Below are 1153433 nucleotides of genomic sequence, written 5' to 3' on the forward strand. Positions count from 1 at the left end.
GTAAAATTAGTCCATTTTGTATGAAGTCATGTTTGGAAGCTGAGAGTATTTGCAATTTAAAAAAATGAAACAAATCCAGTATCCAAGAGTAAAGAATAGGGTATTTGTTGAATAAGGTATATCCTTAAGATAAAACACCTGCTAAAATTGTTTTTTATTGAGATATAAATGAATATTATATTACCTTCAGGTGTACAACATAATGATTCAATGTATGTATGTATTGTGAAGTGATCACCATAATAAGTCTAGAGAACATCCATCATCACACACAGTTACAATTCTTTTTCCTTGTGATGAGAATTTTTGCTACTCTCTTAGAACTTTCCAATACACCATACAGTCTTATTAACTAGGGTCCCCATGCGGTACATTCCATCCCCAGGACTTAGTTATTTTATAGCTGGAAGTTGTAACTTTTGACCACCTTCACCCATTTTGCCCACCCCCTAAAATTATCAAGTTTATCAAAATTGATTGATAAAAACTTTTTTCATTGAAACTTGGGGAAGTTATGGTCAAGAATATTGTTTCCTTTCACGAGGGTTAGTTCACATCCCTGGAGTGTAAACTCAGTTGTTTGGAGCTTCTCTTTTACCTTCAATGATTATCAAGAGTAAAAGCTATAGAAATTTAGAAAACTGTGACCAAAAAAAAAAAAATGAGTCAGAATCCCATTGTCCTAGCATGACCACTTTGATGTACTTGCTTTATCCTATTTTTTTTATGGTCATGCTGCACACATACTGTTGTTTACATCTTTTTTTCCCTGCTTAATACAGTATGAAAAGCATTTTGCATTTAGCTCATTTTTTATAATGAAACTGTTTAGTAACTGCATTATATGCCATTAAGTGAATATGCTGCTGAAAATCTAATGATCATTTCTTCATATTTTAAACATTTACCTTGTTTCTAGTTATTCACTTTTAATAACAACATTTTTAAATTGATTTTATTCCTTACTCATTTTTTAAAATAAATTTTTTGCTTGGAAATAATTTTAGATTTACAGAAAACTTGCGAGGCTGGCCCAGTGGTGTAGTGATTAAGCTCGCATGCTCAGCTTTGGCGGCCCAGGGTTCACTGGCTCGGATCCCGGGCATGGACCTACACATCACTTGTCAAGCCATGCTGTGGCAGGTGTCTCAGATATAAAGTAGAGGAAGATGGGCAGGCACAGATGTTAGCTCAGGGCCAATCTCCCTCAGCAAAAAGAGGAAGATTGATGGCAGATGTTAGCTCAGGACTAATCTTCCTCAAAAAAAAGTTGCAAAGATAGTACAGAGAGCTCCCTATGCTCTTCATCACAGCCTTCAGTTCCTCCTAATGTTGCCATATTACCTGGTCATGGTTCATTCATCAAAACTAAGAAACCAATTTTAGGACATTATTATTAACTAAACTCCAGACCTTATTAGGATTTCACCAGTTTCTCCAAGCATTTAATGATACTACACACCGATATGTAAGAAAAAAACAAGTCTGTGTTTATATAAGGCTACCAGAAGGCCAAAAAGTTGCCTATCAGGTTAGTGTGTTAGTTTTTATGTTAACATGAAACCAGTTATTACCATTAATTTTTAAGGCCAGCAATTTCTGCTGTAAAATCTAACAATAGTTAGTAAAAAGAAATAGATAGTAGTAATTAAACTTTAGAAGTAGAGATATATTGAGCCAGCCCTGATGGTCTAGTGGTTAAATTTCACACTGTCTGTTCCGGCAGCCTGGGTTAGCATCCCGGTCATGGAACCACACCACTTGTCTGTCAGTCGCCATGCTGTGGCAGCAGCTCACATGGAACTAGAGGGACTAACAACTAGGATCAGAATCATGCTTGGAGCTTTGGGGAGAAGGGAAAAAAAAGAGGAAAGATTGGCAACAGATGTTAGCTCCGGGCAAATCCTTCCCTGTAAAAAAGAAAAAGTAGAGATAGATTCCTATTCAAATTAGAATATCTAAAATGTTACTAGGGAAAATATACTTTAGCCACGTGCATGTACATTTTGGTGTATGTTTGTGCAGATAGTCAATCTTTATTGAACTCCAGTTACATGCTCAACACTCCCAAGTGCTACAAAAGGAAAATAAAAAATACCTAACTCCCTTCAGAAGCTCAAAAATCCAAAAGTCAAGAAAATAATACTAAATTCATAAAGTGGATATATAAGCATTGTGGCAATGGAGAGTACAGAAGTTTTCCTGACACATAATCCTAAGAGATACTGAAAAGAAACAATATAAACTAACAAAGATGTAGGTAAAGTGTCTTGCAGAAAAAATATTTTTACCAGAATTTCTGGCACTCTCTCTGGAGTTATGACAACAGTTACTGAGGATTGCCAGTGCTGTTGAGAGCTCACTACGTGCCAAGAACTGCTGGGCACGTCAGTCATTCTCCAAGCAAGAGGAAGTATATCACACTACCAAAGCAGCTAATTCAGATTCCCCCATTCAGTAAATTGTAGGTCTCAACATAAACCTCTAGATCAGAATGAAAACAATATTTTTAGTGGGCTTCATAAAGATGTGTTTGACAAAAAAAGAAAAATGATAATAACTAACATTTATTGAGCTCTCAGCTCTGCCCTAGGCACATTTTTATACACTGTCCGTGAATTTACTCATATAATTCTCACAACAACTCCATGAAGCAAGATCTACTATTAGCACCATTTAAAGTTGAAGAAACCAAGTCACAGAAAATCACCTAACATGTCCAAGGTTATTAAAGTAGGAGGTAGAAGAGTCTGTATTCAAACCCAGGCCGTCCAATACTGAAGCCCGACTCATGACTGCCCTCTGCCTACTGGTGAGGAGAAACTGGGAGGTAGGGGTTCCTACTGGGGGCAAGCGATAGAGAAGAGGAAAATTAAGAAGTTAGTTGGTGGAAATGAAGTACTAGATGTCTTAGTAGTAGGCTTACCGGTAAGTAGAAAAGTTTAGGTTTGAGAGACAATAGTATACCAATTTATATCTCATTTTCACAATCATCTCATAACCAATAGAAAAGCAGAATGCTACACTGGTAACACATGGCATTAGGTTTAAAGCTACGTGGACTCTCCTGTTGCATATAAATCTTCTGTTCATGTAGCCTGTTTTTATTAACAAACAAAAGAGATCCAATATTTTCACTTGTGCTCACACAGTGTAACAGCAATGGCAGGCATTCATATAGCTAACTCTACATCTTCAAGTTTTAACTGTTATGGAAATCTTTCCTTTTGTTTTTTTGTGTGTCTTCTAGGCCATTTTGAAAATGCTCAAGATATCTATGTTTCAAACCCTGTCCATTTGGTCCTAAATCTAATTAGGCATTCTCCCCTCTAATTTGGGGCATATTTCACCATTCAATCTTTCAGTGCCTAATACAGTGCTAGACACTGATGTGGATCCACAAGCAGGTAGTTAAAAGCATGGTCTTATCACTCGCCCAGGATTAGCATAACCCTCTCCCTCCCAGAACAATTTGCAGGTTGACAATATTTTCTCATGACCTAAAAACAAGAGAACTTTAATACAAGCCTCTATTATCAAGACCCTCTGCTCCTCTTCCTCCTCCTCCCCAACTCCTTCCGTTTGCCCTCATTATTGTGCAAATTCCATATGATTTTAAATCATGTTTAATGTATTTCCTACTACGTATAATTAAGAAGTTGAATACAAGATATTTTTATAATATTTAATGGTCAAATTTGGCCCAATTTTTATTCTCTTGGCTCCACACTGTTGTTCAGAAAAGTAGAACACATCATTCTTCATGCTTTATAGTCATCATCATTATTAAAGTTCATATTTATTGAGCAAGGAAATATGTTTCACAGGGACTAACATAATCCTCACTACTCCCTTTTAGGTAACTACTATTATTATCCCATTCTACAGATTGGCCCATAAACTGAGGCACTGAGATAAAGTAAATTGCCCAAGATTAAACATCTACCACCTTGTGGTGCCAGGATTCATCAGAGATGTTTTGACTCCAGAACTCATGTAAACATATCATTACCATTTTACTCAATGTGTAATATAATGAAGTTCCTTGACTGAGATACTGATCATTGACGTAGTTTCCAAAATATACAAACAGAAAACGTTATGCACACATTCAGAGAGAGTGAGAGAGAAGAAAAATTTTAAAAATTAACAAGGATGTTGAAACTAGTTTTCATTTAGAGCCAATGTTATACTTTCCCAATTACCCAACTGTTTGTGCTAATCTAGCATCCCTGGAAAGCAACCACCATAGGTACCACTGGGAAAGATGTTATCCAATGCTTCAATGGGTACGTAATGTTCTCAGTATTTACCTAAGTATTTGATTCCAGAATTACAATCTGTCCTGTTAATATTTTACCTTTAGTGTTCTTTGTAGGGGCACTTTTATTGCTTGAGTACTTCTCAAGCTAGTTAGAAACAAAATATATTGCATGTAACTCAAAGTGGCTTCCAATGTGCATATTGCTTCAGAAGCATCAAATGCCATATATGCTGATGTGAAACAAAGCACACCTGGGATTTATTGACAGTTCATTCTGTTCAGTCCTACATGTGGCCTTTTTTGTTGGTAGATACTCTAAGGCTAAAATAAAATAAGATCTGTTGACTATTTACAACATCGTTAAATGAATGAAAAATATGATCTGTTTTATTTTCTAATAGAATCAACCAAATAATTACAAATAAAAGAGCCAAGACAATAATTATTCCTAATGTTTGTAATCAGATGATAAAATAACCCACTATTATCGAAATAAAGTACAAAGAAAAATATATTTTTATCTTCAATATTTGTGTTGGCTAATCAATGACCAAACTAAAATTTCTGAATAGTTTAGGTCTACATAAGAGGTGTTTGCTCTTGGCTTTTACTTTTGTTTTGTTTTGTTCTGTTTTGTTTCTAAATGTCCTAGCAATCTAGACACAGGCAACAGGGAATGGTAAAAGATTTAATGGTCAAAGACAATTCTCAGAGTTGAACTAACTAGAACACAGGAGTTGGGTTGATTCCCATACCAGCTCTCTGGAGTCAGGGCTTCCACAGAATAGATTATCTAAAATAAAAGTCTTTAGAGCATTCTTTACTAATGATAACATAAGGACAGGGATCTGATAAACTTTGGAAATCATATTTTTGGCTTTGAAAATGCACAGTTGTAACAAATTGGGCAATTTACCTAGTTTGTTAAATCCTCATTTTTTTCATTTCAGTTTTCTCAGCTATGCAATGGTAATAAAATTGAAGAGTATGTATAAGGATTAAATGACATTATACATGTTAAACACCTAGCACATATCTTGGAAATTAGGGGGTAGGGTATTATAGTGAAGACCTTCTGCCTCAGCTTCCAATGTTTGAGCCCCAATTCTTGCTCCATTCTTCACTAGCTGTGTGACCTGAGGACTACATAGCACTTAGAAGAGTGCTCAGTGAGACTGACACTCAGCAACATCACGACTTCTCCACATTCTACTCATTATTAACAATTCTATTCCACTTCTACTATTCTCTTTTGCCTTCCCTCTCCCCAACTCTTCCCTTCCTCCCCCTTTCCAGGACAGTAACCAAAATATGCAGGCTAATACATGGGGCATTGACTTACTCCCCCTGAAACAGTCCAACTCTGGCAGTTGTGCCTCATCAACAGAAGTTGTGCAATTTTAATCTTTTCCAATTAGTTCTCCTCAAAATAGCCAGATGTTTTATTTGGCGTCACCACTGGACAGATCAACTGAAAACAATAAATGCAATTCAAACTCATGGCCTAAGGAACATCATATGACTTTCAATTAGCAAGGTTAACCACTGGAAACTAATGCTAACATATTAAGAAAAGGATAACTACTGAATACTGCTTGACAATCCATTTTTTAAAACAAATCTTTCCAAATCTATCCACTTTAGCTTCAGATTTTTCATTGTCAGAGACAATATTCTTACAGATAGCCTTGAAAAACAAAAACCGAGCTACAGTATCTATTTACTCAGAGAAGTTAAATGGTGCATGTAACATCTCTGTTACACAATACACAACAGTCACTGACGTTAGCCCTTAAATTACATTTGTCATTCACTTTGACTGCAAAGTGACCTACACTTATTTATGTTGGTTTTCAACAGATAATGCCCTTCAGTTTTCAACGAACACCAAAAAATAAACATAGTCTGGTTAAACAAGGATAATCCAAATTTTCTAAATTAGCCAAACACCAAGCAAGAGTTAGTCCACAAATGTCCATCATTACATATGTTGGCAGAGAAAAAGGCACCAAATGGTGGCTTCTAGATTTTTCCATTATTTGCCCTCCTTCTCTCATACTTAGTGGAAAAAGTATAAGCTTTTGATTCAGTTTGTATAAGCACAAATCTCAGCTCCATTTTTTAGTAATTTCTTAGTCTTTGGCAAAATAGTAAATCTCTCTGTACCTCAGCATCTTCATCTATAAAGTGGAAATGGCAATTACAGTAACCTCCTGAGAGACTTGAGACGGTTAAATGAGACAATACACATAATGCTCTTCAAACAATGATTGGGATACAGTAAGTGCTCAATATGTGTTAGTTACCAATATCCTCCGTAACACTACTTTAAAAACTTCATGCACTTTACTCACCACCGAGACATCCCTAGCCTTTAAGGGTAAGAGAAGAGTAATTTATTAAATCACCAGTGTATGTCAACAACTTGAACATTAGTATCACCTTAACCAAGAATCAGATTTTATGTCTGTATGCTAAAGTTGCAACGAGAGTCAGGAATCAAACATGTGACTCAGAAAGATCCCTCTGCCAGTGTTTGATCAACAAACTGAAATAAGTCTAGATATGAGATTATGGCAATAATCAAAAGGAAAGATGTTGAGGATCTAAATACAGGCAGGTGCAGCTATTAGGTAAAGAATAATAGAGACACGAAATATATGAAAGAGACGAAAACTATACAAGTATATCACTGATGTAATAAGGCACATCAAATAAATCTAATAAATATAGTACCAAATAAATCAAACTATATCAAATTATTTTTTAAAACTTTATAGATCAGGGGCCCATCTTACTTTTCTCTAGTATATACCCCATGCAACAATTATTATTAACCCCCAACTTTTCTCAACTCTTATTTTTTAAATAATTATAATATCTCTCATTGCAGAAGATAGAAAGAATGCTTACAGCTGGTAAAATATGATTAGCTTCATTAGTACATGAGGCTAAACTATCCATATGTTAATCAATATATTTATGTTAATTGCTAATTTTCATGTCTCGCACAAAGGTGCAAATTGTGGCATCATCTGACCTTCAAGGCACACATGATATCAGCGATGTTTTTTTTTCTTACTAAGTTGTGCAACTGCTAAAATTAATTGCACCCCAGGGCTATTATATTATGCATGAATTGTCACCCAAATGAATGACAATGTTTGAGAGGAGCAAAAGAATAGGGATTTAGATATGTTCTCAGGGAACGCTGCCAGCTACATGACAACTGACATGATACCCAATTAAAAGATCACTAATGAAGGCTATCAAACAAGCCCGTGCATTTTTGCCCATCATTAGGATTTTTGACCTCGGCTTTTGAATTTTCTTTCAGTAAATGGGGAAAGAAGCTTTTCAGAATAGTTTTTTCTGGCTTTCTGACACTAGGATTTATCATTTGAATAAGTCATAAAATATGGTAATTTTGCTGTGCCCAATTCTAACATGTAACAAAATAGCAACAATATACTTTGATTTTATTTTTCCTATCTCAGAACTCCAAAAGAGCTAAGAAAGTCAGATATGTGGTTCTCCTTTTAAGACTGAAACAATAACAGTGAAATTCCAAAAGTTTGATTTCATGGGGAACACAAGATGTGTCATGGAGAAAAATATACTCTTCATTGTTATCTTTATCTGAATGAAATTTAGCTAGTTAAAAGTGTAGCTTACATAGCTACTTCGTTCAGAAATAAGATGAAGATGATGGTGTTAGTTTCTCCATATACAAAGTGGAGCCAACTTTTATTCCACAAGATAATCAATGAATATCTTAATCCTTTCCATGAAATTCTTAGAAGTGTAAATGTAGACACATATAGTATGACGTAAATACATATGTATTCATTTTATTATGTATGATTTAATACATATACTAAAATATATACAGATATACACATATTATTTAGTATATATTTAGTGCATGCATGTGTATGTGTTTGTCTGTCTGTCTAAGGTTTCACCAAAGGGACCTAGAATCTGTTTAATATTACCTTGTAGAAGAAAAGTTAGCACCACTTATGCCTAATACACACAGGCTCACACACACACACACAGAGGATCTGTTTAATATTTTTAGGGAGTGACGTCAGCATCATGGTGGCATAAGATGTCCCTCCTTTTTGTCCCCATTTTTTAACAACTAATTTGGTATCCATCCATGAACAGTGCCTCTGTGGGAGTTGTGGGATCCAGTGTCATATGCCAAGGGAATCAGGAGGAGTCTCGTCCACCTGGGCGTGGAGGAATAGGCACACAGACCTCAGTATGGGCTGTGGAAGCAGCCAGAGCTTATGAACTGGTCACAGCCTCTCTGAGCCTCAGTCAGGGAAAACCAGGAGGGTGATGTCTTGGATAGACACCCATGGATGGAAGAGACTATGTACAAGTCTAGCCATCCCAAAGGGAGACTCCAGAACTCCGTTCAAGACCCTCCCCCAGAAAAGTACAAGTTTGGATGCATTGGAGAGGGTAAGAAGAACTTTGCCACCACCACCCCTCCCCCAAGGCAGCACAACATGAAGCCAGCCAACTGAACAACACAGGGGACCATTTCCGCAGGGAAAGAGAGAGTGCCTGGCTACCCAAGCTGTGCAGGAAGCTGCTGAAGAAACCCATTTCTAAGTGCAGCACCCCGAGATTTGAGGCAGGACCTCCATGACTGGGGAGAGGAAGGAGATCAGGAAGGAGGCAGATAAGAACATCAAAGGGCATTAAAAGGACATGGTTCCTGCTGACTGCTTGCAGAACCCCAGCAGGAATCTCACCTATAAGCCACTGGGAGAACCTCACTCAAGGATCCCCCTACCCTCCCTGCAGGCACCCCAACAGCCCAAGTGCTAAACTCATACCTCCCCCCACTCAGAGGCCAGCTCCTTGTGTGGAATCATAAGTGCAGCTGTGAGAGAAAGCTCCAGAAAACAGGGAGTCCCCTCAAAAAATAGGCTGGGGACTGTGGGCAAGGGAGAAACTACAGCCTTTAGCTGTAGTATCACCTTCTGGAAAACAAAAGAGGTTTTCAATAGCCAGACTGGTGAGTTGTAAGAACCAGAAAAGACATACAGTAGTCCCCCCTTTATCTGTGGGGTATACATTCCAAGACCCCCAGTGGATGCCTGACACCCTGATTAGTACTGAAACCTATACATACCATGTTTTCCCTATACACACATACCTATGATAAAGTTTCATTTATAAAGTAGGCATGGTAAGAGGTTAACAAGAATAACTAATAATAAAGTTGGCTCTGGGTCCATTATTAGGTAAATTAAGGGTTACTTGAAGAAAGTCACCACAATATCATGATAGTCAATTTGATAACTGAGATGGCTACCAAGTGACTAATAGCCAGGTAGTGTAGACAGCATGAATACACTGAACAAAGGCATGATTCATGTCCCAGGTGGGACAGAGTGAGACAATATGAGATGACACCACTTAGAATGCCACGGAATTTAAAACTTATGAATTATTATTTCTGAAATTTTCCATTTAACGTTTTTGGACCACGGTTGAAAGAAGATAACTGAAACTGTGGAAAGCAAAACAGTGGATAAGGGGTGAATATTATAAAAGCTTAAGAATCTGGACATAAGCAAGAAGTGTGGAAAGAGTGTATTTGTATAGGGTTGGAGAAAGTACCCGAGACAAGCAGGACAAGGAGTATGTCCTACCAGAAAACAAGAAGTAAAGACTTAAAGAGGTGTCTGCTGCTTCCTATGTGAAGACAGCAATGCAAAGCTCCAAGGAGCATGAAGAATCACGGAAACAAGTCATCACCAAAAGATAACAATAATACTCCAGTAACCAAATTCAAAAGAATGCAATTTTGTGATTTAGCTGATAAAGAATTCAAAATAGCTGCTTTGAGGAAACAAGGAGCTACAAGAAAACACAGAAAGACAATTTAATGAAATCATAAAAATATCTTTCTTTTGAACAAAATGAGAAATTATGAAAGATAGAAATCATAAAAAGTACTAACAGAAATTCTAGATCTGAAGAATTCAATAAACAAATGAAAAAGGAAATGCAATAGAGTGCATCTAGAGCAGACGAGATCAAACAGAAGATAGAATCAATGATCAGAGGATAGGAACTTTGAAATAACCCAGTCAGAGGAGAAAAAAGGAAAAAGAACAAATAGGAGCGAAGACAACCAACATGATCTATGGGACACCATCACATGTACAAATATTACATAAATTGGGATTCCAGAAGGAGAATAGGGGGAAAAAGGGGCTGAAAGTTTATTTAAAGAAATAATAGCTCAGAACATTCCAAACTTGGGGAGAGAAATGGACATCCAAGTTCACAAAGCTAATAGATCACTCTAGTATCTCAATTCAAAAATATCTCCAAGACACATGATAATGAAACCATCAAAAATCAGAGACAAAGAGAGAATCCTAAAAGTAGCAAGAGAAAAAGATATTCTGAGCTACAAAAGAACCCTGGTTAGTTTATGAGTGGATTCTCAGGAGAAACCCTACAGGCCAGGAAAGAGTAGAATGACATATTCAAAGTGTTGAAAGAAAAAAATTGCCAGCCAAGAATACTTTATTTGGTAAAGTTATCCTTCAGATATGAAGGAGAAATAAAGACTTTCCTAGACAAACAGAAGTGGAGCAAGTTCATCACCACTAGTTTGAAGGCAAGCTCATCAAATCTGCTTTGCAAGAAAAACTGAAAGGAGTTCTTCAAGCAGAAATGGAAAGATTCTAATTAGTAACAATGAAAACATATGAAAATATACAACAAACCGATAAAAGTAAATACACAGTCAAATTTAGAAAACTCTAATCCTGTAATAAGAGGACGAATTAACCATTTAACTATAGTAGAAACATTGGTGGAAAACAATATTGAAAATAACAATACCCATTATAATTTGTTAATGAATGCCCAATACAAAACGAGGTAAATTGTGACAACAAATACATTAAAGGGGGGAAGTAAAAGGTTAGAGCTTTTGTACACAATTGAAGTTAACTGGCTCTCAGCTTAAAATGGACTGTTTTATCCATAAGATGTTTTATGTAAGCTTTATGGTAACGACAAAGCAAAAACCTATAGTTGATTCACAAAAGACAAAACAGGAATATTAGAGCATATTACCATGGAAAATCACTAATTTACAAACCTAGAAGAAAGAGGAAAAAGGGAACAAGGGGAATACAAAACAGCCAGAAAGCAATTGTAAGATGGTATTGGTAAGTCCTTATATATTAATAATTACTTTAAATGTAAATGGATGAATTCACCAACCAAAAGGTACAGAGTGTCTGGATGGATAAAAAAACCAATATCCAACTATATGCTGCCTACAGGAGACTCATTTCAGCTATAAGGACACACACAGACTCAGACAGAGGGGTTGGAAAAAGATATTCCATGCAAGTGGAAACCAAAAGAAACTGAGGGTAGCTATACTAATACCACACAAAATAGACTTTAACCCAAAGACAATAATGAGAAATAAAGAAGGTCAATATACAATGATAAAGGAGTCAATTCATCAAGAAGACATAACATCATAAATATATACAGACCAACATCGGAGTACTTAAATATATTATGCAAATACTAACAGATCTGAGGGGAGAAATAGACACCAATACAATAATAAAGGAGGACTTCAATATTTCCCCTTTCAGCAATGGATAGATCATCAAGACAGAAAATCAACAAAGAAACATTGGGTTTGTACAATACATTAGACTAAATGGACCTAAAAGATATTTATAGAACATTCCATCCAACAGAAGAACGAACATTCCTTCTGAATTGCACTCAGAACATTCTCCAGGATAAACCATATGATAGGACAAAAAAAAGGTCTTAGCAAATTTAAGAACACTGAAATCATTCCAAGGATCTTTTCCAACCACAATGGTATGAAACTAGATACAAACAACAAGAGGAATGCTGGAAAATCTACAAATATGTGGAAATTAAACAACATACTCCTGAACGACCAATGGGTCAAAGAAGAAATCAAAAGAGAAATAAAAAAACTCAAAGCAAATAAAAATGGAGACAAACACACAAAAACTTATGGGATGCTGCAAAAGCAGTTCTGAGAGAGAAGTTTATAGTGATAAATAACTACATTAAGAAACAAGAAAGATATCAAATAAACAACCTAACTTTACATCTCAAAAACTAGAAAAAGAAGAACAAACTAGGCCCAAAGTGAGAAGGAAGGAAATAACAAATATTAGAACAGAAATAAATGAAATAGAGACCAGATGGACAATAGAAAAGATCAATGAAATTAAGAGCTGGTTTTTTGAAAAGATAAACAAATTGACAAACCTTTAGCTAGACTAAAAGAAAAGAGAGAGAAAGAACATTCAAATAAACAAAATCAGAAATGAAAGAGAGACATTATAACAGAAATACAAGGGATGACAAGAGACGACTATGAATAATTATATGCCAACAGATTGGACAAGCTTGAAGAAAGGGATAAATGCCTAGAAATATACAAATTATCACGAAGAAACAGACGATCTGAACAAACCAATGAGTAAGAAGATTGAATCAGTAATAAAAACCTACCAAGACAGAGAAGCCTAGGACCAGGAGGGCTTTTCACTGCTGAACTCTACCAAACTTTTAAAGAAGAATTAATGCCAATCTTTCTCAAACTCTTCCAAAAAACTGAAGAGGAGAGAACACTCCCAAACTCATTTTACAAGGCTAGTATCACCCTAATACCAAAACAAGACAATGACACTGCAAGAAAAGAACAGAACAGACCAATTCATCCCTGATGAATACGGATACAAAAATGCTCAAGAAAATACTAGCAAACCAAAATCAACAGCACATTAAAAAGATCCTACGCCATGATCAAGTGAGATTTATCCCTAGGATGCAAGGGTGGTTCAACATATGCAAACCAATAAATGTGATACACCACATTAACAGAGTAAAGATAAAAAATCACATGATTCTCTCAATAAATGCAGAAGTATTTGACAAAATACAACATCCTTTCCTTATAAAAATCCTTTAAATTGAATATAAAAGGAACATACCTCAACATAAAAAGCATATACAACAAACCCACAGCTAACATCACACTCAGTGGTAAAATGTTAAAATCTTTTCCTCTAAGATCAGGAACAAGACAAGAGTGCCCAGTCTCACCATTCTTATTCGACATAATACTGGAAGTCCTAGCTAGAGCAATTAGGCAAGCAAAAGAAATAAAAGGAATCCAAATTGTAAAAGAAGTAAAATTATTATTTGCAGATGATAGAGAAAACCCTATAGACTCAACAAATAAACTGTTGAAACTAATTAATGAATTCAGTCAAATTTGCGGGATATAAATTCAACATAGAAAAATCAGTTGCATTTCAATAAACTAACAATGAAATATCTGAAAAAGAAAACTACCCAATTCACCATAGCATAAAAGTCAATAAGATACCTAGGAATAAATTTGACCAAGGAAGTGAGACATCTATACAATGCAAACTATAACTCTTTGATGAAAGAAATTTAAGAAAATACAAATGGAAAGATGTCTCATGTTCATGGTTTAGAAGAATATCATTGAAATGTCCATACTACCCAAAGTAATCTATAGATTCAGTGCAATCCCTATCAAGATTTTAATGGCATTATTCACAGAAATAGAAAAAACAATCCTAAAATTTGTATGGAACCACAAAAGACCCTAAAGAATCAAAACAATCCTGACAAAGAACAAAGCCAGAGGCATCACACTTTCTGATTTCAAACTATACTTCAAAGCTATAGTAATTAAAGCAGTATAGTATTAGCACAAAAACAGACACATAGACCAATGGAACAGAATAGAAAGCCCAGAAATAAACGCCAGCATATACGGTCAACTAATATTTGATAAGACAGCCAAGAATATACCCCAGGGAAAGGAGAGTGTCTTCAATAAATGGTGCTGAGAAAATTGTATAACTACATACAGAAAAATGAAATTGGACCCTTATCTTATACCACTCACAAAAATTAACCTGAAATGGATGAAAGACTTAAATATGAGACCTGATACCATAAAACTCCTAGAAGAAAATATAGAGAAAAATCTTCTAGATATAGGTCTTGGCACTGATATTTTAGATATGACACCACAAGCACGAGCAACAAAAGCAAAATCAAGCAGGACCGCATCAAAATAAAAAGCTTTTGAACAGCAAAAGAAACAAGCAAAAATTGCAAAGGCAACCTATGAAATGGAAGAAAATATTTACAGACCATGTATCAGACAAGCGGTTAATATCCAAAATACAGAAGAGAACTCAAAATATAGAAAGAACTCTTACAACTCAATAACAAAATCAATTTAAAAATGGGCAAAGGATCTGTATTGACATTTTTCCAAAGAAGACACACAAATGGCCAACAGGTACAAGAAAAGGTGCTCAACATCACTAATCATCACTGAAATGCAAATCAAAACCACAATGAGATATCACCTTACACCTGTTAGAATGGCTATCATCAAGAAGACAAGAGATAACAAGGGTTCGTAAGGGTGCAGAAAAAAGAGAACACTTGAGCAGTCTTGGTGGGAATATAAATTCATACAGTCACTATAGAAAACTCTATGGAAGTTCCTCAAGAAATTAAAAATAGAAGAGCTGGCCCCGTGGCTGAGTGGTTAAGTTCACGCACTCCGCTGCAGGTGGCCCAGTGTTTCGTTGGTTCGAATCCTGGGCGTGGACATGGCACTGCTCATCAAACCACACTGAGGCAGCGTCCCACATGCCACAACTAGAAGGACTCACAACGAAGAATATGCAACTATGTACCAGGGGGCTTTGGGGAGAAAAAGGAAAAAAATAAAAAAAAAAAATCTTAAAAAAAAAAAATAGAACTACCATACCATCCAGCAATCCCACTTCTGGATCTATATCCAAAGGAAGTAAAACAGGATATTGAAAAGATATTTGCACGCCCCTGTTTATTGCAGCGTTGTTCACCATAGCCAAGATACAGAAATAACCTAAGTGTCCATCGATGGATGAATGAATAAAGAAGATGTGTGTGTGAATATTACTATATATATAAATATTATTATATATATGAATAATTATTCAGCCATGAGAAAGGACATCCTGACATTTGCAACAACAGGGATGGACCTTGAAGGCATCATGCTAAGTGAGATAAGTTAGACAGAGAAAGACAAACAGTATAATGCTATTACTTAGATACGGAATCCAAAAATATCCAACCCCTAGAAACAGTAGAACGGTGGTTGCCAGAGGCTGGGAGATGGGGGAATTGAGGAGATGTTTAAGGTTAGAAACTTGTAACAAGTAGATAGATAAATTCTGGAGATCTAATGCACAGCATAGTGATGATAGTCAACAATACTGTGTTATAAACTCCAAAGTTGCTAAGAGATTAGATCTTAGTTATTCTCACCACAAAAAAGAAATGATAATTATATGATGTGATAGAGGTGTTAGCCAATGCTACAGTGGTAATCATATTGCAATAGACAAATGTACCAAATAAACTCATTGTACACCTTAAACTTACATGCAATGTTATATGTCAATTATATCTTAAAAATAATCATAGTTATATATAATATTTTTTCTGTATTTATGGAAAATTATAACCATATCCACCTCCAGGTTAGGTCCCACGGTCAGGGAAATCAAATCTGATTGGTGATTTGTTTCTCTTATTTAAAAATTGTTTCAATTTTTCTTGAATTAATTCCATACCTCTTAAAATAGAGCCCAATGTTTATTCTTAAGAATGCAATTAATATCTTCTTAGTAGAGTGCTAGGTCATTTCGCTGGCCAAGCTCCTTAAAATATGATGAAAGGAGGAGGCAAAGGGGTATGGAGAAGAGGAGAAGTTGAAAAAGTTATGGAAAGGAGATGGACCACTCAAGAAGCCCTGAACACCTACATTAGAATGGCGGAGTTGTTGGTAGCTGTCTACCAACGACTTGGAAGCAATACCGCTGTTAATGGTTGGACTCTAACCTTGTCCTCCTTACAGATGACTCTGTTTTTGATCTTGGCACCCAGCTCACCACAAAAATCATCCATGTTGCTCCAGACCAGACTATCTAGCTGACCCAAAGAATCATGAGAAATAGCAAATGTCTATTGGAAACCCCTAAGTTTTGGGGTGGCTGAATAAGCAGCAGGTGAGAACTAACACATTGCAGTAATCCACTGAGATTATGTATTTGATTCAACAGCTAGGTTTTCTTTTGCTGACAAATACAACCAATAACACAACTGACACAGCAGAGTATCACAATCCCATGGTTGAGAACTACTGGCCTGGGTAACAGGCGATCAAATTCTATAACTGAAAGTGCTGTTAGTAGATTTTCATTTCAGCGGTTTAAAAGCTGTTTTGTGGGTGCACTGGTTTTCAGGAAAAGCTTCAAAGGCTGTTTTGAAAGAAAGGCCAACATTTTGTTCTGCTTCTAGTGGACAATATATGTTAAATATAGGGCTTTCATTTCAAGAAAGTTTTCATTTCATAAAAAAGGGTCACTTGAAAATAATTTTTTATAAAAATGTGAAATCACTAATTTTGCCCAACTGCACTAGAATTATTAAGCTAAGACCCAGAGAAGCCAGGTGGTTTGTTCAAGTTCATGTGAGTGGGGGTGACAGAGAAGGAATCCAAACTCCTTTTTCTATCCACCTGACTCGGGGTTTTGCCTCCTACAACACCCTGAGACTTTTAATTTGCAGGATGAAGATGCCTCTGCAACTCCAAAGGGCTAGCACCCTATAGGCCAAGAAGTGTAAAATCTTAGCATCTATGCTTTGGGTTTTTTTTTTTATTCAATCAACAAATATTTACTAAACAACAGTCACTGTCACCTACGTGTAGGTCCCACCTTTCTCATGTTTCCCTTGGAAGGAGGAGGCCAACCTAAAATTACAAAATATCAGGACTGAGACAGCAGTTTTACAAAGCTCGAAGTCTCATTAGCCACTGTGTTTAGTAAGATAAGCGAAACTCTATTCCCACTCCCCCGTTTTTTTTTTTAAAGAAAAATCAGTCCTTTAGTCTTATATTGTATCTACATAGCTTTTAATATTCAGTGTTGTTTTTATGTAATTCATTAGAAAGTATAGGAACTTTAGCCCCCAAATAAGCCATCATTATACTGGATTGCCAACACACCAAAGTACAGTTTGAGCGTTGTAAATGAGCTCCATTCATTTTGCAAACTAAGAACAAGTCAATAGTGTTTGTTTACCAGGTCAGGACTAATGAGGGCACTGTATTTTTCTCTTTCTTCTACTCTGCAGTTAGTGAACTCACAGATGGTATATGTTCAGGGAAATATCTGTTTAGCATGGAGTAAAATCATAGGTATAAATGAAAACCTGTTATTCTTGGATAAGAACATAGGTGTCTCATAGTAAATTCCACATCTGGTTTACCCAGGGTTCAGCTTTATCAAGCAGTCTTTCTTAAGAGTTACCATGCCCACTTCTCTGTGCAGGGTAAATGGATATGCATATGAATAACAACAGCTTACAAAGAAAATATCACATTTTCCAACCCATAAAAACTGTAACGAAAAGTTTGCCAGAAACCATCACAGACAGAGCTGGAGCAAACCTTTAAAAGTCATACATTTAAGCCCCTTGGTTACATCAGAATTGTTAATAGAGGCCTTGCTAAATTTTAGATACGTTTTGGATAGGATGCTTCTCCTGGTGCCAAGGAGAAATTCACACATTTTAGACTTAATGAAATTGATGCAAAATTAAGGAAGTTTATCTCACAAATAATAATCACCACATTCCTACCTTGGAAGAAGGAGTTGTAGAAAGAGGGTGTTATCCCCTAGATCAGCTTCGGCTACCATTTTGGAGACCATGTGCCGTACACTTTTGCTCCATTTGGTCATTTAATCGTCTGTGTAATCTGACAAGGCAAACATTATTATCATCTCTTTTCTACAGGTAAGGAAACTGAAAGACAAAAATACATCAGAAAAATAGTAACTTTGTAGTAGAGAAATCTTGCAGGTACTACCTGTGGTTGGCAGACTAATGTATCCCCCCCTAAAAAAACCCACATTCTAATCATTCGAACATGTGAATACATTATCTTACACAGCAAAAAGGGAATTAAGGTTGTAGACAGAATTAAGGTTGCTAATCAACTGACCTTAAAATAGGTAGATCATCCTGGATTAACCGGGTAGGTCGTGTATAATCACAAGGGTTGGTAAAAGAGGAAGGGGGAAACAGAAGAAGATATTAGTCAAAGGGACATTTGGTGACGCTGGCTTTGAAGATAGAGGAAGACAAGCCAAGGAGGGTAGCAGCCTCGAGAAAGTAGAAAAGGCAAGGAAGCAGATTCTCCTTCAGAGCCTGCAGAAAGGAACACAGCCCTGCTGATACCTTGATTTTAGCCCACAGATAACTCTGTTGTACTTCTAACCTAGAAAACTATTGGAAAATGTTTGTGTTGTTTTAAGACACTAAGTTTGTGCCAGTTTTTTACAGCAGAAATAGGAAATACACTCCTGTAGCCAAGTGACAAGCTTCACATCACTGTTGATATCATGTGCCCCTAATACAATGTGATGAAGAGGGCACTCCGTCACCGTGATATTCTTCCCCAAAACTCATCACCCCAGTCTACTCATGAAAACACATCAGATAAACCCAAATGGAGGGGCAGTCTAGAAAAGACTTAAAGAGTCCTTTTCCAAAGTTTCAAGGTCATGAAAACAAGGAGAGATTGAGAAGCTGCCATAGACCTTCCTTGCTATATACCAAAGACACACGCCTGACTAGAACCCATGTCTTCTAGTTCTAAACTCTATTTCCTCTTTTTCCCCCCAGTGTACTGTTCTGTCCTCGGTCTCATCATCCACTCAGACTGAACTTGTCTGACCTATCCATACCATTAATTCAATTAAAGTCACAATTACCTGGAAAAAAAGAACAAGGTTAAATTATTTGCTTAAAATTACCAAGTGAATGGTTAAAAGAAAAAAGAAAGAAAAATCTTAGAAGTTTGTAGATTAAGGATTTTTTTTGGCTCATTTAACAGCAATTGAATGAATTAAACTTTTTTCCCCCAAAATTAGAGAACTTGTCTTATAATGCCTTTGAAAGGCTCTAATTTCCAATATATCAAAGAGTGAATCTTATTCTTCTCATTCTATGTTTAACAAATGTGAGTTAGTTGAGAAGATTGAGGAGAGGTAAGTCCAAACAGGTTTACACGGGAGTGTGATGAGAAGAATTAGAAGGAGCAGAAGAGGCAGGAAGGGCGGGGTGGAGAAAGAGGAGGCAGAGACAGAGGACTTTGTCTAAAGTTTAACTGTAGAAATAGTACAAAACCGTAAGGTCATTAGAAAAGGAAAAGATTTTCGAAACTTAGTATTCCAACGCCCTTTCTGATTCACATATCTCTGCAAAACTGCTAACAAGCCCCACTCTTCCCATAATCCTACTTCCATCTTGTCTTAAACATAAATATGAGAAACTGTCAAATAGCTTGCCTTTCCAAAATCAAGCTATAATATGTCTATAGCAAAGCATTCCCCAGATTTTCTAGTCCAATAAACATTGCCTAAAAAGGAAATGACTCTGGTCTGGCATTAGTCCCCCAAAAATTTATTCTATGATCACTGCATTCTTTTCTAAGTATTCACAAAGTAACTGTTTATTAACCCAGTTTGAGAACTTAACCAGGGGGTGATGTTATGCTCACGCATCAATTCTATAGTTCAGCATTATCCTACTCTTTGACATTTTCAAGATTTCAGTCTTTGACACTAGGTTGTCAATGGTTTCCCAGTGGTAAACAATCCTAATGGTAAATAATCAAAAACTATTTTTTGCATGAACTTTTCACTGTATGGTAACATGAAAATTATTCTCCTTAGTGGAAAAAGACATTTTAAAATAACAGAACTTCCATCCACAGAAGTGTTCAAGCAAATTCCATCCGTGGAGTCATGGATGATTCCATGTCATAGAGTTAAGTGCTGCTGCTTTCTTTCTGCCACCTGTTGATTTTAGTCGTTCCAGTGTAGTGGTACATCCACCACAGAAATGTAATGTATTTGTTCATTCAACAAATAGTTACTGGAAAAAAATTTTTATTTGATTACTATGTACTAAATACTGAGCTGAACACTGAGGGGACAAAGAAAAATAAGGCAAAATCTGAGCCTATAGAGTTTCTCCTCTTATCATTACCACAACTCATTTTAATTAATTGGAAGACTTATTAAATAAAAGTGTTTTCTAAAAACTTTTAAATTAAATCAATAGGTTAGATCCAAAGTATGGTGCTCAGTATCGACATTAACACCAAGGATTAACTATTCTACTACAGGACTTCTCAGAGCCTTAAATATGCTAATATGCATTGTAAATCTGTAGGAGCAGAAGAGAACATAGTCCACCCTCTGGATCCACAGGTTCCACATCCATGGATTCAACCAACTGCAATAGAAAGGCCTAGATGGTTGCACCTGTGCTGAACATGTATAGGCTTTTTTTCTGGTCATTATTCCTTAGACAATATAACAACTATTTACATAGAACTACATTATATTAGGTATTATAAGTAATCTAGAGATGATTTAAAATATACGGGCAGTTGTATGCAAATACTACACCATTTTATACAAGGAACTTGAGCATCCTGCCGGTCCTGGAACCAATCCCCTGCAGACACCAAGGGATGACTGTTTATGTATAGTGTTTGCCAAACTTATATGGCCAGGGATCCGTTTCTCCCCTTGAGACCTCTTAAGGGAGTAGAGTTTGGCAAAAAGAAATCAGTTTCCAATCAGGGTGGGAAATAGATCTGAGAAGTGTGTCTTTAGCACTGCACTATCTCCCATTCTCTCATCTTCACAGAGCAATTCAAGGGCAATTCTGAAGTAACCAAAGAATAAGTGGATGAGTGAACAATGCAGACCATATGCATGAGGGAATCAACATTATATAACAACCTTATAGGAGAACATAAATCTACTTTTAATACGAACCTGAGGAGCTTCAGAATCAATTCTGTACCTATGTATATTGATTCCTAAATTCAAGAGTGCCTATATACAAACTGAATGGAGAATTTTTGCATCTGCATGACCTAATTTTTGCACCACTCAGATGTTCATTTTTCTTCTAGGAAATCCTTTTGAACTCTTCAAATAAAGCTCAATTCTACCCCCTAAAACAGTGATTCTCACACCTGAGTCTACAGAACTCCTACATCAAAACTTTTGGGATGTTCATTAAAAATTGTAAATTTCATAACCTTACAAAAAATCTGAATCTCTGGCAGCGATACCCACAAATCTGCATATTTTAAAGAATTCTTCTAGCGATTCTTACACACAACTGAACGGGAGAAGCACCAAACTAGAGTCCACTCTTTCCTACTCTTGTTCCCTAATTTTAAGAAATGTCTCTTTATAGTACATCATTTGGAATTTCCACGGAAATGGGATAAAATGTCACTATAGGAAGCAGGAATCCACAGGTGAATCAGAAGCACTATTATATCAAGTGTAGCAACCTTATTAAAATTCAAACCTTTTAATGGGGAAAAAAATAAGAAAAAACAAAGATGGCTAGTTTGGGATTAATTTCCAACTCATTATTGCAAATTGGAAAAGCTAAGAAGTCAGAGGAAGGCAGATAACAAGCTTGAAGATAATGAGACAATATATTTCTAAGCATCTTTAATACATATTTATTTCTTAAGATGTAGGAAATAAGTATCTGGAATGAAAAAAGATTCTGCGAAAACGGCTGTCTGAGCTCACATTCTTGGCCCCCTTGTCTTCCCATCAGCTCCTGGTTAAGGAGATTTAACAAATAAATTAACCTTGATGGTGAAAACTCCAGGGAAAAGCACAGTGAGACATTTCACTGTCGGGAAGGCCTGGGAGAGAATCAAGGGACCAACAGATCTTAGACTGAAGGCTACCGAGAGGTTTGCTGGGAGACCCTGGGAGACTGTTTCTAGGGGAAAGGAAGGCGCTTTCTAGTCTTTGCTTTCTTCTGTGGGTGGCCTGTTTATCTATTAAAAAATCTAGAAGAAAGTATACTCATAAACTGAATCATTTGTGGTCCATTGGTCAACAGGAGCCATTTCTCTTCTACTTCGTCCAAAAGTGGCCTAAACTGAGAGGACCTTCTCCCTATTTCCCAGTAGAATACTCACAGTTTTTCCTGCCTGACTCACCTGCAGAAGGTTCTCCAGGATTGCCACAGACTGAGAGGTCACATAATCTGTCTGTGTACTGAGGCTACCTATACCTATGGGTAGGCAAAGACAATTACAAACCATCAGTGTAGACGCCATACAGACATTGACTGGGAGAAAATATTTACATTCCATGTAAATGACAAAGGTCTAGTATCCAAAATATATAATGAATATCTACAAATCAATAAGAAATGGTTAAATTACCTGATAGAAAACAGGGTCAAATAATATGCAAAAGCAACACAGAAACACTCACCAAGGAAAAACCCTTGCACATGTATGGAAGGAGACATGCACAGAAATATGCAATTCAGAATTATAAAAAAAAAAAAACGGGAACAACCCATTTTTAAAATTATTGTTTAGTCATGTAGTTGAATATTGAATTTAAAAGAATTAAGTAGAAACATATGAATCAATATGGATAAATTTCAAAAACCTAATATTATATGAGAAAAAGCAAGTACATAAATTATAAATACACTATGATACTATGTACATAAATTTTATAAACCATAAAATACTATATTTATGCTTACATAGAGAGAAAGGCATTTTAACATCTACAAAGGAATAACAACTTAAGAATTATGATTACCTCTGAAAAAGGAGAGAAGAAAATATGACCAGAAAGCTTAGTGAATTAAGAGATTCACTACTGAATCTGTGTTTTATTTGTAAAACAAATCAAAAAAAGAAAAGAAAGCCAAATTATGATTTTAGTAATGTGTTCACAGATGTATATTATACTAATTTCTTCTATTTTTCTATATGCATAAAATACATTATTTAACACAAGGAGGATATAAAAGACTTCAGCTTAGCTGAGTAACAACTCAAGTTTTCAATTTGTAAGAAAATCACCAAATCGCAGTTACAGTAAATAAAAAAGACACATCTAGATACGAATGATGAAGTAACTGAACTCTTTAAGGATATAGATCCAACTTTACAAGCTTTCAGATAGAATAGATGAAAACAAAGAAAGGAGAGTTAGACTAGAAACAACAAAATACATACATTTATAATTTGTTGTAAGGAAAGAACTGTGATTTCAAATCCTACTCTCAGCAAGGACATAATTCTTATATGAAAGCAAAAGGACTTCCAGTTTCCTGTTCCACATATAAAGAGCTTGGAAGACACCACTCAACCCTGACAAGTAAAAAGCTGAACACACTAAAAAGTCAAAAGTCCTTCTTGGATCCCTAAAAGAGGGGAAGTCACAGGGCAAACTGTTTCCCCCAGATCAAAGAGACAAACAGGCAAATACAGGGAGTCCAGGCTCACGGAGTCAGACTGGAGTGGAAACCGCTCAGAAAACAAGTGTCGGGGAAGGAAAACCTGAAGTGTATTTGATGAATTGCTAGAGGCTCAGTGTGGACAAGGCTGACAGTTAAAAACTCCAGGGGGACCCAGTCACCGGGGAGGGGACCGCGACATTGTGAGATTTACCTCCAGGAACTCGACCACGTTCCTGTAGTAAACGGCGTGAAAATTCACTTTGCCCTGGCAGGGGGAGGGGGAAAGGAACCACTTTTAAATAGGCCAGAATGCGCTGTTCCACTTAACAAGGCCTGCACCCAGGGGAAGCTAGTTAACCAGAGCCTAACCTGCCGGAGTGCTATCAGGGCCTAACTGACCTGGGAGAAGGGAATATTAAACAGAAGCCCCCGTTAGCCTTCCAGGTGCTAGAAGGGAAATACCCAACTCCAGCCCACTTTACCATCCTGTGCTAGCTAAGGAGAGAGAAAAAAACTGAGCAGCGCTGGTGAAATTCACAGCTGACTGGCACAGGCTCGCTAAGAGTGAGACCTCATCACAGGACTAGAAAAAACTCCCCCGCCCCGCACCCCCCTCACCACAACGTTACTAAAAGCCTATTCATAGCAGCTCCTTTGGCCCGGGACATCATGTGCAGCCATCATGAAAGCAAAAGAAAGACAATTTCCCACATGCAGGGAAGACCGTATATACCTTCCATAATCACCTGCATACCCTTTGAGAAAAATACTAGACATGCTTCTACCAAATGACAATTTAGTGAGAACACAATTAACAAAATAAGGGAAAACAAAATTTAATAAGAATGGCAAACAATGATTTTTAATACATCTGTATGTATATAAATACTTGAACTTATGTGACTAGGAATTATAATAAAAGTATTCTTTTGAATATTTTTTGAATACATAAAAATGATTCTCAAAACATAGACATTACTACAGTTCTTAAATAAAAATTCCAAACTGCTTAAGCCCAGGAGTTGGGGAAGTAAATACATTCCCAACATCTTCCTCAATAGAGATTTTGGGAAATCGGTCATGTGAAATGTTCTGTGCAGGTTTAGTAAGTATTTAACATTGCTCTGATGGTAGATATGTATTTACATAGATGGTTACGATGGGAATGTGAGCAGTAATAGAATGAGAAATACAACAGTATTTCCAATTTAAAGCAGGGAGCAAAAGAGGAACAGAAAGAAACTTAATCGAGTCAGCCTAGGAAAAACAAGTTGGAAATGGGTCAAAAGGAAACAAAATGTACTCTATAATTAACATAAAATATGATGAAAATATTTGAAAATATCATTAATCACAATAAATATGAAGGATTGAATTTATTTATTCAAAGGCAAATACTATCTGATTGAATAAAATAAGGAACTCCAGCAAGATGCAATTTACAAGTGATACATGTAAAACAAAATATCAAAGACAAGTTGAAAACAAAGGAATGAGGAAATCATAGAGTTACAAACAAAAAGAAAGTAAAATGGCTACATTAATGTCAGATAGAGGGCAATTCAAGGTCAAAGGCAGGAAAAGTTACCAATCACTTCGAAGGGTTACTGCACACTTGCTATCTAGATTAAACCACATAAAACTGTCATTTTGGGGTCAATATTAGTCAAATATTGGCAATTTCAAAAGTGTCAACATATAACTATTCAAAGTCTTTAAAAGTAAATCAAACCATGACTGCATTATAATTCCAGTAAGGCAAAGATTATTCAACATTGGGAAATGTTTAACATTGTTAGAAAAAAGAAAAGAAGAAAACGTATGATTATATTAATAAATACTGGAACACATTTGCTGAAATTCATCAATGATTTCTAACAAACTTTTAAGGAAAACAGGACTAGGGAAAAAACACTGAGATATAAAAGAATACTTATAAAAATCAATACATTTATTTATTAAAATATGAAATGAGAAAATCCAAAGAAAATCAGAAAGACATGAAGACGACCATTATCATCATATTTATTCAACTTGCTTTTAATAAAATAAAGGGAGAACAGATTTTTTTAAGTAGCATAAGTACATGAAATTGAGAGGAATCAATATTTTTATTTTGTTCTTATGTGATTGGTTTTGGAAAAGAAAATCTAAAAGGTTTTTCTGAAAAATTTTATACTTAATAAGAGAGATTTGCACTGTAGCTGAATGAATTTGCAAAACTCAATTTTTTTTAATATAATTTCATTGAGCAGTTAGAAATAGGGAGGAAAATCACAACAATAACTGCTGACTGCTAACACACTGAAGGGAGCATCAAATAACCTGTTTATCAAGCAAAGCCAAACTAGTTCTTCCGCGTTAAGGGAGGACACCACCTCCACGGACTCTTAGTAGAATCTTGGCAGGAGAAGTCAAAGGAGGGATATTTGTAAAGCTTGGGGGACTTGATTTAAGGCAGATCCTCCCAGACAGGACGGAGATCCTGATTGAGATGGAACAAAGTTCATGATAAAATAGTTTAGGATTGATGGACATAGCCAAAGGAAGATTTTGAAGGAAATCTTAAAGAGTAAAGCTCAAATGAACAAACTAATTTTGTAGAGAAGGGAGCTTTTTATCCTAATGACAGTGAGTTGAGTAGTCTTTGTTTTGAATAAATGAAATTTCTGAAAATTCCTGAAACAAACAATGCAATTATGTCCAATGTTATTATCCTGGACAAAAATTTCCTGGAATAATAATGTTCTGTCAAGGCAGATAATCAAATAGTAAAGTCATCTTGACATAGAGTCTTATTCCTAGTCGTATTAGTCTGTGACTATTAATGGTTTTGTATTTCATAACTAAAATTGTAAAATCCTTAAGACTAAATTTAATAAGATAGGCACAATACATATAGAAACATAAATATGATAGAAAAGAGACTTGGATGGGAACACAAAGTAATTAAAATGTGTTCCGTTCTAATTGTAGTCGTGTACCACGCAATGACATTTCTGTCAACGATGGACTGTATATGGAACAGTCATCCCGTAAGATTAGTACCACACTGCCTAGGTGTGTAGCACATCTAGGTTTGTGTAAGTACACTCTGTGATGTTCACACAATGATGAAATCACCTAATGATGCGCTTCTGAGAGCGTACGCCCATCTTTAAGTGATGTGTGACTGTATTACATAAATTTAACACACTTTCCAACAAAACTCTTAGAGAATTTGGTCAGGAAGGAGGATTCTAAAAATTGATTTTAAGTTTCTTACAAACAAGTATATTTGTGAAAGCTGCTTTAAAAGTTTCAAAAAAAATTCACGAGGGGTTATTATCTCTACAATATGGTGAAGTTTATTATAACTCTTTATTCGAAGCTGCATGAAATTGACCCAAGAATAAATAGCTAAATTACTAAACAAATAAGAGAGTCTAGCAAGAGATTTAAGTGTGTTTGGGAGGTAATATATTATAAATGTGGCATTTTTAATGAGAAAAGCACCTTTAATTTGCTATACAGTTCTTGCACAGTTGCCATCCACCCCAAAATAAACCGTATAGATTACTTCCTCACTATATACACAAACACCGTCTAGATGAAATAAAGTTCTAAGTGCTCAAGACAAAAAGTGAATTTAAAGGTAAGGAAAATTTTGGAAAATGTTCTATAAACTTTAGATGATGGTAAACTTTTACCAGGCCAAAACCTCAAACCAAAAGAGAAAAAGATATATATATATTTGACTACTTTTTAAAAAGTTATATTAAGACAATTATTAAAGTCAAAAGACAAAAGAGAGATTGGAAAAAACTCTTCTGCATATGAAAATTAAAAAAATTAATATTCATAATAAGATGAGAAAAAAGACAAATCACCCAACAGAAAAATAAACACAGGATGTGAACAGGCATTTCACAAAAGAGGAATGGCAAATGGCCAATAAACATGAGAGGATGCTTATTGTAGATAGTCGTCAGGGAAATGCAGTGAGACCTCATTTTACACACATCAAATTTGCAGATACAGAAAGGAAACACTCAATGGGCTACGTGTGGAAATAGGCACTCATATTCTGTATGTAAGATTATAAATTTCCACAGCTTTTTGAAAGTCTGCTCAGTTAAAAAGACACACACATGAACAAGCAAATATCCTTTTGAGAATTTATCACACAGATATAAATGTACTAGTTTGTAAGTGATTTTTAGTTGTATTTCTAGTAATATTATATTTTTACAGTGTATTCCTATTTATTCCATTTCCCTTACCATTTTAAAATAACAGAGACACAAACAGGACAGCTATGAGACAATGAGCAGTTGCCCACATTCTGGTACATAAATTCTATAGAATATCAGAAAGTATTGTAGGGAAGAAAGAGTTTCCTCTACCTTCTTTGGGTCTCTGGCTGAGCCTAAGAACTAAACTGATACAAGACAGATTAACAGGAGAAAAGCGTATAAATTTTATTATATTTTTACATGTACGTGAGAGCCTTCAAAAGGCAATGAAGACCCAAAAAAATGACCAAAACAGGAAGATTTTATGCTTTTTAGACCAAATTTGTGAAGAATTTATAAGAAACGAGATTTGGTCTAGGGGTAGCAAATGGTGAAAAAAGTAGGAAGATAAGAGTAAGTTTAACAAGGCTTGTTTGTACAGATTTCTCGGCTGCACATTCGCTAGCTCTGGTGACAGGAGTGCTCTTCCTTCCAGGAGGATCAAGGAAGGTACCTTTCCCAGGAGAGTTTTATCTTCTGCTTTCAGGAAAACAAAGGATGGTCAGAGTGTCCTTCTTGTACCTGCTGTTTCAATGCCTTTAATTCAAAATTGATTAATATGCCAAATTGGCTTATTTTGGGGTGACACATTTTGTTTCCTTTCCTATTTAAAAGAATTACCTAGATTTATATGTATTGATAAATAAATATATTTGGGTTTGATTAAGTAAAAAAAAAAAAGTTGCGGTATAATTTTTACCAAGAGATTGCGTTAAAAATAAGGGGAGGCAACAAATATATTTGAATAATTTTTGTGAAAGTTCATATAAGCTTCAACCAAAATGTGGAAAGACTAACTCACGCAACCATATCATTAGTTTCTTGGGTGTGGCAGGGGGTGGCAAGGGGAGTTTCTTCTAGTGCATCCTTTGTTTGCGTACGAGAAGAAAAAAGCTCTCCTTAACCCTCATGGGTTCCCTTGCTGGGTCTGAAAATTAAACTGACTAAGACATTTAACAGGAGAAAGTATACAAATTTATTTAATATTTTATATAGGTTTTATATAACATGGGAACCTTCACAAGGAAATGAGAACCAAAAGAAACGGTTAGACCTGAGTGTAATTATGCTAGGTTTGATGACACGTGGACAGATGTGTTAAAATAGAAGAGGACGAGGAGTATGAGGGAAGTGTAGTAAAGTGGGAGAAAGAATCAGGCCTTTTTTTAGGACTCTTCTCGGCATCCCTTTATCTTTGGAGCTAATGATGCTCTTTTCCTCTGGGTGTAGGGAGGGTGCCTCTCCCAGGAGAGTGTTATGAGCTATTTCAGGAGGGAAGGTCAGATCAACCTTCCTGCTTCTGCATTTTTTTTTTTTTAAGGAAGATAAGCCCTGAGCTAACATCTGCTGCCAATCCTCCTCTTTTTGCTGAGGAAGACTGGCCCTGAGCTAACACCCGTGCCCATCTGCCAATACTTTATATGTGAGATGCCTACCACAGCGTGGCTTCCCAAGCGGTGCCATGCCCACACCTGGGATCCAAACAGGTGAACCCCAGGCTGCCGAATCAGAAGGTGCACACTTAACCGCTGTGCCACCAGACCGGCCCCCTGCTTCTGCCTTTTTCTCAAGCTCCTCCAACTTAAAATACTCAATATGCCCAGGTGCCAGATTTTGGGGTAGTGTATCCTCGACCCCATCATTTGACTAATGGCAAAGAGCAGATAATGCTTCTATGATTGGAAAGAAAGACTTAAAAATACAATATAAAAAATGGACCAAATAACCCCAAATAGTTTTTAAAGTTTTGTAGTTTTTATTTTTTATGGTGATTCATTGACAAATGAATTTACTACAAATATTATGCTTTCTCTCCCTACTAAATACTAAAAGACCTATTCTTCATTGTAGATTAAAATTGTACAAAGTGGTTGTTTTCTCTAAAATGATCCCCTGCTGTGACTTTTGCTATAACTTAAGAGAAAAGTTAGACAAATCTAGCTACTTTTCTGAAACAGAACCATGTTAACTCTTACTCATGTCACAAGTATATCATCCAAGAGAATGTGGGCCCTGAAGCCCCCCCCGCCGCTGAAGGAAAGTCTCCATGAACGGGGAAATCATTTGCCAGAAATGTGATAGAATAGTGATTAATAAAATGTCAATACATACGATGATTTTAACTCTTTCTGTAATAATGTAAAGTTTATAAGTTTTCATCAAGATAGAAATTAAAAATAATATATGTACAAAGCTATTACTTCATATTCAATTTATCTGGGAATTATCTACAACCATTTTTTCACCTTGTCAAATGTCATTCTTTCCTTCAATAATTTCTAAACTATGGAAGTATTACAACAAATTAGCCAACATTAGACAAAAAATAGCTCATGGATATCCCTTTTTCAATCTTAATTCCATATATTCAAAGTCTAACATTATCTTCTCACCAAAGGTCTCTTTCCAGCCATTCTATTTCTGTCAGTCTTCTTGACCAAAAATTTCAAAAATCATCCTTGATTTTTTACTCTGTTTATATACTAGCTAACTCTAAACCCAATTACTTTTTCATTTAAAAAATTTCTTGGGGGGCCGGCCTGGTGGCACAGTGGTTAAGTTCGCGTGCTCCACTTCTATGGCCCAGGGTTCGCCGGTTCGGATCCCGGTGTGGGCCCAAGCAGTGCTTGGCAAGCCATGCTGTGGCAGGTGACCCACATATAAAGTAGAGGAAGGTGGGCATGGTTCTTAGCTCAGGGCCAGTGTTCATCAGCAAAAAGAGGAGGATTGGCAGATTGGCAGTGGATGTTAGCTTAGGGTGAATCTTCCTCAAAAAAAAAAAAAAAACTCTTGCATTTATCTCTTTCATTTCATTCTGATAGTCATTATTGTTATGAAAGTATCACCTTGCACCTAAATTTCTTACATAGTTTATACCCAGTCTCTTGATAGCTGTTCTCTCTCTTAGCACTCCCTCTTCCCAAGTTCTTTTTCAAACTACTGCTGTACGGTCCTTCTCAAGTGCCTACCATCATCACTTAACACAACACATCCCAACAACTCATTCTGCCTGGCTTTTAGGTTCTTCTGTGGTACGCACTCATTCTCCCTTACTAGGCTTGGTCTTTGCCAATAGCACCCTTCCACTTGCATCCAGAATAGCATTAAGAGCAAAACATGGGCAGGGACATTGCGGTTGCCCCAATCATGCCACCAATTTAGTAATCTTTTAAAATAATAGATTTGACTTTCATTTAGAGAAAAAACTGAGTGAAGTTTTGAGAGAAGGTAGAAAAAAGACTATTGTCCCAGAGCCAGCCCTGGTGGTCTACTGGTTAAGACTCAGAGCTCTCACCTCCGTGGCCTGGGTCCCCATCTGGTCGGGGAACCACACTAGCCATCTCTCAATCGGCATACTGTGTGGGCTGCATATTGCTGTGATGCTGAAAACTATTCCACCAGTATTTTAAATACCACCAGGGTCACCTGGTGGACAGGTTTTTTCAGTGCAGCTTCCAGACTAAGACAGACTAGGAAGAAGGACCTGGCCACTCACTTCCCAATGCCCCAAAAAGATCGGGCAGGTTTCAGGCCTGCTGTACACAGGGCTTCTGGGAGTTGGAATTGACTCCACAGCACTACCAACTATTGTGCCAAGCAACTTAGCTCTCTCTCAAACTTGCGATACCATCCCCCACAAATAAGTCTTGATGCTTACCTAATCCATCCTCCATATCTTCCACAGAACTAAATTTAATGATCATCCACATTGTCTCCAGTTTTATCAAAGTATTCTTCCGAGAACATAGAGTATTCATTCTCTCTGATAGAAATTCTAGAAAACATCATTTTCTCCAACATGTTATATTTCAACGATGTTTCTCCCCTTCAGTGTTGTTTCAGCTCTACTTATACGTAGGTATCAGAGTGACTACCTGTTTGTCCTACTGTTTAATCTGCCTTGATGTACAATTCTCTTTGATTCCATACTCCTGCTGTCTCCCATATGGAAGGCTTCCCTCTTTCCAGTCCACCTGTGGAAATGCAATTTACTCACAAGGCCAGATTCAGATTTCACTCTTGCTTAAAGCCTTTTCTGATTAAATCAGAATATATTTTTCGGGGCCGGCCCGTGGCCGAGTGGTTAAGTTCGCGCATTCCACTGCAGGTGGCCCCGTGTTTCATCAGTTCAAATGCTGGGCGCGGACATGGCACTGCTCATTGGGCCATGCTGAGGCAGTGTCCCACATGTCCCAACTAGAAGGACCCACAACTAAGAATATACAACTATGTACCGGGGAGCTTTGGGGAGAAAAAGGAAAAAATAAAATCTTTAAAAAAAAAGGAATATATTTTTCTCCCCTTTTGTAATTGTTCTGTTCCTGTCTCATCTATGCTAGTTTTGTCTCCCGGTGAAGACTGCAAGTTATCAGTGATAAGGCACCCTATGTTTTCTTTCTCTCTTTTGTGTCTCTCTAATCACATGACACATGCACAGTGATCTTTACCTGTTGATCGACTGAAAACTATAAGCCACAACAGTTTTTGACAGATCAATGTAAAAGCAAGTTTATAAGCAAGAGTAAACTTAATTACTAAATGATCATTTTTCATTTTCAATAATCTAGTGCAATGTCACACCAAAAAAGCCCTGAGCAATCAATGTATAAATCTGTTCATTATTTACCCAATATACTTGACAGTATCACAGTAAAGTGGAATATTATATGTTAGAATCATATTTTCTGCCCCAGATATATTAATTCAAACTGCCTAAAATCAAAGTTCTTCCAAGATGCCAACTCTTCCTTTGTACCTGAAGATACCTAACAACCAGTCATTGTGTTTCAGTTGTAATAAAACGGCACTCCATGGGGAAATGCAGGAGTCTGAAAATGCCCGGGAAGAGAGAAAACAAAGGAAAGTTTCTATTAAGAAATTCTACGGTAAGTGTTTTTTATATTTTAGATATTCCCAGGAGTGCTAGAAGAGCGGAATTAGTGATGTTCCATGAACACGATGACCTGGGGAATTCATATCAGAGCACATTGACATGCATGTTATATAACAGCTCTGAAAATTCTTCCAGATGTATTCATATATTTGAGAACAGATGTTTCCTCTTCATGATTTTCTTTTCTTTTCAGCATTAAAAAAGTGACTTTAAAATTTGGCATCAGTTTATAGTTTTCCCATAATGTTAATTCACTCTCTATAATAATCTATTTGAAGTAAAAGTAATCCCTATTTTTTATGGCAAAGGAAAATTCCTTTTGGAATATAAAATGGGATAGTCCATATGTCAAGGAAAATATTTAAGTAATACATTTTGTTTAGGGACAATCTGTTTTGTTTTGAATTCATAGAGAAAAAGAAGAGTCATTTAGCAAAAATTACTTGTAGAAACAGTGCTAATTTAGAATTAATTCTGGTTCTTATTGAAAAAATTGTTTTTGATTTTTCCATCACTTTCCTTCAACTCTTCTAATTTAGCTATGGTTGAGTTGTTTTTAGAATCACAATTCATGAGTGTACCTCAAAACCTCAGGTTTAATGATTCAAAATTGTGGATGTTACATCTACTAATTTATAAAAATAATAAACTCAAAATCTATAACAGACACTAATACCAAAAAATAGGAAATGAACGTAGAAAAGCAGTGCAAATGAAATTTTACCACAAAATAGAAAAAAAAAATCCACATTTCATTACAAAACATGGATAGGAAACATTCATAGTTTATTGGCCTCTAGTGAAGAGTTTTGATACTTATCAACACAAGTCAGCATTTTATTAAAGCAAGGATTTTCCTAATAAAGTGTTAGATGTAACGATGCAAGCAGCATGATCTGTATTAAACAAATTTTGTTTCTTAGCTACCAAAGAACTCTTCCTTCCTTCCCTAGAATTGTATTAATCAAAACTTAAGTTGGAGGGGCTGGCCCAGTGGCACAGCAGTTAAGAGCACACGTTCTGCTTTGGTGGCCTGGGGTTCACCAGTTCGGATCCCAGGTGTGGATATGGCACCACTTAGCAAGCTATGCTGTGGTAGGCGTCCCACATATAAAACAGAGGAAGATGGGCATGGTTGTTAGCTCAGGGCCAGTCTTCCTCAGCAAAAAGAAGAGTGGCAGCAGATGTTAGCTCAGGGCTAATTTTCCTCAAAAAAAAACTTAAGTTTGAAACTTTTTGTGGCTCATTTTTAGATGTAAAACGTTATGACTATATATTTACTATATTTTCCTCTCAATAACTGAAATCAGTTTTGTAGATTATTCCTCATTTTGCATGAGACAAATACCCGTTATAGCCATCAACCACTTACTGAGGATATTTTTAAAATTTTGTTTACTCAATGACCATTCAATGACCTTTCAGTTAAGAATTGTTCAAAGGTGGAGCTGAATCGAATGGAGCTTTTAGATATGTTTTTATAATAAATATCATTAATTCTCATTAATACCTCTATTTTACTTACTTTTGCCTTTTAACAATAAATATTTAATATTGCAAAAGCAGTTCCAAATGATACCAGGAAGGTGGAAACCTATGCCAGTCCTAGCCACCTTTTAACAATTAAAATCCAGGAATTCATGGGACCTTTTTTTCTGAAATTAAGCACCAGCTTCCACCTTTGGCTGCTAATTGATGGCAACATGAGCAACGGCAGAGTAGAGAGCAATTATCACACAGTGGTAGCCATAACATAAGGACATCTGCAATTAGGAGCCTCTAAAAAGCAAACTCAGTCAGATTTTGTTTCTCCTCTCTTTTCAATGACCGAAGAGGAAATCTTCCCTCCCAAACCATGTATAATTAGCCATAAAAGGTGGCTTAAGGGGCTGGCCTTGGCATAGTGGTTAAGTCCACTCAGCTTCAGCAGCCTGGGGTTCGCAGGTTTGGATCCCTGGCAAAGACCTACATTAGGGCTCATCAACCATGCTGTGGCAGCATCCCACCTGATGAGCCGTTTGTAGGTCCACACCCAGGATCCGAACCGGTGAACCCTGGGCCGCCAAAGCAGAGCATGCCAACCTAACCACTATACCACCAAGCTGACCCCCAGATATGCATTTTTAAAAGATATTGGAGCAGAAGAGTCAGAGATGGTTAGGAGTAGACCTTGGAGTATCAGTCAGGTAATAATTATGGGAAATAATAGTGGTTTGAACTAGAATAGTGACAGTTCACATGAATAAATGTAAATGGGTTCAAGAGATAATGACCATATTAAACTGACAGGACATGTCGATAGACAGATGCCATGAAGTGTATAATGAGCTATAACAATATTATACCAGTTGGCTATCTTATATTATTTTCTTTAACTATGCTGTTCTACTCAGGTACTGGCACAGATAAAGAAGTCAGTTAAGCCTAACCAGAGGTGGTGATTTGGCTGGATGTAAGGAAAAGGCAAAGGTGTAGGAAAGTTTAGGTCATTGGTGAGAGAGTTATTTCAATAACATATTTCAATATGGACCAGACTGGACTAAGAGGTAATGAAGAAAGGATGAGATTACGAGTGTGGAAAGAGAGAGGCATCTGGAGCTACGGACTGAGTAGCATAGAGATTTGTCCTACCAACTATGTAGAGTTAGGCCAGTTGTTCTAATTGTGAAATTATCCAAATTAAATAAAGTTAATAGCAATGAGTAGCTGGAAGAATACATCAAGTAAATTAAAGGTAATTTTACACAAGAAAAAAAATTTTAGTTATCCCCTATCAGTGTAAAGATGTGACTTCACAATGTAGTGGTACTCAAAGCAAATTCATCAACAAGATGGACTATGAAACAGTGGGTACTAGTTAGGTACTAGTTAGGCAGTATGCTCATCATGATACTTATTGGGACTGCATAATGAGCTATTCATTGCAACAATAAAATGGATTAGAAGAAATTTGGAAAACCAGTAGAGACATACAAGAAGGAAAGTAAAAATAACCTCGGGATGTGCCAGGGAATGAATTCTGAGGTTCTGGTGATCTTACCGTTTGATCTGCTTGGATAATTGCTTCAATTCTTCATTTTTAAATGTATACACACAAGCTTTGTGAGTTTTGTGTACATTTTGGAGTCCTTGAAATCCACTACTGTCAAGTAAATGGAAACAGGAGTGAAATCAGGAAGAGAAATCTGCAGTGTGTTCTCTGGAATGGTTTGGAACTGTCTGACAGACTGCCCCAACTGGCAGTGTGGATCTTGGATCCGTGAGAAACGCAGCTGTGTAGACCAGGATATAGATCAAAGGTTAGAATGCCTATTTTTATTTTAATGTTGTGAAAAATTCCCTGGTCCAAGAACCACATAGATTTTGACATAAAGGCCGCATAGAGAGAAGTCAAAGGCCTTCAGTTCAGATCCTTGGAAGGATCACATATTAGCGAATAGGTGGAAATGAAAGTGCTCAGATTTAAAAAAAAAAAATCACATAAAATTGCAACATGAATTTTGGAAGTCTAAAAATACTTTAATGCAAGCAGAGCAGATTTTAAAAGGGTCTACACTAAACTTTTACTTCTGAAAATAAATAGCATGCTGTTTATAGCAACAGTGAGTTGTTGTTCTATGTTTCTTAGAGGTGATTATAAACGTGTCAAGTTACATCTGGGGTTCCAGAAGCAGAGCTGATCTCATTATCAGAATTTTTTTTTTTTGCTGGGCTGGGACTGCCTCTGCATTAATTCTAGTTATGAACAGATCAAGTAGAAAAATATGGTAAGGCTCTGATCTGTGCTACTCAAGAAATTTTTTTTTTAAGGTAACAGTGCTGCATTAACTGCTCCATGCCCCTTTTCTCTAATATGACATCACATCTTCTCTCGCTGCCTCAAACAGTCCAATTTTTGCCTCAAAATGTCTCTTCTTGAAGCCAAGAAAATCTACAAAACTGTTTCTGATGACCAGATGCCTATTTATCTACAGCCAAAGCAGGTTCCACCCTATCAAAATTGTAGTCTCCTGCAGTTGGAAAACCATTATTGCCCAATCCCCTTTCCAATAGGATCCAACACTGTTGAGTTTTGTGTTAAACTATGACACCAGATGTGCCAGAGTCAATACTGAAAGGAAGAACCGCCAGCAAATGAATGTTACAGAACTTTCTGCTCTAGAGTGCTTTCCTGAGATTTTGAGGGAGATGGCCAGCGGCTTGTAGAATTAACTTGAGTAGCTTTCTGTATCATTTATTTTTATAGGTTCCTCACTTTTACCAGGATTTTTTGTTGTTGTTGGCAGTGTTTTCAATTCCTAGTGAATGCCAATTCTTAAAAATACCTGGTAGAAACTTTAAAAGTACAGTAAGATCAATGAACTTTTAAAATTAGCTTCTAAAAATGTCCTGGATTTTTTTCCACCTTCTGTAATCTATGTGATATTTAGGGAAGTCATAGCATTTGGAGGTCATCTGTGACTTTAACGGGGGCGCACCTTTAATGCATTACAGACATAGGTCTTAGTATATACTGAGCCTTTAAATTGATGGGTGTATCATAAAAGCAATTTGCTTTTAATTTGAATACATTACTACCAGAGCAATGTATAGTTAAAAGAGTTTTATCTATAGTTAATTATTTAGCTCAGGGATTTAAAACTGTGGTAAATGGGTTTCTCATTTTCTTAACAGAAGGTTAGATCAGGCATTTAAATGCTATCACAAGTTGGCAGCCAGGAGATCTCTGGTTGGCCTCTGTTCTTTCAATTTGTTATACGCTACCTGCTATCAGCGTCAATATCCAGGTTCGCCAGCTGGTCTAGCGTATTCTGTGTAGCATCATGCCATGCAGCTATTATGTACGATTACACGACCCTTCTCAACCACTTTAATCTAACATGGCCCCAGAACAACACAGGCAAATAGGTTCAAACCGATCCCATTCCACGAGCGTACTAATGTGTCAAATGATTTTAACAAAGGTTTTATATCAAATTTATGAGGTGATTGTGAGAAAAATAAAACTTTCCTCTGTCTAAAATCAGAATTGCCTGCCTCTCTCTCCTCGTGTGAATATGAATATTCTGCTGAAAACTAGGGTAGCTGTTGCTTTCTGTTGCTCTCTGTCTCTCCTGTTTTCCGGGCCTGGGAACAGATGGTACACCACCTGACTCAGAATAGTCTAATGTAAGATTCATTGTGCTTCACAGGAAACCAAAGACCAAGCGACATTACAGAAGGTGGCGCAGCACCTCAGCAACCAGTGGCCCAGTATGACACAGGCAAGGAGTGGAGGGAGTGGGGAGGAGAGCAAGAAATGAAAAGGAAAAAAACGAAAAGACCAAGCGAAAGACAGAAAAATAAGGCAATCTGCTTGAAAAATAAAACCTTTAGTACTTGAAGGCTGGTTTTTGAAAATACTATCAACCTCCATCCCAAACCTTTAGCCCAAGACAGTAATAACTTTCCCTCCAAGGGACTTTAGTTATCTGATTGTTGTCAACACTGAAAGATTGTTCTGATGAACTTCAAGAAACATCTTAAATTCAAATCATTTTTAAGGCACAGTAGTGGAGAATGATAGTGGCGAGTGTGTTAAATTTGTAACTTTACTAAAGCTATGCAGAAGGGTCCTAGGACAGAATATCTTGGATTACATTGGCAAAGACATCCTCACTGAGATTTAAAAAGAAAAACAAGTGCAGCGGTGCACGCATCTGCAAATCTGCAAAGCCCTCCTCCTCTTAACCTAGAAAAGGAGTTGGCCCACTTTGGCCTGTGAACTAAATTTGTCCAACTGCCTGTTTTTTTTAAATAAAGTTTTATTGGAACACAGCCATGCTCATTCATTTGTTCATTGTCTATAGCTGCTTTTGCATGATGCTAGCAGAGATGAGTAGTTACTACAAAGAATGTATAGCCCACAAAGCCTGCAATGTTTACCATCGGACCCTGTACAGAGATAGTTTGCTGAGCCCTAGTTTAGAACATATTTCCCTCTTACAATCTACATATGACATGAACCTCCCCCCGAGCTATGAAGTCCATGAAAACTCCTGGAATAAGAGTATCCTACACATTTGAGTCACTTTCTTTGTCTTTTAGAAAGCAACAAGTTCCCGTGAGTATAAATGCCCCGTCCCTTGGAGGGGATATTGTTTCTCCCGCTCTTCCTGCGTCCTTCCCCACCCCCAACACAGCACCACCACCAGAGGTTCAAATCAGCATTAGCAGAAAAGATGTTCAAACGGCCTCTTCATGCTCTAATGTCAGCTTCTGACTCCCTTATAAAAAGAACTAACGTATATAATGCCTTTGGGCAACTATATGCTAATTTGTGGCCTCCCTACCCTTATGCTGCTAAATCTTGTTGAATCATTTGTTCCCGTCAGGCTGTCACAACAAAAAAAAGTTTCAGGCCCTAGACAAATACCACGTAAGGATGTATTCCTAACCTCGTTATCTCTGTAACTGGTTGTAACACAGACTCACCCCCAGAGACAGAGTGGCATTAAAGTGCAGTCAAGACATTTACAAATAAATTACTGCCTGAAAAAATCATAATAAGTGAAACAGCATTTCATCCACAAAGAGCACACTTGAAAATCCGTTATCAAAGTCAATTTGCTATTTCCACTCTGCATTAGCCTAATACAATGCACACGAGGCACAGTCGGTGGTGTTCCAGCACAGGCTCTCTGAAAAATAAGCCTTTAAGGATTTCAAAATATCTGAGAAACTGCATTACTGGTCAAGATAATGGCATTTTTGTAACAAATGAAAAATAGCAGCCGAAATGCATAAGGGCATGAGATTGGGCACGAACAATCCGGTTCCAATACAATCCCACCATCTGCCATGTCGTGCATCATTCTCAAGCATGTCAGTGCTGCACCTATTTCATATTTTAAATCAGTAGCAGCTACAGGGACAACCATGAGACACAAGGACACCTCTTCTCATCATTCTTCTCCAGTATTGCATTGATAATGAGACTGCCGCCTAGCGTACCAACAACCAATCTTTCCCTCGAAACCTAAAGACACTTTTCTCCCAGAGAACAAGATGGTGATAGACAGATGCTGACTAGTTGGAAATATTGAGGACAATTTCTTCCTAAAGAAAAACTTTTATACAGTAGGACAAAGAAAAAGTTAAAAAAAATTAATTGAATCATTTTTAGTATATATATATATTTCCCTCTGCCAGTTCAGCATTCACTCATGCTAGGTAACAAAAACATCAAAGATCATTGAAGAAATGGTGAACCTCCCTGTTTCTCCTTTTCAGCCTTCTCAGCAGGCTCAATAAAAATCTAAGTGGCTCCCTGTACTGCCTCTGTGGAGTTAGAGCTGGTACTAAGGGAGTTTTGTTGTCAATGAGAATCACCCTGCCATGGACATGTGCAGCTTTAATAATATGCTCCATGACTTACATACATACTTTACATGTATTCTTCTGTGTATCAAATATTTCATTATAAAAACAGGGAAAAGGCAAAATTTTAAAAATCCATTTCAAAAGGCAATGATTTGACAATTTTAACTCACTGACTTAATTGAAATGGCAGGAACAAATCTGAGAGCATTTCTTCAGCATCCTTGCTGAAGTGGGCATAGTATATATAAAGATCTTTGCTTTTCTTCTTAAAAGAATCATAGTCCATAAATTTTTCAGTCTATGAGACCGAAGACCTTCAAAGGTATAATCCAAAGAGCAAACTTTTTCTTTTAAATAATGAAATGTAAGCATTTTTCTTTTTCCTTTGCTCCCCAAAGCCCCAGAACGTAGTTGTATATCCTAGTTGTAAGTCATTCTAGTTCTTATATGTGGGGTGCCACCACAGCTTGGCTTGATGAGCAGTGTGAAGGTCTGCGCCCAGGATCCGAAGGGGCAAGCTCCAGGCCACTGGAGCAGAATGCATGAACTTAACCACTCAGCCACGGGGCCACCCCTGAAACTTCTAAATAGGGTAAATCATAACTCAAATGGCACATCAATATTGTCTTAGTAAGAAAATGAACTGCTGAACCTATCAATGTAATTGAGGATAAATAAAAACAGTTACTGGTGTCTCCGTGACTTTATATCACCATCTCAATGACATAATATGGTTTCATCTCAAGACTGAACCTACTAAAAAGGCTATTAACTTGCCTAACAAAACAAAAGAACAATTTAGATTACAGCTTTTAGCAAGAATTTAATCTTTGATTTTCCAAATTTAAACAAATGCATATATTTAATTTGTACTTTTTATAGGAATTCTATATAAATATTTTCTATTTACTCAAATAATAGCACATGAAGCTAACTTCTGATGATATAATTAGGGACTAATTATACAAAGGTTGGGAAAACAATTATTCCAACAGGAGAAAAGACCTCAGTCTCACTTTCAGAGCTCCATATGGAATAAATCAATATAGGAATACTAATTTTACATTGACCTAGAAATGAGTATTAGTGGTTCTAATATTATGTAGATATGTTTTCAGATTGTTCACCACTTAGATCAACAAAACGAAGTGGAGTAATTCATTCAACAAACATTTACTGAATACTTGCTATACCCTGTGGGGAACAGGAGATAGTTTGCAATGAAAGGCTTCTGGAAGAAAGTAACACCTGAGTGAATTCTTAGGAATTAGCTAGGTCAAGGGTGGAAAAGGAGACAGACTTCTCAATACTGAGAGCAAAGACACAGAGCAGAGGAACTAAATGGTGTCTGAGAAAAATGCAAGCAGTTTGGCGTTGCTGAAGCAAGAAGTACAAGACAGTAGGTAGCTAGAGGTGTGACTGGAGACGTAGGGAAGGACCAGATGATAGAGCTTTTGCACCGAATTAAGGGGCTTGGGATGTATCTTCTAAATTATAAGAGGAAATTGAAGGGCTTTAAGCAGTATTATATGTTTAAATCTGCATTTCTGAAGGATCTTTCTAGCTGGATGAAAGATAGATTTATTGGTATAAGAATGGGGAAAGGAAACCAATTAAGAAAGTAATAAAGAGAAAGTAGCCAGATGAAAGATAATGGGAACATGAACCAAGGTGAGACCATAGGGATGGATTAGAAAAATGGATTGGGACTTAAAAATCAGCAGGATTCTATAATTAATTATATATGATTGGTGGGTAAAGGGGAGGAGTAAATTACTTACAAATTTCTATCCAAGTTTCCTGGCTATGATTCCATCAAGGAAGCTAGAAAATGCAGGGTGAGGAGAGAAGGTTGGTAGGGGAAGACAAACTCACTTGGTTTTTTTTTTTTTCCTGAGGAAGCTTCACCCTGAGCTAACATCTGTTGCCAATCTTCCTCTTTTTTGGTTTGAGGAAGATTAGCCCTGAGCTAACATCTGTGCCAATCTTCCTCTATTTTGTATATGGGTCACCACCATAGAATGGCTGACAAGTGGCATAGATCCCCACCTGGGATTCAAATCTGCGAACTTGGGTCACCAAAGCCAAACTTGCCAAACTTAACCACTATGCCATGAGGCCAGCCCCCAAATTTGCTTTTTGACATATTATAGGTAAGTTTCCTATAGGACAATCATTCAGTGGTACCCAATAGGCTGTGGGTCATATAAATCTAGGGAGAGGTTTGAACCATATATCTAAGTTTGAAAGATAAAACTATGTGAGTAGACGGGATATGCCAATGAGTATGAGAAACCGATGTGGAAGAGATGAATAAGAAGGCAAAAAAGAAGCAGTTAGAAAGATAGTAGACCCAGGAGAATGCCTGATCACAAAAGCCAAGAGAATGGGCAATAGAAAGATCAACAATGGCAAATACAACAGGTAGGGCCACAAAATAAACAGTAGGAAAGGCCTCAGTTAGCAATGAGGAACAATTGGAAGCCATATTACAGTGAATCAAGAACTAAAAAGGAGGTGAATGTGGAGTACTATGATCAGGCAAAATGACTGGGCAGATTTTCAAATATCAGTAAAATGAAAACAAAACCCAGCATTACTTTTAGTTATTTTGTCAGAGACCAGGTACTATGTCATAATTTTTCCAAACTTCGGACTCTGTGCTCAATGCACGTTTGGTTATAAGAAGATGAATTTTGAAAGCCAAAGAGATACTAACATTAGGAAGCAGATGACATCGCTACTTAATAGAAATGGCAACTAAGAATAATGAGAGTGAAAAGGAAAAATAAACAAGGTAGAATTGGGGCTTGAAGAGTAGTTAACATCCACATTATAATTCTTGAATCCTCTGAAAGCACTTCTTCATGAGGACATTCTCACAGAGTCGATTTCTGTCCATCCCTCACTTGTGGAGGAAGTCTTTCATGTTTACATACAAGAGGAAAGACTGCACAGTGCTTGCTTTGGGCACATGTAACATTCTGAATGAGAAGGGCAATAGTTATCAAGCCACATTATATTCTGAGCAAATGTGTCTTCTAAAATGTGACCATAGATTATGAGTCACCATATTTTCTCCCCATTTCTATTTTTTATTAAAGAGTAATAGGAGACAATAATAGTTTAAAATCTGATTCATAAGCAAAAACTACTTCCTTAGAAGAGTCAATTTCACAAAGCCACTGATGAAGTTCAGATGATTGAATCACCAACCTCAACTTTTAAGCGAAACTCTTATTTTTCCCCTCACTTTGACCAGAATATATTACTGCTGCAAAGCAATTTGCACTTTGCAACTTTAAAGAGAGCAGAAAGGACTAGACTTGCCAGAGGCACTTGGGCAATTGTCACAGCAGATTGTTTATTCCACCTAGAGGTTTATTATTATTTTCATAGCATTCTGCACAGATCAAGCAAAAGTGTTAACAGGCTTTGGTGAGGGATTTTTAAGGTGGAGTTTAAAATATTACAAAGCAATAACCCATCAAGTTGCTTGACAGGTTATCCACGTAGCTTGTTCATATAACTATATTAGCAGGGAATACACTTTATTTTCATTAATTTCAGAACTGCATAGCCCAGCCAAAAAGACAATCTGAAGAGATTTTGTTAAATTTTCAGCAGGGCTCTGCAGGTGATTCAGTGCTGGACTGGAAGTAAACCAATAGCATCTGAAACAGGAATCAGCATTAGCACCAGAAATCATGATTCTGTCCTTTTTCAAGTTCAAATACAATTGATAAGAATAGTAGAAGTTCGCTAATGAAAGCAACAGCCTCAGAACTTCTGAGAGAGGCAAGAAAGGCAGGAATTTTCTTGGTAATGATACATAATGGGAAGAAATCAAGTTCATATCATGTTTCTTGCTATGAAATAAAATTGCTCAAGCTGGGAACCTGAGAAGCATCTGTATTAGTTTCCCAGACCTGCTGTAACAAAGTTCCACAACCTGGGTTGTTTAAGCCGCCCAGAAATGGTATCTCTCACAGTTCTGGAGGCTAGAAGTCCAAGATTAAAGGGTTGGCAGGATTGGCTCCTACTGAGGGGTGTGGGGGAGAATCTGTTCCATGCCTCTCTGCTGGTTTCAGGTCGTTTACTGCCAATCTTTGGTGTCCCTTGGCTTGTAGACACATCACCTCCATCTCTGCCTTCATGTTCACATGGCATTCTTCTTGTGTACATGAGTCTAAACTTCTCCTTCTTATAAGAACACCAATCATATTAAATTAGACGCCCACCCTACACCAGTAGGACCTCATTCTAACTAATTACATCCAAGGACTCTATTTCCAAATGAGATCACATTCTGAAGTACTGTGGGTTAGGATTTCAACATATTAATTTGCGGGGTGCGGGGCTGCACAATTCAACTCATGACAACATCCTAGATATCTCTATCTCTCCACGTAGTATTATCGCAAAGTCAGTTTCATCCTCCTTCAATCCTCTCTCATGTTTACCCCTTCCTCCCCAGCTCTGCTATTGCCCTTGCAGTATCATATTCATCATCACTGAACTGTGATTCCACAAAGGCAGGGCCCATGACCACTTTTTTCCTTTACGTATGCCCAGTGACTAGTCTTGTGCTGGCTTGCTCTCAAAATAATATGTTTAATTAATTTCAGGTGAAAGATTCCTCATTGATTATTAAAATTAAGTTCTAATTAGATTTCCTGTTTTTAAATCTGATCTCCACTTCGAACCACTCCCTTCACTTCTATCAGAAAGATCTTTGAAATATTTTTTACCATGCTCAAAAATTTTCAGTGGCTTCTCATGACTTACAAGATAAAAATCTAAACTCCTTAGTTGACACAAAGGTACTTCATCTTTGCTTCAGCTTACCCCTTCAGTCTCATCTTTTCAACTTCCTCTCCTATTTCTTATCCAATAAGAGCAATAATAGTAGCTCCCGGAAAACCTCATGGTCCCCCATCCTCCTTGTGTTTGTAAATTTTCTCTTTGCTTAGAATATATTCCTCAGTCCATTGGCTCAAACACAACCTCCTGTGTGAAGACTTTATCAACCCCTCTAGTACACTTTTAAGTATACCTGTATTAGAACAGCTCGTATGTTGTCTATTTAAACGCTTGTTTTTCTGTCTCACTTTCCACAAGACTCTGAACTCCCTTTGCTTCTTGAGGACCAGATACAAGGCAATTTTTCATCTTTGTATTCTCAACACATAATATAGGGCAAGGGGAGACACTAAACAAACATTTACAGAATAAACAAACATATGGAGGAAAACTATATGGTCCAGTGTTCATTTACAGAGCTGACTTGGGACACTTTTGTTGGAAATAGAACCCGAAGGTGATTGTAGCTGTTCTAAATCAGGATCAGAGTCAACAGCACACATACTTCAATAATGACCTCCATGTCAACATTCCACCTGTCAAATCCAGGCAAGCCGGTGAAGACAGAGCAACTTAGAGGCTCCCTTTGTTCCTAATGCTTTACCAATATTTCCTGAGACTGAAGCAAGAAAGAAAGCTCAATATACTTTGACTTATAATCTAGTGATGCCTAGAAAAGTCCATGATTCTAACAAATCAGACAGAGATGTGGGGCAATATTTGCCCTTTCTTTCTTAAGCCATGTTAATTGAGTAGGCAGTTACTGACTTTTGGCTCAGGTAATAAAATCAAACCAAACCACTAAAATTAGCAATAGAGGGAAAAGTTTTTATGTGTCTGTGTGTGTGTGTATGTGTGAAGAAGTAGCTATGCTATGTAGCCTAATCGTGGCCCATAGAGATTTTTCTGTTTAGTGCCAATCTTCAGATGGAGAGGTTTGAGTTTATTAAAGAATACATGGACTTCTTACATATGAAGACAGCAGTGACTTTAGCAAAAACTCTCTAAGAATATGGATAATCTGAAGGTATGTAGCTATGAGGCACAGGCATTGCTACCATGGACATTTACTCTATTTCAACTTTTGTCATTCAGGCATCTTTAAATTATGGGAGCTGACAGATTAATTTTCTATACCTCTCTGTGTACATGGTGCAAGGTATACACAAGATGATATTGCAGGCATTGGAAATGAAAAGATACCTTCTCTCCTCAAGGAGATCACAACCTATTGAGGGAGACACATCTTCAAGTAATTATGACAAAATGTCTGTCAAAAAGTTTTGCAGAAAGTATACTACAATCTCAGAACAAGAAGTAACTAACAGTGTCTCCATTGTCCATAAAAGAAAGTAAATCAGAGTTTAGGAACCTTCCTCATTTCTGCGCTGTATCACTAGCAACATTTCTCCATGTGGAAGCCGGGGGAACAAGCAGAGGAATCCCGTGGTCCTTCTGTCTGAGCTGCTTCAGGGTTAAGTTCTAGTGGGAGATTGCAGGGAAGAAGGAAGATGGAAGCCAAGTTATCTGTCCTTCTCTCACTGCCTTGGATAATGTCTTCAGTAGTGGCTGTCTCCTCCATAGCTCCACGCTGGCCAAGCAGTCCTGCCCTATTTCCCAGATTCCACATCCCCTGACCCTCCATACCAGAGGTGGCCTTAGCCTCCTCCTGGTACTAATCTCTGGGTTCCCTTCCCATCCTCTTTATAGCTCTCACATCCACCGTGTAACCCTTTCTGCGTATTTCATAGCCTCTATTTTAAATATCTTGTGGTTTCTGCTTTCCCATTGGACTTTGACTGACGTACATAATATTAATACAAAGCAAATTAAGAATGGAAAAGGTGACCTTCTCTCTCCAAATCTGAGATCTTCTATGTGCAAAGAATTGAATAGTTGGAAAGGTTACTAATAATTATCTCGTTTCTTATTTCACTCTTTTATACTTTAAGATCAGCTTTTGAGTCCAAATTAGCAATATATTTTTTGAAAAAATCAAGGCCAGAAATTCTGGGATTTTTAAAAAATATGTGATGGCAAAAGTTAGGATTCAAGGGCCATGTACAAAACCTAGCACAGTAACAGAGTAGAAAATAAACGATATTTTAATCTTTTTTAAATAAAAATGCTAGTAATTTCCCTTTTAATTTCAAAATCTGCTATAACTTTGATACTAATAATAATAATCTAATATAATTCTAAGGAGAGGAACTGAATTTTCTTTATTGTCCCAATTTAATAAGAATAATAGAGATAATATGAAACAAAAATTTAGTAATAATGTCAATAATATTTAAAAACTACTAATGCCAATAATAGTGATGACATGAAACAAATATCTATAGTTGTTTTTGTGCTAAACATCCAACTACCTTTAAATGTTTGGCAAAAGCATCAGCTCTTTGGGCCTCAGTTTCCTCATGGGGAAATTGAAGAGTTTGGATAAGAACAGTTTTTCTCAACCATTGGCTCACAAGTCTAACAGTTTCTATAATTAAAGATAATATTGGTCTCTATTGTAATTTCTATTACTTGGATCAAAAGTAAAATACTTACTTAAGAAATGTTTTCTTTAAAAAAGAACAGTTTGAGAGGCCTTCATGTGTCCTCAAGTGAGCACACTCGGTGCTTAGAAGAGGTCAGATGGGCTGGCTTATGACTTAGCCACTTCATTTCTGACTCAGTTGATAATTCTAGCTAGTACATTAGTTCTAAACAGCACATTGCTTTTTTAAATTCTCAGTCAAATGTTGTTTAATTTATATCCATAATTGACCATTCGTTAAAGGCAGGAAGCACACGGAACACTGATGTTGAAATGCAATAAGGAAACTAGGAGCATAATGATATAATTCTGCAAATTTTGTTCAATTTTCCCTTCATCAGATCAAAATTCTTGTGTATGTTTGGTACTTCAAAAATCAATTTGAAAAGCATAAACTAATGTAATGATTATTTAATATGGCTTTGAATTATGGAAAATAAAAAAAAATTACACTGCATACAATATGGTATTTGCAGACTTTTCAAATAACAACTTGAACATCCTCTCTTTATCTATCCAGTTTGGAAATAACTGTAAAAACTATAAAAATAAATCAGTTAATTTGCTTTTAAAGTAAAGGTCAAGAATTCTGCATATCTGGTCATGATGGTACTTTTTTCTCATATTATAACATACGTTTGAAAAATGTATATTTTGATAGACGTTTATTCACAAAATCAAATATGATGCACTATTAGATTGTTAAATTTATTTTTCAACAAATTATAAGCTTTAAAATAAAATTAAATGAAAACCTTTTAATGGAAGAGGTTGAAATTTTTATTTTTATGTAGTATTTCTCAAGAGTCCGTGAAAGTATTTTATACATTTGGTTAACATGTTAATCCAAAGCTATGTATATATTATAATATGTTACTATAGGCCACTCAAAAATTATTTTAAAAATTAAAACCCTGCAGACTATGTGAAATTCTACATTCCATAGAAAAGTTTTTTCAAGTCAAAAGAGTTTGGAAAATCCTTACTGTGGCTAAAGTCTGAGATCTTTCTATTTAAGATTTCATGAATCCAGTGTCTTTGATGAGTCAAAGTGGACTATTTTCAAGGGAATTCTAATATCATTATTTGGGTCCTTAAATGCCAAACTCAAAGATAAAACTAAAAGGAAAGAAGAGAAATATCTGTAAAAGAGTCATCCGTTAAAAATCTCTGTCTTCCACTTTCCTCCCCATCTCCTCTCACCGTGCCCTCTTTCTGGGCTTTGTGATCCAGTTTTACACAGCCTGACACAAAATCAGGCCTTATGAAAACAATCACGTCTCCCAAAGTTTTTTTATAGAAACCTACTTTTTGCACATTTGGAAGATAAAAAGTTTTTCTTGGAGGATCTGGTACGGGTATTTAGGATGTCCATTTGCTCTTTCCTGCTTTCATTTCTAACTTTGCAAAACTCAGACACCAAAGGAAACAGTCTTTAATCTTAGTCATAATGGGACAGAACTAGATAGAGTATAAATAAATAGATGTAAAATGGTCTTGATTTGAATGTTTATATGGAATTCATGGGATGCAGGAAAGAAGAAAGAGGAGCCAGTTCTCCTTAGGAGCTTGTTTGCCCTTTGGATTCCAGTCGTATGTAAATTGCAGAAAAAATATCAATGAACATATACTTGACAAAATTTCTTTCTAACATCATTCACTTATTCTTCCTAGAAAAATCTCAAATAAAAATATCTAATATTATGCTTCTAGTGCTAAGCCCTTGTACCTTGAGTTTAAATCATGACTCTCATGTAAAATTGTCACTCTTGAAGCTGAGTGGTGAGCTGCTCTCTTGCCTTCTTGGAGAATGATGAAGAAAAGAAGCTATGGATCAGAAGTATTGTCTATGTAGTTGAGACAGTAGTTGGTTTAACAGCAGGTGTTGTAGCATTTGATAATTATTGCCAGCGTCTAATCTGCTGCCTATCTTTTTTAGTGAATGGAAATTATGATAATTATGCTTTAAGAGACTGCTGGGAATAGAGTTAAGGTAGTGTTATGGACTGAATGTTTGTGTACCCCCCAAGTTTATATGTTAAAGCCCTAATCTCAGTGTGATAGTATTTGGAGATGGATAAATTCCTAGAAACATACATACTACCAACACTGAGTTGTGAATAAATAGAAAATCTGAACAGACCAATTACCAGTAAGGAGATTGAATCGGTAATCAAAAACTTCCCAACAAAGAAAATCCTAGGATCAGATGGCTTCACTGTGAATTCCACCAAACTTTTAAAGAAGAATTAATTCCGGTTCTTCTCAAACCCTTCCAAAAGTTTTAAGGGAAGGGAACACTCCCAAACTTATCTTATAAGGCCAGAATTCCCCCAATACCAAAGCCAGATAAGGATACTACAAAGAAAGAAAATTATAGGCTAATATCCCTGATGAATACAGACAAAAATTCTTAACAAAATATGAGCAAACCAAATTCAATAGCACATTAAAAGAATCATACACCATGATCAAACGGGATTTATCCCTGGGATGCAAGGATGCTTCAAAGTATGCAAATCAATCAATGTGATACATGGCATTAATAGAATAAAAGACAAAAATCTTATCATCTCAAAAGATGCAGAAAAATCATTTGACAAAGTCAACACCATTTTATGATTTAATAAAAAACCTCAATATATTGGAAGTAGAAGGTATATGACAAACCCATAGCTAATATCATACTCAGTGGTGAAATGTTGAAAGCTTCTCCTCTAAGCTCAGGAACAAGACAAGTGTTCCCACTCTCACCATTCTTATTCAACATGGTATTGGAAGTTCTAGACAGAGCAATCAGGCAAGAAAAAAAAAATGGTATCCAAATGGGAAAGGAAGAAGTAAAATTCTCTCTGTTTGCTGGTGACTTGATCTTGTTTATAGAAAATCCCAAAGATTCCACCAAAAACCTGTTAGAATTAATAAACACACTCAGTAAAATTACAGGGTACAAAATCAACACACAAAATTCAGTTTCTATACATTAACAGTGAACTATCTGAAAAAGAAATTTTTTAAAAAATTCCATTTACAATAGCACCAAATAAATAAAATAGCAATAAATATAACCAAGGAAGTGAAAGATCTATACACCAAAAATTATAAGACTTTGATGAAAGAAATTGAAGAAGATATAAATAAATGGAAAGATATCTTGTGTTCATTGTTCAGAAGAGTTAATATTGTTAAAATGTTCATACTACCCAAAACCACATATAGATTCAATGCAATCCCTATTAAAATTTCAATGACATTTTTCACAGAAATAGAAAAACCAAAACTAAAATTTGAATGGAAGCACAAAAAACTCCTAATAGCCAAAGCAATCTTGAGAAAGAACAAAACTAGAGTTATCACACTTCCTGATTTCAAACTGTATTACAAAGCTATAGTAATCAAAACAATATGGTAATAGTATAAAAACAGACACATAGACCAACAGAACAGAACTGAGAGCCCAGAAATAAACCCATGTATACACAGTCAACTAATGTTTGATGAGGGAGCCAAGAATACTCAATGGGGAACAGATGCTCCTTCAATAAATCACGCTGGGGAAAACTGGATATTACCATCAAAGGATGAAATTGGACCCCTATCTTACACCTCCCACAGAAATTAACTCAAAAAGGATTAAGGATTTAAATGTAAGACCTGAAACCATAAAACTCCTAGAAGAAAATATGGAGAAAAATCTCCTTAACATCAGTCTTGCCAATGATTTTTTGTATATTACACCAAAAGCACAAGCAACAAAATGAAAAAATAAACAAGTGGCACTATATCAATCTAAAAAGCTTCTAAACAGCAAAAGAAACAATTAACAAAATGAAAAGGCAACTTACAATTAGGAAAGATATTTGCAAACCATACGTCTGATAAAGGATTAATATTCAAAATATATAAGGAATGCATACAATTCAATAGCGAAACAAATGAATGCTCCAATTAAAAAATGGGCAAAGGGTCTAAACAGACATTTTTCTAAAGAAGACATACAAATAGCCAAAAAGTACATTAAAAGCTGCTCAAAATTACTAATCATCAGGGAAATGCGAATCAAAACCACAATGAGATATCACCTTACATCCGTTAGAACGGCTATTATCAAAAAGACAAGAGACGACAAATGCTGGTAGAGGATGTGGGTAAACCCCGTGCACTTTTGGTGGGAATATAAATTGGTGCAGCCTCTATGGAAAACAGTATGGAGATTGCTCAAGAAATTAATAATAGAATTACCATATGATCTTGCAATCCTCCTTCTGGGTATATATCCAAAGGAAATGAAAGCACTACCTCAAAGAGACATCTGCATCCCCATGTTCATTGCAGCATTATTTACAATAGTCAAATCATGGAAACAAGTTAAGTGCCCTCTGACATATGAATGGATAAAGAAGATGTGGTGTATGTATACAATGGAATATTATTCAGCCATAAAAAGGAAAGAATTCCTGCCTTTTACCACAACATGGATGGACGTTGAGCACATTATGCTAAATGAAATGTCAGACAGAGAAACACAAATACTGCACGGTTTCACTTACATGTGGAATCTAAAAAAGTTGCGCTCATAGAAACAGAGTGGATTGACAGTTATCAGGAGCTGGGGGGCAGGAAGTGAATATGGAGATATTGGTCAAAGTGCACAAATTTTCAGTTATAAAATGAATAAGTTCCACAGATCTAATGTACAGCATGTTGACTACAGTTAAAAATACTTTATTGTAGGGGCTGGCCCCGTGGCCGAGTGGTTGGGTTCGCGTGCTCCGCTGCAGGCGGCCCAGTGTTTCGTTGGTTCGAATCCTGGGCGCGGACATGGCACTGCTCATCAAGCCATGCTGAGGCGGCGTCCCACATGCCACAACTGGAAGGACCCACAGCGAAGAATATACAACTACGTACTGGGGGGCTTTGGGGAGAAAAAGGAAAAAAAAATAAAATATAAAAAAAAATACTTTATCGTATACTTGGAAGTTGCTATGAGAGAAGATCTCAAATGTTCTCACTATAACGAGAACAAAAAAAAAGGAAATTATGTGTGGTGAAGATGTTAACTAACCTTATTGTGGTGAACATTTCATAATATATACATGTATCAAATCATTACATTGTATGTATTAAACTTACAGGATGTTATATGTCAATTATACATCAATATACCTGGTGGGATAAAAAAAAGCCAGTGGACAATTCTCTCTGTCATCTGTCCCTGTTTTGGTGATGGTCAAAGCTCCTTTGAAGTTCCTCCATTAGTATGGGTCCCTGAATAGGTGCAAAGCGTCCCCACTGGCCCATGTTGGATATACAGTGCAAACAAGAAATATTTTCAACTCAACAACAGCAAAATAACAACCTAATCAAAGAAAGGGGAGAGGATATGAACAGACATTTTTCCAAAGAAGATATATAGACGGCCAACAGGCACATGAAAAGATGTTCAACATCATTAATTATTAGGGAAATGGAAATCAAAACTAGAATGAGATATCACCTTACACCTGTCAGAATGTCTATAATTAACAAAACAAAAAATAACAAATGTTAGAGAGGATGTGGAGAAAAAGGAGCTCTCATACACTGCTGGTGGGAATGCAAACTGGTGCAGCCACTAAGGAAAACATTTTTTTCTCAAAAAATTAAAAATAGAAATACCATACAATCCAGCTATCCTACTACTGGGTATTTATCCAAAGAATATGAAATCAACAATACAGAGAGATTTATGCACCCCTATGTTCATTGCAGCGTTATTCACAATAGCCAAGACGTGGAAGCAACCCAAGTGCCCAACAACTGATGAATGGATAAAGAAACAGTGGTATATATACACAGTGGAATATCAGTCAGCCATAAAAACAGACAAAATTGTCTCAACAACATGGCTTGAGCGTGTGGGTATTATGTTAAGCAAAATAAGCCAGACAGAGAAAGACAAATCCCATATGATTTCACCCATATGCAGAAGATAAACACATGGACAAAGAGAACAGATTAATGGTTACTCTTACCAGAGGGGAAGGGATTAGGGGGTGGGCAAAAGGGGTAAAGGGGCACATATATATGGCGATGGATAAAAACTTGACTATTGGTGGTGAGCATGATGCAGTCTATGCAGAAACTGACAGATAACAATGTACACCTGAAATTACACAATGTTATAAACCAATATGACCTCAATAAAATAATTTTTTTAAAAAAGAAACATCTTCTGTTGGATGAAGCCACTGTGTCTCAGAATCACACAACATGTTAATTTTGCATAGAGCATAACACATAACAGGAGAACATAAATATGTGTTTCCTTTATTCTGGCCACAAATATTTAATCTTGTTCAAATTCTATCTCAGTTTTCCCATCTGTAAAGTTGAAATAATAATATCTGTATTATCTAATTCAAAGGTAGACCATAAAGCTCAATTCAAGATCTAAATGTTATTTTTTTAAATATAAAATCTATGAAATGGAAAGTATTGCTTTTCCTGACCACTACCTTTTACCATCAGCTGATTACTTCCATATATTCAGCAGTTTTTATTTTTATATTTATTCCTCTCTAGTCTAGCTCTTTCAAGGCCAGACATTGTCACTGATAAAACAGTCTTTTCAGCATGTTTTAGAAAAAATGTCCTTTCTGAGTTATTAAAAATTACTGATTATTTTTAAAGAAATAAATCATCAAATTTGAATCGGCATCTTCTCAGAAACTGGAAGGTAGCTCCAAGGTTCCTGAAAAATGGTATTCGTCATCAAAATCAACTTCTAGAATGAGCCTGTTGAAAACAACGGTGAGAAAAGGATAAAAAATTTCTAAGAACAAGAATTCATCCGGGAAGAATAGGTTTTTTTAAATAAGAATGAAAAGAGTTAAAAGTGTAATATACAGAGAAGTCTGACCCTTAGAAGGATAATTTACACGTCTTTTCTATTTAAAGGTAGGCTGCGCTCCTGAGGTGATCAGCTTGTCCGTCTACACCCTATTACTTCTTTTACTGGCCTTTGTTTTTCCTCATAGTTTCAGAATATATCCTGGACTTGTAAACACTCTTCAATAAGCTTTTAAAACTCCATTTTTGACATATAAATACAGAGTTCTCTTCTATACCTGAAACTGGTATAGAACTGTTGCCATTGTGATAGCGCAATGAGGGCGAGCTCAGCTTAGAAAAAGAGAACAATCACCTCACAAGCTGGCCAGAGACCATGGTTCTCAAAGAACCACTATAGTGTATAATCAGATAGGAGACACTGCTGTGGTTATCCCAAAAGCAAAATGCTATTTGTAGTATGTTTTCAAGTTAGTCTGTTTATCCCATATAAGGTTTTTCACATATTAGTCTATGAAACGTCAGCTGTATGATCATATTGCCTCTCTTCAGCTTCTATTCCACTCGAGTTGCTCTGGCTTTTCTCAGTGAAATTCTCTGTTTACAGGGACACAAAGGGCTGTTTCAAATAGGAAGCCAACATTTGGGTGCCAGACAGCACGCTGGTGCCACATAGCATTCATTCCGTAGTGAAACTGCAAACCAAGACCTTTCTGCACTCAATGGCACCGTATCTCCCATCCTACTTCATTAGAGTAGATTTCCTTCATGATGCCAGCTGCTTTTCTGGCACCAGACATGAAGACTCAGTCTAAATTATCCCCACTAAAACCACTGCTGGTGTCATTGTGCCAGACGCCCCACTCTGACCTCTCTTCCACCAGACTAAGTTGGAAGGCACATCTCCTGCAGGCCTGTTTTAGATTTTTTCTAGTTTTCCCTGGATTTTGTACTTTCGCCTCATTCTTGCGGGAGCTGTGTTAGATAAACGAGTTGATTGCTGTTACTCATGAATGAATTTCACAGCTCTTCATGCAGCGGCTTGCTGCCTTTTCTCCATGACATTCTCCATAATGAGAATGATATAGCTCAAAGAATCACAAAGAAATGGAAATTAATAGTTTCTATTCAAGGTGAGACAAAAGTCATTGTGTTGTAGGGAATCTGTGCCTTTACAAAAGCGTAGCTCTGTGAATGATTTCCAACCCGTCCTCAGTGTAAATTACAGGTATACTGAGGTCACTTGTATTGTTTTCAGTCTATTTTATAACTCTTTCCCTACAAATGGAAGTATTTTCATAATGTTCTCTTCATTTTTTAATTTCCGCTTTGGTGTCTGTAATTGACAAATAATAATAATGTTCATTTCTTCATCCAGTTTAAAAACATAATCCCCTTCTCTGCTCTATATTGTTAAGATAATGGCAGGGAGCAAGGATTACCATCCTTTGCCAAAGCTGAACCACTGGAAAGGGTATTTGGGTACAGGTTCAATGACTGCAAAACAATCTGTGTTCATCTGAGTCTAAAAAAGACCACGCTATGTCTGGAGACAAGGCCTCACCTAAGAACTCTATATTTTAAGAAACAGAAAATCAAAATCAAACTGACTTAAGCAGAAAGAGAATCTATTGGTTTTTATATGTGGATGATGCAGTGGTAGAGTGGGCTTCAGATTTTGGTTTGACTCAGCAGCTCAAGGATATCGTAAAGACACTTCCTTTCCCCTTTTCCACATTGACTTCCTCAGTGTCAGCTCCATTCTAAGACTATCTAAATCACTGCCACAGTTCCAAGATCCATATCCACATACACGCCACAGAGAAAGATAGAAATTGCAGGCTGCAGCCAGCTCTCTTAGAAGGTGAGGAACTCTCTTTCCCCATTCACTCATCAACCTTCACCCACGTTTCTTTGGCCCCAATTGCCCATACCTAAACAAAGTGAATTGACACAGGAATATTGTGGGCAGCTGGACTCAAGGCTGAGCTCTCGGAAGCAATCCTTGTGGCAGGAGGGAGGAGATTTTCACAACGGGGTCAATCAGGGCACACTTGTAGGTGGGATGGCATCAGGGTGCCTTCCACCCTCCCCCAACTCTTTGCTCCTATACAAGGAGGAATGATGGAAGGGAAATATGAGACAATCACAGGATCCATCCTCATAGCAATTACTCAAAGCATGTCTTGCTCCTGATAAGCTTTGCTCAGGGCTGCTTTCAGGGAATTCGCTTCACCTGAAGACTATGCAAACCACACCTTTATCAATGAGCTGTCTCAGAACTGAGGAAGCGAAGCTTCTGTCCCACATTAAAGGTACTTTTGAAATGGAATAATAAATTATCCTGAAACATTTTATTGCCTTTGATGTACAATATCTCCTGAACAAATTGACAAGCACAAAATTCCCTGTTTGAGGAACTATCTTGAGCAACTGATTCGATGAAAATTCAGACATAAAATAAATTATAGAATCATCTCTAGGATTAAAGAGTAAACTATGATCCTGGGGGCTTTTTTTATTCTTCATTTTTTGTTTTTGGTGAGGAAGATTGGCCCTGAGCTAACATCTGTGCCAATCTTCCTCCTACTTTATGTGGGATGTTGCCACAACGTGACCTGACAAGCAGTGCTAGGTCCGCACCTGGCATCTGAACCTGTGAACCCCAGGCCACTGAAGTGGACCACACAAACTTAATCACTAAGTCACTGGGCCGGCCCATGATCCTGTTTTTTTTTTTTAAGTTGTTATCCAAGGAATGTATAATGATAAACATATATACACACACGTATATATGCACTAACACACGCATATATACATATATATATACTCATATCCATATATATATGCATGTACATATAGATATATGTAGGTATGAGTATATGTATGTATATATATGTATGCGTTAGTGCATATATATGTGTGTGTATCAATAGGTAGATAGATATACATACATATACACTTTAGTATACATGCTGCCAAAGCAAGTACAATACATACACACTTTAATCATCAAATAAATTTTGTCTTCATTTATAAAGAAACAGCAGGGAAATCTTAAAGTCTTCTTTAACTGCTATGACTCTCAATAACTTCTTGTTTCCGTATAAGAATACCCATCAGAGATTACACTGAAAGCGGCCCTCAGATATTTCCTGTCTGATGTCTATCTGGACATGTTGTCCTCTTTCCAGTTTGAACAAAGGCCACAACACCCCCATCTTACATCAGCCCCAATTCACAATTTACTGTTAATCCAGCCTCCAAAGATATTAGAGTACATCTATTAGAGTTGTGATCAAGATGTGGTCACAGCCTGTCTTAACATAGTTTTTTATAAAAATTCATTAATAATGAGGCAACCCTTGGTAAGCAGGAAAAATAAAAGAGGACAGTGTGTTAAGGCCAAAAGAGGACATTGAAAACCCCCAGAGATTTTGCTGTCACTCCGTTTTTTTAAGTTCTCTTATAATAACATACTTTGTGTTTTTTTTACAGATAAGGTCAAACGAAATTGAGTATGTGATAGCTTTGGCCTTGCTAAAGCAGTCACCCAATACCCTAGTCATGGAACTTTGTTGTTAGGTGTTTCTAGACTCTTCAGTCACCGATTATTACTTTAGTTCACTTATTTCTATAGCTGACTGATCTCGGTTGTTTCATGATTGTGTCTAATTTCATTCTCAGAGGGAAACCTTAATTCCAAAAGCCCGGTTTACCTGGCTCTTACCTCCTAGGTACTAACTACAATGTTCACTATGGGTGTTAAAGTCAAGATGTAAAAATACTGGTTCAGGATCACAACGTGATATTAAATTGATATCGAATTCCTTTTGCTCTTTTAAACATATTCTTAGTTTTCTCTCTCTGTAGGGTTACATTTTCTCTTTAGATGAAGTATGATAACGCACTTTTAAAGCAAAGAATTTCCATACATCATACTCTGTCTGATAATCTTGGCATTAAAACAATCAGTGCTGGGTACATGCAGCATTTGTGTGTGGCAGGTGGTGCCTCACTTGCTGTGATGCTACGTAAAGCGGTTTGAGAAATTGCAAAAACCTACACACCTTTACAAGTTAAGTGATGGTATGAAAGTTTTGTGGACAAAAAGCACTGAGCTACGTTTCTTCAGGACATTGTCTTGTTCATCACTTAATTCCCAGCACCTAAAACAATGCCTGGCACATATAGAGGGCTTGAAACATATTTCTGAATGAATGAATTAACCACAAAAGTTGGAAAACAAGCTCAGACAAAACATATTCTCCTTCTAAGTAGCTTAGAATGAAGAGAGATTTCTTGCAGAGAATCTTACCCAAGGTGAAAATATAAATACCAGCAAAACAATGAAGTAATAACTGATTTCCCCATTTAAAGAGCTATTACTTCCAAATTACTATTCAATGACCAACACTGCTTTTCAAAATTCATGAGTAGAAACACTTGTTTTCTATGATTTGTTGTAAAAGAAAGTTAGATATTTTTGTTTAAGGGGCCTACATTGTTAGGAAAAGTTGTTTGTGAACTTAACCAGTAAAACAATATTTGACTTCTTAAGAGAAGAGAGATCAGCAATGAAAGTAAACCGTATTTCTGCAAGTAGAGATGGACGTTGAAGTCTAACAAGAGTTATTGAGCAGTTAACTTCTTTTGATTTATTTAGCTGTGGCGTATACCCCAGGAAAGTACGCTTTACTTTACATGTTTTGAGTATACTCAAATAAATGGAGAAAATTAAAATCAAAGTTAACATCGTTAGCTGTTACATGTTGAGATTATTTAGAAGTTTGGACCATAGACATGTTCCAATTCAAAGTGATTATTAAAATGCAGCAAATCCTTTTCAGGGTGGTGGAAGTTAGTTGAACAATAATCAGACTAGAACAACATGGGAAAATAGATGACAGGCCATCACCAATACCACCTGTAACTTTCCTTGGTCTAAGCCATACAAAATACCATTTTGTTTTACTTATGATTCCAGCTTGAATCAAAGCATCTACTACCCCAAGCATCAATGCTCTTCAATATCCAATTTCACAGTTTTCTTAACACGTATCTCATGTTATTTATTATAGTCAGAGGCATCCCAACACCTTTGTCTATCCTTGCTACCTTTTAAATGGTTTATCTGGCAAACCATCAATCACAAATCATGAAACATATTTTTACTCAGTTAAGAAAGAAAACAAGGCTTGTGCAGCCTAATTGGAAACATTACTCACATCGATAAGTGATAAATGCTTGTTCTGGGAAAGAATATTTTCGCTCAGATCTGTCTGTAATGTATAATATGGACAAGATTAAAATCTCTAATCACCTTCTCACTTGAGGCCATAAAGATATTGATGAAAACAACCCCAAGTTTTGTGAAGATAAAAGTTTCAAAAACCCAATTTCCAGTTCAGAAGATTACTTGTATTACTAAACAAGTGAAAATATATATTTTATTTATGACTTGTTCTCTGGCTAAAACCAGTCATCATGAAAAAAATGCCCAATCAACATAAGCAAACGTTTTGGTGTGTTACGAAAGTCTTGATAAATTGGTTTACTTCGCTTTGTGAAGAATGACAGGTGCTAGAAGTTTCCAATAACCTCTTATTTGATCTTTAAACTATTCAAATAACTTTATTAATGATGTTATAAAATATATAATTCAGAATTTATTGATATTATATATATTATTTTTATGTCTTATGGAGGATGCATTAAATATATCCAAGTAAACATATTCTCGAAATGGGAAAAGACATAATGTTTCTTTCATAAAATTTTAATTTAAAGAACATAGATGTGCTCACTTATTCCATGAGGTCAATTGCACTACCACAAGCACATTAACTTGGTGATGTTCATTTCACTTTACAGGTAATTTATTATAACGGCAGCACTGTCACTGGGATGGTTCACACAAATAATTTAACTTAGGTAAACACCATTTCCCAGTAATGATGGGACAAAACAAACTTTAGGAACATTTATGAACAGTAACATCTCTTTCTCAGTACACATTTGCCAACCTATCTCTGTTGTTTGCAAATGAATTAACGATGGCTTGAAAAATCATGAGAGCCATCTGCTTTGACTGTAAGGAAGAACAGTTGTGATCATTTTATTATAGGAGCAGAGACTAGGTACTATTTTAGCATATTTTTAGCATCATTACCCTAAATTTCACATGCTATCTAAAAAAGTACCAATATCATCCATTCTCATTGAGTCTCCTTGGAAATCCATTTACTGAGAAACCACTTTGCACAGGTTACTGAACAGTTTCTTAGAGATGTTGAACATGGGAAATCTCTTTTTTTTCCTGCATTAAAATCAATCGTTATGCTTGATTTTCGAGTATGTTTTAATCCCTCAAGTAAGAACCGATGAAAGAAATTAAAATCAGCTTAACAAATTAGTCCCTTCGGTTGTTTTGAGTCAGTGGATTCAAAATTCCCTTTTGTTCAATATGTTTTCTTGTTTAAACAATTTATATGAATGCAATTTTCAATGCAACCAATATTTGAATGGCATTTTTTTTAATTGCTTGAAAAGTATCTATCTTTACTTTTCTGTGGATACTTGAATCAGGTACATGTTTGTAATGTGACTTTTAGTATTTGTTTGTATTTGGCACGTCTGAAAACAGAAGGGGAAATCACGTGTATTTACATACACGTGCACAGGCACAAATTAAACCTGTTATTGTATGTCTATTTCTCATCGATGTATGTATTTTTCAAAAGAAAAGAAGGAAAAAAGAAAGGATGAAGGGAAGGGCTGGGAGAAGGGAGAGAAGAAAGGAGAGGGGAAGAGAGTAAGTTCGTAATGTTTTATCTCTGATGGAAGTTTTCCGGTAATCACAGAGTTTAAATAATATTTGATACATAATGTTAAGATACATGCTTTACTATGCAAAATCTCTTTTTCCTTCTCTTAGCACAATGGTGGTAGACAGATGAGTGTAAAAAAGGACCTGTCCGTTTTTAAATGCACTTGAATTCAGTCGACATTCAATAACTACATATGTTGAACAAATGGATGGATAGATAGAAAGATACGTTAAACTTTATTCTATCTAAAGCTCAGTTACAAGCTAGAGGGAAAAAAATCTGCTTATGTACTAAAAAGCAGTCCTCTTCAAACATAGAAAAGCATCTTTTATTATCTGGGTTTACAGTGAAGAAGAGGACAAATATATAGTTTTAATCCATTGGATTAGCTGATTCAAAACTGAATCTGGGAGCTGGCCCAGTGGTGTAGCAGTTAGGTTCTTGTGCTCCACTTCAGTGGATCCCAGGCGCAGACCTATGCACTGCTCATCAAGTCATGCTGTGGAGGCGTCCCACTTACAAAATAGAGGATGATGGGCATGGATGTTAGCTCAGGGCCAATCTACCTCAGCAAAAAGAGGAGGATTTCGGGGCTGGCCCCATGGCCGAGTGGTTAAGTTCGCGCGCTCCGCTGCAGGCGGCCCAGTGTTTCGTCGGTTCGAATCCTGGGCGCGGACATGGCACTGCTCGTCAGACCACGCTGAGGCAGCGTCCCACATGCCACAACTAGAGGAACCCACAATGAAGAATACACAACTATGTACCGGGGGGCTTTGGGGAGAAAAAGGAAAAAATAAAATCTTTAAAAAAAAAAAAAAAAGAGGAGGATTTGCAGCAGATGTTAGCTCAGGGCTAATCTTCCTAAAAAACAGTACCAAAAAAAAACTCAATCTGTGGGGTGAGAAATATGCTAAATCCATCTTCACTACAACTGCATTCAGAATTGTCTTTGTCAATAGGATATAGAAAAGAGTAAGCAGGGGGCTGGCTCAATGGCTGAGTGGTTAAATTCACGCACTCTGCTTCATTGGCCCAGGGTTTGCCAGTTCAGATCCTGGGCACAGACCTACACACAGCTCATCAAGCCATGCTGTGGCAGCATCCCACATAAAGGAACTAAAAGGACTTGCAACTAGGATATACAACTATGTACTGGGAATTTGGGGAGAAAAAGAAAAAGGGGTAAGTAGGTCGATTTCACAAAAGTTTCTCATAATTCTAAATGTAAATAGCAAAATAGCAGATATACTTGCTTACTAGAGTGAATATAAAAGCATATATCCTTTAAAGCTTAGGTTTGTGTATTCAAAATGGAATTTCACAATCTGGTAACTAACTTTTTTTAACGTTATTGAGAAAACCAGCATTACATTCTAGTGGAGGTTTAAGTCAGTAAAGCCAAGGGCTGGCCACAGCTTGGTAGTAAATGCCTGGCCTCTTCCTCTGGTTGGGCAAGCAGTCTGAAAGAGAGCAAGAGAGAGGGCCCAAGACGGAAGCCACTGTCTTTTTACTACCTAATCTTGGAAGTAACACCCATCACTTCTATAATATTCTGTGATAGAAGCAAGTAATTATGTCCTGCCCACGCTCAAATGAAGGGAATTACACAAGAGAGTAAATACCAGGAGGTAGAGATCACTTGGAGCCATCTTAGAGGCTGCCTACTATAGCTCCTTAAACCATAGTCAGCCCCTTCTCTATTGGTTCATTCCAAGGTATCACTCTTCTCTGAATTTCAACTATTTATTTCAAATTCAAACCTGATAGCAATTAACTTATCTATAGATAAACCATTTTTTTCCTCCTTCCTATAGCTCTTAGAAAAATATCTCTTCTCCTACCTACCTATAGGGTTATTGAAAATATTAACTATGATAATGAACATCTAACATCTGCTAGAGCACCTACGATATATAGCAGCCCTTGCTGGGCCATCTTTATTGAGCAACCAACATTGCTGCTCAATGCTAATTCCTAAACCTCTACTCTGGATCCCATTTCTACAAGTTCTTACATCATCAACCACTCTTCTGCCTACTTTAACACCAGTTACAGAGGATTTCAAGTCGCTACCATTTTATTTTTTTATTTATTTTAATTTCAAATTTTCCTTCCTTTGTCCTTCATCTTTAGCAGAAACTGCCCTATCTTCAAAGCCAAGTCTCTTAAAGAAAAATGGTAACTACAAGATCCACTTTCTGACCTCATTGCCCTCTAGTCTCCCATCCTTACCATGCCTCTCTGACAATGATTGACAGGGATCTCCTAACTGCCTAAACCAATGATTCTCAAAATGTGCTACCTGTATCAACAGCATCAGTACCACCTGGGAACTTGTTGGAAGTGCACGTTTTGGGGCCTTTCCATAGACCTACTAAAAATCTGGGGCTGAGACCCACTAATCTTTGTTTTAACAAGCCCATTAGGTCGTTCTGATGCCTGCTAAAGTTTGAGAACCATTGGCTTAGGCTATCATAAAAAGAACACTGGCCTAAACTAATGGACTTGTTTCAGTTTTTATCTAACTTTGTTTCTGCAGCATTTAAAACAGACTCCTTAAAAGTGTCTTCTCACAACCTCCAAAACATTCTCTTCTGTTTCTGCCTCTCTGATAATTCATTCTTAGTGGGGTTTTTTTACATTAGTCTTGCCTCACCTGCTTAAGAATGATGGACTGGTTCTCAGTATTCTTCTTTTATCTTCATGTATGTTTTCCCTAGTTAATCTTGCCCATCTTATTAATTTATAGATGGAGCTGGTAACAACTACCAAATTCATATCTCTTGCCCAGTCAATGTCCATAGGTAAAGATTCATATTTCCGACATCCAAATCAAGGTCACTAAATATGTGTCCCTTGTAAGTTCCAAATCAAGATGTCCAAAACCAAAATCATCATTTCCCTTTCCGCAGCTCCCAAATCTGTTGCTCCTATCTTCTTTATCATAAAACACAACATAATTTTTAGAGTCATCACATCCAGAAGCTTGGCATTCACCCCGCAGTCCACCCTCTTCCCGTACTTTCCTGTGGTCAGTCAGGACTTCCTCTAGATTTCATCTCCTCTTTTATCAAAACACCTCTCTGGATATATATTGCTATTCCTGGAACTATAGGTTTTCTTATTTTATTCTTTAAAAAGTTTTCATTCTTTTATACATAACTAACATACTTTTATGAAATATAACTATGTTTTCCAAAAGAAAAATAAAAACTTAGTGAAAACTGTGCTATTGTTTTAAATGCTTGTGAATCTCTTTCATGTCTGGCTTAATAAAAGACAACTGGATTCTCATATCTTCTCCTGCATTCAGTCTGATATAATACGTTGTATTGATTGAAGTAAATGAAGAAAACCCTGCTTCAACTACTAAGTGATTGAAAAATGGAGGAATGTTTTAATAACTTTTGCATATATCTGTGAATATTCTTCATTGATATCACAGAAAAATTCAACAAGTCGTAGTTTCTTTAAAATTAGCTACAATGTGGTATCTGAAATTATATCAATAAATTTTCTATAATTTGTTACATTAAAATCCATTGGTTTATCATGCATTTTGGATGTATCTGTTATCACATAACACCATGCATTGGCCATTTGGAAAGTAATAATTTATTGAATTGTCCAGATCATCGAAATAATTACCCGGTTTATGATATAATATTTTAAAAATCACATGCATCAATACCACCACTAATCTCATCAAAAACGTCTTGGAAAGTGATGGATACAAGTTTTCCAAAATTCTAGTTATCTCTTGAGCACTTCAGTTTTATCACTGATAACAAACACTGTAGTTGTTTTCCTTGAAGTGATAAGCTCACTTTCTTCATTTTCAAGAAAATTTGGCTACTACCCAAGTCTGAATGGCTATAGTTTTTGTCCATCTGCCATTCTTTCAAGTAAAAGCATTGCCCAAAAAGATGGCTAGTTCAACTTGCACCTGAAACAATCACACAAGTGCTTTTGAAATAACTATCGTATCTTGAAACTTAACAGATGTTCTTTATGAGTACTTCTCATTTCTTCATGCAGAATATTAAATAGACATGAGCTCAAAGATTGAGTACTGTAAATGAATAGTGGTAAAAAATGCACTGACTGCCAGTACTGTTTGGTGTCAAAGCCTTTAACTGTGCCAAGACACCAGGAATTTTATCCACCATTGCTTTTGTACCATGAATGCAGTTGTCAACACAGTGCAAATAAGCAAGTAACATTCTGCTAGTATTATTAAAAGATTTTTGACTTTGAAAACTCCCTGAAAGAATCTTAGGGACCAGCCCCATCACCCTAAGGACTCCATAGACAACGCTTTGAGAATAGCTAATCTAAGCATTCTGCCTCCAGAGCTCAGGCCCCTAATTTAGACTCACTATCCTCCCCTATTTGGAGAAAGATTATGGTGGAGCTGCCAGGTAGATGGTCTCGGAGATTAGAATGCTGAGAATTGAATCTGACTGTGCCCATCTATTAGCTGTGTAACTCTAGGTAGTAAATGTTACCTGTAGTTATTATAATAATGTTACCTGTAATTATTATTCCAGGTAAAGGAACTATAGCTGAGTAAATTGATATACTAGGATTTAAATTCAGATTTGTCTGCTGGTGTCCACGTTTAAAATCTTACATCCTTTACCTGGCATTCAGGACTCCCCGTAATTAGGTTCTTGTCTCTAGACTCTCTCTCTGCCTTGCTCTGGTCTGCTCTCACATTGGCACACCCTAGGAGCTCCAGTGCTAAACTGCTTGTAGCTTGACATTCACAAACATATCAGAAGATGTATTTCACGTCTATTCTCTTGGTGGTCTCTCCATCTCCAACACTAATCTCGGTACTGGGGCCCTGCATACTTTCATAAGAGCATTAGTGCATTTTACTCCATTTAAATGTTTACATAACTGATTTCTCTTTCTTGTGGGCAGCCATCTTTGCACAGTGGAATGGGTGAAATAATGATTGTTTTTATAACCTTCAAAGACGTCAAGACACAATGTAGGTTTAATTTAGAAGATATAAATGAAAGGGATTTATTGCAAAGCACTCTCGTAAATATGTTGGCCTTCAAAGGAATTATGAGAAGTTTTCTTGCAAAAAGCTGGAAATTTTCTCTTATCTAGAAATCAGTAAGTAGTCTTAAATGAAATCTGGCTTTCTTACCATATCTAAAGCTGGCAAACAGTAAACTAAATTACCATGTATGAAGAAAAAAAGGTGCTGATGTAGAAGGGGTGGGGTGGTGGAGGGAGGCCTTAGTTGAAGGACTAAGCCTGTCTAGCACCCATGATGGACATCCTGGAACTGGGAAGGGATGTAGACCAAAATGCTAATAGCGTTTTTGTCGGTTGGTGGAATATGCATGCATGATTTCTCATCATATTTTTCTTTTTCTAAAATTTTCTACATTGGAAATGTCCAAGTTGATAATTTGAAAAAAATATTATTTTGAAAAATACCTGAGGAAGACAACACAACATTGTCCAATCAGAGTAGATAAAGGTGATGTTTAGTAAAAAGAAAATAAAGATCCAAAAAGCTTACTGGTTTAATCACAGGACGGCAAACAAAAACTATTTTGGGGAAAAACAAAGGCAGGAAGGAACATTCGATGGCTCTTGCGAATCGTAAATACACACACATGCACACAGACACACATTTTCAAGCACCTCTAATATTCTTCAGGATACTCGACCAAGGCTCTGTGTGTCACAATCACACCTGGTCTCTGTTTACTGCAGAGAGTTCCTGTAGACAAGATGATCTGTGAAGTGTAGAATGAAAAAGTTAAACCAATATTTACACATTAATAACGAGAAATGGTCAGCATAGCACATATTGTATAGGGTTGCTGCAAAGGATATATAAGTTAATTCACAAAAAGCGCTTCAAATAGTTAGGAAGAAGCTTCCTTGATCAATAAATGGTAGTACTTATTGTTATAACTATTATTGTTGTTGTTATTGATTTCTTAAATTAGACATAAATTAAGCTTTAACTATAGTTACAGAATGGGACAGCAGTGATAAGCACAGAAATATACATATCGTGGATGTTCATATTAAAAAAAGTTTCCTGATGGATTTCACAACCAAACTTTTGGAGTTGATGTACAAAAAAAGAGCAAACTAAATCTCACCTCAGCCTAAATTGTGCCTAAATTCAGCCAAAGTGACACGCTCTTTCCATATCTTTGTAAAAGGAATTTCTCTTGCCTGGAATTCTTTCCACCTCTTCTTATCAGCTTAATAAATTCTTCAATCCTCAACTTAACCATCTGTGAACCTTTCCATTCCACTTCTCCCTTTCTTTCCACTTCTCTCTTCTCACTGCAATTTTTATATACATATATATATCTGTTTTATAGCACCTATCTTGCATTGTAGTTGATTATGAATTGGCTTTTCCTACTTGACTATAAACTCCTTGAGGATAGAAACTGTCTTAGTTAACCTCATCTCTCCAGCGACTAACACAAAGATGGCAGTCAACAACTATTTGTGGAATGAATATTAAATCATCTCTCTTCTTCTTTTTTTGAGGAAGATTAGCCGTGAGCTAACATCTGCTGCCAATCCTCCTCTTTTTTGCTGAGGAAGACTGGCCCTGAGCTAACATCCATGCCCCTCTTCCTCTACTTTATATGTGGGATACCTGCCACAGCATGACTTGCCAAGTGGTACATAGGTCCGCACCTGGGATCTGAACCAGCGAACCCCAGGCGGCCAAAGCGGAACATGCGAACTTAACCGCTGAGCCACTGGGCCAGCCCCACCATCTCTCTCTCTCAATGTAGGAATGGATCAATTTTTTTCCTTCTAGAGTGGTATAGGACAAACAAAATACACCAAAAAAAATCTAAAAAGAGTAAATATATACTATATTCAATGTGTTTATATTATATTTAGTATATATTTATATATGTATATTACGTATATTTATTTACTTTATTTTTTTTATATTTTGTTTTGTGATTAATATATATCTTCCTCAACTTACAATAGGGTTACGTCCCAATAAACCCATCATAACTTGAAAATATCATAAATCAAAAACACACTTAATACACAACTTACCAAACATCATAGCCTCGCCTAGTCTACCTTAAACGTACTCAGAACACTTACATTAGCCTACAGTTGGACAAAATCATCAAGCGCAAAGCTTATTTTGTAATATTGTGTTGAATATCTCATGTAATTTATTGACTACTGTACTGAAAGTAAAACACAGAATGGCTGTAGGGGTACAGAATGGTTGTAAGTATATCGGTCGTTTACCCTCATGATCGCATGGCTGACTGGGAGCTGCTGCAGCTCCCTGCCACTGCCCAGCATCCCCAGAGAGCATCATACCACATATCACTAGCCTGGGAAAATATCAAAATTCAAAATTTGAAGAATTTTGTCTTAGATTAAAAATCTGGTCGGAGATTTATCCTACAATGTACATCTTTCCGGAGATGAAGACCTTAGTTTTCCTTCACTTCTATCTGACTTTGATGTTTAACTAAGCTGCTCAAACTGCTAACCTGGCAAAAGTTCCTAGGAAGGCCACATGATGTGGGGGAAAGGATATACTTTAGAGTCATAAAAAACCTCAGTTTGTATGTTGGTTCTGCCACTTGGGAAGAGGATAACTTTGAGCAAGATATGTAAACCTTTCTGCTCTTCCATTGTTTTATTAGTAAATGAATTATAAAGTTTAACTCACAGCTTGCATTTTTTTTTTAAGAATGTAAAATCCCAGACCCACTAACTGGCATAGATTTGTTTCCTTATACGTGGTAGATATCACTACTGACGTCCATGAAACACAATCACTCTCTCCTTCTAAAATGGGCCTTGTGTTTTTTAACTATTTTTCAATGTTAGATGATTAACTCTTTTCTTCACTGTAGTAAGCTCCTTGATGATAGGCTCAATCTCTTCCTCCTCTTTATTATCACTTCAGTGCTAAGCCTGGGAGAGCGTGCTTGCTGAATCAATATTTGTTCCTTGTATTGAATTGAACTGGGTTGTAAGATTTCCCTCCAGTTTTGATTTTCAATGTGTGCTAATATAAGTTAGAGTCTGGATGACCTGCTCCCTCAAATACACAGTACATGTGCCCTTGCAGCTTGCCAGGCTGTGATCACCAGCCAATTTTCAGCTGCAAGCCCACATTTTTTTATTCTGGGAAGTTATAAAAATAACAATTCTGCCATCACTTTCTAATTCGCAAAGTGACTTTAGTCTCTTCCTTTCTAATTCCTTTCATTTCTCCTTTAAAGGCCTGCCAAAAGCCTTGCCCTTTGCTGGCCTTACATATTTAATCAGAGTAACCAATGCTGATGATTTTTACGGGGAATTAAGTTTGATTTGTTTTGAAACATTTATTTATTCCATATGGCATTTAAAGTGACTGAATTATTTTTGCGGGTTGGAATGAGGTTGCATGAACTAGATTCGAATTTTCTAAAATAACAAAAACACAAACCAAAAGCCCAGGAGTAGTTTTGTAGGAAACATCCTCTGTAAAAGGAATTAACATACAACTGAGGGATCAGATGAGGAGATCTGGTGAAGTCACGAAGATAATTTGGCTAAAGCCACATGTCCAACATAAATCTCCTCAATTTCAGGTCAAGACTTGGTTCCATATCATGGTGGACGCTGTGGCTTTCTTCCCTGTGAGCACCATGTCAAGATCACGCTGTAGTCCTCCAGGTTGGCTGACATTGGCAGTGACATCTCCCTTAGCTCCAGGGGATGAGCAGAGATGGCTCAAGGACCTAGCCCAGTCAGTGAAGTGCCTTCCCTCTTGCACAGGTTCCAGATGGTCAGGAGTCCAGGCTTAAGGCCCAACAGCATGCACAGTGACTGGTGATTGGGTCAGAGGGAGGGATGTGACCTCGTTTTATCCAATCAGTAAAGCCCAGTACTTTTATTCAATAGTTGAGCAAAAATGAAATCTATTATTCCAAATCCTATGGTTAGATAAATGCCTCCCAACACTGTTATAGCCATTTCCCTACTGTAACTAAACAAACAAACAAAACCAAACTGAGAAAATTCAAGAAATACAGAGTCCAAGCCTGATCATCAAACATTGCTTAAATCCCATTAACCTGGATGTGAACCAAAATATTGCCTTTATTGTTTAAGCCAAGTTTTCCTTTTTTTGGAATTTCAACAACAAAAAAAATTTCTGATACATAAGCAAAGACGCTGAAAAGTAAATGTGTAATTGGTAAATCTTTGCACTGAGGTTCTTCTGCTGGGGCCAGTAGAACACGCCATGTATTATTTCACACATTCCCTTATTGAATGCTCTTAACATGCTCAAGGGGAAATATAGTGTTGGGAAGACCACTGTTTCTAACGTATGTTACAAAGTTGATACTAGCAAGCATTTTCAAACAGTTAAGTGCATCACTGCTGTTTCTCCTCTCTGGTGGTTAGAGTTGTGAGTCATGCTTCCTGTTAAGCCCAGAGACAGTGCCTCTGTTTGAGGTTTTATTATTTGGTAACAAAATGGAAAGCACACTGGTGCTGTGTCAGTGAGCTGGAAGCAATCAACATTTACTAGGCTTACACACATGAGAAATGCAAATACCTTTCATTTGCAGGGATATGGGTTGGTGGCTTGACTCAAAGAGTTCATACCCCCAGGAAAAAGGAAGTTAAACCACAGCCTTAATCCTTGACTAAATCTTGAGGCATTTAGAACCACAAAATAGAAAATTAAAACCAAAATGTGTGTTGCCATTCCCAAACCAAAAAGCTAAGCTCTTACATTAGAGGCTGGTAAACCCCACCACCTTGGACCATTTCACTCGATTCTTGCTGCTAGTTTCCTTTTATGCTGGCTCACTGCCAGCCTCTCTAAGGCAGAGCAATGGAACCATGACTCTCAGCCATGGAACCACAGACTGGATTGAAATTAGGCTTGAGAGGGCACTAGAAGCTTCCAGTGGTATTTAATTGCTGAATTTCTGGGGATAACCACAAGAGGTCTTTGGGCAGTCTGGAAAAAACTATTAACATGAAAACTCACAACCTTCACAGCTCGTGTAAGAAGCAGTAATTATAAATTTAAAGATAGTCATACTCCAAAAGAGAAGATAATGAAGAATAGGGTAGAGAGGAAGTGCTATCCATATCACTCAAGATACAAGGTTCTCAGCAAGTAGTAGTCGATAGCAATGATACATTTACTTTAAGAAGTCAAAAAAATAACAAGTTCTTGAATTCGTCTTAGAAATGCCTAATTTGATTCCACACAGATTTTACCAGGACAGTCAGGAAGTTTTAATAAACTGCAACAATTTTTGAGCATTGTTAAGTTGAAAGTCTTAATATGAATAATCCAGAGAACAGATTCATTTAAAAAATGTTTATGATTCATTTAAAAAATGAATGATTTGTGAGAACCCAGAAATAAACCCATGCATATATGGTCAACTAATATTCGACAAGTGAGCCAAAAGGTCAATAGACAAAAGACAGTATCTTCAATAAGTGGTGCTGGGAAAACCGGATATTCATTTGTAAAAATATGAAACCAGACCCCTATCTTACACCCCTCACAAAAACTAACTTGAAATAGATTAAAGACTTAAACATAAGAACAGAAGCCATAAAACCAGAAAAAAATATAGGGGAAAAGCTCCTTGAGCTCAGTCTTGGCAATGATTTTTTTTTTTTTGATATGACACCTAATGCACAAGCAATAAAATAAAAAGTAAACAAATGGGACTCCATCAAACTAAAAAGGTTCTGCACAGCAAAGGAACCATCAACAAGATGAAAAGGCAACCTACACATTAGGAGAAAATATTTGCAAACCATCTGATAAGGGGTTAATACTCAAAACATATAAAGAACTTAATAGTAAAAATACAAACAATCCAACTGAAAAATGGGCAAAGAACCTGAATAGACATTTTACCAAAGAAGATAGATGAATGGCCAAAGGTACATGGAAAGGTGCTCGATCTCAATAATCACTGGGAAAAGCAAATGAAAAGCACAATGGGAGATCACCTCATGCCTTTTGGAGACAAAGATAACAAATGCTGGAGAGGACGTGGAGAAAGGGGAACCCTGGTCCACTTTTGGTGGGATTGTAAACTGGTACAGCAAATATGGAAAATAGTATGGAGCTTCCTCAAAAACTTAAAATAGAACTACCATACAATCTAGCAATTTTATTTATGGGCATATATCCGAAGGAAACAAAAACACTATGTCAAAGAGATATATGCACCCCTATGTTCATAGCAGCATTGTCTCCAATAGCCAAGATATGGAAACAACCTAAGTGCTCATCAACATATGAGTGGATAAAGAAGTTGTGGGATATATACATATACATACATATATATATGAATATTATTCAGGCATACAAAAAGAAAATCCTGTTATTTGCTACAACACGGAGGGAACTTGAAGACATTATGCTAAATGAAATGTCAGACATAGAAAGGCAAATACTATAAGATTTCACTTATATGAGGAATCTTAAAAAAAAATACCTAAGATATATGGATACAGGGTAGGGAGGGGAAATTGAATGAAGGTGGGCAAAAGGTACAAACTTCCAGATATAGGAAAAAGAAGTACTAGAGATGTAATATACAACATGAACTATAGTTAACACTGCTGTGTGGTATATTTGAAAGTTGTTAAGAGAATGAACTCTAAAGAGTTCTCATCACAAGGAAAAGAACACTTTTTTTCTTTTGTTTGTATCTATATGAGATGATAGATGTTAAGTAAACTTGTTGTGGTAATCATTTTACAGTATATAAGTCAAATCATTATGCTGTACATCTTTAACTTACACAGTGCTGCATGTCACTTATATCTCAATGAAACCGAAAAAAATGAATTGTTTGGAAATAATGGGGTAGAAACTAGGTAACTAATTATGAGAACTTACAAACTATAAATCACAAACTCTGGTTCATTTAATCCTCACAATTAAAAAAAAACAATCAAAATCCCTAATCTCAGAATTTTAGAGATGAACTTGTTGATCTGTGTTTCTATGAAGGTCCTGAGGTATTCTAATGAATGTTTGGAAGAGGTGAAAGAAATATATATTCATAACTTTCATAAATTAATTCAGTTACTATTTAATGAGGCCTAATATAGTTACAAAATAAATAGAGCTATGGGGCTACAAAAGTAAATGAAATAAAATAGAAATTTCTGTCTTCAAGAAGCTCATCACACAGCATGGAAGAAAGACATGGAAATGTGTGCCTCTCTTTAGTATTTGGGATGCAAATTGTGTGCCCCAGTTGTCAGGTCTGGAATTTGATTTTATTCTACTTGAAACTAGAAAGTTAGCCTGTTTCTGCTTCATGGATGCTGGCAGAAGGAGACGTCTGGTTTAGAGACAAAGGACTTTATTAATCATGCATGCCACAGCAAGCAGCATGGGCACCAACATGCTGGTGTCAATTCCAATTGCCCCCCACCCAAGTCCAACGGGGTGATGCCGAGGGTCCAGATAGCTGTCTGCACACTCAGTAGATTGTGTTATAGCAGAGGAAGACTGAGTTTAGGGAATCTATCACTTTCAGAGTAAGCAGTAATCAAGCCCGCTACTTGTCATGGAGGGAGACATTGCCTAACTTCCTAAAGCTGCTCTCTGAGAAATAGCTCCAAGAAGGAGCAGTCAGGGCCTTGTGTTCTTGATATACCTGCAAGACATGCAGGAGTGCACATCATCCGTGAAGGACTCTCTCACAACATCAAGCAGGAGCCAGGGTGCAACGCTGGAAATGCCACGTGTTGATTGAAGCAGGAAGTCCAATCTCTCTGCTTTCAATGTTACAGCTCTCTCACTTTAATATATCCGGGGATCCCCATGTTCTTACAGTTTTCTGAGGCAAGGGAAGAATCCAATCTGTCATTGACATATCTCAGGGTACTGGTTGTGAAATGTGGTGCTGACTGTAGGGTATAAAAAATGCAAGGCACAGTATAGCCATAGCCTAAAGCACAGGAGCTGTCTCATGTCTGCGCTCCCAAAGCTACGCGCATTAACCACCATGTTGTGAGATCCCAGCTGAAGTGTCAAACGTTTTCAGGGTTACATTTGTTTTGATTGTCTTGCCCAGCAGCAAATATAGATAACAACCTGCTTAGTCAGTGAGAGGAGGTGTAAAGAGAGGGGTGGGTTGATTAGAATCTGGGATAGAACAAGCTGTAGAGTCATCAGAACTAGTTACTCCCGTGGAGCTTCCTAATTCTAAGTTATTGAAGGTTAGCGTATCCACCAGAGTTCAGTTCATAAAAACAAAAGCTATTTTCTGCACTCTAAATGTGAAGGGTTTCAACACAGGGAATTAGAGGCTCATAAAATCACTGGGAGAGCTGGACAGCTAAAGTCATGGAAATTGCTATCCTCAATCTCAACCTAAAGCACCAAAGTGGACGGTTTCAAAACTTCCGCAAGAAGGTGATGCAATCTCAAGAATCTCTGTAAGGCTTCCATCTAATATTTCAACTGCTATGGACTGAATTGTGTCCCCCTAAAATTCTTATGCTGAAGCCTTAACCTCCAAAGTGATGACATTTGGAGGTGGGGCCATTGGAAGATAATTAGTTTTAGATGAGATCAAGAGGTGGGGCTCTCATGATGGGATTAGTGCCCCTATAAGAAGAGGAAGAAAGACCAGTGCTCACTCACTCGCTTGCCTGCTCCCTCTACCCTACCCCAAGCATGTGAAGACACAGCAAGAAGGCTGCTGTCTGCAAGGCAGGAAGAGATCTCTCCCGGGAACCCAACCATGATGGCACTCTGATCTTGGACTTGCCAGTCCCTAGAACTGTGAGAAATAAATTTCTATTGTGTAAGCCACCCAGTCTTTTGTTCTGGCAGTCCAAGCAGACTAAGACATCCACCTAGAGCTCCAAGGCAAATTGTGCCTGTCCATAGGTCTGGCTGCTTCTGCCCAAGAAGAATAACACATACTTCTGTTTACATCCCAAATCTCACACAAGGGTTTCATGTCAAGAAACCTAGGGCCATGCAATAAAGGCAGTTCTGGGAAAATTAGTTCCAGCCTCTTCTCTGTGATAATGGGAGTGGTTGTGATGCTGAGTTTACAACAGATAATCCAACCAAATTGGATTATTAAACTAACAAGCAGATTATATAAGTGTCACATGGATTTTATGAACTAAATGATATGAGATTGGTAGTGATATAGGAGATATGTGTACTTCCGATCCACCCAAGATCGGGGTCAGCTGTAACCTCCTGGAGCAATGTACACAGTTCAAACTATGACTGACACCACTCGCTAGGCCCTTTTCACCACATCGACAGCTTCTTGGGCAAAACTAGAAGACTTCACTGGAACTACAAAGATGGGAGAATCTTCCAGAGGACTCCCAGAAATATCAAGAATAAGAGAGAGGATGGAAATGTAAATTGCAGGAGGCTTGAGTCCTTCATTGGCAGGTGGTGGAAAGCATCATTAAGATATTCATTCAAAACTAAAACAATGTTATACTTAAGGATACATCTACTGAATTAAATTCATTCCAAAGAATAAAATAAAATGGAATAAGGATTTTCCTGGGTAAGATAGGAAATGATGTTGGAACAATGGTTTGGACAAATTTAGAGAGGCCATGGAAGGCTAGCTTAAGGAAGATCAACTTCAATCTGTAGACATGTAGGGAACAACTTAAGATTTCTGAACAGATGAATGGCATGAATAAGCCAGTGTGCAAAATGGATTGAAGAGGGAGCACACTTGAGGCAGGAAAGGAGTTAAAAAATTAGGCTCTTGAATTATTTAAACAGCATGATAATCAATGTCTGGCTACAGTGATAGCAATAAAAGGGGCTAAAATGGATTCTTGGTTGATATTGTGAAGAAAGAATCAGAGCAACTTAGTGACTTGGAATGATTGTTTTTAAAAACCTTAAAATGTCCTTCATCTACTCGTAGAGCCTTGTACTCACTGAAAGCAGGCTACTGCCTTTCATAGCCACCTCGCTCATCTTCGATTTTAAATCCTCTTGACTGTGATCTTGGCTTTGTCTTGAAGAGGCTTTTTCTTTAAACACGTGATGGGAGTAGACAGTGAACATGTCTGCCTTCTCACTGATGTGATCTCAGCCTAAGTCCTGAGCCTATCCTCCATCATCTCTAGATCTGAATAGGACTGGGAAATCCTTTTGTGTTTTCACTAATATGCTCTCTCAAATTACATTTGTCCGTTCATTCATTATTTAGAGAGTGGCTACTATATGCCAGACACTGTACTAGATGTTAGGTATATAAATATTGATAAAACGTGGCCCTGCCCTCAAGGGGCTCACATTCTATAGGTAAGCACACAAATATGCCAGATAATGTAATAAATAATATTTTAAAAGTGTACTGTTAGCACAAAGGAGAAATTAGCAACATGGGCTAAGGGCTAGGCAGTTTGGGAAGGCTTGACAGAGGAAGTGATTCTAAAACGGTACCTTAAAGGAAGAGCACGATTGGTCAGGTAGATAAGGTTGCAGGAAGGGAGATCCAAGCAGCTACAAGGCAAAGGGAAAAAAAGGACCATGGTTTTGGAGGTAAAGCATTTTCATACCTGATATTTCACACACTTCTTGCACACACAGCTCTATTTTCCATAGGTAAATTGACCATTTTCAGATTAACTAGGGTAAAAAAAAAAACCTGCATATTTTTGAGTGGATTAACATTTTTATGAATCATTGAAAGCATCTACATATTAGAATGTGTCTATTATTTGGAACAACATGGAAGCCGCCAGTAATTGGTTTGAGTCTATTGCAGAGCAGGGCCACCCTAACGCTGTATTCCAATATTGGAAAAAGAGTTCTGCTGATGAGACAGGCAACAGTAAGAGACTATTTCAATACAGAGCAATTGTAGCTATTTTTCATCAGGCAATTTATAGGTATAGATGTAAACTATTGCTCTAGTTTTATTTTCTTCTTTGGATGCCATTTCTAGATGCCACATTTGGATGTCATTTTAACTTTGAGAAGTTTACATTAAATCCAATCTGCATTTATCCAGTTTTGGTCTTTAGTTATATGTAACTACCTCCTCCCAGGTCACCACCACAGAGTCACCAAATGTTAACCTTGCTAATAATGGGTTCTCTCTGTTTATTTACTTTGGTTTTTACATCCCTGCTTTCATTCTTTGTGAATGTCCTATTAAAATCAGATGTCATCAGAGAGCTCACTTTGCAACCATATTGCTTTTTTTTTTTTTTAGTTTCCTCCTTCTCTCTTCTTCCTACTTAGAAAGTTGGTTTATTTTGGAGTCTCTTGTCCCTCTTGGGCTATATTACGTTTTTAGAGTCTCCATTCATGGGATAATAACATCTTTTTCGTTAGAGTTTCTCCATCTGTGTTACTGTATCAGTTTCCTAGCACTGCCATAGCAAAGTACCACAAACTGGGAGGCTTAAGACAACAGAAATTTATTGTCTCACAATTACAAAGGCTAGAAGTCCAAAGTCAAGGTGTTGGGCAGGACCATGTTTCCTCTGAAAACTGTAGGGGAATCCTTCCTTGGTTTATTCTAGCTTCTAGTGGTTTGCTGGCAATCTTTGGTTTTCCTTGACTTGCAGCTACATAAATCTGATCTCTGCCGTCTTTGTCACATAGCGTTCTCCCTGTGTGCCTCTCTCTTCCCATGGCCATCTTCTTATAAAAACATTAGGCATATTAATTTAGGGACCCACCCCTACTCCAGGATGACCTCATCTTCTCTTAAACAAATTACATCTGCAATTACCCTAAATCCAAATAAAGTCACATTCTGTGGTTAGGACTTCAACATATCTTTTTTTGGAAGACACAATTCAAACCCATAACAATCAGTGATATTAAGAAATAATACAGGGTGACACTCAAAAGCATGAGCTTTGGAGTGAAAAAGCTCTGATTTCAAGGCCTTGTTCTACCACCAACTGTGACCACAGTCAATTTACTTAATCTTCCTAATAAGACTTAGTTTTTTCATGTATAAAGTAGGAATAATGACAATACCTTGGAAGTTTTTGAGGATTGAATAAAATAATGCGTTAAGGTGATTAGCTCAATACCTGGCATATAGCAAATGCATACAGTAAATGGTATGTAGTAAATATTAGCGATTGATAGTATCTTAAAGTATACCAACTATTTCTAAATATACTCAGGAAACCCTATTTTGAATACTATAAAGGTTAAAATATTAAGGAGGGGGCAAAGGAGTCACCAACTTTAGACTAAGCTGTGTCATCTCTTAGAGTTCAGATATTCTGGTAAAGTCTGTAAAAATGATGAAGAGGAACCGGGAAGACTATTTGCATGAAGAACTGAGAAGCGTGCAGGCTGAGAACTCATCCCAAGGGTAGAGAGAGCTATCAATGACCAACTGGATTCCATACTACATGTTTATTTTCAGAAGGGAAAAGTGATTCTGAGTATAGTTTCAGGTCATACTGTCACTGGCCCAACTCCAAGGATTTCTATCTGGGTCCTAATGGAGAGAGAGGACTCTGAGTTAAAATCAAAAGGATAATTTCACTGAAAACTTTAAAACTTTGGAGCACAACTGGTATTATTTTGGTTTGCCTCTAACAAATTTTAAAACAAAATGGTGGTATAAGGCATTCTATTCTAAACTGCTACAAACATCTGTGAAGCTTTGGAACTTTGAGGACTGCTGTCATGCCTGGTGGTCACAAATGTTTCTAGTAAAGTGTCAGTGTGGGTGGAAGAAACTGCAATCGTCCCAGGAAGACACCAACAGGGAAGAAATATGTTACCCCAGATAGATGTGAAAAGTAGGAACAGTGGTGCCTCTAGAGCTTAACATATTTAATTGATCCCAGCAACAACCCTGGTGGAGTGATAGCAAAGGGTTACTATTACGCCCATTTTATTCATGAGGAAAACTGAAGGCTGAACAATGGCAATGATTAGTCCAAGACCACAGAGTTAGTAGATAGAAGAAAAAGTATTTTAACACAAGCAACCGGGTTTCTGGAGCTTAGAATTTTCTAAAATGCATGTTAAAAACCCTCTAGTGCAGAGGTCAGGAATCTTTTCCTGTAAAAGGCCAGAGAGCAAATATTTTCAGCTTGGGGGGCTTTAGGGTCTCTGTGACAACTACTTAACTTTGCCGTTGTAATGCAAAAGCAGCCATAGACTATACGTATACACATGGGCATGGAATGTGTTCCAATAAAGCTTATTTCCCAAAACAGGAGTTGGCCGGACTTGGCCCAAAGGCCAGAGTTGGCCAACTCCCTCCCTCTTTTAACTGCTGTGGGAAATGATTTGCTCAGTCATAAAAACATGGCATAAAAAAACAGCATTTGTTAAAAAAAAACACAAAAAACCCAACATTTAGTCCACCTCACCTCTTTCTCTTCCTTCCTTCTTAACACCTATAAAACTGCTAGATGGTGGTGATGAGCACTGCTCTGTTTCACGTAGTGAGCCTAGTGCCCTCTGGGAACAGAGCTAGAAACAGACCTGGGATGTGAATTTTCCATAATAAATCGTTGATTTTTGCACCTCTTCTCCTGCACCTGTTCATCACCTGCCTGCTGCTTGCTGACATTTACCCTCCCCTTTTCCTACTCCTGTACCAGCCCATCTCCTTGCTCCCTTTTACTTCTAAGTTACCTCTACTTATGTTTCTGAAATTTCACTTGGTTTCTGAACTAATTTTTTCTTTAAATCCGTGAACTTTTTTTCACTTGCTGTCCTTATTTCCCTTATACAGCTGTGATTGCAACACATTTATTTACACTTGTAGCATCTGTGTCTCTGTGGACACCACCTAAAATCTACATGCACTTGAAACGATAAGAAGATTAGCACTGGGGGGTAAACTTAAGAGTTCAATGTATTCAAAAGTTTGAGTGCATTAATATAGCATAAAACCACGGAGAAAGAGATGCCAAGCGAAGCAAAAACATCTAAAGTGAAAGTAAACTCACCACATTCCTTAAAGAGAGTGTTAGAGCTGAAAGGAACATAAGTACCAACACATCCACCACTTTCTCTCAAAAAAACCCTGAAATCGAGAAATTTGGAGAAATTTACTGAACTGGTTATATAGTTCCTTGCAGAGCTGACTCTTAAATCTAAGTCAGTTAATTCAACATGTAGGGCTCTTTCTAGTCACGTAAGACCTGATCAGGGGAAAGAGAAAGAGCATTTATAAAATGTTTTTCTTTCTATTGATCTAACGTGTTGCATCATTATTTCTGGTTCTAATCCCTCAGGCAAAATAGCTGAAGCTTCTTTCCTCATCTACAAATGTAAGGGTCGGAGTTGGTTACATCTTTAAAGAAAGTTCAATTTTAAATAATCTTCTCACATCAAGCATCCTTCTCTTCTTTCTTGCTGACTTTCACCTGCAAAAAAGTTTCAGGGCAGCTAAATCTGTTCTTTGTTAGTCTTCCTACCCGTGACGTGAGAGAAATTTCCCTAAACGACGATTCTGAAAACAGCACTCTGCTGCTCACTCAAAAAGCATTCAGAGGCTCCTCACACTACAAATATTTCCTAATCTTCAAATTTTACTTTTCTTTTCCTTCACCTGCAACCAAAACAAACAAACAAAAAATCTCTTCATCTCTCTTTACCATTATTCTTGTCAAAACCCTTTTATGAGTTCGCCAGGGCTGCCAGAACAAAGTGCCACGGTCTGGGTGGCTCAACCAACTTAAAGTATTATCCCACAGTTTTGGAGGCTAAAGTCTGAAATCAAGGTATTAAATTTCCAGAGGTCTATTTGAAAGGGTTGATTCCTTCTGAGGGCTGTGAGGGAGAGTCTGTTCGAGCCTCTTTCTTAGCTCCTGGTGGTTTGCTGGCAAGCTTTGACATTCCTTGGCTGTGGCAGCAAAAATGCAACCTTCCCATGTTTTTTTCCCTGTGTCTCTGTGTCCAGATCCTCCCTTTTTATAAGGACACCAATCATATTAGATTAGGGCCCACCATAATGAGCTCATCTTAACTAGCCTACATCTGCAAATACCCTGTTTCTAAACAAGGTCACGTTGACAGGTACTGGGGGTTAGGACGTCAACATATGAATTTGAGGAGAGGGTACTATTAAACTTGTAAATATCCCATTTATGTTTCCAGGCCTTATACAAAAGCAGTGGCTTCCGTTAAACATTTCCCTACCTCCAGGCTGAGGGACTGTTTTCCGCTGCTGAGCCCCTTGGTGACAATTCCTTCTCCCTACTTTAGGGTAGATTTCTTAATATCAATGATTGTGTTGTTTTCAATTTGCTGCTTTATCCCCAAAGTCCTTCATGCTGTTTGACATGTAGTAGACTCCCAAAAAACATTTGCTGAGTTAAAGTGAAGGTTTCTACCCCCTAAGGGTGACATGGTTGGGATCCAGACAACCTGTCTGTGTCTTCTAGTACACATTTATAATGTGGTGCTGAGAGACAGCATAATATTGTGGTTAAGAGGACAGACTAGGTTCAAATACTGAATTTGTCACTTATGAATGTATGCTGCCTGATGATATTACTTAATCTTTCACAAACTTCTCTCAAATTTCCTCATTTATAAAGCATAACCTGTAACCCACACCTTGAAGGATTTGACTGAAAGTTGCTTAATACGTGCAACCTCCTAAACAACGGAAGCTAACAATACGTCATGTAGGACAGCTACGAGCGTAAAGTACTGACACAATTTTTAAACACTTCATGAAGTTTTTAAAGAATTTAGCACAACCATAGACCACAGAGAGGCCTCCATAAACACATAGAAAAACTTTTTGAGCCAGAGTCATGAAGAGGAAAAAAAATAAGGGACACTTTGTGTGACATTAAGGAAACAGTGGTCACTGCTGGTCCAGGAGAACAGATAGCAATTGTCCCGAATTAAGCTGCAGATCCTCCCTTTGGCTTTGTAGTCACGTCACACAATTAGCCAGAAGAGCTGTTTTCAAATATCAAGGGCAATACAAATAGAGTTATTATTATCGCTCACTCTTCAAAGCAGTGACCTTTACTTTGGGCTTGTTTCTTTGGCAAGAAAGTTTGGCATGAAGCTACTAAAGTAACATTAAACAGCAAAAATCTGTTCTTGTAACTACGCTTTCTTAATGGCAATTTAACAAAATACCTAACTTCAGGCCCGGAGGTAAAAATGCTTGAGATAACCCACCTGAGACGCCCAGGCAGCATATTTATCAAAACAAGTTAAAGTCACCTTCTGAGTAATTGCTGCGGAGGTATAGTGGCACAGCAGACAGGCACATTTTCTGTGGGTTGAGCGATTGATCACTAAGTTCTAGTAACAGGTGCATCTTGCTTCTGAGGCCCTGAAACATGACAGCCTCAAGAAAGACTATTAAAATTGCTTTGCTAACAAAGAAAAATCAATTGTTCTCCACAAGGAGGTGCCCTCCGGCACAATCGATATACAATAGTACAATGCTGGCCTGTAAAGCCTGTGAGCAGATTTAAGCTTTGATTAGGCAAAAGGTATAACAGGTAGCTGTTTTTCATCTCTCCGATGCACTGAGAGATAAAGATGTATTTTGCTGCAAGTTGCACTTGGTTTTCCTTCAGTAGATCAGCTTGTTAAAAGGACAGTTTTTTCTTTTGAGTGTCATCCATTACAAAGTATCATTTTTACCTGTTTTCAGTTCAAAGCACGTGGGAGAGTGTCAGAGTTGGTCAGAGACATACTTTTGAGTCTAGTTCAAGAATCAAAATGGAGAGACACATAGGAGCAGTGACACTATCAATTCCATTGTTAAGAGCTCTAGTTGAAAAGTACATAATATTTGTGATTATTCTGCTAAATGTAAGACACATATGAGTCAAGATGTCAGTAAGGTCGTGGTACTTTTTGTGCATTTTTCTACCAAGAAATCAATAATCATATGTCATTTGCAGACATATATTTCAAGAGTAGAAAAATGACATTTTCGTGGCATTTACAGCCTCCATGTATTTTCATAAAGCTTTACCTCTTTGCCAACAATCTTTGAAGCAGGTACAAAACTCAAAATAAAACTCAATACAGGCTGTTCAGATGGAGAAAAAGCACACTCTCAGTTACAAAGAACTTTTTGCTGAGAACATGAAGTACTTTTTTACTCAAAAGAATGTCATAGTTGAATAGTGCAGACAAAACCCATTGAACAATTGTCAGTAACTTTTCATACTTAGCTAGAATGTGTATACATTAACAGATTTGAAATTGAATGTCAAAAAATGTTAAATGGTCTTTTTTTTTTTGAGGAAGATTAGCCCTGAGCTAACTGCTGCCATTCCTCCTCTTTTTGCTGACAAAGACTGGCCCTGAGCTAACATCCCTGCCCATCTTCTTCTACTTTCTATGAGGGACGCGTACCACAGCATGGCTTGCCAAGGAGTGCCATGTCCGCACCCAGGATCCTAACCAACGAACCCCGGCCTATGGAAGCGGAACATGCTCATTTAAACACTGTGCTACCTGGCCAGCCTGAAAAATGGTCTTGATTTGATAAAATCAGCAACATAATTCAGTATTTTCATGGAAAATTAATTATACGCATTGATTGAGCATGAAACAGAAATAAAGATATTTTATAATTTACTTGGTATTAGGAAGTACACATTTTTTAAGGGGTAATTTTTGTTCAACATAGATCAGCTAATAAGTATGACTTAGTAAAACTTCTAACCTCATGAATGTGAGTTTAACCAGATTAATCTCTAGTTAATCTTGTCCCTGTGAAGCTGTTTTGGCCATAAAGAAGTCAGTAGATTGCCAGACAGAAAGCAATGTGGTTCTCAGTGCATGCATCCAAAATAAAGATCTGGAAGTTTGACAGATAGTGTTAGGAACTGAGGCCAGAATTCAAAGACAGAGGAGTGCTATAGAGTCAAAAACCAGGAGAGGTCTATGAGAGTGTTTGCGCTAACAGTAGCCTGCCAACTTTTCAACTGGAACGAATTAGACAAAGCTATAAATTATCCCTGATCTGCCTTTCCACAAGAAGGCTGTATTCATCTCTGATCAGATGCCCTCATTGTCCATAGGTTTTACTAAATAAATTCTAAAGGGAGTTCTTCAGGAAGAAGAAGTTGAAACAAGAGGCAACATAGAGATGAAGGAAAAATATTTGGAAGAGAATATATTTGGAATGCTACAGGCAAACCTAAACGGATATGACAGTATGAAAGAAATATAATGTTTTATGTTTAAAAAATACATATAGTGTTTTAATGTCATTGTATTGTCTGGAAAATGGTAAAAAGTATTCATTTTATTTGACTTTAATCAGTCAGAGAGAGTGTTGTAATCTCTGGGGTAGATGTTAATATGTCAAGGAATGTTGTAATAGTAAAAATAGTATAAGAATGTGTAACTAATGTGTAACAGCTAATGGGTGTACAATTTAATAATTAAACACAAACAAAAGAAGACTAAGAAGAAGAAAACAAAGTACATAGAACAGAAATAGAAAACAAATTGCAAAACAGTAGATTTAAATACCCATATATAAATACATTAAATGTAAATGAACTAAAATTACAGTTAAAAGATTGATATTAAAAAACTTTAAAGGAACTAAACTCAAATAAATGCTGCCTATTAGAGATATACATTCAATATTAAAACTCAGAAAAGTTAAAGATAAAAGAATTGTTGAGCAACACTAAAAGAAAGCTTTTGAAACTTCACTAATTAGACAAGCAGACTCTAAGGCAAGACGCAGTATTAAAGATTAAAGAGACATTTCACAATGATAAAAGGGTAAAACCACTAGGAAAACAGAATAACTCTAAATTTGTACACACCTAATAACATATCCTCGAAATAAATAATGAAAAATTTCACTGAACTACCAGGAGACGTAGTTTCACAATTATATTGAAAGACTTAAAACAACTCTCTAAGGAACCTGTAGGACATCAGATAAATCAGTAAGGATGGAAGTGAGTTGAACGACATAATTCACCAACTTGACAGAATTTACAAATATAGACTATCCAACCCAATAACTACAGAATATAAACTAATTTAAGCTAAAAGTAAAGGGAATTTATTGGTTTGTTATAGTTTATCATAACAGGGAAGTCTGTCGGATCTTCAGTTTTCAGACATCATTGGACCCAGGCAGTTAAAAATATCTTATGGATGTTTTGCATTTTTCTCCTAGCACAGTTCCGCTTAATGTCACGTGTTTGATCTCATTATCTCCTGCTGCAAAGAAGCCGTCTTTTTGAGACCTTGGAATGTGGATACAGGCAATTCCAAATTTATATTATTCTAGCATTGAAATTCGAAAGGCAAGAAACAGTCAGCCATAGTAGCACGTACTAAAAAGATTTGGAGAGTGGAGTGGTCTGATTGACCTGGCTTTCATCCCACATTAATCCCTGAGTTAAACATTGAGGACAAGGAGATGGGTCAATTACCTAATCCTGTAGCAGCCCCATTAAAATCCCACTAAGCAGGAGAGGAGTTTGCCAAATAAAGCTGTTTCATATGACTGAATAAGAAGTTTTAAACTTCCATCTTCTAGTACTGTCATCCCAAAGACAGTCTTTGACACTGGATCATAACAGAAAACTTACAAGAAGGGTTACGATTGGTCCATTTTGGGTCACAAATTCATCCTGAAATAACTTTAGCCAAGGGAATAGAGGATTCTTACTTTTTCCTATTTTAACTTTTCATTTGGAAATAATTTCAAATTTTTATAAAAAGCTTACAATAACATTATAAAGCACTTCCTTATTTCCTTCACCCAAATTCACTAACTGTTAACATTTGGTCATATTTTCTGACTTATTACAGTGTGTGTGTGTGTGTGTGTGTGTGTGAGTGCGTGCGCGTGTGCGCACGTGTGCTTATGTTTCTAAACCATCTCAAAGAATGTTGCAAACATCATGACCTTTGCCCTCCTCTGCATTCATTTCCTAAGTACAAGGACATTCTTTGATATATTATCGCACAATTATCAAAATCAGGAAATTTAGCACCAACACAATACTGTTATATAATGTACAGTCTATATTCGGATTTCATCAGTTGTCTCAAAGTATTTAACCAGTTTTCCAATGTTGGATATTTAGGTTCCTCTTTCCCTTCCATACTCATTTTGATCCTATACTTTCTGTACCTCTGTGTACCTTGGTAGACAAGCTACCTTCTTTGTCTCTTTTGTCTCATTGCCCTCTGGTATTTCCTTCTCTCATTCCTTCTCTGTGTTGCTTCCACAAGATCCAAACATACAGTTGGTGTCCCCTCCTTTCTCCTGCCATATACAGCTACACTGGTGTGTTTATCCCCTTCTAATGCTGAAAGCTAAGCCTAGGTCTGCATCTACTTTGGGATTCTATGATTCTATGGGCATGAGATATTATTCATTCTAAGGAAAAATAATTTTTTTTCAGAAGTAGAAAGGAGACAATGTTTCCAGGCCTTCACCAATGTTGCTCCTAAGCCCAGAGTAGATTTACAACTCCCTGTAGCTAGAAATGTCAATTACTCTAATATTCAATAAACCACCCTGAACTTCAGCCACTTACCTTAACTGAAAAAATGTCATTGATTTGTTTTTGCATGGTTACCTTTTATTCAGGAATATGGCTGTGCTATTTTCTCTAAAAAGACCTTGACATCATTTTCCTGCTGGTTGATTAAACTTCAGCAAAAGTTACAATAATGGCACAACAGCTTATTCTGTGACCCAGCACTTTCACTCCTAGGAATTTAACCAAAAAAGCAAACAAAACTACCAGATAGAAATACAAAGATGAATCTATCTGAAATTTATAATACCAAAAAAAAAAAAAAACCACTCAGAAGCAACTAAATGTCCAAATTGGAAAACTGGTTAAATAAACTGTAGAACATCTATACACTTAAGGATGACATAACTTTTAAAAATCACACTGTACAAGAGTACTTAGGAACACAGAAAGTTGTCCTGGTCAATAAATCAGGTTATTAATCTTTATTCTAGAATTACTCCCAGATTAGGTAGTAAAAATTGGGATTATATAGATTTCCTGCTCTGAAAACAAAAGGAAAACAGAACCTAAAGCAAAAACTAGAAATGTTCTTGAAGGAAACTACAGACAAAATACATGAAATCCAGAAGACTTTTCTGTTTTCTGGGCCAGAATCTGTCTTGATACATAGTCTTCTATATTAATACCCTTCAATAACACTATACATTTATAACAATAGGTCCCTCATGACCACTTGGCTGTCAGATTCAGAGCTTCCCCATATTCGGCCCCTGTACCTTTCACACCAAGGATTCAACCCAGGACCTTACAAAGCTCAGTGGGAAGGCCAGACTCTCTCAAAAATGTATACAGTTTATATTCTTCTTCTCTAACCTATCACTGTTGGTCAACTCTCTTAAGCACTCTTGTTATCCAGCCTAAGTAGAATGGTGAAACAAAGAACGTAACACAACTCTTCCATTCCCTTCCTCCAGCCCATAGGCAAAGTTGGGATATATCTTATGCCAGATGCAAAATGACTGAAGTCTCCTGAAGCAGAAAGCAGTGAATATATTGTGGGCTCTGCAGCTGGTTATCCTGGGCAAGGTAAAGAAGAGCAATGCAGTCCAGGATGATGTTGCACATGATCTTTATGGATTTTAACTTCTATATCTAGATGAAAGAGACAGGAGATAGTAACAGACTGGTTGATGCCTTACGTGGGCCACCTGCAGAAGTAAAGATTAGCTCTTGACTGCCCAGATCATTTATATCCCTGATCCTCTTCATGTCTCTACACTTAAGATGTCTGGAATTCCTTTGCTTCATTGTCCTCTTGCTGGGTTTACCAAACTAGCAATAGAACATAGTCATTCAATGTTTGTTTAATATTTTATTAAAATACATCTTGCAGATGGTCAAATTTAAACGACATTATTTCAATTAGTTATGAGACATTAATACAGAATATGGATGGAATAAGCAGAGAGATATAGTTGGAAGGCAAGTTTTAGAAGATTTTCTGGGGTAAACGTTTGAAGGGTGAGGTGAAGGACCAGCACGGGGGAAGAAGGGGTGTGTTAGAGGATAATCGTTGAGTTCTGTTTGAGACACATTAAACTTGAGAGACTTCGGAAATATCCAGCTTGAGATGTCCAGCAGTAAGTTTGAAATTAAGATTTGGAGCTGGGCTTAAGATTTAGATTTTTAGAATATGGTCGTGTGCCGCTTAAGGGGGGATATGTTCTGAGAAATGCGTCCCTAGGTGATTTCATCATTGTGCGAACATCATAGAGTGCTACTTACACAAACCCAGAGGGTATAGCCTACTATACACCTAGGCTATATGATACTAATATTATAGGACCACCATCATATATGTGGTCTGTTGTTGACTGAAACATCTTTACACAGTGCATAACTGTTCATCAGAATAAGTGGTGGTTGGAACTATAGGCTTCGAAGATATAATCCAGGGACAATATATAAAGGGAAACTAAATAAAGGCCAAGGATGGCCATCAGAGCAAGAAGAACTCACACAGGGGACTGACAGGAATGATCAAAAAGGCAATACCTGGAAGCGTGTTAGAGAAAGGAGCCAAGCTTTACAAAAAAAGTTTTACTTGTCTCTAGGTCCCACACAAGTCATCCTAGAACTCAGATTTCTGTAAATACTAGAAGTATTTTCATTGTAACAGAGGAGAATTTGTCCCTTCTATTCTGAAGAATCTGGTGCATGACAAAAAGGTTCCTTCCAGTTTTCCTTGGTATAGCCTACCGTGTGTGTTGCTTCTAGCTGTACTCAAACTCTAGGTCCTGTTGTGATCCTTCCTGTTCCACTGGCTCCTGCTCACCTTGATGATGGGCTTTGGCTGGCTACGCCCTTTGCTTGTCTATTCCTTTTCCAGCCCCCATCCACTCCTGTTCAGGCTGCAATGCCACCAGACCAGAGTCTACCACTTATCTAGTTTCTATTGGCACCAAAAGTTTTCAGATATCCTCTGTTTCTCAATGCTAGTTATTCCAGTAGGCCTGAAGTGATGGAGGCCTGAGCTATTATAGAGCTATTTTTGCTCTCTTAACTTTCCGTTTTCAATCGTCTGTTCTTTATGATCTATAACTGGGGAGAGGGGCATTGATAATAGAAGCCAGGTTGATTCACTAGCCTAAATATATATATATATATATATATATAATATAATCTTCAAATATATTCAAAGACACTCTACTCAATAATGTGTAAAGGGCCATCTTCTCCAAGCTGGAAGCCCCAAAACCTCAACTCTGGAATTTCCTATTAGAGCGATGTGATAGATCTCGATGGGTAAAGAGTTAAGACACACCTCTAATCCGCAATCTTCAAGCCCATGCAGTATTCTACAATGAATTTGCAACACTGAATAACTGTTTAAATAGACTCGTCCATCTAGTCTCCTCTGTCATTTATAAATGAGCCAGGATGCCACTATTGAGCCTATCTTTGGAGCAGAATTTAAAAGACCCTCTAGTTACCTTGTTGCAGATCTGAGCGTACTGACCTCCCCAGCACCAATGGCAATGTATTTAAAAGCAGTCTCTCCACACCAGGGTACCACTGTTCTTATTCCAGACCACGCCTGCACTCAGAACCTTCCCACACACTTTTTCTTTCTTGGTTTATTTCTTTTTGTCACTTGGAAACGTCAGGTTTTTCAGATCCTTGAGAACAGATGTGAAGACAATAACTTTGTATTCACCGTGGTCAATTTCCCTGTGCTTTTAACATAGAAAGCAGACAGTAATATTGGTGGGGGACAGGAACGGGCATAAACCCAGGCCCTTTCTCTTGGGCTCTTCCCAGAGGAACACACAGTTCCTAGAAAATGAGGCTCCTTGGTCTAACTACGTTCCTCATCCATCTCTTGCCTCAACTAATTGCATCCTAATTGATCAGCTTGTCTCCACTCTTCATAGCCCCCAATCTATCCTACACACATCTACAAAAGAACATTTTTAAAACAAAAATATTATCTTCACACTTCTGCTTAATACTCTTTGATGACTCACCTTAGCCAAAAGCTGAGTTTCTAAAACTTGCTTTATATTGAGAATCACTTAAGTCCTTTTTATTTTATTTCATGAATTAAATTAACATATGGTAAAAATTGACCTTTTTTTCTTTTGGTTTAAAGTTCTATGAATTTTAATTATTTATTTATTTTTATTTTTTTTTTGAGGAGGATCAGCCCTGAGCTAACATCTGCTGCCAATCCTCCCCTTTTTGCTGAGGAAGCCTGGCCCTGAGCTAACATCCGTGCCCATCTTCCTCTGTTTTCTATATGTGGGACGATTACCACAGCATGGCTTGCCAAGCGGCGCCATGTCCGCATTTGGGATCCGAACCGGAGAACCCTGGGCTGCAGAAGCGGAATGTGCGCACTTAACCGCTGCGCCACTGGGCCGGCCCCTACAGTTCTATGAATTCTAACACATTTTATGGTAAACAGAATAGTGGTCCCCCAAATTTACAGGACCCCTTATCTTGCCATGGAAGAATTTCAAACTCTAGTTTCAGGTTCTCTCAATAACCTCAATCCTAGGCATACTTCCTCAAATCTTCCATCCCTCGTAAGCGACATCAGTGGATCACTTGTAGCAGAATCATATAGAATTAGGATTCCTGGACTCTATCCCAGGCCTACTGAATCTGAAACTCAGAAATCTTTGTTTTAAAACAGAACCCCAGTTGAATCTACCACTAAAGAACCCAGCTCTAGTAGATCAAACGTGGCGTAGTAGCGATGGTCATCCAGGTTGAGGGGGCATTAGAAACATCTTGGAAGCTTTATCAGAATGAGCATGCCTCCAGCTTTTTTCTGTCATGTCACTGGGAGCTGGGAGATTGGGGTGCATAGCTTAAGAAAACTTCCCAGAAGATTCTGACAATCCTAGGTTTTCTCTCTTTGTCTCTCTCTTCCTCTCACCTGCCAGTCCCTATTATCTACCTGAAATTGTCTACCAAATTTATATGCTTGGGTCATCTATCATTTCACCTATAAAGATGTCTCCATATCCACATTCAGGCAAGATTAACTGCTCTCATAACTGTACTCAAATACTTATTAGATATTTATAATACAAAATTTCATATCTTGAATTATAGTCAGTGATCTCTGTGTCTTTCTTGCCTGCTAGACTGTGACTTCTTCAAGAGAAGGGGCTGTCTTCTTTATTTTTGTCATCTCCAGAGCTTGTTCAATAAATATATGTGGAAGTAACTAACAATTACATGTTTTATAAACAAAACAAAACAAGTACCTCAGTAACAGTAAGAGAGAAGTAAGTGAGTCAAGTTCTAGTGTTGCAATTTTGATCCTCTTTGTCTACAGAAAACTCTGTATGGCCAGTTGCAAAGCAGTTCTGTTCCATGTTTCCCTAAATTTATTACTATGAACATCAGTGTAGTGACTGTTACCTCCTTTAATGGTGTCATTTCCACTATAGGAAACTTTACAATGAATTCTACTATAACTTTCCTTGAAATTCAAAAAGAATATTAAGAGCCAAAGGCAGTTTGTTTACTCATATTAAATGTCTCCGCCTGTGGAAAGGTTAAACATCCCCACCTTCTGGAACTCAAGGATGGCCAAGTGGCATTCTTTGGCCAATGACTATGAACGGAAGTGCTAGTGTAACTTGGAGCAGAACCTCCAAGAGTGAGCAGATGGTTACCATGTTCTTTTTCCCTATGCGGTAACAACCGGCAATGTTCTGGCTTGAGACTGCACCATCAGAAGGAAGCCTGAAACAGGACTGCAGCTGACCCATGGTGGAAATGTAGAGGGAGAAAGAAACTTTGTTTTGTAAGCCACTTAGCACAATCTGGTATATCTTGACTGATACAAGGCTCTTGTGACATTGGATCTTGAACAACCATAAGCATCTTAGAACTCCCCAAGCAGATATGACAACAAATCTGAATATGGAAACGTTAACTAATGGGCTCACTTTAGTGAATGTGTTTAAATTTTTGTGAGCTTTTCTGGGGTGGGGGTGACCTTAGGGGCACTTAGAAATGTGTGTGTGTGTGTATGTGTTTATGGGTTTGGCTGTTATAGCCAGTGGAGGACCCACTGGCATGTGGAGCCTCTGGGCTGCAGATGCTGTATACATCCTACAATGCACGAGAGAGTCTCGCTCAAGAATTGTCTGGCCCAAATGCCTGATCTGGTGGAGAGATACTGGACCACACAAACTACTTAAAAACATACTAAAAACATGCATCTTAATTTTTTCTCAAGAAAAAAAGAAAGAGGAGAGAGAGAGAGAAACATGCAAATTCAATAGTTACGTTTATAATGGATATATGAAAAATGTGTATTGGGATTTGAATTTTTATTCAAATAGATTATTGACTCTATCATTTTGTCAAGAATGTTCTAATGGACTTGGCAAAGCCTTATTCAGAAAGCCGTTGTATTTCTAACTTAATGGCATATTCTTGAGTCAATTCTTCAGTCAAGGGTGAAATTTGAAGAAACTTTCTCAGACATCCAGTATCTCCCCTTCCTCAGATTTTAATTTTTACTAACGTGGGTATAAACTTATTCATTCTCAGTTTTCCAGTTGAGTGTTTTTCCTGCCCTTAAGAAAGTATTGATTCTCTTTTGCTACTTACCTTAACAGATGTACACCTGCAGACTAGCTTTATAGTTCCTTTCCCTTTAACAATACAATATATATTTTGATTTTTCATCATGAGACGATCCTGCCTCTTCATAATCATTCTTTGTTGCAATGCTCTGATTTTGCTCTGCACCTTTTTGTTATTCCAGAAAAGGATGTTTCCATAGGGAATAAATGCAGTCTTCCAGAAGGGACCTTAGCATTATATTCAGAAACTGATGGATCTTTTTCAACCTCATCTGATAGATCAAACATCCTGTTACATCTCTTGGGTGATACCTGACGTAAACGCAGGCAAGTTGCTGTTTCCTGTCTCCTCCTTGCATCCTCTAGCATCACTGCTGAATGTGTTTCTCCTTTCCAGGTGACTTTTGTGCTTTGCATTTGATGTACATATGTCTCAGTTGTGCCAGGACATCGCTGTAATTTTACTGGCTTTGCTGCTTTTAGCAGCACCTCCTAATTTAGTATCAACTGTGAATTTCAATAGAATGCTTCTACTCCTTCCTATTTATTTAATTGGGTACCATATTTAATTTGCACCTTGAGGGCAGTGTCTAACATGAAGTTCACACACCATGGTGAAATTCAAGTCTCCTGAACACTAAAAATTCAAGTAACCAAGAGAGGTTTTTCTATCTTATAAAGCAAGGTAGATTGGATGACTTGAGAATTGGCTTGTCCTGAGACACAGAAAAAGATCAAATAGCCTCATGACAGAATCTTAGAGCATTAAGTGAAGTAAATGATCCAGTGATATAAGAAACTATTTTCAAAAATATCAAAATGTCTGAGGCCAAAAATATTTTCTCCTTCCCCTAAATCAGGATTGATTGTACATACTGTCTGAAATCACAGGGTGCATTCTGAATTCTTCATTCCATTTCTTTTTATCAAACCTGAAAAGGCTGTGTGAATGTTAATAGGTACTGAATAAATCCTGTGATCACTATAGCACCTTATTATGGTGTGTTCCCAAGCTGCTATTCCACGGTTGATTATTCCTTCTTTTTCTTTGCAGTCCTTCATTTAATTTCCATTCCTTACCCCGGTGTTAATATTCTTGACTATTTGAATTCATTTTAGAGTTCATGAGATGCTGTATCAAATGTTTTGCTAAAATCCCAATGTATTACATCTCCTACATTGCATTCATCCAGTAATCTTGTAATTCAATAAAAAAAGCAATCAGATTTGTTTGGCATGATTTGTTCTGTGTAAACCCATGCTGCTTATTGCTCAATGGTGCTTAAATGATAAGTAGTGCTCAACGCAGATTTCCTCATCTAACTTCTCACTGCAGCTCAGAAAAGTCTATAGTGTTTTTTTTCATAGATTTTTCTCCTGGCACATGGCTAGCTCCTAGGTTCTAAAAACTAGAGAGTAGGAATGACATACTACTTTTATTATGGCATCGTTTTTCTTTTTTTTTTTGCTTTTATATTACTTGTTTTTCTCATTCATTATCCCTACATTTTCTTATTATATTTTCATTAAATTTATTATGTGAGTAATCACTTTATTCCTATTTTCCTATAGCATAGTTTTAGGAAAAGTGTTAGTTAGTGCAGGGACAAGAAGACTATGAGAATAACATCTCCATTGAGAATAAAGGGCAATGCCTTGGTTGTATTTGTGCAACTATCCGTAATATTAACTATCATGTAATAAAAGAAAGGTATAGTTGTAATTTATCTCTTAAGCCTGAATCTCATGTGTAATGGATGATAATCATTTCATTTTAATAGATTCTTTCACTTTCACTTGACCATAAGTTAAGTACCTGTTATGAGCTGAGTTGTGTTCTCCCCCAAAAAGATATGTGGAGTCCTAACTGCAGCATCTCAGAATGTGACCTTCTTTGGAGATAGGATCTTTACAAAGGTCAGTTAAAATCAGGTCATTAGGGTGAGCCCCAGTCCGATATGAGTGGTACCCTTTTGAAAAGGAGAAATTGGACACAGAGACAGGTGCAGAAGGAAGATAATGTAAAGAGACGCGGGGAAAAGAAGACCAGCTACAAGCCAGGGAAAGAGGCCTGGAACACATCCAGCCCTCAGAAGATACCAACCCTGCCAACACCTTGATTTTGGACTTGTCTCATCTCGTAATCATCTCTATTGCCCTTTTGGAGTATCAGTGGTAGGTTGGGGGTGGGGGACCACTTGTTAGGAAGTGTACCAAGGATAGCTACAGCTATAGCTATTTTTAGCTAAAATGGGGCCTCTTGGCACTGAAAACCTCCTCATCAGTTGGTTATTGTTTCTTGGAACCGTCAAATACTAATACAATGATCCCTTCATAGCGCAGTGAGGAATCCCAGTATGTACAGCAAGTGGGCATTTGATAAATGCTTTTAATCAAGACGCTCAGGATCAAGGCAATCCAGAATTTGAGTCAGCAGTCTGTTCTGCCTTGATTTTTAGTTAAATTTTCAACATCCTCCTGCAGTATGGGCCACATAGACTTACACTTAGCGATTAATGAAAGGCTTCATTTTACAGTTACAGGCATGATTGAACTAAAACACTTATTCTATTTCAATAAAAGTATCCCTGCTTCCCACTGTCACAAGCATTCTTAAGGCCACTTATTTACCATACTTCTGTTGTATAGTCTGTGCACAAATGACAGATTTCAGCCAAACTGATATGCCACTTCCTGTAGCTCTCGAAGTGGCGTTAGATTCACGTCGTATAGTCTTATTTAGTTTGAGGGCAGGGATCATTTTTTATAAATCTATTGTGTCTTCCATAGAGTCTGCCTGTAGGGTGGAGCACTTAATTTGGACACAGAAAATACTCAATTAACTGATTTTATAGCAGTGTTTAATAACAATTTGTAGAAGATTCATATTTGGGGATTTTGAGGGATGAAATCAATGAATTTCCCGACATAGAACAAATTGAAATGAATAATCCAAAGTCTGTTTTAATATGAGTAAATTAATATTCACTCAATGAATAAATCAGTGTGCAATATATTTTTCCTTTGGGATCTAAATTATCCAAATATTTATTTTCATATTTCTTCTTGTTTTTATTTTAGAAACACTGCCTCAGGGTGTCTACATAATCATAAATTTTTGTGAAAATAAGTAAACAGTAAATTTTGAGGAAGCAGTGGTTTCTCAGTTGATTCTATTTCATAATTTTCTTGATTCCAAATTTCAGAGGTAAGCATGTGAAATAATTAGAATGGCCATTTTATGGGTTATTTGTAACATTTACGATATACACCTGCAAAACAAGCTCTTCATGAAACAAACAAGTAAAAGTCAACAATTTGGAATGTGCCACATTTGGGTGTGGTATCATATATCTGAGAAAAAAGTAAATATAAGAATAAAATCTTATCTCTTCAGATGCTGTCTTTTCAATAATAAACCAAAAGTTTACTCCATAAGTGAATGATTCTAAACAAAGCAGCTTAATCTATATGTGATTAAATACCATATTTTAAGAAACAGATTTCGAAAGAAATCTATGAGATTTGGAAGTCAGAGAAAAATATTCAATTTGTTTTAATTTAGGAAGTTCTTAGTGTTTAGACTTAAAATATGGTGTGGGGGGGGGTCGTGGAGAGATGCCCAATGTATGTTGATAACCTAATTTCACATTAAGTAAACACTTATTAAACCCACCATATTACAGTTTAGGAATTTTTCCCTAAAAAAAGTTATCTGAAATTATCAGTCTTAAAGAGTTTATGCATAACTTCAGTACATTTCTGTCTTCATGATATGTTAGTCAAATCTGTCAATTCAAACTAAAGAAACAGATCAGTTCACTGTTTGGTGTGACTTGTTTCAAGGGGCTGTCCTTATTTGTTGACATATATGTAAATAATTGAGTTATTTTCAAAACATCCAGTAAGCTGATTATCTAAATGACCTTTTTTCCCTGCAACAATCATTGAGGCTTTGTGGAAATAGCATTTATACACAAGGTTCATTTTTTTCTTTAATAAAGCTATTAAATTGCAGTATAAAATCAAGCAAACTCATTAATAGAGAAACTACAAGTAATGTGAATTATCAGAAAGCAAAAAGTTGCATTTTTTACATTTCTAATTCTAATATATAACAAAATATCTCCTATAGTATTTTTAATAATAGTTTTAAGGATAAAAGAATCTAAATGTTTTGGAAATAGCAGTGGTGCTTGCACAACATTGTGAATGTAATTAATGCCACTGAATTGTACACTTAAAATTGGTTAAAATGGCAAGTTTTGTTATGTGTTTTTTTCTACTTTTTTGAAAAAATAGGGAAGGATTAGATAATTTAGTATTTAAGAATATCATTCAGCATAAAGCAAAATATTTCTGTAGTACTAAAAGCAGGATAGCATTTTGCAGTTTAAAAAGTAATGCCATTTGCATTATCTTTTTTTTCTTCTCACTTTTTTCCCATCACATCTTTGTTCTGTCAATTAAATTCACAATAAACTTTTTAAAGGACAAATAGTTTTACTGGCTATTCAGAAAATTAAAACATGTCTAACACATCATAGTCCCCTTTGCAACAATATGACATTTTTTAAAAATTAAAATTTCTTTATAAAATAGTTTCTGTGCTTTCAGTTCTATTTTCTACTTTAAAAGTCCACTTTTTGCTTCTTTTGAACCCCGTGACTTCAAATCTACTATGTTTTAAAAGTTTTCTGGGAAACCTGTTAGTTTCAGAAGTCATGTCCAATAGCGTGAATCACAGGGGCAGCGTTTACAACTTTCTGAAGAGTTTAATCAGTACGTGTGTCTCTTTTGGAATCTCTTTCCCTTCTCCAATGGGAAAAGACAAAGTGGTACTTAATCATTTTGATTTCTAGATGCTTAAAGACTCAAAACAAAAATCATGGTTTGATGTTGCTGTTGTTTAACTAGTACTTGATTTTTCAGATTTTTCTGTAAAGACTATTCAAAAATGGTTAAAGAAATGTTTTAAATAAGACTGTGTTTCAGCAAAATGTGATTCATTGCTACATACATCTTAAGTCACTAGAAATTTAAATCAAGAAAATAGCAAGGGCCAGGTTACATAGAAAAGTAGGGTTTATGAATCTGCGTGTGATCACACAACAGCTTGACACAATGACATTTTGGTTTTGCCATTAGCTTCAGCTTCTCTTCAAAGCCAATGATGGAGGCAGTAACATTTGTCATGCATGCACGCTGGCTGGCTGACACATGGGAGTCAGTGAAATAATGTAGATAGTTCCTTTCCCAAATCTTTTCCTGATATAGTTGCTGAAGGGATTATGTGAAATAAGGTAAATAATTTAATTTAAAGAGATTAGAACATGGAACTAGAAAAAGATTTATCAGGTGTCCTGGGACCCAAGTTACCAGAAAGAGAATACTTGGGAAGTGACAGGAGTGCAAAGACATTGCTCAGTGCCTTGGTCACAAATTAAATGATTAAAATGATTCAGATGATTAGAAGCAAGTGAAAAATTTAGACATCTGTCAGTTTTAGATGTGCCACCTTCCAGAGTGATCACAACAGTCCAATATCTTCAGTTTCTGGGCTTTTATTTTTAGATTTAAATTTTGTGCATATTTAGTTTGCTATAGTCACATAAATTTCATAGCATGTTTTCTCATACCATAAGTATAATTTTAATACATCCAAGTGAATTAAAAATTTCTTCCCTGTAGAAACATAATTTTAGAATGGAAGTAAATAAGAATATTGAAGTCTATATGCAAAAAACTCCCACATACCCTTCCTTACATATGAGTCCATAAACTATAGCTATTCTATCTATGCTTTTAACTGAATATTCTAAAATCATCAATATTTCTATAAAGGCATCTACTACTGTAATCAAATTCTCTTCTTAAATTATATTTTTCCATAAACTGCTTTTTGAATAAATAAATCCTTCTAAACGAGTCTCACCTTAAAAAAAAAGTGAAGCCCTAAAAGTACTAGTTGAGTTCTGAGTAAATTGGGCCAAGTTCTTCAGTATCATGTGCAACACTGATACCTTATGGAAACTTGGCTTTTATGCAGTTCTTATCACAATTACTCAATATGTCCATTTGCCTTCTTTAATTTCTACTATTTTTTTACCCAAATTGTATGTTTTATTTTTTAACAACTCTATTTTTCCCCTTCCTCATGTCAAGCTACAACTGGAAAATAGCTTACTCATTTCTTATTTTTAAATTTTAGTTTTTCTCTTTTAAGATACCAAGTAAGAAACATTTAAATGGCCTTCTCCTTTGTAATGTTTTGTCATTATAAGCTCTGAAAATGCTGCCTGATAGACAAAGAGGCTCATTTTAGAAACTCCTATGATGTGAGCAAATGCTCTAACATTGGGTAATAGATTTATTTCCTTGTCATATAACGATAAGCTGATTCATATATTAGAATTGTTTTTTTGAGTAACAGACATATTTTATCTATTATTCTTACCTAATAAAATCACTTGCAGATGTTAAAGATCTCATAGTAGCAACTCGTACTAGCACCAAAAGAAATTTATTTAAAAAAATATAATCTGGCTCAAAGAGAATTCACTGTGCTACTACTCTGTAATTATCACACTTTATTTTTTTCTTGTTACATAAAGTTTACACGAGGGGGAATCAAATAATCTCAAAGCTTAATGTGATTACCAAATGCTTTAGTGGAATAGATAAACTTTAATATAGAATGCTTTCAGTACCATTTATGCAGTCAAGTGAGACTGAATCAATGGTGAACAAAACTATTCTTCAGTAATTTCTAATCCTAGCTCCATCAATAGAACTTTTTTGGCCACAGGTAAGTCAGTCAGTATTTTCACTACATGGTATCTTCATCTGGATGATAGGCTGAATAACACCTCCCTCCCAAACCCAACCCTATATCCATGTCTTGATCCCAGGAACCTGTGAATGATACCTTATCTGGCAAAAGGGATTTCAAGGATATGATTAAGTTAAAGATCTTGAGATCGGGAGAATCCTGGGTTATCTGGGTGGACCCTAAATGTAATCAGAGGTGTCCTTATAAAAGGTAGGCACAGGGAGATTTGACTACAGTAGAGGAGAAAAGGATGTGACCAGAGAAGCAGAGATTGGAGTGATGAAGCCAGGAGTCAGAAGCCAAGAATGTCAGCAGCCTCTAAAAGTAGAAGCAGCTAGTATGTGATTCTCCCTTGCAACCTCCAGAAGGAACAAGCCTGACAGACACGTTGCTTTTAGCCCCTTTAAACTCATTTTAGACTTCAGATATCCAGAACTATGAGAGGATAAATTTCTGCTGCTTTAAGATATTAAATTTGTGGTAATTTGTTACAGCATCTATAGGAAAGTAATACAATCTATAAAGAAGTTCGATCAAATGATCGCCAAGATCCTTCCATGATTTGAGAAAACTGCTCTGCACTGTCAGCTTTGTGGATTTTTATCTCAAGCATTTTTTTAATAAGCATAACTTAAGAAAAATCATTTTTCATTAGTTATTTGGAATGTAACATTCTTTGTTGTAATTAGTCTGTTGGATATTAGCATGTCATCATCAAGAGGCAGCAAACAATAGGGAAGATATTTCTTTTAGTTTCTTTTACCAAGTTGAAGGAAAATGTTATTAATTGATTTCTATGTTTGAGTAGCCAATTCAATTAGAAATTCAAAACACAAGAATCTTGCAGAAATCAGCTGCCAGATTTATTAATCTATCTGAAAACAAAAACACAACCAAACAAAAGTATAATAAAAACAGAACTTTGAAAAAAAAAAACCAGATACATTTCCCAAAAGAGTTTATAAAGCGATGTTTTGAACCCTTCTATATTGGAAATATCTTTAATGTTGGCCAATTACTTACTTACTTCAGTGAGTCACTACCTTAAACAGCAAAATACATGGTTTGTCCTTAAATATATATAATTAACACCAGCTCTTCCTCTGATCCATTATGATAACTCACAGCCCAATTCTTCCTCACTGGTTCTGGCAAACTAGAACTAGGATTTTAAAAAGCAAAAAGAAAAAGGAGAAAAATAAAAACAGAAGTAAAAAAAAGGAAAAAATCCTTAATACAATTTTCATTTAGATCATATTTTCAAGACCCACTTTCAATTTCTCCAAATATGTCAATTCTCTTCCCAATAAAACTTTAGCTGAATATTTTAAAATCTGTTTTTACTCTAAGTGCTGTAAACGGCCTCATGAGCATAGTGGGGAAAAAAAAGTTCGGACTTTTAAGGCATATAGCCCATAATGGGCCTAATGATATATAATGCGTATGTAGAACAATCATTGCAATCACAGGTTACACACATATGTTGAAGTTAGAATCCTTTTTTTGTAGGATTAAATGTGAATAGTATCGATTATGGTATGTGGGTTTCCCAATAACTGTTCAATTTAGCAACATGAACTGTGATCGGTGTTGTGTTGGAAAATGGGTTGCCAGAAAATCATTTTTCAACAATCTTTCCTGTGCTTGTCATGAAACGCCTTCATAGGTTGATTTTGGCTTTGTGTTTAGGATTTTTTTTACCAATTTTCTATACACTCCTAAATAATCGTTGTTCCTCTGGGATATTGATGGACTGAACAAAATTCGTATTTCTTGTTTGAATCGTTTAGCAAGCTATTCAGAGTTACTGCAACACCATTTACTTATGGTCTTTTCAAGGTGAATGGAACAACACAGCTTGCTTCCAATATTTTCTCCAAATGCAAAACAAAAACAAACAAAAACCTTTGAAACTTTAAATCTTTAAGTTTTCTTTCAAACAATCCAATCACATTTACACGAGTGTCCAAAACAACGTGATAGATAATATCAGTGCCAGCACTATGTCATACAGCAACTTCCTCATATTCTTTGACAGTTTGTAAATAATTTTCCATTTCACCAAAAGTTACAAAAGTTTCCACAGTTTCCCTTAGCAAGCTGAAGCTTACTCTTCATTTGTCAAATGTGCATAAAAGCTGCTTATAGCATAGCATGGCGTAAGCTATTTTTTAAGCAATAAATGGTTCGAGTCATCTATTTTGTCCTGAAATGCTATCTGTAGTTAACTGCATTGCTTATAAATGGTCATAGTAAATTCAGCATGAAAGAGAGTATTACAGAAAAGACAGCAGCAGAAGCATTAGCATTATCTAATATTTATATATGTTATCAACATAACACAGCAGTAAAAGGTTTAAATGCATATCAATGGGTACCATGTCTAAAAATTACTATAGTACCTATTTAGTGTATTGGATATTTTTCTTAAGGAGTGCTTGCTGCATCTAGGACAGCATAATATGTGATTTAGTACAGTTAATTCTTATTGATTAAATAATGTTTTTGTGTACTGAAGGAAGTAAAAGGAGACAGATATTTTTTGCTTCATTGTGATCCCAGATTTAACATTTAAATGAAGATCTCAAAGAACCATGACATATCATTATTTAAAAACTGAAATGGGCTTCAAAATATTTAAATGACAGTATGATTTGTATCTAAACAGCAAGGTGGCACCAGATACATGTAACGCTACTGGCCTGTGACTCAGTTTGGAGCCAGAGTCCAAAATTGTGCCCCTCATTTACAGTCATGGTGATTATTCAACTTCAGAGAGAATTACCCATTTTATGGTCATCCTCTGTGAGTCATATATAAAGCAAAACAAAACAAGAAACAGCAAATGCAATCTCTAAATACCTTTTTACAAGAGGTGCAAAAACAGTCATTTCTAACAATTAAACTGCCATTTACAGTAGATTTTTTTTGTACACCTTGCAGAGACTCAGAAATGATAGGGGAAAATGCCCAAGGCAATAGTCTCCAAGTGGATATTTACACAATGTGAATTAACTGTACCGTAGATACCCAGAGAAAAGAAACATTTTCTTATGTTGTTATGAAATCAAATCAACATGATATAGCTTCATCATAATTAAAACCTGTAGGACCCCATCCCAAGCCTAAGTAAAAAGTAATCCCCGACTCCCCCCACCCATTCACCCATTATCTTCCTGTTACACAGAATAGATGTTTAGATTACTCCCACCCACCCTCAAATAAAGTGCACAGTCCATGGCAGACCATAGAATAATGCAACAGGAAAAGCCCCCTTTTGCGTATTATTATTTAAAAATAAAATACAAACAACAAAAATCAAACAAAGATTGAAGAGAATTCAGAGATTCTCTGCATCTTGCAAAAAGAGGAAAAGCGCGAGGAGGCCCTGCTTGACTGTCACTTGCGTTAATACACATAGCCTTCATTGTAGGGGTGGGGGTTGCAGCAGCCCCCTTCTGGCATGTAGGCCATGCTCTCGTCAAAGTGAGACAGAGGCACCGTGTCCTCTTCGTTGATGTGACGCTCCATGTCTGTCTTCAGCAGTGGACGCTGATTATCTGGAAAGGCCATGGAGAAGAGTGCTTCTGGATCGCACACAAATTTGTAGACATATCTCTCTCCAGCCACCTGATGAAAACATGGAAGAGAAAAACTCATCCTTATGTATAGCTCTGGATGTTAACCAGACATATTGTGGTGATCACTTTGCAATATAGACAAATATCAAATCATTATGTTGTACACTTGAAACTAACATAATGCTATACGTCAATTATTCCTCAATTGAAAAAAAATCATCTTCACCATCCCCAGGGAAAAGAAAGAACAAAACCATGGTTTAATACACCAGAAAGGATGGATAACAGAAAAAAAAATAACCGAGTAGTAGCAGGTATACATAAAAGAAAAGAAAAAGTCCTTTGTGAAATAAACTATGGCTAATCGAGGGAAATGCAAAATGTTGACCTTGAATAATAATTACATTTATTCCAGATATAGTTAAAAAGCTTAGCAGCTTGCTTGCTTTAATATGCATATTATTTGGAGGAAAATAGCAATGATTTCATTAGGCATCTCACACTCAAATTTTTTCCCTCTGTTTTATGAGGTAATACTCACAAAATAAACTGGACCTTTACTTTTCTGAAACTGTAGAAAAACGAAACTTCCAAACCTTAAAAGGAAAATGCGTCGTGTTCCTAATAAGGCTACACTAGTGATTGACTGATTCACAGGGTGAACTTATTCTTTTTTTTTCTTTTGCAGTGTGTATTCTCATGTAAAAAAAAAATAAGACGCATAGCCTTATTTAAATGAAGGATGGATCAAGAGGACAGGATTATCCTGGGTACATCACTTTAAAAAATGAAGGCAAGATGCATTAGACAGAAGTTAAGGATGTGTGTAAAGTGTCAAATGGAAGTAGAGGTGTAAAAAAGTGAAAGGAATTTAAAATACACAATGCATAGGGAGGAAATGAGAAAATGAAATGTGACAGCTGCCTGAAATAAACGAGAAGTAGCATAATTTATAGGGAATGACATGTCCCCAAACTTAAATTTTGAAGACTAATGCTTCTCTAGGAAATTATAAACAACTGAAGGAAACAAATATATGTGCCCCCCCACCACCACTAACAGACGATGCTGAGGTTCTCAAAACCCCCAAGGCAGGGGGGTGTGGGGGCAGACAATTCTTTGTGTTAACTTTGATAGTAACTCCGTGTGTATCTAGAGCTTAGAAATTTCAAAAAGGTGAAATTACTCAACACCTCTAGGTTCCTGTGTATCAAAAGGGCACAGCTAGTGGCTTTGTGATGTGGGGAGACAGTGAGTTCACAGTTTATAAACTATCTGTGTTATGTTTGGGAGAAAAGGAGCAAGCACCAAAGAATATTGCTGTTCTGGACTCAGAGAATTTAGAACATTTTTTGCCCTAGATTTTTACCCTGTAAGAGGAACCAATTTAGAGACTCCATATAATCGGAAAATTTTTAAGTTTGAAAACAGTCAAAATACTTAGTGTTTGTGAACTTGGACATGTTTCTTAAACGGCCCTTAGTTCCCCTTCTTTGTGAAATAGAGACAGAAACAGCTCCTTCGAAGCCTGTGGTAGATTCAGATGGAAGTCTCTAGTACGATGCATAGCAAACAGAAGAGCCTGGCATAAATTATTCATTTTAGTTCTTTACGAAAAGGAAATTAAGTTCATAAAGGCGAAATGGCGAAATTACCGTAAAAATAAAAATAAGCAATATCAGAAACATACCTGAGATACTAAATCCCAGTTTTTCTTTGTTCAAAGCATTTTGAGACAAAAATAAAATAAATGACCTGCATACCTCAGAGCTTTTAATAACCTGCCTTGTTTTGTTTGGGGCTGCAGAGAAAGTATTTGCTTTAGGCTATTGGACCTTTGTTGTCCAACCTATTGCTATTGGTTATAATTCGAAGTGATTTGATAAATCATTGTGAGGAATTAAACTGTATAATATGCAATCAAGATGATGAAATCTCTTAAGGACTCTGCTTTGACTTGCTGCTTCCCTCTATTTTTCTTCTGAATAAACATTTTTAGGGCTACTACTATATTTATAGAGCTATGTTAAATGCAACAGAGTTTAGAACAAGGGCTGATAACCAACCAAGGGAAAAGTGTCTTCCATTCTCAGTAACACAATTACAATACGGAAAATGCTGTGCATTAAGTATACCCAAACTGCAATGCTGAGATAGGTAAAATATGAATTTTGCAAGAGAGATGAATCAGAATTAAACAAGGCGGTATCTTTTGAACTATGCTTTGCAAGACTAGATATTTAAATTATGTGTTAACTTTTAAAATTTCAAAAGTAATACAGAAATACTGGAGGAAAGCTAAAAATTACAGATTAGGCCAAAAGAAATGAGCTATCATCATATCCTCCAGAAATAACCACTGTTAAAATATTGGTATCTATTTTCTAGGCATTTCTAAACTTTAAAGTAGAAGTATACACATGTACTGGCTATGAGGTATAATAAACATTACTCCATCATTTCTTACTTCTTTCACAAATCCTGAAATAATCAGGTGTCTTTCACATGTTTAGATCCAGTTGATTATTTTTATTTTATTTTCTAATCTTTCCATTTAATTTTCTTTTACATATACCATGTATACACATAGTTTTAAGTTTATGAACAAGTGTGGTCATATAAACATTTTTCCCCTACATGTTGAAATATATTAATTCTAAATCATAGTTTTTAAAGAAAGGACTGCATAATTTTCTTCTGAATGACTATACTAGAATTTACTTAAACATTAGAATGATATCTATGTTAAAATGTAATGATGAGAAGAGAAGATATTTTAGAAAGAGAGAACAATATGAGTGAAGAAATCAGAGAGTCACAGGTATGTCAGAGTAGCAGGTCGAATTGCTCAACACGTGTGAGGAAGAAGAGCAAACATGCAAGGCTGTAAAAAGGCCTTGATTGTTGTGCTAGTTACAAGTAGATTTCAACTTTCACATGTTTCACCATTAAATGACCTGCCCTTTCTTACATTACACAGCAGCACCCCAAAAGGTCTGTCACATACAACATTTTGCTGTCCTGTAGAAGCTGATAAATAAATAGTTACAAATAGTTTCCTTTGGCAATTACAGCCTAATAGGGGAAAATGTAAGGAGTAATGACATTTTTATCTGTATTTAAACATCCATGCCATTATTTGATTATTTGATAGCATCTTGCCTTACTGATTTATTAAAATAAGAGGTAAACAAACAGAATATGTAATAATTGGATAAATAAAGAAGAACACGGAAGTGGTGATAATAGTAATAAGAAGCTTAAGTTTGAACACCTTTGCAAATATTTAAGACCAGGCCTGACATATTGCAGATGTCCTATCAAACATTGTGCCTAGAAACTGAGGTGTGATTGGAGATCCTATAATACTTTCTGGCAGTCTGTTAATGCTCCTTTTAACAAGGGACTTAATGGTCAAGACACATAAGCCAAATATGCCTTGGCTTACACTGGCTTCGGGATATGAGATGCATTTGTTGAAGATTTTTATTGTGCCAGGTACAATGCGTGTCTCAAGCACATTATTTTATTTAATAGCCCCAACAACTTTAGGAGGTAAGAATACCACCATTTAGTAGGAGAAGAATCTGTTCGAAAAGGTGACCCAATGAGAAGCCAGCATGCAAACCTAAATCATGACTGCATTTTCTTTGACTGCTGTGCAATGCTGCCTCGGGGGACAGCTGAGCACCTGCTATGCCAGCCCACTGGATGTGCCGGAATTAGGCAGATGGTGAGGAAAATGAAAAGAACGGCATGTATTTGAAAGGATTTGGCTGCAAATGGGAGTAGTAGATGAGAAAAAGGGAGGAATTACAAATGACTCCAGGGTTGAGATAGAGAAGGCAGGAGGAGCAGGTAATAAACCATTATACATTTTGAAGATGAGATTCAGGGAAATAGGAAGCAATTGAGAATCTAATTCAGCCTGTCTTTTAAAGATCTTGGTGGTTCTAACTTCTGAGATGGCAAACTCCAGAGCGTTGATTCCCTTGGTCTGGGAAACTCATGGATGCTGTTCCCCTCTGTTCTAGTAACTTTCATGTAGCAACTGGTAGCTTTTTCTTGGCCTAACCATAGTGACATAAAAATGTGCAGCAATCTGCAATATATAACTATGCTCAAGTCCCCCTAAATGCACAAAGGGTGCATAATAAAACCATAATGTTCACAAAGGATAAATCGTAAACTTAGTTCACAGTCAAGACAATTGGATTGAAGACACATGCAGGGCTGAGGATGTAATAATAACAAACATACAAATGTTTTGTCTTTATTCATTTATTCATTACCTTCTTCAAAATTTTTACATTTTCTGCTAAATGTAATTCATTTGTTTTAACTAACTCTTTTTTTTAAAAAGCTACTTTCAAATATTAAGGGAAGCTCATTTGAAATAAAATATATTTACCTTCATTCTACCAACAAAATAAAATCAAATACTTATTTTTAATAAATTGTTTAGGATGTTAAGCTGTCAGGCAACGAAATCAGGCAAGGAAAAAAATGTTTCTCAGAATAAAAAAAAGAAATGTTCTGAATGTTTCAAGAATCAGAATCTATAAGCAAAAGTATTTTGAAATCATATAATTGTGGAGAATGTAGGAGAATATCAATGACTTCTGGAGATATACACATGCAATATTAGTACTGAAACAACATTTTTTACCAAACACAGCAAAGTGGGGACTTCCAGAAAGTCCACTTCTTTGTATATGGTAGTATTACACATTTGTCTATAATACCCATGAATTTATAAACAGAAAGGCATGTAATACTAAAACCAAGAGCTAAGCATATGTTAAAGTGAGTGAAAACCTTGCTTCAGCAATGCAATGATATGTGGCTTTTAAAGTGTGACATGCAGATTAATGTGCAATATTTCAATGAATTTTAATGCTGTATTAGCTGCTCACCTTTTGCATGATTCCTTTCTCATAATAATAGCGGAGTGAACGGCTAAGTTTATCATAGTTCATAGCTGGCCTGTTTTTCTGAATGCCCCAACGCCGGGCCACCTGCCACCAAAACAGAATTCCATAGTAGTAAGTATTAACTTATCAACATATTTCCTAAAAATTAGTTAATTAATTAATTACTTCCAAACCCTCCAAAACACATCCAAATCAAAGACGTAAGTAAAAAGAGGCAAAAGGTATCATGATCTGAATTTCCTCCATCCTGGTTTGCTTTTTAAACCAGGCATGCAGTGATCATTCTGAAACATCACAATAGAACTCTTTGTCACTATTGTTTTGGATACAAAATTAAATGGAAATAAGGGAATGTATTTACAATGGGAATGAACAGGCTGCAATTCACCAACATGAGGCAAGCTTCCCATTCTGAGATATGTTGGCAATTTTTCCTTCGTAGTTTTTCAGATAAAAACTATAGAGCAAGAGCAGTTTAGTGATCTCTTTGTAAAGGTATTTTTTGAGGTTATGCTAAACCAAAGAAAGATATTTTCCTTGATACTAAATAAAAGAGTGAAGAAGTGGTATAGTGTGCGTAGCAGAGGAAACAGTGTACAAATTAATAATCTGAACTGCAAATAATTTTTATTGCCTGAAGCAGCATCAGAATAAAATTGTAGCCAATACTAAAGTGGGGAATTAAACATTCATTTAGAGAACAGTAATTGGATGCTAAAAATAAGAAGGAAGTGGAAAAGGTCACCGTGTACATGAGACCACATTCAAAAATCTGTAAAGCAGAATGTCCACTTTGTTGTTTAGTGAAAAATCTCAGAGCTTTTTGTAATGTGGTTGGAGGAGCAATTTATCTGGCAAAGAGAGAGTTCTTCAAGAGCTTTAAGAAACCTTCTTCCTCAATATATGTGTCTGCCCCACCTCACCAGCAAGCTGAGCTAGCTGAAGCATTATACAGAATAGTGTCAGCTGCTTTTGTTACCCAGCTAAAGTCACGTTCTCATTAATTTCCACTTTTTATTAGTCTGAGCAGAAACTGCAGCTCGCATGCATACCTAGCCAACCCCAAGAGAGTATTATCTAATAGGGTTAGTGTTTTCCTTCGTGTCCATGAAATTCCACATTTTTACTATGTCACATGCACTAAAATAGAATGCTTTTCAGAGAGATCATTCTCTCTCCTCTTTATTAGCAATAATTTTTCTCCAGGGTTTGTTTTTTTCTTTTAAAAATACTGATCCTTGCTATTTTCTCTCTCGCTAATTTGTATTCCCTGAATGAAGATACAACATAATTTAGTCACATGCATCAGTATACTTTTTTAAGAGCAGAGAGATGTGACAAAACGGGGACATGACTATACATTCAAGCAGACAGTCACACTGACAGGTACATCTTAATTTTCCAAAGATAAACTTCATTTTAACGTAAATGTTTTGAGCAACAGTGAAATGGGAAGGTGGCAATAAGAAAGGAAAGTAATACCCTTCTAAATAAAACATCTTTTAAAAACCTAACAAGGGCTATCAGTCAATCTTTAATAGACACGATAACTGAGAAGCATGCAAACCTGGTGGGGCCGTGAAATAAATTATTAATATCTCTTTAAATGAAACAACAATTTCTGAATACTTTTTCATTTACAAATGAAATTGTTTTCTAGAAATTCACCAGGATGAACTTAGAAAGTAAAATATGTGCAACAAACTTTAAGACAACACAGTGGAAGACTTTGGGGAGAGAAAGATGATTTTTTTAATACTCTAAGCAGAGTTTGACTTTTATGATGCTAGTTAGTTCTCAGCATTCTGGTCTTAGCAGACATTTTGAAACAGTAAAATTTATTCTTCGAGCTGTCTCAATGTTACATTCATCACAAAGCTGAGGGAAATGGGACATACTAATACGCCTGTGAAACGCAGACAAGTCATGCAAGATGAATAAGTTCTAGCAATCTGCTGTATAACACTATGCCTGTAGTTAACAACACTGTCTTTACACTTAAAAATTTGATAGGAAGGTAGATCCCATGTTAAATGTTCTTACCACAACAACAACAAAAAGACTGACGCAAAATGAACAGATAACATAAATAATTTCCACCCACCAACTAAGAGAGTCCATTCAGCCCTCACATATCACCCACCAATCACCACCACATTCAGCACCACTAAAAGCCAATGCATCACTCTCAACACGGAGTGGCTGCAAGGTTGGAGATACTTTCAGTGACTTCCTTCTAACACTCCTTCAGATGAAAACTTCGGCTGTTAGGGAGGAGAGTGAGAAGATGATGGCACTACAGCATTCACCCACACTGTCAAATGAATGGAACAGGAAAATGTAATAGTTGAAGTATTGTTCACTTTATTTTTAAAAAAAATCATGCTTGAATATGCAAGAGTAAACCTGGAAACCACAATCAGGGCCTGGCTCTCAGACTTCTTGGCAACTCTTCCAGCTCAACAAGTTTGAATACCATCAGAAGACTTCACTCTGAGTCCTATAGACGCTTTACTGTGCTAATAATTGTTTCCTGGAGCAATTCCCTAGGATCTAAGATTAATCTAACAATAACATCTCGTTATCTCAAATATCTTAAAAGAGAGATGTTAAATATTATGTGCTTGCTAAAGTTATCCAAACACACTGAACAGATAATCAGCATGAGTGAAGTCTCACTCAATATTATTCTAAACTGCAAGATGAAATATAAAGAAATGGAATGCAGGAATAATTCCAACAAGGATGGCTTCGGAGCCACCTTTCACGAGCTGTGCTGACACAGATCCCCAGTCCCCAAAGAGCTCAGTGTAGTAGAAAGAAGAGGCTGAGGGTGGGCCACAAGGCTAAAGAAATTTCACAAACATTTTCCAAAGAAGAAACTTAAACATAAACAGCACAGTCATTGCCTGATGGAAGCAATTGCAACAGTCAGCAATGCAGCAATCAGAAATGAGACGTTTCATTTCAAGCAAAGGCCTTAGGAGACATTTAGTGCTTACTGCACAATTGCCATTGAGTTAGTTACTCTTTAGAAATGGTCTACTGATTCTGAATTACCCAGCCCTTTTTTCCTTTATGTGTCTGCTACAGAAAAGGTGTTTAAATGTTGGTTTGTTGTATGGAACAGATGTAATCATATTTCTTCTCTGCATTTAAAAAATCAAAGAAATTCAGAATCTGATAGAACTTAATGGTCATCTGGTCAAGTCTCCTATTCTACTTATTCAAACGTGATCATCAAAGTCAATAGTTGCTAGATAAGGAACTTAATCATTTGCGTAAGAATTTTTACTCTTCTGAATGGATCAATAATTACTAACATAATTCAGTAATTTCCCCTATCTTAACAAATGTATGACAAAAATAAAAAATTCTGTTTCTGCTTATTTTAATCACAGGTGGCAGGAGATAACTGTTTGATATAAATTCTTGTTGAATGTACTCAGTTCTCGCATGAACCAACTCTTGCAGCGATTATTAACATCTTTCATGAGGTGAAGAGCACACATACCCAACATGTTAAAGGGCTTTCAAATTACTTTACATTACGTGTTTCTAGTCTCAATTTGTTAGTACTTCACATTTTTGCGGTTCTCTCACTTACATCATTTAAGTATATCTACATAAACATTTCCTGTGACAGGCAAATTAAGTTTTAGACACACTACAAAACTCAAACACCCAAGCATTCAGTCCACACTAGATAATGGATACTTTCAAATTCTGACACTGAGCCCTCTGTGTGTGTGTGTTTGGTGTGGGGCAAAAGAGATGCAAAGCTAACCCTCCAGTACAACCAGCGTATTGATACAACCTGGAGTGGATTTAACTGTGCTAACCAGCTCCTCTTATTTTGTACTTCTTTTTTTTTTTTTAAGATTGGCCCTGAGCTAACAACTGTTGCCAAGCTCTTTTCTTCTTCTTCTCCCCAAAGTCCCCCGGTACATAGTTGTACATTCCAGTTGTAGGTCCTTCTAGTCCTGCTATGTGGGATGCCACCTCAGCATGGCTTGATGAGGGGTGCCATGTCCATGCCCAGGATCCTAACCAGTGAAGCCTGGGCCACTGAAGCAGAGCATGTGATCTTAATCACTCTGCCAGAGGGCTGGCCCCTTGTACTTCTTTTAACACATATTTGAATCAGATAATCTCTTAAATCTTCATCAGTAATGTGCCCTTATCTTCTGGATATCAGATTAGGGCATGTTATCCGATTATGATTGAAAACATGGTTTCATAGGGCAGAAAATTTAAGATGTATAGCCCCATCAGCTTAGGTTGTAAATGTCCATCTATACCAAATAATCACTTGAGTTTAAAAATAGCTGGATATCTTACTCAATTTTTTTACCTTCCTGAGGTGTTTAGATCCTACAGCCAATATGATCGGTCACAGGCATTTTAGCTAAAAATCTTCCATTGCTTTCTTGGCTGATATAAACTAAAGTCAATTTTAATAGAAGCAGAGAAAGCATCGTTAATAACACACAAACATTTCATATGAAAATCACCTTTCTATAGAGGTCCAAAATACTATTCATGGGTTATGCTGTAATAGTAACAGCAGCATTAAGCCTAAAGCTGGTCCTGGGAAGAATAAAATTTAACTGAGAAGTTCTTCAGGAAATACTCCTTTTGTATGTGTATGAAGGCCAGGGGGCACCGAGATAGTTGAAGGTAGCTGAAAGTGTGTTCCATTTATCCATATTATCTTTATCCAGGGTACTCTCATTGTGCTAATTTCTTAGCAACATTTTAAACTTTATCCCTACCTTCCAAGGGAGTGTACACAGCCCAGCTGACTTGAAACAGATGTCACCAACAATCAAAGGGAAACAACATTCCTACCAGGCCCTTGTCTCCTAAGAAATACTTAAGGAGTGAGAATTTTCCACTGTGGCCCTTGCATCCTTTTATCCCCCACAGCTGTTTCTCCCCCATTCCCTGTTGCACATGACTTTAGTCTCTAAATGTTCCTCTCCAACCCCCTTGACAAAATCAAGATTGTCCAAATAATAGCTGTTAATTCTCAAGAACAATTCCTCCATACCCAAAACTAGTTGAACTTTGGCAGACATCTCTCCTCTCTCCCTCAAAGACCACAAAACATCCTGCCCTCCTGCTCCAACGTAGATGCTCTTTTAGAGAGTTCCCAAGTCCCGCATTCTTGAATAACGATGCTCTGGTTGATTTCCTTCAACATCAATTCTGTAGGATAGCATTCAACAAGCATGCAACACGTTCATTTTTATTTTAAATGAACACATGCCTTTTTGCCATCCTCCTTCTAATTCAGAAGTTTTCCCTAAAGTTTTAGAATTAAAGAAATACATTTTGGCATGTTACTCAAATATACGTTTCTTTATATTATATCTGATTTTCTTAACGAAAATCTACTAAACCCACCTCTTCAGGCTCAATCAGTTTAAACTCCATGCCTCGCCCAGTCCAGGCAATGAAATGAGAATTGGAAGGGTCGTCCAGAAGAGCTACCAAAAACTGCCAGAGCTGCAATGATCCTCGCCGCTGGTATGTGGGGCCTTCCCGATACATTCCTGGCTCTTGTTTGATGTCCCCTAAATTAAAAATTTTTTAAGTTTCTATTATTAGCAATATTATGACATTTACATAAAATTGACATTAAACCAATCACGAAAATGGTTAAACCACAACTACTTTATGGGTTTCTGTGAACTGTAATGTTACCATTAAATAGGGATTTAAATCAGTTACAGAGTTGAATGTAAACTAGGAATCAGGACAAACTTGCAGACAACTATATATAATATATAAAGGTCAAAATAAATGCACACAGGTGCAGAATAAACCCACAGATGTCATTTACTTATAAAACTTTTGTAATAACTATCTTTTTTTCCCATTCATTTCTTTAACAACCATAGCATCTAATCACATTTCTTTGCTTTTATTGTTAATGTCATTACTCACTGTTCTAAGCAACACTGAAGAGGGAGTAATCAATTTTAAGCTCTGGGCATTTTATTTGTACAAATTAAATTCAGTAAATTACAATCATTAACTTGATTGACCTGTAAATACTTCATTGACCTCTACATGACAAACTATTGTAAATTTTAATGCAAACATTTCAACACAAATTTAATAGCATCTTAAACTCTGAGTTAAGTAATCTTCACTTTATATAAATTAGGAAAATCTCTTGGGTAATTTAGGGCATACCAGATTACCATCATACCATTCTCCCTCCACACCTTCATACTGGCACTACCACATTCTCAACTGGAAGCAAATGAAAATTCTCTCATTTTTCTTTATCTTCTGTTTGCATTTCACTCACTTGAATTCAGTTTGCTATTCTTTTTCTAAAAGTCAAATTTAAAAATGTATATATCAGAGCTTTCTAAAAATCCATATTTTTAGGCAAGAAAAGTTTCTGTTACATTTATTTGTTATTCATATATAGTGTAAACATCTATTGAGTAGATGACAGCAAAGAACGTGTTAGTTTTGCAAGGCTTCTAGTATAAATCTGGTCAGATATCTTGGTTTTACCAAAAAAGAAAAACACCTCAGTTTCATGTCTACTGATAATGTACTTCAGTCTCCAGCCAACTGTCTCAAAAATATGCGGAATTGGTCACATTGGGGATTGAATGTCTAGGGCCCTGCAAGCATATCATTGTTAATGCATGAATTTCTCTTCTCCGCTAAAGAAACAATTCGGCCAGAATATATTCAAGCTGATCTATTCACACTAAGTTTAAATTATAAAACAGACGAAATCACAAGCTTTTTAAAACTTTCCTTTAGTCTGTAGACAGAAACATACCTTTTAAAATAATTACAGAAAGAACAACACTTTAAAAACCTACAACAAAATAAAACTACTCAGTCAATAGCTACTAAAAATTATGATGTTTTGGTCTAAGCAAGATATTTAGAAGTGTCGCTTCATATTGATTTTAATGACAGTTTTATTTCTCTCAGTTTTTCCTTCTGAGATTTACAAATTTTTTTCATGGGGGTAACTGAGCAATTGTGCAGAGAGAGTGAAACACTGTCAAATTTTATAATCTCTAGATTGCTTCTGCCTATAAATGTAACTGATCATACTGGCCTTATACAATGAAAAGATAACCCTTGGTCTCTTTCTTCTTGTTCTCTATTCCTTGTAAAATGCAAGACTAATACTATCTTCCAAAAAACGTTTTCTTAGTATAAAATTGAGGAATACTTAAAAGTCAAAAGGAACAAATAACGAAGACAGTTAGCTTCGGTAAACACCGGTGTGACTTTGGCTTGTTAGATTATATCATAATCCTGTCTATCCTTTTGAGCAATTTTTCTTCCCTCAATGCCCATACTGATTATCAAGATTTACTAAAATATTAAGCTCACTAAGAATGACAGAAACTAATGAAGGTCATTCCAGGAAGTAAAGGCTTCATGCCTTGTCTCAAGAGAAAAGGCTGTATTTTAAGAATCATGATGCTCTGCTAACGGTGCTAAATAACACAGATCACACCTCTGAAACTCAAAGCTTAAAACAAACATCTATTGTAGAATAAGGCCAAAAAAGTGATCCTTATTGGAGCTTAATCCTGCGACCTTGAATGAATTTATCAATTTAAAGGAAGGCTAAAGAAGCAGATCTTCCCAAGATTTATCATCCCTTCTGGGAAGTATAAGAGAAGCAAAACCCTCTGGAACAGAGTACGTAGTGTTCAAGCAAGTAATTAGAGATTGAGAAGCAATCTGAGCATGCACTTTGCTGTTTAAATAAGGACAATTAAAAACTTCTGAGAGCTACCAAGTCATTACAACCACGATCCCCAAAGTTTGTGCAATCAGCTAATCAGAGGCCCCTGCTCGCTTCCTGTTAAACAATCAAAGCAGGAACTAGGGAGACCACTCTGAAGAACCAAGACATCAGTGAACTGTTCACTTTTTACCCAAGCTTCCTTATAGATGGTGACTTCGGGCACCGTTGTCAAGAAAAGAAGACTCTATCTAACGTGACACCCTTTTCTAACATCTGGGACCTTTTCACTGCAGCAGCAAGTGATATTAAAAAGGTAATGCTCTCCTAACTCCATTTGAAGCAATTACAAAGTAATGCCACATTAGTAATGAACATCTTCCAGAAAAAAAAAACAAAAAAGGACAAACAATCACTAACTAAATGGGCAGCTATGCTGTTCCTGTATTCCATAATGCATCTTTTCATGAACAATAAAGGGAAAGAGTCTGCATTAGTCATCTGTGCATCCACAGTAGCATGCTTTCTGTTCTGCTTTGTTAATTATGGGATCAGCTTTCAATAAATCTCGAACAAGCTGCATGTGCTCAGCAGGGCAATGGACAGGCCCCTCTCACTCTACACAAAGCTCCTCAAGAACGATACTCTGGCTGTTATCTCTAAAAATGGGGTCTCTCATAGGGGGAAAGAAAAAAGCTTCCGGATGGAGGAAGGAAAGAGAGAATTTATAAGAGGCAAAGTTTAGCGAGAGTTGAGTGCATCATAAATGATGTGCATAGAAATCTTTAAGTAGGGATGTTGACTGTTTTCAGCAAAGGCGAGGGTGATCTCTCCACTCCCTCTTATAAAAATCAAACCTTGATGTACAATCAAAAACCTACCATCGAATTTCTCTGGGACAACACAGGTGTCATCATAAAACTGCCTGGGGCCCTTTTCAAACATACAGCCTGTGGGGGAAAATAGGATACATTTACTCATGACAGAAATGAAGCTCACAAACAATTTAAAATATAACCATTAACACAAAAATTGGGGTGGAAAAGGACTGTCACTTTGTAGCTCTGTGACCTTGGACACATCCGTTTAACCTCTGTGCCTCAGCTTCCTCATCTATAAAATGGGAACGATGATAAACCATCTACCTTATAGGGTTGTTCTGAGGATAAAATGATTCAATATATGCAAGTTGAGAATAGTGCCCAACACACAGTGATATCTGAGAGTTAGCTATTTCTATTATAACTAATCCAAGCATAGAACTCACGTAAACACTGGCAACCTAGGAGTTATAACATTATTATCTCCTTTTCCATTTTCTTCCAAGTTTCATTATTCAATGAGACAAGAGAGAAATCAAAGTGAATTACTGATATTTATCTTGCATTATTACCCTGATGAACTAAAACACATTTGGTTTACCCCCTTGCTTCACTGGAGATATATTCAGCTAGGCTAACCTTCTCATATTTTCATCTTCAATAGCCAATGTAGTTGAAAAAAATTTTCTTTTTGAACTTTCCTTTTTACGGTAACATAACTAAGCTCACAGAAAAAAATGCAAAATAAACTGACAGCTCTTCACAATTGTTTTCTCCCCCAAATATCCTTGATTGCGGACCTTCAGTTAATAGTTGTTATCTTTAATTACCAGGAAGAAATTTCATCTAGGCTAGTCACAGTTTTATTTCTCAAATGTATTGGTCTCTATGGTGGGTACATAACATTAACAACAGCAGCAACGATAATTACATTGCATTTGCGTGAAATTTTTGGTCTCAAATATTTTGGATTTACCAGCTCATTATATTATCCTTTGGGATACTACTTCTATTTTTGCTTCTATTTACTTCTGTTATTGTCATTTAAACAAAACAACCAATATTAGATCTAACCTAGAAAGATATATCTAATTCATTTTACTGAGGACGCATAGCATACTTACACCAAGAACTATGCACATACTTCCCAAAATACTTTAATGGGGATTATATCCAGATAAAACCATTTTTATTCATTACTTTGCATGTTTCAAAGTCTATTAGATCAAAGCTTTCTGATCATGGTTACCATAAACACATCCACAATAAAAACTCCTTCTCTAGCCCTCTTTTGCGAAATTCCATTCTTAACAATAACTTGTCCAAAAATGTAAAATCCAGGATATTTAAAGGCAAATATATTTAAATCTACCATGTTTATTTCAAAACAATGACTTAGGTCTGTAAAGCAAAACTAAAAATTCCTCGAAGATACTTTTCAGTAGAGAGCAGTAAGGTGGGATAATCTATAAAGCACATGTCCTATTTCAAACGGATGTGGTTGTTGGCAAAAAAGAATACAGAAATACACTTTTCTGCTGTTTATATGCATATGAATCATGTTAACAACCACCTACAAGATAGCATGATCTGAAAATCTTCCTTTTACTTTAACAAAATAAAGTTTTAAAATAATGGTTTAGGAAACATAAGTGATTTTTCCCAGAAAATATAATGATTAAGTGACTGCAACCTTGGGATGTCTGATTATGCTGAAAGGTATTCACAAGGAATTTTAATAATGGAAAACTTAACTTCTGTTCTGCTGGGATGAGCCAGGAAGCCTTCTTGTCTCATATAAATGGAGTGGCAGCTAGGCACTTCTGAAAGAAGAAACAACATTGGTCAAAGAAAAGTCTGGAGCTGAAAATGTGCTGTTTATCAATGGACAGAGTGAAGATAGGAAAGTAACAGAAACTGACAGGAGTCTCCACAAGGGGAACCTATCAACACATAGTTAACATTTCAGGTAGGGCCCACACAAGAAATGGAAGAAAGAGAAGCACATCATGGTGAACACTGATACTCTTGAACAGGCATGTGCATTCAAAGTTTTACCCATATCAACCTTACTAAAGGCTGGCTCTACCTGCAACCCCATAGAAACGTGACAGTGTCCTTGAAACAGTGTCATGAGTTAAAATATGTTTTAGGACATTTATGGAATAAATTTGTATATCCCACGGTATTCAAAGCAAAGATCAACAGAAGATTCATTCTGAGTTTACTTCATGAAACCTGGATAGCAATTACTATGAAAAGACAAAATTGCTACATCTCTTAAAATTAGTTCAGCCTTTTAAGGTGACTGCTATTTTTTCCCCCAGATAAAAGCATAGCTGGCTTTTCATTTTGTTAAGCACACAGGTCATATTCAAAACCAGAGGCTATAAAACAGAAATCCAACAATTTTATAGCAAACATGGTTATTACCCTAAGAGTGAGGCCTTGCCTATGTGGCCAAGTTAACTCATCACTGAAAAAATAAATTTGGTTAATGGTTAAACTTGAGTTATAGTGATGGCTGTGTATTTAATATGTTTAGTAGCTTAGATATGGGGAAAAGGAAAGAAATATGGATTAAGAGACAAAAGATTAAAATTCAAGTCCTGAATTTACTCCTAATAAAGCTGCATGACTTTAGCTAAGCCATCATGTGTCTAAGTTTATATAAAATAAAGGGTTGGGTCAGATGTTATCGAAAATCCATTATGGTCCCAAGTTCTTTGATTCTGAATATAGAAGTTTACTCACGTAACCAGAGGTCAATTCATGGGGAAGCCAATGAAGTTTCAAGCTGAGGACCTTCACTTGCAAGAGTCCCTTCTGAGCCTCTGTACCTAACTTTGTACACGCTATTTAATTTTCTTTCTCTTTCAGAAGGTTCCCCAAATTTTATAAGTTTTAGATGCCATAAACCTGGGCCTAACCTTGCATATAACATATATCGGTTCTACAGGAATGTATAAATATATGTGATTAAGTTAACTCTATCTTCTGTATGCGTTATTAAAGCTTTTTAAACAACACATACGAAAATAAATTTATAAAATATATATTACGTGTGCTCTTTAATATAAGAATATGCCCTCCTTTTCACCACTTTTAGTAACCACGACTTCTGAACAAGTAATAAAGAACATTTAAATGAACTGGAATTTAAAAACCCTTATCTCTTCTTAACTATCTGTCTATAGACTTTTGTGCTATGAGAGATAATTACCACTATTTACTTGGCCCAGATGTCATTCTTTCTTATCTGGAATGTTCCATTTTTAAAGTCTATCTGATTTTTTAAAAACGTGACTGGTAATGAATGTCAATCAAAATATGAGACACTTTTTCACAGAAGAAAGTTTCTCTCATGTGGTTTTAGTTAAAAATCTTAATGGCAATCCATAAGAGCAATAACATTTAAAAGTATGTAGGAATCAATAGCTTACAAGTTGAAAACAGTGTAAAACTCATTATCAGATGTTTTACTATATCACGCCTTGTTATATAAAGTATTATGTAGCACGCAATTCTGACCTTACAACAGGCAGAGTTAACCTTGTTTCCTGATATCAGCACTTATGACAGGGTTGCAGTGTCGTTGATCTGCTAGGTTACCAAATAACAAGCAATCCATTTTATCCTAACTTTTTAACCAATGGTACTTTAAATTAATTTTTAATGTTATTTTGATTTATTGCCATGCATAAGGTCCCTCAAAGCAGCTGGGGCTGGAAGGAACAGTGTTAATGACTCTGCCATCAGCTCAGCAGCTGCTTAGAGGCGAGCATTTTGTTGTACCAATGTTGACACCCTGCCACAAAATACTTTTACTGACTGCTGCCCAGCTGGAGTGTGGCTGTAAAAACAGCTGGCTGGCTCTGGAGGCAGCTAGATGAAAACATATAGGCAAAACTCTATTATATATAAGTGTGACTAAATGCAGTCTTTCCTCCCCAGGGTGGGGAGAAAGAGAGGAAGAGAGGAAATGCAAGCAATTCTGAGAAACCCACTATTCAAAGTTGAAGGAACATCTGATAAAAGTACTCTAACATAATACAAAATAAGCATAATCCTGGAAAACTAGACATTTGACATCAAAGACAGGCTTTGATGGATAATTTCACTAATACTCATGTATCTATTGAACTGGCTGATTTGTTGTTTCCTGTTCTACTTACTCTGGAATATTTTTCACAAATTCTATTTACTAACCTGTGATAGTTAAAGTATACTGATTTAAAATTCATAATAAATTAATGACTTATAATTAGGCTAAAAACCAAAACCCCTACTACATTTCCAAAGGCCCAACTTGTGATCTAAAAAAAAGCACTGAACAGCAATTTAGAAAAAAAATACATATATGAGAATATAATTGTGTTTTCGCCAGCTCTGAATACTATTTATTCCACCCCAGAGTAAATAAAATTAACATCTAGCTCTTGAAATTGAGACACTTGGCTAGCATTGTTTAAATCCAGTCTATCTTTAAAATCGGTGTCCTTTACACAGTCCAGAGAAGCCTGAAAAATTATGGCTAAGAGGAGTTTATTCCCCTAAAGTAACTAAAGTCATGTTATCCTAAAGTGATATCAGTTAATTTATGACTATCAGAGTGGGTCAGACTCTAATCAAATTGTAGAAACATTTCCAAAGTGATTATTCAATCAAATGACTAACATGGTTAATTAGGAGCCATAAACATTGCTCTGAAGTTCATCAAAGTAATGACTTGCCCAGAAAAATTACTGCTAATTAAATTGCCTGCTGCTTTCATTTCTACCTTATCTAATAAAAAATCCAACCAATGAAGTTTGGCATTACATTGTAACTTTTGCTAAATGCTCAAGTGAGATCCAAACTAGCTAAGCGGTGACTTCAAAGGCAAAGGTTTTGTGGCAGGGAATGGAGGGACTGCATATGTATTCACTTAGGTTTTTTCATGGAATGAAACTTGCAAAATTCAGCAACAATGATAAGATGTAATTGAACCTATGCACAAATGTTAAAATGACAGCATATTTGCACTGTCCTCTTACACGTCCACAGATTATAATCTTAGGATCATTCATACAGCATGGTGATTACAAACATGCACCATGTCATCTAATTGACCTGGTTTGCATCTCATTTCTGATATTTTGTGGGAGTATGGTATTTTGTTAGTTATTTAACATCCCTAACTCTCAATCTGCCCATGTGTAAAATGGGAATAATAATGGTGATATCCTTCAGAGGACAGTTGGGAGGACCATACGGGGTAAGATATAGGCAACATTTTGCCCAGTATCCACAAACAGTGAGGATTCAATATATGGTGCTTATTATTAATAACAATTCATTTTTAAGTGAACCTCACAAGTATTTAAACTGAGTGAACCCCAGTACTTAAAACTAGAAATAATTATGTATTGAAATTATTTTTGTATCTTAATTTGCTATTCTTAAATCATGTATCTATTAAGATGGTTGATTTGTTGCTTATTAATGTAATTATTTAGTAATATTCTTCACAAATTTATCTATTAACCTATGATATTTAAAATATATTGACTTATAATTCATTATAACTTTATGACAAGTTTTAAGTGAGAATCTCCGATACATTTTCAAAACATTTGGAGGTACCTCTTTCGAGCTTCTTTTTATTGTATTAATTATTAGCCCCTGATATTTGGTGCTAAGTGACTTTGGTTTAAAAAGTTTTACCTTTAATCTGTAAATTGAATTACGTAAATTTAATTTAGGACAAAGGATTTTTTACTATTTTGAAACATGGACCAAAGAGCCCTACAACATGACATTAGTACTGGGTCAGATCAGCTCGCAGAAACTAGACTGCCTATAATTTGTCACAGATGGGTCCACGGTGATGAAAGCTGATCTAATATGCTGCAAAAATTCAAAGCAGCAAAGCACAGTTGTCATTTTAATGCACTGGTCAATGTAGGGGGAGTTAACAGTAAACTACAACCCAAACTACCCGATTTGATTAGTCTTTACCTTTAGTAACACTGGTAAAATTCCCTTTAAATTATGATACACAGGTATGAACATAAACTTGGCTTCTCTGCCTCTTGACTTGCATTTTAAAGCTGTACTAGGAAACAGAATATAGATTTGGGAAGCCTTACCAAAGGTGGGACCACACAGTGCGGTTTTGAATTTGCACATAGAACACTGCTAGGCACTGCCCTGATTTGCATATTTGCTGCCCAGCAGTACAGAATGAAGGTTTCCCTTCAGGGCATGGTTTGCCTAAAGTTTCAGAAGCTACATCAGGACCAATCAGAAAATATTTGCCACAACTGTCTGAGACATCCTTATAATTTGTTGAAATTGTTATCAAATAGTGTGCAAACCTGCAAACACTTCAGATTGTGAACTCTGAATACAGAAGAAAAAAACACCTCTCTTTAATTTGATGCTTCTGGTTAAATTCTTATAGCAATAATCAACGTAACTTAATTAAGCATTCAAGTCTCTGAGAGTAAATGAGAAATCCCAGTAAAACAAGTTTAAGTTCAATAATGTATTTTAATGTGATTTTGCCTTCATATGAGTATGCAATGTGAATATGGATTGAATACACACTTGACTAACTTCTGGAGGAGGTGCTGTGACAAAATCAAGTCCACCTAAATTTGTGTATTGTATATTGATAATGGTGGAAAACTCAGCACATTAAACGTCCAGAGCCAAAATCTGTGTGTGGACATACATCCAAAATTATCAGATACTTGGTGAAAAATGCATGTGTGTATATGTAAATCAATGTATACATAAGAGTTTAAGCAAGTGTTTCAAAAGCAGGTATCTGTTATCTAAAGAAAAACTGAGCTATATCAAGAACTAATGACATCAAACTCATTCAAGAAAGATGAGCATTATGACTGATTTTGCCCAAGTTTTATCCGTCTTAAGCTTCATGCTTGACTGTTTTGTTTGTTTCTTTTCATTTCCTGGCAAATTTGCAGCTTAATGCTTAAAATCCAAAGGTTTTCTAGAATGCATAAATAATATGAGCTTTATGAAGATGTATTTAAATACAAATGCATTCACACACATCCTAGTGTAGCATCCTCTGACTCTGCATTTCCACTTGCCACATGAATAGATTTTGTGTAGCTAATGGAGAAAACTATATTTTATAAAGTTTTCTGAAAAGGATGCTAATGGAAGAAAATGTTTTTATACCCATATGACCTATTATAGAACAAACCTAAAAGTATTAACCCTAAAATAAGGCCCAGTATTAGTATGTCTGAATTCACCTGAGAAAGAAAGCAAGCGTGATGGCAAAAAAGTCATTTTAGGAGACCTATTTGTTGTCAGTCACAAAAGCTCTACGTGAATTTAACATCTTGGTGACTGAACCTCATGTGAAGAAGGCAGAAAAGTTAGACTTGGCTGAAACTTAAGAAGAGCGTGATGAATTTAGTATTACCTCATTCACACTCAGACGAGATCTTTCTGATTCGCATTTTTAGAAAACTGTGAATATAAATAACGTAAAATCTGCAGAGATATCTCTTCCATCACAGCTCAGATGTACTGAATCTACTGTGGATAGACTTTGAGGACAGAGAGAGAACCATGTTAGTGTTTATATGCCTAGCATAGTGTTTGCAAAATCCTAAAAAAGAAAAAAAGTAATGCAGTTATCTGCATTCAGATGCTTTTAAAACTTACAGGTTACAGAAGGTGAGAAAAACAGGACCGAATTTTACCTACAATACCACAAACTTCTCTTGTAAGCACTGGGTTTTTGGGGAACAGTAGCCTACACAAATAATGACCAGATTCAAACAGGATTAGCTTATATGATCTAGTTGGCTCACAAGTTTACAAGTTTTACAAGCCTGTGAAGGTTTTATTAAGTTAGAGTTCAAAATAAAGTTGAAGTGATGGGAGATATAAGCACAACTGTAACTTTGACTATTGATTAGATATTATTGTACTCTGACAATTAACAGAAGTTTAAAAGAAAATATGAGAAAAGATGTCTTTTGCTGCCAAAACAGGCCACAAAAAAATTCTGAAAAGGTGGAAGATTTAAGGTTGAACTTCAACCCTCAATTGTTCCCCTTCTGGAACCTACATGATTTGAAACAAATACATCACAGATTGCTTTGTCCTCTCACTTTCATCTCTCCTTGGATCCCCACAATATTCAGATGATTTATCTTGCTTGCTGTGAACATGAATAATACCAGTAAGAATTTCAGTACTTTTGTGTTTCACAGTCAGAAAACAGTGTGACAGGGTAGTATCCTGTTGGCCTTGCACAATACAATTGTATTAACATAAGAACTTCTCCCTTCTTTATCTTATCCTCTAGCTCCAAAAAATGTATTTGTAAATATAAGAAACAATTACGGCATCTTATTCAAGGACTAGTGATCTTTGAGGAAATCTCCAGAAGTAAGATAAAATCCTTTATTACTGCCTGGACCCCTAATACTGTTTTGATAACTTTACAAACGTAATCATATTTAATCCCTACAAAAATACAAATGGATGGGAATTATTTGTCCCTTTTTATAAATGAGGAAACTGAGGACAAAAGAGATAACAAATCATGCTCAATATGACATAGATAGTAAACAGATTTCAGGCCTAGGATTCAGTATAATATTTCCAGTGTCATACAAAGTGGGTGGTTTTCTTTCTTAATGCTAAGGATAACAAAAACATGTGGATGAAGCAGTGAACTGTGGGGGCCCACACACTGAAAGAAGGGTCACCAGAATGGAGAGTTCAAAGAGGCTTTTCTAAACTGAAGAGAATAGTAAATAAATCACAATGACACATGCTTGTCATTCGTTTGGATGTGTTTTGTTTTTCACATGTATTTTTGAATATCTATCCTTGTAAAGTTTTCCAGACTGTATTGGAAACAATTAACTGGAAATTCACACACAGACATAGGCTAAAAACAATCATCATCTACTTAATCTGACAAAAATTCCTTGAAAAGATTTCAGTTGTTATTCATATGTTAGGTAAAAATATGTTATGAAATAAAAAGTCTCTCTTTTTCTCTAAACTATTAGTTAACTCACTTAAGTATAGAAATCCTTCAAGTGCAAAAAAATTCCATAACAATCTTCTAAACCTAAAAACACATACTCAATTATATATATATACGCATATATATCTTTTTAAAAGTAAATAATATTTATCTTTCCTTTCTTCTTCACATTCATGAAACACACACACACACAGGGAATGACCAAAATATGCCTGCTTAAACTGTCTCATTTAATTTCAAATGTCAGTTGCGCATGTAAAAACAGTTGTATGTTCATTTCATCCACTCCCAATGAGTAGTTCTCAGCCCAAGCATCCTGGTTGTCTTCCTTAAAAAGAAACTAAGAATCCCACATTATAACAAGACGCTCCCCTCCCCCTTCTAATTCTCTTTTTTCATGCTAGTACAACTCACAAGCAGCTTATCCCTCCCCTCCCCCTTTCCTGCCTGTAAAATCCAAGTTAGACAAACACTGTGTGGCTAAAATGACATATTTGAATGGAATTCAGACCCACCAGTTCCTGTTTATGTTTCTGATTTGAGAATGTTGTCTTCTCATTCACTATACATTAGGAACACTGCAAGGCCATAAATAGTGTCGGGTTACATGCAGGCAGGACCAATGAGCATTAATCATTACTTCCAGTCAACTGGCAAAAGCAGCAGCTGATGGAACACTACACCCTTCAGCTCTGTATAAATGGACATTCCAGAGAGTAAGAGTGTGTATGTGTGTGTGTGTGTGTGTGTGTTTCCTTTCAGTCTCCATTTTATGAATGAAACTCCAGGCTCTATAGAGTCCATTCATGGAAGAGAAATGCTTACAGGGCTCTGCCCCTAGGGATCAATCAGTCATGGGCAAAACTGATATGATTGGTTTAAGACAGCCTTCAGCCTTCCATTACTGACTTAAAATGCAGTCCCTGTCCATTTGACCTGTGTTAATGCATAAAGAGTAAATCCAGATCGTGGTCTCAATTCTCAAATCAAATCACTAGCCAATGCCACTTACTGTAACTGTAGATTTAGAGCATATTTAAGTATTTCTTAGAAAAACTGATATAGTGGTCCAGAGTACTGTTTTGGGAGATTTGCTATTTTAGCTCAGAAACGAATGAGGAAAACTCATATGAGATATGCTAGCGATAAGAAGCAAAGTCAAATTGTGAGGCCAATCCATGACCTCTGTTATAATGACAAAATCAATTAGGAAGACATCACTGTCACTTTTTCAATTGAAGGACCTAAAAATCAGAGATTAAGTGATCTACTAGTCCACAAATCACTGGCTGAGTAAAAGAAAATTATCTTTGGACGTTAGAGAAACAGATAAGATGTTAACATTTTCTGAAGGATCAATAGCTCATTCCCTTAAATTCCCAAGCGATCCTCCAGTTGAATTTCTTGAAGCAATGGTTTAAAAGTTGAGAGGGAAAAAATGAACTGCCATGTTTCAGGAGAAAATGTGGCCACAAGAAAATGATGCTTAGTAATGGAACAGGGCCAAGGCTGGGCCTTTGGGAGTGTTAAATATCAGGTACAAAAAGCCAAAGTTCATGGGACCATAATCATCACTGCACTGGAAATTACTAAAGATGGTAATAGTGAAAAATATCTAGAGATTTTAGGAGGAGAGAAAAAAACTATGTATGAGCAATAATGGGAATGATTTGTGAAGAGTCAGTCCCATACTGAACACTATTAAACATATAATAGGTTTTATCAGCCATCTGTAACTTGCTCCTTGACTCCAGAGGGAAGAAAACACTTCTCTCTTCCAATGACTTGAAGCCAGAGGGGAAAATAGTTGCAGTCAACAATCCCTGTATACATCTCTAAAAGACTGCTCAGGGGATCTTTACCATGTCTGTAGAAGAAGGAAAGAGGAGAAATGCGAAAAAGTGCCTGGTCTTTGGTTTTAAACTTGTAAAGGATTGTTTACTATGGCATTATGACAATTTAACATTTATCTTCCAATGTCTAATATCTGGTAAAGAAAATGGTAGAGAATAAAGTTCTGAGTTAAAAATAAAAAAACACCATATTTTGGAGTTCAAAGTTGAATACTTGACACAGCCATGTGGGGAGATGATAAGGATTCCTATAATCTTCCATCCAGAGAAAACATGGACCAGAGCAAGACCACTGGAGTGAACACGCATGAAATTATTAATTTCAAATAACATTTTTTCAAGGCTTTAAAAAAATTCAGTATTCTTTTAGGAAATGCTTTTTAAGGTGGTCCACAGATACATAAATAAAAATGAGGAGATGAACCTGAACATTTTCTAACGTAATACTTCATATTTTTAAAAAATATGATTTTTGATCATGGAGACTTCCTTTTTGGAAATGATGACTCTTGCTAGTTTATGGCCAGAACTGGATATTCGAAGTAAATATCAGTAGTCTTGTCTTCTACTCTCTCTGTTCTAGACAATTTTAATTAGCATTTTTCAACAGTTTATTTTTGTAATCACTGAATTCCTTGTGTTTCTTGAACAATATTTTTGGTTGTTTACCTATGTGTAACTCAATTGTTCAGAAAGGATGTAAGGAAATTTAGTAGAAAATATGTATTTCTCTGAAATAGATATCTTCTAAGTAAATAGTAAGAAATCATTTTAAAAAATAATATACTCTGATGATAGCATTTCTAAGACATTATTATAGTCATAATAGTAACAATCATATAGTAATAGTTTAGAGATGGACTACTAAGTAATTTTCTCCTTCTGAATTTGGTTGTTTTTTTTTAATTTTGTGCAAGTTGTGTCAGTTGATTGAGGCCCTATCAAATCATCTCCAAACACATAAAGCGCTATTTATGTTTCTGTGTGGCTGCAGAAAATATTGTTCTTCTTGCTCTGCTGTCCACTGATTTCATCTTATAACTTTTACTTTACAGCCATATTATATGCTCTGTAAGGGGAATCCCAATCAGTGCTTACTAGAAGCAGCACCGGGAATTACTTCACTACTTACCCTAATATATGATTAAGACGAGGACCCACCAACACAGCAAAACACACAACAACACTCACAACATAAAAATCTTCCTGTCTTACCACTTCAGAAACCCAAGAGTAGCTAACTTTCTTGATTAAAGTGCCTGGGCTTCTGTGAGTACCAGATATATTTGTCAGCTCTGACGGAGGAAAGTTCAACATATTCCTAGTTTTAACATATTCAACATGAGGTAAATATTTTTTCAGTACCTATTTCATTTCTCTGCCTGCATATAATTTTTCCACATCCTAAGGACAGATAGCACTTTCTAAATTTAAAGATTTGTCTATCCGCCTTCTTCAAAGTCCCAAGGTGATGAAGAAGTATATGAGGAATGCGGGAGAGATTTCTCAGAGGAGAATGGATGGATTTAAAAATGGAGGGCTCTTATTCTCCCAAAGGGAAACTTTCCTTACATTACATATTGCAGTCCCTCATAAGCTTTCTGGGAAAAATCAGATTTGGCTGACAAAGGGCTGTTCTAGTTAAATTTTAACCTATCGAGCTATCAAGAGTTTTAACAAAGAAAGAGTGAAGTCCAATAAGAAGGCTCAGACAAACTGAAAGTTCATATACTCAAAGAATTTTAGAGCTGCTTGGGCCATTAATTTGCTTCTTTTCCTGCTAATTATTATTCAGTTTTTTCCAGAGGAACTCTTAGGAAAAGTCTCTTCCTTGACAATCTCAACTCTTGGCAATGTTTATGGTATATATAATTTTAAAGGAAACAGGATGCATTTTAATCCTAAATATCACGTGAAGTCCTATATTTTCCTATCGCACAACAGCGAGCATCTAACAATTAGAATAAAACTGGCGGACCACTTAGTGTGAAATGTACACCCCCAAATTAGGATGACCACACTTTAGGTATTAGAGTAGATGCTGTCATTGTCCTAGATTGTGCAGAGCTTTTAAAAACCATAGAAACATACTTAGTCCAAACATTAGAGAAAAGGATCAATATTATATGTAAAAAACTGTGCATTAAAGTACTTATTTTGGACAATTGATTAGAAAGACAGACTGTAAACTATGCTGTAAACTAAGAATAAGAAAACCTTGGTTCTAGTTTTGGCTGTTTTACAAAATATCTAACTGATGGTAAGTGAACTTAGATAAGGCTTAGACACATTTTTATCTGTACAACTGAGGGGTAGAGAAGGAATGTGAACCAGGTGATCCAGAAGAGCTTTCACGAGTTTTACGATACATAGTTCTACGAAACAACTATTTGTACCAACTTCCCAATTTAAAATAGTGCTAACATTTGCCACCACATAAATGTTACGCGCCTCCAAGTTGAAACAAGGCCTCATCAGTACTAGCAGGAAGGGCCCCAGAAAATACAATTCAAAAATACAACAACATTTTCTTCAGGACACACGTGATGTCAGCTTTCTCCTCTACCCTCTACTTTTACTGCTTCCTCTTCTGAAGCTCAAGGTATGCACTTTCCCCCATTTTCTCAGTTCAGCAACCTTCATCACGTCCCTGAAAGTTCTCCTTTCCCACTCATTATTTCCAGCTCTTAGATTAAACTTCACCACATGGCTGGGAGGCAACTTTGAAACTCATTAGAGTAATAGAAGGGGCCTCCAAGACTAAAAACACCTCATTAACGTGTTGTCCTTCCAATCAACTCCTAGGTTAAGATTTTAATGCACTCCAACTTGAAAGGAGCACAGCACCAACAGTGGGTGGGACTATAAGCACTGTGCAGGGAGGAACCTGAAACCCACAAGGAGCACATTAATTCTCCTCCCACCTCTAAGGCAGCCCTGGACGCAAACTAACGCAAAGTCAGGTAGGTTTGCAACGAATGAGAATCTAATGTCATCCTTTATTTAGCATTCTTTTCACTTATAGGACTGCTGTGATTAATTTGGACACTTTTCTTCTTAAACTCTAAATGGGTTATTTTAAAACGCACTTATTCTGTCTGATCAGGAAAGTAGTGTGTAAGCATTGTTAAAATACAAGGCACTTTATAGACAAAATAGAAATTGCCTATAATATCACCACCCACAGATAGCCACGGCATTTCTGTACTGGGTCTTATTTTGAATCACTTATGCTTTACATATATATATATTCAATAGTCTCATTTCATTAAACATTTTTTAAAAATCTGACTTCTAATGGCTGTAATAATATTTCTGTTATAGATAGCCATACCTATTTTACCATTCAATTACTATATATTTGTAACATTTCTCTTTCTCAAACATTCATTGTGTCTTTCATTCCTTAAGATAATTTCCTGAGTGTGAAATTACCTGATCAAAGCGTATGAACGTTGCATGCTAGTATTTTCTTGAGTCAAACTTTAGTTTCATGGGCCTACCTCCTCCTAAAAATACTACCCTAAGCTATCAAAAATAAATTAAAAATGAAACAAAACACCAACCAATCAAAGAACACATACAACTCTAATAAAATATGCTGTTGTGAATATCTAAAATATTTGCCTTATTGGGCATTCTGAGCCTGGAAAACCCCATATGCAAGCATGAAAACGACAAAATAACCATGATTCTATGAAAAGGGGGCAGTGCATAAGGCACTCCAAATGAAGCACTCAATCCTTTTTATATAGTCACTTCGCCATAGGGGCAAGAAAGAGAAAATCGTGTTGGATTCAGGAAAAACCAACCAACCAACAAAAAACATACAAACTGCTTTGTGCAGCACTATTAGGCTAGAGAAGAAAAGGAAAACAACAATAATCAATGTAATTGGACTGTTTAGAATTTAATATCATAATATAATCACTATCACACTGTACTGGTTCACCAAATTAGCCCTAAATGTCATTTTTTTATCACTTTGGTGTCTTCTGATTCAAGTTTTTTTCTCTTCTCCTGAATAAAAATTTCTACTCTACTAACATACTATTTTGCATTTTTTTAGCTTAAATACCCAGCAGTTGAAATTGCATTCCTGTAATTATAATTACAACTAATAGACCTTCCATTTCCCATGTCATAATTAACGTCAGGCTTTATTAGAGCATAATCATGCTGCCTTTTCACTTACAAAGCTTCTTTTATTTTCACAACATTTACGTTATATTGAATTAAGCAATAAAAAGTTCTAGAGGCCTTCTGAAAGGACAACCTTTGGATCATAGATGCTAAGAAAACTGACTATGACCCTTTTTGCACATTGTTTTTAAATTACATAAAATATTTTCTAGTGTGTTATTGTTCAATATCAACAAGTGAACCAAGAAATCAATGATTCAGTGATAAGTACATTAGATTTCCTAAAAAGGTTATTTAATGTGCTCTCAGCAAGGATGAAAGAACTAACGACAACAAAACAAAACACCTGGAGATCAGACTTGTTGACTGCAGTGTATGACATATACAGACATGTCAACTTAATTGCAGCAATTTGGTGGCCAGTAAAATACATTTTGATATGCACAGATTAATTTTTCATAGGCCCTGGTTACACTGTTGCTTCAGTTCTTTTAGACCACATTCAGAAGACACAACTTTACCATTTATTCAAGCAAAACAGAACTGAATCCTATTGGCAATACTGAAACTGGAATTCAAAGGTATCATACCACTTCGGCCATTTGATATAATTTAGAAGGGAGAAAGTAACATAAATTAATAGCTTCTCAAATATTAAACAAGTGTTCCACAAATCATTTGCAAGGTATATGGTACACTTATAAAAGAGATGCCCTACATACCTTTAAAATATACTGGACTGTAATGGACTGAATGATTGTGCCCCCAAAATTCATTTTTGAAGCCCTAATGACCAATGTGGTATTTGGAGATGAGCCCTTTGAGAGGTAATTAGGATTAGATTAGGTCATAAGGGTGGGGCCCCCATGGTGGGATTCCTCCTTTCCTCTCTTTCTTTCTACCGCGTGAGGACATTGACAAAGTGGCCATCTGCAAGCCAGGAAGAGGGCCCCCACCAGAAAGTGAATCTGCTGCCACCTTGATCTCGAACTTCCCAGCCTTCGGAATGGTGAGAAATAAATGTCTGTGGTTTAAGCTTCCTAGCCAATGGTATTTTATTATAGCAGCCTGAGCTAAGACATGAGCTATGCTTTTTAGGTTATAAGTGACTGAATCTGTGCTTTTGAGGGTTGGACAGTAACTGACTCTGAAGTTTATATTCTGTATGGCTCACAAATAATGCAATTAAATTACAGCACCAGCTCCTATTTTTTGCCCTCATTGGATTATTTAAATCTCCTTCTTATTTGGTTCACATCTTCTCAAGAAGAGTTACATATCCTCAACACTATGTCGCATATAATTTTATACATAATATAAATATGAGGAGAAAATATGTATGTATGTGCATATGTATTTGTGTATATACCAAAGAATCAAGAAAATGGTTTCAATGTTAATCTTACTGGGATTATACATATAAAAACATTTCTAGAACACACAAAGGAACTTTAAATGCTATGCTCTACAATCCGGTTGAACCAATTATTTGGGCTATTTTATATGACTTCCATGTGAAGTTTCTTGAAATCATGGTGAATTAGAAAAACATCAATTTAAATTGATGCATCAAATTAAAATGTGGTTTAGAGAATAAGGATAACATCAGTTAGCAGGATTTGAAATTTACAGAGAAAAATGAATCTGGTTTATAATAAAGTCTATTGTATTGCAAGATTCTTAATTATTGATGTAAATTATGGGCAAACATAAAAGGTTCTAAACTGAAACCACTATGGCACATTTCAAAATAGTCTCCAAACTACAGGGCCTGGGGCAATCATCCAAATAAAGGCCTTCACCTCATATGTTTAAATTATTAAAATTAAAACCCAGTCAAACAAACTGATAAATAAATATATTCTCTCCTCCCAATCTTTGAATATATACCATCATAGCAACCTGGAATGTCAGATCAAATCTAGAATTTGGGGAAATCTCTAAGATTTGCACTGGAATAGGATAGCAGGGAGCCAGTTTCCAGTCTTCAGACCCCAGCCCACCCCACTTCCTGCCTCTCTTCCTATCCCTTGACCCCACATTGTGCCACACCATGGGCACCTCACACACAGGCATATGGGTGCATCCAAGCTCCATCCTCATCCTCCCACAAACAGCTGTCCCTTGGCCACCTCCTAGGACCTAGGGGCATCCACAGGAGCAGTGTGCTCCGCCTTCAGAAAACTGCACTTGGGATAAACATGCTCAGGTTCTGGAAGTGGACTCAGGGCCAACTGAGCAGGGAATTCATGGGTCCTGGGTAGCTGGTACTCTTTCTAGAAGTGGAGGCGTGGCCTCTGAGTGGGCAATTCCTCTCAGTCCTCTAACCTTGCCAAACGAGGAAAGGAGGCCAGAGGGAGACTCTCTGCAGTAGGGCTCCCTCTCAGTGAGCTTTAAGGGCAGTTCATATCAAAGCAGGTAATTTTATGCAAGTTGAAAATTCAAGACCTAGAGACAATTTTCTTTCTTCAAGTAGAACTGATAGAAAAACTCAGCAGAGTTATTTCAAGAGCAGCAATGGTTCCTTCATAAAGAACATCCATAACTTTGCATCCCAAAAGGAAATTACATTGTTTTCAAATACTTCCAAGTCCACAACAATCTACTGACCAATTACAATAATAATATTAATATTTCGCAAGTACACAATGCCCTTCTTATAAGCATTAGCTTTTATTTCATACGTTTTTCAAAATTCCTGAGATGTTTGAAAAGCAGATGTCCTGATTTTGATATTATAATAGGAGAAACTGGGCACAGATGAGTTAAAGTAATTCTTCTAAGGTCTCAAGGTCAAATGCTGGCAAAGTTGGTGGTAACATTTGCGATAGATTTAAGCGCTCCTTACTTTCAGGAAACCTCTCTTCTCCGTCTTGATATACTACTTTGTGGGGCCTTTCTGACTCAGTGAGACTAAAGTTAATCTCTATGAATAAACCGTAAATCTTTATTTTTGCTATTCCTCTCCTAATATGTAAGAATCCATATTTTTGGACAATTGAAATCTTGCCACCAATGAAAGAAAAAACAAACAGTTCCAAGCAATGTGACCTAGTACAGAAAAATATTGCTTTCTGTAAAATTGTTATTAAATTATTAAATAGCGCTGCTGTAGCAAAATGGAAAGAAAGCTCAGAATCAAGAAAAGAATGACAATGTTACTCTCTGAGGCTGAGAGTGTGCTTAATCTTACAAATTGCACTTTTTTGGACTGGTTTCATTTATAGACACTATTTCAACTATCAGCTCATGCCAAAATGGTTTGATACTCCAACCCTCCATAGACAGGGGAAAAATTCAAAGAAGGGATAAAATCGGAAAGATTCCACAAAAAATGGTCAGGAGCCACCCAGTCTGGCACCAACACTAATCAAAGTGTCAAGCAAGTAAAAAGATGTCTTGATTGTAACATAAAGCATGGGCCTACCTGAATCATATGCAAAATCTCTGGGTTCCTGTTTAATCATCAGAGGAGGGGGGAAGCTTTGGCTGGCTGCACCACCAACCATGGTGTTGTGTTCATACACTGGGTCGTGGTACTCCTGCTTAAAGCCTTGAGGTGGGAAGGGGATGTTTGGCTCAGACATCTGCCGTTGGTACATAGGACGTCCTTCCCTTGGCATTGTCGGCAAAGGAGGAAAGGAATTACAGGGTTCAGAAAGCTGGCGGCGAAATCTAGGAAATAAGAGAGCATGTTTCAAATAAAATGGTAACAAGGAATACTCTTTAAAATACTGGCATGATTTTTAACTACTTAGGTAATGAACATGATACTAACCGACCTGAAGCGTGAATCTTTACCAAAAACCAAATTTCTCCTTCCTGGGTAAGTAGCACTGTGCTTTTTAATCATAATTTGACTTGTGTTCCCTCACTAGTCTCTTGCAGCACCATTTCAGCACATTGCAATAAGTTAAAGATGTGCTTCGAGTAGTGATAGGAGAGCAGTGCACTATTTTGAGAAAATATGTATCCTGACAGTTAAAATGCCCAATTCTAAATCAGTTGGATCGTTTTCCATATTTCTATATTAAGAGGGTCTCAAATAATCATATACAAGAAAAAAACAGGAAAAACAGAAAGAATCTAATCTTAAACGACATCCCCTTTTATTCTGTTACCAAACTAATCAACAAACAAACAAATCAACCAAATAAAAGGGAAGGTTTTCCTTCCCTTACCAGCAGTTACTGAGGAAGCAAGAGAGAAACGACTCTCTTCTCAAATGGGGAGGATTCAAATCTTCAACAGTGTCCTAAATCACATGGTATTCTAGTGAGAAATGAAACTGGGAAACATTACAGAGACTGAAATCCAAGCTGGCTTTTAAAAGATCACCTTTTTTTTTTTTTTTTTACAGATTTTATTTTTCCTTTTTCTCCCCAAAGCTCCCCAGTACATAGTTGTATATTCTTCGTTGTGGGTCCTTCTAGTTGTGGCATGTGGGACGCTGCCCCAGCGTGGCCCGATGAGCAGTGCCATGTCCGCGCCCAGGATTCGAACCAACGAAACACTGGGCCGCCTGCAGCGGAGCACGCGAACCCAACCACTCGGCCACGGGGCCAGCCCCTTAAAAGACCACCATTTTACTGTCAAATAGCAACACAGAACAGATTGGCTTCCAATAACTCCAAACAAAATATCAGGATGATAAAAACAAGCATATAATACGCAGCAGGCCTGCAAAGATGAAAATAATGTGTATGTGTTGCATTGATTTGGGACAAGGCACGCTGTAGGTAATGAGGAAGTTCTGAGGCCTTGGCAGAAGGCTGAGAGTGAGTCTCTGTGTTCCTTCCTTCTTGGTTATACTGTGTAATGATTGGCTACTCACATAATCGTTTGGTTCTGTGTTTCTCATCCATAATATCATTGACCCACCACAAAGATGTAGATTAATTAAAGATTTAAAAGTGGTCTAAAAATGCCCCAAGAGTGCTTCAAAATAACCTATCCAACATTTCTATGAGCAAATATAAGCCTGTTAACTCCCCCCACCAACACTAAAAGCATTCCTGAGACTTTAATTTGGAAAGTTAACATTTAATTTTGGTAATGTTAAATAAAAATAAGGTAAAAGGTAAAGAAAGGCAAAGCAATTGCTTAAGCATTTCTAAGAACACTCCATACTGTGATTTAACTCTAGCCTCACCAGCTACCATGGAAAGCACTGAAATTTCACCTACACCTGTAGAAAACAAACTTAGAAACTCAGATATCGCAAAACAGTTAGGCTGACTGGCACTGCATTCATTTCCCTTCTCTTGCTTATTTCATTAGCCAAAAAAAGAAACAGAAATTATCATTAAGAACTGTCAAGGAGTGAATCAGAAAATTGTAACTTGAAGTTATAATAAGAAACCAGCTCACTTGTGAAGCCTTAAAAGGAAGTTAATAATACTTGTACTAAAAGCTTCGTAAGGAAGCGAGCCATTTGTTTTTACGAGTTGACCTGATTCTACTCAGTACTTGCTGAGGACCACGTATATATCAAACACACATGCTTCATAGGAGCCTACAAGTGTTTGGTGCCAATCTTTTCAGCCACTGACCAACCGTAAAAAGAAAGTGACTCAAGAAGCTTCTGGAAGCGGGTTAATGGGTAAGGAGAGCATGCTGATGAACTCTTGGATAAAGAAAAACAGTATACACAAGTGGCAGGAAACATTGAGAAAAAGAGACAGGGCTCCTGAACAGTGGGTTCAGGAAACCGTGCCAAAGGGCTGGCCCGAGGAGCAGAATGAGCCTCAGGAGAGGAAGCAGGGTGCAGCCCAGTTGGCCATAAAGCATTCCCAGAGTGAGGTGGGGTGCCAGGGCTGGAGGGGGCTATTTGAGGAAAGGATCTGTTCCCAGAGCAAATTTGCCATTTATAACTGAGGGACTGTCAGTTGTTGGCTAGAGCCCTCCAAGAAATCCTCCTCAGAAACATACGGCTTCAGAGATTTTCCTGGGATTGGCCAGCTGGTACTATCCTCACAACTCAGTGGGGGGCAGTGGGAAAAGACCCCGAGCTTCCCTCTTATGGTTCCGGGCCGGCTGTTCTCAGTCTCCAATGTTTGACTTCAAGTAGAGAAACTAAAATGGATTTGGCTAAAGCATTTCAAGTTAGGTCACCTCAGAACAGGCATACTGCTTGATCAGCAGTCACCTTCCATAGCTGTTTTGCACGAACGGCATACTAGGCAATCTAGAATTCTGGCACTCAATTCAAGGGTGAGAGATTCAGGTATCAAGAAATCTGGGAAGTCACAGAAGTGGACAAAATAAAACTTGCTTTCTTGTTTGTACTCTTTTTCCCTTTTAGTCCTGCACAATGTGCATCTGTTGAATGGCCCACCCTGCAATAAGATTTCTTTCATCTGTATTTACAAAACTGTTTACACAGATGCGCATACCATCACCCTCTGACAAGGTTTCAAGTCTGTGGGGTGAGGAGGGAAAGATAATAGGAAACATTTCATAACTAAAGTACAAGAGGACTTGATGGAAACAAAGGTAGAAAAGATATGATTTAGTTTTACATCGGAAAGAATGACGTCTTCATCTTATCCCTTCATACCGAAAGAGAGTTACTGAAAGTGAGGTTGAGTCCCATTAAATAAACTATAAAAAGCAGATCTGAGTATTCCCTTATTTTCAGAAAGTTGCTAGTAGCACATCTTCTGGTTTCCTCTGCTGATCTAGAGGATTCCTTTGGTTGAGTTATTTTTATAATGGTGTGTCAGAGCCAGTTTGTACTGGCTTATTGTTAAATTTTCAGGAATTTTGTGAGCTAAGTGTTAAACACATCCATTATTAACAATTGGATTATGTAAATTAATAATTTTTTAAAAATTATATTAAAAACAAAGGCAATAAATACTCGAAACTCATCGCTTCCTAATTATTTTACTACATTTTACTCTAACTATGCTCTTGAGGTTATGTCTATTTCTGTATCGGTATGGCAGAAACACTAAATAATGGTGCACTACTGCACATCTCTTTCCAACTCTACATTCAGGGTTGTCACCTTGACAGCCTGGAGTGGGCCATGGGGGGGATATTTACATCACAGACTCATCAAATGCTACAGATGAAGTCTTTTGGTTTTTCTCCCACAGAACCTGTTGTTCCACATTTACAGACTTTATATAAGTACAAGGTAGAAGGGGAGGGAAGGATGCTGCAGACAATCAACGTGTGTTTTAAGTTGTATCATTAAGAACTCTAAGTCTTCCAATGTTTTATTTAAATATGAATTTATTCATCTCTAGGAGTCAAGAATTACCCACTACAGCATTCTCCCCAGCTCCGCACTCTGGTTCTTACCTTGTGTCTTTCTAAGGAACACTAATTCAGTCTCTAACTCTTTAACTTTATATTCTCAGTATCCAGGGTCATGCATCTGCTGACATTAAATATTCATCACTTGGAAAGCATGGAAAATAGTTTTAATCAAATAAGTTCTACGCTGCAAAACTATGTACAGCTAAACCATTCAATCTAAGGTAAAGAAGCTAATTCCATAAGCCACCTACTAAAATTAGTCTCCTAACTTTATAGAACAAGTACACACATATGCTCATAAAAATGGGATGATCTGATTTAAAGTTTAAGTGAAGCAATTTAATTCAAGCAAAGCGAAAGGGAAATGTTCAAATGTCAGTATATAGATTAATTTTCCATTTTAGCAACCAATTTAAATGTTTATAACAGAAATGTTTATAAATGACCTTCTCCACAAATTATTTATAACTAAAGATAGAGCAAGCTCTTCCCAAAAATACTTTACATAGATGTGCAAAATTAATATGCTCACTTTAAATCTACCACAGGTCTTAGGAACTGGTGATAGGAATTTCTTTCAAGATTGCTAAGAACAGTTTTAAAACAACCAGTATTTGCAGTTTACCTGTGGTCCATGGGGTAGCTGCTGTCTTGTATGGACTGCGATGGAGGGAGGTGAGCTGGGAAGGCGCGGTCAGGTTTCGGAGTGTGAGTTGAGTTTGGAGATGCATGATGTAGTGGGGACACTGGAGTGCTGGATGGTGTCGGGGGGTTGGAGGGCCTCATTCCCACTTGTGGTTTCTGATCATAGGCACTACCCAAGGAACAAAAGAAAAGAAAATATTTGTTTCTTTGGAGCAATTAAAAAAACATTTTTTGGGCCACCCGGGTGGCGCAGCAGTTGAGTTTGCACATTCTGCTTCGGTGGCCCGGAATTTGCCAGTTCAGATCCCAGGTGCCACATGGCACTGCTTGGCACGCCATGCTGTGGTAGGCATCCCACATGTAAAGTAGAGGAAGATGGGCATGGATGTTAGCTCAGGGCCAGTCTTCCTCAGCAAAAAGAGGAGGCTTGGCAGCAGATGTTAGCTCAGGGCTGATCTTCCTCAAAAAAGAAAAAAATCAAAAAAACATTTTTTTTTCCAACCCAAAAGGGAAGAAAAAATATTTTAGGCTTAAGTCATAAGTCAGTCAGAATTTTATGTTTTTTGGTTTTTGTAATTCTAGAATATGTAATCTTCAAAATCACCATAACCTTAAACAAAAAATAGGATAATTAATATATCATTTGGAAATGGCATAAATATAAAATATATTTTTTTACTACATATACAAATAACTTAGTATAAGGAAAATCACCGTCTATGAGAGCAGTGGCATTATTTCCATCTATTCTTGAGATGTCTCCTTGAGCAAGTTTGATCGATTTTTTTCTAAATTATTAAATATTCCTGACATTATAATTCTTCCATATTGCATAATATTTTAGAGCAAGAACTAACATCATTTTAATAAGATGGAGACCATATCTGGCATGCCTTTATTTGTGGTAGAATTTTTTAAGGCAATGCTTCTGCCTTATTTTCATTTCTTTGTATAAAATAAATGATGCTTGACATTAACTTCCGCACATGGGGTAATAAAGATTAATGAGACAAATTTAATGTCTCATATATTTAAACTTTCTTGGTACAAAAATAGGTACAAAATAGTGTTAAGAATAACATCCTAGGGGCCAGCCCGGTGGTGTAGTACTCAAGTTCTCATGCTTTGTTTCAGTGGCCTGGGGTTCACAAGTTCAGATCCTGGGCACAGACCTACGCATCACTTATCAAGTCATGATGTGGCAGGCGTCCCACATATAAAATAGAGAAGGTGAGCATAGATGTTAGCTCAGGGCTAATCTTCCTCAAAAAAATAAATAAATAAAAGTAACATCCTATTGTCCTTGTCTAGTTTCTAAACATAAATTACAAAAGAATAAAATGCGTAAGCTTATTTTTATATACTTTATGAATTTAAGTTGCTTTCTTTTGTGTAGCTCTTAGGAATACGATTTAACTAATTTTTGTAATTTAAAAAAATATTTTATTGAAACTAATTTTACTTAAATTTCTAAATACAAAAGGTATTTCTAGGTTAAAATACTATAGTTTTTTAAAATAAAAAGCATTCATCAATACATATTTTTTCTTTAAAACCAAAATGGTTTTTTTGATTGACTTAAGCAATAATTTAGTCTGTCACTCCATCTATACAATAGCATTACATCCAAGTGCAAAAACACTCCACAGAAGTGAAGGCATGCATGAGGCATCTGTCTATTCTTATGCAATAGTATTCATATTATGTTTGGTTCTACCTATTTCCATTACCAGTATTTCTGAACGAGACCCACTTCTTTTACAAAATGGTTCACTTGTCTCATTCCCATGTAACAAGAAAAAATGGTATACCTTCTGTCCTAGGATATTACTTTTCTCCTCCTATGAAATGCTGTATTGAATTATATTGTTTGTATAGAAATAGAAGTACCAGAATTTAATCCATATATTAATGTGGGAATTATTGGTCCCCAAGAAGAACCTCAAAATATTTAGCCAATTCTTGTACTATTAATTTATGAATGTCAGATACGTTATATAAAACAATAGTTAATTCATAGTCACACTTCTGATCAATGCTGAAATGAAACAATTCTATATCTATTTGGTTCACTAATCAAAAATTCTTCGATACGTTAAATAATTATTTTGTGAATATGCAGTACTCTTAAGGAGAAAATGCAAAACTTAAAAACACTGTAAAATAAGACTCAATTTGATCAGTATTGCTTTATCTGAACTCAGTATGTTTCAATAGTTAACTTCTGCAAGATATATTTTTTATAAAAGCTTTGTAGTTTCAATTGAAGTGGCTCATAATTTCAGGCTCTGGTGACCTCCTCAAGAAGCAGATATAAAAGACAAGTTTGCAAGAACGAATAGTGATAGACTATCCAAGCATTGGTCAGATGCTATGAGACTGCATAAATCTAAGTTTCTTGAATCTTATATCCCCTTGGATACCAAGAGTGCATAGAGTAAACAAACAAGGAAATAGAAGACGCCTTTGGATCATAATATATTGTAAACTCAAAATGCAACTTATAAAACTGCAAATATTTGTAATCATTTTTTAAGTGTTCAAACTAACTTTTAAGAACTAAGTTTCTACAATAATTGAGAGTAATAATATTCAATATACAAAAATCAACTTTTTCCTTATGCAATTATGCAATTTACTGAGAAGGATTTTTAATGAACATATATGTTATCAAATTTTCTAACAAATGAACAATGTACTTTTACTGCTCCACCCTTTATTATGATCAGAAAGAGCAACCAGCTTTTTAATAGATAATAGCCTCTGCTAAGCTTTATAAAATTCTAACTTTATTGCAGTTGTCCATGAACACATCTTATAGATCATTTGCGAAGACTGTCAGATGACTAATGTACTGCTTAGACCTGCCAAATGTTTCATTTTTTTCGACAAACTCTATCTAAAGTGCATAATGCATTCATTCTAATGAGAACTTTCAATAGCTGTTCATGCCAAGTAAGACCCTCTTTTCAAACTCAGGATGCATCACTACAGCAGAAAAGCAACTAACAATTTGGATGAAAATTATTGCTTTAAAATGATTCTAAAAGTGTGTGATCAGATGGTAAACGGTTCTTCAGAGTTCTGCTAAGCGCATTGCCTAATTAGCTTGTTGTATGCTGAAGACGTAACTCTTATAAAATATGACTTGAGATCTTATATTATTCTGGACTCTTTGCTTCAGTAAGAACGACTATGCTCTATATATACACCTGATTGCTTTACCTGACATTGTACAGGCACTTTTCTCCATAGCTGAATTTAAAGGGCTGTTCTTGACTGCAGGCAGAGCCAAGCTCTGAACACGGACTGTGGGGTTCTTTCTTGATTTTCAGTGGTAGGCCATGAAAAGCCACTAGAAAACAAAATAAAAATACCCACACAAATGAAATGCAATTAGGAATTAAGTATGTTAATCTGTTCTACTTCATTTGGTTAAAATGTCACTAACATTTCATGTTAACTGACATATATAAGAAAAACCAAATTTGATGAATTTCATGGAAGAAAAGATTCTGGAGAATTTCCGTATACTCCTTTTCTGCTTTTATTGTATGACAAAATGCATGCTTGAACTCTCTCTCATTACTTGAAGTGAATTGCTTGTAATTTGCTTAGCTGATATTAACAACATCAGAAACTCAGTTTTCAGAAAGTAAGTTTTGAAAACATTTCAGAAAGATTTCCAATGACTAAAGCAGAAAAAATACAGCTGATTATCTAAGAATTAACTGAAGACTGGAACACAATTTTAAGCATTATTGAAAGAAAAATATCTCAAATCAATCAATAGTAATGGTTTAATGGAAAGACAACTGGACTATGAGAAAGAAAATTCAGGTCCAGGTCCAGGTCCAGTGGTAACTGATGATACTTTGGGCAAAAAACTCAACATTTCTGAGGCCAATGCTCATCTACAAAATAGAGATAAAAGTATGAGCCTAACCACTTAACAGGATTTTGAAGATGAACTGTGAGAACTATGTCAGTTCTTTCTCACATGTAATCCACCATAAAACATAAAATTATTCTATCTTAAATGATTTCTCCTTTTTCATATGACTTAATGTATGGTTATGCTTATATTCATTAATGCTTAATATAATACAAAGATCATATCATAAAATACTAAGAAATATGTATATTTGAGGGGAAATCATCTTTAAAAACCAATAAATAAATAACTATATATTTTATTCTTCTATATGAAACTGGAAAACTACATATTAGAGATCCTATCAGAATAATTGAAGTTATGGTGTAAGTGGAAATTTAGTAAAAAGATATGAGAAAAACAGACTGAGAATGGATATTATTTTCATGTAAAATATGCACAAGTATGACTAATAAAGGGAGAAACACAAGGACACATGTTCTGGAGATTTGTCTTAACTCCTACAAAAACTAGAATTAAAAAACAAAATGTTACGTCTGTATTCTATAAAGGAAGATACAAAAAGAAATTTTGTGGTTTATGATGCCATTCGATCTTGATCCTAACATTACAGCATTATAAACTTTTACTAAGCTTGAATATCATATATAATTTTAATATAAGAATTTGATATCAAGAACTATAAAGCTTCAGGAAAATAAATGCTATTTGTTTATGTCTGGACACGATTTTGACAGAAATGTTCAATGGTACTTAAGAGCCATCTGAAACATCATAGAAAAATTTACCAAAGAAATAAACAAATTTTACCTAAATTAGTTATCTAACAAAAACTTAGTAAATAATAATAATGTTATTTCACTGAGTAGTTTATTTCAAAGTATGTTTTTAGTGTAATGTGTATTTAATATACCTGTTCAAAGTAGAGAGGACAAGAATAGAGACAAAGGAGAAATTACATAGATCTTCATATGCCAGAGATGCATGTGCACGTGCTCATTACCTCTACCAAGTCAGAAAGTTATGATTAATTAACCGTCAGATAGAAGAGGTTTGAGAACCTCAAGAATCAATTATGAGGACTTGCTTGGTTTCTGTTTTGAACAAACTAACTATAAAAAAACTGTGATAAATAAGACATATTGAATATGGACTAAGTATCAGATATTTAAGAAATTATGGTTAATTTTGTTGAACGTGATAACGAAATGGCAGTTGTACAAAAAAAAGGTTTAAAGTTAGAGATTCACAAAGTATTTACAGATAAAAAAATATGTCTGGGATTTTCTTTAAAATACTCTAGAAAAAAATGATGGATGGGAGATGAATCAAATTAGAAGAATGTTGATAAATGTTAAAAGCTGATTGATAGGTAGTTGGGAGTTCATTATAGTACTCTCTTTACTTTTTTCTGAGTCCTAAATTCACATAATGAAATGTTTTTAAAACGTAGAAAACACCACAAAGATTTAAAATAGTACTCTATAAGAAAATTCTCTCCTTTTGAGGGGCTGGCCCAGTGGCACTGTGATTAATTTTGGGCACTGCTTCAGCGGCCTGGGGTTTACAGGTTCAGATTCCAGGTACAGACCCATACTCTGCTTATCACCATACTGTGGTGCCATTCCACATATAAAATAGAGGAACATTGCCACAGATGTTAGCTCAGGGACAGTCTTCCTTGCCAAAAAAAAAAAAAAATTCTCTCCCTGTGTGTATGTGCGTGTGCTACTTCTTAGAATGACAAATACTATACGGTACAACCTTTATAATACATTAACTATACATTTGTTGCCTGTCTTTTTTTTTCACTTGAGTAAGAATTGCCCTGAGCCAACATCTGTGCCAATCTTCCTCTATTTTGTATGTGGGTCACCACCACAACATGCCTGCTGATGAGTGGTGCAGGTCTTTGCCCAGGAACTGAACTCGGGCTGCCAAAATGCAGTGCTCCAAACTTAACCATTAGGCCTTGGGGCCAACACCCTGTTACCTTCTTAACAAATAGTTTTCAACTATTTATTACTTCTTTGAACATATATAGGAAAATGTATACTCAAGTTCAGCACTTTCGATTAAGTAGTAGGTTTTACATTTTCTTAAGAAAAAGCAGTAGCGACATACAAGGAACTCAGTTTGTCATTAAAAGAAATAAGCAATCATTATACCTGAGAGATCAGATCTAATTTATATGAATAAAAATTGATAAGACTTCAAAAGCTAATAAATGTGCAGTATGATGCAAAGTTTATCATATTTATCAAAATATCAGGCATATCAGAGACTACTATATTTGATATTACTATATTTTAAAAGTCTTTGGGACCATGAGGTAGGAAAAGATTTGTGAACAGGACACAAAAGCGTAAAAAAAAATAATCTGTACACAAATTAGGCCGCATTGAAATTAAGAACTTCTCTTCATCAAGACACTATTAAAAGAGTGCAAAGTAAGATACAGCAAGAAGATGTTTGCAATAGGAAAGATGTGACAAAGAACTCGTATTCAACATAATAAGAACTGCTACAAATTAATAAGACAAAACAAATGACCCAATAAAAATGGGCAAAAAGACTTAGGCAGTTCATAAGAGAAGACATTCATATCACAAAACAAATGAAAAACAAAAAAAGCATATATGAAAAGGTATTCAACATCATTACTCATCAGGAAATTGCAAAGAAAACCACATAAGACTATCATCATAGACCTACAAGAATGGTGAAACTGCAAAAGATTGGCATTGCCAACATTCGAAGAAGACCCAGAGTAACAGAAACTTTTAGATATGCTGCTGAGAGTATAAATTCATAAAAACACTTTGGAAAACTTTTTGGCAGTATCGACTAATTAGACTCTTAGGTACATATCCAAGAGAAAGGACTGAATATGTTCACCAAGACTCATATAAGAATATTTGTAGCAGCTTTATTCATAATAGCAAAAAATGGAAAAATTCAAATGTTCATTAGCAGGAAAATGGATAAAAAAATTGTGGCATATTCACACAATAGAATACTATACCAGAACAACAAGGGACAAATTACTGATACATGCAGAAACATACGTGGTCTCAAAGACGTGAAGTTGAGTAAAAGAAGCCAAGCACAAAAAATTGTAGTATATGAATTTTAAGAATAGACCAAACCAATTGATAGTGAAAGAATCACCTTCTATTGGTGGAAAGGAGGGCTAATGACTGAGAACGGGCCCTAGTAACCTTCTACTATGCTGGAAATACTTTATATCTTGCTGTGGGGGGGTGGTTGTACAACTACATACATGTGTAAAATTCATCAAGCTGTACATTTAAGATTTTTGCATTATAATGAATGCATATCTCAATAAAAAGATTAAAAAAATATGCGGGGCATCAAGCAATGCTATACAAATTAGATATTTTAACATGTCTGGCCTCCCGTTCCAAGAGAGACATCTGAGAATATGCTTCAACTTCATAAGATAAATAATTCCAGATGGGTCAGGGAGGAATGACAAGTCTGTGGCACCATCAGGAATGGCTGTTAGCATGACAGACAATAGCCTCCTATCAAAATGTCCACTAGTATCAACCTAGAAGCAAAAGGCATGGTCCATACTAGTGGCTACACTGTCTGGAGCTCAAGTGCTTTCAGATTGGCCCCATGAGCTTCCTGAAGTGACTTTAGAAAAAAGGATTTATGGGGGCTGGCCCCGTGGCCGAGTGGTTAAGTTCGCGCGCTCTGCTGCAGGCGGCCCAGTGTTTCGTTGGTTCGAATCCTGGGCGGCGCGGACATGGCACTGCTCATCAGACCACGCTGAGGCAGCGTCCCACATGCCACAACTAGAGGGACCCACAACGAAGAGTATACAACTGTGTACCGGGGGGCTTTGGGGAGAAAAAGGACAAAAAAATAAAATAAAATCTTTAAAAAAAAAAAAAGAAAAAAGGATTTATGGATTCCCAAAGTGTTATCAGAGGCAAGTTGATCCCTAAATGCAGAATCTCCAAATCAAGCCAATCGTCAGATTACTCAGAGAACTTTTGAACAAACAGGGATTCCCAGAGCCCATATGTTATAGGTTGAATTGTGCCCCCCCATCTCAAATTCGTATGTTGAAGTCCTAACCCCAGTACCTCAGTATGTGACCTTATTTGGAAGATTAGTTAAGATGAGGTCATTAAGGTGGGATCTAATCCAATATGCCAGGTGTCCTTGTACAAAAGAGGACACAGAGACACTCACACAGAGAGAACGCCATGTGAAGATGAAGGCAGAGAACAGAGTGATGCTCTACAAGCCAAGGACTGCCAAAGATTGCCAGCAAACCCCCAGAAGCTAGCGGAGAAGCCTAGACTAGATTCTTTCTCACAGCCCTCAGAACCCTGCAGACACCTCCATCTCAGCCTAGCCTCCAGAACTGTGACACAATACATTTCTGTTTTCTAGGCCACTCAGTTTGTGGTACTTTGTGATGGCAGCTCTAGCAAACTAACACACCACTCCCAGCAACTCTGATGTACTAAGGCTGAAATATAGATCAGCATTCTGTGTCTTATAAAATTTACTACATGCTTCTCATAACTGGCCAAATTTCAAATCCACTGTAACGCTTGGCAACACCTGAATCCAGTGTGTGCTGCATTGAAATAGGTCCAGTACTTGAAAAGACTTAAAAAGATCTAACAGTGTCTTCCTTTTCATTAGATGCCGACGCTCAAGGATGCTCACAGTTTCTCCAACTCGAAAAGTTGAGGGCTCCTCTACCCTCTCCATAACACATTCAACCTGTGTGGGCCTCTTAATCATTGTGGGCCCTTGGAATTGTGATTTTTTTTTCTAATCATAAGCCAAATAAATAATCCAATAAATCTGAGCTGGCTAGGATTTTTTTTTTTTTACTCGCTGTGTGTGAGGAAAAAAGAAGCCAACCTGAAGATCAACACTTTGCACAAGAACCACACGCTACTTTATCTTCCTCATTGTCACTTTCCTACTTCCTGGAGATTCTATGTCACAAAAATGACTTCTCTTATTTATTCTTAAATAAGGGCAGCACTGAGACTCCCACCAGAGAGGGCTGAGCTGAGACAGAGTTGAGTATTTCATCACAGGGCTCAAAGTCTGAGCGTCTGCTAACAGGCAGTTTTCCAGCTCACTGGCACAGGCACAAGGAAAGCAGCGCATTCATTTTGTGCAATTTGCTTTACCTTCCCACATGGAGTTGGTGCATGTAAAAGGCTGTTAAGTACTAAATTATTCCTTATCAAATCACCATCATCTGGAGTCATGATCAACACTAATTAAATTACTTTCGCTGAACACGGCTCCAGCCTGCTGCCGAGGCTGCTAGGTACATTTCATTTCGCTTACTCTGCTGTCCTTGCTGGGTCTGGAACAGAGAGCTACAGGCATCTGCATTGTTTGTAGTTTTAATTAAAGTGAATCTTTCCTTCTTCAAGTGCATCAAATCAAGTGAGTTAACTCCTTCATTTCATTTACAAAGAAGTGATGGTTCAAAATGATATTATATCTTTATCCTTGACTTCAGACAGTTCAGATAATTTATCTATGAAATCTGCAGGCTTCCTCAGGCATTCCTAAAACACGTTTCCCTGCAAACTCTTATGACCCCCAACTCCTCCAGACAATCAGATCTTGAGGAGGAGAAGGAAAGAATGTTCAAGAGATGCATCTTGCATTTTTTCTTTGACGGAAGCCTGACCTTTAAAACCACATCTTAAGGCTGACTAATGACTGAGTTCTAATGGTTAAATTTAAGAGCTCCAAAATACCAGGACTTTAAAAAAATGCACTTTCAAAATAAACTTAACCACTTCTTAATTCAAAAGTTTACTTGGGGTTATGCTATTTGCCATAAAGTATTGGGTAAATTAGTAATTGCTTTCATTTTAGAACTATGAATTATGAGGCAGCATCTTGCCTCCATTTTTTCCCCGCCTACATTTTAGAACAGAGGCAGAATCTTGTTGTCATTCTTCTGGAGCACAGAAATGCCCTTGGCTTTCCATGTGCAACACTGCTGGTATACAACATCTTTGGTTGAGGGCTGACATATAATAAATCACATTTGAACACCTAAAATATAGATGGAGATAATAAACAAAAATTTGCTCATAGGAGAATAATTTCCCAAACAATCATAACATTGGAACATTTTTTAGTACCATAAATGGAAAACAGACCATGTTTGTTATAACTGACTGGTTCACGTTAGCCCAGAGAATAAACAATGAAATCTATGAATTGAGTTTCTATTTATGTTTCTGTAATGAAGATGATGATGTCTTGTAAATTAATGAAGGAGAATACGTTTAACTGTAGGTGTGGACTTATCAAACTGTGGTTGAATTTGGAATCTTGATAAAAACACTAGCTATGATGCTTTAAAAAAAAAAACCTTCAAATTTACATATTAGTATAGAGTTTTCAAAAATCTTCACCTACTCTGATTCTCATATAATGCAATCTATTTTGAATAAACAGTTTTATGATTTCTCTCATGCATGAGCACCACCATAACATTGTATCATGTTTCTTTGCCCATTTGTTCCTCCATTAATTCATTCGTCTACCATGGCCCATACCATGCCAGGTGCTGGGAGGGAGAGGGGATATATGGAACTAGAGGATGAAGATGAACAGTGAGACTCAGTCCTTATCATCAAGAGCTCATACAAAACTGATTAGAGCTTTATTTAGGTTTTTTTAAAAAAAGTTTTCTCTAATAAAGATATTAGCCAGTATTCTTAAGTTTGATTAATTTATGTGTATGCAATGCATATTTCTGTATACATGACCTTAATAATATATTCTTAGCACTGGTATGTAAATGAAAACACTTCTCCAAGGATTCATGCTTGTGTTTAGGCAATCTGCCTTCTTTCAATTTATTACTGTGACCAAACGCATTTAAAAATTCACACCACTCAAACTCCACTGAAAGAAAAATGTTGCTGTCCAGCCTTTAAAGCTGCCCCTGGACTCTGATAACCAAAATGTCACAAGTGACGGGTCCCCTTCCACATGTGGACAGTGAATGTAAATACAGTGATGAGTTGTCTTGGCTCTGACCTTTCACTCTCCTTTCCTCCCAATTCTTATCACACGAGTGAAATAGAGGAGCAATTTCTATGTGTACAAAACAATTACCCTGGGAAGAAAAACACATTTTTCATTACTTCTTCTCTAAACACAACCATGTCTTTGAAGCAAATCTATAATGTTTGAAGCAAAACTAGGTAGGAATACAGTGCCTTGATGAAGTCTCCTGGTTTTCGTGTTGAGATTTCTGGTCTGCTCAAAAATCGTTTTAGAATAGCCTACTATAGACATTCTAGCATAGAGGTTGGCAAATTATAGCTTGTTGGCCGAATCCGGCTTCCCACCTATTTTGGTAAATGATGTCTTATTGGAACACAGTTCCACCCGTTCATTTAGGTATAGTCTAGGGCTACTTTGAGCTACAATGGAGGAGTTGTGACAGAAACCCTACGACCCACAAAGCCTGAAATATTTACTATAGACCATTTACAGAAAAAAGTTTGCTGATCCCTGTTCTAGAATATGGTCTACAATGCAAAAGGAGAAAGAAAAAACCAAAGTGGATGGATGGAACACTGACACCTGCTAGTGATGGGGTACAGCTAAATTTGTCAACAAAGGACATTTAATTTTGCTCCATTAACTCTTTGATTACCTTCTCAAAACCAAGTGTGCAGCCTTGTCTAGCCAATTTATGGGGAAATACACAAACAAGATGATGAAAAATGACACAATATTGAGGCTCTAAAACACTACAAATTTATGTGCTTTGAGGAATTTCAAGGCATTTACTTAGACCTCATGGTTGGGTTATACATGGAGAATTTTTTATACTTGTCTACAAAAAATAACTGAGAATATCAAAACAAATCATTCTGTGGACACTAAAGTGCTCGTAAAAAAATTTCACTAGGCTATAGCAGAGAATTAAAAAAATCTGTAAAAGGGGAAAAAAGTAAATGGTCTACATAAATTAGATCATTTAAGACATCAGATAGAAGCATGGCATGAAAAATGCATGCAGCCTTTCATACAAATATATGTAGTTAGGGATTCACTCACTAGACAGAAAAGCATTCACTTTAAGTTAATATCACTTCAATTTCAGGTGATAAATGGATGGCAATGACCTCAATTAGTACTCAGTTAAATTCCAGAAGCAAAGGGAAAGGCCTGTATACAAATAAAGACAACAGTGTCACATGCGCCTTAAATCCATCTTTCAAGACACTCAGAAAAGCAGCAGGCACTTCTGCTGCACCTGAGCCTCTGAAAGATTCTTTTCCAGTACATTTATCTCTCCCAAGCCCTCCCCCCCACCCCGCCCCTGCCCCTGCGTACACATACCACTCACACATACACACACCAACATCCATTACTAAAGGGCCTAATCTCAGCTATCAGCGGAGTGCCTTTATGGGGCCATTAAACCATTTCTCTTGTTTACAGTGCCTGAAGAAAGATGTGAATTATGTCTGTGACAAAACAGGCGATAACATTTCTAAACTGCTATCAAAATGCAAACTGAATCGCATTTAAGGACAGGGACCCTGATTCGAGTTTTCAAGATTTTCCATTATTTGCAGCATCTGGAAATACATTCACCTATAATATTTCCAAGACAGGAATTTAGACTGTAGCACAGCAGGTTGATATTTATTTTTTCTTAAATAATATTCTTTAGGTAGAACAGTTATAAGAAAGATGATGCAATGTTTTTAAAGGAATATCATCAGTTGGGATAGAGATCCCACACCTAGAGTGCCCTTTGCTGTTATTTTGGCAACACATAAGATACTGTTTAGTAACACCTAATCACAAAGGCAAAGGGAGACTCTCACCCCTTGTTATGAATCTCAGAAATTTTGAATTGAAGAAAACATTAGATGTGATCAAGTTTTTAAGGATTAAGCTAGCGTTTGTATACTCAAGAAATTTTTGTACTAAAGAAATCATAAGTGGAAGCCTAACGGGTAAAAAGATTAAATAAACAAAAAAAGGAGCTACTTTTGTTAGAAGAAGGCAAAGGTCATACATCTGCCCCTACCTTGCTCCCAGAAGTAAACACTCAGCACCTGCATTTCCTGGGCAGTTTGGAAACCGGAACTGAGTCTCAGAGAAACCATGCATTTCTCAGAAGAGGATATCAAACTCTTCTTTCTTTGACCTAACTCCTATCAGTAACAGCAACCCCACACTACTGCAGTGATTCCTAAGTGGTCTTGCCAGGGGCGTACCTGAATAAAGGAGGGGGTGCAGTTGGAAAAAGTCCCGGAGGTGATCCTGCACCCCACAGCCCCATCCAGAATCAGATGTCTACAGACTTGGAAACCAGTGCTGAGGACAGAGCCAAAACCAGAAGCCAGGTGTCCTCACAGTCTACAGAGCAAAGTCTTCTGACGATGCTACAGCCTCACAAGATACACTTAATAATTCAACTCTGTCTACTTTGCAGAGTACCATTATGCCATCTTACTCGACGGAATAGGATGGACAACCATTCTGGGTTTGGGCCTGTCTTTCTTCTCTTCAAAAATTAGTAGTGATAGCGAGATACGGCCAACTCTCATTCAGGTGAAGGTCACCTGTCTATCAGTCCTAATGAGCTAACGGAGGTTGCCAGCATTTCCGTCTGGTTCACAGAGTGGTTTCAAATAATCTCAAATAGCGGGGATCATTTAAAAATCAATTCCAAAATCTTCTTCTGGTTTAAAAATCCAAACTTCTGGCTTCTCTAGAAAAAACACAATATCCAGCAGCACTGAGTCCGCTTTCCAGGCTGAAAAGGAGGGCAGCAGTTGGCTGAGCCCACTATCAGCTGCCCTTTTGGCCAAGAGCTCTGTTTTCCTATTTGCCACAGTTCCTAGCAGCCCTACCACTCCACATCCCATCATCTCGTGCACCAGATTTACTTCACTCACTTATATGCTTGGCATACTGGCCTCCTACCCCATATCTAACACATAGCCAAGAAATCATTAGTGACTGTGTTTCCACTTGTGGACATGTGTGTGCACATACACACATACTCTCTCACGCATCACCTCTAATTAGCAAAAATAAATATTGCAGAACTCATATTGCGCTGTGGCTTAGATACTCAAGTACTCATTCTCAGGCAATAAGGTATAGTGGCAAAGCTAGCAGGCACTTACATCTGCCTGGTTTCAAATAGTGCCACTGGCACTTACCAGCTGTAAGACTGGGCAAGCCACTTAACCTCTCTGTGCTTCAGTTTCCTCATCTATAAAATGGGGATGGTGATAGCACCTGCCTCATGGCGTTGCTGATAGGACTAAATGCGACACGATGTGTGAAGTGTGTAGTACGTGCTCAGTGATGTTAGCTTTGGTGCTGTTATTACTCAGACCCAGAATCATTGGGCATGACAGCTGGAAGAGAGCACATAGTTCATCCAGAAATGCAACAGCAGAGTGGTTAAGAGCATGGAGACTGAATCCTGGCTTTGCTACTTACTAGCTAAAGGACTTCGGGTAAACTAGGTAACTGCTGTATGATTCGGTTTCTCCCTATGTAATATGAGGCTTATCATAGACCTTGCTCACAGGGTTAACTACTTTTTCTATTTCACCCTGTTCTCAGTTTCACTTTAGTCAGTCAGCGACAAAATAAGAGCAAAAAATTTACACATGGAGAAGAATCTGTAAAGGAAACTTACCCTGACAGAAAAAAAACAAAAAGCAATTAAGCAACTAGTGTGGACTGGTAGAACGAGTACTGGATTAAAGTCAAGTAATTTGTACCTAGTTCCTACACCACCCTAACTAGCTGATGAGCATGGGAAAACTGTGCAACCCCTCTGGGCTTCTGTTCCTAATCTACGAAATGAAGACATTAGACTCAGTAATCTTTCCTTATAGCTCTAAAATTTAATGCCTGGCTGTAAGTACCCGCTTACTGATGTCAGAGAGAAGAGGAAAATGTAAAGATCTGATACAACAATTCAAAGGGCATACCATTCTGAGGCTACACAGAGCTCTGAGCACTTCAACAATAATAGGGCATTACTGCATTTCTCAAATGGTGGTCGCTGAAATTCAGAATCACGGGCCTTAATCATCACTAAAAAGCAAAATCGACTGTAATCTAGTATATTGAAGAAGGGAGGGGACATTATGCACATTAGAAAGGTGTACATATGGTTACCATTTTAAAACACTTGATGCTTTAAAGTGTTTCACACATCATCTCCTTTCCAGTTGATGTCAGAAACTAATATGCTATTATATTAACAAAACAAAAAGGAGAATCAAAAAACAAAAGCTATATTCCTGATTTTAAAAGCATCACAAGTACCATTAATTGAAAAATAAAGAGACCACGTACAGAATATGTTGATTCTCTCCTCTAAATTTTCAAGCCCAGTCCTGCTATCACAGTACTTTAGCAATAGTGGCACTAAATGATCCTCATCTTCACAGCCTAATTGCCAGGAGAGAGTGCCCTGGGAGTAAAACTGGTTCTTCCATCTGGAAAAGAGTAAGAATAAGGAAAGGAGGCCTAATGTCTGAACAATCCAAATCTAATCAGTTTTGCATTTTGCATTGGCTTCAAATCAGATCTTCCTACCCCTACTGGTCCAGTAGATGGAAAGCAGCACGACACTATTTTTTGGAAACAAATTCTGTACAGTGAGCCCAAACATACAGTACTTCATATCCAACTGGCAGGAACAAAACCTGAACAAGCTGCAGCTATTTGAGAAACAAATCCAATAAATTGAAGGGAAGTTCTGAATCAGGATGCCCACCCAAACCCCCACCTCTCAAAAATTGCTCTACATAATAAATTACCTAACTATGACCCTTATGATAGAAAAACATCTCTTCTGCGGAAATTGTTCCACTTTGCTTTAATATGGCTATTCTTTAAGCCCTAGAAAGTCACGAAAATAAATATTACTTGCCCGCCTAGTAATTCTGTAATTTCTTTCAAATATAATGGACCACACTATTTGGAAAAGACTGGGCAGTACCTATTATTATTCCCAGCCGAGCAGGGGGCTGGAAGATCCCAACACGACCTGGTGTTTCTCAGTCTAGCATGAAGAAGTTCTGAGGAACAGTGTGACAGATGGGCCCTGCAGATACCCAGACACCAAGCGTGCTCTGTCCTCACCACGGTGTGACTACGAAGACAGGGCCTTCCCACAGGAGGAACATGTAAAAGGTGGGCTGCTTCTATCCTGCATCCTCAGTGTCCTCTAGCTCTCCAGAACAAAGCCCAGAGTGCCACCCTCCACAGACCATCTGTATCGATCTCTAACAAACGGTTCAGGAAAAAGGGGTAAATATATTCTTTGAAACCCACTGATACAAAAAAGAAAGCAGGTAATAGAGAAGAATCCATGCAGATGGTAGCATCTAAAGATATTTTACTTAGAAGTGATAAATGATAAATGGGATCTTTAATTTTCCTTTTTTATTAAATCACAAAATAGGAGCTCCCACCTAAAATTTTACATTAATTACTCTACAGACCACAGTAACATAAAAAACAAAATTAAGATACTATTTCATTGCCAAAACAGACTGCCAATTACTAATATGCCTGTCACCACTTTGGAATAATAATTACTAAAAAGATCAGCAGTTTCTAAGATTTGTAAGTTTCCCTCACCAAGAACAAGTAGTCAAATAAATAAGTTTTTATGAAATAAAGTATAAGCATTTTCTCCAGTATCCTTTTAAAAGCAATGAAATAAGTAGTTAGTGATGCAAATATTTGCTTAAATGAATTTATTACTGTGGTCTTCAGAACCACAGCAATATAATTCTAAATTTAGAATTCATCTCACATGCATCAGCATGATCTGGAAAAGTCTTTAAAGAAGCCCACAGGTAAGAGAAGTGGTACCTGGCCTACAGAGTGGATACCACCACCGAGACGACTGAAACTCCAAACCACACACCGTGGTCTCAAGTCTAAGGAAATTCTATTATTGTTCCATTTCTTTAAATGTTTGTGTTTTACTTGTTTTAATACGTACCCCCGAAAAGGAACTTTCAATTTTGATTTAGTGAGCCTGTACTGCTTGAAAAACTCTATTTTCTTTCAAGTTAGTGAATCCTTACTTTTTTTTTTTTAAAGATTTTATTTTTTCCTTTTTCTCCCCAAAGCCCCCCGGTACATAGTTGTGTATTCTTCGTTGTGGGTTCCTCTAGTTGTGGCATGTTGGACGCTGCCTCAGCGTGGTCTGACGAGCAGTGCCATGTCCGCGCCCAGGATTCGAACCGACGAAACACTGGGCCGCCTGCAGCGGAGCGCGCGAACTTAACCACTCGGCCACGGGGCCAGCCCCGTGAATCCTTACTTTTGATTCATAATTTCAACATACTTTTCTTCCAGGCTGTATGTGATAAGAGGCTGTAATTTGCATGGCCTTAAATTGACCACTTTAGTACCAAAATGATACACTGTATAAGCAGGAAGCAACACTCAAATGGCTGAAGTACACCTGCGGCTTTCTGATGTCACTCTCCTGAAGACAGGATTGAGATCAATTCAGACATTATTAGCCACTTGGCTCCTTGTTCAAAAAGACCCCATCGGTAGACAATCAAAGTTTAGAATATGTTCTGAATATCAGAGCTAGGAAAGTTTGCCCAAAAAAAAGAAAGCCAGCTGGCATGGGCCAAAAAAAGTACCTTTCAGTAAAAGCCAATAAAACTTTACAGGCTGCCAAAATAACAAAGATAGAGTAATTACAAAGGAAACTTTGCAATTTTCCTGACAATAAACACCTTCTTAAAAAGAAATTATCTGTCACCTGGCCTCAATTGTTATGGCTGTTAATACTAGCCAGGGTAAATCCTGCAAACGCATTTTATTTAAGCCAACTACTAATTTGGCACAAAATTTTTACAATTTCTTCCCCAAAATAAATTTGGGGATTTTCCTTAAATATACCTTGTAATATTTAATTCAATGTATATTAGAGCAGTTTCCATGAAGAATCTCCACTCTTACAGAAAAGTTTTCACCCAAAGTATTTTTCCCAGCTTGAAAAATGTTCATTTAACTGTATCAGATTAAGAATCCTCCCAAAAGGAAAAGAGAGATGCACGAGATATGAAAGTAAAGACTATGATTTGAGCCACATTTTTAAATGCCTTTATGAGGAAAACAGCCTTATGATGGAAAAAAAAGATCTGTCATTATTTTTTAGAAACATTTATAACCCATGTACTTTATTCTTCATACAGCAGATAACATTGATGTTGGCCAAACTTCCTTATGGAAATCCATGAGACTTTCTCAAAAAGTAAGACTCATAGCAAAGCAGCAGTGTTTCCTTCCTAAACTAAGACAAACCACCATCAGCGCCTCTAGATGCCAATCAAGCCCTTTTGTCATTGCTTAACAATAAATATTACCATAAAAACATCTAGAGCACAAGAGTGATATCAGAATAATGAAGTAGAAAAGGTCTCTACGGACACAAGCCCAGCCCTCACCATAAAACAAGAAGCAAACAGGGCCAGCCTGGTTGCCTAGTGGTTAAGTTCAGTACGCTCTACTTCGGCAGCCCGAGTTCCATTTCCAGGCGAGGACCTATACCACTGGTCAGCCATGCTGTGGGGGTGATCCACATACAAATTAGAGGAAGACTGGTGACAGATATTAGCTCTGGGAAAATCTTCCTCAGCAAAAAAAACCCACAAAAGAAACAACGACAAAAAAACACAAGAAGAAAACAAGCTGCTGAGAAGGAAAACCAGCCAAGAGAGCCTTGAATAGGTTTAACTAAGCATGTGACATAAAGAGTCAAAAGACACCGTGTAAGATATACTATATAAGGAACTGATTTTACTTTGGAGTGTTGTACAAAGCAAATGTAAATGATCAGGATATATACATTCCCATGGCTGAAGGATATAATCTCAAGAAACCATTATTAGAATGAAGAATTTCAGAATTATATTAACATTTTGTAAGTAATTTTTATGATTTCCTAATGTACCCATTTTTTAATAGATTGCTTACTTTGAATATAAGCTTCTTTTTAAGAATGTGTTATACGTTAGATTAAAAATTCTTCTTTTCTGCAGGAACATAGCTCTAATTTTTAATTGGCATGACAGTTGGGAGTTATGAATCACAAATGAACCTAGTCAGATTACAGCATTTCAGAAGGAGTTTAGGAGATTATTCTTGTCCACTTTCATAATCTTTACAACGAGCAGTTCTGAGAAATACTTTAATCATGGATATACAATTGGCTAAATGTGATTTCTATACCCTGCAGCCCAATTTATATGAAGACATTTATATAAACTTACAACTACATTCGACTTAGTTGATATGATCCAGTGATATACAATTGTTAGAATGGCAAGTATTAGACAACTTGTCATTCATTATATACACTTAAAACCTAAGAGGTTTTCTTAATTTTCACCCTATTTACAGTATTCCAGAAAGGCTCCTTAAATGTGTAGAAAATTATTCTTAAATTTTTATTACACTTTATAGAGTTGTTGATGTTACTTCCCAGCTGCTAGTTCAAAGAATGCCTGTTTCTTCTTTTTCTATTCTTAAGAATAGAATATTGCACTATCCCACAAGTGCATGCTTGAGGCTACATTATAGGAGAAAATTCCATATGATAAGATCATTCTTATCCTTCAGGAACCAAGCCCTGTCTCATGGGAACCAAGACATCTCACCAGTTACTAAATTTGCGCCATAGCAATAGTGTCATGGCAATATTCCAATGTATATTTTGTACTTTGACTTGCTAACTGCAAATAAGGGGAAATTAGATTACCACATTAAACATAAAATGTGGAGCATAAGTAGGTAGCAGTGGTGTACAGGTGTTATCAGAAATAGAAAATTGCAGCAGAGGCAATAATATTTGACTATTACAAATCTTTTTACATCTATATTGGGCAGAACATTCCATGGGAACATCAAAATACATATCAAATCATACTAATCCTTGCACAATGCAAGTCTTTAGGTTATTTATAATATACAGATGCACTAACTGGAAAATAAATTCTGCATTTGATTTTACTTTCACATAAATTTCACTTAAATAAGTATTAGAATTACTAATCCTTTTGAGTTTTTTTAAAATTTAAGGTGTAAGGTATATAAATGGATCTCTATTCCTTTTTTTTTTTTTTTTGGTGAGGAAGATTCACCCTGAGCCAACATCTGTGCCAATCTTCCTCTATTTTGTATTGGGATGCCCCCACAGTATGACTGATAAGTGGAGTAGGTCCAGACCCGAGATATGAACCTGCGAACCCAGGCCGCCGAAGTGGAATGCACAGAACTTTAAACACTTGGCCATGGGCCGGCCCCTAGATCTCTATTCTTAAATGAGGTGGTATATCCAAACCCTCAACTTATTCTAATGTTTAACAGCTTTCTTTTAAACTGTCAAAACTATATTTACTGCTATGTTAACCTATTTAAATTTAACCTTTTGAGATTCTTGGGTGTTAACAGCATGCCCATGTGAATGAACAGATATCATAATGCCTGCTATGGATCACAGATTACAGGGACAATCATTTTTCTATAATTTAGTGATCAAAGAGGATGATACACAATGACAACAAACAGCGTTCTTTCAAGTCCCTTAATGGTTTACCAACACAACACATTGTAGGAGACTCGTGTGTAGATGGATTTCTTTTCTATATTTCCTTTTTGATTTACATTCTGAAATATGACCCAATTCTTTAGAACACAGAGCTTGGCCAATGTGTCTGCTGTAACTGCAGGTGTAAGGTGACTCTCCGCTGTGTCAAATACTGTAGTCAGCTGACATATTCAGCAGCCGATATTAGCATGTAAACACACAAAGATTTATACAGCCCTCCTTTGTAATTGATAATTCCAAGAAACTAGAAAACTATGAAGATGAAAGAGTACTCTACTCTCCTTCCATGTGTGCAAATAGAAAAAACAAGCTTTGGAGAAACACAGGGATACCCCCTGCAAAACAACTGTATGATCACAAACACAGTAGGCCTGGTTTGCATTCTCCTTCTGACCCCTTTGAAGTTAATAGAGCTTTGTAAATTGAGGGTGTGCATAAGGATGAAAATTAAGTCAGGTAAAGCCGATTATCCTCTTCCCTTACAATGCATGCATAAATTCTTAGCCAGTGCACATTTCTTTGAATTACTACATTAGATTCCACTGATTCAATTATAAACTTTCTGATATATATGCATTATTTAGTTTGTATTTTTTTTAAACGTGGTTAACCATGGTGTGCATATATGCTAAAACACATTTACAAAAAATATACTATGCCTCTTTGGTTTTTTCTCTTTACTTTCTCTTCCACAACAATGTGGCTTCTAACTTCATGCTTAGAAATTTCCAGGCTGGCTCAGTTGTCCTTAGGATAAACCCCAAATATATCTGGTAGACTTTTGCTCACCCAAAAAATCTGACTGACTTTGACCCATCAAACTTCATGTCCAGCACTACCCAAGGCACACCTCTATCCAAACACTGCTGCTGAGGAACAAAGAATGCGCTTGCCTATTTCAGAGCAATTAATGTCTGGTGGCATCACATCTCATAGGCCCACCCTTCATCACTGGGTATATCATGCAAATCTTGAAGAGCCAATGAGGTGTGGTAATCACAGGTATACTGAAAATTAGGTACCAAGGAGGATTAAGTTCCACTTCTGTCACTAACTACTTGGGCACTAACTACTTGTAACCTTGGGCACACTATTTTGCCCGACCAGCTTAACTCTGGTACACAACTCTATCTGAAACAGTATAGGACGCTGGTTAAAAGTATCAACTCCAGAGTCAAATCTGCAACTTGGTTGCTGTGTTACCAGAAACAACCCACTTAACTACTCTGTGCCTTAGTTTTCTTCCCTGAAAAAAGGAGATAATCGTTCTTACTAAATAAGGTTGTTGTGAAGATTGGATGCATTAAGGTATAAAATGCTAGAAGAGTATCTAGGACACAGTGAGCACTAAGCAAATATTAGCTATTATTATCCATCCAATACAGCAATATTGGCTGGATAATCTCTAGGCTCATTTCCTTTCTAATATTTCTTGAGTCTGGATTTCTAAGTCCATTTCATTTTTTCATTCAGGTCACGTTTCATTTTTTTCATGAAGCCATTCTCAACTATTCCAATCTGTTGATCTCTTACATTAAAACACACACACACACACACAAACTATAGAATTTACTGTCTATAACATTCATTTAATTTGTAGTCATGCAGTATCTTTTATTGTTAATATTAGAATAGAAATGCAGTTTATAATTATGAAAGTCCTGACTCATTTTGTCCTCATTCCATCCTTACTACTGTAAGCCCCCTTGTAAGATAAGGAAATGGAAGTATGGGGAGATTAAGTGACTTACCAAGGTCACACAGCAATAAAGTAGTAAATAGGGACACTGAGTCTAACTAGAAGGACCCTATAACGTGCACTCTTGACTGCTACATTAACTCCTCACTCTACTGTATCTTAACTCTCCCAGAGCGTTTCCCTCTATTCTTCCAAACTCCCCAGGATATTTTTTGAAGTCAGATCATCTGTCTGTTTGTTTGTTTTAACATATTTTCATGTATATGAACTGTATCCCATATAAATAAATACTTAAATATTTGTCTGTCTTTCTCTTGGCATTATAACTATGCAAGTAATTCATACAATTTTAAAATGGAATGACTCTCAAAATCATAGTTGAAAAATGCTTTGGTCTATTGAAGCATCTTTTTTTTCCAATTATGAGTCATGAATATGGGAAGGAAGCACTTAGAGCGCTGTGCATGGACAACCTACCACACACACTAGAGAAACAGCAGGGTCTTCCACAAATTTGTAATGTACACGCTGCCACATCTGTAGTTTTCCTCCTTTTGGATTGGTAATGGAGCATAATGGAAGGGAGGCTGATGTTTACTTTTTAGAGAACAATCTATTCCTTATGGCTATCTAGGGAAGATATACTACCAGCATATGGTAGGTGGCGGGAATGACATCACAAACCAAACTTTTTTACTGCTAGGTCAATCAAATGCATCATTTTGAATTCTTTTTAACTGTATGACTGGCATTACTATTCTGAAACTTTTACTGTAGCTTATGAAACCCTCTGGCCAGTACATATATTAAATAGACATTGATAACGTTTTACTTCTTTAGCACTACTGAGTTATCAAATACTTAGCTGTGTCCCAAAATTTTGACACAGAATATCTCATTTAATCATTACATCAACCCATTTACTTTCCCATTTTACTTATGAGGCTCAAAGAAGTGAAGTAACTAGCCCAAGATGACAAAAATCGTAAATTATGAAACTAAGATTTGAACCTAGACATGTGGGGCTCCAAAGCCGACATGTTAACTTGTGATGTTATAGTTGCTTTAAGATTTTTACTTCACTTCAGAGTCCAATTGTTGAAACGCTTAAATTCTAATTTCTTTCCTTGTGGTTGTTGATTTTCCTTGGAAGCTCAAAATACGAAAATCTGATATCATATATGAATGATTGCACTAATACTTGTGAAATGCTTTGGGTCGAACACATCTGGTCTTGTAGAAGCCCAACCACTGCCTAATAATTGATTCACTGGAGTAGTAGCTATTTTATAAGGATGATCTTAGGTCATTCACAATTTAAGCAGCTAATTTACTTTTAAACGGGCTTCCAGAAGGCCACATCTAAGGTCGAATACCATTTCATCACAAGTAGTGTTACAGCAAGGGTGCCGTGGATTAATTTTTATTATTTAAATAGGAGATGATCATAAAATTAGCACCCTTCTAAAATAGTTCTCATCTTGATTATTGCTATTTAACCAGTGAAATTTTTTCTTCAGGCTGAGTGAACACTATAATTATTATTGCTTTGCATTGTAAAGGTTGCATCTTAATTGAAAAATCAACACTTTTTTCCCTTTCAATGAATACATCAACTTCAAAGTCAACAAAAACATTGAAGATGCAGGCAATTTTGTTAGACACACCAATTAGGCTGTCCTTGATCAACCAGAATTCATAACCCATAATCTTAAACATAAGATGTTAACTGATCCTATACCCGGGCCTGTATTGCAAGAACTGAATGTTTCCAGCTCAAATTTCTTTTTATGAAATCCCTATGGTCAAAGTGACCATAGCTTTGAACCAACAACACCTCTGAGTTTCTTCTGACAATATCATTGTGGATAAGCACCGACCTGCTTCCTGTGATCAACAGGAAAAGGTCAAGTTGTTCTTACAACTATATGACAGTATATGTACATATAGCCTATAAGTTGGTAGGTGTAAGCATAATTTTAAGTATGGCACAAACAAACAAACAAAAACAACACAGAAAGGTAAGTTGATCAAAATAAATGCATTTGTAATATACTATAATATGAAATGTGTATTTTGTATATTTCATGTATATTTGTATATATATAGAACAAAAGCTTATGTGCTTTCTATGTGCCAGACATACATATTACTTACATATTTCATATAAACATATACAATGTCTTGTATATATGTATATATGTATATATGTATATATGTATATATGTATATACTCATTTAATACTCAAGTTACCCTAGGGGAAGGTAACATTATAATCCCTATTTTATGCAGGAGGACACTGAGGCACAATAGTCTTAACTTATTTATACAAGGTCACACAGCTAGTAAAAAGCAGAGATTTGAGCTGAAGCATCTTAGGTCCAACTCCTTCCTCTTATGCAGTACACTGTACTCAGCCTCCTGAATGAATCACATCATGTTTATATTGTATAGCTTTAGTGTCTACAGCATTAATACTACGAAATAGTATGAATGGATACAAAAAAGTAGTATCAGACAAAATGCCAACGGGATCTTCAGTTAATTTCAGCATAATATTAGCAAATGTTTCCGGCCTAATTATACGATGCCGAAAGATAAACAGCATCCCAAACCAAAATTTAAAAAGTCTCTTTTGAGAGCTTCATTATTTTGTTAAGCAAACGTTCAAGATTCCTGAAGCTAGAGGCTTATGTACACATAGGACTTAACCACATTTCTACAATTCAAAGCATAAGGATGAAGATTTTCATAGAGTAAGAGGAAACTTAGAGGGCTGTCTACTCCACCCTTGCTTTCCATATGTGTATTATTTTGTATACTATGTTATAAATTAGAAGAAATCACTATAGAAGAAACATTTCAACGCTTTCCATTGTTCCTTCATTTATTATATTATACACACAAATTTATGTATGTGTACCTGCATGAAACAAAAATACTTAAATGTATTTTATCCACTTGTATAGTCATAGCATTTCAATAAATGAGTGGTTAGCACATTTTGCTGGAACGTGTACAACAGAAAAGGTTACAAGACGAGTCTCGGCTCTGCCACTCACTATCTATGAGACTTTGGGAATTACACTAACCCTGTGTGAGCCTTGTCTGCTCTGCCTACAACCCAGGGCCATTGTGAGAAGCAAATGAGATGTGGGATGTGAAAATGATCTATGAATTCTAAACTGCTAAACAAATGCAAAAGATTAATATTATCGTTAGTAGTTTGTATCTTTTACCCCGTAGCATCTAGTACAATGCCTGGCACTATGAATGTTTGTTGGCTAAATTTACTTTTCATTATGGGAAAAAAAAGCCAAGGTAGGAACTTAACCAGAAGAACAAGCTGCATTTTACCAAAATAAAGATGCCAAATCTTAAGATTCTAAAACTGTTATCCATTTAACTATATAATTAATATGAAAAGAAGACATATTTTTTTTCTCATTTCACAGTCACAGCATTTGTGCCTATTTTACTATGTTTACAATTATTGAAATTTTACATTAGGAGTTTAGGATGCATTTTAATATCAGTCCTAACAAAAAAAGGATTAATATTTAAAGAGAGAGGGAGAAGGAGGTTTGCTGATGATTAGAATTTGACAAAAATTTTAAGACAAGTGAGAAGGCAATATTCTAAATAAAAAACAGATGGAGTCATTTGTATATGTGGGTCTCCTTATGTGTATACCACACACACATCAATTCATATGACTACATCTAAATTTATATAAGAGGATAGGTCTATACATTCCATAAGCACGTTATCAAAACCTTCAGGAATTGCCATTTAAAAGCCACGGGCCTTAATTTCCACTTTGATCAATGGGACAGCTTTATCACAAGATGGGATGACTGAAGTTTATTGATTAGCTGATAACCTCTAATGTACCAGCCTTTAATCTGCTATAAAACAGTGAATGAAAGTCGAGCTTTCAGAAAGGAAAACAGGTTTGATTATCCTAGAAGAACAATATGGAGAGGCTTAGAACGGCAAAAACATCCAGGAAAACAGTGCAATGACATCCAGTTACTTAGCTCTCCCTGTAGACTCAAGACTTGAGACAACTGCGTTACCTGACATTCCAGCCCCAGTGCCAAGGACTAGAGAGTCAAATCAAATCAACATAATAAGGCTGTTGTGTCATGAGGATGGAGAAAAACAACCTCCAACAGCAGTAAAAGTTCACTTCACAGCATGACTGCCATTTCAAAGGGAAAGCTAACACTATTGAAGAGTTTACTTCAATATTATCCATACATCTTGACAGGAACGAGCCATTTTTCACTGAGTTTAGTGGCCTTGAGAGTATCTGACAAGACTTTTGCTGGCAATGCTATGACTGGAAGGAAATCTAAGAGCATCTTAGTGTTTAGGACTAAATGTCCGTGTTGACAAGTTCAGGGGGAAAAGTGGACAAAAGACAGATATATATTTCTTTCTGATCAAAATTTATCCAGAATTTGGGACTGGTTCATAGATCTCGATCATAATTAATATGAAAAACCTAAATAACAGTAAACTAAGAATTATGTATAGATACACTAAAACTGATAAAAGTAGATAAACACAAGCCTGGCATAAAGATGTATCAAATTGAATTTCTTCCTCATCCAACAAGTACGTATTTGTGCTAGTGAAGTAGCAGAGAATAAAGTAGCTTCTTTAACAAGAAAATGATTGAGAAAAATATTTCTCACTCCAGTATTACAAAAAAGGAATTTGATAAAGAAAAGGTTACTGATAAGTATAAGTATGTAGGTCCATATAATACTTATTTCCTATTTTCCCAATACACAGGTAAACGCATATAATCTTCTTTTAAAATCAGAGAGCCCAACAACCATTTTGGATTCAGTTTTTCAGCTTTAAAACAAGAGAGTTGATAGCGTTAATGTACAAGGTCTCTTCAAGCTGCCGTTTTGGGATTTTCATGAATATTTCCTGCTGCTTTGGGAATTCCACCAATACTACTACTATGACTACTAGTATGACTACTACTACTACTACTGCTTCTGCTGCTGCTACTGCTGTCTCAACAGCCCAAGTGGTTCTTCTCCCCAGTGAGGAAAATACGCCATGTCTGAAACGTTTCTGAAGTCAAAAGCTGCACGTAAGCAACATGCAAATACATAGTGTTGTCAGAAATCTCTCTCAAATTCTGGATAAATGAGAAAAATCTTCATGGCAGGAAAATGCAAGAACTGTAGCCTAGGTGAGAATTGGAATAGTTCCCAAATACTAAGAACTTCCATCTTACACTCCCACAGCTATTTGCTCAAATAAGTTCACGGAATATCTTCCTTGGGACAAACCTCTATTAGAAGGTTCTCTTGGTCTCACTCAATCTATCAATATAAGAAGAATTTTTAAACAAGATCAATGTTCTGTATGAAGAAAATTCTTTGTTAGTGATGAAGATTTTCTTTTTTTCTTCAAGAGTAGTAACAGTCTTGAAACCTTTACAAGGGGGCTGAGTACTGGCTCTCAGGGAAGGGAGAAGGTCCCCACAGACTAAAGTAAGTATGAGCTGGGAACCCGAGCTACGTAATTTCAGTCATCACGTGTGTTGGTTATTTGATTATTTTATGCCGTAAGTTTCTCTCTATATAAAATGGGAATAATATCAAGTTATTTCAGAGTATTTGTGCTAAATAGAGATTACTGAGAAATGTATTGTGAGATATGAGTATCAAATGATATTTATTAGAGAGCCCTAATCTGATAATTGACACTTAGCTCTAAAGTTACATAAATGCAAACAGCTTTCCACTATCCCTCAAAGAAAAAAGAAACACAGGAAAATAAAGCAGATATTTGCATTAGATTTCAAACAACTTGAGCCACCTGTCCATGAATATGTTAAAAAAAAAAATATCTTCTAAATACCCAAGAAGCTATTCATTCAATGCAATTCAATATTCACTGAATACCTATAACATGTAAATTACAAAGATAAGTAGGACATGATCCATCCTCTACAAGCCAATTGAAATAGTATTAAAATGGAGATGTATATAAAGCATTTATGGGCACTTAGAAGTCATTAATTCTGAATAAGATAATCAAGGAATAAATAACATCTGAACTGAATCTTAAAAATGAGTATGATCTCAAAAAACAAAGTCAATATTCTGTATATATATTAATTACCATTAAAGTACACAATTTTTATAAAGCTGTAAGATATTCTTCTAAATACCCCATCACAGGAATTTAGGCCTAGGCTACAGAGGTGTGAACACAGACAGTGACAGTCATCCACTGGGAAATTCAGTGGCCACACCTTTGAGCAGAGTGCTTTTTGTGGAAATAAACATAAAATTAAAAAAAAGAAAAACCCTCAGCACATTTCCTTCAGAATGTAATAGATCAGCATCCGAATACACAATGCTTATGCATATCCACTGACCCCTATACAATTTCACATCCCTTAACATGAGATGAAAAAGATTTTATTTATCAATTACATGCACCTAGGAATATAAGTTCCATGAGAACAGGGGTTATTTTTCCTGTTTGTCCACCACTGTATTATCAGTGCCTCCGCAGAGTGATGCACATAATAGGCTCAAAATGTACTTATTGAATGAATAAACTTTAAGAATCTTAAAAACCTACTTAGCATCCCCAATAAAAGCATACAACTGTAGATATATGTATCAATAAATAAGTTAAACTAAAATCTCATAAGTAAAATAAGAATTGTTACATTGTTCACATTTTTTATTCATACTTTAAATCATAAAAATGAAGATAATGTATATGGCTCACATTTGCAAGAATACAAGCATTTCAATTTCGCAAGCAGAACTATGAATAGAAGATTCCCCTACAATAAGACATAAATAAAGGAACAATCACAATTCAAGCCTCTTCTATGGGATCTAAAAAACACTCCTAACAGGACTGTAAAGCCAAAAACTAGGAGTAACCATGAAACAACCTTGAATGGTTTAACAATGTGGCATCTAAAGCAAAATGACCGTCCTTGCTTAAACCTTAGATTTATATAAGATTCAGAGATTGCAGACAAAACCATTACATAAAAGTACTTTTTCTTATCTTAAAGTTTAATCAGACGTTGTATAAACAGGATTTTTAACCTAGCCATTCCTGATATATTGTCAATAGTTGAGTTCTTGAGTTAACATCACCGTCAGCTACTGTCAAATGCAAGTAGTGCTTGTTGGGGTATAATTCATTAGCTTTAAAAAAGCAACCACATCAACCAACCATTTTTATTTAGTGAGACACCGCACAAACTCTCATTAGGAGAAAATTCAATAACAGACAGAAGCAAATATGCACTGTGCATCTTAAGTAGATGTTCAATGTTATAAAAGGGAAAAAAGTGGAGAAAATGATAAAAATAAAAGCCCCCAAAACATTAAACACCTAAGAAATATACTTGTATGGAATAAAAGTTGACACGTACTAGTTTAGCTCAGATTATTTCTTCTTTATAGCTGATTTCATGAAATTTACATGTTCTATGAAATGGTGGCTCCCAAAGTATACCTATTTTCATGACTGCTTTGGCCTTATTTGCAAAGACTAATAAATGTTGTGTTTGCTCTTTTTTATTCATCACTATACAAAAGTGTATATGTATATATTAAAAATACTAGAACAAAGAATATAATATTTGGTTCTATAAATAATTTCCCACCCTCATCCTTTACCTAAATTTTCCAACAAATACAGTTTGGCTCTCAGACTAATAAGTCCACTTGCTGTGTAACAATATACTTATTTTATACTGAGTCAACTTCAACCAAAGATGGCACAGATTACTTTTCTCAAAATAATTTGTTACTAATTATAGGCAGGGTGAGTGGAAAGTATTTGTTGACATACTTCCTTTGAGTATGCCTCTGAAGTCAATTTCTAGGATAATTTGTTACACTAAAGGCAAAATTAAAGAGGATAAATAAAATAGGAAAGAAAAAGCTAAAAACTTGGGTTGAGATATATAATTTTAGTTTTCAGCTTAATGGAAAAACAAACACCAGTTTTGTGGGGTTGGTATTTTTTTTTTTTTGGCTTTTCACTTTAGCATTAAATCTGAACTATCTACCTTAAGAAGAATAAACTGGTAAAACCAAAAGTTTTGAAAAGGATCTACGAGAGCAGATTTTATTAAAACTGATGCAATTTTCTAGCTATAATTACATAGTCATTTATAAAAATTTCTATTTACACATTATTTTCCTATTAATTATGTCTTTTCCTAAAGTCCACTTTTAAATTCAGGCGGGCAGTCACTATATCTTTTCTTCTTTTCCCTGAGTGTGGAAAAAGTGTCGTTGAATTATAATGTGGCCTGGGGCTGAGAAATTACTTATTTCCTTGTCATTTTCCAGATAAGTAAATAAAGGTTAACTGACATGTCCAAGGTGTATGATTTAGATTTTGTTTCTTCTATTGAACTTGATGGATTCCTTTAAGGTTATCTAAAACAAAATTTCTTGCAAGATGTAGCTTTTTCTCCCACTGGATTTCTGTTTTGATTTGAAAAATATACTCCTTGTGAAATAAATAAGCACCAAAATAAAATGTTTGTTTTGCTAAAAAGGTGGCTGCCAGACTCTAAACCATAACAGGCATAGGGCATATATTCACCCACAATGGAAGAGCAGACCACCTGATGACAAGAACCCTTCCTGGATGCACCTGCAACAGGGTGGGCTACCAATGCTTAGTTCTCTCTGATCAACATTAGGAAGATTTAAAATTTACCAGGTATCTTTCTAAACTAGAATTGATTCAAGAATGACAGGGTTCTACAATCAGCAAAGACTTTCTTATCGTAAAAGTAAGAGAAAATAAGTAGAAAATAGTCTTCAGAATTGGAAAATACAAACAGTCAGCCCTCTGCATTCGCAGGTTCAACCAATGGTGTATAGAAAGGCCTACAAAGGTTGCATCTGTACTGAATGTGTACAATTTTTTTCTTGTCATTATTCCTTAAACAATATGAAAACTATTTACATAGAATTTACATTGTATTACATATTATAGGTAATCTAGAGATGATTTAAAGTATATACGAGGGTGTGTATAGGTTATACGCAAATCCTATTCCATTTTATGTAAGAGACATGAGCATCCTCGGATTTTGCCATCTGTGCCAGGGTCCTGGAAACAATCTCCTCATGGATACCAAGGGGATATTCTTGATAAAAATTAAGAAACTATTTTAACAATATAAATTTTATACAGACTTTATTTTTAATTTCCTAGTATATTTAAATAATAAAATGATAATATATTACCTATTTAAAAATTTTCAGAAATTGTATCTATTATATAATGAATTGTATACGTGTATGAATAGCAGAGTCCATCACACAACTTAATTGCAAAAGACTGATCCTGCTGTCTTTGTTCTACAAACAAGCAAATGACAGGTTAGGCAAAAATGTCTAACCTCGTGTTCCATGGAAGACCTGCATCAGAATTATCCACAGCTCATTAGAAATTTGGGGGCCTCACTTCAGATCTAAAAAGTCAAACTCTCACAGGATAGTGAATATGAAGCTGCATTTGAACAAGCTCCCGAAAGGATTCTTCTTCAGACTCAAGTGTGACTCAGACTCCTGGGCTGGAGTGATGTAAAATTACATAGCTGATTACTTTCAGTAAAATAAAACTTATCCAAAACGCTTACCTATCTGCATAGGGCAACAGACAAAATCTAAAACTGATCAATCAAGAATTTGCGGCACAAGCATATTATTTAGCATGTGGGACAACTAAAAAGGAAAAGAAAGATGACTGCTTCCAGAGAATAGGACTGTGTGGAATAGAAAACGATCTTATTTGTGTTTTTTTCCTACTCTATGAATATACTGCTTTGATAAAATATTTAAACGGTGAAAAGGAAAAAAGCAAAAGACAAAAAACAAAGCAACAAACCCAAACAATCCAAACAACAACAACAAAAATACACAAAGTAAACTTAAAGCCTTCAAGAATAGCTATTGCTTAGATCTCAGGCGGACTCTCTCACGTGAGGAAGGCGGGAGACAATTTATCCTTGAAATGGATAGTTTGAATCTGACCACAATCACATGTTGAAATACGCCTCAAAAAAGAATTAAAAGGAAAACAAAACACAGTCACAAACTCACGTTCTCAAATCCCAGAAATGGAATTCCTTTTTGAATATGTGCTCTCCTTCTGGTATAAGCCGTCAGAGAAATGAAAAAACAAGTTCTTCCCGGCCAGTCATATCCAAAAATTTAATCAGGCAAGAAAGCCTTCAAAATTAGTAATAAAACGTAAAGTTTTATAAAGTACTCACTGTAGGTGTAGAAAGAAACAGAATGCAGAAGGTAGCTTAGCAGAAAAGAAGAAAATTAAGAAATGCAAACCATAAGTGGAACTTTCCGATCCAGGGCAAGTACGTTAATATAAAAGAAATTACTCAGTCAAAGTCTGCATAGACCTATCTGACTTCAGTTTTCTAAGAAGCAGATTTGTAACAGTAATCTGTTAAGGGATTTTTCCCCCCACTTCGCTGCACAAAAAAGAAACCCAAAGTGCTATTCTTTTACAGAATGATTCTTAAGAAAACGAAGCATAGCTATGACTTTTATTTACTTGAACAAAGTGTCACCCACATAACAGTAGTTTTAAACAGTAGCGTCCCCCCACACCAGCCTGTCTTGATTATTTTCAGATGGGTCACTAGTATTGTATCACAAATTTCAGTTAAAGTCTAGAAATTTGCAAACTTTTTAAATTTACTTTCATAAATATATCAGAAGAGTCCAGGTTATTATTCTTTTAATGACATCATCCTAATTGTCCTGCATTCCATTGTTCTTTCTGGAGTGTAAGAGAAAGGAGCAGCGTTACAAGGATCTATCCTGCTGGGAATTTTGCATACCCTGACTATCCCCCTGGGAATGTTCTGGGAGATGGTGAAATGTAAATGTGAACATCAGCTATCCTGTGAGTCACCATAGAGGAAACAGTGAAAGGAACTCATGTAACCAAATGAAACAAATTTCTTAGAAAAATCACTTTAACTTTATAGTGAAGAAAATGAGAGGTGGTCGATTTTTTAAAAATAAGTGATATAACTAAATTTAAAGTTTAGGATTTAAGATTATTGAATAAAAATTTAAAACACCTGCTTTACAAAAATTCAGTTTATATACAAATTCAGATCTACTTTGGAAAGATAAGTTTCATCTATGTTCCAAATTCTCTTCAAATTGTCTTTTCTGAAGAGATGTAATTCTACTTCCTCTGGACTGAAGCATATGTATCCTAAAGTAATTCTTTCCTTTTTTTTTTTTTCAGCAAGTATCTTGAGTTCTGAGAAGATTTGTGTCTAAGAAATAAAGAATTTGTTAGAGCCATGTCATTGTTTCTCTTAGCCTTCATTCATTTCCTAGGATGAGTTTGTAGGGAGTTTTCTGTTTATTTGTTTTCATTTGTTGTTAATGCCTTATTCGTGCCTCAAAAGTCAGCATCCGTCAAAAGTTGGCAAGCCACAGTGTAACATCATTAGATTCCAGATCTCCAATTGAAATATTTTGTAAATTAAAAATAAAGAATGCTCAGGAATATTTGTAGAGAGTACCCAAGTGTTACGGTTTAATTTCATTTTTCACAATTTTTGAATGCTTTGTTCACATCTCTTCTATGTATATGTTTACATGTTACAGTCAAACGTATGTTCTGTAATCCAGTGTTGAGCAGAATTTTGCTATTCATTCTCCTAACCTACATTTACAAAAGGGCTAAAGCACTAAAAGCAAAAACAAAAGCATTTTATTTGATTGAAGAATGTAAGGAAATCTGATTATTCACGTCTGAAAAACTAACCCATAGAATTTATAGACGGGCCACACAACGGGGATAGACTTTCTTTCTATTCCTGGTGTAGGATCTCTCTGCCCCACTAGGAATCAAACATTTGTAAAAGGCGTTGAAGAGATAATGTAACTTTCATTTCCAATATACGATAACCTTCTCCATCTAGAAATCCTCCTCAGAATTTAGTCCCTATGCTCTAATTTTATGCTCCCTCTTTTTAAAATCATTTCCCTCTTGTTTCATCCTCAACGAAGACTGAAATTAGCTGGTCACCATTATCTGAACAATAGTCTTTTCTGTCAGTGAAAACGTGAAATAAAGCACACCTTCACTTTCTTTTTATTAGACTATTTCAGAGTTATTTTTACCTTTTTTTATAGATTTCCTTTATAATGAGGTGTTTTATTCACGAGTCCCAGAGCCATATTTGTTAAACTGTAAATATTCACTAACTGAAGTAAAATAAAATTTCAGCATTCTGAAAATGTTTGGTTAAACGTTCATGGTTTCAGCATGTTTTTCCAGAATGAGACTATATATATCACTTTAAGGCATGATCATATGTTTCTACCTTAAGACAGGAATTAGGACTTTGAAAATACTTAGGAGAAAATATGCACTAAGAAGCTGATCATGATTATGACAGTTTTTCTTATTGTGCTTTTACAACATGCAAGGCATACTGAATGTGACATGCTCCTAATCCTCAAGACGTTCACAGTTTTATCGACATGCATCTAAAATATTATAATATAAAACAAGATACAAGATGCTATAGAGTCTAACTCTGCAGGGTAAACATGGCAAAGAAAAGGTCAAGAGAGATTACAATGTGGGGAAGTTTAAGCTGAGTCTGGAGAAGGGGATGCACCAGATTGCAAAGCAAAAGTAAAAAGTTTTAAAGCAAAAGGAGCACACACAAAGGCAAAGAAGCATAAAACAACTTGCTGTTTGGAGAACTGAAAATATTAGAAGGGCTCACTCTCAGAGAGTGGGGAGGAACAGTGTGCTGGGATGGCAAGAGTTAAAACTGAAACAGTAGTGAAGGCCGAGGTATAGAACAATGTTCTACACAGCTAAAGAATTAGGACTTTGTCCTGTAGGAAGTTTAAAGAGAAAATTAACGAGATCAGATGGCTGTGTGTTAATGCCATCGCAGAGAGTGGACTGGAAGGAGAAAAAATAGAAGGCAAGAACACCCATCTAAAGGCTGATTCATAGGTTCAGTCAAGGCAGAACAGGGTGTGAAGTAGGGTAAGCAAAACAGAGATAGAATAGAGGCCATGAAATTAGGCTATTTTTGAAAAGCAGAATCAACAACTTGATAAGCAATTGGAGGTTAATGGTAAAGAACTGGGAGGGATTGAAAATACATCAAAGGTTTTCAGCTTGGATGGTAAGGCCATCAACCTAGAAAGGCAACAGAATTAAAAGAGAGATGTTGGTTAGGAAAAATAATGATTTCAACATTGGCCTTGCTGAGTGTGAATTGTCTGTACAGCATCACATTGAAGATCGTGGTTCCTGTGTACACGGTGTTTTATACCAACACTCAGCTGAGGGCTGAGGGGGTGAATCCAGAGGTGTGGCATTTTTCTAATTCACACAAAGATCCCAGTGGTGGATCAGGTGAAGATGTCCAGTAGACACGGGCAGAGTCGAGACCCAGGCTAGAGATAAAAACGTAGGAGACATAGCTACACAGAACTGTGCTGACCACTACAGTAGCCAATACCCACATGTCTATCAAATTTAAAGCCATGATAATTAAAAATGCATTTCTTTAGTCCCATTAGCCACATTTCAAGTGCTCAATGACCAGCGTGGTTAGTGGCTACAGTATCGAATGGTACAGATATACATTATTTCCATCATCACAGAAAGTTCTATGGGACATGCTGGCATGGTACATGTAAAACCAGAGGAAAGATTTGGGGACAGAAACTCAGAAAAGAGAAGAAAAGGAAGATGAGTGGAGTGAGAAGGAGTAATCAAAGGAGTACAAATAGAAAGGAAAAAATGATACCACTGTGGAGCAAGAGAAGAGAGTTCAAGAAGAAGAAATAGTCAAGAATACAAAAAACTGAAAAGAGGTCAAATAAGAAAAGGAGTAAAAAACTACCTTTAGGTAGTTATTTTACTCAGCATTTGGGATAGTACTGGAATCATTACCAATTTCTTCAGATGTAAAATGATTCAATGAGACTATTCTCCAGGTCAGATGACAGGTTTAGCTTTTAGAAAGAACTCAAATGCTCCACAGGAAGGGAGGTTGGAAATGTGACCATTCTCTTGCCACATTTTAACAAAGAAGCAAAGGCCTTCCTTAGCCAGCATCCTTAGCTATCATCCTTCTAGGAGTTTCTAAGAGTCTCTAAATAAGGTCTATACCATTGCTGAATAAGTTTCTTGAAATATATCTAATAATAATATTCAGACATCAAACAGCACACAAATTTCTCTTTTCAGATCAAAAATCAAACGGAGAGAAGAGCAGTTACCAGCGGCTGGGGCAATGGGAAGTGGGGAGGCATTGTTAGTAAGTGTCAGTATGTGATGATGAGACAGTTCTAGAGATGGATAGTGTTGATGTTTGCACAACAACATAAGTGACACTGAATTGGACACTTAAAAATGGTTAAAAAATTAGGGCTGGCCCGAAAGCATAGTGGTTAAGTTTGTGCGCTCTGCTTCGGCGGCCCAAGGTTCATCTGTTTGGATCCTGGGTGCAGACCTACACACCACTCATCAAGCCATGTTGTGGCCACAGGCCACACAGAAGAACTAGAAGGACTTACAAGTACGTATTGGAGATTTGGGGAGGAAAAAAAGGTTAAAATGGTACATTTTCTGTTGCATATATTTTACCACAATTTAAAAAATTTTTTTAGTGAAGCTAAACAAAAACATGTAACATGGGAGAGAATCTGGAGGAAACTTCTTACAACCCTTGCCACCTGGGAAATTTAAGATACCAAACATAAAACTTAAAAACATTGCTCACAAACATCTGTTACATGAAGTAACATAGGTATTTGTATTAGATTTATGATATTGGGTATGAAAATAGGGGTTTGGTAAGTTGTAAGATATGAAATATCTCTTGTTGCTGTTGATATTGTCTCCTGTGAAAATGTCAATGGTCTGGAAAAATGAAACAAGTTAGAGCTTTCAATGGTGCTAAGAGAACAAAAATGTATTAGGCCAGTTTCACAATCAAGATGGTATTTATACCTTTTTCTTTACTATTCACACCTCAGGTCAATAGATGCAGTTAGCTGGTAGAATGGTAAAGCATAAATATCAGAATAAACCCCGAGGCAACCGTGTTTGTACAGGCAAAATGCTCACTCTGCAATTACAGGAGGGCAAGTAGCCCATGAATCACTCCTCACGCATTCTCTGACAGCAGGCCCTGGAGCAAGGCTCAGGGAAAGAAATACTGAAGGGATTCTAAGAGAAGCCAATGGCTACTTCCATTTGTGTTACTGCAACCAGGAAGCAGAAAACAAGGCTAAGAATTAAATCAAAGCAGGTGAAAGTTCATGAAAGTAAAATAATATAAGCCAATGAATGCTTGGTGCAGAATTTTTGTTACACAATAAATAATCTCCTAGGGATTTTAACTACTAACTGTCTCCCATCAGCACCCAGACTTTTCCTTGTGAACATACTGAAAAACTGGAACAAACACTTGCATGATCATGGATCACACACTGTTTCTTCTCCAAGGAAATTAACCAAATACAGAGAACAAGACTACCTTTTAATCAACTCAGTTTTCCTTAGCTACTATTTAGAGCCCTGCTCAGATCATCAGGGATTCTGCTGATGTCACAACCTGACAAATAAAATCACCTCATGACTGTGAGCTAAAGAGGCACCGACACAATGCAAGAACAGACACTGGAAGTGGAACAAACCAAAGAGAAAGAATGAAAGAAGGAAATCAGAAAGACAAAGGAAAATCAAGTGATGAGTCATACTATACTTACAACTTTCAGCCTGATAGTCTGGCACAAACTGCTCATCATTGTCAGGTACCTGAGCTGAAGAAAAAAAAAATTAAAAAAAAATTAAGAGAGAAACTGCCAAGGCATAAGGAATGTCAAGTAAGATCTTTCAAGTCAGATCTTTTTAGGCTAAGATCAAACCTATTATTATTTGCCAATGAGCTCCTATTTAAAATGGTATTGACAGAGTACTTAGGGGGGAAAACAGAAGCCATCACTGATGTCAACTAGAAAACATATGTCAGAAATATAACGGTGGCAGTTGTAGTCCCTCTGAATTTCACCTGCCAGGTGAAAATAAAAGAGACATGCAAAATAAAAAAAGCTATGGGATTTCTATTAGCTGTAGTGTTACTTTTTGCAAGAATAGACTAAAAGGTATTCCAGTTGACCCACTGCCAATGCTTAAGCAGCCCATTTAAATTGACACAATTCTTTCAAATGATGCAAGCTATCACACACATCCTTCTGCTTTTTAGAAATGTCTGCTTTTGGTATGTTCAGTCTATTACAAATTAGACTACCATAATTAAGAATGTTTGCCCTGCATTTGGCCAAAATATGTGACAAAATTTTTTAAATGAAAGCATTGACATTGATTTTGGTCATTTAATAAAATATTATGTTTCATTGATTATGGTCATGATAAAAATAATAAACGATAAAAATAAACTCCATTTTTTCATGCAAAATATTTTCCTAGTGACTATTCAGCACTAACAAAAAGAATGTCACTATTTCATCAGTCCTAATGTCAGAGGACTTCCCTATTTTTAGTAAAGGAAAAAAATACTGAACAGCCAGGACTTAATGCATTTGGCAGCAATCAAAACACAAGTACACTTTTTCACTTCTAGAATATTTTCATCGTGGTTGATTGAGACATCAAAATAACCTATTTCGAATTGACAGAATATTACGAAAATAAGTTTCTACACGCACACACAAACATGCACTCACACACATACAAACTATATAACATAGAGGTTAGGTTACTTTTAATTTGGTAAAAATACAGTGTATTATCATCCTAATTAACGTTAGCTATGATCTAATTAGCTAGTATTACTTTATTAGTATTATCTAATACTGAAACTTTTTATCTAATCAAGTCATATTAAAACAGATGTCAATTAATTTTTTAAAAAAGAGTCTATTCTGTATGGGAGATGCTTATTAAAATAATCAGTCTCTATTGAAAAAGTGTTGGACTGGTAACTGAATGAGTTAAGAACAATTCTACATAAAAAGAAATTCTATACCAAAAATTCCATGTATAAAAGGAATACAACATATAGAATTAAAGTTTCTTTTAATCGGTTTATTTAACAGTATTTTTAAAAATAGAAATTTTGGGCTGAATAAAGTTAATGTTCTATTATCAACAGCAGAACTAATGATAATCTTGCCTATTACCAAAATATATGCAGTTTGACATTCATTCTAACAACTTTATTCAGTATACCAATACTAAAACTTATTAGAGACAAATTCCATTTTCTGGCACCAAATGAAACCAAAGAAATTAAGAACTTTTTTCCAAATTATAACTGATGTCTATTTGATCAGGCTATACCAGATGAAGAGATTTTTTTTTCCCTCCATAGTCCACTAACATCTGATATTAGCTATCATGGGTAACTAAAGTCATGCAAACTTCAGATCATAGTTCTATGACATAGAAGCTGTGTAAACTGTGTAACATTATTTACACTCTTTGAACTCCATTTACTCATCTGTTTAATGGTGATAATGCAGGCTTTTTGTGAGCATTAAATGAAATAATCTAAACACAATGCCGGATACTCAAGAAATGTTACTTATTTTCTTCTTTCCAAACCTCCACCACCCACCCATTTTTTTTCAATTCACACACAAAAAACTACTTCAATCATTACAAAGTAAGTTTAAAATCTTTACTTTCAATGAATTATATTGGAGACTAATAAAAGTAATAGCTAAAATTTGTACATTAGCATTCTCTTAGCTAAAAACACCTTTTTTGCCATTGCAGTCAGCTTGATTTTTCTCACAGACTCACAAACTATTAAGTGGAGGAGTACCCGTTAAAATAAATCTTCATACCAAAAAAATTACAAAAATGTTTTTAATAAATAACAGCAGGTAGACACTCAAATCCTACACGTTTTTTCCATCATATCCACATGCTTTGGTTTTCCTTCTAAATTAACGGCTAAACAGATATAACTATTGAGATTCAAAATTATCAAGCACAGCAATTACTATGCTTTTAAAAAGCTGGCATTTACAAGAATCTAATAAAAATGTAATACCTCTTTACAGGAACAGTTAAAAATAGCTGGTGAGTAACAAAAATATATTTGTAACTAAATATGCTGGTATGAATGTCCTAAAGATCAGACTTTTTTTTTTCTTACTCTCATAAGACAAAGTTGTAACTCCATGATACGCATCACTCACTGCAGGGAAGGCATAAAAATCACTGATGGATAAGAGGCGTGTGTTGGGCTACGTGTGGAAAAAAGGGCAAAACTTTAGAAGCAGAGGAAACCAGAAGTTATACCTCACAAATATACACAAATTAGCTGCATACTAACAATTTGTAAAAAAGAATAAGGATAAGAATTGCTATTTCTGTTCTAACTCCTTAACATACTGAATAAATACTTCACACTTACGCCTGAACATATTACAGAATTTTAACAAAAAACATATGACTCACATTTTCACAGAAGCTAATCTTAAGAAACTGAATAGACCAAATGAAGCAGCACGCTACTTCAATAGACAAAGGCTTAAGCCTACTTCTCATTTCAAGTTAGAGTAAAAGGAAAGCAGTTAACGAAAAACACAAGTTGGATCTGGGCAAGGAAAATATGACACAGTATTGCCACACTCAGTTCAGAGATTTCCTTTTTTTCCTCAATTCCCGGGAATTCTGTGAAGTAGCAAACTGCAGCTGCCTGCAAATTTGTGGCAAGCCATACCAACTCCAAAGTGGAAAATTAACAATAGAGGCCAACCTAAAAAAAACGCTTTTTTACTGCTGTCTATTATAAACTATGCTTGGAATAATCACCTTTGGGGAATGAAAATGTTTCCCCACACTACGTAATTAAAGAGGAAGGGGAAGGAAGAGTAAGAAAGGAGAAGGAGAGAAAGTATATACCCAAAGACCAATAAAAGGCTTTCAAGAAGATTAAGCATGCGGATTTTATTGGTAATGGCTGGAGGGCCTCTATCAGTTCATTGCACATTAATAGACAAGTTGCCATCAAGTCTCAGGACTTCAGCTTTAAAAGGCCAGCATCTGCACTCTCAGCTATCTGCTTCACCTAGATTATTATCCAAAGTTGTTTTTCTCTCCTCTCTTTCTTTTTACTACATAGCAATCCATATCATGAGAAAGAAACTCATGAAAATACTAATAATGATGTAGACATCACAGAATCACTAACCCTCATTTTCAATTTTAATATACTTTCTTAACTCACATTTCCTGGGAGGTGGGCAATTTTTAAATAGAGTTTGCCTTTATTCTACGCTTCTTTTAAACTTTCAAATAAAATAATAATTATTACTTAAGAAAAGGTGGGTGTTTAAATATTTTCCAAGGTTGGCTGCAGGCAAGTTAAAAGCCCCTTTTTCTTACAAACTAGGCGCCTGTTGAGTTTTCCTTTAAAGCTAGGAAAAAAGTAGAAAAACTACAAATGAAACAAATGTCAAGTATAAAAGGGGTTAATATTTAATTAAAACCAGTTCTATCCACTGTAACAATGACCTGGAGCCAAACAAGGCGGAAGATGTATGAGTCATTCTTTCTGCCCGTGAATGAGACAGCTGATCTCCTCAGCAATTCCTCCAGACAAGCAGGCAGAACTGGAGTTCTGCCTCCATTCACAAAAACACAGTCCAGCATGAGCCATGTGGCCCAACCGCAATCTTTTCATGTCACACCCTTCCAGAGAGCTAAAGCAAGTCAACTTGAACTTACAATATAAACACACCGATTTTATTGCTCTATCTCAAATACAGCTCAGATCCATTAACGTCCACATTTAAATAAATGACAAGTTTACAAAATTAAATCCACATATATTTATATATGTTTAAGCCATCCTGCTTTATAGGAACTTGTTACAGAAACTTGAATGTACAAAACCAAGAAAGGAAGGAAGGAAAAAGGAAAAGGGGAAAGAAACAAGGATAGGAGGATGGAAGAATGGATGGAGGAAGGAAGGAATGAAGGAAGAAAGAGGACAAACCATTAAAGAAAAGCCTTATTTTTCTTGCCTGTTATTCAAATTTTCTTTTTCCTAGGATTATAATAGATTATTGCTGAACTTTGTAGCATTTCACTTTGAATCACAGGGTTAGAAACAAGCTTCTCTGAAGACATTTAAATTTTATTTTAAATAAAAGTAAAACAACAGGAAAATCAACCTTCGCACAGTGGTATTCTGTTTAATCCTGAAACGAAGCTTCAGGCCATGGAACAAAATAATCATGAGGCCACTAAGCCTAGTTTTATACCACATCCGCTTTTAACATTAAAACGATTGTACCAGTGTATAAGCATTAATTAATGCAGAAGTATAAACATATTTAAACATACAAAAAAAAGAGCCTATTTCCTCATGACAGAAACATCTTTAATACTTGATAAAGACATCCTTTCTCTATGCTCTGAAAGAAAGAAAACAGTAAGTTTTAGTCGTCTTTGGTCTCAAATCAGCTTCAATTCCTAACTCTAAACTGATCCATATAGTGACTTGAAAACTTAAGAGTACCTCAGAACTGTTGTTTCTAGCCAAATATTTGCCCCAATGCTACAGAGGTCTGACTTTATTATTAGCGGTATTTTAATTACAAGATTGTACACAGGTCAAAGGGTACATTATGAAAGTCAAGAAATTACACATTTACTACAACTAAGCTAGAAAAGCTCAGCAATATTTCAGTAACATTGATTAGAACCCTCTGGAAAAACTGTATCTAGGCTACATCAAATTCAAATTTTATTTGGAAGAAACTTTTCTATTTTGCAAATAGACCCTAGATGAAAAGGCATTTATATAATTCCAATGAATATTTAAAAATATAATACATTTACTCTACATATCTTTTATTCAAGTCAAAACAAGAAGTCTTTCATATTTTAGAGTATTTCCTGGCACAACAAAAAGAGGGGTGATAGACCTCCCTTCCCTCTTACAAAATGACTCTTGCTCAATTCTAAAACATAGTATGGACTTCTGTAATTTAACGCTTAATTCTCAATTCTTTTTTTATGTAAACCACATAAAATAGCGTAGTTTTTAAAGTCTTTATTCCTTACTGCATCATATGAAAAAGAAAAAAATTTCGGAGCACACATCCAATTCACGTTCCATTTTAAAAAGAAACAGTATAATTTTTGAAAAATAAAAATGAGTGCATTATGCCTATTGTGTATCGTGGATGACATTATGTACAGAGAGCGACAACAGCCTATAGTATTTAAGGAACATCATAATAAATGATTTTTAATATAAATTTAGTGTCAGCCACTGAAGTGAATTGAGGAGATACAATATCTCTACTTTTAAGTCAACCTGACTATTATTTGAAGGTCACAGAAAACAAAAGAAAAAATAGCCTGATCTGCATGAGGTAATAACTTTTGGTGTAGAATGGTTGTTCTTGGAGATAAAACTTTGACTCAAGTGTGGTGGCAGCACGAAACCCTGCTACACCACCACTGAAAAATACTTTACCCCGATGGCAGGGAATCACTGTTGACTTTTTTCCTTAGTATTACTGATGAAAGGGAAACGCAAGAACATCTATACCCACATGCAAAATAAGGTTCGAAAGTTGCTATATATTTACAGTACATACATATGACATTTTTTATTTCTCTTTAAGTTGTGTTGGTAGGTAAGCTTTAATAAGCATCTTTAGAAGAATGCAATCTTTTTTAAACTCAATTTTACATCCTTCTATTTCTGTCCCCCCCACGCTAAAGGGTCCATTTTAACTATGAATTTCTGGGACACCATTCACTAAAGCCCCACTTAAAACAGGTTGTTAAGAACAAGATGTTACCACGATGATGATGGGATTGATATTTGAACTCATTATTTCATGGGATCAAATAATTGAAATGGCCTTTCTGTCAGTAGCAATCTAATTCAAAAGACAAAGAATCAATAAAGAACTGTACATAGTAAAATTACAATATAAAGTAGCTATGGCAAAATTTAAAATAGGCACATTCTCTAATTTTTTTTAACTGCTACTGTGGTCACTGAAAACATTACCTTTTCAATTTTCTTCAGAATGAAAAGTGATTATTTTAAATTGTGGTATATATGTTACAAACTTTTAAATTGCAGTGTTAGTACTCAGAAAGTGATACTAATATAAAGTTCTATTCTTCACAAATATATTTTTGAACCTCGTTTGGAAAGCAATTTTGGGGCAGAACGGCAGTATATTTTTAGAGAGGACTTTAGCAAATTGAAAATACTGGTTCTCACCCCGCCCTCAAATAGTCCTGCCTTACCTATCCCAATTTCTCCATTGACATAAAACACATTTCATAATCCATAATAATTCAGCTATGACTGATCCTTACATTGCACTTTGGGTCTAATCTATAAAAATTCTTACAGGAAAAAAGTAAACATGCTAGGATGTATCATTTTCCAAGTATTTAGGGACTTGGATAATTTTTTAAAAACACGATTTTTACATGACACTTTACAACTACCTTGACTCTCACGTCTAATAAGATTTTTAGATCTGTTTAACTTCCAGTGGGATTCTAACTCATGGGAGAAACTTGGCTAATTGCCAATGATCTTTTTTAAAAGGGTCAAGATGCCTTAAAATTCCATGGTCACTTTCATGGCTACAAAGCGTTATGAAAAGAAATATGTAAATGGTTCGTAGTCTGCCAATTTGGCAGTGTTTTAATTTCTGGATGTCCAGAATGACATAAATGGACAAATCTAGCTACGAATAAACTAGTGTAATTTTGAGATCTCTTCTTAGCTAATATTGTTCAAGATGTGGGATAAGTCAAGTCAAAAGGCTAATGCAAATAATATAATTACATATAATTGCTAAAAATGAAAATAAATGTGCAGTCTATTAACAAATAGTAAAAAACAAAAACTCTTCTCACTGTTAGATTTAAAAAATTGTATTAACTTTTGGTTTATATCATGATAGGATAAATTAATGTAAGTTATTTTGAAAAATGTTTAAATTGTTCCAAATTGCAATCTTATCCATAGTTTGTAAGTAGCAGCCCACCTGCATCTTCAGTAAGACACTCCAAGGACTAATTCCTGAACTTATTTAAGCTTATGAATTCTTTTCTAAGTAAAAGTCCATGTTCCTCCAAATACATCAGTCATTTTCTAGGTTTATTTTATATAAAGTTGAATCTTCAGAACTGATTTACAGGTATGTTAATAATCATGGGTAAGAATATTCAGTGCAGAGTTTTGAAAGATAGACTGGGATAAATTATTCAAATCACTTATCCAAGCGACAAAGGAACAAAACAAGTCAAAAGTAAAAAACTGTGCTGAAACTGATTATAAAATGGTAAGAGTCTGTCACAGATTCCACATTTTAAAATTCCAGGAACAGAGTTGCTATGCACATTCAAAATCTGCCAGCAAGTGCACTGACTTGGAATCAATGAGACTTAAACATCTCAAGAACCAACAAACCTTCCAGAACAATTAAAATAGATATTTTAAGTTATTTTGGAGAAGCGAATAAATTCCCTTAATGTTCTCACAACCTTCAACTTTGCAAAACTAACAGATGAAAGTTAATGCAAGAACCTCTGTGCAAATTTTTCTTGAAAAAGTTATGTTTGAATACATGGCTTATGTTGCAATAATAAGTAATCTATTGCAATAAGTTTCATTTACAGAGACAAGCAAAATGACCTTTAAATGTAAGAAAAACTTTCATTAATACTTACCTTTCATTAACATACAAATACAATCACCCTTTCAAAGAGCTACTAGGAAATCTATTTAACTGAAGATTCATAAAGATTGCAAAAGCTCTTTGGAGAACTAGAATATCACCAAAACAAAGAAACTTATTTTACATGCTAACAGCAACTTGATCAACTGCAAGCAAGACCACCGATAAAATGCAGCAGTCTGCCTCAAAGTAGAACAGCCACACTTGGGTTCCATTTAAAGAGACCCTCTCTCTTCTTTTAAGCATCTTAAAAATCTGTTCCAAAAATTGCATGTTTCCCATACAATATAAAGACAGAAATAACACAGTTATACTTAGTGCTTAAATATCTATAATTTTCTCTTTGTGTTTCCCACAAAACACATCACAGGATAAAATTAATATTTCACATTTATTATGACAAATAGAAAAGAAAAATTTCAAACTACGGACGCGAAGAAAAATCTCTCAACATTAGGCAGTTCTCAAGCTGTATAAAGCTGTACTGAAGCAATATCTCATTGTTCCAAAATAAAGTTTCACACAATAAAAGGTACAATAGATTGCAACACAAAATTTTATCAAATAGTAATCAAAAATCAAAGTAATGCCCTCTAAATGTCTCCTTGCCGTAGTAAATAAATTCTAAAACAAGTGACATAATAGCAAAGATCAATTTTAACAAACATCACATAACAGTAACAAATAAAAAACATTTTTAAAATTCTCAAAGCCCCCAAAGATTTATTTTAAAGCCACAGATTTCCTAAGTATTGGATACACACCTAACGTTCTGTGTTGTGAACAAGGTGGAAAGAAGACACTTGCACTTAAATCTTGAAGCATCCCGTCCTGATGAACCCAGAGAAACTAATTTCTGCCATCAGAAAAGTCCTCCACCAGAACACCAAATAACGATATGCGCTGCTCTAAAGGAAACAGCAAGCCGGGTTCTGGCTCTAGGAGGTCTCTCGAGGTACAATAATATAAACCTGATCAATTGCAATTAAAATCTGAACAGAGGCTTAGAACTTGAAGTCTTGGTGCATTAGTTCTTGCCAAAAGCAGATGTGATTGTGAGCTGGAAGCAATTTCTCCTGGTAATTTGTGATGACACTGGGTAGTGCAGCCCCACATTCCCCAAAGACAAACTCATCAGCGGCTCTAATGTATGCATGACACATGAGGTGGCTCTTTTAGAGCTCAATTAATTGGGCTGAACATTAAGACAGCAAGTTCAGGACTTTTTTTTTTCCCTTCTAGAGTTGCTTTCCCCCTCCTTTTAAAGCAATTTTTTTTTGCCTTACCTTCTGCAAGCCACGTTTCCTGTAATTGACTTAGATCTTGAAAGAGTTCTAAAAAACAAGTCAAAGACATAAACAAAAGATTTGCAAAGCTTTAGGCTTCATTAAATGGAAATGTTTGTCATGAAATTGGTATTAAATATCAATTTAATTTGGGGAGGGAGTCAACATAAAAAGAAAGAGGATTCATAACTTAAATATCTCACTGATCCTGCCCATTTTGATGGCTATTAAGCAACACTTCTTTAAGAAATTCTTTTAGTCGACTAAATAATAGTCATTATCTTTTTTCTCCCCCCTTTTAACAAATACCTTAATAAATAAACTCAAGGACACCAAATACACATACACTAGGATTCACAAAAAGGCTGAGGTGAAGGTGTGTCTTTCCACGGAAATCTTTCTTAAATATATTCAACTCTTGCTAAAATAGTAGTAGGGGAAAAATTTTAAAGACCGGAAAATATTTTATATATATCTTCTGAATCTGATGGAAAAGATGTAACAGGATATGGTGTAATTCTCCAAATACTATATGTTTTCAGGTTCAACGCCTCCAAACTAAAAGGGACAGCTTTTAAATATAAGATTTTAGAGGAAAATTTCTACTATAGGTAGACAAAAGCTTTACAAAGGTCAGAGAGATAATTCCCTGGTACCTGTTTCTTATCAAGTCCAAAACTGTGTGTTTTGTCATAGCGGGGAGGGAGAGGGGTATCCAGTTAAGTATGAAGATTTGAGGAAGTTTCAGAATTCAATATACCTAATCTAAAGGGCAAACTGAGCTTTGATAATTAAATCTAAGTATATTAAGTTTATTGTGAATGTTCCCATATGGCTGGAATAATTTATAATACATTGACCTCCTACCAACAGTTCATAAAAAGAATCTGCAACTTAATTTCCCAAATAGGTATTATAATTACTAATTAGGCCTTAATTATGATTCAGTGAACACTTTAAGGCCTGTAAACAAAACATTATGATCTCACAATGGAGTCATCAAAATCATCCATGAAAATTTTGATAATAGTATATGGTTTTAGTGTCAGGGGGATGGGAAATCAAACAATCACTTATATTGTTTAACTTCTAATAAAGTAGAAAGGAGAAATTAAGCAGTGTACATAGCTGCTTATTTGTTCCACTGTGTTGGATATTTTTAAATTGTTACCTTAGTGTATGCGATTAGTTATATGCCATATGGACATGGGTATTTAAACACAAAAGAATGATTAAAAGAAGGATGTCAACTGTTAAGTTTTTATTTCCTCCTTTCATTAGTTTGTGACAGGGCCATAAAATATCCTCCAATGCAAATCATCACGTTACGTTAAGTGCTCCAAGTAAAAGTCTTACTTAAATGCAGTAATTTGAAAGTTTATCATTTTTAACCTAAGACTGAAGTGCTCCTCTTCTCTATGAGGGTGGAGAGTATAGGTAAAGAGGGGGTATTCAGCCCCAAATCAAACCTCACCTTCTGAATCATGAGCCAGATCTCTGTTAATGAATTTTCTTTTCCTGACATTTGTTGGTTTCTCGTTACAATTTCTCCCACGCTGATTCTACAAAGGGAAAGATAAAATCCTTTAGAAAAATGTAAACCTCAGATGTCACACAAAAAACACATGCACACAGTCTACTGAGCCCTCTCTCTAAATAGAAAAATCAAACTCAAGAGTATAAACGCTAATATTCATTTTCTGCCTTTATTTGACAGTGAAAGCTTATGCTGAGAACTCAACAGCCAGGGAGAGTTGCTTGCCAGTGCCGATCATAACACACTACTATTTATCAGACATATACTCATGGTATCTCAGCATCAAAACAACATTAAGCAATTGCACTTAAAGTCGTTTTTAGGCTGGATCAAAGCTAGTGATCAAATTAAAATACAGTGAATTTTATTCTCTGATAACCCCCCCCAAAAACAAAAGGAGAGTGGTGAAATAAAAAACAGAAGAGAGAAAATGAGAGAAAAAGATAAAGAAACAAAAACAGCCCATGTAAACAAAAAGTGTCAGCATTTGTCTCAACTTCATTCTTTTCAATGTGGCAGACAAACCCAGCCAAAAACTTTGAGTGCAGCAGCTGCTGCTGCCCTCCATCTCCTCTTGCACTCATCTTGGGCACTTTAATCAGAAAAAGGGGTCTTAAAAACAAAACTATGCCTTATCCAAATCACTGAAAGGTAAGCTCATTTTGAAGATTGGGCTTCTAGAAGCAGAGTCGCCCTACAGTGGCAACAAAGCAGATAAAGTATCTGCAATCCCAACCCCCTTGCCCCCCTCCCTTCTCATTCTCTCCCTCCCCTCCACCCCCCCGTCGGAGTCAAGTTTATAAACAGCAACTTTCGAACTGATCACTCACATTGGTGACCATGTAAGGCACTTGCTGGTCATAAAATCCATCCATTCTGCCGCTCTTCGCAAATCCCAGCTCAGTGTTTTATATTTTGAGCATTTAGCTGGAGATTTCCTCGGGATCTGGACTTCTATCAACCTAGAGGGGAACAAGATGGCTTTTAGGCTAAAAAAAAAAAAATTCATGAATGAAGCTCTTGAATTTGCATAGCTAATTACCCTCCGACGGTCCCATTCACAAAAATAACCCTCCCTACACCGCCTCCTTCACCTGGATCCAAAGAGAGCCAAGAGAGTTCACAATTTACATATTTTCGGCAGTAGCAAAAATCCGAACAAGAGGCGATGTATTTATTTACACTCTCGATGTTTCCCTGCGCGGTCGATGTACCCCGGGCAGCTCTGATTCGCAAACGTGTGCAAAACTAGCAATGGCGATCAACGAGACTTGCTTTGCACCTAACGGGACTAAAGAGACGGAGACACCTCTTTCATAAGGATAGTTTTTGCACCCCGCAACCATGCAATTATCTGGAGAGACACAAAAAGTTGTTGGAAAGACCCACCTGAAGGCCACGCTAGGCGAACGGCTGCAAAAAATTCCCTCTAAATTTAATAAAAACATTAATTATTGCCCAGCACTTCCCCCTTGGAAGCCGAAAGCGCCTCTGACAGAGCTCAATTCGGTGGTTTTTCCTCTACTTCTCCTCCAGGGGCCTCCAATCCAAACTGATGGATCGCTGCCTCCCATTGGCTCCGCGTCTCTTTCACAAGATCAGATTTCGGGCTGTCAATCAGGCGGCTTGCTGCCCCTTCTCCTGGATCTTCCGCGCCCCTCTACCCAAAGCGGGTGCTCCGCCGGCTGGCCCAGGGTCCACAGCCTGCAAACGCCACGGAAGAAATCGACTGCCTTCCCAACCCGCTGCTTATTGTTAAGGCGCCCGGGGACTCTGAAGCCATGTGTATCGAGTCGCCAGTTCTCCTTACTGGTGTGTTTGGTCACTACTGGGCTGATTTCCTAAAGCACTTTTGCTCGGCTCAGGTATATACCCTGAAGTGCGATCCACTAAGCCTGTGCCTCCTTACTCCCCCTCCTCCCCTCCCTTAAGATCTGCAGCCCCCCTACTTTTAACCGAAGGGGCACACCTCGCTCTGTTGCCTCGTTCCCAACGACCTTTTGACCCAAGTTCTCTTCTCGTTTTGCAACACCCACCACCACCATTATGGTTTATCAAAAACATTTTTTTTTGACGACCATCCTCAAGTAAAACAAGACCTTATCTTTCATGGGACAGTAAAATAAAAAATCCATGGGGGAAGCACCTGGGAGAAGCAGAGGAATTCCTTGTAAGGAGGGTTTGCGTTGGAAGGGAAAACGGAGGACTACAGAGCGATTTAGGTGAGGAAAAGTAACAAAATCAAATTTGTCTCACATGTACACTGGGACAACGTGCTTCCAGTCCACTGTGGAGGTGGGGAGGAGCAGGGAGAGAATGGAGTGGCTCGGATATCCTAGGGACCCGCAGGCTTCTCGAGCTTTTGTTATGTATACACTGAGGTAGAGGGTGTCTCTTACTGTACTTGACGCTTTCACTTCCTCTCCAGCTTTTAAACAGCCAGAGCCGGAGTTGGGGGCGAGCGGTGACGGGGCTCGGGTTTCAAGGACAATGACCAGGACGTTAAAAAGTGAGGGCTGCAACTCTGAAAGCACTTGCCCTGATCCTCCTATGGGGCTTGCAGCTCTAGTCTTTTAAGAAGACTCGGCTTAACAGGGGATGGGAGGCCTCGGGGATGGGACCAGGGACTCAGTGGTGTTGAAATTGACTGGTGACGACCAATGCTAGAGACCAAAGGACGTTTCCGGCAGCTGTTCCACCCGTTGGGAAACGTGCCGCAGTTCTCGATTTCTGTTTGAAAGTTTCCTTCCTTAAATGGAACGTTATGGAGACGCAGGAGTGTGAACGCACAACACTCAGTTCAGGATCCATGTAAGGAACGAGGAGGGGATGGATCTGTATCAAAAACAATTTTTTTTAATGTATAAAAAAACATGACTGGGGAAACGCTCAATAACTGTGGACAGCAAGGACACACACTGTACATTCCCTGAAACTTGTAAATCAGAGTAGCCGGTGCTAACACGCGCACCTACAAGCATTTTGAGCGGGAACTGCACTTTAACCCTGGCCAGGGAGGGGTTCCGAGTGCAGCCTGGACCTGGCGGCGAGGATTGTGAGGTTTTGGATACTTTCTGAGGGTGCAATCAGGCGGCAACCCAGTAACAAGGGTGTCCCGCCGCACAGCACTCCCTGGATAACCCAGCCCCTGTAATCTGAGCAACAGTTTCCAAAGACCTTCTCTGCAGCCGGAGCCTGACGGGTATCCAGGGTAACCGGGAGGGGGCGGAGCTTCGGGTTAGGCCCCCGCGAGGTTCTCGCCGCAGCCAATAACGAACCGTGTATTCCCAGCCCATTGTTGTTTACTGCTGACCCCGCAGCGCTCCGCTAGGAGATTGGCCGTTTGGGGAAGGGGGCGGAGCCTCTCCCGCCCTGCAGCCACCTTTCGGCTCCATTCACAAAATTCCGGCTTTCTTGATCACGTGGTTGGGGGCGTGGAGGGGCAGGGGAAATGACACAACAAAGGCCCAAGTTTCCCAAACCACAAAACTTTTTTCTGCCTCGCTACCTCCTCTATGTCCCGTCCCTAAACAAATACTAGAAGACGAGGAAAAGGAGCCTTGGGTCTGGGAGCAACAACCAGAGGGAGAGAAAAAAGTTCGAAATGAAAGGAAGGCTCACAGGGGGATAATTGTAGGGTGCACTGCATACGAGAAAAGCTGTGAAAGAGGAAAGGAAGAGAATTCAGGAGAGTGGGAGAAAGCCTTAAGGACAGACTAGTAACTTTTGCTTGCTGTTTTAGGTCACTGATTTTACAAGTGCGAACAGTTCGATTGTAGATGGAGTTCAGTTTTCTCACTTAATACTCTGTAATTTTCATTTCTACTTTGGATTGATCCCAGTTTCTTGTTAACATTTTAAAGCTTCTTTCAGGAATATTGCAGGTTTTCGCTGGCTGACAGTTTTAGTTTCCATTTCCCAAGTCATCACACTTTCACAGGCCCCCAAAAGCACCCCCCTGTCCCCACTAGCGCTGGACTGGCAAACCGAAAGGGCACGCTAAGCCTCCAATTTTACTACGTATTGCGGGGGCTCCATATTTCGGTTTTGGAGTCTTTAAACGAACTCAACTTTTAACTATTTGATCTTAACAGTAATTGAAGATGATGTTATGTGAATAAGCGGACAGTCTTGCTACACCTCAGTTTTGTTGAAACAGCATAAAATTTTGAGATAAATATGTCCCCCTAGCAAGTGAGCTGTTGAACCAGACTCCATTCTCTCTTCTGTCCTTTCTGTGCCGTGAGCCTTCGTGAGACACAAGCTTTTAGTCTGGCTGCTGTTTATCTTCTATGCTTGGCACTGGGAAAAACCAATAGACCTAGTGGCGGGAGACATCGCAGGGCTGAAAATTCGTCTTTCAGAAAATGTTACCCTTGTGGAAAATGTCTACAGAGGCAGCTGATGCATCCCCAGGGAGGAACATCAAAAGTTGCACAAAGTTTCCACTACCTTTGAAAGTGAGTCTTTTAAAAATCAGCTTAGTAAATGCCAGTGCTTCTTGAATGGAAAATTTCATTTTGGCAGGATTTCAGGCACAGAATGGCAGAGCGGAGGCCAAGAGGCTCTGACATTTATTTACTTGTATTTTGAAATCCCATTTGGGTTTTGAAATAAGAGCTCTTGAGAGAAAGCCTCCCTTCCAAAAAAAAAAAAAAAAAAAATCCGTTTCTGAGTTTGGAAAGTTTTTAACTTGCATATAAAGCTATTTAAATGTTTATGGTTCCTTTGCTGTTATTTAATAAAGTAAAATAATACTTATTAGTGGCTTTTCTACAGTTTACTTATTATAACATTCTACTGAAAATGCATGATGTTAAATAAAGCAAATTTCTAAGAGCAGCAAAAAAAGGAAACAAACTAAAAGGATACTGCTGGTTTTAAATGGTGAATATGATTAGAATTAAATAAAATTTGCTCCAACTAGGTTGATTATTAAGTAAAATAGTGACCTTTATCATTTGTTTTTAAAAAATGCTATGTAAAGTAAATTGTGAGTGGCCTAGTTCGCACAGAGCTACATCAAATAGACAAGAAAAAGATGGAGTATTAAATAGGCAAATGGACAAAGGAAATGAGCAGGTGAATACAATTCCAAAGGAAAACTTAGAGACCTTCCAGAACGCTGAAAGATAACCAGTAGTTTTAGGGGGCTCCCTGTGGGAAGAGAAGCAGGGATTGGAGAGGAGGGCGGAGCCTAGGAAGAAGGTCAGGGTATCAAGGAAACTGACACTGTGTGGAAGGTGTTAGCTCCCACTGTCCACCTTGCTTGCCATTGTTTGCTGGGGACTATCTGCAAACTCCAGAAGGAGAAGAAATACAAACATGGGATAAAAATAATTCTTCACTACACTGAAAGTCAGGACATTATAGCTTTAACAAATGAAGAACATTTTTTTTTTTTAAGATTTTATTTTTTTCTTTTTCTCCCCAAAGCCCCCCGGTACATAGTTGTATATTCTTTGTTGTGGGTCCTTCTAGTTGTGGCATGTGGGACGCTGCCTCAGCGTGGTCTGATGAGCAGTGCCATGTCCGCGCCCAGGATTCGAACCGACGAAACCCTGGGCCGCCTGCAGCGGAGCGGGCAAACTTAACCGCTCGGCCACGGGGCCAGCCCCCAAATGAAGAACATTTTTATCCCATCAAGTTGGAAAAACTTTTCTAATATCCAGGAATGTCAGTGTTGGGATAAAGGCACTCACATATATTGTGGCTTAGAATGTGACTTTCTGCAATCTTTTAAGTAAGTTTACATTACCTACTAGACACTAAAATGTACAATCTCTATTAGATATTTATTATTTATTTATATTCATATAAATATATATTTTTATATATTTATTTATATATTAGTTATTTATAGAGGGCAGAATTTAGAAGCAACTTTAATATCCACCAATAGAGGAATTATTTTAACAAAGTATGATAGTTTCACACTTTGGCATTCCATTATGTTATGTAGCTGTTAAAAAGTATGTTAAAAAGTTATGTCCTTGGTTCTCAAACTTTAGATCACGTAAGGAGCTCCTTCTTAAAAACTCCTATTTGTAGGTGGAACCGTAAAGGTCCTGATTCAGTAGGCCTGGGCTGGCACCCAGGAAGCACATCACTTGGAAATGCTGTTGCAGGAGATTTTCTTGTAGTCATTTTCTGACTCTTTCTTGAGAACTGTGCGTTGGACCTCTCCCAGAAGTTCAAAGGGAGGCCTGCAATGTGTCCTACTGTGGACATGTTTTGCTTGACTAGCATAATGTTGACCCTCATGGCAGATTCACTGTTAATATTTAAAATTCAGATTCCCAGTACTGCTTGACAAATTGGAGAATACAGTAACACTGAGCCCAAAGTCCCACATGGCAATCACCAGTTGGAGCTGAATAATTTTACCCCTTGTAAAGGAGCATGGGCTCTCAATTTTGCCATGGTCTACACTCTTCCCCAATCCCTGCTTTTCTTGTTTATGTTAACCACCTGGTGCCTGTAAGCATTTGCATATGTCAACCCTGATTTACATGTGAAATAGCAGGTTAAATAAAAAAAGCAAGACACAGAATATAGTTTCATGTATCCTGTTTTTGTTCAAAAGAATAAACAGTGTACATAAAGATGTGCGTATATACACACATACAGATATATGTATATATACATATGTACCAGTGTTTCTCAACATTTTTTATTATGCCCCCTAAGGAGCCTTTTGGGACATTTTTTTCCTTATTGCCATTCTCCCATCTTTTTCCCTAATTGCCCTCCTCTCATTAAATTTTAAAACCTCAGATATATTACATATCTTTTTATGTCACAAACCATTGTAATACCTAACATCCATCCTTCCAAGAACCAATTTTCAACACTTGGGGGCAATATCACCCCCATGGAGAATATATAACGTACACCTATAATTTTTTCTTTTTATAGATGCTTTACTTACCTATAAATATTGTTTTTTTGTCATCAAAAAGAAGGATACACAGCCATCTTTTATTAGTAGTTACATATCCCTCTAGTAGATCTGATTGTAGTTGTGAATTAAAAGATAATCAAATTTTTATTCTACTACTGGGAATAGTTTGTTCCAAAATGCATGCATCATAGTCATATTTTTTAATCCATTAAAGGAATTAACAAATTAAAGTTAGTCTTGTAAGAACTACAGAAATTTTCATTTATAGGACTGTAATATATCCAGGTAGTCATGGGTCTTAATTTTTGAGAATACATAAAGTTTGGAATAACTAAGAAGCAAGGAACAGAACACAAATCCTTGACCTTCCTTTAGAAAGAGGACCACTTGCCTTTCTCTTAGAATTGCAGATATGGCATTGGGAACTTTAAAATGAACAGTAAAACATCAGCAGAATTCACCAGTCTCTACTCTTATAGCTGTTTTCTGGATCACAGTGAGAGATGCAGGTGTGGTTGCCGTGCTTCCCTCAAATGTAAAAAGCAGGTTAGTAACAAAGGCAAAAAAGGATTCTGAACATCCATTTTAGAAATGGAATTTCGTTCTCCTGGATACAACCTGATTTAGAACGATCTAAATCACTAACAATAAAGTTAACCTTTTATGGGTATTAGACATTGGGAAGAATATTATTTCCAGACTGGCTTCCCAAAGTGCCTCCTCGGAGGTCCTCCTGGAAATAGTTTGTTTTCCCCAGTTTTGAACCCCAAAGTTGCATTAGGAAAAGTCCTTCTTGGGGGCTCTCAAAGTTGGCATTTTTCCATAATTCTAAATTCTGTGTAAATGTTTATTACTGTCCTTCATTCAATAAACTCCTCAGGACCTTGATTATGATTGTGTTCCTAGACACTGGCGCATAGAAGGTGTTTAAGGCTTGTTGTTAGATGAATGAATCAGTGAATGGATAGCATGCTTCAGAATTGCCTTCCTTTTCAAATATAAACACATTTCAAATATTAACCTAAGCAATGTGGGCAATGACTGTTCTGAAAACAAACAAATAAAAAATTACCAGACAATGGAAGAGGGCTGATTACCCAAGTACAAATGGCTTTTAAATAAAAGTTTACTCTTAAAATTATTGTTGAAAAGAAAATTAAAAGCTGCACTGAGCTAAATATATTTCTTTTATGTATATTTCATTTTTTTAGCACAGAAAAACATTCTTTGCGATTTTTAAGGATGTGATACTTATTTGACCAACAGCAAAGTATCTGAAGTATATAATTCAGAATCATAGCTTATAACAATGTGACCTTTCTTTCTCTCTCTTCTTTTAATTTATTAAATGAAAGGGTTGTACTAGATGCCCTTGAGATATCTTATGAAAGAAATTCCCTGATTTTCTTCTTTTTAATCAATTGCTGTGTTGAACTCAGTCATAGAAAAAAAAAAAAGTGTGGTGGAAAGAGGATTTGGCATCAGACAGTCATGGATTTGAATGCTGGCTCCACCACAGGCCAAATTACTTCATCTCTCTGAGTCTCAGTTTCCACATCTGTAGAATGGAGATGAAACTTATTTTCCAAAAGTGCTGTGAGGAAGAAATAAGCTAATGTATTTCAATTGCCTAACAGAGTTGACACTCCACGAAAGTTGCCTTTCTTGTCCATTGAAGCTTTTCTCTAACACAAGACAATAGGTCTCTCCTCTGTGGGTCAGTCCTCCTGGCCTGATGCCATAGATTTATCCCTATGACCTTCTGGATGAGTTTTAGGACTGTCCTTGACACTTGGGAACAGTCAGCCTGACTTCCTGCCCATGTTTAAAACAATTTTTAGCTTCACGTCCATGTAGAGGCCGATTCCTGGTTTCCAATACTTATCCCTCTGGGTAGGGGGATTAACACAGCAGACGCCTCTCCCTGGTCTCTGGTGGTCAGCTGACTTGATGCTGGACAAAACATACCAGTTTTCTTGCAGTTTAGATCTCCTTACTATATTCAAAAAGTGTTGGATAGTAGTTGAAGGAGAAAGAAAATGCTGCTTGATGAGAATGCACAACAGAGGAATTAGTCTGAAGATAATAAAACAGAATAGTGGTCCAAAACAGTAGTTTCTGAACAGGGGCCAAAAAGTCTTCCCTGAGTGAGGGTCACCAATGATACTTAAGTCAGCTTCTTGGTATTTGAAGAACAATGTATCTTTGAACTTTGTAATAGTGATTTCACTTCTTTGTGATCTTCCTGAATTTCCTTTTATATTTAAAGTATTCCTTTTGTCCTGAATTTCTTCTCAAGTTTAAAAATAGCTGTTTGACTACAGGCATTTCATGTGAGCACATCAAAGAAAGCTACAAATCTTCTTTGTATCTGTATGACACACTCTAAATAAAACTCAGGTTTTTATTCTTGATTCACTTTTATATTCTAAATTGAAATTATTCCCTGTTTCTATTGTGTCAAATAATGTCAACATTCATTAGTTTATCAAATATATTTGGGAGCAACATGGTCCACCCAGAAAATAAGTTATTTATGAATGAGAATCTTACCTTCGTGGGAAAGATTTGTATCTGACACTCGACATCATTTGGTTCAATAAAGGAAAGCATTATCAGAAAGGCATTCAGGAAGCAGAACGCCATTGTTTTACGTATGTGTATGGATGAGAGCTGAAAATAATCTTTGCATTTAGACTAAAACAAATGCATCCTTTTCTATACATGCACAAATTCTCACACTCATTCCTTCTGAAATCTACTCAGAATTCTTAAAATAATGTGTTATCAGTAAAAATAGAGGAAAAGGCCATGACATTTATTATAAATAGCTCTTGTTATTTGACTCATTCATGATGTAATGGGAGGTATCAATGCTTGGATCTTGATAATTCAATCTTACGGCAGGAAGAGGCATCAGTGGCTCAACCAGTTTGTCATCAGTGCCGTAACTGCTTTTCTGATTTTCCAGCGTATAGAGCCATCCTTAATAAAAGCTCGTCAACTTTTACTTCAGCCTTCAATATCTGACCACTGATCAAGAACACTCTAGGTCATTGTCTCTCAAACTATCTGCAGTGAAAGACCTGTATTAGTTATCCACCACTGTGTTACCCCCAAATTTCGCAGCTTAAATCAATACACGTTTATTATCTCACAGTTCCTGTGAATCAAGAATCTAGGAGCAAGTTAGTTGAGTGTTTCTGGCTCTGGGTCTTTCTGGAGGGTATAGTCAAGCTGCGGGCTAGAGCGAAAGTCATCTGCAGGGAACTTTGCTTCCAAGCTCACTCATGTGGTGGTTGGCAGTCTCAGTTCCTTATGACTATTGGCATATAGCTCAGTTGTTCACCATATGGGTTTCTCTGTAGGGCTGCTGCTGACATGGCTTCCCAGTGCAAATAACCCAAAACAAAGAGAACTCAAGATGGAGGCCACAGTCTTTCATAACATAATCTTGGGAGTGACAAACCATCAATTCTGCCACATGATACTAGTCACACACACCAATACAACATGAGAGAGAGATGGCACGCAGGTGTGAATACCAGGAGGCTGGGATCATTGGGGACTATCTTAGAGGCTAATTATAAGAACATTTTTCTTTCTTTCTTTTATTTTTGCTGAGGAAGATTCACCCTGAGCTAACATCTGTGGCCAATCTTCCTCTATTTTGTATGTGGATCACCACCACAGCATGGCTGCCAATGAGTGGTGTAGGTCTGTGCCTGGGAACCAAACCCCAGGCCACCCAAGTGGAGCCCACTGAATTTAACCACTAGGCCTTGGGGCCAGCCCCAAGAACAATTTTCTTTTTAAAATGTCCAATACATCACAGATTGAACAGATTTATTTGCCTTTCCAATTAATGCAAAATGGCTTCCACAATTAGACTGAGGCTCCAGGCGAACAGAAACTTTATTCATGGTTGTTTCCTTCATACCCTATTCTTAAAGCTGCTAAAACAAAGTGCTATAGACTGTATGTTTGTGTTCCCCACAAAATTCATATGTTGAAATCTTAACCCCCCAATGTGATGGTACTGGGAGATGAGGCCTTTGGGAGGTAATTAGAGTTAGATTAGGTCATGAGAGTGGGGCCCTCATGATAGGTTTAGTGGTCTTGTAAGAGGAAGACAGAGGGATGTCTTTCTCTCTCTCTTCTCTCCCTTCTCCCTCCCTCGCTTCCTGTCTTCCTCTCCTTCTGTCTCTCCACTTGCCGCCCAGTCCACCGTGTGAGCACACAGTGAAAAGCCAAAGAGAGCTCTCAAGCCAGAAAGAGAGCTCTCACAAGAACATGAGTATGCTGGCACCCTAATCTTGGATTTCCAATCTTCAGAATGATGAAAAAATAAATTTTGATTGTTCAAGCCACCCAGTCTGTTATATTTGGTTATGGCAGCCCAAGCAGACTGAAATGTAACTGTGGGTCCTCTACGACCAGTTCAAACTGACCCCAACTTATCAACAGAGTGATTGAGTTGTTTTTCAGAAGCAGTAAGCAAAAAATTGTGCACGTCCCAAAGCCAGAGCATGTGCAGAGGAGAAAATCTTGACCTGAAATGACACCGGAACCAAACATTCTCCCCCTAGCAGAACCAAAGGACCAGGACATGACCAGAGCTTGAAAGCTGGCCTCTTTGTCAGAAGAGAGGGGTTCCTTGTCCAGGTCGATCCGGTGTTAAAGTCCCTTCCACACCTTACCATAAATGTTTAAACTCCACCAAGCGAAACCCACCCTGCCAGCGTTTCTGCATACCAGCCTGTTCTTCCTGACCTCAACCTCTTAAATTTCGTCCCAAACCCTGAATCAGGGAGAGAGATTTGAGAGCTTTTACCTCTTGTCTCCTCGCAATAGACCTTTTCCTCACAACCTCACAATAGAGCTTTTTCCTTTTCTCAAAAGCTGATGCCCTCATAATTGGTTTTTATGCAAATCAGGCAGAGAACCGCAATTTTGTGCCTTAACAGACACACAAGGAAATCGAGAATTTCAAGTTACAATACCATTTAGGGATTTCACGCTGCAGGATTGGGATATGTTTAGTAATAACTAAACTAAATCCCTTATCCTGAAGTTTAAATTTATTTTCTCAGATTAAATTCTCTATTCAGCATTTACCATCCCAGGGTACCAGGCATTGTGTTAGAGTTGGAACACACAGATAATATAGTCCCCCCACCAAATGAAAACCATAAACTAGAAGTAGAGATATAATAACGGTAAAATACCCCCTTAGAGGGGCCTTTCATGACCCCTCCCCATGTTTCCCCTAACTCTCTCTCTAGCATATTAATCTGTTTTATTTTCATCATAGGATTTAGCTTGTGTAAAATTTTCCTACTGTTTACCCATATGCCCCTGGTTTTTGTTAGTTTCCTGACCCCTCCTTCCACCTTCTTCCCCCAATACAAAATTTAAGCTCCAGGAAAGTAGGGCAGATCCTGGTGGTCTTGTTCATTATTTTATTTACAAGTCTGCCTAGAACTGGACTTGACTCCAACTAGGTAGTCACCAAATACACATTGAATGAATACAGTTTTCTAGAGGTGTGTTCAAGGCAAGATGGAACCTATTACTTTTTTTCTATAAATCTTGTCTCAGACTGTCCGTGACACAAGGCCTTAAATTCTATCTCTTGCATTTAAGCTTTCCCTTAAGGTCTTGGCTTTCAGTGTCTTGATCATTGTTTCGTTCCTCCACTGAGTCCTCTCCTCCCAGCTTCTTGAGTTGTGGAGTCACAACATAAGCACAATATCCTTGCTCTGTTCAGTGATTCTGCTTTTGTCATTTACATTACTGCATTTAGTTTGGAACTAAGTGCTGTCGATGGGAGTTTTGCATGAATAAGGACTGCAAATGAATCTGCTTAAATTAAATGGAAATTAAAGAGACCTTTTCAAGGACATTTGTTCTAAAAATTGATCTACTTTGCCGTTAGTCTCATGTAAAATTATTTTTCAGTAGTCATGGAAATCGCAGGTAGCCCACTAACCCAAGAGGAGTAAAGGAGACCATTTCCTTGGAAGTTATAAAAATTTGTATGGCAAAAGTTTTTTTTTTTGGTTAGAATTTTTTGTTAATTTTTACCTGTTCATTTGTGAAATGTAGGGGGTAAAGGATGGCTTGGAAAAAACATTGAGTTCTGCTCTGTGCTAAGCTGTGTACTGGGCACTTTATATACTGCAAGAATTCTCTCACTGGATCTTTAGATCAATACTGCAACAGTGGTATTAGTGCTCCATTTTACAGTTGAGGAAACTGATACTCAAAAAAAGTGAAAGGATTTCCCCCAAATCATAGAGGCAGCAAGTGGAGGAACAGAGCTGCAAACTTCAGCTCATTTGACTCCCGTGAACCTCAAGACCATGAATGATTGGTTAAGTCTGATTTCAAGCACTTTCTAATGTGTAGTCTGGACAACTATGGCTACACAATAAACAGAATAGACTTTCTCAGTTTGTCTTGAGAGAAGGAGAGAAGAATCTTAGAATACAAATAAACGTCATCTGGAAAAGAAAAAGTTGCTGGGGTAGGTTTGAATGTTTGAGAAATGCTGAGTTGAACACAACTGAATCAATTTAAAATGATAGGATGTACAAACTTCTAATCATAAAATAAATAAGCCATGGGGACGTAATGTACAGCATAGGGAATATAGGCAACAATAGTGTAATAACTTTTGTATGGTAACAGATGGTTACTAGTCTTATCAGGGTGATCATCTCGTAATGTATATCAACGTCAAATCACTATGTTGTACACCTGAAACTAATACAATATTGCACGTGAACTACACTTCAATAAAAAATAAAATCAATTTAAAATGAAACAAAACAAATAACTCTTTGGCACTTATCAGAGCCTTTAGTATGCTAAAGTTCCCTGTGAATTAAATCTCAGTGGAGGTGGTTTAGTGCCTCCTAGAGGTGGGGATCATGGGGGGCAAGGTTGAGACAGAGCAGACTAAACTTTCCAGAAGTATCTGATCATCTAACATTTTGCCCCCAGTAGAGCATCTTGTAGGACTAAAGCTCTGTGGATGAAAGTTTGTGAAATACTTGTGTAAATGATTAGACCAAAATCAAAGCCGGAATATTGAAAGAGTTTACCCCTAGCACTGCTAATTATACTGATTCAATATCACCGTGTGGACATAAAAGATGCTCTTCTTAAGAAAAGGCTATAATAAGAATAGTGGAAAATTGGTATCAATGAATATTGAAGAAATGACACATGGAGGCCCCTCTCTCTGCCTTTTTCCCATCGCCACTTTTGTTTTTTCTTCTGTGGTGCCCTAACTCTAGCAGGCACCTATAGCCTTAACAAGCCCACTCAGGAAAATGGGGAAACTGTTTCTTGCTTAGAATACCAGAGAGTACCCTTTGTAGAGATTTGATGGTTCTTGAGTATCATATCAGGTTGCTCACATTTGGGAATGATAAAATTTCAAAAAACTATTTAAAGGTCAACATAAAGCTACCAGCTCTTTATTTTGCCAGATAAGAACACAAATACAACAAGAAAGGTGGTGGGGGGCAGGGAGGGGTGCAGGGGGCAAATTAGGGGGTAGTAATTTGACTATCAAACTACTTTATGAAAAAAGAATACATTTTAACAAAAAGTTTTAAAACATATAAAGAGCATATACTATATACCTAGAATATGTCCTATAAATCAAGTATTATAACCTCATAACACCTATATGTTATGTATGTACACTTCTGTGTAGATATTTCACTTTTTTTTACACTTGTGTTTTAGTCTGTTCAGGCTGCTATAACAAATGATCACAGACCCAGTAGCTTATAAACAAAAGAAATTTGCTTCTCACAGTTCTGGAGGCTGGAAGTCCGAGATTGTGGTGCCAACGTGGTCACGTTCTGATGAGAGCCCTCTTCCGGATTACAGATCACCTTCTTCTCTCTGGATCCTTAGCCTGAGAGCAGAGACAGGAAACAAGCATTCTTTTGACTTTTATAAGGGCATTAATCCTATTCATGAGAGCTTTACCCTTATGACCTCATCTAATCCTAATTACCTCCCAAAGGCCCTACCTCCTAAAATCATCACATTGGTGTGTAGGGTTTCACTGCATGAATTTGTCTGGTTGCGGGGGAGGCGGCACAAATATTCAGCCCATAACAACTTGTGAATAGGTTTTTCTGTATGAGTACTTGCTTGTGGGCCAGAATTGAGAAACCACTATTCTAACCTGAATCCCCAGACCAAAGTAGGCGCCTACAATCTCTTGTTTGAAGCCCTTGTTATTTTTTGGAGCAGAGAAAGAACTCTACGTCACCTCAGTATACTGCATGTTGCATAATACTCAAAGGGTATGGGACCTGGAATCTAATATAGTGATGTTTCTGTAATAAAGCATGGATATTCACACACAAAAAAATCAAATAAAGGTAGATTATAACAAGGCCTGACATGAGTGCAGATCAGGATGCAACATCTAAACTACCTTTTAGTTTTCAGAGCATTTTCAGATGTATGTCATTCATTCCCCCTCAAAAAAACCCTTGCTCTCCGTTAAATTAATGCAGCCTAGTAAAATAATTAATTTGATTTCAGTTCTATGCTTTGTGAAATTGACCTCAGCTACAATTTATTGTGTCTACAAGAACATTCTCTTATGATTCTGAATATGAGGTTTAGTAGTAATAGGTGAAATTTGCGTGAAAAGGAAGATTTCTATTTCTTAATTCCTTTTGGTGGGGAAGAGATAATGAAAAGCCATTACCCAGGGAATAGGAAAGATGCTAAATAATAGGCAGGTAACTATTGGGATTATTTCCATAACTAAACTTAAGAATGTTTGACTGTGAATTTTATTAATGAGCAGCAGTATAGCACAGCGCTTAAGAATATGGCTGTAGTTTGACTTCTGTGGGCCCTGAATGCATTTGTTTTCATAGGCTCCTTCCTCATTAAAAAATTAATGACAATAAATATATATAATTATATTATTATATTTTGAGACTGTTGGAATAAGGAATCATTATATATTCAATATTATTATAGTCATTGTATTTATTGCATATTCCATATTATATTCATTATGTAATCAATAGTATTATATTCCTTTTTTTGCTTCTGATTTTAAAAGAAATTCAAATTGTAACATTTTTGTGGCCCCCTACAATATGGTGGGCCTTGGCACTGGGTCTGTGTGCCTAATGCAGAAGATAGCCCTGGTTAAGAACACAGATTCTGGAGCCAGACTGCCTTGGTGGAAATTCTAGCTTCTCTACTTGGCCACTGTGTTGACCTTGGGCAGGTTACTTTTCTATGCCTTCTTTGGCTCTTCTGCAAAATAGGGATAATAAAATACTTATATTACAGAAAGCTGGAGGTGTCGCAATCCCTGACTTCAAAATATACTACAAAGCTATAGTTATCCAAACAGCATGGTACTGGCACAAAAAACAGATACACAGAAGAGAACTGAAAGCCCAGAAGTAAAACCACACATCCACGGACACGTGCTCTTCAACAAAGGAGCCAAGAATATACAATGGAGAAAGAAAAATCTCTTCAATAAATGGTGTTGGGAAAACTGGACAGCCCCATGCAAAAGAATGAAAGTAGACCATTATCTTACACCATACAAAAAAATTAACTCAAAATGGATTAAAGACTTGAACGGAAGACCTGAAACCATAAAAGTTCTAGAAGAAAATATAAGCAGTACACTCTTTGACATTGGTCTTAGCAACATCTTTTTGAATACAATTTCTACTCAGGCATGGCAAACACAAGAAAAAATAAACAAATGGGATTACATTGGACTAAAGAGCTTCCACAAGGTAAAAGAAATCATGAATGAAATAAAAAGACAACCCACCAACCGGGAGAAAGTATTTGCAAATCATATATCTGACAAGGGGTTAATTTCCAAAATACATAAAGAACTCATACAACTCAACAACAAACAAACAACCCAATCAAAAAATGGGCAGAGGGTATGAACAGATATTTTTCCAAGGAAGATATATAGATGGCCAATAGGCACATGAAAATATGTTCAACATCATTAATTGTTAGGGAAATGCAAATCAAACTACAATGAGACATCACCTTACACCTATCAGAATGGCTATAATTACCAGGATGAAACAACAAACACTGGAGAGGATGTGGAGAAAAGGGAACCCTCATACACTGCTGGTGGGAATGCAAATTGGTGCAGCCACTATGGAAAACAGAATGGAGATCTCTCAAAAAAGTAAAATAAAAATACCATATGACCCAGCTATCTTGCTACTGGGTGTTTATCCAAAGAACTTGAAATCAAAAATACAGAGACTTATATACCCCTATGTTCATTGCAGCGTTACTCACAACAGCCAAGACGCCGAAAAAAAACCCAAGTGCGCATCAACCGATGAACGCATAAAGAAGATGTGTTCTCTATATGCAGACAATGGAATACTACTCGGTCATAAAAAAAGGCAAAATCATCCCATTTGCAACAACATGGGTGGCCTTGAGTTTATTATGTTAAGTAAAATAAGCCAGAGGAAGACAAAAACCACATGATTTCACTCATATGTGGAAGATAAACACATGGATAAAGAAAATAGATTAGTGGTTACCAGAGTGGAAGGGAGTTGGGGGGTGGGCAAAAGGGATAAAGGGGCACTTAGGTACCGTGACAGATAAAAATTAGACTATTGGTGGTGAGCACGATGCAGTCTATACAGAAACTGATAAATAATAATGTACACCTGAAATAACACATTATAAACCATTATGACCACAATAAAATAATTGAAAAAAACCCTAAAGGAATTAGCTTTTGTCAAGCACTTGCTCAATGCTTGGTACATTCACTTTCTCCCAGATTATATAAACTTATTTTATCCTTTTATATGAATATGTGATAGTGCAGCTGAAGTTTGTCTGAATAGGAACAAGCTTCTCCTTGCCCAAGAAGACAAATAACAATAAAGAAAATATTATTTTCTTTCTTTCTTAGTTGCATTCAGCTGAGAGAAGATGGGAGAGGAGGTAGACACTGAGAAGGACAAATTTCTAGGACTAGGTTGTCTGATTCCAAAACTTGCTTCTGCCATTTAATAGCTATGTGATCTTGGGCAGATTGTTTAATCTCTCTAAACCCCACTTCCACATTTTTTAAATGTAGGTAATAATTATGCCCAGTTTACAAGGTTATTGTTGGTTTAAATGACCATTTACATGATACACTTAATAATCGTGGTTATATAACATGAGCAATTATTTGTGTTTCTTCTTAACTTTCTACGAGCTGTTTCACACTTTAGTTCTCCCTTGTTACTGCCATCTTTTCTCGGAATCCAGAAATGTTGGCTTCACAGTTCCAACTCTATGGAGTGACAGCTGTAGTTGGGGAGACCTCAGTGGTCTCCTCGTCTCCCCTTGATCCAAAGTGTGTAAGGAACTACAAAACATGAACACTAAGGAAATCCTACAATATAAATACACATTTTTCATCATTAAAAAAATTTTTTTCTGCGTTTTCTCACTAATCTCTAGAAACAAAAATACTTTCTTAATCTGCATTATCAATTTAGCCATTACTGAAAAAAAAGGAAAGGGGTAGAGAGAAAAATGGGGATGTGGGAGAGAAATGTGAAGTGTGACTTCCAATTACATTCACTTTATATATAAATCATTGGTTCTAAAGAAGAATCTCCGATACACGGCCATTACCCAGAATGAATGAAATGTCATTTTAATTCAAGCCAATCCTTAATATTTTCAGGACAACATAATATTTTGGACAAAAATACAAATGAATGCCCATAAAATGGTGCAGCCCTGTACAGAGCTAAGCCGCTTCTTGTCTGGGTCTAAGGACAGGAGTGCTTAAATGCTTCATAATCGTCTCTCGTTCCCTTCTATTCTCCCACACTGTTAAGAATGAAAGAGGGTAGGGTGAATATGTACATTTGGTATTCATAATCTCATTCTAATAGTTGGCTTGTGTTCAACAAGAGTCTCTAATTCAATGAAGTGGCATATCTTTAATGGAGGAATAACAAAGAAGGGAAATTTGCATTTCCTGTTTGATAAAGTGAATACAATATATAGAATTTAGGAAGTGACTGTTAATATTGTCAGGAGGTGGTTTATATACTATTACAAAAGATTTGCTTTCCAACTGAAGTCATATAGTCATATATATGGGCATAATTTTGGGGACTAAAGAGGAAAGAGTTAACAATTTTAAATCGGACTAAAAACATGGGTACTTTGGGGTAAGTCTATATGTGTATACATAAATATATAAACATGAATACCTTTTTTAAATATAAGAGGGAGCAAGAGAAAATATTTATGACAGATTCATCTATTCTTATAAGGTTTCCTACAATTTGACTGCCCAGCTTATTTTCTGTGAGTTAAGAAACCTAGAGAGATGATTTCTTTGGTGTTTAAATGTTCAAATGTCAGAGACATGTCATAAGACAGGCTGCAGCCCCCCACAGCATTATTTATTGCATGTTAATTATTTATATTAATGTTTGTTTATGAAGTGGGCAAAAACTTACCTATTGACTAAATATTCTTGTGCTCCAGTAAGTACAAAGTATAGCCAGAAAGTTTTACTGAGAGAATTCATCTATTTGACTTTATCTGTTTTCATTGAGTGAAAGATACATGGCTTAAGATTCTTTATGTTCTAGACTTAACATTGTCTACTCTATAACTTTGTGGAACTCACTTAATAATGTCTCTGCTTCAGTTTTTCTTACTGTAAGATGGAATTACTACCTATCTTTCTGTTTTATTTCCTGCCCTCAAATCCTGTGGACTAATCTGAGTATTCAGAGTTCAAGTGAATGCTTTTGTTTTAGTCTCATTAAAGTATTGTGTACAACTCCCATTGGTAAAGGCTAATGTGCAAAAACTACATACACACATTGTGATTGTACAGTTTTTGAACTGATTTCCATCAAATATTCCAAATCTTTAAATACAAAAGAATGCTGGGACTTTGATATTCTGGGTCTTTGATTAGCAGTGGGCATATGTCTAACAATGCCTCTAGAAAGGGCATTTCTTTAAGAAAGTCATAAATAAGGCAAACACACATTCCTTATATGCAGAGGAATCAAATACAATGTATAGACTAAAGGGTGATGCTTATTTCAAAGACCCTGCCATTGCCTACAACACCTTCAGATCTCATCCTTTGTAGCTGGCATCAATGCTGGGAGCAAATTCCTGTTGAATAATTTTAATACAAGGGAGTCTTTGACTGTGGATTTTCTTTGAAATAACTTAAACCATTTGAAGAGGTATCTTGTGAATAAAATGAGATAGGTAATGTTGCCTTTGTTCAAATATTGGTGTGAGTTTAATGTAGCAGTATTGAGACTCATTTTGTTGTGTCACTCAAATAGACTCTGAAGACAATAAGAAAAGGGAATTCTTAAATGGGTAGCTGATGAGAGAATCATTATGGTGACTCCTTTAACTGGCAATATTAATACATGAAGGGCAGTGAAGACGGCAGTTCTTAGGGTATTTGGCTAAAGCCCAGGGAAAAAAGTATTTGGGAAAATTTTCATTATAATTGAAAACTTCAAGTTGGCTGAAGCCCTGGAATGTCTCATTATAATCTTTTTAATTTATAGGTGATACCACTGAAAACCGGAGAAGTTAAGCAATTTAATCAAGTTCACAGAGTTAAGGTCAGAAATTGGGACTAGAGTGAGGATACTTGACACAGTAGAATGTTTTTCTCACCACTACATCATTATTGGTGACAGGTTCACTGACTGCCTCCTGAAATAACTAAGCTTTATAGAGACAAATCTCTCAAATGTGTAGTGATGTACACAGATAAGTGCTAAAGAATGTTGTATTTTTTAAATTTTAGATTTCATCACTTAGAGCTTTGAATTTTTCTGTGTATTGAAAAATTCTGGAGGAGTTTTACCTACAGTGATTCATTCTAACAAACTATAACACTATTTTCACTCTATTGGAATATATATGTATATTTGATACATATAGTTTGAACTTTACCTTTTGACATTTATAGCAAAGGAAAATAATTCTAATTTAAGTATTTGGATTTCTAGTTTATAGCTCATTTTCAGAAGAATTGTATTGCTCAATACTTGCTACCATTATAATTTTCAGTTCCTGAACTCATGAGCAAGAAATGTCAGATGATCTTTCATGTCGTTAAATTGAATTGAATCTGATCCCAAGCCTCTTCTTGCCAGCTGGTAAGAGATCCTAACTTTAGTCATTTTGGCAACATCCATCTACCTTTCCCTAGGACCACAAGGGAATCCAGGAGTTTTATAGGATGACTGGAAAATGGGGGAGGGCCTCAGTTCTTCAATCAATCGTGACTCTGACAACATGCTCAATATCCAAGCCCACTTCTTTTTGAAGATACGTAGGCCAGTCAAGGAATCTTTAAGTTCTTCAACATTCACCGCCCTGGAAGTCCCATGTACTCAACCAACCTCCCCCAGGTTCTTCCATACTCTTAAGGTTTCATCAAGGACTAAGGCCCAGCAGCGACCCACCTCTTCCTAGATAAGACAATCTTCTATCTCTACTTTGATGGTTCTGCCCCTCTGCATCTTCCCCCATTCCTCTGCCTCTCTCTCCAAACTCCAGCATAGCCTCTCAATATACTGAGGCTTTTGAAAACAAAAGGTGGGAAGGGAGTTTATCTTAAGGTAACAAAAGGAACACAAATTCTGGTTACTTTTTGGAATGAGGAAGGGCATGGAATAGAGATGTCAAAGTAAAAATAGATCTTGTTCTTTCTGATCTGTTCATAGGAGTGAAAATGAAACGTAAATTAATATCTCAATAAACTATGCTGTCAGTTGCTCTACACTTAGGACCATCATGAGTATACTCTGTATTTTGATCATTATGAATATTAGTATATAAAAGTAATGGCTAAGCACAATTCTTTACTATTACAACATCTTATTATCTGAGAGGACCCTGGAGCCGATGCAGTATCAGTTCCTCACCTTATAGCAAATGAAATTAAGAACCAGAATGAGACATCCTCATTCTCACCATCACAGACTTAGGTAAAGTTAGTATTAATTATTTTCTTGGTATTAGAAAACACTTTTCCTTACAAATAGAAATGAATGATTCTAACAAAAGCCAAAGAGACTTTTAAAACACCAACATTGGCAAAATTCACAATAGTTTCAGAGTTATTTACACACCGTCCTTGCCTGATATAGACCTGAATCCTAGTTAAAATCAGTCAATAAAACATTGAGTAATTATATAGAAATAAACAAATTATTTTCATTACAAATTACTTCAAATTGAACATTTTTCCCACCTCTCCACTGCACTATATAAAGACAGTATAAAATCAAAATGTTTAGACAGGAATAAATGAATTTTTTGTGTTTCCTCCTTAATGATGTAATGATAGTTTGGGGGGCTCACTTTCCCGTGGGATCTCCCTTACCTATTCTCTACCCATGGCAACTGGGGACAAGTAACATACCTATGGGTCACTCTCTTCAGAACTCCTGGAACAAAAAGAGAGGACCAGTAATTATTAAAATATATATAGCAAAATACAAACAAAGTCAGAATTGTGAGGTCCATTTTGACATGAAATTTATAACAAAACTGGGCTAAGGATTTTTGATAGCCAATCTACACAGTTATTAAAAAATAACAAAGTTAGAGAGAATTCAGTATTGAGTCTTTAAATACCACAATAATACTACAATAATACCATTTAAGCAACTCTTTATCTTGAATTTTCAGACCCAAGTTCTTAAGTATGACCATTGTACAACAGTTATTAGTTATGTATTAATTTCTGAGAAAAAAAATGAAACAAGCCCTAAATTCTCCTTATTATTTTGAGCTTTCTAAAACTGTTTTATCTTGTATATAAGAGGCTTGAGAGGAATTTAAAGTTTTGACTATCTCAGTATTATTAACAAAATGTTTAGCTAAATACATAGTTATAGATCTTATTAAGTATGATGGCAAAGTAGTAAACTTTTTGAAATAGGATTGCATAATATAGCCTAATAAAGTGTTCTCATATAATATTTTGCTTAGACTTCAGGCAATCACCAGCAATCAATCAGGGAGGCAAAGATTTGATAAATTAATAAATGTTGAAATTTTCTTTAATGATGTCATTTTCACATGGGAGTCAATTTAAATGTATAACATATTCTCCAGTGTATTTATGTAAGCATGCTCCATGAAGTTTCCTTTAAGGAAGGATTTACTGAAACCGATTTTGGGCAACATGCGTCAGTCAACCAGGGTAGATGTTAAAAATTCAGATCTTAGGCAATTTTCTCATGCACTTGATCACTGCAGATTAAAAATTATACTTTTTCATTCTTCTGTTTGGTACAAACGGGAAACAAAATCCAAATCCCTTGATATTTTTAAGCATAGTTTTACTCATTTAAATTGCTAGCATGAATGAAATCATGCTATGTAACTTCTCACACTGTAGAACTATGAATAATAAAGAATAATTAGTAGAGGCCAGTTATATAAACATTTTGTTGAGTACGAAGACAAAATTGAATATATATTTTTTCCAGTTTCATAATGGAGATATAGAAATCAAATTTCTATATTAGTTAATTTTCCCTTATTTTCTTATGAGTTTCACTTGTTCCAAGGAATATCTACAACTGCATCTTTAGAAATGAACTCTTTTGACATATAGTCATATGTCAGATATTAAATATAAATTTAAAAATAATGAAAACTAGTCTTAAAGACATGCGGTAGGCAGATCATTGTTCTCAGTTCTTCACATCTTTCCAATGCATCCACACACTTTGCCATGTGACTTTGGAGTTGCCTCTATTAGAGGCATTTATATTGGACTTGGCCAAATTACTTCCTTTGGCCAACGGAATGTGGGAAAAAATGATAGTGTGACAATGAGTCTCTTTCTTGAGGTCCAGTAACATACTAAGAAAAAGAGCATGCCCTAGATAGTTGCTGCCCCTTTAGCTTAGCCCCAGAGAGAAGACACATGAAGAAAACCTGACCCCAACTGTGAGTCTGCAGCTAAGACTCGCTGAGCTATAACCTAAAACAGAACTTAATGTAATTCAGCTGAAGCACAGTCAACGCTAGTGTGCAGAGCATGAGGATCAATGCTTCTCGCATGCAATGGAAACTTCTCATTGTTTACTATAAAATATTGTTGAAGCAATAGAATAAGCTTACACAATACACATATAAAAGTGAAAAATAAATATACTAATTCATTATGAAATGAATGTACAAATCATTTGGACAGAGAATTAGCCCAACATTCTTCTCAACCCAATGTCCTCCTTAGCAGTATGATGTGGGTAAGTCATGTGGTTCTCAGATTTCTCAGCTGTGTTGATGTGCTGGTGTTGGATGGGATGATTTCTAAGGTCCACAGACATTCAATAAAGCAAGAATGCCTTTGCACGCCAAGAGAAATTAAAAGTGTCAAAATATAACATTTCATAAGTTGAGTGTCTCTAGAAAACCATTATTGCAAGCTACTTGTTACTGTCATTTATTCATTCAGTGGTTACTTTAGAAAACCATCTTGAGTCCAGAATTTATGCCAAGCACCATGAGGGATGAAAAGGGAGAGAAGATGTGTTTTTTGTCTGTAAGAAATAAAAGACCTAATAGGGAACACACTACAAAAAAGAAAAATGTAAGTATTATAAGAGTGTTACTAACTAAGGGCTTTAAGAAGGTAATCTCTTCCAGCTGGAGAGATTAGGAAAAGCTCTTGGGAGGAAGTGGCGTTGAAGCTGGATCTTGGTGGACATGATTTCAACGGGAAGAAATTTAAAGTCATTTGTTGACTGAAGGAAGGGCATTGAAGCAGGGCAGAACTAGTTATTTGAAATGGTGAGTTTTTCTCTTTCAGTGGAGTATACTATGTCAGGGACAGGATGGAGATATGGCCAAGAAGAGAGGTAGGGGCCATATTTTTGAGGATTTTGATTTTTATGTTCAGGAGCTTAGACTGTATCATGCAGAGAATGATTAATGACTAAAAGATTTTGAAAAGAAGAGGATCTAATGAGTACTTTAGAAAGATCCAACTGGTAATATTCGGGGAGAAAAGAGATGAGGAAGGCTCAGGGGAAGTTGGAAGCAATTTTGGATGGGCCTGAGCTAGGGTGGGTGGGACAGGGAGTGGGCATTTTAGATACAAACGCCAGGATGTGCATTTATTTTCTTTTAGGAAGATAGCATATGGATAAGATGGTAGAGTTACTAAAGAGTGACTTTACGGTTAGATGATATGAAAATAATATTTAAAAAAAGGAAACAAGTATTTAAGTAATTTTTAAAACTTTAATGTACATAAGAATAACTTGGGTTTCTTGGCCTTGTAAAGATTTCCGGGCCTCAACCCTGGAGATCTTGAAAGAGTTGGTGCTGAGAGAGACCCAGAACTTGTATTTTAATAAATACCTTAAGTGATAATGATGCAGGTGGTTTGAAATCATTCTTTGACTTTGGTTGGAAAATATAATATAAAAGGAAACATTTATTGCCCACTTCCCATGTGCAGACGCTTGGCTAAATGTGTGCACAGAGGATCTCATTTCACCCTCACTGTAAGCCTAAAACGTAGCTATTAATATTATTCTCCAGCTTACAGAAAGCCAAGAATTAGAGGGTTCCACAGCACTTTGAAAGGCAGAGAGCTAGTAAGTGATGAATTCAGGATATGAATCAAAGACTATCTGACTTCAGAACTCACATTAGAGAAGTTCATGATGTTTGAGACTGTAGTTTTTGTCTTTCTTCTTATACTTTCTCTTTTCAAAACTTTCAACTGATTGGGACCAGTGCCACATATAACAAGATTGTCTGATTAAATTTACTCCAGTAAAAAATTTTATTCCTAAGTAGAGAAAGACCAGCTGGAACATAATCAGTCATCATAGTGGGATGCCCTAGATATGAAGAGGCCCATCCTACCAAGAATAATACATATGCACATAGCAGTAATTCTAAAATAAATATAGAAAATTTCTACAGCATGTGTTATTATAACTATTTAAGCAGAAACACAAGAACTTTAAAGTGGGACATTATCATTGCCTTGTACATTTTTCCCTCACTGTCTTAAAATTGACATCTGAAAATAAATTCATGATCTTGAAGCCTAAGCATTAATTGTCTAAATGAATGGTTCACAATAAAACATACTAAAAGTCTGATTTAACTTTATTCTTTTTAACTTTCTCTTGGCTTAAAGTACTTTTTTTTTCTTCAGACTGAAGGGTTAGTCATTTATCCGCATTTTCTATAATAATGGAAGCAGTAGTAGCTTATGTTGCTTCAAGAAAAAGAAATGAATTAAATATGTTATGGGCCATATTCAAATGCCTGTCAACCCAATACGTATGTTAATTCTCCCCACTTTGAGAAATACACCTAAAGAGGGAACCATTAATAGATTTTTCCTCCTAAAACTTAAGGAAAAATGCACACAAAAAATGTCCCGAGTTGGAGCAGCAATTGATATCTGTCATCATTGTAAGTTTCCAGTTTTAAACCCAATAACTGTTCATTGTTACGTTATTAGTTCTCGAAGATGGTGACTGAGGAAAAGGTGGTGGTAGCACGTGTCACTTTAAGTTGATAATGGAGTTTTTATTTGCTTTTCCTATCAGTGATAATTTTTCCTGTAGCAACATTTCTCCCTTGCTCCTGGAAGTGAAGATGACAGCATTAGAAAGAGTTCCTTTTAATTTCAGACTTAGTAATCAAAGTCAATTTATGAAGATTTCATTATTGTTTTCTAGGCCTTTTAGAGGTGGCTTTTACTTAAAGTTTATAATGATTATGTCCCAGACACAGTGCTAAACTATATGCAGGCACCGCTGGGTACTGATTTCTCTGCTTTTCTTTCTATTTCTATCCAGCTTTGCTGTGTATCTTCTCATGTCCTCAAGGAACTTATTAACTCTTAAAGAAAAGGGGGGAAATAAAAAGCCTATTCAGCACCATGAGTAGAAAGTTTGATATATGATAAAAAATATATATTTGAAAAATACATCAAATGAGAGATGCAGAATTTCTTTAGAAGAATCATTCATGACAGGTGCGGGACATTTGGCCCTGACAGAAGACACAACGAATAACCCTTCAAGGTCCGTTCTACAAAAGTCCTTTGGCCTACACTTCAGTATAAACTTTTTGATTCCTTGATAATGGGGAGACAGCCTGCCAAGGAATGGAAGATCAAGGAGAGGGCGCCAAAATTTTTACTTAGGATATGATAAGTTACTGAGAAGCCAAAGAGAATCAACTGAAACTGTGTAAAACCAACGTATAAACACAAAAAGTGGATACAAAAGAAATACATCTAAATCAATAATATTCTTACAGTGAATCACAAAAATACGTTAGAATGAAAAGACTATCCACACCTAATAAAAACAAAAAAATAAGGTACCCAGTAATAATCCTAAAAAAATGGACAGAACTTATATGAAAAATCTATAGAAAATTAGTATCTCTTTATATAACCAGTTTGCATAGATGAGGAGAGAACAGATGTGAGTACTCAATATTGCAAAGATGTTGATCCATTCCAAGTGAGTCTATAAATTTAGCACAATTCCACTCAATATTCCAATTAGATTTTTCATATAAAAATAAAGAAATAAGAATATATCCAACATTTTTTCTTAAGAAGAGTATTTGAGGTAAAATTTAAAATGTATTTTATATTATTAACTAATATAAGGTGGTAGATCACAAGAATTAATAAGCAGATAATTGGAATGTAAGAGAAAATCTAGAAATACAACTTAACATATATAATAACAGAATATAATGAAGTAGTGCTTGGATTCAGAGGAAATATAATTAAATATTTGGTATTGAGATAATCAGCTAATCATTTAGAAAAACATAGATTAATAGTTCCCAACTCATACTTTACACCAAAATAAATTAAAAACAGATTAAATAAAAATTAAATCAATGCGATACAGTTTTTCTATTAATCAGATTTGACAACTGTTTTTACAGTAATGGCAAATATGAATTGGTTGAAAAATTTGAACAAGGAATTTGGCAACATGTACCAAAAGTTTTCAAACACGCATGGACTAACAATTTATTTTTAAGAATTTATATGAAGAAAAAAAATAGGACAAGTGCGAAAATATTTATGTATAAGAATTTAGTGTATTTTTTAAACTTTCTTTTTTTTACTATTTTTATTTATTTATTTATTTTTTGAGGAAGATTAGCCCTGAGCTAACTGCTGCCAATCCTCCTCTTTTTGCTGAGGAAGACTGGCCCTGAGCTAACATCCGTGCCCATCTTCCTCTACTTTATACTTGGGAAGCCTACCACAGCATGGCTTGCCAAGTGGTGCCATGTCTGCACCCGGGATCCAAACCGGCCAACCTCGGGCCGCTGAAGCGGAATGTGCGAACTTAACTGCTGCACCAGCAGGCTGGCTCCGAATTTCACGTATTTTTTAATAGAGGGAAATTAGAACTGATTAAATGGTCAACAGTCAAGGATTTATTTAACAAATGATGAACGCAGCCGTGCCATGGAATATTATGCAATGATCTAGAATGATGATTGGAGTGTTTATTCAATCCTCTTTATTCAATGTACCATTTTCATGTGTAGGTAAATATAAATTTTAAAATATTTACAAATACACACAGCTTGAAGAAAATACATAGAAAGTTTAATAGTGCTTATGTTTTGGTTGTATAAGAATACTTTTCTTCTTTTTGTCTTCTGCTTCTTTCAATTTTCTTATTTTCAAAAATAAATAGTCTACTTTTAAAGTTAAAAGAGGATAAAAAACATTATTTTTTCTGTCCTGAAAATGAAGCAGATGAAAAATTAAGAAAATAAGTACCCTCTCACACCAGCGAAAATTTCATTATCACTCTTAATGGCCTTGCCACCCGTACTAATCTTGCTGGAATGAATTCCCAAGTATTGGTACCAGGATTCATTCACTGAGTTGTAAAGACCATTCAGTATCTCCGAGTAACACAGAGGAAATGGGGGCCATTTGATCTGAAGGATCTTAAGAAATCTTATTAACTGTATTAAATCCATTTGCCATGGGAGTTGGATAATACCTTTGCACAAGACAAACTTAGAGGAAACGTTCAAAAAGATTTTTAAAACCTCACTCTACAATATCCTCTCCAGTCTCTTCCAAATTTAACTTTCTTTAATCATAACCCACAGAACAAAAGGGCAAATGGAAAGCTCTCTGATGTTTATCACATCACAGGCACCACCCTCTTTTTTTTTTTTTTAAAGATTTTATTTTTTTCTTTTTTCTCCCCAAAGCCTCCCGGTACATGGTTGTATACCCTTCATTGTGGGTCCTTCTAGTTGTGGCATGCGGGCTGCTGCCTCAACGTGGCTTGATGAGCAGTGCAATGTCCGTGCCCAGGATCCGAACCAACGAAACACTGGGCCACCTGCAGCGGAGCGCGAGAACTTAACCACTTGGCCGTGGGGCCAGCTCAGGCACCATCCTCTTTTTGATAGGCCATGGCCAGTCACTCTGACATCCCATGCCAAGCATTTCACATCCTAGATATCTCAATCAAAACGTAGTGACCATGTACAAAATCTCTGCAGCCAGTATATCGGGATTGAGATTCTGGCTTTGCCTCTTGTCTAGTTGTGCAAACAATACCTCATGCATCAGTTTTCTCATTTGCAGACGGACGATCCGGATTCTATATGAATTTTTGTAATTTTTAATGCTAACTCAAGTTTCTTTTGTAAATATCGTGTTGTTCAAACCTAGTGCATATTCATGTGGGTCTGGTCCCTAGGCCTCCACTTTATCAACCTCTTGGGACCTTCAATATAAACTCTAAACTCCTTGGTTTGGCCTAAGAAACCCAGCTTTGATCTGGCCATGTCTTTCCTCATCTACTTCTTCAACTTCCTAGGCTGCTTTCAGTTCTTCATACACAGCACACACCTCAATGCCTGTGCACATTGTATCCTTCTGTATATAATTCCGTCCCAACTCTGCTTCCTTACTCATCAACTCTTCTCAAACAAAACCCAGGACTACCTTACGCAGGAAGCATTTCCAGCCTTTACCTTAGTCTGTCTAGATTCTCTTCCTCTATTTTCCCAGAGCAACATGTGTATGGCTCCATCATATCACCTAGCAAATTATGTAGTAGTTGTAAATATGTCTTTCTACAGTAAACTACAAACTGTCTGAAGACAGCCACTTTGTCTAATATTCCATGTTTCTAGCACAGTTCCTTGCCCACAATACATGTCAGTAAATTTCTTGTCTTTCTGTCCCTTTACATCTAGAAATGATGAAAAAATTCACACTGAAGTAGTAATTTCTCACAAGTCTTAAGTGCTGCTCATTTTCCGGTGTCTGTATTTATTGTGGGTCCCTTACCTTTTATCAATGCAAACATTAATGGCAAAATTCTTGTCACTTTATTACATTATTTCTTCAGGGCCAAGTATTTTATTACCCTGAAGACACACAAAGCATGCAGGATTCTGAATTTCTGATCATGAGCATTTTGTTTGCAGATTTGCCTTCTTCCTCTTTTTGACTCTGGTAGGCTGGCTGAAAATGTGCAGAACCGAAAGTGAAGAGGGTAGAAGAGGAGCCACTTGTAAGGAATATGGGTAATTTATAAACTGGATAAATTGTTCTGAATATTTGAAAATTGCCTACTTAAGACTACTAAATTAAGAGCAAATATTTTAGTGTTATAAACTGCTTTAAGCTTCTATTGGTAAAGACATTGCTCAGTCAATGAGGTAGAAACTTCAAATGAAAACCCATAAACAAGTCTAATTTCGTAAGACTAAACTAATTATTCTTTTTTGATGTTAGCAGAAGATGTGGAATGAATTCAAAGGAACAAATAACTAAACTATAAAATATGCTTATGTTTTAACACAGTAGCAGCCTGAGTCTGGAGAGCATGGAAGCCTTCTTCAGTTTCGCTATAATCCACTCCTTGTCTGGTCCCCAATATTATAGCAAGACTGCCCCAACATCTCATCATAATCTCAAAGGCCTACCTGTAGCGTTTCTCATTATATGGTCCAGACTATCTCATCGAGATCACTTGGATGTGTAAAAATGCAGATTCTTTGATACTATTCTAAATCTACCAAATCATGTTTGGCACATTATGGTTAGAGAATCTTCAGTCTCTCACCAGCATCCCATGTGGTTCGTACTTACAGGAGAGACCAAGAGTGACTGCTAGAGGTGAGAGGAAAAAATGCTGAGCAGTGCCACATAATTGTTGTCAAGATGATGGAAAATAAAAAATAACGTCAGCTGCACAAACCGAATCATAAGTTATAATTTTATTTGTTCCTTGACAGTAAAAAAAAATATTTTATTAACAGGCTTAAAAACACAAAGAGAGAGAGAGTCTTGCAATAAAGACTTTACCGCTTCCTCATCAGATTATGCTCCTGCTTGCAATTTTCTTTACTCAATACTCAGGGTAGAATTTTAAAAATCTGTTCTTTTAGCTTAAAAAATAATTATGACAAACTAGTTTCTTCCTCGAAATTAAGTGCATTCTTTTTTTCATGGAATGACTATTTCCAAGTTTTGCTTCATTTTCTGGCAACTATTTATATTCTTTAAATGAATTATCAGCATACAATACTCCTATTATTTTTTCCCAGTTTAAAAAAAAATCTCTCTCGACCTCACTTATTCCTCAAGTTATGACTTGTTTCTGCTCCTTCTCTTTACAGCAATACTCCATCAAATATTTGTCTATACTTTTTTTTTTTTGAGGAAGATTAGCCCTGAGCTAACTGCTGCCAATCCTCCTCTTTTTTTTTTGCTAAGGAAGACTGGTCCTGAGCTAACAGCCATACCCATCTTCCTCTACTTGATATGTGGGACGCCTACCACAGCATGGCTTGCCAAGCGGTGCCATGTCCGCACCCGGGATCCGAACTGGCGAACCCTGGGCCACCGAAGTGGAATGTGTGCACTTAACTGCTGCGCGACCTGGGTTTTATACTTTTAAAAGCTTCTCTCTGCCTTTTCTTTCTTCAGTTAGCCTTAATTCTCCACCAGAATGCTCTTATCAAGGTCACCAAAGACTTTCATATTGCTAAAACTAGTGGTCCATTCCCAGCTCTTAGTGCATTTGACCTATCAGTGCATTTGACAGATGTATTTAAACACAACGTGTTGAAGCACTTTTTTCTCTTCACTTCCAGGATACCACACTCTCCTGCTCTTCTTATTTCTTTACAATCTTCTTCCTTTCCTTCTATCCTCTTATTGATCTTCTTCAGCTTCCTGATCTCTAAATTTTGGGGCGAATCCCGGGTTTGGTCCTTGGATCTTTTCTCTTTTCTGTTGATATGTCAGCTCTGGATAGTCTTATCCCATCTCAAGCCTTTGCATACTACCTATATGTATTTTGAATATTCCTTAAGTCATATTTGCAATTAGGCCCTTTCCCTTGATCACCTGCCTCATATATTCAATTGATGACTTGAAGCTTCACTTGGCCGTCTGTTGGGCCTATGCAATGAACAGGTCTCAGACTGAGCTCCATATATACATCACCTCCAAACCTACTTCTCTCATAGCTTTTCCCCATCTTTGCAGATGGCAGAGCCATCTTGCCAGATACATTGAAGACATTCTAGCCTTTTTTCCTTCTTTCTCACAACTTACTTCTATTTCATCATAAAATCCTCTTGGCAGATTCTGACCACTTCTTATTGCTTCTACTGCTTCCACCCTCGTTCAGGCCTCCATCTTCTCACCTGAAGTAGAGCAACAGCCTCTTAATGCTTTGCTATGGACTGAATGTTTGTGTCCTCCCGGATTCATATGTTGAAACCTAGTGCTCAATGTATGGTATTAGGAGGTGGGGTCTTTGGGAGGTGCTTGGTCATGCTAGATCATAAGGGTGGAGCCATCACGAGTGGAGCCACAATGAATTAGTGCTCTTATAAAAGAGACCATCAAGAGATCCCTAGTCCCTTCTACGATGTGAAGATACAACTACAAGTCAGTAATTTACAACCTGGAGAGGGCTCTCACCAGAACCTGACCATGCTGGCACCCTGATGTGAGCCTTCCAACCTCCAGAACTGTAATACATTTCTGTAGATAAGCCACCCAGTCTATGATATTTTGTTATAGCAGTCTAATAGGACAAAGACATTCTTCTTCTTGCTTATACGCTTACTCCCAAAAAAACATTCCCAATGCAGCAGCAAGAGTAATCCTTTTAAAATGTAAGTCACCACTCCTCTGTCCCAAACTTTTCGATAGCTTTCCATCTCACCCAGAGAGATGAAAAGTCATTACAGTGGCCAAAAGATCTTAGGTGATATATTTGTCATCCATGCCTGTATAACAACTTATCCCAAATCTTACTGGCTTAACACAACAAACATTTATATATCACAGCTTTTGTAGGTCAGGAATCAGGGGGCAACTTTGTTGGTTCCTCTGGCTCAGGGTCTCTTAGAAAGCTGTAATCGAGGTGTTGGGTGGCACTGTTGTCTCATAGGAAGGATCCATCGTGGAAGATCCACTTCTAGTCTCACTCATGGGATTGTTGGTAGGTTTCAGTTCCTTGCTGACTTTTGGATGGAGGCCTCTTTCAGTTCTTGCCATAGGCCTCTCCTTAGGTCAGTTCACAACATGGCAGCTGGCTTCCATCAGATAGATCAAGCAAGAAAGTAAGAAGAGGCAAGCAAATCTGGAACCAGAGTCTTGTAATCTACTCTTAGAAGTGATAGACTGATTTTTGCTGTATTGTTGTCACTAGAAGCAAGTCACTAGGTCCAGCCCACAGTAAAATGTTGAGTGTCAAACAGGAACATGAATACCAGGAGGTGGGCTACATTGGGAGCCAGCTTAAAAGCTGCCCACCACAGATGAACTGCACCTCTTCCATTACACATCTGACGTTCTGTCCTGTGATTTTCCCCTTGATCATACTGCTTCATTTACATTGGCTCCTTTGCTATTCCATGTGTGAGCTATACCTTCTCAGGCCATTTGGGCTATACATGTGAAGAGACTTTTGAGGTTTTTATTTTAATTTTTCTTTTCTTTTTTTTGTTTTTCATTTATTTGTTTATTTTCGGATGTACATCATAACATATGAGACTTTTGAGTTTTAAAGGTTGCATTCAAGTCCTGAGAAGTTGCCTAGAGCAACAACGATGGTAGTGATCTCATATCAATTTCACAAGAATCCATTGTTGTCCAGAAATGAGTAGCATGTTTGAGTCTTGCTGCTAAGAGTGAGCTATGTAATGTAGCACCATGAATTTATAGCATCGTGTATTGATGGAAAGTATCTGAGGAGTCATATGGAGCTGGCTTTTGTGAACTACAGATTCTTTTGACCAGTTGCAGTTTTATCAGCAGGTAGGAAGTGAATCTCAATGATCCCAGAGCTTGTTCATTAGTTAAGACAAGAAGGTCATGGTGGCAGCAATGCTTAGAATGATCAGAAGAGAAATACTACGTAAAAAGTCAAAGCACAGCTTCAGAGGGAAAACAAAAAACATTAAGAAAAAGAAAAGAAGAAAACACAACTAATATAAAAGTTAACCAGATTGAACTTCACAGGAACTTGAAGCGAAGATTATAGACAACCTGGAAAGTCTATAAATAAAGGGAAAAGTTAGTATGCTAGGATATGGGTAAAATATTCCATTATTACAGAAGCAAGACCAAAGATGTGGACTTAAATTGTGACTGTAAAAAATATCCATCATTCATCTGTTTTGATGGAACAGTGATAGGAAGTGAGAAAGTCTAAAGGACAAAAATATTATAAGAAGAACTCCATTTTGATAAAATATTTGCTTTTGTTCCACCAGATCTTTCATCAGTAACTTCCTATAAAGGTTGGCTGTGTTAGCATACACTCCTTCAGACAAAGATCAGGCTTTGTGGGTTTCCAGTGAACTTTATAGATACTTCATAAATATTAAATAATTAATTTTGACTCAGCAAACAATGACAAGATCTTCAATAACAGCACTACATTTTCCTGACCAGTACATCATCTACAGATAAATGAATTTTTAAAAAAATGACAGAATACTATGTTTAATATTTAGAGTACTCCTTTTTCATTAATTTACTATCTCCCACAAAACATTTATAGCTCATTTAACATGAAGTCATATTTTCTACTTAAATAATAAGATAAAATTTGAGTATTATAATTACTAGCATATCAGAAACTAAGAAAGACAATTGAAAAAGAATCAATTTTACCAGATTATTAAAAGTTCTAAGGCCTCTTAAAATTCTTATTCTATAAAAAGTTTACTATAAGTTAGATTACTAAGGCAAACATTCCCAATTGCTATAGAGTGCATAAATAGTAAGGTTTTTAAAATTATACATTAATAGGAAGGGGTCATGGTTTTGATTAAATGTGTCTAATACTAGCTAATCATATTCAGAGTTCTCTTTACCTAACATTGTTTACCTGACATTTAAAAATTAAATAGGAAGAACAGCATCTAAGTCTACGCTACACATTTGAAATTGATAGTTTATATTTGGTATAAAAGGGATAAAATTTATAGTCCTGAGTGACAATTTTATGTAACAAGGCATGAGAATGTAACATTCCATTCAAATTCCCTTCTTATCACTATTCATGAAAACAGCATTTCTCAGCTGGGAAAGCTAACGGTGATATTACATGGTGACATTATTTCAGAAGAGTCGTCGACGATGCAGAATATCTAACTTTTTCACACATGAGTAAGGACTATGTAAAATTTAGCATTTAATTTGCATTCTATATGCAGTATTTTAAAGGGCAAGGTTAAGTATTTTTTGAAATGTTATAATAACCTAAAATTAATTTAAAAACAAGAGTTTCATATTTATGTATATTTTTCTTCCAAGAATTTCCAAGTAGCTTTTCCAGAAAGAATAGTCTATCTTGATATACTAAAGATACAAACACTATTACTGCTGCTTTAGTAAAAAGGAAACTGGAGCATGGAATTGCATAAATGATTTTTCTAAGGCAACCCAAATAAAGGATAGGAGTAGAGGAATCGTAAGATAGCCACAGCTTCAGTATTCCTCATTTTAGTGCATGATGCTTTTCTTTTAAATATTAAAACCAGTGGAATAGCCTAATAACATCATGTGCAAGGGATGAAGCTGTTAACTGCACTGTTTTCACAAGCTTAAGAAGTCACAGTCCATGCAAGACCACGCAATTTAATCCCCTGTCTTTATGGACAAGGAAATTTAAATCTAGAGGGATTGTGACTTGCCCAAGGCCATAGAGTATGTTAACAGCACAGATAAAGCTCAAACTCAGGTGTCCTTTATTCCCTGAATAGTGCCGTGCCCACCAAGATTAAAGTGAAAGAATTTAATCAGGTTCCCAGATACTTTGATCCTTTGTGTCCTTACATTAATGATATAAACATTTTTGTTATAATAGATTTTGCCCTTACTGTGTTTCTAATATAAGCTGCACATGAGGCATTGTTTTCAGTTGACTTTTATACTTGAGGCAACGTAATTTTAATAAACTTTTTTACTTAATGCAAACATAAAGATAAAATGTTTGCTACTCTTCACGTCTGATTCTCCACTTGTTTATTTTTTAACAAAATAGCCGCTAACTCTTGTGTTCCTGTAGCTTCGCCATCTAAAGCAGGTGTCAGCAAACATTTTCTGTAAAGGGCCAGATAGTAAACGTTTTTGTAATTACTCAATTCTGATGTAACTACCAGTGTTTGTAGCAGCAAAGTAGCTACAGACAATATGGGAGTGAATGGAAGCGGCTGTGTTCCAATGGAATTTTATTTACACAAACAGGCAATTGGCTCATAGGCTATATGGTTTGTCGACGCTGATCTAAAGCATGGTGATTGCAGAAAGCAGGACCAAGATGATGGTATGCTGTGGCATTTCAGTTCGGGAATATTTCAATTCCGTAATGAAATCACCATTAAAGTCTGAGAGGTCTAGCTTCTTGAAGTGGTATCTATAGATTTGCTGAGTTGGCATTCCTTTTTAAAAATAAAACTTATTTTAACCTTGCTTAGATTTCTTTTTTCTTAAGTTATCTTAATGTTATCATTGGCATCTTTTTTCTTTTTAGGAGAGAAAACTGAAGAATTAGACAATATATAGGGTTTAAATACCACTTTATATGCTTTCTTAAATGCAAATATTTCCAAACCTTTGACCCTCACACCCATTTGTCTCATTGCTCATCTATGCCTCTTGAAAACCCCGATGAAATGCCAGTAAAAGAATTTAAAAAGCTGCAAACCCACAAGATTGTAGAGAACTGGAGGAGACAAATTGGTGGGCAGAATTCTAAACATGTGTTTGGAAGATGGGAAGCAAAGCAGGCGTGGGGACTCCCTTGGATTAGCGGGGGAGGCTAAGTGGAAAGTGCCTGTGGAGGAGGGCAGCATGAGAAATGAGCCAATCCTGACCTCCAGTTGCAACCTTTTGGGGAGACTCGGCACTTGAAGGCACCAGTTAGCAAGGAAGGTAAGATGTGAAGCATGGGAGTGAAGATAGGAATATTGGTTTAAAGTTTGTACATAAAATGTGTAGTTGCCTCCTTCCCAAAGCCCAGATCCCCAGCTCTCTCACAGCCCCGCATGCCTTCAACACCTCCATAATTAGTAGGCACTGGAAATTTACTCTGAAGAAACTAAGCCAGAGAAGCTCAGGGCTCAGGGACACCCACTGCAATGGGGAGCTAGCAAGAGAAATGGAACAGAAAGCAAAGAGATCAAGTTACAGTCAGCACAGTGAATTCTAGGTCTTCTAGGCTTCCTTCTTACCTTGCTCCAAGAACACCAGCCATAAAGCCTGAGGAGACTTCTCTTGAGAAACTAATAGTCAGGGAGAAAAAAATAGAAAACAAGAAAATGCTGTATATTGACAGATGAGGATCTCAATTACCAAACTCTGGTACTCAAACTTCTTTTCCCTGTCTTTCCTCTTCAATCTCTCCTCCCACTCCCCACAGCTCCCATTAGCTTTTGAGCATCTTATTATTAGGTGTGATCTGTCACTAAGGATCACCAATTATTGTAAGAAATTTTGTGGCACAAAAGAAAAAGACATCAAATAAAAAATTAAAAACAGAAAAACCCTCAAAACAGGAACCTAGAGGAAACAGATTCAAAACAGGAAATAGGCAGAAACTTACATTTAATATCATCAGAGAGGAGAATATTTATTACATCTCTAAAATGGGAACAGAATGCTATTATAAAGAAACAGTGATAGAATAAACAGAAATCTCTTAAAATTAAAATTATGACAGGGAATATAAATCAACAGTAGGAATATAAAAAGAGAAAAATCTCATAAGTTAGAACAAAGAGACAAGTAAAAAACATAGAAAAAAATAAACTTAGAGGATTGATCCTAAATGACCAACATCCAACAAATAGTCTCCAGAAAGACAAAAGAGAAGGATAAATTATCTAAGAAGCAATAAAAGAAAACTTTTTGAGAAATTATTGATTTTTTAAAAGAAATCCATGAAGTAACTTCAGGACATTTTAAAATTTTCCTAGCCTAGTGTTTTCATACATGAAGAATGATTGTAATAGAGATCAAAAATGTGATACTTAAAATTTAGAGCAGTTTTAAAACCTTGACAATAGAAATGAATTATGCATAATATAGTAGAGGCTAATTTTGATCTATTCTGCTTTAGTCAGATTATAAATAGCAATACCGTCTGCTGTATTGGGTGCCATACTTTCAAAGGGCTGGATCCTCCAAGGGATGGAGTAATGAAATGGGTAGCGGGCAATTTGCTGGATCAGTTATTTATTGCTGGATAACAAACCACACCAAAACTTTGTGGTTTCAAATAAGAAACATCTCATTTGCTCATGATTCTGGAGGTCAGCAGTTTAAGCAGGGCTCAGCTGGGCATTTCTTCTGCTGATCTAATCTGGGGTCATTCATGCAGCTGTCATCATCCGGTGGCTAGACTGGGACTGAATACCTCCTTTATGTGTCTGAAATTGGTGGTGACTGACGGCTGAGCCATTCTCATCCTCAGGGAGACTAGCTCAGGCTTCTTCACATGGATGTCTCAGCTTCCGAAAGTGAGAGTGGAAGTAACAAGGCCTCTTGAGGGTTAGACTCAAACCTCTCATAACATCAGTTCTCCAGTATTCTGTTGGTCAAACCTGGTCACACGAGCAACTCAGATTCAAAGTGGTGGAGAAGCTGTATTCGCCTCTTCTCGTGACAAGCTGCAAAGGCATGTGCATGCAGGGATGGGAAGAATCTGTACCCACTATTTTGCAATCTATTACTTTTACTCGAAACCATGTCACATGAGCAATGGTTGAAAAACTTAGGCATGATCAGCCTGCAGTATAGCACAGCAGCTGTGGTAATTATTTTTGGACATCTGAAGTGTTGTAATGTGGAGGGGATGTTACACTTCCTTTTTATGGACCCTAGGGGTCAAATAAAATACGCATACAGAAGTTTTGGAGCGCCAATTTCTGCCTGTTACTAAGAAGAACTCTTTAAAAATTGTGCAATGTTCTGTCACAGGAAGGCTTCAGGTGTATGTCAAACCACCATTTGTTTAGGATGTGGCAGACGGGATTTGTGTATAGAATGACATGGGCTCCAGGGCTTTGAATGTCTCTTCCAGTGCTGGATCCTCATGAGACTTTCAATTTGTAGGGAGTATAAGAGAGTGCTCAGGACTAGATCATATTTGGGAGAGGCCTGTAAATAAATACTGATGCCTCACCTCAGTAACTTTATAAATAGGGAGAAGAGCAAAAGAGAGGAGAAACAGAAGCACGGGTGATTCTGAAACTCCAGGGGAGACAAAAAAGCAGTGCCAAACAAAGGGCTAGGAAAGGAAAGGAAAAAAAAATCAGAATCACTGATTGAACATAGTATGTCACCTCAGTGTTTATCTCTGCGTGTAAAATTTTGTACCGTATTTGAAATATCCATTTCACCTTTTTCTTCTCTGATACATAAATCTTTTTCATCTGAAATTCCTATTTGCGAAGTTATTACTTGGTTTCCGAGTTATTCAGGCTCAAATACCTCCCTCCCCTCCGAGTTTTCCATCTATAATAGCATCTAACTAGTATATCTTTCCTGGGAGGATAAATTACTACAGCTGTGGGTTTAAAATCTATGGTTACCTTCCAGCCTCCTGCATTTTTAACTGAGTTTATATTCAGACTCCTCAGAGAGAGAAATATGACCAAACAACCAGGAGAAGGCTGCATTACCTAATCCGATAGTACATTAGTGGCAGGATAAAGACAAAAGCTAGGCCCAAGAAGCCAGGTAGACAATTTCCTGGAGACTCTTGTGTCTCCTGCTTCTCTATTTAGCTCTTACCTGGGACTGGCTCAAGTATGATAATGGCGAAAGTTATTGATAGAGAGACATCCACATTTTTATGGATCCCTCCCTACTCATACAATAACAAGACCTTGGTATTATAAATTTAGTAGATGGAAGACCACAGAAAGAATAAAAACAAAACTGTCTGTATTTTTCTTTAAGATATGCTTTTTTTTGGTGAGGGAGATAGGCCCTTAGCTAACATCTGTTGTCAATCTTTCTCTTTATTTTTTTTTCTCCCCAAAGCCCCAGCACATAGTGGTATATCATAGTTGTAGGTCATTTTAGTTCTTCTATGTGGGATGCTGCCACAGCATGGCTTGATGAGCGGTGTGTAGGTCTGCACCCAGGATCCAAACCAGCAAATCCCAGAGGTCTGAAGCAGAGCATGCAAATTTAACCACTCGGCCATGGGGCCAGCCCCAAGAAAGCATTTTCAAATGAAATCATGAAGGCTGCAGGTAAATTAGGTCAATCTAAAAGATATGAATTTAGTATAAGCAGAAAACATTATAGGCAAACAAAGTCTGAATGGGGCTCCTTCCACCATCAGATTTTGGATTGGATATCCTTGATGGGGACCTGTCGCTTTACTAAGGCAAGTTAAGCCAGGAGGAGGGAATTGCTGGAGTTTGGGAAGAATTGTTGGCTTAGTCCATGCATTCCTCCAGCTTTGCTGGAGACTAGACCATGACTAAGCAATGTATGTGAATGCCTGCCAGCCTGGGTTTTCCTACCTGGAAATCCCCTGGCTGGCACAATTGGCACTTATTTCCTTGAGGAATTTCTAGTAAGGCAGATGTATGCCCTACGACACCCATTACTAATATTTTCCTATATTCTCCAAACTGAACAGTCTATCTAAGGAATTCACATTCTTCCTTCCAAATTCTTCTGGATTCTTGTTACGGCAATCTTTTGTGAGGGGTAATCCATGCAGTGTTCTTTTCCCTTAGCTTTCTAAATGAATCTCTAATTTGTAAATTTATGTATTGAAACAAATTTTGTTTATATTTATTTTTATATATAATAGTTTTATTATATATAAGTATATTGCATGTAAATTGACATAGATATATAAATATATACCTGTATATATTTCCAAATACACGTTTATAAATAATTATTTCTAATTTCTTTTCCTATAGCTTAGGAGTTTTTGGAAAAATCAAAATACGTTTCTTAGGATTCTTTAAGTGGAGTTTCCTTCCTGGCTGCTGTTAGTGTTGGCATTTGTCCTCAGTTACCAATAATCAAAGTGCTCAACATTTTATTTATATTCCAAAATAGAAAAAATATTAGGATCAAGTAAGATAACATTTCAATAACTCCAGCCCCGAACGCATGCATCTTTCTCCAACATGTCAGCAGACCATGCTTCAAATACTTATTGCATATTCCTCAGAATCAGCAAGCACATCCCTCATTTGAAAAGTCACTAGTTATCATTTTTCTTGGTCCGTGTTTTTATATATTATTACTGGCGAACAGCTATCAATATTCACAACAAATTTGGGGAAAATAAATCTAAGAAGTGAAAATTCCTCATACTCTTCGTCTAACACCAAGTCTTAAAGACAATCACTGTTAGCCATCTCATGTCTACTAGAATTTCCATCTCCCACCACTCTCTTCTTTTATTCCTCTCATTAATTGGCATCATGCCATATATTTGACTTTTATAACTTTATATATCACTGACATTGTTCCAGATCAACAAAAGGTTCTATCTCATTATTTTTGATAGCTTGCAGAATATCCCTATATTTTATTTAATGATTTCTTTATTGATAGGCATGCAGGATGCTTTTCTTTTTTTTCTTTTCTAGTATAGTCAGTGGTGCAGTGAACATGTATACATACACACAGAGGCACAAACAGATATTATTTTTGCTATGGAGCATAATTCTGTAAGTGGAATTGTTGAGGAATAAGAGAAAAATTTACCTGCCAAAAAAGACTGTCAACTTGTACCCTCACCAACAGTTCTTCACAGTATCATTTCTCTAATAATCCATGTCAAAATATTTTTAAATTTTATAACTCTGATAGACAAAAACATTTTAATCAGTGTTTCTTTCATTTCTAGAAGGAATAACCACTGCTTTATACCCTTGCCCATTTTTGAATTGGGTTGTCTTCTTTTGTATTGATTTTGTATCTACTGTTCTGCCAAATTTTGTATTTATATTTATATTTTTGTCTCAACAGTAGATCTGTTATATTTCTTGCAAATATTTTCTACCTGCCTATTATTTTTCCATGTATTTTTCATATGAAAGAGCTCTGTGTGCTGTTTCCTAATGTTCTCCTTGTACCTGCTCCCATTCCACAGAGATCATCGTCTTCAAGTTTGTTTTTCTCCTTCCTTTTGGTTTTGTGTAAAATACAGTTTTACCACATATGTATGTATTCCTAAGCAATATGGTGCTGAATTTTGCTTATTTTTTCACTCTATAAACATGGAATTACACTGTTTGTACTCTTCTTTGCTTTGCTTTTTTCACTCAATGATACATTTCTAAAATTTAATTCATGTTGATATTTGTAGCTATAGTTTGTTTCTTTTCAGTAATTACTCTTATGTTCAAAAAACTTGCTAAACCCTATTTTTAATTATAATAGACGGTTCCTGTATTTTTTTTAATGTTGGCAATCATAACATTACTAAGTAGTGACTTTTATTTCTTACATCCCAACTGCTATCTCATTTATTTCTTTTACTTCTTTAATTGATCTACTCAATGGTGTTTTGACAAACCAGCTTCCTCCAGCTCAGCCTGCCCCTTATACCACCCCTTCCAACAAAAAAATCCATGACGTGTAGTATTTGCCAATTTTCATAAAGCAAATAATTCTACTATGGACAATTTCAAGATACTGCTACCAGCAGTATCTTGGAGTTGGGAGGTGTGCCTAATGGGCTCTCTTTGAGGCTGTATGAGCAGGCTCCCCCAGGCCAAAGGATTGTAGGCTCTCTAGTCTAGTGCTAACATTTTATCATTGAATCAGATGATTGCTATAAGATTTTTTTTTTTTTTGAGGAAGATTGGCCCTGAGCTAACATCTGTTGCCAATTCTCCTCTTTTTGCTGAGAAAGATTGTCGCAGAGCTAACATCTGTGCCAATCTTCCTCTGTTTTGTCTGTGGGATGCCCCCACAGTGTGGCTTGATGAGCAGTGTATAGATCCGCACCTGGGATCTGAACCCTCCAACCTCTGGCTGCTGAAGCAGAGGGCATGAACTTAATCACCACTGGGCTGGCCCCTGTACTTTTTTTCATAGATACCTTTAATAGGTTAGAGAGTTCTTTTCTGTTTCAAGTGTGCTAAGAGTTCTTATCATGGTTTTTGAATGTTCCAGCAGCTCTTCTGCACCTAGTGAGATGATCTTGTTTTTTTCCCCCTCCCTCCTTTATGTGTTAAATAAAATTTAGAACTTCTCTAGGGCTGATACTCTTTTAATCCTCAGGTAACCCAACTTAGTAATTATCTATTATCTTCTTTTTTTCTTTTTTAAGATTTTATTTTTCCTTTTTCTCCCCAAAGCCCCCTGGTACATAGTTGTGTATTTTTAGTTGTGGGTCCTTCTAGTTTTGGCACGTGGGACGCCACCTCAATGTGGCCTGATGAGCAGTGCCATGTCTGTGCCCAGGATTCGAACCAGCAAAACCCTGGGCCGCCGAAGCACAGCTGGTGAAATTAACCACTCGGCCCCGGGGCAGGCCCCTCTATTATCTTCTTTACACAGTGTTAGATTTCATTCGCTAATATTTTGTGTGGGATATTGCATCTGTATATGAGTGATAGTTTTTTTTCTACAGCAGTGCTTTGGAAATATAATACCCTTCATCTTAACATTATAATTTGAGGAGCTTTTCTTCTTTATCTGAGTCAGTCTGTACACGTTCTCTATTATCTGTTCCAGTAATATTTGGTAAAATTTGCTTAAAAAACTGGTTGAGCCTGGTCTTCTTTGTGAGAAGATTTTAATTAATAACTGTTTTCATTAATAGATATGGGAATATTCTGTCTTTTGTGTGATTTTAAAGTCAATTTCGAAATACTTCTTTTTCTAGGTATTTCCTATTTTGTGTATGTTTTTAATATGAATTAATGAACTATTTCTTTGTGTCAACTATTTTTATCCTTTATCATATCCCTCATTACGTACCTGTTTCCAAGTCTTCTCTTTTTTTTCTTCATCAGTCTTATTGGAAGATTGTACATTTTATCAGTTTTTTCAAAGAACTAACTTTCGCTATTCTTGGGTAAGCATCTATTGTACCTTTGGTTTATTTTATTGAATTCTGCTCATATTTTTATCATTTCTTCTATGTTCTTTAGTTTTTATCTGCTTTTTAATAAATTTATTCATGGTGTATTTTTTCATACAGGTAGTTTAATTTTTATCGTTAAATCTAGCCGTCTTTCCTTTTATGATTTCTGAGTTTTGTGTCATTTGAGCAAGCTATTTCACACACCCAAGGTAACGAAAGTGGTATCATATGTTTTCTTCTAGTATTTTTATCATTTCTTTGTTATTGCTACTTATGTATTAAATCCACTTAGAATTTACTTTTGCTATCATGTGTGTTATTTTTTTCCAAACTGATAGTTCATTGGCCTAACAACGTTTAGCAAATGCTTTCAAAGTTTGACATCCTCTTTTGAAAACCATATATTAAACTCCCACCTCTATCTGGATTTATTTCTGGATCCTTCATCCTATCCTACCTAGCCAGCTTTCTATTTGTCTCGTGGTAACATGCTATTTTAATTACAGTAGCTTTAAAGATTATTTTAACCTTTAATAATACAAGTCCTCCTCCATTATTCTTTTCCTTTTCCTAAAATTTTCTTAGCTATTTTCACACACTTATTTTTCTTAATGAACTTTACTTTTTTTTTTTTTTTAAGATTTGGTTATATGTACATGTATTACAAAATTTACAAAAGGAAATACAGAGAAAAGTAAGTTTCTTTGTACATCTTTCCCCCAGCTCCTCAAACCTCTCACTGGAGAAAACTTCTCTTATCAGAGATATTCTATGCAATAGCAAAACATAAATACACTTTCCTTTTATTCTTATAAAATAATAGCATTTGTGATGTACTTTGCTTTATTTTCACTTACTATCTTGGCCATTTTGTCAACATCAGACATAGGAAACTATGCCTGATGAACTTCAGAAACAGTTTGGCAAATTTTCAACAAAGTGCATATCATTGAAAACTCAAACATATGGTCAAATGCCATTTTTAAATGCTATTTTAAGTAACTTAAATCCGAGGAAGTAATGTTTTGTCATATCATATGAGGTCAACTTTTCAATTCAATCAAATAACAAATTAAGTCAATTTTTGGATAATATTCTTTAAAAGATGAAACATACCAGCTTTCGTGTCATCACATTGTACTAAGCAAACACTAACTTTAAATACATATATATATATATTTTCATAAATTTGTGCAAAGTACTTATTCTCTCTATGCTCCAGTTTCCTCATCTTTAAAGGCAGATTTGAATGAAATAACTGAAATCACTTTCAACTCCAAAAGTCTACTCTTTTATTTTATTCTCAAAGTAATTACTTCTTGTTAGTTCAAACACAGAAGACAATGGATTGGAAGGATAATGTAATACATGTCTTCCTTCCTGAAAGAGGTGAACAATTGATCTTTAAAATGCTTTGTGATCATGGCAGCTTCAGTGGCCTCAGCAGTAGCCAGCTTAGCAAAGTATTACCATTAATATGATTCAACCATCTAAACTCCCCTTTTCCATGTCTCTGAGTTCAAAATTGCACATTTTTAGGATGGAGTGTCTGGATTGGCTCCACTTGAGTCTCTAGCCACCACTGGAACAGGAACCCAAAGGTAGCAAGATGTATAGAATAGCTCTCAATGCTGGAGCATTTCATTGTGAATTGAAGCTTTTCTGAAAAGAAGACACTACTGTCATGACCTTGGCAGCTATATCAAGAGGTGTTTATTCATCTCATATGAAGGGTACTCTGAGTATAATTCTGTATACTAAGCATATTCCAGTTTTTGTATTACATTAGGGGAGAAAGTACCGCACACCATTATTAAGTAAATATTTCAATTTCACAAATGCAATTCAATTGTAAACATTAAATTTGCAGTGTTTTATTTCTATTTAATTCTTGAATTTTCTTTTAAGATTACCTCCTTTTTGTTTTGGTGTGAGAGTACTCCAAATGTAAGTTTTATTCCTTAAAAGATATTGGAGTCTAATAGAAAACAGAATAAGCAGTATTGATTTCACTAAGAAGTCAAAGAATATAATTTCTAAGATAGTGCATTCATGTTTGTTATTGTATAGCTATTTGTTTAATGGACAAGGCAGTCGATTGAAAATGAAGGCATGTTATTTTACTTATCTAGGAATGAGGACTCATAATTTTGACCTATGAAAACAGAGCCTGTGAGAAATAACAAGTGTATTTAGAGGAATTTATGAGTAAAAGTAGCTGACAATATAACACTGTAAAGGTTTATTCAAGGTCTAGCTTTTCCTTAATAGTTTTACCAGATGATTGTTAGGTTGTAAGCTCCCTAAGGACAAGAATCAAACTCTCATTGCTTATTATCCCTAGAAATTGTGGCAAATGATCAATGCCTATGCATTTGATAGAAGGAAAGTTGTCCTGGGCGAAAAGAGAAATGGAATTACAATACAAAATATACTTAAAATGAGACCAATAAAGCCGTAATTGTAAAGGTGAACAGCGTAGAACCTCAATAGGAATGCACACGCAGAGGAAACACTATCAGGGAAAACGGAGTTCATAGCTGGGCTGGGACTGGAAACAGGCACACACAGGAGGGTATGACCAGCCCTCGAACCCTGCTGCCCTAGGCAACTGTCAATCTTCCTTTTGTCCTTGTGCCAGCTTGTCACTCTCCTCTGATTCTTTGAAACCATGTAGATTCTACAATAGTCCAAGAAACATTTCTCTCTTATGGCTTTGAATCTTTAAATCATATTCGGTTGATATTTGACATACTTGTTGACAGCCTAAATGGATTTTGTAATAGTGTAGCTTAGATAAATCTTTCTTCTGTTGTAGGGGAGCCAAAAATGTTTTTACGGCTAACTCTAGCTTAATAAGCAGCCAGAGTTTTTAAAAAATGCAACCATTTAATTTTTAATATGGATTGGTTCCTTTTGGTAATTAAAAACAAACATTTTGTAAAACTGCCAACATATTAATCAAAATAATATAGGGTTATGTACATTAGGCATTTAAATATGTTTTAAACCTTTCTTAGATGGAATCTTCAAATAAAATTAAAACAGATTGAAACAAGGCCCTTTATTGCTTATGCTCTGTGTAGACCAAAGGTCATATATAAAATCCAGCTAGGGCCATATTAAATTTCAGTAGATTCGAAGGTTTACTTGGGTAATATGTATTTAAATGTTTGTGTCACTCAACTAAAATGTGGCACCAGGAAACAAAGGAACTATGTATCACCGTGCTTATGTAGGCCTCAAAGTTTTTGCCACTGGTCAAGTTTGATCAATGATGATCCCGATCTCTTCCATTTTTCCCATTAGTAGCAATGTTAGTAAGCTCCCAGACATAAAGATTATCAAGTATGATCATTTCAAGGCCCTTGAAATGGTTATGCTTCTGTGCAGTTCTATGTAGTTGCTGGCATTTCATTCACTTCTATTATTTCTGTACTGCCAAGGGTATTCCAGGATTCCTTTTGCCATCTTAGCCATTATATTAGTAAAATAGAAATCAAATAGTAGTTATCTTACATTAGTTTGTAATAAAAATCAACTTGTTAAGATTTTAATCTTAATATTAAACATCATGTATCTTACCCTTTTATTAGTATCTTACTAATTTTCCAACATCAAATCCTAACACGTATATGTATATCTCCTATCATGCCATCCTGGCAACTCTTTTAGTTTAATCAGAATCTTACATCATTAAGATATTAAGAATGATTAGATACTGTATGGAACCACCAAAGATCTTGAATAGCCAAAGCAATCTTGAGAAAGAAAAACAAAGCTGGAGATATCACACGTCCTAATTTCAAAGTATAATCAAAGATATAGTAATCAAAACAGGATGGCCTTGTCGTTAAAAATAGACACAAAGATCAATGGAACAGAATAGAGAGCCAAGAAATAAATCCATGCATTTTTGGTCAATTAATTTTCAACAAATGAGCCAAGAATATACAACCGGGAAAGGGTAGTCTCATCAACAAATGGTTTTGGGAAAACTGGAGAGCTACATGCCGAAGAATGAAACTGGACCCCTATCTTGTACCATACACAAAGATTAACTCAAAATGTTTGATTAAAGACTTGAACGTAAGACCTAAAACTGTGTAACTCCTAGAAGAAAACTGTGGTTAAGGCCCTTGACATTGGTCTTGGCAATAATTTTTGGATTTAACACCAAAACCAAATGCAACAAAGAGCAAAAATATGCAAACCACGTATCCAATAAGGGGTTAATATCTAAAATATGCAAGGAATTCATACTACTCAATAGCAAAAAACCAAATGATCCAGTTAAAAAATGGGCAAAAGATCTCAGATATTTATCCAAAGAAGACATACAAATGGCCAACAGATACGTGAAAATGTACTCAACATCACTAATCAACAGGGAAATGCAAATCAAAACCATCTCACACCTTTTAGCATGTCATAAAAAACGATAAGAGATAACAAATGTTGGTGAGGATGTGGAGCAAAGGGAACCCTTGCACACTGTTGGTAGGAATGTAAACAAGTGCAGCCACTGTGGGAAACAGTATGGAAGTTCCTCAAGAAATTAAAAATAGAACTACCATATTATCCAGCTATCCCGCTTCTTGGCATATATATCTGAAAGAAATGAAATCACTATCTTGAAGAGATATCTGTACTCCCATGTTCATTGCAGCACTATTCACATAGTCAAGATATGGAAACAATCCGAGTGTCTGTTGACAAATGAATGGATTAAGAAATTGTGGGGGGGGTGTGTGTGTGTGTATGTATGTATGTACGTCATACACACACACACACATATATATATACAATCGAACATTATTCAACCTCAAAAAAGACGGAGACAGAGAAAAACTATTGTACAGCAATCACTTATATGTGGAATCTAAAAAAAAGAATTCAAACTCACAGAAACAGTGTAGAATGGTGTTTTCCATGGGCTGGGGGAAATAGGGAAAGGCTGGTAAAGGGGTACAGACGTTCAGTTATAAGATGAAGAATATCTGAGTATGTAATGTACAACATGATGACCACAGCTGATAACACAGTGTGGTATAATCAAAATTTTCTAAGAGTAGAATTTAAGGGTTCTCCCAAAGGAAAAAGGAAAGGTAAATAGGTGATGTGATGGGATGTGTTGATCAACTCAGTGGTGGGAATCCTTTCACAATGTATATGTCTATCAAATCATCATGTTGTACATTTTAAATATACAAGAAATTTAATGTCTATCAAATCATCATGTACATTTTAAATATACAAGAAATTTAATGTCAATTATACCTCAATAAAGCTGAAAAAGAAAAGAATGATCAGGCATATTCTGACTATGTCACTTCCATCCTTTCAAAATGTTAAAATGAGAATGTGATACAATTCTTAATTCTGAACTTAATTTTCTTATTAAGTAAAGCTAGGATAATAATATTAAATGATGATTATCCATTAAATGATGAACTCAGTAAAATTAAACAAACTAGATTCAAAAGGACTTTCCCTCTGCTCAAAGACAATGTAGCATCATTCGTTTTTAGGGAACAAACAGGTTCCAAGTGCTAATAGTTTGGCCTACATAACATTTAGAAGCTTTAAGCACTTTGAAATAATATGAAAGCAAACGTGGAGATGGGAGTTTGGACCGACACTTGAACTACCGTGTAGATCTGTCTGCTTCCTCCTGATTGTTCGTTTTCCGTGTATTTTTGCAGTACTTGGGAGGTGAAGTTCACTAGACTTTCATTTTCTTTATGTTGATGGAGCCACTGAAAGCCCCAAACTACCACAAAGTCAGGAAATGCAAAGTGTGGTCACTTTCCACAAGCTATTATGAAATAAAATTGCTTAGTATTCTTGCGTTATATGAGGTTTCAGTTATCGATCTGAAGCATACATCATCAACAAGCAAATAAGTGAATGTGGCCCTCTTTCCCCCCTTTATTCTCTATAAAAAATCAGCCTGATATTATAGCCAGCCGCAAACCTCTCTCTACTCCCAAAAGTTTAGTGGACGTAGGCTACAAAACGCAACAACTACTATGTTTTTTATTACTATATAATATTAATGTGTAGTTTATTTTTGTGATGCGATTCTAAAGTTACTTCTTTTTAAAGGCTCCTGTAGTTCCGTGTTTGGGAAATACAAGTATAAACATTAAGAAATGCTTCAACTTCAATACAAAGTGCGGAATTTTGGCCTTTGGAATATAAGGCCGTTTCTTGGAGGCCACTGAAGTGCAATGGTCTTTAGTTATTCACTGGCTGGAAGGTAAGACCTATGTTTTGTCAATTAATGCAGCTCTCCAAGTACAAATGTGTAGGCTAAGACAAGCTTACATTTAATATACATTTTCCCACAGCATCCACTGAATGTGTTCTTTAAACTTTTGATGTTTTCTTAAGAAATAACTTTATCAATTTTCCCCTGAAATGATCCGTCTCATTTGCAGTTATAAACCAAGATCGTTAAGAGACAATTTGAAAATTCTTAACAGTTTCCCTAAAGCCCCAAAATTCTGTTATGCAAAAGCCTATAGGATTTAAATTTGTTCTTTTTTCAGCATCATTCCTGAACTTTACAAAACATAAATACAAGCCCAAACCCCAAACTAAAACCGCCAAATCCTGTAATTATAATACAGTTGTTGAGCATGTGGAATTTGGAACCAGGTAAACTTGGGTATGAATCTCAGTTTTCCTGTATTACCTTGGACAAAATATTAGCTTTTCTAAGCCTTAATTTCATATGTAAACTTCAGGGCAATGATATAGTTAACCTTGTAAGATTCTCGGAAAGATTCTCTGATACAGTCTGCTCAGCAGAGCACCCGCCACACGGGAGACTGGTTATGAGGCAATTGTTTTTTGGCTTTCGTCAGACTTTCTCTACTGTTATGGGCTGAGTTATGCTCCCCCAAAAGTCATCTATTGAAGTTCTAACCCTCAGTACCTCAGACTGTGACTGTATTTGGAGATAGGGCCTTTGAAGAGGTGATTAAAGGACGGTGAGGTCACAGGGGTGAGCCCTAATCGAATATGACTGATGTCTTTATTAGGAGGAGATTTGCACACACACGAGAGAGTGCACAGAGGAAAGACCGAGAAGGTGGATATCCACAAGCAGAGGAGAGAGGCCTCAGAAGAAACCAGCCCCGATTGGCACCTTGATCTTGGACTTCTCCCTTGCAGATCTATGAGAAAATAAACGTCTCCTGCTTAAGCCTGTGGTATTTTGTTATGGTAGCCTTAGAAAGCCAATATATCTACCCAGGACAAATTTCTCCTCTTGTTTTGGAAACAGATCTCACTGCATTGGACAAAAGGGTTGAGCTTATGAAGCTCATGACTAAGTTAGGTTGTGATCATAGCACCTTATAACATCCATAGTCATTTGTCCAGACTTCAAACCAGGTCACTCAGAGTCCTTCTGTAGCTTTTTCTGCTGAAGGAGGTGGGATGTTTTTCTAATTCTTCACTTAAGATTATGGTTCTAGAGCATCTGGTAACCACACCCGGTGAGGCAAGGATAAGCCAGAGAGGATATAGTGGGTATCCCGAGGGAAGCAGAGGTGAGAGGCAGGGAGGGAGAGTCCTGGAGCTGCCCTTTGATTCAGCAACTCTCTTTCATTTTGTGAGCTTACTCTCAAAAAATGTTCTGTTTATCTTAGGTTGCAGTTACTTTTAGCTAAAAGAATCCTCACTATTCTTTTGATTTTTGTTATAAAATTGACCATGTGATTCCACGAGGGAAAAGAATACTTACATCAACAGAGTTGATTTGTTACAGGTTGAATTGTGTGTTCCCCCCCGAAAAGAGATATGTTGAAGTCCTAACTCCCAGGACCTCAGACTTTCTTTGCAAATAGAGATTTTGCAGATAGAATTAGTTAAGATCAGGTCCTGTTGTAGTAGGCAGGGCCTCTAATCCAACATGACTGGTGTTCTTCATGAAGATATGGAGACCCACAGGGAGAATGCCACGTTAAGATGGAGGCAGAGATTGGAGTGATGCATCAAGAGGTGAAGGAATGCCAAAGAGAGCTGGCAAACTGTCAGAAGCTGGAAGAGCCAAGGAAGAATTCCTTTACATGTTCCAGAGGAAGCATGGTTCCACAATAACTGGATTTCAGACCTCTAGCCCCTAGAACTGAGAGACAATACCTTTCTGTTGTTTCAAGCCACCTAGCTTGTAATAATTTATTACAGAAACCCTAGAAAACTAATATAGCCTATGAAAAAGGGATTAAGATCCATGACGCTCTGAATCTTTCCTTGAGATCCCATATTTTGAGCAATAAGGCCCTCCTCTCATCTCCTCTAGTCCTTATTTGCACTCCTCATTTTTTAATGAATAGTGCAATTTGCATTGCTGTTTTAACATATATCCTGTATCAACAATTAGATGATAACACTTTTGAGGTCAGGGCACATGTATTTCAGCTCTCTGCAGCCAAACACAGTGCATAATTAATCTACATGTTGTCATTGTCATCATCATCATCACCATCATCATCACCAGCAATCGACACCCTTAATACAGCTACCATTTGTTGATCATCTACTACATTGCCAGGAGCTAAGCAAGGAGCATTCCATACATTATCTCATTTAATCTTCACAAGACTTGTGCCAAATAAATTTTAACCCACTTAAGGAAATGAAACTGCTGCTGAAAGAGATGAGTAAATTCCCAAAGTTCCCACAGTTAGTAGGAGAGGGGAATTAAATGCGTTTCTATATGTCCCCATAGTTAGAGCCTTGATGATAATGTACTTGCTTTTTGGAAAGCTTTTCTAATTTTGCAGCTGTTATGCATTCTAGAATCTCATGTATGTTCTGAGTTACCCAAAATGCCCTTATATCTTTTTGTAGGGACTTTGTGATACTATGATATTATTCTAGTAGTTAGATTAGTAATTCTGATCTCTCTCTCTCTCTCAATTTATCTAATCTCCTGGTTCTCATTGTGATTTAAGGTTAGGTGAAATGAAATTATTACTTTTTCAATACCATATAAAATTAAAATTCCAAAAATAAATTTTCTTGAACTGATTTGTATTCTTTAGCTACTTTTATAATTCCCAGGGCAAAATAAGGGCTCCCTTAAAAACCACTGGGGCAACATTGACTTCCCTTCAGTCTCAACTATGAACTCAAGCTGTTCTATCATTGTTTCCTCAGAAAATGCTTCCTTCACTTCCCACTCTAGAGAAATGTCCACATTATATATTATGATAGTACCATGCCCTATTCTTTGTGGGAGTTTATTATTATAAATTTTTAAAAACTTGTTTGTGTGATGTTTTTCTCCTTAGTAACACTGGTGTTCTCCACTATTCTGTAAATTTCATGAGGGCATTACAGCTTCAACTTTTTTATTCACCAGTGTCCCTGGTGACTAGTTCAGTGCCTGGTATATAAGCAGTATTTAAAAAACTGAATGAATGGGTGAATAAACGACACTAAGTGCAATGTCCCTCACTTCTTTCAACTTTCATTCCATTTTGGCTCTGGATGATTTGAGCAGTTGAACAGTCCTTCTTTCTAACAGTATCTTCCCCATGGTTTCCATGACCCAGTAGCTTGGGCTCTTCTCCTATCTGTGTGCCCACATGCTTGATGTCTTTTCTGGATTCCTGTCTTCTTCTCACCTATTAGCGTCGACATTTTTACAGCATATTTCGTCCTTCCACCCCTCAGGTGGGCACCCTCAGGTGACATTCTGACCTTCCTCCTCACTCAATTCTTCCACCAGTGCCCAGCTTGGAGCCTGTGCCTGGTGCATATTCCATCATGGCAGCAAAATACTTCATAGCGTTCACTTGTCTACTGTGTCTGTCTAGCTTGTCAAGCTTCCTTAAATGATGGGAAGGATTTATGTCTTATTTCTTTCACCTCGTATGGTGCCTCACACGTATCTTTATGAAAGAATGATTGAATCGGCTCCCTGCTCTGAAGCCTCTAATTCTGTCCATCATGCTTAGAATAAAGCCCAGTCCTGAGCATAGTCATCAAGTCCTAACCTCATTTCCCATGTTTCTGCTCTCACTCAGCTCAAGCCAAAATGGTCTTCTGGCTGTTTCTTGACACACTAGGCACATTTGCATTTCAGGGCTTTTGACCTGCTGCTCCTTCAGCCCTGAATCTATCTATGGATAGATTTTAAGACATCTGTGAACTTGTCTCTCCCACCGCTCCCTTATATTCCCATGGCTTTTCTTATTCAAGTCTCCACTCAAGAGCCATCCTCTTAGAGGCTTTCACTGAAATTACCTAAATAGCATTTCACTTTACTTTCTACTCTTTATCCTGCTTTACTTATTTTGTTTTTCATAGCACTTAACAATATCTAATATGATATATTTATAGCCAGTTTATTGTTTGTCTCTGTTACTAGAATATAGGCCCTGAAGGGGAAGGGATGTTGTCTATTTTACTCATTGCTGTATTTTCAGCATTAAGAAAAGTTACATAGTAGGTCTGCCACAATTATTGCTGAGTGAATGAATCGATCAATATTCTCAAGCTTTTCAAAGGTGGGTATCATTTCACATCCCTTTTTTATACCACCAATCATCTGACACTCTCTCTTTAATATAATAAGTTTTCAAAAACTACTTGATGAAGCTACTTTCATGAGAGGCTCCCAATTCCGAGCAGTGCATCCTGTTTCAAACCTTGGATCACTAATCTATAGGTATCAGAAGAGAGTCTCTCTCTTAATTGTTGATTCCGAATTTATTCCTTACTCTTTCTGCTAGTACATTATTTTATTTTACTTTTCTATCTTATTTTTCATGCTATGTTTTCAGTTTCAACACGTTGCAATATTAATTGTATGAACTATCCAAACGAATGAGCGCATTTCAGGTCTGTGCTGCAACAGCTTCTCTTATCTGGGACTATTCTAGTCCTGCTAAAAATTACAAACATTTCCATAATTCTTTTAGAAAGAGTTACAGTAGATAAGTTATATATAATTAAGGAACAGAATAGAGTCTCTTCTGGTATCATTTTGGCTAATCATTATAACTTTGTTCTTTGGGGACAAATGGAAATCATGATACACTAGGCTTTTGATACCATATAGATGACAAGTAGTGATCACTTATCAGAGAAGAAAGAAAATACATAATGTCACTGAAATGTTTATAACTTTGGGAAATATTTTAGAAAATCTTTTATGTAATATGAGCGTAAAAGTCCCTAGACTAAATTCTAGCAAATCAAATTGAAGTTTAACTGCATAATAATTGTGATTTAGAACCAAATGACTTAAATTCTTAGCATCTCAGCTTTCTTTCTTATATATAATCTTCAAAGAATTTCATCAAGGTGAATGAAATGGGGAGTCTTGTTTTTCTCTTCTTTTAACAAGGTCTTATTCATACTTGCATGTGAGCATTCAGCCCCTCCTTTAAAAGCAAAAATTTGTGGCACAACTAGTGCGAGGAAGCTGTGGAGCTTCTCAAAAAGAAAAATTAAAAGCAGACAGGAAACTGGCACACAGTAGGGAATCCAAGCTATGGTTTCCTCACCTACATGTTCTGTTCTGGTCATGCTATGTAAATTGAAAACATGAGACATTTTTGCAACTGCCTCTCATTTAGCATTCAGAGACTTTTCCATTTGAGCCAAACACATTACTAGCTAAAGGGATGGGAAGGAAAAGCAAGGAATCAAAGCTGCATCCACAATAAAAGGAATCTGAAAGACAACATGATTTAGCGGAAGATACTCTAAATTGCAACTATTACAAGGAAGACAGGAAGATACTTTTTAATAAAATTCTACGTCAGGGGTTCACAACCTCACATCCACCACCCCGAGGGTCCATAAATAGATTTCAAGGGCTGTATGAACTTCTATGGGGAAAAATTAGATTTTTATTCTCATTAGCCTCCAACTGAAATGTAGCATTTCCTTCAATTATGAATGTAAGCAACAGCAATAGTAGCGTTACTTACAATTTAATCATCAATAGAAATCAGAGATATTTTTAAATCACATTACAGTTGGTGATATCACAAATTTTTGTTTATACTCATCACTGCTTTGATAGTTCTTTTCCATATTGCTAGGTCTTGTTATTTAATATGTTAGTAGAGTCACACAATTTGAAAAAATATTTAAATGACTTCATTTCAATAAATTGGCTTTGTGATCCTTTCTGTTTTGTTTTATGCATGTCAGAACATCATTCTGGGAGCTTAGTCTTTATTTGACTCCCCAAAAGGTCCATGGCACAAAAAAGTTTAAGAATCTCTGATAGGTTGATATTTTGTATTAAATTAGTATAATCTGCTAAGATTTATCTTTTAAATCAGTTTCCAGGGCAAGATAAAAATAAGAATTGGATAAAAAAATTTCCTCAAAAATCACAAAAATGACATAATGAGGTCAAAACAAAAAGGGCGTTATTGAAAACATACCAATTAAACATACAAATTTCTATGTTATAAAACGGTGGGAGGGTAACTATCTTCCACTAAGGTATATAATCCTGCACACTGACCTTGTTCCAAAACGGTCATGACCTCTCACAATGCAATTTCTATAGTATGGATATATGCCAGAGAACAGATAGCAAGACTTTCCACAAACATGACATTGCCTTTGAAGCCACATGTGTGAAAATTCTTTTACGGGTGATTAGATTTTTTGGTATACTTAACAGCAACACCTGTATTATTTGCACATATTTGTTAAGAAATTTTATAGACAATATTGCCCTTGTGATGGAAACATAATAAAAATACGTTTTCCTTTATAAATCTAAAAAAAGCTTTAAATGTAACATTGGATTTGGAGCACTGCAAATACGATTTCTCAGAATCTCTGCTTTTAAAGGCTTCTCTACTTCTAGATAGAGATAACTGGAAAATTGCCATCTTTTTTTTTCATTTCTGAGGATTTTTTTTTTTTTTTTTCAGGAAGATTAGCCCTGAGCTAACATCTGCTGCCAATCCTCCCCTTTTTGCTGAGGAAGATTGGCCCTGAGCTAACATCCATGCCTATCTTTCTCTGTTTTATATGTGGGACGCCTGCCACAGCATGGCTTGATAAGTGGTGTCATGTCCGCTCCTGGGATCTGAACCAGGGAACCCCAAGATGCTCAAGTGGAGCATGTGAATTAACCGTTATGCCACCAGGCCAGCCCTGATTTCTGAGCAACTATTGAGGTACTGTCTTTTCCTTGAGTTTTGCTTTCTTAACTGGAGATGAAATGTATTTTATGTTACCATTGCATTTGAAAATCTCTGTAGTCAGTGAGAAATCACCAGACTGCTTCTGAGGATGAAAGGGAAGCATATTGACAAACAAAAATAAGCCCCAACATCAATAATTAAAAAAATATTGGGCTTAAAAATAGGATAAATAAATATTATTTATTTTAGAAAAATCATACTCTGTTACTAAGTCATTTGCATATCAGTTATGATTTGTACATGAATGTGACTCTAAGGTCCCGGAATTTCTTTCCCTCTACATTTATCTTTCTTGAAATTTCAGGGTGGAGTGAAGGGAACTAGGGGGATGATGATGAGATATTTCAAAAGTTTTCTTTTAATCTTTCTTGAAAAATTTATGGTATAGTGGATACCATCTCTTCTGACCATAATCTACATACAGTAGTGTCCCTCCTTATCTAAAGTTTGGATTTTCATGGTTTCAGTTACCATAGTCCACGATGGCCCAAAAATATTAAATGGAAAATTCCCAAAATAAACAATTCATAAGTTTTAAATTGCACACTGTTCTGAGTAGCATGATGAAATCTCGGGCTGTCCCTCTCCATCCTGCCCGGACATGAATCATCCCTTTGTCCAGTGTATCCATGCTGTATATACTACCCACCCATTAGTCACTTAGTAGAGATCTCAGTTTTCAGATCGACTTTCTAGGTATCACAGTGCTTGTGTTCAAGTAACTCTTACTTTACTGAATATTGCCCGTAAAGCACAAAGTAGTGATGCTGGCAATTTATTACAGTACATAGTTTTAATTGTTCTATTTTATTATTAGTTATTGTTGTTAATCTCTTACTGTCCCTAATTTATAAACCAAACTTTATCATAGATATGTCTGTATAGGGAAAAAACATGGCCTATGTTGGGTTTGGTACTATCTGCGGTTTCAGGCACTGGGGGTCTTGAAATGCATCCCCCATGGATAAGGGTAGACTACTGTCCCAAAATACTATGATGACCTTTAATCTCTACACAGAGATATTTTTACAGATATATTTTATGAGAGGTTAAGCCAGGAATAAATATCCCTTTTTTCAGAAATAGGGTAAATGGGGCACTGCTGTGTGGCATAGTGGTTGGGTTTGGTACACTCCGCTTCAGTGGCCTGGGTTTGCAGGTTTGGATCCTGGGCATGGACCTACATCATTCGTCAGCCAAGCTGTGGTGGTGACCCACATATAAAGTGGAGGAAGGTTGGCATAGAAGTTAGCACAGTGCTAATCTACCTTAAGCAAAAAAGAAAAAAAAGAGCAAGATTGGCAACAGATGTTAGTTCAGGGCTAATCTTGTCAGCAAAAAAACCCACAAAAGGTAGATATATTTAGAAATTATGAATCAAAAGACATATGTATTAAATAACCACCTAATTTATATTTATTTCATTTTGGTAAACTACATATTAACCACAGGCTGACAATAAAATATAGAGAGTTCACCAACATGGGCTTACTGTCTATGCAGACTGAAAAAGATGTCACTTTTTGAAGTGTTAGTAGCTTACTCTTTTCCGTCATATTTCTTATTACCAGATAGAAAGGAGTCTTAATATCAAATCAGACCCAATAATCCAAAAATAATTGACTTATAACTTAAAGGACTCTTTTAGAAGTTTTATAGTTGGTCCTTCTATCTTCAGAGAGAAACATGTTTAAACAGTAAAGTTACAAAACAGAAAGAGATTAAATTGATCAACTTTTTAGACTTTGAGTGAAAAAAAGGTTAAAATCTTCCCCATTTTTATGGTCACAAAGCCAATTCTCTATCATACCTAAGTGGAAATTTACCTTCTTGTTCATTAACTTGTTAATTATTCTTTAGTTGAGTTTACATCATAAATCCCAACACAAATGACAGGAAATGTATCTTTTGCTTTTCTTACTTCCTCTAAAACACCTCAAAATAATAACGATCCTTGACCTGACGTTTGTATAGCTCTTTAATGAATTTAAGCTCTGTCTCATACATTACTTTATTCAGTCCTTGGTAAAACTCAGGAGTAGATATAGTGGTGTGCTGGAGCCAGCCTGTCTCAGCTCCTGAAAGCCGATTGTTAAGTTTTCAGGAATAAGTTCAATAAAATTAAATACTAAATTATATAAACTTATAATTACAAAAATTATATTTGAAACGAAAGTACTAACTATTCAGGACTCATAATTTCCTAATCACTTTACAACAAATTTTATCAATTAGGGCTTTTTTCCTGCCACTAAATAGCTATTATTAGCTTAACTTTACTAAAGAGGAAACTGAGTCTTTAAGAGAGGAGGAAGAAAGAGAAGGAAGAGAAAGAAAGTGACTTACATAACATAGTAGGGACTGGAGGGCGCGCCTCTAACCCATATCTACTTTCTTTCTTTTTTTTTGGTCGAGTGCTTGGTCAACAGATAATGAGTACCTCTACTGGAAAGGCATTATAATAGGAAATTTATAGTGAAAGCCTAATGCCTCCTTCTCCATCCTCACTCTCAGCCAATGACTTTGCTGTCTATTTCACAAAGAAAAGAGAAACTCTCAGGAGAGAATTTCTTTGAGCTTCCTCGACCCCTTTTGATCTTCCTCCTTGCATCAGCACCTCATCCTAGGTGATTTATTAGCATCATTTGATTGCGTGGATTTTTCTTCTTTGAAGCACTTTGTTCTCTGGGATTCCAGGACATCACTGTGGGCTGGGTTTTCTCCTTACCTTTCTGACTGCAACATCTCCTTTGTTTTCCTTTTCATGCCACTGGCCTCGACGTGTTGCATTGTGTATAGGGGATCTTGTCACATCTTATGGCTTTAAAATCTGTCCTTTTGTCTCTCTATTTATCTGCCTTTTTGACTACCTATCAGATTTATTTATCTTTATTCCAGGAAGCTCCCCAGAATTCCAGATCTCTCTTTCTCTCTGGCTTATTTGACATTTTGGCTAAGAAGTCTGCTAAGCATCTCAAATTTAACATGCCTTAGCTCCTGGTAGAACTGCCCTCTACCTAATCCTGTGTCAGCTCCTCCTATAGTCTTCCCATTTGGGGCCACAAATCTTGATTCCTTTCTTCACTTACACTCCACATCCATCTAACAGTGAATTCTTTCAGTGCTATTTCCAAATATATGCATAATTGAATTGCTTCTCAACATCCCATTGCCATCACCCTGGTCTATAGTGACCAGTCAGCTCCTAGCTTGATTATAGCAATAGCCTCTTAACTTATCTTCCTTCCTCTTCCCTCAGGCACACGTAGTCTGTTACTAACAGAGTAACCAGAATGATCTTGGTAAAACTTGTCAGAACACGCCACATCTTGTCTTAGAACCTTCCAGTAGCAACCCATCTCACCTAGAATAAAAGCTAAAATCTGTGCTATGGCTGAAAAGCACATCCTATCTGCACCTCCTCATCTGCCTCACTCTTCGTCTCACCTCTCCCTGCCCCATGGCTCTCTGACCTCATATCCTAATATTCTTCCCCTTGCTTATTCTGCTATTCTTTGAACACCTGCTACTTTCCCAACATTGGGCCTCTGTGTTTGCTTTTCTCTCTGCCTAGAGTTTTCCAAGTGTGCTCATAGTAATGCTTTTCTTTTCTTTTTCTTTTTTGGTGAGGAAGATTTGCCCTGAGCTAATATCCATTGGCAATCTTCCTCTTTTTTTTTGCTTGAGGAAGATTGTTGCTGAGCTAACATCTGTGCCAATATTCTTCTAATTTTTGTATGTGGGATGCCTCCACGGCATGGCTGGTGAGTGGAGTAAGTCCACACCCAGGATCTGAACCCGTGAACCCAGGCCACCGAAGAAGAGTGCACAGAACTTTAACCACTAGCTGTGGGGCTGGCCCAATGTTCTTATTTTCATAAAGTCTTTACTCGAAAGTAACTGTCTCCCTGTGGCTTTCCCCAGCCGCCTCACCTAAAATTCAAGCCTCCTTCCCTTCTTCAGTATTTTATGTCTTTCTTTGTCTTGTCTTTTTCTTCTCAGCATCATCACTATCTTATACAGCATATTTAACTTATGCATCTTCTTTTTGGTATCTCCCTTTCTATAATCTAAGTTTCAAGAGACCAGGATTCATTTTGTCATTTTGTCTTTCAACATGCTATCCTAAAACCTAGAACAGTGCTTGATGCATAGCCATTGCTGAACACGTACAATCATGTGTTGCTTAATGACGGGAATACGTTCGAGGATGGCATCCTCAGGTGATTTCTTCGTTGTACGAACATCCTAGAATGTACTTACACAGACCTATGTCGTACTACACACCTAGGCTATATGGGATAGCCTGTTGCTCCTGGGCTACAAACCTGTACAGAATGTTACTGTACTGTAGGCAATTGTAACACAATGGTAAGCATTTGTGCATCTAAAACATATCTAAACATGGAAAAGGTACAGAAAAAATAAGGTATAAAAGATAAAAAATGGTACACCTGTATAGGGCACTTACCATGAATGGAGCTTGCTGAGTGGAAGTTGCTCTGGGTGAGTCAGCGAGTGAGTGGTGAGTGAATGTGGTGGCCTAGGACATCACTGTACCCTGCTGTAGACTTTATCAACACTGGACACTTAGGCTACACTAAATTTATAAAATTTTTCTTTCTTCAATAACACACTACCCCGTTTACTATAACGTGTTTACTTTATGAACTTTTTAATTTTTAAAAACTTTTTGACTCTTTTGTACTAATGTAGCTTAAAACAAACATGTTGTACAGGTATGCAAAAATATGTTCTTCCTTTACATCCTTATTCTATAAGCTTTTTTCTATTTTAAAATTTTTTTAATTTATTTTTTACTTTTTAAATTTTTTTGTTAAAAGTTAAGACACAAACACACACGTTAGCCTGGTTGTATACAGGGTCATAGCCTGGTTTTATACAGGGTCAGGATCATCAATATCACTGTCTTCCACTTTCATACCTTGTCCCTCTGGAAGGTGTTCAGGGACACTAACACTCATGGAGCTGCCATCTCCTATGATAGCAATGTCTTCTTCGGGAATATGTCCTGAAGGACCTGTCTGAGGCTCTTCCTGAGGAGGGGTCACTCTTTTCAGAAATACATCCATGGTGGTTTGCTTGGTTTATTTCTCTTTTTCATCACAGATTTGCTTGTAAGCAGTTAATGCACCATGAACATTCCTCTTTATTAATGAAAATCTTTTGGTGTTGGGGTCCATGTTTTCAAACTTTTGAAGGAGCTTGTTGAAGCCTGCAAAAGCTTCTGCTAAACCCCTCACTGTAAATTTTCTTAAGGGTTTTTCTTCTTCTACAGTTTCCTTTTCTCTTGCTTGTTCTTCATCTATGTGACATGATAGCTATGACGTCACTAGGCAATAGGAGTTTTTAGGTCTGTTATAATCTTGTGCCCACCATCATACATTTAGTCCATCACTGCAGTGCATGACTATATTTGTTGAATAAAAGATGAAATGACAAGACAAAAATATGGAAATTAGAGCAATGAATCATCTAGTTGGGCTTACATTGGCATAAAGAAGAGAAATTCAGCCAAGTATCTCCATGTTATGAGGAAGTGATTGTGAGTTCATATAACTAGGAAGACAGAAATTTTGAAGTTTACTACAAGGTAATGCCAAGTTGATTCTGGGGACTTGGGGAGAAAGAGTTTGTAGATCCTCAGTCCAGCACTGAACCATTAACTTGGTTCAGCAACTCTGGGCAGGTCTCACTTTTTTCTCTAACCCTGCTAGCCTACTTTCAGACAGTTTACGTTTTCTGTGTTTATTCTCTCATGCCTTTGGCTTGAACGTAGCCCATGTCCACCCCTACCCAAAGCTCTACTTCTGGCTTTGTATATCATGAACTCTCAGTTTCAGTTCCCACTGCTGTTTACTTTTCTCTATCTCTTACATGGAAATCATAAGAGATAGAATCTTCTTTAGCAAATATTTTTACAGTTTAGGTAACTGGCCAGTCAAAGAATTGGCCTCTCTGTTTCAGACACACTGCCATGTTACCATCTGGTACAATGGCACTAAATGTCATATAGTACAAAATGGTTTCCTAAAGACTAACTGTTTTTTTTTAATGTTTAATATATGGAAAATTTTAATTGAAGACAAAATAATGTTCCATTAACTTTCTCAACAAATCTCTACTTCCAGATTAATGGCCATTAGTAGCAATTTCGATTTAACCTTTTCCCACAACATCTTACTTTTAGAAAATAATGACAGAAATACTACTATATTACCTTCTGCACTCCATATAATGATTATGTTTAATTTGTTTACTTGAAAATATTTACCAGTACTTATACAAAGAAATGGAATATACTGAGGAACAAGACAGAGTCCTAAGGACTAACTGTTCAGCAGAGGCTAACAAGGCATGGTTACTTAGAAAGAGTCTTAGGTCAATTATAGCATCAAGACTGACACATTCAGTAAAATGTAGTGAGATGAGAAACATCATAATTATATTAAAAATATCACAATTATCACAATGGATGCTAGAGTGATCATTCAACACATATTTATTGAGCAATTTTTATCTCCACACACTGTTTTAGGCCATGGTGGTGAACAAAATAAGCAAGGTCCTTGTTTGTATGATACTTAATGCTGGAGGATCGGATGGACAATAAACAAGTACAAAAAAAAAGACTATTTCTGATTGCAATAAGCGCTATGTAGAGAATTAAAATAAGTGCCAGGTGCTATTTTAGATTGGGAAAGAAAGTCTCTGAGACAGGTGACAAGCCAAGATGTGAATGACAAAATGGTACCAGCCTTGTGAATACCAGGGGAATAACACTGCAGGTCAGTGTAATAAACTGGATAAATTTGAAGAAATTTAATGATAGTGTGACTGGAGCCTAATGGTTGAGGTGTAGAGACCAGAAATTTTAAAGTGAGGATTTTAGATTATACTCCAGGTGGGATAAGAAACCACAGACTATTGTTAAGGAGAGCAGTAACATGATCTCATTTACATTCTTACCAAAGATCACTTTGGGTGCGTTTATTGTAGGTAGACAAGAGTGGAAGATGGGTCTACAGATTAGTAGAGCGTTGCAATCAGCGAACATCCAGGTGAGAAATGATGGAGGCCTACACAGCCAAGGTGTCTGCGCAGATGGCAAAAAGAGGGAGACTTACACTGGTTTTGGAGATTGAGTTGATAGAAATTGCTGATAGATTAGTTGTGAGTTATATAGGAAAGAAAGAAATTCAATCCTCAACCTTAGAAATTTACCTTGAACAGCTGGATGTATTTTAATATTACTTATCAAATTAGAAAGAGTGGGGAGTAAGACATCTCGTCATATCTAAATATTGTCTCACAACCATCTCTACCCTTTTAAATTGTCCTCTGTTTTGCAATGACTGAACACATGGAATCTATGTTTCTCCAACTCACTTGTCCACAGGTACTGGTTTCACTTTTGCCAGTGAGGGACTCTTGTGTGAGATTTGGAAGGTGAACAAGAAGAAGGCATCATTCTTCCGTGGGAGCTTTAGACAGCTGCGTGGGCGTGGGAGACGGCAGGTATAGGATTTTCCCCAGCGGCTTCCAGATACCCTCCGTGCTGTGGGTAGGTGAGACTAGTAACAGCAGTTTCTGAGTTCCTACATATCCTGATTTTGTCCCTAGTTAGGGCTTCCCCAGACTTGCTAATGGTTTTATAATTCTCTAGTTCCTTGAATTGTCATTTCCTGTATGAAAAGCTTAGAGTGGTTCATAGTTTCCTAAATAGACTCTGACTAATGTAAAGAGAATAATCAGTAGTTCTGCTTTCTGGATTTCAAGAGAGAGAGATCAGAGCTGGAAACATAGATTTTGAAGTCACTGGTGTTTAGATAATAACATGGGACAAAATAAAGTTTCTTTGTATATTAAAAAAATGGGGCAGGAGAGAATCCTGTGGGTTCAAAGCTTTTGAAGTCAAATAAAAGTAAAGCCAGAAAAGGAGACTGAGCAGGAGAGGTCAATGAATTAGAAGGAAATGCAGATGGATATGGCGCTATAAATGCCGAGGGAAGAAAATGTGTCCACAAGGAGGGAGGTCATTGAAGTCCAGAATGATCAGGGAAGGTTTAGATGGAGATGAGGGGTGTAGAAAGGTGAGTATATTTTGGATAACAAAAGAATAAATTTTTAGCTACTTATTGAAGACAGCTAGAAGAGTTTGAGCAGGGGAACAAAAATGCTAATGCATTTAGAGTCTTCATGGGTGAAGTAGGGTGACAAAGAGGGTGTGAAAGAAACATGAGAGTCATAGGTTTTGGAATTGGTGAAAATTACAGGTGGGGCAGGCCATTGAAAAAATAAGGTGAGATAAGCAAAAGTCTTTCCAGTGAAAGGCGTTTAGTAGGTCTTGATGACATTGAATATTGACATTAAACACATCACCTGGGGAGGTTTACGTTGAACTGATTAAGAGGAGGATAAAATTATTGGCAAAAAGAGAAGTTAGGAGAGGGGTGCGATTCTGCCTTTTCTGTAGAAGTGGCATTTTTAACACCGAATGATTGTTGCTCAACAGAATCAAAGAGTTAAAAGTCATTTAATAAAAATTTTATTTGGAAAGAAATTGCTTTTCTCCTTTGCTCTCGGTTTATTATGGAATTCCAAACTTATACCAAAGTAGTGAGAATAATATGATAAATCTTTGTATTTCTAATATCCACTTCAACAATGCTCCACGCAGGCCCAATCTTGCTTCACCATAGTCCCATCTACTTCCCTTTCAACCCCCAGATTATATTGAAACAAATTCTAGTCATTATATCATTTAACCTGTAAATATTTTAGTATGTATCTCCAAAAGAGAACTGTAAAAAAAATCATAACCATAATACCATACCTAAAATATTAACAATAATCCATTAATGTCAGTTAATGTTTAGTCAGAGGTCAAATTTCCCTGATTTTCTCAGAATATTTTTTTGTTGGTTTGTTTGAATTAGTATGCAAATTATGTGAGTGATTCCCTTTTAAAAAACATTATGTAATGTTAATACTCATAAAAGGATATATATATATATAACATATATGAAAGATATAAAGCAAATAATGAAGTAAATACTATGAATCCCAAATCCCAACTCAAGAACTAGAATTTATCAATACTGATAAACCACCTGTTTTCCTCTCCCCTAGTCAAACCCTGTGCCATTGTATCTAAAGTTAGCACTATTCTAGGTTTCATATTTGTCATTCTTTGCTTCTTTTTAAAAAAAATAGTTTTACCACATATGTATGAGTTCTTAAACAATATGTTGTTTAGTTTTAGTTGTTTTTAAACTTTAGAAAAATATCATATACTGTGATTTGCTTTTTTTCACTGAGCATCATGTTTCTAAGTTTCATCCATCTTGTTTTGTGTAGCTGAAGTTAATTCATTTTCACTGCTTTATAATCTTTCACAGCGTGACTATCACTGTTTACTTACCCCTTCATGGACATTTTGTTTCTGCATAGTTTTTTTTTCTATTATGAACAATTTTTAGAAATGATATATCTATTACACATGTACTAAAGTATCTACAATGTGAACCAAGGAATGGAATTGCTAGATCATAGGTTACTGTCATGTTCACCTGTGCAAAATAATACCAAATTGTCTTCTGCAGTGATTATACTAATTAACACTCCCACTGGCAGTTTATTAGAATGCTTACTGTAGCGCATCCTTACCAAAGTAGAATGTCAGACTTAAATTTTGCTCGTGTAGTTCGGAAAAGCAGGGTCAAGTCTTGGTTTTAATACGTATTTTCCTAAGTTCTAGTGAGGTTGAATTATTTACTGTCAAGCTCTTCAGTAAAGAGGTTGATCATCTATTTTTGTCTTTTTTAGGGATTGACTTTTTAAAATTATTAATGTGAAAGTGTTAATCTAGACAGTAATCCTTTACTATTAACGCAATTTGAAATACCCTCTTCTAGGTTGTGGCTTCTATTTTCTCTTTCTTTGTGGCATTCCTTGATGAACAGACATTCTTACTTTAGTGTAATCAAAAGGATCAATCATTTCAGTGTTAGTGATTTTGGAGTCATTAAGAAATCCTTCTTACCTCAAATTCAGAAAAATTATCTTTATTTCCTTCTAAAGATTGTGCAGTTTTATCTTTCACATTTACATTTTTATTTCATCCAACTTTTGTTTGTATTTTCTGTAATAAATGAAAATATTTTTAAATTTAAAGTATGTTATATCAAACTTCTAATAATTGTAAAATGAATGCTGTGGGTTAGACACCCTGGGAGATGGATTTCTGAGATTCTGGGATTTTTGACAAGAGACTAATTTTAGGAACAATACCTGGGAAGGGTGAGAGTAAAAGGGCAAAAGGAGAGGCTGAACTGTGATGAAATTAGAGCAGAGGTCTCAGCTCCTCCAAGAAGGAGCTCTGAAAGCCAGGAGGCCATTCTGAGCAGTCCCAGTTGAAGCAACAGCCTGGCCTTTGCTCTGAGACGTCTTCCAGTCACTAGCGCAGCTGCCACAGGGGCTCCAACTTACAAAAGGCCGACTCCTTAAACTAGAGGCAGTTCCTAGAGAGGGACTGAGGTCTGGACCTTCAGTGGCTCAGGACCCCTGGCCGTTGAGGAAATGGTCACCCAGAAGTGGGATCTGAGCAGCACACAAGACCATAAAAACTATAATGAGCTCAGAAAGTAAGGTTCGAAAATTATGTTCACTGCTGCATCTCCAGTAAGAACACGGGATTAGAAACAGAGTGGGCAGACAATCAATCTTTCGTGGGAAAGTGAATATAACACGAACTGGACACAATGGGAAAATATTTCTATTCCTTTTAAGTTGCTTTAGCTGTGTGTTAAATAACCGAATACAACACATCGAATAGACTTTGCTGAATTCTGTTTTTATCATCTTAATTGGTAGTTGAATTCAGAAGGGCTTGTTGGTTGCACACAATGGGAGTTCAACTTGAACTAACTTAAGCAACAAAAAGGAATTTGTTTTCCTTAAAATAAAAGTCCAGGAGATATTTCAGGTAGAGTTGGTTCTAAGGGCTCAAATGAAGTCAAAATGACGTCAAAATGACTCATATCTGTTGGCTCTTCTTTCTTTTGTATTGGCTTCTTATTTAAGCTCTCCCCATACAGAAAAAAAATAAACCAAAACCATGGCCATCTGCAGCTCACTCTCAGATCCTGCTATGTGGCAACTACATAAAAATTGAGTTCTCCCCCTAACAATCTTAAAAAAGATCTAAGGAAGACTTGAAGTGACTTGGCTCGCATTGCATGCCCAGCTTTTAATCATTCACTGTGACTGGCTCAACAGAATACTCTGATTGACTAGGCCTGCGTCATGTGTCTCTTACGGAGCCCAGAGAGCAGGTGTAGACTTCATTGCAATGACATGGACAGAACAGCACTGTTTCCATCTCACTGCAATCATATGAACTCAACAGTATGATTGAACACCATAGTGTCCACCTCACTCCATCCATATGCACTGAACGGAATTCTTATATCATGAGGGAGGGATGGTTCCATAAAGTGATGGTGCAAAGGTATATATAAATATTTATGTACCTATATTTACTCAGTTTTTAAAAATTTAATTTATTTTGTATTTTACAGGAAACAAATTTTTCTTGCAAAAAAGAATATTATTCCCTTAAGGAGTTTCAAAATTTTTATGTGTGTTGAAAATACCATATTGATTGTTATACCTGGTCCAAATTGAGCATTTAATTTATATACCTGATTCAGAATAACATATTGATTAGTTACATATATATTTTCCAGTGACAGCTTTTCATTTAGTTTGTTATTTCATAATTTAAAATATGACTCAGTTCTTATGTATTTATTTGAATATACTTAAAAACAAGTATCATAAACATGTCTTCAAGTATAAACAAAGGCCCTCTCTGGCAACCAAGAAATCTAGTTGGCAAAGCTTTATCAATATGGAAGGGTTTGAGCCTCTAGACTAGCCTAGAAATAAGGACCTTTGGGCAATAAGTATCCTATTTCCAGTTTCTGAGTAAATTTTTGACAAAGTGCCAAAAGTTTATACAGATGATTGCCTGCCCTCCCCCACTTTCTCACTGTGTTAAACAGCTATAGGATTTAGGTTGGAGACTTTTTCCTTTCCAATGAAATGATGTGATAATGATTAATTATCGTTAAGCTAATTATCATCAAGATAATGATTAATCTTGAAACACGTCAGCTTTGGTAGTTCCATCAGGCCATGAATGTTGGTTTGCTAAAAAGACACCTATGTCAATTAACGTATATGGAACACAGTACTTGTCTAAGATGTTTCTTCTTTTTTATATGTGAAATTGATATCGCTGGGGGAATTTTTGTCATATCATTTTATATTTTTTCATGTAGCAGCCAAGATTATATCACCACACAGTCTATACTGAGAAGTTATAGTGAAGGTTCTTCTATAGTTGCTTTTGAAGTTCTGTTTCAGAATTTGTGACAAGTTGGAGAAATATGGATAGAAATTTATTTTTATTCTGCAAAGGAAAATAAAGGGACTTGCTAAGCAAGAGAACATTGTGCATAAAGGAAAAGACTTAAGAGAACTAGCTGCTTTAACCTCTTGAAAAATTTTCCTGTAATCTGAATTATAACTTTATTAAAAACCATACAATTTTAGTTAGATGGGTACTATTCAGTTTAGTTTGGTGTTTTGCCATACTCGTTTCAAATTATTTTCTACTCACTAGAGCAAAACACCAAAGTTATTTGTTTAAGCTTGTTGTGTGTTAAAAAATGATTAAATCCATCTTTTAAAAACAGGTATTCAGGTTTTGTAGTAGTTCAAATAGGCTTTCTCCAATTAATTTGAATTCACAGAGTATTTTTTCACTACTTAGTTCTTTTGTGTGTGGGAGGAGATGGTAGAAAAGAAGTGATACACTTAGGAGAGTAATTACCAGAGCTTTCTGAGAAGTATTTTTACTCAATACAATAAGGTAGTTTTTTAATCAAGTGATAGCATATGGGGATGAAGAAGCATATGTGTAATTTATATAGACATGTGATTTCCCTCCACATCTGACTATAATAGACTCCATGAAACTGATGTCCAATTCTCCCTTATCTTGAAAATTACCTTCTACCCTCATACCTATGGTTATGGAGGAGCGGCTGAACAGTTTGGGATGATATCTCTCTGGCCCTCTTACAGTTTATCAATCCACCGTGGGCATCTGACCTAAGTCTGGTTATTCAGAATCTTAGCTCAGGACTTTTACATTGGCGCCCAGAATACTAAGTTCGTCTCTTTCTAAGGACAACTGTAAGATGTAAACTGTGAGCTGCTTTTGACTGATCTGAAGTGAAGGCAAAGAATAAAGCTGACATGGAGAGAAAAGCAAAGTTGAGAGGTGCAGAGGATGTCCTGGGGGCACTGCATCCCTGTATCCAGCGGTTCCTCTTACCTAAGCTCATTCCTAGTCTTGAGTTCCATGAGACATAGTGTCTTATACTAATGATCTTTGCTGTCAGTTGTGAGAGATGAAATTGGGTCTATGTCACGTGCAACCAAAAGAGTCCAACCTAATACAATTGCTCTTTTTTTTAACTCTGTTTTCAACCCAATTTAGATCATATGAAGTGTACCTCCAACTTATTGAAAGGTTATACATAATGGATATTGACTTGTAAATTAGCTGCTCTTTCAGTTAAAAAGTTGGTCACCTATCTACATACAACCTGAAAAAATTCACAGAAAAGATGTGAGCAAAAGATTTTTTTACACTTCTGTTGTTTCACATGGGCAACTTGACTTTTGTCCTCTTAGGCTTCTGTTGCTGATTGCCATTATTGTGGGCAGCAACCATTGCCTGTAAACGACTCTGACACTCTGTTAAAAATGATATAAGTCTGGAGTAGTGAAGGCCATCATGTAGAGAGAAACTACAGAGAATGAAGCCATCGCAGAGGAAAGCTGAGATGACAAATGGGTAACACCGTTTGAGTCTGGGAATCTAGCAGTAACTGAAGTCAGTATTTTTCAGATACATAAGGTAATGAATTTCCTTTTCTTATTTAAACTGATTTGAGTTGAACTTCCTTCTGTAATAAACTGTAATGATCTTGAGCAATGCAGAAAGGCATAACAATAAAGAATCAGGACGTAATTCTTCCAGTATAAATTATGTTTCTTAGATCCACTTTGATGTGGGCCTACCAAAAAGAGAATTTATGAAAAAACTGAAGATGATCCAGTGAAAACAGAAACTGTTTTATGTAGTAGAAAAATAAATCTTATAAATAAAGTTTACAACATATCTAGAAGGGATAAAATAGAAAATTGCTTAGATATAGTGGACTGCTTTCTATGAAAAATTTTGCCATATATCTATCTCCTAAACTTAATAGACACATCATCAATCACTGTCTCCCAGTCCGTGATCCCATCCCTTGCAGTGGGGAACTGTCTGTCTATGGCTCCTGCTGAAGCGCCTTTCCTGGGAGCCATGTTTTATACCGTGTGACCGTACCCACAGGTACAGAATGATTAGACTTGGAGTAGTCTCAAGGACAGTTAATCTACACACTTAATGATGTCTGGTGCAAAACAAGGAACATTGCTAAATAGATTCCTTCTTTCAAGAACTTGGGACATTAAGTCCTGATAGAATGCACCTGTTAGTAATGGAAGTTGAAGCTGAAATGTCTCACACAGCGTATAGTTAGACTATTATGGCCATATACAAGTTAAAATGATAAAGAAGGAACCAAAGAATGAGAAGAGAAAGGTAGACTTACTGAAATATAACTTGAGAAAAGAATCACAGTCAGGAGGGAGAAACAAGAGGAGAACTGGTCCCTAAGGCAAGACTAGATTCCTTACGATTTTCTAGTTTCACTTAGAAGTTCATTCCATTCTCATTTGTGCCAGTTGTCACTTTATTGCCTCTTGACTTCAAATTCGCCCTTCAATACCTGCTCTGCAATAATGGATTGGACTTCAAACATTTTTCCATCACAGAGAACACATGTTAAGTTTTGTCAGTAGAGGGCACAAGAGAGACATTGAGGGAAGAAGCCTTCTGATTCTGGGATGTTGTGTTTTGTTTTGTATTTTATTTTTTGTTCCTGCTGTATGTTCTGTCAGTGGTGGGTGTAGAGGGACATCCATTGGCACTCTGTCCCAACTGTGACCCCAAAACACGTAGTCCCTCAGTCACCTGACACCTGCGGTCCACTTGTGATCATTTCGCTTGGCCCTCCCACCTGGAACACCATGCTCCAGGCTCTGTGCACCTGCCCCAGCGTAAGCTGTCTGTGTACCTGGAAGGGCTGTATTCTGGGAGGAGTCCTCTCCAAGTGGACACCACAGGCTCCAATTCTCTGTCAAAAGCCCCACCCCTTTTCCTCTGTATACACCCACTTAGCAACCTTGGCTAGTTGTGACCTTAGTTCCTGCTTGCCCAGCCACGTAAACTAGCAAACTTTCCAGAGGTTTGCATCCACACCTTCTCCAACAAAATCTGAAGCCCACCTTGGAATCCCACCTTCAACCTTGTCCTTCATTGCAAACTTTCCCTCAGCCCTAGGATAACCTGTAGAGTTCTCTTTACATCCTTATAGTTACTCTCCTAACGTAACTTAATAATTCTTTAAAAAAATTTTTTTAATTTCTTATTGCAGTAACATTGGATTATAACATTATATAGCTTTCAGGTGTATATTGTAACATATTTCAAATTCTGTGTAGATTACATCATGTTCACCACCCAAAAAGTAATTATAATCCATCACCACACACGTGCCTGATCACCCCTTTCATCCTCCTTCCTCCCCACTTCCCCTCTGATAACCACCAATCCAATCTCTCTTGCTATGTGTTTGTTTGTTGTTTTTATCTTCTACTTATGCGTGAGATCATATGGTATTTGACCTTCTCCCTCTAACTTATTTCACTTAGCATAATACCCTCAAGGTCCATCCATGTTGTCACAAATGTCCGGATTTCATCATTTTTTATAGCTGAGTAGTATTCCTTGGATATATACCACCTCTTCTTTATACATTCGTCCCTTGATGGGTACCCAGATTGCTTCTAAGTCTTGGCTATTGTGAATGATGCTGCGATGAACATAGGGGTGTATGTATCTTTATGCATTTGTGTTTTCAGGTTCTTTGGATAAATACCCAGTAGTGGGATAGCTGGACCATATGGTAGATCTATTCTTAATTTTCTGAGGAAACTCCATACTGCTTTCCATAGTGGCTGCACCAGTTTGCACTCCCACCAGCAGTGTACAAAGCTTCCCTTCTCTCCATATCCTCTCCAACATTTGTTGTTTCTTGTCTTGTTAATTATAGCCATTCTGACTGGAGTGAGGTGATATCTCATTGTAAGACTTGAATGTAAGGCCTGAAACCGTGGAAATTCTAGAAGAACATAGGCAGTACGCTCTTCGATATTGGTCTTAGAAGCATATTCTCAGGTACCATGTCTGACTGGGCAAGGGAAACAAAAGAAAAAATTAAAAAATGGGACTACATCAAACAAAAAACTTCTGCAAAGCAAAGGAAACCATCAACAAAGTGAAAAGACAAGCTACCTATTGGGAGAAGATATGCAAACCATGTAACAGATAAGGGGTTAATATACAAAATATCCAAAGAACTCATACGTCTCAACAACAAAAAAATCAACAAACCAATTAAAAAATGGGCAAAAGGACTGAACAGAGATTTCTCCAAAGAAGATATATGGGTACCAACAGGGTGCCAACAGGTACCTGAAAAGATGTTCAACATCATTAGCTATCAGGGAAATGCAAATCAAAACTACAATGAGGTATCACCTCTCTCTGGTCAGAATGGCTATAATAATTCTTGATACCAAAACTTTCGTGTTCAAATTGCTGTGATTTTTTCCCCCTATTAGACTCAAATCGCTACATCCCCTTTATAATAAATTTCATTTGTCTTGTACTAACTTGAATAACCTTGTTTCAAGAGCTGGATTCAAATAGCCAGAACACACGAACTGATTTTTCTCTTTGAGATTCAGATGCTTCTACCCTTGTCTTCTGACTTTCACAGAATTTCATGACACTGACCTCAAAGCCTAGATCTGACTGCACACACCAAGGTGCAGAACACTCAGATCACTTTTGATGAACACAAGGTCTGATGTATTTGTCAATAGTACCAGGAATAGTTTTGCATACTATAATATTTAGCAGCCACAGGAGAAGGGCAAACCAATGTAAGTCAGGTTAAGGGTATATGGAATAACTGATTCAGAGAAGCTGAATATGTCCCTATTTCTATTTGAACTCTGTTCATAAATCAATGAGCTAGAGCAAGATATGTAAAAAGAGTAAATACCCAAACAGAATTTGCTTGAGTTTCCCCAGATGGATTGTGAGTCATGCAGGTTAATTTATCCTCCGAGAAAGCATGTAATTTTCTTGATATACCCATATGCTCTGGGGCCACAAGTTAATTCTTTCATTTAAGAAAAAAAAGTCACAAAATATCTTCAGTGCTTATTTAATGATTGACTTCATTAAGATGTGTGCCCAACAAATTTCTGCAAAATTAGATTCATAGATGTTGGCCCACTATTGCAGGAAAACTTTAAAAAATGGAGAGTAGAAATGAAGCTCCTATAACATCTCAGCCCATTCTACATTTAAATGTGCTTAGTCATTAATTACATCACTAACGGGCTACACATTTGCTTTTTTTTTTTCGATTAGCATTGATAGAAAAATATCAAGTAGAATTATGAAAAAACACAATGGATATAATGCAAATGTTTGGGGATTTTTAATATAATAAGTATTTTTAAATGATGTAGTCTATACTAACAACAGAGAATTAAAAGCAGTCTGACAATCAATAACTACATAATCATACTGGAAAGAGCAAAGTACAATGATTTTCAGTATAGCTGACTCTTTAATTACAGATAAAACATCTTATAGAATATGAAAAGATGAAGAGCATTTCTGCTTAGAAAAGCTGATTAAACATTCTAGTGTGCAATCAATATGGTATTTGCAGAACATCAAAAATTAGTACCTAAACATTAACCTCCTCAAAGAAAATTATGGCTAGGTCATGCCACATTAGACAATGACATTGAAAGGAGACGCTAAAAAATGTCTTTCTGAATAATTTACTTTTTTATAGTTGAAAATTATAAGACTGTGTTATAAATAAAAAATTAAATGTAAAGAAAAAGCTTTTAAAATGCTTTAAGATACATTCTTAAAATAGCATTCAACTGAGATCAACACTTCCACTATCTTGAGGTGAAAAGAACAGAAGCATGAGTGTTTTGGGTGAGGAGAAGTGGAGAACCAATTTGAATTTCCACAGAAATGATTTCTCCCGAATTAAGTACATAAGCATTATGTAACTCTGTTCTTTATGAATGTATGGAATAATAAATTTCAAAGGAAAGTATTCTTGTCTAAAGAACATGGTTTTAAGCAGTATTTTGTGGGTGTTTTCCTTAACTTTAACCTATAATTTATAAGTAGAATTATATATTTGGAGTATAAATCAAAGGTCTTCAGAAATTTTAAGAGTTCAACAAAATTGAAATAAGCAGGAAAGATTGTAAGAAAATTCCCCAAAGAGTAAGCGTTACAGATTGTTAGTGAAAATACCTGAAAGCAAAAAGAAAATAATATTTTAGAGGAAAATATTAAATATCTAACTCAGCCTCTAGATAAAAAGGATTTTATGGAAAGAACACAATGAAAATATATACAGAAAAGTGAAGTTCTTATGCCTTGAATTTTATAATTGAATTCCTGGAGAATACAGTTCAAGAGCTAATAGATGACATTTGGGAAGAAGAGCTCAATTATTCCTTAGAGATGCTGAGCCAGAATTGGAAATATTCTGTGTATGAGTCCAAATGTTGTCCATTCCTGTTCTTTTGAAAACTCTAAAACTCTTTTATTTACACAGGACTATGGAATGGTAGCAACAAGTATTGGTTGAGAGCCTAGTTCCACTCAGCTCCACATCTTATTACCTGGGTGAACTGGGACAATTTCTTAGCTCTCTATACGTCAGTTACTACCTGTACAATTGGAAAATAATGTCTATCTCATAAGATTATGTGAACATCACATAAGAACATATAAAGTGCTTAGAATAATGTTTAACTCATAATAACCATTCAAGTAACATTATCAGCGTGCAATGTGGTTTATTTAGTATTCTTTCAGCAGCATTAGTTTCTATACATGCATGACACAGCGACAATTAAAGGTCACAGATATCAATTTAATCAGCCTACTCATTCTTTCCAAAATAGTCTTATTTAAACTCTCTTTCACCATTTTACTTCATTGTTCAAGAACCGATAGCTCTCCCCTACTGCCTAGGTCATCAGAGGTAAGTTTTATCTGGATTCTAAAACTCTCTGTAATGGAAACCAATTTTACTTATTTAAGCACCCACCTTTTTTTCTTTCTGAGGAAGTTTAGCTCTGAGTTAACATCTGCCGCCAATCCTCTTTTTGCTGGGGAAGACTGGCCCTGAGCTAACAACCATGCCCATCTTGCTCTACTTTATATGTGGGACACCTGCCACAGGATGGCTTGACAGGTGGTACACAGGTCCGCACCCGGGATTTGGGCCAGTGAACCCAGGGCCACCGAAATGGAACGTATGAACTTTGCTGCGCCACCCGGCCAGCCCCTAAGCCCCTTTACTTTTTACCCCACATTATTTCCCCTCCGTTTCACTTGAGATTGCCCATTCTTTCCTGCATGTGCCACGTCTTTGTTCGTCTGTCCTAGTGGCCCAAAACAGTTTTTCTCTTTCCCATTCATTCAGAGACAGTTCCAAAGCATTTCATTGAAGAGTCCTTGTACTTGGAACGCCCTTCCCCTTCATTTTTCATTCAGAAATACATTTGAGTATCTAATCTTTGCAGAGCCCTGCCAGGTACAGCAGGGAGTTAACCAGCATTGTCCCTGATCTTGTTGACTTTAGAGATTTGCATAGGAGATAGACAATGAAATATCCAACCAGACCATAATTGGTCTGCCTAGATTGTTCTTCCCCAAGATCTTCACAAGCCTAGCTCCTTCTCATCATTCAGACCTCAGCTCCAATATGGCCTTCTCTAAGATGTCTTTTTTGACCACCCTGTATGAAACAGCACCTCTCCTACCTACAGTCAGTGTCTATCAGATCACCTGTTAAATATTCTTTATAGCATTTACTATTATCTGAAAGTATCTTTTCCACAGGTGGGTTTACTTGTGAAGAGGAGAGTTGCATTGTGTACCCTGCTCCCTCCCCCCACCTCCCCACCCCAATTATCCACTGACAATAGTACTGTGGTTGTTTGGCACAGATAGTCCTTAACTCCGGTGTGGGCCCTGATTGGCACAAATTCATCAGAATCGTTCCTCCACCTTTGCCAAAGTAGGTGATTTAGGAGTCAAATGTTTGTGAGGGGACGGAAAGACCTTGCTTTTGCTCTGGACAGTGTGGTGTACACATATAATGTCTGGAATTGTTGCAGCCATTTTGCTGCAAATAAGACAGTTTTCTTTCTTTCCTTCCAAACTGTATGCCTTCTATTTCTTTTTCTTGTCCTATTGCAGTAAATAAAACTTACAGTAATATTGAATATGACTGATGAAAGTGGATATTCTTACCTTCTTCCTGATTTTAAGAGAAAAGAATCTAGTCTTTTATGATTAAGTAATATGTACTGGTAATGTAATTACTTAATATATACTGGTAATATAATGCTCATTGTTGATTATTTTATAGACGCTCTTTAGCTAACTGAGGTAATTATTCTCTATTCCTAATTTGCTGAAAATCTTTATCCTGAAATGGTATTGGATTTTGTTAAATTCTTCTGGGCTAATTGACATGATCATATGATTTCTTTTTTTAAGCCATTGATATGATGAATTACATTGATTGATATTGGGAGAGGAACAGAATTGGCCACCCCAAAATGTGTCTCTTTGGGTTGACTATTTTTAGGAACAAGAGACTGAAAGAAACTTTGACCTCCCCTCTAACTTCCCAGAAGAATGTAAGATAGAAGGCCTTTCCCCAGGACAGGCCATCAGCATAGATAACTCTGGGTATTGATAGACTGGTAGGGTCCTTGCTAAGCCCATTCTTATCAAAGTTCTGTCTACCAGACATTTGCTTTTCCATTTCCATGTGAATTGCCTTCCTCCTCTTTGAAGTCCCAAATCTCTACCCTCAACATTCTCCTTTGTCTTTAGCCGAAGATGGTATTTAAGGTGGTGGGCTTCCGCCATTCTGGCGAGTTACTCAGCTTTCCTGGGTTTCTCCCACGTATATGTGTTATATAGCTTTGTTTTATTTTGTCTTGTTATTCTGTCTCATGTCAATTTAATTCCTAGACCAGCCAGGAGAACCTAGAGGGTAGAGGAATTGTCTTCCTCCTGTACACTATTTAAATACTTAACTAGATTTTGCATATCTGGAATAAACATCAGTTGGTCATGGTGCATCTTTTCACATGTTGATGGATTGGGTTTATTAACACTATTGTTGAGGATTTTTATGAGTAATTTCTTGAGAGATACTGGTGTAATTTTTTTGCACTGTCTGACTTTGGTATCAGAGGAATTCTGGCATCATAAAATGAGTTGGGAAATGTCCCTTTCTCCTCTATTTCTCAACTAGATAGTGTAAAATTTGTAAAAATTGGTGTTAATTTTTCTTTAAATGTTTGGTACAATTCTCGAGTGAAACCAGCTGGAGCTGAAGATTTCCATTTGGGGAGCTTTTAAAATATGGATTCAATTTCTTTAATAGTTACAAGACTTTTCAGATGATCTATTTTACCTTCTTCAGTTTAGGTAGTTTGCAGTTTTCCAGGAATTGGTCTGTTTCTTCTAAGTTGTAAATTTTATGAGTGTAAAGTCGTTTGTCATAGTTCCTTATTATTTTTTTAATGACTATAGGATCTGTGGTGATATACCCTCTTTCATTCCTAATATTGGTGATTTGTGTCTTTTTGTTTTTATTGATGTCAGTTTTCCCAGAACTTTGTGAATTTTATCGAGTCTTTTGAAGAACTAACTTTTGTTTGATTTTCATTATTGTCCTATTTTTAATTTCATTGATCTCTGCTCTTATTGTTATTATTGCCTTCCTTCCACTTTCTTTGGGTTTATTTTGCTCTTTCTTTTTTCTAGGTACTTCATGTGGAACCTAGATGAATGATTTGAGCTCTTTACTCATTTCTAATGTAAACATTGATTGCTATATAGTTTTTTTCTCACATGGTTGTAGCTGCATCTCACATATTTTGCTATATTAGATTTTTATTTTCATTCAGTTCTATGTATTTTTAAAAAATTTCCTTTGAGTTTTCCTCATACATTCATGTATTTTTTTAGGAGTTTGTTGTTTAATTTCCACATGTTTAGAGATCTTCCTGTTGTTTTTCTGTTGATTTCTAGCTAAACTCCATTAAGTGAGAGAACATACTCTGTATGATTTCAGTTCTTTTAAATTTGTTAAGGTTTGTTTTATGGCCCAGAATATGGCCTGTCTTGATGAATTTTCCATTGGTCTTTGAAAAAAATATGTGTATTATGCTGTTGTTGTGTGATGTGTTCAATATGTGTAAATTTAATCCTCTTCGGATTGTATTGTTCAATTCTTCTGTAGCCTTGCTGATTTTCTGTCTAGTAGTTCTATCAGTTGCTAAGAGGTGATGTTAAAGTCCTCAACTGTAGCAGTGGATTTGCCTGTCTATTTCTCCTTTCAGCTTTGTTAGTTTTTGATTCATGTATTTTGAAATTGTTTGGTGCCTATACCTCAATCTACCAGGAAGACATAGGGTTATATGTCTTTCTAGCAGACTAATTTTGTTTTTATCATTATATCTTACCCTTCTTTGTCTTTAGTAATTTTCTTTGTACTGACCTCTATATTATTGGATATTTATATATCCATTCCTCCTTTTTTATGATAAATGTATGCACTCTGTATCGTCTATGCTTTTAGTTTCAACTTACCTAGGTCATTGAATTTGAAATGAGTTTATTGTTATAAATAACAAATGGGCCCTTTTGTAAAAATCCTTTCTGCCAAACTCTGTCTTTTGATTGACATTTAAGGTAATTATTCACATTTAAGGTAATTATATGTTAGGGTTGTCTACCATTTTATTATTTGTTTTCTGGTTCTCATTCCTTTGTTTTTATTTTTATTCCTTCCTATGCATTATTTGAACATATTTTGGCATTTTACCTTGGTTTATTTATAGTGGGTTTTTTTTGAGTGTTCTCTTTGCATGCTTTCATGGCGGTTGTTCTGGGCATTATAAAATACAGATGTTACTTAGCAGTCTGCTAGTATAAACATTTTACCACTTATAGTGAAGTGTGTAATCTTCATTTCCGTTTAGGTCTCTTTACTTTCCTTACTTTAAATATTACTGTTTAGAGTATCAGATGGTATTACAAGTTGTGTTTCAATAGTAAATTTATAAAATTCATGAAATGTGGACAGTTTATTATATGTACCCGTATTTTCACTCTTTCAATTGTTCTTTCTTCAGTCTTAATGTTTCAAGATTTTCTCTTTTTTCATTTCTGTTTGAAGGACTTTCTTTAGACAATCATTAAGGGTGGGTCTGCTAGTGAAAAATTTCTTTAGTTTTCTTTCATCTGAGAATGTCGTTATTTTTAATTCCTGAAGGATAATTTTGCTGGTTATAGAATTCATAGTTGACAGTTATTTTATCTCAGCACTTGAGAAGAATGTTGTGACACTTACTTCTGGCCTTCATCAGTACAGATAAGAAATCATTTAAATTGATGTTTCCCTGTAGGTAACATGTGCCCTCTCTCTGGTTGTTTTCAGAAGTTAACTATGATGTGCCATACTGCGGATTTCATTGGATTTTTCCTATGTGAGATTCACTTGACTTCTTATATTTGTAGGTTTGTGTCTTTTTCCAAGTTTGGGAGGTTTATTATTTTTTTGAATTTTGAATTTCCTTTTGAATTTCTTTGAATTTGAAGTTTATTATTTCTTTGAATAATAATCTTTCAGTCTCATTCTCTCCTCTCCTTCTGGGACTCTAGTGATATTAATGTTGGATATTTGTTATTGTCTCACAGGTCCCTGAGACTATGTTCATTTTTTTCAGTCTATTTTGTGCCTGTTATTCAGATTTAATATATTCTGTTGATTGTCCTTAAGTTCACTGATTCTATCCTCTGTTGTCTCCAATCTAGTATGGAACCAATCCAGCAAGTTTTTTATTTCTGTCATTGAGTTTTTCAGTTCTACATTTTCCATTTGCTTCCATACATTTTTAAAAATAATTTCTCTCTCCTGTTTTCTATTTTTATTTGTTTCAAGATAATTTATAATTGATGTTGAAGGGTTTTTATGACAACTGTTTTAAAATTGGATGTCCGGTAACTGCAACATCTGATTTATCTCAATGGTGGTATCAGTTGATTGCCTTTTTTTCATTCAAGTCTTTATTTTCCTGGTTCTTACTATGATGGGTGATTTTTTATTGTATCCTGGAATTTTAATCTATTGTGTTAGGAAACTCTGGTTCCAAGTTAAATCTTCTATTTTAGTACTCGATCACTCTGTTTAGCTTTAGCATGTAGGTCTTTGCCTGGTTTTGTGAGCTGTTGTTCCAATGACAGTTTAATTTCGTGGAGTTTTTGAGCTTTTGTGGTTTTATTTTGGTCTGCTTTGTTTATCTTGTGCTACTGGGGCTCTCACTACTTCTTGTTGGTACTTCCTCAGGGGATGAAATGGGTAGGGATTTAACCAGACCTGGCTGCTGAATGGGGGAGGAAAGTCTCAGGACTACAGGTTCTTGCTTGTGACCCTCCACCTCTATAGAAACAAACTCCATAATGGATGCTTGTCCTCCACCCAGCTTATGATTATACTGTAATAAAAAGAGTCCCATTAGCAAGGCACTGTAAGTGATTTTGCTGTCAGAATCTTAGGAGGATGTAAAAGAAGCAGTCACAGAACTTTTATCCCAACTTCCTCATATGAGACTTCGAGATAATAAAAGGGGGTGACTATTCAGGACCTAATTACATGGAAGTCTTAAGATGGCTAATTATAAATGGTATGCAACAGGAGAAAATTGACAGTGTGTTCATCAAAACCTTGGTGAATTTTATAGGAAATTCAGAAACTTACAATTATCTCTCCTCAAACTTTCTAGGATATAAAAACCTTTAGGCAGGTAGGCTCAATTTATCTGAGTTTAGACACCAACTACAAACAAAGAAAAGTTCTGATGAGCCTCCAATATTGGATGCCAGAATGCTCTCTTTTAACATTGTTTGTAATATGAGAAGAAAATTGACATGAGGGTCATGGTCTCTTGACCCAGTCTCCAGGAAGCTACCCCAATATTGGGTGAAATTACTTGGTGGTTGAGCATAAACTCTGTCAGGTTTATTGGATAAAGGAGCACAGCATATACTATTAGATAATATATTATTAGATAGACCTGCTAATAAGCCTCTTTGGGGCAATGGAATTAATTTACGGGGATATGGAGATGCCGCTGTAGTAGGGTAAAAATTAATGTCTGGTAAAATTTTGGAATGTATGATAAAAAATGGTATATCCCAGTGGCATCTACATTACTTGAATGTATAATTAATATGGATATAATATCTGAGTGGAAATTCCTTCTCTTAACTAGGTAAAAATGAAAAGAGATCCACTCTTTGTTAAATGCTAATTAGACAAGCAAAATTGAAGCCTTTAGAGTTACCTAAGCCAACTTGAATAGGAAATTTGAAACAATATCAGATATCTGGAGGACAACAAGAAATTACTGACTTAACTAAGAAAATGTTAAATTCAAGTGTATTAGTGCTCACAAACTCATTGTACAATAACTGGGTCTAATTTATAGGCCAACAGTAAATTATAAGAGACTCAATAAAACAATATTCCCAATGGCATCAGTTTGTGATATGATACACTCTTCAACTGATACAACAAAATATAATGGTGACTGGTATTCTGTAATTAATCTGGTTAATGTGTTTTTCTCAATATCAATTGTAAGGGAGAATTAACAATGATTTTTTTTAACTAAAGTATCATAAGATGATTTAAATTTATGTGAAACTGTTTCCAACACATAATTACTGTATTATCTTAAGGATGTTTGAACTCTCGCTTATATTGTCATAATCTGATAAGATGGGACCTAGATCTAATACTACTGGCAGTATTATAATATACCATATTGATATTCTGAAACTAAGGATCAAGCTTAAAGCAATCTTACTATGGTAATAAATCACATGATAATCAGAGACCGTTGATTAACCCCACAAAAGTCTAGAACCCCACAAAGACTGTGGAGGTTTTGAGAATTATAAGGACAAGAGCAACCTATGACTTATCACAGACCCCTAAAAATAAGTTATTTTTACTTCCTTTTTCTCATTGTGAACAATGCCTATTGGAATTTCTTGACTTGTAGAGAAATCATATCCCTCACTTTAAGATACTGTTGGCTAGAATCCTTACAATTGTTTTCTAAAAGGCCATATTTAATTGGGGGCTTAAGCAAAAACAAATCTTCTTAGAACTACAGAAGGCTATAAACCCAAGCTATTCTTTTATGACAACAAAGTCCTAATGCTGGCAGTAGGAAGTGTTGGCAGCCTATACTCATGCCAACTGGACTCTCTTTCAAAAACCCAACCCTGCTACTATTTAATGGTTACTTCTGGTCTTTTTGACTAGAAATTTATGAGATATGGCTCTCCATCATACTCCTTTAGATAGACAGTTACTGGATTATTATTGGGTAACTATGCAGACAGCCCAAATAAGTAAATGGCTTATGACTATATTAAGTCTTGAAATATCTATGACTGTGGGTGGTACCAGAAAAGCATTCCAACAAAGAAGGCAATGCCCAAAGAAGCTCCTTCATAGGATAGAATAGAAATAGTATATACAAGAACATCCTACCAGGGCGTCTACAAAAAAGAACCATTGTATTCATAACTAAGTAGTCTCTTCCCTCCTATGACCTATTGTAGAGCTTCCAAAGGACTTGCCTACTACTATTGCTGAATGGGAATGCTTTTGATCAAGTGTCTGAGGAGGCCTGGCAATTGGCCTGGTCTACAGAGGGCAGTTCTAGAAGCAAGGGCTATGATTCAGTGTAAAAATCAGCTACCCTGTATCCAGCAAATAGTAAAATCCTTATGGAAGAGCTGAATTACAGGCTCTGTCCCTTGCCATGACAGAAGAACTGGAAACAAATAAAAGTCCCACTATTTAGGTATATTGACTTTTGGGCTTGCAATTTATTCTGTAAAATGGACTGTAAAAAAGATCCTTATATGGGATACTGCTCTTTGAAAATCACTATGGAAATTCTGAGATAAAATCAAAGTAAGGCAGGCTGATGCTGACCAAAAGTGTCCTGTGCCAGAATCCGAACGGGATTGGAATCAAGAAGCTGATCTCTAGTTTGATCTCTTGAAGTGGCACCTTAGGTCCATGACAGGAACAAACAATAAGGGAACTCAAGCCATGCAATGATGTCACAAATGGTGACATATACTGGTGGCCCCCACCAAAGTCAAACGTTTAACAAAACAGAAGAGGGAAAGTCTGCAGTTCACCCTTGCTAGCATGTGGTTGATAAGTAGATTACTTTGGTTTTTTACCTATTCCTGGGGCGGGGGAGGGTTGCTGAAAAGGACATTGACAGAGCTTGATCCATATTCTGGGTTTGGATTCCGATATCCAGTAACTGAAGCCAATGCTTTCAATGCTGTCAAAGTACTGGGACAAACAGGAGTCAATGCTGCTAATACTATTAAAAGACCAGGACAAAAAAAATACTGTACCAATTTGGCCCTCCTAGTTACATTTCATCAAATCAAAGCATTCACTCTCCATCCACCTAGTTTGACTATGAGTGAAGAAACATAGAAACATCACTCTCAATGGACACTTTTTTTTAAAGATTGGTTCCTGCGCTAACAACTATTGCCAATCTCTTTATTTTTCTGCTTTTCTCCCCAAATTCCCCCAGTACATAGTTGTATATTTTAGTTGTGGGTCCTTCTAGTTGTGGGATGTGGGACACCACCTCAGCATGGCCTGACGAGCGGTGCCACGTCCATGCCAAGGATCCGAACCATCAAAACCCTGGGCCACTGAAGCAGAGCACACGGACTTAACAACTTGGCAATGGGGCCAGCCTCTTAATGGACTTTTCGTATTCCTTATCATCCTCAAGGAAGTGAGTTAATAATAATTGACATGGTCAATGTAAAATAACTGTTTAAAGAGATGGAGGGTGACAAGGGATTGAAGGGCTAGTCTCTAAACTTCCAGACTTCTATTTTGCAATTCAATATCAAGAATTCAATATTGTAACAGGTGATAAAACTGACACTGATGCAACTCAACAACAACAAAAATAAGTAATACAATTATAAAATGGGCAATGGACCAGAACAAACACTTCTCCAAAGAAGATATACAAATGGCCATCAAGTATATGGAAAGATGCTCAACATCTCTAACCATTAGAGAAATACAAACAAAACCACAATGAGATATTGCCTTATACCTACTAGGATGACCACTATAAAAAAAATATCAAGTGTTGATGAAGATGAGGAGAAATTAGAACCTTGGTACACTGTTGGTGGGAATGCAAAATGGTGCGGCCACTATGGAAAACAGGAGATTCCTCAAAAAATTAAAAATAGAACTTGACTTCGTGTCATCGGATGATACCACAATTAAAGAAAAGGCGTCTGGAGGTGATACAGATTTAACTGTGGATCCATAGATGTGGCCAGTCAGGAGCTGCTCTTAAACAAGTGGCATCTTACGCAGACCAACAGAGCATTTGAGCAAATTGAGAGCATGTAATCACAAGAAGTTGTCATTGTCAAAAATTTTGATATGTGTTGAAAACAAAATAGACGTCAGGTTGACCATGCGTGTCCTTATAGTGGCATTGCAGTATATACAGATCTGGGATCTTTCTCCTTCCTTTGAATGTGCTATGTTTCTAATCAGTTGGGAAGATTTATTTTGCTAGACAATTTGCTAACACATTACTCACATCTCAAAAAAACTATTTTGGTTTCTTTTGAATGCAGTGTTTAAATTAAAATAGGAAATAATAGGTTTATGACAAGTATATTATATGATGCTACTTAGGAGGATGGCTTTGTTAGTCATAACTCCTTCAGAATTTTTGTTTTCTTTCTGAAGCATTGCCTTGTTTGTGTAGTTAAACATTTGGCGAATATTTTGTTTGAATTTGGAAGTATTCTTATATGACATAAGATTTGAATAAAATTTATCCTTAAAAAAAAAAAAAAAAGCAGGCTTTTCGCTGGTGGCATCAGTCCCAGGCCCTGGGGGTAGAGGGTGGGCAGAATGGGACACAGAACCAGCTGAAGGGGAGGAGTCTTGAAATAGGATGAAAGGTGAAGCGAAGACGATCCCCGCCTGGCCTGCCTCGGTTGAAGCAAGAAGCACTGGGGCCTGAGGAGGCCGCACGCGGGCAAGGGGCCGTTTGTCACTATCACGGGTGCTGTTGTTGTTGTGAGAGCGCCACGGCCCTGCAGGCCCCCAGTCCGGTGTGTGCGGAAAGGGAACCCCCAAGGGAGGCCAAGGCCAGCAGGGATTTCTCAAGCCAGGGGCTCCCCACCACCCGCGGCGGGCAGGAAGGGCGACCCTGCGCAGCCACTTCCGGGTCCTGCGACCTGAGCGGCATTACCACGGAGACGCCCCTCCCGAGGCCTGGCCAGTCGAAAGTTTTGCCGGCTGGGCTCCCGGGGAGGGGCGCGCCAACGGGGCGGGGCCAAGTCGGCAACAGACACGCCCCACTCTGGGCAGCGTGACTTCGGAGGAGCACAGCGAGCGTCATTTCCGCCCTCAGCCTCCGCCCAACGAGGAGGGGGCGGGGCCGGCGGAAGGCGCGCCGCTTGACCGTCACCTCCGGCGAGCCTAGCGGCGACAATGGCAACATGGCCCTAAACGGCGCTGAAGCCAACGATTTCTCCTGGGAGCCTCCGACCGAAGCGGAGACGAAGGTGCTGCAGGCGCGACGGGAGCGGCAGGATCGCATCTCCCGACTCATGGGCGACTACCTGCTGCGTGGTTACCGCATGCTGGGGGAGACGTGCGCGGACTGCGGGACGATCCTCCTCCAAGACAAACAGCAGAAAATCTATTGCGTGGCTTGTCAGGAGCTCGACTCAGACGTGGATAAAGATAATCCGGCTCTGAATGCCCAGGCTGCCCTCTCCCAAGCTCGGGAGCACCAGCTCGCCTCTGCCTCGGAGCTCCCCTTGGGCTCTCGGCCTGCCCCTCAGCCCCCAGTACCCCGGCCCGAGCACTGTGAGGGAGCTGCAGCAGGGCTCAAGGCAGCTCAGGGGCCACCTCCTGCTGCTGTGCCTCCAAATGCAGCTGTCGTGGCCTGCACCCAGGAGGCCCTCCTGCAGAAGCTGACCTGGGCCTCGACGGAGCTGGGCTCTAGCACCTCCCTGGAGACCAGCATCCAGCTGTGCAGCCTTATCCGGGCATGTGCTGAGGCTCTGCACAGCCTGCGGCAGCTGCAACACTAAGAATCCCCTGCTGAGAAAAACCCTCCAGAAAAACAAACAAAAAAAAAAAAAAAAGGGAGATCTCAGAGAGGACTGGGGCTGGAGAGAGTTCCAGAGACCCAGCTTAGTAGCCTAGGGGGAAACCCTACAGGCTCACAGCAGCCTTAGGGAAAGCCTCTGCACAGCACCAGTAGAAGGCACCCAGCCGCCAGCCACAAGGCTGGAAGACCCCAGGGCAAAAGCAGCATAGCTAGGTGTACACAGACTGTAGAAGATGCCAATAGCTCTCCTGCGACCCATAGAGGACAAGTGAGATTTGGTGGGTGCCGACAGCAACGGAGCGACAAATATAAGTGATCCCACCCCTGGCCGTTGGAAAAGCCCATAACACCGTTGCAGACCCCAAGGAGAGAGCACATTTAGGTGGGCTGCAACAGTAGGCACCTGCAGCCTGAAGCCCCCCTGTGACAGCCCCCACGGCAGAGGAGGGAATGCAAAGGGCCACTGTGGCTACGAAGAGGGGCTCAGGCCCAGTTAGCAACTACGGACAGGGTTCCTGGTTGGTGAAATATAAACAGCTGCTCCTCCCACCGCAGCAGCTGAAACAAGTGAAAGGAGCAACTAAACTCTATCTCCATGCGGAGGCACAAATCAACAACATCAAGCAATATGAAAAAATACATTAAATCTCCAGAACAGAAAGAAAGCAACAAATACACAGAAAACAATCCCAAAGAAAATGAGATATATAACCTAAATGACGATGACTTCAAAACAGCCATCATTAAGATTCTCAATGAGTTAAGAGAGAATTCTGACCGACAACTCAACGAGTTCAGGAGCTATGTCACAAAAGAGTTTGATACGATAAAGAAGAACCAAACAGAAATATTGGAAATGAAGAACACAATAGAGGAGATTAAGAAAAATCTAGATGCTCTGAACAGTAGGGCCGATAATATGGAGGAAAGAATTAGCAATTTGGAAGATGGCAATATAGAATTGTTGCAGGCAGAGGAGGAGAGAGAAGCAAGACTTAAAAGAAATGAAGAAACTCTCCGAGAATTATCAGACACAATTAGGAGATGCAACGTAAGGATTATAGGTATACCAGAGGGAGAAGAGAAGGAGAAAGGGGCAGAAAACCTATTCAAAGAAATAATGGCCGAGAACTTCCCAAATCTGGTGAGGGAGATGGATCTTCAGGTGACAGAAGCCAATAGATCTCCAAACTTTATCAATGCAAGAAGACCAACTCCACGGCATATAGTAGTGAAGCTAGCAAAAGTCAACAACAAGGAGAAAACATTAAGGACAGCCAGGCAAAAGAAACTAACCTACAAAGGAACCCCCATCAGGCTATCAGCAGATTTCTCAGCAGAAACTTTACAGGCTAGAAGAGAGTGGAATGATATATTCAAAAATCTGAAGGACAAAAATCTACAGCCGAGAATTCTCTACCCAGTGAAAATATCCTTCAAATACGATGGAGAAATAAAAACTTTCCCAGATAAACAAAAATTAAGGGAGTTCATTGCCACAAAACCTCCTCTTCAGGAAATCCTCAGGAAAACCCTCATTCCTGAAAAATCCAAAAAAGGAAAGGGGCTACAAAACCAAGAGCAGAGGAGATAAGTAGAAGGACAACAACAGAGAGTAGCAGCTCTACATCAGAACAGATTAAACCATGGGACGAGAAACAAAGGAAACTGAAGAAAACCAGAAAACAAGACACAAAATGGGAGTGGTAGGCCCCCACGTCTCAATAATCACTCTAAATGTAAATGGATTGAACTCCCCAATCAAAAGACACAGAGTGGCAGGATGGATCAAAGAACAAGATCCAACAATATGCTGCCTCCAGGAAACACACCTCAGCCCCAAAGACAAACACAGACTCAGAGTGAAGGGATGGAGAACAATACTCCAAGCTAATAATGAACAAAAGAAAGCAGGTGTCGCTATACTAATATCAGACAAGGTAGATTTCAAAGCAAAACAGATAAAGAAAGATAAAGAGGGACAGTATATAATGATAAAAGGGACTCTCCACCAGGAAGACATAACACTTATAAATATATACGCACCCAACACAGGAGCACCAAAATTTGTAAAGCAACTCTTAATAGAACTAAAAGAAGACATCAACAACAATACAATAATAGTAGGGGACCTCAACACACCATTAACACCAATGGACAGAACATCCAGACAGAAAATCAACAAGGAAATAATAGAATTAAATGAAAAATTAGACCAGATGGACTTAATAGATATATATAGAACACTTCATCCAAAAACAGCAGGTTACACATTCTTCTCAAGTGCACATGGAACATTCTCAAGGATTGACCATATTTTGGGAACCAAAGCAAACATCAATAAATACAAGAGAGTTGAAATAATATCAAGCATCTTTTCTGATCATAACGCTATTAAACTAGAAATCAACTACAAGAAAAAAGCAGAGAAAGGTGCAAAAATGTGGAGACTAAACAACACGCTTCCCAACAAACAATGGATCATTGAAGAAATTAAAGAAGAAATCAAATATTATCTGGAGACAAATGAAAATGAGAACACGACATACCAAATCATTTGGGATGCAGCAAAAGCAGTCCTAAGAGGGAAATTCATCGCAATACAGGCTCACCTCACTAAACAAGAAAAAGCTCACGTAAGCAACCTCAAACGACACCTAACGGAACTAGAAAAAGAAGAACAAACAAAGCCCAGAGTCAGTAGAAGGAGGGAAATAATAAAAATAAGAGCAGAAATAAACGATATTGAAACAAAAAAGACAATAGAAAGGATCAATGAAACAAAGAGTTGGTTCTTCGAAAGAATTAACAAAATTGACAAACCCCTAGCCAGACTCACCAAGAAAAGAAGAGAGAAAGCGCAAATTAATAAAATCAGGAATGACAGAGGAGAAATCACAACAGATACCAATGAAATACAAGAGATCATAAGAGAATACTATGAAAAACTATATGCCAACAAATTGAACAACTTGGAAGAAATGGACAAATTCCTAGACTCCTACAATCTCCCCAAACTGAATCAGGAAGAAATGGGGAATCTGAATAGACCAATCACAAGTAAGGAAATAGAAATGGTAATCAAAAACCTCCCCAAAAACAAGAGTCCAGGACCAGACGGCTTCTCTGGAGAATTCTACCAAACATTCAAAGAAGACTTAATACCTATTCTCCTCAAACTGTTCCAGAAAATTGAGAAAGATGGAGAACTCCCTAACACATTCTATGAAGCCAACATCACTCTGATCCCCAAACCTGACAAGGACAACACAAAGAAGGAGAACTACAGGCCGATATCACTGATGAACATAGATGCAAAAATCCTCAACAAAATTTTGGCAAACCGATTACAGCAATACATCAAAAAGATTATACACCATGATCAAGTGGGATTTATACCAGGGACACAGGGACGGTTCAACATCCGCAAGTCAATCAACGTGATACACTACATCAACAAAATGAAAAACAAAAACCACATGATCATCTCAATAGACGCAGAGAAAGCATTCGACAAGATCCAACACCCATTTATGATAAAAACCCTCAGTAAAATGGGTATAGAAGGAAAGTACCTCAACATAATAAAGGCCATATATGATAGACCCACAGCCAACATCATACTCAATGGACAAAAGCTGAAAGCCATCCCTCTGAGGACAGGAACAAGACAAGGGTGCCCACTTTCACCACTCCTATTCAACATAGTACTGGAGGTGCTGGCCAGAGCAATTCGGCAGGAAAAAAAAATAAAAGGAATCCAAATAGGTAACGAAGAAGTAAAACTCGCGTTGTTTGCAGACGACATGATCTTATACATAGAAAACCCCAAAGAATCCACAGAAAAACTATTAGAAATAATCAACAACTACAGCAAAGTAGCAGGGTATAAAATTAACGTGCATAAATCAGTAGCATTTCTATACACCAACAATAAACTAACAGAAAAAGAACTCAAGAACTCTATCCCATTCACAATCGCAACGAAAAGAATAAAATACCTTGGGATAAACTTAACCAAGGAAGTGAAGGATCTATACAATGAAAACTACAAGACTTTCTTGAAAGAAATAGGCGATGACATAAAGAGATGGAAAAACATTCCTTGCACATGGATTGGAAGAATAAACATAGTTAAAATGTCCATACTACCTAAAGCAATATACAGATTCAATGCTATCCCAATCAGAATCCCAAGAACATTCTTCACAGAAATTGAACAAACAATCCTAAAATTCATATGGGGGAACAAAAGACCACGAATTGCTAAAGCAATCTTGAGCAAGAAAAACAAAGCCGGCGGAATCACAATCCCCGATTTCAAAACATACTACAAAGCTACAGTGATCAAAACAGCATGGTACTGGTACAAAAACAGGTCCACAGATCAATGGAACAGAATTGAAAGCCCAGAGATAAAACCACACATCTATGGACAGCTAATCTTCAACAAAGGAGCAGAGGGCCTACAATGGAGAAAAGAAAGTCTCTTCAACAAATGGTGCTGGGAAAACTGGACAGCCACATGCAAAAGATTGAAAATCGACCATTCTTTTTCACCACACACCAAAATAAACTCAAAATGGATCAAAGACCTAAAGATTAGGCCTGAGACAATAAGTCTTTTGGAAGAGAATATAGGCAGTACACTCTTCGACATCAGTTTCAAAAGAATCTTTTCGGACACTGTAACTCCTCAGTTGAGGGAAACAATAGAAAGAATAAACAAATGGGACTTCATCAGACTAAAGAGCTTCTTCAAGGCAAGGGAAAACAGAATTGAAACAAAAAAACAGCTCACTAATTGGGAAAAAATATTTACAAGCCACTTATCCGACAAAGGGTTAATCTCCATAATATACAAAGAACTCACACTGCTTAACAACAAAAAAACAAACAACCCGATCAAAAAATGGGCAGAGGACATGAACAGACATTTCTCAAAAGAAGATATGAATATGGCCAATAGACACATGAAAAGATGTTCATCATCGCTAATCATCAGGGAAATGCAAATCAAAACTACACTAAGATATCACCTTACCCCCGTTAGATTGGCAAAAACATCCAAAACCAAGAACGACAAATGTTGGAGAGGTTGTGGAGAAAGAGGAACCCTCATACACTGTTGGTGGGAATGCAAACTGGTACAGCCACTATGGAAAACAGTATGGAGATTTCTCAAAAAGTTAAAAATAGAAATACCCTATGACCCAGCCATCCCATTACTGGGTATCTATCCTAAGAACCTGATATCAGATATCTCAAGAGTCCGTTGCACCCCTATGTTCATCGCAGCATTATTTACAATAGCCAAGACGTGGAACCAGCCTACATGCCCAGAAACTGATGATTGGATAAAGAAGATGTGGTATATATACACAATGGAATACTACTCAGCCATAAAAAAAGACGAAATTGGCCCATTCACAACAATGTGGATGGACCTCGAGGGCATTATGTTAAGCGAAATAAGTCAGTCAGAGAAAGACGAACTCTATATGACTCCACTCATAGGTGGAAATTAGTATATTGAGAAGGAGATCTGATCGGTGGTTACCAGGGAAAAGGGGGGGTGGGGGGAGGGTATGGAGGGGGAAGTGGTGTACCCACAACATGACTAACAAAAATGTACAACTGAAATTTCACAAGATTGTAATCCATCATAACATTAATAAAAAAAAATAAAGATACAAAAAAAAAAAATTAAAAATAGAACTACCACATGATCCTACAATCCCACTTCTGGGTATATATGTACATCCAAAAGAATTCAAAGCAGGATATTAAAGAGAAATCTGTACACTCACAATCATTGCAGCATTATTCATAATAGCCAAGAGATGGAAGAAGCCCAAATATCCATCCACAGAAGAATGAATAAAGAAAATGTGGTAGATACATACAACAGAATATTATTCAGTCTTCAAAAAGGAGGAAATCCTGTCACATGCTACAGTATTGATGAACCTTGAGGACATTATGCTGAGTGAAATAAGCCACTCACAAAAGGACAAATATTATATGATCTCACTTATACGAGATATCTAGAGTAGTCAAAGTCATGAAAACACACAGTAGTATCATGGTTTCCAAGGACTGGGCTGGGAGGGGGAGATGGGGACCTGTTGTTAATCGTGTAAAGTTTCAGTTTTGTGAGATGAAAAAGTTCTAGAGATCTGTTAAACAACAATTGAATATGGCGAACACCACTGAACTGTATACAAAACTGATTAAGAGGGTGAATTTTATATTATATGTTTATTGCTACAATTGAAATTTTTTAAAAACCTGATATTGATGTCAAATACATTGGTATACTAAATTAAATCCTCCTCAGGTCATTACATCTGTGGAGGAGGATTGGCCTGAAGAAGAATCAGACTCAATTACTGATAGAGTTATTAGATGTACTATAGCTCATAATCACTGAATATATGTATACCATAAAGTACAGATAGCTGAAAATCAGAGATGCAAAAGAATAGCAAAGTTAGCACAAAAATACAAGAAAGTTTGTGCTGATGTTATTGGATGATCAAGTTGTCTGTTTAAATCCATGCTAATCTCGAGGGGCTATTACAAAAGTGCAAAATGTAATCTGTAAAGTATTCTTAGTTGTCTATTTGATTATGCAATAAAACAAGTTATTGGTTAATGACTAATGCAATCACTATCACTCCTGAATCTATTGTTTCACCATAATAAATGCACATTTGAGCCTAAGTTGCATAGTTCGTTTCCTAATACTATTAAGTTTTGTGACATGACATATACACGGGAATAACTGTCATTTGCAGCCCATCTTCCTATACCAAAGAGATTTCTACTTTGTAGTTCTATTCTACCTTTTAAGAACAGTGAATGCTGATACATTTGCTAAAAATATGTTAGATCTTAAGGAATATGGAGGAAGATCCATCCCTTTATCCATATTAAATGATTAAAACTGGCATAATAGTTATTAAAAATTCTCCTACTTCTTTCCATTTATTAAATAATTTTTATGACATCAAAGGTGGAATTATGGTAATCAATTATCATTGCCTGTCCTACAGTTTTACTGAAGGACTTGTCTATTTAGTTACCTAGCCAGTTTTGAGACCCCTATCCCAAGTTCGAATAGCTAGTACCATATTGGATAATGTATACTGACCACAACATATTTAAAAAAATTTTTTTTTGGTGAGATGCTTATTGAACAATTTGGGGATTTTCAAAATAGTTTTGAAGAAAGACTAATTTTTAAGTAAGAAGTGCTGTAAATATTTCTACCAGCTATCCTACCACATAAAATTATCCGGCCAGTTCTAAGGAAAATGCACACACACACTGCCCCTCCTCCCCGAATATCCAGAACTGAAGCTATTCTTTATTAATTTAAATGATGTTATAAATTTGGTGCTTTTCTGTATTTTAGATTTTTGTATACTTTCTCTAGTTCTCTACTTAGTGGATTTGAAAGACTGTAAAACTTGAAGTTAGGAGAAACTGTTCTAATTCTCTCATGAATTAGCTGTGAACTCGCCTTTTGGAAAGACCCATCATCTGTAGGTCTCCATTTTCTTTAATATCTAGAGTGAGGCATTGATAATGTCAACGACTTTAATTTTTTTAAGGTCATAGAAATGTTTATTTAAATCAACTCTTACAAAGAAGGTCAACACGTAAAACAGATGAAAGTCCAGCTTCTCAGATCGTGGTGGGAAGGCGGTCCTTGGGAACACTTCTTACTTGTGTTATCCACATTCCTCGCACCCTTGTTTTCATCAAAGCCTCACCCAAAGGGTCTCTTCAAAGTACCAGGAATCCATTAGCTTAATTTGATAATCTGTGGATTCAACTATTTGCAGTTTCATTTATTAACCTAAAACCCCAAGTACAAAATCTAGCTTCAATTAAATGATTCACCTAAAAATCAGTCTAATATTTTAGCAAATTTCTAATCATTTAAGGAAATTAAATAAAATATAATTTATATTTTGTCTCTGCAAGGTTTCAGGATAAAGTAATTTAAAAATACAGCAATGTGTTTTATATTCTGTACTAAGAAAGTCAGAATTGAGATACAGTAGCCCAGAGCCTCATAAATTAAAGTAGATCCTCTCGTGTGTGACAGCCAAGAGAAAGTAGGAGATTCCTTAATCAGTGTCTTTAATTCAAGTCAAAACAAGACTAAATACATAAAAATGGTGTTGTTTTATTAAAATTCAGAACTCTAGCTCCATCAAAGTATTTAAATTTTAAATACCTGTTAACAGGACACTGATATTCATTTAATGTCAATGACAATTCGGCAATATGGAGTAAAAACAGCACTCAGCCCAAGAAAGGTAAAACAGATGCACAGGTGAAAAGAGATACAGGGATGCTTTGGGCACCCTGTCCTGAGTACTCTGATGCTCAGCTTTCATTTCTCTTTCATTAGACCCAGATGGTACAGTTTCTCCACATACCTAGTGGAAAGGCAAGTACAAGATGTTCACAAACTAACAGACTTCCAGTGATGAAAACGCGACTGTTAATTGCAAAGTTTTATTTCCAGATGTTCAGATAGCTGAGTGCTTTTCAGATGGCACAAAAAGCTTGACAGAATAGCTCCAAGAAAGTAAAATAAGACAAGAAATCAAAAAACTACTGAAATTTGAGAAATATGAAGCCACCATAAAGGAGTGGATATTCGAAAAATCTTGGTGATGGGAACATCTGGAAGATATGTAGAATATGCATTAGGAAGTAGAACAATCAGGTTAGGCTCATTTTATGGAATATAATGCTCATGATAATTTAACTTGAATTGTAAAACACATAATATCCTTTTTTTTCCCCACTAGGCTGTTAGTGGTGAATGTCAAGAATTCAACAAGAAGAAAATTAATTTAATATGTGGGTACTTGTTTAAATAAGTAAAATGAGTCTCAGCAAAAGGAACATGATTATTCATTTTTTTAGTGTTCTTATACTTTATCATTCTTTCAAAAAATTCCTCCAATGCAGAATATTGTTATATCTTTATTTAAGGACAGTTGCAAATTTCTGTGGATATATGTGTCCTATAAAAATCATATTCTACATATGTATAAATATTTCTCCTCAAGTACCATTGAAAAGCTTGATTTCATCTGGAGTAAACTTGTGAACGTGCTAACAAATCAAATATGGGTGGCTTTTGGGCAGTGTAAGAGGATAATTTTCATAAACTGTGATCTCCAGACACTGTTGATCATATACTAATATCTGTGAAACATTTTTAAGTTTATACACCTAGTATACGTGTATTAATATTGGTAATAAAGAATAAACCTGTTCTTCTGTTCTAGCATTTAAACTACATTTTAAAATATATTTAAAATATATTTTAAAAGGATAAGATAGCTCTGTGTTGGATGTAATACATTGTAATAGGCCAATGGTCCTACCACAACTAAAAATTAAAAAAAATAAATAAATAAAACTGTAATTTTGAGAACATCAGAGTACTCTGAATTAGTGAAGACTGAGTGAAATAAAATTCCAGAAGTGAAAGAGCCCTCCTGGGGAGCTCCAGACCTCTAGTTGTTTCTTTCCTGAGAGCATTTATTGAATATGGGTATGAGCTGAGGATAGCTTGGGTTAGGTAGAGGGTCCCTGCTATGGGAAAGGGAAACCAACACAGCTTTAAATTGTGCAGTTCTAAATTACGGATTGATATTTGAGGAATTCCAAATGGATGGCCAGCTTTCACTCTGAGATATTTGCTGAATCTAGGGGGCTATGGGAGGTTGGGAACTCGGTTGGAAACACGTTAAGGGCAGAGTGAAATATTTTGTAACTTTATGGTGCTTAAGAAACAGAGTTCTCCTAGAGGGACTACTTCAAACTCATGGTCATCTCTACCTCAAGATGTAGGTCATATTTTGATGCTCCAAGGCATAGAAGTTTAAAAAGCTAAGCTCAAAAACTAATAATGTAGGAAATTAATCCCCCACAGTGTTTCAGGGCAAAGGAAGCAGAGATCTTCCAGGCTCTCTATCAAAGCCCAGATGAAAGTCTGACTAAAACTCAAGCTCATCCAGACTCAACCTTTTCTTTTCTTTCAACACTTCAAATAATTCACTCCACTCTCTTCTTGCTTGCATGGTTTCTGAAGAGAAGTCTGATGTAATTCTTATCCTGTACCTGTATAAGTAAGCAATATTTTTTCCCTCTGGCTTATATCAGGATTTTCTGTTTGTCTTTGGTTTCTGCAGTTTGACTTGGACATGCCTAGGTGTAGATTTTTGGTATTTATCTCGCTTGAAGTTCTTCAAGCTTCCTGAATCTGTGGTTTGGTGTCTGTAATCAAGTTTAGAAAACTGTCAGCCATTATTACTTCAAATATTTCTTTTGCGTTCTCTCTTTCTTCATCTTCTGATATTCCCATTATGTGTATGTTACACTTTTTGTGACAGTTCCACAGTTCTCCGATCTTCTTTTCTTTCCTTTTTTTCCTTTTTTCTCTTTGCTTTTCAGCTTGGGAAGTTTCTACTAACATATCTTCAAGCTCACTGATTCATTTCTCTGCTGTGTTCAGTCAACCAATCAGGCCATCAAAGGCATTCTTTGTTTCTATTACAATGTTTTTGATTTCTAGCATTCCATTTTGATTCTTCCTTAGTGTTTCTATTTCTCTTCTTACATTACCCATCTGTTCTTGCATTTTGTCCATTTTTTCCCATTAGAGACTTTAGCATATTAATTATGACTGTTCTAAATTTCCAATCTGATGATTCCAAAATCTCTGCCCCATCTGCATCTGGTTCTAATACTTGCTCTGTCTCTCCGGACTGTGTTTTCTCTCACTTTTTAGCATTCCTTGTAATCTTTTTGTTTAAAGCCAGACATGATGTTTCAGGTAATAGGAACTGAGATGTATAGGCTTCTTCTTTGAGCTCTTATGTTTATCTGGCTAGGAATTAGACTGTATTTAATGTTTGTTGTAGGTCTCAAAAGCTTCTTCTAGTGTTCTCATTTTTGTCTTTGGGTTTCCATAGAAATTCCTTCTTAAATAGAGTCTGTGTCTATCACTTGTGTCAGTTATAATCCACTGTTATTTTATCAGGCCCTCTTGGTGTGGTGGTAGGCATTGGGGAGGTGAAGCATTCTATAATGTTTTATTTAAATATCAGTGTTTTTCAGAGGGCCCGAGTTGCTGGATTATGACTTTCAGAAGAGTTTCTTAGCTTCTTTTTTCTCCTGTTATGTGAGGCAGCCAAGCTAATGTGGCCTGGTGTTGTGTAAACGCTCTTCTCCTAGGCAGTATAAGGTTCTGGTAAAGTAGTTTGCCTTGAGGGTAGGCCTTTGATATGGAGACCCGAATTCTCTGAGCATTTCTTAAAATGCTTACTTTTCTCTTGCATGTAGTTCAAAATGGTTACTTCCCTCCTCTCCCCATTTCTGGAGCACGAGGAGACTTTCCTCTAATTTTTACCATGGTGGGGCTCCTGGAGATAAAACTAATGAAAATATGGGCAACGTTTCTAAGATTTTGCCCTTTAAAAATATGTTAAAACTTTTTTTTCATATTTAATGAGGATTATACAGTCAGATTGTTCAGTTTAGAAAAGAAACCCACGTTTGGAATAAAATATAAAAATCCTTTTTTAGTTTCCACCAATTGCCATCTTCTCTTCAGAGGTAACCACTTGTCAGAATCTGATGTCTCTTAGATTTCTAAATAGGCAATCATATATTCTGCAAACAATGTTAGTTTTATGTCTTCCTTTTTAATATTTATATTGCTTGCATTAGACACATCTTACGTGCTACTTTAGATCCTCTCTCTTCTCTCATCTCCAGTCTTGCCTCATGCTCCTCCTGCTCACTCTTGTCTTCCGTGCTTCCTTCTTAATAATAAGGTACAAAATGCTATTGATTCTCAAGCATGTGAAAACAAAAAATTTGGGTGTGTTAACTCCCTATGGGGGACTAGTGGAACTCAGGAGTCATTGGGTAAATCTTTACTCCGTTTGCTTCCCAGACTAGACTTTTTGAAGATAGTTCTGTGAGACAGAGCAACCAGTTGTGCTTAACACCAAGTGGTGGCCACCTCAGTAATCCAACCTTTCATTGATCGTTTTTCTTCTCTGCCTCACTCCTGCTTCCTTATGATTGTACTTCTGAAAAAAAATAGTAGCACAAGAACTTTTGCCTCAACATTTGCTTCTTAGGGATCCTAGGCTAAGAAACCATTTTTTCCTTTTCTTACCTTATTACATTGGCTAGAACCTCCAAAAGAATGTTGAAAAAAGGTGGTGATGATATAGATTACAGATGATATAGATTTCATGTATGTCTGAAAATATCTTTATTTTGCCTATCCATTCAAATAGTAATTTTTATTTATAGACATAAATTTGAAGGTTTTTTACTACAAAATGTGAAGATTTGTTTTTTTCCTTTTCATCTGACTTCCTGGTCATGATGAGAAGTCTGATGTCAATTTTATTTTCCTTTTTTTTTTTTTAAGGGATCATATGCTATTTGTTTTTAAGACAATTTTAGAACTTCCTTCTTATTCTTATGTTTTTTTTAACATGAACCTCAATAGTAGGTATCTATATATAAGTATTTTTTCCATATATATATTCCTATATATACTTTGTCTTTGATATTTTCTTTCTATCTGAAGATTTGAGTCTTTCTTCAGCTTGGGAAAATGTTCTTCAATCTTTCTCCCTTTCTGTCTCCCTTTCTTCGTCCCATCCTCCTTCCCTTCTTTCTTTCCTTCTTTTTAGATTTCTTTCTTTTCATTCTTTCCCTTCTAATCCTTCGAGGATGAGATGCTGATGTTTCTGAAAACATTATGTCTTTCAAATTGTCATAATTTTTTAATATTTTTGTTCTATATTATAGAAATTTCTTTGATTTTACCTTCCATACTACTGACTTGTTCTTCATCTATTTATTCTATGATTTTACTCTAGTAAAGTTTTACTTTGGCAATGATATTTTAACTGTTTCTTTTTTGCATATAGATTCTTTCCTATAATCCCAATTTCTCTTTTTATTTTTATAGTTGCAGTAACTTCTCAAATCACTCTGGAAAAATTATAATTTTTAATTCTCTTTTATTTCTTGTATTATATCCCTTTTCTATGGGCTTAATTGTTCTGTTTATTCATCTTGGTCCTTTTCTTTCCTGCCTTTGATTTTCCATAATGACAGATAAAACTCAATCATCTGCTTATTTTTGCTTAAGCAGTAAAAATATCTTGACTTTCATAAATGGCATGTCTAGGAGTGATCAGGCTTAAACAAGATCTCTCTCTTCCATTTCTAATCTCCATTTTCTTACAGATTTTTAAAAATTTTCAGGCAACAATCTTCTTGCAGAGAGATGGCTATGATTCAAGGTTAATATACCATCTGCAAACCCAAAACATGAGCTTTGCTTCTGAAAACTTCAGCAAATACAACAGAAAATAATCTGCTTAGCCTTACTGAGATTACATACTGTAAGTCCACATTTGAAGAATTACCAAGGAAATACATGTTAATTATAACAGATTTCAATACCAAACATAATATTCTTAAATCAGACATAATATTCTTTTTAAAAATAGACCTCCCACTCTTATTTCAAACTATAAGATAATTTTTTTCAAAGTTTTGGGTTATATGAATTCAATCATTTTTTCCAATGAGTTTTGAAAAGTAAATTCCTTTTTTTCAAATTACTTTCACTCTTTCTCATATAACTAAAGGCTTTAAAATTACGCCTTTTGATTTATTTTAAAATCATAAGGAATTTTTTCATTCTATTAGAATAAATGCCAAGAGATTAGACAGCTGTCTCAGAGAAACACAAATGAAAGGATGAGACTCTGTGAAAATGCAAAATATTGCCGTTTATTTACATCTTCCAAATTTGGGAGTTCATTTCTGAACATATATGTAATATTAGAACAAATATAGAATGTGAATTATAAGCAATTATTTTTTACTATGATGGTTCATAAACTCAAATTTATTACGGGCTTTAGCTTGGGTCTTATAAATTTAAAAAGATTGCATGTAACTTATAACCTCAAGGAAGGGCTATTTTGCCTGATCTAATCCATGTGCTACCAAATCTATAAATTATCCAAAGTTTAAAACACCAATACAGTTATAGATTAAGTTGGATTGACATAGGATAGGAAGACTAGCCTGTTGAAAAGAGGAATATTTTCAGTACAAAGAAATCACTACCAACCAGGGAGAGGCAGAAGAAAGAACCGTGAAGAACAGCATGAACCTGGGACAATTGCATAAGGAACTGAAGAGAAGACCTGTAACCTAGAGATAAAAAAGCCTGTTTCAGAAAAAGATCAAAGCTCTAACAACAGAGGGAAAAACTGCAAAAGGAAAATTGTTGGAGGTGATCATAGAAATAGGCTCTCTCCTATTGGAATGGACTTGCTGAAATTTTGTTACATCATTCAAAACTGCTTTAAATACATCATCGAAGGGTTTCTTCAGAGACTCTATCTAATAGCTAAAAGCTCTGTAGTTGAAAGAGGAAGAAGAAAGGGTTTTGTTATGTAACGTGCTATGTTTGATTTGGAAACCTTTGCAGGTATTGAAATGTCTATTGTGTATACATACAAGCTGACAAAGGTACACAGGAGCACACTGAACATAATCAAACTTCATTCTAATTCAGTTTCCACCTGTGAAATGGGGAAAACAGTGCACTCTCTGAGGTGCACGCCAGAAGATGTCTATAGGGATGTAAAATACTCTTGACATGATAAATTTAATAACCTTCCTTAGGTTATTTTTAAGAGATTCTGTAGATCTATATTGCATAACAATATGTAATTTTGCTAATTATGAGGTGAACGACTCATAGTACAAGACCAGCGTGTAGAAATCAGCTTTAGCTAGTGAGTGAGATGACCACCGAGCACTCTCATTTCATTGTGTTCTCCTCTTACATTTACAGTACATAAAATTCCAGTGAAGTGCTACAAAATTGTCTTTCTTTATGAAAAACGACTCTGGAAAGAAATCCAGCTGCTAGTGGTAGAGATTCATTAAAAGTATTAGTGATTTTTACCCAGAAATTAACACTTTGGATAAATTAAAAATGTATCGTCAAATTATTTGGCAGCTTGGAAATTTGAAGTTGTCAAGCCCAATATAAGTTCTGCGTGAAGACAAGAAAAAGTGATTTGTGAATCTGATTCAGCAAATGTTCTAAATAGTCCAAATTTGTTCTTGTTGTGAAAGATAAAACTTTAGTAAAATCTGAAAAAGCAACTAACTTGTAGTATGAAGCACGTAACATTAGAAGAAAATGTGCTTTTGGAGACATTTTAATAGCTGTATAGGTAAACCATATTCCCATGTTATAGATACATTAAAAGTCTGAAAGTATTGGCATATTTTAGTTATAGTTGATTGCATTTGAAAGGATGAAATATATGCTTAGAGCTGTATTCTTGAATTTGAGAAGGTCTCAGAAAGCACTTTACTAGAATATGAAAGCTCTACTATAATTCACTTAAATTATCAGGAAGAATTCATAATGTAGTAGAAATAAATATGATTGGAATCCAAGAAATCTGAATTCTAGCCTTGATTTTGGTACCAGATAGATGTGTGATTTTGTTCAGGGCATTTGATCTTTCCAGGGTTTGGATCTTTTCTCTTTCGACTGTGGGGGTGTGGAGTGTGGGGGTGGTGAAGGGTGGAGTAGTAAATCCAGGTGAGTCCCTTCTAGCTCTAAGCTGCCATGCTTCCTCTGATGTTCTTTAGCCACGAAAGAAATGTCAACATCCCAAAGTATCTGCAGATGATTATAAGTCGCTCCAGCTGCTCCTCACTTTGTATGTTGGCAGCACTACAACTAAAGAAGCCTTTGTGCCACGAGATGAGTAAGAGATTGGGATCCATCTATGCTGCAAGCAGACTGGCTTTGCTTCTCTCTGCCACACGCCCTCAGAGTGAGTGGGATGTGACTGCCAAGGCAAACATGATGAAACTGTGGATTTGAACATTAGCCTAAAATACAGGAAAAAGTTAAATGCTGTTACAACTGTCTATGGTTCCATCTACCCTTCGACTAAGTATTCATTGAAAGGATTCTGTAATTTAAAAACATTTTAGTACTCAAATATTTCTATAGCTTTCCCCTCTCATCCTTTCATGCTTGAGAATAATGTTTGTGGCATTTTTATCTGTGAAGAAATGTAAGAAGAAGAAACTAATGGGTTTGATCAGACAAATCATTTACGCTCTATGTTTGTCTGTGACGTTAGAATTAAAGAGGAGCAACACACCTAGAGCAGGTGTGAACGCCATGTCTCCACCTAAAATTGCCAGAGAGATGTCAAGATGAAGTCCCATTGTAAATTTAATTTCAAAGGACAGAGATCTTTTTTAAACTTTTTATTGAGATTATGATAGTTTACAACCTTGTGAAATTTCAGTTGTACGTTATTGTTTGTCAGTCGTGTTGTAGGTGCACCAATTCACCCTTTGTGCCCACCCCCCCATCCCCCTTTCCCCTGGTAGCCACTAATCTGTTCTCTTTGTCTACATGTTTAACTTCCACATGTGAGTGGAGTCATACAGAGATTGTCTTTCTCTATGGACAGAGATTTTTATAATTCTCCTCGATAGCTAAGATGTTTAATTGCTGAAATAGGCTGGAGTTTCCAACCAGGCTTCAGAGTTTATTCAGATTTGACCTCCTCTGTGAATGTGCCCTGCCTCTAGTGAGAGCACTCAACTCAACGGCTCTTTGCCCTCTGCTCTCTACTCTGCAGTCCATGTGGCACACACATATGCATCCAGCACGCAGCAATTTTTAATGCAGTCTCTTTGCATTTGCAGATATAACATAGCAGTCCTTGAGGACAGACTTTCTCTTTGCTCTACTTTAGAAACTAGGAACCACCTGGCACATAGTAGGCCTTTAATAAATGCTTATTGAAGAAATGTATGAGTCATGCTTCCCGGATGCTAGTGATATCCTCTGGAATTTTGTTGCCAGAACTTCTTCCACAGACAATGGTAGAACTTTGCCCAGCAAATTCATTGCTGAAATTTAAGAGGATGGAAGGCTGCCTTTTTGAAAATGAGAGAAAAATTTTATTCTAGCTAATATTTATCGTAGCTAATATTAAGATAGAGCTGAATTCGTACCAAGCTCTATCCTAAATTCTTTTGTTTTGCTGGGAAAGATTTGCCCCGAGCTAATATCTGTTGCTAATCTTCCTTGGGTTTTTTTCCCTTCCTAAAGCCCCAGTACACAGTTGTATATCTAGCTGTAAGTCCTTCTAGTTCTTCCATGTGAGCTGCCACCATAGCATGGTAACTGATAAACGAGTGGTGGTGTTCCACGCCCGGGAACCAAACTCAGACTGCTGAAATGGAGCGCCCTGAACTTTAACCGCTAGGCTATCAGTGCTGGCTCCTAAATTCTTTACATATATTAACTAATTTAGTCCTTACTCAACCATATGTGAAAGATGTCATTATAATTCCCACTTTACAGATGAAGAAACTGAGGCACAGAGAGGCTAAGTAAATTCACCAAAGTCATACAGACATTGGCAGAGCCAGGATTCAAAGCCAGGCAGTCTTGTTGCAATGTTCATGCTTTTAACCATTATGCTGTGGTTCCCAGAACTATAGTCCGTTGTCAGTCAAATGGAACTGTATTTTTAGAATTAATAAAGCTGATTTAGTTAATTAGGATTAGAATACATCATTCAGAGGAATCCTTAATCAGCTATACTGGTTAAAAATACTCCCTTTGGTGTTGTTTTAATCATTTAAAAAGAAATAGCTCTATAGGATAAGGGTAAAGGATTTCCCCATTTAGAAAAAGGATTGATTTCACAAAAAATCTTTTGCCATCCCCTTCGGTTTGTAAATCTGAGAAAGCATGTTACTTAGTCCTCCCACATAGCTCCACTGTAGCTAAGTTCATCGAACCAGTGAGGAGACTCAAGGAAGCTTGAGCAATTCTCGCGTGGCAGGCCACTTGGGATTCTTGTTCTTCACATTGCCTCGCTGACCTCTCAATACTCTACTGGCTGCCTGATGATCCTTGTCAAAACAAGAAAACTAATAGCATGATAATGTAGATTTCTGTGGTCCAAAAATTAAAACTAATCTGGACAGTCTAAAAAAGTTGGTGTCTGGGGCTCCCTGTAACCCCCACGAGCAGATTGCTGCATCGCATTTCAGCAGTGGGATAATTATGTCGTGAATCTAAGGCTGCCTTAAGAAAGGGAAGAGAAGAGGGAGAAAAATGGCTAAAAGTAGACACATACTTGGCATCAAGCCCTTTATTGTAAAACAAATTTTGAATTTGCTGGGTCCAGAAGTCATTACAGTACTGAGCAAATAATGAATATGCATTTGCACTGTAATTTTTGTTGGAAAAAAATGTAGTGTTAATAAAGCTGTCAGACTTGAGAGAAGCATTTCCTAAATTGTCAAAGGATTTCCTGTTGCTTCAACTTCAGCTTCGTGTTGGTAAACTCTGACTGTTGTGAACTAGTATCTGAGGGCCTGGCAGGACCAATAGTACTTTTACGTTAAATTCCTTTTAGTGAATGAGTTACATTTTCATTACTCTGAGTGGTACTTTAGCTTTTGAAAAAATACAGTCACTTAAGGTATATTTACTATTTGTATAATGAATTTTTTATTGGGAAATGAAAATTGGTCTTACTAACCCAGAAAGTTTTGTGTTAAATTCCCATAGACACTGTATTTCATATAAAAGCTGTGCTGTATCATGATCATCTGTGATGGATTATTTCACTTTACGAATCGTTTCTCCACCACTGGTGAGTCTTTAGAGTATACTCTAAAAAATTAAATTTGTGCCTGTACTGAAAATGGTATTTGCAGAGGATCATATGTTAGTTTTTAAACTACTATACTTAAATATATTATGTGATAATAGTGTTATTTAAATTACTATATCTGATGCAAGCAATATTTTAAAAAATACATTATATGTAGAGTAGTGAAATTAAGATATATTTGAGTATATTAGAATGATTTTCAGAAAATCTAGTAGGGTCTTATTCCAGAAAATTCTGGGCAACTACAGAAGTAGGAATTATGTGTGTCCCATGACATACAAATCAACTGACACTTTTGATTCTTCTTCCTTATTTACCTGTCAGCATCTTTTCACCCTAAGGATTTCTCTCCCTCTTGTCATATGGCTCTTGTAATATAAGTCCCTGGTGGTTTTTTCTTTATCTCTTTGGCTGCTTCTTCTAAGTCTTTTTTCCCTTTTCCTTCTAGCCAACCTATAAATGATGATGTCCTTCCATATCTACAGCCCAGACCTCTCTCCTGAACTTTTTTGTAGATATTTAAGTCAACATCTCCATCTGCACTTGAATGACTAATTTATTCTTTCCCTCCTTCAAAGACAAAAACAGGCCATGATACCTATGCTCCTCAGGCAATGTTCCCTATATTTGATGATAATACCAATAGCCATTCCATTGCTTAAAATAGGAATGAGGAAGTCATCCTTGCATATTTTTTTTTTGCCTTGTCTCATAATCAATCACCAATAACTGTATACTCTACCCTTCAAACATTCTCACATCTGTCCCATTTAAAAAAATTTCCTCTGTGTTCTCCCTTTATGCGAGGAGCAGTTTCCTTAGAGAAAAGTCCAGAACAATACTAAGTGTTCCTTCCATGCAATCCTATAATTGCATCATACTATCTCTGTTCACCCAGTCATCACCAGATGTTGGAGCTTTCCAGGTTAGACATGATCATTCTAGTTTCATCTCCATACTACTCTTAATATCCACTCTCTGACTTAAGCACCCACACAGACACCTTCTCAAGACCCTCCCACCTAACTACTGGATCACCCACTCTATGATCAGAAAGCTCCCCATATCTTCAAACTCCTCTTAGAATATTCTTCTCTCTTCCTTGCCTTAAGTGAAACCTGGATATCTACTGGAATAACTTCTTCCTCTTCTTCGCTTGAAGTTGTTTCCTTTCTCACTCACTGCAGGGTCTAGGTGTACTACTTAGAATTTCCTGCTTTCCATTGTTACTTACAATCCATACATCAAGTTTTTAAGATTCATTTCTCTGGGTAATTACCTTATCCTTCTCATTCACGCTGTCATCTAACAACCTTTTCTTCACCCAGCTCAATCACTGAGGGCTGGAACTTATAGCTAAATAATTGTCCTCCCACCTCAGGTCATTTTTCCTTATAACTTCCATAGGTACAAATCTTATTCCCTGGTCTCTCACTTCTCTGATGTTCTCTTTCCATTGGCCTTTTTAGCCATTCTATTGCTGCCCTTCCCTCTTATGGTAATATACATAAACCCTGTTATCACCAGAAACTTTTAAAATAGAAATTTAAAGCAATTCACTCTGAGATAAATGACTTCATTTTTATAGCTTTGCTATCAAATATTTCTATGGCTACAAACATCTGACCTCACTAAGATCCCCAGTGTATTAACTCCATCACTTTCTCAACGTCCATCTGCTTCCTAGATTAGCCTTGTTTCTATGGCTCATAAATAACATTTCTCTTTTGCAAATATTCTCAACTGGTTCTTTGACTCTCCCTCTATGTTACTCACCTAGGGAAATAGTAGGTCTGGCTGAGCTCTACCATCTCCCTTTTCTGTATTTAAAGTGAACTGCAGAAAAACTATGGAAGAAATCACCCAATTGAGGCATGGAGTATTTGCCATACATTTTTTAATTAAAACTTCAACATTATTAATTTAAAATTTCTTGATTTGCACTCAATCTGATCCAACAATACTATTATATCTCAAATAGACTGATTTCCCCCACTACCAGAAATTACTTCATACCTTTGTCTTGAGGCAGAAACGGGTGAGCTTCTCTCCAAATCATTTCCTGTTTCTCCCGGACTCACCAGCTGACTATATTTCCAAGCCTCCTTTGCAGTTAGATGTAGTCTAGTTCTGGCCAATGGAATGTAGGCAGAAGTTACATTCATCTCTTTCAGACCTGGCCCATAAAAAATCTACACACAATCCTTCTCTTTGCTGATCTGCTGAGTGACTGGAAAAGCACTTTGAGGACCTAGAAGATGGTGAAGTCACCAGTTGGAAAGAACTTGAGTCGTGAGTGAGTAGGAGGAAGATAACTTGCCTTTCAGGAGCACTCACATTAGATTTTGGACACACGATAAATACACATTTATTGCAATCAGCTGCTGGAAATTTCAGATTTCCTTTGTTACAATAACTAATATTATTTATTTTAACTAATGCAATACCCTTTCCTCCTACTGTATTCTCGAGTAATGACCTTGTGAGCTAATTCATTAAGAAAATTGAAACCACCACAATCAAATCCCTCCATTTCCCATCCCTAAATGAACAATCCGCTTACATTTGCACCCATTTTTTGCTTTTTCTCTTCTGTTACAATGGAATGACTGGCCCTCCTTATTTCCAAGGACAATCAGTCTGCTAGTGCTCTGAAACACACTCTTCTTATTTTATTTTATTTTATTTTTTGTGAGGAAGATTCACCCTAAGCTAACAACCAATGCCAATCCTCCTTTTTTTTTTTTGGTTGAGGAAGATTAGCCCTGAGCTAACATCTGTGCCAGTCTTCCTCTACTTTGTATGTGGGATGCCTCCACAGCACAGCTGGTGAGTGGAGCAGATCTGTACCTGGGAGCTGAACCTGCGAACTGGGCCACCAAAGCGCAGTATTCAGAACTTTAACCACTTGGCCAGGGGCCAGCCCCTGGGATCCACCCTTTATAACCTCTTCAAGGAGCTATGGTCCTTCATTTAGTCATCTCCACTTCACCTGCAGCACCAATTTTCCAGCTACGTAGGATCCTTCACATCAGCATAGAAACAGGCTCTAGGTTCATCTATTTCAATAAAAACCTTGCCTTAATTCCACGTTTCCTTCCAATGACAGCGTTTATTCTGTCTCATTCATAATCAAACCTTTTCAACAGTTCTCTACATCTACTCTCTCTACCACTTCACTTCCATGTATTAGTTTTATAATTTTTGACTGTAGAGTGGGGGTGAGGGAATCAGAACACCGCAGAAAAACACAAAGAAGAAAATAATAATCAGTCACATGTCTACCAGCCTTAATTAATGTTGGTTAATATTACGATTTATTTGCTTTGGAGTTTTATTATTTTTTTTCTTATTTTACTTTTTAAAAATCAATTTATTGTTTCTGCAACAGTGATAAATATGAATTATAAAGTTCAAATTTTGTAGAGAAATTAAAAAATGAAAGTTTTGAAAAAAGTCTCCCAAATACCACTCCCTTGAAATTATTTTCATTTACACAAAGCAAATGCATATATCATTCTGCATTTGTATAACATAGAATGCTTGATAGAAATTTTCTTTTTGAGGAAGATTAGTCTTGAGCTAACATCTGTGCCCATCTTCCTCTATTTTACATGTGGGACACCTGCCACAGCATGCCTTGCCAAGCGGTGCATAGGTTGGCACCTGGGATCCGAACTGGTGAACCCCAGGCCACCAAAGTGGAATGTACAAATTTAACCGCTGTGCCACTGGGCTGGCCCTTGATAGAAATATTTTTCTGCAAATGGAATCATACAGCATATATTATTTTAAATAAAATAAATTTTATTTTATTTAAATTTCACTATTAATACTGTTGCCTGTATACTTGACTGATACTTTGGCTGGATGTAATATTATTGGCTCATACTATTCTAAGAACGTTTTGGAAACTTCATTGTATTCTGGCTTTGAAGGCTGCTGAGAACTTTGATGTGAGCCTGATTTTCCTCTATTGTAGGGAATTTGATTTTTAATTCTAGATGCTCAAAAGGGACTTTTTAAAAAGAATACCCAGGGGCTGACCCAAGTCTAAGTGGTTAAGTTCACACATTCTGATTTGATGGCCTGGGCTTTGCCAGTTTGGATCCTGGGTGCAGACATACACACTGCTCATCAAGCCATGCTGTGGTGGTGTCCCACAAAGAAGAACTAGAATGACCTACAACTAGGATACCCAATCTGCCAATCTTCCTCTTTATTTTTCTCCCTGAAGCCACAGTACATAGTTGTATATCCTAAATATCTGACTTAGAATATAGTTTGGTCTTAAGATTTCATTATCAAACCATCTCAGAATAGGGTTTTCTTTTAGTTAACAGATTTAATTATTTCTTTATTTCAGGGAACTTCTGTTGTGTTACATTTTAAAACAATTTTTTGTTCTATTGTTGGATTTGTACTTCAAGAACAAAAATTATCCTTAGATTGGCTTATCTTGTTCTATCATCCATGTCCAATTGTTTCATTCTATTCCATTCTTTTTTTTAAGGAAGATTAGCCCTGAGCTAACATCTACCACCAATCCTCCTCTTTTTGCTGAGGAAGACTGGCCCTGAGCTAACATCTGTGCCCACCTTCCTCTACTTTTTATATGTGGGATACCTGCCACAGCACGGCTTGACAAGTGATGCGTAGGTCTGCGTCCAGGATCCAAACCAGTGAAACCTGGGCCACCGAAGCTGAACATGCGAACTTAACTGCTATGCCACCAGGCCAACCCCTCATTCTATTTCTTCAGGTTCTTTTTTTAAATCTACAGTGATTATTTAAAACCCTTCCTCTATGCCAGCAATTTTATTTTTAGTTGTGCCATTTTTGTTCTTTGCGTCTTCTAATTAATTTATTCATTCTATTATAATGACTTAATCTTCATTTCCCCTTGCATTTGCAATTATTTTCAAACTGTCTTATCATTTCATCTTGGAGCACTTATATACAGAAATCACATTTCTTAATTGGTTCTACAATGTGAAGCAATCATGAAGAATGTCCTTTTGTTCTTCAAGTTATGACTTCCTACTGGATGAGCTCTTTTTCTGTCTTTTCCATGCTTTCTTTCTTATCTCAAATTGTTTTGCTGTTGTATGTTTGCTTAATTGCCATGCTTGTGGTTTTTTTCTTTCTCATTCCCAGTTGTCCCTGTCTAGATGCTCTGTTTGCTTGGATAATTGTGAGAGTAACTAGGTTATCTTCCTACAGCATCGAGGTCCGCTTTGCTTTATTTTCTCTCTGAGATATGGCGTGAAGGCTGGATAAATTGTCGCTATCCAATTTTTGTGGGATGGGAAACAGCCCTGAGAGTTGAGGTGGTGGTGGTGCTAGTGTTGTTTGCAGCAGAGTCCGCTTTTTCCTTTAACAATTTTTTTCAAAGTTTAGTCTTCCTACTTATAAACGAGTACAGGTAAGTTGAGGTTTAGTGAGTTTATACAAATTTTAGGGTCCTTGTTAAGGAAAAGAATACAAAATTATGAATACGAATTCAGTTTCAGTGCCTCAAAAGGGGCTCATGTAAGTGAGGGAAACCCAAGGCTTAAGCTTTGTTAGCATCCGGTAAATCTGCCCTAAGTAGGTGCATTTTGTACCCATGTGATTCGACATTATTTTTCTTATGTAATATATAGTCCTGATGCCTTCCTTTCTATCGGAGACATCTTGTTTTGTTTCCTCACTTTACAGCACTCTTTTCAGATGATGCCACTTTCTTTGCTTCAGGATCAGAAGAAGAAAAAGAGAATGTACCACCTTTGGTGGTTTCACTCAAGATTTTGTGGTGTTGCTCAGGAGTTTGTGCAAACACAAGCATGTATTAGTCAGGGTTCTCCAGAGAAATAGAACCAATAAGATATCTATTAATATTTATGAGGAGACTTATTGGAATTGGTTCATGTCACTATGGAGGATGAAAACTCCTAAGACCTGCTATCTGTAATCTGGAAGAGGAAAGCCAGTGGTATAATTCAGTCTGATTATAATGGCCTGAGAAGCTGGGGGACTGCTGGTGTAAGTCCTGGAGTCTGAAGGCCCAAGAACCAGGAGCTCCAGTGTCTGAGAGCAGGAGAAGATGGACATCCGAGCTCAAGAAGAGAGAGAGAATTCACCTCCTCCACCTACTTGTTCTATTCTGGCCCTCAATGGATTGGATGATGTTCATCCACCTTGGTGAGGGTGCATCTTCTATACTCAGTCTACTGATTCAAATGCTAATCTCTTCCAGAAACAGCCTTCTAGACACATCCTGAAGCAATGTTTTACCAGCCAACTGGGCATCCCTCAGCCCAGTCAGACAGGTAAAATTAACCATCACAGGAAGGGATAGGAGCAATGTCACGTGCTGTCTTTTTACTCTGGATAGAGTCCAATACCCTGTCATTTTTCCAGCTTACTGATTAAAGTTATTAATGCTTGTTTAGCTAGTATCTGTAAATTTTATCCTGGGTTTTACTATATTTGAGGAGATAGGAGATAGGTTTTGTGAGGAATTTCTCAGGGTAGAATTCTCCATCACTCCCCAATCCTTCCAAACTGTTCCCATCGCTTCTCTGCTCCTGTCCAGGCCCCTCTGGCCTGCTGAGAATGGACAGGGCTGTATGTCATTAGTGAAGGAAATATGCTAACCCCCAAAACCTCTTCCCTTCCTTGGCTCAGGAAACATTAAAAGTGCTGCCTTTCATGTCCACCACCTATGCTCAATAGCATCTGCACACTTCTATGTCCTTCCTCCACACACACACACACACACACACACACAAATTATATGTATTTAAATCCAGATGATGGAAAATTACCATCTCAGAGGTGAAAGTTCTCCTGTCTAGATCCCTGAAACACAAAACTATTGACCCCTAAGGAAAAAGGGTAAAACAAAACAAAACAAAAACACTCTCTTACTGTGGTGCAATCAACATCTTAAGGAAGACCTTCTATGTAAACCCAATTGATAATCTCATCTGAATCTCTCTTGTATTTTGCCCCCCAGTTTTGCACTATTGGCAGACCCACTTCTGTGACTCTCAGTACCACTGTTCCATGACAGTTTATTTCTCCAATTGCTCAAACTTTGTCACCAACATTTCTATGGTTCTAGCTGCTTTGGATGCTATTGGATTAGGTGACTCCAGCTGCTCCTTCACTGTGCACTCTGCTGAAATCCTCTTGTTTTTGCCCTTGGAAAGTCTCAGGTCCTTTCTCTTGGCTTGCCTGTATCTTTATTTTGAATATTTTCTTTGCTTTCTTCTATACTCTTTTCCTTGTAAAAAAAATGTGAGGAATAGTATGGTCTGACCTGTCTTTTAGATGAAAGAAAGAAGCTTTCAGGTTGACTTTGACCCCAAGCTTTCTTTGATACTTCTTGAATTGCAATATCAAAGAGCACCTTCATTCTCCACTCCAGCTGAAATGGCTCAAAACTTGATAGCATAACTGTTCACTGCTCACTTCTCCGTGGGCTACATCGATGGATTCTAGAAACTTACACTCATCAAGGACAGCTTCCATTTTATCAGCTGACTCTATTCTCTTTATGAAAAAAAAAAATGACGGCAATGTCTCTCGTTAGCGATGGACTCATTTCTTACCTAGTCTGACAAAACTCTGTTGTCCTTCTTACATCACCTATTCTTAAGTTTTTCATTCTTCCACATTAGACAAACAGACTGAGGAGAAGAAAAAGCAATGAGATTTAGTTTCTGGGGTTTTAGGATTCATCTAAAACTTTGAAATTTTTGTTTTTGTGTTACAATAATTTTCTGAGTGACTAAATTATCATTTAAATTCAGGTAGTATTTTCTTTCACAGAATTTTGCACTATCTAAAATCTGTCTTCTGGCAAATGCTTAAATTTAAACTCAAGGATACATTCCTATCCGTAGTCTGCTCTAGCCCTCTTCTTGAAGAGGCTCCTATTCTTTCACTTTTTAGAAATATTTAAATGAACCTTTGCAATTTCTCCACGATCTTCTTAAAATTTAGAGTGCTAAAAAGGAGGATGAGCCTAAAAATCAATTAGCAGTTGGTAATTTTCTTTCCATAAGTCACAAAACTGCCTGTTACATTAAACTATGTTAGGCTAGAATGTACTACCCTCTAATACAAAGCATGGCTTTCATGTCACAGGCCATTCCTATTTTTGTAAATTATGTAGAATAAACACTAACAATCATGTTGCTTTTAAGCAATTGGAATTGAAGTTATTTTTCATAAGAAACCACTGAAAAATTCCTCCAATGAAAGTTGGGATGAGAATATGTACTTTATAACTAAACTTTGGGAAAATTACCCAGCTATCTAGGTGTACACCAGACACAGACATTCTTCACTGGGACCTTTCTGTTATTTATTCTTCTATTAGCACTAGTTTTGAAGCACTAGTTTTGAAAGTTCTCTTGATGCCAGTCTTTCATCCATGTGAACTGAAATTCCATGAAAAGTACAGTATAATCTAGCTTCAGAGCAGCAAAGATATTTATAAGTTTGAAAAGTTTTGCTAGTCTTGGCTAAAATTTTAGCTTTCAAAATCTAATTTATTAGAAATTAAATATGGAATATGTTAATAGTATAGATAGTATTCATAAAAGGATGTCTATAATTTATACTTCGTTAGTATAGCTAGGCTATGATATTCCATGAAACTCGGAAGTGATGTTTCTTTGCTTTCTGCTTTATTATATACAGAGAATGACTCTCTCAACTTATCTCTGCCCACTCTATAACTTTACCCGCTTATCTCAAAAAAGACATGATATGACATCATCTCTTTGCATAAGACAACAATGAATCCTTTTGTTGTAGAGAGGTTCAAAAAGTTAGCCACACTAAATATGATTTTGGTTTTTATTATATAACAAAGGCCACAACCTGTATTGACAGCAGAGTCACATCTTTGTAGTGCAGATAGAAAATGAGAGAATTGGAACTTGCTAAACTGCTGAGATCACCATCATGCATTATTAATTAAAATAAATAAGAAATAAAAGAAAAAATGACTTTTACTACTGCTGTTTGAAAGGTCTGTAGTGCATTATCTATTCATCAGTTCAATTTCTTTTACCACATCACGCATCCAGACTTATACTATGTGGGTGACAAAATCCTCTCTATGACCTTGTCACTTTAAGTTTTCATAAATTTCCCCCACCCCAGTATCTGTGTCATGTTCACAAGAAGCTCACTTCACTGAGTCTTATGTTCACAAAGTCTCAAAACACAAGTAAACCTGCTGTCATTGATGGACTATTTCAAAATAACTAAACATGATATGAGTTAATCTGTCACTTGGAAAACTAAAAGTGAGTTCCACATTTTGTTGAGTGACCTTGGAAGAAACATGTAGGCTGTATCTACTAGATTCCAAAACAGACAACTGAGGTGGTCAATTGAGCAAAATAGCAGATTTTAGAAGAAGAAGGAGATGAAAGAGGAACAGGAGAAGAAGGAGGAGAAAGAATGAAAGAAAAAGAAGGAAAGAGAAGAAAGAAAGAGAAGGAAAATTCAATTTACTGAAAAAACCAATTATGCTTTAGTGAATTTACTAGCTAATAGACTAAAATAATCAGTCTTTTAAGGAAAAGATGTGAAAATTTTAATCTCCCATGTAGTCTTTGGTGATTTGAAAACATTTATGCAAATTCAATGACATTCCTTTCTTTAAAAGGAGGAGCCTAATTTCCCTACCCTTGAATGTGGGCTGCACTTGTAACCCATTGTCAAAGAACAGAATGTGGTGAAAAATCAAGGTTTGTCCATAAAAAGAATAGCTTTTGCCAAGGCCCTGCTCTTTTGTATCACTCCTAGGGGAAGCCAAACGCCATAATGTGAAGACACTCAAGCAGTCCTGAGAAAGTCTTATGTGGAGATCTGACACCTCTTAACAATAGCCAGCAACAACTTGTCAGTCATATAAGTGAGCCACCTTAGAATTGGATACTTCTGCCCCAGTCAAGAATTCCAATGACTTCAGGCTTGACCAGCATCTGACTACAACATCATAAGAAATCTCAACCCAGAACTTCCCATCCAAGTTGCTCTTCACTTCATGATCCATATAAACTGTGAGAGATAAAATATGCATATTGCTCTTTTGAGGCATTAAAGTTTGGGGAACCAGACAAGGACAGTACAAGAAAAGAAAACTACTGGCCAATATCCCTGGTGAACACAGATGCAAAAATCCTCAAGACAAGTTATCAAACCAAATTCAACAGTATCTTAAAAGGATCATACACCATGATCAAGTGGGGTTTATTCCAGGGATGCAAGGATGGTTCAACACCTGCAAATCAATCAATGACTTATACCACTTTAACAAAATAAAGGATAAAAAGTAAATGATCTCAATAGCTGCAGAAAACATTTTTGCAAAATTCAACATCCTTTCATGATAAAAACTCTCAACAAACTGGATATAGAGGTGACGTACCTCCAAATAATAAAAGCCATATATAACAAGCCCATAGCTCACATCATAGTCAATGGTGAAAAATTGAAATCTTTTTCTCTAAGATCAAGAACAAGGCAAAGATGCCCACTCTTGCCACATTTATTCAACATCGTAGTGGAAGTTCTAGTAACAGCAATAAATAATTAATACTTAGTCATGATACTAATATTTTCATTCTGTGGCATCTACTGTTTGAGTTAAAAATGGAGATGTGTTATTTTTTATATATTCTACTATAAACTTGGTTCCTCTAATATTTCTCCACTTAAATTACTGAAAAAAAATCTAATGGAAACAAATATAAGTTAATATTAAAGAGGGCTTTTGGATATGATGGAGTAAGAAGTCTCAAGAATAGTTCTTGTTTATGTCATACCTGCCACATTTGGTGGATGGAGGATAAAATCCCATAACCATAATTTTTCCAGAAATGGTTTCAGCTTTTTAAAATTTTATTTAATATTATATAATTTTTTCTCTCATCTATATCATCCATTATTCTTTGTATCATTCCTTTCTAGGGGTTATATTGGTTAAATATTAGGAAATACATTATAATGCTCATTATTAAATATCTTGGGAATGACTGAGGGAGAGAAATATCTAGGAAAATGCTCTTTTTTGCCTGGGATTGGGGAAGAATAAATTTTGTCATTCTTTTTGTTTGGTATAGGCATTTATTTTACTCCATTATTTTATTTGCTTTCTTAAATAAAAACGTTTATTTAATATTACTTATTGAGGGTTCTAATTTTCAACTATAGAAACAAACATAATTTTCAAGTACCTTAAAGTAGAGTCAGTATAAAGGAAAGTTATCACGTAAAAATGATTTCATTATTTACCTTGTCAGTAGGTTAAGATACTAGAATTTTAGAGCCAGAATCTTAGGATTTATCTGGCCTGACTCTCTCAGTTATTATAAAGGAAAAATCAAGTCCCAACAAGGTTGAGAAAATAATCGGGGAAATAACACCAGAATCCACGTCTAGTAGAGCATTCTTTCCATTTTATCATCTTGCTGCTTGTTTTGCATATATTTTTAACAACTTGCCAAATTTACTTTTGACACCAGAGTTATTATCTTATTCTCAATACCTTTACCATTATTATACTTCCCAACTGACTAGGCTAATGGAACACAAGCTTTTCTTTATCATGAAAACATCTGGGAGCTACAGAAGTGCTTCATAAAGCCCAGAGGCTGTTGTGACTGTTAAATCCATTACCTGGGATGCCAGTGAATAGGTCCAAGAGAATCATTAAGAAACTTGAACTGTGCTCTGGTTCATCAGTACCTGCATATGTACAGGTTACTTTTCCTCTACACCAATTTTCTTAGATGTATAATGAAGTTAGTAAAAAATGGAATACAAGAATATTTAATTGATCATTCCACTCACAGTTGGTCATCACCCAAATCACTCACAGTCCTCACTTTCTCTGTTGAAATCTGTCTCTTCCCTGGGGATACTGCTTTCTCTGCAGTCAGTCATCTCGAGGCACAGGTTTGCTTCTTCACACGCTGCATGCTCCTCTCCCAGAGGTGCAATAGCCCTCCTTCTTGCTCCTCATTATGATTTGCAGACAATTCTCACTCCTTACTTTTTAAAAGTATGCAATTCTTACTCCTAGAATTCTGTGTCGTGAGACCATCCTATCCAGTATCTCTCCTCGCTGCAGTTGGTACTTGGCTCTCTTGTCACTTTCTTTTATTCCTTGAGAATTTTCGTTCGGCTCATGGTCACTCCCCACCACTACTCCTGCCATAACGCTAAAGAATTTCAATGTTTACTTAGATGATTCTTTCAATATCTTTGCCTAAAGTTCTTTGACCTCCTTCCCTCCAGTGCCTGTGAGCCCATTCACTCTCAAGGTCACACTCTAGAACCTGTCGTTACTAATAACTGCAGTCCCTCTAAATTTCATTTATAAGCATCGTTTTTTTTCCCCAACAACTATATCCAATCTTTCCACTTCACTTGGTCCAATATCCCAACTGGAACAATCTCTTTAACTCCTGGGGTCTATAATCCATTGACCCCATCACCTTTTATTATCCCTTACCCATCCTCATATTTCTACTTTCCTCATTATCCTGCTTAAATTCCATGTTCAGTCATTATAACCACTCCCCCACTTCTACCTTCAGCTCTCCTGCCTTTCACTCACTTTGCTCTATTTTCTCAGCAAAGCCTGTGTGCATCCTGTTTACCTCCAACTTGCCTGTCTTTCCATTCCTGCCCAGACAGTGCAGCTGAACATGCTGGAGAAAAATACCACATCACTTTAAATATGACCACAAATGTCAAGTGAGCTTTTAACGATTCCTGGAATTCACATTGTATTTGCCCAATCCAGTCTCTCTCTCATTTTCCTTGATGACTATTTCAAATCATCTTCTCTTTCCTCAAATCTCTAACACCTACTCTTTTATGTTAAATCTCAGTCCGTGACCTACCATGCTATTTTTCGGAGAATTTGAAGCAATCAGAAGAGAATTTCAAAAAGCCCTGAAAAATACGTCTACCCACCTATCTGCACTTATGCCTGTAAACTGTCTGTTGTATAAACTATTTCTACCCTGAGTAATGACCAACTCTTCCAGTTGTGTGCCAGTTTCTACTTAATGACTCAAGCACATTGCTTCTGCAAATCTTCCCCCGCTTCCTCATTTCTCTCCTCTCTACTAAGATTTTCTCATAAACATAAAATATTCTGTAGTACCTCCCACATTAACACAATTCTCCTTCGATCTCTCTCCTCTCCTCAGTTATTACATCAGGTCTTTTCCATTACTTTAAAGAAAACCTTCTCAAAACAGTTGTCCTCACTAGCACTCTCTAATTTCTCTTCCGTTATTCTTACTTGAACTCACCACATTCAGGTTTACTTGCTTCCAACTCCAAGGAAACTACTCTTGTCAATGTCACCAATGACCTCCACATTGCTTGCATGCTTGTCCCCATCTACTGACCTATTAACGGCATTGACAGAGTTAGAGAATCTCTAATCCTTAAAAAACTGTCTTCACTTGGCTTCCAGGTTGCCTCACTGTCAGGGTTTTTCTCCTGAGTAAGAAGTTGCTCATTCTCAAGCTTTTTTGCTAATATCTCCTTTACTCACCTATCTCTTAAATCAGAATATTCCAGGCTCAATCTTTGGACCTTTTCTCTTTTTAATCCACATTATTTTTAAAATCATAAAACATCAACTCTAAAGATTATTTAAATCTTGACAAATTCTAAATGAACATCTTGAGCCCAGACCTGGTCCCTGATGTCCCAACCTGAATTACTGCTGACTTGAAATTTTCACCTTGATGCTTAATGGTCTAATGGGCATCTTAAAGTCAACATATTATATAATAGCAGAGAGAGAACTCAAGAATACAATCTCATTTACAATTGCAACAAAAAAGAATAAAATGCCTGGGGATAAACTTAACCAAGAAGGGAAAAGCCCTTTATAGTGAAAACTACAAAACATTGTTGAAAGAAATTGAAGAAGACTCAAACAAATGGAAAGATATTCTGTGCTCATGAATTGGAAGAATTAACATGTTAAAATGTTCATACTCCCTAAAGCAATATACAGATTCAATGAAATCCCTATCAAAGTCCCCATGACATCTTTCGTGGAAATAGAATAAAGAATTCTAAAATTTATATGGAACAACAAAAGACACCAAATAGCCAAAGCCATCTAAGATAACAGAACAAAGCTGGAAGTATCACACTCCCTGATTTCAAAGTGTACTATAAAGCTGTAGGAATCAAAACAGCATGGTGCTGGCAGAAAAACAGACACACAGGTCAATGGAACAGAATTGAGAACTCAGAAATAAACTCATTCATCTATGGACAGCTAATTTTTGACATGCGAGCCAAAAACACAATAGAGAAAGGAAAGTCTCTTTAATAAATGGTGTTGGGAAAACTGGACAGCTGCATGCAAAAGAGTGAAAGTAGACCACTATCTTATGCCACACACAAAAATTAACTTAAAATGGATTAAAGATTTGAATGTAAGACCTGAAACCATAAAACTCCTAGAAGAAAACCCAGGAAGAACACTCTGACATTGGTCTTAGCAGCATCTTTTTGAATATGTCTCATCAGGCAGGGGAAACAAAGAAAAAATTAACAAATGGTACTACATCAAACTGAAAACCTTCTGCATAGCAAAAGAAACCATCAACAAAACAGAAAGACCACCTAACAATTAGAAGAAGATATTTGCAAATCATATATCCAATAATGGTCTAATATCTAAAATATATAAAGAACTCATACAACTCAACTACAACAACAAAAACAAATAGAGGGCAGATTAAAAAAATGGACAGAGGATCTGAACAGACATTCTTCCAAAGAAGATATACAGATGGCCAACAGGCACGTGAAAAGATGTTGAACATCACTAATTCTTAGGCAAATACAAGTCAAAACCACAAAGGAAATGCAAATCAAAATCACCTCACACCCACCAGAATGGCTACAATTAATAAGACAAGAAATAACAAGTGTTGGAGAGGATGGGGAGAAAAGGGAACCCTCATACACTGCTGGTGGGAATGTAAACTGGTGCAGCCACTATGGAAAACACTATAGAGATTCCTTAAAAAAATTAAAAATAGAACTACCATATGATCCAACTATGCCACTTCTGAATATTTACCCAAAGAACGGGAAAACACTACTTCAAAGTATATATGTGCCCCTATGTTTATTACAGCATTATTCACAATAGCCAAGATTTAGAAACAACCTAAGTGCCCATCAACAGATGAACGGATAAAGAAGATGTGGTGTATATATATATATATATATATATGTATACACATATAATGCAATACTACTTAGCTGTAAAAAAGATGAAATCTTGCCATTTGTGACAACATGGGTGGACCTTGAGGGTATTATGCTAAGTGAAATAAGTCAGATGGAGAAAGCCAAATATCGTATGATTTCAGTCGTATGAGGAAGATAAAACAACGACAACAAACAGACACATAGATACGAACAATAGATTGGTGGTCACAAGAGAGGAGTTGGGGAGAATGAAAGGGGTAAAGGGTACAGCTGAATGGTGATAGATGGCAATTAGACTTTTGGTGGTGAACACAGTTTAGTCTATACAGAAGTTGAAATATAATGATATACACCTGAAATTTATAAAAAAGTTATAAACCAATGTTACCTCAAAATACAAAAAAAGTCGTTATAAAAAAAATCTTAACCAATTTTAAAAAATTAACATATTACAAAATGAACTCTTTATGCTTTGCCTTCCAAAAGCTGATTTCCCTACAGTCTTTCTTATCTGCTAAATGCAATCCCATCCTTCCAGTTGCTCATGCCAAAAATCTTTGAATCATCCTCTTTCTCTAATACCCTAATTCAACCTATCAGTAAATTCTTTTGGCTCTACTTTCAAAATAAATCAGAACCTGACCATTTCTCACCACCTTTTTTTATCACTCTGGTCCAAGCCTCCATCATTATTCACTTGAATTAATGCTCAAGCCTCCTCACCAATCACCCAGCATCTGCCCCTTCACTGTGTTCTTATTCTAACAGAGTGCTTCTTATAAAACACAAATTAGATCAGATCAACCCTCTGCTCATGATTCCTCAATGGTTTCCCATCTCATTCATGTACAAGCCAAGTTATTGGAAAGATCTAGATTCCTGTTCAAACCTCCGCCCTCATCTGTTATGATCCCCCCTTTCTCACTTTGTTGCAGACACATTGACCTCCTTTACCTTCCCTAAACAAATCAGACATGCTCCCACAGGCTGACTGTTTCTTCTGATGGCAATGCTCTTCCTTTGGAGACCCACGTGTCACTCTTTAGCTCCATGATCTTTGTTCAAATGTCACCTTCTCTATGAAGACTTTTGGCAACTCTATTTAAAAGTGCACTTTCCATATATTCCCTATAATCCCTCTCTTCTTTGTTTTTCTCAATAGCGCCATCTAATACATTGTGTATTTTATACAGTTTATTTACGATCTGTACTCACTCACTAAGAAACTAAAAACCCTGTGAAAGTAGGGGTTTTGCTTTGTTCACAGCTGTATTCTCAGTACATAGAACAGAGCCTGAGGCAGAGTAGAAATAATGGTGGTATTTGTATTATTAATTATACTATACAAAGTAATAAATGAGTTGAATTAATGTTTCAAAGTGTTGTATTTCTTTTACATTCATGAGGATATGAGAAATATAAACTAAAAAATGTGTCTTTTTTTTGTTTAGGGATGTTTAACGTTGAGTGGTTCATAGCACAGAGCACAGAGATGAATAAGAGTGGGAGATACAGGATCCTCTCAGACTGGATAGATTTGGCTAGCATGAAAATGGTTAGGAGGAGAAACATGAGGACAATTAATACAGGGAAGGAAGGTATGCCCTTTCTGTGGCTTCAGAGTGAAAGCTGAGATTGAATAAATTCAGGCACTCACATAGTGGGAAGCATCAAGGTATGGAAGATAATTTCATGAGCTACACATATGCCCAATAACTCAGACCACGAAAAATGGACAGAATCTTATTGATATTTACAAATAAATAAGCAAGAACTTTCACCTTTCAGACTAGTGCCAAGGACTAGCTATCACCAATGTGGGCATAGCCCTTCGCTATTTTAAAAATTTTGACACATATTCCCTTATTTAATCTCATAACACTTGGGAAAAGGCAAAGACTCATTTCAATTTTATAGAAATGATGTTTAGAAGTTATGTGCCATGGCCGATATCTCAAGGCTTCAAATAGTAGAGCTAGTATCTTTGCTAGACTCTCAGTTCAAAATATCTCCCTTTGCATCATTTCAGGAATTAATCTGGGTGCCCCAGGCTGAATCTACCCAGAGAGCGGGTCTTTATCCATGTTGCATGACATTACTGTAAGGCGTTTGGGACTGGACTTTCTGTTCCAAGGTGCCAAGGCCTGATCAACGTGGACAGATCCTTTCAGTGAGGCAGGGCTCCACAACCATTCAAGATGGAGTATTGTTGCTGTATTAGTCGTCTACTGTGCATAACAGTTTATCCCCAAACTTAGTGGCTTAAAATAATAATAAGCATTTATCTTTTAGTTTCTGCTTTTCATCGATTTCCGAACTATGTAATTGGGTGGTTCTGGCTTGGGGCTTCTCATGAGGTTACAGTTAAGATACTTGCAATCAGTTGAAGGCTTGATTGGCACTGGAGGATCTCCTTCTGAGGTTGCTGTCCCATGTAGCTGGCAAATTTTGCTGGCTTTTGGCAAGATCCTTGCCACATTACTTCTCCATAGAGCTGCTTGAGTGTCCTGTAAGAACAGCTGACTTCTCCCTGAGTGAGTGGTCCAAGAGAGCAAGGTGGAAGTCTTATTGCCTAGCCTTAGACAGCACATTCCATCATTCTGCAGTATCCTGTTGATGACACAAGTCAGCCCTTTACTCAATGTGGAGGGCATGACATCAGGGTGTGAATATCAGGAGACTCATCAGGGCCATTTGGGAGGCTGGCTACTGCAGCTGCCCACAAGAGATCAAGGGCTCACATTTCCAACAAGAGCATTATACTTTTGATAGGATTGGTATGACTGTTGAGGCCTGGGTAAATGAACTTTTCTAATGTTATAAAAATAGTTATTTACCTCAGCTTCTTATGTTAAAAAAAGTTTCCAATTCATACTTCCCTCTCTGCGTTCAAAATACAACTCAGCATTCAATTCTTTAGGAAGCTTGGCCAGACCAATCAGTGTACGAGCAAAATAGTGATAAGATGAAATCTCTTTACTCACATCATAATAAAATATCTATTCCTGGTACTCCAAGAATAGTGATGGTTGCATAATTCTCATTAATTTAACTTTAATAAAGATGCAGCAAGAATTACCTCATCAAATAGGTTCTATTGCTATAGCACTGTCTGTTCAACTGTTTCCTGATCAATTTAAATGTATTTTTGTGTGGAAATAGTGGTGAAAGTCAAATAATCTGTAGATTTGCAATGTAACATTTTGGTTGGAGGAAAATCATATATGATCCAATTGAATTGAATTGATTACACTGAGAGTTTCATCCCTCTCAGGGAGTTATTTGTGAACAGAACATAATTATACACATTAGTAAAGCAGTTGCTCAAGATCAAACAATACACATATGCAATAATCATAATTTTGAAGTATCAGATAAAGTTCAAAATAATCGAGTCCAACACATAACCCAATAATCCCCCCTTGGACGTGAGCGACAGGTGGCCATCGAGACCTTCACTCGGCAAAGCTTCCCTGTAAAGAGACTAATAGTAAATACTTTAGATCTGTGGGTCAGAGGGTCTCCTGCAGCCACTCAAATTTACTCTTGCAACGTGAAAGCAGCCATACACAGTATGTAAATTAACAAGCATGGCTGTTTATTTATACTCCTTTATTTACAAAAACAGGCAGCTAGCTGGACTTGACCCATGGGTCATAGTTTTCCACTCCCTGATTTAGATTATGGGTCATTTACTGGCAAACCAGACCTAATATAAACAAGATAGTTTTCTTTGATTACTATTGCGTCCACGTTTTTTTAGAATGAAATGTGTTAAGCAAACATGTTCTTGGAAATGCAACCATTTTTGACTCTGTTGTTTCAAACTCAGTCAGTGTTTAAACAATTGTGTTTATTGTACACATCCAAATGCATTTGAGTCCAACTCACATTTGGTTTAAATGTCTTCTGTGTTTGAGATATCAACACCTCTCAAGGTAATTCATTAGATGATTGACTGTATTTAAATGAATTAATCACTACATCCTCTGTACTCCCTTAGTATATTATATTACTTTATCACATTAATTTTAATTTTGTGACTATTGGCCTCCTCTACTTGATTGAAGACTCTTTGAGAACTAAAATTTTATCTCATGTACTTTTGTACCCCAACATCTAGAGCAGTGTGCAGCATATAATACATGCTTAAGAAATGTATGTTGTTGCTGTTGTTGAATTAAATCGGAAAGTTCCTTATCTTCCCCCTTTTAACTTCCTTGCATGGCCTCTCCTGCCTTTGGAAAACTAATTCTAACATCAATTCCATATCAACGTCATGTAGTCACGGCATATTATTATGCCACCATATTCATCTTTTCTCTCACGCTTAATAAATTCACTTCTTTCAATGATTATCACCTTGCCCAGCCTGTGGATTCTTCATTACCTTCATTATACGTCACTGGATGTGCTCCCAGTTGTTGGGATCCCTCTTAAGGTGCAATGCCCACAGTAGCACTATATTGTTCAGTAAATCTTTATTTAGTACATACTGTATGCCATTGCACTGGGGAGGACACTAGTAAACTCTGTGCTTAATCATTTATTTTTTCTGGTGAGAACATTTAAGATTTACTCTCAGCAGCTTTCAAGTTTATAATACAGTGTTGTTAACTATAGTCACCATTCTGTACATTAGATCCTCAGAACTTAATCATCTTATAACCGGATGATTATACCCTTTGACCAACAAAAGATAAAACTTCTTGACAGTCATTGCCGTCTTGTAGGGTCCTTATCTATTTTGATTTAAGTTCAGCCTGGCAAAGGAAGAGCTTGTCAGATGCTACTGGGACTCTCTTGGAATACTAACGAAGCAAGACTCCTTCATCTGTAGCACATGTAACTGACAGATTACTTTTCAGAATATGAAAAAATAATGTCTACAGATTCATAGAAAAGAACTAACCATCAGATAGATGATAAGACTATAAAAATCACAGAAGAGGAAATCTGCATGGCCAATAAACCTCCTTAGTGATCAAGGAAGCCCTGTAATATCTATGTGGACAAACATAGTAACTTACAGTAATGTTTCATGCTTATCTTATTTCTCATTCCCTGGGTATTAATGTATAAGAATAAAAATCTGATCCTAAAATTTGTCTTCCTGACACTCTTTTCAGTTTTCTCTACTGGTTAGTCTATTTTCTGTTTTCTCTTTTTTGTGTATATTTCGTTTTCTATGAATTTTTACTCCAGACATCAAATTTTATTTAAATGTTTTCTCTAACCCTATATATATATACATATATATAGAGAGAGAGAGAGAGGAAGAGAATTTGTCACTTCTAAATGCTTTAATTCCCTTTCAAACCAAACCCCTAACCAAAAGTTTGAAAGCTTTAGCAGTGCCCATGTGACCTCCAATTTCTTATCACTAAAAGACATAACATGCGTTTTATTCCTCTTCTAGAAACATCCCAACCTTCAGCGTTGTGGAACTTCAATAAATATTTGTTGAATTGAGTTGAAATGCATGATGTACATTGTGTCTTCACATGGAGTCATAAAGGAGGTGGCAGTGAGTAGGGTTGATATATACCACCGGGACAGAGACCATTTTCCTATTAGGTGTGTTACACTCGGCCTCTTGGGCACCCTTCATCAATGGCTATTTAACAAGCTTCTCTAACTGATATGAGAATTCTTCACCTCTACCATCACCTAGGAGTCATTCTTTTCACTTGGATTCTCCTATTTCCAAATGCCTAGATCCCTGTTTTGCCAACTAATATTAACGATTCATGAAATCAATTCATCATCAGTATTTTTTTTAATGATGTGATATCTTAGCCTGGGTCCCTCTCCCCAAAAAGTAGAAGCTGAGACTAGGATATATATATAAGTGATTTATTTGGAGTTTGAGCCCAAGAAATAGTAGTCAGGAACTCAGAGTAGTGAAACAGGGAAGAAGAAAAAACAACCCAGAGGAACGTTATTTTGGTCATTATTATGGGCATCAGGGCTAGATCCCACTGGCATGGCTCTGAAAAGTCAGGAGTCATGTACCTCAGAAGGGGAACAGAAGAGAGGAGTATTTTTCCACTGTCTCCCGTCCCCTAATAGTCAAAGATTACTCCAAAAATGTGTTAGTTTTCTCATGCTTCTCCGAATGGTTGATGGCGTTCTTGTCTAGTCCCAAGCAGAGGTGATTGAGAGGCCCCAGGGCAGGAAGCAAGAAATACCTAATGCAGCTGAGGCAAATACTAACATCTGGATGCACAGCAAAGACTACAGCTAATATTTGGGGCACAAAAGTTGCCCCAACACAAGGGAAACAGAATAGAATCGGATGAGATGAGATGACATGGAATAGGATAGCTTAGAAAACACCAGAATGTGTTGCATATAATAATGGCAAGTGTTTTTCATGAAAATTATATTTCAGTTCTTTCCCTTCATGTATGTGTGTGTATATGTGACCGTGTACATTATGTGCATGTGTGTTACTGAATGATGCAGTAAAATATATTTCTTGGCTTTGGTCTGTGGTCAAAAGTTGGACAGCCACTTTTGCCAAGCTTTTACATGCACATCTTGCTCTACTTTGATTTTCCATCTAGAACCCAGATTAATCTTTTTTTCTCACCTCCTCTGTGATCATTTTATATTGAACCATGAGAATATCTAATAAACAGAACCATACAGAGCAGTTCTTCAACACTGTTCATCTTTCTCCCGTCATTTATAACTGAGTGTTTATAGTTTGAATATCTCAAATCAGGTACAAATGGCATTTAGACTGGAGTGTGGTTTACCAGGAAGTTAGGCAGAAGCTACATATTGTACTTTGTGGATAGCTGAGGAATGATGGCTGCACCTTGGAATACACTACGAGAAAAATCAGTCAAATAAAACGTGGGCAATGCATTGAGTTAAAAAAGAATTAAACTTTGGGAATCTGCAACTTACTTCTGTAAAATGAATCCATTTTATGCACTTGCTTGATGTCACGGAGAAAACCAAATAAAATAATGTCAAAAGGCCTACATATGAGGTACAGTCTTTTAAAAATAAAATTTCTGAGTTTTGACTATTACACGATCTTCTCGAATTTACTTCTTCATGCAAGAGTTTTTGGCTGCTGTTGGGATATTTTCCAGAGGTAAAGTGTTTGAACCTGAAAGAAAGGCAATGAGTTGGCTTTTTCACCTATTATGGCATTCATGTTGAAAGTGTACATTAGGGCATGTGTTGACAGCTTTGAATAAATTATTCAAAACCCCCTCCATTTTTTGGTAGATCAGGAGCAAAGTCTTTTTTCAGCAAGGTGTTCTTCATGGCCTTCTTCAGAGAAATGTTATAGAGGTTAGCAAAGTATGTAGCGCAGCATGGAAGTTTCTATTTCATGCTTAACATATATGATCCTATTGGGAATGCAGCCACTGTCAAGGGGGCTAAGAAAAGGTCATTTGTGATTTAAAAGTTTTCAATCTTATAAAATAAAGATAAATATATGTATATTTCAAATATCACCTAATCTTTGTTTGGTTTAGAGCATTTGCTTTGCTTTGAAAATCTTATATTAGTGATAGCTAGATATATAAATAGTTAAACCGTAATTTCAAGTGCTAGAAATCAAATGTTAAATTGATTGAATTTTCTGCTTTGAGTTTCAACATTCATGTGTCATCAGTGTGACATTTTCTTACTTAATACTTGGACATCACTAGCTTTTAAATGAAATTATACTTTCTCACTTTCCATTTTCTATTAACTTTAACAGCTTGAATGCTATTAAAGAGTAGCAGCCACTTCTCTGAAAGGTGTGGTCTGTTCTTAAATAATTCGCTCAGAGACAGCTGACCAGTAACACTCTAGTTTTGCATGTGTGGCTTCTTTACTGGGCCTGTTATTAAGTCAACTCAGAGAAAAGGGCCAGAAGAAGTTTTGGTAATGATATAATTCTCTCTGTTGGGAAAAAAAAATAAGCATTTGAATATGGATAGGAAGATACACAGACTGATACATGATAGTTGAAGAAAGAGAGAAAGAGAGGAAGAGGGAGAGAGAGAGAAAGAGAATGGGAATTGAAGTGTTGTGTCTAAGTTAATAATAAGAATCCCAAACCTCCAATTTTCAGTGGCTTCCTGGTATTGCTGCAGACCTATAGGAAAAGTGTATCACAGAGAATAGTACAAAGAGCTCCAAATCCCTATTTGGTCTTTCATCTTAGTGAAATAGTCAGATCTTGCGTGAGCCAAGAAAATTCCTTTTGCTTTTTTAACTTGAGGCTCAGACTAAGTCAAGCCAAACAGTTTACCTCGTTCTTTTTCCTAATCATAGATCGGGCAGCTTACTATCCCGATAGGTTGAGAAAGCATGGAAGATTTAGCTCATAGAAAAAGGATACCTATCTCCTTCAAAAACTAGTATGCAGAGCCTGCCACCTCACCCATTTTGTGGCTCCAAACCCCACCTGGTCCTGTTACGTCTTTTCAAAGACAGAGAAGCAGGTCTATGCTTATCTTACTACAACCTCCATTTGGGAGAGAACGTAGAGAAGAGAAGACAGGAAATGCTGTGCAAATTCACAAAATTAATATAATAACCAACAGTTTTTGGATCTTACTATGTGCCAGGTACTGTCCTAGGCTATTTATATTTGATATCTTATTTTATTCCTTACAATGTAAGAACTATTAGGATCCTCATTTTATAGATAAAAAACCACGGGCACTAAGAGTTTACTAGAAGTCCGACGTCAAACAGTTAGTGACTGGAGGAACTGGGGTTCAAAAGGGAAGCGTAAGGAGGTACCAAGAGAGCGAAAGGCTTTCTGCACCTCACTCTTCTCACCTAAAGCTTTGCCCGCTAGCCTTGTCTCCCATCACGCAGACTATAAAGTCTTCCTCCTTAGGACATGGTAGGGACAGTGAGAGAATTTGGCCCACAGAGGGCAAGTTTTTAAATGTCATCATTTATTTTTAACTTTTCGCTTCTATTATTATATTGTTTTCAATGACAGAGTCTCTTGAGGTTTCCAAGGAGAGAATCATAGGTTTCTTGAGAATCGAATCTGTCACATTATATGTGTTTACTGAGGTGGTTCCACAAACATTTAGCTTCTGTTTGATACCAGTGTCAAAACATCCATGTGTGCTTCCAGAATCACGCACAGCTAATCATCTAAAATATCTATGTGGCGCCTGTGCCATTGCGAGTTTGCGTCCTCTGGGATTGCCTTACTTAGGATGCGATTTGAAGGGGAGAGATATTTTTACCAACTTTGTTTTTACATTTAATTCACTCTCCTGATGAACTTGCTGTTCCAATATTCTCTAAGGACAGGAGAAATTAATAGTAATGAGCTCATTTGGAAAGAAATGGGCTCGTGATGATTTTGGCTTTGTTCACGCAGCAGTAATGGCCCCTGCTCATTTTATTTTAAGGAATTTTGCTTAGGCAAGATGCTGAGTGCAGCAAGGTGGTTTTCACTAAAAGAAACGTATTGAATTTTGGTGAGCCTCGGGGACAAAAAAGGAAAGACAATTGCCTATAAAACGTGGAATTGTTATCTTTTGGCGAAGAAGAACAGTAGGTGTATGCAGCTTCTAAGTGATAAACATGTACGTTTCTAACTTCATCTGTACACCTGCCAAATCCCCCCGGCAGCTGTCTTCATTACAGCCATCTGAGCACTAAGAGAACAAGTCCAAAATTTCCCAAACATCACGCATCATAGCTAAACTTTAAAAAGGTTTTTATATCATCAGTTGGAAAGTTTCCGACAGTATGTATAGTAAATTTGAGAGTGTAGAGTTTGTGGAGATTTTTATTTCTTTTGTTTTACATAAACACTATGGTTTCAAAAGACAGCATATTTCATAAATGAGAATGAAAATGGTAACAGGGTTTCTTCGAGGAAACACTGTATCTGTTACTGCTTAGAGAGATGTTAGAGAATAAGACTGTTGAGTAAGATTTTAAGGAAATGATCACGTCCTATCACAGATTCCTATTTTCAATGTACATAGTTTTGAGTACCTGATTCCCTGTTTTCTTGCCAGGAAAGCTTGGAGAACATGGAAGGGAGAAAATACTCCCTGTGTTTCTTGGGGAGATTCTTTCTAGAGGGCGATCCTGGGCTCCTGTCTGACCAGCTCAGGAGTTTGCTTATCCCATGTAAGCACTGTAAGGTAGAATGGGGAAGCATCCTCACTAGTTGCAGTTGTGATCCTGGATCCTCTCCTACTGACTCTGGTGCTGTACCTCTCTGAGTTTACTCATTTGAAATGTAAGGACTAGGAATCACATCCATTGCATAGTTATTTTAACTGTAAGGTAATATAATGCGTGCAAAGTGCTTAGCATATTACCTGGCACATATAGCCAAAGGGAGGCAATTAATCATCTCACTCAGGTGAAACCTAAAGAAATTTCTTCATGAATTGATTTTCATGTTTGGAAATTAAGACTTATTTGAGCAGGGCTTGTGAACGTCCTGAGCAAATGTCCTGAAGAGTGGAATGCATTCTGTGGTCAGCCTTAAAAGAGGCTGTGTGGAGGCCAGGCCACACTGCATAGAGGGGCATGATTCTTATCATAGAAAGAAAGCTCTAGTCTCTCAAAAAGGGAATGAGGCAGATGGCTCCGTGTGTGTGTGTGTGTGTGTGTGTGTGTGTGTGTATGCGTGTGTGTGTGTAGCATTTGCATTTGGCATCTGACTGGGGAAGAGGGAACACAAAAGCAAGCGAAGTTATAGCAGAAAAACTCCTATGTCCTAAGTCCTACTTCATAATTGATAGCCCAGTAGAGTTGGGAATAACATTTAGAAATTGATTCTCAGTCTGTTCATTGATTTCCGATGACACATAGGGATGGAATTGTATGTGATTTAAACAAAATTTGTTTTTCTACCAGAAGAGCAAGTAAAATAGTTTTTTTTAGTTTTATTTTTAAAGCTGTATGACCCTTTGGATTTTGAGATAGCTTGATAGACTAGAAAATTGGTGGACTTCAAAAGCAGGCACTGCTGATTGAATTCAGCTTCCCTTGTATTGCTCTGGAGTTTTCGTCAAGTCCATCTCTTTGAACTGAGTGTCCATGCTTAGACAATGGGGGGTCTTAATACCTACCTTACAGGATTCTTGAGAGGATCAAAGTGAATAATAGATGAAACACCTACGGTAGCGCTAGGCTTATTGCAGGCATTTGAGAGATATTATGTTAGTCTCTTTCCATTTAGGAGTGGAATTATTATTGTTAACTAGCGAGGTGTGGTAGCTAAAAAGTTTATGCAAGTGAACAAGGAGAAGACGTTCATGTAAAAGTCAGTGCTTCAGATAATATTAGAAGATGATTCAGCAAAGCCAATCACTTATTAACACTAATGAAAAACCAGTTTAGTGAACTCTTGTGATGTGTCGGGTACTGTGTTAACTTCTTATATGCATTGTCACAGCCGGTCCTCACAGAAGCCCTGTAACGTTAGTAATTACCCACAGTTTAGAAATGAGCAAAGAAACAGAGAGATTTAGTAGCGGTGCTAAGTATTTCCCTCGTTAGGTATAGAGGATAAAGAAAAAGCAGATATCATTTCATGTATATGAATAAGTGAACGAGTTCTAGCTCATTTTTTAAAACTTTTGGTTGTTTCATAACCTAGACAAAGACAGAAGAGAAATGTAAGAATTTTCCATCTTTTGGTTTCAAGTAAGTAAGATATTTACATTACTCACGGGAAGTTAGATACTTTTTTAAAGTCCTATTTTTAATAATAACACCTTACCAATGATATCTTAAAATTGTCTGTGGTATGTACTTTTGAAAGAGTTTTTGAATTTCACAAACCTTCTCTCATAAGAGGCAGCAAAGAAGAGTGGCCCAAATGTGCCACCGGAACCCTGAGGTTTTAACTCCCCACCCGCTGCGATCTACCTTTGTAAACTTGGGAAAGTGAAAACTTTTTGAACCTCTCTTTTGTCAGTCATTAAAATGAGCGTATGGGGGCTGGCCCCATGGCCGAGTGGTTAAATCGCGTGCTCCACTTCAGCAGCCTGGGGTTCGCTGGTTTGGATCCTGGACGTGGACCTACACACTGCTCATCAAGCCATGCTGTGGAGGCATCCCACGTAGAAGAACTAGAATGACTTACAACTAGGATATACAATTACATACTGGGGCTTTGGGGAGAAAAAAAAGGAGAAAGATTGGCAACAGATGCTTGTTCAGGGCCAATCTTCCTCAAAAAACAAAAAAACTGAGTATGGTCTAGATCCTCTCTTAGATCTCTTCATTTGAAAAGTCTTCAAGATCACACAAGTAAAACTAAGAAAAAAACATTTGAAATGGCTGCTTTTTGGCATAAGGGAATCACTAGTATGAAGCAACAAAATGTTTCCCGTTACTGTGAAGAATATGCCGTGTCATTTTCATAATGTTCGGAAGTGAATATTTAAAATTATTCACAAGACATTGTTATAAGAAATATTCAATGAAAAGTCTAATTTTATTCTTTCAAGGATTGCAAGTTGATTATGTATAGGTTGATTCAAAATACCTGTCATTTAAATTCTCTTACATTTTAGATGCCACTGTTGAATAACAGGTATCAATAAAATCCTTTCCAAATCAATCCATATTGAGTTTTCATATTATTCTTTGTTTCGGTCATGTCAAACATACATTTTTCTATATGAATTGCATTTAGTAAGAAAATTATATTGTTACCAGTAATAATACCTATAAACAGTGTTGTATAATCAATTCATATTGGATATTTAATTTATTCCTCTTCCTCTTGCCAGAAGAAAGCTTATAGTAGCATTTTAAGAGGATTTGTTTATTAGAGGGCAAGGGGAATGGTTTCAGATTTGGGTCATATGAGGGAAACATTAACAAATGAAATAAATGTGATTTGGAGCTTTCTAGCACTTAGTGGCATAGTTCACTTTGAACTCTAAATTATTTATGGCACAGAAAGAGACACTTGGTAAACAGCAGGAAGCGCATAGAAAGCAAATACAAATTGCGGTATTTGCTAACTTTAACACTTGAATTACCAAAACCCAAGCCTGGCGATAGTTTATTTACTCTGCATTACTTCCCAAAGAATAGTTATATTTCTCAGGGAAAAAATAAATCAGCAAATGACTAAAAAAACTTTACAAGGAAAGTGAAAATAATCCTTCTGATTTGATGTTAAAGTAAATTGTACAAAGCTGCCAGGAAATTGAAAATGCCTTTTTCTTTTAGAACTGACAAATTCTTGATAGCCTATCTTATTCCAGTACAAATTAACGATAATGTGTCTATGAAATGCAATATATCTCCACCACGGCAATAAATAAGCAAATAAACAAATAAACAAATTCCTTTCACAGGAAAGTTGGAAATCTAGGTGTGTGTATAAATTCTTACATATATGTAAATAAATAAATATATATCTGTGTGTATGTATGTGTGTGCATGCATGTGTGTATATGCATGTGTATATATCAAAAATTTGAGAAAGCTACTCTTTAAAAAAAGAAAAAAACAATGAAAACCAAACACCATTTGTGTAAATTACCATGAATTAGAGTCTACCTATTCTAAACCAAATTAGAGTTACAGAAAAATTGAAATCTTAAATTATCTCTTTCATTTAACATATTTCAATCTCCTCTACAATATGCAAATAATTATCCTTACTTTTTAAGAATTTTCTTTTAGTACTTCTTAAGAGTTTCTCTTCTTTATATAAACTTGTTTCTACTTGTGGATTTCACTTCAGACACCATGGGTTGAATCCCAAGGATCTGGTAGGCCTCCTTTTTCACGGAAGAAAATGATCACAGATGATGCTTCTTCTCTTGAATTCAGTAGTGAAGCCTTTCATTGTCATCTACTCCTGATGACATCTGGTTTATTTGTCATGTAACAGACAGATTTACTTTTTAAAAAGATTGAAGTTGTGATACTTTTTTCCTGGTATTTCCTTAAAGTTTCACTATGGATACCTTTCTAAAAATTCAGTATTCATTATTTATACTGCTCAAGTTCATGGCATACTTCCTTTAAATATAAATACCGCATCACTCATTTCAGTTTCCAAGTGCTAGAGTCCAAATACAGTAACAACTAAGAGCCCGAGTGCAGGTTTTACTTCTTTTCTCATTCATCATTGCACATTTATTCTGTTGCTTCTTTTCCTTCTCTTGTTGTTTTCTTTTTCTCAGGATTTTGGAACTGGGCCAGGTTGACTGTAAACCCTGTGAGATTTCCACTACTGATGACTGTTTCTCAAAGGAAGCACTTTGCAAAAACTAAACCCCTAAATGTAAAAGATCTGGTTATAAATATTCCCTATGATTATAGATTGTATTATCAGTTTTTTGATCCCTGAGACAAACAGATCTGTCTCAGTGGGAAACATTTAGCATTTTTGGTAGAACACATCCATTTATAGAAAGGATTGGTAATGGGACCCTGAAAGAAGATGAAAAACATTAAGGGAAGGTAAGCGTTGCTGAATTCGCAATTTTGACCAAGGCCAGACCAGGGTATGCACACTGATATAAAAGGTGCTCAATTAGGCAGGATGTATGCATGTCCGTAATCTCCAGGACAGGCTGCAGGCAAGCAGACACATAAATTATGGGATGTGAAGGGGAATAGCTGAGGAGGGCAGGAAACCTGCAAAAGGGTAAGATAGAACCTCTCGTGACTTCATCATGACTGATTTCCTGAGATTCTTGCTCTTCCTCACTGATCACAGGAAACAAGAAAGAAGCAAACTGCATAATTGTGGGAGATTAGAGAGAAATCTTAACCTCTTGCTCCCTAGATTTAAAGGTAAAGAGACCAGAGTAGAACAGGATGTTTTCGGAAAGGTCTACTGGCAGGGAAAGGAAAATTGACCCCTAAAATAAAATATCTGTGAGGAAAGGTAGAGTCTAAGCTGTTTGGGCTTAAGTTCTAAGAGTCTAAGAGTTCAGGCTTAAGACAAAGGTCGAAGCAATAATGAAGGAGAATTGATGTGAGCACAACTTTGCCTGAAGGAGGAAACCCATCTCAACAGAGCAAACACAGCATGGTGCTATATTTTGGGGAAAAATGGCCAAACATCATGAGTAAAGGAAGAGAAATGTAACTTTAGGACCTATGCTTGGGGTGTAGTCAGTCCTATAGGCGCAACCACCAGGAGTTTGTTGACAACCTTCAATGGTGTCATCTAGTGGCTATGACAAAACAATAGCACAAGTGTATGTGTCAAGACTCATCTTGGCCTCTGTCTGAGCCATGCCCCCCACTCCTTCTCCTTATACCACAGGGTCTTGGTGATTCCTATAAGAAAAGGAGATAGGAACTGGTTTCTAGGGTAACAGGAAATGTAAAAAACATGAGCAATCAAGAGTAAAAATAAATATGTAACTGTATTTAAATCCTGAGTTTATCGAGAAGGTCAAAGATGAAACCCATACCCATTTTCTTCTCTGTCTGCCAGAATAGGACTCTGTTAATCCACTGAAAGCACACTAGCAAGTGGTCCAGACACCATCAGCAGAAGAGGAGTAGAGCTGGGAATGACCATGCAAACACAGGCAATAATGTAACAGAGAAGAATCACTACTCTATCACTTCCATGCAAAACTGAAGGTGGAAGACACGCCTTGTGGATGACTTTTGATCTCAATTTAAAATCCATATTGCATTGGTATAGAAAAGCTAAAAGGCAGTAAGTATATTACTATATATAGTAATATACTGAGTGAGTATATATATATAAGGTATTTACTCTTTTAAGTGTTGAACTAAGGAATTCTATTTTACTGGTAAAAGTTGCTTCAAATCAGTTTTTAAATAAACAAATTTGTTTTTTTATTAAAATAAAGGAAGAAAGGAGTGCTCTTCTCTATCTAAAATCAAACGGTGCTACAACTTTGGTCTTACTTTTTCAGACCACTGTGGATACATAACATTATACTTGGCCACAGAGTTTCTTAACCAAAGTTTCTAAACCAAAAAAATTTGAAGGAATCTGGGAGCCTAAACTTTTAAAATAACAAATAATATCTTAATAATTAATATAGGTACGCGCATTATTAGGTTGTCTTATCATTATTATTTTTAGTTATTTCAATTATAACTTCCAATTACCTTCATGATTTGGGGTTTTGCATTTTATCCAAAACATATTAAAAAATCTAAAAAAACTTGCCAACTCCTGTCAACCCCATTCCTCAATTATCCCTACATCCTCAGGCATTGTTCATTCAGGAGAAGTAAAATTTTAATATTTGCCTAATAAAACATAATTATGCAAATTGCCCTAAAATTAAACAATGTTCTCTAAAATCTAATATTTTGGAAATAACTATTCTATCATACACATACTTTTATTTTATTGGGTAATTCAGATTTGACTATAATTCTTTTATTTTGAAAGTCTCACAGTGTTTTTTTTTGCCAATTTGAGCTATTTATGGAGATAGGAATAGTTCTGGAGTATGTGGGTGTTGTATTCCTAGTTAACTGTGAGAATGTGGCCAAAGAACTCTAACTATGCAGGCATAATTTAAAAAAAAATAGTGAGGCGTTCCTACAGCTCTAAACACTTTTTGATTCTAAAATATACAAAGTAATGTTGGGACTAATTTAGAGAACTTAAAAATATGATAGAAAATAAATAATATTTTTGTCCAGATAAATGTACCAGAGAATGAGGATCATATTCAGATATTTGAAATATACATCCCCAAGATGCAGAAAAGGAATGCATAATTTAAATATCAAAATGAGATATTAAAATCTTTTTTCAAATTTGAAAAAGTCAAATTCCAAAATAGCTCTAAAATGAAATGGAAATTCAAATAATTTAAAAATAGATACAAAATCAGAGGCTATCATGCTTTTCAAAAAATACGTGGTCTAGAAACCAATGAAAGACTGAGTTCTAGGGAAGATCATTGACTTGATGCTTTCTATTTCTGAAAGCCTATTTTCCCTTCTCTAAAGTTGACAATTGTTTTCAGTTAAGGAGCACTTGTAAACTAGGAGAACTAAAATGAACATAAGATCAAAGACGTAAGAGCTTATTCTTGAATTTACAAGTTTCACTGTTCTTAAATGTTAAATATTATGTGTTGGGCAGCAAATATAAGAGTTATTTGAAACCAAAGGGTCATTTTAGAAATCTTAAATTATGCAATTATTAAGTAACAAAACATTTTTACCTATGGATCATCCCTGATAGTTCAGCTGCATGAACAAAAGGGAACCTCAATGTGCCGACGTGTTTCCTTACATAAAAATAAGAAAGGGGCCAGCCACGTGGTCTAGTAGTTAAGTTTGGTGTGCTCTGCTTTGGCATCCTGGGTTCAGTTCCCGGGCACAGACCTACACTACCGGTCAGCTGCCATGCTATGGCAGTGACCCACATACAAAATAGAGGAAGATTGGCAGCAGATGTTAGCTCAGGGTGAATCTTCCTCAGCAAAAAAATAAATAAATAAAACAATTAAATAAAAAAGAGATATAAAGTACCAATTGAATGAGCATTTTTCAATATTTTAAATTCCTTTCCATGATATAACTTTCAATGCCTTGAAATTAATATAGACTATATGTGAGTCTTGTATTCTTCAATTAAACTTAGTTGCCAAGGTAGCATGTGTGTGTGTGAATAAGTGAGAGTTAGACAAAACTTGTGTCTTTCCCTTAAAAAAGTCTCTAAAAGGTAGAATCTACATATTGAGAACAAGAAAAAAAACCCATATCATGATATAACAACTTTAAAAGAGATGCCAGATATTTAGAACTACATATGTTAAGGTAATCTAAAATATTACAAGCCAAAACCCAGCTAATTCTTCATAGATGTGAAAATAGAGTTCACAGCATGTAGTACTAGAGAGCATAGAAAAAGTTACAAATATGTATAAACATTTTGAAAATATTGTTTAGCCCATCTGCATCTCTTTAAAGATGCTAAGTGCTTTAAACTCCTATTTTATCCACTATTTCTTGCACAAGTTCCATTATAAGTTACAATTTGTTTAATGACTGGAGGCAGTGAAACAAGCTTTGAACACACCAACACATTCTCTACTAAATAATGAGATATTAAAAGTTATGTATTTAGGATGCAAGGATGCAAGGATGTTAGAGGGTAAATCAAATCTGAGGGCAGAGGCCTTGGAACTCCTTGGAGACCTCTGAGTTGTGCCGGAAGTCTTCTAGGTCAGCTATTATTCAACAGTGTTTTCTATCTATGTGGTGGTGAAGGCCATCACTATCACACACCTAACTCGACTCTGGACTGTGGTTTTGATAAGATACTGTTGCTGTGTATTTCTATTATTCTTGTCCTTTCCTCCTTCACTCACAATAGCTTATTCTAATGCAATAGAGTAAATACACGTTATCATGTAAGAATTTTGAAGCTCTTTACATTTATATGAAAAGTTAATAATTCACTTCATTCAGGATGTAATCATTTTTCAGTATGTATTAGTAGTATATTAGCAATACATTCATCTTTTAGAAAAATTTCTTTCATCCTGTGGTAGGATCATTGAAAACAGAACAAACTGAAAGCAGGTAGATCAATTAGGTAATTATTGAAAAAGTTCAAATGAGAGACAAAGACCAAAGATTAGACAACAGCAGTGGGGACAGAAGTAGAAGATGAATAAATAGATGTGACATAAACTGAACAGAAAAGCCCGGTTGACTGATTCCATATGAAAGCGTGGATCATGCTTCCATTAAGTGAAAAAGCAAATACAGACAGGAGAGCAGGTTGTCACGTGAGACCGTGGACGAGTCCAGTTTCGGGCACACTGAGTCTTGATGCCTGTGGAACATCCAAGTAGAGTCAGTAGTAGGCAGTTGTTACAGGTCTGCAGCTTAAAAGTGAGATCTGGGCTGTTGACAAAGATTTGAGGATGAGGTAGTGCTTTTCCCAAAACATCTTCCGACATTCTGACTGCATAAACCAGGGAGCTTGGGGGAATATGTTAAGTGACTTATTGCAAACGTGAAGTTTCACTTTAACATTTGTTCCATCTTAAACACGTATATGCATTTGTGTTGGTTTTTGCAGAAACTGTATTTATTTATTTTCTAAATCTTAGGTGAAGGCGAGATCCAAGAAAACACTCACTCTCTGGTGCGGTGTTACCTACCCTACCGTAAGAGGCAGTGAGCAGTGAAAAGTACTTTGTAGAGAGTCAAGCCAATATTCAATTCCTCATTTTTATCTGTGTGACCATGCGGAGATCATCTTCAACTCCAACAATTAAAAATAACAACATCATATAGTGGAAACAAATCATCTACCACATTGACTTTTTATCCCTTTCCTTTCAGGATACAGTAGTAAAAGTCCTGGGTAAAAATAAGAGTCAATGAAACTTGATTAGGAAAACTGAATGGTAGAGAGCAAAGAATGAAAAATATTTCAAACCTAATAATAATATAACAGGAAAGCTATTGCTTCTGCTATCAAAATACTTGCTTATAAACTTCCCAAGTATAGGACAGCCTCATGAAAGTTTTTAATTATAACTTTTAGATCTTACCATTTTAAATGGCATACAACAATGGTTTAATGGTCATAACAGATAGAATCGCATAACCCACATGAGGACAATGGACTGTTTTATTCACAGATGTTTCCTGAGCTCACAGGCGTTCAATAAACACATACAAAATTTGTTAAATGAATCAATAAAAGACACGCAGCATTTTTGTCTCATCAGTGTTTCAGCATATTTAATCTCACTTGAAACAATTCATGTCAACTCTGACCCAGATTCCTAGCTGAGAAATTGAGGATGGTAAGGCAGCAGTAAGTCTTATCATTATCAGGCAAACAGTTCTCCTTCTGACTGCAGAACTGACCTTTTAGAGGAAAAAAGTGCTTAAATGAAAGATGGAGAGAACTGAGAGCTCGTGGACTGAAAAATTTACAAAAGTGTTTTTGCTTGTTAGCCACAGCATTCTAAAATTAAGAGTTCATATAAAAAGCTTATAAAAATCTTCCAATTCTCTTGGAAAATGGAAAAAATGGCAATGCCAGTGTGACTTTCTCATTTGGCAACAATTTGCTTGCCCTGAGTGGCTACAGCCCCTAGAAACCACTCAGAAACTGAGTGTTCAGTTGCAACACAGTTCTCACCATCATCCAATGCCCTCGTGGGCAGTTTACCCAGTGGGCTTCTCTCCTCAGGTTACCCTTGTTAAAAAACAAGACAACAGGCCAAATGGGGTCATTTGTGCTAAGTCCCACGTCGCCAACCTGAGACTTAATTGCAGTTTCAGCTGTCCCAGAAATGGAATCTTAAACCAGTCAATCAGGAATCTCCTAGTTGGTAATCTACCTGATAGACCGCTGCCATCCTCAAAGGAAAGCAACCTTGCAGTAACCAACCTACTTTTCTGCCTTGTATAACTTCCTTGTTTCCTCCCCCTTTTGTTTATAAAAGTCTTTCCTTTTGTGCAGCTCCTTGGAGCTCCTTTCCGTCTGCTAGATTGGATGCTGCTAGATTCTAATCCATTTTTGCTTAAATAAACTCTATATTTTTAATATACATCAGTTTATCTTTTAACGCCCTCTTGGCCTCTTTAGACATTTGATGTGCAATCTTTCCTTTAACCTTTGATACATAGATCTCTAGGAGAACAACAGGCTTAGGTGGGACATTAATACTGTCTTCATTTAGGTTCAAACAAAGCTCCCTCAAAGGCAGAGGCTGAGGCCAGGTCTTGGGTGTTTATTAGGAACATAATGCCAGGAAGCAAGAGTGAGAAACAGGGAAAAGCGAGACAGAGATGCAAGACAAGCCAATAGAGGGTACATTAATGAGTGGGCTACTGCTGTGGGTAACAGGAGTACTGCTGTGGGTAACAGGGTCTACAAAACTGGGTGGACCACATCTATGAACTGTCAGATCTAAAAAAACAAGGAGGCTGGGACATTTGTCAGCGGATGCTCATTCGCAGTTGGTTGATGGTGGGGCTGGGAGATATTACTCTGCTGCACTTCAGCATGGAGCCTCGGAATGTCCCACCAAGCTTGCTTCTTTGCAGGAAAGTGTTCTCAAGCAGAGTAGTGGTCAGTGTGCAGGGAACTTTCCGGAGCTGCAGGTAAACTCAGGCAGGATGTGGGGGATGGGGCCCTTTTACAACTGGCTGTGTTATGCAATTACAAATCATTAATTTTTTAAAACCTTTGCATGGGCAATAATAATTATTTCTATATTCTGATATTTAAAATTTTTTTGTTTTTAATCTACATCAGTTGGAAGTTAGGTGACTAATGCTCTCAAGGGAATGCTATTTTATATGACTGGAATTTTGGAACAGCTTTTTGACTCTGATGATATACTGCCCTAATACCAATTTTCCACTATACCAAAGACTAATGTTAAAGAAAAGTTATTCAATGATAGTTATCAAAGCAACATAAGGAAGACTTTATTTAAGGGGGGACTATTGTGATTGGCGATAGGGACCACTGCAATGGAATTTTGCAGTGGGAGAGAGAGATTGGGCTCGACTTCAAATACAGCATGGCCAAGTGGAAATTGATAGCTAAGGAGCAGGGTGGGGATCAGTGGATGGAGAATGACTAAGAGGAAACATCAGGGGCAAGGGGGCATTCTTGCTGAAGGCATGCCAGGTAATCAGGCATCACCTGGGGGGTGATGGAGGATAAGAAGGCAGATTAGATATGAGGGTGATCAGATATGAAGAATGGGGGATTCCAGCTAAATTGACTTAGTAGGATTCTTGCTAAAATTGGACAATGCAGACATGAACACAGAAGCACAAAAGTTGAAGCCTAACTGAAAGAATTCAGAGGAGGCTGAGTAGAGTTCAGTTAAGGAGAGAATCTTTGTCACTAAACTGTACCAAAAACTCCACGGAATTGATTGATTAATTTCTCCCATGTGTGTGGATGGCAATGAGTCTTTGGTAGCTACATAAAACTCGGTTACAGTAGTGAAGGCTCTGGAATAGGAAAAGGACTCAAGGTAAAGACATGCTAAGTTTTCATCCAGCTGGCAACCTTCTTTCGACTCAGGAAATTCTGATCAATGAAAGACCCCCAGAAAATCTTTTACGCTGTAAAATATTTTCAAGGCACTTTAATTTCCCCTCCAAACACTTGGTAATTTACACATGAACCAGTTTAAATTCATTAGTATTTGCCAAGCACACACCTCTTCAAGAGATTCAAACTGGGATAGCGATCCAAATGCAAAAGGTGGGCTCTGACCCAGCCAGTAGGGGCGGCTTCGTGAGCTGACTGTTCAGCTATTGCTCCAGCTGAAGCAAAACTTGTGAAATGAATCTAGCGGAAAATGTGGGGAGACATAGTATACATAATTTAACTTGAGAGGAGTTCTCTAAACCTCTCATTTACGGTCACCTTTTATTACTTTCTTATTTCTACAGACGAAAGTAGAAAGTGTCTTCATTGTTCCAAGAAGGAGGAAAAAAGCATTATTATATTGCAAACTTCCAAATAACTAAAACCAGGATTAAATATATTACCTGAAGAAGTAAATTATTGAGATCATTGTCTTCAGCCAAATGGGATTCATCACAACCAATGCTTTTACTTTTTCACTTTTTGCTTGTTAGAGAGATAGCAATCAAAAACTAATGATCTAGGAAATAAAATCTCTGTCTCTTTCTTCTCCACCTTCCTCCCCCTCATCAACTTATCTACATAGGGTCCAAGGTGAGACATGTATACTGGATTCTAGCAACCCAGATGCACTTAAGTGAGGATTAAGCAATTCAAATGCATTAAGGATTAAGTGAGAGGACTTTTACTTTAAAAGGCATCAGTGTGTAGACACAGCTCTGAATATGGATATTCTACTTGCCTACCTCCCTGTATTAGTTTTCTATTGCTGCTGTAACAAATTATCACTAACTTAGTGGCTTAAAACAACACAAATTTATCTCACAGTTCCATGGGTTAGAAGTCCCAAATGGGTCTCACTGGGCTCAAGTCAAAGCATTTTCCTTCTAGAGGAAAATCCACTTGCTTACCTTTTGCAGCATCTAGAGGCCCCTGCATTCCTTTGCTTGTGGATTCCCCTCTACCATCTCCAAAGGCAGCAGTGTAGCATCTTCAAATCTCTCTTTGACCCCTTCTTCTGCCTCCCTTTTCCACTCTAAAGGATCCTTGAGATTACATGGGGCCAACCTGGGTAACTCAGCTGATTAGCATCCTTAATTCTACCTGCAACCTTAATTCCTTGTTGCCACACAATGTAACATATTAACAGGTTCCAAAGATAGAGTGTGAGCTTCTTTTGGGGGTTATTTTTCTGCCTACCATCACACCAGCATTCCCTGCAGAATAGAAGACAGCTGACTACTACTCCCAACTCCACCAGGCATGCAGACCCTGCTCTGGCCCGATGATAGCCACTTGTGAGTTAAATCATGCCATATTAGCTACTGAATTGACTGAAAAGTTGGAAATGTTGTACTTTTGCATATGGGAAAGTGACAAGAGGCGAGAAGGACATCAGGTTGAAGTGTAAGTTTATTCAGCTAAAGTTTATAAGGGATAAAATATTTTTTTTTGTGCTACTGACATCAATTTCTTATAATTTACCAAATACAGACTATTTATTTTTCTTTTCTTTTCATATACTTTCTTCTGAAGCAAGTAATACATTTTATAGTAACTCGGGAGTTGTTTTGGTGACTCTTTGTTATTTACTCAATCAAACATTATTGGATTTCTAATATAGGATAACCCCATAGGAATAGTAGTGAATAGAACCCAGGACTGGCTTTCAAATAACTCATCAGTTTAATGAGAGAATCACACAAGTAACCACTTAAAATACAGAGTAAAAGAACTTTATCATAGGTAGCAGAGTCTTAAAGGAGCACTAAAGAGACTCAACTCTCCAAAGAGTCACTCCAGTGCATTCTAGACCAGGGTGGTCCCAGAAATCCTTCCAAATGGAGGTGAACTAATCCTTGAGGAAGGGAATGTGCCAATGAGTATAAAATTTGCTGAAGTGCATAGTCCTGCAAGAACATGGCACGTCTGGTGCGATGCAAGTATAGCAGTGTAGCTGGAGCTAAGTTTGCACACGGGGATAAGAAGGAAGAAGATGTAGGAAAGGTTGACAACGTCCAGCTCATGAAAGCCCTCATTTGCCTGAGGATTTTGGACTCCTATCATACTAAAAATGGTGATCCGATAAGGGCTACCACCTATTTCTAGAAAAATACAGTTGGCAGTGTGGAGGAAGGATTGAAGTGGGGATAAAGAGGATTGTACTGCTGCTACCACTACCACTACTATTATTACATTTCCACCACAGCTAAACAATATGATTTGAATGTTTGCTAAAAGAAAGTAATTTTGAAAATTATTTCTATGTAATCCTCACAACAACCCTGAAACAGGTCCTATATTTATTCCTGTTTTACAGATGAGAAAATTGAAGCTTAGAGAGATTTAAGTAACTTTCCCCTGAAACATATTCTGTAAAATGGGCAGCTGGGAGTAAAGTTTACAACTCTCTTATAGGTTGCAAAGGCAGATTTACCTTGAAGTTCTCAAGCTGAATCTTCCAGTTATCTTACTGGCATGGGCCCATTCCAAAACGTGATGACTATAAGGAGGAAGCAGCAGACATGGCAGAGTCACAGAGTGCTGCCTCACTCTGGAGGCCACCACATCCATGGGACACCAGACAACACTCTGGGTAGCCTAGGTGAGCATCTGCACTAATTTTGACCTCAAGCACAAGGAACCCAAAGAGACGCTGCTCCTCTCCATGCTTTGTGGCCATTTTGACTTTAGCCTCCTGGCCTCCTGGCCCAGTGAGGACCTGAATGAGTTAAACCATGACTAGTGAGCTCAAAGGGCTGGAATTCTCTGAGACACCCCCTAGAAAAAGAACTTTTGAGGAATTACCCTTGGTACTTTACCAACAGGAGTTAGGATGTCAAAATAAATTTCTAAACTATCAATTAAAAAACTTATTCAACCATCTTTAAGAAAACACTGAGTTATTTTTCTATTTGCTTTGTAGAAAAATACTGCAAAACTGTTGTCTGCAAAGAGAGAACCAAAAAAGATGCAGTCAAAAAAATGTAGGAAAACATATGGAAGTGCAACAGGCAATTAATTCTCTTTCTAAAGAAATATTTTGCTTTATAATTTTGTATTCTTTTTCTTAGTAAAATGTCACTAAATTGTATGAGCTTTAGGACTCACAAAACTTGGATCCACCCAACTATAACTGTAATCTAGGTGGGAAATGAGAATTTGAACAAAGACAATAGGGATAATGAGTAGGGAATGGACTTGATAAATATTAAAGTGGTAGAGTGGATGGGACTGATATGAATGGAAATTTAGAAGAAGTAGTGGTTGAGCCTTTTCCTGGGATTCTGACTTGAGAGACCAAATGAGTACTGGTGCAATTTACTGAGCAAGTCCTCCAGGAGGTGGAAGAGGTTGATATTGAGAGGCAAGGTGAGTTTTATTTTGGAGACTTTTATTTTAATATGTCTGTGGGGCATTCAGGTAAAGATGGAGAAATAGTCAGTGGTAATTCATAGGGAGAGTGAAAGTTGGATATACAGGATACCCCTAATTCCGTATACCACAGACAACAAGCTATGGAATGCCTCCCATTATTGCCCACACACCTACTTTTCCATCCTCTCTTCTTCTTTCTCACAGCCAAAGATCCAGGAAGTCCATGGATTCTGCAGTTTCTACCATAGCCCTTGAGAGGGTGACTCTGGGGGAGTGCTGCCTGGCAGGGTGAGGCCTACCCACTCCTCTGCTGGGTCTGTCCAGAGCAAAGAGGGTAGGTCCCCATATATGAGAGCTGTGGAGGTGTAATGGGCTGGTAGATGTTAGCTCTCCTCCCAGTGGTTCTCCTTTAGGGCCTGCCAGGCCTGGGTGGGTGGCATAGTAGGAACAAGGGGAGTCCTTGGAGTCCTGGTGACTGGCTGGCTGGAGGAGGGGGAGGATTGTCAAAAGCAGTGTTATTACATGAGGCTTTTAGGATCTGACAGGCATGAGCACCAATCATCTGTTACAGGTCCTGAGGTTCTCCAAAGAGAGATGGGTTAAAACGAATGCAAGAGGAAAGATGTGCATTCAGCGCAGAGTTTGAGTGTTGACAATGAAATCTGGATACCATCAATTTGTGTTTGAGGTGTGGTGGGTGTGGTGGATGGAGAATCACAGAGAAGAATATAATTAAGAAGTTGTTAATGGAGATTCTAAGAGAGGCATGCCTTTGGACAGTGGCCAAGGATTCTGGTGATGGGTGTCAGGATGACATTATGGTACTTTGACCCTCAAATTGCTATGGAGTTGTCCAACTGCAGGCTTCTCTGCGTGGTCTAATGGTGTTTGATTGGATTTACAGTTTGTAGGAGGTTATTCTTGCACATCTTCAAATGTCCAGATAACTTTGTGGGAGAATTAGGCTAGGAGAGTGTAACATTATCTAAATAACCTGGACATACACTGACAATTTATTTTGAACCTGAAGTTGACAACTGTTTTTCTAGTAGATTTGTCAACCATTTTTGCAGAACAGAATAAGGTCTTCTGTACTATGTATATTCTTGTCCTTTATTAATATGTATGTGCCAGGCACGGTTGAATTCTTTAATGTATTAATTAATTTACTTTTAAAGACATATTCTGATTTTAGAGTTGAGAAAATTGAGGCTCAGTGACCTCGAATAACTTGCATGAGGTCACATAGTGAGTAGGCGGCAGATCCAAGAGTTGTACTCAGATCTGGCCCCAGAGCACGCACACTTAAGCATCTCAATATCCACAGTGGACTGACAAATGCTTGAAGAGTTCATTCATGGACAAAGCCTGGCCAAAATGGCAGTAAGAAATGACACAACTGAGTGGTTAACATTTTTATTTCAAAAAGCAGGATACCGTAATAACACTTTCTGAGAAAATAATTGATACTGAAATTAAATGAATTCCATGTTTTTAAACACAATGAAGATGTATAGAATCCTTCCAATGTGAGTTTATTCAAACTTTATTTAAATAGAATGCAATTTAAATAGGAGATTTAAGGGGTGATTCCTTCTTTTCACAAAATAAAAGCTCTTTTGCAGGTTTTTGTTTATTTATTTATTTAAATTTTACATCCTCAACATATATTACAAGGGCTTAATCTTTTAATATGGAATATAAGTATTATATTTGAATAATTCTTTGAGGGTTATATGTGCCATGAAAAGTACATTTTCTTTTTTATAAACAACAGACTGACACAGAAGGGAATGGAGCCATGTAAGAATTTTGTCTCATTCAAGTAGAACACAGTCTGAGGTTCAAAACAGATTTTTCCTAAAAACTTGCAATTGCTTTCCATCCCCCTGAAAGAGGAAAAAAGAAGAAAATCTGGAAATATATGTGATTCATTGATTCTCATTGGATTTAAATTTCTTCCTGCGGTCAACTACTGTAAACATCTGAGCCTTTTGCTTTATTCTGGCTGTAATCACATAACCGGTTTAAAATGAAAACTGTTTTAACATTTTATTTTATTCACTTTCTACGAGGTATCTCCTTTCTTCCACAATAAATTGACCAGTACTTTTTGCAGCAAATGCACACGGTATGCATATGTCAGTGGAAAAATACATTTATATCCTTTAAAATTTCTGGTTCTTCATAGACACCTCCATTCCTATTAGAAGCATGGATATCCAGGTTTATTCTGGAATCTCTCTCTGTTTATCAACTCAGGGTATGGCAATGTTTAGCAAAGTGCATTTCTCTTTTCCCCTTTTCCTTTGACCCCTGCAAACCCAGTTAATTTTTACATAGGAGCTTCATCCACTTAAAACTTTACACTGCTATGTCTACTATATTTAAAAGAGATTGAGTCAACAACTCAAACACTCACCCACACACGTATAAGAAAAATTTCCATCTTGTAAAGCTAACATTCATTATTCAATATTTTAATATACCATAGAACCTTCAGTTTAGAATTTTCCTTAAAATATATATTCTCCACTTGAAGCTGTCATAAAAGTGAGTAGAATATCTTCTCTGATTTCAAAACCATCAAAGTAGGTTTTTAAAAACTACTTTCCAAACCCCAGGAGTCACGTACTTGACGGGCAAGCACATCAGTATCTTTAGAAACTGAGTTGGGGAAAGTGAAATTTGACTTTTATTTGAACATTTATTATGGTACCAATGAATCGCACTGACTGAAAAATGTAACTAAGATTATCACTAATTATAGTTACACAGCTACATTGAGTAAAGCAGCATCCCACGATTTCAATTATTAAAGCCTTATAGGCAGGTTCTTTGATTTGCCTCATCCCACTGTCTATTCAACAGCTTTCCAGGGCACAGATTGCTAAGAATGATTCACAAACTCTTCCTGCCTTCACGATATACTATAAAAGGTAGCCAAGAAATAATTGTATGTTGTACTGAACATAAAATAATTTGTGGCTTCAGAATATGTTTTTGACACAGAGCCTGTCTGCGCATTGTAGAAAATTTTGTCAATTTATGTGAAAATATTTATTACCTGTAACCATAGACACACAAAATCAATGTGTGTGTTATATAACATTATGTCAGTAATGCATTTGTTAGTGTTTTGAGCTTTCCTTTGGTCTAGATTACTGCTCTGCCAAATAAGTTTTTTTTCTTTTATACTAGGGCAAGTGATTGCTGTGCTGCGTTTGCAATTGTAATGATAATTTTCCTGGGAATGCTAAATTATGTCTTAATTTTATTCAAAAGCTTTTATTTTCAAGGCAATTAAACTTACTGTTGATTGATATTTACCATCCAACTTTCCTGGGACACTAAAAGAATATGCTTTATACATAATCTTCCATTATAGCACATTGCTTGAGAGTAGCTATTTGATATAACAGCATTCAGTTGAGTTTTCAAACCAAAGAACAAAAATTACAGCAATTTCACTTGAAATCCATAAATCCATGCACAGGATTGCGTTCAACAGAATCACTAGATGCTATTTGTTATTCAAAGATGAATGAATCAATAGAAAAAGAGAACTGATAAATCATTAGTACTTTAATGCAGAGTGGAGAGAGAAACTAATAAATCATGCATTTCAAGCACTTGCTTTCCTTATGGCATGTTTGAAAACATAAAACATGCAATGATGAGATGCAGGTCAATAAGAACGAACAATACCAAAACTGCTGGGAGTAGCATTTCATTTTATACCATAGGTTTAATGAAACACTAAGCAAACACTAGTCCATAATTTTTTAAACAATCAGAGAATCCAACCATGCCATGAACACCTTAAACAATGACCCAGGTCATTATTTCCAAATAAACATTTGAAATGTCACAGAGATGGGACTAGAGTTGGGGCGTTGCTAATTGCATGCATGATTTGCTTCAATGAGCTCAATATTATTACAGGTAGCAATTTATACTAGAAAGGAACTGATACAATCATTTACTTTCTCAAGTGTACTTAACTGATCCATTAAAAATTACAGACATCTATACTCATAAACGACAAAAAAAAGCAAGAAATCAGCTATTGAGCTTTAACTGTGTTGTATGGCCTATTGTCTGTGAAAGTGAGAATTTTAATTAGAATTAATGGGTAATTCACTTTTTTCCAGAGTTTTGGTCATCACAAAATTAAACATAAGACTATAAATATTCTCCACAATGTTTAATTAATTGTGCATTAACCCATTTCTCTCAAGCATCTTTTCCTGAATCTTTGGTGGGAAACACAGTTTATTAGGCACATAGTTTAAAACATCAATATTTGGTTACTGGTGTGGTTATGAATTTTCTTGTAGATTCACATGCAGAAAGGCATAAGGCTTGTCATATTACCACACTTGACTGCCAAGTAACATGTTTTCACTTATTTCTGGAATTAAAAACAAACTAAACAAAATCAAAACCACTTTCTATTTTTCAGCACAAGAAAACTTTATACCTGATATTTTAAATTCCACTCAGCAGCATTAAGACGTCAAAGAAAACCTATTTAGGTACAGCAAGGTATCATAGACAACTATTTAATAAAATCTTTCAGTTAAAAGTTTCTCCTGAAGTCATAGGTTAAAGATCATCAATACACTGTTTTATTCTAAAAGGGAAAAGTATAGCAATCTGTGATTATGATCATTGTAGCATTACTGATTACTGCTTATTAATAATTGGAACCACACTGAGAATCATATTTCCCGTGGTACTTCCTTTTTTCTGTTTCACAGGTTTTTCATAGAGGTTAGTAAATGGAAGTTGGGAGAGGAGTGGGTGGGAGACATAAAAATCTATGGGAATGCATGCAACAAAAATATGCAGTATCACTTCATGTAAACTTCTGCTTTCTTCATGCAAAGATGCCCATAAAAACTGAGACAATAAATTTTCTAATAGCTGAATTTTACATTAGCTCAGTAACAAAAACTGTTAAACCAATTCCATGATTTTGCATGAACAGGAGACTTGAAATGGTTCAAAGATTTCCAGCATCAGTGTTCCATGGCCCAATTGTGCTAATTAGACCTCTAAGAATGAAATGATACAGGGTTATTCCTTGCTTCGGTTTCTTGTTCTTTTGACGAGGGAGCAGAACAACCCAGTTTTTGGAGGAGGGCCCATCAGCATTGGGGCTTGGTTCTTGTGTGTAATTTTTATCTACGATAAAAAAAAAGAGAGAGAAAGAGAGTAATCTACAGATATAACACCAAGTTCTGAGAATTTCTGTTAAGGTACTAATATTTCATGAGCTACTGAAACACCCCAAGTGTAAAAGGTAGTTACAGAGTTTCTATGATTTCAAAAATATTTTTTAAAGGAGATAAAGATTTGCATTTAAACCATATTCTAATGCTCAGGGTACTAACAAAAAATAAAAATGAACTGAAATCATATTTTAAATATCATGTTACTTCTAAGCTCACTTGTAACACCCCAAAACTCCTAGTTTAGGCTACATGATTATCTAGTACAATTTATTGACCATTAGCTACATATTATTTACTTAAGGCAGGAAAAGATGCGCCATCATAGGATTCAAGAGTCCCAGTTATAGCCCAATGTGAAGATGTACTTGGTGTCAAGGCAAGCCTTATTTATCTTGCTAATCAGATTGTTTCTCTCTTTCCACACGATCTGCAAGGTTTAATTTCAAAACAATCATTAGGAATGAAAGTCAAAAGTTAACGTGCATAAAAGGTCAGCAATGATGAACTGGCGTTCTAATTTGTTAATTAATTGGTAATAGAATAGAATCAAATATTGAAAAGCCTGGTTAAAACACTTTGAGAGACTGTTCTAAAGCTACTCGTTTTGATTTCTTTGATATAAAACTACGAATCACCTTAAATGAGACAACCTTAAAGTAGATTATGTCTGCAATTTTCTCTAATTCAAGTCTAAATTAGAGAAGACATTTTATGAATATATGCTATGCTCAAAGCTAATTGAAAGCAATTATCAAAGTGGCATTTTGTCTGTGACTTTAAGATACATTGTAGGATAATAAATGATTCTCATTATGTAATAAAAAGGTCACATCTTGCCTTTGGGCTAGTGACGCTAAGAGTTTTTCAAAAGCAATCTGAGACATTTTCTTTGGAGAACTGCGACTAACACAAGAACCATCGCTTATTAAATATCAGTTGTCACCTGCACAGCACTCGCATCAGAGATGAGTATTTCTTTCAAAAAGAAACACCACCTCATTAAAAGCTGCAAGAATATATCTCTTAAAGTGCATACCTGACATTTTCAAGTTAAAATGAATATCCTTCACTTGTCATTCACTAATAGCAATGAAACAAAAAAAAATGTATGTCACGTGGACGGGATCATTAAAATTGGCACTGGGGCTTTTGGGAAATGGAGATTTACTTCACAGTCTAGAAAGACAGAAGCATGTCAAAAATCTGGAAAAATGAACAACTTTATTCAACTCTGTTGGAATCAGGTTATTCTTGGAAGAGTCAGTGTTCTCTTTACTGTAAAAATAAATTGCACCTGTAAAAGGCCACTAGGCTAGACCAGCCCCAACTTGCTAGGTATATGATTTTTATTTTATTTTATTTTTGTTACTTCAAATTGAGGAACTGATAGCCAGTTAAGATGCCAGAGTGCATCTATCTATGTCGACTGAAAAAGATGTCCACCAGATTTTCTCCTTAATTCGGTTTTAGATTACACTGTACCTTATGCCAGTGATCTTTGAGCTCCTCTGAATCCTAGCTTTGTACAGGACCTAACACAACATCATTTATTCATGTCATGAAGTTTATTGAGCCCCTACTATGCTTCAGACACCATACCAGGAACTTTTAATAAATAGATAATGCACAGTCTCCGTCCCCAAGAAATTATAGTCAAGTAGGAAAGAGAAATTTAACAAGTACATTCAACAGTGTTACAGATGCTGAAATAGGAGGCTAAGCAGAAAGGCACCATTTGTTTTAATGCTGAAAGTGAAAAGGAATCTCTTTACACAAAAATTTCACTTTAAAATGAGTACCTGGGGAAGCAGTTATCACATATTACTTGTATGATAACCTTAGATTCAAACAGGACATTAGCAGCTAAAGAAAGAAAGTATACATTTCTGATTCACAGTTGCTGGACCAAATCTGTTAGAGGGTACAATAGTATTACAAAATTTTGCAAAATAAGATCATTATTACAAATTATTGTTGTTAAGACATTGGAAGAAATATATTGTTCTAGACACTTATATAAGGTTACCATCAATTTATGACAAAGCATAACCAAAATACCACAAATTATTGTGTATGAGATTTTGTTTGGTCTTGGCTTTTTTAGGTATTTGAATTTTGTTTGCTCTTGGCTATCTTTACGTTGGCGATCCTTTTTTGAAAGAAATCACGTTATTCCTTCAAAAAAATAGCACAGTGTCTCATTCAGTGCTCTTGACACAATGGGACTCTTAGTCTGTGCTACTGACTAATACAGAATTCTGGTTTTCAATTTCTAAGCAGGATAACGGCCAGTTCTACTTTAAAAATTATCTACAATATCTCTTCTTGGTTGTTTAATTACTCCTATGTTCAGAGTACACAACTCTTTCTTGGATCTAACACTATTTATGTAAAAAATTAAATCTGCATCTTTTTTATCTGTTGTTTATGGAAATGAAAAACAATTGACTGTGTTTTCCTCCGAGGGGAGCTAAGTTGGAGGAAACTAGCATTCAGGAAATGTCTATGACGTATCCTGGCTTTCTGCATACATTATCTCATTGGATAATTACATGACTTTGTATATTTGAGCATAAGCAAAAACTACTCCATTAAGGACGAGAATAATTCCAGTCCAGGTGAATTGTTGGTGTTGTAGTCACACAAAGTCCAGGTGTGGGCTTCAGAAAGTTGTAGAGACTTAAGTGCAACTTCAGATTCAGATTGTGGGAAACCTGGGTAAGGAGCCCTCACTAGACCTGCAATAATGACTCAGATGCCTGTTTTGTATACATTCCATGCTCTTGTATTTTTATTTCTTTGAGAACCTGCTATCGACTAGAAAACCAATGAGTAAGGAGCAGATTTTATCCCTAAAGAATTTAGAATGTATTAAGTTTCAGCAATTTGAAGATATGAACCAAACATTAGGCTCTCTTTGACTGTTTCCATAGTTACTTTTTAGGTGTTCCTCAATACATGAAATATTTATTGAGCACCAGCTATGAGCAAGGCATTTTGCAACTTGATTTTGTTTAGTTTGGAAGAGAATCTGAGATTAGAATTGAGAGAGAATGGTGGGCGATCATAAGCAATGGTGATGGGGCTCCTAGAAGCTGGAATGGCTGCATGAAAGCAGAAAAACCTGCTTAAAAAGCGCAAGATAAATAATGTCAGGAATAGAATGGAGACCTCCTATTTTGATACTCTTCATTTCTATGTATCCCACGCTCCTTTGGAAAGTAACCGTGGCAGAAGACAGGCACTTCTACTGTCCCATAACTCTTTCTACTTCTATCTTTCTATTTCACATTAAGATTGGACACATCTAAAAACATAAATGAGAAAAAACTTGATTTCAGTTTCAGTTTTACAATTATTCAGTATGAAATAAAGATGCACACACAGAAATCAGATCAAGGATTACAAGACACAGTTTTCTTGTTTCTATCGCATTGTCAGAGTTGCATAGTATGATAGCTCCACCTCATAATTGTAATACCAAGAATAACAGGAATTAAAAATAACAAAATTTGGCTTTTACCGTGTGCAGAGCATTATGCTAAGCACTTTATACACGTTATTCAGATGCTACCTGTTTCATCCATCTCTTTGAGTTGCCCTCAACAAAAGTCTACTCTCGTAAAAGCATTTTTTATTGCAGAGTGTAGAATTGCAGTATGATTTCATAAAAGGGATAGAGAGGGGATTTATGTCTTATGGCAGACAGTGAACAGTGTCTATTGCCATTAGACATTTGTCTTCCCTCCAGACTTTCCTTAGCCCTACTAAAATCGAGGGAAGAGAGGAGGCTCTCCCCTGACTGGTTCTCCAGGCAGGTTTGACCCAACTCATTGGTACTTTCTTTCCTAGTTCACTGTTCCTCAGTGTCAAATGTTCCTACCACCCTTTATAATTCGTCCCTGAAGGCCACATTGCCCATCTAAGGGCTTGTCACAATATTCTGATAAGATTAAAACAGAAACGGATCCATTCCCTTCAAGGAGTTCTCATACCTGCTACCAAAAGAATAATTTTTTTCACAATTTTATTATTACATTACCTGGTTTTATCATTCCATCAAGCCTGGGAGGTAGGTGTCAGCATCCTTATTTTATGATATAAGACAAGAACTTAGACAGGTTCCGTAACCGGCATTCCACCACTCAGGCTGGTAAGTGCAAGAGCTAGGTTTGCGAGCTGCCTCTCAGCTCTCCTAAGCACCCCGTGTTAACGCCCACCTCTGCACCTTTGTTCCAGCGATTGCCCTTTAGAACCTTCCCTCCCTTTTCTGCCAATCGCATTTTGATCCTTGTCCTACCCGGCTCAAGTGGCACATTATTGTGAAATGTCAAAGCACACGGATAAAAAGAAGATTCTAAATGTCCACTGAGAGGAAAAACAGGTCACTTACAGAAAAATCAAAATCAGCATGGCATCAGACTTTCTCAAAAACTTTAGTGCTAGAAGACAATGGAGAAACATCTTCAAACCCAAGAGGAAAAGTTAATTTTATCCCAGAATTCTATCATTAGTCAGTGTATTGATTAAATGCAAGGGGAGCAAGAAGACATTTTCAGTCATAAAATGATCTAGAGAATTTACCTTTTATATCCCTTTGAAACATATTTGAGGGTGTTCTTCAGCAAAACAAGTGAGTGGACTAAGAAAGATTCAGGAAACATAGGATCATATTGACAACAGGAGATGCTAGAGAGGATGTGGAACAACGGGGAGTCTCATACATTGTTGGTGTGAATGCAAAAATGGTACAGCCACTTTGGAAGACAGTTTGGTGCTTTTTTAAAAAACTAAACATACTCTTACCATATGATCCAGCAATAATACTCCTTGGTCTTTATCCCAAGGAGTTGAAAATTGATGTCTGCACAAAAACCTGTACACAGGTGTTTATAACAGCTTTATTCATAATTGCCAAAATTTGGAAGCAACCAAGATGTCCTTCAGTACATGAATGGATAAATAAACTATGGTACATCCAGACAATGGAATATTATTCAGTGCTAAAAAGAAATGAGCTTTCAAGCCATGAAAAGACACGGAAGAATCTTAAATGCACATTTTTAAGTGCAGGAAGCCAATTTGGAAAGGCTATGTACTGTATGATGCTAACTATATGACATTCTGGTAAAGGCAAAACTACAGAGACAATAAAAAGATCAGTGGTTGCCAGAAGTTAGAGGGGGTGGGATGAATAGGCAGATCATGGAGAATTTTTAGGGCCGTGAAACTGCTCTCTATGATAGTATAAAGGTGGATGCATGTCATTATACATCTGTCCAAACCTACAGAGTGTACAACACCAAGAGTGATCCCAAACGTAAACTATGGACTTTGGGTGATTATGATGTGTCAACATAGGTTCACTGATTGTATCAAATTACCACTCTGGTGGGGGTGGCGATAATGGGGAGGCAATGCATGTGTAGGGGCAGAGGGTACGTGGGAAATCTCTGTAGCTTCCCCTCAATTTTACTGTGAACTTAAAAGTGCTCTGAAAAATAAAGTCTATGAAAAACAACAACAATGACAACTGAGACCCAGGATAATAGATTTGCAAGAAACCTGGACAGAAACCTGTAGGGAAGGGCTTCTGCCATTCAAAGAAGGGGAGTGGGGATAACAGATAAACTGATGTGTTAGAGCTTTAAAGAAAATGAGAACTATTATAATGATGACTTTGCAAAGAGAAAAAAAAGATTCTAAAAGTATTATAGGAAAGAAAATGTGATTGTGGGTTCTACAGTTGATAAGTCAGTCTCCATGATTGTATATTTTATATTGATTTAAACAAAATTATTATATAATTTTTCAGAAACAGAACAGCATAATGGTTAAAAATCAAAGTGCCTGGGTCCATCACTTCCTGTCTAGGGACTTTGGGAAAGCGACCGTGACTCATTGCCTTCGCCGATATGAAAGAGATTTTAATATAGGATCTGCTTCATTGGGTTCTTGTAAGTACTAAATGAATCAATGCACACAAAATGCTTAGAATGTTACCTGGCACATAAAAATCACTCAGTACGTATTAACTCTCACTGCTAAGTAAGAAATTAAATAGAGTACTAGAAGAGTGTTAAAAATCGCTTTTCTGGAGCATGAAGTCATACCCAAAACTAATAGGTCAAAAACCAGCAGCCAAGTGTATTGTTTACAGATACGGAGTAAATGATCAGAAGACAGCCAAAGAATTCGAAGAGCAGCCCTGGTGACACAGAAGTGATGGCACAGAGGCTGGCTATTTTTCTTGAAAGTCTATACATTCTGGTTTTTTCAATGTGCATATATTATTTTGGAACAAACGTTAAATGATTTCTAAAAAATCCCTCTGCAGGTAATTGTCTTATACTCCAGTGTTTTTTTTAAAGACTGGCACCTGAGCTAACATCTGTTGCCAATCTTTTTTTTTTCTGATTTATCTCCCCAAACCCCCCAGTACATAGTTGTATATCTTAGTTGCATGTCCTTCTAGTTGTGGCATGTGGGACGCCACCTCAGTGTGGCCTGACGAGCAGTGCCATGTCCACGCCCAGGATCCGAACCCTGGGCTGCCGCAGCAGAGTGCGCGAACTTAACCACTTGGCCACGGAGCCGGGCAAAAGTGGTCCACAAACCAGGAGCACAGATATCGTTGTTAGAAAAGTAGACTGCCCTGTCCCACCCCAGACCTTCTGACTCAGATTCTGCTTCGTAACAAGATCTCCAGGTGATTCATATTTACATTTAAATTTGAGAAGCCCTGGTCTCTTTGTCATTTTACTTCTCTTCCTAAGGGGTAAGGCCAATAAGAATCTGTTGACTGACTGACTGACCAGCACCTTCTTATACTCACCCCCAAAACATGTGGCTGAGAACTAATATTAAGGGAACCAAATAACCTATTTCACTCAGCTTTAATTAGCTTTGTTGTTAATCTACTAGGTACCAGCTTACTTCAGTTTAGCGCTAGGCATTCCAAGTTGAAAAGACATTTATTAAACACCATTGAGGTGCTTATAGTTTAATGATGATAACATACGCAGTAGTGGAATGTGATATACAGTGTGCTCCAGTGATATTCTCAGGATACAATGGGAGCACACAACAATGCCATTCAGGTCATGGTGGAAGGGTAGGTCATAATTAAACCCAAGCTTTCGTGTTGGCACAGCAGTTAAGTTCACAGGTTCCACTTCGGCAGCCTGGGGTTCACTGTTTTGGATCCTGGGTGAGGACCTATGCACTGCTAATCAAGCCGTGCTGTGGCAGGTGTCTCACATATAAAGTAGAGGAAGATGGGCACAGATGTTAGCTGAGGGCCAGTCTTCCTCAGCAAAAAGAGGAGGATTGGTGGCAGATGTTAGCTCAGGGCTAATCTTCCACAAAAATGAAAAAGCAACATCACTCTGAAAGCATATCCATGATCCAGGAGCTGGGTGCCATACCAAATGCAGGGAGATCAGATGGGAGCTTAGTGTAATAATCTAGAAAAGATGTTAAAAGGACTTTAGTTCCGGCAGTGGCAGTGGGAATGGAGTAGGAGGCAGAGTTGAGAGATATCGAGGAGGCACAATCTATAGGACACGATAGTTAATTGGATGTGTGGAGTATCGGAAAAGGGAAAGATTCTAGAATGACTTTCAGGCTTTTAGCTTTGTTTGCTATGTGTGTGATGATGCTTTTTATAGAAAGAGATGCATTTTGGGCAGGAGTGGAAACTAGGAAGTTGGCGAACTCAGTGTGGAGTGTGATATTCTGAAGGAAATGTTCAGTGTCATTTGGATATGTAGATTTGGGTGTGATGAGCCTATAATAACATCATCCATTGAGAAGAGATTACGATATTAATATCAGATATTAGAAGCGAATGTCAGGGGCCAGTCCAGTGGTGCAGCAGCTAAGTTCACATGTTCTGCTTCAGCGGCCCAGGGTTTGCTGGTTCACATCTGGCGTGCGGACCTACGCACCACTTGTCAAGCCGTGCTGTGGCAGGCGTCCCACATAAAACAGAGGAAGATAGGCATAGATCTTAGCTCAGGGCCAGTCTCCCTCAGGAAAAAGAGGAGGATTGGCGGCAGATGTTAGCTCAGGGCTAATCTTCCTCAAAAAAGAAAAGAAGCAAATGTCAGATACTAGACTGGGTAACTGAGAAACACCGACATTTAAGGGTGAAGCAAGAGAACGATATCCTATGAAGAAATTTGAGTACACACAGCCAGAGAGGTAGATGAAAAACCGGAAAGAAGGAGCATCGTATAAACATTTCCATTCAAGCCTCAATGTGGCCTATTCCTCTTCTGTTAATGAGGGTGAGACCTTCAAACTGCATGTATCCAGGCTGGGCATGCCTCAATTTGTCACAATGGTATACATATAAGTAATGTAAGCTCCTATATTGTTTATACTAATTCTAAATCTGAAAATCATTATGTTTGAAAGTTACATATTGCAGGATATTTAAGCAGTTTGTCATGGGGTTGGCAAGCATTTTCTGTGAGGGGCTAGATGGTAAATACCCTAGGCTTTCTGGTTTCTGGGGTCTCTGTAACTATTCAACTCTGCTGTTAAAGCACAAAAGTCTCCACAGACTTTATGTAAATAAATGGGTGTGGCTGTGTTCCAGTAAAACATTATGTCTGGAAACTAAAATGTGAATTTCATGTAATTTTAATGCTACAAAATATTAGTTTTCTTTTGCTTTTTTCAACCATTTAAAAATGTAAAAAACCATTCTTAACTCTTCTGCTATGCAAAAACAGGCAGCTGTCCAGATTTGTCCCAAAGGCCATAAATTGCTGACCCCTGATGTAATTACAGTCAAATACTGAAAATAACATCTAGAATTATGAGGCATAAGGTGAAAGAAAGGGATCTTAATTTAAAATTATGATTTAATGGGTCAATAGCTAAAAGATGCATAAAAGTGGAAATAATTTCATATGGCATATCTTTACTATATTGAGTGCCACCGTTCAGAATTTATTCTGTGAAAATTCTGAATTAGAATATACACTAACTTTCCCAATTTTGTTAATGTATCTCCTGATCAAATTTGGCTTAAATGTATAATCTCTTTACTGCTTTGCACCAGGGTAAGCCTAATAATATTGTGGTTCTTAGAAAGTACCTCAGCAGGTAGCATTTTGCTTTTTAAATATTCTCCTGTATCTAGCCAAAATTTTCTTCCCTTGCTTCATCTCTTTAAGAGTTTATTATCACTGGATTTATTCAGCTACTTTAAAAATGAATGGGGTGTTCAGAGCAAAATAAATGCCATAGAATATCTGTGGAGAGAGCTTAATTTAGCAACTATCTGGAAGATTAAAAGTTACCTAGCTTGATTCTGGAATAAGATTGTCTCCTTCCAATAATGGAAACCATTTTGAATTCATGCATATAGCTGAGCCATATGACAGTGGGAATAAAGAGCATGCTAAATTTTTTAGGTCCATAACTGCCAAAAAGCAAAGCAATGAAACATAACAATTTTCAAAATCCCTTTGCCAGCTACTTTATGATTCTAGCCATTATTTTCTGAAATGTTAGTAATTTCCAAGTTTAATGTTAAAGGATTTGATGTAACATTAAATTCAGAGAAATCATTGTGAAGATTTATAATAAAATCTTTAAAAAATGGGTTTAGGAGGTTTACTTGCCGATGAAATTCACAGGAATTTTAAATATGTATGGTAATGAGGAAACAGAAACTTTTCCCTGAAAGTGATGGGCTATTTGGCCACATTATAGGGGAAATATTCACTCCTGGATTTGAAATCTCTTTTAAGATATAAATTTGGTTCTCCCTTCCAAAATATTTTATGGTTGTAAGTTGGTTGCCAGGAAAGGTCAAAGAAATTTTTTAAAATCTTTTTTATAATTTCCATGTCTCTACAGAGAAATTATACCCACAAGTTTAACCCAGTAACTGTTCTTCTTTTCCTGGGGGATCTCCAAAATTTTGTTCAGACGAAAAAAATAAAAACAAAACAATGCAACAAATAATTCCCTCCAGACTACAACCAGAGAATATTCACAATATTCATAACTTGTGATTCTACCTTTCTTAATGAATAATATTTTATATATTCTTTCTTGTGTGGTCTTTTCACATAGCATAGCAGTGAAGATCATGGATTAGAGTCACTAAGCAAGGGTTTGAGTCCCAGTTTGGCCACTGGCCAAAAGACCTCACACTTTTGGGCCTTGGTGTCTATTTATTAAAGGAATAATAATACACTTACTTTATAGGACCATTGCAAGTACCAAGTGAGGCTATGCATATCGTATATGTGCTTAATAAATGTTACCTATTATTTTTAGTGTAATTATGTTTAGTTCAGTGGAAAGCACATTTTGCTAACTCCCTTCCTAGTTGAGAGAAAAAGGTTTTCTGGATTCCTTGGGTGACATTGGGAGATGGGATATTATCGCTATCTGCCTTCTCTCTGAGGAGACCAGAACCACCTGGTAGGATTCCAGTTACATGCCAGACTCCCCCTCTACCCAAAGGAAAGACTAGAAAAAAATCTATGTGGGACATTTACTAACACACAGAAAGTATGGGGTTTTTTTAAACCCAGGGAAACCAACAAACTTATACTATTATATTGTGAGAGGAAACTTCTTTAATGACCCAGTTCCTAGACTCAGGTATACCCTTGGCTATTTGGAACACCATGGCACTGATCTGAAAGACTTTCTCATCAATGTTAAACTATTTCATGCTAATCCAGTAAACATTTTGACATGGTACCCATAAAAAATTGCCAACATGGTATAATGATAATTGACATTCCTGACAAAGTACCTAGAACATTGATTAGGCAGAATAATTTAGTTGAATTAAATTGGAGTAAAGAGGAAGTAACCTGATTATTTTCCAGATTCTCCTATTTCACGGAGTTGTTCCATCATTTATTCAGTTGTTTAAGGTAGAAATCTGGGTCATCCTTGGCACCTTCTCCTTACTGCTCATAACCAATCTATTACTAAGTCTGATCAGTTTTATCCCTCAAACATTTTCTGTATCTCTTGACTTTTTTTTTGTCTTTCTACTATCACCACTCTAAGGCCTGAACAATTGCAGAAGTCTCCTAACTCATTATTGTCCTCCCTTCCAATCCATTCCCTACCCAGAACGATCTTACCACCATGCAAATTTGATCACATCTCTCTTCTGGTTAAACTCTCTTTGGTTCCACATGACTCTTAAACTATAGTTAAAAATCCTTCCTGTGAGCTTCAAGGTCCTGCAGCTCTGATTCCTACTGAATCATCCACCTTACCCCACACCTCTCTTCCTTCTGTTCCACATCTATCACGTCATCTCTCAGATCCCTATACACATGATGCTCCCTCCCACCCGGTGCTGTTCCCTCTGCATAGGACACTCTCCTCTTCCTGTATGCCTAGGTATATGCTCCTCATCCTTTAGTTCTCAGGTCTATTTTGAGTTCCTTTGAAAGTCTTCTTAGATCTCCTCTGACAAGTTCAAATCCCTCTATTATACCCTGTCATAGTACCATAGTAGCACAGTACATAGTATAACAGTTATAGCATCATAAACCTTTCATTCACAGACCTTATATAATTATTGAAATTTTATATTTGTGTGACCCTTTGACTAATGTATACTTCCACTGAGTTCGGAGATCATTTTCTTTCCTGTTTTGCTTTCTCTCCACTATAATACTCTAGGACAAAATGTCAGCATCTTCATAAAGAAGGAATTCAATAAACATTTGGGAAAGGAATGAAGAAATGAATCACTGATGTTCTTGGCTTGGATGAAATAGTTGTATTCTCTTCTTAATTTTTATTTATTGATTTGAAAATCATGTTTAATAATATCTATTTTGTTCACCCCATGGGATTGTCATGTAGATAAAACAATATAATATGCTAAAATTCTTTAAATTTTTTGTCTCCTCAAATGAAACATATGCAACTATGTCCTGAATATTCATATAATATTCAGAACAGGAAATAAAAACAATAAATTATTAAATTCTATTCAATGCATTTTTATTAAGAATTTTTTTAATTTGAGTTTTTATTTGAAATTAGTAACCCATCCTGGGAATATCTCTATGAGACACTGGATCCTGTTTTCTGTTAGTGGACAAGAAGGCTTACTCTGTGAAACCTTTGACAATACAGTTTGTGGCCTTTTGAGGAAAAGCTTAGAATATGTTAGCCACATTTTCTAATTTTAATACATGAAATCAGAGGAAATGAAGAGGTAGATAAGGTATGACCACAAGGCAAATGTGGGAGGAAAGTCAGGCTCCAGCTTTTTGACTTTATAGTTTGTTATCCCCAGCAAAGAGACCTCTAACTGCTCTGGAAGGAAAAGAATCAAATCAAATGGGTAGATAACTAACTACCCATTCTAGAGAAATATATTCAGTTTTGAACCAGGTGTGACTATAAATAAAATAAATATTGGTGCTCTTGAAAACTAACGACAAAATTCTGTTAAGTACATACGATTTTATCACTTTTAGAATGTTTAACAGTCCTGGACCACATCAATATAAACGCATAAGGTATGTTACATACTTGGTATATTTCTCATTTCACTTTTTGCCCTTTCACGTTTTTGGATATTGTGTCAATTTGGGTTAGGAGTTCCTATCAAGAATATGAAGATGAGACACTGTTATCCTTTACCTGAAATGAAATGAACTTTTATAACTTGAAACTAATGACTAGATTATTTCAGGTTTCAAAATAGAGACTAAAGGAGCCATTTAGGTTTATTTCACAGTATTTAAGTAGAATATAGTAAACAGAAGAAGTATACAAAGATAAGTCTAATCATAAACATAGCATGTTTGAGACAACTTTTTAAGTATAATATAGTAAGAAAAAATTCTTTAAAATACTTTTGTGTAAAATGCAATCAAATTTAATCAGTTTGGCATTAATTAAGCTCTAATAATGTACTTCAGTGTGTTTCCTAAGTAGTGTGATCTGTTTCCCCTTCATCCAGGTCGATTTGTGCACATTATGGTATCATCATAATTTTAAAACACACTGAGAAAATGACAGATCTGCAAAATTAAAATAAATGATTAATGGCATTTTTTTTCATGTTTTGCACTAATAGGTATTACTGAGACTTTAAATTAATAGAGCTGTCAAACTCTTGGGTGTTACAGACCCAGCAATGAACCAAAATGGAAATTATATATTCCACAGACACCTAAAGATGACACTTTGGAATATTTTAATTTTTAATTAGTAGGCGCAATTGTTCTGTTCCCCATAACCACTGCAAATTAATTGGGAATTAGTCACAACCAATCCTTTTTTTTAACAATCTGAAATGAAGAGATCGGTGCTTTACACCTTAACATTCTCATTCGGGGGGCAGAAAGCACACATGCAGTAAATTGCATTGTCAATTACAAAAACAACAACTGTTGTGAAATTAGGAAAAATTATGCACAGGTAAACAAAACTAATTAATGCATAAGTAACAGGGGAACACACAAAATAATGCCCAACTAAACACTAATGTGCCAGTCTTTGAAAAAAATAAAAGCTTTAGAAATATAAATTTATGCAAAAGCATTTACCAGTGAAGTCCTAGGTAAAAGGATGCTTTCCGTTTATGTTTTATTTAACTGCTTTTGGAGTCTCACTACCACTATGCCTTAAAAAACACCCACCAGAACAGAAGTCTGCTTATTCTAATACGTGTCAAGATGGCAGAAGATTGTTAATTTTCTACTCCTCGAAATTTCCACATTTAGACTCATTAAATAAGAAACAGTGGTATTTCCTTCTTTAAGACTTATCCTTATTCTGTATTTAAATATTAGGCAAGTGCAATTTCTAGGCACATCAGGAGAATATTCATTATCTACACTTACCTGTTAAGCATTTCCTACCGATAATTTATGGATTACTCTTTTCTTTCATCACTAAAAATACAAATGTTCCCTTGTTGGCTTTTTCCCTCTTCTAAAGTAAGCTATTAGAGCAGCTTAAGATTCCTTAAAAATGGTGCGTCTACAAAATCGGTGTCAAGTTACAATAGCTGTATAACTTTTAATGAGAAAATTATATTCTTATCAAATTTTCAAAACAAGACTAATTTCCAGGAAATCAACCTGGTGCATTAAATATTATTTAATAGTATTTAATCAATTTAAAGCAAGGGCCTTGGGAGTTTCAAGAGTTGGGTAAACTTGCAGATAACTTTCACAGTGCTGTTTTATTCTGGATGAGTTTTAATATAATTTTCTTTTCAGATAATTATTAAAGATGTGTAAATATTGTGGTGAAATGATGTCCTTTACCAAAATGAGTTTATCTGTAAATGATCATGGGAAAACAATAAAAGCCGCGCTACATTTTCTGTAACACTTTGGCCAAAACTCAAAAAGATGTCAATTTTTGTCCCATCATAAAATAAATGAGTTTAAATTTTTTTTCCTGTATGATTCAGGATAACAGGGAAGTTAATCTAAACAATGAAAAAGAAGAAAATTCAGGTTCATTATTAAATGTAACAATAATATACACCATAAAATAACTAAAACTTGCTTAATGTTGCTAAATGTGATATATAGTAATTTTCAACAAACCTTCAATACTCCTTTGTGATTTCTCGGTAGCTGGTTATAGGAATAAAGAAACAGTTTCAAGAAGATTAAGTAATTCTGTGAAGTCCAGAGGTCACTGATACAACAAATATAAGACCTTGGACTCTGGCTTTTAGTCCTTTTTCCCATGAATTTGGATATATGTATTTTGCATAGTAATCCTCCTAAGAGAGTTTTTCCCTCCTTCCTTATGGAAGTTCCATAAAACATTGCCTGCAAGGAGTCAAAAATATTTTTAACCTCAGACTATCTTGAATTTCTGCTAAAGTGCTAGAAAAGTTGATTATTTCAGTTGTAGATGCCAGCTTGCTCAAAGTTAACTTTTAAAATATTAAAACCTAGTGTGGGTTTCAAATAAAAACCTGATATACAGATGTTTTAATAAAATGGTTGAGATTCTATAATAAAAGAGTAGTAAGGTTGTATAATTTCTAATCTGTTTTCAGTTCCAGGTCCGTGATCAGTTAATTTAGGTAGTAGGTACAAGGAGATCCACCTACCATAAAGGCAAGCAAAGTAAAGCTATTTTCCTACTTCTCAAATTCACCCCATCCTCCCCATAAATATTCCCATGTACTGTTTATATTGAGGCTTTAGTAGCTTCTTGTTAGGAAGCAGTTCTATGTACAATTTGCCTTTCAAAATATGCATTGTATTTTTATTAATCAAGAGAGAGATAAGCACATCAGCTCTGGTAAAAAGCAATCCATTTGACACCATTATATTTTCTAATACAATATTATGTGAAATGCTCATTTAAATGGTATCCAAAGTAGAAAGGATTTTCATGGCATTCAATTTTACTCGTAGATTGAAAGGGCCATTAAAACAATTTCTTCTCCAAGCAGCTTATTTTGCTTCTCAGCTGCAAGTGTCCTATGCTAGGTTTACTGTGCTTAGAACGGCTGTGTTGTTAGTGTCATCAAGCTCTGCGGAGCCTGTCCACCACGGGTGACCCTGCTGGTATTTGAAATACCAGTGCACAGCTTTCAGCATTACTGCAGCCACCACCGTATGACAATCTACAGATGGGTGGTGTGGTTCCTAGAACAGGAAACAAATCGGGACAACAACAGTGAGAGCACTGAATCTTAACCACTAGACCACCAGGGCTGGCCTTGAGTTGCAGGGGAAAGTCAAAGTGCCAAGGAGACTCACTGCCTGGCTGCCTGTGTTATACTTGTGCTCCTTTACTCAATGCTATGCATTACTGAAAGCTTCAGAGACATATTTCCTCCTGTCTTGACCTTTTTATCCTTAGGCAAACAAACTTAATGAACTGATGACAGGTTTGGGAGTAGAAAAACAAGTTAGGAACAGTCCCAGTCTTATAACTCTTTGCTTCATGACCTTGGACATTCACTTAACCTCACCTCCACAGTCTAAAAGCCCCTCCCATAACTTGCTCATAATAGTCTTAAACTATGTTTGCCTATAGAAAAGTAATCTAAAACATATATTGCGTGTGGTCATCCACATCTTACTGGCCTAAAGAAATATCTAAAAGTTAACTTTATCCTTATAAATGAGCAGAAAAACTATGCCTTTTTGGTCACTTATTATCACTCAAGCAACTGTCTCTTTTACTTGAACAACTGGTAGATGCTATCTCAACTGCTTAAATGCAGGACACAAGATTGGGGGAAAAAATGAAGTTTTCTCAAAGTGAGTAAGAGTTAAGATTCAAAGTTGAGGGCATTTCTCAGACTTCTTTAGTATTTTTGTAAGAGATATGGAAATGGAGACTATACTGTGAAATCTCCAAGTTGGCAGATAAACACTTTCTGGCTAATAATATGCCAAACTGATGGGGACAATTCAGGCAGATCCCAAAACAGCCATATACAAATGCAATCTAAGGAGAGTGGTGGTGTTTTCTGTTCTAGTCAAGAAAGAGTGAGTACACCTCCCTGAAGACACCTACAAACCCTCACAGAATACACGGGCAGCCAGCGGAGGATGGTGAAAAGCAAATGCTAGCAGGTAGCTTGGGGAAGGAAACCAGAGCCTAAGGTGCTGTTGAACCAGTGAGGTGTTTCTGTTTTTTCTTCCCTCTCATACTTCCTAGCCTGGATCTATATAGGCACCCACAAACTTAGAACTGTACACCAAGCACAGATGGAGAGCTCCAAGAAAAGCCCTGTTTTTCTTATTCAAGGGGTAGGAAAGAAGGGCCCTACAGGTCAGAGAGAGTGGGAGAAATACCTTCTTTCATTCCCCCCCTATCCCTCCCATCACAGTTCCCTGGCTCCATAGCAGTGGCAGGTGCCTACAACTCCAATGAAGGAAAGCCCTGCTTTCTGACCAGCAAAACGATGGTCCCAAAAGTATGGATGGATACCTACTGATTTTTTTCTTTCTCTCTATCTCCTTACCACAGGGCCCTGGAGGCAGACGCTATATCAGGAAGTGCATGGCAGAGCAAGGGAATTAAAGCCTTGGATTTCTAGCCAGAAAAGCAATATGAGAACTCTGGGATTAAAAAAACATCAGTGAGATCCTGGAGAGGAGAGGGGCATAAAAAAGCTATCCCTTAAAGTTGTGTGTGATCTCCTGAGTTTACCCCTGACCATAGATTTGACTTTAAAAAGCACACTGATAACTCGGATAACTGATTTAGGAACTAGACCACCACCCAGGTTCCAGACAGGCCTATGCATCTTATACACTTAGGGTAAATCTGAATAACAATGCAAAGACTTTGAAAATTAAACTGACATTAGAACCACAACTTACAGGAAGCAGATCAGGATTTGTGACCCGAACCCAACTGGGCCAATTACCCGCTAAAATAGCAACAACAACAAATCAACAGTTCCCACATGAATTAAACAATACACAGAGTCTCATAACATGATATTTAAAATGTGCAAAATGCAATCTAGAATTTCGCAACATAGGGTGATCCAGGAAAATCTCAAAAACTTCCAGGGGAAAAGATAGCCAGTGCTGCAAATCCTGAGATGATCCAAGTGTCGGAATTTTCAGACAAGAGTTTTACAGCAGCTACTATAACCATGTTCCAAGAAATAATGGCAGACACTCTTGACATGAAAGGAAGGATGGACACTATCAGCTGAGAAATAGAGGATGTTAAAAAAGGAAACCAATTGGCAATTTTACAACTAAAAAAATACAATGACTGAAATAAGAAATTAACCGGGTGGGCTCAAGAACAGGATGGAGATAAGAGAGGAAAAAGTCAGTAAACTTGAATATAGATGAATAGATATTATCCAAAACAACAATAGAAAGAATAAAGAGGAAAGAAAAAAAAATTAACAGAGACTCAGAGATCTATGAGATAATAAGTAACGTATCTAAAACATGTCATCAGAGTTTCAGAAGGAAAGGAGAAAGAATGTGATGCTTAAATCAATATTTGAAGAAATAATGACTGAAAACGTCCCAATTTGGCAAAAGACATAAACTTACAGATTCGTGAAGCTCAGAGAAACTAAAACAGAATAAGCTCAAAGAAATCCATGCCCAGACTCATCAAAATCAAACTGCTGCAAACTAAAGACAAAGAAAAGAATCTTGAAAGCAGCCTGAGGAAAATGATGCATTACTTACTGCGGAGCAATGATTCAAACGCCTGGGGATTTCTAATCAGAAACCATATTATGTAAAAGACACTATGCAAGGCATGAAGGGAAATTAAAGATGCATCTTAAAATGTTTACAATTAAGTCAAAAGAACCAGACACAAACATGTACAACCAAAACACAAGGCCATGCATCGGGATGGCATTAAGAAGATAGCAACAGAGAGTCACAGGAGTACAAAGGATCAGGCAAATATTTCAGACAGATGGAAAGTTAAAAAGTCTTCATGAGGAAATTGCTGCTAAGCTTGGCATTGAAGAAAGGGATTTTATTTTATATTTAGTATATATGTATTTATATCCCATCAGCTTCCAGAAAGATTTTGAAGTAACTTAGGAAAATATATCTATCCCACCAGGATAGGATAATTAGTTCAGGCAATCTGAGTAAAGGGAAAAAAAATAAGTCTATCAAAACAATAAACCATAGGTAAGATTAGATGCAAGAAATGCAAAGCATGGGTGCTAGAGAATTGCTGGAAGAAACCACAGATTTGCTGGTAGCCTGCTTGGAGGCCAGAAGAATGAGTCTCTTTCTAACCCACAAAATAGAGAATTAGGATTTTAGGTACAAAATTCAGCAGTATGAGTAGTAAGCCTCTGGAACATGGTCTCTATGAAGCATGGCAGGCTGATGGCAGACTTGGGAGAATAATTGAACGCCAAGACAAAGACTCTGAACTTTATTTTGTGTAAAATGAGGAGGGATCGGACTTTGAGACCAAGGCGTAAGATGATCATAGTTGGGTTTTTCAGCTGTAATTCTGGCAGCAATGTGATGGAGAGTTTTGGCAATACTGGGAAGCGCAAAATAATGTATTAAATAAAGAGAAAAAATGTAAATCAGCTGAAGAAGCATTGAATTCTCTTCTAAATGATAGAGTTGTAACTGACACTAACATTAGAGAAACATTAAGGCCCCGAGGAGTGACCGAGTGAGGCATCAAAGTGTCATAATGAAGAGAAAGGCAGTAGAGCCCCCGAGCCTCCCCTACCTCTTACTGTGCGACCTGGGGCAAGTTGCTTGACTTATTCGCTTCACTCTTTTTAATTTATGATATGGGAATTATAATAACTATTGACTTCTTAGGGTTGTTTTGAGGATTAAATAAATAATGAATATGAACATACAGAACAGAAACTGGTACATGGTAGACACTCACTAAATGATAGGCACTGCTACCATGGTTTCCTCCAAACCTCTCCAAGACATCCAAATGTCTTGAAAACTCAATCAGCCTTCGTCTAGATACCACTAAATTTGTGGGACTAGAAAATTTTAAACCTATGAAATTTGTATTTTCTCTTTTAGTGGCCTGAGATCAACCTGTATTCTGGCAAATGATTCAAAATTAAATACCAGTTTGAAATTAGGATTATTTTTAATAATTACAACAACAAATACATAAATAAAAATCTAATAGGCCCCAGAACACTGTTGTTCTTTTTAAAGAGTTTGTGTTTTAAAGTTGTGCTAGATATAGTTTTTTTGTGAAAACAGTGTCAAAATGAAGTTAAACTCCAGTTAACAGTGTCTAGAGCAATGGGAAAAAGATCAGGTCTTCCTAAGATGGGGTGCAAGCAAAGGTTAGGCAAGTAGCCAGGGTCTGAGTCAAGCAGATGCTAGAGCCAGGGAAGAAAAGTGGCATTCAAGTCAAAATATAGCATCTTATAGAATGGTCCACACAGTGGAAGTGGGGCCAGCAGGAGGCAGTTGCTCTTGGGCACTAAACAACCAGGTATCTTCCCCAGGAATACCAGGGATCCAACCTGAGACAGCAAGACTACCAGGCTTGGCAGGCACAGACTGACTACCAGGTCAGCGCTGAGTTGAATGTTAAAGGTATTTAACATTGGAAGCTGATATTGGGCAAAGTGGCTTCAGAGTTATGAGACGTATTATACTAAGGAAAGTATATAAAAATGGCAAAGGGAGACGAAAACACACGTAAATGCTTTCCAGAATTTGCCTTGACTTCGGCTGTCACTTTGATGAGTCTTTGTATTTTACCTGTGGTCATTTCACCATTTAGCTTATGATCTGTTCATGATGTCCTTTCCATTCTCTACCACGTGGAAGAAAGTTTCAGGAATGCTTTCTATCTTAATCAGAGATGAAGCACCTAGAGTGATAATTGCATTACAACCTCTTTGGCATTGCTTTTCATAAAAGTATCACAAGTAATAACTAATACATGGCTATTAATATTTCAAAGTATGAACAGAATGCAGCCTATATAATGTGTAAAATGAATACATAATTGATAATGCAGAGGGAAGTAGCCCAAAGAAGCTTAATTGTATCATACCAGGAAACAGAGCGATTAAATCTTTTAAGGGTGAAAAAGTATTTCTTCTCTGATACATTCAAATTCTTTGCTTTGAGAATGTAATGAATAAAGATAACTCAAAATAACTTTTACATGTATTTATATATGAAAAATATGTGAATGAATTGCTAGCCAACCTACATTATGTTCAGTGAAAAAGATTTAGTAGAAAGCATTTTTTTAAAATTGTTATACTACCCCAAGAAGTATTTAATAAATTCACAAATTCAAAACGCATTTGATATTGGTAGGCTAATGATTTGTGAGGCACAGTGCTATGCTCTGGGGGTACAAAGATGACCAAAATCCTGGTGCCTGACCTCAATAAGCTTATTTCTACCAATGAGCTAGGCAGATAAGCTGATAATTTCAGCGTAACATAGTTACATGCTTAGTGCTTTGATAAGGCTATGAAGCACTCAGGCTAAGCTTTTAGACTAGTTGGGGTCAGGGATGGAGTAGAGAAGTGGAGAGAGGGGCCACGCTCAGGAAAGGACTTATGGAAGAGGAGCAGCACGAAATGAGTCTCAAAAGATGAGCTGTGTTACTCAACTAAAGAAGGAGAAATGCTTATTTGGATAAGAGGGAAGTGCATGAAAAGAGGAAAAAGAAAGAAGAGAAGATATTGATGAAATCGGAAGTCTGATTCAAATAATATTTTATCAGATATAAGGTAATTTAAATGACTTTAAGTAGAAGAGTGTCATGGTGAGATTAGTATTTTATAGTGATCATTCTAGAAAAATAGATTTACATGGAAAAGAAAGAAAATGGAGATGCAGAAAGATTGATGTGATTACTGCCAGGAGGGAGAGAGAAGTGAAATGAGCCAAATCTATGACAGTGGTAGTAGGGATAGAAAGAAAGGAAAAGATTCCAGAAATGTATCATATCAGGAAGTGAGCATGTTAATTGAATTTGAGGGTACGGAGAGAAGTGTGGGATGACTCTCAGATTTCTAGCTTAGGAAACACTGGGTACATAATGGTTTCACTAACTCAGTATGATAAAGGGAAGAGCAGGAGTTTGGGAATGTACGAAGTCAGTATTTGGTGGCGGGAAGGAGAGGGAGGGAGGCAGACGATGAGTCCGTTTTGCTTATTCTGAATTTGAGGCTCCTGGGACTTTGTATAGTCGCTCCTCACTTAACAAATCTTTACTAGGCACCCATCACTTGTAATAAATGGGGGCAGAGGGACTGGATGTGCAAATATAAAATGAAATCTGACCTAGTCTATAACCTCCCATATCTTGCCGTTCTCCTCCCTCTCTTCCTCCCCAAGCTGCCCTTTTTTTCTCCCCATAATAGGAAAATATTGACAATAGAGTCAGTGTGTTCAACACGCTCAGGAGGAAGGACTGGGGAGGAAGAAGATAGAAATGAGAAGACAGGCACTGGAGTCCAGCTTACAGAAAGGCTCTTCTTAAACTATTTCAACATAAGCTTTTCTAGAATTAACTGTCTCTTTAGTTTGATATGCTTGTTAACACAGCTAATAGTTATATGGCTAAAATTCGTTCTTTGTTGACTCTGTGACTATTACAAAACTGTGAACACAGGAGTACTTAACAAATTTCTGTTGACTACTTTCCAGTAAGATAGTTGAAAAGGTCATAAAAATAATTACAAAGTATATATTTAAAGAGTTGCTTTTAAGCTCTTTGGTTTTGGCTTTTCCAGATATTTGAACTCAGGATTGGTGAAATTTGTAAGTAAAGATGACCTTAATTTTTTTCAATTACTTTTTTAATCCTGGTAAAATACATGTAACCTAAAATTTACCATTGTAACTATTTTCTAGTATACACTTCAATGGTGTTAAATGCATACACATTGTTGTGCAACCATCTATCTCCAGAACTATATTACTTTTATTATTTTTTAAAAGTACTAATTGATCTAAGAATCAAGACCCATTTATCACCTGCTTTTCCATTTTATAGATTCCACTTAAACAAAAAAAACAGAACTTCTGCTGTGCTCTAAAATTATATCTAGAGCCATTCCTTCATAAATTGAATATCAACTTATGGATATTTAAATTCAGCAAAGAATTTTAACTTTCTACCAATTCTCATACTCTGTAAGAAAAACATTGTGTTATTCAACTGAAGCAAAGAACACTGTCTAGTTAAACCATACCAATGCTATGAATACTAAATATTCTCTTTAGTTAAAGTGAAATTTAAAGTTCAGAGCTCCATGTTGTTCTAGGAAAAGTAGAGTATGCCAGAATGTGAAATAACAATAATGAGCCGCACTCTAGTACAGTTCGTGGCCCACTGGAGGCTGTGATAAATGTTTTAAATGAATAAGAGAGTTTCCAAGGAAAGAAAATTAAATATAAATTATATAAAATTATTATTAATTTCACAATGGTATAAATCATGATAATTAATAGGTGAAATGTATGTCTTGTTACTAATTTAAAGTTAACAAAAGTATCATTAGAAGGGCTTGTGTGAAATAAGCTAAAATTATTGTAAAACACTAATTAGATTTTAATAGACATAGACTATTGTCTATCAAAGCTGGAGAATGGCAGTAAGTAATTTACCAAAGGTCACACTCTGGAGGGTGGGGTCCCCAGGTTGCCCTGGGCCTTTTCAGGTTGAGACCCACAGTGGGGAGTAGTGATGAAGAGCACAGACGGTGGAGCTGGGCTACCTGGCTTTCAGCTTCTACTCTGCCTCTTATCACCTGTGTGGGATCAGGCAACCTATTTAACCTTTGTCTGCCTCAGTTGCTTCATCCATAAAATGAGGCTAATCATAGGGTTTTGTGAGAATTAAATGTGCCAAAACAGGTCAAGCATCTCAAACTATACGTGGCACAAACTAAAAGCTTAATAATTGTTAGATATTATCATTGCCATTAAGACTTCTTGATTTAAAACATGGTACAGGGACTAAACTCTCCTGCTCCCAAACGAATACAGACTACTCATGGAAGGTGTTTGGTTTCATTGTCTTTCATTCATTGTCTTGCGGGTCAGAGTGGTGAAAAGAGATCTTTCATTAAATACAAGAATACAGCTACCACCACTCCCACCACTATCACCCCCACCGTTGCAACTCACTGCCAGCACCTCCACCAGTTCCACCACCACTGTCATGACCACCATCATCACCATCACCATTATGACCACTATTACTGTCCCCACCATCCTAACCAGCAGCCCCACTCACAACAACACCAACTTTAACATCCATGTGAGTATAAACGTGAATTTGAAAGTGTCTTTTGAAAAGTGAAGAATAATGGACAAAACACAAGTGTATACCTGCTAGTAAAGGGAGGAATAGGAATTTTTTAAAAGATATTTTGAACCAAGTACAGAGAAAGTAGAAGGCATAGAAAGTAACCAGTCTAGAGAGATTTTTAGACAAGTTTGTTTTACATTATTATTACAGAAATAATGGATTTCACAAACTTGGGGTTCAGGTAGCTAAAAGGAACATGCCAAGAACAAACAACAAAAAGTCATACTTCTGTGCTGTACACAAAGACTAAGCCAACAGTTTCAGAATAAAACCGTTGGAAAGGTAAAATGAACACGTCCATCTTACATGTTAAGCTGTGCTGTTTGGAATCCGTACCTAAAGTTGTTTAAACTAGGGGTTAAGAGAACGGGTTTTAATCAGGGAGTCCTGGGTTTGAGTTTCACGTCTGCTACAAACCTGACTTTGAGTAAATTATTTAACCTCCCAAAGGCTCAGTTTTCTCCATCTGCAAAATGGCGATGTCCATTATTGAAAGTTTGTGTGACCATTGGCTAGATACTCACATGTAACGTAAGCACTTAGCACAATGCTTGTGCTAATCTAAGATTAAGACCTTCCCGGTCGCTCCCAGACCAGTCTCCCTCTCAGTCTTCACTATGCAGTAAATGGCACCACCATTCACAGGTAAGAGCTAATTTTTGATTCATCTCTTTACCTCATCTTCCATCCCCAAGAGATCTCATTAGCAAATTCTTTCTGTTTCACCTCCAGAACGTAGCTCAAATTCATCCACTCCCTGCAGCTGTCGTTGGCCAAACCCAGAGTACTCTGATAGACCCTGTCTCCCAGCTACTACTCAGTACAGTCCATTCTTCAGAGAGCAGCCAAGTGAACTTTAAACATGTGACTCAGATGATGTTTAAAGCCTTGCATAGCTTCCTATTGCTGTTAGAAAGAGCTGCTACTCTACCATAATTTTTTCTACCTGATCTGTCCCCTGCCCATCTTTTCTACTTTACCTCTCTATGCTCTCCCCTTAGCTCTAGAAGCTTTGGTCACACCATCCTCCTTCCTGTTTCTTTAACACACTGAGCTTTTGACTCTTCTTTCAAAGAGGCATCCCAGATCCACTTATCTAAAGCAGTAGCCACTACGCTCCAGCTAGTTCCTCTTCATCATTTTGCCTTATTTTTTTCATAACTCTTGTAATCTGAAGTTATATTTATTATATTTCTGTTTGTTTATATTTAGTTAGTTTCCTGTTATCAGAATGTAAGTTCCTTGAAGGATGTTATATTATTGTCCATGTTCTGTTATTGATTATGCTCTATATTACTGATCATGCTTCTCTTCTCAGTGCCAAAAGCAGTGCCTAGAATATTTTTGAAATGTGGTTAAAATATTCACCATACAAATGGAAATGAAAACTTTTTCAGATCTAAATGTCTGACAAATAACATCTCATTATGGAGAAAATAACTATAGAGGGAACTGTCTATAGGAAAGGAGGCCCTCGAATCCCGAAATGGAGGCAAAAAAGCACATGGGTAATAAATTCAGGAAGAGTTATGTTTGAAGGGCCCATAAATAATTTTCTCATAAGGTGTTCTGAAATAAGTACTAGAAAGGTTAAGAGAAACTTTTTCAGTTTTGTTTAGTTCCAGAGTTCATAATTAATCTATGGCATCTACAGGTTAGACTTAGGCTAATACAAACATTCAAAAGCTAAATCATTGCCAAGGACATATACTGCTGAAAACCTGAATGCAATGGGTCTGTCACATAAACGGGACAAAAAAGGTACTTGCTGATAGGCCCAAAGCTTATATATCATGAATAGTTAGTTATAGGGGTATGTGAGTAGTTACTTATAGGTGTATGTGATATCTGGAAAGCAAAAATGAAAGTGACATAGCATTTCAACTACTCCGTACTCACCGTGCATGGGGTCTGCATCCATGGTTCCCCATCAATCTGCATTGGCAGAGACTTGCTAGTCCTGTGGGAAAATATTTCATTTTAAGTATAACACTGACATACTTTATATAACAGACTATATGTAAGGTGTAAGATGATGAGACCAAAGAGGGCAAATACGGTAATAGCTAGGCTCTAAATTTATCTCTTTTGAAAGGGACTTCAACTCTGGACTATTAATAAATATCCTAAAAAGTACCTTGGTCATAGGAATGTTAAAAGCTTCCTCGTAAATGTGATGATATAAACAAAAATTCTAGATGCCAAAAGAAAAATGTAGGGTTTATGTTTAATGACACAATCAGAATTCCTACAGTTAAAAGTGCCTCCTTGTTTTCGTGCAAACCCATGTCGTAAACCTGGAGAAAAAGCGTTTGATGTCTTAGATTTTCCAGTATCAGTACTTTCACATACATCACATCAATTATATCTGTGCTGTAATCCATGGTTTCACCTTAGGGTCCTTTTTATTCTACAAGTAATATTTTGGAAAAAATGTTTCTTGGAAAATTTTAAATTTAATCCACATATAAAACCTTACTTTCTAATAATTATTTATTTAATTTTATAGAAACAATGGTGCACTTTAGTGCATGAAAGAATTTAAGTTAACGATGCTTCAACAGTTTTTTTACTGGGTAATTTGCCCAGTAGAGGCTTCGATGCTTCGGTAAATTAAACTGAATGTGAACCAGATTAGAAAGGATGATATTTCTATGTTAGAATTGTATCTATGGTCTCAACAAGAAAGAATCAAATTTCAATGAACCTGACGAGTATAGCTAACTAAAATTTTGTGAAGTCTGCCAATTTTCATTATTTTGAAATATATCAGCATTCATCATTGATCACAAGAGGCAAAAACAAGGCACATGTCATTATTGGAGGCCTGCATACTTGTAGTTATTTGGTAGTCACACCACGTCACATTCCTTTCTCAATTATAGAGAAAGAACTACCTGATGACCACAGAGGAGCATTGAGCCAGCCGCCGTCCAGCACTTTTCAGTCCTGTGTATATTTGCCCCATCTCCATGGCTCCTTCCAAGCCAACCACCTCCAGTAGCTGATCACTCAAATCTGAAAGAAAAGAGAAGTCTTGTAAGTTACAGTGCATATGCATATGCCCACAATTGAATGCCATTAGATATTACGGAGATGAAAAATAAAGGCTACTTCAAAAAGAAAGCTTCTCTGTCTTGGAGATGGAAGCAAATGAAAAGATGCCCTACTTCTGAAACTTTCAGTTTAAGTAAACCTTGAGGTGCTGTGGAAAAAGATTTTCTGTCAGCTTATTCTAAAACAAAATGGGAAGAATGGATTCTGAGCCAAATAATGCCAAAAAATATACCAGTAGTTTTTAACATCAACAAACTTAATGTAATTCCACATGTATATATGGAACATTTATACATCCCACATCAGACATTTGGCAGCAAATACACATTTCAACACTGCAAATAAAGTATGAAGATGTGCTGTCAAACATGATTTTGTTAAATTACTTGAACAAAAGACCTTAGAGATCATGGACTTTCTCAGTTTAAAGATAAGACGACTCAGTCTCTAAATCATTGAGTGACTTGTCCACAGTCATAGGTAACTTTGTGCAGAATTTCAAGAAAGAACATGAATTTCTTGAGATGTTTTTCTGATGATAAGAACTATGCTACCAAATATTATTTGGGAGTAGACTAGACAATTAGCACAGTGCAATCTTTAGTTTTTTAACAGACGACAGTTGAAAGAGGCTAATAGTATAGATATTGTTTGTTGAGTGTTTACTAGGTGCCTCGCATTGGACTAATCACTTTCTATACATCATCTCATTTGCTCCCCCTCAAAACCAATTTAAGATAAATATGCTGATTCCATTTACAGACAGAGAAGCTGAAAATTAGAGAAATTAACTAATTTATTCATATTCCCTACATAAGAAGTGACAGAGGCAAAATCTGAACCCAACCACTTTGATGCATAACCACTATGCTACGTGTGATAGATCAGCCATACGAGAAAAAGAGACTTTAAAAATTTATAGAAATGCAGGGGGCTGGCCCCGTGGCGGAGTAGTTAAGTTCACACGCTCCACTGCAGGCGGCCCGGTGTTTCGTTGGTTCGAATCCTGGGCGCGGACATGGCACTGCTCATCAAACCACGCTGAGGCAGCGTCCCACATGCCACAACTAGAAGGACCCACAACCAAGAACATACAACTATGTACCCAGGGGCTTTGGGGAGAAAAATGAAAAAATAAAATCTTTAAAAAAAAATTTATAGAAATGCAGGTTATATGTGAATAAATAGTTTAATATTATTTTAGTAGCAGAAAAAGCTGTGGGCTGTGACATAGAGTGGGAGGGCATGATGATGATATAAGATAACCATGCAATAGTTGCTCATCACTGAGGGTAGACTTGAAGAAAAACAGGCAAATGTGTTTTGTATGGACTCCATTTTGTATGGAAAACACTCATTACCCACTGATGAGTCTATCGTAGCACGGCCTTCAGAGATGTAAATGGTACATTCTCAGTGTAGTTCAAGTGTGTGGCAAAAAGCACTTTGAAATCTCAAAGTTTGTTAGGCTCACGATCACTGGCAAATTTAATATAAGCCCTTAAAACAGCAAGTGTGACCAAGCCACAGTAGTTTTTTAAGTGAACTGATTTAAAAAAACTCAGTTTTTAAACTTTAAGCTATAGCTGTAGCTTTGAGATTTCTCTAAGAAACACAACCTTCTAGCTACAAAATCAAATGTTAACAAGTCATAATAACTTAGAGCATTCACCTTGCTGTTCTAAACCCTATTTAGACATATTTCTCATGAAACTTATTCTGTGTTTCTAGTTTAAATTTATGTTGCTAAGAACAGATGGACAAGGAATAGAAACATATTCTTTCAGCTGTAGCCGGCACTAAAATGTGCTTGGCTCTATAGCCTGGGTGTTAATATACGCATTTCTTAGATATATGTCAAGCTGAAAACTACATTGTGGCAAGCACTAAAACCCCAGATGTGTGTCTGGTGATATTTATAAAACAACAACAACAACCACAAGATTGAAGTTCATATTTAGTATTATATATTTCACACTGCCTGATTCGTAAATAGGTGAAATTTTATGCTAATTTTTGTAATGATCTGGTTGATGGTAAGTATTCTACAAGAAATTAGACACTTCCTCACGACAGAGTTAATCTGGGAGCCCTCCCTTTTCCACAAATCACAGGGATTGTCTACACCCACACCATATTGCTACTGTCTACCACCCTCCTTCTGATTTTTTTTCTTTCTTTTAATTTGTCTTTGTTTTTCTCCCTACACAAATGCTTTGACAATCAATTCTGCCATAAATAATCCGTAATGAAGACATTTCTTGTGGATTTGGAAGACGTAGGCTTTCAAACTTTCATGTTCAGCCCAACACAAAGAATTGTACAGAAATTGTGGAATATTTGCTAACTCTGGTAAAGGTAAATAAATATCGTATTCCTTCTAATTAGATACTCAGACAAAATGAAAAGAAACTCCAAATTTGTGCTGCACAAATTTACTCCCCTAATGCTTCTACATTTTTTGATATAGCACAGTTTGCAATGTCTGTATACAACTGGTGCCTCTCACATACTGTCTTTGAGATCAGGGTCCTGATTGATTTCAGGCAAAGATAGTGTTTATCTCTATAATTTTGAATTCTGCTTCCATATGTAGCATCATCTAAAAACATCAAAGACTTCCTCACTTCACATTCCAGCTAAAATTTATTTTAAGTGCAGGTCCCCTTGGGATGTTATAACCAAGCAGATTAACCTACTTAGTTGATTTGCTACTGGTCTATTGATCTCATACTAGGAGTAGCAAGTGAGAGCCCGTGGACCAATCCAGCCCACTGCCTGTTTTTGTATGGCCTGCAAATTCAGCATGATTTTTACATGTTTATAGAGGGGGAAAAGTGTTTAAAAGAATAATATTGTGACATCTGAAGATTATATGGAATTCAAATTTCAGTCAATAAATTAGTTTTTCATGGAACACAGCCACACTCATTCATTTAGGTTTTGTCTAAGTCTGCTTTCACACTACAATGGCAGAGTAGGGTAGTTGTGACAGAGACCATATGGTCCACAAAGCCTAAAATATTTACTGTCTGGACCTTTCGAGAAAAAGTGCCAACCTCTGCTTAAGAGAAACATTAACTCTTTCAGGTCACTGAGGTTTTCACTTTAGTGCTGCCACTATCAATGCTAAAGGGAATCACAGCGGCCCCAAAGACACAAGACCCAAGCACTCATTCCACAGTGTATGTATCTGTGTGTGGAACAGCTGTTCTCAACCACGAGGTCTCATCACATTGGAGTACTGTGAGGATCCTCATAATCAATTTGTTATTAATCATGAAATAGCAAACTTCCCAAATAACTTTATTGCAAAGGAAGAAACTAGAGCAGCTTTATGTCCAATGTTACGCTCAGTCACTGCATCCTGGTTGGCTTGCTTGAGTATGAGAAACAGAAACAGAGTCATAGAGAGGAAGATAGAAATTGCAACCAGACCTAGAGATCCAGGTGAGACTCAGCTTCACCTGTGAGAGTCACCTGCCTGTCATTGAGAAATCATGACATCCTAACATTGGGAAATATGTGTCTATTCTGAGGAAGATATTATTTTTGTTCAATTTAATGTTATGAGATGTATTTTTGAAGGGGAAAAAATAGTACATTTCTGAAAGAGTTAACATGCCTTTCCAAATGGCTCCACGGGAGTAACAGAGGCAAGAGAATCTGCCAAATTTGCTATTTTCATATTTAAAATAGAAAGTCTAGTAGAGGTGCTTCAGAGGGAAGAAACTTAATGAAATAACCAAAATTGGGTTATATTAGAGTGAGATTCTTAAAACAAGGTCAGTGATTCTGAATGGGGAAAATACTTTATTTTTACTAATATGGAATTGAAATTAAGCATTTATTTCAATTACAAATTTAGCCAAGAAATCATAGTTGTAGTAGAAATACCTACGACTTTGTCACTGATACTTATCACAGATCTTTTCATATCACATTATAGTTGTTGCAATATTTCAAAATGCTATTTAAACTAATTATTACCTTGAAATCTTAATAATTATTGACCTCCTGCTCGATTTTAAAGTTAATTTATTAATAAAGAAGCCCTTATGTTACTAAGTCAAAATTTTAACAATATTTCAATATAATTGATTTCCTTTGTTGGCCTACATATTTTATTTTATGAACTTTAAACATTACTCTGAAAAGAGATGGTAGATTTCACGAGACTGGCAAAGCAGACCATAGCACAAAAATGGTTAAGACACCCTATTTTAGAGTTAAATTTGCCTTTGACTTTGCAAATCTTTTCCTGTACATTGTTAGTGCTGCATTATTTTGTCACACAGTTAATCAGATATGAATGCAAAATCTGAAAGTCAGGGGCTCAGTATAGAGCTGAGAACACAGGAGCAGCACAGCTAGTAAGTGGGTAATATTTATTCATAGCTTCGTCTCTTCATTTTTGACAGTTATGCCCTGATAATATGTCTCATTATGTAATTGTTTCAGACTGCCATATGTGAAGGAACAGAAGAGGATGCATTACAAACACAGACCGAATGTGGGTTGTAGCATTTTGGCGTTTCGTAGACTATAGTGTGTACCGAAGGGAGAAGTACAGCCGTGGAGGCAGGGTAGGGCTTTCTCCACAGGCATGGTGTCCGGCGAGACGATGCAACATTGTGGGAGGCCACGTCCTGGGGTACCCTCACTGACTCAGTGGGGACATTTTGTAATCACCATAAATTGCTAATTATATCACTGCCTATTAGGTCCTTATTTGGCCAGGGTGAGAACAGCTAGCTACAGAGTTGCACTTTCTGAGAGTGGCTAGATTGTATATTTGCCTGCCAGTGATGCTTCATTTAGGTAGCAACTATTTGAAACATGGCTGGGGATCCAGAATAAACTTTTAAAAAGCCAAAGAATAGATGAAATTCCTCCACCAATGTGAATGCTTCGAGATTCTTCCTTAACATGTCCATCTATTACCTGTTGATTCTTAATTTAGATGTACTTCTAACAAGCACAAATGGCTGTTTTCCGTGACCTCCATAAATTAGAAAATGCAAATGAGAAAAGGGGATGAGTGGAAAGAAATGGAAGAAAAATTTATTAATATGGATTCTGTGTTTCCCAGTACAAGTATGTAAACATTAAAGCAGACTTTTAGCACCCTAGGGAACACACAATACAATGATATGTCTATCAATGAAAGGGGCAGGGTTAGTATCCACAGTGTGTGCCTACTATGGGCAGGTTCTCTGCTAAGAGATTGACAGGCATTCTCACATTTAAGACTTCCATTTAACACTTCTTTGAGGCTGGTTATTCTCCTCTCTTTCTTGATGAGGAAGGTATGTTACTTGCCCAAGTCTTCACATATAGTTGAAAATCTAGTTTTCCAACTGGGTATGCCTAACTCCAAATTTCATGTTGCCGTACCTACTGACAACACTAAGAATTAACCAATTAAATATTAGCAGTGATGGAAAAGAAAAAAAAATACTGCAAAGAAATATATATAACACCTTAAAATGGTACTGCAAATAATCATACAGCTAAATTGTTTCAGATGCCATCAGCAAATGAAACCACAGTACAAAATTCTCATTCATCATGGCTACTCCAGGTCATGTGTGAATTATATACTGAAGAATCGCTGTAAGAAGGCTAAGAAATGCAAAATACTTTTTGGAAAGATTTCCATCCAAAATCGTTAAAATGTAAAAACTAAAACGATTAGAATCTAGTACATAAATGGATTAACTACAGTTATTTGGAGAATCTAGCAGTGGGAAATATCCCATTCTCTGTTGAAATCTGAAAAATAAGGGGTTAAGATACATATACAGAAATATATATATAGAGAGAGAGAGAGACCGAGAGAGAGAGAGAGAGAGAGAGGGAGGAATCACATGCCTGAGTTTAAAAATGACTTTTAAAGAATGGATTTGATCATCTCTTTTAAAGCCATATGGCTTTTGAAAACAACCAGCCAGCCAGAGCTGACTATAACTTTATGTATTTTCATTCTAAAATTCTGAACTTCCCTAAAACGGATCCAAAAAAAAGCAAAGACCAGAAATCACAGTGTGGCGTATTGTCAACAACTTTCCTGCTGTGACCAAAGTAGTCCAGGGCCTGCAAATCATTTTGCTGTGGTGGACTTGAAAAGTGATCTTCACCTGGGGACACATACCCAAGAAATCATAGGCATTTCATTGACAAGGCCCATGGAGAACCAGCTTAAAGACTTCCCGCAGCAAACCATGGCTGCAACAGGCAATGTGTATTACCAGGAAAAGTAAGTAGAGTTTATGAGCGCAAGCTAGCCGTGAATCTGAGCACCGCCGCTTCTGGGTTCCTGAGTCAGTTTGTTTCGTCCAGCTTTGTGGAGGGACTGAAGGCTGTTGCTTGTTTTCCTTGTGAATAAACTGTTAGTGTGTGTGGGGATGTTTGCACAGCACCAGGCCTCCCCTGCCCTCTTCCACAAACCAAGCTACTTTACGTGTCTCCTCATATTAGTGCCATCACTAAACAAAGCAAGTGCTCATGAATGAAGCCTGATGTCAGCAAATTCTGAACAGCATCTGGAGGGGCATCTGGCACCCTAACACTGATGCCTGCTAAGGGGTGAAGTCACCAGGAGATCACCAACCTCTATTCTCCTAAGACTTAAGCAGTTCCAACAACTGAAAAAACCCCACTCAAATTAAAATCCAATTTATTAGGGGGCAGCATCAATATTATTTTACATACGAATGTGTAGTCTTTACATTCAGTTTCCAGAAGCTCTACGAAGATCAGTTACTTTCTTAAAATATATAATGGCATGTTTCTGCTGTCTCCTTATTTTAGTTTCAATGAAATATGAAAAACAATAAAATTTTAAAAACATGGTAAAGCATTTGAACTCACTTATAAGCAATGCTTAATTAAACTTAAAAAATTAAGGACAAAACATCATGATGAGTAATAGTGATTTACACTAAAACGGTCCCTGTATGACAGAGCTGGTTTTGATATCCGATTATTCCTGGTTACATATAAATATTGTGCTCCTAGCAACAGACTGAGAGCCTCAATTATGTTGGGGTTATTGTGCTTTCTCGGGCTGTTTGCATGAAAGCACTGCTCGTCAGAAGTAAATCTCACTCTCCTGGCAGTTTGTCTTCGGAAAAGAGCTACTTGACTAAATAGAATTAAATCCCAACAACTTTCATCGGGGACTTTTTGATATCGGTAAACTATAGGATTCCATCCTGGAATCTGGTGTCCTTCCAGAGAACTCTCGAAAACCCGCCGAGTTCAAGACTCTGCACAAGAGAGCTGCCACAGCGTCTGTTTAGAACAGGGTGTGTATATAAGGAGTGTTGCTGCTGTGCAGGACTGAAGATCCCACTCTCAGCTGAGAAAAGGACATGAGAACACAACTGAGACAAGGACCACTATTGTCTCAAGCACTAACAACACACTTCATATCATTATTGCCTCACCATTTAAAGATGAGCACGTCTTGACTCATCAATGCCTCTAGGAAAAGATTATTTCAGTGAGAGAAGACTCTGCTTAGTTTGGCTTTTCAATTTTTTAAGCTTGTAATAGATTGTAGGCAGATGGACTAACATATCCAATAGGCTATCTATCAACATGTTAGTAAAGCTTAAAATATACCTGCATTCTTCTATTTTGTATATATTCTCCGTCTTTTTCTTTCTTATGCAGTAAGATAATATTATTTCATGACTTATGGCTACAGAAAAAGAATTATATTACATCTTGGATTACTACATTGAATTAATGTTGACATAAGTGGTTTTATTTGGATGGGATTTTTCAATTAATCTCATTTGTAAATACTTATAAGAAATACAATATCCTTTGTCATGTCAATTATGAAGTTGGTGGAGAAATCCATTCCACACATGAAATCACTCAGAAGAGAGAGCCTGCAGCCTGCTACTGTACCGGAGAGCTTCAGCATCTCTTCGCCTCCTGACGCTTATTAATCATGCACTGACAAGTTCCCACAGAGCTTGAATTAAAAAAAAAATAAAGAATGAGCCCTTGTACATAGACATGTTGAGGGATTCAGATAAGCACAAAAGATCTCTGTGAAAAAGTTTTCCTTTACATTTTAAGAAGCATGTCATGTTATCTTTATAAAAGAACTGCATTGATATTAATCCAGATTTTAGAAAATACAGCAGCCTTCAAGACTAATAGTAACGCGAAAGTAGAAATGGAACATTCAAAGTACTTTCGCCCCTAACAACACTGAGAACAGAAGTTCAAACGCAAACTTTCCGATTTCCAGCACTGGGAAACTAAGGACTTCACCTCCCCTTTCACGGAGTTGCCTTGGGGTGGGGGAAGCCAAAATCTCTTTTATAGAACAAACTTTACTGGTATAACTCATTCTTCTCCTACGTCTTCTTATAGGATATATCCTTTTTAAAAATATTTTAAAGTACCACTGCATTGACACTCTTGGTACAAAGAAAAATTATTCTCTTGAGTTGTATTCTTTTAAAAGTTATTTGTTTAAAAGGGCTTCACTGTATTGGTCTTGTAGCCCTTCCTACAACAGAACAGAAGCAGTTCTATGAAAGAAGTCTAAACTTGGACAAACCGTTAAAAAAAAAGCAAAGTTCCTCTCTGTTTTTATCAAATTTGATTGCTGCAGCTGTTCCCAGTTTCTGTATTTTAAAAATAGCCTTATTCAGTGCCTTGTTGGCTAAAGGCCAGAGTGCCATTAGAACATGCTGTACGGAAAACCTCGATTCAGTTACAGATACAGAAATATATTTAAGATCACTGGGGGTCATCTGCAGCAAACACTTGTAAAGGAAAATAGAATTTTAATGTGTTTGGACTGATCGCCACTTTTACCAGACAGTTTAAAGCTCCTGTGATGAACCTTCCTATTAATATTTTTCTCTTAGTTGGGTAAAAATGCAGAATGAGTATCAATTTCATTGGAAAAATATTATTAGAAAGGTCTGTTTCTCAAATAGCAGTTGTACAGCTGAGATGCACATTTCAAGGAATACCTACTAGTGGATTCTGTTTGACAAGTTCCCAGGTACACATCCCTCCAGTAGAAAGGCGGGTATCATGGAGCAAATGCTACAAAGGGAATCACAGCTTCTCTCTGACGCAGGCCACCTAACTAAGGTCACCAGGTGTGAGATAGAACAATGTACCCAAGGAAAATGAGTCTAGGAACTCATTTTGGACTGATAAATTCATACCTTTGGGCTTAAAGTGTGTGGGGATAGGGTCAAAGAATTGAATTATTCAGTAGAGTCTCAGAGCTGTACACTCCATGTATTCAGTTCTTTCTTTTTTCCACAACAAAGGACTGAAACTAGCATTTGGGACTAAACAGATTCATAAAGGAGTGTTAATTTATGTTGCAAGTAGAAGTATCTGTCCTGTGTGGATCATCAATAAAAAGAAGGAATTTTTAAAGCTGGGGAATGAGAGTAGCAAGAAACAACTGGTGTCTAGGGAGAAGCTAGGTGAGAAGAGCAGCTTTCATCAGGGAAATGGGCATTGTTGTCAAGAAGTGAAGCATCTGCGATTTTACCTTTCTTCAAAGCTAGCATGTCAGCCTTCCACAGTTTTGAAGAGGCTGGCAGAAGACATGAATCTCTGGAGTCAGAGATTCAAGACTTTACTACCCACAGCATTTATGTCAGCCCTCTGACCCCCAGTTTCCATAGGGCAAAGTGAAGAGCATTTCCACCCTGGAGTCAGAGGGGGATAGAGAAAGTAGGTCAGCACTCTGCAGGCCTCTTGGGACAGGATTTGGCTCAGTGTGAACCTAGGGGCAGAAACAAGACTCAAAGTGGTCTTATTTCCACAGAGAATGAGGATGAAGAGATGATACCCAGGTGTTCTAGGTGCAAGGCTAGGAGAACCACAAGTTCAGAGGGATTGAATTGGGAAGCAGAACAAAGCTGCACATAACGGGGTTGGTGGCAGCTGACTGTAATGAATTTCTTTATTAGGCTATTAAATATAAATTATTTTACTGTTATTCTTTATGATTTCTCAAATAAAAGTGGAGGTGATAAAGTATACAATATTTTAGATCTCTAGATTGCAATATTACAAAATAAGACATTTGTTATTTACCATGTGCTTATTATAACCTCAGGAATAATGAAAACAAAAATGTCAAAGCAAAAAAATCAAAGAAAATTATTAAAATCACATATATCAGTTGCTAGCTAGGTGCTGAGTACACAGTGGTGAGCAAGACATAAAGAGAGATTCTTAACACAATCACTGGACAGGAGAAGTTCACATTTCACTGTAGTTCAGAATGAGGAATAAATCTGGAGCTCCTGGAGGCCACTGCATGGGAGGAGCCATTCTGGTTCCTAAATTGTTTGAGCACTTGGATTCAGCCATGTCTGAACCTTGTCATGGGATTTTTCAGTTATATAAGCAAATATATCCACTTTATATCTTTTAAAATCATTTTAAGTTTAAACGTTTAAAATAAAAATAGTCTACTTCTGTTCAGCCAGCTGAATTGAGTTTCTCTCATTTGCAACTGAATGACACCTGAGTGATATGACTTCCGGGTCTTACTACTCCAAGTTTCATCGTCCTCAAGATACTTTGGTGGTGTCATTCTCTCCACTGATGCATTGAACTGATTTGTATTCCTTAAAGATCAAGAACCTTGGCATTCAGCAATCCATAAACTTAACTTCATTTCCAATATTCCTCTATGCAAATTTTTATACCTTGTCCAAACTATTTTCTATTTCCTAAATTGGACCAATTGCCACTGCTCAATAATATGGAAAGCTTTTCCCTCCTCTGCTATTTAAATTCTGCTAGTCTTTTAAGGCTCATTTTAATAACACCCCTTCTGTAATGCTTTCTCTTATGTCACCAACCCACTGGTAAATGTTATAAAAACATACTATCTTCATGACTCTTTTGGCATTCAACCTACACTATGAGGGAGCAATCACAGAATCAAATATTCACCTAGTGTGGCTCCTGGAGTGCAAGATCTAGTAGTTAAAAACAGCACATAGCACTTTTCACTTTGATCATCTCATTGCCTAATGAGCTATATGAGAGTGTCTTACTATTGAGTATGATCATCATCAATGTTTCAGTCCAAAGCTGATTTTCACCCTACACTACTCACCAAAGTAGTACCAATTTTTACATAGCTATTATGAATTTCTGATGATCTCATTTTGTTTCTTCTTGATTAGGGATTTAGGCGAGAGTTTTTATTTTGCTGGCTTACACTTGATCTCTATATTTATTTTGTTATATCATACATATTGTTTCATAATACTACTTAACATTCATTTGTTCATTTATCCATTTATTTCATACAAGATAGTTACATTGAACACCAAATAGTTGCTCAGTCTATCAATATATGCCAGGCAGTGTGGAAGCTGACTGAGATACATGTGAATAAAGTTATCATTCCTAATCTGAAAGAGTTTAGTAGCCTTAAGAGACTTGACATGTAAAAAAAAAGGTACCATAGTATAATCAGTGCTACAATAGCCACATGTGTGAAATATACATTGACGAAAATGGAGAGCATTTAATTCTGTGGATGGTAGTTGGGGGTAGGGAGAGTTGGGATGGGAAGAGTTTAGTGAAAGTCTTTCTGGAGCTGATGATATGGATGGTAAATTTTAGTTTTCTGATATTGGGTTGAATGAAGCTCTTCCAGGATGAGAAAAGTGTATGAAAATACAATGACATATAAGGTCACATGGTATGTTCAGTTAATTATAAACATCTCCGTTTTCTTGGAGTAGAAATAGCAAGGGGAAGAGTTGTGAGAAATGAGGTAATGAGGACTCAGTCATAAAGGGCCTTATAAACCTTGCTTGGAAGCTTGGATTTTCCCTGTAGTTGACTGGGAGCCAGTTAAGATTTCTAAGCTAAGCAGAGAAGTGATTAGATTGCAATTTAAAAAGAACATTGAGGGAGTCGTGTGGAAGATGGATTGTAAGGAAATGAGGTAAGAAGCAGGGCGATCAATTAGAACAGCACTGAAATAATCCTGGTGAGGGATGACAAGGAGTTAAAGTAAGGCAGTGACCATGTGCTGAAAGGGAAAGCTGTTTAGGAGGCAGGACCAACAGTACCAGGAACCGGGAGATGGAGTGTATTAGAAGGCATGATGATGCCCAGGTTCAGGCTTGTGAGGCAAGCTGACGGTAATGCCACCAACCAACGTGGGGAAAGCCCAGGGGAAAGTCAGTGGGGCAGTAGAGAACATAGTGAGTTTGGTTTAGGATATGCTGATATTGTGGCTCTGTGAGACATTCACACTGAGCTCTCTGAAACTCTGCAGAAGACTGCTTGGAGAACATGTATCTGTGGATACGAACACTATTTCTAAATGAACTTAAAATCTTTAAGGGTGAGAATCATATATTGTGTTGCTTTGGAATTCTTCTGTTTTGTTTTTAGATTCCAAAATGTACAACCTGGCACAGAGCAGACAATCAATAAGCATATGTTGAATTAGTAATAATGTACTGTATTAAGTACACTTGAAGCTTTCCTGATAGTCTTCTGGAAGTGTCTCCAAAAGAAAGACAGACTCACCTTAGAATTTGTTTTACAATGAGTACTATCTTGGAAAACAAATGGCTCATGATTTCAGAGAAAATTTCTTTTTTTTGTTTTTTTTTTTTTTTTTTTTGGAGGAAGATTAGCCCTCAGCTAACTACTGCCAGTCCTCCTCTTTTTGCTGAGGAAGCCTGGCTCTGAGCTAACATCCGTGCCCATCTTCCTCTAGTTTATACGTGGGACGCCTACCACAGCATGGCTGCCAAGCAGTGCCATGTCCGCACCCGGGATCCGAACCAGCGAACCCCGGGCCGCCGAGAAGCGGAACGTGCGAACTTAACCGCTGCGCCACCGGGCCGGCCCCTCAGAGAAAATTTCTTGAAGTGACAAATGTATTCCTTTTGATTAAAGGCAAAAATTGATAGATTATCTTTTATGTAGTAGTTATTTCTTATACTTATCTGCTCTGTTTAGTTTCCCACATTTTTTCATGATTTAACATACTCATAGTACTTAAGAACTATGCTTAAGTCATTATTAGATGGGTGTTTTGTTTTTTTTTTTAATTTGCAACCAAAAGGATTCCTTACTGATACAATTTTACAGATGGGGAAAGGAAGTCAGAGAAGACAAATACTTTGCCCACACTTATACAGTAAGTGTCCTGGACTCTTCTCAGGATGTCACAATTCCTCCCCCCATCTCAAGGATACTGATGGAAAGAGTCCTTGGATAATTGTCATTAATTAATAATATCTTATCAAGGTAATTTTCAAAGGTGAAAGCTGTTGTTATCTTGCCATTCTTGTTGTTGGAAACCCTTCTATCGTTACTAATTCTTTTCAGTCCTCAAAATGATTCAAGAATACTGATAACTCCATTAATTTCACTAACAGCTCCAAAGACTGAATTCAATTTGCCACATTCTTTTGATATCTTTTAAATAGCATAAATAAGTTAGGAGTAAGTCTGTAACAATATAATAAAATGTTATATAGCTGTCTCCTAAATGTTTTGTTTTCAAATATTTCCAAAAACAATTACAATTTGATAACATTTTTAAAAGTTAAAAATTCTTTCTTTAAATCAGAAATATCTAGGTACTTATTTGTCATTGTAAGATGCTAATCATATCACATTGTTGGTTGTTAGAAGTATATTATGAATTCTGAATTCCATTAAATGATTGCTTTTTTCCAGATAAGTCACCATGCAAGAGGCATTTACTTATTACACATGTTTTTCAGCATATGTTGCAAGTTTATTTTAATGCTGAAGAGGCACATTATGATCAAAGCAGAATTCTGCCCAATTTAAACTGTTCCAAGCTATTTTCATACATTCACTCATGTAATACTGTAAGATTTACATTAAAATGAATGCTCCTCTACAATTAAGTGATTCAGTCAACATTTAAAAAAAAAGGTGCAAATATGTGCAATGTGAAAAAAAATCCACAGATGTGCGAATAATCTCTGTTTGGGGGCCAGTACCAGAAAGTACAGTAGCCAAAAAAAAAGTTCAAATTTTTGTCCTTTCTATACTCAAGTTTTTCTGTACTCATGTTAAAGGACATACACAAAAACAATCACAGGATTTTCCCTTATGATGCTAATTGGATTAGCCAATAACAAATTGGAGTGAGAAGCAAATAAACTACAAAATCAACAATAGCACTTACAGATGGATATATATTTTGATTTGTCTCATTCTTATATTCATCTATTCTGATAATGAATAAATTCCAAAGGCAGCAATGATTCACCTATGCTCAGAGAAGGTTCTTATGTATAAACCAGAATATTTAGCATTAAAGCATTTAAATAGGAGTTAGCCAGCTAGGATGCAATAACAAAAAGAAAAGCTTCTGATCCTAGAGGTCACTAAACCTCTAGCCTAGTGTATGCAGCTGTCCAGGTTGTATCCTATATAACTCTAGAGTCACCATTCACAGCCTAGGCAAGTGGATGGCGTCTCCTCAAATTTGTACAGAGCACATCCTGTACAATCATAATATCACGAAGCTGTAGGAAATGTGAAGTTTATTCACATGTGACAAATGAGATCAAAGTGCTTCTTAAAGTTTCATTTCTGTTTTCATGAGATATATTGTGGTGGCCATTGGAAGAATGTCCAGTCTTTATCTACTTCAATAGGTGTGGAGCAAAGAAAGACAATGTCAATTGACGATCTGAACTATTTAGACAATCTGAAGCTTCTTGTCAAAGAGCAGCAGTAAATGGTCCTTAATTGTCATCCCTATTCCCTTCTCCCCAAGGAAACTGCAGGATATTTATCCTTCCATCATTTTAACCGAGCTTCCCAGTGCCATCTATTTGAGAAAATATAAAAATGGAAATGGCACTCACAGATGAGCATATTCCTAAAAAGAAGGACAATGAGTTGATGTAATTGTACTTAAAAACATTGTCCATTAATGTTTTTTCAACTAATTAACATTTATAGAAATCATTGATATACATTATATGAAATCACATCCTTTAAAATGAGGACAGTGCTTCTGTTCACAAATTTCAATGTGCTCTGGTATAGTAGATGAAATTTTAACACGTAGAAACTTGTATACTGAGGCCTAATGCATGCCTCCATGTTCAAATCTGATGTGACCCAGACCTTCAACGGTTCTGATTTATTGCAGCTTTTCTACACAGTTCTACAAGTAGCCTTGGTGAACTGAACCTTGTGTCCATATATGTGTCCATCTAGATAAATATGAGCAAGGAAATGATTAACCTGAGGTCTCTTGTTAAGTCACTGACCATACTTCCATTAGTTACATGAGGCCTCCTCTCCACACACAGTTTAAATTGGGAAATATAAAACTGCTGAGAAAATATAGCGTTTATGATTTGGTGAGAAGTTAATATGACCTAAATTGTCTCATAAAAATCTTCATTGGCTCTTTGCCCATGAGAACTAAAAGGTTCAAGTTCTTAGTCAACTGGCTAAAGGGAAGTTCAGAGTATTTTTGGAACAATCTGAAACAGCCAAGACCCCTGTTTTAATAGCAGGGCAGCAATTATTTTGCACACAAAAAAAGGATAATAAAAGCAGGGTCATGGGTATGGGACAGGGACATATACTCAGGTGGATCAATGCAAGGAGAAAAAGAAACGTATTACTATGAACAATGTTTCTGTTCTTTATCTCTGGTAGTTATTTTCATGCAGTTCTTTGAAATTAGGAAATGTGCTTTTATTTGGAAAAGTGTTAAGCATTTGAAGCCTTCAGTGTGTGTGTGTGTGTGTGTGTGTGCGCGTGTGTGTGTATCAGCCCACAACGTTAGGTGTTCAACAAAAATATCATAGTTTTTATTTCCTGTCAATCAACTTAATTCTGCCTCCATGTTCCCATTACTCCATCCTATCAGTAAATTCCATCTCAGATATTTTAAAAACCAATTTCCTCTTTAAAGATTGTAGAATAGCCAGGAAAATTTGAAAATTGGCTCTCATTCTTTCTGTGTCATATTGCCACTGTTATTCCTGGTATATAAGCTTGCGTTCTGATGCCATGTACATGTGGGACTGAGGACGCTTGTTGAGACGCGTGCTGGGGCTGCCTCCTAGCTCTTCCATCTGAGATGGAAGATCCCTCCACAGCTCTTGCATCTGAGGACATCTCACCACCTTCTTAGGATTCTTCCAGGGAACCACTTGTGGTTGTACACTGTTCTTGGGATCCACCACAGTAGTGCTTTCTTCTGCCTGGCCCAGCAGAACCTCTCCTTTCTCTTTCCTTACCCTTAAAATCCTCTCTTTCTTTGGGACATCTCATATCCTCTGTTCAGGGAGCAAAAGTCACAAATTGTTGGCTAGAGGGCTGAATCAAAAGAAGTGTCAAAGAACTGTTTGACTCAGACCATAACATGTTCTCAGTTTTTCAATCCTTGCTAAAACTTGTTTTTAATATATCAAATTTTTCTGTTTTTTTAAACCACTTTATTGAGGTATCATTGACATATAAAAAGCTGTATACATTTAATGTACACAATCTGATGAATTTGGAGAGAAGCATACAGCCATGGAGCCATCACTACAATCTATGCCATAAACATATCCATCAGTGACAAAAGTTTCCTCTCCTCTTTTTATTTTGTGATAAGAACACTTAATGTAAGATCTACTCTCAGCAAATTTTTAAGTATACAATACAGTGTTGTTAACTATAGGCTCTATGCTGTACACTAGATTTCTAGGAGTTATTCTTGTATAACTGAAACTTTGTACCCTTTGACAAACACCGCCCTGTTTTCCCCTCCCCCCAGCCCCTGTAACCACCATTCTACTCTCTGCTTCTATGAGTTTGACTATTTTAGATTTCTCATGTAAGTGGGAGCATGTAGTATTTGTTCTTCTGTGTCTGGCTTATTTCCCTTAGCATAATGTCCTCCAAGTTCATCCATGATGTCACAAATGGCAGGATTGCCTTCTTTTTAAAAGCTTAATAATATTCCATTCTAGGTATATGCCACATTTTTTTAATCCACTCATCCATCAATGAACACTTAGGTTGCTTTTTTTGTCTTGGCTTCTGTGACTAACACTATGGACAAGGGAATATAGATAACTTTTCAAGATTCTGATTTCAATTCCTTGGTAATATACCTAAAAGTGGGATCGATGAATCATATGGTAGTCCTGTTAATTTCCTGAGGAACCGCTGTACTGTTTCCCATAGTGGCTGCACCAATTTACATTCCCACCAACAATATACGAGGGTTCTCTTTTCTCCACATCCTCACCAACACTTCTCTTTTTTATAATAGCCATTCTAACAGGTATGAGGTGATATCTCATCGTGTTTTTGATTTGCATTTCCCTGATGGTTAGTGATGTTTAGCACCTTTTTCATATACCTATAGGTAAATGAATGTATCTCTTCTTTGGAGAACTGTCTATTTTGGTTTGTTTTTGCCAAGGAGTTGTAGGAGTTCCTTCTATATTTTGGATATTTACACTTTACCAGATATATAGTTTTCAAATATTTTGTCCCATTCTGGCTAACATTTTAAAAAATAAGTAGATTCCAAATAAATATGTAATCATGAGATTCTTGAAAGATTGAAGGATCTGGTAAAATTGGGCCAACTTGCCCTCCTTGCAAATTTCCTCCTCTTTAGAGAAGGCATGCCCTTTCCAATTTAACCAAGTCCCTACCCCAAGTGCTTCACTTTTGGCCCCACTGGTCACTTGTGATTTTGTCTTCTGGGCATAGAATACTAACTGCAAAAAGCCCCAGGGCCAGAATGTGGAAGAGCCTCACTGCATCCACAAAACAGGAAATGGCATCATACAGGCAGACAAGCCAAATAACAATACAATACATGCATGAGTCTTATATTAGAGATAGAGATGCAGACAGTAAGAAGGATGTAAGCAAGAAACACTATAGACTTTGAATAAGATCATTTCTTTTCTTTTTCTTCTTTTGAGGAAGATTAGCCCTGAGCTAAGTACTGCCAATCCTCCTCTTTTTACTGAGGAAGACTGGCCCTGAGCTAACATCCACGCCCATCCTCCTATACTTTATACGTGGGATGCCTACCACAGCATGGTGTGCCAAGCAGTGCCATGTCCGGACCCGGGATCTGAACCAGCGAACCCCGGGCCGCTGAGAAGCAGAACCTGCAAACTTAACCACTGTGCCACTGGGCTGGCCCCGAGATCATTTCTGACATATTATGCTAATCAGGTGATAATTAATTTAATAACATATTCAAAAGAAAAAATTCTGTACCAACTACAAGCTGTCAATTCCTGAAAGGGTTGGCATTTCTGAGATAAATTAGAAAGACATGGTAAGTGACTCCATAGAGATTCCAGTCTAATTAAGAGAGAAGGTAGTGTGTGGAATCCACATAGGCAAACATTTCACTAAAAGACCTATTGAGAAAAGTGATAGGGGTTAAGAGAAGGCTAAGTTCAAGGTGCCAGGTTGTTTGTAGGAAGGGAAGTTAACCATCCTGAAAGGCAGATTTCCCAGGGGAAGTCACATGTCAGCAACAACCTGAGACTCAGCCAGGTGAACAGGTAGGCAATGGTGGTTTCAAGCAGAGCAACACTGTGCAAAGGGACAATGAAAGGTGAGATAAATCCTGATACTTAAAATAACCTAGAAATTGTTCAATATAGTTGCAGCATGGAATTTCAGGGGCTATGAGGGAAAAGGCATATTGGGCTCAAAAAGTAAGCAAGTTCATGGGCACATGGTTTTACAAACCATGTCAAACAGTTTTGACTTATGTGAAGGGCTGCTGGCCCCCCCATTGAAGTATTTTATACAATGAGCAACATATGCAGATTGTTGGCATGGAGAAATCACATGACCCTTCCAAAATACAATTTCTTTAATCTACAAAGTGGAAATAACGTCATTCTGCTTGCCTCATCGGATTATTGTAAAAATCAATATATGCTAAAGTTCAGCAAACTCTAAGATACAAGTAAATCCCATATTGGATAAAATTCATTTAACGTTTCAACTATTTTTGTAGGAAGTGAGTGAGCAGGATCTCTGATAGGTTAAATAAATTTTATTACATAAGACAATAGTAGTAAAGTACAATTTACATCAGTTACTAGCAAATATTCAACTAAGAAAAAGACGATGCAGAAAACTTAAGTATTAGGGTAAAAAAAATAAGAGGGAGACTATAGGTATTGAAAATAACTTTTAATTAACCTATTATATTCAACTTATTGGGTGTTGAAGACACCTGTCGTACTTTCTTCCTTCCCCAACTCTTTTTAAGCAACCTCCGTATTCTGGCCAGGATGGCATGGAGACATTCTATTCTCTGAGAGAGTCATGACAGAGGTCCTGGGGTAGCATCCTGTGTCCTGCATCTCTATGGTAGGGTGTTCTACTCCTACACAGAAGCAGTGACACTAATGTTCCCTATGCAAAAGTTAGGCGATGTACTTTATCCGTGGTTCCTGGATATGCGGCTTTTAAGCCTGATTCTCTGTCACTTGGAGAGACTCTGTGGCTACTAATACCATTAAATAAACTCCTTTTTTCTACACAAGCGAGACTCGATTCTGTTGTTTGCAGCTAAGTACATAACTGATACATGTGTCAAAGTAAAACTATAAATTTTATCCTGAGGTGGCAATCTTTCTAGTTCCACTCTTTAATTGTACTTTGGAAGCACGGCATGAAAAAGTGAGGGAACGAAAGAGGAGAAAGAAATGGATCCCAATGCTATATCCTCAAAGAAAAGTAAAATAGATATTTTTAAAGTAGCAACCTCAAAACTTAAATATGTTAGCAACACAATTTCTCATGTGGCCCTTGAGTACTTCTACAGAATTTTGTTTGTAAAGCTCTACTGTGATCTTAGTAAAGTCTTATAGAGATTAATCATGCAAGCTTTATAATGTGAATTCTGGGTCCAGATTCTTGATCCTTAAGTTATTAATTGTGTGACCTTGAAAATATATTTAATCTTTGCAAGCGTCCTTTGTCTGTAAAATGAAACAAAAAATACCTAGTGAGAGAATATATTCATCACACTTAGCACCGTGCTTGGCACAGGACAGGCACTCAATAGTTGCTGTTACCCTCATAAACAATATTAACATTTCCTTGAACTAGAAAAGGATTCTAAGCATGGAAGAGGAATAGTGAGTACTGGTACTCTGGGATCTTGAACTACAGTGGGAGTGCAGTATTAGAAGGCCTTAAAAACTTGAAGAGAACAAAGACTAGTCTAGGATAAAGTATATTCTATTTAATCCTCATGTTTGAAGTAGGAGGCAGCAAGGATTAATGGGGGTTCAAGTTCTACTTCAAAAGGCTCCCGTCCATTTTGCTGGATGCCAGGGACAGCCAGACAGCCCTGATTTCTCCCTCTCCTTCCCTCTTTCTTCTAAGTTATAGATTGATGTTTCTTTGTGCTTGTGTGTACGCGTATGCTAGTATTTTTATATTGAACGAGAGTTCTAAATGAAAATAATTGCATTAACTTTAGAAGAGTTAAGGAACCTGACTTTATTGGTTCTTTCTTCATTTTTCTGCATTCTAATTTTCTGTCTAATTCTGGAATGTAAGAGCACTAGGTAGACTCTTCAGCTAGCTAGATTCTCTAACTACTCACTGAAGCCACTGCTAGTGTCCGTTCAGGACTATCCCAGTGCTCCAAGAGTTGGCAGAAATAAACAAAAGGACATTCACAGCCTCCTGGATAGGGTTAGTTTTTATTTTTTCATTTATCCTTTTTGCTCCTTCCTTTTTCCGTTTGGATCCTCCTCTTCTTTCCATTCTCTCCCTTAACTATCTGGCATCTTGGTAGCCTGCATATTCTAGACAGTGAATTACTAAATTACAGGAGTGATATCGATATCATGGCATACATTGTTTCTCTTCTCTCTCGGGGTGGCATATGTAAGTCTCAAACAGAATACACTAGTGGCTATATGCAGAGTGGGAAATAAACAGGACATGGGTATAAACCTGGGAAACTATTACTACTGATGAAAAAAACCCTTTGAAACACCACTCATCAATTTTTAAAATGTAGCTCATGTTTAAACATTTATTTGCTTCAAATAAATAATGAAAGGCAGTTCTATCTCCCCCCAAACCAAAATTAAGTAGTGTTGAAATTTCTTTTCATAGAGAAATATATTTCTAAATTAGGTATTTGGAAAGAGACAGACACTGCTTGCAACTATAAAAACAAGATCAAAACATTTTGATGCCCTTTCCCCACTTCAGTAGGACAGCAACTACACAAAGCTATTCTCTAGAGTAATGATCTTGCCTCCCTCCAAAGGTTTTTTCATACCATACTCAGGAGGTCATATCCAGTCTTCAGCTGCACAGAGCTCCACTCCTATTAATTTAAAATGGGGGCCTCAGAGATTCACCTACAGGAAAATCTGCTCCTTACGAGGTAGCTCTATCAAAAGCCATTTGAAGAAAAAAAGGAGAATTTAGCTTTGAGAAAGATAACTATTTATATAATCTACCTTCTTCACTAATAAGAAATCAAGAAAAGCTTAAAACAGAAGTTAATAAAATATCTTTGGCTCACACAGAGTTCAGTTTCCTTCATGTTTCAGTAACATCGTTTTGGGGGTTTATTTTTTGCATCTGATATTGTTATTTTTTATCATCATCATCATGCTCATCATTTTGTTAAGCTATCTGGCAGAGAAAAAGGTTATTCACCCTATGGCTGTCTCGTTTTTTAAAAAGTGTCGAGCATTCATTGAAAAAGAATGAAAGAAATCTGGTTGAAGATGCAGGTGCACTAATAAATGGGTGGTCTTTGGATGACAGTATTTATGTGTACTGTGGCAAAGCTGAACAGAAACCTAAATGTTATACATACAAAGTGGTACAACAAGAACATCTGTGTTGGGGGGATTGAACTGGCATGGCTAACACCTCCAGTGCCAGGTGCAAAGGAAATTTCAATACAACTTGAGTAATCTTGACTGCTAGCATCTGCCTGCATCAGATTATCTGCTATGTTCCTAGTCCACCACTATCCATTAGAGTATTTATGTGATACATCTGGTGGTGCAATGGCCAAGCGAGAAGTGGCGATGCCTCCATTACTGGGGGCAAATGCCTGACTCTTTAACTCAACACAAAAGCAAGCGGGAATTCTTTTCAGGCTCAAGGGCAGCCAGCCAATTTTGGGAGACTGATTAGCACATAGCACTAGAGAAAGATGGCTGCTTTGTCCTTTCAGTTTAGTTAGATACATATCCATGTGCACAATCTGGAAAAGGTTAACTCTTCAGTTTAAAATTCTGTCTCTAAATATTATTGCCAGAAAAATAACAGAGTTTTAATGTGTTGTGAGAATCATAACAGAATTTTAATGTGACTTGGCTCCATCCAAAGTCTCAACATACATCTGATTTTCAGACTCCATCAGCGTGGTGGAATGAGGATGGTGGAGATCATCCATCCAGCAGTCTCTACGACCTAAAGCCTCACGTAATCAACAATGTGTTCTACACAAACTTCACGTCCCTCTCTTTAAATCTCCCTTACCCTCAATAAATGACCATGCCACCTACCATAGAGAAACTAGAAGTCAACGATGGGCACTGCTTAAACATGGCACCATCTTAGAGCCTACAAGGACCAGCATTCACCTTTTCCTCTTTGTTCCCTTTTATAACAGGTTTGTTGTTCTTTTTCTTTATAAAGTAAGCCCATTTCTTCCTGCTTTATAGCCTCACCTTTTCTTGATTTTTCATTGATTCTCCCTCTCCATCGGATCCTTGCCATCTGAATTTTAACCCACTCAGGATTCTCTCCTGGAAAGAAAATTTATATAGATGTTCTGTTCCCCTACAATGATCACTTTCACCATAACTCCCCTCTTTCTCAACTAAAAATCTTTACAAGTTTCTTGACTTTGTTCCCCTCCTTCTTACCTCTTAAACCACGCAAATCTGGCTTCTTTCTTTAACATTTCATTAAAATTCATCATATTCATTTCATAAGTCATGTCTCTTCATGGTGCTCAAAGCAAAAGACTTCATCACCCTAATAGATCTTTCGGCAGCGTTTGACATGTCTGATCACTACTGCTTCATGCAGTCTCTTTCCTCAGCCTCTGCTTTGTGACACTCACTCTCATCTTCTGTTTTGTTTTGTTCCCCTGACTTCTCTGGCCGCTTATTCTTAGTCTCCTTTGCCCTCCCCCTTTCTTCTATCCAACAATTAGAGGATGAAATTCTGCAGGGCTTTGTCTTGGGTTCTCTTTTCACTGCGCCCTTTCTTTAGAAATTCTCATTCACCAACACGGCTTCAGATACCACCATTGTGCAGCTGACCTACGCATTCTAATCTCCAGTCTCCCAAATTCAGGCCGTAACATCAAACTGTTCATTCAACCTCTGAATTTGAATGACAAACCCAACACTTCTAAATTGACTCATCATGTCCATCCCCCCCAAATACCCATTCCTTTTCTACACTTCTCAATCCATCCAAATTTTACTACCACTCACCCAACTGATTCAGTCAGATAACTTGTCAGCTTCGATACCTATCTTTCTCTTTTCCCAAATCTATCAATTACCAAGACTTGCCAATTAACTTTTAGAGATTAAACAAGTCACACATGAATATGTCCTTTGTAAAACATGGCAACAATGTCCTTTCATCATCACTCTCAGTTCTTGTCCATCTTTGTCTTTCTCTATCTAGAGATAAAATTACTTATCAATTTGGTGTATATTCATCCAAATCTTTTGTCCATTTTTACATATACTCATAGGTACAAGTTCGAATTCAAATACACGGATTAGTTTGTATGTCAGCTGTTACAAAAAACAAATAGTGACATGCTCTGTAATTTGGTTTATTCAGAGAAAAACATATCCTGGCTAGATATTTTTTAATATATAGATTTGTCTCATTTTAATTAATGCACAAAATATGACGGTATAAATATCCTACTGTTAGACTTTCTTCTATTTAAAATTAGGCTTTCTCCTCTTCTCTATTACAATGCTGCAGTGAGTATCTTTATACCTGGCTCTTTGTACGAGTGTTTCTCAAGGTTGAAGAATATAGTTTTAAAAGATACCGCCAGAGCATACTCCCAAGTAGTGGTGGGACACCCTTCTCCATGGATTTGTCATATTCCTGTGTCTGGCAAGTAAGGCTTTATCTGTCTTTGTATCTTTTCAAGGATGTATAATACAGTGTTGGAAGATAATGTGTCCCCCTCCAGAGCGAAAGGAAGGTATGCGTATGCTACAGTGTAATAATGTTCCCCTTAAGCTCCAAATTCTCCTATAATACAACCCACTGCACCGGCAGATGTTGTCTAGCTCTCTTTGCGTTGTCCTGTGGAAATTAGAGCTGGGGGAACTAGAACAAAAAGCCTGATATCCTGGCTACTGCTACCATTATAAGTAATAAACTATACTTCATCTCTAACCCAAGCTTCTTGTGTCTTCTGCCAGCACCCATGAAACTGTGGCAATGGCCACGTAGGTTATATTCTCACCAGAGATTATGGAAACTATAATCTTCCCCACATTTTATGGCCTTAATTGTTACTATCAATCATAGTAATAAACTTTTCTTTTTTTGTTTCCAATAAAATAGGAGAAAAATGGCCTCTCCTGTTTTAGTGTGCCTTTCCCTGGTTACTAGTATACTGAGGCGGTACATATTTCTTTCTCCCTCTCTCCCCATGTGCACCTTCCCAGGTACTCTTCACACTTTTTCACTTTTGTTCATCTCTGATACCACCACCCTAGTCCAAAGTAACTGTATTTGCTTCCTAACTGATTGCCCACATCTATTCAGCCTCTCTCAAGTGCAGATCATACCAGTTTCCTAATTACATACGCTTAGCCTTTCTAATTATTCTTGGGATAAAAGTCCAAAGTCTTGACCAGGCTTACATGACCACATATTATCTTGTCCCTGCTCACCTTTCTAGCTCTATCTGCTGCCATTCTTGTCTTCATTTATAACAGTAAACATACCTCTTCACTTTGTTGAATATATCATATTCTTTCTTGTTTTGGGGATGTTCATCCATTTTTGAATTAAATTCTGTGTGCTATCTCAAATTGACATTTTCATAGAATTTATTATGATTTTATGTTTTGGAAATAAGAAATTAAAAACATGTATTTTCGTTGTACATTGCAACAGAAATGAAAAAAAAGTATAGGAAGAAAATATTTGGAAATGTCATATGGCAGCTATTTCTGATTAGTGGGGACACGTTTCTCATTTTAGTGATTTTTTACTTTATTTTTTTATTATTTATTTATTTATTTTTTGAGGAAGACCAACCCTGAGCTAACATCCGTGCCCATCCTCTTCCACTCTACACGTGGGACGCCTGCCACAGCACTGCTTGCCAAGCGGTGCCATGTCCGCACCCGGGATCTGAACCAGCGAACCCTGGGACACCTAAGCGGAATGTGGACACTTAACCACTGTGCCACAAGGCCGGCTCCTCCCTTTAGTTATTTTAATTTTCCATATTTTTACCTTTTCTGAAACAAACATATTTTACTTTTTTAGTTAGAAATTTTTTTAAGTTGCTTTCTTGTCTCTGTTCTGCTCTCTTCTATCACATAATTACAACAAAACAAATAGTGAAGTTTCAAAACTTGTGCCTGATTCTACCTGCAAGAAGATAGCAAAATTTTGAAAATACCAAAAGAAGATTATGTGCACGAATTGCTTCTTTGTCCTCACCTAAAGTCACTTTGAATTGGTAAAACCTAAGGAAATACAGCACAGAGTTGAGAGGAAATGCCATTGATGGCTTCATGGGTTTTAGAGCCACACAGTACTGTCTCGACTTCCATTCATGTCTCCCTCTCATTCACTCTCCTTTGCTTCTCTTCCCACTCAACATTTAAAAAGCACTGTTTGTGTGTCAGAATGCTGCTAAGTAAGTTGAAGGTGTGGATGGTGAAACGGAAGAATTAGTTGATCAGGACCTATCCTCGTCACAATGGAAAATGCTAAGACAAAAGCATGAAGACAATGATTATGATCGGAGAGAGCACTTGAGCGGAGTCTTGAGAAAAACGTGAACCTTTGCTTGGTAGCTGAGGGGTGCAGTGAGATTTTTCATAACAAGGAAAAGAAAAAGAACATGGCAAGTTAGGGCAAATATAAATCATCCCTTACAAATATATTTAAATTTATAATATACAAATACAAACAACTTATATAAATACAAACAATCTCATAAATAAGAGATGAACTGGTAGTATAGGTATACATGTGTGACAAGATGGTTCATAACAAACCTGGGATAAAATTAGTTTTTGAGCCCCATTTTTCTCAAGGGTAAAATAGGGATAGTGTATTAAAAGCACCTCACAAAGTGCAGGACCCCATAGTAAGCATAAATATTAGTTATTCTCTTATATGCACATTCCTTTTCTCTCGAATTTCATCAAAGTCTGTGCATGCAGATGAGCCCAGAATAATAAGGATGTCAATAATAATACTATTTTGAACATTTAATAAGTGCAGTTAATCTACAACAGTTTTATATGTTTTATCTCATTTAATCCTCAAGTAGTCCCATAAGGTGAGTACTAGTATCATCTCCATTCTACACGAGGAAACCAAGACACAGAGTTAAATAACTGGCCCAATTAATTAATGGTGGAGCTTAGATTTGCAAACTAACATTCTGATTTTGGATTTGAGCTCTTTCCTAATAAGATGACTAATGTTACTCCTCTGTGCACTGAAATAATATGTATCTGAAAAGAAAAAAAATTTGAAAGAAGTGTTTTATTCAGAAAAGTCAAACATTTTCAAATATATTTGTTTATACTATGCTAATCTTGTCTCCCTTTATATGTGTGCTACCGTCTACATGTGGCCTGGATATTTCTTTTTTGTTTTTTTTTTGTTTGTTTGTTTTGTTTTTGGAGGAAGATTAGCCCTGAGCAAACTACTGCCAGTCCTCCTCTTTTTGCTGAGGAAGCCTGGCTCTGAGCTAACATCCGTGCCCATCTTCCTCTTGTTTATACGTGGGACGCCTACCACAGCATGGCTGCCAAGCAGTGCCATGTCCGCACCCGGGATCCGAACCAGCGAACCCCGGGCCGCCGAGAAGCGGAACGTGCGAACTTAACCGCTGCACCACCGGGCCGGCCCCTGGATATTTCTTTAAGCAGATTGATTTGTAGAGTCACACAAATAGTTACTAAGCTCTTACTATGTCTCAAGCCTGGTGCTATGACTTGAAAGCGAGCAGACAGTATTCTCGCCTTCCTGGCGTTTACTGTGCAACGAGGATACAGGTTTAAAACAAAAACTGGTACATAATTGCAAATTATAATAAATACTATGAAGGAAATGAAAAAATAGGCGATGATGAGAAAGAATAATAAAGGGACATAATTTTGATTTTTTTTTCCTTTTAACTTTTTAACCTGATCAGAAACTAGAGGTAAAGGAATGTGTTTAAGAAAGAAAGAAAATGACTGGTAAATATGGGTGAATATCACTCAAATCTCAGACATGCTCAAGATTTTTTTGGATTTCTCAAAGCCACACTAGTGTATTGTTATGTCATGAGCGATAAACGTGGTTTAAAATATTATCATAAATCAAAATTATAAAATTGAAAAGGTGGTTATGAAAATACATGTAGTAAGTTACCACTTCTGTCAATGAAAATGCCTTGGGGGGGATTAGGAAGGGGGTATATGTTCAGAAAATAAATTGGAGGATTTGTACCAATATGCTGGTCGTGGTTATCTTTGAAAGATGGAATTTTGAATTATTTTCTGTTCTTTTTCAACAATATATACTTTCTATATATCTTAGTTTTTATGTATTACATTTAATAAAAACTACATAAATGTATTGTTGTTAAAAAATTCTTCTGAATCTCTAGTGTATCTTCTTATTTCATCTTGTCCATTGAATGAGAACTTGAATGGACTGAGAAAGTCACTTTTCTCTTTACAGTCCAATGTCTACATCAAATGACAAGAGAAAGGGCTAGAGGGTCTCTAAGGTCCCTTACAGATCCAAAGTGCATTATATTTCTAAAGGATATGCATGAGGATTCTAAAGCACTATTTGAATATTAAATTTTTTAAAGTGAGAATAATGCAAAGTTTTGTTTGTAAATAATATCATCTTTTCCAATAATGATTTTAATAATTATGAACAACTGTCTACTAATTTTCTCCACCTTCAGTTGAATTTAATGCTTAGATTTTTGCTTGCTTCCCTGATACATGGATTTTTTCCTAGATGCCAAATTTCTGAAGCTAGTTGTCCAGCTGCAATCTCTGTAACTTCATTCTTCCCATTTTCATTAACCTTAAAGAAAAACAATCATTGCAAATATTCTTTGGTGTTTATCTGGATCAACAGTCTATAAAGTATTACAAAGATTTTGTGACCATTGTCAGATTCTGAAGAGATTAATCGTACCAGATTTATGTAAAAGTCTGTGATGAATAGTCATATTGCAAATTCCAAAAGACCTATTTAGAATACAAGTGGAAAACAGAATACATCTCAAAACAAGCTACAAGCAAGAGAGATGCAAGTAGGATCCACATAGAGCTCAAGCTACCCATTCCCTTTTCTCCTTATGAAGTCCCACAGGCTTGCTAGGTGGACTGATCCTTGACAGAAAACTATGTTCCTCTCAAGGCAGCTCGCTCTCCATCATTCTGTCTTTTCCCCCACTTTCCTCTTTCCTTTTCCCTCCTTCATCCATTGAGGTCAAGATGGTGACAACTCCATTGCATCTGATCCCATGGTTCTATTCATACCTTTGTAATAGGTCCCAGTGTAAGTTAAACCTCCTCGAATGAATCTAACTTGAGTGTTTAATCTGTTTCCTGTTAGGACCCTTACTAATGAGTAAATGTTAGATTTCATTTGACTTTGAAATAAAGTTTATTTGGTAGTGTAGATTCACATAAACACACAGATACACCCACCAGATAAAGCTTTGTGTTCATAAGACTACAGTCTTCAAAAACATTTGAGCAAAAAGAATTTTCAATATGAAGTATTCTAATATTAATATGTTCAAAATAGAAAGGAGAAAAAGAAACGTATGGTTTATTCAGAGGAAATGGAGAAAGAATTTGAAATCTTTTCCCAGTAGATAATAAATTTCAGCTCTAGGCTAACTTCACCATGACGCTTGAAGTCATATTTACAAGGTCATAGTTTTAATAAGAGTTTTAAATCTTGATCAAGATTACTCTATGTGTCTCAATGCTGAAACCATCTTGCAAAAGCACTCAATGGTTAAATAAAAATACCACTCTAAAAAAAAAGTAGTAAAAACCACAATGATATTTGCTCACGCTCATAGGTGAATTTGTTGGTGGTCTAAGATGTCTGCCAACAAAAGCTCTTTTTGTGCTGTGAATTGACCAAAGGCCAAATGCTAATGGGAATGAAGACGATCTGCCTTGGAAGTGGCTCTTGCCCATAATGAATAAGAGATGGCTTGAAGGAAGATAAGGGGAAGCTGATCATACTTTTGTCCATTTATGGACTTTATAGACTAAAATATTACATTCTATTCTTTGAGGAAGAAAATAAACTATCATTCCTGGGACAGAGACTCTTTTGTACAGCTTTATTGAAATATAGTTCACATACCATACAATTCACCCATTTAAAGTATACTATTCAATGTTTTCTAGTATATTTACTGATATGTGCACCATCACCACAGTAAATTTTAAAACATTTTTTATCCCCTCAAAAAGATACCCCATATCCTTTAGATATTGCCCTCTTATTTCCCAATCTCTGAACCCCGCCAGTCTATCTCCCCAGCAACTACTAATTTACTTTCCATGTCCATAGATATTCTGAATATATCACATAAATGAAATATAATATGTGGTCCTTTGTGACTTGCTTTTTGCACTTACTATAAAACTTTTAAAGGTTCATCTTTGTTGCAGAATGTATCAATACCTCATTCCTTTTTGTAGCTAAATAATATTGAAATGTATGAATAGATTATATTCTACCTGGCTATTATGAATAATGTTGCTATAAACATTAATGTACAAGTCTTTCTGTGGACATATACTTTTATCTTTCTTGGACATTTGCCTAGGAGTAAAATTGCTGAGTCATATGCTGACTCTATGTTTAATTATTTGAGGAATGGCTAGACTGTTTTGCAAAGTGGAAGCGCCGTTTTACAATCCAACCAGCAAGATATAACGGTTATGATTTTTCCACATCCTCATCAACACTTCTTATTATCTGACTTTTTGATTCTAGCTATCCTAGTGGATGTGGAGTGGTAGTGCATTGTGGTCTTCATTTGCATTTCCTTGATGACTAATGATGTCAAGCACTTTTGCATGTGTTTATTGGCCATTTGTTTATCTTCTTCAGAGAAATATCTCTTCAGAACCGTTGCATATTTTTGAATTGTGTTATCTTTTTTCATTGAGTTGTAAGAGTTCTTTATATATTGTACATACAAGTCCCTTAGATATATGATTCACAGTTATTTTCTCTCATCTGTGTGTTGTCTTTTCACTTTTTTGATTGTGTCCTTTGAAGCACAAGTTTTTAATTTTGATGAAGTCCAATTTATATATTTTTTCTTTTGTTGCTCATGCTATTGATGTCATATATAACAATCTATTGCTGAATCAAGGTCATGAAAATTTATCCCTACATTTTTTTCTTAGAATTTTACAGTTTTAGATCTTACATCATGGTCTTTGATTCTTTTTGAGTTAATTTTGGTATGTGGTATGAGGTAAGGGCCTAACTTCATTCTTTGTAAGTGGCTGTTCAGTTGTCCTGGCATTATTTGTTGAAAAGACTATTACTTTCCCACTAAACTGGTCTGATGCCCTTATCAGAATCAGTTGACCACAGACACATGGGTTTACTTCTGGACACTCAATTCTATTCCATTGATCTATATGTCTATCGTTATGCAAGTGCCATGCTGTCTCGATTATTGTTGCTTTGTACGAAGTTTTGAGTTTGGGAAGTGTGAGTATTCCAACATTGTTCACCTTTTTCATGATTGTTTTAGCCATACCGGATCCCTTGCAATCCCGTATAAATTCTAGAATCACCTTGTCGATTCCTACAAAGAAGCCAGCTGGGATTTTGATAATGATTATGTTGAGTCTGCAGATCAATTTGGGGAGTATTAGCATCTTAAAAATTTTAAGTTTTCTAATCTATGAACATTAAATATTTATGTATTTAGATCTTTTTCATTCATTCAACGTTTTGTAGTTTTCAGAGTATGAGTTTTGAATTCTGTTTGTTAAATGTATTCCTAGTATTTTTTTCTTTCCTGATGTTACCATAAATGAAATTGTTTTCTTAAATTTCATTTTTGATTGTTAATTGCAAGTGTGTAGAAATACAACTGACTTTTATATACTGATCTTATATCTAACAAGCATACATGCTGAACTCATAAGTTTTAGTAGATTCTTTAGGATTCCTTGTATACAAGAAGCTATATTATATATATATATATATATATATTTCTTACATTATATGTGAATAGAGATAGTTTTATTTCTTCCTTTCCAATCTGGGTGCCTTTTCTTTATTTTTCTTTCCTAATTGCTCTAGCTGGAACCTCCAGCACAATGTTGAACAGAAGTGATGAGAATGGATATCTTTGTCTTATTTCTCATCTTAGAGGGAAAGCACCCAGTCTTTCACCGTTAAATGTGATATTAGCTGTGGGTTTTTCATAGATGCCCCTTATCAGGTTGAGGATTTTTATCCCAGTTTGCTGAGTGTTTTTATCATGAAAAGAAGTTGGACTTTGTTGAATGTTTTTTTCTGTGTCTCTTGAAAAGTTCCTGTGATTTTTGGTTTTCATTTTGTTGATATCACGTATTATATTAATTTCTTTTCAGATGTTAAATCAACTCACATTCTTGGGATAATAACACCTAGTCATGGTGCATAATTCATTTTGTATGTTGCTGGATTTGGTTTGCTACTATTTTGTTAAGCATTTTTGCATCTATATTCATAAGACACGTTAGTCAGTAGTTTTCTTTTCCTGTTATTGTCTTTGTGTAGTTTTGGTGTCATGGTAATACTGGCCTTATACAATGAACAAGGAAGTCTTCCTTTTTCTTTTATTCTTTGGAAGAGTTTGTAAATAATTGGTATCAGTTCTTCATTAACTGTCGGATAGAATTCACCCATGCTGCTAACTGGGCCTACACTTTTTTTTGTGGGTAGATTTTGATTACTACTTCATTTCTTTACTTATCAATTCAGATTGTCTATTTCCTTATGAGTCAGTTTCAGTACTTTGTGTCTTTATAGGAATTTATCCATTCGATCTCATTACCGTAACTTATTGGCATACAATTTTTCATAGCATGCTGTTATAGTCTTTCTTTTTTTTTTTCTGTAAGATCAGTAGTAATGTTCCCTCTTTGATTTCTGATTCAAGTGATTTGAGTCCTCTCTTTTTCTTGGACAATCTAAATAAAGATTTATTAATTTTGTTGACCTTTTTAAAGAGTCAATTTTTGGTCTCATTGATTTTCTCTATTGTTTGTCTATTCTCTACTTCACTATTGTTTTTCTCATTCTTTTCTTCTTCTATTCTCTATTTCAATAATTTCTGCTCTAATCTCTATTTGTTCCTTTTTTCTTGCTTGCTTTGAGTTTAGTTTGCTCTTCTTTTTTCAGTGTCTTAAGATAGAAGGTTAGGTTATTGATTTGAGATTAGTTTTTAAACCTATACATGCAGCGCTACAAATTCCCCTCTAGGCACAGCAGGCCATAAGTTTGGTAGGTTGTGTCATTTTCATTAATCTCACAGTACTTTCTTATTTCCCCTTTGATTTCTTCTTTGACCAGTTGGTTATTTTGGAGTGTATTATTTAATTCATATATTAGTGAGTTTCCCAAATTTCTTTTGTTATTGACTTCTAATTTTGTTCCATTGTGGTCAGATAACATACTTTGTATTATTTCTACCTTTTACATTTTATTGAAGTTTATTTTATGCTTAGCATGTGGTCTATCCTGGAGAATGTTCCATGATTTCTTGAAAAGAAAGTAAAGGCTACTGTTGTTGTGTGGAGTGTTGTATAGATATTATATAGATGTTTGTTTTACAGGTGTTCCTACAGATGTTATGCAGTGGTTTATAGCATTGTTCAAATTTTCTGTTTCCTTGTTGATCTTCTACCTAGCAGTTCTGTCATTATTAAAAGAGGGATATAGAAATCTCTGACCATTATTGCATTGTCTTTTTCTCCCTTCATTTCTGTCAGTGTTTGCTTCATGCATTTTAATACTCTGCTGTTAGGTGCATAGATGTATAATACTTACATCTTGGTGATAGATTTACCCTTATCATTATAAAATGTTCGTCTTTATTTTTAGCAACATTCTTTTTTTTTTTTTTAAAGATTGGCACCTGAGCTAACATCTGTTGCCAATCTTCTTTTTTTTCTTCTTCTTCTTCTTCCTCCCGAAGCCCCCCAGTACATAGTTGTATATTCTAGTTGTAGGTCCTTCTAGTTGTGGCATGTGGGACGCTGCTTCAGCATGGCTTGACCAGCGGTGTCACATCTGCTTCAGGACTGGAACCAGCGAAACCCCAGGCTGCCTAAGCTGAGCACACGAAATTAACCACTCGGCCACGGGCCAGCCCCACCATTCTTTTTTGTAATTTTCTTTTTATATTACTATAGCCACTCCAACTTTCTTGTGATTGCTGTTTGCATGATATAACTTTTCTCAGTCTTTTATTTTCAATTTATTTCTATCTTTGACTCTGAAGTGTGTCTCCTATAGATATCATCTAGTTGGATTTATTTGTTTCTGTTCTGACAATCTCTGCCTTTTGATTGGGTTGTTTAATGCATTCACATTTACTGCCATTTTTTATATAGTTGAATTTACGTCTGCCATTTTACTTTTTGTTTTCTGTATGTCTTGTATCTTTTTTGTACCTCTTTGCAAGTAGATATTTTCTAACCTAGCATTTTAATACTTTAATGGTTATTACTTTAATGATTTTTTCACTGTATTTTCTTGAACAATGTCAGTGTTTGCTCTAAGGTCTACTACATACATCTTAATTTATCAGAATCAACTTCAGACTTATACTAACTTAATTCCAGGGAGATACTGAAGTGTTGCTCCCATAACTCTATTCTTTTTTCTACCCTTTCGTGATGTTATTTTTATAATTATTACATCTATAAATGTTAAAAACATAACATCATATTTCTAATGGTTAAATTATATAATTTCGTGTTTTTTAAAGAAGCTGAGAGAAGAATGGAGAGCATTTAAGTATTTAGAGCTTTTGCTAATTAATCTTCTAATTTATAATTTCTGTATCTCTTCATTTGTTTCTGTGAATCTAGTTACCATTTGGAATCAATTCCTTAGCTAAAACAGCTTTTATTTCACTCATCTTTTCTGTGCTATTATTGCCAAGTGTATTACATATCTATATGTTATAGGCCTAATAATATATTATATACCTAATGTTTTATACAATAGTTTTTAAACCAGTTAAGAGAAGAAGAGGAAATATGCATTTACACCATCTTTTATAGTTAAATTATTATCATTGCTCTTTGTATTTGCATTTGGATTCAAGTTACTGTCTGGGGTCAATTGCTTTCAGCTTCATAGTTTTCCTTTAGTGTTTCAAGTAAAGTGAGTTTGTTAGCAACAAATTCTCTTGGTTTTTGTTTATCGGGAATATGTTTATTTTGCTTTAATTAATGAAACATGATTTTGATCAATATAGAATTCTTGGTTGATACTTTTTTTTCTTTGAGCACTTTTAATATGTATCCCAATTCCTTCTGACCTCCATGATTTCTCATGGGGAGTCATCTATTAATCTTACTGGAATTCTCTTGTAAATTGCAGTGTGTTTTCTTCTTGCAGTTTTCAAGACTTTCTCCTTGTCTTTTGCTTTCAATATTTTTACTATGATGGATCTGATTGTGGATCTATTTGTCTTTATCCTTTGTGTTTGTTGAGCTTCCTGGATGTGTAGATTAATGTTTTCAATACATTTTTTAGCCGTTACTATTTTTTGAATAGTTTTTCTGCTCCTTTCTCTCCTTTCCTTCTGATACTCCTATTATGCATACGTTGGTGCACTTGATAGTGTCCCATATTTCTCTGAGTTGAATTTTTTTCATTTTTTCTCTTTATTCATCAGATTGCACAATCTTTATCAATCAATCTTCAAGTCGTTAATTCAGATCAAATCTACTGAATTTTTCACTTTGGTTATTGGACTTTTCAACCTCAAGATTCAAATTTGGTTCTTTGAAAATAATTTTTTGTCTGTTTATTGATACTGTATTAATATTGTCTATTTGATGTAATATTGTCATCATACCTTCCTTGACTTCTTTAATCATGGTTCTTTTACTTCTTTTAATATATTTACAATGGTTACTTTGAAGACTTTGTTGAAACCAACATCTGGTTGCAATCATAGGCAGTTTCTATTGGTCACTTTTTTCCCCTTGTGTATGGATTATACTTTTCTGTTTCAGTTCTTGTATTTTTTTTTATTGGAAACTTAACACCTCAGATAATATGTTTTAGCAACTCTAGGTACTTCCCTCCCATCCTTGGGGCTTGTCATTATTTGCTTATTTATCGTTTAGTGATTATTTCAGTGAAGTCTACTCCACCCCCTCCCCCAACCTCTCCCCACCCGGTGCGTGTGAAGCCTCTACTGTTGCTTCTCAGAGAACACAGCTCTGGGTATGCCCACAGTCACCCTTCGATGACAATGATTTTTGCAGGGCTCTCTTTGACTGTCTCTTTTTCTTGTCACACTCAGCTCCACTACTTGCAGGCCTATTGTGCTCTTATTTTCAACAATGCCCTGGGGGACAAATTGCTTGACAGACTGCTCTAATCAAATTTAGGATCATTTAAAGGGATAGTTCCTGAGATCAGAGTTTGAGATTTGTTCTGACCCTGGGAGGGCACTTCCCAGCTGCGTCTATGCCTAGTTCTCTCCAGCTTACAGTTTAGCCTGTATCTCCAATAAATCTACCAATCTCCTCCCAATTGCCTTTCACCATAATCACCAGTGTTTTTGACAGCACCTTTCAGCTTGAACTTCTCCACATTCTATTACAAATAAAGTCAGTTCCGTGGGAAGAGATATGGAGCTATCTATTTTACAGCCTGTTTTTTTTTTTTCCCATTGCAAAATCTTTCAGCCACAGCTCTAGATATGGGAGTGGGGACAATAGCGCACTTGTCTCTGAGTAACACCTCTGCTTTAGGAGCTGGGTGCTCAGTTGATGGAGGAGGGCACAGAGTTTTAGCAGATTTTCTTAAATGTTACTTAATTTATTCATTATATGATCCATGTGTTAAACTTACTTTTAGACAATTTTTACCAGTTTCACTAAGGAGCAGGTCCACAGAGCTCCTTATGCTGTCAGGCTGGAAGTGAAACTTTGACTTTGTTTTTCGTCTGGGAGTAGGGACTAGATTTACCTGATTCAGCTAAATGTACTACTTGAAATGTTTGTCCTCTTTTGTATAGCTTGCATGCAGTCAAGGCCATAGAACCAAATAAGTATTACATATAGATATTAAAAAGAAAATGTCTAATAGAACATTGTGATGAAGCTTTGATCAGGTTAGCTAATAACGTACAGTATCACATGATTTTTTAAAAAGAAGAGATAGTTAGAAATCAAGCAATAATAAAAATGAGTGGCTTAATTAAGAGTACAATTGTTTTCTTTCTTACAACACAAAAGCTTAAATTTATTCTCTAAAGTCAGCCACGTTTATGCTTGTGAAATGTGCTCTTGTTATATAGAGGGAATTTATTTATTTTAGCAGATGAATTCAGGTCATTTAATCTTATAATTATTTCCTCTAAAATAAATTTAAAAAATATTACTTTTCTCCGTACTTAATAGAATTTCTATTCATTTTTCCCTCCCCATGAGTCATTGATTTTTCAGTTTCTAGATTGGGTACTAAGTTTCAGTTTGAAATATCTGAAGGTCAAATTGTTATTTGGTTATAGAGATCCAAGGATTGAGAAAATGTCCAATCACATCATAAATAACCTTTCAGAATCCCCACAAGAATAATAAAAATGAAATAAACATAAATCCACACACACAGACAGAGGCACATCAGAAATTATTGCAAATGGTTGAATTTCAGGAAAAAACTGCTATTACAAATATGTAATCCCTAGTTATTCATTTCCCCCCCAGATTCTTAGATTTAAAGCCAGATTCCTTCATTATTTCTGACCTGATATGAAACACCATCTGGCATGTGCATGTTAAGAGGATTATATGTAAGCAAAATAGATATTTTTTTCTCTTTCTGAATCTAGTACTTTTAAAGGCATGTAGATTATTTAGGTTTGAAATGAGAATTACAACCAAATTGATGAAGAGAAAGGATGAATTTTTGGATCCATTTTTTAATAAAAGCAATTATATATTTAACTATTTTAATTGGAATTCTGATTTCTCTTTTATATTTTAGCCTCATGTCTATTTTCCTCAAAGAAAGATTATAAATCAAGACTCTATAGAGGAAATGATAACGTAAATATTTTTATAAAAATTTTATAATGTGTACATGTCAAAGTGAATCACATAGTTCATCAAATCTATGTTGGCCACATTTTCCAGATAATTAACAAATATTTATCAATATCCAGTTGTTTCACTTATACTAAATGAAATGAATCATAAGTGAAAAATGTTACATGGCATTGGAATCTATGTCTATGATTACTTTTTTAGATGAGGCATTTCTGCTATTTTTAACGTTTACTTAGAAACTTTTAAAGCTGGTAGCTAATAGGTCATGTTATTAAAAATTTTTCGTTTCTTTTTTAAAGATCTTATTCTTTTTCCTTTTTCTCCCCAAAGCCTCCCAGTACAGAGTTGTATATTCTTCGTTGTGGGTCCTTCTAGTTGTGGCATGTGGGACACTGCCTCAGCGTGGCTTGATGAGCAGTGCCATGTCTATGCCCAGGATTTGAACCAACGAAACACTGGGCCACCTACAGCGGAGCGCGCGAACTTAACCACTCGGCCACGGGGTCAGCCCCTAAAAATTTTTCATTTTAAAGATAAACAAGCTGAGGTCTGCGAAGTTTACATAACTTATCTAAGGGCCTACACCTATTTAGTGAGAAGTCCAACTACAGATTGTCAAGTCTTGGTTCATTACACTTTGGACATTACTGTGCTTCTTTTATACCCTAATGAACTTTGGTCCAGAAAATCTCACTTTGGATGATCTGAGAATATATATGGCTACCCCATCTTCATGCACACCACTCTGAAAATTGAAACTAGATTCACGCTTTGGAAAGTTCCATCTTTTTAAATTTTTACTCAAACAATCATAGTGGCTAAGTGTTTGAATTTCAAAACATTTCCCAAATGGGTAAGCTACTAGAGAACTCTATGAACAAATAGCCAAACAAAACTAGGCAATGCAAATAAAAAGAACTGATTATAATAGAAGTAACCGTAAAGGATTTTCTCAGGTCAATTCACCAGGAAATAAGAGTCAACTAAATTTTCATTTAAAATATGGAATAACAAAGGCTTAATGGGTTCTATCTAGATAAAATTACACAAGAAGGAGGGGAGAGAAGGAAGGAGGCAGAAAGGAGAAAGTGAGTCTGTAACCTTATTTATTGGTCTAATCCTTTATACTGGACCATATGACCAAGAAAAATATGCAAATGCTAAAAGCACAGAACAAAGGTATATAATTATATACATCTCACATATACCTATGTAACATTTGTCCATCATTTCATTAAAACAAAACAGCAGAAAAAATAATGAGAAACTTAAAACTTGAAGTTCTGTTAAAGTCTGATCTACTCTCTTTTGCTTCTTTCACACAAGATCACATCTGTCTTCAGAATTCTGGACAACTATGTATGCCACTGGAAAATATGAAACAAAATAGTTTAGCAAAGTACATTTGTTGTTGTTCGGTTGTGTCTGCTAAGAATAGGATCAATTACGATAGCATTTATTAGGCCATTGTCTATGCTGAACTAGCTTCTGCTCAGAACGATTTAACCACTCTTATTCTTTAGGCTCAGAGAACTCAATTTCAGCATCATAGAGAATTTCTGGCTTTGAAGACAAAGGTTATGATGTCATCAGCTTCTGTGGCTGCCTAGTTCCAGTGATGACAGTGTTCTTTGTAATTTAGTTTTATTTTGTTCTACAACTGATGCCTGTTTGCCTTGTAGGCCACAAGACAGAAACAGCTGCAGAGCATGCTATTGATTATTTCCTTAATTTGAAGGAAATACAGATAGAGGCTGACAAGACTGAAGGACAAAGACAAAGTTGTTCCTGGATGTACTCTGGTACACAGGCCACTTCCCATTGCAACATGCTCTAAATTAATGCAGAAAGTGTACTCCTTGTTATTTTAATACTGTAACCTTGTGAAGTGGCCTATCTGTTGTAATTGGGAGTTTCACCTTATTATTGTTTTTATAAAACCAAAGACACTAATTTGGAAAGACACTAATTTTAGTACGAGTAATCTGAGAAAATCTTTAGGGCTATGTTGATAGCGTGCACGCGCGCACGCACACACACTCACACACAGTATAATACTACCCTAGGCCATCATCATGATGATGGCCATCCAGGAAGTGTGACCCACAAAGCAAAATGGCTTTGCCCATAACAGTGGATGTTAGCAAATGTGAAACTGGCAGATGATTTTGCCCTTTGTGGCAATGAGATAAATCACAAGAGAAAAATGAGCAGTAAGGTTTTCAGGGACAAATAAACACTCAACCTTTGCCATTGCATGGCACATACCAAACATTTTTTTTTTTTTTAATATATTTCTTTAGCTTGATTTTTATTTTTTAAGATTTTATTTTATTTTCCTTTTTCTCCCCAAAGCCCCCTGGTACATAGTTGTATATTCTTTATTGTGGGTCCTTCTAGTTGTGGCATGTGGGACGCTGCCTCAGCGTGGTTTGATGAGCAGTGCCATGTCCTCGCCGCCCAGGATTCGAACAAACGAAACACTGGGCCGCCTGCAGCGGGAGCGCGCGAACTTAACCACTCGGCCACGGGGCCAGCCCCCATACCAAACATTTTTTAAAACCTCTCTTCTAACTCAAAACTCATTACTTCTGTCACCAACAAAGAGGATTAAAGTTTAAAACTACTGGAATCAGTTTTTTTCTCTTTTTGTTTGTGTGTGTGTGTGTGTGTTTTAAAATATTTTACTACAAATGGTGACAATGAATTCACAAGAAAAGTATTTAGGATTACTTATGGTAAAGTTGATCATACAAATTTTATTAAGAAAATGATCAGGTGGTACTGAAATAATATATGTTTGTGTGGGTGTATATAATTTGATATATATATAATTTGATTTTATATATACATATATAATTTTTAGTATAACAAAGATTTGAAAGGAACTTTAGAGATCATCTAGTCTGATCTCTACATTTTATAAAGGAGAAAATCAAGGTATATATGTGTAATAATGTAACTTTCCACTGTATATTCCACAAAACAGGTGCAGAACACATTTTATATTACTCAAAATAAATGTAATTATCTTTTATATTAAACCAGCAGATTTGATTATTTATTTAAGATGTTTTCCAATTTTAATTGTTCCACATTATTTTACTAGTTTATAAAATGTTTTCATCATTACTGATAAATAAGGATATATATGGATTAGTATATACACGTTTATGTATATTTCATTCCTTTTGTTCTATGAAATTTACACCAAAAGCAAAACGCAAGAAAATTAAGCCATTCAAGGAGAAGTGCTAATTTCTAGGAAATTTGCTTTATCAGTGACTACAAAATGCATCTACCTTTTGTTCAATGACCGTCATTCATTGCTGAGTGTAAAGTTGTTAAATAATTAAAAAAAAAATTGTAGTAGGATAAATTATGACATAGTCCATCCCAAACCAAGATAACCAAATAATTTTCACCATTAGAAAAAATATATGAATTGAATAATAGAAAAAAGTTTATGTGTAATAAATGATAATTCAAAAGTAGATAAATACAGTTGGCACATAAAATGCAATGCATAAAATCTTATTTTCTTTGCTAAAAAAAAAAACTTCACAATGAGAGATAGCTGGTGGAGGAAGTATGAAAGAGAGTTGGTTCTTGGAAAGTTCATTCTTCCTGAAGCTTTCTTTCAACTATACATTTTTTAAACTCACATGGGCTCATGCTTCTTCTGTATGAAAACTGAACTTAAAAAGTCATAGAGGTTGAAGATTTCTTATTCCATATGTAAGGAGTTTGGAAGTCACCACTCTGTCCTAACAACAAATAAAAGGCTGCACAGGCTGAAAAATCAACAACTCTTCTTGGATTCATAAGAGAGAGGAGGACTCAGGGCAAACTACAGCCTCTAGGATTGAAGAGACAGACAGGCAGATATAGGAGTCCAGGCTTACTGGGCGAGTGACTCAGCCACAAGCAAAACTGCCATGGGAATCAGTACCAGAGTAGGGAACCGTAATTGAAGACTTGCTGGAGGCTCAGCATGGACAGCTCTCACAGTTAAAAACTCCAGGGGTTCCACTCATAGGGGGCCCCTAAGTTATTGTGAGATTTACCTCCAAGAGCTTGACCAGATTCCCACAGTAAATACCGAGAAAAATCCCCTCAGGTTCCCTGTAGGTGGGGGGTAAAAGGAACCATTTTTAAATATACCAGAATATTCTGTTCTTTTTAATAAGGTCTGCCTTTAGAGGAAAATAATTAACCACAGCCTAACCTGCTGCACTATTATCTGAGCCTAACTGACCTGGGGAAGGGAAAGACCAACTCCAGCTCATTCTAGCCATCCTGATCCACATAAGGAGGGATAAAAAAGCTGAGAAATACTTGTGAAGTTCATAGTCCAGAGGCATAGACTCGCTGAAATACCGACACCTAATTATAGGACTCTAGAATACTCCCTTCCCTCCACACCTCGCCACCACATTACTAAAGGCCTCTTTACAGCAATTCCTTTTACTTGGTACACCATGTCTTCTATCAAGAAAAATTTACAAATCATAGAAAAAGGCAAAAACCATAATTTGAAGAGACAGAGTAAGCATCAGAACAAGATATGGCAGGGATGTTGGTATTATCAGACGAGGAATTTAAAACAACCATGATTAATATGTTATCGCTCTAATGTAGACAGTACACAAGAACAGAGAAAGTGAACAGAAAGATGGAAATCCTCATAGAACAAAAAAAGAAATGCCATAGATGAAAAAAAAAAAACTGTAACAGAAATGAAGAATGTCTTTTATGGACTTATTAGTAGACTGGATGTTGTTGAGGAAAGAATCTCTGAACAAAGGCTGAAATACGCAAAACAAAATATCGAAAGACTGTTGGAAAACTACAAAGGGTATAACATATGTGTAATGGGAATATCAGGAGGAGAAGAAAGAGAGGATGAAATAGTTGAAACAATAATTACTGAGAATTTTCCCAAATTAATGTTAGACACCAAACCACAGATCCAAGAAACTCAGAGAACACCAAGCAGGATAAATGACAAAGAAAACTATACCCAGGAATATAATTTTCAAATTATAGAAAATCAAAGACAAAAAAAAAATCCTGAAAGAAGGCAAAGGAAAAAAACACCATAGCTACAGAGGAACAAAGATGAGAATTACATACAACTTTTCTTCAGAAACCACGCTAACAGAAGAGTGAGTGAAATATTCAAAGTACTAGAGAAAAAACCCACCAAGCTAGAATTCTGCATTCTGCAAATTTATCCATCAAAAGTGAAGGAGAAATAAAAACTTTCTTGGACAAAGAAAAATTGAGGGAATTTGTTGTCAGTACTCTACCTTGCAGGAACTGTTAAAAAAAAAAGTTCTTTAGAGAGAAAATAATATATGCTAGAAACTCAGATCTACATAAAGAAAAGGAAGACCATTTAGAAATGAATATGTGAAGGTAAAAGTAAACGTTTAGTTGATCTAACAGATAACAGTTTAATAAAAATAATAATAGCGACAATATATTCAATTATGTATGCTTATGTAAACATCATATATATATATACACATATATATGTGTGTGTATATATATATATAAGAGAAGTGAATGACAGCAATGATACAAGGGATGGGAAGGAATTAGGATTATTTTGTTATTATAAGGTACTCACACTACCCGTGAAATGGTATTGTCTCATTTGAAAATGGACTTTTAGAGACCATTAAAAAAGTAAGAAAAGTATAACCAATATGCTAAAAAGGAGATTTTATGGAATCATATAAAATGGTCAATTAAAAACAGAAAAGGCACTAAAAGAGTGGAAGACAAAAATAGAAACAAAGAACAACAGTAACAAATATAAAACAGTAGTGAATATGCTGGATGTTAATCCAGCGACATCAATAACACTTTAAAGTATCTAAATGCACTAGTTAAAACACAGTGATTGTCAGAATGGATCAAAATCCACAGCCCAACTATATGTTGTCTAGAAGAAACCCACATTAAATGTAAACACATGTATATTAAAAGTAAATGGACAGAGAAAAATATACCATTCTAACACTAATCAAAAGAAATCAACAATAGTTATATTGATATCCGACAGAGCAGACTTCAAAGCAAGGAAAGTTTTCAGAGCTAAAGAAATGCATTACATAATGACAAAGGGATCAGTTCCCCAAGAAGACATAACAATTCTTAATGTGTATGTGCTAGCAATAGAGCACCAAACAACATAAGGCAGAAAGTGATAGAACTGCAAGGAGAAATCCAACTATCACAATTGGAGACTTCAACATCTCTTTCTCAGAAGTGGACAGATCCAGCAGGCAGAAAATCAGTAGAGATACAGTTGAACTCAACAATACTATCAATCAACTGGACATGATTGATGTCTACAGACGACTTCATTGAACAATAGCAGAATGTACATTTTTCTCAAGCTCACATAGAACCTTCACCAAGATAGATCACATTCTGGGCAATTAAACACATCTCAGTAATTAAAAAAAATCTTAATCATACAATGTCTACTTTCATATCACAATGGAATTAAACTAGAAATCCATAACAGGAAGATAATTGGAAAATTCCAAAATACGTGGGGCTTAAACAATGTACTTCCAAATAACATATGAGTCAAAGAAGAACTAAATGAAAATGAAAAGACACTTATAATTTGTGGAATTCAGTGAAAGCAGTGCTTAGAGGGAAATTTATAGCACTGAATGCATATATTATAAAAGAAGAAAGATCTAAAATCAATAATATCAATTTCTACCTTAGGAAACTAGAAAAAGAAGAGCAAATTAAATCCAAAGTAAGCAGAGGAAAAGAAAGAATAAGAATTAGAGCAAAAATCAATACACTTTTAAACAGCAAATTAACAGGGAAAATCAATGAAAACAAAAGCTGGCTCTTGAAAAGATCAATAAATCGATAAGCCACTAGCCAAGCCAAAAAAGAGAGGACACAAATTATTAATATCAGAAAAGGAAAAAGCAGACATCACTACAGATGCCATAGAAATTAAAAAGATAATAATACCATGAACAACTCTGTGCTCACAAATTTGATAACATGGATGAAATGGATCAATTCCTTGAAAGACACACCTGCCAAAACTCACAGAAGAAGAAATAGATGACCTGAAGCGGACTATATCTATTAATATATTAAATCAGCAATAATGACCTCCCAAAACAGAAAGTACTAGGCCCAGATGGGTTCAACAGTGAATTCTTTACCAAACATTTGAGAGAGAAATTATACCAATTCTCTGCAATTTCTTTCAGAGGATAGAAGCAGAAGGACTACTTCTTAACTCATTCTGTGAGACCAGCATTACTCTAATACCAAAACTAGACAAAGACATTACAAGAAAAGAAAACTACAGACCACCATCCCTCATGAACTTAAAAGAAAAAATTCTCAACAAGATATTACCAAATTGAATCCAAAAAAGTACAAAAAGAATTATATACCATGACCAAGTGGGATTTATTCTAGTTATGCAAGACTGGTTTAACATTTGAAAATCAATTAATGTATTTCATTACATCGACAGACAAAAAAAGAAAATCATGTCATCATATCAATAAATGCAGAAAAAGCATTTGACAAAACCAACACCTATTCTTGATAAAAATTCTCAGTAAAGTAGGAATAGAAGGGAATTTTCTCAACTTGATAAAGACTATCTATAAAAAGTCTACAGCTAACATCATACTTAATGGTGAGAAACTTTACACTTTCCCACCAAGACCAGGTACAAGGCAAGGATGTCCCTTCTCACCACTCCCTGTCAACATCATAGGGGAAGTCCTTATCAATGCAATAATGCAGAAAAAGGAAAATAAATGCTACAGATAGGGAAGGAAGACATAAAACTGTTTTTGTTGTCAGATGACATGATCATCTACAGGGAAAATCTGAAAGATTTGGCAAAAAAAACCCCTCCTGGAACTAATAAGCAATTAGAGCAAAGTTCTAACAATGTTAACATACAAAAATCAGTTACTTTCTTTGTACCAACAATGAACAAGTGGAATTTGAAATTAAAAACCCAATACCATTTACATTAGCACCCCAAAAATGAAATACTTAGGAATAAATCTAACACAATATGTACATGATCTCTATGAGGAAAACTACAAAATTCTGATTAACAAAATTAAATAACAACTAAATAAATGGAGAGATATTCCATGTTCATGGATGGGAAGACTCAATATTGTCAAGATGTCAATTCTTCCCAACTTGCTATATAGATTCAATGCAATTGCAACCACAATCCCAACAAGCCATTTTATGGATACCAACAAACTTATTCTAAAGTTAATATGGAGAAGCAAAAGATTCAGAATAGCCAACATAATATTGAAGGAGAAGGACAAAGTAGGAAGACTGATGCTACCCATATTCTGGACTTACTATAAATCTCTGGTGGTCAAGACAGTGTGATATTAGTGAAAGAACAGATAAATAAGTCAGTGGAACAGAATAAAGACCCCCAAAATAGACCCACATAAATATATTGAACTGATCTTTGACAAAGGACTAAAGGCAATACAATGGAGCAAATACAGAGTTTTTAACAAATGGCGCTGGCACAACTGGATATCCACATGTGAAAACCAAATAAATCTAGACAGATACCTTACACGCCTCACAAAAATTATCTCAAAATGGATCACAGACCTAAATTTAACACACAAAACTACAAAAGTCCTAAAAGGTAACATAGGAGAAAACCTAGATGACTTTGGGAATGACGATACCTTTTTAGACAAAACACCAAAGCCATGATCCATGAAAGATAATTGATAAGCTGGACTTCATTAAAATTAAAAACTTTTGCTTAGTAAAAGACAATATCAAGAGAATTAGAAGACAATTGCAGACTGGGAGAAAATAATTGCAAAAGACACATCTGATAAAGGACTGTTATGCAAAATACACAAAGAACTCTTAAAACTCAACAATAAGAAAACAAAAAACATGATTAAAAAACAGACCAGGGGCTGGCCCTGTGGTCTAGTGGTTAAGTTTGGCATGCTCTACTTCAGTGGCCCGAGTTCACAGGTTTGGATCTCAGGTTCAGACCTACACCACTCACAAGCCATACTATGGTGGCGACCCACATATAAAGTGGAGGAAGATTGTCACAGACTTTAGCCCAGGGCTAATCTTCCTCAGGCAAAAAAAAGAAGAAGATTGGCAGCAGACATTAGCTCAGGGCTAATCTTCCTCAGCCAAAAAAAAAAAAGACCAAGATCTTAATAGACACCTTACCAAATAAGATATAAAGATGGCAAATGAGCATATGAAAAGATGCCTTACATCATATGTTATCAGGCAAATGCAAATTAAAACAACAATGACATACCACTACACAACTATTAGAATGGCCAAAATCTGGAACACTGACAACACCACATGCTGATGAGGATAGGGAGAAACAGAAATTCTCATACATTGCTGGTGGGAATGAAAAATGGTACAGCTACTTTGGAAGACAATTTGGAGGTTTCTTACAACACTAAACCTACTCTTACCATATGATCTAACAATCATGCTCCTTAGTATTTATCCAAAGGAGTTGAAAACTTATGTCCACACAAAAACCTGTACACAGATTTTTATAGCAGTTTTATTCCTAATTGCCAACACTTGGAAGCAACTGAGATGTCCTTCAGTAGGTGAATGGATAAATGAGCTTGTACACCCAGACAACGGAATATTATTCAGTGCTAAAAAGAAACGAGCTATCAAGCCACGAAAAGACATGGAGGAACCTTAACCGCATATTTATAAGTGAAAGAACCAATCTGAAAAGGCTACAAATTGTATAATTCCAACTATATGACACTCTGGAAAAGGCAAAACTATGGAAACAGTAAAAAGGTCAGTGATTGCCAAGGGTTAGAGGGGAGGGACAGATAAATAGGTGGAGCACAGAGGATTTTGAGGGCCATGAAATTATTCTGCATGATGCTATAATGGTGGATACATGTACTTGTCCAAACCCATAGAATTCATAACAGCAAGGTAAACTCCAATGTAAATTATGAACTTTGGGTGATTAAGATGTGTCAGCGTAGGTTCATCAGTTGTATCAAACATACCACTTTGCTGGGGGATGTTGACAATGGGAAAGGCTCTGCATGTGTGGGGCACAGGGGGATATGGGAAATCTCGTATCTTCTCAGTTTTCTTGTAAATCTAAAACTGCACTAAAAAAATGTTTAAAAATAAGTAAAGTTATAGGTTATGTGCCAGAAAGCATTATTAGGAGAAAACAAATGCTTAACACAAGTTTGCTTCAAAATAGGAGGAGTAGATTGAAGTAATGTAAAAGATTCCCTCACTTGGCAAATTCACACAGTTCAACTTTATTTCATATGGTTTGTTTTATTAGAAAATGTGACTTCCCATAAGTTAGTGAATGTATTTTTGCCTAAAATATTAACGTCAATATAACACCTCTTATGGTGTAGTCACTCAGTGTATTTTTGAGGAAAAAGTCATTACACTGGGAAAAAAGGAAATCTTGCCTGAAAAATGGTATATATTTTCAAAAGCTGTTATGATGAAAAGTCATTAAGTAAGGAATTATTACATGAGGTAATCTGTAAAGTCAGAAATCCTCTACAAATTAAGAAAAAAGAGTAGAAATTAGTGACATGGAGAGAAGATAGAGCAATAATTAAACTATTTCAAGTGAAAAACTGGTATAACTAGAGAATTATTATAACATTAACAACTTCGCCACATTTTATTCTAACAACACAGATTCAAAAGCATTTTAAAATGTTAACTTAAACTTCAGAACAAACTTTCTAGATCAAAAGATCACCCTCACTAGTTTCAACTCTTTTCAATCTCTTTGAAGTTTACTTTCCTAATTTCAGTTCCTGCAAAGAACCAGCCTCAACTATGCAGGGCAACTCTCACACACGCTCTGTCTGTCTGGAAAATGACCCTCTCCGAATTTCCCACGAAGTCCAAATACCTCAGCGCAATCTTCCTCTTCTATCACGTGAAATATGTCCCTAACATGTAGGTCTATTTTAAATATCTTTACAGCAATTAAATAACGAGTATGTAATGATTTGTATCTTCATTATTATGCTGTAATCCTCCTGGAGAACAAGCGTCGAATCTCAGTTGTTCATTTTTGGTTGACAAATTGGATTAAGCAAGAATCTACTTTTTAATGACATTTCAGGTGATGCTGTATTTTCCGATATTCTATAAAAGAAAACTACTTGGGGCTTGCCGGTGACACGTTTGCACACGTTCTTCTTATGCGGCCTGGGGTTTGCTGGTTTGGATCCTGGGTGCGGACCTATGCACCGCCTGTCAAGCCATGCTGTGGTAGGCGTCCCACATATAAAGTAGAGGAAGATGGGCACAGATGTTAGCTCAGGGCCAGTCTTCCTCAGCAAAAAGAGGAGGATTGGCAGATGTTAGCTCATGGCTAATCTTCCTCAAAAAAAAAAAGAAAACTACTCAATAAAAAAGTAATTTTTTAGCATATTGAAGAACTGACTATCAGAAATTGATAAAAGAACTTCTGCAGAAAAGTAATTGCTTGCCATATTGTAAAATTAAATTTTATGTGTGTACATGTTTGTGCATTCTTATTGTGCCTACATATGTATTTGCACATGTATATGTTTATATGTTTGTGTATATGTGTGTGTGTATATATATACATACATATACATGTATGTTTATATGTACAGTCTCTTGCTATGAGATGGAAGGCAATTTTCTGCTATCCACGAAAAACATTGCTTAAAACTAATTACTGTGTTATATTCCCTGACAATGCCTGAAGGTTCACTATATTGTGATTCTGATTAAAGACAATCATGTTTACTAGTTTTCAAAGTGGAAAAGGAAAAGTCTAGTTGATGTACAATTTTCATATTTCTAAGGAAAAGAGTACATAGTGTTGGAAGTATATTGACAATATTATTCAAATATCCTGAAACTATTAAGTCTGTCTTATAATGTTCAATTTAGCCTAAGCCCCATCCTATGAGTTTGAGAGAGGTTGATGACATTTATTGAGTTTTCCTGTTAATACATCTAAGAATTCCCAGGAATGGTTCACATCACACAAATCTGCTAGGTGCTTATTTCCTGTAGACCACTGCCCTGATTCTTCTGCTGGCCTACTCCAGCTAGCTCAGGGCCATTTCTTCAGATTGCTGTATTCTTTCTGCTTCCTTCTGGCTCTCCTTTAATTCTCCTCCCATATATGATACAGTTAAATAAAGATTTAAGGGAAGGAAATTAGAGGAAGAAAAGTAAAAGGTTCAAGTAGATATTAGATAGTCTCTCTTTTAGAATCCATCAGTCTTGCTTTCCTGAGGACCCCTACCTATTGGCCTTCTTTATCTTTGATCCTTCAATGCTTTGGTGTTTCAGGAGTCATGTGCCTTCAGTAGACAAATGACTGCTCAAAATTCCTTCCCCTCAAAAAATATTTGCAAGTCATACATCCGACAAAGGCTTAATATCCATAATATACAAAGAACTAACACAACTCAACAACAAAAAATCAAACAACCCAATCAAAAAATGGGCAGGAAACATGAACAGACATTTCTCCAAAGAAGATATACGAATGGTCAATAGGCACATGAAAAGATGTTCATCATCGCTAATCATCAGGGAAATGCAAATCAAAACTACACTAAGATATCACCTTACACCCATTAGAATAACAAAAATATCTAAAACTAATAGTAACAAATGTTGGAGAGGTTGTGGAGAAAAAGGAACCCTCATACACTGCTGGTGGGAATGCAAACTGGTGCAGCCACTATGGAAAACAGTATGGAGATTCCTCAAAAAATTAAAAATAGAACTACCATACGACCCAGCTATCCAACTACTGGGTATCTATCCAAAGAGCTTGAAGAAATTCCAAAAGTCCTATGCACCCCAATGTTCATTGCAGCATTATTTACAATAGCCAAGACGTGGAAGCAACCTAAGTGCCCATCAACAGACGAATGGATAAAGAAGATGTGGTATATATATACAATGGAATACTACTCAGCTGTAAAACAGAACAAAATCATTCCATTTGCAACAATATGGATGGACCTTGAGGGATTTATGTTAAGTGAAATAAGCCAGATAGAGAAGGACAATCTCTGTCTGACTCCACTCATATGAGGAATTTAAAAATGTAGACAAAGAGAACAGATTAGTGGCTACCAGGGGAAAGGTGGGGTGGGGGGTGGGCACAAAGGATGAAGGGGTACCCCTACAACACAACTGACAAACAATAATGTACAACTGAAATGTCACAAGATTGTAATCTATCATTAACTCAATAAAAATTAAAAAAAAAAAAAATTCCTTCCCTTCAAAGTCCAGAGCAAGTCTTGGAGAAAAAAAGAGAATTCTTCCCCTCAGGAGTCCAGGGTTGACCAGTTTTTGTGAACTTGGGATGACTGACAGTATGACCACGCATTTGCCTCAGGAGAAAATTCCCATACCACCATGAAGAAGGATCCAGGCCCCAGAGACAAAGTCAAGAGAATCTTTAAGGTAGACCAAATGCTTCTCAGAATCTGTGTGATTCAATCTTACCTTACCCGGCATGTAGCATGCACTAAGACAGGACTAGCTCAAATTCCTAATTTGGAAAGTGAAAAACTAACTTCTTCAGGGGCATGATCCTGCAAAGGTGCACCCAAAATGCATTAAGAAAACACTATTTACTGTAAATTGTCTGATTATTTTACTAGTTCAAGCTTTATCTCAAAGCCATGAAGAGGTACTTGTGAAAAGTGGTCACTGAAGTGGCAGTCCCAGAACAGTGGGTGTGCCCACTTTAAGGATGAATTCCAGGCCCCACCTGATAAGCAAAAATTCTTTAGAAGCCCTAAGATGTCAGTTTCCATGCTCCAACAATTTTAAGATCTAGACTACATCCAGAGCAACAGGAAGAATCTGCTGGCCACTTTAAAATAGCATTTTGTCTTTGGAACACAAAGACAACTCAAGCTTATTATCCATGGTTGATATTTTGCCCTAATGGTTGCAAAAAGGAAGAGTGATTTCTTGAGGTGTCTTGGCTAGAGTTGGAAGACAAAGTGAAACCCATGAAGGGAACTCAAGACAATGCAAGTCTATGTGTACAAAAGGCTTGCCTTAAGCTATGTGCAGGCAAAGAAAGAAGAAAGAAGAAAAGGGACATAGAAAGGAAGTAGTGGGAAACGATTTTTTCAGACATTTCTCCACCCTCGTTTGGTCAGCCAATGACAAGCGGGACTATCTGAAGCAACTCTGACTGAAGAGCAGTGTCAATGTCTCTCTGTCTTTCTTTTTCTTTGTACTTTATATCTTAGCCAAGGGAGGATGTTCATATTTGCTATTTTGTAAAGCAAGAATTCATGCCAGTGCCCTTTCTTCTTTCCCATAAATTGAGTCCCAGAATGTCCTTTTTGATGCCACTTTGAGCCCCAGGTCTCTTTTTCATCACTCTGAGTTGCAAACTTAGTGAGGTAAATGCCCTCACTTGCTCCTTTTGTTTTCTTAGCAAGTGTAAGCAGGTGTGATTGGGGAAAATCCTTTCCCATTGGAAGTCCGTACTGCTCAGTAATAACTTTTCTCTTAGTCGGAGGTACCATGATTGAATCCCTGAGGTGAAGGTAATAAAGTAGGAATGCATTTGATCCACTGAAATGGATATTCTCTGCTCCTATATAAATCGCCTAAAGATGATGATCATCATCTAAGAATACTAAATGCAAGCTATGGGGAGGGGAGAGGGTGGTGGGTAGTCCCAGGGGAAAATTATCTATATAATTAAGAACCAAATGTCAAGAAATAGGAGCCAGAGTACGGGAAGAGTATGTGGGGTGCATCCACAGGTAGATAAAGAGAAGAGTACCTCCCACCCCTCTACCTGCCATGCCCACTGCTACCCCTCGGAAAGGGAAAGAAAGCTGGAAATAAAGGTTTTGTTTGTCACTCCCACATCACAATTACACTCAACTGAGCAAAGGTCTGGCAAGGGCAGTTTTAACTTTGAACCTCAGGGGGAGAAGTGCCCCTAGTTTGGGTTCAACAAAAGAAACCCAAAATGCCTAGACGATATGTTATCTTCACGGCACTCCTTGCCAGGCAAGTAACAGCCCTGTAAGCTACACACCTCTGCCTATGTGTTCATCTGTCTACCTCCGCATGGGATGAAACCGTCCAACGTGGAGAAAAAGTAGGGAACCTTGTGATGGACTTGGAAATTCAACACACTACATAAATAGTAAAGAAGAAAATCCCCTACCTCATCTCAAAAATGCGGTCACATACACACTTGTCATTGCTAATTGACTGGAGAATGAAGAATAAGGTACTAAGTACAGATTTAAAAGGAAAAGAAATTTCATACAGTATTCTCCGAAAGTAAGTGTGGTTTCTGAAATGTACAATACACATATGTATTTTTATGTTTCTGAAACTATTTGGCCCTCTCTTTGCAATATCATCCCAATAAAATATTCCTGTTCTTCTTGAAGACATGAACCACAAAATGCTAAGTGAAATACTTATTACAAATATATTTTTTAAGTGGCTTAAACGCTCCAAATGCCAAGTAAATTACTAGGAATAAAGATAACATTTTTGAAAATGGTTTCATGTGAATGGATTGTTTATGCAAACATAAACTTAATAATCTGAAGCCAAACAATAAAAATCTGTCCAAAGTATCCTCATTATATTATACCTCTCTATCCAGTTTTATCAATACTTATGCCCTTGGAAAGTTACTTCTTGTTGATACTTTTCCATTGGCAGCTGAAAAATCCCAAGGGATTTAGAAAAGGTGATGGAGGGGGTGTATTCCCAATCTTATATCATTGCAGTATTCACTTTAAAGCAATGTAATCCTTTTCTGTTTCTGCCCCAACATTTCATAATTATGTCATTTTACAAGAATCGTGTAATTTACATAACCACCTAAATTGTCATAATTGCTAGAAAGTGCTGAAAAAGCATACGTTAGGCATTTCAGATTCATTTCTGCTCTCTGTTTTAAATTCATTTGAAATGCCTTTTGCATAAAAATTCTTTTGGTCAACAAAAAAGTAACTTGGGTTTGATTTTGAAGGAACCCTCTCTTCTCCCGCCCAAGATGACTTCTCTTCTTCCAGGAAGCCTTTCCCAGATGGATGCTGAGGTTCTGTCTGAGTGCTTGAGGGCCACCAAGATAAACAAGCCCCTCCTCTTGATTTTACAGAAGAGGAAACAGACCCACAAAGGTCAACTGACTTGGTCTGAGTCACACAGGTCATCTCCATAGAGTCAAGAATAGAACTCACTTTTTTTGACTCGTATATTTAATTCATTGTCCCACACTGTTATCCACTGCATTTAGAAAGAGGAAAAAGGAAAGATAAAAGAATGGAATGGTCTCTCCACAGTTTTCTCAGCATGCCATTTCCATTATAATTATCTTAACCATCTGTTTTGCTTGGAACAGGCAAAAGAATTTGATATTAAGAAACTAAACTGTCATTCTGTACAACAGAGAGGAGCTTCAGAAACAGGACCCTATTTCAGGATACAGGAGTGGGTATCAATTTTATCAGAGGTTTCATCGGCACCAGTGAAGTAGAATGCCAATATCTGATCATTACTCTTCGGAAAATTTGTAGCTCATGTAATTTTAAAAATAAAATTTTATAGCTAAAATCATTACAGCATATTGCATGTGATAGTTGCTAAAAGTGTAATCGGGAAACGTGAAGTGAAGCACCATAAAACAGTTAAGCGTATTTGAAAATGCCAAATAATTGTCTTTATCCAACTCTGTTTCAACTTCTCTAAAAAGCTAATCTATCCTGCATTCTTAAAAGACAATGTATCAATGTTTAGCATCCTGAAGCTAACTCTATTATGTGAAGCTATACAATTTTGTGTCAATATAAGTGATATGCATAAATAGCAAACCACATTTCTGGAGTGTTCCCCTTTGCATGTGCACACATATATAGACACACACACTGTACACAACACACACAATTTATGATACTACTAATTCAGACTGAGTTTTAAAATGAAATAAATAAAAAATGAGCTGATTCACTTATTTATTTTTTTGTCAAATGTTACTGCAAAATATGCATTTTAATCCTGATTTAAAAACAGAATTTAAAGAGTGATGTACCTATTTTGCACTTACAGACTTTTCAAATTATAGATATTATTTCAAAGAAAAATAATACTTCATATTCATCATGTAAAATGAATTATAACTGTTAAAACTTAACAGCATCAGAACAAGTAACTATCAACAGAAAAGGCAGCTTATCACTTCCCAAATAAGCAGGGAAGGCAGAGCGATTTTCTTAGGAAAATGAAGGAAGTATTCAATTCAATTAAGGAAGAAAAGAAATAATAAATTAATAATAATAATAATAAATTATTATTTCTGCCAAAAAATTGGGAAAATATTAGTAAAGCTAAGAGGAACCACAGACTCTTTCAATAATAACTTCTTCCAGAACATATAATTTATCATAATGATATTGCATAAGAAAAAAGAAAAAAATGAAACAATATATATTTTGATAAAAGGACAATTTGAGGTTTTCAATAAAAATCAAATGAGAATCAAATTTTATACAGCTGATACACGTAACATAGCCCTGTAATTCTACTCAAATAATTTTAGGAAAGGTAGGAAATCTTCATCTGAAAGAAACAAACTAAAGTTTATAAAATTGTCTAAAAATTAAAGCAGTTAAACTTTTCCCAACTATGAATTATATATGAAAAAGAAGTAATTTAATTTCAAATTTCTCTTTTCTGAGATAGTTACCCAAAAGCCATATCAACCAACAACTCAACACACTTAAGTCAATTCAGTTCTTACACTAGCAATTCTAGTAGCTTGATCAAATCTCAAAAAAATTGAAGTTAAACGGAAAAAATTTTTAGTGAAAATAAGCATGTAGAACGCAAAACATTTTCAGAATTTAATATTAAGCCTTTTATCTTCTCCTGGATACTTTTTGCTTTTCCTTCCTGTCTTTTTTTTCTTTTAAAGATTAGCACCTGAGCTAACATCTGTTGCCAATCTTTTCTTTTTTTTTTTCCCCCTTCTTCTCCCCAAAGCCCCTGAGCACACAGTTGTATATTCTAGTTGTAGGTCCCTCTAGTTCTGCCGTGTGGGACGCCACCTCAGCATGGCTTGTTGAGCCGTGCTAGGTCCACACCCAGGATCTGAACCAGCGAAACCCTGGGCCACTGAAGCAGAGTCCACGAACTTAATCGCTTGGCCACGGGGCCAGTCCCTGTAAGTCTTAATGTAATATTTACCCTCCAGTTTTTGGCAGCATGGTAGAAGACCAATAAATCAGTCTGGCATACTAAACCTAATAATCAGTTTCGAGCATAGAGAAACATCTTGCTGAGATTTTTTACATTTACTTTCTCATAAAAAAGGTTCATTTTTAAAGTGACAGGTAACATTCTGCAGTCCAGCATTACACCTGCCTAATACTTTTCCTCATTCATCACTCATAATAACTTTTTACCCTAATAAAAAAATATATACGCATACTTAAATGCTTAGATACATATAAATATTACTCATTTATAAATATAAAAAATAAAGTAGAAATTGATTCCACTGGAACAAGCAATGTGAATATGAATGGTATGCTCAATTTATTCATGCTTTCCTTCTTCCTTCCTATTATTTTTTATTACTTTTTGGTTTATGTATTGTCTTCTGTGTTTCCCTTCAAGAGGCCAGCTATGAAAGTGTTAATGAATGAGGCATTTATTTTTTCAGGTAGTACATTCAATCCACTAATGTGACTGTGTAGCCCCCAAACTGGCACTAGGGTGAGAAAAAATTGTCTCGAGTAAGTGTGAACAATATATACTTCATTTTTTCTAATATTTTACAATTATTCAAGATAATTTTAATGCCATTTGAATTTTAATTGATATAGGACTCATGCAATTCACCCAAGACATTTTGAGTAAGAAACAGAAACAGGTCTGATAGCAACAAAATCAATTAAATGGAGGAGTCAACAATGCAATTACCTGAGATATGAAACAAGCCATCAAAATACATCATTAATTTGGCAACCAAGATTAGAAATTATCATCATTTTAAGTTCACCTACTTAAGATGACCGAAGAACGTGTTTTTTTTCTTTCATGTATATTTTTCTTGATAATTTTTGCAGTGTTCAGTGAATGTTAATCATTCATTCACTATTAATTTAAACACAAAACAATCAAGAATTCTGTGGTTCCTATTAGAGTGCATATTTTTTTTTTTTTAAGATTTTTTTTTTTTCCTTTTTCTCCCCAAAGCCCCCCGGTACATAGTTGTGTATTCTTCGTTGTGGGTTCTTCTAGTTGTGGCATGTGGGACGCTGCCTCAGCGTGGTCTGATGAGTAGTGCCATGTCCACGCCCAGGATTCGAACTAACGAAACACTGGGCCACCTGCAGCAGAGCGCGCGAAATTAACCACTCGGCCACGGGGCCAGCCCCTAGAGTGCATATTTATTAAAGGCTTTTTTTATTACCATACATGTCACTGGAACCTAACAAAATAATTTTAGTGTTAACACATTTTGAATATATCTATTAAATTGTTGGCATCCTCTCTATCCACAACCATACAATAAATATCTTTCAGAGGTTGGAAAGAAAGAAGTTTCTTTAAATTCATAAACTTCTTTTTATCAGAAATAAGAACTAATGAAAACTGTGTTATTTTTGCCGTGGTTTCCAGGAATCCTAGGGCTAATTTTGGCTCAACTAGAATAACCTTTCTTGGAGTATATTTTTGATTTAATAAGAATGAAACTCAGCAATGCTTAAAGAAAATCATCATTTTCAAAATAGCTCAGGACAAAGGGTTACAATTTTAATCTTCTGTAGGGTGCAGAGAAGTGGAGGTGAAGCTGAACCCAGGCAGGGAAGTTACACATAATACTCTCTAGGTTGGGTGTTTGGGCAGTGGTGGTCCCCCCCAAGCTTCCTAGTCCAACCTCCTTGGATTAGGCTGGCAGGCAGGAGCATTGTTGGCATAGTCCCAGGGAGCCACAAGATCTATGCCATCCCTACTGATATTTAAACCAGATTAGACAATGGTCTCCATGTGCCAAACCCAATAGAGATATAGGAAGATGAAGGTGGTGACCCACACCCGTGGGTCTCCCAGATGGAGAACAGTACAGAAGCACCCAAAGTCACTTAATTAACTTCACAATGATACAATCCTACATCTTATGGAATTGGATTCATGACATTGTGGTGGGAGTTTACAGAATTTTCCCTCCTCAACTCTCTCCCTGTTTGACCTTTCACTTCGATCTCTTTATTCCTACTTGAAAGATTTGCAGTTGTATTGCATCTGTATCTTTTACTGTAAAGCTTGAAATCTTATGGAAATAAGTATAGTCTAAATTCAGGTATGACAAAAACTTTAACAACTCTTGAACTATTATGCTAGTCAAAGAACTTGTAGGAAATGAAAAGGACAAAAATCCATGTGAAGTGCTCATAACAGGCATTCAGTAAACAATAATTGTTATAGCTATTGTTACTCAGACTAAAATTAGAATTATACAGATTTATGAAAAATTAAACATAGAATAGGTGAATTTAGTTAACCAAGGCAGGTAATTCTTAGCAAGAACATACATCAAAGGAGCAGTTGGGTGCCAGTCAAAGAAAATATTAAGTGACATACTGCATATTGTATATATGTATATATGTTAGTTAACTTTCAGACGCCTTTTGAAGTACCATAGGAATACAGCCTATGAAAGTTAGCCTGCTTTGTCTAAGCTCTTAACATTTTTTTATTTCTTTTTTTTTTACCTGTCAAAAGTAGATGGAGTCATATAAAGCAATGATTATACGACAGTGAGCAGGGATTTTGTTTTGTCAGCAATAGAGAATCTTCCAAGGGAGATAGATGAATGCCCACTCCCAACGCCTAACTTTGTAACTGCTTTTGCTGTTTGTTTCCTCTCATTCATTTTGCATCCGTGTTAGGCTTGCATCTGTTTATGTACTTGTCTATTATTCATCTACAGGATAACTGCTCAGCAGTCGTTACTTCCTTTCATATCTTCTCTGCATCTTTTGTTTCCATGGGTTGTTTTGGCAATAAAACCAAGAAAAGGGTACAAAGCTTATAAAAAAGTGCAGTTGGAACATCATGTTTTTATAGCTCTAGGAACAGTATTGCTGATTTCAAAAAGTTTTTAAAAATGTTAAAATGTATTCAGGAAAGTTTAAAGCTCATAGGTATGATAAATTTGAAAATTTGAGAAAATGGAATTTAAGAAGTGTTTTCCAAAACAGCTCATTCTTGTTTGATCTTTACATGGCAGACTGCCTTGTGCAATTTTCTGTAGACTGTACATTTTAATACCAAAATCTCAAGCAATGCAGTCACAGGAATTCCTTACATTTACATAGCACTTCATAATTTTATTATGTGTTTACTCAATCATTACGTCCTCTGATCTTTCTAGGTAGATAATTAGCATCTTCATTTTAAGAATAAAAAAGGAGAATAACTATGTTAAATGATGTGCTGAGGTCAAAAGGTCAATGAATCTCTGAGCCTAGGCTAGAATTGATATTTACCTGATAACCATCTAGCCTAGTGTGGGCCAGAAGAATCCTCACAATATAGAGTTGCCCCAGATTTCCTGTGAGCCTAGGGGGTAAAACATAATTTGGGAATCTTAGATTATATAAGCATAGCTCTCTGTGTAATTTTAAATTATTATTGTGTTCTCGAATCCAATTAAGACTTTATTTGTAATTAAGGTCCATTACACAAGAATAAAAAAATTTGCCTTCAATAACAGAGTCTTCACGGATTCTCTGAAATCCTTCTATTCACCCCAGAATAAAAACTTCAACTATGTATGATTAATTTGGTCTCCTCAAACTATATTATTTCTTGAGCATCTGATTCAACATGTTAGGCTGGACCTAAGGTGTAATTCTTAGGTTACTTCCAGCAAAAAAATTGAAGGTACATAAAACCAATTCAAAGAATCAAAAGAGAAACATCTGTATAAGCCCATGTATCCAGAATATGCTCATATTTGTTTCTTTGTGAAATCTTCACATATGTAGGAGATAATTTGTAGATTATTAGAGATAATTGTTATTTTCCTTGTTCAGACACTTGTTAATTTGTTCAATAAGTCTTCATAATTATGAAAAACATGAAGGACCATTCAAAGGCAACTGCAATGTCATTCCTTCAAATACTAGGCTCTTAAACCATGAAAATAAGAAATTCCCTAAATTTTGATAAGCACAATAAAAGAAACAATGAAAAAGTCCTTGTGTACTATTTAGGTTTGGTTGAGAATGTTGAAAATGACATGGAGAATTGCTTCTGACTATGGCAGTGATTTTTATCTAAATGATGCAAAATATTCCATGGTTTGGGAAGCCTAAAGGACCTCTCAGATTTAACAGCACTAATCCTTTCATTAAATGCCAGAGACTTCCACTGGAGCCTATTGAGATAGGTTATGATTTCCAAAATAATTGGGATTGAATATTTGGGATATTCAATTGGGATAATTGGAATAATGGAATTGGAATCATTGGTGATGAGACCATCCTGAGCTGGCCTGATTATTACGGGATTGGAGTTTAGCTGGTAGAGGGGATTAATATGAGATTGGAGTTTAAAGATAAGTCTATAAAGATGAACATGTATTTTACCACATTACTATTTATAGACCCTATAGGAATGCATCTTAGATCCAAATGTTGACATTTAGACATAATTAAAAGATAATTTGATCTTGTTACTTTACTAGCCACCATATACAAGTTTTGTTGAAAACATTAGTGGAAAGGAAAAAGTGAGAAAGTGGAGAAGATAGCTCAGTAGAGGTCCTATATGTCCTATATCCTCCCTCATCAATTACATATTGCCAATATGTTGCCATTAATCAGAAAACACTTTTCTGCTAAAGAGATTTCATTATTAACTCTCCATGTTAAATTATTTCAACATCCTGTATCTCGCAGTTGTAAAAGAACAACAAAGCAATTCACCAAAGCCTAGTTTCCATTTAAAAGAAATTTTCTTTGGTAACTATATAGTAGTTTTGCAAAATCATAGAATTTCAACAAGCCATTTGTACTGCCTCCAAAATAACCAAGAAGTGTCAATCTTTAAGCCAATTACTTAATTATTTTAAAAGTTATTGTCTTTGTAGTGGTTAAGCAATCATCAGGTGATAAATGGCAAAAAGATTTTATTTTGGTCCACGACATCTAGGATTCTCCTAAGAAACCTACGTTCCTCCTTCTTTATCATTGTCAGACCTATCACTGTGGCATAAGATGACTCATAAAGAAAAGTAGGCTACCTCCCTCTTTCAAACTCCTCAATCAGAAATGTCAGAAAGTGCCCCCTTACCTTTTGTTCCCCCCCCAAAAGAAAGATCCTTGTGAAAGGGCTTAACTTCTGCCCTTTGGGTCTCCTGGTTACTTATAGCAATAAAGAGAGAAAAAGCAAGCAGCCAGAAGAAGCTGTCTCTCTGTTCTAACATTTCGCTCTTCATTGTTGTCTTTCAGTCACTGAGTAATTAACTCTTAATAAGCTAAGTGACATCTTCAGTAAATGATTACAGTTTAGAAGGATTAACAGAAGGTGCTATTAAAAAAAAACCTAAGCCACAGAAGTCTGAAAATTTTTATATGTGCCCTTATCGAATTTGCAGAAACTGTGAGTTAATCATTTCACAAACCTTTTTGGGAGGGTCCCTACATGTCTCCTTCAAGTAACTATGGTCATCAATATGGCCTTAACGTTGATGTGGCTTTTGTCCTCTTTTTTGACTCTCACTCATAAATGCCTGCTAGCGGTTACAAACTCAAGCACCATCAAGAAATTGTCCGGAATTGATTTAATTATGTTCTGACTTGAAGTTAGTCTTTTGGAGCATTAATTAAACGTATGGAGCTTTCTTCTAACCTAGCTTCATGGGCATCCACTTAAAGTAAATGCTCATTATTATTGTTATAAATTATATTATTAATAATTCATATGCATACTGTATACCAGATAGAAGTTCACAATATAAAAACAATCAGTAGCCTGATTTTCACTTAGTAGTTCAAAACATACAATTTCTCCTACCTAAGATTTCTGCCTTAGCATTTTCTTCCATAGTGATCCTACATAAATCCTAATACATTAAAATTAAATATGTGAATGTTATATTCCTAAACCTAATTCATATAGTTTATGAAAAATGACATATAAGCAATACCCTAGAGAGCTTATGCATGTCCTAAAGTTGTCCTTGAGAAATAAGTTGACTTTTAAACAGTTTATACACACTTAACAAGAAAGTGCAAATTAAGTCTTTTAAAAATTTAATTGAATTTGAAAATGTTTTGTTTTAACTGGTTGGCTTTTACCTGAAAGTAGGAAAGCAAAGTAAAATGAATGAGTAAAATTGATTTGCCTGGACCCCAGGGAACTGACAAATATATCATGAAGACATTTATGTAGACATAAGAGCAAAAAGGAGAACGTGAGAAACATAATATGCAAAGTACAAGGGAAAATTTGAAGAACAACAATCAATTTTACAAATATTGTAAAATGACTGCAAATTAATGATCAAATAATAAAGTAGCAAGAAAATTCCCTGCAATAAATTAGTTTTAGAAGCAATGAATATAAAATAACTAACTGGGGTAACAGGACAAATTGTATTAGGTTACTTGACCTGCAAGAATTTATATATTTCAATACTTATATATAAAAAGGCCAATGTGAAAGGAATTGACAATTTTTTGGCCGCCATTTATTAGGCAGATGATGCCGGATGAATGTGGAAACCTAAGCCGATTTCATGTGATGTCGTCAGTCCCTGACCTGCCTGCAGGCTGACATAATTTTCTTTCGCAGAAACCAGTCTCCAGTGGTTACCAGTCTTGATCTTCTCCAGGGTAGGATGAGTTCTCTTTGAATTACGGGAGCAGGGCGTATGCTGCGATGGATAAATCAGCCAAACAGAAAGGCCTGACAGGGCAAAGAAGCAGTAGGGCACCTGTCTTTACATTGTCCGGAAAGTGACCTCGAGAAGTGACTTTCCACGAGGTAAGAGGTAATTCTGTCTCTACTTTGGCTTAGCTGATATCACACACAGTAAAGGTCACAAATTGTGACAGCTTTCTGTGCTCGAGAATCAGATTCCTGTTTGTCTGAGAAGGAGCAGAGAGCCGTGAGGCCAGCTTCTCTGAGGAATCTAGGTCAGGATTCAGCCAGGAATGCCACCCAGGCCCTTCAAAGCAATATCTTACATTGTGGAAATACTTTGAGCAAATCCTAACGGTTGTCCATAAATTATATTACAACCTGAAGGAAGAAAAAGTTATTCTGTCCCTTTTTTGACTCCAGCTTTTCATAAGGTAAGTCATAAAATGTAATTGGTGACCTCAGAGAAAGGTCATAGTTCCTAAATTCAACTATACCCTTCATAACTTTCAACTCAATAATAATAACTGAAGATAATATCAGTGCTTCCAAATTCAATAGAAGTGTCAGCAGCAGTAAATATACAAGAACCACATCCAAATATATGGGAGTTTTTGTTTTAAAAAAAGGTATATGAAGCTTTCTGGGTGTCCCTGAGATACTGAAAATGTTCGGAATTTGGATTTCATGCAAATAGGAAGCATAGGCACATTTCTTAATAGAGGTAACAGTATGAAGATTGGAGATTGGAAGAGAATATGATAGAGGAAGAAAATTACAGTAATAGAATGATCAATTTTTTAAAAAACAGTTTCAGACATTCAATGTAAATATATGAGAAGGTCCATAAGTAAATACGTTAAACTTATTTTTAGATGATTTACCTTTTTGTAGACCAAAAGACAGACAGGAAAAGTAAGAGATTAAATGGAAAAAGAAAGACTTAAAGGGAAATTTGCTTATTGCTCTGCAGTTGTACAAATAAAGTTGCCAAAGCTATGCCCCATGCCTACTAAAGTGCGAGAAACAGATTTGGTGCCTAAGGTGTTGTGCAAATGTGACCCGAGTCTGGACACCTGTCGCTAGCGAGAGTGGAACTGAACTTCTAGTTCCCTCAAGGGCCAGGCAAGTCAAAGAAGGTGAATAAGTGGTGGAAATTGCTGGTGAGAAACAAGCAATCAGAGACTTTTTAAAATTCCTAGAACCAGATGGATGCTAATCTATTAGATTTAATATTAAATAGCTCAATTTCCTGATTGTTATCTTGAAAAGTCAAGGTCAAATGCTAAAAATCACCAAATTTATCCACCCAAGACACTATTTGAAATAGAGAAATCACACTTTTAGACCCTGGTATGGCATTTCAGTTTCCAAAACAAATATATCCAGGAATGTCTTTTGAAGTATTAGTACATCAAAGCACACTGCTTTTCAAATACTTCCTTCAGAGATAAAGCATTCAAGTTGGATGATTTCCTTAGCACACTGCATTTCATAAATAAAAACTTCCCCTCTTAGTATGACCACTATTCTCCTGATAAAGCTGAGACTACAGTCACCTTAGACTGTAGCCTCTTCCTCAAACAAGGCCACAGTATTGTCAGCTCTCCCTTCAAAAGGACCCTCACTTTGTCCTTTCTACTTTCATGGCCATTGCCATAATTTGGAACTGAACTGGGATCCATGATAACTGGTTTCTGTCTCATCTTTGCTATTTGATATTGCTCAAATCCTAACTTTGTTTACTAAATGAAGGTGTAAGACCACTCGATCTAAATTTCTATTATTCATATTTTCCTTCAATATGCATAAAGTACTATGGGAGATTTTGTATGTGTGTGTGTGAGAGAGAAAGAGAGAGAGAGAGGAAGAGGTAGAGAGAAAGAAAGATATTCACTTTCCAGATGCTCACGATCATATAAAGAGAAAAATTTGACTTCTGGGAAAATGAGAAAAACTGGAAAAGGCATAAAGAGGAGACAGAACAAGATGCAGGCCTTGAATAATGAGAAGAATGTTAAAAAGTTAGAGGAGAGGGGAGTAAGAATGAATTTACCCACTACCATTTTTCTTCTTAACAGTTTTCTTAAAATTCATTTTTTTCATAATTTCTTCCAGCCCAACGTCACTTAATACCAGTCACTTTTATTACTCCACAACTCTTATTAATTTTACTTTTTGTATCTCATCTGTGGAGAGGTAGACATGTATGGAGTAATTTTTGAATGGAAGGAGGAATGAGAGTCATGGAGATGTCATAGAGGAGTCTTCCCAAATTTTAAACCAATTTACTCTTCAGATTTATTTATACTAGAGAAACACACACACACCTCCCATGAGAACCTGGGAATAATAAAAATAATTTTTTTAAAAGGGCTATCTGGTACAGTAAATGTCTTACTGAAAGCTTTGTTACAGCCTCAAAGTCTAATTATGATTATTTATGAGTAACATCAGGTAAGGAAGTTAAGAATTTGACTCAAATTGATTAAGCAGAAAGAGAAAACATGACATGTTTAATTACATTATACCCTGTTAGGAAAAAGACTTCACAAACTAAAAGAAGTGAGTTGAGTACCCCAGGTAGGCACAGAAAAAGGGGGATTCTAGAAGCAGGTGGTGGCCAAGAGTTGAGGAGCCTATCAAATGGCCTCCAACATTCAAACCTTGCGGCTTCCATGGCAAGACTAACAGTATAATGGGTAGGAGTGCTCAAGCTATTTGAACTAAGGGACAAGTTACCAACAGAAATTATAACAATTTTACCCTCCATCTAATCTGTCTTCATGAAGGGAATGTGCTGGCTAGATCAAAGTGAAAACAGATTCATTTGACAATTATATCTCATTGTAAATAAGAATTGGCACTCTGGTTATACATTGGTTTTCTATATAGAAAGAAAGACTTCTTCAGGGACACTTCTTAGCTGGTTCATCTGTAGCGTTCATGAAGGCTTCAATCAGCCCAGGGATCTATTTGTAACACTGCTTGAATTTTTTTTTTAATTTCAGCATATTATAAAAAAATTAAATCTAAGTGTAATGCCTAATATTTACTGGGTGTTAATTACTTGCCAGATGATGCTCTAATTGCTTCACATCTAACCTTGACAAAAACTTTATGTTATACATTTACAAATCAACTCCATTTTATAGACGAGGGGACTGAGGCACAGAAATGCTAAGTACCTTGCCCAACGTCACACAGCTGATAAATGGAGGAGCCAGAATTCAGAAGCAGATAACCTAGCTTCTGCAGCCACATTCTTAACCCATGTGCCAAACTGCCTGTCAGATTGTGTTGAAATGCCTACATCCATCTTCTGTGCTAAGAATGGCATATAATTCACTATAAAACTACACAGTAAATTATAATTGTAAAGAATGCATACAGTAGCTTTTGAAATCAAGTTCTACGTTAGTTTTTTCTTTTTCTTTTTGACTAAGGAACTGGGAGTAACGTTAACAAGTGTGGCTGAGAGATCAATCCCCTGAGTTTTGAGTCTGTGCCCTCTGTCTGGCTCCAGGCTATAAGGACTGGATTCTCTAATATTTCCTTGAGGACGCTTATAATCTACTCTTAATAATTGATTATTAACCACTAAAATAGACACAGCTCTCTATTTCTCTATCCTTAATGCTCTTATATCTGAAGTCTCTCTGGCATCCGATTTTTTTCTCCCCTGTGGGACTAGAGTTTTGAATACTGTGATGAGGATGAAATTTTTAAATGCTTTCAGTAAAATCTTTTCCTGTTCGGAGTTGGAAATTTACATGACTATCCTCGTCATTTGTTCTCCTCTCAGAAGCATGCATCTACTCTATGAATGCAATCTGACTCTACCATACTCATGACTCAGCTTCTCTCACTCTCCTTTGTCTGCCCTTCCTCCACCCCGTTCCTCCCTCTCTTTCAAACTCAATAAGAGAAAAGATCCCCTTGAGTCCATTTCGTGGTCTTCTGAAGTGGACACCTCTCTGTTAGGCAATATCCTTGTGTTAGGCTGCTTCCATGGCCCACTGGTCTCACACAGTGTACAGATATGTGCCCCTGGTTTAAGTACTATAGCTTGTCCAGTATCAATTAGGACCAATTTAATAGGATTGCATGAGAAAAACATAATATTTCACGCTCAGAAAACAAAGTGTGACTGCTAAACACAAGGATTATGTGTAAAATATTCTTGAGTTATTTATGGATTATCCACTATAACTATTACACATTTCCCTAAGAACAAGCTGTTTAGACTCAGTAACAAGCGGGTTTTGCTTTTATTTATGTAAACTCATGAAGGAGGAGAATGAGGAGGAGGAGAAGAAGGACAACAGCATTTTATAAACGTAAAATCTGAAATGCAGAGGGAATGAGTGGCTTTTCTGAGCATATGGAACTAACAAAGGGCAGAACCAAGATTTGAATCAAAAGTATGATGCCTACCTTATACCATCATGCTGAATCCTGGAGTAGATTTCACGTTCTTTTTAAGAGGCCTCTCTACACTCTTGTGCTTCTCTATATGTTTCATCAGCTTCTCTCTCTCTTAATCTCTCACACATACACACACACACACACACACACACACAGTACTTTACATATTCCAATCATTATTATTTTAAGCCTCTTCTAGATATTTAAAAACCTCTTCTAAATGTCCAACATTGTGTTTCTTTCACTGTTTCCCTGCTTTTCTTCCAGGGCAAATACAACAGGGTATTATCAAGTTTATGCTAAAAGTAAGATAAGAGATGAAAAATAGAACCCAACTGAGGTTTTCCTCTTTTTCGCCTCATCTCAAACACTTCCTAACACCTCATGAAGCGTTCTTCCTACCTTGGGTATTTAGAAATACTGATGGTTTCCCTGGAATGAACAGTGCTCCTCAGCTTGGAGAAGTGTAAACAGTCGGGCTTTTCTTTTCTACTTGGCAGGGCAGCCAATAGAAGCTGGAGGAAATCTCACATTCAGTTCGTTATATTAAATTAACATGAAAAATTCACAAATCTTTCAGCTAAATAATGAGTTATGGCAGAAAAGAGGGTTACAAAAGAAAAGACAGATGTGAAAGACAGTGTGAAGAAGTCTAAGTGTGGTATCAAACCAATTAAATTAGCCTTCTCTTAAAATGGTTCCCATTGCTTGGCTAAGAATTATTTGCAATCAACAAATTTGAAAAGTCTTACTGAAAGACAGATATAAATGTTGCAATAAAAATGAAAACATTCCCATATTAAGCCTTGAAAAAAATAAAATAATTTAATTAGAGGTGTTTTAATGATTAAAATATTTTAATATTAATCACCCTCCTATTGCTACTACACATAATGCAATCAGCAGAGTCAATACGTGTATACTCTTATGATGATAAAGCCCAAGACACAGAATTCAATTAAAGACATTCACTCTACTTGAAGCATCTCCCTTGGCCCCTAATTAAGTGGGAAGAAAGACAAAAAGTATAAACACTTCTTGAAAAACTTTCAGAGAACTGTGAAACAGGAAGCATATCAAGAGGTTACTTGGAGACCTCTACGCTTTTGCAAAGGTAAGAGTGAAAAACAAGGCTAAAATAATGCCCTTGTCAAAGACTTCCACACACACGCGATATTCCTGTGGGTACCTACTCCTAGCTCCCAAACTTACCTCTCTCTATCAATTCCTTCACCGTAATTTGTGAAAAAGCCCTCCATCTTTATTGTACTGTCCTCCTAGCTTTTTTCTCCTCTTCCCTTCATAGATAAGCTTTTAGTAGTTTGTTGCTCGTTACGTTCTGCACTTCCTCACTGGCCATGCTCTCTTCCATAAACTACATTCAAGCTTTGATCATGTGCTCCTCACCATTGAACCAGTGCCAGCAAAGATCACCAAGGTCTTACCAAGTTCGAGACATAATGCACGTACATTTCAGTCCCTCTTCTCTTGACCTTTCAGAGGATTGTGGAATACTCTATATTCCAGAAATTCTCTTATTTCATCTCTTTAGCACAGCATTCTCTTATTATTCTCCTCATTCCTTATTGATCATTCCTTCTAAATCTTAGTAGAGTTTTGTCTATTTCATTAGACTTTCAAAGAATCAGTTTGTTTTATTTGCTTGTTTATTGAATCTTTGTTTTCTATTAGAAATCAATTTTTTCTCTCAGCTTTTATATTATTTCCCTCTTTCATATTTTTTGCATTTATGCTATTTTCCTAACTTTGAGTTGATGTCTTAGCTCATTAATTTTCAATCTTTCTTCATTCCTAGTACTTATATAATAGCTATATAATTTCCTTCTAAATATCTCTAGCTGCCACTCTTAAAGTTAATCTATAGTATTTTATATTTAATTCAATTCTAGTATTTTCTTAATTTCATTTTGATGTTTTAAGTTTTCAAAATGCATGGATATTTAAAGTGCAACTTCTTGGGGCCGGCCCCATGGCCTAGTGGTTGAGTTCGCGCGCTCTGCTGCAGGCGGCCCAGTGTTTCCTCGGTTCGAATCCTGGGCGCGGACATGGCACTGCTCATCAAACCACGTTGACGCAGCGTCCCACATGCCACAACTAGAAGGACCCACAACGAAGAATATACAACTATGTACCGGGGGATTTGGGGAGAAAAAGGAAAAAAATAAAATCGTAAAAAAATAAATAAATAAATAAAAATAAAGTGCAACTTCTTTATATTTTATAAAAAATATTTTAAGTGGGAGAATGAAATGATCTGCTTTATGTGTTTTAGAAGATTACTCTGGCTTTTGTGGTGCTGGTGGATGGAATATGTCCAAAGTGGGCGCTGGGAGACAAATTGGAGGCTATTGTGGTAGCTTGCTTGAGAGAGAATGATGATCTTATTAGGATATTCATAATAAAGATAAAGAAAGAGTGAATAGCTACAAAACATACATTGAGTGTCCAATGGACAGGTAAGTGATAGCATGAGAAAAACATTAAGAAAAAAGTGAGTGAAGGATGAGCAAGGGCCAGGAGCAATAGATCCTCCCTGATTTCTCTATATGTGTCCCTTCTCTATATGAGTCCCTTCTAATTAAATAATGAGAATAATTCATATTCAGTCTAGGCTTTAAACTACCTGAGCCTTAACTGCACTCATGATTTCCACTATTAAGAAAAACACAGATATAATATGTTTTATTGACTTCGTAAACAGACTTGAATGATGTCAATACAAAATAACACATTCTTTATTTGGAAGAGTGTGTAAACAGGATAACCAAATGAGCCAAAGGACTATGATGAGTAAAAGTTGACATACATAAGAGGAGGAAAACTTTAACTGTAAAAAAGCTTAATATAAATCCTGTTCCAAAAATCACTTTTTCATAAATCAATAGGATTTCGAAAGATGGTTTACTCAATATGTTTGATTGCACTTCATTTTTAATAGGTACCCAGAAAAGGAAGATTTTGTGTGTGTTGATGTAGGAAGAATTGTGCTTGGAGAAGTTACTTTGGATAAGAAGAGGAATACAGATTCCTTCTGTGGCTGCATTAAGATTTCTTTGAACAAATACTCTAAATTAAATAGATTTTGGATTTGTTGCCTAGAGGAATAACTAAAGATACATTTTCAAAGACTATAGATAAAATTTACAGAGAGCTGAAATTAGGGTGAAATGCAACGGGACATTCTCTGCCACTTTGTGCTAAAGCTTTCTTGCATAATCCAAGAACAGTTAATCAGTTCAAATTTGCCTGAATGGAAGAGAACAAAAATTTCTGGAGGGTGAAAGGGATGGGAGGGAACAGCCCAGAGATGGCGATTGCAGCTGTAGCTCTCCAATGGCAACAAGTGTTATGGAAATACCCATAAGCACAATCAAGTCTATGTACAGCAGGAACTTGGTCTTTGGTGCAAAGAGGAACAGACTTTTCACAGTTGATTTAATTTGCCCATGTTACAAAATGGAATAATGACCATATAAGGGAATAAAAAAAGAATTGGTAGCTCTAGAGTAAATGTGTTGCTTCAACTAAGGCCCACTCGTCTAAAAAATGTGATTAGCCCTAGGAAAATCTGCATCTTTTAAATTATTATTGGTAGACGTTTATTTTAAATCTAGAAAATTTTGATTCTTAGAGCCTTCCAGTCCTGCTGTATTTTGTAATGTAGATGTCTCACGTATTTGTCCACAAAATTTGTTCAACAGGTGTGAAGCAGTCATCCTATAGCACAACTTTGTTTTTGAACTCTACACAATTCCCTGTTGAACATGGATTAAAAAATCCCTTGGACATCCATCTCTTTCATTCCTGGAGTAGGGGACAGATTCATTACTGTGCACTGACTGTCTCTATTCTACCTAATTTTTCATAGAAAGACAAAAGCTAAATACAAACTCAAAAGAGGAAAGTGCAACTATGCACGGTAATCTTTGATAGATAAGGGCCATTTTGTATATTTATCAACAAGAATTACTTTTTAAAAATGCAAAACTGGCAATGTAACAGGGTCTGTTAAGTTAACCCCAGTGAGACTTTTTGCATTTGTTCAAAATACAGTAAATGTTCATTTAGTAAAGTGAATATATTTGAAATATTCATTGTCATTGCAGTTGCCTTGTAACTATGGAGCATGTAAGATTGTCAGTAGATAGCTATGGGTTTTTCTTCTTTGGTAGGTAACAGGAATTTCTGATGTTGTCATTGAAACATTAAAATTACAGAAATTTTTAATTGTGTTTCCTCCCATTTCTCTTTTCACCTTTGATCTAAAGTTAAATGGTGTTTCTTAATTTCACAAGCATCTTATTATATAAAATAAACACATTTCAAATTGTTGAGCGCTTTTATCTTCTACGTTTGCAATTATGCATGTCCTGACTTTGAAACTTTATTGCAGATTAAAAACAGATTAAAACACACACACACACACACACACACACAACCTTGAATTTGCTTAGGAAAGAAATCCATCAAAATAAATAATTCATGATGTTGGGATGGACTGAAATCTAGTCTTTTAGGAGGTGCCAACAGATGGTTTACATTTATAGAATGCACACTTGCTGACTTCCAAATAGAAATTAAAATTCATAAAGTATATCATTAGTACTCCTTATAAGCAGCATTATGTTTATGATATGAATTTGGATTTTCCCAGGTGAACAGTTTTCTATCATAATTTTAATAAGAAAAAAAGTAAAACAAATTGCTTTTCAGTTACTATTTTATGTTAGCAAGTTTAAAATTAAACTCTACTTGTGATCATCTAGCAACAAAAGCCAATGGGCTCAGAGCTAGATGAGGCTGTTGTTTTCATCATACTCAAGATTCTATAAGACCTCAGATATTGAAACAATAGGCATTATAACAACTAATAAAATAAGGCAGCCTCTCTAGCTTTCATTTCTTATTACATCACTTAGGTGCGGAACTTTCAACCAATATAATTAAGAGTGAGACTTCAGTTTATTAAAGGTCAGGCAACTGGGCATTTTTAGTTAATTTTAGCAACTCTTTCACCTAAGTGTGGCCACTTAATACCATAGAATTACAGTAACATTTCACTTTTAGTGAACCTTGCTACTAACCAAAATGTTAACATTTAACTCTGGTAAGGCTATGATTAAAACTTGCTTTAAGTCCACAAAAAGAGATGATTTCTTGCTCATTAAGATTCTCTCTATACAGTAGAAAGGGGAATATTGTCACTTACATATTTAATGCAATCAAAAAGTCAAGAAAACCGTTAAAAAAATAACCTGGGATCTTCTTCAGTAAGTGTGGCTAGTGGCTTACTTGGTCAAATTAACTAACAAATAGCAAAGCCTCTTCAGAATGGTTGTATTTACAAATGCAGAACATAAGAAAGTTAACTAAATGAACTGAGAAATTACTAGATGCTCTTAACTATGTTTTAACTGCTTTAAATGATGTGGGCAATTGTTTTCATTCTTTTCTTCAACATGTTGGGTTACCCAACACCAAAATAATTTAGACAAATATTACAATAGCAAAAATCTGTCATTTCAGTGAAAAAAAGAGTCAAATATAAATATTTTGGTATCATAGCAATAAAATAACTAAAGCTTAGGTTGGATTTGTTGCTTTTCAAGTAACAGTTTTAATAATGTGTAAATGGTTCCTTCATATTTTTAGACAGAAATATCTAAGCACATATAATATTCTCCCTTTCTAAATTTTACTATCATATGCCCTTCGGTGAAGGATAAGAGACACAAGTTTTGGACACATCTATTCAAAAATACCTAGAGTTGAGTTGATATTTTTGCCTTCTCAGTGACTGATATGCTCAACTGACAATAAAATTAGACATTAAGGTTAAATGCAATTAATCCATACTCCATTTAATATGTGACGTGGACAAGACCAAATATAAAACAAGATTGAGCAAGATCCTCTTCCTTAAAATGGATATAGCAAAGAAACCAAAACATATTTTATGTAGAATATAATTTTTGATGTTTTAAAAAGAGATTCAATGATCTGGTGGTAATTTTGAATTTTATGTACCGAAATTCAATATTCCTATCTGTCAGTCTGATTCTTTTTCAGCTAGATGTGTAGTATTCCAAAACCTTACATTCTATATATTTCTTTTGAAAAGCAATTGGCATTAACTGTCTTTAAGAACACAAAGCAGAAATAAATTCTTCCACATAAAGCTTTCTAATTAAATAACTTAAGAACAAACTGTGAGGATAAGGTTATACTTAGTGAAGTGTACTTTAAACATGACAGAAGACCTTGAATAAATCCTGGGTTGTGTGGTGAATAATCAATGACACAGATTTATCCTCTCTGGCCTTAGGTTAGGAGAAAGTGTAGTGAGGGCAGAGGGGGCCCTCTGGAGAGTAGGAGCTCCCCAGATGGTAATATAGTAATTGAATTTTCAGCCTAACAAAGGAAACTCAATAATCTAATGGTATTGAGTAGAAAAAGTCTACATTTTTGAACCATCTCTTTTGCCTTGTAGCACGAATGGAATCCAGATGTACTCACTGTCCCCGGAGGAATGGTTTGGAAGACTTCTGGACTCAGAGTCAAGGATCTGCCACGGGGCTATTGCAAAGGACAGTTCAAGCAGATGAAGGTGAAATACCCAGAAAGGGAGTGGATGTGGGATGACACATTCAGAGTTCTGGCCAAACCAGCTCCTACCAGTCAGAGCACATTGTATTGAATCAGACTATAGCTTAGAGCACCAACTGGGCAAACAGCAAGGAATTAGACAAAGGTTATTCCCCTTGGGAACAAAGGGAGCCAGAGAGCATCTTATCCAACAAGTCAAGTTTCCCTTCCTGTCACATCATGAGGTGACTTGGGCCATCCCTCCCATTACATGTCAGGACAACATCTTGGAAAAATTTTGGGGAGGGGGACAGGTGGCTTAGAACTCTGACAGATCACATACTTTATCTTAGAATGACTGAGCATCACACAAAGAGATTCATTAAGTGTCAGAACAAGCACGTTTTAAAATAGAGAGGACTATACTTTGTTTTTCTTTCCTGATACTCAGCAGAGGGTGGTAAATTAGACTCAATTAATTATTGATAAAATAAACTGAATGTTTTCTACATACCTGAGTAAACTGCGAGTGAGTTTGCGACCCTACAAAAGCAGGTGGTATTATGATGATTATTATGTTCTTTATTGTGTGATGACATAGTGCACATCCAGGTGAAGGAGGGAGCCATGGAAAGATCAAATTTTCAGTATTCATGCATTTTATGAGAAATCTCTCTAAAATAGCTGTACCACATGCCCTCAGGTTGGCCTTGTGCTCTACATTATATGAGCCCAAAGACAAATGAAATCACCTGCCTCTGGGGACCTCAGTAGCCTGATTCTGAGACATTTAGGGATGCTCCAGTCACTTTGTTGTCCAGTCAGGGATCCTAAAAAGATCTTCCTAAGTCCTGATCATAATTAAAAATCTCACTCATGGGAGGAGCCCATGGCCTAGGGGTTAAGTTTGGTGCACTCTGCTTCAGTGGCTTGAGGGTGGATCCTGAGCACGAACCTACACCACTGACTGGTGACCATGCTGTGGCAGTGACCCACATACAAAATAGAGGAAGATTGCTACAGATGTTAGCACAGGGTGAATCTTAATCAGAAAAAAAAATCTCACTCAGAGGATAGGCTCAACTCTTGTGGGTGGTAGAGATCATCAATGATCAGGGCCTAAATCTTAAGAAAGCCAAGTAGCTACTGTTTTTGCACTTTTTGGAATTCTGATTCACCATATAAGAAATCTGGCTAATCTTCTGGAGTGACCTTTAGGGAGTTCAAATGGAGAGTGAGAGTCTTTGAGACCACATAGAAAGAGGCCACGCTGTCCAAGTGTCCCGGCATAGGTGCAGTAGAGTGAGGGAGCCATGTTGGACATTTCAGCCCATTTGTGCACCCAGATGATCACAACCCCGGCCAACACCAGTAGGAGCAGAAAATCTGCCAAGCTGAGGCCAGGAATTGCACAGAATCATGAGAAAAACATGGTCATTGTTGTTGTAAACCACTAAAATTTGGGATGGTTTACCATACAGCACTAAGTAACTAAAACCAAAACTTTACCAGAAGTAGGGTGTTACTGTAACATAAACCAAAAATATGTGGCATTGGCTTTGGGATGGAGGCTGGGAAGAATGTGGAAGGACTTTGAGGAGACTGTTACTGAAAGCTGGAAAAGCTTATTTTTTCAGCTTTCTACCCTCCACTTGAATTTATGCAACAGCCTCTTGATCTTCCTGTCTCCAATCCATTTCTTCCAAGTCAGAGATCATTCTAAAACCAAATCTGATCACGGCAGATTTAAAAACTGTCAAAGATACTGCTCTAAGCATTGGATAAAGTTTTTCATTTTCATTCTGGAAGGTTCATGATCTGTTTCATGTTACCTCTCTGGTCCTAATAGTTAGCATACACTTTTTGGCGTTAGGAACGTTTCTCTAAGTTTGGAATGTTTCCCTTCCTCTTACATTCTCTTTTAAAAGATTTTTTGCTCTGTAGTGTCAGTTCAGATGTTACTCATGTTACCACTTAAATTTCCGTACTCCTCTGCTGCCTTCCCCATACTGTGCTAACTCGTACAACTAACACATTTTTTCTAATCTGACATTTTCCAGGCCAAACTAATTCCTAAATGTCCTTTGGGTACTTCCTTTGGAAAATCTCTCCCTGCTTTTCCAGAACTGAGTTAAATTCTCCACCTATGGATCCTATGACATTCCATCCTTGCACCAATAACTGTTTTTCAAACTGTAGTATAACTGCCTGTTGACGTCTATCTTCCCCTTAGATTCTCAGTATATTGAAGGCAAGAGCTATGTCTATTTCTCTCTACCCCCAGGGTTGAGAATAATATCTGGCCAACAGTAGGCTCTTTATAAATATATTCTGAATAATTGGGGCCAGCCCGGTGGGGTAGAAGTTAGGTTTGCATGCTCCACTTTGCTGTCCTGGGGTTCACCAGCCAGGAGCCTGGGCACAGACCTATGCACGGCTTGTCAAGCCATGCTGTGGGAGGCGTCCCACATATAAAGTAGAGGAAGATGGGCACGGATGTTAGCTCAGGGCCAGTCTTCCTCAGCAAAAAGAGGAGGATTTGTGGTGGATATTAGCTCAGGGCTAATCTTCCTCAAAAAACAAAAAAAGAAATATATATTCTGAATAAATGAAGAAATAAAAATGAATAAATGATTGGGCCAAATACTTTTATACTTTTTCCCAAACATTGTTTTCATTCTGGCAAAGTAAACATAGATATAACGTCTCCTACTTTGGGGTGTTATGTGAAATTTAGTTTGCTTCTCACTTTTATTGTGAGGGGATTATACAGTGAGAATGGTGGTAAAATAGGGGAATTTAGGCTGTTGTTGAAGTACCCTCTTGTCCTTGGCCCCGACTTAGTAGGTAAATGCTATTGAGTGCATGTTAGTGCTACATAAAAGGAATCTTTTCTGTGGTGGTCTATTCTCTCTGTGCTCATTCAATTGTTATTTTTACAAGGCAAATAGCTATCAGTGTATAGAGAAGCCATCAAGCTCTTGTAGATGGTTTTAAAATACTGTTTTTAGTTTGTATGCCTTCAAATTGCGCCTAAATAACACAGTTATTTTTGACTGATTGATTCTAAGAATTTTGCTATTACAGCCAAACTATGACATTTTGCGTCATATATTTTTAGCATTTTTAAAGAATGAAATGCTTTTCTATTTTTTTAAATGATTTTTCATTTTGAGTTTCAGCCAAATATTTCAAAAATCCATAGCTCCTAGAACTCAGAGAAAATTAGCAAGGCCAAATAAATATATGCGGCTTGCTGCTGCAGCTGTATACTTTAAAGAAAGCTAATATATCGACTAATTCTTAGAAGAGCATCCATAAATTGCTGTCTTTGAAAAATGTTTGTAGCTATAAAGGCTAGAGATGATGTCATTTTGCTGCTACAGGTAAAGAGGCTTCTGTGTGTTTGACCTTTTAAGTACTTCTATTGAGATTCTAAATACCAAGGTACCAAAATATATCCACTATTATTTATCCAACAAGGCTCAAAATAATATGACAAACATTCCACTGTATCAATTTATAGCCTTATATATTTTTACCTTCGTATTATTTTAATGGTTCGGTTGTGTTTTAATACACAAAAGAATATACCTTGATTTAACTAAATGGACAAAACTGTTCATTTTAATACAGCCTGCAAATTTAAAATGGTCATTGTCTAATCAATTTCCTTGATGTTAATGATCACCACCAGCATTAAAATACATTAATACTTAAGCAAGCTGTTACGCTTCAGTGTAACTGAAGTTTTTTTTGTTTTAATTTCTTTGTCATATGACTATTACTTTCTATTTTAAAGCCAATTTCCTTTGAAATACAGATAATAAACAAGTTAGTTTCCCTCTGGAGATATCTGTGCTATATGAGACATATTTGTGTATGAAATGTGTGTCTTCTAGGGTATGGCAGATGAAAGATGTCGCAAATTCTTTGATGCTTTTCTTATCAAGTCTTAGAAGGCTCTGTGACTGTTTTAACCAAAATGCAATGGCAGAAGTGATACTGTGTCAATTTCCAGTCCAGTCCTTAGGGGAGACTGGAAGCTTCCACCTCCTTTCTCTTGGAACTACATGGAGAGGTAGACGGATCCAGATCAACCTGGCCCTTGAGCCCTCCATGCTAAGATGCCAAGCTGAACACCACCAAGTGATCCTGGTCATGCCGCATGGAGCAGAAGAATTACCCGCCAAATTACTGACCCACAGAACCATGAGTTGTAATAAATGGTTTAAGCCACTAAGTTTTGAGAGGTTTGTTACACAACAGATAACCAGAACACAGGGTAGATGGTGTGATTTGTTGGGCTGACACTCCATTTTGTGATTCACTTTCATCAAACTACTTGAGAACCATTCTACTAACTAGGCTACAATAGGATAAACATCTAAATATGAGAAAACGACTCACTATGGTATATAGAAATACTGCAACTATTAATTCAGCCCTGTCATTCCAGGGCTGAAGAAAAAACAAGTCAGGGCTGCCAACCATGTATTATCCAATTTTTATATTTGTTTTGGAGATAAGCCAGGTCTGTTAGCTTGTGGCCCACTGATCTAACCACTGAGTAGAACTCTCTGATTTTTAGATTTTAAACATCTATCTTAAACATTAAAATAACACACATACATATTCCAAATCCTTCTCTTACATCAGCAGATTATAAAGTGCTTCATAAAGCATCTTATAGCCAGCCTTGATGGTCTAGTGGTTAACATTTGGTGCTGTCACCACCATGGCCCAGGTTTGTTTCCCACTCAGGGAACCACAACACTCATCTGTCAGTTATCATACTGTGGCGGCTGCGTATTGCTGTGATGCTAACAGCTGTGCCACGGTTATTTCAAATACCAGCAGAATCACCCATGGTGGACAGGTTTCAGTGGAGCTTCCAGCCTCAGACAGACTAGGAAGAAGGACCTGGTCGCACACTTCTGAAAAAAGTGGCCATGAAAACCCTATGAATAGCAGTGGAGCATTGTCTGATACAGTGCTGGAAGGTGAGAAGATAGTGCCAAAAGACCAGGCAGGGTACCACCCAGCTGTACACAGGGTCACTAGGAGTCGGAATCGACTCTACAGCACTAACAACAAAAGTCATCTTATAAAGATTCTGTGAGATAAGCAGTGAATTTAACCCACCACCCACAGACAGCTGCTTCTGGGGAGGAATTAATCTACAACAGCAATAAATAAATAAAGAAAACAAAAACGGAATGAAAAACAACATCCACATTTTAGTATTCATGTATATGTATATAAATACACAGAAATGCTTCAAGCATATGCAGGGTTATTGATTTAGAATTCAGTATGAAGAGGCGCCCAAAGAATTCTCAGAATAACAATGAACAACATAAAAGAAATTCTTCTTCCATTTGGTTTCTTTTAAAATTTAAAAATGAAACTAGCGCAATTGAAGAAATGAATAAAAGAAATATGTTAGAGGACGTAGACTCTTTGGGGATTCCTAGCATTACTAATCAGTTTTGGAGAAAGTTAATTTTACTTTTCCTTTAAGAAAAGCAGGTAAATCTTCCGTTGGTTGAACAATGCAACTCATTTAACCCTCCAAAGCACAACACATTTAGAACACACACTGAACGTTTTGAGAATAAGTTATTTTATGGATCACTTCTGATAGGGAAGGGGTGACTGAAAAATAATTTGAATATTAGAACATTAAGTACCTTTCACTCTGATGGTGTCTCTGTAGAATGGAAGGGCAGCATATTAGTAATCTGTTATGGGTAACAAATCACCTTTGAACTTAGCAACTTAAAACAGCAAATACATATTATCTCACAATTTCTGTAGGTGAGGTGTTTGGGAGTAGCTGAACAGAATGACTCCGGCTTAGTGTCTCTCATGAGGTTGAAGCTAAGTTGTCACCAAGCATCCGAGGGTTTACCTGGGGCTGGTCCCCTTGATGGCTCACTCGCATGGCTATTGGCTGATGGCCCCAGTCCCTCACTGACTGATGGCAGAGGACTTAGTTTCTTGCCATGTGGATCTCTCCACAAGGTTACTTGAGTGTCCTCATGACATGGCAGAGTGAAGGGTCAGAGAGAAAGGAGGAAGCTGAGATGCATTTTATGAGCTATTCCCTGCAATCTCACATCACCACTTGCCCTTTATTCTATTCATTAGAAGTGAGCCACTGAGTCTCCCCCACACTCAAGGGGAGGCCGATTAGGCTCCACCTCTTAATGGGAGCAGCATCAAAGAATTTCTGGAATATTTTAAAACCACTGGTAGGTTCAAAGACTCGCTAACAATCAATTGCATTGGTTTGTTTGCTCCTGAATTAGAGGTGACAGCCTAAGCAGCGCATACTTCACAGCTGTGGGCCATCATTAGTGTATATTTCTGAAGACTATATTCTTTCAGGGGCTTCGTCTGAATTCACCATTTCTCTAACCCCACTTCTGAGCCTCACAGAAATCAAATATATCCTCTCAAAATGCAACTTCATATTCTGGCAGCATGGGAGCAAATCAGGTCAAGGTGTTAGCTAGATCAGAGGAAATAGTGGAAGGCTGAAAACAACCAGCACTGAATTGAAGTTCATGGATTTAGAAACTTCCTATTTAGATGCAACCCGTTTGTCTTCTTTATTTATTTGTTAGGAAAATTTTGTTTTCACTCCTGAGAAATATTGTCACATGATTGGAATCCAAAATAAATCTTGGAATCAATTACATATATAAGATTTCATAACACTTCTTTAAATAAGCAGCAAATATTTAATTACCTGTACTAAATATCCTGTAACTCCATAAGTTAGAGAATTAATAGGTGGACATTGTGGAAAGGTAGAAATATGCTGACCTTTCTGAATCAGGGCTCATGGATTCCTATGCCTTTTGCTAAGTTTATTACACGGCTCTTATTGTTGTTGTTACAAGAGAAGGATATTGCTCAACCTACCTCACCAGAAAGGGGTTTCATTTTCAAGAGGCCTGTGGACAGCAGTGAAACAGAAAAGTAAGGCTGTCAACCGAGACGCAGCTCCAGCTTCAGGCGACGCTCCCTGTTTCTCTGTTAGGCCGCACTCCGTTTCTCGTGGCATTTCCACTTTTTACTGCACAAATGCTACAATTTCCTCCTTTCTCTCTCCTAACCAGCTTCCTCTGCTTGCTCACAGTTTCTCCTCTCTCACAACTTTAGCTGGCATTTGGCCTTTGCAGCCTCTCTCCTCCTTTGTATATCATACCTTCCAGCTTCTAAGTCACCCGTTAGCCTATGTTCTGTCCTGTGTAATATGTGTTGGGGCCCTGACCATCCTTTCAGCCAGTCAGCTCTGGCTAGGGCAGACAGGGGAACAGGGGCTGCAAAACCCTGCTCTTCAGGAAGGGCTGTGGCAAATTTGTTCCTCTCAGAGGGGGTTGTTGATAATATAGGCACTCTGAGCCCTTGCCCAAGTAGTACAACGTTAAATAAATAGGTGATTAAATGAACACAATATTTTAGTCCTATCTCTTCTAATAATTTCCAATATGACCTTGAGAAAACGCTTTTATGTGTACATTTTCCTATCTGTCAAAGAGCAATTCATTTGTTTATTTACTAAATAGACATATTAAAGGCCTATTTCTGTGAAGCCATGTGCTAGAATTTGTGGGCCTTGAAAGATGCGTAAGAAGTTCCTTACCTTCAAAACTTTCTAGTGATTAATAGGAGGGATGGAGCCTGTAAACAAATAAGTGAAATTTGAGGTAGAAAGTGATTTTAAAAAAAGACAGTTTAAACGTATAGCTATTGGGGTTCAGATTAGAGCTAGCTAAATCAGAGATAAGAATATCTTCATCCACTATCCTACAGAACAGACAATATGCTAACTGACATAACATGGGTACAAGCTCTGAAGGGAAAAGGTTGTAGGATAAGTTTTGCAAAGAATAGAGTCCTCTAGGAACACAGGCTCTCTTATGAGTAAGCAATAATTTAAGAATTGATGACTGACCAAAAAATTTTTAAAAGCTGCCACAAATTATTCCAAACATTTTCACGAGACTCTCAGACTTTTTTCAAAAAAGTCTGTGGCCAAATTTAAATTCATTTTCTTTAATATTTTAATCGATACCGGAAATTCTAGTCAAAGAGAAATAACATGAGAAAGAGAAGCTGCCGTGGTCCAACCTATGGTACTTGCTGTTTTGATGTTCTTGCGCAAGTCTTTTGCTTTCCAAGACCTCAGTCTTGAAAACATGAGATGACTAGACCAAAGAATTTGAAGGTCCTTGTAGCTCTATAATTCTATTGTGTCTGGTCCGATTAGTCAAACAGTTACCTGTCATTACAGTGGTTGCGGTTATATATTTTAGCACCAAGAGCCGCAAAGCCTCCTATTCTGTTCCATTACTAATTTATCAGGGGCTAAAAGCAACCGAACTGAGGATCCCAGGCAGACAATGGTGCCTTTGAGGGGCAAGGGCAGCATCATTTAAAGGGAAAGCATTACCATTCTAAAATAATGGCAGAGCCCATGGCCTGAGTGCTTTGAAAGAGAGCACTACAAAAAAGGTATTCTCAGCTTAAATGCCCCAACACAAAAGCTTTCAGTTGGGCTTATAAGGGAAAAAGAAAATAGCTCCTCATAAATCCGTTTCACCAGTATCCTTTTGTGTGGGTGCTGGTGCCCAGGGGGTGGGGTAAAGGCAAACTATGATTTTCCAAAACCTAACAATATTGTGTTTCCTATTTAGAACAAAATTCCAACATTTTGCTAATGAGGATAAAGAAAGTAGAAGGCATTCTTGTGCTTTTGCCTATTTTGGTTATTAAAAGATCCTGCGTACAACCATACTTATTCAGTGTATTAGCAATTTAGTTACATATCTTCTGCCCTCTACTCTTCTTGATGCTTTGATCTAAAACAAGTAAATAAGCACACAGTAGTATATGTGCATATGTGATTTAATTCAACTTGATTTGAAGGGCAGCAATGAGACTAAAAACTAAATAATTCTTACTAATTAATAATGTCATTTATATACTATCTCTCATCAACGACATTTGATGATAGCATGTTTATTTGGAGAATTAGATGAATAAATGGTCTGCCAATTTAAAGAAATATAGAAAATATATGTGGAAGTAATTTTTTAGTAGCCCAATCAAGTTGGCAAGGCATTTGTTTACAGATTCTCAGTACTAAAGTCCTTTAATTGTGAAAAATTCTATATAAATGCCAGGCATTATTATGACCATATTTGTTGTTAGTGCTGTCAAGTCGATTCTGACTCCTGGCAACCCTGTGTACAGCAGAATGGAACCCTGCCCAGTCAGCTGCACCATCCTCTCATCTTCCGGTGCTGTATCAGACAATACTCAGCTGCTATTCATGGCCATTTTTTTCAGAATTGGGCGGCCAGGTCCTTGTTAGTCTGTCTTAGTCTGGAAGCTCTGTTAAAACCTGTCCAGCATGGGTGACCCTGCTAGTATTTGAAATACCAGTGGCATAGTTTTCAGCATCTGCAGCCACTACAGTAAACAACCAACAGATGGGTGGTGTGGTTCCCCAACGGGGTAACGAAACTGAACCATGGCAGCGAGAGCGCCAAATCTTAATCATTAGACCACCAGGGCTAGCTATTATTACCATATACAAATATGTAAATATAAAGTGGAAGCAAATTCTCATATGATAAAAAGTGAAAGTGTTTTCTAAATCTGTATAGATAACCATAAACTATGAAAGAACACTTAAAGATTTAGATCAAGGGGCCAGCCCCATGGCCGAGTAGTTAAGTTCATGCCCTCTGCTTCAGTGGCCCAGGGTTTCGCTGGTTCCGATCCTGGGCATGGACATGGCACTGCTCATCAAGCCATGCTGAGGTGGCATCCCACATGCCTCAACTAGAAAGGACCCACAACTAAAATATACAACTATCTACTGGGGAGGATATGGGGAGAAAAGGCAAAAAAAAGAGAGATTGACAAGTTGTTAACTCAGGTGCCAATCTTTAAATTAAAAAAAAAAAGATTTAGATCAGAAAAACATATTTTCCAACCATTTTTCTGTTGAGATTTGTCTTTGAAGAAGCTGTGCACACAATTACTTGACAACTGCGTTATATAATAGTTATCTTCATCTTCCATATCGTTAGAACCTCCTTAACTATATGTCTATTGTCACTCCACTTTTATTGTTTAAACCAGATGTTTTTCACTACTGAAAACATTTTCTCTCTGACCCATTAGTGTCTCCACGTAACAGAATAAATCCCATAAGAAAGAGGAGATGTTCATAGTCCATGCTGTTGATTTTTAATTTAACAATTCTACTTTTCTCGCAGAAATGGCTGTTGTTCCAATTGCAAATCCCTTTCGAATAATCAAAGATTCAAAAGGAAAAGAAGGATATAAAGTTTGTAGTTTGTAGTATTGTGAATAGGGAACCTATTTTGGTGGGTAGATGGGATAGTTGAATAAAAGGATGTTTCTGATAATAGTCAAGCTCTCTGGTATAGAAGAAACAGGAAAAGAAAATAACGTAATCCAGTATGTTTCGTCCCACTATTAGTTCTAAATTCATAAGAAGAATCGCAATTTTCCTCAACAGGACATATGATGTTGTGCTTGGCAATCTCATTTCAGATGTAACAATACAGTAAGGACATGAAACTGATGTGCACGTGTAGTTTATAAATTCAGGTCGATTGCCTTATACTCATAGCCAATATATTTATATTGAGCACTATGGGCTCTCTGGTTTATCATACTGTTGTAATGACAGCAAGGCTGGCATGCTGGGTTTGGGGATGATTTAGGATCTTGCTGTTCTGGTTAGCATAATTTAATGGTGGATCTTCATGTGATATGGTTCAGAGAATTGAATGACAACTCTACATACAAATGCTATGGATACCTCCACTGGCTAAGCTCATTGTTTTGAAAAAGGCACGTTCTAAAACTGTACAAACCACGTCACTCAGTTGTTCTAGTAAGTGGCTCTAACTTAATCTTTTCTTTCTCTTTCTTTCTTTCTTTCTTTGTCATCCATTCATATTGAGGCAAGTGTGTTGTGTGTGTACAAAAAAAGTATCTACATATTAGTGATTTCTCATTGCAGCCATAGATAATCAATATGATAATATCTAGAATTACTTTAAAATTTTACTTTCAGAATGATTTTTCAGAGGGATTTAAGTTATTGGAAACATATTTATATTTCATTGTTATGTGGAAAACTGTCCTAGACGTGAGCAGCTATGTCCCTTTCTGATGACTTTGAGCAATGTACTTTGGAGGGACTTTGGCTAATATGAGAGTATTGTGTCCTGCATGCTCAGTTGCCGGAACAGTCCAGGATTTGAGGTAGAGGGTAGCATTCTTCTTTTGGACATTGGGATTGTGTCCAGGAGGTCCCCTGCAGGTGATAAGCAATGATCACTTCTGTGTTTGGCAATAGCCTCCAAATTTTTTCTTATTTTACCTCTTGACAACAACTAATCCTACCTTCATATATACCTGGTCAGAGTTTTCTTTCTAAAATGAAAGCCTACTCATGTCACTTCCTACAAAAAGTCTTCAATGATTCCTAGTTATCCAAAATTCAAACTTGTCAGCATGACATAAAGCCCCTTTATGAACTGACTCCTCTCTATTGTCTTTATCACTGGATACTTTTGCTCATTAACATCAGACTTACAGTTTCTTCACTCTATACTGTTTCTACCCCCGTATGTGTGTGTGTGTGTGTGTGTGCGTGTGTGTGTGTGTGTGCTACAAATGCAGTTTCTTCTACTTCGAATGGCCTTCGTCATTGGCCTAGATAAATTTCTCTTCATTATTTAAAATTCAGATTCCACATCATCATCTCTGAAGCAAAGTCATTTACAATTTTTATGTTACCATTGATTTGAATACACTTAAATTCTGTATCTGCCTATATTGTACTATAATTTTGCTTTGTTTTGTTCTGTTTTCAAAAGTGTGTTACCTTCTTGAATCCTGAGGCAGGTATCATGTCTCATACATATTTGTAGCCCCAACCTCTACCACAGGTCCTGACATAGGGTTGTCTACTCAATACAAAGACTTGTAAAAACTTGCTGAACTAATATTTAATCATGAGTATTTTTTTTCCCCAGAGATAGAACACAAGGTCCTTGGTTATAGTCCAACGTGAGCCTATTTCTTCAGCTAAACCAGGCTTACACTTAAATCTTTCCACATTTTTTCCCTCTAATTGCTTTTCATCCAGAGAGAGGAAAGCAACATTTAGCAAGCACTTAATTGCAGCGTGTGTAGAATGAGTCAAATGGTGTCCATGTGTGGAAAGTTTAATAGTTTCATTTTACACGAGGTCTCTGCCTGCTGAAACAGCCATGTTTCCTTGGCCTCAGATATTTGACTGAAGACAAGAAATAGCTAAAACAAATAACATCTCTGAAGAAAATCAACTAACAATTTTTAATAGTCCTTAACAAATCCACAATGTCAATGATGTCCTGCTAGTAACAGATTAGAAGAAATCCAGAAATTTGGAAATACATCTCCAAAGCTAGTTCATAACGATGATGAGGCTAAGCAAATCTTAGGACAACGCCAATGGTAAGTAACAAAATAAGGCATCATTTAGTCATGTCTTTTACAGTATGTGAATATTTATCCAATTCTTAATTCATAAACAGTAATTTCTTTGTCCTTTATGAATATAAATGCAAGAAGTCCTCAAATCTCATTCATAATTTTAGTTGCTAGCTTCATATGATGTAGTGCTAGACTTCAGTATACAGAAAATATTTTGTTCTTTTTTTAATAGTCAAAAATTAGATTGTATAAAGATTATACTACTGTGATTTTAATAACTGAAGCTTTATTATTTGTTACCTTAGCACAGTTATATGTAGCCTGCTCCTGCTAAGAACTACGGTGTCACTATTCAGTGACAAAAAATTTTTCCGTCAATACCACACAGCTCCCTATTCCTTATAAGAAAGGCAAGTAAATCTGTTCATCATTCTTGTTGAATTGTAGACCTATGGATTTTCTTCATCCTTTCCAGTCCCCTCAAACATCTTTAAATAGGTAAACACTTCGTGACCTTCTGCTTTTTTTCAAAAAGTGTTTTTTAGTTAATAAAAACATGATAGAATGAGTTGAATCAATTACAGTAGATCTACATGATAGAATTCTATATCTTAAATTCATCATTGAAATTCTATTTCGAAAAATATGTTTATGATATTAGGTAAATACCCAGGGTACATTTTAGGTGAAAATTTTAGTTTTGCAATGTTATATACATAGTACTTTTCCAAATTTGCGTTGTCTGTGTGTGTATATATATATATATATATATACACACACCATATAATATAATAATGCACCATGTAATATAATATATATATAATATATATATATACCATATAATATACATATTGAAAATATTACTGGAAAATACACACTAAGTTATTAGAGGGATCATGCCTAGATAATATTACTATGAATTATTTGTAGTTTTTCTTTGGTGCCTTTCAGTATTACAAAAATAAGAATCATTAACATTTAGAGACTATTATACGCTGGCCACTTTGCTAAGATCTTTCCTATGGATTATGTCAGTTAATAGAATAACCAAATAATGTAAGCACTGTTATAATCTCCGTTTTACAGATGAAGGAACAGAATATTTTCAAGTTTTAAAAACATTTATTATTTTGAAAAAATAAATTGGAAAGTTCTATTCTTAAACATTATTTAGCCATATTTTCTCTCTCTGTACCCATAGAGACCATTATTTCTTCACACTGAATCAAAAATAACTTGACTTAATCCTAGTTTCTAGCATATATATTTTATTGATTTCACCATATGTGCACCCTGCCCTAACCAAGCTCCTCAAATGCAGTGCCATTGCATGGATGCTACAAAGTTGCACAGGCCATGAGACTTACTAGCTTGTCCAAAAACAAGGCACTGATTGATGGCACCGCAATTACTGCTATAATAGAGGGGTTACAAAGTGCTAATGGTAAAGTAGTGGGAGGGGTGTAGAAAGTAAATGTCTCATAGAGAAGATGCCCTTTCTACTGGGTGTTTAAGCTGCTCATCCTATTCAGCTTTCTCGAAGGCATTCCAAGTACAGCAGACTGAATTAGGACAAAGAACTAAAATTAAATATATAATGGTTTAGCAGAGGACAGGGAAATGTTATTTTCAGATGAAAGCCTCCCAGACCGCTTTGCGGATGATGTGTCAGTTGGGCTGGGTTCCCCAATGGTTGTGCCAAACTGTATCTGATCATTCACATTGTATACTAATTGGACACCACTATGTGCCAAAGGACAGATGTTAAATGCTTTTTATTTTTAAAATAAATTATCACACATATTTTGGAAGGTATATTTATGTATGTGGGAAGATGTCTTATAAATAATTTAGAGAAACAAAGAATACATTTATGAGACAAATTCACATTTAGCATGTTTGAGAAATCCTTGACCTTAACAGGCCTAACGGCAGTCAGCATTTCTGAAATAGCTTCAAATACTTAAATATCACACCTTTTTGTGTTTAAAAAAATTAAGAAAGGAGACCTATTTTTGGACCTGCCTTTTCTGTATTACTAGAAATTGTATGCATCAATGGACTAGTATAGGTTTTTGCTGTTGTTGCTTTTTAATTCCCTTTAGAAGGTGGCAGCAATTAGATGCTGGAGACTTTCTTGCCTACTGACCCACAAAGCTTGCAATGTCAGAAATCATTTTTTATAATTAGTGCCAGTGCACAGCCGAGCATTCTCTACAACCACGGTGGGAAGCCCTTTGAAATCTATCTTAGGTAACACACAACACCTGTGAGCCAGCTTTGCCTGGAGCTGTGTGGTATCACTTCCTATCTATCCAAAAAGTGTGCTTCACTGAGCACCGAGGCACAGTACTTTGGAAGGGCAGAGTACAGGGGACCAGGCAAACGTAGAGAACAACTAGCTTCACATGTTAGCATGGCGACAATACGAACTTTGAAAAGTGAAAGGACAATGGGAAAGTATTATTTGAGTGCTAATGTCTTACACTAAAGGATATGAGGGCAACCAAGATTTGGAATTAGATTTTGGTAACTATTGATCTTCAAAAAGGGAGATGATGTCTGAATTGGGAATTGAGTAAATGGTCATATCATGAAAAAGTTTGCTTACAACCGACTTAGTCCCTTATACATTTCACTGCCCTAAATTCACATTTTTGTAGTCCTTTAAGTATGTTTTAAAACACATTTTTTTAAGATCTTTCTCAACAGGAAATGTTCAGAAGTTCACTGCACGTTTAATGTCCGGACAATTTCTGAGATTCCAGGCTGTGTTTCCATAACTGCAGTTATAAATACATAAGTATTTTATAACTTAACATATTTTAGTTATTATTAGAATTATAAGATATGTGCCAAAAACCTAGGACAACATTAGAAAAATGTTTCAATGGACAAAAAGCCACTAATAACAAAATTTTCTTCACCTGCAACCAACATATTAGCCACTTACAGACGTTACTTTTCCTGTTGGACACATCTTTGTATATAAAGTCATGTAAACACATGGACATTTAAAAAATATGTTTGTTTTTGCTGTCGGTGTGGGAAAAAGTAGGACCGTGTGATCTCTACCCTCTCTTTCAGTATCAAAATTCTGTGACTATGATTAAAATATTTTTGTCCATTAGGAAAATAGATTTGTTAACTTCTTGTGGTGGAAAGTGTTACTCAGATCCTACAGACTCTAAAATTCAATTATGGCATAGAATAAAAGTTACATTTTTAGTATGCTCAATACATCTGACAAAATAACAAAGGAAACTATAGGTTTTCAGACTATGTTGGTTCTTCTATCACCTGTCCTTTTAAGATGTTTTAACGGGTTCTTGAGTTCTACATTTCAGTATTTCTCTTCTGTTAAGGTTAAGATTAACTCAACGAAGTGGAGTTTGTGATGTTACTTTTTCTTTTCTTTTTATTTTCCGAGGAAGATTAGCCCTGAGCTAACATCTGCCAATCCTCCTCTTTTTTCTGAGGAAGACTGGCCCTGAGCTAAAATCTGTGCTCATCTTCCTCTACTTTATATGTGGGATGCCTACCACAGCATGGCTTGCCAAGTGGTGCCATGTCCGCACCCGGGATGTGACCTGCGTACCCCAGGCCACTGAAGTGGAACGTGCATACTTAACGGCTGCACCACCTGGCCGGCCCCACTACTTTTTCTTCTGTCCAGAATTTGTAATGAAATTTATAGGAAATTCTAAGTTGTTCTAATGCTTATCACCATGGTTGGCATTCAATAGATGCACAAGGAAGATTTGTAGAATTAATACTCATTCATTTACCTATTATTTTTTTTACCTACCTTTATTGCATGGCTTAAATGACTGATAAGGAAATTGAGTCACTGTAAATACACCATTGGTGTTCATGGTTAATGTGGTATCAGATCTTCAACAGGAATATGTTGACAACTGCTATACTTTACTCAAAGCTTTTAAGTGAAGCGTCTTTTTAAACTAGGAGGTGGAGTAGTGAGAATGGAACAGAGAAAGGTGAGTGTAGAGGTCTTTGAACACAAGGGTCCTGAAATGGGACCTTGGTGTCAAATTGTTGTTTAATATTTCATTAACATGCTTGGGTCAAAGATACCTTAATAATTTAAATTAAATTAAAGTAATTAAATTATAAATAAATTATTAAAATTAATAATTTTAATTTAATAGAAGGGCATCCTGGCCTCACAGAAGCTGCTGTGAAGTATATCTGAAAGGTGACAATTTTAGATGCAATTTTATCCCATGGCATTGCCTCATTTCCACATTGGTCCTATTGGGACACATGAGAACATATAAGGGAAAGGAAATGACACAGGCAGCTGAGGCTATGACACTTCAGGACTAATAGAAGGTTTCTTTACAGGGAGCTTTCTTAAGTTTCTTATGATTCTTATTTTATTAGGATCAGAAATGGAGGAAATGGCCAGTACTATGTTGGAGCCAAGAAGATCATGTTTGCGAGCATATGAGAAATTATACCTTCAACTTTCTGAACTCATTGGGAAGAATTTGAGGGTGCTAGAATTCTTGACATTCTGTAAGATAGACCTATCTCTGAGTTTTCACTGTTATAGCTCTAGACTGCTGTGACCAGGGAGAGAAAGATTATGATTTCTTCATTTCGTAGTTATATTCGTGGCATGCCTATGGTGCATTTCATCCCCTGAGTTCATAGATGTACTGAATTCAAAATCCTAACTTGAAAAGCACTCACTCAGGTATTGATTGCAAGGATATATATTAGTAGTTAGGCCTAATTGATAATTTCTGTCATTTACTTCTGATCGACTATATATTCCCAGGAATAAAGTGCCTCTTGCACATTTAACCATTACCCGCTCCTATTTTCTTCCTTGCAACTTTTCTTCCTGCTTTCCTATGTTTCCCTTTTAGTCATCCACCTTATTCACACCCTTCTTTCTACTCTCTTTAACTTCACCATTTTGTCCTTGTAGTGTAGCCAAAGTCAGCCTTTGGTTGTTAGTCAGACTCCACGGGCAATTCCCTCAATGTTTTCGTTGTTTACATGACAGAATCCAAATGTATATCAAATAGACCAGCTGGAAAGCTCCCCACAGACAGATGCATCCAAACAGGAGGTTCCTTGATGTGTTGCGGTGGGTCAGTCCGGTTCTGCTACCAGAAAGAACAGCCCACACCCATATGCACTGTTGCTCCTGAATGCAAGGTTTGCGATAGCATCCACACCGGCTGGGCTTTAGCCAAAACAGCCCTTAGCACATACAGCGATACAGAAGGATGTGACAACGACAGGGTTTTGGAATACTGTTTGTAGCAGGCTGTCCTTTGGCATAGTTCTTCAGAATCGAAGAACAGATTTCTCCTAATTTTCCCAAGGCACATCGTTTATTACAGAATCATGCTTTTAAAAGTCTATAGATTTGAAGGCAATTGCCTAATTTAATATTAAACTAATTATTCATTGTAAATATTTGGAGATTGTTTTGAAATGTTGCAATAGAGGCTCATGTTTAGGAAAAGACCACCTCATTTTTTAGTATTTTTTCAGAGTGAGGAAAGAAGAAGATTAGTAATTGGATAAATACAATGATCCTTGACTCTAATTCGAGAAATGCAGTGAAGATTTATCAATAAAAGTAAAATGCTTAAAAACTGAAGCAAATATATTAGAGCACATCTCACAAACATCGGCACTTTCTGAACAAAAATAATACATCTAAATAAGTATGCATTTATATTACACACCACAATAAAATCCTGTTTAAAAATTAAACACTTCATGCCATTTATACACTCTACATTGAAGATGATAGATGTGGGCTGGTAACACATTAAATCAGCAAATATTTTTGTTATAAGTGACTTGAAAGAGTAATCGCTTACAAATTTCTAAGTCACAGTAGAAAGAAGGAGAACGCCATTAAGAAATCACTGTCTTGGTTTTAGTTTTAAAAAATACCCTCTCCTTTCTCTATCACTATACTTTAAAAATAGAATAAAGCAAAAATAAATAAGAAAACAGCCAAAAAAATCGGGGCCGGCCCCGATGAAAGTAATTGTATAAGAGTAGTGTGGTTAGAGAAATATATCTCTAGTCTCTCCTAAGCAAATGCCTTGATGAAAGGCAAGTGGGACCTTGCAAATCTGATATGATTATTATCAAGAAAAATACAGTTGCATTTTTCAGTACTTTATGTTTGTTACTCTAGGGTGGTCAAGCTGAACTACAAACTCATTGACTGGCACTCAAGAAATGTGCAAAATCAGATGCTATATCCCAATCCAAAATGTATGTAGCACTTTTATAAATCTGATGTACATCACAACCAACATGGAACCACCAGTATGGAAGGTTTGGAACTACCTCCTTGCTCATGCTCACAGGCACCCTGCAGGAAAGGGAGGCCCTGGTCGGACCCCAAGGCCCAACATGGGCTCCGGGAGAAAAGCTATAAGCCTTGTTTCAAGCAGCCTCAGAGTTTCAATGCATTGCATTCCAAGAAAGAGTTTTGGAAAATAGAAGAGTGGAAATTAGATCTCTTGTCTCTCTTTGTGAAAGACATGAAATTGAATTCCAGAGACTGATTGATTGAAAGTTAATTATTTAGTCTTCTGCAATTTGAACATCTAGGGTAAGGATGACTTCTTAGACTTTACTTTTGGCCTCAGAAAAACCTATTAATTGTGAGAGATGAATGTTATATCAGTCAAGAAAGTCTAGGTTGTACTGTTGCACAAAGAACCCAATGTGTTGGTGGCTTACAACCATCAAGTTTTATTTTTCTTTCATGCTACACGTCCAAGGTGAGTTGCAAGTTGGCTGCATATTTCCTTCAATCTACCCAGAACATTGCTTGTTCTTATGACAGGGGGAAAAAGGGACACACCAACTACACACTGGCTGTTGAAGGTTCTGCCCAGAGGAGACGCTAACTACTTCTGCTCACATGCCATTGGGCAAAGAGAGTCTCATGCCACGCTGGAGGTCAATAGGTTAAATCAACCAGTATAACCCTTTTTTCCTATCTTTGTGAACAATAGTACAGTTTACCACAGATAGCATCAGGCAAACTAATTTCCAGGAGTAAGGTAGAGGAATTGCCTGCTACTGTGGACTACAGTTGGGAATGTTAGATGAATAGGCACTTGGATGGACTGTGACTTCATGCTCAAGCCAAATAACCACAAATAACAGATCCATTGCATCACCCCTAAAATATCATGCTATCTAAAAGTAGACAAATGCTGTTCATTCTTAAGCATAGGGAGATGAAACATTAAGCAATTTCCTAACTTACAAGTTCAAGGAATTTCTCCATCATTGGCCCAAATATAGGAAAGAATTTCATTTATGTCTCAAGTAGGCACGAGCTCAAAGTGAAATGGGTCCTAAAGAGTCCTGTCAAGTTTTGGTCCTTTCCTTGGTAATCCTAAATGTGGATTCAGGAACCTTAAATTGTCCTCAAAATGAATTCTTCAATCAGTCTTATAAGGAATCTGTAGTTTGGGGGACCAGAAGACCTAGACCGAATGGAAGCCTGAAACTCTTACTCTCTGCCGTTTTTGTTCTGCTGAGAAAATTTTTCAGTATAATCACTTTTATGGGACCCAGATAAAGGTCCCAATTTTAAAATATTATTCTCAGAAAACTTTTATAGAGTTTTATATCGTAAATAACAAGAGTATATCCAGGTAAATTGTTCAATGTAAGCAGAAAATTCTGCCATTACCAGTGAAAATCACAAACCCGATAAGTAGGCAACAAAGATCTTGTTGCCTTAAACATTCTACTTCTCTAGCAGCAGACCATAATCGCGTTTTAGACATCAAAGCAAACATTGGCCTAGAGAACCAAGAGCTAATCTCAGGAGTTTGAGATAAAGTAACTTCTGGAAATTGTTAGTAGCACCTACTATTACCTCCTCTTCAATTTCTTCATAAAAGAGGCACAATCGCTGAGGGACAAATGCTCGCTTTTGAAGTTTGAATGTTATGTTTATCAACGTTATGGGAAGCAGTGGAAATTATGACAGTTTATTTGTTCTGTTTGTAAAAAGTGATTTTGATCTAATATTTTTTGTTTTAAAGAAATAATCGTAAATGTCTTTTGGGAAGATATTAATTGCAATGTTCAAATTCCAGGCTCCCTCACTGTGAGGAATTCTCCCATTCACTGCATTTTCATCTACTGTGGCTATGCCATGATTCATTTATGTTGTTTTTTTCTCCCTGCTGCTGGGTCTTCCCTTGCAAAATGGCATTGCCCCGTCAGCACTGACTCAGAATGCGCAATGCAGTGAGGCTGCCCTTCTCACAGGATTTTCAGTGTATTCAAGCTGTGAAAAATGTAGCAGCAATGCTCCCATTCCGTGTCAGCTGAACACTATTTGCTCATATTCATACCTTGGATTGACTACAATTCAAACGTGGTTATTTGTTTTTTTCTATAAATTGTTACAAGATAAAAGGCATATTTCAGCAGCGTTTTGGAACCCCTAAATAGGAAACCAATTTTTAGACAGATCTATACCATTCCTTCTTTGGGAGTATCAATCCCTAAAGCAGCAGGTGAGAGCACATTTTATTAAACGGCTCATTCAGTTCAGATCCTGGGTGGTCTTGCTTATAGATGAATTGTGCTGCCATCCCAAGAAAACCATTTAACCTATTTGCACTTAGAGAGCGCCTCTGTGTACCTGCTATCTGAACTCAAATCATAAAATGGGAGGCTTCTGGTTCTGAAATCAGGTTTCTCAGAGGTGCTGGTTTTAGCAGTGGGTGCTACTTCATTAAAGAAGGGACAGGATAAATACGCAGAGATTTGACCACTACTGGTTCACATTAGACCATCTCTACATGATGTAAAATGCCAGATCAAAAATGAGTCATCCAGTGCTCTGGGCTTTCTGGATGGCCAAATCAGAGACGGAGAAAACTTAAATGATTGGGTGTAAATCAGTCTTATAATGAGACAGAGAAAAAGAAAAAAGAAAGATGATAACTTCAGTAGACGCCTATTGACATGTCCTTTCAGTACATGTTTAAAAAGAATTTTCTTTACATTTAGATTAGAGATATTGCTATTTGCTGAATGAGCACATTATAGTTTAATATATACATTATGCTTAGCAAAACAGCAAATATTGAGTAGTCTGGAAGTAAAGCTTTTTTTAAATAAATTCACTCACATAAAAATAAGAAAACTCCTCAGAAATCACGTCAAGAAAACCAGTTTACCTGAGTGTGCAGGTGCATGATAAATATATCTCAGAGAGCAGCTTCTCTTTGTACTTGCCAAGATGAGGGCAGACAGGTAAAACTGTGAAACTGTCCCATGGTTTCTGCATGTCCTTCCATCTTGGGTCCCCCAATGCATTCTTGTTTCTTCACAGGATAGGAATTAATATGTTATACCTGTGGCTGATTTATTCTCCATATGGTATGCCATTGATTGTTATTTTTTAAAAATTACCAAGTAAAATGTGCTTGATAAAGAAACTTGTAAAACAGAAAGACAAAAAGAAAAAAGAAAACACACAAATCATCTGTCATGTCACCACCCAAAATAGCTACTGGTAACATATGGTTTGGCCTTCCGCTATTTTTTTCTATGTCTATTCTTCATCTCTTCCTGGGCTCCCTTCTCTTTTCTATCTGCATACTTTTTCTAGGTGATATCCTCCAGGCATGCCTATACTCCATCCTCCATGGAGCAGACTGAGTTTGCTTTTTAAAACTCTCCAGTTGAGAACCCTCCATGGCTTCCTACTGCACTTTGAATAAATTTCAATGTCCTTATGCTGTTCTTGCTGAGTCTTTACAGCTTTCCTCTCTGACTCTGCACAGTCCGGCTTTCTTTCTCCCCTTCTCTTTATTAGTTTTCTGTTGCTGAAACTAAATTAGCACAAACAGTGAATTAAAACCACACAATTTTTTTATCTTTCAGTTCTGGAGGGCAAAGGTCCAAAACAGGTCTCATTGAGCTAAAATCAAAGTGTTGGCAGGCTGTCTGCCTTTCTGGAGGCTGGAGGGGCGAATCATTTCCCTTGTCTTTTCCAGTTTCTAGAACCATCTGCATTGCTTGGCTCATGGTCCCCTTCAAAGCCAGTACCATTGGGCCGAGTCTTTCTCAGGCTATTATCTCTCCGGTTTTCCTTCTTCTACCTCCCTCTTCCTGTTATGAAGACTCTTGGGACTACATTGGGCCCACCCAGAAAACACAGGATCATCTCTTTAAAGTCAGTTGATTAGCAAGCTTAATTCCATCTGCAATCTTAATTCTATGTAACAATGTATCCGCAGATTCCGAATATTAGGCTGTGGACATCTTGGGTAGAGGAGGCATTATTCTATTAACCACACTCCCAAGCATTCTTTGAAGAGTGGAAGATAGCTATCCACTACTGCCAACCTCAAGCATGCGGAACCCGTGGTGGCCTACTGATAGCCACTGTGATGTGAGGAGTACCATACTGTGCCTAACGAATAAACTGAAATGTTGGAATATTGCAAATGGAGAAGTGTAAGAATTGAGAAAGACATCGGGATGGAGGGCAAGTTGATTCAGCCAAAGTTTATAAGGGATAATCAATATACTCGTTTCATTGTACTGACATCCGTTTATTGTGATTTACCAGATAAAGGCTGTTTATTTTTCCTTTCTTTTTACATAATTCTCTTGGAAACAGGTAACGCATTTTATTGCGACTTGTGAAGTGTTTTGGTGACTATCTGTAATTCAGTCAGTCAGATTATTGAAAATCTATTATGGGATGGCCCTGGGGACATAGTATTGAACAGGACCAAGGACTGACATTCTAGCGACTCACCAGTTTAATGAGAAATCAGACAGGTGATCACAGAGTAAGAACTTTGGCATAGGTTTCAGAGGATCTTATGGGCGTTCAAAAGAGACTAAACAGTGAGAGCTACCTAACCTGGACCAGGGAGGTTCCAGAAATCTTTCCAAATGGAGATGACCAGCTATCGAGGAAGGACGTTTGTCAATGGGTAACAAATTTCTTTCTTTCTTGTCTTTTTCATCCCAAGAGCTTCAGGAAAGAAAGAATTCTCTTTCTCCTGATCATCACTGTTTCCTCAGCATGTAGACTAGTTCCTGGCCCGTAGTAGGTTCTGTATAAACATCTGATAAATGATTACATGCATATAAAATATACAGTTTTTCTCTATAAAAAAGACGTCATGCAAGAATGAACTATTTGGTAACATGTTCCGCTTTCAGTTAGTAATATGATACCATCACTGTCTGATTCCGTTTTGACTGAAATTCAATCCCAAATAAACGTCTCTTCAACCAGGCCTTTCTATTTTAGGTTTCTTTATTTATAATTACGGAATGAAAGATATTATTTCCTTTTATTTCTTAAAAGAGCTTCAGGGACCAAAAGTGTGTTTGGATTATAATTTTGCAAAGCCTGTAAAACCTGTATTCGTCTAACATGAGTCTGTTGAAAGGGTTCTATGCTCTGGATCTTTATTTATCTCCATTTTCTACCTGAGTCCAAGGCTATAGGGCCGGCACCTTCGCTTATGTTTTTCCTAGATGAGCTTTTCTGGGATAGTTTACTTTTAACACACTCTCTCAAAACTTAGACCCTATTCTAGCTTCCCATTAAATAAGTATTTCTATCTTCAATCCTCCCTCTAGTTTGTTTCAAGAGCTTTATGTTATTTTCTATAATACAGTACTTAATCCTCATAATTCTACATCGTATCTGTCCAACAATAGTGGAGGGGTGGCTGTGGAAGCGGAGTATTGGAGGAAAGGTAGGTAGTGGCAGATAGAAAAAGCAAAGGTACGTTTTTAATAGTTCCAGGCTGGCTACAATATATAGTTTCCCAGGAGAAAAGTGAATGAAAAAATGCACATGTAGGAAACCTTGTATCGCATGTAGAATTACGTTTCCATAACTAGTCATTTCATTGATGTATCACAGTCTTCCAGAATAGTTTTTGATACATTTTAAGGACTCAATATTAAACAAGTGAATGAGTAAATTATAGAATATATTAACAAGAGTTTGGGGGGGAAAAGCTAATTTGGTGCAATACAGAAAGCTAAATAAAATTAATAAAACTACTAAGATGCTTCATTTAGAACAACGACAACTACAATGTGTTACCCACATTTTAGCCTCTTAGTTCTCTCTCTCTACACACACACAATGTATACTCACAGTGATAACATATTATGAATCAAAAATTGAGTCACGTGATTTGACTGAATGGATAGGAAAGCATGTGCGGGGAATGGTTTTCGGAAAGCGGGAAAAGGGGCCACAGCGCATCACCCCACCTGGTGTAAATCACCTTTTACACCTGCCATCTCCCTTACGTTTTGTTACATGTCTCCATGGGGCATACCTTCTGTTCCTCATTCCTGAGAAGTACTATCGAGCTACTGTTAAGAACTTGTGAAGATTATTGAACCAAAACAAAAACAAAGCACTAACAAAAAATCGCTGCATTTAGAACCATAATAACAAAATATTTGAAAACGGCATAGTCCCCTATGCGACAGGACATATGGTCACTATATTCACATACCAACTACTTCCAAAAACATGTAGAAGAAAGCGTAATGAAACTTTTACGATTGCTGAAAGAAATCTACCAAGGATTATAAAATAGCTGTAGTGAATTTCCAAAGTTCACAATATTTTCAAATCCTATGTGGTATAAATATTTCCTAACAAAATTAACTCAACAAATGTTCATTCCTATTTAAGATGTCGCTATTGTTTTAAATGTTGCCATATAATAGCAAACTGCACCTCATTCTTCCTATTTCACTTCTTTCTCTGCTAATCATCATTATGACATTTCTTAAACGGTCAATGATATGATTCGTGGATTGATACATACAACGATACTGTTATAATCGCCCAGTGTATCACTTACTCTTCATTTAATAACCCTGTGCAAAGCTGATCACATTTTTATTAGTAATTAACGATTACAAATCTACTTGATAAAGATAACTACTCTACAAGTCTCTGAATACTTGCAATCAAATCTACAATATTCTCTCTTTTTATAATTGAGGTAATATTGATTTATAATGTCATATAAATTTCAGGTGTACACCATTATATTTCAGTTTCCGTGTAGACTACATCATGTTCACCACTCAAAGACTAATTACCAGAGAATATTACAATATTCTCTTAACTTTATTTCTTTCCTACTTTAGATCCTTCTTTTGTTCTTTTAAGATGCCACTCAATTTTAATCTTAAGCATATTGACTTTCTTAAAGACATCGGGAACAGAGTTTTAACAAATGTAACATGCATAAAGATGTCTCCTCTATGGCTCTACTCTTTTTCAGTTTCCTGGTTTTGAATAGTCTTATTTCTATCATCAACAATGAACTTTAAGGTACCTCATTTCAACTAGAGCAAATGGTTGTTGAATTCAATGACTCACTCAGTACAGAAATTCATTAGACATTGGTTTATCAGTCAAAGATGACATTTATTTTGAGCCAGATGGGTTTTCTTGAGGAAATCCTTTAACGGGATGCAGATTTGATTTGATTTTAGCTTTCTTACACTATTAAGCTTCAGAGTTTCATATGGCACACACAGCCTGCAATATATTTGTATATACTCGACATGATTTTAATAGCGAAGGTTTTAAAAATAAAAGATTGTACTTTTCCTTTAATTTATCTATTTGTGGTATTTGACATTTTATTTGTTTTAACACATGTGTCATCTCATAAATATTCTCCAAAACCTAAAATCTGAGAATATATTTTAAAATCAAATGTTAAACAATAACACCAAAGAGCAAAATTTCATTTGACTAAGATACCTAGCAACGATGGGATAGGAATAGTTGATCCTAGACATAGTTTTCCCTTGGCTATCAGACTCCTCGACTCCTCTATTTTCCATATCCTACTTATCCCAAAAATTGGCAAGTCCTGAGATTTCTACTAAAAGGAAAAAATTCTCTCTTCACAACTATCATACCCAGTCAGACATCTTCATCTATTGTGCAGACAACAGCAGTGTTGATCTAATTTACATCCTGCCTTCAACTCTTACCACTTAAATCCACTCTCCTCAAGGCAGTCAGTAATCTTTTAAAAATATAAATTATGGAGACATCGTAATAAGAACTAGGTAATTTGGGCCAATCCTACAAAAAGAACAACCCATGCTGTTATATACATACACACACATATAGACAAACATATTCATATACCTACACAGACACGGGCACAGATATGTGTGGATGTAAGTGTAGTTGATGTGGATGTATATATACATCTATTTGAAGGTTTAGAAAACTAATAGGAGAGTAAACAAACTGGGCCACCATGCGACTAAGGATGGAGATCCCCAGGGAGGTGGACTGCTTTTGCCCTGCGGACCTTCACTCGTTCCAGGAGGGGTGGCTGACAGAGTGAAGAGTCCTTTTGTCAGACTCATGGTACTGAGTTTGGGGCCAACTAGGTAGGCAGCTTAGGAAACACCCCTTTTCTTGGGTTGGGACCCCAAATTGCAGTACCCTAGCAATAAGAGCCAACTGGAATTGGGCAGATTCTCACAGGAACTGCAATTCTGTTTTGATTCTCTCAGTCTCTGTAATACTACATAGCAACAAATATGAACAAACTAAAGTCAAAGACAACAAAACGAGCAAACTTCACAGAGATAATATTGAGTAAAGGAATGCAGATACAAAAGAATAAATACTGAATGAGTATATTTATCTAAACATGCAAATTAAACTACAATGTTTAGGGAAGCATTCTTAGGTGCTAAAATTAGATGGAGAATCAAGAAAGCACTTATAATCAAAGTCTGGATAATGGTTCCTGCCATGGACAGCAAAGTCTTAGAAAATTGAAGGGAGGACATAAAGGAATTTTCTGGGGTGCTGTCAATATTCTATTTTTGGGTGATGCTTACACAGGCGATCACTTTGTGTTAAATCATTAAGTGTATTTTTGCTTTGACTTTGCGTATATGAGCGCTATATTTTTATTTATCAAATCATGTTGCTCCCTACTGAAAATCTTCCAATAAACTGCCTTTGTCTATCTCCTACTCTCTTCTGGAAAAAGCCTACCTTCCTCCTGCTCATTTCACTCTAGACACGCACAGTTCCTTGCTCTTGCTCAAAAAAGACAAAAAAACTTGCCCACTTCAGTCTTTGCACTTGAACTTCCTTCTCTTCCTGCTATACACTTTTATTGGCTTATCACATAACTGCTTCCTCATTCTTCAGCCTCAAATTAGTTGTAGCTTTCTCCGCGATGCATTCCTTGACCACTCAGTCTAAACTGAAAGCCGCCCACGAATTACTCTATATCACCTTGTTTATTTCCTTCCTATGGGAAATCTCCATAAGATGAAATTGAGTTTGTAAGGTTTTGTATATATCTTTTATCTTTTACTTAATGTAAAATCTTTGCTATAATGTAAAATCTATGAGAGTGGGTACACTTTTGCTCTTATTCTCAGCACTGCATAAATCATTGCCCAAGAAAATTTATTTTCAGAAGGGAATTTGTTCAAACTCTAAAGATTAGTCTCTTATACTATGGATGGTAGGAGAAGCCTAGGGTCTCATTATATGATTTCGTTATCATAGCTATGCTGCCAGGCAATAAGGATATTTATTTACTCCAGCTATCCAGGATTGTCTTAGATAAATTTTCATATGTATCCAGTGCCAATTTTCAAAACGACTTTTTTTTCTGGCACACCTGAGTGAAGTATTTCTTTCAGAGATGTTATGAAATAAGGAAAAGAAATGCCTTACTTTATATAGTAACAACAAAGTTTTTTTTGTTTTTTTGGTTTGTGTGTGTGAGAAAGATTGGCCCTGAGCTAATATCTGTGCCAATCTTCCTCCACTTTGTATGTGGGATGCCACCACAGCATGGGTTGATGAGCAGTATGTAGGTCCACACCCAGGACCTGAACCTGCAAACCCAGGACAGCCAAAGCCAGAGCACGTGACTTTAACCATTGTACCATCTGGCCAGTCTCGACCTTTTTTTAATGACAAAGTTCAATTGTAATGTAATTTAACATAATGACAAACATTACTGTATTTCATTTTTATTTAGGACATTGCATATCTCGTTTAAGAAAATTTGCCTTGGTGCTTTTGACTATTTTTCCCTCCCTGGTTACTTTTTTACTTTATGAAGTATGTTTCACATAACAGCATATTCACCATTCTACAACAATAAATGCGTATTTTGCCTTGAATTGAAAACCCATGTATTTCTTATTGATTATTGGTCCTTTTATACTGTGCCTCTTTCCACTTCATTAAATAAAATAACTTATCTGCCATATTTACCATTTGAACACTGGTTTACGTTCCCACTTAATTTTTTTCTTTGCTGTTTGATATTTCTTTGCCTAGACCAAAACTGGTCTTGATCCAGCTGCACTGTGCTTGTGTTCAAGTTCAAACACATCCTTTGAACCACGGCAGCACTCTCTATTAACTTAGAACCATCAAAGAAAGTCAGCCAGAACAGGGATAGAAATTCCAAAGGTCAACTGCCACTTACACTGGAACACTGGCTCCAGGTAAACACTTAGTCATCTCTTTAGTTATGAAGAGTGAAGTGGCCCAGGAGCCTTCGCAGTGGAGGTGGCCTGGTGCCTGTGGCCAAATTTTCATGCACTTTGATTGCAAAAACTTCTTTTGTCACCAGGAAAGTCACCTGAGAATTGAAAAATCTGTCAAATAGCAGAGGGGGAAAGCTATCATGTACACAGATAACTTAATGTTTAATGAAATCCTAGATGGGAAAATGGGCTTCTTCACTCTTATTTTGTTTTATTTTTTATGTTACCTGTCTGCTAGTCTACACAGTTTCCTCTTATAAAACTAACATCACACACACGCACCCCTCTCCACACACACACCTCAAGCAAAGGAGGTTGCAATAATTTTTTCAAAAATAACAAATCAACCTGCAATTCTGCATGTTAAAGGAAAGGTTTATGTATTTGCTTCAAGTTAAAATGACTACCTTTCATAAGAATTATCTTTTCATTTTCAGTTTTTCTTTTTTTGAGAGCTGCCTAGGCTTTCAGGATTCTACATTTAGCATCATTACATCCAGTTAATGTAAGACAAGTTATTTTTATAGTGTGGTGTTTTATAGATTTTTTTATTGCACCATTAAGAGCATTTTGATTTCTGCAATATTCCCAGATTTTCTTGTCATAATACACAACATTCCACAGTCCCACTTTGTCCTAAGCCTCATAGCATCCACTTACATTTAGTTTTCTGCCTCAGAAGGCCAGGTAATGAGATAAGCTTTGGAAAAAGAATTTGCTGGTTTCGTTTTTTACATTAGAGCCCAAGCAGATCATTTTCTCTTCAATTGCGAGCCAAAGCTCAGGACACAGGTATTTCCCCTGGCAGGTAATCATTGCCAGTTTAGCGTCCAGTAGTGAGCTTACAGTTCATACATGTCATTTTGATTTTTAATTTTAAATTGAAAAGCAAAATGTCTATTTCAATATTCTGTGAATTTTAATGGAAATTCCATGGAATTTTTCATCTTCTCAATAAAACAGAAATTTGTCCATTTAGGGCACGGTGGGCCTATTTTAAGTCTATTGAAAATTACTAAGGGATTTATGTAATTGACACTGATTAGTTGTAGTAATATTACAGAACTATTTCAATGATAGAGATAGCCTCCAGTTTTCAAGTTTACACAATTTATTACTGCATTATCTGTGACTTTTCACTCACTCAAACTACGTGCATATCTCATAAAAATACCATTTGAGATCCTTATCTCATTTCTTTTTTTTTTAGCCTTTATTATTTGTTAACTTAATCTGCTTAAGCTGTATTTTTGCTCTTTTGCTTTTTTCTTACCTCATTTCTGATACTCAATAGAAGTCTAATTTCTGGTAGTTAGTTTTGACGTTGACATGGGGGAGAAAGGTGGTTCTGATTAGAAGGAACTGATTTTAAAGACAGCAAGCTAGGGGCCAGCCCAGTGGCGCAGCAGTTAAGTGCACACATTCCGCTTCGGCGGCCCGGGGTTTGCCGGCCTGGAGCCTGGGTGCAGACATGGCATCACTTGGCAAGCCATGCTGTGGCAGGCGTCCCACATATAAAGTAGAGGAAGATGGGCATGGATGTTAGCTAGGGCCAGTCTTCCTTAGCAAAAAGCAGAGGATTGGCAGTAGATGTTAGCTCAGAGCTAATCTTCCTCAAAAAAAAAAAGACAGCCACCTTTCTCGTTTACATGGATTTATGTTTGTAATTACTGTTCAAAAACTGAAATTCAAAGCTTTCTGAACGTGTTTACCATCAGTATCTATTTATAGGCTTAGAGGTTTGTGATCTATCAGATGTCACAATTGCCACCAGCTTCAGGGACTAGAATGTCTTCCTGGCAGTGGTCCAAGATGTTGCACCGGTATAATTTCAAGGCCCTGATTTGCCAATGATCTCATCCCAGTGTGATCACTACAATCTTTTCAGGTTTCTCATTTTATAAGACAAACACTAGAAAGCAAAATGTTCTAGAGTAATTGCCATAGCTTGATCAGTTCTTAACCGACAAGATCACTAAACTGCCAACGTGTTTGACTTCATTTTTGAAGACGTCTGTATTTAAACTTACCTAAATGATCAATGTCAATTTGCATGAGAATAGCAGACAGCCAAAGCATATGAGCTTTCAAGGGTTAAAAAGAATGGATGACACCCAGTTTAACTCTAGGACTTAATTTTGAAGATTAGATTTATTCATCTAGTTTGACCTGACACCTAAGTGATATTTTTTCTTTCTTTCTCTTTTTTTCCTTAGAGCTGATAGTCCCATGTAGGATTTCAAAATTCATTCTAAAGCAGTTAAAAATTTTGAGGAATGATTTACTTATCTGGAATCATTCAGTTTTATCCTAATTCAGTTTAATCCTAATATTTCTAAATATATATAGATGTACATATGAATTAATACGGTCAGTAAGGCAAGATAAAGAAGTTAAATAGATTGGAATCAACAAAATGTTTTAATAATGCATAAAACTAAAATAAAGTGAGCAAGAAGTAAATAAAATAAAAGGTATTAGGGGAAAAGCAGAAGATTTAGAGGAGGGATTAATGAGTCTACCTCTGATTTCTAAGAAGGAACTGTTAATGTTGCAAGAGTGTGACTGGGGTTTTGAACACGGATTGTTTTTTATTGGCCAATATTAATAGCAGTACAATAGACACTGGTAGGATATTAGCCATTAAATGGTTATTCTATGCTCATTTTGGGGCTTTCATCAAGTGATGTGAGTCTTTTCCCAGAATTTTCGGGATAGTTTGGTAGGGTCGAGAACTGAAGTGAAATGTTCCCTGGATCTTTGGGCTTCATGCTTCAAAACTAAGCCTATGGTTTTCTTTCAAGGGTTATCACGCATATTGGAAACCACGTCGGCTTTGGAGAGAAGAGAGTTCTTACCCTCATTATACTCTATACCCATTCTATGAGTTTGAAACTATTTTAAAAGCTGAGTCAGTTTCTTCAACTGTAAAAGGTTGCTTTTTATGAAGATTAGCATTAATGTATCTCTGCAATGTACACAAATTCTGTCCTCAGCCTCATGTCTTTCCAGTCCTCTCCTATTTTTTTTCACAAGTAATCATTTTGTTCCTACTGCATGCCAGGAACCCAGCCCAATCTTGGGAACACAAGAGGAAACAAAACAGGTATGTTCCCTGCCCTCAGGGTGTCTACAGGTTAGTAGGAGAGAAAGGAACAAAAGTCAAGTAACCAGACCAATAATTAGTTAATTCCACTGTGATTTTATACTGAGATGCCTTTGGCTCTTCAAATGTGTCCTGTGGCCTGAACAGAAACCTAGAACAATGGGACCATTCCTCTCCCTCTTTGCATACCTAATTCATTCTTAATCTTCAAGTCTCAGCTTAATATCAGGCATTTTCTAACCTCCCTAATCTTTTCAACAAAATTTGGTGTTGCTAGTAAGTATTTCTATATCACCAGTACTTCCCTATTGTAGCACTGACCATACTTTATTACAATTCCTGGTTTAAATTTCTTTTCCGTCTTCTTTCTATTTAAATCTGCCACATTGCTTGGCATACAATATTAGTACAATAATGTTAGTGGAAAGTATAGATAAATAATTGAGTGATATGCTTACTTCTATGTTTGGAGGTTAGAAGGAAGCCAACACCTAAAAACTACTATCAGTATCTCAAACTGTACCTCTCTCTAATTTCTAAAACAAGAGAATTTTAATAGTATAAAAATGCTTATAGTCATTTAATATTTTCAGACTTCAATTAAACTCTTTCATAGAAAATGATGTGGTGTTATAAGCTTTCATCCAAGACATTTAATTCTAGTTTTAACATATTTCTAATGTATGACCGGGCATATTAATTGATTAGTCAAATAACAGGAAAGGTCAAAGAGCAGAGGATGTTTAAATGAAAGATGAGCAGTAGGCTGCTATATATGCATATAGGAAAAGAACAGCTGGGACTTTCTTAGGATTAAAGAAATGTGGCCATATGTGTACATATAGAATACAGATCTTTACCAATTACAGTATCGAATCCCAACTTATAAATGAGCTGATCTATGGAGAAAAACTCAACATCAGTATTTAATATGAATAACAGTAATGTTAGCAGATTTAAAGCAAGTAATCTGTCTCATTTATATGTCGCTAACTATATCCATTGTGCTTTTCCCTGAACATTGTATTGCATCATTGACTTGGTTTTTCGTTTTCTTTTAAAATCATAACATCTTACTCAAAATTTTATATAAGGTCTTTAGCTTTGTTCTAAGCCATTTAAATATTCCTATATTGACATCTTTAAATTATATGGAAGTTTCCTTCTCTTCATGTCACATGCATCAATATATTTATCTAATGATCCTAGTGGCTTACAGCTCTGGGAATAATTATCAGTAAGAATTTTTTTAAACAAAAGCTTTTGTAATAACACATCTTCTTGATTTTAAGAGTAATACAAACTAATTTTAGAAAATTTGGGAAAATAAAAATAATGTAAAAAGTGATCTATTATCTCGTTTTTTGAGATAATCCTTTTTATACACCTTACGTACATGTATATTCCAAAATAAAATAATAATAATACTGTTTATGTAGTTTTATATCAGCCTTGCTTCATGTAATTCCACGTCAGAAATATTCTCAATGTTATTAAAATTCTTCAATCATGTTGCAATATATAAATGTATTGAATCAGTACATTGTACACCTTAAACTTACACAATGTTACATGTCAATTATATCTCAATAAATAAACATATATAAATAAAAGCAAAACAAGTAAATGTAAACAAAATAATAGTTCAAACTTTTTTTTTGAGGAACATCAGCCCTGAGCTAACATCTGTGCCCATCTTCCTCTATTTTATATGTGGGAGGCTGCCACAGCATGGCTTGATAAGTGGTGCATAGGTCCATGCGCAGGACCCAAACTGGTGAACCCTGGGCTGCTGAAGCAGAGTGCGAACTCAACCACTATGCCACCGGGATGGCCCCCAACCTGTGATTTTTAATGGCTATGCTGTGATTAATTTTACAGTTTCCCTAAATTTGGACATTAATTTCTCTTTATGCAATCAATATATTTCTATATAAATCATTTCTATACTTATTAACTAAAATAGATTTCTTTAATAATGATTACTAAATTAAAGGACCTAAACTTCTTTCTTATAGAATATTTCTAATATTAACATACTCTATAATGGTATAAAAATATATGTTCAAAAGGATAGCCAAATTACAAATGCAATTTTTCTTTTAATCACAAATATCTATGCCAATACATATAACCACAGAGAAAGTAATAGTGAGGCATAAGTATCTTCTTTAACATGTTGTATGACTGGATGAAGATATGGAATTAGCTACAAGACCACAAACATTAAACAATTGTTAAAAAGCTATCAGGTAAACCTGGTTACAAGTGTGAAACGGCAAGTCTTAAGGTAGATAAAGGGGAAGAGGTATGTGCTACATTAGGGACATGAGAGGGGACCGGGGACTATTAAACCAGGGAAGCTTAAGGGAAGAAAGCCCTTAGAAATGGTGCCAGGGTAGAATGAGGTCCTGTTTCTAGAATAAACTAAAAATGTGGGACACATTTTTCTCAGTTCCACAAGTAGGTCTCTAACAGTCTCTATGCTTTTTGTTCTACTATTTGAAATAAATGGTTTGAGTTTCCTCAGCTTAAAAATTAGAAAAATACTGCTTCCTTTGCAGGATTATCATTAGGATTCAATGAAACAATCTGCTAGAGGCAGAGCACTGTCTCTCTCTTGTTCACCGTGTATCTTCTATCTGCAGGGGCTAGCACATAGTAGGTCTTCAATACAATTTTTTTGGATGGCTCTGTGTGAAAGCAAATGCCACACTGATTAATCAGCAATCCCACGCAAAAGCGAAAATCAGGGGGGCTTCTTTTACAAGACTTAAGGAAGTCTAATCTGCAGCCAGAGAGCAAGGAGAACAAAAGACCAGGTCCGGCGCTTAATCATAACAGCAGAAGACTTCACAGAAGTCTGATTTCCTGCTCCATGATCAGGACCCTGAGAGTTGTGATGGAGATGTACAGATATCGAGATGTCTGCAATTCAGAAGTCAGATCTCCTAGATTCTCTCTGGGCCTATAGAAGTGGCCCAATTCCTCTTTTTACGAGATAGTATCTTCCGCATCCCCACTTGTAGACATTATAGGAACCTGAAAAGATGCAGGTTTCTTATAAATAATCCTTGCCTTCCTTCAGGATTTGCTGCCACCACTCCTCATGACAACCAGACAAATATTAGGGTCAAATATCAGCACAACCAGAACTAGGATGTTATGGGACTGCTAAGAGAGGAGAGGGGCTATTCACTAAAGTTACTGAAGGAGAAAGTTGCAGTTGCTGGGAGAGTATGCACGGCATGGATCCTGAGGGTCCTTGACAACAGGTGACAGAATATACATTTAGATACAGTAATTAATTGATATGGTGGCAGTCTCCTGGGATATAAGATTTAAAACCCTGGCATATACCCTGGGAGATGGTGTTAACAGCTCTAGGATGGTTTTTGGAAACTTAGAAAAATTTATGACCCATGCTAAGTGAGATAGAAATTCCAGAACTGCCATGGAAGATGAAGGAGAAAGAGATCAAAAGACTCAGTATATTGGGCCTGCTTGAGAAAAAAAATATATGTAAGACTAGAAACCCCACCAGCTAACTATAGTCTACAGGATAGCCCATTGGACACTCCATTTACCAAACAATAAGGAAGGAGCTGTGAAGAGGGGCATCTGTATCTTTGAGAAGCTCCATGGTAGTTTTCTTCTGTAGGCAAGGTAGGAAATGACATCACAGAACTGGGATTCCTGAATAAAATGGGAATGATAAAATCTGTAGACACCTACAACTACAACACCTATAACAAGGTGTTGCTTAATTTGTATAATAAAAATAAATCAAGAATGGATGATCAGGAGGCTAAAGGTAGGTTCCTTCCACTCCTCACCCCACCCTGTGCCCCCCAAATCATCATCTCTTGCCCAGTTTCTAGACCTAAGTTGATCCTCAGACTTTTGTTTGAAAACTATTGATTGAAGGATGGGGCAAATCTCCAAGAGGATGGACCTAGCAATACTATGAGAGTGTGAAGTAGTAATTCCAATTTTCCAAAGGGACCTAAGACCATTTACTTAAGTGACTATGCATTAGGTAAAGAGGAATATCCAGAACTTTTGAGGATTGCTGAATTCAGAGTCATCATGGAAACTGATATTCTGAGGCCCAAACTGATCCAACATCTCCCTAATAGAATGAAGGCATATGGGAGCCAGACAATAAATGGAATTTAGGTTTTTTTTGAGGAAGATTAGCCCTGAGCTAGTATCTGCCTCAGTAAAGAGGAAGATTGGCCCTGAGCTAACATCCGTGCTCATCTTCCTCTTTTTTTATATGTGGGATACCTGCCACAGCATGGCTTGATAAGTGGTGCGTAGGTCCTCACCTGGGATCCGAACTGGTGAACCCCAGGCCGCCAAAGCAGAATGTGCAAACTTAACTGCCGCACCACCAGGCTGGCCCCAATAAATGGAATTTTGGCCTGCATCTGGCCCACAGTAGTCCACAGACCCACCAGGTAGTCTTTTCCAAGATCTCCAAAGGTAATATTGGATTGCACATCCTTGGTAACCGGCAGACCTTTCATATTCATTTCTTGTCACGTATATAAGAGCTGTCAATTATTGCCACCCACAAAGATTTAAAGAAGGCAGAGGTGGCAGTCTCTGGTATATCCCCATTTGTTTCACCAGACTAGCATCTATAAATAAAAAGATGGATCATGGCATATGATAATGAATAACTGTAAACTTTACCAAACAGTAACCCCGATTGCATTTGCTTTACCAGATATGGTATTTCTTCTGGAGCAGAGTAACACAGCCTTCGATGTGAGGTATGCAGCCATTGAAATGGAGAATGTATTTATTTCTATCCCTTTCAGAAAGAGGAATCAAAGTCAGTTTAGATCCATGTGGAATAGACAACAGTAAACATACCTAGCCTTAGTTTGGGGCTCTGTTAACTCTCTTGACCTCTGTCATAATGCATTTGGAAGGACCCACCAAGTCATAAGCTCAGAAATCCACTGTAAGAAGGAAGTAGGACACCTAGATCAGACATGAGTAGGGCCAGAAAGCACAAAAAGTTGCATGAAAATGTGGCCCTGATCCCCACCACCGCTGGACCAGCCCCTCTCCCTCAGCTCCTTCCAGCTGAGTGACGTTTTTGACCAGATGTCAGAGAAGGAAAGTCTAAGCACTGTTCATGGATTGTTTGTCTTGTTATGTTAGTCTGCATCAAAAATGGGTTGCTGTTCTACTACAATACTTCTCAGAGGTGGCAGTAAGGGGAAATTCTCCCAATAAGGAGACCTCTGAGAAGCATGACTGGTCATTGTCTATGTGGAAAAACAAGTAGTCCAAGGTGAGAATCTACATGGACTCATGTCTGTTTGGACAAGGAGTTCCAAAGATGCTTCTGTATGGATTTCAAGGAATGGGAACAAATTTTGAAGATCTCTTTATCACAGATTAACACCCACCAGACAACTTATTCCACAATATCACCAGATAGACAGAATGATCCAGCTAATTGACAGAGAAAACTACATAATATTGTCTTGGCCAACCGACACCTCTTTCAGCAAAGGAAGTAGAGCAGAGGGCATATTATCATGGTCTACACTGGTATAGTTACTTTAGCCACCAAGAAAATGCTGAACTCATAGAAAAGTGGAATTTCTTTTTAAAGAAACTCAGCCAAAGCACCAATCAGGAGATGGTACCCCACAAGGGTGAGGTGCCACCCTCTAGACACAGTATATACCCTAAATTAATAACCATTGTATGGTGTTTTGTTCTCAATATGTAGAATGCAGATCCAGAAACCAAAGAAAGGAAGTACAAGTGATCTTATTTACCATCATTTCTATTGACATACATTAGGAATTTGTGCTTCCCATGCCTGAAGCTTTAGGCTCTACAGATCTAGGGGTCCTTATATCCAAGTGGAAAAATGCTTTCACTAGGAGACACAGTAACGGTCCTGTTGAGCTGTAAGCATTGGCTGCTACCCACTCACTTCAATGTCCTTGTGCCAAGAGACCAGAAACTAAGAAGGGATCCATCATGCAGGCAGAGGTCATTGGCACTGATCATCAGGAGGAGGTATGAATGATGCTATGCAATGGGAGCAGAGAACAATATGTCTGATGTTTAGGTGATAGACAGGATTGTATCTTGGTGCTTCTATGACTTGTTTTGATGAAAAATGTACAAATGCAGCAGCCAGGGCCTAGGAAAGATGAGGATATGTGCAAATCCATCAGATAAGCTGCCTAGTTCAGCAGAGGTACTAGCTGAGTGAGGGGGAGCTAAAATGGGTGGTGGTGGAGGAATAGAATAAAGATTATTGAGATCAATTGTTTCAGTGGGTATTTTTGTTAATCTCATTAATACATCTCTAACAAGTTCCCCAGGAACTAAGTCTAACTTGAATCCTGGAGAAGTTGTCCCTAGCAGGGGCAAACTATAAGAAGCAATTGGAATGAATGGTTCAATGGGTAGAAGAGATATTCTATTGCTCCACCCAAATCCACATTTCATGGCCTAAGCATCTAACTCCCAGCTTCTGGGGATATTGGCTGCTGATCACTTCACAGCTGTCCCCTCACTGGGATTTGTCATCTATCCCAGGGAACTGCCTCAACCATATCTACTCCCCTGTTCAGGAGGCACCTATCCAATGATAGGTTGATGAGAATATTCCAAACCCCAACATCTTGACTAAATTCAACACAACGCTAAAAGGCTGTCCCGGGTACTGGAGGATCACTTTGAGGCCTCAGTTGCAATGCATTTGTGGATCTGCTTCTCCATCTTCTGCAACCTGACTTCCTCACTCCTTACAGGTGTTACTCCTGAGGCTCTTCTCCAGTAAACTGTCTGCATGAAACTCTGTCTCAAAGTCGCAGTCAGTTTCAAATGAATCCCATCTAGAACATCAGTACTCCTGGATTAACAGAAATATGTGGATAAATGTACAGGGAGATTGATAATAATAATAATGCTTTATGGGATTGAAAATATATGTATAATTAAAATGTGACAAAAATATCACACAATTGAGATGATGGTAAAAAAAATTAGTATAGTTTAGAATTTTATAAGTCAAATTACAAAAGAATGTATAATTAAGACAAAAGAGGGAAACGGAATAATTAAAAATACTTCCTAATCCAAAGGATGACAAAATAAGAGAGAAAAAGTAACATAAAAGAGATCAGAAAGGGGCTGGCCCCGTGGCCGAGTGGTTAAGTTTGCGTGCTCCACTGCAGGTGGCCCAGTGTTTCGTTGGTTCGAATCCTGGGTGCAGACATGGCACTGCTCATCAAACCACGCTGAGGCAGCGTCCCACATGCCACAACTAGAAGGACCCACAACGAAGAATATACAACTATGTACCAGGGGGCTTTGGGGAGAAAAAGGAAAAAAATAAAATCTTTAAAAAAAAAAAAAGATCAGAAAAATAGAAAACAAATACTAAGATAGTAGATATATTAGTAATTGTATTAAACATGAATGGACTAAATACTAAATAATAGTAAAAAATTGTCAGTCTTATGGCAAAAACAAACTTAACTGTATGCTTCTCATAAGAGACACATCTTTAAATGATATCAAACATTGAGAATAAAGGATATAAAAGAATTTACCATGACAACCAAATAAAGTTGGTCTAGCTATGCTAATAGATACAACCGTCTTAAGGTAAGAAGCATTACTATAAATGAATGATAGAGCATAGTGATAAAAGAAGTAAACCAATGACAACAAAAATTCTAAATATGTATGTCCAAAACATATATGTGCCTAAAATGTAGCATTGATATGAGTAGAATAAAAATTGACGGAACTATAAGGAAAAATATATCAACATAGCATCATAGTGAGAAAATACTTCAATCATAATTAATAGGAGTAATACATAAAAATCAATATGGCTAAAAAAGCTTTTATGAAATATGTGCCAAAAGGGATCATGTGCTGGACTATAAAGCAAGCCTTATCACTTTTGGAAAGACCAAAATCATTCACAGTATATTCCTCACCACAGTAACGTTAAACTAGAAATCAATAACAAACAGCAAAGAATTCTCCAAACTATTGGAAATAAAGCAATGTGGCACTTAGTAATCCATGGTTCAGAGAAAATATCAAATTAGAATTAGATTTCATAATAATAATAATAATAATAAAACAATATATCAAAATCTATAGGATCCCACTAAAGCCATGCTTAGAAGGCAATGCAGAGCCGTCAATGCATATAGTATCTGAAAAGAAGAAAAGCTAAAATCAACAAGCTAGGTATTCGACTCAAGAAGTTAGAAAAAGAAGAACAAATTGAAACCAAAGAAAGTAAAAGGAATAAAAAAATTATAAATATGAGTAATGAGGGGGCTGGCTCCATGGCCGAGTGGTTAACTTTGCGCCTCCACTGCGGCTGCCCAGGGTTCAGATCCTGGGCGCGGACATGGCACCGCTCGTCAGGCCACGTTGAGGCGGTGTCCCACATCCCACAACTAGAAGGACCTGCAACTAGATATACAACTATGTACATGGGGGGGGGTTGGGAGGGGGTGGGGGGGGGACAGTTTGGGAAATAAAGTGGAAAAAAAAAAAGAAAAAAGATTGGCAACAGTTGATAGCCCAGGTGCCAATCCTTTAAAAAAAAAAAGGAAGATTGGCAACAGTTGTTAGTCTAGGTGCCAATCTTTAGAAAAATAAAAAAATAAATAAATATGAGTAATGAAAACTTGCATCATTAAAGACAATATAGATATTAAAAAGAAATAAGAAGATACATGGAACAACTTTATGGCAATAGACTTATAAATGCAGATGGTATGGACAAATTCTCAGGAAAAAAATCTTCCCAAAACTGACACAAGAGGAAATGAGGAAAATTTATGTAGTATTTTTAAGATAATTAAATTTTTAAACCTTCTCATAAGGAAAACTTGGGGTGCAGATGGCTCAGAGAATAATATAGAGAGTAAGATAGAAAACTCCCTAACTTGTATTATGAGGCCAGCACAATATCCTTGGTTAACCTCGCTAACCTAGTTAACTAGGTCAACCTAGGTAACCTTGTTAATTCAACCTACTGATGACATTATAAGAAAATAGTGACAATTCTTATGAACATAGATGCAAAAATTGTAAACCTATTATTAGTAAATTCAATCCAGTATTTTATAAAGAAGATAACACATCATGCCAAGTTAGATTTATTTAAGGAACACATGGTTGCTTTAAAATGTGAAAATTAAGCAAGGTAATTCATCATGTTCACAGAATGAAAAAGAACATTTGCATGATTTTCTCAACAGATACAGAACAAGAATTTGATAAGTTCAGCACTCATTTGTAATAGAAACAGTAAACCTCAAATAAAAGAAAAATCTTTAGTCTAGGGTGTATCTATAAAAGTATACAGAAAACATCAGATAAATGTGAAATATTGAAAACTAACCCCCCACTCTCCAATATTAATGTTCACTATCATTACTTGTATTCAGCATTGTCTTGGAAACCTTAACCAGAGAAATAAGAAAAGGAAAATGAAAAGATGTAAGCGTAGAAAAAGAAGAAATGAAACTGTCATCACTCATATGGGACATGATTACATATATTCAAAATCCAACAGAATCTGTGGATATACTATTAGAACTGATAAGTGGCTTTAGAAAGTTTTTATTTGTATAACAGCAACAGACAATTAGAAAAGATACTATTTAGAACAGCATACCAAAACATCAAATATCTAAGCATAAGACTACTACATTGAAAATTACAAACCATTATTATGAGAAATTAAGAAAAATCTACATCAATGGAAGGATACATCGTGTTCATGAAGTGGAAGACACAGATTGTAAAGATATCAATTTTTCCTAAATTCACCAATGCAATTCCAATCAAAATCCCTGCAGTTTGTTTTTTTTAGATGGGAGGAATTAACAAATTGATTCTAAAATGTGTAAGAAAAATGTAAAGGGTATGTTCTTAAAGAAAACGTTAATTAGGACAGTGTAGTATTGACATAAAGATTGATAAATAGACTGATGGTGTAAAACAGGTGTCAGCAAACTGCAGCCTTGAGCCAAATCTAGCCTGCTGCCTGTTTTTGCAGGTAAAGTTTTATCAGAACACGGCAATGCCTGTTCATTTAGGTATTGTCTCTGAGGGTTTTTGTGCAACTGCGACAGTGTTAGGTAGGTGCAACAGAGAGCATATGACCCACAAAGCTTAAAATATTTACTATCTGACACTAGAGTTTGCCTATTTTTAGTGTGGAATATAAAATTCAGAAATAAGTCATAATACATAAATGGACACGTGAATTAAGATTATTTTACACCAAGTAGTGGGGTAGGAGCCTTTTCAATAAATAGTGCTGTGTAAATTGAATAATGATATAAAAAAATTATTCCTGACCCCAATCTTAAACATGCATTAAAATCAATTTCACCTAAACATTAAAGTTAAACAAAGCTTCTCAAAACAACATAGGAGACATTAAAAAGATTTAAAAAGAAAGCTAACCATAGATAAAAAGCAATAACCAAAAAGGGACAAATTGATTCACTGGACTTCAATAATATTAAGATGTTCTGACTTTCAAAAGACATCATTAACAGAGTAAAGAGGCAAGCCACACAGTGGGAGAATGTATTTACAGCCCATAGAACCAACAAAAAACTCTAGTTCTTTCAAATACAAAGAGATAGATAGAAAGATAGATAGACAGACAGATAGACATATAGATAGATCCAATTAAAAAAAATAGGCAAGAGACTTTGACAGACATTTCACAAAAGAGGATATCCAAATAACCTGGTCACATAAAATGGTGCTCCACATCATTAGTCATCAGTAACATGCATATTTTAAACACAATAGACTAGAATGGCTAAATTAAAAAGACTCATCATGCAAAGTGTTGGTGAGGATACAGAGCAACTGGAAGCCTCGTCTGCTAATTGGAGTGTAAATGGATATGACAACTTTTAGCAGTTTCTACTAAAGCTGAACATACACAGACCCTAAGACCCAGCAATTTTCATTCCTCAGTCTATACCCAGAAGAAATATACACACACATCAAAAGACCTGTACAATAATGTTCATAGCAGTGAAATTTATAACAACTCCACACTGGAAAAAAGCTGTATCCTAATATAATAAATACTGTTGAGAAATGAAAATATGAAATTAAAGAAGCTGGACATGAATGAATGCATGCCATATGATTCTATTTATATAAAATTCAAAACCAGCAAAACTTAGCTATAGCAATGGAAGTCAGCATACTGAGAAGGGCATGTGTCTGGGGGGCTTCTGTGGGTTTGGTAACGTGCTATTTCTTGATCTGGGAGAGTGGTTACATCGATGGATTCACTTTGTCAAAATTCATCAACTGTGCATCTAGGATGTGTTCACTTTTATGTAAAAATGTTATAGTTCATTAAAGTGTTCAGGTTTTTATAAAGGGTAACACATAGTGGGACAGGGAGTAGGGGGTGGGAGGGGATGGCATGATATTTTACATGTGTGGTTAGGGAAGGCCTCTCCCGGAAGAGCATATTTTAATGGTGACCCGAAAGAAACAAGGAAGAAGCCATGTGAAACCATGTGAAGACCTGAAGTAAGAATCTTCCAGGCAGAGGGAATATCAAGGCAAAGGCTCTGAGATGGTATCGTGCTTGGTGTATTTGATGAGCATCACAAAGGGCTTGAGTGGAGTGAGTGAGGAGAGCAGTCATGAAACAGATTGGCTGGAGACATATTAAGCTATTGAATGAATGAGATGTGCATATTGATATTTCTGGTCTTAACATGACTTTTCTTTGTTATTTGTCCATTAAATATATGTATAGCACATTGTAAAGTGGTTTTTAAAACTCTAACTACTAGCCTTCGAAGAAACAGCTTTAAAACTAGAGTAATCAATTTAAGAGCTGAGCCCCCTTTCATTCAATCTTTAAAGTTTTGTCCATCCTACACAATTCCTAATGAAGACAGAAACCATCAGTTAATCAAGAAAATAGGTTGATAAAAAAAGTGTTAATAAAAGCATAACGTGTCCAGCGTTCACTGATCATTCATGGAAAAAGTTATATGCAGATTTTATATACACATATAAATGGTTTATATCGAGATAATGCCAGATTTAAGACATGATGCCAGCAGCAATGGAAATAGAAGAACAGAAAATCATTCTTTAAAGGGAGACATTACTGTTAAAGACATAATCTACCCTAGTGTGGTCCATGAAGAGCAGGCAATGACATCCGAGACAACTGAAACCTTCTCCAATGGCAAAAGAATAGGGACAATGATTATACTTTCTACACTTTATGAGAACCTACACCTCCCACACTCTAACTCTGTGAAATTTTCCCTTTTTAATTTAAATATAGTAGCAACAACATCACCACCACCAAGAAAACAACATATGCAAGAACAATAAAATAAAAATTCAAAGTCTTGATACCATGCGAAGAGCTTCCCTGACAACTGTGAATGACCTGCAATGAGACTGCATCCTTGCTGCCTGGGAAGAGTTGTTCAAAAGCAAGAGGCACTGAACTTTAAACAAAACCACAGAACTTCAACCTGCCCTTTCTGACTAAGTCTATGTTAAAGGACGGTAAATCTTGTTGACAGTTGTTGCCACATCTCTCGACACACAGCGCCAGTTGGAAAAGAGTTTTGCAGCCTAGCTAGGAACCATTACCTGTTCCCTGTCCTCTCTTACAATTGATTTTCACCCCAGCAGGCAGCACCTCACAATGTCATTAATTTGTTAGGTAGCTTGTACTTTCCGGTACAGCCTACTTTAGAAAGGGCTCTTATAAACATCTATGTGAATCACAAGCAATGCATTGTACCATCAAGAGGGAAACACATTTGAGAGCGGCAGGTACAATCTGAATTCGTTGCTGAAGTGGCTTGGCCTGTGCTGCAAAATCAATGGGGTGGTCATGGGCAATTTCCTTATGCGGGTCCCAGGGAATCGGTACTGTGGCCACCACAATCTTCCAATCTTTGTAACACAGTGAGACTTAGAAGGTGCACAAACAAAGGGAGTGCAGAAAGCAAACACTGTATGCCATGATTCACCAAGAGGAAGAACGGAACAAATGAGTAGATGAGATGCCAATAAACTAACCAGCATAGACAAGATATTTCAATCATTCCAACACCTGGAAAGAGTCAACTGTATTTTAACGAACTTTTATTAGTCTATATATTCTACTAGGAATTGCCCCTTTCTTGGGAAGGGATGATAAAAACTTTTAATTCAAAGATGGACCAGAATGCAGTCAGTACTGTGTTCCTCATCAGATCTCATTTAAAGATTTCAAGTCTTGAGAGCTCCACTACTTAATTATAACACAGTTTTTCTGAATAGGAAAATGTTTTCATAATCTGAAATATGAATCCTATTTACTTTTATAGTTCTATGGTGCCAGGATTAATTCTTTAAAGGGCTACTGGTTCCAAAGCTGGGGAACGGCTCCTTAACTTTTGCCTCCTCTCTCACAAATGGCCAAAAGTGGGAAGTGCCTCATATATTCTAGAATGACAGCCTTGTGCATATTCTTAGGTTAATGGAGTAATAATAAAACTATCTTACATTTCTTATTGTTTGAAATGTATTGAGATGTACAAATCACTCTATGAGGCAAAAAAATCAGAAATAATTGTCTTGATTTACATAGGTTGGGAAACAGACTTGGCTGAGTTAATAACTGGTCTGAGGTCAGAGATTTCTTTTTACCACACAACTTACTATGGCCATGCTTTTATAGTCTAGAAAACTAAAATTAAATCCTGTCTGTAAGAAATACACTGGTCTTCAATGTCCTTGTCAAAAGTCTTTCCCTACAGGGGATGTGAACTTGAAAAGAAGGTAGGAGAAAGACAGCCTGGATTGAGATGAGAATTCTGTGTGAGATAAACAATTGTTGTGATATTAATTTGCTTATTTTTTTCTTGCCCATGAAACATAACTTCTTTTTATCAGACACCTCATAGGAAGACATAAAACCAAGAAAGAAAGGTCAATACAGTATAATCAACAATATTGTATCATAAACTTCAAAGTTACTAAGACACTAGATCTTAATTATTTTCACAATTAAGAAATGATAATTATGTGACTTGATAGAGATGTTAGCTAACGCTATGGGGGTAATCATACTGGAATATATAAATGTATCAAATCAACATGTTGCACACCTTAAACTTACACAATGTCATATATCTATTATATCTCAATTAAAAATGCAAAAAAATTAAGCATCTCACACACAAAGTCAATACAGTATCGGAAGAAAATTTTCCTACAGATCTTTAGAAGCTACTGTCTTCTGACCCATGAGTACGTGTAAATGTGTTACAGGAATTAATCAAGAGAGTGAACTCTTCAGTCACTGTGGCAGGATCACTATAGGATGGGCCCTCTCATCTAGAGGAAGGGTGATGAAATCTGAAGAACGCAGTATTCTCAAAGGATTGCATGTAGTGGAAGAAAAGGAAGGAAGACAAAAGAAGGAATTCCCTTCTTCCTTCTACCTATTTTCATCCTCCTTCTCCCTTGGGATAATGAGGTAATGATTTGTATTTTAGAGAACATTTCATTCTCTTACACTCTTCTGCTATTAAAACAAAAATACGCCCCCCCCCCCCCCACTTCCTTCTTCCTAAAGCAATGCTTTAGTTCTTTGGTTTTCTGATTGGGACTTCCAAAATAATTTGTGTTCAAGCAATGTTTTTCTTCTATGCATCATTTTGATATTTGCACGTCCATTAGCCTTTCCCCATAAATGAAGTCTGTTTATATGTACACAGACACAGACACACATATACACACATGCACACAAAATTTATCAAAACACATACATAATCAAGGCACTTGAGTATTCACTAGTAAATATCATGATTTATCAAAGTCTACTAGAGGGTTTAAAATTTTAGATTTTTTAAAGCTTAATTCAACTTTTATGCCTAAACAAATGCATTTATTTCATTTTTGTTTGTCTGCAGTGTTTTGGATAACTGAAACAAGGAAAGTCAAATTTCAATATATACCATAAACAGCACATTCACTCCCTTCTTCAAGAATGAGAACACTTGTTATAGTTCCTTGTTAACTGCTGACTTTTAATGAACATTTGGATGAAAAGTAATGTTTGCAAAAGTAACATACATAAAATATTCAGAAGTCAAACTGCAAAAATGAAAAACAACAGAAAAAGCAAAGGAAGTCTAAACTAGTCTATCTTAAAACAATTAAGATGAAGACCTTATAGAATCATTTTAAAGAAAAGAGTTTTATTAATAAAAAGGACAGAAAATATATTAATGAAGAATTTTAAAACAATGTCTACCTACAAAAATGTGCAAGACCTCAGACTCAACCTCCAACTCGAAACACCACTGTTAATATTTTAGTTACATGCTTTTAAAATGAGACACACAGATTAATTCATTTCCTGTCTCAGAGCTCTTCAAATCCTACACACATTTAGAATTGCTATTTAAATTTGATACAATTACTGTCTTCTAACAATCGAATCGCATCTTTCATGGTTTTATACTGGGTAAAAGATGTATTGGCTCCCTGTCTCCCACTAGGCTCACTAGTTATCTTGTTACTTTAGTCTTAGTGATCTGGCCAGGATGATGTTAGAAAAGGCTACAATATAAGGACTTTTAGGGAAAAGTGCTTATTATAAAGCATAGAAATTTTGGCAAAACGATCAATGATAAATATATTATTTCATTATTGCTCAATTACTTGCCAGAGAGATTTAAGATAAGAGTTAAGGTGTTCACATGCATGTGACCCATGGACAGCTTATTTCACAGCACCAACATGTTCAAATATGAAATGACGAGTCTCAGACCTCTTTTCTATCAGAGTCACATTTTTATGCACATAACTCTCTTTAATTTTGAAAAGACATTTAATCACAAATCCCATGAATCTTTCTTGCACTAAATCTAAGGATAGAATGTTCTTTGATATTGGTTGATCTTCTGTCTCTTACTATTATTCTAACAAGATACTCTGAAAATTTTCATGCCACATACTTAGTAAGAAAATGTGCTTTATATAGTTCTTTAGATGGAGAAGTATATTCTCAACATCAATAGGGAAAAAAGTTAAAAAAGCTAAGGGCTTTAACTATCAGAAGAGGCATGAATTTAAATCATTGTGCATAAAGAGATTGTTAAATACTTTGTTATTCAATACTTTTTGAAAATATTATGTTTGTGCTTCATTCACAGAAATTGAGTTCTACAAATAGCAGCTGATTCTTTCATTACATCAGAACCAAATTACTAATTTCAGTATTAATGGTTAGCTTTGACATGTTTAAAAAGGGTAGAAGGTACTTAATAGACCTGTCTTCAACTCTGAAATGAACAACTGTTCAGGGAAATGAAATTGTTCAAAGATACATTTTCTTTCTGCCAATCTGTGAAATATAATATAATTATTCTCTTTTAATGAATCTCTCAACGAGGAGCAATCTTTCAGAGCTTGAACAGGTAAAATATAATGATAATGGGAGCAGCTTTGTAAATAAAAGGATGAAATGAGATTGTTATTTTGTGCCATATTATGGATAATTAGAATAACAGTGCAGCATTCATCAGGCGTTTGAACTTTCTCAAAAAAGCTCCCTGGGGCTCATTTAAATTAGTCATGTTTATCCATGGAGATTTTTAGTCTTATTTCAAATGACTGTCGCCCTATAACATTCAGGCCTCAATCTTTAGCATGCTCTGATTAATAGCTGTAGTATATAGCAGCCAATAGACACTGCCTAAAACAGACACCAAAAACAATCCTCAGTTTATGAATCTACAGTTTATAAAGGGAGAACAATAGAATTATTTTTATTAAGCCAGGAGAATAATTACACAGTGTGGAGGGAATGGTGACCTATATGAATCAATTTCCACAAAAACAGAGTTGGCTGGATACCATCCAAGAAGCTACCATTTATATGTTAACAAGCTCTATAAAATAAAAGACTATATTCGTGAAAACTAAATTGATGGCAATGGAACTCCAGTGGTTAGTTGCTTTGATTAAGTCAAAGTCAAACAGCTCAAAGGTAACTAAGTAGATGGTGCGATATGACTCTTTCAAGAAACATGTCTTTCTGCTCTCTGTTGGACCCCCTGCACTCTTTGGTAGTTAGATAAACATGTGCGAGAATCAGGTGCTAGTTTGTGGCGGTTCCCCTATATTCATTAAGGTAAAGCGGAAAAAAAATACTTATAAATAAAGAGGGGTAAAATAAAAGTCCAATATCTCTCCTGGTATGACTTGAAATCTCTAAATGAGATGTCATTCCACAAGATGGAGCAATTGAAGTTTTGTTCTCAATAAGGTTATAGTTTTCCTTGGTTATTGTTTTCTATCTTGATGGCAAAGAAAACGTTTTTTATTAACAATAGAAAAAAGAATAGAACCATCACTTACGTTTAACAATTTATGCAGCTGATTTCATATCTTTTTGATAGTTTTTTCATGTTTACTATTTAAAAAAATATTTCCCCTTATTGTCCTATGTTTTGATTATTGGAAAAATTATTTTAAATTCCCTGGATGCATCTATTCCATGAGCCTCAAATCATTACCCACAGATGGAAAGATTACTGTAGGGCTTTATATTTAGGAAGCTTCTATGAATGGCCTCATATTTGGAAACTTTCTGTGATTACTATTTGAAAGCATGCTCTACACGCATTATTTAGTTAGTTGAGGCTTATATAATCAGCCAATATTTATTTAAATGGAAATATGCTTTTCTATTTCCACCAATGCTTAAGTTAAATTTACTTAAACTTATAATAGTACCTTAGCCTGGGTGGATGACGTCATTATTTTCAACAGACTCAGGACTGGGTACACCGTCACAGACACAAGGAAGATGGGTGTTCTATAACTGATATTAGACATCAACATTGTAGAGAAAACGGCCCGTTAAAGCATTTATATTTTCCATCGCTCTCTGAAATTATAATTAAAATCACTAGCTAGAAATGTAGAAGGTTTCCAAACAGCACGAGCATTTTGAAAATAAAGGAGGTAGCCTGCCTCTCCACCAGAGAAGGTAACAGCTGAGCTTTAATTTAGAAACTCAAGTAAACAAATCCCTTTCCTTTTTCCCTTGCATCTATTAAATTGATTTATATAAAATTGATATATTTTTCAAAATGCAACTGCTACTAAAAACTCCTTTTTCTCAAATTTTCCCAGAATCATTAGGTGAAAGCAAGTTGCCCTTGTTCTTCCATTTCTACCCACCTTTTTCAGATTTTCTTCATTTTCCTCATTTCAATTTGTTTTCAAGAATAAATCCTTAATAGCAAGGATCTCATTTATATATATTGAAAACGCCACTTTCCTGTTTGAATAACTACTTATCTGTTATATTATATCCAAAATGATTTTATGGTCTTACCATTTTTACTACAAGAAGTCCTAGAATTACAGCCATGTCAGATTTTGTTTCTAGAATTATACTGCACGTCTGAGTTTGAAAATTTGACTGTTGAACATGGAGAAAAGGGCAATAATAGTAGCCTCAAAAAGGTATTTTATATAACACCAAAAGCTACGTAGAATATTCTAATGATCACCATCTAATGTTTCAGTTGTTCCTAAAATATTAATTTATTCATAGTTATGGTTCCTGCTTTTCAAATTTCTAGGAAGCTAGCAGTTTCTGTCAAGTTTTTATAGTGCCATTACAAATAGAAATTTCATAAATGCTTCTTCATAATTATATCCTTTTATAGTCCAATGATAAGACTATATAGTCTTATATTTTGAAAACACGTTTGAATTTTTACATACAAGGATTACATCTTATAGTCTTTTTTCTTTGACTATTATTTATAAAGCATAAAGCATGCCTTTTATAAAAAAATAGCGAGTCATCACAGTAAGATATCCAGGTATATGATTCAATCTTCAATTGCAAATAGTATTTTGATATTTAGACAGCTTTATTAAGTGCATGCTATTATTTGCATTACCCATTGCTTGAAAATTTCCAAGGAGGAAGTTTAAAAACATACAATTAGGAACTCATTTTGAGACATCTCCTTAAAGGTTACTAGATAGCAAATGTTTGAATCTATCTATTTTCAACCAATGAAATTTTCATGATATCAGTACATAGATATATTTTTTTGACATACAACACCCCAAATGCCATGCTCTTTTCTCAACAATTTTAACATCCAGGTGTAATAATGCAGCATGAAATCCTTTTCTTGTTTCTAAATTTAATTGATTTAATCACTGAATTTAAATGCTTGGAAATTGTTCCGCTTGCTGGTGTTCGAATGCCAAATACATCATCTACAGTTCTAAAATGAATATTGCAGTTATATTTAGACAACTGAAAACACTGCCTTCTAAATTACCCTAAATAACCCATAGAAATGTCTAAAAAAATTGATAATAATGGATGACAAATGTCCATTACTATCAACTTTCAGATAAATATGACTTTTAAAAGGTATAGAAAGTGTTGGAGTCTTACTATTTAAATGCTCTTTGTGCAATTATCCAGGTAATACAATTCACAGCACACACAGATTAATCTTCACTCTTCCAGAATTCACCAACCCCATTTTGAAGACAGAGACATCGGAGCCAATAACCTTATCTATCTTCAGAGGCAAAAGAAATTTAAGTTTTGCCAAGCTTTCATAGACGTCTATTCATTTATTCTTTGATCAATTTGGTTTGTATTGACTTTTTCCTTCCTACTTTCTGAGACCTTAAAAAAAAATAATAAAGTCACTTGCTGTAGAAAGATTCCTTGACAGCCAATCAGATACAAAGTCTTTCCCCTCTGGCTCCTAAGAAAAATAAGAGTTTTAGTCTTCCCTAGTACAGAGCACAGACATAAATAGGCTAGGATGGGGGTATGAGTAGTATAAAGTACATGGAAAAGCTTGTTCTTGGGGAACTGATACATCGTAAACTTTATGCAAGATGTGAAGAATAAAAATAATGTTTAAGTATTCACACTTGGGGCTAAGCAAATGATATGAGGTGGTGGAAGCTGCAATATTAGCCTAGTACAGTTGTCTAAACTATAGTCTTTCTTGTCCTGTCTTCACAATTTTTGCTGTAGCCAGGTACTTCCTTTATTATTATTTAGTTTAGGTTTTTACCCTAGTTTTACTTAAACGGATTTATTTCAAAAGTAAAATTTAGATTACACTTATAAGTTCAAAAAAAAAAAAAACAACCCATCATCTCTTACCATAAAGAAGAATCAACTGTAATAGTAAATACAAACAATTTAACTTTAAAATGTTCATCCGTATTGCTTAAACCATTTTAATTTTCCATCAGTGGAATGCATGTTGCACTTCGGGAAATTCTGCCCAAATAAAAGAATTAGCATTGGTAAATGGGATTGAAATCACTGAAAATTTCATGGATGATATCATACCTCAATTAGTTTTTAAAATAAACTTTTGTATGACGGGTACCTGGCTACGTGTATCCACATGTGGGGTAAGACAGTCACCTAGTTAATGAGGTTTCAAGCAGGAAGTCCAGCTGCTCCCTCTCGTACCTCCCTCAGTTTCTGGCAAACATTTGAAACTGTATGGTTTGAATGTAACCACTTTTGCTCAGTGGTTTTCAAACTTTTTAAAGTAGTCAATCTTTCTCTTTTTTTTCTTGCAAATGAAGCAACATTTTAAAAACTAGTAAATAAAAGAGAAAATTAGAATTTTATTTGCACAAAAATATTTTAAAGGTTCAGATTGCTAACACTTTCAATACAGTCAATCTATGAGAATAATGGAGTTATTTTGATGAAGACAGCTGCAGGGTCATAGACATCCTATTTTTCGTTAATTTTTGCATTTTGTTTTGGTTGTGTGGTATTGAGAATATCCTGATCGAGACAGATATGTAATTGTACATGATATGAACTTTTTACATCTCACTTGGCCATCTTGCACCATCCTGACTCCATTAGAAGAAAGTGGAATAGTTGGACTTGTGTCTTCAAAGCTAAAACCATTAGAATAACTGAAAACTGCCCACATTACTTGAGAGGTCCTCACTGTTTGGTTAAAAAATACTTTCCAAAGGTGTCTTTTTTAATAGTTTTCCAACTTTGTCAACACAAATTTATGATATGATGATAACTTGCTATCTGGTTCAAATGTTCACTTGAAGTTTCAATTAGTCGAATTTATGTTATTCAACATACTTAGCCAAAACTTTGTTTCAATTTCATTGCTGGCTGTTTAGCAGCAGTTGTGAGCATGTTTATATCACAAATCTCTGATAAAAGTGCACTTGATATAGTGCACTATGCTAGTACTAGTAATAACTAGTACAAGCCAGTTATACTCAGGAGTTAGTTAATGCAATTTCTTTTTAAGCAAAAAATTTTCTAAAAAGTGATTTCTATTTTCGTTTAAAATGTTGGCATTGTCACTTTGTTTTCACTTCCATTGATTGTCGTGCACTGTTTATTGCCTATGCCAAACAAAGTTACTTGAGTTTGCAAGCCTTTTAACTGCAGGCAATTCACATGCATCATGGTGGTACTGTACCCATTTGTACAAGTATCCTCATCAAATATTTATTTATTTATATGTGTATATGTATATAAGTATGTGTGTGTGAATATGCATATCTATCTTTCCACACATCTATTGGTATATCCGTCAATTGTCAATTGATCAAGAAGGAAGAAGAGGAAGAGGAGGAGCAGGAGGGAGAGAGGAAGTTGTTTTCATCCAGCAACACAATTTAATGACCTGAGAATTATTAATATGACAAAATGATTGTAGAGAATATACACATTAGTGTGGTTTTTTTCTCTTTTATGTGAGGAAGATTGACCCTGAGCTAACGTCTGTGGCAATCTTTCTCTATTTCATGTGGGACACCGCCATGGTGTGGCTTGATGAATGGTGCTAGGTCCATGCTGGGGATCCAAACCTGCAAACCCTGGGCCACTGAAGCGGAGTGCGCTAACTTAACTACTGTACCACTGGGCCAGCCCCGTTAGTGTGTTTTTACTATAGGTTTTTTTTTAATTGTTCTAATTAACGGCAATAATGCATTTGAACCAGGTTTTTACAGAACCTCTGAAGAATTGCAGCTATAACTCAATGGAACAGAGTTTGAAAAATAATGGTTTAGCTGAAGGCCTTTATTTCTTTTAAAATGCAAATACCTCTACTTTCACCTGCAATTAGTCATTTATACATTAATGTGAATGAATTTATTAGACATCTTCCTGAGGCTTGGATTTAATTCAGAAAGACAGGGAAGTAGAAAGATGAACTCAACAACTATAAGAAATGGGAAAGACTGAATATTAAGGCTCAGAGCACTGAAGACCTACTTTACAGTTTTGCTTGAAGACCATACCGTCTATGCATAATACACTCACTTGTATTTTTCTTGAAAAAGCTTACCAAAAAAAAAAAGACAAACCCAAAAGAAAATATCTACTGAATTAGATGAGTCTGAGTGTGACTGCGTTTCAGAATTGCATCCAACTGTTTTAAAATATTTTGCTGGAACAATAATATAATTAAAAGAAGTACTTATAATTTTGGTCAACTTGAGTTACATCAACCATAAAATTTCTAACTAGTGAATTTAATAATTGAAGATAGTCTAATCTTATTCTGTAAGTGTTCTCAAAGATTGTAAGCAAATTAATTGTGAAGGAGTCCCAGATCACACACAGCATAATATAAATGAGGATTTAATGTCCCCAACCTGATCTTGTACCTTTGGTCTGTGATATATTTTTAAATTAAAAACAACTTGCAAACTTTGTTTTAATTTAAATCTTTCTACTAAATAAAATATTTTGTTACAAGAATCTAGTTATGCATGCTTCCCCCACACTCCCCCTACCACCAAAAGCTTCCTGAAGTTATGAAAACAACATCCATTCCAATATAGTAAAAAGTTAGGTTCAACTTCAGACTTTTTACAAACGCTTATCAGAAAAGTTGTTAGTTAATATTTAAAGAAAGTGCTTCCTGAAAAAGAAGAAAGTTACATTATTAAATTTTTCATTTCTTTATTTATATATTTTCTAAGAGTAAAGATATTAATTTGAATCTGGGTTAAAGAAACATGTTGCCCTAGAATTATATTTCCCATATTTCATTTTAAAGTCAATACTAGTAATCATTTTATGTAAATTTCAAAATATATTTAGATTAAAAATACTGACTGACCCTCACATTTAGTACTACTGTTGTTTTTGTCTCAAGAAATTAAAAACAAAATCAAACATTAGAAATATTTACCATTCAGGAAATGCAGGTATTTTAAGTAGTAAATTTCACTTCTTACTATTAGGTATGACATTTAAGAATTGACAGAATAAATGTGAAATCAAAACTTAGAAGTATTTTGAGGTATTTTTGGCTTTTCTCTTACAAAATACATCAAAATGAAAAAAGTTTTCTTGATAAAATTAATAAAAAGGAAAGTGATGAATACATAATAGTCTATTTTTTTATATTCAGCTATAGATAAAGTCATCTTTAGCAGTGAAATTATACTTATCTTTGACTAAATTTAAACCCAAGCTACAAGCATAGTCAGTTAAGAGAGGGAAGAAAAAATTGAGCTGAATCAGTTATGAACATGTTTCCGCTATTGCTCATACAGCGGCCCTCAAAAACTCTGATTCTTACTGTTTTTCTCCATGTCTGTATTGAAAAAAAATCATATTCCTAAGTCACAAAACCGATAGGTTTCCACTTATTTTCTTTCCCAAGTTTACGGAAACTTGGTCCTAAGAGTTCCACAGTAGAAAACAAGAAGACAGAATGGGAAGAGAGACCCTTTCCTACGGTTATGGGCACTGAGAGTCTGTGACAATACTTCTGGCTGATTTGTCTATGTTTTATTCCAAAGGTGGATTCCTGAAAAAACCATACAAAGAGAGATGCGTGAGGCCAGCAAATGGCATGTCTGCAGTAGCTCCATGAGAGGTGTACAGACACTTGTCCTGGTAGGGCACAGCCATGAGTCTTATAAACTTCAGTAGCTCAGTGGGCAAACATAGTTGGCAGCTGAGCATTGAGAATCAATCTAGATACATATCTGGAATGTCTACATGCAAAGGACATGCCAAGTATTGGTATGTAGTGACCAAACAGAAAAATAAACCTGGAAACTACTATATATATATATATATGTAATGTATGTAAAACTTTTTTTAATTATATAGGCTACATTGCTATGTAATATCTATGTACTCATTGCTTCCCTAGGGAGAGAAGAAGATTTTTAAATTTGATCTTAGTATGGTCTTGGAACTAATTTTAATACCTAGAATTTTTTTATTAATCTTAGAAATCTAGTAATCTTACATTAAACATAAATGTAATATTAATGTCAATAATTCCTGGAAATTAGTAATTATACCTAACTCCTCTCATTTTTAAATTAATATATCACAAATCTACTCCTTTTTTCTATGTATTTCTCCTTCAAAAAACCATTTTCCTCCATGTTTTCAAACAGTTTATTCATTCTGAGCAGAAAGCATTTTAATTTATCTGGGGTCATCTTGCTGGTACTAAATTACGTTACTGTTCAGGAGTTATCTCTTTAGGATTGCCTATATATTTAAGGGGCATCAAAACCTTTTGTCACTGGCAGGTTATCATAAGTACTTCTTTCATGAGGATACCTAACACTTTCTCTATCAATCTTTGTCATCCTCATGGCCACCAAATTCCATATAATACAAGTCACCACATACCACCAAAACATAAAGCTATTTCCCACCACCATCAAGCCTACCACCACCCTCATAATTATTTATTTAAAAATATATTTATTTATTTTTATTAGGCCCATAAGGCTGTAATCTCTTCATATTTTATCTTTGCTACACTGAGCTGAGCCATATGTTTTCTTGGCTCTCTGAATGCCAACAATGGTATTAGGTAGGTTCTGGAACACAAAAGAAATATTATGGATAATATACATAAATTATTGGAACAGGATTAATTTTTAAAATACTACCAATTTGATGGCTTTGTTTATAAAATCTGTCAATAAGAATTAGTGTGGATTATATTATAATGGAGTTGAAAATTCTGATCCATAGCTATTCTATCCTATTTTGTTAGTCCTTTGCCCTCTGTTTTCCAGGTCTCCTACTTGTTGTTATTACATTTCTGGAAAAATAGCTGTAGGTAACCAAAATTTATTGTGGGATATTTAAACATGCTATTATATATGGTACTTAGAACAATAGCTTAGTGTAAGATAGCTTCAATGTCACATCCTGACTGAAGAAAGCCAAGAATAAAGAATCTTGCAATACAACGTTAGAAAAAAACTTAACTAGGCCCTTGTTACAGCAACTCAAACATCCTGAGCAAGACACTCATAGCCCAGAACGTAATGTACAATATATCCTATATTATTAGCCACTAAATACCCACATGTATTTTACTTTCTGTGGGGAAAGTTCTATTCAAAGAAGGGAATAAAGAAGAAAAAAAATTATAAAAAATATAGCCAGTTCATACATGATTTTAGAATTTATTATAATATAACTTAATTGCACATGTATATCTGATAATATGAAAAATACAACTGCATAAATACATAAACTAAAGTGTAATGGAAAACTCTTTCACTTTAATGTAGTTTGAAAGCAGATTACGAAGCAACTTAACAAGTAAGCGTTAGAAAGCTTACCTTGACTTGCAAACTTCAACTCTTTGGCATCTGTGAGTGTGGTCCTTTTGTCAGACCCTTTTTTCTCTATTCGGCGATGGCTTCGCCTTTTCTTAGACTCTCCCCAGAGATTAGATCCTCCATGCATGCTCGGTATATTCAAAATAGCAATTCCTTCCAGAGAGATGTTTATTAAGTCTATCTGCACCCCGTCACACTGATCAGCAAAGAGAAAAGAACAGAAACACTAAGATGTTTCATCTTTCTTTCCTTAATTTCTTTAGCATTCCCTTATCTTTTAATAAGAGCTTTTAAATCCATAATATTGCCATTTCTAAATAAACTTTTCAAGAACACTTAAATGGTTACCCTAAATGTCAATATAAAAGATAAAGCAGCCACTAACACTAACCAGTTACCATTAATAGTCCTTAAAAATGATCAGATTAAATCACTGGTGTGTCTTTGTTTACAGAAAACCTTAGGGAGGGACACTCTTCAGTGTCTGTGTATATAAACAGCTGCAAACTTCCAATGCGTTACAAAGAGGATGATTCTGGGACGTTTGGTCAAATTTCAGGCAGAAATTTTAACGATTGCCTCTATTTAGGACACACTGCAAAGCACTATGGGGGGAAAGTAAAGAAACAATTCATAATTCACAGTCTCACTTTTTTGGGCAGAGAAAGAAATAGTTTAAGACATTTTCAAAAAAACAAAAGTACATAATAGCAACTCAAAGAGATCTGAATTACATTGGAATGACCAAGGATGGTTTCTCCGACTAGGTTAAGTTCCAAGCAGAGTGTCAATGGTAATGAGAAGCACAGTTGTCTAAACGAATCTGGAGGACCACGCAGGTGGAATGAGGGAAATGCCAAGATTGCAGTAAATCACGCAACCTCCAACCCATGTTACATTATAGCTGCTGTAACAATAGATTGAACAACATGAATGATTAGTCAGCCAGATATTTTTGTTTGTCTGGTGACAAAACACACTTTTGATTATGAAAAATATGGAACTTGCTAACAAGCAATGCTGTCCCGTATTCAGAGAGGTCACTTTTTAAGTTTTTGAATTTTCAATTCATTTCCACTGACTGACGTGTGTAGAGTGACAAGGCTATGCTATATTTTTGGAATTATTATTTATTCATTTGCTTTGAGCTTTCTAAAATGGTAGTTATTATAAATCTATCCCAGATATTGTTCTCTCGTTTTCAAATATAAGTCAATATGAGAAGAGATGTGAACCTGTAACACTTTGTTTCACAGAAAGCTTTGTTAGGGATACGCATTTCATAAACTGAAGTACATCTGCACTGGGGTTGCTTTATTTGCTGTGTCTTGTTACAGAAAAAACACAGAGACTATTCGTCATTCTGTCTTTCGCATGGCAATCATGATTTTTGAAACTAAAAGAGATAATGCACCCCCAAAATGATAAAAACAAAAACCAAAGCTCTCTCTTCCCACATTTGCCTCACCATACTGAATCTAAGACTGCATCTTGTTCACTACAATATAAAAACAGTGAAATAAAGCAACTCATCTTGAGCCTACTTGGCAAGGCTAGAAACAAATTCTAGAGAAAGTGCCAAGTTTTCATTCAATTTGTTTCAATGAGGGTGAAACCAAGCTCTGGATGCTGCCTTTTTTTCCCCCTAGAAACAAGTGATTTTTTCCTCCTTTTCACGTATTAAATTAAGATGATTTCTTTTTACTAAAGAATTCTGCTCATGTGTATACTCACTTACTGCCATATATTCTAGATAAACAGATATTAATTTCATAATTAAAAGTAATCTTGTGTAAATACCCTGCAGGCCTCAATGAATCAAACACATACTGTGTGTCAGGCCTCCCACTGTCTTCAAGTGGAATGTACTGGCTGGATAATTAGATAGTACATATTTTTTAACCTTATTTGCATGCATATTATATCTTTTGCACACTGACAAGCAGCAGTAACAACAAAAGTCAGATTACCACAGGGAATTCCCACAAAGAAGTCTTCATTCCTTATAATTTGCAGCCTAAATTAAAATAATTTGATCTTTGACAAGGATGAAATGTCAAGCAGAAGGGGGTCCTCTACAAGCCACGGCCTGTGGCTTCTGAAATCTGCCTAATTTATGTCAGTCACTTCTTAATACATATTTAAGTATTACACGAAAAAGATGATAAATATGCAATCTGACACCTTTGGTATTTCCCTGCTGTTAATTTATAAAGGTCTGGCTTCCCCCAAACTGACTAAAATCATTTAAATAACAGAAGAATTGTGAAATAAGCTGGAGTTGGGGCCCGGCTTCCATTTTCACTCAATATTGAACACAGCGGGTAGTACACTAAGACAATTATTTGACTAGGCCTTAGATCCCCACTGTGACAAGTTACTTTCAGAATTAGTGAAGGAGTATTTCTTTGTTCATCTGCAGAAAAGGAGAGCATGTTGCAAAGAGGCCTTTTTTTTTTAATTGAACTAGGGGAGTTCCACGTGACAACTGAAAAACATCAGTGTATACTATTATTCATGTTTTCACTCTTCGGAGTCTTGTCACGTGTGGTTTTAAGGAAACAGAATAAGTAGCTCTCTGAAAAGTGAAAAAAATCCTCAAGAAATCCCAAAGAAGGACTGACGAAGAACATTGTGGATCCTATGAGAACAGGACAACGTACTTACATAAATTGCTATTTATTAATGAGTTGTTTCCACTAGTTCTTGACCCCAAGCTACCTTCCTCTGTTTGCTTTAACATTATGTTCATTAGTCTGGAAAATTTCAGCGCTGGTTCTGATGGAGCCCAGGGATTGGAGCACACCAGCTGAGTGCATGGAAATAAAAGCTGAGGTGAAGGCTATGAAATAGAAACAAGTTATAATACTGTGTCAGATAATATTTTCATCCGTTTTGAAGATTTATGATTTTTAAAAAGGTAGCTACAGAGGAAAAGAATATAAAAGCTTAAAAGCTAACAGCCTCGGCTAGTCAATAAATCCTGAATATTTTTATTATGTAGAGAAAAGGTCGTTAACATATAGTACTGTGGGAGCTATTTGCGGAGCGCAATGCTCTGATGCTGTTGTCCACCCTTTTCAGTTTTAAAATGGAAGATTTCATTCCAGAGACAAATTTGCCTAAAAGAAAAGAAGGTTTACAATTTTCTGCCAAAGTGTTTTAATTCTAGTTTACAGATAGACCCTGTGCCATATTATACAGAGGTGTTAAAGACAAGCTTTTATATGTGAATCTAGTATTTCAGATTCAGTTAACATGTCATTTGAGAGGAAAATTCAAAACATGAAGAACTTTGGAGAGCTGTACGTGTGGATAATAAATCTAAGTAACAGTTCATGATAAACTGTAAATATTTTTTCCATGCTGAGTCTAATTCTATGCCCAGGGCAGATAAAAATTATTCATAATTTTACTCAATGAAACATAAATACATTGCTTTGCTCATTTTACAAAGTAACGAGGAGTAAATGACTTATCTAAGCCTGCTTTCCGAAGTGTTTCTGCAAATTCATATGTAATGCATGAGACAAAATTATTTATGTTTTTTACAGAAAACTACTGTAGCAAACCTACAAATTAAAATAGACACCTATACATAAATGGCTTAATAATATCTCTTCTGATATTTGAAGGCTGTGGTACTCTACATTTTGCCAGTGATTAAACTCCATGTTTTTGAGAAGCATTGGTAAGTTTTATCTATAAAACACAGTGTGATATAGGTGCTCAGAACATGCCTTTTTGGTGGTTTTAGTATTAGCTGGCAGTCCAGAGAGGGTGATGGAAGTGCTGATTGTGGATAATCACAAGACATCTTTCAGAATGGAATGAAAGACAGCAGGTAAGCGAGAGGAAGACGGGGGCAAACCCAGAAAACAGCGAAATTCGAGACTGGAACCATGGGCCCGCACACGCAGTTGTTGAACACTTTGATAATAACAATAACATTGCTGGTTCAAGATATCAAGCATGAGCCATAAGTATTCACAGAAAACCAGTTTAATTTTACATATTTTTCCTTTCTAGCAGATACAGTGAAAGCTAGAAACTAATCTTGGAATAATAGAATTCTTACCAAATGTTACCTTATTAAAAATAACTTCTGGTAAACTCGAAAGAGAATTTTCACCTTTCAGTCATTCACTCTCCTTTTACCTATCTCATTTCAGCTTCACTCTCCTCACTAAGAAAAATTATGATATATTTTTCCTAATGAAATGATAACGCTATACCTTACGCCCACCACCTTTCTTGTTCTTTCCTGGAATAAAGAGTTATTTTTTGTTTTGGACTTAATGAGTCCACCTTTTGTTTCCTATGATCATCTTTGATGAGGTCCACATTTTTACCACCTCCCTTCATCTTTGCTTCTGGAACTTCATTGCAAACAAACAAATGAAACCACCTGGAAGCTTTAGAAGAGAGAGTAGATCTTTATTTGTTCTTATCTCTCTCTATCTCTCTCTCTCTCTCTCTCTCACACACACACACACACACACACACACAAGGACAGCAGGAAGAAACTTTTGGAGGTGATGGATATGTTAATGGCATTGATTATGGTGATGGTTTCACAGGTATATACTTATCTCCAAACTCATCAAGTAGACACAATAAATATGTACAGTTTTTGGTATGTCAACCGTGTCTCAAGTAAAGTGGTCTAAAAAAACAATCTATTCACAAGTTTCATTTCTCCCATCCTAAAATAGTGTTTTGGTAGGACTAAAACTAGGCTATGGCCCTCTAAAATGCCTGTACAGGGTGATTTTGATACAGGTGGGCACAAGCTAAGCTGGGAAAGTCTGTTCTATTGCCTTTAGGAGCTCTGTGCTTTCCAGGTTACTGGGCAATAGCAGTCTTTTCTGGTCCTGCTAATTTAGTTTGTGTCCTCGACACTCTTCTTGCTGTTTGTTAATTATTGAGATCATTTAGGTTTTATAGAACTACTTAATCAGTAAGACAGCTCTCAGTATTTTGTGATAGAAATTGGTGACCTTGAAACTTACCACTCTTCCCAGTCTCACTGACTAGCAAAAGACTGAAATGCTTTGGAAAATGGGCTATTTTACTCTCACAGACTTTGTCTGGTACCTGGAGCAAAATAAAAATCCGTGAACTTCAATCCCAGATGTTGACCTGAGATTCTTAGGGACATATCTTTGTCCCAAATTTTGCTTGTAATATAGTATACTGTAATTATAAAGCTTTTCATTTTATTTTTTATTACTTTGTCTTTTGTAACAAAGATAATTGAAATTCTTAAAATTAAAAACTTCAACTTTGTTAATCTCTCTTTCTCTTGTCATGTATATGCATATTATATATATGTTATATATAGATAATGGTTTTAGGTATTTTCACCATACGCATCTTTGCCGCAAGTAGTTTTGCCACAAACATTTTCGCTGCACAACTAATTGGTTGTAAAGGCAATTTGGCCATAAAACATAAAATAACTCGTTGATTGACAGTTTGGGTTTCATTATGGCTTCATTTGGTCCCAAGTGGTTTTCATTTGGTTACAAATATGCATCCTTATGTTTGAATGAAACTGATACCTCTCTCTCTCTTTTTTTTTTTGGTTTGTTTTGATAAAGATTAGCCCTGAGCTAACATCTGCTGCCAATCCTCCTCTTTTTGCTGAAGAAGGCTGGCCCTGAGCTAACATTCATGCCCATCTTCCTCTACTTTATAAGTAGGATGCCTATCACAGCATGGCTTGACAAGCAGTGCATTGGTCCACACGCAGGATCCGAACTGGTGAACCCTAGGCCACCAAAGTGGAACCTGCAAACTTACCCACTGTGCCACCGGGCTGGCCCCTTATACCTCTCTTAATGAAGGAAGACATCTTAGCAAAAAAAAAAGAAAAAAGTACAAAGCCAAATAAGGTGATGAATCAACAAGCAAAAAAAAAAAAAAAAGAAAGAAAGAAAGTATAATAATATGAAAGAAAGACTTGGAAGACAAAGTGCTTAGGTAACAATCTACAAAATAAAATCAGTTCTTGACGCAGTATTTATATATATTTTCCAATGATTTGTTTCCTTAGATTCAAACACTTTGGCGGCAGTATAATTTTTGTTTTTCTTAAATTATTAAAAAAAATGCTCATCTGCTCATCTCTGTAGTGGAGAAAGGATAGAATCTCTCGTATTCACAGGATTTTGACAAAGACTTACATCTTGATAATGTATGTACATTGCTCAGCGCCAAGCCCAATGTATAGTTAATAATAGGCAAATCTTAGCTATTATCACTATCGACTATTATCTATGATATTCATATCATTCCAAATATTCATCCTTTTGGGAAAAGCTTCCTATATGAAAGAGAAATGTAAAATAAAGAGTCACACAGCAAATGATTTGTTTTGAAGAAGCTGCAGATAAAACATACATCCATTACTTGAGGTACTCTTGTACTGAAGTGGTTTCATTCTCTGTTATATATTCTCAAACCACATTTGGAATAATTTTAGGCCAAATAGGAAGCAACAGCAAACAGAATCAAATTTCCAAATTGCTGTTTTTGTTATATTTAATTATAAAGTAACCTTGAGGGTGGAAAGGCGCATTCTGCTAATATGATAGACTGGATTCATTAAAAAGTGAGTAGAGAAGCTGATTTTGCATTACCATCCATACACACAAACACATATACACACATACACACCAAGTTTCAAAATTGAGACAGATATGTAAAATTATAGCAATATTTCTAGATATGCAACAATAGAGTACGGACTGCACAGCGCTGGTTCTGATTTATAAATGCTATTGAAGTGGTTTCCTGAATAAGCCAGTAAATGCAGATCTGGGAAGCCAGACTTGGAGGGCATGTAGAAACACAACCCTAAGAAGAATAACTTAGTTCTAGTTGCCCAGATTTCTTGGGGGAACATTCTAACTAGTTTTTCTAGAAGATGTAAAGCTCTGTGAAACAAAATCACTCAAATTTATCATTTATAACTTTCAAATCAATGTTTTACACATTTGCTTTCATTCAAATGTCTTTTGCTATATGATACAACCTTTTCCATGAAGATTTTTTGCTTGTGACACATATTATACTAGAGATTAGTGTGTTTTTTTTTTAATTAAGACTATTTTTTTTAGAGCAGTTTAAGGTTCATGACAAAATTGAGGGGAAAGTACAGAGATTTCTCATTACCCTCTGTCCCCCCACATGCATAGCATCCCCCATTATCAAAATCTCCCCACCAGAGTGGTACATTTGTTACAACAGATGAACCTACATTGACACTTCCTAATCACCCAAAGTCCATAGTTTACGTTAGGGTTCACTCTTGGTGTACATTCTATGAGTTTGACAAATGTATAATAATATTTATCCACCATCATTGTATCATACAGAGTATTTTCACTGCTCTAACAATCTTTTGTGCTTTGCCTACTCATCCCTCCCTCCTCTTACAACCCTGGCAACCACTGATCTTTTACTGTCTCCATAGTTATACCTTTTCCAGAATGTCATGTATCAGCATCGTATGGTATGCAGCCTTTTCCGATTAGCTTCTTTCACTTAGGAAAATGCGCCTCCCTGTCTTTTCATGGCTTGATAGCTCATTTCCTTTTAGCACTGAATAATTACTCCACTGTCTGGATGTACCACAGTGTATTTATCCATTCAGCTATTGGAGGACCTCTTGTTTTCTTCCAAGTTTTGGCAATTATTAATTAAGCTGTTATAAACATTTATGTGCAGGTTTTTGAGTTGACAGAGGTTTTCAAATCTTTTGGGTAAATACCAAGGAGTATGATTGCTGGATCACATGGTAAGAGTATGTTTAGTTTGTAAGAAACCACCAAACTGTCTTCCAAAGCGGCTGTACCGTTCTGCATTCCCGCCAGCAATGAATGAGAGATCCTGTTGCTTCACATGCTCAGCAGCATTTGGTGTTTTCAGTATTCTAACAGATGTGTAGTGGGATCTCATTGTTGTTTAATCTTCATATCCCTGATGACATTGGATATGGAGCATCATTTCATATGCTTATTGCCATCTATAAATCTTTTTGGTGAGTTGTCAAAGTCTTTGGCTCATTTTTCAGTGGGGTTGTTTATTTTCTTATTGTTGAGTTTTAAGAGCTCTTTGTACATTTTCCATAACAGTTCTTCATCAGATGTGTCTTTTGCAGATATTTTCTCTCAGTCTATCTTGTTTCCTCATTCACTTGACATTGTCTTTCACAGAGTAGAAGTTTTTACTTGCAGTAAAGTCCAGCTTATAGATTATTTCTTTCAGGCATTGTGACTTTGGTGTTGTAGCTAAAAAGGCATCACCATATCCAAGGTCATCTACATTTTCTTCTATGTCATCTTCCAGAGTTTTATAGTTTCGTGTTTTTAATTTAAGTCTGTGACCCATTTTGAGTTCACTTTTGTTAAGGGGGAAGGTCTCTGTCTAGATTCGTTTTTTGTTTTTTGTTTTTTGTTTTTTTTTAAAGATTTTATTTTTTTTCCTTTTTCTCCCCAAAGCCCCCCCGGTACATAGTTGTGTATTCTTCATTGTGGGTTCTTCTAGTTGTGGCATGTGGGACGCTGCCTCAGCGTGGTCTGATGAGCAGTGCCATGTCCGCGCCCAGGATTCGAACCAACGAAACACTGGGCCGCCTGCAGCGGAGCGCGCGAACTTAACCACTCGGCCACGGGGCCAGCCCCTAGATTCGTTTTTTTTGTTGGTGGATGTTCACTTGTTCCAATACCATTTGTTAAAAAGATCTTCCTTGCCCCATTGTAATGCCTTTCCCCCTTTGTCAAAGATCAATTGATTCTATTCATGAGGGTCTATTTCTGGGGTCTCTGTTCTGTTCCATGGATTTATTTGTTTATTCTCTCACCAATATCACACTGTTTTGAGTAGTGTAGCTTTATAGTAAGTCTTGAATTCAGTTAGTGTTAGTCTTCCAACTTTGCTCTTCTCCTTAAATATGGTGTTGGCTGTGCTGGGTCTTTTGACTCTACGTATAACTTAAGAATTAGTTTGTTGATATTTACAAGATAATTTGCTGAGATTTTGATTGGGATTGTATTGAATCTATAGATCAAGTTGGGAAAAACTGACGTCTTGACAATATTGAATTTTCCTATTCATGAACATGGAATATCTCTGTTAGATCAATTTTTTTTCACTCTGTGTTCAGTGGTAGGATAAGGTAAGGAGAAGAGCAAGAGGCTTCAGAGTATCCACACTACATTCAACCAGAACTTTTTTTTTTTTGAGGAAGATTAGCCCTGAGCTAACATCTGCTGTCAATCCTCTTCTTTTTTTTTTTTGCTGAGGAAGACTGGCCCTGAGCTAACATCCATACCCATCTTCCTCTCCTTTATATGTGGGACGCCTACCACAGCATGGCTTGCCAAGCGGTGCCATGTCCACACCTGGGATCCAAACTGGCGAACCTTGGGCCACCAAAGCAGAACATGCACACTTAACCACTGCACTTCTGGGCTTGTCCCTGATGTTTCTTTATAAATATATATACACATATATAACTATGTACATATATAACACTATACGCATATACATAAAACATATATGCATATATATTCATAAATAGTAATCACAGAAAGTTCAAGTGGAGCCCAATCCTTCACCTTTGGTGATTATATTCCTTTTCAGGGTTATGATCTGATTCAGCCATGAAGGGCTTTCTTCATTCCATGACCGTCAATTCTACTTCTAATGCTTCAATTTACCCACCAATCATGATGAGAAAAACGTCTGAAAATGTTGCATTCTGAAATAGTACCACTTTTCTGTTGTTATCATTAACAGTAAATTAGAAAGCTTGGATAATGAAGAACCTAGCCAGGCCATCATGATCCTATGTGGTTCACAACTACTTCCGTTTACCAAACTTTTTACTTGAATATATGCCATTAATAATTCAGGTCTCAGTTGATGAGTTATGCATTTATTTTTAAAACGAAAAGTGTTGAAGCCAATATTTCTCAATTTATATCAGCTAGTCATTAGGTGTTCTTGCTTTATAATTCTGTTCTTTTGGTTTGTCTTTACCACTTAATAAAATATAACTCTTCATTTTACTTTAACCCCTAAAACCTCTCAATAAAACCAAGTCATTTTCTATTATAACCCATCTCCGAACTTTTTAGTCCTACAATGTCTATTTTTTTTCTTTTTGGTAGACCTATTTGCTCCAAATCTTTTTAAAGTGTATCTTTTCTTGCTATCTTTGCTCTTTCTTAGCTTTTCCACTTCCTATAAATGTAATGGGGAAATGGCAACCTTGGGAACTGAGAAAAGCTAGTTAATGAATGGGAATGAAATGGAAAAGTATACTTTTTAACCTTTATTCACGAAAGTAAGTACAATTTTAGTGAACTGTGTTTTAAAGGTTATAAGATATTGAGATCTGAAAATAATGGTTTTTTAAATGTATCTTGCAACTTTTTTCTTTCTCTTCAAGTACTTTCTTTTATCTTACATTTTTCTATCCACACTATGCCAGTAAGTTCTCCATTGATTTCTAAAGTTGTGTTCCACCTCTCATTCTTTTATACTACATTAAAACAACTCATACCCAAACTTAACCTTATTCTAGTATTTCAGATAGTGCTAGATTCCTAATAAGTGGGAGAAATGAAATTTTAGAATCATGGTTAAGCTATACGGGTTGCTCAAAGTATAACTCCTTCTATGGGTTACCACAAGCATATTAATAATCAAACTCAAGTCATTTCATAGTATTATAAAAGAGAATTCATTTTTCTTACTTCTATTTCTACAGATTCATGTAGCTTCTTGCAGGTGGCTGAGAAAGTTTCAGATGTGCCAAACTCAAAATACCAAAATTTGTTCTTCATTCTGAAAAAGGAAAGGAAGAAGCAGCTTAGGCAATTATCAATAACAGAAGGGATTTCTTTTTTAATTGGGTAGCTCTCTCTTGTACTATAAGTGATAGGAAAGGTTTGAGGACGTGTACCATCCATTATGTAATAGATGATCGCATAATTTTCAAAGTTTAAATATTGGTGTCAAATTGTGTGATTGCCCCTGTGGGGATTACAGGAAAGTGTTCATCTGACAAATTCAAGTATATTTTTTAACTTTTCTCTGTATTGGTTGCTCAGATTTTAAAATATGATTTTAGTGCTTATAATTCTTAGCTTGTTCTTAGACAACTTGACTTTAGACCAGCCTCTCTGTAATCATAAAGAAAAAAATTAAATCTAGGCTTTTCATGAGAAAAAAGAGACTAAGTTAAATATGCTAAATTTTTCTGGACAGCTATGTATGCAGTAGAAATTGGCATGATTGGATAGTATATTTAAAAAATAATGGTTATCCATAAAGATAAAAAATTTAGAAACTTTGGGATAACCATTAAATTTTTTAAGATATTGTCCTTTTTTAATGAACAATAGTGATAAATTATGATACAACATAGAAGAATTAAAGAAGTGATAATAATATTTTATCAATATGAAAGAACACAAAGAAAATATAGTTTAAAACACCTCAGTATTTAATCTAGAAGTAAGATGTTCAAAATTATTTTCCCCATGACCCAATGACCATATATTTGTTTCTTTGTGCCAGGTAGTTAAATTTATGATCATTTAATGTAATTTTGCAAAGGTTGACTAGATTTTTATATCACCCAGTATTGGATTTACAGCCATTCTCATGAAAAAAATGCAATTTTTAATTATACATATTCTAATAAGGCATCATGCCTTCAATTAGAAGAAAATCCAGGTAAAATAAGATACATTTTCACACAGAAAGGCAAAACAGAAACAAATTTTTGTTATGGTTTTCAAATACATCCCTCAACCAAATTATTCTTTTTGACTTAGAAATATTGATATGCTCTTTTCACATAGAATGTAAAACATTTCAACAATTAAAAACACTTTTGGCAAGGACCTTACTCCTTAACTTGACTCTATTATTAGTTATGGAAAATGACATGAAAACTAATACAGTACTTATTATTATGCTGTGTTGAATAGAGTTTTCTGATATGAAATTACAAGTTACAAAAGTAATCTCATCTATCTAGACATATTCAACAATAATTAGCTTCGTATAAGGCTTTATTTGCTTACAAAATTTTCACTAGCCCTTCTTATATCAATTACCATATTCAGGTAAGTAATATGAAGACTAATATAGGTTTCATAGGATTCTAGCACTATAAATCCTTATTCTTTCTAGAGAATATTTTATTTGGGTTTGGGCCTTATTTCATATATCTGAGTAGATAAAAATAGATGATAGCCAGTTGGAAAAACAGAAGCAAAGTTTAACACCAAGATCTGTGGCCCTGAGCCTACACACAAGTTTATATTAAATTAGTGCAAACACCTACTTTATAGAATAGATGTGCTTTTAAAAATTTACACAATGGCTGAAATTATGTAAAATTAAAAATATTTTCCTATTGTTTCATCATTCTGATGAAAAAAATATCATTCATTAAATTGGGAGGGAACTATTAGTCTGTATGTGGTAGTCTCAAGACAATCTTAGAATAATAATTAGTAGATGTTTTATGACTTGAATTGTCTTTCTACATTCAGTAAATTTTCTAACATTTTTATATTGGCCTTTTATCCAGACTTTCCTGGATTCATTTATTCCTCCATTCATTCATTCAACAAATGTTAGTGAGAACATTCACTTTGATATGCTACTGTGTGAACTTCTAAAGATACAAATATGAACACACTTATCTTTGTCTTCAAGGAGCTAAGGATGTTGTAAGATTATGGGCATATAAAATAGTTAAAAAGTTAATTCTCTAAATGAAATATGAGCAAAGTATTGTCAGAAAACACTTCAATGAATGAACTCCTTTTACCTCAAGGAGTTCAGAAAGCTTTAGAAGAGGTGACATTTTAATAGATAAGTAGAGGAAGACAAACAGGAAGAAGATGAGACAAGTTCCAGGTGTTTTGAAGAGTGCAGTTTACCTTCAGAGAATGCTGACTGCAGGCTGACAAGGGGCTGTTTCAGAACATGTATGCCGCATTAAGGAGTTTGGACTTCATATTATAAATTAAGAGGATGCTGATAGAAGTTGATAGCAGTGAAGTGACATGGCCAGCTTTGTTATATGGGCAAATAAGTCTAGCAGGAATATTGAAACACTGGTATTGTGGACAGAAATATAGCTATTGGAATATTACAAATGAAATGTAACTGAAGGCTTAGACCAAGTGGCAAGGGAAGTGGAAAAGAGAGACTCAATTTATGAGACATAAATGAGGTAGAATCAATAGGAATGGGTGATATTAGATTATACTGACTTTTGCCATACCTAGGTTATCTCTGGAGGCATATGTGGAAATACCAGAGCATTACTATAGCAAAAGAAGGACTGTGGGTTTATATTTTGACAAGTTCTGTAATCTAATGTGTGTTGTATTGCAGTTGGAAAATTAAATAAATATACGAAGCTTCTGATTGCATATAAATGATTACTCTCTATTTTTTCCGTCTGTCTATCAAAGTTCTTCATAGTTTAGTTAAGACGATGAGGAGCCTGTATCTGCTAACCAAGATATACTCACTTTAGCAAACACATCCCAAGAAAGAGAAATTCTGAGAATTTACATTCAGCCTTTATTCACCATATTAGTTAGCATTACTGCTCATGTGCAAAAGCTGCTTTAAATTCTCCATTATTACAACCATTTTATGTTTCACTTAGATAAATATATGGAGGTAATAAAAAGCACATAGAATCAGATTCCACAGGACAAATTAAAAGCTGTTAAATTTTATTTTTTTCAGCCAAACTGGTCTTTAGGTTGTAGAAATGCAAAAAAACACATTTAAGCATGTATGCTATCTATTTTTATGGCTCACATTAGAAAATGATCCAAATAATTCAAACTCAGATTTGTCAGAGAAAACATACAGCTCTGGATTTTAAGAATAAGGTAACTGGACATGTAACCCACTGAGAAATGTTCAGGCCGAAGTCAAATTTATTGGATTCTTAGACAGCTTTTGCGATTGCAGGTATGATGACAAATGTCCTGCCAAAACAAAAAGGTTGTTCCTACTATTATAATTTTAAGTCATTAAAATATTAAACCCCACTTCAATGAATTTAATTGTAAGCTACAGGTTTCAGTTTAATATTTAAAGTGCCTGGCTACCAGATGTTCAGGTCAAATTGAAAACATTAGCTCCCATTTACCAAGGTATTTTGTCCCTAACGGGAACGCTGCTTCTTTTATGTCTCCTCAGAGAAATGTGGCTCAAGCAAAACACCATTTATGTTATTATGAAATTTAGTTCATATTTAGTTCTCCAAGAACTGAACTTTCAAATAGGCAACTTAATTTCTAGCAATACACTTTCCGTGGAATTTTTCTTCCTGGTTTACACGTTTTTTCATTTTGTCTTTGTCCACTACGTAATGTTATGTGGCAAACATAAAATAAAACAAACAAACAGAACATGAATTACTGGTGCATTTCCCAAAAAGCATACTAAAGACCCTAATTAGACACGAAGCTCATTTCTAACAGAGATGCAGCATGAAGAGGGGGTCAAATTGCCTCATTTATCTTGCTGTAGAAAGCTCAGAAGATTAAACACACAGAAAGTTTTTATTCAATGAAATTACTCAAATTAAAGGTCAACTTTTTCTCTCACAGGTGTGTTGCTGTTATTTTATGTATTTAGTGGTGAGATAGGAGATATGGGAAGACGATTTAACATGAATAAAGCTGAAGTCTGCTAACAGACACTAGAATCCCTTTTCAAGCATCTTCAAGTGGTTCCATCTACACTCTATGGATAACATGCTCATCAGATGAGAAAATAAATCTCGTTTGATCTTTGCTTTTCAAATGAAACCAAAACCAAAATGTCCTAAGTAACTTAGTTAAAATAGATTTAAATCTAATATATTTTTTTATTCATTAAAGATGTTTCAAAGATCTCATCCTTTACATTAGCTTTCTTCCACTTTTGCCCTGTTATGAAAGTATTTCAACAGTTATTTCAAATCTGGTTTTAAAATCATTTTCTCATAGAGAACAGTATTTCTAACAATTCAATAACTTTGTTTTAACAAAATAGTCTTACAATTCGATGGGATACCTTAGAAACATAGCAGGAATTTTGTACTTGGCTAACAATGTTGGTGATGAGAGATGTGACCCTGTTGACTTAACAGCAATAGGGTTATTGTTTAAAGTGGTACATTTATGTCATAGAAGCAATTCGGATTTATTGCTTTTGATTGCCGAGAGACATTGCACTAAACATTGGTTATAGTGTTACTCATTTATTCCTAAATGTAGGGAGGTATTGCTTTTAAAAATACACTGCAATTCAAATGGAAGAGCTCCAGTGGGACCAGATTTAACCAGTGGCTGAGCAGCATCTGAAAAGAGCAGCTCAAGGAAGGAGAAGGACTTGACAGAGTAGCTGCCGCAATGTTCGCAGGGCAGCTAGGCTTTGTCAGGCCACGACCATAGCTTAGCATAGGGGGAAAGGTGGGGACACTTGTAGTGTGCATTGCTTGTCACCTCTTGAAGTCTCCTGTAAACTAATGCCTGTAAACGATGCCACCTGTATGGACTACAGTAATGGGCATTTGTTAAAAACTAAGTCAATATCCAACTTGAATGAAGTCAGCAATTTAATTGTTCTCTTTTGATTGGCAACCATAAATTCATCAATAAATGATTAAGAAAAAGGTTCAAAATTTGAAATAAATGGAAATGTTCACTACAATTTATAAAAATCATAGTATCAAACACAAGTATATAGAGTTATATATTCGCTTGTATAAACTTAAAACTACAATTTTATGGTAATTACTATCTACATGACCACACTAGCAGCAGAAGTAACTCTGTGTGCCATTTCATTATATTTTATAAAAAAGACTACATTTTATTTAAACCCTCAAACCTGAGGTTTTTTTAAACAGCAATTTATAGTTCTCTCATAGTAAGACAACATTGAGAATACTATTTCATAAGGAAGAAACACGGCTGTAATGAATACAGTGAGGACATTTGATATTCACACCAAAGAGAGTAAACATTTTTCATGTCTCCAAACAACAGGTAGAGATATAATTTTTTTAAATGACATATAAAAATGCTTGTATCTAATGCTCATTCATAAGATACGCTTGTTAAGTCCCAAGGAGACAACGAAACAGGCTATAGAAACTTCAAACAGAATCATGTAACACTCCATCTTAGTTTGTATAAAAAGATGGATATTCTAAAAGTACAATTTTTAACCTGAATTACTTTAACAAGAGCAAAGAAAGTTTCTTATATGTAAGTGTATGGAAAAGATGCACCCCAAGACCAGACATTTTAGCATATTTTGTTGTTATTTCACAATTCTCTTTTAAAAAGAAATGTGATTATATGAGTGTTTTTGTGTATAAGAACTTTCTATCATAATATTAATCGATTATTTTTTTCCTAAATGATCTTTTTCTCTGCTTTCTATTGCACATTAAAAATAATTCTGAGAGTTAGACTGGATATGTACGTCTGTAGCGATGCTACATTGCAGAGTCCATTCTAAAGTATATACAGATAGTAAGACCCCAAAGAGCAGTGATAAATTAATTATGTGAAATGTATAAACATATAACATATTTAAACAATGTCCAAGCATGTTTGGAACTGAATATCTTTCAATAATAATTGGATATTTACTATTAAAATAAATATCTCATAATTATAAAATTTTCACAATCAAAAACATTTTTCTAAGAAAAATGTTATGAAGATTACGTGAAATTCCTGATAGCAATAATTATTATGACCATTGAGCAGGGCACTGTCACAGGTGAACTCAGTGAGGCGTTGAAGTTACTCTCCTACCATCACATGGGAAGTAACAAAATCTAACTCAAAAAATTCTAGCTTTTTCCCCCCATGCTGTCTCTTACTAAATATAATAATAAATGTAGCATCACCTGAAACTTTTTCTAAGTCATAAGGAAAATGTCATATGTCAGATGGGTCATCATTAGATGACTCCTTTGTTCATCCTTCTGTTTTAAAAATGTTTTTCGTCCCCATCGTAAAATAAGGCAACCAAAGATGACGATGAAAGCTAGAGCTGACTGAGGGAACCTGAGGGCTTCTAGGCAAGATTCCGCACTCTGACAAAGAGACACTTACAAAGCTAAGGCTCTGGCCTTCCTTTCCTGTTTTGCATATTGTCAAGGAAAAATACTATAATTGGATACGGAGCAGCCATTTTGCCACCACGAAGGGAAAGGCCAGGGAAACCCAGAGACGCTGACCCACATCCCTGACAGAAGTGAACTGCCGAAACAGCCAACTCTGAAACAGTCTGTCTCTGGATTTATACTTGTGAAATTTATACATATACTGTTATTTATTTTGTGTATTCTATTACTTGCAGCCAAGAGCACACTGACAACAAAGCTCATTGGAGTTTATAAGAAAATTTTCACTTATATTATTATTAATGAGACCTTGGGAAAATCTAAATTAGGTGATATATTTGGCACATAACACTGTTTTTCTAGATGTGAAATTTGGTGGTAACTGAAATAAAGGAGTTAAGGTGAACAATTTCTATTCAGCATAATTCTCTGTTTATCTTGTGACTAGATATGCAAATACCACTGAATATGCTTTCCTCATCTGACTCACTATCTCCCTGAAATTTCTAGGAATGATTTCCACGTTTATATGTTTGAAATAATCTTGGGGTAAAAAACTCATAAAACATCCCTTTTTGAAGTGTCCTCGATTTCCGTCTGATGACTTTATTATAGTCAATGAAGTCTGTATAGACTAGTAAGCAGCTATGAAGCTCTTACTTTTCATCTTCCCCTATTGTCACTTAGAAATAGAGTCACCTGGTGATATTTGAAATAATAAAATATAACATGATGTCTGAGATTACCTGCAGAAATATTTAAGGTATAGTGTTTCTCACTATTATAGATAGGAACATGTAAAGTCTAGCCAAAATTGATAGTGAAAATGTAATTAAGTTTTGTATGCTTAAATATAAAAGAAAGCTCCAGTTTATTAAAGTGGATTATTGTATTCACAAATAGAAAGTGCCACAGCACAAAAATTATCTTCAGTATGTTTAAAAACAAAAATAGGAGAAGAAAAAACAGGTGAATGGGATCAAAAGAGAAAAAATGTAATAAAAATGAAAATGTAAAAAAAATAGAAATTACAAATTGAATTTAGAATTAGAAAAGTTGAATGAAGCAATATGCAAGGAAAATATTGGCAAGTACGAGAGGCAGTATGCATAACGGTTAAGGATGTGAGATCTAGCACCAACCTCCTGGGTTTGCATCCCGGCTTCACTTGCTGGGCAAATTATTCAACCTCTCCAAACCTCAGTTTCCTTAACTCTAAATTGGTGATGATGACAACATCTCCAAAGTTGTGTTGTACGTGGAGTCAACAAAGTTACAAGCAAACTCTTACCACAGTGCTAACAGAAGGCTTCCCAAAAGACACCATGCCATAATTACCAAGCAGTCTGGGAGTTAATCTCGCTGTCCATGGATTTTGATATCATAAATATGATGTCTTGAATTATAGAATTGTGTGTTCTAATATCTGGAAAGGAATTACCACCATCTCCTCTCTGTTTTACGTGGTATATAAATTTTTTACTTGGTAAACTTGAGCAAGTGAATAAGAGCCTGATCACTTCTGGGTGCCATGACACAATTATGTTTTTGCATTTACCTAAATGAGGATAAGACTGGACTATGATTGCACACTCAAGATATTGTCTGCTGGGGGGCTGCTGGAAGACCAAACAGCCTTCATAGGTAGCGGGGATGACTAGTTGGATAACACAAATTGAATATGTTGAGCTAGATAGTGAAAGAATTGCTTGCTACATCCCCTCTCTACCATTCACCAATTGACTTTCTTGGTTCTTTCTCTCTTCCTTTCTCTGTGTCTCTGTCTCTCTCAGTCTCTCCCTTCTTCTGTCCTGTTTGGTAGCTTTTACTGAATGGATTAAGCCAATCAATTATTTAAGCACCAGGTATAAGAATATAAAGGTTCTTTAGTGTTAATATAGTTCAACAGCTATTTAAGGAGCACCTATTAGCTTCAGGAGAGTTAATTCAATGTAATCGTTTCAGCAGACTTCCAGTAAAGATGGCTTCAGTTTTTTGTCCTGACTCCTGGACAACTCTTTACAACTAGAATATAATTTGACTGGTAAATTTGTACATCTACCAACTATGAGAAGGAGTCATTATTAAACTAAATGACCCTGTTTAATGACATTCGATTTGCATATTAAAATATGAATGGCATCTGAAATCAAAAGATAATGCATTTTCAAAATACAACATAAAGAATTCAACATTCGAAAACAGATAGTACAAATATTTTTAAAAAATACATTTACTTTCATCACTGAAATGCCAATTAATACTTTTCTATTACTATCCTCAGTGACATAGAATAATTTGAAATCAATAATTATGTATCATTAGAAGGTATTGTACCTTTCTACATTTTAATCTGTTTCTCCTAACCAATTTTTGGATGTTATATCTTGCAAAACTTGCAAAAATAGAGAAAAATATTACACCTCTCCAGCTCCTTCACACATTATTTCTCTTACCTATATTCTGTGAAGACTACCACAGCTTTGCAACTTAAAAGAATACTTTTAATAAAACTTGCTTCTACTCTCTGCAAGTTAGTTAACTGTTTTACCTTTTGTCTTTCTTCACACATCAGAAGTCCTTTTCCAATTCTGTAACAAGAAGCACAACTTTGCATTTTGAAAATGTCGTTCACCTTAAAACTTCTCTCACACAAGAACTAAAAAATGGGGAATTCTCCTTTGTCCAATGCTACAGAGGAGTGGTTTTACAAACACATTAATTATCTTGTAAAAAATGATAAGGATAGGAATCAGACTACATGAGTTATATTGAAAATATTGATATTTTTAATCAAATTGAAGAATTATATAGTCTAACACATAAATCATTGAATCCATTATTATTTAGATTGCATTTTTTGTCACTGATTTATATCTTGAGGGACCCAGATGACTCCCTGAAACATCATGATCTGTCTTTGTTTCCAGTCAAGATGCTGTAATTTATATAAAATATTCAGGCTGGCTTGTATATAAACTAATTGACAGATGTAGGCATTATCATTTGGGGATTAATCATTGTGCTGATACATTCAAGTACATGTTGGATACTTCTAAGACAGATGTAGAAGAAACATTTCCCTCTTTCTCTCTCTACTATTATCTATTGTTTTATTTTAAAAATATACCTAGCCCATATGCTATTTTCTCCTGTTTGAAATTATACCCATATAAGCAGATAATAAATGGAGATGAATTCCAGTTGGAAATAGTTTTATAAAATAAAACTATTTTCGACTTGCATTACCCTCCAGATATCAAAAAACCACCATTTTTTGCTATATTAAAATACTTAGAAACGTGTTGCATGGGTTTCCAGAATTTAAATAAAAAGTCATCTATATTTTTCAATTAAGCGAATACAAAGTGATGTCCTTGTCCCCAACGGTAGTACTACAATCTGAACCCAGATACAGTACTGAAACCATCACATGCTAAATACGATTGGATATTTCTAGTCACTCATTTAGGTTAATGATTCATTTAGAGACGTTTCGTATTCTAAACAGATTAGAGAGATTGGAGAGAATATTCCATTGTCATTTTGTGTCTATCACTATGAAAACAAAAATCTCTTGAAGGCTCTTTTTAGTGTGAGGTCAAATATTCACAAAATAACCCTAAAACTATTTGTACTTATATAATATGCTTTAGTGGTACTAAATCTTGTCAGAGGTCACTATTATTTATTCATGGAATCAAATACATGAGCAGAAACTCCATTTCCCGTTTAGCTATTTTCCTAAAAATTTACAACCTAATCATTAGAGACAGATGAAAACAAAAAGCAACTTCCTTAGGAATGTGAATGGGAAGATCAAAGAAAGAAATGTCTATTATTTTTGCTCATTCATTCAACAAATATTTATTGAACACCTCTTATGTGCCAGGCACTCTTCTAGTTACTAAAAATTCATTAGTGATTAAAAAAGACAAAGTTCCACTCTCATATTGCTCATAGCCATTATTTGTCTACATGTGAGATTAAACTGCCTACTATCACTTAGAATTCATGAACCACTTTCCATCTCTTCTCATTCTTAGAACAGAGTGTATACAAAATAACCCTCTCTCCCCAAAAATACAGAAAAACATAAAACATTTAAATCAGCCAATTCATGGACTACTCTTTAAAATTAAATTACAATTGTACCATAATGAACTAAAATATTATTGAATACAATGGTGGATTGTTTAACGGTCACAAATTCTTCCCAATCCTGCATGCATGCCCCTATGCAATGGGACTATGCCACCTCTCCCTTCCGTGGGTAAATCCCTTTCTCCACCCCCTTGAATATGGGCTGGGCTTAATGACTTACTTTGACCAAAAGAATGTAGCAGAAGTGACGTTGTACAAGTTCCAGAGCCTAGGCCTCAAGGGCTTGTAAAGGCTACTTTCCTCCTTTTGGAGCGCTGACCTGAGTCCTCTGCGTTGTGAAGAAGCCCAGAACGGGAAAAGACATGAAGAGGAAGATCCGATAGCCTGGCTGAGCCCGGCCCGAGTTCATCCACCAGCTAGCTTACTGCAGCTGAAGAGCTGCCCAGCCAACCCACAGAAATATGAGAAATAGTAAAGTGACTTTTTTTAAGTCACTAAGTTTTGGTGTGGTATGCGATGTAAGAATGGATAAAAGACACAAACACTTATTATATACTTCACACTGTGCTAAGCACAAATATGCAAAAGTCAGCAAAAGCTTCCATAAGCTCTGTCTATAGTCTCTGACCTACATTATAGTGGGAAAGATAGTAATTCTTTAAATGCTCACACAAATATTGTGAAATTGGTATGGTAATATGTGAAGGAAGCAACAGTAAAAATATTTCATGAGAGGCTGTAATTCCTGGGAGGGATGCACATTTCTGGCACTGCTGACTGTCAACGCAAAGCTCCTGTGGTAGAAAGCAGATACCCAAAGCCAAGTGAAGGAAAGTCAAAGAGTCTGGAATAGAGAGAGTGTTAGTTCATTGTGAGAAAGATTGTGCTGGAGGTTAGGGCCAGATGTTTAGCTGTGTAGCATATTTGTCTTATGATGAACACTGTTAATAGCACCAGTTATATGGAATTTATATTTCTTTGTGTATGTGTATTTTATCTTTTTGATACAATTATTTGCTGCATGAGCATTCAGGAAATGGCAGCAAAATATGTTTCTAAAGGATCAGCAGAGCAGTGCTTGAATTTCATTGTTAAAACTCCTTGTATATCCAAATCCTTAGAGTTGAAACTAAGTAGTCTAAAAAAATTTAATAATGGAAATGAGCTAGAGAGAAAAAAGCTTTTGTAATTGTGGTTGTATTTGTCTTTCAGTTGAACAATTAGACTTTTATATAGAAGAAAAGGAATATGATAGGGCTATTAACTAGTAATAGCCAGGCAAATAAACAAGTTTCTGACGTACAGGTTGACTCTGTACTATGTGGTCATCAATTTTATTAATTAAGTATAATATAAAAAGTATGCAAAATTCTGAAAGGGTGATGAAATTTCTCAAATTCTTTTATTATTCACATAAAAGAAAAGTGTTGAGTGAAAAAGTAACAGTCAATTATTTCCAATCAAATAAAACTAGTGAAATATTGCTGTTGGAAACAAAGTCTTACTTTTCTCTCAGCTCAAAAGCTATGGACATAGCAATTAGCAATCCTGGAGTTCCCATCCTTTGCCTGCCAGACTCACAATAATATGATTGTCCAGAAGTACTGGCAAGTAACAAGGATGAGGTAACATTGGGGGGATTGTTGGTTTAAGCAATAACCCCTTAAAGCAAAGCAAGCCAAGAGCAAAAAGTAAGAAAAGAAAAATTCTGAATTCTTTTTGTTACATTCAATCGTCACAATAGAGTAATTTTCTCTCATCATCCATAAATCTATCATCTTGCTAATACTTCTGTAAAATCATTTCATTGTAGCACATAATATATATTAATAAGCTACTAGACTTTTTCTAATAATCTACTTTCCTTTCCACTTTAGATTTAACAATCATATAATAATCACTGTTCTGCTTGCGAATGAATCATACGCAATAGTAAGGAAATAGCTAAAAGGGAGATGCAGCCCATGAGAGATTTAATCATAGGAAATGGCTGACTTTTTATTTCCAATAACCATCTGCACTCATGGTAAATCAGGTGGTAATGAAGCTCAGGCCCAGACTGCACAGGAGCATAAATCTCAAGAACCAAAAGATGTGGAGCAACAGACTTCAGAAAAACAGAATTTTCTAAAGAAATGCACCAAGATTATCATATAGAAGGTCACCATCTGCAAATGTGTCACAGAAATGAATAGATTCTGTAGTCCTAATACCACTTTATGACACTGGCTGTAAACATCAAATAAGTACCTTTCTTTTGAAACTTATCACTTAAAAATATTATGATCACTTATGGCTTCCTCCCAGACAGTCACCATCTTGAGGGTAGGGGCTTTCTATGCCTGTTTCATTTTAATCTCCTTCATAGTACCTTAGACTTATAAATAGTCAATATTTGGAGAATAAATGATGGGAATAGAGTTATTAATTATGGAATCCTACTTTTAGAGCAGAAAAGTACTGAAGAATTTTCTTTTTCCCAGTGGATGATGAAGCCAAGTCTAAACTGGGTAGAATTTGTGCCAGACATGGGATTAGACTCAAGTCTTCTGAGAATCACTCAGTATGACTATGTCTTCGAAGACTTCTTGTTTCTGTCATCATAATCCTAAACTTCATGCCTCACTCAGTCATCGTTGGGGTGATAGCCACAATAAGAATCAGGACAGAAGCAGAAGGACAAGGGACAGCCCAGAACATACAGTATAATTCAAATTCTGTGTCACAAAAAAAGGATCCAAGTCTGAGGACTTAGCAGAATGACCTTTTTCTATATGCTAGTGTCAAACATGCACCATGTCTATCCCCATGATTATTAATGATTATATTCTTAAACATTTGCAAATAATACAAAGGCAAGAAGCTGGAATCACAGGTAAAGATGAGGTGTGGGATTTCTATTAACACTTGAGTCAACTTGAATTCCCCAGCATCTCCAGTTTAATGTGGCATCATAATTCTCCACTAGTTACCATGTATGCGGATATCCTAGTGAGGTGCTAAAAAGTCTTTTCTCTAACTTTTGTAAACAAAAAATTAGAAAGCACTAAAAAGGATTCTAGATGCTAGAGCCAATTAGTCATTTAACTTCATGAATTACATGAGGTGCATACTTAGAGCAATGGTTCTTAATATTCGGTGGGTCACGGACACTTTGAGAATTTAATGACAGTCATGAACCTTCTTTCCTGAAATATACACATGACACATATGTGAAGGATTACACCATGGGGCTGGTCCAGTGGCATAGTGGTTAAGTTTGCACACTCCCCTTTGGTGGCCTGGGGTTGCAGGTTGGGATCCGGGGCATGGACCTCACACCACTGGTCAAGCCATGCTGTGGCGGCATCCCACATAAAATAGAGGAAGATTGGCAACAGGTGTTAGCTCAGGGCCAATCTTCCTCACACAAAACAAAAAACAAAACCCAAGGATTATGCCTAAAATATCAGGAGTTTTACAGTCTTCTTGAAATCCATTAATAGTGCCCGGAACTATGTAAATCTAGGCTAAAAGTCCTGACCATGGTCATATTTGCAAACTTGAGCATTAACAAAAATCTTAGGTGGTATGCATCATAAATCACAGACTTTGAACATAAATTATTTTTTATTTCCTATTCAAAGTTGTTTGGTACCAGCATTTATCAAGTTAGACTACAGATACAATTTTCAAACTGTGTTTTCATATATCTACATGAAATCCATGTGAAATAAAATGATAATTGTTTTCATTCAGAATTGAGAAGACAGGCACATTTTACCAGTTAAGAGATACTTGAGGACATGGTTTCTAATACTGAGCTGTAGTTATATACTATTTGCTATTCTAACAAGAATTCACAAAATACCGTTGCTTACGTGTAATGAGTGGGTTTTAACTCTCAGTCCATACTCCTGCCTCTGGCAGATTTACATTGCTGTATGCCAAATACATTGGCATTTGACTTATTAGAAACTAATTTGCCGTTAGGGAGAGGAGCATTTGTATTTAGAGCCTGCAATGTATTATTTTCTCTTTCACTCATTTATCTTAATACATGGTAAAGAATTGACTAATCTGTGTTTCATAAAACAAATTCTTATATTTGAAACCAATTCCTAGTCTATTCTCAATTCCACAAATAATATAAACTGAAAAGGGATTTTATAGCACTTAATATTGTAATTAAGTATATTTTTAAAATAATGAATTGTTATTAAAGATAAATGTTAGTAAAAGCTAAATATTAGATTTGAACTTAGGGCCAGACTGGTGGCACAGCGGTTAAGTGCCCAAGTTCTACTTCGGTGGCCCAAGGTTCACTTGGTTTGGATCCTGACTGCGGGCATGGCACTGGTGGGAAGCCATGCTGTGGTAGGTGTCCCACATCTAAAATAGAGGAAGATGGACACGGATGCTAACTCAGGGCCAGTCTTCCTCAGCAAAAAGAGGAGGATTGGCAGCCGATGTTAGCTTAGGGCTAATCTTCCTCACAAAAAAAAATATAGAGATTTGAACTTAAAATTTTCTTCAACAATTTCCTCTAGAAAGGAATATACTTTCATAATTAGATCCTTTATTCTGTTAAAAATAATAGAATTATTTAAAAACAAAATGTGAAAGAACAGAGTGATAAAGCCTGTAATGTAAGTATGTCATAACTGTTGCAACGAGTTCAAAGAACACAGGCCAAAGCACTCTGGTCATAAGTATCTGTATCTTTATGATTTGGCTTCTATTTGTTTTGTGATATTTTATTATTATTATTATTATTATTATTATTATTATTTTGGTGAAGAAGATTGGTCCTCAGCTAACATCTATTGCCAATCTTCCTCTTTTTGCTTGAAAAAGATTGTTGCTGAGCTAACATCTGTGTCAGTCTTCCTCTACTTTGTATATGGGACACTGCCACAGCATGGCTTGATGAGAGGTGTGTAAGGTCCATTCCTGGGATCCAAACCTGTGACCTCTGGGCCTCCAAAGTGGGGCAAACTTAACCACTATGCCACCAGGCTGGCCCCTGTTTTGTGATATCTTTACCATTATGAGAGAAATGTATACTAGGAAGAATTATAGATAATGATTTCCTAGTGCATTTCCTAGAGAAATTATACCTATATAATTCTATCCTATTTAAAATGTTCAATATATTTATTAATATGTATTTATTAATCTATTGCTTTACTTATATTTACATTGTTTTAGGTGCTTATATACTTTCCTAGAAACATATAAGTTGCAAGTATTTTTTGAAAATTACACCTCTAGAATAATTTATTCAAGTTTATTCTTCAAATCTATCCATTTAGTTTTGCCCGTATCTATTTCTACTACTTTAGTCCCAGTCATTATCATCACTTGCCTTGATTATTGCATCAACAAAATTTGACAAATATTTTCACTTTCTCTCTCTTGGGAAGAAGATGGGATTACACTTCCAGGAGCCCTCATGGTGGGATGAGGCCATGTGGCTACTTCTGGCCAATCAGATGTTAATGACCATGATGTGGGTCATTTCAGGACCGGAACACTTAATTGCCAAAGTGAGCTCCTCCACAATTCTCTTCCCTTATTGCACACTGAATGGCAAGGTTCAAGTATGTGGTTGTGCATCCACTTGGATCCTTGATTGAACAGAGTAAACAAAGCTCGCCTGCCTCTGCAAACACCTGGGAATATGATTAGAGAAGAATCTTGTGTGGTTTCCAGTCACTCTTATTTTGGGGTTGTTTGTTACCTCAGCATAACACTTCCTATCATGTTCAAATCATGCTCTAATGTATCTTTTCAAACACTATTGCTCCACTCCCAAACTATTCTCCAAAAAGGAGCCATGTTTTTGCTCATTTATTTCAATTTGTGCAACAGTAACTGTTATATTGAATTAAAATGATTGAAGTGACGTTATCACAAACTAAACAATTTTTGAAATTTGTCTTTAAATTTATTCTATAGAGTTAATTAGTTCTTTGCTCAAAATAAAGTTTCAGTTCATCAATTAAAATGCTAGTTTCATCAAAACCCCTAATCTAATTTAGAGTTGAAATTTCTTCCCTGCCCTAGCTAATGGCTAATGCAAGAAGAATGCTGATAAGGAAAGAGAGGGGAGGGCAAATTCTTCACCCAGTTCTCACCTAGGACTTCTCTTCTTGCTCCATCTTACTCCAGGTTCTCTGACCCTCTCAATTTGGAACACAGGATAGGAAAAGAGGTAGGGTCGTTCTTATTTGATTTGTATCATGGTAGAAAGCTTCCACTAGAACTTTCTAGTTTGGTCGTATTTTTAAAATCCACTCTCTTTTGAGCCCTCGCTTTCATTTTTCAGAGACTCCTCCCTACACTGCCCTCAATGCTTAACCCCCAACACTGGAGCTATTTCAAACACAGTCCCCTGACGTGGTCAAGTGCATTGCCACTCCAGCTGGTCCATTTTGACCTTTTCCACACCCCCTGGACAGCTGCCCCTCTAAATTCCATTTCCTTCTGCTGAGGCCACTTTGTCCTTTCTGAAGGATATAAAACAATCCCAAAGCAGCTCCTGGTCTCCCCTCCCATTTCCCTGGCTCCCGTCCTTGCAGAGTTCACACACCTAGCCCTCATGCTGCATGTTTGGCCCTGGCAAACTCAGCGCCCACAACACTTGCTCAACCTGCAGTGCCCTGCTCTGCTATCAACAGCCACTTCAGTCAGTTTTCTGTCCTTAGCTCGCTCAGATGTGACTCATACCCAATGTCCTACAAAGCAGTGGACACAAATAAAGACCTCCAAGTGAACTTCTTACACCTCCTTTCCCAACTTTGGATTAGAAGGTGTTAGAAAAGACTGACTCCACGAGGAGGGGTGAAGTGGAACTGATAGCAAATCTCCCTCCAGAGAAATCTTCGAAAACCTTCCAATCTCTACCCGTTGGCTCTTTTATACCTTTGGTGTGGCAGAGTGCTTTAGCAGTCTGCAAACTGGTTCTGTATTAGCACCTCTCTTTGGAATGTGCCTCAGCTGAAACTCCCGTTATAATAATATGTTCCAAATACAAATCAAATTTTGCCAACCCCATCTGTCCCCGACGCCCTCACCCTCCCCACACATCCTGCTTATAATCCTCCAGTGATTTTGTTTGAATTCAGGATACAATCTAATTAAGCCTATAAAGTCCTACATGATCTGGATCCTGCCTGTCTTCACAACCCTGTGATAATAAGAGCTAGTCACAGGGGTCTTCTTTTATTCTTATATGAAAGCACTTTCTTGCCTTAGAGCAGCGTTTTTCAACCTCAGCACTGTTGATATTTAAGGGCCAGGTCATTCTTTGTTGTGGGGGATTGTTCAGTTGCATCCCTGGCCTCTACCTACTATATGCCAGTAGCACTTCCCCCTTCTGACAATCAAAAACATCTTCAGACATTGCCAAATGGCCCCTGAGGAGGGGAAAAATTGTCTAAATATTACCTTTGAAACTTCACACGTGATACTCCCTCTGCCTGGAAGTTTCTCTTTCTCATTCATCACATAGTAAATTCTTATTAATCTTTAGCCTTGGATGACCAAAACTAGATAAGTCAGTTCTTCTTGTTGTAAAGGCATCCCACACTTCACTTTTCCTTTGTGACTAGACAGGTTTTATGTAATCTCTCCCTCTTCGCCAAAGAAATACTTTTAGAGTGTTGGTACATGGCACACGCCACAAACCAAGGCCAGAACAACAAAATGAGGCCATTGATAATGCAACTGAAGGTTGACGAAAAGCCAAGACTCTGTTGGGTGAGCCTTGCATACAGGGTAATGGTTTCAATTTTCATTTTTTTGTAATTTAATTAATTAATTAATTAATTTATTTTTGTGAGGATGATTGTCACTGAGCTAACATCTGTGCCAATCTTCCTCTACTTTATATGGGATGCTGCCACAGCATAGCTTGACAAGTGGTGCCAGGTCTGTGCCCAGGATCTAAACCCACGAACCCTGGGCCGCCAAAGCAGAGCTCACGAGCTCAACCACTACGCTGCGGGGCTAGCTCCTTCAATTTTCTTTTGGATATGCAATTTGCTGAATCCAAGCCTTCACTGATAATTCCTTTGAGAGTAGAATAGATGAAACTGAATGAGTAATAAGAACTAACATTTATTGAACATACACCACATGCCTTACTTAAAATGATACATTCAATCCTCCCAATGAACTTGCTACTGGTATTAATTTCATTTTACAGAAGAAAAAACTGAGACACAAAGAGAATAAATTATTAGTTCAAAGTTATGTACTGGTTTCATTGCTGAGCTTTGCTCAGGCCAGGCACAGACTTATCTCCACTCTTTATACTTGCTGTTGCCTCTGCCTGGAATTTTCTTGCTTCAAATAACCGAATGTCTTTCAGGTCTCTATTCAAACGCCACCTTCTCAGAGAGGACTTCTTGCCTGCTCTATTTAAAATTACAACCTCTGCCCCATCCTGGATTCCCTGCCTTCCTTTCTTCTATAGAATTTCCTACTTTCTGAAATACTGATGTTTTATTTGATGATTGTCTGTCTCCCGCAAAAGACTAGAAGTTCCTGGAGGACAATGATTTTGTTTCATGGTTATGTCCTCTGCTCCTATGACATGCCTCACATTTGGTAAGGTCTCCATAAATATTTGTCGAATAAATGAATACATTTCCAGCTTTAATATGTGGGTCTCAGTATTTGAACCAGACCAGACAGCATAGGGACCTGGGTTGAAGTGTTGGCTCAAATTTGTTTCAAGAATGATTTCACTTTAGTTTTCTACAAATAAGGATAGCTGTGCAAATGTTATACAGGTGATCTAGGATGCAAGAGAAGTGCTTTCTCTTGCCTCTCTAGTTTCTGCCCAAATAGCAAGGTCCTGAGACAGAAAACAGGTGGATACCTAGCTTGCACTGGGGGAAGGCTGCCAGCTTAAGACAGGGCTGAGCCGGCACAGAATGTCCAAGACAACTGTGCTGGCATCAGAGGTGGACTACAGGAATTCTTCATGGGGCACCAAAGTCACCTGCTAAGATAATCCACCACAGTAAGCTTTTATATTTCTCAAAACTCTCGTTAATTTCCTAAGTAACCTAATCCATCATGTGATATTATAAATATATTTTTTATTCTTCTTGTCAGAGACTATAAAAACAGATGAATACTCTCATCACAAAAATAACCTTACATCAGATGAAAATTTTACCAGCTCCCCGTCAAAAAGTTAACAAAAGTTAAAGAAAAAATTAACAAAGTTACTAACCATGCAATTTTTCACTTTAAATTAAATCATAGGAATAATTTTCCTCTCTCCCTAAGCCCGTTAAAAGTCCGGTCCTTTATAGCAGAGATGACAGTGAAGGATTCACAAATTAATGAAACCACTGTTACAGTGTTCTAAACTTTAGGGAACGGAATTATAAAAGCCATATAAAATCATGACTGTCCCCGCCTCTGCCGCTTCAGAAGCACATGTTTTGCTTATTTAAATACGAAACCTATGTAAAGCCATTTTATGGACACTTTTGTGCTAAACAATTTCCTAAGGTGATTAAGGAGTACCCAGATATTTCCAGGCAGGCAGTTTGGTGAGAGGCTGATGGAACATTCAAATTGCAATCTTGTCCCTCGAAGCAGAAGTGGGCTTTCCATAAACAGCCGAACTTGGAAGAGAAATTTTGTAGATGGTGTGAGAGGTTGGGGTCCCTTCCTGGCCCCAAAGCCACCGGGAAATTTTCCAGAAGACCCATGGTACAAGGCCACATGAGGCCTCTGTAACTTAGGTCAATATTTAGGAAATGTAAGTACACAATTGTCTCTGCATTTTGCAGGTTCAAGTAATGACGTTACAGCACCCGGGTAATAGGATACCAGATTCTGAACCATGAGAACCCCTAAAATTTGAGACAATTTTGTGTCATGATATTCTGAATTCTGTCTCAACGGATATTATCCTTTGACCTATTAGGCAGAACTATTTCCTGATTAGGCTGTTTCAAAGCTAAAAGGGACAAAAATAGGGCTGAGCAGCCAGCCAGCCAAATGTACCTTTTATAAATCTATCTCTAAACTTGTAGAGAACTCTAACAATGGTTTCATTAATTTAGCAATCACTCAATGTCATATCTATTATAATGTACTAAGCTCTTAAGAGAGAAAGAAAAAAGAAAATTGTTTTATTCCCATGATTTAATTTAAAATGAAAAATGAAAAATTGCATTGATGGTAGTCTTGTTAAACTTTTCTGATTTGCTTGATGATTTAAAGTATGGACTTTCTTTCCTTGAGGGCCATGCTTTTGTCTTTTATTTTAAAACTCCTGAGTGAACGGTCTTATTTTTCTAGGACAGATATGAAAACACTTAAGTGATTTTAATAAAACCTGTTAATATGTACTTAAAACTTAGCAACAAGTGCAGCCCCAAAATATGTGTATTAAAACAGTGTATATCAAAACAATATATCTTGCTGGGTCCCCATGTTATCCTTCGTAACAATGAAGCACCCTGTCCCCCGTCAATAATCGTATCCCTCACACTAGCTGGGACCCTCTCCTGGATCGCTGGGATCTTCCAGGGGTTCCTGCCAAACCCAGTTCTCAGATCCCAGGTGGGTTGTGCTCCCCTTGGCCATGTGCAGAACTGTTCACAGCCATGGCTTGGGATTTTCCCTCTGAAGTGTGGCTGTGGACAGCACAATACTGTTCCTTCCACAGAATGCTCCTTTGACGATGGCCTAAAATTTCTGTCTTTCCAATCCACAAAGGGTTTTCCAAGCAGGGGAATTTCTTGGATCTGCCAGCCTACTAAGTGCCCCCTGATTCTGCAGTGCAGTTGAAGTATCTCAGAGGTCCTCCGTCACACGCTCTTGGGAGAGTTTAGACTTTACCCAGGATAGCACGGCCAAAACTGTGCAAATTGTGTGGCTGCACGGGAAAGTCTTCTACTGAAAGTGGAAAATATATTAAGACAAATGAATTTAATTCTTGCCTCATGAGACCCCTTTTCCTGCCTACTCATTTTGAAGCTGACCTCTTTATGAACACTGATTCTCTCTAGAGATTCAGTCATTTCTAGGAGAAGAGAGATAACATTCTAATCCATTTGTCCGTATAAGCAGAGTCAAAAACATAGCAATGTTCTCTCTTAGTTTTGAATGTTCACTTCCTAGTTTGGCAAATGTATCATGATGATGTAACATGTTGCCTTTAGGAGAAACTGCTTAGAAGGTATATAGAAATTCTCTGTGCCGTTTTTACAAAATTTCTGTAAATTTAAAATTATTCCAAAATAAAAATTTTATTTAAAAAATTTGTGGTATAGGGAATCTCCACTAATTCAAAAAGTCAAATATACCTATGGGAATGATATAATCTCTTTATAAAGGACAAAAAATTACCTAATATCTACCCTGGATACATTGATTATTTTTATCAGAGACAAACACCAATGCCTCAGCCAATGTGTTTTTGTATAAAACACTCACAGACTTAGAGGGATGCATGCAGTAGGATATGTACTGAAAACTAACTCAAAAGGACCAGAAAGACTCCTTATTTTAAATAAACTGTGTACTTGAAAGCATTTACCTACTTATTTTCTTCAGATGTTTTTACTAGGTAATTATGCAAAGAATTAAGAAGAGAGAAAAACAATCTATGTTTTTGCTCTTGTCCATTGCAAATACTTAGTTGTTTTGGTGGAGCGGAAAGTGGTTGTTAGCAAACCTGATTTGGAAGGATAAGAGGAAATTTTGATTAAAAATAATGTAAGGCATAATGAGATTGGGAAAAATGTCATCTGAGGAAAATATTCTTTTATTTTTTTATTTTTTGTGAGGAAGATTGGCTCTGAGCTAACATCTGTTGCCAATCTTCCTCTTTTTGCTTGAGGAAGATTGTCCCCGAGCTAACATCTGTGCCAATCTTCCTCTATTTTTGTATGTGGGATGCTGCCAGTGTGGCTATGTCCAGGATCCAAACCTTTGAACCCCAGGATGCCAAAGGGGAACACGTGAACTTAGCCACTATGCCACCAGGCTGGCAGCTGAGGAAAATATTTTTAATATATATATATATATTTTAGTTTTTACTAATGTTCTTTTTTGAGAGTACTGCAGACAGTTAGGCTACATACACATTTTAAGACTTTTTCCCATTACACTAGATTTCTTCATTTTCTAAATTTGTTATTTGTAAATCGAATTCATTTCTCTGGCTTCATTTTCTTGTCTCATTATGCTGAATTCAACGAATGTTTGTTTTGAAACCCTCTTTAAATAAGAGCTTCCATTTCTTTTCATCATCTGTAAGTTCTTAACCATGTACAAAATCATTTTTGTTGCATCAACTTTCCAGTTCACATACCACTGCTACCAGAAATTCTATGATGAAACCCATCATTAGGTGCCTCAAAGAAAGTATGGAGTTATTATTTCCCCACTTTCTGGTTTTTGCCTATACTTGAGAAATTTGATGATTCAGGGAAAAAGGAAAGACGGTAGGGGCAATCTTGATTGATGTCAAATGTCTGGCTAGTTGATGACCTCAGTTGGCTCTAAGCAATTGCTTTTGATACAATAATTCCTCTTTTAATCTCTGCCCAAATAAAGCCATGCAGTCCGCTTTCCTGATGATAGAACACACTGGTGTGCACCATTAGTCCCAAGAGTTGGCGAAGGGGCCACTATGTGCAGGAGACATGGGCAGACTGGGGTGTCCTGAGAGTGAAAGCGAAACTCTTCACGGTGCATGATGGAGCTGGGGGTGGGAAAAGAAGAGAACAGGCCATTGCTGAGAGCTGGGGCCAGGCGCTCATTCTCTCTGTGCCGTCATTGCCAGGTAGAAACTCCAAAGAGTGTGAACCTGGCCTTCTATGCTGTCGTGCCAAGGTAATCAGATAGAGCTTATTTTATTCAACGTCAATAAGCAAGTTGGTTAAATTGATTTAAAACTTTTAGATATTTAGATATATGATATGTAGACCATCATTTGTACTTTTGCTCCAGATCCTGAAAACCTCAGGTGAGCCCTGAGGATAATTATTCCAGTGACTAAGATTTACTGAGTGGCTTCTCTATGTCAGATACTATGTAAAAAGTTTTCCATGTACTATCTTAGTGAATTCAGATCACAGCTCTTTGAGAGAGGAACAATTCATGTACACATTTTAGAGATGAGAAAATGGAAATTACAGAGTTAAGAAGAGTGATCTTACCAATAGATTTTCCTTTTAAGCAGACAGAGTTTGTGGAATGCTTCTCTCTCTGGCATTCAGGAAGTGGGCATCCTCCCCAGTTTCTTCCTGTTTTTCGCCTTGGTCTAAGCACAAACCTTTTTCTAACTTATATTGGTCTTAGAGGAATGGTGATGATGTTTGCCACAGTTTCAGTTTCCATCTATGCTTAAAAGGGAATAGCACCCACACTTAACAATCTATAGCTTTGGTTATTCATTTGGCAAACTCTTCATAATAATGCAATCTTTTCGTTTTTGTCAGTGTGATTTCTTTTTTGGACCCTGAGTTATGCGTTTCACATGGGTTCAAATTCAACCATCTTTCTTCTCCATCTTATTCTTACAAGACAATTTAGTCTTAGGACTGCAAGTTTTCATCTGAGATTTCACCTTTGATAGGCTGGTAGTAACTGCCTGGATGGTTCTGCTAAGCAGGACCATGAGTCTGCATGTGGATGCAGTAGGAAACAGCGACTTAGAAAAGGAGACTGGGAGTATGTCTTCTATGAATTTCTTATCCACAGTTAATAGAGTTCTTGTGCACAGATACACAAAAGAGAGCATTTTTATCCACCAAAGTGTTATTCAATGAGGCACACGCAACATATAGAACAGAAGATCCCCCTTTATTCACTCATATATACTTTCCTTTTGCATTTCTCAACATCCATTCCCAATAATCTTTTTAGCACTTGCATTTATGTGCACACATGCACTCACACACATGCATTCATGCACACATATGCACACACATCCCAAAGTTTTTGAAACATAAAGTATAGGTGGTCTTATAGAAGGAACAGGCTTGATCCTGGTCACAAAAGTAATTTTTATACATCCTACTGATAGGCATGACAAGTTATGAAAACTTACTCAGGGAGTATGAAAGCCCAGAATAGCAACTCTCAGGAAATCAAGTATTTCAGAGCACCCAATAGATGTCTTTTAAAAGAGTCATGTTTAAAATATAAAGGACCATAAAGCTTATGAGTTTTTATTGCCATGGGCTTTCCCCAGTAGCTATAGATTGAGAAGAAATAATACAAGGTGTCTGAGGGTTAAAATGAAGACTCCGCTGGGACATGGCTGAGTCTTTGAATGGCCATTGGTGGTAACTCTCAGCGAGGCAGACAGTGCAGCAGCAACAGGGCCCAGTGGGCAGTACCAGTGAAACAGAGGGTGAGGAAGAAACAGGAGGGAATCCTTCAGGAAATGGTAAATATGAAGAACATGTTAACAATGTGCTGGCAAGGGAAGAAATTGAATAATCTCATTCCTCTTCTGATGGCTGTTTTGGTAATATTTTTATAGTTTTGAGCAAGAAGAACTTCCTTCTCCCTTTCTTTTGGAGTAGACAGAAGAGAAAGATCTGTGGTAAAAACAAAATTCAACAGGAACTTTTTTTTCAGTAAAAGTCTCTATTTATAATGGCTTATCTCACTCTCAGGGAAGGAAATCTGAGGAGAACACAGGATCCCTACATGCCATTTCATATCTCCTCACCTCTTTCCTTTTGGGACTGATGCCTTTGTAGTTTGTTTGAGGTATACCAGTTCCTGAAGCAATACTTAGGAAGCCAGGGTTTCATACAGTCATCAAGCGAGCGTCCGAATCATTTTTAAACTTATGACTAATTCAATCAATTATCATATTTTCCATTATCTTATAAAAGATAAGGCTTCATTCATTTTTCGTTTAGAAGATGTGGGAGGTATGCAATCCTATGTGTTGGCTTTTCAGTGTCATCAGGGACCCAGATTCCTATCTTTCTGCTCTGACATCCTCAAAGTGTGACTTCTGTGCTCATGGTCTAAAATGGCTTCTGTTGCTCCAGCCCTCATATTGGTGTACCAGTAGAATGAAGAAGCCAAAGAGAGCAAAAGGAAGATCCTTCCTGAACCAACTTTTTTTAGGATTCCTTCCTGATGTCCCACACAACACATTTGCATAGTCTCATAACTTAGTCACACAGGCACGTGAAATTGCAGAAGAGGCTGGGGAGTTTAGTCTTTTGGCTGAGTACATTATTACCCTGAATTAAACTGAGAGCTCTAACCCTAAGGAAGAAGGGGAGCACAGCTATGGAGAGGTGTCATTTAACACAGTCTGTCTATAGAGGACTTGGTAATTGGCATTCATACTGATGTTTTAATAAAGCATGTAGTCTGTTTATAAGAGCCAAGATTGACTATACTTTGGCTGTCTTTGGTCATCATTAATCACAGACTGAGAGGCTTTTAAAGATGAGGTATGCACTGCCTAGCATTTCTGTAACAACCCACTTAGTCATTTCCACCTTAATTTCAGGCACAAGATACCAAAATGTTAACAAATCTGTGAGGAATAGGCCAAGTTGATTCATTAATTTAAGTAAACAAACTTTTCGATAAGAGACAATGCCAACTTTGAAAATTAGTATGGTTTAATGGTTAGTTAAATGTACACCAAATACGTAAAAGAACATTTTCTTAGAAAGTATCTTTCCTTATTCTAGATCTAAAATTAATAAATAGTATTTAAGGCAAGGGTTGGCAAATATAGGTTTCTGGCCAAATTTGGTTTGACAAGTTTTTGTGTAAATAAAGTTTTATTGAAACACAGCCACTCTCAAATGTTTACTTGCAGTCAGTGGCTGCTTTCATCCTATAATGGCGGAATTGAGTAGCTGTATCAGACAGTCTGCCCAACGAAGCCTAAAATATTTACTAGCTGGATTCATACAGAAAAAGTTTTCTGATCCTTGGCATAAGGCATAATAAAATAAAGATAGGACATATTGAATTTCCCTCACATGGAGAAGGTACCACAGAACCCTCTTGAAAAATTGCTTCTATAGCTATAATACTTAATTATATAGCAGATTGAGCAATTTTTACCTTGACTCTGACATATTCTTAGGGAACAGCAAATTCTTTCCTCTTATAAACTAAATATTTATTCCAGTGGATCTCATATGGGGACAATTTTGCTTGCCAGGAGACATTTAGTAGTATTTAGAGACGTTTTCAATTGTCACAGCTGGGACGGAGAGGGGGGTAAGCTGCTGCCACTGGCATGTAGTGGGTAAAGGCCAGGGGTCCTGCTGAGCACCCTACAATGCACAGGGAAGCCTCCCACTGTAAAGAACTATCTGGCCCACAATGTCAATAGTGCTAATGTTGAGAAATCCTGTGTCAGGTGAGAACGCCACAGGACTAAACAGGTGGTTGCCAATAACCGATCACTCTCCTTGAAAGGAAAGCATCTTGTGGTATTCTATCCCTGCAGTCATAGCTTTCCCATATTCCCTCAATGGTTTTTCTCTAAACAACACCACCATGCTTACCTGTACTTCGCAACTCAAAGTTTCCATCAATCACTTAAAATGTACTGACACAATGTTTCAGACATGGATGTCATGCTACATGCTAGCTCCTGAATTCTGTTCTGAAAGAGAAAAGGATTCCATGGCCAAAAGAACCAGAGAAAGGATGCTTATAACATCACCATCTTGGCGGTTCACTGTGTTCAAGGGTGTTAAAGGCTCTGAGAAGTCTGGTGGTGAAGAAACCTGCGAACTTTGGGCATGTTGATGCTGTTGCGACAGCTGGTTATGGACAGAGTTCTAGTGTAAATTCAGGAGTCAGTGAAGCAAAGGTCATGCCTTTTTTCTAATTTTTCTCATCAGTGTTCCTTTAAGGACTCATTCAAACATGGTCATCAGTGGGAAAAATAAAAGGATTACTGGATAAATAAGTTTGGAGCTTACTAGATTAGATAGAGCTTAATGAGTTTATTTACAGCAAGAGTTTTTAACGATTTTTTATGTGACAGATCCTTTTGATAGTCATAGATCCCTTCTCAGAGTAACATTATTAAATACATCAAACAAAATACATAGAGTTTCAAAAGAAATGAATTGTATTGAAGAAAAATTATCAAAATATAAAATAAATTTATGGCATATTAATGCAAGTATTTCTTTAAATGATAAGAGCTAATAGTAAGTCTAATAACTACTATAATTTTGAAATAGTAATGAGCATTAACAATATTTCATGATAGTTTCAACAACTATATTGCGATATGAAAACATTTGCGACTGTTATTGGGGACAAACTCTTAGGTACTGCTAATATTACTAGAGCTTGTTGTCTTCATTCCTATTAAAGGAAATAATATCAGTGAGAGTTTAGTAAAAACAAATATATAAACCATCACAGAGCCTTTCAAATGTTAACTGTGAATTTTCAAGAGTGAAGGTTGTGGGGCTTATTCGAACTTGTTTGAACATGGGAACTATTAATCTATTTCAAAAATACAGTTCCACATGGCATGTGGGAAATTCTGCAACTGAACTAGTGCTTTGGGCCTGGAAGCTTCTAATGTCATGATGCAGTATTGCATTTATAATCATTGTTTTAAGCTAGCGTTTTCAAACCAAGTTCAGCTCCACGATAACAGCTGTTGTTTTCTTTACTGATATATTTCGCTTTCAGAAATGATTTTTTTTTTAATTTCTTTGAGCTTCATATTTGTTCCTAGCAAGTATCTCCATTTAAATTCCCAGATGAAAGGAAAAATGAGTTGTCTAACACCTCTATACTTAGTGAGTCTAAGCTGTTTGTGACCTTTTGCCCTAACACGTGACTCTGTATCAAGTACAATCCTCTCCTAATTAAGCAACCTCATTTATCAAGAAAGATTTATGGTGGTAAGGTATTTTTTGCCATAGGAATCAAGACACAACCATGTGCCAGTTGCTGAAATAGTTGCACAGATTTTAGTGAAAAGCAAGAGATAAGTGAGATAGAAAGTGTAAATTGTCAGCCCATAAATTACTGTTGCCCTCGGTCTACAGTAATTACAGCAAAGCTGGAGCTAGCTGTCCCTCTGGTGAACTCCTGCAAACATGGTCTTTCAAGCTGATCAGCATATACATGTACAGCTCTACTCCCAGGAGACCTGGCCTCTTCTAAATGATCAAGTATTTTGATGGGGTAAATAAAGGACAAAAGAGGGAGGAAAACAAAGATTCTTAACATTAATTAGATTAATTTTTACATTTATTATTATTAAAGGTATATCTAATAGGAGACTTCTATCTATTTTATGGTTTCTCTAAGTGATGCCTGCTATGTTAAAGACATTTAATAAACATGGCAGAAAGCAGGCAGGGAGCTAAATTTTGTACCGTGAAAGCAGAATACACGAGAGACTCACATATCACAGCTTTTGAGCTACAAACTCAAGTGATTGACCATTATTCCTATTACTTTTTTTGGGTATATTTTTGTCCTCTCAAAAGTCTCATGAGGTGGGTGCTCTGCTATTATTCCCATTTTACAGGTTAGTATTGCCTTGAAGAAGGGTCCTTTCCAAGCTCCTACTGCTAGGAAATGGTGGCGCCATGATGTGAGGGAAGATTCTCTTTTGTGGATTATGCAAAATGCTCCTGAAATAATGTCATGTGAACCAACATGCAATTGATTTTTTTTTCAATATTAAGCAACTAGACATATCTACCTAAGCAAAATAGGGAAAAAAGACTGAAAGGAAAAGTACTAGAAAGACAACAGTGCTTACTCTAGGCTAAAAGGATTATGGGTGATCTTTTCAATATTGAAAATTTTATGTACTGTCGAAATTTTCTACAATGTGTAACTATGGTTTTATTGTCAGGAAGAGAAAATGTTATAAAGTAAAGGTGACTGTATATCTTTGAAAATTGTAAGAATAAGTAGATTGATGAATACAAAGGTTCAAAATTGCTTTTAATTGATAATATGATTTTCTAACTACTTGTAGTAAGGTGGAACGAAAAGAACATTGACGACTTTCTCAAAAAGCCCCATTTCAAAAACTGTATAAGATGGTGGATGGGGTGATGGTAACTGAGAGAAGAGCACAGAGATGAAATCAGAAGCTCATTGAACTCCTTCCTCCCTTTCCAGCCAATATGGAATAGATAGTTTTATATAGGATTTCAAGTGCTGTCCTTTACCTCTTTGTTAACTCCTTCTAAATGTGAAGGCCAGCACTCTTGGAAAGATCATTTAAAACATTAACTGCCCTTTCATTATAGCCTCGTCACACCTTGCCAGCTTGAAAAGTAAATCATAAATCATTTTTTGTTATTGTTGAAGCATATCTTTCAATACTGTCGCTGATTTAAGAGTTGATGTCTTTGTAAAAGTCAGACTAACATGGTAGTCTTTGGGATGAGCCCTCTTTTGTGTGCCTGCTTCGTTCCTTTGTTGGAGTTCCACATTTTCTGTGTGTAGGATTGAGGAATCATGGAAAATTGCCACTTGTGTGATAAATTACTATTTTCACCCATCAACCATCGAAAATGCTCCATACGAGCCTTGCACACCATTATGTTGTCCCATCTAGGACCCTTTGAAAGTCAGCAGGGTGCATCTGGCTGAAATTCAGTCAGGCGATTAAATTTATTCAAGCTTGGTGAACTTGAGAGCTTTCGAAAAGAGAGTAACTGAAGGATGAGATGATAGTCCTGACAGGGCTCTGGAAAGGTGTCTGACATCTGACTGCTCATAGTGAGGCATGATACCTGTTCCCATTGATTTGCAACAAAGTCTTTCTCAATAAGTATTTCCACTTAACATTTCCTCTCAGGGAACCTGTGCAGTTGAAGATATTTACGAGTTGCTTTCAGCTTAAAAATAAATCACCTCTAATTCCTCTAAGCGAAATCAATCAAAAACCTGTAAAAAATGGACTGGTTGTTTGGTCGATTCTGGCAGAAAAGTAAACAGCACTTCAGCTTTTCTCTGCCATTAAGGTCTAAATGGCCTAGAAAGTAAATCAATATTTCTAGTCAGCCTTCTGGCTATTGTTTAGCCAGTAGATATGGATTTGCTCTGGCTTACTGCACTCCTTTGGGACGAACCTATAATCCTCTGAGAGGAATAATAAGTTCGTTATCTAGTTCAGCTCTCTGTTGTACATTTAAATGGACCACATCCATCAGCGGCCCTTGTTAAAGTTAAAGGATGAGGGCATTCCATTCAACTGCCTTTATGGTGAAACACTTCCAACATAGTGAGGGGCACAGTATAACCTAAAGTTATACTGGTTGGCAAATGACCTAAAAGCCCGAAGTGGGGTTGCAGGCAGTGATCTGAGCATGAGGAGGCTTGTATCATGGCTGTTTGAAGATAGGAAATACTCCTTACCCATTTCTGAGTAAACTACAATAAATTCATACAGCTATATGCCACAGAATCTTTCATTATGCCTACTAATAATTCTCTAATATTTCTATTTAAATATTGGTGTGATTCCACACAGTAAAAGCTGGTCAGAATTTCCTCCTCTTCTGATGCTGCAAACTAAAATGCCCCCCTGTCTCCATGTCAGCAGCTGACAATCCTCCACTGTCTTATTAATTTCACTTTAATAGTTTGCTATAATAAGTTGGTGATAAAGTTCTTGGGGATTTTGGAAGAAGAGAATCTTGGGGAAAAGATAATTCCTTGAAGGAAAATAATTTTCTCTTGCCTTTTCAACTAGATAAAGTTAAATTCTTCTTTAAGAGCCATCCATATCTCCTGGCTTAATATGAAGAAGTTATACTGAAGGAATAATATATCTTTGAACTATTTTATACGTTTAATTCTTACATCATTTTATTGATTTCTTGATAAGAATCACACAGAAAAAGATGAATTATGATCATTTGAAACTTTCAAATGTAGATATTTAAAATGTGCAAGACATTTCTTCAACAAAACAACAACCATGAAAACAACAAACAGAAGAAATTTGGGGGTATTTTTCATGTATTCAAGAGTCACAGGCATCTTTTATTATATCTTTGTCTACATTTCATTCAGAGAAGTTTTTCACAGTTTTATAAGAAAAATCATCACAACAGAATTTAGAAGGGGAAATATAATTAAGTAAAATATCAAAACAGAATTCAGAAGATGGGATATATATGCAAAATATACTCATTTAGGAAAAAAGTGAATTGATTAACCAATATTGATTGAGAGTGGGTAAAACAACTTGTTCCGTAGAAAGATTTTTGCTGTTTCGTTCTTTAGGGACTCACTTCTTCAATTTTTGGAAAGGTTGTTTCAGCTTCAAATAACATGATCTTGAATTAGAGAAATATTTAAATCTTTGGAAATTTGTTATTGGGAAAAATTACGTTCAATGATAGTCAACATAAAACCAGTATATATACAGTTTGACACATTTATTATCTCTATTTCTATTTAGAGGTATTTTTGTGAGTAAAATAATAAATTTAGTAACAGTATCACATTAATTCACTTTTAAGAATTCAATTCAAATTAAATTTTGTATGGAAATGTACAATTTTCTCTATTTTGGGTTCTGCTGTATTTTGCGGAAGTCTAGGGAGAGAGTCTGAGAGAGTCAGATCTCGGTGCTTGCAAGCTGAGCTAACCTTCCCTCCCCTGACCTTTATATTCTTCATCCTACTTGAGGGGTGAGGTTCTAAGGAGAAAGGAGAAGGCAACTCGAAAGATAATGGAAAGGGGCTATTTGTGTCTTTCAGATATGATATATGGCCACTTGAAATTCATACTTGTATTTCCTTAGTAGTGTACATATGCTAAAGACAAAAGCATTGCAAAATGGTAACTATATTCTCCTTATAACATTGAACTGGAAATATGAAATATTGATAGACTCTACTAATATAAATGAGAATCCGAAAGAAATAATTGAACTTATTTACAAAATTGAGTTGAGTTTCCTCTTTGATTATGCTTGAACATCCCTATTAAAATAAAGTTTCACTTAAATTGTTTGAAAATTTACATAAGAGCAATAATTCCTAGTACATTTTTAATATAAATTCATGTATTTTCCCAAAGAATATGTCATGAATAATCTGACAGGACCAAAGAGTGCCTGACCATTTCTTATTCGTCAAGAACTCGTATCATATACTTTTGATATTGACTGATTTGGAAATTTCAATACATGTAAATTTTCTATTTTTATTTGCTTCATTTTTATACTAATGCTTGAAAAACACTAATTTATACAGAAAATACTGTTATATCAATAGGGTTGAATTTGCCAGTCAAAAACTTTTAAGGTTATAGCCTTTACCTGGGAATTGCCATTAATAGATGACAATCCTAAAAAAAGCTGGCAAGAGTCAGCTTACTTTGTTATCCAGTTAATATTATGATGTAATTATCTAAGAAAAACATTCATAACATATTTCTGTATCTTAATAATTATTAGTGAATGGGACATAGCATGCATTCAACATATGATTGTTGGAAGAATGTATAAATAAATTAATAAGTAACAGATTGTATATAAATATAAATTAATGCTATAATTTTCTTTCTGTGACAGAAGCTTAGATCATTTATCATCAGATCACTCAGGTCTCACCACGGCATCAAGAGGCCTCAGCAGAATGAATTCACCGAATGAAGCAGATTTGGTGCTATTTGCTCTCAGGGAGTGGAAAGTGGTTGAAAAAAATTATTTTGGTCAAATCTTGTTAGAAATTCCAAGTCCTCTTGGCAAAAAGTGGTTCTGAGACACATTTAATGGACTAGAAAACCTTTATTCTATACATCAAGATATTTTTGAGGTAAAAATTTCCCTATTATTCTTCGAAAGTGGAGATAAAATTTCTAGGGCAATAGCTCTACCCTATGTCAAAAGTATTTTAGGTTAAGGATAGGCAAACTATGGTTTGCAGGCCAAAACAGGCCCGTTTTTGTACAGTCTGTATATTTGCAATTGATGTGGTGACAGGGAACACTAACTTTGAATCCCAGTTATGCAAAATGTTATTCCTGCAAAACAGAAATCTAGTCTTCTCACTAGTAAATATGTATTATGAAAAAAGCACTCAATTAATATCATATTTTTAATGTTATCAGTAAAAATATGTGGAAATTTGTTTTCTTTCTTATTACGTAATAATCTACATAATATAATTCATTTTGCATCTTGACCTGCAAAGTCTAAGTATTTACTACTTGGCCTTTACAGAAAAAGTATGCCACCACCCTGTTCCAGAGTGTTGCATTGCTCTCTAAAGATCATAAAATATCTCCATTGCTAATTTGGCCGATACAACATCTTTGGGCCTTTATCTTTTCTCCATCCCCTCACCATTTATTTAACTATCGTATTGGTCTACAGCTGCATATGGAGCAGCCAAGGCCAACGTTTTTATAGTTTCTAATGACTTATTTATTTCTAAACCTGGACAAGAAACTCTGTGTCTACTATTTGGTTTTAGAAAAACTGTAAGCAAACTCTCTGACGTGATTACATGACACAAAGATTGAGCACACCAGCTCAGAGCCACATGACTAAGGACAATAGGAGTCCAATGACACAAGCAAAAAGACAGAGGAGAATCTAGACACAGCTGTATGCTTAGTAAAAGAAAAAAAAAAGTAAGCACTCATAAGTTCAGTTCATTTCTTTTTGTCTTAAATAGCAAAAAATAACCTTTTTTCATTTAATTCATAGTAGTATCTAGAAATCAGTGATAGAAAAGAAGATCAATTAGGTCATTTAGTTCCTTTCCAAGTTTCCAATTTTCTCATTCAGCATAATAACTTTGGCCTGTCCAAGTTTAAGTGACTGAAGAGATGGGTTTGCACAACTTAACTTGGGAGATATTTCTAAATCAAATTCATCTGTACCAAAGCATCATTAAAGACTTTGCTATTAGAATTATACTAAATTGTTCTCTGCTTAATTGCATCTCATTTGTCCTTTTTTCCCCTTAGCGACCCAAAGCAAACTTTTTTCTTTGACTAGGCTTATTTTAGACCAGCTAGTCCACATATATTATTGATAAAGAATATATCATTAATGGTTTCAGTTTATCACTTGTGTTGTTACTTAAATATTCGCGTTCCTTTGGCTCCAACTACAGTAGAAAGGAGACCTTTTGTAATAAAAATTACCACATTTTATAGGAACATTTCTTAGATTCAACAAGGACTGCAGTGGCTTATGTACAACTTTTCTCGCTTTATTTATCAACACATCGAACCGTGAATACCCATATAACTTGCTATAATATGTGCACTTTCTTCCTGCTATCTATTTCCCCATCAATGCTCATATTTTGATTTTCTGAAACCTCAATCACATTAAGCTTTTCTTTTTCTGCAGTAAAGTATGGCTCCCATACCCCTCATTGATTAAGTCTAACTCAAGAAATTCTGAGGATGCTGGGTTCAACAGCATATTGTTCTCTTCTTCCTGCCCAATTGATGGATATCCTGTAACACAATCTTGAATCCAAAAATGAGCTGATTAAAGAAGTATTAAGAAAATCCATATATACGACCAAGTCAATCCATCAGTGTTTTGCTCAGTAGGGTCAACTTTTCTGTATGTAGAAAATACCACTGCCAGGAGATAGCAATGAACTACGACCTCTGAGAGTGTTGCAACAGGAACTAACGACAAGGAAACATTTGCTATTAGAGCAAATAGACTCCTAATCAACATATTATCGATCCTTCATTTTTGTCAAGGTCATTTTGTGCTCTAAAAAATGATCCCACAGTAAGGCTTTAATAGGAAAAGTGGACTAATTTGATTTAAAGAGTAAATGCTATTAATTATGAAAGACAGTCAATAAAAAGCTTGTTCTTCCAAACATAAAGGCAAATCTTCCAGTGCCTTTGATTTATGGTAATGAACACAATGATGAAATATTTTCTCTAGTATCTCTTACTCACTCTCACCCAATTTTTGCTCTTTTTCTTGCTCACACATTAGAAAAATTCTTTTCTTTAAAGAATCTTTGTAATTCAAGGAAAATTTTAGTTCAAGATATTTCTTCATAATTTTATTCCTATGCTTTTTATTTTCAAGAGATTATACAACTTCTTGACATTATTTCTGAAATAAGTTTAAGAAAAAGAAAAAATCCCATTTTATAAAGATCTAGGTACAAATTTTAAAATATCTTATTATAAATTCTTGATATCCAAACTTAGCATATAGTAATGAGATTTAAACAAAAATTTTAGCCTCTGAAATCCAGATAAGTAAAAACACTTTAGAAAACAAACTGCTGTGTCTAAATAATATCTCACCATATGTACAAATATGTACCTTACCATATGTATAAATATGTACAAATACCAAAAATGCAATATTTTATATTCTGGGATCTATTAAAATCCTTTCTATGCTCAATTAATTTATTATTTACATTATTTTACCTGAAAGAAACCAACAAATAAATTATTTAGCTGATTACAAAATAAACTCAGTGAATTTAAGAAAAGTAAAATGCTTGAGCCCCTATGCATAACCTATTGAACCACTGGTTTCTTCAAGAAAAAGGGTAAATATTTTTCCCCTAAAAATGACTTCATTGTAAGCAATGCAAGCTACTCTATATATCACTTTAATAACATACAATTTCTTGGTTATAAAATATGCATTTGAAGAACTGCCTTCAATATAAGTTTTCCCATCATGAGTCATCAATATGTGAATTGAAGTTTGTTCTTCTGGACTGTAATTATGTGGCTGTGTCAATGGAGAATGGTAGAGCAGGTCAATCTTGTGTGTCTATAAGAATGCTATTTTTTTCTTTTTATGAAAGAGCAAGTTTATTGATTAGGAAATAATATATTTTAAATATAATAACTGGATATAAATAAATGCGAAGTTCTAAGTCTAGTTTGCTGGCAAACTGCTACATGAGAAATCTCAATATTATTCTAAAGTTTACCAAAGATTTATTTATTTGAAAAAAACAATTTGTGCCAAGGTGAAAATACAACAGTATATCTTGTAGGAAACAAGAGGCATAGAAGTCTAGCTTTGCATGGTGATTAAATGATCAAAACCTTACATAGAACAAATATTTTAGGCCATTTATTTAAATTATGAAAAGATTATATTTAAAAAAATAACATATGACTTATTACTGGAGTCCTATTAATTATGGATTCATAGGCATTATTAGGTAAACCTTATATGGTGGGGTTTAACGTACAGATGATACTCAAGCTTAACACAAAGCAGGAAGATCCCCAGCTTTATCTGGCTATAGACCAAAAAGCTGTTATGAGCTTTTGTTTGTTGATGGGGCTTCTTCAAATAGCATAACATACAACAACATTGATGACATGTTGATCAAAGCAGATAGCATATTTAAACAGAATCAGTATTATATTTTAAGAAATGCTATAATCACTGCATTTTAAAGTGCTTCCAGTTACATTTCATAGTAGGGTGACCATATGCTTCAATTCGTACCCAGTTCTCCCATAGCCGAAGCTACCACGCTGTGCAAATATCTATCAAATTGGTATGTAATAAGCCTCTAAAGACCAGGGCCAGAATGAAAATGTACAGGTTTTTCACTGAATAAAAGAAGCAGAATATATTGCCTTATTCTTCACATCTGACTGATTCAGAGGAGGGCAAATTCCCAACTCAGAACTGGGTTGAAAAGTTGTCTACTAATTAATTTCCAAGCTTTTATTACAAAAATCATGTTATATGGAAATATTGAAGGGATGAAATGTTCTGGACAAGGAACTTTTCAAGCTTTCTCAGATAGTTTTTTATTTAGTTACACAAACTGGGGCATGGAAATCTCTCGAAGAATTATGTGTCTCTTACACTTGTTACCTAGGTAGACAGGACATGATTTAAAATTTCTTGACAACAGAAGATTACATTATTTGCACTAATATTTGTCATCTACTATATGAAGAGCTGAAGTTACAAATGTTGTTTTTACTGCTGCTGGACTGAATAGGGGAGAGGAGCTGTCAGTGCACTGAGCTGTGGATGTCTGCTGCCCTCAGACTATTTAACTACAGAGGTGGCCTACTTTGAAAACACAGACTATTTAGGGAGGTATAGAAATATGAGTGCATACTTACACCCCTTTCCACTGTCCAGTCATTAGAAATATTCTATGAATGTCTCCTCAGGTTCTATTGTGCTTAGTTAGCTCTCCTTTTCTCCTTTTAAGGTAGCAATGATCACCTCCATTTATGCTTTCCACAAGTTTTGGAGTCCAGAACCACTGTGTCTGTCTACCAACAAAGCTGCTTTTCCTATTTTGCCTCTTAATTAGTGATTTTCTTCAGCATTACAGTCTCATTCACCACTTCTGTCACTACCATTGACTTGCATCATCACCACCATGATCCAGTGGACCCTTCTTTGCTGTGTGTTCTCTCTTTTCATTATGGATTTTCACTTTTGTGGTTATGTTTTGTTTAATGTTACTTCTCCTCTGCTTCTTATCTATCATGTGAAAAAAGTGGCTTGTTCTTGTCAGCTAATCAGAGTATTTGCTGTTTGGCTGCTTTCTTATAGCAAGTGTAATCTTTGGGTCTTACACTTTTTTTAAATAAATTAATTGTTTCTGGGTGCCCCCAAATTAGCTTTTGTGTTCAAGGAATTGTGAGCCTTCTTTTGTGTTTATGTTCTTTCAAGATGAATGGGAGTGCAAGAAGTCTGATTTTAGATAGTCAAAATTTTACTGCAATCTCTGAACACTTAGCATTGATATAAAACATTGGATTCACTTCAAAGAATGCTTTGTACATGGGAGAAAACGTGACACAGGCACCATAAATGCTCACCTACTGCAACTACCTAAATATCTACTTTGATTTCAGCCTCTTTAATGATTTTGATCAATGATAATGACCAGTTGAAAAGATTAAAGATGGAAAAAATGAAGAAATGCCAAGTTTTAGAGTGCCCATTGTGAAACATTATGCTAAACCACATTTACCAACAAATAAATAGTCTCCTATGTTTCCTATGAGCTGAGGCCTTGAAAATGTCCTTGTGAATTCAAAATGACCAATTTGGAAAATAGAAAGATACCTTGTAATGGACACCACTATGATTGGTATATAGCACTAAAGGTATAATTCATTCAAAAGGCTGAGTAAATGACAATCAGTGCTTTCAGAACAATTTCACATTATGATTTTGACAAATTTACACTGTCATTTTGAGAATGAATGGTGAGGCAAACCTACAACTACTTTTATAAAAAAGAAAAACTAACTTGCAGGTATGAAGGCAAAATCTTGGACTCTGTTTTTATTAACATTTGTGTCTTTTAAAATGAGCAAATCATCTGCAGAAGTAAAGAATTTAGTAGTAATTTATCTCTGGTGAGTTAGAATGACGGTGGAGCCAGAAGAGTGGTTAAAAACACAGCATGGGAATGGAATCAGCGTGAGCAGTGGTTGACGTTTACCTAGAGTCATCTATGAAGTAATGTGAGCTCAGATTCTAACTCATGGTCTGTGATTGAAAAAATGCAGAAACAAAAGTGAAGCAAGGTATTGGCCTGCAAAAGCCCATGATTTTGAAAGCCTTTGAGGTTTTCAACTTGGTTGTCAGTGGTGGGCCCAGTCTGATGCTAGGGAAGAAGTTCTAGGCGCTACTTGAGTGCAACTTCAGCAAGTCGTCTTGAGATGAGATATGCCTGCCTGCAAATCCTGTAGATCTGGGAATCCTACTCACATTTACGCCTGGTGAACATGGAGGAAAGGTGTGGTGAATTAGTAAGAAATTTGGAATCAAGAGATATAAGCCTATGATTTGCTGTGTAACTTACTCAACATGCAAATCTGAATTAATCTTTTAACTTCTCTAAGCTTCATTTTCTCACTGGGAAGATGGGGGTACCATTATTATTATCATTACCATTATTATTCCTAAAACAAAAGTGGTCTCAAGCTTTTGGGAATATACTAAGAATATATTTCAAAGCACTTTCCTACATAAAACAATATGAGTATCTATTGTTACAAATAAGAAAGAATAATTACATATCCAAAAGCTTTTTGGATATGGATCCAATTATGGGAAAAAAGCAAATTTGCCATCTCCACCTGAGTGTTCAGTTCTTCAGTTATTAGCTGTAGCTCTATTTAGTGCCATAAACCTAAACTAATTACACAAAAGTATTTAATTTATCTGATATTAGTTAAATTCAGAATAATTATATTTTGCCATCAACATTTAAGATTACTCCTAGTACCTTCAATTCTGAAAAAAGATATTTCTATAATAGAAACAAAGATGAAAATTTAGAACCCATATTGAACCATATCATAACCTTTAACTAATTCTATAGCCAAGCACAAGGGTTTGAGAAAAAAGTGAATCAATTACCATGTGGGGAGATTGTCTTATATATTTACTTCCATAAAAAAGTGACGTTTGATTTTGGCCCGAGAAAAAAGCAAAGTTAGAGTTGATTGTGCTTTAAGTGCGGCAGACTATGGGATGACATCCAAATTATGTGTTTCTAGAATGGCAAAGAAAATCTACTTCAACAGGGTGTTCTTTGAAAAAGCCATTTCTCTTGAAGTTCTCAAAAGGACACAGAACAGGGGACAGACTATTCTGAAGCCTTTGAATCTAATACAATTTTTTTAAACCACCCCCCATAAACAGCCAGATTTTTTCCCTTTGGATAAGAGAGATACATGAAGACATTAACAAAAATTTTAGATTATTAATTAAACCACTATGAATTTTGGCAAGAACAATAGAATTTCTTTTCAAAGTATTTTAAGGGAAGTTCTACAGAAGTACTTAACAAACTATCAAAAACAACAAAAAAAAGCATTTGTACACTGAAGTCTGTATAAAAATAGTTTTCTAAAAATCCATTTTGAAGTACCACATAAATCTCTTCAATTAAATTGTGAGTCTCAAATGAAAACACCCTTTATGGTCTCCCTTAGAGCCAGGACCAAGATTTGACTTCCTTCCGACTCTCAGTGATGCCAAACGTAATGCATATTCAGCAAATAGTCAGAATAGCCCACAAGTTTCTTTGCATTATGTTTAATAATTTGTGACTCCTAGAGAAATTAAGCAGTGATTCCTTAGAGAAATGTCCCAACTAATCCAATCAAAATTCAAGTATTCCAGGGCTCCTTTGCTGTTTCTACACTGGCCAAGTTCAAGCATATACTCTGGCATTTGGACAAACACTGGTGCCTGTAAGAAAGCACCATATTCCCCAGAGATCTGGCAAGTAACAGACTTCATCTTGCCAGTGTAGAAATAGCATTAGAGCAAGACTAATTGCTGGAAAGCCTGTTCAGAAAGATTTGTCATTCAGGATGGTAAAAATAATCCCACTTTTCAGAGTACATTCAAACTTCTTTTTTTTAATTTCCAGTATTTAATAGAGATCAAAACATTTCCATTTCCACAAGTGAATGCATTTTATGTAATACAGCTATTTCCTTTGATTTGAGTTCAAGCAGGGAAGCTACAACGAAAAAAAAATTCTGTCTAGACGTACCATGTTTGTTCCTTGTGTAAGATGAAATTTATTAAGCCTGAAATGTGGCTTAAGGAAGTATTCGTGTGTTCCATAAATATCTTATTGAAAAGTAGGAATGCCAAGAGGGAGCGACTGCTTAGATATACACTTCAAAGTACAGTAGAGTATAGGCAGGTTAGAAGCAATGATGGGTCTAGAGATTTATAGTGAAGAGAGAGTTTCGGGGAACCTGTGTGCCAAGCAATCCTTGACTGCTTCCCAGCTCAGTTCGCTGCCCTGTACTAGATGTGATGTCTTCTTACTCACAAAAATTACCACCAAATATGCCTGCTTACAGCAGTAGCAGCCAGCACCCCTTGTGACCTTAGTACCCTTATTCTGCTGGTGACAATATCTCTAACAAAATCCATTGCCTCTGATTATTTTAACTTCTGGTTCAAGCTTCTACATTTTAAAAGAATGTTCTCTCCAGAGTTACATAATCAAAATGGCTTCCACTGTGCAAGGCCAAATTGCCACAGTCTTATCTAAACAAAGTCCAGATTAAGCCAATTTTTTCACTCTCAACCATTACTGGTAATGGGAACATAATTGTTGGATTTGCAGCATCTAGTTTCCTTATCTACCATCCCATGAGCCCAGGCAAGCATATCTGTGATTTGTAACACAAGAGAGCCAACCTAACCACAGTAAATAAAAGAAAAACATGTTATGATGTTAAGCCATGTGCACTGCTTGGCATTTATTCAGTTCACTGTAGCTGAAAAAATAACTGTGAGGCTCCATATCCCATTAACATAGTGTTAATTATTGTCATTGTCTCATCAGTGGTTTGTTTATGACAGCTCTGGCTGACAGGAATAGTGGGATGTTCTGTCAAGGCCATCACCTGATGAGATTTTTATTGGCAAAAGATCTTTTTTTCCTTTACTCAACTACGTTAGGGGAATCAGTGCTTCATTAACTCCAAACATAATCGCTTGCATTAGGCCAGTTTTTAAATGTTTCAAACAATTGGTGTAATAGTCCCTTTCCAGCATTATAGTTAACCAATTCACTCTCTAAAAATAAGAGAAAGTCTTCAATCTTTCTCAGCTCAAAAGAATTCCACTCAAAGGCAGTGAATGAGAAATACTGCCTCACTGGGAGAGACTTTTTAAACAATAATAAGATTTTCAGTTCCCTTATCTACAACCCCTGTGAATAAGAGTGGTTCCACAGGGGGGAAAATCTATGTCAAGGGAAAAAAAAAATCACAATAATTTGTATACACACGCATACATCTAATCAACTAATATGAATCATTGCACTTTTTCTTTTAGGATGTGAGAAAAAGACTTTTAAATCTCCCTCAGTGGGAGGAGTACTTCAGATTCTGTACCAGGGACTGATAATTATCACTCTTTCTGTAATTCTCTCTCTCTTTCTAGATATAGATACAGATTAAGATTATACGAGAGAAGTAGGTCTATTTCATCTCTTGTATGATTTTAGTGTTCATCATTTTTATTATTTTTTATTTTTTATTTTTTAAAGATCTTATTTTTTTCCTTTTTCTCCCCAAAGCCCCCCCGGTACATAGTTGTATATTCTTCGTTGTGGGTCCTTCTAGTTGTGGCATATGGGACGCTGCCTCAGCGTGGTTTGATGAGCAGTGCCATGTCCGTGCCCAGGATTCGAACCAACGAAACACTGGGCCGCCTGCAGCGGAGTGCGCGAACTTAACCACTCAGCCACGGGGCCAGCCCCCATCATTTTTATTTTTTAAATTTAATTTGATTTAATTATTTTTGAGGAAAATTAGCCCTGAGCTAACATCTGCTGCCAATCCTCCTTTTTTTTTTTTATGCTGAGGAAGAGTGGCTCTGAGCTAACATCCATGCCCACCTTCTTCTGTTTTATATGGGGACGCCTGCCACAGCATGGCTTGACAAGTTGTGTGTAGGTCCACGCCCAGGATCTGAACTGGTGAACCCTGGGCTGCCAAAGAGGAATATGCAAACTTAACCACTATGCCACCAGGCCAGCCCCTAGTGTTCATTTTTCAAAATTAAAAAGAATACAGTATCATTCTTACTATCAAAATTGTCACAGTTTACCTATTTCTATAAGGCAAAATATTTCAAGATAAATTAAAGTTGCTTACAGTTTCAAATTCATAGAACAATGCTAATTTAACGATAAAGATGACAGTCCTACTCACATCAAATGATGCCTAATTTTAATTCCAAGCACATATTTTCTTCCTAACATTTTTTTTCTTATTGATTGTTAATAAAATTCTTTATGACATTGGACGTGGACTTCAATCTACAATTTAAGAATTATATGTTTGTAATGATTCTGCTTCCTCATTTGTGTCGTTAAAGTCAAATTTGCTGCCCTGCTTAACTTGCAATACTGTTGTGACAATATGAAATTTATGACTATGGCAGTGTATAAAAATAGTTATAAAATGTGAGATATTATTATCCGTAGCACAGACGTAGGCCATGAGTCGATACAGTAAACGTGATGGCTAATTTTATGTGTCAACTTGGCTAGTCTATGATGCCCAATTGTTTGGTCAAACATCAATCTACATGCTGCTGTGAAGGCGTTTTTTAGATGTCATTAAATTTAAATCAGTAGACTTTGAATAAAGTAGATAACCCCCCATAATTTGGGTGGGCCTCCTCCAATCACTCGAAGGCCTTAAGAAAAGAGACAGAGATCCCTGTAGAGGAAGGAATTCTGCTCTGCAGATTGCAACACAGAAATTGTGCCTGAGTTTCTAGCCCTTAGATTCATGACTGCAATACCAACTTTAGCCAATATTTCCAGCCCGCCAGCTTGCCCTGTGGATTTCAGATGTGACAGTCCCCACAATCCAATCGCATGAGCCAATTCCTTAAAATAAATTTCTCTCTTTATATATGTAACTGTATGTGTATATTTTAAATGTGTTTTAAATATATATATTTATATGTATTTTAAATACATATATTATATATGTGTACATCCATCTTTTTAGTTCTGTTTCTCTGGAGAACTCTAATACAATAAGTGTTTTGGGGAAGAAATTATATACATTTACATACTCCTCTTGTAAATTGAATTCAGAATCTCTCCCTTAATAACAAAATGTTTGACATTCTGGAGTAAGGTCTCTCATTATGTCATAATTATTTTCTGCTCCTAGAGAGAGTACATTTCTGCCAATAGATATCACCTCCTCCTTCCTCGAGCCTTATGCAAGCATGAAAGTAATTAATTCTCATGCTTACTTGAGTTTGGTTTGGCTTTGGCACAGCATGCTTTCCCTAGCAAACCATAATTGATTCTGAATAATTGATCAGCGACGAACATTCAATTTTCTTTATCTTCTCTTCCTCTCATTCTCCTATGATATATGTTTTCATTGGGGAACCATTTTCCACTTAAAAAAAAAGCCCCAAATGCAAGGACTTTTAGTGATCAATTCAATTTATGCTGCTTTCTGCCAATTCACATCAACTCCAATGTGACTCCTCTTGGAGAACTCTTAGGAAACGCTAATTAGTGTCCAATAGTATCCATTAGTTTTTAATAAGGAAGTAAACTTCTCATGTAAAGACCTTGGAAACTATTTACATATGACTGCTTTGCCATCTATCTAACCAGCACACTGACTTCCTTTTTTCAAATATCCTTCGATAAGGATTGTTACTGAAACCATTAAACCTTACATGAATCACGGAATCTGGCAGGATAAAGACATCTAAAATCAGGACCTGTGATACTCATCTAGGCTTTGTTAATTTGTCTAATGCTTATGTTCTCTACTTTTCTCTTATGTGAATGTAAACCTACCTTATAAGAGCACCCCACTTATTGAATTATTACAATTCCTTAGCCACTAGAAGGAAACCCCCTTCTAAGATAGAAGTGAAAGATTCCTTGAAGAAGATAGTTTTCAGAAAGTCCATACATTTTACACTGTCAGAGAGAAATGGGCAGCTTTTTGGCCAAAGGCATGCTGAGTGTAATATGCAAAACTGATTTAGAAAGGTTGAATATCTACTTTCCCCTTATTGTCAAACACTGATAGTAGATCAAAGGTAAGAGTAGAGTAGGTTAAAAACTGTTGGATGCTGATATAAGATGCATCACATGTACTCTTGGATATCTCCATTTAAACTACTTTTCTTCAGATGCAATGCCCTTCCTTCTTCCTCAAACTTCTGAACCAAGAATGTTACCATTACTTTCTCTTTATGGAATGCCATGCTATGTCACTCACACCTTTCTAATCTGCTGGAACCAAACGTTTAAAAGGGCAAATCCACAAATGGTCGTTTTTTTCATTGTTTATTCTCCCTAAAAGCAAATTAGCATGTACACGCAACTGCTCACTCTGCTATAAATGATTCCTCAGATCAAATGATAATTCAATCCTGGTGTGTGAAATTGACATTTACTGGGTAGTTGCTATGTGCCAGAAACTGAGCCCAGTGAGAGAAATAGAGCTGCAGCTTTATTTCCTAACAAAACTTCCCAATGCAGTGGTCTCTATTCACTTTTTTCATTACCTCATTCCACATTCTCACTCAATCCCATCGCTTCATTCTTCTCCAATACACCAGAAGTGCTCTTTTCTGCTCTGCTCTTATCTCACTCTGCCTTCACCAGAATTTATTGTTCTTGAATCACTCTTTCCTGTCCATGTCTATAAATCTATACTTCCTTGCTTTTCCTTTTACTTTGCTGGCTGCTTTTCCTCAGTCTCCTTTTTTGCTCCCCCTTCTCACTTCAACCATTAAATGCTGGGGTGACCCAAACATCAGTTGAACGCTCTGTGCCCACATTCTCTCCCTGGAGAGTCTGTGAATAATCTGATATAGCTCTGAGTTTGAAAGCCCCACATAGAACTTGATTCTTTCCAGATTGATATCTAAAGTCCCAAATTCCAGCGGGTTACTTGATATCACCATTTAGATCTCATATCTAATGTATCTAAGCCCAAATTCTTGATTTCCACCTTCTAAATCAATTCCAGCCCAGTTTCTTAAAACTGGTGATGATATTCATTACTGCACACTTGGATAGCTACGACATTATATATGCAAGAAAATAAAGGAGAAAAATTCTCTTACAAAGCCTTGTCAGTATCTTTGTTTTAGACGACATTTTTAAAAACAAATTTAGGTGAAGAGCATAAATTAGGGAATCACAAAAATGTGTTTTTACAGATACCACCATTTCTTAGCTTTTTAATAAATTACTTATTCTTACGACTTCTGAAATAACTCATGAGAAGCTACTTAATCTCTATACTTAATCTCAGTGTCCTCACCTGTTAAATTTGGGTAACAATAGTCATTATAGCACTGACTTGTACTAAGAAGTAAACAAGATGGGCTTCCTAAAGTCCATAATCAGATTTTATTCATTCATTTGTTCTTTGACTCATTCAAGAAATACATATTATAAGTCTAATATGTCCCATTCCAGATGTTGAGGATAGAGAGATAATTAAGGCAGACAAGGCTTCAGCCGTCATGGAGCTACAATCTAGTTGGAGAAGAAAGTCAACATGCAAGTAAAGCAATAATCATGTAAGTTGTACAGACTGTGACAGATGGAATGAAAGTACTTGGGATGAGACCTAAAGGAGAAGGAGTTCTCCACTCAAAGAATGAGAAAAAGCCATTCCACATCAGAGGCACTAAAAGAAAACAACAAAGCAACTATGACTGGAGGAGCTTGGTGTCTTTTAGGAAGAGATGCAACTCCAAACTGGGGCTGGTAAGTCAATACAAGATTAGCAAGAGCAGGAAGCCACTGCCACCTCTATAACCTGCAGGGACAAAAAGGGGACATGGTATGACCAGAGCCCAGGGGAACAGTCACCCAGCATAAGATGGACTCCTAGGTGGTCTGGCCAAGGAAAGCTGGAGCAAATGAGGAGATACAGCCACTACTACAGGGGCTGGCCCAGAGAGAGAGAAGGACAGAGTTTTAAAATTCGCTTTCACCCTTTTCTCCATTATCCCATTATCAATGTTCGTCTCCATTATTGATGACTTTCAGTGGCTGAACAAAATCATATACCAGATGACACAACTGCCTAGCAAATGCAGCCTAAGAATTTGGCCCCTTACCTACCAGTAGAAAAAGCAAAGTACAGGGAATTGATCTGAGAGAAAATTAGTTCCAAACTAGCAGAAGCTCCTTCAGGTCATTAAGGGTTATCTCCTTTCATATTTTGGGCAAAGAACTCCACTGTTGAGGAAAAGGGGATGGATTTGTAACTGTTATATTTTTTAGGGATATAAAGAAAAATACTGCCTTGTCCTGACATAAGGAAAAGGGAAATTCAGACAAAAGATTTGGGTCTATGGGTTGGTATACTCTTAGTCAAGATCACACTTACAGGCCCTATCTGGTTGACTTCCAGAAAGATGGCTGTGTACGGGAAACCAGAAAGAAATTTTTATGGGGACAGTATTTCTTTAAAAAAAAAAAAGCTCTTAGGATGACGAGGACTAGCCCACTTTGGGACTGTCTACACCTGGAGATCTTGGAAAAGCACAGAGAGAAACTTCTAGAAGATCCTAAACTTTCTGCTATTAAGCTAAGTGACATTTTGAACAATTAATTTGTCTGATATATGACCATAATTTCACCTGATTTTGTGGAGTTATTCAAATTATATAGTTTTCCAAAGTGCTATTAGTAGTCTGGATGAAGGAGTAAAAAGATAAATTGTGGGCTTGATCTATGTTTGGGGTTTTCAGGGAAGATACAGCCAATGAAAGAGGAACAGATTTGTTGAGGATATAATCAAGGGAATAACTACGGATTCTGTACTGAGCAGAAAATTTAGTTCAAGATGTTGTTGATGGTTACGGGAGAAAATGCAGAGGTCAAGTACATGAGGTCTCTATGATGTCAAAGAACAAGTTAGAAGGAGTGAGAGAGCTAAAAGGATATAAAATATGTCAGAGAGTGAGGCAATGATACATTCTAGTGTATGAATAAGACAGGGAGTGGATGAACAGAATGGAAATGGTAGTTTGTCTAGTTCATGAGTTCCAGAAACTACAATCTTAGGGCAGTAAAAAGTTGCCCAAATTGATTTAGAATTTATCCTGAATTTCTTCATTCAATGTATCAAGTGTTTATAATATCTATTAATCAGTTTTGCTGATTAACAATCTCAAAATCTCACTGGTTTATAATAACAGATATTTTGTCTTATCCCCATGCTTCTTCAGTTTGACCGTATTCACCTGATCCAGGCTGGGTTCACCTGGGCTACTCTGCTCCAAATTGCTGGTGTAGGGGTCTTTGCTCCAGTATTTGGAAAAGAAGCTGCCTGGGCATGCTCTTCTCATTTGGTGACAGGAGCACAAGAGGCACACCTAACCATACAAACAAATTAAAGCCTCAACTCAATTCATGCATGCTAAAATTCCACTGGCCAAAATAAACTGCATGACTCGAATGGAAATTAAGGAGCTGGGGAAAAATACTCCACCTTTTCTAATGCATTGTACTACAAAATCTTATGGCAAAATCTGTGGTTAAAGACAGAGAGTAAAGAATTCAAATGATGATGCAATAAGAATGAAGACAAATGCCATAACTCAGGTAGCTCTATGGTCCTTTGGTACTATCGGGAAACGATTGGGAGGTCAACAGACACCAACAACAAGAGAGAGAGAATAAATAGATCTAGGTATTAAACTTCACAGATTGCCCCTCTCCCCTCCCCAAGAGAAGAGAAGAGTAATAGTCAGGATAGGACAGTAGGGCAGTGTAAGAATAGAAGCTCCCATCCCTTCTGCATGGAGGTGGCGCACAGCTAACTTTGGGTTAACTTTCTTCTTTGTGTTTTCCTCAGCAGTGTATAAAGAGTTTATGATCAATAACATAACTTATTGGAAAGTATGGGTATTGACACGGATAGACGTTAGAGGCAAGAGAATCACCAACTCTAAAATAGTTTTGTATTAAACACAAACTCCAACAACTCTGGAAGACATCACTTTTAAATTCTTGGAGTGCATATTGAGAATTATTAATCATCAGGAGCTAACACTGTGTAACACATACTCTATTTAAGAAGAAAGAACATATTTTAGCAAAGTCACTTGTGAAGAAAAAGATCTGGTGGTTCTTGACAAAGTAAGCACATCCCTCTCCCAGAGTTTGGGGATCAGTTACTCAGTTACAGTTTTGGTCTCTCTGAAGGCATAACAGTTGGAGTAACCACGATTGGGACTTTGTAGAGCTTGACATTAATAACTTCAGGGGCCAGACGCGTCCAGGGACAGGTTAATTATCACGGAAGTACCCAGGGTTTTTATCTTTGGTGGAGTAGGTACAGAAATAAAGAAACTTTTCAAATCAATAAGCAAACAATTACATGTTTATTTACCACTACATGAACAGTATAGGGAATGTAGAAGGCTTATGAGATTCATTTTCACAGAGTAAAACCGACCACTTTACTGAAGTTCCCAGGCTTTGGGGTGAACAGGAACTGTTTGGATAATTTATTCTATTGAGGTGAGGGCTGAATACCTTTAAGAAGTACACTTAATAACCTTCCAAATTCATGGAACAATTGTCGTTTCTCACTTATTTTATAACCCTATTCTTCCAGTTAACTGATTTTTTTAATTTTAAAAAAATTCATATTTTCTTGTTCATTATTGCAGTAGTTATTGGATTTCAAAAAACAAATTGTTGATAGATCAATTCACAAAACTCCTATCCATACTCAAATCTCTTAGATATTCTTCCATTAATTTTTCTTACCTTTTAAACACATCAAGGCTGTTAATACCAATAGTATGTACTCTTTTTTTTTAATAATCTTCTTTCAGCAGTAGCTTTTAACATTTTTTAAAATTTATAATATAGCTGAATATTCTTACAAAATCTGGTTCTGGGTAACTTTCTATTCTGTTTGTTCCAAATTCATCTCATGTGTACGTTCATTCTATTTCCAATACCTCTGCTATTCTTATCTCTAAGACATTTTTATTCAGTAAGACACATCTAAAATAGATTTCATCTATATTCACTTATATAACCAACCAGAATTGTGCTTTATATTTCCAAGCATACTTCTTTCAAGAATTATTTAACCTTTATCCATCATTAAAATGTTTTCAAAAGTCAAATCTCAAATATGGTAAAAGCTTGTGACTTTGAATTATTTGGCTGTACAAAGAGTTTAAGTGACTGCAACGCTAAAAGTACACACAAAATTCACATACATACCCCATAAATAAAATTTAAAAGAAATTGACAAAATAGCAAAATATTTGCAGTATAGATCTTCCTCAATTTGCTATGGGGTTATGTCCCAATAAATCCATTGTAAGTTGAACATATCATAAATTGAAAATGCATTTAATACACCTAACCTACCCAATATCATAGCTTAGATTAGCCCACCTTAACTGTGCTCAGAACACTCACATTAGCTTACAGTTGGGCAAAATCATCTAACATGAAGCCTATTTTATAATAAAGTGTTGAGTGTCTCATGTAATTCATTGAATAATGTATTCTGAAAGAGGAAAACAGAATGGTTGTGTGGGTGCGGAATGGTTGTAAGTGTATCGGTTGTTCACCCTCGTGATCACGTGGCTGACTGCGATCTGCTTCCCTGCATCGTGACAGAATATCATACTGCATAGTGCTAGCCTGGGAAAAGGTCAAAATTCAAAATTCGAAATACAATTTCTCCTGAACGTGTATCACTTTTGCGCCATTGTAAAGTTGAAAAATCGTAACTCGAACCATCATAAGTCAGGGACCATCTGTATTTGAAGTACACAGTTAATGTCCTTAATGCAGAAAGAGCTCTGATGAATCAATTCTATTAAAAAATTATACCAATAAAAATGGTAAAAGATAAGACTAGACAGCTCACAGAAAAATACAAATGTATTGAAGCTTACTTGTATTCAAACATGTAATAATGTATTAAAAACGAATTCCTATATCTTTAAATGGCAAAAATATTTTTCCTTAGTAACAATAATAGTAATAATAAGATGGCATAGATATAGAAGTATAGAGCATAGAATAATATAAAATATCGGAGGGCATTTGACCATAAACATAAAGAAATTTAAAATGACCATCGTCTATTATTAAGTCTTTTTGTAATCAGACAGTCTAGGGCTCAAATTGTTGGTCTGCCACTTGCTTGCTATATAATCTCGGTGACTTACTTTGTGCTGTGAATCTTAGCTTACCTCTCTGTATAACAGGGATCATAACAGCCATCTTACAGGGTGGAAGCAAAATAAACAATATAATATACATGTAGATTTAGTACATTTTCTGGTAAATGATAATTGCTCTTCAGATGAAAACTAGTTGTATCTCATCATTCTCTTTTACCTCCTTATCTTCCTCTGGAACTAATTATAGATATCAACAAAGCTTAATATACAAAGATGTTAACCAAGTTATTGTCTCTAACAGTAAAATAAGAGGGCACTGATTTAACACATCTTGTCACATTTGTACAGTGGAATAATACGTGGCCATTTAAACACTATAATGGAAAAAATAATGGAATTATTTAGTAAAAATAGTCAGCCCATATTGATACAACAAAAAAATCAGATTGTATAAAAATACGTGTTTTATTATCATAATTTGGTTAACATGTGTGTATGGGGGTATGTGAAAAGGCAAGTATTTATGTGTGTAGGTCACATGTGAGCAAATGTGATATGTATGCATGTATAATGGTGTGTATGTATGTGTAAGTATAAAGAAAGACCAGAAGTCTATAAACATTCATTTATTCAAAAACCTGATGAATTTCTGCAATAAAGCAGTTACCATACTAACTTCTGGTGATAAAATTCTCAGAAAAGACAAACACAAACTTGTATAGCAAAGAATATATTAGGGAGACAGATATTATTAGAATAATCTCACAAATCGATTTCAAATTATAACTGGAATAATGCTACAAAGGGAAGATGCATGTAACGGGGCATTGAAGTCTAAAAGGAAGTCAGATTCAAATCAGGCTTCCTACTAAATACACAATTGAACTGAAATCAGAAGGAAAAGCAGGAGACACACAGTAAACATTGGAGGAAAGATAGCTTAGTGAACACAGGTGGACAGGAGCAAAGGAATTGGGGTAGTTTTAATAGGTGAGCATGGTGCCCAGTGAGGCTGGAGAATCAGGTGGGTGAAAGATCCCACAGGGTTTGTAAGGCATTACTAAGGAGATTTAGGGAGTTGGTCATACAGGTGAAGTGATCAGCGATCTGTGCAAAAAATATCACTCTGGCTACACACCGAAGGTGAGCAAAAGTCAGTGAAGAGAACTGTGAAGTTATTTGAGTGATGCAAGTGAGAGATTACAGGAGGCTGCCTTAGGAAAGAGTTGGTAGAAAGGGAATGAAATGATGGATCTAGGCGCTACTAAGGAGGCAAAACTAAAATGATATAGCAATGGATTTGATATGGAGAGTACAATGTGCAGACAATAATAATATCTACTTCATGTGGTTATGAGAATTAAAAAACAGTAAGTCATTTAAGCACTCAGTACAGGTCCAGGAACAGAAAGGAACTGATATTGACTGAGAAGGAGCTGATAAAGGCAGTTTATAGGACCGTGACTTGCATAATGAGATAGAGAGTGTTGGCATGCATGAGATGGGAAATTTTGGAACAGCATCAAGTTTCAAGAAAAAAATCATAAATTCAGTTTTACATGTCTTAACCTTGAATTACCTTCAAAATCTGCAAAAGGAGAAGCCAATGAGATAGTTGGATAAATTAGCCTGGATCAGAGGAGAGCTCTGGATTATATACAAAATTTAGGAGTTGCATATGGGGTCAATAAAGCTAAAGGTAAAAGGGCCTAGTAATGAGTCTTGAGCTATCCCAGTAAAGGAGATTAATCCTGAAGGGGAGATAGCAGGAGTGGCCAGAGATATGGTATCATAGAAACCAAGTGAAAAAAAGTGTTTCAAGAAGTATCCAACTGTGATGAATCCTACAGAGGGTTCATGTAAGATGTAGTTAAGAGAAGTCTCACTGAGGGAAGTGAGAAGGAGGTTATTGGTGTCTACGGCAAGTGATGGATGTGTAGACACGACTGGATCACACCTGAGTACTGAAAATAGAAAACATAGAAAACGTCTTCAGTATTTGGGCTACAAAGAGGAGGGGGAATAAAGGGTCTTAACTAGAAGGGCATGAGCAAGGAAATGAAAGTAGAATTTGTTTTTCAATGGGAGAGATTTGAGCACATTAATAGTAGAGATCTGCTCTTAGAAGTTAAAGACTGAATCTAGATTAAGCCTTTTTTATTCAATATTTTTTTAAAACTCTTTATTTTCAACAATGTTCGTATTGTTTTTAATAGTTTGTACATATTTTAAGTTTATAGGGTTACAATCTCTCACAGGTACTCAAGAAGAAGAAAGAGTAAATAGATCCTAGTAAAAGGTGGAAAGTTTCAATATATAGCAATAAAAGGATGAAGTAGATGAGTTAGAAACTAAAGTATATCCTTTCAAAATGTCTAGAGCTTGGAAAGGGAAAACTTATTGTAAGAACTGGGATGGACCAGGTCAGAGATAGGTGAGTACAAGAAATGTGGAGGGGTTAAGCAAAGTTTACTCTCTGAAAGAGGAATAGAGCATGTTTTGGGAAGATTTAAAGATGTATTTGAATAACTGAAAATAAAAAAGAGATGAAAAGAATCCCATGATATTAAGAAGGCCATTTCAGCATTATGTGACATACAAATTGTTCTGGAGATGGTCTGACTGAAAGAGCCCTTCCCTAGAAGTCAAGGACAAGGGTTTCCTCTAGTCCCCACCAATAATAAAGAAGGGTACCTCGGATAAGTCATTTAATTAATCCAGGCTTTAGTTTTGGAATATGTGTAATTAAAGAATTTCCCTATATTATCTGTAAGTCTCTCACAACACTAAAATTCTTTATTTCTGTTACCAAAAGAAGAGGAAAGATAAGCTGCAAAAAAAACAAACAAACAAAAAAAACATTGATATAACCTTAAGTATCTGTATAGCATGATATTATCAGAACTTTTTATTGTAAATCCCCATGTAAATGCGGATAAAAGCCCCATGCATTCTTTGACTTAATTCTAAATAGGGTGGCAGGGGTGTGAAATGACATTCTCCAGCCTGAGGGATGTGTGAAGTGCACTTAACATTTTCGACAAGCTGAGTCATTTGACATTACTGCCTGTGTCACTTATCCATTACAATCCTATCTCTTGGGCACATAATTTTTAACTACATAAAATTTAAAAACTCTGAATAAGGCAGCTAGTCATTTTGAGGCTTTTTGTTGTGATCTATGTTCACACAAAGAAAAAAAATCTACAATAGAGTATCAGTAGAGGAGAATTTTAAAAGTTAAAACGTATTTCTAGAAATAAACATACTAAAATAAGCATATAAAACAATCAATAGATGACATATTTTATATAAAGTGATTACATGTAAACAGATTTCCTTTTTGTTGTACTTTCTAGTGAATATTAAAATTGGTTTGGCTTTATGCATCAAATCAATGGTTAACTTTGAGTCAAATGATATTCACATATTTTTAAATAGGGTTTTGCTTTGATTTCATTATATTTAAATGGATAAAATTCTATGGTGTTTCTTCTCAGCTGTATTTTATAGAATATGGATAACTTCTGAAATTTTGGAAGATAAGAGGAATCTATTTCGCTTATTAACCTTTGTTTCAACTTCGTAAAATACATACTGTTGTAAAATATATACTGTTTAAAAATATATACTTTTAAAATTTCTTTACATTATGGATCAGGACCAGAATCTTACTCTTGGCCTCACATCCTTTCTTGAAGAGTTTAAAATAGTTCATGACTATAGCTCCAAGTAAATTTACTCAACATTTTCTTTGTCAGGTGACCCACTCAAGACTTTATGAAGTTGCAACCCATGTCACCAATTTTTTTTTACTTTTTTATTTTCAAACTATACATTTATCCTGCTAAGAATGCTAGGAAGTGATTAAAAATAAACTTCAGTAAAGCTATTTTTTCTGGAATTTTGGATGAGTCAGATGGTTTGAATAGCTGAGCCTTCTGGATAATTGAGGGCATGTAATATTCAGCAACAAAGGAGAGAAAGAAAACAAACATTTCTTTTACCAAGTTTGGGATGAGAAGCTTCTTGAATATTTTATGTACTCATTTGGCAATTATAGAAAAATCAGGGTGTTACAAACATAAGTAAACTTGGGCTTGCTTATGCTGGGTCATCATTTGCTTAGGAACAAATGCAGCTTTCTGCAGCACACTGCTGTTTGTAGGACTTGGTAGATCTCTGTTTCTGCTTCAAGTAGCTTCAGATTATAATGCTTCTAGAATTTTCCCTGAAATATATTTAGATTATATGTAGATATACAATTATAAATAACAATCCATAAAGTGTTATATATCTATTTATATACACCTTTCCATTTCTCTCTCTCTCTGTTTTTTTTTTTTTTTTGGTGAAGAAGATTGCCACTGAGCTAACATCTGTGCCAATCTTCCTCTATTTTATGTGGTATGCCGCCACAGTGTGGCTTGACAAGTGGTGCTAGGTCTGTGGCCAGGATCCAAACCTGCAAACCCCGGGCTGCTGAAGAAGAGCATGCAAATTATACCACTACACCACCAGGCTGGCCCCTTATGTACACCTTTTCTCTGTGGCAGGGTGTATAATATCAGTTCCCTCTAATTAAAATAATAAAGCATGCAATGTAAAGTGAAGTAGTGTCTGGCACATAAGAACTACTCTACATGTTAGTTATCATTACTGTTATTAAATAACTTGCAGAAAGCCTGACATTTTATACAAATCCCTTTTTTTTTTAATGCTATCATTCTGCTGTAAAAATAAATAAACAATTTTGAATTATGTTGAAAAATAGATTAGGTCTGGAGTCAAAGACCTGTATTTAATCCTGGATATGTTATGTAATAGCTGTGTTAATTTCATTAGCATTGTTACCCCTCTGAGCTTTTTTGTCTTGATATCAAGTAGAAACAATAATATTTACCTCACAGACTTATGAGCAATAAATCAAAAATCAATGTGATAAAATTATGTGAAGTGGCCTATCACATAGAAGGCATTCAAGACGTTAGTTGAACCTGAAATCAGGAAATAAGATTGCTTCTTGAAATATAAACATTAGTAAACATTCACAATACCCCAGACCATACCTTCTGCATAGCTCATCACAGAGACAGGATCCACTTCCATTAAGAGCCTCATCATCGATGATGATTATTTTAATTGAGAGAGTAGAGATGGGGGAATATTAGAATCTTTAATCTGGGGCAGGAGAATGTCTGTGCTATTTAAAAAGCCTGTTACACAATTATAATAAATTATTTTACTTGAAAAAATAAATTCGTTATATTTAATAAAGTATACACAAAGTAAACATCTGTAAAATTATCTCTCTAAAGGTAAAAGGAAAAGAGAGTGAGAAAGCAGTCTAAGTGAACTCTACAGTTAATATGAAAAATAACGTATTTATTAGTTCAGAACATATAGAAAATGTGAATAAAGTTATATTGTAATCAAACTGTACTAGGAGTACATATGTAAAGACCTTCCAAAATATTTTTTTATCTAATTCTCATCAATTATAAAACTGTTGAAGTTTTGGAGATACAAAATTTGAGTTTTGCACAAGCTTGACTCGTTCTTTTTTGGCTTTTAGTTACAATGAAGGAAATTGTGATTATCTATGTGTTGATACTTGCTATGTGGCTAAAGACAATGTGAAAAAATGTAATTTTTCAGGTCTTGGCAATCATCACTAAATTTGATGTTCTCTTTGAAACTGTGTTGAAATTATTCAAAGTAAAGGAATTTAATTTGCAAAAAATATTGGAGTGGTGCTGATGGTGCTCCAGCGAAGCTGAATGAAACTACAAGCAGGAAAATTGCTCACTAACAATTGAGTTAGATTTAGACACCTAATTAGCTCTAAAAAATGGCCCTTTCCTTATCAAGATATAAAGTATATGTATAAAGTATATAGATTTCAGTTTCAATTCATTTGCCAATATAACTTGTAGAAAATCCCTGCAGAAGATGTGGGTAAACTATTTTTCTGTTTACTATAAATTTAGTGAGCAGATCTTTTGGCTCTCTACCCCATTTACGTCAATATAGCTTTAGGAATCTGTTTTTTTCCTTCTATATTTCTGAACTGAAAAATGAATCAACACAGTAGATTTGAATGTGAAAGTGACTGCACTGTCCTTAATCTTCTACCCCATCCATGATATGAGCGCAGAAGCTTCAGTTCACCTGGAAATCCTTAAAGACATCGACCATTGCATTCAGTTTCATTTACCTTGAACTTGAAATTTAAGTTTCAACTATGTATGGATGAGATGTTGATTTATTTCAATTCAAATATTAGCTAACTAAACCCTTATCTAGCTGATGAGAAAGAAACAAATTGCTCATCCTTTACAGATGTATATGCTCATCTTAATTTTTAAAATAATTTCTTGGAATTCAATGTTTAGTCATTGAAAAGTCCCATAGTATTTTGGAAAAGTTAATGCAAAGGACTGCAATGCTCAAAGGATTTTAAATGGTCCAGCCTTGTAACTGCCATGTACTGGCTGTTTGACCATAAGCAAATGACTTTCATCAATCACTAACCAGATAAATAAATAAATAGTGATAATGATAAAGATAAGACATCTCACAGGATTGTGCTCAGGCTTAAATAAAATAATTTAAAAGTACTTAGTAAACTGTAAATTGTTACATAATACATCAGTTGTTATTACTTATGGTTTTTTCCAGTCAGATGAAGTAGAAAGTTGATAAAATTTATTCTAAAGTAAGTTATTCAAACATCTTGGGTGGGTTGCCTGTAGAATCTTTGAATAAAAAAAGAAAGAAATGTTTTGCCTTTCAACCTTTATCAATGGAAAACATTTCACTCAATCTCAAAATATATTTTCCACAGATATTTTATTGGGTAGAGTACATTTTAAAAGCTCTAAAATAAGAACATGGTGGTAATGGAAAACAATGTTTAGTATCAACATTGAATAGGCACAAAGAGCACTCTTGCAATTAGACATACTTAGACGTGTAGCTGAAGAAAATATACCGCAGGGAGAAACTCTAACTGCTGTTACTATTTTCAAACAAACATGGGACTGAAAAGTACCTATTTCAGTGCTGATATTTAATGTCTCACCATGTTTCCATTTTAAACCCTTCTTTAAGGAGTTTATAACCAGGCCATAAAAATTCACTTCTAGCACTCCTTAGCATCCAAAAAAGCTATTACAGCCTCCTGGGAAAATAATAAGCATATTTATAGAATGTATATATAAAAATATTGATATATTGTGTTTATCTATTTTTAAAAATGCGCTCATGACAACTAATCTCCTTTATCAATTTGCTGAATCATATTACCTTCTTCGGTTCCATTAACCTAAAAGGAAAAATACAATTAAATTCAGTGCCCTTTCAATTGTTTTTAAATATGATTAATCTAGTGTCAACAAAGTATCACTGTACTTCAAAATTTACTAGCTGGCTTCTAAAAAAATCAAGAGAAGGGCCAATCTTTGCAATGGGAATAAACTCGCATTTATTTTTCTGAAGTTTTTTTTTGTGTTGTTATTGTTGAGAATCACTGTTGCAAAATTTGTATGCAACCAAAAACTCTGCTGCTATATTAAAGATATGAAGAGACTTACTAAGAAATATAATGTTGTCTTTGGATGGTTTCTTTAGAATCACGAAGTCCTGAAATCCGTGAACATTTTATTTAGGTAGAAGACCATCGAATTTTTCCACAGTTATTCATATACGGCATCAAGGGAACACAAAGACCTCCTAGGCTTTATTTATTTCAAATATCAAAGGACCTTCTTGAAAAGAAAATGCCTTTGTTGTACCTTCTTGAAAAAAAATGCCTTTGTTGTATTTTATGTGATAATGTATTCTTAAGATTCTATTTCTCTCACAGGATATTTTTAATATTAACTGCCGAAAAGTTCTCCTCATTAAGACATTTTTAGTGCTTAATTCTCTGGTGTTCATACCTGAGTTTGGGTCATTAAAAATGCTGTAGATAGAAGAGATTCTTCAAAATATAATAATATTAATAGTGATGATTAATTAAAAACAATACAAGGAATGGCAAGTACCCTTTATTGAGTTCTTTCTGTACTTCCAGTGTGGTCTTAAGTTCTTTATATGCATTATCTCATTAAATTCCCCAAATAACTCTATGAAGTCAATGAATGTTTTGATTCGACAACTAGGCTCTAAAAACAAAATGACTGATACAATGTTATATAGCTAATCACTGGCAGTGCTGGAACTCAAATTTCATTCTGAAGATAAAGTCTTATGTTAATGATCATGCTCTCCCTTTCTCTCTCTTCTAGAAGAACAGCATTATGATTCAGTAAGTTAAATGCTCTAACAACAAAAACAGTATAGCTGACCCAGGTAATAGATAATTCAATGGCAAGATAGCCAGATGGCTAGATGCTAGATAGGATAATTGAATATCTCTATGCTTTTTGCAAATTCAGAATATATTTTTGTCATCCTAGAAACTAGTCTTTAAACTTACTATATACTTTGGTATTCCAGTTTGAAATGAAAGATTTAAAAAAATGGCCTATCTTTAAAATAACTGTCAAAAAGGATAATTCTATTTACCTTTTGAAATCAGCAATGGAATATTAATTACATGAAATCTAATAAAATTATCTGACATTTAAGAAGTTTTAAATGGCTTCATAACTCTTACGTTTTTAGTCTTTGCCAAATGGGTGCTCAAATATCACCTGGTCCATAATTAGTGTATAAAAGCCAATGAATGTAGTTATGCATAAATTTTTTATTTAACTCTGTAATTGCTCCTTAGTAGTTCCTAAAATTGCTTTGGAAATATTTTGAAAGGCTTAGCAACAGCTTTGCCTCTTTTAAGTCATGATACTGTGATTCCACGAAAAGTTGGACTAAAATTCAGCAAGGAGAATTTCTGAAAACAGTTAACTGAAATCATTGACATTTCACACAATGATGATCACATTAAAACCACTGACATACATTTGACATTTATAACTGTTCCAATCTTTGAATCTGGTACATGGAAATTTATTGAAAATAAAAGTCTTGATCTCCTCATCAATCTGTCTCTCCGATAATATTCTCTGAATAAATGGTACTTCTATTCCTCTAGTTGCTCAGGTCCAAAATTGTTAAGTTTAACATTTATTTTTATTTCACATGCTAAATAAAATCAGTCAGCAAATTCCATGAATATTACCTTCAAAACGGAGCCAGAATCCAGCCACATCTCTTCCCCTTCACTCACCACCATCACCTTAGTCCAGTCAATATCACTCCCTCCCTGGACATGGGCAGTACTCTCCTAACAGGTCTTGCCACTTAAATCCTCGCTCCCATGCAGTTCGTCTTCCATACTGAAATCGGAGTTGCCGCGTAGAACTTGCCAAACCCCACCATTCAGTAAAACCCAATCCTCAACACTGTCTATGAGGCCATATGCGGCCTGGACCTCTGCTCTCCTCTGTCCTCCTTCTCTCAGCCCCTATTTCTCCTTTTGCTCCCTGTGCTCCTATCATATTGCCTCCTCGCCTTGAATACACCAAGCCTGGGTTTGTTCCTGGGCTTTCATGTCAGTTCTCCTCCCTGTTCGAAATACCCTTCCTTCCAGATTTCTGCATGTCACATCCCCTCTCTTTTTCTAAGTCTCTGCTCTAATGTCATTTAGCAAAAAGCCTTTTGTGCTCTCCCTTATATATGAGAGTTATGAGTTCCATCACTCTTTATCTGGAAGCTTTATTATATTGATATTCCAGGCACTCTGCTAAATGAATTACATACGCTATCTTATAACCTTCAAAACAAATCTAAGAGGTAGGTTTTGCTTTTTCTCTTTTATATTGAAGGCTGGAGAACTTAAATAACTACTAAAATTTACACAACACACTACACGTGTGGCTAACATTCAAGCAGGCTCTCCAGATTCTTCAGCCCCTGGTCTTTATCAAATACCTAACCCTTTTATTCTTGAAGACTCTCCCAATTTTACAAACAGGAATGTGAGGATCAAGAGTTTAAGATAATTGTCCAACATCACATAGCAAGTAAATGATAGAAAGAAATTCAAACCTAGGTTGATCAAATCTGGTGATTACTCCCCTGTACCACACTGCCTTCTTAAAGAACGGGTAATGTCACCGTTGTCAATCGACAGCCATAAATAAAGCATTTGTTCACTTGGCATGCATTCTAGACTTTATTTTTGCTCACTTACCCAAGTCTCATGTGAGCAAGTGTTTACTTCAAACCTATGACTTGGCTGGTGTGGAAATATAAGAAAAGCAGACGTAGATGATATAGAACACTACCAATATATACTTCATCCCCAAAATTATTTAGGGTTGAGATTTATGATTCTCAATGATTTTTCCTTCTTTTATTGGCTAATATTCTATCCTCTTAACAACATAACTGTTGAACTTCCCATCTTTCAATGTCCATACTGGATGACTGAATTAAAATCCCTATAAAATAATAACTAGTACTTCACTTAAATATACTTTTAACCATACTATAAAGCATATTCTGTTAGAATCTTTGTAATGTACCATTGCTCTAAGGCCATAATAAAAGTTTCCTTTTATTTTATTGTTTTATATTAGTGAGAGACAAAAATCAATTGCACCAGGGGCTGGCCCCATGGCGTAGTGCTTAAGTTTGACGCACTCCATTTTGCTGGCCCAGTTTAGCAGGTTCAGATCCCAGGTGCAGACCTACACCACTCCTCAGCCATGCTGTGGCAGTGACCCACATACAAAAGTAGAGGAAGATTGGAACAGATGTTAGCTCAGGGTGAATCTTCCTCAACAACTACAAAAAGAATCAATTGCACCATACATTTGCTTTATATCTAAATGTGCCTTTACATATTTAATTGAATTTAATAATTGTCATGGGTGAAAAACGTCATTTACATACTGGAATCAAATATAACGTAACATGAAGGACACAAATTTATAAATTTATGCAAAGATACATTGAGCTACTCCTGGTACATCTACACCCAACACATAGAACCAATCAACTACAAGCAATAATCTGCTAGTATTAGATATAATGTGATTGAAATAGGATTTGGCTACAAGATTAATGTCTCTTGACTTGAGAATAAACATTTCAGTTTTGTCTCAGTATCTATCCAATAGCAGGAGAAAGAAGACAAATTATTTTGTGACAAAATTTTGCAGTATGTCATTGACATTATCTTTAATAAGACTTACATTAAAGATTATTAGAAGTATCTGGTGCCTAATCAGTGTAGTCCCATATCAGCATATACAAAAAGGAATATCTTACATCATTTTAAATCAGTATTAGTAATAATAGTTTTATTCCAGTCACCTCAAACCAAACAGGAATGACAAAACATTTTCATCTAAATATTTTTGCAATAATCTGAAAGGAGATACAAGTATTTAGGATTACTGAGATGCAACTTTTACCTAATTAACCTCAAACTTCTGGTCTGTTTTTTTAAAATCCAGATTTAGGGCACTATTGTAGCCATAGGTATTATTTATATGAATTACCAGAAAAAGAAATATTTGCTTCATGTGTAGTCAAGACAGAGTTTCATGAATTACCTAATTCAAATTCATTGTAGGCACGGGAGAAGGAGGTTCAGTCTACTACTGGCAATATAAGCTCACTGTAATAGAAATTTGCTATTTGTGCATCAAGAGTAAGACTGCATTTAGAAATCTGTAAACAAACTAAACTAAGTGATTTGAAGCCATGCAATCTGCATGTGAGATATATGAAATCAAAACCTGATGCTTTATTGTAATGTAAATGTTGGTGAGGAAGTAACATTCACTTGTGCCTAGCATGCAGCGGGAGATCAATGTTTGTTGAATGAATGCATGAATGGATAGAGTGGCTTCATTGCACAAGAAAGTCATCTATCACAGTAGTTAAGGGGCACAGATGGAAACAACAAGCCTCTGCAAAATAACTGGACTAAAAGATCTTTAACCTTATCCCGCTACCCTGCGTCACATTTAAGTGATTTCTCGATAATGAAATATTCCTGTCATCTCTGCTCAAATTATGAGTAGAGAAAGGACAAACTAGCAAGCAGATTACAGATGCTCATGAAAGCTATCACTGGCCCTTGAATTTAAAGTCTGTTGAATCTAGTATAATTAGTTCCACTAAATCAGTATTAAGCAATATTACTATGGTAACTTTATTTTTACTTACTAAGGATAGTCATATCTCTAAATCCAGTTGTTTCATCACTGATGTGTTGTTTAATAAGTGAAAATTTAACCGACCTTTTCAAAAAAAGTGATTTGAAACAAGTCTTCTACAGGGAAAAATGTAAGGATCCAAAGCCTGAAATAATTAAATATTTCAGACGTCATTAAAAAATATCATTGAAGGGTCTTCTCAGCTTAAGATATTTAAGCCATTTTCTTATTCTCTTTTATTATTTTACTTTATTTAAAACTTTTTCAATATCTTCAAATTTCAATTACCCTACATTTGTTTCTTCTTTAATTCAGTTGTATAATATTTTATTTCTATTTGACTGTTCAGTTTGAACAACTCACATTTCTCCAACGTGAAAATGAAAACCGACCATCATGTTCACATAAATGCTAAAACAATGGTAATATAAAAGGAGGACCACTTTGCTGTTTCTAATGATAAAGTTGTCCTTGTCAATTATCTTATTATGCATATTTATGTAAATCTTAATGTCCTAGATCCAATTCTCCTCAAAGAAAGATTGATTAAATGCAGCTGGATAAGACAGGCTTAGTGCTCTGGTTTCTCAAAAGCATTATTTGCACAACATTCCCAAAGCCTCTGTGTAAAGACTTTTCTGACTTGCTTATGATTTCAACTAAAATGTAAACAACATCAATTAAAATAGTTAAGCTTATACTAAATGTATTTTATATGTTATAATAAATAATAAATGCATTTTATATATTATTAAATACATATTTATAGCTTATTGCTTCATTATTTTAAATGAAATCTGTTAACCTTTCTGTTCCTATGTTTTTATTTATGTTTTCATTTGGTTTTGTAAAAATAATTTACAGAATTTCTTAAGAATTTTTTATTCTCAGCCTACAATTAAATTATTTGTATGCAGGGCAGCTCGGTGGCGCAGCGGTTAAATTTGCACGTTCTGCTTCTTGGTGGCCTGGGGTTGGCCGGTTCAGATCCTGGGTGCAGACATGGCGCCACTTGGCAAAAGCCATGCTGTGGTAGGCATCCCATGTATAAAATAGAGGAAGATGGGCATGGATGTTACCTCAGGGCCAGTCTTCCTCAGCATAAAGAGGAAGATTGGCAGTAGTTAGCTCAGGGCTAATCTTCCTCAAAAAAATAAAATTAAATAAATAAATAAATAAATAAATAAATAATTTGTATGCAACATGCAATTCTTTCATTGTAGCATCCACAGTTTTTTGTATGTTCAGCAATATGTTTACTATTGATATATTTGTGTCCAAATGAAATTTTGACTGGTTATACATTTTTGGGTTCACCCTTTGCACATTTAAGAATTTTTTATTTTATTTTATGGAGGTCATGATAGCTTACAACATTATGAAATTTCAGTTATACACTATTATTCGGCAGTCACCATATAAATGTGCCCCTTTTCTCCTCATGCCCACCTCCTAACTCCCTTCCCCTCTGGTAATCACTAAATTCTTCTCTTTGTCCACGTTAGTTTACTTTCCACATATGAGTGAAATCATATGGTGTTTGTCTTTCTCTGTTTGGTTTATTTCGCTTAACATAACACCCTCAAGGTCTATCCATGTTGTTGCAAATGGGATGATTTTGTCTTTTTTTATGGGTGAGTAGTATTCCATTGTGTATATATATATATATACACACCACATCCTCTTTATCTAATCATCGGGTTGCTTCCACTTCTTGGCTATTGTGATTAATGCTGCAATGAACATAGGGGCACATAAGTCTCTTTGAATTGTTGATTTCAAGTTCTTTGGATAAATACTCAGTAGTGGGATAGCTGGGTTGTACAATATTTCTTTCTTTCTTTTTTTTTTTCTGAGTAATCTCCATACTGTTTTCCATAGTGGCTGCACCAGTTTGTGTTCCCACCAGCAGTGCGTGAGGGTTCCCTTTCCTCCATATCCTCTCCAACATTTGCTATTTTTACTCTTGGTGATTATGACCATTCTAACAGGTGTAAGGCGATATCTGAGTGTAGTTTTGATTTGTATTTCCCTGATGATTAACGATATGTATGATCTTTTTGATGTATTGCTGTATTTGGTTTGCCAATATTTTGTTGAGGATTTTTGCATTTATGTTCATCAGAAATATTGACCTGTAATTTTCCTTCTTTGTGTTGTCCTTAGCTGGCTTTGGGATCAGGGTGATGTTGGCCTTGTAAAATGTGTTAGGATGTGTTCCATCTTCTTCAAATTTTTGCAATAGTTTGAGAAGGATAGGTATTAAATCTTCTTTGACTATTTCATAGAATTCTCCAGAGAAGCCAACTGGTCCCCAGTTTTCATTCTTTGGGAGGTTTTTGATTATTCTTTTAATCTCTTTACTTGTGATTGGTCTTTTCAGATTCTCTGTTTCTTCTGGATTTAGTATTGGGAAGTTATCTGAGTCTAAGAATTTATCCATTTCTTCTAGGTCATCCAATTTGTTGGCATATAGTTTTTCACAGTATTCTCTTATAATCCTTTGTATTTCTGTGGCATCCACTGTAATTTATGCTCTTTCATTTATAATTTTATTTATTTTAGCCCTCTCACTATTTTCTGGGTGAGTCTGGCTAAGGGTTTGTCAATTTTGTTTATCTTCTCAAAGAACCAGCTCTTTGTTTCATTAATCCTTTCTACCGTCTTTTTGGTTTCTATTTTGTTTATTTCTGCTCTAGTTTTATAATTTCCATCCTTCTGCTGACTTTAGGCTTTGTTTGTTCTTCTTTTCTAATCCTGTTAGGTATAATTTACAATTGCTTATTTGAGATTTTTCTTTTTTGTTAAGGTGGGCCTGTATTGCCATGAAAATTTCCCTCTTAGGACCCCTTTTGTTGCACCTCATATGAGTTGGTAGGGTATATTTTCATTTTCATTTGTCTCCAACCATTGTTTTAATCTCTCCTTTAATTTATTCAATGATCCATTGGTTGTTCAAGAGCCTGTTGTTTAGTCTCCACATATTTGTCACTTCCCCAGTTTTTTTCTTGTAGTTGATTGCTAGTTTCATAGCATTATGGTCAGAAAAGATGCTTGATATGATTTCAACCTACTTAAATGTATTGAGGCTTGCCTTGTTTCCCAACCTATGGTCTATCCTTGAGAATGTTCCATGTGCACTTGAGAAGAATGTGTATTCTGCTGTTTTTGGATGGAGTGTTTTATATATATCTATTAGGTCCACCTGGTCTAGTTTTCCATTTAAATCCACTATTTCCTTGTTGACTTTCTGTCCATATGATCTATCTATTGATATAAGTGGGTTGTTAAGGTCCCCTACCATTATTGTGTTTTGTTAATATCACCTTTTAGCTTTGTGAATAGTTGCTTTATGTACTTTGGGGCTCGTGTGTTAGGTGAATATATATTTCTAAGTGTTATGTCTTTTTGGTAGAATGTGCCTTTTATCATTATATACTGCCTCTCTTTGTCTCTCATTGCCTATTTTATCTTGAAGTATACTTTGTCTGATATAAGTATGGCAACACCTTTCTTTTGTTAGCCATTAGCTTGGAGTATCATCTTCTATCCTTCTGCTCTCAGCCTGTGTTTGTCTTTAGAGCTGAGATGTATTTCCTGGAGGCAGCATATTGTTGGGTCTTGTTTTTTAATCCTTCCAGCCACTCTGTGGCTTTTGATTGGAGAATTTAATCCACTAACATTTAGAGTGATTATTGATATATGAGGGCTTAATGTTGCCATTTTATCACACATTTTCCAGTTGTTCTGTATTTCCCTTGTTTCTCACCCCATGTTTTTCAGACTACCAATTCAGTTTGGTAGTTCTCTATGATGGTTTTTCTCAGTTTGCTCTTTATTTATCATTTGTGTCTCTGTTCTGATTATTTGATTAGTGGTTACCATGAGGTTTGTATAAAAAAATCTTGTAGATGAGATAGTCCATTTTCCGATAATTCTCTTATTTCCTTAGACTAAGCTGATTCCATCCCCTTCCTCTTTCCATTCTAGGTTATTGTTGTCACAACTTATTCCATCTTGTGTTGTGAGTTTGTAATTAAAATCATGAGATTATATTTATTTTTGGTGTTTTCCTTCCCTCTATCTTAAATGCTCTAATTCAGCTTTTGCTAACCTATTCTGAGAGAAAGGTGCAATTTTCTGATTTTGTCTGTCTATTTATCTCCTTGCTCAAAGCTTTGTTTCAGGTAGGAGGGCTCCTTCCATTATTTCTTTTAAGGCAGGTTTAGTGGTGATGAACTCCCTCAACTTTTGCTTATCTGGGAAAGTTTGTACTTCTCTATCCTGTCTGAGGGCTGGTTTCACTGGATAGAGTATTCTTGGCTCAAGGTTTTTGTCTTTCAGTATTTTGAATATATCATTCCATTCTCTCCTAGCCTGTCAGGTTTCTGCTGAGAAACCTGCTGAAAACCTGATAGGTGTTCCTTTGTAGGTTCTTTTCTTCTGCCTTGCTGCACTTAATATTTTTTCTTTCTCATTGACTTTTGCTAGTTTTACTATGATATGCCTTGGAGTAGGACTTTTTACATTGATATAATTAGGAGTTCTATTGGCTTCCTTTACATGTAATTCCAGTTCTTTCCTCATGTTTTGGAAGTTCTCAGCTGCTATTTTTTGAAGCAGCTCTCCGCTACTTTCTCCTTCTCTTCTCTCTTTGGAATACCTATACTCCTTAAGTTGCATTTCCTAATAGAGTTGTGTATTTCTCATAGAATTTCTTCATTTCCTTTTAGTCTTAGTTCTCTCTCCTACTCCATCTGAAGCATTTCTATATTTCTGTGCTTCTGACTGCTAATTCTGCCCTCCATAATATCAGCTCTGTTATTCAGGAAGTCCAGATTTTTCTTTATCTTACCTATCATGTTTTTCATCTCCAACATTTCTGATTGGTTTTTATTTACAGTTTCAATCTCTTTTGTGAAGAATTCCCTCTGTTCATTAATTCTGTTTCTGATTTCATTGAACTGTCTGTATGTATTTTCTTATAACTTGTTGAGTTTCTTTATGATAGATGTTTTGAATTCTCTGTCATTTAAATTATAAATTTCTGTGCCTTCAGGATTGATTTCTGGGTGCTTGCCATTTTCCTTCTTGTCTGGAATATTAATATATTTCTTCATACTATTGATGGTGTGGATTTGTGCTTTCTCATAGTGATAGTATCTGGTCACAGCTTCCACTTGCTGCCACTGGGGGCATCAAGAGCTGTGTATTCTGAGATGCTGTGGCACCTTTATCTGTCCTTAGAAACTGTGCTGACAGGGACCATCCACAATTTCTGGCTCGCTTGTTCACAGCTGCTGCATTTCTAATGTATGCTCGGGCGCTCTGGCTGACTGGCTGAGCTGGAGCATGTGGTGGAGTTGGGAGGGAAGGGAGGTTTCTTTTGTGTGCACAATCCCAGGGGCATTCTTGCTCTGTGCTCGCTATATGCTCTCCTGGGGTGCTGGCTTGATGAAGACATCCACACAATAGCTTAGCCACCTCTGTAAGGGGCTTTCCCACAGGCTATAAGGGGACTTGGAGAGCGAATGTGTTCCCCTGGAGAGCCTCCCTTCCCCACTCTTTTCTCAGAGCTCCCATGCACTGGGTCACTGCCATTCAGGAGGGAGAGGAGATCCTCTTATCTCTTTCCACTTCCTTGAGGGTTTCCAGCACCTCCACCTTCAGACATATGCTTGCATGGGTCTCTCAAATGTCTTTAATTTTGTGGGAATGTCCTTTGTTGTTTTATGGATGTCCTTTTCATTGTATCTGAGGGGGGAAAGTCTAAGGGGAAAGCTAACTCTGCCATGATGCTGACATCACGTTCTACATATTCTAGAATTTTGTAGGTAATTTTCCTTATCTTCTAGAATTGAATGCTGCTTGTGAGAAGTCTGAGACCAAACAGAAATGTTTTTCTTTAGAGTCAACTGGAAGTTTTTTGCCCAGATACTCTAGAGATTCTTAATTTTTTCTAAATTTAAAATCCATTTAATGTAATATGACATGTTTTAGTCTTGGTCATTTCATTTTAATCTGTCTTTTAACACATTTGGCCCTATAAAACTATAAATTCAAATCTACATTTATTTCTGGAAAGTTTTCTTGAAGTGTATCCTTGTATATATATATTTCTTTCTATTTGTGCAGTTGTTTTCTTCCAGAACATCAATTTTTTTAGGTGTATGCATTTGTTCAAATGGCAATTGGCAATAATAACACAATTATTTAATACTACTTACTAGGTATTGTTCTAGGCTCTATGTTTTATAACTTTTTCTGCCTTATGTATACTTTGTTTTTCTCTATAATCTTATTCAGTTACACTTTCCTTTCAATTTGTTTTGCTTACGTTATCAGTTCTGTTTTCTGCATCCCTCACTCCTTCTAGCACTGCCTTTCTGAGTTGCTCCCATTTTGACTTTCATTTATGTAATTGTTTTATATTTATCTTCTACATCTTTCTTAATTGGTCTTTTCCAGTTCAGGTTTATCCTTGTCTCATTGTACATTCTGAGGAATTGAATTTTTGCTTTGATCTGTTGCATTGAGGTTTTTTTGAGGGGGAGGGCCTGAGGAAGTGGGTGATTCATGGCAATAAGACAGTTGTGATTACTTTCTTCTCATGGCAATATTTTTCCAGTGAGTTTTGTCAGCCTGCCATTTCTCCCTCTTTCTTTTCCTCCTTTTGTTCCCCTGTATCATTGCATAGCATCTGTACTGGTTCATTTTCTTCATTATCACTCTTAAATGGAGTAAGTACTTCTTTGACCATGGGAATGAGTTGGGAAAGCTAGTGCAGGATAGCAGAAATGTTTTCTGATTTAGAGAAAACTTGTTAGGGCAGAAATAGATGTTTGTGTGAGTGTATGCATGTGTGTGTTACACTGTAAACCTCTGCCTCCTTTAATCTTGACAGTTACTGATTCAGCTTAAGGAAAGATCTAAGAACAAAGGAAATTGAGCTCTGTAGCCAGAACACTTCATAGAATAATCAGTTATCTTGGGAAGAAAAAAATACTATTTTTAGGGAAGAAATAGGAATTTTTGTGTTACTGATAATACAATACTCATTTATGAATGCTTTTGGATGTCTTTAGTCCTTGTAGTCACATGTAAGATATATCTTAAAGAGTCTCATCTCCACTTCACCCTGAATTCTTTCCAGTTTTTGATGGGTTCTAGAGTGCATACAAAAATCTATTTTGGGGAAATTCCTACAAGCCTACTAGTTTTAACACATATCAGTCTACCTTCACTTGGTAAATCATTGTCTTTACTCACTCTTTGCCTTTCTAGAATTTTTACTTTCATTCTTTCATAGAAACTTTGTTAGGTTGAATGAGACTATTGTTAATTAAAGTAGGCCCATTTTGGGCCCTGTCAAGATGAAGGTTGGTTTGCACTTCCACACATTGATGCCACCTCTCTGAGCAAAAGAAAGTAAGACTTGAACCAAGATCTGTGCTTTTATATCCTACTGTAAATTAATATTTTAAAAATATTGTTTCAAATTATAATGCTTTATCTTGAATGGCTAATAACTTTTGCTAAATTCCGTTAATTTTTTGAGATTCATGTGATGTGTATCTATATTTTTGAGTCATTAATATAAATTGCTGCATATTTAGACATAGAATATAAACATTCAAATGATCTTTCTTTTCAACTACATCCTAAAACAAAATTCATGATTGTTTTCCATGTGCTGTGGTTCCATTAATCTTATTGAGAATAAACTATCAGAAGCCACATCCATAGTTTCAAGATCTAAAATTTCACATTTCTGTGACTAATAATTTATAAATCATTCCAAGCCCAGTGTCTAATACATTGAGACAGTAAATATTTGTTAAGTTATGTCAAATGCTACCATAGCACTAGGTTATACTTTAGATGAGTAAAATATAAGTTGATTTATTGGTTGAACATTTGTTGCATAGTTGGGTAAACTGTCTAGGTAACTCTCTTCAAATATCCAAATTTTATATATATAATGCTTCCACATTTCTGAGTGATTTTATTGGCACATTTTTATGCTTCAGGAAAGCTCTTTATAATTTTGATGAAAACATTTATCTAATTTTATTCATACCATGCCATAGCTACATATAAGAATATGCTTTAATTTTCTAACCATAACCCGTTTTAGACAATTCTACATACAGTTTTGTTTTCACTTCTACCTAGAAATATCTACCTAGAATTGCCTGCCTCAGAAAGGAATTTCTTCTAAAGCATCATTTTCTTGTGGCCAATCTCCTGTCCTCCTTGTTCTGATCTATCAGTTGACATGACCTTCCTAGCTGTTGTTTATTTCCTGGATCTCTGATTATCTCACAGTGTGAAAGGTCCCTTCTCCCTTATACTGCTCCCTGGCTTTCTACTTCATTGTCATGTGTCCTCAGACTTCTTTCTTGACTGGTTGACTTATTTCCCTGACCCACCTGAGTTGGTGTCTGCTTTCCCAGCCACTTACCTGGCACTTGACCCTTTATCTGTTTTACCATATCACCTTTATCAACTGTTGGGGTTCATTAAACCACACATATTTATCTACCTCTAGCATGATGTCACTTTAACCTTTAATATTATAGCCTGTAACATTATTTTGAAACACAATTTGAAATTTTCTACTTTTGCAGATGAAAAAGTGGTTAAACAATAGCAATTTAATTGGATCAACCTAATTTAAAGGTCCTGCTGAAAATGTTTGGAAATTCAAATTACTGTACTTCAAAGCTCTGACACCGTTTCATGACCAAAGGAACAATGTGGTAGCTCTTACATATTAAACTTTTAATTATCATCAAATAACATTATGCACCTACTTTCTTCAAGGCAATGCTCTTGGGGCCTCAATCATTAAGTTTTATCTGTAATTAGGTATTAAACAAAAATTTCCTGACAGTATTTTAAATAATTTTGCTCTTAATCTGATCATTAAAGTGATTGTTATATCTATATTACTAAAGAATTAATAAATTCTTGAGAAAAAAGACATACATATTGAATTATATGAGCGTTCTCATAAAAATTATATTAAAGCAAAAAAAAAAAACATATGTAATCACAGGAAAACCACATGAATACATATGTAACTATGGTATAAGAGATCATGTCTTCATTATGATCTTCACTTGCACACATACAATTATTTATAAATGTACATTTTGCAATGTCTTGACATTTGTTAGTGGTGAAAGGCTATGCCAGATATGCTTCAGTGGAAAATGAAAGTGCTTGCCCAAAAATATAAAAATGGTGATGTCTCTTTTCCTAATATTTATATATTTTTATTTCTATTAATAAGAATAGAACTCAATATGCTTTCATCTATACACGTGAAATTCCTCACTTACAAAATCCCTTATAATTATTCGTTTCTCACTGATGAGTATAGAAATTGCTACCATCAACTCAGAAATATTTCCCTTTGTGACTTTCTGTCCTTACTGTTGTCCTATCACCCCTATAAAGTGTTCTCTTGGTCACTTTGACTAAGAACTAATCCAATTTGTAGTATGGAAACTAATGTAAAGCAATAGCTATTACAACTCTTCCTAGAGCCATGCATTCATGTACCACCACCTGCTTCAGGCAAAAAAAATGGGCTGCAAACACCACCACTGTCTGCAGCAGTCTTTTCCCAATTCCTCTGCCATCTACTCCTAAACTGATTCAGCCCCAAACTATTTCCAACCCTTCTGTTTCTTATTCATGATTCTACTTCTACTTACTTAGCTTGGTCTGTGGCTCTTATCTCTCTCAATAGTGACTTTCAATTTGCCTTCATGGCGTTTGGCTCGAATTCTACCCACTAGATTTCCTAGTTCCTGGTTCCCATGTGTGTCTCCACCCTCTCTGCTGAGTTTTGAATTCTTCAGCCTTGTCCCAGTGTTGATTTCCTTTCCTCCATTTCCCTTACTTCCTGTTTCCTCTTTACCCCTCTTCCTTCTTCCTTTTCTTCAAGCTACTCCAGAGCCATTTATTTTCTCAAGTGACATGTTCCAGACATGTCACCTGGGAGGAATAAGAAAATATGAAGCCCAAAAACCAATCCTAGGGAACAAAATCAAGTACAGTGAATAGAAAGAACTCTAACAGGTGCACATGGAAAGGGCATAGATGTAATGAATGTTTTGATGATCTTCCCAGTCTCCCTCCTTGAAGACTAAAACACTTATTCCTCTAGCTGTTGGAAATATTGATGACTCACAACAGCTGGGCAGGGAAGAGCCTCTTTGCCCTAGGTCACAGTTTCTCCCAGGGAGCAGCTCACATCCATTAACTGGTCAATTGAAGATAAAAGACTTGGCTTTCTTTGCCTCAACAATTACTCTCATGGGCCTTCTGGTTCTAGAGCTCCCCATGGGATCAGCTGTGGCCTTTTTCGAGATTTCATTAAAAATCAACTCTTCTCAATCCAATTTCCTTCACTCCCTCACTGGTTTGATACCAATAAACTTCCTGCCTTTAAATCTCCATCTCAGAATCTTTTTTCCAGGGAACTTGACCTGAAACAATATGCTTTGGGAGCCCAGATCTGGGGTTGAATCCAAGCAATTTAACTTGCTATGTGACCTTGGGTTTTTTAGTCTCCTCAGCCTCTGTCAGCAAAAAATAGTAATATGAGGGCAATAGTATTTTATAATATATTTTATGAGAATGAGATCTTTGGAGTTGTGCAACATGATACCCTGAAAAAAAAAGCATTGCTTAAGTGAAAGATTAAATAAGATAATATATTTAAAACATATCATTTTGCAAAGGAGATGCTCAATAAATTTTCTTTATTTTCCTTTACTTTTGGAGAGATTGAGAAAAATGAGAAGATAATCAAGCACAAACAGTTAATAAGAAACATCTAATTACCACTTTTGGAATATAATATAAAACATTCATCTCAGAATCAAAGAGATCTTTGCTTACTTTAATTGGACCAAAAAATTAAAGCTGAACGGGTGAAAAGTTTAATACTGTTGAGTTATCTTTATTTTGACCTGGAAATCTTAAACTCTTTGTGTTAGGCAGAACAATACCTACCTCCCCCAAAGAGGTCTAATCTTTTTTTTGCCTAATCCCCCAGAACCTATAACTATGTTACTCTACATAGTCAAAGGGGCTTTGCAGAAGTGATTACATTTAGGATTTTGAGAGGGGAGATTATCCTGGATATCTGGGAGAGCCCAATGTAATCTCAGGAGTCCTTAAAAGTTGGAGGCAGAACAGAATCAGAGGGAGATGTGACTATGAAAGAGGTGAGAGTGATGCGATGTGAGAAGAGCTCAGCCTGTCACTGCTGGATTTGAAGATGGAGAAAAGAGGCTATGCTAGATAAAGCATGGAAAGGGATTCTCCCCTAGAGCCCACAGGAAGGAATTCAGCCTTCCAATATCTTGTTTTTAACCTACTGTGTCAAATTGCTGACCTACAGATCTGTAAGATAATAAATTTAAAAATTTTTGTATTGTTTTAAACCACTAGGTTTGAGGTAGTTTGTTATAGCCGCAAAAGAAAACTAATACACACTTCATGATTCCTGGGAAGGTTCTTAACAAATATACTGGGTCTAGGTTTGTATGTAGCAACAAAAAAGACTCAAAGAAAGGGACTAACATTGGGAAACCAGTGAGAAGATGACATTAATCACTGGACTAAAATATATTTGATATATATCAGTTGTTGATTGTGTAACATCTATGCCATACTTTGTCCACTTAAGCTTGTTTTGCCAGTTCCATTCTCTTGCCTTTCCAATTCGCCCTCTCTTCTTTACCTCCCTTTAAATTCATACAGATACCAGAAAAGTTAAATTCTTCCAAGTCAATCAAACAATCACATGGAAAACTTTATTTCCCTATTTTTGCATTCTTATTGCTTATCCTTTTTTCCCCTAATATTAACACTCAGTTAATTCAAACTAGCTCTTGATCTAGATTTTTAACTCGTTTCAACCTCTATCTTATGTGACTTTTCTCTTCCCTCTTGACCAGAAATAAACATTGCTCTCACTTTCTTTTTGTTGTTGTTTATTTTATTTGTATCACAAAGAAAAACTATAATCATGACTAACCATCTGTTGATTCATCAAAATAAAATAAAAGAAATCTCTGAGTTTTAGGTGATTTAGACATAAGACAAAGTTTGGGATCAGGAGGCAATATGGAGAGGACTAAATGAAGTCAGACAGACCTGAGTTCAGTTTCTGCTCCCTCATTTGGGCAGTGTCTGAAGCCAAGAAAATTATTTAAATGTCTAAATCACAACTATCTCCTCTGAAAAAAGGGTTCTACTGATGCAACCAGGTGGTTGTGAGTATAGAAAATGCACATAAAGTGCTGTGGCAAGTAAAAAGAAAAATAAACTTTCAGTAAATGTTATTTATTATTTTTATTACAAGAATCAATGGCATTAATTACTAATGCATTGACAAAGCTCCCGACATGATATCAATGTCATATTATCTTCAATGGTGTAGCTGCCCATGACCACACGCTCTTCTAATTTAGTTCTTTCCCTCATACAAGAAAACAGTGAAATCAGTTGCTTTTATGAATTTGAAATTTTAATTCTCTTTGCAAATAATATTCTTTTAATTTTCTATTGTAAATCATGACAGAAAAACAGTTTTATGAGTTTATTTATGAAAGCTATCTCTGGAAACGTGTTCAAAGCTCCCAACAATCATGTATAGTTGTTGGCTTTTGGTACATATTGTATTAATATTTCTTTTCTGGAAATATAGGGCCAATGGGTATTCAGATTATGATTTAGAACAATATCAAAGGAAAGATCAACAGAAGTCATCATTGTTATTCAGGCACAAAATATTTCAAATGGAACTTAATGCCTGATTTTTCCTGCTATATGTCTTAGCATATTAATTTAGAAATTGCAGAATTTAAAAAATTAATTCTCAATACCAATGATTATTTCTTATTCACTTTTACTAGTACTGAATATTTAGGTCTTTGAACACAGAGCGTTATTAAATAAATAGAAGGTAAATATTAAATTCAACAAACTACTACTTATTACAAGAGCTAGATTCATTTACCAACACCCTGGATCTTGCTCCTCCTGTGGGCCATGGCTGAGGACTGAGAATTCTTGCTCCCTCTCTTCCTAAGCATCTCTGACTCTCTGGACAGTTGTCTTGGCATGCTGCCCACTTGGGGACAAGGGGCTATAGCCCAGACCACTCTCTTAGCCTACTGCCCAGAGAGGCCACCCTCCTTCTAAAATGTAGTGTTTTGTTTTTAACCTAAATTCGGTACCTAGATATTTAAATACTATTAGACATTCCTCCGATTTTTCATTTCACTCTTAGTTACTTCCTAGTGATTGATTTTCAACTTGTATACCTGTTTCTATCATAAAATTCATTCAAGATAGTTTAGCCTTAGCTCAAATTCTAGGAGCCTGACCTTTGTTTTAATTAGAGTTTGCAGTATTATATTATTAAAAGTACTGGAACCCAAAAAAGCATTCATCATCCTTGAAAATATTTTAATGAGCCTCAGAGTGAAATTACCCAGGTGAACTATTAAAAACTATATCATTGTTAAAATGCTTTCAGAGTATTTACTAATTAAGACAACTAATTTCACCTTCCTTAATGAACTTAACTCAGTTGGCATTTGGGCTTTTCTTTCTTTTTTGGTTTTCTTTTTGCTTAATTGTGTATTTCTGCAGTAAAGAACTGCAACCTCAGCAAACCATAAATTTTATTTTTTATACACAAAATATTTTTCTGGGAACCAAGACTTAATGATTTATGGAGGTACATTTCATTTTTAAATATATAAATAAAGGAGCTGGAATAATGACAATAACAGCACAAAAAAAGTCTTATGCTAGACCAAGAAAAAGTGATTATAATTAAAAATTAAGCTGGAGTTGATTAATTCAGTAACCAGGTCCATGAGAACAGAGCTTCAATTTTTACATTACTCAATAATGCAGAATTAACATAAAATGATTTTGATAATTTTGAACCTATTCACGCTTTTGCATTTATTTTGAATTTCCTACACATTTACTTATTACTTTATTGGTTCCTGGATTAGAAAAGTAAAATTTTAGTCTAAGTTGAGAGCAATACTGACTCTAAAGAAAGTATGTTCCACTTTTAAAAGTATGCTAAACATACTCCTTAAAGTTTCTCATTAGAAATTATTTACTTACCAAATGTGATTGCACGTGCCAGCTTTATTTAACTGTTTTATTATTTTGATTGCATACCTCCTAAACATGTTTTCAACTAAGATAATTGTGTTAATTTGCATCTTGAAAGGAAACCTTTCAAAATAGAGAGTTGTCTTTAAGATAATCTCTGGAGGATTAAAAAAAAGTATTTTCAATAATTTGTCATGAGATTTTTAAAAGTGAATTCCCCACTTACTCCATAACCCCCAAATTTCCCCTAGAGTTCTCTTTTAAATACTTCTTAGAAAATAACTGCATAAGAGTGTGGCTTAGAGAATTCCAGGGAAAGTATCTTAAAGGCAGAACTAACTGAAAAATAAGTCAAAGAAATAAAAGCCGAGAGCTTAATATTTTCCCCTCAGAACAGGAAAGATGAAATTATAAAAAAAAAATTTTATTGCAAAATTACAAAATGACCAAAACTATTAAGATGTCATAGTACCTAGAAGGAAAAGCCTTATTACCAAGCCTCAAATTTGGAAAGTTTTGAAGTTTTCAAACAAGATTATTTTTTTCTGCAAGTATCTATCTAAATTACATAAAAACTCAGGGATACTAGGACAAATTATTTCAAACTTGACAGATTGCTGATCCAACTTGTCAGTCTAACACTAGAATAGCCAGGATTAAGAAAACGGGGCTTACGCTTTCTGCCTCGTTAGTTGGTTATATGCTGTCACTGCTTCATGTGACATTGGAGGGGGACTTCGTAGAGAAACCATGAAAAACATTTTATTGTTTTTGTACTCATCTTCTAAAAAGAAAAAAACAAGAAAAGAAGTAAACTCAGACTCTCTTATTAAAGGGATATTGTCAAGCTAGACTTTTATTATGTGTTTATTGAGAACAATTTACTGACCAAACCCTCTATATGGTTAATACAATAATTTAGATTAAAAAAGTGCAGTGTATCTGGCTTCCTGGAGTGGCAGAGGTTGGAGCATAGGTGAGATTTCAATGAACTACACTTATGAGTGGCCATGAATTATAGATGACAGCATAGTTAGAAGCATTATTTTATCTCAAATTAGAGCCGACATTGTGAAGCAAGATGTCCCTCTAGCAATCTTAGTAAGTGTTGGCACCAAGAATAGGTTTCAATTCAGCAATATATTCCTTAAAGAAACAGACAATTAGTATCACCTAATTATCTTCTCTATACTTTTGAAAGGTTAACACTTCCACGTTTTAAAATCTAAGTAATAGAAAAAATATATAGTGATGTGAATATACCCTAACCTTTAACAATTTCTAAGATGGTTTTTAACATTTCAAATCCTCTAATAATGGAGAAATTATATAATAATGGGGAAAACATGACTTTTTTTTTCTTTAATCCAGGCTCTTTCCAAGGCAAGTGTCTGTATATCACTGGAAACACAGGCAGATCAGATGTCTCCAACGAGTGTGTTCAAGGAAAATAAACAAACAAACGTGAAAGGGTGTGTGGTTTCCTTAAGAGAGGCTTGTTTTTATCACATGTACTTATATCCAAACGGCCTCTTTACATTTTTTCTTCATTACACTCATTCCTGATAAGCTGATGTATTGTCAATATTACTTATAGTTCAACAGAGAAGAAAACAAGGCTGTTTTATGACATTTGTATATGTTTGTTTAAGCAGAATTTCAATATAAAGACAACAAAATATTTGTATTTGTGTTGAAATATTATTACAAAAAATTTTAGATATATGACAGTGAATAAAAATAACACACAAAAAAGCCGTGTTCTCTTAACACTTTGAGGAAACAAAACGTAACAAATATAAATGAAGCTCCATGCTCCCTTCCTCCCTCCACATAGATAACCTTATTTTTTCAGTTTGGCATTTATCATTTCCATGAATTTATGCTTTCTCTATGTATGGATGAACTTCTAAAACATAAAAAATTTTGCAAGTTTGAAAACTCTATAAAAATGCTATCAGAGAGATGTATTTTTCTGGACTTTGCTCTTCTACAGTCCAACACTTGCACTTGTGAGATATATTCAGGTTGACAGAAGTAACTCGGATTTCTTCATTATCACTGCTGAATGATATTCCACTGTGTGAATTTGCTACCAGAGTTTATTTATTCACCCACTGTTGATGGCACAGTAGGTTGACTCCAATTTATTTTACAAGCCTAAACAATGCAAAGAGTGTTTAACATTCTTAAACAAGTCTCATGGTACACATAGGTGAGTATTTTTCTAGAATACATAGGTAAGAATGAAGTGCTGAGTCTTAGTGTATGCACACCTTTAAATTCATATCTATTGATAAGCTGCTCTTCAAGGTGTTTCTATCAATATATACATCACAGGCAGTGTATAAGATTTGCCTTTGCTCCTCATACATGTCAACACTTGATCTTGTCAGACTTTTACTATTTCTGATAGCTGTAAAAAGGCAGCTTGTATTTTCATTTGCTTTTAACTATTTGAAAGCAGTTGAACAGCTTTTCTTGGGTTTATTAGGCATTCATTTTTCCTCTTTCAGAACTGCTTTTTTCATATCTTTTGCCCAGTTTAACACGAAGTAGCTCTTTCCTCTTTATATCATAGAAGTCCTTTTCATATTCTAAATAATAATCCTTCATCACTTACAGACATTACATTTATCTCCTCCCTGGAGGCAGCTTTTCTTTCATTTTGCTGTTGTTTAATATACAGAAGATTCCAATTTTTATGGTCAATTTTTTTTAAGTTTTAAAAAGTGTTTTAAAGTTTTGTCTATTACATTTATATCTTCAGTGCGGTAAGAATTATTTTTTGAGTGTGTATAGTGTGAAACAGAGATCCAATTTAATTTATTTTCCCAAATGAATAACTAATCTCTCAGTACAATTTGAATAATCTCCTCTTTGATTTGTGATGCTACCTCTGTGCCTGGACATGTTTCTAGGTGCCTGTTTCTAATGGTATTTTTCTGTACCAGCATCAGTACCACCTTCCACATTATTGTGCCTTCATAATAAATACTGGTATTTGGTAAGGTCAACTCTCTGACTTTGTCTCAATTGTTACTAAATATTTGCCTTCCATACACATTTAAGATAAGCTTGTCCAGATTCTTTTTAAAAAAACACTCTTTTAAACCTATGATTGGAGTTAAGAAATTAAGGAGAACTGGTATCTTTATGATATTTAGTCTTCTTACTAATGAATAGGGTTTCGCTCTCCACTTATTTATTTCTACTTTAACGCCTTTCTGTAAATGCACCATTTTTGTCCTTGAAGGTCCTGTGCAACTTTGTTAAATTTATTCCAATGTAATTTGCATTTTCTGACATATTTTTAAACAGGATCTAGCTTCTTTATCTTTCCAATTATATTTTGTAACTACCTTTATATATCAGATGGCTCACCTTATTTCTAATAATCTGAATGTAGGCTATTTAATGCTTTCCATATAATCATGTAAATGATAAATAAGGACAATCTGGTTTCTTGCTTCCTAGTCATTATGAATTTTATTTTATTTTATTTGTCCTAGATTGGCACCTGAGCTAACAACTGTTGCCAATCTTTTTTCTTCTTCTTCTTCTTCTTCTCCCCAAAGCCCTCCAGCACATAGTTGTATATATTCTTGTTGTGAGGGCCTCTGGTTGTGTATTTTATTTCATTTCATTTCATGTTTTTGACTTACTGATCTGGTGATAACTTCCAGTATAATGTTCGACAGAAACAATGATTGTGAGCATCTTTGCATCATTCCTGAATCAAAATGAAATACTTTCAATTTTCACCATCATGTATCAAGCTTGTTAATTTTTTCGTTTTTTTAAATAGCTATTCTTCTTTCATTCTCAGCATAATAACAACTCTAATCAGGAGTGGAGATATAATTTTATTTACTGCCTTTACTTTTTGCTTTTAACGAGACTTTTAGCATTCTATTTGGATATATTTCTTCTATAATAAATATCCTAATTTTGAGCCATTCTTGTATTCTTGGGATAATCCAACTTGGTCATGATAAGTAGATATTTTTAAATCTGTGTGTCTCTGGTTTTGATTTCCTACTATTTGCTTAGAAATTTGCACCTAGGTTAATATTTAAAATTAGATTAATTTCCCTTTCTTATTCCGTCTTGGATTATTATTTTTTTTTTGAAGTTCAAGACTTGTACCTTTTATTTTATTTTATTTTTATTCTTTTCAATTGCAGCACATTGGATTATAACATTCTATAGCTTTTGGGTGTACATTATAATCCAAATTCTGTGTATATTACAACACGTTCACCACCCAAAAACTAATTATAGTCCATCCCCTCACATGTAAGCCTAATCACCCTTTTTGCCCTCCCCCCTCTCCCCCATGGTAACTACCAATCCATTCTTCGTTGCTATGTGTTTGTTTGTCGTTGTTTTTATCTTTTACTTATGAGTGAGATAAGACAATATTTGACTTTCTCGCTTTGACTTATTTCACTCAGCATAATACCCTCAAGGTCCATCCATGTTACAACAAATGACCGGATTTCATCATTTCTTACAGCTGAGTAGTATTCCATTGTGTATAAATACCACATCTTCTTTATCCATTCGTCCCTTGATGGGCACCTAGGTTACTTCCAAGTCTTGGCTATTGTGTATAATGCTGCAATGAACATAGGGGTGCAGGTATCTTTATGTCTTTGCGTTATCAAGTTCTTTGTATAAATACCCAGCAGTGGGATAGCTGGATATATGGTAGGTCTATTCTTAATTTTTTGGGGAAGCTCCATGTGGCTGCATCAGTTTGCACTCCCACCAGCAGTGTACAAGGGGTTCCCCTCCCTCCGCATCCTCTCCAACATTTGTTGTTTCCTGTCTTGTTAATTATGGCCATTCTGACCGGAGTGAGGTGATACCTCATTGTAGTGTTTATTTGCACTTCCCTGATAGCTAATGATGTTGAGCATCTTTTCATATGCCTGTTGGCCATCTGCATACCTTCTTTGGAGAAATCTCTGTTCAGATCTTTTGCTCATTTTTTAATTGGGTTGTTGGTTTTTTTGTTGTTGAGCTGTATGAGACCTTTGTTTATTTTGGATATTAACCCCTTTTCTGATATATGGCTTGTAAATATCTTCTCCCAATTGTTAGGTTGTCTTTTCATTTTGTTGATGGTTTCCTTTGCTGTGCAGAAGCTTTTTAGTTTGATGTAGTCCCATTTGTTCATTTTTTCTTTTGTTTCCCTTACCCGGTCAGATATGGTACTTGAAAATATGCTGCTAAGACCGATGTCAAAGAGTGTACTGCCTATGGTTTTCTTCTAGAATTTTCATGGTTTTGGGTCTTACATCCAAGTCTTTAACCCATTTTGAGTTGATTTTTGTGCATGGTGTAAAGGAATGGTCTACTTTCATTCTTTTGCATGCGGCTGTCCAGGTTTCCCAACACCATTTATTGAAGAGACTCTCCTTTCTCCATCATATGCTCTCGGCTCCCTTGTTGAATATTAGCTGTCCATAAATATGTGGGTTTCTTTCTGGGCTCTCAATTCTGTTGCATTGATCTGTGTGTCTGTTTTTGTGCCAGTACCATGCTGCTTTGGTTACTATGGTTTTGTAGTATATTTTGAAATCAGGGAGTGTGATACCTCCAGCTTTGTTCTTTTTTCTCAGGAATCCTTTGACTATTCGGGGTCTTTTGTTGTTCCATATAAATTTTAGGATTCTTTGTTCTATTTCTGTGAAAACTGTTGTTGGATCTTTGATAGGGATTGCGTTGAATTTGAAGATTGTTTTAGGAAGTATGGACATTTTAACGATGTTAATGCTTCCAATCCAAGAGCATGGAGTATCTTTCCATTTCTTTGTGTCTTCTTCGATTTCTTTCAACAATGTTTTATAGTTTTCGGTGTACTGATGTTTCACCTCTCTGGTTAAGTTTATTCCTAGGTATTTTATTCTTTTTCTTGCAATTGTAAATGGGATTGTATTCTTGATTTCTCTTTCTGCTAGTTTGTTGTTAGTGTATGGAAATGCAACCGATTTTTGCCCGTTGATTTTGTATCCTGTGACTTGACTGTATTCCTTTGTTTCTAAAAGTTTTTTGGTGGATTCTTTAGAGTTTTCTGGATATAAAATCATGTTGTCTGCAAAGAGTGACAGTTTCACCTCTTTTTTTCCAATGTGGATCCCTTTTATTTCTTTTTCTTGCCTGATTGCTCTGGCTAGGACTTCCAATACTGTTAAATAAGAGTGCTGACAGTGGGCATCCTTTTCTGGTTCCTGTTCTTGAAGGGATAGCTTTCAGTTTTTCTCCGTTGAGAATGATATTTGCTGTGGGTTTGTCATATACGGCCTTTATTATGTTGAGGTATTTTCCTTCTATACCCATTTTATTTAGAGTTTTTATCATAAATGGATGCTGTATCTTGTCAAATGCTTTCTCTGTGTCTATTGAGATGATTGTGTGATTTTTATTCTTCATTTTGTTAATGTGGTGTATCATGTTGATAGATTTGCGGATGTTGAAACATCCCTCCATCCCTGTAATGAAACCCACTTGATCATGATGTATGATCTTTTTAATGTATTGTTGTATTCGATTTGCTAGTATTTTGTTGAGGATTTTTGCATCGATGTTCATCAGTGATATTGGCCTGTAATTTTCTTTTTCTGTGTTGTCCTTGTCTGGTTTTGGTATCAGGATAATGTTGGCTTCGTAGAATGAGTTAGGAAGCCTCCCCTCCTCTTCAAGTTTTTGGAAGAGATTGAGAAGGACAGGTATTAAGTCTTCTTTGAATGTTTGGTAGAATTCACCAGGGATGCCATCTGCTCCTGGGCTTTTACTTTTTGGAAGGTTTTTGATTGCTGTTTCGATCTCCTTACTGGGGACCCATCTATTCAAATTTTCTACATCTTCTTGGTCCAGTTTTGGAAGGTTGTATGTTTCTAAGAATTTATCCATTTTTTCCAGATTATCCAATTTGTTGGTGTATAGCTTTTCACAGTATTCTCTTAGTATCTTTTGTATTTCTGAGGTGTCTGTTGTAATCTCTCCTCTTTCATTTCTGATTTTATTTATTTGAGCCCTCTTTTTTTCTTGGTGAGTCTAGATAAGGGTTTGTCAATTTTGTTTATCTTTTCAAAGAACCAGCTCTTGCTTTCATTAATTTTTTCCTTACTCTCTGTTTCATTTATTTCTGCTGTGATTTTTATTATTTCCTTCCTTCTGCTGATTTTGGGATTTGTTTGTTCTTTTTCCAGTACCTTTAGATGTGCTTTTAGATTGTCTATTTGGGATTTTTCTTCTTTGTTGAGGTAGACCTGAATTGCTATGAGCTTCCCTCTTAGAACCGCTTTTGCTGTATCCCGCAGATTTTGGCATGCCGTATTTTCAATTTCATTTATCTCCAGGATCTTTTTGATTTCTCCTTTGATTTCTTCATTGACCCAATCATTGTTCAGTAGCATTTTGTTTAATCTCCACATTTTTGTGGCTTTTCTGATTTTCTTCCTGTAGTTGATTTCTAGTTTCATACCTTTGTGGTCAGAAAAGATGCATGGTATTATTTTGATCATAAATTTATTGAGATTTGTTTTGTGTCCTAATATGTGATCAATCCTGGAGAACGTTCCATGTGCATTTGAAAAGAATGTGTATTCTGTGGTGTTTGGATGGAATGTTCCGTATATATCTACTAAGTCCATGTGGTCTAATGTGTCCTTTAAGGCCGGTGTTTCCTTATTGATCTTCTGTTTGGATGATCTATCCGTTGGTGTAAGAGAAGTGTTAAAGTCCCCTACTATTATTGTGTTACTGTCTATTTCACCTTTAAGTCTGTTAATAATTGCTTTAGATATTTAGGTGCTCCTATGTTGGGTGCACAGATATTTACAAGTGTTATATTTTTTTGTTGGATTATTCCCTTTATTATTATGTAGTGGCCATCTTTGTCTCTTGTTACAGCTTTTGTTTTAAAGTCTATTTTGTCTGATATAAGTATTTCTACCCCCACTTTCTTTTCTTTGCCATTTGCATGGAATATCTTTTTCCATCCTTTCACTTTCACTTTGTGAGTGTCTTTAGGTCTGAAGTGTGTCTCTTGTATGCAGCATATACATGGATCTTGTTTTTTCATCCAATTGGCCACCCTATGGCATTTGATTGGAGCATTTAGTCCATTGATGTTTAAAGTAGCTATTGATAAATATGTATTTATTGCCATTTTGTTACTTTTTTCCTGAGTGTTTTAGTAGTTCTTCTTTGTTCCTGCCTTTTTCTCTTGCTCTCTTCCCTTGTGGTTTGATGCTATCTTTAGTAATACCTTTGATTTCTTTTGTCTTACTTTTTTGCTTGCTTATTATAAGTTTCTGATTTGTGATTACCATGAGGATCCTTTTTAATATTCTATGTACATAACAGTCCATATCGAGTTGATAGACTCTTTAGCTTGACCTCTTCCTAAAAGCTCTACTTTTTCACTCCCCTCCTCCCATATTTTATGTTTTTCAAATCATATATAGTCTCTTGTTTAGTGTGTGTCCATCCCATACCCTCTTATCATTGAAATAGGTGATTTTAGTACATTTGTCTGTTAACCTTCATATCATCTTCACAGGTAGTTAATCTTCTAGCTTAGCTATATTTTTACCTTTACAAGAGTTTTTTATTGCCTGGCTTTTTTGTTGTTGTTATTTTTTTTGATAATAATTTTTTTTATCTCTATCTGTAGTCATTGCTTTCCCACTTAAATAAGTCCCTTCAGCATTTCTTGTAGAACTGGTTTCTTGGTGATAAACTCCTTTAACTTTTGCTTGTCTGGGAAGCTCTTTATCTCTCCTTCCAATCTGAATTACAGCCTTGATGGATAGAGTATTCTTGGCTGTAGGTTTTTTCCTTTTAGCACTTTAAATACGTCATGCCATTCCCTTCTCATCTGTTGGGTCTCAGCTGAAAAGTCCGCTGATAGCCTGATGGGCTTCCCTTTATATGTCAATTGTAGCCTTTCTCTTGCTGCTTTTAGGATTCTCTCTTTATCCTCAATTTTGGACATTTTAATTACAATATGTCTTGGTGTGGGCCTCTTTGGGCTTATCTTGTTTGGAGCTCTCTGTGCTTCCTGAACTTAGATGTCTGTTTCCTTCCTCAGATTAGGAAAATTTTCACGTATTATTTCTTCAAATAAATTTTCTGCTCCTTTGTCTCTCTCTTCTCCTTCTGGGACACCTATAATACGAATGTTAGCACATTTGATATTGGCCCAGAGTTCCCTTAGATTGTTCTCATTCTGTCTAATTCCTTTTTCTGTTCTGCTTGGGTGATTTCCTCTAGTCTTTCATCTAGCTCGATGATCCATTCTTCTGCATCCTCTACTCTGCTATTGAGTGCCTCTAGTGAATTTCTGATTTCCAGTATTGTATTCTTCATTTCTGATTGTTTTCTTTTTTTATATCTTCCAGTTCTTTGGTGATATGCTCACTGTTTTCATCCAGTCTTCTCCCAATATCTGTGAGCATCCTCATGATATTTTGTTTGAACTCTTTGTTGAGTAGTTGCTTGTTTCTGTTTCATTTAGTCCTTTTTCTGGGGTTTTGTCCTGTTCTCTTGCTTGGAAAGTATTCCTTTGTCTCCTCATTATGCCTCTTTCTCTGTGCTTATTTCTATGTATTAGGTGAGTCAGCTATGTTTCCTGATCTTGGAGAAATGCCCTCATGTAAGAGATGCCTTATGAGGCCCAGCAGTGTGCTTTCCTCTCATCACCTGTCCAGAAGATCCAGGAGTGACCCCTTTGTGGGCTACTTGTGTCCTTCTGCTGTGAGGGGTTGCTCTTAATGCAGGTACCCAGGGAGTCTGATCTTTCCTTCCCTGGCCAGCTCTTTGTAAACCCAGTTTGGGTAGCCTCAGCACTCTTGGCTACAAAGTCTATCAGCACACTCCTATTGCAGTTTTCCTCTTAATTGGGTGGGTACCCAGTGTAGCTGGTTGCTGGGCTCAGGGGCTTACAGTTTCGATTGGCCTCAGGCCTACAAGGCTTTTGTCAGTTCTCTTAGGAGTGCAGCTGAGTGTGGCTTGCCCTAGGCATGGGAGCACTCAATTTTTTCATGCTTTGGAAGGTGGGCCTGATCCTTTTTATGGCTATTTGTGAAGCACAGGTCTTCTGCTGCTGATAAGCCTCACCCCCAACAGGACCACACACACCTTCAACTCAGTCCTGGTCCATGCAAACTTCTCAACCCCCTGGAGTGTATCCCGATGCCGCACTGAAGAGGCCCCCACCTCTCCAACAATGCCCCCTACAGTTCACCTGGTCCTCTCACAGACCCTGCCCCACAGAGGCAGACACCTTTGCCTGCCTGTAGAGGATCAAGGCACCCAGTCAATTCAGGCCAAAAAGTAGCCTGAGGGCTTGCTGTTAGGTGGGGCCAGTCCCTGGGGGGGTTGCCTGCCCTGGCTGAACTGGATTAAGTCTGTGCTCTAGTGGGTGTGGCAGACCCCTGGGCTAACAGGCCAAGGGATGAACCTCAATGGCACCCACCAGTGTCTGTGTCAGCATACATGGACCAGTTCAGATAAATGGCCCCCACCAATATCTCAGTCTCCGGAGAGGTCCCTCTTTTCACCAAGATGCCCCCAGAGTCCACCAGGTGAGTCTCTTTTCACCATAGGACTGTCAGCTTTCTCTCTGGTGATTTTAGGTTGCTGCAATGAGTGAGTTTGCGCATGGGCCCTTTAAGACCCAGGTCTTTTTGGCTTTCAGCCAATAGCTTTTCTGGGGGTGTCCCCGTTGCAGTCAATAGCCAGCAAAGCCAGACAGTAAGACCCCTGTCTCAGTTGGGCTGAGTCTGAAGAATGGTTATAGCAGTATCAGCATTGCTCCAGACCTCACTTCTCCAGGGATGGCTGCGTCCCTTAGGGTGGCTCCCGCCTGGCCAGCTGAGAAACTCCGCTGCTCCCAAAGGTGCCTTTTTTCCTCTCCAGCAGGAATTTCTGCCTCTTCCGCCTTCGTCAGGACTGCCCCTTGTTGTGGGGGGTTCTTTTTATCCAGTTTTCAGTTTTCTCTCTGGGGTAATTTTTCCAAAAATAGCTGTAACCTGGTTGTGTTTGTGGGAGGAGATGAGTTCAGAGTCTGCTTATGCCACCATCTTGACGACATCCCCTGGATTATTTTTTATTGATGTTCAAGCTTCATGAAGTTAGTGGAGAACAGTTCCTTCTTTTATACTCTTCAGTTGGTAATTATGCTATTTAAATCAACTCTTCCATGAGTATTTGTTAAAAGTTGCCTTTAAAAATATCAGTGAATGGGGGCCAGCCTGGTGGCGCAGCGATTAAGTTGGCATGTTCCACTTCTCGGAGGCCCGGGGTTTGCAGGTTCAGATCCCGGGTGTGGACATGGCACCGCTTGTCAAGCCGTGCTGTGGTAGGCATCCCACTTATAAAGTAGAGGAAGATGGGCATGGATGTTAGATCAGGGCCAGTCCTCTTCAGCAAAAAAAGGAGGATTGGCAGCAGATGTTAGCTCAGGGCTAATCTTCCTCAAAGTAAATAAATAAATAATAAAAAATCAGTAAATGAAGGAATGCATTAATTTTTAAATACAGACTCAATTTCTTTAATGGTTTTAGGTCTGTTAAGTTTTTCTTTTACTTGTTTTCAGTTTTATAAACTACATTTTGGAAAATTGTTCTAGTTTTCAAATGTATAGGAATAAAGTTCTTTATAACAGTCTTTTATCTTTATTATTTTGATTTCTGCATTTTAATTCCCTTATAATTATCCTAAAATTCTTTATCATTTCTTTTTTTGGAATTTTTTGTCTTTTCAGTAAGTGAATATTTAACTTTGCTTACCCTGTCAAATTTAAGTTTTCATTCTATTTCTTTAATATCATCTCTTACAAATATTTTTAAATCTCTTCCAACTTTTTTTAATATTTCTAACTTTTTAAGTTAAATAATTGGCTCATTATTCTTTTGGTCTTTTTCCCCCTAAAATAAGTATTTACAGCTCTAAGTTCCCTTCAATTATATACTGACTCTATCATAAAAGTTTTAATATAAAGAATTTTCATTATACTTAATTTCTAAATATTTTCTAACGGTCATATGACTTTTTTCTTTCATCTATAATTTATGTGTGATTTTGAATTTCTAAATAAGGGTATTATATATTTTCTTTCTGTTGATAATTGATATTGATGAATATCCTTTTGTATGGAAATATTGTTTACATGATAGTGATTCTTGAAAACATAGTATCACTTACATATTGTTCAATTTCATAAATCTAAACTGCCAATCTCTGTTTTGTACCTCAAATTTAATTCAAAATGATATGTTGAATACTCCTTTATTTTGTGTTTTCTATTTTATTGCCTTTTCTACAGGTCTCTTGCAGTCCTTTATTATCTTTCTTTGCTTTACTTGAGATTTATTTCATCATGTTTTTCCTTTACTAGTCTGGAAGTAGAGTCCTATTCCTGAAGCATACAATAACCTTAAACCTTGAAATCCCATTATCTCCTTCCCAACTCATAGTTGAATGGGACTTTGTTGTTTACCTCTCTGTTAAACATTATTGATTTATTCAGTCAATGTTTATTTAGATTTCCCTACTTTTATAGAAATTTCTTTTCTTTTTACAGTTATTTATTTTTATTCTGGTAAGAAATACATTTTAGAACTTCCTTAAGTGAAAGTTTATTGCAGGTAAGCAATCTTACTTTTTGTAGGAACGTGTTCTCATTTACCTTTTGGTTCCAAAATGATAGGCTAGCTGACTTTCAAATCATGGATTGACAATTATTTTCTCCAAACTTTAAAGGTATTATTCTGCAGTCCTCTGGCTTCTATTGTTGATGTCGATTGTCTCTTTTTGTGTGTTCTTTTGAAGATAATCTGTCTTGTCTCTCTGACACTTCTAAAGTTCTCTGGGTTTCTCTCTCTCTCTCTCTGTCTCTCTTTCTCTGGTACTCTGTAGTTTTACTAAGATGAATCTGGATGGTTTTTTTGTTTGTTTTTACGATGTTTTTACCCTGCATAGGACTGATTATGATTCCCGGATTCAGAGTTTATGTTCTTTGTTAATTCAGCAAAATTTTTATGCATTATCATTTCCAATTTTAGGCCTCTCACTTTCTCTTTATTATCTACTTCTGGAATCCTATCACATGCTTCTCTACTTAGCATTTCTTTTCCTCTCCTTTTAAAAATCTCTTTTCCTCAGGTGTTGTGCTATCTTCCATTTCATTTACACATTCTTCAGCCCTGTTCTAATATGTTTATTACTCTGCCATGGAGGATTTCTTTTTTCAAATTTCAATAATCATATTTTACATTTATAGACATTGGATTTGCTTTGTCTTCCAAACTGATGGGTATTTAAAAAAATAGTCATATTCTTTTCTCAAATTTTGATTTTTTTATGGTTACTCTTTTAAAAATGCTTATTTTATATCTTTGCTAATTGTAATACTATAGGTTTATTTTTTTGGTATCAATCTACTGTATTCTATTTCTGCTGTCTCTTGTTCATGGTGATTTATATTCTCATCCATTTTGAAATTTTCTGCTGTGACTTCTTATTCATTAGGCCTTTTCGATTTTATGGGTGGTAATTGTACAAGCCTTGGATTCAGAGTGAATGTCTCCAGGTAGAATTTGCTTTTGGTCCTGCCAGCTAACCAGTCGTGATGTCAATTCAGAATTACTTTAAAGTAAATTCTCACATTCGGTCTTTTTCAGACTTCCAAGATATTAGAAATCCCAGTCCCAAAATTGTATGAGGTTCAGCTGTGGTTTTTAATTCTACATGAATCGTTATTGTATCCACTTTGCAACCAGACTAAAATAGATATCTTTATCGTTTCTTCTGTTGAGGATGGATTTTTCTTCCCCTTTTCTGCCTTTTCATTCAGTTTAAAGCATTTCAAATGTCTAGTTTTGTATGAAAGTAACCTTCTAACATCAAATTGAAGGGGTTGAAGATCTTGTCTTATGACCCCAGTAGAACAGGTGAAAAGAAATATTTGAGCATACTAAATTCTGCAGACATGCCCAACGCAACTTTACTTCCAGTTAAACTTAGATTTTTAGTTTCCTTTTGTTCCTATTTTTTGGACACCAGGAAATTCCCTCTCACTTGCAATATAGCCATGCATTTATCTTTTATATTTTATCATAGCCCTGCATTTATATTTTACCCAGCATTTTCAAGTGTTTGGTTTGAAGGTTTTCAGGATATCTATCCACCTCAATGCCAAGAAAGAAAAGAACAAATTTAATTATTTGCGTTTTGACTTTGGAAAAGAAATTTATAAATAAACATTGGATATTATATGAAAAGTCATTCTTTATGCATCTAAAAATACTCACTTTCATTGCAAATGCTTTCATCCATACACATACATCTTAGATGACACTGTCAACTATTTCAGTATTATATTGCCTGAATTTTATAAATCCTCTTTGTATCTACAGCTGTAGCAACTTGATTATAATGGTTCTCAATAATATTAATAATGATTAGTCATCTATAAAATGTAATAAAAACAGATGAAGGTTTTTTATTTTCCTTCCCTAAAAATTCTAAAATTTGTGTGCCAAATTTTGATACTATATTTAGTATTATTCAGTGGGTATGTATTAGCATTATTTTATATTAATGATAATCATATATTATTTTTCTTAGTAAAATTTTAACTTAATGTTATAGCAATATCCCGTGTGACAAAAAGATAAGCTATATGTTCATTAAAAACTCTATAGGATGGTTGCCAAATGTTTGCACTTTGAAGGTGGATAAGAACTCAAAAATTCACTAAGAATTCAAATGTAGTCCCCAACAACTAAAAGTTTGATAACTTATTTGACCTTTCTTATGTTCAATTTCCTAATTTGGAAAATTTGGATAGTAAATATGGTACATTAAGTGCTAAAATAACAATAAGAACGAAATAAATAACATCAGACAGTTATTGGACACTGCACTAAGCTTTTGATATTGATCAGACATTTTCATCTGCACAAGAGACTACGAAGGAGAGCCTATTAATATCCCCACCTCACAAATAGATGTGATGCATGAAAACCTCTTAGCATAGCATCTATTACACAGTAAATGCCCTAACAAATAATGCCAGTATTATTATGTTTAAAACCCTACACATTCAAGGAAAACTCATGAATAGTGTGTTCTTCAGAGTGGCATAAAAATAATAATTAATATACTATCACATCTGAAACGCCCAAAATGACTAATGAATATATCTGTTTATTCTCTGTAGCAAGTTCATTTGAGAAATATTATAATTAACTATTTGGTTACTAAATTCAAAATGTTTTTTTTCCAATTAATGAGTAATAGAAACATAGCATTAATTCTTAATATATTTCAGATTGTGTACCAGTACCACTATTGTCCCCTACCTCTGTCATTTGTGTACTTCTAATTTTTCCTCTAGTCATCAACATGATGGTTCCTTTATTTGCCTATAAGATCCAAGACTGAATTTTTTTCTGGTCATTATGGTTATCTCATACTAAATCCTAGTTTTCAGCACTCTTTTAAAAAATGCATAGTGGAGTATGTTTTTAAATCAAAATAATAAAAATCAAGGAAATAAGTTAATTTTCTTTTTCTAAATTATGGTTCTATAAATTATAATGATTTTTATAAAAGATCTCATCCCAGGGGCTGGCCCCGTGGCCGAGTGGTTAAGTTCGCGCGTTCCGCTGCAGGCGGCCCAGTGTTTCGTTGGTTCGAATCCTGGGCGCGGACATGGCACTGCTCATCAAGCCACGCTGAGGCAGCGTCCTGCATGCCACAACTAGAAGGACCCACAACGAAGAATATACAACTATGTACCGGGGGGCTTTGGGGAGAAAAAGGAAAAAAAAATAAAATCTTTAAAAAAAAAAAATCTCATCCCATATTTTCCATGTTATAAATGGAAAAGGATATCATTTAACTTTTTTCCTTCCCTGGATGAATGAGCTTAAAATATTATAAAATATATCAAAATACATACATACATTTGGTTGTAAAATGGAGGCATAGAATTAGAAAACATGAAGACAAAAGAAAATAAAATTTTAATTTGAAAATCTGACATACATAGGATCACACATCTGAAGAATTTAAATATTAAAAACTTAATATTATAGAAAACAAAAGCAACTACCAACAGTCATTCATATTGTCAACTCCTGAATAGTTCCTTGCTTTAAGTTCATGTCATCATATAAACCACATTGGATCTTCATCAAGAGGATTATTTGCAAGGAATTGTTATATAAATGAGCACTTAAAGGTTATCACGGCCAAGTTAATAACAAAACCTGATTAAACATTCACATGAAAAATTTGTGCCGGCAAATTTTACCAACATCTTTTAGCAGATGACTATTCTGTAGAGATATTCAATGGAAAAGAAAGTGGGCAAAATGCTAATGCCCCAGTTGTATGCAAAACTTTATTTAAGGTCAAATCAACTTGTTAACTACTTTAAAAATATTTAAGGGAAGATACCTGCAAAAAATGTGAGCTAATCTTTTCACTAGCTTGTTTCTTTATCCTTGCCGTTTCTTTTCTTGGTGGCTCCCTGTCATGATGAATACTTTAAAACTTGTGTGTAATAGTCTAGGATGACAAACACTGAAGGAAGTGAAGGAGTAAAGGCTTGGTCTCTTGATTTCCTATTTCCACTACACATTTTAGGCATATCATCTCAAAGGCTGCCCACTTTCCACTGTATTATTGTATGCAAGGTCAAACTAGTAATCATTATCAAGCAAAAGTTGATTGCTTCTGAGAAAAAAATCCAAATAGAAATGTCCTCTTAACTTTGTAATAGACTTTATTCCTAATTTGTCAACTATATTTATTTTCTCAAATTATTTAAAAATGTTTTACTAGGACACACAAGAAGTGTACTTAAATAAGAAGAACCAGCAGAAAGAAGATAATGGAGAGAAGGCTGTAACAATGGAGCCCAAAATGAAGCTAAAATGCATACTGTGAACTTTGGCTTTAATTAACCATGATTATAAAATTAGTTAAACCATTTCTAATTTTAACAAGTAGAAACTGTTGCCAAGGATCATAAAGAGAACCCTGCATCTTAAAAAGTAAAGTGTCTTTAATGACATACATTCATTAAACACAGCCATAAGTTTCGTTTCCTATAAACCAGGGCATCTATGAAAATGCTTTGTATTTTTTTCTAGAATTATGATTTTCCAAAAGCAAGTCATACAGTACTGCCTTCCACGAAACTCAACTAGTTTTTGCTATAGGAATTCCCTAGAATTCAAAGTCCTACCAGAAGGTATCTACATTAAATTGTTTGGAGGCATTGTTTTACTTGTAAGGTAAATTTCAATCACTATAAAAGCTGTTTCACTGACTTCCTTGGCCATTTAGTCTCTCTTTTACACACATTGCCACCAAAATTTCCTCCAAACACTTGTTGCAATCTGCTGTTTAGTCAATGTATAGGGTTTCCCCATACTTCACGAAAGGAGTTCCCTTTGAAGTCAATTTGTGCCCTAAAAGGTATGGAGAAAATTCGTGTCAATAGTGGACCAAAGAGCCACATAAACTTTTTGTCTTTTGAAAAGCAGCTACTTAGCTAATGCTCCATTCAAATAGAATCTGTTCTTTTCTAGGATAGTTATTTAAGTCCTCTTCTAAGATCCTTACCAAACTTTCCTGAGAACTTAGGTAAATTCGTTCACTTAGTTTTTTCATGAATTTATCTGTTAACTCCTTAAGAGTGACACAATAGGGTAAAGAGGTAGAGTTTCCTTTCACAGAAATTTGCCTTGTTAACTCGTGCACACTCCGCATAGTCCCTTAACACGTTGCATGCAGCCAGAAATAGACTTATCATGAACGGCAATTTAAAAAACAATTGAACTGAATATTGACAAATGATCAAATCTTTGAAGAATCATATATCCAACAAAAAATGTTAAAATAGCAATTTCTATGCCATGTATTCTGAGAATTCTCTGAATTTCTCTCTTATTCAGCTCAACATTTGTTTAATTTGTTTCTAAGGATATGTTTAAAGTACCTGGTCCAGGGTTCTGGCTGGGTCTTTTGTCTAAGTACACATACAGACTCTTATAAAAACAAGCTCATAAATATGGCCACATTAATGCCATGGTAGATTCCAAAAGCTTCCAAAATATGGATCATGGGTAGGTTACAAGAATATGTTAAAGTGGGTCTGCAAATTCACACATAGAGAAAGACACCTGTAGAATACTACTTTGCATTTATATGTACTGATAATTTTCAAAGACATTTGTTTTTAACTAGATCATAAAATGTACTTATTTTCAAGCATTGGCATATTTATTCCACTTTGTACCATTTTCTATTTTCTTAGTCACTGAGTACTAAAAGTACAACTGCCAGCACATCCAGATCTCAGACTTGAAACTCTGAAAATCTTTCTTCTGGATACCAAAAGACCTATGCTAATAATTATGCAATGGCTACCATGGCCATCTTTGTCATGGCACACGCCCCAGCTATAGAGCAGTCATAAACCATGAGCTGTTTTTAAGCTTCTATGTATATTGGAACATTTCCTTGACTTTGGTGATCTGAGGAAACAGTAATCCTGTGTTTTCATTGGGAATTTTAGGCTACTCTTCCTTGACTTACGATGGACTTACTTCCTGAGAAACTCATCACAAGCTGAAAATATCATAAATGGAAAATGCATTTAGTACACCTAGCCTACCAGACATCATAGCCTAGCCTAGCCTACCTTGAATGTGCTCAAAACAGTTAGATCAGTCTACAGCTGGGTAAAATCATCTAACACAAACCATGTTTTATAATTAAGAGTTGAGTAGCTCATGTAATTTACTGAATACTGTAGTGGAAGTGAAACACAGTATGGTTGTAGGGGTACAGAATGGTTGCCAGTGTATCAATTGTTTACCCTCGTGATCGCATGGCTGACTGGGAGCTGCAGGAGCTGTTGCTGCCCAGCCTCATGAGAGAGTACTCTATTGAATGCAGCAAGCCCAGGAAAAGATCAAAATTCAAAATCTGAAGTATAGTTTCTACTGAATGCATATCACTTCTGCACCATCATTAAGTCAAAGAATCGAAAGTCAAACCATCGTAAGTCAGGGACTGTCTGTATTTACCTGATTTTTAGAGGGCTCTTGGCTAAAGAAATAGTATCTAAAAGCTAATAGAGTGACGCTGAAATTCCAAGAACCTTAGACCTTTCAGTCTCTTTGAACCACAATAAATCCCTTTGTTGGATACTTCAGTTTATGCATGCATTTACTTATCTGCTCCTACATTTTCTCATTCACCACATACTCACTGAGCAGCTTTTGTGTGCAAGGCCACATGCTGGGCACTGGTGTTATGCTCTGAGAATTTAGCAACTTAGTTGGAGAGATAGTATGAATTAGAAACAACTTAATAACAACATAATGTTGTTATACACGTGGCTTAGGCTATTGTTGTTGGAGGAATTTGGAAGGTGAAGAGACTTAGGAAGAAGGTGAAAAAGGAAGACATAATGCAGGAAGTGAGATTAAAGGACTCTGAATGTTGTGCATGATTTAATGTCTAGTTTGGGCGTGGAGATGGGTGTGGTATTGGAATGCTGCTCAGCATCCTAGTTCCAGGAAAGCTTGAGGTTAAAAGGTACAAGCAAGAAAGCACAAAACAAGTGAAATGCTGACTGAGTAGAATGCTTCCCCTGGAAACGAGGTTAGTTAAGACTGGAAAATGGGATATTAGTTAAGATGCTGGAGAAGACCTCGAATGCCTGACTAAGAATTCTGAACTTTCTGTTCTGCAACAGGAAGTTCTAAAGCTTCCTGAGCATGATCTTGACCTTTAGTTAAACACTTACAGTGCACTTGCAATGTGCCCAGCATTGTTTAAAATATTGTGCAAACAATAACTAATTTATTCTTCAAAACACATTCAAAGGTAGGCAATTTTATTATCCAAGTGTTTTATACTGGAAGAGCTAAGGAACCAAGAAGTTAAGTAAGTTGTGCAAGGTCCAAACTGGGAAGTGGGAGGACTGGGATTCAAACGTAGGCAGTCTGTTTCCGGAGTCTGTGTTCTTACCCATGACACTATCAAGTGGATGAGCAAAAGTGATTTTTAAGGGAATCAATCTGAAAGCAACATATATATCTACTTAAAGAACTCGAAAGATTGGGAATGCAATTCAATTAGAAGAATTTTCAGCAGTATGGGCACGAAGTCATGTTATTTAAACCAGAATGGTGGCTGCAAGAAATGGATGGATGGATAGATTCAAGAGGCCTTAGGCAACCAAAACTGAATATAATGACCACAATATAGCTGAATATAATGACACAATAAGCCACATCATACCATTTTTCAGAGAGTCTATGCCTACCTCTTTATACATTGCTTGTTAAAATCTCTTCTGTTAAAACACAAACTCAGAAGTAATTTTAGTACGGTTTTCCTAATTAGGAAACTATTATTTTTTATTGATGAGCAATAGCCAAGTGTTAAATGTGAAAATATTGACCGTGGTTGGCTAAGTTCTATTTTATGTGGTATTAACTTTGTGTTGGTATAAGTTTGCATTTTACTGATTCTTTACAGACGACACTGTGTCTTTGTGAATTGTCTGTAAGCTTTCTGCGATATAAATTCCAGGTTATTTTGAAGTTATGCCTGTTTGTATCATTCGCCCACTCAAGATATCACACATTCTTCCAACCACCCCCTACACTTGGAACAGGCACTCAATTAATACACGCCAGGCAGGCCACCTTGCTCTTCTCCTTCAAAAACTCCTAAAAAACCATCTGCTCTGGGAGGCATTCCAGCTACAATAACCACCTACTACTTTCAATTGCCTATAATATCTACATCCACTTTCTTGAACACTGCTGAAATATTCTATCATTACAAAATCCAGAAGAAAAGATATTTTCTAAATATGGTTAATGGTATTTAACCTCTCCTCAGACATCTACATTCCTTTAATGTAATAGCATATTCTTGCAAGCTTTTCTTTCATGACAGATTAAGAAAACATCAGCTTCAAAAGAGTCAGAGAATTAACATTTAATTTGTGTGTGACTCTCGGATCAAAATTTTTAGCCTATCCAGTTAGTTATTCTGGTTTGAGTTTTGTGCCAAAGGCTCATGAAGAATGTTCAGCAAAACTATCTAATTGTATACTTTATGAACATACTCTAATGTAGAAAGTAAACAGTGTAGTGAATTGTTTTTAAGTTAGTAGACTTTGATTTTCAGAGTTCATTATAGATTACTTTCTAGGCAACAACAACTAATTTTGATCTTGCAATATTTCCGATAAATTATTCCATGGAATAAAAATAATTGACAAGAAAACATTTGATATCACTATGCAAAATAGATAGAGACAATTTTTTTTTTTATTTTTGAGATACTAAATCCATGTGTTGTCATTCTGGTTAATACCAAAATCCTGAATGCCTGTGAATCTCCCACTAATTATGTCAACAAGGTACATATCTCTGTTGGAATGGCATTATCCAGGTAATAATCTAAAGACATGCATTTTTGTTTGCAAAAGTGAGGCCTCGCCGAAAGATAAAGAGCCCTTCTTTGTATTTCCAAGCAGGGATTTACAGATCAAGAGACAGGTACCAGAAGACCGAAGACAGAAGCATTAATGCACTAAAGCTATAGAATAAGGGGACACAGTGGGGGATTTCTGCCAAACTAGAAGAGCAAAGCCCTGCTGTTGCTGGGTGAAGGTGGTGGGTGGTAAGATGGGAGCCAAAATATTGTGAATAGAAAGACAGGAGATGAGATATAAGTGTTGGCCCCCTCATTCTTCAAGTCAATTCCTCAGAGTGGAAAAGAAAACTACCCACATAGCACAAGGCAATCGAAGAATCTTAGGAGTTGCCTTGGAGACCCTATCTGCGACAGAGAAAAACAATGCTGTTTTCCTAATTCTCTGCCCTATATGCTGTAAGGTATAGGAGCAGAGAAGTAGCAATGACTGAAGGAGGTGTCCAGTCAAATGGATCTAAAGAAAGCCCTTGCAAGTTTACCTAGACCATATTATGGTGAAAAAAGCACCTTAGAACTGTAAGACCCTCCCACAAAAGGGACTCAAAAATGCTAAGAGGATGAAATAAAAGAGGCATAGGTCGAAGACAATAGGTGGTGAGTGTGGGACACTGAGAATAAAGGCAATGACATGGTCCACAATCATCAGGAGCACATATCAGCCAGATCCCAAAAACATCAGGGGAGTGTCCGCAGAGGACACCAAGGAAGATGCCCTGTGACCACTGGACTTCTGGTACACTGCAGGACAGACAGAGATCACCTGATAGAAAGCAGAGACAGTCTTCCCTTCAGTTAAAAGGAGATGTAAGATGCCCTTTGCGCCCAAATGTTGTTCTGGGAAGGAAGGAAGGAAAGCCAAAGCCAACGAATGGAGAAAGACACTTAGAAAAATTGGGTAGTTACCTGAAAGAGAAAAAGCTTTAAATCAGAAAAGATTGATGTATTTTAATTGACAAAACCAATTGTTTATTCTTTCAGTGAGAGAGGTAAGTCAAGAACAAGATGAGATCAATTATGGAAATTAAAGAAAGACACTCTTTTGCACAGTTAGACTTATGATTGCTTTATTAATTTTACTGTTGTATTAATGTGGTTATTGCCAAGGCTAGTAACTTTTATATAATAATGTAAAGTTAACTTAGCTTTTCTTACCATTAACTCTATCCCACAAACATTTAGATACGAACAGAAGTAAATCACTAAAACTTCCATTAAAAGATAACAAAAGAAGTTTAAAATTTATATCACTTAATGCATTTTGAGGGCCTACTGTGTGTTAGGTACTTGATAAGCCGTGAACAAAGAAAAATGAATAAGGCATGATTCTTATCTTTAAGAATTTAGCATAATAACTATTTCTAACAATGAAATCTTTCAAGACAATTTCTATTTTATTTTCTGAGTCCTTTTTAAAGTCATTCAAGAAGTTTGTTTTGAATTTTATTTGGAAAGGTACACCTATTTTTTGACTGTTTAGAAAATATTAATTATCACCATCAATATGCTTGCAATATTTCCTGCCAAGTAGAAAAGAGCATGCATGGCATACATCTCTGTGTTTAAACATCTCAAGATCACATGAAATAATGCATATAAAAGCAAATTTAAAACTGTAAATCAGGATGAATATGATATTTTATTATCTAAACAATAATTATGAGGGCCAAAAATCTTCTTAGAATACAAAAACAGCCAGATAATTATCTAAGATCTGTTAAGAACTTTATTCTCATATGAATTCCAAATTATTCAGCTTTATATTTTAAAATAATATTTCTCTTGAAATTAAGGAAAAACCTGTGACCCTAGAATTGCAAATTTTGTCCTTTAGCACGAAAGTATTTATGCTTCATTTCAGCCGTTAAGGTCCCAAAGAAATATTTATATAGCAACTAACATTTGGATAACTATTGTTGCAAATCACTTTATAATATAATTTCTTGACAGAAATTTTCAGATAAGATTTCATTTGCCCAAATAGATATATCTATCTGAAGGTAAATTTAAATCAGAGACCTATGAAGACAAAAAAATGGATTAAATGAGACTGACTGAATTCATACTACGTGTTGAAAATCATAGATAGTAGACATAAATGAAACAGCTAACATATGCATGTGCATGGAAATGGAAGTAGCAGTGGCTTACACATATAGTGATTACTACCTGTCAGGCACTGTTCTTTGAGTTCTATGTGTATTAACTCATTACTCCTTTCTACCCTACAGGGTAGGAACTATCTCAGTGCCTTTTTACAGAGGAGGAAACTGAAGCACAGAAAGGGTTAGGCTGCTTTCGCAGGGCCACCCAGTTGATAAGCAAAGGAGTCTGGCTTTGGATTTAGACTGTCAGATTCCAGAGGGTGTCCTCATCACCACCATAGCCATTTCAAAGATCAAATGATATGGTTCTGCTGTGTATTGCCTTTCCTAACAAACAAATAAGCAAAGCTGACATAGATATGGGACTGTCTACTCAAGAGTCTGTTTCACATATTGTCCTAGTGCACTACTTTGTGTAGTACATATGGATCTGACCTAGAACGTATTACATTTTGTAGAGAATCTCAGCTTCTCCTCAATTGCTCAAAATTCACATACTACTTAAGATTAGGATTCTACTTAAATTCCTCATCCACTGTATTTCTCAATTGTATCTATTGTATAGGTCCCTATTTCATTTCATATGCTCTGAAATCTATCCACGCTTTTTTTTTTTTTTTTTAAAGATTGGCACCTGAGCTAACAACTGTTGCCAATCTTTTTTTTTTTTTCTGCTTTGTCTCCCCAAATCCACCCTCCCACCCCGTACATAGTTGTATATCTTAGTTGTGGGTCCTTCTAGTTGTGGCATGTGGGATGCCGCCTCAACGTGACCTGATGAGCAGTGCCATGTCCGTGCCCAGGATCCGAACCCTGGGCAGCCACAGCGGAACATGCGAACTTAACCACTCAGCCACGGGGCCGGCCCCCTATCCAAGCTTTTTTTAACCCTTTCTTTCATAGTTACAGTTTTCCATCTATTGCAGAGGTGTAAATTTTTCTGTAAGGGGCCAGATAGAAAATATTTTAGGCTACGTGGATCATATGGTCTCTGTCACAGCTCAACTCTGCCCTTGTGGTTCCAACACAGCCATAGACAGCAGGAACACCAACAAGGTTGGCTGTGTTCCAACAAAACTTTTTTTTTTACAAAGCAAGAGAGTGCTGGAATTGGCACGTGCACCACAGTTTTCTGACCCCTGATCTATCTCATTATGCAACACTGGGAAGCGTTTATATCTTGCTCTGCCTTTTGGGAGGAAAGTATTTGAAAACACTCTCCCATTTAGAGAAGTCACTTATTAATCTATGGCATTCTCTGTATGTCTCTATCAAGCTTGCATTCTCTTCTTGACGATGATTTTGATGGGAAAACCATTTTGAGCCAATTCTTGTGTAGCCTGTGTTTTCCCAAACATTATCACACTGGATTAGCCACAATAACCCTGTGAGTTGTCTTACCAAAATCACTCCAATTTACAGAGAAGGTAACTTCCACAACCATGATTATAATATGGCTGCTTAAACCAAAGCCTGTGGTTTTTCTATATAACACAATTTTTAAGTTACATAGAAAAATCATGTGATTATTATCAGATGCATGTTACCTCTTAAGTATTAAATTTTTCAAAAACTTCCAAATCCAGTTTGTACTTTGTACAAATCACTTAACAATTCTGATCTACCTTCCTAAATTCCAGAGAATTAGAAGACCCCTGCAATACAACATCCATATTCCCCATGAGCTTGAGTCAGATAATAGGTTTTTCTTGTTTTTTGGGTTTTTTAAGGAAGATTAGCCCTAAGCTAACATCTGCCACCAATCCTCCTCTTTTTGCTGATGAAGATTTGCCCTGAGCTAACATCTGTACCTATCTTCCTCTATGTGGGACACCTGCCACAACATGGCCTGATAAACTGCGTAGGTCTGCTCCTGGGATCCAAACCTGCAAACCCCAGGCCACCGAAGTGGAGAGTGTGAACTTAACCACTATGCCACTGGGACAGTGCCTCAGATGATAGTTTTGACAGTAAGTTCTCATGGGGATGAAAAGGAAAGGAAGCAGAATTATATTAGCTACATTATATGCATTATTCAATTTAATTTAATCTTACAACAATCCTGAAAACTAGGAATTCTGTTGTTATCTTGGAAATGTTTCTGTTGTTACAGGTGATCAAATGAAGATAATTCTATATAATTTACACAAGGTTTCAGAGCTGGTAAGAAGCAGAACCAGAATTCAGACATAGACAGAACCGAAGGCTCATGGGCTTTGTGTGACACCATGATGTGCCCTAGGGCTGTCATCTATGGAAGCCAATATCAAGTCCAAACTTCCAAATCATCATGTACTTTTTCTTATGTAAATTCTGCTTAGAATTCTCTACATTTCTTAATGAGGACCAGGAAAACTTGCTTGTATCATGTGAACCGTGAAGTTAAAAATCACAGAAATAACTTCAATACAAATTTTATTACTGTTTATGTGCTAGAGAGCCTGGAACATTCTGAATGAAATTAAAATGCACTTCATTGGTTGTGGAATCATGAACATTTGTCAAAATTGTTTTGTACAAAACTGTCTAGGTTTTCACAGCTGTATAAAAGCTCTCTCAAAGAAATAATTGCAGAATGAATAAAAACAGATGTGGCATTTTTGCATATTATCAACAAAGATCTTTTTATTTTATCTTGCCGATGGCTCACCATAACTTCATTTATGTCATAATTCTGTATATAATGTGTGCAAAGGAAGCAGATGAAATTCGCAGTACATATAATGGTCTTCAATAAGGTTTCTTGGTTACTTATATTTCTCTAGAGATCACCTTTGCACAGAAACTAATTTTGAATGTTTTTTAACTAAAACCCAACCTTTCATGCTGTGCACTCAAAGCCACACCAAACATTCTCCAATCTATTAAAAGTAATTGAGTCAGAACGTTTAAAGGTATTTTAAATGAATGTGCACTGAACATTCTCCAACTTGGTTCAGGAAATAGATTTAGAGAAGTTTTTAATACTCTGCAAACTTTAAGAAGAGGAAATTACCTTTAGTTACTTAAAGCTAGAAAAGAGTGGGCTTTAGAACTTTAAGACAAGGTGCTATCATCAACCCCAAGGCAATGAAAGAGTCTTTCTTTTAAAAAAGTCACTTAGTGCTTTGTTTTGTTTATAAATTGTGTTTTCACTGTTGGAAATTCAAACACCATATAGTACTTTTTTAGGCACTTAGGTATGAGATCTAGTTAATTTTGTGTAATATAAGGCTAAAATTGAAATGTAATAATTTGAAGTATCTAACAAGAATTTAAACTCTCAGCAACATTAGAAATTAAGGGTGTTAATATACATGCATAAAACGATTCTATGTGACTTTTCAAAGATTAAGTTGCACATTCTGTGTGGACAAAGGAACAAATTAAATCAGGATATGAATGAGTGTTGTTTTATTAGGTAGATGTTCTAAAAGTCTAATACCATTGCTTCACCTGATAAGTTAATCACTTCTTATATTATTTTTCCAATTGTTAATCTTCCAAAGAGGATATCTTAAAATTAACTTGGTGTATTAGCTGCATTCTCCTCAAAGTCCACATAGAAAAAGATTTTACAGCTTTTAGTTGTTTCAAGTTTATATAAAAGATTAAATATATTTTAACAAGCATCTACATAAGTGACATGATTATTTTATTCTAATCTGAAAACCTAATTATCACCTTCTTATGGGGGATAAGGAACAGCTTTGGAGGCAAATTAATGTATGCTATCAGTGGGACAGTTTGTCACTTTATTAAATAATCATCATCTTGGCAAATAAAATTGTTACAAGCTTCATGGAATGAAGAAAAGAGATGGGACCCCCTCACACTATTACACGTTAAAATTAACTTCCCACGGGTTTTTAAACAGTTTACTACACTTTCACTGTGTTGGAGCATAAAATGGAAATGACAGCATCAACTTCTCTTTAAAACATAAGAAGCAAATGTGTTTCATATGAGCTTTTAAAAGTAAACAGATTTCAGATACTATACAGATATATCACATATTTAATAATACACAGTTTAAAAGTATGCTGCATGTTATAATAACAAGAAATCATAGTGTACTAGTAAAAGGGGTATGTAAAAAGGCCTGTATCATTAAAAAACTAACGTGTAATATTAAGTAATTACCTAAAATATATAGTTGTCAATAATCTCTGTATATTAAAGAGCGTCTATGTGCTTAAAAGAATAAATGTTTCCTTATTTATTTATTTAAATGGGCAATACAAGAAAAGATACTATAATATGTGAAATATGAGACGTGTTAAAATACTTTTAAAAGAAATATGGTATTACTTGTATTTTTAAAATATTTCTAGTACAATATTTTTGCAAGGTCATTAAATACTTCTAAACCAAAGAGGTATGTGAGAAAAAATTTTATAAATAAAATAATTGATGTATTATACAACAGTAATGGTATTATTTCTAAATTTAATTATCTAAGAATTTTAAAAAATAAGAATTTTTCTGAGAGTGCCCTCAGTTTCGATTAGAAAACTGTTTCAGACATTTTGGCATTTATTTAATTAGTAATGTTACAATTAAGACAGAGCATCAACGCTTTGACTTTTAGTATGACTGAAGTAAAGTCTCTTCCACCTCAGATTAAAACTGGTCTTGTTCATCTAAGGTAATTAAAAGCTCCTTAATTAGTTAGCAGAACTAAGGTACACAGATGGCCTTTGACCTCCTACCACAGATTACTCAGATTTTGGTATTTTATAAGACTCTCAAGTGTGCTGGCTGACATTCAACTACAACTCAAAATACACTTTGCCATAAGAGATGCATACTTCCACAAGAGAAGGACTACCAGTATAAATATCTAAATTCTGGCATTAACGCAACACTCAGCAAAACAATTACTTTGCCAGCGTGCTTTTTAAGAAAGGACCTTTCCTGTGTTTTCTTGATCCCAAGGATGGCAGCAATGACTGAGTGCATGTAGGCCAGCGCCCTCTGCTGGCTGGATTCTTCAACTTCTTTAAAGTACTCGAATCTTTTCAAGCCTTGCTTATAAGGATGCCCTAAGGCTTCTCTCTTTCTGAAATTAAGAATCTATGGAAACTTTACATAAGAATTTGAATTTTCAACCAAATTCCAGCACTCTAACAAAATGAAATTTTCTGTGAGAGTCACAATAAAGTTAGATTGTTAAATTGCTTATCCTAAAAATTAAGGAACAATTTAAGAAGTTATTATGCCTAAATAAATAAATGCTACTGATAAAATAGTCTACATAAACAAATAGAATAATTTAAATAATGTCCTCAGACAAAACTGGTAATTAATACTATATGCAATTATGCAATTACATATGTTATTATAATTATATGTAACATAATTTTTCATAATATACGAAAATAAAATTCACCAATGGTTTTAAGTCAATCTCTCCAGAAATTGTAAATACTATTTACTGTAACAAATATAGTTCAAAATAACCAAACTCAGTCAAATAACACAATTATCACTACTCAAGATTTTACCAATACTCCAGTTTACAGATGATGGAGCAAGAATGTCTTTTATTATAATAGCTCTTCATCTCACCTAATTCCGGGCCAGTAAAACGATCTGTTGTCTATGGAATTGACCTATATATCCCACAGATATCTCACATTTAACAAATGCGGGACCAAATCCATAATCTTCCTCCTGCATGCCGCTTCCTCTTCCTACATTCACCTCTTGCTTGCACTGCACCATTCTTCATTCACATACTTTCAGTCACCATTTCCTCCACATCGAGATTCACACCCATATCAGTTACTAAGTATGGTAACAGTAACCACTATTCTTTTCTAAAAATCCATTTCCTTAGTCTTACGTCCTAATTTTAAAACCCCATAATTGTTTCACATTCCCTCAAGGATAAGGTCCAAGTTTCCAACGGGAATACCCAAGTCCTTTGTGATTTGTGTACGATCAACAAATTCCCTTCAATCTTCCATTTCTCACATTTCAAGCATTGTTTATTTATTTATTTTATTGGAACTATTTATGATCCCCACTGCACATTGGTATGCTTTATGCCACTGTATCTTAACACATGACATCCCTTCTATCGACCCCACAGTCACTTACTAAGTCCCTACTCATCTTTTAGAACCGTGTTCAGGCATTACGATTTCTACAAAGCCTTCCTAGCACTACCACATGAAAATCATTTTCTCCTTTGTATCCTCATGTATGATACTTCGATTACTGCATTCATCTCACGCACTGTACATATTTGTTTGCCTGTTTCTATCCCCTAAAAGCCATGAACTCTAAGAGGCTGGAAAGGTATCAAACCCATCTTTTACTCTGAGCAATAAAAACCTTTTCTGCTTTGTAGACTGCAATAAATGGCCATTTATCTGGACAAAATAGTAACTCACTAAATATGTAAACTAGGGCAAGTTACTTATAATTCTAACTCTGTTTTCTAATATGTAAAGAGGGAATAATACCAGCAACCATGGCCTTGGGTCGTGGATTAAATAACATAATCGAGAAAAATCATTTGGCAGATATCTGGAACACAGTCTAGTCTTTAAGAAATATTAGTGAAGAGTTTATTATTATAGTGCCTTGGTACACCGCAGACAACTAGTAGATGTATAACTCTGTCTCCGAGGCTACAAGAATTCACAATGAAAATAAGATGAATGAAAATAGACTAACTATTGTGGCATTATTTTAAGTTTTCATGGTAACCCAAATCTTTTTTTTCTCTCTGAAATAATTTGTCTAACAAATAATGATAAGATTAATAGATATAGAGGAAGCAATAGAAAGTTTTTATTAGACTTTGCATTCTTTCTTTTATGTTATATAATAGTTTCAGTTAGCTTAGATATATTTGAATATGGTTTAGATCATTAAGTGAATACAAAACAGGCTAAAACACCTAGTTTGAGGTGTAAAAAAGTCAATAAAATCAAAGTAATAAATGTGAATAAATAGATTTCATAGTCATAAATTTACATATTACATGAATTGCAGTTTCTGCACCTTAGAAGTTACTACCCAAAATTCCAAATGACCTTTGTAATTTGAATATGCCTTAAAAATTAAAACAATAAGTTAAATAAGAAAGAAAATTAATGATAGTAAGATGAAAATAAATATGTAAAAAATACATGTGAAGAATTGAATGTGTCTATGTGTAAAAATAAAACAAAACAAATCATGCCATCGCAGTAAATAATAAAGTTATCAGTAAATGAGAAGGGTGGCATAAGTGGCATGCACCCTGCTTAGGCATGAATAGACACGTATAAACTTAAACTGATAAAGCAGATAAATTTGGGGCTGATTGCTTGCACTACAAATAGATTTTATAACATAAGATTTTCTCATCATACCTGTAAGTATTTTTATTACATCATTAAACAGATGCAGTAGAAGATGAGGACCATAGAATTTTAGATGTAAGGGACTTCCTAAAGCCAAGAAAATGAATTAAGAAACCTAAAGTCTATCAAAAGCCCAGCTCATTTTTACAACATATGAAGATTTTGGCAGAGACTTTGATTAACCTCTATTGTCCCTTTTCCTTCCTTTCTGTGTGTACTAGAACCTGTCAGGCTTTAGCAGGGCACAGGACCACGCAGCAGGAGACCACGTTTTCCTGAGCTCTTGCCTCTCAGGGAGGCTGTTTCACTGAGTCAACTTGAGCAGAAGTGACCTGTGTAACTTCCAGTGGAGGAAGCTGGTGACGATGCTGTGAGCAGTAGACATGGGGATGAGAAGAATACCCTTTTGGGAGGGTGTCTCCTCTCCCTCTTACCTCAGACAGAAATAGACACTTCCTCCTGGCAGCACACTGCACTCCATTTTGCATTTAACTTCAGTGATAGTCTCACCACATTTTATTGTGATGACATGTTGGGTTGGTCTTGCCCACTGGCCAGCGGGATTTTCAAGGGCACGGGGGATATTTAATTATTAACCTTACTTATTTTCCAAGCACTTTCATATTATAAACCTGTAATAAATATTTCTCTCGTGGTATACATTAAAATAATGGAAAGAATATGAAATTGTGTTAAGGGTGTTTGTGATAAAGTTGTGGAGATTTTTTGTTTTTTAAAATTTAGTAGTTGTTTTTCATAATGAAAAGAATATAAATGTGAAAACCTTTAATTCTTTACTGAATAAATGATATGTAAATGAGTATTCTTAGACTATTAGAACATCAGGCTATAAAATAAGAAGTGATTAATTTCCTATGAGTCAATATTTGCCTAAGAAAATTATACATATTTGACATATACACATAAAACATTTATGTTTCAGCTATAGGATAAATCTCCTATTTAGTGATTAGACAGTTTCTTGAATACTTATAGTCAATTTTCTCTCAGCATTTAGAAAGATCATCAGAGAAGAGCAGAGCAGAGACCTAGTTTTAAAAGACATGTTACCCAGCAAGTCAAAGAAATACTAAAATAAAATAAGAAGGCCCATATAGGCTATAAAGAAAAATCATTGTTGATCAAATATTTCACTTTCTATTCCACTCAAAAGACAGAGGAGAGGGATGGAGAAAGAGAGAGATCAGGGGAAAATGAAACCCAAAGAACACACATTTACCTAATCATTTGAAGATCCACATTTGGGTAATTATTTGAAGATCCAAGTACGCTAGGCCCTATCTAATGTCTTTTATAGAATAAAATTATTCTAATATAGATTTACAACTCCTTTTAAAGTTGGTTTTCAAACAGTTTAAAATTACCTTTAAAAACTAGCTTAAGACTTGGAGAGACATTTGTACATCAATATTCATAGCAGTATTCACAATAGCCAAAAAGTGGAAACAACCTAAATGTCCACCAACAGATGAATGAATAAACAAAATGTATTATATATACAAGGGAATATTACTCAGCCTTGAAAAGGAAGGAAACTGACACATGCTACAATATGGACTAATTATGAAGACATTATGCTTTCACTTTATGAAGACATTATATGAAAGCAGCCAGTCACAAAAGAACAAACGTTGCATGGTTCCACTTATGTGAGGTACCTAGAGTAGAAAATTCATACAGATAGAAAACAGAATGGTAGTTGCCAAGGGATGGGGGGAGGAAGGAAAGGGAGTTATTGTTTAATGGGTACAGAGCTTTATTTTGGGAAGAAAAAAAGTCTGGAGATGGATGGTGTTAATGGTTGCACGACAATGCGAATGTACCTAATGTCACTGAAGTGTACACATAAAAATAGCTAAAGTGGTACATTTTTGGTTATATATATTTTACGGCAATAAAAAGAAAAAATCAGTTGAAAAATAACAAAGCATCAATCAAATTTTGAAAAAGATCTCTAAAACAAAATAAACACCTGGTTTCATTCCTATGACTTTAGTAAAAGCCATATAAATGTGTCTGTATAAACAAAAGTAACCTTTATTCAGCATATTCAGCATAAAGAAATCTATGAATTTGTCAGGTTTGGTATGTAATGAAGCCTATACTAAAACACTGAAGTTGAGAATTCTTAAAATTTGGAAGATTGGAAAAACCATAATCAGATTCATAAAAAGAAAAATGAGAAATTCTAACAACTAGAAAGAACATTGGAAATAGCAAACAGTAAGATCCTCCTTTACTGTTAATGTTTTCATGGTCATTCTTTCTTGTGTACCAACAACTCCAACATTAATTTCCTGATGAAGGATTTAGCTCTTTATTGCCAAACTCCCTTGAAATGCCATAAAAAAGTACACGTTTTTAAAATGAAGCTATTCTTTTGTTACAGATCACTACAGAGACTCTGCAATATCAGAATCATGATTATAACATAAATCACACTTTCCGAGCCCTTCAGGACTCTACTTTTGATATTCACAAGCCAGAAGTATGAAATTTTCAAATCCATTCTCAGATTTTTGTCTCTCGCATAAATTTCACGTCTCGAAATTTAATAACTGAGAATTTCATCCCTTCTTTCTGCACCATATCATGAAGTAGTAGATACATTATAGTTTGGAAAAAGGAAGGGCCAGGCAGTTAAATCAAAATTCATCAATTAAAAGCACATCAAGTAATATTTCAAATTATTAATCCTATACAAATTCTACAGAAGAGAAAAAAGAAGTACAGGGTGGTTTGGGAGTCTAAGCTAGTCTGGCGGAACAAGAGAGGACTCTCCTGAGGAAGTAGTGACTGTGCAGATATCGTTCTAATGGATAGCAACAGCCAATCTAAAAGGAAAGGAAGAGTAGAAATAACAAATGACAGAGACAAGGTAAAAAGTCAGGTCAGTAACCAGATCACGGAGGGCCTTGTAAACTAGTAAGGATTTGAGAAATTAATGGGGTTGATAAAGGAAAGTAAGCATTTTTAAAAGATCACTCTCAAGAAGTTTTAAGAGATCAGAGAAGAGAGTGTAAGCTACGGAAAGAGTGTATCTCAGAATTTTGAAGACCACTAACAATTATGGGTTAGTTACACAGCAAAAGAAACCATAAATAAAAGAAAATTTAATAGGAGCAGTTAAGATAGTGTTTTAGAAACCAAGACAAGAGAAGTTGTAGGAAGAGAGAATAACTGACAAATTCAAATCTACCTTCTGTAGAGGTCAAAAAACGTATATATATTGGATTTAGTGACTGTGACCTTAATAAGAGCAGTTTCACTTAAGTGGAATGAGAATCCAGATTAGACTGTTTTTCATGAGGGAACGAATGAGCAATGGGAAAGCGCAGGAAAGGTATTCCAAGAGTTTGGTTGTGAAGGGAATAAGGTGGATCAGGTGTAGCTGAAGAAAGATAAGATCAGGAGACTGATTTTTTTTAGTATGAATTGGAAAGCTTGGTAGAGCTTGTTGGGAAGATGTTAGGAAGGAGCATGCAGTAGGAGGATATGAAAGATCTTGGAAAAGGGATAAAGGATGCTTCGAGGTTTGGAGAAACAAGATGGTAGTGGTCAGAAGAGATATGGGTCACAAGGTGAAGGCATTGGCCCTAGAGTAATGGATGGGTAACTTTGTTGTGTTAGGAAGGATGAGGGAAAGATGGATGTAGATGTAGATGGATTTTTGGTTTGTTATTTGGGAGTTGGGTTAATCACTTTCTATCTGGTGGTTTCTATATTTTTCTCATTGAAGTATAAATCAGGGTCATCTCTAAGAGTAAAGAAGATTTGAAGAGAGTGGGGAAAGTTGGAAATGGGTGCTGTGGAGTTGGAGATAAGGAATTGGATAAGGAAATATATGTAGGATTACCACTCAAGGCTGAACACTCAGATAAGTTTAGCGATCATGATAATCTGTCTTGTTTTGTGATTTTCTGCAGTAAGGTTCAACGTACAGAGCTAAGCTTTTGCCAGTGGAAAACAGCAGAAGAGTCAATAATTTTAGTTTATTGGCAATGGTGGTTGAAACAATAGATATGTAGGAATAACATCAGGAATTTCTTAGCGAGTGACACAATCAGCCCAGAATCTGGAAGACAGTATTCAGATTTATGTAAAAAAGAAGAGGTAAAAAAAAAAGTCAAGTAAAAGAAAGTAAAAATGTTGTTATATAAGTAAGGAGCCAAGTTTAGTAACTGATGATTACAATCGCTTTGTAGTACGTGTAGTGAACACAGCAGCATCTCTTTCTCAATCCCCAATCGCCCTCTGTCTCCATCTAGCATAATGGTTTCAAGGGAAGTGATTTCCATCCTACTGCAAAAGTGATTGGTTCAGTGGCAGGCATGTGACAGACCAAAAAGAGTGAAAATCAGAACTTCCTTTCTCTCTGGACAGTGTGGGTTTGCAGATGTAAATCCTGGTAATATTTTACTACTATAACCCAGGTTAGTCTGCAGGCAAATTTAACATACAAAGGAGGGTAAAGACAAGAAAATAAAAGAAAGATGAAATTAGGACTTGATCATTTTATTTATCCTTGGATCAAACTTGACCTGAAGGCTGACCCATCGTATTTTTTTCAAACCAAAAATTTCCTTTATTTTTTTAAGCCAAGCTAAGATGGGTTTTGAAAACTTTTGAAATAATTTATTTGTTTTTCTCAACAGGGCTTTTCTTTTTCAATCATCCATCCCTCCAGTAAGGATTTACTTTGTGATATATTAAAGGCATAACTAAATCTTGGTTGCCACTCCCTTTATCACTCTTCACTGGATGATCTGCAAACTTTGTAGTGTTCATAACTAAGTCAGAGTTGCCAAGCATGTGTGTTGCAGGTGTCCAGGTCATTTTTAGGTCCATATTCCTTGTCATTCACCAGGAAGAAGAGTCTGCAAGTATGGCCCTGATGGTAAATTCAGACTCTTGAAGAACAATCGAAGAGGCAAGGTGAAGAAAGCTTGAGAGAGAGCTGGAGTGTCCTGTGGGGTTGTAGGCAGTAAGTGATAAGGTCATGAATCACAATTACTGATATTTATTGGGCACTTAGTACTTGCTAGTAACTTTCTGAGTGTTCTTCATCCATTGTATTTTATCGTTGTAACAAACCCCCAAGATTGGTACTATAAGTATCAATCTTCATTACACTGATTAGAGATCTTGGCCACAGTATGATCAGCTATTTTTGAAGAAAAAGAGCCAGATTTGAAGCCAGAGAGTCAAGCTCCAGAGGCCTAACTCACACACTAAACACGTCTGGGGGAGAGACAAGGTGAATTGAGGAGATCCAGGCATGACTTTCCACTCAGATTCCCTGCTTATTAGCATTGTCTTTAACTCAGTGCTCATGGTAAAATGTTGCTCATTGCCACATATGACATACAGCTAGTGTCACTCCTAGCTGCTGACATACCCCACAAATAGTGGAACTTTCTGTGAGGCATTATCCAAAGGATTTGCATGAGTAGGAAGTAGACTCTTGGATGTTCACACAAGCTGGCCTAAGGACAGAACTGAGCCATCAAGTGGGAGAAGATTGAATAAATGCACAAAGCAGAAACAGGAACCCCGAGATAAATCTTTTCCATATTTCTTTCCTTTGATCTAAAGGGTTAATAAAGCTTAAGTACCATTTCCAAGGAAAAATTCTGAATAAATAAGGTATTATTATTTAAATACTAAATATTTCAGTTCCATAGCTACTTCCAGGAACCATAAACCCAAAGGAGATTAAAGCAGGCAGGAGTTGTCACTGGTTAGGTGAACACAGAATAGGAATGAGGAAATCAAACTGGTCTTCTCTGTCAGTCAGTCAGTCAGTCAAAAAATACCACCAAGCTCTAACTCAGCCTCTACTCTGGATACATCAGTTATTAACACAGCCTAGGTCCAAACTTTCAAATAGCAAATGTTACGTTAGATCGTCTTTATATACAGAGGCTGGATGGATTCTGCTTGGTACCTTATTGCTGTGGCAACTGTCATTTATTTTGACCAGTCAAGCCACAGAAGGTTTTGTCCAGAGAGTGATCTAAAGTTGTGTTTCTTAAAGAACAGTTCTCAGAATATGCCCATTAGGATTTCTGGAGGTATCTGCCAAAAATGAAGATTTCTGGACTGTACCCTAAACATATTAAATCAAAATATAAAAGGATTGAGCCTTGTATATAAGTATACTATATATTTTACATATTTATATCTTATAATTATTATATATAGATCTACATAAATTAACAATTTTATGATATATTTATTTTTAGACAAATATATATTTATTTTATTTATTGAGTATTTTATTTATTGATTTTTATTACTTATATATTAAATTTTTATGTAAATGCTCATTTATATAATTAATTATATTATTTATATAAAATATAAATAATATATAAACATGTATATATTTATATTTATATAAAATACATGTTTTTATTCTAGATAATATAATTATCATGTTGACTAATCCATGACAAATCCACGGTTTGGGAAGCATGGATTTAAATGCCCAAACAGCTTCGAAAAATTAAGACATCAGGCAGGGCAGAGCTGCTCAATTATCTGGAGCGGTTGGTCAGGATCCACATGTTTTCCAGGACACCTTTCAGGTATGTCAGCCTCTGAAAGCCTCCTTGTTGTCCTTGTAGATATATTGTATATATTAGTGCTCGATTAGGTTCAATTTTTAGGAAAAGTATGAAAGGAACTTAGCTTTTGGGGGCCTCTTAAGACAAAATGGCACCAGTGGCCATGATTTACATGACAGAATCATGCTGGTGGGATATCAAACACAATAGGATTAGCACTGATGTGGAGAAGAGCTGTTTAGATTCTGGAAAGACTCTCAACACCTAGGACTATTCAAGTAGTTGTTTCTTCTTCAGAAGGTCTGAGATAGAGGCCATTAACCAGTAAGTTTAGCACAAAGTGTCAGTAATTTCCCAGAAATAAGAAATTGTCCTTAAAATTTAAGTTGTCCTTAAAATTCCAATAGCTTGTTTTCCAAACCAGGCCATTTTAGTTCTGTCTATAGAGATGAAGCCTTATTCTATGTTATTTATATAATCTACCTAAAGAAGGTTATATATAAAATATAGCATCTCATTTGTCACCCTGACCCTCAGCAAATTATAGGCACCCTTAGTCCCAGGTCTAGCATGGTGAAGATATAGGTACCCAGTATAGATCTCAAGGTCAGTGTCAGTGATTAGCAGTAGCTGATGTTAGTGAAATGCAACCACGGTTACAATTGCTTAAACATTACCAGATGCAGAGGACCAGAAAATGAGATAGAAAGGAGGCAACTGGAAATTCCAACAGAAGCCATAACTCAAGAACGAAGAGAGTAAATGGCATGGAGACAAAGGCAGGACTTGGAGAAACAGGGAGATATTTTAGAGACACAGTTCACTCCTGACTATAAGTATGTCTTAAAGAGCACGAGCTGTGGTTCTGCTACTATGAAGTGTCATGTGGACATTATCTGTAAAATGAAAATAGCAATCGTTACAGAGTAGAATTACTTTGAGGATTAGAGAAAACATTGTATGGTAAAAACAACTTAATGATCTAGAAGAGTTATTCCTAAATAAATAGTAGACTTTACTATAATTGTGTGTTCTGATATTATTCCCATTAAACTCTCAGCTCCTTTGAAACAAGAACCTGAAACCCCTGTGTGGAGGTTTTAGAACATGTCTTGATACTCCTCCCATTGAAAGGTGATATCTGTGTTCCCTCCCTTTGAATCTGAGCAAGCCTTTGACCATTTCAATCAATAAAAGTACAGTAAACATGAAACTAAGCAAGTTCCAAAGCTAAGTGAAGAAAAGGCCGTATAGCTTCTCTTTGTTCTCTTGGGACACTTACTTTTGGAGGCCTGAGCTGCCATGTCAGAAGCCTGGCTATCCTAGGCTACCATCCTGTGAGAAAGCCCAGGCCACATGGAGAAGGCGTGTGTAGGTACTGTGATGCTTCATTTTATGTGACAACTTGACTGGCACAGGGGTCCAGATTAAATATTATTTCTGGTGCACTTGTGAGAGTGTTCATGATGAGAATAGTACTTGAATTGGTGGACTCAGTAAAGCAGATTACCCTCCCCAATGTGAGTAGGCATCATCCAAACTGTTATGGGCCTGAATAGGACAAAAGGAGGAAGGAGGAAGTCGCTACTCTTTTTTCCCTGCCTCATTGATTAAGCTGGGAGATCTCAGCTCATCTTCTCCGGCCTTTGGACTGGGATTAACACCATCAACTCCCCTGGTTCTCAGGCTTTCAGACTCAGCCAGATCACACCACCGTCTTCCGGGGTTTCTAGTTTGGAGAAGGTAGGTTGTGGGACTTCTCAGTGTCTCACACCATAATCATATGAGCCAGTATATGCACATGTATGCTTCCTACTGGTTCTGTTTTTATGGAGAACCCTGACTAATACAATGCTCCAGGTAAGGTCCCAACCAACAACCAGCATCAGCCACCAGACATGAGAGTAACCACCACTCCAGCTGATTCCATCCCCCAACTATCAAACCACTTCCAACCGTTGAGTCTTCCCTGTTGAAGGCCCAGGCATGATGAAGCAGAGACAAGCCTGCTCTGTTTGAATTGCTGATCCACAGAAGCTACGCACGTAATAAAATGGTTGTTTTATACTCTTAAGCTTTCAAGTAGTTGTTATGTAGCAATAGTAAACAGAAGAGATGTTGATATGTGTAAGTGAAGTGCTGCCATGACAAAAACAGAAAACATGCGACATTTGCTTTGGAACTGAAGGCTAAGAAGAACCTGGAAGGGACAAGAGGATGCTGACAAGCCTTAGGAAACTATTAGTGAGGGCTTCAACAACATAGGAACAATGTTATTGGCAAGGGGAGGAGATTGAACCCTTATTATATAGTGGCAAAAAGTTTGTTATGAAACAATTATAGCGGGGATATGTTGAAAATTCTTAGAATATTTCTGATCCCTTATAAGTGTTTGCCAAATAAAATTTTCAAAATCACAACAAAGTTATAACATTTTTGGTATTTTTCTTGCTAGAAGCTGAGGTGGGAAAGGAGTGAATTCTGAGAATTTAGAATTAAAAATTCATAATAAATCCAGATTTTATACTTTTACTTTCTAACTCTCTTCACAAATTTTACCCATTAAGGAAATATAGTCTTCATATTTTAGTGCTAGTATGTATCAACATATAAGTTGACGAGTGTTGCTTAAGTAAGATTCCCTTCCTTCTGAAACATTGGTCATGTAGAAATACAAAGCAGAACACACAAATTTCAAAATACTGCATATGTGAGTTATTTTTCTCTTCAAAGAAATAGGTACGTGAGGGAAACTTTTTTTAAAAAAGTAAATCAGCCATTCAAGGTTAACATTCTAGAATTAATTATGCTCAGTCAGAAAATAATGTTGAACAAATCCATATAAGAACATGTATTGCAAAAGGGGAGGAATTAGTAGCTAATGCTTAGGTGAAGCAAGACGCAATGGAGAGCTTCTAATTAGTTCCAATTAGCCATGCCAAGGGATTGCTTTCTAGGTAAAATTACCTTATAATGAGGCGATTAACCTCTTTGGAAAGAGATCAAGATACCTTACTTTATACTTAACATGTCCTATAAAGAAGTGGCATAACAAGGTCTTCAAAATTGTTCCAAGAAAAAATTTTTAACAAGAATAAATCGATGTTGTTCTAGAAGAACCAAAAACACTTATATTATTGGCAGAGCGAATCCTAAAGCATCTATACATTATAACTTTGGTATTTAAATTTCATATCAAATTAACCATCTTATATGGCGCTGACTTTATCTATACTAAAGAGTATAACAATTGAACTTTAAGCAATTCCAAATGCTGGCCTATAGATTATCTACGAACATCAAAGGAAAAAAGTGTCTGTCTTTGACCTTGGTCAATGTCACAGGCTCATTCCCTAAAGTCGGCTGTCCATCATCTAATTAGTTTAGTGGGTCCCTTCAGTCCCCAGAGCACAACTGCCTCTTGTTACAGTTGCAGAGATTAATGCTGAACAAGGAAGCAGGCCTGAATGCAAAGGAAATGGAGCTGCAGAGTTTCTAACCCAAAAACTCTTGGTAAACTGGGGTTATGTTTCTTAGAAACAGCAGTTTTAGCTGATGGCTAGGCTTGTCTTTGAGTTTTCCCTTAAACAGATAATTTGCTTATTATGGACTAATTGAAATTATACACATATAATTTATATATATATATCACATATATATGTGTGTGTGTGTGTGTGTATATATACACATATTTGCTGTTAGCTTGTAAAGAACAAGAAATAATTTACTTTGAAAAATATTTCCCGAAAGTTTCCATGTAGGCATAGAATCTGGAACAAGTAGAAATCATTTTCTTAAACTTCTTTCTTATGTTTAGTACTCTTGCCTATAAGAAAATACTCTATCTTGGATTATTCAGTTGTGATATTGCGGACATCTCTGAATTAACTACTGTTACTTCAATCTCGTTTCTTAATTTGGTATCCTAGGAACAGAGTGTGTGCATGTGTGTATGTGTTTGTGTGGGTGTGTATAAAATTTTTTCATAAAACACATGCAAATTCATGTAAAGCAAAACACAAATCCTGGGGATAGAAAGGCAAAACCAAGGAGGAAAATATTTAGAATATTTGCATGGAAATGACGCTAATAAAATGTATGTATCTTGCAAACAGAAACTAGAAATATATGTTTCTTCTTCAGCCAAATGAGATAATCTATGAGCAACCCCTTCTTTAGCATAGCTCCTTTAGAGCTCAATGATCATCTTAACTTGGGAGCACCAGAAAACATCCTTTCCTCTGTACTATTACAATGTAGACTTTTCTTCCAGTTTATATTCTTCCGCAGAACCTATCATGATATAAGGTTTCTATGTAACCCCAAATTCATTTTCCTCATTTGCCTCAGAGATTTGAAGCATTCAATGTCCGGCTGGATGTCCATCAGATAAAAGGGTTCCTTATTAAATGTCTGCAGAATAAATAATCAACTAAATCAACAGCAGAGAGGCAATATTTTAACCGAACTTCAGGATTTTCATTGATCCCTTTGTTACTTCACTGCAGTGGCAAAAACAAATGAAAGAAGAAAGGAGAACAGGAATAAAATATCTGGAGAGAATGAAGAAAAGACGGGTGAAAGGCAAAGAAGAAAGGAAGAAAAGTTATTGAATCTCTCTCTTTACTCATCCCTCAGTTCTCACCTACTCTATTCCAAAGAGCCATCTTACAAACCTGATTTTGAACAGCCTGGATACAAAAAATGAGTGTTCTGGTTTAATGATACCAGGACATGAGTAGGAATATTCAGGTGATTCAAATCCTTTTCTCAGTGTGCACACAGTTCTGATTCATTTAACCATTCATATTTCTACCTGCTCAGATCAGAAAAAATATTGAAACGAGTTTCACATACAAATGAAAATATATGACTAGAATAGCAGAGTTCATAACTTGTTTTGAAAGTCTTATATTAGAAACACCTGTATAGCAAGAATATAAATAATTATGAAAAATTTACATAAATATGATACCATGAAAAACTGAAAATCTCAGAATATATATATATGTGCACACATATATAAATCTAAATATTATCTATCCACTTATTTATCTATATACTATATAGCTTATCACAGATAATAATTTACTCATCTGGAAAACTGACTTAATGCTTACACAAAGGATTTCAAGAAATATTATTTAAAGGACATAATTGAGTAGTCATTCTTAAGTGAGAATGAAAAATGAGTATCTTTGTCTTTTAAGAACAGACCAAAGTTGGTTAGGTACACAGAGAATAAATACAAAAAATGCTTTAGGCCATGAAATTCTCATGAGTATATAATTTTGTTCAAAAAGTCTCTGTGCAATGCTAACATTTCTAATGAATATAGATTTTATTCAAAATACTAAAAATGACAAATGCTTAACTTTTAGTATCAGTACTACTGTTTCCTTAGTTGCTTTATAAAAGATGGTAGCATTTACGTAATGTGGAAGTTTAAATTAAAACACAATTATTTACATTTTTAAATATAAAGCATGCTTCACTGTACAATAATGAAGTTGTCCTGACTCATGGATGCAAAGTTGATGTCAAACATCTTAGAGACAATTCCATGCAGACTCCATTCTGTCTTTACTTTCACTGCATTTAATGGAGTGTGAATATGTCAGTAATTTAAAAATCAATTGTTCTACAACTAAAAATATTATAAGTAAACGTTGATATATGAAGGAAAATTTAATATTTTTAATTTGAAAAGTGAAAGAAAAGATGAATTCCTATGAAAATTTTGTAAATTTACATACTAAAAACCTTCAGAGGAAAAAAATAGGAATATCTTTATTTTTTTTGCCATATCATGATTGACTCAAGAATATATGTAAGATATATATATGTAAGACACTATATCATGAAAGTTATTGAAAAATAATTTTCAATTTGCTTTTATTAAACATAATTTAAAACTCCTTACAGTTTCTGAAGAAAATTACATATGAATACAACATCATGTCTTCTAAGAGAATTTGAATGTTGCTTTCAAAGCTTTGAAAATTTATTTTATTGTATTCAGAGAAACAACTTCTCAATGGTCTTTAAATAGTAAGTAAAATATAAGGTTATGATATAGCATTTTTCCATCACTCCTGAAATATTATTGTATTTTATTTATTTATTTATTTATTTTTAAAGATTGGCACTTGAGCTAACAACTGTTGCCAATCTTCTTCTTTTTCTTTCTGCTTTTTCTCCCAAATCCCCCCAATACATAGTTGTATATCTTAGTTGTGGGTCCTTCTAGTTGTAGCATGTGGGATGCCGCCTCAACGTGGCCTGACGAGTGGTTCCATGTCCCTGCCTAGGATCCAAACCAGCGAAACCCTGGGCCGCTGAAGCAGAGCACGTGAACTTAACCACTCGTCCACGGGGCTGGCCTCTACTATTTTATTTTCAACTTCACATTTTATTCTAGAACTTCAGTTGGATCCTTTCTGTCTAGATAACAATTGGCAATTTTCCATTTCATTATTCTTGTCCGTCTGCCCTGTCTCCATAACACCAAGGTAGAAAGTAAAAAAAGAAAAAAAAGAAAAGATTCATACATTTTATTTCTAGTAACTAGGAAATTATAATTTTTCACATAATGGAATCTGTAATATACAGAAAACTATAATTTCCAAGTTAAGAATAGATATACACATACACATAAAGTTCAAAATAAAGAATATACAGGTATAAAATTGGCACTTCAAAATCAATAAAAATGTTGTATGAGCTATTCTGACTAAAAAATATTTGCTTCTGTACAATATCTATTCAGATTGTTATAATTTATGCAAAATTGAGTTTTCTTGTCTTTAGCTTGATATCACATGATATGCAACTTACAAAATAACCAGAGAGAGAGCTTTTATAACCAGTCATCAGTTCAACACCTTCACCAGGTGAATATTAATCACTGGTTGATAATTACATACTGCTCACCTATAAAGTTGATAACAGCAAGTGCTAAACAAACTTATAAGTAAACTTGTATTATTCATTAGCAAGACATTCACAGCATTCAGGGATGTATATTGTAGAATTCTTCTTTGTTTGTTAACGTTGCTGGGGCCTTCAGAGATTAAGTACATGAGTACTGAAAAAACTAAAAGGCATTATGAGTAACCCAAAAGAATAGTTACTCAGAATCAATGCTCATGCTAGGCATATTTCAACTCTATTTTTTCTATCACATTTTTTTTCACTATAAAAGCACAAACTATAAAAGTAGTAAGACATTTGGAAGACAAATATGCCACTCAATAATACATAATTTAGTGAATAAATTTAGCAAAGTTCTATTGAATGGTCATTGTGTTCCATGCACTGAGTAGATACTAAAGTCTCAGAGAGAAAAAGAGACTCATTCCATGATCTCAAAAAGTCTATTATCAGAAAAAAAAAAATCAAGAATCACTCCACAGAATGAGTGTGGTTTTAAAGGCAAAGGCAAAAATTTTCTAAATTCATATATGCTATTAATTTCTTGGGTAATTTGGGGAGCATATGTTCTTTTTTAAATTAGGTTTACTAATATAGTAATAGCAAATCACCAGTCTGGTATACCAGTTTGTCAGTTTTGTTTCTTGTCTTCACACATTTGGAAGGCAAGACCCTCTGTCACATCTGATATCACTCCATAGAGTCTGAGTTAAATTGCCTTATTTAAATTCACACACCAATTTTGGTTTCCTAGTTGTAGATTTCTTCATAAGAAGCAGAAGTAGTACAGAAATGAAGTGCGTATCTCTGAAAGGGGGCTAAGAAAATGATCTTTGTCTTATTCAGGGAGTTAGAGACCAGATACTTTTACATAATCAGTGTGGGCTTAATGAAATAGTATCTTTGCGGAGTGTTGCTGGCTACCAGTACTTGCCAGCAAATGGTATTAAGCATTGTATTTTGAGAATTTGAATTTGTTCTTTAAGAATGAGCTATGACTGCAATATTAAGAAATATTTTGGGGGCTGGCCCTGTGGCACAGCAGTCAAGGCACACATTCTGCTTCAACAGCCCAGTGTTCACAGGTTCGGATCCCGGGTGAGGACGTGGCACCGCTTGGTGTGCCATGCTGTGGTAGGCGTCCCACGTATAAAGTAGAAGAAGATGGGCACAGATGTTAGCTCAGGGCCAGTCTTCCTCAGCAAAAAGAGGAGGATTGGCAGCAGTTAGCTCAGGGCCAATCTTACTCAAAAAACAAAAAGAAATCTTTGTAAGACTGCCAATAGTTTTTCTATAGTTAGTTCCATTTTGCATATTACTTGTAAGTCTTTATCAGTGTTGCATGGTTTTACTCAAGGAATTGAACAGTTTCGCATTTTTTCCAAAATTATTATAAACCTTCGTAATTAGCATTTTAATGGATGCATATTTTAGTGTGTTAATATACAGTTATTAATATCAAATTTTTAAAACAGCAAGAACTTAAAATGCTCTATCTAAATTATAGGAGAAGTATAATATATGTGAATTATAAGAGCATAGTATGGTTGTAAATAGTAATAATAAAATTATATAAATATTTTAAATACCAATATTATGTAATAAATGGTTTTAAATAATAGTAGCATAAATATTTTGTTTTGAGGCTAAAAGACTGAAAATTTTATTTAAGTTCCGTTGGGTAGAAGAATATCTTACGTTTAGAAAGTTCGATAGCACACTTTCTTTTAACAGTTAACTTAGATTTACATAGATATTTGGAAAAGAATATGATCTAAACCTCTCAACCAGCCCTCTCTTAAGCACCGGAAAAATCATTACGTTGCCCAGTTCTCTCCATTTCTGTCATAAGAAGCATGGAGAGCAGAACTATATATTTTGGTAATTAATTTCCTTAAGATAATGTTAGAAACATCATGTTCTTTAAAATATAAATGAATTTCAAGGTGAGCATGCTAGAAGTAATATTAATGGCATATGATTTATTGTGACAAGAGATCTGGTCTGAAACACCATTATTAGGAGTACTCAAAAAAAGTCCATTTGCAAACTCCTGAAAATGTGAAAGAGTGCTAGAGCTGAACCTGTCCTAGTGTTGAAATCTGAAAATCTGTCCCTTGTAAGTAAGAAACTGCTTGTGCACAATATCTATGTTTTCCTCATAGAAATTTATTGGAAAATTTTCATATCCTGACTACACAGTATTGCAGTTTAAGGAATTACTTAAATGCTTGTAATTCTGAGTGAAGACAATCTACAAAAGTATATATTGAAATGAATATGCCTAATCGACTTGGAAATATATGTAATTTTAGGGCAGATTGTTATCTTAAAAAATAGTTGGCCAATAATACATTAAACATCTACTATATAGCTGGCATTCTTTGAAGTCACAATAGAAACATGTGCCCTGTGTCAATCTAGAAGGTGTTTTTTATGTTATTACTGTTCCAGGAGAAAATACCCTTTAAACTATTATAAGCAAGATTTACTCGTGCCTCAACTTTGCAAATAAGTTTCAATAAGATGTAGTTTTACATCTTATAAACACATCTGGGTATACAAACACATTGTTGTAAATGGCATCTAACCACATACTGGGCAGTGAGGAATGTCGTAAATTAGTAGTGCAATTGATAATAAAAAATTAAGTAGGTATACGTGAATAATAGAAGCCTTTTTTATTAAGAAGAATTAAAATTATTCCGGAGAACAGAATTCATTAGCCTCTGACACTTGAGGGAGAGCCATACATATTGGCATTCTTTTATATAGGCTGTCAAATTTGAGTATCACAGAAATATCTTGACACACAGATCTATACTTTTAGTATTCTTCCTCCCCCTTACCTGCCATCTCTCTTTGTTTTTCTTTCTCTGCTGATTAAGTTTGAGACAAAAATGCCTTAAACATCATTAAACGTTTTTTCCCCTGGGTATCTCTTACAGCTTTTAATGGGCTTTTACATAGTAAAGCTCCTGAAGGGGTACGCTGCATTCTGCATTTTCCGAATAGCATTTCTTTTTTGCTTGAATCCTATTTTAACATATGAATATAAACATATGAAAGCTTCAAAAGTGGGTGAGCATAGGCTAGTGTATTGTATCATATGGTTTCATGTACATCAACAAATGCATTCATTTCCAGGACATTCAAGGTATATCATCAAGTGCTAAAATCTACTATAAAGAGAATATAATTTCACTGCTACATCAATTTATTTTCATATATTTCATGAAATGAAACTAAATCTTGTAAAATAAAAATGTCTTTTTATTCTAGATATAAAGAAAACTTAATAGGTGAAAATTTTAACTAGATTGCTTTTGGTTTAATTTTGTAAAACACATGGCACAAATTTAAACAGTACAGAAAAGTACGATAAAAATTCAGTCTCCACCCCAACCACTTGGTTCCATTCTCCAGAAACAACTAGAGTTAAAATACTTTTTGTGAATCCTTCTAAAGATATTATATACACGTATAAATATTCATATTTACACATTTTTTTAAATAAAAATTTATAGCTGTCTGAGCTATGGGAGAAAAAGCAAACCATAACATCATGATTTATGATTTGAAGGGTAATAAAGAACTCTAGGCAATACCTAACATAAGTATTCGGAATGTTTTCATTTGTTTTACTAAAACATTACAATAGGTCAATTTAATGAAAATTCAGATAAGATCTCACTAATCATGAAACTATTTAGTTGACGATTCTCATATAAAGTAGGACACTAAAGCATATAAATAAAAATCTAAAATAATTTAAAAATAGATTTTAACATTTATTTATTATGAACCTACATGGAAGAAAATTATGTCAATGTACTGATGTGTGACAAAAGTGAAATAAACACAAGAATTTCCAGGGGCAGCTACCTAATAAGGAACCTGCAATATTCATGGTAAGATGTCAACTTAGCCAAATATAGAGACCATAGAAGCTTTGGCTTTGAACATTAATATATAAATCACTTAAATATCTATACAGAAAGGCTGATTATGATTTTGTAACTTCATAAAATGAGCAGAGTAGAAATGGCTATAATTGAAGCAAAAGAAGATTCAATTCTTCTGCCCCATTTTTCCAGGAAAGTGGGAGAGAGAGCCAAATATTCTTCTAGAAAAGGGGAAGACACAAAGTCAAAGTTTTCCCTATTTCCCTGAATAACCAAGAAAGTCAATGCCTACATTTTGGAGGGAAAAATGTTCGTATAATGCTATAATAGCAAAACAAATTTTGGTTGTCCAGGCTTTTCTCCTTGAAGAAAAAGTCTTTAAAAATAGTTTATGTTGGCATTGATATTTTTCTGGTTTATTTTCCATAGAGCTGAGGCTGATATTGGACTAACAGTAAAAAGATGAGAGGCCTTATATAATACCCACACAGCATACAGTTACTCAGCATTATCAATTCAGAGCCTTTGTGTTTTTCCTTGGGACTTAGGATAATTGCCCCTCAATAACAAGCCACGTAAAGACTTCCAGTATATCTTAATAAAATAGTATTGTCGTGTTATACTTGAAATCTTTCTTTTCAGCATATGAAAATAGACTAGAGATGGCCACATTGCATTTCCCATTATAATTTCATTAAAACCTAAGGGGAAAAATTAAATTCTTTTACATTTTTGTCTTAACACACACCAAGCATCACTTAATCAACATATGTAAGATATTTGATACCTTATAGTGATTTTTATGCCATAAATCATCAACAAAAAAACTATAATTATAATTTCATCATTTGTTAGCTTACCTACTGTTGAACTTCTCTGGGTGTTTTTCTCTCATGATATGGAATCTGTGTGCAATGGAGGCATCCTAACGAGAGAAACAGAAAAGAAAAACAGGACAGTTTATGATCCTATTATCTTGTGGAAATAAAGATCAAAAGAGAAAAGAAGTTAATGAATAATATTTTTAAATGAACGTTTTCTTAGCAATATCATTACCAGGAAGATGTTCTGAAATTAGGCAAAATATACGTAATCCACATAAATTATGTGCAAGTGTGATTTATGTCACGATTTCACCATTTGTTACTTGTCGTATTTACTTCTAGGAATTGATTTCTATTTAATTTATATATTCTTTAATAATTGGTTTTGGCCTCATGCTTACAGTGTGTTTAAGATAGTGCATGTGAACAAAAATGTGAAAAAGCAGTTGAAAATATTGTTACACAAGAGCTGGAAAGATGGCCTAAGTGGAGAAATGATCTGTTAGAGAAGCTCCAGTCCTTTGAGATTAATTATAGGTAAAAAATACTGTAAGAGTGCATATCTAGTAAAATTAAGTATAATACATGACTTCAAAGTTTGGTAAGTGTCGTGGATATAATTATTATCTGTTCATTCCACAAGTAACTTTCTGACATATCTTGCTTAATAAAGAAAAGCAACAGAAAAAAATCTATTTTTGGAGAATGGGTGACAAGTGTAACCAGGCTCTGAGACCCCAAATGCACCAGTTCTAAACGCTAATGGATGTTTCTTCCTTTTAGGAAATCCATTCATAGTTTCAAAGAGACAGAATCACAATGAATGTGTGAGATTGGTGGAATATTGTGATTCCAGCTTTTCAAACACAGACTGTTCTTACTGACTTTTAAACAGTTGCCCCGGTTATTCTAAGCAAGAAGATATTTTTCCCATTCTTCATCTACACATGATTAATCACTCCAATGAGGAACTAATATATTTACCAGTCATTTCAATAGAAATGGGACTATTGTTGCGATTAACTGTTAATTTTGTTTCATAGTGGAGAGAAAATAAAAAGAAAAACCAAACACAAAGGAAATAAAGAAGTTGTGTATTTGAGAGGAACTCGAAAACACTAATCAAGGATTAAAAGTCTAATGAATGAAATGAAAAGGCTAATGTGCTTACTCATGCATAACAAAGCATGAAGCACAACAAGAGAGGGACCAATGCCCACTGCAGATGGCAGACAGAGTTGCTTTTTCTCTGCAAGATAGAGCTGTGACAGAACTGTAATTTTTTTCTGTACATTTTATCCTCTAAAAATTGTTAAGCAATGGAATTAATCCACAAGTGAAAAGGACACTAAGGTATAGATAGGTGTGTATACAAACAAAAGTTAGAAAAAAGTTACAAAAAAATAAAACCTCTGTGGTTTGATATTCTAAGATATAACTTTGTTATATATACATGGTCAACTTCCTGGTTTGCTAAGAAATAGGAATATCAAGATGGTTCACTTTTATTGATCCAATACCTCTCAAATTCAGTCACAGAGTTTCCTCTTTTTTAAAAAAAATTCTCACTAATAAACCATAACTATATTCTATCTTAGATTGTGCAGCTGTCTTATTGTGGTATGAAATTATAGAAAAATCTGAGCTGGGCTATATATAGTATATTACGTAGCATGATCATTAATTAATTTTTAAAAAATCATTTATTTTCACTTTATCTCTAATTTGATTCAAAATCAATTTGGAACACCTTATAATTAAATGCATACATCCAGCAGACCAGTTAAACAAAAGCAAAGGAATATGAATCAGGTAGTAAGAATGGATGATCAATATTGGTTACCCATAGGGAGACTATCATTGAATTTACTTCTTGTTGAATTATTTGTTTCTGCTAGTTTAGAGAACTGAGACTTTAAAAAACAGATTGCATAGTATAATTTTCTTTACAAGCATATATTTTTGCAATAACAAATCTCTTGCTTTCCAAAGCAACAGGACAGACAGAGGGAGACAGAAAGAAGAGGAGGAGAGGGGAGAGGAGAAGAGAGAGAGCATCAAAAGAAGACCATGTAAGTAGACTGGACTATAACTAAGTAAACTCCTAGAAATATAGAACACCAGATAGCCAAAGATAAACTGAATGTTAGCTCTATCTCCAAGACAGTTGAGCAATGGATCACATAGTAAAGAGGAGAAAAATAAAAACTGGTGAGGAACACTGGCATGCCTTTTCCTCATGTTGAATGGGTTCCACCACAAAGAGAGGGTTGGCATTGCTGACTACAGGATTGATAAGAAACAATGACAGCAGGTGTTCATTTGGATGAGAACTCAGACCAAATTCCCATGGGACCCCGTCCCTTTGGCACAACCCCAAGAGGCTTGAAAGGGAACTGCCAAACGTTGCAAACTTATCCAGGAGCCATATTTCAGGAACACTTCTGATTCTTTAAAAAGAGACTAAATAAGAAAAAGCTAGAATATTGTTGTTGACTTTTTAAATAAATGCTGCTCTTTCTGTCTCTATGTATTGCAGTTTTTAGGGAACAGAAATTAAGTCAGCGTCACTTCCACACTGTGGAATGGACAAACTTTGAATTCAGACAGACTTTCACTTCCAAGACTTCTGACTCTAAGCGAATGACTTCCTTACTGTGAGTCACAGCTTCCGAATCTTTAACAGAAGACACTGATACACTTTTATAGTACGTGGTAGTGATTTTTTTGAGATTATTCTGTATAACAATTGAAATAGTGTTCTCTAGAGCTGGGTGCTCATATATTTTATATCCACACCAGAATTTTATTGAAAGTAAAAGGGGGTGCTAAAACATAGTTAAATTTTGAAGTATGTATTTATTGACTCTTAAATTTGTTTTATTATTTCCTGAACTTCTATAATACTTTTATCTTTAATTTAAAAAACAAAATCAGATCTAAAAAAGATAAAGTATATCCATCTTTATTCAAGCAAAACAAATTTAAATCTCATCATGTTGACTTTCTAAGTAGCAAAAGTTAAAGTAATTTTTCTTGATATATATCTCAATACTTACAAATATATGTATATCAGAAAATCAGCTGCTTACTCATATCTTTCTTTAATACTTTGTCACTGGTATTTTTCTGAAGAGTGATTTTTTTCCTTTCCTGTAAGGACTTATTATTTTATGTTTTTTAATAAAGCTACCCAAAATCTCCAAAGTTGCATTTTAAGCTATTTATTTGAATAATTTGACTATTTTCTGTGGATCATAACATTTTCAGTAGAGAAAATACTCTATAAGTGCTGAGACACCTGAGCCTACAGTGAATTCTGCTAAGAAGAGTACATTATTAATATTAATCTTTTTCTTGAAGTCTAAAATATATCTGCCCAAATACTGTCATAGGTACTATTATTTTTATTCCATTTAAAGAAAATTTCTCTGACAAATATTTTTACGAAACTTGTCAAATAAGTTGCATTCATTTTTGATTACTGAATTATTATTATAACAAATTAAATACCTTCTCAATTTCATTGCATTTCAGGATAGGATATAAATTTAGTCAATTACAAATTAGTATCATCAAGAGTTGTTCCAAAATGCAATTATGGAATTTAAAATTAAACTTTGCACACCAGATGAGTTTTCATTGTTGAAACTCTTCAGTTCCTCCTTAGTTTTGGATGGATAAATTGCAATGTCTCCCTGTGTGCGAGTTTTTGGATTTCTTAAAATAATTTCAATTTGCTAGAAATCTTCGAAATCTCAAGTTTTTGGTGCTCCATTTGTTGGATATTTTATTAAAGGTTACCCACTGTTTTCTTCCTTTTTTTTGAGGTATTATTTACACAGAATAAAATTCACCAAGTTTAAGTGTTCAATTCAATGAGTTTTGACAAAGGTATACAATAACCACCTTCACAATCGTGATATAGGAAATTTCCATCACTTCAATACGTTCCCTAATACCCTTTGTATTTATATACTTTTATACTTATATAAATCCCCCCTCCACTCTTAAAAGTCATTGATCTGCTTTCTGTTGCTGTAGTTTACCTTTTCTGAAATTTCCTATAAATGGAATTTAAAAGTACTCTCTTATGTCTGGCTACTTTCACTTATTATAATGCTGTTTTTTGTTTTAAGTGAAGAAGATTGGCCCTGAGCTAGCATCTGTTGCCAATCTTCCCCCTTTTTTTTTTTGTCTCTCCCCAAAACCCCAGCACATAGTTGTATATCCTAGTTGTGGGTCATTCTAGTTCTTCTATGTAGGATGCTGCCACAGCATGGCTTGATGAGCAGTGCATAGGTCCATGCCCAGGATCTGAAGTGACCAACCCTGGGCCACTGAAGTGGAGCACGTGAATTTAACAATTCCTCCACAGGGCTACGCCTATAATGCTTTTAAGATTCAGCCATTTGTTCTGGCACCAGTGGTTTGTCCTTTTTTGTTGCCAAATAGTATTCTATTCAATAGATTCACCACAATTTGTTTGTTTATTCACTAGTTGTTGACATTTGGCTTTTATGAAAAAAGCTGCTATGAACTGTTGAGCACAATTCTTTTCGTAGACAGGTGTGACTGTATCTCTTGGGTAAATACCTAGAAGTGAGATTGCTGAGTTGTATAGTAAGTGCACATTTAACTTTATAAGAAACTGCCACATTATTTTTCAAAGTACTTGTACCATTTTGCGTTTCTACCAGTAATGTACTAGAGTTCCACTTATTCCACCTCTTTACTATTACTCCACATCCACAACTCTCAGCAGTCTTTTTAATTTTATCATTCTAATAAGTATGCAATGGTATCCTTGATTGGAGCCTTAACCCTTATGAGCCAGCACCATCTGCTTCACTAGAGGCGTCTGCCAATTGTGATGAAACTATAGGGTTTGAAAGTTCTGGTACAGACTTAATGGATGTTCCTAGCTCTGTCAGAATTTGTCCATCCTCACAGCTCTTAGAATATTTTCTCTATTACGCTACTCAACGATTCCAAAATAGCAATGAGCACTCTGTGGAATTCCACTTGTGCTTTCTACCCCACATTCACCCCAGGCACAGCCTCGAGGGTTTCAAAGGGTTCTTTTTTCCATTAAACGCCTCCAAAAGATATTCTGAGAATATATGCTTAGAGTCCCTCTTGAAGAATTTTGGGCTCTCAAATGGATTATGATCTTTTTCTCTAGTTAAACTATACTTTAAATACAAGTAATGTTAAAAAATTCAATGTATATAAAAGTACATAAAATGAAAAGTAAAAGTCTCACATTTTTCCCAATTCTAATTCCTGAAGATAAGAACCAAGATCCTTTTCTCATGCATCATTTTTAAAATAGTCTATACATATAAAGTATGTATGTATGAATGCATATATGCATATATGTATGTTTACAAAAATAGATTTAACTATACAAACTGTTGAAACTAGCATATTTGCACTTATCAATATAGCTCAGACATCTTGTTGTATTAGTAAATACATTACTAATACATTACCTAATCATTACATACATTACATAATACTAATCATTAGCTAAAAACACCCTGTAAACTTACATTTATGTGTTGAGAGTACAGTGTATACACAGAAAATTTTCTAATTTTATCAAAGAATGATGTATCCCATATAAACATATTTCCAGTATATGTTATGCACTAAACATTTAAATTTAACTTTTACTAATTTAGGCTGAAAAGTATTTTATTAAATCTATAGATTTAATTTAATTTACAATAGATTAATTTAACCCCTTGTCTCATTAAAATGATACACAGCACCACCCTTAGGCTCCTTGTAATGGCTAGGGCCATCCTGTTAAGTATCGCAGACCTTGCACAGTGACATACTGCGGCTCTCAGTGGGCATAGTGCTGCTGGCTCTACAACTGAATGACTCTGGAATGCTATGTTGTACTGTTCCCTAAGGATTTTTTATTCCTTTTCTCTTCTATCATGTCAAATTCTTAACTTGCACTTCTTGCTGCAAAGCATGCCTGTCCCTAGCAGTTTCCTCTTGTTTCATTGATTTCAGTTTTCATACTTTGAAAAGAAATGGAACCTTAGAATTGTCAATCTAGAATTGACCTTAAATACTGCTCATATCCAAGACTAGCAAAGTGGATTAAACAAAGCCCATAAAGGTCAAGATAAGGCCAATAAGCATAAAACGAGCTAGAACAGTCTGTGGGATTCTCCTACACATGAATTTCACAAATTTTGTGCATGAATTTTGAGTTAATCATTTTAACTATTGCCAAACATTTTATTATAATAACTTTCTAGTTGGTATTTTACTTCAAAGAGCCAAAGCTATTAGGAAAATTATCGTTGATAAACATTATGAGTATTTCAATATATTATTTTTCATCTCTTGTAAATAAAAATTTGTTAAAATTGTAAGAAACTATGATGAATGAAAGGAAATGTACAAATGATTAGTTGGAGTTTCACTTCCAAAACTGAAAATCCCTACCTAAAATTAAGTAATAAAGTAAGATTTTACTTAAATTTTAATAATCTTATTGAAAATTCCTGTTGTTTATATATATTTCATCCAGAAGAGATCATAAAACCAGGCAGACTAGTTCATGTTATTGGAAGAAATATTTGACCTCAGAGAATGTAGAGAGATACGCCAAGGAGAGAACCTAAATCATAAGTCCCACTCTTCCTCTTTGGCACATACAACACACGGGATTAGCACTGCCAAGAAACTTCTAGAACAGTTTCTTCACATTAACCTTAAGCTTTGTGAACAAACTTGTAGAAAGAGTACTAAACTTACTACACACTTACTATTATCACAACGATGTGATTTCCATGATCAAAATGCTCCCTTAAATATTGTTCTACTTAGCAAATTTTGTTCTACTTAGCAAATTTCTGACTTGTTTTTACTGAAAGTGAAGACTAGATTTCTCTAAGTGCTTCTCTTGATTAAAAATTCCTAGATTTGGAGGCCTGCACTTCTCAAATGAAGCAAACAGTACAGAGCACACATTGGTGATGGATCGCTTTTATAGTTTCGGTTTGATTCCTAATGGGGACTGATCTAAGGAGACCTTAGTTACATGAAAATACATGAAAGCCCAATTCATAACAGTTTCAGTAACAGTTCATCATTAGATCAGGAGCTCTCTTTCTATAGAGCCTAAGGTCAGAAGTAAAGAAAGAAGTGTGCAATTTAAGTAATATATAGAACGAGGTTGGTGTCTAAGAGGCAAAGGAATATTTAAATCAAAATTGTTACTGAAAAAGAAAACACAACTGTAGAATAAAACTAAAAATTTTAAAGTTTCATATTTTTGGTGATACAGTGATTAAATCAGTCTAGCAGTGAAACTCAACTTGCCCAAACCCTGATGTAAATCTGAACTTCTCAAGAGGGACCAAAGTCTTATAGAGCAGTCCTGGAAAGGAAACCCTAGACATCCCCTTTCAGAGGGTTCCGATGGAGTCAGACCCCTCTGAGAATGCCTTGCTTTGGGTCTACAAAGGAGGATATCAGTCGCTATGATGCAAACTCACTCTCCTCATGCCTGAAAAAAGAGGATTCAACACTCCTCACATTTAAGGTCTAGAATAGGACCAGAGTCAATGAAAGCAGGCCAGGATTCCAGGGCATGGAGAATTGGAATACTGGAGTGTTAAGGCATAAAGACACAAGACAGGGACCAATTTACTGAAACGAGGAAGGCAGAGGCTTGCTCATAGCTGAGCAGGATAGTAATTAAGAGCACATGCTTTGCAATCTGACAAAGAGCTCATATACAGCTATACTCATGCCCTCTTTATGCCGCTGTTTCCTCATTTGAAAAATGGAAATAGTCTATATCTATGTCATCAGGTTAATATTAATTAAATAAGATCATTCTTGTAAGGATCTTTATCCCTTTGCATAAAGCCTGACAGTAAACAAAACAGGAAAGCTAGTATTAAATTGCTCGGGTACTAGGCAAATGAAAGCTACTAGTCTAAGAGTAACATATCAAAGGAGAAACAAATTGATGGCATCTTAACAGAGAACCAACCCACTTCCTTAAGTATCATCTGATCAGAAAATATTTACAAAAAAATCTTCACTAAGATGATCACAGGACTAGAATATTTCATAAGTTCTGCCACTATCTATTGAATATTGTAGGGCTCCAATGTGTTTTTTAAAATTTTTGATCTCTCTGCAGTAGAATTCTTATCTCACAGTTTGAGTTCTTCTTTCCCAGTTTGAAAAGAAAAATAACAAGTATATGAACTTAAATACTGAAATATTTAATTGTTATAATCACTAAATTTGCCTGAGATTTTGAATTTTTATATTCATACATTTTTAACTGCTCTTTTCACAGTAAATTAGATACTTAACTGTTTTAGTTTCTGAAAACCCTAAGCATTTTGCTGATACCTATTATCTTCAAGAATCAAGAGGTCCTTTTCAGTTAAAACAGAAAGACTGGATCCATCAAGTACATTTATATCTGAGGTTGATTTGGTCATTACAATGTTCACTCAATCTGAAAAAAGCTGCAAATGTATTCAGTGCTTTGATATAATTTCAGGAAAACTGCAAAGAAAGTCTTGTCATATTTGAATACCCAGGGGGTTGAAATGTGATAACATTTTCCATAATGTCTCAAGGTAGGCATAATCCTTACATTTGCAAAATAAATCTAAGTCAACATCTGGTATGTGATTACCAGTCATTAAATTGGGGCTGGGAATGACTAAGGTGGTATGAGTGCAACCAGTAAATTGGATTGAGATGGGATGGAGGAAGAAGTAGTGAAACGGTAAGAGTGGGGGCTGAGGTGCACATAAAGGAGAAGGGGAATCAAGATTTAGAAAAAAGAAGAAATTCTATTTACTGTCTGTAAGTAGAAATGGGAACAGATCTCAAAGGTGAGGGTAGACCTAAGCCTGCATATGAGACTGGGGGGTCCCTGGAGGACACACTGGGGCAGGGAGATGAATAGTTTATTAGAACCAAAAATAGGAGTAAGATAATTTTCATAGAAAAAGTAAGAAAGTAAGGCCCTCTATAAAATATTCACAAAGTCAATGAATGATAATAGTGCTAATCATGTACCAAGCATGAGGTACAAGGTGCAATTATATAGTCTTTATCCCATTTAAATCCATAAGGTAAATACTATTGTGGAGAAAAACCTGAACGTTCATCTGTTTATATAACTAGGCAAAAGTCATCAATTGGAGTAGCCAAAGTATAAACCAGATTATATGTGTCTATATGGAAATAGTTAATAGTCATGTAGTACACTGTCTCTAAAGGCCCTATCTTAAGAATAGCTTTCATAGGATTCTAGCTTTATTACAGGAATGATTCCCAAATATGACTATATTCTTTATATCTGAAAAATAATTCATGCTACAAGTTTGGTTGATTTCAATAAAATATCTCAAAGTGACAGCATATGTTCTATTTATTTGTTCCATCTTAGGTGAGAAATTCACTATAGAGTATTGCACTACGCTTCATTCTCCTGTCCTCTCTCACTTCCGTCCCTCCACCTTCTCCTTCCTATCCATCTGTGTTCATTCTCTGTCCTTCTAAACACACACATAGGAAAGTCCCTTAGGAAGATTCCATCTTTTTTCTACAAAATATTCCTTTCCTAGAACTGTATACCTACCAAAGGCATTTTGGTTCTAACATGGTAAAAGAGGACAATGGCAGATGCTGCTTATTGCCTTAGCAGTATGCATTTCCCTCCTCTTTTAAACCAATAGAACTCTCATTTCATCCATGTACCAAGCTAATAAACAAGTAAGAAAACAGACAAACAAACAAATCCTAAATCCCCTAGGTACTTTGCAGTTAGGAATGGTGATTTAGATTCAGTTCCTTTCCACCTTCTACCACCACCACCACCACCTTACTCACAGGAATGGCAGACCTCAGTTCCCAAGAGGTATGGCAGATAACTTCAAAACATAAGGATAAAAGCCAACCCTGAGAATTGCCAGTGGGAGAAAAGGGAGCCTAGTCCTATAAAACATCTTTGGTCCCAGTAGCTCTGAACGGACTTCCTCCAGATGTCCTATTAGCCGAGAGAAGAAACCCCTGACGTGTAAATTTGTTATTGCTCCATGCAGACAAACACAATCTTAACTGAAACACGGGTCATCACTTCCCCAGCTTTTCATTGCTCTGAAAACATAAAGATAGGGAGTGTGAAAAATCTATACTGGTGATTTCTGAGAAATATTTCACTCAGTTATTTTTCTTTGTCATTAAAATTACAAATCCTTATATTTGTACAGAGTTGTGTGATTTCTAAAGGATTTTCTGGCAAATTATATATTTTGACCTCATTATTCTTGCTAAATTAGACATTTGATCTTGCTTTTGAAAGAAACAGGGAAGATATAAATATCTTTATTTTAGAAAGAAATTCTCTCTCTGGCTTAAGGGAGTTTCCAGAGGTTAGGCAGCTCACCGGAAGGGCAGCTGGGTTTAGTCTTATGTCTCCCAGTCCATGACTCAGAGTATGACTTCTAATTGATCTCAGCAACATGGTTAGTTCACCGGATGTTCATTCTGATGTTCTTGTCTTTTAAGCTATTCCAACATTAATTGCTGTTAATGCCATTTTCTTGTTAGTGCTGTGGAGCTGATTCCGACTCCTAGCGACCTGTGAACAGCAGAGCAGAGCCCTGTGTGGTCTTTTTGGGCCTTCCTTTCATCTTCTGGCGCTCTATCAGACAGTGCTCTGCTGCTTCTCATAGAGTTTATTCATAGGGTTTGCATCGCCAATCTTTTTCAGAAGTGAGTGGCGTAGTCCTTCTTCCTAGTCTGTCTTCGTCTTGAAGCTCTGCTGAAAGCTGCTCACCATGAGTGATGCAGCTGCCACAATATGACACCAACCGACAGAGGGGTGCTGTGGCCCCTGACCGGGAAACACCCCGGGCCGCGGCGATGAGAGCTCCAAATCTTAACCAGTAGACCACCAGCGCTGGCTGTTAATGCCCTTAGCATCTCAAATTTCCTAAAACAACTAACATTATTCAGAAAATCAGGAGAAGTTGCTTGTGTCCATAATTCTATTCATAATCTAATGGTAGTTATCATTTAATTAATGATGTATTTCCTAAGTGATGTTAGCAAATAAAATTATGTTGATTGTTCCTCATTAAATAATAAGTAGCATTTGTGATTATACTTTGTTCTCAAGAATAAATATAACTTTAACTGTCCTTTCCTGTAATCATAGTCATTAAAGAGAATAAAATCAAAGTCAGTAGCTTTAGACCATAATCAGATTCCTAATTTATCTAACTTAAGTTAGAAGAATTTGAGTCCAAAATCTTTCAGCAAAAATACCTCATGCCTTGATGCTACCAAAAACATCATACAAAGTGACCACAGAAGTCCCACCTCAGTAAACTAGTCCTTTAAGGAGGATAAAGGGCAATGACATCATCTGCATGAAGGCATAATATTGGTAAGTGAATTTGCAGAAGCCTTCAGAGATAAAATTACTCCCCTTATAAGGTAAGATAAAAATTAAAATCTATTCCATATCTAGAAAAACATTAAACATATAAGAGAAAGTTGTTCCTGTTTGTCTGCTTTTACTGCTCCAAAACAGGGCTCGAACTATTCGTATGGGCAGCAGAGAAAGGAGCAATCGTTTCAAAGGGTTTTATGTACCAGGGAAGGAGCAGTCCTGTTGGGGAATGGGAGGGGGATACAGTCTGGGGCAGAGGTTATGGCTGTAGATGAAAGCCCCGAGGACAACTCCATAAATAACCATGAAAGAACATACTTCAAACATTGCTTCGGTAACATTTAAAATATTTGGTCATGTTTTTCCAGCCTAAAAGTAAAGGCCTAATCCTTATGCAAGGAAAAGTATCCTGCGTATTGGCTTGTTTGAAGATAAGTAAATATAGTTGTCACATTTATTAGTGTAATACAGATTACACAGATGCACAGAAGTAATGAATATTAGAAACATTAATCTCTGCCTCGCACAAACCACGAATCCCTGTGGAGTGTTGCAGGGAAGTCCATAATAGGGGTGGCAATAAAATCTGAAACTCCTAAATACCATACACATGCCTTTCTTGAGCAGCTATTACACATGATTCAGTATCATGTTCTACAAAAGGTTTATCATAGTGGCAAACTGTTAAGACATATAACCCTTAAATGTTATAGCATATACAACTCTATTGGTAACAGAACACAAACTGTTAACACACCAGGACTCACAACTTCCTCCTCCTCTGTTTGCCCACCTAATTTCTCTCTCTTCCCCTGTCTGCTGTGAAAAGAAACTTTGGTTGCCTTTTGGGCTGATTTTCTGGAGAAAAGCAGTATAAGAAAAAGAATTATACCTCTTATATGGATGTCTGAAAGAGTCAAATTCATAGACTCAAAGAGTGGAATGGTGGTTGCCAGGGGCTGGGGAGAGTGGGAAATGAGGAGTTACTAATCAAAGGGTATAAAGCGTCAGTCAGACAAGATGAATAGACTCTAGAGATCTGCTGTCCAACATTGTACCTATAGTCAATAATATATTGTATAATTAAAATTTTGTTAAGAGGGTAGATCTCATGCAAGTTTTCTTTTCACAATAAAAGAAAAGAAAAGAAAAGAAAAAAGAAAATTAAATTAAAAGAATTACAATCCCCAGAAGGCTACTTACTGAAAGGGAATATAATTTATCTGGGGTATACCTTGTGGGGTAGTGTCTTCAAAAAGAGATAAAAGATCACGATGGCAACATAATGGGAGGAAAAGCAGTGAGTTCTGTGGAAACTAGAGAGTGTAGATGCACTAGAGATTGGCACTGGACTGATAATGTTAATACGAGTTGCTGTGTTCAAGGGAAATATGAACACAGATGAAAGATTCTGTTTGGGTCATCCTCTAAATTCAAATTTGCTCCAAAATAGGACTTCAGAGGTTATTTCTTTATAAGCAGTTCAGGCACTTTATTTTTATTTTTTAAATAGTTTTGAAATATTTAAAGCTGTTGTTCTGTGAAACCTTCTTTCTGTGAACATTTTTCATGGTGAAATTTCCTAGAAGTAAAAGAATATAAGAAGATTCTCCTTAGAATAGCATTGAGTATTTATAACTTTATGAATTTGGAAGTGCTAATCAAACCTCCTCTTGATGAATATATAGGCCAACTGCTGGGGCTGAAAGTACAGTTTTCCACACTTGTTCCAGACCTGATGTCTTTCCAGGTCTGATCTTTGATTGATGGCATCTACTGGGTTCTGATTTGGGTTTGAAATCTGCGCAAGCCCTGTCCATGCTAGTTAGCCAATAGTCTTTCATACACAGACTTTGACTTTTTGGACATATTAGACATTCTCACACCTGTTCAGGTGGCTTTATCTCCTACATACACACACACACACACACACACACACAAAGCTAACCAAAGGAACTTTCCAACATCCTGCCAGCAAACTTAACACATCACTGTTTCCAGACATACTCCTTCTCTCTATCACAACAGATTCCCCTTCTCCATTCTAAGACCAGTCCCCCAGGCTGTGCTTGGATGCTATCCCTTCTCAATCTCTCAGGAAGCACAATACATCAGGAGTTTACATCCTCCCTTTCCTGTACTTCGTCCTCTCCCCCTCTATGGAATCTTCTTCCTTAACTTTAAAATTGCTTAGGTACCAATAATGTAAACAAAAATCCCTTAACCTCCTGTGCCTGAAAAATACTGACATTTCCCTTAACCCCTTTCACCCAAACTTATTAAAAATACTGACTAGAATTTCTCACTTCACTTCCACACTCCCTCTGACTCTCTGATCCACTGTAGACTGGCTTTCTACTTCACAACTTAAAATTATTGACTGTGATTTTTCTCTTTGCTTCCTCGAATAAACTCTCACTCCCTGTCCTACTGCAGTCTGGCATGTAGTTCATCACTCCATTATAAATTACATCCTTGACTTCTTGGCAATTTTGACTCTATTTCTTTTCCTTCCTTCCTTCCTTTCTTTCAATACTCTCTTGCTTTGACTTGCATCAGACCAATTCCTGGTTTTCTTCCTATTTTCCAGGCCGCTCTATTTCAGTTTACTTGGCAGGCTTCTCCTCCTCTGCCTGTCTCTGCAATAATAGCCTTTCTTGGGATTCTGTCCTCATACTCTTTTTCCTAACTCTATACAGGTGGATCTGAAAAGAAAAGGCCTGTAATCATGTTAGAAAGATGAGACTTGATTCTAAAAACACGAAACTACAGAAATGCTTTAAACAGGGCATCTTATCTGTATTTTAGAGCAAAAAATCTGTATCAAGAGCAATCACTTGAATACTGTATGGATGACTTATTTGGTGGGCTCAGTATTGGGGAGATATAAAATAACTGCTGAATTAGATCAGTAGTAATGGTATGGATGAAAAGGAAGGTGCTTGTCCATGACATATTTAAGAGGTAAATACTGGCCTTGATGTTTGATTGAGTATTCATTGATTGAGTGGTAGGAGCAAGGAAAGGGTCAGAAATGGATCGCTGGTTTTTAGCTCTGGTAATTGGATTGATATGGTGCCTCCAAGTGAGATAGAAAAAGAATAGAAGTTTGGCAGAGATGACAAAGTCTTCTTTGGTCATATTGAAGCTTTTTGCTTGTTTAAGTTTTTATTGAAATTTACATCTAGTGTAAAAATGTGCACAAAATAGCTAAATGGACACAACTGTGTCACCCACATCCAGGTAAAGAAAATAGCACATTTGTATGGTCTCCATAAGTCCAGTCCCCATCATGAGAAGCTGAATTTTAGTTCCTTAACATTTCCTACTGAGCCTTGACTTTGATGCAAGTGTAGATCACATATAAAAATCATACACACACACACAGAGAAGAATAGTCTTCACCCAAATATTATGGTAAAATATGCCATTTGACTACAGTCATTGTCTATGTCTTTGAAAGGCTGAATGGCTAAAAGCCCATTTAAAGTTATTTCTGGAATTCATGAATTTACGCATATCCATAATTATGCGATGGTGTATGTTAATAACTTTCAAATAATTACACAAATAGTGGAATAGATTGATGGTTAATGACAATATTAAGAAAGACTGTTAACTAGAAAATATTAAAAAGAAAATTAGAATCTCAAATAAAAACATATGGCACATGTTGCTATAATATTAACAAAGTCGCTTCCTTTCAGACTTTATCTTCCCTTTGAAAATTGCCAATAATTATCAATATTTAGATAAAAATTTAAAATAAAATATATGAATAAATTTATGAATGTTTACATGATGAATAATTGAGACTTTGCTACTTCATTATTCCAACAATGCTGATTCTTGTTTTATTTGATACAGGCTAAATAAATAACCATTGAATCTTTCATTGGGAAAAAAATTCAGTCTAACTAGTGATTTGCAATCTAACAGTCCTTAATTTGAATCCTTTCTCTGTCACTTGCTAGCAGTGGGATCCTCAGAAAATTGCTTCCCCTCTTTGTGGTTATGGTAAGGAACGAGTAAGAAAATAGTTTGGTGAAAGAGTCAAACTAGTACCTGCAATATAGAAAATAGTCAACAATAATAATTTATTCTCTTTTTCCTTTATATTTGGATTTACTGATGTAAAAGTTGTCATTGAAAATTTATTATAAGAAAAGTGTCAGATTTCTGACTTCACAAGTTATGAGATTTTAAAATAGCTACATGTATTATCTTTTAAACGTATCAGTTAAAAACACTGTCTTCACTTGCAAGTTACATACAATAAATTGAATTAAGTTTTAAAAGAGCTAGAATATGTTCTTTAGAAAAGTAACTGCATCCATGAAAATTTGATGTAATGATTGGTTTTGTCTCTGGATTTTCCTTATCTTTCCAGCAATTCTTAAACTGTAAGCATTTAAAAATACGCCATATATTTGTTTCAAGACCTTAGTTGAATGAAACTAGGACATATTTCATCGACAGCTTTGATGAGAGATTAAAGTTATCAGAAAGTTCACAGCATGAGAAATTGAGCTCAAATCACTGAACTCTAAGGCCATTTTCAGGCCTGTTCTCAATCTCTGCAACATTCAGCACTGCTCTCCTTTTCTTCCAAACATGGTCTAAAAAACTCTCATCTTCGGTTACACTCTCTTCTACAGCTTTCATCTATTCTGATAAAATCTAGTTCAATATCTGCAGCCTTGACTGCTGTCTTGATATTCGGTTCCGTGTTTCCAAATCCATGTTTTGGATTGCCTTAATGTGTCATGCTGAAAATTCAAATTCAACATCATCTTTTCCCCAAAAGTGTATCCTCTTCTCAAATTTGTCATTTTCATCACTGATGCCATCATCCTACTGTTAGCTACTCAGATTCAGAGTTCGAGTTATTTCTGATTCCTCCCTTTTATCCCATATCTATTCAACAGCCAGTCCTGTCAACCTACTTGTAGCTTTTCATTTCTATTGCCTTTGCCTTAATCCAGGTTTGACGACAACCCACCCAAGCAACTACAAGGGTGTTTCAAATAGTTTTTCCTGCTAATAATCCGACATACTAATACAATTCATCCTAACTACCATTACTCATTTAAATGTGATAATTACTATGTGCCATTAAAGTCCCAAATCTGAGGCTTAGCTTTCAAGACCTTCCATCTTCTGGACACTCCACCATTCAAAACTCATCTACCTCTAGGACTCTATTTAAGTATTGACAAATATTTAAAGATAAGCTGTATACTTCTACTTCCACAGTTCATCTGTTTCCAATTAACAAATATTTAACTCTATTATGCCATTATAAAGAAATTTCACAAACACAAAACTTTTGAGTACCCCATGTAATTGTAGAACCTGTAAAATTAAGATAGAGGGGTTACTTCATAAAGTAGTAGGTGCCAAGAAATTTAAATCATTTTGGTATTTCATATTCAATAATAATAAAAATCATAAAAATAAAATTTCATATTTATGGCATATGGAAATCAAATAGGTAAAATTAATGGAGTTGAAAAAATAAAATTTTAATTATACTGTTTGCATGTTGTAATGAATAGTAATAACCACAGTCAAATTTTGCAAAGGATAAAACTATCCGTGTATACTTATATAGACATAACCATTTCTCAATACCGCTATTTGAATGCTTAACTTATGCAAACTCTTTTAGAGGCATATTTGCCTAGTGTTGCTACTTCTGATAAAATAGTTTTTTATATTAATGCTTTTAGAAAAATGGCTTTATCATTAAGAATAAAGTAAATGTTCAATTATGTTTATTTGAATAAATTATGGGTTAAAAATGGAGTTTCATGTTCCACATTGCTAACTGAAGACTAAAAAAAAGAGAGAGTAACACTTGATAAATTCATTGATACCAACACTAAAAAGCCTTCTATGACTCTGGACTTAATTACTACGAAAACTTCTCATATATAAAACTATTACTTCTAACTCTAAGAAGAAAAGAAATCACCACAGAATTAACATATCACGATAGTACAAATCAGAACAATTAAACAGAAATGTGATCTTAATCAAATGTCATAAATCAACAGACAATCTATAAATACATGAATGGACAAAAAAGTCCATGTTATATTGGCACCAACATATTAGTTTAAGCCTTTTAAGGGCTTTGAAGATTTAAAATGTATGAAAATGCTCTTCAACTAAAATTATAAAGTCCCCCTGCTTAGAGCAGATGTATAACTAAAATGTATTGTCTTCTGGAAATTTTATATAAAAAAGTATATTTTCTATTACATTAATTTAGTATTTTATCTCATTTATTACTTACCATTTTATCTTATATATTATTGTAGCATTTTAGTTTATTTAATGTCTTATAAAATGACTAGATTTTAGATGCCTGACTCAAAATGTATAAACAACTTGAAACAATCTATATTTAGAACTTCAAATGGGATAATTTTTCCTGTTTGTGCTGAGTTTAATTCAAGGTCCCACTATACAAAAGAGGTACAAAATTACTCAGTTTTTGCATATATAAGAATATAAATTTAATCTAAACTTTGGTTCATCTCCTTTCAAATAAGCTACATTTATAAAAGTCGTTTTCATTTGTTAAGAATTACAACGAACTTGAATTAGTCTCACAAACAAAATATTATGGGGCACCTTGGACTGAAACGTTTTGCAAGGCAAAACATCACTGACTCTCTGCCATCAAACATGCAAAGTGAATAGAAGGATGAAAGCTCCTACGACTTTTGAAAGATATTCAAAATTATACATTTGTAAAACACTACTTTGCTTCCATGATTTAGTTAAATCATGTTATGTATGTCAAATTATATGCCATTCTTTTGCTTTAATGTGAAATGAAAAAAAACTGCTAAACCAGTGCCTAGTACTACTGGTCATTGTGAGTCTCGTGGATGGATGTGATATGGCTTCACGATAAACAGCTATCTTCCAATGATTAGCAATACTGGTTTAAAAGAAAAAAAAGCTGTTGAGAAAGGCAAAAGTATTAAGAGGTAGTTTAAGTCAAATTTGATACTAATATTGATATCTATCACAATCGAGTTATTTATTTTTGTTGTTTAAAGGAAAAGTTCAAATATGTTCCTATTATATTCCAAGTTGACCTGTTAGTCTCTAAATATAGTCACCACTAATTAGTGTCAGCATGGAGTTCAGAGACACATCCTTGCCGACACACACAATGGAAAAGACTTTAATAAGTGAATACCTAAGAATCTATAACACCATTACACAAAGAGAACTACAATAATGGTCAACGAATCGCTTTTTAAAAATGCACTATTTGTCACTTAAATACACTGCCATTATAACAAGAAACCTTTTGTGCTTTAAAAGGGTATGTTTCTCTCAGTAAAATATTTATGCTTTTAGAAATTACCAGACTATATAGTTCATCCACAACAATTTCACTGTTATTGCATAAATTGTAAATTATTTCTTTTAAATTATTAATGCAATGGAAAAAAGAATTTTTCATGCTTATAGTCTTTTGAAAGGACAGCAAAATAGATGAAACAAAACCAAGATGACAATTTCAGCATTTAAAATCTACACATGATAATTCAAACAAATGTTATGACATTTAAGATAATGAAACCCTTCATTTATTCTACTATCTGGTATGAGTTTTATTTCACATATAAGGAGTCAGAACAGATGTCCAAATATTGTAATGCCAAATAGAAAGTTAGGGCATATCTTGATTAATACCCTCAGAGCAGCCTGTAGTGTCTCTTTAAAACTGGCATGCATTACCTCAAAAAAACTGTTCAAAATCCATTCTAGGAAATACAGCTAGACAAAGCATTCCCAAGACAAAAAGAAAACAATAAAGCTCAGTATAACCCTTTTAGCAACAGGAGTTGCATGTTATTGACAGACCACTCATTGCAATCAGCAAATGATTAATTGCAAATTTGTTGCTAAATTGACCACCAAAAAATAAAAAAATAAAAAAAATAAGACAAGCTTCAGGCTACTGTTAAGGGGGAAAAACTTATGTTAAAAATGATTGGAGACTTTTTGTAGTGAATTAATTCTAATCAATATGCTTGTTGACTACACAGTAGAATAATGACTTCCTTAAATAGCAGAAGTACCCATTATTGTAGACGTCCAAATTAATATTTAACCTACTGACTTGCATTTTTTAAAATTTATTGAAGTAGCATTTTCTTGCCTTACCTTTAACAAATAAATAGTCCATGTTTTATCAAACATGTGCATAAAATTTGTTTTTCTATTTCCAATGTAGATTGCAAAAGTAATGCCCAGATGGTCAAACTTATAACTGCTTGAAGCAATTTGTTCTTGGAATTTTAAAGATGAACCTCAATGGCATATTAAAAATATAAAAGGTGATAAGATAATAAGATGCATGAGTATTTGTTTCTTAGTTACAAATGGCTATTTCTTCACAAACACAGCATCTCTAGGGTTCTTTTATTTGGATCAGAATGATTCAAGCAAAAAAGAAAGGTGCAGCGGTATGTTATCATAGACAATTTGTTCAAAATGACCATTTTCATCAAACTAGCTTTCAAAATTATTTTCCTGAATATTTATTAAGCACCTACTATGTGCCAAACATGCTATGTTCCAAGTTGACAAAATTATATAAAACCTAGATCTGCACTTAGGAAAATAAGAATATTTGTAAATCTCTTCCTTGTCTTATTTTTCTTTGAAACTTACTGAGGATGCATCAGCGATAAAGAGGCAGGAAAAATATTCTGAAGTTCTTGAAAACAGTAGAAGTAATATATTTTGCAATAAAACTAGAAGGTGAGTGTAGAGTTGCTTCAGATATTTATAGTAATTTAATTACTACTAAAATTCTGTTGGTGTTTGCACAATCCCATTTTCAGATAGGGTATCAAAAATCAATACATCTAATAAGAATGTATCTAAAAATATATGAGAGTGCCTCAAGATGTAGACTGTACCAGGCAGGAGAGTGGTGAAAAAAAGTGAACATCTTCAGTTTTCAGCACTAGCCCTCCATATTGACACTGCTTTATTCTTTGGGGAAAACTACCACTAACTCTGAACTCCATTACCCATATCACAGAGATGTCTTCCTTGGTCAACTTTATGCTCCTGGGTTATTCAACTGGGGCATTTAACAGAGTGTGTCACTATACTCCTCACTACATGGCCAGTCAGGCACAAGTGAGTGAAGAGAGCCTCCGCTACATAACCTAGAGAACAACACATGACCCAGGGCTAGCAGGCGTCGGGACTTGGCTGGATCACCTGGAATAATAATAACTTACTGAAGTGATCCGAGGTTAGATGTTACTATATACATAGTTGAGTGAGCTGAGATTCAACAATGTTAGGTAAATGGTACGGTATTGCAAAACCAATATCTGTTTTCAACTGATATTCAACCCCAGGTCAACTGCCTCCCTCTGTTCCAGGAGGATGGCTGGTTATCTTATTCACGCAATGTCTCTGAACACTGGAGGAATTGCTGTACCTCACCAAGTGCCTCTCAAGGAAGAACAAGTGACATTCCAGCACCACTAAAACTCAAGTAAGAGTTTTGTTGTACATTTAACTTTATTAATAAAAACATATATTTAACATGTCTTTATTTTAGATTTTTATGTTCCATTTGTATTGAGTTAAATTCTTATGCTTTTAAAATACATGGGGAAATAATCACGCTTTATTCTATCTGAAGGGTTTAAGTCCAGTACAGGAATATTTTCCAGTTCAAAAGGTATGTAATTTATACGTATTCCTCCTTAATTTGTGAAAAGTGTCTTTTAAAGCAAACAAACATTGTTACAGTGAAGCAAATTTGCCGCCTTACACATTCTCCTTAATAGCATTTGTTAAAGATGCTTACCTTGCTTAAACGTCTTTAAATCTCATTAAAGTATATTCACAAACTTAAGGGCTCCATTTAAAAAAAACTGCTCTGCTAAGGATACATTAATATAGCTAACTTAATTAATGCACAGTATTATAAAATCATAGCCATACAAACTTAAGAGAAAAATAGCACAGGTAACAAGCCATAGAACTTTAAAAACCTCAACAGTTTTTAGAGATGAAAGCTCAGAGATTCAGAGAATAAAATAACCCGTTGAAAGGTTAGTGCTGAACCAGAAGAAGAACGAAAGTCTTCTAAATTAAAATGCTGGCATCCTGTTTATTTTACAATATATCATCTGAATTAAGGTCTATTGAAAGTAATTTCAAGGAGTCACCAAATTTGTCATTTTTTTGCCTCAAAATGTGTGCTATTCTGGCAATGTGTACTAGGACTTGTCCATAAGCATTTGTCAGCTTTAAGCTAGCAAGGATAAATAGGACTAAACTAATTTGGATTGTACAGTGAGAAAGTACTCATTCCAACAGACTGAAAATGTCAAAACTACTAATTATTTCACATAGTGATAGAACAAGCTTACTTGCCTTAAATTTACTAATTGCTCACATGTGGGGAATAGACTATAACTGGTAGGGAAGGAGAGGAATCGCTTGGAGATGGAGCTGGAAGAAAACTAGGTTTTGAAGAGGAAGATAAGACATTGCGTGTAAATATGAAGGGCTTTGAGAATGTGGAGGTGAAGAGTTTTAATTTGATTTGATTCACAATTGCGTCCTCATCATAAGTTCTTGAACAGAAGGAGGAAAAAGGTATTTTTTAGAGATGGGCCTCACTCTGAAAAGATAGCTGTGATTCTGTTATCGAGAGTGTGCATATTACTACACAAATCAAAGGTTTTTACACAGGTTTCTGAAGTGGTAAAATGTGTCAAATAATGCCCCAAACATATTTATGCCCCAAACTTATTTCCTGTCCTTTTTACTGGTTTTTGCCCCAAAATATAACTCCATTTGTTCTGGGTTGACATCTAGGAGTTGTGTGAGGTACAGAATTACCAGTTTTGGTGGGAAGCAAGGTTTCCTTTGATTAAAAAAAATATGGTTCCATTTATCAGTATGTTTTGCTCATTTGAAATTCTTCAAAGAAAAGATGGGGGAGTTTTTTGCTACCATAATCTATAAAAACATCATTTGTATTGACTATCAATGTCACTCCCAAAGTATTCATTTTGGTTTGAGTTGTCTTCTGGTCCACGTTTTCTTGAACACCAAAAATGAAAATAAAGACATCCCAGATGAGGGATAGACTAACAATCAGAAAAGCATAAACTTGGAATCTCACAGATCACCTTGTTTGAAAATTTCTTTTACAAGCAGGAAAACTGAGGAAAAGACCATAAATAGAATGATTTGTAAACAGTTAATAAGCTGACGGCAGAGATGCATCTCTTGATTCCTAGCGTATACCCTTTATATGACATAATCTAACTTTAATGCCATGTAGTAAAGAAATCAAATACCTTCAAGAATGTGAATGGCAGACTTTACTCAAAGCATGGCCTAGTGTAGTAAGGTAAAGAATAAAATGAACAAATATTTTTCTGCATACTAAAAACAGAAAACCTGAGAACTTCCATAGTGGGTCAAACACATGGCTCATGCCAGTATTTTCTCTCTGGCAGTGGCGATGAGAAAGAGGGCATATTCATTTCCCACAGGTCAACCTCAAAAGTTGGAAAATAAAATAAGGTGAATCAAGACTATAACTCAAAAGCCTGTTTACCCTTGGGGAATTATTATTCATTAATTTGTTGTGGTTTTCTAAAATATTTTCATATATCTTTCTACTCTCCAATTTTATATGCTCCATAAAAAATATTCTTGACTGAGTTTTCATTTGCTGTATATCAATATTAACTTTTAAAAATCAGACATGGCCCTTTTTCTTGTATTTTCAATTTGATTAACATCTTTGTCCTTTATAACTTTATTGACCTAGACTATAAGTTATCTTAAGCTTCACATTTTTGGATAAAAATGTTCATAAGATTTTAATATTATTTTGACTGGTCAGTCTTTCAAACAAAATTATCTCACCTTTCTCTGCATTTAAAAATTGCTCATTTTTTTACTATTAATTAATTCATTATTCGTTGAATCCTTAACATATGTTTGGTACTGGAGTAAGGGTCTGAGATAAGAAAATGGACACGACTGAAAAGTTCCTTGCTTGCCTGTCATATCTTTCTTAAAGTAGAATAATCAGAAGGACAAATAGTAACTCTATCAGCTTGTCCATACACTTTGTAAAATCTCCTCACCTCCACCCTTTTAATTTCACTATCATTATTAACAATGCTAAAAAATAAAAAGTAAATGATATATACTACTCCAAAACGTAGCCAGTCTAGTGGTATTGGAAGCATGGTGCCTGAAAGTGTTGGTTTTGGCAATGGCTGATGAGCAGAAGCTCAAAACATTTCAGGGAGTCTACTGCAGAGATTTTAAGTACCATGAGGGAAATGTTATTGGGAGCTGGAGAAAGGGGGACCTTTGTTGTATAGTAGAGAAATGTTTAGCAACATTCTTCCTTCTTGTTACACAGACTATAGAAATGGTATCTAACAAACTCATGAATATGGCTGAGAAAATTTCTAGGCAAAAATGTAGAAAAGTGCCCACTCACATCTAGCTTTCTATAATAAAATAAAAAGAGAGAGAGAGAGATTAAATAACAAAGGAACTTAATTTTAAAGCAAAATTTAGAGAAAAAATTAATGAGCCAGGACTTGAATGGTTTGAAAATAAAACTGTTTTTCAACCTCAGTCCTTCCCATCAAAAGATTCTCAAGAACTGGCTTCAGGGAGAAGATCAAATTCAGTCACTACCAATAACACCAGGACTCAGGCTTGAGATCACAAGGTTGTGACTAAGATTCCTTGCTAAGACTTCAAAAATGTTTAAGGTCCTACCTAGTAGAGCTTTTAAGCCACCTAAGAACATGCTTTATAGACTCTTTCAATTAATAGGGTTTTTAAGAATCTTAAGGGCACTGCCCCACAGTAGCCTCTTAAGCAACCCAACTTAGAGGAAAGTCCATCAAGAAGAGATATTTGGGTCTGGTGGTTCTCTAATGCAGTGGACTTATAATTTAACATGTAGGAAGCACACAAAGTTATATTTATTTATAATTATTTATAATTTAACACATAGGAAGCACACACATAAAAAAAGCACACAGTGGAGCTCTTCCAGTTGGTCTAAAAGGGACAAAGACAGTACAAAATGAAAAGGTGTTGTTGAAGCCCCAGCCTACTATGGGAAGGCAGCAGGCTGAGAAAACTGTTTAAGAGAAAACATGGGCTATCTTTTTCTGGAAAAGAAATAGTGCATCGGACAGTAGAACTAAGAGTTCGGAAAATCATCTCCAGGAAACTGAACTGGGTACTAAACAAACTGGCAATATGTGCTCTGCTGGATTTCAAAATTGCTATGAACCAATGACTGCTATGTATTTTGCATTTCCTCATTTTTTGAATGAGAGTGTCTATTGGTGTGTTTCTATGCCATTTTATGTTGGGTGTGTATATGAGGTGTAGATAACTTGTCTCTTTAGTTCACAGGTCTGTATTTGAAGATAAATCATGCTCAAGGAGCTGTACCTGAGGAAGTAGCCTCGGGAACCTCATCTATACCTGGAGCTGATTTAAATAATGAGGGTCTGGACTTTGAGCTGATGCCATAACAAGACTTTTGAGGGTATTGGAAGATGGTGTATACATTTTGCACATGGGGTGGTCACAAACTTTGAGAGCAAGGAGGGGATATTTGTCTCAAAAGTTGCTGTCATCAATTTTATCCCTATCTGATCACATATGTCATGCCACAGTGAAAGGTGCAGTCTATTTCCCCCTTCTTGAACCTGAGCTTGACTAACAGAATGCAGTATAAGCAACGTTCTAGGCCTTGCTGCTTCCACCTGTTTCTCTTGGAAAGCTTGCTTTTGAAATGTTTGCTTTGTGGGGAGCCAGCCTCCATATAAGCTCAATTAATCTGAGACGTCCATGCTGTGAGAAGAAAGAGAGGCCTTCTCATCCCGGAAAGAGAGAGAAAAGCCAAGCAGAACCAGGGTACCAGACACAGGAGTGAAGAAACTATTTTGGAATTGGATCCTCCAGCCCCAGCTGCCAGAGCTAATGTCCAGGAATCAGAGACAAATCACTCACTGATCACTTTCCAAATTCCTGCCCTACAAAACTGTGAGCAAAATAAAATGGTTGTTTTAAGCCATTACATTTTGAAGAAGCTTGTTACACAGCAATAGATAACTCTTAAGTAAGCCAAACAAACCTATACTGTCATGTTAGTACTCATTTAAGATTCCGAAATACTTCCGGTAATAGTTATTATTCCAGTACTAAAATGTAATTTATAAAAGTTGGAACCCTAAATATAGTTGATAGAAATATAAAGATCACGAATTTCGACATCAATTGACAACTTAATTTGAAGTTTGATTTAGATTGTCTTGCGTTTTATAATTCCAGTTAAAATGCCAATACAAAGTCCTTGAAAATATGATCTAATCTATACCACGGCTCCCATCACAGTGCATCCCAATTGCAGAACCCCTCTTGCTGCTTGCAGTAACCATTCAAAGCTCAGCACGATTCCTTCCATCTTTGAAAAACCTTTGCCAGTCTTTTGACTCTCAGCCTTCCTTTCTCCTTCACCTGAGAGCTTTCTACTACCCTCAGCAGGAACTCTTTCCAATATTCCCTTCGAGGATCAGTTTACTTACAGAAAACTAAAATCAATGAAAGCACCAAGTGGGATAGCTTAACATTTGAAAGGCCTTGCTCTGTCCTTCTTTGACTTTCTACTTTCACTCCTGTAATTAAGTTCTTGTCTTTTTTTCCCCTTGTGAGTATGCACCGTGTCAGGATCTAATTTATGTAAGTGACTATACGTTGCTGTGAGTCCTTGTTTAAGAAACATCTGCATGCCTGTATCTGTCATTTTTTCCTGCTCAATTTCTCAAAATAAAAGATTGAAGGGGCTGGCCCCATGGCCTAGTGGTTGAGTTTGGCATGCTCCACTTTGGCAGCATGGGTTCCCCGGTTTGGATTCTGGGCATAGACCTACAACACTTGTTAGCCATGCTGTGGCAGTGGCACATATATAAAGTGGAGGAAGACTGGCACAAATGTTAGCTCAGGGCTAATCTTCCTCAGCAAAACAAAACAAAACAAAACACCAACTTACTGTGTACTTCAATATCTGTGTAAGATCTACTGCTGGATCTACCTGATATTAATTGTTCTTTTAAAGAGTAATGTTTGGTAAGACATGAGCCTTAAAATTCTTTCCAAAAACTAACTCCATATTTGAGCAACTGTTTTCTCCACGAATTGATCAATCCTTGTCTATTGTGTTGTCCTAAAGAGGAGATCATGGTTTTAACAAACTGCTTTCTCTTTCCTGTAACACTGCAAGGATTACTTATATAGTCTGATTTTTCACATATTTTGAATTTATATCATGATCTATATTTTTACTCATTTTTTAAGTAAAAGTGTTAATCATTTTATTCAATTGGGAGTAGGCTCGAGTCAAGAATAAGATTATTTATTACCTGTGGTATCCTTAATATAGAAGAGGTTTTCAGAGATTAGTATACATCAGATTAACTCCTGGACTTACTCAATGAGTCTGGAATGGGGCTAAAAATCTGCCTTCTAGTTGCTTCTGGTGCAGATGGCCAGAGACTAGACTGCGAAATACTGTTCTATGAAAAGAGGACAAGATTCAAGACAATTTCTTTTTGAGGAAGATTAGCCCTGAGCTAACATCTGCCACCAATCCTCCTCTTTTTGCTGAGGAAGACTGGCCCTGAGCTAACATCTGTGCCCATTTTCCTCTATTTTATAAGTGGGACGCCTGCCACAGCATGGCTTGCCAAGTGGTGCATAGGTCCGCACCCGGGATCCAAACTGGTGAACCCCAGGCTGCCAAACTGGAACATGCGAACTTAACCGCTGTGCCACCAGGCTGGCTCCTCAAGACAATTTCTAATAGTAATGTAAGGCAGGGAGAGACTAGAGAGCCAGGCAGAAAAGCTTTGCAAAAGTGCAAAGGAGAGCTAAGAGAGGCCTGAACCAGACAGTGGCACTGGGGATAGAAAGGAGGGGACAGATGGAAGCTAAACTAGCTGTTAACAAGTTCCTGAAACGGCTTTCTATCAAAGCTGCCTGAAAAAATGAAAATGCACTGTTGTAAGCACTAAAACAAACACAACCAAAAAGATGTTTTCTTAACTGGGAAATTATGATGTGCAGTTATGTTTGGTATCTAAATGCAAATTTTGCATGTAGGCTGCATTTATGGAAGAACCGAAAACAACCACAATATACTATATCATAGTAGAAACAAAACAAACTAGCTGTACTTGGCATAGCAATGATAAGTCCTTTAAATTAAATCTTTATGCAGATTCTATCTTATACTCCAAACTTTTCATGGTGCCTTGTGTAATTCTGATGCGTAAACCAACAAATAGATATGCTCTGTGTATTGAGTAGCCGGTTTGGGTACCAGCTGGCTTGGCTGTGTGCCTTTCTAATGGTAATGAAGTCACACAGCTGCTAGGACAATCAGCTGGAGTTCAGATTATCACAGGCTAAATGGATACCCATTGACTAGCTTCTTATCCGGACTCATTAAAGTTCAGTATTGACAAATGAAGAGTGGCTAGAGGTTTAAAGCTAAGAGGCATCTAGAAATGAACTTGTTGACTTTTTTCCCTATAGTTTTCTCCTTCTGATTCACAGAGTATCATTCATCTATTTGAGATCTGTGATTACTAATGTACTGTAAAATTTTAAGCACTCTTTCATTTACTGTTTTTCAAATGAGTGAATGTTCTGGAGCAAGTAGTCACATGCATCAGTAAGTTGTCAGTATATGAATTGAAAATGAAAGCAAAAAGAATACGAAAGCAAAAGAATTACCAAAAAGTATTGTTTTTCTTTAAACCAAATAGAAAAAGACATGATTCCCACAAAAACTTTATAGTCAACTTGCAATTGATTTTTATTTTAGGGACTCTTACTTATAGGTATTTTAGTGGATAATTTCCAAGATTTGATTCTCTCTACACTAGTCAATATGTCACTGAGAAATAAATGATTTCTCTCAACCTAACAAATTAGGTAAAGTGGGGTCAGTGTAACTTAGTTAATTCTATAATTATCCCTTGAACATGTTAAAATTTTTCTAAACCCTCAAGGTAACGAGGACTAGAATTCAACACCTGTTACTCTCTAAAGGTCAGAAGCAGAGAACAAGGCTTCCCACTGTGGTAAGCTCTCCAATGCTCTTCCTTCACTCCATGGGGCAGTCAAGACATGGAGCTCAGATGGAATCTTCCATTCCTTGCACTCATACCCTATTGATTTCATGTATTTAAAATTCTTTTTGTTTCATTTGGTTTCAAGGTTGCCTAACTTTATTTCCCACACTTGTCCCCATCCTCCCTTACCTTCTAGACTACCTTATACCTGTCACAAGTTTACCACCTTGTAAAGATTTTGAAAATGCTTAGTCCATCTTATCCACCTTTCGTCTCCAAAAATCGATTTAAAATTTCCTCCTAACCATATATGTATACAATTATTTGCCTTAGGCTTTGATGAAATATTCTTTAGAATCTTCCTCTTCTTGAAGCAGAAAAATTTTAGCAGACCTTCCTCAAGAAGATATGGCAGTAGAAAAAGTGCTGGGGCAGTACAAATGTGAATGATGCACAAATACCTAGTTTATTTGCTTCTTTATAACGTCTTCCTGTAAATTCTGTATGCCCTCTCTTGATCTGCAATGTACGTGTTAATTTCTAGGTCTCTTGACTGCTGATTCTAAAGACAGAGCAACATTCTTCCCCTGCTAGTAATGTGATTTAAAAGGCCCAGATGTTTCTATAAGTCTGCCTAATATTTTCAAGTGGAAGTGCTACAAAGCAGGACTTATGGAGTTATTAAATGTATATTCTCCAGCTCACTGGGTACACTACACTATGACTAACCACACATCCTGGTAACTCATAGAATAAAGATTTTGGCAGAATCCTCTTATTAGAGAAGAACAAAATTCCAGGCCTCCCACAAACCAATAAATGTAAACTCACCCACATGAATGATGTGGTCCTGACTCCACAGAGCATGCTCAGAGCAAGTCCAGACCTTCATGTAAAGTACATTTTTTGGAGGCAAAATGGCACACTCCTACAGTTAAAAACTACTTCTTAATCATTTTTTAAACTTATTAAATGGAACAATTAGGTTGTCGAGCCTCAAAACATTTATGCAAAAAAGGTAGACAATATTCAAATAAAGTTTCCCTAGATTGGCACAGCCAGCCCTGGGGGTCTAGTGGTTAAGGTTTGGCACTCTCACCCCCACAGCCGTGGTTTGCTTCCCGGTTGGAACAATACCACCACACCACCCGTCAGTCAGTTGTCTTACTGTGGCAGCTTCATGTTGCTGAAAGCTATGGCACCAGTATTTCAAAAACCAGCAGGGCCACCCATGGTGGACAGGTTTCAGCAGAGCTTTCAGACTAAGACAGACTAGGAAGAAGGACCTGGCCACTCACTTTCAAAAAAACTGGTGATGAAAACCCTATGAATAGCATCAGAGCATTGTCTGATATAGGGCCAGAAGGAGAGAGGATGGTGCAAAAAGACCAGGCAGGGTTCCGCTCTGCTATACACAGGGTCTCTAGAAGTTGGTATTGACTCCATGGCACTAACAACAAAGACTGGCACAGAGCCGCACCAGGAGTCAGAAGATCTAGCTAACTCTGGGAATTTATGAGAGTTATTTAATCTCTTTTGATCTGATAAATAAAATCGGAGTTTAGATTTCATTCATTCATTCACAAAACAAAGATGTGCCATAAACTGTGCACTGGGAACACAGAATTAGAAAGCCACACACAGATCTGTGAGGAGATCGTACCTGGGATCCCTGGGGTCCCTGACAATCCAAGATTCTGCAAGTAGGTGAACAGGTAGAGATATTACTACTTTCTTGGATTCTCCACACAAAAACAGAAAATTTACTGCTGACATCCTCTGCTAGAGCGGAAGCTGTTGATACTGCCTGATACTCTGTTCTCTGCTGTATTTCCCAGAGGTTGACTACTGACTAGCTCTCGCCAGTAGATTGTAAATGGAGGTAATGGGGGTAACTTCCAGCCAGGAGTAGTTACATGTCCAGGATTCCTTCGTTTTGCCCTCTTTCCCATTCCATCTGTAGGCTGAATGATGCCAAGGTGACATTGCACTTCCAATATGGCAGAGGTACTAGCTGCAAGAGCCTGATGCCTGGGGTGTTTAAAGGACAGCTCTCTGACCCATGGATAAGATATAACTTCTATTGTATTAAGCCATAGAGAGCTAGAGGCTTGTTTGTTGTTGCAACATAACCTAGCATAGAATACTTAATTCAGGAACTATATATTATTATAAGTCTCACTCAAAGGCATAAAAAATTAAAAGCAACATATTTTTCAGTGTTTTTCACAATTCCAATACCTAGCACCTCATTCTCTTGCCTACTTAAGAATAGCAGTTAAGTTCTGATATTTTCTTCGAGGAATGTTGCCAACTTTAATGAAACAATTCCCCTGAACATGCTGTCAGGGAAACTCCTGAACTATTAAATGTGCCATGTAAAAATCTTAATGGTCTCTTACTAATCAACATTTGCATGGAGAATCCACATACGACTTAATGTTAAATATGTCAAGTCATAAGGTAGGTGAGGATGTTTTCATTTTGTGCTTTGCACAGAGATTTTCCCAGTGTTCTTATTTTTGTTGCCATTTGGGAGTATCTGTGGATCCCATGTCTTTGTTCACCCTTTCTCCTCAGGTATCCACGGAAGCCCATATGTTGAACCAACGTGGTGCCCCCTGAAGCAGGTTTTCCTCTTTAAAATGCTACATTTTGCAGCATTCTCTGTATCATCTATCGACATTCCATTATGTTGGCACAGGTCTGACCAACTTGCAAGCAGGCACACTGCCAAACACACAGATGGCACGAGGGGAAAGAGCCAAAAACAACATGCGAATCAACTGTGGGTATTGATGGCATAATTCCCAGACATGGAGGTCCAAACACTTGTCCATCCTAAGCTTATAGTACATACTTACAGATACACAGATTTGTCAACAATAATATAGCCCTGACAGATTAATTTTTTTAAATTATTTTTAAAGCCACCTTTAGCTGATGGGACAAGTTACAAGGCAATTATTCCAACAAAGGTTGATATTCAGTCTTTTGTCTCTACACAGGTGACTCTTCAAAAGACAATCAGGCACCACATTTAAAAAAATTATTTGTAACTAAATCAGTTATGAATAAAGAGAATATCTTGGCTTTATTAATATAAACTGTACAATAAAAACAGAAGACAAATGTCAACAAACTATGCACTAGGACCAAAGACTATTTGCATAGTAGGCTTCAAATTGTGGCTCTATAAAATATTCATCTTTGACCCTTCTGCCTGTGTGATCAAAAAATGTATTTGTTTACTAAACTTGTAAACTTTATTATGAGGATTGGACCCACGACCATATAAAATGAACAGTGCATGATTTGAGGATCTTTAAACGGACCATCCCCTTAAAGAATCCATTCTCTGCTGTTCTGGCAGCCCGCCTGAAATTTCTTAAATTATTGCCACTTAGTTAGGTTAAGCTATTGTATCTGCTGAAGGTGCCTATTGCAAGGAAAATATTTTATTAGGGAAAGAAGAACAAGCAGCTTTTGGATTCTTGGGAAGGATGAGATGGAATTATTACAGCCAAGATCCTTTGGATCTATTGTGAAAGAGCCCTTAGAATCTCTTCAACCTTACTCATAAGCTTTACTAAAGGACAATTCTTATTACATTGGTTTTAGAGATAATATCTATTAGAGAAGTTAACACTGAACTTCTCATAGTTGGAAATACTTAGAAAATTAATTTTGGACCCAGATAACCTATTTAATATATTCAAAATGACTCAGTGAGTCGTATATTTAACCCAGGTCTCTTGAACTCAAACGCAGTGCTATTGTTATTATCCTGTCATCCTGCCATTTTACAGAGTTGAACTAGTTCCTTTGTATAACTTTTACAGTTTAAGATGTGAGTAGAAATATTACATTCAATTTTCAAGTAAGCATTTATTTATAAGACCACTAGCATATTAAGCTCAAGATTTCAGTCTAGCATGGAAAAAATAACTTGCTCTTTCTAAGTGGGTGGTTATGCCCTGTTATATTTCTGTAATTTATTTAAATTCCATAGCATTGACTACACACAGATATTTAGTCTCTTCTATGATCAAATAGCACAGTACCACTTTAGGCTTGATTTCTGGTCAATTTATGTCCATTGCCTCTAAGTGTTTCTTGTTTACCAAACACTGAATACATACTTCCCAAACAAAATATTCACATTTGCAGAACGTCAAACACAGTCACAGAAACTGGTATTTGAGAAGTCTACTTTATCCTTATTTTCTTACAAGACAGAATTATTTGGCTTCATTTGATTACAAAGGAGAATTTTAAAAAGTGAGATATATTCAAAGACTACGCAGAAAGTAAAATTTTCTCTATCATAACTCTGTTTTTCTTGAAAGATACTAAAATGTTAAGAAATAGGCTTACTCTTGAAGTTTAACTTGGATGTGAGATAGGATTAGAATGCCCTTAGCTTGCTTGAACCTTCTTTTCAAAATCTAATCCTGAAAACTCAGTCTCTCTTTTATTTTTAATTTGTCTTAAAACATTCCTATAGATAGCTTGGGTTTTAGAAAGTGGCCTACAGCCATTCGCAAAACAAAGAAGCTAGTATAGTACTGTAGGGTTTTCTAAAATTATAATTAAGATACACACTTGGAAAACTCACTATTTTATCAATTTTTCCCTACTAAATGTAATTGCCTTGTCCATTAATATTTTGTAGAACTCAATTAAGACACAGTTCATCACTACACAGCTTTTGAAACGCCACAAGTGATAAAATCTCCCTGACAGGAAAAGTTTACACATCAAAACCTGAAACATCTTATTTGAACTAAATAGAGATTTTGCTTTGTGACAATTTATTCTTTTTTTCATTCCTTCATTCAATCATGTGGTCATTTGTTCATTCACCAAGTAATTGTTGAGCATCTACTGAATGTCAAGAACTGGGGCAAATACAAAGATCTGGCGTGTAGTCAAAAGAAAATTCCTTTGGTACAAGATTCAGAATTGAAAAGATTATATAACTTTTGCAATGAATACATGAAAGGAGATGAGGTTTTCATTCAAGGTAGAAAATGACATCCATTATAAAAGTGCTATTAATAATAGCCCTTTAATATTTAATAGAGCGGAGTGATTAAGACAGAACCCATACTTTATTATTCTATCTTCTATATGTATTAAGTAGGTTTGACCACATTTGGGGGTATTACATATAATTAAGAATAAAACTGAGAAGTTTTTTTTTTTAAATCCATATGGGACATAGTATATGGTTGTGTCCATTTAAAGCAACCACATTTATGTCAACAGCTTTTTCTGCTTTTACTGAATGCGAGTTTGTTGTGTAATTACTACTTTCACGCCAAAAAAACCAGTGAGTTAAAATAAATTAGCTATGTGAGCATCATGAAGGGAAGACCTTTGAGAGTTTATTCACCTGACTTTAAGACAGAGTCAAACAGTCTAATTCTGGGAGCAGCTAAGACTCAGATAATTGTTACCTATATTTTTATATTATATCAAAACAATGGATTTATTTTATTTTATTTTATTTTTTGGTGAGGAAGATTGGCCCTGAGTTAAAAGCTGTTGCCAATATTCCTTCTTCCTTGAGGAAGAGTGTCCCTGGACTAACATCTGTGCCAATCTTTCTCTATTTTGTATGTGGGACGCTGCCGCAGCACGGCTTGATAAACAGTGTGTAGTTCCGCTCCCAGGTCTGAACCTGTGAACCCCGGACTGCGGAAGCAGAGTGTGTGAACTTAACCACTACACCACCGGGCCAGCCTCAACAATGGTTTTATTAAAACAAGATTTTTTTCAATACATCTACTGGATATTAAGCACTGTAGCTGAAGGCCACTTTTTTATTATGAATGTTGTCAAAATTTTATATTGAAATACAATGTTTTGCAAATTGGAAATGTTTTTACAGGGAAAACTATGTGTTGTTCATCTTTGTATACTCCCCAGGACCTAGCATAAAGTTTCATTTAATGAAAGAGTGTTAGAATGAAATGGTGAACATATGGATGGTTTTCTAAATATAAAAACACTGTGTGTAGTTACTATGTTCTACCGGTCACTAGTGGTTAACATCTTCTACCTGCTATTTTTGTACCTGCATTTGTTGGGATTGCTTTTGGTCTACAGATATTTCTAGGCAGTTAATTACCAAAAAGTAATCTGCTTCTCCTTTTAAAGTTCCATTTCTTTTCAATGCAAATTAAAATCTTTAAATCCATGAGATAAATGATAAGTGTTAAACATGTATAAAATGCCAATGAAAAACCTACTAATTAACTTGAGAACTGATTATATTTTGGGTACTATTTAAATCACAAGACTTCTATAGTTCTAGCCAATGAAATTCTTTCTATATATCTTTCTAAATTGTGACCCCCTACTTACAAAAAAATGAATAAAAGTTGTTTTCCAATACTTAAAAATTTTACTTCAGAATCAACAAATGAAAATGCACATATGGGGATCATAGTCCCATCTCAAAATAACTTTTAAAAAATAGGATATTAACTTGACTTCCTTAAAAGCTACACAGAAGTAGAACTCTACCACTACCAACTGCATTATTTGGACAATTTGGATATTTCCAACTATTATTTGTAGTCCATAGAATTTGATTATAACTGCAAACATCTTTTATTAAATATCTGAATATAAAATTTATTATGGGTTGGTAAGCTAATTATAAAACTAACAACTTATTAAATACTTCTGTTATTTGCCAAACAGATACCTATCAGGATCACAAAGATATTACTTAACATATATTATCTTATTTTGTATCAAATGAACCTATTTTTAATCCTACCCTGTGTCATATATGGTAATAAAATGAATATTCTCAATTAATTTTTACCACAACCTTACAAGAAAGGTACCACTAATTTCCCATTTGAAAGAAAAGTAGAGGGCAGCCCGGTGGCATAGTGGTTAAGATCGAGTGCTCTGCTTCAGCGATCTGGGGTTTGCAGGTTTGGATCCTTAGTGCAGACCTACATACCACTCATCAAGCCATGCTGTGGCAGCATCCCACATACAAAATGGAGGAGCACTGGCATAGATGTTAGCACAGGACCAATCTTCTTCACCAAAAACCAAAAGATAAGTAGACTAAGCGTTAGTGACCTTAAGATCCCCCAATCAGGGCTGGGACATTCCCTCAACAGTAAAACCTTCTTAAGTAACAATCTTCATATTAAGAGCATTAGAAAGTTAGTTAATAAATATTAAAATCAAATAACAAAAATGAAAACCAGAAACACTCATCATGACATACATATATTGTTTCATTATTTCTAGTCTGTTAGTGATTGCAGAAAAATTACTCAACATCTTTGAGGAAACTGATTATAGTAGATTCTGTGATTATTTGCCAGGAAAACAATGAAATCAGTGATGTCAGGGTTCAAAGTTCCATAATAAAAATAGGAGTTGTTTGCTTTGAGATGGATTGTCTCTTACATGTTCGTGACAGGCAGACCAAACACTTTTCCCCCCTATTATTATGAACAAATCAGAAACTCATTCAAACAATCTAACACATTTAATAATTAAAATTTATTAAACTATCTTTTCAATTATCTATTAACTTGCACATCAACTGGCTTTAAAAAGGATTTAGGCACCTCATCCAAAAATGTATGAATTACGGAATGGGAAAAATCAATAAATTTCACATTTCAAGTGTCCAATATGAAGGTATTCACACAGCATTACTACAATCTGGCCAACATACTCAACCTCCTGTCTGTTCATTTAGAAAAAGAACTTGATCACTAAATTATTTGAATAATCACTTCGGCTATTTTTCTTAAAGCTATGTGGATTATAAATAAACGACATGATTATTACATAAATGTTAGAAGACTTCTCACTCCAAAGTGCTGGCGTTGAAGTTAGACTTTCATTTAAAGAAGAAAAAAATTGTTTTGCGACACAAGAAAACAATCTATTATTCTGGGTATGAATAAACTACTGTTGGAATTCTCAGCACATGAAACAGAAAAATAAACCAAAACAACTACATAATTTGAACAAAGTCATTGAACTAATAAAAATATGACCATAAATTCAAACTCTGCATACTCTATCCCAGAACCATTACAGCAATACTATCTTAAAAATACTTTCCTGCATACTGGAAGAATTCAATATACTTTCCAAAGTCCGTAATTTGCACTTAAGTAGTTTGGGGTTACACTGAAGAGTAGGAGTAAGCAAATCAGCCCCGGAAGGTACATGTGGATGGTAAGGATGAATGAAGAGAGCTGTGCAGGACAGAGACACAGAAGAACGCATGTTGTCTGGAGGGATATCCAGAACCTGCTCCAGCTCGAAAGAGGGAAAATGAGAGGAGTATTGCCCCATCTTGTGATTTTTCAAGAGAAACATGAAATTTAGAATTTTATATATAATACTTCTATTTAAAAATATTTACTACCTGCACCCCTATGTTCATTGCAGCATTATACACAATAGCCAAGACTTGGAAGCAACCTAGGTGCCCATCAAGGGACGAAAAAAGAAAGAAGATGTGGTATTTATACACAATGGAATACTACTCCACCATAATAAATGATGAAATCTGGCCATATGTGACAAATGGATGGACCTTGAGGGTATTATGCTAAGTGAATTAAGTCAGAGAGAGAAAGTCAAATACTGTATGATCTCACTCATAAGTAGAAGATAAAAACAACAACAAACAAACACATAGCAATGGAGATTGGATTGGTGGTTACCATGGAGGAAGAGGGGGAGGGCAAAAGGGTGAATAGGCTCACATGTGAGGGGAGGGACTATAATTAGTTTTTGGGTGGTGAACATGATGTAATCTACACAGAATTCGAAATATATTATGATGTACATCCAAAAGCTATATAATGTTATAACCCAATGTTACTGCAATTAAAAAATAAATAAATAAATAAAATTGAAAAAAAAATTTGCCTATTCGACACTTTAAAAAACTAAAAAAAAAAAGTATTTGGCTTGTGGGGACTTAGGAGATATGAGCTTTTGCTCAAGAGAACCATCCTAATAGGAATTTGAAGGTACGTGGATCTCAAATTTCAGCATGTACCAGGATCACTTAGGAGTCTGTTAAAAATACAGATTGTCGGGCCCCTCTCCTAGTGTTTCTGATTCAATAGGTCTGGGGTAGGGTCTGAGAATTTGCAATTCCCAACAAGTGTCCAGGGGGTGCTGCTGCTGCTCCACTCACCGACATGTTGGGTATTCTTGTTTAATGAAAAGGAACAAATCAGGAGCTTCCATTAACTGTTTAAATGCTACTTTTTAAATAACAAACATCCAAGTATTTGCATGGGCATAAATTTTCATTTCTATATGTTTCTAGATGTGGACTTAACTTTTTAATAAGCTGTCAAGCTGTTACATAAAGTGGCTGTTTCACTTTATCTCCCAGAAATTAAAGCCGCTTCCAGGTTTCGCACATCCTCTCCATCACTTAGTACTATCTGGGTTTTGATTATAGCCTTCCTAGGGAGTACATAGTAACACCTCACTGTAATTTTAGTTTGCATTTCCCTAATGATTAGTTATGTTGTGTTCTTCATGTGCTTATTAGCATTTTTAAAACATCTTCTTTGGTGAAATGTCTATTAAAGTCATTTGTCCATTTTTTTTAAATTGAGTTATTTGTGTTATTCTTAAATAATACATTATTTATATAATCTGGGTACAAGTCTTTTATCAGATATACGATTTGGAAATATTTTTTCCACTCTAACTTGTCTTTTCATCTTCTGAATGGTGTCTTTTATTTTTATTTATTTTTTTGCTGAGGAAGATTTGAGATTCACGCTGAGCCTACATCCACTGCCAATCTTCCTGTTTTGTTTTTTTTTTGGTATGTGAGCTGCCACCACAGCATGGAGACTGACAGAAAGTGATGTAGGCCCACACCCGGGAACCAAACCCAGGTCACCGAGGCAGAGTGTGCCGAACTTAACCACTAGGTCACCAGGGCTGGCCTTAATCATGTCTTTCAAAGGGCAAACATTTTTAATTTTATCAGGGTTCAATTTATCAATTTTTTTTTTTAAAGATTTTTTTTTATTTTTTCCTTTTTTTCCCCAAAGCCCCCCGGTACATAGTTGTATATTCTTCGTTGTGGGTCCTTCTAGTTGTGGCATGTGGGACGCTGCCTCAGCGTGGTTCGATGAGCAGTGTCATGTCCGTGCCCAGGATTCGAACCAACGAAACACTGGGCCGCCTGCAGCGGAGCGCGCGAACTTAACCACTCGGCCACAGGGCCACCTCCCAGTTTATCAGTTTTTAATTTATGGGTCATGCTTTAACTATTGTGTCCAAGCACACTTTGCCTAACCCAAGGACACAAAGATTTTCACCTGTTTTCTTCTAGAAGTTTAGTTTTAGTTTTTATTATTTCTGGGTTTTGGTAACGTGTACGTTTTCTCAGTTTTCTTGGTCAGTCTAGCTAGGTTTTTTTAGTTTTGTTCATATTATTGAAGAACAAATGTTTGATTGGGCTCATTGATTTTCTCTATTACTTTTCTATTTTATATCTCATTGATGTCTGTTCTGATATTTATTATTTCATTCCTTCTGTTTGCTTTGGATTTTGTTTGCTTTTCTTTTTCTGGTTTTGAGCTGGAAATAGAGTTTTGACTTGAGATTTCTCTTCTGATATAGACATTTAAACCTATAAATACCCCTCTAAACATTGCTTTAGCTGCATCACGTAAATTTTTATATGTTGAGGTTTCATTTTCATTCAGTTAAAAATATTGTCAATTTTATTTGTGATTTTTTCTTTGATCATGGATGATTAGAAATATCTTGTTTAATTTTCACTATTTGGGGTTTTTCCAGATTTCTGCAGTGAATTTTTAATATACTTTTGGTGAAAATGTGGTCAAAGCAATACCTTGTGTGATGTCAGCATTTTTACATTCACCAAGACTTGTTTTGTGGAACAGCAAATGGTTTCCACTGGAAAATGTTCTGTGAGTGTGAGTGTTTGAACAGAATGTGTCTTCTGCAGTCATTTGGTGGATAGCTCTGTATATGCCAACTTAATCTAGTAGGTTGACAAAGTTGTTCAAGACTCCTATATCTTTGCTATTTTTAGTCTAGTTTTCCTATAAATTACTAAGTGTGGAGAATTGAAAAATCATGGCAATATTGTTAAATTTTTCATTTTTTCTTTCAATCTTTCAGTTCTTACTTCACGTATTTAAGGACTTGACACATTTATAAGTGCATATACATTTATAACCCATACTCCATGAGTGCATATGCATTTATAACTGTTAAATTTTCCGATGTAATGACTTTTGTCATGATGAAATATTCTTTCTTACAGTATTTCTCATCTTTAAGCACTCCAGTTCTTTTGAGGTTACTGTCTGCACGGTGTTTCTTTTACCATTCTTTTGCTTTTAGCCTATTTATGCATTTGAATTTAATGTGAGTCTCTTATATTCAACACATAGTTTGATCTTTTTTTATAACCCAATCAGACAATCTCTGCTTTTTGAGTTGGGTATGTAGTCCATTTCCACTTAATGTAGGGATTGATATGGTTGGATTTATGTCTGCTATTTTGTTATTGTTTCCTGTTGTCTCATGACTTTTTGCTGTTCTATTTTCCTTCACTGTTTTCTTTCATGATATTTTTAGTGTATCAATTTAATGTCTCTGATTTTTAAAATTATATTAATTATGTTCTTAGTGCTTTTGCTAGTGATAACAATATGTATCTAAACTCATCAAAATCCAATTCAACTTTATTCTATTAAAATTGAAACTTTGCTCCAATATATCTCCTTTTCTTTCATTCATTTTATACTATTATATATTTATGTCATAATCGTTACATTACAATATATAATCTCTCTATATCACACCATTTCACAATCATTGCTTTATAACATATCATATATTTTAAAGTGATTAACAGAAGAAAGAAGAAAAAACAAATTTCTAGAACCTTTTATATTTACTCACATATTTACCATTTCCGGCAGTCTTAATTTCTTCCTATGATTTTGAGTTATCCACTGGAGTCACTTTCTCTCATCCTGAAAGACTCTTGTAGTATTCCTTATATGGAAAGATATCCTATATGAAATCTTTCAGTCTTTATCTGGAACAATCTTTGTTACCCTTCATTATTAAAGGATAATATTGCTGAGTATATATTATTTTTGTTTGACAGGTTAATTTTTCTCGTAGCACTCTCAATGTTACTTCACTATCTTTTGGTCTTTGCTGTTTCTGATTTGATGTTGGCCATTTTCTGTATTGCCATTCCCCTTTATGTGAAGAGTATTTCTCACTACTTTCAAGATTTTCACGTTGTCTTTGCCTTTCAACAGTTTAACTATGGTATGTCTCAGTGTGGGTCACTTAATATTCATCTTATTTGTAGTTTGTTGCTTTCTGGGATCTGTAGATTACTGCTTTTCATCAAGGATGGGGAATTTTGACACATAATATCTCAAATTTTTCCACCTTTCACTCTCCTCTTTTAGGACTCTTATCACGTATATATTGTTATACATGATATTGTCCCACAGGCTTCATACTCTGTTAATTTATCTTCAGGCTTTTTTCTATGTGTTCTTCAGATTTCTACTGATCTGTGTTCACATTTACTGGTTCTTATTTCTTTTCCTTTTTTCATAGACCTGCTATTGAGTCCTTTTAGAGAATTCTTTATTTTTTAGTTATTGTACTAATCATTTCCACAATTCCCATTTGTTTTTTTTAAATAATTTTTTGTCTTTTTTTGAGATTATCTTATTCACTGAGTCAGTTTGTCCAACTTTCTATTTGTTTTCTGGTGAAAGAATTTGTTGACTCCCGACTTGGTCATGCCATCCATTGACTTTTCATTGTTTTATTTATAGAAGATTACATAAAAATAACAGAAGATCAAGAAACTTGACCTCTCTTTGTGCAGATGGAGAAACTGAGACAAGAAATAGTATGAAACTGATCAGATTTGAAATAGAAGTTTTTGACCAAGTTGAGTCTATACCCAACTTTCATCAACAGCTCTCTTCCATCTATGATATTACACTTCCTGAAGCCTAAGCACTCAGGATTATACTTAATAGTCTACATCTGTTGATTCTAAAATAAAAGATAAATATCAATAATAGGAAGCCATGAGTCCAGAACAAATTGATAGTATCCTTTTATTTCTTTCTTAAATAATGAATTCTCTTTAAAAACATATTTGAAAGTAAAAACTAAGTTATCAGCAATAACCTCTCTAAAAATCACTTAAATTTGACAGCATCTCCCTTGACAGAAGGTATCATAGAAATCATCTGAGAAGAGAGATTTCCATTTACTTTGTTCATGAAAGTTGTTCAAATGGAAGAGATTACATTCTGTCCAATATCTGATACAAGATATTCCCTATGCATGCTCTCACGTGTACAGGCTTCTTGATTGACTAAAAATAGGTCAGTGCTGTATAATGAAGAACTATTTCCTTCATACAGTTCAGTCAACAACCCACAAGATAGCCTTGCTTACAGTAAGCTCAGGATCTCTGAGAATATTTGTGTTAAAATTATATTCCAAATCAAGACTACATATAAAACATAAATGTTTATATATTGCAACATGGTGTACTATGAATAATATCAACAAAATAGTCAAATGCCATCTTGTTTGGATATAATTATTATATACAAGTGTTCCCTCCAAATAATTATGAGTCATAAGATATCAAATTGCTGCTGAATATGTTTCGTATGAAACATTGCACATTGTAGTAGAAAGAGCTTGAGTTTGAGTCAGACACATCAGTGTTTGAATCTCAATTCCACTACTTATTTGCTGTGTGATTTAGTGTAATTTAGCCTCTCTCTGTTTTAGATTCCTCATCTTATTAACAGGGATTAAAGTATATTCTATAAAGTGTTGCTGTAATAACTAAATGGCATAGTATATAGAGCATATTTGTTACCGCCTTTGACATATAGATCAGAGCTAATTAACTGTCTCCCCCTCTGCATTCTCCAGCTCTGGATGCAGTCACGTAGGCATACTGAATAAACTGTTTGTTTTGTAGCTCCTCAAATGGCCACTTTAGAAATGTTTGTTTAACATCAATTTAATGAGAGTTGAGAAACTGATTGTCAGCTAAATTTTTGTATTTTATATTTATTTTGTCATATTCAAAATATAAGACATATTTCATATTCTAAGACAGTTTCTTAGGAGATATATTAACAGTTTAAATTTCAAATTGAAAAAAATCCAGTCTTCCTAGAAAATAGCACTCCTAGTGAATTGGTTATAGTTCCCTTCTCTGAGTTTGGGTAATTGCTCTCACTCTTTGCTGAATTCAGGACAAGGGAGTAGTAAAAGCAGCACCCTTTCCCCAGGGATGGGCCAGGCTACTGAATTAATCTTTGTCACTTGTGTTACCCCTAAACTCTGCCTACATTTTCCAAAATAGTTCACCCATTAAATTGCACTTTAAATGATTCCAATTTGAATGTGCCATCTGTTTCCTATTGGAATTGTGAAAACATTAAGGAATTATTGTTAATTTTGCTAGATATGATAAAAGCATGATAGCTGTATAATAAGTAAAATTCCCTTAGCAATTAAAGACACATACTAAAATATTTATAGGTAAAATGAAGATTGGCAAGATGTTGCTAATTATCAAAGTTCATTGATAAGTACATCACCTTCATGACACCCTTCTCTCCGTTTTGTGGTAGAGTTTAAGGTTTCCATAGTAAAAATTTAACTTTTTTTTTTTTTTACTATTGCTACTTTGAACCCCTTTGATAAGTGATTTTTAATTATTACCTCTGGTTTGGTGGCCCTGTCATGAATACAAATAGCATAACTGTTTCTAAGACAAATAGGCCAGTGTTTCCTCTTTTGTCCATTCTGCAGCCGTGATCTTGGTAACATTCTCCCACTCCACTTAAAAAGGTCTTTATGCAGGATCCCAAACTTCATTTTCATTTATTCCAGGCCAGCTCTACGGTGCAAATGTGACCATAGTATCAGATGAAAAAGAAGCCATTCTGAATGCTTTGAGTTAGACTCTTCTGGAAATAAGAATGACTGTTCTGGAAATTATACTCTTTTGCTACATTTATACCATGTCTTGAAAAGAGTATTATCAAGTTGTCTCCATTAAGCAGCAGAGGAAAAATCATTCTGCCCAACAAGGAATTCTCTCTCATTTGGCTAATGATTGGGTACACGTCCTTGGCAGGTCACTTAAGTGACTTGGTCTAATGACCTTTAAACTAGAGTCACAACATTGTTGACAGTAGGCAAGACGTGATGATCCAATTGCTATAATGGATATGGAGACATTGGCAATTCAAAAGAAATAATCAGTAGGCAGAATAGTTTTATTTATGCAATAGGAACAATACTTTGGTCTTTTTTATCATTTACTAAGCTAACTACCTATCTCAACATATTTTCCAGGATTTATTAATCTTTATTAATAGCATCATAACAATTAGTCCTCAGTTAAGTTATGAAGTAAAGGAACAATATTTGAAGAGAAAATAGCAATAAAAAGGGAAAATTTTAAATTTTTTAAGTCATTAAGAATGATGATTTATATGGCTGCTTATATATGCTGAAAAGTATGTGCCTACTTTCAAAAAGTAGGCAGATTAATTTTTATGTTATATTTTATACAATATTTTTTCAAACTCAATTGCATGCAAATATTTTTTCTTTGTGTATGTTTTAAATAAGTGTGAGGAAAAACAAACTGACAAAATTCCACGTGACTAATTATGAACTATTAAGGTCAATGTATGCTCACTACTTTAAAGCAGAGTTTTCCAAACTCAGCACTATGGAATTTGGGATGGATAACTCTTCGTTGTGGAGGGCTATACTGTGTATTGTAAGATATTTAGCAACATCCCTAGTCTCTACTTAATAGAAGCCAGTAATAGCCCCTTATCAAGTTGTGACAACCAAAAATGTCTCCAATGTCACCAAAAATGTCTCCAGACATTGTCAGATGTCCCAGGGGAGGCAAAACACACCCCATTGAGAACAACGCTTTAACGTGAGTTTTGCTTTGTGTCTGCCTAAATTCCAACTACTTCCAAAGGATTGCAACTCAAATAATGGAAAGAGTCGAAGCGAAAAAGAAATGATGGATTTTGAGAAAGGTGTTGTGATAAGAAACAGATTTTCAATTAAAAAATATTTCATAAACTAAATAATTTCAAGTAATCTATGCTGAATGTCAGCATCTGTAAGAGAGTGCCACAATGAGCTACTGTTTAAAAAACTCAAGTTGCTTATAAAGCCCAGGGAAATAGTAGGATGGCAAGCAATGCATTTTTCATCAAATTGCTTTGATCTTTCTTCATCTAGAACAGTTCATCATAGAAAAAGAATAAATACCAAGCTTTCATACATGCAAACCAAAATTAGTCAGACGTAAATACACACACACACACACATACACACACTTTGATATGAGTAAACACTGCTTTTTACTTACCTAGCAGTTTTCCTTTTCCTACCCTCCTTTTCAAAAAAATCAAATGATGTTAAACATGGTTGCCTGAAGAGTTAATTGACCTTACGCTTATCTACTTACAAAGCCTACAAGTAATAATATATTCAATTCATTTGTTTAGCTTTCAAGGATCTTTATCTTATTCTAATTGTCCTCAGCATTTATGTTCAAAGATGGTCTTGAACTACCTTGAATTGCTTGCACATCTTAACATCGATCTCTGGCTGACTGATTTCATCTCAACGACGACATAGGAAGCTCATTTGGCTACCACTGCCCACTGTGTACAGCAAAGTGTTGGAAGTACAATAAAACCTGAATAAATGTTTGAAGACTTAAATTGAGGGATTTTTGCTTTGTTTTGTGGCTATCTTCACTTTTAGCATCTTCAGCAAAGACAAGCCAAAATTTAAAAATAGTAAAAGCAAACATCCAAATTGCTGGTGAACTGCATTTTCGCATATTTTGGCACTCGAGGATGCACAAAGAGAATTAGGGTAGAATGGATTTCAACTCAAACTTTTCCTGGGATTCTTATAAATGCTTGACTCTCCCTGGATTATTTTTGGAAGTTTCAAAGGAAGTGTGGGACAATATTAACATAAAGTGCTATAAGTTTGGTTGGGTTTAAGATATATTTTTCCCTGTTAACACAAATAATGCCATATTTATATTTAATGCCATAATTCATATTTAATGAAATGATTGTAATGAAAATAAACACATAGAAAATAAAACATTATAGAATTAAATGAATTACATAGTTCAGTAGGAAAATACAACCATGTAAAACTATTTCTAAAGCAGAAACTTCTATTTAACTCTCAGGGTGAAAAATTATCAATTCTTGCCATGCGACAACTCAGTAAAAAGAAAATGTGCGAACTACGATCTTTTGCTGATGTGCCAGGTGCTGGCACTCGAAACTTCTTGCTATATGGAAGTGAGATGAAATTTTTTAGTGTGTGAACTTTGTACTATGTAATTTAAAATGGTCTATTAGTAGCCAAAAAAAGCATCTTTGGGTAAAGTGAAAAGTGATACCTTAGCAAAAATGACTTGCTGAAAAGAACACTTTGATGGACTTCAAAAATTTTCAACAGTCAGTATAAACTCGGGACTTTCTCTTTCTGTACATCTTTTGTATTTGTTCACCATGCCAAAAATCTTAAAAACCAGTCACTGCTACTTTCCTTTAATGAACCTTTCCACTGACTGCACTGCCACCTGCTCTCACCTTTACAGAGTGGCTCACTCTCTCATGCCGTTTTTGCCCAAGACAGTCTGCAGTGACCTTTCTAGGCCTGAGTCATAAATCCCTAAACATAGGGGATGAAATCACTGACAGTGCCTTACATATGGTGGTGTTAATGCACTACAATAATTGCTCTGTAATTGCATGGTAATTATTGACCATTTAAATACATTTAAGAACAGGGTGAGCACTATGTAATCAAAGACTAATTATCTGATTATTTCTGTCTTTTAAACTGTAGGCCTCCAAGATATAAAAATTGCCAGTAACATGGTGATTAGTCATTGAACTACGTGGTAACTTGAAGTATAATTATGAAGTAATCTGTAGAAATTGTACTTGTATCGTGGTTCTCCTGAATAGTAATTGCCTAGTAGCTATACTGTAATACACATTCTATAAAGTGATAACAGAAAAAACACTTCAATACATTATACTAATAGAGCACAAGTACATTAACCAAAAATATTACACAATTCATGACAACAAAAAAAAACCCCTGTGAATGGGGATATATATTTTGCAAAAACAGGTAATTGGTATCTGAATTAAGGATTGCTATGGTTTACCTATAAAATACAGAGATGCTATTTTATCTTTTAATAGTCTTATGTAATTTCCTTGCATATTCCTTAAGAAAATCTGTTATAAGAGCAAATAACTGAGACAGGGATAAAGAAGTGGAATTAATATTATAAGATCACAAGAGGTGGAGTTCAGATATTGATCAATTGCATTGGAGTTTAGTGACTGAGTCTAGCTCAAGAATGTAGCTTAACTTTATTACTAACTGGTGACCCAAGTTGGAGTCATTTCGCTTAACTGTCTTCTTCCTGAAATTACTAAGTCACTTGAGAACAGTGTGGATAACTACATAGAATGATACTGAAATATACTAAAGATACTTACTGAAAATTATTTCCAAAGCTTCTATTTGAAGTTTGAAAAGGGAATGATAAAGGATTCTCCTCTGAAAATTTATCTGATATGGGGTGAATGTAGAAACCATCTAAATAAATACAGAAATTGTGGAGTCGTGAGGAAAGGCACCAGGAAAAGGACTCAGGGGAATTACAGTTTATACATGTGTTTGCTATAAAAGGTGAAGACCAACTATTTTGTTGAGCAATGGTGTTAAACGTTAATAATCCATAAAGTCTGTTTAACTAGTTCTTCTTCGGTAATATGATTCAAAACACTGATAATACGAGCCCTGGAATAAAAATCATGTAGATTCCATCACATAGTGATTATGATGATATTTTATATGTAATAGTGGCACGGAGCTCTGGAATGTGTTAATATTATCACTTTCCATGAAAAAGGCCTTTGAGCAATAGGTAAAAATTCCTTACCCGAGGGATAAGGGCAATTTGACGTCATTCAAAGAAACAATAATGCTATCAAAATGGAACCTGGCTTCTTTGAAATTCTTTGCCCTATTTTTCAACATAGTCATAATGTTGTTGTTTTTAGTGTTTGTCTATTTTCTCCCCCAGTTCCTTGAAACACAATATAACTGCAAGTATTTCTGCATGGTTTATTTTAGATTAAGACTTAATTTATACTGTTTTGCCTGCCAGGTTGCTTCTCCAAGGAATTCTACACTACAATAAATTGCAATCTGAAGTACTTTCAAATAATGTCTTGTACAATTAGCTAGATACAAATGCATAGTCAAGTGAAATGCTATTAGTAGTCACTTATGAACTTGTTAATCTTTTGACCTAAGCAGCTACTCATAAAGTGAAAGGCAAAATGGACTAGAGTAGATTTATTTGATCAGCATCGATTAATTCCTGTATCATTACTGAAGTATTTCCTTTGATTGAGATCTCATTAAAGGTCTCTGCCTTATATAAAAATGTCAATAATCCTTCTAAGACAGGAATGCCATTTTATTAAGGTTATATTATCTAATGTAGTAACTAAAAAATTATTTTCAATTGCTTTTCCAAAAGTGAATCATTACACTCTTAATTTTTAAAATAAATTACTATATACTGTTTTATGAAGTATAAAAAATTGGGAGGTATTAAATAAAGATCATGTGTTGAGTGATGCTTTTGGTCAGCCTGAGGAAAGGAGTTAGTACGTCATTAACATGATTTGTCATTCTGTATATACAGTAACACAACTCAAGTTGCCTCCTCCCTTGATCACTTCTTAACTGATATCTACAATTTAAAATCCCTGTCTCTTTTATCAGGGGGTGAGAGTTGTAAAGTGGATAGCATATATAAAACATGAAAAGATGCTTCAAGTGAGTTTACCATAAATATTGGGTGCCCCATGAAAACATAAGATGAGACCAAGCTACCCATTATATTAAATTCCTGAGGAAAAATGTGCCATCATACAAGATATAGCAAAGTGGTTCAAACTGACTTCTTAACAATCTCACTATGAATCATTTATGTAATTTACCATTAGACTAAACCTCTCCTTTTCCTCTACTAATTCATTGCTCTTGTATGGAATGACATTTCTCATAAAACAAAGAAGCTAGCAGAAAATGTCATGCGTAGATACAAACTAAGTTTCCCAGTTCATTTTATCTAGGCTATTTCCTCAATAAAGTAAATTAAGAAAATAGATAGCAAAACTAAATAATCTAAATGTAAAACAAAACACATAAAACCCTGCTATATAATATGGAGTAAAAACAAAGTAATTTTAATCTTTAATAACATTATCAAATATTGTTACACATAACTGGCAATTATTTCTACATTTCTATATTGGCAAACACATGTAAAACAAAGCTGTGTCCTCAAATACACTTGAGTCTATCCCATAAAAAATTGCTACACCAAATGGGATATCCACTTTCATGACTTATATTCAACAGTTCACTGGAGGTTGTAGCTAGAGCAATAAAAAAATAATTAAAAACATCCAAATTGGAAGGGAGGAAGGAAAACTATGTTTCATTTGCAGACAATTTGATCCTGTGTGTAGAAAATTCCAACCCAACAAGCTCAACGTAAAATTACTAGAACAAATAAATGAGTTTAACATGATCACAGGACACAAAAATCAATCTAGAAAAATCAACTTTATTTCTATATACCAGCAATGAACAATCCTAACTTAAAGAAAGAAAATAATTTCATTTGTAATAGTCCCTAAGACTAAAATATTTAAGAATTTTTTTAAAAAAAGTGGAAGACTTGTATAACGAAAACTACAGAACAATGCCGAGAGATTTGAAGAAGGTCTAAATAAATGGCGAGATATTTTATGCTAGTGGATTGGAAAAATGAGTATTGTCCAGATAGCAATTTTGCAGAAATGCCCTATAGATTTAATGAAATCCTTATCAAGATGTCAGCAGGTTATTTTAGAGAAATTGACAAGATGATCCCATAATATATGTGGAAATAGAAAGGACTCAAAATAGTCAAAACAATTTTGAAAAAGAATAACAAAATCAGAGGACGTAAACAATCTGATTTCAAAACTTACTATAAAGCCATAGCAATGGAGTGCATGGTATTGGCATAAGGATAGGCCTGTAGAACAACAGAACAAACTTAGGAGAACCCAAACAAATTTTTACATTTATGGTCAACTGGGGGTTGGCCCGGTGGCACAGCAGTTAAGTTCGCACGTTCCACTTCTCAGCGGCCAGGGGTTTGCTGGTTCCGATCCCAGGTGTGGACATGGCACCGCTTGGCATGCCATGCTGTGGTAGGCATCCCACATATAAAGTAGAGGAAAATGGGCACAGATGTTAGCTCAGGGCCAGGCTTCCTCAGCAAAAAGTGGAGGACTGGCAGTAGTTAGCTCAGGGCTAATCTTCCTCAAGGAAATAAAATACATTTATGGCCAACTGATTTTTGACAGTTTTTGACAATGACCAAATTAATTCAATGAGGAAGAAGATAGAACTTTTAACAAATGGCAGTGGGATAATTTGATGCCAATATGCAAAAAAACCGAGCTTAGACCCTTCCTTCAAACCATACACAAAAATTAATTAAAAATGGATACCACCTGGGCTGGCTCAGTGGCATAGTGGTTAAATTTGTGTACTTTGGCAGCTCAGAGTTTGCAGCTTTGGATCCTGGGTGTGGTTCTAGCACCACTTGTAAAGCCATGCTGTGGTTGCATCCCACATAAAATAGTGGAAGATTGACAGAGCTTGGCAACAGATGTTAACTCAGGACCAATCTTCCTCACCTCCTACCTCCAAAAAATGGATCCCACATATAAATGGAAAGGTTAAAACTATAAAATTTCTAGAATAAAATACAGGAGGAAATCTTCACGACCTCTGAGTTGGACAAAGCATTCTTACCAAAGAGTTCTGACACCAAAAGAATGATCAGAAAAATTACTAAATTGAACTTCATTAAAATTAAAGCCATTGTATGTCAAAAGATACCATAAAGAAATGGAAAAGACAAGTCATAGACTGGAGGAAAATATTTGAAAATATATTTCTGATAATAGAACTCTATCTAGAATATATAAAGAGCTCTTATAAACAACAACAAGAAGACAAAAGACCAATTTTTAAAAATGGGCCAAAGATTTGCATAGATATTTCATCAAAGAAGATATATCAATGGTTAATAAGCATGTGAATAAATGATCACCATAATTAGTCTTTAGGGAAATACAAATTAAAATCATAAATATATGGAATGACAAAAGACCTCGAATTGCCAAAGCAATCCAAAGAAAAAAGAACAAAGCTGGAGGAATCACACTCCCTGATTTGAAAATATACTACAAAGCCATAGTAACCCAAACAGCATGGTGCTGGTACAAAAACAGAAACCCTGATCAATGGAACAGAATCAACAGCCCAGAAATAAACCCACACATCTACGGACAGCTAATTTTTGACATGGGAGCCAAGAACATACAATGGAGAATGGAAAGTCTCTTCAATAAATGGTGTTGGGAAAACTGGACACTCATGTGTAAAAGAATGAAAGTAGAACATTATCTTACACCATGCACAAAAATTAGCTCAAAATGGTTAAAGACTTGAACTTAAGACCTGAAACCATAAAACTCCTAGAAGAAAACATAGGCAGCACGCTCTTTGGCATTGGTCTTAACAGTATCTTTTTGAATATCATGTCTCCCTGGGCAAGGGAAACAAAAGAAAAAATAAACAAATGAGACTACATCAAATTAAAAAGATTCTGCACAATAAAGGAAACCATGAAAAAAACAAAAAGACAACCTGACAATTGGGAGAAGATATTTGCAAATCATATATATGATAAGGGGTTAATATCCAAAATATATAAAGAACTCATACGACCCAACAACAAAAATACAAACAACCTAATTAAAAGATGGGCAAAGGATCTGAAGAGACATTTTTCCAAAGAAGATATACAAATGGCCAACAAACACATGAAAAGATGTTTAACATCACTAATTATTAGGGAAATGCAAATCATCACCACAGTGAGATATCACCTCACACCTCACAGAATGGCCATTATTAAAAAAAACAAGGAATAACAAGGGTTGGAGAGGATGTGGACAGAAGGGAACCCTCATACACTGCTGGTGGGAATGTAAACTGGTGCAGCCACTGTGGAAAAGAGTATGGAGATTCCTCAAAAAATTAAGAATAGAATCACCATAGGATCCAGCTATATACCACTTCTGGGCATTTATCCAAAGAACATGAAAACACTAATGTGAAAAGATATTTGCACCCCTATGTTCATTGCAGTATCATTCATAATAGCCAAGACTTGTAAACAATCTAAGTGCCCATCAAGGGATGAATGGACAACGAAGATGTATATATACACAATGGAATACTAATAAGCCATAAAAAGATGAAATCTTGCCATTTGCAACAATGTGGACGCACCTTGAGGATATTATGCTAAGTGAAATAAGTCAGACAGAGAAAGTCAAATACCATATGATTTCACTCAAGTACAAAATAAAAACTACAAACAAACGCATAGATTTAGAGATTACATTGGTGGTTACCAGAGAGGAAGCGGGAGGGAGCAGGGGGAAGGGGTAGTAGGGCACATGTGTATCATGGATGATGATGAGTCTTTGGGTGGCGAATACGATGTACTTTACACAGAAACTGAAATACAATGATGAACACCTGAAATTTATATAACATTATAAATCAATGTTGCCTCAACAAAAATGAAAAGTCATAATGAGATACCACTACACACCTACTACATGTGATAGACAGAGTATATCGGGAGTTAGTGATAATGTGGAGAAACTGAAATGTTCATGTAATGCTGATGAGAATGTAAAATGGTACAGTCCCTTTGAAAAATAGTTTTGAAGTTTCTTAAATTATTAAACAGGTATTTGCCAAACAACTTAGCAATTCCACTCTTAGGAATCTGTCCAAGAGAAATGAAGACATATGTCCACACAAAGAAATGTTTGTGAATACACCATTATTTATAATCCCAAAGTGGGAATAATCCAAATCCACATCAATTAGTGAAAGGATATATAATATTTGCTATGACCACACAATGGAACACCATTCAAAAATTTTTTAAAAGTGAACTACTGAGGTATGCTATAATATTAATGAGCTTAAAACATTAAACTAATTAAAAGAAACCAGATACAAAAGACTGCATACTGTATGTTTCTGTTAATATGAAATGGCTAGGAAAACAAATTTATGAAGATAGAAAGTATATCAGTGGTTGTCTGTGACTGGAGATAGGCGTTGGTACTAACTGCAAACAAACACTAAGAAACCACTGCATTGCATACTTAAAATGACTGAATTTAAGACTATGTATATTATACCTCAATTGCTGTCAAATAAAATCGGGGGAATAAAAATGATACAGAGCAAAAATTTGCTAAATACCAAAATAAACACACAGTAAATGAGGGAGAAAGGAACAAAATTTCATGAGACCTATAGAAAACAAAGACAAAATGGCAGATGTGAAAAGCACCATATCAATAATCACAGAAATATGAAAAGACTATCACTTCTACCAAACAGCAAAGATTGTCAGCCTGTATACAAATCAAGATCCAACTATACTCTGTCTACAAGAAACATGCTTTAGATTCAAAGACACACATAGGTTGAAAACAAAGGGATGGAAAAGAGCTATATGATGTACATAATAACCATAAGAGAGCTAGTGTGGATACAGCAATACAGGAGAAAATTAACTTTAACACTTGAAATATTGTTAGAGACAAAGAATGATGTTTCATATTGACATTTACAGACCCTGTGTTTGCTCTTCCAAGGGGTAGGCCAATGACATTCTGCCAGAATCAACAGTATCATTTGATAAAGGAATTTTTTCATACGTCATTTTTGGGGTATAATATTTGTTATTAACCTTGCAGTTGTTATAATACTCTCAGCAATCATGTGACATATTTACTGTGAAAATGTAACTTTAATGATGACTTTGAAGTGCTGGTCTCTTCCTTGCCTTTGGCAAAAATAATAGTAATCAATTTTGTAAATCTTATATTACGATTGTTCTGAAATAACTCAATTGGTTTACCAGAGAGGTTATTATGCTTTGTCTGAAAATTAAGCAAAAGTTCATGTCCCAAATTGGCAGAGATATCTAACCTAAAAGGCTCTAGGGTAAGATAAAAAAAACATAAATCCAATAAAATCTAATTTTAAAAGATTTTTATCTTGGTAATTCCTATCATATCATTTTCTGTTTTGGCTGCTCGTGCGAAGTCATCACACTTGCTAATTCGCTTCTCGGAGAATATATAGTTTTACCTTCTCCACTTGTAATATAATCTGGTTCACAATTTGAGTTACAAGTTTATGACTGATTTTATCATTACATTTATATTCGGACGGTTTATTTCGAGGCTTTGGTTCATTTCTAATGAATTTTGGATAAAACTCAACATAATAGGAACAATAGAAAATGCATATTTAAAACATACAAGCAATAAATGCAAATAATATGAAAATATTAGGTAAGAGGAAATTTAGTCTATCTGGACATGTTCTGAGACAAACGCATCAACATTGTCTTTTTAGCATTGATATAACCTTTCAAATGCAATGATTATTAAAAGTACAATAGAGTATCTATGAAAATAGTAATTAATTTTACTTTTCAAATTTGTACAATATATATGATCAAAATGACTTCATTTTGGTTTCTTGCAAAGCCATCAGACAGCTTACTGACATTGACAGACTATAGAGATCCACTTGTGGGCCATGGGCTACACTTTGAGAAACATTGCATCAAAAATGTTGTCTCTTCCTAATTTTTTTTTTTCCAGCACACTTATATGACAAGCTGTCCAAAGATCTATGAGATTCCTTCACTCACAGGAGGAGAGAATAACTCAATTGAAGGGCAGCTGTAGTATTATGATGATAACTAGGATTTTATGCTAATAAAAGTTAAAAAGAAAATAAACACAGGTCAGTTATAGTACCACATGATCTGTAAGGCACACTGCAGTGCTTCTAAACTGGATGAAAAGATTTGGCAATGCCTTAGAGCCCAAACGGAAAAGTGGAAGTGTGGGCAATATGTCCTGCTACTGTTAACATGACAAATGGAACAGGTATGATGCGACCACACTGAAGATAAACAAGTAATAAAAGATAAAATGTCACTGAAACGCCCCCACAAATACATGTATAAAATAATACTTTTTAAAGTAGTTATTTGTGTTTTAGAAGTCTGATTAAGAAACAATAGACTGATAGATATTTGTAGACAGCTATACAGAAGCAAAGTTAGATTGAAAATCTAAAGATTTTCAAATTTCCTAAAGCATATAAATGACATTCTCTATCTGAGTCCTGGACCACTTTCTTTTACATGCTAAAGGATTTTCCTAGTAATCACATCCATATCAATCTACTCTCAAATTTTTATCACCACACCCTCTTTTCTGTGTTACAGACTTTAACTTCCAAGTTCATATGAATGTCAGAGAATGCTTTGAAGTCATAACATTTTTAATAGACATGTCAACCTCAACTGAAATCTGTCACTAAATTCTCTCAATTGTTCCTTTTGTCCTTATCACATTTTTATTTCTAATATTCCCAACCTGATAATCCTATTCTATTTCATGGCATCATCATCTCAGACCCTGGAAACTCTGCTAGCTTCTGAACTTGTTATTGGCCTCTCTGCCTCCATTTTTAAATATGCTTTCTTGGCTGCAGGTAGATTGTTCTTCCTAAAACACCATTCCTTCCAAATAATCATTGTTTTTCCAAAATCTTCCAATGGTCCCTTATAGACTACATCTTAACCTCCAACCTCCTTATCAATTTTTTCAAAGCGGACAAATACTGCTATTTTTGAACTCTCTCGTGATCATCTGCTTCTCCCCTGCAAGAATGTCAAGCCACAGAGCTCACTCTCCTCAAAACATGGCATGTACTTGCATTCCCCACTTCATGACTTTGCTCACAGAATTTTTCTCATCCAGAAAACTTGCATACTTTTTTTTCCTATTTAATTCCTACCCTCCCTTGAATGATCCTGGAGAAAAGGATTTTCTGCATACTTTTACTAATTTGCATTTCACTACTTTGCCTGGTCACCTAAACCAACCTGTAACTGCCTCTCTCTCACAGAAGCAAAAGATTCAGACATTCAAATATGGGTATAACACTTCTGCCCACCAGTGGTCCAAGCACTTAATTCCAGGGTTCTTTGTTGGGAAGGATTCTGCATAGCGATATCTTCCTAGCACTTCGCCCATGCCTCCCTACTCCCAGCAGATTGCCAGCTAAATTACCACTGTGGCCAGAGGGCGGAAGGGTACTTTGATGTGCAAGGAAAATGCCCTATCTCTACAACCATACTGCTCCCAAATCTATGTTTACAGAGACTCCAGAGAGTTGTGTTTTAGTTGACTTTGCTGTGATGGCTTTGAAAAAAGAGTGGATAGGTCCACTGGGGCCATTTAAGTATTCCAAGATAAAGATTTATTTGCCCAGTTTCACACTATGGGCTGTAACACAATACTTGGCCTATGTCATGTCTTACTCTGTCTTAAAAATGTTAGGAATTAAAGCAATTTCTAAATGCACAATGATGAACAAATTTCCATTTTATCAATGATACAGTATGTAAAAAGGATCTATTTATAAAGAAATAATTACAAGACCGTTAGAAGACCTACCTGAAAGAATGCAAAAAGAAGACTGACTTTTGATAGCATCCTCCCCCTTACCGGCTGCATAAACCTGGGAAAATTAACTTCTCTGAACCTCAGTTTTCTCATCAGCGGAATGAGACAAGAATAGTAGTGACTAAGTCACAGTGATATGGAGATAATTCAATGAAATAATATTTGTAAAGCATCTAGTACAAAGTAACTTTCATAGATAAAAACTCAATAAATAATAGCTCATTGTTATGCCCATGAATTTAAAAAAGACAATGCTAGCTCAGAAAGTGCTGATTGGTCATAAATCCTAAAGAGGAAGCTCCCCAAATCCTTTCTGGACATCTGCAAATGCCTCAGGGATTTCAAAAGGACAGAAAGGAAAATTTTAAAGTGTAGAATATTATGTGCATTTAAAAAAATAATTTCATTTCGATAAAAATGAATATATTAACTAAAATTTCTTTTTCATGAATTATTAAAGATATTACATTGCTCTTAGGATATCATTTTTATTTCTGTTTAATCCAGTCATTAATTCTGGAATTTCAAATGGTCTTCAGATAATTAAAAATATTCCTTGAGTTATAGTTATAAGACAATGATCAGATATGTAAAAAATCACATATATTTAGGAAGTTTTGGCAGAACATCAGAAGAAAGCCTTTGACATGGTACAGTTTATGATAATGAAAGAAAAAATTCTCAGTATTTAAGTTCCTTAAAATTGAACTAGGTGCGTTCATTGAGAATATTAACTGACTAAAATATTTAATAAAGTTTACACAATAAATTTTTATGATTTTATATTTGTAAGTGCTTAGTTGGTGGGATTATAAATTGGTGCAGCTACTACGGAAAACAACATGGAGGTCCTCAAGAAATTAAAAATAAAACTACCATATGATCCAGCCATCCAACTTCTTGGTATATATCTAAAGGAAATGAAAACAGGATCTTAAAGAGGTATCTGCACCCATGTTCATCACAGCATTATTCACAATGGGGAAGATACAGAAACAACCTAAATGTCCATCTATGGATGAATGCACAAAGAAGATGTAGTGTATCTCTCTCTCTCCCTCTCTCTCTCTCTCTATATATATATAATGACATATATCTATACAGTGGAAAATTATTCAGCCATGAGAGAGGATATCCTGCCATTTGTCACAACCTGGATGGATCTTGAGGGCATTAAGTGAAATAAGTCAAACAGAGAAAGACAAATACTGTATGATATCCCTTATATGTGGAACCTAAAAAAGCAGAACTCATAGAAGCAGGAGTCTAGTATGGTGGTCCCCAGGGGCTGGGGGATAGGGGAAATGGGGAGACATTTGTCATAGAGTACCAACTTCCAGCTACAAGATGACTAAGTTCTGGGAATCTAATGTATAGTATTGTGATTATAGTTAATAATGCTGTGTTATGTACTTGAAAGTTGCTAAGAGTGTAGATCTTAAATCTTCTCACCACAAAAAATAAAAAAGGTAATTATGTGACATGATGCAAGTTGATAATTATTTTGGAATATATGTGTATCAAATCAACAGGTCGTACACCACAAACTCATAAAATGTTATATGTCAATTATATCTCAGTAAAGCTAGAAAAATTTTTCTATGACTGTTTTTGTAAATATTTGTAGAACAGCAGTGGTTTTCATCAGTCTTGAAGAAATTTATGAAGAGATATATGCATATAGAACAAAGTGAATAAACCTAAAATACAGAACCATTCAAAGAATGGGAAATCTGCATTACAGGAATTTAAAAATCATTAACACATATGTGGAAAGTCACTTATTTTTGTGTATAAAAGAAGTCAATAACATCTCCTTGTATTCTCATGGGTCTCTAACACTGCTTATATGCAAGTCAAAATTTGGTGTCTAATAGAAAACAATTCAGGTTATTGTTCTTCAAGAAAGAATATCTAAATTAAAGCTGGCATATTTATTATATGGATTATATGAATAGTCTATAATACTGGGTCTTGAATAATAACAATGATAAAGACTTCACATGCATTTTTTGACAGGAAAATTCTTCTAGGACAGGGTGTTAAATTCTTTAGTAGTGTTGTTTTCTCTTTTACAGAAATTCATTTTTGCTTTTCAGACTCATCACACTGTTTTTTTCCCCTATAAGTAAGTACTTTCTCTGCTTTTCAGGCTTGCTCCCAAATGTCAATTTTCCCTCTCATTCACTCCCACTTGTATTTCTACTGTCAGATGCTTCTTCATATCAATGCCAAAATATGTATTTTAAAATTTCAGCTTTTGAAACTCGCGTTTCCTTTATACCTGCTACTATTTCATCCTTTCTATCATCATTCCTTCCAACCTCCCTCTATTGCTAAATGTTTTATCTGTCAGATTTTTCTAAAATTTCATTTACTTTTCTCCTTCCTCTCTATGCATCCAGGCTAGAACAGTCATTAGGGCCATTTGTCCATATTTCAGTTCTCCTCTTCTGGACACTGTCAGAAATGAAGGGGTGGCCATGTGACTTGCTTTAGGAAAAAAAAAGTTAACCGAAGTGATACATGTCACTGTCAGGCAGATGCCTTGAAGAGCCAAAGTGTGATTCACTGTAGCTCTTTTCTGCTGCCAAGGCAACTATCAACTTTCCAAGCTGTGGAAACAACATCCAATTGTGGGTCCATGAATGAGGAAGATATGGATCAGAGAGTTCTGGCAACACATGCTGGACACATAGCTTGAATGAAAAATCAACTGTTTTTAATCCACTGAGATTTGGAGTGTTTTTTGTTACCACATTGTAGCAGAAATTAATACCTAACAGAGCATGCTGCCACAATTTTTAACAAAGAAAACATATGACATTGGCTTAGCAATTAGGCCTAGGATGGTGCACAGTGAGAAAACTATTATCAGAGGTGGTAGGAAAGAAGGTGCTAATCCATGTTATGTCTTGGTAAAAGAGAAGTGGATCATGTGCTTAAATATCTTGAGTGCTAGAAGAAGAGATTTTTAAAGATGTAAGTAGTGTGCGTTGTTTCCATTGTTGGTATTTGGCAAGGTATTCCAAGAAAGAGTGAGCACAGAAAAGAATTGGAGAGTTTGCAACCAAGAAAAAAAGAATAGAGAATTCACTAGGGCTGGAAGAAGAAACTTCTCCTCCCATACAAGACAAGATGAAACAGAGAGTCTCAGAGAAACAAAAGTAGATTAAAGAAAAAAAAAATGGATTCATACATATTATCACAAACTTTCAACTTATTAAATTGCCTCAGGACGAGGATGTGATTAAAGTTGTGGCCTTCATTCTCATTGTTAGAACCTCTGAAAGATTAAGATGCATTGGAAAAAACTTAGGCTAATGTGTGTGGCACACAGTAAATTCTTTCAATTACAAAGAATGTCTCAGGGAAAAAAAAATTAAGGGTCAGTGTCTCCCACTGAAGTATATATAATTAAAGGATCCTAGATTAAAGGAATTGTGGTTGTAGCTATTGGGCCATGTTGCTGACTGGAATCAAACAGTTAACAAGCCAACTAAGTAGTCGAAACATACTTCCAAAAGCATGGACCAAAAGGGACTGCCAGTCTACAAGATTTGAGATGATCCATAAGGCCCCAACAATCTATAAGAGAAAAGTGCTCTGAGAAAACATCTCTCAAAAGAGATATATTACCAAATGCCTACATCAGATGAGGCCAAAGAGGATAATGAAAAACAATAAAACAAAGGAACTATGAAAAACAATGGACAATGGAGCCGCTGGAAAGCAGAAAAAAAGGCTTAATTAGCTTCCATCCCACATTCCCAGAGCTGAAACCCTCCAGTATACACTCAGCAGCATTTATGAATTACTACAGGGCCAGTCCGGTGGCCTAGTGGTTGACTGTGCACACTTCAATTCAGCAGCTGAGGGTTTGCAGGTTTGGATTTCAGGTACAGACCTATGCACCACTCATTAAGCCATGCTGTGGTGGCATCCCACATACAAAATAGAGGAAGACAGGCACAGATATTAGTTCAGGGCCAATCGTCCTCAAGAAAAAGAGGAAGATTGGCAACAGATATTAGCTTGAGGCCAATCTTCCTCACGAAAAAAAGAAAGAGAGAGAGAGAAAGACAGAGAGAAAAGAATTGCTACAAACCAGGGTCAGCTGGGTAACTTCCATTCTTTCCCTTTCTGGGAGCAAGTATTGTGGTTATCATGTTCCTAAGCCATCATCATATATCTGGGGAGAAGGAGGGCGGTAAATTTGTTATTTTCAATTCTAGGTCTCAAGCTCAAGAGAGGCCACATGAGAAACTGAGGCAGACTACTTTTATCACCTCCTGAGGAAGAGATCAGAATGGTTAAGGCTGAGTCTGGACTTTGATCAGCCTGGACATGATTGGCTGGGACGATAGAGTTAATTCCCTTGACCAGGGCCTGATGCTACTGGGTGTGAGGCAGAGACCAAACTGAATATTTTCTAACCAAAAGAGCTGATTCTGATAATCACTGGACACCCCCGCCCCACAATATTCTGTTTTTTCTAATAAGTACATGGTAAAAATAAACTTTCCTGCCCCCTTTTGAGGTTGTCAGTAGCTGAAGACTTCCTTTAGTAATAAAATGTAAATAGAAGTGATTTATATCAACTTTGGGTAAAAGCCTTTAAAACCCAGTGTTGAATTCACCATCTTCCTAGCCCCCTGTCATAGTGAAAGAAGATGTTCTAGATGGAGAGGTTCTGTCATCCTGAGTCCCTGAATTAGCACAGCTGGAATATAGACCCTTCTGGACTGTGACGGATACATAAGATTTTGAGGGTCTGTTTCCTCAGCATAACCCAGCCTATCTTGGCAAAGACATATTTACGTTGGTTTAACATGTTACTCTCCTTTTTATCTAGTAATTGCATCTTTAAAAATATTAACAAATCAAAAAAACCCTCAATTTTTTTCATAGTTTCTCAAATCTTCTCAGTTATATTCAAGCTTCTTTAGAGGAAATATCATTTATTACGGTACTTAAGTAATATTCCCAACAACAGGGAGAGTTAGCTGCATGTATGGGGAACCCAACCATTTGAATTAAATTTTACTTAAATGAATCTTTCAGTTTCTTTCTTAAGTGACTTCCCAAGTTTTTAAATGACTTCTGGTGAGCATCTTTTTGGCTTTACCTGTCAAGCACTCCTTCGCTCCCTTTGCATGATAGAATCTCTCTTTACAACAGGAAACTTATGCCTTGGGACTCAAGTGAAATAAACTCATCACCACCAGCACTACTCTTCTTTGGGGTGATAGTAACTCAGGGTACAGTGATTTCTGCAGGAATGAGTCCTTCAGGAGCATAGGATTTGGTTAGTCAAAAGGGGTCCCACCCTCAGGAGTGCCTTTCAACCCATTTACTGTTCTAGTGCTGCAGTCTTGAAATTCTTAGTAACTTTCGAACAAGAGGCTCTTCGTTTTCAGTTTGCACCGGGCCCTCCAAATTATGAAGCCTATTCTGAGTGCATGTCGAAAAGTTTGTCCATCAAGTATCTCCCTAGGTTTGCTGCTACAACTATGAGGTGAGACTGAGTTTTTCCACTATGGATCTAAAATTCCAGGAAGTGATCTTTTTCCACTAAGTGTAGTGAGTCTGAGGTAAGCAGACCCAAAAATGGAGAGAGAAATTGAATCCAAGCAACACTTTTTGGACCCAGATAGCAAAGAAGTCAAAGATGAGCTGAACCAAGAGATAGAGTAAGTCACATGGCATTGATGATGTTGTCAAGCCTCTAAACCCAGCCTGAAGCCTTAAACATTCCAGGATCAGTTACATGAGTCAATATATTTCTGTTTGAGTGTAAACTCACATGAGCGGGGTTTTGGCTATGTGAATCCCAAGCAGTTCTCACCAAAACAGGTTTTATTTCTGTGCTGAGTCTCATTTGTTTTCCTACTTCCCTAAAATATTCTTGGACATGTCTAGAAAAACATCACAGTTTGCATAAAATAAGCTCTTTCCTGGTTAACTAATAGTGATTATTGAATGTCTGAATTTGTTACAGATTAAGTGTTCAATATGGAATGATCAAAATGGAATAAAAATCTGGTCATGGGTTTGAAAGGTCAAAAGTTCCTTACTCTATTTCTTCGAATTTTTTTTTACTAACAGGCTCTCCATGCAGACTGAATGCTATACCTCTGCTTTGAATTAATATTTATTATATACACCTCCACATTCTCAAAAACTCCAGACTAAACCTGCTATATCGAGTGCCAACGAGAACTAATATAATCCCAAGAAATCAGGTTTTATCTTAAAATTATTCATTTCTGTACATACAATGTAAAGAATACACATTTACTTCTGCCTTTCAAAGAGAAACAGTAAATGGAATAAAATGAAAATGTATGACAATTATATTAAGATAATATGCCTAAAGTATTAAGATGAATTGTTAATCATTACTTAGCAAATTACAACTTTCGTACAGGGAAAATAATACCTTACATATATAATGAATAATATTACACTTGGACTAATATGGCTGTAAGTTAATTATAGACTACACAGCTGATTTAGTTTCATTTACCTAAGGAGCTGTTCTGACCCTGTTGCAGATTAATTACATCTTCAGGAATACATTCTCATTTATCATTGTCACTTGCAGCATTACAGCTCATAGTAAGACTGCAGGGCTCTTTTTAAGGTTAAAAAAATTCCTTAGCTGTGCTACATTTTGCAAGTTTAGTCATTAAAAGCACATGACAGCTAAAACCAGGTGAAATTAAATTAGCTCTGGAACGTTAGGAAAGTTCATGTCTCCCAAATTAAATGACTATAAGAAAATCAAAATCCTGTTAAAATCACTCAAGTCAGACACAGGCCTTTCTTATATTTTATAGAATTTTTGAGAAGATCCAATGCTTTGAAATGCATGTGTAGAAAATATAGGGCACATTATGAATTCCTTTATGCACATTAGGCAGCTTCTTAATATTCTCATTTTCTAAAATTGTTAGAAACATTCAAAAGAATAACATGCTTACCTTTATACATATCTAGAAAGCTTTGTTTAAATCAGGATGAAAGTTTTATACTATTTGCTTTTCTCTAACAATGAGAATTTTCTTAATGAAACAAGAGCAAGAGAAGAATGAAAGAGATCTGTCTGTAGCTTGGAATAGAGTAGAATATTTATTCATTCATAGCTAAATGATCATTTAATATCTACTGAGAACTGTTATATGCTAATGCATGTGCAAAGAGTAGGCATATTTGAATAACTTACATTCCTGAACTCAAGGAGCTCAGATTCTAGGAGAAGAAAGACAAACAAACAGATGACTGTCAAAACGATGTGGGGATGTGATTAACGTTAAATAAAGATATGTGAAAAGGAATATGAGGGACTAAAAAGGAGTGGCAAACCCATTGTGGTAGCTCAGGACTTTTTGAGAGAAGAGGAGTCTAAGTTGATTATTCACAAATGGAGAGGAGCTAACTTTGTTGCTCATGAATGAGAAAGAGTGGGTGTATTTGGGGGCTATTCGAGGAGGGGGGATGAGGGTGGTCAGTTTCACCCAGATGGAGTTGATGACATGAGCAAAGCAACAGAATCAAGAAAAAGCATCTCAGAAACTATGGGCAGTCTCTAAAATGGAGGTGAGGCTGAAGATGAGGCAGGGCCAGAACATGATAAGGAGATTGGAATTTATGTGTCTGCAATAGTGGGCCACTGGAGGCATGGCTGGTAGGTGGAGCATGGATCTGAGAAATCAAGACTGGAGGCAGACAGAGCAATGGGAAGGCATTACAATAGTGAAAATGAGAGGTGATGAGAGTTTGAGTTACTTAGGGGTTAGGAAAAGATATATATTTAGAGAATATTTAGAGATTGAATCAACAGGATTCTTTGATTAGTTGTTGGGATTTGGGAAACTCCAAGAAAAGATCTAGATGGATGACATAGAGAACGCTGTCATCTGCATAGATGATGATTGAAACCATGAGCAGAAATGAAATAACACAGGTAGATGCGGAGAGAAAGAGCAGAAAAACAATCCTGATGATCATCAGCAATTAAAGGGCAGATGAAGTGAGTAAAGCCCACGAAGGTGGCACAAATCCAAGAAGGTGGTCAGTGAAGAATTATAAGACTCAAGAGGGTATGGGATTGAGTAAGCCCAAGGAAGGAAGGAAAGAATTTCAACAAATATAAAGTATGTCAAGGTTAAGTGCAGCAAATATTGAGAAAGATAGTGCTATTGGACTGGCAAATTTGTATGTCAAGGGTGACAATAGCCAGAGAAGTTTTAGGAAAATGGTATGGGAGAGAGTAAATAGAGATAGAAGAGCCAGCTTGCACTGTTTCAGCAAACGGGTGATGAAGTGGTGACAACTAGAAATAATTGTTTTAGACTCAGAAATTACTTAGGAATAAAGAGTTTCATTTTGTGCGTGTGTGTATGTGTGTGTGAGGGAGATTCACAATGAGCTAACATCCGTTGCCAATCCTCCTCTTTTTTTGCTTGAGGAAGATTAGTCCTGAGCTAATCCATCTGTGCCAGTCTTCCTCTACTTTGTATGTGAGATGCCTCCACAGCATGGCAGATGCCTGGAGTAGGTCTGCACCCGGGATCTGAACCCATGAACCCAGGCCACCAAAGTGGAACGTGTGGAAATTTAGCCACTTGGCCATGGGGCTGGCCCAAGAGTTCCCTTTTGAAATTGATGTATCTTCCATTTTCTTCTTTCTTCCAATATTTTAACATTTATTTAAAAATATTCTGTTTAATATTTTGTATTTTTTTTAAAAATTAAACACTGCATTTTATCTTCTTCAGAGATCAGGAATTTTTGTCAACAAGAAAAACCCATTGTAAACTTTCTTAGGTGATAAAGAAAATGCAGGAAAAATAACTCTTAAAAGTACTTAAGTCTGCACATTAAAAAAACAAATATTTACCTGGTGGGAAAAAAAATTGAAAAATATAGCAATCAGTTGCTTAATGAAAGAGCAATTCTTGCAAATTTATTAATAAAATATGAACAATAATTTTGTATCAGCCTCTGATTCAATGTTCTAGTTGGGGCTTTTAGTTTTAGGGGTAAAATCAAATTATAATATCCATTATTGCTTGTTATATGATGGATCTGTTTTGCAAAAAGTCCCATTGTTTTCTATTTGATGCTTAATGAATAAATTATTTAGCATTTAGTGAAAAATAAGTTGCTTATTTATTTTTCTAAAAATAATTTACTAAAGAGTTGAATGTGGCCAAGTCAATAAAAGAGAAACACTATGTAATTGTAAGAAAATGGTTGGAATTAAATTTGCACTGAGATTTTGTAAGGAAAATAAACTGCATTGAGGTAAAATTATCAAGTATTTGAGATTAGTGGTCTTTTTTGTGATTGACAGTTTACTGAAATAATGGAAGCCTTTCTTGAGATAAATAACCATTTCAGAAGCAAAAGTCCTATCAGACATACCTTTCAATTAAAAAACGAAGTTGACTTTCCAGGAAGAACATTTTACACAGGTATAGCATTAATGTCATTATAAATTTCTTCTTGACATAAAATGGGAAAAAAATACATTTCAAAACAATGTCTTTCTATAATGAGAATTATAGTCTTCATTTGATTAACTTTTTCAATTTCTCAGATATATAAACCAAGCTCCTCATTTAGGAATCACATAACATTTATTGTTGTCAGTATAACAACAGAACCATCTTTAGACCAATAGAATTTGGCCAAAACAAATTTAAGTAATAAAAAGGTGGTAGGTTAAAAATTATATAACCTTTATGAAAGAGAGGTAGATGAAATAGATAAATCAAAGAAAATGAGATTTAACAAAAGAGATTTTGATCATGTCAGAGCCCGATTTTGACTTCAGGGCCAGATAAAAACTCGAGGTTATCAGTCTGTGATCATAACTAAATTTCTACAGTTAAGATATTTCCTTTGTATTTTCAGTAAAGGCATAGGAAAATAAAAAATTTAAGAAAGGGTTGATGACTGAAGGGTTTCTGAGTGGTAACTACTCCGCTAACTTGAAATTTATGGTTATGAGAATTAAGTAGTCATATTTTTCCCACACTGGCGGAATAAGAGGCTCTTAGTGACTGACTAAGGCTGAAGGATACTAAATCATAACCATGCAAATATCTATTTGATAGGACATTTGGGTGGTAATATATATGGTGCACTAAAAGTCCACTTGTCTTTGTCAGATTTCTTCCACACTCAGAGAGTGATTCCACAGTGAGCATAGACCCATTTCCAATTTCAAAAGTACTAATGTGGATACAGCTTTCATTCTCATGTTGGCTTTCGCTTTTTACACAGCGTGTGATACTAATTTGTTTCTGGATATGTTCTACAAAAACTGGAGCACCTTTCCAGAAGCCTTTGAAATTCTTATTGCCTTGCTTGTTTCTGCTCACAGTGCTGACTTCTGTGTTGAAGAGTGTCCAAATTGGAACTTACTGGGATGATTAACAGCTGCTACAAAATCAATACTCTATGTAGGGAAAACAGAATTGGGCTAAGATGGTCTTACATGAGCACTATTCTGTGGCTGAATATCTTTCGATGTCAGCAAGGCAAATAAAATTTACGTTGGTGGAAGCATTTCCATGGATATAATCCATGGGCTTTTCAGACTCGGCCTCAGAGACCTAGGGGGTGGGGAAGATAATTCATAGGTTTTAATTATGCACAATTATGCATATTCTCAGTTGCAAAGCTGATCACTGTTACCCTTAGTGAGAAATGGATTTGCTTAAATCTTTCATTATTTTAACATTTATTATGGTTGAAACACTAAGTCATACTATTATTGCTACTGCAATCTGCCTCAAAATGAGTCTTAAAATTTTTTTCTCCACAAATTAAATTGAAAAGTAATACAGATGTTTGTGGATTTGGTTTTCATACACTGATGCTTCAATTACAGAACAGTAAAGTAGTTGCTGACATATGCCTTAAAAATCCTTTATAGCTATTTTTGTAGGGTTAAATACTCTTTACAATAACTTACACTCTTTACAATAACTTATTATAACTTTACTTTACGAAAACAAGCTAAATACACTAACAGTTTAAAGGGAAATAAATTAGTTCCCCTAATCATTACTTGTTTGTATCTCTTCTAGCCACATTCAAGGGATGATGCATATGTGGAAAGTTTTACCTGCAACAGACTAGAATTCTCACCTCTTTCTGGCACCATATTCATCTTTGTATCCCCTATAATGCTTATCCCAGGAATTAGATCAGGTGCTCAATAAGTATCTGTGGAATGAATGACCTAATAAATGAGATCCTTTGTGACTACATACTAATCAGGACTAGGGCACTCAACAGCCATGACAACTTGATATTTTAGATTTTTATACTAACATAAGTACAGCATATATCAGAAGTTAAGAAATGTTTATTCAATAATCCCATTTATAAATCCTAATGACTGACCCATGAAAGGAATATTTTGTGGATCTGTTTAACTGAATCCTCCAGTAGGAACACCTTTGCAGACCAACACCCCTCCCTTTCTGGTAGTGCACATAATACTCTCATTATTGCAATATGGCATGTGTCGCTTGGGTGAATGGTATGTCACAGGCAGGAAAAACTGTTTAAAGGAAATTACAGTGATTTTTGTATGTGTGTGAGAGACAGCTGTCATTAATTTGAACTATATCCTTTGTATATTAAGTATGTAATCTCTCTTCCTTTTTGTGCTGTTGAAAAGCGAATATTTTTAACAGGGAGCTATCATGGAGTATGGATTCTATAGTTCCCAGTTATATGGGCTTCCTGTCACGATTTTATCCAGAAATTGACTCTCCAGCTCAAAACCACAAAGAGAAAAACATGAGAAGGCAGGGTCAGTGTTGCTACAGACCGGGATAGTCACAGTTATCAACAAAACCAGAAGGCTGGAAAATAAAATTAATGAGGCAGCGGTCTTAAGGCTAATAGGGAGGGAACTGAGACCTTTAGGATGCATAAGGCCTAATCCCTAAAGGGGAGATAGCCAGAGAGAAAGCAGAGCTTTAAAGAAGCAGATAGAAAGAATAGCACGTGAAATCGAACTTGCCATGGTCTGGTACAGGCAGCTCAGCACAGATGAATTCCTTGTGCAAAATACATCAAATAAAGTAGAACAAAACCAAAAATATTTCCCCTCCAGCAATGAAATAAAGACTCTATGCAATGGGCGTGCTTTTAGTTGCTTTCATAGTACCCTACATCTTTTCCTTCATAACATTTATTGATATTTGAAATTCACACATAGTATTTCATCCCTATGAAAGGGAGAACTGAAGTTTTGCCTGCCTGTTCTCCAATACTGATTTCCTCCAGACCATCCAATGTTTAGAGGAGTGTCCAGCACATAGTAGCTACTCATCTAAACACATAAAATAAACTTCTTGTATAAATGAGTAAAAGAGAAAGACACAAGAATACATGAAACAATAAAGGATGAACAGAACAGCAACTTAGAAATTAGTGAAGTCTGTCCACTTAAAATGTGATCTAAGCAAATAAAACCCCATCAGCTCTCAAATCATTATTAAAATAATTCTATAAGAGGCAGGGACATAGAACAGGTTAAAAGTTAATATTTGAATGAGAATTTAAGCTTTATGGTAGTACGTTTAGAAGTATTTAAATAAATTTGATTAATCCTGTGAAATTTTAAAGATTTCCTATGGTCCCACCACATTTTTGAATTACAGTAAGCAAAAAAGAAAAAGTTTCATTTCCCTTTCCATATCCCTGACACCAGAGGTTAATATTGTTAACATTTCGCTCTATATATTTACTGACTCTTTTATATGATCTTAGAGACAGAGCTATACAAACCCATTCATATTTTATCACCATCATCCTCCCTACCATTGATTAAGCCCTAGTGCTAGTATTGTTGTAAGAGCTTTAGGAGTCCCTAACAACCTCCTTAAGATGGCTTCTGAATTAGCTTCATTCACAAAACAATAGGAGAACCAGTGCTTACTTATGGACGATTTTCCTTTGTGATTTAACATTATAATTTGGGAACCTCTTTTCCTGTTGTATCTCATTTCGAATTGATCAACTTTTAGGTTGTTCCTAACTCTATGTCATTAAAAATAAATGGTGCAGCTTAGATTTTTGTATTATTTATTTCTGTGGAATGGAGTCTTAGAAATGGGATTGATGGCTCAAAGAGTATTCACATTTTAAATTTTAACAGATGCCATCAAATTATTCTCCAAAAATAATTTAGAGGTCCATCATGCAATTATGAATGTGCCCATTTTTGTATACTTATAGGCATTAGATATTATCAATCTTTGTAATTTCTAATAATCTGAAAGGCAAAATGATATCCCATTGCATAATTTTGCATTTCCTTGCTAATTAATAACATTAGGAATCTTTTCACCAGGCTATTCATTATAACTCTTTCTCATCGTTTCAGTCTATTTTTCTATTAGATGCTTATTTTTTATTAAGAATTCCATATTTTAGTTTATTAACCCCTCGTTTATTCCTTGTATTGGAAATATTTTCTTGATTTTTAATTGTTACTGAGTTTTAGCATACTTTTTTTAAATGAGGATTATGAAAAGTAATTGCAATTTCCTTTTCCTTTATGGCTTCTAGGCTTCCTTTTGGCCTCAGAAAGGTTTCTCCTACCTCAGCAATATACTTCTATATTTTCCTCTAATATCTTATAAGTGTATTACTTCAATTTACATTTTTAATCTATTTGATGTATATTTCATATGAATATGAATGTAAATATAAATTTATTTTTATTCAAATGAGGAACCAATTCTGTTGCCTAATTTTTTGTGCACTTCATCCTTATCCAATGAGCTGAAATTTCAACATCTAACAAGTACAAAATTCCCTGTCTGTTTATTTTTTGGTCTAATTTTTATTTTGTTTTATTAATCTATTTTTGTGCCACCATATTTTAGTTACTGTGACTTGCTAGTATTTTGTACACAGCAGGGAAATTGAAGATTATGGGACATTAATTATTTCAAAAAATTCTAAAGCTATTTTTATCCAACTGTAAATTGTCATTCATCAAAATAACCACCAGTAATCCCATTAGAAATCTCAGTAGCAATGGACTAATTGTATAAATTAATTTGAGGAGACTTGATCTGTTAATATTATTAAATATTCCCATATAGGAAGATGAGTTGACATTATTATTCAGTTTTTATTTTATAACTTTGTATATTATTTAGTTTTCTCCCTATGAGCTGGGTATCTTTCTTATCTTGTGTAAACTTTGGTATTTTGTAGTTTACTTATATTGTTAACCAAGTTACATTCATATTAACGTATTAACTGGTAAGCATATAAAGGAAAGCTACAGCATCACTTTTTTTTATATGTATCTAGTATTAAAGGAAAGCCATTGAGTATTTTTTTTTGTATATCTATCTAGTATTTGGCACTTTATGTTGATTTACTAGCTTTATTTTTAGTTTATGTATACTTATTAAATATGTGATAGCATCTTCAAATAATCTTGTCACTTTTCAATATTTATATGACATTTAAAATTTTTATTATTAAATTAGCTCACTTTTCTAAAAGTGTAAATGGCAATGGTGATAGAAAAATCCCTGTATTCTGCCTGATTTTATTTGGAATGCCTCTAGTATGCCACAATTAATAGGATATTAACTATTGATTTTTACAAAATGTTTTACATATTTTCCAATAGTTTTTAATTATAAAAATGACAAATCTAGTTTACATTTAAATTAATTATGGTAACATTGACCCATTTTGGCTTTCTTGAAACAAACCCTACTTGGTCAACAGGTTTTAGTCCTTAAATCCTTAAATATAACACAAGAATTTATTTGCTAAGGTTTTTGTTTACAACTGCTGCATTTATATTTACATGTGTATTTTCTTTTTGGGATTATGTTCATGAGGCATTGCTAATGAGGTTTGCTAGCTATGTAAAATGAATGGGAAAAAATCATTTTAATCTATGTTCTGGAATAATTTTTAAAATATAAGAATTATTTGTGCTGAGAAAGATCATTTGCTGTGACACCAGTTTTAGACGTTCTTTTACTACATTTTTACTTCTTTCTCTTTGGCTATATGCTTAGAGCAGTGGTTCTCAAAGTCTGATCCTGGACAAGCAACATTGGCGACACCTGGTTGCTTGTCAGAACCATGAATTCTTGGACCCCGTCTCAGACCCACTGAGCCAGAAAGCCTGGGTATGGGGACCACCAAGCTTCAGCTTAGCCAGCCCTTCAGGTGATGCTGATACATGCTTAAGTATGAGAACTGACTTGGATTTGCTTCTCCTTCCTCTTCAGCAAGTGCCAGCTATTTATATTTGGATGAAAAACTTTAAATTTCTTCTATATGATAAAGATTATCGGCATATAGAAGCAAATGATATACTCTTAATTATTTAAATATTTTCCATAGCTGCGTTTATATCTTCAAAAGTCTGTTAAAATATTCTCGGATAGTGACCTCAGCAAGATGGTGGAACTGGAGTTTTCAGCCATCATCCACAGAACATCGATTTTGACAAGCACTCCCAGTGAGAGCACCTTTATGGGAGTCGGGAGTCCAGCGGAGAAGTTCCGGCGCACCATTGGAGCAAAAAATCCAAAAATAGATGCATTGAAGAGGGTAAGAACACTTTCACTTTACCTGCATCACCCCTCCCCCAAGGTGTCACAGTACAGTGCCCAGAGATCCCCAGACATCCCCACTGCCACCCCAGCCTGCTGTTTCTCCCATGGGGAAAGTGAGCGTGTTATGAGTGAGTGCTCAGCTTCTCAAGTCTCGCAGGACTCTGCCCACGGGGCCACTTCTTTCTTGCCTCCTCCAGAATACTGAGGGTATCAGCACAGCTGGGAGGTTAGGAGAGGCTGGCAGCAGATAGGAGGGGCGAGGACTCCCAGCCACACGGCTTGGAACTCAACAAAGGGCGGTGGATCCTACAAACTGTTTCACCGACTGCATCAGGAGGCCTGCCCACGAGCTGACTGGCACGCCGCAGCTGAGAAGGCCCCCAACAGGCCCCTGTGGCGCCCCCAGTGCTTTGTGGGCCTCACCCCTCTCCCTCCCATGGGTTGCTCCCATGCGAGCCCCCGTGAGTGCCCTCCCGCGGGCCTGGAGGAAGGCACACACACGTGTGCATTTCAGGGCGCTGCCCTGGGGAAAACACACAGGAGGCTATCGGCACTCAGTCAGCCTTTGCGGGATGGGGAAAAGGCATACAATCTCACTAATGACTTCCCAAAGAGGGAACCAGAAGGAGGTGACTGCTTCTTCAGATTCAGTCTGACTGTAGACCTTGAGGTGGCCCTGTAATCTGGCTCCAGTCCCTGTTAGCAGTGGCCCGGGAACAGTCCCGTCTGCTCAGGGACCCAGAAGGAGAGTGCCCACTTCTGTCCCCGGAGGAGGCTCGCGGACATCCGACCTCCTGCAGTGCCAACCCTTCTCAGCCTAGTAATCCTGCATATTTGTATTTCCACATTTCGAGGTTTACCCTTACCGAGAGTCATCTGTGTTGTTTCCAACCCTGTTTATGCCAATTCTAGTTTTTATTATAATTATATGTTTTAATTACATGTTATATAAATAGGAAATTATGATTACAAAGAGTCTTTGTTTTATATAGAAACAAGGAAGATTTGGGAAGATTTGCTATAAATGCAATGTGGAAATGGCTATAGAATTATATATTGTTTGCTACAGAATTATATGTAAGAGAAGATAAAAGACTTTTTTAAACTATTGTAAAAAAGAAGGATTTTATACGCAGATTGCTTCACAAGTATCTTTTGAGTTTTTATTTCACCTAAAAGAAAGTAAAAATGGAAATCATAGATAGTTATCATGGAATGTGATTTACATAAGACAGACTTTGTAGAACCCCACACAGTGACCCACATTCAAAGAAATGACATTAGCTGAGCCTATAAGGGAAGACGGGCCAATTCAAGTACATTTATAGGTTTTAGGTTAAAATGAAATATTCAAGGTTGTAGATATCATCTTGTTCTATCTTTCCATTAACATCTAACTATCACCTCCAGTAGAAGAGCTCTTGCTGTATGTAAATTGAACTACATCTTTTCCTGAGTATAATTGTTGAATCATTCAAAGGCATCTCTTAAAAGACAAACACCTTACCTTGGCTTCCAAGAGTCTTGAAAACATGGCAGCAGCCACCTCTGTAACTGCCTTTTTTGTTATTCACTCCCACCTTCTCCCTTTATGTTCCAGGCACACCAACCTAGCAGGCCTTTGAACTCACCAAGCTCTCTCTCACCTCAAGCTCTTCACATAGAATTTTACCTGCCTGGTCTGCTCTTTCAATCTCTTTGATGTCCAACTCACTTACATGCATTCTTCAGATCTTTTCTTAAATGCAGCCTCTTTATATAGGTCTTCCCTGACTATGAGATCTAAAGTTGCTGTCCCTTATTCTAGCTCATGGTAACTTTTGTTTTCTTTCACAGTATTTATCATAATTTAAAAAAAACATGTATTTTTGCATTTATTTTTTAATGAGTCTCTCTACCATTAAACTCCAAGTTCTAATAATGAGGTAATCCATTGCTATAACTCTAGGGCATGAGCAAAAATAAAAGGTCCTTAGGTTTTATGTTTATTAAGCAAACAAATGAAGAATCAACCATGAGGATAAAATTAATGACATATGTGAATTTGGTGGCAATGAACTGGGTAGACAGTTTTCTTCCTGGGATTTTTGAGATTATCTAAAGTTATCTTAAGGTACAAAATCAGAATGAAAGGTAGCACTTAGCAGTTTTTCTTATTAATTTCTGTAATCCATGCTTCTTATGTCCAGCTGTTCAGCCTCTCATGACAATTCTCTCTCACCTCACTATAATGTAAGCTTAGTGATTACATAGACTTTTTCTATCTTGTTCCCTGCAATCTTCAAACAGTACCTGGTACATTGTAAATGATAGATAAATATGCTTTTATTGAAGGACCACCACGGTAGAATAATATCTATTTTCAGAGTTAATTATGATTTCAGGATCATTTCCAATTGTTCTGGCTAAAAGTGAAAAATATTACAAAGAAGGAATTAGCAGAAACTGACTAGTTATTTACCAATTTCCTTTTTCTTCCTGGGCTGACAGAATTCCTTTCCCAGTTTCCTACAATTAGGTGGATCCAAGTGATGAAGATATGACCAATGGGTTATAAGTGGAACATCTTCCACGCCTGGCAGATAATAAAAAAAAAATCCATTCCAATACTCCACTCTCTTTGGTTACCCAATTGTTGAATAGAGAAGGCTCTGTATATCCAGAGGAGGGTGAAACCACAAGATGGAAGGAACCTGGGTCACTGACTGACAAAATGGAGCAGGGCCTCTCCCCAAATGTCAACCCACGTTGTCCTATCATGTGAGGGAAGAACTAATTTTCAGTTGTTGTCAGACCACTGACATTTTGGGTTATTTGTGCTAGCAGTCAACACACTCTGACTGATACAAGGGTATATCATAATGTACAGGATGATATTTATCAATACATTTCCGACCATCACAGGTTTTCTAAAAGTTTGAGGCAAGGTTTTGTGTAACGTGTAAAGTACTTCCAGTGAGTATATGAAGGGCGATAGTTAAAATCATGAAAACTATACTGACAGTAGAGTCAAACTTTGAGATGAGACCACCTTGTAACTAGGTGGTAGCAGGGAGCCTAGAGATAATTTCAAGTACAAATTATGTGCCGTCTTAAGCTTTCTCATGCTGGTAATAGCAAAAAATTGAAATGTCCTCCTCATCCTTTCAATGCTCTAACTCCAGTACTTCTTATATATCCAGGAATAGCTTGAGATAGATGATTCATTTCATTTCACTGTTTTCTGGATTCATTGATTGGGGCAGAGGAATACAGGTTGGTGAGTATAAGGTGGTCTTGCTGAGTGGCAGCCAATGCTTGAACTTCCTGTAAGGTCTATTGCTCTGATGTTGGCCCTGAGTGTTGAGCTTTTGTCTTACTCAGGGACAGGCAAATACTTCCTGAAGGGATGCTCTCCTCCCGTCACACTCCTACTTCCCATGTTCTATTCAGTGAAAGAGGCTCCAAGTCAAATGGAACAGGACCATTCAAAAGAAAACGCAATCAAAATCCACCATGTTTAGTTAGTTTTGCTCCACCTCAAGATCATAAATATATTCTATTACGTATTCCTTTATTAAGTCCTAAACTTTGCATTTCAAATTTAGTAGTTTAATAAATCTAGCAGTTTATAAAATATAATGTAAATATAAAAGTAAAATGTAAGGTAGAGTTCTAATAAAATTTTCTCCTCCTAGAAAGCTAGTTTTTGACACTATCAACTAAGCAATCTCTCATTTCTCCAGTGAGTTTTTCTGCCACACCTATGCTGAATTTCAATATCTTTCTCTATTCCTCTGCTGCTTCATTCATGTATTTTTTCATAGCATCTTTCTATTATAATTATCCAATCCATTGGTAACATGTTTAATTTGGTAAAACACTCTCCTCCTTTTCTTTTTATTAAAATTGATTTAACTACTTTGTCATATATATTTTGGAATAAGTTTTCCAAGTTTGTCATAAAATCCAGCTCTAATATTGATTAGTTATAGATTAAATGTATAAATTAATTTGCATATTATATTAAGCTATTTCATCTAAGGATGGAAATGTCTCCATTTATTCTGATTTCTTATGTATCTATAGAGAGTTTTAACATTTTCTATATGTAGGCCTTGTATATTCTTTATTAATTCCTAGATATTTTTAACTTTTTGGCTGTTTTTGTAAATTCCTTGGTTATTGCTGATATAATGGAATTCTATTGAATATTTAAGTTGAATTTATATTTGGCAACTTTGCTATGCTTTGTATTTTGTCCCAATATAATTTCAGTTGAGATATTACTTTTTGTGTATATGGGTTTTTTTTTTTTCATCTTATTCACTCTATATTGTTATTTACAATTCTCTTTACAATATTTTTGTAAAATCAATTTTGTAATAGATCTGATTAACTCTTCAATAATCCAATTTTTGGTTTCAATAAGAGTCTCTATTTTTTTATTGTTGTTATTCTCTGCTGTATTTCCTGTTTTATTTCTATTATAACTTTCCTCCTCATTTCTTTGGGTTTTTGCTCTTTCTCCTTTTCCAACATCTTGAGTTTTGTATTTAGTATTTCTGTTTCTTGATGTCACGGTTTTTCAGCCTCAAAACTATTGATATTCTGAGCTAATTCTTTCTTGCGTGTTTGGGAGGTTGTTCTATGCAGTGAGGTGTTTAGCAGCATCCCTAGCCTCTACCCACGAGCTGCCAGTAGCAATACCCTCCCAGTCATGACAGTCAAATGTGTATTCAAACATTGCCAGATGTCTCCTGTGGTGGGGAGGCATTATCCTCTGTGAGGACCACTGGAAATTGACCGAAGGCATATATGAATTGAGAAGTGTTTGTTCAAGGAAAACTACTGAACCCCAGATAGGAATAGTGGTAATCTGTGATGTTTCAGTCTTGGGCCGCTCCCTTACCGTCCAGCCCCATCAGTGCTACAGTTCTACCAGGATGGGGCAAGCTATGAAAGCCAACAACTTTACTGTCAGTGGAGGTGACCTAATTTGGAGTGGAAGCCAGAAAAACTCCATGGCCTGGAGAGTTACCTAAAACAATAGCGATCTACATGGCAAATGGACAAGGAAGGCCAATGTCGCAGCTCATCTGAGTTTGCAAACTGATTAGGTCAAGCGACTAAGCAGCTAACTAGCCAGAAATTCAACAGGAGATCTTGGGAATCAGACAGCCGTAATGAGCCTTGATAAATTTCCCCATATCCTTGGCTGTCTGAAAGGCCATATGCATATGTAAGACTACAAACACGTTCAAGAAAGACCAAAGAGGGTCCTTGCTATCTTCATATCCTTGAGGAGCCGTGTACATAAAGAGAAGAGACAAAATAAAGGCTAGCAGATATTAAAGCTGAATCAGATTAAGAATTGCCTGATGTTCGTATGTGCTCCCCAATGAACACACATATCTAATGGCAAGTGGATGAAGACTTACTGGCTCAGGGTATTTGAGCACAAACTCTGATCAATTGTGCTGACACAGAGGTGATCCCTAGGAAGCTAGGATTAAAATTAAAACAAAAACTAAAAAAAAGAGACAAACTGGAGCATCAGTATCCTTGCACCACAGAGGAGAAAGGCTTCACATAATTAGTGCAGCCTCATCACTAGACAAACACAGGAACAATCACAACCACTGTGGGAAAATCCAAATTCAGAGTGTTATAAAATATTACATAAAATGTCTAGTTTTCAACAAAAATTATTAGACACGCAGAGGAATAGGAAAGTGTGACACGTATTTGGAAAAAACAATGTCTTTTATGGGGCTCAAGTGCTATCAAACTCTCTAATGGTCTCCAGACATTGGACTTAGCAGACAAAGACTTCAAAACAGCTGTGATAAACATATCAAAAAGATAAGAAAACCATATTTAAAGAATAAAGGAAAGCTTAACAACAATGTCTGCTCAAATACAAAATACTAATTAAAGATATAGAAATTATAAAAAGAGAACCAAATGGAAGTTCTGGAGTTAAAAATTATGGTAAATGAAACAAAAAATTCACTAAAAGGACACAAGAGAGTGGCGTTATTCATAATATCAAAGGCTGGAAATTCTCTACATGTCCATCAACTGGTGAACAGATAAACAATGTGTGATATATCTATACAATGCGATACTGCTCAGCAATAAAAAAGAATATAGTATTCATGAAGTTCACGTGGGTTCATGCAGTTCACATGTGAGGTAAAAGAAGCCAGATGCAAAAGGCTATATACTGTATGATTTCTTTTACATGAAATATCCATAAAAGGCAAATCTTAGAGGTGGAAAGATTAGTTGTTGCTTGGAGCTGGGAGAAGCCAGAATTGACTACAAATGGGCATGAGGGTTCTTATTTTATGCTCTAAAATCGGATAGATTTATTAAAATCATTACAAGATTCACTTAAAATGAGTGAATTTGGTTGTATGTAAGTTATATGCCAATAAAGCTGTTAAAATATTATTATTTATATTAATATCAAATATAAATAAGAGGACTTTTATGGATCAAGGTGTATTAGATTTTCCTTGCAAATCATCATCATCATCATCATAGCTTTAATAACAATTGTATATTTAGCCTTCAATATGGACCATTATTGAGGAAGTTTAAATGTATAATCACATTAATTATAACTATGAGAGAGAAAATAATAACCATCATGAAATAGATAAATGAATGGACACAGAATAAAAAATTTGCCAACGTATTCTTACCTAGGCAGCTCTACTCCTAAGTTCGTGGACTCAACTAATGCTTTTTATAGTCTAGTAGTGGGATGTGTATGTGTGTGTGTGTGCATGAGAGAGAATGTGACATGGCATTAGATAATATTGATTGACATGTGAAAAGAAATGTAATTTTGTAGATAATATATTTTTAGACTTCATAATTACTGGGTTATATATATATACATACACATATAATCACTGTTAAAAATTATTAATCCCTTAAGGATTAAAATTTCAACAGCTCTTTCAATTGCCAAATGATATTTTACTTTCAGTCTAAGATTTTTCAAGAAATCAAGTGAAAAGTTAGTCTTTTGACTTATTAACCACTTGAGAATAGTAGCAGCATTTTTCTTAGACTTCAGACTTAACCAAAATTTAAAAAGAATATCTCTACGTAAAAACCACCTGGCAGGTTATAACGATATTATAATATAGATCTCAAAATATCATTGTTTTCACATTTTCACTAATGTGGAGCTTTAGTATGTACTCTAAAACTTATAACTATCTTAACATAAACCATTCTATCCTTCCTTATAATAACACAATCAAGCCGATTACAAAACATATACTTCCTTTCCTTTGTTTAACACATGAAAAATTCATCTATTGCTGATTCTCTGACTTTAAATAAACTCATAAGCTGTATTATGGCCCATTACAAGAGGTGTTTTGCTGACACGAAGATAAAATAAATTATTTACAATCAGTCAATCGTCTTAGTGTAAGAGTTTACATGCGGTGATTATGCAGGACTGGCGCAAAAGAACATGCAGTGGAAAATCTTACCACGCCAATGGAAAAGTAGTTATTGATGATACTGTAAGGCACTGGGTCTCCCTTCTCATCTTTGTCATTAGGTATGACTTCAAACTTCCACCTGTCCAACATGATTTCTGTGCTGTTTTCAATGTCTTTTAGGATTTTCATCAGATTCTCACCTTCATAACCTAATGAAAAAAAATTATCTTGAGAAAAAGCATAACCAAATAATGAAAGCTACATTTATGCATTTGAGTGTGTGTATGCATGAGTATCATGCTAAAGCTAAATAATGCATTTTAAAGTAAATTCTGACACAAAGTGAAGAAATAATTATAATCTTATATTCATACCAATATTTTATTTTTAGTTTAATTTGCAACTTGTATTTCTCTCCTGTGGTGCAAATTCTCAGTATAGCCAACTGTCAAATGAACATCTCCACTGCATACCCCCCACAAAACTTTATAGCAACATATTCAAAATAAAACTAATGATCTGCTTCCATATCTTCCTCCTGTGAACACTCTCTCAGAAAAGCAACACCCTCCACCCAGTTGCTGAAGTAACAATCTGGATGGAAATTTAGACTTTTCTCTTTCTATCACTCCCCTACCCCTCTGGTGATCCAGAACAACTTTGAATGTAAGTAGAAAGTCCTTTTTTAATTTTGTGACATATCATCTCTTATTCTAAATACACAGAATATCCCATTTCTTTCGGCTGGCTTGCTTCTGCTTCTTCTGCAGGTTTTGTATTTGATAGCACTTCTTTCTGGAGGCCCCGCTCCCAAAATAATGGATTCTATGCAGTCCCGCAGCACATGCTTCTGAAAACTAGTCCTACCTTAGAACTAGTACACTGCAGTATAGTTATTTGCACTTTCTCACTACAAGTTCCTTTTACCAAGTCTGCCCTAGAATAAATGCTCAACAAATCAATTTTTTAATGCATCTACTACAGTTGACATGGCCTGAAAAGAAAGTTATTGTTTAACATTACATTTTCTCTTAAATGTATCTATAGGTATATATCATTTTAGTTAAGACTGTAACCTCATCCTGGCTGTGTTACTTAAATGTTTGTTTTTAACCTCCCTAAATAGTTTCATCCTCAGGAAAAACTTAGGTTTGCTGGGAGAATTAATTCAGAAAAAAGATGAGAAAATACATAAAAGGTCTTGGTACATGAGGTATAAGAATAGAAAGTTCTCACTGATATAATAATACTGACGATAACATCAGAATTTGAAATGTTGTATTAAGTTGAATAATGTATGTTTCTCTAACTCTACACACACACATTTGCATTCTTGAAATGATATTTTGAGTTGCAAAAATATTTTCATAGATTTTTTTCTGTGTCCAACTTTGGTCTATATTTTAACAATTTATTCATGGAACAAGTAAATTCCAGAGGCTATGAGTCCTCATTAGAGGTGTTAGCACACATAGCAGTGTAAAAGCTAATTGGATTAAAAGAAAAAAGAATAGGCACTGTCATAGGCCAACGCTCTCTAAAGATGAATAAATTACATTTATGGTGTATTTGTCACATTAACTATTAGAGGGTCAAGGCAGCCAGAAACTAGAAATCCTTATTTTGGATCCCACCATCACTTCTTGTGTTACACAGGTTTAAAAAATAACTAAGGGGGCCAGCCTGCTGGTGCAGTGGTTAAGTTTGTGCACTCTGCTTCGGTGGCCCAGGGTTCACAGTTTCAGATCCAACGTCTGGACCTAGCACCACTTGTCAAGCCACACTGTAGTGGCATCCCACATAAAATAGACGCAGATTGGCAGGGATGTTAGCTCAGCAACAATCTTCCTCAAGCAAAAAGAGGAAGATTGGCAACAGATGTTAGCTCAGGGCCAATCTTCCTCACACATACACAGACACACAAATAACTATGCACTATTAATACACACAGCAAGGAATACAACAAGCAATAATTATACAGATATAAATATTAAAAATATCCAATATTACTTCAATATATGTCATGTATTTTTATAGCACAATTCAAAAACTATGAACATACATAATAATATGCATAATTGTGTTCAGTGATATAATATTGAAGTGTTTAAACTACAAGACTATAATAATTAAATTTACTTATATTTCAGAAGTTTCTTAGTAGTTCTACCCTCATTCTCAATGTTTAATTTCTTCTTAATTTTTTATTTCTTTTAAAAAGAATAAATAGTAGTCCCACCCAAAATTGTATATACTATTTCCCTATTGAATTGAATAAAAACAGTTAAATATATTCACCTATTTTCAGAATTCTACTCTTGTTTGAAAATAAGTATGATGGTTTTCAGACATAAGTGAACTTACATATATTTATACGACACTCTAGTAAAATATAATATGGAAGTAGAGTAAAATATATATAATATAATATTATATATATACGCATGCACACGCTCAGCAGAAATATGAGTGAGTAATGCTTTAAATCAAAGATTGAACTTGTCCTCAGCTATATCTCAGGTTAATGGCAGCATGGTTCAACATAACACTATAAAAATGTAGGAACAGCAACTGACGAGGAGAGAACACAGTAGGAATGAATTTAGTGTAAATTAATTACTACATCTAGACTCTAGTAGGGTCACTCAACTTCTAATCTTTACCATTGGTTATGTTCTCAAAGTTTTAATGGCTAAACCTGAAAAAGGCTGGTATCAATCAACCTTCTAGCCAAATAAAAATGGAAAGAGATAGGCAACAAATCTATTTTGAGAATCACAACATCTGCAGTTCAGAACTACTTTACAAAGGTGAGAAGAATTCCAAATTGTAGTCCCCTTTTTAACGAATGTCTACACCTTACTTGTTTGTATTTACCTATGCTCAAGCTTGTTTAATAATGATCCATAACTACAAATAGGATTCCTGAGCTCAAGATCATATTTTTTTAAAAAGGCACATTAAACTCAGTAAATATGCAAGCAAAACTTATTTACAGAAAAGAATGATGCTACTTTGCTTCCAATATTTTAATTTAAAGCCTATAATCACTCTAGGCTAAGAAACAAAATGAAAACGTAGTTAATATTTTCTATTTAATGATATGATATCATAATGACTGAATGGATCTAAAAAGTCAGAAGATTTTACAAATGAAAATCACATAAAGACAACAATAAATATTTGTAAAGTGTTCCCCATCTAAAACTCAGTCTCTTACCCCTTACCTCTTCACAAAATAACACTTTTTCTTGCAATAATCTTGAAATTTGTTAGACTAATTACTGCTGGAAAAATTGCAAAGAGAATATAAATTATGTATTTTTCAAATGCACTAGGATATCCTGTTATTACACTGTTACATTTTCTGCATCCAAAATATGGAAATGCATTCTTGTAAAAAAGAACCTTCCAGGGGGCCGGCCCCATGACTGAGTGGTTGAAAGTTTCACTCACTCTGCTTTGGCTCCCCAGGATTCACAGCGTTGGATCCTGGGTACAGACCTGCTCCACTCATCAGCCATGCTAGCATGTGGAGGTATCACACATACAAAGTAGGGGAAGATGGGCACAAATGTTAGCTCAGGGCTAATCTTCCTCAAGCAAAAAAAAAAAAAAAGAAGAAGAAGAAGGATTGGTAACAGATGTTAGATCAGGGAGAAGCTTCCTCACAAAAGAAAAAAGAAAGAAGTTTCCAGTCAATATTTTCCAGTGACCTTAAGTGAATCAACTGATTATTGGTTGAATAAAGTCCTTTCTTTCCCAAATGTTAAGTATGATAATTACTAAGACTACATAAAGTACTCAGCATAGATGCTGGGCAAACAATTTAGTAGTCTGGCACAAGAACTTGCGAGGCAGGTACAATCATTTTCTTAAATTCTGATGAGAAATCTGAAGCACATAGTTGTTAAGCAACTTGCTCAGTTACACCCCTGGCAGGAAATAAACCCACTTCAGTGCATGTTTTGTTATTAGTAAACTCTCACAAATGGCATCTCCAATTTCCTAATCACTCAACTCTGGCATCTTTTAGTCCCTCTTGCTACCTCTCTTTCCCCAAAGCCCCTAACTAATCCACTGGCAAGTTCCATCAGTTCACCCCCAAAAATGTGACTCCAGTTTGTCTACTTACCTCATTTGCATTACCACCACCCTAGTCCAGTCCTTTTGTTCCCTCATTATGACAACTATAAAGTTCTCATTTGGAAAACTATAATTCTCCACGTTTTTACACTTTCTTAACAGTTTACTGTACACACTCAAATTAGTCTATTTTGGAAGACATGACTGTCATCATGTCACTCAGCTTTTACAGCTCTTTCGAAGTTTCACTTTGTGCTTCAAATTCACTCAAATAAAATTCTTACCATGACCACCAAGCCGCCTGCATTATCTGGCTCCTGATCTCTCTCCAGTCTCATCCTATTCACCCTCGACTCCATGTCTACCCACCACCCCGTGACGGCTTTGAGAATCACACCACCCTCCCTTCAGTCCTTTCAATACAGGAAGCTATTTCTCCCTGTTCGTCTTTTAAATCCTGCTTGAGTGTTACTTCTTCAGGGAAGCCTTCTTGACCATCTAGCTAAATAGTTCCCCTCTGTTGTTCTCTAAAAATACACTCTGTTTCATTCTTTCATGGCCTTGATCTTATTTTGTAACTATATATTTCACTGTTCATTGATTTATTGTCTGTATACTCAATGAAAATGTAATCTTCAAAAGGAGTAGGAGTCATTTATTTATTCTCTCATTCTGTATCTAGCACCTAGAACAGTGCCAACACATGCCAGGCACTCACAGAGAGTTCATCATTAATAGATACTTTGACATATACTACAATCCATGTATCTTTGGCCATTGATAATAGTATCTTTAAAGTAGTTTTATAAGAAAATCATTAGAGTATGCCCAAAATGGAACTTTTATATATTTTTTGAAACTTAAGCCATTTGCTAGTTTGGGACCAAAAACAATATCATTAATTTTCAAATATCAAAAATATTTTCCAGAGGACTACAACAAGAGGCCACATGCATGATTCCTTCCTTTTAATCAATACACATATATAGGCACTGGCAAATATGAGCTTCTCATAAGTAATGCTTCTATCCTTAGATTCTATGAGATTTAAGTCAATATTTAATAATATTCTTTTACTGAATTATATCCTTAATGAAGATCATGAATAGATCATATACCAAGTTTTTAACTTAATCTCCAATTTGGTTGTATACATACATACAACTTAGAGTTCACCAGTTGGCCAGATACTCATGGAAAAATTGTTCTCAAATTTTGTTGTAAATCATAGTTAGTTAGGGAGTTTGTTTTTTCAAAAAAAAGCATATGTCCAGGTCCCACCCCCAGAGATTTCCATTCAGCATATTTAGGATGAGGTCAGGCCACTATATTTTTAACAAGCTCCCCAAGGGCTTCTGATCTGTCTTAGTAGACACTTTTCAAACTTCTCTTAGTGAGTTAGATGCTAAAAATATTTAGGATTCAGTTCTGGCTTCTTTAGCAAAATCTAGTTGTTTTTTTCCCTTTTGATATCCTCAGGTAACTATAGCCTATTAATGACCCTTCAAAATATTTTAAGAACTCATCCTGAAATACTCTCCCCTCACTCACCATGTTCCATCCACACTACTCCATTTTGATTTCCTTGAATACGTCAAGGGCCTTCCTACCTCTGGGCCTTTGAACTTCATGTTCCCTCTGCCTATAAAGTCCACCCCCAGTTTTATACGGTTCTGTCATTATCCAGCTATTAGGTTTTTCCTCTGTGTCATCTTGTCATTTGCTGGGTGAGGCCTTTCATTATATTGGTTTTCTGTCTACTTCTTAGTAGGAAGTCTCACAGTTTACATCTGACTTTATGTGCCACTAGAATTTAAGGCCCTTTTGGAGGCAGACCTTGTTTTCTATTCTTAACTCTTAAGTGCAGAACACACTGCCTGGTGTAAAGTGGTCTCAAAAAATAAGTGTTATTTAATGTGTTCATTCCTGGACAAGTCATTCATTAGCCTTTCAGCTTTTCCTTTGCTGGTGATTGTACCATACAACTCAGAGATTAAAAATCAGAACATTGCTTTAGAGTTAATCTACGCTTATCTCATTTCTTAAATTAGAAACCAAATAACCAGAGAGGTTCGAAAGCTTGCCTGCTTTATCAAGTCTATAATTAGCATCAGGTTAAAAAGCCCAACGCTCAGTCTAACTCTTGGTCCACAATTTGTTTATCTAACCCAGACTATTGTTCGAAATCATTTACTGTGTCTGCTGAAATCACATGGCAGTGGCCATGCTGTAAAGAACTGCTGGTTTATTTTGGGGGAGGGGTGCATTCTGCATGCATCTCTGTCTGTTAAGTTTTTGGTGGTGTTGCCACTGGTTTACCTCCTCCCCATCGCAGGCATCTTGCTAGATCGTTGCCCGTTCCAAGAGGCAGAATGGCAACTGGAGGATGCTTCACAACGTTCGCCTTTTCTGTGGAATCAAGAAATTAAAATAAAATTTTGATACAGATAGAACAACAGTAAACAAGACAGCTTGGCATGAAATGAAGGCATCCCGATAGGTACTTATAAACAGAAAAAGTTCTATTTCATAGATATATACAATTATAAATTATGATTAATTTGTATACATTCGTAGCAATTTATAAGGACAAATAAATACCATAATTCACAAAGTGATAGGAATATTCCAGACTCATGAATGAGGAAGGCCTTTTAAATATCTTAGTTAAAAATTGTGGCGAGTTTGATTTAAGTCCTTTGACATTCCCAAGGATGCAGGTGTCTGAGCAGAGGAGTACACACATAGGGATGTCACCAGAGTGGAGAGGTAAGTTCCTATAAAGTCTTTCTGCAGCATCAACTCTAGGTACATTTTACTTTAAGGAGTAAAATATTTTGAAAACAGTCAAATTCTAAAAGCGAGTAAAGAGCTAACAATGTCGCTGTGTGGTTCCCAACCATGGTTTACTCTGCTTTGTGACAGAGTAAACAATAAAAGAGCTGGGCACCTCTGGATCAGCAGGTTTTCTTTGAATTCAGCTTTACATAACATAGTGCTTTGGGTTCAGAGCAGCAAAGATCTCGGCCAGTGAAATTCTATATACTTTTGTCTGAATCATCACATGCCTTTAAAGACTCTCACAAACGTATTACTTTTCTTTAAATTTTCTCCCTTCACAGCCCCTCAAAGTCAGTATGTGTCTGTGTGTAAGAACGGGGAGGGAATAGATTAGTTGGGGATGTAACACAGTGGCATAGCCAAGGCTTAGATTGTGGGGGCTAAAACAAACCAATAACATACTACTATTTAATTTTTCACTCTAAAATTCTCCTAAGCCCTCAGACATTGTTGAAGCAATTCTTTAATTTTTGCAGTTCTCAAATTCTGGTTTTATCCTTAAATACAGCATATTAATACTATTACCACGTTTTATTGGAAAATCAATGAACACAATTTTCAGTTTCTTTTGCAGAAAAAAATATTAGTAGATTAAAGTCGTTAGATGCTTATCAAAAGTGTGCTGACCATATGTATTCATTTTTAACTTGAATACTTTTGCATGTATGAAAAAATAGAATATTCTATCCTACATTGACTAAATAAAAGTTTGCTTCAATTTATATAAATAGCAAAACTTATTTGCAATCAATTCTTTCCTTTTTGTGAAAGGGCCTGGTTTTAACAAAGAATTGGTCAATGCACTCACTGAAATGAGAACTAAAGAAGTGATTGTTTTGGATTTATCTCCTCATAAAGGCCAATTCAAGATTTATTTTACTGACTGGTAATTGGTTCTGACAACTGACTGTCTCTGAAAAACCAGATAATTTTTCTGAATTTATCAAGCTTTTCTTGGGATACATTAACCTTTTCTCCTAAATCAGGTACCTGTTTTGTTTGCCTATAAAAATCAAGCTTTCTAAATGTAAATAGAGAGGAAATATAGAAAAAGGTTAACATGTGAGCTCTAATCCCAGCGCTGTCAGTGCATGGCTGTAAAACTTGGTTCTAATTATTTAACTTCTCTGCGCCTTAAATTCCCTATCTCTAAAATGGGATTATCGATATACGGAATTGAGAATTAAGATGAATGGGGTAAAAATCTTAGCACAAAGCCTATTAGATAGTACATGACAAATAAAAATTAGCTATGATGATAATAACAATTGATGATGATAGAGTGTACATAGAGGGTAAAGTTTCGAGGCTCCACACATGAACAAAATAAGTACATCTATTTGACACAGACTTTATCACAAATGCTAAGATCCTCTTTGGCTCCCTCTCCAGTGCAAATACATAACTCGATTTTGTAGAGCCCACTTAAAAAAATAACCCTGAGGAGTTAGTAAATTCCATGAGAAATAAATGAGAAAAGGATTTCTAGATACTTGTAAATTATTTTGTCACTTAAAATTTTGAAATATAGAAGAATAAACTAAACTAGTAAACAGTGCGCAACATACCACATCTCATTATATCACTACGGCATCCAAAGACATCAATGCATTCATAAAATAAATGAACAAAATGTACAGAATTTAAGGTTACCACTCTCACCCCAGAAACGTTAAATATGTGTCTTCATTACCTATGCAGTCCAAAATCCACCCCACAGTTCCGTCTCCACCGCAGGCTAACACTCGGAAGTCAGGAACGTCACGGAAAAAATTTAACCTGAAAAATAAACGTGTTATGGCACATGATTGATGTTTTAAAATTCGGACTTTTTAAGTTTTGTGTTGTTAGCATTTCATCTAATGAAAGACATTTTCATTTTATGAAAACTGTAAAGTAATCTCAATGATTTCATTCAAATATAGTAAATTCATATCGAATAAAATTCTAAAAGTATTAATATGTCAACATATTTTAATTATATAGTCTAGATTCTATAATAAATATATTTTATTTTTCGTTTATTGACTCTAACTTTAGAAAAAAACAAAATTAATAAATTATAATAGTTTTCATTAAGATAGTCTCCCAGATGTGGTCTGCAGTTCACATAATCTAGTGACAGACATGTTATTATGTTTAACAATTTTTATTAATCAAAAATTCTTTTTCAAATAATTATATAAATGTAACTATTATGTCGGTAAATATGTCTTTGAGAGTTTTCTGCCTTCCCCATTACTGGGAGAAATTGACCAGGCTGCATCTGGGGTTCTAGCCAACTGTTTCAGTGTTTCCTTCTGACTTTAAATCTGCAAGCAGGAGCCAGGCTCCTCCACATCTTTGGACCTGGCCCGAAGTGTTTGCTACCCAGGAACACTCAAGCCTAATTGCTGGGTCTACTACAGTAAATGCCCACTCTTCTGTTGCTGCTGCATGCGGTGTGCTTATTAATGCATCCTACCAAAGGGAAAGTTACAAAGGCAGGTAATGCAGCCAGTTATACAATAATAAATGCCTATTTTCTTGCAATAAAATAGTTGAAATAGGACAGAAATATTTGGAATGTGTCTCTTCACCTTCCTTTCCCCAGAGATAACCATGGTAATAATATAATATGTAATCATCCAAGAAATTTTTTCTAAATATTTACATATATGAATATACACATATAAATTTTATTAACATATTTTAACATGAATGGGATTATGCTATATCCTGTTAACTTATTTGTGTGCATTTTTTAAAATTTAAAAATGTCTAAGAGATCTTTCTGTGTCAGCACAGTTGGTGTTGCATCATGCCTTACAGTAAGTGAATGAACGTATTACATAAGGTGTACATTCCATGATTAAATAAATCATTTTTCTTCATGTACTTTTAGACTATTTCTAGTATTTCATCATTGCAAAAAAATAATTGTTGTAGTTAACATTATTTGAAGCACATTTAAGTGAACATGTGCACGTTTTGAACGCTAATCTTCTAGAAGGAAAATGTTCCACTACACCATCGTATTATCCTCTGAATGGCTCCCACTGTAGAAGATGTAAGCGTCCATTTGCCTGCAACTCCAAAACACTACATATAAACTTTTTATGATATTTCTTCAATAATAGTGAAAAACAGCATCATGCTATTATTTTGAAATCATACATCTCCGTTTCCTAGCGGATTGGGTATATTGTTGTCGGTTTACAGATGTATGACCTCTTCTGTGAACTGTATCTTCAAAGCCTTACCCCTCTTTTCGGATGAGTTGTCTTTTACTATTATCTTATAAACTCTTTCATATTATGAGTGACATTTTTCATTTAAATTCTCATCGTCAGAAAATAACATTATTAAAGTAATACACAGTACGCATAAGTATAATAGAAATGCATAAAAATTCACTAAAACCCCACCATCTGATAATAAGAGCCATGAAAATTTAGAACATGGAACTTTCATGTATTTCCTTAGGTATTATATTGAGAATATTTACCTTTTGTTAGATATGTTGCAATATTTTCTTCCAGTCTATTTTCAGTTGGTTTACTTGTATTATGTATAATCTATGTACCAATTGCCCACTCCAAGGGTAGAATATTTCCAATAACTTACATATACTATACCTCTGTGTTCTTTCCCTGTAGCATCCCTCTTCCTCATTCACAAAGGTGAGCCTTATTCTGAATTTTGGGTTTTCATGTACATGCCTTAAATAACATATTTTTTGCTTTTTACTATTTCCACTTAGCATTGTTACTAAGAGTCATTCACATGGTAGCTGAAGTTCTCTCCATATGTAGTTGAAGTTATTCTATTTCTACTGCTGAATACCATTTATGTGAACATGGCTTTTTAAATTCCTGTTAATGAACATTTGGATTGGTCAGTTTTATGTTCTTATAAAAACGTCATTCTTGGACCTGCTTCCTGATGCTCGTGGGCAGTGGCTACTTTTGGAGTATATTTTTATGGAACTTTTGTTTCCCAAAGAAGTTGTACGAGTGCATACATCCAATAACAACGCAGATAAGCTTCGGCTAAGCCCATCCTCTCTAACACTTGTAATGTCACACTTAATTTCACGTGTTTCCTCTTTCATGAAATGCCAGTTCATGCTTTTTGTCTCTTTTCTCTACTCCTTTTCTTTTCCTGTGGATTTGTGAAAATTCTTTCTGTGTTCTTAATTTCAATCCTTTTGTTTCTGTTTTTTGGTAAATATCTTCTACAAGTTGAAAGATTTTTCTTTTACTTTAATTAATGTGTATTTTAACGAACAAGCTTTAGTTTTCATGTGTTCAGATTTATCAGTCTTTTCATATGTGGCCAGCACTTCAGTCTGTTTGCTTACTCAGAGGTCAGAAGAGAATTCACATACACTCTTTTTTAAAATTTTGGTTTTACTTTTGACAGAAATTCTATGTGGTCATGTGAGGTACAGATTATAGTCTACTATCATTATATATAATGATATGTTTATATATAAACATATTTAATGTGTATTATATATATTAATCTGTACAATGATAATAGACTAGAAACCCTACCTCACACCATCACATAGAATTGTATATATAATATACATAAAATATGTTGTATAATATATACCAATATAATATCTAAAATATTCAGAATATTCTATTGTGGTGGTGTGAGGTCGGGATCTCTTTATTCCCTTCTCTTCTCTCCCTCACTCCCTCCCTTGCCCTCTTTTTCTCCTTTTTTCTCTCTTTCTCCTTTCCTCCCTTTCTCCCTTTCTTCTCGGTTTTTGGTTGTTGTGCACCAATTTTTCTCTTCATTTTTTAATCCATATTTTCATGTATTGGATAATTCAACTTTCTACCATGCACACTCCATCATACGTCAAATTTCCTTATATGATTACATTTCTTTTTGGACCGTCTATTCTATTTCATTCATGAATTTGTCCATCTCTGCACCAGTACCACACTCTAATAATTACTATAGCTTAATAGTAAGTCTGTATTTCATAAAGCATGAATAATCTAGGCGGTTACTCCTTCTTTGCTTTTCTATATACATTTTAAAGCTAATTTGTCATAATCCACAAAAATTAAAAAAAAGAAAAACAAATTATGATTTTGACTAGAGTTAGATTAAGCTTATAGATCAATTTTGGAAGAAACAACATCGGTGTAATGTTAACTAAGTTTCTTCGTCCATGAATACAGGATGGTTTAATTTACTTAGATATTGATTAATGTCCTTCAATAAAGTTTTCAATTTTCTACTTACAGGTCTTGCATATATTTTATTATATTTATTCTTGGTTGTTTTATAATTCGTGTGGGTATTTTAAATATTTAAAAAATTGTTTATGTTTTTGTTGTTGGCGTATATAAATATATTTAACTTTTATATATTGATCTTGTAAACAGCCACAAAACTCCTATTTTTTCTTTTTTTTTAAAGATTGGCCCCTGAGCTAACATCTGTTGCCAATCTTCTTTGTTTTCTTCTTCTCCCCAAAACCCCTAGTAGATAGTTGTATATTCTAGTTGTAGGTCCTTCTAGTTGTGCTATGTGGGGCACCGCCTCAGCATGGCCTGATGAGCAGTGCCAAGTCCACGCCCGGGATCCAAACCAGGGAAAGTCTGGGCTTCTGAAGTGTAGCGCATGAACTTAACCACTAAGCCATGGGACCCGCCCCTACTTTTTCTATTGTCTATATTTTGTTTGTAGAGTCATTTGACCTCTATGTAAACGATCGTATCATATGCTAACAAAAATGATACAAATAGTGATCTCCAATTCTTATAATTGTTATTTCTTTCCCTGTCTTATTGTGCTGGCCAGAGCTCCAATACACTGTTGAACTGGAGTATTCATAGAGAATGTCCATTTTGTTCCTGAATTTAAGTAGAATACTTCCAGAATTTCCCCATTTAGGATGATGTTTGTTGTAGGAATTTCTATCTCTTTTTTGAGTGACACCTTTCATAAGGTTAATAAAGTTTACTTCTATTCTTGTTATAGTAAGAATTTTTATTATAAATAAATGTTAAATATTTTTTTATGCATCTTTTGAGACGTTGATATGGTTGATCTCATTTAATCGGTAATGTAAGAATACACATTTATACATTTCTGCATTATTAAACCGTTTTCACAATCTTCTCATGTACCCCAACTGGACCTTGTTTATTAACATTTCTATAGAGAATTGGATTTAGTTTGCTAATATTTTGTTTAGAAGTTTGTATCTATATTCATGAACACAATAGACTCAATATTTTTCTTCCTGATACCATCTCTAATCTTTATCAAAATTATTCTGTCTCATAAGATGAGTTGCAAAGTATGCTCTCATTTTCTATTTTTTGAAAGCATCTGCATAATTTGGAAGTTCCTTAAAACTAGTAGAATTTGTATATAAACTATCCAATTTCTCATGAGTCTTTGATTTCTTTTTTTAAAATAGAAAAGTCTTAAAAAATTGTGCTAAATCCTTTAATAATTCTTGAGAAAATTTCCGTTTTCTAATTCTTCCTAAATCAGCTTTTGCCTGTTATATTTCTGTATTAATTTGTCTATCTCCTAAGTTTTCAAACATTATGTCATTGAAGGCTACAAAACTTTTCAAAATATTCAAGCGGCTGAAAAGTTTACCATAAAGCTCGTTGTTTCTGGTGAAAGCCTAACCATCCATTTGACTCACCATTGTTCTTCTACTCCATGATGATGTTTCATCTGTTATTCATTCTTGTTTTCTTTTAAAATTGTCATCATTGGTTCTTCAGCAGCATCCTACCCCCAAACATAAACCCCATGTGACTGTCAGACCAGCTTACTCTCTGTAAATTGATTGCTAAATGGATTGAAAACTTGACCTCTCTGTCTCAAGCTCCTAGTCCACTCAATCCATGCTGTTTTCCCTAGAGATTCATTCATTCCTTATTCCACTCATTCATTGAATAGTAGCCTTGGAAAATTATTTAATCTTTCTGGGCCTCCATTTCCTTATCTTTAAAATAGAATTAACACCACTGGTTTCATTGGGCTCTTTTAAGGAATAACAAAATGTGTATGTAAATTACATTGTACTGTCCACAGGTTATTACTAATTTAATTATGTTTTACTTCATTAAAAGTAGAATATATATTTTAGAGATCAGATTGCCATCCCTTTCTTTCCCCACCTCCCCCACTGCCAGTGTTCTAGCAAAATAGTCACAAAGAGAAGTTTCTTACAAGCAAAGCTGGATGGAGAGTGAGGACGTTCTCCTCTCTCCAATCTGAAACTGTAGCCAGTGAACGACTGGGAGACCTGCTTATGGCACTGGGGACAGAAAGTGCAGAGGAAAACAGCTCTGAATGAGAAAAAGCAAATCCAAGAGGCCGGCAAGAGCCGAAATTCAGGGCTCTGTGTGAGCGTTTACCTTTTACCCATGAAGCTGTTGAGACCAGCAGCTGTGAGGCTCCCATTTCATAAGTCATCCTAACAGTGGGGAGGATGAGGGAATAAGGAATGTCTGGAAAGATGCCCACTTGTGGAACCTTTAGTACTGTATACTATACTTTTCCCCTGTCAATTTCAGAAGTTGACTTGCAGAATTCGTAAGTATTAACATTTTTCAATGAAGCAATCATGCATGGCTCTGAATTTATGTATGTTTTTTATGGAAATATATTGAAATTAAAACTTAAAATGATTTATGAAGTGGATTAATGATTTTTGAGTTTTCAATGTTGGTCATTAATGCTCTCCTAGAGCATTTACTGTTTATCCACAATAGCTAAATTTAAACGGAGTATGTTAACGTGCATGTCTATTAGCTCTGTATCCGATGATTTCTTATCACATTTGCTCAACAGCCACCACTACAGCACATCCTAAAAAAAAGTGGGTGTGAGATTATGATGCTTAACACCACTAAAAGCTAATCATACATTTTCACATTCCTTCATATTAAAGAAACATAAGTTTGAAGGATCAAAAATGACTTCATTGGGCCAGGCCTGGTGGCCTAGTGGTTAAGCTCAATGTGCTCCACTTCAGCAGCCTGGGTTCGGTTCCCAGGCATGGACCTACACTGTTCTGTTAATGGCCATGCTGTGCTGGCGGCCCACATACTAAAAATAGAGGAAGACTGGCACAGATGCTAGCTCAGGGGAAATCTTCCTCAGAAAAACAAAATAAAAGAAAGAAAGAAAATGACTTTATTATATGTCATCCACTCTCCTCCTTCCTTTTCCCCTTCTTTGTTTTGAAAAAATAGTTTACTTCAAGAGCTTGCCTTAAGTCTGCATTCTGATTTAAGTATTTTGAGCCAGAAACAAGTGTACTTATCTGTTATTATTCAGCTCAATTCATATTCATGCTCGCGTGTACACAGTTACGTTTTATTCTTAGAGTTAGAAGATTAGATGGCTTCACAATTGCCTCACTAAAATCAGGCTAAATATCTGGTTTGTGATGTTATTATCGTGTTTGAAACTATATTTATAGTGTAGACAACCAATTCTTAATACCTCCCGCATTGTTTTTTAATACCCAGACTGCACCCATATGTACTTTGCTATCATTGATATTATTGCTGCTGCAGCCACTTTGAAAAATCTATGCATGAAGCAGTTATGTCCCCCAAAGTTTCTTCTACAGTATATAGTACAAAATGGAGGTGTGGGGGTTGTATTTCATCTTTTTCTGTGGATTTTGATAATGACAGCTTCAAACTTACGACTCATCAACTGAAATGTGCCTCCCCCATCATTTCAACTTAAAGTAATATCGTATATATTCTATTTTACCAATAAATTATGAAGTTTAGATAAACTAGGAAATGTACCTGTTTCAACAAATTTGGCTGATCTTTTGAGGATGTTGTGTGGAAGATGAATTTACACTGTTTGGGGTGAGGAGACATTTCATGTAGATAAGTAGAATAGTTATTTTAAAAAGTAATTTGGACTCATCATTATGAGCTCAGTATAGTTTAATGCTGTTACCACCATAGCCAGAAATAACTTTCAGAGTATTTGAGAAAATATATATTCCAGTGAACCATTAATAATTGAAAGATTCATTGCATTATTTCTGGAAATCTCAAAAACATCTTTTATGCATGTGTGTATTTTAGAAGAGAAGGAGGGAGAGATAGAAAAGGAAAGGGGCAGAGAGAAATGACAAAGAGAGATGGAGTGACAGAAAATGAGAGTGTCTTTACTCCTGGGAAACTGATGATGTTATCTCATTAAATAATTTTAATATTCACCCTAGTGTAAAATGAATTAGAAAGAAGTCAGTAAACAGTAGGCTGTGTAATGTGGTCCAAATATGTGCTCCTTTTTTGACTAGTGCACATAATTCGTGGAAAATTAATGTCTTAAAAGGAATGTTAAATTCTCTCAAGTCAATTTGAATAAGCAGAAACAAAGTAATGTGTAGCTAAAATAGTCTTGACCTTTTATTGAAACAATTCATGATTTCATTAGTATAATAAAACACTTTTAAAAGATCTTACTTTAAAATATAAGTTTATTACAGTATGTGGAAAATAGTAACCCTTTTAGGGCATTTTAAATATATGTAAACATATATTAATATTTAAGTGTCAAGTAGCTGAAGAATATAAAACAACTTTTTTTCCCAATTATTTTCCCTCATCTATAAATGTAGGAGTTTCCTGCCTTAGAATGGGAGCAAGTTAATTCGACTCAGTATTTACATACTATATTTAGTGCTACAAATATAGAGTCAAGTTTATGGTCATATATATGTATCTTCATCACACAAAGTACTGATGTATATGTATATGTTACATGTATACTAATATAAACATATATTTAGAAATGCAATTAAAAATATTTCAAGTTTTTAAGTTACACGACTACCACTTAAATAGGACTGACTGACAATTTTGAAGTAAAGAATGAAGTGAAAATATAATAGTTTTAATTTCACCAAAAATTACCCATATTTCCTGATCATTCAAAGAAGTTAACTGGGAAGAACTCATACTTACTCTTAATACTTCCAACTGGAAAGCACAGAGATATTGTCTATGGTCCAAAGGACAGTCTAAAATTACCCATAAAATGTAGCAGCAAAAGTGATTAGGTGGCTTGGGTCTGCTTGGCAAATCTGCTCAGATCCATTCTGTCATCCTAATGCTTTTATTATCAGTAATGAGAAAGAGTTTTTATTTTATATGCATCAGATCATTCCACAAAGTTAACTTTAGAATGTTAAGTAAGAAGGTATTATAAATTAGGAAATAAATTTAGACTACTATAAAGAAAAAAAAGTTACTATGACTAGGGCAAAATACGAAAAAATAGCTATAAATGCCTAAGAAAGAGAGAGAGATTTAATGGAAAATCCATATACCTAGAAAAGTAACCTTATAAATGATATAACTCCTGCATCGATTCACCTATTTAATATGCATTTATTAACTGCAACTGTGTACTATTCTAGAGATTTGAAAGCAAGATAGAGTCCTTGCCTTCAGGTATCGCAGTGGCTTAACCGAGAAGGCAGACAAGAAAATGCACTGTTGAGGTCACTGTGGGAGGTTCTTTGAAAGCAGTTCATGCGGATTAAGTACAGAAGGATACCAGGGTTGGCTTAATAAAAATGGAGGCACCAGAGTTGAATTTTGAAGCTATGGTAAAATTTAATTCACTGATGAACTTGGGGACAGGCATGAGGAGGAATTGAGTGAGGGATCAACATGTAAGAAGCAGGGGGAATAATAGGATACCAGAAAAGAGATTAGAGGAGAAATGCTGGATGGCATAAAATAATGCATTGTCAGAGATGAGAAAATGAAATATCTTTCCATTCATCAAGCTAGAGAATAAAGTCAGTGAGCAAGTTCGGAAAGGCTTTAGTATTAGACATGTAAAATTTGAGATACCTATGGGACATTAACATGGAAATGTAGAATACATAGTTAGTTAAATCTATATGGGGCTGCAGGAAGAAATCTGAGATGCAAGTAGATATTCAGAAGCAATCCATGTACACTTGATGATCAAAATCATGAAAGGAAGTAAGAAGAGGAAACAGAACACAGGTTAAAAGGAGTGTGATGCAATACAACAGACATGAATTTGCTCTTTTATGAGACTAAACCCTTGAGCAAATTATTTAAGCTCTCTGATCACAAGTTTCCTCATCTGCAAATGAAAATGCCTAACTCATAAGGTGGTTGTATTTGGCGTATTCCCTGGCCAACACCCAACAAATCACTATTATTTCATGATTATAAGGTTAAGGAAGCATATGTACATGAAATGAATGGAGTTTTGAATATCAAATTCTAGGAAAAAGTGACATTAAAGGAATGGGTCAAGGAGAATGTATTCAGATACATAAGAAGCAGCACCTTAGAGGTAGGAGACATTGATTTCCTAATATCCAAGGGAGAAGAAACTTTTAAGAAAGGTGAAAGCAGCCAAGACTATATGATTTAACATCTACAAGTTTATTCGTGACAATAGCAGTCTCAGTGAGGAGTAAAGTCAAAATCCCAACAGCACTGGAGAGGAGATGGAGAAGTGGAAGACCGGTCCATTTTATTAAGAATGTGTTTGTGAAGAGAAGAGAAGAGTTGGAAAGGTAAGCAGCTTTACTTTTGCATAGAGATTTTTCAAATTAAAAATGAAAGGCTTGTCAATCGTACATGTTGCTCATTTTTTGCAACTCTGCAGTGACCTAGGAATTGTTTGTCTGCGTCCCCTTGGTCTTGAACCTCCATCCTCTTTCCATTCTTGTTGTAATTTGTGCTTATTATAACAATTTAATTATTGCACAGTTTACATAAGCTAATCCAAATCACTTTAATACAGAGTGGGCATATATTAAGAGGTTTTACATATTTAAGATAAAGAGCCAGTAGAACAGGCACAACTCAAGACGTAATAACAAGAGGGTGGGGATAATGAGTGAAGTGTCAGAGAAGCAAGAGGAGCAGGGAACCAGAGCAGAAGTTGAATACACTTTATTTAGGAGGAGCGATGCTTCATCCACTGAGAGAACAGGGAAGGAAGTCAAGATGGGTATGAATATCAATGCATTCATAAGAGTAGGAGTAATGAAAATATGTTGAGGTAATTTCCTTCCCATGATCTCTGATTGATAAATTAGGAGCAGGAATGAATACTGATTTTGTGGGATGTGATGTTTATAAACTTTGAGGGCCTTTTAAAGAGACCATATGTAAAAATGATGTATATAAACTTAGGTTTATATAAATTCTATATAAATATATATAAATACCTGTTGAAAATAAGTCACAACAGATTTCAAATTTAAGATTGTTCATAAACACTACATCATATGATCGAGAATAATAAAATAGTAATTTTATTAACTGCTTGATATACTTTAAAAAATTTATATTTTACTGGTTTTTCATTTGATAAAAATTTTGAATAATATTTCTATGAAGAGATAATAGACGAGATTAAATTGTGGATTTCTATAAGCCAATTAACTCTATATTAAATTACCTTACACTTTCATGCTTCTTGAGTGTTATAGCTTTAAATGGAAGACAAGGGTATGAGCTGGAAAAGTCTTGCTGGAGGAGTGTTATCCAGAGAAACTTTAAGGACTTCTTTACTTTAGTGACCTATGATTTGAGACTTGCTTTTTTTTTTTCCAGAAAGCTCCTTGGTGACTATAGAATCAAAAGGAGAAAAGGAGAATAACTGAATAATTTGTGTGTGCAAATGCACACACATACAACTTGACAATTAATGCTTTTAATTAGTAGAATATTAAAGTTTTTTGGATTCAGTTACGATTTATGTGTGTACAAGACCAATTTCAGAGCACATATTTTTATCTATTGTTTCTTATTTTAGTAAAAACGATGTTGCTGCCATGATGAAGGGGCTCTATCAAAATCTGTATTCAAATTATCACCATAGAAACAAATAATTGAATCATTAGTGCTGAACTTTTTAATTGAGTTTATGATAGCATTATCAGTAACGTTCGATGTTTTATCTTCATCCACGTGAACTTCCAAAAACTTTATCTGGAGTCCACTAATTGCATGCACTCAAATCACTATCACAATAAACTGATTTCCTATTTAAAGCATTCTGATCATCTTGATATAAAAATGGCATTATTTGATCTTTTTTAAAATTTTTCTTCTTCTATTGGATCCAAAATACTAACACCTATCGCTTCACATATAACACATGTAAGAAAACTTGGAATTGAAAATGAACATTAATTTCGAAGAGTCCTTTTTTTTTTTAAAAGATTTTATTTTTTACTTTTTCTCCCCAAAGCCCCCCAGTACATAGTTGTATATTCTTTGTTGTGGGTCCTTCTAGTTGTGGCATGTGGGACGCTGCCTCAGCGTGGTTTTAATGAGCAGTGCCATGTCCGCACCCAGGATTCGAACCAACGAAACACTGGGCCGCCTGCAGCGGAGCGCGCGAACTTAACCACTTGGCCACGGGGCCAGCCCCTCAAAGAGTCTTTTGATCTAAATGAAGACTCATGCTTCAAAGAGTGATATTCAAAGGAATTTTCACATTTTAAATGATTACTTTTGGGCAGAGAATTCGCTATTAATTTTGAAGCTGATACTGATCCTTCTGTGGCATATTTGCGTTTATGGTTTCCACACGGTCAGTGGTATCAGTAGAGCTCCCATCAAACAGGGTAAATGTTGATAAATATTTCATACACATTATGTATTCATCTTCAACTAACTCTTTTTAAGAAATAGAAATTCAAGGGGATGGCCCCGTGGCCGAGTGGTTAAGTTCGCGCACTCTGCTGCAGGTGGCCCAGTGTTTCATTGGTTCGAAATCTGGATGTGGACATGGCACTGCTCATCAAACCACACTGAGGCAGTGTCCCACATGCCACAACTGGAAGGACCCACAACGAAGAATATGCAAGTATGTACTGGGGGGCTTTGGGGAGAAAAACGCGAAAAATAAAATCTTTAAAAAAGGAAAGAAATAGAAATTCTGAACTTAATTTTTCATATAATATGCATTTTCATTTTTGAGCTAATTTTTGCTGAAAGTTTTATTGCAAAACAAAAAAGTCATAAAACATAAATATTTAAAGATGTAAACTGCATGTTTACAAAAGCACTGAGGAAGAGTATAAAAACTATTCACTAAACATTCTTGGCGCGACTATTCATCTTCTCTTTCTCACTTGTATTTCAAGTACAGCTAACCTATGATTTCCCACAATCTCCACTGACATTGCTGACTAGTACACTTGTTCCTCTTTGCATCTCACAGGGAGGTGTAAGGCACAGGCCACAGCATAATGGACTGGCATAACAGGTATACCAGTTGGCCAACAGGCCTTGCAGTACACATTTAATTTTATCTTAGAATTCTCTGCACACTGTATTTCAGAAGTTGTTGTTTGCCCTTTGTGGGAAAAAGTTGAGAAAAGAGAGTTTTTCTGCTAATATTTCAGATGTAATGATTATATCTTAAAGTTAGAACTCTGTTCATTGGACATGTATGTATTTTACATCCTACTAGAGGATATCCTAGAGGATAACAGAGCAGAAGCTGCATGGTCAAATTGGAAAGTTCCCAAACCCATCATTATCAGAGTTTATTATAATATACCCATTAATAGTAATACTTAAATTAAACATACAAAAGTTCTGGGCCAAAGCTAAATTGGGCTGGTTGCTGGAACACCAAGAATAAACCAGAAGAGTCTTGGATAAACCTAATTATTATGGTCACAGTAATTGTAAGACCCTATGGGATCTGGCCCCTCAGTATCATTATAATATGCTACCACTATCCATTTTGCTCTAGTCACCCTGGCCTTCTTGCTAACATTTCCCAATCACATCAAATATTCTCCCATGATGATACTTTGACTCTTGCTTCTCCCTCTGCCTTAAATGTTCTCCCGTGAGATGGCCAAATGGCTTCTCCCTCATCTCCTTCATGTCTATTCTCAGTGAGTTATTCCTGGAACAGCCTGTTTAAAGGAAAAACCACAGAAGATTCACTATCAATGCATATTCCATTCACTTTCCTTGCCGACATATGTATATGTATTTTTATTAGCTTAAAGTATGTCTTCCTCCACTAAAATATAAGACAATGTGGGCAGAAACTTTTGTTTCTTTTGTTCAAAGTGGATTGGCAGTGCTAAGACTTGGTCCTGGCATCTGGTAGCCATTGAATAAATATATGCTGAATCAATATATATTACAGTAATGTATCCCTTAATGACGGCAAGAGGAGATTTTGTCATTGTGCGAACATCATAGAATGTGCTTACACAAACCTAGATGTTATAGCTTACTACACACCTAGGCTATATGGTACTAATCTCATGGGATCACCATTGTACATGTGGTTTGTTATTGACCAAAATGTCATTATGCAGCACACGACTGTATTATTATTGTTGCTGTAGTTGTTATTGTCAAGCTACCATTTCACTTTTTACTTAGTTGCTGCTTTGTTATTCCATTTGAGTGCAGACTACCCTATCCACTGTTATTCTTTCTAGTTAAATTATAGAAGTAGGTTACTACTTCATCATTCTTTTTTTTTTAAAGATTTTATTTTTTCTTTTTCTCCCCAAAGACCCCCAGTGTACATAGTTGTATATTTTTTGTTGTGGGTCCTTCTAGTTGTGGCATGTGGGATGCCACCTCAGCATGGCTTGATGAGCGGTGCCACGTCCACGCCCAGGATTCGAACCAGCAAAACCCTGGGCCGCCAAAGCAGAGCGCATGAACCCAACCACTTGGCCACGGGGCTGGCCCCTTCATCATTCTTAAAGGATTCTGAGATAATCATCTACTATGAGTTTTCTTATTTTCACTCATTCGTAAGACATGTCATTTAACTGCCTGGGGCTGATGTTAAAGTTGTATCAGGGAGCTAGTGAAGCAGGCTTACATAACAGTAAATGGAGGATATTTAAATGAAATACTCTGGTATTTATTAGAAAATTGACTTTTGTAGAATAAAATAAGAAACAGCTTAAAAGATATACATAAATGAATTGATGATTTCCAACAGCCAATTAAGGCAAAAAATGTTCTTTTTTAGAGTGTTCAGGGACTTTGGATAAGTAATGACCTCTAAACAATTGCACATGGGCTCTCTAGTCCAATTGCTATTCAGCCAGCTACTAATCCTTTCCTTGCAAAATTAATAATGAAAGTTCAGATTGTTCAACATCTTTAAAGTCATAATGCATTTGGTGATATATGTGGAAAGTGACTATAAAGTTGTAATACCCAAAATGAGAGAATTCTTCTGCAAGGCAGTCAATTATACGACTTTGTTCATTGTAGCAGCATGTTATGTTTTTTGTTTCTTTTATTAACTGTAGATCTTTAATATAGAAACATAAATTGATCTTCAAACTCACTTGCTCTAGTCATGAAGCCAGAGACGGAATTATGTTCACACATTTAATGGGGGGTGGGTGGCTCGCAAAATCATCTGCATTATATCTTATGATTAATCATATGGATTCAAAGAGTGACTAGAGTGCTTCATTTTTACATTAGCAAAGCAACTATTTTTTTCTGGAAATTTCCATTAGAGCTGGGTTGAATTTTGATGAACATTTTCTTAGCCTTTTGAGGATTTTGTTCAGCTCTCTGACATAACAAGATTCCATAATAAGAGACGTATTTTATAGGTCATTAAGTTCTGATTCAAGAAGGATTTAATTTAAATAAAATATGGTAGAACTTTTGTTATATAAAATGATATTTTAAATTAAGAAAGTAATGAAATCTGTGGAATCTGGGGTGTCTTTTCTAAGTTACACATTTATTTTAATAGGAGAATATCTTCCAAGTTTTCACCATGGAAATATGTATGATTCTTGGAATATGTGAATTTTTAGGTTGACTCTTAAATTCTATTTTTAAAATTATATATGTTTTACATTTAGCTCAGGTAGATGAAATCAAAGATTTCTATAAAACACCTATCTCACAAATAATTCGCTATAGCTAATTATGGTGAACCACCTGGAAAATAATTAATTTTAAAAGATTTGTCTTATTTTATTTCAATTCAATAAATCTTGTTATTTTTTACTTAAATATTTTAGAGATATGAGAATAAACCATCTGTACTTATATGTAGCTTAGAGTCAAAAGGGAATAAGCCATGTCACAAGCATGCAAAAAACTTGATATTAACTTTTCATAAGTCACATTAGCATATGCAGTTGGTATAACAGCCAGGGATGTGCATATTTATTTTAAATTTTGTGAAAGAAGGAAAAACTTATCATTCTATGAAGACCAGAGAGCAGTATATCTTCTATATTTCATCTTTTCTAACTAATTTATACCCATACTTTATTCGGTTATATCATAATATGCATCATCAGGAAGAAACAACTTTTATGACACAGACTCTACTTTCGGACATCTTTAAATAGAATAGTCAGAATCAGAGTCAGAGAATTTAGATAAGGAGATACAACGGAAGCAAACAAACAAATGCTCATTCATTTCTGTCCTGAAAACAAAGATAAAAAGGGAAATAACCAGAGAGTTTTGATATTTACTAGATAATTCATGCTAGAAATTAGCATAGTTTTAATACATTGAGAAAAGCTTCTACTCTACAAAGAATTAGAAAAGGAATAAAATAAATATAGGATGAGAGAAGAGATGCATACAAAAAGATTTAAAAATTTGGTGTGGTAAAGAGGAAAAAGTGGAAAAAAGGAAATTAAAAGAATGGTGGCTCAAGGTGGCAGATAAAAAATATATTTTTAAAAAGTATATTTATTGCAGCATTGGAAAAGTTATAAACCAGAAATGGTGATGAAATTCAGTCGCAATGGGTGTTAGATTAGTAGAGAAACCTTACAGAATTGAGCAACTTGCAAAGCAATACACTGAAAGGGAACCATTGCAAAAGGAACTCTCCCAGCAGACCCAGGATCAGGGAAAGCACAGCTAGAAACAGGGATGGGAGGAGTTACAACAGGTGAGCAGGTCAGCCATGGGATTAAGTGAAAGTTTACAGCATAGCCTGGCAGAGTCCCCTTTCAGAGCAGCTACCTGTGGCATTTACTTCCAGGATAACGATGGAGAAACAGCTCTCTAACAGAAGTGCAGGTCTGCCACTGGGGACCCAGTGTGGGCACTGGTATTAGAGCAACAGGGTATTCTCATAGTAATCAAGGTGAAACTAGAAATTCAATGCAATTCCATTCAAACTCATATTTTAAAATCTTGAGACATTAACATTGGGGAGAGTAAATGTCACTAAATTTTGAGAGAATAATTATAGAGTTACAGTATATAAAACAGTCTATCATAAGAATCATCAAATAGGTCATTTGGCCAGTGGGCAGTATTTCAAACAACAAAACTTACTGCCTGCTTTTCTGGATGGAATGATGTCCAGAGTTTAGGAAACATAAATTCAACAGTATTGGCTAATAATATGTCTCACAGTCTTAAAGGACTTGGAAAGGACAAGAATGGAGAATTAGTGATGAAAGGACAATTTATATAAGTGAATTTCTCAGAAAGGACCATATTTGGGACTATAAATGCCCCCAAAGAATGCCAGTCAGCATTTTTTCTTAGTCACTCTTGGTGAGTGTTCAAAAGGCTCATGTTTGTGTTGGTAGGGGTGAAGGGTATGAAGGAGATAAACAACATTACTTTATCTTCAACAAGAAGGGTAGTTACTGACTCTGGGATACTCAGTTGTCATCAAAGGAACCAATGAGTGAATTCTAATATGTTATTAAACCTCAAGGGAATCAGGCAGCTACTTAGGGGTAGCTGAAATTCACTGGACCCTTTCTATAATGGAACTGAAGCCATTTGTCTCACTTCATGAGACATTTATGCCAGCAATTGGATTTACTTTTCCTTCCCATTATGTCTTTGTCAATGGTCATAGCAACTGACCTGCTGAATGCCTTATACACTATCATAGTATCTCACATATTGCTATCTCCTTTCAAGGAATTCCTTTCACAAAGAAGGAAGACAGACACTGGGCTGAGGCCCCTGGGACTTAGAGGCCTTCTCATGCATTTTATCAGGGAGAAGCAGTTGGTCAATAGAACACTGAAATAGCCTACTGAAGACTCAGTCACTAAACACTCAGTCGCTGATTCCCACTGAAGAATCAGTGGAACAATTAAATGGTGTACTGTCAAAGAGCTGTAGCATGTACTCTGAACTATATTATGCTGCTTTATCCATGTCAGAAAACAGGGTTTTGGGGCCAAAAGGTAAGGCTTGGGTGACGAAACTTACAGTTACACTTCGTATCCACTGTGATGGTTAATTTTACGTGTCAACTTGGCTAGGCCACAGGGTACTCAAATAGTCCATCAAACATTATTCTGGGTGTTTCTGTGAGAATGTTTTTGGATGAGATTAACAATAAATTGGTAGACTGTGTAAAGCATATTTCCCTCCTTAACATTTGGGGGCCTCATCTAATCAGTGGAAGGTCTAGATATTATCATACACTGTATAATGATATTTCGGCCAATGACAGACCACATATATGATGGTGGTCCCACAAGATTAGTACCATGTAGGCTAGGTGTGTAATAGGCTATACCATCTAGGTTTGTCTACGTGCATTCTGTGATGTTCACACAATGATGAAATTGCCTAATGATGCCTTTATCAGAACATATCATCTTACTAAATGATGCATGACTGTAAAACAAGAGGCTGACCTTACCCCAGAAAGAGTATTCTCTATCCCGATCGCCTTCAAACTGGGACATTGGCTCTTCCTAGTTCAACAGTAGCTTGCCAGCCTTTGGATTAAAACAGGAACATCAACTCCATAGATTTCGGACTTGCCAGCCTCCCTTACCATGGAGCCAATTCCTTATAATAAATATCTCTTTATATATCCTATTGGCTCGGTTTCTCCGAAGAACACTAACTAATACACCCACTTTCACAGTTTTGCATCACATCCCCTTGGTTTTGAACTCTTATGGTTTAGATGTTTTAACACCAAAACAAGGAATGCTGCCATATGAGACAATAAAGTTTTCATTGAATTAAAACCTGAAACCGACACCTGGACATTTTGAGGCTTTTCATACCACTAGACAAACAAAAAGAAAGATATGGTGTTAACTGTTATAATTGACTCTGATCCCCAAGGAGAAACAGGATTGCTGCTATAGAGTGGGAATAGGGAGTCCTGAAAGGATCTCTACTCCTATCATTGGTGTAGTCAGTAAAGGCCAGGTCACATACAGTACCAAACAACCCAAAATCTTAGTGGTAGAACATCACAGAGACTTATTTATCACTCATTCTATGAGGATCATGGGGAAGGGGAGAGGGGGCTCTCTCTCCCTGTCTCTACTCTGTGATCCAAGCTAACAAAAGAGCCAATATCTGGAATATTGCTGGTTACTGTGGCAAAGGAAAATAAAGCATGGAAGATCTAATTTCTGTCCACAGTTTATTGTGACAGAAAGCCATAGGGCCACTCTTAATATCTAGGGTTAAAGGAATTGAAATAAAATCAAGTCCCTGGAAGGAGAACTGGAAATATTTGATGATAGCACTAATGCTGTCATGTACCACCGTGCCTATAAGCAAAGGTCAATGAGAAACTGATTCAGCCCTACATAAACAATACTACCAAAGTCTCAGACCTTTTAGGTAAAAAGATTTACGTCATGGCGCTGGATAAGGATTTCTGAGTGGCTGACACACACATAGGCAGGAGAAATGTTTTAAGTTCCAGATACAATTTTCAATCAGTTGCAAAACTAGGACTATAGACATTACATGTATTCACTCTTTTTATTATTAAAAGCTTCATTTATTTAAATTCATATTTGTAGTTAAAGTCTTAATTTTCTCCTTACCTATCTGTATACTGAGGCCAAATGGATGAAAAGAAAGGAGAAAATAGTCATCTCTTGACATGTTTCTAGAGAACAAGGACTTGAAGCTGAATATAGTAACTATACAAGACTTTGGGCTGTCTACATTTTAGGAGGATGTGAGTGTATTTTCAGTTATATATTTAGTAGTAGCAATATGTTGACTGGTATAATTTTTTTTCAATGCATATGTTCAGAAAAGAAGGGATATTGGACAGCCTAATGGTTGGACTTTAGTGAACACCTATTGTTTATTCCCACCAAGAATTCTTCTTTCATCCTCAGGTTATAGCATCCTCATTTGGCTTTCAGGAAATAAATCATTTTGATGTAGTCTTAACTGGACCCTCAGTCAAGATGCCCCATCCCAAACTAGCCAAAGCTGTGTCGTGAGAAACAAGATAGACCAATAAATTTGCTTCTCCCTGGGCTTTGAATCCTGAGGAAGAAATAAGAATATCAAGAGCAAGTGGAATCAGTTCCTCTCAGCAATAACTCCCATGAGACTTTGTCCTTTTATTTCTGCTACTCTATTTCCTCAAATTGTCTTGATCCCTTTCTTTTCTGAAACAAAGTTCTTCATTTTTCTATTAATTCTATGAGCAACTTTATAATTTTCCAGTAAACTTTATTTTGGATAAGAAGCCAGGCTATATTTCTGTTGTTTATAGAAAAGTAAATCTAATTAATACCATATTCAACTTTCTAGTTGATCAGAGACATGCAAATAAAGATGATAAGGATATATTTTCACTTACTTTGGACAAAAATAGAAATTATTAAACATAACTAATTTAAAGGAGGTTGTGGGAAATAAGCATTACATACTGCTGCTAGAATTATACTTCAATACAATCCTTTTGTATAACACTTTGGCAGAACCTGATGCAATTAAATTTGAAAATATTCTCAATCAAGCAATTCTACCTATATCAAACTCTTCTATGAAAATATTTGAACATGATTTCAAAAGAAATAGATAAATTGGCAGATGTTAACTTAGCATATTTGGTAACAACTTAAAATGTAGGCAATCTAGATGTTTATCAATAATGGAATAGCTAACAAAATTATGGAAAATAGTACAGCTCTTAAAAATAATGAGAGTGATCAATATCTACTGAACTTGAACAATATCCATCTTATACTTTTGAATTAAAAAAAGCGAGTTGCACAGCAATAAAAGAACTATACTCCAAGTTGCATACAAAAATCTTTCGATACAAATTACATATGTGTATGTATGTGTGTCTATATATAATTACATTATATATATGAATATATTACATACGTACATTATGTTACATGTTTATAAAAGAAGTTCTGGAAGGATACACACAAACAATTCACAATGGTAATCCCTGAGGAGTGGTAGTGCTTAAAGTGGGACTTTTAGTTAAAAGTCTTACTTTCTAAATAATATTCATGGTAGTGTGGATTTTTAGTACATATGTTACTTTCATTTTTTCAATCTATTAAAAGAGTAGAGGATAATAGGATACCTAAAATGGAAAGAATAAAAGGAAATATGTAGTACATATTTAAAGTTGAGTAGGAAAAAAATGAAATGAGAAAACAAGGTTAAACTCAGCATTATTGCAGTATATTTACATACAGCTATAAAGTGGCACGTGTTTTTATTATTAATTAATTCTACTACAAATATTATTGATAATAAATAACAGTAATTGAGGACAAATTATGTGGTAGGCACATTTTTAAATGCTTCATAGGTATCATCCCATTTAACTTCACAACTATCTCATGAGCCAGGTACTATTTTTCTCACTTTATGGAAAAGACAATGAAGACACAGAGAGGTTATGTTACAAGGCTTGTAATTGGCAGAGTCGTTAGGCATTGCATTTAACTATGAAATTCAGGCACAAACTGGATTTACTTGGTCTGGATGGAGCTACGGAGGTCTAAGATGGCTAAACTTTTGAACGCACAATTCCTTAATCCTGCAGAATAAGAGCTACTTTATTGAAGTTTAGAGAATATTAAAGAAGAAGAAAAAAAGCCACCCTGACTTAGCTTCTGCGTTAATAGCCAGACTTTACTTTTGCCTGGCTTTATATAAATTGAGACTTATTGCATGTGGCTCACCCAACCAATAACCTTATCATGATCCTCTAGATTCTGGAATATGGAGCTTGACAAAGGCAGTGTTGTGAACTAAATTCCTGTGGTGACCCTACCTTCTACAGCAAGGAGGTTTCAAATGCTTAGCCTTTGAAAACTGGCCCTGGACAACAGGCAGTGGAAGAAAGAGAGGAGTATAACTGTGGAAGCCTATGCTAATTAATTGTACTTTATTTACATTTATTTAACACAAGACACAATGTTATACATTTTATTCTGAGCACTTACAAGAGTACAGACTATTTCAATATTTGGTTTCTAGTTTCTGAGAATAACCTAGCAGACCTTTTTAATCATACTGATTTTTTTAAAAACAGAAGCTTATATAAGGTTTATAGAGCTTTTCTCCACTTCATCTGGTCTAATGTTTACTCTCATGTTGATGGAGAGAAAACAGGTCAGTGGAAGAAGATGACACTAATTAGTTAACTAGACCAAATTAATGACAATTTATTACAGTGCATACTGGTGACATCAAATATATATAGTTTCTGCTGAAAAAATAATTTTATTTTACTACATCTTACCTATTGACAGTAAAGCATTAGAGAGTGATATTCATTAGATTTTGTAAGTAGTAAATGAAAAAATCATGTTATGATTTCTATTCTTTATTAACTAGCTTTATCTTTACTCTGTAGTAGATATATATTCTGTATTTAACAAGCAGAGGGGAGTGGTTCTTCAAACAGATGGTTTAGAAGTTTAGGCACCCAGCTAGTGTGTGTGTGTGTGTGTGTGTGTGTGTGATTATTAGTAGTAGTACTACGATTACTTCACAATATTTAGAAGGGAGGCAAATCTGCTGGAAACAGGCTATTGTGAAAAACAGTATCTAAACTGGTTTCTCTTATGTACTTGATAGTCAATGATTTTTTTTGTATATTGATCTGGGTCCTGTATTCAAATAACATTAATTCTAGGTATACCAGGCTGTTTATTTAGTTAATTAGTATTAAATGAGTTAATGATGATGATATTTTCCTTACACTTACCCTGGCATTGGTCCATTTCCAGCAAGACTGTAAACCTGACGAGGATTTAGTAGATACTGGAATTTTCTGTAAATTCTATAAAGATGAAAATATAGAAGGAAAAAAGTATTTAGTGATATTTTAAAATTTTTAAATAAACAGTACCCCTTAATGTTATAATTATATATGATTATAATTAAATATATTTGACAAATTTTGCATTAAAAATATTGTAAGTATAATAGCTTAATGGGAACTAATGGTTCTTTTTAAAAAAGAGGCTTGGTAGACATTATAAAAGCAATATAGCTTTTAAATTAGAAACAATGATATTTGCATTATAAATATGCATATGCACTTAGAATATTTTCTATCCTGTTTTTGAATATTATTTAGATAGACTCCAATAAATATTTTTAAGGTATCAGTAAAAAATTACTTAACTATCTTCTTTTAATAGATTCTTGTGAAATTTATAAGTTATTGGGAAACCTAATAGAGATGAAAACTGTCTATCCCAAGCTGAAAATGGGATTGTGCATTTTGTATGTGTGTATGTATGTAAGCAAAGAATGTGACCTCATCTGCCTCATTATTTCATAAAAACAATCATCTTGTCAGTCAGCTCACAAAACTGCTAAACTGTCTCAACAGGCACATAGTAAATAGTTCATTTTTTTCTGTAAGAAATCAATCTCTGTATAACAATTTCAACAGACATGTTTCTAAGTACACACATATCCCACGTGGCTGGCATTCTTAGACAAAATATTAAAAGTGCAAGAATATGTTTAGCTTTTAAAAATCGGTTTTCATACGCATGTGAAAATATTACTATATATTTTGCAAACACATTCATACTATGTTTACCCATAGAAACTCCAAATTCACAACATAATATCTGCTTATATCCCCCCACTCCCAAATCTGGAATAACCCTCACATTCTAGTTTTTAATTAATTATATCACCTAGTGTCTCAAGAAAGATGAGTTGTTCTTAATGCATCCTTTTCCCAACACCTGAACATGATTAGTGGACAATCTCGTACCTTCTGCGTCACGTCTGCGAAGCCTGGCTAGACCATCTTGCTGCCTTAGTTGAGGCTTTCGAGTTTTCTCACCGTCTCTAGAAAACTCTTGTCTATCCAGCCCTCTCCTATACAGTTATTCAACTACGGTCATGATGCTTCCAGGATGAAAGAACTCGCTAGTGTTGAGTTACTTAAAATATTTCATTAAATTGAAAATAGTTTACCTTTCCCCTCCTTCTCCTTAAACTTTAACCTCAGTGACTACCTCCTGGTTCTCTGACAGACACCACGCCCTTCACAAATCTGTCTTTCTCCTTCCTTCACGTGGCAAACATTTACTTATACTAGAACCAACGCAAAAGCTACTTCCTCTCCGAAGACTTCTCAGTCTTCAGAGATAGTCATTTCTTCCTTCGAATTTCTATAGCACTTTCATTTTAAACATTTCTAGTTTAGCATTTACCTTGTGCTATTGCAGTGTATCTGTGTACGTGCCTGCCCCCCTGCGTGACTGTCTTACGTCCTTTATCCCCAGTGTCTAGTAGACTCTGTTTTTGCTCAGGCATCGCTGTCTGAATGAACAATACGTGAACACTTTCACACCTGTTGGCTGGTATGGTAAACTTTGTCCGAATCTATAATTCTGTGACCTTTTGCTACTTATCTAATATATCAAAGTCAAAAAAGTCCAAAATATTTTAAAAGGAAAACCCAGAATGGAAGTCCATTGTTTGTGAAAGATGCCTCTTATGCATTCAGGAAAATTTATGTTTGCATTCTTAATAGATCTCCATTAAACCATATTTACATTTCCTTTGACTTTGAATGGTCCCCGTTAGTGTATAAAGGACAAAACATAAGTGGGTGTGCATATAGCTGCACTCAAATATCCTACCTCCCTTCATTAGTTTTAATTTACTTATGACTTTAGTGTATCTATATTTTTTTCTTTACAATTTAAAGAAAAATTTTTTTTATGTAGTAGGAGAATGAGAAGGCAGATATTCAGTTAAGGGTCATTCTACATACTTAATGTAATCTTAATTTGAGGGGACTGTTTTTCCTTTTGAAATATATCTATTTTTTTCTCTTGACATTTAATTTGTCTCTTATTTCCAACATGAATTTGTCTTATCTAATTCTTTGTGAAGAGTTTACTATTTTCAAGATATCCCAATATTTACAGCTGACAGACTATAAATAGAAAATGAGAAAATAATTTCATGTCTCTATAAGTGAGGCAACTATTCTCTTTAATAAATCATTGTAAACATTTTAATTATTAAATATTCATTAATTTAAAATAATTTCTATCATGTTTTGCAGAGTAAGACTATAACTGTATGTTGAAGAAAGGGAAAAAAACTTTTAAGCAGAAATAACATGTTGCTGATTGGAAAATGAAGAACACTCTTCATTTCATTGAAATAGATTTGGAAAGTTAAATGGTAGGAAAGGAAATTACTTTACAAAATTCCATTATTTACAGAAGTGAGTCAACTTCACTATTTTGTAAACCATAAAGGGAATTTCGTTTTGATTAGCATAGTGTTTGTGCGAGTGCTATCTGACTGCTCATTTTTGGTTGGGATTAGTAAAGACTTCTAGAAATTATGAAAGGAGGTATAATCACACTTTTGTTTATGACTCTTCTCTTTAGGAGGACAAAAGATTTACTCTTCAATGTGGTGATTTTCAGATTTTTATTAGATATTATGATTTAATCATTAATTTATTATAAAAATGAAAATTTTGTGTTGTCAGCCAGAATACTGAGGTACCTGATAATGCAGTTCATTATTATTCAGATTAAATATATTGTGCTTCTCCAGGAAATACAGCAACATGTTTTCAAAAACGCACATGCAGAAAATCATTATAATATATTTTGTCCAGAAGCTGGATATAAATTCTCCTCCTCAGTGTTGGGTTATGATTTACCTGAAGTCAACTTGCTGACCATTTAGAGAACCAATTTTCATTCAACAGTATTTATGTTATGAGCCATGTTGTATGCAAAGCTCTCTGTTAAAGACTATAGGTGACAGGCAGGGTAGAGAGAATTCAGATATCTCAGTTATGACAATAAATATATTTACAAAAGGCCATTATAATAAAGTTTCAAATGTAAAAGCAAGGAAAAATCATATAAATATATTACATATAGATGCTAGCATCATTTATCTCACATTAAAATTAGTAAACCATGAGAAATACTGCTTTTTCACAATAATTTTAGTGACTCATTTTACATATATATGACATAGAAAGTAAACATGATTTTTAAAAACATACCGGTCTCCCTGCTTCCCACCACTTTTGGGGTTCACAAAAACCAAAAGCGGATGAGTACCAGGAACAGGAGTGATCTAGAAGAAAAGGTGGATATATGGACCAATTATTCACATTATATATGAAGAGGACGCCTTGTTATTCTAAGTCATGAAACACAAATTAGAAAATTCAAGAATATGGCTCTTTTGTTCTGTAATATGGATAAAAGCCAGATGATAGATAGATCTATTTAGTAACTCAATTACACCCTGTGCTTTGACTATATATATATATCTCTACAAGAATATCCACTCCACAAAAAGAGGTAGGGTCTAGTTAGGTACAGGGCAGGGCAGAAGGCAGCTGTGAAGATGGAAAAAGTTAGAATAGCCTGAGATGAAAATAAAAGGTACAATTTTTGGAACAGTGAGTAAACCAGCCAGAATAAAGTTGAATATAGTGGGGAAAATGATTAAAAGAAAAGTAAAGGATCAAATTATAAAGAGCCCTACTTTAAAGAAGACCTTTACTTTAGAGCTTTGTGGCATGTGTGGAATTCATCTTCCCAAGAACTTGTGAATAAGGTGGTTTGAGGCCCCTTTCAGTCTCAGAGCCCCTCTCTACACAATGCTTCCTTCATGCTGTCTTGCTCTGCTTGGGCAGTAAAGTGCCAGTTAATCAAATCTATTTGCTAAACAAGAGTCCGTTAAATTGACCGTGTCCCCACTATATGTCACTCACTACTTTCATAATTACTCATTTCTCAGTTGAACAAGAAAAAGTGCCTGCCCTAGTGGAGCTCACAGACAATAAACAAACAAACAAACAAGCAAACGTGTTTAGTGGTGACTTGCGCCATGGAGAGAAAAAAAGCAGGTAAGGACATGGCAATTTATTGGTGGGAGTAAAGTTGTTTTTGATAGGGTGGTAAACGAGAACTCATATTTTATGTGACTTCAATGTTGAGGTAAAGTCTTTTAAATAAAAATATTCCTATTCGATATACCCCTATAAAACTCCCATCTAAATACAGTTTGACAAAACAATTATTTTAGTAGCAAAAGCATACAACTGATGGAGCCCTCTAAATATTAAGTTGAAATGTTTTAGATCAATTTACTTTTGGAAAGTAGATTCAAAGTGTTCTTTATTGCTGTGTTATTTCTCCCCTAGAAAGTATCCTTAAATATTTAATGAGATAATTAAAAACAATCATTTCACTATATCATACTCTTCCTTCCTGCTTAAACAATATAAGTTAAAATATTCTACCAAGATATTTTCTTCCAGTTCTTAAGTGAAATGACATTTTTCTAATGAGTACAGGCACTGGGAAAACATTAAAATCTTCACATTGGCTATAAGAGAAGGTTGTGTAAGATATTCTTAATTTTTCTCTTCTTATCCCACTTGTTCTCATTACAATCTGCTGTGTCTGTCTGTGTTTTACTTTCTTTTGAAAAGAGGACACGGGTTCTTTGTTCCTGATTTGTCTCTGATTCAGCTGGGAGATGAGATAGATGAACCGGATCTGTAGTAACTTCCTAGCTCTTCTCCCCTGAAGCAAATGTGCCCGGTCAATTAATGTAAAGAAAAAGTGCCACCTAAGTTAAGTCATTGTGCTACGGGCTTACAACGCGTGCACTTCTCCCTCCATTGAAATGTAAAATGAAGAAACACCAAAACACATCCTTCTCTGAAGACTAGTATTCAATTTTCTTTAATTCTCATCCTATTATAAAATCAAATAGAGCTCCTGAAGTTTTTACATGCCAAAAGTAATGCTAACAAATGTGGATTTTGGTTGGTATTTGCACTTATTTTGAATTGTTGCTCCTTATTCTTAAATAGAGGTGAGACTCTCAAGGTAAAGGTCAGTACCATGCTACATAACCTTGTGTTCTAAGTTGCACATTATTATGAACAATTAAATATCCCACTAGAATAGATTACGGGTCAGTAGAGGACCTCAAAATACAAAACTCTAGATCTTATTTTTAGAAGCGAGTAAATGGATAAATAGGTCAAATGGATTAGAAACATAGAAGAGAATTTAGATAAAGGAAGAATTTAGAAGAATAATGATACTTTACAAGAGACAAAAGTCAAATACTCGAAATGAAAACACAGGAATAATAAAATCAGCTAGGGATCGTTTCCTCACATATCCCCTTATCACAAATTAGGCTTATAAAATAAGACTATCTAAAAATAAAACATTAGGGGCCGGCCCCCTGGCCGAGTGGTTAAGTTCAGGCCCAGGGTTTAGCCAGTTTGGATCCTGGGTGCGGACATGGCACCACTCATCAGGCCATGGCAAAGTGGCATCCCACATAGCACAGCCAGAAGGACCTACAAGTAGAATATACAACTATGTACTGGGGGACTTTGGGGAAGAGAAGAAGTTAAAAAAAGAAAATTGACAACAATTGTTAGTTCAGGTGCCAATCTTTGAAAAAAAACTAAATTAAAAAAATAAAAATAAAACATTAGAATATATATTTCTTTCAGAGAGCTTTAAGAAGTTGTAACTTTTAAGAAGTTGTAACTTGTAAGAATGCAAAGAAATATTCCAAGTAGGAAAAAAGTGTCTATGTTTTGTCTGACAAGATATAATTGGAAGCTGCTGTGGACTGAATTGCGTATACTCAATTCCTATGTTGCAGCCCTATCCCCCAGTGTGATGGTATTTGCAGATGGGGCCTTTGGGAGGCAATTCAGGTTAGACAAGTTCATGAAGGTGAGAGCTTCGTGTTTTGCATTAGTACCCTGATGAGATGAGGAAGATAGATCTCGCTCTCTCTCTCTCTCTCTCTCTCTCTGTCTTCTGTGAACACATAAAGACAAGGTCATGTGAGCATACAGAGAGATGGCAGCCACCTACAAGCCAAGAAAAGAGGCCTCAGAATGAAACCTACCTTGCCACACCTTGATCTTGAACTTTTCAGCCTCTAGAACTGTGAAAAATAAATATCTGTTCTTTTAAGCCACCCAATCTATGGTATTCTGTTATAGCAGCCCACTCTGACTAATACAGAAGGATTGTATGGAAACTTAAGAAATGCTCTTTAATAAAGAAGAGTGAGAGCTTCTAGTCATTTTCCTCCTCATGCCAGCATGAAATTTGACATCGTGAGGACCAGTAACCATCTTTGACCTTGAAGATACCACAGGTAGAGGGTGGGAAAGATAGTAACAGTGCTGATGAAAATATGGAGCTGTCTTATTAGCCCCATTTCTGGAGATCTTACTTCTGGACTTCATTTACATGAGACAAAAATTTATGGCTATCTTGTCCAAACCACTGTTATGTTTTGTTTGGTCCTTGTTTTGTTGTTTCCTGTTAAATGCTGCAGAACCTAACTGTAACTGATATGAAAGATAGGATCCATAGGGGCACAGAATTGAATACAGATGGAACCAGGCATAGAAGCTTTATTCTTTATCTAACTTGTTAATGTCTCTAGTCCCTGAGTGAAGAACAACAGAAACTTGATATCAAAATCCATGAACAGCCTCTTTATTTCATGTTATATTACATTATGTTATTCTCACTATTGAATATGGGCATAATCATTTTCAGTCAATCCTTGCATGACTTAAATAGTCTGAGATAAGGGAAAAATGTAGGTATTATTAGATGTGATATTTCAGTTAGTTAATTCAATCTATCTGTTTCCAGATTCTGTTTTCCAGAGAAGTCTAAATCAGGTAAGAACTGACTTCTGGAATTCAGAATTCAGTTGAGAGGAGCTAATTTGTTGTAATGCAAATCATTTATACTTAAAGGAATTCAAGTAGATTAAAGGAATACAATGTTTTCTTAGTTTCTGAAACTCACTATGTCTGATTTGGATGAATAAAGTTTTAGAAATACAATAAAATTATTGTAAATTTCTTACAATTTTTTTTATTTTACAGTGATATTTTTTAATACTGTGAAACAATTTCAAATTTGCAGAAAAGTTGCAAACACTGTACAAATATTCTTTTCCTGAACCATTTGAAAGTGAGTGGCCAAAATCATGCTCCATCACTTCCATTAACTGTCAAAATAAGTGTGTTAACATGATTTTGGACTAGCTTCTTTTGTTATAAAAGCCATTATTGAAATGTGAAATGTGAATGGAATCTCAGGATTAGATAGCACTAATTTATCAGTTTTATCTTCCAGTTCACTAATTCTCTTTTGAACTATATCTAATACAGTCTTTAACATAACAAATTTTGAATTTTTACTTTCATACCATAATTCTGAAATAAGATGTACAACTCAGTTATTTTGAAAACTGATTTATAGCCATCCTGAAATATCGTACCCTTTTTGTTATAGATTTTGGTGGGATGGGAGGGGAAAGATAAAAACACAAATATATAAAAGATTCTGTTAGCCTAACCCTATTTGTTCTTGGAAGTAAATACTTACACAGCACTTGAAATAATTTTAAGTGGGACAGTATACAAAGCTGTTATATATGATGAAAGCAAGTTGATCTGGTTGACATGTGAAAGAACCCTGAACCTGTTCGCAGCCTCCCCTCACTCTCCATTGTGCTTGAAGCATCTCTGCAGAACCCTGGGCTTCTCAAAACAGTTTTTAAAAGACATTGGGATAGGGTAATTCAGTATAACCAAGAAAATATTCATAATGGGAGAAAGCATTCAAGAAGATTTTACAGCATCGGTGGTACCTGAAATCTTAAAGAATGATTATAAATTGGGTGTGAAGGGCATTCCAAAAGGAGACAATACATATTGGATTCTCCACTATAGATAATAGAGCAAAACATGTGAAATCTTATTTACTCACATTAAGGGGAAATTTCATATAGTAATATTAAAGTCAGTCTGGCTTGGGATCCCAGTTCAACCACTCCTCCCTATGTAGACTCTCTCCCTTTGAGACCTCATTTCACCCTAATGGTTTGAAGTGCCGTCAATATGCCTTTTGCTTCCAAATTCATATCTGTCTTTTCCCCTGAATTCTGGTGAATTCTGGTCTGCCTGCTTACTTGACATCCCCATTTGAGTGTCTAACAGCATCAGAATTTCTCTCCAAATCTTATTGACCCAGACCCTTCTCCATATCATTCAACGGCAACTCTATAATTTCAGTTGCATGGGACAAACATTTTGCAGATGTCCCTAACTGCTCACTTCTAAATGAGGCCTAATTTATCCACCTTACTTAAAATTATAGACAACTCCAACTCTCAACTCTGACACTTCTTACCTTACTCAGCTCCAATTTTTCCCCTATCATTTATAATCTAGCACATTACATGTATGGAGACAGGGACTCAGTTTAAAGGTTCTTTTAATACTCAAAGTATAGTGTAATAATTCCAGACTTAAAGAGGGGGCTAAAATGATAATGAAGAGCTCATTATGAAAGAATCAAGAGGCTTGAGGATAGGAAAGTAGGCAAGGAACACACATACACATACACAGACTTCAAAGAAAGGGAACTAATTTTATGCACACATACAGTTGTGTACAGTGCATATGTGTATGTATAGTTCACAATCTTGGTGATGATAAGAATGAGATATTGTAAATAAGAAAGACAACAGGGACAGGAAGCAGTGGTGGTGGGGGACGACACTGTTTCAGTTTTAGATATTTCGGTACAAAGCTTCCCCTTTTCTTCTTGTTAATGCAAGAGTATTACAAACTAGAATTTTCGGTCCTCCAGTGACCTTTTTATTTAGAAATTTCTTTCAAAGAATAATTAGGGACTAGCTAACATCAGCTTAATACATTTTAAAAAATACTTCTGTTTTTCTACTAATTTGTTCACGTGTGGATAGTCATCTGTATTTTTACACCTCTTGCATGTTAAGAAGTTGTACTTTCAATTACATTAGATCATATGTATTAAGTGTAAACGTATGGTGTGAGTGATGACAAAGACAGAGTACCCAACCACCTCTACTTGAAGTCCCGTAGGACTCGGGTTAATTAATGAGACTCATCCTAAGGTTATACATGATCTATTACTTCCTCTAATTAGAAATAATAATCCTGATCATTATGCTGGTTAGCTGGAAAGAAGTAAGATGAATGTGCTTAACTATGATTAATAGTCTTCTTGAAGCAGTGTAGATCTCTTCTGTCACTGAGTTATACGCAAACTGGGCTGCAACTCAATGCTTTTTCATGATATATATTTTTTAAAACTCAAAGAAAAAATTAATTTTCTCAAAGATCTTTTTACCTTTCCTGATAAAGAACAACCATTTTATTATTTTAAAATTGATTACCACAACAAAAAATTACTTAGTTTTCCATTTTGCATGAAATAGCTATCCAAGAATGTGCTTTTACTTTTTTTATATTTTCTCCAAAATTATGTTAATACCTATTTGTATCATGTTTTAGTCCATTCTGCTGAGGTGAAACAGACTATTGCACATAAAAATTTAAAATTCAAAAAATTATGAAGATGATGATCATTACAGTATTTATTTACTGCTATTTAGGAAGGGCTGATGTCTACACGTTGCTTACCCACAATTTTACCTAACACTTTTGTGTGCCAAAGAAAGTTATGAAAAATTATCTGTTAGAGAGACTAAACACATCCACAGAGAAAGTTAAGCATCTTTGTTTTTAATGCGACTAGTTTAATTGTAACAAGATTGAATATTTTGGATTCTTTTTTGAATTAAAAAATATGGCTAATACTGCTATGTCAATTTAAAGCCTTTAAAACACTCTGCGTGTACCATTCAATTTTGGTTCTGATGTCTGGGTAAAGTCAAGTAGGACTATTTAAATCTTAGGAAACTGAGACCAGAGAAGTTATAATCCTAGTGCATACATGATTTTTAGCTCAAAATTTGCAACAATATAAAAGTCCGTGGAAGAACAAGGTGGTCAGGAAATTTAGCACTTACACACCTGTTAAAATTTATTAACCAAGGAGACGGAGTATCTTAGGAGTAAAATACATAAACTCTGACTCAGATGGTCCTCATTCAAACCCTGGCTTTCCCACTGACTAATTGTGAGGCCTTGGGTATAAATTTACTCCTGAACACCAATATGCTCATTTGCAAAGCGGTGATAAAAATAATGATATTTATCATGTGTTTATTGAGAAAATTAAGAATTAATATTTACCTTAAATGTTTATTGAGAGAATCCATTTAATTAACATGCATAAAATATTATCATAGTGCCTAGTATACTGTTTAACAAATGATACCTGTTTCCTTTGCATGTTGAGAAGTATGTGCCTACCATGTGTGAAATACACTTGAATCTTAAAATTAGGTTTCCCTTTTGTTATTTTCATTGCAGGAATTCAGAGTGATTAACGATTTAAACTAATCAATATTTGCCACTGAAATGTTAAATTTATAAATATTGATTACTTTTCACTAAAAATTTCACAGGATCACTTAATAAATTCAATTTCTTTGCTATCAAAATTGTGGATAGATTTCATATTTGGGACTTCAATGAGATTACTAAAGACAAAGATATGATTTCCAAAAAGTGCAGATCATGATTTCCTCTTTTGATAATTAACTCCCATACTATTTAACCAAAGTAATAATTTTATCATTCAGAATTTCCTCTTTTTATATTGGGTTTAATAATTCATAAAAGGTTTTTTATTCTCAATGTGTTTTATTAGATCAAAACAAAGCATTAACCTGATTATCAATATTTAGGCAATTATTAAATTTTCAATGAGATATTCACAACAATAAAGAAACAAGCATTTAGGCAACTACTGTATGCTCTGAACTGTGCTTGCAAATTAAGGAATATGAAAGAAACAATCCATAGTATCACAGATAAAATAATAAATAAAAGAAGAAGGTATAAAATCATGTATACTGAATGCAAGTGTATAACATAATATATCTTTGTAGGGTAAGTGGTTGGTAAATTTTCCTGGAGAACATGAAACTTGAAGCAGATTCTTAAGGAAAGTAATTGGAAATTGGAAGAGAGAAACATATAGATAGGAAAACAAAAAAACAGGGAACTCCACAATCTACAATTTCCTAGATTAAGCCAACTTCATTGATTGCTTTCATGTTGGAGTGAGAAACGGGAAAATAAATAAAATGCATTGAATCTATATGATGTCTTAAAATGCAGATGGAAAGAACTCTTGGTTTTTTTTTTTTTTTTGCTGAGGGAGATTTGCTCTGAGATAACATCTGTTGCCAATCTTCCTCTTTTACTTCAGGAAGATTCACCCTGATCTAACATTTTTGCCAATCTTCCTTCATTTTGTATGTGGGTCGCCACTGATGAGTGGTTTAGGTCAGAGCCTGGGAACCGAACTGGGGCCACAAAGCGGAGCACGCCAACCTTAACCACTAGAACACGGGGCTGTCCCAGGAAATCTTATTCTTGATGTCACAGACTCTAGGGATAATTTAGAGGTTTTTAAAGTACTAGAAACATGATTTTGAGCTACCTGTGTTTACTTAAACTAGAAATATATATGGTGATTCATTTTTCACTTAAAACTCTGGATGATATGGATAAATTATACTATATTCTTTATTTTTATTATTTATTTAGTAACAAAAGTATCCAAACAGGTAGAGTTCATTTTATTCTTTCTCAAAGAAATTTGTTGCCACCAAAATGATTCTTCCAAATAGAAGCAAGAATATATATGGAGAAAGTATACTTGTAAATAGACAATACATGTGTATATAATAAATGTCTATATTTACTAATAATTTGCAAAAACTTCAGATTGCCAAAATATCTCTTACCAATTTGTTTAAATGAAGACATCATAAATGGTTAATCTAATCAGAATATCACTCTGTCAATCAACCATAAAACTGACATCCTTATAAATTAATAAAGATCTTTCTGAAGTTGTCTGCTGAGCAAATCTGCGCATTACATAAATGTGTTGATAGCTGGAAATATGCCCCTGTAGGAGCACAGAAGTAACAAACATGACAGCTACCAAGATTTGGATTAAAAGAATCCTACCTGTAGGCCTTGTCCATCCACAGTAACGGAGTTGGCTCTTTGCATTTTGTTCTTGTCGATCACTTTGTTGGGCTGCTGGGAATCACCCTTTTCCTTTTTCACTGTTGCTTGTCTTTCCTGCAAGGAAAAAACCTTTTATAAAAATGTTGAATTGTTTTACTAAAAGGGGCAACATACAGAAGAGTTTCACAGCTACAAACTTGGGCCCAAATTCCTAATTTTGAGTTTCTAGTAAATAATATGAAAGCTGTTGGTTTCAAATGGCTCAATATATATGATAGATGCATGATCAAAATATCAGTTACAGAAAGGTTCTGAAAGAAAACCAAATTGTATTATCCCTGTGTGCCCAATTATCTATGACTCTACCAAAAGTTATTAAGAACTACTAAAGATAATTATTGCCACAAACAATGGTACAGATAACTAATGTAGAACTATAATTTAAACAATTTGGTACTGAGCACTAAAAATAACGCTTATAAATACATGCAACATTGAAAATGAATACATGATGGACGTTTAAGCTACTATTTACATCAAGGATGGTGTAAAACTTAAACCTCACACTCCATCCCAGCTAATTCCTTTGTTCACCAAAATGGAAAAATTCCTTGTAGCTCTCTGCTCCTTGTTTCTATATCCTCTCATCTTGCTCTCTCTTCAACCCAACTCAATAAACTTTTATCACCATTAATCCATCAAGTCAGCTTTTACTAAAATCACCAGTGATCCTCTCATTGCCACACGTGTGGTCAGTCTTCATCTCAACTTTTAAGCAGCATTTGACAGAATTGACATCTTCTTCCCTCTTGAAAACTTGCCTCACTGTATTTCCAGTACACGTTTTGCTCTTAGATCTCTTCTTCCTTTACCACCTGCTCCCTCATAGGCTCTTTGGTTACTTCCTCCTCCAGCTTTACAATCCAGAACTCTTGAACTTCCTTGGACCTCTCATCTTCACTATCTACACTCACTCCCTACGTCACTTCACTTAATCTCAAGGCTTTCAATTTCAACTTTATGATGAAGACTTCTAAATTTATATTTCCTGTTCAGATATCTCCCTTAACCTTACTTAACTTCTATATACAAATGTCCTTTCTATCTTTACACATGAGGATCTAAAATGCATTTCACTTTTAAAATGCCCAAAACCATTTCTTTTTTTTACTTTCCTGCCTACACCCCTTGAAAATAAATCCAAAACCGGACAATTACTCACCACTTCCATCATTACATGACTTAAGCCATCATTATCTTATTTGTCTGAATTATTGTAACCATCACCTAACGGATCAATCTGTTTCCATCTTTGTCTCCTTACAGTCAGTTCTCTATACAACAGCCACATTCATCCCTTTTCACTCCACTTCAGCTACACCCACGTCCTCATTGTTGCTTGATCACGGTAATCATGCTTTTACTTCAGGGCTCTTGCAATCACTCTGCTGGAAAGATCTTCTTCAAATATTTGTTGGGCTTGCTCCTCATTTACTTGAGGTTTCTGGTCAAATGTCAGACAGCCTTCTCTATTCTCTTTAACCTCCTTTTATACATACACACACCCACATATATATGTTATATATAAATATAGTTGTTGTTGTTGTTAGTGCTGTGGAGTCAATTCCATCACCTAGGGACCCTGTGTACAGCAGAGCAGAACCCTGCCTGGTCTTTTTGTGCCATCTTCTCACCTTTCAGCACTATATCAGACAATGCTGTGCTGTTATTCACTGGGTTTTCATCTCCAATTTTTTCAGAAGTGGGTGGCCACGTCCTTCTTCCCAGTCTGTCTAATCTAGAAGTCCCACTGAAACCTGTCCACCATGGATGACTCCACTGGTGTTTGAAATACCAGGGACATAGCTTTCAGTATCACACAGCTACACATAGCTACCACAGTTTGACAACCAGCAGACAGGTGTGGTGTGGTTCCCTGATCAGGAAATTAACCGGGGCTGTGGTGGTGAGAGCAGCAATCTTAACCACTAAACTATGAGCACCTGTAATTTATTACAACCTGAAATGTTATCTATTTAATGCATTTAAGGCTGGTCTTCTCCCACTTTAATGAAAGCTCCATAAGAGAAAGGACTCTGTTTGCCTCACTGTTCTACATGAGATCCTAGATCAGTGCCTGACAAAAGTTAGGACAAATGAGTGGAGAAATAAATGAATCATAATTAAAAATCCAAAATTTTGTAAAGGTCCTGAAGCACTGTGCTGAGAAGGCTTTGTGGGCCATGTCTCAGCTTGGTGTGAAAAATTGTCTTGATCACTTAAATGTCTGCCATGTGTGCTTAAATGCTTGCCTGCCACGTATCTCCTATTGCTTATTCAGATATATATTCCTAGTCCATATATTTGCTTTTCAGAGTATCATTTCAATTTCTGTAATTTGGGAAAATATTTTTAAGTGGACTTAAAAGTAAAGCTCTTTTTAAATAGATTAGGGTTGGGTAGATCAGAAAACATCTTAGATCAAACTAAATGCTAATCAGTATAGTCCATTTACCTTGCAATTTCACGTGCAAAAACACTGAATATATTTTTTGTATGGCTGAAAATGGATGGCATAATAGGATTTCTGAAATTCATATTCTTTGGAAAATAATGTACTTTCATATAGCATAATTTCAGGCAAAAAATTTGATATTTTTAAAGATAGATCATTTTTTCGAAGCTTGCAAATTATAATTTTGTCCGTAGATAGTTAAGGGTATAATGCATAGAAAGATTGCATTATAGAATGAGGTTTGGAGTCAGGAAGCCTGAGTTGAATCCTATCTCTGCTCCCTAAATAGTATGTAACCTTAGAGAATTTACTTATTCAAGATCGAGATAGTCATACCTATTTCTCAGAGTTGGGTAAAGTTTAATGCAAATTGTACAAAGTTCTAACATTGGGTCTGGATTAGAGTATGTGCTCAATAAATGAAATTTATTACAAATATTGTAAAATAGGTGTGGTCTTCCTATTACGGTGTTCATTAATATTACCATTACGCAAAGTGTCTGTTATATTTCCAAATGCATATGCATGAAAAAATTCCACTAGTTTACACCATGTGTATGTTTAAATAAGTAAAGCTCAATGTTTATATTGGGAAATCCATAGCTTGTTTTAAGAGTTCAAAAATGTAATACCATTGGTGAATATGGGAATAATTTATGCGTTCTTACCTGCAGGTAAATAAAACATGATAATAATATCCTATAAAAATCCACAATATGAAAGATATACCTTATCTGATATACTTTATATTCTGCTGTATAGTCCAGCAATTGTTATTTATCATTTAATTCCTAAAATGCTGAGGTTACAAGAATTAAATAAAATTTAAGTTGATTAGTTACATTGGAACTGGGTATATGTGACCAGAATATTTATATAGGTAATTCTAGAAATTAAAGATGCATAAGTATATATCAGTAAAGAACTACCAAATAATCTACTAACAGTATTTTTTTCTTGGCTGTGCATGTAGCTGGGGAAATTCCCGTGTGGAAACAATCTCCAACTAGCAGATAGCAGTTGATTAAGTGGCTTCATGTCTCTCCAGGGAATCATCCCTCTGAGTCAATTGTGGAGACACTAAACAACTGCTCTATAGTAACATTTGTAAAAAGCAAAAACAAATTTTAAAACCCTGAATAGAATTTTCAATTGATAAGGTTTTATTTTTGAAAACTATAATTATAATTGTATATAACAAATTAAAAAATGCTCAGTATCTATCTGTATGTGAATTTCATTAAATAACCTGGATAATACTAAAATGAACATTTTTTAAACACACATACACCAAGCAAACCAAGTGGTTTCTTTGTTTGAGGGAAATATGCTTAGTGGGTGGAATTTGTGGAATTAATCGTCTGAAAATTTAAAAACAGGAGAGACTCATAACCATTTAATTTTTCCCAGGGTTTCTTTTTATGATACTCACTTGCTCTATATTTATTTTCAAATTGTATAGAAGTCTCTCTGAGATAATTCACTATACTTTATTCAGGCAGCATGAGCTACCAAGAGGGAAGTTGGATACTTTCTCCCATTTCCACTGAGAAAAATCTTTCCTATTCTGTATAAGAGACAGGAAGGGGGAAGCAATGGCATCCTTGAAAAATCTGCTGTCCAGAACCATTTCACTAGGCTGTTTGGGGAGCTAATTAACCCTGACTGGCAGAGCTCTATTCGAATATTGAAGAGAGTTACTCCCAGTCATGAAGTTACCAAAAAGTTTCAGGAAGAGCTCGCTAACCTTATTTTGCCTCATTATTCAGGATAAAATTGCTCTCTGATAACAGGGGGCAGTGCTCATCACTTCAGCTTTAGCTCTTTTTTTAAGTTTTGGTGCTCAAAATCACAAAATAAATTACTTTGTTATAATTAAGGCAAATTTTGTTCTGCCAGATAAATTATCCCAGTTATAAAAAGAATTGGAAAATTATTGTTTTAATCAATAAAAATTATTCAAACACTGAAAGAGCTACTCCAACTAAAAAAAAGAAAGAAAATATAGAACCTATAACTACAAAATATCAAATGCAGTTATTGATATTTCAGCGTTTCCAAATAGCAAGCATTTGCGTTTGCTACGCGGCAGACACTTTTAACACAGAACTCGATGTTTTGTGATCCTCAGACTCTCCAAGTAGCACAATAGATCTTCACTGGGGAATATATTGTATTAGAATTCCAAAGAATAATCATCCTCATAAACACAGAAGAAAAGCTGAAAAGACCATTCACAGAAAACAGAAAGATGAAATAAACGAAATAAAAAGACCTCACTTTAAATATGTGCTCTAAAAAAATCTTTTTCTATATCATGCTGGTTCTCAAGAGGTGGAGTAGTTCTATGTTGCTGAAAACTGCTTTCACAAAAGGGACGTTTACCACAATACTTAAGCCTGCTGTTATTGATCACTCACAAACTACAAGCAGCAAGCGATGATTACTTCAGGCACGGGGTTTTCTTCTTTTTGTCCAGTCTCAGCAGGAGAGACAAGCTGGAGCAAAGCACCTCGATTGGTACCAAGCCACAAAGGAGAGGAGTGCGCTTTGCTGCCAACAGCATCCTTCACCGGAATCCTAGAACCTGCTTTATCTGCTACTTCACCACTTGCCTGAATGGAGAATTTTCTCTTTCTGCATTGCAGCTAGGCCACAAGCATCTCCCAGAAACTCTAGAATTTTAACGCAAGGATACTTGGATATTCACAATATAAAAGATCTCCCTGACGCAGAAGCGTCATATTCATTGAGCCTTTTAAGGGGTACGAGCTCCGAGAAACCAACTTACAGCTGCAAGCTGCCCCTTTAATGATTGTGACCTTATTATAAGATTTGAGCATTTTCCTTCTGAGAGAAACAAATTCATTTCAAAAATGGCAAAGGCTTTAAATCTACTAGGAATCCTTGGAAGTTGCAGCAAAACTTATTATTACTGAGTAGCAAAGTAATCTTGATCTTTAAAAAATATTTTATAAACTTTTAAACATAAATATAATAAATGATATAAAGTATTGATTTCGATTTCTTTTTAATTGGTTAAATAAGTACTTATTAAAAAACAAAAACAAAAATTACTTTGGGCAAAGGCAAAAGTATGAGCTAGGAGGCCAAATTCCAGCTTTGTCTCCTATTTGCTGGGGAAACTTGGGCAAGCTATTTACTATCTCTAAGCATCGTTGAATTCATCTACAAAATGAGAAGTTTCATATCGTGAGGAATTGAGAAAATGTAGATAAAGTTACCGGCATAAAATAAGCACTCAGTAAATGGCAGTAATTTTTAAAATATAAAAAAAAGAATATTCGTACTTTTTATCATGTTTAACCCAGGTACGCTGCTTAGATCATGATAAAGATGGGTGTTGTGAAGAAGTATTTCACTTTATGGTACGGTATTTGTCCACTAAGTCACCATACTGGCATAACTGTTGTGGTCATCTGGATTGGGTCTTTTAGGGGAGATGGGAGGCAACAAATTAGACAGAATGAAGACTAGCCTACAAGTACCTGGAGGTGCGCTCACCTCCCAAACTCGAAGGAGCAATTTGTGACTTGATCCTTGAGTCCTGGCTCACACGTTACACGTGATGTACATATTTTCTCCTGGGACAATTTCACATTGGGTGTAAATTCTTATAAGATTTCTATTCAAAAATCCTGATTGGAGGAAATAAAATTTAGGAATGAGAAGGCCCATGCCAAAATCATTTAATTTGGGCTGGGCACTAGCATATGGCAGTGCCGTTACAAAACTCTGTATGTGTGTGTGTGTACTTTAGCTTTACTCACTCTCCATTCCTTTTGCACGAGAAGCTAAAGGTTAAAAGCCAGGAGGCAGCGCTCTTGTATGTTCACACCCATTTCTTTCTACCAGTTGAGTTCAATGATCAACATAGTGATTTCTGTGTAGCCCCCAATCTGTTTATGCCAGTTGCAAGCGGAATTTATCTTGTTATTGTAACTGTGAAAATTAGTTATTACTTAAACCATTGGATTGTGCATGTAAAATGACTTCTTTTTATGAAAAATAACTTGTGTGCTTTGGAAACACACAATAATACAAGATGCGTACGTGTGTGTGTGTAGGAGGAGCCATCAAGTTAGGTCTGGACACCACAACAGTAAAAGCTTTGAGAATTAATAATACAAATTGAGAGAGTTTTTTCTACACTCAAATTCTTTCACAGGTGTCCTTGAGTTTCTATTGTACTTTAAAACAACTGAAACTGAGTATCACGGGTGACATATGCAAGAAAAGATATATGCCATTTCCAAATAGTAGATTTGACCTCATGGAAAAGGCCTTGATCTTATGTCAAAGGTGTAGTCAGTGAATATACATTTCCATAATTTAAGTAAAACGTTCGAGGCACATATATATCTTTCTGTAAGTTCCCTCGTATACACTTTAACCACACTTTCAATAAACCACTGAGCAATTGTTCCTGATGAGGGAACATTCGGCTTCTTGTCTCTGTATATGTGTGTGTGTGTATGTATGTATATTCACACACTCATTCATTTACATACCCATACAAGGGCTTCAGGGAATCTTTGGAACAACGTAGTTGAAAAGAGTTATATAATGATTTCAGAGGATAGTGGAAACTTTAAGTTAACATAAACCAATATATCTTTCCAGAAAAAAAATAGGCAGTATAGGAAGACTTTTAAAAAAGCTGTCTTTTTAACAAATGAAAAAACCATATTACGAAAAAAGGAATTTGGTCTATTGATTCAATCTACATAATACAAATTATATAGTTGAATATGGGAGACCTTTAGAAATTAACAGGTCTAAAGAGAAACTTTGAATCTCCAATAGAGTGCCTCCATCTGCTTGATGGACTATGATGGGGCAAAAATAAACTCAAGGGCCTCAATGTATAAAATTAATTCTTTTACATTTAAATAATTAAATGATAAACTTCTTAATAACTTTGTCACTTAAGCATGTAATTTAATATCTCTATTTTATAGTAATTATGATAATAGTGATATCAACTGACATAGAATATAAAAAGTTTAATATTTCTCTTTGATTATTAACATTATATTTCAAGCATATCTCCAAGTATATTTTCAAGTATAACTCTGGTTAGGAAATGAAAATTTTAAAAATTTCAATGAGGAAGTCTACATTTATTAGAAAACTGTTTTTAGGGGAGAGGGGAGAGACGTTATTACATTTTTGTGCAATTATATTATCTTCTAAAACTTATGTAGTACTCATATTTTACAAATAATATTTTTCCTAAGCAAGCAAATTCCAATTATAATTTTAAGAAAAATAATACCATTTGGGCATATCCTTTAGATATGATACAATTGAACAGGATATTGTCACCGAACAACATGCAGGCTTCACTTTATCAATGCGAAGATAGAGCTAACACTTTACTAAAACAAATGTTGTGGCATGCCTACATTTTTGTCAAAATAAAGGTCATTTATTCTGTGACTTTTATTCCAATGACTTTCTATACACTATCTTATACTAAATGGTGAATGTATCTGAACTCTTTTAAAGTAATGGGCCCTTCAGAGTGAGCAAGAATTTCTCAACCTGCTATGATTGAAAGATACATTTTAATAGCTCAAAGGACTCACGTATTTAGGGTTTTCAGCAAGGTATCTACATTTTAACTTGACAAGCAGGAATGATGCTATTCTTATACACCGGTCAAAACTCTTTGCAAAGTAACCTTTATTTTTTTCTGTACACTTTGTTTCACATAAATTTTTGTTTTCTTAACACTTATCACAAACATAGATTGAAAATTCTTCAAGTCTATCCCATGATGAAAACATACAGATCCCCGATTCCAAATATCAGAATATGAGAAAAAATAAGATGTACAAATTAATATTAGTGGATCACTGAAACAGTTCAAAATGTTCTTTATAACAATATAAGATGTATAATGACCTATAATTGCAAGTGTGAAAATCTTTTTTGATTACGCACCTCAGGGACTGAAACTCCTGAAGTGGGCAGAGTCTGTTGAAAAAGAGAAGTTCATATTAAAGCTGAAAAAAGAAGCCAAACTGAAAACAAATACCGCTGAAGCTTCTTGTATCATTATTCTCCTGTGAAATAAGTGAATATCAAATGTACTTCCTTGTCATAATTTTTCTGCTTACTTTCATTAAATAAATGAATATCTTTTCACAAAATAAGCAACATTCTAATGCAGAGTGGGTTAGATTGTAGAATTACTTATCCAAAATACAATTTCATCCGCCCAAAGTAGACTGATCCACATCCTTGGCCAACTTCACAGACCTCTGTACAACAACGCTCATGTACTACATTCATATTTTGGAATAAGAACTCATCTCCATATTCTATTACCCTTCATAAACCATTTCTACTAATTTTGTAAGTTGCCCATTTACCCAGCCCATTTTTCCATTTTCCAGTCCAATTCTCAGTCCTTCCTAAAAATACTCTGTGTCTTTTTTGATGTGGGCATAGCTTATAGTGTTGATTTTATTTTGTGAAATTCTGGAAATAAGAAAAAAAATATTCCATTAGTATCAGGAAACAATAAAATGTAATCAAGTAGGTAGCAAGATTTTACTTGAAAGAATTAAAAGAAAAGGTGAAATGAAATACACTGAAGCAAGTCATCATGTCAGTGTATCTTCAGTTACCCACCACTCCTTTTCTGAGTCCCATTGGGAAGGTGTTTGTTTGTTTGTTTGTTTTTCTGGCAAGACACACAGAAAAGTTTATCTAATTCCAAGAGCCTGTGTCCTATGGTGCTTAGAAAAATTTGGAAGAATTGTTGACAAATCTCACACATAATACTACATAAAGTTTTTCCACGGTGGAGGGTGGGGGGAGTAGAAAAGCTGGATGAGAAGCTAGGAGTTCTCAGATATTTGTGTGTCTCTGAAAAGGAGAGAGTGGTCAGCATATTCCAGTTTCCTCCCCAGGACCAAGTTACGTGAAGGGGACTCTGATTGGTCCCCGAGATGGGTCTGAAAAGTCTGAAAGCGTAGATATTAGTTTAATCCTTACCCAGTGGAACTTCAGGAATTCAGCAAGAACCAAAGAATAAACAGCTACATCTGAGGTAAAGGAGGCCTTAGATGGCTATAGCTGCTCAGCATAGAGATGGACTAGAAGGATTCAAAGCACCCAAAAGTGGAACAGAAGGAGAAAGGATCTAGGGCAGCCCTAGAGAAAATTAAGATGTCCAGGAAGACAATTCTATCTAGACGATATTTCCATAATGTTAGTAAAAAATACTGCAGCTGGAGATTTTTAGTCAAAAGAATTCATGAAGTGTGGGAGGATGAACTCAGATCAACTAACCCATTGACAAGATAACCCTATGGAAGTAACTGCTATCACTTCTCAGATGGATTGACAACAGGTTTAATAGAACTTTCACTGACAGTTTCCTGATTCCAGTAACATCCTTGACTTATGAGTTCAAGTCAGTCTACATAACACCTGCGGCAATTGGTGGTGGGGGATAGGTTTGTGCTAGCTTCAATCTGGATCAGCTCAAAGCTTTTTGTCAGCCTTACTATTTTTCTTTCTCAGCTCTTGGTTGAAGCTTAGAACTGAATAAACATTTTAACACATGAATGTAGTCCTTCCATCTTTATTAGAATATATTAATGCTTGCTCGCCCTCAAATCCAGATTAAGTGACTTATCCTATGATTCCTTATCCTATTCTACAGCATGGGCCCAGAAAAGTCCCAGAAACTCTCAAGCAGCCAAACTAAGATGCTTATCAAGCAGCCTCCAGGGCATGAGTCACAGATGTCTTCTACCTTGGGAAAAGTCTATGCTCGTTGTACCTATGTCTGTACAGACTAAGGCAATGGAAAGCCCAGTGAAAAGATGACAGCTATCAAAACGGTTCAGAATAACAACAAAGTGAGTGAAAGAATCTCAAAGAGATCCTCCACCCCATCTCTACCACGAATGGAAAAAAATAGAAAGCTATAAAAGACATTTTTGAGACAAGTGTGGGCATTTGAATATAGAAAGGATAATGACTGATATTATGAAATTATTGCTAATATTCTTAGGTATAATAACAGTACTGTAATTGTACGGAGATTGTCTTAATCTTAGAAGATGCCTGCTGAAGTATTGAGAGATGTAGTGTCATATCACCTGCGATTTACATTCAAAAGTTTCAACTTAATAAAATATATATTACGTGTGTTCACTGTTGTAAATATGTATATACATCCATACAAAGTCATATATATATTCCATCCATCTATAAAATCATGGCAATGTAATAACATTTACTGAATATAGGTTGGGGATATACTGGATTTTGTGGCCTGATCCCACAAAAAGCATAGATAGATAATAAAAATCCCATTTTAAGGCCCCGCAAAAGAATCTGTGGGATGAAATTGAACCCTGGCTGCCGCTTTGCTACCACTTGTGTAAAGAATTGGTAATTCACAGCTATTCATGTTTGCAGGTTTCCTCTTTCTAAGGGTATTGGGGATATGGGTTATCCACTGAGAGAGAATGAGGTTTGCAGAGAGGTACGGAGATGAAGAAAGTAAGGAAATAGCAGAGATTTTGGCACTATTTCTCTGAGAATGGGAAAGCAGTCGACTAAGGATGTGTAACAGGATCAAGCAAAATTAAGGGCTCAGCTGGAGCAAGAAGTTATAAATATGTAAGAGAGAAAGCCATCAGCTCTGAAAATTTTCCCCAGCAACACTTAGACGTCTGAGAGCAACACCAGAAATTCACTCCAAGAATAAAGGTGATGGAACAACATATATATGAGCTCACTTACAATCAAGATGCATAGGCAAAGAGTGTGTATTAAATTAACATGTCCATCAGTAGCTTATCCCTGAGTTATAATAAGAAAACCATGGTATCTAGGTAAAAGGAAAGGAAGCAACTTGTTAGAACACAAATTCAGATATTATATTACTTTATTATTATATTACTTCATTTTTACTCTTCTGTTTATAATTTTTAAAATATCGAAGATGAGTAGAGTAAATGTTTTGGTTTTTTGAAAGTTATCATGAGTGTACAATTCTAAATGTAATATATTTTTAATCAGAATTAATCCAGGAACTGTATATTTGTATTTAATCAAATGTGAGTTGTGACTACAGAAGAATGTGATTGATTTTATTTAATCAGTATCATTTTAATATTAAATAGAATACACAGTACAGATAATTAGTTTAAAAGATGCATCTGCCTTCAGGGCACTTATTAAGTTCAACCTAATATCAAAGAATTTTTAAAAATCCTATTATTCTAAAGTATTGAGATATCTCTTGTCTTCATATTTTCTAACCTGTAATCATTTTAAATTGACAATTTAATCCAAATTGTCATAGGACAAAGAAAAATCTTTGTCAGAGAGATTATTGGAAGTTTGACTTAGTTAAAAATATAATAAGAGCACAGTACTCCCATTAAAAGGGTCATCAGTTATTTCAAGACTAAAGTAAAATTAACAGAATTATAACTTATACCTATAAAAAAAGTTCTTATTTTTGAAAAATTGCCATTATGTTTATTGTCTCATTTAATCCTCCCACTAAATCAAGATACTCCATTTCTCAGACTGGGAAACTGAACCTCAGAAAGATGAGCTGACTAGCTCAAGAAAATAAAGTTAGTGAGAGAATCCAAATATATCACTTCCTTGTCCTAGGCTCCATTTATTCAAACAACAGCAGGTTTAACAAGAATTGTTTTTAAAGGGCGTTCTTTTTTAGCCATATCTATATTTTTTAAGTGATTTGGAAATCAAATTATTTTAAAATGTTGATGAACGCTGCAGAGTATTCTGAAACCACAATGTATATCTGTTCTGCCTGAAAGAACTGACTTCAATATCAATATGGCTTAATCTAACATCATAACTTCCAGTGCAATGGCAAATTAAAGTAGCCAAATAAAGCTATTTTAAATAGCTTGTTTTCCTTGTTTACAATTGGATATCTCTTGCATAAATAAACAAGTGGGAGACAGAGAGAAAAGCATATTTGGGAAAACAACAATGGTCTTCCTAAAATGGTAAAGCGTCTCAGCCTGAAAGGGGAAGCTGTTCTTCTCTCATACATTATGTAAACAAATAAATAAAATGTATCAACAGCACCTCTAGGATATATAGATTAAATACATTTGCTTTGCATTAATTTTATTTTCACATTTCAGCTTCATAATTCTTTTAAACTTTTATGATTTTGCAGATCCTTAAGTGCAGACACTCACACATAGGAACACAATACAAATTAGAAAGCAAATGAGAGTGAAATAATTTTTATACTACTAGTGTCTTTATTAACATCTTTAATCAAAGATGACTTCAATGTATGGCAAGTATGTCAACTGGAAGAATTATAAACTGTTTTTCTTTTCCAATGGCACTTGGACATATCTAATTAAAGTGTAACAATCTAAAATAAAATATTTTAGAAGGTACACATAATATAATCTTATCCAAGGTCCCTTACCTAACCACTTCTCACTTGAGTCAAATTTTTAAGCTTGCATCAAAATAAGTTTAACAGTAAAAATAGTTTTGACTGAGGGACCGGCCTACTAGTATAGTGGTTAAGTTTGTACACTCCACTTCGGCGACCTGGGGTTTGAAGGTTTGGATTCTGGACGCAGACCTCTGTATTGCTCATCAAACCCTGTTGTGGTGGTGTCCCACAAAACAAATAGAAGAAGACTGGCACAGATGTTAGCTCAGGGTCAATCTTCCTCACCACAAAAAAAAGTTTTAACTGAGATGATTTCACTACCCCCACAAAATATTATCTCAGAAAAATATTTTGCTCACAAAAATATACTATTCTCACTCTTGTAAATGTGATCATTTATGCATATTTGCAGAGTTTTCTTCTGAAGATATTTAAGAGAAGGGAGTTTGAGTCTCCCTCCTTAACAGCTCCCTCACTAGGTGTGCATGTCTGTGTCTAGAAAGGAAGCTCACTGAACCTTCTGGGAAAGTAAAATGGATATTTAGAAAGTTAAGGGGCACCAGATATTTTCAACGAAAATGTTAAAAAATTTATCTTTACAGAGATATACAAATCATTTCGAACATAGATATCTACATATAAAAGGAATCAAAGAGAACAAGTGAAACCCTTTCTAATGTCATTGTTAATGTCTTGCCTATTTGATTAGTGAACTAAAACCATTATTGGTTAGGTCTCATAAAATCATCAAAAGCCAATATGGCTGAAGAAGGGTTCTTCAATTTCTTTTTAGCTCTGATCCACAAGAAGAATATTTGTATGTTTACATACTTGTAAAATAATTTCACAAAGACCACTTACCCTGTGTGCCCCGCTCTCTGATACATTCTGTTATTCTCTTCTCTTCACTTCTATTCTTCTTTACTTTACTCCATTGCTTTTCTTTCCATTCCTTTTTGAAATGCAGGTATAGATCCCCTAAATTTATTTCATGCCTCCCTCACCAACTGTTGGGGACTGCAGTACGAACGTGAAAAATAGGTTTAGAACATAGGATTTGGGGTAAAGCAAGTATTGCTTCTGCATGTTGTGTGATTTTAGGTACACTTCTTAATCTCTTTAAGCTTCACTTTACTCAAATGTACAGTGGGCAACATAATGTTAGGATTAGAAGGATGTCTGGCTAATTTAAGTTCTCGATAACTGGTAACTGTTTCATTAACCTTAGAACCCAAATGATTCCTTTAGTTTCCACTGCCTACTTAAAGCTCAGCAAGAAAGGAGTGCTTGCAATTTCTTCAAATGAAACCATTTTTGTTGCTAATAAGTAGATGGGAACCAACGGATTTTTTTTTAATAAAACATCTATTTTAGGGCCTTTAGAAGCGAGGGAAAGAAGGAAAGATGCAGGAAGGAAGAGAAGAGGTCAAAGAGAGAAAGCAATGGAGAAAAAGGGAGAGGGAGGGAGAGAGGCTTAGAAGAGAAGAACAAAGTCCTCCCTGCTACTCTCCTCAATCCTAGAGACCATCCTTTCCAAACTTGGAGTAAAGAAAACAATGAAATTGAGCCAAAGAAGGATAGGAGTTGATATTTAGAGATTACTTTAGTTTTTTGTTTTTGTTTTTGTTTTTTGGTGAGGAAGATTGGCCCTGAGCTAACATCTGTGCCAATCTTCCTCTATTTTGTATGTGGGATGCTGCCACAGCGTGGCTTGATGAGCACGTGGTACGTAGGTTCACACCCTGTATCTCAACCTGTGAACCCTGGGACGCTGAAGCAGAGCGGGCAAACTTAACCACTATGCCACCGGGCCAGCCACAGTTTTTTGTTTAAAGTATTACAAAATTCTTAAACATCAGATTTAACCATCCCCGAACCCGTTTGAAAACAAAACACACATCTTATTGATTATTTTTTTTCAGATAATTCTTTAGACCTCGTACTTTACATACAGATAATTAACAGATAGTGATTTATGAGTGTGTGTATGTATATATGATTATGCTTGTGAATGCCTGGGACAGGGATCTAAATGTGGTTAATGGTTTGCAATAGAGAAGCACTCTCAAAAAAAATCTGATTGTAATAGATTAATACCTACTGGATTTATGTTCATAAAATTAATCAATAATACTTCCTGTTATGCCTGTTCTTTCTCTTAACAAATACATGAACTCATTCTAGAAATGTATCATTGTATCGTTAACGTACTGCTGCTTTCCAAAATACAGAAAAATCACTCTAGGTAATGAAAGAATATTGATAATAATATTTAGAATTAAAGCATTAGGTTGCTAAGTTTTCCTTTTCATCAATCTTAGCAAAGACCTTGAATTAAAAAACAAATAAGTTGTAATGAAATTTGTTCTCATCGTTTGCCCCTCTAAATATCCACTGATCTCACACCAAAGCATTTTCTAACCAGGTTAAAGTCCAATTCTGTACTCACATTAGGCTAAGATTCAATTGAGTTAAAATTTTACACTGACTGCCAGTCAACCTTATCATGAACTTTCATTATGTGCATGTAATTAATTGGGTCCAACGAACAATATCAGTACAGAGTTATAGACTCTTTTCCCCCGACCATATAATTAGAATATAATTACCCACAGGATATCAGAATGATGCAAAACCTTTCCTCTAAATGCGCCCTCATTAGGAAACAAGTCTCAATGTACATTTATTCAATCAGTGTGAATTAATTAAAATGTTACTGAAATAAAAGAGGGCAGCAATAAAGAGTATCTGACATCTATTAAGAGACTATCACTTGAGATCTGCATGCACAGTTTATATTTAAACCCATTTAGCTCAAGTAGGAACTTGGCCATGTAATATTATGTACATCCGGGATACTAGGAAATCTGGATAAAGGAATCAGTGTGTCATTGTTTTTGAAAAGAGTGTAGTATACAATGCATACAAAATCTTCAAGAATCTGAGTAGGTTTCTAGAAGCCCCATTATTCCCTGATGAATCCATAAAGATGTTGTCATCACATAGTGGTGGAGAGAAATCATTTTTAACTATAGGTATCCAGGGAATTAGTTGTTCATCTCAGACCTTTCTATTACAAATCTGACATATGTGTTTTAATATGGCTTAGGAGATAATGGTCGCAAAAGCCTAGACTTACAAAAGCACTAATTATTTTTGTTTTTGTGATAAAGAAAATAGCCTCAATTACTTAAGCTAGCTCAAGTTATTTCAATAGCATATTTTTTAAGCAGAACATCCACATGCACCTAAGAATATATTCTTTTTTAAGAGAATGCATATTACATCACACTTTCAGATTATATAAAATATGGAAAAAATAGTAAATGCATAAAGAAGCTGAGAGACATATGATGCATAGCCCACAAGAAGCTGCTGATTCATGTAAAAACATTCTTCTTAACACCTATTTATCTTGATTTCTCTAGTACCTGGCATGTTGTCATATGCAATAAAAGTTTATTGTATAAATTAATTAATAAATAACCCTAACAGAAAGGAATACTTAGTGTTATTCAAAAACAATATCATAAACAGTAGCAAAAATTTTAAAAAGCTATCTGTAATACTATATAAAGATATACAGAGATTTTCAAGCTTTCTACATTATCACATAATTACTCAGACATTTTTAGCTTTAGAAATAAGTTTTATAAAACTTAGTTCTGCTAATCAAAATCTGTCGTTCATTCTTACAAAGAGACATGACCACTTTATAATGGAAATTCTGAATGAGAACTAAGATAAATAGGCCATCTATAAAATTGCTACTTTCCATATGCTCTTTAGGAGTAAATTCCAACTGGTTTTTAAACGGTTGCTTGTTTTATTTTAAAAGAAACTTTAACTCCATAAAATAATATATTTTCTAAATGTTCTGAATGCAGGTTATATTTACAAAATGGTGTAATGTTTCATTCAGATATTAGACTGGTCTTGGCAAAGACTAAAAAATGAAAAAAATAATGGACTCACTCTTGCTAAGCAAGAAGGGAGATTGTCTCACATGAGTTTGCTTTATTTTTAACATAAAAGTTTCTGTAGAATTTTAGTAACAAAGACATGCAGCTATAGTTGCTTGCTGAAAATGCAGTGATTTGAGTAACATTAACTAAACTACCACATTAACTAAGGGTAATTACCACAAAAAAGAACAAAAAAATCCTACTAATAGAAGACGAACAATTTTAAAGTCCCATATAGTAGTAAACATCAATTTTCATTTTCTGAGCTACGCTGAGTGAATATTTATGATATTTTACAGAGACTGCTGTATTGCTTAAGCTATATTTTTAAAAATCAGACTTTAAATATAATTTAATATCCAGAGGAAAATGTCTTGATTCTCCTCAGAATTCTGAAACGCTCCTTTTAAGCTCTTTACTCGCAATACCACTTTATTTTAAATATCATGCATTTCACAGTACCATCTATTGGATATTTTATATAACTACAACAACACAGCAACCATAAATTTTCCATAATTTAATAACAACTATAAAATACTTCAAGTTCCACTCCAGAAACTAAAAACAATGCTTGTTTGACATCCACTAATATTACCTCGTCATCACATAATGTAAACTCAATTTTATTAGCTTGTAACAATAAAATTCAATTGGCATGGTTATTAATGATTTTTAAAGAAAGCCTCTGTGTCACACATTTATTTTAATTTTTATTTGATATTTGTATCACTGTTTGATGTATTTCTTCTTGACTCAGGAAAAAGAGTGATAACACATGGGAGTGAAAAGAGCTGGCTGAATGTTACTCATTAACTCAGTAAAATTTGATGAGCATCTACTACATATTAAATTGTATTAGACACTAGAGATAAAGAGAGAAACCCCTATAGTGTGAGTGATAGGTATGATGGTGGTGCTATTCAATGAGCACAGGGAACAGTTTCACAAGAAACATTTTAAGTTCAGTTTTTGGTGTGTCGAGGCCTCTGTGGGACATCCAAGAGAAAATTTACATGAAGCTGAGTGTTTTGATCTAGAGGAGGGAGGGAACAAGCTTACACAGACACGTTCAAAAGTGGTAGTTGTAGTAATGGAATTGGATGAGATCATTTACATAGAATATAATGACAAGAGAACATAATTAAAAATGGAAACCTATGCATTTTTAAGAATAGAAAGAGGACTAGGAATTTAGCAATATAGATAAAGTGTGGCTAGAGAAGTAGAAGAAAAACTAGTAGAAATGTGTTAGATGAGCATTACATAATATGAGAACCAAGCATTTCAAATACTGTCAAATGCTGAAGGGAATTCAAAAAAGATCATTCTTGGAAAGGATGTCTAGTAGATGCTGTTGGTAGCCCAAAGCAGATTCTTGTTACCTGCCCGTGGCATGTATCCCCAAACGCTAAGTGTGCTGACTGCTGAGAACTTCTAACTGTCCCATTTCCTGAAGAATTATCTTTTGCTCACAGGAGCAGGCTCTCCTGGGAGCATCTCCTATCCTGGAGGAGGCCACAGCTGTTGAATGAATAGTATGGGTTAGAAAAAGTCAGCCCCTTTGTCTTCAATTAACAGCATTTCTATGGTATGATTTGGTCCCAGATTCCCCAAGGTTCAGGCCAAGGCTTAAAGTCTCCCTGTGACCACTTCCTTGCTCAAAGCATGCCCCTTTCTTTTCCTATTTCCTCCCTCCCTTAAAGATCTTTTTTATAAAGAAACATTCCTCCCTCTATAAATCACACACAGCTGAATCCCTGCTTCATGCTCTGCTCCTGGGGAATCCAACCAAAAAGAGTGCCATTGGATGTAGGATGGATGGTAAGAACATTTTTAGACCAATTTTACAGTCAAAGATTAGAATAATGTGGGTTGAGGAGGAAGAAGGAGGGAAACCTGACAGTGAGTGTCCTTCACACTTGCATATACTTATGGCTACATTAACAGGCAGACAAAGACCACATCCATGTACAAATACAGAAAATAGCATTGCACAGGTGAAAGAACAGCCCTTCCTCTAGTAGGGGTTCTATGACAGACACTCAAGTAAGAGTAAAAACAGAGAAGTTTCGGCGCTGGGCTCAAGTCTGGGTGCTGTCAAGTGCTACTTAACCTAAGTATGTTGGATTACACCTTGAGTGTTTTCAACTGTAAATTAATGAATCAATATATTATTACAGATTGTGACAAATGCCATGAAAGGAGAAAAACGGAGAGTTCTAGGAGAGAGAAGCAGAAAATGATAGAACGGAAGAAATCAGAAGAATATAGGCATTGGAATAATCAAGGATGTTGGAGAAACGGTAACCAAATAAAAGAATTTGAAAATGCTTGTGGTTGGGATATAATAGGAGCAATGTAATAAGGAATAAAACACAAGGTGGTGAGTTGTATTCCTCCAGGATTTGAGTTTCCTTGGGCAAATGAGGCCAAACTGGTCAAAGCTCCTGGGAGTATTAGCAACAGAATTTGAAATGATAGATTTTATCATCTAGACTGAATAGCTAGGAGTGGGCATGGAGGTCTAGACAAAACTAAACTATCCTTATTCCACATAAAGGGGAAACATAGGTTGAACTAGGGAACAAAGACAGGAATGAGTCAAAAATCATCACACTATGCATGAAATTGATGTATAGACCAAAAGTTACGTCTCAATCAATTCTTGCTCAAGATTCAAGCGAAAGTTGAGAATAGACAAGTTATATTTAATAATAAAACAGAGGAAAGCATATACATAAATACTTTATGATCACCACCATTTCATCTGGAATCATTAAAACCACAGGTTACCTTTGCAAGGTGGAATATATCCGTAAATGTCTAGTGGTGAGGGGATTCTGATTTTTATTGCACTCAAAATTTAAAAGTTAGAAGACAGAAATGATATAAAGCATTTATTTCTACTGTAATGCAGTTAGATCTGGATATTTGCCCTGCCCTAACCCCAGTCTTCCTTTGAGGGCACACAGAAATGCCAACACAGAGGTTCAGGTATTTGGGAGCTTTCACGACACAGTGTGGCAATTTAGACTCACTAACGTTGAGAAGACCCGATTTTGCACATCCTGTCAACACTGAGTATTATCATTTTAAAAATATTTGCCAAAATGGATAGAAAAAGTATATCTCACTGTTTTAATTTGCATTTCTTGATTATTTACGAGGTTTAGGTGTTTAAATTACTTTTTAGTTATTTGCATTAATTTCACAAAAGAGAACTTTTCTTGTTATAATGCTTATGTTTACCTTGATTTGTAAGTTTTTGTCTTACAAATCATTTTTTAAAGAAATTTTTGATTGGTCAAGTCGGTCAACATGTTTTTTTTATCTTTCCCTTTTTATGAAAAAGGTAAAAAGACCTTCTATAAGCAAAAATTAAATCTTTAATCCATGTTTGATTTATTTTGGAACAGGTTTAAGTAGAATTTATTTAGTTTCCCACATGGTCGTAAAGTAATCTCAATACTACTGATCCCCACCATCTCGGCCAGGTTTGATATGCGACCTTCATCATACACTACATTGTTGCACATAGTTCAATATGTTTTAGACTTTCTACTAGCTCGTTATCTGTTCTAGAGCAAGTATTATATTATTTTGATCACTGTAGTTTTAATAAACATATTCTTAAAATTTCTTAAAACAGTTCTTTCCTTATTACTCTTCTTTCTCAGAATTTATAATGCGTTTGTGCACATTTATTCTTCCAGGCAAACTTTGGAATCATTTTGTCAAACAAACAGTGTTGCATGGAAATTCTATTAAGTAGATGAGTGACTTGGAAGAAACGTAGGTTCTTTATAGTTCAATTTGATTTTCTTCAGTTTACTTAAACTTAAGAGAATACTTTAGTTTTCAGTTTTTGTTTAGGGAGAGCGTGCTCTCTTTTTGCCTTAATACCTTTGCATCACAGGAGATTTTCCTAATCCTCTCCTTCCAATTACCGATTCAGCATCCTCCATGAGGATCTGATGTATTTTCGTCTGTGCTAAGACATTATTTTTCTCTACACCTTTTCTTAACCTTCCAATTATCCATTTCAAATCAGTATATTGCAAAGTAGATGTTTTCTTTAGTATTCCTGACCATGTAAAACAATTGTTATTAACATTTTCTTCTGCCCAATGCAATAAATCTTCATGTATGACATCCATCTAAACTTTGACTGCGATACTTGTTTCTTTTTGCAGAATTATTACTATTTGATTTTGGCAACAGGTAGACTTATTTATACTAAAACGTACTTTGGCTATAAGCCATCAGGCTACATTGACAGATGTTATAAAAAAGCGAAACCTAAGGAAACCAACACTACTACACTGATTCTAGCAATATTGTTGAGGTAGACTCCCTACCAACACACTTTCACATGGAAGAAATTAAACTCGGGTCTAAGTAGCAACAATAACAATAAAAAGTGTTTCCTCTCAGTCAATGGTTTGGTTTTATATTGTGAAAACCGTCACGTTTGTATTTCCCCCTTTTTCCTAAGGCTAGTAAGAAACTCAGGGACAAATTTGCAAACTACCTCTGTCAACATTTTAGGATATTGTGACATAAATTTCTACGTGTAACGTAATTTTGGCACAAACTTACCATGTTTTACATTGCTGCGTACTGTGTGTTTATAAAAGCTTTCTGGAATACTGTTGGTAATAAGTTGTAGAATAACAACTCATTAATATATATCTCACCTCTTCACTTTAAAATCAGACACAGATGATATTCTTTGTTTTGTTTGAGCCTATTTCATAGATTTTAGATTTTAAATATTTTTAATCCTTCTTTAAATAATGCTCATTTTTGGCTACACGTTTCAGATTTCCAGAAGATTTTCAATTAACAGAACTTCCAGTTTTTGTCATATCAGCCTTTTGTTTTTGCTTTTCTATAAATCATGACAAAACTGACAGAGTACAAGTGCATTTTCTTTAAAAAATTATAATAACTTACTCTGGTTACAGATATATTTTAGGCATAAATATCATAGGAACTTGTAGAAATATTTTACAGTCCTATCAAAAAACCAACTAAAAATAGTATTTTAGATTCCTAAAAATAGATCTCTACCATATTTATTTAGGTAGAAAAGATATAATTAGCCATAATATGTGAACTTTTCCTCTACATTACACCTTGTTTATAAGTATACATATTCCATGTAATATAGCCTAGGCTAACATAAATATGGGCTCATCAGAAACTGGCAAAACCAATCTAACTAAGGCAATGTAAAAGATAACTGGTTCATCTCACAAATATAGATGATGGAATCATCCCTTAGTGATGCAGGGTCACTTTCCCACTTCTTAGACTATATCCCTTTAAGTATAGGTACAGGAACACTGTGCCCAACCAAAATGAATGTACACGTATTTTGTAAACATTATAACTCTCTAGTGCTCCTCATCGGAACTGGGATCAGAAAACCATTGGCAAAAAATATAGAAACATTCAGAATTTCATTCTACACATTAAAAAATAAATAAATAAAAAGTAGCTATCCTTTATGAATAATACCATGAAATTGAGTCTAGGTTAGAGTTTCAAAATATGGAAAAAAAATGAGATTCCTTTTTGCCTATCATTACTATGATGACAATTATGAATTGATCTATAATGAATATTAATTAAATGAATATTAAGTAATGACATTGATGAAACATTTATTGAGCACTGACAATGTGCTTTGTCCCCACTCTTTAGACAAAAAGAAATTGCACAGGCACAAACCACATAGTACATTACGTAAAGGATTTCAAGAACATAGATGACTTCAGTTACTGTGGTTAAAGGTTAGAGAGGTAAATGGAAAAGAAGGTAAAGCAGCCAAAATGAGGTTAAATAAAATCTGAAGCTCAGTATTGCAAGTCACATCCTTAGCCAACTGTTCACACCTCTCCACCAGACTCTACACTTCTGGGAGCTCTATAACTAGTATAGGAAACAAGGTGACAGAGAATTCAAAATCCGAATTTCAGAATCACAGAGAATTCAAATATCTCCCTCCCTCCTTTACTTAGTTGATGTTTAGTATTGAAGTTGTCATTATTAACTGTTGCTGGTTAGAGTTAGGTGACAGACAGAAGAGAAAGAGCCCATAATACTCAGACTGTGAAAAAGAAACACGCGCTATACTGCCACTCCCTAACAGACCTTCTGACACCACTGAGGAGTAATGACTTGGTTCAACACATGCTCTAAGGAAAGATTAACATACTCTATGCTATTTAAGACTTAATCACCATATCTACAACGCATAATTTAGTAGAATTCTTATAACTATGGAAGAGAAAGCAAGATCGGAAGTAGAGGAGAAGTTAAGATAGACATATGGTTCTCTGAGAGTGTTATGCGGAGAGAGACGTAAATTGCTGCTTCAGCAACACCACAACTTGGCCAAGTTTGCAAAGTCACAGTGAAGAAGGAAGAGAGGTAGAATTGGAACCATTTAGATCAAATCGAAAGAATACATTTAAAATTGATATTTTCCAGATAGTTTTGTTTTTCCTTTCTCTGAGCTAACAAACTTTATTTACTTTGTTGATATTTAATGCAATATAGGATATCATAACAAGAGAAAGTATTCCAGGAAGAACACACCACAATTGGTCCAAAAGGGGCACAATGCTGGACATAATCTCTGTTTTATATTATATCACTTCCTGCCAATGAATACTACTTTTACTGTATGTTCTGATAATACTATGTTTAAAAGTAAGGTAACTTAATCATCTAAAATTAGTTTTTAAATGTTTAAACAATTAATAGTTTATTCTAAAACTAACTTTTAGTTTTAGGAAATATTCTAATTACTATGTTCCTGATTTGGGAATATGTTTACAGGACAGAAAGAACTCAAGAATTGTGAAATCTGAGTCATCTGTAGAACAAAATAATACAGTATTGGAAAAAATAACACTGTTTTGCAGTATTGATTAGAGAGTAATCAGGAGAAGCCACTCTTCATAAAGATGTTTACTAAAGAGTTATTTATAATAACAAAATAAGGAATTGCAAGCATGCTAGATTTAAACACTATTTTAACTAAATTATGAAATCTTCACTTGAGATATTATGGAGCCATTAATAGTCATATTCCATAGCATAGAGAAATACATAAACATTTAAAGATATCAGTTTAAGTGTACAAATAAAATGCCATGTGCCATATTAATTTAATTACAAAAATGTCATAAAATATACATCTAAAAATCAAAAGGAAAATTTTAATAGTGGTTCTATTTATATATTAATAATGGTTCTTATATAACTGCATTAGAGATTTTGAAAATTTTTCTCTTCATTTTTATATGTTTCCACAAATTGTATTTAATAAATGCCTAGTCCTTTTATAATAAAATGTTGAAATTCACTTTCTTAGTTCCAACATAAAACCTACAATAACATCAATATTAGAGGATACCAACTGAGTACTTACTATATAGTAGGCATAATTCTAAGCAATTTTCATGAATTAATTCATTAATTCCATTTTACAAATGGAATATAGAGGTATAAAATGTTAATAGCTTGCCCAGATCATAAAACTAGTGAAAAAACCAGGATTCAAAAAGCCAGGATTCAAATACGGAGAGCCTACTGCCTAACAGCATTCTAAAAAGATTGAACCAATTTACTCTCCTACCTGCAATGTATCAATAATGTGATTGCTTCATATCCTTTCCAAGACTTAGGACTTTTAATTGTCTTAACCATTCTGATGGATCTATAGTGTTATTTATTGAGATTTAAATATGCATTTTTCTGACGAGTAATAACTGTGGGCATATATATGTTCATAGGTGAGTTCTGTATACAGTCCTGTGCCACATAAGGATGTTTTGGTCAATGAAGGGCTGCATATCTGACGGTGGTCCCACAAGATTAGTACCAGATAGCCTAGGTACATAGGAGTCCATATGGTCTCAGTTTGTGTAAGTACATTCTATGATGTTCGCACAATGACAAAATCACCTAAGAACACATTCCTCAGGATTTATCCCGTCGTTAAGCGACGCATGACTGTAATTATTTTGTACAAATGCCTGTTTACGTTTTTTGCCGTTTTGAATCAAACTGTTTGTTGCTTATTATTGATTTAAATAAATTATTTTTATATTCTGATCACAAGTCATTTGTCACCATTCTATAACCATTTGAGAGAAACAACCTGCCCACAAATCCAGAGTTTACATTAGAAACTGAAGTTTCTAGTCTTCTATCTTTTCTGACTATCACTATCCCCTGCTTATTTCTGATTTCTTTCTCCTCAATTGCTCTTCCATAACTCACCTCATTTCTAAAACTTTTCACTGGACTCTCCGGAACTTTTGTTTAAAGTAAACAAATTATCCTTTTCTTTTCCAAGTCACTGCCGCTTTCCCTCTAACAATTCTGAAAAGAGGTTGCTTATTCTCTTACCCATTACTGGTTCTATACTTTTTATGGAAATCTCTTGGCTTTCCATCAAAAACATCATTCCTCCAGCCCCAAAGTAGAATCTGTTTTCATTTGAGGCCCATGGAATCTAGTAGTTCTTCCCTCAACCCTTATTCATTACTGTCCCATAGCAACTATTTCATAAAGACTCTGCAATTATCCTGGGTGGTTTTAAGGACAACACATAATAAACCATCCCCAGAGTTCCTTGACCTCCTGCCATCTAGTGAACTTCCTCTGCACCAGTTGAGCCCCCTACATCCATGGCTGCAGACTGGACTTTACCCTCCTCTGGAACTAATCAATTCTGAAATCAAGTCAAACTCTAACATTCCACTCTCTGCTACAATCTTCTCTCCTGGTTCCCTCATTTTCTTACTCTCTTGATGCTTTCTGAATATTCTCATCATTCTCTCACAATTAGACTCTCATATTTCCTCTGCTACTTGCTTTAAATTCATTTTAAATCATACTCCTGGCAGAATTATAATTCTAAAACTCAAATTTGCTCATGTAATCTCGATTATGTTCTGGATAAAGTCCAACTCCTGGACCACACAGGTCAGCTTTTCACAATCACAGATCTTATCTTGTCTGTCTCTCCAAGCCTCACCTTTACCCACAGTCTTAATAAACATTTTGCAGTTTCGAGATCTCTCTCTGTACGCTCTTGTCACTGAGACTATTCATAAGGAGCTCACTTTGCATTTGCTGGCCAGGTTCCTATTTACTTTTCAAGATTCAGCTCAAGCATCATTTCTTCATGAAAGTTTTCATTTACTCTTTGAATTACCATCAGGATGGATGAAGATTCTCTTCACTAGAACCTCAATAAGTTAATATTCATCACACCATAATATGTAATCTGCTTGCCTGTCTTGACCAAGAGACTCTACATTGCAGTAAATAAGAGGACTGTCTTATCTACATTTTTAGCTCCAGTGACTTTAATAAAAGCCAAAGGAAAGAAGAAAGAAAGGAAGGAGAGAGAAGAAAAAATAGTAGGAATCTAGCACTATAGATATTGTGTATATAAATAATGTACATTAATTATCAGTGCTGATCTTAAAAATACTTTAAAGATATAGTCATAACAGTTAGTATGTAAAAAGTGTAGTGGCCGGCCCTGTGGATGAATGGTTAACTTCACGCACTCTGCTTAGGTGGCCCAGGGTTTCCCCAATTCAGATCTTGGGAGCGGCCATGCTGAGGCGGTGTCCCACACAGCACAAATAGAAGGACCTACGACTAGAATATACAACTATGTACTAGGAGGCTTTGAGGAGGAGAAGGAGAAAAAAACAAAACAAAACAAAAAAACCCAAAAGATTGTCAACAAATATTGGCTCAGGTGCTAATCTTTAAAACAAAAGAAAAAAAGTGGATACTTATCTGTACTATAAACTCAAAGTAATCATACTTAAAGAAAAGTAATAATAAACTTCAGGTAATCAACACTATATCATCCCTACTTTTTAAGTGATCGATTTCAGCAATATATACTGATACAGAAAATGATTAAATGGTTAATTCCTTATTTAGAGCATAAGAACCTTGCTTTTAAACAGTAATGTAATTATTTTATACATAGAGAAAACTAATTAAATCATGTAGCTAAATATAATAGAAATGATTCTTATGATGATCTGCTTCATTTCGCTGTTCAAACATAAAGTTTAAAATGCTACTTCCTCATGAGACATCTCAAGTCTCCTTTTGTGATAGTGGCAGAATTAATTGAATAAAAACTTAACCCAAACTGAAGAATCACTATAAAAACTCACGTAATCATAGAGACCCAGTTTGCCTGATCATTAAAAAAACATATAAAATTTAGATTCAATGTGAGACTATACTATAGCTCTAGAGAAAATGATCAAATTTATAGCTTTCTCTATGAAATTATTCTAAGAATCAAAGGGACTCTATCTAGACTATTCCTTTGATTTCTGTGACCTAAGAAATTTGTATACTATTAAAAAGATTTTTAAAGTACTAAATGAGACCATTATAGTTAAGGGAAATTTATGAATAGGATAGTAATAAAGTTATAGACTAGCACACAGAAGTAAATAACATGTATCCCAGCATCATAGTCAAATGTGGATATAAATTTAACCCTAAGCTTCCTAAGGATAGAAGATAAAACATGACAGTAATAAGACTCATAGAGCCCAAAAAGATAATAAACCATGATAAACAGGCCTTAAAGGGATTTTTGTTAGTTAATGAAGGCATTTCCAACAACACACCTTGTTTTGTTACAATAGAGTGGTTCATATGATTTTTTTAAATGCTTTTCAATGCCAGTTAATGACATAAGAGTGAATCCAAATTTAATTTAAGCAAATCTGTGAGGGAATAAAAGAACATGGAACCAATCTGTCTTGGGTTAGGGGTAAACTTTAGAACATAGAAGAGTACGTGGATTGCATGCTTATCAGGCCATGTTCCATATCAAATTATTGCAACTTTCGACATTGTAACTTCGACTGGGATTGCACAGCAGAGATTTTTGAGTGTGATCTAAAATAAGAATCAAGAATGAATTTAATGGAGCCCATTAAAGACAGAGCACCTGTTTTGTCAGTCAACGGGTAAGGGTTAAGGGCCTTTAACAGAAATTAAGAAGCTGACTGAGAGTCCCAACTGAATAAATTAGATTCACTTTCCATTTGTTCAAAGGTGAGATGAGGGAAGACCTTCAAGAAATCTAGCTTTGTAAACAGTTGTGAATTATCTTCAACATGGCAGTAAATGGACTGTCATCGTAAACATTTTTTGCTGGAAAATTTATCAAAGAAAGCATTATAAGTACCTAAACACAGTCATTCAAAAATTTTGGTAAACTTTAAGCAATGCAGCTTTTTGATAGTATTCTCAAAATATGCTAGGTGCCAACTGCAACTCCAGAAAACAGCGATTATATTTGACGTATGGAATCATTGGTTACCTTTCGATTTTAATTTCAGAGTAGCTGGTTTTAATCCATTTTTATGGCAATAAGTACTATGAAGACCAATTATCTGTGGAAGCCATTTGTAATGCATGCTTATAAAAGCAAGTCATCAGTGCAAAGAAGATGCTGACCTTGCTAATGTCCATAACGGTTAAGCACATATCTATTGAATGATTAACTTAAAGTTAATAACAAGTGTCAAGGAGGGTTTAGAAGGCGAGAAGAGTGGTACAGAAATTTGAAATAAATAAATAAATAAGTAAATAAAAATAACACCTGAAAAGATGTTGTAAAATATCAGAAGACTGCTGCCATGAACCTTGACCTTGTAGTATCTCCTTAGGATGCTTCAACCAGGAATTAGGGATCCATATGGAGTTTATATTGCTCATTCAATAACCAATTCCTGACCACAGAATCAAAGGCAAGGGGAAAAAGAACCTCAATAAAACTAGATGTCTTAGGTTTTTCATTTCATATTTTCTAGAATGAGACAGAAATGATAATGATGACCATTTTGTAATAACTGAGTCTGAACCTCATCTGCCCTTCTTAGAGAACACTATCATGAGAAACTGAGACTTACAATTTTTTAAGAAGGAAATTGTTATTGAAGAATAAAAAACAAAACAAGATTATAGTATTTCTGAGAACTAACAATTTTCTTTAAACAAAAACGTAAAAATTTACAGTGGATGATGCTGTATGAACTCATTCCTGGGAAGTTAATGAGAGTTCACAAACTGGAAAGTCTGAGAGCCCATCAGTGGGAAAAGATTAAGCACTTTTGTGTGCAGAACAACTTTATTAATTTGTTTAAGGTATTAGTATTTAAATCATTAATGGCTTTAATAGTCAATGCACTTATTCCATGCTAAGAAAGTAACCTTTAATTTCTACTTAGAAGGCAGAGAGAATTTTAAAGCAAAGTGATTTAGGCTGATTTATTAACATATACAAAACCCCAAAGGCTTTAGAGAGCAGGTGCACTTAGAGAATTACAAGTAGTTCAAGTAATCCTTGATTTCTAGCGTGGAAGGTGGTGTGTGAGAGATTGGGTGGGTTGATCCTGTTAAAGAGCTGTGTTTACCAATCCAGAGAGTTTGGAATTCAAATAGGGAATTTCTGAAAATATTTTAAAATATTTAAGCAGAAAAACACTTTATTGCATTTTTGAAAGTAGATCCAGGAAGCAGTGTGGAGGATGCATTGAAAGGAGGCAATTCAGTAAGGATGCTATTAGATCAATTCTGGGGAAGAATTTGTAAGGGTGACATAGGAGACTTACAGTGAGCTAAGGAAAAGAGAAGGATTAAGTACATTAGAATAGGCTGTCTAATGATTAATTTGATATTCAAGATGAGGCATCAGCAATGATTCTTAGGCTTCTGGCTTGGGATAGTTAGGTGAAGGTTCTAGTCACTGAGATAAGACAAATAGCAAAAGGCCTATATTGGGATTTGGTGAAAAGGTGAGAATGATGAGCTCAGTGCACAGGCTCTGGAATGATACTTCTTGGGTTGCAATCCTGGATTGTCACTTCATAGCCATGTGACATGGGAGACTTACTTAACCTCTCTGTTAATGAGTTAAATTAATTCATACATATTATTACTGATAACTGCAACCCCTTCATAATCTCAACCATTACCTCACTCACTCTTGTAACCTGACACTGATAACCTTGATTCCAAAAATCTTTGATTCCAGTGTAATTCACCAGGTATTGTTCTTAACATCTGTTATTGTGCCTCACTCTTCATGTCCTTACTTCCCTCATTTCTCAGCTTAAATTCCCTGGTCAATCCTTATAGTCACTCCCCTGCATACCCTCTTAACTCCCTTGCTACTCTCTCCTTTTATCACATTGGGCAAAACAGTCTCCTTAAGACTGGGCTATGCCTATTCTACTTTTAGAGCCACAATATAACTGAGGAAACATGACCTAATGTGGTCGGAGAAATATACTCATCCAAGTTTACTGGTCTTGTTCCACATGTATGATTAAGTGACTGCTCATTATTCCCTGGCAATCATATCATATTTCTTTGATCCATGGAGCTTCCAATTTCCCAGGTGACTGTTGTGAAACTTCTCCCTAATCCTTAAACTGCTCATATGCCTTCTACCATTCTTATTCTCAGCAATGACTGAGTTTCCTACTTCTCTGAGAAAAATCAAAGTGTCATATCTTTTTTCCATTACTGCCATCTCAACACAGAAGGTAGATTATTCTCTTAAAAATGTAAGTCAGATCATTCCCTCTTCTGGTCAAAATCCTCTAATGGCTTCCAACTTCATTCAGAAGAAAAGCTAAAGATCTTTTATTGTAAGAGCTACAGTGGCCTAAATTGCCCTACACAATATGAAATCTTATGACATCTTTGACCTTCTCGTCTGTTCTTCCTCCTGCAGACTCAGGTCCAGACACTACTTCTTTTGATGCCCTTCAGATATGTTAGGTCTTGGAGTCTTTCCTTGCCCTCCCTGCTGACTACTCTGTCTGTGAAGTTCTGTCCCCAGATAGCCACATGGATGACTCCCTCAGCTCTTCACTCGACTATCTCCCTGATGAACCTTTCTTGACTGTCTCTTTTATAATTTTAGCTCCAGCATTACCTCTCTTCTTTTCCTGCTTTAAATTTAAAATACAATCAGTATTCTAATAAATAATTTACTTACTACATTGTTTCTTGCCTATTTCATCCCAATAGAACAAAAACTCTAAAAACTCTATGATTTAGCATTTTTCTGTTTCTCTCCCTACCTATAATACTATTTGGCACATACTGGACACTCAATAAATGCTTTTTAAATGAGTTAATTAATACATTTAGCATAGTAGCTGGTATAATAGACATGCTCAATAAATAAAAGTTATCATTAATACATTAAATAATAATGATGCACTGGGCATGTAAAACAACACAAGACCTCCAGGTTGCAGCTTTATAGGTTTGAGATTGAAAAGAGGAAGATGAGCTTCATATAAACTAACATGGTAATGAAATCAATTAAATAAACAAGATCTCACTGGGAAGAATGTTAAGAGTGGAAAGCTGTGACATGTGAGGGCAGAGCACAGGGTTGCACCAATGTGGGGCAGGTTGAAGTCGCGAAAAGCCAGGAAAGATGCTAAAAGGAAGTATCCAGAGAAACAGCAGAAAGATCAGGAGAATGTGCTATAATGGAAGTCAATGAAAGGTAGACATTTGTGAAGGATGAGGTAGTCAATAGTGCCTAATATTTCAGAGAGATAGCGCTGAGGAAATGATAAAACAGCAAACGTTGAGATTCAAATGATTAAAACTGAAGGAAGATTTAATGATTGAAAATAAATCTTCAGACTCAAAAGTGTCTAAAAAAGCAACGAAAGGGTTTGCAAGATTGTTAGAAGGCAAGAATATTCATGTAACACATGTTCTTTACCTTTGATTTTCTCAAAGAAAGAAAGGATAGAATAATAAAAAGAATCTATCTCATGTTTGACCTTATGTGACCAGAGGTTGTCATAAGTAGTTCCCTGACTCACTGAATTGAGATAGGTTTACACAGACTGCTGGATGGCAGGATGACACAATAGATTTCTTCTTAGAGTTAAAATCTGAGATCAAGGATGCATCTAAACCAATAAAATTACTATACTTGTTAAAAAGAATGAAATTATGTAAAAATCCTACAAGTCCTTTCTCTTTAAGAATAAAAATAATACCAAAATTTATCTAAAAGGTAAAGTATTTTTATATGGCTCTCATTATTTTTAATTAAGCTTATTTACTACAGGATGTCTAATAAATCTTACCTGAAGAAAGGAAATTTAGAGCTAGCTATTGCTATAACCAGCAATGTGGAGGTATTTTCTTTGGCTCTATATTTGTAGTTTGAGGAAATGGAGGATTTTAAATAATTTTTTAAATAAAGGCATTTAAAATACAACCAGTATTTTACAGATAATTACAAAATGAATCATAAGTGGGTGCAAATTGAGTAATTTGATTAATTTCTAAGTTGACCTTTAGAAAAGTATTTGTCTAACATTTCTTAGTTGTTGTATTTTTATTATATCAAACTGAAGTTCCAGCCACTTAATTTCCATGTTGTTTTTAAAAATGAGAACTGCATTATGGATATAAAATAGTTTGTTTTATCAAATAACCGTTTCACTTTAGAAACAATTTGAATTTTGAAATGTAATATGAATATTATCTTTGAATATGGGTTTCTCTTTCAAACAAGGTTTGCTTTTTTCAGGGTTACCTTACTCATGCATTCTTCACCTGTATATTTATCGAATTAAGGAATTATTTTGCAGGTACTTAAATTTATTGGTCACTAATAAATAAAATACACCTAATGGCAGTGCACAGCTTTCTTCAAGGTATGTGTCCTCCTTATAGGTAGCCTCTGACCTAGATAAGAGACCTCAACATTGCAGATATATAATGTGCCTCCCCAGCAAAATTGCCCAGAAGAATAACTTCATTATTCTGGGAAGGTAGATCTATAAAACATGTAAAACGTAGCAGTATTCTGTCTATATGATTTCTGGTAAGTCCAGCATGGCTAAGTGATGAAACCTGAGTCAGCTTCAGTTAGAGCATACCTTACTAAAACAGTTACTATGCCATGAAGGAAAAGGAAATATAGTGGGCCAAGGTGTCTCTTCTCTGAAGCAATGAGGTATTTTAGGTCTATAGAGTTCTGCCTCGATCAATGGAAAATTTGCTTTAGAAGCATTTACCGGTACAGTGTACCAGTAAGTCACAGAAACCCCAATTTTGCAGAATGATGAGAAGGAAAAACTCACCAGTACCACTGGACAGATTGTTGTGGGTGGTAAAATATGGTCCTTCAAAGGTCCACAGTCACATTCAGGTTTTAGATGAGAAGCACATTTATTATGCAGCTAGGAAAGGAGAAAGAGGACACTATCAAATTTTGCATGACAACAGCAAACATGGGCCAGATTATATTTCAACTGAGATACAGCAAATACATTAAAACGACAATAAAAGAATTACAAGAACAAACAAACAGGATCATAAAGGGATTCATATTACATTTGCTGTTATATATCTACCTTAAATAAACCATTTAGTAACTTCCATGACCCAACCTATATATTTTCTAATTCTCAGAACTGTTTATATAAAAAACGTACTTCAGATTTTACACCAAAAAAGCTTGATTTCTTTGACAAATATACATTATTGTCCATTACAGTCCAATTCACATTATTGTCCTTTGCTTATCTGTTAGCATAATCTTGAAACCACTGTGTACTGTAGATGCTTTTTTTTTTTGACCCTCCTGTTTTCTCAAAGTCATTCCAAAGTGCACAGCTCAGTATGGGGCATAATTGATCCCATCATTAGTTTTAACTTTGTAATTCAATATGTAAATGTAACCAGAGATTCATCTCAGTAGGAGCAGGATATAAATATAAGAAGATGATTATGATTATAAAAATTTATCTTTATATTATATTTATCAGCTCTACGTTGTTACTGTATAATCATAAGATATGTGATTTAATTTTCAACATGTATGAACCTAAACCGATATTTTTATCAACGCTGGACACAAGTTTAAAGTAAAATGTTACAACATACTGCATTAAATAGTGATTTTTTAAATTGAGATGATAGTTTTTATTGAAATCATACAGATTTGCTAAAGTTATAGTTGTTTAAAGGGATTTCTCCCTCCCTTAGTCCATATCAATTTAATATGAAATACTTTAGAAAAATTATACATGTTAATAAAATAACATATCTGTTTCAAAAAAAAGAAGGAGCTGCATCATTTTTCAGTTTTGAACCAAAAGCCACCCCATTTAAGTCATGGTTCCATTCTTCCACAACAAACTTACCTTCGTAACAGTTAATTAGCAAGCAAGCATAGGAGAACTCTACTAAAGAAGTATTTCTGCTGTCCTTGAATCTAAAACATCTGTCGTGCTAACTCCCTACGTTGGAGTTAAGGCTACTTGTACTGTAATTAATGCACATTAGGCCACATTACAGAAACAAAAGTACCTTTACACACTCATCCATAATTAGCAGGTCTGCTTCTCAGGGGCATGTAAACTCTTTATAAAAAAGGAGTTTAATCTTCTTATCAGACACTGCTGATCTTTGTCAAGAGGCAAGAGATACTGAAGATAAAGAAGCAGTTGAAGCCACATGCAAAACAGAACTAAATAAATGAATACTCTGATTTGGCAAATGAAAATGCATAGTTTCCTCAAAATAAAATTAGTTACTGATTTAAATATATTATTAACTTATTGGACACGGTCAATTTTCTTAGAATAAATCACGGCTCTGGAATTTTGGATTTAGAGATAATGGATTATCAAGTGTTGGGTTGAACTGGGTCCCCAAAAGTTATTTTGAAGTCCTACCTCCTGGTCCCTGTGAATGTGAACTTATTTGGAAATAAGATCTTTGCAAAAGTATTCAAGTTCAGACAAAGTTATACTGCATTAGGTTGGGCCCCAATCTAATGATTGGTGTCCTTATGAGAGGAGAGAAATCTGGGGGCTGGCCCCACGGCCGAGAGGTTAAGTTCACACGCTCTGCTTCAGTGGCCCAAGGTTTGGCCAGATCAGATCCTGAGCACAGACCCAGCACCACTCATCAGGCCATGCTGAGGTGGCGTCCCACATAGCGCCACTAAAAGGACCTACAGCTAGAATATACAACTACGTACTGGGGGGGCTTTGGGGAGAAGAAGAAAAAACAATTGGCAATAGATATTAGCTCAGGGCCAATCTTAAAAAAAAAAAGAAGAGAGAGACCTGCAGACAGACACAGAGAGAATAAGACCCTGTGACAACAGAGGCAGAAATCTGGAGGTGCAGTTGAAGCAAGGAACACCAAGGATTGCCAGCAGCCACCAGAAGCTAGGAAGAGGCAAGGAAATACTCTCCCCTACAGCCTTCAGAGGGAGCACGGCCCTGCCGACATCTTGATTTTTGGATTTCTAACCTCCAGAACTCTGAAAGAATAAATTTCTGTTGTTTTCAGCCACCTATTTTGCGGTGCTTTGTTATGACAACCATGGGAAACGAATACACCAATCACCATGAAAACTGAACCAAAACCAAAGACAGACTATGTGTCTTAAGACTTTTCTGTGCCACGGGGTCACAGAGAAAAAGCTTTTGCTTTTTGGTCCCACACAACCTTTTTAAAACTGAGAATGCAGGCTCTAAGAAGCCTCTACACATAGCAAGAGCCCAGATAAAAATCCCTGGGTGCACAGAGTGAGAAAGCACTGAATTTACTATTGCCTGCAGTTTGGAAAGCCTCGCGTGTGACTTTAAAGGACAGGAAGGCAGGGCGCTCTTGCCAGCACTGACCACAGATGCTCAGTTTGAGGCCCCAGCCGCCTCCAGGCCTCCATTCCATGTGTTTCTAACAATTTGCAACCGATATGGTAAGGGATGACTAATCTCTCACTATAGTTATTTGAGGGTTACCAGATGTAAAAAGAGATGGCAACAATAAAATGAATTTAATGACAGTTTTCTGGCCTTTAGGCTAGTTTCTCAGCCAAAAAGAAACAACAGAGGACTAAGGGAGAATCAGAATTGATGAGCTGAAGAGAGTGTGTGTGTAGGGGTAACTCTTCTTATTGAGGTCTGAGGGTTTCAGAGTATAGGTACCGGCAATTTGTCCCATAAAATACTGATTTCTTCAGAGCTAAATAAAACTAGCAGGGGATTTTCCAATTCGATTGCCATGTGGCCCATGTCTCTGAGTTTTGTGTAGGCAGCTGCAAGGCAGAGTTCTACAGGAAGATATGCATGTAGCAGGGTCTGTAGGAAGGTCGGTAACCATATCATCCTCAGAGATACAGGGACACACAGTGCAAGAAAATTCTCCTATCCAAGAAGTCTATATTAACTGATACTGAGCAAGGATGCCTTAGACTTTTGCTAAGACTGGAATCAGGCAGCTGCAAAATATATTTGAGTGGCCATCAACCTCATGACATTGTTTATAGAAAGAAGTGTCAAAGTTGAGGACGTCATGTTGGAACTACTGATCAGTCTAGAAACTGTGAGTCAAATTTGTATAGCAGGCCTGGTTTATTCACCATACTGCTCAGAAATATAGTTGAGGACAAAAATATAAAATGTGAAAGACAATGAGAAAATACTCATAGTGCTCAGGACAATTTATCAAGATTAAAAGTGAAAATTATGTTTGCTGTGACTCTAAAACTGCCCTAAAAATAAAGTTTATTTTAAAAAAAGCAATATTAACAAAACAGAAACCGTGTAATAGAATTTAACAGCCCCTGCCACCCCTCAAAATATCTTAGGTTACTGGTAATATTGTTTCCTGATCAAGTGCTGATTACTTGTGTGTTCATTTGCACAAAACTCATTGAGCTCTTCCCTTAGGACATTTATACTTTTATGCATGTATACTTTTCAATAAAACTTTAAAAAGGAAGAAAAAGTGAACATAATCAGCAATAAAAAAAAGTTGCTTAAACCTGACATTTTAGAGACAAGGATATAAGAATAAGACACAGCTGAGTCCTTCTCAATGTCAGTAAGATGTTGAAGGCTGATAATTGTCTTAAAGTTAACTCAGATCCCAAGTTAGTGCAGGCATAAATACGAAGATCCTCATCAAGAATAGAAATAAACTAGAGCATTGATGAATCCTGCTTCCTCAGTAAAGTGGCCAATGGAGCCCCAGAGAAAAGGAATTGTTACCTTTTTTAAAATGTTTTCATTTTTGTTCACAGTTATCTTTGCATTTTTTAAGGATAAGGCATAGAGATCCTTGGGTCATTAATTTATTATATGTACAGAAATTCTCATTCGTGTTAAGGGAATCAGTCCCGTATCTAGGAAACTCATAAAATATGAATCAGATTTTCCTGGAAGCAAATTAAACACTTGGAAATAATTTCAGAGTGTATGGCAATTTCCAACAGCACCTAATTTAGAGCCAGATCTATGTTTATTGGAAAAAGCTATCTCAAGTTAGGAAGGAAAAGAAAACATGTGAGTGTGTGTGTGCGTATGTGTGTATATTTATGTATAGAGTTGAGAAAAGAGTGGGGATTTTGTACTGAGAAGCAAGCAATGGAATCTAAGAATATAAAAGGAGGAAAACTACAAAATAAATTTTCATAAGAATTTGGAGAAAAAAAAAGAGGCCCTTCTTCTTTTTTAAAAAAAAAAAAAGATTGGCACCTGAGCTAACATCTGCTGCCAATCTTCCTTTTTTTCTTTTTCTTCTTCTCCCCAAAGCCCCCCCAGTACATAGTTATACATTCTAGTTGTGAGTGCTTCTGTTTGTGCTATGTGGGACACCATCTCAACATAGTCTGATGAGTGGTGCAATGTCCGCACCCAGGATCCAAACCAGCAAAACCCTGGGCCACCAAAGCGGAGCGCGCGCACTTAACCACTTGGCTGTGGGATGGCCCCAGAAGTCATTCTTCTAAAACAAACAAACAAAACCAAATTAAATGGCCTGATTTAGAGGAACATTTGTTAGTTTACACATCCTTTTGTCTCTAACATTTTACATTTTCAGGGTGTTGCCTTCATGCTGGCATTTACCAAAGATAAACTTTCTATTCGAAAGGCATCAAAAACGTTTAAACACTACTGTTAGGAGCTTAATATTTTAATAAAAATAGTAGCCTTGCTTGATACTAAAAGTAAATAATTCATAGCCATAATATAGTCTTTCTTTTGTCAAAAGAAACATATCACCCTCCTGTCTTGGTGAGTCCTGCCTGATCAGGGACAATTTACTACAACCAGGAGCAAATTACAACACGTTTTAAATAGAATGTTAAGGAAACACACTCACAGCAGAAAGGAACAGGTAGAAACAGTGGGGTCTAAGGATCAGGGAGTGTAAGCAAGAGAAGGAACAGAGAACCAATGAGGATATTGAGCCTGGCTGAAAGGACTGAATTATAAACCACAGGAATATGGTTACCTAAATGTTACAAGATAGTTTACACTGTTCTTATTTAGGATTTTTCTGTTTTTATTTTTTTAAGTGGTTAAATTCACAAAAGGAGACAAAGCTCAGTTCTAAGATCTTAACTTCATACCTACAAGATGACAAAATAGTATATTAAGAAGCCACAACATTGACTAAAAAAGGGGTGTTAAAATGGGCTTTTAATCTAACTATTTGTCTAAACTTGCTTGTGTATCTGATGCAGATGTGAATATTACAGGATGATTTTTTAAAATAGAATTTTAAAATTCAATATTTAACCGTAAGAAGAGTAGTGTCACAGTCATCAAAATGAACTGATTGAGGACCTCCCCTAAACTCAGCACTCCCTCGAGAACGTTGGGCAATGAGAAAACAAATGTGTATGTTGGATCTGGAGCTGGATCAGATTGTAGTCTAGCAGTGTAGACGACATTAGCATATAGACATGAACCCTCACTGAAGAGCATTTCAGTCTTTCCTTGTGGTGTGGAGCAAAAGTACAGAAAGTATTCAGAAAAAGGAAATATTAGTGTCAAGGAAGATTTCAAGGAAGATATGGAACTTAATTTGGTTCTTGAGGTGTGGTTAGAATTTAAAGTGGGTACATTAAGGGAACAGAATGAGTAAAATGATGGGGAACAGGTAAGCATGGCCCTCCTAGGGTACTGCCAACAGATATGCACAGCTCCAGCAGGGGCTTGCATATTGGGAAATATTATATACTTCATGGGCTGAGGTTTGGGTCTGATATTTGAGGAACTGAAAACCAGGTCGGGGTAGGAGGAGGTGAAGGATGCATTTATTATCACAGAACTATTATAAGTTGCTGAAGGTGCCATATGATAACAAACGAGTATTTTCAGAAGATGATTCTGGAGGTGGTTTGCAGGCTGCATTATAGGAAAAGTACCTTCTGTTAGGGAGATAAGCCAAGAGATTCTGACTCTAATCTAGTTAAGAGGTGCTAAGAGCTTGCACTTGGGCTGTGAACGGTGGAGACAAAAACTCAAATCTGAGAGAGATATTTTAAGGAGGAAATCTCATGGCTCAGTGATAGGTTGAATATATGAGATAAAGGTAAAAGAAAAGAATACAAGAAACTGACTTCTCACTCTATTTCCAATGACTGCAAGCATGATGACACCATGTCTGACAGAAAAGATAAAGTTGGAATAATTGCTCTTTGTGAATACAAATACATCAGCTTAGTCTAGGATTGAGTGAAATTCAGGACCACATGGTTCCGGATGCTTTTAGAACATGCAGGTTCCATTCTGACTTAGACAGGGCAACTACAGATCCTTCCAGAGATGACAGAGAGACAGCATGAGTAATATTCATGGAGTGCCCTCTGCGAGCCAGGGGTGGGCTTTTGTGCCCCCACGTGATATTTTACCTAGTTTTCACTCTGCTAATAATCGTCAATTACTGAGCACTCACTATAGAAGAGGTCCTGCTCTAAACACATCTACCCCAAATTTTTTTTCACTCATTCATTTAATTCTTATAGCAACCCTACAAGACAGGTATCATTAACTCCATTTTACAAATGAGGAAACTGACCCAAGTTTGCACAACTACTATCTTAGTTGTTGGACACACACCATTTTAAGAATCTGGTCAGTCTGGCTTATAAGACTCAAGCTGCTTCCAAAAGTAATATATAAAAGGAAGTAATGGAATTTGGGGAAATCCCTGAAATGAAGCCAAATTTCATTCCCTTCGTTTCTCTCTGTGATGTATTCCTCTCAAACTCCATTCAGATAGGCCTTCCTAACGCTCAACATTGATGGTGCCATATCCCATGGCTTTTACAGCTCTGCTAGCTCTTTGCTATATTAGTAGTACTTTCTGGGAAGCAGAAGGATATAAAGTAGATTCAGTTTGTTTAAAGGCAATCAGCGGTAGGTACGCCTCAGTGAAGAGCAAATCAGATTTTCACCAAAATTTTCATACAGTGGTTCAAGAAGAAGCTATAGATTATACTAAATACATAAATGTCCTGAGGTAAATAAATTCTGTTTAACCTAAGCACAAAATCAATAAATTAATAAACGTGCCCTTATAATTGCTTTAAATAAAAAAATCTAAAGTGCACAGAGGCTGAAGTTACTTTTGAGAAGGTTATACATTCTTCTCGATATATGCAAACTTTGTGCAAGTCTTGTTTCATGAACCAAATAATCACGGGACCCCTGGAGATCATGGTTTATGGCAAATAAGGCTGAGGTTGGCCAGAAGCCTCAGGACTTGGAAGAGCTTCATAAGAGGGCCACCGTTTTGTTCTGACTCTGCCTTAAACCCCTCAGTGCTCTCCGATTAGCCTTTCTTCCTAAGTAGGACTCAGGGATTTAAAGACATTTGTAGATTATACTGTATTCTGCCAGCGACAAATAGAATCATCTTCATGTACACATTGATCTTTAGTTAAGAATAAGATGTTAGGGGCATATTGTTTGAACTGATTTGGACATGAAATCCTTAGATTTTGAAGAGCATAGTTTATTCAGAGGTAGTACCATCTTTCCTGTAAAAGGAGGAGCCTACATTTCTTGCAAGCCTAGGGCCAGGTTCGAGACCAAATATAAATGTTTAACTGGGTAAGTAGTTGGACTAGAAATGTAGATTTTGGAGACACAGATGACAGGAATCATTAAAACAAAAGAAAGAAAACCAGAAAAACAAAGTGGAATATAAAACAAGAAAAGAATTTCAGGATGCTTTGAGTACCAATAAGAGACCACTAGCAATGGTAGTTTGAAGGAGAGTGATTCCCACAGAATGGAAAGGGCAAAAGATATACTTCATGAAGATTAAATGGGGAAAGGAGGAGAGGAGTCAAATCAAGAAAATTCTAAAAGCTCTAAAGGCTTTTGTATTAGGAGAGGCAGCAATACATACTTTTAGAGTGTTCAAGCTAAGCATGCATTTAAAACACATTGGTTTGATTTCAAGAAATAAACAAAAAGAAGAGAAAAATAATAAACCTAAGTTATTACATTTGAAGTTTATGAAGAATGGGAAATTAACTTGAAATAAAAAAGAAATAAAATTCTGATATTCTCTAAATTCAGTTCATATTCAAGATGTAGCTAATGAAAGATGCATTATATGGAGAAAAGAAGAGGAGCAGGCTCCTACAAGATCTGAAACAAAAACTCCATATTTTTATAGATGCTTCGCAGAAGAAAACTAATAGTTTTTAATGTGCATGAATTTTTTAAAAAAATGAAATAGTTGTGGTCTTCTTAAAACTTAGAACTCAATATGACTAAGTAATTCATGTGTGTAATTTAAATCATTGTTAGAAATTTTATTATAATAACCAAACACTTCAAAAAAAAGAAAACTGTCTTTCATAATTGAGGAAATTTCAAATGTAAATATAGTTTGGGTAATAGCTGAAAATGACTGAAGAAAATGTGTTCATTTAAAAAAAGTACTTAATTGTATTTTTGAAATGCAAGTCACAGTTTGTTTTTCTCATTATCCTGTGTATATGTCTGTGTCTTTAAGAGAGAATTTTTAATGGTGGTGGCAGGGTTTGAGGGGCACTACAGAGAAACTTATTTGTTTAAGTGAATCAGTGCTCTCTACTGTTTCATTCCCACAAAAGCAAGAACAATTTGTCCTCTAACAGGAGGACTCATATACTAGCTGGAGAAGAAAAAAGCAAAACAAACAAAATGGGGGAAAAAACCAGTCCCATAAATGTTTTCATACTATTTGTCAAAAATGGCTATTCTTGATTAATTCCCAGAAATTAAACATGAAACACTAGAGGTAGCACCTACATTTATTCCAGAAGTTATTTGAAGCAGGCTTTGACAATCACGCAAACCAGGTGGAGTTCTAAAGTTTCCCAGGAAAGATCAATTTACATCTTCTTTTTCAAGTGTCAATACCATTAATGACCAGCACTTACATCTATAGCTCTTATCCCTCAGGTTATGATTTAACTGAAGGCAATAACAAGTCGTGAAGAAGGGTAAAGTGAGTTCTTAAAAGCATCAAGTAGTAAAACATGGACCCACTTGCATCTTTGTAGCCATGTGGTCAACAACAATGTGATTAGCTTTTCTTGGTCTTAGTGTCTTCACTATATAGTTAAGAGTTTGGACCACATTGTTCATTTTTCTACCCTTCTTTAGCCCATAGATTCTGTGATTAAAATAAATTTACAACATGCAAAATGGAAAACTCTACCAAAATAGTGTTGTGGCGTGGAGGAAGAGCTGAGCTCTACCCAGTCAATATTCCACACTCATTGCCCACCCCTAGCTGTGGCTTCTGATTACCTTCCTGGTAACTTCTGGAACTCCATGGAGCACAGTTTGAAAAATGTATAATGTTTTCATCTCTAAGGTTGTCACTAGCTCTAAAATTCTGGATTCTAGGAGGACAAATCCGACTCTGACCCTTATTCCTTTGGGAGCCACATGAGCTAAGAAGCCTCCTTGGTGTTATGCTGACTTAATCTAACATTCAGAATAATCTTCCAGGGTAGGACTCTCAGAGAGCATGGGATACACAGTTTTCATTGTGAATAAATGCTGGAGATTTGTTTTCTGACGTTACTCACTGTGATCTGACACCAAACACAATGCAGTCCTGTCAGGCCCTGGTAACATTTGACTGTTTTGTGGCACTTATCACATTTGGTTGGGCAGTTGCCTTCAACCCAGTAATGGTGCATGACCTAGAACAGAACAAGACCATTGCGGTAAGAGGAGGCATCCATACGTGCCACCCTCAGAAAGCAAGCACAGCCGCACACTTACATCAGTGTTCTTCTTGGACTTCACGTAAGTCTTGATGCAAGAAGGAGGCGCTCTAGCCACACAGCGCTCGTGGACTGTGTACTTGCAAACTGAAAGGAAACATGTACACAAATTCAGAGCTAATCTTGGTCCTGATTGCAATTTTATAGGGAAAGAATGACATTAACAGAACCTCATTTCATATCCACTGCTCCCTAATCAATCCAATCAGCCGCATCAAGGAAAAGTCCAAGTCGACTGTTTTTACCATGGAATACAAAAGGCCAATTAGTACAGGAAGTATTATGCATGTGAAAAACCAAGATCCTCTATCATGGCATAGCAGGAAATGCTTAATTAAATCAGGCTTCACTCAAATTTTTCACAATAATTCCCAGATGACAAAAATATTAAAGACAAATTGATGACTGCCAAATGGCTTGGTGTCATTTGCTAGAAGGACGAGATCTATATTTTACAAAGTATAGGCATGAGAGCAGCTGGCAGGCCTGGGAATAAAAGGCCGTGAGTTTATGCTATTTTGTCTATTGATTTATCTAAACCTTAAATGGGCTGATTAGTTTATTTCCAGAGAATAGATTTTATCATACATGCCAGGCCTTCAGTAAAAGTTCATCCCTCATCTGCCATCATGGCACTGTTTGTCCAAATGGAACAACCTCTGCTAGGAAGCATAAGATAGATACAGATATATATACATCTATAGATATATATATCTATACATATACACACATATGCAAAATTTTATATTTATATTCAAATATGTATATATACACATATACAAACATACACGTGTGTGTGTATAGTGTGACATAAAACCAAGACATATACTTTGTCATCTTCATTATTTCATAGCTCAATTCTAACGTAACTTAAAGTCATATACGGATGCTCTTTTAATAAAACACTAGTTCCAAATTAAGAATTCTAAATGCATAAATATATAGAATAAAAATTAAATCAAAAATGACCATGTAGCCCTTTCAATAAAACAAAAACTAACTGCTGTATGCAATTAGAATGAAAAATACTCAATCCACATACTATTTATATATATAAATATTACTATATATACTAAAGTATACATATAGTATATATAGTTATACTATATATATATGGTAAAATTCTTACAAAATATCCAGATCTGTGATTTCCTTTGGCAACATAGTTTTCCTTCTCTTCAGTATTGGCAATAATGTTAACAGTATTGCATTCGTCACTAATCAGTTAAAATTTGTAAGGGAAATTCTCTCTTTCTATATGACATCACCCAACGTACTTGAGAGTTATCATTTTGTTTTGTATGCTTCCATCATAGAATCTACCATGAAAAATTCTTTCCCTTACAAATGATAGAACTGTAAAAACAAAGTACTTCTTTTGTCCATGAAGAATGTTCTAGTGTAACTAGCCTTTCAAACATGGCCACCAGAAACTGCCTTCTAAAGTGACACACAGCAATTTCACGTAAATGTTTAAAAATCTTTAAACACTTTAAAAAAATCACTTAAATGTGGCACTAAGACACAGTTTTTAATGTCAAATAATACATCTGACAGAAAGCTAATTCCAAACATACTACCAAAGAAGCCACTAGCTAAAAATAATATCTGAAAACTATATACTGTATGGAAGCCAGGCAAGAAATTTGACTTAATATAAATGCATAAAAATAGGATGTGTCTAATAAGCTTAACAGTTGCAAAAACTCCAAACACAGCAGAAAGGGCATGGATGAAGAAGTTGCTAGACCATGGAGAACTTGACACTTACCCGAGAACACCGCAATATTCCCTCCGTTTTAAGAGGGACATCAGGGAATATAAAAGTTTCTCGACATATATGTTGTTGATTTAAAAATACTTGGGTGACTTTTATAAATCAATAATAATTAATTATACTGTTAGCAAATTCTAATGGGCAGTACTTACCTAATAGAATAGAATGAAAATTGCAAAGATAAACACTGAAATGAAATGAATTACCACAACTCACGAGTTGGCAATGCTTTGGGTTCCAATATCTATTAACCATATATGAAGATTTTCTTCATGATAGCATTAAAAATCATGGGCTTGAGGTGTAAGATTACTTTGTATTCCTTGTGATTTCTTAATTTGAATGTGAATCAATAATCAACCAATTTAACTGTTTTTTAAAAGACCTGAAGGAATAGACTCATTATAAGAAGTTAATGTATATAGAGTGGCTAACAGAAAAAAAAAAAAAAAAAGATAAACATGAGTAAGATATAAATATGGGAAACTAGTGGAAATTTTTATAATAATTCCAGAAGAAATGAGAATCATGAATAAATTAAACCACAGTGGAAAGAAAATGGCTAACAAATTGGAAAATGTCCTTAGCTCTTTTCCAAGGGGATGGTTTCCCAAAATTGAAGGAAGTTAAAACTAGAGTGACCTAAACATTTGAAACATTCTGCAGGGAAATATAAATCACAGGTACAGGAAGGGTCAGGATTATTTCCTAGGTCTCCATAGACAAATAGGACTATTCCATGAAATCAAGGTTTCCTCACTGGAGGTGATGACAGCTGGGCAGAGCAAACATACTCACAGGAGCAGCAGAGGCCCTGCTTCCCCACACCGATCAGCATGTTCAGGCAAAGATTGCAGTAGGCAGGTTTGTTAAAGTGCTTGAGTCGCCACACATGCTGTCCGTCATCCTTCACGTTCTGCACAGGACATAAGAGAAACAGATTTCACTTAATGAAATAAACAGTGGAATATGTAAGTGCCAATAAAATTCAGAGCTGGACTGAAGCATTCGAAGACAATCTGTTATTTCATCCCGGACTTTCTCCAAGATCGCCACAGCGTCTAGAAAAACACATGTGCTCTAGTGGAATGAGATCCTGCTAACAAATCTCGGATGCTATAGCAACCCACAAATTCTTGTCTAATGTCAACAGTTCAACAGCATGTCCCAAACTATCATAATGACCTGCCAAAGTGAGCACTCCCTAAGAACAGGGACGTGTCTGCCTCGCCTTTGAATACTTTATCCTTAGCACAATTCCATAGACAAATAAACGAATAAAGAAAGAGAAAATACCCTTGAGTGGAAGAGCCTGAGAAATGAAAACTTGGAAAGAATATGTTAACCTTTACTTAGTAGTAGGAATATGCAAATTTCATGATGGTGGTTAGGTCTTGTAAGGGGGCAGAGGGATAGGATGGGATGGAAAGGAACAATACTTAAAGGTAAGTTATTGGTGATATTCTAAGGCTTCAGATGGGGATTGCTTATATGATATAATTTACATCAATATGTTTTTATATGTCTCAAATGGTAAATTTTAAAAGATAAACTTTTTAAGGTGCCTAACTACCTCATTATTTTGTTCACTCCTCTTCTGTAAAATATGCATGGTTTTAATCTCATAGAAAGGTGGTAAAAATACTAAAACCGTATTACAGTATTTATTTATAACAATCTCTATAGTTATTTGCTACAATAAAACTTTGAGTTTAAATTAATTCACATTTTAGCAAAACAACTGTAATTATTACCCTTCTAAGTAAAACTCTGTATAATATCATAATAGCTACTCCGTTAATAGGTATTTAATTATATCTACATTGTTCAAGATTGAAGTAAAATGAAATAATATTATGTGTATGAATCTCTTGAATTCCTTAAGAGAAAGTTAAGATATTAAATGAAGTTACTGTACGTTACTTTTGTATGCACATTTTCTCCACCCTTATGTAGTCCTTGTACACCAGTCAGCAACTTGTATCAAACTCAGACTAATTTTAGACATCATTTATTGGTATTCTATAGAAACCATTATAGGACATTTTTCAGGTTAGCCAAGTTGTCATATTTCTTAAAACACATTCACTTAATAATTTTTTGAGCACCTACTGTGTGCTGGCACTAATACAGATTCTGTAGTACCGGGACAATATGAACATGCTCAGATCATCTTGTTTCTCCTGACAATAAAATATTGACAGTAATGCTTCCTAACCACTTCTTCCTATTCCCAGTCAAGAGATAAACCACCAGATTTGAAGTACCAGATTAAATTCATAGTAACTAATTCTTACATTAGAACCAGAAATGTCAAATTTGCATCATAATATGAAACATTAATGAAATAGCTTCCTAGGAGATAATTCTCTGTGGGTCTCTTGAATTTCTGCACATTTCGTAAGCAGAAGAACTGCCTTTTTTTTCAGGCTCTCTTTTCGAAGCTGTTTGAATAACAAACCACCTTGGACAATAGAGATGCATCTCCCTCCAGAGGTGAAGCAAGTTTACTTACCGTTTAGTATAATAAAAATAATCTCTCCCTTCTAAGAAAAGGTTAAGTAGGTTTATCTATTGTACATTATAAAAGATTTAGTCTCCCCAAGCCAGCGGTTCCAAGCTCTGATGCTGTCCAGCAATTACTCGGGCAGCACTCCGTTGCTCCTATGAGACCTTCTGGGCCAGGAGAACTCGCTCACAAATGAAGCTCCTACTGCCCGCTTGTGAGTAAACAAGTACTTTGTTTCTGACCCAGGTGTCTCATGTCATTTGCCAGCATCTATGAAACTGTGGGGAGCTAACTTGTTAACTTGCAAGTAGGGTAACTCTCAGCCCCTTCACAGTTGTTGACAACGCTCAGATTCATTCTTCTGGCAGAGGATTAACAAGCTCTCAACAAGAACAGTTATGCAGAAGGAGTCACGGAGAGGACATCAGAAGACATTGGTGTTTCAATCTTCTTCCAAAACTTAAGAAATAGGCTCTGTAATAATTTCTGAATCCAGTTCTGGTTTGCTTGAGTCATAAGACTTCTAGTATCTTTATTATATGAATGGTATGCTTTACATATTTATTTAACTTTACTATCTTTTGCAAACTGACTATATTTTTAAATTTCTATTCCTTCAAATTAGAATAAAACGGCCTGATGTGAAAAGTTTAAGTAATGGGGTTGTTAATTTTTTTTAAAAAACTGATAAAGTTAGCACTTCAATGCTTTTAAAAAATTTTAAGTGAAAAGGAAAAAGGAAAAATCTAATTTTCATATGTATTACTGTTCTTATAATCCTTGTCATTATATTTTTAAATGATTGTCCATTACATGTGAATAAGCTTCATCCTGTTGAAGAGCACATATGGACTAAGTTAACTGGCATTTTCCTTATCGAAAAATAAACAAGTCTGAACGTGGGTGTTCTGTCAATCAGAACACTTAGCCATGTTACAGGCTGCAACTGATGTACAAATCCATTACCCAGACATAAAATGCTTTACCAAAAAAACAAATTAAATAGCTTTATAGCTCTTAGCCGGATACATTGCCGAAATATGCAAAGGATGAAATATGTATGTGACTTCAAGAGAAGAAATTGAAACCAGGGGCCAACTACTTCTCAGCAGTGCAAATTATTCTCCAGCTCGCTGGATTTTCATGTCTTGTCTTGTTTGTCTCATTTAGATCATAAACTTAGCGGGGGAGGGGAAGGCTGTCCTTTACTAGATTCTATCAGCCAGTGATGTGCATTCCTATTAGTACTTCTATTGCAAATAAATATTTATTGTCATAGAAAAGAATTTATTTTTATAAAAAAGAAATGAAGAGGAAATCTGGAAGGCTTGATTCCTAGCCTACTACGAAAAGGTGGATAAGCCATTTCACCTTTCTTCTTATTTTCCTCTCTAATAAAATGAAAGGACCCACTTTCCTCTCCCAGGCCATGGTGTGAGTTTCATTATGCAATACCTGTGAAGTCAATTTAGCTCCTCAGAATACTGGTGCTATATAAACAGCAAATATTATTACCATCATTGGGTTGAGTTGTGTAACATCCCAATGTTTCAGCCAAAACATTTGAGAAGGATATTTGTAGGTTTACTGTACTTTATTTCACAAACATTTTATTCTCATGATTTTTCATTACCAGATATTATACTTCATAGAAATTTATTCCTGATATTTAGAAAACGCCGTATTTTATAATGAAGCAGCTCAGTTCTGTGCTGACGACAGAAACGTTTAATGAAAGCTCGGCATGTTCACACTGAGAAGGAGCCCCAGGTTCTTCCTCCCCTTTTAAACCTTAGAAGTCAAAAGGAGGTTTCAAAGGGAAGAATGCCCTTTGGAACTTTTTGAAACCTATTTCATTATCCTAGTAATTTCTAAAGTTTTAGTTTTTCCCTACATATATCCCAGATCACATCACATATAGTATTCAAGTGAACTGGGGCTATTATAAATAATATCATTTTTTAAAAGATCTCAAGGAGAAATGTCACTGAGGTCACAGCCAAAATGCTCCTACCCTACACCTAGCCATACCTATGTTTCAACTGACTTCACTTACAACGCACAGAAGAGCTAATGGTGCAAATTCATTCCAACTCATTAAATAATAAGCACCACTAAATTGCCTGACTTTTCTGTTCAAGGTCTCCAAAAAATTATAACATGAAAAAAGCTGTTCTTTTAGACAAAAAGGTGAGCTGCATCAGGCCTAGGCAAAGAGAATGCAGAGAGAAGTTTTAAAATTGTGAGTGGTGGTGAAACCAACTGTTCTCTCCAGATCGCACTTTCTGACGTCAGGCTCAGACCCTGCCCTTCTTAAGGTTCAAATGCAAATTCAACACCACTAACACCACATAATCCTTTTCCTTGACTGACCCAAACTGGAATCTCAAAAATTTTTGCATTTATCCAGTTTCATAACTCTTTTCTAGATTGAGCAATATATAAACAGCAGAAGAACAACTCAACCAAATTAAATTAAATTAAAAAATTGAGTGTGAAACATTAGTTTACCAAATATAGCTTAGTCTGTTAAGAGTACATCATCTTCTGCTTTCCACCATACTCAGAAATTTCATCAGAAATCAGGAGGCAAAACAAACAATTACTTTTATTTTATTAATTCAGGCAAAAAAAAAATGCATCCTAAAACATTTCAATTAACAGCAAAGTTTAAACAATATATTGGGATTAAAGACCAGTATTCTGGGAGCATATACAGTGAAATCAAAATATATATCCATTCAAAAACCATACAGGCCAGATGTGGGCACAACAATCAAATAGTAAGAAAGTATCTTATTTCAAGCCAGACTCCTAGTTAAATGTGTATTCCTGTTTTTATGATAATATGAATTCAGGAATTTTCCTTCAAAAATCTAAAAATGATCCAAGATTATAGATTTCAGGAATTGGAGCATTATTAATAATCTTGTTCATCTAGGAAAAAGAACGTTTGAACTGAAAGAATATATAAAAGGAAAGGGATATTCTTAAACTTCTTTTTATTTGTCCAGAGAGAATAATTGGCTGGCACAAAATGACCTTGTTAGTTAATTACAGAGCCAGGGTGAAGACCAATTTGATAAAGTTCACTATGTTCTCTCTTCATTAGTCCTCATGACTTGCTGAGGTTGTCTAATTGAGCTAAATAAAAGTTATTACATTTGTTTCTCCTAAATGACTAAAAGTAAATGAAAACCTTTTCTGTTTGTAATATGACAAATTAGTAATAGAATAAATCAGGGTTCAAACTACGGCCCTTGGGTCAAAATGGTCAGCAACCTGCTTTTGTAAAGAAAGTTTTATTGGAACACAGCCTTGCTCTTTAATTTATGCATGGTCTGTGATTGCTTTTGTGCTATACCAGCAGAGTTGAGCAGTTGCAACAGAGGCCTTATGGTGCTCAAAACCTAAATGATTTGCTATCTGTCCCTTTACATACAAAGTTTACCAATCAATGGAGAAGAGTTTATTGCTAGATACAGTTATTTTAACAAGAAAAACATGTTCATTGAAAATTTAGATTTTTTTTTAAAAGTAATTCTTCAATGAAATGAATGCTGAAGGAGAAATGAGTAAGTCTCAGGTATAAATTTTTTATTGTAATCAAAATCACATATGCCACCCAAACTCTCAATTTTCTCTCAGATGTAAGAGACTGTACCACTTCATACTGGGGATCATGAAGTTTGAAGGACTTCCCATAAGACAAAGGAAATGACTCTTACTCTCTAGCATTTGATATAGAATCAAGTTCTGATAAACTACATTTCTCATTTTGGCACCAAAACAGATATTGTTTAAAATAAAGTAGCTTTTAAAACTCTATTGATGGAGAAAAATAAACTACAATGAAATCACAATTGCTCTGCCTTACATTAGAAGTGAGGATTACTCTCCCAGGACAATAATCTCATCTGGGTAATTTGGCTAGTACAACACGGTCACTTTCAAATACACTGTGGTATTTAACATGCACTATCAATTAGAATCTACTCCCCGAGCTCATAATTGACACTAGGCAAGAATAGATAGGACAACAGAATAAGATAGGCCCCACAATAAACGGCTGGAATCAACCTAACGCTTCTAGATTTCCAATTTGATAAACCAAAGTGGAGGAAAAATGGCATCATGAATCAAATTCTCTACAGGTAATAAGATAACACATCAACTGCCTACAGAAAAGGAAGTAAATCTCAATTACTAAAAAAAGGCCCTCATCACTCAGTTGTCATTGTGTCATTCCTACTTTGTAAAACACTTGCCATACCTTGGAATTAAAAAGCTGTTTCTAACAAATAAATGCTGTGTTTTGCGATCATAATTCCATGGTTTATACATCTTTATTAAAGGACAATTTAAAAGCTTTTTGGCTTTTTTCTTTTTTAAAAAGTGAAGGAAAAAGGATATTACTCTCAGAATTGTTCTTTGCAGGTGAAAAATCCAATCTCATATTTAAATTGACTTATAAATGTTAAACAATGTAGCCCTGCCATCTAGTGGCCATCACTGGGAACACAGCTTTGGAACACAGTTCTGGTTACCACCTTGAAACCCTAAATTGATTTTTCCTACTACACTCCAAAAACATCTCTTTTTACTAAAAACATGAAATACAAATTTAAGAATATGAATATAGAGTAAATTATGTATCATTAACCTGATGGGCATTAATGACAAAAAATTGTCATTCAGTTGAAATAAAGTTACTGCTACACTAGAAACTGACAAGGTATGGTATTTGTTAAAAATATTTTGAGGTAAATCCATACAGATTTTTGGACTATATTTACCCATGCTATTTTCATAACTTCACAAGTATCTATATTTATGAATCAAATTATAAAGAATTTCTAAAGCATAGTTTCCAAAGAAACACATCATTTCAGAATCTTTCTGTGATATTTAAAATAGAGATGACTAAGTCTCCATTACTACACTTTCTTGTCCAACTCCCCAACTACCGAATGGTTTACTTACTCCTTCCTGCATCTTCTCTCATTCTGTCATCCCAGAATTTCCATAAATATTTAGAATAGACAAAATTTTAGTTTAAAAATATAAGATTCCCTTCTAGGGAGCCACTATAATTAGAACTTCTTGACTAGACATTTGACAACTATGCTTCAGCATTAAGTATAAACTCAACCTTAAAACGTCAACATTTTGTCAATTTTCTTTGTTTTCTCCCAATAGTCTGATTTACATACGCTTTTGTTGGAGGTATATTAAACAAACAAATATTTATAATACAGAGATATATAATAAATTATTTAAAAAGACACTAGGTTGTGTATAGTATAAGAACATCAGACACAGGGAAATATTGCTTTATTAATTTTCAGAATGTAGAAATATATATGTATTAACATTAAGATCTATATTTATTATCTTTGTTTTAATAAGTTATTTACTTTGAGGGTAATTTCCTATACGTCACCTATTAGTAATTTTTCTTTTCCTTCCTCTGACCATATCTAAAATCCCAAGGGCCTCATGAAGGGGAAGGTTAACCTGAATGCAAAAGAATTCGAAGATCTAAATGAAAAAGAGGCAAATGATCCTATCCTGAAGCCCAAACCTATATGTAAATACGTACAAACGTATTTGCATACTTTCTCACATGTTTTACAAACACAGACTGTAAGATTTCTTGAGGGCTGATTTTAAAATCTTGGTATCTTGAATAACCATGGTATAGTCGAATCTGAAAAAGTGTTACTGCTAGTAACAAGAAGTATGAAAGTTTTTGGATCAGCAGCAAAGTGGTAGACACTAGGTTCTTGTACCTCAAAACTCTAAATATTGTATGTGTCATGGTGCTTTGCATCAGTAACATCCTTTCAACCTGAGGATACATTTTACTGTATGCATGTTACAGTTAATCTTGTCTAACTATTAACGCTAAATACAGAAATCTAGTATTGACTCATTGGATTTTTAAATTAATTGTTGCTGAAATTCACATCAAGGCTGGGGCATCAAGATTTGGTTTCAAAGTCACTATCATATCACATTCTGAACTTAGGTTGATCTATATTATCCCCCCAAACCAGTATTTAATTAGCACTGGAGGCACTCATATAAGAAAATTTTTGACAGGCTTACAGTGAAAGCCTGGCTGATCTGCTGATATGTAAAAAAATTTATGTTTGATATATATATATCTATAATTTTATTGCATTTATATATATCTTATGATATATGTCATGATATGATATATATCATGATATATATATATATATATATATATCACCTCTCAACAATCTTGGTATATAATTGGCTTTTCCAAATATAGGTTATCAATAAACTTTATCTTCATGGGGAAGGGGAATATGGAATAAGATGGAGCACCAGAAGAGCCACAGAATGCAATAATATTGAGAAGTTTCTTGCATTAGTTAAAATGAGACGGTCAATAATTTTTTTAACTAGATTATACTTTAAATTGAGGGAAAAAACGAGAGAAATTGTGTATTAAATAATAAGGTAATACCTAAAATGAGTCAATATGTTCATGGCAAGTATTACTATACAAGGAGTCATGGGTAAATTGCGCGGTGGCATACTTATTAAAAGGTCCAGGTACTAACTACATGTTTACTGGTAGAAAATGGCCAGATGAATTTATAATCAAAACGTGTAATAGAGAACCCCACTGACTTACCACCAGGCCACCCACTGTGTGTTACTACTCACATTTTCCAAGCCCAGAAGCACAAGAAGTGGAATTGTTGTCATTCCTCCTTGGATCCATTCCTCCAGAGAGACCGTTCCATCATGATCATAGTCAATTTCTTCCATCATTTCATGGAGGATCTGGAGTAGAAGAGATGAGGGAAAACTTGCAATGAATCAGTAAAATAAATTTCATATGATACAACTAAGCATTGCGCTGGTTATAAAAAACTATGACTACTAGCTAAGTGGAGAGCGACACAAATATCTGGGTAACTCAGTACAATGTTAATCCTATTACTGAGAATATAGTGGCTTTGTTATGATTTCCAGAACCTGACTACTTACACTGATCGCTTTTAGAAATAATTGTTTAACATTTCAGTATTTTGTCACTGAATGGTATGGCTAAAACAAGAAGGTATCTTTAATTTAAGGATGAAAATGGTCTTTAATTGCTTTCTCTAGATTATTTTTTTTAATTCAAACATATGCCAGATAATGTCTGAACAAATTAACTTCATGGCAAAGTGCTGAAGTAATTCTTTGCTAAGTGGTAAGGAGTGGGGGAATTAAGTTGCTTTTAATTGCCTATCAGAACTTAATAGAGCCAAGAACTTAAACGATCAAGTCATTTTTGATTAGATTTCTTTTCTAAAGATGACTTGTACAGTGACCGAAAATGTTCTGCACAGTGTGTGCTTGTAATACATTTATCTCTAGGTCGTATAGAGTTAATATCAGTATTTAATTCAAGGGATTCTCTGAGAGTTAAATGTGTTAATATATTATAAGTATCTTCAAATTACATCTAGCATATATCGTGTCATGTAGGTGTTGTTAGTGTTACATTTGCAGAATTTATATGAGTTGCAAACGTGTTACCCTTGGCTGCTGGGAATGTGAAGTACTTCCCATCTAATGGCATCAAAATGGCAGACCAGGTGGAGCTCTGGTGAAGAAAGTAACTCACCATCTTTATCTAATACGGAAACTTTAATCAGTTTGGCAAAAGAAAGAAATACAGAGAGCATTAGAACAAAGATTTGAAAAGGTGCAATAAATGGAATATTTGACACACTGACAGAAGTGTTGTTTGCCTGGAAGTTCCTGAATTTGGTCGATTGGAGTTTTCTCAGGAAGCATTTGAAAATCAGATTATTTTCCTTCATAAAAGCAAACTTATCTATAGGAATTCGAAAGAAAGAGGCTTTTTGGAACAAAATGATGCTGAAATAATTATTTCATCATTCTCAAAATGAAAAACAGGGGAAATTATTTAGAATTTGGCAGAATGGTGTAAGAGCTTGTTAAAATGTCTTGCCCCTTGAAGGCACTCTGATGAAGTAGTAGAAATGAATAAATGAGAAGAAAACTAAAAGACAGAGTATTTGTTTCAGACGGCTAATGCTTTCATTTTGTACCTAATAAATCTAATGTTAGAGCCTGGGTTCGTTTTTGAAAAACTTCTTCCAAGAACATGTCAGTCTTCCCTACTAACTGCCATCAACCTCAAATGTTCAATTCTCTTGATTCATGTATGCAAACTTATCAGAGATCTGACAATGTGTACAAAGTACACACGTTTAAAATGGGGAGAGCTGTTGCATCATTAGGCAGGATGAGGCAGTTACTATGGCAGTAAACATAATGCACAGTAAGTCTTTGATCTTGACTTTCTACTATTTACACCAGGTGGAAGTGGCAGACAGCAGTGTGTGCAATAAATGACAAATAATGTCATATAGTTTATTATTTGTATTTTCCCGAAGTTATTTGTCATAACTAGACTGCCCAGCCACAAATCGTTCCCTTCCTTACAGCATCCAGATCCCCCTTTTCTCAAATGACACTCTCCCCAAATCCCCTGCCACCCCAAATATTTTTTGTTGAGAAGTGGTGATGCCTGCTTCTGCTTTGGAAGCTGATAGAAAAAGATGCCCCTTTCCTCTATCACTCCAGTGAGGACAAGGTGCTTGATGGATAGATGAATAATACTCATAGGTATTAAGGTGAGTAGGATGAAAGCTGTTTTAGATTAACATAACCAAAAAGGGCAACAGAATTTATAAGCCCCTTGATTTCAGTGAAAATAGTATTAACATGAATCAAGAAGTATTCTCAGAATGAAATATATGTTGCCATTTACCTTATTATTCTATATATGAACTGCAACTTTAATTATGTGCACAGCATGTGCATTTCCATATCCAAAAAAGGAAAAACCAGCTGAGTGAAAACTAGGAAAAACCCCAGTCCCAGTAGAAATTGTGGTCTCCTTTGTATGTGACATTGCACATGACTTCATGGTACTTTATTGGCATTAGTTTGCCAAGCAAGGAAAATGCTATCAGAGCTCTCGACTCACATAATCATGCCATTATCATGCTGTTAACTGCATAAATGTGAACCGTGGTTAAAGAATAAGCTTTCTGAATTCATATAAAATGTAAACCATTTAAATAAAATTGATGTGTACTTGTTTGATTCATGTACAATTTGCTAAACTTAGTTTCAAAAATAAACTAAAATCAACAATACATCAACTCTCCCAAAAATATTACTTGTGGCTAAAGTCAAAGTTTCTGATCAAGTATGTTTTAATATACATTTGAATAATGTTGTAACTTTGGTATAAGTCTACTGAAAATGAGAAGTTTTTATATTCTTATAAGCATTGTTAGATACTATTTTTCTAAATTTCTAAGCTCTATCTTTACCTAGCTGAAAAGCTTTGGGCAAGTATCTTTAACATTTGGGGGTCTCAATTTCTTCAAGTGTAAAATGCATAAAATGGTAGTATCGACCTCAGAGAGTTACGAGCAGTAAATACCACATATACCCAAGATAACACAGTGCACTGTGAACAGTAAGCTATCAGCATCATCTTCTTAACCACTTCATCCTCTTTTAGAATGAATATTTTAGCTATTTCCATATAAGGAAAATCAGAGAGATCATAAAAAACATATATCAATTCTGACTTTTTTTATGGCACAGCATGACCTTGGCAGTGTCCATCATCAGCTTCTATTTACCTACATGTATGCAAGATTGCCATCCAAATTAATTTCCATGAGGAAGAAAAGCAGAAGTTACTGCTAAGAGGTTCAGAATACCATATATACCTTTTCTTGTTCAAGATCCAATTTACCCACTGATTAGAAATAGGAACTTAGAGTTAGCAAAAGAAAAAAACAAATGACAGTGATACATTAGGGTGCCAAAATAGACAAAAGAGAAAGGGAACTTCTGGAATTTGGTCAACAGTTAAATCATTCATATACCTACTGGATTAAGTTCAGTGACATCCCATTCAAGGTACTCTGCAACATGCATCATCTGACTGATGATGTTTTCTAGCTCCTGGAGGAGAGAGAGACAGAGAGGGAGAGAGAAGGAATACAAGTTCTAAGGAAGTTCTTGAGCTTTGACTTACAGGAATTATTTTGTTGAACTTGTAAAGAAGTTATGATTAAATTTATAGAAATATAAATTTCATATTATTTGTATTTATATTATAAATATATATACTTATAATAATTATAATTTATATAATTCATACAATAAAATAATTTATGAAATAAATATATGTTGATATTATTATATATTAACATATTATATATATCCTTTTTAAAGGTCTAATTATACATAAATGACGAGCCTAAATGTAAATTCATTTTGTACTTACTCTAGAAATCTTCACCAGTAGAGGGCGCAACCATACAAAGAAAGATTTTCTTCCAGGAGACGAGATATAAGGAAGGAAATCATTCTTTGGAAAGGAGTGTCTGACGAAAGTAGGAGCACACATATTTTCACAAGATGTGATTTTTAAGTCACTGAGTGTCCTGATCTTTGGACTTGAAAATAGGTGTGGAAGGGTAGAAAGAAGTGTTTGAGGGCAACTGAGCAGTTTATTTTTATTCTGATACACTGAGAACGTATATAGACTTTTCCAGCCATGTACTGGGATAATTCACTCTGCTAGAGGTATGTTTGGGATGAAGGTTTGGAGGCCAAGGACACGTAGAGTTTATTTTATGTGGAGATAGAATTTTAGTTTGAAGTTTTACATTATTCCGCACAAATGTCAACTCTTTGAAGAACTGCTAGTTAATGGGTATATGGCTGGGCTATATAAATTAAAACTTTTTTATACCTATTTTTTAATGTTTTAATTTGTCCTTATCTCCAGAACAGAGTAAACATACTTTGTAAATGCTAGTAATTTTAAATGCAGCCAACGACGTAATTAAAAGTGGTGTTTTATAGTATGATAATTGAAAATACAAGAAGTATATAAGAGTAAGGCTTGAAGCATATTAATCAAAGATTATTGTACTCAAATTTCTCATCTAATATATGTAGTTAATATTCCTGAAATGAAAAAGGAAATATGGTAAAAGATATTTTCTTTTAGGAGGTCATGGATCCCTCTGAGAAACTGATGAAAGCTACACGCCCTCTCTCCAGAAAAAGGTAATCATGAAAATGTTATTTATGTAACACAGGTTGCCCCAGAAACAATATGCATATAAACGTATTTATTACAGATAAGAAAATTTTTAAACACCAATCGTTTAGAATTATAGGCTGGAATTGTGTGTGTGTGTGTGTGTGTGTGGGAGTGTAGGTGTGTGTATGCTAATATTCTTTCACCTTCTCTATCTTTGCTTATATACGTCTTAATGGTTTGGAACAGTTGAAGTCCCTGGACATGTTTTTAGGAACAGAAACTATTTTTGGTGGACTATTATTTAGGCAAGTGACATTAGATAAGTCATTTAACCTAAGACTGTTTCCTCATGAGTAAAATAGATATTCTAATCTAAGTTCATAGAATTTCTGCAAAGATTAACCATGCTATTACATGAAATACATTTATCTTGCCTGGCAAATTGCAAGTGATCAATAAACATTAACGAGGATTATTAGACACAGTGACCATTTTTCAAAGTATCAATTTTCCTCTGATTTGCCTCCAATATGTGAACTGCTACATCTTTAAATTTCCAGGACAAATGACATCAGAAGGTGCAATTTCAACCTGACATTGAACAAAATACAATGGAGTCGTGAGTTGTGTGGAGAAAACCATAAAAATTAAATCCAGACATTTACGTACAAAAACGAAGAGTATAAGTACAAACAAATTTATCTGTCTCCTACTTATTGTTTAATATTGGGAATATAGTTTTAAATATTGCTAGTAATCTACTATATGTTAACAAAAAAATGGCCAGAGACCAAAAAAAACCATTTGACTGAGTTTTCAAATCAGCTGCCAAACCATGGCTAAAAGCCTAGTGAGGAAACATTCTTTTAATTTAATTAAAAAGAAATATTAAATAGAACAAATCTGCATTAAAAATATAATTTCTGTTAGTGTAGTCAGAAGTGCTACAATAAGCATATTGAAATATCTAGAAGAAATCTGAACTCCTAGCTGTGAAATGCCACCAGAAAATGAGCAAATCTATCTTGCAGCTTAATATTCCTACATGGAAAACTGAACACTACTAGACATATAAAAATAATGGCATTTGCAAAATGAGAGACTTAAACATGGGAAATCCCACAATCACAGCCTCAGTTCAGATTGGGGCTCATTTCCTAGAGCAGGAATGACATACTTTTTCCCTCTCTGGAGAAGCTGCTGTACCATTATCCTCCTCAGCGTTACACAAGTACATCTCCAGATTCACTGCTGTGCTTCTAAAAGCCTATTGCAGTTTTGCCTTCGGGAGGGACATCAGAGGATGAGAGAAACTCACTTATTATCAGAAATAGTGTTTATTTTAATCAATATTAAATACATTAAAACATTTTCTTTTTAATATACCTGTGTACTTCAAAATTTTCATAATGTGACACATTCTTTTATTAATATTCTTCTATTTCCTTTATAGAAGAGGAAATAATGTAATATGCAAAATATGTTATTAGTAAATATAAAATAAATTATTGGATGGAAGCTGAGATGGATTTACATGTGAGACACTGATTTGTGCAGTAGAACTAAGAGTCTAACTACTTCTCTGAAAACTATCAATGATTTGCCTATATTACAAACAAAGGAAACATCCAAGTATTCCTTTCAGTTAATCATACAGAGATGACATTTTTTCTTCTATTGCTTTTTATGAATAAAACTGTGGATAATGTGAGTTGCATTTAAAATTGGATGAGACATTTTAAAAAGGAATTTTCTCAAAGCAATTTGTAAATATATTTACCTATTTCAACAGCATATATGACTAAGAACACTTTTAAAAAGTAGGAGAGTAATAAAATGATTAAATTGACTTTATAATTCCTCTAATTTCTACTCGTATTCTCGATATTTTTCTTACTCAAATCTCACTGATTTTTTTTTTTTCTCTCCACATCAATGGTCTCAACTTTCTCTTATGTTTTATTCACATGAGGTTGGAGTCTTCTTTATCTTTCAGTGCATAAAAAGTCATTTTTTAAAGTAAATTATTCAATACAACAATTGTAATCCTAACAGTTTCCTCAGATCACTCTCTTTCAAAAAGTCAGATGATAAAAATGCTGTGTGAGTGCATGGAAATTATAGTAAGTGTGTCTTCAGTGGTAATAGCTATAAATTTATTCATTGCATTTTCCAGAACAAACTACTTTGAAATTTTCACAGAAAATTCAAAGAAAAAAATTACCGAGCTGTCCAGGAAGCCATTCCCATCTGTGTCATAGAGGCGAAACATAACTAGAATAAAAGAGGTGTTGAAAAAAAGATTATAGGCGAGTAAGATCAATGTCCGTATAAGGCATATTCTTTAAAATTTATTTCCTGTTGAAAACGAATACCAAATCCATCCCTGCTCAAAGCAATTGATTTGAGAGGGTCTTTTCTCAAGATACGCTGAAAATGAATTAATCAGTTAATAAAAATATTGGATATCAGATATAAAGTCTATCAATTTTTGTTACATAGCTAGAAAACACTAACAAGTACTATTGTTTGTTCAAATTCTTTATTACAAGATCATTAAATGGAAACTGAAAAAAGAATAGAAGAGAATGAATTTAGACATTCAGAGTCTGGATATTAAAGGGCAGAGTAGATGAGAAGAAATGACCAACTTGGAGGTCTGGAAATCAATTATAATTTGAATCCACCATCCGCTATTATGTGAGCTGAGTCAAACACTGTTTTCTCATCTGTGAAATGAGAATAATCACCTTGTCATAAGATACCCATTTGTTTGAAAGTTAAGTGAGAGGATAGACACAAATGCATATCAAAAGCCGTAGGTCACTACACAAATATAAGCCATTGTTTTGATTGATCCCCAAACAGTACGGGAAAGGAAGGTTAGTGCAAGATAAGGGAATTTTTCTGATGGAAGATGGTAACACATAAAATGCATTATTATAATGGTGTCTTTGTTTAAATCTGAGATGCAGTTTCATAGGGTATAACCACTCTTTGAACTAATCAAGCAGGAAAAGGAGAGTGCTCTCTTTGTGGCAGTGAGCTGAGGAAAGAAGGATGGCTGAGGTGCATGACTGGCCTGAGGATTCCCTTGTATAATTCACACACCACCAGGAGACTACAGAAGAGGCTGCAGGAGCCGTTTGGAGATAAACAGAAAGAACAACACAGCTGTAAAAATAGAGGAGTCGAAGTGAGGGTTTGTGTTGGGTTTGTATAATTCCCTGGAGAATCTTGATATCTGAGGTCTGTAATACTAAATGAAGACATTGATAACTGGAGGCATAATTATGCAATGACCTCGACATATATCTGTAACTAATTATTATTTTTGGATTTAAAAATAATAATATTCTATCAATTCTAAGATAGGATTACTTATAAGATATAAAGCTAGTCTGCATATCAGTAAAAGGAAAAAATGCTGGCAATGTGCCTATCATCTTCTATTTATTGTAAAATGAAAACAGACTTTAAAGATGTTAAAATATAAGGAGAAAATGCATACATATTGAATTAAGAGAAATAATGTTAGCCTGGCTAAAAGATGTTAAGATCCTCATTTGCAAACCGTGATGATTGTTGGCTGTCATATACTCAATAAATTGGAAGAAAATTCAGAAAGAAAAAAACCTACCACAATGTGGATACAGAGCATGTCCACCTTTTCCAGTCCAGCAGAAAATAGTAAAAATATCTTTGTAAGTGACAAGGATTCACACACCACTCAGAGAATGGGTTAAGTACCAGGAACAAAGCAAGGACTTACAAAAGCCTAACTACATTTTAGAATGAAGGACACTTCTATCTCTGTCAATCCTTATTGGAGTAAATGACTGTTAACCCATTTCATAACAGCTCACATATATGGACACGCTATGCCTATTAGTAAACTTTATTGGAAACATGAGCTCAAAGACATACACACAAGTTGGGTGGGTGTGTGGGTATCTGTGATTCATTTTGGTAGCCTCTGAAACTTCTTCCTACGGTCTAAAAGCTACGCTTTGCAAAGCACAATAACAGATGAAATCCCAAATACCTTTTATTTACTAGCCTGACTTGAAGATAGAATTTGTACACGACCCAAGCTCCACCAATCAGAAGCACGAGCCCAGACATCAATCAGATGCCAGTGACCCATGAAAAAAGGGCTGCACAGAATCCATTCTGGTGATGGGAGGCAGCAGCAGCAGTAGCAGTGATTGAAGAGAGAGCATCCAGAGTCTTGGATGTTTCAGGGGTGTTGGCATTGAAAGATGTTCCGTCTGTACAGAGAGGCAGCAATGGGTTTTTTCCCCAGTCCAATTTAGTATGTACCTAGTTTAGTTATTGCTTCAAACAAGAAGCCTCCTAATCTGGTTCTCTGACTCTCCTAATGATTCTGTGTGCTCCTCAATATAATTTAAAAAGTAGTAATAGGGGCCAGACCTGGTGGCCTAGTGGTTAAGTTCAGCACACTCTACTTTGGCGGCCCAGGGCTCAGTTCCTGGGCACGGACCTACACCACTCTGTTGGCAGCCAAGCTGTGCTGGCAGCCCACATACTAAAAAATAGAGCAAGACTGGCGTGGATGTCAGCTTAGGGTGAATCTTTCTCAGAAGAAAAGAAAAAAATAATAATAACCCGCTTGTTAAAAAAATAAACAATTAAAAACTAACCTGTTTCTCTGTCTCTCCCAGTGATACTGTGCACTCAACATTGATTTTAAAAATGAACTTATTGAAGTATTACACCTATAGAGAAGTGTAACATTCAATAAATTATCAAAGTGATCACACCAATGTAACAAGTTATCCAAGTCAAGGAATAGAATATTGCTAACACAACAGAACCCCTCTCATGCTTCCTCATCATTATTCCTCTCCTTTCCCCAGAGATGACCACTATCTTGACTTCTATATGCATTCTTTTGAATGTAGCATCATTTACTGAACATTATGTTTTGGATCTTCATCTGTATTCTTGCAAATAACATTAACTCATTTTCTTTTCTGCATATTATTCCAATGTACAAAAATACCACAATTTATTCATTCTAAAATTGAGAGATATTTAGGTTGTTTCCAATTTGCTATTTCTAGTAATGCTGGTGCGATTTCAAACAATTCTGCTATAAACCTTCTTGGAAATGGCTTTTATGCTTTGATGAACATTTGCCAGTTGTTTATAAACCAGTAAAAGGGAAGGAATCTCTGGGTCATAGGATTTGCAAATGTTTATGTTTAGTTATATTGCCAAACATTTCAAGTGGTTTTACCAAACTAGATTCTCAACAGCAGTCTATGAGAGTTCGAGCTGCTCCACATCCTCACCGACATTGGGTATTACCAGTCTTCTAATTTAAACCATTCTGGTGGAGGTATAAGTGGTACACCACTTAGGTTTAAATTCCATTTCCCTGATTATTAGTGAGATTGAGCTAATTTTCATATGTTTATTGTCCAGACAGGCTTGAATATTCCCAGCATATACCAGACCTCTACCGTTCAAGGTCTAGCCTACCTAACTACAATTACGTGACAGACCTACAGACAGAACTGCTCAATTAAGCTTTTTCCAAAATTCTTACCAAGACACAAAAATGAAAGACAATAAAATGAATGCTGTTGTCTTAAGCCATTAAGTTTTGGGAGTTACTTGGTATAATAGAAAAAGAAACAGTATGGTTATCCAATTATCCAAGTACTATTACTGGAAAGGTGATCTTTACTTGCTCTGCAGTGCCAACTTTGTGATAATCAAGTATGCTTGTAGGTTCCAGGCAGTTTCTGAATTCTCCATTATATTCCTTTGGCTTATTTGCCTGTTACTGCTTCAATACCACACTGTCTTAATTACTGCAGCTTTCAAAACTATCTTGTTATGCAATCAAACATATCCTCTAACTTTGTTCAATCTCAAGATTGTCTTGGCTTTGTTCAATCTCAAGATACTTGGCCTTTGCATCTACATATAACATTTAGAAAAATGTTTTCCAACCCCCCTCCCTCAAAAACAAACAAAATGTGCATTAGATTTCTATTGAGTTTATCCAGCATCTATGGATCTATTTGGGGAGAATCTTTACAATGTTGAGTCTTCAAAAACTAAAACCATGTTATATTCCGCAGTATTTAGATCTTCTTTAATTTCTGTTAATAATATTTCATACTGTCCTGGGTAGAGGTCTTTCAAATATTTGTTAAAGATTTTTTGCAGGCACTTAATAATTCTGATGTATTATAAATGATAATTATTTTCAATTTTATTTTTTATTATTTATTGGTATCATATAGAAATATGTGATTTTTATTATTACTTTGTATCCAGAGCCCTTGCTAAACTCATTTATTAATTCAAATACTTTTCTGTAGATTACTTCGGATTTTTATATGTAAATAATCATATAGTCCATACACAATGACTTTTAATTTCTTCCCTCTTATCCTCATAAATTCTATGTATTTTTCTTGCTTTATTGCCATGGGCAATGATCTCCAGCACAAAGTTGAAATAAACTTAAGATACTGATCATTCTTGTCTTGTTCCACTATCAATGGAAGTATTTGCAACATTTCATTGCTAAATATGAAGCTTGATGCAAGTCTGTTGTAGATACACATTCTATTCAAGAAGTTCTTTACAATTTCTAAGTAGGTAAGAGTCTGCTGTTGTGGTTGTTTTGTTTTTAATAGTGAATGGATGTGGAATATGATCAAATAATATAATTATTTCATAGACATGATCGCAAAAGTTTTCTCCTTTATTCTCTTAATGTGGTAAATTACACTGTTTGATTTTCAAATGTTAAACCAAATTTACATTTTTGAAATAACCCCAGCTGGGATCTGGACATCATATATTAGCCACTTTTACCTATGTAACTAGAATTGAACTGCTAATATCTTGCTCCCACTCTTGTTTGCTAGAAGATTATCCGTACAACTATTGTTTTTAATTTCTTAAATTAAATGTTTACTGTAACACACTGGGAAAGACATCTGGCCCTGGACTTTACTCTGAGCGAAAGTTTCATTAAATCAGAGATTTAATCTATTTAACAGATATAAGAATATTAAGACTTTAAATTTCTACTTTGCTCGGTTTTGATAAGTTGTATTATTCTATGAACACATTTTTTAACTTTAAATTTTCAGCTAATTGCCATAAAGTTTTCCATAAAATACTTATTATATTTTTGGTGTCTATAGGATTTGCAGCAATGTCTTAGTTTTCATTTCTTTGTTGGCATTTGTACACTCCCTTTCTTTTTTTTTTCCCTCAATCTGTCTTTCCAGGGGTTTGTCCATTTTATTGTTATTTTTAAAGAAAAATATTTTTCTTTGATGACTTTTTCTAATTTGTATGTGTTTATTTCATTAACCTCTATTCTTACTGTATTTTTTCCTCTATTTTCTTTTTCTAAGTTTTTTTGTTTAGATGTAGATATCACTGATTTTCACCCTTTCTCTTTTTTTTCTAACATATGCCTCTAAAGTATATCTTTTTCTTTAAGTCTGGCATTATCTCTATTTCACATTTTTTCTTGTTAAAATTTCACTATCATTAATTTCAAAATATTGTCATATTAATTTCTTCTTTTCCCATGGGTTATATGAAATATGGCATTTATTTTATAAGCAAATGAGTATTCTTCCAGGGCTCTTTTTATTATTAATACCTAAATTAATTCTACTCAGTTTCATAGCAATACTTTGAAACTTGTTGATTTGCTTTATAATATAGTATACAGTTAATTTTGATAAATATTCTGTGAATATTTTGATTTTGGGTGCCATTTAAAAAATGTTCATGTCAGTTTGTTAATTATGTTACTCAAATTCTCCATTTCCATATTGATTTTTTCATTGTTTTTGCATGAGAAATCAGAGAAGTATGTTGAAACCTCCCACTAAATTGTACATATTTTCATTAATCCTTTTAATTATTTTGATTTTTGTTTTATGTATTATCACACTATATTAATAGATAGATACCAATTTTGAATTTTCTATCTTACTAGTATCAGGAAAATGAAGGAGGGACATCACCACAGATCACACAGACAATAAAAGTTAATAAAGTGATATTTTGAAATACTTTATGACAATACATTTTATAACACATAACTGCACATATTTTATTGAAACATACAACTTACTAAAACAATAAGTAATAGACAAATCCTAATAGTCCCATATCAGTTATAGAAATTGAATCCATAATTTTAAAAACACTTTCCACATAGAAACCTCCAAACATAGATTCCTTTAATGGTGAATTCTACCAAATACTTAAGAAAGAAATAGTATCAATCCTCCACAAACGTTTTCAGAAAATGGAAAAAGGCCTTATTTTATCAGGCCAAACTAACCCAGATGAGGATGTTACCAGCAAGGAAAAATAGACCTATCCATCTGACCATATCAAATACAAGAATATATGATAAAAATAAAACATCAAGGCTAAATGGACATTATGTCTTGAATGCAAATTTGGTTTAATACCAGTTAATAACTCCTACATTAACCAAAACGAGGAGAAAAAAATATGATCATCTAAACAGATACAGAAAAAGCATTTAACAAAAGATGATACCCATTCATGATTAAAACTCTCAACAAAAGAGGAAAAAAAAAACCTTCAACAAGACAAAGAGCACCCTATTAAAATTCTACAGTTAAAATCATAGCTATTAGTAAAAGTTTAATAGTTTTTCTTTAAGATCAGGAAGCACTCAAAAATGTTCTCTCTTATCACTTTTCTCCAAGGTTGTACTGGAGATTCTAGTTCTTGCCATAAGTCAAGAAAAAAAATATAAAAAATGTACATGTTATAAAAGGATTATTAAAACTACCTTTAATTACAAGTAATATGTTTGTGCATTTAGAAAATCCTATTGAGCCTTCAAAAAAGAATTAGAACTTATATAAATATAAATTTCATATATATAAGAACTTATATAACATATTTAAGTATTAGAACATATATATTTTTTTGTGAGGGAGATTAGCCCTGAGCTAACATCTGTTTCCAATCTTCCTCTTTTTGCTTGAGGAAGATTATCCCAGAGCTAACATCTGTGCCAATCTTCCTCTATTTTGTATATGGGATGCTGCCACCTTGCCTTGATAAGTCCCTGAAATTTTCAAACAGGTTTTTTTTTTTTTTTAAGATTGGCACCTGAGCTAACAACTGTTGCAAATACTCTTTTTTTTCCTGCTTTTTCTCCCCAAATCCCCCCAGTACATAGTTGCATATTTTAGTTGTGGGTCCTTCTAGTTGTGGCATGTGGGAGGCCACCTCACCATGGCCTGATGAGCAGTGCCATGTCCACACCCAAGATTTGAACTGGTGAAACCCTGGGCCACTGAAGCGGAGCTTGAGAACTTAACCACTTGGCCACGGGACCAGCCCCTCAAACAGATTTTTAAAAACAACATTGTGTCTAAATTTTCTTGTTGTTTCCAGTAGGAAAGTTGGTCTGAAAACTATCAATAATAATAGCAATAATAAAAATAGCATATATGTATTGAGCACCAAGTATCATATACTATAAATCTCACCAAGTTAAAATCAAGTATAAAGTTTTTTCGGATCCTGGATAAGAGAGAGAAATTCTAGGATTTTAATTTTCAGAGATAAGTTTACTAATTTAAAATTGTAGCAGGTTCACGCAAAATATGAAGTATTGAACACAAATTTACCTTGGCTTTCTTTTGAAGAGCCACTATACTAACAGTAAGGGAGGAAATAGGCATCAATCCGTAAGTACAAAGAAAACATAAGAGGAGAAAAGAATAGCCAAATTTAAGAAGCTGGAAAACAAATATATACATGGTAGTTGACTTTGAAACCTGAGAAATATAAACTTAAGCTGGTAGGGACGAGGAGACACAGATTTGCACAGAAAGGGTGATAAATTGGAAAACTAATTGAAAGTCTTCATGAAAAGAAGTTAGACCCTCAAATACTACCCCTCACACCTTACACCTGAGGCTATGCCAAGTTCTCTTCCCCAGCAGAAGCCTGGACCTTTGAGCTCTATAGCAGTCAAACCAGAGGGATTCTGAGCTCAGGCAGCTCAGGAATTCTGAGGGTAGGGGTGCTATACCCAAGACAGGGAAAATATGTGAAAGTCGCCAGACTGAACATTGAGAGTCGAGTCCCCTTCCCCTTCTCCAGCGAGTCAGACTTGAACCTCAGCCACCCACCCACCAACCCACCAGGAGTCCTTTCAAAACAAAGGAATTTGGGGGGGGAAAAAAAAAACCAACAAAGCAGGGAATGGAAAGAAATTCCTTATAAGAGGAGAGTTTCAATCCATGAAATAAGAATAGGAGCATATAAGGCTCATACTGAGAACAAAACGGATTCTCTGTGAAGTTAAAAGTGTGAGGGAAAAAATGAAGAAAAAAAGTCATCATAGATGCAGAAGATGTCCCAGGTGTCAAATGAAAGACGTAAGAGAAAAGAAGTTGGAGAATAGGAAAATAAAGAAAAAAAAAATTCAAAGTTCTGTCTTAGAGCTTCAACACCCAAAAATAGTGGTTCCGGAAAGACTGAACAAGTCAAAGAAAAGAGAAAGTCACAGATAATGAAAAGATTAAAGAAGAAATGAAGAGCACAAGTTTCCAAATCAAAATTTGTGGTGGAGGATTTTGGAATTAATCACCTGTGTAGGAATAGAGAAACTAATCAAACAAGGAAGAAAAGACAGCTATTAACACCATGGAAAATTAAAAATATTTGGCTTTCAAAGCCTATGGGAACTTTCCCTTTTAAAACTATATTTGAATAATATTGAGGAAATTAATACCGATCTTCAAACATAATAAGACTATTTCTTCTTGAATATAAAAGTCAAGTTAGGCCCCAAAGTCAAATAAATCATTGAACAAATAGATCTTATTTTTAAAACCAATATAATAAGGATATAGATTTTTAGGTGCAAAAACAAGTTAAGCTCAATATTAAAATTATTCTGTTAACATGATAGCTTCAAAAGGTGAGTAACTATTACAAAGTTACAAGCTAGTTTAACCCACTTTTTTCTATTTTTATCCTCTTGCAATTTCCCTTTATACGGACATAATTATATGCCCACACATGAATTTGGTTAAAAGATCAGAGCAAAGGTATGTTATGCAATATAAGGGTAATTTTCTATATCTAGAATTTTTCTCTTCCAAAAGATTTGCAAGTTTTTAGTCTATCTATTTTCACCTTGAATATCCTATTGTATATACTTTGGTGCTTTTGTACTTTATATGTTATTGATATGAAAATATTAATATGGAATTTGTTATTAAACATTAGAAAGTGTCTATTTCAAAGGACATTTTATGTGGAATTTCTTTAACTCACAATTTTTTACTGTTTTATGAATTTCCGGACCTACTTAATAAACCTTAAGGGCTGAGGGAAAGAAAAATTAGCTACTTGGAATTTGTGACATCTAATGTAATGGATTATATTTTCTCCTTTTTTCCACAAGAGAAACAACAGTAAAAACAATGGAAGGAAGCTTTCAAAATAAAAAGAGTACTTATACAGTAGGTGAGAAATCATGGGTTTTAGTCACAGTTAGCTAAACCAATGGTATAATTTATAACCAGTCTCTCTGGGCTGCAATTTTTTCATTGACATGAGGTTGACCACATGATCTTCAGGATCTCTTTGATGTTAAATCTCAGTGGTTCTAAGATTAATACTATACATAGCAGTAACTTTTACATACAGGTTAGTCTTCATTTTAGTGATACATTTTCAGTAAATGTAAACTAATTTAAAAATTATTCTGGTTAATAATAATAATAATAATTTATAAACACTAATCCAAATGTGAATACCATTTAAAGTCACAGTATAAACAAATTTACTATTGTTTCATGCGTTAAATAATTCACCTTACTTTTTTCTTCTCAAGCACCCATTAACTTCAATTTAACTATCAGTTAGTGAGCATTTATCTGTTGAAACACACGCACACACAAGTGGTAGGTGCTAGGGTGGGAAATTACACATAGTGCAAGGGTACGAGGAAGGCGAGCAAAATAAATCCAATTAGGAGATGGTGAGAGGACTCGTGATATGAGCTAGGTCTCAGTGTAGACTGAACTGTATCTGATATACACTGGGAAAGAACACCACCAGCAAATGCACATTATAAGCAAAGTGATGAAGGTGGAAAAGTTCAGGATCTGTCTGATGATTGAAAAGTAGACTCATGTGACTGGGACGTCGTTTGTGCATGTGTGTACAGGTTAAAGCCAAAAGCAACACTAGCAAAGTAGGTTGGGGTTAAATTGTGGAGCCCGATCAGTCTATGGATGCTAAATTAAGGGCTTAATTTTATGTATTATTTATTCTCTAGGGAACTATCAAAGGTACAATTGTTCATCCTGAGTCAGAACAGAAAGAGGAAAAAACAGGTCTAGAAGTTGACAAGTTTTAGGTAAAATGAAAGGAAGTTACGAGAATTCACACCTAATAAGTGAGATGATGATGAAATAGGTAAGTGTTTGAAGAAACGAAGCATCTGGATTAACTTTTAACTAGAAGAAGTTGATGACCAGAGAAACATTGAATGCACTGAAGGTCATCTGAGGTTTTGAGTAGAGCTATGATTATAGATTAGACAATATACAATTATGTTTTTATTTCACTAAATCTCTGCTACCTCACTATACGAGCAAATAAATTGGGTGCCTGAAACTAAGTGTGAAAGAATGATTGACATCTAGGATTACAGAGTCAGTCTATATTTGAAGGTATGGGAGGCAAAAAGCAGCAGGCAAATTCAGGAGGAAGGGAAGTGGTTAAGGGATAAGAATTCTTAACTTTTATTTCACTTAACAAACATTGAGGTGAACTAATAACTGTGAAGGAATTTGTGTGAGCAAATATTGGTTCATTTAATCTTCATAGCAAACACATGCAACAGATATCATTATGATCCCAGTTTTACAACTGGGGGGGCTGAGGCCTGAAGAGGTTTCTAAAATGTGCCGGGGTCACTCAGATAGAAAGTGTCAAAGCTAGGATGCATTCATTTAAGTACTAAGGATGCATACATCTTAAGTACTAAGATTTAAATTAAAAGTAGGAGAGTGAAAAGTTAAGTGAACATAAGCTGTTGATAAAGTAAAATACAGTCGGTGCCCATATCTTCAGGTTCACGAATCCACCTCAATATTCAACCCACCTCAAGTAAAAAGGCCTCCAACGGTTGTGTCTGTACTGAAAATGTACAGACTTCTTTTTCTTCTCATTATTCCCTAAACAATACAGTATGACAACTATTTGCATAGAATTTGCATTGTATTAGTGATTAAAAGTAATCTAGAGATGATTTAAAGTATACGGGAGGGTGTGCAGGTTAAATGCAAATACTATGCCATTTTACGTAAGGAACTTGAGCATTCTTGGGTTTTGGTATCCACGGGGGTCCTAGAACCAGTCCCCTGTGGTACCAAGGGATGACTACAATAGAGTTTAAAATTTTAGAAAAAAGCAGTTTTTGGAAATTACAAGGCTTTGGGTATTGCAACAGAAGTGAGTGGCTGAAATAAAGTGGAGGTAAGGTCACAGAATTTGAGGAATGCGAGGAGACTAAAAGAGAGATGTACTGAATGGATCTCCACAAAGTATTGTAGTGGGTTTAAAGTGAAGAGGGTAATGAGCCCTGGTACAATGCTCTCATTCATGCACGGGGATGGTTGGTAACTGACACCAACAAGGAGAGATAAAAATGGAATCCCCTACATCCTCAAGACACATAAACACACACACACACATGCACGCACACACATGCACACACACTTTCCAAGGGTCCATGGGAGTAGGTGAATAAACACCTTCTGCCTGATAGGGCCTCAGTACAGGCAAAGTCCTCAGTGAGGAATTAGAATTGGGTTAAGGAAAGCAAATTGAAGAAATGGCTTACAATCCATGGAAAGTTTAGGAGCTTTTCTTTGTTAACTTCCTTTCAACAACAACAACAAAAAGCTTTATTCTAAACATTGTGTAAATGCCTGGCAGAAAAGACGGGAGGGAAGACAGGAAGTGACAGTAAGCACTGAACAGATTTATAAAACATTATTTTTGTGAAAAACATATTTCCTTTATAAACATTTACAATAACGTCATTATTTTATATAATAACCCAAGTGAAAGAACCTACCAAATACTGCCATCATTCAATTCCAAGAAACAATCATCATTTCAGATGAATTGTGTGTGTCTGTGGCTGAGTGTGTGCGTGCGTGTGTGTGTGCGGATTTTCATTGTCAGAAGGAATTGCATAAAACAGTGTTTCTCAAAATGTGGTCCCTGGTGCAACAGCAGCATCACCTGGAAATCCTAGAAAGGCAAATTCTAAGGTTCCACCCCAGGCCTCCTGAATCACATATACTGGAGTTGGGGCCCGGGAAGCTGTCTGTTCACAGGCCCTGTGGTGATTCTTATGTGTGATAAAGCTGGAAATCTCTAGCCTAAACCAACGTGTATGTATTCCTTTCTGCTTGGCTACTTGGAAATTCAGATCTAAATTTAGCATTCACCCGCAAAAGTTAATTATATTTGGTGCTTGGTTATAACTATTTCTGTTTTAATTACTTTTCCTTCTTTCCTTTCCTCTAGTTTATATTGTGTTAAATAAATCATAACCATTTTGGAAATAAGTATATATTAAATTACAACCATTAAATGTTTTTAAAGTTTTACTGAAGCATTTTTAAAAATCTATAACTTTAAAGAATACATGAACGTTAGGAATTTGTAATTGCCCAACTGTCAAAGGGAAAAAATGCCTGGCACCCTGCTAAGAAAGTGAGTGAGAGGAAAGGATTCTGCTTTAATTGATGTCGAAAGGGCCAGGCACTGGCATTTGAAAAACAACAAACAAAAACAATCTCCCAATGGTTAAGGAGCAGATTAAGGTCCTCCAAAGTAGAAGATAGTAGAGAGAGAAGCAGAACATAGCTGGACCGTAGTTACACCTTAATGTGCTTCGGAAATTGAAATTCCCTTACTTTGAAGAGTCTGGTGAAAATCACAGTAAAAATGCCAGGCCATTACAAGTCTGCCTAGGAGAAGAATCTGAAGAAATGGTGAAGAAAAAAAGGAAAATGCAACTGAATCTGATGTAACCTTGAAAAAGAGCTGGAAAATTCAAAGGAAGAAGAGAGGGGAGGGGCTGATAGCACTGAAGAAAGGGAAGCCGCAGGTGAGGTTTCACTTGCTTCACCAAGCGTTTTGAATGATTTCCGGGTTAACTCTGCCTGCGACTGTGGACAAAGACTGTGGATTCATAGACTCAAGCTGAGAACTTCAAAGCATGCCTCTTAGGAATTCTACCTTGAAAACAAAATTCTTCCAGTTGACTAAAAATAAACTGCAACACAAAGACCATGTTGGGTAAGAGTGATGCTGCCTTTATTCAGTCTCAGACCTGGAAAAAAATATTTGCCCTTGTACTTTTAAAATCATCCCAAACACGGTCCTGACAGCACCTGAGCAAACTTTGTCTCTGGCTATCCCTTCAATAGAAATTCACTGAATGTTAATATTTATTTTGGAATGAGAGAGATTTCTGTAGGTGCTTAGGAAAACAAATAAATCTTGAAATGCAAATATTCAACATTTTGGAATAATAAATATGTATTTAAAGAATGATGTTATCATGGTTTATTCATAACTTAAGCAGGTGTGACTCAAATAATATTATAGTAAATTCTTTGTTAGTAAGAGAAATATTATCAAGTTACTATTACATTTGACTAAACATGCTTCCTAATCATAAGTCTGAGATGTCACAACATTCTATACTTGCTTTAGAAATATCAAATTTAGGATTTACTATCTTCACTCTCATTTTGGGACAAGAACTTTTAATTCTCTTAAATGGTATCCAATATAATCAAGTTAATCAGATTATTGAACAAACCAGCAGCTCTATATTTAGCAAGGGCTTTGGAGACAGAATAGATTATTAAATGATCAGGCTTAGAGCAAATGCTGGAGAAATCTCATCTTGCATTGCAATGAGTACAGTTTGCCACCAGAGAGAGCTCAGTCACTACATTTTATTAAGGAGACCACTACTTCCTTTCAACCAGATAGAAATTCTCCATCTGCAATACCTGCTCCATTGTAGAAGAAACAAACAGACTAGTGTTTAATTTTTAATATCCAGAGTCAACTCCTATAAGTGAAACTCTCATGTTTGCCTTTGAGAAATCATTTCTCCCTGGCAAAGAAAGTGTCAATGTTGAAGGTTCCAAGGAAGATTTTGAAGGGAGAAAGGTTCAGGTTGTGTGTCTACAGTGAATGCTCTTGCTGACTAAAGGGAAGACCTCATCATATACTAGAAATAAATGGCTTTTTTCAAAACAACTCGAAGGATACTTTCCAATATCATTTTGTTACCAACCTTTAAAAAAAGTCATTTGGCAGGCAAACATGCTCAAGAAATACCTGGTAATAAATGGAATTTGATAAATAATAACCTGAAATTGATAGATTCTTAATATCCTTTAATTGTCTGATTCTCAATCGGGGCAATTCTTAATTATTAACCAAGGTCACTTTATTTAACAAAAAATTAGACAATCGTAGTAGATACAATTTTAAGGTCATCGATATCCAGTCCCTCTCCCCACCCCCAACTGTGATAAGTAAACTAAATGAAGAAACACATACACTCGAGTTTATCCTCGGGTCTTCCTCTTTCAAGGAGAGACAGGTAACAGACAATGTCCTTCAGATGGATCACTTCTGGGGAACACGTATTCGAAGGAGAAGTACGGGGAGGTGTGATGGCGCCTTTATTCATTCTCAGACCTGGAAAAAATATTTGTCTTGATAGTGTTAAACATATTCACAGTGTTCTCAAACAAAAAATCAGCAAAGAAAATAGAGAGAGAACGCATAGCCCATGTAGAGAGCTATATATTTCTTAGCTGTAAGATAACCAGATTCTCTGGAACTCTAGTCTAGAAGAGTCAGACATATTCTATGACTTGTAAATAATGGAGCTCTTTTTGGGATTTGAGGACCCCAGGACTACTGTGCCTGCCTACGGGAGGGTGTTGGGTCAGGATCTTATTGCCCAGGGTGAGTTGGTAGACAGATTCAAATGTACGAAGAATCACTTTCCTATTCCACCTTTCTCTGCTTTAGGCAGTGACAGCAATAAATGAGCTGGGAAGATACTAAAAATCGGCCGTTCACAGAAAAACTGAAGAAGAAATGTGAGTCTGCCACAATATGATTTATATGTTGATAATCAGGAGTCTTTCATTCATAAAAACATGTGTTTATGTCAAATATTTGCCAGCACCATGAATAAGGCATCCTTTTTTGCTATCAAGGAATTTGCCTTGAGTAAGAGAGGGAACATAAACAAAAATCTGGATAAACATGACATTTAATTAGAGAGGTAAGAACATATGACTGTAGTTTGGTTTTAACATGGTCCATATTTTATTTATGAAACCCATTCACTGTACCTATTCCAAGAAGGCCTGTTCACAACACCTGATGACTGGAGACCATCCAGGCAATGGTAATTAAACTGAATCTCATTCACGATAATGGTTAGTTCCATCTTACAGATAAGCCTCTGAAATCACATCATATGTACTTGAAAGACCTGAAGGTAAACCCAAATTATCCTTTCAGGTACATTTGGCAACATAAGAGGTATTTGAGTGAGATGGCTAACGGGCTGAATGGCTACTAGATTCCTGATCAACGAGGAGTTATTGGAAGGGAGGGAATAATCCCAACGAAATATATAGTTCTACAAGCCTGTCATTCCTTAGCACATGTCTACCTGACCACATTTCTTGCTCTAGCTTATTTCCCTTGATGCGTAACTTTGATTGAATGTTTGCTATCCCCTCCAGCCATCCCAAAATAGCCAGCATATAATTTAATGCATTCACACATTAGTTTTATCACTTACAATGTCACTACTAATAAAAGGTACCATTTATTGAGTGTCTAATATGTGGCAGGAACCATGCTGGGGGTGTTAGCATGTCTCCTCTCTCTTAATTCTCACATTAACTCTGTAAGGTAGATTGTATTATTCCCATTTTACAGATGAGAAACAAGCTTATAGAGATTAATTTCCCAGAGTTTCATAGCTAGCAAATCCATCCTCTTTATTCTACACTGATGGCTGACAGACTATTTTTGTTCAAGATTGATAAGAAGAAAAACAATTTACATCTTAATCCAGCATAATCCACACACACGTACTTATCATTAATAGGTTTCATAACTGCCCCAATATTTTATTTTCTATGTTAACCTATTTTCTTCTCTTCTATTTCATACTTAAAATTCAGTCAAAGACCCCCTAAATTTAATTCACTACCCACTAACAAGTCACAACCCATAGTCTGAAAAACACTGGTTTCCACCCTTTCTTTCTTTTCTTGACCCAAGTCTTACTATTTCAAATACATCTCTACGCTTCACATTAATTCTACTTCTGTTTATAGTTATTGAAAAAAGAGATATATAAATTGACTTTCCTTCTTAACAGATGTGTCACTATATCTAATATAAACTAATACAGTTATTTTTATAAACCAAGAAGGCAGAGAACTGAAGACAATCCGGAGCTTTAAAAGAAAAAATCTGACTAATTCTAACTAACCAGCTGCAAGAATAAGCAGTTCCAAATTATGATAAAAGACATTTTGGCGCTGACCCTTGACATGACCATAACTTCCAGACTTGGAGAACACAGCACTTGAATTATGGTGGGATAAACTATGACCTAACTCATCCTGCCTGATGAGCTAATCCTCTCTTCTATGCTTCCTCCTATGGTACTGAAATGATTTAATCAGCTTGACTTAACTCTTATACAAAAACTCAGAACAAAACAAAATAGAATGAAAAGAACATGTTGTGACATTCAATTGAAAGAATGCCAAATGTATTACACAGTTTCACTTATTTAGAACACTTTATGATCATGTATTTGTACTTATAAAACTAAGGTGCCTGGTATTTCATTATCAGCTTTCATAATACTGAATACAAACAATTGGAGAATGTGAGGAACATAGATTTTCTGTCTGCTGTTCCTATATGTAATGTATATATTGAACACAAGCATCATATAATTTATATTTACCCCACCTTTTTTTGTTTTTTTGGAGGAAGATTAGTCCTGAGCTAACATTCAATGCCAACCTCCCCTTTTTGCTCAGGAAGATTGGCCCTGAGCTAACATTCATGCCCATATTCCTCTATTTTATATGTGGGAGGCTGCCACAGCATGGCTTGATAAGTGGTGTGTAGGTCTGCACCTGAGAGACAAACAGGCAAACCCCAGGCTGTTGAAGCAGGGCGCACAAACTTAACCACTATGCCACTGGGCTGGCCCTAGCCCCACCTTTTTGATAAAACATATTACTGCACTAAAATTGTTTTTGTCTTACAAAATGAGTAAATATTTACTATATTCTGTTCATGATATGTTGTAAACTAAAAGCTGTACCATGTATTTGTGTCATGGTATGACATTTAAAAGAATTTAAAGTTTATACAAAAAATAAATTATGGGCATACAGAGAACACACTTTGAAGAATTAATCAACTCATCCTCAATCCAATTACAGCCAAATTTAGAGGTAAAATAGACACTTTCACAAGGATTTATCAGGTGCATCAAACAAAGAGATTAAATGTCAAAGACCTTCTTCATAATTACTTCATAAGAAAAAAATTGTAGAGCTGGACTTTACTAAATCTTGAGGCTTTGAATTGATGAAAAGCTCACGGGTTTGTTCCTGCTCCCAACCCCTCCCCAAGATCAGCCCACTTTCTCTTTTGTGGTAAAATGTTTCTTCATATTTTCATTGAATTTCTGAAAGCAGGCCCTGGGGCCTCCATCTGTCTTCATACAGATTGTTTTTACATCCTACTCTACCATTGATAGTTTTTTTCCTTTCCCTAAATCTGGCTGGAGATCTTTCCCTGTGCTTATCTCCTTCTACGACAGTTCATTGCTCAGAAGAAAAGTCCTTTCCCTTTTTTTTTTAAAGATTTTATTTTTCCTTCTTCTTCCCAAAGCCCCCCAGTACATAGTTGTATATTATAGTTGTGGGTCCTTCTAGTTGTGGCATGTGGGATACAGCCTCAGCATGGCTTGATGAGCAGTGCTAAGTCCGCGCCCAGGATCCAAACCCATGAAAACCTGGGCCATCAAAGCAGAGCGCGTGAACTTAACCACTCGGCCTGGGCCAGTCCAGTCCTTTCCCTTTTAGGTAGTTTGTGCTAATGTTTACGCAGGGCACACAGGAAACAACACAAATGGCAAACAAGAGGTTGCAAGCCTGGTTTCTTGACTATAGCTCCGCAGTGAGATGGTAAATGGAATCTTACGTTCCTCTTTAGCAGCAACAGCCTCTGATGAAGAGGCTCAAAATTCTACTTCCCACTCACAAGGGTCATTTTAACCCATCCAATCATGGGTGAAACTCTTGGTTTAGAACTGCAGCTGAACATGAAACTAGGCAAAACAAAAGGTGCTGCTTTGGCCTCAAGTGGTCAATATTTAGCTCTGAAGATCATGCAATTGATTGACACTCAATCTGCAGGGTCTCTGACTTGCCTAAGGTTATGCTTCTTTAAATATTTCTTCCAAAAGTGAAGCAAGTGTATATACACACGTGCACACACACACATCATTTATTTCCACTCACCTATATATATCTAAACATCTATGCATAATATATTACTGTATACAACAAAGTACAAAATAACGTAAAAAAATAAGCATCATAACCGGAGTGTTTTGGTTGTACTAGGAAAAATTATGTTGTACTTTGAGTGTATTTTTCTGTTTATGATCATTTTAGTATATGTATAAAATGTATATATATATATATTCTTCTCTTCAACGTTTTAACCTCAAAAATAGTTAGTATTAGTCAAATTGAATGTTACCTACTCTTATCAAATTCTTCAAGCACGTGATTTTCATTGTACTCTAATCTAGATAATCCATTTTTTGAAACAATAACCTAAAAAGTCTTGTTTGAGTAGATACTTTTAATTACAGTCTCAAGGTTCAATTATTAGCAAATAAGTTTTGGGTACATGTTCAATTATTGCCTTGGCTCCAGTTCATTTTATTTTCAAACACTTGCATCTCAGATAATGAAAACGGTAGCGTTATCTACATTGCTTCCCTTCATCTATTAAAATGAAATATTCCAAATTAATAACATGAATTACGTTTCTAAATTTACAAGGCAGTACAACACTCTGAACATTTGGCTTTTCCAATTTTTTTTATACTGGTTCAATTTGCAGAAGTTTATCAGGATTATGAAGCAATTTGTCACTTAGTATGATTATATTTCCAATATCCATATTAATAGTTGTGATGAGTAGCATACATAATCAAAATTAAAAACAGTTATTTAGTATTATCATACATTTCAAGGTTTTTAGACTTAACCTTCCAACTATGCTTCTCCTAGGATAGTATCATAATTATTACTTTTTTTTTATGCTTCACAAACTTGCAGCTAAATGAGATAGGCTGGGTTACAAATCAACAAGTAATGTAAATGAGATTGTGATTCCTCATAAAGTGAGGAGAGACAGTGGGATACAGTCCTTGACAAGAGACTGGGGTCAACAAAATTCCTCTAAGAACATACTCTGGGTTTCATCTGCTTAGACATTGGCAAAAACACCCAACAAGCAATTCTAAGGAACAGGGCTTGACGTGCAGATCATGGGGCTGATGCTCTAGGAGTAGAGCGAGTTCTGTGGAGGAGCAATGATACTAACACTCCTGGCTGTGTGCCAACAATACTTTCACACAGTGGTCTTATTTGACCCTGTAATTCCACTTTAGAGATAAGAGTGTGGAAAGTGAGAGAGCAAAGTAAAATACTGATGGTTACATAGCAATCTGGGAAGTCAAGAGTTGAAGACGTCATCTAATTCCAAACTTTAGGCTCTTTTCAAAAGCAGTAAAAACAAGGTCTGTCTACATCAGTCCTGTCCAATAGAATATTCTGCAATGATAGATATGTTCTATATATGCACTGTTCAATACAGAAGTATTAAACACATTTGGCTTTGAGCACATGACATGTGGCTGACGTGACTGAGGAACTGAATTTTTGTTTTATTTAACTGTTAAGTAATTTAAATTTAAATGTAAATAGCTACATTGGGCTAGTGGCTACCATACTGAATGGTGCAGGTGACATACTGCCTGCAGGTAGAGGCTGAAAGTTGGTTGAATTACTCACATTTCCTTGAATATATCTAAGTATGGGAATAAAACCATTACATATTAAAAAAGGTCCATATTAAAATTTCTATGTTTGTCACATTAAAAAGAAATCCCAATAATACTCCTTAAATTTCATTGCACTCTTTCAGAATGCATGACGTCTTAGGGGAAAAAAAAAAAAACTACATTGACTTTAACATTTATCCTGTATGTGCAAACTATAATACTGGAAAATAATCTGTTTAAGGGATAATGGTAACAGCTGGTGTTTATTAAACACTTATAATGTACCTCATACATTATGTTTTGAGTCCCACAATACCCAGTAAGATAGATGCACTTCTTCTCTCCATTTTACATTCAAGAAAACAGAGACAAAGGCAAGTAGTGCAGCCACAATTCAAAAAGCAGTCTAAATTGGGATTTTATGCTTTAAGTGTAACTCCGTGGGACTAGAGAGAGAAAAATAAATCAGAGGAATCTGTCTCCTGCCTCTCAATAAATGATCTTATGTTTTAAGAGTCTGGTTTTCAAGACTCTTAAGAATGCATTCATTGATTATTTCATAAAGCTTTGGAAGGAAATTAGAAATCTTAGCCATGGTACAGAGCTCTAAATGTTCCTCTTCCATTCAGACCATTCCTTAAGCCATGTATTATAATATATGTTTGAGAGAAGTGTGTCATGTGAGTGTTTGCATGTGTAAACACACACATACTTATATACATAATTACTAAATCTTTACCAGTATTTTCTTATAGGGAAATCAATTACAAATGATTTTTCTTTTTGCTTATCTGTGTTTTCTAGCAGATATACAGCTAGCATGCCCTGTATAAACATACATCCAAATAAATATTAAGGACCTTTAATTATTCATGTAAAACCAGATTCTAGGCATTGAGGATAAAGCATTGAAGAAAGCAGATGAAAAATCCCATTTTCATAGGGCTTTCATCCTAGTGGATCAAAGCAAAATGCTCAATACCATTGCATATTTTCTAGCTATTACTACATATTTTTAGAACATATCACAAATTAAATAACGTTATGATTGATTTGGAACTCTGCGAAGTACTGAACATCACGTTTGCCTTTATTAGAATCTCAAAAATTGTAAATAAATATTTGTGAACATGACAGTGCAACAATTTAAGATAACGCTATCATTTAATGTGCAATTAATAAGATGTAACTGAAAATACAAAAACCTTTTTCTCTTGGATGAACAAATTTAATAGTAAAGATGGAAAATTTGAAGACCAAAATTTTACTTAGAATATTCAGATAGAAGAATAAAGAAACCTGAATAACGAAGTCCAATATATTCAAACCCATTTAATAATTAAAGGGGAGATATGGAGAAAATTTTTCCTTTACCAACACTAATTTTATCAGAAACAGAACTGCGAAGTTTTGGGTTTCTCTGGTTTCAGTGAAGCATTTTCAGGATAAAAGATTTATTGGAGTAGAATAATTTTTGTATTACTACTACTAAAAGTAATTATAAGTGTGAATTTGGTACTACACAGACATAAGAAATGTAATAGATGATATAAATAAATGCTAATTGGCCAATGAATAGAAAGTCTTTTATCTTTAGTTCTAAAGCATTTGTATGTAAGTATGTAAGCTGTACAGACTATAATCATTATTATCAACAGTAAAAGTGTATCAACATTAATAAATGTATGAGTATATTTAAAATGATTACTATGTGCCAAGAACATCCTTATCTCATAGTCACATAAGCCCTGTACCCTGTTGAGTTTGTGTTTTTCGGGAACTTGTCTGCCCTTTCTTGCGTGGGGGAAACTGAAATAGCTAATTAGACACAAAAGGTCTACAAAGCTACCTACAGTAAAAAATATACACACACAAACACGCATATTTTTAATATTCTCAAGACTGTCCTGATAAGAGTAATAGTTTCTTCTCAGCACAATTAATGAAGTGTGTCTTCTGGCAAGAACATTCAGTAAGGTCATTTGGCAAAAGGACGTTTTCCCAAAGGTTCAAGGATTTTATTTTCACTGTAGAATTTTCTGTTCTTAATTTGATTAACTTCCTTATGGACAAAAAGGAACTGTTTTTCCTTTTTCAGCCTAAAAATAGTACTTGTGGTGTAACTCTCTGGTTGTATAGAAAACATGAAAAGAGTTAAATATTACTATTGACATTGTAACTCAACAGCACAAATCAATTAACCGTTGCCACATTGGATGGACAAGGAGAGGGGACCAAAGATAAAGTCCCTTAACTTTTTTAGAGATAGTTGTTGTTATTCTCAATCTTAAATATATTCTGGACTCCTTTACTCCTTCAGCCACATCCCCCTTCATGATAGCTTCCACATCACGAGCAGTGTGATTATTTTCTGGCTTAAAATCTTATAATGGCTCTCCAGCTGCTTCTGGATAAAATCCAACATTTAGCATGACAGACAAAACTCTTCACCGTGTGGCCTGGGTTACCACCCCGCCCTCTTCTCCAGCTGTTCTCCTTCTGTCAGTTCACCTGCCCCAGCCCAACTGAGTCAAAGCATAGATCCAGATCTCTCAGTGCTCCCCATAAGTCTGCCATCCTCCAATAGCCTCAGGCTATGAGGACTCTGATCCTGCCGGGACCACTCCTCCAATCCCACCTTGATGCTATGCCCTATACTTCCAACCATCTTCTTATGACCCTTATGCCAGTTTCAGTCAGTCATGAGAAGCCCAGGACTCCCAGTCATTCTCAGCCTCGACCTGCATTTTCTATCTGGTTCATTTTTGCCAATCGCACTCACTACCATCTGAAATGCTATGTATTTTTACCAACTTTTTAAACGAATAAATACTGAATGTCTTACAGTTCGTGTTCTGTCTTTTGATGGGACATGTTTTTTATATTTGAATAGAAATGTACATGTTGCTTTCTCTTCTGGGACCCCCCTTCTCATTCTCATCCACCCATATCTGCCCGCAGCCACCCCCCACTTAACCTGGATAATTTCAGTTTATAGTTAAAATCTCAGTCAGATGATCCTGATAAAACGATCACAGCATTTATTTTATTGTAATATAACTGATCATCTGATTGCCTGTCTTTTTGCTTGGCTCTAAAGGAGTCTCAGTTTTCCTGTGGAATTCCTGGCACATAATGTGTATAAATCAACAGCTAGTTGGATGCATGAACTAATGAACTAATAAAATGAATAATTAAGTGGCAAAACTGGTGAAGCATTAGCGGAGGCTTGAAGGAATTGAGTTTTGCTGTGAAATAAGGGCAGAGGAAATATCATCAGGAATGCATGGAATCCTGAGTAAGCAGCGCAGATTTAGGTCACAGCAAACAGTTGGATATAAAATGAATCTGGGTGCATGGAGCAAGAAGACAGAGAGAATTGGGGCTGCGAGCAGACTCTATAAGCTGCATGGTGTTGTGCTTAATGCTATGGAACTCAGATTCCCTCATCTTCTTAACTGCATTGCCCAGGCCCCAGAGACTCATTCAGGGCACTTCAGGAGAGGGTGTCTCAAAAGGAGGGGGGGAGGTAGAATGACTAGGATTCCCTGTATTCATATCTCTCCACACCCCCTCCCTCCACCAAAGCAACTCTGCTTTAATCAGTTTTACATATCAAGGATTTAAGTTTACTTGGAAAATAAAAGTTTAAAAAGCATTCCACAAGGTGATAGTGAAGGCCTGAAACTTGGAAACCCAGGAATAACATAATCAGGCCTCTGTGTTAGAAAGAACGTTTTGGAGATGGGAAGTCAGGGCCCGCTGGGAGCCATGCTAACTAACAGTCTAGGACACAAACAATGCTGAATCAAATGGACACTGGCAGAATGTCTGAAAAGAAGTTATAATGAATAATAGAGAGCATTTTGGGATTAACCAAAAATGAGGGGTGAGGCAGTGAAGGGTAGGAAGAGTCCAAGATTTTAGGGTTGGGAAATTGACAGACACTTGGGTTCCACTCACCACGAGAGTAGACAGAAATAGAAGCAGGTTGGGGTAGAACATAATTAATTGACTTTTAGACACATTTAGTTTGATTCCTTATGAGACACCCAGATGAAGAGCTCCATCTGGAGTATAGTTAATATACATTCTCTATGAGCTGAGGAAACAGTCCTGGGTTGTGTGTGGGATAATTGAGGCATTTTATGTTAGACAGTGCCTATTTTTTTGTATGATATGAAAAATGTCATCTGTTGAGAAAGAGGGAAAAGATTTGAGTAAACTAAGGGTGTTAGAAAGTTTAACCTAATTGATCTAGGACAGAGTATGAGGAATAAATACTCCTTATGATAGATTCTTTTAAAAAGCTGAAGAGGTGCTAACGCCATGCCAATACTGGTTGTTAGGAATTTGTAGTGACAGCAATCTGCATAATTATGAAATTTCTCTCAGGTTATGCTCAAAGTTCAAGTTGTGGGGACTGAAATACGAGATCATAATATTGATTCATGGTTGAAGGTTTGTGAGCCACTTGCAGAAAAGAAAGTTTCCAAATGATTGAACAATTTTGCATAAAGTAGTTCAAGTGATAGATCTAGGGATGAAGGTAAGATCAGAAGTTGGTCGGGGCCGGCCCCGTGGCTCAGTAGTTGAGTTCAACTTCTCCAATGCAGCGGCCCAGGGTTTCACCAGTTCAGATACTGGGCATGGACATGGCACTCCTCATCAAGCCATGCTGAGGTGGCATCCCACATACCACAACTACTAGGACCCACAACTATAATATACAACTATGTACTGGGGGGCTTTGGGAAGAAGAAGGAAAAATAAAATCTTCAAAAAAAAAAGCTAGTCATTGGATTGGCAAAGAGGTGAGGCATTTGAGAGCTGGCATTTACAATGAAGCAGAAGAGGTTATGAGAAAAATCTTCAAAAGTCAAAAATCCAATCGAGAACAGCAGAAGTAATCACCTTATATTTAAAAAAGGTGGTAAGAGACATGCATGCTGCAATAAAATGTTCCAAAAAATAAATCATCCACTGCATGAAATGCTAGATGGATCATTAGGTATTCTAAGTTCAACAAAATACAACTACACAACACACACACACACACCCTTTACACCTCTTTATAATTATTTTTAAAATTTTTATCCTATAAAAACTAACTTTTTTCATTTTATCATATTTCCTCTACTTGATTATTATTAACAAGAATAATATTTTTTCATTTTAATTTTGCTTTTTACTGAGAAGCCCTTAGTGTTCAGCTGGTATACGGAGTCAAGAATAGCTATCATAGGGGCCTGCCCATGGCCAAGTGGTTAAGTTCTTGCGCTCCGCTTCAGTGGCCCAGAGCTTCGCAGGATCGGATCCTGGGCGCGGAGATGGCACCGCTCATCAGGCCACGTTGAAGAGGCGCCCCACATAGCACAACTAGAAGAACCTATAGCTACAATATACAACTATGTACAAGGGGCTTTGGGGAGAAGAAGAAAAAAAAAAAACATTGGCAACAGCTGTTAGCTCAGGTGACAATCTTTAAAAAAAACAAAAAAAGAATAGCTATCATATTCCTTATGGTATTGTGGTAATGAAATTTGGTGAACTCTGAAATGGGATAAGCAAAGCAGATTATAGCACTTCTCTATTCAAGAATGATTTGTGATTTTTCAAGTACAAATAAATCTTGTGTAGATAACTTAGATTATTGCAAAGCAAGGTTCTAGGAATAAAAATACATTTATGTTTCAGTTTCTGAGTCAAGGCTACTCCAGTCCCTGAAAATTTTCTTGTTGTCTAGTGTTCCTTATTCTCCAGAAAAAAAGAAAAAGAAAACTATCAAAGATAAGTCTGAAAAGAATATAGGGTTAGAAACCATCCTACAAAGGACACTATGCACTTATGTTTTAAAATGTGGAGGCCAAGCTTTGAAAAGAAATCACAGTTTAAGTTGTTATTGTCGCATGAGGGTTGTTACACAGCTATCTTGTAATTCCTTTCAAGTAGATTCGTACAGAACATGTGATTGTCTCAAACGAAGTACAAGCTGTTATTCCTTATTTTTTTTCCATTTTGAAACTTAATTTGATGTCTACTCCTTGTAAATTTGGCGTCTTCTATGTTGTACTTACTATATGCTATTTGAAGAAAAGAGGGTTTGAAATTTGAATTTCTCACAAAATTACCTAAGCAATTAGAATTGTTCTCTTTCCTTCAAGTCTGACACAATTGCTCAGACAGATAACATATCAAAAAATGTTCCTCCTTCTTTCTCAAAACCCAAGGACAGTATTGCTTCATGTAAAATTAAATAAGGGGTAACTTTGTTATTTTATTCAGTCTAAGGCATTTGGAATGCATTTATAGCATGAAATGGTGAACAGGGAAGTTTTAATTACTAGATCAAAATAAGGAATTGTCCCATTTTAAAATGTTCAGCCCAGAACACTGGTAAACTCTGATACCACATTTTAAGGACAGACCTAATGGAATGCATTCAGAGAAAAACAGCAAATGCGGTGAGTCCTTTCAATTCATGATGTAAGGGGAATTATTCAAGGAACTAAAAATATTTTATGGGTAAAGATTATGATGCACATATAAGTTATTATATATTTTGAAGAGATCAAAATAATATTATGTGGAAGGTGTACACTTGTTTTAAAAAAGCTCAAACCAAAATGTGATTGCTCTAGGAAAAATACCTTTTTCTTTTTTTTTAAAGATTGGCACCTGAGCTAACAGCTGTTGCCAATCTTCTTTTCTTTTTTTTCTGCTTTTTCTCCCCAAGTTCATAGTTGTATATTTTAGTTGTGGGTCCTTCTAGTTGTGGTATGTGGGACGCCGCCTCAACCTGGCCTAATGAGTAGTGCCATGTCCGCGCCCAAGATCCAAGCTGGAGAAACCCTGGGCCACCGAAGCAGAGCCCGCGAACTTAACCACTGGGCCACAGGGCTGGCCCCAGGAAAAATATCTTTCTTCATTAACAGAAGAGAAAGCAGCACAACATAAGGCTTATTAATAATGCATCTCTTCATCAGATTGCCCAAGTGTTTTTATGGCTCAACTACCTATCTCTTAGTTATATGTTTAAAAAATTTTATTATTAGAGTGCCAGTTATTAAACTTCTCATCTCTTTACCCACACTTTGATATTCTACTTTGTGATACTACGGCTGGAAGTCTCTAGACCAGTGGCTCTTCTGGGAACTCTAGGCCCCTTTCAGGGGATTTGTAAGGTCAAAATGGTTTCAATGATGATTCTGAGATATCCTTTGCTTTCTTCACTCTCATTCTCTCATGAGTGTACAGTGAAGTTTTCAAGAGGCTATATGAAATATGATGTGGCAACATGGAAGCAGATATGGTTACTCAGCTGTCTTCCATGAAGCTAGTATTAAAGACATTTGCAACAATGTAAAACAATGCCACTCTTCCCACTAATTTTTTTTTGTTTTTGAAAATAGTCTTTTTCTAAAAGGTTTGCTATTTTTTTAACATGTAACGGGTTGATCATCATTGTTTTTAGAACGTCTCATCTTTAATATGGTAAATAGCAATAGATATCACCCACATAAACAAAAACTCTTTGGGGCCCTCAGTAATTCTTAAGAGCCCAAAAGAGTCCTGAGATCAAAGAGTTTCAGAAACGCTGCCGTAGACTATGCTTCTCCATTGCCAGCTGGAAACCTGTTGGGTTCACAGGGGGCACTAGAGAGATATGAGAAGGACGGAGAAGGGGCTCATTCCTGCTAGTCTATCTGCACTTCCTGTTAGATCTCTCCAGCATTTCACCCTTGCAGCACATGGTTCCGGCAGCAATAGGCTCTAGTCTCCTGCTTATTTCCACCCCAAGAAAGACACAGTGAGCTCCTGCTACATGGTCCTGCACAGACCATAGTGACGCTCCTAAGAGGTCTGACTTCCATGGCTGCAGGCCCCTCCTTGAGCTCCTGAGCTGCCAAAGCCAGCCAGAAGTGTCCCCTCCACAGAAGACCAAGGGCAAGATCTGCCAGGCAACACTCTCTCCTCAGAACTCTGCATCCCAGCTCTAAGAGGTCCTTCCTCCAAGCTTCTGCGTTTTGATTTCTCCAACCTAGGGGCAGCATACACTTCCTGTGGTGTTATCTCTGCATTACCTCAGTGTTCACCTTTGCTTTTTCAACTCTCCAACATTGTTTAAACAATTTCCTATTTCACATTCTCTAAAGTAATACAGTGAGATTTCTGTTTTCTTGACTGGGTAGAGAGTGATACAATTTGCAAAAGGTATTAATGTATCAGACATCTCTAAAAAGCTACACTAATGAGAGAATCAATCATCTCTATGGTGACAAAAATTTAAGTATCTAAGAGAAAAATCAAAACTCTGTTCTGAGCTTACAAATCTAAAACTGTGAAAGTATGTTGGTAATTGGTGGAATTGATATTAAATATTATGTCTTCTACATCTAGCTGCTTTGTGACTACATTTTTATACATACATTATCCAGTCATTTACAAGAGGACTTTTCCGTATTTGATGGAAGTATCTCTTAAAATTATTACTTAAACATAGACTTCTAAGTCAATGAATGACAAGTGATGGATAATAAATTATATTTTCTTTAATGTTTAGCTATTATTAGATTGGAGACATTTTAAATACTTTGCACAGTCTTAGGATGAAAGTATGAACACAGGGGATTTTTTAAGCAAATCATCTCTTCTCTTACAGAGAAGTTGATACTGATTTTCCCTTTGCGGTTTCTACTATATTTAAATTTTTAAAGTAAATAGTTAAACTTACCACCAGAAAGGAGAGCAGGCTTACTTTTTACCATTGGACTAGAACGAGGAAACTTGTTGCTAAATGACATGAAAAGGTGTGCTGTGAAATCATCGGGAAGCTCGGCTTCCAGGAATGTCTTCATAAATAGCTTGAAACCTTCAAAATCTATCGTCTGAAAAAAAAATGTTAAACATACATTTTAAGACTCAGCGAACGTTAGGATTTTGTGCTATGTTCAAAATCATTGTAGAAGAAATGACCTCATACATTTTTATATCCAAGTCTACAAAAGGAAGGTAAGTATCTGAGAAATTGATTGGGCAATTGCAGGCCAACATTGGTGATTAGATACATATGTCTTCCCTGTAGCACGGTACCAGGAAAAGCACGAGCTTTCCAGTCAAACATTTCTGTTTTCACCGTATCTGTATGACCTTAAAATCTTGTTCTTTGAAACTTAGTTTCCTCCTCTGCAAATTGGGAATAATATTCCCAATCCCACAGAGTTGTTGCAATGATTAAATTAGGCAATTAAGAAGAACACGCCAATGCAGAGTCACGAATACAGCACGAGGACTCCAAAAGAAAGGAATTTCTCTGATCTCCTTTCCTTGTCTCTAATGGTGAATACTGTTTTCAACAATTGGAAAAATGGTTAACATTAAAGTTTCACCCCAACACCAAGATCAATTGATTTAAAATTCCGAAGTGAACATCTAAAACTTCCTATGCAGACTTTCAAAGAAATATATTTCAAGATCCTTGTCCACCCTTAATCACTTCAGGACTATAAAAGAGTAGACATGTATTTCGAAAGAATTATTGTTTCATTAAGAGTCTCTAGGATGTTCACTTGGGGAAATGATGATGGAAGCAAACTTCTAGCTTCAAGTTAATGAGGAGATTTCACAGGAGCCACCTGGAGAGCTTGCTTTCTCCAAGCAGATGAGGACAGGGGGCCAGGATCTGACTCCTGCCTGGGTAACTGAGGACAAGAGTGCAGGTGCTTTGGGGCAAAGGCAAGTAAAATGGTACTGTATTGGGCGTGGCCAACACTCCTTATAACTGCAGGGACAACAATGCATAAATTTTTCCTGGGAAATAGATGTAGACCACATGGAAGAGAGGGCCAGTGGAGTCGTGTTGGGTCTTATCTAGTAGGACATCAAAGGAACTAGAGACCTACCGAGAAGAAGCTGGAATAAACCCACATCTCTCCAGATCTAAAGAGTGCAAGGATGATGGGTCTCAAAGGAAACCCTTGAAGGGTATTTTTTTCTTACCCAGTTTAACGTAACTGAGATGAAACTAAAAATAGGGCAAAAAATTAATTTGGAAGAACTGGTGCTCTTAATTTTCTTTAAACTCCTGGACAATGAGAATAAAATTAATTTCTTAAACTTCTATTTTGGATATACAAAGGCTATTTTTCCTATGTTATAATATAGGGGGATTGCGGTAGAGAATGACTAATTATATTATTGTATTATTTTGAATAAACCTAAAATGGAATATGACATACAGGGATATTGGTAGAGAAAGTAGATTTTTGCAGATTAGATCATGTGCCAATTAAGTATATGTACCGTGTAGGCTTTTACACCTAGTATAATCTCAAGCCAATAAAAAACAAAACCAAAGACTTCTCTTTATTTCTTAATAATTCCAAGCCTCTGCCTAGCCCTGAACCTAACATTTTAGTCTTGCTTTACTTATTCATTCTCAGAAGGGCCATTCAGACATTTATATTGGTAACAGTAACAAGGCTTCATTTTCTTCCATATTTAATAAATCACCACCAACAGAGAATATTGTAAATTCTATTAACAGACTGAACCACATAATTAAAAATGATGAATAGTATAAAAATCTAAAGAACAGCCTCCAGTAGCAGATATAATATCAAAAAGCAATTTGCCAAGGTTTCAAAATACATAGATGAGGCCAACAGCCAGACCAGCATATCCAAATAAGTTTTCTTAAGCAGGAGCATCGATTCTTACTAATTAGGGTTTCTAGAGATGGCCTATCTAAAAAGTAACCCACACGCAGTTGGATGAGTGACCAAACAGTGATGGATAATCTTCAAAATGTATGAAGACTCATGGGGAACCAGGAGTTAATTTTATCACAAAGTTATACGATGTTTATGTGATGAACATATTCTTAGGCATTGTGTTTAAAATCAAGGTTAGTTATAGTTGCTCTTCCTTCTGTACCCTAAGCCGTTGTAGTTAGCACTGTAGTTGACAACATAACAGATGATAGGAGCATGGTTTCAAAGTCAGACTACCTGGATCAACTCTCAGATACAACACTTTTTAGCGGTGTGAAGGTGGGCAATTTATTAAACTCTCTGTGCCTCAAATTCTTCACCTATAAATAATAATAATAATATCTACCTCTTGGTTGTATAGGAGGGATTCCAAACAATATTTGAAGAATAAGCCTCAAAATCACATTAACTTAAATGTTTTCGTATACATTTAACAAGTCATTCCATGGTTCATTGTTTTATGGTCATTTATTTTTTTGAGAAAGCTGATAACAAAATATTTACAAAGGACTGGATTTGCTGAAGTTTTCCTCTGGTTCTTCTTTTGGAATAAGATTATATTTTAAAATGAGACTATTTTAAGCCAAGAGTTTAAGGGGTAACATAGGAAAACAACAACCACCAACCAACAAACAAAAACAAAAATAGGGATTTCAGAATAAAACAATTTTATTTCATATTCCAATACCTCCACTTGCCACCTGAGTGGTTTGGAGCAAGAAATTGATCTGCTCTTTTAAGGAAACAATCTGCCATATCCCAAGTGTTCACTCTTTATAGAGACTTCACCCACATAAAACCTCCTTGAAATTGGCACTTATGACTTACTGATGAAAACCAGAAAAATACCCAACCGAAAGGGAAATATGGACTGTAATGTATGGCATCCATCTTAATAAGGAAGACATTACTTCTTGGTCCTGCTTTTTGGAGCTTTCAGAGAAACTTTCTGAATTTTCTCAAGTGTTAGGCTCTTCCTTACTCAGCAAGCAAAAAATAGCTTGGTTTTATTCTCTGAGAGCTCTAAGCCTTAACTTCATCCATTTAAGGTCAACCTTTCAGGGTTGTTGCCTACATGTAATAATAAATTGATGAAATGGACTTAATGTATCCTTGGGCACACAGTATGTAAAATAAATAAAATAAAAGGAAGCACTGGTTTGAGATTAGATGGATTTTTTATTATCTTACTTTGTTCTTCTCTTTATTCGTCCAGAAAACTGGAAAATTCACTGCATCTTCCCAGATCAAACCTTCAGTTTTTTGTGTCTTAGATATTTTGCTATAATTGTTCTGTTCCAGGCAACATAGGCAAATTACTGCTTTCAGAAAGCAAGCATTTAAGAACAAATTATCTTATTTTAAAAAATAAAAGCCTGTTACAGATGTAAGAATGGAATAAAATTTCCTCAGTTCTTAAATGATTTCTATGAGATGATGTCATGTGCTTTATTAATGATGATCTGAATTTCTTTCTCCAACTTCTTTACATGTTGATGGGAGCAAACTTCCTTTCTTTTACATTCCTGTCATTATATGCAGCTCACAATGTTGCAAAATTCAAATTTCTTTAAAGCCAAAAAATAGATGCTTCAGTGTTTCCAATTCATTGAGGAATTCTTCTTCAATGTCTTTGTTAGCTAATCCATCTCCTCTTTTCTTATTAGTCAAAGATTTTCAAATCTCTTCTAAAATCCTATGTTGTCCAAAATATCAAACATTTCTGTAAGTGGATACTGTCCTCAATCTATACATTTTCCTTATCTCATGATTTAGCGGAACATTTCCAAATTTAGGTATCTTATTTTCCACTGCTGTCATCCAGCAGCAGTAGAATTGGTTTTTGAAGACTGTGATGTTTAAAGAGAATGAGATCATTTATATGCATATCAATGGAAACACTAATGAAAAAAGTTGGGTGGGACTTAGTTGAATGAGTGTTCAAAAATCAAATTGGCTGTCAGCTCAAACAGAGACATACACACCAAGCAGTGTTTAAAGTTTTGAAAACTGCTTTTCCATTTTCTTTCTTCCTTCAGGAGCAGCCACCAGACTATTTAGGGAGATAACATAAAGAATCTGTAAAGAATACAGACGGAAGGAGCTGCTCAGATGTTGCTGCCAAATTGGCACAAGTTCAAATCACATTTCTATCTGCCTTTCATTCTTATATCTGACCATCTGGATCCTTTGGTTTCAAATCCCTGCTAATACTAAAGAAATAACACTAGCATTCATCCAAGTAGATTCAAAGTGAATGAAAATAAATGGCGTCACTCTATCACCACTTGAATTTATTTTGGCAGTTTCAGGGTGGAGATTTTCTCATATTCAGTAAATGTTCATTGTGCACCCACTCCGTACTAGTCTCTGTTCTAGGTGTTGGGGCAAAAATGTTACAGGAACATGCAAAAATCCTTCCATCAGGGGGCTTATCTTCTAATGAAGAAACTAAGAAAATAGCAAAATAAATAGGCTAAATGTACAATGTCTCATGGTATTAAGTATTGTAGAAAAAATAAAGAAGGAAAAGGTTTATACATTTAGGAGGGAAGGATCTGTGCAGTTGTAAATATGATGACCAGGAAATGAAAATCTGTTCTTTGAATAAAGATTTAAAGGGGATGAGGAAGAGAGCTTTGCACATATTTGGAGAAGGAATATTCCAAACAGACAAAACAGGTAGTGCAAATGCCCCAAGGTGTAAAGATGCCCCTGTTTTAGAGGAATTCCTGTAGGAGCCAGTGAGGAGGAGCAGGAGGCTGGAGCAGGAGTGAGGGAGGACTGGAGTAGTAGGACAGGAGGTCAAGGATCCGATCTTTGGTGGTGTGTGCACTGGGGCAGATCAGGTAGGATATTAGACCATCAATAAGAGTTATGACTGTAAGATGGGGTGAGAGGAATGGTCACTGGAGGGTTTGCAGCAGGAAATCACAGGATCTGATGTATTTTAATAGGATCATATGATCATAATAAGATCTTTATCTCAGAAAAAAGATAATCCATGTCTGACTTTCTAACAAACTTGTATACACAGCTAATTAATAAATGATCTTTAAAAGACAAAAATGAATCATTGAACTAATATAGATTAAGTAACTAGCGAAAACTGTGAACAAAGAAATAACTTTAATTCATTAATCAAAAAATGTTGATTGGGTGTCTACTATGTGTATATTACTGTTAGCTACAGAGTAAAAGAACTCTGATCAAATGAGGCAGGCAATACCTAAATTAGCTAGAGGTTTTCTTTCACCATTTCCATTTCATTTCTGCTTTCTAATTTATATCATTAATTAATTATGTTAAATTAAAAATTTATTTAAAAGTATATAAATTAACATGTAGCATAGCTAACTTCCTGAGATTTCAAAACCGCATTTTTATATTAAAATACTTTCAGAGACATTTGTATTTTTAAATGTCTCATTTCTTATGCTTATCTTGTACTGCAATTGATTGTTCATTATTTCAGATTTCAGAGAGCTCCTTGATAGTCCCCTACAACTGCCAAGTAGAATCTTCCTTTAACAAGAAAGAGTGAAAAGTGTGAAAACCTGAATCTATAAAAATTAGTTTTGTCAAATGAAAACATTTTTACTGCTCAGAGGCACATAATCCATTAACTGTAGCTTTACTTAAAACTAACATTTATTAAGACTAAGTAGAGAGAAAATTTCAAATGTACTTTTTAGCGAAAGATGATAAATGGCAAGAAAAACAATGCTACTACAAGTTATTTTAGGAATTGTGAAATGCAAATAATGGATTGGAAGAATTTTAAGCAGAATATTTTAATCATAATTTTCAGTATATCTCATAATCAAGGATCTGTATCTAACTAAATTTTGTACTTCAGTTGGAATCCATTTTAATCTAGTATGACACTGTCTTGTCTTTTTTATAGTGTCATCACTAGGACATGTGTGAGCTGTTACTGAAGCATACACACAAATGTTTTAAAGCTATTTTCTCCTTGAAAAATAAAACCCAGTAAAGATTTCTTGAACAACTATGCATATACAGTTTTCATTAATAATGTCAGTTTTTAATTATTGCTCACTTATATGTTCACTTTTAAATAAAATTTCCAAAGAGAGTTCTTTTAATGCAGATGTGTGTGCAGGCAGATTTACAAGTGTATCTTCTTCCCTGCTAGATTATAAGATCCAGCACAACTTTGCATCACACAGTGTTTAACACTGCGTCTTTCACATTGTAGAGGTCTTACGTTACATTAGTGTCTTACATTACAGTATATATTTGAGGTGTGGATACTAGAATAGTAAAAACAGCAAAATTGCACTCAATTACCTCTTTGTAGGCAATCTAGCAAGAAAGAAAATTCATTCAAGTGGAATGATAAGAATTTGTGAAATAGAATGAATACAAAAAGCTTCTCAGCAGGAGTATATTCTTTCACTTATTAAATCTCAAATGAGATTATTTTAAAGTATAATAGTGTATGGCTATGTATTTAATATTTTAGCAGATTAAAACTAAAAAAAATCAACAAAACGAATGCTAACAAAATAACCAAGAATTTGGAAGGTTTTCAAATATATACTATCCTATAAATTCTGTTCTTTTTAATCCATCAAGGCCAAAATCGACCAGAGTTAGTACTAGGAGAAACAGCAAGTTGAGAAGGTGTAGAAGACCAGGAAATAGCCAACATGTAAGAGTGAGGGACTGAGATTTTACAACTGGGTCAGGGAACCCACTAATTATTCTCAGGGCTTAAGAATTCCCCGAGTTGAAGCATTCTGTCAGTAATTTGTAAAATAGATTTATTAGTTTGACACTCTTTGGTAGCAAAGATCAGCTTGACCATTTCTGTTTCTCCCACAGGACCAGACACAATATCTAGTATATATTATACGAGTAATAAATGCATTTGGGATGCAATCCAATAGCTTCTTTCTGTTCCAAATGCTTTTCTCATTTCCTGTACGCTTATCTCTTATTGGTGGATATATTTATGCCAAACTACTCCTTAAAGCCTCTAATCTCTCCTTTTAATTTTTATAGTCAGTGATATGATCTATTATCCATAAATGGAAAGCCATTAGAGATATGATTGAAAAGTTTGTCCATATAATGGAAACACTATCTAAATGTTACTGTGCTTTAGGAGATACACTAAGTATGCACCATGTATGCTAGACTTTAATCCTCACGGTAACCCAGTCAATAGATGCTATTATCACTCTAAGTTATAGATGAGGAAACTGAGGCTCAGAAAAGTTAAGTAAATTGCCCAAGGTCAAAATCTCCTAGTTAGCACCAAGGACCTAAATAGTTCTAATTTCAAGGTCCACTCTGTTATAGTTAGTCAAAGTATAATTTTACAGACAGATTTTCCAATATTCACACGTGGTACAAGATACTTTGCCACTGGTTTATCACTAACAAATGTATTGACTAGTCTAACAATAAGCTTGCCACTCTAGAAAGAAGGATATAAAATAAAGTATAAAAATAAAAAGTAATGGTATAACTACTCAATTGCCCAATCTTGAAAGCTCTGAGTTCACTGCAACTCCTTATGTACCCTTTGACATTCCAAGTATAACCTATTATTATTATTATTGACCTTATATCTGAAATGTGTTCTAAATCTGCCCCCAGCCCCACTGCTGTCCCAGTTTTCACCACTTGATTGGACTGCCTCATACCTGGTACTCTTTTCTACTTAAGCTTATTGTCCATGTTGCCTTCAGAAGTGGAAAAATTAACTTGTTGATCTTAAATATATTATTTGTGATTTCCTTTACCTATTAAAAAAAACTTAAAATCCTTACACCTTCTAAGCCTTTCTACTCAAATCTTGAGATTTATTTTACCCTAGCATCCTTCAGTTCTCTTCCACCCAAAAAAGCTATTACTGATGATGAAAATGCACAAACAAAAACATTAGACAACCCCTAAAAATAAACTTCAGGTGTAGCAAACACCTAAAGTGTTTGTTCTACTTGTCCTTGGAAAAGTGAAAAATAATCACCTGAATATTTCGGCATCACTTTTTTCTCTAATCTGCTTTTTAACTCCTGTATAAATTGTCTAATAAATGTTATGAAATAAATGAAAAAAGAATCTACCTAAAGTGTTTAAATATTATTTTTCAAAATTGGCTACTATTAAACTAAGGAGAGCTATTAGTTTGTTTATTTTCCAAATTATTTAAGCTTGTTTTTAAAACTCATTTGTAGAGAAAACAATTGGAAGCAATCAGTATAACTGTATTTTATGTACCCTGAATATTTACCTATTTTTAAACTTCTATATCTTTATTATAGAAAGTTGGGGGAGAAATAGACAGATACCTTCTAGCCACTTAAAGTAGTCAAATCATTAATCTAAACTTTAAATTTAGGATAAAGATGTTCCAGGTGGTCCATTCTCAAATTCTAAATGTTTTCATAGATATACGGCAGTGCATTTTTTGTAAACGTTGAAATTTGATCCTCAGTGCAATTGCTAGATATCAAATTGATTTAATTATGATATGATGTAACTAATTAATCTCATACGTATCTATGTAAATATCTTCTCAAATTGTTGGACATGGTTCCATTCTATGCTAGAACAATTCTCTGAATGTTGAGGCATAAAAACTGAGGCTACACAGTGAAACAAAAGTTGCTATATATTTCAACAATAATTAATACATAATCAATATCAGGTTAGTAACAGAATTGTAGTAGGCATTTTATTATTCAGTTTGGTGGTGTGTTTTCAAAACTGTGTTCTGGTTGTAGGTTTGACAAAAAGAGGAAGATGATTGAAATTATGTTGATAGCAAAGGGAAAAGAAGCAGAAATATCGGTTAATGCGTTACTTCCATTCCTTGCTAACTAATTGTCCTTGCCATTCATGCAGTTGTGGCAGGTGGAGTAAATATGACAGACACAACACCTCTACTATCAGGACAACCTTCTGGATCGAAGCCAGGGTTGGCAGGGGGAGCAAATCACATGTCATGTCCCCTATTCCTACCTCATGGTAGAAAGAAATTAATATAGAGTTGGAAAAGACATCAGAGTTATATTTCTTCCCTTTATAAAAGAGAAAATAGAGGATCTGAGAAAATCGAGGTTATAGGATTGATTAGGGATGCATCTCAGCTATTCTCACTTTCACCTTTCATACAGACTCCCAAACTTTTGTATGAAATCATTGTTGGTAGCTAAAGCGTGACCAACAGCTACCGCCTCTAAACATCAATGAACACATTTGTGTCAGAAACAGAGCAATTTTACACTTATTTTGGAATTTAACTCTTTTAACAACTCAATAAGGCCAATACTCTCTTCATTTTATAGGTGAACAAACTGAGACTAGGAGGGATGAAATAACCTGTCCAAGACCTGCTAATATGTGGCAGATGTGGGATTTGAACTCAGTTCGGCTGTACTCCTAAGGCCATGTTTTCTCTGTTATGCTTTCCAGATGCTTGCTTTAACAGGATTGGTTGAATTTGGTTCTGGAAGGACAATTATAGATTACAATAAAAGGGTGTTTATACCATTGCTAATAATTATATCAGTGTCAATATCCTTGTTAAAGACATTTAAAATATTACATTAGGCAGCAGCACCACAAATTGTAGGTTCTGATTTCCCAGGTTTCTTATTAAGGGATTGAAGCAACTCACTTGTCTGAAATGCAAAGGTCATACACATTAACCGAAACTATCATACAGAGGACCCAGTGCAAAGATGAGGGAAGCCCAGGGAGCGATAAAAATGTAACTCAGTCTTGGGGCAAGGATCATCTACTGACAGGAAATGTAATGAGAAAATCTTACCCTCACAGAACACTGATAGACAAAGAACACATATAGAGTAATAAATATGCATGCTCTCATTCTTTTTTCCCTTTGGATACCCTCAGCTCTCCTCGTTCTTTGTGTTCTGCAACTGAAATTGCTTGCCTACTAAACAATTGCATATGGAACAAAGATTGAGCAAGGAAAAGGAAGGAAGAAACTCATTCTGCTGACCCCAAGAAAAAGCAGGGCTAACTTTGCCTTTTCAGACAGTCTCTGGTGGGGATGCAGGTTGTCCAGAAAGGTGTGTTTGTTGAATAAGGTGCTCAACAAATAGCTAAGGCCTGTTTCATGAAAGCAACCATTTCCCTTGGAGAGTTGCCTCCTAGCAGAGCTCATATAGCCTGTCTTTGAGGGAGCTAGTAGGTTTCCATAAAGATCGGGGATGAGATCGGGGAAATAGCAAAGTCATCGCAGTCACTGAGTTGCCATTTCAGCCGTGCTTTACCTTAGGAGACTGTAATATGTAGGATCTTTATCTAAGTCAGTCCAGATCATTTTGATGTAATCAATTTCACTGTGACATATTGAGGATGAAATTACAGTGCTGGTTGTTACTGAAGCCACAGGGAATCTTGTGAATAAGAAGCTGCCAGTACATACCCGTATCGTCCAGGGGAGACAGTATTATGGTTTTAGACAGCTCATGCTCTTTAGTAAGACATATTCCTACTGTAATAGAAAAATCCATTTAGAGGACCCAAAAATGTGTTGTCATTCTATGCACCCAACTAAACTATGGACCTAAAATTGCTTTCCACAATGGACTTTACTGACAGAGAGTGGCTTAAACAACAGATGGGTTAACCTTTTTACAGGAGGGCAAAAGTCAACAGCTTTTCAGTTATATTTCCCTCCCAGACTCTAACAGCCCTACAAAACAAAAAAAAGGTCCACATCAATTGCATTTGAATGCAACTTTTAAACCTGCCATTGTAAATTACTAAATTAAGACTTCCCTTAAATAAATTATTTTATCGGAGCCTGATTATGTTTTGGTGAAATTAGAAAATCAAATTCAAGAGTCTACAAAATTGAAGCCCACACTCTGGACCCTTTTTCATTCCATTAAGGTATCAGCTCCTCTGTTTGAGCCTTTGATTTGAACAAATGTCAGTCAATTATAACTTTATAAGTATTACAGATAATCTTACAAATTATATAAATCTCATTGGTACAGAAGTATAACTCAGTGATATGGATGAGAAATTCATAGCTCATATCAGAATAAAGAAAGAAAAGGCAGATTTTAATAGAAAAGAAAATGTCTTACTTGGTTAAGAATGTCTTGTTTCTGTGCATGCAAGGAAAGAAAGAATACATGTGTTAATGTAACATAATTTATACTCGTTATCTCATATCGACAATAATTTAACTAAAAGGTCAAGTTTACAAATTGATTTTAAAACATACTCTAGATCCATGGGTCTCAAAATGTGGTTGCAAAAACAGCAGCATCAGCATCAACTGGGAAACTGATAGAAATACAAATTTTTGAGCCTCACCCCAGAAACATAAAAACTAAAGGGAGAGGGGGGCAGGCAGCAATCCATCTTTTAAGACCCCCAGGTGATTCTGATGCAAGTTAAAATTTGAGGATCATTGATTAGATCAATCTTTGAAAGTAATAAGCAAACAGTTCTACGTGACATGAGATAAATATAATGAATAACAGATACAGTATGATTAAAACTTATCAGAGAAGATTATGAAAACATAACAGTATTTATAAAGCTATATTAGATTATGAATACTTATTCTCCACTCCTAATGTTTCCTTCTATTAAAATAACATGCCTAGCCTCTCTCCATGCCTTTAAATATCTGTCCATACATATGCCACTACTTAATTTCTTCCCTTCTCTTTAGATGTCAATGGAACAATTTGGAATTGAATTTGAAATCCAAGGGGGAAAAAATATATATTTTAAATATTAAATATATATTTTTAATATATATTATTAATATATTGTATTATATAAATATATTAATTACATATATTACATTAAATATATATAAAATAAATATATATGTGCATGCAATGCAATACTGGTTCTTTCTCATATTATCAAATTCCAACACTCATGAATCAGTTATATCTGAGATGACCTGACTGTGTTTTACTGTGAACCCTCTCGTTAAGACTGGATTGCTACTACAAACTAGCTATAATCATACTCTTAACATTATATTATTTACATAAGATCAGGTGGAGACTAATAGGAATCTCTTACCTTGTCAGGCATGAGTCAGTAATAATTATATGCACTGGAATATGCCATACTTATTCCATAAGCAATGTCGTTCAAAGTACATGAAATACCTTTCCCTTCCCCTTATTCTTCTCATCTTCCAAGGCCTTCCCTATCTTTCTATGGCCTAGTCAATGAATTTAAGAGGAAAGAGCATCAGTCTTAAACTGGGATTCCAGACAACTAAATTTTAATTATAGTTATTGTCACAACCCTATCTGGTTAATCCTGGGAAAGTCATTTTACCTTCCTTAAAATAAGTTCCTTTATTTAAGAACTTTATAATCCATTTGGGAATCTCAAGACCTTTTTAAAGTTTTTATTTTTAGAGAATCTCTAAGGCCATCGTTTAGATTTAATTTTATAATTCTGTTATTTATTGATTCAAAGAATGATTATCAAATTATCTTTAAAAAATAGGAATTAAAAACAAATGATTCATCCATCTATTGCACTTAATATATGTTCTCTAAGATAGACTCAAAGAGGTCACGTATTCACTGGATTAAGTTTTCTATACACAGCGCTTTTAAAATTCAGCAATTCAAGTGAATAATAAAAAAAATAATGCATCTACCATTTAAGCGGCTTTACTCTGTAAGGGGAGAAGCGATTTAAGAGATATTTAGGTGTTCTTTCTTTGCGAGTACATTTTATATGGATGATACAGGCCGTGTTCATTTTAGAAAACAAAAGATCAGTTATTTATTCTAAAGGTATTTTTCTCGTATAATTGAGCTTCAATTAAGTAGTCATTTATGCCAAATAATTTTGAGCTCAACTTGACCAGTCAATAAAGAGTGACAATTTCACATGTCAATTGACAGTATGAATTTTCTTTTATAAACTTTATAAAGTTTCTTTTACAGACTTTTATAAACCTTTTATAAACCAGATGAAGTCATGTACTGAAGAGAACTTCAAGGCCTTAAAGATTCCTTTCTCAACATTGAATATTCCTAATTATTTCCTATTGGCTTTTGTAAAACACAAACTTGTGTTTTTAAAAGAGTCATACACGTTTAAATTTTTCTCCTAAAGGGAAAAAACCTATCAATGTTAAGATTAGAGAGTGGTTTCACTTTTACATTAGAATTACTTTTGTGTCATAATGAGATCTGACTTTTTTGTTTTCCAACTGTTCGTTATTTTAATAATGTATTTCAAGAGCAGATCTGTGTATTTGTGGAGAGGTATTACATTATTCAAAAGGCTGACATCGCATGTGTGTCTAATAATGAATCTAGTAATTACCTCAATAAATCCAGCATGCAGTGACTGATAATCCTCATGAAATATAATATCAGTGATACTGTCTTGAGCGTCCTTTAATAAGAAATCACTGAAGCAAAAAGGCTACTTTGCAAACAACATCACATTCCAACTGAATTCATAGCCAGCAGCTATCTTTAGGAAGAAAACATGTTTTATCTCTGTCTATAGATTAGATAACACCCATGTTTTCAAGTATGGTTGGGAATGTAAATATTAATGACATTTTTAGGTCTTAAAGCAATTCAGTAAAGTTGTCATCTTTGCTTTTCCCACTCTGCTCTCTTGGTCTCTGAGATTTTCAGTTCTACAAATTTATCTGCCAACATTTTTCTCTCACTCTGTAGCATCTAGGAAAATAAAATGTGAGGGAAATGTAGGTCAGAAGTCTGCTTTTTTCCCTGATACAGGGAAATGGGAATGATTTTAAATTGCCTTATTTTCCCCATGATATGCAGGCACTAAACATTAACTTCATTTTTTAAAAAGAAGATAAATCTTACATTAAAGAGTTTTAAAAGGTACAGTATAGACAGAATAAGAAAATACGGAATGAAAAATTGTTAACTGCTAGAAATACTGAAAGGAAATTTAAAAAGAATATGAAAGTTTTGACCTTGGAATTTAGAGATCGGGTTTTGACTAAAATACAAGTTCTATAAATCCAAGAGAAATATAATATTGAATGGTAATCAGTAACTGTGGTCTTGTAAACATTCAAAGCCACAATGACAATGATGACAAGAAACAAATCACATTTTAATCCGCAAACAAATCTATCTAGAGGGCTAGATAATACATCCAGGCAAAAGGGTCTTTTGCAAAGGACAGTTTGTTTCAATTTCCATACAACCCAACTACCACTTGGTGAAGCTCAAGAGACCTCACAGCAACGTCAAACGTTTAAAATGAAACATCTCTTGGCTAACATTAAACAGAACATTATTTAGCAAATAATTAGGGTTCACTCAAGCATGGTATTCAAAATCAATCAACAGGACATAAAGTTTTTATAGGGAAAGAATTTCAGTGGCTTGTAAGCTTACTGGGTATAGGTTAACACAAGATAGGGGGAAGAAATTCCTCTCATTTTGTCAAAGCTGGCTCTTTAAAGCAACAGATCAGTTAGATCCTTCACAGACCCTTTCTTCAGTCAAGGGAATAATTTTCTGAAAGAAGTAAACCCCCTGCCTCACAGCAATGTTCATTTGGGGGTGAAATTTGCATGACATAGAGTGAGAGTCAGGCACATTTGCTCTGCCCTTCTATCTAATTCTGTTTGCTGACATCTAGGAAAAGAACTTAACAATGTATTGTATATCATCTATACCCTTTTAAGCACACGATGTAGACGTTATTTTCATTAGCAAAATATTTTTGGATGAAAAAGGTAGTACAACATTTAATGTACCTTCCAGAATAGCATATAATAATGAATTTCTTTTTGTTTATGCTATAGTATACAGAATATGTATATTTCTAAGAGTTCTTCACTAAGAAAACTCTCCTCCAAGCATATATATAAAACTATGAAAAATAAAGAAAAAAGGTTTTACCCCTTCAGGATTATACTTTGCAAGCACACCATTACCATGGAATTCTTCAAGAACATCCTTTAATTTCTTTGTAGAATCTATAAGAAATAGAAAACACACAAATTGTTTATATATGCCTAGTGTGGTTCTGCAACCCAGTTGAGAAACAAAAGACTTCTTAAAATAGAAATAATCACCAACAGATATTAAATTTTAAAGTGAACATGTAAAATTTTCTTTACCACTTTTGAAGGTCTATTTAATTGGAAAAGGTAGCCACGAAAAAAGAAAGAAACAGAAAAAAGTACGTTTTGCCCAAGGGTATTGCCCAAGGATGGGGCCATGCCTGTGTATTATATGAATTGAGTAAATAAATGAATAGGTAGTAGGGGGTTTTTTTTCCCTCTATTTTGATAACACAACATCTAAATGAAAGAAATAACTTAATTTAAAAAGAAAACTTGGGCATTCGTTGTTGAATTTTACAGTTTACACAGTGCATTTTTTGTATATCACTGTATTAGCTAATACTAACCCTGCTGGATAAACAAGAAAAATAAAATGTGTGGCTAAGCCTCAGTGGTGAATGCACTCAGACGCAAGCTGTAAGATTTTAGTATTTTTCAGATATTTTTAGAAAGAATTTTCTAAATATACATACAGCTCAATACTAAAAAATATTTTAATTCAATTAAGAAACAAAGTTTAGATACGTTACCAAATGTATTTCAAATTACTTTTCTCAAATTTTTTATAATTTTTGGGACTTGCATCATATTAAGATTGAAACAAGAGAATCCTGAGTATTAATAATAATAATAATAACTTATGAAAGACAAATATTATTAGAATTTAAAAAATTATATACAAATATATGTATTTAATATACTGAAATAAAGCTCTCATAGTTATCAGAATATAATTTTTTGACCAAAGAATCTCATAACTACAGCATATTTAAATTAGAGTAAAACTATAGCTAGTAAATATTGGTGCCATCCAAATATTCAATCAAATTTGATTAACAGTGATAAAACAAGCTTTAGATAAAGATGTGGGATAAGCAGAAGGTTCTTAGTTCTCCACCATGGAACAGGGCATGGATATTGTTTCTTAGCATTTGAATATAACTCTTCCTGCCTTTCTCCAAAGCTTGGTGATATTTGAACCACCATAAAGTATTTACCAACACTAATTTACTAATGAGCTTTTGAAACACCTTGTTAGAAAATCCACTCTTAGATGCCCATCGACTGCATTATATCTATATTTTGTGAATTATAGTTTCCTTCAGAATGTACAACTTCATTTCTTTATATTGCATATTCTTTGGGGTTTTATAGGTATATGACTTTTTTTTATTGCAGTAAAATTCACATAATGTAAATTCACTTTAACCATTTTAAAGTATACAATTCAGTGGTTTTTACTATATTCACAATGCTGTGCAACCATCACCACTATCTAATTCCAGAACATTTCCATCACTCTGAAAGGAAACCCCACATTCTGAACATTTCATAGAAATGGAATCATATAATATGTTTTCTTTGTGTTTGGCTTCTTTCACTTAGCACAGTGTCTTCAAGTTTCACCGATGCAGTAGCACGTGTCAGCACTTCATTTCTTTTTATAGCTAAAAAGCATTCCATTTTATGGATATACTACATTCTGTGTATCCATTCATCAGCTGATGTACATTTGAGTTGTTTCCGTGTTTTGGCTTTTATGAATAATGTTGCTATGAACATTCAAGTATACATGTTTTTGTGCAAATATGTGTTAATTCTCTTGGGTACATACATAAGAGGAGAACTGCTGGTCATATAGTAACTCTATGTTTAACATTTTGAGGAATTGCCAAACAGATTTTCACAGGGCTGGTACTATTTTGCATTCCTGCCTTCAATATATGGGGGTTTCACTTTCTCCACACCTTTGCCAACACTTGTTATATTCTAGTTTTTTTTATTATAGCCATCCTAGTGGATATGAAAAGGTTTTGATTTACATTTGATTAGTCATTTGCTAATGACTAATGATGCTGAACAACTTTTCATGTGCTTATTGGCCATCTGTATATCTTCTTTGGAGAAATGTCTATTTAAGTCTTTTGGTCATTTTTCAGTTGAATTGTTTGTCTTTTTGTTGTCAATATTCTCTCTTGTGGGTGTGTGCATGTATGTATGCGTGTGAGTGTGAGTGTGTGTGTGTGTTCACACTATAGCATACTTGAAGCCTGTACAGCTTCCTATGTATTTCTTTTTCAGTGTATATTTTGCTAGCACTTTCCATACTGATCAGTTTATTTGTAATGCCATGTTCCTTGCTCGACTACAGGTTGCCCTAGGAAAGAAAGGCAGAGCATTCAAATTTATTACCAAAAAGCTGAAACAACAGAATTGTAATAAATATTGGGATTGAGTTGATCAGAGCTATTTCTAAATTAAAACAAATTACAGTAATTGCTTCAATATGCAATTTGGCAGAAACTTACACTACTTCAGACACCAGGTCGTATATTAAAAAGAGGCATGAAGCTGATTCCTCCCTCCCAAATCCTTCTGTGTGAAAGATAAGCCACTGTTCTAAGTTAGCAGAACAGCTTTTACTTCCTCTTGTTTATAGATGCAGACCCTTCTGTACATACCTACAGAGACAGACACGTATATAGATGCATAAATTCTGGAATAACATATCCCAAAAATCTAGGTTTATTTTAATCACCTTAGCCCCATGACAAAATGGAAGGGGGAGGGAAGAACACTTTGGTTTCTCATACATAGGCCTTCCACAGAACTTTAGAGACTGCCTGAAGGTGGACATTTCATTGCAGGCTTCCACAGGAGTGAGAAACACATTCAGTAATCATTTATAAATGTCCCAGAGAAGGCAATAGCCTTTAAAATTATTCACGTTATTTTTCAATGGTTTACTGGTCATAGTTTCTATTGGAATATTCTTAGTGAGAAGACCTCTAGGAATAAAGTAATAAATTAAGAGCCAAAATCTCTATATCTGTGACTGCCATTTCCATGAACTGAGGCTCGTTGATCATCTTGGTCTGGGACACTTTAAGAAGCTCCAGTTCATATTCAGGTGAATCACCACCAACTGAACTTACTCCTTTTCCGATTCTCAAGTTCCATCTTTAATATCTTGACATCTGAATTTTACCCAGGATCCAATACTCACTCCACAATCTAGTTTAGAAAATCGAGTATTATCTTGTTCTTATATTCCTGTCCCAATAACCTTTCTTGGGCCCAGTCTCTTTAAGATTGAGGCCTTGACTTTCCCAGCCAATCTTCTTAGATGGAGATTTTGGTATGGAACAGCAGAGGCTTCCAGATATCCTACCAGGCCCCATAACTTTAAATAGAATTCCCTTATGTGAACTGTCTACATATCTGCTTGGAGTCCCAAATTGCACTAGACTGTGAAAGCCCCATTGCTGCATACTCCCTTCCTTCATAGCAGAACACACATTTACTTATTTTCTAACTCAGCTGCTTTTCTGAATTTGTTCCTATTACCTATCACCATAAACCTTCCTATCTTTTTGATTACGTCAACTCTGAATCTGTCCATCCAAAACAACACTGGGGCAGTGGGGAGGAGAAGGGATGCATGACCGGATCTGACCTACCCCCTAGTACAAGACAGACACCAAGGACGTGACGCCTGGATGAACAGGTAAGAGGTGAATGAAAGACATATTTCAGCTAATATTGGAGCTTCAAGTACATGAGCACAGTGACTGATTCTGAGCTGAACAATGTTGAGAAATGCAGGCTGGCAGCCAGACAGGCAGGCAGCTGTGAGCTGGGATATCAATTCACACTTAATACATATCTGTAATGGGACAAAGGTTTGGAGTCCGAGAGGGTTGGCAATTGCTGGAGTGCTGGGCAGCCAGGTTCAAACAGCTAGTTTAATCCTTGGGATAAGAGATCAGGACAGATGCTCAACACAAAATATCAGGTCTCCTAGAAAGCAAAGGAGGGTTATGATTTAGGCAACTCTGAAATAGAGAGCTAATTCCAAAGGCACTGTTACTTGGCTTAGCTAATAGGGTAAGAAACTTGGGGAAGAATGCTGGATACCAATTGCTGTGCTTTGACTGGCATATTCACCTTACCAAGAAGTAATTTAATATTAATAACTACAGCAGAGAATGAGGTCATTTTATTTTGTCTTTTTCATCACCATCAGAATCATCTAAGAACGAAGGGGGTACTAAGCCTAAAAATGAGAATAATTTTGTTCAGCAAACACTTTTGTTATATGCTGGGACAGAGGAAATGTATATGGGGCCTGATAGAGTAGATTTTCTCTTATGGCTTGTCTTTCTAGCATCTGCTCTAGTGCATGAGCTTTTCCAGAAGGCCCCTAAAGTGCCCACTCCCTGTGAACCCTCTCAGGTTTGGCTGAGTCAGGTAATATACAATGCCATGAGAGTTAAACTAGTAACATTTTAGGAATGTGCAGTTAGGAATGTTCTGAATTTTAACATAAATTTCAAGGAAAATTTAATTCCTTTCACATAATTCTGGAATAAAAATAAATCAGTAAGTACACTTGGCAATGTTTAGAAAATAGAAGAGTCAAGTTAATGAGTCTTAAAAAATGCTACATGAAAATTGAAACACTTTTGCGGCAGCCCTGTGGCGTAGTGGTTAAGTTTGGCATGCTCCACTTTGGTGGCCCAGGTTCACGGGTTTGAATCTCAGGTACAGACCTACACCACTCATCAGCCATGCTGTGGCAGCAACCTACATACAAAATAGAGGAAGCTTGGCACAGAGGTTAGCTGAGGGCCAATCTTCCTCATCAAAAAAAAGGAAACACTTTTAGTTTACCTCATATCTCTTTGGGTGTCTGTTACATCTTGAATGAGCTTCCTTTGTGATTTCATGGCATCTTTGCCTCTTTATTGCAAAAATCTCAACACACACTTGTCAGACTAATAGCATAGGCCTAGCAGAGTAATGGAAAGATTTAAAGCCAGATAGATTGGATTTTGGATTTGTGTCCTGTGTCCAGAATTCTTGGCTGAATGTCCCTGGGCATATTTTTAACCTCTCCATGACTCAATTTTCTAATACTTAAAACTAGAATAATGATACAGACCTTGCAAGACTATGACTAGCAAATTCTCTGGTGCCCAAGAAATTCCTGCTCCTTTGTTCCATGCTAAATATGACTTCAAACATATTATCATCATTCAATAGTTTCCCATTGTCTTTAGATTGAAGCGCAAACTCCTCTTGGCATCATGTGTGTCAAAATATGGTGCAAACGCACCTACCAATAATTATTTTCTATGCCTTCCATATTTACAATTTAATATCCAGTCATCCAATTCTCAACATATCTCATGATTTCAGAGCGCTTTCTTTGCTCACGATGTTCTTTTCGCCCAGGATTCCCTTCAATGAAATTCCCATCAAATGAAGTTCAAACAATGTATGTTACAGTTACCTGCCACCTTGTTCACAAAACCTCTCAAGACCTCCTTCAATCATAGTAGATAGCAATTTCCCCTTCCTGAAACTCCCCTTAACAATTCTCTTAGAATTCGCACCTAATTTATGCATTGAGTACTATTAACACTATTAATTAAAATTTGCATGTGTGGAGTCTTTTAAAGTTTGCAAAGTGTTTTATCTTATTATCTCATTTAAAACTCACAATTACAGTATGACTTTATCAAACTCTCTTCCCACTTAACACATGAAGAAATCAAGGTTAAAGAAATCATCACATTTAAAATTACACAGTTAAATGGGGTTTGAAGTAGTTATCCAAACTCTTGTATATGACTCAAATCTTTATCTTGGAAAAAGAAGCAACAGAAATTTCCAGTACAGCTGAGGCATCTATTTCAGAGTTCATGACTTTTGTTAATATAGTTCAGGTAATTTTATTACCTATTTTTCTAGGGCATGGAAATATTCAACTTCCTTTACCCACTTAAATTAACAGATGAAGAATATACCTTATAAATACACAAGAAATGCAACAAAAAACAAAACAAAGAAGAATCATATGGATATTTTTTAAATTAAAGTGTTTAATTGCATTTTATTTTATTTTTTGCTCAGGATTACCTTTCTGTTTGATAATAGAATTAGAATACGTATATATCTTTGTTTTTCATTTTGAAAACTTTAAAATACACATAAATTTTGCACAATATGTGTATTTTATATAGTTATTATAGGAATGTGTCTTAAAGAATAAACTTTAAAATTGTTTATGCTGTATTATTAGGGGAAAGTACATGGAAAAGACAGAGGATTATTAAACAGAAGTAAAAGAGAATTCTTATTATGCCTCATGAGAAAACCACTTTTTATTTATTCCAAAGTGAATATATTTTAAAAGTCAAGGCCAATAGTTTTACCATCCAAACTATAGTCATAGCTGCTATGAGATTATCATATTCAACTGTTAACACCAAGACTATCTAACTTATAAAATGAATTTGTCATTTTTATAAATAAGTTTTTAAAGAACTGACTGTAGGTAATTATAGCATTACATGGAACCATGGAAAAGTCATCTTTTGGTTCTCTCAACTCAGTGTTTTCAAAAGTTTTCTTCAAATCTAGGCTTCCCAAGTTTTTTCACCTTATCACAAAGGATATTTGTGGCCTAGAAATCTTTTCTTGGGCCCAGCAAAAAGAATCTTTGCAGTGGCTATTTTAACCCTGTAGCAGATAAGTTAGTTTCAACTGTTTAAAGAGAAGAATTTCCTAATTTAAATACTGAGCGAGCATTAATGTCGATACAACATATTAGTGTTTGGTACAAAATTGATAAAGTTTCCCTTAGTACGTAGTACTTAAAATTAGCAAAAGAGTTTTATCTTTCTCTAATCCAAATGTTTGTGTCTAACCCAGTGGTACTCAAACCTGGATCCATCTCAGGATCATCTGGGTAGCTTTTAAATACACTGACGCGTGGGCTCAAAAAACAGTGATGAAGATTGCATCGGCCTGGGGTGGATCCCAGGCACAGGAATTTTTTAAAAACTCCTCACCGGTTTTTATATGTAGCTAAGTTTGAATTAACCAATGCTCTGATTCTTAAAGAGATATATAAAAACAATAGAGAGTTAATCAGCAAATTTTTTCCTGCTAAGTTTTCCTATATAAATATATATATATATATATATATATATATTGTTTGGTTCTCACTCAAGGGGTTCTTAGGGAAAAAAATTTTAGAACACTTAATTTAAAAATTTATTTATCCTCATCTCAGGTCACAATAGCAAAACATGCTACTTTTCAAAACCAGAAGATCCAGAAATTGATTTTGCTATTAATGCAATTCCCCAGATGATAGAAAAGATGTTCTACTTAAATTGTAGTCAGCAGCAGAAAAGAAACACCTACAGCACTATAAAAAAAGAGATTTGGAGAACTAGTCACCAAGAGACAGAAGTTCATATCTACTTCTGTGAGGATTATAATAAAAGTATAAAGAGATTGAAAAAGAAATATGGAACTATTGTTAAAAATAATAAGAGACACGTTGTAGCAATTTATATAATTGAAATCTATACACCCGGATTTTAAAAAACATCCTAAGAAGAATATTCTAATGATACAGCTACACTAGGAAGAGCTGTAAAAAGGCTTTGATGCTGTTCCGAGTGCAAGTGTCCTCTCTACATGTTGCTGCTAAGATCTTGTGCTCACTGTTAATTTAAAAAGATGATGGTCATAATATCTTTGAGAAAACTGCTATACACCCTGCAGTAACTGTTTCTATTTATTTGGAAAGACTACCATTTAATTCCAGAATAATGTTGATTTGAGACTATGAAGAAAGTTTCCTTTATCCTTTTGAGAATCATTATTTTCTGACACTCCTCTTAAACAACCAGTTCCTAAAATTCTTTCCTGTATTTGTGATTTTTTTCCTTCTGCATCTATCTGTACTTAAGCTTTTGATGTGTACATCCAGTCTAATGCCTTGCACAAAATATTTGTAAGAATGATCTTTGAATACACAGAATATCTGATAATTTGGTTAGCAAATCTATGCCCGTCAGACACTGTCCTGGGAGCTCAGGAAATAATTTATATTTTATATAGATTTTATTGTGTAGAAAATTCATTAGGATACTATACACTTGCATTTGAACCACTCGCCCACACTCTAACTAAAAATTTATATTGAAAGCATAATTTTAATTAGAAACTATAATTGGTGACTAAATTGACTGGTGCAGTAAAGTGGTGTGCTGGTAAATGTTTACCAGCTGTTGAGGATGCAGAGCGCTGACTCGTGGTGTTTGCCAATTTACCTGTTGTAAACTTTCCCACCATGGCCATTTCAAGCCCCTAGCATGACATCAGGAATGTGGAGATGGGAAGAGAGGCTAACATTCAACTCTCATGAGCAGCAATTAATGAATTAATCAGCATAGAATTTTATACACTTTAGTGAGAATGAACATGTCTTCCAAGACAAATACAGAGATAAGGAGCAGAAACCAAAGGCCTCAGTTGTGACTGCTCTAACAATCCTTCAAATATTTGAGAAGCATGTACTGAGTTTAGAGCAAGTATTGTTCTAAGTACTTGGAATATACCATTGCACAAAACAGAAAATATTCTTGCTCATGTAGTTTGTAGTCTAATGGAAGAAGATACAAAACAGAATAAATTAATATAGTATATTAGAAGATTTCAACTGCCACAGAAAAAGAAACAGTGCAAGGTAAGGAAGATTATCCATTTGCAGGACATAGTTTGCCATTATAAATAGCAAGCTTAGAGTAGAATTCCACGAAAAGGTGCCATTTGGGCAAAAAATTTTTTTTTCACAGATTGGTACCTGAGCTAACATCTGTTGTCAATCTTCTTTGTTTTTCTTCTTCTTCTTTCCCCAAGCCCCCAGTATATAGTTGGGTATTCTAGTTGTGAGTGGCTCTGGCTGTGGCATGTGGGATTCTGCCTCAGCATGGTTTGATGAGCGGTGTCATGTCTGAGCCCAGGATCTGAACTGGTGAAACCCTGGGCAACCAAAGTGGAGCACAGGAATTTAACCACTTGGCCATGGGGCCAGCCCCTCGGCAAAATTTTGAATCTAATTTATATTTCCAAATCACTCTGTTCCTGTAAAACTAAAGAAATCTGAATAAACTCTGTGAATTATGCCAAGGTCTATTTTCTGTTTCTGATAGTATTTTATAAACTGTAGTTATGCAAGATGTAACCATCTGTAATTGGTACATGGAGCCTTCCTGTATGTATTTTTTGTAATTTCCTGTGAATCCATCATTATTTCAAAATATTTTTTAAAAAGAGCACTCTGGCTATTGTATTGAAAACAGACTGTAGAAGACAAGGGTAAAAGCAGGGAAATAATTAAGAAATTATTAAATTAAATCCATCTAGAGATTTGATGACTTTGCATGATGGTGTTAGTGGTGGAGCAGGAAAAATGGATTATTTACAAAGTGGAGCCAAAAGGATTTCCTGATGGATTGAATATGGGTTGTAAAAGTGAAGAATCAAAAATGATTCTGAAGTTTTATGTTTGAGCAATTGGAGGGACGAAGTTGCCACAAAGAAAGGGGAAACACGCAGATGGAGCAGGTTTGGGATTGAGAATTCTCAATTTTAGTGTTAGGTATTTTATATTTAAGAAATCTATTAAATATCCAAGTGTAGCCTTTAAGAAAGCACTCATATATGAATGTGGAATTCAGGGGAGAGTCTGGGCTAAAGAACTAAATTTGAGTGTTATTTGTATAAATGATATTTAAAGCTAGAGAACTGGATGATATCACATGGAGAGTGAACATAGAGAAGATACCAAGGACTGAGACCTGGAGGACTCCAAAGTTCAGATGGCAGAAAGAGAAGAAGAATCTGAAAGAAGACTAAGAATGAGTCTCTAGTGAAATAGCAAGAAAACCAGGGGAAGCAATGTGTCATGAGAGCCAAGTGTCGTATAATGTCAAGGAAGATGAGGAGCAGAAACTGCCCACTGGATTTTTAACAAGAAGAAAGTCATTCATGTCCCTGTCAAGAACTGTTTCACGTTAGGGATTAGGGCAAAAATCCCGATCAGAGTGAGCTAAGAGCAAATAAGATGGAAGGAATGGGAGACAGCAAATATAGGCAACTCATCCCGAAAGATTTGCTGCAATGGAATCAAAGAATTTGAGCAGCGGTTGGACTGCAGGAAGTGGACTCAAGTTGATTTTGTCAGAAGAGAGAAAAGAAGGTAATTTTGTTCACAGCAGAACACCTGGTTTAGTACGAGGGCATGGCCAGTTCACCTAAGTGGAGAGGTATAGTATATGGGTTCATATGCTTGGGGGAGGCAGATGTCCGGTTGGTGTATGTAAAGTTCTTTTAGGATTACTTTACTTTAGTCAGTGAAGGAGGAGGAAAGGCCATCAGCTGAGAAAAGAGGAGAGGGGAAGTGATGGAGATTTGTGGAGAGTACTGAGATGTTGAAAAGTCATCCAGGAGAGAGCCAAAGTGAATGGACAAGGGAGATGTGGTATGATGGCCAGGCCACAGTGAAAGCCAGTCAGCTATAAAGTAGGTGGAAAGGTCAAATTAACTAGGGTTATGGTTGTCCGTTCAAGTGCTATAGAGTGAGAGGGGCAAGGACGTTAAGGAAGGAAGCAAGAAGATAATTTTAATGACTTTTCAGGGGGGACTACGCTTGGGTTTTGGATTAATACTTCAGTCCAAGTGGACTATTACTTCAATTAAGGAGGAGGCCACTGTGTGACTGCTGGTCATTCTCTTTAGTTTGAGAGAAAACAATTTCTGGCAATTAGTGTGCCTTTCAGAGCGTTACGCCCTCTACTCAGATGCCAACCTCCTCTGTACCAGACATAAGGGGATATGGAAAAGAGAAATTTGGAATTAAAGTTCCTTTCCAGGTGGGTTTCCCAGGAGTTAACAGTACCTCAGTCGTTCTTGTCTTTTTTCCCCCAGCCTTCCTTCATTTTTCTCTCCATTCTTTTGAGTGGCTAATTAAGCTTAGACACATTTAGTTCCAGTTAATAATTATCTTTTCAGCCTTCTTCCTCGTCCAGCGAATGATAAAATAGAGAACCCATGTAGTTCAGCTCTATGTGGAGCCATCACTAGTAATGGTGGAGAAAGGTTATTTCCCCAGAGAGATATTGTCAGCCTCATGTCCCTACTCCACTGCGCCTGCTCCTCCCTTCATATCTGATGATGCTCTACCATCTCCAGCACACACTCACCCGAGTCATTTTAGAGAGGTTGAAAAATAACAGTGAAATGATTCGGGAGACTTTCTGCCCCTTGATGACACTTTCTAACCTATATGGTTGAAGTTACCATACATTTTTCTGCTCCTTTGGCTTAAAGTCTCCTTATTTATTCTCTACAAATTTTTCTTTCTTTTTGAAGGTTATTTTGATTCATTTCTTGGGCTTGGTGAGGGGATGTTTAATAAAATGCATTCATTGTATTTCCCCAGATAGACTAGATTTTTCTAAAAAAAATATTGTTGAGGGGCCGGCTTGGTGGCTCAGCGATTAAGTTCGCAGGTTCCGCTTCGGCGGCCGGGTTCGGATCCCGGGTGGGGACCTGGCAGTGCTTGGCACGCCATGCTGTGGTAGGCGTCCCACGTATAAAATAGAGGAAGATGGGCACGGATGTTAGCTCAGAGCCAGGCTTCTTCAGCAAAAAGAGGAGGATTGGCAGCAATTAGCTCAGGGCTAATCTTTGCCCCCCCCAAAAAAATATTGTTGAAAGAAATGATGATTTCATGCACTATTGTTCAAATAGTTCCTTCACAAAATATGTGGAATCTCCAAACTAATGAATCAATTAATCAACTAAATATCCATATTTTTAGATTGACAAGTGTTGCTTAACTACCATTCACTATTTGTGGTGACATTATTGCTACTGGTAAGTGGGGATAACAATAATGTCTTCCTTATCCTTATGCTGCGGTTAGTACCTGGTGCATAGTAAATCTTCAGACTGGGAATCCTCATCCTCATCTGTGCTGTCAGATTTACTCTGAGTTCTGGGAACTTTTCTTTTCTTTGCTATAACCTTAATATCAGATTATTCTCAATTTTCTTCATTTTCTTTTGCATATTCTCTAGATACTTTAAACCTCCTATTTGAACCAACAACCAGGACATAATACAAAATGTTTTAACTAAAGTTACACTCAAATTATCAATTTTAATTTTTTTGATATGGGAAATTCACTTCTGTGGGCAATAAAGTGCAGTCATTTTATGTGTTCTAATCAAAATATTTAATGAAATGCAACTATGAGTTACATTTTGAATCTGTACACTATTAAAAATTTTTAAACCAACACTAGTTCAGAAGATGACAGTTTTTTTTTTTAAGTTCTTATGTGGGTTGCAGAACACTTACTGAGAAACCAGACATTCTGGCAACAATTGTGTACTCCCTAGTCATAAAGCTAATAACATCTTGTTTTTTGTGGGGGTTTTTTGGTGAAGAAGATTGGCCCTAAGCTAATGTCTGTTGCCAATCCTCCTCTTTTTGCTTGAGGAAGATTGTCACTGAGCTACCATCTATGCCAATCTCCTATTTTGTATGTGGAACTCTGCCACAGCATGGCTTGATGAGCAGTGTGTAGGTCCGTGCCCACGATCTGAACTGGTGAACTCCAGGCTACTGAAGCAGAGCACACGAACTTAACGACTATGCCACTGGGCCAGCCCCAACATCCTCTTTTAAGACAATACAAAATTACCAAAGCTTTCAATTAATCTCTGACTGTAAAAATCTTCAGCTCTCGGTACATTTACCAGGAAACATAATATTAGGCAATCTGAGAAAATGGTCTGTTTATTTTGCGGATATACGTATTTCAAAGAACATAATTTTCTCACATACATATTTTAAAGAACTTAAAAATCCAAAATACTATTCCCAAATCTTAAATTCAAAGCAGAGTTCAGGGAAATATGCCATATTCATCTGGTGGCTTTAGCTATCTACTCATCTTGACCATGCCGCTGAAGGCTGGGAGAGCTTTAGTGTGAACAGGAGGGCTATAACTGTACACGTAATTAGAAGTAGTTCAAAGATTTGCTTCCAGACTTTGAGTCTTACATGATCTATGGGATAATCCTTTCATAAAATGGACCTCCATTTTCTCCCTCTAAAACTGAGGAAATTAGAAGAAACAATATGTAAGGACTCTGCCAGCCACAACATTCTATGATTCTATGATAACAAAGATCTCCAGATATCCTGGGAGGACTGGCAGTCCCACACCCTCTAAATATTGCCTTCCTAATATTCTCATCTCTAATTCTCACTTCCCTCAATCTTTATCCCACTTTTGAACAGAAAAGTTTATACTGAGTAACTTGGAAATTTCTAATCCCATTACCAGAAAAGCTGAAAAAAGGGGGAGCAGAGCAAGAATCCCAGTTCAGAAAGGAATATGATTTTCTGGCATGTCAAATTCCCCAGCGTTATCACACCCTCTTACTGGTATTATATTTGAGAAACATATTTAGAATTATACTTATTACTCTGAAAAATGATGAGCTTTGATCAAGTTCCCTTAAAGCTTAAACTGACAATTTTAAACTGAGAACTTAACCTACAACGTGAAAGTCAATTTTCATATTTTTAAAAATTATTGGGCAAAGAGTAGACAGTAGATGAAGCCCTGTATGTATGGACATTGTCCCTTACTTCTGATGGACATCCCGTCATACAGTGTTCAGAAGGGAAATCTATGCTGGTGTTTTTTATTAAATGGTACCTCTCACAATCTATATCCTTACATTGGAATGTTTGTTACTACAACTTCCAACAGTCTTTACCATAATTTGCTATCAAATTTAAAAACTTGCTAAAATAATGTGTAGGCTCTTCTGAATGAAAGGAGTTCTGACACACCTTAGCTGTATTTCAGCCATTCACCTAAAAGGATAAAGGCTAGTCCCAAATTGTTCAAATATTTCTGAAGATCTAAAAAGAAGTAAATGATTAAGGGTGATGATTTTGTAAAGGAGTTTAGTTACAAAGTAAGTCTGAGACAGTTTGAGAGATTTAAGGACCATGCAACATTGCACAGTTTAAAAGTCGGGAATGAGAAGATTCTAGCGAGGGAGGTTGCCGCAGCCTCCCTGGTGGTTTGCAGGGATCCATTGACCAATGCACTTCTATGACAGAGGAAATTCTCAGCCATGTTGGGGGCAAAAAAAAGAAAAATCAAAAAGCCATGCCAGAACATAAAAGCTTCCAAAGGGAAGCTAATACTGTTTATTAGTTTCCTAGGGCTACTGTAAAAAATTACCACAAATCTGATGGCTTAAAACAACAAAAATTTATTTTCTCGTAGCTCTGGAGGCCAGAGGTCTTAAATTAAGGTATCCTCAGGGTTGGTTCCTTTTGGAGTCTCTGAGGAAGAATCTGTTTTATGTCTCTCCCTTAGCTTCTGGTGGCTGCTGCAAATCCTTGGCAATCCTTGCCTCGTCGACACATCCCACTAATCTCTACCCTTGTCATCACACGGCCTTCTCCCCTGTCTCTCTGTGTGTTCTCCCCTTCTGTCTTTTGTAAGGACACTGGTCTTTGGACTTAGAGCCTGCCCTAAATCCAAGATGAGCTCATCTTGAGATCCTTAATTACATTTGCAAAGACTGTTTTCCCAAATAAGGTCACCTTCACAGGTTCCGGGGGTTAGAACTCAGAGATATCTTTTGGGGGGGCACTACTCAACCCACTACATACTGGTTTTAGGTATAAACTTTAAAGGTGATGTTTAGCCAGAACTTTTTTTGATGTGTTGCTCTGAAAAATGCAAAGACCTTAATGGAATTTTGTAAAGTTTATTTTTTTGTTAAGCGATGTGTTAGTTCAGGTCCTCTGAGAAGCACATGAAAGAAACTGGAGAGACATCTGGGAAAGATAAAGGGGAGCAGAAGTAGGCAGGGAGAACCTTCAGACTGTGGAGCAGGTCTAACAGCTGGGAAAGGGGACACGAAGGAAGGGCCCTGAGTGGCAAGCCCTCAGAGGTGGTGCAGCTCTGAGAATGTCTCCACCAGGCCAATGAGGGGCTCCTGAGCAAACATCGCCCATTGGAAGAGTGCTGTGCTGGAACTGGTATCTCCTGCCAGTACTCTGCTTGGTCATTGACTCGGAGCAGACCAGGGAGAGCATGGCCTCTGCATCAAAAATGCGGTAAATCCAAAGGGTAAAGCCTAAATGATGAGGAGGTAGTCAAAGCTCATGTGAAAAGTCTTCTGTCACTATTCATCAAAGTCCTGAGAAATTCAAGAAGAAGGAAAATTTTGTGAACATAGCTCTTTTGATATCTCTGGGACATGTCCTGCTCTAGGACATCCTTGTAGGATTGTTGATTATGAGATAATGCAAAGAGATCTTTATGACTCCCAATACCACTATTATTATTACGGTCGAGAGGTACTGGCAACCTTGAAGGCATATTACATAATTTTGGTGATACAGTATCTGGAGTAGGGTGCTGATGCAGATGACTTTGCTCTGATGAAGGATTAATTAAATGTTCCTAATAGCAAGAAGGTACTCGAATTGATTAATTGGGCTACAAAACAGATCTCATGTCTGACAATAAATTAAGTATTAAAAAAGACGCTGTTCTATAGTTTCTTTGCTAAACTTCCAAAATATGTTTGAAGCAAGCTAACCAAATATACATCTTAGGTCTAGTACCGAGGCCAGATTTACTATTGTGGACAATGAAAAGTTGAAGAGTAGTTTGCACAAAATAGTGAAGAATTACAGCAAGGAATTTGTTCCACTTAATTATTGCTGTGAAGTGGAAGGAGAGAAAGCATAAATACTTGATACAAATCTTTAAATAAATTTTAGATTATGCAGATAATAATTTGGTAAGCATATGTGGTCATGACACAAATATGAGTATCACATACTATCATATTATCAACAGTCATACTGACATAAGCAAAGTGAATGGAAACAGATGCGGAATCTGAGTTTTCAGACTCTAACTGCTGTTGTCTACGGCCTTGGTTGATAGTTCACAGCCATCCTTTTCCAGAGTCAGTAGACTCAACAGGAGAAAATGCTCCACTGGCTCCAGGTACTTAGACATGACCTTGCACACAGACATGGCCAAAGCTCAGTCATTTAATTCCTGCCTCTCCTATGCCTTCACCAGCTCCCACTTGCTCATCCTTCCCCTTCAGCAAGCGGCAGCCTTCATTACATTTTCCATCGCTCTTTTCACTAAACTTCAGTGAGGAAGTCTGCAACAGTTTAGTTTTAAAAACTACCTTGCCTCCGTTGTTTTTGTTTTGTTAAAGGTTATTTTCTTCACTGCATCTTTAACATATTATTCATTCTTCAAGTTTCTGCTTAGAAGGAAAAGGTAATTTGTATCTAATACTTTACACAGCAGAATTATTGTATACTGCACACACATGTACCAATAAGCTCATAAAGTGTTAAATAATTAAATGTTAAATGATTAAGTAATTGGTGCTTTAATGCTTTATATTTCAGTATTTATTATTACTTGGGAAAACTTGGTTGGGTATTTTCATAAGCTTGGAAGCATTTTTATTTTCCCTATTAAAAAATAAAGGCATAGCAGCTTCTACTATTAAAAAAATCAATAATCAACACATTTTCAACAATGGATTGGATTCAGATCACAAAGGATACATGCATTACACTTATTAAGTAGAAATAGAATATATGTAGTCAGTGAATTCAGTCAAAGTAACTGAAGGATAACAAAGAAGTTAGTGAAGAAGAGACCACAAGAGTGAGAAAAGCCAAGAATAGCTTTGGAATTTAGCCAAACGGAACAGAAGGTCCAAAGAAACCTGAACAGTACGGTCCCCAACATCAGCTGCTCTAAATAAGGCGTTCTCGGGCAGACCCCGTGGCCTAGTGGTTAAGTTCAGCAAGCTCCATGTCAGTGGCCTGGGTTCAGTTCCCAGGCACAGACCTACACTACTTGTCGGTGGCCACGCTGTGGCAGTGACCCACATACAAAATAGAGGAAGACTGGCATAGATGTTAGCTCAGGGCGAATCTTCCTCAAGGAAAAAAGGAAGATGGGCAACAGATGTTAGCTCAGGGCAAAGCTTCCTCAGCAAAAAAAGAAAAAAATAATAAGGGGTCCTATCCTCAGGTTTATAATGAAAAATGTGAATTAATCAACAATGAGGAGCAGAGAAACATAATCAAACTACCCCTACTGCAGAAGAAGTTCTAGAAAGGAGTATGGGGGTGCTTTTCTAGTGGACAAAAGATGAGATCACCAGGAGATGTACATGGAGCATAAATAAAAATGATTATGCTGGCCTACATCAGTGGGAAATTATTTTGTATTGCAACTTGCCAAACATGATAAAAGCATGTTAATATTAGACAGTTACATTTTCATGAACCATATTGCCTCACAAGTTTTTTGTAGAGTCCACTGCAAAGGGGAAAAGAAAAAAGAGAAACTCAAAACAACAAGCTCATTTTCCTGATGGTGTGACTTTTGTAAATTGGCTTGAGTTACTAGAATATGCAACAGCCAGCTGCCGTGTCTGTCTTTTGGCCCTTTCTTGCATTAGTCTTATTTGCTCTCACCTACAGAATTGAGAGGAGTCTAATGATGAGTTAAAACTCTGTCTGAATGACTGGGCAGAGAAGATTTACAAGCCATGGAGAAATTCTCTTGAAGTTGCTTTTATGATAAGAAGAAGCTGAGAAAGACTGGGAAAGTATGGCCTCCAAAATTAAAGCTGGTCTGGAGAAAAGCCATTTAAATTAAGAGAATTCCAAGAAATTAAAATCAACTCCAATTATTACCTAGCAAGAGCTTTGCCTAAGGCACATTACAAGGCAGATACAGAACTATAAAGAAGATTCTAAACTGTTTAGAGATTTGTGCCACTTAAAATCTGAAATTACAGAAAAGCTGAGATGAGGCAGTGTGTAATGACAAGTGTCAAAGATCTTGGGTCTCTTCTTATTCACACATCATTATCATTGTTATTTTGTTATAGCATACTGGTTTTGCTTGAATATTGCTCAAAATGAGGTTATCGGTTTGATGACTTTTTAACAACTTGGCCCTTTGCAAATGTTATTTAAATCTTAATCAGATTATAACTGGATATCAATCCTCCTTTCTTCAATTTAAGAATCTATATTGTCATAGGTAACAGTGTTCTCCAAATTATTAGATTTTCTAAGAAAGTCTGAATTAATAAAGACAGATGGCCAACTAAAGTAAAATTGGCAGCAAATTTATCTGAATTAATGGGATTTTTAAAGAATAATTTGTGATCTTAGAATTCTCCAATTTCTCTCCTTCCTTTCCTAAGCTTCTTTCCACCACAGATCGCTTTACATGCCTCGGCCCTCATTGTCCAGACTGACATCGTATTAAGTGGCATGTGTCCCTTTGCTGTTAAGATGGAAGTGATTTTCATGTTTAAAGGCAAGATCGTCATATTTTTTACAATTACATAGTTAATAATGCCCATTAAAAAAAAAACCAGAAAGCACTTAAATGTAAAAAGATAGCCACCCATAATTTTTCTCCCTGGAAGTGATTACTAATATCATGGTAGTTATATCCTTCTGAAATATTTTCAATATGCATGTATAAACACATATTTATAAAACTGGGATCAGAAATTGTGAAAAATTGGATTAGAGATTACATGTCATTTTCAAGCTGCTTTTACACTTAATATGTTTCAAATTTTTTTTCATATTAATAAACATATATCCAGACTATCATTAGTATTGGTTGAATAGTGTGTCCATAATTTCATTTACTGGTCTCTTACGTTTAACCATTTAAATTGCTGTTAAATTTATATTAGTATTAAAAGTATAATAAATGCAAGATAGATATAGGTAGAGATATAGATATCTTTTGAACATATTTGATTCCTTAGGAAAAATTCCTAAAGGTAGTATGGATGGGTCAAAGATTTCATACATTTTAAGGTGTTTTTAATATTATGCTAATTTGCTCTTCAGAAGTTTGAACCAATTTAATTTGTCATAACAATGTATAAATGTGAAGTGTTTGTTATTGTATGTAGAATCTAGACATAATTCAAATGTGATGCAAACCTATTTTCTTTCTAGCTATAATAATCATATTCTCAAGTAAAAATGTCACATCAATTCAAATTTCATGTCACTATAAATAAAGGAAATATAGACATTACTAGTAAATGCTCTTTCTTGCATTGTAGTAATTACTGAGCATCATGTTCTAAAAGATTACCAAGATAAAGAAGAAAAGTGCTCTGAAGTGGAAAGATGACAGGATTCAAAGTTACGAGACCTGTATTACTAGGATAAATATATTATTCCTTGCACCTAATTTTTCCTTATCTGTAAATAAAGATGACAGATTGGGCAATTTCTAAGCCTTTTCCAGTTGTGAAACACCCTATATATGCTATGTTGCAAGTTCCATTAAGCGAATGACTATGACTTCTTTTCTAGTTTTCTCTGTAGCACCTAGCACACAAAAGACTTTGCATGAAATACTTATTTCTATGTGCTACACAGATCATATTAAAATCTGATTTTAAATCAGTATGCTAGCTGCTTATTAATCAAATCTCGTTTCATAGGATTGTACAAAAATAGAGTAAGAATTGATTTCCCAGTGCTAGTTACTCTATAACCCTTTGCAGATGGAACCATCTTCCAGTTGCTTAATTGTTTTTAGAAAGTGAAGAGAAAAAAGTTGAGGTTTCATACAACGTTTACTAATATGAACTATTCAGTCAACAAAGAAAGCACTGGTTTTAAATTTCTGGCTTTCAGCTAAAAGAGGGAGTTGAAGAAGGAGTTGATTTTTAACTTTTGCTCTTGTATAGATAGCTTTACATTTTAAATGTAAATATTAGTTCATTTGTGTAATTTTTAAATGTAATATGAATTACTCAGTAGAAAGAAGAAAACATTTGTTCTTTTTTTTTCAAGTTGCTTAAATTAACAAAGGAAAATGTCGAAAGATTTGTCATCTTTAATTAAGAGATATAGCTGCCTCGTGTTAACATTATTCTATTTTTATTTATAAAAGGGGTATAATTATAATCATCATTTAAGAGTAATGTAGTTAAAGTAATGACTAAAATATTCAATCAATACCAAGGGAACTGAAAAGTAAAGGCTCCCACAAACCTCAGAATTAACTATTTTAGCCATTTCTGTTGTGTTTAGCCATTTATGTTTCTTGTCACAATATCAATTTATTACCTGATATAAAAGGGAAAAAATGTTGTATATATAACCTCCCCCAACACACACAGAGATATTAAAAATTTTACTGGTTATATTACTAGTTTTAGTTTTTCTGATTGGCATTTTATAACTGTAAACATTTCACTAAAATCTCTATTTCTTTTTTTTGAGGAAGATTAGCCCTGAGCTAACATCTGTCACCAATCCTCCTCTTTTTGCAGAGGAAAACTGTCCCTGAACTAATATCCGTGCCCATCTTCCTCTACTTTATATGTGGGACGCCTGCCACAGCATGGCTTGATAAGAACTGCATAGGTCCGCACCCAGGATCTGAACCAGCGACCCCTGGGCTGCCGAAGCGGAACGTGCAAACTTAACCACTGCATCACTGGGCTGGCCTCTAAAAACTCTGTTTCTTGATCCTTCAATTTCCGAGTGTCTATTGTCTGTTCAAATTGTTTGACCTACACTTCACTTCATGACTCTTTTTTCCAACTTTTCTTAACTACAGCTTTAAATTTTTATTCTGCCATGGTGATGCCTCTTCCTCCATAGTTAATGTTGTAGCTGAGTGTGTGGCCAGCTTAGATGCAAACACAGGGTATGGAATGCAAGGAAGTGATCACAGTTAATTCTCAATTGGGACACGTAAATAATGACATGCCTTCTTCATGCTTTCTCATCCCTGTTTTTACCAGCTGGAAAATGAACAGGACCTACGCCCAGCCTAGCGTGTGTAGGAAATGGCAGCGCCGCAAGATAAAAGTAAGCTGAGTCTATAAATGACCCTGTGATGTAGAGGCACTCACAGATCTGGAACATTCCTCAGCTGACTATTTTGTGTAGGAAAGATATGAACTTCTTTCTGTTTTAAAATCTCAGAAATTTTGGTCTCTCTGTTTTAGCATCTTAATCCGTCTTAACAAACACACTTCAGTATTTTGCCTATTTGTTGATTCTAAAATGTCAAAACCACTTAGCAGCACTTATAACACTAGGCATATAATGGTATAATTTACTTCTTAACCAAATATTGTGATTGGTCCCTGAGGGAAGGAGTTGTAAAGCTGGATTAATCCAGCGTCATTTGAAAACGAATGTTCCAAGCATCAGGTAGATTCCATTTTCTTATATTCAAATGACAGCTCAAATCATGCCATATTTTACTTTGCCTGATATTTTGAACATGCTATTCTTATACAGATTTTTTTCGAAATACCAAAATGACTTTCTTTATTCTTTCTGAGATGTTTGCTAAACGAATACTAGACCTTATATCTCTGTCGTTTTGCCCTACGTTGAAAATAGATCCATTGTTTACAGTCAGGTCTTCTTCAACTATATATATTGTATTACTCAATATTTTTTTATGTTGGCATCACAATTTTAATTTTGGAGAAGTCTTGCTAATCTTTGATGGTTCCTATTTCATCATAGATTTTTCTTGTTTAATGATGCAGCATTCTCTTAAATCTCACTAACAATAATACTTAAAAATACTTTTTTATTATAATTAAACCAGTAGCTTAATTTGTGGACAATTGATAATTGTCAATATTGATTATTCAATATTGGGTCATCCCAGTAATGAACATGAAATAGTGTTCCTTTTATGTATGCCAGATTTAATAAGTTTTCATAAAGTTTGATAATTTTCTCCATTAGGTTTTTGTACGTATTTTGTTAGATTTTTTTTATACAGTATACTTTTGTTACTATTTTGAATAACATCTTTTTTCTTTTTAATTACATTTTCTAGTTGTTAGTTTTGGAATATAGAACGTTTTTTCTGTACTGATCTTACCTCCAGAAACTGGTTAAATTATTAATTCTCAAAATGTGTCCATAAAATCTTCAAATTTTAAAAATCAATAATCATATCATCCATGGACTACGTTAATTTGCTCTTTCTATTCCAATTGTTATATCTTTTGTTTCTTTTCTTATTTGACTGGCAAGAACCTCTATTATAATGTTTAACAGAAGTAGTGACAATGGGCATCCTTGTTGAGTTCCTGATTTTAGAGGGAATACTTATCCTGTTTTGCCATCAACTGAAAAAGATATTTATTATACTTTTCTATTAAATACTAATTATTAAGTTAAGGACGTTTTGTTGTTATCCTGATTTACAAAGAATTTTTAATCACGAACGTATGCTGTTTTATTGAATGCTTTTAATGCTTCTTTTTAACTTGAATTTGTTATTGTAAATTGCATTAATTGCAGGTTAAGTGCTAAAAACTCTTTCATTCCTGGAGTAAATGTAGTGATATCAGGATATATTGTATTTTTTCAATTATCACTTTCTATTGATTGTCTCCCTCATCGCACGTTATTTTTTTGTACTCTACTGGTTTGTATGTTGTATCCTGTGATCTATTCTTCGAGTGGTCACACTACAGATAAGATTATACATATTTAAATTAGTAAGGTCTAATTTTAATAAAATCTGAATAAAAGAACCATTGAACATCTTAACCATGTTCACCTGTATTCCAAACAATATGCTATTTTGATTAGGATTTTAATCTAATTTTTTAGTCATCACAAGAAATTATTACAATTATTTATATGCTTCAGATTGGCTTAATTTCCTGGTATTAGCCTTTTCCTCAAAGCAACTTGGCTTCTTTGTTCTCTTACCCCTCCTGTGTCAGCTTCTTTTTTGCCCCCGGGAAATTTCCATACTTCTTGTGAGTTCAGCAACAATATATTTTAATGTATATTTCTTGTTGAAAGGCTTCTCAATGTGGCTAGTCTGCCACATGAGTGGAAAAGAAAGTTTCTCACTCTTTTACTAGAGCGTCGCTATTATAAAGTAAGTTTCTGGTTGCATCACACTAAACATCCTATCTCCCTATGGGCCGTAAGATGGAGGTAACAGCGTACTTTCTATGGAAGAAGAGCAAGAAAGAGTCAGCTTCAAAAAAGAATGATTTTTATCTATATTTTCTATCTTCCCTTGATAATTTCACTTATTTGATCATATGACTTTCAACATCTCAGAAAAAAAGTAAAGTAAAAAGTAATATGATATAAAAATATGACACTTCAAAGGTTTAGAAATAGCCAATAGAATTGACTTTTTAATATCATTTTTGGGTATCTTACTATCAGTGTCACAAGAAAAGTATAGAAAATGGCTGGCAAACTCACTAATTCTAGAAAATGGTTTCAGTTTTTCTTTTTCTAACCTTCTCCCCTTGCCATTTGATCCATTTTTTAAGTAAAATATTTTGGCTCTAAATACTGACTCCTTCCATCTAGTTTATTAAAATCATATAGAGATATATAATATGATGCAAATATATGACATAAACCTTCTTGCAATTTACAATTAAATTACACTAAGTCCATTCACTGCTGTACTTCTGTCAGCAGAACAGAAAGAGGACAGAGGTCTCCTTAGAACTGAAGTAGAGATTCGAGATCACCTGCATCAAAAACCTATGAGAGAGAGCACATAAAAAGAAGAGTGTGACACCAAGAAACCTAAGCCCTCTCTTCCAAGCTGAAATTCTGAAATAGAAAATCAAATACTGAATCATAACCTCAAAATATACAGCCATTGTACGTTCAAAAGCCATGAATAAGATTATTTCTGAAATACCAGATTAAGTTAAACATTTACTTCACACTGCAAAATTTAGGATAACGCGAATATATGTGAATATTATTGGAAAGTACAATATTCAGATATGAAAGGAAAAAGGATTTTTCTTTTTGTTACAACAGCTGAAAGACTTATGGATAAAAGAAAGCTATGTTACAAGTTTTTATCCCTTAAGTTCAAATAATTATTCACAAAACAGTTGCTGAATTCTTTGACAGAAAGTCATTTGTGAGAGTCATCTGTCTCTTCCTTTTCTTTGCTCGTCATGACATTTCTAAGCAATTACACAGAGATCTCCTGTGTTACAAACTTTATAGGAAGCAAAAGTCAGAAAAATTTCCAGAAATACACAAACACACATTCTTACAATATTATAGATTCCAAAAAAATGTGACGGCTAACACTGAGGCTGGAGCAGGAGAATGAAGACACTCCCCAAACCCCCAGGAGCATTGCACTGAGTAACATGCCACAGCAGGACACTGTTGGGAAAGGGAGAGAAAACTCCTGTTACCCTGATCCTAGGGAAAATCTTGCTGCTGTTGGAGGAGCAGAAAAAGTTATAATGCTCAGAAAATTGCCCTCATACAAAGTAGAGGTCTGTTGCCTCTGGAGGAAGTTTAGAAATACCAAGAACATCACCCCTGAGGATCAGGTATAAGGAAACTTCTAAGTCTGAGGATGCAGCAGATGATGTGAAACCCTCCACCGTCATCTCCACCCCACGGAAAGCCCTGTATATTAATCATGCCTTTTATTTTCTGATGCCTTATATATTTTTTTTTATATTCTGATGCTTTGACATCTTGGGGCCCTGCTGACCCTGGAGAGACAGTACGTTTCAGGTTCAGCTAATTCCTAGAAATAGCAAAAAACCTGCCTATGAGCCTAACTTTCATATACAGACCAATCAATCCAAAGCTTATACCCCAACCACCTCCTTTATCAGGTTCTCACACTCTGGGTCAGTATCCATTTGCCCTAATTGCCCCAGGGCCAGGTACCAGACAACTACAGAGAGGCCCTATGACACAAAGCCTGCTGAAATTATTTAAATTAACCAACCCTTAAACCTGCTTACCCTGCCTCACCCATTTCTTCCCACAAAAACCATAATAAAGACTCTTGCCGTGTTGTTTCCTTACTCCCTCTGCTTCCTGATTGACCCTGGTCCTTCCCCATGTGGCCCCTCATGGAAGTCTGTGTCCCCTTCTCTTATGATCTGTGAGTACAACAAACTGTCTTCTCAACTGCAACTGTGCCATGAGCGGTTGGCGTCGTCATACCTAAACAATAATAGAACTTATTTTTCAAAACACTGTACACCAAGTAAAATAAAGCAGCAGTCTACATCTGAAGGATAGATAGCAGCACAAAATCTCCTCTATGGCACAGGCATTGAGGGCCTCCTGGAAGATGACTGTGGAGCAAGGAGACTGAGGAAAGTCCTTCACTAATTCAGATCAGACCTTATGCACAATGAAGCTGCAGCTTACTGATGGGGGAATTGTTTTTCAATTAAACATTTAAATTTGACATAATTGCAGATTCATATGTAGTTCTAAGAAACAAGACATAGAGATATGATGCTTCTTTTCCCCAGTTTGCCTCAATGGTTGTATTTTGTAAAAATATCATACAATATCACAACCAGAATATTGATATTGATAGAGTCAAGATGCAGAAGAGTTCCATTACCACAAGGATCCCACGTGCTGCCCTTTTGTAGTCATATCCATTTCCCTCCGGCTCCCACCTCCTCCAGCCCATGACAAGCATTCATCTGCTCTTCATTTCTATGATTTCGTCATTTCAAAAATATTATATACATGTAATCATAGAGTATGTAACATTTTTTAATTGACTTTTTTTCTGTCAGCTTAATTTTCTAGAGATTCATCCAGGTTGTTACATGTATCAATACTCAGCTCATTTTCATTGCTGAATACTATTCTACGGTATGGAGCTATCACAGTTTGTCTAACCGTTCACCAGTAAAAGACAACTGGGCTGTTTCTGGTCTCTGTCTACTACAAATAATGCTGTTATAAAGATTTGTGTATAGGCTTTTATGTGAACAAAGTTCCATTTCTCTCAGATAAATGCCTAGAATTGCATTTGCTAGAATTGCATTATGGCAGTTGATGTTTAGTTTAAGAAACTGCTAAACCATTTTCTAAAGTAGCTGTACTGTTTTGAATTCCCACCTGCAAAGGAGGAGCAGTTTCTCCATGTCCTCTCCAGCCTGTGGCGTTGTCACTAGTTTTTTGTTTAGCTATCCTAAAAGGCAAGTAGTGATATCTCATTTTGGTTTTGATTTGCATTTCCCTAATGGGTAATGATGTTGAATAGCTTTTCACATGCTTACTCCCCATCTGTATATCCTTTTCAGGGAAATGTCTGTTTATGTCTTTTGCCTGTTTTCTAAACGGAAGATTTGTTTTTTACTGTTGAATTTTGAGAGTTCATTATATATTTTAGATACTCGTCTTTTGTTGGATCTCTGTTTTGCAAATATTTTCTCCCAATGTGTAGCTTGTCTTTTCTTCCTCTTAAGGGAGTCTGTCGCTCACCACAAGTTTTTTAATTTGATGAAGTCCAATTTACCTATTTTTCCTTTTATGGATTGTGTTTTTGTTATCAAGTCTAAGAAATGTTTATCTAGCACTAGATCCCAAAGATTTTATTTTATGCTGCTTTTCCCTAAAAGTTTTATAGATTTATGTTTAAACTACAAGGTTGTGAGCCATTTTGAGTTAATTTTTTATAAGGTATAAGATTTAGGCTCAGTTCCTTTCTTGGTTTTATTTATTTAATGGATTCCCAATTGCTCAAGCATCATTTGTTTAAAAAGTTATCTTTCCTCCATTGAGCTTTTGCACCATTGTCAAAAATTAGTTGGGTATATTTTTGTGGGTTTATTTTGCGGGTCTCTATGACTCCATTGATCTATGTCTCTAACCTGAAAATATCACACACTGTTGACTACTGTGGCTATATAATAAAGTTTTGAAATTGAGTAGGCTAATTTCTCTCATTTTATTTTATTCTTCTTCTAAATCATTGTGGCTATTCTAGTTTCTTTGCCTTTTGTCATATAAATTTTAGAATAATCTTTATATCTACTAAAAAATTCTGGCTGGGGTTTTGATAGTGGTTGAATTAAACTGTATATTATTTTAAGGAGAGTTTCCACCTTTGCAATGTTGAGACTTCCAAACTATGAATATATCTACCCATTTATTTAGATTTTATTTGATTTCCTTCATCAGAGTTTTTCAGTTTTCAACATACAAGACTTGTACACATTTTGTTAGATTTATACCTAAGTTTATTTTTGAGTAATAACAACTATAAATATCATGTTTTGAATTTCAGCGCCGATGTGTTCATTGCTAACATATAGAAATACAATTGACACTGAGATGCTTTTGTATTCTGCAAATGTTATAAATTCCCTAAGAATTTTTTTTTTTTGTAGATTCCTTGGGATTTTCAACATAGACAATTATGTCAGCTGCAAATAATGATAGTTTTATTTCTTCCTTTCTGATGTATATGCTTTTTATTTCCTTTTCTTTCCTTATTGCCCTGGCTAGAAATTCAAACATTATGTTGAATTAGAATGGGGAGAGTGGACACACCTCCCTTGTTCCCAGTCTCAGGAGAAAGCCATTCTGGCTTTCACAATTAAGTAGAATATTAGTTGTGTGTTGTTTGTAGATGACATTTACCAAGTTGAGGACGTTTGCCTCTATTCCTGTTTTTCTGAGAGTTGTTCTTTATGAATATATATTTAATTTTGTCAAATGCCTTTTCTGCATTGAGTCATAGAATTATGAGGTTTTGATTCTTTAACCTGTTAATATAGTAGATTATACTGATTGATTTTCTAATATTGAACCAATCCTACATCCCTGGAATAAACCATACTTGATCACGGTATATCATTATTTTATATGTTTTATTTGCTAACATTTTGTTAAGAATGTTTACGTCATATTTATGACGGATCTTGTTCTGTAGTTTCCTTTTTAGTACTGTCTTTGTCTGGTTCTGGTACCAGGGCAATACTAGCTTCATAAAACGAACTGGTAAGTACTCCCTTCTATTTACTGGAAGAGAGGGTGTAGAATTGGTCTTACTTCTTTAAATCTTTGATAGAATTCTCCAGTGAAACCGTCTGGGCCTAGAGATTTTTGGGGGAGAGTTATTATTAATTCAATTTTCTTAATAGAGTGTTATTCAAATTATCCATTTCATAATATGATAGTTTCTGTTTTTTGCAGAAATGGTCTATTTTATTTAAGTTATCAAACTTGTGTATAGAGTCACTCACAGTATTCCCTAACCATCCTTTGGATGTGTGCAGGATCTGCAGTGGTGTCCTCTGCTTCGTTCCTGATTTTGGTAATTGGTGTCCTCACTTTTTTTTCTTTGTCACTCTTCCCAGAAGTTTATGACTTTTACTGATCTTTTCAGAGAATCAGCTCTTTGTTTCATTTACTTTCTCTACTGCTTTTCTGTTTTCGATATCATTAATTTCTGTTACCCTTATTATCTCATCCTTTGTCCTTGTTTTGGGTTTAGTTTGCTCTTGTTTCTCTAAGGTCTTGAGGTAGGACATTAGAGTCTTGATTTGGATTCTTCCTCTTTTCTAATATATGCATTTAGTGCTGTAAATTTCCCTCTCAATACTTTATGAACTATGTCCTACAAATATTAATGTTATATTTGCATTTTCATTAAGTTCAATATAATTTTTATTTCCCATAAGAGCTCCTCTTTGACTTAATGTTTATTTATTTTTTTTTTAAAGATTGGCACCTGAGCTAACATCTGTTGCCAATCTTCTTTTTTTCTTCTTCTTCTCCCCCAAACCCCCCAGTACATATGTGTATGTTCTAGTTATGAGTGCTTCTGGTTGTGCTATGTGGGACGCCACCTCAGCACGGCCTGATGAGTGGTGTCACGCCCATGTCTAGGATCTAAACCAGGAAAACCCTGGGTTACCAAAGCAGATCGTGTGAACTTAACCACTTGGCCACAGGGCCAGCCCTCATTGTTTATTTAGAAGTTTAGTTTCCAAGTGTTTTGAGATTTCCTCTTATTTTCCTGTTTTGGGTCTCTAATTTGATTCCATTGTGATCAGAAAACACACTCTATTTGATTACTATTCTTTTACATTTTTTCAAAGTTTGTTTATGGCCCAGGATAAAGTCTACCTTGGCATATGTTCTATGGGCACTTGAAAAGAATGCATATTTTGCTGCTGCATAGAAAGTTTAATAAAGAATGATTGGATCCTGTTGGTTGATGGTGTTGCTAACTAATTTTATATCCATTTTTTTATATCTAGTTGTTCTATCAATTATCGAGAATGGGTATTGAAATCTCCAACTCTAATCATGGGTTTCAGTATTTCTACTTTCTTTTCTCTCAGATTTTGCTGTATATATTTTGAAGGTCTATTGTTTGGTGTAACTACGTTAGGATTACTCTGTCTTCTTAGTGGATTGAAACTTTTATTGTTACATAATGTCCCTTTCTATTTCTGGAATATTCTTTATTCAAAAAATCTATTTTATCTGACATTAATTTGTCTATTCCTACTTTATTTTGATTAATATTTGCATGATACATATTTTCCATCCTTGTACTTTCAATCCATCTATGTCTTTATAAGTGAATTGAGTTTCGTCTGGATAGCATATGGTTCATCACGATTTTTAAAATCCACTCTACCACTGTATATCTTTAATTGGCATACTTAGACTATTTTTATTTAATGCGATTTTTCATATATGAGGGTTTAAGTCTGCCTCTTTGTTTTGTTTTCTGTTTGTTCTCTCCGTTTTTATTTCTCTCATTTCTTTTTCTTGCCTTCTGTGAGTTACTTAAAGGTATTTTAGATGTCCAAGATTCAGATGGTTTACCTTTAGTGTTTTGAGTATACCTCTTTCTATGGCTCAGTGGTTGCTCTAGGCAGTACACTGCATATACATCAGTTATCATAATCTACTGTTGCCACTATTTTATCATTTAAGTGAAATGAAGAAAACTTACCTCCCTTTACATCCTTTTATCTTCCCCTGCTAATAATATAATTGCTTTAAGTATTTCCTCTACATACATTTAATTATTTGCCAAGAAAAATGAAAATATTTATGGATAAAGGACTTGTACTCAAATGTTCAAAGCAGTATCATTCGTAATTGCTGAAAACTGGTAACATTCAATTCAACAGGTTAATTGATGAACAAATCATGGGACATCAATATAGTGGAATATAGTAGCAGAAATAAGAAAAACAAACTACTGATACATGCCTCAAGGATGCATTCAGACCATTATACCAAGAGAAAGGAGCTAGAAAAAAAGGAAAACATAAAACAAAACCAAAAAATTATACTGTATGACTATTTTTTTGACATTCTTGAAAAGACAAAACTGTAATAATGACAAAAATCAGGTCAGTGGTTGCCAGGTATTGGGTATGGTGGGAGTGAATTGATTTATAATGGGTTAGAGGGAATTTTTTGATATGACGGAAATTGCAAATTAAACATTTTAAAGCAGTTAAAGTAGTACATTACTACATGTCTAAAGTACTTTGCAGAATGCTTTCATACATCATCTCATTTAACCTTCATATGAACTCTTCTATGTAGCTTGTGCTATCCTTTTGTAATTTAAACTTAATGAAACTGAGGCTCAGCAAGAACCCACAGTCTTCCCAAGGCCACCAATCTTGGGAACCTTAATGGGAAAGTTAGAAGAGGCAGTAAAGTAGCAATTGGACTGACTAATCTACAGGTTTTCTGTACGATCATTTGCTGTATCCCTTCTACTAAGATGCTAAGCTATGCTAGTGTATGATTTTTAAAACTTTACACCTCAAGTAGAGTAAGCGTTGCATGTAAGACAAAAAATCCAGCAGTGTTTTTTAAAGGATGACCTTTACCAGGGTGATTATGGGAGCAAGAGGGTGAGAGAATAATGCTGAGGGGTCTAGAAAGGTGCAAGCCAGTCCTGGAAGAGTGAAAACAGAAGCACTGTAAAGGCAGAAAGATCAGCTTTGTTTTGCTGATATCCATAAACATATTTTAAATAAAATGAAAGGTTATTTGGTGCATCTCAAAAATTGTCTTTAATCTGCTTTTCTGAAAGGTTCATAGAGGTTGTCTTCAGCTTTAACATAAAGCATCTAATGGTTTCCATCAGAAATTATATATGAGTACATCTGTCTTCTTATTGGCTATTCCTTTGTCAAACGTCCCAAAGTGATCAAAAACGGAAAAGAAGATCAATCACAAATCAGAGGGCATCCTGTTAGTTGAAATTGTCTAAAGAATTTTCTGACAGTTTTCATTACTGTATTACTTAAAATAATCAACTAGGCAGGTGGGATTGTTATTACTGTTCTACAAATAGATTTGTTTACAAATGTCAGGAAGCCTTGACCGAATTCTGATTGATAGTTGTACAGTCATTTACCTTGTTTCAGACCTATCAGGTTGCTTTGCCTTCCCTAAGCAAAATGTTCTAAGTCACCAAATATCAAATACAAGAATGAAGTGCTTCAGCTTATTCATGCCACTCTAATCCCCAAATCCAATTAGCATCCAGCCTTGTCGTGTAGCTATCCTTCTAATGCTTTTTCAGCGACCTGAAGTTCTGAGCTCTGATTAAAAACAGTGGGTAGCCTTGATCACTTAGGTGCTTCTTATAAAATCTTCGGGAGCCTAGCAGAGAAAGAAAAGGAGACTCAGCAAAAAGATGGAGACTACATAATAGTCCAAAGAAAACCACATTGATATATGCCAAGAAAGACATTTTCATCTTAAACCATCCATTGACAAGATCAGATGAGGAAGATGGAAAATAAGATAATACTTATATTTTTGCAATATCAACTTGAACAATGCAATATAGAGAAGAAAGAAAACATAATTATTGTGGTTACTGTATGCCACATACTTTTCAGAGTTACACTAATTATCTCATTCATCCTCATAATGATTTTCTGAGGTCCATGTTATTTTCCTCATTTTACTAAGGAGGTAAATGAAGATCAGAGATGTTCATTTGGAACTTATGTTCATTTGGAACATGGAACTTATCCATGTTCATGGACCCAGTAAGCAGCAGGGAAGACTTCAAATCTAGGTCTCTTTGATGCTAATGGCCAAGCTATATTTTGGGTTTGTTTGTCTCCCCAACCTATCATTAAATAATACATTTTTTAATTTATCAATTAACTTCCTAGCTTCTCAATAACTATACTTTCTTTTAATCACCCTGATATATCTTTGAGGCATCTATTTTAAATGGTTTTATCTCTATAATTATGTATAAATATGAGATGAATTTGATAACTGCCAGGAGTAAAAGAAGGATACTGCCCAATTAATAAAACAAATATATATATATAGCTTTGGGGATTGTCAACAAAGGACTGTTAGACAGGAAATTTCAATAGGTGACAAAGAATACAATATAGTTATAAAGAAATAATGAGAAAGATCTCTATATACTCCTATGGAAATAGTTCCAGGACTTAAGTAAAAAAGCAGAGTGCAAGAGACTATATATAATACCTTAAAGAAATGTTGTTTAAGAAGGAAGAAGGATAATAATGTGTATATATTGGATTTTGCTTACATTTGCAAAAAGAGACACTGGAAAGGTATATAAGAAACTAATAAAAAGAGTTACCAATTGAGAACCAGAGATGGGGTAAGAAGTGAACAGTGACAGCCTCTCATTGTTAAGGGAACAAGACTTCTCAGGTTATTCCCTTTTTTATGGTTCTGTCTTTTAAACCATACACATATTTAACATATTCAAAAATTATTTAAGGAGAAAAATGTTAAGGACCCATTTCAGATAGTCAGAAGAGTCAGGTCAGTAATAGATAAGGGGGATGTAGCTCAATAATTTACTGTTCCATTCAAGCAGAGTCAGGAGGCTTAGCTGAAACCTCAGCTGGGACAAGATTAGACATTGGGTCAAACAATCCTGAGTTTCAATTCGAGCTTTCTTGTTTGCTAGCTATGTGATGTTTACAGTTTTCTTAACATCTCTGAGTTTCAATTCTATTATCTGCAATAATAATGATATTGACTTCAAAGGATGTAATGAAAATTAAATAAAATAATGAATGTAAGGTACTTAGCATATAGAAAGTGTTTGATTAAAGTTAAGACTTACCATAATTATCAACATCACTCTCATCATAGAAGTGGAAAGGAAATAGATGGACAATACCTCTTGGAAGCCACCCAAAGAAAAATTCAGATTAGGAAAGTCTCAACTCAAATAGTTGGACAATGATGGGCAGAAATAAGGGAAGGGTTTCATATGTTTTGGGCAAAATCAACCTCTTTTACTAACGTTTCTATAAATGGAAACACTGGTAGCTTGAGATATCTTCATATTTATATTAAAAATAGGTTAGTAGACTCAAGTCAAAAGATGAACAAAGTCAAACAAGAAAAAATTTGCTGAGCAAACTTTAAGAGTTACTGTGTAAATGTAATATTAGAATACTTTTGTTTGTTTAATATAGTTACACCGCATCCTTTTGCAAAACACCTTTAAGGAAAAGTCGCCATATCTATGGTATTATCATTAATCCCTTCATACTTTTTCTGTTCAAATACATTCGATTCAATCCACTACAGAAATTTCCTCCACGGGAATATAACGCTGGTCTTTTCTATTGAAAATTAGTTCCACCTTAAACTAAATTTCTTGAATTCATCAATTAAGAATATACAAATTAAATCTAAAGAAAAACATTCTTGCAGCAGAAGCACTAACATTCTAATTAAGGAGAAAAGTAAAGCACAGGCATGTGAAAATATACACAGACCCAAAAGTCACATGAGACTAAATCAGCAACTGAGATTCTTGAAAAAGGACTGCACATACCAACCCTCCTGTATATAATATACATTTTAGAGGAAAGAGGAAGGTGAAAACAAAGGAGACAACAGACAGAGAAGCTTCTTAGAATTCTTGGAGGAAATGGGTGGCCTGGCTACTCTGCATATGTATCATGGTGAATTTTAAGAAAAATAATGGCAGTCCTTCTGGCAAAAGTCTATTGGAAATGCATTCTATAAGAAGTGTTTCATGAAAATTCTTAGATAGAACTATTGGAATGGGATTCCTCTCCCATCTTGCCTTATCAGTACATGGCATTCCACCACCACTGTCCCAAGAAAACATTCAGGAATTTTCTCCCTATACTTCTCACTTGAGATACTCAAATACTATGTCCTCTTCCTGTTTGTTTCCTGGATACATCGACCCTGTTTTGCTTTCTCTGTCTGGCTTTCTGAACCTCATTAGGATATTCAGAGTTTAGAAATTAGGGAAGATTATATGCTTTTTACAGTATCACTCAAATATTTTGTGTAATTAGCACTTAAGAGTTTTTATGAAGATGATTAATATTGCTTGCCAGAAGCAGAGATGTACAGAAAACAGCTGTTACAAAGAGTATATGTATAAGTTGACTTTATTGAAAAAAATATAAGATTAATTATCCCCATGAGAAATTTTTGTTATTATATGGAATGTTATAAATACTGTCAAAGTCTGGGATGTCGTGTCCAATTTATGGTCCTTTTAAATCGAGTTTATTATTTTGTTACAAATTAAAGACTATTAAGATCATTTAAATCATTTCTATATTGATTCAATCTCCAATTTACAAAATCATTCCCACTACTATAAATGCCATCTAATTTTAAAGGAGCAATCATTTCAACAATTCTTTTTTGCCTTCCTCTTTTTCTTTTTTGTTATTAATTTCACAAATACAATTGCTTTTCTGCAAATGTCCACTGCAATCAGTTGGAATCCAACCAGCTGGAATGTGAGGGCTATAGCATTTAAGTTGGTAAACCGACTAAAATTTAGCGAGCTTGGTATTAATAAGGTCAATATTATATATTTGTTTCTCTCAGCCTATTTTGTGAAGATTTTGCAAAATATTATTTTTAATTTCTGTGAGTTTCTCTGAATATTTAAAAATCTTTACTTAACATTCTTAATATAATTAATTTATAAAACAATGTTGAAGCTTTACCAAGTTATGATGGATGAATTTATCCTTTCATTAGAAATATTTCAAATATGTAGAAAAGTTTAGGGAATAAACTCATGAACATCTGTGTACCCATCACATAGATTTAGCAAATGTTAAAATGTTAGACTTTTCTTCAGTTCATCTATAAAAATCAACATAAAAATGACAGATTCACTAAAATCTTGTATACATTCCTCTCCGTCCTTCCTGGAAATAATCACAGTCCTAAAACTGGAGTGGGTCTTCACCATCCTGAGTTTTTATGTGTTTGCTGCATAATTATGTATCCATAAACGTATAAGAGAATATTTATTTTTCAAATATTTGCATAAAAGTTTCATTTTCATAAAAGTTTTCAGTAATTTATCTTCACTCATAAAATTTTTTAAAAACTGTAAGCATAATGAAAAAAGATCTTGGAAGTGATAATGATAAAAAAAATTAAAGGAGGGTTTGGAGGGTGTGAGCTGGGGGTAGGTTGCGATTTAAATAGAAGAATGAATACAGGCTTCTTGGAGAAGGTGTCATTTGAAGAAACATTTTAAGAAGAGAGAGTGCTTTATTTTCCTCATCTATTATTACATTGGTTTGGATCTCTGGAAACAAGGATAAAGCCTTCTTTGCCCTTATTAACATGATTTTGCTTTTAATCCTTTTATCTAATGTTGCAATATAAGCTAATTGCGCATGTGTATGTGTGTGCAAGGAGTGATTATAATTTACCTAAATACTTCCTGCCATTTTCTTTTCACTTTGTCTTGTTGTTTCTTCCTCATTTCTTTGTTATTGATTGATTTTAAAGCATTGAATGGCTTTCTTTTTTGTTCAAATTTGTTAGACACTGTCCCTCCGTGCCTGAGTTAATGTTTGAATTTATTATGATTGCTTTTTAACTGAATTTATTTCTATCATCTGTTGTGTGTGTGTGCATGTGTGTCTGTGTGTTTATGTATGTTTTGTCTACTACAATTTTTCTTTGCTCATTTAGTTTTCCTTTCTAGCTTCTAAAGATACATATAGTTTTCTTTCTTTTTTTTAAATCATTTACTGTGATCTTTGGAAACTAATGATACCATCTTTTAAATTGATTACTCTTATATGTTTAAAATAATCAATTTACTTTTTCTAATAATGTCTAAAATAGTTCAATATCTCTATTATTGTTTCAAAACAATCTTAGCATTGTGTGTGTGTGTGTGTGTGTGTGTGAGGAAGATTGGCCCTAAGTTAACATCTGCTACCAATCTTCCTCTTTTTCCTTGAGGAAGATTGCACCTGAGCTAACATCTGCGCCAATCTTCCTCCACTTCATATGTGCCATGATGCCACGGTGTGGCTTGACAAGAGATGTGCAGGTCTGTGACCCGTATCTGAACCCACAAACCCTAGGACACCAAAGCAGAGTACGCAAAGTTAACCACTACACCACCGGGGGCCGACCCCAAATCTTAGAATAATTTAGTCACAAGTGACCCTCTCCCACATTAACCTTCTAACTATTGTCTAGAATTTTAGTACTTTGTTTTTAAACACATAGCAAGTAATTTGAAATAATTTGAAACACAAAAAATAATTGCTATCATTTATTCCACTCAATAGTGCATTACATTTACCATGGTGTTTCTTGTATTGTTTCTTCATGTTGAGTTCACTTTTGTTTTTTGTATTTTTTAGTAGCTCTTTCACTCAGGGCCTTTGTGTGCTAAACTTTGAGACTGCATATTTTATTTGCCTCCACTCTTGAATCAATTATTATCAATTTATAGAATTATACTTTTACAGTTAATTTTCTTGAGCATTTTGAATTATTTTTTCATTGTCTTCTAATATCTCTTATTACAGAGGGTGTCTGCCCACAGTCTTTTACAAAATAAATTCAGAGGGGGCCGGCCCTGGGCCCAAGTGGTTAAGTTTGCATGCTCTACTTCGGCGGCCCAGAGTTTCTCTGGTTCAGATCCTGGAAGCAGACCTAGCACTGCTCCTCATCAAGCCATGCTGAGGCAGCATCCCACATGCCACGACTAGAAGGACCTGCAACTAGAATACACAAGTATGTACTGGGGGGCTTTGGGGAGGAGAAGAAAAAAAGAAAAAGATTGGCAAAAGATGTTAGCTCAGGTGCCAATCTTTCAAAAAATAAAAAAAATTAAAAAAAATAAATTCAGGGGTTGGCCCAGTGGCGTAGCAGTCAAGTTTGTGCACTATGCTTCAGCGGCCTGGAGTTCCCTGGTTCGGATCCTGGGCACGGACCTATTCACTGCTTATCAAGCCATGCTGTGGCCGGTGTCCCATATACAAAGTGGAGGAAGATGGGCATGGATGTTAGCTCATCGCCAATCTTCCTCAGCAAAAAGAGGAGGATTGGTGGCAGATGTTAGTTCAGGTCTAACCTTCTTCAAAAATAATAATAATAATAATAAATTCAAGTAAAATGTCTTTTTTCTCTAATTGCTTATAAGATTTTTCTCCTTATATATTCCACAGTTTCAACATTAAAGTTTAAATATATATTTTATATGTTTCTATTTTTACCTACCTACATATGTATATGTGTATGTATGTATGTACACATGTATGTATATATCTATTTCTATCCATTCATCCATGCATCTCTCTTCTATTTTCCTGGTGAGCACTAGATGTTCAATTTCAATTAGAAGACTGTGTCTTCCTTCAATTCTAGATAATTTACAGAAATTATTTTTCAAATATCACCTCTCAAGCTCTATTCTCTTTTCTAGCACTCCTAATAGTCACATGCTACATTGCCTCAATCTAATTTTGGTGTCTCTGAAATGTTCCTTTATTATTTTAATGTTCTCTGTGCTACATTTAGGGAATAATCCTCTACTTTCTTCCAATTTGCTAATCTCTTTGATTATTTTCATTATAGGTACTTTTCTATCTATTGAGTTTACAGCATCTCAGTGACTGTATTTTCTTTCCCAGAGATTTCTTTGGCTCATTTCAGGTACACCTGTTATTATTTTGCTTCTGTTTATTTTAATTCATTATATCTGTTTGCTGCTGTTGCATATTTATAAGTTCTATTTCTTTATCTCTTTGAGAATTTTCAGTCATTATAAAATTATTCTATAAAAAGTCATAAAATTATTCTTCTCTTAGAGCTTATTTTTATTGGCTGTTTTCCTTTTGATTGGTTTTCCTTACTGGTTGTAGTACTTTGATGTTTTTAGGCAGATTTTGAGTGGAAGATCTTCTTTCCTGCTTTATTCTCACCTGCTCCTTTATAGAACTTTTATAGTTGTCTCCATTCAGTCCTAAGGCCCACTGCCTAAACACAAGATTTAGGTTGGTGAATTGTCATCCCCAGGACTGCAGCATACAGCTATCACTACACAACTCCAATGAACCCATTGATTTGGACTGTGACGTGGGTGATACCCCTGAGAACTGTGTAGTACACCATCTACACACTGTAGGCTTCTGCCTGTGGAACACATCCAAGCATGAAAAGGGGAACATCACAGAACCAGCCATAGCCAGGGGGTGGAATCATGTAAGATTCTAGCTGCTTTGTTCTCCTTCCCTGAAAATGCTGCTCCAGGCAGCAAGTACATCATTTTCAAGCTCCTTCTCACTAACGGGTTAGAGTCACCATAGTTCCTTGTTTCTAAGTTGAACACGGTTCTGATATCTCATCTTTTGTGGGAGTTCTCCTAGTTTCCATTGATATACAGGAATTGAAGTCCCAGCCTCTTATGTTTGAGTCTAGAAACAAAGTCCAGCATGCCTGCATATTTAGGTACATATACTATTTTATGTTTCTCTCCAGTTTTTAGTCCATGGAGATGTATATCTTATATTTTAGATAAACTACGATTTAGTTTTTCAATTTTTGAAACATCTAATTTCTCAACACTAGTAAGTGTTTGTAACCATAGAGTGTGAAATTACAATTCTATTTTGATAAGAATTTCAAAGAAATGATCCATATGTTTTTTCTTGGTTCTCAAATTTGTTAAGCCTATAACTCTTCCTTCTAAAATAATTTTACCAAGAATTCATAGAATTTGAATCTAAAGTATCTTTGTATGTTTTTAGTTAAAATATATCCTATATTTGTCCTTATGTTTTAGAAAATATCTTTACACCAACTCAAATCATTTCAGCCTATTTGAACTTCCAGTCTTTTTAAAATTTTCATGTAATAATTTCACTACTGTTTTTATATGTTAGGATATTAAGATTAACAGTTCCTTAATTTTACTACAAAAATAATTGAAATGACTTTTTTTTACAAATTTATATTACAAGACAACATGGTATTCTGTTCCCCCCATTATAAGTTTGAATAGCAGCCATTATGCTCCATTCTTCTTATAACTCTAGCTTAACGTATACTCTTCCTGAAGAGCTCATTTTAACTCGAAGTGCTATAGTGAGAGGTTCAGAAAGATCAAGAAAATATTCTTCATCCAATTTACATTTGGATAATTTTAACTAATATTCATATATCTGTGTGTGTGTGTGTGTGTGTATATGTAAAGGATTATTGCCTAGCGTTGTACTATATCCTCTGATTACACAGCTATAGACCCCACACTAAAGTTCCTCAAAATAATCTGGGTCTTGTACATGTGTAAATTAAAGTAGTTAAGTATCATGTTAAGTAGTTAAGTATCATGTGTTAGTTAAATAGTTAAGATCATGTCACAATACCTAGTTCTTCATTACCGGTTATGTAAAAATGTAGTTCCAAATAAAGGGAATAGTAAACACAAATGGGCAATTGATAGTTGTTCTCTGCTTTATAAAATCTCGTGAATGTCACTTATATTGCTATAGTTTGTAAGGCGAAACTTGAAAACATGGCATGGTACTCATGTTCTTAATTCACATGGCATCTCCTTTGTTGGTGTACAGTGTCCCTCTTATGCCTTCCCACAGTATCTTATAATTGCCGTATCTTATTTCCATACAGAAAATCTGTTTTATTTTCTTACTTGGTATTCATAAGGTGCCCTCTCTTTTCTGATAACACACCAATTTCCTTTAAGAATCAGCTTTGCTCTTACTCTCAGACCATGTTGTTCCTGAGGTCCTCCCTATTCCACAACTACAAGAATGAGAATATAACGTAGACCCAGACAATCAGAGCCGCAGCATTTGTCGCAGCCATAAGCAAGTGAGCTGAGACATCATTTAGCATCATCAGCTCTAGGAGTTTCCTTGAACAATTAGAAACATGACAGCTTTTCCTGCCAGGTTTGTAGACCAGTAAGGTATTCATCTATCACTGCTGGAGCCATATCACTACCAGAAGGAAAGACAATGAAGCTCTTGGAAAGGAAAATCAGAGTTTAGAGATGGAGACAAATTCCTGAAAGCATGAGGTTATGCCTAAAGCTAGGACAGTCCTGGAATTTTTCAGTTAAGTCCGTACATTCATTCTCTCTGTCTCTCCCTCTCTCTCCTTTGTAGTAGTCAGTTAGAGTTTAGTTATCTCTCTAACTGTAGGAGTTATATCACACAGGTCAAAATTGCTTGTTCCCTCTGTATCACTCACTCTTTTATGTTTCTTGAAAACAGAAATGATGCCTTGTTAACCATTTTATGTTCACTTCCTATCTTAGTGCCCAACTTAAATATTTAATAAAAAATAATGGATGAATAGATAAGCACTAATTTTCACAGCTATATTACTGTAGTTATTATTAATTTAAAATAATTGATGGATAACTTTGTATATAATTCTGAATTAAATATCTTGAATTGGCATGAAACAAATATTATTTTCCTTCTACTCTGTCCCATGGGAGATCATAACGAAGAACTGGGATATCAGATTAGAAAAAGAGTCATCAACTATGGTGTCAAATCACATTGATGAGACAAGATCAGTATTGATGTGTATAGCAATGATATAAATGATATAGAAAGGGATGGAGTTGAAAGTCATGGAAATATCTCATCACACACATCCTCTCATCTCTGCCACAGCAGCTCCTGCTTTCCGTAAGTATATAACAAAACAAATATGTTACAGTAGGAAAAGTTCAAGTATTACTGCTCAAGAGCATCTTCTTAAAATAATACTCCTGTTTTTGGTTTTAGCTTTGGTTATGAAAAATTTTACATTATCAAAAACTTGCCCTCAAACTAGTTTCAATAATTGTAATATTTTGTTGTATTTGTTTATCTTCCATATATCTGTGTACATACATATTTTGATGTCACTTTAAAGTAAGTTGTAGGAATCATGACACTTCACCTATACATTCTTCATCAGGCAACTCCAAGGAAGAAGAAGAATCTCTTACAATGCCACAATGAATGCTATTATAACACCTAAAATACATGACAGCAATTCATAATCTAGATTCTAAACCTTATCAAATATCTCCAGTTAGCACAAGAATAGCCTTTAGAGGTTCCTTTTTTAAACTAGGTTCATGCATTGCAAATGGTTATGTAGGCTCTTTATTCTAGACTAACAGGATTTCTGTGAGAGAAGTTTATAGGAACAAACAAACCAGATTATCATTTCCTGATATTCCTCAGAATACTGGTGCCAAAAAGGTTAATGTTAACTACATAGAAAATAGTATTATGAAGGAAATAAGTTCTTAAGGAAGAAGAGTCCTATACAAAAGTAATAAATAATTAGCAATATGAAGAAGGCACATTGGTTAACAAGTTGGCGTAGTTACAGAAAAGATTCTGAACTATTTAAGAATCATGCATTAATAAAAAATGCTCATCACTTTCCATTAAAACTATGAAGAGTCCAAAAGGAAGGTAATAAAATAAGATTGAATAGAAAAAATGAACGATTGCACTCTAGAGGGTTTCAAGGACAGTATACGGACACTGAGCTAGAATCAGTAGTCAGTGAAGGAGTTCTGCACAGGATAAAGACTTGATGAAAATGCTAATTGGGGAAAAGAACGAATGTAGCACAAGAGACTACAAAAAGGAAGGAAAACACGGACATGGGCTGTTACAGTAACACGGGTGAAAATGGATGAGGATAGAAAGTTTGCTTTTAATTCCTATGTTTCCTTTTGCCAGAAAAGGCCAAGAAGCTCTTCAGAAACAGTAGAAATAACTACACTAGGATACAGGTACACCAGGTCCTTGCCCTGGACCTACCATTGATTAGCTGTGTGACCCGTATAACTCAGGAAACATACTTAGCCCTCAAAGGCCTCAACTGAAAATTGAGGGGGTGAAATAGATGACGACTAAGGTACAGCTCCAAGTTCCTCTTAAGTCGGGAATGGCCCTACTATCCTGGCCATCTTCCATTTACACTGGAAGTTTCTTGAGGTTTTCAAATGATGTGGATAGAAAAGCATTTATTTTTAACAGAGGTTAAAGATAACTTTAAAAACAAAACTTGAGAAAGTGGTAACTTTAGGCCAAGTTTTCTCCTAGCATTCTCTTTATAGTTATTGCAAAAAAGTGTAATAAAATACTTTAAAAGACAAATATATGATCAGAATATCTCATTAGAAAGTCTATCTAGGGGCCAGCCTGGTGGCATAGTGGTTAAGTTCATGAACTCCGCTTCAGCAGCCCAGGGTTCTCAGGTTTCGATCCCTGGCCTGGACCTACACACTGCTCATCAAGCCATGCTGTGGTGGCATCCCTCCCTCAAGCACAAAGAGGAAGATTGGCAACAGATGTTACCACAGGGCCAGTTTTCCTCACCAAAAAAAAGAAAGAAATTTAAGGATTTTGGCTAAGTTATTTATATCTGGCATTTAAATATCTTTTTTCACAGGTACAATTTTAATTGTGATTTAATTTAGAACAGTATTAACTATTCACCTATAAGCACAATGTGTCCCACTATAGGTCAGGCATTCTCAACCTCTAATATTTCAGGTCAAAGACTAATAGAGGCCATGTTTTCAAGGTCATATCAAAGGAGTGAGTGAAAAATCAAGTTTAAGACCTCAAGCTCAACTGAGTTTATGCCAAGGACTGAGTAAACTGTATGGGAGGTCCTATTTTACCTTCTGCTCACGTAAGAAGGGCAGGATTTTTCCAATAAAAATTCTAACACATTTGGGACCCTCTAAAAGTGTTCATTAGTAAAGAATGCATATCACCAGGCACTTCTTTTTGCCAAAAAGTATTTTGTTCTCGGGTTTTAAGTTAATATGTTTTACAAAATCAACTTGAATACATGCCTAACAAACAGCTCTCAAAAGTGTATAATAATTTAGTGCCAATGATGCAGCAGTGTTTTAGGCAATAAAAGAGTAGGGAGTGAGGAATATTAAAGGTAGTAAATGTAGTTCTTTCCTCAAGAAAATTGTAGTCTTGTTGCTTTAGACTGCATGTATGAAAGTGAGCAGCAGACCCTTTCTTCAGCATCTCCTGGAACAGTTTGGGGACATCAGGCGGCTGCATTTACGTGAAAAATATATCTCTATAGATTTCCAACCATAAGCTTCTAGAATTGTGTTTACTCCCTTGTTTTCCACTAAATCTGGTGCACAAACAAATCCATGTAAAATATGTTAGGATCCACTGTAACTCCTTCAGATCACTGAATTTCAGTTTCTTTAACCTTTTGTTATATTTAAGTTTTTCCTGGACACTTGAAAGAATGTATCCATACTGCAAACAGGAATGACTTTTTATATTGGGAAACTGGCCGGAAACTAGGAAATAACGATTCTCAAAGGCTAGACTCAGAGATTAGGAGCAGAAGCACCTGTGTTGCCGCTCTCAAGATACTACAATGATTTGGGGACAAAATAAGTGAATTACGGTCTACTTTCTGGTAATCTAGTGCAACCTAGTCACACCTGGCAATTGATCCCTATCCTGAGTGAGTGCATCTCATCCTGAATTTAACACCTCACTGTGAGGCTCAGTTGTGTTCAGGTTATAACAGTCTAGGATGGCATTTGCTATCAGTTAAATATAAGGCAAGTCACAAAAGTGTGCCACAAAAGTAAGTTAAAATTCTGTAGTAGCCACATTAAAAACATAAAAAGAAATAGGTAAAATTACTTTTAATGATACATTTTATTCAATATTTTCAAAATATTAACATTTCGACATGCAATCTTACTTTAAAGCAGTAATGAATATCTTTATCTTACTAAGTCTTTGAAAGATAGTGTTCATTTTATATTTATGGCACATCTCAGTTAGGAGTTGCCACATAGCACACGCTCAACAGCCACATGTGGCTTGTGGCTACCATGTTAGACAATACAATTCTAGAAGGTCGAGGTTTCAAATGCTTCAAACAGTGCCAAGCAGAGTATCTTGAGTCTGAAGATTATTAAAATACTCTTTAATAATAACAGTATAACTAAAAGGTGGGGCTCTGGAGGCCCAGAAGAGACCTCATTGAAATATTCCAGATTTCTTAATCCCTATTAATACAATCCCTGCAAGGTTAAGTTGCTTTAAAACCAAATACTAAGGGCAATTTTAATAATATTTAAATTGCTCTCAGTGTTTTACTATACAGAATTATACCTAAGAGTTATAAAATAAGGAGCATTACACTTTTCTTTTAATTGTGGTAATGTTAGTTTATAACATTATATAAATTTGGGGTGTACATCATTATATTTCGATACCTGTGTAGATTACATCACGTTCACCACCCAAAGACTAATTACCATCCATCACCACACACATGAGCCTAATCACCACTTTCACCTTCCTCCCTCTCCCCTTCCCCTCTGGTAACCACCAATCTAATATCTGTATCTATGTGTTTCTTTGTTGTTGTTTTTATCTTCTATTTATGAGTGAGATCATATGGTATTTGAATTTCTCCCTCTGACTTATTTCACTTAGCATAATACCCTCAATGTTCATCCATGTTGTCATAAAATAGCTGGATTTCATCCTTTTTTATGGCTGAGTAGTATTCCATTGTGTATATATACCACATCTTCTTTATCCATTTGTCCCTGATGGGCACCTACATTGCTTCCAAGTCTTGGCTATTGTGAATAATTCTGCAATGAACATACAGGTGCATATATAATTATGGATTTATGTTTTCACATTCTTTGGATAAATACCCAGCAGTGGAATAGCTAGATCATATGGTAGTTATATTCTTAATTTTTTGAGGAATCTCCATACTGTTTTCCATAGTTTGCACTCCCACCAGCAGTGCATGAGTTCCCTTTTCTCTGCATTTTCTCCAAAACTATTTCCTGTCTTCTTAATTACAGCCATTCTGATGGGCGTGAGATGATATCTCATTGTAGTTCTGATTTGCATTTCCCTGATAATTAGTGATGTTGAACATCTTTTCATATGCCTGTTAACCATCTTTATGTCCTCCTTCAAGAAATGTCTGTTCAGATATTTTGCCCATTTTTTCATCGGCTTGTTAGTTTTTTGTTATTGACATGTATGAGTTCTTTATACATTTTGGATATTAACCACTTATGTGATATATGGTCTGCAAATATCTTCTCCTAATTGTTGGGTTGTCTTTTCATTTTGTTCATGGTTTCCTTTGCTGTACAGAAGCTTTTTAGTTTGAAGTAGTCCCATTTGTTTATTTTTTCCATTGTTTCCCTTGCCTGGTCAGACATGGTACTTGAAAATATGCTGCTAAGTCCAATGTGGAAGAGCATCTTGCCTATGTTTTATTCTAGAAGTTTTATGGTTTCAGGTCTTACATTCAAGTCTTTAATCCATTTTAAGTTGCTCTTTGTGTATGTGTAAGATAATGGTCTACTTTCATTCTTTTGCATGTGGCTGTCCAGTTTTCCCAACACCATTTATTGAAGAGACTTTCCTTTCTCCATTGTATGTTCTCGGCTCCCTTGCTGAAAATTAGCTGTCCATAGATGTGTGGGTTTATTTCTGGGGTCTGGATTGTGTTCCATTGATCTGTGTGTCTGTTTTTGTGCCAGTACCATACTATTTTGATTAGTATAGCTTTGCAGTATATTTTGAAGTCAGGGAGTGTGATACCTTCAGCTTTGTTCTTTTTTTTCTCAGGATTCCTTTGGGTATTTGGGTCTTTTGTTGTTCCATACAAATTTTAGGATTCTTTGTTCTATTTCTGTGAAAAATGTCATTGGAACTTTGATAGGAATTGCATTAAATCTGTAGATTGCTTTAGGGATTATGGTCATTTTAACTGAGAAGTCTTCCAATCTAAATGCATGGACTATCTTTCCAATTCTTAGTGTCTTCTTCCATTTCTTTTGACAACGTTTTATAGTTTTCAGCGTACAGGTCTTTCACCTATTTGGTTAAGTATATTCCTAGGTATTTTATTATTTTTCTTGCAATTGTCAATGGAGTATTCTTACTTACTTCTCTGCTACTTCACCATTAATGTATAAAAATGCAACTGATTTTTGTATGGTGATTTTGTATCCTGCAACTTTATCATATTTATTGATTATTTCTAAGAGTTTTTTGCTGAATTCTTTAAGGTCTTCGATATATCAAACCATGTCATCTACAAATAGTGACAGTTTCACTTCTTCCTTTCTAATTTGGATCCCTTTAAATAAAAGGGATCTTTTTCTTGCCTGATTGCTTGGGCTAGGACTTCCAATTTTATGTTAAATAAGCGTCCTGAAAGTGGGCACCCTTGTCTGGTTCCTGTTCTTAGAGAGATAGCTTTCAGTTTTTCTCCATTGAGAATATTAGCTATGAGTTTTTATATATGGCCTTTATTATGTTGGGGTAATTTCTTTCTATACCCATTTTATTCAGAGTTTTTATCATAAATGGTTGCTGTATCAGGTCAAATGCTTTCTCTACATCTATTGAGATGACCATGTGATTTTTATTCTTCATTTTGTTAATGTGGTGTATCATATTAACATGTTGATTGATTTGCAGATGTGGAACCATCCCTTCACCCCTGGAATAAATCCCACTTGATCATGTTGTATGATCATTTTAACTGATCATTTTAATGTATTTTTGTATTCAATTTGCTAGTATTTTGTTGAGGATTTTTGCATTGATGTTCATCAGTGATATTGGCCTATAATTTTTGTTGTTGTTGTTGTCCTTGTCTGGTTTTTGAGATCAGGGTAATGTTGGCTTCATAGAACGAGTTAGGACTCTTTCCCTCCTCTTCAATGTTTTGGAAGAGTTTGAGAAGGACGAGTATTAAGTCTTCTTTGAACTTGTGGTAGAATTCGCCAGAGAAGCTGTCTGTTCCTGTGTTTCTACTTTTTGAAACGCTTTTGATTACTATTTTGATCGCCTTACAGGTGATTGGTCTATTCAAATTCTCTATTTCTTCTTGATTAAGTTTTGGAAGGTTCTATGATTCTAAGAGTTTAACCATTCTTCTAGATTATCCAATTTGTGGGCTTATAGCTTTTCATAGTATTCTCTTATAATCTTTTGTATTTCTGAGGTGTCCATTGTAATTTATGCTCTTTCATTTCTGATTTTATTTATTTGAGCTTTCTTTTTTTTTCTTGGTAAGTCTAGCTAAAGCTTTGTCAATTTTGTTTATCTTTTCAAAGAACCACCTCTTAGTTTCGTTGATATTTTTTCTATGTCCTTTTTAGTCTCTTTCATTTATTTTAGCTCTGATTTTTATTATTTCTTTCCTTCCACTGTTTTGGGCTTTGTTTCTTCTTCTTTCTCCGGTTTCTTTAGGTGCACTGTGCAATTGTTTAATTGAGGTTTTTCTCATTTGTTACGTAGGCCTGTATTACTATAAACTTCCTTCTTAGAACCACTTTTGCACTATCGCATAAATTTTGGCACGTCGTATTTTCATTTTCATTTGTCTCCAGGAATTTTTTTATTTCTCCTTTGATTTCTTCATTGACCCAATTGTTGCTCAGTAGTATTTTGTTTAATCTCCACGTTTTTGTGGCTTTTCTGATTTTCTTCCTGTAGCTGATTCCTAGTTTCATACTGTTGTGGTCAGAAAAGATGCTTGGTATTATTTTAATCTTCTTAAATTTATTGAGATTTGTTTTGTGTCCTAATATGTGCTCTATCCTGGAGAATATTCCATGTACATTTGAAAATAATGTGTATTCTGCTGTTTGGATAGAATGTTCTGTATAGATCTACTAAGTCCAACTTATCTAATGTGTCATTTAAGGCCAATGTTTATTATTGATCTTCTGTTCAGATGATCTATCCACTGGTGTAAGTTCAGTGTTAAAGTCCCCTACTATTACTTTGTTGCTGTCTATTTCTCCTTTTATTTCTGTTAATAATTGTTTATATATTTACATGCTCCCACGTTGGGTGCATAGATATTTACAAGCATGGTATCCTCTTGTTAGATTGTTCCCTTTATCATTATGTAGTGCCCTTCTTTGTTTCTTGTTACAGCTTTTGTTTTAAAGTCTATTTTGTCTGATACAAGTACTGCTACCCCGGGTTTCTTTTCCTTTCCATATGCATGGAATATCTTTTTCCATCCCTTCACTTTCAGTTTGTGAGTATCTTCAGGTCTGAAGTGTGTTTCTCATATACAGTATATGTATGGATCTTGTTTTTTTTAATCCAATTGGCCATCCTATGCCTTTTGATTGGAGCATTTGCTCTATTGACATTTACAGTAGCTATTGATAAGAATGCACTTATTGACATTTTGTTACTTTTTTTCTGGGTGTGTTAGTATTCTTCTCTGTTCTTTTCTTCTTCTCTTGCTCCACTCCCTTGTGGTTTGATGGCTTTCTTTAGTATTATGTTTGGGTTCCTTTCTTTTAATTTCTTGTGTATTTATTATAGGTTTCTAGTTTGTGATTACCATGAGGCTCATGTATAATAACCTATGTATATAGCAATCTATGCTAATTTGATGGTCTCTTTAGTTTGACCTATTGCTAAAGGCTCTACTCTTTTACTCCTCTCTTCCCACATTTTATGTTTTTGATATCATATCTAACCTCTTTTTTTGTCTGTGTGTATCTGTTACCCTCTTATCATGTAAATAGACAATTTTAGTACTTTTGTCTTTTGACTTCCCTATTAGCTTCATAGGTGGTTGATCTGCTATCTTTATTGCTTATTTGCCTTTACCAGTGTTTTTACTGCTCTTTTTTTTATGATTTTATTCCTATTTGTGATCTTCTCTTTTCCACCTAAATAAGTCCCTTTAGCATTTCTTGTAAAGCTGGTTTATTGGTGATAAACTCCTTTTGTTTTTGTTTATCTGAAACTGTTTATCTCTCCTTCCATTTTTACTGATAACTTTGCTGGGTAGAGTGTTCTGGGCTGTAGGTTTTTTCCTTTCAGCATTTTATACATATCGTACCACTCCCTTCTAGCCTGTAAGCTTTCTGCTAAGAAGTCAGCTGATAGCATTATGGGGTTTCCTTTGTATGTAACTTGTTGCCTTTCTTTTGTGACTTTTATGATTCTCTCTTTATCTCTAATTGTGGATATTTTAATTATAATGTGGCTTGATGTGGGCCTCTATGGGTTTATCTTGTTTGCTGCTCTCTGGGCTTCCTGTACCTGAATACCTGTTTCTTTCCTTAGGTTAGGAAAGTTTTCAGCTATTATTTCTTCAAACAGATTCTCTGCCCCCTTTGTCTCTCTCTTCTCCTTCTTGGACACCTAAAACATGGATGTGAGTGTGTTTGATGTTGTCTCAGAGGTCCCTTAGCTTGTCCTCATTCTTTTTAATTCTTTTTCCTTTTTTCTGTTTACTTTGGGTGATTTCCTGTAGTCTTTCTTCCAGCTCGCTGATCCATTCTTCTGTATCATCTACTCTGCTATTGAGTCCTTCTAGTGAATCTATGTATTAGGTAGATCAGCTATGTCTCCCAATCTTGGAGAGGTGGCCTTATGTAAGAGTGCCTTATGAGACCCAGCAGTGTGCTTCTCTCCCATCACCTGTTCTAAATCTTCCAAGAATGTGTCCCATATGTGGGCTACAGGTGTCCTTCTGTTGGGAAAGAGTTGCTCTTGCTGCAGGTGCCCATGGACGCTAGGCTGTCCTCCTGCTGGCTGGTTGTAATTCTCAGTTGCATGTGGCTGCTATGGTACTTTCAGTCACTTTATCAGGCATGGGGAGCCCAGCTCAGCTGGCTGGAAGGCCTAATAGCACATTCCTATTGGAATTTTTCTGTTAAGTGAGTAAGCCCACAGTGTGGCTGGTTGCTAGACTCAGGGGCTTACAATTGTTATAGGCCTCCAGCCTGCAAGACAGTTATCAGCTCTTTCAGGGTTGTAGATGAGTGGGGTTGGCCCCAGGCATGGCAGCACCCAATTGTTTCAGGCTTTGGAAGGTGGAGTCTATTCCCTATGTGACAGTTTGAGAAGCACAAGTCTGTCGCAGTTGTCAGGCCCCACCACCCACAGGGCCACACACTCTGTGAACACAGTCCTGCCCCATGCACAGGACCCAACCCACTGAAGCGGACCCAGTTGCTTCACTGCAGAGGCCCCACACATTCCACCAATGCCGGCCCACCCAGCACACCCTGCCCCACCAAGATGGACCCACTTGCCTGGTTGCAGATATTCCAGGCACCCTGCCTATGTGGGCCCACAAGTTACCCAAGGGCCTGCTGTTGGGTGGGGCCAGTCCCTAGGGTGGGCTGCCTTCCCTGGCTGAGCTGAATTAAATTGGTACTCTAGTAAGTGGGGCAGACCCTGGGCTAACAGGCCAGGGGAAGAACTCCAATGGCATGTGCCAGTGTCTGTGTCAGCACACCTGCACTAGGTCACAATAATGGTTGCTGCCAATGTCTCAGTCCCTGGAGTGATCTCACCTCTCACTGAGATGCACCCAGAACCTATGAGGTGAGTCTCTTTTCACAAAGGACTGTGCATCTTTCTGGTGATTTTAGGTTGCTTTCTGAAATGGGTGAATTTGTGCATGGGCCCTTTAAGAGTTGGCTTTTTTTCCCCTATGTCCGATAGCTTTTCTAGGGGTATTCCCTGTTGCAGTTAATAGCCAGCAAAGCCAGGTATTATGACACTTGTCTCAGTTGTGCTGAGTCCAAAAGTTGCTTAATTTGGTAACATTCCCCACTCAGATCCTCTACTCCTCCAGGTGAGGTTTGCTCTCAACCAGCCACGAAGCAATATGGCTTTTTTCTCTCCAAAATGGAATTTCTGCTGCTTCCACCTCAGTCAGCACTGTCCCTTGTTATGGGGATTCTTTTTATCCAGTTTTCAGTTCTCTCTTGGGGGTAATTGTTCTAAGAGTCACTGTAAATTTGTTGTGTCCATGGGAGGAGGTGAGTTCAGAGTCCACCTCTGGGGCCATCTTGACACCATCCTCCAGTACACATTTGTAATTAATAGCTCTTCTAGATCAAAATCCAGACTTCTCATAAAATTCTTATTATTCAAAATGAACAGTCCTTTCAATATTTTTTATTTATTTCTAATTTATAATAGTGGAAATGGAGAATAAATAAATTGTATCTACTTTGAGTGAAAGAATATTCAAATTACTCATGTAATTGGTTAAAACATCCTAAAATCAGAATTCCCTGAGTAGAACATTTTCATCCTTTCACTATAGTTTCTAAAATTGGGACTTCACCTTTTTTTATCGTAGTAAAACATACATAACATAAAATTTACTGTTTTAACCATTAAGTACATTCACATTGTTGTGCAGCTATCGCCAATACCCATCTCCAGAACTTTTGATCCTCCCCAACTGACATACTGTACCCATTAAACATTAGCTCCACAGTCCTCTACTCTCCCAGCTCCTGGCAACTACCATTGTACTCTCTCCCTCTACGAATTTGAGTACTCTAGGTACTTCACATAAGTGGAATCATGCAATATTTGTCCCTTTGAGACTAGCTTACTTCACTTAGCATAATGTCTTGCATCTTCATCCAAGTAGTTGCATGTGTCTGAACTTCCTTCTTTTTAAGGCTAATATTTCTTTCTATGTATAAACTACATTTTGCTTACATATGCATGCTTTGATGGGAGCTTGGTTGCTTCCATATTTTGGCTATTGTGAACACAGGTGTGCAAGTATCTGTTTGAGTCATGGCCTTTCATTTTTATTACCTGTCCTGAGTTTGTGGGCCATTTATCTTTCTTATTTTCCTTCCATTAAAATGGTGGCAGATTTTTCTTTCACTTTAGAATGAATTAGAATGAAATCTTTCCTCTTTGTGCTGGTAGTATACAGTCTTTCTTCCTAATAGGACTGATAAATTTACTCCCTTGAACACTTTAATTTATTCCACTCCTTCTTTCTCAGTTCTTATTCCACTATATTCTTCTAAGGTCATCATTCTTTAATATTAAGTCATGTCACATATAGAAATATTAGCATATGGAATTCTGAAAATTAAAAATATCTGTAGAATATTCTAAGCTCCAGTTCCCTGAGTCCCAGATAAATTACCCCAGTTTCACATTTTTGTGAGAATTTATCTTGTCACATACTCCAGGCTTCAATCTTTCAACCTTCTTCACTCTATTAGTTCTTCTCTCAGCTCCCACATGTGAACTATTCTTGGTATTAAAAACTCATTTTTAAAGCAATACGATTTCAACAACTCAAATACCATGTGTGCTTGGTTAGGTTAAATTTAGCCTTGTGAAATTGCACCTTAGCAATTTTGCAGCATCAGTAAGTGTTTCCCTTATCTCCAGTTCTTTTTTATCCCAAATCCACAATTCACATTCAATTGTAATTTCTTCCCCTCTAGTAAATGCAGCTTTGAGGACACATGATCCAAACCAAGGAGAAAGATAAACACAATGATATACCAAGTATGATCTAAAAATAAGAAAACAAAGCTCATGAAATCTTAAGAATTGATGCTCACAGCAAAGGTAGACTGTTCTTGAACTTGTTTAATGCCATATTCAGAGTGTTCAAAGACTTGTGAGAAGCATATGATAATTTTATTAATAACTAGAACCATTCCAAGGACCTTAACTGTCTGAATTTCTAACAAACAGTGTTCCTTACTTCCAGCTATTTCCTTTAGTGAATCTTAGTAGGAAAGGAAGAGAAATATAGATGAGCAGTTGTAAATAATGCAACATTTAATTTTTGCTTCAACTGCAATAGAGGAGATACTCTCATATTTAGTATACCCATCAGGTATATTTCCCCAACTTGCCCTAACCAGGATTCTGCTTGGCAACATCAAGCTACCATACAAATAAATATCAGTAAGAGAGAGATGACATAAAAAAAATATATAGACACATATATATTGCAGCCACTTTGAGTCAAGATTTCTACTACTGCGACTAAAAATACTCTGTACAGTAAGAATTTCTTTAAATGATCCTTTTTTGATTAATAAAGGACTGATGTTTGAGACCACAGGATCTTATATAAATGTTTGGGTATCAGTCTCTGTTGTATTCATTTATGAATGGAAATGTGGTTGGGTTGAGAACTTTGGAGTCGTTTTCCATTCAACATTTAAGTAATATAACTACATTTTCTTCTGAAAATTGGTTTTAAGGAGATAAATTCTATTAGACCAATTTTTTTTTTTTACTTTGGAGATTACTTGCTTGAGTGTTTATAAATATTTTCTTTATCCTTCAAATTTAAAAATACTATGACGGTATTCTAAATAAGTGTTTCTTTTTATTAACTGTATTTAATTCACCCTTTTGGTCAGCAAACTTATGCTCTTCTTCAGCTCAGAAAGCTTATCCTAAAATATAAGTATTGTTTATGATTGATTCCTTCTGCTCTCTTATTCTGGCATTTCAATTACAGTATTTTATATTTCTCTAATTTTTATATCTACTCTCTTTTCTCACCTATTTAATTCTTTTCCTGTTGTTCTACATTATTATAAATGAAACACTGTGAATTACAAATGAACTATTATGAACTACAGATGAATATAGAGGGGTATAAACAGAAAATGGAGGCACTGGGAAAGAGGGAATAAATTTTTTATTTTGTTTTCTTTGCTTCTCTGTTGTTTCCATCTTGATTGTAGCTCCCTATCTGACTAGGACTGCTGGTGTCAGTATTCACTGTGAGGCAGGCATCGAATGCCAGGAAGCTCACATGCAGGTATGAAATCTTCACTCAGGGTCTCCCATTGCATATTCCTCTGACACCGGAAAAGATAGCAGCTCATCCTCTCTTCCGCACCCTAAGCTAGTGGAATTCTTGCTCCAAGGTCCCCTTATCAGCAGGCCTCCTTCTGGGGTGTGATACTTGCCAAAATAGCTCAAGCCTACCCAGTTTCACTGAATCCACTTAATTCACGGAAAACTTATACATCCTTACAATGCCACAAGATGAGGTATAGGTTGCCCCATATCTGCCTCTCTTTTTCTATCCACTCTTTTCACATGGTTATTTTTTCTCTTGCTTAGGTAGGTGTATGGCACATTAGCAAACCCACTGCCTAAGCCAAGATCCTAACAGAGAGAAACATGACTTGTTTTCTTCTTCCAGCCATCCCAATATCTGGGAGTGGTTCTCTTGGTGACCCAATACCCTGGGTTTAGTGTGGTTTGGAGGACTTCAAACCACGGAACAACCCACCAGGCAAGCTCAACACTCTTTCTTCCTCCCCTTAGTTATTTCCTTACATCAACAACAGCATGAAAACGGGTCATGAGATCATAGACTGTGGATAATCATGGAAAGAAAGAAAGCTGTAGGGAATATATTGTGAGAAGCCATTCTCCAGACAAGATGGACAACAGGGGATGGCCAAAATATAACCTCAGGTTGAAGTGAAGGGAAAAGATGCACATTTTAAATGTAAAAGGTTTACCTTGTAGGCTATTACAATATGGTTATATTATGGATCTGTAGAGAACAGCTGCAAAGTCCCTCTGCATGCTTATTAGAAATTATCTTTATGTTCCTTTTCATTCTCCACCCAGATTGTCAATATTTTATTTTCTTTTTGGTGAGGAAGATTTCCCTGAGCTAACGTCTAATTGCCAATCTTCCTCTTTTTGCTTGAGGAAGATTGTCCCTGAGCTAACATCCATGCCAATCTTCCTCTATTTTGTATGTGGGATGCTGCCACAGCACGACTTGATGAGCTGTGTGTAGATCCATGCCCGGGATCCAAACTCACGAAACCTGGGCTGTCAAAGCAGAGAGTGTGAACTTAACCACTAGGCAACCAGGTCGGCCCCCAATTGTCATTTTATTCCACATTTTTTTGAGCTCTTATCCCATGTTGATGGTTGTAAATTGTCAAAACAATCACTGTTTTTAGTCTCTACGTGTTGTTGGGCACAAGGCTTCATAGGCCACTCATCAGAATAGCAAGAGAATAAAGAGCATGGACTAGGGAATCAGATGGACCCAAGGTCCACTTCCATTTCTGACTGTGTGCTATAGCTGTGCCATCTCTCTAAACCATAATTGTACTGGTTTGGAAAATATTAAAACTTATACTATCTCACAAGTTTGATGTAAAGATTAAATGAGATAACATAAGCAAAAGACATGGCACAATGTTTTACATATGGATAAATATCTATAATTATTATACGATGATACCTACAGTCTCTGTCAATGCTTTTATTGTAGTAGCAAAAACAAACAAGCAAGCAAAAACCAAAACCTCTAACCAACATACGCTAAGAACATTGACTTTCTCTGGGCACCCAACAGATTCACACAAATGTCATCCAGGGATGAACTCCTGGTGAGAAATCTGACTTTATGTTTCTATGCTGCTGATGGGGCACACTTAACACACAAAAGCTCACAAACTGTTGACACAGTTTTCTGTCTGCAAGATGCTTCTTTTCACAATATGCATCAATATTTGTCATTTTATTTTCCTCTTTTCAGTTTCATACTAAAGTTCAGAACCAGTTCCAATTTTTGAGATTTCAGAAAATAACTAAGGGCTAAGAGTATCGCAAAGTTCATCTCCAGATTACTTTGATTATAATCTCTCTCAGGGATTTTGACCTTCGCTTCTGATGGTATTGGTTAATGACTTCATCTACCACACACATATATGTAACTAAATGCCACTGGGATATTTCAAGTTACTTATCCCACTAACAGTACATCTCACAGTCTGATAAATGTTGCAAGTTTTAGTTTGTCAATCATAACACATGTCTAGATACACTAGAATAAGAATTAAATTACAAAAAGCCCAGGTACAAAATTTGGCTTTAATTTGAAAAGAAACACATGAAATCCAGTCAGATATTATTATATTTGAAAAATCAAACAAAAACCAAACAGAAATAAAAACATAAAAGCTTCTAAGGGATTAGCTATGATCAAAATGATCAAGGAAATGTTAAATAGCAATAAAAAAAAACCTGAATAAACATTGGATTTTGATTTGGAAAGTTTTAAAAATGTTTCCCTTTTTTTGAGCTGTCTGATATTTATGCTTCTGCAGCAATGTACTCATTTTTAGAATTTGAATCAGAGTTAGATATTTTAATTAACACACATTTTTTTCTTCTTACCAGGGAAATGCACATTTTCACCTAAATAAGCACAAATTGACACAATGTTTAGATTATATTGTCAAAACTAATTGCCTACTTAGTGTCTTTTCCCATGCCCCTGCCTCAGATATTGATAATAATGATATAAGACAAAGTAAAGTCTATTTTTCATAACTTCCCAGTGAAATATAAGAATACAAAGGTACACGTGCATGCAGAAGCACACAAATTATGACATGATGCTGATAGCAAGAATAAATTCTGGTAATAACAACAACAAAAAATCAGTAGGCGTCTCCTCTATCTGCAGATCCTAATTCTGAATTTCTGTACTATGTGCTAATAGAAGAGACAGCAACCCGGATACCAACTGGGAAAAACTCCAGATTTTCTCTTGGGTATACAAATCGTGACTTCTGCTAGGAAACCGTGATAATACCAATGTTCCAGAAGATTAGAACATGAATTCTTAAGAGTCTTAAACCTCCACAGGCTGATTCAAGGGGGGCCCTTAACAAGTAAGTACATTTCTTTCAAAAATATCAAGGTAAATGGGCCATTGTTCCAATCCTCCTACAAGGTACTATTGAAAGTAGTTTAAAGGTATTTTCCAGATGTAAAAATAAAATGGCTAAATCGAGGGTGGTCCAATTTCTATTCTTTATTAATTTAAACACTTAACTCTGCCCCCTCTAATGCATGCAATTCTAGAATCTTGAACCAGTGGGCTATGATGAGAATGCTAACCTGCACACATAAAAGGGAGCAATAAATAGCCAGGCGGGGTAGCCTGCTATGTTCCCCAGCAGCATGGAAAAACCTAGCCCACTAGACTCCTGCAGGAACCACTTTCCCTTCTGCCTCCCGCCATCTTGCCACAGTGTCAGAAAACTTCTGGGAAAGGTTCTGAGTAGGGGACATGAAGAAAGAAACTACAAAAGAGCTGCAACATAAGGGAAACAGAAGCAGAGGCAATGGCTGTTGGGAGAAGAAAAAGACGAACTAAAGAATACAATTGCCTCCAGTCAAATTATTTTATCAGTCAGGATTCTAAATGCAACTTTCAGTTGTCAAGTGGAAGTTTCCACTTTGCAAGTGAGGAGAAGGGGATGATGGTAAAGACAAGAACATGTCAATTGCTGTTGAAACTACATTTGGACTACTGTACACTCAAAATCTTTATATCAGGGATGGTAACATCTGAGGGAGAGAGAAAACAACTAGAGATGATGGTATTGTAAGGAAGTGCAGAGACAAAAAGTCACACATAAGTGCCTACTACAAAAATAAGCATAGTTCTTCTGCATTTTAAAAATGAATATAAAGTGGGAAATGTTTAGTTATTCATTAAAAGACATCATTGCATCTAATCTTTAGGCTATTTGCTCTTGCCTTTTTTGCTACTCCTCTGTCCACTTTGCTCTTCCTCTTGGTTTCCCTTAGTCTGTGCTCCATCATTTCCAGATTCCAAGGAGTCATTCTCTTTCCAAGTTCGATTTCTTTTTCCCAAAATCTTCCATGTTTCTAATACATACAGGGTACCTAGTATGTATGACTCTGGGGGACAAATGGACATAGAGCCCCTATCTTGAAGTTACATGTATTCTGTTTGGATAAATTCATTGTTTTATGGATCAATAACAGTAAGACATAATAATGATAATTACTACCACTACATCCCTATGACATAGTACTATAATTATCTACACTTTACAGATGAGGAAACTGAGGAACAGAGATGAAGTCACTTGCCCAAAGTTGCATGGTTTATAGAATCAAAATTCAAACATAGGCAGTTTAATTCTAAGCCCAAATCTTTAACCATTAAACCATATGCCTTTAAGAGTTAAACTACATGAAATAAACATACTAGATTAAAGCACAAAACTAATAGAAGAGTCAAATGAAGGATATAATCAATAAATGTAATAAATTCTGAAAAGGTAGAGATTACGATAGGTTGAAATATTCAGACAGGTCTTTATAACACCAACCCCTCTCACCCCACAGGTCTTTATAACACCAACCCCTCTCACCCCATATAATGTTTTGATATCTTGTGGGGAAGAGAGACTTATAAAGAAAGAGAAGTTAGAAAGAAGAGAGGTAAAAGTTACCAGAATGTTTTTCACTCTTTCGATACATTGCCTGATGTTAGCTCATTGTAGGAATTACCTAGTAACCTTCAATCATCAATCATCTAATGATTTCTAATGATTCTCTATGCTTTAAGCCATGCTTGGTCACCTCTTATATAAACAACAGAGAATCTGGATCAACAAAAAAATCTTCTAAACCCAATTTAAATTCACCTTTTTTTTAAACACCAGATAGAAAATCCTATTCCTTTACTATAATAATATGTAAGCAATCTTGTATTACATAACACTGGGATACAGTAGCATTTTCTTGTTTTCCAGATTGCTTATATCATACTTTATCTCAACATAGAGTTAACTATCTCTATAATTTAGTTCTGTGAGTGCTAAAATGCTAAGGAAATCTTGGCAGTGGTGTTCTGCAGTGTCTGAAATTACTTGCAAAAATTCCCTTGGGTTGGACATTTTAAAGCACTTCCAAATTTTTTAACTGCACATATAATCAGGAAATGATGTTTATCATTCATCGTTTCTAATTAACTAAAGTCTCATATTAAATAAGTTTGTCAAAAATTTCAAATTATTTCAACATAACAAAGATAAGTACAAGAAGGCCAGTCCTAGTGATGTCGTAGTTAAGATTCAGCATGCTCACAACCTCGTCTTGGGTTTGTTACAGTCAGGGAACCACACCACCCATGTGTTGGTTGTCAGAATGTGGAGGCTGCATGTTGCTGTGATGCTGAAAGCTATACCACTAGTATTTCAAATGCCATCAGGGTCACCCATAGTGGACATGTTTCAGCAGAACTTTTGGACCGAGACAGACTGAAAAATGACCTGCCGCTTGTTTCCAAAAGGAATTGGCCATGAAAACCCTATGAATAACAGTAGAGCATCATCTGATAGAGCACTGGAAGGTGAGAAGATGGCATAAAAAGACCAGCAGAATTCTTCTCTGATGTGCGCAGGGTCGCTAGTAGTTGGAATCAACTCAATGGCACTTACAACAAAATACAAGAAAGAAGCAAATTTTCTTAACGAACTTACGGTTGACCATTGGATCATTTTAGAAACATCTCAGGTATTTACAATAAGTATGGTGAGCTGTCTGTCCTCTCTGTGAACATGTTCAACCAGATTTCAGAAAGGTCTATGCCTCTGCTCTATAGTCACTTAATTACTTAGAGATTTAAAAAAAAAAGGTCTATTCACATCTCAGTCAATAGCATACCCATGACTAGGAAGAGAAAAATCTTGAAGTCAGAAAAGTTTATTTTTGTATCAAAGCCTCTTTGAACACCCTTCCATGTCCCTTTCTATATACACAGACCCAAGACATTTGCCTTATTTACCTTAAATTTCAATGATTCATTCTAGTCATACTTATTGCATGTCCATTGTGTGTTAAATGTAATGTTCACATGTTGAATATATATATGTGAATAAGTAAACTACCTTCAGGAACTAGAGATGATAAAACAAATAATTAAAACACCAAATATATAAATCCAAATCACATTAACTGTGATGAAGGACATGAATAAGGTATAGAGGTAGATAATATTGCTCAGGGAGGAAGAACTTCAAGTGACCAGAAGATGCATCATAGAGGGGTTGGCATTTAGACTGAGAACTGAAAGATGAAAAGGAAGCAGCCTGGGAAAAAACCAAAAGGAAAATATATTCAGAAAAAGAAAACAGAATGTGACGATATTAATGTGGCTGCACATAGCAGGCAAAAGAAAGTGGTTTCTGTAGTTGAGTACAGTGGACCAAAGGCTTACCAATACAAGTCTTGGAGAGAATGATAAGAAATCTGGATCTTACTTTATGTACAATTGGACATCATTTCAAGGTTTTACTTGGGAAAGACATAGTTGGATTTATGTTTTCCAAAGATTTCTCTGGCTTCTCTGTGGAGAATACTTTGGAGAAGAACATGGGTAGATGCAGGAAGATCAAGATTACTAGGTAATCCAGGAGAAAAATACCGGTGACTGTGCTGAAGGTGAAAACAGCATAAATTAAGAGAAATAGAAAAATCATTTTAGAGGTTGACTTGCTGACAATTCATATGGTGAAAGTGAGGAAAAGATGAGCACTAAGGTTGAGTCTTAACTTTTCTTTCAAAGTTATGGAAAGATAATAGCACCAAATCAAAATGCAATAGCCTAAGAGAGGAACAGAGTTATGTTTTAAATTTTTTTTCCGTTTTGATGGTTCTGAAAGGGAGTCAAGAATTCAATTTTGGATCTGTTAAATGTGAAACGTTGATGAGACATCCAATTGAAGATGTCAACTAGACAGCTGCACATTTAGAGCTGAAGTTGAGAGGAGGGGATTGGGTTAGAAATATACACTTGGAAGTCATTGTCACACACATGGTGTTCAAACACTTGGAACAGATAATCACAAAGGAAATAAAAGTTGAGTTTTAAAAGGGAGCATAAGAATCCAAGAACTAGCCAACATTTAGAGTTCAGGCTTAGAAGGCAGGCTCTACAAGGAGATTGAGAAGGATACAAGATGGGGTAAGAAAGAGAGTGGGATAATAAAGAGAAAATTATGGATCTGAAAGCAAGAGACTTGAGTGTTTTAGAAAGAAATGACTGATTATCTAAATCAATTAATTTGAAGAGTTCAGGTAAAATAAACAATGAATATTTACCATGAAAACTTTAGCTTTAATGGTTTCCTGAATTGTTGAGAGCAGAAGCCAGGCAAATAAATGGAACAGTATGTATAGAGAGGTTTAGTTAAGCTCTTATATAACCAGCAATTCTAGAGTGCATTTGTAGGTTGATAGAATGATAGAGTTGTAGAGGAAGAAAAATAATTTTCCCTCTACTCTTCCAGGTTATTGGCTGAGACCCCCTGTAATAAAAGACAGAACAAACAGATGGAAAAAAATAGAAGTTTAGTAATATGTATACCTCCTGTATACATGGGAGATACCCAGGAAAATCGAGAAATTTCTGAAATGGCCCAAGCCACCACCTTAAATTCCATCTCATCTAAAGACAAAAGAAAGATGTTATGGGAGGTTATCAGGAAAAGCACAGTAAACAGAGGTAAAGTTGTTATGCAGATTTAACCTGGTGCCTAGAGATTTGTTCATCCTCCTCTTTCAGGTACAGAGAGGGAGATATTCTTACAAATGGAGACTTCCACTTTTACTCTGTTTTCAGAACTTCTCCCATCTGCAGTTTCTTAAAAATAACCAGCTCATGATAGTCCTTATGCCAAAGAAGCATATTTTGGGGTAGCAAATTCTGCTCCCCTCCAGAGTAAAGAAGAATTAAGTCAGTGAGGAGCTACAGAATAATGGGGGATGTCCTCTAGACCAGCGAACAAGTGAGCTTACGAAAGGATAAATATAAACTACCAAATAACAGATAAAACTGTTCTAACAAGCACAAAACCACGGATTAAAAGGATGAAGTTCTGATTATGAAGATCTATTTCTAGGAAGATTTTCCTTTCATCCCAGATCTCAGGGATGCCTTCAACTATGCTTTTCTACTCGATATCTCAAGTACAGTTGCCTGATTTAATCTGTTTTTAGCTAACTCACCAAGGATTTAAGGCAATTTATATATTTTTACTGTAAATAACACATTTTGTAATTTAAGAATTAGATTTACATCTACTTAAGTCATTTCATACAATTATAGAGAGTCCAAGATATCTTTGCACATTAAAAGAAAATTGAGTGAAAAAAGCTGTTTAAAAACTAATTGTGGAAGCAATACAAACTAAAATTAAATTAAGTAGGAGACAAAAGACTAAATTAATGGATAGGATATTGAAATACGTAGATAAGCTACTATAGAGGAAGGAAAATGTTCCCTTCTTTGCTGCTAACTTCTTTGGCTAGTCTAATAATCAAATCGACATAACACAGATCAACAGGAGAAAAACTAATTTAATTTTGTAGGTAGGAGTCTCATAAAAATATGAGACCCAAGGGCAAGTTGGGCAGGTGAGGATCATATGTCATCCTGAGCTAAGGAATGGGAAAAGGGCCTAGGGCTTCAAAGAGGAGGAGGGTAATTCACAGCATGATAGGAAGAGTAGAGGTTTGGGAATTAGATGTTTGCCCTGCCACACAGTTCTTTTGGATAAAAAGAACTGGTAATCGCTCTCTTTCTGAAGCAGTCCCCCTATCTAGATTCTTTCAAGTAGCTGAGGGAGAGGTAAAAGTTTTTCTTGAGTCTGCTGGGTCTTGATTGCCTTTAGCTCAGAATAATCCACATGCCAAAGTGACATATTTTGGGGTCACATATTCTGCTCGTCCTCACTACAATGTATAATTTCTAATTGATCCTCATTTCTTGTGTCTTCAATTACTACTTTTTTATTTCTAAACTGAGCAGATTTTTAAAATATTTTCTCAAATTTAAAAATTTATCTCTGTGGTATACTAAATAAAGGATATTTCTGCTGTGGCAGAAATTAGCCTTTGGTGAGGGGTATCATAGTTATTATAGAATCTTATTAAAGGTAAAACTCACAAGAACATAGAGGATTTCACATTTTAGTTAATTTCAACTGAGAGAACTTAAAGTCGACCATGCTTTACAATGTCAGGTTTAAAAATTTATCTCTGGACTAAAAATAACATTATTTTCCTTACTGAGAAAAAAAAAACAATGTTTAACATCAATTACTCCAAAACAAACTCTCACCAAAATAACTAGAATAACAAAAACAACAAAAATATGATTAACAATCAAGAAGGAAGTGAAAGTAAGAGTATTAATTTTTTTCCTGCTTCTCCATATTTTGCAGATTACCTACAATGAATATATGACTTTTAAAAATAAAATTTCATTTCTTTAATTGCCTTACTCATCAATCTATATTAGCATATGCTGTATCACCATTGACTTTTCTTTTAGAAGCATAATCTTTCCCACCTCGTCATTTTGGGTTTTTTTCTCGCTAAATAAACATTAAATGATAAGTTAAGAAAGTTTCCATGTTAGAGAATATAATAATTTTATTTTTGTCAATTAGGATACTAATTTTATTTTTTCTCTCAGGATTATGATAAAGAAAGGAAATAGGGGCCAGCTCAGGGGTATAGTAGTTGGGTTCACACACTCTAATTCAGTGGCCCAGAGTTCACAGATTCAGATCCCAGGCAAGGAACTGTGTACCACTCAATGTGCCGTGCTGTGGTGGGATCCACATACAAGGTAGAGGAGGATGGGTATGGATGTTAGCTCAGGGCCAATCTTCCTCAGTAAAAATGAGGAAGATTGGCAACAGATGTTAGCTCAGGGCTAATCTTCCTCACCAAAAGAAAGAAAACAGAAAGAAAAGAAAGGAAATAGAGGGTTTAAGGGAGGAAAATAGAAAAATAGAATGAAAAGAGAATACAGACTGCGGAAAAGAGAGTTGGAGGTGGATAAAATTTAGTTGTTCTGGAAAAGAAAATTAGCAGCAAAATATCCTTATTACTAATTAGAATTCAGAAAGCTACGTTATATTACATAGCTGAAAAAAATCAAGATCCTCAAAAGTTTCTGCATTAGCCTAGACTTGGAGAAATTTTTATATATGGTTTACTGTGTCACAACCAAGGTGAGTTACATCAGAGATTAAAATACGTATTAAGTTTATTTACACCTACCCTTTCAAAAGCTACGAAATTGACCTAGTCTTTGTCATTCAAGATCATATTACAAAGTTTTATAAAACATCATTTAAGGGTCTATTTTTATGGATTATAAAATTACATACTTTTAGACTTTTTAATTCTCATAATAAATTATCCATTCCATGTTGATTAGTCTCAAGGGAAACAGATTGTTTAATAGATGTATAAATTGGAGACAAATTAAGAAAATTACATCCCAAGTAAACAGAGACATTATGGAGCATTCATTTAGCTGTTGTTTGGTGTGTGTTCCTGAAAGCTGCGAAATGCGTAGCGCCCAACAGGCTTGAACCGAGGCATTCCTCTCCAGAGCAGGGCTGTGTCTCAGATGGACTAAGCTAGTTCAGCTGGCTACTGGCTAACAAAGCAATGCACCACTTTCTAAAAATACATTTTGAAAGGTTCACAATTTAAACAAATAATCCAGACAACCTCTCCTTTCCTTAAAATTAACTCTCTATTCAAAACGAAAGTATAACTGAATGCTTACCTATTAAAAAGAAAAACATAACTGAACTCTTACCTCTATATTCTATCAACAAAGGATATACTGTGAGGTGGAGGTTGAAGGAATACAAATCCAGAGGTATCTTGGGCTTTCTTACTAATTCATTTCATTTTCATCAATTGCATTGATTCTCCAACCGCAAACTTCTCTTTGCCCACTTACTGCATTAGACCCTAGGCATGTCTGTTACTGCTGCTGCCTGAGGCAGCCCATTTGATTTTGCCTATGCTGCTCAGGGGCTTGCACAGAGCAGCAATGTTAAACTTGCAGTAAAAATGAGACGAGCCTTTAAATGCTTACTCAAATAACTTGGCTGACCTCACCATGCTTCTTCCTACTAAAGTCTGGAAATGGAGTCTGCCTGGGAGAAATGCATCTCTTCATCGGAGCTTCTGCCCAGAAGCTTTGATTTTTTCATGAGTTTCCCACTGCTTTCAAAGTGACTTCAATCTCCCTGCCCATCAGAACTACCTTGAGGCTGCCTTAGAGGATATGCTGAAAACACTTGGAAAACTACCCATTTCTCAGCCCAGCAGCTTCCAAGGAATATCATACTTTATATTTCTCTTCTCAGTCATAGCAAATATTTGTATCCTTCATGAATAATTTGAACTTATGTTAGAATGGAGTTTCCTGGTCTATTTATTCATTTTCTTCCTTCCTATTCACATTTCTGTTTGGGGGCAATTTTGCTTGCTTGTGCTTTGTTTTTAAGCTAACGATCACCCAAGGGATAGTATACAAAGAGTCAGGATAGCAGAGTGATTAAGTGTATGGATTCTAGACACAGTCCACCTGATTTGAACCATGGCTCTATCATTTAATATCTCTATGTGCTTAAGCAAGTTACTTAATTTCTCTGGGGTCCAATTTTCTCATCTATAAAATGACAGTAATAATAATAATTGCTGGCCTGAGAGGGTTGCTATGGGGATTAAATATGTCAATATAGTTAAAGCATAGTGCTTAGAAAAATGTGACCTATAATAAACTCATGATGTTTAAGAATTAGATATTATATTAATGTTCCACCCAAGATATGTTTGAGTGATAATAACTATCAGCATGCAAACACTTGGCTGGCCTTGAAAGTGCACCACTCCAAATACTCTAAAATAGACCCACGCTCTACAATGAGCCATCTTTTGCCCTCATTGGATGAAGCCATGAATGACAGTTGACCCTGACTACACAGGACACCAAAATAATGGTCTTGCCAGCTTTAAGCTTACGGGACTCAGGCAGGATGGGGCCAAGACCCTGCAAAGGGATACAAAAAGAAAGGAAGGGAAACAGGAGAAGAATGGACATAGAACAAATGAGCAAATGTTTTGCTACATCCTTTGTACTCTAGGCATGGTTTTTTCTCTTTTTTGTTTTTTTTTTTGAGGAAGATTAGCCCTGAGCTAACTGCTGCCAATCCTCCTCTTTTTTTCGCTGAGGAAGACTGGCCCTGAGCTATTACCCATGCCCATCTCCCTCTACTTTATATGTGGGACACCTACCACAGCATGGCTTGTCAAGCAGTGCCACGTCCGTACCCAAGATCCGAACTGACAAACCCCGGGCCACCGAAGCAGAACATGTGCACTTAACCTCTGCGCCACCAGGCCGGCCCCTAGGCATGGTTTTTGATCACCTACTTATAGTACTACATTCTTTGTGAAACATGGACTGTACCTGGATCCCCTTTAAAACACTGTATGGAGTCATAGTAGGGGAAGTGTTGGAGAAGGTGTTGCTCAGGATTTTTGACCTGTGGAATGGCCACACCTAAATCCAAGCATACCAAAGCAAGTTCCAGAAGCTTTCACCTTGGCGTTTAGACTGATAGTAGAGAGGTGTAGAGCATTTTGAGAGAAAGACACTGACAACATGGAGACATCTTGGGATCTGCAGCGGACCTGCTGAAGGAAGATAAGCTTTGAGACTGTTGTTTCTACTCCAAAGTCAGGACCAAGCTATATTATGTATGACTTAACCCTATTTATTATACAATGTTTAGAAAGAAAGTTGGGGATTCTTTAGGGAGAATAAAGACCCATGAGAGATTCGGTGTAGCCGTGGGAGTCTATATCACATCTGTGCCATTCACACATCAGACTCTGTGTGGACGATAATAGATGAGTTACACAGCTTCTGCTAGATATCACTAGACATTATATCTCAAAATATTTGAGAGGCTGTTTAGAAAGTTCCAGGGGAGAAGAATATGAACTATCTATTGAAGAAGTCATAGTTACACAACAGAAATATGGACTCTGAAATACAAGCAAAATATGAGGAGTTTAGAATGCCAACTTCAAGACAGCTTATGAAGGAGAATCTGGAGGAACCTGGAGAAAGTAGTAGTACCTCTCTGTCCAGAGTTCTGTGCTATTAGTAGTTTAGAGAGCAAATCTTCACTAGGTAAGGAAATGTCAACATATATACACTAGGTTCTTGACGAGCTGGAGAGGACAAGACATATGCTATTTTGTGGTTTACTAGAAAGTTTTTACAAAGGCTGCTAGAGAGGAGGGCTTAGGAAAAAACAGCCATTGAGACTCAAACAAGGCCTGGTAGGAGTAATATATGGCCCAGTGCCAAGCTCTGCCAGCAATCAATCTACCCAGATGTCTGAGTATCCCTGTGGTTTTGATTAATTCAAGGGAGATCAAGGGAAGTCAGAGGTTATGGAGAACAAGGGAAAAAAAAGAAATAGTTGAAGAGGCAAGGATCATATATCAACTCAGAAGATGCATCTGATTTAAAGCTGAGAAGTTGATGAACACCTCAGACGACTGGAATGAGAACTTCCAATCCTCACTTTCATGAGTGGAGGTGGTGCTATGGGTGACCTCAAAAGGACACCCCACCTACAGCTACCATTGCAGTCTGAGGAAGTGTGCAGCAGAAACTGGTAAATTACATTTCCAATGGATTCTTTCCTGGAGTTGGACAAAACACCATCCTATTGGATTTGGCCACACTACCTTCAATAGAACCCTATTGTAGCTCCTGTCTTACAACACCCTGAGAAAAGTGTAAGCAACCTAAAGTGTCTGCACTAACAGAGGAAGAAGAATTTTGGACAAAGAGTCTCAGGGGACTATTATTATTTAGTCCATCTCTGGGCATTGCTGTCCACATTTCCCTACAGAGACTATTGACATTAACTCTGTGGTCTGATTGTACAAAGTTATCTACACCTGAGCTGGCTATACTGAGGAGTGCCTGAAATTGCCAGAGGAGAATGAAGAGGTCAGAGAAATGATGCATATGGATCCAGCCCTTGTAACCAGACTAATGTTGCTAACTAGAGTCAATTCCAACTTCTTTTGGGTATTGAGCTATTCTGGACCTCTCACAGGAGAAATTACTGACACCTTAGCATGCTCCCCTTACAAGCGTTGGGACCAACTTCTATGGCCGGGTAGAAATCAAAAGTATCATAAGAGCATTTCTAAATGTCTCAGCCTATAGGCTGTAGTGAAAAAGAATCTCACACAAAGTATAAGCTCTTTTGACACTGAAGTTTTCAGATAGCCAAGGACCTGAAAGAGTAGATGAAAGGGAAACTACAAGGAAGAGTTCTCGTGTTTTACATGCAATGTGGGCTTAGGAAGAGCGGAGCAATATGCAACCACAGGACACGTGGAATTTTATAGGTGATCATTTTAAGAATGTCTGTTTCTCTAAGTTGGGTTCTCTGAGGGATTACTTTAGGGAACTCTTGAGTTAATGGTATTGTTTTTTACTTCTCAGCTGTATGCTTTTTTTTTTTTTTTATCATACAGGGAGATAAGGCAACAAAAGGAAAATTAGCACAGAACTCAGTATAATGATTATGGCAGCCAACAGTAGAAGGAGAAGGAAGACTTCTGCAAGGTAACTTTACCAGAAAGCAACTTTGGAAAGCGGAGAAATTATCATTAAATGAAGGGGTACCAAATAGTAGTGCCTTATAAATGGCCTGTGGAAGCAGTTATTGCTGCTTCAGAAATACCTGCCAGAGATGTGAGAGCAATGTCTGATGTCTTTGAGAGAAGAGACTGGAGATTATTAGGGTTCAGTTTTTCTGATCCAAAAGAGTCCAAGAAGTTTAAGACGCTAATTTTTTTAAAATTCTGGCACCTGTGAAGTGAGTATAAGGGAGGTGGAAGGGAAAATGTACAATTCCAGAAAGGTTTATTTAGAATGACTTTTAAGTTTTTTAAAAAATTGTATGTATTAATTTTTTTCCATCATAACCACCTAACCTGATATTGGTAATAGACTATTTCAGGAGTCACATAAAATCATATTCCACCAATAATCAGAATATGTCCTCTGTTTTGTGAATTCTGTGGGATTCCTTTCATTACAGACTACTTCCTTGAATACCTTCTAACCAAGGCAGAGCTTTTAAGAGTCAATTTCTAGAGAAACACTTTCATTTGGCAGAAGTAAAAAAAATACCATAACTAATTTCTGATATCCAAAGGGGAACTATAAACCAGAAATATTTGGCAGAATTTTATAAACATCTGGTGGACTCTCCTGTCCAAGTCAAAGCTGTAGCTACCAGTATTTTACTCTTCTTGATTTTTCATATGAGAGCTTTGGCTTCCCACTGACTTCAGTTTGGGGATAGGTTTCAGGGGACAATGGATTACCCTAATCTAGTAAGAAACTAAGCTGAAAAACACTCTAGATGCCACTTTTCATTTGGCAGCTGTAGCAGCTCAAACAGTAATACATTCTGCTCCAGAGGCACTTATGATGTTGGGCAGGAAGTCAACAGCATCCTCAACAATTCATTCAATTGCAAGGAGTTCTCACAATATTCTGCAAAAGGATTGGGGTTATTTGTCCCCTTCTCCCAAATCCTTCCTTTCTGTATTCATTCTACAATAAAACACTGAAAAATAAGCTAATGGTGATTGATACTTGCAAGAAAAAGGTGTGTGTGTGAATGTTTGTGTTTTAAGAGACATTTCTTTGAATGAAATCTAAGAATTCAGCCTATTTGTCATCTAGGCTCCAAATACCAGCAACTAAATGGCTTCCCCTTCATCCTCCATGGATGAATATAGAAAAGTGGGTGAGTTTCCTTCTACCTTGAAGGCATAGAACACAAATAGAATGGATCTGAAAACCTAGAGGTAGGGAAAAGAGAAAGAAAAGGGGTCAGAGACCAAGACAAAGAGCCTTTTGGGCACAAATCTAAAGCTACCTTCATATGGACTGAAGGGCAACCTCATGAGAAAATATGCTTTTTCTATCAGTCTTGAGACTACTGATTATGGTGGTAATGACTACTATAAGCTTATGTTTATTGGGAGACAATTCTCAATGTTTATTTCATGTTCCTGCAGGTTACACAAGCAGAGGCACAGACTACTTTTATTTCAGACTATTGTTTCAAGGGTATTTTTGTCACGAAAAACATTTGACACACATCATGACCCCCTCTTGAGCAAAAGGCAGATTTGTTTACTGTCTGTAAGAATAGATCCAGGTTCTCTAAGGGGTTCCTCTCCTACAATTCAACTCACTATTTGTGCAGAGGCAACCTGGCCCTTTTCATGTTTCCCTATGGGACTTGAAGTAGGGGAGCCAATGAAAACATGAGGTACATGCTGTTTGCTGTGACATGATTAATAAAGTCCTTTGTCTCTGATCCAGGGGCCTCGTGTCTTTTTTACTGTCATGAAGCTATAGCAGGCTAACTTATTACATTGTAAGTAGGGTAAAATCTCAGACTAACCACAGTCTTGGAAATGCTCTTTCCTATATAATACATTTATGGGTATGAGAAAATAATTCTTGCTCCTGAAGATGCCTAGGGAAGGCTTTGAAAGAGGCTGAAGGATTTGAAGATAAATTGTGATCTAAGAGGTAAAAGTGAAAAATTGGGCCACAAGGATCAAAAGGGTATTTCTCACATAGCCCCAAAGAAGCAAAGCGTAAAATCCAATAAATAATGAAATTATAAATGTGTATTTGGGAGAAGTAGAGATACTGAACTACAGAAAAAGAAAAGAAACAGTAGAAAGATAACTGAGAACATTCTATTGATAATAACAGTGAAAGCAATAATTAACTTACATATGGTAGTTTGCACTTTACAAAGCATTTCCACACATGTTATTTTATTTGAGTCTTACAACAATCTTGTGAGATAGGCTTTATTATTTTCTTAATTACACAGCTGAGAAAATTAAAGTTTAGAAAGATTATGTAACTTTGTAAAGGCCAAAACAATACATTAAGAAAATAAACAGAGATGGACTTAAGAACATTAAACAACACAAACATCAAGATTGGACATAGGCTCAGAATGCTTCCTCACAAGTTATCCTCTTATACAATGCCCTCTATAAGCACGTCTTTCTCTCCTATGTGAAAGAACAAAATTCCTCTTATTACCTTATTCATTTTGGCTAAGATCTTTCCCCTTTCTTCCTTCTAGCTAAGATTCTATGAAAAGCAAATTATAAGTAGTCTTTCTGCCTCTCTTCTTTTCCACTCATCCCACTACTATTCTAAGAAAAAATGTTTATTAAACTCACTGGTAACATTCCAAATGATGAAGACTCTGGACACATTTTGGTTATTAACTTAAGTTAGATCTCACCTTCTAAAAGCACCTCTCTTCTCTCAATTATGGAATTCTTCTCATTCACTTATTTCCTTCTTCCTTTCTGGGTACTATTTTCCAATTGATTTCGTGGATCTCTCATCTTCCAAATACCTTGGATATATAATGTTCTCTACCATTCCATCTCATCCTTCTCTTCTTGTTCAATCTGCTTCCACTGGGTCATCTAATCTATGGCTATGATTTGATTTCCACCCACAATGCGAAAGCACACCCATTCTGGATCTCCACCTCTGATTTCTTTCTTGGGCGCCAGACCTATATGCCAAAGAATCTAATTTATACCTCAATCTGATACTCTGTGGGAATCTATGGTTTAATATGTGCAAAATCAAACCACTTGAGTTTCTCTCTAAACCTATTCTTTTTTTGTATTCCTTTCCTGGATTTGGTGAATCACATTGACTTAGTTCCTCAAGCTGAAGTACCCTATCCTCCTACTTTAGTCCTCATATCCTTTTGGTTATTGCATTTGGCTTATTCTGCCTCTAAGATACTTTAATATGTGTTTACCTCTCTGTTAACAATGCTTTAATCTTATGTAACCCTGCATATTCAACAAGATGTACGAGCGGAATATCCTCCTAATTGTTTTCCAGTCTCCCTTTCATCAAGGTTATTCTGTATTTACTTTTTTCTGAAATTCAAATCTTACAATTTTGCTATCCCTCCAATTAATATCTTTAGTGTCTCCCAATAACTATATGTTAATGGACAAATTATTTTTCCAGAAGTGAGCCTTATTTTTTGGCAGAGAAGGATTTGCCCTGAGCTAACATCTGTTGTTAATCTTCCTTTTTTTCCCCCTCTCCAAAGGCCCCCAGGGAATAGTTGCATAGCCTAGTTATAAGTTCTTCTATGTGAGTCATGGCCACAGCACGGCAATTGACAGACAGGCGGTGTGGTTCCATGACCAGGAAGTGACCCCAGGCCGCTGAAGCAGTAAGAGTGCTGAACTTTAACCACTAGGCCATCAGGGCTGGTTCCAGAGACAATTTTTTAATAACGGCATTCACGAACCCATCTTTTATGACTGTTGCTGAATTCTTCAGCCTTGTTCTCAGTGCTTATACACAGGCCCATGTGCACATAGATATGCTCATACACAAATATGTGCATACGCCATCACATAGCCCCCAGGTTCAGTGAAGAGGCAGCAGACTAAGGTATTCAGTCTTTCCCTGAAAAAAGCCTATTTGTTTATCTTAAAAGCTGTGGCCAGAGGGGTAATCGTCTAATTTAACACAACTGCAATACTCTCCAGAGGTGGGGAGGCCAGCACTCTCCCTCTGCCTCGCTCTAGGGTACCTGTATCTACCAGAAAGGAGCTGGTACATACATCGGACACCTGGGCTTTTGCAGCTGCCACCAGGGATACATGCCTTTATCACCTAGCTCTGGTAGCCAGCAGGGCTTATGTTTGCAGATCCCACAGGTCTGTAACAGAGAATCCCTTCTTAACCACCTAACCCCCAGGGCATAGCACAGACGTGGCAGGCTGAAACACCCAGTCTTTTCAAGAAAGACGCCTATTTGCAGATCACATCCTGACAAATAAATGAAAAGGTGCTCAATATCACTAATCATCACTGAAATGCAAATCAAAACAACAATGAGCTATTACCTCACACCTGTTAGAATGGCTATTCTCAAAAAGACAAGAGATAAGTGTTGGCAAGGATGTGAAAAAAGGCACCCTTTGTACACTTTTGGTGGAAATGTAAATTGGTATAGCCACTAGGGAAAGAGTATTGAGGTTTCTCAAAAAAAGTAAAAACAGAACTACCGTGTGATCCAACAACCCCGCTTGTGGATATATATTCAAAGGTAACAAAATCATTATCTTGAGAAGATATCTGTGTGCCTGTGTTCATTAAAGCATTATTTGCAATAGCCAAGACATGGAAAAAAACTTGTGTCCACAGACAAATGAATGGCTAAAGGAAACATAGTAGACATTCACAATAGAATATAATTCAGCCATGAGAAAGAAGGACATTCTACCATTTGTGACAACATGCATGGACCTGAGGGCATTATGCTAAGTGAAATGTCAGACAGAAAAAGACAAGTACTGTATGATCTCACTTATATGTGGAATCTGAAAAATCTCAAACAGATTGCGATTGCCTGACTTGGGGGTTTGCGGGTAGTGAAATGGTTGAAGTTGGTCAAAGGTACAAACTTCCTGTTATAAGATAAATAAGTCCTAGCAATGTAATGTACAACATGGTGACTATAGTTAACAACACTGTATTGTATATTTGCAAGTTGCTAAGAAAGTAGACCTTAAAAGATCTCATCACAAGAAAAAATATTTGTAACTATGTGTGGTGATGAATGTTAACTAAACTTACTATGGTAATCATTTTGCAATACATTTCAGATCATTATATTTACACCTACAATTAAGACAATGTTATATATCAATTATATCTAAATAAAAAAGAGCATATGTAACATTCAGAGACTATATTTCATTGCTTTATTATCTGCTACCATATTTATCTCTCTAAACAGACTAAGCTCTTTGATTGAAAGCACTGCAATATTCATTTCTGTATTACCCAGAGCCAAGCGTAATGACTAAGAGTAAAAGGTACTAAATGCTGTGGACTGAGTAATGACCAATGAGTAAAATTAAGTTCCTCTAGCCTGCATACTGATGTTTATGTTTGCATGTGGCACTCCTTGCCATAATAGGGATGGAGGCAACTGAGGAAACTTAGAGTGAATAATAACCTTTACTCTATAACTGAGTTAAGGATGAAGTATATAATTCAATAAGTATGAATCAGTGATAATTTTTGTTATAAATTTGTCATATTAATGTTAGTAATAAAAACACATTATTTATACATAGGGAGTATTATCCTAACTTTATAGGTGAAGAAACAGAAGTTTAAAGAGACTATGATGACTTGACTAGTGTTCCAAAGTAAATGGTAGGTCATATTTTACTGTGTGATACTGGCTACATTTATATTTTCACCAAATATTTTAGTTCTCCCCTGACACTGGACAGATGGAAGGAATGCATTTCTCTACTCCCTTGAAGTTAGATGTGGTCATGTGGATTGCTTAGGCCAAAGAAATGTAGGCATAGCATTACCAGCAGAAGCCTGAAGAGCCAGCACCCAATTCACAAGCTCTCTATTTCTCTCAGCCACAGCATCGGCCAATTTTTGAAGTTGATGACTGCTTCATTTGACTGGGCCTTGATGAGGGGCAATGTGAAATTAAATCATTTTGCTGACTCAGATTTGGAAATGTAATATGAGTAAGAAATAAACTGCTATTTTATTAGGCCTCTGAGATTTTGTGAATTTTTCAATCACAGCATAATCTGGCACACTTTGACCAATACTTTACAGAAGTCCCAACTTCAGTATTAAAGTTTGTCTGATGATAAATCTTAATAAAACTGAGTTATCTTTGGCAAGTTTGAAAAGTCCAAAAAAATAGATGTTTAAAAATCATTGAAAATTGTGTGTCTTCAAGATACTAAAATAGAAATTTAGACATTCACGGTTAATACTTTCTTTTACTATTACAAGATTTAGGTATTGAAAAATTTAAGACATATGGACCCAGAGAAACCACCAACAGGAAATTCAGTCTGAAGCAGTACAACAAATAGGAACCAGAACCAGAAATGAGGCAAAAGAGATTACGCAGCCAACATACATTCCAGAAATAACATCTGGGTCAGAGCCAGGAACTGCTGAGTTAATCAATGCGAATCAGAAAAAACAGGGTCGGAAATGAGAGACATGTTCTATCTAAAATAGCGTCACAGATTCCATTTTCAGACCAAGTGTCAGGGTAAAGTCAAAACATTTCACCTAAGTAATATAAGTTAATAGGCCTAAATCAAAGAGAAAAAGTCCTCATTTGATTTTAAACTACTTCAGTCACCACCACCATAATCCTCATCATAGCACTTTACATGCGTTTTCATACTTAATCATCAGTGCGATCCTACAACATAGATGAAGAAACTGAGGTGTATATCACAGCACTAGAACTCATCCCGTTTTATATGACATCAAATTATGTACTCTCAGCCACTATGCTAAGGGACCCAGTGCCACTGACTCTTTTGTCATGTACAAAGAGAGTAATTATCAGCAAGTGGTTTAGCCTCCCAAAATAGAGCCAATCTAACACAGGGCTTAGGCCCAAAGTAAAAGTTAACCTCATCATGACAAATCATAAAGAGGATTATAGCATGTGATATAAATTTGCTTAACAATAAATTGAATAAACACATGGGAGGAGGTCAAGTCTCTCTCCTTCCACTCTCCTTGTCCCATCTTGTATGGATCAAAACATGTCTCAAAGACACAGTTAGATCATCACGCTAGAGGGTGGGGTTTCTCAGGAGAGTATGGCTACTTAAAATGGAAAAGGACTTCATCTGATTTTTATTACAATTGCTTCATGATTTTCTTCTTCTCTCTCTTTCCACTCGCATGTTTTTTGTAAAGGAAGAGTGAGGGAGTTTCCAGGGACAAGCGGAATGAGTGTGGGTAGAATTGCTAAAATCTGCCTCTACTTTAGGCAGAGCATCACTGAGGCTCACACTCAATCCAGTCCAATCTACCAGGATAAGAAACCAGAAAGACATTTTGGGGTCAAAGCCATAGTTACTAGCTTTGCTTCTTTGCAAAACCCTTTGAGAGATGGCTGTGGCTGATGAAGCTATGAAGACCTGAACCTCCAATTCCAGCTTTCCCTATTTTGGAAACATAATTAACAACCCATTTATTAACATATTAATCTTCTTTAGAAACATAAATGAATTATTACTGTTTTGATCTTTGTTATCACTTATGTGTCACAGCTATGTGCTAGATAATCTGCCTGAAAGAGATCATTTGCCTCTCTCTAAGGCTTATGTGAGTATTAAATGAGTTAATACTTCTGTGTTGTCTAGAGTGGGGCACTAAAAATCTATTATTAATTATGGTGATGATTATTGTCTCATTAAATTCTACGAGAACACTTTGATGAGAAATTCTACTTTTCCAGGTGAGAAAGGTGAGGCCCAGGGAGTTTATGTAACATTCCCAAGGTCACACCACTAATAAGCAGAAGATAGGCCTGGGATTCAACACTGTCAAATACTGGTTTGCCTGCAAAGCTGTGCCTTTTCCACTAAGCTGTGCCGAATGCCTCGCTCCAATGGAAGAATTTGTACACTAAGTCCAAACATTAAGCACATTGGACCTTATTGAAAAGAACAAGTTCATCATAATTTTGCAACTCTCTACAACACCAGCTGCTATAAACAGTGTGAAATTTATGAAAGTTTGGAAGTGTTCCCACCATAATAACACAGTATTTTTCAAAAATAATTTGCATGCTATATAACTCATTTTATATATAGCAAATAAAAAGCGAATCCTAAGTGACAATACGTGGGCAGATAATGAATCACTTGGAAATATCGTGTAGATCTTACATAGAAAATATTGTTATCTATGAAAAGACTTGGAGTGTCTTAACCCATTGCTGTGCCATGAAACCATAGCAGGAAGCACGGACAAACTGATAATGTGATAAGCTCAATTCTCTACACAGCGGGAGTGAGAGTTCTCTATCTTGTAACAGTTTGGATGACTTTATATAAAGAGTGGAAAAGAAAATTATATTCCTCTCCCACCTATCAATGGAAACATTCCCCATGGAGTGACTCAGCCTGAAACCCTAAACAGGAGCATGGTCTCAGCATGCTGTAGGCAGCCACAGCAGGCTTCACATTAGCTGCCTTCAGCGTTTGTGGGGACAACACATAACCGAGGCTGCCAATAGCACCAAAAGCTTCTACCTTGTGGGAAGAATTAGTCTTGTATCAGAAAAAAAAAGACACCAACTCTTAATGCTCCAAAATGTGGCACTTTTCTACTTGATCATCAACAATATGTTCAAACAACCGACATAACACATTCTCTCCCTCTCTATTAAAAGAAAAACTGTAAACAATTATATCACAACTTCCCGGCACTGTTCTCATTCTTTGACGTACATTAACTTATTTAATTCAGTACTTACAACACTTGACATATTTATTATTTCCCCCATTTTATAAGTGTGAAAAATGGGACACAGAGATGCTAAGTAACTCTTCCAAAGTCAGAAATCTAAAATATGGTGGGACCAGGATTTGAACACAAGCTGTCTGATGTGCTAGCCGCCTAACCAGGAATGCTGTGCCAATATCACTCTATTTTTTCCCAATTAATCATGCGGAAAGCCTAGCAGTTAAAAGAACATTTATAGTTGCAGAGTGTAATAGATTAAATGTTTGTATCCCCCGCAAAATGCATATGTTGAACCTCTACCCCCAAATGTGAGGGCTCGGGAGACAATTAGAATTAGATCAGGTCGTTAGGTCAGAAGCCTGATGAATTTAATTACTGCCCTTATATGAGTCCCTGGAGAGCTTGCTGCTCCTCTCTCCCTCTTTCCACCATGTGAGAATAGAAAGAGAAGTTGACAGTTTACAGCCCAGAAGAGAACCCTTACCAGAATCCAACCATGCTGGCACCCTGATCTTGGACTCCCAACCTCCAGAACTGTGAGAAAATAAATTTCTGTTGCTTAGAGGCCAGCCCAGTGGCACAGCGGTTAAGTGCACACATTCCACTTCTCAGCGGCCTAGGGTTCGCTAGTTCGGATCCCAGATGTGGACATGGCACTGCTTGGCACACCATGCTGTGGTAGGCATCCCACATATAAAGTAGAGGAAGATGGGCACAGATGTTAGCTCGGGGCCAGCCTTCCTCAGCAAAAAAGAGGAGGACTGGCAGTAGTTAGCTCAGAGCTAATCTTCCTCAAAAAATAAAATAAAATTTCTGTTGCTTATAAGTCACCCAGTCTATGGTAGTTTGTTATAGAAGCTCAAACAGAATAAGACACAGGGTATATTGTGGTGACTGTGGAGAGAATTCAAAACCAGCTAACTTGAGGAAATGATCTTTATGGTATTATCTAGGTCCCACATTGAATGATTCAGTTTTGCTGGGGTAGAGTTTCCATGAACTCATTCATTCGACCAAGAGCTCTACAGCCCAACTCCATCCTCAAAAATCACATATTTAATTTATATCATGTATAATCTTAGCATCCTGCAAATTTAACCTTAAATCAATAACTTGTTTGTTCAAATTTAGAACTTTAATGTATGTAAACAATTTCATATTGAAAATTACAAAACAAAATCAAGAAAGCAAAGCCAACATACCACTTTTCTAATAGACTACAGAGGAATATCACCTTGCCAATATTGCACTGCAATATGAAAAATCTGACCCTCAAGTGTTGCTGATAAACTGATTGCATGTACTGAATAGCTTGGAAAATATACTCCTGTTATAATCTTCAAGATAATAATCCTTTTTCCAGTTATATTTGACAATGGCAATTTATTACACAAGGATACATTCTAATTACGATATTCTTTGCTTCCTAATTATACAGGAAACTTCTTGGAGGATTAAGTCTAGCACTATTCATGTTGTCTTAGTCACTTAAAAAAGAGTAGCAAGTCAAATGATCATGGAATCAGCACTATGTTTTCATTCACAGTTAATTGGTTAATTTTTCTTCTCATAAAAGCCATTTTAATAATGTTCTTATACTCACCATGTCACTTCTTACTAGCAATTTATTGAATGTTCATTAATCTTTGTCTCAATATGTTACAACTTTTACATTTACGACAATTTTTATTACCACTTATCTTAAGCATTTCCACAAACTGGTTACTACATAAAGTATTCTTATGATATAATTAAATGTACCCCCATATTTCTTACCAAATGAAAGTAACAACCTATATTATACTTAATACTTTAGTGTTAAACCTTGTTTAGAAGTTCAAATGGAATTTGGACATCTGAGCAAAAGTCATTATAAAAGATAATTTAGCTATCATGACAATAATTTACTTATTTTATATTAGTGCTTCCATAGGCATTTTTCCTGAAAGCACCCAAACAATGGAAAATATATTTTAATAACCCAGCTAAATTCAATATAACCTAAACCAAACTCAATGTTTTCTTTACCTTGGAGATTATGTCACCAAATTCCCCCATCCTCCAAGTCGAATCTTTGGAGCTTAAGTTTAGATTTTTCTCTCTCTCTGTCTGTCTCTGTATTTGTCTATCTGTCTCTCTGTGTTTCTTTCTCTTTCAATTCTCTTATTTTATTATTCCCCAAGCTCTCCTTTGTTAGTTTTAATGCTACAGTATCTGAATTTATGCTTTTCTGGTCATCTTTCATCATCCACATCATTTAGTCTATTCCGATAACCCACTGGCTTGACTCTAGTCTCTTTCCATTACCATATACCATTTTCGCATTTGCCAAAGTAAACTTCTTAGTATAGCATTGTTCATGTCACTCTACCCTTAAAACCCTACAATTACTCCTCTCTGCCTAACTCAAGATTAGCATTGTATATTTTAATTCCATCTCATTTTTACAGCCTTAATTCCATTTACTCTCTTAATTTGCAGTGTAGCTAAATGTGGCTCATCTCCCTTCCTCAAACATATGCTGAATTTTCCTTTTTATCTATATCATTTTCATCACCATTTACCTTCAACTTAGTTTTTAAGCTGCATTTCAAATTCTACCTCTTCCAGGAAGACTTTCCTTTCTCCACCTCCAACTGCATACTAAAGCCCTGTAGCACCCTAAATTTTCCTTGTGGCACTTACAATATTCTGCCTAGACAGAGTCGTGTACGATTAGCTTCTAGCCTCCATTAAATGATAAATTCCTTGGAGCTGGCCCCATGGTGTGCTGGTTAAGTTTGGTGCACTCTGCTTTGGCGGTCCAGGTTTGCAGGTTCAAATCCCAGGCACGGACCTACATCACTTGTCAGTCACGCTGTGGCAGCAACCCACATACAAAATAGAGGAAGATTGGCACAAATGTTAGCTCAGGGCTAACCTTCCTCAAGCCAAAAGAAAAAAACCTATAAATTCTTCGAAGGGAGGGTCTACATCTGTTTATATCTGCATTTCCTCAGTGTCAAGCAGAATACTCTCCCCAAAGAAGATGCTCAGATATATTTACTTAATTATTGGATATAACACAACAACAAAGAGCATATAAAAGTTGGAAAATATAAATAATTTTTAGTCAATTTGGAAATTATTGAGTATAAAAATGCAGATAAGAATTCAGTCATTCTAGGCTAACTTTTCTTCATGTGATAAGTGGATGAAATGTGCTTGACGTGGCTCAAAACAGTCCTTGAATATGAGGACCATATTTTGATGTAAAAAATTTCTGACCACCCCTCCATGTGACAGTTGTTGTATTTTTATTGACCAAGAAAATGTAAATGTTGGGGCTGGCCCAGTGGCTTAGAGGCTAAAGTTCTGCATGCTCTGCTTTGGTGGCCTGGGTTCATGGGTTCGGATCCTGGGCACAGACCTACTCCACTCATCAGCCATGCTGTGGAGGCATCCCACATACAAGATGGAGGAGGATTGGCACAGGTGTTAGCTCAAGGACAATCTTTCTCAAGCAAAAAGAAAAAGATTGGCAACAGATGTTAGCTTAGGGAAAATCTTCCTCACCAAAAAGAAAAAGAAAAAGAAAATGCACACGTTCTTATGGATTTGAATCTTCCTTGAAACTACCCAGCAGCACTCTCACAGCCTCACCCAGAACACTTCAGCCCTTGAACTAGGAAGATGAGGAAGACTCTAGAAAACCTGTGAAATTGGCCCTTTCTAATAACATACCTTAAGTGTTTATCAATGTTCTTGACTAACATGCACCCTATAAATGTGAGTGTTATTCACTATTATCACATCTATTTCTTATTATTCTAAATTCCCCTTCTGTGTTTAATATTTTTCTGTGCCTCTTTTTCATAATATTATACAATTCATTCCTGATGCTTATCTCTGATATGCCTCACCTCCTGTCTGCATAAGCATCTCCAGTTGCTTCAATTTTTGCCTCCCTAACTATTATGTGCTCTTGGTTCTTTTTCTCTTTCCACTTCTTGCATTTGATTGTCCCAGTCACCATGTTATTCCCCAAACTCTAACATTCTTATTATATTCTCTATGTATAATTTTTTCTCTACTCTTCATCTTCCCAACGTTTTGGTGCTTCCTACTTATTGGTTGCTTCCTTTTCTTTCTTCAATACCTTGATCCAGTTGCTATTCATATTTATAGTTGCAACTCATTTTGTGAAACAAATATATTCGTGAAAATCTACAGTAAAAGCAAATTTCTTGTAAATAAAATCTTACTGTTTATGTGTAAAGAAACTTAATATTTAAAAATGGCAAAGAGAGTTACCATGGCCTATCTTTTGTATAAACACAGACACAAAACAAGTTGGCTTAAGGTCCTGATACCTTCTCTTGCTTTTATAACCTCTGATTCCAACTCCACAATGTGTCTGTGCCTCCGTACTCTCAGTCCTTTTTGAAATGTTATGCTAACAGGAAAAAAAACCCTCACTTTTCCCCATACTTCTGTTTGTCCCTCCCCTTCTTGGTCAGGGTATCACTAGTCTCCATTCTCCCTAACTGGCATATTTTTTGCTTCACTTTTATTACTCCTGGAGTGTCTCCAAGTTTAGTTTTGCATCTAACACCCTAGCTCCTTTTCTTCTAGATTTCATGTTGATTTAAGTTTACCTTTGCCTTTTCCTCATGCCAAATAAAGGGAGTGTCAAGTCGACCCGCTTGCAATTGCAAAACATACACCTACATCTATCCTGATACTGAACAGGATCCATAATCTGTTCTTGGAAATAAATGACACCTTGTCTAGCACAAATGCCAAATAAAATAATATTATCAATATAAATACTTACACTCAGCATATTTCTGAAGTTGGGAAAATTCTGAGGGGCTGAGGTGGGCCCACTTTTCCTGGTTTGTCATGGTGGTGGCGAGGAGTTCTCTTACATACCAGGTGAGGAATTCTTTATTCAGGGGTTTCACAGACTTCTAGGCTTCAAAGTTTCCACATTGCATATTTCATATGAAATACCTCAGGCTTTCAAAATATGCAATCTATTAACATGCAACTGCTGTGGATGTGAGTCTGTAGTTTCAATAATGTATTAAAGCACTGCAGAGAGAAAAACAAAAAGATCAAAAGATTACCATTATTGCACTAAGGAAAAAATTGACAAGTTATGGAATATTAAGGATTTTTAGTTCCTAAATAATGTATTCCCAAGTTATTAGATTTTGTATTATACTCAAATTTTAATTTCTCATTCACTCTTTAATGGCATTTTATATACATTTTAACGCCAAATCATAGAAATAAATATGATTAAAAATACAGGAAAAGAGGGATCTGCTCCGCGGCCTATTGGTTGAGTTTGGGGTGCTCTGCTTCAGTGGCCTGGGTTCAGTTCCCAGGCATGGACCTACCCCAAAAGTTGGTGACCATGCTATAGCAGCGACTCACATACAAAATAGAGAAAGATTGGCACAGATGTTGGCCCAGGGTGAATCTTCCTCAGCAAAAACAAATAAACAAAAAAGCAGGAAAACAAAGAAAGCTGTGAAGAAAATTTTATAGTCTAGTTTCATACAAGTAGATATTTTTTTTGGTTCAGTATTATAAGCTATACATTCCAAGAGCAAACAAAGGTATCATTTTTATCAGTCTGAACTTATCAATTCTTTAATATCTAAACAAACGTTATGCAAAAAACCTGGACTCAAATTATCAAAGGAGGCTTACTAAGTAAGCTCTATAGCTCCCTGCACATACAATCTGCTAGCGGATCAGAGTTCCAGCAATGTTTTGGAATGGTCCCAGGAGTAGTAGTACATATATTTGCAATCACGCAAGTCAATTTTGGGGGTCATATAAATTGAATCTTTTCCAGCAATAAACTAAAGAGAATAATTTTACAATTTGTAAAAATCCCAATAAAATTTACCAGATTAAAGCAATTCCAAATGTCTGACAGACTTACATAATGATAGTGGATGAAACCACTGTGAATCATGCTTAAAAATAAATCCCTAGGTTGTCATGGTCCTACATTCACTGCTATATCTATAAAGGCAAACAAAACGAAAAACCATCTGGTTTCAACTTTTTGTCGGAGACAGTAATCAATTGCTCAATAATCAACCAAACTGGCACTGTAATCATTACAGAAAATGAAGTGTTTAGAAACAATTACTTACTTTATGAAGTTATGTGATTGGAAGGCTTGTGTATACAGATGTCATTACCTGAAGCCACCACCCTTATATTTGGCATTAGTGCCTAACCTTTCTTCAGCATCTCTTTACTGTTCTCCAATGTCAACCCCACAGTCTCATTGTCACATCCAGTCATCTTTGCCTTAAAATGCTGTTCTTATCAGTCTCATCTGTTCAGGGTTCCCGCACTCAGTTCTACAAGGTTTGCTATTCAACTGGAGAAGATGAAGATACTGAGGCGTTAACAGAGGCCAAATTGCTAGGTCTCTTTTTCCTCCCAGGGGATGCGCTTACATCACAACCTTGACTTTGTGGAAGCAGTGCAAACTAAGAGGAATGGGAACCTGTGATGGGCATTTCGTTGTATCTTCTCTCCAGTTTCTTCCAGCTGATTTCATCCTTCACATTGATTTCATCCTTCACATTGATTTCATCCTAATTTTTTGTTTCTCTGCAGTTACATGCAGTTTTGGTGGGACCATAAAACAAGGTGTCCTGTTCTCTTCTATCCAAAGGGAGACAGATGATTCAGTCACATTTGGTACATTAGACTCTGTATCATGGGACTTTAAGTGTTTAGTGCAAATATTCAAGGACAGGGTGAAAATATTTGCACCTAAATAATTTCAGCAATAATTGGATACATGTCCCCATCTAAGCCTGACTCTGCAGCTATCTTGTCACTTCTGGAGGCAAGTAACGTTCTTTTAATAAAGTATGAAGTGGGCCAGAACCAATTTCTGCTGCCTACAACCCCAAAATCTTAACTGATGACAATGGCAGTTCCTTTATTCATTCAAAAAATGTTTATTGATTCCCTCTGTGTGCCAGAGAGCATACTAGGCACTACAGGAGACTCACATTCAAAATGACTGGTTAAGTGACATGCTTCAGATGTTTACACCTGGTCTCACCTGGTCATTCAATTTAAAATTGCACATCCATACACATCATCTCTCCATCACACTTTTATTTGTTTTGAATATAACATCTTACCATCAAATATTTAACTTATTTATATTATTTAATATTTGTCTCCTTACACTAGAATTAGGGGAAATATGAGTAGTTTTGAGCCCCGATGGGATTCCACCAAAAATAACAAAGCAATTAAAAATACATATTGGATTTTCCCTTGATTTTCATCTGGATGTATCTACTAGATTCTGTGTCACCATCCTTCAAGTGCTCAAAGATATAAGTCCCATGAGGGCAGAGATTTTTGTCTGTTTACTGCTTTTTTCTCAGTGCTTAGAAGAATGGTTGATATAAAGTAGCTGGTCAATAAATATTTCTAGGATGAATTCATTTATATACTTTTTTCATAAAGAAAAACTTGGGTAGGAGAGTTAGAAGGAGGCCCTGAAGCTGAGAAAGAGAAAATGGTGCATAAAGAAGCAGTCAGGAATAGAAGTCACTATGGGCTTCACTTCTCCCAGGAAACATACCCCTTTCCTTCAACTTAATGGACACAAGCAAAATAAGTCGCACTTAGAGATACAAAGAATTTACAGTTGCAAAAAAAAAAAGGCTTTACTTGACATAGTTTGTGAGAATTTTCTTTTTGTTGTTGCTATTAAATATAACCAACTCCGTATAAATGAGCTTCATTCCCAAGGGATGCCTTAATTGAGATGTCAGTTAACCAGTTTATAATAACACACACGAGCATCAGGACTATCTTTAAATTATTTTTAAATATCTAACAAAAACCTTACTTAGCTTTCTTTTACTTAGCATGATCCTGTCAACTTAGGTCTTCACTTTTTGTATCAAGAACAGCTTCTCTGAATTGATTTAACCCAATATGCATTTTAACAAGAGATATTTAGAGAGTAATGGCACCCATGAAGGACTCAAAGTAAATTCTTTGGTTCTTGGATTTAGTTTATTTCAACCCCAGTATGTGTTGAATAAAAGCTCTCTTTCTCATCGTTCTCCTAGTAGAAGCCTTTGTAGTCTCACAATTCGGCTGGTTCCAACTCTCATCATGTGATGTGACGTGTAACCAAATAAGAGAAAAATAAGGGTTGGGTACAGATGGGGAAGCGTGTCCTAATCAAATCTTTTAAACTATTTGAACTAACATATCATAAGTTTATGTAAAGACTAATGTGTAATATTAAATCAAGAGGCACAGAGGCCGGCCCCGTGGCCAAGTGGTTAAGCTCACGCGCGCTCTGCTTCAGCGGCCCCGGGTTTTGCCAGTTCGGCTCCTGGGCGCAGACATAGCACTGCTCATCAGGCCATGTTGAGGCGGCGCCCCACGTGCCACAGCTGGAAGGACCCACAACTAAAAATATACAATTATGTACCAAGGGGCTTTGGGGAGAAAAAGGAAAAAAATAAAATCTTTAAAAAAAAAAAAAGAGGCACAACTATTCCTCATGCCTCATAAGGAGGTGGGAACGATGGCAGCACTTTCTTATAGTCTCTGCCTCTTTACAAATGTGTAGAAAGAGAATTCCTGACAATATTCAATTAAGATTCCCTATGTTACATTCACAGACTTCCCATTTCTCTGCAAGGGACTTTTTTTAGGTACATAAAATGAAAACCAGGAAAGACCGACTTTGCTGCCTGTTGGAAAGCAGTCTAATTCTGGCATTCTCATCTAATCAATGGATGTGCCACTTTGCTTGGTGGCAGGAAACAATTATGGTGGAGGAGTTGGAGAAGGCTCCTTGGCCTATCGTACCTGGGCTAAAACACATTGTCCATAATTAGGGAAGGAAATCAGTCTCCTCATGGAGAAGCCACAGCCAATGTCTGGATAAATGGATCTCATGTGTTAGACGCATTATTTGTTAGGAGTAATATAAAGTGTAGATTTCTAAGAAATTATTAAAAGTCAGTATGTCATGACTCCATCATTGAATAAAGTTAATATTTATGAAGGCACACTAAAGATTGTAGCTATACAAATTTAAGGTATTAAGATGACTGAAAATATTTACTGGGTTTCAATGGTCATAAACCCCAAATTATTAGGTAACCAATGGAAAAATCATATGAGTGAAAAATGATGAGAGCCAAAATATCAATCATAGAATTTCTGAAAGAAAAGTAAGATGAACTTAAATGAAATATTAATGCTATCACTTGATCTATATTTATTTGTTCATTTATCCATGAAAAGAAGTCTAAATTGAGACCCAATGACATGCTAAGCACTGTGCCAAATGCTGGGGATGTAGTTATAAGCAAAACAGATATGGTATCTGAGTTCCTGGACCTTGTATAGGGGAAAGACCTACATTAAACAAACCAACTTCACACCTAAATAATTGTAAACTATAATAAGTTATGTGAAAAGAGGGCAGTGGAATCTACGAGTGAATATGACGGGAGCCCTGACTTAGATTAAGAGATTCAAAGAGCAACCCATAGAGGAAGTTTTATTGAAACTAAATGATAAAAGTTGAGTAACAGTTGAAAACTTGAGTGAGAAGAAAACCATTCTTAGCAGAAGCCTGGAAGTGAGAAAATAAAAAAATCAGAAATATTAGAAGATCTCTAAAGAAGGCAAGTGTGACTGGAACCTGGTGAGCAAGAGGGAAAGGAGCACAAGATTAGACTGGAAAAACAAATAAGAGCTACATCACCGAGATTCTTAGAGGCCATATTGAGGACTTGTCACAAGTAAATTGACGTATTCTGAGCAGAAGATAAACATGATCCACATTTATTTTAAGAAGTCCATTCTGATCAATGCACTAGAAGGTGACAAGAATGTAGGTGGGAAGGCCAATTATGAAGCTGCTCCAGTACTGGTTGAGAGCTGGTAGTGGCTTTAACTAGGGATGTGGTAGTAAAGATGAAGTTGAGAGACATATTTCTGAAGCTGGACTTGATAATGAATAGGATATGCTATGTGCAGAATGAGGAGATCAAGAATAATGCCTATGGTTTTGGCTTGAGCACAGGGTACAGAATGGTAGAGTTTAAAGGATTCCTAAATCCTAGAGCAGCATCAGGTGTGGGGAGAAGAGAAAAATCAATATTTTGTTTTGGGATGTGTTGAATTTGAGAAGAGACAGCTAAATTGAAAGGTCTAGTAGACAGTGAGATAAGCCTACGACTAATAAAAGAAAGACGGAGGTATGATATTGTGAGTTACTTGATATTGATAATATTTGAAGATACGGGAATGCGTAAGTTTGACTGATGTGACAGCCACGAAGCGGTTCCATTAAGCTCTGCCTTCAGGAAAGGACTTGCATTCAGCTGCAAAGACTGTGGTTAGCTGACAGCCTCTAGCTCTTAGTGCCTTCAGAATCTAATCGGCTTTTGAACCAAGGTCATACTCTTTACAGGCAGGGGTCAATGACTAAAGATGATGGATGTAATAGGGCCATGTCATTTTTGTCCAATGGCGGACTGCTTTAACCTTCCATATTTCCTCCAGAACTCCCCATTGAGCTGGCTGAGACTTTGTCAGATCTGCATTGTGATCTGAAGCTATTCATGAGGAATCCTACACCCCCCAGCTCCTTTCTTTTCTCAGGTGTCTGATCTGCAATATTGTTTGAAGGCTCTCTCTGCCCAATCCTGCTTTTCCTCTTTTATATCTTTCACAGGGATAATTTCCTGATAAGCCTTTGGATTCCTAACTCCATCTCAGTGTTTGTTTCCTCATAAAGGATCCCATGTGTCAGGATACCAACAGAAAACAGATGGTATACTTAAAATGCGTAAGTAAGAGTTTAATAAAAGAATTATTTAGGAAGCGTGAACATGGTTAGGAAAGCTAATAGAGGCTAGTGCAGTGTCCTGCTTTAGCAAAAGTTGGGAACTTAATGACCCTAAGTCTCAAAGGGCTAGGGATATTGCATCTAAGACACTCCAGAGGAGCTATACAGAGAGGATCATCTGATAGAAGCCATGGTCTTAGCTGGCAGGACATACACCTTTTCAAATGACTTAGCTGCACAGGAGGTAGGGAAAAAACTTCCCTGACCTTGTCCTCTGCCAACTGTTCAATCTCCTCCAGTGCCTCATATTGACTAAACCCAATCACAAGCCAGAGGGCAAAGACTACCACTGGTGCAGTCTATATAAAGCAGCGTCATGAGGCACAGAGCAAAATGGGAAGAAGATAAAGGGAGAATCTGAAGAGGCAAATATAAAATATCAAGCATATCTGGAGAAAGAGTTTGGTGTGAGAAAGAGGGCCCAGGACAAAGCTCCAAAGATGTCCCATATTTAGAGATTAGAAGTGGAAAAAGACTGTAAAATAATTAGAAGACTATGGTTTCAATGGGACAACAGAAGAAGAAAAGAATCCTTCAAGGAGAGGGTGGAAGGCTCTTTTCAAAAGTTGCTGAGCATTAAGTAAGATGAGGATCGAAACATTCAAAGGCAATACGCTGGTCACTGGTGACCTTAGCCAAACAATTTATCTGAAGCTGGGCAAGTCAAATTGGAATGAGTTGCATAGTTTGGAAGTTTGAGAAGACTGTGAATGTCATCAACCCTTTGAGAAGTGTGACTGTGAGGAGGAGTGGAGAGCTAAAAGTAGCTATTGAGAGAAGAATGTGAAATCAAGGAATTTGTTTGTTTGCAGAAATCACGGGAACGATTTTTAAATTGAAGAGAAGTGTTTATAGTCAGAGTGGTTCAAGCTTCAGGAGAAAGAAGAAATGATTGGTATTTCAAAGTCCTTGCAAAAAGGCAGGAGGAGGTAAATTCCAGAAAATATGTGAGGGCCAAAATTAATCTTAACAATAAGTACAGATGCAAGTAGTTTTCTAGAACTGGTGCTAAGAAAATGGAAGATTTCTTGTTGATGACTTCGGTTTTCTCAGTGATGTATATATCTCAGTTATCAGCTGAGAGTTTAGTTAGGCAATGATGGGGGAAGAGGGAAGTCACAGTGGGAAGATAGTAAAAAATTATATACAAATGTGATAAGGTGAGCTCACTAAAGGCATGTAATAGCAGAGTTAAAAGTCAATGCAATATTGCTATTCATTAATTTAGAACTATAACCGCCTGATTTTAAATTATTAATTTACAGACTATGGCATCTAAAGCACAATTAATCATATTCTTCATCTCCCACTTTTGAATCAGATAATCTGTATTCTCATTCAAGTTCTGAACTGTCTTCCCTATGTAAAGTGAATCACTTAACCTATTCAATTCCTGTCTCTTGAAAAGTGGTAATACCACCTATCTCCCAGAGGCATTAGCATTTGAAGAAATAACATGTGCACAATACATAACAAATATAGAGGTCTCAACAAAGGTTTTTTTCTCCTTGCTTTTATAAATAAGAATTTAAGATATATTTGCAGTACTGAATTTGAATATATACACAGTATGCATATAGGAGAAATAGATTGGAAGTCTACAAACCTTCCAGGAGATTACATGGGTGGCTTAATATAAGATTCATAATTGTGTTATTTTTGGACTCTGCTGACACATAAAGGAAAAGAATTCAAGGGAAATCTCAGGTGGTGCAAAACAGGGAAATATATCCAGCTTTGTATTGTCTACGTTTTGTAGTCATGGTTTTGAACATGGATTATTATTTTATTTTATTCTTTTTAAGAAAGTTACTTCATGTGAATTTTCAATTCCTTTCTTTTCATACATAGTTTTAAGGAGAACCCCTCTTAGAACAGATATTGGAGGTAAAAATGGTGATCATGTACAGGGGTAGGGCCTTGCTCAATATGAAATACTGAAAGTAAAATGTTCTGGTAGATTCTATTTTCCAAGAATGACCAGAACAATATGTCTCATCTCATTTGCCCTTCTAGAATCCTGCTTTACCCCTTCAACAGGTGGTATCTATGTTTCTTTCCCTTACATTTGTGAGTACATTTGTGACTATCTTAATAGATTACAGCAGAAGTGATGCAATATGACCTCTGTGGGTGAGATCATAAGAACGTCATATACTTCAGTCTTTTTTTCTTTCTTGGGACACTTGCTCTTGAAAGCTAATCAACACATTCTAAGAAAGCCCAAACTAGCCCACGTGAAGAAATCACTTGGAGACACCATGCATAAGTGCACCAGCCAACAACCCAGCTGAAGTCCCAGTCAACAGCCAGTGCCAACCGCCAAATATGTGAGTGAAGATGTCTTCAGATGATTCCAGCCCAAGCTGTCAAGTAGCCCCCTTCTCCAAGGTGGAAGTCTTCCCAGCCAAGGCACCAGATAGAGTGGTATAGAGACAAATCAATCCATTATGCCCATTTTAGAGCCTGACCCACTGAATCCATGAGCGCAATAAAATTGTTGTTTTACAGCACTAAGTATTTGGTAGTCTGCTATGCAATAGTAACTAGAACAAGTGACTTAGGGCAATATTTGACACATATAAAATTATCAAAAATATCATTATTTTACCACTACTACTATTTACTACTACCACTATTATCATCATTACATTTTTGCATATGCTGGATGAAATGTATGTATATGTGTGTGTTTACTTCTGAATTTACCATTCTTACATTGTATGGTCAAGTTTATATTGTTATCAATTTTCCTTCTCCCTCGGAAGTGAGAAATAAAGTCTTTGAAAGTTGAGTATAACTTTTGACCTAGGTTTTCTTCTAACTTGGGACTTTACAGCAATAGATTGTGGAAAGATTGAGAGTCGTGGACTAAAAACAAGAACCCGGCATAATACGTTACAAAAAGTGGAAAACTCCTGAACCCAGAAAGAGAGAAGATCCGTTTTGTAGGCCATTATGTCTTGTCAGGGAACAAGGCCTGTTTGCGTCTCTTGTCAAGGTTTTCTAAATACAAATATAAGCCCAAACAAAGAGGAGAAAATGAAAAAGGACAGAGGATAACCCCTTCTTTCACCCCTAGGAGGAAAGAGTGATTATGGAAGAATGTCATTGGATGTTTTTTCCCAATCTATCTGGCCTGGGCTTTTTTCAACAGAAACAGGTGTTTCCTATAATGATGATTATTACAAGTTGATAAAATTATCTTTTACTGTTTTCCATGCTCAACGTAAGAAAGAAGAAATTCAATAAAAATATTCTCCAACTATTAACTCCTTTTCTGAAGAACCTCTGATATAATACATTCAGACATTGTATTGAATTAAGAATACATGCGTTTACAATTTTCTTCTATTAATTAAAAGATAATAAATTCAGTCTCAGGTGCTTCCTGGAACTTGATGATTGCTGGTAAAGAACTAATATCTTTTAAACCTTAAATCCTAAAAAATAATCAACTTTAATGCTGTTACTCAACTTCAAGTTGGAGTACACAACCGCCTAATGAAAATCATTACTGAAGTATGCTGGGGACATTTCACCAAATGAAATTTGATGTCTGCTCTGCGAAACAAGTAATGTTTTCAGTAAATCCATAAAAAAAAGAGAGTTGTATTCAATCTACAGACACAGAAATAGATGTCAGCAACAGAAAAATACATATTTTAGCCATATGTAGTTTTGTTTTCTTCTAAACAAACACTATCTTAAAATTTCCATGCACATCCTGGTTCACCAAAAACGTCGCTAAAAAATATTTACAATGTAATTTTCTCATCTGTTTTTCTCTATTGTTGCTAGTTAAATATAAAATGTTGCCTTCCCCTGCTTGATAAAATATTAAAGTTTTTTTTTTAATTACCCAAGGGTTCAGGATTAATGATGTTTTAACAATAAACTGCAGAAACTTTTAGCAATGAGCTTGTGAAACTTTTGGAATATATGCATTTTTCTCCAAAATCATGTAAAAACAGTGATCAGTTTAAATTTCACACAACGTTCTGCAAGCAAAATATACATGGTCTCCATCCCTCTGGTCATTGCATTGCTTCACACTTTATCACATCTGCCCTCACCTAGTGGTAGTAAGCCCCCTTTATCCGTTATCAGTACCGCAGTCAAGGTACTCCTCCTAAAAGCCATCTGCATATGTGACTCTCACATCTGACCCCCTTTAATCGTTCTTCATAACCTACAGGATAATGTCCAATTTGTGTAGTTAAAAATATATAATTCAATCATGAACTCTAAACTCGTTAAGAGCATACCATTTTAGTAAGGTAAGTCTGGAGCTCTTATCTGTCCTAAAACTGTCACTTTGACCAATATTTAACTCTTTATATTCTATTAGCATCTTGGGCAAAATGATACAGATGATCTCAGGAGAGCTAGTTTATTTCATGTTTATTACAGTGGAGGACTGAACTGAAAGGAGGATTTCTTTTTTTACAAGTTAAGCTTTTATTCATAACCTGTAGAAGTTTATCTACAGAATTACAAAAGAACAAACTGACTAATGAAATTAGTCTACTGTGTATGTTACTTGGCCTAAAGGAAAAGAAAAAAATTAAGTTTTTATAATAAAAGACAAATAAACAATGAATCATATTCTGTCCTGGAATAATTGCTGGGTAGAAGCATGATGGGGTGTAAGGCCTTCGAAAGAGCCCACAGGACACCTTCAAAAACCAGAAACACTGACAAACTGAACCATATTACAAAAGTTTTAATGTAGGTTTCTAAAAAAACGTATTGAAAATAAATTACTTTTTTGGGGAAGAATTCAAGGTGTGAGATGAAGCCGTAATATTTTAAATCAGGTCCATCTCTAAAAAGGTTGGAGATCAGGGGAGACAGAGCATGCCTCAGCCTCTCCTGGTTAGAATGGCCTAAACTGAGCAGCACTTGGAAATCCAGGGAGAACCTAAATGATCCCGTAAGATCCACTGTCAACTAACGGATTCCTTCTTCAAAGTCCTTTCAGAGAGAGAATACATATAAACTTTCCACCTGGGTACACAGTTTTAATCTTGAGAGAGGTTACAAATATGTGTCTATGACATATTGGAAAAGGACAAAGAACTGAAAATGTGATTATGTAAATCTATATTTCCATTGACCAACAGACATAGCTGACTCCCAACATAAATACACACACACACACACACACACACACATCCACACACATGCGCACATTTTGTCAGAGACTGCTTAGGAATTTTGCCTTCCTGGTTTACAAATGATTAAGGTCTTTAAGTAAAGTCTCAGATATTTACCAAAATATTTTTTTGAATACAATGTTTTTAGAAAGCTTAGATTCTTTCCATACTTAATTTCTTGTTCTCAATTTAGTTTCTAAATATTAACACCCTATTTGATGTTGATTAGATATGACTTTTGGTATAACTTCCTTTCTGTTCTTTTGAACGGCGGCTCATGTGTACTTTAAAAAATACATATACATTTTTTTTTGAGGAAGATTAGCCCTGAGCTAACTTCTGCCAATCCTCCTCTTTTGGCTGAGGAAGGCTGGCCCTGAGATATCATCCATGCCCATCTTCCTCTACTTTATTGTGGGACGCCTACCACAGCATGGCGTTTGAGAAACAGTGCCATGTCCACGCCTGGGATCTGAACCAGCGAATCCTGGGCCGGTGAGAAGCGGAACGTGCGAACTTAACTACTGCGCCATCGGGCCAGCCTCCAAAAATATTTTTTATTCTGAGTAATACAGCAAAAATAATACAAACAAAATGTAATGTAAAATATGCAAAAGACAATATACAAAATACCATTATTATACTAATCTAATAGTATTGTGTCAATATGCTAATCTAGATGATGTATATAAACACTACTAATTAACATTTTCCTAAACTTCTATAGTGCACTCGAATCTCAGAAGCACATATTTCTATCAATTTTAATGACAGATATATTAGCTTAATTAGATACAAAATCTAATAGCCTTCAAGATACTTTTTATAAGGGAGCTCATAAGTGAAGAACTTCCAATTTATAAACTTTTATTAGCCTCCTGAGTTGAAACACTCTTCCTAAGAGTTGAAAAATCCCAGATTAAAATTTGAAAGCTCTCTCAGTGGAATGTTAAACACAAAGATCCCAAGCAAGCCTTTGCAAAAAGATTCTTATTGAAACGCAAATATAAAAGTATCCAGTTACAATTTATCATTTTCTACCTGGTAAGCATACATTTTTTTCACACTCACAAACTCACTCACACCTTTTAAAGTCCAGGTGTTAACACTGCTGTTTATTATTTCTTCTTATTATTTTACTATTTACATGCTTCCTTTATTCTTTTACTGTATGTTACATAGATATGTATATATAAATATATATATATAATATGAACACTGCATAATACCACTTTATATGTTTTGAAACTTTATATAATTTTGCATTACACTGCCTATATTTTTCTGCAACTTGCATGTACATATGAGCATATGTGGCTCTGATTCACTCATTGTCACTGCTGTGGAGTACAGGTATTCATTCTATGAATATATCAAATTTATTCATCTAGTCTTCTATTCATGGAATTTAGGATTTATGTCTTTGTGTGTGTGTGTGAGGAAGACTGGCCTTGAGCTAACATTGGTTGCCAATCCTCCTCTTTTTGCTTGAGGGAGATTGTTGCTGAGCTAAATCTGTGCCAATTTTCCTCTATTTTATGTGGGATGCTTCCACAGCATGACTCGATGAGCGGCACTAGGTCCATACCTGGGATCCAAACCTGTAAATCCCGAGATGCTGACACAGAGCACGTGAACTTAACCACTATGCCACCGGCCTAGCCCCTGTCTAACTTTTCATTATTAAAAAAGAATGCAATTGACATACCTGCATATGTGTGTTGGGCATGTAATTATACATGGAATTGCTGGATTTTGGAGTGTGCTTTACTATATGCTGCCAGATTTGTCTTCACAATGGACTTATTTTAGTCAACTTCTTAAGTTTTTGCCCATAAGGTATGTGTGGTAGACACACTCTAGGGTTAACCTCAATTATGCCTTTAGGTAATCCCCTCCCCTTGAATTCGAGTGGGACTTGTGACTTGCTTTTAACCAATAGAACATGGCAATAGTCACTCCTTTGAATAGATTACATTAGATGGCAAAGGTAAAGGGATTTTGCAGACAATGAAAGTCTCTAATCAGCGGACTTTAAGTTCATAAAAGGAAGATCACCCTGGATGGACTGGATCTAGTTAGGTGAGTGAGCCCTTTAAAAGGTTTAGAAGTCAGAGATTTGAAGCCTCACTCAGTCTCTCTTTCTCTGCGCCTGGCTTTGAATAAGCAAGCTCCCATGAATTCTACAGCCTCAAGGAAATAAATTTTGCTCACAACCTGGGGGAGCTCACAAGTAGATCCTCCACTCGTCAAACTTCCAGATGAGAATGCAGCCCGGCAGACACCTTGATTTCAGCCTCATGAGAACTAAACAGAGAATTCAGCTAAGCCGTGCCTAGATCCTAACTACAGAAACTAAGAGATAATAAATGGATGCTCGAAGCAAAATTTGTGGTAGTTTGTTAAGGAGGCATAGAAAGTTAGTACAACGGTTATAAGACAGCACCTTATTTTTGTTTTAATTTGTCTATTTTAGATTCTAGGACAAAGAGAACCTTTTCATGCGTCCCTAAGGAATTCAGGTATCCTTTCCAATACAATGCCCACTTATAGCCTTTTTCCCTGTTTCTATTGGGTTATTTTCCTTTTTCTTTTTCATACATTGGAGTTCTTCATACATAAATTTATTGCTTTAAGCATATTTCAGTTGTTGATGGTATCTTTGTTGTCAGCACTTTAAATTTTACCTTGTTTAAATGTACCAATTTCCAGTTTGTAATTTATTACACATTTTTTAATACCACATGCAATTCTAAGTATCTCAAGAGACAGGAAGTCTAGAAAATATACATGTCCAAAGTGAACGAATATTTGGCTATATGGATAATTTCTTACTTTCCCTGTGACATTTTAGAATCAATACTCAAAGGATACTAGTTCTCAGCTATAATTAAGGTTTATATTCCAGTCATCCGTAACTGCACTTTTCAATATAATGCAAAGGAATATTCCAGACTGTAGTGAGGAATGCGCATGTGAAGGTAAAACTGTTTTCCTATATTAGCTTACAACACTTTAAAAACATACCAAGGAATCATGACTTAGCGTTTCTTTTTTGTATTTAATTGCCTCAATAAGATGCTGCTTCACTGGAAATAACCAGTATTTCTGTATGTTTATGCTCTTGGGTCTAATTGCCATGACCAGATTGTCCACAGCAGGTCTCTATGCTCAAAAATGACTACAGTTAAAAGGACTTTTAAGACCAACAGTAACATACATCAAAGAACTGGCATGATTATACTCTTCACATATTTGTTTTAGGATATCAATGTATTTCTTCTGAGAAAAATAAAAATTCAAAATATGTATAGAGATAGGAATATATGTGAAAGCAATGGAAGACACACGTAAAAGGGGACAAAAAACTCTACATTAGATTAAGATCCTGCCCTGTGGAGCACGAACAGACAAGATTTGTTAAGTGAGGTGGCAGCTTCAAAGGGAGTATAATTACTGGGCCTATAAAATGTGTATTATCATCAGGTGGCAGAGCACCATGAGGGATATTAAGTTGTCATGGTGTCAGATGGCAACAGATCAAGGAGTAAGGGGAAAGAGAAAAAACCACTAGGCTAGCAGAAAGCCAAGAGATATGAACAGGAAGCTTAGTAAGTGACCAAGAGATGGAGACAAGGTAGACCAGCAAGGCAGTGGATAAAAACCAGCTCGAGTTGATAAGGTACAGATATTCAAATCTAAACAGTCATCAAACGACAAGTGCATGTCCCTGTCATAGGTTCTGGGGAAAACAAACATGATTAAGCAGTGGCCTCGGATCCCCATGATCTCACAGTCTATTTGGAAAGACACACTTAAACAGATTCATCTTTATCTGAGGCGGCTTGGTGAGTAACAGAGCGCTGTGGAAGCACAGAGGTGGAAGTGTGATTCAGACCGGGAAGATCAGGGAAAGCTGCAAAGCGGAGGTATACAGTCCAAGTTTGGCCTTGAATTATATGTTCACCAGGAGAGAGAGAACATGAGAGAGGGCATTCCAGGCAGCAGAAACATTGTGCTCATCAATCAAATGATCCAGGCAGAGAGTATAGCTGTGGGTGGATGTCAGGAATAGAAACCAAAGTCTGGACAAAAGGAGGTTGGTACCTGGACAAGAGATCTGAATATCAAGGAAAGAGGAAGGGAAAGGGAAGCAGTCAGAGTGGAGATGCCCTGTTAGTTTTGGTAATGAGATTTGACTCCTCAGTCATATGTGAAAATCTAATATATTGTTATTACTTCATTAAATACATATTTGTTCAGCATCAGAAACAGACTATATAAGTGAGCCAGAAAGAAGATAGGAAAGGTTGTCTTTAAAAGATGAACCAAGAGAGCTGAAGTACAGCAGATCACTGCTTCTTATCTTCAGAATGCGCAAGGGTGGAAAAAGAGGTAACTAGTGGGGTAGAATGGAGGGAAAGACATATTTTCAGGGTTTTTTAAAATTATTGTTTTTAAGAGTTCACAAATTTCCTTCTCCGTTCTCCTCTTTCCAAACCACTAAAGATTACTGCTATACTCTCTTGAAGCAACATTTACTTAGGACCTCAATGATGAAATCTCCATGTTGTTTAATAAATATTTTCCTTTCTCCCCTCATCTCTTTTCCTGATCAAATGCAAATATCTGGAATGCATAAATGCACCTCTCACAGTAGTTGCGTTAGATCCACAGATCCCATTTATGTTATAACGTCACTTAAAATACACACTAAGGACATCTGATTAGACACAACATATGTGCAAAGGTGTAACAAAAGCCTAAAATTTAGGTGATTTCAATGACTACTCATATGACCAGAAAATTGAACCAAGAAATAAAAACAATTTGATGAGATCTACTTACTTATTTTCATTGTCACAAACAAGATGACAAGAAATAACTTCATTAACTAAAGAAATAATGAAAAAAGAAGCTCGTATTTTCATACTTAAACAACATATATCCTAAAAGCGACATGCCAGATATTTCCTTTGTTAAATACCTTCTTTGACTAAAAAGGACAGTATAATATATATTTAAAATAAAATCTATCATTTCTGCCATTTTAGAAATTGTGAAATTTTATCACATAAAGCACTTATTTAGAAATGTTCTGTATTTCAAATCTATAACGGAGTAAGCATTTTCTTACAAAACACACGTCATTCATTATTGATAATTCATCGCCTTTCTTGTAACACAAGTGCTTCTTGGACAAAATTTGAACTCTGATGACAATCATATACATCTATATTTGTCTTCCATTGCTTAATTCTTTTATATGTGTACATAATGCCTAATAAGTTGGTACTCAGGAAGTTATTTTGTGAAGGGCAAACAAAAACGGAGATAAATCAAGAAGAAAAAGGAAATGATTTTAAAGTGGTATTTTGGTGTCATTTTCCAAAGATAGTCCATTCTCTTTTTATCACATTGTAAAATCGGATGACATGTAAATCCTAAGAGATGATTATATCAGTGACAGAATATTAATCTGGGGAAATTTTAAATTAGATGCTTTTAAGGTTGTTCACGAGCTTTGTAGTTTCAAATGGCACAGTTATATGTTATTTATATTTAGAAGATTGCATAAAACAATCTCCTTGAGGTTTTCCCTTAGGATATCAAACAGTTCATATGCACTGTCAGGGGATCTTTGAACACCCTGTTATTAATGTGCAAAATTGCATGAATATATGTGTACACCTAGAAAAAATTCATGGATTTCATGACATTCTTTAACGGTTCTATCATTCGAAATATTGAGATCACAGATTTTTCTCGGAATTTAAAATGATGCCATGTACTTCCTTAATAAACAGTGAAAGACACATTGTATCCCTATATCACTGTATCCTAGCAAGAAAATGATTATTAGCTGTGATGCGAGACATCATTATAATGGGAATTCAAACTCAGAACTCAAATTCAGGATGATTTTCACTTGATTTCAAGGTAGCTGGTGTATGTGTGTAATAAATCTAGACCACTGAAATTCTTTGACCATCATACTTAGTATTTGAATTGTATAAACTTCCTGGGTTTTTCACTATTTGCAATTTTTGACATTTTATATTTCTCAGACCCTGAGGCATCCAATAAAATGTACAAAGTTATTTCTGCCTGTTATACTTTCAGAAAGGAAATATGTATATTAAATAGATATTATAACATAAAAATACATGTTAAAATGTCTGGGATTCAATAGGAAAAGAGGCAAAAGGAAAGACTAAAAAGTTCCTAACACTTCTCCTTATAAATTGTCCTATTTTTTAACATATAATGCACTTGTATCTCCTCAGTCACCTTTACAATTTTTTTGTATATGTGTATTTGTGTTTTATCTTGACCACTTTATTTATTTATTCATTTTTTGTGAGGAAGATTGGCTCTGAGCCAACATCTGTTGCCAGTCTTCCTCTTTTTGCTTGAGGAAGATTGTTGCTGAGCAAACATCTGTATCAATCTTCCTCTGTTTTATGTGGGACACTGTCACCACAGCATGGTTTGTCGAGCAGTGCCAGGTCCACACCCAGGATCCAAATCTACGAACCCCTGGCCGCAGAAGCAGAGCGCACAAACTTAACCACTGCACCACAGGACCAGCCCTTATCTTGTCCACTTTAGCTCAAGTGCATTCAGTCTTTTAGACAGGTTACAGAAGTCATTAAATTTACTTTGACTTTTTTCTATGCTTTCCTTCAGGAATGATTATTTAAAATAATCTCTAAGAGAACTCTTTTTATATTAGCTACTTCAAGAGGTGATAATATGATATAGTACAGAGAGTCAGGAAATATAGACTTGGTCATGGCAGTGAGTCCTAAGAATATGTTTGAATTATTTTTGATTTGTTTTGATTTGATGGTCCAGAAATAGTAAACTCTTTTAAATTGTACTTCTTTCAGTTTTAGCGAAGTTGTGAAACTCTTTATATTTATTAGGCATTTGTAATATTTTGTATGTGTATAAATTGCTTCTTCAAATCACTTCATGCATTTTTCTACTTTTTTTCTTACATATTTTCTTAATATACTATTTTATACTAGGTATTAATCATTTGGGTCTCATGTGTTGTGAACATTTTCTCTCATTTAAAATTCAAAAGACATTTGGCACTGTTTGTAATTATGGTAAAAAAAAAAACCCTAATAATATTTATATTAAAGTTACCTATTCTAGAATTAAATATAAAACTACTATTTCACAACATACTATTTTACATGACAAATTAGAAAATCATTTCAAACCCAAGGGGAATGGACATTTACTACATATTTATAGTTGTATAAACAAACGAGAATGTTATAATATGAATTAAAATACAATTTTAAAGTTTGGGGCAGGATATGTTATAATTACATAGATATTAAATTAAAAGTGGGATACTGACTTTGCAAAATTACAATTACTTAAGGATTTTTGACCCAATGTAATTTGCTTCCAGAAGTTATTTTATAATTATAATCATTTTTATTTTACACAATAGTTTCTTACAGCTACGTTTCCATAGGTATTTCCACTTTTCACTTAAATGAAAAAGTCTATATGTCTAATATTTACCAAAGAAAACCCCTAACACACACACAAGCATGCATATACACACAAACGCACACATCCAACAGAGCAGAAGTGTTTTAATGGACCAGAAGAGCACTAGAAATGCACCACTCTGCAATCAACAAGCATTTATGTAGCATCTTCAATGGGCCTAGCACGTCTCCATAGTATAGTGATACAAAGATGAAGAAACACAAAACCTGCTCTGGAGAAGTACAAAGTCTAGTCGAGAATGGGTAACATACATAAACTCTTAAAATGCAAGGACATAAATGAAAAGAGAGTTATGTTTAAGCAGAGTGATGGGAATATAACTGGGTTTGAGTAAAAGGTTTCTAAAATAAGTTTTCACAGAAAACGGGGTATTGAGCAGAATCCTATGGAAGAACTAAGAATTAGCCAGGCAGAAGGAACAATACATGTAAAGATAGAGAAATGGATAAGAGTCAAGAGTGTTATAAGCCGTTTAATAGGAGTGAGCAGCGGCTATGGACAAAGGGATGATAGATGATGATGCACAAAAAATGGAGTCAGAAGCCATATCATGCCAGGCTGAGGCCTTAAGATTTTATTCTTTAGGTGACAGGTAACTATCTTACAAATAAAAATAGGAAAATCTCATCATTTCATTCATACTCCAGATGGAATTCTGCTGGCATTTAAGGAAAGACAGGCAGGCCTGCTAGTGAGGAGGCTTTGCGAGGGTGCCGGTAGAGGTATATTACGGATAGGCACAAAAGTCACTGCAGTGGGGATGAAGAGGAAACGGCAAATTCTAGAGATATTTCAGACTTAAAATTGTAAAGAATTGACGACCTATTGATGCACTAAGAGACAATCAAAAATGACCCTGGTAAACGTTAATTCCATTAGTGGGACTCTGGAAGAACAAGGGATTTGTGTTTGGGTTAAGGAAAATGACTTTAATGAAATGATGTCGCATTTCTAATACCTGTGAGTTCCAGGCCTTGCTTATTTACACTCAGATCTACTCCCTGTTTCTCCTGCATCTCCCTAGCTCCCTTCCTGACTGGCTTTAGAAAACCATGACATAGGAATGGAGGGCAGGAAGAGGGAAGTAGCCATGTATTTCTCTCTCTCTTGCTCTGCCTGGAGGTGGAGACTTTGGGATTCTTGTTAAACCCTGTATGGAGTTTCTTCAGCCCTAAGGTAGCAGTGGCTTCCTGCTGTTGCTAATCTCTGGCTTCTCTTTCTTCCATCAACTTTGTTACCAAATGCCTGAAATGGTTCCTGTCTCTTGACTGAATTTTAGTCGATACTCTGTGGAACACTCAAGCTACTATGTACCATTGGAGGAATAAAAGCAGGGTAGGGATCCAGGGCAGTGTTCTATTTGAATTTAAAGACTGGGGAGTCATCATTATATATGAACGAAAACTGATGAAAGAGAATGTGTTGGGTGAGAAGAGAGTCAAGTATGCAGCTAAGCTGGAATGAGAGAGAAAATATTGACAGAAGGCCTTGTATAGCTCAGATAACTTGAAACAAACTCATGAAAAAGTGAAATTTAAAGAGAGCACTGAAAATAACTATAATTTTCATGAGTTAAGGAAGAAAAGTAAGGCATTCCTGGTGACATAAACTGTACAAGCAAAAGCACAGAGATGAATTAAAAAAGCCAGATAATGATGGAAGAGGTTGAGAGGTGGTGAGGGAGAAAGGCTATTTCCCAGACTGAAGAATCCTGACTTAGAGAGGCATAGACTTAAAAGAAATGATTTATTTGGATCAATATTTAATAATTAAGCTTTTGGTATTCTGTTATCAAGATCTCAATTCCCATGCAGAAACTAGCACACGCAAGAAAGCCAAAAAAACTCATCTAGGTTTATATTTTTGAAATAGTTTCAATTGTTTGGAATACAGATGGCACCTAATTTTTAATTATATTTGAATTTATTGGGCTATCTCTTTGATATAAAAAAAAATTTCTAAAAAGTAAAATGAGAATATCTTTCAATGAATTTGACAGTCATCAACAAAATAAATCCATTTACACACAGGATTTCTAAAAAGACAGCCAGCAAAGACCATGCAGAACTCCATACTGCATGCACCTAGATTTTAATTAATCTCAAGAATGAGTTTATTCTCTTTTCTTTACTTTTAAAAATGTAGCCCATGTATGGAGTCTGCCAAAGAAATGGTAATTAGTGCCAAAGCTGTATATTCTCAACCAAATTTGATGTCTCAACTTCTCAATATTTTAAATTTTCTGAAGACTTTCCTCAAATAAGACAACTTTTATGCATTCATTCATTAATAGTAAATAATCTTTTTGATTGACAGAGATAGAGAGCATCATCTACCAGTAGTAATTTTTTTGAGCTACACTACTATACAAAGCTTCTGGAAAGTAAGCATAAACAGGATGTCTGTATTATTTGTAATAATTATAAACAAGTAAATATTAAGTTTAAAATGATGTATGAAAGTAGCTCAGATGGAATTAAATGATGATTTTTATAGAGTAGTGATTCTCAACCTGAGACAATTTTGTGCCCCAGGAAACATTTGGCAACGTCTGGAGAGGGTTTTGATTGTCAGGACTGTGGGGTGGGTGTGGGGAATGCCATAGGCATGTCATGGGTAGAGGCCAGACATGCTGCTACATACCCCGTTATAACATAATAAGTCCCAAAGAATTATCTGGTCCAAAAAGTTAACAGTGCCAAGGTTGAGAAATCCTGTTATAAAGCATTGCCTTGTAAACTGGTGCTCTTTAGATATTGATATGCATAAACTTAGGTGGGTTATATTTTTATGATGCTGTTGACTATTTCATTGGCCATTCAATTATCTGAAGACAGTAGTCCTGTTTCTTAGTACATTTATATATATTTACTAAGTAGTGTTTCAGAAAATACCCATTTTCTAACTAAACCGTTTTTCTGAAATGTCATACATTGTGTTTCAATTGCTCTCAGAACTAATTTCCAGCAACATATAAAATATATTAAGGCCAACATTTTTATTTGTTTATTTGGTTTTTTAATAATAAATTCTTGAAATGCTTTATTTCCTTTTACTGGGATGGTACTTGTTAAATTATTCTTCAAATTTCAAAACTGACTTTGTGTTTTCTGAAAGGAGATCACTAATTTTTCAAACTCATTTGCTTTATAGTGTTTGTGAGCAACAATAAAGCTCTAAGTATTTATTAATTATTAAAAGCAAATGTAATTAACCTACATATATATCTTGAATGACATATAATTTCTCCTTTAGTTTTAATAGGATGCAAAAGTAATTTAGGCATCTGTTTACTCCTTTGAGAATCATCTTACAAATAACACTAGCAGAGTAGAGAGAATATGGTGGCTTAGGCTATGTCTGTGGGAACAACTAGCTTTGATTCTTTGACTGACATCTAATTCTGAGACATCTGCCAAAACAATCAAATCAGCTGTCCAGTCAGACATTGTTAACAGAATACTAAGGTATCATCGATAAACGACACAGCAATGTTCTTGAGATATTTCCCTTTGCATTTATAGCTGATTTCAAATTGTATTACAAATTGATGTAGTAACAGAAGTATGAGATTTGGAGTCAGAACTGAACTGAATTCTATCTTCAATCCTAATTAACATCTCTACTTCTCCGTTCCATCATCAACAGGTAACCTTCACGCAACTGGACCTTCTCGTTCTGGTGCTAATCTGACCAAGAACCTTCTTGGGGCCAGTCCTTTATTGACAATAATGTGGATTATATGGAAGATTTTGTGGTAAAATACAGAAGAAGGAACTATTGCACACATTTTCTGAGCAAAATATCCCCTTAAACCTTTCTCTGGTCACTGCTCCTACTGTAGCTGTCCCACCTTTGACTTTCTATCCTCTTCGTAGATTCTCACTTCACAGACCTTCCATCCCCAGTGGCTCTGTCTCTGCTCCCCAATTGTATGCCTTCTCACTTTCTTCCCTTTAACTCTTCCCACCATTTATTTTTAATGAACAATTTCTTTTCTGTTTAATTTCTCCAATTTTCCATTTTCCAGTCTCCCTATTTAGAAGTGGAAAAGAAGGTGAATTTTCTCTGTTAAATGTAACATGAGAAAACAGTACCTACCTCAAGGAGCTATTGTGAAATTAAAGGCCCAAGAATCTAGCATAGTCTCTGTTGCATATTTAAGCACTCAATCAATGTGAGTAAATTGTTAGTTCCCTGCTTCCTTGCATAAATGCAAATTCCGAATTCCTCAGGGAAGGTGAAGACAGAAAACAGCTCCATGAAGACCTTTGAAAAAAGAAATCCTCACCATTGCTTGCCTTAGAGGTAAAGATAGAACATTATTATTAAACTACAAGGACAGTCCTTCTAGATACTATAATCTAAACATTGTCAGAATTCTTCATAACTACATGTTAAAAATTCTACCTTGGTACTGGTACAAAAACAGGTGCACAGATCAATGGAACAGAATTGAAAGCCCAGAAATAAAACCACACATCTATGGACAGCTTATCTTCGACAAAGGAGCTGAGGGCATACAATGGAGAAAAGAAAGTCTTTTCAACAAATGGTGCTGGGAAAACTGGAAAGCCACATGTAAAAGAATGAAAATTGATCATTCTTTTTCACCAATCACCAAAATAAACTCAAAATGGATCAAAGACCTAAAGGTGAGACCTGAAACCATAAGGCTTCTAGAAGAAAACGTAGGCAGTACACTCTTTGACATCAGTATTAAAGGGATCTTTTCAGACACCACGCCTTCTCAGAGAAGGGAAACAACAGAAAGAATAAACAAATGGGACTTCATCAAACTAAAGAGCTTCTTCAAGGCAAATGAAAACAGGATTGAAACAAAAAAACAACCCACTAACTGGGAAAAAATATTTGCAAGTCATATATCTGACAAAGGCTTAATATCCATAATATATAAAGAACTCTCACAACTCAACAACAAAAAATCAAACAACCCAATCAAAAAATGGGCAGGAGACATGAACAGACATTTCTCCAAAGAAGATATACGGATGGCCAATAGGCACATGAAAAGATGCCCATCATCGCTGATCATCAGGGAAATGCAAATCAAAACTACACTAAGATATCACCTTACACCCATTAGAATAACAAAAATATCTAAAACTAATAGTAACAAATGTTGAAGAGGTTGTGGAGAAAAAGCAGCCCTCATACACTGCGGGTGGGAATGCAAACGGTGCAGCCACTATGGAAAACAGTATGGAGATTCTTCAAAAAATTAAAAATAGAACTACCATACGATCCAGCCATCCGACTACTGGGTATTTATCCAAAGAGCTTGAAGTCAGCAATCCCAAAAGTCCTATGTACCCCAATGTTCATTGCAGCATTATTTACAATAGCCAAGACATGGAAGCAACCTAAGTGCCCATCAACAGACAAATGGATAAAGAAGATGTGGTACATATATACAAATATGGTACAAATATATACTACTCAGCTGCAAAACAGAACAAAATCATTCTATTTGCAATAACATGGATGGACCTTGAGGGAATTATGTTAAGTGAAATAAGCCAGCGAGAGAAGGATAATCTGTGTATGACTCCACTCATATGAGGAATTTAAAAATGTGGACTAAGAACAGTTTAGTGGATACCAGGGGAAAGGTGGGGTGGGAGGTGGGCACAAAGGGTGAAGTGGTGCACCTACAACACGAATGACAAACATTAATGTACAACTGAAATTTCACAAGATTGTAACCTATCATTAACTCAATAAAAAAAATTCTACATTGGGATGGCAATCACTAAAACAACCAAGCGCACAGAGATAAGCAATGGCATCTTGCCAAAGGGAATATTATATACAAAGAAAAAAACCATGTTCCTCATCAAAACGAGCTATGATAAATTAAAAACAACCTGTGTAATATTTGGAAAATGAAATTCAATTAAGAATTTAGCATCACTTCTTACTTCACATTAGGGTCCACCTTGGAGACTTTGAGACTCTATCACATTTTGATAGGACTAAACACTTAAGGTTTAACTGGGTCCATAATTTCTTATGCACTTTAAAGTTTAAAGGTTTTTTTTCTCACTAATGCTTTTTATTATAACTTCTTAACTGAGCACACATTTCTTCAAAAGGGGAAGAGAGCCAGCCCTCTGCATGCACAGGTTCCACGTTCTTAGATTCAACCAACTGCAGATGGAAAGGCCTATGATGGTTGCATCTGTACTGAACATGTACAGTTTTCTTTCTTATTATCATCGCCTAAACAATACAGTATAACAACTATTTACATAGCATTTATATTATATTAGTTATTATAAGTAATCTAGAGATGATTTAAAGTGTATGGGAGGATATCCGTAGGTTATATGCAAATACTATGCCATTCTATATAAGGGACTTGAACATCCATGGATTTTGGTATCCGCAAGGGTCTTGGAACAAATCCCCTGCAGATACTGAGGGAGGACTGTATTTTTTCCATTCTTAGGATAATGTTTAAACTGCCATGCTGTATCACAGTATCATAGTATTGTTATTTATGCCCCTTCGTAAATTAATAAATTCATATCAAATAATTAAGCACTTTACTTCTAAAATGAAATGTGATCAATCTTACCTCAAGAAAATCTTTTCTGACAGTTTATTCTCATTGAATTATATAAAAGCAGTTCATTCATAGGGAAGAATATTGCAAGCATTTACTGTGCATGGGCATTTCTCTGTTCTACACGTAACTTATCTTTTGAAACAATTTTATACACAATGTATATTTATATTTTTAAATTAACTCTGCTTTGCTTTTACAATAATTTACTCATATCTAGTCAGTATCGATGGATCATGACAATAATAAAGAAACAAGAGATTACCCACTAATGTCCATGCTAAACCAGAAGATCTAATTTATGATTTGGGAGACAATATTAAATAATGTTTTGTAATCCAACACATTGTTTTTAATTACATTCTGCCTTGACTATTCTTCTCCCTCTCTATTTTCTAATTTCCTTTATCAAATTGTTTTCCTTTATCCAACACCTTAACCCATAGTTGTAGCTTGTTAGTCTTGGATCTACATGCTTTTTCTGAGTTATCTCACCCACGTCTTTGGATTCCACTGCTATCCATATGAAAAAGCCCTCTAAATTCATCTCAGCCCGTAATTCTCCCCTGACATACAAGTCTACACTCATATATTAACTAGACATCGCCATCTAGGTATCGTACAGTTATGTTAAATGAAGTACTCTCTCCACTCTCCTGTTTATCCTCCTTTGTATCTTCCTATAACTTGCACTGTAGATGCACAAGCAATTTTTTTGGACATTGAATAAAGGAATAAAATGAAATAAGCACATGAACTAATGACTTAACTCTTTAGAAAATACCTTGACCTTCTGCTCAGGATATTTTTCCTACTGTCTTTGAAAAAATCTTTCTCCATTGTCTCTAATTATGAAATTCTGACAAAGACTAAATTAAGTCTGACCTTCTTGAGAAAATGTGGCTCTAGCCACCATGATTTACTCTCTGCTTAAGGTCAGTCCCAAACAGTTTATCACTTATTTATGAAATTCTTGTTGTTCTCTGCTTTTGGTAATTTTAATATGCCTAGATGTCTGGTATGCTAATATTACCTAGAATTTGGACTAGCTGAGGACGAAGTCTCCTTTTTCTTATAAAATATGCATAGCATAGTACTGAAAAACAAGTCTTGGAAAACACAGATCACTCATCTATCAAATCATTAATAAGCATTTAGTGAGTCTTTACTAAGCCCCAGCACTGTTTAAATTTTGTAAAAACATTAAAATATTTATATGTTAGTTGCTATGTAGAGGGAGATAAATTTGGTTAATACAACACCATGGACTTTAGCATATGTCGTTTGGACCCTCAAACCGTGCAGCAGAAGGCAATGGTAAACCACTACTGTATGTTTTTTTCTTTTTCTCTTTCTTTTCATCTTTGTTTACCTTGAAAACTCTATGATGAGACAGTCCAAAATGAAACATGAGATAGTGCTAGAAGCTGAGAGACCCCCAGGTCAGAAGGAACACAAACAACTATGGGGAAGAGCAAAGAGCAAGTCTTAAGAGCATTGTTGTTGCTAATGATGCAACTGGACTAGGGCTGAAAGCATGTCCAGTGGCTGAAGTGTACAAAGGTGAAAGGAAAGTCCAATGCTGTACAACTCACACACCATAGGAGCATGGAATATGAGAAGCATGAATCAAAGCAAACTGGAAACTGTACGGCAACAAATGGAATATTTAAATATTGCAGTGCCTGGTATTAATGAGCTAAAAGGGACTGGAATGGGACACTTTCAGTCAGACAACTATGAAGTAATATACTCTGGAAATGAAAAACTCAGAAGAGACGGACCGGCTCTAATACTGAGACAAGATGTAGCTCAGGCAGTTAGAGGCTCTAATGCAAGGTCTGACCAAATAATATCAATAAGACTTCTGGAAAAACCTATTAACATAAGCATCATCCAAGTCTATGCTCCAACTACAGTTGCTGAAGAAGAAGAAATTGAAAGTTTGTACTCAAATATCCAAGAAGAAACTGAAGGTACACCAAAACAAGACATGCTGATAATTATAGGCGATTAGAATGCATAAGTAGGAAATAAAGTGGAATTGAACTTCATCAGAAAATTTGGACTAGGATTCAGAAATGGAGTAGGAGACCAGCTTGTGGATTTTTGTGAAGCCAACCATCTATCCACTGTAAGCACATGCTTCAAACAAGCGAACAGACGAGCGTATATGTGAACATCACCAGACGGCCAATATAGAAGTCAAAGAGTCTATGCAATTGGAAGCAGGGGATGGAGAAGCTGTATTCTCTGTCAAAACAAGACCAGGGGCAGGTTGTGGTCCTGACCACGAGCTGTTAATATCAAATGTCAGAGTGAAGCTGAAGAAGAGCACGAAAAGAATCGTAGTGCCAAAATATAATGTAAGCAACATTCTCATGAATTTAAAGTCCACATAAAAAACAGATTTGCTTTGTTAAACTTAATTGACTGAGAGCCCGAAGAACTGAGGACTGAAACCAGAATCACTATTAAGGAAGAACGTGGAAAGACAATGCCGGAAGTAAACAGAAAAGAAAAATTGAGATGAATGACAGAAGAAACACTAAAAATTGCTAAGGACAGGCGAGAAGCAAAAGTAAAAGGTGATAAAAGCAGGGTTAGAATCCATAATGCAATTTCTCAGCAACTATCACATAGAGATAAAGAGAATTCCTATAACGGCCAAGGCAAAGAGATAGAAGCAAACAACAGAAAGGAAGAACAAGAGGTCTCTTCCAGAAAATTCAAGAAATCAAAGGGAAATTTAAACCTAGATTGGAAATTTAAACCTGAACAACCAACAGGGAGGGACACTATCTGATCAAGAGTAAACAAAGGAAGGTGGAAACAGTACACTGAAGATCTATACAGAAGAGACAAAAGGATGACAGATGCCTTTCAAGAAGATTCCTATGAGGAAGAACTCATAATTCTAGAAAGTGAAGTGAAAGCTGTCCTGAAAGTACTAGGAAGAAAAAAGTCACCAGGAGTAGATGGGATATTGATAGAATTATTTCAAGCCACAAAGACTGAATCTGTCAAAATCCTAAGAAGAATATGCCAACAAATATGGAAAACAAGACAACGGCCTACAGACTAGAAACACTCAATCTGTATCCCAATCCCTAAGAAAGGAGTTGTCAAGGAGCACCGGATCATTGCTCTAATTTCTCATGCAGGTAAAATGATGCTCAAGGCGCTGCAACAAAGGCTTTTTACTTCATATAAAGCAAGAAACATCTGATGTCCAAGCTGGATTTTGAAAAGGGAGAGGCACGGGAGATCCAATTGTGATTACTTAATGTCTACCGGACTGTTCCAAAGAATTTCAGAAGAAGGTTAGTCTATGTTTTATAGACGACAGTAAAGCCTTTGACTGCATGGATCGTGAAAAGCTCTGCGCTGCTCTGAAAGAAACGGGCGCGCCTCAGTGCTTGATTGTCCTGATGCATAACCTGTGTTGTGGACAAGAAGCCACGGTCAGGACAGAACATGGAGAGACAGAATGGTTTCCTATAGGCAAAGGTGTTGGACAAGAGTGTATTTTATTTCCCTATCTGTTTAATAGGTACACAACATATACGAAAAACTGGGCTGGACTCAGATGAAGGAGGAGTGAAATTGGTGGAAGAATTATCAACAATCTAAGAGATGCAGATGACACCATCTTACTGGCACAAAGCAGCAATGACTTGAAACGACTTCTGACAAAACTGAAAAAAGAAAATGCCAAAGCAGGACTGTATTTGAACATCAAGACAAAAATTGTGACCACAGAAAAGCTACACAACTTTAACGCAGACAATGACGACATTGCAATTGTTAAAGGTTTTGTTTACCTTGGTTCGGTCATCAATTTAAATGGAGACTCCAGGCAAGAAATCAAGGCTGAGACTTGTAAGAGCAGCAATGACAGAATTAGGAAAGAGCATCAAATGTAAGGAAGTGTAATTAGAGACTGAGGCCAGGATTATCCATACCCTCGTATTCCCAATTACTATGCACAGGTCTGAAAGTTGGACAGCGAAGAAAGCTGACAGGAAAAGAATCAATTCATTGAAAATACGCTGTTGGAGGAGAGCCCTATGGATTCCCTGGACTGCCAGAAAGATGAACAAGGTGGTCGCAGGGCAAATTAAGCCTGAACTACTGCTGGAGGCAAAAATGATAAACTGAGGCCGTCCTACTTTGGGCACATCATAAGAAGGCAGGATTCTTTGGAGAAGACAGTAATGCTGGGAAAAGTAGCAGGCAGCAGGAAAAGAGCAAGACCAAATATGAGCTGGATTGAGTCCATAAAGGAAACCATAGGCATGAGTCTATGGGAGCTGAGTAGGGCTGTTGAGGACAGGACATTCTGGACATCACTCATTCAGAGGGTCGCCAGGAGTCAAAGCCGACTTGACGGCATATAACAACAATGGGGAGATATAAGGATGGATGGCATCGGGCAGACATGAGCTGATCATTATCAAAGTGAATTTCAATGTTTACCCATTTCGTTTTTGTACTTTTATCTAAGACAACCTTTAGAAGTTGGAAATGCAAGCATTCTCTAATGATTTTTGCTAAAACTTCTATCATCAATATGGCACTTTGCCCAAAATAAAGCTATCATCAAGACAGGACTGGGATTCTCAAGAACATTAACCTCCCTACGTTCTTCGTGAAGCAAAGGGCAAAACGGTGACTCATTAGATCTAAAAATAAATATGAGTTCGTAAAGGATGAAAAAGTGAGCCTCATAAGTCATTGCTGCAGTTTCATATAAGAACCTATCATATATTAATCTGCTCATATTGTGCACTATATAAACATGGTACCAATTTTTCAAATGAAATGCTGATTCTAAATAAGAAAATGATAGAACAGGATAACGGATATATGATATACCTGCTAATACTAAGCACTCCCCTCCCAGACACATAAACAACCATAGTCATAAATAAATGATTAAAATATTTTACTACTGAGCCCAGAGGCGGGCTCAGAATCCTTCTCTACACAGCACTAACAGTAAATGTTACCCATTGATCAATGTTGGCATACGTAATGAAACCTACTTCTCACCTGCTCTAGAGTTACAGAATTTACAGAAAGTAGATCAACAAAGTGTCTATCTTATGTCATATTACACTGCAAATGCCTAGCACAGCTCTGATTTAAGGCAGTTACTAGATAAATTGTCCCAACTCCTTCTATGTATTCTTTATCTATACACACATATGTATGCACATGCTTGTCAATGGCACATGCATGCGCAACAAATTATAGTTAATTTTGAGCTTCACTGTTTCTAAGTAAGTTACCTTATGGTCCAAAATTATAGATTCATTGTTACTGAAGATCTCTGAATTGAGTGAAAATTATTTAAAAGTCATTTGGTTTCTTTAAAGAAATATAATCAGCAGAATTCAGTAATGGCAGTATTTACGTATTCTTATGAGTAACTTATAACTTATTCCGTAAGTTAAAGTATTACACAGGTAGTTAGTACAAAAATATGGAGTAATAATTTTGTTAATCAATATATAGAAAAAATAGAATGTTGGGTTAATAAGAATGAAACAAAAATATTCAGTAGTGATTTTAAAACATTTCTAGTAACAGCATTCTTTCTCTGAATAAAATTCTTCTAGTACCGTGAACATATCGAACAGGGGTTGAAGATGAAGACGTATACCGTTATCCTGTATTATCACTTACACACACACACACACACATAAACTTATTCTTAAGAAACCTGTCTTGAAAATGCTCAGAAAATCAGGACCTGACTTCCTCTGCTCTCCTCAGACTCTTTAGTTGCTTCACCCACTTCTCTCTAATCAGGCTTTATTTTACCATAACTGAACTCATGAATCATTTCAGTAGACATGCATTTACTATAATGCCATTTTTGTGGAAACAAGTTAGTTGACATAAATTAGCACTAGAAACAGCATATATTTTCCATATTTCAAATTAAATCCACTAAGGTAAATAATATAAACGTATAGTTTTCATTCGTTTAACTTAACATAGCAGATGTGCTTAAAGTATGAGAATCCCAATTTTCTTATCTCCAAAAGCTCACCATGAGATTATGATGAGGAAAAATACTATACTATTTTATGGCACAGGAAATAATATAATACTATTAATATGTAACATTATGTCTTAATATATAATATATAATACTATATACATATATATCTTTTAAAAAGTGGGGGTGTATTGCTACAGAAGATTGAAATCATCTGAAATATTGCTTTTTTCAGTAACAACTGAAAAAAGTGATAATAGGAACAAAATTCATTGTACCCTGAGCTTAGAGGCATTATTCAAAATCAATTCCCCCACATAGACTTATTATTAGATACAATATAGTCTTAGATCACACAGTCCCCTGCATGTAAATTTTAAAGTTGTTTCTCTAAAATAAGTAGGAAGAAAAAATAGCTTTGCAATGTCTTCCCTTCCCAAACTCTTTTTTTCATTTTGCTAGCTTAAGGAAAAAAACAGAAAAAAAATTAAACAACTAGATATTTTGTATAATTCTGTAGGGATCTTTGCATGGTAAGAGATTTGTCTTCTGTGTTTTCTCCCTGAAAACCATGGACAGTACACAAATAATAAGATAATGTATCAACAGTTTGATCAACATCATATTAAAAGAAGTGATTATGAAGAAATGAAGCTGTCTCTACAAGCCATGGACAAAGTAAGTTTCATACTTCTAAAGCTATTTGCCATCTAGAACCTTCCATTCTTTTCAAACATCCTCACTGAATGCCAAATGCTATTTCTTTTATTTTGGAAGGGGAATTCTGCTTCCTGTATATGCTTACAGCTTAAAATCTAGGAATACTTTAACTGTTTGCTTTTTAGAAGTCATCATACTTTTTCTTATTAAGCTACATAGATAACCGAACATATCTATCTGAAATATACATGTATATACATGAAATATACCAATTTGCACGCCTCTGTAAAATAAAAATGCCTTTCCTAACTATAAGTTGATATGTCTTGTGTTTTCACATTTTTTGTAAAAATAAATAATGCAAAACTATCAAGACCATTGTCAATGCTGTTACTTAATAATTGTCAATAAAGATCTTCATGAAATTTACACGAATTAATACATGCATATGTGCTAAATATGTCGGATGTGTGTGTGAATACGATATCCTTATCTCAAAATGGCCAAGATTAGGATAAAAAGATATTACCTTTCTTAACATGCTCTTAAGCATCATTCAAGTAAATAATAAGACCTTCATAACTATCTTGTCTACAGCTTTGCCTAGATTACTAAGAATAGTCAAGCTAGATTTCAATCACCATTCCTAACCTGTTTTTCTTGTATTTCTTGGGTTTTCAAGTTTATTTAGTATCAGTGCTACTATATTGGTTTTATATTGTTGTATTTATTATAAGTTGCAACAAATTCAACTCAATGTAACTTATCTGCCTTTCTAGACTTGTTTTCTCTGTATAACTGATATTCAAGCTGAACCATATGATGCTCCATATTGTCATTCAATGTCATATACATGTCTCAACTTGCTAGGCAACATATTTTGCACTTCTTTTAAGTGCACTGTACCTAACACTATTGTAGTACATTCAGTGTAAATAATTATAATCAATTAAATCAAATCATAAATAAAAATTTAACGTATATTTCCAACTACTTTTTTTATATACTGTATGTTATTTAACTAAGATTAGCAACATCCACCAAATTCTGTTTTAGGAAAAGAACAATTACTCAATGTCTGCGAATTCAATATCTCTATGCTTTCTATGTGCTAGGAAATGTGCTTACTGCTGGGAAGACAATTATGAAGACATTAATATTTTTCGACTTGAATGTGAAAAAAATAAAAGGACTTCCATGACCACAGTTAATTAAGAGTGTAACAGTGCTGGGATACTAGAGGAAGTGTCATAACCAGGGACCACATACTGTCACTGCAGTCTCTAAGAATCCACATTTGTACCTCTACAATATTACTGCTGAAATTCAGCCAAATTTTTAGTCTCATTCCTACTCAAATATTCTTTTGAAAAATTCCATTTTAGGCAGTCAGTCTGGCATTGCATTTCCATCACCCTTGTGCACAGCTTGTGCTGGTTTGCATAGGTCAGTGGTTTACAACTTATGTATACCTTCTTTTGTTTTGGAATGTTCTCCAGAAAACCAAACTTGTGATAGATGCTTAATAAATGCTTATTAACTAAGGTAACTTCAAATTTTAAATTTTTTGCAGGAGATAATTTAAAAACTCTCCACAGTGCAGCTTTCTACAAACAATAGGCCCTGGAAGCTTTTGGAAATATGCTGATTTGTCACGGGGAAACATCATATATAGGAGAATTAAGTCAACCCTTAGCTTTGAAGGACTGATTATCATTTTATGACTTTTTGTATCTCTAGTGTCTAGTTTATATGAGCATATATTCAAAAATGAGTTCATATTTGTGCCAACTCTTACAGAAGGACAAAAATAGATTTTTCATTCCGTCTGACTTAGGTGACTTTGGGATTGCCCAATAAGGGGAGAAAAAAGCCAATAATATGTTATCATGAAATATGCACATAAATATGCAAATGAATACAGTCTGTCAACAAAAAATCTTTATATCTGACCTTTACATATATGAATCTATAAATCAAGCTAACCAGAAAAAATTCATGCCAATAACAATTCAGAAGTTAACAGTTCTACCTTTTTCTTTATTTCATCTGCATCGATAAATAGCAACATAGGGTAAAACTTTTACCAATTGCTTTATCTTTCTCTTTTGCAGTTGCTCTATTGTTCCTGCATTGAAGCTTTAAAAGACTGTCAGCAACTAAGGTAGTTATATGACGACACATTTTACTGTGTAATCTGTAAGTTGGTGAAAAATGATTATAAACTACATATTTATTTGGTATAAAAAAAATTCGAAGAGATAGATATTTGCTATTTATTTCACGTGATCTATTAAAATACCTTACAAACTAATTTTTCTTTCTTCCTATTAAATTTATTATGTATCTTGCATACGTTTTAGCTGATGGGCTGTAGGTCATCAGATCCCCCAGGCCATTCAATTTTGTATCAAAAGACAACAACATCTATTTAAACACCGTCACGAAAATAAATGCTACGGCTCTATAAATCATTGTATTTTAGTACTCAAAAATCTATGCTTTAATTTGATAATAATAAATGGTATATGCACGGCCTCACATTACCAGACTGAACAAAATGTCATACAGCTTCCTGATATATTTGTTTTATTAAAGAAGTAACGTGCATCGAGACAAGGACTCACAGCTCAAGGAAATGTTACTCTTCCCAAATAATGACAAACAGAAATTATCCATATTAAGGTATTTCAAAATATTCCTGACCTGAGGTAAAGGACATCTTGTTTAGATGCCTGATTTGTCTATGTTAGTCAGTCAAGTCTAGTTAATGAAAGAATTTAATGTGATAAACTTTCTCTCTCTGCATTCAGTAAATGAATGCGGTCAGATACATATATCACTTGAAAGAGATAGATAGACTGTTTCCGTCACTTCAGGTGGGAGTTTGCTCCCTAAATATAAAATACTTAACTCTCCTTCCAAGTTATTCAGATATTTCATACTTTATCTTCTTAGAACTTTTTTTTATTTTTTATTTTTTTGAGGAAGATTAGCCCTGAGCTAACTACTGCCAGTCCTCCTCTTTTTGCTGAGGAAGCCTGGCCCTGAGCTAACATCGTGCCCATCTTCCTCTACTTTATATGTGGGATGCCTACCACAGCATGGTGTGCCAAGCGGTGCCATGTCCGCACCGGGATCTGAACTGGCAAACCCCGGGCCGCCGGGAAGCAGAACATGCGAACTTAACCGCTGCGCCACCAGGCTGGCCCAAGAACTCTTAAATTAATACTTGCATTCTATCTAAATATTTTTGCTTTAGAAGGTTCTAATCCAGGTGGTCATAACTTTTTTTACTATCTGAAATGACCTAGGGCTATAAAGTCCAAAAAATTATGCCTATGATTCTAAATATTTATGTTACTAAACAAATTTGTAAAACTCCTTTCTTTTATTCAATGAAAATGTCCATAGTAACAGCCCTATAGCTGGAAGAAAAATCAAACAAGGACATTCATTGTTCTCCATGGTAAATTAACTCTATGTTGAAATAATCCTGCCACATAAGACTTTTGTATGATACGTTGAAATTCTTTTTAAGTGAAATAATTCAGAAGCTGTCAATGTAAGTAATAAATGACAATTGTATGTCTGATCCTTGTTTTCTCTCATAATAAGATTCCAGTTTTAAAAAATTACATTTAATGAATATTTATCTAGTTCACCCCACACAGCATACTGAAAATCGTCATATTAGCAATTCTGAGCTTCATAAGATGTCAGTTTGGTTTCTATTAAAAAACTACATTCCTCAGAATCCTTATGAGAGTTCATAACTGGGGGACATGATTTCTGCTGAAGGATCAAAGTGGCAGTTTTAGGGATGTGACATTTAAACTGAACCGACCAAACAGAGTATTGGAAAGGTGGTTCCAGCCAGGGGGTATGGTAATGAGCGGGAAGGCTTTAAGGTGAGAAAGAATTACACATTTTCAAAATAAAACTAAAAGCTGGATATTCCTTCTAGATGCAGCTAAGGAGTGCTAGACTTGCTCAAGGTCAAGTTGGAGCAGTAAGCAGAACTGAATCACACGGGCCTTACAGACAGGATAACAGGTTTGGATTACATTCTAACACCATAAGAAGACCCTTGAAAGATTATTGAGCGTGAGGTCAGAGTTATAGCATAATAATTTAAAGTTATATGTATAATATTAATATTCTTTTTAACAAAATTCTAAAGTATCAATATGCAAAAGCAACAATGCCCTTAGGCACCTCATACCATTCTCATAACCTTAATCTAACCACTGGTAAAACTTTGTGTATAAATTTTCTTTGCTTATACATCATCATCATAGATAGGGAATATTGCTTTGCTATTAGTTGTTTTCAAAGATGTGATCACATGTTACACATTCTATAACTTACCATTTTTACTTAAAATTTTTTTAAAGACATCATTTTATTTTATTTTATTTTATTTTTGGTGAGGAAGATTGGCCCTGAGCTAACACACCTGTTGCCAATCTTCCTCTTTTTGCTTGAGAAAGATTGTTGTTGAGCTAACATCTGTGCCAATCTTCCTCTATTTTGTATGTGGGATGGCACCACAGCGTGGCTTAATAAGCCATATGTAGGTCCGTGGCCAGGATCAGAACTGGCAAACCCCAGGTCGCAAAAGCAGAGCAGGCAGGCTTAATAAGTACACCAGTGGGCTGGCACATATAAATCATTCTTTATGAGAGCTACAGAGCAATACAGAGTATGGAAGGATAATTTACTCAGCCATGTCCCTACTGATGTTTATTTGCTCTTCTTTCCAGTTTTATGCTATAATAAATAATGCTACAATAAAAAATCCCTGCCATTTGTCCTTATATCCTAGTATCTACTTTATTGAACTAATAAACCATAATGGGACTGTTGGGTGAAAAAGGATGGGAAATTTGAATTTTAATAAGTTATGGCGAAATGCTTTCCAAATATTCCATAGCATTTACATAATTGCTGATAGTTTATAAGAGAGAAATTTTCTTAGACCCTTGTCAATACTGGATGCTATTAAATGTTTTTAAATTTTGCCAATCTGATGGGTAAACCTTGGATTATATTGCTGTTGCTGGTGGTGGTGTTATGGTCATCATTTCATTTCTCTGACAACGATTGAGACTGGGCATCTTTTCACAGCTTTGGCCATTAGAATCACTTCTATAAATTGCTTGTTCTTACCCTGTTGATTTATCTCTGTGGCTCTGTCACCTTTTTTAGATTGTTTTTTGCACGTCCTTGAACATTAAAGAAATTAACCCTTTGCCTATTACATGAATAAAAAGTATTACCTCCCAACAAACCACTCACTTTTGATTTGGATTAAGATACTTTTTTCATAAAGGTGTTTTAAATTTCTATACAATAAAACTGTTCTCTACAAAGAACATTCCTGCAGTTTTCTAGAGAATGTGTTAGGAGTTAAGAGTTATGTAGAACAATTAAGTATAAACATATGTCTGCATTTGGAAACAGGAGAAAGGATTACTGAGTGTCTTTGAGCATACTGGCTGGGTGTTATGTACCACATGCACCCTAACTGGAGATTTTCTTATTTTCTAGGCCTGTGTACCTTTGTTCCACTTCCTATTTACTATTGATCAAGATATGTTGCAACTATCTAAGAGTAAAATTAACTTGTAGAACTGATTGAAATGCCGATGATCCTTCTCTGAGAAAATTTTAAATGATTTTGTCCAAAAGCAATGCAAATGACTTCTATACCAAATGTAATTATTCATTGCCCTGTATAACTTAGTCACTTTTGGTAAATTCATTTCTTCATTCCTTTAAGTGACCGACTCTATAAATTTCACATCTTCTAATTGAATCACTCCTGACATTTTGCTAGTTCCTCCATTAATTAATGAGTTGAGTAAAATCTTTGAAGTGTGTTCATTTTGTATTTCCAAGTTATATATTTAACTTTAACACATGTTTCCCAGGCAAGAGATTTTGGTGGTCTACAATAGAGTGATAAAAATAAAGAGTAGTAGATTTTGGACGTAAAAAGAGAGAAACTAAATATGAATATATTTCAGAGTATGAGGGAGAAAGAGGAATCAAGGATGAGGGAGAAAAAGAGAGAGAGAATGAGACTGAATAACTGAGGTAGTCAACAAGAAGGGTAGAGTGTTTGACAGTCTATATTTTTTATATATTATATTTTAAATATATTATATACACAATTTTTTTTCTTTTTTTTTTTATTTTGTCTCTCCAAAGCCCCCTGGTACATAGTTGTATATTCTTTGTTGTGGGTCCTTCTAGTTGTGGCATGTGGGACGCCACCTCAGCGTGGCCCGACGAGCAGTGCCATGTCCGCGCCCAGGATTCGAACCAACGAAACACTGGGCCGCCTGCAGTGGAGCGCGCGAACTCAACCCCTCAGCCACGGGGCCAGCCCCCAATTTTTTTTCTTTTTGATATATTTTATTTATTTAATATCACCTTGTTGTACAAAAGTCTCAGAGTGGTTAAGACATTGAAATTGGGATCAAGAGACAGAAAAAGGCAAGTCTTCCAAGCTCTTAGACCAGCAGGCCAAGCAGGTGACAAATTGAGGTGAGCCAGGAGAGGCCACACCCTCCCTAAGGGACAGCTGCTCCTGCTTCAACAGGTTCCTGTCTCAAGAGAGTACACATGCCCAAGATTGCCAGATCTAACGTCTTAAAGGATGACAGAAATACAGGTTTCCTGATTTATAAATATCAGAAACTCAATGTTTTAGAAACTTCAGGTTTGAATCTCTGAGGTTAGAAGTCGTGTGGCAATTTTCCCTGGAGGGTGGGGATGAGCAGGAGGGGACACCAGAGGGATAGCCAGGAACATTCTATATCTTGATCTGGGCTGGTTATACGGGTGTGTGCAGTTTGTGAACATGTCATGGAGCCATCCACTTATGATTTGTACCTTTCCTCTCAGATAAAACCGTAAAACAAAAATACACATATAATTTGTTCACACTGTATTAAATGTCCATCCTCCCCAAATATGAAGGCTTGATGAAGTTAAGAATCATGCCTTTTGCTCCTCTTTAGCACCTAGGACAGTGCTAATATTTGATTAGATGAATATTAATGAGTGTTAGTGAACAACAAACAAATGCATAATTAAACACAAAATATGTAGATATATGAAATATTTAATGAATTCAAATTTTCCTCTTTCTTTAAATAAGTAATGGAAGAATACACACACACACACACACATACATGCATACATAGAGATAGAGATGATAGAGACAAACTGAAAGGTTTTTGCTAAGAGTCCACACTCAAGGCCATGTGGTTTTATACTATTAACCACTGTCACTATTTGTATTTTTGTGCAAAGTGGAGAGTCACTTTTTGGAAACCTCTTAGAAGAGGGGACCTGAACCTAGAAGTTCAATTGACATTTTGCTCACATAAGTAGATTCAGTAACTCTGCAAACAATACCTAATTCTGTGATATCTAATTAAGCCTCTGGTAAATGATTTAGTTGGATGAGGCAGAAATAAATTTATTGCCTTTTCACTTTTAGCCCTATTCTAAACCCAATTATACCCAACAAACTAATGAATCAGTAGGATAAGACTGCCATTTAATAACTAGATGCTACCATCACGATTCTATCATCTATCACAATTAGAGTAAATTTCTTATTAACGTCATTATAGAAAGTAGAGTAAAAACTTTCCTTTATGACAAAATTTTCTGCTAAGTCATGGGTCAACAAATTTTTTCTTTTTCTTTTTTCCTTTGGTGAGGACGATTGTTGCTGAGCTAAGATCTGTGCCAATCTTCCTCTACTTTATGTGAGATGCTGCCACAGCATGACTTAATGAGCGGAGTGTAGGTCCACACCCATAATCCGAACCTGAGAACCCCGGGCCGGGCCGCCGAATCGGAGCATGGGAACTTAACCACTAGGCCACCAGGCCGGCCCCAACAAACGTTTTCTTAAAGAATCAGAGAGTCACTATTTTAGGCTTTGAGGGCCTAAAGGTCTCCGCTGCAACTACACAACTGTGCTGTTGCAGTGCAAAAGCAGGCATAAACAATATGTAAACAAATGAATTCAGCCATGTTCCAATAACATGTTATTTACAAAAACAGGCAGACTGCTGCTTTAGACAAACCTAGGAACATATTTATTTTAACATAATTTATTTCTCCTATATCATGATATCTATTCTTGAAACAGAATGAAACAGAACCATTAAACTATTCAGGTCTCCTCAGTACTACATTATAACAGGAAAAAAATGTTCACCTTTGAATCATAGATTTCAGATTATTCTTTACGCCTGGGCAGCCCATAAATTATAAATAAAATAAATATAATGCCATGTCAGATTGACCTTCTCTCTTACCTTAGAAAGTTTTCACACAGGTTTTTAAAAGGTCTGTCTTTATCCTGCTATGCTTCCCAAATGTGGAGATAAATACGTTCCCTGACAGCCTGACTTTTTCTGAGGTGGCACTCAATTTATCACTGCTCTTCGAGCACACTTTCCAAAATCTGACAAAAAATCCCCAAAATCTTCAGAGGGGAAAAATAAACTCTCATCTCAGACTGTGCAAATTACCACCAAGTGTAGACATGAATAAAATAGAAATCAATCCTGATTCATGCTTTTGGAACATCCTCAAAAAGGTAGCTCGTACTCAAAAGGCCATTGCTTGGCAGAACTTAGATCACAAGAAATTAGTCGGGAAACAGAAAAGATAGTAAATATTCTCTTTTTTTTTTTTTAAGATTTTATTTTTTCCTTTTTCTCTCCAAAGCCCCCCGGTACATAGTTGTATATTCTTCGTTGTAGGTTCTTCTAGTTGTGGCATGTGGGACGCTGCCTCAGCGTGGTCTGACGAGCAGTGCCATGTCCGCGCCCAGGATTCGAACCGACGAAACACTGGGCCGCCTGCAGCGGAGCACGCGAACTTAACCACTCGGCCATGGGGCCAGCCCCTTAAATATTCTCCTTTATGCCACATTTTTTTTTTAAAAAAAGAGGCCAATTATTGGAGATTTCTGAATGGAACAGTATTAAGCTGATGCTTGGCGACCTCTCCTAAGACTGCTTCCTTCAAATTATGTATAACTGGGGAAAAAAAAAAAAGCTAATGACTTGGAACACAAAAGCAGGACCATTGTTGCCAGGAGGGCTTAGTTAAATGCACTTAGAGTTCCTGAGAGCAGAGGAAAACACATTAGCCCTGATTGGTTTAGAAGACTGCTGACTTGAAAGCTCCTGTCCTTAAGGAAAAAGATCTGGGACAGGAAACATGATGTTTCTTGATGGAGAGTACAGCCAAAACCAGTCTGCGTGGGAAGTACAAGAGAGAATATCCACAGGTGACTGAAAGAACTGCCCACATACAGTGCAATCATTTGTTCATGAACACTGGAAGAACTATGGATGCTACACAAATGAATTCCCTATAGTCAAGGACCACCATGTAGTAAATGTAAGAAAGTTACATACATAACTACATGCAAGGAGCTGGTAAGATATATGTCAAAGTACATAAAAATATAGGGTAATTGAACATGGAATTGGAGAGGGGGAAGGGCTGAGTAAAAAAGGAATGTATATTAGAAAAAGTGAGAATGGAGCTTGTCCTTGAAGAGATGAAAGAATTTAGACAGAAAGAAACCGTCTTGTGGGGAGAGTCTGCCAAGAGAAAGAGAAAGCATTTTAGTCAGAAGAATTCAAGGAGTCTAAAATGTCACATAAGAGAAATGAAAGGCATGCTCACAAAGAGGTTAAATGTGCCCACGGCATACATAGAGGGGGCAGAGTGGGAGGCTAACAGAATAATAATAGAAGCTGCATTATTTGAGTGCTAGCTTTGTGCCAGGGACTGTGCTGAGAGAATTTCATGAATTTAGACTTTAAACAAGCATGTAAATGAGTTGCTATTATTAAGCCCATTTGAAAAATAGAAAATTGTGATTAAATAACTCAACCAAAGTCACAAAGCAGTAAGTGCCAAAGTCAAGATTTAAACAAGGCACTTCCTAATCGCTGTGTTATATACACTGTGGCAGGTTAAGGAGAATCTACAGATTTTTATTTTAGACTGAATGCAAGGCCAAGGTGAATCTGTAGCTTATTTACAAGGAAAGGAGGAGACACTGAATTATTTTGAGCAAGGACATGGGAAAATCAGAATGTTATATAAGAAAATTGATACTGAGGATTAAAAAAAAGTATCAAGCAAGGAATGGATTGAAAATGAAGAGATCACATAGCAGGTTAAGAGTACAGTAAAGTGAAATTCAGGAGGTTGAAATTTCCTGGTAGGCATAAAAGTGGAAAAGAAAGGACAAATATGAGAGAGAAAGATAGGAAAGATCAAGAGGCAGAACATGAGTCAGCCAATATGGTAGTTGAGAGAGTACTAGGAAGAAGGGACATTTCAAGAGGATAGGGTCTGGAATCACAGGAAGGAGAAAGTTTGGAGGATGAAGATGAACTCAGTTTTAATAATATTTTTGAGGAGTCAGTAGGATATATAGACAGAAAAGTCTAGTAGGCAGATGAGAATGGCTCAAAATTCCTTCAAATTTAACATGTTTAAGTTTAATTCATTAAGGCCCACAAAAATAACAGCAAACCAATGGAATCCTGCTCTAATTCTCTCTCAGTTGGTGCCAAGGCATTGCCTTGCTACTATAAATGCCACAAGCTAAGAGGTCACACTTGACTTCTCTATCTCATTTCCTTATATACTCATATTCAGACTGCCATAAGCACCATCAATTTCACTTCATAAATATCACTCAGATTTATCTTTCTCTTCATTTATACCATTACTACTGTAATTCAGGCTAAAATAATCACTAATCTTTATTACTACAATGGCTTGCTAATGGGCTACCCAACTTCCATCTGGATGACCTACAATTCATCCTACACACTCTTTAGCTAGAGTAATCTCATCAAAACATAAATAATGTTGACAGTGACATCAGCATCATGGCAAAGTGAGTTGTTTCCTTTGTCTCTCCCTTCTAAGTTACAACTAAATGGACATTCATTAACCAACAGAGAATTCCCTGCACAGCACAACAGGACATGTGAGAGATCTATATACCTGTGCATTTGAAGGTGGGTAGACTGGATAACCAGGAGGCAGTGGAACTAGGTGAGTGCACCCCTCCCCCTTCCCAGTGGAAGTAATCTAGGTTGCAGGTCCTCACACAGCAGCTGGCATGATTGTAAGAGGTGGCATGGGCAGCGTGACCCATGAAAACATCTGCAGAGTTGTAGCCCAGTTCGCAGGAGTACCCATCATGCTGCAGCAGCCCCTCCTGTGGGAACATGCCCCATCAAGTGTGTGGCTCACTTCACCTGTGAAGGAACCCCCACCAAGCACAGCAGCTAAACTGAGCCACCCATGAGTGCAAAGGCAGCCTGCATGGAAAAGAAAGTGCCCCTCCCCTGCTGCCTAGTGCAGCAGCTCAACTGGTCTCCTGCCCAATACAGTGATCCCACACCAGAGGAACCAAGTGGTGGAACACAGAGGTCCCAGCAGCACATGCATGACCTGTCAAGAAGCTGCAGACAGCATACAAATGCAGAGAAGCTGTACCAACACAACTTACAGCAGACAGGGGTGGATCAGAAAACACAGCTCCTGCCCTACCCCTGCAGTGGTGGCAGGTGGAATATGTGACCTGATACTACCACAAATGCACTGGCAAAGGAACACTTATTCAAACACCATTAAGAACTACATTAACACTTCAGAGCAGAAGGAAGATGACTATTCTCCACAAACCAAACCTGAACTCACAAAAATTTACAATCTAAATGACAGAGAATTCAAAATAGTTGTCATAAAGTAACTCAGTGAGTTACAAGAAAACTCAGAAAGACAGTTCAATGAGCTCAGGAATGAAACTAATGAACAGAAGAAATACTTCTCCAAAGAGATTGAAACTATAAAAAAACAAACAAACAGAAATTCTGGAGATGAAGAACACAATTAATGAGATAAAAAGTAAGCTAGAATCCATAAAAAATAGAGCTGAAGTTATGGAGAACAGAATTAGTGATTTAGAGAATTGAAATATACAAATACATCAAGTGGAAGAGGACAGAGAACTAAGATTTTTAAAAAATGAAGAAATTCTTCAAGAAATATCTGACTCAATTATGAAAAGTAATGTAAGGATTATAGGTATTCCAGAGGGAGAAGAAAGGGAGAAAGAAGCAGAGAGCTTGTTCAAAGAAATAACAGCTGACAACTTCCCAAACCTGGAGAAGGAACTGGACTTACAAATACATGAAACCAATAGAACTCATAATTACATCAATGCAAAAAGACCTTCACCAAGGCATATAATATTAAATCTGGCAAAAGTCAATGATAAAAAAGCATATTAAGGGCAGCAAGGTAGAAGAAAATAACCTACAAAGGAATTCCTATAAGGTTTTCAGTGGATTTCTGAGCAGAAACTGTACCGGCTAGGAGAGAAGATAATGATATATTCAAAACAATGAAATACAAAAACTTTCAGCCAAGAATACTCTATCCAGTGAAACTAACCTTCAGAAATGATGGAGAAATAAAAGCTTTCCCAGATAAACAAAAGCTGAGGGAGTTCATCGCCACTAGGCCTGCCTGACAAGAATCATTGAAAGCAGACCTCACATCTCAAACTAAGAAACAAAAGTTTAAAAAACCTAGAGCAAGGGGACAAATAGACAATGGAATCAGAAAGTTGCAGCTCTGTATCAGAATAGGTTAGTAAACAATTATAACATAAAAGACAAAGGGAAAGAAAGCAACAAAAATAACTATAAATGCTTCAATTTAGTTACAAACTTATAACACAGAAAAGAACAAGTTGTGACAACAATAATTTAGAAGGGGAAGAGGAAAAGGATGGAACCTGCTTAGGCTAATGGAAATAAGAGACTATCAGAAAATGGAGTATTCTTCTATAAGATTTTTATATAAACCTCTAAGTGGTAACCACTAAGCAAAAGTCAGAGCAAAGCCACAAACCAAAAATAAAGAGAAAACTGAGAAAACCATCACAGAAAACCACCAAACTGAAATGGCAGTCAGAAAGACAAGGGAAAAGAAACAATGTAAATATAGAACAACTGGAAAACAAGAGGCAAAATGGCAAGATTATGCCCTCATATATCAATAGTCACTCTAGGGGCTGGCCCAGTGGCAGAGAGGTTAAGTTCACACATTCCACTTCGGTGGCTTGGAGTTCACCAGTTCTGATCCTAGGTGCAGACCTATGCACCACCTGTCAAGTCATGATGTGGCAGCCATTCCACATATAAAGTAGAGGAAGATGGGCACAGATGTTAGCTCTGGGCCAGTCTTCCTCAAAAAAAAAAAATCACTCTAAATGTAAATGAATTGAATTCTCCAATCAAAAGACACAGAGTGTTGGGATGGATTTAAAAAAAGACCCCAGAATATGCTGCCTCCTAAAAACAGATCTCAGTTCTAAAGACAGACATAAGCTTAGAGTGAAGAGATGGAAGATAATACTCTAAGCAAATGGCAGGCAAAAGAAAGTGATGTTGTCATACTTATATCAGACAAAGCAGAATTCAAGATAAAAAAGTCAATGAGAGACAAAGAGGGGCAGTGTATAATGATAAAAAGGACAGTCCACCGAGAGGACATAATGCTTATGAATATATATGCACCTAATACATAAACTCCAAAGTATATAAAGCAATTATTAACAGACCTAAAGGAAGAAACTGACAGCAACACAATAATAGTAGGGGACCTTAACACCCCACTTACATCAATGGATAGATCAACCAGATAGAAAGTCAACAAGGAAACAGTGGACTTAAATGAAACACTATACCAGATGGACTTAATAGATACATATAGAGCATTCCATCTAAAAACAGCAGAATACATATTTTTCTCAAGTGCATGTGGAACATTCTCAAAGATAGACTATATGTTGGGAAACAAGGCAAGCCTCAATAAACTTAAGAAGATTGATGTCGTAGTAAGCCTCTTTTCCAACCACAATGCTATGAAACTAGAAATCAACTACAAGGAAAAAGCTGGGAAAGTCACACGTATGTGGAGACTAAACAACATGCTACTTTACAACAGTTGGATCAATGAAGAAATAAAAGGAGAAATCAAAATATACTTGAAGACAAACGAAAATGAAAACACAAAATACTAACTCTTATGGGACACAAGAAAAGCAGTGCTAAGAGGGAAATTTATAGCAATACAGACCTGCCTGAACAATCAAGAAAAATCTCAAATAAGTAATCTTAAACTACACCTAACAGAACTAGAAGAAGAAGAAGAAACAAAGCCCAAAGTCAGCAGAACAAGGGGAATAATAAAAATTAGAGCAGAAATAAATGAAATAGAGACTAAAAAAGCAACAGAAAGGATCAATGAAGTGAAGAGCTGTTTCTTTGAGAAGATAATCAAAATTGACACACCCTTAGTCAGACTCACAAAAAAAACCCAGAAGGCTCAAATAACTAAAATTAAAAATAAAAGAGAAGAAATTACAACAGAAACTACAGAAATATGAAGGATTATGAGAATACCATGAAAAACTATATGCCAATAAATTGGACAACCTAGAAGAAATGTATAAATTCTTAGACTCCTACAACCTCCCAAGACTGAAACAACATGAAATAGAGAATCTGAATACATGAATCACAAGTAAAGAGATTGAAACAGTAATCAAAAACCTCCCAACAAACAAAAGTCCAGGACCAGATGGCTTCACTGGAGAATTCTACCATACATTCAAAGAAGATTTAATACTTATCCTTCTCAAACTATTCCCCCAAAATTGAAGAAGACAGAATGCTTCCTAACTCATTCTATGAGGCCAACATTACTCTGATACGAAAACGAGACAGGGACAACACAGAGAAGGAAAATTACCAAAGATTAATACTGCTGATGAACATAGATGCAAAAGTCCTCAACAAAATGTTGGCAAACCAAATTCAGGAATACATTAAAAGGATCATACATCTTGATCAAGTGGGATTTATAACAGGGACAAATAGATGGTTCAACATGCACAAATCTATCAATTGTGGTACACTACCTTAACAAAATGAAGAATAGAATTCACATTAGATGCAGAGAAAGCATTTGACAAGATGCAACATCCATTTATGCTAAAAACTCCCAATAAAATGGGTGGATAAGAAAAGTACCTCAACATAATAAAGGCCATATATGACAAACCCATAGCTAACATCATACTTAATGGTGAAAAACTGAAAGCTATCCCTCTGAAAACAGGAACAAGATAAGAGTGCCCATTCTTGGTTCTCTTGTTCAACATAGTACTGGAGGTTTTGGCCAGAGCAATTAGGCAAGAAAAAGAAATAAAAGGGATCCAAACTGGAAAAGAAGAAGTAAAACTCTTGCTCTTTGCAAATGACTTGATTCTATACATAGAAACCCTAAGGAAGCCACCAGAAAGCTATTAGAAATAATCAACAACTAAATCAAAGTCTCAGGGTACAAAATCAACTTACAAAAATAGTTGCATTTCTATATACTAACAATGAACTAGCAGAAAGAGAAGACAAGAATACAATCTCAACAAATATAATAAAATATCTAGAAATAAATTTAGCCAAGGAGGTGAAAGATACATACACTGAAAACTACAAGATGTTATTGAAAGAAATTGAAGAAGACAAAGAAATGGAAAGATATTCCATGCTTATGGGTTGGAAGAATAAACATAGTTAAAATGCCCATATTAGCTAAAGCAATCTACAGATTCAACGCAATCCCAATGACACTCTTCATGGAAATAGAACAAAGAATCCTAAAATGTATACAGAACAACAAAAGACATAGAACAGCCAAAGCAATACTGAGATAAAAGAATAAAGCTGGAGGCATCACAATCTCTGTCTTCAAAATATACTACAAAGCTATCATAATCAAAGCAGCATGATACTGGCACAATGACTGACACACAGATCAATGGAAGAGAATCGAAAGCCCAGAAATAAAACCACACATCTATGCACAGCTAATCTTCAACAAAGGAGCTACAAACATGCAGTGGAGACAGGAAACTCTCTTCAATAGATGGTATTTGGAAAACTAGACAGCTACATGCAAAAGAATGAAAGTAGACCATTATCTTACACCATACACAAAAATAAACTCAAAATGGATTAAAAACTTGAATGTAAGACCTGAAACCATAAAACTTCCAGCAGAAAATATAGGCCGTACACTCTTTGACATCAGTCCTAGCATCATCTTTTCAAACACTGTGTCTACTCAGGCAAGGGGAACAAAAGAAAAAATAAACAAATGGGAGTACATCAGACTAAAAAGCTTCTGCAAGGCAAAGAAAACCATGAACAAAACAAAAAGATGACCCACCAACTGGCAGAAAATAATTGCAAATAATCTACCTAATATAGGGGGTTATCTTCCAAAATATATAAAGAACTCACACAACTCAACAACAAAAAGACAAAGAGCCAGATCAAAAAATGGGCAGAGTTGGGCTGGCTTGGTGGTGTAGCAGTTAAGTTCACATGTGCTCCGCCCGGGGTTCGCCAGTTCATATCCCGGACGCCGACTTATGCAACGCTTATCAAGTCATGCAGTTGCAGGAATCCCATATATAAAATAGAGGAAGATGGGCACAGATGTTACCTCAAGGCCACTCTTGCTTAGCAAAAAGTGGAGGATTGGCAGTGAATGTTACCTCAGGGCTAATCTTCCCAAAAAATAGGGCTGAGGAGGGGCCAGCCCAGTGGCGTGATGATGAAGTTGGCACGCTCTGCTTTGGTGGCCCAGGGTTCACAGGTTCTGATCCTCAGCACAGACCTAGCACCACTCAATGATCCATGGTGTGGTGACATCCCACATAAAATAGAGGAAGACTGGAGCAGATGTTAGCTCAGCGACAATCTTCCTCAAGCAAAAAGAGGAGGATTGGCAACAGATGTTAGCTCAGGCTCAAACGTCCTCACAAAAAAAAAAAATGGGCAGATGATATCGACAGACATTTTTTCCAAACAAGATATACAGATGGTCAACAGGCACATGAAAAGATGTTCAATGTCATTAATTATTAGGGGAATGCAAATCAAAACTACAACGAAATATCATTTGACATCTATCTGAATGGCTATAATTAACAGGATGAGAAATAATAAGTGTTGCAGAGGATGCAGAGAAAAGGGAGCCCTCATGCACTGCTGGTAGGAATGCAAACTGATGCAGCCACTATGTAAAACAGTATGGAGATTTCTCAAAAAGTTAAAAATATGAATACCATACAATTCAACTATCCCACTAGTGGATATTTATCCAAAGAACATGAAATAAACAATGCAAAGCCATCTATGCATGCCTATATTCATTGCAGCACTATTCACAATAGCTAAGATGTGGAAGAAACCCAAGTGCCCATCAACTGTTGAATGTTTAAAGAAGATATTTTACATAGATAGATAGATAGATAGATGTACGTATATATACACAATGGCACAATAGAATACTACTCAGCCATAAAAAAGACAAAATCATCCCATTTGCAACTACATAGATGGACCTCGAGGGTATTATGTTAAGCGAATAAGCCAGACAGAGAAAGACAGATACCATATTATTTCTCTCATATGTGGAAGATGACAAATACATGGATAAAGAGAACAGATTAGTGATTACCAGAAGGGAAGTGGTTAGGGGGATGGGCGAAAGGAGTAAAGGGGCACATATATATGGTGACCGACAAACAGTAGACTATTGGCGATGAGCATGATACAGTCTATACGGAAACTGATATATAATATGTACACCGAAAATTACACAATGTTATAAATCAGTATGACCTAAATTAAATAAATAAATATTAAAACAGAAAAAAAACTTCAACAAAACATAGATAATGTTATCTACATATCCCCACCTCCCTTAAATCATCAATTGAGTTCAGCGCTCTAAGGTTAAAGATACAACAGCTTTGCGTCACAACTCCTCTTTAAACTCATACATACCCACTCCAATCTGTACCGACTTCTTTCTGCCTCCAAGTTTTCCTTGCAATAGCATCTTTTTACAAGCTTTTCTACTTTCACTTTGTTACCTAGTTAATACCAACTTATCCTTCAGACCTTAGTTTATAAGCACTTCTTCATAAAGCCTTTCAAACCCTCCTGACTAGGTCAAATAATAGTGTAACATTTGGACCATTCATTTCAGGCACGATTTCCAATTTGTTTGTATTGTTATTTGATTTATTTTTCTCTCCACTTCAACACCGACAATTCACACTTTAATGGGCTTCAGTCAGATTTTTGCCCCCTAGCTCCACTGAAACTGCCCTTTTCAAAGTCAACAAAGACCTATCTTTCCCAATCCTGTAGTGCATCTGCAGTCATCTTGCTTGTCCTCTAGTAACAACTGACACATTTCAACAGCCCTTCCTTATTGAAACACTTTGTTATTTGGCATCCAGGGAAATAAGCACATTCTTCCGGCTTTTTCCTGCTGCTCCTTCTCCCTCATCTTTGCAGATTCCTCCACCTCGTCTCTACCCCCACAAAATGTTGGTTTACCCCACAGCTCACCACTGGAACTTCTTCTCTGTCTACACCCAATATCTAGGTGATCTCTCTAGGCATGTATTCAGGTCTATATACAAAATCTCTCATTTTTGACTCCAACAAATTCCCTTAATTTCAGCCTCGTAGTGAACTGCCTACTTAACATCACCTCTTGGATATGTTAAAGCCATTTCAAATGTAAGATGTCATCACAGAATAATGAGAAATATTTAAAAAATAAATCTAATATAGTACACTGTTTAAAATAGCACCCATTCTCCATCACTTTCTTTCCTCTTGCCCAACTTATTTTTCTTCATGGCACTTACATGTAAAATTATACTACATATTAATTGTCACTTTTTATCTTCTCCAAGAAAATGTAAGTTTTTGTACTATTTTTACACTGCATTTCCAATGCCTAGAACAGAACCTGGCACCAAGTAGACGCTCAAAATATTTTTGTTAAGTTGAATAATAGATCATTAACACCAATCACCCTCACTAAACTGTAAAGTCACTGAGGACAGGGACTATTTATGTGTTTGAGTAGCATTGTTTTCTAAGTATTTGGCAAATGGTAGTCATTAAATGCTTTTGACTGCTTGAATAAACAGAAATAATATTAGAGTAGCACAGTCTTACCAATGACAAAGGTGGACAGAGTAGCAACGATGAGTGAAACTATCGAAAATGGAAAATGTTGAAAAGAGGCTGAAGACATTTCAAACTTGGCTATATGTAGATAATGTTTGAGCCCTCTTATTTAAATATTGAAATTGGGAAGTATAAGTAAATAACGGCTGATAACTGTAATGTTTACTGGTCTCTCCAAATTTTTCTAAAAATGATTTTTAAAACATTTAACAAAACTATACAGCTTGCACCCTGGTGGGTATGATATGGAGGATGAACACCATGCAATTGCGGGAGCCAGGACGTGTTGATGTTATGCAAGAAGTGGCAATGAATCTGTCACCCACTCCAGCAAAAATCTTTTTTACCATCATTGACTCTAAGCTGGTCAGAACAAAAAAGCTGGTTCAGGTTCTAGAACTGGCAAGAATTAGGACCATGACTCAGCTACACTTGGCTTTCACTTTGACTTACAATTATACTAGCAAATAATCCTTGCAAAGAATAAACATAGGATTAAGAAAGCGAGTGAATAGATGCCCCCTGAGGCTTTGTTTTATTTCACACAAGGGCATAGCCAAATTTCACTACTACCAGAATCCCAGGCAGAGGGAGGAGTCCTCCCAGTCAGCACAGTGCAGGGCGTGGGGGGATTTTGGTCTTTTATAACCATCTGGGTGGGGGGCCATGTCAGCACTAAAGGGCCAGCCCTCTCCATTTTAGTGGCATCCTTGCTGCACCACAGATGTATACTTCTGCATTCTCTTTCTTATGCTTCATCAGGCCAATCAGAGTTTCAGGGCAGCAGGCTTGATTACGGCTCACCACAAACCCTACATGGAAAATCGCCTCCAGCCCGGAAGTAGACAGGAGAGGAAGCTCATCTCAAAATCAGTACTCAGTTTAAGAAACTTTTAATTTTCTCAGTTTAAGAATTGCATGTCAGCTAACAGAGAATGAACGTTCCTTGGGTAGTAACAGGCTGCCAATATTTTGCTCATGATATAAGAAAGAATAAGCCTTCGTAGGAACCAATTAATAGTTTAAACTTCATCTCTTGGCAATCTAAAGTAGAAAGTGAAAGGAAAGGAGTTCTAAAATAAGAACATAAAATCCCACCCCCAACCTACAAAAACAAAAACTGGATTGAGTGGAATCTGGACGACATAAGACAGATGCAGACTTGCCCTCCATTATCTTCATCTTGGCCCTATCAAGAAAGTCATTTCTCAAAACTGAAAATTTTCATTTTTTTTTCCTGTTTGGCCTGGAATAAATATCATACAGAAATACATTCACCTCTTTTAGTGATGTCAAAAACCAATTTAAAAAAGGGAAAAAATCAAACATAAATGTATTAAAAATATATCAGCTTATTGGAATTTACCTAATCATAAAATCTAACAGTTTCCCAGTCTGAAAGTCTTCTCTTTTCACACAGATTTCCTTGTGATGTTATACTTTTTAAAATCCCATGAATAACAATTAATGAGGGCACATATTATATCATGTTCTGAACAAAATGACTGAGTATACTTTTTTTTAGGTCACAGCTAACCTTATTTATATTCCTTAGGTAAAATTTACATAGAAAAGAAACATTAAAAATTCAAAAGCTATTGCCAGGGCAACCTCATTCTGTGATTTCTGAACTACACGTAAGTGAAAAATGCACACTTGCAAAGTAGACTAGTGTACTGCTATGGATAAATCCGCATAAACAAAATAAGGTTTGATATAAATCATGTTTCCCCCCTAAAAATGCCTTCATTTATCTCATTAATTGATATCTGCTTCTATGGAGAGAATGGGGGGAGGATAGGAATACAGGAAAGCAAGAGTCTGAACAAATAACCACGCTCATGAATTACACCTGGAAATCATGATAAAAACCTTTTATAAGCATTTTTTTACACTTCTTATAACAAATATTTGATGTGGCTGAGAAAAATATTTTCTTTCTGTTGTCATTGGCACATCATCATTTAAATGAGACTCTGGGAAAGTGTCACAGCACTGGGGGAAACAGATTGGGTCATTGTCTATGCTCTTCACATGTGTGACCTCTTAGCCTTTTGTTTACTTCCTCAAAGTCTTTATGCTTGTTCTTGTCAAATACTGAAAATACCCCTGATCCTTCCACTTCTTTATATCCAGGTTCACAATTGGATGCCAATAATCAATTCAAAGAATGTGTCACAAATGAAACAAAGGCCTAAATCGAACTTAAACTGCTAATACTGGAGAAATAAAGCTCTAATCATTACACTTGGTCAAATTAGGAATAATCTCATTCTCTCAAAACAGAGCAATTGAATATTATCTCCAGAATGAAGAAATGTATTTATTACTGTTATGTACCAAAGAGAAAACACATGCTAAAGGACAGGCGCTTGTTAAGAATCAGCACAAACCATGCTGAAAAATGGACAGAGAAGAGGTAAGAAAGCAGTGGATTTCAGAGAAGGAAGGAGGTGGTCACTTACCTCTCTAACAGAGGAGACTGAAGGATAAATCATTGCTGGCCCAGGGATGCTTTATGAGACGGTTTATTACCCCCAATCAAGAAAGAGGCATTTTCACAGTTCACTTATTTATTCAGCATTTTGTTAGCTACCTGTTTCATACTAGGTACTGTTCTAAGCACTGAGAAAATAAAGAACTGGAGACACGATGGGAGTGCAAGTAAGGTGAGAAAGGAGCGCTGACAGAAAAGGTATTTTAAGCAGCTTAATGTCACAGAAACACTAGATTGGAAGAGAATAGAGTGGCAATAGACATTCTTGAAGAGATAAAGAGGGAACGTGTCATGATGCTTTGTCAAAAAGCAAGGGTACAGCCAATGTGGGGGCAGTGGGGAGAAGGGTTAAAATAATTGTGGATATTAATAATTTTTCAATTAAAATCCAAATTTAATTAAAACATTTAAATGCCAATACACAAAATAAAAATAAATGACACAAAGAGGAAGAGGTTAAAGATACTCAAGTCTTTTCTTTCTTAAGGAAATATGAAGTACATGTGTGGCAGGGCTTTATAAGAGGCTGCTGTAGACAATGGAAGGGAAAATAAAACATGGGCACTTAGAAGAATTACCAGGGTCAGACTGAGATGGGAGATCACAAATTTATTATGACACCAGTTTTCATGGTTTTGTGATTTTCAATAGCATACAATACTGCAAGAGAAAAAGCAAAGCCAGATTGCTCCATTGAGAAAGGGTAAGAATCTTGCCAGGTGTAAAACGGAAGGAAATGGGTACAAAGAAATGAGGAGTGGGGTAAAAGAGTTAAGTTACATACTAGGTAAGGAGAAAGTGAATGAGAAAAAAGTCACTGGAATTAAACAAGGTGTGTCAAGGTGTTGGAGACTGGTGGGATGTAGAGAGAACAAGGTGATTAGTGTTTCGTAATTCATAACTTCAGAGAGGAGAAGTTCCAGGTAATATCAAGATCCAGAACAGAGTCATTGGCCACTAGTTATCATGGAATGGAGTGGAATGTCAATGAAGGTAAGGTGGTTAAGGAATTTCTGTAGGGTATTAACTGATTGTCAACCTATATACTTTAATTAATCATAATGATGACAGGAGATATAGATAAGGAAAATTGTCATCCAAATTTCTAAATCTGAAGGAGTAATAAAAATGATGATAGATGATACTGAGGGGGTAGGTGATAACAGTATAAAAGGCAAAGCAAAATAAAATAGTACATCTTGGATGACCTCTATGTTTTCTATGCCACATCCCAAGCAGATGAAGGCAGTCACACACTGAGGAAAATTGTTATCATAAATTCATGACCATCTGCTCAAATTGTGCCCCCAGTATTGCCCAGATCCTGGTAGATAACTCTGGTCAATAACTTCTCCAACCATGTCCAAAACTTCAAACTTTCTCTGCTTCACTCAAATTCTACTAAGAAAATCTAAATTCCAGAAATATTCTCCACTTAGCACTACAAAACCTACACACTTATTCCGAATTCTCCTTTCTTTCCTTCTTCCCCTCTGCTTTATAGAGGAGGTTACTCCTGGTCAAGGTCAACTCATACTCCATATGTCTTTGAATCTATTCAATTCCACATTCTGAAGTATCCATCAAGCATATATACATATATATATATATATATTTTTTTTTTTTTTTTTGCTGAGGACGATTTGCCCTGAGCTAACATCCATTGCCAATCCTTCTCTGTTTGCTTGAGGAAGATTCACCCTGAGCTAACATCTGTGCCAATTTTTCTCTATTTTCTATGTGGGTCACTGCCACAGCATGGCCACCAACAAGTGGTGTAGGTCCACACTCAGGTCGCCAAAGTGGAGCATGCAGAACTTAACCACTAGGCCATGGGCCTGCCCCTCTCTTCTATATTTTTAACCACTTCAACTTCTCATAGATATTTAAATATGCTCAAAAATCTCCCATCTTAGAAAAGTAAAAGCTCCTTCAAACTTTTATTATTCTCCAGAAACAGCTCTTTTTTCAAACATTCATAGACAAACTTTTTGAATAGTCATTCTGTCTCCATTTCCTGAACTCCCACGCACTCCTCAAAACATTTTTACCTGGGTTTCACCCCAATCACTTAAGCAATGCATCGTTAGCTAAGATCACCAATGATCTCCTTGTGTTCAAATCCAACGACTATTTTTCATCCCTCATCTCAGTTAACCTCTTAGCAACATTGAGCAGTGATAATTACTTTGTCTTTCTTATAGGATGTTTTTCCCTGGTCTTTGAAATACCACAGAAGTCTGTTATTGTTTTCCTTCTCTGAGACAAGTAATTTTCATTCTTTACAATCCCATCTACTCCAATTTACTCTAAAACTATGAGAATTAATCAGTGTTTGTTCCTAAAATTCCTAAAATCTTCTTTCTCCCTCTACATTCTTTTCCCAGGGATTCTTATCTACTCTAAAGGAATCAATTACTATCTGTACCACCAAAGTTATATATCTCTTTCCCAGCTTGCTGCTCTCATCTCTTTATTCATGTAGCCAACTATTCACTTAAGAGTTATGCTCGGATGAATGAAAAGAGTACTGGTTTTCACATGAGAGTAAAAGAATAATGATCTCTAGATATATCTTAGTAAGTGCTTTTATTGTCCTTTTTTGGTAAATTCCTACTTTCTCTCAAGACTCAGCTCAAATTCTAAATTATCTGTGATTAATTTCTTAGTCTCCTACTCTCCTCATCCCCTGGAATGACCTAGATACTACCCACGTACTACTTCTATCACTGCACAGAGCCCACGGTGTTAGAGTTTCTACATCTATGTGTCATCCCCCAATCCCTAGTTTAGTCAGGGCCAGGTTCTAGTCATAATGTTCTTCCCAGAACTAACTTACTACTCTGGTGTATAGTAGATGCTCAAAAAATTTTAACCGAATGCCAATAGACCAGTAAATTGTGCTCTGGGCTTTTCAAAGAGATATAAATAGACGCTCCCAGAAGGAGGGATTCTGTGATTTAATAAGGTCAGGGAAGTTTGGACTAAATCCTGCTCAGAGATTCCAACACACTCTTGCATCTGAAGAACTATAAGACGTCCTTAAAATAGAAAACTATTTAACTTGGTTTAATGTTTAGATAAGGAAAACTTTCTTTCCCTTTTCTTCTTTTTTTCTCTCTTTTTTTAATGTAACTTTCAGGTATATAGCATTATAATTTGACATCTGTATTCACTACAAAGTGATCACTACCACACCATCCATCACTTTTTCTTCTTTTTTTTTTTTTTATGATTGGCCCTGAGCTAACATCTGTTGCTGCCAATCTTTTTTTCTTTTTATCTTCTTCTCCCCAAAGCTCTCCAGTTCATAGTTGTATATTCTGGTTGTAGGTCCTTCTAGTTGTGGCATGTGGGACACCACCTCAGCATGGCTTGATGAGTGGTGACATGTCGGAGCCCAGGATCCAAACCTGTGAAACCCTGGGCCACAGAAGCAGAGTGAGCAAACTTAACCACTTGGCCACGGGGCTGGCCCACCCCTTTTCTTCCTTTAACACACATATTAGCATTCCTCAAACAAGTTTTTCCTTATATCTTAACACAGTTTGGATTTTTATTTATTAGGATCACAAAACATATATTAAAGAAACAGAGGGTCTGCACCTTCTCTTCATCCTGGATGTTCTTCAATGTTAAGATACGGGTGCTAATTCCTTCAATATAACTTTGAAATTTCTTAGAGGAGAAGAAATTTTGATCAATACAGTACTGCCATACTATTGATATACACATCAAATTGAACAAATTCTTATTGTTTTCTTTTTTGTATAAATTATTAATTTCAAGAATTAAAGAACATTTCCTAACCAAAAAAAGAGCAATATTGTTAAAGCCACATTGAAACTAACACTTTGCTTTGTTTTTCTGAGAGTGCTCCTATAAACATAATATAGTTGTCTAAACACCAAATGTACCACCAAACAGTTACACAGGTAACCTGAATGATAGAAGCATTAACAGCTCCCAAAAAAATTTCCACTGGAAGCCCAAAAACCTTACCACTTCACTTTCACAGTGCATTGTCTAGTAGAGTTTGGATGACGTACATTTAAAACCAGGGACCCGAGGCCAGCCCAGTGGTGGAGTGGTTAAGTTCTTGTGCTCCACTTTGGTGGCCCGGGGTTCACAGTTTGGTATCCTGGACATGGACCTAGCACCACTCGTCAAGCCACACTGTGGCAACATCCCACATAAACCAGAGGAAGATTGGCAACAGATGTTAGCTCAGGGCCAATCTTCCTCAGAAAACAACAAAAACAAAAATACCAGGGACCCGAAACAAAACAATAGTCCTCCCCTGAAAGGCTTTTATGCCACGCTTTCTTCAATGTGTGACAGGGAAGGTAACTCTATTTGCCAAATAGAAAGTTCTGACATATGGTGTGGCAAATAACATTACATAACAATAAAGCACCCATCCTGGTAATCAGGACACTTATTATGAACAATAGGATAGCGAAGTGACTCATCAGCTTGTGTGCTCTTTCTCGATTCTAGTAATTTGGGACAAGTGTGGGGAAGTTACAAGTTGTTTATGCACAGCCCCAAATGACAGTCAAGAGAAGTTACTAAGCAACATTAAGTCCTTGCATTTTTCTAATCTTTAAAAGCTGCCACAAGCTAAATAATCCCATAATATAAAGAAAAAGGGAAAAGTAATGTGGGAGTCATGTTTCTAACTAAATGAAAATGTTTTGCTCAATAATTCCAAAATTCTGATTCACCGTGAGTTCATTTGTCTTGGTTTTAAGGATTACTTCAGGTGTATAATCCTCTTCTCCTCACTGTCAACACAGGAAACCTGTTCTATCACGAAGAAAAGCATGGCGGAGGGGGGTAGTAGAGGGAAGAGGTCCTTATGAGTCTTGAAACCAATTTATTCCCCAGTAAATAGAACCTCAGTTCTCTCTATTTCAGCTCTTTGTCTCTTTCATAGCACTGATTACAACAACAAGCATAAATCACGTACTTCCCTCCTCGTTTAGGTGTGTTTGTTTCTGTCTTTCTCTTTCACTGAAGTATCTTTAGTACTGTAGGAACTTGCCCATTCTTTTACTCTTCCTCCCCTTAGCCTGGCACAGTGCCTGACACAGAATAACCCATCAATGACTGAAAGGTGAAATAGAATACAGGGCCATGGTGTTAGTACTTCCATTTCTTAAGGTGATAGTTTTAATAACTATGTCTATTTATGTGAACCCTAAATTTCCCAGAAGTAGCCAAGTGTTACTTATAATCTGTAAAATACATGCGAGGAAAGGCAGGCAAGCGAGAATTCCCCCGCCCTTATTTCTTTTCATTAAGGAACCAGTGAAGGGATTCCTTGGTCAAAAGCCCAGGAAAAAACATTTCCTTACATTCTCTGTCTCAGCAAAACAAGTTGCTGAATAAACTACAGACTCATCTTTTGTGCTTTCTGTTTTCAGGTCAAGGATCCTGTACTGCTGTTCTGCAGCACCTCTATTTCTTCCTCCTTTCCAGTTCATATAACTCAAAAGGAGTCCATGTAGGTAGTAAGAGATTTCCTCATATAAGAGGTCACATTTCCCCAGTCTGCTTAGGTCTAAATAGCAGAATAGTTGAGAAAGATGAAAACAGGATATCATTTTGTATATTAAATGGATGATAGCTCTGACTACGTTTTAAGGATGCCAGAGAAGGAAAAATGAAAGACCTCAAGGGGAAGGGAATTAAAATGTCTGAGGGTTGATGGTGTGACAGCCACTCTCCTGAGGGTGTTTACATGTGTTACCTAATTCATCTTTGTTAGCAATTACCTTTGTTCTTTTGTAATTCAATAAAAACTTTTGGGGAAAAATAATAAACAAAGAGGACCCTATAAGAAGGTGTTTATAATAACATTTAATAGATGTTAAGAGTCTTATAGATATTTCTACTAATATAAAACTAAAACAAAAACTGTTTTCAGATGTAGATTTTATTTAGAACATTTTCATTGCTATTGATACTTTACTCTTTACCCAAAACAATATCCCAAGTAAGTAGGAAATAATAAACAGCTAATATTTTTGAGCCTTTCTGATGTGCCTTCTGTTCTCAGTGCCTTACATACATGATTGAATCACGTAATTCTATGAAGTGGGTATCATTTTCATTATCCCTGTTTTACAAAAAGAAATAGAAAGCATAGAATTTAAGGTACTTGCTCGAGGTCAACCAAGTAGTAGAGATGTGAGGCTGAGCAATTTGAATGTAAAGGTTAAGTTTTAACCTCTATATCACACTGCTTAAGAAAGGAATGAGGAAATTCAGATGAGTATCTTTGCATATTGAGAAATTATACATGGAGTCCATTTCTCCACAGCTTCATCCACAATTCCATCATCATGAATAATTAAAACATGATATAAGCTGAGATTGTTTACAGGAAAAAAAATTATAAAGAAAGGCCCAGCTACCTCACTGGGGTAGCCTCTCTGAGATTACTCTGTTGATGGAACTCCAAAAAGATTTTAGAGAGCTATCACTCTTCTCATCCATCCATTCTCATCTAAACCAATTCATATGGATTAGAAACAGAATCAGGGCCAGCCCAGTGGCCGAGGGGTTAAGTTTATGGGCTCTGCTTCCGAGGCCCAGGGTTTCGCCAGTTTGGATCCTGGGTGGGGACATGGCACTGCTCATCAGGCCACACTGAGGCGCCGCCCCACATAGCACAACCAGGGGCACTCGCAGCTAGAGTATACGACTATGTACTGGGGGGCTTTGGGGAGAAGAAGAAGAAGAAGAAGAAGAAAGAAGATTGGCAACAGTTGTTAGCTCAGGTGCCAATCTTTAAAAAAAAAGAAGGAATTAAATCAAATTATTTAACTCAAGATGATACTTTTAATAAAAATGTTGTATTTGGAAGGAAATATTTGTATTCTCACATATCATGTTCGTCCAGTTCACATTATTATAATATTTAAATACTTAATGAAATGTATAAAATAATTAATAAGTAAAATCCAAATTATCCCATAAACTAAAAATGCTTCCTTGGGGGAGGAGGGCAGGCTGATTTTCCCACCATTATCCATTTCTTCAACTTTCTCCAGTGGTAGTCAAGCTTCCAGTGTCTGCTTGCAGACATGACTTGATATTTGTCAGCTATGACTGAACCAGAATCTTCTCAGGATTTTTTCTCAAAGGAAATAAGAGTTGAAGAAACAATTCTAAGAAGCACCACTTCACAACTACACTCTTTTGTCCCACAAGAGCAAAATATCTTTGATGAACCATTTATTCTAATATCTATTTTTTCCCCTCTAAAGATATATTAATATCAGAAATCAGGTATCACTAAAACTTTCAATGTTATGACCTGGAAATAAATATGCTATCTGTCATATTCCAAAATACTGTCTCCTATATTATAAGTATGTAATACCACAGGAGTTGGTAAATGGCTTTTGAGTAATTTTGTAATAATTATGAGTTCTACTTCTTGAAATATACTATCTGCCTCAGACTCTGTAACTTGCATTTGAAAGACCATTCTCTAGTCTTTCGGGGGTGAAGGCTGTGGAAGTGAACTGTGTATCTCTTCAGGGAACTGACTTAGAGCTTTGAAGTCAGTTTATAAAAGAAGTGTTTCTTGAGCGCCAATATTGTATCATACACTATGCTCAGCACTAAAAGTCCAAAGATAAATAAGGCTTGGATTCCTTTCTTGAAAAAATATTATTTCAACCCTCTGTGGTATATTAGATAATAAAGGCAAGCACAGGTTTCAGCGGAACCATAGAGAAGAACAGTGGAGCCAGTGGTAAAACCCAAATAGAATGCCCGAAGCTCGTGATGCTGGATAGAAGCTTAAGGGATAAAGATCATCATCAGGTGAAACACTAATGGAGTGAGGGCAGAGGAATCTGGGTGTCAAGAAAGAAATTACAGGCAGAGATAAAGAAGGTGAAAAAATAGCATGAAGTATAGAGGGTTATAATAAGCCAGTGATAGTTAATAGCAGACTTGGAGCCTTTTGGTTAAAAGTATGGCCTCTAGAGCCAGACTGTCAAGTTCATACTCCAGTTTTGTTCCTATTAATTTCTAACGATGGGTGAGACATTTAATCCTCTGTGCCTCAGTTTGTTCTTTTATCAAATGAGAATGAGGATGATAATAGAATTGTCCCATAAGGGTATTGTCAAGATTAAATGTGCAAGATGCTTATACAAGCAGCTGGAATGTAGTAAGCACTCAATAAAAGTTCTTGTCATTATTTTTAAACTACAAGGGGAAGACAGCCAAAGCACTACATTCAAAAATCAGCGCTTAAAACTAACTCTGTTCCCAGCCTTGACCTGTAGTGTCACAAATGACGAGAGACAAGAGAAAGAATCAGGCCTGCCAATGTGAACGTCTTTGCAAAGCTCCATCACCATATATACATATATATCTGACAACAGCTCAGTAGCATCAACTTTCCTTATAGAGCATACACATCTATAATCTGATTTTGAACGTAACAGCTTTTGTGCTCCTTGAGCTGTAGTACTTGGCATATTGCCAATAAAAAATAACTGAGTCAAGGACACTGTGTTTCAAACTTACAATAAAATACAGGTTTCCTGTTAAAAGGCAAATCCTTCATTTCAAATTGTTGACTCAGATAATACTTAAAAAAAGAATTTCAGCTGTTTAAATTTAGCATGCTGAGAAAAGACCAATCTTAAAATATTGTTTGGCTTTACGCCCGCATTTTCATTTTATTCCTTGTTAGTGTTTGTCTTCTGTCGTAAGACAAGTGACAGTAATCATGTTGTTCTCCTTAACACATTAGATTTTACCTAAATGACCCATTTTGTTTTCATCTTTAGCAGTTAAAGATGGCCCTTCATTTTCTGGCAAATTTTCAGAAAATTATTATGCAAGAACCAGTGATATTTCCATGTACTGTTTTACCTCTTCAGTCATCATCTGGCCTTTCACTCCTACTTTCCTTTGAATCATCATATTTTTACTCTTTAAAAAAAAAAAAAACCATGTAAAGGAGATTATCTGAAGACAGGCCTAATTTAATTTTTATAATCAGACCTTACATCTATTTAAAGAGATGACTGAGTCTGTGCTTTAACTGTAACTTTAAAGATCTCCACCCCACACACAGTCTAAAGAGTTTGTTTTTGATAGTCCCTCAGGGCATAGAATCTGAACAAATTCTCATACCAGCCTCCCACCATGTGATCCCTTATTTTTCTTCCATCTCTCTTGGTTTTTGGATCTTCTAACTTCTCTCCTCTCATATTAACTTCATCATCTTTCTTCCTGGAAAAGATGTCCCCAGCTTCATTTCCATGGTTCATGAAGCCAGAACAGAATACTGAAATTGGAATAGGTGCATATGTCAAGATTGGATTTGGGGTCAATTTAGGTTCCAATTTACGTAGATCCAATCTCGGGTATTAGTAGAGCAGAGAGTTCTCTCCTGACTGATATAATTTCTCAAGCACTCTCAATGGACTCTACCGTAAAACTATAAGCTCACTCCACTTGCTCCATGGTAGAGTACCATTTTAATAAAACTACCTGGCAAAGTGATTAAGAGTTAGAGCCAGTCACACCTGGGGGCTAAGTCTAGCCCATCATTTACTAAATATATTGCTTTAGGCAATTTGCTTATTACCTCTAGGACTGAGTTTCTTCTAAATGGGAGAGAATGCCATCTCCCTCCTGTAGCTGTTATCCCATAAGCAAGAAGACAAAGTGCTTCACCTAGTACCTGCCATTAGTGTACTCCCAATAACTGAGACCGACTCATGCATTGTGCAGTAAGTAAATCATACACGCAAATAATCCAAGGAGCTATCAAGGAGTTGAACCTACTTCATAGTCAATACCTAAGGGTGAATAAGTACCTGGGATTCTTACATGAGGTCAGATTTTGTGTTGGTGTTTTACAAGACGGAGAAAATGCCAAAAATGGGAGAGAGCTAATAGGAAAAATTTTACCTGAAGCTTCCTCCACACAAGTGCTCCTAGGCTATAGGCATTCGTCTTAAGAGGATTTTGCAACACTATCTTGCATATATAAGTACAGTTCTGTTCCTGAGGCTAGCCAGGAGGAGAAGCATCCAGGAAAGGATCTTCTTTAAATGTCATTTCAAGCCTATGTACCAACATGGTAGCCATTATTAGTAAGCAGAATTAGATTGAAGGACCAGCAGCTATCCTTATCTGGCTACAACTCTTCCTTCTTTCAACAGTGTGCAAGGAAAAGCATGAGTCATAGGATGCTTGTCTAGTTCAGACACCGTCCCAATAAACCTTACCAATAGTTCAAACCTTAAAATGAGGTTTTATTTCAAAACTCGTTTGAAAATCTTCTCAGACATAACACAAGGTTCATTTACCAGTAGGACAACCAAAGTATGAAGTAAAGGCATTCCCAAAACTCAGCTTCCTCTACTTACGTTCCTACCTTTAAAGAAATTCTGACAAATTTCCATTCAGTCCAAACTCCTATCAATTCCAATCAGGCTCTCAGCCTGATTTTTCTTCTCTTTAGCTAAATACTTGAGGTTCAAGTATGATCTATTCTAGAGTATCAGGGAACTGCTTGAAAACTCGCTCCAACCATGTTCTTTTAGTTTTTGTATAGATGTTTCTGTTTCTTTTTTATTGCTGTCTAAAATGTTTAGCCACTCTCATACATGCACTATCATAACAAATATATACCCTGGATTATATTTTACTCAGTGATTTACGAAGTCATACACAGAGTTTTTGCACTGAGAAATTATGTGTGTGTGGAATGGGTTACCTCTAACAAATCTGGTATATCAATAATGACAAAAATATTCTATCTGGAGATCCCTGAGATGAGTAGGCAAAGCAATTCAAATTACATTCAGGATGTTTTCTTTTTAATAAAATAATGAAGATTAGGTGGATTAGAGAAAGAGTAAAACAATTTAAACCTGGAACAATTGGATAAGAATGATCCCTAGTTTCCTCTTTTCTAAGGACGGAGAATTTCAGAATTACTTTGCATTTCACAATAGTCATTTCATAGTTTTGATATCCCTTTATCCCATAGAATTTATGGCAGCCTATGGAAGGGTCCCCCTTAAAATCCTGGATTCTGTTTTAGGTAAACTCTGTTTCTTCATTAATCTTTCTTGCAGAAAACTATACTAATACAGTCATTTCTCCAACTAAGTCCAATATTTTTGTGTAACATATCCTTTTTTGCTTGAGAGATTTCTCTTTTTCTTCATTAAAAAAAATCTGATCTGTGTAAAAGAAGACCTGGTTAGAAATACCCCAACATTTTTAGACTAATTATTTCTGATTTCCTTCCTGAAAAAGACCTTTAGCATTGTCCTTGCATTCACATTCACTCAGCCCTTTGCTTTACAATGGGCTGGCCCTTGCTGACCTGTTTTTACCTCCTTTAAAAAGAGTTGGTTAACAGCAATTTGAGCAACCAGTTGAAAAGTCGTTTTTTAAAAGTTTTTTAAGCCTTCATTTTTTTGCCAGTGAACACAGTGCTGCTTGGTTCTAAGCATAAAGCCATCTATGTAAAAACCACCCCACTGAAATCACGAGGAAGGAATGGTTTAGCAAGTGGAGGAGATTATTGTAGTAGTAAGAAGCTGGGGGAATCCTGCCCCGTGCACCCACTAAAGAGTATTTTAACGTTTATCCTATCATCAGTGTTCCCTAGGCTGTTGCCTAGCAGTTCTCTGGAGACCTATTTCATGTTTTATTTTAATTTAATAAAGTACCTCAAAGACTTTTGTTTCGTTTTGTTTGTTTACTTGCTTCTTTATTTTACAGATGAAGTCTAGAATGAAACTTGTAACAATTAACTGGTCATTGGAAAGTCTAAACCAGCCTCTTTCCAAATTTTCTTTTGAAAAGGCAAGCTGTCACCATTAGCAACTTTCAGGAGACCACTCTTGTAATTAAATCAAAACGCGTTTGCCAGTTTTGTTGCCTGAAATCACAATGGACAGGGCGCTTTTTGCATACCTAACCAACGCGCGGTATGCGTCTGCAAATAACTGAGCGTAACGCGACTACACGATAACTAGGACGGGAGTCAGGGAGACAACCGATTTAACATCTCACGGGGAATTCAAAGCTATGCTTTTCTAACTTTCCTCGCCATTTCTTCTCAGCTCCCCTTCCCCCGCACCACATACCCAGAAGCCACTCAAATTGCCAGCCGTGTCGAGTTTAACTTACTGCAGTGTGATGCAGGCGAAGGCTGGGCGCATCTCTGAAGCGAGAGCAACTGCTTTTCCGAAGAGGAACTGGGACTAGCCAGCTATCACGATCCTTTCAATTCACAGGCTCTCCGCTCAGTAAAAAGGTTCCCTCACAGCTCGGCGTCCCCAGAGGAGTGGAGCTTCAAGAACTCTGCTCTCAGCATTTCCTCCTCTCTACTTCCACCCCCTTCCAGAAAACACAGCCCATTCTAACTAGTGTCTGAAAGATGGAAATCGACTTCCAGTCAACAACACAGGCTGCCTGCAGTCCAACAGTCCCTGACAATTTGCAACTCAAAAACCACGGAGGCTGAAAGATGTAGGTTTCCGGAGCCTGAAAGTCATCTTTGGCATCCCTCTACCCCACCTCTCACTCCTCCCACTTCCCCCTCCTCTACCGCGGCCACCTCCAGTCTCCCACTCAAGCTAGGTATCACAAATGATTATTTTATTATCCATACCAATAAGCATCAGAAGGAAACTGAATTTGTCAGAGATGAAATACCTGTTGTCCATGACTAATGCTCTTCTCTCATCTCTTTGAGTCCTTGATTTATATCAAGACGCGTTGATATTGGAAATCTGTGCTCTGTGCGTGTGTGTGTGTGTGTGTGTGTGTGTGTTGAGGAGGAGGCAATCTGCGCGGCTGCAAGCAACAGCCCTGCCTATCTCTGGCTGCCGCTTCTACAGCTGCTGTTGCTACTATTGCCGTTGGAGCTCAGAAAAATGAGACAGGGAGACAGTGCTTTACAGCTATCTAACTGCTGGACCAGTTATAAGACAAGGGAGGAGACCGTGCAGGTATGAGTTGCTGGGGTTGAGACATTAAGCTTGCTTCACTGCATTTACTACTGTTCAGGATGCATTTCCCCTTTGACAGGAAACCTGATACCTGTCACCCTCCTCCCTTTCACTAACTCTAGTCCTTGATGGGTCATTGTTCGTCAACACCTGCCTAACCCACTTCCAGCAGTTGTAACAGCTGCGCACTTTATTTCTACATTCTAACTTGGTGACCTGGGAGCAGGTGACTGGAGGATGGACGAGGATAAAGTAGAAAGGAAGGGAAAAAGCAGGTGAATATTAAAAGGAAAAGTGTATATATGTGTAATCAATCAGGGCACAGATTGAAATGATAATTTTGAGCCATGTGTATAAAATAATGCATTGGGGTAATAAAAATGTAAGCCAGTAAATAATCATGTCTATTTCATAGAATGTATGCAAAACCAAATAGTTATTAAGGAGTGTGCTTACCAGCTTAAATGAAGGGTATCTTGATTTACATGCCCCTTGGTGGCTCTCAGCTTCCCTGCATAATATCCACTGTGATTTCAATGCATTAATATCTCTGTAAGCTACAAATTCTGGTGAAACCTACTGGTTACTGCTGCCTACGGACCCCCTTTCTGTCCTTATTGGCCGCTCATTCCCTGCCCTGAATTATCTCCAGTATATTCTCACATAAGGTAGATATTCAGCGAAATTTAGAACTTAAAGAAGTTCTCAAACCCCCCAAACACTAGATTACTTCTTAATAACTAAATTTTATTTCTCTAGCAATAGTTTGTCTTCATATTCTTGTTCTGTAATAGATTGGGTAATCCGGAACAACCTCTTCTAAATATACACGCACATACCACTTAATTGAATAGTTCTACTAATCCACTTTCAGCCTTCAGTTGTCTGAGCTAAAAATAAACTTAATTCCTCTTGATTTTATTTGTAATGCACACCTTTAATTATTTCTGCCCTGCTCTGAGCAATTTGCAGGTTTGCCATATATTTTCCCAGTTGTTAGCGCTAGTGTAATCAGGGTTAAATTGGACAGATGTTAATGCAGAAAGAGGAAAGCCCCTGGAAATATAACAGGATCCAGAAGGAGGAAAGGAACCCAAAAGGATTAAATAATACATCTTCTCCTGATCTGTTTATATTAGAAAAACACTGCTTTTAGCTAAAAAAGGCCAGCTAATGTTGAAAGTATTTACAAATTATCTAATAAATACCAATTTACCAAAATCAACTTAACTATAATCATAACAGAAAATACACAGGTTAATATTTTATTTTAAAAATCATACAATGTACTAAATTCAAAGAGTATCCAGAATTTTTTAAATTTCAAAATCCTGATAAAACGTGATATCAAACAGCCACCTATTTTTGCCTCTTCATTTTTAGTCTATTAAATCACTATTACACAACATACTATTAACTATTGATTATTTTAATTAATAAATATTAATTTAAAATTAAAATTAATTTTAAAAACAAATATTAAAAATAAATTTATTTTTATTAATAATATACATATTATTAATTAAAACTCTGAAGAGTAACTTCATATTTCATATGTATCTACAGTGCAGTGTAAGGAAGCAGGCAACAGTAGTTTACACCCATTAGAAATACATTTGATACAGAAGGAAAATTTTACCCATTGGTCACATGATTTGAAGCTTATCCTGCCTCTCAATTTCATTCTTTACTAAAACTACCAGATTCTGGAATTCCATAGTTTCACGTTGGATTTTTTTGTTATTATTTCACCTTTACTCTTATTTTGAAATTCAAATATATTTAGGAAGAAAATTTACGATTTAAACATTCTTGAGAGAGATAATTTATTAGTTATCTTTATTAGAGATAAGCAGGAGCCTACACAGCCAATCTGGGTAGAGATGGAACAACCAGGAAGTAATGAAATAATTGTAATGAGTATTTAATGCTAATTTCTTTGGCTTTTTCAAAAATTGCGTATTGCATTACTGGGATTTAAAGAAGAGACAGCTTTCTTAAAAAAAATACCACACAATCTCCAAAGTCTGGTAATGGAGGAAGAAGATCTTCAGTTGGAGATTGATGGCTGACCTTTAATCCCTGACTCTTTTAACTCAAGATTTTCCATTTTGTGGGAAAACTTACAAATCACTGCTTCATAACTCTGTGCTCATTTCTCTAAGATGTCCTCTCTGTCCTCCTCACTGGATTTTAGAAACTTCATGAGGATTTTGTGTAATTAATCAATCTCAAAAAAGAAAAATAGTGGTAGAAAAAGATATTTGTTCTATAAATTCCCATTAATCAACAAAATCAACAATTTATGGGAATATAGAAAGAAATAATATCTTAATTTCCAACTAAATCTCTTTTATCATCAAACATGTACAGTCATGCACCGCTGAATGACATTTCGGTCAATGACAGACAGACAATGGTCCCATAAGATTAGTACCGTATAACCTAAGTGTGTAGGAGGCTATAGCACTTCGGTTTGTGTAAGTACATTCTATGATGTGCGCACAACGACAAAATAGTCTAACAGCACATTTCTCAGAAAGTATCTCCATCATTAAGCAATGCATGACTGTATTCCCAACTAAATTCTGTAATGTAATTGATACTCATTCATCAGAGAAAAGTCAAAAGATTATAAGCTCTGTAATGGCAGAAGCCATGTTTGTTTAGTTCACTCATGTGTCTCTAGCAACCGTAAAATTACTTAGAATGTGGTATGTGCACAGTAAGTAGTTTTTTAATAAATAAGCAAACAAGTAAATAAATTAATCTCTGAATACAGGGCAATGGGAAGATAAGTGAACTGGGAATAAGGATGTTTAAATTCTTGAAGTCCTTACTCTGCTGCTAAATAACTGGGGCACTTTAGAGAAATTACTTACTTCTGGTGGTCTGGTCTCGAAGTATCCTTTCATGTCTATCACTCACAGACTCCACAAAGCTGTGTAATAAATGTCTGACCCCAATACCCCTCCAAAACAGTTTTCTATTACACAAATTCAATCAATATAATTACCAAGAATCACATTTCCTGAGCATTTTGCAAACCAGTAACATCAGGACCTATTAATCTCTAAGAAACATACAGTTTCCCCCACTTTTGACCTCCAAATCTGTACCACATACAGTGGGTAGTAGACTAGTTACTTAAAGAAAGTAGGTGCTTACACATTTACCTGTATGTGTATTCCTAAAATGTTAGCCCCGTATGCAGGGTTACAAGCAGGGTAAACTTCGTTGACCTTTTATGAATCAAAGTAAGGTAATTTTTTATTATTATTATTATTATTTCTTTAGGGAGATTAGCCCTGAGCTAACTGCTGCAAATCCTCCTCTTTTTGCTGAGAAAGACTGGCCCTGAGCTAACATCCAGGCCCATCTTCCTCTACTTTATACGTGGGACACCTACCACAGCATGGCTTGCCAAGCAGTGCCATGTCCCCACCCGGGATCTGAACCAGTGAACTCCGGGCCGCTGAAGTGGAACGTGTGAACCTAACCACTGTGCAACTAGGCTGGCCAGTAAGGTAATTCTTAAACAGAAAAAAAATTATGAGAAACAGAGCTTAAATAGTGACATATCGTAGGTTATTTTAAAGTAAATATAAGTTCATATTTAATCACAGCTTTTTATATAAACCAGTGCTTAAAAACACCTTATGTCGATTTTATTCAACAAACATTTATTAAGCATCTATTACGTGCAAAGCATTAGGAAGAGAAACATAGTCCAACCAGCCATAGCATCTGCTTTTAAGGGCATATGCTTCCATAAATAAATGTCTTCTTACTTTATAATCTAAAATGTTGTCATTTAAGTTTGTTTTGTTTCAGAAAAATCAAATAGCTCAAATTTATGTCAGACATGATTAAAATCATCACCAGCGTTGACTTAAGCTACTTCCTAAACTGAGCAGATTGTCCATGGGAACTTTTTTACTGGTTTTTGATCCATGAATCAGTAGATATAGGCTAAGAGGTTAGGAGAGATCTAGAAAAGACCCTACCTTTAAAAAGAATAATAGTTATAAAATAATTATAAATTTAGATAAGCTGTTAGACATTATCTAGTCCAATTCTCACATTTTATAGGATAGAAAATAGCACGGTAGGTCACCATGATTTATTGCTAGACGGTCATTTACCAGTCCTTCTATGGGACTATCTGGCTAGAAATAGTACAGTGTTAGACATACAAGCTTTGGCACAAAAAAGGCATAATTTCCAGGTATGTCAATGATTAGCTGTATGACCTTGGGAAAATTATTTTTCCACACATCAGTTTCCTCATCTATAAAATGAGGATTTTTTTTTTAGCTATATTGAGGTATAATTTACAAATAAAATTGGAATATACTTAAAATATACAACATGATGATTTGATGTATGTATACATTATCAAAAGATTCCCACATCAAGTTAATTAACACATGCATGATCTCACATATTTGATTTTTTTCTTTTTTTGCTAGAACACTTATATTCTACTCTGTCAGCAAATTTCAATTATACAATACAGTATTATCAACTATAGTCGTTGTGTTTTTCATTAAATCCTCAGAACTTATTCATCTTATAACTGAAACTTTTTATTCTTTCACCAGCCTCTCCCTATTCCCCACCCCCGCAGCCCATGGCCACAACCAGTCTATCCTCTGTTATGAGTTCAACTTTTTTTTTTTTGGTTCCACATATAACTGAAACTATGAAGTATTTGTTTTTCTCTTCCTGGTTTATTTCACTTAGCATCATGCCCTCCAGTTTCATCCATATTGCTGCAAATGGCAAAATTTCCTTTCTTTTTAAGGTTGAATAATATTCCAATGCATATATGTGCGTATTCATGTGTCTGCGTGTGTGTATCACACTTTTTATTCATTCATCCATCCGCATACATTTGGGTTGTTTCCATACCTTAGCTATTGTCAATAATGCTGCAAAGAACATGAGAGTACAGATATCTCTTTGAGATGGTGATTTTGTTTCCTTTGATTATATACAGAGAAGTAGGAATGCTGGATGATATGGTAGTTTTATTTTTAGCTTCTTGAGGAACCTCCAGTTTTCCACAGTAGCTGTACCAGTTTACATTCAGACCAATAGTATATAATGGTTCCCTTTTCTCCACATCCTTGCCGGCATTTTTCTTTTATTTTCTTTTTTTTGATGAGGAATATTGGTCCTGAGCTAACATCTGTTGCCGATCTTCCTCTTTTTGCTTGAAGAAGATTGTCACTGAGGTAAGATCTGTGACAATCTCCCTCCGCTTTATGTGGGATGTCGCCACAGTGTGGCTTGAAGAGCAGTGCTATGTCCATGCCTGGGATCCAAACCTGCAAACCCTGGGCTGCCAAAGCAGAGCATGTGAACTTAACCACTACACCACTGGGCCAGCTCCTCTTGTCTTTTTGATAATAAACATCCCAAGAGGTGTGATGTGATATCTCATTATGATTTTGATTTGTATTTCCCTGATGACTAGTGATGTTGAGCACCTCTTCAATTACCTGTTGACCATCTGTATGTCTTCTTTGGAAAAATGTATATTCCATGTCCTTTGCCCATTTCTTAATTAAGTTATTTAGGTTTTTTTTTTATTGTTATTGAGTTGTATGAGTTCCTTGTATGTTTTGGATATTATCAAATTATTAGATATGTGGAAATATTTTTCCCCATTTCCTAGGTGGCTTTTCATATTGTTGATGATTTCCTTTGCTGTGCAGCAGCTTTTTAGTTTGATGTAGTCTCTTTTATTTACTTTTGCTTTTGTGTCAAATCCAAAAAATCATTGCCAAGATCAATGACAACACCATACCCTCTATGATTTTCTCCTAGGAGTTTTATGGTTGCAGGTCTTACATTCAAGTGTTCAATCCATTTTGATTTGATTTTTGTGTATTGTGTAAGATAGGGGTCCAGTCTCAATATTTTGCATGGTAACTGTGCATGAAAACTGTGGCTACCTAGTTTTCCCAATACCATTTATTGAAGAGAATGTCCTGTTCCCAGTGTGCATTCTTGGTTCCTTTGTCATAAATTAATTAATCATACATATGTGGGTTTATTTCTGGGCTCTCTATTCTCATTTTATTTATTTTTGTTTTCTTTTTTTCCTAGTAAGTCTAGCTAAAGTTTTGTCAGGTTTTTTTATCTTTTCAAAAACCAGCTCTTAGTTTCATTGATCTCGTCCATTGTCTTTTTAGTCTCCATTTCATTTATTTCTGCTCTGATCTTTGTTATTTCGTTCTACTAATTTTGGGCTTAGTTTGTTCTTCTTTTTCTAGTTCTTTGAAGTATAAAGTTAAATTGTTTATTTGAGATCTTTCTTTTTTTTTCTTAATGTAAGCATTTATCACTATCAAGGTCCCCCTTACAACTGTTCTTGCTGCATTGTGTAAGTTTTGATATGCTGTGTTTCCACTTTCATTTATCTCAAGATATTTTTTGATTTCTCTTTTGGTTTCTTCTTTGACCCAGTGATTGTTCAGGAGCATGTTGTTTAATCTTCAAATATTTGTGAATTTTCTAGTTTTCTTCTTGTAATTGTTTTCTAGTTTCATTCCATCATGGTTGGAAAAGATGCTTGATATGATTTCAGTCCTCTTAGATTTATTCAGACTTGGTTTATGGCCTAACATATGATCTATCCTGGACAGTGTTCCATGTGCACTTATGAAGAATGTGTATTCTGCTGTTGTTGGATGGAATGTTCTGTATATGCCTGTTAGGTCTATCCGATCTAATTTGTAGCTTACGTCCACGATGTCCTTGTTGATTTTCTCTCTAGATAATCCATGCATTTTTGAAAGTGGGGTATTGAAATCTCCGACTATTATTGTATTGTCTTTCCCCCCACCCAGATCTGTTAATATTTGCTTCATATATTCAGATTCTCTGATATTGGGTGCATAAACACTTTTGACGAATTGACTCTACTATTATATAATGACCTTCTATGTCTCTTGTTGCCATCTTTGGCTTAAAGTTTATTTTGTTTGATATAAGTACAGCTACCTCTGCTTTCTGTGGTTTCCACTTGCATGAACTCTCTATTAGGTAAATCACTTATCTCAGTTTCATTAAGATCAATTTCTGAATATTTATTTTGTTCTTTTGTTTGGAACATATTCCCTCATTTCTTCATTTTCCTTAACACTGTATGTTGGTTTCTGCACATTAGATAAGAGAGCCACCTCTCCCAGTCTTGACAGACTGGTCTTTGTAGGAGATAAACCTTTTCAATCAGCCTGGCCTAAACTCCTGGTTGCCTCTCAACTGTTATGACTGTTCAAGCCTCAGTCTTTGTTCTTAGTAGCCCCCTGCATTTGAGGGTGTGCCAAGACTCATCAGTGTCCCAAAGGCAATGATCACAGTCGATATCCAGATGCAGGGTATTTAGAAACCAGATCCTTAGGCAACAGCTGAGAAAGTATGGAGTTAAGCACTTTCCAGAGAGAAACTGGGATATGGGCATTTTTGCCTGTTCCTTCTGTGCCGAGCGTGGGTGTATAGACACAGTGTAGGGTTTGGGAGATGCTCCCGATCCATCTAAAAACTGCTTCTTTAGAAGAGACAAATAAATAGAAAGATATTCTGTGTTCATGAATTCAAAGAATTAAGATTGTTAAAATGTCCATACTACCTAAAGTAATTTATGGATTCAATAAAATCTGTATCAACACTGATAGAGTTTTGATCAGTTTATATCCAGCTGATGTAAAAAAATACAATAGTGTGTTGGAAAGATGACTAGCCAAGGAATCAAACAACATACCTATGATTCCAATGGTATTTTTCACAGAAATAGAAAGAGCAATCCTAAAATTTGTATGGAACAACGAAAGACCTTGAATAGCCTAAGAAATCTTGAGAAACAAAAACAAAACAGGCATCAGGCTCCCTGATTTCAAACTATATTAAAAGCTAATGAGAACAGTATCATATTGATATAAAAACAGACACGTAGATCAATGGAACAGAAGAGAGAGCCCAGAAATAAACCCACACATGTATAGCCAACTAATTTACAACAAAGGAGCCAAGAATATACAATGGGGAAAGGATAGTCTCTTCAATAAATGGTGTTGGGAAGACTAGATAGCGACATGAAAAAGAAAGAAATGGATTCCTATCTTATACTATTCACAAAAATAAATAAACTCAAAATGGATTGAAGACTTGAATGTAAGACCTGAAACCTTAAAACTCCTAGAAGAAAACATAGGGGGTAAGCTCCTTGATCTTGGTCTTGGCAATGAGTTTTTGGATTTGACGAAAAGAGCAAAAGCAACAAAATCAAAAATAAACAAGTGGGACTACATCAAATTGAAAAGCCTCTGCACAGCAAAGAAAACCATCAACAAAATGAAAAAGCAACTAGGGAATGAGAGAAAATATTTGCAAATCATGTATCTGACAAAGGTTCAACATTCAAAATATGCAAGAAACTCATGCAAGTCAGCAAATCTCCAAACAATCCAATTAAAAAATGGGCGGAAGAACTGAATAGACATTTTTCCCAAGAAGACATATAAATGGCCAATAGGTACTTGAAAAGGTGGAAACATTACTAATCATGTTTTGTTCTTGGTAGTGCTGTCAAGTTGGTTCTGGCTCCTAGCAACCCTGTGTATAGCAGAGCAGAACCCTTCCTGGTCTTTTTGAGCCATCCTCTCACCTTCTGGCATCATATCAGACAAGCTCTGTTGCTATTCATAGGGTTTTTTGGGCCAGTGTTTTTGGAAGTGGGTGGCCAGGTCCTTCTTCCTAGTCTGTCTTAGTCTGGAAGCTCTGCTGAAACCTGTCTTCAGGGGTGACCCTGCTAGTATTTGAAATACTGGTGTCATAGCTTTCAGCATCACAGCAACACATAGCCACCACAGTATGACAACTGACAGATGCGGGGTGTGATTGCCTGACCCGAAAAGGAACCAGAGTCATTGCGGTGAAAGCACCGTATCTTAACCACTAGACCATCTGTGCTGTTTTTACTAATCATCAGGGAAATGCAAATCAAAACCACAAAGAGATATCATCTCACATCCGTTAGAATGTTTATCTTCAAAAGACAAGAGATATGTGTTGGTGAGGATATACACAAGAACCCTTGTACACTCTTGGTGGGAATATAAATTGGTGCAGCCATTATGAAAAACAGTATGGAGTTTCCTCAAGAAACTAAAAATAGAACAAAGATATGATTCAGCATTCCCACTTATGCACATATATCCAAATATATATACTATTTATAATATATACAATGTATATAATATATAATAAAATGAAACATTATTCAGCTATGAGAAAGAAGGAAATCTTTCCATTTGCAAAAACATGGATGAAGCTGGAGGGCTTTACGCTAAGTGAAACAAGCCCGACAGAGAAAAACTCATGAACACTTATATGTGGAATCTGAGCAAAAAGAGTCAAATTCATAGAAAGAGACAATAGAAAAATTGTTGTTGCAGGTAGGGGTGAGGGGAATAGGGAGAGGCTGGTAAAAAAGCACCAACTTTCAGCTATGAGATAAATAAGGTCTGAGGATCTAATGTAAAGCATGGCGACTACAGCTGATAATACTGTATTGTATAATTGAAACTTGCTAAGAGAGTAGGACTTAAACGTTCTCACTAAATACATAAATAAGTAAACAAGTGGGGCAATGGATGTGTTAATTAGGAATCCTTTCACAATGTATACATATATCAAATTGCCATGATGTGTACTTTAAATATCTTATAATTTTATATGTCAATTATATCTCAATACAGCTGAAATTAATGACTTTTTTTAAAAACTACTCCTTTGCTGTAGTCCTGTTGGAGTTATGAATACAAGCTCTTCTGGCTATCAGAGCCATGTGATCTGGGGTCTGGTCCCTTTGGCTGCAGCCTTAAAAGCCCATCACCAGGCATGTGTACAAGCTCCTTCCAGAAAGATGTTGGCAACCTGTTTTATCTTGGGGCACCCCAGAGGGATATGACGATGAATTACTCACCAACTCTCCCTAGCTCCATAGAGAACCACAGCCAGCTCCTAGAAGCACGCAAATTAGAAGCTGGACCCTCAGGCAGCAGCTTATAAAGTATTTAATTGAACCCCTTCCAGGGAAAGACTGGAAGATGTGTGGTTTTGCCAGCTCCCTCTGTTCTGAGCCCTGGGGTGATAGCTCCGGCTAGTCCTTAAGTGGACCTTAAAAACTGCTTTTCTGTTTTCTATAGCCCTGCAGGTCATGTGAATGCAAGCCCCTTTGGCTTTCAGAGCTAGGTGTTTTGGGAGCCCATCCCTTGAGCAGGAGCCTTTAAAAGTTGGGGCACTAGATGTGTATTTCAAACCTTTTGCTCCTCAGGGAGAAGCTGGGAGTTAAGGGTTCCCTCCCAATTGAATGGTGCTGTGCCAGAGGTGGGATTTATGGGGAGAGTATGTCTCAGCCTTTCCTACCAGTTTAGATGTGGGTATTTTCTCATGCACCTCATGTGTAGGAGTCACTCAGCTGGTTTCTGGATTTCTCACAGCTCTATGCAGCTGTCCGTTCAGTGTATCCACAAGAGGTGGGAAGTTCAGAGCCTCCTGTGTTGCCATCTTGGTCCCTCTCAAAATGAGGATAACAATAGCATCTACCCCATAGAGTGGTTTAGAGAACCAAAGAATTTGGCACATGTAAAGCACACAGCATACTGCCTGGAAGAGTTCTGTGTGTTTGTGCACACATGCACGCCTATGCATACGCATACACATACATACACACACACACACAATCAGTTTTTATGACTATTACCTCTCCTCTTCATTGGAGTCATAATTTCTGAGGTTGATGTTTAAAAACATGATTTTCCAGTTATTTAATTTTTTTAATTGAATGACTATGGCAGAATTTGCATGATTTACTTAGAGGCAGCTGGCATTTTGTGACCTAAGAGAAAATTTTTAAAATCAGGGAGAATTCTCCCTCTACTTCAAAGAAGGGAACTGGCGTTGCAAAGAGGTCTGACTGAGCGGTGATAAATAGCATGAATTACTGAAGAAGCCATTCAATCAAACTTTCCTAAGCACCCATGCTATGTGAAGTACTAAGCTGCATACGTGCTTAAGGAACCATAGAAAATGCAGGAAACACAAGTTAAAGCACAAAATAGCCTATGACAGAAAAATTTTGTAGTTTTGAAATTGAAGTTTTATGTGGGAAATTAGCAGACTCTAATACAGCCTAGCCATTTATTTGACTGTCTCCATGATGGATGTGGATTACAGTATAATTGATTTAGCAATGGTCATCCACACAGTGAATTTCAGGACAAATTCCTAATAGCGGCCATATTTTGTATTGCATGATCTCCCTTTATTATTTAGACCAATGGTTTAAAAAAAGACAAAGCAGAAGTATTCTGTTGTGACTTTTCTCTTAGTTTTTTCTAAGAAACCAGATAGGTATAATCCTTCTGTGCCTTCTCTTACCCTAGAATGGCATCTCATCATTCTCCCTACCACTCTGGAGGCCACGTACTTGCTTGTCTCTTCATCAGTCTTACAGGCCCAGTTATATTTATAATTGCACAGAGCCCTAAAAACAGAAGGCACTCAAAGATTTTAACTGCATTGATATGGAATTGTAACAAATAATCATTTTAAATGTCATTTTTTGGAAGAGAACAGATAACCTTCATTTAATACTAAATATTTAAAACAGCATGGTATAAAGTTCAAGCAAATAGATACTTTAGCTTTAAGCTATTTAAGTGGTTAAATATGGTTTATATTGCCTACAGTTTAAAAAAGGCTGCTTTAAGATGAAACGCAGGGGATTTTTTTGGTTGGAGGGCTTGAATAGCTTTCTATTATATCTCATATGTAATTTAACCTTAAATTTTTATTAAATTGAAACTTAGATTTCTATAATGTCTGGAATGGCAGGGAACCTGAAAGGAAGAGTCTGTATTAAAATTTGTAACAGTAATTATACCCACCTGCCCTATTCATTAAAAATGACACACACATAGATTGCTTTTGGGTGGGTTTAACAAGGCACTTTGTTGAAACGACAGATGCTATATGATTGTGGAAATTTAATAACAAGATTCATTATCTTTATCTCCACTGTTGTGAAATCAGCCATCTATGTGGTATTTGTCTTTGAAGTTAGTTTGAGAAACTGAGGATGTATTTCTCCAATTAGCCTTCTCAGTCTATACTGGCTGAAATAAATATAAGTATTAAAATAATAAAGCATTTTGCAAAATGGAGAAGCTCATTCTAAGCCACAATTAAATGTTTCTCAAAAATTGAACTCTTATGTCTTTGTGATGCTTTTCTATTGTATGATTTCCCTGTATCCAGCTTGAAAAGTTTGTAGGAGGAAAAGTTTGATCATACATGTGACCCGCACAGTCCCCAAACGGCTATGTCCGTTACAGTCCATCATTTCACCTTACAGTGAATAAATTCTTGTCTTTATATTGGAACCATATATTTAAATGTCGGATTCTCAAAAAATTCAGCATAAAGAAATATGTCCTGAAACAGGGTGTGTTTTGTGTAATGTTTTCCTTTTCTAATCACTCTTATATGCTTTTTATAGCCTCATCATTCTTTTCATCCATACCAATAATGTATATATATTACATTATTGGAATTCAACTTAGTAGTTCTTCTTAGAGCCTTATGAAGAGGAAGTTTAATAATTTGTAGAAATAGAAAGAAAAATACTTCTCATTGGAGATTTTCTCAATAGTTATAAATATACACCAGCCCAAAGTTTAAAACTAAGGTTTCTTGACCAGCATGAAAAATTAAATTTGCAAATGAGCTTCATTACATGTCAGCTTGCAAATTACAAATACATTGCATAATTAAAACAGACAATGACTAAATACATTTTTTTAAAAATCAGTCACTTTTTCCTCAGTTGGCATGACCTGAATTCGGAAACCATATTTGCCCTGGATGATTTATCTAAAAATGGCTTTTGAGGTTGAATCGTTCCATAAAACACTGGCATATAGGAACTTTTACCTCAATAGGAATTGACACCAAAACTGTTAGGGAAAAACCATCACCCATTGTGACAATCTTGGGAGCTGTGATGTTATGATACTTTATACAAACAAAATACATGATATTATTTAAAAAGCAGAAAAACTAACACATGTAGTAAGCAATTGTTTTTCCTTGGAAATACTTATTCCAATATATAAAATAAAAGCTTAGAAGAGCTCTTTATGTTAACTTTTTGTCCATCAAAATATGTTCAGTTTTAGTAAGAACGAATACTTTTATGATAGGCTCTAAGAGCTATGTAACGATGACACCTCATTTAACTATCACAACTAACTTATGAAGCAGATACTGCTACCACTTCCAATTTTTTAGATGAAGAAACAGAAGTACAGAGAACTTCAGTAATTTATCCAAGGATCAACACCTGTGATGAGTGGCAAATATGCCCAATCTTCATAATCTGGCTCCAGATGTCAAATTCTTAACAGCTCTACTATATTGCCTCTCTACTTCTAGCAGAAAAATATCATTTAAGGTCTGAAATTAGAACGCTTAAGGCAATATAACAGATAATTGATTAATCTGTGTTTAATCAGTACAGGACCTAACTAACACTTGAAACATTATTTTATATTAACTTTAAATCACATGGAGATAGAATTCTTAACTTAATATTCTCATTAAACTACAAATTCTAGATTTCTTACTTTTTTTCATGTTATAATATATTTCAAGCATTGCATATCTATTGTAACTTACAGTTTTTACCAGATATATTTCATCCCAAGGTAAAAAATAATTAATAGAGCCATTAATTTATGCATCTTAATAACTATGTTAACTTTAGAATGTATTTATATAGTGAGTGCTATATTATTATATTTAGTTTTTCTGTAGCTTTCCCTCAATACACCATCAATTTACTGAGGGAATAACTATATCTTATTTGCCTTTGTAACTTTAGGACTTTGAAAAATGTTGGGAATGGGAAACATTGCCAAAAGTTATCGCAGCAACAATAAATGTGTTTGTGTCAGGATCTGTCCAAATGCTGAAAATACTTTTAAACGATTTATATTATGTAAACTTTATAGTCTAGTATTGAGGAATAAGTATATTTTCTTTCCTAGGGCTTAGGATAATTATTAATTATACAGAATATTTGTTGTTTATTTGCTTAATATCTGTCAATCTCGCTGATTTGTAAGCTCTATGTGGGGCAGGATTCTTAAAGCTTTTCATTACTATAGCACCATCACTTTAGCCCAATGCCTGGCAGATGGTCACTCAAGTTTGATGATCTATTAATTACCCACACTAAAGAAGATTAATAAATTCAGGAGGAGTTGGTAAATCTCTTCCTTTTCTTTGTTTCCCTTCACAAAATATACTAACTTTTCCAAGTCTAACTCATGTGAGAAAGATGTGTATGTTCACCTGGGGCTCCCATTGTGCCTTAAGCTGCAGGGTAAGCATCTGGGTACCATGACCTAAGATAGGAGACCAAAGACATAAAAATAAAAATGAGAGCAATTAATTAAATTAATGAACCATTCTCTGTTAGGCATTTTCTGCCTTTGTTTATACAATAATATGTTGGAATATTGTATGACACTAAAACAGTGTATAGAAACTGGAAAAAAGAAGAGGTTGACTATTAGGTTAGAATGTTTGGATGATGTTCAAAATACATCTGAGTTTTGATTGTTTTGGAATTGCTTTCATTTCCATTTATTCCTCCTCAGTATTCAGTTCACTGTCTTCTGGTAACAAACTTTGATTTTCCTTTTGATACAATCTTGCTGGAATGTAAGTAAAGGCACCTTGCTGCCAAGGCCAAGGTGACCTAAGTTAGGCCAACTAGATCCTTTCCCTAAAAATTTGAGCTTCCAAAACCATGTGAAGCTATTGGAGTTGGTAAATTCCAGTAGAAATGCCCTCAAATGATTCTATCTAGATCTTCAAATTGGTCTGTTTCCTGACCTTTCTAAGCTTGATCCTATTATGGCTTATTTTAGTCTATGAACCACTTTACATTTGTTGAATGATATTATCCTCGATCAAGTAGCCAGCATCTGTTTAACTTGCCTGCAACAAGAACATCAACAGCTAGATCAGGCAGTGATGAATCATTTGGAGTTTCCATCAGAGGAATGATTTCATTGGGGGAGTGGTTAGAGTAATTCACCTGGTGGTAATGAATAGAATGTATTAGAATAAAAAGAGACAAACACCAGGAGGATCATACAGGAGGCTGTTGAAAAGTTTCCATGAGAAGCCAGAACTATTTTAATAGAGTCAAAATGAGAAGTATTTAGTGTTATATAGACTCAGATACAAAATTCATTATTTCTCTAGCTACAACGGAGTAGGACTAAGTGGATGATAATGTCAAAGCCAAATATTGTAGTTGAAATCTATTGAGTTGTCTGTTTCATCCCTATTGTCATTCTCATGATTTCAATGGTGGCTGCAGGCTCTATTTCTCTTGTAGGGTGCTGAGTGTCCCACACATATGACTGCCCCACATATATCCACCTCCTCCCTACCTACAGACAATCTCTCATATTGCCTTGTACAGGAAATCCTCTGTTCTCTTCGAGTTGTCCTTCTTTGTTTTAAATCACTGTCCTTTATTTAACTTGTGAAAGGTCGTTACTCTAATTTCCTTAATATACTATTTCAGACTTCAAGGCTTTCTTTGAAACCCCCAGTTTGCTAAACCTTCTTTCTTTTCTTAGTATGTCTCTGTATTTATTGAGGTCTTCTTTGACTTATTTCATCAACGTTTTTAAGTTTCAGCATATATAGCCTGTATGTGTTTTGTTAGATTTATAGCTAAATATTTCATTTTTCTGTGGGGAAATTATAAATGGCATTGTGTTTTTAACTTGTTTCCATATGTTCATTGTTGTGTTTCAAGCTTATATCCTGCAACTTTGGAAAGCTGACATCATTCTAGGAGATTGTTGGCTTGTGTTTTTTTTTTTTTTTTTAATTTTTTTTGTAGATTCTTTGGAATTTTCTATGTAGACAATCATGAGAATTTCAAATAGGGATAGTTTTAGTTTTCCTTTCAAATACGTATTCTTTTATTTTTCTCGTCTTATCAAAATGGCTAAAACTTCTGGTGTTTTGCTGAATAATAATGGAGATAACAGACATCATAAACTGTTCCTGAACACTCAGTCTTTCAACATGAAGTATGATGTGAGCTCTAAGTTTTTGTAGATGTTCTTTATTAAGTTGGTGAAGTTCTCCTGTATTCCTTTTTCCTAAGAGTTTATATCATAAATTGGTAATGAATTTTGTCAAATACCTTTTCTATATCAGCTGATAAAATATGATTTTTCTTCTTTAGCTTGTTAAAATGGTGGATTATGTTGACTGATTTTCAAATGTTGAGCCAATCTTGTATGTCTAGTGTAAATTCCACTTGATCATTGTGTATAATTCTTTTTATACATTTGTTTGCTAACATTTTGTTGAAGATTTTTGTATCTATGTTTGTGAGAGCTATTAACCCATAGTTTTCATTTCTTGTAATGTCTTTGTCTAGCTTTGGGAACAGGACAATACTGACCTCATGAAAGGGGTTGAGAAGTGTTACCTCTTCTTCTATTTTATGGAAGAAATTGTGTAAAATCGATGTTAATTCTTCTTTAAATGTTTGGTAAGATTCTCCAGGGAAACCATCTTGGCCTGGAGATTTCTTTTTCATAATCTTTTAAACTATATATTCAATATCTTAAACTACTAGATTATCTATTTAATCTTGGTTGAGTTTTAATAATTGTAGTGTTCAAGGAAGTGCTCTGTTTCCTCTATGCAGTCAACACATGTGCATAAACTTGTCCATATTATTCTCTTAGTATTCCTTTAGTGGCTGCAATAACTCTAGTAATATCTCTTGTTTGATTCCTGATATTGGTTATCTGTTTCTCCCTTTTTTTCTTTTGTCTTTTTCTTTTGACAGTCTTACTAGAGGTTTAATAAATGTATTGACTTTTTTTTTTGGACAAACCAGCTTTTTGTTGCATTGACTATTGTTTTCCTATTTTCAATTTCATTGATTTCTGCTCTTATCTTTGTCACTTCCTTCTGCTTTCTTTGGCATATTTGCTCTTTCTAGTTTCTTGAGGCACAACTTAGATCATTGATTTGAGAATTTTCATCTTTTAAGTAAGTATTTAGTGCTATAAATTTCCCTCTCAGCACTGCTTTAGCTGCATTATACGTATTTTGATATGTTAAATTTTTGTTTTCATTTACTTTTATGTATTAATTAAAATATTAATTTAATGAGTGGGTTTTTTTGGGTTTCTTTTTGCTCAGGAAGATTCACCCTGAGGTAATATCTGTGCCAATATTCCTCTATTTTGTATGTGGGTCATCATCTCAGCATGGATGCTGACAAGTGGTGTAGGTCCATGCCTGGCAACTGAACCCAGACCCCCAAAGCAGAGTGCACTGAACTGCACTACTAGGCCAGGGGGCTGGCCCCTTATGTATTTTTTTTTTAATTCTTTTACTTCTTTAGCCCATGAAATTATTTAAAAGTTGTTTAATTTCTAAATGTTTGTGGATTTTCTGGTTTTCTTTCTGCAATTGATTTCTAGTTTGATTCCATTAAGATCAGAGAACATATTCTGTATTATTTAAATTATTTTATATATATTGAGTTCTGTTTTACAGTCCAGGACATGGCCTCATTGCTGAATGCTCCTTCAGTGCTTAAAAAATTTGTATTTTTTGCTATTGAGTGGAGTAGTCTAAAGATGTTAATTAGATTCTTCAAAAGGAAAATTGTAGATTTGTGTATTTTTCCTTTCAGCTCTATCAGTCTTTGCTTCACGTATTTTGAGGCTCTGTTGATTATACAATGGCGTATACAGTTACTATCACTATGCATTCTTGGTAGATGGATCCTTTTTAAATTATGTAATGGCCCTCTTTATTTCTAGTAATTTTCTTTGTTCCAAAGTCTACTTTATTTGATATTAATAATTATCCCTGCATTTCCCCCCATAATATCTGCATGGTATCTCACCTTCCATCCCTTTTGTTCAACATCTGTGTTTTATTTGTAGTGAATTTCTTGTAGATGCATGTTGTTGGATTATGGTTTTTTTTAAAATCCATTCTGCCAATCTCTGTCTTGTAATTGGTATATATGGACCATGTGCATTTTAGTAATTATTGATATGTTAGAGCTTAATTATGACAGTTTATTTTCTATATTTTTTTCTCATTTTTTCTTTTCTCCTTTCCTGTAGGAGACTTGATGAATCAGGATTCCATCTTGATTTATTCATAGTATTTTTGAGTATATTGCTTTGTATATGTTTCTTGGTGGATCTAGGTGTTACAATATACACATATAATTTATCACAGTCTACTGATACTGATATTTTACTGCTTCAAGTGAAGTGTAGATGTCTTACTTCCCTTTGGAATGCTTTACCCTCCCCACTTTTAAAGTGGAATTTTCTTAAGTGTAGGTTTACTGGTAACAAATTTTTATAGTTTTCCTTTGTCTGAGAATATCTTTTTTTTTTTCCCTTCGTTCATGATGTTTATTTTCACTGGATAAAGAATTTGTAGTTACATTTTTCTTTCAATACTTGATAAATGTCTTGTACTTCCTTCTGGTCCCTATAAATTTTATGTAAGAAATCTGCTGTCGTTCAAATTGGTGTCCCTCTATAATTAAAGGTGTCTCTCTGGTCACTTTTGAGATTTTTTTGTCTTCAGTTTTCATGAGTTTAATTATGATGTATCATCACATGGATTTCTTTGGGTTTATTATTTTTAGTGTTCATTCAGCTTCCTTAATCTTTAGGTTCATGTCTTTAACCAAATTTGGGAAGTTTTCAGCTATCATTTCTTTGAATACTTTTCTAGTCCTAGCTCTCTCATCTCTGCTTCTGGGATTCAGATAAGAATGTTAACTTGGGGCCAGCCCAGTGGCATAGTGGTTAAGTGTGCACTTTCTGCTTTGGCAGCCTGGGGTTCGCTGGTTCAGATCCTGGATGTGGATATGGCACTGCTTGGCAAGCCATGCAGTGGTAGGCATCCCACATATAAAGTAGAGAAAGATGGGCATGGATGTTACCTCAGGGCCAGTCTTCCTCAGCAAAAAGAAGAGGATTGGCAGCAGATGTTAGCTCAGGGCTAATCTTCCTCAAAAAAAAAAAAAAAAAGAATGTTAACTTGTGTTGTAAATTTTAAAACTTCAAATTTTCTGACTGCCTCAACATCTGCACAAACAGGCTGTGAGCACTCTACCTAGATGACCAACATCAGTGTGGTAAGGTTTGCCCCTGTAGCAAGTTCCCCTTCTTACTCTCCCCTGACTATGACCTAGTGACATTCAAGTTTACCAATGAAATTCTTTTATGCCTTTTGCTTGTGTACTCCACTCTGATCCCCAATAAAGGCACTGTCCACATGTCCTCACTCTTTCTCGCCTTGCCCCCACTTGGTGGAGCTCATTCTCTTTCTTCTCCTCTCATGTGGCCCCCTCATGACATGTGATGACTCTGTCTCTCTAAGACCTCTGAGCATTATAAATTTTGTTTTCCTGTGCTGCTGTGTCCCCTCTTGTGACCACACTTGACTGACCATCTCATAAAAAAATACAAAGCATAACTCTTTTGTTTTTGGTTCACAGATTCCTAGAGTGTACTAACTTTTGTTGTTGTTATTCAAACTATTTTCTCTTTGTTTTTCAGGCTGCATAAATTCCACTGATCTGTCATTAAGTTCATGGATTCTATCTTCTGTCATGTCCACTGTACTACTGAGCCCATCCAGAAAGTTCTGTTTTGTTTTTGGTGATTTTATTTGTCAGTTCTATAATTAACATTGGATTGTTTTTTATAATTTCTATTTCTTTGCTGAGAGTAAATTTTTTTAGTTGTTTCAAGAGAATTCATAACTGCTTTCTGAAGCATTTTCTATTATGGCTGCTTTAAAATTCTTGTCATATAACTACACCATATGATTCATTTTGCTGTTGGCATCTGTTGACTTTCTTTTCTCATTCAATTTCTGATTTTCCTTGGTCTTAGTAAGATGAGCAGTTTTTTGATTGAATATGTGAATGCTTTATTTTTCAAGTCCTCTGGTTCCTAAACAGTCTGATTTCCTTTTTTTGCCTATCAGAATCTTTCTATTTTGGTTGTTGCATTATGTTTAACTTTTTTGTTTGCAAGTGGGAGGATTTGTGAAGAATAAAGCTACTCTATGTTCATGGAATCAGAAGTCCCATATTTCTAGATTATTTTATGTTTTTCTGTTTAGTTTTGATGAATCTGTCACTTTTTATGCCTTGTGCTTCCTTCTCATATCTTTAATACTTAATTTTATTTCTTTAAATATATTTAAAGAATTTTAATATACGTACTGTATATATTTAATATAAGTACTGTATATTTTATGTCTGGCATAGCCAATATTTAATGTCTCTGTTTGGATGTGATATCTATTATTTCTTCGGGTTCTTGCTGGTAGTGCCTATTTATTTTTGTGTTTTGTAAGTTTTAGAAATCCACTCATTTTCTCTTAAAATTTACCATGAGAATTCTTTGACACCTTGCTGAATGTGATTCTCTACAGGATATTTGCATTTGCTTCCATCTGTTTGGAAGAGTACTGGAGACCCAGGACCATTTAAATATAAATTCTGAGCTTTAGGTTTTGAACCACCCAGTTAGTGAAAATTTGGGCTTCAGACTCATGACGGAGCCTGCTTAGCATCACAAATTCCCTGGAGTGATTCTTTTTTCTTTCCACACCAAACATCGAGTTTCAAGACAGGCATTTTTTTCCTTAGAGTTCCCTGTTGTCAGAGTCATTGGGAGGTGGATATTTCTACTTAGCTATTTCAATGATTATTTCGATTGTATGGATTCTGATTTTACACCGGGATGGGGTGGACAGGGGTCTCCTATTAGAGTGGTTTCCATCACGAGTGGGCCACGGGCCTTTTTATTCTTTCCCCTGTATCCCCATGAAACTAAAAATCACGTGCATCTATTTTTGTAAATGCTATCAAGATAGAGAGAGTTGGTTTCAGGAACTATTTGGTTCCTGCCTTCTCATAGCTTGGGCCTTTAAGCATTGATTTTATCTCCAGTTCGTTGATGCCTTTAAACAAAATTTTGAACGTTCTTCTAACGTTTTTTGTTATTTTCAGAAGGTAGGTATGGCAGGATATCTGTCCCACTATATATTATCCTTATCTTTTAAAAAATATATATACTGACTTAGGAGGATGTGTGCTAGGTTTTATTTTGTTTATATCATCTGTGTAATTGAGAAGTTTTAAAAGCATATAAAAATTCAATGCAAACTCCTACACAAATCCTGTACTATTAAACATAGCAGCCATGGTCAAGAAATATTAAGATAAAGGTTAATATAACAACAGGATTATATTTACTTTGAAAAAGTATATTGCTTCTTGCTTTCTATGAAGAAAAACAATACCTCTTTCAATTATAATTTTCCCCATTTTCTCCTCAAGTTATGTTCTGTGTTCATAAAGAAAAGTCAGAGAAAAGAGAATAAACTCAAAAAAATAAAAAGAATTTTACAAAACAGTTTAACCAGTCTATTTAGTAGCAGCTGAATACATTTTGCATCTTCCTCTTTCCTAAATATTTATTTGTAAAATCAACTCTAAAATCCCTAAATTTGAGATCCCAAGACAGACTCAACTTACAAAAATTACATTGCTGACTAGTTTGTTTAGCAGGCAATTTATAGTTAATTCTGGGCCAGTCTATAAAAAGGCAAGATTGCTGCTACAAATATATCCCTCATAGTACTATGTCTAGATAGTATGACAAGAGGAACTAACAAAGTCCCTTGCGAATTTGAGAAATCTAATTCAATAAAATTTTCTGGAGAAGTCATTTCAACCTGAAATAAAAATCTATTTAAAATTACATTTATATATAACAGTTAATAAAAATAACTATAGCAAAATATAGATTAATTCTTTTAACAAATATTTAGTGAGTAACAATTATTTGCCAGGCACTGGTAATTTAGAAGTGGATGTAAGGCTTTGACCTGCATCCTAGTGGGTAAGTTTATAAAAATGTATTTGTTAGCAATATGGCAACATAAGTATTTATCAAATCCACAAAAAATTATTTTCCATAAAAATAGCCAGTTATCCTAGCAATACTCTAATTACATCAAAATTTTCTTAGAATTTTAGTTAAGCCATTAGCATCTCCAAATAAACAAATGAGTATGTTCTTTTCTCTGTCAGATTAAAAAAATCTCTTGATCACACATATTTCTTCAGATGTTATGAAATTTCTCTGTTCTCTGTTTTAATAATAATGTACACATGCTGGATTAATTTCCTCAGTGCTTTAACCCAATGTTATCTGTATTCTGTACTCAATATGCCACTGAAACTGCTCTTTACAATGACCTCTCTTTTGTCAAATCCAAGTCACGCTTTTTTCTCTTTACCTGAATTACTAATAGTCTTCCCAAACGTATAACATAGTTCCAGATTAGCATACATTCGATCAATCCTGTAAAATAATACTTTTTAAAACACATGACTGGATATGCTACCTCCATGAACAAAACCTCTCAATGATTTCCATATCAGTTAAGGTACATTCAAGAAATAGAAACCAATCTAAGCATTTCAAACACAGATCATGTACTATAGATCATTGGTTACTCAGATATTAAAAGGCTAAAGCGAAAATGGGATCTACAAGAAGCAGTCTTGACAACTAAGGCTTCAGAAACAAAGGACCAGAAGTGTCACCAGAAACTAGGAGTTCCACAAAGCTTCTGTGCTCATTACCAAGGGGCTTCTAGATGGTGTGTTGGGACCTGGCTGGAGGGTTTTGGGGAGGAAGAGGAAGTGAGGGCGTGTGGTGAAAACATTATGGGTAATTCTTGAGCCGCCTTGGAAAGTGCTATCAAATGGCACTGAAGCTGCTGATGTCTGAAAGGATGTTGACAGAAGCTGAAGGCAGAAAGACAGTCCCTTCTCCTGTCCTCTGACCTTCCAATCACACGTCATTGCTTTCCAGACAGTAAGAAAATCATACAAATGGAGTATATAGACTCCGATCCCCATTATCACAAAGCATATCATAAAATTGGTAGCCTGGCACTGAGAGACAATAACCACCAGTCTATTTCAGTTATGATAAGCCTTCGCTTCCAGATTAATCTTCTCCTAAAGTATCATTGCTTATTCTCTTTAGATTATTCTCTATCACATGAACACATTAAATCTGCCATATGGACATTATATTACAATTTTTTTTTTAAAGATTTGCAGCTGGGCTAACAACTGTTGCCAATCTCCTTTTTTTTTTTCTGCTTTTTCTCCCCACATCTCTCTAGCACATAGTTGTGTATTTTTAGTTGTGTGTCCTTCTAGTTGTGGCATGTGGGATGCCGCCTCAACCTGGCCTGACCAGCGGCGCCATGTCCGGGCCCAGAATCGGAACAGAAGAAACCCTGGACCACTGAAGCGGAGCACACAAACTTAACCACTCGGCCACGGGGCCAGTCCCACATCATGACAATTTTTTATCCGTGGAGTACACGTCCTCTTCTTCCTTCATCACTGGAAATTGTCTCTATCAATCCTTTAGTTCCTCTCTTAAATTTGATTTTCTTATAAAGATTTTCCTTATCCCCAGAGTCAAGTTTTTATTCTTAGTATAGTATTCGGCATATAGTCTATGGAAACTTTGTGTGTTTCATAAATGAAGTGCATTTTCCATCTACTTTTGTATCTCTCTCAAGGTTACCATATTCTGCCTTTTTCTTTAAGTAATTATTGTGCTAATTTTGTCACTTCACAAGTTCCTTGGTGGAACTGCTGTCTTACTCGTATTCACAGTCACCAGGTGCTAAGTACTCATCAATTGATGGAATTTCCAAAACTGATGCATACAAAGATAGAAAAGCAATCAAGATCTTATGAATATACGAACTTTAATTTTAGGGAGGCAAAAAATTTAACTAGCTTCTTCAGAGCACAAATTTCTTTAGTTTTTCTACTTTATGCTTTGCTTCTATTTAAGTATGATTAACATTTAAGAAATGAAACATACCTAATTTTCAATGGCCCCAAAATTTTCTCCATTCGGTTGATGTTTGAAAGTTGCGAGGCATTACTTTATTACTTTTTCCTTTATCAGTTATGGCACATAAGTCAAGAACTGTGAAAGCTTGTCTTCCTAACTATATGACATCTCAATGTGTTCCTCTTTCGAATCCACCCCCGACTCTGTAGGAAAGGATGTACTGTCAGTAGCAATTTTTCTTCATGACACAGCAAAAAATTACACCCTTTCTGAATACTTTCTATTGTTTTATATCTCCAGATGATCAATATCCTCAGAAAAATGTGAGCATTTGAATTACCTGTCAGCTCTGCATTTGAGAAACAAGGTTTCAGTGCTTCAACCTCATAAATAATTTCAACTTCCATTCGATCAGCAGAAAAATAATTTAAATTATTTTTTCCTTTTGACATCACTAACATTCAAAAGTACTATTTTAATAAATTGCTCACAAGAGAGGAAAATCACTTTTTTAATTTCAAAGACAAACTTTATTTGTATGCCAATATTCTAAATAAGCATTTGTAATAAGAATAGAAATTATGTTATATGTAAAAACAAGCAATCATCCTATAATCTGCTGGATTATCAATCCTTTGAATAGGAGTGCCTGGCATGCTATAAATCACCACTCTATGATCTTGCTGAATTAAAAATTCATTCTCATTTATTTATTTTTCAGTCATTGTTGTGAGATTAAGCTATTGCTTTTTGAATATACTGATTGAGGACCCCAAAGTAGAGAAGAGGTAAGCAATAAGAAATCATTAAATGCTAATTTTAAGAATAATCAAGGGGCTGGCCCCATGGCCGAGTGGTTAAGTTTGCGCACTCCACTTCTGCAGCCCAGGGTTTCTCTTGTTCGGATCCTGGGTGTGGACATGGCACTGCTCATCAAGCCATTCGGAGGCAGCGTCCCACATGCCACAACGAGAAGGACCCACAGCTAAAAATATACAACTATGTACTGGGGGACTTTGGGAGAAAAAGAAAAATAAAATCTTAAAAAAGAAAAAAGAATAATCAAGAATGAATATATATATACATATTTCACCATAATCCATTCCTGTTTATATCTCTACAGCATATTCTACCTAATTTAATACATTTTATCATGCAAAAATAATATGCAAAGATGGGTATATTTCAGAATGAATACTCACGTAAGCAGATGAAAAACAGACAAAGCCAAATAATTACAATAAGGAATGTCTGCTTCAGTCAGTCCCCTTAACATGATTTAAAACTCCATGTGGTATGTTGATCTGTACTTGACATCTGCCTAACTTTTTTAATTCAGTGATTTGTGTCAGTGGCTCAAGCAAAGAAAAGTAAATCCATATAACTGAATTTCTTTGCAGTCCTAATTTTACCTACAACCTAATGTTAGATTTGGAGTCTTGTGGTTCTGAAAACACATTACCAAAGCTGACACGAGCCTTAGAGTCGATTTGAGTGTTGTTGGACAAACAAGCATTCAAGTGCCTGCTTCGTTCTGAGCATCTCAGCTGACAAATCAACAGTGACCAGGTCTTGTCTCTTTGTGGGCTTTGAGAGGCCTGCAAATGGGATTCCAATTTAAAGTGACTTTGGCAGCCTTCTTGATCTGTGAATTCTCAATGTTTTTATACGGAATCTCCAAAACGGAAGACAGCATTTATTGCAAAAATGTGTAAGAGAGGTGGGTGTGTCACACTGAGGTTTTCTATCAAGGAGAAAAATAAAATTCCTTTTACAGGAACAGCAGGATGAACTGTGTAGGCTTTGAACGGATTGCCAAAGTCTCACCAAGACTCAATAACATACTTCAATCATCAGAATGTTTATCAAGGAACTTTTTTTTTCTAGAAAGCATCATGCCAGATAATTCCTGACAGAAAAAGTTCATATAAAAATAATATAATGAAACCATCACATGCAGTTTTCACTAAAAGCATTCAGATAAATCTTTCCATTGGTTGGTTGCAGTTGGGTTATGGTAGCTAGGAATAACAGCAGTAATTCTACCTAAAAATAGAAAATGAGGAAATAGTCAAACACACTTAAGTATCAAGACTATTGAACTCGTTTTGAGAAAAGCTAATCGAGACAAAAGACAATGGACAGCTAATCATGGAATGTTGACTATAAGACTGAGAAGGGTAATTTTTCAGAGCCATGAGTTTGAGTGCTGAGGAACATCTCCAGGTCTTTAATATGGCTGACAAGAAGAAAGGTGATATTATTAGAAGAAATAGAGGTGCCAGTGTTGTCAGTGAATTTGACCTGGAAAACAAGTTCCATTTCGGCATGATTGAGGCAGCAGTGTGACAATAGGTGAAGATCCCTAACCAATAGTTAGAAATGAAGTTTGTAGTGGGGAAGAGAAGTCATGCTTATACCTATAACGTTTAGTTAGTGTCTAAGTGGTGGCATGAAATGACAATGGTTGAGGAACAGAACGTAGAGAACACATGTATTTTGGAGATGGGCAATGAAAGGAATGTCATAGAAGAGAAAGAGAAGGAGCTATCAGAGGATCAGAGGAGGATAATCAATATTAAGTGCCTGAAAAGTGAGAGAGAAGGAAGTTTTAAGGCAGCTGCTGTAAGAAAATACAGTGAATTAGAGAGTATAAGGAACAAGGAAATACGTAAAATTGTTAGTTAAGAAATCATTTTAAAAGCAACTTATGCAGCGTTCAGCATCAAACACCAAAGTGTAGGTAAGAAACAGCGATGAGTAAATGAACAGTGCAGGTATAATTTTTTAATAAGAAGCAAGGAGAAGAGAAACAGAGAGAGACTGATTGAGAGGGTAACAAGGTTGAAGGAACGATTCCTTTTGTTTTGCTTTCTCTGCAACAGGCAACTTTGAAGGCATTGTCAGAGGCAAGTGAGTCACTAGATAGGGAGAGACTGACGGTACAAACAAGAAAGAAGAAAATTGATGTAGGATAGTGCCTGTGAAAATTGGCTAAATTGGATCAAAATCATAAGTGGAAGTTTTGCGCTTGAATGAAGAGGAAACCTAATTTCAGGAGCAGAATGGAGAGGAAGAGAGGGTAAAGAGAGCCTTTGGAAGCTTCTAAATGGTACAATAGGAGGGACTAGCACTTGTTTTTTTCCTCCTGTAGTATGAATGTTCAATTTTGATTCTAATTTTCTTCTTCTTCTATTCTAATTTTATTCTCCCAGTTTTTTAACGTAAGTTGAACAAAATTGGTTTTGCAACTAGAGAAAGTTAACTGACGCAGTATTAAGTATGGGAGGTGATAATTTGACATCATTTGGCAGTTTCTTATAAACAACAATAAGAGAGAAATTTTTAGAGAAATTTACTATTACTCATTCTTTCTGGGAAGATAACTTCCAACCTCCAGACACAGTTAAATGTTCTCCTTGCATGCTCTTCTAGCACTTTGTGTGCATACGTTATATCATAGTAAACCTAGTTTACATGCCCACCTCCCCCACCAAATTTTAAACTCTTCTAAACTGGACTAAGTCAACTATATTTCTATTCTGTGCATTTAATTCTATGAGAATTATCAAGTAGTTGCTCAATAAATACGTATTTTTCTACACCGTGAAAGAGTAATAGATCAGACCTTTTTTCTCCATTTTGTGACGAATCACTCTCAATATTAAAACCATCATGTACACTTATTTTTGATAACATATATTTAAAGGTTTGTGAAATGTCCAAAGATCCCATATAGTGTTTTCATCTTAACCTTGGTGGGAAGAAATTTTTCCTCTATTAGAAGTCTTCTGCATGCAATGCTCAAATTCTGGGAAAATCTAACCAAACAGAAATTCCAGAAAGAGTGGCAGAAAATTTTTTAGAAAATTTTAGCACCATCAGTATTTCTGATATCTCAGAAATCTTTGGTTGGTAAAAAGCATATGGTTATTGAAGAAAGGTAACATACATGGTTTAGTTATTTTCTAAAACTGAAACAATTTTGATTAATGAGACCAAGCAGAATGTTGGGCCTCCCATGTTAATTTGCAAAAATTAAGGACTTCATGCTCAATTTTGTCTTTCAGGTAATTTAGGAAATTATTTGATAAAATAGAATTTTTCGTTGTATGCATTCACCCTGGAAACATTTAAATACCCCCTTATAAAGACTTTCCGTTTAAGTGTTATAAAAACAACTTTTGATCTGATTTATTGTTTCTCATTCCAAATCAGCTTGACCTGACTTTTTCCTTAGCTTACTGAGATTCATGGTAATAACATGGTTATATCTACATGATTAGATTTACAATTATTCCACATTTACAATTATTTACATGATTAGATTTACAATTATTCTACATTTTCCACATTTTTATTATTCCAGATAGTATATATATCTACAGTTTTAACAGTGTATATACTACCAATGTTGGCCGTTTGAACTCTGTTTATAACAGAGCTGTCTTATATCAACATCTTAAAAAGGAAAATGGAATGGAGAGAACAGAAAATGGAAAAGCCAGCCGGCAATAAAAAGTGACTTGAGTAACTAAATTTAGTATATTGCCTAAATATTCTGGGCAGAACTCAATAAAGGTGCTTTTACAGCAAGATTGTACAGTTATGTTGCCTGGACTGGGTTTTACATTTCAAAAATATTTCAACTAATTTTATCCTTTTTGTATTAATTGTAAAATTGTCACATGTCAAAAATACACATTTGAGATTTATTCTCCCAAATCACACTAATTTTCTTTATTTTAAAGGATATTCCCTATGACAATGTTTTTTTTACAAAAAAATGTTAGGCTTTTCATTGCCAAATAAAATTATTAAAAAATCTGAAATGTAAAACAAAGTAGATTGATTTATTACTAATAGAATTAAGATAAACATTAAAGTCCTCTTCATGTTTGTAAATGTAGCTTAATTTTATAAGTGTACCAAATCCTGATTGAATATGAATTTTATATAGAGGAAGGGTCTCCTGTGGAAAGATGCTCCCCTTTGAAAGAAGGGGGACAACCATGCATATCTATCTTTACAAGAATCCAGCTGGATTGCATGGCTAGCATAATATGAGCAAATCGGCACCAGTCACTAGACAATCATTTTCACATGTACATACAGATATAGATTTCTAAACTCAAGCTCCTTGTTCTTTCTTTTATAATTTTACTACATGCATATGTGTGTACATATAGTGCATATACACATATATGTATAGTATTATCTCATTTGTAAAATGGGAAGATGATTAATACCAGCTTCATAGCACTGTTGCAAAGATTAAACGAAATAATTTTTATAAGATGCCTGGACATATCTGACACACACTAAGCCCAAATAAGACTTTTGTTCCTTGTCTTTCCTCTGTTATTTTTGTGGCCACCCTCTCTGCCTAACTCAAATATATATGGATATGCACATGTAAACACAAAACTACTCAAGCAGGCACATATATTTGTGCACACATATGCAAAGAATGACCTAGAAAACTATGGACAGTCTGCATGTTGTTTCTAACTCTACAGAAGACACAAAATTTCAAATTGCCTAAAAAATATGCATATGTTGCCATTTTCAAAAGGCTCTGAAAGGGCTTCTAAATGTAATTTGAAAGTTGATATTTAAGAGGTAAAACAGAAGATCAAGCAAGCAAGAAGACCCCTGGAGTAGGCAACATGAGGCATGTGAGATGGGCTTATTAGAATAGGTGAGCACATAGTCAAGCTGGAGTTTCCCTCATAACAAAAAGAAATAAACAAAACTTTCAGTTGCATTGTTTTTATTGTCTGATTACAAAAGTTTATAAACAAATCTGTAGAGCCAAAGACAAATATTCTTCTGTAACTCTACAAATATTTCTCTGCAAGGTACATCTGTCTGGGACGACATTTTGCAAAGAATACAAAGTTACTATTCAAAATCTAACATTTCCTATGTTATTATTCTATAAACATTAGGGACATTTATAAATCCTATTTCAAGGGCCGGCCCTGTGGCCAAGTGGTTAAGTTCATGCACTCCACTTCAGCAGCCTAGGGTTTCGCTCGTTTGGATCCTGGGCATGGATATACAGCGCAGCTTATCAGGCCATGCTGAGGTGGCGTCCCACATGCCACAAGCAGAAGGACCCACAACTAAGATATACAACTATGTACTGGGGGAATTTGGGGTAAAAAAGCAAAAAAAAAAAATCCTATTTCAGTTGAGGTATATATCTTTGGACACTAAGATGAGGTTCCAGGTGTTTTACTCTCTGGTAGCATGATATTAATAAATTTTCAATAATTCCTTAGACTCTTTCTTTCAAGTAACATATGTCTGAAGTAAGAGAATATAGACTTATTATTGAATTCTCAAAGTGTACAGATCACACTTCTTATTATGGTAACAACCATGATTTAAATACTAGATGTGCGGAAGGCAGTTATATTTTTTCATGAAAATTTATGAGATGAATTACTTATTCTTGCTCAAAGCAAAGGTCAACTAACTTCAGTAGAGCATGGACAGTGGGAATTATTATAACTAGAACTGATATTGTCATAAAAATTGCATCTTTCAAGCTCTTGCAAAAGAAATAAATTATTGAAACAGTAGTGCTCTGTATAATGTCAAAGAATCTTGGTCTGAGATTGTATGGGGCAGGACTTAGGAAGAGATGGCCATATCCATAAAAGAATTCAGCGTGTAATTTTAGATACATCTATATTATTTGACGTCCAGCTACTTAAAATTAGGTGAATTAATTGAATAAGAAAGAGATGATTTTAAAAATATTAATTTAAATCTTAACCTGAGGTCCAAAGACTTATGGATTACTTAAATGAATCTTATAAATAGTGTTCACTCTAGAAATTTTATGCATAATTTGTGAATACATATAGTTAGCCATGGATATGGTTTCTAGTTTACCTAAGATTCTTGGAGTGGTCTTCAAACAGTTAATAATGACTAGAAGGAATTAAAACTAGGATACACAACTATGTACTGTGGCTTTGGGGAGGAAAAAAAAAAGAAAAAGAGGAAGATTGGCAACAGACCTTAGCTCAGGGCGAATCTTTCCCAGAAAAAAAAATACATATTGGTGAACAATATCAAATACAAACTAAGGTTTTTTCTTATTCATTCTGTGATTGTTATTCACAGAATGAACAAACAGAATGATTGTTTTGTTATTCATTCTTATGTAAGTAACTAGAAAGAAGGGTCAGTTCTTAATCACTTAAAATAAAGATGACATAAAAATTTTAAAATTACCCTAGATTTCAGGTTTGAGTATAATAGAAAGATGCTGAAAGATTATACTTAATAGTTTAGATACAGATTCATAAAAGGTATGCTTGTGTAAGAAAGGAAGACATTTCCTCTACCCACTCTAGGTCCTTCTGGCCAGGCCATGAGTTAAATTCACATGAGACAGAATAACAAGAGAAAATTAAACAAAGCTTTATAACATCTATTTATAGGAGAGACCCAGGAAAACTGAGAAACTTGCCATAGTGGCAGAAGATCTCATCTTAAATACTATCTTCAGCTACAGACAAGGAAGATGTTGGGGTTGGGGGAATCAGTTATGGGAGATTATCAGAAAAGCACAGTAACCAAGAGTGAGGTCATTATGCAGATTTAGGTCCTTGTCTTCCACATTGATAAAAGTTTTTAGAGACAAGGTCATCTCCCCTTCTACCTGGTACAAAGAGGAAGACATCCTTACAGATGGAAATTTCCCTTACAAATGTAAATGTCTCTTACAAAGCGTAAGTCAATTCTATTTTTCAGAGTTTCTCTCATGTCTGCAGTTTTTGAAAGTAAGCAGCCCAAAATAATCCTCATGCCAAAGAGACATAGTTTGGGGTGGCCAATTCCAAACCCCCATACTTGGAAGCACTATAGATATAACAAGATATAAGTTCATACTTTGTTAAATATTACTTCCAACTCAACTTCCATAACAGTCAATTTTAGACTCCAATTAGTAATAGTTTCTTTGAATCTGTGCTCATTTGTGATAGTTTAGTTGAGACTTATCTTTGCAATTGAAGACTTACCAGTTCAAATAAATTGAGAAATATAAAGTGACAGATATTATTGTTTTCCCACTCAACAGTTATTTTGCTCAACCTCTACTTCCTTGTTAACAGAACCACAGATTTATTAAAAATATGTTTTTTGGATTAGGCAGAGCAATTTGTTTAGGTAAAGTGGGCCCCTTTCCCGAACCCACATCCTGAATCAGGGATGTCCAGAATGGGTTAATTCTGTCCTTCTGTGCCAGTGACTAGTTTCTACTGGGACCTGAATGGAAGTCTTTATCCTGATTCAAAAAAGAAAGACGGGTGAGGAAGTGGGGCATGCATTGAAAATGAGTTCTCTTCTAGACTGGTCAGACACGATGCATACAGCAGCAAAAGCAATCGTTTGGCTATCAGAGAGAAAACTGAAAATTGTGTAGGAACTAGTGCTGTTCTGACATGTTGAGCCTTTGAACCCATCCTAAACTGGCTAACTCCAGGCTTCTGGTTTGGAAAAAAAATAAATAGATAAATATTCCTATTCTTAAAGATACTTTGAGGAGAAGTTTCTATTACCGCTAAAACCAACGCAAATGAGTGCCATGGCACACCCTCTTTAGGCTCTCTTATTTGGAAACACTCACAAAACTGAACTCCAAGTCTTAGCCATAATAACGTTTCAAACACAAATGAGCAATATTTCAATAATAATGTATTGTTGTGTCAACCACAGATGTAGAAGCAGCTACTATAAGCACACAAAAAAGTTCTAAAAATTCAGATACAATATTGAAAAGGAATTGCATATTAGATGATGAATTAAAAAATGCATCAGAGGGCTAGGACATCAAGTGAATGTAAAAATGTCTTCATAATAATTTGAAACATAAAGTTGAATGTGTAATGTTATGAAAACCATTGAGAACAGAAAATATTTTTATTATACAGTACTTTCTATCTCTTGCTCCTACATAAGAGCTTGGCACAAAAATAATGCATATAAATATTCAATAAATAAATGAAGTAAATGTCTCTAAAGAAAGCTTACTGTAATAAAAATGCATAGAATGTTGAGATACAACTTAATTTAACAGGAACAAGATTATCTCCATTCCTGTTCATTTGTATTATTACATCATATTTATATTATTACCAATAATAATTTAATCTTATTTTAAAGTTCTTTCATGTTTATATTTTTAGGAAGGAACGAGTCTCTTTATCTGTAGTTTAATATTGGGATATATCCTAACCAATCAAGCCAAGACAGTTAGAGCTTCAGTCTATGATTTTGCTGCTGGCTGTCTCTTAGATTCATCACCCTTCCCTGGCTTAGTTTGCCCCAGCTTTTCTCACTTCCTTCTTTCCTTGAGCTCTCTAAACATGCTTCTGCCCCAGGGCCATTTTCTTTGCCTGGAATTCTCTTCCCTCAGATATTCATATGGCTCAGTTTCTTGTTTTATTTAGGCCTCAACTCAAATGTCTCCTTATCAAAAGTCCTTCTTTTACCACTTTATGTAAAATATCTCTCCACTTCATTTGCAATCCTCTTAACATAAATTATTTGCTTTCATAGCAATTACTTAATTTGTTTCAAAGCCTGAGCTAGCATTATATATAATTTCTTTCATTTGTTCATTGTCTGTATTTCAATGAACAAATGTAGAGGAAATGAAATGAATCAAAAGGCCTAGAATGAAAGCTCTATGAGGACAGACAGGTGGTCTATTTTATTCATAGCTAGACTAATTTAATGAGTGCATTGTAATTTCTCACTAAATATGGATTGAATGACTGATTGACTTACTAATAAATGTGTAAGTTTTATTTTCTTTATTTTTATACTTAATATAGAAAACTGTGTTTAAAATACCATGATCACATTCCTTCACTTGGGATACGATGAAAGGTCATTGTTCTGTTGTATTATAATATTGTTCTTAGAAGGAAGAAAACGTTGGATATTATTAAAGTTAATGAAGTCTCAGTTTTATAATGGACAAAATCATGTTTATATGCATCAATTAGTTTCTTTCTTATATTCTAATACTATACATAATATGTCATAAGAAACAAAGACCCTCTACACTCAAAGGCAGACTAATATAATACATCAAGTCAAGTGCAGCCTGCATCAGATAACAATGATTACTTTTAGATGGTTACTTTATAGACATGTTTTGTGTTCATGGAATGCTTGAGCACTTAAGCTCGCAGAAATTATCCACATTATTTTTATTGCTATGGAATGATGAAAATGAGTGTTAGACTCAGGTTTATAGATAGTTTGATAATAGAGTCATTTTTGGCCAGGCATTCATCAAAAAGCATTTTGATTTGTAATGCCTATTTTTGAGATAACAAAGCTCATTGGTATGTATTACTCATGTATTTTCACAATCAGTGTTCATCAGTGATTTGCAGAAGGCAGTTTGTACCAAATCATGATTGCGGAATTTTCAAGAATCTTCTGATCTAGTTGTCAAACACAGCTATCATTAAAATTAACTTCCAGTTAAATGTTACATTAAAAATAAAGAGAATACTTGAAATTCATCATCTATTAATTTGTTTTACTAGATTTTATTATTATTAAGTCAAATTTGATCTCTCCTGGCCCCTACAACTCTTTCTTTTCTTTCACAGTGTCATCTGATTTCTCTTTAGTAGTTGATGGCTCTTAACCCGGCACCCTACAAGGCTGTCTCTCATTCTCCCAACAAACGCATTCATCAAAAGTCACTTTATTATTGCAACAGGGTTTTTCTGAGATAAATTCAAGCTCATCGTTAATGGCATCTTGATTATATTTCATTGTATTATCTAATGAATTAATTAAATTTAATTTAAATAACAGATTTATCTGATAAATCTAATAAATTTGTTAGTGACGTATGTTTTATTATCCCAATGCTTTACATACTTTGATGTGGATGAAGGCTGCCCCAGGGAGAGAAGCTCAAGGCTCCTGGCCTACATGCTGATCTGTATGACCTGATTCATATCTGAAGTTATACAACCACACAATAACTAGACCCCACCTGCACTGATACCATTTAATGACTTTTTACATCATCTTTCCTTTGTCTAGTAAAAATAAGTCACGTACCCATGCCTTATAAATTTATCCCTAACCCTCAACACATTGCAGCTCTCCACCGCCCATGGGTCCTGTCCCCATGCTTTCAGCTCTTCACTGCCGGTGGGTCCTGTCTCCGTGCTTGCAGCCCTTCAGTGCCCAAGGGTCCTGTCCCCATGCTATTCTCTGAATAAAGGAGCACTACTACCAGAACTTAGGGTCCCAAAAATCTTCTTTTGACCCCTTGGCTCACCAAGGCCACATCATTTCTTCTGGTGGCCCATATGGGGATCTTACTTCACCAGCTTGTGAGCTTAAGTTCTGGTAAGTGCCCTTTTCTTCTTTGTGCCTTTCTTTTTTTCAAGGATGCATCTAAATTCACTTATTCATCAGGAACCTTCTTGGACAGCTGTATGGATCCAAGTTTGCTGCCCATGGCTACTCTATGGGGCAATCCATGGCATTCAACCCGAAGAGAATCAGTACCTTAAGCCTTAGGGTGATGAAGGATGAATTAATCCATCCCTTTCTAATCTTATCTCTAATATACAAATTTTACATGGGCACGAGTCGACCACTTTAAATCATTAGGACAGTCACCAATCTCCAAGACTCCCGTGGCAGGTTTCTTTTCCTAAGGCTGGATTGATATCCCTCCCTATCGCTCCTGGCCACACTCTGAACTGCAGGAAAGTCTCAACTGGGACTCCAGTTCAAGGAAAGTACCAAACTCTAACCTTTGGTTGAGTACGGGAATCCCTGCTTGGGAGAATGGCACCAGGTCGCAGTTGGGTAGAATGTCCCCCAGACTGGCAGAAAATTCTTCACTGTTTTTCTCTATACTTCTATTACCTCTGGCGCCATTCACCAGGCATCTATTCCTGCCAGGCATAATAGAGAAGGTATACAAGGGATGCAATGCAGGGGGATGCTCCCATCACCCCTTGCTACAGGAACGCCACAGGCAGAACAAGGGTAGGATGTTGCCCTAGGTTCAGGGGGGATTTCAAGGTAATGGACCTTTTTCTTTCATCTCTCTTAAAGGTACAGTGGCCATTTGGGCTCCTTTAGAGCTTTGAAACTGAGAAACAGAGAAATCTTTAAAGAGTCAAAGGCTCCACCTCTGAGAACCCCTTCTCTGCTTTCTGGGCCTGATCACCCCAGTGACCCCAAGTGGGGTGCCCTCTCTTGGCAGTTGACTTATTGAGTATTTTAGGTGCCTACTGTATCAGTTGTGAGGATAGGAGACCTGTGATTCATTCTGTAAACTGTCCCGCTGGTGTTGTGTGCCCCACCATGGGAACTGTTATGTGACCCTTATCTTGATAACCCTTGGGAAGAGGCCATGAGGGCGACGCCTGATCTCCTCTTTTCCTTTCTTTGTTTCGTTTGTCACCTCCTCTATTGTCACCAAGTTGAGGTTAAGGTCAGGCCGGACCTGTGCAGAATCTGGACCTTCTGTAAAATCGAAAACTTGAAAACCTTTTGCCAGGAACTTAACTTTCAACCCCAGCACGGTAGCCCCGGCCCCAGCCAGCTCCTGGCCTTTGCCTCTTGCCTCCCTGGCTCACGTTGTGCCTGGCTCAGGGACTAAGTGCCTGGGCTGAGCGGGACTTTATTAAACCTTATGACTATGTTGACACTTGCAGTTGGGCTCTGCACCCTTTCTCCAGCCACTGTCAGTCAGACACCGGCTTTACTGCCATGGGGAATGCCTCAAGCATACCTGAAGACTCGCCCCTCGGGTGCATTTTAACTAATTGGAAACACTTTCAATTGGATGGCTTATGCCCCAGAAACTCCAGCTGGGAGAAAACTTGAGGAGTTTCTCTGTGGCTTTATGATGTAGTTGGACAGACCGATCAACCCATAATGTCATTTGAGTTACAACCCAGTTTCTGGGAAATCAAGAGCAATTGTCCTTAGAAAATCCTTGCAAGATTGGAAAAGCAGCTCTAGAGACAGTCAAGATTCCACCCAGCTCCTTTATCTCAAAAAGGATTATCATCTCCCCTCTCCAAGAACTATTATCTACTCCATCACTAATTCCTAAGACTGGAGAAAAAAAAAAGGAAAAAGGAAAAAACAGCCATAAGTGTGCCCTTGCCAAAAAATCTAGCATCTTAAATGTCTTCTCCACAAATACTAGTAAAAGGCTCAAAACAAAATTTGGATTCATAACTGGTGAGCTTTGGATTACTGTACCTGATTCATGGCAGTAATTTTTAAAATAATAACTGAAGAGACTCTGTGTATGTGTGTCTATACAAAGCCAGTCAATTTTGACAAACTCCAGGAAATAACTCAGGGAACAGATGAAAACCCCGCCCTTTTTCAAGGGAGATTAGCTGAAGCTGGTCAAAAATACACTAATCTAGACCCTACTTCTCTGGAAGGGATGACTCTTCTAAACATGCACTTCCTTAGTCAATCCGTCCCAGACATCCACTAAAAACTGACTAAATTGGCCTTGGATCCTCAAACACCTGTACAGAGACTTTTGGAGTTTGCTACTCAGGTGTTTAATGATTGGGACTTGATTCTTAAACAGGATAAGGACAGAAGGGCAAAATTACAGGTAAGGTACAGGCTCACATTTTAGCAGCCTCCATTGCGGATATGCCACAGAAGCAGGCTAACCAGGGTCCCAAGTGTCAAACTACCAATGCCAGAGGCCCAGGTGAGTCCCCTTTTTACCGTTGCCATCAACTTGGACACTGGAGCAAACAGTGCCCAAGAAAGGATCTTCCTCCTGGGCCTTGCCCTCTCTGCAAGAGGGAGGGACATTGGAAGCATGATTGTCCTCACCTCCAGAGTGAGGAGGGACCAAGAACACACTTCCCTGCCCAGAGATGTGATCCTGAGGACTCCGGCTGAAGGGGCCCAGGGGCCAGTCCGGCTCCCACCACCATGGATCAGACTGAGCCCTGGGTTACTCTGGATGTGAGAGGTAAGCAAATCAGTTTTCATATTGATAAGGGAGCCGCTTACTCTGTACTTGTTTGCCACTCTGGCCCAACTTGTAAGTCCCATCAAAAAATTGTTAGAATAGAGGGCTACTCTAAGTTTTGTTATCAAACTCTTTCTTTATTTTGCCAATATCCAACTCGGATGTTTCCCCATACTTTCCTAGTCCTACCTACTTGTCCTACTCCATTATTAGGGTGAGACTTAAAGAAAAAATTAGGAAGCCAATTTATTCTAACATGTGAGGAGGACGGCTTGTTTGCCGCTCTCTCTCCAAGCTCTGTTGTTTCCCAGATTCCCTCTAATATTCCACCCCATAAATGGGAAGCAATTGATCCCCAGGCTTGGGTCTGCCCCCTTCTAGGAAGAGCTCTAACAGCACAGCCAGTCTCTATTACCCTGCAGGGTAATTACTCTTCTCTTGTACCCTATAAGAAGCAATACCCTTTAAAGCCAGAGGCAATTGATGGATTATAAACCCTTATATTAAAATTCCTCGGTCACGGCCTCCTTAAACGATGTCCATCTCCCTGGAATACTCCTATCTTATCTGTAAAGAAGCCAAATGGAGATTATTGTTTGGTCCAGGACCTCAACACAATTAATGAAGCCACTGTCCTATCCCTCCCATGGTGCCTAACCCATGTACTATACTTTCTCAGATCCCAGAAAAATCTAATTGGTTTACCATTCTGGACTTAAAGGATGCTTTCTTCTGCATTCCTCTGGATGAAACTTCCCAACCTTTATTTCCCTTTGAATGGAAGTTTCCTAATGAAGCTCTTCCTACCCAGTTGATGTGGACAGTCCTCCCTCAAGGTTTTTGGGATAGTCCCCGTTTGTTTGGAAGGGCCCTAGGCAAGAATCTATGGGATGTCAAACTCCCTGTTGGTGGCTTAATACAATACGGGGAGGATATTCTTACTTGTAGTCCCATAAAGGAGGATTCTGATCACAATACTGTCCTTGTCCTTAACTTCTTAGCCCAACGGGGATATCGAAAAAGGCACAAATTTCACAACAGCAGGTGTCTTATTTGGGCTATGATTTAACCCCAGGACACCGGTCACTTTCTTTTTTTTTTTTAAAGATTGGCACCTGAGCTAACAACTGTTGCCAATCTTCTTCTTCTTTTTTTTTTTCCTGCTTTTATCTTCCCAACCCCCCCGTACATAGTTGTATATCTTAGTTGCAGGTCCTTCTAGTTGTGGGATGTGGGGTGCCGCCTCAACGTGGCCTGACGAGCAGTGGGCCGCCTCAGCGGAGCGTGCGAACTTAACCACTCGGCCATGGAGCCAGCCCCTCACTTTCTATAAATAGGAAAACTTGACTTGAACTTGGACTACCAAAGACAAAAAAGACAACTTCGCACTTTCCTGGGTATGGCAGGATTCTGCCATTTATGGCTTCCTCAGTTTGGGGTAATAGCAAAGCCTTTATATGAAGCAATTAGAGGATCTGATACAGAACCTCTGGAATGGACATAAAAGTAGAAAATGGCCTTTCAGTTGATTCAACAGTAACTGTCTTCTGCCCCAGCCCTGGCTCTACCTAATGTCAACAAGCCTTTTATTCTTTATGCTGCTGAGAAGCGGGGCCAAGCCCTCAGTACCCTCATTCGAAGACTAGGCCCAGAGACCTGAATTGTTAGATATTTCTCAAAAACTCTAGACTCAGTGGCTTTGGGATGGCCAGCCTGCTTAAGGGCTGTAGCAGCTATAGCTCTGTTAGCTGAGGAGGCCTCTATATTAACTATGGGACAACCTTTAACAGTCATGACTCCCCACCAGGTACAAGCCGCGTTACAAACTAAGGGACATCTAGGGACTGGAGGACGTCTAACTAAATATCAGGCCATCCTCCTAGACACCCCTGAGATCATCGTTAGGGTTTGTCAAATGAATAATCTGGCACTTCTTCCAAGTGGTTGTGGTCCATCACTGGGGACATCAGAAAGTTTTATCCTTATAGAGCAAGGGTAATAATTTCACTGACTGGGAAGCTAAAGAGACAGCTAAACAAAGCAATCTTTTAAGCTTACTCCCTATTCCCCCCCCTTTAGGCCTTATTAGTCCTATTTATACAAATCAAGAAATAACTCTGGCTATATTTGGGACGAATATATTTGGTTCACTCCTACTAGTGGTCAACTCAGTCAAAAGGCCAGTCTATGTTGGGAACAAACCAATCACACTTGTGATACATTGCCTAATAGCACCTGGCCTATGGGACAAATTCCCCATTATATGTGTTCTCGTATCATAACCTTAAAAAATACTGATTGGTTTGGGACTGACTGGGATAAATAGCCCAGCACACATTGGTTAGTGCTTAACAGCACTCAGTGGTTATGTGGTTCCAACTTATGGCCTTGGTTGCTGCCTGGATGGTTTGGGCAATGCACAATAGATTTCATCTGGATACAGGGTAGAACTACATTTACTATATCTCCTCCTGCTAACCTATCCAACCTACAACAACACTGGACCCCTTCTGTCTTCCATTGGTATGATCATCCTTCCTCAACCTTCCTTCTCCAATTAGGAATCGAAAGTGTCATCTGGCACATAGAAGCCCTAAATAAATTTCATATCGGATATGAGTCAACAAATTAAATCCATGTCCGAATCTACCCTATCCCTAAATGATTGGTTGGACTCCTGGTCAGGTACAGGTCTCTGGACTACTATCAAAGCTTTATTCATTGGGTTAATTATATTGCTTGTATTTCTTATTATAATTTTTTGTCTATTTCGTTATTTGTCTTCCACATGTCAACAAAGTTTCGCCTCCTGGACCGCTTCTCACCAAATGATTCTCTCATCTCCAGGGGACCTGTATACCTTGTCTGCCTTGGACTCCACAGGCACAACCTTCTGGTCCACTGAACTTCCTGCCTGTACTCCTATGGCCCCCATTTAGGGACAGCTCTACCACCTTGTATGGCTGGAAGTAGTTACAGAAGATTGACCATCATCCATATCCCCAAAGGATTTGGGGGCCAAATGGGTTCAGGGGAGATTTTATGATGTGAATCAAGGCTGCCCCAGGGAGAGAAGCCCAAGGTGTCCAGGCCTACATGCCGAACTATATGACTCAGTTCATATCTAAAGTTATATAATCACACAATAACCAGACCCCACCTGCACTGATGCCATTTAATGACTTTTTACATCATCTTTCCTTTGTCTAGTAAAAATAAATCACGTACCCATGCCTTATAAATTTAGCCCTAACCCTCAACACATTGCAGTGCTCCACTGCCCAAGGGTCCTGTCCCCATGTCTTCAGCTCTTCACTGCCCATGGGTCTTGTCCCCATGCTTACAGCCCTTCACCGCCCGTGGGTCCTGTCCCCATGCTACACCATGCTATTCTTTGAATAAAGGAGCACTACCACCAGACCGTGAGAGTCCAAGAAATCTTTCTTTTTACTCCTCAGCTCACCGAGTCTGCATCATACTTCACATACAGAATCACACTGAGACCTCATAATAACTCTACACGCTAACAGTAACAACATTCTGCAGATGGTAGGAATGAGAAATACAGAGATTAACTAGCTCACCCACTATCATAAAATGAGCAAAAGGTAGATTCAGGAATTCATATTTGTTTGGTCCCAATTAACCACAAAAGCATTATCGACTTAAAATAACCAATGACCACTCTATAGAGAAAAGAAATAAGGTAAGTTTTACTTGAGCCAGAGTGAAGATTATAACCTGGGAAGGCCTTAGAAATCATTCCGCAGAAGCATGGTGTTCAGTACAGTCTTGTATCTTTTTAGAACAAACAACATACAATAAAGACACCCAGGATACATTTTCATCAAAGTTTCAAAGAGATATTTAGTTGCAAATTAGCAGGTCAACATGACCCTGATGTCTGGTAAGGGACTAATCCGGGCATTACCAATAGGGCATTAGCAATAGGGTGTAGGAGGGGAACTACGCATTCTTATCTTAAGAGAGTGCATTCTTTGCTTTAGTGGTTAAGCAGATGTACAATGTATGTTTGATAGGCCATAAGTCAGGCTTTTTAGTTCAAGCCGAATCAGTTTTGAACCTGAATAGTTACCCCATATACTTCAGTATGTGAAAATCTCTTGTCAGCATGCATTAGAATTTTTTGGTACTGCAATTAGCTGGTAAAAGAGGGAATTTGTGATATTTGTGAAGAGATAGAGTAGGCAATAACCGCTGATGATAAGAGATTTTGAAATCTAGAGTAAATAGGTCAAAAGTATTCTTTTGGAATTGATTATTTTTGAAAAGGATTCATATTCAAATTTATCTTTAGAATAAAATTTTAAAGTTTGTTTAGGAAATTTTTTCAGGAGCAAATCACAGGATTTCTTTTTTATAACACACATAATCGACATTATTTACTAATTTTTCTGGATATTTCATCCCAGTGATTTTAAACCCAGGTGATTTCTTCCCTTTCCCCTCCCCTGGGACATTTGGCAACGTCTGGAGACAATTTTGATTATGACTGTGTGGGAGCTGCTACTGGCATCTCATGTGTAGAGGACGGTGATATTGCCAAATATCCTAAAATGCACAGAACAGACTCCCACAATCAACAGATTTCCCATCCAAATATGTCAATAATGTTAAGATTGGAAAAACCTGAATTAAATCTGCCTCTTATTTTGTTTGATATAGACAATGAATTTATTAAAAGATAAGACTGGAAGTATACACTTTAGGAAGGACGAGAATAACCTATGTTTTTAGATGAGATGGCTATCATTTGGGAAAAATCTAGTGAGAACGTAAGTGTTGGTGTATAGACATAACAGAAATGGGTTATATATGTTCACTAAAATACACCTACTCATATCATTATAACATCTTATACATAATATCGCAAAAGTGAAAATAACCTAAATGTTCAGAATAGGAGAATGGGAATAAATTGTATAATCACGTAAGAGATACTATGCAGCAATAAAAATTAATGAACTATAACTATATGAAACAACAGGGATAAATCATCACAAACATGACGTTGAAAAAGATACAATAATGTCTGTATCATATAATTCCATTTATATATAATTTAAAAACAGGCATATTTATCTATAGTATTAGAAGTCAGGAGAGTGCTTCTCCTTAGAGAGGGGTAATAACTGAAGGGGAGCAGCTGAAGAACTTCTGGAATATTGGTAATGTCTTAGTTCTTCAACTCAGTTTTGGTTACATACATGTGTTCAAGTTTCAAAAATGCTTTGATCTACACACTTAAGATTTGCCCACTTTCTTTTTTGTATGTTATGAATTAGACAATTACTTACAAAAGTAAAAGTGGGTCTGGTTACAAATAAACATCAAACCAACCAAATCAAATCAATCATTATTTGGTTTACAAATAAACCAAAATCAGATCTTTTATACATACCCACGATTCTTATTAACCATACTGGTTGTTCTCCTATACTCACACCTAAGTGCACACACAAACGCAGATATGTACATCCCAAAAGGAACTAAATCTGAACATGTTCCACTAATCCTCAGATGCAAATAACAGGCAATAATACAAATATTCTACTGATAGAAATCTAACCATTTTAGACACAGATGAGGATAAATGAAAAAACAAGATAGTGTCAAAATACAATATTTTAATTAGTAATGTTTATTTGTTATAATTGGTCATCAATAAGAGTTAATAAAATTCTTGTTCTTTGATGACTTATCAACATCATGCACAATCTATCTGTATCTGGTAAATGAGCAAATTATGGTAGCCTAGTTGTAATTTTCTCTTGCAGTTTTCCATATCCATAACTATCTAAAAGAAAAATCTTGTATTTCAAGGAGAAAATATTTTAGTATTAATGTTACCGTGGCATTGTAGAGTTAAATTTCTTTTTAGATGTATCAGCATGAAGATGTATTAAGCATCTAATATAAGATTTTGCTATTAATAGATAAAATGTATCATATGAGTATTCTTACTCTTCTAATTTTCATTTGTTGAGAATTTATATACTTTCTAGTATTAATATATTTCTTGCAAAGTTTTTCATATTTTACCCAGTTAATTTTGTAGTTTAATTCCATATAGGTTCTACAGCATTTGTGCTTTTGGTTTTTCATGATGTGCTCAACATCTCCAGGGGAATTTAAACTTGACTTTTGATAGAGTTTGAAAGAAAAAACTCATGGACCAATTCTTGCAGAGAAAAATCAATGAACCTTCCATTTCCTTAACTACCACCTTTATAGAGACCAAACTCCCACTTGCTTTTACACGGGCTTCTTAATATATTTCTCCCCATCCTGATCATGGTAATCTTTGGTTCAAACTGATCTCTCTTCATCTCAATATATAAAGAGAAAGCATTTAACAAGATCCAACATCCATTTATGATAACAACTCTCAATAAAATGGGAATAGAAGGAAAGTACCTCAACATAATAAAGGCCATATATGACAAATCCACAGCCAACATCATACGTTACTGTGAAAAACTGAAAGCCATCCCTCTGAGAACAGGAACAAGACAAGGGTGCCCACTCTCACCACTCCTATTCAACATAGTACTGAAGGTTTTGGCCAGAGCAATTAGGCAAGAAAAAGAAATAAGAGGCTTCCAAACCAGAAACGAAGAAGTAAAAGTCTCGCTGTTTGCAGATGACATGACCCTATATATAGAAAACCCTAAAGAATCCATTAGAAAACTATTAGAAATAATCAACAACTACACTGAAGTTGCAAGGTACAAAATCAACTTACAAAAATCAGTTGCATTTATATACACTAATAATGAACTAGCAGAAAACTAACTCAAGAATACAATCCCATTTACAACTGCAACAAAAAGAATAAAATATCTAGGAATAAATTTAACCAAGGAAAGACCTATACAGTGAAAACTATAGGACATTATTGAAAGAAATTGAAGAAAACATAAAGAAATGGAAAGATATTTGATGTTTATGGGTGGGAAGAAGAAACATAGTTAAAATGTCCATATTACCTGAAGCATTCTACAGATTCAATGCAATCCTGATCAGAATCTCAATGACATTCTTCATAGAAATAGAACAAAGAATCCTAAAATTTATACGAAACAACAAAAGACACCTAATAGCCAAAGCAATTCTGAGAAAAAAGAACAAATCTGGAGGCATCATAATCCACGACTTCAAAATACAGTACAAAACTATAATAATCAAAACAGTATGGTACTGGCACAAACACAGACACACAGATCAATGGAACAGAATTGAAAGCCTAGAAATAAAACCACACATCTATGGACAGCTAATCTTTGACAAAGGAGTCAAGAACATACAATGGAGAAAGGAAAGTTTCTTCAATAAATTGTGTTGGGAAAACTGGACAGCCACAAGCAAAAGAATGCAAGTAGACCATTATCTTACACCATACACAAAAATTAACTCAAAATGGATTAAAGACTTGAAACCATAAAATTCCTAGAAGAAAATATGGGCAGTACACTCTTTGACATCAGTCTTCGTAGCATCTTTTCAATTACCATATCTACTAAGGCATGAGAAACAAACAAAAAATAAACAAATGGGACTGCATCAGACTAAAAAGCTTCTGTAAGGCAAAGGAAACCACCAACAAAATGAAAAGACAACCCGCCAACTGGGAGAAAATATTTTCACATCATATATCCGACAAGGGGTTAATTTTCAAAATATATAAACAACTCATATGACTCAACAACAACAAAAAAACAACCCGATCATAAAATGGGAAGAGGATCTGAACAGACATTTTTCCAAAGAAGATATACAAATGGCCATCAGGTACACGAAAAGACGTTCAACATCACTAATAATTATGGAAAGGCAGATCGAAACTACAGTGAGATATCACCTTACACTCATCAGAATGGCTATAATTAATAAAAACATAAATTAAGTAAAAACAAAAAATAGGGGGCGGCCTGTGGCGCAGCAGTTAAGTTCGCTCATTCCGCTTCAGCAGCCCAGGTTCGCCGGTTCAGATCCCGGGTGCAGACATGGCACCGCTTGGCAAGCCATGGTGTAGTAGGCATCCCACATATAAAGTAGAGGAAGATGGGCACAGATGTTAGCTCAGGGCCAGTCTTCCTCAGCAAAAAGAGGAGGATTGGCAGCAGATGTTACCTCAGGGCTAATCTTCCTCAAAAAAAAACCAAGAAATAAACCAAAAAAAATAACAACTGTTGGAGAGGATATTGAGAAAGGAGAACCCTCACACACTGCTAGTGGGAATGCAAACTGGTGTAGCCACTATGGAAAACAGTGTGGAGAGTTCTTAAAAAATTAAAAATAGAGATACCATACAATCCAGCTATCCCACTACTGGGTATTTATCCAAAGAACTTGAAATCAATAACTCAAAGTGATTTTTTCACCCCTATGTTCATTGCAGTATTATTCACAATAGCCAGGACTTGGACGCAACCCAAGTGCCCTTCTAGGGATGAAATGATAAAGAAGATGTTGTATGTATATATATATATATATATATATATACACACACACACACACACATATACATATATACACAATATATACAATATATAGTATGTATATATATATATATACACATACAGTGGAATACTACCCAGCCATTACAAAAACCAAAATCATCCCATTACAACAACATGGGTAGACCTTGAGGGTATAATGTTAAGCAAACTATGCCAGACAGAGAAAGACAAACACCTTATGCTTTCACTCCTACGTGGAAGATAAAGAAACACACGGATAAAGAGAACAGATTAGTGGTTACCAAAGGGGAAGGGCGTTGGAGGGTGGGTGAAAAGAGTAAAGGGGCACATATATATGGGGACAGATTACACTATTGGTTGTGAGCATGATGCAGTCTATACAGAAACTGGTAAATAATAGTATACACCTGAAATTTCACAATGTTATAAACCGTTATGATCTCAATAAAATAATTAAAGAATAAAAATAAAATAAAAAGGTTGTCACCACCTAGCATTGTCTGCATTGCTTCCTCTCTTCTTCCCTCCCTCCTTCCCTCTCCTCCATGCTTCCTCTCCCTTTTCTTCCCTTCCTCCCTTCCTTCCTCCGTATCTCTTTCCTTCTGTCCATCCTTTCCCCTTCCTCCCTTATTTCCTTCTTTCCATTAAAAAAAAAACAAAACTGATCTCTCCCCTCCCCGTCCCCACATACTGCATATGAAATGAAATCTACATTTCATAGGTTGGTATTTAATCCTGTATCTTTTTTCTATATAGCTCAATAGCAGCATCTTCACCCCCACTTCAAAACTATACACATACACACAAACAGACAAATATCAGGCCCTCATGTTTCTGAATGTCTTTCACCCAAAAGAATCTATGTCATTATGTAAGTGGAGAGACTGAGAAGTCTCATAAGGACACAGGACTTGCCCACAATCACATTGCCGTTGAGTAATCAAAAAAAGAATATCACTCTGCCTTCTAAAACTCCAGCTCCAAGCTCCTTTCTCAATATTATTTACCATTGTACCTATACTTCTTAGTAAGATTCTTCTAACATTTGAAGCAAGTTCCTTAAAGTTAATCTATTTTTATTATACTTGACTGGTTGTATAATCATAAAAACCATCCACCTTACATTTGTTACCAGATAGAAATAATTGAAAAATACTTCAAAAGAAAATAGCTTGTTTATAATAGTCAGGAAATAATAAGCTATAATCTAAGAAAATATTTAAGGGGTATTACATTTTTAAAAAGAGATTAATTCACTTAGCTAGGTTGTTGTTAAGTCAAGGATTAACAAAAAAGGGGAGAAAACCTGAAAAAGAAATGAATACCAGTTGCATACAATGTCAAGGACTTCCAGTAGGAAAGAGAAATTCTAATTTTTGTGATGAGTCACGCTCTCATTTTACTAAAGCATCTTTATAATGTTTCAGTTTGTTATGTTTAAACCTAAAAAGTATAAGGTCTGTTTAGGTATCTAAGAGCCTAGCAACAAGAAGATTGTTTGAAGCCATTTGTTACTTTGCTTGTAAAACAAACTCCTTTATATAGAAATGGAAAAACAAAACTGTTCTGTGATGAATCTTTTAATTTATGTTTCTGGCATTCCACTTATTTCTGGATGAATTATTGTTAAAATGTAAATTTGTACTTAATAAGATTTATTTTTGCAGCCTTCACTTTCTGAAATATATAGACTTTATGTATATATTTAACTAAAATTCTTATGTTAAAGTAATGAGATTAAACTAAGCACACTGGAGTCATGTTAATGTAATTATATGATCATACAATAGTGTGGACCGAATAACATCCACGGAAGAAAAACGCTCTTCTATGTTTATATAGGTGAAGAGCTTTAAAAAGAAACAAACCTGAAAATGTGTGTATGTATCTTAATTTATTTCATATATATTTTATCATGTATGTTCAAAGAGAAGTTGGGGAAAAGCAAATGTTGAAAGAGTGTCACTAGATAGAGCAGGGTGTACTCATTTCCCCAGAAGCTTTTTTGTCCCAGAATCTGTTATATTTCCCCATATCAATGGTTCAACAATCCCACTCAACCCACTGTCATTAATCTACTGCTTTGATTGCAGAACTTCTCTCATATTAGTTCTTACTTTTTCCCGTTCATTGGCTTCCTTATAAAACCAGTCTATCATGAGGATTGAAAGGGAAAAATAAAATATTCGCCTCCCCACTCAGGTCAAAAGAATAAAGGATGGAAACCAGCTGCTCAACCCACACACGTGAAGCAATATTCTTTAAGTGGGTAGTTTACCAATCTAAGTATAATACAACTGTATTTTCCTTATCTGAAGAGGAATTTCTCCACAGAAGGAAAAGAAGTTTTGCGAGGCCTATAAAATGAGATTCAGGAGCAATAATGTATCAAAGCATCTGAAATAGGATAGCAAAACTGAAATTACAAATGCTTTAATTTTACTCTTTTCTGTCTTCACTATTTTGTTTTCTAATCTGGGCTAAAAGATCATGTACTTTAAACTCATTTATTATGAAAATTCTTAACAACGTTTGCCCCTTATGTTTCTACTGAGGTTTTCTTGTAAAAATTCAAACTTAGCAGTATGTTATTTAAAACAGTGGTTTGGTAGACCAGTCCTCTGGATCTCCCCTCCCCCTGCTAACATATATTAAGCCTCTGTATTAGCTACAACATACAAAAAGTTTAATGCTCTACTGGGTTTACTAGAATGTAAAGGAAATTTCCAAATCATAAAACAACAACAAATATGGAGTTTAAATTTTAACAGAGATAAGAAACAAGGAAAGTATAAAGCATAAAATATTTTTCCTTAATATATCGCAATCAGAAATCAGTATACCAATGATACTGATATGAAATATCCTCCAGGAATCCGAAGAAGCTAAACTAAAACTCCATTAATTTCAGGACAAGTGGAAAGGTCCCAGAAATTTTGATGCTATTGACTTAGGGCATCAGCGTTTTTAAAAACGCCCTCAGGTGCTTCTAATGTGCAGCACAGGCTGAGAACTGCTTGTTAGAACAATGGTTCTTAAATTATGGCCCCCAGACCTGCAGTATCAGCATCCCCCGGGAACTTGTTAGAGATGTAAATCCCTCGATGCAAGCCCTGAATCAGAAACTCTGGGGGTGCGATCCAGCATTTTGGGATTTAGGAACCCTCCAGACGACTTTGATGCTGCTAGAATTTGAGAATCACTTTATTAGGGAATCAAAGAAGGCTGTTCTGAAGAAGTGTTATCTAGTTTTAGACCTCAAATTTAAGTAGGTGTGGAGAGGGAAGATGACGTAGGTCTGCTTGCTCGAGTCAGAAACCTGGGAGTCATTTCTGACTCCCCCACCTCCGAGGTGAATTGTTCACTATGTGCTGAGATTCTGCATTTCTAACAAGCCGGCAGCTGATGTCCGTGGTGCTGAGCATGAGAACAGTCTATTAGCAGTGGGTGGGGAGCATTTCAGGCAGATGAGTGCTGCAGATGAAAGAGTTTGGAGAAATACATTAAATGTCAGAGAGTTATAAGATGAGGCTAAAAAATAAAAAGGAAAATCATGCAAAGCCTTACAAGGAAAATCAAGGTTTTGAATTTTATCCTAAGTCATAGGAAGCCATGAATAGTTTTAAGCGTGTAGTGATATGATTAGATTTTCATTTTAAAGAATCACTCCAGCCACTGAATTGAGAATAAGCTGCAAGGAAAACCAAAGTGCCAATTAGATTATTAATAAGGGAATATTTTTTTTGGATTACAGATATGGTGGCAAGATAAACAAATGTGGACATATTTGAGAGATTTTCTGGAGGAAGAAACAATCATTCTTTATATATTGGATATGAGGTAAAAGCAAAATGAAATATGACTCACAGAATATTTATAATAAAATATTTAAAATTTTGGATGCCTACTAGATAGCCAAGTGGTGAGGACAAGTAAATAGTTGGCTGAACAGGTCTGGAACTCCGGAAAAAGTTTAGGTTCAAGTTCAAATTTGAGCGTCACTGGTATGTAGATATTTTTCCAAAGCGATGACAAGCTGTAGAGAAAGTATACAAAGAGAAGCTGATCTACAACTGAGCCTGAAGAAACTTTAACCTTAAGAGATCTGCTAGAGGAAGAGTAGATGACAAAGGAGACTCAAGAGAAGCCGCCAAAGAGTTAGGAGGAACTCCCCGACGATTGTGCAGTTATGAAAGGCAAAAAAAGTAAGTTTCTGGAATAGGAGTGAGACCAACACTGTGAAAAGCTACCAAGATAGTAAATAAAATTAGGACTTGGAAGTGCACATTTGACTTCACAATGAAGATCATCTGCAAGAGCAATCCTATGGAAAAGTTAGGGCAGAAACCAGATTGTCTTTGCAGCTGCAGGATGAAGAAGAGAAGTAGAGAAAATGTGTGTGAACAATTCTTGTTCAAAGTTAGTGTTTCTTAATCTCTTTTGTAAGCATCTCATTCTAAGCTCTTAAAGTTTGGGATTCCTCTCTTTGACTCTCATTCTACACATTTTTCATAAACTATCTAGACTATACCCTTACCTTTAAGCAAAACTTCGTCTTCAGAGCTAGTTCTTTACATTCATCTAATTTCCTTCTGGAAATAGATTTCTATTTTGAAATTCTCAGTAGTACTTCAACCCCAACTCCTCACCCCAAACCAATACACACATTTCTGATCATCCTCCTGTTTTCCTTTCGTTCGTTATGACATGAGCGTCAACAAAGTTGCTAAGTCAGAAACTTGGAAGTTATCTTTAACTTTCTAGTCTTCTCTACGATGAAATCCAATTGCTTGTATGTCACATGTCCTGTTGATTTTTGCCTCTCTTACCACTCCACCAAGTGGTCTATTTGTCAGTCTTTTTTTTTTTTTTAATATATGTAATTGCACAGTTTCTTATCTGAATTTTTTTCCATTCTCATGGCCCTCTTCCTCTCTCCTTCTATTCTCCATAGTTAATACATTTCCATTTTTTTCTTAAAGATTGGCACCTGAGCTAACAACTGTTGCCAATTGTTTTTTTTTTTCTGCTTTATCTCCCCAAATTCCCCCAATACATAGCTATATATCTGAGTTGCAGGTCTTTCTAGTTGTGGCGTGTGGGCTGCCACCCCAAAGTCACCCAACGAGTGGTGCCACGCCAGCGCCCAGGGTCCAAACCAGTGAAACCCTGGACTGCCACAGTGGAGCACGCGAACCCAACCACTCAGCCACGGGGCCAGCCCCTAAATGCATTTTTTCAATCAAATTTGATCATCTTCCCTTCCTTGAAATATTTCAGGGCTCTTCATTGCAACTGGAAGGAAATCCACAATTCCTTAGCAAAATATGAAATTTTTTGTAATACCACTGCCCCTTGACAATCTGTTCAGATGATATCCTGTCACTTCCATTCCATGCACAATTCTTAAACCATAAAATGTTCAATTTCCCAAAGCACAGGAAAGCACTCTGCTTTTTACATAATTGCTTCCTTTACCTTAAAATCTCTATCTTTTGGTGGCCGGCCCGCTGGCGCAGCGGTTAAATGCACACGTTCCAATTCGGCGGCCTGGAGTTTGTCGATTCAGATCCCAGGTGCAGACATGGCACTGCTTGTCAAGCCATCCTGTGGTAGGCGTCCCACATACAAAGAAGAGGAAGATGGGCAGGAATGTCAGCTCAGGGCCAGTCTTCCTCAGCAAAAAGAGGAAGATTGGCAGCAGATGTTAGCTCAGGGCTAATCTTCCTCAAAATAAAACAAAAACAAACAAAAACCACAAAAAACTCTATCTTGTGGCCACACCATCAGGAATTAACTAAACTCCTACTCATCTTTCAAAACTCAGTTTAGGTATAATTTCCCTATTAACTGAGCTTTTGGCCCATCTCCCCTCCGCAACCCCTGCTGGTTAGGTATCCTCCCTAAGCTTGTAGGCTTATATTGCAGCACTAACTATTTGCAAGATGGAATTGGGTGTTAACTTGTTTGTCCCCTGACCAGACTGAGCTCCTTTTCTCTGTAGCACTAGCACTCATCATGTAGGAGTAGTTCCATTAGTACTTGTTAAGTAAATGAGTGAATAACACGTGACAAAAATGATGGCTTTGCTATCGTATTAAGAGTCAAAAAGTGCCACAACTAGAAGGACCCACAACTAAAATATACAACTATGTACCGGGGGGCTTTGGGGAGAAAAAGGAAAAATAAAGTCTTAAAAAAAAAGAAAAGAATCAAAAAGAATGTTGATGAGATTAGAGAATATAATTATAGAGTTACATAGACCTTGGAAATTGTTTAACAAATACTTCATTTTAAAAGTGAGGTGAAATTATTAAGCAATAAAGAATGGTTTACAAAACAACAACAACTATAGTTGGAAATAGACGATTTCAATTCAAAATCCAACCACAACTTACTAGCTCACGGCCTTGGATACGCCATCTAACCTTCTAAGCTTAAGTTTATCAGTTGAAAGAGATTTAATGAACTCATAGGAAGGCTCTTATGGACTGAATGTTTGTGCCTTCCCCAAATTCATATGTTGAAGACCTCACCCCCAGTGTGATAGTATTCAGAGGTGGGGCCTTTGACAGGTAATTAGGTTTGGATGAGGTCATGGGGATGGGGCCCCCATGAGGGGATTAGTGTATTTCTGAGAAGAGGAAGAGCTCTCTCTCTCTCCCCAACATTAGAGGACGTAAGGAGAAGGTGGCCATCTTCAAGCCAGGAAGAGGACCGTCACCAAGAACAAATCTGTTAGCACCTAAATCATGTGATTTCCTAGCCTCTGGAACTATGAGAAAGAAATGTCTATGGTTTAAGCCACCCAGTTTACAGGATTTTGATATAGTAGCCTGAGCTGATTAAGATAATAGTCAAGCTCATAGGATAGTTATGCTTTTAAATAAGATATTGTAATAAGATGATTGGTGATTTGCATTGTTTATATTATAATTTTGAAGACCCAGGGCATGAAGCAATTGAAGAAGCAGAACTAAAACTGGAAATCTAGGTTTATTTACTCCTAGTTCCACAGGTTTGGTTGGGTCATGACACTGCTTTAATCCCCTAGGTTTCCTGTGGGGCCAGGTGGGCCCAGAGTCGTGACAGCTCATCTGCTCTGGCTGGAATTGCCCTTTGAATTCCCTCAAGGTACTATACAAATTATAACTGCCTGCTGTGCAGTGAACCGGCCAAAGTTAGAGATCACTAGTTTCTATAACCAGTCTCCCTGCCCTAGCCCCACTGATGGTCTTTCCTGGTTGCCAGGCACTGTTTGGTATTGAGGTAGAACACTCACAGAGTTCCAGGAAGGCAAGTATAACCCATACATTACCGGCCAGAGGCAGAGAGCAGTGCCTTGTGGAGCCAGGAAGGGCCTACTGATGGTCACAAAAATGTCTTTCCACCTGGCGCCTGTGTGCTACTCTGACGGTGTTGTCTGAATTATGGACACAAGGCCCAAGTCTGCTTGAGTTTCCCTTGGAAATTTTGGTATGCGTTGTTTTGATTATCTGTATAGTAAAAAGTTGACACACTTTGAGGAAAGATAAGCTAGCAAAAAGATCTGCCATGGGCCGGCCCATTGGCGTAGTGGTTAAGTTCATGTGCTCTGCTGTGGCAGCCTGGGGTTTGTGTGTTGGACCCCAGGTGTGGACCTACATGCCCCTCATCAAGCCATGCTGTGGCTGCATCCCACATACAAAATAGAGGAAGACTGGCACAGATGTTAGCTCAGTGACCATTTTCCACAAGCAAAAAGATGAAGATTAGCAAGGGCTGTTAGCTCAGGGTCAGTCTTTCTCACCAAAAAAAAAAAGAAAAGGAAATCTACTGTCGAGTAGAAGAATAAAGTTAGTGAGAAGAATACACTCATTACGAAACCTTTGATGCCCTTGAGTCACCTGCAGTGTAAGGCCAGTCCTCCAGAGTTACAAACTCTGTGTTTGGCAGAACTTAATAAAGATGTTGACAGGTCCACCTTCTCACTGTGGGATAGAGTCTACCTTCTTGATTGAGAACAGAAGAACCAGTCTCATAAAATTTCACTGCTTGGAGTGGTGATGGCTTGTCTTGAAGGACAGTCAAGGTCACTCAGAGGCATCAAAATCTCTCCAGTCCCAAGTGATTGAGGCCAAAACATCTTAACGGCTCAGAAGAATGTAGAATGTCAGAGGGAAATAGTTAATGATATTCATGTAAACATTCAGCTTCAGGAAAGCCTAAAGCTGCTTGTCCATGAAGACGCTAGCTGGCAGGAAAGAAGGCAGGAGGTGAAGGAACAGAAAGAAATGCTTGAAAACTTCAACACACAATGGGAACAGGAGAAGCGTGATAAGAGAGCCAGTTATAATGTCTGACTGACTGTGCTAAGATAATGAACTTACCTGCTCTCTTTAGAGATTACACACAGATGACTCAGATGATCATAAATATATAGGTAATCACCAAGTAAGTGTTTGCTGTTACAAATAATAGAATACATGTCTGAAGCATGGTTGTGTCCTAATTTGATTTAGGTCATTAGAATTTAACTATTTAGGAAGAACTACTAGAAATTACACTGAAGAAGCAAGTGTGAGATGTGTGTATTCTGGAGAAGTGATGAGAAAAAGTGATCATTCTAAGTTAAAACTAAGCCTGGCAAAGTCAAGTGATAATAAGATGTATCAAAATATGAAAAAAAAAATTCAAAGTATGCTGAGACCCACCTCAGGTAACTTTAAGAAAGATGATTCCTCTGACAGAAGTGCAAAATTGAATAGAGATTGAGAGATTAACTAAAATAATTGCCTGTGCCATTCATGTGTAGGATACTTGACACTTCTCAAAGAGTTCAAGTACAATGCTTTACCTAGCAGGAGCTTTCCAAAACCAGAATGAGTCTTGCCTCCCACAACAACTCTGATGTCCACAGAGTGAAGGACTCACTAAATTTGTTCAAAGACTGAGTACTCTTCTCAGTAAAGTTAATTACCAGCACACCTATGTGCTACGATTTAATTAGTTAGGTAAAGTTTGCTCAGTATTTGGTAAAGATTTTAGGAAGGCTTTGTTAAAATTCAAAATCTGCTGCAGAGTAGGAACACATTACAGGGTGCCATGTGAAAGTGAGCTATTAATTAATTCCATTTAGCCAAAAATTAATACACATTCTATGTGTACCAAAGAGGCTACATGAATAAGTAAGAAAGCTTCTCAGCCTTGAAGCTCTCAGCTTCCAGCAACATTTGCATGTCTATACAAGAAATATTACTGTAACACCATAGACTAATGTGCTTGCATAAGAATATATGGGCTCTTAAAGAAGAAAAAGGTAAACACACCCACGAGTGCAGCAGAGCAGATGTAGAATACATGTCTGAAGCATGGTCGTGTCCTAATTTGATTTTAGGTCATTAGAATTTAACTACTGAAGTGTCAGCTATCATGAAGTATCAGCATTAAGGTGAATTTTTGGTTGTGTTCAACCAAATTTTCTTCTTTTAGGTAATAAAAAGCAGAAAAGGTGTTTCTTGAAAAAATACAATATGAAACACGAAAAGACAAATAAGCAATTAACATGAAGTGAACCATTCTTGGCTTCCTTGTGTCTCCCTTTTCCTGCCTTCCTCCCTCTAGTGCAACCTTCACGATTCCTTTGCAAAGGAATGAAATCTCTAACAGGTAATCACATAGCAGCATTTTTTAGCAGCTATCAAAAGGCCAAATCTGAATTTGTGAGCCTTTTAAGTTTTCTAGTTCTGTGGTCGAAATTTTCTATTTCTAATTTTACTGTCTTATGAATTATCTTGCTTCATTTTTTTAACAAAGGGGGTGTAAAAACATTAAAAAATTCTTAGCTTGGTCAATACCTCCAAAAGTTAACCCTCAGACAGAATTTGAAAATTCCAGATACTCCTTTTTTTTTTTTAATTTTTTTATTTCTGGAAATGATCCAAGCAGAAAGGTTTAGCATGCTGCTTTGATCCACTTAAAGGGTTATTTATTCTGTGCTACCAATGGGGAGGGGGATAAAATCAATAATGTTTTCTAGTATTAGAGACCTTTTCTTATACAGCCAACTATAATAGAAAGTAGAATATGTTGAAAGTGATCTTTGGGGAGCATAAGAAGAAAGAAACAGAGAGATTAATTCTAACTAAGGAAGACTGAGAAAGACTCTATAGGAAAGCGCCTATAAGGATGAGGAAGGATTATGAATGTATTTCCTGAGACTACCTTTTATCCACTGGACAATTGTCTTGAAACTCTTTCCTTATGTTACATATTGACATATATTGTGCTTTATAAGATTTTTTCTTTTTATATGCCTTTTATTTATTTGTAAATTATTTACATGTATTATATTTTATTTATATAAGGTAAATGTCACAATTTATAACCATGCCTATATCTATGCAGTACAGATTTTTAATACCTGCCCTAAAATATTATATATAAAATGCCTGAAATATATAATTTGATGATAAAGCAAACAACCTCATTTATAGAGTTAAAACTGAACGTGTAAGTGAATACTAACAAATAGTGAAACTTCAAAATTTAATTCACATCCATAGCACTGTGAAAGCAAAAACTTTATAAGTGTTGCTTTAAAATATTTCTATCAGAAATATATTTATGGTAGTAAACAATTATACGATAAACACTTGTGTTTGTGTAGAATCTGTTATATTGCATAGGCATAATTTTAAATGTATTAATTTGAAGCCGTTACACAAATTCTAAGTTATTCTTACATTCTTCAAACAATTTTGGCAGCATCAATTCCCAGAGTTCAATCAACATCCAGTCCACCCTGGTGCCCACACAACTGGACACATCAGCATACACACATGTGGTGATGGGCATTAGTTTCCTGCTGATCTACAAAGTTCTCCAAGACCCAACCAAGAAAGCCTCCAGGAGCTTCTTGTGGGCTCATGAGGATAAGGATCAGTTGAGGGAAGTGTACACGTGACACAGTAGTTTAGTTTTAGACAAGTAAGGGAGTAGATGGTAGATGGTGAACACGTAAAACTGAGCGAGGTAATTTCTGAAATTGTTAAGCACCCCTTATTAAAACATAAACTGTCTTAAGCATGTTAAAGTTTTTAAGAGTTTATTGAGCATAGTACATTGATTCAGATCCGACAGAGCCAAACCAAAGATGGTTAGTCTCCACTCACAGTAGCTCGGGGAAAAGTTTTTATAGAGAAGATGCTGAAGCAAAGCAAGGACGTTATTTGATTGGCTACAGCTTAAGTAAGTGCCTGATGTGGGAAAGCTTGGTTGCTGTTTGTGGTTGGTTGTCCTTAGGTTTTATTGTCTCAAATTCTAGTGCACTGACTCTGGCTTAGGTTTGGGTTTGCTTTCATAGGCTACCAAGGCATTAAAGCCACCTCAGTCTAACGGCCTCCTTGTTTAATTACTTTAACACCCTCTCCACCAATACCTCTCCACACACAAACACACACACACACACTCCTTCTAGGAAACGTTAATAAAATAGCAAAAAAAAAGAAAACGGAGAGAGAGTATAAGCTTCAGGAAATTTCTCTTTTAGTATTTTAAGCCCAAAACACCTGATTTTCTTCCTTTACGACCAAATGTCCCAAAGACGTCACTTCCCTTTTCTTGAAGCAACCTATATTTTCATTACTTCAAGAGTTTCAACTCCAGACTGTTTGTATAATACCTCCAAAAGAGTACTATGCATGTCCTTGGCCATATTTTTACTTTTTATGCGAGAATCTTTATTTTGACAAATAAGTGCAGTATAAAATATTTGACCTGAAAAGTAAAAAAAAAAAGCAGGTAAAAATAAATGTTTACAAATTATTGCAGAAACAATACAAAAGAAGGTTAAAATTTTCAATGAGGAAAGCCAGAATGTCTCCAATTGTATAAAGGCTCTCCCCTTGCAAAAAACAGGGATAAAGCTGAAGACCCAGTTTGGTTTTGCTGCTGAAAAATGTACAAAACACTTGGAAAAACCAGTCGAGGTCCAATTTGTGAGCCCACTACTTGCACCTGCCCACTCTTGATCTGAGAAAAGTTGCTAACCACGGGGCAAGACAGAGCTTTCATGAAGATTCCTGCCACCTGCTGGGCACACAGCTGGATGTTGTGGCCGTATATTGCGCTGTGGTCCCTTCTTCCTCCACAGGAGCTTCTCTTGGGATGGAACTTTTAGGTGGGTTAAAATTCCAGGCGTAAGAAAATGTCCCAGTTCATTTCTGAATAAGTAATCTAGATTCTTATGTCAGAAGCCAAGATTGAACCTAACCACAGATTTCCAAAGTTTCATTCTGGATATTGTTTCTGGAAATCATCTCTGTCATTTGTTTGAAAAATCCCTACTGTTGATTTGGTATTTTATTCGGTATTTTGTTTAGGGTTGCATTGTGATAGACCAACAGGAGGAGGAGTTGGAGGAAATGACATCTTTACAAATATGTCTTTGCATTTAGGTATATTGAATATATTTCTACTTGCTCAGATCTTTGATATTTTTTAGTAAAATATTGTAAATTTCTTCATAGGATCAGTGCACACGGATTGATATGATTATTTCTAGGTATTTTACAGCTTTTTTCAGTTACATTTTCTAACTGGTTATAGTTGGTTTATATGAAAGCTATTGCTTTTGATAAACTGGCTTTATACCTGGCTCATGACTCTCTCTTTTGCCAGCGCAGTAGAAAGGTTTTTTTTGAAATATATTTTTCATCCTTTTAGGTATTTTAGGTGTGAAGGAGTTATATGCCTTTATTCATTCAATCTGCCATCATGATCCAGTTTCTTGGATCTAATATTTTTAAATTTGGGGGAGGAAACTAATTTGGGTATTCACAGCTCTTCAGTTCACTAAGGACAGCATAATTCATTTGTAACCTAGTAACCACATTTGTCACTAAATTACATATTGCCGTGCTAGCTAAGTAACTGCTCCAATGTGTCAGCCTGAAAGAGGTCACTGGAAATCTGAGTAATTTAAAGATTTTAGCTCTGGAGAGGTGAATGTAATTCCTCCACAATCATTGCTGTGAGGAGAACGGAAAGCTCTACAATATAACATTAGATTTTATCACTGAAAGTAAAAAAGAAAACACAGTAGTTTTCTCTAGTAGCTTTCCTTTGCTTGAAATTAATTTACCCAAAAGATTTTCTCTCACGTCAATGAAAATAACTACATGCATAGGAATATCTAAACACATAGAGACGTTTACTTATTGTATGCTTAAGAAATAGCCATATTTTTCTTTAAGCAATATGATTTTGATACCCAATCGTGAGTGAAAGCATAACATTTTACTTCATAGCTTTTTCACAAAGTGGTCACAGGTTTTCCTGTATTTTCTAAGTGAAGACAACATTATCAGTCATTTGTGATCACAGGTGGAAGTTAGAAGTTAGAAATTTACCTCAGGGTAGCTTTGGAGACTAATTTACCTTTTAAATTACAAACGTGAGAATTAAGATCAGCCTCTTACCTTTGATTGCTTATTCTTATAGACTCTTAAGATGAACTTGCGAAAGAACTAAATTCAAGTACTGAGGTGTGGTGAGTGGCTTTGGTTCACTTGGTGGGATATTATGCTGCCACTCAAAATAGTGATTAAGAGAATATATAACAGCTTGAAACAGTGTGATGTAGAAGAAAAAAGTAACAGCTAAATTTTTATGTACTACTTGATTACGAACAAAAAAATTTGTCTTTAAAAAACTAAAAAATGAAACAAAATATTAGTAGTACTTACATTTAGATACTAACAGCATAGGTAATCTCCTGGCTTTATTTCTTCTTGTTTTTTACAAGATCAACCTAAGAACTGTATTATTTTTCAGTAAAACGTATTTCAAAAGTATTATCAATAAAAACATACTGCGATAAAGGTAAATAAAAGTAGAAAGAATGTAAATATTGTTTATATTGTAATTTGAGAAAATTTATTCTACAAATACCATTGTGTATAATGCAGTCAGAGCAAATCCAAGCAAGGAGTGAAATGACAAGACAATGATCATTTCCTCCAAAATTTCATTTGATACCAGTGTAATACTATTGTCAATGCCATGTAACAGATCACCTTTTTTTTTTGGTGAGGAAGATTGTCCCTGAGCTAACATCTGTGCCAATCTTCCTCTATTTTGTATGGGGGAAGCTGCCACAGAATGGCTTGATGAGCAGTGTTTAGGTCTGCACCCGGGATCCAAGCCCATGAACCCTGTGTCACCGAAGCAGAACATGCAAACTTAACAACTACACCACTGGGCTGGCCCTCCTAGATCATCTTTTTATCTTTTCTAAAGTTGATGTGAATATTGCATACTTAGTGTCGTGAATGCATTTACCTTCTCCTCCCAGATTTTACAAGTTATACTACCTAATATTTCTTTTGCTATCAAATCAAGTCAAATACAAGCCATTGGCAAATTTTTCATTACCCAGGTTCTCAGGCAGAAGGGCTCAGGACAAACACCAGAGAACGTGACATGCCAATTTAAGGATTTATTGCATCTTATAATTCCACACTCATTTGCACATTCTGGCGATGTCGTTCATGGAGGTGATGATTACTGTGGGGGTTGGACTAAGCACAGCCACTTTCCAAGAGCAATGCAGAATGGAGATCTCTCAAGATTGTACAGCTTATTCCAATGTGTGTTCTAGTTTAGAAATTATTTTTTCCAGGTTCTTTCTTTATTCCATTCTTCTTTGTTGTGTGTCTGGTTGTATTCCTTTTCTATTTCTCTTTATTTCTTAATTTTTACCATATTTTGAAAATGTGTTTTATTTGCTTTGTTTTGGAAATTTGTGTATATGCAGGTTAGCTTTTTTTTTCATAATAAAGTTTTATTAAACAGAATATTGACTTCTTTCCCTATCTCTCCCTCCATTTTCTACTCAAGGACTCCCTGGTGATGACTCCAAGATTCATTAGTAAGTAAAGTCTTCCTAATTTAAAAACACATAATTTGGAATTTTAGTCAGTGGTCTTGTCTCTCAATGAATTATGTTTACTAAGGTGATCAAAGCACACTCGTTTTATTAGCCTTATGTATTTCAAATGTGGCAGTCATGGAGCTGCAGTGAAGCAGCAAAGACAGACTCCCTGGCCAGCTCTGAAGAGTGTGGTTGGGATGACAGCCACCAGCTGTTAACCGTTTCCAGTTCATTACAGCTTTTGAGCCAAGGTCACTCTTTGGACACAGCAGATAACTGAGTAAACCGTGTATATAATTCAGGCCATTTCTGCTTTAATGTAGGACTCTTGTAACAGGCAATCTTTCTTTTAGACCTTCCTGTTGGTTGGCAGATTTTATCAAATCCAAAACATGGCCTGAAAATTCCTCCTGCTTCTTCCCTTCTCTCTCTCTTTTTTTTTTACAAGAATTACTCCAGAAGAAACCTTTGTAGTCCTTCTGAACTTCAATCTCAGCATCTGCTTATCAAAGGATCCAAATGTCATATAACACAAAAATTATAATACACTAAACCAAATTATTGCAGGCTGATTAATTATATCTATCCACTGGTTAAAAACACTGATCCTCATAGCCTTGACATCTTGTGGAATTATATTTTTATGAGTTTTTATAATCACAATCTCACCAACTTTATAACCATTTGTCTAGAACTGTAAAAAAAGTGTCAGTGTGAACAGTATATAACACAAGTCTACAATCCTCAATAGTCATCAGTTTAATTTATTATTGAGTGTGTAATGGTTCACATATTTTTATGAGGCACTTCCAGAGCGTCCATCTTGAGAAAGAAATTATACATCTGTATTCTAAGTTCTCCTGTTTCTCCAGTTTCAGAAGTGAAAAAGGTACTTTCCAACTGAGAATAGCTGACTTCATTGACATTCTCTACCTGAGCTGCAGAATTTTAGAGGATATCACACCTTTACCTTAAATTAACAATAACAACAACAACAACAACAAAAGCATTGCACTGCCTTTTTCGAAGATCAAAATCACATTGATATTTTATGTTTTGAATAAAATGGTTTCTTCTGGGGTAGGAAATGCATGTTCATGTTAGAAAAAAAAGCCTTTCATTACGATCCTGGCTAATCAAGATTTTGTCTTTTTTCACTCATTGAAAACATAAGGAAACATCTCCCTGTATTTCCTCAGAGCACATTAATGTTTACGGAATTCTCTGTAAGCAGATGTAGGGGTGTCTGTGTGTGTATGAGTGTGTGCACAGGCAAAACAAGATGCTAGTACTAGCAAGGCTAATAAATGTTCCTACAATTATTTCAAGTGATGTTCCATTTTTCATTTTCCATTTTATTATTTTCATCAAACATATAAAATCTTTTAGCTGCTAATGTATAAGCTATTATATTATTTATCATTCTATTGGTTGCAAATTATAGAAACTCAAGTAAAATGAGCTTAGGCAAGACGTGGACTGTATTGAATATGTGGCTCATGAATCAAACTATAGGTCTCAGGGCAACCAGAACCAAGACCTCGTGAATCACTTGCCTTTCTCATATTTGCATCTCTTTGCCTGCTGGCTTGTTTCATGAATTCATATTTGAGTCGGGGGGGAGGGAGTGGTGGTATGGTTGCCTCTTGACAATCAATTACCTTGATAAATTCAAAGACAATTGTTTGACAACTGTTTGATATGCTGGGGAGTGATGGAGCAAGACTTGATTGCCAGATAGGCTTGTCTAGAGTTCCTGGTTTTAAACATGTGCTATATTCCTATTCCACAACTAACGCTAATTGAGGTTTTTCTTGGTTTTCTTTCCAGTAGGTAGGAGATTTATTCTAATTCAACTAATATTAATAAAAGTCTACCATGTTGTAGGCAGTAAGTCAAGCACTGGCAATAGGTGGATAAATATAATACAGATCTTACCTTGTGGTAGCACATAATCTAAAATAAAGAAGACAAAAAGGTAAAAATAAAATAAAATTATATAAATGTATACATGTAAAATATATTCACTATTATAAAGTTATATGCAAACTTTACATTAATAAAAATTTCATTATCTTTGCAGAAAAGAATGGAAATTTGGTAGTAGGGAGAGATTTTACCTTGGAGGTGATGCCTGCAAACATTTGTAAGAACTGATGTGTTTAACAGTTGAATTTTAAATAAAAATATAAAGCATTAAGCCATAGAGTCACAAAATAACATGGTACTTGGAAGAACTGGATATATTTCAGAGAAATGGAGAATAAAGCACACGAGTGAGTTTTACAGAGTTAGATGGACAGCAAAGGCCAGAAATAGAAAGATCTCATAGGTTATGCAAAGGATACTGGAATTTATTCTAACATAATTGAAAGTTTTTAAACAGGATTTGGATGACTAGGGGACAGTGACAAGTTCAAATTTTCATTTTAAAGAGATCTTGCTGGCAACAGTGTGGAGATAAGATTGATGAAAAATTGACTACTGGCCGTCAGAGGCATTATTTCTTGAATCAAATGAGTGACATTCAAGATTAAAGATTACTGATAGAAACCTGAGCATCATTTACAGCATGATTTCTAAGAAAAATATGTTCCAAATTTTAAAACAGACATTAAATAAAACAAAAACACGTCTCCTAATAGTCAATTAGTGGTGGCGGATATTCATCATATATATGCACCATTTAGTTATCAACTCAAGATTACTAAATTTACATACATTCATTAGTAAATTATAATTTGATTCAACATATAGAACAATGAAATAGAACTGAGTAATAATAACATATTAACGCCACTATCCATGCCCTGTTAAATTTATATCAGCCTAACATCAAAAGAATAAAAAACCTTATGAACAGACATTCTTACCAGTTCTAGAATCCCGTTTTATGGACTTTTCAGTGCTCTCCATCATTTGGCAGCACCCTACAAACTGAAAACCATTTCCGACTCGCACACATCAAGCACACTCCAAAACTTCCATTCCCTTCTCTCTCTTTAAGACTCTTATTTTCTTCCTGACTCCATACTTTGAGCATATTTTCTGCCATCATGATACGCTTTTCACTCTGTCAACAAAACTATATCCTCACAAATTCCTAGGGCCTGGCTGGATCTTTTTCTTCTGTGGTGATTTTACTGTGACAGCCCATGCTAATGATTTCCTTCTCTTATTTCCTACTAGTGAACGAATAAGATACAATTTAGCTTTTAAATTTGTCTCCCTAATTAGACTCATAGTGCCTTGCTGGAAGGACTAAGTCTTAAAAGGCTTTTTTATATCTCACATAGCACAGCACTAAAGACATAGTAAAAGTATGCTAAACAACTTTTTGTGATTCATGCTGGTAATATCAGAAGGGATTGGTATCATTTTCCTTATTCAAGGAAAAATCCTAATTAGATAAGAATGGTAACAGTTTTTAAGAGGATATTCAATCAGTGTTGTTTACTGCCCCAGCTTGTGCTTCTTCTATTATTAGAACAGACTGACCAGATGAGAGATCTAGCTGGATTTTTTCCTTGGCCCCATTCCAGGATAACTTCAGGCAATCTAATTCACTTCTCATTTTTTTTTGTCAACTGAGGTACAGAGATGTTATAAAGACAACCGAGAATTAGAGGAAAAAATATTTCCATTTGATTACTGAAAAAATTTTTGTTAAAATGTATCATATAAAAATCAATACTACAGACAGTTAAAATGATAGATGATCCTTAATATCTTAAACCCTTTAAAATTTCATCCCAAGGAAGTAAAATGAATAAATTGTGCATTTTACAATAGAATCTGACATGTTTTATTCCTTCTATGTATAATGCAAATCTTTTCAATGAGCCAATTTTTTGAAGTGAACCAATTTAGTGATATGTCTGATGGCATTATTGGTTCAAACTACTGAATTAATATTAATTTTTATTTTTAGATTAACTTCAGCTGGTTAGCTGCACACTTTTTTTTACACGAAAGATGGAAACAATTTTAAATGAAAAAATTAATTCACATGTGCTATGCTAGGGAAAATCTAAGAGGATTTTAAAACTCCTACATAATGTAAACAAACTCTTTATTTCATCCACAGCACACCTAAACAACAAGCGCCTTCCAACTTTAGACACAAGTAGTTGACTCTTTCAAGGAGAATGTCTTTCATAATGAAAAACAAAACTGAAAAATTCTTTGATTTGACATCATTTTGGACTTGATTTTTGGGCAAAATGGAATTGTAGAGCTTAAAAGACCTGAATTATCCTTGCTGGTGAACGATTTTGTTTAAAATGTTAAAAGTCAGTAAAGCATATAAGACTAATCAATTTCACTGAATTTTACCTAGAAAAATAATCAGAGCTAAAGGTATTAGGAAAGTGAGAGACAGGGTGAAACAGAGAGATGAGACAGATTTCTAGGTTTAGTCCAAAGCAATAACCTACTCTAGTAATTGCTGGAGATCAGAGTCTCTTTCTGACAAAGGCATGGAGAGAAGAGTCTGGTAACTCACTCAGCCACATTCCATGCGTTAGAGAAATTCAGAACTGAAATACCTTTGGCCACTTTCTGCTTAATGTTACTAGCAGCAGAGAAGTCATAAACATTTATATCTTCCTATGTCTTTTTATCTCAAACAAGTTTGATCTTTTTTCTTCCCACTAAACAGTAAAGTATTGGGATAATGAAAACAAGCTTCCATTGACTAACTTTCATATTAGCCAAGAAACTCTAAATATAATGTGTTCTCTTAGTTGACAAGCAACACTTAGAATTGAACTATTAAAAAAATGAGTTCCTAACTTGAGGCTTTCGAACATTTTATTTGAAAGATCTTTGATTTATTGTGTTTGTGTGTATGGCTAACTGAATCAAGGTAAATATAATATTGCTGTTTTCACACTGAAAAGTAAAATATCTGTGATAATAAATTACCCATTTGTAGCTCTTTCTAAGATAGCAGCTGAAATTAAAATCATAGGTTCTCAAGAGAGCTCTTTTGAAAAAAGAAAAAAAAATTTAATGTTTCCTACCTTTGATGACTGGAAAGAAAAGATTTTAACTCTATCTTTCCCCATCTACTTTCCTGGATTTCCTTTCTTTTCTTTCTTTTTTTTTTTGCCTTAAATAATTTAGCCAATAAATAAATCTCAGACTTGAAAGGGACTTGAGTATCATTCAGCCCTTCCTACCAGCCACTGCATGTATTCTTCCCATAACCTGACTAAGAGACATTCATTCCTTACTCAAAGACTTCCCATGGCAAGGTTCAGCCCCCTTACTCTGGAAATGCACGGAATAAATTAAACTGACCCTGTTAAAATGAAAGTAAACTTTTAGTATCCATCTTAAAAGGCAGTGCACGGTATCCCTCATTTGAGCATGTATGTTTATCAAAGCACATGAAATTTCACGTTTTTAGTGTATTCACCATACATTTTCAACATTCAAAGAATGTGATGTGTTTTGTTTTCATACTAATACTGTTATTCTGAGCATTCTATTATTATGTATTATCAACTATGTTTTTAAACCTAAATATGAGAGTTTCCATTCATTTTTGTAAAATTCTAGTTCATTTTGATTTGTTTTCCATGTATCAAAGTTATTTTGATTATTCATTGCTCACCTAAAGTCTTCACTGCCCTGTCCAGTGTTATGCCATTTGCAAAAGAATGAACAGAACTACAAGAACACCAACTGCACCAGCAGCCGATGATATCAGAGGGAAACCGAGGGTAGAATCTTGGTGTTAGCATCAGTTCTCCTTAAAGAGTCTGGTATCATAAACAAATGTAAGAACAATTACGGGCCCAGGCCTCAAGTGATTACCATTTAATACTTTCTTAAGATCTCACACAAGAAAAGTAATTCTAATTCCTATCAAATACAAATGCACCTGAGGGATAATACAGAGGAGTGATTGCAGATACCTTCAGAGTATAGGACACTTTGGATTATTTGAAAGTGAAAACTTACGGGATCAATTGCTCATTAAGTGCAGTAACATGATTTGGGGCTAATTCATCTCAATGAATCCCATGGTATGACTTCATTCATTCATTCTTTCATTTACTGAATAAACATTTTAAAATTTTAGCAAAGGTTAGCTGCTATCTATTATTATTATTTACTATAAATATCACTATTATGAGATGCCAGGAAACTCCCTAGGTCTGGGAAATTCAGCTTTGAACGACACCTAGAATTTCTTTTTCTCACAAACCTTACACTTGTGAGAGGAAAACAGACAATGTAGCCAGCAAACAAATAGGATGGTTTCAAGTAGTGACAAATGCTGTGAAGAAACAAAACAGGGTAACAGGAAAATGCAAAGGCTTGAGGTAGGAACAAGTCTGGCAAATAAGGTACAAATAAAGTGGCTCATATTGCTAAAATGCTCAATATATATTAGTTGAATGAGTAAATGAAAAATGACACAAGGGGAAATGGACGTGTATGAATGAATGATTCAGAGGAGAAAAAGACAAATAGGCTAGAAATCATCCTCAAAATGTCCACCATTGCATCAATCACAAAGAAAAAGCAGATAAAATTGCACCTCGGATTTTCATGCCCATTCCCCAAAGTTGCATGATTGCCTTTTTGGAATCCCAACTGCCCCCTACAGTGGGCTATACAGGTTTTCCCCACTATCCGAATGTTCTCTTTATGTCACTTGCTTTTACCAAAGATTTGCATTAGTACCGAGAGAAATTGGAAGAGGATTTTTCGCTTTTACGAAAAAAGGCAAATAGTGAAAATAGCACTTACCATTTGTTTTGCAGCTAGCCGTTGCAGAGGCACCAGCACCCTGAGCAGTGCTGCCAAGCTCCTTCCGCCAGGACTAAACTCAGCATCGCACCAACAAGCCACCGTCGCTTTGAACTGTCTGTGAGCGTCTGTGCTTGGTCTCCATTTATTTTGGTAGGTTATTTGTTGGGTCTCGAAGCGCTCAAAAGTTTTTCCCATATAAAGTAATGGCAATTGCTTCTTCGCTTTACCCCATTTCAATGGAACGAAAGGTTTCCTGGGAATGCTCTACTTTTGGATAGCTGGGGAAACCTGTACTTTTATTTTATCTTGATTCAACAGGTGCAAATCTTGTTGAGAACAGACCATGTAATATTCCTTAAATTCTCTCTTCCAAAATATAGCCCTGAACGCCCGCCCTGCTGTGAAAACCATTTACAGATCACAGTCTGGGAGTGCAGTACATGCCAGGATGGCACAGAGTACAAGGTGGGGAGGGGTGGAGGTGTCACAGGGCTCTCGGACCATTTTTGTGTAAAGCCCTAAAGTGGTTTCAAATGCAAATTTGAATGAAAAATAATTAGCATTTTCTTTTCTTATCCCAAGGTGTCAGATAAGGTAAACTATTATATGGCAATGAAAAGAAAGACAAACCCATGCGCCGTAAATGATGTTCAACTGTTGGGATTAATTTCTCAGCCGAACAGCATCTTCAGGTGGGATTATTCTTTTGCTGCTTCTGTTCAATTCAAAATATTTTCTGACAGATGGTGACAGCAAGTAAATAAGACCGCTGTCTTTCAGAGGCTGCAGAATGCCTGGGCTCATGAAAAGCAAAATAATCATAAATAAATATATTTCAAGGTGTCCCTATGTTTACTGAGCTCTGAGATGGTAGAGGAAAAATTCTCATTTATATTGCAGAAAATCAAGTTTCCTACCTCCTTTCTCACTCCTGAATAAATCTAACAAAAGGCTTATGGTCTATTTTTGTCAGAAAACTCGGGTTACAAGATACCTCTTTGTGGATACTAAATATAGTACTTTTTAAACAGTTATTTGGTTTAAGATTTGTAGGTGAGTAAAAATATCTAGCCTATTTTCCATATCCTAACTGCAAGACAGAATCAATTAAATTTAAAACAAACATTTGTGAAACCAATTAGGTTTACTCAGGAAAAAGAAAGGAAAAATAATAAGTCCATTAACATTAAGCTTATCAAATACAATATTGTTTGTAGGAAAACTCCTGGATTGATGGAAACCATTTTTTTTTTTAAAGTCACAGCAATGCCTAAACTTACTTATGAAAGAATACTGAATATAATTTTAAGGCAAATCAAGATGACATTGCTTTAGTAAAATAATGACAGGTTACTTTGCCATACTTTTATTTTATGGCAAAATAAAAGTATCTAAGTGTGACAAAAATCTGTCTGGAATTTCCATCGTTCTACTCACAAATACCATTTTTACCATGCTTTGCAAATAAACCAAGGTTTGATAAATACTCTCACTTTAATACACATATTAGAGAAAAGTTTCTGTTTTAGATGTATTACCTTTCTAAATGTTAGGATTTCTTATGTACTACAAAAGTTAGTTGATGTAACTTAAGCCAGCAAACTGGAATAAATGAGCCCATGTATAACACAGAGATTTTGCCATCCCTTTGTCCTAAATTTATAAGCAGCAATTTTTATTTAGTTCCAGAGCAATCAACTAAAACACTTGTTTTTTAAATCCCCCACTGAAAAAAGAAAAAGAAAAGAGTAATTCACTGCCTTCTATTTCTGACTTCCTATAAAATCCCTAAACTTAAATTTAAAACACTGAGTGAGACAGTAATCATTATATTAAGGTGATTAATTTAACATTTGACTAGTATCATATTAGAGCTGAACTGTATTTCTTAAGAAACTATTTGAACTCTATTTGTAAGGATATAATTTTGATGTCCTAGTTCTCTCAAAGATTACCAAAAAAACTACTGTTGCTTAAATCTTCAAATAAAATATTGTTCTTAGGGAATTTGGTTTTAAATTTGTTTACTTCTGCAAGGATTTTAAAGGAGAGATGTAAAAAATAAAATTATGGTGAAAAATATCATTTGGATTATTGAGAAGAATAAACACCAAAGCATGTGAGGGTATGTTTGTGTATGTGTGTGAGTATGGGCGGAGGTGGGAGAAAGTAGGTTAACTTTACATAGGATATAGAAAATCTAATGCTTGCATTATTATGTGATAAAAATAGGTTAGATGGATGGCGTCAAGCAGACTTTTTTTAGTAATATACAATATGCTCTGCCAAAGGCTTATTTTAAAATAGAAACTACAATTTCCAAAGAATTATGCCTCACAAAAACAAATCTCTGAAATTTGTGAGGAAGATTGGCCCTCAGCGAACATCTGTTGCCAGTCTTCCTCTTTTTCTGAGGAAGATTGCCCCTGAGCTATCACTTGTGCCAATCTTCCTCTATTTTGTATGTGGGATGCCACCACAGTGTGGCTTGACGAGCAGCATGTAGGTCTGCGCCCAGGATCCAAACCGGCAAACCCTGGGCTGCAGAAGTGGAGCGTGAAAACTTAACCACTATGCCACTGGGCCATATCCTGAAATGAAATTTATTTTATTCTTTGTTTAGATGATGTATAATACAGCTATAGTGATTATAATTTGGAAAAACAAATTGTTTAGTTAAAAATAGTATAATCAGGGGTCTGTGGCCTAGTGGTTAAGTTCATATGCTCTGCCTTGGCAGCTCAGTGTTTGTGGGTTCAGATCCCAGGCACAGACCTAGCACTGCTCATTAAGCCATGCTGTGCCAGCGTCCCACATACAAAATAGAGGAAGACTGGCACAGATGTTAGCTCAGCAACAATCTTCCTTAAGCAAAAAAGTAAAAGCCAACCCCCCCCAAAATTAGTATAATCAAAATATGTACATTTTGAGTTCTAATTTAGAGATTGATACAATAAAAGATGGATTGAATATTAAGTTAATCAATCATATCACTTCTCAGAGAAACCTCAGGCTGCTTATAGATAAATATTACCCATTTTTAATTATTTGGAATTGCTTATTTTTCTCAATTGTTCTAAACAGGTATTTGAGTGACACAAAAAACGTACTTGAGTTTTTGCATCAGCTAATATACTTGGAATCGCTCTCCCTTCACCAAGAATATTTCTTCTTTTCTTTCAGCATCTCTAGTACCAAATGATGCATTACAAAAAACGAAACAGCCTTTCAGCCATGTTCATTAAGAATCTTGTAATTAAGAAGTTACAAGAGAACACAGTGTCCCTCTCTTTGATTACAGCCCATGTTTAAATATGACATCTAACAGTCATATTCTCTTAATTGCTCAAAATGAAGAATAGAGTAAAATCAAGACAGGTTATACCTTTGGTGTTCTTTTTATAAATCAAGTCTTATAAGGAAGAAATTCCTCTAAAGCGTTTCAGATTTGGCTCACATCAAATAAAAAGGCAAACATTACTGGGAAAATTGCCATTTGTCAACTGTTCCATGTCATATCATGTGATGATAGAGTTCTCTAAACAGCAAATGTCAGATGCTGACACTCTACCGTATAAACTAAAACAAGGAGAAAATCGAGCTTAAATTATCCAAAAATATTGGCAGCAGTACGTTTCTAGTTGAATGGTGTTTGTGATGACTAATATTTTCTTCCTAAGGTTCTAGCATGCCTTCATTTATTTTCTATAGGACATCCCTGGGCGGAGAGACACAGAGAACACAAGAGAGTCGTTATTTTTAAAGTTAACAAAGAAAAAATGATTTTGAATCCTTGCTTAATTAAAAATGGAACAGTACAAGAGGGTGACTCACTTCTCCCGTAAGAAGCTGAAAATTAAAAATTATGCAGTATCCTAAAAGTATAAAGACTGATTTAAATATTGCTTCACATAAAAACCTTCAAATGGATCCCAAAGCTCATTTATTTAGTTAGACTATTTGTTGATGTCTCTATGCTGTGCTTTCTTAAAAGCAAAATATGATAAGCAGGTAAAAAGATGAGCATTTATTGAGTCAAATAGTTCCTTATATTATAATGATAAAGCAATTACTTCCTTTCAAATTGACTGAAAAGTTAAAGTACACATTCTTCAAATATTCAAATCTTACCTTTAGAGAAATATTAATGTGAATTGTTTCTTCATCCAATTGTGAGTCAACATTCCCTAACCATTACAGTACTAATTTATGTAAGAAAGCAGAGGTCCTAATATGTGTTACATTTTATTCAGAAATATAGAGGCAGTTCCTTTTACTAGGTAGCTTAGAGTGACTAGTTCTTGTCATAATGTTGTCATAGTGATAGTGACATAAATGTACTTCATGGTAATCAGTGCAATGATTTATCTAAGAAAACATGAGTGCTGATTTCTGGTGCATTTTACATTTCAAAATGCTGTGAAACATACTATTTAATATATTACAGGTAAGTGGGCTTTCCTTAAGTAACGCACCCCAAACTGTAGACTAACTAATGAATATATATATCTATGAAATGTAGATAAATACACAAGTGTCTGAATGGATGATGAAAATATTGCTGAACATAGCCAAGAGATCATGATTAACCATTGGTTGCTAAGGACGATTTTGCTCTCAAGTGCCTTTTGCCAAATACAAAAGCTCCTCAAGTCCTGAGCTCAGTTTAATTATTCTGCAAAATCCTTTTTAATTTTTTTGGACTCCAAGAGTGAAGCAGGGGTATTAGTCCTGAATTCTGGATTCTGTCCCTCACAATCTTGGCAAAACACTTTCAGTCATCACCTTTCGCGCCAGAGTTGTTATTGAAACTTCAGATGTTACACTTAGTGGTTCAGATACCTCCTACTCCAGTGCTCTGCAGATCGCCATCACAATAAGCAATGAGAACAACATTGGCAGAGCCTCTCAGAGATGGAGAGAGAACCCCTATTGTTAGATCACCAGTGTATCAAAAATAAAAAAAATACAAAAAAGACATAATTTTTTGGTATATTTAAAATGTCCTCTTTTTCTAAACTAATTATTTTAACACCAAACGGTGATACAATGTAATTGAGCTTTTCACACGAAAATTACAGGATTTATTTTTAAAATAATAATTCACAATGAACCATGGATGTTGACCAGTAAGCGATCTCATGCTGAAATTTGGAAGAAAATTATTCCCTCTTCCAATCTGGGAAGCGTGTCTCTGTAACTGACTGTGCAGCCTCATTTTGAAAAGATCTTAATGCCCTTCATGAACGCATGAATCTGGCTAGTCGTGAGTTTCTTATCTAAGAGTGATTAATTCTAGTTAAAACAAAGACATATCAGAGGCTCTCTGGGCAAAATAGACCTTACTGTACCTAAATTCCAGACTCGTGAAAGTTCTTTTTTTACTTTACATTTCCTGATTTATGTAAAATCTATCAGTTTATGGAGGATAAATTATGAAAACCACAACTGGATTCTTTCAGTTAGCTATTTGCTTCAGTTATCATTCTCATTGGTTGGACTCTGAAAAGTAGCATTGCTTTTTTGTCACCCCCACAATTTTACTTTAAAAACAGTGACTTAGATATGGTCAAGTAGAATAATCTGTTTGCTCTGAAAGGACTATCTTTTAGTTAATTAAAAAAATGAAGTGTTAGGGCTTTATTAGTAAAGATAGTTTTCATAAAGCTGATTTTGATTCAATATTATTAGTAAAGGATTTTATTTCCATTGAGGGAATTTTCATGTCACAGATTTGACATCTGAAGTGTTGAATATTTACTTTGTGCCACACCATCTCAGACTGGTTTAGCATGGAGGGATTGGAGGCCAAAAGCAGAATTGAATGTATGCTGTCAATAGCATGTTTATATGTTGTATTTACATTTATAGAAACAATTATATGAACATATTCATACTGTTTAATGAAATGTGCACTTTTTTGTTGCATCATTATATTTAGTTATTATAAGCCATTTTGTAATCCCAATTAGGAAATTAGCATAGACCAGCATCCCCAAATGCAGGCTATTTTGTCCCCAGGAGACGTTTCCCAATAACTGCCGATGTTTTTGTTTGTCACAACTGGCTAGGAGGGTGTGCTCTGGCAGCCAATGGGTAGAGGCCATGGATGCTGCTAAACATTCTGTGAAACATAGGACAGCCTCTCACAACCAAGATTTACGTGGTCTCATATGCCTCAAATGTCAATAGTGCCAAGGTTTAGAAACACTGTTGTAGACACACGCAAACACACACACACACACATACATACATACAAAGGATATATAAAGCCAGTTGATAATCATGGCCACATTCTGTTGCCCTGAGAGCAGATCAAATAATTTGCATCTTATAAGGATGTTCGTTTATCAAGGCTTAATCTTAAATATGGTATGTGATACATCATCCCAATTTTCAGACACATGTTCAGGCTACCTCCAATCCAGTAGCAGTGTTGAACACTTTTTCTTATGTGTTGTAAATAAGCATGTGGTTTGCTGAACTGAATTGAATACATGCTGCTGCAATGCATATATACTTGGGAAAGTAACCATATTTCCATTCAGCCAGACTTGCTAGAAAGTGTAATCCTAAAAGATGCATCATAGCTGTTTACATTGTGCATGTGCTCTGTCTGGAGGGTGAACCATATTGTCAGGAGCATATTTTCAGACCCATCCAGGAAAGTCTTCTTGATGTTGTGGAAGAGCATATGCTTGCTTTGTTTTTGTTTTTGTATTACTAAACATATGTTAAGGAAAACATTTTATCACCCAGAAGAGTAGAGATCAAATCCAAGATGACACAGTATTTCTGGCAAGGAAGGAAGGAAGGAAAGAGGGAGGAAGGAGGGAGGGAGGAAGAAAGGAAGAAAGACTAATTCAGAAAGATTAGAAATATCAAGATTGCACCCAATCTTTTATCATAATTGGTAAATATCTGTAGTTTTTAGCTTAAAAAATGCATTTTTTCCCAATCGCATGTTTGTTTCTTACTTCCCTTCACTTTTTTCCTCAGATTGCCCTATCTTACTCTTCAGTTAACAAATATTCACCTAAAATATCTGCTATACTCCATAAAACCATTCTTTCAAATAATGCTGGAAGAAGATGAGGGGATAAATAAGCGCTCAGATTCCAGAAGAGAACTGTCCAATAGGACTTCTGCTCTGGAGAAAATGCTCTCCTGCATTGACCCTTACAGTCATAACTAGTTACATGTGCCTATTGAGACCTTGAACTGTGACTAGTGTGACTTAAGAAATGAATTTTCAATTTTATTTAATTTTAAAATTATTATTATTATTATTATTTTTAAAGATTTTATTTTTTCCTTTTTCTCCCCAAAGCCCCCCGGTACATAGTCGTATATTCTTCGTTGTGGGTCTTCTAGTTGTGGCATGTGGGACGCTGCCTCAGCGTGGTTTTGATGAGCAGTGCCATGTCCGCACCCAGGATTCGAACCAACGAAACACTGGGCCGCCTGCAGCGGAGCGCGCGAACTTAACCACTCGGCCACGGGGCCGGCCCCTAAAATTATTTTTTAATTAATTAAATTTTTAAATGTTTTATTTTATTTTGACTAGTAGCTACTGTATTGAAGAGTGGAATTCTGGAATACCAATGACTCAAAGAAATTGAGATTAGAAGAACAGATAAAACTAATATGAACAGAAGGACAGAAGAAATACTAAGACAAAAAGAAAAAAGTTTACGATGAATCAATGCCTATCAGACTTTAGTCTTCTTTTGACATTTAGGTTATTTTGACATTTAGGTTACAAGGCCTTACTGAAGGTAGAAACGTATTATCTAAATTTCTTTTTTAACTTGATGTGACTTTTTGCTTTGGGGCAATTCTAAGAATTTAGATAACTTCAGATTTGGGTGGAACATTCAATTGCTTTATAGTAAAAGAAAATCAACTACATGTTTTATAAAATGTAAAGATTTTTTTGATAGTGAGACACAACACACTGTCACTTGGATAGATGAAAGGCCAAACTCTGTTATTCAGAGCTCCAAAGGAGAGAAGGCTGCCAGCCTGGGCCACACAAGGATTTCCCTCCCCATTCCCCCATAAGGTAACGGCAAGCTGTAGCTATAGGGGGCAAGTGGGGTAGGGTTAGCTAGGTTTAGAGGGCTCCTTGTGGATTGGCTAATTTGAATGATTTTTCAGGTTTAGGGGCATAGGGGCTGTCCCTAACTGTCTGGTTCCTGGCCCTGAGACAATTAGGGTGTACGTATAGGGGTCCTGAATGTGAGAGCCTGATAAGGGAAGTGGTTGGGGTGTGGACTTAATCAGCTGCTCAAGAAGGGGAACTGACCAGCTTTTAGCCAGGTCCCCCAAACTGTGCCAAGACAGCACCAAAACAAAATAAAATTATGTTACGATTGACCTTTTGTTGTCCAGACATCAGTTCTGAGCTCAATTATTCAGAAAATTCCAGTAGCCCAAATAGTAGAGGAGACATTTAGAGAGTAGGGTATAAATTCCCCTAAACTATGTAGGAAAATATTTTATTATGAGACTCAAAAGGAGTGAAACAAGCAGAAGTATAAGCAGGTTAACCTATAACCAAGTTTCCTGTTTATATGGCAAAAATAGATCTGAAGTTTTGGCTTCTCTAATAATATCACGGTGGAGCTGTAAAATGTGTTAAAGTATCAAACATATTTTTATGATAATATCTTGCTTTAGTTCTTGAGTTAAGACGGTAGGTACAGCAGTTTTGTTGTTGGAGGATATGAACTGATAGTTGAGTAAGGTATATGTAAGGGTTAGCAGTATTGTTTGCAACTAAGGGGAAGGGGTGGTTGTGGAAGTCATGGTCAGTAGTCAGGGTGGGAGGTTGTGGTGGCAACCTGGAGTGGGCAGTAGAAGAAGGCTCGGGGAAGTGGGAGGTCCACTCAAAGGGTGAACCAATGTGAAGCAGTCACTTACTGGCAGAGGTAGTAATCTCCATTAATTTTCAGTATGGCACAATAGTAGTAACCTCTACACAATGTCCTTTTAGGTATGAGAGTACAGTCATGGGTCGCCTAACAATGGAATACATTCTGAGAAATGATATTTGGAAAAACTGTCATTGTGCAAACATCATAGAGTATACTTAGACCCAGATGGTGTAGCCTACTGCACATCTAGGCCATATGGTACTAATTTTATCGGACAACCATCATATATGTGGTCTGTCGTTGACCGAAATGTCATTATGCAGCACAAGACTGTATAGAGAGCAAACAGCATACTACATTATAAGCAAACAGCAAGCTCAGGAAACATAACAGGACCTTTAATACCAAAAGAAAAAGATCAATAAATGTTCTGTGTCCAATTTGTCAATTTGTCAGTGTCTTAGGAGGGGCAGTCAGTGGGTGGTGCTGGTGTGGTGGTATCAGTGTCTGGGGAGAAGTTGTCTTTGACACAAGGCACAAAGTCATTTCCAATGGCAAGGGCTTGGGACTACGCAATGCCATCTGAGGTGATATCTTCACCAAGGGCAAGCTCCTGGGCCAGGGCAGTCTGGTCTGGGGTATGGGACTGGAGTATCCTTTTTAAGTGGATACCTACTAGAGTTGACGTGGGTCTTGCTTTTTGGCTCTCTGGTATTATAGCAAGATTGAGCCTCTTGCAAAATCTGAAGGCAATGATGGGCCTGGGAGCTTGACTTATAAATATCTTTTATGTCAAGGCTTTGTGGGTGCACATCTAGCAAAGGTGATGCTTGCCTCAATGATATTGCTGTAAGTGGACCAAAGTGCCAGAACTCGACTGGCATAATTAATGCCCTAATTAAGAGTGACCAAATCTAAAAGCTCCCAGTTGTCCAAGGTTTTGTCTAGATGGGTGATGAGGGAGCTTCTACTGCAGATAGGTTTTAAATCATATAGCCAGATTTGGTGCATGTCGTTCATAGGATGTCATGTTGTCAATTAAAATATCTGTGGCTGAGCTTGGAGCTCCAGTATTAGCCTGTAGGCAGGTCTTCCAATTAAGCCAATTACCGCAGGCCCTTTGCCTCAGTTGTTGGTTTGGTTGGTGATGGATTAGCCAGCAAAGACTTTGGGTTGTAGGGATTTGGGCTTCAGCATCTACTAAGTTTGACTGAAACCATGACCTACTTGGAGGATTTGAGCCTCTAGATTGCATACCAGTGAAAGCATCTGGACCAACAGGAATGAGACGAACAAACACAGAATGGTGTGTAGCTGCATTTGACAGACCTTTGTGGTCTGATGTTGATTTTCCTCTGGCATGTATTTTTATCAGTGAGGGGTTGTCTGGTTTCATCATTATGGTATATGGTGTTGATTTTATTATTATCTCCGAATGTTATTTTTATTTTATTTACTAAGTCCAGCTTTTTCTTTCCCTATTGGTGGTCTACACTGTCTATGCAAATAGCTCTGGAAAAATAATTTTAATTTTCTGGAGGGAATCAGAGCAAGCGTAGTTAATTATCTACCCCTTATAATCTGAATATTGACAAAGATTTTTTGGATGGTAGAAGTTTAGGCTCAAATGGGTCCGATATCAGATAGGCAGGGTCCTGGCTGTGGGAAAATCTCTGGTGAACAGGTCCCAGGAGAGTATGGACCCTAGATCTGGCCTTCAGCTCTATGGGATGGGGGCAGAATCAAAAATCCATAATGATATGAAGAGACATTATTAAAGGGTCTCATTTATAATTCATTTTTATATACATGTAGGCCAGACATATTCCTCCCTTAAATACAGAAAAGGTCAATAGGAAGGTTTTCTCTTAAAGCTGATTTGTAGCGTGAGTCGGCTAAAGCGCCTTGAATTAAGAGAGATTAATGCAGGCAAGATAGACACCATTTAGTGATTTGTTATTTTGTAACTGAAAGGAGAGTTCTTTGTGGAGCCCATTAAGCCTCTCAATTAAACCAGCTGTCTGGGAACTATTGGGGAAGTGAGTTTTATTGAATGTCTTTTCCAAGAGCCTAGTATTACATATTTTGAGAAATGAAATGTGTATTTTGGGTACTGCCACTAATGTCTGGAGCTCCAAAGGGGATAAGGAGTGTCTTGATGAGGCCTTATCCTGTGGCCTTAGGATATGTAGAGATATGTGTGACCTTGATTTATCTTTTCAGTATAGGAGGTTCTGTGAGATAAGAGGTTCACAGAGTTCTTTACCCTGAAAAACGCAGACAACTCCTAGGCAATGACTCAAGAATTTTTAAAAATGTGTAGATGGGCTAATTTGCTGTATAGGGCATCCAGTGCTAAAATGACTGCCTGAAGTTGGGCATATTTGCTGATTCTTGAGCTTTGTCCTTTATCAGGAACATATCAGTTAAAGGATGGAAAGCCGAACCATACCACTGAGCTCCATCATTTATAGTGATGGCAGTGACATCCATACAGTCTATGAACTCCCACTGCTGTGCATTCAGTTGATCTCAAGGGACTCCCCAGGTAGCTAAGGTGTCTGGGAGAAGGACGATCTTATATAGGTCCTGGCATCTGGCAAGGGATTGAGGACAGGAGAGACCACTCCCTCCTCCAGGTGGAATATGCCAGAAGGTCCAGGTTTGGCTCCATCCTGTATTAAGGAGGCTCAGTAGAGGTGCTGAGTTTGAAGGGTGCTGCATTTATGACCCAAGGCATAACGGGCCACTGGGTATAGAGGGTCACAGGCTCAGGGACCTGTGAGAGCCACCATTTCTAGGAAGGGCCAGTATGTGGCCAGTAATTTTTGCTTTAATGTTGCATAGCACAGAGGCAAGGTTTCTAACACTAGCAGGCCAAGGGTAACCTATGGCCGTTATAGGTGTCCAGAGAATCCGAAAGGCATGAGAAGAGGTTGCTAAAGCTATAGTCAAGGAGTCTCTGAGGGTGGTAACAGGAGTGCCTGTCAATTTTTTTTTCTAAATCAGTGATTTTCATAAGAATAAATGTGCTTCTGAGAGAAAATAACTGAGCTTGTTGGTTTGCAGTCCTTTAAACAATATGTTCTGATATTTAGCTGAAAGTATGTATTGCAACTATTGAGATCAATAGCATTTAGTACCTCTCTGTTTTTAGGCAAAGATAAGCCTTGTTGGTGTTTTCTATTAAGAGACATATATCCACTGAGATGAGAGGCCAAACTCGATTTTTCACGAGATATTTTTACTTTGGTCTTCATGTCTTCCTGTCAGCATCATGCACGATGACCTGCCTTGTAAGACTGTGTTTTGTTGCAAACCTTTGCCACAGCCAGCATGTTCATACATAAATGAGTGCTTCTCTTCATGAAAGGAGAAAATATGGTTCTGGAAACGAACCACAGTTGTGAGTTAGTTAGCTTCCTCCATAGTCTTCCCTCAGACCTTGACACACATCCGTTACTGGGGCACGAGTTTTCATATGTTGCTTACCTTCACCTTTGCGTTTGAATGCTTTCTGGCATACTTCATATGTTATTTCCTTTGTTATGGGTTTCTCTCACATGTTTGCCACAATGGAACATCCCTTTTGACATTGGTAGCCCTTGTGGACCTCCCGGTGTCCTTTCAGAGCGCCGAGTGAAGCAAAGTGTTGCTATATCTTTCATGGTTTCACTTGAAGAGTGACTCATTTTTCTGCTGGCACGGATGGATTTTCAGCTGCTGATGTTTCTCAAAGGTCTTCTTATAACCTTCAAAACTGCATACATATTGTTTTCACTGATTTTCATGTTTGCGTTCAGAATGTTTCCTCAAGTTTGATTTTGTGTTGAATTTTCATCCAGCCACTAGCTGCACAAATAAACAGCTTTTCTCCAATGTGGATCAGGATGTGGTGACTCAGAGCGTAGTCCCTGATGAAGCCTTTGCCAGACTCTTCATTGTCACAAACAAATCTCTCCCCATGTGCTTGCACAGGTGCATGTCTAGTTTTCAGGCCTTATTGTCATTGGCTCTGCAGTCTGGTAAGGAGCAGAAAGACCTCCTGTGGAGGGCAGGGAAGGAGCGAGAACATGTTAGCCAAATCTCTACTATCAAAATATTTACTGGCTGTTGAGTGGATGAGGTCAGGAATTTCAAAAATATTGGGTATTGGGTTTGAGGACGTTAATGGATGGGACCACAGCCTTAAAGATGTAGTAATCCACCATGTGGCACTCTTCTTTTTTTTCTTTAATTTTTGAAGGTGTAAGAACAGGCAAAATTGCCTGTTAAATGGAGGAGCAGTGGGCATAATCATCCCTTTATTCATTAGATCTTATATAATACGTTTGAATTCTTGAAGGCCCTGTTTTAACTTACATTGGGCCATCTTAACTATTTTAACTGGGAGGTCGATGGGGGTCCCTTTTTGTCAAGCCAATTTGTAAGTGCAAAAGACTATTTAGTTTCAAGTTATTACTCATTGTTTCAGAGTATCTGCATCCAATAGGGAATATTTTAGGGCAATGGATATTATGACTATGGGAAATTTAGGCAAAGTTATTAAAATGAAGAATATCTTTTTTTTTCTATTTTCTGTTTAGTTACTCTTCTGAAATTAAAAGGGATGCCATGTTTAAATTTAGTGGGTTCCTCTGGTAAAACTGTAATTCAAGACCCAGTATGATTAAGCCCATGAAGCTTTGTCATTGGTGCATTTTAGCAGTTGTTAAAGTTAATTTTGAACCTATGCTGTAGAGGTGCAGAAGGCAACCAGTGCCCTTTTTAACTTTTTGTTATAAAAATTTTTTAGTAAAGTTTTGATTTCCAATTGGGTCAAATTTTGGAGCTTTGAACTTAATTACAAATGTATATATATAAAATTTATTTATTTTTAATTTCCTCCCCCGTATCTATGTTTTTTCCTTTTATTTCATTATTTTCCCCTTGTTTTGGGCTTCCAGCCACCTAAGGCTGTGGTTTTAGTTTCTGTTTCTGTTTGATAATGCATAGTGCAAACCTTATAGGTGGTTACAAGAAAGGAGGGGAAGGGGCCCAGAGGCCTGCCTTGTAGGCAGTTGGCTCTTGCTCCAAGTCTTCCCAGTGCCTCTCTAAAGGATTGGTGTTTGCACTTGAGAGCTGTAGCAGCCATTCCTTGTGAGAGCGTAAGCCCCATTGTCAGAAATATCAGCCCCTTCTCACGTTGTGATGGGGAACTAACTAAAGCTCAAGCACACTGGCTAGGGGTCTTGCATTATTTGAGCAACTGGTAGGTGTTCTGAAGGGGTTTGCTGGGATGAGATATTAGTTTCCTTGTTGCCCTCCCCTCAGCCCCCTTTGGATTAGACATTGGGCAGCTGGTCTCCAAGAGTACAGTCCATGATGCCTCAGAGGGTCCAGGGAGCATAAAGTTCCTTGGAGACAGCAATGAGGCATGCAGCAGCAAAGAAGACAGGTAACTGCTATTCCCACCTGAGCAATATTGACCAGGAGAACCAAGTGTCATTTCTTTACCACGGGGGTGCCCAACTAACATCTGCCTGCACAGGATTCGCCTGAAACATAGACAAACCAGACTTCTGCCCCAAATAATAATAAAGAAACTTCAATGTCAAAAAAGTGACAAGCCCCTGGAATAGGCCTCCGCCAAACAGACTGTGAGTGGAAGCCCACTGCAATACCCTGCCGTGGAAAGTGCAGCTCAAGTGGCCAATTGCTCCTATCTGTGTAAGGTGGGCCCGACCTGTGCTAGCATCCAGCCCTTAGAGTTGAGCCAATTAGCACTGTCTGTTTCGAATATTCTGAGAGACATGGCAACCACCAGCAGATACAGCAGCGGAATTTGAAGCACAAGCTCAAATTCCATCCCAAGCCACTCTCTCTGTGGTCTGGAACGAATTAGTAAAGCAAGAGCAGTCTTCCAAGAAGTTATCCAAGAGTCAGCAGTTATGGCCACAGTGCCAATTGTTTTACAAAACTTTAAGAATTCTTTTGATGGTGGGATACAACCCACTGACACTCACATAGATGAAAGGCCTAATTTTTTTGTTACTTACAGCTACTAAGGGGAGATGTCTTCTCTGCAGGGCTGCAAGGGGACTTGCACTTAGGGATGCTGTAGGGGGCAACTATGTAGGGTACCAATGGCAAGTAAGGTGGAGTTAGCTAGGTTCTGTAGGCTCCCTGATGATTGCCTCATTTGAATAATTAGCATAGGCATTATCCCCAGTTATCTGGTACTTGGGGCAAGTAGGGTGGTACAAAGTGTGAGAGCCTGACATGAGAAGTTTAACTTTTCAGAGCAACATGGCGGGCTTTAGCAATGCGCATGCTACACTCAGAAGCCTAAAGCAGCCAGACTAGAAGGGTGAAAGCATGGCATTGCATAAACATCCAGAACACTTCACAATTTATAGGCATCTAGAGATTTCATTAAAAAATAATATGTTTAATGATTGAGAAATGCCTATTCCTTTTCATTTTTTGGCACATAAACTGAATGTCGAATTAGGCACTCCATTTTCTTAATTACTTTTTATAAACATGAAGCATTAGTTCATTTGATGAGTTTCTTTTCAGAAGTTTCTAAAATTCCAATAAAATGTAGAGAAATGATGTCAACTTTTTAAAACCTCCCATATGAGTCTTCACTTTGAAACCTTGAGAGAGTTACTGAATTTCATAAAGTGCTATATTTGTAATAAACCTACTGACTAGGGAATTCCTAACACAGATTAATTAAGCAGGGATATGCAAAAATAAAATATATCAGTTTTCCTAGTTTGGGCTGTTTTTAAAAGAAAAAATTAACAGAGAAGCTAATAAACGTAAATTTTAGGGCTTATTAGCATCCAAATTAACATAGCAACTCGATGTAAAATTAACATGCTATTACAATGATTTTATACAGATTTGTGCAAAGCAACTTCAAGCTGATCTTTAATACAGCTCAGCAATTCATCTGTGTTACTCTAGAAACCGTCTGTCAATTTCCCCAATGATTAGTCCAATTTTCCCCTCTTTCCCTGTTTGTCTCCTTCTTTCCTGTTACATTAGAGGCAGTTTTTCTTTTCCTATCTAGAGTCACTCCTCCCATCTGTGTGTTTGGACCTCATTATACTTTCTTGGGAATTTTAGCAACTTCCTTTTCCTGAATATTCAACCACAGCTTCTCAACTAGATCTTTTCCATCAATATGGAATCCTTCCTCGGCCTCTAGCCCATATCGTCCTTTACTTACAGTCTCTCTTTCCTCTACTCCACAGTGAATCTTTTAAAAAAATGATTTATATTCTGCTGTCTGCATTTTCTCTCTTCCTATGCATTTACTAACATACTCTGAGCCAATACAGCTTATGTACCATTATTTACGGGACAATCCTTCCTAAGATCCTAATGGCCCTCATTTTGCCAATTCTAGGGGATATTTTTAGTGCTCATTTCCTTGATTTCTCAGCAGCATCTGACACTGTTAACCGTTTACTCTTTCTTGAATTACCCTCTTACCTCTGCTTCCGTGATGCAGTATTTCTGTACAATACTAGAATTAAAGTACTTCATTGAAAGCAACATCAATAAGAGTGTAAGAAAAAAGAGATGAAATACATCACCAGAAAATCTGCTCATCCAAAGATAATTACATAATTGTTGCAGAGACTATCAGCTGTCCACAAAAATCCATTTTCCCTTCTTTTATAGTCACTGGGCATCTTATAAATCAGCTGAACTACATTTTTCAGCCTCCCTTGCAATTGGCTGTGACCACGTGCTGAAATTCCCTCAAAGGTATGTGACAAGTACTATAACTGTCTTATGAAACTTCCTACATATCCTGCTCTGTGCTCTTCCCCTTTCCTATGGGCATGTTGGGGATGTCAGAGATACCGTCAGCTTGGGTCTCTGAATGACTAAGTGGAGCAGAGGCACACCCTCTCTCACGGGCATACACACCCATCTCTCTGGGTTGGAAAATTGTCCCATAGCCTTCAAACTTCAATGTGCATCAGAAACACCTGGCAGGATTGTTGAAAGACAGATGGCTGGCCCTCAGTACCAGAGTTTCTGATTCAGTTGATCTTGAGTGGGACTCAAGAATATTCTTTTCTAATAGCTCTCAGGCTTTGGGAAGTGCTGCCCTAGACTATTGCATAGAAAGAACAAATGCCTATTTTTTTGGCCATTACATTTTGAGTCTATTATTAAAGCAATTTAGCCTCCCCTATCTAAGTCAGAAATGATTATGGACACTTGATCAAAATTATCCTATTTTCATGTTGGCATGAGCACCTAATTTGACATAAAATACAACAAAACCTTGTAAACACATTGAGTGATTGGGAAATGAGTCAAACTGTCTAAGTTCTCCAGTTTCATCTTCCTAAAGATTGACCTATTTTTCCTAAAACTGACCCCCAGCTCCCAGGCCACAGTGTCTTGCTCAAGCATGCTCAAATGCAGGAATAATTAAAGAATTAAGGCTTAGAGTAGAAGAAATAAGGGGACAAAAAATGGGGGATAAAAGGCACTTCTTAAAGCAACATGATTTGGGATTTTGAAAATAAGAAATAGAAAAATAAAATTTTATTCCAAAATTTGTCTTCTATTCTGGGCAGGGCGTGAGGGGGCCAGTGAGGGAGAGGAATGTGTGTTATTTGGAGCCAGGATACAAACTACAAATGCCGTTGAGAGAGAACAGGTGCACTGGATAGGAGAGCAGAAATGGTCACTGATTCAACTTCTGTAACTGATTAGTTGAGAAACCTTGGACAACTGAGTTTAACTATGAGGGGAGTGATCAAGAGGAGCCCTAGATCCCCACTGATGCGGGGTCGGCGAGCCGAGGAGTCGAAAGAAAGATTTCTTGGACTCTCAAGGTCTGGCAGTGGTGCTCTTTTATTTAGAGAATAGTACAGAACAGCATGGGGACAGGACCCATGGGCAGTGAAGAGCTGCTGCTTCTGTTGCATGGGGACAGGACTCATGGGCAGTCAGAGCTCCTGCTGCCGCCGCATGGGGACAGGACCCACGGGTAGTCAGAGCTCCTGCTGCTGCCCCATGGGGACAGGACCCATGGGCAGTCAGAGCTCCTGCTGCTGCTGCATGGGGACAGGACCCATGGGTAGTCAGAGCTCCTCCTGCTGCCCCGAGTTGAGGGTTAGGGCTAATTTTATAAGGCCTGGGTACGTGACTTATTTTTACTGGAAAAAAAGAAAAGATGATGTAAAAAGTCATTAAATGATTTCAGTGCAGATGGGGTCTGGTTATTGTGCGGTCATATAACTTTAGATACGAATCTGGCCATATAGATCGGCATGTAGGTGAGGATGCCCTGGGCTTCTCTCCCTGGGGCAGCCCTAATTCATACCATAAAAAAAGTCCACTGAGTCATATAGTTTGGCATGTAGGCCAGGTCACCTTGGGCTTCTCTAGCTGGGGCAGCCTTAATCCACATCACCCACCAGATGGACGATCTGTGACTCTGTTACTGAACTGCGTATTTTATAACAGGGCAAATTGTCCTGTAATGATACGTACATAGGCTCAAAACACTTTTAATGGATATAGATATATATTTTTTTATGCCGTTTAAATAGAATAGAGAGAGGTTTCTATCCTTAAATGACATATTTTGGTTTAAATGCCTTGAACTTCTTTTTTTTGAAGGTGTGAAATGGGAAATTGAGAAATGCTGGTTCTTAACAATATCCAGGAAGTACAAGACAAAGAAGAGAGCTTACACTCTTCCAAAGACAATTTTGTATAATTGCTTTACTAATATTTAGTGTTTCAATTTGTCTCAGTTTTAGGAGATGCTTTTATTTAATTATTTTCTAAATGTCCTCAGGCCATTTAATGATGGAACACAAGTTTTTCCTTTCCCATTATTATTCTTCATCTATTTCCTGTAACCAAGATTGAATTATTTAAATTGACAGTTTCTTTATTGGTTGACATTCAAGATACCTTGAATTTTTCAAGAAACCATTTGGACAAAGTAATGATCTCCTGTGTTCCTCCTTCTCTCCTTTGATTTGAATCATAAGCCCTAAAGACCACACAAATATTGTTCCTAGAGTATCAAAGATATGCTAAATTTGCTCCTGGGAGTGTATCTTATAACTTCATATCTTCTCATGTCTTTCTTCCACTTGACTATTAACTTGAAAAAATGGAAAAATTTCTGAGCAAGAACAAAGTATGGGCAATTAGGCAAACCAGAAATTAAAAAAATAAATTGAAAAACCAAGGAAGTCTACAGTTAATTTGATTTGTTAAGGCAGGAAGAGAATTGATGGATGACTAAAAATCAGTGCATTGTACAATGCATTATAAAGATACACTCCCTGGAAACAAAAGACACGAGAGACTAAAGTCTAATATTAGGGTGATTTCTAAGAATGTTAGAGACCTGGTTTGCTGTAAAGTGTAGAAAACTTGACAGTAATATGGGAGGTCTGGTCTTAAGCCCCAGCTGCTCCATCCCACATTTTATGAGGTTAACTGGTTTATTGAGTGAGCTAAATTTGATGGAAATGTGTTCCAGAAACCCCTTTATTGTTCACCAACTATTCCTCTTAAACATTCCTTTTGGATCAACCTTCCCGCCCCTGATTGCACATTATGCAAATCTCATAACTTCCAAGTTGTTTCTAATTCCTTTTCCATCATTATGATTCCCTGTAAGTTGTTCAAAGGCTCAATCAAGTCTAAATCAGAGCTCCAATCTCTAATTCCTCCAAAGCTTCTTTCTTCTCCACAACTCCAGACTGGCCCGTGGCTGAAAGTCTTCTAGTGAGAAAGGGCATTTTGACTTTTCTTTCACTTTCCCTCCTCTTTCTCTTCCTTCTTTTCCTGCTTCCTCTTGGACTGAGGAGAGAAAGGGTGAGTTGTGGAAGAGTTCCCTCCTATTTCTGTTGTCTGGCCCTTGTTGTTTTGCATGACAGCATTCATATACGGCTGCTCTCTTAGGGCATATACGCGAATTTTTTCAGAGGATGCTGGAGATCCCCACCATGCATTGGACTGTAATGTGTGTTAGGCTCTGGGGACTCTCTTCTGGGCAAGCTTCCCTCTTTCATGGTGCACATTCAAGAAGACTTAAGCTGGGCTACTCTACTCTGCGTCTATTGGCCCATGAATCCTTGCCATTTCCAATGGTAGGAGTGCAAGCCCTTCACCCTCTCAGGTCTCTCTGTAGTAGTGGACTGTTCTAGCTATACTCCCAATCACAGAAGACTCCAGGCAGTAAACAGGTCTAAGCCTTCATGTACATGAATGCCTCTACCCTGCAGGGACTCAGTTAAGCACTGTCTTGTGCTCTACTCCAAGAGAAGATGCAACATGAGACTATGAGGTTCTGTGGCTCATAAGCATTCAACCATGGTGTGAGATGCAGTCTACCTCTCTTAAAGGTACTGCCAGTCTCTGTATGCTTTTCTTAGATCACCTTGCCTTGGAAGGGAAAGAGCCTCCATGTCCCAGTACTCTCTTCTGAGCTCACAGCTCAACATTCCAGATGAATTCCCTATTCCCATAAACTCGTCTAGACCTTATCTAGGTTGAATGGGTGTGAGTGTGACCTATGTTAAGTGAACAGGAAGAAACATTCAGAACGGCTCCTCCTATTTTATCAGAGCAACAAGGAAGGCTCAGAGGAGAGGCAAGTCCATCTTAGATAAGGGATTTGATTTGAGGATAACACACCAAATATAAACCACGCGGACGCTGGTCACTGGCCTCGCTTACCTCTGGAAGGGAGAAATGGGTGCTGTGTATCTGCTTGCTGGCCTCTCCTTGGTGGGAGGGTCTTTTGTCTTGGGCACTGGGGTCCCTAACAACAAACTGTGGGGATGGAGGGGGCGAATTAGGCTGTGGCAAACAGTGGAGGAGCACAAGTTGGCTCTGGGCAGTCAGCTTCCTTGTGCCCTGGCTAGGCTCACTCTGCTCTTCTTCTCATGCCACACATAAGCCTCACCTGTTTAGGACCTAAGACCTGGGAGGCTGACAACACCGGTGGGCCATCTTGTGAGGGAAGGGATGTCTTTGCTGTGATAACAGCTAAGCTGCCCCTTAACAGTTATCCACATGGTATTTCCAGCTATTCCATCCCACTAATATTGATATTCCGACATTCCAAGACTAAAGCAGTAGGCTTTGGAATGCTTTTATACCCCAGTAGGCACTGTTACAGCTGCACTATCATTTCAGGATTATCTTGTTGGAAGCGTTAGGTCCGTTTTGCCGAGATGGAAGCAGAGCATTTCTGGATTGAAGAATACTGTTGGACGTCTATTAATAAAGGGTTACTAGGCCACTGGTGTAGGTGGTCTCTGATATGGAAGAACTGCATTTGATGACAAGTTTGTGAAAACCTGTAATGAATAAATATTTCCCCACCAAAAACAAAAACAACAAAAGAACAAAAACAAAAACAAAAACTTGCCCTGCCAGCTTTTAGAAGTAAAGTAAGAGTTACTTGTAACTACTTGACACTCTATTTAAAATATGGGAGCAATTTTTGCCTATGATTGTAAGCCTTGAAGCACTGGCTGAGAGCATAGGAAAAGAACATTTAACTTTCTGTTACAGAGATGTCGTGATATTGAACAAGTTACCTAACTTTTACCTGAATTCTTCAGCTGGGCTGCTGTATTAACTTCCCATTGGTGCTGTAACAAATTACCACAAACTTCGTGGCTTAAAACAACACCAATTTATTCTCTTACAGTTCTGGAGGCCAGAAGTCTCGTCAGTTTCACTGGACTACCGTCAAGGTGTTGATAGGGCCCGTTCCTTCTAGAGGTATGAGGGGGTTATCCATTTTAGGGCCAGTTCCTTCTAGAGGCATGAGGGGATTATCCATTTCTTTGTCTTTTTTAGCTTCTAGGGGCCACCCGCATTCCCTAGCTCATACTTCTTCCTCACATCACTTCAACCTCTTGTTTCCAAATTGTATCTGCTTCGTCCCTGATCCCCTGCCTCCCTATTATAAGAACCCCTGTGATTACATGGGCCCACCTGAATAAGCCAGGATGGATCTTCATCTCAAGATCCTTAAGCTAGATCATAGCTGCAAAGTCTCTTTTTGTTATAAGGTGTCATTTACAAGTTCTAAAGATTAAGATGTGGATAATTTGGGGGCCAATATTCAGCCTACCACAGTTGTTTTAAAGATTAGATAATATACATAAAGTACTTACCATGATGTTTGGCACATATTATCACTCAGCATATGTTCATTTTCTTCTTTCTACCTCCCCATCCTATATACTAGGTTGTATGATTTTGGTTAAGACACTTGATCATTAAAGGGCCTTTGCTGCCTTGTCTGTAAAGCTAGATATATTTATAACACTGCCTCTAGGGATATAAGGATGAACAAGATTTACTTAGCCTCTGCCATCTTTCAGTTCTTAAGTTCACATTCTCTTCAAGGGAGTGAACAATAAAATAGTTATATATATGGTTAATATATATAATTATATAATATATAGTTATATATATATATATAGTATTAATCAGTGCCATAAAAGAATTTAGTCAGGGAAGAAGAGACAGAATGATGGGGGAGGGCAGGGTCATGCATGGTCCACTCTGTTTATTTGGCACCTGTTAAATGTCCCCTCCATAGAAAGGACTCGACTGACCATATGATCTACAGGAGTATCCCTGACTGCTCTACCCATCATTCTCTCTCTTTGTCTCTCAATTAAATTTTTATGACTCTAATTACTATCTCATAATACATTTATTTATTTTATTTACTATTTGATTGTCTGCTCCCTCTAATACAATGTAAGCTTCAGGACAATGGGGGTTAAGTCACTCTCATTCATCATTATGTGCCCAGAAGAGTCTGACAAGAGTAGTGGCTCTGTTAATGTTAATCAAATGAATTACAGGGCTATATAAATCTCACTCAATACTAATATTAAAATTCTATATATTCATTTTAAGAAATAGTGGTAGATGCAAAGTTGTTTCATATCTAACAGGTAAAAGATATACAAATACATTTTTGAGCACATCTACCCAAAGATTGCAGTAAAACTCAATGGTGAACTTGTGTGATCATTTATCAGAAACCTACATCTTTTTTTTTTACAACATCTATGACAGAGGATAAATGAATTGAAAGAGATTCCAATCCGTAAATAAAATGTGAGAAGATAATCTGTATACGGAATTTATTCTAAACATCTCATACAAATATCTATACTTGAAAAAAGTTGTTTAAAATGTTTCTCTCATAATCTTTTTCTGAAAATTGAGTAACTATAGGCTGTATACAGGAGAGAAGAGTATTTTACCACAGATAAGGTAGGAAGCATACAGTATTACAAACATGTATGTAGATCTATGATAATTATGAAAATAGGAAAATATTTCAACTCTAAGCAGACTGAATATTTTAATCTGTGGCATTTTTATGTCCAATTAATATAGATGATTCATAAAAACATAGGTTTATTAAAATGAAAGCGTGTGGCAGTCTTTAAAAAAATTCTGGCCGCAATTCAATTTCAATTATACAGGCTATAAATGACAATTTAACTTTGTGACATGTTTACAAATTAGCAACTCAATTTATGGTTTTGAAGATGTTGGTCATTTTATTGATGTCCTTGTTAATAAATTGTTGATTGAAAATAAGAACACATGGTATTTACCTGTTAATTCAATTAGTCACTTTATATCTATTATTTTGTTTAAATGTGCACATTGGTCAACAATGAGATTCTGGATTTGGAAATATCTTTAAGTAAATAATATTCAATAGAAAAAATATTGCTTTTTTTAAAAAAATAAATCTCATTCAAGAATCTAATTGATTTTCAAAATTGAGGTTGGTATATATTATCTAAATAAAATTTAAGAAGTTTTCCTAAAATATATATTGCTTATCTGATCTATAAAAATTAAAAGCAGAGTTCATGTACTATTCAAGTATATATGAGTCTCCCAGACCTTTCCACTAGTTCCAACTGTCTATGTTATAACGACTTGGTTGTTTGGAGAATTGGCATATATAAGCACTCCAAATTGTTTACAAGCTACGTTTTTCTATAAGGTCAAAAAATATATTTTCAGCAAAAGATACCAGAGGGCAGCAGGATGGTGATGCTCAGTGAGTACAGCCTTTTGAGTATCACTAGTTCCTTTAGGGTCAATGTGCTCAGAAGGTGGTGAGCAGATTCTGCTTGTGCAGGATGAGGTCCTGCCAGCTTGTGAGAAGCAGTGGGAGGAGACATCACCTAACTTCTCACTCTTCTACAGCAAACTAAATATGACCACAAATGCTTTGGCACACTTCCCACCAAAAGTTGGGGTCTCTTGTGCCTCATCTTTAATTTGAGCTAGCCTATGACAACATTGACCAATTGAGTTTGGCACAAGTGAAACTATTCCAGTTTTAGGCTTAGCTTTTAAGAGTATGGGTGGGTTCCACTTTGGTCTCTGTAACCCTTAGCTTCCATAAAAGTAGTCCAAATACCTTGCTAGAGAGATCATATGGTGAGGTCCTGAGACTAGAGGAAAAAAGAAAGGAAGAGAAATCCAGCCGAGCCCAGGCTTCTAGCAATACCCACCAAGGAAGAAGACGTGAGAGAAGCAGTCCCAGACCCTCCAGTTCAGCTCAGCCCCTAGCTGAATACCACCTAGTGATCCTAATCATTTCCATGTAGAGCAGAAGAATTGCCCAGCTGAGCCCTGCCTGAATGTCTAACCCCAAAATCACAAGATATATTATAGTAGTTGCTGTTTTAGCCACTAACTTGTAGGGAAGTTTGTTGGCAGCAAGAGGTAACCAGAACAACTCCCAAATAGGTCATCTTGAAACTTTAGCATAACAACTTGATATGTTTGAAAACAGTCATTCTCAAGCCATGTCAACAGATTCAACTCTAGACCTGGAAGCAGTGTCTTTACATTACTAGGTCCATGTTTCTGCAGTGGCTCTAACGATGAATTGTGGAGATAAATGACTCACACTTACACAGTACATCAAAACTATGTAATGTCATAATGAGCACACAAAATCACTCATGTTCTGCTTTACAAGGTCTAGGAGAAACTGAGAAGGGCAGATCTGTCAGTGCATACATACTTCAAAATCAGTTGGTCTAATACAGATCAATTTGATTTTCCTCTTTAGGAAAGAGCTAACCATTCAGTCAGTTAGATTTAAGACATTAGAACCATTTTAAACTATTGCTCAAATAAAATTTATATCAGAACTCTGTACCATCTGCCATTCTTAAAATCTATTGCAGTATCTTTGCCTCATTTACCAATTTGAGATCTTCATTACTTTTTGCATAGTTTCCCAAATTCATTCCTCTAATATTTTCATATCATTTTCCATCTTAAAAGCTTTCAATGATTCCCTATTACATATGATATGAAAAATCAACTCCTTATCCTTGTTTTTAAGTCCTTCCATAGTACAATAAAATTTTCTGCTCTCTACTCCCAAATTCACTTTTTTTTTAATGCTGGCCGGTAGATCTGTGACCAATAACATAGCATACTGAAGAAGAAAAAAATGGAAAAATAAGAGGACATTGTTATCTGTGAAGAGAAAGCTGACGGTAAGCCTCATATCAACAGACATTGTAAATTACTCTAGATGAAATTTTAAATGTAAAAGAAAACATTTTAATCCATCCCTGTTCTAGAATTTTTGCCCTGGCTTAAGGTAGCATGATAGAGTTGAATAGGTAAAACGGCTCATGTCCAAATGCGTGGAGGCTTTCAGATCATGGCAATGAGGTTCAAGTCAATTGAGAAACTACTTGATGGGCCCTCTTAAGAGTCCTAACTCATAGATAATAATAGACTCATGGACCAAGGGAAACGACAAGAAACATTTCCCCTTGGTTAAAATGTCTCTTCGAAGAGCCCATAACCAACCAGCATATACCCTCTGCTTCTCTCAATCTACCAATCTTAACTGATACTCTGTTTTCCACAACCCATCTTAAAACCACTCAGACCAAGCCCCAAGACCCTATAAAAGCCTGTCGTAACTTTCTCAGATTAAGAAACTCCTAAGGCTTGCCTGTGGAGTGTTCTCCCTTGCTACACTAAGCTAAATAAACTTGGCATTGTACAACTACAGGCATTCCCTTGTTACCTTTTGGTGAATGGGCTTCAAAACTACCACTAACTCAACATATAGTCTTGGCCTAGTTACTAATAATCATCAACCTCTTTTCTCTCTCCTTGTGTAATACTGATAATATTTATCTTGTAGTATTTTGTGAGGTTTAGGGACAAGACATGAAAAGTATCTAGTGTGGTATACAGTAGATAGCAAGCATTAGTAAATAATGGGTAATTATTAGTATATTTAAGTTGTTTTTTTAAAAAATATGCATTGTGCCTAATAGAAATTTGGTGGTTTTCCTGATATAATTTCTAGTTTATTCCTTTTAAACTTACTTTTCATAGTAGCCCATGTCTGGGAATATAAATCTGAATGAACTGTCAGATAGGGATGTCTCCACTAGGGATGACTAATGCTAATTTGGAGGACTGAATAGAATGTTCATAGTCTACTGGCTTTTAAAAATTATAACTAAAACTGGATTCAATGACCTTTCAATTTTTCAGTCCTTGTTAAATCATGCATCTAGAAAAGGAAAAGTCAGTGTCCTGTATTCTTGATGTGATCAGAATTTGATCAAGAATATGGGACAGGAAACAAAGGGAGGCACTATAAGAGTTTTTGAGACAAATAAGCAAAATATTTTAATAAAATGATGGTAAAGTAATGATAAAATGCAGAGTGTTTCCAATTTGCTTTTATAGTGCATGCAATTTCAAAATATAATTAATTAGGGAAGAGACCAATGCCAAGGTCAGGTTCCTTAGGAGACAAACTCTAAAACTCTGACATTTGAGTGTAGGTGGTTTATTGAGTAGAGCTCTTAAGAACACCCGAGAGAGTTAAGGAAGCAGGATTGGGCGGAGGGAGAAGGTGAACTGCAATGGTTTACAAAGAGGACTTAGCTGAGCCCTGGGGGAGCTTTGGAGCTGGTGTTCCACTTCAGAGATTCCCCAGGTTGAGGCAAAGGGGCTCAGCCTTTGTACCCTTTCATTCCTCATCAGTCAGTGGGGAGGCAGAAAGCAATAGTATTAGAGAGAGTCTTGGCTGTGAGTCAGGCAACACTTCTGCTGCTGGGGGAACTAGCCTAGCGCATTGGTCCCATTGGGGGATCTATGCTGCATTCCTCAGCATCCACTACGGTGAATTAACAACTTCATCTACTTTTGTGCATTAGGACGTGTTATCTGATTATCTTCTATTTGACCTTTGAAGAAATAAGCAAAGTAAATATTAGTTTAAGATTTATTTAGGAAAGAAGTTTTAAGAAGGCTATATTATTAAATCTAGTATTAAGAATTTCTTAAAGTAATTACCCCCTCCCCTTATGTGCATGAGATTGTTGTGCTGCGGTCTGACAACTATTTTTACTTCGCTTCCCTTGTCGGCATTTACTCTCTGAAGTATTACACTGGGTTTATGTGTGGTGGAGATGAATATCTTCAGTACTGGGTTGCTCGTGCTTTTGTTCTTTCAACGTAATTTTTTGGTTCCTCCTTATTATTTTATCAATGGCATAACAGTTTAGTTCTAATTTTGCTCTCTTTCTGACTCAGAATTGGTGGGAAGCTGCGTGAGACAAGTGGTGCATCAAGGGCAGCAAAGCTATTGAACTATTTCCATTGAATATTCAATTGCTTTTGCACGGAAGAAAGCAACAGCTTTAGAGGTATTTATGTGAGACATACATCACATACCAATTTATGAGCTGAAACTTTCCCAAATGCACTGGCTTACATATGAGATTGTTACCACTTGATTAATTTATTTAAATGGTGATATAAAGTAAAACAACCATTTATGATATTTGTATTTGTTTTTGTTTTTCCTTCATTCAATTTCTGAGTGTCACCTAAAGGTTGATCTATATTAGTTTATTTCCTGTTGCAGTTCCTGGATCCATAAAGGCTATGTCCAGTACTTCATCAAGCAAAAATGGGAAGTTAATAAATTATTTTCTAATGTGGATCACACGACCAGGTACAAAAAATCTTTTGTAATAAATGCTAGTTAATATTGTGCTCCATCATATTTAGATATTTTTTCCTTCTTTCAAGCTTCAGTTTCTGTGATGTCATCTTGAGGTCTTCTACCATTGTGAGGAATTCTAAATAAGTAAAGATAAAATGCTTCCCTGCAAATATTTAAAGTATATATTTTAAGATAAAACATTTCCTTAGCAAGGCATTAGAACTAGGACGTTCTTGGGGACATAGAGTGCAAAATATGAGGATAATTTTGGCTAAAAATGATGGCTTCTTCTGCCTGAAATGAGTGATATGCACTTAGCATATAACCTATGCTTCATTCCACACTGGGCATTGCCATGAGTTATATGCTGCCCATTGGAGTCTTTAAATTGATTGTGGAAGGTTAAAAGATCATTTTAATTTATCTGTAGGAATAGTCTTTTGGTTAGTGCTGTTCATTTTCCATTCTCTGGTGAGACTCTAAAATCTCTCAGTGGGTACCTTATTTTATTATCTCATTGACGCTGAGAAATCCTGATGCGTTAATCAAGAGCACCTGTGGAACACCTTTAGTACATCTCTGAAGGGTGATATAACACTAGAAATGAGAAAAATGTGTTCGTAAGTCATTTTTGCTGTTTGAGATGCATAAAATTCTCATTTTAAAATGAATCATCCTTGCTCATCCTCTGTTTAGATAGAGGTAAACACATTTTATTTTCTGTTTTGCTCTGTTTTTGTTTCTTTTTCAGGTGAAGAAGATTGGCCTGGGCTAACATCTGTTGCCAATCTTCTTTTCGCTTGAGGAAGATTGTTGCTGAGCTAACATCTGTACCAATCTTCCTCCATTTTGTATATGGGACACCACCACAGCATGGTTTGATGAGCAGCATGTAGGTCAGTGCCCAGGATCCAAACCCAAGAAACCTGGGCCACTAAAGTGGAGCATGGGAACTTTACTACTATGCCACCATGCTGGCCCCCGTGTCATGCTCCGATTTGAGTGTGCTATTTTGATTTGTCAGTACCAAGTTAAAAAAAATAGAAATGAATTAATACATTTTTAGAATTTTTCTCACCTGATACATTTGATGAATGAACTGATGTGATGATTAACATTTTCAAGTTAATTAAAAGCTATTTATCTTTTTATTCTCTTTAATGTGTATGTGTTATGTTATAGGTCTACAACAAACTTGGTTGCTATTTTTAAAACTAAGAATTAGTGTTTTAGACTTTAGCATGATAGGTTACTCTTTTTTTTTTTTTAAAGATTTTAATTTTTCCTTTTTTCTCCCCAAAGACCCCCAGTACACAGTTGTATATTCTTCATTGTGGGTCCTTCTAATTGTGGCATGTGGGATGCTGCCTCAGCGTGGTTTGATGAGCAGTGCCATGTCTGCGCCCAGGATTCGAACCAACGAAACACTGGGCCGCCTGCAGCGGAGCGCGCGAACTTAACCACTCCGCCACGGGGCCAGCCCCAATAGGTTACTCTTTTAAGGTTTAGAAGGATAGGATGCACCATTTCACTAGAGCCTTAAGAAAATCTTGAGAGCCGTCCATTCATAGGCTGCATTTTACATATGAGGCCTCAGCTCAGACAAGTTAAACAACTTGCTTGAGTCCAGAGTACATGACAGGGCCAGAGCTTTAGCTTTGATTCCCAATCTAATTTCATTACTCCAAATTATGGTACCTCTGTTTATTGAAATGCAGAAGTAAGGTCCATTAGCCTAGCTGAAAAAGCCTTTGCCTTTGTCTATGAAAAGTTAATTAAAAATTCCAGCTTACTTAGCAGTGCCAGGCAAGGCTACTAATAGTTAAAGAATGAAAAATGACAAGTGGTGCTTAATAATTAGATTTAAACATATGGGGCAGCAATATTTGTTTAAGAATTACATTTCTAAACACCCTTAGAAGATATCATGCTCTAGTTTCTTCTAAGTTAGTCTATTTGACACATGGAAAGTGAACATGAAATAGACTATAATCCAAGTTCCACAGGCCTAGGGAATTTGTCTGTAGTTCTGTCCCCAAAACGTAAAATAGTGCCCGGCATACAGTAGGCCCATTACACGTATATTGAGTGAATGGAAGCCTTAATGGCACTTAAACAGCCAACCTATAAGAATAATTTATAAAAAATACTTCCTTGGAAAATAAGTAATTAAATCATTTGAGCAGGAGGATAAAAATTCTACTATTTAGAAATTACTCAGTGAGGGCTGACTTTCACCATAGGATACATCCTTTGTGCTCAGAAAATTTAAATCTTTGATTGATTTTTTAAAAAGTGAATATTATAGAACTAAGTAAGTGGATGATTCAAATTGGGGAATCTGCCAATGATCTACTTATTTGGTGTGACTTTTTTTTTTGTCTCTTACTCAGACGTACTAAGAAAAAACTAATGCCCTTGATTTTAAATGACATCTCTTCTTGCTGGTTTACAATTAGGCTAAAAAGACCAAGAGGAGAATCTTTTCTTGGGGGAAGCAAAAACTGTAATTCATTCAAACTTACAAAAATGTCTTATTGATGTATCTTATTTGTAAAAACTTATTTCTGTGGCTCAATACTTAGACCTTTAGAAATGTCTACAATTTATGGACTGGTAATGCTTTAAAATAATCCTGCTTTTGTTTCTGAAATAAAATGGTTCCCAAACTCATTTTGACAGAAAGCCATTTGACAATCTTTTGTATGACATTTTTACAATCATTCTCAATTACGTAATAAGAGTGAGCCATTTGCCTCCTCAGATGGTAGACACAAAGAATTATAGAACGTTGAGTCTGAAATGGACCTCAGACAATCTGGTAAAGCCACTTTACTTTTACAAATAAAACAGAATGAGATCCACAAAGATGATATGACTTGCCCAAGGTAACAAAGCTAGACACTAACAGAGCCAGGATTAGAAGGCAGAACCCTGCCCCATTTTGCACAAGAGGACTCAATCACTACAGAAACATGGCTCTTAAAAATTATGGAATACTTTTGATCTATATTTAACCCGTTTTTGACACTTTACAGGTAGCACTGTGCTGCTAAGTACTGACTAATCTTCATCAAGAAAGCATAAACCTTGTTTTCTGTCTTAATAAAAGAATACTCCACACTCTGCAGTTATCTCTGACTCCTCTTTCAAGTGGCACATTCGCCTTGTCTCTGGCTCCTTTGCTACTGATAAATGTCCATCCAGAAGCCATCCTCTTTCACGCTTTTTGCTACCACCTTGATCCCAATAGCAGTCATCGTACAGCTGTTGACCACAGTAGCCCACCTCTAGCTGCTCCCCCTGCTTTTAATTCTTCCTCCTCATATCTATTCTCCAAAACAAGGTAAGTCAAAAAAAGGTTTTACTATGCTAAAACTTTCCATTGACCCCTCATCTCTCTCTGAGTCTAAACCAGTGTCCCTCCTCTGACCCCCGAGTTCCCACCCCTCAGTTTCCCATCTGACTTCATCTCTTACCCTAGCCTGCTCACTCACCCCACCCCGGCCTCACTGGCATCCTTCCTGTCACTGGGACACACCAGCTTCATCACACCACAGGGTCTCTGCATTTGTTCCTTCTCTCTGGAATGCTCCTCCTGCAAATACACTTGCATGACTCACTCCCTCACTCCTCTCAAGTCTTTTCTCAAATGTTACTTCTCATGGAGGTTATTGCTGACCACCTTGTTTAAAGTTGCTAACTCTTAGCTCTCTCTACTCTCTTCCCTGCTTATTTTTCCCATAGGGCTATGACCCTTTCTGTACTAAATGACTTACTTATTTATTTTGATTTTTAGTGTTTCTTTTCCCACCAACTCAACTAAGATGTAAGCACCGTGGGCATGAATTTTTGTCTCGTTTGTTCACTGTTGTATCTTCAGTACCTAGAATAATACCTGACTACATGCTAGAGGCTCATGTAAAATTTGTTTACTGAATTAATGAATCCTCTTAGAAGAACAATGGAGGAGAAAATCCCCGTTTGGGGAAGGGCAGATGTATCTCATAGCCCCAACTCCCGGTCCCAGATCCTTCTTTCCTTTGTGGGAAAGTACGACTGCCGGGATATCACTGGCTCCAGGTCATGCTGTTCTCCCCCTTACCACCTGGCTCAGGTGTGACCACAGACCTTTCCTATAAGGCCCACAGCAAAATGAAGCCAGGTTGTCAAGACATCATTCAAGGTCCAGGAGTAACAGACAGGAGATACAGGAAAGAAGATCATTTATAATTAACTTCCTAGGTTGTCTCTTGAATTTGCTCATTGGCCCCTGCCCAGACATTGGCTGCTGTTCCCTTATTTCTTCCTTGCTAATGGAATCATTTTGACGGCCATGGTCTCACTATAAGCCATCAGGGGATCCATTTCAATCAAGGTACTGGTATTCTCCTTGCCAGTGACTGATTCAGAAACAGAAATATGACACTGGCTGATGGAAGGTGAGAGGCAAGTCAGCGGAGGCAGCCTCCGGGAAGATTCCTGGGCTCTTCAAAAAGTATACCAGGAAGTTGCATGCTTTTCCCCACACACCACTCCCTGCCTCTGCTTTGGGACACTGCGTGTTGTAATTTGAAGATGTGATTCTTGGAAGTACAGCATCATATTGCATTCATAAGGGACAAAGCCAAGGATCTAAGCCAACATTGTGAGGATGGCAGAAGGGAGTGGCAGTGATGACAGTGAGAAACTGTCCTTGATTACCTTGCTGATGCTCTGGTTTGGCCCACCCTGTCTGGGAACAGCTTATCTTCAGCCTCCTCAAATGTGAAATAATAAATTTTCTTAACTGTTTGAGACATTTTAAGTTGGAATTTTCTTTTAGGTGAAGCCAAAATCATTCTCATTGACAGGAAACTCTCTAGGGCGCCCTCACCCCCACCCCATTTCACTGCTGTTTCCTAATAGCTGGGATATCCTCCCGTCAGGCATGTTAACCTTCCCTGAAAATTCAAGCCAAAGAGATAGAAACCATGTGCGTGCGTGTGTGCGTGCGTGCGTGAGTGCATGTGTGTGCGTGTGTGTGTATTGGGAGGGAGGCTCTCTCCCAAATTTAAAAACTTCCCACTCTCGCATTTGACTGTTCTCAGAGAGTTGAGAAACCCTATGGCCCTAACAGAGCAGCTGGGACATATAACCAAATTCACTATGTACGCAAGAAGCATCACCCAGTATTTTTCTCTTCTAGCGTTTGACAAGTTGTAGCCTGAATATAGCTTAAGGAAAGTTTCATATCCTTGGAGGCTGGAAGCAGGAATTCAAGCCAGCGAATTGATATGGGTCTATTCTGAACTAATAGTTGCCTACCTCTGAAGTCCAGAGTTTGCAATGAGGGCAGCAGGTTTTTCTGGGAGACAAACCATTTAAACATTACATTTGAGGATGTTGTCTAAAATTAAATAGACAAAAGGCAACCTACGGGAGGGAGAAAATATTTGCAAATCAAATATCTGATAAATAGTTAATATCCAAACTATATAAAGAACTCATACAACTTAATAATAAAAAAAAAAAAGAAGAAAAGAAAAAGAAAAGCAACCACCGGAAAACAATTTTATTAAAAACTGGGCAGAGGAACTGAATAGACATTTTTCCAAAGAAGACATAAATGGCCAACAGGTACGTGAAAAGATGCTCAATGTCACTAATCATCAAGGAAACGAAAATCAAAACCACAATGAAATATAACCTCATACCTGTTAGGACGTTAATATCAAAAAGACGAAAAATAAGTATTGGAGAGGATGTAGAGAAAAGGGAACCCCTGTGCATTGCGGGTGGGAATTCAAATTGGTGTAGCCGCTATGAAAAACAGTATGAAGGCTCTCAAAAGATTAAAAATAGAACTCCCAAACTCCCATACAATCTAGCAATCCTACTTCTGGGTTTATATCCAAAGGAAATTTTTTTTTTTTAAAGATTTTATTTTTTTCCTTTTTCTCCCCGAAGCCTCCCGGTACATAGTTGTATATTCTTCGTTGTGGGTCCTTCTAGTTGTGACATGTGGGACGCTGCCTCAGCGTGGTCTGATGAGCAGTGCCATGTCCACGCCCAGGATTTGAACCAACGAAACGCTGGGCCGCCTGCAGCGGAGTGTGCAAACTTAACCACTCGGCCACGGGGCCAGCCCCCAAAGGAAATTTTTAAAACAAGATCTCAAAGAGAGATTTGCACCCCCATGTTCACTGCAGCATTATTCACAGTAGCCAAGGTCTGGAAACAACCTAAGTATCTCTCAACAGATGAGCGGATACAAATGATGTGGTATATACATACAACAGAATATTATTCTGCCTTGAGAAAGAAGGATATCCTGCTGTTTGTGATAACATGAATGGCCCTTGAGGGCATTATGCTAAATGAAATGTCAGACAGAGAAAGACAAATGTATGATATCACTTATATGTGGAATCTAAAAAAGCTGAATTCAGAGAAAGAGAGTAGAATGGTGGTTATTATTCTACTGGGGGATGGGGGAAAAGGGGAGATGTTGGTCAAAGAGCACAAACTTACAGTTACAAGATGAGTAAGTTCTGGGGATCTAATATACAACATGGTGATTATAGTTAGTAATACTATATTACATACTTGACCATTGCTAAGAGAGTAGATCTTAAATGTTCTCACTATAAAAGAGATGGTAATTCGGTGCCATAATGCAGGTATTAGCTAACTCTGTGGTGGTAATCATTATGCAATATATCAGTGTATCAATTCAACATGTTGTATTTCTTAAACATACATAATGTTATTATGTCAATTATATCCCAATGAAGCTAGAAAAAAATTAACTGGACAGTCTTTTTATTTTTTTTCCCCATAAAACAGCCTCTGGAGGGAAAACCAGTTGAAAAATTTGAGAGGCCTGATTTGGGGCTGTATCACCCATGTTAGCCAAGACTTACTTTATTCACGGGGAGACCATGCTGGTATGTGGAGTTTTCTACCAAGTTGCTAGAATTTCTCTATCTTTGTATGTGCTACAGCTATGACTAATGTGGAGAAGGCCATAGTTAAGGCTTAAGTAGAAAATGCAAATGAAGAGAGTGCAAATCACATTATAGCTGAGCAGAAGGGGCAGAGGAACTGAATAGGATCCCGATATTTCATGACCATACCATGCCTTTGGCATAAGCATTGTCCTTTCTAGTTGTGTCCTTTTTTAAAGTGCCAATACCCCTAGGAAATGTTATCCGAATGAGTGTCAAGTCCTTTCTTCTCTATCAAGAAGGAACAAAGTATCCAAAATCTAGGGTAGGGTTGGTGGTGGGCATACTGGCCAGGTGGGAGAGAACCTAAAGGAAAGTGGGCAGGTTGGAGGAGGGGAAGCTATTGTTAGATCCATTTTACACATGTGGATACTGAGGCTGAGATGCTAGCGGGCCACGCTCCTAAATGGTGAAGCCTAGATATACATGTACTCCTAGCTGACTCACAAAACCCATAAGATTGTTTACTAGATCAAAGTCAAATTGACATGAAATTAATTATATTTAATGTTATCAAGCTGCCTAACTTTTCTTTGCTCTTTCTCTATTAAAGGAATAACCAACAAATATAATGTTAAAACAAATCATAGGTAATTTTGAAAATGAAAATCAGTATAGCATGGCTGTTTATGGCGCTAAGTAATCTTGGACAAGTTGTCTCTATTGCTTGGTTCTGTCATCTGAAAAAAATGAGATAAAAATACTTATATCTTAGGATTGTTGTGAGAATCAAATGAGTGCTTAGAATACTGCCATGCACGCAGGCAGCATTCAATAAAGGTTTTGCTATTATTGGAGTTATTTCCTTCATTTAGATTTTATGTCTTTCTTTTTTTTCAACTGATCGGAATGCCTATTTTTAAATGAATTTTATTTCACTTTTTGGGTTCGTTTTGTATTTTTAAAAGTCATATATTTTCTTTATATAATAAAAAGCAAGATTGTTTAAATCAGAAAATTAAAGTGCCCGTCTTCTTCCTTCAATACCACCTCTCACTCAGATGTTCCTACTGTTTATATATATATAATTTTTTTCAGTCATCCCCATTTCTTTTCCTGAATCGTTACTTTGCTCTTCACAATTTCCAGCTACCAGTGACCATGAAAATGAACTTGAAACGTTGTGTATCTCACGGCAAACTAGCTGTAACGACAGACTTAAATGTGCAAAAGGTACACTTAGAGCATATAGCGAAGTGCCTGGGTGCCCATCTCCATCTCCACCTGCAAACTTCCATGTTTAGGTGAAAAGAAAGGCATTTTTCCTGCCAGCGATGGTCACAAATAGGAAGAAAATATTCCAGAACTGGCACAGGTTATTTTCTGCAAAGAGTGTGAACCAACAAAAAAATCTCAACTGGAAACCTAGGTTCTCACTCTCCCCACCCAATTTTCCCTTCTCCACCCCAGACACGTGTTAATCCAGGTGCAACTTGTTTAAAATCCAACTCCGAGGGCAGAGGCAGTGAGAAGGGGAGGGAGCCTGGGGTTGTGGGAATGGAAGAGGGGAGAAAGGAGGAGGCTGTTTGGGTTGCCTTGGCAATACAAAGGAGAAAGTCAAGGGGGAGGGATTTATATGCTGATGCTAATTGCATTTGCTAATTGCATCTATTGTGCTGACCTGCCTGCTTCCCCAATTCATCATTCTGAGTCCTTAAGCTGTTCCCAGAGCTTTGCTAAGCTTTGTGTCCCCTCCCCATCTAATTTTATCCCCTCTCCCAGTCCCCAGGCTCAGTTACCAGAGTGTTACCTTTGGTAAGGCACTGGGGGAGGCGCTGTTGTAATTGACTGTGGAAGATTTTTGAAATCCTGTAGGAAAATACTTCCCTGCTGGAGTTTGCTGGAATACTGCTTTGCAGCTCAACCATAGCACGGATTTACAACTAAAAAAAGCAGCTGGAAAACCAGAAAAATAAATCTGAAAGAAATTTCCCACAGTAAAATGCAGGCTGCAAGTGGTTCACCAGAAAAAAAGAAAAAGTACTGAGCAGTTCCCTCTGGAATCTAATGCACCTTCAGTTGGAAATGTGCCTGGACAGGGCTATGAGATTTGTTCCCTTGCTCCCTCTGGTGGGACCTTGATTGAATTACAACAAGAATCTGAGAAGCACATCTGAATACGTCAGTACCTAGATGAAGGATGCTTTCTTATAGCCCGTCATCACTGACATGGCATATTAGTTTCCACCACTTCTTGCATGTGGTAAAAACCAACAAAGACATTACAAAGCAGCCAGTTTCAATTGCAGTGTAGACATATTCATAAATCATGCAATATATTTAAATATTTCAAAAGTAATATTTATGAGATCTATGCTAAAATCAGTTACTACCGGTAATGCTTTTTGTCTCTAATCATATTCCTCTTTCCCTTTGATGTCTTTTTATAAGCGGGGCCTAAGAAATGGCAAAGTCTTTCTTCAGTCTATTTTCGTTTCTCTTAATTATTTTTATTCTACTTGATTTAAACATTTGCTCTCCCAGGTTATTCCGTCGCTACCAATTTCCCTGGAGTAAGATTTCTGTTTTATTCCACCTCTTGCATTTTAACAATAGACCTCTCCTGACTCCTCACCTGGTGTTTCTGTATCTCTCAAGCACTGACGCATTTCACTTGCTCAGAGCTCAAATTGGCTCCTGGAAGGCAGTAAAAGGCAGGTCAGGCTGTCTCCAGGCTGCTCGGTGTCCATCATCCTGTTTTGCATTTGGCCATAAAGTACGGCAGATTTATCTGAGTGGAAAATTTTTTCTATGGAAAAGTTTAGTCACCGTACATATTGAAAAAAACATTCCCGACAAAAGAGCAAACTCCACCCCATTCCTAGCGTTCGGTCTCACACCAGTGGTTTTTTTTTCCCTTTTATAAGCATATGAAACTTTCTTCAGTCATCAGTGATAGTACGGGAAAAGGGAGAAAGAAGGCGGCTTTGGCCGGAATCCTTGATGATTATGACAGATTTACTATAAGGATATCTGAAACCTAGGCCCATGACAGGCTCTGTGATGCTGAAGCCATATTAATTATTTAGCCTTTGTAGAGTGTCACAATGTAAAATATGGGGTGGTTCATCATATTAGAATTGTGAAGGGGAGCAGAATTTGTCACCCCAAAATATGCTCTTTGGTATAAGGATTAATTTAGGCTGATTATTTTTAAGAAACATCAGACATAAGAACTAAGTAGAAGTTACCCTTTTGTAAGAGGCATTTACATTTATAAGGGAAATCCAACCTCACCCTCGTTTACTGTGCTTTTCCTGACAACCTCCCAAACTGACTTCCCCCACCCCCAATATCTTCTTTTGTCTTTAGCCAAAGAAGGTATTTAAGGTGGTGGCTTGGGCCATTTCAGAGATCTCCCATGTATGCAGAAAGTATACATGTTATTAAACTTCTGTTTGCTTTTCTCCTGTTAATCTGTCTTTTGTTACAGAGGAGTCTCAGCCAAGAGCCTAGAAGAGGAGAGGGAAAATTATTTTTCCTGCCCTACAATTGCAAAGCATCTTCCATTAGCCCTCAACACAAGTCTGAACCTGCCTGGCTGCCATGTTTGTTTGTTTTCTTACTGAAACAAAATTTGGAGGAGGTGGGTGAGGATCTTCGATTGTATTCCAAGTCTGGGAAACAGATGAGACGTGTTCTCCAGGTCCCTCTGTGTGTGAGTTATGTAAGAAGACCCTCCTGGGAGAGAGATGTGTTTGAACCACATCAAAACTCGGTTATCAGAAGGGTAAAGTGATTCTGAGAAAACCATGGGACATTCACTAATTTCTATCTCACTCAGGGCTTCATGGATTTGTACCTGAATCCTAAGAGAGGTGGCCATGAATTAAAAAAGTATAAAGAAATAAATAATCAAACATACCTTGCTCTACAAAATATGCAGAGCACTGGAATAGAATATGCCATTATTGTTATGAGGTGTAATTCAGAAGAGAGTGATGAACCTTTTCTCTTTTTCTGGATCTTACTGAATGGAGTGGGTCTACACAGAATGTTTCAAAGCACTCAACATTTCCAGAGCAGCAGTAGCATATGTAGTGGCGGAGACTGGCAGTGGTACAAAAAGGTCACAAATGGAAGTCTACCTTGCTGAGAGCTCTGGGGACGGTGGCAGAGTACCTCCACATAGCTCCTCTGGTGGCAAACATTAATAAGCTACAGCTTGTGGGTCAGAGAGGAACAGAGGAAACGGCTGACTTCATGGAGGTTGACAGGAGCAGCTCATGAACACACACGTGAATCCCTCAAGATTTCCCAAAAATAGTAGAGGAGGATATTGTTAGGAAATGAAGGCCTGTATTAGTAATTTAGGGTGACGTGTTAATTAATTTCTGTTAATGGTAGTTAATTTGTACTCTGGTAGAACAGGGATGGCAGAAAATCATGTTCTGTATTTTCATTTCCCTCTCGTCTACAAATATTTGTCAATGAATTTTTATTTAGTCCCAACTCTGCTCCAGGAAATTTGCTAAGAAGCTATAATGTTGCAGTAAATGAGACAGACTTGGTCCTTAGAGATGATAAACAAATAATAACAAGAAAATCAGTTAATTATAATTGGATAAAGGAAACAAATGAAAAGTACATGAAAGCACATTTTTGAGGGGAACCTAGGCAAGTCTCAGGTGGTGGGCTGTGAGGCAGCCAGGGAAATCTTTGCTGCAAAGCAACATTGAGCTGAGATTCGAAGGAAGAACAGAATCAGAGTTGGCTGGCTAAAAGAAGTGTAAGCTGAAAGATCATTCTAGGCAAAAGAAACAACATCTGTGACAACGCTAAGTGAGGGAACTATGTGGCTGGTCCTCTGAGTGTGAGAAAAGTTGGTGCTGACTGCATTGGTTAATGCAGGCAGGTCCAGATAACACAGGACATGTTAAGAATTTGAGACCTTTCATAAAATAGTGATGTCTTCATGCTAAATCTGTCTCTATAGGTATTCAAACCATTTATTCCCTCAAACGCTTATTCTGAAAGGACCATGTGCCAGGCGAGACCCTGTGGAGACTGTAGTAAACAAGACAGATGAGATCTCTGTTCTTAGTGTTTACATTCCAGTGGGGAAGTTATAGCGAGTAAAGAATTACATAAAGCTACAAAACAAGAGAAGTTATTAATGAAGAAAATAAATGAGGTGATGTGATAGAGAGAAACTGAGTGGACGGGGCTCTTTTAGATAAGATGGTCAGGAAATGCCTCTTTGAGGAGACATTTGAGTTGAGACATGAAATTGAGAAGGAGCCAACTGTTCAAAGCACCAAGAAAAAAGAAAACACCATGATCCCCAGATGGAGCAGAGCCTGTCTTCATCAATGACTCAGGGAAGACTAATTCGGCTCAAGAATAGTGAGGGGGGGGCAGTGTTATAAAGGGTTAGACCATGGAAAAGATTGTGGGTTTTATTCTAATTGCAATGGGGAGTCCTTGAGAGATTCTAATGGAGGGATAATGTTGTTGTCTTTGTTGTTGTCATCATCTAATATTTCTACAGGGATGAAAGAGTATGGATTAAAAAGAGAGAAAGAATAGAAGCAGAGAGACCGATCTAAAGGCCATTGTATTAGTCTGGGAGAGTGAAACTGAGCCAAGATTAAGGGAGTGGTAGTGAAGATGGGGAGAAGTAGGTGTCTTCTAGCTATATTTTGGAGATTAAAAATGGTATAACTTTTTGATGAATTGGGTTATGGGGAAGAATAGAAAGAAGATGATCAAGAAAGATTGCTAAGCTGATAATGGTGCCGTTTCCTGAGACAGGAAAATAGTCAGTGCTCTGATTTGGACATGTTAATCATGATGAATTTTAGATATTTGATGAAGACAACATAGGAGTAGCTGGGTATGAATCTAGAGCTCAAGAGGAAGATAAGAGTCAAGAGTCAAGAATAGATTTATAAATTAGTGGCTCATGGACAAAATTTGGGCCACAGATAAATAAATAAAACATTATTGACATATGTAGAATTTTGTTTCGTTTTAAAATAGTCATCAACATTAAAAAAAAATCAGGAGAATTCATACAAATGAGATCTAATACTAATAACTCTGCATTCTCACACGACTCCAGTGACCCGAAGCTGCACCTCTTCTGTAGGGCTTTTATTCCTCCACTTGCCATACTCTCCACCACTCCCCATGGTCTCTTGCACAATGAGTCTGAATGTCAGTTGCCATTGATGAAATTTTTTTATAGTAGAAAAATATTTCCATTTACTCATGTCTGAACCAAAGAGGGAGAAAAATAGATAAGCCTGAAGACCCTGTTTTGTTTGTATCTAGCCTTCATTATTCATCTTATGATTCCGTGTTTCCTGTGAAGCACTTACAGGCATTTGAGGTGTGATCCCCCTCATATAAATCAAATTTCACAGCCTAGAAGAGAACGGGAATGTAGACAGAGGGAAGAGGGCCCCATAACAGAGTTCAAGATCTTGATACTTTCAAATGATGTGGATCATCCTGAGATGTATTTTACTGTGCTAAACAGTCAGATCTTATGAGGAAGAAAGCCAGCAGATGAGAAGAGAAAGCTAGAGAAACTAACAACCTGAAGGCAAGATAAAGGATAGCAGATGACAACTGATACTGGCATTTCCCCAGAATGGATGGAAAAGGATGAGGTAAAACACACACACACACACAGAGCAAATGGTCCCTCAACGTCTACTTAGGAATATTGAAAGACAGCCACAGTAAGATTTTGTCACGGTTACTAAGCTCATTGTAGAGCTCATGTTATTATAGCTCTGGGTGCTAATAAGAAAACTCATGACAGCTGTAGAAAAATAAATCCTCTCTTTTCTGACATAATGAAGGAATGTGGTGTTCTGGTTAGTTAACGATTCTAAGGATATGTGGCCATATCACCCACATTGATCTATCATATATACCACAAATATATTTCCACACTTCAAACTTATGAAAAGGATGACTAGTCTTATGCAGAGGAGGTAGCTTCCTCTGTAATACCCATGTCTTAAAATATTTTCATCACCAGTCTGCCTTAAGCGTCAAACTTCTATTATTCCTTAGACTGAGAGTAGCCTGGCCAAAATAAAGTATAAATGCTGTACCTTGACATTCCACATACTTTCAGCATCTGAGGGTGATTATACAACTATCAATTGTTAATGTAACAAAAAAAGTACAAACTTCAAGTGAATGGATATTTCTAGATGATAAAATAGCAGGTTAATAGCTGCCTTTGCATATAATATTTTGTGTGTATGTACTTGTGTATCCCGTAAGAAGCTGTAAGTTTATTAAACACATTTCAGAAAAAAGAAGCATAAGCAGTAGAAAACCATGGGTCAGATCTGACTCAAAACCTAGCTGACCTGGCCACTCCCCTATCAAGAGATAGAATCTGGTTTTCCTCCCCTTTGCACCTGTGCAGTCCTTATGACAGCATTGCCAGTAGAATACAGTGGAAATGATGCCGTGCCAATTCTGGGCACAGCCCCTAACTGGGCTTGACAGCTCCTCTCTCTTGGAAGCCAGTCACCACATAACAAGTGCCTAGCCTCAGATCACCATGCTATGAGAAGTCAAAGCCACACGGAGAGGCAATAAAGGATGTGATGCCTGGTTGAGAGAGAGAGAAACGAAGGGGCATTAAGACACCAGTCCTGTGAGTGAAGAAGCCATATTGGAAGTAGATCCTCTGGTCCCAGTCCCACAGCTGACACCACATTGGATCAGAAGCACACCTCCCAACGAGACTTTCCAAATTCCTGATGTATAAAATTGTGTGTTAAGAATTTAGCCACTAATTTGGGATGGTTTGCTATGCATGAATCGATAATGAGAACACTATCCAAAAGGGTTGTTTGGAAAAGAAAAAAAAAAAAACAAGATATGTGAAGTGGTAAATATTTGATATCTTTTACATTCTTGATAAATTATAATAAAAATGGTAGGAAACAATCATGTGCATAGTGCATTACAGTTTATAAGGAATTTTAAAAATTTAATCCTTAAAATTTCTCTGTCAGGCAACATTATCACCTTCACTTTATAAATGAGAGTTTAGAGAGAGTCAGAGAAAATAAATGATGGGCCTAAGATACCACATGGCTGTGCCAGAAATAGCACCTGGTCTTCTAGTTCTATGCCAGATGCCCATCCACAGCTGTCCTCTAGAAGAAAATAATTTACTCTTCTTGGCATTGATTAGACTATGAAATTGTCCACACTAGGAGAAAAACAGTTAGCCGTATCTCTTCTCTTTTCATACAGTATCTGATTTTACATTGTAGGGAAAGGATTTCTAAGGAACATCTCTATGATAAATCCACGAAGCCCTTGAACTAGCTTCTATTTCCATAATAAATAGAGGGCAAATCAAAGACAATTTCTCCTTGGGAATAAAGTACTTTGTGGCACAAGAAATGTGATTTAAACCAAGTTTCTAATTAGGACCAATGATGTCTAAATTATAGTTGAGTAAATGATTTATAAACACATATATATTCACATGTATATCTACATCTATTTACATTTTTCAAGAACAAATTACACTTTTTCTCATTGAGCATTCATTAAACTGCAGATTCAGTCTGATTCTAAAACTTCTTGAAAAATTTGCTTAGCAATCATTTGAGATTCAAATAACATGGGTTATTTGGTTATTTGGACTAGTACCCCGCTAGGCCGTTCACCCAAAGATACTCAAATATCTCCTCATCAGTGGCATCTGCTAGGATTTACTGCAGTCATGACTGGCATGATACTGTCACTACTGAATAATAGCAACCACTTTACAGATTTCCTCTGGTTTCACACTATTCCCCCCAGATGCTAGGTGACAGAGCATCAACCTGGTATAACCCACTCCGTTCATCAGTGAACTAGCTCTCATTCCTAGGTGGGGGGCACCAAGAGAGAACCATGCAGAAATATATGCACATATTTACGAAATACATATGAAGCTTTCTAGTTCATGCATAAAAACTGCATACCTACTAGTTGAACTTCTCAAAAATTATATTTCAAGAAGGGACAGGTATTGCAAATCAAGTTTGTTTTTTTTTTAAGTCATCTTTATGTGATTGAAAGCAGTAGACATTATTCCTTTTGCATACCAAAGGGAAACTTCCCTTCTCCTTGGCATCAAGTATCATGCAATTCTGGAAAGGAGATGAAAGGAAGAGAGATTTAGAGTAAATCCTCTAAAAACAATCTCAGTTTGGAAAGATTGCTTTGTTCTAAGGATACATGAGTTATAGTTCCTTGAACATTGTATTTCAACAAAATTATATATTTTACAACCCCACTGTACTAAATAGGGCTAATACAACTCATATGCTGCCCTCTAAATTATATTTCACCCGACACTTTTTAAAAATATATTACCTTTTTAACAAAATATTTTCCTTCTCTGGGAAAGCTTTCTCTATTCCTCCTCCTCTCCTTTCCAACCCACACACATGCACATCTCAAACGGGAACCGAGATATTTTACCATATCGTGGCTTTCCAATCCTTTCTTTGGTGTCTTTTCCATTCTTTCAGTTTCTAATATTCTTTAAATCTCAAAACCCCAGATTTCTTTGCTCATTCTGTGAGCTCAGTCTGTAAAACTCCAATGTAAATATGTGGTTTTTTTTAATGACCTATGTGGAAGGCATGGCTTTTGTTCTCATGAACTATGTGTATATATATACGTACGAAACCAAACTACATTTCTTAGGCCCAGACCACCCCAGCTCACATTAGTGGGTAGTGGCACTATCCTTAGAGCAAATGAGGACAGGACTAGCCAAAATGATTATATTTGTGTTCTTATTCCTGTCTTTGGCATGATGGAGTATTAGAGACTAAAGCCACTAAATCCAACCTAGTATTATGTATAGAAAAACAAGCCAAATCCTGGTTGTATAAATAGAGTGAATGTATATACTATTTGGAGGTTAAATATACAAAAAAGAAGTAATTCTAAGTCAAATAACTGATGCCAATTATTTTCCTAATATTTATAAATATAATGGTTATGAGATTTACTTTATTTTGTGTGTACTTTGCTATGATCTTGTTTGAAAGAGAAAGCAAGTAGTCCTAGTTTAGAGCATCACTTGGCGTCCTGTCTCCTACTCAATTGATGAACATCTGTGATCACTGAGGCTGTATCAGTGGGCATTAACTCTGGCTGGAAATGAGAGTCACCTAAGGATCATTTAACATTTGCCAATGCCTTAGGCCCACCCTAGACCAGTTAAATCAGAAACTCTGGTGGTGAGGTCTGAGCTTCAGTCTAGTGAAAAAGCTTCCCAGATCATTTAGGGCTGGACCTGCTGAAGCATTCTCCTTCCATTACCAAAAGATCAATTGTTGCCAAGGCCACACACATTGACATTCCAGGCCTCTGGATTCAATATATAAAACCAGTGATTTGTCCCTCAGCTGCTATAGTGAATGGCCTATAGTTTTGTAAGGATTATAAACCTGAAACAAAACCATTGTGCAAAGATACTCCTTTTGAGCCTATTAAGCCATGAAACTGAAGTCTAGATTTCAGCTGGCAGTCTGTTTCAAGCCAGGTCTGGAGGTACCAAAGGTTAAGCAGCCATGAGGAACAACTCTAACTTCATATATTGATGCATCACAGCAATCACAATGAATAGACCTCTTGAGGTAAATAAATTCTGTCAATCAATGGGTCCTATTTTCAGGTAAATCATCAGCTCATTTGAGGATAATAACTTGGCCTTAACAGATTTTGAAGGGCAGCCAGACTACAAATATAGAGGTCCTGGAATATGTAAAGAGCTGGGCAAGGGAACCAAGAAAAAGGAGGTTGGGGTTCCATTAAAATAATGTCCCTACATTAACAATTTTTCTAAGCCTATTTTTATATGCCAGAATGACAAATCATTACTCATTGGGAGTTAGGACTAAAGATTTATGATTGGCCAGGTTATGGATACTTAAACTATTCAGCTTTTGACCTAATTATCAGTCTCCAAAATTAGTTTCTTGGTTCAGGAAGAAAAATACAATCTTATACAAAAACGTAGTCAATCAAACTAAAGATACTTAATTTGCCTACCACAAATTCTTTTGCTAGCAGGCATAATAATATTTGGTTCCATTAAGAACCAACTGTGAAAAAAATTTTTTTGTACCTGGTTACAAATGTTCTAAATGGCATGGAACAACTTATTCTATTTTTGGTTCAGTTAATGAGCTTTCTCAAAGGAAATGACTTCAATAAATTAAAAGAAATCAAGTAAAATGTCTTTCCTGAATCAAATTAACCATAATCTGTTGGCGTTTGAATAAATTTGTGATAGCATTAATAGTTCATATATACCAAAAAGCAACAAGTAATATTCTCCCTGTACTTTCCTAGGAATTTCTTACTCCTTGCATCCTCACTGGTAGTAGCTATCAAAGTATGTGTCTTGATGTAGTGGAGAATGTCCTGCCTTAGAAACCAGGACATTTGCTTCCTGGTTCTGCTGGTGGTGTAATCCATTCTATGACGTCTGGTAAATCATTAAACTGCCACCCTTTTAAATTTCTCCAACTTTTAAAAGACAGCAACACACCTTATCTCCTTCTGAGGACTTCTGTGAGACTAGTAAACTCTAACGAAATGAAGAACACAAAGCACTTAAAATTTATAAAACTATGTATATTCAGCAACTGCCTCTTTTTGGTATAGTGTGGACATACAGTTTGTGAAAGTAACGTATAAGTATACAGATGCATTAATTTCTTCATGTGTGAATTATCAATCTCTAGACAGATATACAATCTTAACCAAGAGGTAATTATTATGGCAGTGAATGAAGGAGGAAGTTAAGGGAGATGATAGACCCTTGGCCAGTGGTAGCATCTGGCTTCACAAAAAGAAAATATATCAACAACCAAAAGGACCCACAACCAGAATATACAAAGAATATACAACTATGTACTGGGAGGCTTTCGGGAGAAGAAGAAGAAGAAGAAGGAAAAAAAGGGAAAATAGATCAAGGAATGATGATGATGCCCTACTACACAGTAGTAGACAGAATGAAAAAGACAAGGTCAGGCTCAAAGCAAAAGTGATTCTGGAGAGGGTAAGGAGGTGGTCACTGTAATGGGAACAGCTCTTAGGGTTACTTCCAAGGACAATATTTTCCTTCCTTTCAATTATTGAGGGCCAACTCTCAGCTAATATTTTCTTTAATTAGTATTACTGGATAACTCATAACCAATATCTAATTCATCAAGTAAATAATTATAACAGATTTTCTTCACTCAATTGGGAAATTAAACACATTTTTAGATTCTGAACTAGGTTTTCTCTTTTCGTCTGAAAAAGATAAGAAATTAAACTTTACCAAGAAAGGAAAAACACATTTCTTATCTAAAAACTATTTATGTATACTTTGTATTAAAATGGCATGTATAATCCAGTTTTTATTAAAAATTTCCCATCTATATATCTCTAGCTGTCTCTCCTTGTAGTCTTCTGTTAGTACATAGGGATGCCTAGAATGGTGTTAATCTGATTTTTAACAACGTTTATTTGTATATAAGATATTAGGTGATATTTTACTTTTTTCTTTTGGATTTGAAGTATTTTTAAAAATAATAAGCATGTATTGTTTTTAGAAAATAAATTCATTTTGAAAACACTGTTCAAATATTTAAATGTGTACATAACAGTTATAGTGGAAATTCTCAAGGACCTAGTAATATGTAGTAGTTTTGTTTTTTTAGTCACAGTGAGAAAAATGCAGAAATCAGACTTCATCACTGACAATAATATATGGTCTCTGTCATGGTCGTCTACACATTTGTAAGCAAATTTATCATATGTGACAGTGCTGGAAACTTTGAGTGGAATACATTCACAAATAGGAACATGATTGGGTAACAAATTAAAGAAAGCAGAACAAATTTTGTAACTGGTCTTTGAAGCTATACTTATTTTTTCATTATTTCAGTTGGCATTAACAATAATTAGTATTATTATCGCTACCCTATACAATTATTAAAGCAAGTTTTCTCCAATTTTTGCAAATCACTCTGCCTGAAGATGTTTAAATTGCAAAAAGACTAAACCATAAGGTACTTGAAAGTATCATGTCTCATTAACTTTATGTTTTCTCCCAATAAAGAACTGAAGCCTTCAAAAGCGTAGTAGCAGATCAATAAATGTTGGAAGAACAAATGAATAGATGAATGAATGGGCTTCTAGTAGGTTGAGAAAAACAACAGATGACTCTACTGATCCCCCACATGATAGACAGCATGGTTTTTTGAATCAGAAAAACCTGGAGTTGAATCTTGACTTTATCGTTTAATAATCCTTAGTTTTCCTATGCTAGTGTGTTCCAGTCTACCAAGGGCCCAATAACTTTGTTTTTGTGTATGATTGTTGTGAAGACAAAATGAAATTCGATGCAAATCCAAAATAGTTCCTGGCACAAAAATTGCCAGATGGAGTCTTTGTTGTTGTTGTTGTTAAGCCAGAGGAATAAAGAATAACTACCTGCTCTAGTGGGAGAAACCAGATGAGTGTGGACAATATGAATAAATACAGGGATGCAGGAGGATTCAAGTTTGAAAGCAGCGATGGAGAAGGAGAGGAGTAGTAGACAGAGAGTGAATCCAGACTGGGATGGGTTGAATTTAATATGCTTCTGAGACTTCCGGATAGTCTAGTTCAGGAGAGAAGTCTTTATTGAAGGTAAAGATTCAAGGATCACTTACAACGTCTTGATTATTATCCAAGATTAAGTCTTGGATGTAATGCATTCACCCAAGAAAAGACGTAATTTTCTTAATCTTTTCTGTGTTATTTACTGCTTTGATAGACTGGTCAAGTCTATAAAAGTCTTCTTGGATAATCATTTAAATATGTAGAATTAAATATATAGGGTCACAAAGAAAACAATTTATTAAAATACAATTATCAAAATATTTATAAAACATATTTGAGTTATGGTCACATATCTGCTTCTATACGAACAAATCAATGAGAACTCTAGTGGAAAATCTAATGACTACTGCAATTTCAAACTAGTGGGTGTAAATGATATATTGAGTATCTACGCTAACTGTCATATAAGAATACTCAATTTCTGTTGGTCACAGAGATACATGTACTGTTGCTACTATTGTGATTTCTTGCCTACAATCAAAATTTAAGTTAAGGGTAAGTGAAAATATAATTGCAATTATTTTTCTTATTTAAAATAGTAGATTCCCATGAATTCTAAGAACAGCTTTGAGGCCTGTGATCCTCAAGTAAAGAATATCTGGCATGGAGTCATAGAATCCTGGGGATAACTAATCGTTAAAGATAACTCACAGGAGAAGAACTGCCAGCTAAAGACCTAAGGAAAAAAGAGTTAGAAGGGAAAAATAATTCAAGACAGAGTGGTCATTTTGAAGTCAAGATAGAACACAGTACCTACCAATAGGTGGTGGCCAGTGCAATACAATTGGAGATCAAATAGAATGAAGTTTGAAAAGCCAACATTAAATTTAACAATTGGAAAGTCATTGGTGTTCCAATGCTCCAATTTCTATTAAATATACCAGAAGAATCCAATTCTTATTTAAAAAAATTACTTTATTGATGTCATATTGGTTTATAACATTGTACAATTTCAGGTGTACATTATTATATATCATATCAGTTTCTTATAGACTGCATCTTGTTCACCCCCAATAGTCTAGTTTTTATCCATCACCATACATATGTGCCCCTTCAGCCCTCTCACCCATCCGTCCACCCTCTTCCCCTTTGGTAGCCACAAATCTGTTGTCCTTATCCATGTGTTTGTTTATCTTCCACACAAAGTGAAATCATACAGTGTTTGTCTTTCTCTGTCTGGCTTATTTCACTTAACATAACACTCTGAAGGTCCATCCATCTTGTTGCAAATGGGATGATTTTGTCTTTTTTTATGGCCGAGTAGTATTCTATTGTATATATAAACCACATCTTCTTTATCCATTCATCGGTTGATGCGTACTTGGGTTGCTTCCACATCTTGACTATTGTGAATAATACTGTGATGAACATAGGGGCGCATATATCTCTCTGTACTGTTGATTTCATGTTCTCTGGATAAATATCCAGTAGTAGGATAGTTGGATTGTATAGTATTTCTATTTTTAACTTTTTGAGAACTCTCCATACTGTTTTCTACAGTGGCTGCACCAGTTTGCATTCCCACCAGCAGTGTATGAGGGTTCCTTTGTCTCCACATCCTCTCCAACATTTGTGTGTTTTTTTCCTTGTTAATTATAGACATTCTGATGGGTGTAAGGTGTATCTCATTGTAATTTCCATTTGCATTTCCCTAATACTTAGTGATGTTGAACATCTTTTCACGTGCCTGTTGGCCATCTGTGTATCTTCTTTGGAAAAATGTTTAGATCCTCTGCCCTTTTTTCTTTTTGCTGAGGAAGATTAGCCCTGAGCTAACATCTGTAACAATCTTCCTTCACTTTATATGTGGGTTGCTGCCACAGTATGGCTGATGAGTGGTGTAGGTCCATGCCTGGAATCTTAACCTGTGAACCTGGGCCATTGAAGCAGAGTGCACTGAACTTAACCACTACGCCATGGGGCTGGCCTCCTATTCTGCCTATTTTTTGGTTGGGTTGTTTGTCTTTTGGTTGTTGAGTGGCTAAGTCTTTTATATGTTTTGGAAATTAACTCCTTGTCGGATATATGATTTGCAAATATTTTCTTCCAGTTGATGGGTTGTCTTTTTGTTTGGTTCATGGTTCCTTTGCCTTGCAGAAGCTTTTTAGTCTAATGTAGTCCCATTTGTTTATTTTTTCTTCTGTTTCCCTTGCCTAAGTAGGAATGATATTTGAAAAAATACTGCTAAGACAGATATCAAAGAGTGTACTGCTTCTGTTTTCTTCTAGGAGTTTTATGGTTTCAGATCTTACATTCAAGTCTCTAATCCATTTTGAGTTAATTTTTGTGTATGATGTAAGATAATGGTCTACTTTCATTCTTTTGTATGGGACTATTCCGTTTTCCCAACACCATTTATTGAAGAGACTTTCCTTTCTCCGTTGCATGTTCTCGGCTCCTTTGTTGAAGATTGACCATAGATGTGTGGTTTTATTTCTGGGCTTTTCATTCTATTCCATTGATCTGTGTATCTGTTTTTCTGCCAGTACTAGGCTGTTTTGATTACTGTGGCTTTGTATATTTTGAAGTCAGAGATTTTGATGCCTCTAGCTTTGTTCTTTTTTCTCAGGATTGCTTAGGCTATTCAAGGTCTTTTGATATTCCATCTACATTTTAGGATTCTTTGTTCTACTTCCGTGAAGGCTGTCCTTAGGATTCTGATTGAGATTGCATTGAATCTGTAGATTGCTTTAGTAATATGGACATTTTAACTGTATTTATTCTTCCAATCCATGAGTACGGCATATCTTTCCATTTATTTATATATTCTTTGATTCCTTTCAACAATGTCTTACAGTTTTCAGTGTATAGGTCTTTCATCTCCTTGTTAAATTTATTTGTAAATATTTTATTCTTTCTGTTGTGCTTATAAATGGATTATATTCTTGAGTTCTCTTTCTGCTAGCTCATTATTAGTGTATAGAAATGCAACTGATTTTTATAAGTTGATTTTCTACCCTGCAACTTTGCTGTAGTTTTGATTATTTCTAATAATTTTTTGGTGGATTCTTTAGAGTTTTCTATATATTGAATCATGTCATCCACAAATAGCAAGGGTTTTACTTTTTCCTTTTGAATTAGGATCCCTTTTATTTCTTCTTCTTCCCTAATTACTCCAGCCAAAACTTCCAGTACTATGTTGAATACGAGTGGCAAGAGTAGGCACCCTTGTTTTGTTCCTGCTCTTAGAGGGATGGCTTTCAGTTTTTCTCCATTAAGTGTGATATTGACAGTGGGTGTGTCATATATGGCCTTTATTATGTTGAGGCACTTTCCTTGTATACACATTTTATTGAGAGTTTTTATCATAAATGGATGTGAGATCTTGTCAAATGCTTTCTCTGCATCCATTAAGAGGATCATGTGATTTTTAGTCCTCATTTTGTTAATGTGATGTATCACAGTGATTGATTTGTGGATATTGAACCATCCCTGCATCCCACTTGCTCATAGTGTATGATCCTTTTAATGTATTGTTGTATTCAATTTGACAATATTTTGTTGAGGAGTTTTGCAACTATGTTCATCAGCAATATTGGCCTGTAATTTTCCTTTTGTGTGTTGTCCTTGTCTGGTTTTGGTATCAGGGAATGTTGGCTTCATAGAATGAGTTAGGAAGCATTCTGTCTTCTGAAGTTTTTTGGAATAGTTTGAGAAGGACAGCTGTTAAATCTTCTTGGAATGTTTGGTAGACTTTTCCAGAAAAGGCTTCTGGTCCTGGACTTTTGCTTTGGGGGAGGTTTTTAATTTTTATTTCAATCTCTTTACTTATGAATGGTCTACTCAGATTCTCTTTCTTCTTGATTCAGTTTTGGGAGGTTGTATGGGTCTAAGAATTTACCCCTTTCTTCTAGGTTATCCAATTTGTGGGCATATGGTTTTTCATAGTATTCTCTTATAATTATTTGTATTTCTATGGTATCTATTGTAATTTCTCTTGTTTCATTTTAAATTTTATCTACATGAGACTTCTCTCTTTTTTTCCTTAGTGAGTATGACTAAGGGCTTGTCAATTTTGTTTATCTTCTCAAGGAAGCAGCTCTTACTTTCATTGATCCTTTCTATTATTTTTTTTTTTAGTGTGTATTTCATATATTTCTGCTCCAATTTTTATTTCCCTCCTTCTGCTCACTTTGGACTTTGATTAGCCTCCTTTTCATAGTTCTGTTAGGGGTAATTTAAAATTACTTATGAGAGTTTTCTTCTTTGTTGAGGTAGGACTGTATTGCTATAAATTTCCCTCCTAACACTGCTTTTGCTGCATCCCATAAGTGTTGGGCTGTTGTATTTTCATTTTCATTTGTCTTCAGGCTTTTTTTTTTCTGCTGAGGAAGATTTGCCGTGAGCTAACATCTGTTGCCAATCTTCCTCTTTTTGCTTGAGGAAGATTTGCCCTCAGCTAACATCTGTGCCAATTTTCCTCCATTTTGTAAGCGGGTCACCACCACAGCACGGCTGCCAATGAGTGGTGTAGGTCCACACCCAGGAAACAAACCTGGGCCACCAAAGCAGAGCATGCTGAACTTAACAACAGCCCCCCCTCCAGATATTTTTTGATTTCTCCTTTGATTTCTTCATTGATCCAGTGGTTGTTCAGTAGCATATTGTTTAGTCTCCACATATTTGTAACTTTTCCAGGCTTTTTCTTTTAGTTTCAGTTTCTAGTTGTAATTTCTAGTTTCATAGCACTGCAGTAGGAAAAGACGCTTGATATGATTTCAATCTTCTTAAATTTTTTGACCTGTGCCTTGTTTCCCAACATATGGTCTATCTTTGAGAATGTTCCATGTGCACTTGAGAAGAATGTGTACCCTTCTGTTTTTGGATGGAGTGTTTCTATATATATATATATCTATTAAATCCATCTGGTCTAGTTTTTCATTTAATTCCACTATTTCCTTGTTGACTTTCTGTCTAGATGATCTATCCATTGATGTAAGTGGGGTGTTGAGGTTCCCTACTACTATTGTTTTGCTGTAAATTTCTCCCTTTAGGTCTGTTAATAGTTGCTTTATATACTTTGGTGCTCCTGTGTTAGGTGCATATATTTCATAAGTGTTATATTCTCTTGGTGGATTGTCCCTTATATCATTATATACTGCCCCTCTTTGTCTCTAATTATCTATTTTATCTTGAAGTCCTCTCTGTCTGATATAAGTATGGCAACACTTGCTTTCTTTTGCTTGCCATTTGCTTGGACTATCATCTTCCATCCCTTCACTCTCAGCCTGTGTATGTCTTTAGAGCTGAGATTTATTTCTTGGAGGCAGCACATTGTTGGGTCTTTGTTTTAATCCATCCTGCCACTGTGTGTTTTTTGATTGGAGAATTCAATCCATTTACATTTAGAGTGATTATTGATATATGAGGGCTGGATACTGCCATTTTATCTTTTGTTTTCCAGTTGTTCTATAGTTCCATTGTTTCTTTTCACTTGTCTTTGTGACTGTCATTTTGGTTTTGTGATTTCCTGTGATAGTTTTCTCAGTTTTCTCTTTATTTATGATTTGGGTTTCTGCTCTGATTTTTTGTTTAGTATTTACCATGGGGTTTGTATCAAAGATCTCATAGATGTGATAGTCTATTTTCTGATAGCCTCTTATCTCCATTAGCCTAAGCAAGTTCCATCACTTTCCTCTTCCCCTTCTGAGTTATTGTTGTCACAAATTATGCTGTTTTGTGCTGTGAGTTTGTGACTACATTGAAGTGTTTATAGTTATGTTTGATGCTTCCTTCTCTTGATCTTTTATATTATAACTAAGTCTTTGCTACCTATTCTGATAGAGAGCTGCAAGTTTTTGATTTTGTCTGTCTATTTATCTCCCTCCTCAAAGCTTTGTAACGCTTTGCCTTTTTGCTTCAGGTAGGAGGGCTCCTTCCATCATTTCTTGTAAGGCAGGTCTAGTGGTGATGAACTCCCTCAATGTTTGTTTATCTGGGAAAGCTTTTATTTCTCCATGAAATCTGATGGATAATTTCACTGGATAGAATATTCATGCCTGAAAATTTGTGCCTTTCAGTATTTTGAATATATCATTCCATTATCTCCTAGGATGTAAGCTTTCTGCTGAGAAATCTACTGAAAGCCTCATAGGGGTTCCTTTGTATGTTATTGTCTTCTGCCTTGCAGCTCTTAATATTTTTTCTTTGTCGTTTACTTTTGCTAGTTTTAGTATTATATGCCTTGTAGAAGGTCTTTTTGCATTGATGTAATTAGGAGTTCTATTGTCTTCATGAACTTGTGAGTCCAGTTCTTTTCTCAGTTTGGGAAGTTCTCAGCTATTATTTCTTTGAACAAGCTTTCTTCTCCTTTCTCCCTCTGAAATACCTATAATCCTATGTTACCTTTTCCTAATTGAGCCAGATATTTCTCAAAGAATGTCTTCATTTTTTAAAAATCTTAGTTCTCTCTCCTCCTCCACCTGAAGCATTTTCATATTTCTACCTTGTAATTCACTAATTCTGTCATCCATAAGGTCTGCTCTATCTTTTATGGTTTATGAATCACTTTTTATCTCATTAATTGTGTTCTTTATAACCATAATTTCTGTATAGTCTTTTTTAAGGACTTCAACCTCTTTGGTGAAGTATTCCTTCTGTTCATTAATTTTATTCCTGAGCTCACTGAACTGTTTTTCTGAGTTTTCTTGTAACTCATTGAGTTTCTTTATGTTAACTGTTTTGAATTCTCTGTCAATTAGATTGCAATCTTCTGTGACTTCAGGTTTGGTTTCTGGAGACTTGTCATTTTCCTTCTGCTCTGCAGTATTACTGTAGTTCTTCATGATGTTTGATGAATTGATTCTATGTGGCACATTTGTGGTAGTATTGAATCTCAGATTTCACCTGCCATCACTGGGGTGTGGGAAGGAGCTGTGTTTTCTGATCCTGCCCCAACTGCTGGTAATTGTGCTGGTTAAGCCACTCCGCATTTGTGAGGGCTGGTTGCAGCAGCTTGGTGGGTCTGGCTCGCATGAGTGGGGCCACTGTGCTAGGAAGATGGGTCTGGCTAAGCTGCTGCACTAGGTGGGTGGAGTGTCTTCTCATGGGGGCTGAGCTGCTGCCACTTGGTGGGGAGCATTCATAGGGCAGGGCTGCCATGGTATGCTGGGTGTTCCTGCAGGCCAGGCTACCACTCCAAAACCATTTGCCTGTGGGCCGGGCTGCCCCTGTCTCCACTCACAGTTGTGCCACCTACTGTGTGAGGATCTTGGACATGAATTGCTGCCTCTACTCCCCTAGTTCCACTGCTTCCATGGGATCCATTCCACCCACCTTCAGATGTACAGTAGCATGTATCTCTCAGTCATCTTGTTTTGCTGCATAGGGAATCTTCTGCTGGGTAATGAATGTCCATTTAGTTATAACTTAGAGGGGAGAGACAAAAAGCACAACTCACTCCACCATGATGCTGATGTCACTCTTCTGAATGCTCATTGTGAGTGCAAAATAGGACTTGAGATATTTAATAAAACAATTACTCAGGTAATTTTAACCACATACCTTAGACATTGTAGATATTTCAAGATAAATTAAAATTAAAACAATTCATAAGTTAACAGATGGACACATAGATTATTGTGGTCTATACTAGTTCATACCACTTCCCTGTGATGGTCAAATTTTGTATTTTTAACTAAATCAGCTAAATATGTGACAGACACACATTAAAAAAATTTGTATTTTTTTCCCGCACTGCAAAAAAAGTCACACATAAGATCTCTTTTGAGGTAACAAATTCTCCTCACAAAATTTATGTCTGTTAACCATTTGTGTACTCTTCAAGAAATTTTCTATGCATATAAAAGCATACATACATAGGTATTATATATCAACACATGTATATAATCTTTTTTACACTAAAAGAACACATTAGAAACATTTTTCTACCTTTCACCTTTTGCTTAAGAATATATCTTAGAGATAAATAATATACCTTTTAAAAGTTATTGCATAGTAATGTAGTAAATGAATCTATATAGACTAAATGAATGATTTATAAAACCAATTACCTCTCAGCAGTTAGGTCACTTGCAGTGCTTTGTTATTGCAAAAATAAAAACCTACAATATATCCATGAAACATATCTGAAAATCTATCTGTGGACTAAATTTTGAGCAGTATAATTTCTAGTTAAAAGCTAGATATGACTTTCTAATTTTTATGGATACTGCCATATCACCCTTCTTATGGTCCTACCAAGTTACTTTCCTACATTGGTACAGTGTATGAAAATTCCTGCCTTCCCACATCCTTACCAGTGTATACTATCAAACTTGGTGCTTTTGCCAAAGTAATAGAGTAAAATATCCCCTTGTTGCTTTAATTGCATTTATTCACCTATGTGTGAGATTCAGCAGCCTTTCAATATTTTAGGACACTATTTACCCCATATCTAGATGGCTGAAATAATCTGACTGAATGCAGTTGATTTAATTCTTTAGGATATTTCCCTAACAGGTTCAGACACACAATCCTATTAAAGCTTCTTCAATGCTTTTGAAGGTACATGAAACGACAAGATTAGAATCAATTTGATTTCCCTCTTTCTGCCATACCCTACATCCTTTCCATCAACAGATCCTTTATCCAGCATCCAAACTCTTCTCACCACCTCAATAGATACACTTTGGTCCAATAATCAACTCTTGCCTGGATTATTACAATAAATCCTACTACTAGATCCCACTTACTCCACCCTGTTTACTCTGCATCCTAGTCTCAATACTCATTCAGGGGCATCCTGTTGAAATGTAAACCACATCAAATCCACTCAAGCAAATGTAAGAATCCTTCATCCCACAACTAGAAGGACCTGCAACTAAGATATACAACTGTGTACGGGGGGGTTGGGGAGATAAAGCAGAAAAGAAAAAAAGGTTGGCAACAGTTGTTAGCCCAGGTGCCAATCTTTACAAAAAAACATGTAAGAATCCTTATATTAATCTAAAAACCCTATATGAGCAGGGCATCTACAGGCTGTGGGGCTTCATCAGTTGCTATCTCTCCTGCTCTTCTACTAAGATGAGGCCCAGCCACCCTGACTTCCACGCTGTACAGTAAATATGCCTATTAGGCTCAGATATTTAACATTTCTTGACGTTTCCTTTCAGGGACAACTAAAATAATAGACTATACATGGAAAAGATTGAGAGAGGAGCAGACTATTGTTGGTGATGGTTTCATTTAGATGTTTGGTTTTGCAATCAGGAATTTGAAATACCTATTAATTCCTAGTAACACCATATTTGTATACTGATAGAAGTGGGAAGCTCATCCTGATTTTATAAAATGCAGTAGAAGAATGAATAAAAGATAGATTATGTTATTTCTAAAGGTGGTACAGTTTTTCATTAGGGAATTTTAGCCACACCATCAAATTCACAGAGTCTCTAGTTTGGGAAAGTCTGATAAGAGAAGTGCATGCAGACTTAAAAAGGAAGTGTTAACAAACTCTCTGATAGATATTACACAGAGACAGCCTGTTAGATGTATGTGAGGGATTGTCATGAGAATCCACAAACAATTACAATTGTTTTCTTTGACGACCCATCGAGCTGCCAAGGGCAGAACCCTCTGACTGGCTTCTTTGTTGGCTGCTAGCCAATCTGAAAGAAAAACATTAATTTTACCAAAGCCATCGGTATTTTTTTCTTCCCTATCTCATCTTTTATATAAATAATACTCTTTTTGTTTTTTTTGTTGAATGAAATAATCTACTGCTTGTTATATCTTACATATAAGTGAGAGCATTTCCTAAAAACTAACTAGATGTCTTTGAATTACACTTTGGAAGTATCTCTAGTAACAAAAAGTCTAACCTCCAGCTGGAAAAAATCGGGTTTACTTTTTGAAAAGATGTCTTTACAAGTGCTTGGTCATTTGATTTTTTTGTCAACAACATCAAAGACCATTTTGAAAGGCTAACATGGGCACACAACTCTGCTAGTCATTATGAAGCCTCACATTTCCTAGTTTGCTTTGTTACAAGAGTTTTAAGTCCATTGGGAAACAGAGGCTAAACTAAAATCTGTATCTAGTTTAACAGTAGCTCAGTTTCTGCTAGCATTGAGGAGAAACCCTCTTTGTCCCCATTCCTCTACTATCCCACTTTGTACAGGTTTCTGTGTAAGGAGAGTGGATGAAGACGGAGATAATGATATGGTACACACTTCTTAGACTCTGCTTCTGTAAGACAGAAGACTAGAAATTAACAGAACTGGTTTTTCATGAGAGACTTAGTGAGGTTCTCACTGATGGATCAATGGATTGAGGTCACTCATGAGGCACCATTTTGAAGATATTCAACTACAACTGGAGGGTAATGTGACCCAGTTCAGTGGTATGATGGCATATGTTAACAACTGGCCCTGGGAGGTATTCCTGATGTGGAGGTACTATATGCTAGGATCTTGAGGGTTTTTTTTCCCCCCAAAGTTTCAATGTGCTTGAGACTCTGTGTTGAAGGATTCAAGAGCTGAACTTCCAGGAGAACTTTAACTGATACAGAAAAGTTGAAGTAAAAAAAAGCACTGTGATAAATTAACCAACAGAATGTGATTGCCAATCTAAAAATCTGAATCATTTTCAAATGAGCAGGGAGTCTAAGTGTCAGTGGAGACTGGGAGTATGTGTGGAACCAATAGTAAGAAATACGGGAGAAGGAAAAGAGGGACTCAAGTGGAAGAACACGGAGGAGACAAGTAATTTGGTAATTGTTAACAAAAGTGGCTGCCCGGGTGAAATGAAACAGAAAAACATGGAAGAGAAAAATGTAATACTCATCATATTATTATTAAATTTGCTTTTAGTACAAACATATTTGGAAGAACTGGATAACTCTATAATAACTAAGTAGGGCAATGTTCATATTGTGCATTAAAGTACATAAAAGCCTGTAAAAAAGATAATTCTAATAATTCTAAAAAGTATGTGCTCAGGAAATTGATTCAGTCTCTCTGAAAAATTAAACTCAACCCTTTTTTTAAATGAAGTAGCCATATAACCATTTACTTAAAATAAGAAAATACCCATAAATGTTATGTGAATAATCACAATTTCTTGAAAGCTTAACTGTTAAATTACAAAATATTTGCACATTTTTATTTTGTTTGCTCACTAGGAGGTGTTTTTCTCTTTATGTTTCTTTCATGAGTAATTCCTCAGAATTTTTACAAATAGTTCTTTTTATTGAATTAATTTGAAATGTAACACTGTGCAATTTTAAGGTGTAGAGTATGTTACTTCGATACATTTATATATAGTAATATGATTGCCAATGTAGCAATATTTATCATAGTTTTGAGGTCTAGATTAAATGTCCCATTGTCAAATAGCTCTAGGAAAATAAAGAAAAAAGATGTGGAATTTCAAGATACTTTCAAAGGTCTCTCTAACCCTGTTTTTTATAAAACGTATTCTACTTTTTACATTTCCATCACGTCTTTTTAATGGACAGCATATTTCCAAAGCAATGAATTTTGAAATAAATTATTCAGCAGTGTGTTTGGAAATGGCCTGTTTAGAGTCCATTCTCATGTCAGGTTTTGCATGTTCCTAAATAATGTTGTAATATAAGTATCATTGAAAGATAGAAGTTATAATATGTATATGCCATCCAGAAAAACATCCTTATAATAAAAAATTCTAGTGAGTACCAGAGAGTTATTTTCTACATAACATAGAAGTCTATTCCTTGAATATTTTCACCTACTACTGAAATAGCCAAAGAAAAATAACAATAAACAAATGTATAATGACAAAGAATTAAGATCTTACAGAATACTATATGATGTTCAACAACACATGCTAAGAGAAAAATAGGATATCCACAGATAAGAGTTAAGGAAGATTTATGTGTCCACATACTTCAGCAATTCTTTTCTAACGTAGATTGCTTTGCATGTGTTGGTGAGAGAGCTAAATTAAGTCTTAGTGGGAAACCTATAGGGAACAGAATAAATGGAGATGTATGTGTCAATTACGTGGCCAAAACACAAAATGTGAGAGGAACACAGGAAGAATAGAGAATAAAAGAAAATTAAAAAGGAGACTGAGTTTAATACAAAGATGCAGGAACAGTTTGAAGATATAAAATGAGATTACGTTGGAGTATTTCAGAACTGATAGATAAAAACATGCAGAAATCACAATAGACTTCATTTCCTCCTCTATTTTTGCTTTATTTAAGGGGATCAAGACCAAATAGCGTCCTTTCTTTTTTAACTCCCCCCCTTCCTTTCCCCTATATCATCCCTTTTCAATCATCATATCTTACACATTTTCTATATCTTCAAAATTTTCTCATCAGTTTCTGAAACCCTACCAGCTAAGGCACTGAGGTGTCTCTTTCTTTTTCTTTCTTTCTTTTTTAATTTTTTTTTTGGTGAGGAAGATCGTCCCTGAGCTAACAGCTGTGCCAACTTTCAATATTTTGTATGTGGGATGCAATATGTGTTTTGACCAGTGGTGTGTAGGTCTGTGCCCTGGATCCGAACACTCAAACCCCAGGCCGCCAAAGCAGAGCACGCGAATTTAACCACTATGCCACTTGGCTGGCCCCTGTCTTTCTTTAAAACAATAATGCAACCAACAAATGATAAACCTGTCGTGTTCCCTGTGAACCACTCGAAAGACTGCTTGATCATTTTTCTTCATATGTATGATTGAATTTTAAATATTAACTTCTAAACTGTACATAAGCACATTAGAGAAAATTCAAGCTAAGGAAAAATATATCAAAAATATGTGAAAAATATAAGTACACTATAAGACAGTTGAAAAATAGAGAAAATTTTAAAAACTCAATCACAGTTCTATCCATAGTTAGCAATTCAGTAAAATGCTTCTGCCTGCTTTTTAAAAAAATATCATTAAATGGCAACTAGACTTTTGGTAGTGAATATGATGCAGTCTACACAGAAGTTGAAATAAAATGATGTACACCTGAAATTTATATAATGTTATAAACCAATGTGATCTTGATAAAGAAATAAAATAAAAAATATCATTGATTTTAAATTAATTTAAAAGTTTTTTTTTTTCTTTTTTAACCACATCAGCCTTCACTGAGCAGTCATTGCTCAATGGATAGAACTTCCTCCTGGTGTTACTGCAAGCAGTTTTAGAGAGAGCACTAGGTGTCAAAACAACCAACCAAAGGACAGTTCACAGGAGTTACCAGAGAGCAAAGCACATAGTAGAGAAATGACAACCCTTTTATCGTGAGAAGGATGCAAGCAGAAGGAGGGCCAGAGGGAAGGAAGGAGTTAGCATGTGCCTTCTGCTCAGCGGCTGGTAAAACATATCATCTGCCAAGAAGAAAATGGAATTATTTTAAATTTTATCCTAACTTCTTTCCCAATATACATCTTCTTGGAAAATGTATACATATATTCTTATTCTCCTGAACAATATTCTGGAGATTTTTAAGATATCTCCAAGAATAAGTGTAGAATATAGTATCACCAAATCACTGAATCTCAAAACACTATCCTTTGGCTGTACAAAAGAACTTTGCATATGAAAAGAACTTTGTGTGTGTGTGTGTGTGTGTGTGTGTGTGTGTGTGTGTGTAGGTCTTTAAGTTCTTGAAAATATCACAAACTTTAAAGAAATTCTTCAGCTTTGAAGAAATTGTGTTGTAAAGAGTCCCTGGTGACTGGTTTATTTATTTATTTTTGGCACGCATGCAGATACGGAAATTAAGCGTTATGCCAGCCTGTTAAGAGACAGATTTGGCTGGATAAACGAAGTGCTACTGATCTTTCAGGATTTCTGGACATCCCACTTTCCTGAAAATCTGCTTTCCACTCTTTTAGCTCTCTGTCTTTAAAACTGTGTTGCATACAATCTATATAGTATAACACCTGTCATTTATTTTCTCAATGTACAGAAGATATTTTCTACTGGGAAATTATCCATATCATATGGATAAAGTCACCGATTTCTTTTAAATTGTGTTTTCTGTTTATTTTTCCCTTTTTCTACAGTGCCTAGTAGAGTACTGTTAAAAAAGGTACTCAACAAATGCTTGCTGGTAAATTAGGTGCTCATAGAAGGCAAAGTATATCTAGGTGTGATGTTTGTATCAAGCTATTTTAATGCTTAACATAAATATTATTAAAGTATTAATAAAGGTAGAATGCAAAAAGTAATAATACGCATGGAACATACAGAACCTTATTTGCAATGAAATGAGTTTGGTTATGGCATCATGATGAATTCATAACTGAAGAAAAGACAATGTATGATTTGTGCATTTTTCAAGTACGTACTGAATAATACCTTATATATAAAGTTTTTCAATAAACTTTCAAAAGTGAAATATAATTTACATAGAGTAAAAAGTACAGTGGAGGTTGGTGAGGTTTAACAAATGCACACACTAGTGTAGCCCATAACCCTCTCAAGATATGGAAAAATTTTATCACCCCAGAAAGACCCCTCACTTCTGTTCCCAGAAATCTCCACCCTTTCTCCCCCATACCCTACAACCCCATCATCCCAAGGCAACTGTTGTATTTTCGTCAGTTCTAAAACTTCATATAAATGGAACATACGGTACGTATGTATTGGATGTGGTGCCCTTTCTTATTCAGTATGACCTCACCTTAACTAACCACATCCGAATAGAACCTTTCCAAATAAGATGACATCATGAGGTTTCAGGTGGATGTGAATTTTGTGGGGACACTATGCAAACCAGTATACCCTCTATGCCCCACCATCCAAAAGTATCTCAAGGCAGAAACCAAGAGGATGATGGGGCATACTGTTTTTGTTTCCCCTCTATAAGAAATAGTCCTGCTCTGCCTATTGTCCAGAATTTAAACAGTTGTTTTTCTTATATATTTTGTCTAAATTTTCAGTTGTTTTGTGCAGAAAGTCTAGTCTAATACTAGTTACTCCATCATAGCCAGAATGAAAATTCCTTTGCATATACAAAGTTTTAAGTAAAAATTCTAAATGTAACTAATTTTGATGTTTCAGTAGAAATTTTTTCTAGCTTCTGGCTGTGGAAGCAACCTAAACTCAGAAGGACACCAAATCTTGATTTCCTTTCTCAGACATTTTGGCAGTTTTATAAAAAACTATTTGCATTGTGTCCTCTATGAAGCAGATCCCGAGACAGAGTTAGGAACACAAAAAGTTTATTGGAGAGTAAGACCAATGAAAGGAAAGAAGCAGGAGCAGGATTGGAAAGGGGGAGCCATCAGACCATAACACAGAATGGACTCATTCTGACAGCCCAGTATGAAGGAAAGATGAGCCCTGCTTTGGATGGAAATGCCTGGGCCCTGGTATCACAGTGTTTCTCAGTCAGTGACTGGGGCCACCAGAAGAAGAGCATGATCTTAGCTCAAAAATAGAGGCTGGCCTTCAGGAGTTAGCCGCTGAGGCTGTGGGCTGACCACAGTCCTTGCAACTAGCCAAAGAGTCCTTTCTTGAAGAAGATCTGAGCAGCACATCTCCATATCTGCCACCGTCATCCCCCTGTGCTACATGAGTCTACTTGCCCGGATACATTTAGGGAGCCCTTCTCCAGAATTCTAGTGGGCTTGCTTTAGTAAGGGGACGCTTAGAGGAATGATGTTAATGTGGACAAAAATAGTCCCTCTCATAGTTGTGGTCACAACTGGTATTTGTCTTCTCCTTCTTCTACTTTCCAATCTAAATTCCCTTAACTCTCAGCTACCTCCTCTGTTGGCCTTGGTTGCTTATTTGGAGGGGTAAGAAAACTTCATTCCTAAAGCGATCTGAGCCTTTGGTAACATATCCTTCTCAATTGCCGCGTTTGACTATTCCATGTGAATGCAAACTGATTCTATTTCCTAATAGGGATAGGAAATAACTTGTTCACCAAATCAGTGGCTAAATACCACCCACCTGAGGCCTCTTTAATCCGCTCTAGCAGTGATATCAGGTGAACATGGTAGGTGTGGGTGGACTTCTTGGAGGAGCTTTGATAGTCTAGCCATACTTCAGGATCCATTCAGTTTCTGCAGGAGTCATACTTGGTAATATAATTGAGATACAACAGAGACTACCGCCACTGCATTGCTTATATCTCTGTTATTATCCTCATAGAGATAATGACTGGAGGGGTAATTCAGAGACCTCTACTTGGCATTCCCTACTATGATAGCTCTTACTGCACAGGATAAGGACCCAATATAGTGGGTCCTTAGTAGTCTATCATATATGTCTATACCAATTATACATTCAAGAATTGTGGAACTGGCCACTAACTGGGTCTGTGGACACAGTGGATCCACCATATGCCCAATTGGCCAGGCTCCATTTATTCCCTAAGCTCTCTATGCCCCCACTGTAATAACTTTTCACATATCTAAGAATCAGTCATCTCCTTTTTCCACAATGTGGAGTTATCCTAGTAAATGCCATAGGTCCTATTTGGGAAGTCTGGGTGTTTTATAAGACTTAAAGATTATTTTGATGGTGGGACACAACACAATGACGTTTGGATAGATGAAAGGCAGAACTCTTCACTACTTACAGCTCCCAAAGGAGAGAAGGCTGCAGGCGGAGTCACATAACAGGTTGCACCTGGGACACTGTAACAACAAGCTGGAGCTATAGAGGGCAGCTTATGCATATAGCAAGTGTAGTGGGGTTAGCTACGTTCCTGGGCTCGTTCTAGATTGGCTAATTTTAATAATTTTCTGGTACTTGGTTCTGGGGCTATTAAGGAGGGTGCATAGTGGCTTGGAGTGTGAGAACCTGGTAGAGGCAGTGGTTGGGGTGTGAACTTAAATCAGTTTCTCAAGAAGGGGAACTGATTGGCCCTTAGCTAGAGCCTCAAGACTGGGTCAAGACAGCATTAAAAAAAAAAATACTGATGGGCATCATTCCAGTTTATATTTGCCATAGTACTGCAGGATCCCTTTTCCTGGAGACATAATCAGCTCTTCAGTCAATACGTTGTTGAGTTTGAAAGCTGGCTCAAATCCAGAAAATTGGCAAGGGATCACGATTTTTTAATGTAGCAGTGTCTTAGTCATCTGTTCTTTCTTTATTTAGAATACATATATATTCTAAATATATATAACAGCAACTTGTCTGTCTTGCCGTCAGGGACACCACATTCATAATCATCTCCACAACTTTCTGAGGTTCAGATACCCTAGGCTGCCACTCCAACTTTGTGGATCATTACAGAAATTGTGACTAGCCCCTACTTTGGGCTTCAGTTGTTAAACACAACCTCTATCACTTCATGGACTCATCATCATCACTTTTTTTTTTTTTTAAAGATTTTATTTTTTCCTTTTTTCTCCCCAAAGCCCCCCCCCCGGTACATAGTTGTATATTCTTCGTTGTGGGTGCTTCTAGTTGTGGCATGTGGGACGCTGCCTCAGCGTGGTCCGATGAGCAGTGCCATGTCCGCGCCCAGGATTCGAACCAACGAAACACTGGGCCGCCTGCAGCGGAGCACGCGAACTTAACCACTCGGCCACGGGGCCAGCCCCACATCATCATCACTTTTATTAAATGAGTCAAGCTCTATGACAGCCTCTTTTATGACCCAGGACATGCAGAGGAAAAGCATCACTGAATTTCTTAGTGAGGCTAATGTCCTTCACCATTGCATTGCTGATGACTGTGGTGAATTGGATGTCTTTTGGGTCTTCCCAGAAATGTAATCCTTTGGTGTATCATCAGACTTTACTCAAAATATCCACTTTTTCATGCTCACTTCTCCAAGCCTTTTAACCCATTTTTCAATTGTCTGCCAAAGCATTTCTTGTTATTTCAATTTACTTCTGCAAAGCCATCATTTTCTGGAGGTTTCTAGTACCAACCCAGCAGTGAATTTCTGGGCCCTTGCTGTGGTGTTAGATCCAGTGTCCCAAAAGGGGGCCCCAAGTCAATAAATGCATCCTTATCCAGTCTTATGTTATGACCCACTTGATGAAGCACCTTCAAGATCTAGTCCTACTTGTGCTCCTCCAGCTCTTGTCTGTACTTGGCAGCTAATTATTATAGTTCTTTTGACATCTAGTCCTCTTCCTCTCTTAAGCTATGTGGCATGTTCCTGACTAAGCTATGTTGTACTTACCCCTAGCCAATGGCCTTGAAGACAGGTGAGGAGGTAAGGGTAGATCCTCAGGTTAGCCTGTTACATTGGTTGGGAGAGGTTTCTGCAGCATTTTCCCACACAGGGAGATCACAGAATCTTAACAGGGAGGACTGGGCCACCTATACAGGCTCTGAGGGTTCAGAGAAATCTGGGGAGCTGAAATCTTTGGGTTTTCTCACCAAGATCCCTTGTATCAGGGGCCCAGGTTCTCCCAACCAGGGCTGTGACCTTGGCACAATAGACCTGATTCAGCTGAATATTAAAATGTCATGGAAACTTGGTAACTCTATTAAATTCTGAGTTTATCTTTTTCTTTTCTCCCCCTGCAGGAGATAAAGCCTTCTGGCTTTCACACTTAGTTTTCAATTATTTATTAACAGTCTTTAGGCTTTCAGTATCTTTTACTTAGGGTATCAATGAAACTTAATTTCAACCAACAGATTCTATTAACCTCGTATGCATTGTTTTTGTCTGTATTCACACCAGTGACATGGTGAAATTTTAGTAATTGGACTTCCAGCTTGAGCTAGGGACTATCTATGCCCCACAATCCACTCAACACACAGTTATCACTCCCAGCTGGGCAGTGAGTGACCCAGTTTTAAAACTCCGGTTCTGGTATCATTGAGTCCTCTGAGAAGCAGATACTGATAAGGAGTTAGGAATACACAAGTTACACTGGAGAGAGACACCTGGGAATGGAAATGGGAGGAAGCAGGATTGGGAAGGGACAGTCATTATACCACAGTGTAGCTCTGACAGTCTGCAAAACCTACAATGAATACTATCTACCGGAGAAGTCCCACGTTGAGCATAAATGACTATGCCCTGGTACCAAAGTCTTGCTCACTCACTGGCTGGGCTCATTCCATGGAAAGCATGTCCTCAGCTTAAAAGCTGAGATGGACTTGATGAAGATAAAGTTTCAAGGCTCTCCACAGTCCTTGCAGCTAGGCAATAAGTCCTTGCTTGAAAGGGGATTTTAGTGGTGCATCTCGATGTCTACTGTAAGTAGCTAAATAACCAAGTAACTGGATGAATGAGTGAACAAATGAAAAAAAAACAAATAAAATCAATATTTAAACAGCAACAATAAGTTCATTAGTAAAGGAGCATGTCCTGGTTAAGTCCATGACATACTGATAATCAAGGTCAATTCAGGTTTATCTTCCAGGTCATGCTATGAAGACTTCGGGCAATGAGGAGTAGCAGATCTCCTCATGTTAATTTGAGAAGCCTGGGTTGTATTGTGAATCACAAGCTATTTTCAGTGTGACACATTAAGGTCAAGCACACCATTGATGTTGTTGTATATGAATTATCCATATGTGATTCAATATCACAAATGTTTTTTCCAATGTTGCAGCTTATTGAAAGCACCACCTTTTACACAAGTGCATTGTCTTTTGTGGGAAGCATTTATTATGTTATGTATATAAACCAGACTCATTTCAATTCCTCACAGAGCTATAGGACACAGTAACTGGAGAGATTAGTAAAGAAGATAATAAACTCATCTATAAAGGATGTACCAGGAACACGCAAGAACAGTTTTAAAGTAGAGTTGACAGTGAGTGGACTGTTGAGAGTTTTGTAAAATAATAAATTTGTGGTAGGTGGAGAAAAAGTGAGGACCATCATTAAGACGGTACAAAATCCACTTTCAGAGCGTGAACCCAGAAATTCAGAAAGCGTCATGGGTTGAGAACTTACCAGTTAGAAAAAACATCAATCATGGAGAACAATACTCCAAGCTAATAATGAACAAGAGAAAGCAGGTGTCGCTATACTAATATCAGACAAGGTAGATTTCAAAGCAAAACAGATAAAGAAAGATAAAGAGGGACAGTATATAATGATAAAAGGGACTCTCCACCAAGAAGACATAACACTTATAAATATATACGCACCCAACACAGGAGCACCAAAATTTGTAAAGCAACTCTTAATAGAACTAAAAGAAGACATCAACAACAATACAATAATAGTAGGGGACCTCAACACACCATTAACACCAATGGACAGAACATCCAGACAGAAAATCAACAAGGAAATAATAGAATTAAATGAAAAATTAGACCAGATGGACTTAATAGATATATATAGAACACTTCATCCAAAAACAGCAGGTTACACATTCTTCTCAAGTGCACATGGAACATTCTCAAGGATTGACCATATTTTGGGAACCAAAGCAAACATCAATAAATACAAGAGAGTTGAAATAATATCAAGCATCTTTTCTGATCATAACGCTATTAAACTAGAAATCAACTACAAGAAAAAAGCAGAGAAAGGTGCAAAAATGTGGAGACTAAACAACACGCTTCTCAACAAACAATGGATCATTGAAGAAATTAAAGAAGAAATCAAATATTATCTGGAGACAAATGAAAATGAGAACACGACATACCAAATCATTTGGGATGCAGCAAAAGCAGTCCTAAGAGGGAAATTCATCGCAATACAGTCTCACCTCACTAAACAAGAAAAAGCTCACGTAAGCAACCTCAAACGACACCTAACAGAACTAGAAAAAGAAGAACAAACAAAGCCCAGAGTCAGTAGAAGGAGGGAAATAATAAAAATAAGAGCAGAAATAAATGATATTGAAACAAAAAAGACAATAGAAAGGATCAATGAAACAAAGAGTTGGTTCTTCGAAAGAATTAACAAAATTGACAAACCCCTAGCCAGACTCACCAAGAAAAGAAGAGAGAAAGCGCAAATTAATAAAATCAGGAATGACAGAGGAGAAATCACAACAGATACCAATGAAATACAAGAGATCATAAGAGAATACTATGAAAAACTATATGCCAACAAATTGAACAACCTGGAAGAAATGGACAAATTCCTAGACTCCTACAATCTCCCCAAACTGAATCAGGAAGAAATGGAGAATCTGAATAGACCAATCACAAGTAAGGAAATAGAAACGGTAATCAAAAACCTCCCCAAAAACAAGAGTCCAGGACCAGACGGCTTCTCTGGAGAATTCTACCAAACATTCAAAGAAGACTTAATACCTATTCTCCTCAAACTGTTCCAGAAAATTGAGAAAGATGGAGAACTCCCTAACACATTCTATGAAGCCAACATCACTCTGATCCCCAAACCTGACAAGGACAACACAAAGAAGGAGAACTACAGGCCGATATCACTGATGAACATAGATGCAAAAATCCTCAACAAAATTTTGGCAAACCGATTACAGCAATACATCAAAAAGATTATACACCATGATCAAGTGGGATTTATACCAGGGACACAGGGATGGTTCAACATCCGCAAGTCAATCAACGTGATACACTACATCAACAAAATGAAAAACAAAAACCACATGATCATCTCAATAGATGCAGAGAAAGCATTCGACAAGATCCAACACCCATTTATGATAAAAACCCTCAGTAAAATGGGTATAGAAGGAAAGTACCTCAACATAATAAAGGCCATATATGATAGACCCACAGCCAACATCATACTCAATGGACAAAAGCTGAAAGCCATCCCTCTGAGGACAGGAACAAGACAAGGGTGCCCACTTTCACCACTCCTATTCAACATAGTACTGGAGGTGCTGGCCAGAGCAATTCGGCAGGAAAAAGAAATAAAAGGAATCCAAATAGGTAACGAAGAAGTAAAACTCTCGTTGTTTGCAGACGACATGATCTTATACATAGAAAACCCCAAAGAATCCACAGAAAAACTATTAGAAATAATCAACAACTACAGCAAAGTAGCAGGGTATAAAATTAACGTGCATAAATCAGTAGCATTTCTATACACTAACAATAAACTAACAGAAAAAGAACTCAAGAACTCTATCCCATTCACAATCGCAACGAAAAGAATAAAATACCTTGGGATAAACTTAACCAAGGAAGTGAAGGATCTATACAATGAAAACTACAAGACTTTCTTGAAAGAAATAGGCGATGACATAAAGAGATGGAAAAACATTCCTTGCACATGGATTGGAAGAATAAACATAGTTAAAATGTCCATACTACCTAAAGCAATATACAGATTCAATGCTATCCCAATCAGAATCCCAAGAACATTCTTCACAGAAATTGAACAAACAATCCTAAAATTCATATGGGGGAACAAAAGACCGCGAATTGCTAAAGCAATCCTGAGCAAGAAAA

General features: G+C 36.0%; 3 protein-coding genes and 1 pseudogene across 8 annotated transcripts; 1 reads left to right on the top strand and 3 right to left on the bottom strand.

Moving 5' to 3' along the window:
- Positions 1–100632: 100632 nt before the first annotated feature.
- On the bottom strand, positions 100633–191084 carry ETV1 (ETS variant transcription factor 1). Of its 6 annotated transcripts, none has more exons than XM_046670749.1 (14): positions 190137–190479; positions 189842–190038; positions 189578–189736; positions 188685–188772; positions 187211–187258; positions 177930–177983; positions 143040–143169; positions 139795–139983; positions 135328–135575; positions 118628–118696; positions 116934–117002; positions 113718–113887; positions 108291–108392; positions 100633–103423 (listed from the first exon to the last, which is right to left on the bottom strand). In XM_046670749.1, exons 3-14 carry the CDS (start codon positions 189620–189622, stop codon positions 103202–103204), a joined length of 1434 nt encoding a protein of 477 aa, XP_046526705.1. In that variant the 5' UTR covers positions 189623–189736; positions 189842–190038; positions 190137–190479; the 3' UTR covers positions 100633–103201. The 6 variants fall into 6 exon arrangements, with proteins under 6 accessions (XP_046526705.1, XP_046526703.1, XP_046526706.1 ...); XM_046670747.1 differs by having other exon boundaries at positions 189578–189709; positions 190137–190478; XM_046670750.1 differs by lacking the exons at positions 189842–190038; positions 190137–190479 and adding an exon at positions 191004–191084 and having other exon boundaries at positions 189578–189709.
- Positions 191085–276581: 85497 nt separating this feature from the next.
- Positions 276582–277209, top strand: LOC124244108 (protein ZNRD2-like). The gene has a single exon (XM_046670436.1). It carries the CDS (start codon positions 276582–276584, stop codon positions 277179–277181), a length of 600 nt encoding a protein of 199 aa, XP_046526392.1. The 3' UTR covers positions 277182–277209.
- Positions 277210–341754: 64545 nt separating this feature from the next.
- DGKB (diacylglycerol kinase beta) lies at positions 341755–947566 on the bottom strand. The gene is made up of 26 exons (XM_046670071.1): positions 947497–947566; positions 865453–865529; positions 861646–861666; positions 850504–850657; positions 836183–836323; positions 821718–821767; positions 818326–818400; positions 815056–815175; positions 806643–806760; positions 804066–804154; positions 803867–803983; positions 794100–794198; positions 786780–786782; positions 769435–769467; positions 760947–761063; positions 751989–752062; positions 748683–748757; positions 726376–726461; positions 724161–724250; positions 717804–717964; positions 638118–638182; positions 511302–511392; positions 500533–500728; positions 368712–368832; positions 367714–367774; positions 341755–341965 (listed from the first exon to the last, which is right to left on the bottom strand). The coding sequence occupies exons 1-26, from the start codon at positions 947564–947566 to the stop codon at positions 341858–341860; spliced, it is 2412 nt and encodes an 803-aa protein (XP_046526027.1). The 3' UTR covers positions 341755–341857.
- A 146916-nt stretch (positions 947567–1094482) lies between these two features.
- On the bottom strand, positions 1094483–1096635 carry LOC124243315 (transcription factor IIIA-like; annotated as a pseudogene).
- Positions 1096636–1153433: the final 56798 nt, after the last annotated feature.

This window comes from Equus quagga, chromosome 8 (assembly GCF_021613505.1).
Source record: "Equus quagga isolate Etosha38 chromosome 8, UCLA_HA_Equagga_1.0, whole genome shotgun sequence".
NCBI lineage: Eukaryota > Metazoa > Chordata > Mammalia > Perissodactyla > Equidae > Equus > Equus quagga.

Coding starts and splice junctions, on each gene's coding strand:
- LOC124244108 (XM_046670436.1), top strand. CDS start 276,582: ATGGCCCTAAACGGCGCTGAAGCCAACGATTTCTCCTGGGAGCCTCCG.
- DGKB (XM_046670071.1), bottom strand. CDS start 947,566: ATGACAAACCAGGAAAAGTGGGCCCACCTCAGCCCCTCAGAATTTTCC. Junction 724,251..726,375: donor GTGGATTTTGGACTGCATAG/GTAATGAAGACA, acceptor TTGATTCCACAG/AAAAGGCGAACGTTGTGAAG. Junction 638,183..717,803: donor ACTACTTTTCCATTGGCGTG/GTAAGATTTTCC, acceptor TTCTCTCGTTAG/GATGCCTCCATTGCACACAG.
- ETV1 (XM_046670746.1), bottom strand. CDS start 189,331: ATGAGTGCAAGAGGAGATGGAGGGCAGCAGCAGCTGCTGCACTCAAAG. Junction 118,697..135,327: donor AGATTTTGCATATGATTCAG/GTAGGCCCATGC, acceptor TTCTTCTTTCAG/AAGTGCCTAGCTGCCACTCC. Junction 117,003..118,627: donor TCATCCCAGCAGAACAGAAG/TTAAGTTTTCCA, acceptor TTTCCCCCACAG/GCTGTATGTTTGAAAAGGGC.